Here is a 1,153,433-nt window from a genome sequence, read left to right as displayed (position 1 = left end):
GGGGAAAGCAGAGGTTGGAGGAACTTTGATTTCTCCAGTAACTAATGGTAACTCACTGAAATTGCACTGATAACTTATATTAATAGTGATAGCACTCAGATTCCCCTCATAACCAACAGTAATACAATAACTCACTGATAGTAATAGGTGTAATGCCTGGATATCCTGTAACCTGCTGATATTCACCCTGGAACCATAGCCAGAAACCCCCCTGCACTGTACAACATGTGGTCAGGCTCCCCAGTTGATGCCACTTTTAACAGGCCCCATCTCTCTCCCTATCTCCTTGGACTCTGGTTCAGTGTGAAGGTGACCACTCTGAACTGGGAACCACAGTCAGAGCTGATCTGTACTTGGACATCACACGTAAAAACCGACCAGTACAGACTGACCTGAACCAAACCAAGAGACTGTACAAAGGACAGCAGGCTCAGTATTTGATCTCTTCGCACAGGCCACATCGTCCTAAACTCATCTCAGCACCAACATTTATAAACCAATCCCTGGGCTCGGACTCAATAAAGGTGAGTTTTCATAGAATTATAGAAATCACAGCACAGGAGGAGGCCATTTGGCCCCTGGTGCTGGTGCTCGCTACTGTAACCCCATTCCCTCAGATCCTTTTACAGTTCTCCTTTTCGAATATTTATCCCATAACCTTTGAAATAAAGTTACTTTGTGCCTCAATAGCCACATGTGGTGAAGTATCTCACAGTCTAATAGCCCACAGTTCAAGAATTTCTCCTCCTTTCCCCCTTGTTTCTTCCAGTGAGAATCATTGTTTTTTTTTAGTCATTCATGGGATGTGGGCATCGCTGGCAAGGCCAGCATTTATTGCCCATCCCTAGTTGCCTTTGAGAAGGTGGTGGTGAGCTGCCTTCTTGAACCGCTGCAGTCCGTGTGGTGAAGGTCCTCCCACAGTGCTGTTAGGGAGGGAGTTCCAGGATTTTGACCCACCGACGATGAAGGAACGGCGATATATTTCCAAGTCAGGATGGTGTGTGACTTGGAGGGGAACTTGTAGGTGGTGGTGTTCCCATGCGCCTGCTGCCCTTGTCCTTCTAGGTGGTCGATGGGGTGCCAATCAAGCGGGCTGCTTTGTCTTGGATGGTGTCGAGCTTCTTGAGTGTTGTTGGAGCTGCACTCATCCAGGCAAGTAGAGAGTATTCCATCACACTTCTTACTTGTGCCTTGTAGATGGTGGAAAGGCTTTGGGGAGTCAGGAGGTGAGACACTCGCTGCAGAATACCTAGTCTAGCCACAGTATTTATGTGGCTGGTCCAGTTAAGTTCCTGGTCAATGGTGACCCCCAGGATATTGATGATGGGGGATTCGGTGATGGTAATGCCATTGAATGTCAAGGGAAGGTCGGAGATAGTCATTGCCTGGCACTTCTGTGGCGCGAATGTTACCTGCCACTTATCAGCCCAAGCCTGAATGTCATCCAGGTCTTGTTGCATGCGAGCATAGACTGCTTCATTACCTGAGGAGTTGCGAATGGCACTGAACACTGTGTAGTCATCAGCGAACATCCCCATTTCTGACCTTATGTTGGAGGGAAGGTCATTGATGAAGCAACTGAAGATAGTTGGGCCAAGGACACTGCCCTGAGAAACTCCTTCAGCGATGTCCTGTGGTTGAGATGATTGACCTCCAACCACCACAACCATCTTCCTTTTTGCTAGATATGACTCCAGCCAGTGGAGAGTTTTCTCCCCGATTCCCATTGACTTCAGTTTTACTAGGGCTCCTTGATGCCACACTCAGTCAAATGCTGCCTTGATGTCAAGGGCAGTCACTCTCACCTCACCTCTGGAATTCAGCTCCTTTGTCCATGTTTGGACCAAGGCTGTAATGGGGTCTGGAGCCTAGGGTCCTGACGGAATCCAAACTGGGCATCAGTGAGCAGGTTATTGGCAAGCAAGTGCCGCTTGATAGCACTGTCGACGACACTGTCCATCACTTTGCTGTTCCCTAGTTCCCTATACGTCCACCAAGGGAAACAACCTTTCACTGTTTACCCAAAATAAGGTCCCCAGGTTTCACTCATACCTTTACTGGCTGCTCCTCTGTGCCGCTCCCACTCACTACCTTGTTGCTGGTACCCCTGCCTACCCCCAACCAATTTTCTTGAGCCCCAATCCCCAGACTCTAGTTTCACTTCTCTCCATATTCTCCTTCTCTCCCCTGACCTCCCATCCCCTAATCCGCCATTCCCAGTCTCCCATTCTCCCGAGCCCCCATTCCCCAGTCTTCCTCCCACCATTTCAGAGTCCCCCAAATGCCGGCCCCCACCAGCAACTCCCCAGCCTTCCCGCCTGCGCTCCGCTCATGGCTCTCTGTGGGTGACATCACCAAGTTGGAGGCTTCTCCAACAGCAGTCGGTGACGTCACGGAGCGGCGGACGAGCGCACCACGGTGCGAAATTTAAATCACTGAGCTTCCAGGCTGCTGGAGGCAGCGCTCCGGGGAGTATCCCCGATTCTGGAAAGCTCCCGGTCATTCTGGGAGAGTTGGGAACCGTAACCCTACTGTATGCAACATTACTATGTCCCTTCTGATAATAAATCTACACAGTACCTTTGAAAGAAGATGCATGTATTATTATAGTTAAGATTGAATTACTGACAGCAGAGGTTGAACAGTTTCACGTTTGTTCTGTAGATTAGCTCCACTCCAGCGGAGAGCTTACTGAGGGTGAGATGGAGCATTGCAGCCAGGAAGATCAAGAAGAGCATTGGTGCGATGACACAGCCTTGCTTGACCCCAGTCCGTACGTGAATTGGGTCTGTGGTGGATCAGTTAGTCAGGATCACGGCTTGCATGTCACCGTGAAGCAGGCGGAGGATGGTGACAAACTTTTGAGGGCAGCCAAATTTGAGGAGGACATCCCATAATCCCTCACGGTTGACGGTGTTGAAGGCCTTTGTGAGGTCAAAGAAGGCCATGTACAGCAGTTGGTGCTGTTGCCTGCATTTTTCTTGTAGTTGACGCGTGGTGAAGATCATGTCCATTGTGCCCCTTAGTGGGCGGAATCCACATTGTGACTCTGGGAGGAGCTCTTCAGCACTGGGAGAAGGCAATTGAGGAGGATTCTTGCGATGACTTTCCCTGTGGTAGACAGCAGGGAGACTCCTCTGTAATTATCGCAATCGGACTTGTCACCTTTCTTGAAGATGGTCACAATTACGGCATCTCTGAGATCCCTTGGCATGCTCTCCTCCTTCCACATAAAAGAAATGAGTTCATGTATTCGCGCCAATAGTGCTTCTCCGCCATGTTTTAGCGCCTTGGCGGGGATTCCATCTGCTCCTGAGGCCTTGCTGTTCTTCAGTTGTCGGATGGCCTTTTCAACCTTATGCCGGGCTGGGGTTGTGCTGAGATGGTGGCGGGCGGCATGCTGCGGGATGGAGTTGAGGACACTCGCGTCGAAGACAGAGTCTCGGTTAAGGAGATCTTTGAAGTGCTCCTTCCAGCGGGCACTGACTGCCTCTCTGTCTTTGATGAGTACCTCTCCGTTCTTGACCCACAGTGGGGTAGGATCTTGGGTGCTTGGGCCATAGGTGGTCTTGACTGCACTAAAGAATCCACGCACATCATGGTTGTCGGCTAGCTGCTGGATCTCCTGCACTTTCTCCACCCACCATCTATTCTTTAGTTCGCGAGTTTTTTGTTGGACCTCGGCCTTCAGGCGTCTGTAGAGCTGCTTTCTTGCTCTCGAGTTCTGTTGCTGTTTCCAGATCAGGAATGCCTTGCGCATGCGACTTATTAGCTCCTGGATCTCCTGGTCACTCTCGTCGAACCAGTCTTGGGCCTAGAAATTCAGTATAGCCACTTTTGGGGCGGTAAAGTCGGGCGGCCGCTAAAGTTTGCACCCGGCGCAAAGTCGAGCCCCCTTCGCCGATATTCAGTTGCATCGCCCTAAGAGTTTGCTGCTGCGCTAAAACAGGCGATGCATGACTATCATTAGGCATTAAGCCGGCAGCCCGGGGCGCTAACACCGGAAGTTGGGTGCAGGGCAGGTGCGGCGAGCTGCTGATTGCCGGCAGACACTCTGGCTCCGGTGAGCTCTTAAAGGGGGAGGGTGGATTTGTTTTTTCGAAAGGCCGATACTAGTGTATTTGTGTGTTTGGGGAGGGCTTCTCTCCATCAGTTTGTTATGTCCTCCTCCTCATCCTCATCCTCATCCTCCTCCGGAGTGTTGCAAAACGGCTGCCTTTTCTACTGCAGGAGTGCCCTTTAATTTGCGCTCCCCGCCTCGGCTGTGTACCGTTCCACTTCACAGTCGTTCGGGCCGCCAGGCGCACAATGGGGCGGCGCGAGTGAAGTTCCGGGCGCACAAAGGGGCGTTGCACGACGAAATGACGTCATGATCTGTGCGCGCAGATGAGCGCGCACAATGACTTTGCGCCGGCGCTAAATGTCTACTGAAGTTGGGGCGAGGCGCAGATCGCGCTGCGCCCGGGCGCTAAGCGCCTAGCGCTCGACATCTACTCCTCCTAAGGCGCTAACTGCTGGCGCAGCCAACTGAATTTCTAGGCCTTGGTGTTTCCTGGCCGAGTGACCAAGCGTCTCTTCACAGGTGCTGGTTATGGAGGCCTTGAGTGCAGACCAGGCGCTGTGGGCACTCTGTGTCTCTGCATCACTGGGAGCCATCAGGTTGTTTGTGAGGCACAGGCTGAAAGCGGCTTTCTTAGCGGGGTCTTTGAGTGCTCCAGCGTTGATTTTCCTGCGACATTGCTTTTGTTGCTGACGCTGTTTTGGGGCTACGTTGATGGAGATGACAGAGCGGATTAGGCGGTGGTCTGTCCAGCGGTCATCAGCTCCTGTCATGGCACGGGTGATGCGGATGTCCTTGCGGTCCCTCGCTCAGACGATGACGTAGTCCAGCAGATGCCAGTGCTTGGAGCGAGGGTGTTGCCATGAAGCCTTGTACTTGTCTCTCTGATGGAACAGGGTGTTGATTATGACAAGGCTATGTTCTAAGCATTTCTTCAGGAGGAGGGTACCGTTGGAGTTGGCTTTCCCTACCCCTTCTCTGTCGATCACACCTCCCCGAGGTCTGTGTCCTTTCCAACTCTGGCGTTAAAGTCGCCAAAGAGGATCAGCTTGTCGCCCGTTGGGACTCGGGACAGGGATTGTTCGAGGCTCGAGTAGAATTCCTCTTTGGTCTCGTCTGTGGCTTTCACTTTCCATACCTCGGGAGCCTACTGTCAACAAGGGCAGATGTCGATGACGAAGTCCAACGCCGCTTTCAGTGTGCCAGTGCAGCCTTCGGTCGCCTGAGGAAGAAAGTGTTTGAAGACCAGAACCTCAAACCCAGCACCAAGCTCATGGTCTACAGCCAGTAGTGATACCCGCCCTCCTGTGTGCTTCAGAGACATGGACCATGTACAGCAGGCACCTCAAAGCACTGGAGAGGTACCACCAATGCTGCCTCCACAAGATTCTGCAAATCCATTGGCAGGATAGCCGCAGCAACGTCAGTGTTCTCACTCAGGCCAACATCCCCAGCATCGAAGTTTTGACCACGCTCGATCAGCTCCAATGGACGGGCCACATCATCCGCATGCCCAATATGAGACTACCAAAACAAGCGCTCTACTCGGAGCTCCAACACGGCACGAGAGCCCTAGTTGGGCAGAGGAAACGCTTCAAGGGTACCCTTAAAGCCTCCTTGAAAAAGTGCAACATCTCCACCAAGGGCAGCACGGTGGCATAGTGGTTAGCACTGTTGCCTCACACCGCCAGGGACCCGGGTTCGAATCCGGCCTCGGGCGACTGTCTGTGTGGAGTTTGCACATTCTCCCCGTGTTTGCGTGGGTTTCCTCCGGGTGCTCCGGTTTCCTCCCACAGTCCAAAGATGTGCAAGTTAGGTTGATTGGCTATGATAAATTGACCCTTAGTGTTAGGGGGATTAAATACGTGGGGTTACAGGATAGGGTGGGATATGTGTTGGTGTAGGGGTTACAGGGATCGGGTGGGATATGTGTCGGTGCAGGCTCGATGGGCCGAAATGGCCTCTATCTGCACTGTGGGGTTTCTGTGATTCTGTGATTCTGTGACACCTGGGAATCCCTGGCCCAAGGCCGCACAAAGTAGAGGAGAAGCATCCAGGAAGGCGGCGAACACCTCGAGTCTCTTCGCCGGGAGCAAGCAGAAGCCAAGCACAAACAGCAGAAGGAGCGCACGTCAACCCAAACAACCCGCCCGCACCTTCAACCACCGTCTGCCCCACCTGTGTCAGATCAGATCAGTCACCTGAGAACTCACTTTTAGTGTGGAAGCAAGTCATCCTCGGTTCCGAGGGACTGCCTAAGAAGAAGACTGACAGTGACTGAGCTTTAATGCTGTAGGTGAGGTAACACATCCTGCAGAATCGATTCCTTGTTCCGCATGTAAAAGAAAAGAAAGACTTGCATTTATATAGCGCCTTTCACGACCACCAGACATCCCAAAGCGCTTTACAGCCAATTAAGTACTTTTTGAAGTGTAGTCACTGTTGTAATGTAGGAAACACGGCAGCCAATTTCCGCACAGCAAGCTCCCACAAACAGCAATATGATAATAATCAGATAATCTGTTTTTCTGATGTTGATTGAGGGATAAATATTGGCCAGGACACCGGAGCTAACTCCCCTGCTGTTCTTCAAAATAGTACCATGGGATCTTTTATGTCCACCTAAGAAATTAACTTCTCATCTGAAAGAAGGCTCCTCCGACAGTGCAGCACCCCCTCAGTACTGCACTGGAGTGTCAGCCTAGATTTTTATGCTCAAGTCTCTGGGGTGGGACTATGACCCCACAACCTTGTGACTCAGAGGCGAGGGTGTTACCAACTGAGCCACTGGCTGACACCCTAAAAATGCATCAAGGATAGATTTGGTCATGTCTATTATGTAATCAACCTTTAGCATTCGTTGGTCATCCACAAGGGGCAGCCAACAGCTGTGGCTCAGTTGCGCCTCTGAGGTCAGAAGGTTATGGGTTCAAGTCCCACTCCAGGGACTTAAGCACATAAAGCTAGGCTGACGCTCCAAGTGCAGTGCTGAGGGAGTGCTTTTACTGTTGGAGATGTTGTCTTTCGGATGAGATGTTAAATCCTGTCTGCTCTCTCAGGTGGATGTAAAAGATCCCATGGCACTATTTCAAAGAGGAGCAGGGGAGTTATCCCCGGTGTCCTGGCCAATATTTATTCCTCAACCAACAATATAAAAACAGATCATCTGGTCATTATCACATTGCTGTTTGTGGGACCTTGGTGTGCGCAAATTAGCTGCCGCGTTTCCCACATTACAACAGTAAATCCACTTCAAAAGTACTTCATTGGCTGTAAAGCGCTTTGAGACATCAAAGGTGGTTGTGAAAGGTGTAGTGTATGTAACCTGTACCACCTTAAGAGGATACCTTAAGGCGATGGACTACTTTTTGATGGCTCCTGTACATTGTAGTACCGGTGGTGACCACACCGGTATATAAACCCTGCAGAGCAAAGTGTATCTCAGTTCAGCCCTGACCCTCAATCACTAAAGACCTGTTTACTTACTTCTGTAGTCTGTGTCCTGTTATTCAGTATAACTGCAATTGAAAACACAGACTCAACAGTGGCGACGAGTCTGATCTTACCTAGCAGCAGTTTTGCACCAAAGGAAGCTTCGTCCTCAGAAACGGGCGTCGAAAAAGGGCATCCGCCCTCAACATCCTGCATCGCACGGGAGGCCATCGGAAACCCGGGTTGGTTTGCTGGCCACGAAGTCAAGCATCAGTGAGCATCCCTTCTACGACAGCGGCGGGTAAGCCCGATCGAGCGGCACGGGGTGATGTCGGCCGAGTTGTCAGTGGGAGAAGGGGAGGGAAAACGACGGCAGAGACGCGCAGCAGCCAGAAAAGCATTTATGGCCACAAGGACCGCGGGAGCGGCGGGGGAACAAGAGCAGCAACGCAGGGGAAAATAAAGGACCGCTGGGAGGCATGGACGGCAACAGTGTGGGAATCACCATTTTGAGTCGGCGGGGGAAGAAGACAAGCGCGGGAAAAGCCGCCAAGCGCGGGAAAAGCCGCCATCTTGAAAAAAAATAAAATAAATAATAATAATAATAATATCCAAAGGGGAAGGAGAAACTCAGCAAGGATGCCAAAAATGGGTAACATCACTGCTTTTGATAATGATGTGGAAGATTGGGCCACTTATGTGGAACGTATCGAAGTTTACTGTACAACGAATGAGGTACCGGATGATAAGAAAGCACTAACCCTATTAAACTCAATGGGTGCGAAGACGTACGGGTTATTAAGGAACCTTGTAACACCAGACAAACCGGTAGGGAAGAGTTTCGCGGATATTGTTACTATCCTGCAGGAGCATTTAAACCCCATGCCGCTGCTGATAGCGGAACGATTTAAATTCTACAAAAGAATTCAACTTAAAGAAGAAAGCAACGCTGAATTCCTAACAGAACTGCGCAAGTTATCAAAGTACTGCCAGTTCGGAACAGGACTAGCAGACGCACTGAGAGATAAGTTTGTGTGTGGGCTCCTAAGGGAAGGAACCCAGAAGCGACTGCTAGAGGAAAAGGACCTTACGCTGGACAAATCTTTCAGCATTGCAGCATCCCATGAGGCAGCAGCACGGGGCGCTGCAGAGATACAGCAAAGGCCATTGGAATTCAGCACCAATGAAATGGCATTGGGCACAGTAAAGTGCTATCGTTGTGGAAGGACAATGCATGACCAGAACCAGTGCTGGTTCAAAGATAAAGAATGCAGGCAATGTGGCAAACTTGGTCACATAGCGAGAGTATGCCGGTCCGGAAAGAAGACCAGCAGCAAAAAGTCACTGCAGGAGAAGTACAAAAAAGTACACAAGGTGACAGAGAACAGTTCGGATGAACAGAAGACGGATTCAGACTCCAGCAGTAAGCAACTGGGTTGTCTGAAAATACATAATGTGTGTAACACAGCAGACCACCAAACTATCTGGGTCATGCTTCGGATAGCAGGAGTCCAAGTGAAGATGGAATTGGACACTGGGTCGGCATTAACGGTCATGAATAAGCAAGATTACAAAAGGTTATTCTCGCACATTCCCCTGAGGGATACGGAAATTGTATTGAAAACATACACGGGGCAAATAGTATACCCCAAAGGAAAGATAAAAGTAAACGTGGTCTACAATGGTAAAGAAAGTCAGAAAATGGACTTGTATGTGTTACCTGATGGAGGTCCGCCACTACCGGGACAGGAATGGATCCGGAGAATAAATGTGGACTGGCATTCCATACAAGCACTGACTGTAGATGCCTGTAAGGAGGACGACGTCAAACCTAAACGACTGTCCAAAATCTTAGACGATGCTAAGGAGGTGTTCCAACAGGGACTTGGAACACTGAAAGGAGTTACGGCAACCATCAAGGTTGAAGAACATGCAAACCCAAAATTTTTCAAAGCCAGACCGGTGCCTTATGCGATACGACCTGCTGTGGAAGCAGAGCTGGAAGGGATAGAATGTTCAGGGGTACTGTCCAAGGTGGACTGGAGCAAATGGGCTACACCCGTTGTTCCTGTCATGAAGCGTTCGTTGAGCAACAAGCCGGGGGAACCTGGGAAGGTTCGCATCCGTGGCGATTTCAAGATCACTGTTAATCCGGTTCTTCACACGGTGCAATATCCGCTTCCACGGATTGAAGATATCTTCGCTTCGCTGTCTGGCGGGAAACACTTCACTAAGATAGACCTGGCGCAGGCGTACCTACAGATGGAAGTTGATGAAGCGTCACGTCACTATCTCACGATCAACACGCATAAGGGCTTATATCGGTATAATAGACTGGTTTTTGGAGTGGCATCGGCTCCAGCGATTTGGCAAAGGGCTATGGAGCAGGTATTGCAGGGAATTCCAGGCACACAATGCTACCTGGATGACATCCTGATTACAGGAGATAACGATAAGGATCACCTCGCGAATTTGGAGCAGGTGCTCATCAGATTGAAAGAATATGGGCTCAGAGTTAATCGCCAGAAATGCGAGTTCTTTCAAAAGCGAATCTCGTACTGCGGCCACGTCATTGACCGGGAGGGGCTCCATAAGTCACCTGACAAGATCGAAGCTGTTGTAAAAGCTCCTGCACCGGAAAATGTATCCCAGTTGAGGTCGTTCCTCTGGTTGGTTAACTATTACCACAAGTTTCTTCCAAATTTATCCACGGTGTTACACCCGCTAAACACTCTTTGGCAAATGGGAATACCATGGAAGTGGAGCGATGATTGTAAGCGGGCTTTTCAAAAGAGCAAGGCACTGATCACCTCTAAGGAAGTGTTGGCTCACTTTAACCCAACGCTGCCTATTCGCTTAGCTTGTGATGCTTCTCCATATGGTATTGGGGCAGTGCTCTCACATAAGTTTCCAGATGGCTCGGAAAGGCCAGTCGCTTTCGCATCCAGATCATTGACCTCCGCTGAGCGCAACTATGCTCAGATAGATAGGGAGGCTCTCAGCCTCGTGTGGGGAGTTAAGAAATTTAACCATTACCTGCAAGGCCAAATGTTTACGCTGCTGACAGATCACCAGCCGTTGGTTTCCATTTTCAACCCTAAGAAGGGTGTTCCGGTAATGACGGCGCAGAGGCTTCAGAGATGGTCCCTTTTCCTAGGGGCACATCAATATGATATTGAATTTAAAGGTACAAAGCAACATGGTAATGCTGATGGGCTGTCACGCCTGCCACTACCTACAGCGGAAGAGGCACCGGCAGTTGACCCTGTCGAGATATTTCACTCGACCATCATCGAATGCTTACCAGTCACCAATGCGGGTATTGAGAGAGAGACCCGAAATGACCCGACACTGTCTCGGGTCTACGACTTGACAGTGAAGGGATGGCCAGCACATGGCGAACCACTGTTACCAGCATTCTCAGCCAGACGAGAACAGCTGTCCATATGTCAAGGAACATTGATGTATGGAACAAGGGTGATTATTCCTCCGAAATTAAGAGAGAGAGTTCTGAAAGAATTGCATGAAGGTCATCTGGGGGGAGTCAAGATGAAAAGCCTTGCTAGGGCTTATGTGTGGTGGCCAGGTATCGACAAACAAATAGAGGATCTGACTAAAAGCTGCTCAGGGTGCCAAAAAGTTCAAAATGCACCTCCAATTGCACTGCTGCATCCGTGGGAATGGCCTTCAGCCCCATGGCAACGTGTGCATATCGACTTTGCAGGTCCATTCATGGATTCCATGTTTTTGATAGCAGTAGACGCACATTCTAAATGGCCAGAAGTGATTAAGATGTCGACCACTACCTCTGAGAAGACGATCGCAGTTCTAAGAACCATATTTGCAAGGAATGGGTTGCTGGAGCAAATATGTTCAGACAACGGACCACAGTTCGTGTCAGAAGAATTCCAGAAATTCATGAAAAAGAATGGGGTGAAACACTATACATCTGCCCCATATCATCCGGCTACAAATGGGTTGGCCGAGAGATTTGTACAAATGCTCAAAAAGGCAATAAAGGCCATGAGTGAAGACCATTTTCCACTACAACACAAGGTGGACAATTTCCTGATGGCGTATCGAAACGCCACGCATGCAGTGACAAATCAAAGCCCTGCCATAATGTTCTATAACAGAAGGTTGCGGTCCCGGTTGGATTTGTTAAAACCCAATGTGCGAAGGGAAGTCGAAAACAAGCAATTCCAGCATGTAAATAACAAGGCCACTCGTAATTTCGAAATAGGACAACCAGTGTTGGCCAGGGACTATAGGGATGATAAATGGCAACCTGGAACAATTCGTGCACGACAAGGACCCTTGATGTACATGGTAGACGTTGGAGAGAACGTAATACGGCGTCATGCTGACCAACTTGTGGAACCGAGAACAAGGGTCGACCCCATGTCTACGGCAGAGACACCAGTTGAAGAATTTATTGAGCCTGTAGCATCTACCTCAGACTCGAACGTACATGATGATGTTCAATCCATAGGAGATCAAGTGGATGAGTCACCCCAGCAACGAGAACCAGAGACCCCTGAAAGGCGTTATCTGGCCCGGATCAGGAGGCCTCCTCAGAGACTGAATCTTTGAACAGTTTTGTGTGTAAATTGTATATATGTTATCCATGTAATGTTTAATTTGGGGTGTACACTGTTAAGCTAAAAGGGGAGGAATTGTAGTGTATGTAACCTGTACCACCTTAAGAGGATACCTTAAGGTGATGGACTACTTTTTGATGGCTCCTGTACATTGTAGTACCGGTGGTGACCACACCGGTATATAAACCCTGCAGAGCAAAGTGTATCTCAGTTCAGCCCTGACCCTCAATCACTAAAGACCTGTTTACTTACTTCTGTAGTCTGTGTCCTGTTATTCAGTATAGCTGCAATAGAAAACACAGACTCAACAAAAGGCGCTATATAAATGCAAGTCTTTCTTTCTTTAACAGCTGGACCACAGCAGGAGGAGCTTCAGATATTGCAATTACCTCACAGGCTGAAGCCCTACTCCAGGGTCCCATATGTGTTTTCATATTTGCTTCCCAGTGCTTGCTGTTGGTGAGCGTATATGGTCTGTATTGTCTATTGCCTAATCTTGTTCTCTTGCTAAGTCCTAACCAGTAGATGAAGTAAGTGTGATGGTAGCCTGCTATTCTTCAGTGGGGACCTCTTGGCACAGCTGCGGTGCTTTACCTCTTTATGCGGAGTCATGAGATGGCCTTGCTAGTCCTTTAGCTCCTGTGCTGGCTGGTTCCTGCTGTCTGCTACCCGCCACGCCTTCAAATCCTCTGAGGGGGGTCGGTTGGGTTACACGAATATAGCTTCGGCCTGTGAGGTAATTACAATATCTGAACCTCCTCCTGCTGTGTTCCAGCTGTTGGCTGTCCCTTGTGGATGACCAATGAATGCTAAAGGTTGGTTACATAATAGACATGACCAAGTCTATCCTTGATGCATTTTTACATGTGGAACAAGGAATCGCTTCTGCAGGATGTGTTGTCTCACCGACAGCATTAAATCTCAGTCACTGTCAGTAATTCAATCTTAACGATAATAATACATGCATTTATATTGCACCTAACACATTTTCAAAATATCTCAAATCACTTTGCGCAATGAATTACTTTTAAAATACAATGACAGTAATGTAATTAAACACAGCAGTTATCCTGCACCAACAACAATGCAGACAGCAATGAGATAAATGACTTAGTTAATTTCTCTGCTCTTCAGATTGTTGCATGAGATCTTCAACATCACCTTGAACTACAAGAACAGGCAGACTGGGCACCAGTTTAAAATCTCATGCATAGTCTTGGGATGCAGGTAACTCACAAACCATTCAAGTGTTACTGTCACTGGGGTTGATTTAGATTTTTGGACAGTGAAGAGGCAAGATCCCGCTGGCCGGCCACCCGAACCAACGGCAAAGAGGCAGCCATGATTTTCAGGCCCCGGCCTCATTCAAATTTGACAGGCGTGTGGCAGCCGCCAAATGGGCAACCCGTGCAGCTCGCCGATTCTCGGCCTCAGGTATGTCAACTGGCAGAGACCTACATGTGTGTGCGTCGAGGGGTGGGGGGAAGCTGGGGAAGGATCTATGCCAAGGCGGGGCGAGGCCCATATTAATTCTTTGTGGAGTCAGGAGAATCAGCCCGGCTCCTGTCAGCTCCACAAAAAAAAAAATTTTTAAATATTTTTCTGGCATTTTCCAGAGCAGAGGTAGAAACAATATAAGGGTTGATATTCCACTGTGTGATATTTGTAATGTATTGCTTAATGCATTTGTGTGAAATTCTTCCCTTTGCTGTTTAGAGGAACTTAAATGTCTGCTTAAAATAAATGGGTTAGCAACTTCGATAAAATGTCAAGTGAATGCATCAACCAAGGCATTACAAATATCACACTGCAGAATTTCAACTTCATTCTTCCTGGTTTGACAAATCCAGACAAGAGAAGGGGAAAAGTTCCTAAGTACACGTGCTCAAATAGTGTAACTTGATATTACTCCACAGTGAATGTGACACAATCCCAAAAATTCCATCTGTCTTATTACATCAAATGACTCAGAATTAAGTCATTATAAATGTCTCCTTAATGTTGGACTCAAATGACAGCTGTTCCATTATTATATCCTCTTGCTCTTTCAAATCTTTCATGTTGCTGTCAGAATGAGTATACTTGCCAACCTTTCTCAGCAATGTACTTTAAGGCATACCCCTAAAAGGTGTTTTTTTATAAAAAGGAACTTTATCTTCAAACCCTCCCTCCTCAGAGTCGTCTTCTGTACTGGGTCATGTGGTTTGATTATGCTGCCCTTCACCTGTGAATTGGGAAAGAGAATCGTGAGCACAAGCTACAGGCTGCATACTGGCTCACTCTTTATTAAAAAAAACATAAACAGCAACAAGGTTAAAAATATAAGGCTAGAAAAACAGCCAAAGCTCCACTTTCAAATAATCTGTGTCAGGATGATCAAGGAAATCAGAGTAGGAGCTAAGAAATCATCAAAAACATCCATAATTAAGGGCAAAATATATATCACCATGATATTCATGGAATGAAACCCCTTGATGTTTTTTTGAAAAGTTTCATTCAGTGGAGATGCTCTGATGACCACATCAGTATAGTCAATGCCTCCTGGGAGGTAAAAAATCCTGCAATAACAAGGAAGTCTTGCTTTGATCACTGTTATTACTGCAAGGGTAGCAGATAAAACAAACTCTACTGAGCCATTTAGCATTAATGTCAGGATCACATTTTGATATTTTTAACTGACTGATTCCTGTTGCCCCATCTGTAGAGGGCTGAAAAGTACTGGTTGTACAGAACATGATGGCTGATTTAATTTCACTGGCGGTATAAGACTAAAATCAGCTAACTTTTCATGTAACATCTGTTTAATCTCAATCTGCCCTAACAGTGAGTGTCTGACCAGTTTGTAGAACTAATTTGCCATCTGTGAATTCCATGGCAATGTGTTCTACTGACCAATCTACCTTTTGACAGTAGGAAGCCTTATCCATTTTGGAATTTAATTTGCTGAGTAAAGGTATATTTTACATTATGTTTCCATCCCTAATACTATTAAAAACATGCACTAAATAATGCCATAAACAATTACTTATTACGGTCTGCAAACCGCTGTTCTGAATAGCTTCTGTTCCTAATTTGCAAGTCGCATTGTGGTGTGCACTGCACAAAAAGCAATCATACAAACCATTTACATCAGAATCCAGTACAAATCAAACAACAGTGCAAAAAGAAGACGATAGCTGGATTGTCCTGCTTCACTGCCGTAACTTTGCCAGAAGTGCAGCTAAAACCCTGTGGACCCCTGCTATCGAGATTTCGGCTGTACTTCTAGCAAAGTTACAGCAGCAGAGTGGGAGCAGCTCCGAGAAAATTCAGGGCCAACGTTTTAAATTCACAGGAGCATTGCAATATTCCAGAAATTAGGCTAGACTTTAGGAATTTGGGTGCCAAGGTCAATGGACCCTGCAGAATTTTCCATCCAACAAAATGAATAGTTCCAGTGTATATTTGCCAATTCCCAATCAGCAAATTAAAATATGATCCATAAACTCCCTGCATGAATTAGGTCTGGTACAGGAAGCTCATTCTTTGAATGGGGCAGGATACCTGGTGCAGCAGAAGCCCTTAAAGGGCTACTGCTGCCGCTATTTAAAAGGGAGCATTGTGTGCTTTGACAGCAGTGTATTTTTTGTATTGACCCATGGACCAAAGAACAGGGTATAATGGGATAGCACATTTTGCCAATGCTGCCCTAGGGTGGTGGTGATCTGATGACTGTAGGGTTCTCAAAATTCCCACATTCCCCAAAAGTTATGGATAAAGGGACCCTGTATGGACAAGTTATTAAAAGGAGTACCCAAAATGGCTTCTGAAACCTCGTGACCAAGGCTTGCAGGATTTCAAAAGCAAGGCCCTGCAGAAGGCAGGCCCATTCAAATCCTGAAATGAAACCTAACATGCATGGATCTGTGAAAGACTTTGTCCTTTTCTAAAGCCAGACAGCTAGGTAAACAGAGAAATATGCATTCTTCACCTTGGAACAGATCAAGTCAGGATGGACCTAATCTTCAGGTCATTAACTTTCGCATAAACAGCAGTCATCATGGGTGACTTTAATCTACATATAGATTGGGCTAACCAAATTAGTAACAATACTGTGGAGGAGGAATTCCTGGAGTGTTTACGGGATGGTTTCCTGGACCAATATGTCGAGGAACCAACCAGAGATCAGGCCATCTTAGACTGGGTATTATGAAACGAGAAAGGATCAATTAGCAATCTTGCTGTATGAGGCCCCTTGGGTCTGAATGATCATAATATGATCGAATTCTTCATTAAAATGGAGAATGAAGTAGTTGACTCAGAGACTAGGGTCCTAAATTTAAATAAAGGAAACTACGATGGTCTGAGGCGCGAGTTGGGTAGGATTGATTGGGGAATGTCACTCAAAGAGTTGATGGTGGATAGGCAATGGCAAACATTCAAAGACCACATGGATGAACTACAGAATTTGTTCATCCCAGTTTGGCATAAAAATAAAACAAGAAAGGTGACTCAACCGTGGCTAACAAGGGAAATTAGGGATAGCATAAGATCCAAGGAGAGGACATATACATTGGCCAGAAAAAGCAGTAATCCTGAGGATTGGGAGCAGTTTAGGATTCAACAAAGGAGGACAAAGGGATTAATTAAGAAGGGGAAAATAGAATATGAGAGTAAGCTTGCAGGGAACATAAAAACTGACTGTAAAAGCTTTTATAGATATGTGAAGAGAAAAAGATTGGCGAAGTCAAGCATAGGTCCCTTACAGTCAGAATCAGGGGAATTTATAATGGGGAACAAAGAAATGGCAGGCCAACTAAATACATATTTTGGTTCTGTCTTCACAAAGGAGGACACAAATAACCTCCTAGAGATGCTGGGGAACATAGGGTCTGATGAAAGGGAGGAACTGAAAGAAATCAGTATTTGTAGGGAAATGGTGTTAGGGAAATTGATGGGATTGAAGACCGATAAATCTCCAGGGCCTGATAATCTACATCCTAGGGTACTTAAGGAAGTGGCCCTAGAAATAGTAGATGCATTGCTGATCATCTTCCAACATTCGATGGAATCTGGAACAGTACCCATGGATTGGAGGGTAGCTAATGTTACCCCACTATTTAAAAAAGGTGGTAGAGAGAAAACGGGGAAAGCCTGACATCGGTAGTGGGGAAAATGCCGGAGTCCATTATAAAAGATGTAATAGCAGAGCACTTGGAAAACAGTGACAGGATCGGACAAAGTCAACATGGATTCACAAAAGGTCAATCGTGCTTGACTAAACTACTGGAATTTTTTGAGGATGTAACTGGTAAAATAGATAAGGGAGAACCAGTGGATGTGATGTATCTGGACTTTCAGAAGGCCTTCGATAAGGTCCCACATAAGAGATTAGCGTGTAAAGTTAAGGCACATGGGATTGGGGGCAAGGTATTGACTTGGATGGAGAACTGGTTAGCAGACAGAAAGCAAAGAGTTAGAATAAATGGGTCTTTTTCCGAGTGGCAGGCAGTGACTAGTGGGGTACCGCAGGGATCAGTCCTTGGACCCCAGCTATTCACAATATATATTAATGATCTAGACAAGGGAACTAGATGTAATATCTCCAAATTTGCAGACGACACAAAGCTGGGTGGGCATGTGTGCTGTGAGGAGGATTTCGAGAAACTCCAGGATGATTTGGACATGTTGGGTGATTGGGCAGAAACATGGCAGATGCAATATAATGTGGATAAATGTGAGGTTATCCACTTTGGTGTCAAAAACAGGAAGGCAGATTATTATCTAAATGGCAATAGATTGGGAGAAGGGGAAGTGCAACGAGACCTGGGTGTCCTTGTGCACCAGTCGCTGAAGGTAAGCATGCAGGTGCAGCAGGCGGTTAAGAAGGCAAATGGTATGTTGGGCTTCGTAGCGAAAGGGTTTGAGTACAGGAACAAGGATGTCTTGCTGCAGTTGTACAGGGCCTTGGTGAGACCACATCTTGAGTATTGTGTGCAGTTTTGGTCGCCTTATCGGAGGAAGGATGTTCTTGCCATGGAAGGAGTTCAGCGAAGATTTACCAGGCTGATACCTGGGATGGCAGGAATGACGTATGAGGAGAGATTGGGTCGATTGGGCTTGTACTCGCTGGAGTTTAGAAGAATGAGAGGGGATCTCATTGAAACGTATAAAATTCTGACAGGACTGGACAGACTAGATGCAGGAAGGATGTTCCTGATGGTTGGGGAGTCCAGAACCAGGGGACACAGTCTAAGGATAAAGGGTAGGCCATTTAGGACAGAAATGAGGAGGAATTAATTCACCCAGAGAGTGGTGAACCTGTGGAACTCTCTACCACAGAAGGCGGTGGAGGCCAGCTCATTAAATATATTCAAGAAGGAGTTGGATATATTTCTTAAGGCTAAAGGGATCAAGGGTATGGGGAGAAAGCAGGGACCGGGTACTGAATTTGGATGATCAGCCATGATCGCATTGAATGGCGGAGCAGGCTCGAGGGACCAAATGGCCTACTCCTGCTCCTATCTTCTATGTTTCTATGTAAATAATCAGTAACAGCTCACAGGTAGCTGTCAAGCCAGGAAAGACGATTGCATTTCATAAATAACAAACAGCCAGGATATCGAAGCCATTAAACAAGGAGACAACCGCCCCAGAAGACGTTAAAGTAAATGACTCTAATCATTTTAGACGAGCCCGCCAAAAGTTAGACAAAGAACTGACCTGATTTGGCGCGCAGATAAGGGGTGAAGCACCGTGTATAATTGTAGGCCCACCGGTAGCTCTCTCTCTCTTGCCTCTCACTCTCTTGCTCGCTCCCGACACCGAGGATGCCCATTACAACACCAGGGGCCAAACACGGGGAGGAGAACGAAACCGAATTCGAACAAGCACAAGACACACAGGCCGCAAACGGGCAGACGAGACGAGACGAACGGTAAAACCGATAGGCAGAGAAGGGCAGCAAGAAGAAGCGTTGGGGGACAAACAGCCTAGTTATAAGCTGGCGTTTGAAGCTTGGGTAGTAAAATCATATTAACGGTAAAAACCGCCAACCGAGTCCCAACCGCAACAAAACCGTCGGCGACCAAACCACCACCAGAAGAAGAACCATTCCTGCAAGGTGAAGTACCCCACAAAAGACTTTACTCTAACGAAGGAAAAGAAGGGTACATCGCACAGACAACTCCATCGCCGCGCCCTGTGACCACGTGATGACGGCAGGCCCAAAGGACAACAAGAGCGAACCCCAAAAACCACGACCGGCTTAATCGACAGGTTTCGAACCGTAAAAGAACCCCATTGGTGAGCATGAATTCCTGGCCCCTCGTAGCTTAATCTAGTTAGGTATTGGGGGTGGGATAAGGATAAGGGGATTTTTAGTGTGTTTGTTCCCTCGATGTGTCGTGTGTTCTCCATTCCCAAATAAGTGTAATTTTATATGCCTGTAATTATTCCAGTAATTCTCAGTATTGTGTTTTATTGTGCCTTTAATAAAAATTGCGGTTTTCTTGCACCAAACCACTTTTCTACTCGATTTTCTGTATCGCCGCCTGTACCTAAGTCTGGTGTCTAGAACCCAGGGGTGTGGGAGCGATTTGAACCACTCAGAGACAGTCAGGGGCCGAGCTGACTGGGCACACACCACCCCCTACAGAAATGGCGACCGCGGCAGGACACCGGCAACAGGGGTACGATACAGTAGACAATGGTTCGGAAGAGCAAACCGTGATGGAGGAAATGATTTCTGATTATGTGTTCAGTAAGGTGAATATCACAAAGAAGTGGATCACCAATCTGTTAAAGACTGGGCATCCGGTAGATGCCGTAGCTAAGTGGACAGAAGGCAAGGAGCACAAGGAATCCCTAGAGAAGGCAGTCTGGCTGATGTGCTTCAAGAAGCAGGTCCAGCTTTTGGACAGGCTCGTTGCAGCACAGGCAGCCGAGATAAAGGAGTCAACCCTGGAGATCCAGGACAAGGCTCTAGCAGGGGAGAAGCTACTGGTAGCATTGCAGGCCCTGAATCAGGAAAGGGTACAATTAATGGGAGAACATAAGGCCAGGATAGAATACCTACAGTGCCAGGTCACCGAGGCCAAGAACAGTGAGTTGAGGTTGCGTGAAAAGAACGCCCGCCTGGCGAGACAAGTAAGAGAGCAGGGGGAGAAAGTGAAAGAAGTAAAGGCAGCTTACAAGTTAGCGAGCGAACAGGGGTTTGAAGATGCAGATCATGGCCCCTGCAAGGAACAAATAGAGAATCTGAGCCTGGCCCTAAGGAAGGCAAAGGGCATGGTGTGCCTCATAAGCCTGAAGGCAGGCCAGGCGGATTTTATAGGGAACGAGGGGAGAATGGTTCAGACACCACAGGTAGTGCAAAGGGATGACCCGGTGGAGGAACAGGAGGTCCCACGACCACCGCCCGTAGCGCCAGGTTTTAGCGAGATCTGGCAGCAAGGGGGGGGTGAGGTTAGGGGTAGACGCGGAGGTGGAACAACCCCCGCAAGAGAGGCTGGAACCAGGGCCGATGTGCCAGCCCGGCATCGGAGGTTCGGCCCACCCGTTAATGGCGAGGACGAGGGACCCCTCCAAAACCAGTTCGTATTACCCTATGGCACCCAACAGCTTAGGGCTATGGTGAGCCATATCCCAAAGCTCACCGGAAAAGGGGACCCCTCGGTCCACTTCAGGGAAATAGAACAGGCAGCCAGCATCAACGAGTGCGATGATGCTGAGCAGGCCAAAATGCTGCTGTTCTGTTTGGAGAGTAGGCTCCTCCAATCCCTCTCTGACGAGTGTAAGAGGGGGCAGAGCGGGTATGAGGAGCTCAGGGATGAAGTTCTGGAGGCCATGGGGATGAATGAGGGAAGTCCTTTCTCCCGTGTGGAGAAGACAGTGCAGCTCGCAGGGGAAACCCCACAGGCTTTCGCGGACAGGTTATGGCCGGTATATAGGAGCGCCTGTCCTGGGGCACCTAACCGGGCATTCCTGAACCGGGATCAGCTGGCCCACTGGCTCCGTTGCCTGGTGGCAAACAGCTTGCCACAGGTCCGGGCCAAGGCGGAAGTCTGGTTTGACCCCAAGAATCCCAGACCACCGAACTTACGGTGATCCAACAGTTAATGCTTGCCTATAAGAACGGTAGGGGAACCGATGCACACCCACCCAAGGGGAAGGTGCATGAGGTAAAACCTGGACAGGGTAGGAAGGAGTGGCATCAGGAAGGGAATAACCCTTCTAGCACTAAGCTCAATTGCTACGGGTGTGGGAAGGACGGACACTGGAGGAAGGAGTGCAAAAACCCTTGGAAAGATAACAAGGGAAAGAATTCCACAGCCCTAGCCCAAAAGGCAGAGGCAGGAATCCCTCCCGCCGCGGTCGAGTCATTCTTGGACACCATGAGGTCCTTATTGACCAGCCATGGGAGAGTAGCAGCCGCTACCGGTGCTCTGACCCCGTCAGCCCCATCCAACACACAGCCCTGACTAGAGCCAGCACAGCCTGTTCACCTGTGTTCCCTTCGGTACGATGTATGGAAGAGACCTCTCGTGGAGATGGAGGTAGAAAGGGTGAAGGGGACCTGTCTGTTGGACACGGGGGCATCATGCACCGTGGTCCATACAGCTAACCCCACCACCTCACCTCTATCTATCACGGTCCCATACAGTCTGTCGGGATTCACAGGCAGAGAACAGGCCGGCTAATTTTCCATCCCGCTCTCCATTCGTTTGGGTGCGCTCCGCTCTAAGTGGACCTGTATCCTAATGAAGTGGGAGCAGGAGGGTGGAAAAGGGATCCTGGGAGCCGACTTTATTGTAGGCCACGGGATCCTGGTGGATTTAAGAAATCATTGCCTATGAGGGGCAAGTACAGGAAAGGAAGGCAAGGTAGTAGTCATCCCAGGGAAAGAAGAAAAGAGGACCTTATGCACCATGAAGCCCAAAGAGGGTTATAACCTCGAGCTCATGGTCAGTAATACCCCAAAAGAGTTCCAGGCATTTGTGCAAGCCCATCTAGCCACATTGCCACACACAAACACGACTGCGGGAGGGTCAACGGGTTTGAGGTTAGCGTAGACGGGGACCCCATGGCCTGACCACAGAAACAGTACAACTTCCCCAGGGAAGCAGAGCCAGACATGGAAGCAGCCATGTCCTCTTTAGTACAGCAGGAAGTCCTGAGACCGATAGCCACCCACGTAAACTCTCCACTGTGGCCGGTTAGAAAGCTGGACAATTCCTGGAGGGCCACGGTGGACTATCGGGTGCTCAACAGTAACATCCCAGCCTGTGCACCCACGGTAGCAGCAGTTGCCGACCTGATAGGAAGTATCCCAGCATCCGCGACCACTTTCACGGTGCTGGATATTTCCAACAGGTTTTGGTCCATCCCTTTAAGGAGGGAGGATCAGTACAAGTTTGCCTTTACGTTTAAAGGGCAACAGTACACCTGGAACTGTTTGCCTCAGGGCTTCTACAACAGCCCCAGCATTTTCCATCAGTGCATGGCAAACAGTTTAAAGGATTTCAGCCAGCCCAGACAGTTGGTACAGTATGTGGATGACCTGCTCCTGTTCACGGACTCGAGAGAGGAGCCTGGCCCACTACTGGCCGAACTGCTAGAGCTGCTCAGGCAAAAGGGTTTTAAGGTAAACCCAAAAAAAGCGCAGATCGGCCAGCAGGAGGTGAAATTCCTGGGCCTGACCGTACGCGCTGGAGACAGGGCCATAGATAAGGCTAGGAGAGAAGCGGTACAGGAGTTACCAGTCCCCAACACAGTCATGGGTGTGAGGTCGTTTCTGGGGCTAACCGGGTACTGCAGGGACTTTATTGAGGACTATGCAGCCACAGCAGCCCCTCTGCTCCGACTCCTACACAAGGGAGTGGAGTGGGCTTGGGATGAGGGTTGCCAGGCAGCATTTGTCAGGCTCAAGAAAGACCTGCAGACCGCACCAGCTCTAGGGGCCATAGATGGGGGGAAAGAGTTCTTCCTGGAGGTAGCAGCCAGCGGGGACAGCCTGAGTGCTGTGCTGCTCCAAGAGCGGCATGGCAGGCTGAGGCCAGTGGTCTACTCCTCCAGGATACTCACGGATGTGGAGAAGAGCTACTCCAATTGTGAGAGGCACCTCTTGGCCACACATTAGGCTGTGAAAAGATCATTGATCTTCACAGGCACCTCTCCCATCACCCTCCTCACCCATCACACACCCACCCAGATGCTCCTGGCTGGGAGGATCAAGGATGGGATGGTGAGCAGTGCCCGCATTGCTCGCTGGACCCTGCTCCTCTCACAGATGGACCTAAAGGTAAAGGGTCTCTGCAAGCCAAAGCCATATCCTGGAACAGCCCACCGATGTTCCATAGAAGGGGTTTGGGAAGTGGACATAGGTTTACGGGCCAGGATACACCCCACAGGCCGCGAGATCTATGTGGATGGCTCCAGCACGGTATCTGCTGGTGAGCGACTCACAGGGTATGGAGTTTATGACCCAGCGGCAAACATTGCCCTGGCAATTAAGCTCCCCAGCACCCTGAACTGTCCGCGGTAGTGTATGTCGTTACACACCCCGAAATCTTCCCCACCCCATACACGATTTGCTCGGACAGCATGTTCACGTGCAATTCGTGTACGGAGTACCTGGCCATCTGGTCTAGCCGCGGATACAACTCCGCCGACGGGAGTCCCCTCACAGTAAAACTCCTGCTGGAGAAAATCTTAGCAGCAGTGGGGGAGGAAGGGGAGGTTTTCATCCATAAGGTGAAAGCCCATTCCTCCACAGAACCCCGTAGTCTAGGTAACCAGCAGGCTGACATGCTAGCTAAGGAGGGTGCCCGCACAGGCATTTTCTGGGACCCATATGGGTCTAGACCCAGAGCAGCAGTTAGAGGTAGGGATGGGACACAATGTAAGATTCGCAAAATTTCTACATTTCCCCAAAGGTTATTAATAAGAAAAGGGACCCTGCATGGACATTTTAATGAAAAAGGGTACCCAAAATGGCGTCTGCGCCTCGTGGCAGAAAGCCTGTGAGATTTTTAAAACTTGGACTCTGCGGCACAGGCAGCTCGTGGAGAAATCGAAACCAAAGCTGCAGTTTCTGTGAAGAGAGACTTTGCATTTTTTAAAACCAAACAGGACTTTGAATTATGTATTAGATCAAATTGGAGACAAATCTAAACCCAGTTAGGTCTATAGTTAAGGCCATCAAGCAGTTTGCATAAATAATCGGCAACAGATTAAGGAAGCCATCGAAGCTGGACAGGCCCATCAAGGTGCATTCTAAACAAAACAAGTCAATTATCGGGCCGGTAGATGCGATTACCGGCCATCTAAGAAACAGTTAGAGTAGATTGCTACCGTTATTTAAAATAGCAGGCCAAAATTAAGACAAAGAACTAACCTGATTTGGCGCGCAGATAAGGGCCATCCAAAGGAGTATAATTGTAGGCCCACCGGCAACCTTCTCTCTCTGCTCTCAGCCTTGCTCCGGCTCCGGCCCCTCACTCTCGTGGCTGCTGCTCTTTCCCCCGTTCCACGCTTACCCCCTGGCCTTTGCCCATGCCTTTCCCTACTCCATCTGGAATCGCCCAGGCACTGCATCGGGCGGACACGGACAATTCAGGCCAGGCGAGGCGGGACGCGACGAGGCGAGGAGGCAAGACGAACTGAGGAAGACGACGGAGGAGACGAACTGAGGAAGACGACTGAAGACAGGCTTCGAATCATCGGGCCTTCAGTCTCAGCTGACCTGCGACTATCTTCATGCAAACTCAAACTGTCGGCCGAGGAAGAGGAACCGCCATCCCTGCAAGGTAAAGTACCCAAGCAGAGACTTTAACTTTGGGGTACTTGTACCTGGACAACGCCCTTGCAGCACCCGGAGACCACGTGACGATGGCAGGCTCCAGAGAGCACCAAGAGCGAACCCCGAACCCCACCGCTGTTTTGAATTCAGCAGACCCTTTTGATTGGTGAGCATGAAGTTCTGACCCCTCATAGCTTAATCTAGTTAGGTATAGGGGGTGGGATAAGGATAAGAGGATTGTTAAGATAGTTGTTTTCCCTCGATGTGCCGTGTGTTCCCCATTCCCTGTATAAGTTAAGTTATTTTGTATTTTGCCTGTAAAAGTGTATACTAGTAATTTTTTCCATAAGATTGTATTAACTTCCTCTTCAATAAAAATCTTGGTTTTTGCTTACATCCAACCACCTGCCTACTCGAGTCTTCTTCTGTATCGCCACCTTGTACCTAAGTCCGGTGTCTAGAACACAGGGACGTGGGAGCAATTCGAACCGCTCATAAACAGTCAAAGGCATAATTGACTGGGCGCACGCGCCACCCCACACCACCCCCTACAACAAGGGAGTGCAGGGGTAGCTTTAGCCCCGGACCTTAAGACGGTCCGAACCCAAGACCCCGTCCTCAAGGCAGTCCTCAGTGCAGTGACTGAGGGAAAAAGGGTAGAGGGCCCTTACGGTACAGCAGCCCTCTCTGTGAAAGAGGGCATGCTGTTTAGGGGAGAACAATGGGTGGTACCACAGCAGCACCAGAGGGAATTCCTTCAACTGGCCCATGAGGGTCCAGGAGCGGGGCATCCCAGGCCTGAGACCACCAGCGGGTGGAACAGGCGGCATGGCGGCCAGGACTCAGGGAAGATGTCTGCGAGTTCTGCGCCAGCTGTCTGGTGTGTGCTGCTAACAACCCTGACCCCCACAAAAGGAAGGTACCTATGGGACACATCAGGAGGGTAGAGGGACCATGGCAGTCGATACAGGTCGACTACATCAGACCCCTGCCCACCGCCCAGGGAGGCTATAAGTACTGTCTAGTCCTGGTAGATGTGTTCACAAAATGGGTAGAAGCCTTCCCCTGCAGAACAGCCACAGCTCTGGGTACAGCCAGGATCCTGGTCCGGGAAGTGCTCTCGCGATGGAGGCTACCACAGTATGTGGAGTCCGACCAAGGGAGTCACTTTACCGGGCAGGTAATGCAAATTACCCTTATGCTGCTCGGCATCGAGGGGAAGTGGCACGTTGCACACAACACACAATCCTCAGGGATTGTGGAAAGGATGAACAGGACCTTAAAGGAAAGGCTGAGGAACGAGACGGCGGACTTGCCTAGAAAATGGGCCGAGGTCCTACCGTTGGCCCTGATGGGGATCCGGGCCAGCCAGTCAAAAAGCACGGGGTACTCCCCGCACGAGCTGATGACTGGCAGGGTTATGCAGACCCCCACCCATGTACTAGCCCCGGTGCTCACGGAAGGTCAGCTCAGAGGTGTAAACCGGGACAGGTTTGCCCAAAACCTCTTCGAGCACCTTAAACAGGTCCACGGGCAGGCGGCTGGGAACATGGGAAAGCAGCATCGGAGTAACCGATTGCTGTTAGAACCCCGAAAACACCACGAGTGGGAAATAGGGGATCAGGTCATGGTGAGGAATTTTGCCCGGGTAGGAAGTCTAGAACCATTATACATGGGGCCCTACAGCATTGTAGACAAGGCAAGCCCCAAATGGTTCCATATTAATCAGTGTAAACTGTTTAAGCCCGAGAAGAGAGAACAGCCAGTTGGGGCAAGTTCTGAGGATAGAAATCCTCAGCCTGCAGTGGGAGCAAGTTCACAGACTGCACAGGCAGGCGCTGTGGCTTGTTTAAGGGGAGGGGCCATCCCACCCACTGCTTGGGACACTCCCCCACTCTTCTGGGATATAGATGAGGAGGGACCTGAGGGCGAAAACCCCACCCCTGACCCAGGTTTAGAGGAGGAGGGACCCGAAGGTGAAAACCCCGCCCCGGACCCAGATTTGGGACCTGAGGGCGAGGACCCCCAGCCTGCAGCACCAGGCTGCGAAGGGTTACCTGCCCCTAGCCCAGGTTCAGGAGAGGTAAAGCCTGAGGAGGGAGATCCCCAGCCAACGGCAGTGGTAAGTCCACCGACCGCACCGGAGGGGGCAGTAGCTCGGGTAAAAGGCCCACCAGCCAAGAAAACCCCACCCGCCAAAGTCCTCAGAAGGTCCCCACGGACACCCCAGCCAAGAAAACCGTGGTCACCGGCTCCCCATTTTAAAGGGACAGCCTCTAAGGTCAGGGATCGGTCCAAGGACAGAGGTCCCAAGCCGGCAGCCACAGGCTGCGAGGGACCGAAAGTACCGGACAGTGCAGCCACACCGAAGGGAGTAGTGTGCCGCAGCCCGAACAGGGATTAGCCTGGCCGCCCGGAGACGGGCGGCGGATGTATATAGCTTCTGTTATTTAAGTTTGGGTGTTTAGTTTAAGTTTAAACAAGGTGATTGGTAGTTTTAAATAGTGGTAGTTTTAAATAGTACAGGTAGACTACCCTTTATCCGGACTTCCGAAAACCGAAACCCTCTAAAAACCGAAGGTTTTTTCGTTCAGCGTAAGTCGTGCGTACGAACGAAAAAACCTTCGGTTTTTAGAGGGTTCCGGTTTCGGAAGTTCGGATAAAGGGTAAGTCGTGCGCACGACCCCCCGCCGACCGCCCCCCCCCGCGGACCCCGCCGGCCCCGACAACCGCCGATCCCCCCCGCCGACCCCCCCGCGGACCCCGCCGGCCCCGACAACCGCCGACCCCCCTCGCGGACCCCGCCGGCCCCGACAACCGCCGACCCCCCCCCGCGGACCCCGCCGGCCCCGACAACCGCCGACCCCGCCAGCCCCGACAACCGCTGACCCCCCCGCGGACCCCGCCGGCCCCGACAACCGCCGACCCCCCCGCGGACCCCGCCGGCCCCGACAACCGCCGATCCCCCCCGTGGACCCCGCCGGCCCCGACCCCCGCCGACCCCGACTGACTTACGCTGAGCGTCAGCGTAAGTCGTGCGCACGACCCCCCGCCGACCCCCCCCCGTGGACCCCCGCCGACCCCCCCGCGGAACCCTGCCGACCCACCTTCCGAAATCCGAAATTCTCCTTTATCCGAAACTCGGCTGGTCCCGAGGTTTTCAGATAAAGGATAGTCTACCTGTAGTAGTATTGTTAAGAGTGTTTGTATTTAAGTCGAGGTCGCGAGACTCGACTATGCTTCACCCAAGCCAGAGAATCTCCCCAGGACCTGGCTATATGCTCGTGTCTCTTTGCAGGAAAGGATTTCAGGATGAAGGGGGGCGTACTCCTACTCGCCCTGATAGGGATGAGCATTGGAAAGCGAGGTGACGTGGAGGACTCCCACATCTATGGGTGCTCGGGAGAGAAAGCACCAGTTGTGACTGCTGGGAGCAGCGAACAAGGCGCGGAGGAGCCCGCCATCTATTCCCATGAGGGAAGATGGCCCGGGTGGTTGGGATCCAACTCCACCCGGTACTCCAGCCAGACTGGGTTCACCTACGGGGAGGCCTCCCTCCCCTGCCCCAACATACAGGTTGTGGCCTCATGGGTCGGGGTCACCGAGGGGAAACGCGTGTGCCTGACTTGTAGAGGACAGATTCCTCTGGGAAGGTGGTGGTGGCTCAGGAAGCTGAGCACAGACATGGGGGACCATACAGCTGACTGGGAACGAATGGGGAACGACACCCACCGGACGGTCACAGGGACCCGAGGGGGGAACGAGAGTATGCTGGGATAAGTGGTGGGAGTCGGAACAGGGAATTTATGTCTGCATGTGGGGGTCACAAAAAGCCTGCCCCACAGGCATATCCATCATCTTCTCTGCATCATGGCAGGATAAGGGGAAGGGGGTGGAATGGGATTCCCACCTACACACCTGCGTAGTCCCACATTACCCAGCCCTAGTCAAAGCCACTGAACTAGTGGCGCGCGCCCAGAAGCCCCTGCTCACGACTCAGGCAGCAAGGACACACAGGTAGGGGTGCCCCACCACCACCAAGGGACCAGGGAATGGGCTGGTACTAGTGCCGATGGATCAGGTGCTATACCAGGGGGTACACTACGCGGTAGCTTCCGTGATTTTAAACCTCACTGAGGTACACTTACCTGAGTGGTGCCCCAAAGAGACAGAGCAGCTATACCAGGCTCTGTTGAAAGACATGTTTAGGAAATTCTACAAGTTCGATTTTGCCAACGTAGACAAAACCGAACTGTACACCACACACCATGAGTATTTTGGTAATGCGGGGAGATAAAGAAGGGGAGACTGGAATGATGTTTTTACAGCATTTAACACAGGGTCCTCTGTCATCAACAGTCTGGATGACATAGAATTGCAGACACAGATAAACGGTCTAAAAACACAATTGAGGAAGATCTTGATGGATGAAAATAAGGTAGTAGGCTCAGAGTTACATGAGGACCAGGCCATGACGGTCCATTTAAAAGAAATAATAGCTGAGCTGGAAAGACATGCAAAGACTTTAAATGCCCTCATAAGAGAGGACAGAAATGCTTCAGATCAGGCTGCACAGAACGAGGTGTGCGTACTGTATGGGGCATGGTTGCTGGGCGAGGGCCGCAGTAATCTGGAGGATTTAAAACAGGGTTTAGTCCCCTCCTGGATCAGCAACAAGCACCTCGCAGCCCTCCATCCGTTTGAGAATGCATTAAGCCCGTGTCAACTCTGGCTAGCTTCTGAGGCCTACCCAGTCCCAGTAGATTGTGGATGGTCCAACCACACCATCATGGCGATAGTAGTGAGGATGCTGGTCATGGGTAGGGCAGCCCGACCCGCGCCGGTATACAGGGTGCAGAACATTGGAGTCATTCAAGGGGGTGCACACATTCGTTTCACTGCGGTCCCACCTTATGTCATAAAGCGGGAGCACGCTATGACAAGTACTGACCTCTCGGGGTGCCGGAGCCGGGGAGCACACATAATACTGTGTCCCCAGCACTTGAACGCCTATTCAAAACCACAGTGCGGGTTTAAAGCTGTTGGCGCAAAACCTATAAATTGTACCATGGAGGTAATGGCACAAGACCATGTTCCCCCACAGGTAGCATATATAGGAGGTGGGACATATTGTGTCACCACAGGGGTGCCCCACTACCAGCATGGACAGCATAGCTGGTGTCCGGTAAGCGACAGCAGTTTCAGCTTTAAACCCGAGGCAGAAGTTCAAGTGGCCCAGGAACGAATAGTCCCCATTCCTGAACCCTCCACTGTTCACCTCACTGTAAAAGAGAATTTCACCAACCTGCAAAAGTATGTAGCGCATTTCGGCTACGAAATCCCCCCTCTCCCAGAACACCTTACCAAAATACTCAAAGCAGTAATAGTCTCACAGAAACATTTCTACACTCTGGAGCTGAAGACAGTAGAGATAGGGGCCAAGATACTGGACATTGTAGTTCCACCCTGGTGGGACATTTTTGAAAACATAAAGGTCCCTTCGTGGGTTAGACTGGCTTCCCACATCCTCGTGGTTTGCCAGCTGGGAATAGTATTGTACGTAGTGTGCACTCAGTGCAAGGGAAAAGGCCAAATACCAGAATTCCGAAACCAAAGGACCTGGAAGGAGCATTATGTTAAGGTGGAGGGAGATACACCTGTCTGAATTTTTTTTGTATTTCTGAATAAAGATTGTTTTTTTGTGTTTTTGTTATTTTTAATAAAGATTTTTGATGTGTTGTTTTAATAAAGATGTGTGTGTACCAAGTGGTGCTTGGATGTGTGTAAACGACTGTAATTATTCTATGTATGCTTATGTACACTACATTTTTACAGAATGGGAAATGCATGTGTCGTGGGATCATAGATAGGTAATTGCAGGGGAAGATTGACTATGGAGGGTCGGAAATTTTGCTCACCTTGTCAGGATGATACTTAAAGCGAGTTTAGTATCAACAGGGGGGAGTGTAGGGTTCTCAAAATTCCCACATTCCCCAAAAGTTATGGATAAAGGGACTCTGTATGGACAAGTTATTAAAAGGAGTACCCAAAATGGCTTCTGAAACCTCGTGACCAAGGCTTGCAGGATTTCAAAAGCAAGGCCCTGCAGAAGGCAGGCCCATTCAAATCCTGAAACGAAACCTAACATGCATGGATCTGTGAAAGACTTTGTCCTTTTCTAAAGCCAGACAGCTAGGTAAACACAGAAATATGCATTCTTCACCTTGGAACAGATCAAGTCAGGATGGAACTAATCTTGAGGCCATTAACTTTCGCATAAATAATCGGTAACAGCTCACAGGTAGCTGCCAAGCCAGGAAAAATGATTAACTTTCATAAATAACAAACAGCCAGGATATCGAAGCCATTAAACAAGGAGACAACCGCCCCAGAAGTCGTTAAAGTAAATGACTCTAATCATTTTAGACGAGCCCGCCAAAAGTTAGACAAAGAACTGACCTGATTTGGCGTGCAGATAAGGGGTGAAGAACCGGGTATAATTGTAGGCCCACCGGTAGCTCTCTCTCTCTTGCCTCTTGCCTCTCGCTCTCTTGCTCGCTCCCGACACCGAGGACGCCCATTACAACACCGGGGGCCAAACACGGGAGGAGAACGAAACCAAATTCGAACAAGCACAAGACACACAGGCCACAAACAGGAAGACGAGACGAGACGAACGGTAAAACCGATAGGCAGAGAAGGACAGCAAGAAGAAGCGTTGGGGGACAAACAGCCTAGTTATAAGCTGGCGTTTGAAGCTTGGGTAGTAAAATCATATTAACGGTAAAAACCGCCAACCGAGCCCCAACCGCAACAAAACCGTCGGCGACCAAACCACCACCAGAAGAAGAACCATTCCTGCAAGGTGAAGTACCCCACAAAAGACTTTACTCTAATGAAGGAAAAGATGGGTACTTCGCACAGACAACTCCATCGCCGCACCCTGTGACCACGTGATGACGGCAGGCCCAAAGGACAACAAGAGCGAACCCCAAAAACCACGACCGGCTTAATCGACAGGTTTCGAACCGTAAAAGAACCCCATTGGTGAGCATGAATTCCTGGCCCCTCGTAGCTTAATCTAGTTAGGTATTGGGGGTGGGATAAGGATAAGGGGATTTTTAGTGTGTTTGTTCCTTCGATGTGCCGTGTGTTCCCCATTCCCAAATAAGTGTAATTTTATATGCCTGTAATTATTCCAGTAATTCTCAGTATTGTGTTTTATTGTGCCTTTAATAAAAATTGCGGTTTCCTTGCACCAAACCACTTTTCTACTCGATTTTCTGTATCGCCGCCTGTACCTAAGTCTGGTATCGAGAACCCAGGGGTGTGGGAGCGATTCGAACCGCTCAGGGACTGTCAGGGGCAGAGCTGACTGGGCACACGCCACCCCCTACAGTACAGTAAAGGAGGAATCGCCCTCTTTGAGGCTGTGGGGCTTCCTCATCTTCACATAGCTGTCTGCTATAGAAATACATAGAAGTTACAACACAGAAACAGGCCATTCAGCCAAAACCAGTCTGTGTCAGTGTTTACCTTCCACTTGAACAAATAGTTCTAATCACATTTACCCAGCCTGTTTCTATATCCCTTTAACCCCTTTTCCTTCATCCACTTATCCAACCTAAACTTGAATGCTGACATAACTGATGAATCCTGAAAGTGACTTCCACAGCCTCACAACCTTCTGTGTAAAGAAGTTTCTCCTGCTCTGCTGGACTGCTCGATGCTGATACTGGGTGCTTGAAATAATAATGTTCCATTCCCAGCACTAACACTGCGCCTGTTAAAGATCACAAAAGTTACATATGAAAAGAAATTATGGGGATTTTCTTCTCATTTCATGAGGAGAAATTGTGAATATGTAGTTCTACTCTCTGTTACTAATCCTGATAGTTGCACTGACATGGATGCACTCTTCTGTCCGCTCCACCAGGTTTACGGGAAACACTTCATCTCCGCCTCACCTCCTAGTACAAGCTTGCACTCGTATTCCCCTCCCTGCAGTTCAGGCTGACACTTGTCTCCTCCCTAACTCATGTTGGCAGCCATCCACCACTCCTGCCTCAGCTCAGCTCAGCATGCTCCTTCCTCTGCTGGGTCATACTTGCCACCCCTTCCTGCTTTACCCCGCCACCCCCCCTTCACTTCACTGCGGTATCTTCGTTTCTCCACTCAGTTAATTCATGCTGGCATTTTGCACCCTCTGCTCCCTCAGTTAATGCTGCCACCTTTCATCCTTCCGCCTCACTTCATTGTGGCATCTTTCATTTCCCTCCTCCCTCAAATCTTGCTGGCAGCATTTATCCTCTCTAGCCCAATCAGTTCTAGTTGGTAACCCCCCCTTCCCTCCCTCCCACAAGCACTACTAAGTATTATGTCCGTGTATAATTGAGACACGGGCTGCAGGAGTTGATTATAACAAGTCTTTACTGAATGGAGACAACCTGGAAACTGAAACTACAGAAGCCTGCTAGGGCCTTTTATACAGGGTGGTCACTGCCGGTACTGCAGTCTGAGACCAGTTATTCCCTTAAAGGTACATACACAACAATTCCTCCCCTTTTAGATAAACAGTACATAACATTCATTTAACAACTAAATAATAACTAATTACAATTACGGTTGCTAGATACATTGGTTGAAGTTAAGCAATTATAAGTTCAGTCTTTGAGGAGGCTTCCTGATTCTGTCTGGATAACGCCTCTTTGGGATATCAGGTTCTTCTGGCAAGGTTGCGTCGGGATCAATGTCGTCGTTTGGTTCGTCTGCTTCCAATATCACCGATTCTGCGGTAGATGCAATTGGTACTTCGGTTTCATCGCCAGGTGTATCAGGTCGTGGTGTGGAGTTGACGTTTTCCAGTGACTCTAGAATCTGGTCAGCATGGCGTCTTACAATGCTCTCCCCAACGTCCACGGTATACATTAGAGGTCCTTCCCGTGTACAGATTGTTCCTGGCTGCCATTTCTCTGTGCAGTAGTCCCGGGCCAAAACTGGTTGACCTATCTTAAAACTCCTGGTCGGCCTTTCATTCATATTCTGAAACTGCCTGTTCTCCACATCTCTTCTGACGTTTGCCTTAACCAAATCCAAGCGGCATCGTAGTCTTCGATTGAAGAACATCATGGCTGGAGTTTGGTTGGTAACCGCATGTGTCGCATTCCGGTAGGCAAACAAGAAGTTATCCACCTTGTGTTGTAGGGGTATATCTTCATTACACATTGCCTTGATAGCCTTCTTGAATGTTTGAACAAACCTCTCGGCCAATCCATTAGTGGCTGGATGATATGGGGCGGATGTGTAATGCTTAACACCATTGTTCTTTAAGAACCTCCGGAACTCTTCAGACACAAACTGTGGTCCATTGTCAGAGCAAATCTGTTCAGGCAGCCCATTCCTGGCGAATATGGTTCGTAAGACTGTGATAGTTTTTTCTGTGGTGGTTGGGGACATTTTTATTACCTCTGGCCACTTTGAATGTGCATCCACCGCAATTAAAAACATCGAGTCCATAAATGGACCAGCAAAATCAATGTGCACCCTTTGCCATGGAGATGAAGGCCACTCCCATGGATGTAGAGGGGCTTGTGGTGGGGCGTTTTGGACCTTCTGGCATCCTGTACAGCTCTTGGTCATCTCTTCGATTTCTCTATCGATTCCCGGCCACCACATAAACGCTCTGGCTAAGTTTTTCATTTTTACCCCTCCCAGATGACCCTCATGAAGCTCATTGAGCACTCTATCCTTCAATTTGGGTGGAATTACTACTCTGGATCCACACATCAAGGTTCCTCTGCACACTGACAGCTGTTCTCTTCTCGGCGAGAATGCTGGCAGCAGTGGTTCGCCATGTGCTGGCCATCCCTTCACCGTTAAATCATAGACCCAGGAGAGTGTCGGGTCATTTCGTGTTTCCTTTTCTATGTTTGCATTCGTCACAGGGAGACATTCGACTATAGTCGAGTGGAATAACTCCACTGGATCCACTGCCAGTTCTTCTTCCACCGTCGGCAATGGTAGGCGCGACAATCCATCAGCATTCCCATGCTGTTTAGTTCCTTTGTACTCGATGTCATATTGGTGTGCCCCTAGGAAAAGGGACCACCTCTGTAGCCGTTGTGCCGTCATTATCGGTACGCCCTTCTGAGGGTTGAAAATGGAGACGAGAGGTTGATGATCAGTTGGTAGAGTAAATTTCTGACCGTGCAGGTAGTGATTGAACTTCTTCACCCCCCACACCAGGCTGAGGGCCTCTCTGTCAATCTGGGCGTAGTTACACTCGGCTGGAGTTAACGAGCGTGACGCAAAAGCTATCGGCCTCTCTGAACCATCAAGGAATTTATGTGACAGTACCGCCCCACCACCGTAGGGAGACGCATCACACGCCAGTCTTATCGGTAGTGATGGGTTGTAGTGAGCCAATACTTCTCTTGAAGTGATTAGGTCCTTACTTTTCTGAAAGGCCCGCTTACATTCATCGCTCCATTTCCATGCTACTCCCGTTCGTAGTAGGGCGTTCAGTGGATGCAGAATTGTGGACAAATTCGGCAAAAACTTATGGTAGTAATTCACCAATCCGAGGAATGACCTCAGTTGCGACACATTTTCAGGTGCTGGAGCCTTAACTACCGCTTCAATTTTGTCAGGGGACTTATGCAACCCCTCTTCATCAATCACGTGGCCACAATACGATATCTGTTTCTTAAAAAACTCGCACTTAGGGCGATTGGCTCGTAGCCCATGTTCACGTAGTCTAGTGAGCACCTGCTCTAGGTTGGCAAGGTGTTCACGGTCATCTTCACCTGTCACTAGGATGTCGTCCAAGTAACACTGAGTTCCCGGAATCCCTTGCAGGACTTGTTCCATCGCTCTTTGCCATATCGCCGGAGCTGATGCTACTCCGAATACCAGTCGATTATACTGGTAAAGACCTTTGTGAGTGTTTATCGTGAGATACTTCCTAGAGGATTCTTCAACCTCCATCTGCAAATATGCTTGTGCTAGGTCAATTTTTGTAAAACGCTTCCCTCCAGATAGTGAGGCGAAGATATCTTCTATCCTTGGAAGAGGATATTGTACTGTGTGAAGGACTGGGTTCAACGTCACCTTGAAGTCCCCACAGATGGGAACCTTCCTTGGCTCCTCAGACTTATTGTTTAACGTTTTCTTCATGACAGGAACGATGGGTGTCGCCCACTCGCTCCAGTCTACCTTAGATAACACGCCTGCCTTCTCCAGATTCTCCATGTGATGAAATATATGCCTTCATCAGCCCCTGTGTTTTACCTGCATTGTATTGTGTACCGCCCCCTTTTTCCTATTGTGTGTATTGGCTCCGCCCCTGTCTTTTGTCATATAAAGGTCTCAAGAGCTGTATGAGTCATTTCTGCCAGACGAATCCGATGTGGAAAGACATGCAATGTTCTTAGTGATTAAAAGCCTTCAGTTGAATCCTTTAATTCCTTGTCTTTGAGTTATTGATGGCACATCAATTTTAATCACTAAAACACCAAGATGGATCGACTCCTGAAACCAGAGCGCTTGGATCTGGACCCCCATGCCTCAGACGCAGCCACAAAGTTCGGACACTGGTTCCAATGCTTCGAATTTTTCATCGAAAGCTCAGCCACCGCCATAGCAGCCGCGACCGCCACCGGAGACGTGAAACTGGGAATCCTGCGAAACTGGGTGAGTCATCGGGTCTCCCCTCTCATCCGAGATGCCACCAGCTACGGGGATGCCTGCACCATTCTGAAGGCCCACTACGTGCGGCCAATAAACGAGGTGTACGCCAGGCATCTTCTGACTACTCGCACGCAGCGGCATGGTGAGTCACTAGAGGACTTCATGCTAAGCCTAAAAGTACTGGGCAGAGACTGTAACTGTAAGGCCGTGTCTGCCATCGTGTACACGGAGGAGCTGATCCGAGACTCCTTTATTGCGGGCCTCAGTTCAAATTACATTCGGCAGAAACTGTTTGAAAAGGAGGGACTGGACTTAAAACAGGCTATGGGCATAGCGCGATCGCTGGATATGGCCCAGAGGAACTCTGAATCCTGTTCCTCAGGCCACGCGGCCCACTCCGCCTCGTGCGCCCCGTGGGGGCCGCCATCTTGGAAGCCATCTTCACCTCCCAGGTCTCAGGCCAGCCCAGCACCATCGGAGCCCCAGCCTCCACCCAGGAGCCCCACTACTGCCGCGGTGCATCGGGGCCCGAAATGCTACTTCTGCGGCCAGGACAAACACTCCAGGCATCTGTGCCCAGCGAAGGGCACCACCTGTTTTAAATGCGGGAAGAAAGGACATTTCAGCAAAGTCTGCAGAGGGAACCCCACCTCCAACTCCGCCACTGCCGCATGCACGCCGTGGGGGTGGCCATCGTGGACGCCATCTTGTCCACCCTCATGGAGTCCACCATCTTGTCCCGACTACACGGACCTCCAGGACCCACTGGTGTCCGCGATCACGGTGGATCAATCCAGGCCGCATCCATTGTCTAGATCGATGATGGACATAGAGGTAAACGGGAACAAGGTTAAATGCTTGATTGACTGCGGGAGCACCGAAAGCTTTATTCATCCTAGCCTGGTAAAATGACTTTCACTAACGATAGTCCCTACACAGGGCAAAATCGCCATGGCTGATAAGACCGATACCTCAAAAATTACAGGTTTCTGCGCGGTTATGTTGTCGGTAAAAGGCACTGATTACAGAGATTTTAAACTATTGATAATGCCAGATCTCTGTGTGAGCGTGATCTTGGGTCTGGACTTCCAGTGCCACCACCAAAGTATCACGCTTACCTACGGTGGGTCCCAGCTGCCCCTCACAGTGTGCGGTCTGGCTACCCTGAAGGTCAAGCCGCCCTCTCTGTTCACCAACCTCGCACCCAACTGTCGACCCATAGCGACCAAGAGTAGGCGGTACAGCTGGGAGGACAGACAGTTCATTGCGTTGGAAGTAGAAAGACTCAAGCGGGAGGGTATCATTGAATGCAGTACCAGCCCGTGGCGCGTCCAGGTAGTAGTAGTTAAGGGTAGCGAAAAGAAGCGGATGGTGATAGATTATAGCCAGACGGTTAATCTATACACCCAGCTAGATGCCTACCCTCTGCCCCGCATAGCGGATATGGTTAACCAAATTGCGCAACACCGGGTGCTTTCCACCATCGACCTAAAATCGGCATACCACCAGCTCCCCATTAGGCCGGAGGACCGTCCATACACCGCCTTCGAGGCGAACGGACGCCTCTACCACTTCCTCAGAGTCCCCTTTGGGGTAACGAATGGGGTCTCGGTCTTCCAGCGGGAGATGGACCGCATGGTCGATGAGAACCAGTTAACAGCCACCTATCCATACCTAGACGACGTCACCATCTGCAGCCATGACCAGCAAGACCACGACTCGAACCTCGCGAGATTTCTGAAAACCGCCCTCAGACTCAATCTCACCTACAACGAGGATAAGTGTGTCTTTAGCACCACGCGCCTCTGTATCCTGGGCTGCGTGGTGGAAAACGGGGAAATCGGTCTGGACCCCGACCGATTGCGCCCCCTACGGGAGCTACCCCTACCAAACACTCCCAAGGCCCTGAAAAGGTGCCTGGGGTTTTTCTCCTATTACGCCCAATGGGTCCCCAATTATTCCGACAAGGCCCGTGCCCTCCTGAAATCAACGTCCTTCCCGCTCACGGCCGAGGCCCACGCCACCTTCAACAGCATGAAACACGACATTGAGAAGGCCGCGCTGCAGGCAGTGGACGAAAGCATCCCTTTCCAGGTCGAAAGCGATGCGTCCGACTTCGCTTTAGCAGCCACCCTCAACCAGGATGGGCGGCCCGTAGCCTTTTTCTCAAGAACCCTCCAAGGGCCCGAGATCAGGCACTCCTCGGTAGAGAAGGAGGCCCAGGCCATAGTGGAGGCAGTGCGGCACTGGAGGCACTACCTAGCCGGCAAACGCTTCACCCTGCTTACCGACCAGCGGTCGGTAGCCTTCATGTTTAACAACAAACAGAGGGGGAAGATCAAGAACGACAAAATTCTCAGGTGGCGGATCGAACACTCCACGTTTGAGTACGACATAATATATAGGCCGGGGGCCCTCAACGAATCCCCCGACGCCATATCATGAGGGATGTGTGCCAGCATCCAGGGGGACAGGCTACAGGGCCTCCACAATGGCCTCTGCCACCCGGGGGTCACCCGGCTATTCCACTTTATAAAATCCCGTAACCTGCCCTATTCCATCGAGGAGGTCCGGTCTATGACCAGGGACTGCCGCATCTGTGCGGAATGCAAGCCCCCATTTTTTCAGGCCCGACCGAGCCCACCTGATCAAAGCTACACGGCCATTCGAGCGCCTGAGCTTAGATTTCAAGGGACCACTCCCCTCCACCGACCGCAATGTGTACTTTCTCAACATTGTGGACGAGTACTCCCGCTTCCCATTCGCCTACCCCTGCCCAGACATGACCAGTGTCACGGTCATCAAGTGCCTCGGCAGCCTGTTTTGCACGTTCGGCATGCCTAACTACATCCACACTGACAGGGGGGCGTTGTTCATGAGCGACGAACTGCGCCAATACCTGCTGTCGAAGGGGATAGCCACGAGTCGGACCACTAGTTATAACCCCCGGGGTAATGGGCAAGTGGAGAGGGAGAACGCGACGGTGTGGAAGGCGGTCACCTTAGCACTAAGGTCTAAAGGCCTCCCTACCTCCCGCTGGCAAGAGGTCCTCCCAGACGTACTCCACTCGATAAGGTCGCTACTGTGTACTGCTACTAACGCCACTCCTCACGAGAAGATGTTTGTTTTTCCCCGCAAATCAACCTCAGGAGTGTCCCTACCTTCGTGGCTCTCCACCCCAGGGACAGTCCTATTACGGAAGCATGTGAGGGGCCACAAAATGGATCCCCTCGTGGAGGCAGTACACCTACTCCACGCAAACCCACAGTACGCATACGTCAAGCACGCCGACGGGCGTGAGGACACCGTGTCCATAAAGGACCTCGCCTCGGCAGGAAGCGACGACGACCCATCCTCACCACCCCCAGAAGAACCTCCACCATCCCCAGAGGTATCCGCACCACCCCCAGAAGTACCTGCAACACCCCCAGCACAGGGGTATGCCCAGGAGGGCACCACGGACTCCCGGTCGGAACCCGAGGTACTGTTGCGACGTTCAGGAAGGACTATCACACCCCCGGACAGACTAAATCTGTAGAAGGGGTGAATGTGATGAAATATATGCCTTCATCAGCCCTTGTGTTTTACCTGCATTGTATTGTGTGTACCGCCCCCTTTTTCCTGTTGTGTGTATTGGCTCCGCCCCTGTCTTTTGTCATATAAAGGTCTCAAGAGCTGTATGAGTCATTTCTGCCAGACGAATCCGATGTGGAAAGACATGCAATGTTCTTAGTGATTAAAAGCCTTCAGTTGAATCCTTTAATTCCTTGTCTTTGAGTTATTGATGGCACATCACTCCAGCTCTGCCTCGACGGCTGGGCGAATTGCATATGGTACCGGTCTTGCTTTGAAAAACTTGGGAATTGCATTCTCCTCCATTTTTATCGAGGCGGTTACGCCTTTAAGAGTGCCCAGTTCTTGTTGAAATACCTCTTTGGCGTCAGCTAAGATTGTTGACAATCGTCCAGGAGTGACGTCGTCATCCTTTTTACCAGCCACCGTCAGTGCCTGAATGGAGTGCCAGTCTAAACTTATCTTCCTGATCCATTCACGTCCCAATAACGGTGGTCCACCATCTTGCAGAATGTACAGATACAATTTCCGTATTTTCTTGCCGTTGTATTCGACAGGCACCCTTATTTTTCCTCTGGGGTATACTTTTTGCCCCATATACGTCCTCAAGACAATGGATGTCTCTCTCAAGGGTATGTGTGAGAATAGCCGCTCGTAGTCTCGTCGATTCATGACGGTTAGAGCTGATCCTGTATCCAATTCCATTTTGACTTGGGACCCTGCTATCGTGAGGGTGACCCAAATGGTTTGGTGATCCTCTTTTGCGATTATGTTGTGAAGTTTGAGACAGCTTAGTCTCTTGTTCCCGGATTCACTATCGCTCGTCTGGTCTTCGGAACTACTGTCCGTCATCTTTTGTACTTTCCTGTATGGTTCCTTAGTAGCCTTTTTGTTGTCGTTGGTCTTCTTCCCAGACCTGCAAACTCATGCAATGTGTCCCATCTTTCCGCATTGCCTGCATATTTTGTCCTTGGACCAGCAGTCCTTCTGGTCATGGTTTGTTCTGCCGCAGCGATAACATTTTGCAAATCCCCGTGTCATTTCGTGGGTGCCGTATTCCTGTGGCTTTTGTTGTATTTCCGCAGCTCCCCTGGCTGCTGCTTCGTATGATACTGCCACGCTGAAAGCCTTATCTAGCGTCAGCTCTTTCTCTGAGAGTAACCTCTTCTGGGTTCCTTCACTCAGGAGTCCACAGGCAAATTTGTCCCATAAGGTATCACCAGTCCTGCTCCGAACTGGCAGTGCTTTGATAGCTTGCGTAGTTCCGTAAGGTAATCAGCATTGCTCTCATTTTTATGCTGATTTCTCCTGTGGAATTTAAATCTTTCTGCTATCAGCAGCGGTGTAGGATTTAGGTGTTCCTGTAGGATAGCAACAATTTCGTTAAAACTCTTCGCCTTCGGTTTGGCTGGAGTAATCAGGTCCCGCAATAGGCCGTACGTTCTTGCGCCCATTAAATTTAGCAATACTGATGCCTTTTTCTCATCGGCTATTTCGTTTGCCTCGCAATATACCTCGACTCTTTCCACATACGTGGTCCAGTCTTCTATTGCATTATTGAAGGCAGTGATATTGCCAGTCTTTGGCATCTTGAAAATCTAAGATGGCGCCTCCCGCGCTTTGCCTTCGTCCCCGATGGATCAAAATGGCGCCTCCCGCGCTTTTCCTTCTTCCCCGCCGAGTTAAGATGGCGCCTCCCGCGCTTTCCCGCCGCTGCCAACACCGCTCTCCGCGGTATTTTTATTTTTCTATCGCGCTTCAATATTTGCTCCTTTAATTGAAGAACCGTTCCCGTCGTGGAGCGGACCCTCTGGGTCACTTCCCTCCCTCTTCTTAGGTCCGAACGCTGCCTGGCTGCGAAGCACCGGCCGCGCCCTGTGTGCTCCACCCTCTCTCTCTCTCTTTGCTTCCCGACTCGCTGCCCGGCCCCGTTGCAGAGCCACCCGATTGAGCTCTAGCCCGCCGCAGCCCAGGAAGGATCAGTGCACTACCTGCCACCAGCCCGATTAGCTGGGAAACCACAGACTGGAGACCAAGCCTGGCTCTCGACAGTCTCTCCTGCACTTTTCAATTCGATGATTTAGAGGGCGGTTGCCCACGGTCGACGCCAGTTTCTCGAGTTTCTTTGGATTATTATTTTTTTTTTTTCTTTCTTCTGGCTTCGACCTTCAATAACGTCGTCTGAGGTGCTGCCGAGTTGCAGGTAAGTTCATTTCTTACTCGTCGCCAGTATTATGTCCATGTATAATTGAGACACGGACTGCAGGAGTTGATTATAACAAGTCTTTACTGAATGGAGACAACCTGGAAACTGAAACTACAGAAGCCTGCTAGGGCCTTTTATACATGGGTGGTCACTGCCGGTACTGCAGTCTGAGACCAGTTATTCCCTTAAAGGTACACACACAACACTAAGCACTCCTCAATCCAATCTGCTGATGCACCAAGAGATGGAATGCTGCAAAGGGTGGGAATTCTCACGTTAGTTTTGTGATATCAGGAATCCCTCTCTCACAAAACCAACAAATGAATTCCCGTTCACAACAACATTTTATCTCCCAAAGTGCCAGCAGTTTGAAGAGGGAGCGGCATTGAGGAATGGAGCTGGGGCAGGGGGCCCTATTTTCACCAGCCCAGTAATTTAAAAAGTGTGCATGAGTGGAGACACCGGGCTCTGCTCCTGGGGCGGGTAACTATGTGAACAACAAAGCCAGGTCTCTTCCAATGGAACCCTGTGGCAGACTGCTGGGAGATGTTGAAAGGCATTAGCTCTTGCTCTGAATTTCCACCCCTCACTGTGCATGAGCCTTCACCTTACAGCCCTGCTGAGATGGTGAATTTTCCATGTGGGGAAACAATATTTGTTCCGTGGCACAGAAAATGAGAATGTCCTTGTTATGTGGCTTGACTTTACCAATATTTCTCACAAACCTATTAATGTGCAAAGTTGTTCACTATGCAGCCAATACACTGTATTATGTGGAAGCCAAACTTTCAGGGTATTGTTTTTCCTTTTGTATGTTATTGTTTTTAAGGAATTCAGGTCACACGATAGCATTTGCAACACTCTCTCAACACAAACAGTTCAGTAATTTTCTGTGGCCATTGGTAAGTTCAAGATTTCAGTGCAAAGCAATGACAGGTGAATTTTGAAAGCGATATTACCCAAGTGTCATTTGAATTTCAGTGGGCTGCCTGCTGGTGGGAAAACCAGAATTGAATTGACTGGATTTCTGATTTCTGACATTATGGGCAGGATTTTCATTGGGCCGTGGAGGCGGGATTGGAGGCATGTGGGGGGTTAAAATCCCAAAATCAGGGGTCCCGAACCCATCCCGCCCCCAACCCGCCTCCATGCCAGTTTCAAAGGAGGCGGGTATCCGCCCCGCACTGGGACCCGCCTCCTCGAGGCGGGAAGGGGATTAGTGCCAACTAACTGCCTGTTAACAGGTAGTTAACAGGCAGTTTTTAGCCAAATCCCAATTTGAATGTTGAAGTGTGGGATTCCCGACGGCTCCAAACCACGCCAAGTTAGAGGAAGCGGACCGTTGGGATGAAGGGCTTGGAGGAGTCGAGATGTCCGGTGTTCAGGTGAGTGATGGGTGCATGAGTGCAAAGGTAAGTGTGTTTGGTGTATGTAAAGTGTTTAAATAAGTTTTACATACCTTTACTTACATTTACAGCCTTCCTTCCTTCAGGTCTCGGGAGTCCCTCATCGCACCGGCACAGAAAGCAGAATGGCTGCGAGCTGTCAAAAATTGCAGCATTCAGCTTTCTGTTCCGGGGAGATCTCTAAATCATCCTGAGAGGAAGGAATTAACTTAGAGTACAGATTGTCAGTGTTTGACAGCTTCAAACAGCTGTGAAATGCTGATATTTCATCTATCAATTGGTCTTGACAGATGAAATGTCAATCTGTGATGTCACCTGTTGCCGGGTGTAATGATATCAGCAAATAGAGATGGTATTTGCCTGTTTGATTATGATGCCTTACCAGCATGTTTGCATGTATTGATTTCTTTGTGGGTTCAATGACGAGACATTTATGAAAGAGAATGTCTTTTAATCTAAAGTCTGTTCAACTCTTTATACAGCATTTACAGGAGACATCATGCTAGTGATGCATCTAGAACAAAACTGAAACTAAACTAAACTGCCTTGCTTGTCTCTGTCACATGCCCTCTGCTGGTCAGGCACAAGCAATCAATACATGCAAACATGCTGGTAAGGCATCATAATCAAACACGCAAATACCATCTCTATTTGAAACTGCTCACAGAGGAACCAGTTCTGAGGTTTTATGACCCAGCGAGACCCATCAAGATATCATCAGATGCATCACAGAGTGGGCTCGGTGCCGTTCTTCTGCAAAAATATGACTACTGGCAACCTATTGCATATGCATCGCGCTCAATGACAGACGTGGAGATGCGATATGCTCAAATAGAAAAGGAGCTGCTCAGCATCACATACGCCTGTGAAAGATTTCACCAGTTTGTGGCAGGACAAGCAATCAGTGTAGAGACTGACCATAAGCCCTTGATTGCATTGTTCCAAAAGCCACTAAATAGCTGTCCACTTAGAATACAAAGAATGATGATCAGGCTGCAACGCTATACACTGAATGTTGCGTACACACCGGGTAAGCTGATGTATACAGCAGACACGTTGTCCAGAGCTGTTGACCCAAGTGAGCCCGCAAACACCAAAATGGATGAAAAAGTGAACGCCTACGTGGACATGATCACAAGTGCACTGCCCATAGCAGATGCAAAAATGGAGCCCATAAAGACTGAGACAAACAAAGATGAAACAATGAGACGACTGAAGAAAAGCATCTTGGATGGATGGCCCAACATGAAGCAAGACTGCTCACCTGACATAGCAGAGTACTGGAACTGCAGGGCGGAACTATCAGTGGTCGAATACATCATCTACAAAGGAAGTAAAATAGTTATCCCAAAGAGTCTGAGAAAAGAGATGTTAAAAAAGATCCATGGAGGACATCTGGGAATCGAAAAGTGTAAGAAAAGAGCACGAGAGGTGATGTACTGGCCACGAATCAACCAAGATGTGACAAATGAGGTGTCAAACTGCACAATATGCCTGAAATATCAAGCAAGCAATCCGGTAGAACCACTGAAGCCACACCCAGCGCCAGACAGACCTTACCAAAAGGTAGGCACTGACCTATTCGTATGTCAAGGGAAGGACTATCTTGTAGTCACAGACTATTACTCCCTGTATCCAGAGGTTTGTAGACTGTACACCACCACTGCAGATGCTGTGATAACATGTATGAAAGCCATATTCTCCAGACATGGCGTGGCAAGCGAGGTCTTCACAGACAACGGATCCCAGTTTTACAATGCAAGTTTCCGACACTTTGCCAAAGAGTGGGACTTTGTTCACACAACGTCAAGTCCTCACTTTCCACAGTCCAATGGAATAGTGGAAAAATCGGTCCAGACAGTGAAAAGACTGATGTACAAGGCAAAAGATGGGGGAACTGACTTCTACCAGAGCATGCTTGTATACCGCACAACGCCGCTCGAGTGTGGTATGTCACCAGCCCAACTCCTGATGGGACGTCGGCTAAGGTCAAACTTACCCATCCCGGAGAACCTCCTGAAAACAAAAGAGGGGGAGAAAGTGAGGACGTTCAAAGAGCAACAGAAAGAAAAGCAAAAGTACTACTATGACAGAGGAACACAAAACCTACCTGAACTCCACACTGGTGACCAAGTAAGGTTCAAAGACAAAACAAACACATGGACTCAGAAGGGAACTGTCCTGAGTGAAGTTCAACCAAGATCATACACCATTCAGACAGATGAGGGTGCTGTTCTGAGAAGAAATCGTCGGGATCTTCTCATGGGACCAGCCACAGCAGGTCAAAAGACTGATACTGTTGAACAACCTGATCACACAGCTGGGAACCAATCATCTGAGGCAACAACTCAGATTCAAGGACAATCAATCAGAAAATCCTCAAGACACGTGAAGCCTCCTGAGAGACTCATTGAGCAAATTTAAGGACCATTGTTATAGAAGGAAGTAATGTTATCTTATTCTTTCTTCAAGTTCTAGTGTATTGACATGTTTCATGTGAACACACAAAGCAAGGTTAAAAAACCTTGATCATGATAATGATAATGTAAGTTCATTAAGTGTTACAGTTAAAATGCAGATTAATACAAAGAAAACATGTTGTTAGTTAAAAGTAAAATACTTTTGTTTTAAGAAAAGGAGATGTAATGATATCAGCAAATAGAGATGGTATTTGCCTGTTTGATTATGATGCCTTACCAACATGTTTGCATGTATTGATTGCTTGTGCCTGACCAGCAGAGGGCATGTGACAGAGACAAGCAAGGCAGTTTAGTTTAGTTTCAGTTTCGTTCTAGATGCATCACTAGCATGATGTCTCCTGTAAATGCTGTATAAAGAGTTGAACAGACTTTAGATTAAAAGACATTCTCTTTCATAAATGTCTCGTCATTGAACCCACAAAGAAATCAATACACCGGGTGGCCCCTAATTGGCCCGCTGAGCCCACTGGGCGGGCTCAACAAGGTCAATCAAGTCAAAATCGCGTGGGTTGGCTAGAACTCGATGGAGGCGGGACTACAACCCCAAAAGTTGTAGTCCCGCCTCCTAACCAACTCCTCAATGAAATACCAGCACTATACATTTCAGAGTCAGTATTTCAACAGGATTGTCAACCCTTGTGAGCAATAATCTAGATGATATGAATGTGTTGCAGCTATCAAAGTATTTTAGGCAGAGTTTCAAGTTGCACACTTGTTATTGCCAGTAAAAATCATCCTGTTAGGAATGTGCGGGAAGACTGCACACAAAAGTCTTTGGGGTAAAAGCTGGGTAGCGCCCCTATCATTGCCAATACGGTAGCAATCAGCAATTTTAATAATCAAGTACAATTACCATGAAACCTGTATAAGTGGACACTCCCAAAAAACAGACACTTATTGAGAGACCCAAATAACTTGCATGGTAAAATATACAAGAGGCACTCTGGAAATCACAGGCATATTATGAGCTATGGACAGCCTTCCAAGTGCCAAGCCCTTTTACAACTTAAAACACGGGACTTGGCCTGTTGCAAAGCTGCTGTTTCTGGAACTGTAATATTGGGTGGTGCCCCCCGACTTACCACTGGACGCTATGTTCGCCGGGGTCAGGGGGGCCTACCTGCGACCAGGGTGGTGCTAGTTAAAGGGGAGGTGGCGGGCGGCCATTTTTGTTGCTGGCCGCCTGCCAGCACCTGCCCCCGTTGCTGCCCCCGGCCCCCGTGAAGCCCCCCCACGGGGTGCCGGCTGTTCTCCGTGAGCCTGGCACTCCTCTTGAGTGCCGGGCTCATTTGTTGGCACTCCCGATCCCTGGTGGCCCAGCTGGGCTCCGGGACCTGCTGCGCCAGGCCCCGCCCCTTTAATAAGGGGAGGAAGGCCTGCAGTATCACGGCACGTAGTGCCGCAATATTGGCTTGCAGCGCCCCAAGAAGGATGCGGGGCACTTCCGGTAACGCCCCTCCTCCCTCTCGGGCGCTATCTGGGAAAATCGGCCACGGGGGCGCTAATCAACTGAATTTAGTCCCCTTTAGCTTTTTAAGAAAGAAAACACATCACAAGCTGTACCCTCAGACTTTCCTGAGGCATTGTGACTGAGACATTCTTAGTGCTTTTGAGACAAGCCTGCAGGAATTACCCAAGATCAAAATATTCCCCTGTAAGAATCTGCTTTTGCATCCTTTGCTGCTTTGTGCACACACCCTGTTTGGATGACTTGGCCAACATTCTATGGTTCATGGCCTAGAAATTTGTTGGCGCCATATCAGTTTTTCAGGCACAATGTGGGCGGTACGCATTTGTTCATTCCACACCGGAAGTGTACCGCCTTCCATATTGGATCAGACTGCTCCATGGGCATTCGCCGGAAGTATGTTAAACAATCATTGAAATATTTAAATAAGACTCCTACATTTGTTATAGGACCCTTTTGTGATATTGGTCTATCCCAGCGCCTGACTCACCATGTGATAAACTCGTTCAGCAGCTCGTGGAGCTAACAGACAAGAAGGACTCTTCAGCAGCGTTATTTAAAGGACTCATCTACTACATACAAGCTAGTTACTGGTGAAAGGTCCAGCTTGTTCCCAATGAATTCTGGGATACTTGACTATGTTAACCCCCTATTTACCCATAGTGTAGGTTTAGCTGACTGAAGCACATTTGCAGACTGCAAGACACCACTTCACTTATCAAGCTTCGGAATGTGTGTGTTCACAGCCTCAGTAGAGCCATTGTCTAAACATGGCCTGTCCTCCCAGGAGATAAGGGTACAATTAACAACCAACATTGTACCAGTCACAGGATACATGAATCACTGCGGCCTTGTAGCCATCCTGCTTGTTCGACAGTTAAGGATAAAACATATTTTCTCAAACTATAAACTATGCCGATAAAGGGGAAGAGACAACAGCAGGAATGTGGGGAGTAGGATGAGACAACCAACATCTGTGACTGGCATGGTCAGAGGGTACCCGAGTTCAAGGGGTGGGCCCGACAGTTGAGTGACTAACCACATAAATCAATAAAGAGTAACTGTTGTGACACTGTTAGTACATGTACGCCCCCATTCTGTAGTAGGTGGGCGTTGCTTATAGAATTGTATAACTTGAATGAACCGCTGCTTGTCCCTCGAGAGTGCACCCCTAGCTTGAGGAAGCTTGGTGGCTCTCCCTTGTGCACAAGTTCTCTTGGTTGTTGTAATAAATTCTGAACTTGTCCTCAATTCCGTCTCCATCTGGAGTTTCTCCAAATTCGAATCTAACATTGGTTTGTCCTTTTAGGCTATTGGATAACTTTTGGGTGTTTTTTGGCCTGTTTTCTGACTTATAAAACTCAATTCTAACTTCTGAGAAGATTTTGCTGGTGCTGGACTGTTTTTAGCTGCCTTTGAAACAGTTTGACTGCATTCATGGGAGGTCTGGTATGGTGTCTTTGGGACTGGAGGATGAGGAGAAGGAGCAGCAAGGAAGACAGGAGGGAGCAGGAGAAGCTAGGAGAAGAGGGCGGACGAGGAGGACACTGCGTCGGAAGCCATACCCACAGCAGGTCTTCAGGCAGCAATTCTCCTACCTCAACATCTCTGAGAAGCAATGTCTTGGGGATCTTCACTTCACAAAGGAGGCTGTCACCGAGCCATGTCACCTACTGCAGCCAACTTTAGCCTTGAACCAGGGCATTACAGCACTGCTTGTGGCAGTAAGGTCACCATGCCCCTTAACTTTTATACACAGGCCCCTTCCAGGTTGCAGCAGGAGACATCAGCAACATCTCACAATTTGCAGTCCACCACTGTATGAGGAACATCAAAGAGGCTCTCTACACCAGGGGAACATGCTTTCCCCATGGGCAGAGTAAAGCAGGACGAGACAGCACTAGGTTTTGCCCGCATTGCAGGCTTCCACAAGGTCTAAGGTGCCATAGACTGCACCCACACTGTCTTGCATGCTCCCCATCAACTGGCATCTTTATAGAGGGATTCCACTCCCTCCATATCCAGCTTGTTTGCAAACACAGGCAGAGCATCATGCAGATCTCTGCCTGGTTTCCTGGCAGCAGTCATGATGCACTCATCCAGTGTCAGATCGCTGTGCTGCTTTTGTTGCAACCAGGCTGTCAGGTTACAGGTTGGCTATTGGGTGACAAGGGCTATCCCCTTCAGACTTGCTTCATGACTCCTGTCAGAAACCCTAGCACTCCATTGAAGTGTCAACCTAGATTATGTGCTCAAATCTCCAGAGTGGAAATGAACTCACAACCTTCTGACTCAGAGACAAGAGTGCTACCACTGAGCCAAGGTTGACACCTTAAATTGGAAAAGTAACCATCTCAGACTGTGGCTCAGGTGATGTACCACTAGACTAAGTTATTTCAAAAGGGAATTGGATAAATACTTGAAGGGTAAAAATTTGCAGTGTTATGGGGAAAGGGCAGAAGAGTGGGACTAATTGGATAACTCAAAGAGCCAGCACAGGCACGATGGGCTGAATGGTCTCCCTCTGTGCTGTATCATTCTATGGTTCTATAATGTTAATCAAATATATGAACAGTACTCAGCAACAACAGAATATTTACAGTCATTACAAACTTTATTAAACTCTCCAAATATCAAATCAACAAAGACGCATCTCTTGCACTAACCCTCAACTTAAAACATACCCTTACCCTTAGAACACACTTACTTTTTCTTATTGGCTACTTACAACTACGAGGTCCTGACTAGAGTCATACCTTTGACGGCTTCAGATTACTCCCTGGTTGCAGTTTAGCCAAGATGCTTTAAAGATGAACCAGAACAAGGAACATTAAATTATTTCTCGTAATAATAAATAGGTGAATCACAGGATTCATCCAAATTCTATTGTCAAATAAACTGAAAGATCCACAAGATAGAGGCCTTTGAATTGAATGACTTCACCCACTCCTGTGAACAAAAGTCACACCTGAATGCGATCCAATTAACACCTATTAGTATCTGCATTGAAAACAATGGACTAGGGAATCAGGTACAGAATTCCAATTTGCAAATGGATGCCTGAGATAAATGTCAGGGAGACATTTGTCTGATGCCATCAAAGCGCCTGTGCTATTTTTCTTTAAGTGGTCTTTATTTCTAATGGACTCAACATTGAAATAACAACAGAGAATGCTGGAAAAACTCAGCAGGCCAGGCAACATACGTGGAGAGAAATTAGAGTCGACGTTTCAGATCCAACCCTTTTTCAAAACTGGAAAGGAAATGAAATAGATCAAAAGGCAGGGCCGGGAGAGAACAAAAGAAGCGGAGAGATATTAAGAGGTATTCAAAACGAGACGAGATGGTGATAGGACTAGTGGAGACAAAAGACGGCTCAGATTAGGTGTGAAATGTTCTGGCAGAATGAGAGACAGCTGCCATGTGGGAGAGAGAAAAAAAGAGAAGGGGGGAGGGAAAAACCAAAACAAAGGGGTGGATAAAAAATATAAGTAAAAATGTAATAGGGGCCGAGGTTATGATCTGAAATTGTTGAACTCGATATTGAGTCCGGAAGGCTGCAAAGTGCCTAATCGGAAGATGAGGTGCTGTTCCTCGAGTTTACGTTGAGCTTCCGTGGAACAATGCAAGAGGCCAAGGACGGTGAGGTCTGAGTGGGAATGGGGTGGTGAATTAAAATGACAGGCGACCGGAAGCTCGGGGTCACCCTTACGGACTGAACGGAGGTGTTCCGCAAAGCGGTCACCCAATCTGCGTTTGGTCTCCCCAATGTAGAGGAGACCGCATCGTGAGCAGCGAATACAGTATACTAGATTGCAAGAAGTACAAGTAAATCGCTGTTTCACCTGGAAGGGGTGTTTGGGGCCCTGGACAGTGGGAAGGGGGGAGGTATAGGGGCAGGTGTTACATCTCCTGTGCTTGCACGAGAAGGTGCCAGGCGAAGGGGAAGGGGTGCTGGGGGTGATAGAGGAGTGGACTAGGGTGTCTCGGAGGGAGCGTTCCCTACATAATGCTGAAAGGGGAGGGGAGGGGAAGATGCGTTTGGTGGTGCGATCACTTTGGAGGTAGCGGAAATGGCGGAGGATGATCCGTTGAATGTGGAGGCTGGTGGGGTGACAGGTGAGGACAAGGGGAACCCTATCGTGGTTCCGGGAGGGAGGGGCAGGGGTGAGGGCAGAAGTGCGGGAGATAGAACGGACACGGTCGAGGGCCGTGTCAACCACGGTAGAGGGAAATCCTTGGTTGAGGAGAAAGGAAGACATGTCGGAAGCACTGGTGTGGAAGGTGGCATCGTCGGAGCAGATGCGGCGGAGACGGAGAAACTGGGAGAATGGAATAGAGTCCTTACAGGAGGCGGGGTGGGAGGACGTGTAGTCCAGGTAGCTGTGGGAGTCAGTGGGCTTGTAGTGAATATTGGTCAATAACCTATCCCCAGAGATGGAGACGGAGAAGTCGAGGAAGGGAAGGGAAGAGTCAGAGATGGACCATGTGAAGGTGAGGGAAGGGTGGAAATTGGAGGCAAAGTGAATGAAATTGTCTAGTTCAGGGCGAGAGCAGTAAACGGCACCAATACAGTCATCAATGTATCGGAAAAAGAGGTGAGGGAGGGGACCTGAGTAGGACTGGAACAAAGAGTGTTCCACATATCCCACGAAAAGGCAGGCATAGCTAGGACCCATGTGGGTACCCATAGCAACACCTTTGATTTGGAGGAAATTAGTGGAGTTAAAGGAGAAGTTGTTCAATGTGAGAACAAGTTCAGCCAGGCAGAGGAGGGTAGAGATGGACTCAACATTGAGTTCAACAATTTCAGATCATAACCCTTGCTCCCATTTTTTTGGTCGGTAGGTGCTGGTAATGGTTCCGCTGTTGCAATTTTCAGCTCTTCTAGACCCACTTTTTGTTTCTTTTCTTGTCCCATTACCACCCCTTTTGCCTTGCACATTCATCCTTTTGTCATTTGATCTTTCCTGCCCTTCACCCTATCCCTTTTGTTCTTTCCTCCCCTCCCCCTTTCCCTGCCTCTTGTATTTGCTTAAAACTGTTACATCTGTAACACCTTCCAGTTCTGACGAGGGGGTCATTGACCCGAAGCATTGGCTGTTTCTCTCTCTGTGGATGCTGCCTGACCTGCTGAGTATTTCCAGCATTTTCTGTTAGGAACATAGGAACAGCAGTAGGCCATTCAGCCCCTCGAGCCTGTTCCAGTCAATGAGATCATGGCTGATCTGTGATCTAACTCCATATACCCGCCTTTGGCCCATATCCCTTAATACCTTTGGTTAACAAAAAGCTATCCCCGATTTAAAATTAACAATTGATCTAGCATCAATTGCCGTTTGCGAGAGTTCCAAACTTCTACCACCCCTTTGTGTGTAGAAGTATTTCCTAATTTCACTACTGAAAGGACTGGCTCTAATTTTTAGACTATACCTCCGAGTCCTAGAATCCCCAACCAGCGGAAATAGTTTTTCTCTATCTACCCTATCTGTTCCCCTTAATATCTTGAAAACTTCAATCTGATCACCCCTTAACCTTCTAAATTCCAGGGAATACAACCCTAATTTGTGTAATCCCTCCTCGTAACTTAACCCTTGAAGTCCGGGTATCATTCTGGTAAACCTACGCTGCACTCCCTCCAAGGCCAATATATCCTTCCTAAGGTGTGGTGCCCAGAACTGCTCGCAGTATTCCAGGTGTGTTCTAACCAGGGTTTTGTATAGCTGTAGCATAACTTCTACCTCCTTGTACTCTAGTCCTCTAGATATAAAGGCCAGCATTCCTTTTTGATTATTTTCTGTACCTGTTCATGACATTTTAATGATCTATGTACCTGAACCCCCAAGTCTCTTTGGACCGCCACTGTTTTTAGCTTCTCACCACTTAGAAAGTTCTATCCTTTTTAGGTCCACATTGAAATCCATTTGTCACAGTTTTGCCCAGACACTTAAGGCTCGATTTTCCCAGCCCTGAGGAGGTGGGTTTGGAGGCATGCGAGTTGTTAAAATCGCCAAAACTGGCGGGCGGGCCCGTTCCCATCTCCATCCCGCCTTCGAGCAATTTTTCCAAGTGCGTGTTTTCTGACCCACTTTCCATCCCGCCTCCAAGAGGCGGGATAGGCCGTTAATGCCCTTAACAACCATTTAATTGCCTCTATAATCCCATTTTGAGAGGCCTTTCCGATTTTAACACATTTCCCCCATCCTACACGCCTCCTCTGGAACACGCCAGGTAATCCTGGCGGCCTCACTAGTGGATTGCTTACGAACAGCTGCAGCTCCACCATTACAAAGGAGTTTTCACTGATGATCATTTGCAGGTGGTAGAACTATGTTGTTTCAGGCTTGGGGGAACTTTTAGCAGGCATACTCAGTGTTGTGGAAGTTTGGAGCCTGACACTCATCTCCAGTGTGAGCTCCTTGGAAACCCCTCTCCCCACCTTGACTAAGTGCTTCCTCAACTGAGGCATATACCAGAAGCATGGCGACCATTTAATTCCTTTCCTCCTGGACATCTGGTTCAGATGAAGACCAGCCGTGGCAGCAGCAGAACCATGAGCAATAGCAGCACCAACAGCAGGAACATCAACAGGAGCACCAAGCTGCTAGTCACCCACCTGAAGATGCACAGGCCAGAAGGCGCCAGAGCGCCACCATATTGCTGCCCGGGATGCAAGGGACGCACTCATGTTGGTCACACTTACTTAGCCTGCACAATCAAACAGTTTAGCCTCGCACCTTCTTAGCAGAGCATCGGCAATGGACAAGAATCTGCGGATTCCTCTCACTCTGACCACCATACTGACAATTGCAAGTCACTCTAAGCTTTCAATGTGGAAGTCCCATTAGCGAAATGACACACGCCACAACTGCAACAGTTTGCCATCAGAATTTTTTATGACAATAAGCAACTGATGGCTTCTCAAAATTAAACATTACACCCAAGTGACAACCCTTGTGACTACTTGTGCATTATCTTTCTCTTACGCGTGCTCCTACGTGGTGCTTCCCCTGTGGCTTCAGCAGATGTGGAGGCTTCTTGCTCACTTTCTTGCTGCTCCTGTCTCGACACCTTTGGTGGGCGTCCTCTGGGGTTGTGAACCTGTGAGGGCTCGGCAACAGTCTGCTGCTCCTGCGGCTGTGCAGAGGTTGAGACGCCAATCTCAGTTGGGTGGGGACTCTAGTGGGGCTCTGACTGAGGGCTCTGCAGTGGCATGGTCATGTGAGCGCTTGGAGAGGAGCCCCCACTTCCTAGTTGTATGCCACCAACATCCCTCTCATGGGTCAGCCCCACTTCAGAGCTAGCAAGTGGCTGGACAGCACCTTGCTGCACTTCAGGGGGTCCATGAGGACCTGTTTCTGCACTGGAAGTCCTACTCCCGAGGACTTGCATGAAGGTCTGGCTTGTTTGCTCAATAGCTGACCATCGCTCCTCAAGAGATGCCAGTCTATTCTGAACAATTACCATGTTTTCCATACCCTGGCGACTAAGCTCCTCCATGACGTAGCCATCCTCTCCTCTACCGTAGCCATCCTCTCCTCTACTGTAGCCAGCCTTACCATGGAGGTAGCCATCCTTTCCACGGAGGTTGCCATCCTTTCCGCGGTGATGCTTTCATGCGCCAATGCCTCCACAAAGGCTCTGCTCATGTTCACAATGGACTCCTCCATTCACTCCACACTCGCAGCGACCCTGGAGACAAAACCTGTCAGAGACTCCTGCACCTGTTCCTGGAGTTCAAGCGCTGCTCTCCTTCTGGATGGACCCGGAGGCACAGGGTCGACATGCAGCTGAGCCAAGCTGGCAGAGTCCTGCGCCCTCCGACGAGGACACTCCACGGCTGTCCCTGTCTCCACCATCTGCTGGTGCTCACTTGTGAGCTGTGATACACCAGGTGACAACACTACTCTATCTCGCGAAGGTCCCACCGAGGTGTGAGTGTCTGCGCTGGTGCTGGGTGCGCTGAATTCTGCTGACGGAGTGCCCTCAGAGGTTGCAACTTCCTCTGAGGAGTCTGGAAGCTCATGCTCTTCCTCCTGGAAAGTGGGGACGAGGGCTCTCGATGGTCCTGTGGGGGAGTAAAGGAAAGAGTTAGAGATGTGAGGTCAAGATTACATGAACATTGAAAAGTGCAGATGATCATAAGTCAATCTGTTAGAGCATCAGAATCATTATCAGTGACTCATGCAATGTCAATGCGATGCCAAACTATTCTGTCACCAGCTTGCTGCGATGTGCCCATCTGTCCGTCCCCCACTTGGGAATCCTCCTCGATTCTGGCGATCTCCAGGGCCGCCTCCTCCCAGGGGGTGAGCTGGGCTACTGAGGGTGGCCCTCCTCTGGTCTTGGCTTTTTCCCTCTTATTGTGGGCTCTCTTTTCCTGCAATGAGGGACACAAGTAGAGTTTGAGTGAGAATGAAGGAGTGAGTGTAGAGAATCCATAGCATAGATGCTTAGAAGGATACAAAGGACCCTCCCTGTGTGCTGAAAGTTGTTGTTGTCATGGCATCACAGTGATAGGGAGTGTGAGAGCTGCATGGTCTAATAGTTAAGTGAATGTGACCTTAGAGAGAGAGGGAATGGGTAAGGGTGCAGGCATGTAAGTGTCAAGTGGAATGTGGAGGAAGAGGTTGGCAAAATGGAGTGCTGGTGAGGTGAGGCGATGGGGATCAGATTGAGGGTAATGGGAAAGTCATACTCACTTTTTCTGTTCAGAGAAGATCATGAAACCTCTTCCTGCATTGCAGCCAGGTTCTGCGGCTCAGCGAGATGGAGCTGACGTCCTGGGCCACTTGCAGCCACACAGCTTTTGTCTGCTGGGGTGGCTTTTTTCCCCCTGAGTAAGGGAACAGCACCTCCTTCCTGGATCTCGCTCCCTCCACCAGAGCTTGGAGGGAGGGCTCATTGAAGCGTGGAGCACACTTTGGCCTACTGCTGGGCATAGTTGATGAAGAAGGCGAAGACAGCAATGACCATAAAGTTTGCAGTCTCCAGAAGAAGCAAGGCTGCTTGCAGGCCTTAAATCCAGCAGCATTGGTGACGTAATCAGAGACGACTTTCTGTCTGAAAAGACTCATTGGGCCAGAGGTTCCCACACGCAGGAAATCAATTGGCCAATTAGGGGAAAATCCCACTTTTTCAGCAATGGATCAATTAGGAGTCGGGGTCCTGGCACAATTTCCACCTGACATGCTCCAGCCCGCCCACACTGACAAAATCCAGCCCTTAATCTGTCAATATCCCTTTGTAATTTTATGCTTTCACCTACACTGCCTACAACGCCGCCTTTTTAATTTAATGTTTTAAATATAGATTTCCAACATCTGCAGTATTTTGCTTTTGTTTAAAAATATCTAGCGGGTCGGGCAACAGCTGCGGAGAAAGAAGCAGAGTTAATCGCCCGGATTTTCCGGGGCCTGTGACCGTGAACGCATACGCGGCCATAAGTGCCCCGCAAGTCCTGGGTTTCCGCATCCAGCTCTGATGAAAGGTCATTGGCCTGAAACATTGATGTTGTGTATGTACCTTTATAAGAGAATAACTGGTCTCAGACTGCAGTACCGGCAGTGACCACCCCTGTATAAAAGGCGCTAGAGAGCCTCTGTTGTTTAGTCTCGTTATGGACTTCCACCAGTAAAGATCTGTTTGTTTTCTTTCCTGCTAGTCCATGTCTCAATCATTCACGGACTTAACACTGGCGACGAGTAAGAAACGAACTTACCTGCAACTCAGCAGCAGCTCCGACGACGTTGTTGAAGGTCGGAGCCAGAAAAAAAAAAGGCCATTGAAACTCGAGAAACGGGCGTCGACCGTCAATCATCGATTTAAAAACTTGCAGGAGCGACTTTCCAGAGCCAGGCTGGGTTCCTCGGTCCGTGGTTTCCCAGCTAATCGGGCTGGTGGCAGGTAGTGCTCTGATCCTTCCTGGGCTGCGGCGGGCTGAAGCTCGATCGGGTGGCCTTTCAACGGGGCCGGGCAGCGATTCGGAAAGCAAAGAGAGAGAGAGAGGGTGGAGCATACAGGGCGCGGCCAGTGTTTCGAAGCCGGGCAGCGTTCGGACCTAAGAAGAGGGAGGGAAGTGTCCCAGAGGGTCCGCTCCACGACGGGAAAATAATAAAAGAAAAAGAATACGCACAAGAAACCGTGGACAGCAGCGCTAACAACAGCGGGGAAGAAGGCAAAGCGCGGGAGGCGCCATTTTGTTAAATCGGGGAAGAAGGCAAAGCGCAGGAGGTGCCATTTTAGATTTGCAAGATGCCGAAGACTGGCTGTATCACTGCTTTTGATAATACATTAGAGGACTGGACCACGTATGTGGAAAGAGTCGAGGTATATTTCGAGGCAAACGATATAGCGGAGGGGAAACAGGCATCGATATTGCTAAACTTAATGGGCGCTAGAACGTACGGCCTATTGCGGGACCTGATTACTCCAGCCAAACCGAAGGCGAAGAGTTTTAACGAAATTGTTGCTGTCCTCCAGGAACACTTAAACCCTGCACCGCTGTTGATAGCAGAAAGATTTAAATTCCACAGGAGAACTCAGCACAAAGATGAGAGCAATGCTGAGTATCTTACGGAACTACGCAAGCTATCAAAGCACTGCCAGTTCTGAGCAGGACTGGCAGATACCCTACGGGACAAATTTGTCTGTGGACGCCTGAGTGAAGGAACACAGAAGAAGTTACTCTCAGAAAAAGAGCTGACGCTAGATAAGGCTTTCAGCGTGGCAGTATCGTACGAAGCAGCAGCCAGGGGAGCTGCAGAAATTCAACAAAAACCACAGGAATACGGCACCCACGAAATGACACGGGGATTTGCAAAATGTTATCGCTGCGGCAGAACTAACCATGACCAGAAGGACTGCTGGTCCAAAGACAAAATATGCAGACAATGCGGGAAGATCGGACACATTGCACGAGTTTGTAGGTCTGGGAAGAAGACCAGCGACAACAAAAAGACTACTAAGGAACCGTACAAGAAAGTACAAAAGATGACGGACAGTAGTTCCGAAGACCAGATGAGCGATAGTGAATCCGGAAACAGGAGACTAAGCTGTCTCAAACTTCACAATGTAATCGCAAAAGAGGATCACCGAACCATTTGGGTCACTCTCATGATAGCAGGGTCCCAAGTTAAAATGGAATTGGATACAGGATCAGCGCTAACCGTCATGAATCGACGAGACTACGAGTGGCTATTTTCACACATACCCTTGAGAGAGACATCCATCATCTTGACGACGTATACGGGGCAAAAAGTATACCCCAGAGGAAAAATAAGGGTGCTTGTCGAATACAATGGCTAGAAAATACGGAAATTGTATCTCTGCATACTGCCAAATGGTGGACCACTGTTATTGGGACGGGAATGGATCAGGAAGATAAACTTAGATTGGCATTCCATTCATGCAATGACGGTGGACGGTAAAAAAGATGACGACGTCACTCCTGGACGATAATCAACAATCTTAGCTAACGCCAAAGAGGTATTTCAACAAGAACTGGGCACGCTTAAAGGCGTAACCGCCTCGTTAAAAATAGAAGAGAATGCAGTTCCCAAGTTTTTCAAAGCGAGACCGGTACCATATGCAATTCGTCCAGCCGTCGAGGCAGAGCTGGAGAATCTGGAGAAGGCGGGCGTGTTGTCTAAGGTCGACTGGAGCGAGTGGGCGACACCCATCGTTCCTGTCATGAAGAAAACGTTAAGCAATAAGTCCGGAGAGCCAAGGAAGATTCGCATCTGTGGGGATTTCAAGGTGACGGTGAACCCTGTCCTTCACACAGTACAATATCCTCTTCCAAGGATAGAAGACATCTTCGCCTCACTGTCTGGAGGGAAGCGTTTTACAAAAATTGACCGAGCACAAGCATATTTGCAGATGGAGGTTGAAGAATCCTCCAGGAAGTATCTCACGATAAACACTCACAAAGGTCTTTACCAGTATCATCGATTGGTATTCGGAGTAGCATCGGCTCCGGCGATATGGCAAAGAGCGATGGAACAAGCCCTGCAAGGGATTCCGGGGACTCAGTGTTACTTGGACGACATCCTTGTAACAGGTGAAGATGACAGTGAACACCTTAACAACCTAGAACAGGTGCTCACTAGACTATGGGAACATGGGCTACGAGCCAACTGCCCCAAGTGCGAGTTTTTTAAGAAACAGATATTGTATTGTGGCCACGTGATTGATGAAGAGGGGTTACATAAGTCCCCTGACAAAACTGAAGCGGTTATTATGGCCCCAGCGCCTGAAAATGTGTCGCAACTGAGGTCATTCTTCGGGTTGGTGAATTACTATCATAAGTTTTTGCCGAATTTGTCGACAATTCTGCACCCACTGAACGCCCTGCTACGAACGGGGGTAGCATGGAAATGGAGCGATGATTGTAAACGTGCTTTTCAGAAGAGTAAGGACTTAATCACTTCGAAGGAAGTATTGGCTCACTACAACCCAGCACTGCCAATCAGGCTGGCGTGTGATGCGTCTCCCTACGGCATTGGGGCGGTACTGTCACATAAATTCCTTGATGGTTTGGAGAGGCCGATAGCTTTTGCGTCACGCTCGTTAACTTCTGCCGAGCGTAACTACGCCCAGATTGACAGAGAGGCCCTCAGCCTAGTGTGGGGGGTGAAGAAGTTCAATCACTATCTGCACGGTCAAAAATTTACTCTACTAACCGATCATCGACCTCTTGTCTCCATTTTCAACCCGCAGAAGGGCGTACCGATAATGACAGCACAACGGCTGCAGAGATGGTCCCTTTTCCTAGGGGCACACTAATATGACATCGAGTACAAAGGAACTAAACAGCATGGAAATGCTGATGGATTGTCACGTCTACCGTTGCCGACGGTGGAAGAAGAAGACCTTGCAGTGGATCCAATGGAGTTATTCCACTCGACCATAGTCGAATGTCTCCCTGTGACGAACGCAAACATAGAAAAGGAAACACGGAATGACCCGACGCTATCATGGGTCTATGATTTAACGGTGAAGGGATGGCCAGCACATGGCGAACCACTGCTGCCAGCATTCTCGCCGAGAAGAGAACAGCTGTCAGTGTGCAGAGGAACCTTGATGTGTGGCTCCAGAGTAGTAATTCCACCTAAGTTGACGGATAGAGTGCTCAATGAGCTTCATGAGGGTCATCTGGGTGAGGTAAAAATGAAGAGCTTAGCCAGAGCGTTTGTGTGGTGGCCGGGAATCGATAGAGAAATCGAAGAGATGACCAAGAGCTGTGCAGGATGCCAGAAGGTCCAAAACGCCCCACCACAAGCTCCTCTGCATCCATGGGAGTGGCCCTCATCTCCATGGCAAAGAGTGCACATTGATTTTGCTGGTCCCTTCATGGACTCGATGTTTTTAATTGCGGTGGATGCACATTCAAAGTGGCCAGAGGTAATAAAAATGTCCTCAACCACCACGGAAAAAACTATCACAGTTTTACGAACCATATTCACCAGGAATGGGCTGCCTGAACAGATTTGCTCTGACAATGGACCACAGTTTGTGTCTGAAGAGTTCCGGAGGTTCTTAAAGAACAATGGTGTTAAGCGTTACACATCTGCCCCATATCATCCAGCCACTAATGGATTGGCCGAGAGGTTTGTCTAAACATTCAAGAAGGCTATCAAGGCAATGTGTAATGAAGATATACCCCTACAACACAAGGTGGACAACTTCTTGTTTGCCTACCGGAATGCGACACATGCGGTTACCAACCAAACTCCAGCCATGATGTTCTTCAATCGAAGACTACGATGCCGCTTGGATTTGGTTAAGCCAAACGTCCGAAGAGATGTGGAGAACAGGCAGTTTCAGAATATGAATGAAAGGCCGACCAGGAGTTTTAAGATAGGTCAACCAGTTTTGGCCCGGGACTACCGCACTGAGAAATGGCAGCCAGGAACGATTTGTACATGGCAAGGACCTCTCATGTATACCGTGGACGTTGGGAAGAGCATTGTAAGACGCCATGCTGACCAGATTCTAGAGTCACTGGAAAACGTCAACTCCACACCACGATCTGATACACCTGGTAATGAAATCGACGTTCCAATTGCAGCTACCGCAGAACCGGTAATATTGGAAGCAGATGAACCAAACAACGACATTGATTCCGACTCAACATTGCCAGAAGAACCTGTTACCCCAAAGAGGCGTTATCCAGACAGAATCAGGAAGCCTCCTCAAAGACTGAACTTATAATTGCTTAAACTTAACCACTGTATCTAGTAACAGTAATTGTGATTGTAATTCGTTATCATTAGTTGTTAAATGAATGTTATGTACTGTTTATCTAAAAGGGGAGGAATTGTTGTGTATGTACCTTTAAGAGAATAACTGGTCTCAGACTGCAGTACCGGCAGTGACCACCCCTGTATAAAAGGCGCTAGAGAGCCTCTGTTGTTTAGTTTCGTTATGGACTTCCACCAGTAAAGATCTGTTTGTTTTCTCTCCTGCTAGCCCGTGTCTCAATCATTCACGGACTTAACAATTGACTCTGTTGTTCTCTCCACAGACACTGCCTGACTGGCTGAGTATTTCCAACATTTTCTGTTTTTATTTTAGTTTTAACCCTGTGTGTACTGTGACCAGCAAGAAAGAATCCGACAAATAATAAATCCAGCACCATTTTGTCACAGGAATGTTTAGGGAAAAGTAAGAATAACCTAAATCACTGCAAAGCCAACCATAATTCTAAGCATTTGCAAAGAGTTCAGCAGAACAGGAACAACATAAAAGAAAAGGGGCATGAAGCGGATTCTTAGAATACAAAATCTCACTGCAACAATAACAAGACACCTGACTGCAAGCTAGAGTCCTGTGCCAATCGCCAAGTCATGTTTTTAAGCTACCTCAAATACAGTATTTCATGTTTGAGGTGGTACAAGGTGAAAGAAAGCATGCATGGGAGATAGATCGGCAAACACCACTGTGTTCAGTTCTGGGCACCATACCTTAGGAAGGATCTACTGCCTTGGAGAGAGTGCAGCGTAGATTTACCAGAATGATACCTGGCCTCCAAGGGTTAAATTACAAGGAGAGATTACACAAACTAGGATTGTATTCCCTGGAATTTAGAAGATTAAGGGGTGATTTGATCGAAGTTTTCAAGATATTAATGGGAATTGATAGGGTAGATAGAGAGAACATATTTCCACTGGTTGGAGAATCTAGGACTAGGGGGCATAGCCTAAAAATTAGAGCCAGGCCTTTCAGGAGTGAATTTAAGAAATACTTCTACACACAAAGGGTGGTAGATGTTTGGAACTTCCTTCCGCAAACAGCAGTTGATGCTGCGTCAATTGTTAATTTTAAATCTGAGATTGATAGATATCTGTTAACCAAAGGTATTAGGGGATATGGGGCAAAGGCGGGTATATGGAGTTAGGTCGCAGATCAGCCATGATCTCATTGAATGGTGGAAAAGGCTCGAGGGGCTGAATGGCCTACTCCTGTTCCTATGTTCCTAAAACCAGACTTCCCATTCTCATGGTGGCCAACTCTGGTTGGACGTATAACTGGAGTTTCATCACATGACCACCTGCCTCCAACCACCATTCCCAGTCAAACAACGTTTTTCTCCATCTCCGATAATTTTATAACTAATAAACAAGTGCTCAAAGGAAATGATTTTTTTTAAATGCCTCTATGGTTTTTCTCCTGGATTTCTTGTAGCAGTGTTCAAGAGATTAATCTTTAATTCCTAGAAATTCCAGGATAATCCTGGAGGGTTAGCATCCCTATCCATTCTTGCTATTATATGTTCAACAGTATCTACAGACCTGGTATGCCTATCTGGCAATAGCCATATAATTGCTTCTCCGAACCTCAGTGCAGCATGAAGCCAGTTAGGGATCTTTGCTACCTGCTGCAAGGACATTGGCAGCCAACCGGCCCGGTAGGTGCAGCAATGCCAGCGGTAGGCAAGGTCACAACCACACTCAACTTTTCGCCTACGCCTCTATCGTAGGGACCGTCTGCTGTAGCAGCCATCATGCTGCATACGTATGTAACAAACACATGGCAGATGCTTTGGTCAGCAAGGCCAGGACTTTCACCTCCTTTCCCGTTAAGCAGCAACATTAAAATGACACCGCTGCCCAATTTCACCACAGTGTGCAGGGGGTCATTGATGGCAGCCATGTGACCTTCCAGGCAGCAGGTTCCTATTCCTCTGCCACCACCACGTGGTCCTCCCGCTTATGCTCTGTGACCTACTTGATGCTACCCCCTGAAGTTAACGCATTGCATCCTCCAGGATCTGCATAGCTGTGCTGATGTTTCAAGAGAGATCCTATTGAAGGGGTCCTGTTCTACGCTACTGGTAGATTCTGATTCACACGAAGTGTTAGGCTGTAATCTAAATAAACATTTTGTGGATCTATCAATTCTAAGACTATAGCCTAGAAATTGCTGTTCAGGGTGTAACTGTGGATTACTAAAAGGAAAAACAATGACTCCTTACTGGTTTATTTTTGATTCAGTTTGTGGGATAAATGCAGGTTAGATTTGCCATATAACAACTGAGCCAATGAAGAGAGAGAAGCTCTAATCCTCAATCAGCTGTAAATTGCAATTAGGAGACAGTTAATTACCATAATAACTATGGGAGGGCAAAGCCAAATATTTACTCACCAAAAATTACTGTAGGATTCAGTGTTATAGAGCAAGGAAAGCCAGTTTTATCGGTAAGGTATTCTAATCTCGACTGAAAGGAGGCACACAATTCATAGGACTAATCAACAATGCACCTATATATAATCAGTATAGTTATGTAAATGCTAGCAAATTTCCTGTGGTGTTGCTTACAGTAAGTTGGAAGATGTGATGTTGTATAATGACAGGAGTATCATATCATACAGTCCACAATGCATAATGAGCTATCCTGCTGCGAAGGTGCAGCTGTGTTTAATTTGGTATGTCCCATTAAGAACACAAAGGGCTCGATTTTAACAGCCCCAAGGAGGCGGATTTGGAGGCATGTCAGCTGGTAAAATCTGAAAAAATGGTTTGAGACACCCAACCCGCCTCCATCCTGCCCCCAGGCGATTTTCCTAGTATCTGTTCAGCTACTCCCAAACTGACCTGACTCTTGTTCTTATGGGTTGTGGGGAGCGGGCGGGGAAGTGCCTTTGAGCCCAAGATCAGCCATGGTCATATTGAATGGCGGAGCAGGCTCGAGGGACCAAGTGGCCTATTCCTGCTCCTATTTCTTATGTTCTTATGACTCCAACCGGTGGGACAGGTAGTTAAGGCAGTTAAGAGCCTGTTAACTGCCTTGATAATACTATTTTGCTAGAGGTTTCCCATTTTCATGCCTCTGGCTCCTGTTTTCCGTCATGTCAGAAACAGTCCAGCTGCGAGGAGACGAGTTGGTGGAGGACATGATCTGTAGTCATTATTGGTGCAGAACTTTAAAAGCACTCCTGTAACATGGCTGGCATTCAAATGCAACAACTTTGTTGTTGGAGGTTGGGATAAGATTTTGCAAATCTACTGACCTTGTGACTGGTCAAGCTGACACACATCTGCTGTTTGAACTGATTGGAATAATTTCAGGCCACTTTGAGTGTGTGCTTGCAAGCTTCTTGCCTCAACTGAAATCTATAGCAACGGGATGGGAACCATTTACATCCTCGCATCCTGGTCGCCAGAATCAGAGGAAGAGCAGCGCGGCTTAGTGCTGCCGGATGAACAAGTGGCTCAGCACACAGCCTCCTTGGAGGATGAGGAAGAGGACGAGGAAGAGGACGAGGAGGAGGACGAGGAGTGATGCCTTGTGGGGCCGGATGTGGCCAATCCAGCAGCAGGCGACCACATTGCTGGCCGTCAGGCAAGGGATGCACTCATCCATGCCAGATTCGCATAATCTTACGCTTCAACCACAGGTGGCTGGCACATGGAGATGAATATAAGTCCGACAGTCTCAAACCCCAGGCATCATCTGTCCAATAAATGGCCGTTTGTGCTCAGTGTCACCACCAACATTCTGCATGGAGATCGCCCTGAGCCCCCACTCCTGAACTTCCATTTCCCAGAACACAGAGGCCACACTTTAGGTGATCTCAACAGATCATTAAACCTTTTTCCACACTAAACCCATGTGCGTCTGCACACAGACCTCGAGCTCACCTCCTCAGCAATTTGCAGCCAAGCTGCCTTGGTTTGCTGAGGAGGCCTCCTCCTTCCGTTTCCAGGGAAGAGGAGCTCCTGATGTCCTCTAACTCCCTCAACAAGAGCATGGAGAGAGCCCTCATTGAGCCGGGGTGCAGCCTTAGTTATTGGGGCAGCCGTTCCTGCAGCAGCCAGCACCTTTAAGAGAAAAAAGCATTAATATTACTAAGCCAATGATTGGAACAAATCTGCCATCTTTTTCATTTCATAGTCAGATAATAAATTGATATATAAAAAAAATCATTAAAATCTTTCTTGAACAATATGACCAGCAATTTCATTCATTAAATTTTGTTCAGAACAGACGCTGTCAACTCCCCTTTCTATATAATACAGCACCAATCCATCCCATTGACATTTTTTCCAAAGGGGACATGGCCCCTTTAAATTTTCATTCAAACAACACGTCATCAGACATGAGAAACTGACAGTCTGCAAGCAATTGCCTGGAGGGACCCGCACGTCGGCCGTAACGAGGCCAATCAAGGTAAAATACTAAGTCCTGGGAGGCGGCAGCCGGGAGCGGGTTGGAAAGACTCCGAGCATGACAGCACATCAGAACCCGCAGTTGTTTTGTAGAGCAATGAGGAGCACTCCTGCTCCTCCAGACCTCACAAATAACAACATTTTGGAAACTTTGGGGCCTTTTTTGAGCAGCCTCCAGCAGTCCCTTTAAGGACCACTAGTTAGGCAGCTCAAGACCCGGAAATTCTAACAAGCTCCAAGCTCCTAGTCTTAACGAATTTAGGAGGCCGACTCGGAGATGGGCGCAGGAGCCTCAGTTCAATATTGAAAAAAGCCTGAACTCATTTCAGGCCCTCACCAGGGCTGCCTTACAAAATGCCCTGACCAACTTAGCAGTGGCCTAAACACCCTTGCAGATCAGGTATGGGTCTCTGCACTTAAGTTATATTGATGATAGTTGCGCCCAATTTATACCAGTAAAACGGGCACAAAAATGTTGAATTTTGGCCCCATTGTGAGGATAATTGCTGTTGGTGAGGAAAGCTTGCAGACTGGTCAATGCTTAGGCCCCGATTTTCGGCTTGTGTGGGAAATGGTCGGGTTTCCCCGAATGTGGGGTTTCTGACACACATAAAAAAGTGTCAGCAAGCTCCACGCAATTTTCCCTCAAGTGGCCAATTAATTCCCAGCATGTGGGAAGCCTTGCAAATTGTCCAATTCGAGTCAGAAATCCCCACAGTATGATGTCATCATTCATGGTGCTTTCAAGGTCCATAGAAAGCACTGCATCCTCTGAAGGCTTCCAAACGAACCATACAGGATGGCAGAGGAGTCTGCAGCAGCTGTGGCCAGTGCCAGACCCTGAGCTGCCTTCAAATTTGACGAGGCTTCACTGCAGGCATTATTGGATGGGGTTAGGGCCCACAGGGAGGTCCTCTTCCCTAGGTCAGGGAGGAAGAGGCCTCCCACTGAGACCAATGCTGCATGGATGCAGGTGTCAGCAGATGCCAACTCGCTGGGAGTCACCAGAAGAACCTTGGCATTACATCTCTAACTCCTTCCTTCACTGCCCCACAGTACCTTCCAGAGCCCCCATCCTCACTGTGGAGGAGGAAGAGGCTGTGCAGCCAGACTCCTCAGAGGAAGCTCTAACCTCTGAGGGCGCAGTGTCAGCAGAAGTAAGTGCACCCAGCACCAGCGCAGGCACTCACACCTCGGGGGGACCTTCAGGACATAGAGTAGTGTTGTCACCTGGTGTTTCACAGCTCACAAGTGAGCCTCAGCAGATTCTGGAGACAGGGACAGCAGTGGAGAGTCCTCGTCGGAGGGCGCAGGACTCTGCCAGCTCAGCTCAGCTGCGCTGCATGTCGACCCTCTGCCTCTGGGTCCATCCGCAAGAGAAGAGGTGATGGATCTCCATGCACAGATGCAGGAGTCTCTGGCAGGTTTTGTCTCCAGGGTCGCTACGAGTGTGGAGCGAATGGAGGAGTCCATAGCGACCATGAGCAGAGCCTTTGTGGAGTCATTGGCGCATGAACGCATCACCATGGAAAGGTTGGCAACCTCCATGGAGGAGATAACTCACCAGGGTACGGAAAACATGGTGAGTGCTCATAAGAGAACGACATCTCTTGAGGAGCATTGGCCATCTGTTGAACAGAGAAACCAGATCTTCATGGAAGTCCTTCTGAGTAGGACTGCCAGTGCAGAAATGGGTCCCCATGGCCCCTTAAAGCGCAGCAAGGTGCTCTCAAGCCACTTCCAAGTGCTGGCCCCTTCTGGCCTATGCAGCTTCAGGTGAGTGAGCAGCAGCCTGGTGCTCCTGTTGCTGATCCTGCTGTTCCTGGTTCTGCTGCTGCCGCCTCTGCTGCTGGAGATCCTCCAATGGCAAGAAGGGAAGGAAAAAAAGGCGTCCCATGCTTCTCGTAGATGCCTCCGCTGAGGAAGCGCTGAGTGAGGGTGGCAAGAGGGGCTTCCTAGGAGATCGCATTGGAGAAGTGTGTGAGGCTCCAACCTTCCACAGCTGTGCCTAAGCCTTGAAGAAATAGCCCCAAACCTGCAACAACAAGGTCCTTCAACATACAAGTGCTGTCCCTTTAAATCGCAGCTTCTCCGATTGACCTGCAGCTGACAGCAAGCAAGCCGGCAAGCTTCACGCCAGGTCTCATCAGCGGGGTTCCCCGCAGGCGTGTTTGATGTGGGGAAAGCCCCAAAGTCGCAACAGCCCCGGAAAATCTACTTCAACAAGGTAATTATTGGTCATTAGTGTGCCGACGACCAGTCCCGCCAGCGGCGGCCGGGACTGAAGCGGGTCGTGGAGAAACGGCGGTCCGAAAGTTGGACGGGGCGGGGGGGGGGGGTCGCGACCCGCTTTTTCAGCGTTTTTCGGCCCCCGGCCGCATGAGAAGCCGCCCGATGGCTGCCAGAAAATTGACCCCTTAGAATCATACAGCACAGAAGGAGGCCAGGCCTGATAAACAACCATTCACCACTGCTCTCTGCTTTCCGTCCCTCAGCCAATTTTGTATCCACGCTGCCACTGCCCCTTTAATCCCATGGACTCCAATTTTGCTAACAAGCTTGCTCATAATGCTTATCATTTTTTTTTAAACTGCAAAAATTGGGTGGTTTCCTTTGTAACTTTAAAATATATTTTGACACTTTGAACTGTTAATGTACGAAGTTTGTGTAAAAACTGTGCTAGATAGCTCTTAGTAAGTGAGGAGTACTAGATAACATGCAATTTAGATATGCCACCTTTAAAAATGTAATGAGTTAATTTAGCATAATGATAAAGTGGTAGGATGGGGGAAGAATGAAAGAGAAAAGCTTGCAAAAGTACAACTGCAGTAAATATAAATGTTGGCGTAGTGGAATCAAATAAATGCTACTCGTGATCGGAAAACACATCATTACAGTAATGAGATCTGAACTGGATAGAGCCCATCTACAGCAGGTGGTTCAACCTAAAGAGAGCACTAATTGCTGGGAAATGATATAGTGTAACTTAAAGGATCACTGGGAAAAAAATAAATTTGTGACATGATTTTTAGGTGGTAAGGCATACAGAATAATAAATAGATAGATGCTGTAAAAGTTCAATGTGGTAGGCGGAATTCCATTAATGTTACTCTACAAAAATATGACTTCTGCAATTCATGTGTAAGTGCATTTTTGTGGTGTGCACACATATTATCATTGTTTTTCTTCTAGCATTTGGCTAGACATGTCAAATTTGCAATGTGTCATTAAGGAGAGGGTAGAAGCAACATTACCATGCTGCTCAAGGCATCACCACTAGCATTGTGCTAAATTCTATTTGGTGCATTTGCCAAGAGCAGCCTGATGTCCAGTACCTCAGGTGGCAGAGTGCAAGTGGTGCGTAAGTGATACAAAATGTTTGTTTTATTTTGCCAAAATTAACTTTTTTTGTAACAAACCTGTAGTTCACAGTGCCTGAGTGCCAACTATTAAAGAAAAATTCCAGATATGCTCCTCCAATCTATGGAATAAATGTCGTCTTTATTTTTCTTGCACCATTTGTGCCTATTTGCTGCCAAGAAAATTCTTTTGTGCAGATGTGAAATGTCCTAGAAATGTGGATGTATATTCAGCTGTGCAAAATGGTGGTTTTTGTCACTGAATTAAAAAACTTTGAGCGCACTGGAGCATCCACATACATAATGCATTGGCAAGGGTGCAATACAGCAAAAACACAAAATAAAATGATAGTATAATCTAAACATATTCTGCAAACACATTTGTTGTATTTCTGTTCATTCCTTAATTTCACACCAGTTTCCTTGAACCTACATCAATTATATTCACGAAATGGAGAAAAGGCAGCAAGCACTAACTAAAATGACTAGTTCTGGTCACCACACTTTAGGAAGGATGTGAAGGCCCTTGAGAGGGTGCAGAGGAGACTTACCAGAATGGTTCCAGGGATGGGGGATCTTAGCTACAAGGACAGGTTAGAGAAGCTGGATTTGTTTTCATTAGAGCAAAGGAGGTTGAGGGGTGATTTGATAGAGGTGTACAAGATTATGACAGGTTTGGATAGGCTAGACGGGGAAAGGCTGTTCCCACTAGTTGATGGTACAAGGACTAGGGAACAGAGATTTACGGTTTTTGGCAAGAGATACAAGGGGGAAGTGAGGATAAACTTTTTTACGCAGCGAGTGGTGAGGACCTGGAACTCGCTGCCAACGTAAGTGGTGGAAGCAGAGACACTCAATGCTTTTAAGGGGAGACTGGATAGGCACTCGAGGGAAATAAACTTGCAGGGCTAAGGGAATAGAGCAGGGGAATGGGACTGACTGGATTCTCTACAGAGAGCCGGCACGGACTTGATGGGCCAAATGGCCTCCTTCTGTGCCATTATGAATCTAAGGGGGCGATTTTGTGAATGGAGGCGCTTTGAAGGCGGGACTGCTGCTTGTCGGGTCGATGTCCTGCCTCCATCAATTTGTGGCCAACCCATGCTATTTTCCCTTGATTGACCTTGTTAAGCCCACCCAGTGGGCTTAGCAGGCCAATTAAGGGAAAGCCGGTTGCAGAGCATGTCAACGTATGACGGTTCATCTGTCAAAAATTTTTGACAGATAAATTGTCATCGTTTGACAGCTCTGTGAAGCTGTTTGTTAGATCCGTGTGTTAATGGAGACACGGAATGCAGGAGTTGATTTAACAAGTGTTTACTGAACAAAGTCTGGAGGTGAACTAACAACACAAGACGCTACCCAGGCTTATATACCCGAGTGGTCACGACTGGTACTACAGTATACAGGGGCCTCAAAAATATAGTTCCTCTTAAAGGTACATACACTACAATTCCTCCCCTTTTAGATAAATAGTACATAACATTTTAAGTAATCATTAAATAACATTTTTACAAGAACAATAATATACACATTTGCTGAAGTTAATCAATTACAAATTGAGTCTCTCTGGAGGCTTCCTGACTCGGTCCGGATAACGCCTCGGTGGTGCAATAGGTTCTTTTGGCAAGGTCGATTCGGCTTCAATGCCAGTGTCGGGTTCATCTGCTTCCAGTATCACCGGATTGGAGGTAGATACTATGGGTATCTCTGCTTCATCACTAGGCGTATAGAGTTGTGGTGTAGGTTGTCCTTTTTCGGATGACTCTATGATCTGGTCAGCATGGCGCCTTATTATGCTTTCTCCAATGTCCACAGTATACATCAGCGGTCCTAGTCGTGTGCAAATAGTTCCAGGCTGCCATTTCTCGGTACGGTAGTCCCGGGCCAAAACTGGTTGACCTATCTGGAAGGTTCTAGTTGGCCTTTCATTCATGCTTTGAAATTGCCAGTTCTCTACATCCCTTCTGACGCTTGGCTTGACCAAATCCAGCCGGCATCTTAGTCTTCTATTGAAAAACATCATGGCGGGGGTTTGGTTTGTAACCACATGTGTTGCATTCCTGTACGCAAACAAGAAGTTATCTACCTTATGTTGTAGATTTATGTCTTCATTACCCATGGCCTTTATGGCCTTCTTGAAGGTCTGGACAAACCTTTCAGCCAATCCATTGGTGGCGGGATGGTATGGGGCGGACGTGTAGTGCTTAACCCCATTGTTTTTTAAGAACTTCCTGAATTCTTCGGATACAAATTGCGGTCCATTATCAGAACAGATCTGTTCAGGCAGCCCATTCCTGGCGAATATGGTCCTTAATACTGTGATGGTTTTTTCCGTGGTGGTGGAGGACATCTTTATTACCTCCGGCCACTTGGAGTGTGCATCCACCGCGATTAAGAACATTGAGTCCATAAATGGACCAGCAAAGTCGATATGTAACCTTTGCCATGGAGATGAGGGCCACTCCCATGGATGTAGAGGGGCTTGTGGTGGGGCGTTTTGGACCTTCTGGCATCCTAGACAGCTCTTGGTCATTTCTTCGATGTCTCCATCGATACCTGGCCACCACACAAACGCTCTGGCTAAGTTCTTCATTTTCACTCCACCCAGATGCCCTTCATGAAGCTCCTTTAGCACTCTATCCTTGAGTTTGGGTGGAATCACCACTCTGGATCCACACATCAAGGTTCCTCGGCACACTGACAGCTGTTCTCTTCTTTGCGAGAATGCTGGCAACAGTGGTTCGCCATGTGCTGGCCATCGCTTCACCATTAAATCATAGACTCGTGAGAGAGTCGGGTCATTTCGCGTTTCCTTTTCAATGGTAGAATTTGTCACCGGTAGACATTCCACTATGGTCGAGTGGAATATCTCCACTGGGTCCACTGTAGGCGCCTCTTCCACCGTTGGCAACGGTAGGCGCGATAACCCGTCAGCATTCCCATGCTGTTTTGTTCCTTTGTACTCTATGTTATATTGGTGTGCTCCTAGGAAAAGGGACCACCTCTGTAGCCTTTGCGCTGTCATAATGGGAACGCCCTTTTTAGGGTTGAATATGGAGATGAGGGGTTGATGGTCAGTCAACAAGGTAAATTTTTGTCCGTGTAGATAATGGTTGAATTTCTTCACCCCCCACACCAGGCTGAGCACGTCCCTGTCGATCTGGGCATAGTTACGCTCAGCTGAGTTTAATGAGCGTGACGCAAAAGCTATCGGCCGCTCCGAGCCATCAGGGAATCTATGCGATGATACCGCTCCCACGCCGTAAGGGGATGCATCGCACACCAGTCTGATTGGCAGTGATGGGTTGTAATGAGCCAACACTTCCCTGGACGTGATCAAGCCTTTGCATTTATGGAAGGCACGTTTACAGTCTTCACTCCATTTCCAAACTACTCCCGTTTGTAGCAGTGCGTTAAGCGGGTGCAGAACCGTCGACAAGTTTGGTAAAAATTTATGATAGTAATTTACTAATCCCAGGACCAACCTTAATTGTGAGACATTTTCAGGCGCTGGGGCCTTTATGACCGCTTCAATTTTTTAAGGTAACTTATGCAACCCTTCTTCGTTAATGACATGGCCACAATATGATATGATATTTGTTTCTGGAAAAATTCGCACTTGGGGCGATTTGCTCGTAGGCCCCGTTCTCTCAGCCTCGTCAGCACCTGCTCCAAGTTGGCAAGGTGCTCGTTGTCGTTTTCTCCTGTTACAAGGATGTCGTCTAGGTAGCATTGAGTCCCCGGAATCCCTTGCAGGACTTGCTCCATAGCTCTTTGCCAGATAGCCGGAGCTGATGCCACTCCAAAAACCAGTCGATTGTACTGGTACAGGCCTTTGTGTGTGTTTATCGTGAGATACTTTTTAGAGGCCTCCTCAACCTCCATCTGTAGATATGCCTGTGCTAAGTCAATTTTGGTGAAACGTTTCCCTCCGGATAGTGAGGCGAAAATATCTCTATCCTCGGAAGAGGATACTGTACCGTGTGAAGAACCGGGTTTACAGTCACCTTGAAGTCCCCACAGATGCGAACTTTTCTCTGTTCTTCATATTTAACATTATTCAACATTTTCTTCATGACCGGGACGATGGGTGTTGCCCACTCGCTCCAATCTACCTTGGATAACACGCCTGCTTTTTTCAAATTCTCCAGCTCTGCCTCGACGGCTGGACGAATTGCGTATGGCACCGGCCTTGCCTTAAAAAACTTGGGAATTGCCGCATCTTCCACTTTTATTGAGGCGGTGGCGCCTTTCAGGGTTCCTAGTTCCTGTTGAAACACTTCTTTGGCGGTAGCCAAGATTTCTTTTAATCATCCAGGCATGATGTCATCATCGTTTTTTTTCTTACTGGTCACCGTCAGTGCCTGAATGGAGTGCCAGTCTAAACTTATCTTTCTGATCCATTCACGTCCCAACAACGGTGGACCACCATCTTGCAGAACGTATAAATACAACTTCTGTATTTCCTTGCCGTTGTATACAACAGGCACCCTTATTTTCCCTCTGGGGTATACTTTCTGCCTCGTATATGTCTTCAAAACAATGGATGTGTCTTTCAATGAATGGTAAGACCCTAGGCAAGACGGAGGGTCAGAGGGATCTGGGTGTGCAAGTACACAGATCCCTGAAGGTGGCGGAACAGGTGGATAAGGTGGTAAAAAAGGCAAATGGGATACTTGCCTTCATTAGCCGAGGCATTGAATATAGAGCAAGGAGGTTATGATGGAACTGTATAAAACACTGGTTAGGCCACAGCTGGAATACTGTGTGCAGTTCTGGTCGCCACACTACAGGAAGGATGTGATCGCGTTGGAGAGGGTGCAGAGGAGGTTCACCAGGATGTTACCGGGGCTGGAGCACTTCAGCTATGAAGAGAGACTGGGCAGATTGGGTTTGTTTTCCTTGGAGCAGAGGAGGCTGAGGGGGGACATGATTGAAGTGTACAAAATTATGAGGGGCATAGATAGGATGGATGCTGAGGAGCTTTTTCCCTTAGTAGAGGGGTCAATAACTAGGGGGCATAGATTCAAGGTAAAGGGCGGGAGGTTTAGAGGGGATTTGAGAAAGAACTTTTTCACCCAGAGGGTGGTTGGAGTCTGGAACTCACTGCCTGAAAGGGTTGTGGAGGCAGGAACCCTCACAACATTTAAGAAGCATTTGGATGAGCACTTGAAATGCCATAGCATACAAGGCTACGGACCAAATGCTGGAATATGGGATTAGATCAGACAGGGCTTGATGGCCGGCGCGGACACGATGGGCCGAAGGGCCTCTATCCGTGCTGTATACCTCTATGACTCTATGACTCTATGCGGAAATAGCCGCTCGTAATCCCGTCGACTCATGACGGTCAGAGCTGATCCTGTATCTAGCTCCATTTTGACTGGGGACCCCGCTATCGTGAGGGTAACCCAAATGGTCTGGTAATCTTCTTTGGCAATTACATTATGTAATTTGAGACAGCTTAGTCTCTTGTTTCCGGAGTCGCTATCGCTCTTCTGGTCTTCAGAGCTACTGTCCGTCATCATTTGTACCTTTCTGTACTTTTCCTTATTGACCTTTTTACTGTCAGCGGATTTCTTTCCAGATCTGCATACACGTGCAATGTGTCCCATCTTTCTGCATTGCCTGCATGCTTTGTCCTTGAACCAGCAGTCTTTCTGGTCATGGGTGGATCTGCTGCAGCGATAACATCTCTCGAAACCCCGTGTCATTTCATGGGTGCCGAAGTCCTGTGGCTTTTGCTGTATCTCTGCAGCTCCTCTTGCTGCTGCTTTGTATGATACAGCCACACTGAAAGCCTTGTCCAGTGTCAAATCTTTCTCAGAAAGTAGTCTTTTCTGTGTTCCTTCGCTTAGGAGACCGCAGACGAATTTGTCTCGTAGAGAATCTGCCAGTCCTGCCCCGAATTGGCAGTGCTTTGACAGCTTTCGTAATTCGGTGAGGTAATCAGCGTTACTTTCATTTTTGTGCTGATTCCTCCTGAAGAATTTGAATCGTTCCGCTATCAGCAGCGGTGTTGGGTTTAAGTGCTCCTGTAAGGTATCAACAATCTCATTAAAATTCTTGTCCATCGGTTTGGCTGGAGTGATCAAGTTTCGTAACAGCCCGTATGTCCTTGCGCCTGTGGTAAACCACTGTTTGTATTCCACTGTGTACATGCCTGGACATGCCTCGGCTGACTCCTCCCACAAGTCCTAGTATAAAGGTGACTGCTCCCCAGCCCTTTGTATTTCTGGACCGGTCGACCACTCGAGGCAGACCTTCATTCTTTTGTTAATAAAAGCCTTTAGTTACTCTCTTAACTCTCAGTCTTTTATGAGTAATTGATAGCGCATCAGCGCCCATCAGATTTAGAAGTACCGATGCCTTTTTATCATCCGCTACCTCATTCGCCTTGCAATATACCTCCACTCTTTCCACATATGTGGTCCAATCTTCTATATCACTATCGAAAGCAGTAATATTGCCAGTCTTCGGCATCTTGAAAATCTAAAATGGCGCCTCCCGCGCTTTTCTTTCTTCCCCGCCGAGTTAAGATAGCGCCTTCCGCGCTTTCCCGCCGCTGCCGCTGCTGCCAACGCTGTTCTCCGCAGTTCCCGTTGCGACCTGCAGCTTTTTGCGGTATTTCTATTTATTATTATTTTTTTTTTTATATATCGCTTCAATATTCTCTCCGTAATTGAAGAACCGTTCCCGTCGTGGAGCAGACCCTCTGGGACTTTCCCCTCCCTCTGCTCGGTCCGAACGCCGGCTGCGCCCTGAGTGCTCCACCCTCTCTCTCTCTTTGCTTCTGCTTCCCGACTCGCTGCCCGGCCCCGTTGCAGAGCCATCCAATCGAGCTGTAGCCCACCGCAGCCCAGGAAGGATCAGTGCACTACCTGCCACCAGCCCGTTTAGCTGGGGAAACCACAGACTGGAGACCAAGCCTGGCCCTCGTTTTCGAGTTTCTTCGAGTTATTTTTATTATTTTTTTTCTTGCTTCTGGCTTCGGCCTTCGTCTGAGGAATCGATCCCCTTGAGGTGCTGCCAAATTGCAGGTAAGTTCGTTTCTAACTCGTCACCACTGTTAGATCCGTGTGTTAATGGAGACACGGAATGCAGGAGTTGATTTAACAAGTGTTTACTGAACAAAGTCTGGAGGTGAACGAACAACACAAGACGCTACCCAGGCTTATATACCCGAGTGGTCACTACTGGTACTACAGTATACAGGGGCCTCAAAAACATAGTTCCTCTTAAAGGTACATACACTACACTGTCAAACAGTGACAATCTCTGCAGTTTGATGAGGTCTTGTATACAAGACCTCATCAACCTTCTTTCCTTTACAGAATTGAGATGTTTGTTGCATCTGAGAATGCAACGGACATCTCTCATCTGCAACACGGAGGTGCGAGACACTCCGCATAGAAACCGACTGAAGCCTGCAGGAAGAAACAAAGGTAAGTACATTTTTAAAAACACTTAGGACTTACCTCAGATACTCACCTCTTCACTCTTGCACCCATCACTCACCTTCACCCCACACTTTTTCACCCCCACCCCGACCCCCGCAGACCCCCTATTCGCCTCGCCTCGCTGAGCTGGCGGGTTTGGAGCCTTCGGGAAGCCCGCACTTGAGGGCAAAAAGGGGATAATCCTATTTTCTGCCTGTTAACTACCTGTTAACAGGCAGTTAATAGGCTTTAATCCCTTCCCGCCTCCAAGGAGACTGGATCCGGCGGGAGCCGGCAAACCGCCTCCTGGGAAGATGGCATGGAGGCGGGTTGGGGACGGGTTTGCCACCCGCCCCCAAATTCTGCCACTTTCCCGGCAGTCCTGCCTCCATACCTGCCTCCCCAGGGCTGGCAAAATTGCCCCCTCTGACTCTATGACTATGACTATGACTATGATTGCCTATTTGATCCATCATTAGTTACCCAGAAACATCATTTTCAAGTAAATTGGGAATGTTAAAGTAAGATAGTGGAGAAGAAAACATACTGGAGCAGCTCCAGTAGTATGTAGTGTTCGTTAAACATATCATTGTAGTCGAGTTTAAGGAATTTGGGATTGTCACTCTGCACCACCAGAATTAGCAAAGCCAAGCAATGCAGGAGAATTAGTAATTACAGAACACCTTTATTTTTGAGTTACTCAGTTAGATGACAAATCCAGGACTACACTTATTGTTGCAGGGCTTACAAGAAACTGAGATTTAAGAAGGGCATTCATGAAACAGTAGCTATATCGACAGTAACTAGTAAGCTACCTCAAGGAGTGATCAGACAATAAGAGTTCTGTGGCTACAAGAGCAGGTCAGAGGCTGGGTATTCTGCGACGAGTGTCTCACCTCCTGACTCTCTAAAGCCTTTAGCACCCTCTACAAGACACAAGTCAGGAGTGTGATGGAATAATCTCCACTTGCCTGGATGAGTGCAGCTCCAACAACACTCAAAAAGCTCGACACCATCCAGGACAAAGCAGCCCACTTGATTGGCACCCCATCCACCACCTTAAACATTCACACCCTCCACCACCAGCGTACCATGGCTGCAGTGTGTATCATCTACAAGTTGCACTGCAGCAACTCACCAAGGCTTCTTCAGCAGCACCTCCCACACCCGCGACCTCTACCACCTAGAATGACAAGGGCAGCGGGTGCATGGGAACACCATTATCTGCAAGTTCCCCTCCAAGTTACACACCATCCTGACTTGGAAATATATTGCCACTCCTTCATTGTTGCTGGGTCAAAATCCTGGAACTCCCTCCCTAACAGCACTGTGGGAGTACCTTCACCACACGGACTGCAGCGGTTCAAGAAGGCGGCTCACCACCACCTTCTCAAGGGCAATTAGGGATGGGCAATAAATTCTGGCCTTGCCAGCGATGCCCACATCCCAGGAACGAATAAAAAGAAGTTTATCGTGGGTTTGTCTCTTCTATAAGCGCAATAGTGTACTGTAGTTCTGATTCTCTGCTAAATGCTCCCTGTAATCACAGAACTACCCATTATATATTTTAGATTTATTGGCCTAGAAATTCAGTTGGTTGCGCCAGCCGTTAGCGCCTTAGGAGGAGTAGATGTCGGGCGCTAGGCGGGTAGCGCCCGGGCGCAGCGCGATCTGCGCCTCGCCCCAACTTCACTCAAGATTTAGCGGCGGCGCAAAGTCTTTGCGCACACTCAGCTGCGCGCACAGATCATGACGTCATTTCCTCGTGCAACGCCCTTTGTGCGCCCCCAACCGGAACTTCAGTGGCAACGCCCCATTGTGCGCCTGGCGCCCCTAGCGACTGTTAGAGTGGAACGGTGCTCAGCCGATGCGGGGCGTGGGGGGCGCAAATTAAAGGGCACTCCTCCTGCAATATAAAAGGCTGCCATTTCGCAGCACACCTTCTTGCGAAACGGATCTTTGGAGAGAGACCAAGGTAGATAGCTTTCTGCTTTGGCCCAACACTCGGACAGGTACTTCTGGCTTCAGGCCACAGCTTTCCACTAGTCTTTGCCTTCATTGACATCTCATTGTTTGCCAGCATATTATGGGGGCTGCAATGGGTGTCAACGCTGGCTTTCTCAATTACATCCAAAGGGCTCACAGACGCCGTGAGAGAGTGGCAGCCCTGGCTAGACGGCGAGGGGGCAACAGGCGTCGGCAAAGGAGGCCTTACCCACCCAGGGTATACCGCCAGCAGTTCTCCTATCTCAACATGTCTGAGGAGCAGTGTGTTCGGAGGCTGCGATTCAGAGGGGAGGTGGTCACAGAGATCTGCCAGCTGCTTGGCGGTGATCTGCAGCCACAGCTGAGGAGCAGGACGTCTCTGTTGGTGGCAGTGAAGGTGACGGTGTCTCTCAACTTCTATGCCACCGGCTCCTTCCAATCCGCTACTGGGGACATTGCCAACATCTCCCAGTTCGCCGTGCATTGCTGCATCCGCCAGGTGACCAATGCCCTTTTCAAAAGGAGACGTCAGTTCATCTCCTTCTCCATGGCCCTTGCCAAGCAGCAACAGCGTGCAATGGGCTTTGCAGCATTCGCGGGCTTCCCCATGGTGCAGGGCGCCATTGACTGCACGCATGTGGCTTTGCGGGCACCTCTGGAGAATGCCGAGGATTACCGCAACCGGAAGGGCTACCATTCGCTGAACGTCCAGCTGGTGTGTGACCACAGGCAGCTCATCCTAGCTGTCAATGCCCGCTTTCCAGGCAGCAGCCACGATGCCTTCATCCTGCGACAGACTTCTGTGGCAGACATGTTCCAGGCACAGCCTCATCCACGAGGATGGCTTATCGGGGACAAAGGCTATCCTTTGTGTACCTGGCTGATGACCCCGTTCCGTGCGCCCAGCACCCCTGCTGAAGAGGGATACAACGAGAGCCATCAAGCGACCAGGAACATCATCGAACAAACAATCGGCGTCCTGAAGCAACGGTTCCGCTGTCTGGATCGTTCCGGTGGAGCCCTCCAGTATTCGCCGGAGCGAGTCTCCCATTTCGTGGTCGTTTGCTGCATGCTGCACAACCTGGCTATCCGCAGGACTCAGCCACTGCCACCACAGATTGGAGGACCACCTGAGGAGGAGGAGCAGCACAGGAGGGAGGCAGAAAGTGCAAGGGCCGCCCGTCGCCGGCTTATTGAACGACGGTTCTAGGCCCCCTCTCAGGGACTGGCTTGTGCCAATGTCAGCAGATGAATGTAGCCGCTCCACAAGCCCTCAGCTGAGCAGGGCAACCAGGACTTAACCAAAAAACCATGCACATTGCAATTTAACAACAATAATTTATTGAAAACCTCTGCCCTTCCCACATTACATGCTCATGTGGAGAAGCCCCCTCCAAAAACGCAAAACTACCAGTCTCGGCCTTACAAAAAGAAAGAAAGACACCAGTCTCGGCCTTACACAAAGAAAGAAAGACACCAGTCTCGGCCTTACACAAAAACAACTGCACCAGTGTCGGCCTTACAACAAGCACCAGGCATTTGTGCATATCTCTACTTTTTGCCCTGCGAGGGCGATGCCTTGCGCATCCTTGCCTGGCCCCTGCCCGCCCTGCTGCTCCTCCTCAATGGGAGCCCAGTGGCTGCAGCAAGGCTGTGGGAAGGCTGCTGAGGGGCAGATGGCGAGACGGCAGATGCCCTTGGGGGTCGGCCTGCACCAGCTCTGGCCTTGGAGTGTCCGGCTGCTGACTGCTCCAACTCTGGCTGGGCGGCAGCAGTCTGTCCAGCGGCTCATGGCAGCTGCAATGGTGGAGTGGCAGTGTCGGCTGCAGGAATGGTGGCAACCTGGCAGATCGCAGGTGCTCGCTGGTCGCCTGAGACATTGGCACTCGCACGGGCCAGCACTGCAGCATGCGCAGCAAACAGCTGAAGAACAGACTGCTGGGCTGCTGCTGCGCGCGAGTGCCCTGGCGATGCCTGGCTGATCCAGCGAGGGTGGCAGCAGTTAGTGCCCGTGTGGCCCTGGTCTGTGTCCGCATGACACCAGCCAGTGAATGGACGGCACGACTGAGCACTTGGCTAGAAGCCGACTGTGCTGCCGCGAAGTCCTGCAGACTCCTGGCCTGTGCTGCACTGAATAGTTCCAGACTCCTGGCCTGTGCTGCACTGAATTGTTGCAGACTCCTGGCCTGTGCTGCTCCGAATTCCTGTACACTCCTTGACAGACACTCTATGGAGTCAGGCATCCTTGCCACTGCAGCCATGAGCTCAGTGTGCCTGCGCACAGCCTGGACGGCCATTTCCTCTAGGAGGCGCACCTCCTCTGCACTGACCGTCGCAGGACTGAGGCCGCACTCACCCTCTGGGGAGAAGTCCGCCGAGCTTCCCCACCCCTCCCGCGTTGCTGCAGGCCGCTGGGCCCCGGAGCTTCACTCTCCTCCGACCCTTCCCCCCGGCTCCCCTCCAGGGAAGACGTGTCCCCTACATCGCCATGGGCTGGCGTGGCTGAGGGTGGCACTGATGGGCCGGCTTCCTCTTCCTCCTCCTCGTCTTCCGAAGGGCTGACAGTGGCAGTTTGAGGGCCCGCCTCCTCACCTGGCGATTCACCATCTGAAAGCAGGAAGGCACAAGAGTAGCTTTAGAGTGAGGACAGGGCGGCAGCGAGGGAGGCATGAGTGGTGCCATTCACCGCATTGGTCGGACAGTGGCAAAGAATGCTGATCTGATGCGCAAGTGGAACGAGAGAGGTCCAAAAGGTGATGCCCTTACCATTGGTGCCCAGAACAGGGTCGGCATCTCCACTGGTGACGGGGCCAATCAGCCGGCCTCCCATAATGCGCTCCACACGCTGGTCGAGGTCGGAGAGCTCTTTGAGGTCAGGACGGCCTCCGCCGGTCTCAGTTCGGTTGCGCCGGTTGTGCGCAACCTTGGCCTGCAAGAGAAAGGACGGCCTCTAAGTACAGTGTGTAGCCCTGATCTTGTCTGCACTGCCTCCTGTGGTCGAATAGCTTGGACAGTGTGTAGCCCTGATCTTGTCTGCAATGCCTCCCATGGTCGAATAGCTTGGACAGTGTGTAAAGTGCTGAATGTGCAATTGATTTTCATGCCAGTCCCATAGCTGCTGGATGAGAGCTGGCCATTAGGGCTTTCAGGTCCCTTTGCCCATAATGTGAGGTGCACATGCAAGGGTGAGGAGGACACTGGAAAGGGTACGCATCCTGACAACCCGAGTGAGGTCGTTGAACTTCTTCCGGCATTGCAAAGGAGTCCTGGCAACCACGCTGTTGGAAGACACCCTGTTGGACACCTCCCTCCAGGCTTTCCGGTAGGCGCTGGGCAGCGGCCTCTTGCCACCTTCTGGGAACAAAACATGGCGCCTGCGCTCCACTCCGCCAACCAGCACCCTCAGGTCTCCGTCGCTGAAGCACTGCGCTCTCTCCCTGGCCTTCTCCATAGTCCTGGGCGTTGTACAGGTGAAGCTGAAGTAGTCAGGCCTAGGTTGAGGGCTGCAGTGTGCAGGGCGTGGCAGGCAAACAAATCCACCCTCCCCCTTTAAGAGATGACCGGCGCCAGAGTGTCTGCCGTCAATCAAGAACTCGCCGCACCTGCGCTGCGCCCGGCCTCGGGGGTATCGCTCAGCACCGCCGGCTTAGTGCCTAAAGATAGTCGTGCATCGCCTGTTTTAGCGCAGCAGCAACCTCTTGGGGCGATGCGACTGAATATCGGCGAAGGGGGTGCGACTTTGCGCCGGGCGCAAGCTTTAGCGGCCGCCCGACTTTACCGCCCCAAAAGTGGCTATACTGAATTTCTAGGCCATTCCTTTAATTTCCTTTTATTCCCTTGTAATCACCCCTTGTGGCTGGGGTGGGTACCGGCAACCTGCTAACAGGACTCTCCCAATGGCACTCTAAACTGGTCACTAGGAGGTGCTTGAGAATGGTCTTATGACACTCGCCACCATTTCCTACCCTGTTAGGAGTTGTTTGATGTGTCTGCTCATTGCCTACACAAAGCAGTGGGCCAAGATCCAAAAAATAATAAACAGAAACAAATCATGTCCATAAAGATACTGGAGATTCAGGGCTTGACACAGCTCATTGCTGGCCAAGAGTCTGTTCACACCCAAATCCCTGGATATACTGAGGGAATGGCCAGCAGCTTGGGCATGGCAGGAGTAGACATGGGTGAGGCTACTGCCTCTGAAGACAAGGCCACAATCGAACCACCCAGCCAGCACCTTCAAATGACAGAAGTGACAAATAGCAGGCAGGATCAAACAGTCACTGAAGTAGTAGACAGAGCACCAGGAGTTACAGGGCCATCACACACATCCAAGATGTAGAGGGCCACCTCCATCGAAAGGAGCTCCCACAGAAAACCAGTGGTCAGTCACCACATTTACTCCTCCAACTCGGAAGCATCTAGAAGTAGTATTAGATCAAGCCCGACACATGCCCTGCTTTTCGCAGCCCAATTTCTTTTTGGGGGGCCTAAAACAGGCGAACAACGCTGTTCTCACTTGTTTGATGTATTTGTGCACAGTGAAATTTGGCAGAAATTAGCTTTGGAACAATCCAGCAGCATAGAAATTCAAGCTGTAATTGCCTGACAACCACCTACAGAAGCATCCCTGGGCTGAAGGTTCAGGTTGAGGAGATGGCATAGCTCAAATACTAACTCACTTGTGAAGCCTTGGTCTATAGTGCCTGCTCCTAGGGTAAGAGCAAGGAAGACTAGACTGCCTTTGGTGTAATTAAACTTGCCTCTGGTCTCTCCTGAGAAATTCCTTATCCTCCTTCAAATCTCCAAGTACAAGAGGAATACCCACAGGAATTCCCATTCTCAGATATTTGGTTGCTAAAACTAAAATTGCAACTGGTGGGAAACCAGAAAGGAAAAATATAAAATAGAATTTAAAACAAGACTAAATGGAAGCAAAAAATAATGCTGCAGTAAAAGTACCACAAAAGGAATCAAAAGCGTAGTAGTAAATAAACCAGCTCAAAGTAGGACGCATCTAAGCATGGCTTTAGGAATCCGACTCTCAAAAGCGAGAGCATGCTTTTCCTGCAGCGTCCATTTTATATGGGCATGAAAAGCTCTTAGCACCTCCCTGGAAAAAAACTATGGCAAATCGTAGCTGACAGCTACATGTTCTTCTTCTTCTTAGGCAGTCCCTCTGAACTGAGGATGACTTGCTTCCACACTAAAGATGAGTTCTCAGGTGACTGATGAGCCCAGTGCGGGACCTACAGTCTCTGTCACAGGCGGGACAGACGGTGGTTGAAGGGGCGGGTGGGTGGGGTGCTTGGGTTGACGTGCGCTCCTTGCGCTTGGCTTCCGCTTGCTCCTGGCGAAGAGACTCGAGGTGTTTGGCGCCTTCCCGGATGCTTCTCCTCCACTTTGTGCAGTCTTGGGACAGGGGTTCCCATGTGTCAGTTGTAGTGTCCACGTATCAATAATACATGGACTGCAGGAGAACAATAATAACAGGTATTTACTGAACAGAGGGTAAGCTTAAACTGAAAGTACAGAAGCCTGCTATGGCTTATATACAGGTGTGGTCATTGCCGGTACTACAGTATAAAATCAGTTCTCTCTTAAAGGTACATACACAACAATTCCTCCCCTTTTAGATAAACAGTACATAACATTCATTTAACAATTAAATAATAACTAATTACAATTACAATTTTCTCTGTACTATATACATCAACTGAAATAATCATTTATAAGTTCAGCCTTTGAGGAGGCTTCCTGATCCTGACTGGATAGCGCCTTTCTCGAGTATCCTGTTCTTGTGGCGGAGTCGATTCTGGCTCATTGTCATTGGTTGGTTCGTCAGCTTCCAATACCAATGATTCTGAGGTAGACGCAATCTGTACTTCGGGTTCATTACCAGGTGCACATGCTCATGGTATGGGTTTGGCTTGTTCCTGTGACTCCAGAATCTGGTCAGCATGGCGTCTCACGATGCTCTCTCCAACGTCCACTGTGTACATTAGTGGTCCCTGCTGTGTGCATATCGTTCCTGGCTGCCATTTTTCTGTTCGGTAGTCGCGGGCCAAGACTGGTTGCCCTATCTTGAAGCTCCTGGTTGGCTTCTCATTTATGTGCTGGAATTGCTTATCCTCAACATCTCGTCTTATGTTTGGTTTGAGCAAATCCAGGCGACATCTTAGCCTTCGGTTGAAGAACACTATGGCTGGAGCTTGGTTGGTGACTGCATGTGTTGCATTCCGGTAAGCAAACAAGAAATTATCCACCTTGTGTTGTAGTGGTATGTCGTCATTATACATCACCTTTATTGCCTTTATAAAGGTCTGAACAAACCTCTCAGCCAATCCATTTGTGGCTGGATGATATGGGGCAGATGTGTAATGTTTCACCCCATTATTCCTCAGAAACCTCCGGAAATCCTCGGACACAAACTGTGGTCCATTGTCGGAGCAAATCTGTTCTGGCAAGCCATTCCTGGTGAAGATGGTCCGTAGGACTGCAATAGTTTTCTCCATGGTGGTGGAGGACATTTTGATGACCTCTGGCCATTTCAAATGGGCATCCACGGCGATTAAAAACATTGAGTCCATAAATGGACCAGCAAAATCAATGTGTACCCATGTTGCCATGGAGATGAGGGCCACTCCCATGGGTGTAGCGGGGCCTGTGGTGGAGCGTTTTCGACCTTCTGGCATCCTGTGCATCTCTTGGTCATATCCTCAATTTCTTTATCGATTCCTGGCCACCACACAAACGCCCTGGTTAGGCTCTTCATTTTTACCCCTCCCAGATGACCCTCATGAAGCTCATTGAGCACTCTATCTCTCAACTTGGGTGGAATTACCACTCGGGATCCACACATCAAGGTCCCCCGGCACACTGACAGCTGTTCTCTCCTTGGCGCGAATGCTGGCAACAGTGAGTCGCCATGTGCTGGCCATCCCTTCACCGTCAAATCATAGACCCGAGAGAGTGTCGGGTCATTTCGGGTTTCCTTCTCTATACTTGAGCTTGTAACAGGTAGACATTCGACTATGGTTGAATGGAATATCTCAACAGGGTCCACTGCAGGTGCTTCCTGCACCGTAGGCAACGGTAGGCGCGACAGCCCATCAGCATTTCCATGCTGTTTCATACCCTTGTACTCTATGTCGTACTGATGTGCCCCTAGGAAAAGTGACCATCTTTGCAGCCGTTGCGCCGTCATCACCAGAACGCCCTTCTTTGGGTTAAAAATGGAGACCAGAGGCTGATGATCAGTCAGTAGGGTGAATTTCTGCCCGTGCAGATAGTGATTGAACTTCTTCACCTCCCACACCAGGCTGAGGGCCTCCCTGTCAATCTGGGCGTAGTTACGCTCGGCTGAGGTTAACGAGCGCGACGCAAAGGCTATTGGCCTCTCTGAACCGTCAAGGAATTTGTGTGACAGCACCGCTCCAATGCCGTAGGGAGACGCATCACATGCCAACCGAATCGGTAGTGTTGGATTGTAGTGGGCCAATACTTCTTTTGAAGTGATTAGGCATTTACATTTCTGAAAGGCACGCTTACACTCATCACTCCATTTCCATGTTACTCCAGTTTGCAGCAGGGCGTTCAGTGGGTGCAGAATTGTAGATAAATTCGGCAAGAACTTATGGTAGTAGTTCACCAACCCGAGGAATGACCTCAGTTGCGACACATTTTCCGGTGCTGGAGCCTTGACTACTGCCTCAATCTTGTCTGGGGACTTATGCAACCCTTCCTCATCAATCATGTGGCCACAATACGAGATTTGTCTCCTGAAGAACTCGCATTTGGGGCGGTTGGCTCGTAGCCCATATTCTTGTAATCTAGTGAGCACCTGCTCCAGGTTGGCAAGGTGTTCACTGTCATTTTCGCCCGTAACCAGGAGTTCGTCCAAATAACACTGGGTCCCCGGGATCCCTTGCAGGACTTGTTCCATCGCCCTCTGCCAAATAGCCGGGGCTGATGCTACCCTGAATACCAGTCGGTTGTACTGGTAAAGACCTTTGTGAGTGTTTATCGTGAGGTATTTCCTAGATGCTTCTTCCACCTCCATTTGTAGATACGCTTGGGCCAGATCAATCTTCGTAAAGTGTTTCCCTCCAGATAGTGAGGCGAAAATATCTTCTATCCGTGGAAGTGGATATTGTACTGTGTGCAGGACTGGGTTCACAGTTACCTTGAAGTCCCCACAGATGCGAACCTTCTTCGGCTCCCCAGGCGTGCTGCTCAATGATTTCTTCATTACAGGAACGATGGGTGTGGCCCACTCGCTCCAGTCCACCTTGGACAGCACACCCGAACGCTCCAGACTCTCCAGCTCTGCTTCAGCGGCTGGGCGGATCGCGTATGGTACCGGTCTGGCCTTAAAAAATTTAGGGTTTGCGTTATCTTCGATTTTTATCATTGCCGTTACTCCTTTTAGAGTCCCAAGTCCTTGTTGGCACAACTCTTTCGCGTCAGTTAGAATTTTTGACAGTCGTCCAGGTGTGACGTCGTCATCCTTTTTGTCAGTCACAGTTAGCGCCTGAATGGAATGCCAATCCAATTGTATTTTTCGGATCCATTCACGTCCCAATAATGGTGGTCCTCCATCTTGTAGTATATATAGATACAGTTTCTGTGTTTCCTTGCCGTTGTATTTAACTGGCACCCTTATTTTTCCTCTGGGGTAGACTTTTTGCCCCGTGTATGTCTTCAATACAATGGACGTGTCCTTCAAGTGTATGTGTGAGAATAGCCGCTCATAGTCTCATCGATTCATGACAGTTAGGGCTGATCCTGTGTCCAAATCCATCTTTACTTGGGACCCTGCTATCATGAGGGTGACCCAAATGGTTCGGTGATCCTCCTTTGCGATCACGTTGTGTAACTTTAGACAACTTAGTCTCCTGCACCCGGAGTCATTATCACTCTCCTGATCTTCTGAACAACTGTCTGTCATTTTTTTTACTTTCTTGTACTTTTCCTTAGTAGTTCTTTTACTGTTGGCTTTCTTTCCCGACCTGCAGACTCTTGCTATGTGTCCCATTTTCCCACATTGCCAGCATACTTTGTCGTTAAACCAGCAGTCCTTCTGATCATGGGTTGTTCTGCCGCAGCGATAGCACTTTTCTGCTCCATATGCCATTTCGTTAGTGCTGTATTCTTGTGGTTGCTGTTGTATTTCCGCAGCTCCCCGTGCTGCTGCTTCGTAGGATACTGCCACCCTGAAAGCCTGTTCTAACGTCAGGTCCTTTTCCGAAAGTAGTCGTTTCTGGGTTCCTTCACTCTGGAGCCCGCAGACAAACTTGTCCCTTAAGGTGTCTGCCAGTCCTGCTCCGAACTGGCAGTGCTTCGATAACTTGCGTAGTTCCGTAAGATAGTCAGCATTGCTCTCATCTTTGTGCTGGTTTCTTTTATGGAACTTGAATCTTTCTGCTATCAGCAGCAGTGTAGGGTTTAGGTGTTCCTGTAAGATATTAACAATCTCTTCAAAACTTTTCTCCATTGGTTTAGCTGGGGTAATTAAATTTCACAATAGGCCGTACGTTCTCGCGCCCATCAAATTTAATAATACCGACGCCTTCTTTCCATCGACCACCTCATTTGCCTTGCAGTACACATAGAAACATAGAAACATAGAAGATAGGAGCAGGAGTAGGCCATTCGGCCCTTCGAGCCTGCTCCGCCATTCAATGAGATCATGGCTGATCATTCAAATTCAGTACCCTGTCCCTGCCTTCTCCCCATATCCCTTGATCCCTTTAGCCTCAAGAAATATATCCAACTCTTTCTTGAATATATTTAATGAACTGTCCTCCACCGCCCTCTGTGGCAGAGAATTCCACAGGTTCACCACTCTCTGGGAGAAGAAATTCCACCTCATTTCAGTCCTAAATGGCTTACCCCTTATCCTTAGACTATGACCCCTGGTTCTGGACTCCCCGGCCATCAGAAACATCCTTCCTGCATCTAGTCTGTCCAGACCTGACAGAATTTTATAGGTTTCGATGAGATCCCCTCTCAATCTTCTAAACTCCAGTGAGTAAAAGCCCAATCGACACAATCTCTCCTCGTACGTCATTCCTGCCATCCCAGGTATCAGCCTGGTGAATCTTCGCTGCACTCCCTCCATGGCAAGAACATCCTTCCTCAGGTAAGGTGACCAAAACTGCACACAATACTCAAGGTGCGGTCTCACCAAGGCCCTGTACAACTGCAGCAAGACATCCTTGTTCTTGTACTCGAACCCTCTTGCTACGAAGGCCAACATACCATTTGCCTTCTTAACCGCCTGCTGCACCTGCATGCTTACCTTCAGCGACTGGTGCACAAGAACACCCAGGTCTCTTTGCACTTCCCCTTCTCCCAATCTATTGCCATTCAAATAATTATCTGCCTTCCTGTTTTTGCCACCAAAGTGGATAACCTCACATTTATCCACATTATAGTGCATTTGCCATGTTTCTGCCCAATCACCCAACCTGTCCAAATCGTACTGGAGTTTCATGACATCCTCCTCACAGCATACCCTCCCACCCAGCTTTGTGTCATCTGCAAATTTGGAGATATTACATCCAATTCCCACGTCCAGATCATTAATATATATTGTGAACAGCTGGGGTCCTAGGACCGATCCTTGCGGTACCCCACTAGTCACAGCCTGCCATGCGGAAAATGACCCGTTTATTCCAACTCTTTGCTTTCTGTCCGCCAACCAGTTCTCTATCCAAGTCAATAACTTGCCCCCAATCCCATGTGCCTTAATTTTGCACGCTAACCTCTTATGCGGGACCTTATCAAAAGCCTTCTGAAAGTCCAAATACACCACATCCACTGGTTCTCCCTTATCTATTTTACCAGTTACATCCTCAAAAAATTCCAGTAGATTAGTCAAGCATGATTTACCTTTTGTAAATCCATGTTGACTTTGTCCGATCCTGTCACTGCTTTCCAAGTGCTCTGCTATTACATCTTTTATAATGGACTCTAGCATTTTCCCCACTACCAATGTCAGGCTTACCGGTCTATAATTCCCCACTTTTTCTCTGCCACCTTTTTGAATAGTGGGGTAACATTAGCTACCCTCCAATCCATGGGTACTGTTCCAGAGTCTATCGAGTTCTGGAAGATGACCAGCAATGCATCTACTATTTCCGGGGCCACTTCCTTAAGTACCCTGGGATGTAGATTATCAGGCCCTGGGGATTTATTGGCCTTCAGTCCCATCAATTTTCCTAACACCATTTCCCTACAAATTCAATTCTTTCCACATACGTGGTCCAGTCTTCTACCTCGTTGTCGAAAGCAGTGATACTGCCACTCTTCGGCATCTTGAGTGGTTTAAAATGGCGCCTCCCACGCTTTTTCTTCTTTCCCAATGGATTAAAATGGCGCCTCCCGCGCTTTTCCTTCTTCCCCAATGGAATAAAATGGCGCCTCCCACGCTTTTCCTTCTTCCCCTTGCTGCCACACTGCTCCAAGCGTGCTACAGGGTAATGGCGGTGACCCACGGCTTCAGCGCGTCTCACTTTTCCTTCCCCTCATTTTATTTTCTCTACGCTGCCCGGTTCTTGAGCACCGACCGCGCCCTGTGCGTTCCACCCTCTCTCTCTCTCTTTTCTTCCCGACGACGTTGCACGGCCCCTTTGCAGAGCCGCTCGATCAAGCTCGAGCCCGCCGCAGTCCGGAAGGGTCAGCGCACTACCTGCTACCAGCACGATTTGCTGGAACACCTTGACTGGGAAGCCAAGCCCAGCTCTCCACAGCCTCCCCTGCAATTCTCCGAACTCCGATGGATCCCTGGGAGGTTGCCCGCGGTCAACACCCGTTGCTCTGACTTCGACCTCCAAGAAGCTTCTTTTCAGGGAAAGATCCCCGTGAGGTGATGCAGTACTGCAGGTGAGTTCGAACCTGCTCGTCGCCAGTGTAGTGTACGCGTATCAATAATACACGGACTGCAGGAGAACAATAATAACAGGTATTTACTGAACAGAGGGTAAGCTTAAACTGAAAGTGCAGAAGCCTGCTATGGCTTATATACAGGTGTGGTCACTGCCGGTACTACAGTATAAAATCAGTTCTCTCTTAAAGGTACATACACAACATCAGTGGGGATGTTGCACTTTTTCAAGGAGGCTTTGACAGCTACATACATGCCAACCAATAGATTTTCAGGCTGAGTCAGAATTTCGCCCCATGTGGCAGCCTGTCAGCATTTCCCAAGAAAAATCATCTTTATTCACCATTAACCAATTAGATCAGTTGGAATGCAGAAATGGATGCTGCCTGAATCAGTTAGGACATCTGCTGGTTTCTCCCACCATTGGATGCCCAAAAACGTCAGACAAGAATGTTTTAAGATGAGCTGATGGTTTCTGAGAATTGCAGTTATAGTTGTTTTTATTTAGTGTTTGTCCCAAAGAATGTGTATATAACAAAGCAACTGCCACTTTTAAGAACTTTTGATTATCTTTAAAGGAGCTTTCTGGGCATGCTGAGTGGTTATCTTTTTTGGAGGTGTATTTTCTTCAAGATAAGTTGCAGCCATTATTTTCAGATAAGGAAAATGTGCTCTGGTGTGAAAGCATTAATTGGCTTTAGTGAGCACTCCTGTCATTGCACTAATGGAATTGCTAAGGTTTGGAAATATAGAGTGGGGTAGAAATGGTAATGAGCTTTATTTAATTGAAACAAATTACACTCAGATTCCTATACTTAGGATTTTACTACAGTGTTATGCTCTGATGTGTGATGCGGACCATTGACTCACTTGTTTGTTTGTGAGTCGCAGTGCCCAATTATTTGTTGTAACTATTTTCGGGATGTTTACTCACGTATGATTGAGATTCCTTTGTTACTGTGCAGTAACCGGGCAAAGAGCCCACACCATCTATATTTGAGCAATATATGAGGAGTGTCATTAAAGATCAGTGAGAGTATATTAACCAATCGTCAGACTGAAGGCAATCAGGCAGGTTTATCTCAGCACATCAAGTTCAGTTATATGCCGGATTCTTTTTTTTAATTGATTGCACTGTGTAATGACTTTCATTCCATTAGAAAAAAATAAACCTTTTTGACAGGTTCAAAAGAGCAAAATAGCCATAAATCACTGTTGGTTATAATTGCTTAATGCATTTGTATAACATTCCTCAAATATTTTATTTTAATGGGTGGTATGAACTCATTTATTTTGACTTGTTGAAGTCTGTATAACCAGTTTAATTTTAAAATTTTAAATATCTGTCAACTTTCCAAGATAAATTATTTTTGATTGGAAAGGCTCGAAAATGCCAGAAAAAAAGATCAAATAAATGCCTGAAAATGAAGTGTTAAAGATCAAAGCTATCTCGAGGCAGTTACAAATCAGAACATTCTGGGAGCGTGCCCCCAGATTATTCCAGAAAATAAATCTCACACCTCAGCACTCCTGTCTCCTTTCAGTAACTTCTAAATTCATCATTGCTTTAAGTTGTGCTTTTATGTGCTTCAAGACTTTCCCTCTATAATAAATATGATATACCTGCAGCTTAAGATATCACTTACCCACATCCCACTGCACCTTTACTGCAACCCCTCATCTTCATGCGTCATGGGGCCTAGGCTTAGGGCTACTCTTGAGCTGCCAGTATTTCTGGGCCCTGACAGTTTTTTTTGAAGCTGTTAATCAGCTTTTTCTAGTTTTTGTAGGTTGGTATATCTACAGCTATTTAAGAACATAAGAAATAGGAGCAGGATTAGGCCACATGGCCCCTCGAGCCTGCTCTGCCATTCAATAAGATCATGGCTGATCTTCGACCTCAACTCCACTTTCCTGCCCGAATCCCATATCCCCTGATTCCCCTAGAGTCCAAAAATCTATCAATCTCAGCCTTGAATATACTCAATAACTCAGCATCCACAGCACTTTGGGGTAGAGAATTCCAAAGATTCAAAGCCCTCTGAGTGAAGAAATTCCTCTTCATCTCAATTTGCATAAATGTATATTGCAATTGGGACTTTAATGAGGCTCTCACTTTGTTCAAGAGCACTCGGCATCTAGAATTCCAGCCACCAGGAAATTGTATGTCGTGTGAATTGGGCGAGAGATCGGCTTTAGCTTATTCACCTAATTCTCTGACCTCCACTCGCCTCCTCTACTGACACACCCGATCAGGATATCGACCCTTAAATAATTATTATCAAAGAGAAAGTGTGGCAGCGAGACTGTCCTTTCTGTCTCCAGTTCAAATGTAAATCCATTTTACCTGGCAGAGCAGGAAGGGATGAGAGGTTTTACATTAGGGTGAGAAAGAGGCAAACCAGTCTTGGCAGGATGTCAATAGTGCCCAGAGAATGAATGACCAAGACAAATTTTCAAATAAATTAGCTTTGTCATAAAGTTTAAAATAAATCAGGCTTGTCATCAGTGTCCTTGAAGTTACTTAGAGCATTTAAATGTTTAATGAAGATTCTGTTTCAAAGTCCTTGTTGGACAATCACTGCCACATTGCTTCACAGAATTTCAAAAGTCAAAGAGAGACTGTTTAGGAGTGGTTACTATATTTTGATAGATCTGCGTTAAATCCACATAGACCAAATGTAAATTGATTTTCTGTCAGTCTAAGGGGTTGTTCTGGTTTTGATTTAATTATCAATGGTGTAGAGTGGTGTAAGCATGCATATCATATGCAGTTTGTTGAACATTATGTCCGGAATGTCACCCGAGCACAACGCAACGCCATCCACGCTCTCAAGACCAACCACAACATCGTCATCAAACCAGCAGACAAAGGAGGAGCCATCGTCATACAGAACAGAACGGACTATTGCAAAGAAGCATACCGACAACTGGACAACCAGGGACACTAGAAACATAGAAACATAGAAACATAGAAGGTAGGAGCAGGAGTAGGCCATTCGGCCCTTCGAGCCTGCTCCGCCATTCAATGAGATCATGGCTGATCATCCAAATTCAGTACCCTGTCCCTGCCTTCTCCCCATATCCCTTAATCCCTTTAGGCTTAAGAAATATATTCAACTCCTTCTTGAATATATTTAATGAACTGCCCTCCACTGCCTTCTGTGGCAGAGAAATCCACAGGTTCACCACTCTCTGGGTGAAGAAATTCCTCCTCATTTCAGTCCTAAATGCTTACCCCTTATCCTTAGACTATGACCCCTGGTTCTGGACTCCCCGGCCATCAGAAACATCCTTCCTGCATCTAGTCTGTCCAGGCCTGACAGAATTTTATAGGTTTCGATGAGATCCCCTCTCAATCTTTTAAACTCCAGTGAATATAAACCCAATCAACACAATCTCTCCTCATACGTCATTCCTGCCATCCCAGGTATCAGCCTGGTGAATCTTCGCTGCACTCCTTCCATGGCAAGCACATCCTTCCTCAGGTAAGGCGACCAAAACTGCACACAATACTCAAGGTGCGGTCTCACCAAGGCCCTGTACAACTGTAGCAAGACATCCTTGTTCCTCTACTCAAACTCTCTTGCTACGAAGGCCAACATACCATTTGCCTTCTTAGCTGCCTGCTGCAGCTGCACGCTTACCTTCAGCGACTGGTGCACAAGAACACCCAGGTCTCTTTGCACTTCCCCTTCTCCCAATCTATTGCCATTCAAATAATAATCTGCCTTCCTGTTTTTGCCACCAAAGTGGATAACCTCACATTTATCCACATTATAGTGCATTTGCCATGTTTCTGCCCAGTCACCCAACCTGTCCAAATCGTACTGGAGTTTCACGACATCCTCCTCACAGCACACCCTCCCACCCAGCTTTGTGTCACCTGCAAATTTGGAGATATTACATCCAATTCCCTTGTCCAGATCATTAATATATATTGTGAACAGCTGGGGTCCAAGGACCGATCCTTGCGGTACCCCACTAGTCACTGCTTGCCACTCGGAAAACGACCCGTTTATTCCAACTCTTTGCTTTCTGTCCGCCAACCAGTTCTCTATCCAAGTCAATACCTTGCCCCCAATCCCATGTGCCTTAATTTTGTACGCTAATCTCTTATGCGGGACCTTATCGAAAGCCTTCTGAAAGTCCAAATACACCACATCCACTGATTCTCCCTTATCTATTTTACCAGTTACATCCTCAAAAAATTCCAGTAGATTAGTCAAGCATGATTTACCTTTTGTAAATGCATGTTGACTTTGTCCGATCCAGTCACTGCTTTCCAAGTGCTCTGCTATTACATCTTTTATAATGGACTCTAGCATTTTCCCCACTGCCGATGTCAGGCTTACCGGTCTATAATTCCCCGCTTTTTCTCTACCACCTTTTTTGAATAGTGAGGTAACATTAGCTACCCTCCAATCCATGGGTACTGTTCCAGAGTCTATCGAGTTCTGGAAGATGACCAGCGATGCATCTACTATTTCTAGGGCCACTTCCTTAAGTACCCTGGGATGTAGATTATCAGGCCCTGGGGATTTATCAGCCTTCAGTCCCATCAATTTTCCTAACACCATTTCCCTACAAATACTGATTTCTTTCTGTTCCACCCTTTCATCAGACCCTATGTTCCCCGGCATCTCTGGGAGGTTATTTGTTTCCTCCTTTGTGAAGACAGAACCAAAATATATATTTAGTTGGTCTGCCATTTCTTTGTTCCCCATTATAAATTCCCCTGATTCTGACTGCAAGGGACCTACGCTTGACTTCACCAATCTTTTTCTCTTCACATATCTATAAAAGCTTTTACAGTCAGTTTTTATGTTCCCTGAAAGCTTACTCTCATATTCTATTTTCCCTTTCTTAATTAATCCCTTTGTCCTCCTTTGTTGAATCCTGAACTGCTCCCAATCCTCAGGATTATTGCTTTTTCTGGCCAATTTATATGTCCTCTCCTTGGATCTTATGCTATCCCTAATTTCCCTTGTTAGCCACGGTTGAGTCATCTTTTTTGTTTTATTTTTATGCCAAACTGGGATGAACAAATTCTGTAGCTCATCCATTCGGTCTTTGAATGTTTGCCATTGCCTATCCACCATCAACCCTTTGAGTGCCATTCCCCAATCAATCCTACCCAACTCGCTCCTCAGACCATCGTAGTTTCCTTTATTTAAATTGAGGACCCTAGTCTCCGAGTCAACTACTTCATTCTCCATCTTAATGAAGAATTCGATCATATTATGATCGCTCCGACCCAAGGGGCCTCGTACAACAAGATTGCTAATTAATCCTTTCTCGTTACATAATACCCAGTCTAAGATGGCCTGATCTCTGGTTGGTTCCTCGACATATTGGTCCAGGAAACCATCCCGTAAACACTCCAGGAATTCCTCCTCCGCATTATTGTTACTAATTTGGTTGGCCCAATCTATATGTAGATTAAAGTCACCCATGATGACTGCTGTGCCCTTATTGCACTCTTCTTTAATTTCCCTTTTAATGCCATCCCCAACCTCCGCCTTACTGTTTGGAGGTCTATATACCACTCCCACTAATGTTTTTTTCCCCTTAGTATTTCTCAATTCTACCCATACAGATTCCACATCATCAGAGCTAATATCCTTCATTACAATTGTGTTAATCCCTTCTTTAACCAGTAATGCTACCCCACCTCCCTTTCCTTTTTGCCTATCTTTCCTGAATATCGAATACCCCTGGATGTTGAGTTCCCAGTGTTGGCCATCCTTGAGCCACGTTTCCGTAATCCCAACCAAATCGTATTCGTTTACCTCTATTTGCGCAGCCAATTCATCCACCTTATCACAAATGCTCCTCGCATTAAGACACAAAGCCTTCAGGCTTGGTTTTTTAACGCTCTTAGACCTATTAGAATTATTATTTACTGTGGCCGCGTTTGATTTAAACCGTTGATTTCTCTGACTGCCACTTTTGTTTTTCTCCTTCCTATCTTTTGCTTTTATCCTTGTTTCCCTTTCCTCTGTCTCCCTGCTCAGGTTCCCAACCCCCTGCCATTTTAGTTTAAACCCTCCCCCACAGCACTAGCAAACACTCCCCCTAGGACATCGGTTCCAGCCCTGCCCAGGTGCAAACCGTCCGGTTTGAACTGGTCCCACCTCCCCCAGAACCGGTTCCAATGTCCCAGGAACTTGATCCTCCCCCTGGCACCATTCCTCTAGCCACGTATTCATCTGAAGTATCCTTCTATTTCTACTCTGACTAGCATGTGGCACTGGTAGCAATCCTGAGATTACTACCTTTGAGGTCCTGTTTTTCAATTTATCTCCTAACTCCCTATATTCCACTTTTAGGAACCCATCCCGCTTTTTACCTATATCGTTGGTGCCTATATGCACCACGACAACTGGCTGTTCACCCTCCCCTTCCAAGATGTTCTGCAGCCGCTCGGAGACATCCTTGACCCTTGCACCAGGGAGGCAACACACCATCCTGGAGTCTCGTTTGCGGCCACAGATACGCCTGTCTATTCCCCTTACAATTGAATCCCCTATTACTATAGCTCTACCCCTCTTTTTCCTCCCATTCTGTGCAGCAGAGCCACCCCTGGTGCCAGGAAGTTGGCTGCTGCTGCCTTCCTCTGATAAGCCATCCCCCCCAACAGTACCCAAAGTGGTGTATCTGTTGGAGAGGGGGATGGCCACAGGGGACTCCTGCACTACCTGCCTGCGCCTAGTACTCTGCCTGTTGGTCACCCGTTCCCTTTCTTCCTGTCCAACCTCTACCTGCGGTGTGTCCAACTTCGTAAACGTGCTATTCACGATGTCCTGAGCATCGTGAACGCTCCAGTATGCATCCAATCGCAGCTCCAGTGCCGCAATGCGGTCCGTCAGCAGCTGCAGCTGGATGCACTTCCTGCACACGTAGTTGTCAGGGACACAGGAAGTGTCCCTGAGTTCCCACATATCGCAGGAGGAGCATATCACGGGGCCCGGCTGTCCTGCCATGACTAACCCTTTAATTAATTGAATTTAAATTAAAGCAATCAATCCCACTATTACACTACAGTTAACTGGTTTACCAACAGTCCCCGCTACACCAGAGAGACCTTAGAAACTATAAACCAGAGTTAAAGTTTAAAAAAAAGAGAAATACTCACCAACCAATCACTTACCCGTTTCCTGGTGACGTCACACTTTGATTACTTTTTACCTCTCTCCCCGGCTGTTGAATTGGTCGGGCCGCTCCTCACTCACTGCTGCCGATGCTCAGTGTTCCCACGCAGGTCCTCTCTGGTCGGGCCGCTCCTCACTCACTGCTGCCGATGCTCAGTGTTCCCACGCAGGTCCTCTCTGGTCGGGCCGCTCCTCACTCACTACTGCCGATGCTCAGTGTTCCCACGCAGGTCCTCTCTGGTCGGGCCGCTCCTCACTCACTGCCGCCGATTTTAAACTGCTGCCGATGCTCAGTGTTCCCACGCAGGTCCGCTCTGGTCGGGCCGCTCCTCACTCACTGCCGCCGATTTTAAACTGCCGCCGATGCTCAGTGTTCCCACGCAGGTCCGCTCTGGTCGGGCCGCTCCTCACTCACTGCCGCTGATTTTAAGCTGCTGCTGATGCTCAGTTTTCCCACGCAGGTCCACTCTGGTCCCGCAGTTACCCGCAGATCTGACCAAAGAACACACCCGCCAACTCAACAGACTGATCAAGAGCTTCGATCCAGGCCTTCAAAGCATCCTACGCGCTCTCATCCCATGTACTCCCCGCGTGGGAGACTTCTACTGCCTCCCAAAGATACACAAAGCCAACACACCCGGACGTCCTATCGTATCAGGCAACGGAACCCTGTGTGAGAACCTCTCTGGATATGTCGAGGGCATCCTGAAATCCATTGTACAGGGAACCCCCAGCTTCTGTCGCGAAACTACAGACTTCTTACAGAAACTCAGCACCCACAGACCAGTTGAACCAGGAACACTCCTCGCCACGATGGACGTCTCGGCACTCTACACCAGTATCCCCCACGATGACGGCTTCACTGCGACAGCCTCAGTACTCAACACCAACAACAGCCAATCTCCAGACGCCATCCTACAACTCATCTGCTTCATCCTTGACCACAATGTCTTCACCTTCGACAACCAGTTCTTTACCCAAACACACGGAACAGCCATGGGGACCAAATTCACACCCCAATACACCAACATCTTCATGCACAAGTTCGAGCAAGACTTCTTCGCTGCACAGAACCTCCAACCAACGCTATACAACAGATACATCGACAACATTTTCTTCCTATGGACCCACGGCGAAGAATCACTGAAAAGACTACACGATAACATCAACAAGTTCCATCCCACCATCAAACTCACCATGGACTACTCCTCAGAATCGGTTTCATTCTTGGACACATGAATCTCCATCAAAGACGGACACCTCAGCACTTCACTCTACCGCAAGCCCACGGACAACCTCAGGATGCTCCACTTCTCCAGCTTCCACCCTAACCATGTTAAAGAAGCCATCCCCTATGGACAAGCCCTGCGAATATACAGGATCTGCTCAGACGAGGAGGAACGCAATGGACACCTACAGACGCTGAAAGATGCCCTCATAAGAACGGGATATGACACTCGACTCGTCGATCGACAGTTCCGACGGGCCACAGCAAAAAATCGCATAGACCTCCTCAGAAGACAAACACGGGACACAACCAACAGAGTACCCTTCGTCGTCCAGTACTTCCCCGGAGCAGAGAAACTACGCCATATTCTTCGCAGCCTTCAGCATGTCATCGATGATGACGAACACCTCGCTAAGGCCATCCCCACGCCTCCACTACTCGCCTTCAAACAGCCGCCTAACCTCAAACAGACCATCGTTCGCAGCAAATTACCCAGCTTTCAGGAGAACAGCAACCACGACACCACACAACCCTGCCACGGCAACCTCTGCAAGACATGCCAGATCATCAACACAGATACCATCATCACACGTGAGGACACCACCCACCAGGTACATGGTACATACTCATGTGACTCGGCCAACGTTGTCTACCTCACACGTTGCAGAAAAGGATGCTCCGGAGCATGGTACATCGGCGAGACCATGCAGACACTGCGACAACGGATGAACGGACACCGCGCAACAATCGCCAGGCAGGAGTGTTCCCTCCCAGTCGGGGAACACTTCAGCAGTCAAGGACATTCAGCCTCCGATCTTCGGGTCAGCATTCTCCAAGGCGGCCTTCGAGACACACGACAACGCAAAATCGTAGAGCAGAAACTGATAGCCAAGTTCCGCACTCATGAGGACGGCCTCAACTGGGATCTTGGGTTCATGTCACGCTACATGTAACCCCACCTGAAGTAGGGTCACCCAGACTCGAGTCATCGTTTGCTTGTTCTCTCTACACAAATGCGGCCGGACCTGCTGTGATTTCCAGCAAAAAAAATGTTTTTTTGTCTGTTTTTTTGTTTTTCATACAGACCCCAGCATCTGCAACATTTGACCCCTTGTAACCCCACCTCATTGTTCTTTGATGTAATGTTTTCCTGACTAACCTGTTTGGACACCATTCACACCTTTGATTGCTGTGACTATCTGCCGAGGTGTGATAAATGGCAGTTAGAAAGATTACCTGTAATCATCTGGCATTATTCTCTGACTATATAAGCTGTGTCTTTATGCATCTCTCCACTTCACCTGATGAAGGAGCAGCGCTCCGAAAGCTTGTGATTTCAAATAAAACTGTTGGACTATAACCTGGTGTTGTGTGACTTCTTACATTATGATGGTTGGCCAAGTAATGTTATTCTATTTCAAGTCTATAATAGTGAGGAAAGTTACATTTTGACTATGTCCCCAGTGTGATTTCTTTAAAACATGGCTTTATTGATCTAACATTTTCTTAATTGTTTCTATGTACAGCAAACTTAGGACGGGTTTCTTATAGAACTACAGATGGACACACAGATGGACTTGGCCATTGTGTTAATCTAAGCCTCATTATGAAGAGACACTGCATTTTTAATATTTAATATGCAATTATAGCACACATCATTAGTAACGTCATTAACAGTGTAATTATAACTGTGATTCTCGTACCTAAATTATGCATTTAGTTTGTCATGCAAAATTAGGTATAATTGGATAACCAGTTGTTGTCTTTGATAGGTTAATTGACCAAATTATAAATAGGTGTAACATTTTTATCCATACATATTGGAATGGAAATACCTTTGGGAATACAGAACCTGTTGTTACTGCTACAAAACATCAGGGTGTCCCCTTTATGTGAGAGATCATCATCAAATCTGCTACTGTGAATGTAAGAGCCACAGTAATATGTTCATACTGAACCATTCAATTTAGAAAAGGTTGCAGTTAGAAAAACAAATTATGCCCTGACTGATGGCCTACTTGCTCTATCAGTCGAGCAGTGCTCAGAGGCTGTATATTCTGTGGTGAGTGGCTCACCTCGTGACTCCCCAAAGCCTCTCCATCACCTACAAGGTACAAGTCAGGAGTGTGATGGAATATTCTACACTTGTCTGGATGGGAGGAGCTGCAACATCACTCAAGAAGCTCAACACCATCCAGGGCAAAGCAGTCTGCTTAGTCAGCACTTCATCCACCACCTTAAACATCCACTCCCTCCACCATTGACGTACTGTGGCTGCAGTGTGTATTATCTATAGAATGCACTGCAGCAACTCACCAAGGCTTCTTCGGCAGCACCACCCAAACCAGTGGCCTACACCACCTAAAAGGCCGAGGGCAACACCATCACCTCCAAATTTGCTTCCAGGTTACACACCATCCTGACTTGGAAATATTTTTCTTTCTTTATTCGTTTACGGGATGTGGGCATCGCTGGCAATGCCAGCATTTATTGCCCATCCCTAGTTGCCCTTGAGAAGGTGGTGGTGAACTGCCTTCTTGAACTGCTGCAGTCCATGTGGTGATGGTACTCCCACAGTGCTGTTAGGTAGGGAGTTCCAGGATTTTGACCCAGTGACGATGAAGGATCGGCGATATACATCTAAGTTAGGATGGTGTGTGACTTGGAGGGGAACTTGAAGGTGATGGTGTTCCCATGCGCCTGTTGCCCTTGTCCTTCTAGGTGGAAGAGGTCGCAGGTTTGGGAGGTGCTGCTGAAGAAGCCTTGGTGAGTTGCTGCAGTGCATTTTGTAGATGGTACACACTGCAGCCACGGTATGCCGGTGGTGGAGGGAGTGAATGTTTAAGGTGGTGGAGGGGGTGCCAATCAAGCGGGCTGCTTTGTCCTGGATGGTGTCGAGCTTCTTGAGTGTTGTTGGAGCTGCACTCATCCAGGCAAGTGGAGAGTATTCCATCACACTCCTTACTTGTGCCTTGTAGATGGTGGAAAGGCTTTGGGGAGTCAGGAGGTGAGACACACACCTCAGAATACCTAGCCTCTGACCTGCTCTTGTTGCCACAGTATATATGTGGCTGGTCCAGTTAAGTTTCTGGTTAATGGTGACCCCCAGGATGTTGATAGTGGGGGATTCGGCGATGGTAATGCCATTGAACGTCAAGGGGAGGTGGTTAGATTCTCGCTTGAGGGAGATACTCATTGCCTGGCACTTCTGTGGCGCGAATGTTATCTGCCACTTATCAGCCCAAGCCTGAACATCGTCCAGGTCTTGTTGCATGCGGGCATGGACTGCTTCATTATCTGAGGAGTTGTGAATGGCGCTGAACACTGTGCAGTCATCAGCGAACATCCCCATTTCTGACCTTATGTTGGAGGGAAGGTCATTGATGAAGCAGCTGAAGATGGTTGGGCCTAGGACACTGCCCTAAGGAACTCCTGCAGCGATGTCCTGGTGCTGTGATGATTGATCTTCAACCACCACAACCATCTTCCTTTGTGCTTGGTATGACTCCAGCCAGTGGAGCGTTTTCCCCCTGATTCCCATTGACTTCAGTTTTACTAGGGCTCTTTGATGCCAGACTCGGTCAAAAGCTGCCTTGATGTCAAGGGAAGTCACTCTCACCTCACCTCTGGAATTCAGCTCCTTTGTCCATGTTTGGACCAAGGCTGTAATGAGGTCGGGAGCCGAGTGGTCTTGGCAGAACACAAACTGGGCATCAGTGAGCAGGTTATTGGTGAGTAAGTGCCGCTTGATAGCACTGTCGATGACACCTTCCATCACTTTACTGATGATTGAGAGTAGACTAATGGGGCAGTAATTGGCCGGGTTGGATTTGTCTTGCTTTTTGTGGACAGGACATACCTGGGCAGTTTTCCACATCGTCAGATAGATGCCAGTGTTGTAGCTGTACTGGAACAGCTTGGCTAGAGGCGCGGCTAGTTCTGGAGCACGAGTCTTCAGCACAATAGTTGGGATATTGTTGGGGCCCATAGCCTTTGCTGTATCTAGTGCGCTCAGCTGTTTCTTGATATTACGTAGATTGAATCGAATTGACTGAAGACTCACGTCCTTGGCTCCACCATCATTGAGGATGGGGATATTCTTGGAGCCTCCTCCTCCCCCAGTTAGTTGTTTAATGGTCCACCACCATTCACGACTGGATGTGGCAGGACTGCAGAGCTTTGATCTGATCCGTTGATTGTGGGATCACTTAGCCCTGTCTATAGCATGCTGCTTCCGCTTTTTAGCATGCATATAGTCCTGTGTTGCAGCTTCCCCAAGTTGGCACCTCATTTTTAGGTACGCCTGGTGCTGAAACATAGAAACATAGAAGATAGGAGCAGGAGTAGGCCATTCGGCCCCTCGAGCCTGCTCCGCCATTCAATGGGCCAGAAATTCGTGAACGGGGCTTGCCGCGCGTGCAAGCCCCGTATATGCACTTACCCGACGCTCCTGCCGATCACCTCCAGGGACGCCTGGAATTGGTGTTTCAAAAAGAAGAATCCCGGGCAGCGTATGACGTCACGCCGCCCAGGAGTGCAGCCAGCGCGAAGCCTGGAGCGTGCAGTGCAAGTGAGAAAGGCCCGTAAGGTCTCATTGTAGTAGGACACGCCCCCAATCTCTCCAAGCAGCTGCAGAGGACTTTGTAGTTACACAGCTGCAGGGAAAGTAAGTTATCTGCTATTTTATGAATGTTTTGTGAACTTTTATAAAATTTTAAAAACGTTTACATTATTTTGAAGAATCTGAAGTAGTTTTAAACAGAATTAAAGCAATTTAAAGACTTTTAAAAGCCCTAAAAGAATTTTTTTAATTCCATGTATTTATTTAGCAATGTCGTCGTCATACGTGTCTTCACACTGTTCCCTTTGGGGAACTGTATGAAGTGGTGGAAGGATTTATGGCCATGATTAACGCTCATTCCGTGACCGTAACCATCTTTGAACCAGCCATTAGGGCGGTTAGTCCTATGGCGGGAGGGTTTTACGGGCTCCCACAAGCTATACAAGGAGGGGGGGCCACCCACACCCACGGACGCAAATATCCCACTGGATGTCAACCCAGAATTTAGAGCCGGAGCTCCGACTCCACTTGCCAGGACTGTCTGGAGCGGGGTTCGAAACCCTACCCTGATCTGGCCCAGCGGCGGGGATCCTACCGCTATGCCAAAGGCCCAATCCGATTAGCAACGTGAAATGGCTGGAATGAGCACAATTCATGGCATTAAAAGAACTCACAATTGAACTGATGATGACCTCAGCAATCTCCTCAAGGAGGTGGAGGCGCAGCGCCTGCTCATCATTGGTAATGAGAAGTCAAAGGCGCCGCAAAAAGGGCAGATGATAGCTTGGTCTTTCAAGTGGCAGCATAGGGCTCCAGTCACGGGGAGGGAAAAGGCGCAGGAAATGTATGGGTGTCACCTTTTGTGCGCAGTGGGCCTTTTGCGTAGCAGTAAGCATCCCCGCCGCTGGGCCAGAAGGAGTAGGGTTTCGAACCCCGCTCCAGACAGTCCCGGCAAGTGGAGTCGGAGCTCCAACTATAAATTCTGGGTGGACATCCAGCGGGATACTTGCGTCCGTGGGTGTGGGTGGCACCCCCCCCTCAGATGGGTTGTGGGAGCCCGTAAAACCCTCACGCCATAGGACTAACCACCCTAATGGCTGGTTCAAAGATGGTTACGGTCACGGAATGAGCGTTAATCACGGCCATAAATCCTTCCACCACTTCATACAGTTCCCGAAAGGGAACAGTGTGAGGATATGTACGACGATGACCTCTTGCGCAATGCACCTCCTTGGACCCTCAGTCGCAGATGCGAGGGGGCAAATCGTGCAATTGTTAAATTTTTCATTTTTTTTACATGTAAAATGTTGGCCCAGTAATTCCCTTCCAAATGCGCGAGTACGGTCGGGGTACTTACGCGTCTGGCCGGAGGAAATGCCGGTTTTCAGCATGCACAGCGCATGCGGGGAAAACCGGCATTTCCTGTCCTCTGAACGAAGGGGTTCAGAGGCAAAACGCGTGCACAGTAAAATTCGCCGCTTTCATTCATGATTTCAGTGAGGTCAAGTCCTTACAACTTACACATGAAAAAAGCATGGGTACAGTTGCTCCAGAGGCTGCGGAGGAAGATATTTCTTATCGTGGAGCTTCTGAAAGTATGTATGTCTGTATATATTCCTTTGCGTGTTATGTATATATTCCTTTACTTATGTGTATGAATGTATTATTTAATTATGACTTTCAGAGAAAGTAACTTATTGGAAAATCATAATTAAAAACATACATTCATACACATTAGTAAAGGAATATAAAACATACATACATATACGTAAAGGAATATATGCGGACATACATACATAATTACTTATTACTGATGAAAAGTTTCTTTCTTAAAAGTGCTGGAAATGTTACATTACTCATTTTAGAACACTCATTTTCACATTCCATTCACACAGCCACAATTGCTCCTTTTACCTACCGTTCTGAAAACCCGTTTAAAAAAAAAATTTAAACTTTAAAACTTACTTAAAATTACTTAAAATAACTTCCCTCCCTTTCCCAAACAAAAATATTGCCTTTCAGAAGCTCCACGATAAAATATATCTTCCTCCGCAGCCTTGGAACAACTTTACACCTGCTTTTTTCAAGTGTAACTTGTAAGGGCTTACCCTCACTGAATCCATGAATGAAATCTACGAAGTTCACTGCGCAAGCGCTGCCTGTGCAGTCGCACGCGCTGTGCCTATGAACCCCTTCGTTCCGAGGTCTGGAAATGCCAGCATTCCCCGCATGCGCTGTTCATGCTGAATGCCGGCATTTCCAACGGCCAGATGCGTGAGTACCCCGACCGTACTCACGCCTTTGGTCACGAATTTCTGGCCCAATGAGATCATGGCTGATCATTCAAATTCAGTACCCTGTCCCTGCCTTCTCCCCATATCCCTTGATCCCTTTAGCCTTAAGAAATATATCCAACTCCTTCTTGAATATATTTAATGAACTGGCCTCCACCGCCCTCTGTGGCAGAGAATTCCACAGGTTCACCACTCTCTGGGTGAAGAAATTCCTCCTCATCTCAGTCCTAAAAGGCTTACCCCTTATCCGTAGACTATGACCCCTGGTTCTGGACTATCCGGCCATCGGGAACATCCTTCCTGCATCTTGTCTGTCCAGGCCTGACAGAATTTTATAGGTTTCGATGAGATCCCCTCTCAATCTTCTAAACTCCAGTGAGTATAAGCCCAATCGACACAATCTCTCCTCATACGTCATTCCTGCCATCCCAGGTATCAGCCTGGTGAATCTTCGCTGCACTCCTTCCATGGCAAGAACATCCTTCCTCAGATAAGGCGACTAAAACTGCACACAATACTCAAGGTGCGGTCTCACCAAGGCCCTGTACAACTGCAGCAAGACATCCTTGTTCCTGTACTCGAACCCTCTTGCTACGAAGGCCAACATACCATTTGCCTTCTTAACCGCCTGCTGCACCTGCATGCTTACCTTCAGCGACTGGTGCACAAGAACACCCAGGTCTCTTTGCAATTCCCCTTCTCCCAATCTATTGCCATTCAAATAATAATCTGCCTTCTTGTTTTTGCCACCAAAGTGGATAACCTCACATTTATCCACATTATAGTGCATTTGCCATGTTTCTGCTCAATCACCCAACCTGTCCAAATCGTACTGGAGTTTCACGACATCCTCCTCACAGCATACCCTCCCACCCAGCTTTGTGTCGTCTGCAAATTTGGAGATATTACATCCAATTCCCTCGTCCAGATCATTGTGAACAGCTTGGGTCCTAGTCACTGCCTGCCACTCGGAAAACGACCCATTTATTCCAACTCTTTGCTTTCTATCTGCCAACCAGTTCTCTATCCAAGTCAATACCTTGCCCCCAATCCCATGTGCCTTAATTTTACACGCTAATCTCTTATGCGGGACCTGATCGAAAGCCTTCTGAAAGTCCAAATACACCACATCCACTGGTTCTCCCTTATCTATTTTACTAGTTACATCCTCAAAAAATTCCAGTAGATTAGTCAAGCACGATTTACCTTTTGTATATCCATGTTGACTTTGTCCGATCCTGTCACTGCTTTCCAAGTGCTCTGCTATTACATCTTTTATAATGGACTCTAGCATTTTCCCCACTACCGATGTCAGGCTTACCGGCCTATAATTCCCCGCTTTTTCTCTACCACCTGGCTTGCTCTTCTACACTCGTTGTTGAACCAGGGTTGGTAGTAATGGTAGAGTGAGGGATATGCCAGGCCATGAGGTTAAAGATTGTGGTGGAATACAATTCTGCTGCTGCTGATGGCCCACAGCGCCTCATGGATGCCCAGTTTTGAGCTGGTAGATCTGTTCTGAATCTATCCCATTTAGCACGGTGGTAGTGCCACACAACACGATGGAGGGTGTTCTCAGTGTGAAGAGCGGACTTCGTCTCCACAATGACTGTGCGGTGGTCACTGCTGCCTATTCTGTCATGGACAGATGCATCTGCGACAGGTAGATTGGTGAGGACGAGGTCAAGTAGGTTTTTCCCTCGTGTTGGTTCACTCACCACCTGTCGCAGGCCCAGACTGACAGTTATGTCCTTCAGGGCTCGGCCAGCTCGGTCAGTAGTGGTGCTACCGAGCCACTCTTGGTGATGGACATTGAAGACCCCCACCCAGAGTAAATTCTGTGCCCTTGCTACTCTCAGTGCTTCTTCAACATGGCGGAGTACTGATTCATCAGCTGAGGGAGGGCGGTAGGTGGTAATCAGCAGGAGGTTTCCTTGCCCATGCTTGACTTGAAGCCATGAGACTTCATGGGGTCGGGAGTCAATGTTGAGGCCTCTCAGAGCCACTCCTTCCCGACCGTATACCACATTGCCACCACCCCTGGTGGGCCTGTCCTGTCGGCGGGACAGGACATACCCAGGGATGGTGATGGAGGAGTTCGGGACATTGGCTGAAAGGTATGATTCTGTGAGTATGACTATGTCGGGCTGTTGCTTGACTAGTCTTTGGGACAGCTCTCCCAATATTGGCACAAGTACCCAGATGTTGGTGAGGAGGATTTTGCAGGGTTGACTGGGCTGGGTGTGCCGTTGCCGTGTCCGTAGCCGGTGCCAAGGTCGATGCCGGGTGGTCTGTCTGGTTTCATTCTTATTATTTTGTTTCGTAGCAGTTAGTTACAACTGAGTGGCTTGCTAGGCCATTTCAGAAGGCAGTTAAAAGTCAACCACATTGCTGTGGGTCTGAAGTCACATATAGGCCAGACCAGGTAAGGACGGCAGATTTCCTTCCCTAAAGGACATTAGTGAACCAGATGGGTTTTTACGACAAACCGATAGTTTCATGGTTACCATTACTGATACTAGCTTTTTATTCCAGATTTACTTAATTAACTGAATTTAAATTCCCCAGCTGCCATGGTGGGATTTGAACTCACGTCTCTGGATCATTAGTCCAGGCCTATGGGATTACTAGGCCAGTGACATTACCACACCGCTACCGTTCCCGTTCCTTTATTGTCGCTGGGTCAAAATCCTGGAAATCCCTACCTAACACAGCATTGTGGGAGCACCTTTACCACACAGACTGCAGCAGTTCAAGAAGAAGTCTCACCACCACATTCTCAAGGGGCAACTAGAGATGGACAATAATGTTTGGCCTTACTAGTGACGCCCCTATCCCAAGAGTGAATTAAAAAAATTGACAAGAATTCCTCAACAGTGAACAGTGAACTGAAAGACAGATTGCTGTCAGCAAACAACAGATGGGGCAACCTAAACAGAACAGGAGCAATGAACTGGAGAAAAATATGTAAAATTAATTTTGTTTCCCACTGAAGCCAACTCTAGTTGTGCTCCATTTCTTCCCCAAATGTACCATGTCTCTCTCCTAATGAGGAGGGAGCACAGTACTCCAACTCTGCTTCTTCCCTCCCTCCTTCACAATATTTTTTGGAATGGCCATCCTTCCCACTGCTTTCCAACCCGATGGCCCCCAACTTTTCCTGGCTCCACACCATCCTTGTACTGCTTTCCTGCTGCTCTCTAATCTTCAACCCTGCTCCCCAGGTCAGCGGCACTTCAGAGTGCTGCTGCAGATTGGGACTATTTTTAATTATTTATTTGTGGAATGTGGGCGTCGCTGGTAAGGCCAGCATTTATTGCCCATTCCTAATTGCCCTTGAGAAGGTGGTGGTGAGCCGCCTTCTTGAACCGCTGCAGTCCGTGAGGTTAAGGTACTCCCACAGTGCTGTTAGGGAGGGAGTTCCAGGATTTTGACCCAGCGACGATGAAGGAACGGCGATATATTTCCAAGTCAGGATAGTGTGTGACTTGGAAGGCAACTTGGAGGTGGTGATGTTCCCATGCGCCTGCTGCCCTTATCTTTCTAGATGGTAGAGGTCGCGGGTTTGGGAGGTGCTGCCGAAGAAGCCTTGGTGAGTTGCTGCAGTGAATCTTGTAGATGGTACACACTGCAGCCACGGTACGCCAGTGGTGGAGGGAGTGAATGTTAAGGCGGTGGATGGGGTGCCAATCAAGCGGGCTGCTTTTTTCCTGGATGGTGTCGAGCTTCTTGAGTGTTGTTGGAGCTGCACTCATCCAGGCAAGTGGAAGATCAGCTAACCTGCTTAGCGCTGCTACAAAATTTAAATCAGAGAAATTGCAGGATTAGCACTCACAATATCAGTTCTTCTGGTCCAACAATGACCCTGTACAGCCCATTGCGTCCATGACTCAGATGTGAGAAACAATAAATAGCCTTCAAGCACAAAGAACCAGCATCACAAATCTCCCCCCCCCCTCCACTCTGGCCTGCCTCCCTTGTACCCCATTTTTTCCTTTGGCCCTCAGACCTGCTCTATTCCATCCCCACTTTATCTTCAGGCCTTGACATTAATTTCACTTTCTCCTAACTTATGCTTTGCACCTTAGGACCTTGTCTGTCTTTAGGCTTCGAGACTTTGGACCTTATTGCAATCTCTCCTCTATTCAACTCCAAGCCTCAGTCCCCATTGCATACCCTCCCTACCTCAGACACCATAGCCTCCTTGATCCAGCTTTCTTTCTCACCTTTATGTGCTGCAGAGGTTCACAGATGCCCCAGCATTAGTCAAGACCGTGCATTCAAGTTTATTTGACATCAACAGGCTATAGTACAAGGTCATAGTTCCAGATCCACCATTCCTTTCAAACCAGAACACGCCTCCCTAAACACCTGCCTCCTACCAGGCTAATCACAACAGACTCCCAGCTCAGGCCTCAACCCCCAGTTTCACTTACACCCATGGATTTTTCTGAACCCCTGGATGGTTTTCTGTCCTTCATCCAAATACCCACATCTGACCAGATACATTTTAGCTCTCAGCATGCTGTGTGCTCTAGCCATTAAAAAAGGTAATAGATATACATTTAGTAGATTAGTAAAAGCACATGTATAAGATGTAAAGAAGATACAGTGGGAAATATACGGAAGACAGCAGAGGATGAGAAATAGTGGAAGACAAAGAGAAAGATACACTGAGACACCGAGGAATACAGCAAGAATTAGTGGAAGAGAAAGAAAGAGAAAGGGACAGAAAGAAAGACACAGGGCTCAAAACTTCATGGTCTTTCTGGCACACTCCCAGCAGAAAGCCAGAAAGGCCAGAAATCAGACTAGGACCCAAGCACGCTGGGTCCTGGCCTGCACTGTCAGCAGTTACAGGGAGTGGGAGTGGACCACCATGGGAGTCCGAGCCAGGGAAGTGACCTGGACCCCTAAAGACTGACCATACAGGTCATTTCTCCAGATGTTTACTGCGGTCCTATTACAAAAGGGGCCAATATTGAGTGCTTCCAGGACGGCCTCAAAACTCTGCCACTGAACATGGCAGCAGGGGCCAGATCTTCCTGGAGCTTGGGGCAGGCGGGCATCCGCGATGTACGTGCAGTGGCACAGGCCCCCACCAGTCCCATGCTAACTAGGTGCCCGCCCTCTGACCCCACATGCTCTAACGGGATCAGTGATGGAGGACACTGGCAGGTACAATCCCAGCATAAGGGCCGAGATCATAACTCTGGAATTTTAGCACCAGAACTTTTGTTTGTAAACAAAATCACACAAGAGCAACTAATAACAATTACTGTTGATCTGAATCATTGATTGAAATTCAACTGTACAATATTAGTGTTTTCAGCCCCCAACATCGTTGCTTAGCTGATGGTCGGGAATTTAGTAGTAATATTAGCATTAAATGTGTTTGTATGAAATTCCATTAAATAAATAGCTGACTGAGAAATTTCATTCAATATGTTGTTACTACCGCCACGTAGCATGAATTCGATCCATAACTGAGATCTGCAAGTTACTTATAAATATTACAATATTTTGCAGCTGTTGAAGATACAGTAAATTAAAGCACCTCCTTTCTCCACAGTAGCAATCCAGCCAGGGCATGATAGTTTAAGGGTCTTCTGTCGGAGTGCTACAGATATAATGTGGAAAAAGTTTGCCAGGCATAAACCAGCTCATTAACTCAGTTGTCCTTGCAGGCCGTGACTGCCATGAAATAATGAATGAAATAATCATGCAGAATTCAAAGAATTCAATTTGGTATTGGGTGTGAGTTTCCTGTCTGTAATCTTAGAGTATTTCAGACAAGAAATAGGAGTGGAGAACCGTAACGCAGGTGCTCCACTATTTTTGCATATAACGCACATTTCTGGTAAGTCAGAGGTAACCAGAGGAAATTCCTACAATAGCAAAATACTGCGGATGCTGGAAATCCGAAATAACAACAGGAAACGCCGGAAAAACTCAGCAGGCCAGGCAACATCCGTGGAGAGAGAAACAGAGTTAACGTTTCAGGTCGATGACCCTTCTTCAGATGAAGGGTCATTGACCTGAAACATTAACTCTGTTTCTCTCTCCATGGATGCTGCCTGACCTGCTGAGTATTTCCAGCGTTTTCTGTTGTTATTTCAGAGGAAGCTCCTGCCTGATACAGGTCGGAACATTTAAATGTTGCAGAAGTTATATGACGTCTTCTGCATCTACTTCCAATGTTAATGCTGGACTTATACTAATGCAAAAATACCCATGGAAGCTGGGTGTAAGAAGTTACTAGGCTGCACCTTCAGAATGGAAGATCTTTAAGAGGATAGTTAACAATAGTTAACAGTTAAACAATAATAAGAATAAAACCAGACGGACGACCCGGCATCGATCTCTGCGCCAGCTACGGACACGACAATGACACACCCAGCCCAGTCGACCCTGCAAAGTCCTCCTCACAAACATCTGGGGACTTGTGCCAAAATTGGGAGAGCTGTCCCACAGACTAGTCAAGCAACAGCCCGACATAGCCATACTCACAGAATCACACCTCTCAACCAATGTCCCAGACTCCTCCATCACCATCCCTGGGTATGTCCTGTCCCACTGGCAGGGCAGACCCACCACAGGTGGCGGTACACTGGTATACAGTTGGGAGGGAGTGGCCCAGGGAGTTCTCAACATTGACTCTGGACCCCACGGAGTTTCAAGGCTTCAGGTCAAGTCTGAGCAAGGAAACTTCCTGCTGATTACCACCTACCGCCCTCCCTCAACAACAACAACAATAACTTGTATTTATATAGCGCCTTTAACATAGCAAAATGTCCCAAGGCGCTTCACAGGAGTATTACAAAAAATTTGACACCGAGCCACATAAGAAGAAATTGGGGCAGATAACCAAAAGCTTGGTCAAAGAGGTAGGTTTTAAGCAGCATCTTAAAGGAGGAAAGAGAGATAGAGAGGTGGAGAGGTTTAGGCAGAGAATTTCACAACTTAGGGCCGAGGCAACAGAGGGCACGGCCACCAGTGGTTGAGTGATTATAATCAGGGATGATCAAGAAATAGGGAGGAGCGAGGCCATGGAGAGATTTGAAGACAAGGATGAGAGTTTTGAAATCAAGGCATTGCTTAACCGGCATGGATGAGGGTTTCAGCAGCAGATAAGCTGAGGCAAGGGCAGAGATGGGTGATGTTACGGAGGTGGAAATAGGCGGTCTTAGTTATGCCGTGGATATGTGATCGGAAGCTCATTTCAGAGTCAAATATGACACCAAGGTTGCGAACAGTGTGGTTCAGCCTCAGACAGATGTTAGGGAGAGGGATGGAGTCAGTGGCTAGGGAACGGAGCTTGTGGCAGGGACCGAAAACAATGGCTTCGGTCTTCCCAAAATTTAATTGAAGAAAATTTCTGTTCATCCAGAACTGGATGTCGGACAAGCAGTCTGACAATTTAGAGACCGTGGAGAGGTCGAGTGAAGTGGTGGTGAGGTAGAGCTGGGTGTCGTCAGCGTACATGTGGAAACTGATGCTGTGTTTTCAGATGATGTCGCCAAGGGGCAACATGTAGATGAGAAATAGGAGGGGGCCAAGGATAGATCCTTGGTGGACACCAGAGGTAACGATGCGGGAGCGGGAAGAGAAGCCGTTGCAGGTGATTCTCTGGCTATGATTAGATAGCTAAGAATGGAACTGGGTGAGTGCAGTCCCACCCAGCTGAATGACGGCGGAGAGGCGTTGGAGAAGGATGGAGTGGTCAACCACGTCAAAGGCTGCAGACAAGTCAAGAAGGATGAGGAGGGATAGTTTATCTTTGTCACAGTCACAAAGAATGTAATTTGTGACTTTCATGAGAGCCGTTTTGGTACTGTGGCAGGGACGGAAACCTGATTGGAGGGATTCAAACATGGAGTTGCGACTATGATGGGCGCGGATTTGGGAGGCGACAACACGTTCAAGAACTTTGGAGAGGAGAGGTTGGAGATGGGGCTGTAGATTGCAAGGACGGGGGGTTTAAGGTTAGTTTTTTGAGGAAAGGGGTGATGACGGCAGATTTGAGGAAGAGGGGACAGGACCTGAGGAGAGAGAACTGTTAACAATGTCAGCTAACATGGGAATCAGAAAAGGAAGTTGGGTGGTCAGTAGTTTGGTGGGAATAGCGTCGAGGGAGCAGGAAGTGGGTCTCATGGACAAGATGAGCATGGAGAGGTCATGAGGGAAGATTGGAGAGAAACTGGAGAAAGATGTGAGTTCAGGGCTAGGGCAGGGGGGAACCTTAGAGGAAGTTTGGCCCAGTGGGCTAGGGGAAGGAAGGGAAGAGGCAGAGGCAGCTGAACGGATGGTCTCAACCTTAGAGACAGAGAATTCCATGAGTTCCTCACACTTGTTGTCGGGGGTGAGGGTGGAGGAGACAGGGGAGCGGGGTTTAAGAAGACAGTTAGCAGTGGAGAATAGAAGCCTTCAGCTGATGAATCAGTACTCCTCCATGTCAAACACCACTTGGAAGAAGCACTGAGAGTAGCAAGGGCACAGAATGTACTTTGGATGGAGGACTTAATGTCCATCGCCAAGAGTGGCTCAGTAGCACCACTACTGACCGAGATGGCTGAGTCCTGAAGGACAAAACTGCCAGACTGGGTCTGCAACAGATGGTGAGAGAACCAACACGAGGGAAAAATATACTTTATCTCATCCTCACCAATCTACCTGTCGCAGATGCATCTGTCCATGACAGTATTGGTGGCAGTGACCACTGCACAGTCCTTGTGGAGATGAAGACCCATCTTCACACTGAGGACACCCTCCATCGTGTTGTATGGCACTACCACTGTGCTAAATGGGATAGATTCAGAACAGATCTAGCAACGCAAATCTGGGCATCCATGAGGCACTGTGGGCTATCAGCAGCAGCAGAATTGTACTCCACCAGAATCTGTAACCTCATGGCTCAGCATACTCCTCACTCTACAATTACCATCAAGCCAGGGGACCAACACTGGTTCAATGAGGAGTGCAGATGAGCATGCCAGAAGCAGCACCAGGCATACCTAAAAATGAGGTACCAACCTGTGGAAGCTGCAACACAGGACTACATGCATGCTAAAAAGCGGAAGCAGCATGCTATAGGCAGGGCTAAGCGATCCCACAATCAACTGATCAGATCAAAGCTCTGCAGTCCTGCCACATCCAGTCGTGAATGGTGGTGAACAATTAAAAAACTAACGGGAGGAGGAGGCTCCATGAATATCGCCATCCTCAATGATGGTCGAGCCCAGCACGCGAGTGCAAAAGCCAAGGCTGAAGCGTTTGCAACCATCTTCAGCCAGAAGTGCCAAGTGGATGATCCATATTGGCCTCCCGCTGACATCCCCACCATCACAGAAGCCTGTCTTCAGCCAATTCGATTCACTCCACGTGATATCAAGAAACGGCTGAGCGCACTGGATACAGCAAAGGTTATGGGCCCCGACAACATCCCGGCTGTTGTGCTGAAGACTTGCTGTCCAGAACTAGCTGCGTCTCTAGCCAAGCTGTTCCTGTACAGCTACAATACTGACATCTACCCGACAATATGGAAAACTGCCCAGGTATGTCCTGTCCACAAAAAACAGGACAAATCCAATCCGACCAATTACTGCCCCATCAGTCTACTCTCAATCATCAGCAAATGGAAGGTGTTGTAGACAATGCTATTAAGCAGCACTTACTCACCAATAACCTGCTCACCAATGGTCAGTTTGGGTTCTGCCAGGACCACTCAGCTCCAGACCTCATTACAGCCTTGGTCCAAACACGGATAAAAGAGCTGAATTCCAGAGGTGAGGTGAGAGTGACTTCCCTTGACATCAAGGCAGCATTTGACCGAGTGTGGCATCAAGGAGTCCTAGTAAAATTGAAGTCAATGGGAATCAGAGGGAAAACTCTCCACTGGCTGGATTCATACCTAGCACAAAGGAAGATGGTTGTGGTTGTTGGAGGCCAATCATCTCGGCCCCAGGACATCGCTGCAGGAGTTCCTCAGGGCAGTGTCTTAGGCGAAACCATCTTCAGCTGCTTCATCAATGACCTTCCCTCCATCATAAGGTCAGGAGTGGGAATATTTGCTGATGATTGCACAGTGTTCAGTTACATTCTCAACTCCCCAGATAATGAAGCAGTCCATGCCCGCATGTAGCAAGACCTGGACAGCATTCAGGCTTGGGCTCATAAGTGGCAAGTGACATTTGCACCACACAAGTGCCAGGCAATGACTATCTCCAACAAGAGAGAGTCTAACCACCGCCCCTTGACATTCAACAACATTACCATCGCCGAATCCCCCACCATCAACATCCTGGGGGTCACCATTGGCCAGAAACTTAACCGTGGCCAAAAGAGCAGGTCAGAGGCTGGGCATTTGTGGTGAGTGTCTCACCTCCTGACTCCCCAAAGTCTTTCCACCATCTACAAGGCACAAGTCAGGAGTGTGATGGAATACTCTCCACTTGCCTGGATGAGTGCAGCTCCAACAACACTCAAGAAGCTCGACACCATCCAGGACAAAGCAGCCCATTTGATTTGCACCCTATCCACCACCTTAAACATTCACCCCCTCCACCACTGGCGTACTGTGGCTGCAGTGTGTACCATCTGCAAGATGCACTACAGCAACTCGCCAAGGCCTCTTCAGCAGCCCCTCCCAAACCCATGACCTCTTCCACCTAGAAGGACAAGGGCAGCGGGCACATGGGAACACCACCACCTCCAAGTTCCCCTCCAAGTCACACACTATCCTGGCTTGGAAGTATATCGCTGATCCTTCATCGTCACTGGGTCAAAATCCTGAAACTCCCTCCCTAACAGCACTCTGGGAGAGTACCTTCATCACAAGGACTGCAGCGGTTCAAGAAGGCGGCTCACCACCACCTTCTCAAGGGCAATTAGGGATGGCCAATAAATGCTAATCTTGCCAGCGACGTCCACATCCCAGGAACGAATAAAAAAATCTTCCTCTAAGATTGTGTATAGCTGGTAACTTCTGTCATGGAGGAAGTTTTCTGCAGTAACGTGAGTGGTGGGGATTTTGCTGCTTATGGAAGTAGTAGCCACCAATATCAAATTCCTTTACCGCATTATACCACTGCAGGGCTTTAAGGCATATAGTAGCACACAGCTTTCCACCCCTATTTTCAGCAGCACCAAATCTGAGACATTATTTAAAACTGTTCAAATCAGAAATTTGGCCAGGATCAGCAGAGTTGAAGTTGGCTCAATTGAAACACTGGTGCGATGAGAGATCAGGAACATCAGCCTCATTACATACAATTAGTGACCCATACTGGATTGATATACAGGTAAACGCATGATGACCTACGGAATGGATTTACATTACCATCTAAAATTACTGGTGGTAATTAAGGCAAGTCGTTTTTAATCTAGTTATATGCTCTAACATTAAATAAATTTCACATTAGGATTTTAGGGATCAATGATAATTATAATCACATCATTAAAAATGAGCATTAATGAGAAATTGAGTATAAGCAGTCCTTAAAATCCAGATATTTGGACTGGAAATAATTTGTGAATTTTTTTGCAGCAGCAGCACAAGTGTAGACACCACCACCCTCATCTCATTCCAATTAACTACCCTTCGCATCATTATTGCTATAGTAGTTTGTTTTATAACAGAGGAAAGTAATGAGCTTCCTTCATTGCTCAGTTTATATTTAAGTTTTAATGAGCGGGGATTTCTCACTGCGATTAATCACTGCAGTTGCAATCTGCCTTAGACTACAAATTTGATTACAGATAAATATGCCATTGAAAGGTTAGATTCCCATCTTTCAAATGAAAGGGACCCATGGATCACTGGATCTTCAACTCGCCATTTATTCATTCTCAGGATGTGGGAGTTGCTGGTTAGGCTGGCATTTATTGCTCATCCCTAGTTGTCCTTCAGAAGGTGGTGGTGTTTTTTTTGGAATCGCTGCAGTCCATGTGGTGAAGGTACTCCCACAATGCAGTTAGGTAGGGAGTTCCAGGTCTGGAAATTGGATCAATCCCGAATCGAGCCGCGATCCCAATGCAGCGCAGGACCACAGCAAATCGGTCTACCAGCCTCATGAGGATAGTACCAGCGAACTGCAGGCGCCATTTGCCAGAGGCAACCCACTAGTCGTGGCGAGGGGGAGGTAGTGAACCCAGCCGGCCAGGATGCTGTCCAAAGGCTTCAGTTGAGTCTGGAGTGGGGGGTTGGAAATTGAGAGAGGGGTGAGCGGTGGCCAGCAGTGGCCCCCATTTTTAATGTGGAGCCAGGAGCAGCACTCCTGCCGCTTGCAGCTCCACGTTCAGGTATTATTTAAAAAACTTATACTGAGCTGGGTGTGCCTTTGTCATGCTTAGGTCACAGTCGAGAGGTCCAGTCGGTTTTATTCTTGTTTTTCTTTCTGGCAGTTTGATATAACCGAGTAGCTGGCAAGGCCATTTCAGAGAGCAGTTAAGAATGAACCACATTGGTGTGGGACTGGAGTCACTTATAGGCCAGACCAGGTAAGGACAGCAGGTTTCCTTCACTAAAGGACATTAGTAAACCAGTGGGGTTTTTATGACATGGTCACGTTATTGGTACCAGCTTTTTATTTCCATATTTTTGTTTATGAATTCAAATTTTCAAACTGCCATTGTGGGATTTGAACCCACAATCTCTGGATTACTAGTCCAGTAACATAACCACTACTTTACCATACCTTTTTTACCCACATCAATACATCCAAAGACTACCCATTGCCCAAGCATCACCCATACCCAGTGTTGACACTAAACATTGTGAAGTGGAGGACTGGGGAGGTTTGAGCTCGTACTCTGCTGAGCTCCTAATCTCAGCCACACTGGATGGGGACACACCAATTGCCATCCCCTGAAAGGAGGAGAAATCAGCATTTCCACCTGGCTGACAATAGAATTGGTGGTGTCTTGGGAATAGTCATCTACCCCACCCTCTCAGCGCAGAGGGTTGACCTTCAGGTGGAGAAAAATGAGTTAAAAGGGGGACCCATGCCCTTAATGTAAGAGTACATACCTTTGAACAAAAATATAATTCCAAGGACATCATTGGCTTCAGATCAGTCTTGCTAAAATATTGCTACAGAAAGAACCATAATATTTACAATGTATGCTATTTCCCATGACATTCTATGAAGTAAGATTTAGCAATTTGGATTTTTCAATGAATGGCAATTATAAAATGGTCCTGTACAACCTGCGACCTTGTTCTATTCTTCTCACAGAGACCATAGAGTCATAGAGACCACATAAGCACATTCAAAGATTACACTTTGCTCAAACCTCAACTACACCCAGTGGTGATTGAGTCTTTGATCCATCTCGTGCTCAACTCAAGTTCCTACTCCAAAAAAGGAAGGCTCTTGCCCCACCAACCCTCAAATTGTTGGGCTACCAAAATGTACAGAACACTCACAAAATTTGCCTCTTCCAGGGTGGCTAACAGACTAAAGTGATGTGGTGTTGCTGAAGGACATCACCCACCTTTCATTGTGTCAGCAGTGGCTCAGTGGGTAGCACTCTCTAGGTGAGAGGGGCTAGGAGTGAGCCAGGTGTTACTGGTTGCCTGATTGCAGCTGGGAGTTGGAGGGAGTTCTGTAAAAAGTTAGTGGTGGGTTTTGGGGTTTTGTTTTCAGGTTTTAGGGCCTTTTTGGCCCACAAAAACAGCCAGATGGCTGCTGAGGGGTCCGGAGTACCGGGCCCCTCAGAAGACAATGTTCCCAAGAGGAATTTAATTAGGGAAGAAGCTGTGGTGGGAAAGGAAAAAAAAAGGCCCAAAGGTTTGGGCCGGGACCCCAGGAGGTTTGGTAAAGAAAACACGGTGGCGGTGCAGTGTGAGGATAAGAAGATTCGAGCATGGGATATTATCCAGGCGGTTCATGAGGACTGTGGCGAGGGAAGCTGCTTTGCTTGCCGACCAAAGCCAAATGTGGGATTCGAGGTGACGGTCAGTGGTCGTGAGGAGGTGGAAAGACTGTTACTCAGTCTGAAAGTTGGTGAGAAATTCTTGGAGGTGACTCTGCTATATTCAGAGGAGGTGGTGGTTTCATTTTTAAACTTGCCAGTTTACATCGAGGACGAAGTGCTAAGCAAGAAGTTGGAGTCGTGGGACATTAAAATCTGTTCTGCAATAAAAAGGAGGTGCTATCCGGAAACACGGGTAGCAGACGGAGCCCGGTATGTAAAGGTGCGGTTCCCAGAGGGGTGAGATCATTGCCGTACAGTATGAAGTTCGAGACACTGGAAGGAGTGCATACTTTCGTGTGCTGCATGATAACCAAGTAAAGGTGTGCTATTATTGTCTTGGACATGACCATCTCGTAAGAAACTGTCCAGACCTGTATTGTTACAATTGCGGTGAGTCGGGACATAAGAACATAAGAACATAAGACTTAGGAGCAGGAGTAGGCCAATCAGCCCCTCGAGCCTGCTCCGCCATTCAATAAGATCATGGCTGATCTGATCCTAACCGCCAATCTACTATCACAGAACCATCTCCTGAATCTAACAGAATTAGACACACAAAATAGGAGCAGGATCAGGCTACACGGCCCCTGGGCCCGCTCCGCTACCCACAGGGCCATGACCGATCCGAACCTAGACTCATGTCCAAATTCCTGCCCGCTCCCCATAACCTTTTATTCCCTTTACTTCTAGGAAACTGTCTATTTCTGTTTTAAATTTATGTAATGATGTAGCTTCTACAGCTTTTTGGGGCAGCATATTCCATGGACCTACCACCCTCTGAGTGAAGTAGTTCCTCCTCATCTCAGTTTTGAAAGAGCAGCCCCTTATTCTAAGACTATGCCCCCTAGTTCTAGTTTCACCCATCATTGGGAACATCCTCCCTGCATCCACCCGATCCAACCCCTTCACAATCTTATATGTTTCAATAAGATCGCCTCTCATTCTTCTGAACTCCAATGAGTAGAGTCCCAATCTACTCAACCTCTCCTCATATGTCCATCCCCTCATCCCCGGGATTAACCGAGTGAACCTTCTTTGTACTGACTCGAGAGCAAGTATGTCTTTTCTTAAGTATGGACACCAAAACTGTATGCAGTATTCCAGGTGCGGTCTCACCAATACCTTGTACAACTGAAGCAATACCTCCCTATTTTTATATTCTATCCCCCTAGCAATGAAAGCCAACATTCCATTGGCCTTCTTAATCACTTGCTGAACCTGCATACTAACCTTTTGAGTTTCGTGCACCAGGACCCCCAGATCCCTTTGTACTTCAGTACTTTCCAGTTTCTTGCCATTAAGATAATAACTTGCTCTACGATTTTTCCTGCCAAAGTGCATAACCTCACACTTTCCAGTATTGTATTCCATCTGCCAAATCTCTGCCCACTTACTTAGCCTGTCTATGTCCCGTTGCAGGTTTTTTATGTCCTCCTCACTCACTACTTTCCCTCCCATCTTAGTATCATCTGCAAACTTTGATATGTTACACTCGGTCCCCTCCTCCAAATCGTTAATATAGATTGTAAAGAGTTGGGGACCCAGCACTGACCCCTGTGGAACACCACTAGTTACTGATTGCCAGTCCGAGAATGAACCATTTATCCCAACTCTCTGCCTTCTGTTAGATAGCCAATCCTCTATCCATGCCAGAATATTACCCCCAATCCCGTGATTTTTTATCTTAAGCAATAATCTTTTGTGTGGCACCTTGTCAAATGCCTTTTGGAAGTCTAAATACACTACACCCACTGGTTCCCCTTTATCCACCCTATATGTTACTTCCTCAAAGAACTCCAGCAAATTTGTCAAACATGACTTCCCCTTCATAAAACCATGCTGACTTTGTCCTATTAAATTATGATTATCCAAATGTCCTGTTACTGTCTCCTTAATAATGGACTCCAAAATTTTACCTACCACAGATGTTAGGCTAACCGGTCTATAGTTTCCAGCCTTCTGTCTACTGCCCTTTTTAAATAGGGGTGTTACATTAGCAGTTTTCCAGTCTGCCAGGACCTTTGCTGAGTCCAGGGAGTTTTGGAAAATTATTACCAATGCATCCACAATCCCTACCGCCACTTCCCTCAAGACCCTAGGATGTAAGCCATCAGGTCCAGGTGATTTATCCGCCTTGAGTCCCATTATTTTACCGAGTACCACTTCCTTAGTGATTTTGATCGTGTTTAGCTCCTCCCCCCCCCCCCCCGCTATAGCCCCCTGTTTGTCCAGTGTTGGGATATTCTTAGTGTCTTCTACTGTAAAGACTGATACAAAATATTCATTCAGTGTTTTTGCCATCTCCATATTTCCCACCATTAATTTCCCGGCCTCATCCTCTAAGGGACCAACATTTACTTTAGCCACCCTTTTTCTTTTTATATAACTATAAAAATTCTTACTATCTGTTTTTATATTTTTTGTTAATTTACTTTCATAATCTATCTTCCCTTTCTTAATCAATCTTTTTGTTATTTTTTGCTGTCTTTTAAAGTTTTCCCAATCCTCTATCCTCCCACTAGATTTGGCTACCTTATATGCCCTTGTTTTTAGTCGAATACTATCCTTAATTTCTTTACTTAGCCACGGATGGCTGTCTTTTCTTTTACACCCTTTTCTTCTCAGTGGAATATATATTTTTTGGAAGTTGTAAAATAACTCCTTAAATGTACACCACTGATCATGTATCGTCTTACCCTTTAATCTATTTTCCCAATCCACTCTACTCAATTCCACTCTCATACCTTCATAGTCTCCTTTATTCAGGCTTAGCACGCTTGTTTGAGATCCAACCTTCTCACCCTCTAATTGAATATGGAATTCAACCATGTTATGGTCACTCATTCCAAGGGGATCCTTTACTAGGACATTTTTAATTAAACCTGTCTCGTTACACAGAACCAGATCTAAGGTTGCTTGCCCCCTGGTCGGTTCACTTACATACTGCTCAAGAAACCCATCCCTAATACACTCAATGAACTCATCCTCAAGGCAGCCCTGCCCAATTTGATTTGTCCAATTAATATGATAGTTAAAATCCCCCATAATTATAGATGCTCCCTTATTACAAGCCTCAACTATTTCCTGATTGATACTCCGTCCAACAGAGTTGCAACTGTTCGGAGGCCTATAGACTACACCCACTAGTGTTTTTTTCCCCTTATTATTCCTTACCTCCACCCAAACTGTTTCATTATCCTGATCTTTTGACCCAATATCATTTCTCTGTATTACAGTGATTCCTTCCTTTATTAACATAGCCACCCCACCTCCCCTTCCTTCCTGCCTGTCACAGATCACAGATAGATCACAGATACCCCACAGTGCAGATAGAGGCCATTTCGGCCCATCGAGCCTGCACTGACACATATCCCACCCGATCCCCGTAACCCCTACACCAACACATATCCCACCCTATCCCCGTAACCCCACATATTTAATCCCCCTAACACTAAGGGTCAATTTATCATAGCCAATCAACCTAACCCGCACATCTTTGGACTGTGGGAGGAAACCGGAGCACCCGGAGGAAACCCACGCAAACACGGGGAGAATGTGCAAACTCCACACAGACAGTCGCCCGAGGCCGGATTTGAACCCGGGTCCCTGGCGCTGTGAGGCAACAGTGCTAACCACTATGCCACCGTGTCCTTCCTGATCATTAAATAACCTGGTATGTTTCATTCCCAGGCATTGTCACCCTGCAGCCATGTTTCTGTAATGGCCACAAGATCATACCCATATATAGTTATTTGTGCCATTAACTCGTCTATTTTGTTACGAATGCTACGTGCATTCAGATAGAGAACTTTCAAATATGTTTTGTGACACTTAGTTCCTGCTTTTGCCCTTTTTATTACTTTACCTTTTACTCCATACCTTCTGCCCCTTTCTGACACGCTCTGGTTTTTAATTTCCCCACTGCTACCTAAGTCTATGACCTTCTCTGTTGTCATTTTTATTATTTGCTCTCTAGGATCCTCCCCCCCACTAGTTAGTTTAAAGCCCTCTCTATAGCCCCAGTTATATGATCCGCCAGGACTCTAGTCCCAGCACTGGCCAAGTGAAGCCCATCCCAATGGAACAGCTCCCTCCTGCCCCAGTACTGGTGCCAGTGTCCCAGGAAGCAAAACCCATTTCTTGGAGCTGCAAGGCAGAGAGCTGTGGGGTGTGTCGCAAAGGCCCCACCCGCTGTGAGTGTGTGGCAGAAGGGAGCGATATGAGTGATGAGGAGATGGGAGAAGGAACAGGAGATGAGAGTGGAATGGCCAGAGGAGCGGTGCAGTCGGATGACACAGCCGGTAAAATGAAGGAGAAAGGAGCACAGGAAGAGGCAGAGGATCGCAGAGCGGAGAATGGGATGGAGATGGCGGAAAACACGCTGAGTGCTGTGGAGGGGAACAAAGACAGCAGCGGGCAGCGAGGGTCGAGTGCAGACTCGAGCCTTAGTGCGGTTCGGCTCCCCCTGGGGAGTCTGGTGTCTGCGGGGGGAGAGGTGGTGGGAGCGGGGTGTGCGGTGGATGTGGGTGCTCTGGGGAGAGGCGGGGAGTCGGATATCTTGGTGAGCGGGAGGGGGCAGGACGGGGAGAGGGTGCAAGGGGCAGGAGCCTTAAAGGGACAGCAGGATGGGATCGGCGAGATAGAGACGTCAGAAGGGAACAATTTAGGTGCGCCATTGTCCCATGGAGTGAGGGAACAGGGTGTAAGGGTCAGAGGTGGAGATGTGGTCGAAGGGAACGGCACAGTGGGAGAAACTGCAATAGCAGGAAGACTCTCTATGGGAGATGAAGTATCTGACGGGGAGCAGGATTATGTATCTGATGGGGAGCAGGCACAGGGTGTTGCAGAAGAGCTTGAATGTGAGGAATTAGAGGGGGACAGAGACATGGAAGTCGGGGGTGAGGTGGCAGCACGTGGAAAGGGAAAGGTTAGTGAGCAGCAGAAGGAGGGAGAAAGGGCAGCTCCTGGGCCCAAACTTAATGCAAGGAAGAGGCTGAAACTGTGAGGGTGCCGGTTAGTTCCCTCAGTAACCCCTAGATGGCACCTTCACTTGTTTTTTTCCCTTTGCTAATTGTTACTAGTTTCTCCTGTGTTTATTACTTAACTGCCTTTTATCATGTTTATTGGTTTCACCTGTTTTTGCTTGTATTTAAGTTCTGTGGTTTCTTCCCTCTGTGCTCAGCCTTGACAAGCCGTTTGCCTTGTGGTAGCTTGTCTTGAGCTCCTTTGTTTGTAACTGTTTACCTGTGTGATTCTAGTAAAGTACTTTTATTTAAGACTGCATACCTGCTTCTCGCCTCGTCTGTCTGCACTTGGGTCCAGAACCAGCCTCGCCCTGACAGCAAGACTGAGCCAGTATGGACCCAGCAGTGATGGAGGAATTTCTTTCTATTCTCTCCCATCAAGGTGCTTTCCTTGGCCGCCTTGAGCAACTTCTCCAAAGCATTTCAGACAAGGTAAATACGTGGACTCAGACCATTCAACACCCAGCCACTGTGGCTTCTGCTCAGGATGTTCCTCCTCAGTCAGTTCCTTTGGGTACTACCCCACCGGTCGCCGACCTCCAAACTCACCGAGAGCCTCGCCTACCCGCGCCAGAGCTCTATGACGGTCATCCGGGCAAGTGTCGCGGCTTCTTGACCCAGTGCTTCCTAGTTTTTGAACTCCAACCCTCCATGTTCCTATCACCCCGCTCTAAGGTAGCGTTCGTCATATCACTACTCTCGGGAAAAGCTCTCACCTGGGCTACCACTATCTGGGAGCAGCAATCTTTCGTCTGCTCGGACATTCTCCTTTTTGCCGAAGAGATGAGCAAAGTCTTTGACCATCCTGTGAGTGGACGGGAGGCAGCTAAGAGACTTTTGAATCTCCGCCAGGGCAACTGCAGCGTAGCCGACTTCGCCATTGTGTGCCGCACACTCGCTGCGGAAAGCCGCTGGAACACCGAGGCCCTGCTCTCCACATTTCTTCATGGCCTTTCCGAATCTATCAAAGATGAACTGGCGTCCAGAGAGGTTCCAGAGGACCTTGACACGCTCATCTCCCTTGCCATCAGAGTGGATAACCGTCTCCGGGAGCATGGTAGAGAGAGGAGATTCACTACTTCCACAGAGGTGAGATCTTCCGGTGTTTTGAATCTGACCAAGAGTTTCCAAGTACCCCCGAGTCCACCTGTTAGCACCGAAGAGGAACCTATGCAACTCGGCAGAACTCGGCTCTCCCAGTTTGAGAGACAGAGGAGATTGAGAGAGGGGCGTTGTCTTTACTGTGGCCTGTCTGGCCATCTCAGAGCCACATGCCCTGAGCTTCAGGAAAAAGCCAGGAGGATTGGGAAAATACTGACAGATCAAATCCCTTCTCCTACCCCTTCTGTCTTCCAAACCCTGCTTCCCGCTCGTCTCTCTTGGGAGGGACAACAGTACAACCCCAGGCGTTTATTGACTCCGGGGCCGCTGGCTGTTTTATCGATGCCACCCTTGTGCGCAGCCTGAAATTCCTTTCTCCTGCATTGACAAGCCTTTACAAGTCACCACCCTCGATGGCAGGCCCCTTGGTTCTGGGCGTATTCATCATATCACCGGAGTATTACATGTCCAAGTAGGGGAGAGACATCAAGAGTTGCTGCAGTTTCACCTTATCGATTCACCTGAGCTCCCTCTCGTTCTTGGACATCCATGGCTCTCTCTTCACAACCCTCACATTGACTGGACTACTGGGACTGTGCTGGAGTGGGGTCCTTCATGTCTAGCCAACTGTCTTAAGGTCTTCCCTAGTCTGCCCCGTCGTTCCTCTCCCGAGCCAGCTGATCAGCTGGACCTTGCTCATGTGCCCCCTGAATATTTGGACCTCCATGCTGTGTTTAGTAAGAGGCGGTCCACTACACTCCCCCCACACCGGTCCTATGACTGTGCCATTGATCTCCTGCCTGGCACTAGCCCCCCTCGGGGTCGGCTCTACTCTCTCTCTCTGGCCCTGAGAACGTTTCCATGGAAGAATACATCAAGGAAGCCCTCGCTACAGGTTTCATTCGCCCTTCCACCTCCCCAGCGGGTGCTGGCTTCTTTTTTGTAAAGAAGAAGGATGGTGGTCTCAGGCCTTGCATAGACTATCGGGGGCTTAACAAGATTACCATTAAGAACCGCTATCCTCTCCCTTTGATGTCTTCAGCGTTTGAGCAGCTGCAGCGAGCTACCATCTTCTCCAAACTTGACCTCCGCAATGCGTACAACCTGGTCCGCATTAGGGAGGGGGATGAATGGAAGACTGCCTTTATCACCCCTAGCGGTCACTGGGAATACCTCGTCATGCCCTTTGGTCTCACTAACGCTCCTGCTGTCTTCCAATCTCTGGTCAATGACGTGCTCCGGGACCTGCTGAACCAGTTCGTGTTTGTTTATTTGGATGACATTCTCATCTTCTCAAATTCCCCCCCAGCAGCATGTCCAACACGTCAGACGGGTGCTGCAGAGGCTCTTGGAGAACCATCTCTTTGTCAAATCCAAGAAATGTGAATTCCACGTCTCTAAAGTCACCTTCCTGGGCTACGTCATCTCCTGTGGAAGCGTCCAGATGGATCCTAGCAAGGTTCAAGCCGTCTTGAACTGGCCGCATCCCACGTCGGTTAAGCAGGTTCAGCGGTTCCTGGGATTCGCCAACTTTTACAGACGCTTCATCCGCAACTTCAGCTCCCTTGCCGCCTCCCTCTCCGCATTGACCAAGGGCTCATCTTTACGGTTCAGTTGGTCTTCTGAAGCGGAACGGGCCTTCCAGGAGCTCAAACAATGCTTCACATCTGCTCCCATTCTGGTACACCCTAACCCCACCCTGCCCTTTATCGTAGAGGTGGATGCCTCAGATATTGGAGTCGGGTCTGTCCTGTCCCAGCGCTCCCCTAAGGACCAAAAGCTACATCCCTGTGCCTTCTTTTCCCATCGCCTGAAGCCAGCAGAGAGTAACTACGATGTCGGCAACAGGGAGCTCATAGATACATAGATACATAGAAGATAGGAGCAGGAGTAGGCCATTCGGCCCTTCGTGCCTGCTCCGCCATTCGATGAGATCATGGCTGATCCTTTAATTCAGTATCCCGTCCCCGCCTTCTCTCCGTAACCCTTAACCCCTTTTGCCCGTAGAAATATATCTAATTCCCTCTTAAATATATTTAATGAGCTGGCGTACACTGCCCTCTGTGGCAATGAGTTCCACAGGTTCACCACTCTCTGAGTGAAGAAATTCCCCCTCATCTCTGTCCTAAATGGTTTAGCCCTTATCCTTAAATTATGTCCTCTAGTTCTGTTCTCACCCGCCAAGGGAAACATTCCTTCTGCATCCAGTCTGTCTAGACCTGTCAGAATTTTATACACTTCTATGAGGTCCCCTCTCAATCTTCTAAACTCCAGTGTGTACATCCCTAAACTACATAGTCTCTCCTCATAGGTCATTCCCGCCATTCCTGGTATCAGCCTGGTGAATCGCCGCTGCACCCCCTCCATGGCAAGAACATCCTTCCTCAGATGAGGCGACCAAAACTGTACACAGTACTCGAGGTGTGGTCTCACCAGTGCCCTGTACAGCTGCAGCAAGGTATCCCTGTTCCTGTATTCTAACCCTTTTGCTATGAAGGCCAGCATACCGTTTGCCTTCTTGACCGCCTGTTGCACCTGCATGCTCGCCTTCAGTGACTGGTGTACAAGAACACCCAGGTCTCTCTGTACTTCCCCCTCTCCCAATCTATTGCCATTTAAATAATAATTTGCCCTCCCGTTCCTGCACCCAAGGTGGATAACTTCGCACTTGTCCACATTATAGTGCATCTGCCATTTATCCGCCCAATCGCCCAGTCTGTCCAAATCGCTCTGGAGCTTCCTGGTCTCTTCCTCTGAGCCCACCCCCCCTCCTAGTTTAATGTCGTCTGCAAATTTGGAAATGCTGCATCCGACTCCCTGATCCAGGTCATTAATGTAAATTGTGAACAGCTGGGGGCCCAGGACAGATCCCTGTGGTACCCTTGGCTCTTGGCAGTTAAGTTGGCCTTGGAGGAGTGGAGACACTGGTTGGAGGGAGCAGAGTATCCTTTTGTCGTCTGGACCGACCATAAAAATCTGACATATATCCAGGACACCAAGCGCCTCAACCCTCGGCAGGCCAACTGGGCTCTCTTCTTTAACCGGTTCAACTTTCTCCTGTCTTACCGCCCAGGGTCTAAGAACCTCAAACCGGATGCCCTTTCTCGCCAGTTTGACCCCTCGGAAAAGGACCGGACCCCGGAACCTATCATCCCCAGTTCCTGCATCGTTGCTCCCGTCGCATGGGAGATTGAGACTGTGGTGCGAGGGGCCCAACGTCAGGAGGCTGACCCTGGAGGAGGTCCTCCTCATAGCCTTTATGTTCCCAGTCAGGTGCGCGCCCAGGTCCTTCAATGGGGGCGCTCTTCTCGATTGACTGGTCATCCTGGGATCCGTCGGACTCTCGAGTTCCTTAAGAGGAGGTTCTGGTGGCCCCCTATTGAAGCCGACACCCGGGCCTTTGTCTCCGCTTGTCCCATCTGTGCCCAGAACAAGACATCCCAACAACCTCCGCTTGGTCTCCTGCATCCCTTGCCCATCCCCAGCCGTCCCTGGTCTCATATCGCCCTGGATTTCATCACCGGGCTACCTCCATCTGAGGGATTCACTACCATCCTAGTTGTGGTCGCTCGCTTTTCCAAGGCTGCTCACTTCGTTCCTCTTGTCAAGCTTCCCTCTGCCAGAGAGACTGCCCAGCTGGCTGTCCAGCATGTCTTCCGCCTCCATGGCTTGCCCCTGGATGTCATCTCTGACCGTGGTCCCCAGTTCTCATCCAGGTTCTGGAAGGCCTTTTGTTCCCTCCTGGGCGCTTCCGTCAGTCTCTCCTCTGGGTTCCACCCACAGTCTAACGGCCAGACTGAGAGAACCAACCAAGATCTGGAGAGGGTGCTAAGAAGCTTTGTGTCCTCCAATCCTTCCACCTAGAGCAAGTATCTGGTCTGGGCGGAGTACGCGCACAATACCCTTCAGAGCTCCTCCACTGGCCTCTCACCTTTCGAATGTCAATATGGCTTCCAACCGCCACTCTTCCCTGAACAGGAGAGGGAGGTAGGAGTCTCGGCTGCCCAGGGGTTCGTCCAATGCTGCCGCCGTACCTGGAGGAGGGCCCGATCCGCCTTGCAGCTCGCTTCTTCTCGGCAGAAAGTGCAGGCTGACCGACACCGCCGCCCAGCTCCTCGGTTCCGGACCGGACAGAAGGTCTGGCTGTCTACCCGGAATCTTCCGCTCCATGTGGAGTCCCACAAGTTGGCTCCCCGGTTCATCGGACCTTTTAGGATTTTGGAAAGAGTAAACCCTGTGGCCTACCGGCTCCTCCTTCCTCGGTCGATGAAGATACATCCCACGTTCCACGTCTCTCACCTCAAGCCGGTACTTACCAGTCCCTTGGTTCCTGCTTCCAGACCTCCCCCACCGCCCCACATGATTGACGGTCAGCAAGCCTACACTGTCCGTCGCCTCCTTGATAGTCGCCGGGTTAGGAGGAGCATTCAATACCTGGTCGACTGGGAGGGTTATGGTCCTGAAGAGCATTCCTGGGTTCCGGCCCGGGACATTTTGGATCCTGAACTCATCAGGGATTTTCGCCGTCACCACCCTGATCGTCCAGGAGGAACATCAGGAGCCATTCCTAGGGGAGGGGGTCTTGTGAGGGTGCCGGTTAGTTCCCTCAGTAACCCCTAGATGGCACCTTCACTTGTTTTTTTTCCCTTTGCTAATTGTTACTAGTTTCTCCTGTGTTTATTACTTAACTGCCTTTTATCATGTTTATTGGTTTCACCTGTTTTTGCTTGTATTTAAGTTCTGTGGTTTCTTCACTCTGTGCTCAGTCTTGACAAGCCATTTGCCTTGTGGTAGCTTGTCTTGAGCTCCTATGTTTGTAACTGTTTACCTGTGTGATTCTAGTAAAGTACTTTTATTTAAGACTGCATACCTGCTTCTCGCCTCGTCTGTCTGCACTTGGGTCCAGAACCAGCCTTGCCTTGACAGAAACAGCAGGGAGGGGTCAAACAGGAGGTGAAAAAGAGCCAGAGGCTGCAGGAAAAAGCAACAGCAGCCCGAAAAGTTGAGAAGGAGCATGAGAGGAGGGAAGAGCCAGAGATTAAATGATGGGGAGATTATCAGGCATACTTCCCTTCTTTGGAGCCATGATTACATTGGTCTTGATTAATGTGAATGGACTGAGGGGTGAGAAGAAATTGCAGCAGTTGTTGCAGGGTTTTAAAGGTTCGGACTTGTTGTGTCTGCATGAAACCTTTTGGGATGAGGATATTCTAGAAAGAGTTCAGAAGGTTTGGAAGGGAGAGGTGTTTGCAAGTTGTGCAAGCAATAACTGTAGAGGGGTGGCTGTTTTGGTGAGTCCGTCCATAGAAGAGAACGTTGCCTTGGTGGACAAGGACGCTGAGGGGAGATTTTTACGGCTAAGGGTAAAAATGGAGGGATTTCATTGCGATCTCTTTAATATCTATGCACCGAAGGACCATTGAAAGCGTCGCGAGTTTTTTCAGGGGTTATTCACTGAAGCGGCAGAGGTGGAAAATCCTTGTATAGTGGGGGATTTTAAAGTATTTTTATCTCGGATGGACATTTCAGCCCAGATGACCTTTAAGGATGATAACGCCAGAGGGATGATTGTAAAAATTATGGCAAATTTAAATTTTAGAGACTTATGGAGGGACCGGAACCCTATAAAAAGGGAGTTCTCCAGAGCAGGTTGGGTGGATGATGTTTTAAAACAGCCGAATAGATTTTGTGTTAATGCGGGAAGGGTTAAGTTCGGAGGTGATGGAGATTTATTTTAAAAAAGTATTTTTTAGCGATCACTCGGCTTTGGTTCTTAGAATTAGGAACAGCAGAGTTAAGATCGGTTCAGGGGTGTGGATTTTAAACAATCAATACCTGAAAGAAATTACTTATAAAGAAGGGATTAATGGCCCTGAAATTAGGATCGGGAGCTTGCCGCGCGTGCAAGCCCCCGATGTGCACTCACCCTGCGCGCCGACATCTGAAGCTCGGGCCTGCTTGCATTTCCTGTCACTGGCCCGGTTCAGATGTCGGCGCGATGTGCTTACCTGATCCAACGGCGTAGTTAGTGCGATGTGCCGGCTGGGATCAGGTGAGCACTGTGCAGCCAATCAGGGGAGGGGCTGGCAAAACACTACATAAACTTTAAATAAAATTTTTAAAAAACATCCCACTGATTATATTAACTATAAATAAGTTTTTAAAAATGTTTTAAACAATTAATCAAATTTTTGAAAAAATAATTTTTAAAAGATTATGGCCTAGAAATTCAGTGCCCTTAGCGCCGATTTGGCGGCGCTAGAGGGCCTAGCGCTGCAATTGGCGCCGGCGCCTAAATTGCCTGGGGCCCTTCCGCCGCGGTAGACCGGTAGCGCTGCGCCGGCACCGATGACGTCATCGGTGTGCGCAGCGTCCCGGTTGCCATGGTAACCCGCCCGAACTGGGAAATTGACTTGCGGCCGCCTCGCCCGTGGCAGCCGCAAGCAACGTTCTGGCAGAGGTGCCTTGCACAAGTTTGCGCCGGCGCATTAAAGGCCCCGCGGCGGCCGGCCGCTTTCCCGCCGCCCGCCTGGCCGCAGCTCCCTCCCCGGACTTCCCCCCCCCCCCCCCCCGGAACAGAAGCAAGCCCGGCACTTGTCCGAGGTGCCGGGCTCATTTTTAAAAAGATTTTCGCGGGCCGCGGCCGGGTGCAGGCAGGTCCTCCTTAAGGGAAGGAGGAGGCCTGCACTTCCCGAACCTGCCGCACCGCAGCGGGCGCCGCAGCGCCGGAATAGCGCCGAAATTCAGCGCATAGCGCCAGTTTTCAGGCGCTAACAGCTTTCAGCAGTGCCGGCAGCCGTTTGGGCGCAGAAGTAGTGAATTTTTGGCCCGACCAGCGCGACTTAGCTCCGGCACTAACTTCCGGCGCTAAAGCCGTCGCTGCGCCAAAACCCAATTTCTAGGCCAGGGTCTAAAACCAAACTTACCTTACTGAAAAAATTCTAAATTGTACTAAAAGCCCACTTACCTGTAAAACTAAGTACTTACGTCTGGTTTTTCCACACGTAAAAACCGGAGGCCTTTACACTCAGGCAACTCTTAAAAAAAAAAGGAATTTCACTGCACACGCGTTGCCTGTGCAGTCGCATGCATTCTGCCTCTTAACCCCTTGGGTCAGAGGACAGGAAATGCCGGTTTTCAGCGCATGCACTGTGCATGCTGAAAACCGGCAATTCCTCCGGGCACACGCGTGAGTACCCCGTCCGTACTCACGTGTTGGGAGAGGAATTACTGGGCCATTATAAATATAATAAAGAATGCTCGGAAGGAACCTTTGTTCTTGAAAGAAAGAAGAGTTTGGTGGGACAATTTCAAATATGAGGTAAAAGTTTTTTCGGTACATTATGGGAAAAAGAGGGCTGCAGCTAACCGGCATCAAGAAGAGAATATAAACAAAAGGTTTACAGGTGTCTGTAAAGCAGTTGACGGAGGGGATAAGGGAGCTGAGACTAAGTTCCGGGTACTAAAGGAAGAGTGGGAATTATTACAAGCTGAAAAATGCAAGGGGGCCATTCTCCGTGCAAAGGCTAGAGATGCATTGGAGGGCGAAAGATGCACTAGATATTTTCTAGAGCAAGAGAAGCTGCGACAGAGATTATCGTTAATTGAAGAGTTGAAGGTTGGGGAGAAGATCATTCATGAAAATGGGAACATTTTAGAGGTGGCTAGCAGCTTTTATCAAGAGTTATACACAAAAGAAGACATTTCCGAATTGGCGATGGAGAAGGTTACTGCTTTTATTGAGGAGGGTCTAAAGGAGGATGAGAGAAGCATGTGTGACAAAGAAGTAGGATTAGCGGAAATATAAGTAGCAATAAGTGGAATGAAGGGGGGGGAAAGCCCAGGGTCCGATGGACTAAGTGCAGAATTTTATAAAGAATTTTTCGAGATTATAAGTCCATTGCTCTTAGAAGTTTTTAAGGAAATTAAAATTGAGGGAAGCCTGGCCCCATCTATGAGGAGAGGTATCATAAGCTTAGCTTATAAAAATAAAGGGGATAGACGGGATCTGAAGAATTGGAGGCCCATCACATTATTAAATGTGGATTATAAGATCTTGGCGAGGGTTATGGCAAATCGTTTGAAGGAGGTGTTACCACAGATAATTTGGCCCTCTCAGTCCTATGGAGTCATAGGCCGGGACATTGCAGACTCTGTGGTCTCAATCTGAGATGCGATAGAGCTCATGGAAGAGAGTGGGAGGGAGGCTTATGTATTAAAGATAGATCAAGAGAAAGCCTTTGATAGGGTCTCTCATGAGTTTTTATTGAAGCTTTTGGAAGCATTTGGTTTCAAGGAAAATTTCATTCAGTGGATAAGGATTTTTTATTCAAACATATTTAGCTGCGTTAAATTTAATGGTATTTTAGCCAAGTATTTTCCGATACAGAGATCAGTGAGACAGGGTTGTCCCCTGTCCCCATTGTTGTACACATTGGTAGCAGAACCATTAGGTTACATGATGCGAAAGAAACAAGGTGTAGTTGGGATTGTGGTCCCCAGTTCTGGGCTGGTGTCGGTGATACACCAATATGCAGATGACACAACCTTAACATTGAGAAATGAGGAGTCAGTGAGGAAAGCTATGGATGTAGTGGAGGAATATTGTAGAGCTTCAGGAGCCAGAGTGAATTATAGTAAGTCCCAATGCCTGGTTGCAGGGATGGGGTAGGGGGGAATGGTTGGGGGAATGTCCCTTTAAGGTGGTGGAGGTTTTGGAAGTTCTGAGAATGCATATGGGGTGCAAGAAAGACAGGGATGAAGTTGATCGATTAAATTGGGAACCGAAGGTTATGAAAATTAAAAAGATTTTGGGAAGATGGGAAAGAAGGTGGTTGAAAGTGCAAGGAAGAGCGACAGTGGTGTCTGCTCTCCTGCTATCTAAGCTATGGTACTTATTGACGGTGGAGGATATTCCTGAGTGGGCGGAAAAGTCCATCCGAGAGGCTTGTGCGAGGTTTTTATGGGAAGGGAAACCACCCTTGGTGGCATACAATACCATCATTGGACGGAGAAATCAGGGAGGACTCAATTTTCCAGATATTGATTTGAAGAAGAAATCCTTTAGAATCAAATGGGTGAAGAGATTTCTTCAGAAGTCAAATACAAGTTTTTGGAAGAGTTGTTTTGAGCATTTTTTTAAATGAAGTGGGATAGGAGGGCAGGGGATATTGTATATGGAATACAATAATGGCCCAGAAATTCGGGTCGGGGGCTTCCTGCGGGAGGAAGCCCCCGACCTGCATTTACCTTGCGCGCCGGCAGTTGAGCTGTAGGGCCCCGTGGAATTCCGCTCCGGGGCCTGGCCCAGCTGCCGGCGCGCTGTGCTTGCGTGTCCCAGGGGCGTAGTTAGTGCGATGCGTCTCCTGGGATCACGTGAGCCATGGGCAGCCAATTGGAGGAGGGAAAAGCCCATTCATAAGATTGACAGGTAGACCTGTCAAAACTTATAAATACTATGGGCCCAAAATAGCAGCAATCCTTCAAATAAATTTTTTAAAAACATCACACTTTTTAAATAAACTATAAATTACATTAAATAACTATTTTAAACAATAACTTACATTTTTGAAAAAAATAATTTTATATTATAACGGGGCTAAAAATAAACTTACCTTGCTTTAAAGTATTTAAAAATAATAAACCTGTGGAAAAAATGTTTTAATTTTAATTAATTGACCACTTACCTTGCAAAAAGCAGGCCTTACGCCTGCTTTATAAATGTGTAAATCCTGCAGGCTTACTCTCCCGGGAAAACCTGTAAAAAAAAACTAAGTTCAAAGCGCACGCGCAGCCTCTCCTGCGCGCGCGTTCAACCTCTGAACCTCTTCATTCAGAGGATCAGTAGTGCCGGTTTCCCGTGCATGCGCAGTGCATGCAGGAAACCGGCAATTCCATTCGGCCTACGGGTGAGTACCCCGTGCGTACTCACCCGGGGAGAGCCAAATTTCTGGGCCAATATGTTTTTGAAATCGATTAAACTTCTCCCTAGGTTTTATAAGGGGGTTGTAGAGACTTGGGCCCAAATTTTAAAGAGTGTGCAGTTTATGCCCAAGGGGGCTGAGGAATTTTTAGAACAGCCCTTATTTTTGAACAGGTGGGTCAACATCGAAGGAGAGGTTTTATTTAATCAAGCTTTTATAAAAGCTGGGATTATATCTGTGAAAGATGTATTATACGAGGTAATTCCAGGTTGGTTGCCAGAAGCGATAGTGAGGGACATGGTGTGGGAGGAGGATCAGGAGGTAGAAGGAAAAGTAATAGGAATCATGTATGAGAAGATTGTGAGGGCAATGCTACAGAATTGGATGGGAGAATTAAATGCGGAAATCTCCAAAGGAAGTAAAATGCGTCCTGCTTTTCCAAGCTTTGTACTGGAGAAAGGGGGAGAGTTGGTCCAATTTGACAACTGTAATACTCGAGATTTCTATGAGGTATTCAGAGAATGGAGATTCAAGACACCTGCTGGTCAGGAGTTTTGGCAGAGTATATACCCACAGCTGGACTTCAACAGGATTTGGAAGGGAGTGTGGGCGAATTTTAAATGCCCAGAATGGATTGAACTGGATTTCAAATTGGCTCATAACCGGATTTTTACCATGACGTTCTTGTGCAAGAATGGACGAGTGGAGGCGGCAACTTGCCCAATGTGTGGGACACGGGATGAGACTCTGTCCCATTTACTGGTGTTATGTCCGCAGTTAAATGACTTTAAGTACTATGTTCGACAGTTGTGCAAAGCTTTTTTGCTGGGTGGGGACCGAAGAGCGAGAATGGGAATCCCGTGGGACTCAATTTTGAGATGGGGATTGCAGGAGAGTCTGCCCGAGTCTAGCGGAGTGGCAATTAATTTAATGTTCAGTTTGGCTAGATTCGTGATTGTGCAAAGAAGGAATGCTCTGGTTTTTAAGGGGAGGAGAATCAATCTAAAAGAGTATTTTTAAATATAAGCTAAAAGATCATTATAAGGCTCTGTGGATGTTTTATTCAGAAAGGAATTTAAGGACAGTATTTTACAACCAATTTTTAAAGTACAATCGATTAATATATGTTACAGGTGACAAATTAAACTTCAGGTTTTGATGTTAAAATGTGGTGGCGGAATGGCTGTGCAGAGCGGTGGAATTGATTTGTATTATACAATGTAATGATCACGATGTTGTAAATGTTATTAATGTTCAATAAAGTATAATATAAAAAAAAGTTGGTAGCACTCTCATGTTCTGAGTCAAAATAGTTGTGGGTTCAAGTCCCACTCCAGAGAGTTGAGCATAAAAAAACTAGGCTGATACTCCAGTACAGTACTGAGGGAGCGCTGCATTGTTGGAGGTGCCGTCTTTCAGATGAGACGTTAAGCCGAGGCCCTGTCTGCTCTTTTAGGTGATCCCATGGCACTATTTCGACGAAGAGCAGGGGAGTTATCCCTGGTGTCCTGCCCAATATTTATCCCTCAATCAACATCACTAAAACAGATTATCTGGTCATTATCACATTGCCGTTTGTGGGAGCTTGCTGTGTGCAAATTGGCTGCTGCATCTCCTACATTACAACAGTGGTTACACTTCAAAAGTACTTCATTGGCTGTAAAGCTCTTTGGGATGTCCTGAAAGGCATTATATAAATGCAAGTCTTTCTTTCTTTTCTTTCATCGCTCTAACACATCTGCTGCTTCAGGAACAGAGGAATGGCTTTAGGGATCTATAGGGGAGCCCTGGAAACAAAGCCATTAACATCCAGAAAAACTACCTACAACCAGGCTCTGATTAGCAATGGTACTTACCCAGAGAGTTACGTTCCCTTTTTAAGAGCTGGCCGCTTTTGATGTTTTTGTACTTTGTGATGTCTTTTTCCTATTTCTTTAACTGAAGTAGATCCTGAGATATTTAAGGAAAAGCATATGTGCTTTTAAGAAATAAAAATATCTCTACAGATATGCAGAACACTAAATCCCTCCTGATTATTGTTTCATCCCCACAACAGACTTTTATTTTCATATTTTACTCTACAAATCACAGTAGTAGCTAAGATACAACAATATTTCTTCTATAGCTTGTCAAAATTCAAACGCACAGTCGGGTTTGGGGATGAGACTAGCATATGTTTAGTATTTTATTGCTTTAACACCAGCCTATGTTGGCCAGCAGCAAAGGCACACTACAGCTTCTGTGCAGTATAGATGATGCCCATTGAGAATATGTGCGCATTCTTTTAAACTGCTGCTGAACAAAATAGTTTTTCAAGAAACAGATTTATAACAAAGAAAGTAGCAATGATAAATGACTTGCGGGGGAGGGGGGGTGCCGGGGGGAAAGAAAATTGTCTTGCAAAGCAGTAACTGTTTTCCTAAATGAACTACCTCACGAGGAATGTTTTAGTGAAACTATCTTACCTTTTTTCAGTTAACTGCCATGAGCATAAATCTGCTCATGAGTACCTGCTAGCTGTCCGTATAAACTGTTGCTGTCTCAAATTATCAAGCAGAAGGGTAAAATTCCATTCGACTACCATAAATTGATCATTTAATGGCACTTTAACTTCATTATAGCTGCCATTCTTGATTTCTCTTATGGAGTATAATGATACATGAAGCGGAAGGGCACATTGAACACTCCTGATTCATTTCACACCAGTCACAAGATAGATTTGCATTGATTGATCCAGTTCCAGGTGATTGATTTATAATGTATGTCATAGAGCCAAGCTAAATTATGATGTAAAGGGAAATATTTAGCTGAATTGGTGCTCAATTTTTCGAGAGACGCTCAACAGTTCAGATATTTTATTATTTATCAGTAACTTTATGATCTGTTATGATTCTGAAACTTTTATTTTTCAATTGTCAACTGTTAAAGTAAGTGACAAAATAAACGCATGCTCACTTTATTCAACTGTGATTAAAAATATCTCACGTAATTTTAGCAAGACCATTAGCTACATCTTAATGCAACAGTGGTGAGACTATTTCAGAAATCGATAATTGAAAAATTAAACCCAGATCTTATCCTCGTAGGACACTCATCTTACTGTAACAATTTTAATGTAACAATCTTTTTGGAAAGGTAACAAATCCATCATATTCCTGCTGAGCCTCAGATACAAATCAATTATATCTTTCCTTTCAAAATGTTATTATTTGGTTGATCTGTTCAGCTATAATTGACCTTTTTTTGCGCAGCTGGGTAATTGAGAAACCCATCACTACACTTAAGAGCGTCCGTACTCAGATATTAAGGAATACAGATGTATGTAGACTTGCTCAAGAAGGAGTGCGATTCTCCCCATGGGGACACACCACACTTACTTAAGTCTAGAGTGCTTAGGAGCAGGTTGTCAGAAGCCATAGCTTGGGGACATCAGTGACCCCACAGGTATTGATGGATTTTAACCAGGTAAAACCACTGGGCTTGCCCTGAGAGCTGGTAAGCTTCCCACTTAATTATCCAGCTAGGACCGGACACCCATTAGAACTTTAGCTTGCAAAGTTACCTCGGGCCCAGTGGGAAGAATCCCAGCCCCAGTGACAAGTCTACCCCACCAATTCTTAATAATTAGCTAGGCTGGCTGATCAATCATCAGCAGTGCCCTGGAATACTGTAGATCTGCTTGGGTTAGGTATTACTGTGTCTGCACGGAGGTTGACTTGATTGCAATCCTCCATTTTCAGGTACGCCATTTGCAGCCAACTCAACCTCAAAAGAAATGCACTTACCACCCACCAAGGAGGACAACCATTAGATGATAATTAAAATCATAGAATGATAGAATGCACCTGGGCAGGACCAGGGGGAGTGTTTGCTAGTGCTGTTGGGAAGGGTTTAAACTAAAATGGCAGGGGGTTGGGAACCTGTGCAGGGAGATGGAGGAAAGGGAAGCAAGGATAGAAGCAAAAGACAGGAAGGAGAAAAGCAAAAGTGGCAGTCAGTGAAATCAAGGGTGTAAATCAAACATGACCACAGTAAATAATAATTCTAAAATGTCTAAGGGGAAGAAATTGCGTATAGCCCCATTTGGGGCGCCAGCCTCACCAGGGCGCTAAAAGTAGCGCCCCGGAAACATTCGCGCCCGCCCATTGGAAATTGTGTTGTTGCGCCCCAAAGGAAAGTGCGGCGCTACTGGAGGCGCCCCGCATCCCTCTTGGGGCGCTGCGAGTGAATATCGTGGTGCAACGTGCCGCAGCACCACATGCTGTGGCACATCACGCTGCGGTATTGCAGGCCTTCCTCCCCTTCTTAAAGGGGAGGGTCCTTGTGCAGCGTGCTCTGGGGCCCAGCTGGGCCCCTGAGGATGGGGAGTGCCGGCAAAAGAGCCCGACACCAAAGAGAAGTGCTGGGCTCTTGGAACGGAGCCGGCACTCCGCAGGGGGGAGGTTCAGGAGGCCGGGGACGGGAGCACAGGCAGGTGCTGGCAGGCGGCCAACAACAAAAATGGCTGCCCCGCACCTCGCCTTTAATTTGCGCCTCCCCGGCTGCAGGTAGGCCCCCCTGAACCCGTCGGACATAGCGTCCGGTGGTATATCAGGGGGCGCTGCCAAATATCGCGGCCGGGGCGTCAGTGGGGCGCTGCACACACCGATGATGTCATCAGCAGTGCTGCAGCGCTAACGGTTAGTGCCACCACTAACGTTCTGCGGAATTTAGCGGGAGGCGTGGGCAGTGCCGTGCTCGGCCGCGAGTTGGCTTGCGACCCATTTAGCGCCCTCTTAAGGCGCTAATGTGTGGCGCAACCAACTGAATTTCTCCCCCAAAGAGTGTTAAAAAGAACAAGCCTGAAGCCTTTGTGTCTTAATGCGAGAAGCATTCGTAATAAGGAGGATGAATTAGCTGCGCAAATAGATGTAAATGGATATGATATAATTGGGATTACAGAGACATGGCTCCAGGGTGACCATGGCTGGGAATTCAACATCCATGGGTATTCAATATTCAGGAAACACAGGCAAAAAGGAAAAGGAGGTGAGGTAGCATTGCTGGTTAAAGAGGAGATTAACACAATAGTAAGGAAGGATATTAGCTCTGATGATGTGGAATCTGTATGGGTAGAGCTGAGAAATACCAAGGGGCAGAAAACATTAGTGGGAGTTGTATACAGACCCCCAAACAGTAATGCGGAGGTTGGGAGTGGCATTAAACGGGAAATTAGAAATGTGTGCAATAAGGGCACAGCAGTTATCATGGGTGACTTTAATCTACATATAGATTGGGCTAACCATATTAGTAACAATACTGTGGCGGAGGAATTCCTAGAGAGTGTACGGGATGGTTTCCTGGACCAATATGTCGAGGAACCAACTAGAGATCAGGCCATATTAGATTGGGTATTATGTAATGAGAAAGGATTAATTAGCAATCTTGTTCTGCGAGGGCCCTTGGAGAGAAGCGATCATAATATGATAGAATTCTTCATTAAGATGGAGAGTGAAGTAGTTGACTCAGAGACTAGAGTCCTGAATTCAAATAAAGGAAACTACGATGGTATGAGGCACGAGTTGTTTAGGATGGATTGGGGAACGTTACTTAAAGGGTTGACGATGGATAGACAATGGCAAACATTTAAAGATCGCATGGATGAACTACAGAACTTGTTCATCCCTGTTTGGCATAAAAATAAAACAAAAAAGGTGACTCAACCGCGGCTAACAAGGGAAATTAGGGATAGCATAAGATCCAAGGAGAGGACATATAAATTGGCCAGAAAAAGCAGCAAACCTGAGGATTGGGAGCAGTTTAAGATTCAGCAAAGGAGGACAAAGGGATTAATTAAGAGGGGGAAAATAGAGTATGAGAGTAAGCTTGCTGGGAATATAAAAACTGACTGTAAAAGCTTCTATAGATATGCGAAGAGAAAAAAATTGGTGAAGTCACGCGTAGGTCCCTTGCAGTCAGAATCAGGCAAATTTATAATGGGGAACAAAGAAATGGCTGACCAATTAAATACATACTTTGGTTCTGTCTTCACAAATAACCTCCCAGAGATGTCGGGAAACATAGGGTCTAATGAGAGGGAGGAACTGAATGAAATCAGCATTTGTAGGGAAATGGTGTTCGGGAAATTGATGCGATTGAAGGCCGATAAATCCCCAGGGCCTGATAATCTACATCCTAGGGTACTTAAGGAAGTGGCCCTAGAAATAGTAGATGCATTGCTGGTCATCTTCCAAAATTCGATGGACTCTGGAACAGTTCCCATGGATTGGAGGGTAGCTAATGTAACCCCACTATTCAAAAAAAGTGGTAGAGAGAAAATGGGGAATTATAGACCGGTAAGCCTGATATCGGTAGTGGGGAAAATGCTAGAGTCCATTATAAAAGATGTAATAGCAGAGCACTTGGAAAACAGTGACAGGGTCGGACAAAGTCAACATGGATTTACAAAAGGTAAATCGTGCTTGACTAACAAGAACATAAGAACATAAGAAATAGGAGCAGGAGTAGGCCAATCGGCCCCTCGAGCCTGCTTCGCCATTTAATAAGATCATGGCTGATCTGATCCTAACCGCCAATCTACTATCACAGAACCATCTCCTGAATCTAACAGAATTGGACACACGAAATAGGAGCAGGATCAGGCTACACGGCCCCTGGGCCCGCTCTGCTACCCACAGGGCCATGTCCGATCCGAACCTAGACTCATGTCCAAATTCCTGCCCACTCCCCGTAACCCTTAATTCCCTTTACTTCGAGGAAACTGTCTATTTCTGTTTTAAATTTATGTAATAATGTAGCTTCTACAGCTTTTTGGGGCAGCATATTCCATGGACCTACCACCCTCTGAGTGAAGTAGTTCCTCCTCATCTCAGTTTTGAAAGAGCAGCCCCTTATTCTAAGACTATGCCCCCTAGTTCTAGTTTCACCCATCATCGGGAACATCCTCCCCGCATCCACCCGATCCAACCCCTTCACAATCTTATATGTTTCAATAAGATCGCCTCTCATTCTTCTGAACTCCAATGAGTAGAGTCCCAATCTACTCAACCTCTCCTCATATGTCCATCCCCTCATCCCCGGGATTAACTGAGTGAACCTTCTTTGTACTGACTCGAGAGCAAGTATGTCTTTTCTTAAGTATGGACACCAAAACTGTATGCAGTATTCCAGGTGCGGTCTCACCAATACCTTGTACAACTGAAGCAATACCTCCCTATTTTAATATTCTATCCCCCTAGCAATGAAAGCCAACATGCCATTGGCCTTCTTAATCACTTGCTGCACCTGCATACTAACCTTTTGAGTTTCATGCACCAGGACCCCCAGATCCCTTTGTACTTCAGTACTTTCCAGTTTCTTGCCATTAAGATAATAACTTGCTCTACGATTTTTCCTGCCAAAGTGCATAACCTCACACTTTCCAGTATTGTATTCCATCTGCCAAATCTCTGCCCACTTACTTAGCCTGTCTATGTCCCCTTGCAGGTTTTATATGTCCTCCTCACTCATTACTTTCCCTCACATCTTAGTATCATCTGCAAACTTTGATATATTACACTCGGTCCCCTGCTCCAAATTGTTAATATAGATTGTAAAGAGTTGGGGACTCAGCACTGACCCCTGCGGAACACCACTAGTTACTGATTGCCAGTCCGAGAATGAACCATTTATCCCAACTCTCTGCCTTCTGTTAGATAGCCAATCCTCTATCCATGCCAGAATATTACCCCCAATCCTGTGATTTTTTATCTTAAGCAATAATCTTTTATGTGGCACCTTGTCAAATGCCTTTTGGAAGTCTAAATACACTACGTCCACTGGTTCCCCTTTATCCACCCTATATGTTACTTCCTCAAAGAACTCCAGCAAATTTGTCAAACATGACTTCCCCTTCATAAAACCATGCTGACTTTGTCCTATTAAATTATGATTATCCAAATGTTCTGTTACTGTCTCCTTAATAATGGACTCCAAAATTTTACCTACCACAGATGTTAGGCTAACCGGTCTATAGTTTCCAGCCTTCTGTCTACTGCCCTTTTTAAATAAGGGTGTTACATTAGCAGTTTTCCAGTCTGCCGGGACCTTTGCTGAGTCCAGGGAGTTTTGGAAAATTATTACCAATGCATCCACAATCCCTACCGCCACTTCCCTCAAGACCCTAGGATGTAAGCCATCAGGTCCAGGTGATTTATCCGCCTTGAGTCCCATTATTTTACCGAGTACCACTTCCTTAGTGATTTTGATCGTGTTTAGCTCCCCCCCCCCCATAGCCCCCTGTTTGTCCAGTGTTGGGATATTCTTAGTGTCCTCTACTGTAAAGACTGATACAAAATATTCATTCAGTGTTTTTGCATCTCCATATTTCCCACCATTAATTTCCCGGTCTCATCCTCTAAGGAACCAACATTTACTTTAGCCACCCTTTTTCCATTTATATAACTATAAAAACTCTTACTATCTGTTTTTATATTTTTTGCTAATTTACTTTCATAATCTATCTTCCCTTTCTTAATCAATCTTTTTGTTATTTTTTGCTGTCTTTTAAAGTTTTCCCAATCCTCTATCCTCCCACTAGATTTGGCTACCTTATATGCCCTTGTTTTTAGTCGAGTACTATCCTTAATTTCTTTACTTAGCCACGGATGGCTGTCTTTTCTTTTACACCCTTTTCTTCTCAGTGGAATATATTTTTTTTGGAAGTTGTAAAATAACTCCTTAAATGTACACCACTGATCATGTATCGTCTTACCCTTTAATCTATTTTCCCAATCCACTCTACTCAATTCCACTCTCATACCTTCATAGTGTCCTTTATTCAAGCTTAGCACGCTTGTTTGAGATCCAACCTTCTCACCCTCTAATTGAATATGGAATTCAACAATGTTATGGTCACTCATTCCAAGGGGATCCTTTACTAGGACATTTTTAATTAATCCTGTCTCGTTACACAGGACCAGATCTAAGGTTGCTTGCCCCCTGGTCGGTTCACTTACATACTGCTCAAGAAACCCATCCCTAATACACTCAATGAACTCATCCTCAAGGCAGCCCTGCCCAATTTGATTTGTCCAATTAATATGATAGTTAAAATCCCTCATAATTATAGATGTTCCCTTATTATAAGCCTCAACTATTTCCTGATTGATACTCCGTCCAACAGAGTTGCAACTGATCGGAGGCCTATAGACTACGCCCACTAGTGTTTTTTTCCCCTTATTATTCCTTACCTCCACCCAAACTGTTTCATTATCCTGATCTTTTGATCCAATATCATTTCTCTGTATTACAGTGATTCCTTCCTTTATTAACATAGCCACCCCACTTCCCCTTCCTTCCTGCCTGTCCTTCCTGATCGTTAAATAACCTGGTATGTTTAATTCCCAGACATTGTCACCCTGCAGCCATGTTTCTGTAATGGCCACAAGATCATACCCATATGTAGTTATTTGTGCCATTAACTCGTCTATTTTGTTACGAATGCTACGTGCATTCAGATAGAGAACTTTCAAATATGTTTTGTGACACTTAGTTCCTGCTTTTGCCCTTTTTATTACTTTACCTTTTACTCCATACCTTCTGCCCCTTCCTGACATGCTCTGGTTTTTAATTTCCCCACTGCTACCTAAGTCTATGACCTTCTCTGTTGTCATTTTTATTATTTGCTCTCTAGGAACCTCCCCCCCACTAGTTAGTTTAAAGCCCTCTCTACAGCCCTAGTCATATGATCCGCCAGGACTCTAGTCCCAGCACTGGCCAAGTGAAGCCCGTCCCAACAGAACAGCTCCCTCCTGCCCCAGTACTGGTGCCAGTGTCCCAGGAAGCAAAACCCTACTGGAATTTTTTGCGGATGTAACTGGTAGAATAGATAAGGGAGAACCAGTGGATGTGGTGTATTTGGACTTTCAGAAGGCTTTTGATAAGGTCCCACGTAAGAGATTAGTGTGCAAAGTTAAAGCACATGGGATTGGGGGTAAGGTACTGACTTGGATAGAGAACTGGTTGGCAGACAGGAAGCAAAGAGTTGGAATAAACGGGTCTTTTTCCAAGTGGCAGGCAGTGACTAGTGGGGTACCGCAGGGATCGGTGCTAGGACCCCAGTTATTCACAATATTTATTAATGATCTAGACGAGGGAACTAGATGTAATATCTCCAAGTTTGCAGATGACACAAAGCTGGGTGGGAGGGTGTGCTGTGAGGAGGATGCAGAGAAACTCCAGGATGATTTGGACAGGTTGGGTGGTTGGGCAGATGCATGGCAGATGCAGTATAATGTGGATAAATGCAAGGTTATCCACTTTGGTGGCAAAAACAGGAAGGCAGATTATTATCTGAATGGCAATAGATTGGGAAAAGGGGAAGTGCAACGAGGCCTGGTTGTCCTTGTGCACCAGTCGCTGAAGATAAGCATGCAGGTGCAGCAGATGGTTAAGAAGGCAAATGTTATGTTGGCCTTCATAGCGAGAGGATTCGAGTACAGGAGCAAGGATGTCTTGCTGCTGTTGTACAGGGCCTTGGTGAGACCACTCCTTGAGTATTGTGTGCAGTTTTTGCTGCCTTATCTGAGGAAGAATGTTCTTGCCATGGAGGGAATGCAGCGAAGATTCACCAGACTGATACCTGGGACGGCAGGAATGACGTATGAAGAGAGATTGGGTCGATTGGGCTTGCATTCGCTAGAGTTCAGAAGAATGAGAGGGGATCTCATTGAAACTTATAAAATTCTAACAGGACTAGACAGACTAGATGCAGGAAGGATGTTCCCGATGGTGGGGGAGTCCAGAGCCAGGGGTCACCGTCTCAGGAGAAGCCATTTAGGACAGAGATGAGGAGGAATTTCTTCACCCAGAGAGTGGTGAACCTGTGGAATTCTCTACCACAGAAGGCAGTTGAGGCCAATTCATTAAATATATTCAAGAAGGAGTTAGATATATTTCTTAATGCTAAAGGGATCAAGGGATATGGGGAGAAAGCAGGGACAGGGTACTGAATTTGGATGACCAGCCATAATCTCATTAAATGGCAGAACAGGCTCGAGGGGCCGAATGGCCTATTCCTGATCCTATCTTCTATGTGTCTATACAGCAGAGAAGGAGGCTGTTCAGCCCATCGTACCTTTGTCGGCTCTTTGAAAGAGCTATCCAAATAGTCCAACTCCCATGCTCTTTCCCTATAACACTGCAAATTTCTCTTTTTCAAGTATATATCCAACTCCCTTTTGAACGTTCCTGTAGAATCTGCTTCCACCACCCGTTCATTGAAACTTATAACATTCTAACAGGACTAGACAGACTAGATGCAGGAAGGATGTTCCCGATGGCGGGGGAGTCCAGAGCCAGGGGTCACCGTCTAAGGCTAAGGGGTAAGCCATTTAGGACTGAGATGAGGAGGAATTTCTTCACCCAGAGAGTGGTGAACCTGTGGAATTCTCTACCACAGAAGGCAGATCAGAACAACTCGCTGGGTAAAAATATTCTCCTCATCTCTCCTCTTTCTTTCGCCAATTGTCTTAAATCTACATCCTCCGGTTACCAACCCTCCTACCATTTCTCCCTATCTACTCTATCAAAACCTCTATTAAATCTTTGTTTAACCTTCACTGCTCTAAAGAGAACAATACCAGCTTCTCCAGTCTCTCCACATGACTGAAGTTCCTCGAACCTCATGCGTACTCCCACATTTGGTCTTTAAGGATAATAGAAACAGCAAAATAGTTAATTAGACAACAGAAATTAAGCTAGTATATTTTAACAATAAATACATCATCTTACTATTTCCTTGTGTTCAACTAGGGAAAGGAAAATTCATGGTTGGGGGTATTTGCAGAATGACCACCCAATTATTACTAATTTTAACCAGGCAAAAAAATCCACATGTAGCTGAGATGAAGATTACCAAAACGATGAAATTACAATAACAATTTCCCTCACAATCATGTAATGGAGATACAGGGTCAAACTCTGTTGAGGTGGGAATAACTACTTACAAGACATTTTTATTATTAACAAGCCCAAGTGAAGGGCCAAGGCTGATAGTGCCGGACACCAGCAAGGATGAGCAGAGTTTAGAGATCATTTTGCAAGGTTGTGCTTGATGGGAGCAAGGGTTATTAAATTAGCCCTATAGTGTTAAAGTGCTATTTTTGACCCACACCGGGAGCAGATCCTCAGAACATTAACACTTATAACTGAAGAGAAAGGAAATCAGGAAGTAGTTCTGATCTGCTTGTTCCTAACTAAAATGCTTTAGGCACCGAAAATTAAAAATTCTTCATTATTAATAAACACGGCTGATGTGAAGGTGAAAAACAACCCGGTACATTTTTATCTTTCTGAAACAGTTCATTGGCCAACGTCATGTTTAAAAATTGCCTGGAGTGAAAGCATGCGACGAAGCCTGGAAAACCTGATAGCCACAGCTGTTGAGTCGATATGAATGAATACCTTAAAGGTGCATCACTCCTGATGCTGCTGAAAGAATTGAATTCTTAAATTATGTTAGGTTCTCCATTATTATTAAATGCCAAACCTGAATCCGAGATATAATCACCCATTGTATGCTCCTTTTAAAAAAAGGAGAAATTAACACTAGTTTGTAGAGCCATTGCCAGTGGACACAAAATGGGTGCATTAGCGGTCATGCTGATATGTTTTACTAAAGAGGAAACTCCATGGGCAGATTATTCTATGCGCGGCTATTAAAGGTTTTTGGGCAGCTTGAAATTATTGCCCAAATGGCAATATGTGATTTACTCTTCCTTTTTATCTTAATTTATCACCAGCAGTTAAGCTATGCAATGGAACATTACATGTAATCATGCAAATCAAAGGCCTTAACAGCAGGGACTTAATCACTTGGCAGTTGATAAGGAGTCAGTGTTTTTTTTTTGAAGAGGGGCAGAACCCTGTGGTTATCAAGATGAGCCTCCGAATAGCAATCTTTTGTGTAACAGTGGGTATTTTTCCACTTCCCACACCAGTCATGCTTATGCCAGCCTCCTTTTATGGTCTCTCTTAGTGATGTTGCCAGTTCAGCACTATGGCCTGATGCCCACTATAAAATGGATTGAGACTGCCCATACTCATTTCATGTATAACCAACAGGGAGGTGAAGACTATCTCCCTGGGCTGGATTTGAACTCAGTTCCCAAAGGGGAAGGGACAATATGCCAACTCACTAATATAAAAACAGAAAATGCTGAAAATACTCAGCAGGTCAGGCAGCATCTGTGCAGAGAGATCCCTACAGCATCATAGTTCCTGAGCAGAAACTTGTCCAGAAAATACATATAAGATTGCACGTACCATGTAGAATTCAAATCCCTGCAGGAATGATCTTAACATATTGAAAGATATGACAAAGGAAAAGGAAACGGCCTGCAACAAAGGGCTGAGAAACGAAGGCAAAGGCCGGGATTTTGCTCACCTCAGTAGGTTGGTGGCGGGTCCCAACCCCGCTGCTGACCCCAGCCCGCTCTGTGAAATGAATTTCCCTTGATGGGGCTTGTTAAGCCCACCCAGTGTGTTTCCCGGCCAATTAGAGGAAGCGGGTCTGGTGGCGTCATTTGATGATGCGTCATCAGCCAGTTTCCTTAAAGTGGCCATGTCCAAATTTATTTTGACATTTGTGCTGTCAGTGTTCTACAGCATTGAGGTGCTGCAAACACTGACAATGAAGGCACAGGGCTGCACCCAGGCTCTCCCATGATTTGGGCAGAAGGAACAGGGATAGGCAATATACACTTAATGGCACAGTTTTAAAGAATGTGCAGGGACAGAGGGACCTGGGAGTTAATGTGCCTAAGTCCCTGAAGGTGGCAGGACATAGAGAGTGGTTAGCAAAGCATATGGGATCTTGGTCTTCATAAATAGAGGTATTGAGTACAAAATAACTTTTATAAAGTGCTGGTTAGGCCACAACTGGAGTATTACGTCCAGTTCTGGTCACCACACTTTAGGAAGGATGTGAAGACCCTTGAGAGGGTGCAGAGGAGATTTACCAGAATGGTTATGGGGATGGAGGATCTTAGCTACAAGGACAGGTTGGAGAAGCTGGATTTGTTTTCATTAGAGCAAAGGAGGTTAAGGGGTGATTTGATAGAGGTGTACAAGATTATGACGGGTTTGGATAGGCTAGACAGGGAAAGGCTGATCCCACTAGTTGATGATACAATGACTAGGGGACACCGATTTAAGGTTTTGGGCAAGAGATACAGGAGGGATGTGAGGAAAAACTTTTTTACGCAGCGAGTGGTGAGGACCTGGACTTCACTACCGATGGAAGTGGTGGAAGTGGAGACACTCAATGTTTTGAAGGGGAGACTGGATAGGCTCTTGAAGGAAATAAACTTTCAGGGCTACAGGGATAGAGCGGGGGAATGGGACTGAATGGATTGCTCTACAGAGAGCCGGCACAGACTCGATGGGCTGAATGGCCTCCTTCTGTGCCCTACGATTCTATGACTCCCTCCATATGCTTATGGAGGGAATCACAGAATGCAGGGAGGTCCTCTTCCCTTCCCATGGGCAGAAGAGGCCACCCCAGGAAATCAACACAGCCTGCTAGCACATTGCACAGGAGGGCACAAGCAGGGATGTGGTCAGGAGGACTTGGGTGCAGTGCTGCAAACATTTCAATGATCTCAGTAGATCACAAAATGTGAGTACAAAGCCACACTCAACCTCATCCTGCTGTGCCTCTCATCACATTTCCATCACGCTGCCTTCCCTACCCTACTCCTGCACATCCTTGCTCACATCAACTTACCTTGAACCTCCACCCATCCCTCTCTATCTATATTATCACATTCCCCATCTCACTAGCCACCCCTCACATTCACCCTCAACCTAATGCAATCAAACCAACTAACAACACACAAGGGTAGCCACTTGGGTGTTTTATGCAATGTTCATGAAAAGCTTCTGTTAATGTGGTGTCAAACATTGAAATCTTTATTTTCAACACTTTGCATTCTTGGACAGATTTGTGTGCACCTTTGGAAGTGGCTTAGTGAGTTGCAGTGAATCGTGAGACATAATGGTACCCCCCACAATGGTCATGAATGTGAAAGGAATGGCTTGGGCATTGCAGGGATGTTTTATGGTGTTGGTGTGGGGTGGTGCCAACCTAGCGCATCATGTGACAGCCAGGGTGTACAGCACCAAGTGAAGTAAATCTGGCCATGGTGAGGCCATCCCTGACCTCCCGAGCAACAACGTGATTGGGTGCTGATGCGCTCTGTCCTGTGCTGCATTAGGTGATTGCGGAGAAGGTTGGTGGTTTTGTTGGTGCTGCTGGTGTGTCTGTTGCTGTAGGTGTTGGGGCTGATCGTGGTGGGATTCTGAGGACCAAGGTGTGAGAGTATAAAGGGCACTCATGCTAATGGAATGGATGGCAGGTGAAGTAGAGATGACAGAAGCGATCTGTCAATGATGAGAGAGGTAATAAGGACAGGCAGGATGGAGACTTGTGTAAAGATTTGCAGCATGGTGAATCTGTTGTGGAAATGCAGTGAGGAAGAGTTTGTGGCTGAGAGAAGATATCTCTGTAAGGTGGGAGCTTTTACTGTACATTTGAAGCTGTCAACTCAACAGTTGATTCAATGGCCACTGAACCCCTGCCTCAGCTTGACAGACGTGGTCCATGACCAGCGTGGACCCTGTGGGCGAGCTGTCAAATGCAAAAGGTAAACTGAAAATCTTTCTTAAGTGGCTCTAAACAAGCCACTAATTACGTGAATTGGTTCCGCCACCGCTGCGTGTTGAGTCTGCTCTGCGCTAACAGGCCCGACATTGGAAAAGGCGCGTGGCGGCAGGTTAACAGTGGGGTCTCGATCCGCTGTGGGAAAAAAAACACTTCCCCACCCGACTCGCCACCGACCTCGCCTGCTGACCCTCTGCAAAATTCCAGCCCAAGTTTTATTATTGTGGATACCAGATCCAGAATAAGTAATGGGAAGATGGACGTACAGGCAAATGAGTAAGTTTACATAGAAACATAGAGATAGGAACAGGAGTAGGCCATTCGGCCCTTCGAGCCTGCTCCACCATTCAATGAGATCATGGCTGATCTTCGTCTGAGATCATAGCTGATCTTACCAGTTCAGTACCCCGTCCCCGCCTTTTCTCCGTAACCCTTAATCCCCTTAGCCTTCAGAAATATATCCAATTCTCTCTTGAAAATATTTATTGAATTAGCCTTCACAGCCCTCTGTGGCAGGGAATTCCACAGGCTCACCACTCTTTGAGTGAAGAAATTCTTCCTCATCTCTGTTTTAAATGATTTGCCCGCTATTTTTAGACTGTGGCCCCTGGTTCTGTGCTCCCCGGCCATTGGAAACATTCTCTCTGAATTCAGCCTGTCCAGGCCTGCCATAATTTTATATGTTTCGATGAGATCCCCTCTCAATCTTCTAAACTCCAGTGAGTACAAGCCCAAACTATTTAATCTCTCTTCGTAGGTCATTCCCGCCATTCCAGGTATCAGCCTGGTGAATCGCCGTTGCACTCTTTCCATGGCAAGAACATCCTTCCGCAGATGGGGCGACCAAAACTGTACACAATACTCCAGATGCGGTCTCACCAGCACCTTGTACAGCTGTAGTAAGGTATCCCTATTCCTATACTCGAACCCCCTTGATATGAAGGCCAACATACCATTTGCCTTCTTGATCGCCTGTTGCACCTGCATGCTCTCCTTCAGTGACTGGTGCACAAGAACACCCAGGTCCCTCTGCACTTCCCCATCTCCCAATCTATTGCCATTTAGATAATAATCTACCCTCCTGTTTTTACCCCCAAAGTGGATAACCTCGCATTTATCCACATTATAGTGCATCTGCCACGTATCCGCCCATTCCCCCAACCTGTCCAAATCGCACTGTAGCCTCCTGACATCCTCATCAGAGCCCACCCCTCCTCCTAGTTTAGTGTCGTCAGCGAATTTGGAAATATTGCATCCAATTCCCTGATCCAGATCATTTATATATATTGTGAACAGCTGGGGTCCCAGGACAGATCCTTGCGGCACCCCGCTGGTCACTGCCTGCCACTCCGAAAACGAGCCGTTTATTCCAACTCTCTGTTTTCTATCCGCCAGCCAGTTCTCTATCCACGTTAATACTTTGCCCCCAATCCCATGAGCCTTAATTTTGCATGATAATCTTTTGTGTGGAACCTTATCGAAGGCTTTCTGGAAGTCAAGGTACACCACATCCACTGGCTCTCCCCCATCTATTTTACCAGTTACTTCCTCAAAAAATTCCAGCAGATTAGTCAAACACGATTTACCCTTTGTAAATCCATGTTGACTCTGTCCGATCCTTTCCCCATTTGTCAAGTGCTCCGCTATTTTATCCTTAATAATGGACTCTAGCATTTTGCCCACAACCGACGTAAGGCTTACTGGTCTATAATTCCCTGCTTTCTCTCTACCCCCCTTTTTAAATATTGGGGTAACATTAGCTACCCTCCAATCCACGGGTACTGTTCCCGAGTCAATGGAGTTCCGGAAGATGATCCTTAGAGCATCTGCTATCTCCAGGGCCACCTCCTTAAGTACCCTAGGATGTAGTTTATCAGGCCCCGGGGATTTGTCGGCCTTCAGTCCCCTCAACTTACCCAACACCATATCCCTAGAGATACTAATTTCTGTCAGCTCCTCCCTCTCATTAGTCCCTATGTTTGCCGATATTCCTGGGAGGTTATTTGTGTCCTCCTTTGTGAATACAGAACCAAAGTATGAGTTTAATTGGTCTGCCATTTCCTTATTCTCCATTATATATTCTCCCGAATCGGACTGCAAGGGACCGACTTGGGATTTTACCAGTCTTTTCCTCCTGATATACCGATAAAAGCTTTTGCAGTCTGTCTTTATTTAAACATAAAATAAATGGTGTTATATAAAACTATTGTAGTAATAAAGTTACTCTTGACATATAAGCAGCGTTGGTGCCGTAATACTTGATCACTTTTCATTGTCACAATGTGAGAGCTGAAATGTTAACAAAGGCCAGTCTTTCCTGGAGCTGTAGGCAGTTCAAGGGTTAATGTCGTATGCAACAGTTATATTTACATATAGTTGTTTCTCAGTTCTTTATTTCAAAAATAAGTGGCGTTTATCATTGTTTATTTGTTTACAGGGATAGGGCGGGAAAGTGGAGTTGATGTAGAAAGTCAGCCATGATCTTATTGAACGGCAGAGCAGGCTTCAGGGGCCGTATGGCCTACTCGTGCTGTTTTTCTTATGTTCTTATGTTTAACTGGTGGCAGTTCTTTCTGCTACTTATTTCCTTAAGCAGATATAAGCATAGCAAGATTTATCACTGACAATCTAAGGATGTGTGACGTGTTTACACAGAGAATGTCTAACTGTCTGCACCTCTGAAGGAGAACATCTGCTTGACAATTAGTTTTCTAGCCTCTTGTCTTCAAACAGCGGTTACTCACAATGTGATTGCGGAAATTGAAAACACCAAACAGCCGCAGCATGGTTAGTATAAAGTACAATAATAGAATCCAATTGTTACGTGATAGATAAGTAGTGACAGCTGTCTCTTTTCAGAATTTCTCTGCTGTATCCTGCTAAATGTCACACTGTGTAAACGGAATGGAGAGACGAGGGCTTCCACCCTATAACAACATGGTTAATACTCTTTATAATGGGAGCGTAGGAGCAGCAATTAATGTCCTTATTTAAATAATTCACTGTTGAGATTTTAATTCCCAGCATCTGTGATATTTCCCGTTTTGTTTCATTGATTAATCGGAATGTTAAATGGCACTGGCATTACTGGGGAAAGAGGGGACTACTCCGTTGGGACGGGCTTCAATTAAACCGGGTTGGGACCAGTGTCCTGGCAAACCGAATAACTAGGGCGGTAGATAGGGCTTTAAACTAATGAAGTGGGGTGGGCATGGGAGGATTCATGAAAGGGTAATTTCAAAAGCAGTAAGAGAAATGTCAAGGCTGTAGAGTAGAGTAATGATTTGGGTAAAAATAAGCAAAATGGGTCAGGAAGGGACAGAGAGCTTAACAAATGAATAGGGCATTAGAGACTGAGAACATAAGAAATAGGAGCAGGAGTCAGCCATTCAGCCCCTTGAGCCTGCTCCGCCATTCAATAAGATCATGGCTGATCTTCTACCTCATCTCCACTTTCCTGAACTATCCCCATATCCCTTGATTCCCTTAATATTCAAAAATCTATCGATCTCTCTTTTGAATATACTCAACGACTGAGCCTCCACAGCTCTCTGGGGTAGAGAATTCCAAAGATTCACCACCCTCTGAGTGAAGAAATTTCTCCTCATCTCAGTCCTAAATGGCCGACCCCTTATTCTGAGACTGTGATCCCTGGTTCTAGACTCCCCCGCCAAGGGAAATATCCTCCCTGCATCTACCCTGTCAAGCCCTGTAAGAATTTTGTATGTTTCAATGAGATCACCTCTCATTCTTCTAAACTCTAGAGAGTATAGACACATTGGGGTCGATTTTCCCGAAGCTGTCGGGAAGGAGGCGGAACTACAACTTTCGGGTTTTAGACCCGCCTACTTCGACGTCTGGCCAATCCGCGCCATTTTCCCTTGATTGACCTTGTTAAGCCCGCCCAGCGGGCTCAGCAGGCCAAATAAGGGCCACCCGGCAAACAGGTGACGTCACAGACTGAAATTTCATCTGTCAAGAGTTCTTGACAGATGAAATATCAGTGTTTCACAGCTGTTTGAAGCTGTGAAACACTGACAGTCTGATTTCTAACATGAGTCCTTCTGCACAGACTCAGTTAGAACTCTCAGCAGCACTCAAAGCTGAAGGCTGTCACTTTTCACAGATCGCAGCCGTTCAGCTTTAAGTGCCGGCTGAGTGATGGGCTCCCGACGACTACAGGAAGAAAGGCTGTTAAGGTAAGTACAGGTAAGTAAAAGTTCTTTACACACTTTAAACACACCAAACACACTTACCTTTGCACTCATGCACCCATCACTCACCTGAGCACCGACATCGCGACCCCTCCAACTCCTTCAACCCACCTGCTCTAACCTGGCGTGGTTTGGAGCCGTCGGGAATCCCACAGGAAACCCCTCAAAATAGGGATTAGACTAAAAACTGCCTGTTAACTACCTGTTAACAGGCAGTTAATTAGCACTAATCCCTTCCCACCTGGTTTCGGCGGGTCCCAGTGCGGGGCGGGTACCCGCCGCCCCTGAAAGTTGCGTGGAGCGGGGTTTTGGGCAGGATGGTGTCGGGACCCCCGAATTCAGGATTTCCCCCCCCCACACGCCTGAAACCCCGCCTGACGGCTCCACAAAAATCGACCCCATTCTACTCAATCTGTCCTCATAGGACAATCCCTGCATCCCAGGAACCAGTCTGGTGAACATTCGTTGCACTCACTCTATGGCAAGTATATCCTTCCTTAGGTAAGGAGGCCAAAACTGTACACAATACTCCAGGTGTGGTCTCACCAGGGCCCTATATAATTACACTAAGGTGACATCAGGGAAAAATAGAAAAAAGTTAAAGTTAAATGCACTATTCCTGAATGCACAAAGCATTCACAACAAAATAGATGAATTAATAGCACAGATAGAAATACATAGGTTTGATCTAATTGCCATTATAGAGACGTGGTTGCAGGGTGACTAAGGTTGGTAACTAAATGTTCCTGGATACTTGACTTTTAGAAGAGATAGGCAAAATGGAAAAGAAGATAGGGTAGCCCTGATATTAAAGGATGGGAGAAAGACAATGGAGAGAAAGGATCTTAGCTCAGAAAATCAAGATGTAGAATCATTTTGGGTGGAACTAAGAAACAACAAGAGGCAGGAAACACTGGTGGGAGTAGTTTATAGGCCCCCTAAGAGTAGTTGTAGATTCAGGCAGAGTATAAATCAGGAAATTTGAGCTGCATGTAACAAGGGTAATATAGTAATCATGGGGGAATTTAATCTTCATATAGACTGGGCAAACCAAATTTGCAGTAATAGTGTGGAGGACGAGTTCATGGAATGTATTCAAGATAATTTTCTCGATCATTATGTCGAGGAACCAACTAGGACACAGGATATTTTAGATCTAGTACTGTGTAATGAGAAAGGGTTATTTAATAACCTTGTAGCAAAAAGGCCTTTAGGGAAGAGTGACCACAATATGAAAGAATTTTACATTGAGTTTGAAAGTGATCCGAAACTAGGATCTTAAATCTAAACAAAGCAAACTAAGTAGGTATGAGGGGTGAGTTGGCTCAGGTAGATTGAGAAACTAGATTAAGAACATAAGAACATAAGAAATAGGAGCAGGAGTAGGCCATACGGCCCCTCGGGCCTGCTCCGCCATTCAATAGGATCATAGCTGATCTGAATCTAGACTCACGTCCACTTCCCTGCCCTCTCCCCGTAACCCCTACTTTCCTTATCTGCTAGGAAAATGTCTATCTCCATTTTAAATTTATTTAATGTTGCAGCTTCCACAGCTCTCTGAGGTAGCAAATTCCATAGATTTACTACCCTCTGAGTGAAGAAGTTTCTCCTCATCTCAGTTTTGAAAGGGCAGCCCCTTATTCTAAGATTATGCCCCCTAGTTCTAATCTCACCCATCAGTGGAAACATCCTCACTGCATCCACCCGATCAAGCCCCCTCACAATCTTATATGTTTCAGTAAGATCGCCTCTCATTCTTCTGAACTCCAATGAGTAGAGTCCCAACCTACTCAACCTTTCCTCATACATCAACCCCCTCATCTCTGGAATCAACCGAGTGAACCTTCTCTGAACCGCCTCGAGAGCAAGTATATCTTTTCTTAAATATGGAAACCAAAACAGCACGCAGTATTCCAGGTGTGGCCTCACCAATACCCTGTATAACTGCAGCAAGACTTCCCTGTTTTTATACTCCATCCCCCTTGCAATAAAAGCCAAGATTCCATTGGCCTTCCTGATCACCTGCGGCACCTGCATACTAACTTTTTGTGTTTCATGCACCAGGACCCCCAGATCCCTTTGTACTGCAGCACTTTGCAGTTTCTCTCCATTTAGATAATAATTTGCTCTTTGATTTTTTCTGCCAAAGTGCATAACCTCACACTTTCCAACATTATATTGCATCTGCCAAATCTCTGCCCACTCACTTAGCCTGTCTATGTCCTTTTGCAGATTTTTTATGTCCTCCTCACTCACTGCTTTCCCTCCCATCTTTGTATCGTCGGCAAACTTGGATATGTTGCACTCGGTCCCTTCCTCCAAATCATTAATATAGATTGTAAAGAGTTGGGGTCCCAGCACTGACCCCTGCGGAACACCACTAGTTACTGATTGCCAGCCCGAGAATGAACCATTTATCCCAACTCTTTGTTTTCTGTTAGATAGCCAATCTTCCACCCATGCCAGTATATTACCCCTAATCCCGTGATTTTTTATCTTGATCAGTAATCTTTTGTGTGGAACCTTGTCAAATGCCTTTTGGAAGTCCAAATACACTACATCCACTGGTTCCCCTTTATCCACCCTGTATTTTACATCCTCAAAGAATTCGAGCAAATTTGTCAAACATGACTTCCCCTTCGTAAAACCATGCTGACTCTGTCCTATTAAATTATGTTTATCCAAATGCTCTGTTACTGTATCCTTAATAATGGACTCCAACATTTTGCCAACCACAGATGTTAGGCTAACTGGTCTATAGTTTCCAGCTTTTTGTCTACTTCCCTTCTTAAATAAGGGTGTTACATTAGCAGTTTTCCAATCTGCCGGGACCTTTCCTGAGCCCAGGGAGTTCTGGAAAATGATCACCAATGCATCCACAATCCCTACCGCCACTTCTCTCAAGACCCTAGGATGTAGGCCATCATGTCCGGGGGATTTATCCGCCTTAAGTCCCATTATTTTACTGAGTACCATCTCCTTAGTGATTTTAATCGTGTTTAGCTCCTCCCCCCCCCCCCCCCATTGCCCCCTGTTTGTCCAGTGTTGGGATATTTTTAGTGTCCTCTACTGTAAAGACTGATACAAAATATTTGTTCCGCGTCTTTGCCATCTCCATGTTCCCCACCACTAGTTTCCCAGTCCCATCCTCTAAGGGACCAACATTCACTTTAGCCACCCTTTTTCTTTTTATATAGCTGTAGAAACTCTTGCTATCTGTTTTTATATTTTTTGCTAGTTTACTTTCATAATCTATCTTCCCTTTCTTAATTAATCTTTTAGTCATTGTTTGCTGGCTTTTAAATGCTTCCCAATCTTCTATCCTCCCACTAGATTTGGCTAATTTATATGCCCTTGTTTTCAGTCAAATACTATCCTTTATTACTTTACTAAGCCACGGATGGCTGTCTTTTCTTTTACTCCCCTTTTTCCTCAGTGGAATATATTTATCTTGAAAGATGTGAAATATCTCCTTGAATGTAGACCACTGCTCTTGTACCATCTTACACTTAAATCTGTTTTCCCAGTCCACTTTAGTCAATTCTACTCTCATACCTTCATAGTCTCCTTTATTTAAGCTTAGTACGCTGGTTTGAGATCCAACTCTCTCACCCTCAAACTGAATTTGGAATTCAACCATATTATGGTCACTCATTCCAAGGGGATCCTTTACTAGGACATTTTTTATTAATCCTGTCTCATTACACAGGGCCAGATCTAAGATTGCCTGCCCCCTGGTTGGTTCAGTTACATACTGCTCAAGGAACCCATCCCTAATACACTCTATGAACTCTTCCTCAATGCTGCCATGCCCAATTTGATTAGTCCAGTCAATATGAAAGTTAAAATCCCCCATGATTATAGCTGTTCCCTTATTACAAGCCCCAACTATTTCCTGATTTATACTCCGACCAACAGAGTTGCAACTGTTAGGAGGCCTATAGACTACGCCCACTAGTGACTTTTTCCCCTTATTATTCCTTATCTCCACCCAAACTGTTTCACTATCCTGATCCTTTGACCCAATATCATTTCTGACTATTGCAGTGATTCCATCCTTGATTAACATAGCAACCCCACCTCCCTTTCCTTCCTGTCTGTCCTTCCTAATTGTCAAATACCCTTGTATGTTTAGTTCCCATTCATGATTATCTTGCAGCCATGTTTCCGTAATGGCCACCAGATCATACCCATGTGTAGTTATTTGTACCGTCAACTCATCAATTTTGTTACGAATGCTGCGTGCATTCAGATAAAGAACTTTCAAATATGTTTTCTGACAATTTATTCCTGCTTTTACCCCTTTTACTACTTTACCTTTATCATTATACATTCTGTCCCTTCCTGACACGCTCTGGTTTTTAATTCCCCCACTGCTACCTTGCTCTATTGCCTTCCCCGCTGTCATTTTTATTTTTCGCTCTCTTAAAACCTCCCCCCACTAATTAGTTTAAAGCCCTAGTTATTCAATTCGCCAGGATTCTAGTCCCAGCACTGGCCAAGTGAAGTCCGTCCCAACGGAACAGCTCTCGCCTGTCTCAGTACTGATGCCAGTGTCCCAGGAAGCAAAACCCATTTCTCCCACACCAGTCTTTGAGCCACGCATTTAACTCTCTAATTTTATTTACCCTAGCCAAATTTGCACGTGGCTCAGGTAGTAATCCAGAGATTATTACCCTTGTGGTTCTGCTTTTTAATTTGGCCCCTAGCTGCTCAAACTCCCTCAGCAGAACTTCCTTCCTTGTCCTATCTATGTCGTTGGTACCAACATGGACCACGACAACTGGATCCTTCCCCCTCCCACTCCAAGTTTCTCTCCAGCCCAGAGGAGATGTCCTTAACCCTGGCACCAGGCAGGCAACACAGCCTTCGGGACTCTCGCTCTTGGCTGCAAAGAACTCTATCTATCCCCCTAACGATACTATCCCCTACCACTACAACATTTCTTTTTTAACTCCCCCCACTTGAATGGCCCCCCGCTCCACGGTGCTGTGGCCAGGTTGCTCATCCTCCCCGCAGTCCCTGTTCCCATCCTCACAGGGAGTAAGAGCCTCAAACCTTTTGGACAAGAGCAAGGGCTGCGGCTCCTCCAACACTACCTCCTGGATCCCCGTACCTGCCTCACTTCGAGTCACACCATCCTGACCCTGGCCACGGACTACATCTGAATTAATTAATCTAATTGGTGTGACTACCTCCTGATACACAGAGTCCAGGTAACTCTCCCCCTCCCTGATGTGTCTCAGTGTTTGAAGCTCGGACTCCAGCTCTTCAACGCGGAGCCGGAATTCCTTGAGCAGCCAACACTTACTGCAAATGTGATCACCGTGAGCATCAATGGTGTCCACCAGCTCCCACATATTGCAGCAGCAACACATCACCTGATCTCCCATTCTATGTAATTAATTAAATTTATTAATATTATTTTTAAATACCCTCTGCCCCGATTCTAGATGATGAATATCGCACCTTAGAAACTATAAACCACAGAGTTTAAGCTTAAAAAAGAGAGAAATGCTTACCAACCAATCACTTAAAAGATATGTCGGTAGATAAGCAATGGTAAACATTTAAAGAATTAATTCATAAGTTGCAATGAATATGCATTCCTCTAAGGAATTAAAAAACCCACAGGATTAGTAGTCCAACCGTAGCTAACAAAAGAAGTTAAAGATACTATTAACTTAAACGAAGAGACTTATAATATTGCCAAAAAGAGTAGTAAGCCTGCGCATTGGGAGGATTTTAGAATTAAGCAAAGGATGATCAAAAAATTGATAAAGAAAGAGAAAGGAGAATATGAGAGTTAACTAGCAAAAGACATAAAATCAGATTGTAAAAGCTTCTATAGATATGTAAAAAGGAAGAGATTAGCGAAAGTAAATGTGGGGCCTGTAGAGGCAGAGACAGGAGAAATTATAACAAGTAATAAGGAAACAGCAGAGACATTAAACAAATACTTTGGGATTTTGTTCACCTCGGTGGGTCCATGGTGGGCGACGTCCCGACCCCACTGCTGCCTCCATCCCGCTCTGTGAAATGAATTTCCCTTGATAGGGCATGTTAAGTCCACCCAGCGCATTTCCCGGCCAATTAGAGGAAGCGGGTCTGGTGATGTCATTTGATGATGCGTCATTAGCCGGTTTCCTTAAAGGGACCATGTCCAAATTTATTTTGACATTTGTGCTTTCAGTATTCTGCAGCATTGAGGTGCTGTAAAGACTGACAATGACTGCACAAAGGCACAGGGCTGCACCCAGGCTTTCCCCTGACTCCCTCCATATGCTTATGAAGGGAGTCACAGAATGCAGGGAGGTCCTCTTCTCTTCCTATGGGCGGAAGAGACCTCTTCAGGAGATCAACACAGCCTGGTTGCATATTGTAGAGGAGGGCACAAGCAGGGATGTAGTCAGGAGGACCTGGGTGCAGTGCTGCAAACATTTCAATGATCTCAGTAGATCACGGAACGTTAGTACAAAGCCACACTCAACCTCATCCTGCTGTGTCTCTCATCACATCCCCATCACTCTGCCTTCCATACCCTACTCCTGCGCATCCTTACTCACACCAACTTACCTTGGACCTCCACCCATCCCTCTCTATCTATATTATCACTTCCCCATCTCACTAGCCACCCCTCACACTTGCCCTCATCCTAATGCAATCATACCAACTAACAACACACAAGGGTAGCCACTTTGGTGTTTTATCCAATGTCCATGTAAAGTTCCTGTTAATGTGGTGTCAAACATTGAAACCTTTATTTTCAACACTTTGTATTCTTGGACAGATTTGTGTGCACCTTTGGAAGTGGCTTAGTGAGTTGCAGTGAATGGGGAGACATAACGGTACCTCCCACAATGGTCATGAGTGTGAAAGGAGTGGCCTGGGCTTTGTAGGGATGCTTTATGGTGTTGGGGTGGTGCCAACCTAGCGCATCATGTGGCAGCCAGGGTGTACAGCGTCAAGTGAAGTAAATCCCTGGCCTCCCGGGCAGCAATGTGCTCGGATGCTGATGCCCTCTGTCCTGTGCAGCATCAGTTGCTTGCGGAGAAGGTTGGCGTTGTTGTTGGTGCTGCTGGTGTGCCTGGTGCTGCTGGTTTTGGGGCTTATCGTGATGGGATTCTGAGGACCAAAGTGAGAGATTATAACGGGCACCCATGTTGATGGAATAGATGGCAGGTGAAGTAGAGATGACAGAAGCGATCTGTCAATGGTGAGAAAGATAATGAGGTCAGACTGGATGGAGACTTGTGTAAAGACTTGCAGCATGGTGAATCTGTTGTGGAAATGCAGTGAGGAAGAGTTTATGGCTGAGGGAAGATATCTCTGTAAGGTGGGAGCTTTTACTTTACTTTTGAAGCTGTCAACTCAACAGCTGATTTAATGGCCACTGAACTCCCACCTCAGCCTGACAGACATGGTCCATGACCAGCGTGGACCCTGTGGGCAAGCTGTCAAATGGAAAAGTTAATTACCTGAATTGGGTCCCCCGCCGCTGCCTGTCAGGTCTACTCAGCGCTGACAGACCCGACATCAGGAAAGTCGCGTGGAAGTCAGTTGACAACAGGTTCCCGACCCGCTGTCAAAAATAGCAAATTTCCCACCCGACCCGCCACCAATTCTGCCCGCTGACCCCCTGGAAATTTCCGGCCTTTGTATCTGTCTTCACAGAAGAAGGCACAAATAACATTCTGGAAATAGTGGGGAACCAAGGGTCTAGTGAGAATGAGGAACTTAATGAAATTAGTATTTGTAAAGAAATTATACTGGAGAAATTAAAGGGACTCAAAGTCAACAAATCACCTGGACTTCACAGAAATCACAGAAACCCCACAGTGCAGATAGAGGCCATTTCGGCCCATCGAGCCTGCACCGACACATATCCCACCCAATCCCCGTAACCCCTACACCAACACATATCCCACCCTATCCCTGTAACCCCATGTATTTAATCCTCCTAACACTAAGGGTCAATTTATCATAGCCAATCAACCTAACCCGCACATCTTTGGACTGTGGGAGGAAACCGGAGCACCCGGAGAAAACCCACGCAAACACGGGGAGAATGTGCAAACTCCATACAGATTCGAACCTGGGTCTCTGGCGCTGTGAGGCAACAGTGCTTCACACTTGCTGGCTTACATCCTAGGGTTTTAAAAGAGGTGGCTACAGAGGTAGTAGATACATTGGTTTTGATCTTCCAGAATTCCCTAGATTCTAGAACGGTCCCCTGGATTGGAAGGTAGCAAAAGTAACCCCGCTATTCAAGAAAGGAAGCAGAGAGAAAACAGGGAACTATAGACCAGTTAGCCTGACATCATTAGTAGGGAAAATGCTAGAATCTTTTACAAGGAGCGTGGTAACAGAGCATTTAGAAAATCATAATATGATTGGGCAGAGTCAACACAGATTTATGAAAGGGAAATTGTGATTGACAAATCTGTTGTAACTAGCAGGGTAGATAAGGGGGAACCAGTGGATGTAATGCATTCGGATTTTCAAAAAGCATTCGATAAGGTGCCACACAGGAGGTTATTACACAAAATTAGGACCCATGGGATTGGGGTTAATATATTAGCATGGATTGAGGATTGGTTAACAGACAGAAAACAGAGAGTAGGAATAAAGGGATCACTTTTGGGTTTGCAGGCTGTAACTAGTGGGGTACAGCGAGGATCAATGCTGGGGCCTCAGCTATTTACAATCTATATTAATGACTTAGATGTGGCGACTGAGTGTAATGTATCCAAGTTTGCTGATGATACAAAGTTAGGTGGAGAAGTATGCTGTGAGGAGGCAGATGGAATATAATGTGGAGAAGTGTGCAGCTACTACACTTTCTCCCACCCCGCCTCCTGTAAGGACTCTATTCCATTCTTCCAGTTTCTCCGTCTCCGCCGTATCTGCTCTGACGATGTCACCTTCCACACCAGTGCTTCCGACATGTCTTCCTTTTTCCGCAACCGAGGATTTCCCTCTACCGTGGTTGACACAGCCCTCGACCATGTCCGTTCTATCTCCCGCACTTCTGCCCTCACCCCTGCCCCTCCCTCCCAGAACCACGATAGGGTTCCCCTTGTCCTCACCTTTCACCCCACCAGCCTCCACATTCAACGGATCATCCTCCGCCATTTCCGCTACCTCCAAAGTGATCCCACCACCAAACGTATCTTCCCCTCCCCTCCCCTTTCAGCATTCCATAGGGACCGCTCCCTCCGAGACACCCTAGTCCACTCCTCTATCACCCCCAACAGCCCTTCTCCTTCACCTGGCACCTTCCCATGCAAGCGCAGGAGATGTAACACCTGCCCCTAAACCTCCCTTCTTCCCACTGTCCAGGGCCCCAAACACCCCTTCCAGATGAAACAGCGATTTACCTGTACTTCTTGCAATCTAGTATACTGTATTCGCTGCTCACGATGCGGTCTCCTCTACATTGGGGAGACCAAACGCAGATTGGGTGACCGCTTTGCGGAACACCTCCGTTCAGTCTGTAAGGGTGACCCCGAGCTTCCGGTCGCCTGTCATTTTAATTCACCGCTCCATTCCCACTTGGACCTCACCGTCCTTGGCCTCATGCATTGTTCCACGGAAGCTCAACGTTAACTTGAGGAACAGCACCTCATCTTCCGATTAGGCACTTTGCAGCCTTCCGGACTCAATACCGAGTTCAACAATTTCAGATCATAACCTCGGCCCCTATTACATTTTTACTTATATTTTTTCCACCCCTTTGTTTTGGGTCTTCCCTTCCCCCCACGCTTTCCTTTTTTTTCTCTCTCCCACATGGCAGCTCTGTCTCATCCTGCCATTACACTTCACACCTAATCTCAGCCGTCTTTTGTCTCCACTTGTCCTATTACCATTTCGTCTGGTTTTGAATACCTCTTAATGTCTCTTTTACTTCTTTTGTTCTATCGCAGCCCTGCCTTCGATCTATTTTATTTCCTTTCCAGTTTTGAAAAAGGGTTTCGACCCGAAACATCAACTCTAATTTCTCTCCACGGATGTTGCCTGGCCTGCTGAGTTTATCCAGCATTTTCTGTTGTTATTTTGGATTTCCAGCATCTGCAGTATTTTGCTATCGTACGTGTGAAGTTATCCACTTTGGTTGGAAAAATAGAAAATCAGAATATTTTTAAATGGTGATAGACTGGGAAATGTTGGTATTCAGAGGGACCTGGGTGTCCTTGTACATAAATCACTGAAAGTTAACATGCAAGTACAGCAAGCAATTAGGAAAGCAAACTATGTTAGCCTTTATTAGAAAGGGATTGGTGTATAAGAGTAAGGAAGTTTTGTTGCAATTATAAAGGGCTTTGGCAAGACCACACCTGGAGTATTGTGTACAGTATTGGTCTCCTTACCTAAGGAAGGACGTACTTGCCTTAGAGGGAGTGCAACGAAGGTTCACTAGACTGATTTCTGGGATGGGGCATTGTTCTATGAGGAGAGATTGAGTAGACTAGGCCTATATTCCCTAGAGCTTAGAAGAATGAGAGGTGATCTCATTGAAACATAAAATTCTTACAGGGCTGGACAGGGTAGATGTTGGGAGGATGTTTCCCCTGGCTGGAGAGTCCAGAATGAGGGGTCAAAGTCTCCGAATAAGGGGTCGGCCATTTAGGACGGAGATGAGGAGAAATTTCTTCACTCAAAGGATTGCGAATCTTTGGGATTCTCTACCCAGAGAGCTGAGGATGCTCAGTCATTGAGTGTATTCAAGACAGAGATCGATAGATTTTTGGACACTAAGGGAATCAAGGGATATGGGAATCGGACAGGAAAGTGGAGTTGAGGTAGAAGATCAGCCATGATCTTATTGAAGGGCAGAGCAGGCTCGAAGGGCCAAATGGCCGACTCCTGCTCCTATTTCTTATGTTCTAATTGTTCCAGTTCTCTTTCTCTCTTCATTCACTAAATCTGCTTTCTATCAGTAGCCACCATTTCTTCAGTTGAGGCTGAATTACAGTTGTGGGATTACGTCATTAATTTTAGCTGTAAATTTTAAATTTACTATAGACATTATGGCAGTGATAATCCACCTTGTGGTAATTTAATGTTGCCCTATTGTCATGTGAATAGTGTCCATTGCAGTATAAAAATGCAGCTGGGTGGTAGTAAAACCAGTTCATGTTTTATGACGTACTTTTAAAAAAGCAGTAAAGTTTTATAGCCAAATATTGAGGGGTCAGGAGAATACAATGAATCTTCGCCAGGCTGCAATTCCCCAATTTCTACATGGCATATTCCTCTGGAGATCTATGTCATGCTCAGGTCATGCCTTAACTTAATGCTGCAGTTGGAAAATCAAGTTTTATCAGGCAGAATGTCTCACTGAAAATGAGTAACCATTCTATACTGATGCAGGTAGAGACATCATAATTCAAAATAAGCCCAGGAGAACAACAATGTTGACTGGTTAAAGAGCAACATTTCATTAGAGAACATAAAAGTGCTTTTAAAATAGGCACCAGGCAAGGCACTCCTTATGAATATTGATTTGTTTTTAGGACCCCAATAAGAATAAAGTTCAAATGAGACTGAACATTGCAGAAACATTTGCAATTTCCCCAGAAGGGTGAGAAGCCACTATGATGATGATTACACTACCATATGAACTGTCTCCGGTCAGCGGGGTCCCGAAGCAACATGGAAATGGAAGCAGCAAGGGAAAAGAGCTAGAGGTCGACCAAGAGGAACTCTATACAACACAGTAACAATGCATGCAGCTGAAGTGAAGTTGCAACTACACAAGGTGGAAAGAAAAGTCCAAGGCAGAATTAAATGGCATTGATTGGTTACTGCCATATGCGCCTCAACGGCACAGGAAGAATGATGATGATGACGCTGTCTTCACTACAATCTGAGATCGTTTTTTTGATGACTGATGACATGACGATGTACACCAGCAGTGCAGGTGTGATGTTTCTTTTATTCGTTTGTGGGATGTGGGCGTCGCTGGCAAGGCCAGCATTTATTGCCCATCCCTAATTACCCTTGAGAAGGTGGTGGTGAGCCGCCTTCTTGAACCGCTGCAGTCCGTGTGGTGAAGGTCCTCCCACAGTGCTGTTAGGGAGGGAGTTTCAGGATTTTGACCCAGTGACGATGAAGGATCGGCGATATATTTCCAAGTCAGGATGGTGTGTGACTTGGAGGGGGACCTTGTAGGTGGTGGTGTTCCAATGCGCCTGCTGCCCTTGTCCTTCTAGGTGGAAGAGGTCGTGGGTTTGGGAGGTGCTGCCGAAGAAGCCTTGGTGAGTTGCTGCAGTGTATCTTGTAGATGGTACACACTGCAGCCACGGTTTGCTGGTGGTGGAGGGAGTGAATGTTTAAGGTGGTGGATAGGGTGCCAATCAAGCGGGCTGCTTTGTCCTGGATTGTGTCGAACTTCAAGTGTTGTTGGAGCTGCACTCATCCAGGCAAGTGGAGAGTATGCCATCACACTCCTTACTTGTGCCTTGTAGATGTTGGAAAGTCTTTGGGGAGTCAGGAGGTGAGACACTCGCCGCAGAATACCTAGCCTCTGACCTGCTCTTGTTGCCACAGTATTTATGTGGATTAGGCAAACATGGTGCGCTTGCTGATAGCCAAAGTGCAGAGCACCCCATAACAGGTTAGACCAGCACTAGGGGGAACAGAGGGTAAGCTCACATGGCATGTGTTCCCCTCATTAAGCATGCCAAATTTATTGAAATCATCACTTTCACCTATAGCCCAATTTTCGCTTTGAGGAAACATTGCTGATTTTCAGTGCCCATTTAAAGTGGGGGTGGGCAGGAAGGCCTATTCAACAATTTGGGGGCTGCTAATCTTAAAGAGAAATAGGAATTGTGATGTGTTGCACTCTTAGCACCAGGCCAATGCTGTGAATGTTTAAATGTTGCGGCAAAGCACACTGCTACAGACACAATGGTGTGATTTTACAACTGTCCTGACCCCCTTTTTCTTGATACGCGCCATTGCTTGTTTCTTTGCATTAGATGTTTATTGTTTCTTCTCGTTTGATTTCACCTTTGCTGCTAGGCCCAAGCATTCAAAACACTTTTCTTTGCATTGGTTCCAGGACTTCGATGGTCAGTTTATCGGAATATTTTTCTGGCACTCCAGGCGCTTCACTCTTGATGTGCTTTGGGACACTGGGTAGGGTTCGAACTTGGAGCACCAACAATCAAAGGCAGCAGGTTGTCCAATGAGCAGCAATTTTTCAGCTTGGTGGTGGGGGCGGGGGTGCGCAATTTAAAAAAAATGAGGGCATTTCCTTCAACACCAGTTCCAAACAGGTGCTGTTTGGCTGGAGTGCTGTTCAGGCCAAAATTTAATTTATTTTCAGGGTCTTAAAGAGCCTTGCACTTAATTTGTGTGTAAACACTCATATATATATTGAAGGCCTCAGGCTTCTGCACTAGATAAAATGGGAAGTGGCAGCCTGCCATCAGATTATCAAATGGTTTACCACCAGAATGCTATCTAAAGTGTCTTAATGCTTGCAAATCAGATTCTCAGCCCTCGAGTGTCTATTTTAATTAAAAGCATCAGATCATCACGAGCGAGGCCCCCAGAATACGTTAAAAAGACGGCAGAGAGGCAAAACTTTTCTGAAAGATGGGGGGAGGGGCATTGGGGGGAGAAGAGAGTACATATAGGGCGGAGTAGAAATTCCACCTGCCCACTGACATGCATATGCATGGGCCAGAACTTCGGGTCCCCACGGGTGAGTACACGCTGGGTACTCACGCGTAGGCCCAACGAAAGTGCTGGCTTCGTGCATGCACTTCGCATGCGCGGGAAACCGGAACTTCCGTTCCCTTAAAGGAAGGGGTTCACAGGTCGAACGCGTCCGCCGGAGTGGCAGCGCGTACGCCTGGAACTTCCGTTTTTTTTGCAGGTTTCTCCGGGAGGGTAAGTCTCCAGGAGCTATGCTTGTAAAAAGCAGTCGAAAGGCCAGCTTTTAACAAGGTAAGTGGTGAATTGTTAAATTAAAACATTTTTTCCACAGGTTTATTATTTTTAAATACTTTAAAGAAAGGTAAGTTTATTTTTAGCCACGTTAGAAACTGTAATTAATTTTTCAAAAATTTAAATTATTGTTTAAAATAGTTATTTTATGTAATTTATAGTTATTTTAAAAATGTGATTTTTTAAAAATTTATTTGAAGTTTTAGTGATGTTTTGGGGCTGAATTGTATTTATAGATTTGAAAGCTCTTTCTCTCAAATCTATGAATACAGATTTCCTGCTATCATTGGTTCTCCATGGCCCACATGATCCCAGGGGATGCTTTGAACTAACTGCGCCCCTGGGATACGCAAGCACTGTGCACCGGCAGTTGGAGCAGGCCCAGGATCGGAATCCCACGCGGGCCCACAGCACAATGGCCGGCGTGCAAGGTAAGTGCAGGTCGAAGGCTTGCACCCACGGGAAGCCTCCGACCCGAATTTCTGGGCCGATATCATCTGTGACCCAATACGAAATCAAACAATCAGTCCAATTTACATATTTCTGGTGCAACTAGAGTTCCCCTGGAGCTGGGAGGGGAAGGATTATACTGCACAGCTTGTTGCATAGTTAGTGGGCCCACAGGGTTCCAGTAGTGTCTCCAGATTTTAAACATTTCCTGCTCTTCCTTGCTCTGTCGATTTTGACAATGCAATCGATTGCTCTTCCTCCGCTTCACTGCTCTAACAACACCGGACACTAGGGACCCACAGGCATTCCTGGTGTCCAACATTGCTACAGATGTTACTGAGGAAAACATGTTATAAAATATATGTGCCTGATCTAAACAGGGTTGTAATACACATGCGAGCAAACTTGGGCTGCCCCAAAAAGTGCAGGGATTTCCAACAAGGCCAGCAACCTGACAAATCCAAGTGTAGCCACAAATTATGCCACTGCCCCATGCCTCTGTGCCACAAATACACCCTCCCCAGCCTCAGGAATTTCAGGGCATCTGTTGTTATTAGTCATTTTTTAAGACATTGGCATCGAATTTCTTTGGTGGTGGCGGGGGGTGGGGGTTGAGGGTGGGGTTCTCCTGGTCATTCACCATAACTTTGAAAGAAAGAAAGACTTGCACTTATATAGCACCTTTCACGACCACCAGATGTCCCAAAGTGCTTTACAGCCAATGAAGTACATTTTGAAGTGTAGTCACTGTTGTAATGTAGGAAAGGCAGAAGATAAGGGGAAACAGCAGAGACACAATAGGCCACAATTTGCTGTAGGAGTGATTCTAACGGCATCTGCCATTAGTTAGACTTGCTCTTGCACGTAGGATTATATTGGATATACGGCACAGAAACAAGCCATTCAGCCCAACCAGTCCATATCAGCGTTTATGCTCCACTCAAGCCTCCTCCTGTCTTTCCTCATCTAATTCTATCAGCATAGCCCTCTATTCCCTTCCCCTCATATGCTTTTCTAGCCTCCCCTTAAAATGCATCTATACTATTCACTTCAACCACTCCCTGTGGTAGCGAGTTCCACATTCTCACCACTCTCTGGGTAAAGAAATTTCTTCTGAATTCCCTATTTGATTTCTTGGTGACTATTTTATATTGATTGCCTCTAGTTTTGCTCTTCCCAAGTGGAAACACTCTCTCTATGTCTACTCTATCAAAATCTTTCATAATTTTAAAGACCTCTATTTGGTCACCCCTCAGCTTTCTCTTTTCAAGAGATGGAGACCCAGGCTGTTCATCCTTTCCTGATAGGTATAACCTTGCATTTCTGGTATCATCCTTGGAAATCTTTTTTGCACCTTCTCCAGTGCCTCTAAATCATTTTTATTATATGGCGACCAGAATTCTACGCAGTACTCCAAGCATGGTGTAACCAAGGTTCGATACAGGTTTAGCATAACTTCTGTACTTTTCAATTCTATCCCTCTAGGAATAAACCCTGGTGCTTGGTTTGCTTTTTTATGGCCTTATTAACCTGTGTTGCTACTTTTAGTGATTTGTGTATTTGTACTCCGAGATCCCTTTGCTCTTCTACTCCATTTAGATTTAATCTTTCAAGTAATATGTGACCTCCTTATTTTTCTTACCAAAATGTAATGCCTCACATTTTTCTGTGTTGAAATTTGTTTGCCAATTATATGCCCATTCTGTAAGTTTATTAATGTCTTCTTGTAATTTGTTACAGTCCTCCTCAATATTGACTATCCACATGCCACCCCCCCCCCACAATTTGGTGTCATCTGCAAATTTAGAAATTGTGTTTTTGATTCCAAAGTCTAAATCGTTAATATAAATTGTGAACAATATTGGTCCCAGCACTGATCCTTGTGGGACCCCACTTTCCACCTTCTACCACACTGAATAGCTATCCTTTACCCCTACTCTCTGCTTTATGCCTTGAAGCCAGCTAGCTATCCATTCTGCTACTTGTCCCCTGACTCCACATTCTCTGACCTTATTCATTAGTCTATTATGTGGTACCTTATCGAAGGCCTTTTGGAAATCTAGATAAATTACATCTACTACATTACCCTTGTCTACTCTCTCTGTTACCGCTTCAAAAAATTCAATGAGGTTGGTCAAGCAAGACTTTCCCTTTTGTAATCCATGCTGACTATTCATTGTTATATTTTTGGTTTCTAGATGTTCTTCTATTTTCTCCTTTAGTAGGGATTCCATTATTTTTCATACCACTGATGTTAAGCTAACTGGTCTATAGTTCCATGGACATGTTCTATCTCCCTTCTTAAATATTGGTATTACGTTAGCTATCCACCAGTCCTCTGGCACTACACCTTTTTCTAATGAATTATTAAATATGTGTAGTAATGCCTCTGCTATCTCTTCCCTAGATTCTTTTAAAATGCACAGATGTAATCCATCCAGACCAGGGGTTTTATCCTCTTTGAGTTTGATTAGTTTATTTAATATTTCTCCTCTTTTCTCATTGGGTACAGTATCATATTAGTTTTGTCACTGGACTAGTAATCCATAGGCCTTGACTAATGATCCAGAGACATGATCCCACCAGAGCAACTTGGGAATCTGGTTCACTAATGCCCTTTAGGTAAGGAAATCTGCCATCCTTACTCAGTCTGGCTTATATGTGACTCCAGACCCACAGCAATGTGGTTAACTCTTAACTGCCCTCTGAAATGGCCTAGCAAGCCACTCAGTTGTATTGAAGAAGGCAGCTCACCACCACCTTCTCGAGGGCAATTAGAGATGGGCAATAAATGCAGCAATGTCCACATCTTGTAAATGAATAGAAATTTTAAATGCGGTTATATCATTTCTAGTCTCATCTTCCAATGTCATGTCCACCTAATCTGTCTCCCTGGTAAATACCGAAGCAAAGTAATTATTTAATATTTCTGCCATTTCACTGTCACTGCCTGTGGTCTGTAGACTACCCCTATTATTGTATTTGATCCTTTATTATCTTTTATCTCTATCCACATGGATTCTATTTCTGTCTTACTGATAGCTGCATCACTATTTTCTACTGCCATTATGCAGCTATCAGTAAGACAGAAATAGAATCCATGTGGATAGAGAGAAAAGGATCAAATACACTAATAAGTACAGCTACTCCACCTCCCCTTTTTCGCTTTCTATCTTTTATAATATGTTATACCCTGCAATGTTTAATTCCTAGTCCTGATTTTTCTGTAGCCGTGTCTCAGTAATCCCTACCATATCTGGTTCCTTGCAATGTATTATTCACCTGTTTTATTACAGACACTGTGTGCATTGCTGTACAGACAGTGTAACTCATTTTTAATAGCAGTTCCTCTCACTTTATTTTTAAACATCTTTTTAAACTCCTGTTCGATAACTCAATTATTCCTTGGCCATCTATGTCCTCCTTCAGTTTAGTCTTTCCGATGCTCTCCTTTCCTGTTTTGTTTATATTTATGCCAGCTTCATTTCATGTAGATCCCTTGTTACGAAAGCTTTGTACATTCAGATAAAGAGCTTTTAATTTTAACTTTTTACCATTATTCCCAGCTTTCATCTTATTCGCTGATGTACTATTACCATTAAACTCTCTGTCCTTCCTATCACACTCTGCTTATCTTTACCCAAATCGCTACACTGCTCCACTGCCATGAAATTTTTCTTTAGATTTCTAAATTTGCCCTCACCTGACCCCTTCCAACCTTTTTTAGTTTAAAGCCCTATCTACAGCCCTAGTTATTTGATTCGCCAGGACACTGGTCCCAACCCGGTTTAAGTGGAGACCCTCCCACTCCAAATTCTTCTCCTGCCATAAGGAGGAGATATCCTTAACCCTGGCACCGGGCAGGCAACACAGCCTTTGGAACTCCCGGTCGCGGCTGCAGAGAACAGTATCTATCCCCCTGACTATACTGTCCCCTACCACTACAACATTCCTTTTCACTCCCCCCACTTGAATGGCTTTCTGTACCATGGTGCCGTGGTCAGTTTGCTCATCCATCCTGCAGGCTTTGCCCTCATCCAAACAGACAGCAAGGAACTCATACCTGTTGGATAAGGACAAAGGCCAAGGCTCCTCCAGCACTGCACCTGGGGTCCCCTTACTTGCCTGAGTTGCAGTCACACCCTCCTGTCCTTGACCACTAACCAGACCTGTACCACTACCTAGCCTAAGGTGTGTGACCGGCTCCTGGATCAAAGTGTCTAGATGACTCTCTTCCTCCCTGATGCCCCGCAATGTCTGCACCTCATACTCTAGCTCAACAACTCTGAGCTGAAGTGCCTTGAGATGCAGTCACTCACTGCAGATGTGGTCATCCGGGATCGCGATGCTCTCCACAAACTCCGACATGCTGCAGTTGTAGCAAACCATCTGTACCGCTAGCCCTATATAATCTCGTTTTAGTTATTTAATTAATTAAAGTTTAGGGCCTAAAAATTCAGTTGCTTTGCGCCTCCCGTTAGTGAGTTTAGAGGGTGCTAATGGGGCACAAAGCAACTAGCACCTGGGCGCAGCGCCGCCAACGTCTCCCGCAAAATTCAGCAGGAGGTTAGCGGCAGCGGTAACCGTTAGCGCCCCGTGGTGCTGCGCTGCCGGCAATGATGTCATCACCTTGCACAGCGCCCCGCTCGTGCCCCAGCTGCGATTTCGGTAGCGGCTCCTGACCTACCGTCGGATGCTATGAAGCTTCCAGTAGCACCCCGCCTCACTCTTGGGGCGCTACTGGTGAATTTCGACCGCGGGGGCGCTAACTTTTTCGTGGTGCTAAAAGTATTGCCTCAGTGAAGTTAGTGACCCAAAGCGGGCGCAACCCAATTAATCCCACTAGGTATTTAATTGACTTAGCTTATAGTTTAGTTTTTAACTAATTACTAGATCTAGTTTAAGTTATAGGTAGATGAAATTAAATATTTACCTGTAACAAAGCACTACAAGTATTGGAGGCAAAAGCAGCACCTCCTTCCACCTCTGCTCTGAATTCCCACTCTCTCCAAATTCCCAAGTTTAACACTCTGTTTAGAAGCACGCTGTTTAAGTCCACTCTGTGCGTCAGCAGATAGTGCTTACTTTTATACCCTTGGAGCCACACCCAAGTTGCAAATGCTGACTCAGCTCCCTGCTTACAATAATTAGCACCTATTCAAGACAAACACTTACAGCTGACTGACAGTTAACCACCACTGACAGGCAGTTTCCGTTAACTACAGTTTTTAAAGTTCTAAGTTAAATTCAAACTGTTAAACTAAGTTTCACTTTTTAAAGCTAGTACTCACCCAGTACTTACCAGAGACATCGGGCTGGATTTTGTGAATGGAGGCGAGTTGGAGGTGGGACTGCTGCTTGTCATGTCAATGTCCCGCCTCCATCCTCGTCTGACCAACCAGAGGGATTTTCCCCTGATTGACCTTGTTAAGCCCGCCCTGTGGGCTCAGCAGGCCAATTAGGGAGGAAGTCACTGACAGAGCATGTCAATGTCAGACGTGCTATCTGTCAAGACTTCTTGGAAGAAGAAATGTCAGCGTTTGACAGCTCTGTGAAGCTGTCAAACACTGACATTCTCTGCAGCTTGATGAGTCCTTGTGTTCAGGACTCATCAAACCTTTCGACTTTGTAAATTTCACATGGCTGTTGGTTCGGAGGATCCAACAGCCAGTCTGTGAAATCGACAAGGAGGATGTCGGGTCTCCTGATCCAGTGCGACTGAAGGCTGTCGGAAGAAAACAAGGTAAGCGAACATTTAAAAAAAAATTATCACTCACCTTACATACTTACCACTCCCCACTTGCACCCATCACTCACCTTTACATCTTACTTCCAGGTGCCTCCGACCGCCGCAGACCTCCTTCATGTCTCCTCCAACCCGACGGTGTTCTCCGAGGTCGGGAAGCCTTCACCTGTGAAGGTAAAATGGCACTAATCCTTTTTTCTGCCCGTTAGCTACCTGTTAACAGGCAGTTAAAAGGGTTAAATGCCTTTCCTGCCTCCAGGAGACAGGACCCGAAGCAGCACCTCTTCCCGCCTCCTGTCAAAAGGGCACGGAGGCGGGATGGGGGCGGGTTTGCCATCCGCCCCCACTTTCTGCTACTTTACCAGCAGTCCCACCTCCATGCCCGCCTCCTCGGGGCTTGGAAAATCCAGCCCACTCACTCTCTCCAAATACCCAACTGAGAAGGAAGTGTAAATTAGAAGGGGTGAATTCAATGTCAAATCAGGCACTGAAAGAGAAAGAAAGAGAGGGAAAGAAAGATCAGATTAAGAGAGCAGAAAGTGAAAGGAAAAGTAAAAAAAAACATTTTAATTTCAAATTTTTTAAATCTCCAACAATTAAAACATGAAGGGATGAGCCTCCACACTTGTAATAGTTAATTTTCAGTGCCAGAGAGGATGACTGGTAGTAATTAACACTTATCATGTCGTTAAAAGGGTACAGTAGGCTCATCATTATTTTGACAGCAAATTATGAACCAATGTAAATAGCCGAACCTGCTACTTCTTCGGATTTCCGTCGATCTTCCACTGAAATTATGATAGACGCTTGGGAAAACCCCTGTGGAAATTACTGGTGAATGTGTTTGTATCTTGTATTGGTTACCTGAGTAAACATTTCGCTAAGCAAGACAACAAAGGGTGAAACAAATTGGTTCCAATCTACAGTAAAATAAAAAATAAAATTGCTCCTCTGGGCCCCACAAGGAATGTGCTTGCCTGTGCTGTCCTCGGCTCCTCCACTTCCCCAGCCGCAAGACCCTCACAACAGCCCTTACCCTCACGGACTTAACTTGGGGGCAGTAGCCTTCTCTTGGTGCCAGCAGGCGGCCTCCATGATCTTCATTACCCTCCCTGGCCAGCTGCCGCTTTGCACCTCAAATGGGCAAGCAGCTGACTGGCAGCATTCAAACAACGTCCGTCAGTTCAAACCTGCCAGGCCCTCCAACGAAGGCTCCCGTGTGGGATTGCCATCCAGTTCTTTCAATTTTCCACTGTGAGGTCAAATTGGCCCTAAAGGAACTATCAATGTTTTCATCTTGTCACTGTCAAATGTCAACTGGTCCCATCTCAGATGGTAACACGCCTTTGAATCAGAAGGCTGTGAGTTCAAATCTCACTTCAAGGCCTGAGCACATAATCTAGGCTGACATTCTGGTACTGAGGGAGTGCTGCATTGTTGGAGGTATCGTCTGTCATATTAGACATTAAAATGAGAGTCCATCTGTCACCTAAGGTGATTGTAAACAACAGCTTGCATTTATAGAACACCTTTAACATAAAGAACATCCCAAGGCACTTCAAAGATAGGCATATGCTAAATGAAGGCCAAGCCAGGATAGAGATTAGGAGTGATGAGAAATTGCTTTTCAGCAGATTTTTAAAGGAGAGGAGAGAGGTGGAGGGGTTTAGAGAGAGAATTCCAGACTGTAAGACCGAGGGAGGGGAAGGCTCTGCTGCCAATTGCAGGGTGACTGGGAGATGCATAGGAGGCAGGGTTAGAGAAATTAGGTGTAGGGTAAATATAGGGCTGCAGGAGGTGGAGGCCATGAGGAATTTAAATTTGAGGATGAGGATTTTAATTGAGGCATTGGGGCGGGGGTTGTGGGCTGAGGGGGGAAGCCAGTGTAGATCAGCGAGGACATGATATGTACATGAGGCAGAATTTTGGATAAATTGGAATTCATGGAGGATGGATGATGGGAGGCCAGTGGTGACACCTTACGAACAGACAAAGAGCAAGGCCAGGCAAAGACCAACCAGTCCATCAAGGCTGACCTGTACTGAAATGGTGTAACTTCTGCATACCATCTGCCCTTCCCCATGCCATGCAGCCATTGAAACCCCTTGGAGAGGCAAATAAAAACAGAGAACAATAAGTTAGGCCAATTTAGGGGAAAAAAACTCCAGAAAATCCGGCCCCCGTAGGCAGTAAAACAAGTTTCATAACCTCATCATAATTGTGTGGCATATCCTTCAATGACCCACCTACCATTTATATGCCGATATGTTAGCCACTCTCAGGAACTCATCCAGCTCCCTTTTGAATGCTTGCAGGAAATCTGCATTGACTGCACCAGAAGTCAGTGATTCTTTGTGAAAAGAAGTACTTTTACAAAAATGGCTGAAGATCTGGCAAATGTTCACTGGGCAACCAAACTAGATAGGCAATTAAGTACCGAGGACAAATGGGTTCTATTTAAAATTATTTTCAAATAGAACGAAGCCATGTATGTCCCAATGGTTAAAAGAAGGGCACATGGTAAAACAAAACCATTATGGCTGATGAAGAATGTACAGAGGCAAATTCAATTGAACAGAAGGCATTCTACATATTTAAAGCATTTAACTCACAGGAGAACATAGAATTAAGATTAGCCAAGAGATCTCTGGAAAAGAAGATGGTGCATAATTGTGACAGTAATAGTAAAAGCTTTTTTAAAAATCTATGTCAGAAGTCAGAAGACCATTAAGGACGATATAAGGTCACTAAAGAATACTTTAGGGCAGATTCAAATTGATTCTCAGGTTATGGCAGAGCTGCTGAATGACTATTTTGCATCAGTCTACACTCCTGTAGATGATGCTTATGTTCCAGGTGAGGGAGCTCAGTATTAAATAGCATTATTAATATTAAAATAGATAGCAATGTCACCTTGGGTAGATTAGGAAAGCTCAAAATTGGAAGGGCTCCAGGTCTGGATAATACTCATCCAAGGGTGATGTAAGAGTTGGGACAGGTGCTCTGTGAACCCCTTGCCCGTATCTTCAATAGTTCAATAGAGTCCGTTTCCCTTAGACTGGAAGCTAGCTCATGCAGTTCCTATTTTCAAAAAAAAAAGACACATAGCAGAGCCAAGGAACTACAGGCCTATCAGCCTTATGTCCATTACTGGGAAGGTGCTGGAAGGGATCGTAAGAGAAGCCCTTTATGATTACTCGAAAAGGAAAGGGGCCATTAGGAATTCACAAAATGGCTTTTTTTAAATAGGTAATACCGTACAAATTTGAGAAGAGTTTTTTAAGGAAATCACTAAAGTAGTGGATGAGGGAAATCCAGTAGACATTATCTACCTGGACTTTCAGAAAACTTTTGATAAGGTACCTCACACTAGCTTACCTCACAAGATAGAATCTTGTGGTATCAGTAGAAATTTAAAATGCTGGATTAGGAATTGGCTCCAATCCCTCAGCCAAAAAGTTGTAGGTAACAGATGTATTCAGCTTGGAGACATGTTACTAGTGGTGTATCCCAGGGATTAGTCCTAGGCCCGCTACTCTTTATGGTCTTTATTAATGACCTGGACAGTGGTGTTGGGAGGATGGTAAGCAAGTTTGAAGATGACACTAAAATCTGTGCAAGGGTGAAGACGGTAGAGGAGTGCAATCAAATCCAAAAAGACGTCGATGTGCTAGGGGAATGGGCCACACATTGGCAAATGGCGGTTGATTTAGATAAATGTAGTGTCATGCAAATTGATAGCGCCAACACAGAATACAAATATCATTTGCCGGGAACTGGCCATAAAAAGCAGCAAACCTGAGGATTGGGAGCAGTTTAGGATTCAGCAAAGGAGGACAAAGGGATTAATTAAGAGGGGGAAAATAGAGTATGAGAGTAAGCTTGCAGGGAACATAAAAACTGGCTGTAAAAGCTTCTATAGATATGTGAAGAGAAAAAGATTGGTGAAGTCAAGCGTAGGTCCCTTGCAGTCAGAATCAGGGGAATTTATAATGGGGAACAAAGAAATGGCAGACCAAATAAATACATACTTTGGTTCTGTCTTCACAAAGGAGGACACAAATAACTTCCCAGAGATGTTGGGGAACATAGGTTCTAATGAGAGGGAGGAACTGAATGAAATCAGTATTTGTAGGGAAATGGTGATAGGGAAATTGATGTGATTGAAGGCCGATAAATCCCTAGGGCCTGATAATCTACATCCTAGGTGTAGTGTATGTACCTTTAAGACCCCCTGTGTACTGTAATACCGGTAGTGACCACTCGGGTATATAAGCCTGTATAGCGTCTTGTATCTTATAGTTCACCTCCAGACTTTGTTCAGTAAACACCTGTTAAACCAACTCCTGCATTCCGTGTCTCCATTAACACACAGATACAACAGTGGCGATGAATTGGAAACGGACTTACCTGCAATTCAGCAGCACCTCAAGGAGATCGATTCCTCAGACGAAGGTCAAAGAAAAAAAAACTGTGGTTTCACCAGCTAGCCGGGCTGGTGGCAGGTACTGCACTAATCCTTCCTGGGCGGCGGGCTGGGGCTCGATCGGGTGGCTCTGCAGCGGGACCGAGCAGCAAGTCGGAAGGCGGAGGCAAACAGAGACGGAGGGTGGAGCACTCGGGAGACGGCCGGCGCTGCAAAGCAGATTGGCATTCGGACCAAGCAGAGGGAGGGAAAAAAGTCCCAGAGAGTCCGGCGGGAACGAGTCTCCAACTATTAAAAATATCTGTGTAAATAAAAACCGCGGAGAACAGCATTGTCAGCTGCGGCAGCGGCGGGAAACCGCGGGAGGCGCCATTTTTTCTCGGCAGGGAAGAAAGGAAAGCGCGGGAGGCGCCATTTTTAATTTTCAGGATGCCTAAGACTGGCAATATTACTGCTTTCGATGGTAATATAGAGGATTGGATCACATATGTGGAAAGAATGGAGGTATATTGCACAGCGAATGAAGTAGAGGATGATAAAAAGGCATCGGTACTTCTAAATCTGATGGGCACAAGGACATACGGGCTGTTACGAAACTTAATCACTCCAGCCAAACCGATGGACAAGAATTTTAAGGAGATTGTTGATACCCTACAGGAGCACTTAAACCCAACACCGCTGCTGATAGCGGAACGATTCAAATTCTTCAGGAGGAATCAGCACAAGAATTAAAGTAACGCTGATTACCTCACCAAATTAAGAAAGCTGTCAAAGCACTGCCAATTCGGGGCAGGACTGGCAGATTCTCTACGAGACAAATTCGTCTGCGGTCTCCTAAGTGAAGGAACACAGAAAAGGCTACTTTCTGAGAAAGATTTGACACTGGACAAGGCTTTCAGTGTGGCTGTATCATACAAAGCAGCAGCAAGAGGAGCTGCAGAGATACAGCAAAAGCCACAGGACTTCGGCACCCATGAAATGACACGGGGTTTCGAGAGATGTTATCGCTGCGGCAGATCCACCCATGACCAGAGGGACTGCTGGTTCAAGGACAAAGCATGCAGGCAATGCGGAAAGATGGGACACATTGCACGTGTATGCCGATCTGGAAACAAAAAATCCACTGACAGAAAAAAAATCAATAAGGAAAAGTACAGAAAGGTACAAATGATGACGGACAGTAGCTCCGAAGACCAGAAGAGCGATAGCGACTCTGGAAACAAGAGACTAAGCTGTCTCAAATTACATAATGTAATTGCCAAAGAAGATTACCAGACCATTTGGGTTACCCTCACGATAGCGGGGTCCCCAATTAAAATGGAGCTAGATACAGGATCAGCTCTGACCGTCATAAGTCGACGGGATTACGAGTGGCTATTTCCGCATATACCTTTGAAAGACACATCCATTGTCTTGAAGGCATATACGGGGCAGAAAGTATACCCCAGAGGAAAAATAAAGGTGCCTGTTGTATACAACGGCAAGGAAATACAGAAGTTGTATTTATACGTTCTGCAAGATGGTGGTCCACTGCTGTTGGGACGTGAATGGATCAGGAAGATACGTTTAGACTGGCACTCCATTCAGGCACTGACGGTGACCAGTAAGAAAAAAATGATGATGATGTCATACCTGAACGATTAAAAGACATCTTGGCTAACGCCAAAGAAGTGTTTCAACAGGAACTAGGAACCTTGAAAGGCGTCACCGCCTCAATAAAAGTGGAAGATGCGGCAATTCCAAAGTTTTTTAAGGCAAGGCCGGTGCCATACGCAATTCGTCCAGCAGTCGAGGCAGAGCTGAAGAATTTGGAAAAAGCAGGCGTGTTATCCAAGGTAGATTGGAGCGAGTGGGCAACACCCATCGTCCCGGGCATGAAGAAAACGTTGAATAATGATAAATCTGAAGAACAGAGAAAAATTCGCATCTGTGGGGACTTCAAGGTGACTGTAAACCCGGTCCTTCACACGATACAGTATCCTCTTCCAAGGATAGAAGATATTTTCGCCTCACTATCCGGAGGGAAACGTTTCACCAAAATTGACTTGGCACAGGCGTATCTACAGATGGAGGTTGAGGAGGCCTCTAAAAAGTATCTCACGATAAACACACACAAAGGCCTGTACCAGTACAATCGACTGGTTTTCGGAATAGCATCAGCTCCAGCTATCTGGCAAAGAGCTATGGAGCAAGTCCTGCAAGGGATTCCGGGGACTCAATGCTACCTAGACGACATCCTTGTAACAGGAGAAAATGACAACGAGCACCTTGCCAATTTGGAGCAGGTGCTCACTAGGCTGAGAGAACGGGGCTTACGAGCAAATCGCCCCAAGTGCGAATTTTTCCAGAAACAAATATCATATTGTGGCCATATAATTAACGAAGAAGGGTTGCATAAGTCACCTGAAAAAATTGAAGCGGTCATAAAAGCCCCAGCACCTGAAAATGTCTCACAATTAAGGTCATTCCTGGGATTGATAAATTACTATCATAAATTTTTACCGAACTTGTCAACTGTTCTGCACCCTCTTAACGCACTGCTACAAACGGGAGTAATTTGGAAATGGAGCGAAGACTGTAAACGTGCCTTCCATAAATGCAAAGGCTTGATCACGTCCAAGGAAGTGTTGGCTCATTACAACCCATCACTGCCAATCAGACTGGCGTGCGATGCATCCCCTTACGGCGTAGGAGCGGTATTATCGCATAAATACCCTGATGGCTAGGAGCGGCCGATAGCTTTTGCGTCACGCTCATTGAACTCAGCTGAGCGTATCTATGCCCAGATCGACAGGGAAGCACTCAGCCTGGTGTGGGGAGTGAAGAAATTCAACCATTACCTACACGAACAAAAATTTACCTTGTTGACTGACCATCAACCCCTCGTCTCCATATTCAACCCTAAAAAGGGCGTTCCCATTATGACAGCGCAAAGGCTACAGAGGTGATCCCTTTACCTAGGGGCACACCAATATGACATAGAATACAAAGGATCAAAACAGCATGGGAATGCTGACGGTTTATCGCGCCTACCTTTGCCAACGGTAGAAGAGGCACCTACAGTGGACCCAGTGGAGATGTTCCACTCAACCATAGTAGAATGTCTACCAGTAACAAATTCTACCATTGAAAAGGAAACGAGAAATGACCCGACTCTCTCACGAGTCTACGATTTAACAGTGAAGGGATGGCCAGCACATGGCGAACCACTGTTGCCAGCATTCTCGCAAAGAAGAGAACAGCTGTCAGTGTGCCGAGGAACCTTGATGTGTGGATCCAGAGTGGTGATTCCACCCAAACTCCAGGATAAAGTGCTAAAGGAGCTTCACGAGGGACATCTGGGTGGAGTGAAAATGAAGAACCTAACCAGAGCGTTTGTGTGGTGGCCAGGTATCGATGGAGGCATCGAAGAAATGACCAAGAGCTGTCTAGGATGCCAGAAGGTCCAAAACGCCCCACCACAAGCCCCTCTACATCCATGGGACTGGCCCTCATCTCCATGGCAAAGGGTACATATCGACTTTGCTGGTCCATTTATGGACTCAATGTTCTTAATCGCGGTTGATGCACACTCCAAGTGGCCGGAGGTAATAAAGATGTCCTCCACCACCACGGAAAAAACCATCACAGTATTAAGGACCATATTTGCCAGGAATGGGCTGCCTGAACAGATCTGTTCTGATAATGGACCGCAATTTGTGTCCGAATAATTCAGGAAGTTCTTAAAAAACAATGGGGTTGAGCACTACACGTCTGCCCCATACCATCCCGCCACCAATGGATTAGCTGAAAGGTTTGTCCAGACCTTCAAGAAGGCCATAAAGGCCATGGGTAAAGAAGACATAAATCTACAACATAAGGTAGATAACTTCTTGTTTGCATACAGGAATGCAACACATGTGGTTACAAACAAAACTCCCGCCATGATGTTTTTCAATAGAAGACTAAGATGCCGGCTGGATTTGATCAAGCCAAACATCAGAAGGGACGTAGAAAACCGGCAATTTCAAGGTATGAATGAAAGGCCAACCAGAACCTTCCAGATAGGTCAACAAGTTTTGGCCCGGGACTACCGTACCGAAAAATGGCAGCTTGGAACTATTTGCACACGACTAGGACCGCTGATGTATACCGTGGACATTGGTGAAAGCATAATAGGGCGCCATGCTGACCAGATCATAGAGTCATCCGAAAAGGGACAACCTACACCACAACTCTATACGTCTAATGATGAAGCAGAGATACCCATAGTATCTACCTCCGATCCGGTGATACTGGAACCAGATGAACCCGACACTGGCATTCAAGCCGAATCGACCTTGCCAAAAGAACCTACTACACCACCGAAAACTACTACACCACCAAGGCGTTATCCGGACCGAGTCAGGAAGCCTCCAGAGAGATTGACTTATAATTGATTAACTGCAGCAAATGTGTAGATTATTGTTCTTGTAAACATGTTAATTAATGATTACTTAAAATGTTATGTACCAATTATCTAAAAGGGGAGGAATTGTAGTGTATGTACCTTTAAGACCCCCTGTGTACTGTAATGCCGGTAGTGACCACTCGGGTATATAAGCCTGTATAGCGTCTTGTATCTTTTAGTTCACCTCCAGACTTTGTTCAGTAAACACCTGTTAAACCAACTCCTGCATTCCGTGTCTCCATTAACACACGGATACAACACTAGGGTGCTTAAGAAAGTGGCCCTAGAAATAGTAGATGCATTGCTGGTCGTCTTCCAAAATTCGATGGACTCTGGAACAGTTCCCATGGATTGGAAGGTAGCTAATGTAACCCCACTATTCAAAAAAGGTGGTAGAGAGAAAACGGAGAATTATAGACCGGTAAGCCTGACATCGGTAGTGGGAAAAATGCTAGAGTCCATTATAAAAGATGTAATAGCAGAGCACTTGGAAAACAGTGACAGGATCGGACAAAGTCAACATGGATTTACAAAAGGTAAATCGTGCTTGACTAATCTACTGGAATTTTTTGAGGATGTAACTGGTAGAATAGATAAGGGAGAAACAGTGGATGTGGTGTATTTGGACTTTCAGAAGGCTTTCGATAAGGTCCCGCATAAGAGATTAGTGTGCAAACTTAAAGCACATGGGATTGGGGGCAAGGTATTGACTTGGATAGGGAACAGGTTGGCAGACAGGAAGCAAAGAGTTGGAATAAATGGGTCTTTTTCTGAATGTCGGGGAACATCGGATCTGAAAAAAGGGAGGAACTGAAAGAAATCAGTATTTGTAGGGTAATGGTGTTAGGGAAATTGACGGGATTGAAGGCCAATAAATCCCCAGGGCTTGATAATCTACATCCTAGGGTACTTAAGGAAGTGGCCCTAGAAATAGTAGATGCATTGCTGATCATCTTCCAACATTCGATGGAATCTGGAACAGTACCCATGGATTGGAGGGTAGCTAATGTTACCCCACTATTCAAAAAAGGTGATAGAGAGAAAACGGGAAATTACAGACCGGTAAGCCTGACATCAGTAGTGGGGAAAATGCTAGAGTCCATTATAAAAGATGTAATAGCAGAACACTTGGAAAACAGTGACAGGATCGGACAAAGTCAACATGGATTTACAAAAGGTAAATCGTGCTTGACTAATCTACTGGAATTTTTTGAGGATGTAACTGGTAAAATAGATAAGGGAGAACCAGAGAATGCGGTGTATTTGGACTTTCAGAAGGCTTTCGATAAGGTTCCGCATAAGAGATTAGCATGTAAAGTTAAGGCACATGGGATTGGGGGCAAGGTATTGACTTGGATAGAGAACTGGTTGGCAAACAGAAAGCAAAGAGTTGGAATAAACGGGTCTTTTTCCGAGTGGCAGTGACTAGTGGGGTACCGCAGGGATTGGTCCTTGGACCCCAGCTATTCACAATGATCAAGACAAGGGAACTAGATGTAATATCTCCAAATTTGCAGATGAAACAAAGCTGGGTGGGCGTGTGTGCTGTGAGGAGGATGCCGAGAAACTCCAGTATGATTTGGACAGGTTGGATGATTGGGCAGATGCATGGCAGATGCAATATAACGTGGATAAATGTGAGGTTACCCACTTTGGTGGCAAAAATAGGAAGGCAGATTACTATCTGAATGGCAATAGATTGGGAGAAGGGGAAGTGCAACGAGACCTGGGTGTCCTTGTGCACCAGTCGCTGAAGGTAAGCATGCAGGTGCAGCAGGCGGTTAAGAAGGCAAATGGTATGTTGGCCTTCGTAGCGAGAGGGTTCGAGTACAGGAACAAAGATGTCTTGCTGCAGTTGTACAGGGCCTTGGTGAGACCACATCTTGAGTATTGTGTGCAGATTTGGTCGCCTTATCTTATGAAGGATGTACTTGCCATGGAAGGAGTTCAGCGAAGATTCACCAGGCTGATACCTGGGATGGCAGGAGTGATGTGTGAGGAGAGATTGGGTCGATTGGGCTTATGCTCACTGGAGTTTAGAAGAATGAGAGGGGATCTCATTGAAACTTATAAAATTCTGTCAGGACTGGACAGGCTAGATGCAGGAAGGATGTTCCCGATGGTTGGGGAGTCCAGAACCAGGGGTCACAGTCTAATGATAAGGGGTAAGCCATTTAGGACAGAAATGAGGAGGAATTTCTTCACCCAGAGAGTGGTGAACCTGTGGAATTCTCTACCACAGAAGGCAGTAGAGGCCAATTCATTAAATATATTCAAGAAGGAGTTAGATATATTTCTTAAGGCTAAAGGGATCAAGGGGTATGGGGAGAAAGCAGGGACAGGGTACTGAATTTGGATGATCAGCCATGATCACATTGAATGGCGGAGCAGGCTCGAGGGGCCGAATGGCCTACTCCTGCTCCTATCTTCTATGTTTCTATGACTAGTGGGGTACCGCAGAGATCGGTGCTAGGACCCCAGCTATTCACAATATATATTAATGATCTAGACGAGGGAACTAGATGTAATGGCCCAGAAATTCGGGTCTCCACGGGTGAGTACGCACGGGGTACTCATCCGTAGGCCCAATGGTAGTGCCGGTTTCCTATATGCACTGCGCATGCGCGGGAAACCAGCATTTCCGTTCCTCTGAACGAAAGGGTTCAGAGGTCAAACGCGTGCATGGGGGAGGCTGTGCGTGCGCATTGAACTTCAGTCTTTTCTACAGGTTTTCCCGGGAACGTAAGCCTGCCGAAGTTAGAAATATAAAAAGCAGGCGTAAGGCCTGCTTTTTACAAGGTAAGTGGTGAATTAATTAAAATTAAAACATTTTTTCCACAGATTTATTATTTTTAAATACTTTAAAGTAAGGTAAGTTTATTTTTAGCCCCGTTAGAAAATAAAATTATTTTTTTCAAAAATTTTAATTATTGTTTAAAATAGTTATTTCATGTAATTTATAGTTTATTTAAAAAATGTGATTAAAAAAAAATGTATTTGAAGATTTAGTGCTATTTTGGGTCCGTAGTATTTATAAGTCTTGACAGCACTTCCTGTCAGACTTATGAATGGAGCATTCCCTGCCCATGGCCCATGTGATCCCAGGGGACGCATCGAACTAACTGCGCCCATGGGGTACGCAAGCACTGCGCGCCGGAAGCTGGACCAGGCCCCGGATCGGAATTCCACGCAGGCCCACAGCTCAACGGCCGGCACGCAAGGTAAGTGCAGGTCGGGGGCTAGCACCCGCGGGAAGCGCCCAACCCGAATTTCTGGGCCAATATCTCCAAGTTTGCAGATGACACAAAGCTAGGTGGGCGTGTGTGCTGTGAGGAGGATGCCGAGAAACTCCAGGATGATTTGGACAGGTTGGGTGATTGGGCAGGTGCATGGCAGATGCAGTATAATGTGGATAAATGCGAGGTTATCCACTTTGATGGCAAAAACAGGAAGGCAGATTATTATCTGAACAGCAATAGATTGGGAAAAGGGGAAGTGCAACGAGACCTGGGTGTCCTTGTGCACCAGTCGCTGAAGGTAAGTATGCAGGTGCAGCAGGCGGTTAAGGAGGCAAATGGTATGTTGGCCTTCGTAGCGAGAGGATTCGAGTACAGGAACAAGGATGTCTTGCTGCAGTTGTACAGGGCCTTGGTGAGACCACACCTTGAGTATTGTGTGCAGTTTTGGTTGCCTTATCTGAGGAAGGATGTTCTTGCCATGGAGGGAGTGCAGCAAAGATTCACCAGACTGATACCTGGGATGGCAGGAATGACGTATGAAGAGAGATTGGGTCAATTGGGCTTGTATTCGCTAGAGTTCAGAAGAATGAGAGGGGATCTCATTGAAACTTATAAAATTCTAACAGGACTAGACAGACTAGATGCAGGAAGGATGTTCCCGATGGCGGGGAAGTCCAGAACCAGGGGTCACAGTCTAAGGATAAGGGGTAAGCCATTTAGGACAGAGGAGGAATTTCTTCACCCAGAGAGTGGTGAACCTGTGGAATTCTCTACCACAGAAGGCAGTTGTTGCCAATTCATTAAGTATATTCAAGATGGAGTTAGATATATTTCTTAAGGCTAAAGGGATCAAGGGATATGGGGAGAAGGCAGGGACTGGGTGACGTGATAAAACTCACTACGCACTTGGTTCGAGTGTAAAGCAAGGCTTTAATCAACTTCTTTCAAAACATGGTGGTCTAGTTGTACTTCACTACTTCCTGTCTTACAAAATGTCCCTGGGCAAGCTGGGCCCACGCCCGAGTATTTATACTCCTTGGACGGTGCCACCAGCTGGCCGTCCAGTGTTATTTCATGAGTCGTTTCTTCATGATGATGAGATTTATAACATTCTTCCTTCCTAAAAGATTTGGAACAACCGACGACTTCCTCTTAACGGATTAGTCGGACCACGAATAGCCGCAGGCCTAGAAATTGAGTGGGCTTTGCGCCCATTTTGCGGCGCTAGAGGTCATTGCGCTGGACTTACAGCCGGTTCAGAAATTCCCTGGGGCCCTACCATCGGCGGTAGACCGGTTGCGCTGCGCCGGCACCGATGACGTCATCGGTGTGCGCAGCGTCCCGGTTGCCGTGGTGACGGGCCCCAGCGCCGAAATTGAGTTGCGGCCGCCTCACCCGTGGCAGCCGCAACTAAGACTCTGGCAACCGAGTCTTACAGGAGTTTGCGCCGGCGCATTAAGGTCGCGCGACGGCCGGCCGCTTTCCCGCCAGCCGCCTGCCCGCACCTCCCTCCCCGGACTCCTCCACCCCCCCCCCCCCGCGGAACAGATGCTTCTGGGCTGCGAGCCCGGCACTTCCCCGAGGTGCCGGGCTCATTTTTGTGAAGATTTTACCGGCCAGCGGGCGGGTGCAGGCAGCTCATCCTTAACTGAAGGAGGAGGCCTGCACTTCCCGAGCCTGCCGCACCGCATCGGCCGCCGCAGTGCCGGAATAGCGCCGCAATGCGGCAGGTAGCGCCCATTTTCAGGCGCAAACACCCTTCAGTGGCGCCGGCAGCCGTTTGGGCGCGGCGCTACTGAATTTTTGGCGCGCGCAGGGGGACTTAGCGCCGGCGCTAACTTTCCGGCGCTAAAGCCCTCGTGCGGCGCCAACTGAATTTCTAGGCTGCAGTCTTTTAGATCTTTGTTTATGGCTGGAAGGCACGTCTCCCCGGACCATGCCTTGGTCTCTGGGCCGCTTGATCCGTACTGGTAGATCGACAGGCCCCTTGTCGCCTTGATCGACCTGAGGGAGACTGGGGAGATCGTGACTCCAGGTGCGGGTCCCCACAGGCGCAGAGCTGGCTTCATCTTGTTTGATAGCCAGGGATTGACCGGCATCCTGGCTTCGGGTGGCCATCCCATGGAGAGAGGTCGGCTCCCTGAGTGGATCCGGTGGGGTAGCCAGCAGATCTCTTGATGTCCCAGGTAGGGTGTCATCTTCAAAGGAGCGCAGAGTGTCGGCATCATTACTGTGGGTCCCTCTATCAGTTGGGTCCGTGGGACCGGTTGGACAGGGAGCCAGATCTCGGAGTGAAACGGTGGACTCCCGGCCATCAGGGTACCGCACGTGGGCGTACGTGGGATTAACATCCGTGAGTTGCACCTCGTCGACGAGAGGATCGTTTTTGGAAGATCGGACGAATCTTCGGAGCAGCACAGGGCCGGCAGCTGCCAACCATGACGGTAGGGGCATCCCATAAGTGGAGCGATGCTGGAACCTGAAGAATCGCTCGTGCGGCGTGACATTGGTGGATGTAGAAAGAAGAGACCTGATGGAATGCAACACGTCCGGGAGCATAGTTTCTCACTGCTGGTCTGGTAGGTTGCGTGACCTCAGTGCAAGATGAACAGCGTTCCAAATGATAGAGTTGTATCTCTCAACCTGTCCATTACTGATGGGATGGTACGGTGTCGTTTTACTTGTGGCGATTCCCCGTTGGGAAAGATAACTTTCGAGTTCGCTTGACATGAAGGAGGGACCCCGATCAGAGTGCATGAAATTGGCCGTACTGCAAAGGGAAAAGACTTGATCAAGGCATTTGATCACTGTGGAAGTAAGCATATTGGGACAGGGGAAAGCAAAGAGAAAGCATGAATATTTGTCCACCATAGTAATTAAGTAGGTGTTTCACGTTGAGGAAGGCAATGGCCCTTTAAAGTCAATGCTGAGTCACTGCATAGGCTGCATAGCATGTATGAGCGAGCCATCCGATGGACAAAAGAATTGCGGTTTTAATTCCGCACAATTTCTACAGGAGGAGCATGTTCTTTTCACATCTTCCGTAGCAAATGGGAGATTTTTAGATCACACAAAGTGCAACATATGGGTAACGCCAGGATGGCATAAGTAAGTATGGAGATCCGCAAGAGTCGAAGTTGACATAGAAGAGCAGAATGCCCGCGTGAGGGTATCCGGGGCCACATTCTCTTTGCCGGGTCGATAATGTATGGTGTATCCAAAGGCGGCCAATTCCATCCTCCAGAGTTGTATTTTGTTATTCTTAATCTTAGTGCATTTCCGGTTATCCAGCATAAAGGCCACGGAGCGCTGATCGGTTATAAGTGTGAAATGGCGACGAGCGAGAAAATGACTCCATTTACGTACCGCTTCGATGATGGCCGTAGCCTCCTTCTCGACAGGAGGATAATGGAGCTCGCTACCCTGCAAATTTCTGGACAGAAATGCAACGGGTCGACCACCTTGATTCAAGGTAGCCGAGATCGCCACCTCCGATGCATCACACTCGACCACGAAAGGAAGGTTTTCATCAATGGAACGAAGCGTGGCTTTTTCCAGTTGTCGCTTGAGGAGGTTGAAAGCTGAAATAGCCGTTGCTTCCAATGGAAATGACTTCGCGTGAAACAGGGGCTGGATCTTGTCAGAGAAGTGGGGTATCCATTTCGCATAATAGGCAAACATGCTGAGTGCCCGACGAAGAGAGCCGAGACTCGTAGGGGAAGTGAGCTCCTGAAGTGGACGAAGTCGCTCCGGATCCGGTTTGATGACACTGTTGCCCACCCAGTAGCCAAGGATGTTGACTGATGGTACTGATTTCACAGATTTGGACTCATTTAAGGTTAAGTTGCAACGAAGTAGAATGTCAAAGAAAATTCTGGAGATTGGCATCATGCTCCTTCTGGTCATGACTAGCAATGGTGATATTATCTAGATATGGAAAAATGTCCGTTAAGTTCTCCTGTTTGACTAGGCTATCCATTGCCCGTTGAAAGACGGCCACCCCATTGGTGACCCCAAATGGAAGGCGACAAAACTGATAAAGCTGACCATTGGCCTCAAAGGCCGTATACTTTTTGTCAGAGTCCTTTAAAGGTACTTGATGATATGCACTCTTTAAATCAAAAGTTGAAAATACCTTGTAGTTGGCAAGGTTATTGACCATATCATCGATGTGTGGTAGTGGGTAGTCATCCAGGTTGGTATACTGGTTAATAGTTTGCGAGTAATCGATGCAAAGACGTTTCTTGTGTTGCTTCAGAGGATTTTTAACAACGATGACTTGAGCCCGCCAGGAAGATGAACATGGCTCAATGATACCATCAGCTAGAAGACAAGAGATTTCTGCCTCGATAAAGGATCGATCATCTTGGCTGAAACGTCGTGATTTAGTGACTATGGGCTTACATCGGGGGGAAAGATTGGCAAACAAGGAGGGCTCGTCGAGCGAAGCCACCGAAAGCGCACAAAACGGTACTTTGGAAATAGTAAGCTCCGGCTTTGACCCTCCAAACTCGAAAGCGAGTCTTTTGTGTTGTTTCTGGAAATCCTGTCCCAGGAGCACATCACTGCATAGGTTTTTGAGCGCCCCGAGCCGGGTGGAGAAATAAGTGCGGCCATTGAGAATAAGGTCTACAAGACAAAAGCCGGAAGAGTTGGTGGTCAGTGTCGTCAGAGCCATTGCAATTTCCTGTCTGAGGGGTAAATACGCAGTTTTAACTCACTGACAGCCCGCTCACTAATGAAGCTGTCAGAGCTGCATGAGTCGATTAGTGCGCTCAAAATGTGTCCATTTATCGAAACCTTCGTGGCTGCATGGGACAGACTTTGGGGAAAAACAGCTGTGATGGGAGGTGGAGCAGTTTTACCCTTGACAGCTGTAACCTTAGTAGTGGTTCTTGGGGGAGGAGCAGTTTCATAGATAGCAGCTGTAACCTTAGTAGTGGCTCTTGGGGGAGGAGCAGTTTTATGGATAGTAGCTGCAAAACTAACAGGAGCTCTCGACCGGTACACCTTAGAAAAGTGGCCTTTCTTACTAACAGAGGCTCTTGACTGGCATACCTTAGAAAGGTGACCTTTCTTGCTGCAATGATTGCAGGTTGCGTTACGAGCAGGACAAAATTTCCTATAATGGAACGCACATCCATGGAAGAAACACTTCCTTCCAGATTGCCAAGATGCCGCTAGGGCAGGGTCGTCATCAGTGAAGGCTTCTAGAGTAGGGTTGTCATCCGCTAGGTTAGAGTCATCATCAGTGAGGGCTTCCGCCCGAGACCTATTGAAGGATTCATTAAAAGTGATAGCAGCAGCCCATGCACGAGGCAAAAGATAGGCATCTGCATTCCTCTTTGCTAAGTCCAGAGAACATGCCTGGTCATAGGCAGCCTGTAACTCGAGGGTTTTATTCTCTAACAGACAATGGCGTATGAAGGGAGACGCAATCCTATTAATAAAGGAATCACGAATTAACTCCTCCTGGTACTGCTCAGCTGTGACAGCTTTAAGATTACAATCCTTGCTGAGCCTGCAAAGTTTCTGAAGGAATTTGTATGGATGGATGTGCCAACCTGGCACATCCTGTGTCAGCCAGGGTGTACAGCGTTGTGAAGAAAGGTAGAAAGAGGGATGAGGTCCTGCAGGCAGAATTTAGGGAGCTAGTAGAGAGATTAAAAAGCAGGATCTCAAAGGTAGAAATCTCCGGATTACTCCCAGTGCCACCTACTAGTGATTACAGAAATAGGAAGGTAGAGCAGATGAATGCGTGAAGGAGAGATGGTGCAGCCTATTCAGTCTTTCCTCATAGCTAAGATTTTCTACTCCCGGCAACATCCTTGTAAATCTCCTCTGTACCCTCTCTAGTGCAATCACATCTTTCCTGTAATGTGGTGACCAGAACTGCACACAGTACTCTAGCTGAGGCCCAACTGGCGTTTTATACAGTTGAAGCAAAACCCCCCCTGCTCTTGTATTCTTTGCCACGGCTAATAAAGGCAAGCATTCCGTATGCCTTCTTAACCACCTTATCTACCTGGCCTGCAACCTTCAGGGATCTGTGGACATGCACTCCAAGGTCCCTTTGTTCCTCTACACTACTCAGTGCCCTACCATTTAATGTGTAATCCCTTTCCTTGTTAGCCCTCCACAAATGCATTACCTCACACTTCTCCGGATTGAATTCTATTTGCCACTGTTGGGCCCACCTGATGAATTTATTGATATTTACCTGCAGTCTACAGCTTCCTTCTTCAGTATCAACCACACAACCGACTTTAGTATCATCTGCAAACTTCTTAATCATACCCCCTATGTTCAAGCCTAGATCATTGATATATACCACAAAAAGCAAGGGACCTAGTACTGAGCCCTGCGGAACCCCACTGGAAACAGCCTTCCAGTCACAAAAACACCCATCTACCATTACCCTCTGCTCCCTGCCTCCAAGCCAGTTTTGAATCCAACTTGACACTTTGCCCTGGATCCCATGGGCTTTTAACTCCGTGACCAGTCTGCCATGTGGAACCTTATCAAAAGCCTTGCTAAAGGGATACATTTCATCCGGGCCTGGGGATTTATCCACTTTTAAAGCTGCTGAACCCCTTAATACTTCCTCTCTGACTATGTTTATTTCATCTAATATTTCACACTCCTCCTCCCTGATAGCAATGTCTGCTTTGCCCCTCTCCTTTGTGAAAACAGATGCAAAGTATTCATTAAGAACTCTACCGACGTCTCCTGCCTCCACACACAGATTACACTCATGATCTCTAATAGGTTCTACCCTTTCTTTAGTTATCCTCTTACTCTTAATATATTTATGATACATCTTTGGGTTTTCCTTCATTTTATTTGCCAAGAATTTTTCATGCTCTGTCTTTGCTTTCCTAATATCCTTTTTAATTACACCCCTGCACTTTCTGTACTCCTCTAAAGATTCTGGAGTATTTAGCCCTTGGTATCTGTCATTCGCCTCCCTTTTTTTCTTTATCCTACCCTGTATGTCCCTAAACATCCAGGGGGCTCTAGATTTGTTTGTCTCACCTTTTTTCTTTAAGGGCACATATTTGGTCTGAACCCTCCGGATCTCCTCCTTGAATGCCTCCCACTGCTCTGACACTGATTTACCTTCAAGTAGCTGTTTCCAGTCCACTATGGCTAAATCCCCTCTGAGCTTAGCAAAATTTGCTTTTCCCCAATTTAGAATTTTTATTCCTGGTCTATCCTAGAGTGGATAGGAAGGACATATTTCCCTTAGCAGAGGGGTCAAGAACCAGGGGACATAGATTTAAAATTGTTGGTAGAAGGATTAGAGGGGAGATGAGGGAAAAAAATTTCACCCAGAGGTTGGTGGGGGTCTGGAACTCACTGCCCGAAAGGGTGGTAGAGGCAGAAATCCTCACCACATTTAAAAAGTACTTGGATGTGCAGTTGAAGAGCCGTAACCTACAGGGCTACGGGCCAAATGCTGGAAGGTGGGATTAGGCTGGGTAGCTCTTTTCTGACCGGCACAGGCATGATGGGCCAAATGGCCTCCTTCTGTGTTGTAATGTTTCTATGATTCTAAGTAAATCTGGCTATGGTGAGGCCATCCCTGGTGTCCCGGGCAGCAATGTGGTCAGGTGCTGATGCCCTCTGTCCTGTGCAGCATCAGTTGATTGCGGAGAAGGTTAGTGTTGTTGTTGGTGCTGCTGGTGTGCCCAGTGCTGCTGGTGTTGGGGCTGATCGTGGTGGGATTGTGAGGACCAAGGTGTGATAGTTTCAAGCACACCGATGCTGATATAATAGATGGCAGGTGAACTTGAGATGACAGAAGCGATCTGTCAATGAGAAGAGTGGTTGTTCCATTGAGGTGACACTGGATAGAGTGTTTACTCCAAACACTTGCAACCTGCATAAAGCTCAACCTGTGTTCCAAATGCAGTAAGCAACAGCTTCTGAGCTTGGAAAGTGAACAGCTGTGAAATGGAAGCTTTTGTAGCACATTTTCAGCTGTCAAGTAATGGAATGATTCCATGGTCATACAACTCCTGACCTCCTTATCTGACGTGATCCCTGAGCAGCGTGGACCCCGTGGGCGACCTCGTAAAATGGTAAGGTGAGCTCAAAATACTTCTTAATCTGCTGTTAACAAGGTCATAATGACCTGAATTGCCTCCCCCACTGCTGCATGTTGGGTCTGTTCAGCCCTGATAGACACAACATTTGGGAAAGTCACGTGGCAGCGGGTTTACAGCGAGATCCCGACCCGCTGTTAAAAAAAAAATTTCCCCACCCAACCAACCAGCGAACACGCCCGCTGACCCCCGAAAAATTCCCCCCTACGTGGTTGACTCTTAATGCTTTCTGAAGTGGCCAAACAAGCGACTCAGTTGAAAGAATCATTACTCAAGTAGAAAACCACCCCACCTTCTGAGGGATGGGCAACAAATGCAGCCTCGGCAGTATCACCTACATCACAAGAACAAATAATAAAGCAGATTTGTGTGAAAAAATGAATAAATCTGAAAAGATCCTTTTTGAGTTCTTGAACCAATCAGTTATAGAATTTAATTACTTGATCCATTCATGCTAATCCCTTAATTTCCTAAATAAAGCTTATATAGTTCATTTGCCCAGAAAGAAAATCTGGGTTGATGACATATAGAGAAAACCTTGTGTACTGGCCACGCTAGACGTGCTCCTATCTAGTTATCCAGCAAGTTAAACACTTATTCAAAAATAATTCTTCGCGAAGCCGTTTGCTGTTTTGAAGCATTACTTGAACAAATTTGTGAAACTGTAAACAAAGATAAAGTATGTTTTGTACATAAACTGAGTACTATACATTCGATATTACATAAGATATAAACATATTTACAACAGTAGAATAGACTAATTGTATAACTAACTAACATTTGGACTCACTTCTGTAACTACCTTTTATAAACATATTATTGTCAAAATACTACTCTGACAACGTTGCTATTATGCTAACAAACAAAGATACTCACAGATATTGCGTTTGGCCTAACATATGAAATCAGATTACATTGGATTGTGAATCCCTTATGGCAGATTCTCCATTACTGCCAGGTTCTTCCTGGAATTCTACTTCCTGGGATTCTACTTCCTGGGTTACACAGGAAGAAAGGTACGAAGGTCAAATGACCTCTCACAGGAAGAAAGGAACAAAGGTCAAATGACCTCACACAGGAAGAAAGGAACAAAGGTCAAATGACCTCTGCTTCATACAAACACACTGCTAACACATAACCACCACCAGAGGATGCTATCTGCACATAAAATAGTCCATCAGTCCAGAACACCTTGTATTCAGTGCTTAAAAGAGGTCTGCTGCCCTGCAACCTCACAATAAGTGAACATCAATGGCCTTTGCACTATTCAGGGGAGGAGAACTGCCTTTGTGTGATTCATATATAATAAGCATTTAAGATGGGAGGATGACAATATACTTCCTTCATTCCCTACCAGACATCTTTGAATTACCACTTCCCTACATTCAATGCGCCACAGTTGTGTTGCTAAATAGCAACATTTTAGATCGGCACATGCTGCTGCATCTCTAAAGTGCTACATAAGTTTTGGACCCACAGTCTCAATGCACAAAACATGGAAAGAAAGAAGCACTGCAAAGCACCAATAACTCCTATTAGAACATGATGAATTATGTGGCGATTTAAATAAATACATAAGATTTATTTAACATATACTGACAAATGCAAGCAGTTCCAACCCACCAGTCTGTGGGCTTAGAATTCAAGGATTTCCAATATACTAGGGAATAAACCAATAATTTATCATGATCTGTGCACTGAAACATAGCTGAATCTTGTCATATTTCTAAAATTATTGTAAAGAAAGATGTACAAATGAATGCAGCTAATTAGTTTGCAATAAATATTCAGTTAACATTTTGATAGGTAAATGATTCTTGCTGGTCAATATCATAATTTATATTCACAGAGGAAAAGGATGTCACATATTAAAGCAGGAACCGGCAGCAAAGACCTTTGATCACATCGTTTATATTTGTTTCCTGTATGTCTCATCTATTTTAATGTTGTACTTATGCCACAGCAATAGAATGGAATCACAGCAGCATAGTGCTCATTAACAATGTGCATTTAAAATGATCTAGCACCTTCATTTTTCAACATCAACAGCCACTTACTGCACGACAAGAAAACAAGGCAAATGACTTCTTATGTTAGGCCACCCTTAAATTTTACTGTGATAGATTTCCTGTGCATTTCCATTTTTCTGTGAGTGAAAAAAAATACTTTCAGCTGCTCCTCACGTTTCTATTGTGTTGCGACATCCATCAATGTGAAGGGAATTAATTTGTTTTAATATTATTTGGTGAACTCATGGAGCAGCTGAAACAGAGAGATTCCCATGCTGTGATTTAATGACACTGGTTAAACAATGAGAGCTAAGAAGGATTTTTTTAAATTTTGAAATGTTCCACTGTGACTGTAAAGTAACAGAGAAAGAAAAAGTAGAAAATTTGATATCTGGGGTAGAATTTCCGCTCTGGGTGCAATCGGTGAAACGGGCGTAAATTGCACCCAAGACTGCGTCCATTTTGAAAAGTCTTTTTTTTCTCGAGTTTCCGCTAATACCCATTTGTATATCACCGAACGCAAAATCTGCCAAGAACCAATACAATCAGGCAGTGTTTTAAAACATTTTTTTTTAATTTTTATTTTTAAAATATTCCGTGATATATTTGAGAGTGGTAACTTGGTGCAGTTTGATTAATACAGCTGAAAATGCGTTTATCACAAAAAATAAGCATTTTAATCAGTGTTAATCCACCTACTGTGAGTAACCTGATTTTAAATTACTGAAAATGACTTTAAAAATATATACGGAACCATTTCCTAGTTACATTGGGGTAGAGTAGTCAGTTTCTTAGTAAATTTTTAAAAATACATTCAGAAGCTTTTAAAATGTGCCTATTAGTGTCATAGAGTCATAGAGTCATAGAGTTATACAGCACGTATAGAGGCCCTTCGGCCCATCGCGTCCGCGCCGGCCATCATGCCCTGTCTAATCTAATCCCATATTCCAGCATTTGGTCCGTAGCCTTGTATGCTATGGCATTTCAAGTGCTCATCCAAATGTGTCTTGAATGTTGTGAGGGTTCCAGCCTCCACAACCCTTTCGGGCAGTGAGTTCCAGACTCCAACCACCCTCTGGGTGAAAAAGTTCTTTCTCAAATCCCCTCTAAACCTCCCGCCCTTTACCTTGAATCTATGCCCCCTAGTTATTGACCCTTCTACTAAGGGAAAAAGCTCCTTAGTATCCATCCTATCTATGCCCCTCATAATTTTGTACACCTCAATCATGTCCCCCCTCAGCCTCCTCTGCTCCAAGGAAAACAAACCCAATCTGCCCAGTCTCTCTTCATAGCTGAAGCGTTCCAGCCCTGGTAGCATCCTGGTGAATCTCCTCTGCACCCTCTCCAAAGCTATCACATCCTTCCTGTAGTGTGGCGACCAGAACTGCACACAGTATTCCAGCTGTGGCCTAACCAGTGTTTTATACAGCTCCATCATAACCTCCTTGCTCTTATATTCTATGCCTCGGCTAATGAAGGCAAGTATCCCATATGCCTTTTTTACCACCTTATCCACCTGTTCCGCCGCCTTCAGGGATCTGTGTACTTGCACACCCAGATCCCTCTGACCCTCCGTCTTGCCTAGGGTCTTACCATTCATTGTGTATTCCCTTGCCTTGTTAGTCCCCCCAAAGTGCATCACCTCGCACTTTTCCGGGTTAAATTCCATTTGCCACTGTTCCGCCCATCTGACCAACCCATCGATATCGTCCTGCAGGCTGAGACTACCCTCCTCGCTATTTACCACCCTACCAATTTTTGTATCATCCGCGAACTTACTGATCATACCTTTTACATTCATATCCAAGTCATTAATATAGACCACAAACAGCAAGGGACCCAGCACCGATCCCTGTGGTACCCCACTGGCCACAGGCTTCCAGTCACAAAAACAACCTTCGACCATCACCCTCTGCCTTCTGCCACTAAGCCAGTTTTGTATCCAACGTGCCAAGGCACCCTGGATTCCATGGGCTCTTACCTTCTTGACCAGTCTCCTGTGCGGGACTTTATCGAAGGCCTTACTGAAATCCATGTATACCACATCCACTGCGTTACCCTCATCCACACACCTAGTCACCCCCTCAAAAAGTTCAATCAAATTAGTCAGACATGATCTTCCCTTGACAAAGCCATGTTGACTATCCCTGATTAATCCTTGCCTCTCCAAGTGGAGACTGATTTTGTCCCTCAGAATTTTTTCCAATAATTTTCCCACCACTGATGTTAGGCTCACTGGCCTGTAGTTCCCCGGTTTTTCCCTACTCCCCTTCTTGAATAATGGAACTACATTAGCGGTTCTCCAGTCCTCTGGCACATCCCCTGTGGCCAGAGAGGTTCTGAATATGTGTGTTAGAGCCCCCGCAATCTCTTCCTTTGCCTCACACAGCAGCCTGGGATACATTTCGTCCGGGCCTGGGGATTTATCCATTTTTAGGCCTGCTAAATCCGCCAATACCTCCTCCCTCTCGATGTTAATGTGTTCGAGCATATCACAGTCCCCCCGCCCTATTTGTATGTCTACATCGTCCCTCTCCATAGTGAAAACAGATGCAAAAAATTCATTTAGAACCCCTCCTACATCTTTCGGCTCCACACACAGATTGCCACTTTTGTCCCTAATGGGCCCTATTTTTTCCCTAGTTATCCTCTTACCCTTAATATACTTATAAAACATCTTAGGATTTTCCTTTATTTTGCTCGCCAGTGTTATTTCATGGCCCCTCCTTGATCTCCTAATTTCTTTTTAAGTATCCCCCTGCATTTTTTGTACTCCTCTAGGGCTTCCTCCGTCTTTAGCCTTTTGTATCTGCCAAAAGGCCTCCTTTTTTTTCTAATCCATTCTCGTATATCCCCTGACATCCACGGTTCCCTGTGGTTTTTGGAACCACCCTTGACCTTTACGGGAACATGTTGCCATTGTATGATCTCAATCTCCCTTCTGAAAGCCTCCCATTGCTCCGATGCGGATTTTCCTACAAGTAGCTGATCCCAGTCCATTTTGGCCAGATCCTGCCTTATCCTTGCATTCAAAAGAACCAGCTTAATTTATGGAGCTATCTCAAAGACATGCAACCAAGCACAATTAGCGGAAACTCCCAATGGTGAGTAATTCTAAATTAGCAAAATTAATGGGACTAAAAGTCAATAAATCCCAAGGACCAGATGACCTACATCCTAGGGATAGTGGACACATTGGTTGTCATCTTCCAAAATTCTATAGATTCTGGAATGGTTGCTGCAGATTGGAGGATAGTAAATGTAACCCCGCTATTTAAGAAAGGAGGGAGAGAGAAAACGGGGAACTACAGACCTGTTAGCCTCACATCAGTAGTTCGGAAAATGCTGGAATCTATTATAAAGGATGTAATAACTGGGCACTTAGAAACTAATAGTAAGATTGGGCAGAGTCAACATGGAATTATGAAAGGGAAATCCTATTTGACAAACCTATTGGAGTTCTTTGAGGATGTAACTAGTGGAGTAGACAAAGGGGAACCGGTAGATGTGGTGAATCTGGATTTTCAGAAGGCCTTCGATAAGGTCCCACACAAGAGGTTGGTGAACAAAATTAGGGCACATGGAATTGGGGGTAATATACTAGCATGGATTGAGAATTGGTTAACAGACAGAAAACAAAGAGTAGGGATAAACGGGTCTTTTTCAGGATGGCAGGCTGTGACTAGTGGGGTACTGCAAGGATCGGTGCTTGGGCCCCAGCTATTCACAATCTATATCAATGATTTGGATGAGGGGACTAAATGTAACATTTCCAAATTTGCTGATGATACAAAGCTAGGTGGCAGTGTCAGTTGCGAAGAGGATGTGAAGACGCTTCAAGGGGATCTCAAGAGGCTCAGTGAGTGGGTGAGAACATGGCAGATGGAATATAATGTGGATAAATGTGAAGTTATCCACTTTGGTAGAAAAAACAGAAAGATTGGGGAATGCAGATGCTCAAAGGGACCTGCGTGTCCTTGTACATGAGTCACTGAAAGTAAATATGCAGGTGCATCAAGCCATTAGGAAGGCAAATGGTATGCTGGGCTTCATTACAAGAGGATTTGAGTACAGGAGTAAAGAAGTCTTACTCCAATTATATAGGGCCTTGGTGAGACCACACCTGGAGTACTGTGTACAATTTTGGTCTCCTTACCTAAGGAAGGATATACTTGCCCTAGAGGGAGTGCAACGAAGGTTCACGAGATTGATTCCTGGGATGGTGGGACTGTCGTATGAGAAGAGATTGAGTAAACTAGGCCTGTATTCTCTTGAATTCAGAAGAATGAGAAGGGATCTCATTGAAGCATACAAAATTATTACAGGGCTTGATGGGATGGATGCTGGGAGAATGTTTCCCTTGGCTGGGGAGTCTAGAAACAGGGGCCACAGCCTCAAGATAAAGGGTACGCCATTCAGGACTGAGATGAGAAGAAATTTCTTCACACAGAGGGTGGTGAATCTTTGGAATTCTCTACCCCAGAGGGCTGTGGAGGCTCAGTCATTGGGTGAAGTAAGATATTAAAAATTGAGTATAACAGGGCAAGACAACCAGGATTCAATTGCAACACCAATGTACAAGGTGGAGGGAATGGGTTAATTCATACGCTGAGTTGAATAATAGAGGTCTGTAAAGTGCATTTACCCAGCTAAGTTTTAAACATGATTAAGTGACTTCAAATGCTGAGAGATTAAACTGCAGAGCAACTCATTGGAAGATTGAGGAGAATGTGTGTTTGGTCAAGCGGGGCAACACATATGCACCTAAGAATTCATTTAGAGTAAATCACAACAGGGTTCCATTCTTCAAAATATAGTGGAGCTAATTAGAATGTGTTTGCTTTGCAGAAATGACCTGAAGTGAGACCGAAAGTCTGTGTTTTGCACGCCTTAACAAGGACCGGTATCTTAAGAAAACACTTAACAAACAGAACCATCTGACTACGGGCAAATGGATGGTTGTAAAGTAATTAAGATGAGGCCCATGGTCACAAGAGGTGATGGGACCAACTGATAATGAAATGTGGGGATTGGGGGGCGGCAAGAAGATGAACTGTCATGGTTTTATAATTACAATTTAGCTATAACTCTGTATATGCTGATAAGCTTATCCCCGCCCCTAGGGCAGGGCCTTATTTTTGTATAACTGTGTGGACTTTCAGAGGCTCGTTGGAGCTTGAGTCTTGTGTAGGGACACAAGAAATTTCTCCCCAGACCTGAATAAACCGTTTTAACTTCAATTATTGGGGCTGTCTTTCTTTCAACAAGCCAGTGACGTCGACCTTGTATATCACTTGGTCAGCACTTTGGGGGCTTACATCAATTGGCGACGAGGATGGGGTACGCGATCTGAACAAGACTCTCGGACAACGATAACCTAAGACAGGTGAGTATGTTTTAATTACCACCTGTAAAATTAGAGGTTGATCGCTGGCGAGACGTCAAGTAAGAATCGACGTACAAAAGAACTATAAAAAGAAAGAAACCTTTAATTGAAGGTGGTTAAAAATAGGGGCAGGGCGTTCCCTAAGCCGGGAGGTGGCGAAACCTCAGATGGGACAGTGCGTTCCCTAAGCCGAGAGGCGGCAAACCAAGAGGGGCGGAAAGTCCCCTAACCCAGGACGCGGGAAATCCTTTTAGCCGAGTGGCGGCAAACCGAGAGGGGCGGAAAGACCCCTACCCCGGGAGGTGGGAAATCCTTTTAGCCGAGAGGCGGCGAAACCTCAACAAATGAATGAATAGGTGCACCATAGTGAGTGAATGAAATAAAACCCTACAGTCACAAAGAGGTTAAAACAGACACGGGTGAGGTCTGTCCCAATGCCTAACCTGAGCCGGAATTAAGAGGAGAGTAGTCCCACGTGATGGCCAGGATCAAGTAGGACGCAGGGAGCCACAGACCCCACAGTATCAAAACCTCGGGACTAAAGGGTTGGTGTGTGTGTTTAACGAAACGGAGTGATTGACAGGAAGTAAAGAAGGAAATCTGAGAAGAGATATATAAAGTGAGATGAGTGAATTTAGAATCATGGAAAAAAAAAGGAGATGGAAAGGAGGATTCCCCACGGGGGGGGGGGGGGGCGGGGTGGCGGGGGCGGTGTGGACCTAGATTCTATAACCCGATTCCTGGTAGATAAAAAAAATTTTTAAAGACAGTGCAGAGAGCCAAAAGGCTTAGTGGGGGAGGGAGAAACTAAAGATAAAGAGGGAATGGTAATCTGAGCTTGTTACAAGAAACAATGTAAGGAATCGAAACAGAAGGGAGAGATAAAGAAGGAAAAGATCTAATTGGCAGGTGAACCAATTTGAAAACCCAGCAAAGGAAAAAACAAACAAACAGGGATTTGGAAGCTAGGGAAAGCTGCTGAGTCCGATTTAAAAAGGAAGGAAAAGATAAACTTAAAGCTTTACCAACATGGAAGTTATTAGCATCTGTACCGAGACAAGTAAAACACAAGATTGGCTGAGTGAAAGGAACCTTAAAAGTATGATGGAATTTCAGGCTGTATAAAATTGTGTGTTAAAGTGTGAATGTTTTCCTGACTAGGAATGTTTAAGAGGTTACAATATTCCTTTGTCTGAAAGTCTGTCCTTTAAAAAAAGGAAATGTCTGCTGTGTGTGTGTTTTAGCTCCACCCACTTCTCTGTGTTAAAAAAAAGTATGTAACCCTTTTGTCTTGTCTTAGATTTTGGAAGTTTTAAGAATGTGCGATTAAAATTGTGCCCTCAGAATGAAAAAACCTACTACAATTTACGTTAAGCTGGAGTGTAAAAAACTGAGAAGAGCAACAAAAAGTTTGTTTAACAAAAGATTAAGTTTCAGTCTAAGATTTAACCTTGGAGTTATGAGGTAAATTAACTTGTTAAAACCAGACTTTCATTGTGGCCACAGTGAAATTCTGGTTGGTGTAAATTGGTGTAGTCCGAATTGAATAAGATAACTCCACTCCACAAGAATATCCGATAGTGGCAAGTCCCTCTACAATATTTAACTGAATACGATACTGGGAGCCCTATAGAATGTGGGACTAGAGTTAAACCCTAGAAAGGTACAGGTAGGGAAGGATGAAGTAATCTACCTAGGATACATAATAACACAGGGGAAGAGACAAATGCCCAAAGACAGAAAGGTGGGTTAATAAAGAACAGTACCTTGAGAGCCAGGTGATAAGTAATCAGAATCAGTGTGACGTGTGGCCATTGAAGGAAGCAGATTAAAGACTTAGGGCTGCTCGATCGGGAGTTTGTGATTCTGTGTAATACGGAGGATTTAAGGAAATTGTCCAGTAATATGAATAAGTTGGGGTTAGGAAGGGATCCTTTTAAAAAGCTATAGCAGACGTAGAGCAAATGAGACTCCGGCAGCATATGCCGACAGACTGTGGCCCACATGGGAGGAGCACTAGGACCAAGAGGACAGCTAGCGGACATGCACGCAATCACTAGCTGCATGCTTTGATTTATCAGTCCAGTACTTACAAGCAGCTATGGTCAGATTTTGATCCAGGAGATGGGGTAAATACAAAGGCTAAAGTCGTGAGGAAAATGACCCTGCACTTTGAGGGGCACCATACAGATAAAAGGAATATTGGGGTAATGAATAAGCCAAAGGGCAAGGTTTGTGAAATGAGAGGGGGAAGCCCTCAGGGATGGCAGCAGGAAGGGACCGTGCCAGAGAGGGGATGGGGTCAGGCAGGTACTAGGGCTATTTATTATTGCCGGAACTTTAGCCCAGAATATGCAGAAATGGCCCAGCCTATACAGGATTTAATCAAAGGGGGGAACCATCCCAGGAGCTGGTGGACCATGAAACAGCTTTTGTAAAGTGAAACAAGCCCTGAGGTTAGCCAAAGGAAAAAGTGTAAACATATACAGATAGTCGGTATGCCTTTGGGGTGGTGTCTGATTACATGGTAGCCTGGAGTAGGCGAGGATATATGACACCAGGAGGAGGACCCATAATACATGAGAATATAATCAAGGAATTAGTAGGAGCCTCTCTCCTACCCAAAGAGTGCGCAATAATAAATTAAAGCACACAAGAGGATTACTGACCGACACCAACAGGGCAATGCATAGGCAGGAGACAGCTAAGCGAGCAGCTGAGAAAGGGAATCTGACCAATGAAGCCCAAGTGTTCATGTTTAGTTAAAGTGTGAAGCCACAACTGTCTTTCGGTCAGGGATGTTTTTTAGGTTACGTGAAGTGACGCAATAATGTTTTGCTCCACTTTCAAAAGCCTGCAAAGGAGTTAACCCTTTCCACTGACAGCTGTTTGAGTTCACCAAGCAACAACTTCAGTATTACTGAATAGAATTCAAAGATATTGGACATTATTAAATTTAAGCTTCTTAATGTTAAGTTAATATTTCCTCACAGTGATAGAAGGAAAATTATGATTTGATAAATGGAAGTTATCTTATAAACTAATTGCAGCACCGTCTCAAAAGGCCGGAAGACTGCTTGGGAGGCTGTCCTGTTACCCAAAGATAAATCTGGACAGATAGTTAGAGACATGAGGCCAAAGACCAACAGATTATATGGGATTTAGAACAGGATACACGGGACAACCAGAAGGAGGTCCCAGCAATAGGTAACAAGGTGATGGCAGAAATAATACCAGCCAAACCAGGGTTAGCACCCAGATGGTCAGGACCTTATGAAGTATTAATGAACAGTGACACATGCGCTTGTATAGATGGGTCCGGAACGGGTAAAGGAAGGTGGAAGCAATGGACTCAGTTAAAAATATATAACAAAGACAATGAGTAAGCCAGAGATGGTGCCTTTTGAGCAGAGTGAGGAGTATGCTAGAAGGTATAAAGAGTGGGAAGGGGAGTTACTACATATATCAATGATAGGGCTGTGTATGATGATAATGTTATATACCATAGTTTGCATCTTCAGGTATGTCTGGAGACAGAGCCACAGACCAAGAAATGAACAAGATGTACAGCATTTTGAACTGATAGAATGGATAAGAATAGAATAATTCTAATTGGCTGGTGACGACCAGCCCCCTTTTTGTAATTACAGGAACACTGGACATCCGGAATGAGATGGAGCGTCCTCGCCTTGATCCTAGGGATGAACATAAGTATTGCCATTGTCGAGGGGGATTAGTAATAAGGAAAACACAGGATGAGGTGTATTTTAGTGTGGCACATAGAGTTATTAAGCTTGCCATTAATATGAGTACTTTGAGATGCAAAACAAACATGGAACTCCCTGTCGGGAAAACAATTAGAGGGTCCACAGGGAAAAATCTATCTTACAAAGATGTAAGAAACGGGGAGTATTGGAAATGGCTAGAGCAGGGTATGCGGCCAGGATAGCAACAGTTAATAGCTTGGACATAAAAGGAGTAAACAAAGGAGTAGCAGAACTACGAGCAAAAATAGAGAAGTTACTAAAACAAGCTACCGGAAATAACCAGCAATTGGCACTGGCAGGAAAACAAACAATAATGCAATTGTTGGGGGTGGAAGGGATAGTAGCCCCCCATGCAGAAATAATCAATACAATTATTGATTGACTTAATAATGCTTCTCGTCAAAACCGATAAGGAACTAATATGTGCCATGTATGGCTCATGGCTATTGTCGAATGCTCAGCATAACATGAGGCAAATAAATAATGGACAGATCCCTGATTGGATTACTAATGAGGATCTGGAACCTTGGATAGACACAAATGAAAGCCTATGTAAGGGGCGTAAAATGGGACAAGTATACTGGGCAGGCAATTGTCTGACCCCATGGACTAAGATGATTGGCTTTGCACTGGCCATCCCACAACTCCCAGAAGAGGGACAGCCCCTTTACGACGTGATTAATATAGGAGAGGTACAAAGGGAAAGTTGGGTCAAATATCATGATGTCCCTACCAAGGCACTTTGGGAAAGGGATGAAGATAATAACCAGAAGAATGGAACCTTAAGGGGGGTGGTAATGGACGGGTGCCACCACAAGGGAAGGACATGGGTGTGCACACACCCCCCCCACCGAGGGAGACACATCCGAGTGCGGATTTACAAAAATTACCAATTGCACCCTCGAGGTACACCCAAGGGGATACCCCGGACAAGGGTAGCACCAAGGAACAACGGGACATTTTGTGTCACCACAATTGAACAGAAATATGGATATCAAGACATGACTTGTCCCATTCCCCAACCAAACCTTTGTTTTGGTCTAAAGATACCTACACAGATAGGAAAACCTGGTTACTTGATAATATGGGACTTAATAAAAAGGTTGAAACTTATGTCATACCAGAGCCCAAGGCAATTCCTAAGTTAGAGGAAGAGGAAGTCTGGAAGAAATTACGGCAGGAAATGAAGGAAATTTTAAAGTATTATCATAAAATAAAAGACTTAAAGAAACAACAAAAAGACATTAGTACAACATTAGAGGAAACTCACCCACCTCCTCCTATTTTGATAATTGGGGATCAGGATGGTCGGGGACATTGGGCGCCTTAGTGTTACAAGGCATAATGATATTCCTCATGATTGTTATTACAGTATATTGTGTATTTTTACTGCTCCAGTGCCTCTGTACCAGAATGAGTAAAGCCGAAATTGGTGCAGTGAAAGAAGTTGAGCCTGAGGAGAGGCAGGTAGCGAAGTTAAGTATGGAAAACTCCCCCGCGTCTCCAAGGCAAATGGCGTAAGATGTGATAGGAAGCCCTGAAATTACAAGGGATTAATTAGGCATGGTAATTAAGGACCGGGCCAGCCAACCGTAAGACGGAGGTGGCAGAAAGAGGGTGGCAGAAGGAGGGTGGTGAATGAGGATTGGTGAGTGATGACAGTCTCGAATTGGCACGTCACGCACCCAACGTGGGAATGAGGGACAGGCCTGAGCGGACAGCCTAAACCAATAGTGCGGGGTCTAAGGGGCCCCAGGAATGGCTACACCGAAAGGAAAGACCACCCTAAAAGAAAGACGACCCTCAAGGAAAGCCCACCGTAAAGGAAAGACCACCATACCGCGTGGAGGGGGAATGTCGGCCTCCAAATTGATAGGATATATGCACATGTATAACCTAGACTGGTAGAAGGCCAGGGAGTGCACGCTCTGGCAGACACCAGGAAATGGAAACACATGTTGACCTGTTTTGGAACAATTGTCCAAAAGGTCAAAAGGGGGTACTGAAGTAAGATATTTAAAAAATTGGGTATAACAGGGCAAGACAACCAGGATTCAATTGCAACACCAATGTACAAGGTGGAGGGAATGGGTTAATTCATACGCTGAGTTGAACAATAGAGGTCTGTAAAGTGCATTTACCCAGCTAAGTTTTAAACATGATTAAGTGACTTCAAATGCTGAGAGATTAAACTGCAGAACAACTCATTGGAAGATTGAGGAGAATGTGTGTTTGGTCAAGCGGGGCAACACATATGCACCTAAGAATTCGTTTAGAGTAAATCACAACAGGGTTCCATTATTCAAAATATAGTGGAGCTAATTAGAATGTGTTTGCTTTGCAGAGATGACCCGAAGCGAGACCGAAAGTCTGTGTTCTGCACGCCTTAACAAGGACCAGTATCTTAAGAAAACACTTAACAAGCAGAACCATCTGACTACGGGCAAATGGATGGTTGTAAAGTAATTAAGATGAGGCCCATGGTCACAAGAGGTGACGGGACCAACTGATAATGAATTGTGGGGATTGGGGGCGGCAAGAAGATGAACTGTCATGGTTTTATAATTACAATTTAGCTATAACTCTGTATATGCTGATAAGCTTATCTCCGCCCCTAGGGCAGGGCCTTAATTTTTGTATAACTGTGTGGACTTTGAGAGGCTCGTTGGAGTTTGAGTCTTGTGTAGGGACACAAGAAATTTCTCCCCAGGCCTGAATAAACCGTTTTAACTTCAATTAATGGGCCTGTCTTTCTTTCAACAGGCCAGTGACGTGCGAGTCAGCAGAGAGTGCTGTGAGTTTGGGTAAGTGTGAGAGTTCTTTAATTGTTATTTCTCTTTAAATCATTCTTGATAAGATTACTTAAGCAGTTTAAGTAAAGGGGAAAAGTTAAATATTTGGGATTCTGTTGGTTTAAGAAGAGTAAAACAAGGTTACACTGCAGTAGGAGTAAATTGGCACAGCAGGCAGTGGAAACCAGTTTTCTAACCAATCAGCAGGGGTGACTCATTTGGCTGTAAACAAACAAACAGTATAAAAAGACCAGTCCTAGTGCGAGCAAGCACTGTGTGCGAGTCAGCAGAGAGTGCTGTGAGTTTGGGTAAGTGTGAGTTAGGGTAAGTGGGGTGTTAGGTGCTCTTTTCAAACTTTATCTCTGTGGGTTGTAGTTAATAAGGCCTTTTTAGTGCAGAGTGACTGTTGGTAAACCACTTAACTGGTGTAATTAGAGGGATTGATTTAATTTAAATCCAATTAATTAAAGGGGATACTAGCATCTAAAATCAGGCAGAGGGTGTCCATAACTAACAATAAAAAATTTAATTAATTACATAGAATGGAGCAGGTGATGTGTTACTGTTGCGAGATGTGGGAGCCGGTGGACCCCATTGAGGCTCACGGTGATTACATCTGTGACAAGTGTCTGCTGCTACAGGAACTCCAGCTTCGTGTTGATGAGCTGGAGTCTGAGCTTCAGACACTGCGACACATCAGGGAGGGGGAGAAGTACCTGGACTCTGTGTATCAGGAGGTGGTCACACCTATGAAGTTAATTAATTCAGATGTAGCCCATGGTCAGGGACAGGACGGTGTGACTACAAGTGAGGCAGGTACGGGGATCCAGGAGGTAGAGCTGGAGGAGCCGTAGCCCTTGCTTTTGTCCAACAGGTTCGAGGTTCTTACTCCCTGTGGGGACAGGAGCAGGGACTGCAGGGAGGATGAGCAACCTGGCCACAGCACCGTGGAATGGGGGACCATCCAAGAGGGGGGAGTAAATAGAAATGTTGTAGTGGTAGGGGATAGTATTATTAGGGGGATAGATAGGGTTCTCTGCAGCCGAGAGCGAGAGTCCCGAAGGCTGTGTTGCCTACCCGGTGCCAGGGTTAAGGACATCTCCTCTGGGCTGGAAAGAAACTTGCAGTGGGAGGGGGTGGATCCAGTTGTCGTGGTCCATGTTGGTACAAACGACGTAGATAGGACTAGGAAACCGGTTCTGTTAAAGGAGTATGAGCAGCTAGGGGTCAAATTAAAAAACAGAACCTCAAGGGTAATAATCTCTGGATTATTACCTGAGCCACGAGCGAATTTGGCTAGGACAAATAAAATTAGAGGGTTAAATGCGTGGCTCAAAGACTGGTGTGGGAGAAATGGGTTTTGCTTCCTGGGACACTGGCACCAGTACTGGGGCAGGAGGGAGCTGTTCCGTTGGGACGGGCTTCACTTGGCCAGTGCTGGGACTAGAGTCCTGGCGGATCATATAACTAGGGCTGTAGAGAGGGCTTTAAACTAACTAGTGGGGGGGAGGTTCCTAGAGAGCAAATAATAAAAATGACAACAGAGAAGTGTTAAGTCTGTGTGTTATAATGAGAATTACTACACAGACCACAAGAGTAACTTTTAACAGGTCTTTACTAGTCGAAGGTCAGGGCGGAACTGCCCAATAATTCATTACACAGCACTTATGTACCGGTGTGGTCACCACCGGTATTACAGTATACCGCAGCCAAGATAAAGTAGTGCAACCCTTAAAATAGTTCTCTTAAAGGTGGAACGGTTACATACACTACAATCCTCCCTTTTTAGCTTAACAGTATATATTCCCCATTAAACATAACATCATAACATATATACACAACTTCATGTAAAACAGTTCACAGATTCAGTCTCTCTGGAGGATTCCTGACTCGGTCCGGATAACGCCTCGGTGGTGTAGTAGTTTTCGGTGGTGTAGTAGGTTCTTTTGGCAAGGTCGATTCGGCTTGAATGCCAGTGTCGGGTTCATCTGATTCCAGTATCACCGGATCGGAGGTAGATACTATGGGTATCTCTGCTTCATTATTAGGCGTATAGAGTTGTGGAGTAGGTTGTCCCTTTCCGGATGACTCTAAGATCTGGTCAACATGGCGCCTTATTATGCTTTCACCAATATCCACGGTATACATCAGCGGTCCTAGTCGTGTGCAAATAGTTCCAGGCTGCCATTTCTCGGTACGGTAGTCCCGGGCCAAAACTTGTTGACCTATCTGAAAGGTTCTAGTTGGCCTTTCATTCATGCCTTGAAATTGCCGGTTCTCTACGTCCCTTCTGATGTTTGGCTTGATCAAATCCAGCCAGCATCTTAGTCTTCTATTGAAAAACATCATGGCGGGAGTTTGGTTTGTGACCGCATGTGTTGCATTCCTGTACGCCAACAAGAAGTTATCTACCTTATGTTGTAGATTTATGTCTTCATTACCCATGGCCTTTATGGCCTTCTTGAAGGTCTGGACAAACCTTTCAGCTAATCCATTGGTGGCGGGATGGTATGGGGCGGACGTGTCGTGCTTAACCCCATTGTTTTTTAAGAACTTCCTGAATTCTTCGGACACGAATTGCAGTCCATTATCAGAACAGATCTGTTCCGGCAGCCCATTCCTGGCAAATATGGTCCTTAATACTGTGATGGTTTTTTCCGTGGTGGTGGAGGACATCTTTATTACCTCCGGCCACTTGGAGTGTGCATCCACCGCGATTAAGAACATTGAGTCCATAAATGGACCAGCAAAGTCGATATGTACCCTTTGCCATGGAGATGAAGGCCACTCCCATGGATGTAGAGGGGCTTGTGGTGGGGTGTTTTGGACCTTCTGGCATCCTAGACAGCTCTTGGTCATTTCTTCGATGTCTCCATCGATACCTGGCCACCACACAAACGCTCTGGCTAGGTTCTTCATTTTCACTCCGCCCAGATGCCCCTCGTGAAGCTCCTTTAGCACTTTACTCTGGAGTTTGGGTGGAATCACCACTCTGGATCCACACATCAAGGTTCCTCAGCACACTGACAGCTGTTCTCTTCTTTGCGAGAATGCTGGCAACAGTGGTTCGCCATGTGCTGGCCATCCCTTCACCGTTAAATCGTAGACTCGTGAGAGAGTCGGGTCATTTCTTGTTTCTTTTTCAATGGTAGAATTTGTTACTGGTAGACATTCCACTATGGTTGAGTGGAACATCTCCACTGGGTCCACTGTAGGCGCCTCTTCTACCGTTGGCAACGGTAGGGGCGATAACCCGTCAGCATTCCCATGCTGTTTTGATCCTTTGTATTCTATGTCATATTGGTGTGCCCCTAGGAAAAGGGACCACCTCTGTAGCCTTTGCGCTGTCATAATGGAAACGCCCTTTTTAGGGTTGAATATGGATACCAACGGCTGGTGGTCTGTCAGCAGTGTAAACTTCTGGCCCTGCAAGTAATGATTAAACTTCTTTACTCCCCACACCAGGCTGAGAGCCTCCCTATCTATCTGAGCATAGTTGCGCTCAGCGGAGGTCAATGATCTGGATGCAAATGCGACTGGTCTTTCCGAGCCATTTCGCAACTTGTGTGAGAGTACTGCTCCAATACCATAAGGAGAAGCATCACAAGCTAAACGAATAGGTAGCGTTGGGTTGAAGTGAGCCAACACTTCCTCTGAGGTGATCAATGCCTTGCTTTTGCGAAAGGCCTTCTTACAGTCCTCGCTCCACTTCCATGGTACTTCTTTCTGCAAAAGAGCATTCAGCGGGTGCAGCACCGTGGATAGATTTGGCAGAAACTTATGGTAATAGTTAATCAACCCTAGGAACGACCTCAACTGAGACACATTTTCCGGAGCGGGAGCCTTCACAACAGCTTCGAGCTTGTCAGGTGACTTGTGCAGCCCCTCCTGGTCAATGACATGACCACAGTACGAGATCCGTTTCTGAAAGAACTCACATTTTTGGCGATTAACTCGAAGGCCATATTCCTTCAACCTGGTGAGCACCAGTTTCAAATTTGCAAGGTGTTCCTCATCGTCATCTCCTGTAATCAGGATATCGTCCAAGTAACATTGAGTGCTTGGAATTCCCTGTAATACCTGCTCCATGGCCCTCTGCCAAATTGCTGGAGCCGAAGCCACTCCAAAAACCAGTCTATTATATCGATACAAGCCTCTGTGCGTGTTGATTGTGAGATACTGGCGCGACTCTTCCTCAACTTCCATCTGTAAGTACGCTTGCGCCAGGTCTATTTTGGTGAAACGTTTCCCGCCAGACAATGAAGCAAAGATATCCTCAATCCGCGGAAGCGGATATTGCACCATGTGAAGCATCGGATTAACTGGCTTGTTACTCGATAAACGCTTCATGACAGGAACAATGGGCGTGGCCCACTCACTCCAGTCCACCTTAGACAGTACTCCTGAAGGTTCTAGCCCTTCCAGCTCAGCTTCCACAGCAGGTCGTATCGCATAAGGTACCGGTCTGGCTTTGAAAAATTTTGGGTTTGCATGTTCTGCAATCTTGATTTTTGCCTTAATTCCTCTCAGTGTTCCCAGTCCCTGTTGGAACACCTCTTTAGCCTCATCCAATATTCTGGACAATCGTTCAGGTTTGACATCTTTTTTTCCGGGATCTACCGTTATTGCGTTTAGGGAGTGCCAGTCCATATTTATTTTCCTGATCCACTCCCGTCCCAGAAGTGGTGGACCTCCCTCAGGTAGTATATATAAGTCCATTCCTTGGTGTTCTTTGCCCTTGTGTACCACCTTGACTTTTATCTTTCCGATGGGGTATACTCTTTGCCCCGTGTATGTCTGCAATACTATCTTCGTATCCCGTAGGGGAATATGTTTGAATAACCTTTTGTAATCTTGCTTATTCATGACCGTCAACGCCGATCCGGTGTCCAATTCCATCTTCACTTGGACTCCTGCTATCTGCAGTGTGACCCAGATAGTTTATCGGTCAGCTTCCTTACTCACATTGTGAATTCTCAGACTACCCAATTCCTTGCTGTTGGAGTCTGAATCCGAATTCTGTTCATCTGAACTCTTCTCAGCCACCTTTTGCACCTTTCTGCACTTTTCCTGCGGTGACTTTTTGTTGCTGGTCTTCTTTCCTGACCGGCATACTTTAGCTATGTGACCAAGCTTGCCACATTTTCTACATTCCTGGTTTTTAAACCAGCATTGGTTCTGATCGTGTGTCGTCTTCCCACAACGATAACATTTCGTTGTACCCGAAGCCATTTGATCTACGTTGAGTACCGCTGCCTTCAGCTGCATTTCCGCCGTGCCTCTTGCTGCGGCTTCGTGCGATGCTGCAATAGTGACAGCCTTATCAAGTGTAAGATCATTCTCTTCAAGCAGCCGCTTTTGTGTTCCTTCTTTCGACAATCCACACACGAATTTGTCTCTCAGTGCCTCTGTCAGGCTTTCCCCAAACTGGCAGTATTTCGCTAGCTTACGCAGTTCAATTAAATACTCCGCGTTGCTTTCCTCTTTCAGTTGCGTTCTCGCATAAAATTTAAATCGTTCCGCTAACATCAGCGGTGTGGGGTTCAACTGATTTTTCAGGACAGCCACAATTTTAGCGAAAGTCTGATCCGCCGGTTTAGCTGGTGATAGAAGATGCTTCAATAGCCCGTATGTCTTCGCACCCATTGAGTTTAGTAAGGTTAGTGCTTTATCTTCATCTGATATTTTATTTGCCTTACAATATATCTCTATGCGTTCTACATACGTGGCCCAATCTTCAACATCGGGATCGAAATCGTTGATGTTACCACGCTTAGGCATCTTCGCAACCTTCTTGAGAAACAAAAAGAAATTTTTCTTTTATTTTTTTTTTCAAAATGGCGGTTTCCCGCGCTTGTCTTCTTCCCCCGCCTACGAAAATGGCGGCTTCCCGCGTTTTGCCTTTCTCCCCCGTTGGCTGTAATGGTGATTGCCGAATTGCTGCGTTCACCCTCCCCCAGCGGTTTTCAAATCGTGCCTCCCAGCCCCTCTTGCAGTCCGGTCCTTTCCCCCGGCTGCGGCTGAGTTCTCCGCGGTTTTTTTTTTTTAAAATTTTCTCCCGCGCCTTACGCTGACCCGGTCGCTGCGCCTCGCGGCCTCGGTAGCTGCCCGGCCTTTTGCACCGGTCGCGGTCGAGCTCTCTCTCGACGCTGTTGCGTCTCCCAGCCCACTTGCAGTCCGGTCTTTCGCACCGGCTGCATTTGCCTTCACCGCGGCTCCCGTGCCTTACGCTGCCCCAGTCTCAGCGCCTCTGGCCCCGACTTCTGTCCGGCTCTTTTCCCCGGCCGTGGTCGAGTGCTCCGCCCTTATATCCTCCATTTTTCCCTCCCCTACTTCACAGCCACCGTGGCCGACTTGCTGCTCATCGCTGATCGGCTTACCCACCACCGTGATAGAAGGGATGATCACTGCCTGTTGCTGATGGAAGGCTTCGTGTCAGAATTCTTCCTTTGCTCTGCAGACCCGAGTCTTCTCTCAGCAGAATGATGAGGGCGGATGCCTCCTCTCGACGCCCGTTAAACTGCCTTGGATGTATCTCTGCCACAGGGTAAGATCGTACTCGTCGCCACTGTTAAGTCTGTGTGTTATAATGAGAATTACTACACAGACCACAAGAGTAACTTTTAACAGGTCTTTACTAGTCGAAGGTCAGGGCGGAACTGCCCAATAAATCATTACACAGCACTTATATACCGGTGTGGTCACCACCGGTATTACAGTATACCGCAGCCAAGATAAAGTAGTGCAACCCTTAAAATAGTTCTCTTAAAGGTGGAACGGTTACATACACTGCAAGAAGGTCATAGACTTAGGTAGCAGTGGGGAAATTAAAAACCAGAGCGTGTCAAGAAGGGGCAGAAGGTATGGAGTAAAAGGTAAAGTAATAAAAAGGGCAAAAGCAGGAACTAAGTGTCACAAAACATATTTGAAAGTTCTCTATCTGAATGCACGTAGCATTCGTAACAAAATAGACGAGTTAATGGCACAAATAACTACATATGGGTATGATCTTGTGGCCATTACAGAAACATGGCTGCAGGGTGACAATGCCTGGGAATTAAACATACCAGGTTATTTAACAATCAGGAAGGAAGGGGAGGTGGGGTGGCTATGTTAATAAAGGAAGGAATCACTGTAATACAGAGAAATGATATTGGGTCAAAAGATCAGGATAAAGAAACAGTTTGGGTGGAGATAAGGAATAATAAGGGGAAAAAAACACTAGTGGGCGTAGTCTATAGGCCTCTGAACAGTTGCAACTCTGTTGGACGGAGTATCAATCAGGAAATAGTTGAGGCTTGTAATAAGGGAACATCTACAATTATGGGGGATTTTAACTATCATATTAACTGGACAAATCAAATTGGGCAGGGCTGCCTTGAGGATGAGTTCTTTGAGTGTATTAGGGATGGGTTTCTTGAGCAGTATGTAACTGAACCGACCAGGGGGCAAGCAACCTTAGATCTGGTCCTGTGTAACGAGACAGGATTAATTAAAAATGTCCTAGTAAAGTATCCCCTTGGAATGAGTGACCATAACATGGTTGAATTCCATATTCAATTAGAGGGTGAGAAGGTTGGATCTCAAACAAGCGTGCTAAGCTTGAATAAAGGAGACTATGAAGGTATGAGAGCGGAATTGAGTAGAGTGGATTGGGAAAATAGATTAAAGGGTAAGACGATACATGACCAGTGGTGTACATTTAAGGAGTTATTTTACAACTTCCAAAAAAAATATATTCCACTGAGAAGAAAAGGGTGTAAAAGAAAAGACAGCCACCCGTGGCTAAGTAAAGAAATTAAGGATCGTATTCGACTAAAAACAAGGTCATATAACGTAGCCAAATCTAGTGGGAGGATAGAGGATTGGGAAAACTTTAAAAGACAGCAAAAAATAACAAAAGATTGATTAAGAAAGGGAAGATAGATTATGAAAGTAAATTAGCAAAAAATATAAAAACAGATAGTAAGAGTTTTTATAGTTATATAAAAAGAAAAAGGGTGGCTAAAGTAAATGTTGGTCCCTTAGAGGATGAGACCGGGAAATTAATGGTGGGAAATATGGAGATGGCAAAAACACTGAATGAATATTTTGTATCAGTCTTTACAGTAGAAGACACTAAGAATATCCCAACACTGGACAAACAGGAGGCTGTAGGGGGGGAGGAGACAAACACGATCAAAATCACTAAGGAAGTGGTACTCGGTAAAATAATGGGACTCAAGGCGGATAAATCACCTGGACCTGATGGCTTACATCCTAGGGTCTTGAGGGAAGTGGCGGTAGGGATTGTGGATGCATTAGTAATAATTTTCCAAAACTCCCTGGACTCAGCAAAGGTCCCGGCAGACTGAAAAACTGCTAATGTAACACCCTTATTTAAAAAGGGCAGTAGACAGAAGGCTGGAAACTATGGACCAGTTAGCCTAACATCTGTGGTAGGTAAAATTTTGGAGTCCATTATTAAGGAGACAGTAACAGGACATTTGGATAATCATCATTTAATAGGACAAAGTCAGCATGGTTTTATGAAGGGGAAGTCATGTTTGACAAATTTGCTGGAGTTGTTTGAGGAAGTAACATATAGGGTGGATAAAGGGGAACCAGTGGACGTAGTGTATTTAGACTTCCAAAAGGCATTTGACAAGGTGCCACACAAAAGATTATTGCTTAAGATAAAAAATCACGGGATTGGGGGTAATATTCTGGCATGGATAGAGGATTGGCTATCTAACAGAAGGCAGAGAGTTGGGATAAATGGTTCATTCTCAGACTGGCAATCAGTAACTAGTGGTGTTCCGCAGGGGTCAGTGCTGGGTCCCCAACTCTTTACAATCTATATTAACGATTTGGAGGAGGGACCGAGTGTAACATATCAAAGTTTGCAGATGATACTAAGATGGGAGGGAAAGTAGTGAGTGAGGAGGACATAAAAAACCTGCAAGGGGACATAGACAGGCTAAGTAAGTGGGCAGAGATTTGGCAGCTGGAATACAATACTTGCAAGTTTGAGGTTATGCACTTTGGCAGGAAATATCGTAGAGCAAGTTATTATCTTAATGGCAAGAAACTGGAAAGTACTGCAGTACAAAGGGATCTGGGGGTCCTGGTGCACGAAACTCAAAAGGTTAGTATGCAGGTGCAGCAAGTGATTAAGAAGGCCAATGGAATGTTGGCTTTCATTGCTAGGGGGATAGAATATAAAAATAGGGAAGTATTGCTTCAGTTGTACAAGGTATTGGTGAGATCGCACCTGGAATACTGCATACAGTTTTGGTGTCCATACTTAAGAAAAGACATACTTGCTCTCGAGTCAGTACAAAGAAGGTTCACTCGGTTAATCCCGGGGATGAGGGGATGGACATATGAGGAGAGGTTGAGTAGATTGGGACTCTACTCATTGGAGTTCAGAAGAATGAGAGGCGATCTTATTGAAACATATAAGATTGTGAAGGGGTTGGATCGGGTGGATGCAGGGAGCATGTTCCCGATGATGGGTGAAACTAGAACTAGGGGGCAGAGTCTTAGAATAAGGGGCTGCTCTTTCAAAACTGAGATGAGGAGGAATTACTTCACTCAGAGGGTGGTAGGTCCATGGAATATGCTGCCCCAAAAAGCTGTAGAAGCTACATCATTACATAAATTTAAAACAGAAATAGACAGTTCCCTAGAAGTAAAGGGAATTAAGGGTTACGGGGAGCGGGCAGGAATTTGGGCATGAGTCTAGGTTCGGATCGGACATGGCCCTGTGGGTAGCGGAGTGGGCCCAGGGGCCGTGTAGCCTGATCCTGCTCCTATTTTGTGTGTCTAATTCTGTTAGATTTAGGAGATGGTTCTGTGATAGTAGATTGGCGGTTAGGATCAGATCAGCCATGATCTTATTAAATGGCGGAGCAGGCTCGAGGGGCCGATTGGCCTGCTCCTGCTCCTATTTCTTATGTTCTTATGTTCTTATGACCTTGTATATCACTTGGTCCGCACTTTGGGGGCTTACATCATTGGGTATATTCAAAACAGAAGTCGATAGATTTCTTACTAGTAAGGGCATCAAGGGATATGGCAATAGGGCCAGTGAATAGAGTTGAGGCAGAAGATCAGCCATGATCTCATTAAATGGTGGAGCAGACTCGAAGGGCCGAATGGCCTATTCCTGCTCCTATTTCTTATGTTCTTATGTTCACCCTGGGGGGGCGTGGCCAGTTTGCGGGCAGGGCTTGCTTCTAGCACGATGTTTTTTTAAACTAGAGCAAAACATCACAGAAACTCAATCTGCTCTGAACGTAATTTGCGCTTAAAATTCCACGATCATTTAAGAACATAAGAACCTAAAAAATAGCAGCAGAAGTAGGCCATACGGCCCCTCAAGTCTACTCCGCCATTCAATAAGATCATTGCTGAACTTCGACATTAACTCCACTTTCCCGCACTATCCCCATATTCCTTGATTCCTTTAGTGCCCAAAAATCTATCGATCTCAGTTTTGAATATACTCATCGACTGAGCATCCGCAGCCTTCTGGGGTGGAGAATTCCAAAGATTCACAACCCTCTGAGTGAAGACATTTCTCCTCATCTCAGTCCTAAATGGCTGACCCCTTATCCTGAGACTATGACCCCTAGTTCTAGACACTCCAGCCAGAGGAAACAGCCTCTCAGCATCTACCCTGTCAAGCCCGCTAAGAATTTTATACATTTCAATGAGATCACCTCTCATTATTCTAAACTCCAGGGAGTATAGGCCCAATCTACTCAATCTCTCCTCATAGGATTACCCTCATCCCAGAAATCAATCTAGTGAACCTTTGTTGCACCCCCTCTAAAGTAAGTATATCTCTTCTTAGGCAAGGACACCAAAACTGTATACAGTACTCTAGAGAGGAGAAATTCAGTATTGCCCCGTTTGGGGCGCCATTATTGGCCGTATGCAAAATTTAGCGCTTGGCGCTAATTATCGCCTCCGACGGCAAACTTGGCTTTTAGCGCCCCTGGAGGTGATTGGAGCGCTAAATCAGGTGCTACACACCTCTCTTAAGGCGCTAAGGCCGAGGAGCGAGGCGCTACCCCAGAGCGCGGGCGCAGCGCAGGTGCTGTCAGTTAGCGATTGAACACAGACACACTGGCACCGGCCAGTTCTTAAAGGGGAGGGTCGATCTTGCTCTGCAGCCACACCCTGCTCATTGGAGCCTTGAATCTCAGCCTGGACAGACCTGTGGCTAAATCTTGCAGGCAAGGACTATGGAAAGGGCCAGGGAGTGAGCACAGCACTTCAGCGAGCGGGCCTTGGAGGCTCTGGTTGGCGCGGTGGAGTGCAGAAGATCCACTCTGTACCCAGAGAGTGGCAGGAGGCCTTTGCCACGAGTACAGAAGCGTGTGGAGGGAGGTGGCTCAGAGCGTCTCCTCAAGGACCCATATCCAATGTAGAAAAAAGTTCAATGACCTCACTCGGGTCGTCAGGGTGAGTGGCTTTTTTTCAAAACCTCTCCATCTCTCCATCTCAACCTCACTCTATGGCCACAGGGTCTCAAAAGCCCCAATGCCCAACACTCATCCAACACCTATGGCCCTTTCATCAAACACACATGCACATTCCACACTTTGCATACAGTAAGGGCTATTCAACTATGGGAGGCACGTCAGGCAAGACCATGGATGCATACAGTAAGGGCTATTCAACTATGGGAGGCACGTCAGGCAAGACCATGGATGCATACAGTAAGGGCTATTCAACTATGGGAGGCACATCAGGCAAGACCATGGCTGCATACAGTAAGGGCTATTCAACTATGGGAGGCACATCAGGCAAGACCATGGCTGCATACAGTATGGGCTATTCAACTATGGGAGGCACATCAGGCAAGACCATGGCTGTATATTTACTCAGACGCCATCCTTTTTCTTGCAGGCCAAGCTATCTCATAATAGGAGACAGCAGCAACAGATGGGTGGAGGGCGGCCTCAGCTGCAACTCTTCAGCGATCCTGAGGTGCGCGCCCACAGGATTGTGGCAAGCCGAGTGATCGGTCCCGTCGCCACTGGAGACGCCGACCCCGCTCTGGACAGCAATGGTAAGGTCATCACCTTTTTGTCCTCTCTCCTTCCACTTGTCCCTCACAGCACCAGCTTTTGACACTTTCAATCCAACTTACTAAATCGCTGCACTCATTCCTCCCTTACTGCCCCCCTTCACCAGCTGAGGAGACGGGCCCTCAAGCTGCCAGTGAGAGTGAAGCTGCAGGCGAGGAGGAAGAGGAAGCCGAAGCATCAGCACCACCCTCTCCCGAGGAAGCCCATGCCCACACTGGGAACTCGTCTTCCTTGGAGGGGAGCAGGGGGGAAGGGTCTGATGAGGGTGAAGCTCCAGTACCCAGCGAGCTGCAGCAACGCGATTGGGGTAGGGAAGCTCAGGGGCCTTCTCCCCGGAGAGAGAGTATGCCAGCGAGTCCTGCTGCATTGGACACAGAGGAGGAGCGGCTCATCCCTGAAATGAACACCCAGGTGGTGGACATGCACACTGAGCTCATGGGTGCACTGGGAAGGGTGCCCGAATCCATTGAATCACTGGCAAGGAGTGTGGAGCACTTCGCTGTAGCACATGCGGATGCCACGCAAATACTTAGTGCTGCAATTCAGTCACTCGCTGCCATGACCCCATCTCTGACTGTTCTTGTTGTGTATGTAACCGTTTACCTTTAAGGGAACTATAGAATGTAACCGTTCGCCTTTAAGAGCACTACTTTCGGTGTGGCACTATTTGTTGGCTCATGTATACTGTAATACCAATAGTGACCACACCAGTATATAAGGGTTGTGATACGTTAACTAGGGCAGAATCGCCCGAGCCTCTGAATAGTAAAGACGTGTTTTATTTTGTTAACAGTGGAGTCTGTGATTATTTATAATACAACCCACAGACTTAACATTGGCGACGAGTCAGGATTCGAACCCTGCGGCAGTTGTTCCACGGCGGCTTCGTCCGAAGACAGGACGTTGAAGAGAGGTTTCAATCCTCACCAGTCTGGAACCGACAGGCTGGAAGCGACAGGCATTAGGACCCTGAAGCCTCCATAACCTCGTGGGTAAGCCGCAGCGTTGGCTGCAAAGACAGTGCCACCGATCGGGAGATAAGGGCGATCGCAATCCCTGATAAGAGCCGCGGTGAAACGCGCGAGCGGGTAAGCCAGAGCCCGGGAGGGAGCGAGCAAGATCCGCGCGAGCGGGTGAGCCAGAGGCCGGGGCCCGCTTTCAAGTGCGAGGCGCAGCCGGGCCATCGATCGCATCCGCTGATAAGAGCCGCACTCGGGCTGAAAGACAGCGTCGGGGGACGGGCGAAGACCGTCAAGCGCGGGAAAACCGCCATTGAAGTGGGCGGGGAGAGCGAGAAGCGCGGGAAAGCCGCCATTTTTCGTGGGAAAACCGCAGGGGAAGAAGGCAGAAGCGGGAAACCGCCATCTTAGAAAATTAATTAGAATTTTCAGAAACAAGAAATAAGTAAAGCAATACTTGTGGTGTTCTCAAGAAGAGAAGAAAATTAATAATAAGTAAAGAAATACTTGTGCTGTTCTCGGAAAGAGAAGAAGATGCCTAAGCGAGGAAATATTAATGATTTTAATGCTGAAATAGAAGACAGGGCCACGTATGGGGAACGCATAGGAATATATTGCGTAGCCATATACGACAAGGCAATAACTTTGTTAAATTCGATGGGAGCAAAAACATACGGGCTCTTGAAACATCTAATAGCACCAGTTAAACCAGTGGACCAGACCTTCGAAGAGATCGTAGCAGTGCTGAAGGATCAAATTACTGCAAGCACTTCCAAATGCTACCGTTGTGGAAAGACAACGCACGACCAGAATCAGTGCTGGTTTAAGAACCAAGAATGTAGGAAATGTGGCAGGATCGGGCACATAGCAAAAGTATGCCGGTCAAGAATGACGGACAACAAGAGGGAGTCCGCAAAAAAAGGGTACAAGAAGAGTCCAAGGGAACAAAAGTCCGACTCACACTTCAAATACAAGGGACTGGACAGTCTAAAAATTCACAACGTGAACAACGAAGCTGACAGACAAACCATTTGGATGACGCTGCGGATTGAAAAGGCCAAAGTCAAAATGGAAGTAGACACGGGATCGGCATTGACGGTCATGAATAAGCATGACTATAAAAAGTTTTTCAAACATATTCCACTACGGAATACAGAATTAGTACTACAGACATACACGGGACACAAAGTATTCCCTATTGGGAAGGCAGGAGTTAATGTGCGATACAAAGACAAAAATTACCGCCGTCTGGATCTGTATGTACTGCCTGAGGGAGGTCCACCACTTCTAGGACGGGAGTGGATCCGAAAAATAAAGATGGATTGGCATGAGCTAAACGCCATGTCGGTGGAGCACGAGAAAGAGGACGTCAAATCTGAACGGTTGTCCCGAATATTAGATGAAGCGAAAGAAGTATTCCAACAAGGGCTGGGTAAGCTGCGAGGTATTAAAGCAAGGGTTAAGATTGCAGAACATGCAAGCCCAAAGTTTTGTAAGGCCAGGTCGGTACCGTATGCAATACGACCAGCAGTGGAGGCAGAACTAGAAGAACTTGAACGATCAGGGGTTCTGTCAAAAGTAGACTACAGTGAGTGGGCCACGCCCATTGTACCCGTCATGAAATCCTCACCAAGTAGTAAGCCAGGGGGACCGGGGAAGGTCCGTATCTGCGGGGATTTCAAGATCACAGTGAACCCAGTGCTTCATTCGGTGCAATACCCGCTGCCAAGGATTGAAGATATTTTCGCTTCGTTGGCTGGAGGAAAACACTTCACGAAGATAGACCTAGCTCAGGCATAATTGCAGATGGAGGTTGAGGAAGAGTCACGCCAATACCTAACTATCAATACCCACAGAGGTTTGTACCGTTATAACAGACTGGTCTTTGGAGTGGCTTCGGCACCAGCAATTTGGCAGAGGGCCATGGAACAGGTGTTACAAGGAATTCCAAGCACGCAGTGCTATTTGGATGATATCCTAATCACGGGAATGGATGAAGAGGAACACCTCACGAATTTGAAACTGGTACTCACCAGGTTAAAGGAGTATGGCCTTAGGGTTAACCGCAATAAGTGTGAGTTTTTCCAAAAACGAATCTCATACTGCGGTCATATCATTGACCGCGAGGGACTACATAAATCACCGGAGAAGATAGAAGCGGTCGTGAAGGCTCCCGCTCCAGGGAACGTGTCACAGTTAAGATCATTCTTGGGGTTGATCAATTACTACCACAAGTTCCTACCAAATTTGTCCACGGTGCTGCATCCACTGAATGAGCTGTTGCGAAAGGAGACACCATGGAAGTGGAGTGAGGAGTGCAAAAAGGCTTTTCGCAGAAGCAAGGAGTTGATTACCTCCGAGGAAGTGTTGGCTCATTTCAACCCAGCATTACCTCTTCGGCTGGCGTGTGATGCTTCACCGTACGGAATTGGAGCAGTACTTTCGCACAGGCTTCCAAATGGCTCGGAAAGGCCAGTGGCTTTCGCGTCCCGATCTTTGACAACCGCGGAGCGAAATTACGCCCAGATAGACAGGGAGGCCCTCAGTCTTGTGTGGGGCGTGAAGAAATTCAACCATTACTTGCAATGTAAGAGGTTCACATTGCTGACAGACCACCAGCCGTTGGTGTCCATATTTAACCCGAACAAGGCCGTGTCCAACATGACAGCACAAAGGCTACAAAGATGGTCAGTCTTACTTGGAGCACACCAGTATGACATTGAGTACAAAAGGTCAACAAAACACGGAAATGCCGATGGGTTATCACGCTTACCATTGCCGACAGTAGAAGAAGCGAGTACAGGGGACCCAGTGGAGTTGTTCCACTTGTCCATTGTGGAATGTCTGCCGATAACAAACTCAATGATTGAGAAGGAGACAAGGAATGACCCGACTCTTTCACGAGTCTATGACTTAACGGTGAAGGGATGGCCAGCACAGAGCGAACCAACACTGCAGGCATTCTCACAGAGGAAAGAACAACTGTCGGTGTGCCGGGGAACCCTAATGTGTGGGTCGAGAGTGGTGATTCCGCCCAAACTCCAAAAGAAAGTACTCAAGGAGCTGCACGAAGGACATCTGGGTGGAGTAAAGATGAAGAATTTAGCGAGAGCATTTGTGTGGTGGCCAGGCATTGACGGGAACATAGAGGAGATCACCAAGAATTGCCTAGGATGTCAGAGGGTTCAGAACGCACCACCACCGGCTCCTCTGCACCCATGGGAGTGGCCCTCATCTCCTTGGCAAAGAGTACACATCGACTTTGCTGGTCCATTTATGGACTCGATGTTCCTGATAGCGGTAGATGCCCACTCCAAGTGGCCGGAAGTAATTAAAATGACCACCACCACGACGGAGAAAACCATCACGGTGTTAAGAACCATGTTTGCTCGGAATGGCCTGCCGGAACAGATCTGTTCTGATAACGGACCACAATTTGTGTCCGAGGAATTCAAGAAATTCCTAAAGAGCAATGGGGTTAAACATTACACATCAGCCCCATACCATCCCGCCTCCAATGGGTTGGCTGAAAGGTTCGTCCAGACCTTCAAGAAGGCCGTAAAGGCCATGAGTAATGAAGACATAAGTCTACAACATAAGGTAGACAGTTTTTTGTTGGCATACCGAAATGCAACACATGCGGTCACAAATCAAACTCCCGCAATGATGTTTTTTAACAGACGCTTAAGATGCCGGCTGGATCTACTTAAACCCAATGTCAGAAGGGACGTGGAGAACCGGCAATTCCAGAACATCAATGACAGGGCAACTAGGTCTTTCAAGATGGGGCAACAAGTTTTGGCCCGGGACTATCGTACAGAAAAATGGCAGCCTGGAACTATTAAAAAAAAGGCTAGGCCCGTTGATGTACACGGTGAACATTGGGGACAATGTAATAAGGCGCCATGTTGACCAGCTCATAGAGTCCGCCACAAATGAGCACTCGACTTCACCACCTGACCCGAGTAATGTTGAAACTGAAATACCTAGAACACCTACTGCTGATCTAGTAACATTGGATTCAGATGAACCTGACACTGTTGTTCCAGCTGAATCGATTTTGCCAGGCACCCCTACTGGGCCGCTAGGAATGACGACACCACTTCGGCGTTATCCAGAGAGGATCCGGAAACCTCCACAGAGACTAAACATGTAAACTGTTATATGACGTTGACTCCATCGAGAGTATATCTGTAAACTGTTATATGAAGTTGAAGATTGTATGTTTAAAGGGGATTCTGTAAGTAATAAGCTAAAAAGGGAGGAGTGTTGTGTATGTAACCGTTTACCTTTAAGGGAACTATAGAATGTAACCGTTCGCCTTTAAGAGCACTACTTTCGGTGTGGCACTATTTGTTGGCTCATGTATACTGTAATACCAATAGTGACCACACCAGTATATAAGGGTTGTGATACGTTAACTAGGGCAGAATCGCCCGAGCCTCTGAATAGTAAAGACGTGTTTTATTTTGTTAACAGTGGAGTCTGTGATTATTTATAATACAACCCACAGACTTAACAGTTCTCATGCAGACTCAGATTGAGGCCACGCAAGCACTGACTGCTGCCATCCTTGCTGGTTCGGACACATTTCACCGGGGCTCTCACCACGCTGCAGCAGGCCAGCAATCTATGCTCCAGCAGATTGCTCCGGATGCTGAAGTGTTGCCCCGTGGGAGTGCTAGTGTGTCGGTCGAGCAGGGAATTGCTGTCCTCTCTCAAGATGACAGCATTCCTGCTGCCACCACTGTCATTTCTCCACTGCACTTGCCACCACCTGTAGGACAGACTGCTGCCACCCATGCAGAGTTGCTGCAGTCTGCAGCCGGGCCCTCCAGGCCCAGAGCTGGTCGAGGCCGTCCTTCAAGGGCATCTGCAGTCTCAGGTTGTGACAATCAGCAGCCTTCTACCAGCCTTGCTGCAGCCACTGGGGTCCCATTTCGGAGGAGCAGTAGGGTGGAAAGGGGGGAAGTGCGCAAGGGAAGGAGATCACCCTCGAAGGGCAAAAAGTAGGAGGTGTGACAAAATGTTGTTCATTTTTTTATTAAAGGCTGAGGTTCGTGGTCAATTTTTTTTTAGTGTTTTGGACATTATCTCCAGATTGTGAGAACCGATTATGTTAATGGCTATTTTTTTTGTGTTTCTTTCTATTAGTTTTTCATGCGGAAATGACACACACAGAGTTTGTAAAATAAATACGTTTTTGTATTCAAAATGTACATGTTTGGTCTTTGCAATCATTGTTGCCTTGGCCGGCTTAGGGGTTGTGGGTTGGTTTCATTCATGTTGTTCTCAATGGCAGAAGCCATTTCCTCAGCAGGGGCCTAGAAGCGGCTTGCTATCAGCCGTTGACGGACGGCCCTTCCAGTTTCTACATTGTGTGCCTCCCTCCCGCCTTGGTGCTGCTGATGATCATCTTCCTCATCTTCCTCCTCCTGTTCCTCCTCCTCCTCTGGTGGCGCTCCAAGGCCTGGTGGCATTGGCTGGGTCCTGCGGATTGCCAGGTTATGCAGCATGCAGCACACAACAACGAAGTGGGAGACTCGCTCAGGCGAGAACTGCAGAGCTCCTCCAGAATGGTCCAGATAGCGGAACCGTTGCTTGAGCACGCCGATTGTGTGCTCAACGATATTCCTGGTAGCTTGATGGCTTTCATTGTACTGCAGCTCAGCAGGGGTGTTGGGCATATGGAGCGGTGTCATCAGCCAGGTGCACAGTGGATAGCCCTTGTCCCCGAGGAGCCAACCACCTGGGTGATGCGGTGCCTGGAAAAGTTCTGCCACAGTAGTCTGGCGCAGGATGAATGCATCGTGGCTGCTGCCAGGATAGTGGGCATTGACAGCGAGTATCAGCTGTCTGTGGTCACAGACCAACTAAACGTTTAAGGAATGGAACCCCTTTCGGTTGCGGAAATCCTCGGCATTCTCATGCGGAGCACACAAAGCCACATGCGTGCAGTCAATGGCGCCCTGCACCATGGGGAAGCCCGCTGTCCTAGCAAAGCCCATTGCACATTCTTGCCGCTTGTCCGGGGTCATGGGGAAAGAGATGTACTCTCGTCTCCTTTTATAGAGGGCATTTGTGACCTGACGGATGCAGCAATGCACCGCGAACTGGGAGATATTGGCGATGTCCCCAGTAGCTGATTGAAATGAGCCGGTGGCATAAAAGTTCAGAGCCACTGTTATCTTCACTGCCACCGACAGAGACGTCCTGCTCCTCAGTTGAGGCTGCAGATCTGGCTGCAGCAGGTGGCAGAGCTCAGTGACCACCTCCTTGCTGAAGCGCAGCCTTCGCAAACACTGCTCCTCAGACATATTAATGTAGAAGAATTGTTGGTGAAATACCCTGGGAGGGAAAGGTCTCCTGTATAGAGGCCTGTTGGCCCTCCTCCGTCTGCCCATGATTGCCACTCTCTCTCTGCGTCTCTGTGCCCTCCGAATCTGCTGGCTCAGGACGGCGCCCCCAATCAGTGCAGCCCCCATAGTATCTTGGCAATCAAAGTAATGAAGGTCAAAAACCAAAGTACCTGCAAAGTTATGGTCAGAAGCCAAAACTACTTCAGACAGCATTGACTCAATGCAGAAGTCTCTCTTTCTCTCTCTCAAAATCTTTATCTCTCTCTCAGGAAGAGTGGTGCAAAAATGTCTACCACACAAAAAGCCAGGAAGAGGCCCCCTTTAAAAGCGCCCCCTCCCCCCCAGCCCCACAGCGACTGGGAAGCATTCCAGTCTACCTGTCGTTGGTTGCGCCAGGCGGAAAGGAGGGGGGCGCCATTCAATTTCCGTTCTGAGGCACCATAACGGCGTTGCACGCTCGAATGATGTCAAGATCTGCGTGCGCAGGAGATCGGGCAGTATTGTTTAGTGCCGCCGCAAAATGTCCGGTCAATTCCGCGAGGGGCGCAGATATCACCTCGCCCGGGTGCTAGTTGCTTTGCGCTGCATTAGCGCCCTCTTAAGGCGCTAACAGGAGGCGCAAACCAACTGAATTTTTCCCCCTTGGTGTGGTGTCACCAAAGCCCCATATAATTGCAGCAAGACATCCTTACTCTTACACTCCAACCCCCTTGCAATAAAAGCTAACATACCATTTGCCTTCCTAATTGCTTGCTGTACCTGCATGTTAACGGTCTGTGATTCATGTATTAGGACTCCCAAATCACTCTGAATACCAACATTTACTAGTCTCTTGCCTTTTAAAAATATTCTGCTTTTTCATTTTTGCTACCGAAGTGGATAATTTCACACTTCCCCACATTATATTCCATCTGCCTCCTTGCCCACTCACTTAGTTGGTCTATATCCCTTTGCAGCCTCTTTGCGTCCTCCTCACAGCTTACTTTCTCAGTTCCCAGTTACGCCAATTTCGGACGAATTATAGTGGAAAAACCAACGCAACCGAGTGGAAACTTGAGGCCCTGGTAAATAAATTTATGATTTTTTTTGACATAGGTATCTCATATGGCAGCTCGCCACCACCTTCTCAAGGGCAGCTAGGGATAGGCAATAAATGCTGGCCTTGCCAGAGACGGCCACATCCCGCGAATTAAGAAATAGAAATATATATATATATATCTGGATACCTTCTTCTTCTTAGGCAGTCCCTCGGAACCGAGGATGACTTGCTTCCACATTAAAAATGAGTTTTCAGGTGACTGATGAGTCCAATGCGGGACCTACAGGGCAGGAATTTAACTCAGGAGTCGGGTTGGAGGCGGGACTACAACTTTCGGGGTTGTAGTCCCGCCTCCATCGAGATGTGGCCAATCCACGCGATTTTAACTTGATTGATCTTGTTGAGCCCGCCCAGTGGGCTCAGCAGGCCAATTAAGGGCCACCCGGCAACAGGTGATGTCACAGACTGAAATTTCATCTGTCAAGAGTTTTTGACAGATGAAATATCAGTGTTTCACAGCTGTTTGAAGCTGTCAAACACTGACAGTCTTACTTCTAACCTGAGTCCTTCTCCATAGACTCAGTTAGAAATCTCTCCTGCACAGAAAGCTGCAGGCTGTCACTTTTGACAGATTGCAGCCATTCTGCTTTCTGTGCTGGTGAGATGAGGGACTCCCGGAACCTAAAGGAAGGAAGGCTGAAAAGGTAAGAAAAGATATGTAAAACTTATTTAATCACTTTAGACACACCAAACACACTTACCTTTGCACTCATGCACGCATCACTCACCTGAACACCGATATTTCGACCCCTCCAAGTCCTTCAACCCGACGGCCTGACTTCTCTAATTTGGCGTAGTTTGGAGCCGTCGGGAATCCCACACTTCAACCTTCAAAATAGGGATTAGGCTAAAAACTGCCTGTTAACAGGCAGTTAATTGGCACTAATCCCTTCCCACCTTGGGTAGGCGGTTCCCAGTGCGGGGCGGGTACCCACCTCCTTTGCAACTGGCATGGTGGCTGGTTTGGGTGTGGGAGGGGGTCGGGACCCCTGATTTTGGGATCTTAACCCCCCCCCACACCTCCAATCCCGACTGCACGGCACAATGAAAATCCTGCCCACAGTCTTTGTCACAGGTGGGGCAGACGGTGGTTGAAGGGGCAGGTGGGTGGGGTGCTTGGGTTGATGGTGCTCCTTGTGCTTGGCTTCTGCTTGCTCCTGACAAAGAGACTCGAGGTGTTCGGCGCCTTCCCGGATGCTTCTCCTCCACTTTGTGCGGTCTTGGGCCAGGGAGTCCAGGTGTCAGTGGGGATGTTGCATTTTTTCAAGGAGGCTTTGAGGGTGTCCTTGAAGCATTTCCTCTGCCCAACTGGGGCTCTCTTGCCGTGTCGGAGCTCTGAGTAGAGCGCCCATTTTGGGAGTCTCGTATCGGGCATGCAGATGATGTGACCCGTCCGTCGGAGCTGATCAAGCGTGGTCAAAGCTTCAATGCTGGGGATGTTGGCCTGAGTGAGAACACTGACATTGGTGCGCCTATCCTGCCAATGGATTTGCAGGATTTTGCAGAGGCAGCATTGGTGATACCTCTCCAGTGCTTTGAGGTGCCTGCTGTACATGGTCCATGATTCTGAGGCATACAGCAGGGCGGGTATCACTGCTGCTCTGTAGACCATGAGCTTAGTGCCGGGTTTGAGGTTCCGTTCTTCAAACACTCTCTTCCTCAGGCGACCAAAGGCTGCACTAGCACACTAAAGGCGGAGTTGGACTTCGTCATCGACCTCTGCCCTTGTTGACAGTAGGCTCCCGAGATATGGAAAGTGGTCCACGTTGTCCAAGGCCTTGTCATGGATTTTGATCATCGGTGGGCAGTACTGTGTGGCGGGGGCAGGTTGGTAGAGGACTTTTGTCTTACAGATGTTTAGTGTAAGGTCCATGCTCTTGTACGCTTCGGTGAAGGTGTTGACAATGGTTTGGAGTTCGACCTCCGAGTGAGCGCAGATGCAAGCGTCGTCTGCATACAGTAATTTGACAACAGAGGATGGGATGACCTTGGATCTGGGCTGGAGGCGACAGAGGTTGAACAGTTTCCCGTTTGTTCTATAAATTAGCTCCACTCCAGCGGGGAGCTTATTGAGGGTGAGATGGAGCATTGCAGCAAGGAAGATCGAGAAGGGAATATAAAGGTCCAATAAAATTCATTTTGTGTGAATTTGACTGAGCATTTGAATGATAATGTAATCGTATCATAATATCAGAGTTCCCAAGTTGCACAAAATCTTATGAACTGGAAAACTACAATGTTTGATATTTCTTTTCTGGTATTAATCAAGTAAACATTTAAGATGTTTAAAATGTTAAACTTTTGACAAATAATACAATAAGCAACACATTGGGCAAAAGACAGGTGTGTAATTAAATGCTAAGGTTGGATTGCACGAGCCAGGTGGAAGTCGTATCAACTAGTGCACAGGTACTTATTATACTGCCGTTTACCATTCACCCATCATCCCTATGCTCGCTGACCTATATTGGCTCCTGATCCGACAATGGGTCCATTTTAAAATTCTCATTTTCAAATCCCTCCACGGCCTCGCCTGTCCCTACCTCTGTAAACTCCCTGCAACCCTCTGAGATCTCTGTGCATCTTCAATTCTGCCTTTTACACATCCCTGATTTGCATTTCTCCACCACTGGCGGCCATTCCTTCAGCTGCCTATACACTAAGCTCTAGAATTCCCTCCCCAAATCTCACCGACTCTCTACTCCTTTAAGACACTCTTTAAAGCCTACTTCTATGACCTGTCCTAATAGCTTTTTTTAATCGTTCATGGGATGTGGGCATCGCTGGCAAGGCCAGCATTTATTGCCTATCCCTAATTGCCCTTGATAAGGTGGTGGTGAGCCACCTTCTTGAACCGCTGCAGTCCGTGAGGTGAAGGTACTCCCATGGTGCTGTTAAGTAGGGTGGGCATTCCAGGATTTTGACCCAGCGACTGTACAGGTAACTGTAGCTGTAGTAAAGACAGCTGCTTGATGGTAGCTGTAGTAAAGACAGCTGCTTAATGGCAGTCGGATAAATAGGAAGCAATCTTGGCCATGCGGCAGTACTACACGAGCTGGCACTGACTCAAGACCTAATAAAGAGTACTCAATGATATCTACTCGTAAGCCTCATAATACTACGATATAAGATAATATTACATGGTACCAGGATTTATAGAACACACGATACGGGCATACCACAACAATGGAAGGGATAAAACCACCGACTAGCCTGCAACTTGAAGGAAATCTAGACGAAAATTGGCGCAAATTCAAACAACGCTTTCTTCTCTACCTCACAGCGATCGACGCCACGACTAGCTCTGGAACATGTAAGGTAGCTTTGTTGCTAACAGTGGCTGGCTCGCAGGCAATCGAGCTGTATAATACATTTACATTCGCAGCTGAAGGTGACAAAAATGATCTGGACAAGGTGATAGATTTGTTCGATAAATACTGCACACCTAAAAAGAATGAAATGTTCGAGAGATTTGTTTTTCGCTCACGCGGGCAAAAGCAAGGAGAATCCTTTGATGTTTTTCTGACGGACTTAAAAACAAAAGCACAAACATGTAACTTTGGAGACTTGAAGGAATCGATGATACACGATCAGGTCGTTTTCGGAATACTTGACAAGAAGGTGAGGGAGAGAATGCTCAGGGACAATGACTTAACTTTGGATGCTGTAGTAAAAATATGTCATGCTAGTGAACTCTCAGCCATGCACACACAAAAATTTGATGGGAGAACTACAGCAACGGGCATGAGAGCGCTGGGACTGGACAACCTACCAGTGGATGTAATACACAGAAGGGACACAAGAGGGTGCACAGAGTTCAGAAATATGATGCCATACGATTGCAGACGGTGCGGCAATAGACACGTGGCAAGACAGTGTCCGGCTTATGGGAAGAACTGCGCAAAATGTAAAGGCAGGAATCACTTTGCTAAAATGTGCTTTTGGGAAGAGAAAACCGAAGGTAAAAAGACAGTGCATGCTATTGAGACTGAAGACACAGAATCGGAGACTTTGTATGTTGGAATGGTGCAAAATGACTTAAAACAGGGTAAAGATATGGAAAAGGAAGTACATTCTGTAGGACTAAAGACTGAAGTTTGGATAGCCCCCTTGCTGGTAAATGGCATCATTGTTCCCTTCAAGCTAGATACAGGTGCTAAGGCAAACCTCATAAGCTGGAGTGATGCACGGAATCTCAAAGTGAGACCAAAAATACTGAACAAGACAGTGGCTTTGAAGGCGTACAATGGACAAAGTATTGAAACAAAAGGAATGTGTAGGCTGAATGTTAAGGTAAAAAATCACATTTACCCATTGACGTTTGTTATAGTGCCTGAAGGACATGAGTCACTGTTGGGGGATAAGGCATGTGTGGATTTGGGCTTGGTAAAATGAGTCTATACTATTAATAAACTGAACTGTGTGCAGAGTGCCCCCCAAGACAGTCCAAATACAAAGCATGATGCTATAACACACAAGTACACGGATGTATTTCAAGGTTTCGGAGCACTGCCCTTTACATACTCCATCAAACTGAGAGATGACGCACAACCTGTGATTCACGCACCCAGGAGAGTCCCAGTGGCCCTCCGTGAGATACTGCGGAAAGAGCTAGACCGCATGGAGGGACTAGGTGTCATAAAGAAGACTGAGGAACCGACTGACTGGGTAAATTCCATGGTTTGCGTCAATTCAAAAAAGACTGATAAATTGCGTGTCTGCATGGATCCCAAGGACCTTAACGCTAATATAAAAAGAGAGCACTATCAAATCCCAAAGAGAGAGGAAATAGTCAGCGAAATGACAGGAGCAAAATTCTTCTCCAAGATGGACGCCTCGCATGGATTCTGGCAGCTGAAACTTGATGAAGAGAGTACTAAGCTGTGCACCTTTAACACCCTGTTTGGTCGATACTCTTACCAGCGCCTGCCCTTCGGCATTAGCTCCGCCCCAGAAATCTTCCACAGAGCAATGGAGCAAATCATCAAGGGCCTGGATGGTGTGCGGGTGTACGTGGATGATCTGGTAGTATGGGGCTCCACTCAGGGAGAGCATGACACCAGACTGGAAAAAACACTTCAGAGGATATGGCAGTATGGACTCAAACTAAATAAAGACAAATGTCAGTTCAGCGTCAATGAAATCACACTCCTCGGGGACAAGATTTCTGCAGAAGGGATTCAGCCAGACAAGTCAAAGGTAAAGGCCATGTTGTGTCTGTGTGTTGATAGAGACACTGAAGACAGGAGTTGGTTTGATAGGTGTTTACTAAACAAAGTCTGGAGGGGAACTAACGGATACAACACAATACTCAGGCTTATATAGCCGAGTGGCCATTACCGGCATTACAGTACACATGGGGCTCTTAAAGGCACATACACTGCAATTCCTCCCCTTTTAGCTAACCAGTACATAATATTTTAAGTAATTATTAATTACATGTTACAAGAAAAATAATCTATACATTGCTGCAGTTAATTAATTATAAGTCAGTCTCTCTGGAGGCTTCCTGACTCGGTCCGGATAACGCCTCGGTGGTGTAGTAGGTTCTTTTGGCAAGGCTGATTCGGCTTGAATGCCAGTGTTGGGTTCATCGGGTTCCAGTATCACTGGATCGGAGGTAGATATGGGTATCTCTACTTCATCGTTAGGCATATAGAGTTGTGGTGTAGGTTGTCCCTTTTCAGATGACTTTATGATTTGGTCAGCATGGTGCCTTATTATGCTTTCTCCGATGTCCACGGTATACATCAGCGGTCCTAGTCGTGTGCAGATAATTCCAGGCTGCCATTTCTCGGTACGGTAGTCCCGGGCCAAAACTTGTTGACCTATCTGGAAGGTTCTAGTTGGCCTTTCATTCATGCCTTGAAATTGCCGGTTCTCCACGTCCCTTCTGATGTTGGGCTTGATCAAATCCAGCCGGCATCTTAGGCTTCTATTGAAGAACATCATGGCGGGAGTTTGGTTTGTAACCATATGTGTTGCATTCCTGTATGCGAACAAGAAGTTATCCACCTTGTGCTGAAGTTTTATGTCTTCATTACCCATGGCCTTTATGGCCTTCTTGAAGGTCTGGACAAATCTTTCAGCCAATCCATTGGTGGCGGGATGGTATGGGGCGGACGTGTAGTGCTTAACCCCATTGTTTATTAAGAACTTCCTGAATTCTTCGGACACAAATTGCGGTCCATTATCAGAACAGATCTGTTCCAGCAGCCCATTCCTGGCAAATATGGTCCTTAATACTGTGATGGTTTTTTCCGTGGTGGTGGAGGACATCTTTATTACCTCCGGCCACTTGGAGTGTGCATCAACCGCGATTAAGAACATTGAGTCCATAAATGGACCAGCAAAGTCGATGTGTACCCTTTGCCAGGGAGATGAGGGCCACTCCCATGGATGTAGAGGGGCTTGTGGTGGAGCGTTTTCGACCTTCTGGCATCCTAGGCAGCTCTTGGTCATTTCTTCGATGTCTCCATCGATACCTGGCCACCATACAAACGCTCTGGCTAGGTTCTTCATTTTCACTCCACCCAGATGCTCCTCGTGAAGCTCCTTTAGCACTTTATCCTGGAGTTTGGGTGGAATCACCACTCTGGTTCCACACATCAAGGTTCCTCGGCACACTGACAGCTGTTCTCTTCTTTGCGAGAATGCTGGCAACAGTGGTTCGCCATGTGCTGGCCATCCCTTCACCGTTAAGTCGTAGACTCGTGAGAGAGTCGGGTCATTTCTCGTTTCCTTTTCAATGGCAGAATTTGTTACTGGTAGACATTCCACTATGGTTGAGTGGAACATCTCCACTGGGTCTATTGTAGGTGCCTCTTCTACCGTTGGCAACGGTAGGCACGATAAACCATCAGCATTCCCATGCTGTTTTGATCCTTTGTATTCTATGTTGTATTGGTGTGCCCCTAGAAAAAGGGACCACCTCTGTAGCCTTTGCGCTGTCATAATGGGAACACCCTTTTTAGGGTTGAATATGGAGATGAGGGGTTGATGGTCAGTCAACAAGGTAAATTTTTGTCGGTATAGGTAATGGTTGAATTTCTTCACTCCCCATACCAGGCTGAGTGCTTCCCTGTCGATTTGGGCATAGTTACGCTCAGCTGAGTTCAATGAGCGTGACGCAAAAGCTATCGGCCGTTCCGAGCCATCAGGGAATTTATGCGATAATACTGCTCCTATGCCGTAAGGGGATGCATCGCACGCCAGTCTGATTGGCAGTGATGGGTTGCAATGAGCCAAAACTTCTTTGGACGTGATTAAGTCTTTGCATTTATGGAAGGCACGTTTACAGTCTTCGCTCCATTTCCAAATTACTCCTGTTTGTAGCAGTTCATTAAGAGGGTGTAGAAGAGTTGATAAGTTCGGTAAAAATTTATGATAGTACTTTATTAATCCCAGGAACGACCTTAATTGTGAAACATTTTCAGGTGCTGGGGCTTTTATGACCACTTCAATTTTTTTCAGGTGACTTATGCAACCCTTCTTTATTAATTATGTGGCCACAATATGATATTTGATTTTGGAAAAATTTGCACTTGGGGCGATTTGCTCGTAGGCCCCGTTCTCTCAGCCTAGTGAGCACCTGCTCCAAATTGGCAAGGTGCTCGTTGTCGTTTTCTCCTGTTACAAGGATGTCGTCCAGGTAGCATTGAGTCCCCGGAATCCCTTGGAGGACTTGCTCCATAGCTCTTTGCCAGATAGCTGGAGCGGATGCTACTCCGAAAACCAGTCGATTGTATTGGTACAGACCTTTGTGTGCATTTATCGTGAGATATTTTTTAGAGGCCTCTTCAACCTCCATCTGTAGATATGCCTGTGCCAAGTCAATTTTGGTGAAACGTTTCCCTCCGGATAGTGAGGCGAAAATATCTTCTATCCTCGGAAGAGGATACTGTACCATGTGAAGGACCGGGTTTACAGTCACCTTGAAGTCTCCACAGACGCGAATTTTTCTCTGTTCTTCAGATTTATCATTCTTCAATGCTTTCTTCATGACTGGGATGATGGGTGTTGCCCACTCGCTCCAATCTATTTTAGATAATACGCCTGCCTTTTCCAAATTCTCCAGCTCTGCCTCGACTGCTGGACGAATTGCGTATGGCACCGGTCTTGCCTTAAAAAACTTGTAAGAAGTCACACAACACCAGGTTATAGTCCAACAGCTTTATTTGAAATCACAAGCATTCGGAGCGCTGCTCCTTCTTCAGGTGAAGTGGAGAAATGCATAAAGACACAGCTTATATAGTCAGAGAATCATGTCAGATGTTTACAGGTAACCTTTCCAACTGCCATTTATCACACCTCGGCAGAGAGATAATCACAGCAGTCAAAGGTGTGAATGGTGTCCAAACAGGTCAGTCAGGGTCCAGTCCAACTCCGGCATCTCCACACCATGGCTACTATCGACACCACAAACTGCCGGCTCAAAGTGGAGAGGATCTCCAAGAAGATCGCGCATATTAACACAGACATCAAGTTTCTACAGAGATGCAAGAAAGCAGACAAGATCCTGAAAGGACTACAGACCCCCTGACTGACCTGTTTGGACACCATTCACACCTTTGACTGCTGTGATTATCTCTCTGCCGAGGTGTGATAAATGGCAGTTGGAAAGGTTACCTGTAAACATCTGACATGATTCTCTGACTATATAAGCTGTGTCTCTATGCATTTCTCCACTTCACCTGAAGAAGGAGCAGCGCTCCGAAAGCTTGTGATTTCAAATAAAGCTGTTGGACTATAACCTGGTGTTGTGTGACTTCTTACATTTGTCCACCCCAGTCCAACTCCGGCATCTCCACACCTTAAAAAACTTGGGAATTGCTGCATCTTCCATTTTTATTGAGGCGGTGATGCCTTTCAAGGTTCCTAGTTTCTCTTGAAACACTTCCTTGGCGTTGGCCAAGATGTCTTTTAATCGTTCAGGTATGACGTCATCAGCATTTTTTTCCTTTCTGGTCACCGTCAGTGCCTGAATGGAGTGCCAGTCTAAACATATTTTCCTGATCCATTCACGTCCCAACAGCGGTGGACCACCATCTTGTAGAACGTATAAATACAACTTCTGTATTTCCTTGCCGTTGTATACAACAGGCACCCTTATTTTTCCTTTGGGGTATACTTTCTGCCCCGTATATGTTTTCAAGATAATGGATGTGTCTTTTAAAGGTATATGCGGAAATAGACGCTCATAATCCCGTCGATTTATGACGGTCAGAGCGGATCCTGTACCTAGCTCCATTTTAACTGGGGACCCTGCTATTGTGAGGGTAACCCAAATGGTCTGGTAATCTTCTTTGGCAATTACATTATGTAATTTGAGAGAGCTTAGTCTCTTGTTCTCGGAGTCACTATCGCTCTTCTGGTCTTCGGAGCTACTGTCCGTCATCATTTGTACCTTTCTGTGCTTTTCCTTATTGATTTTTTTCCTGTTAGTGGATTTTTTGTTTCCAGATCGGCATACACGTGTAATGTGTCCCATCTTTCCGCATTGCCTGCATGCTTTGTCCTTGAACCAGCAGTCCCTCTGGTCATGGGTGGATCTGCCGCAGCGATAACATCTCTCAAAACCCCGTGTCATTTCATGGGTGCCGAAGTCTTGTGGCTTTTGCTGTATCTCTGCAGCTCCTCTTGCACTGAAAGCCTTGTCCAGTGTTTAAGCTTTCTCAGAAAGTAGCCTTTTTTGTGTTCCTACACTTAGGAGACCGCAGACGAATTTGTCTCGTAGAGAATCTGCCAGTCCTGCCTCGAATTGGCAGTGTAGGGTATCAACAATCTCCTTAAAATTCTTGTCCATCGGTTCGGCTGGAGTGATTAAGTTTCATAACAGCTTGTATGTCTTTGCGCCCATTAGATTTAGAAGTACTGAAGCTTTTTTTTCATCTTCTATTCCATTTGCGGTGAAATATACCTCCACTCTTTCCACATATGTGGTCCAATCCTCTATCTCGTTATCAAAAGCATCAATATTGCCAGAATTAGGCATCTTAGAAAAGATATGGCGCATCCCGCGCTTTTCTTTCTTTTCTGCAGAAAAGATATGGCGCCTCCCGCGCTTTCCCGCCGCTGCTGCCGATGACAACGCTGTTTCCCGCGGTTTCCGTTCTTTTTTATTTATTTATTTATTTACAGTTGGAGACTCGTTCCCGCCGGACTCTCTCTCTAGGTCTGAACGGCGACCTGCTTGCAGCGCCGGCCGTCTCCCGAGTGCTCCCTCCCCGTCTGTTACTGCTTGCCTCCGCTTTCGCTGCTTGGCCCAGCTGTAAAGCCAGCCGCTGGAGCCCCAGCCTGACGCCCAGGAAGGATTACTGCAGTACCTGCCACCAGCTTGGCCAGCTGGTGAAACAACAGCTTCTTTCACTTCTTGATTCTTCTGGACGCCAGAGGAATCGATGTCCTTGAGGTCCTGCCGAATTGTAAGTAAGTCCGTTTCCACTTCGTTGCCACTGTTGTGTCTGTGTGTTGATAGAGACACTGAAGACAGGAGTTGGTTTGATAGGTGTTTACTAAACAAAGTCTGGAGGGGAACTAACGGATACAACACAATACTCAGGCTTATATAGCCGAGTGGCCATTACCGGCATTACAGTACACATGGGGCTCTTAAAGGCACATACACTACAGGCCATACATGACATGGAAAAACCGAAGGACAAGAAAGGGGTTCAGCGGGCCCTTGGCATGGTTAATTACCTAGGGAAATTCATTCCAAATCTGGCAGTGAAGACCGCTCACTTGAGAAAACTGCTGCACCAAGAGACAGAGTTCCAATGGGGACATGAACATGAGAATGAATGGAAGGGGCTGCTACACATTCTAGCAAGTGAACCCCTACTGAAGTTCTTCTGCCCTGAAAAGAGGACAAAAGTGTCCACAGATGCCTCTAAGGATGGATTAGGGGCTGTCCTTCTACAGGAAGATGAAGGAGAATGGCGACCAGTGGCATATGCGTCACGCTCCATGACGGCTACAGAGTGCCGGTATGCACAAATAAAGAAGGAGTGCCTTGGCTTGGCATTTGGGTGTGAAAAATGTCATACCTACCTCTATGGACTTCCCAAGGTTATCCTAGAAACTGACCATAAGCCACTGCTAGGGATCGCAAAAAAGAATCTGTGTGACATGTCATCACGGATACAGCGCCTAATGATGAGACTACAATGTTATGATTTTGAGCTCACATATGTGCCAGGGACACAAATGTTCATTGCAGATACACTATCCAGGGCTGTGCCTCGTGCCACACAAAACAGTGAAACAGAAGAGGATGCGGACCTTCATGTGGATATGGTCTATGCAGCATTGCCCGCCTCACAGGAACAACTATCAAAGATAGCCACAGAGACATCAAAGGACCGTGTTCTGAGGAAAGTGATGAGAAATCTTCAAGAGGGTTGGAAGAAAGGGTCATGTAAACAATATCATTCTATTCAGTCTGAGCTTTCTGTGGTCAATGGACTACTGCTTAAGTGTGACAGGATTGTAGTGCCCATCTCTATGCGACGAGAAATGCTTAACAGGATACATGAAGGGCACCTGGGTGTGGAAAAGTCAAAAAGGAGAGCACGTGAGGCACTCTACTGGCCAAACATGAACTCTGATATTGACCAGATGATCAGTGAGTGTGCTACATGTCAGGAGTATCACTACAAGCAAACAAAAGAGCCTCTCATTACCACAGAGCTCCCATCACAACCTTGGGAAAAGGTAGGAACTGATATTTTTCACTACGAAGGAAAAGACTATTTGTTAGCTATTGATTATTACTCTAATTATCCTGAGATTGCTCTCCTACCCAGCACCACGTCAAGAGCTGTGATAACTCACCTGAAGTCAATCTTTTCCAGGCAGGGCATCCCTCTAACTCTGGTCTCTGATAATGGCTCTCCCTATGCCAGTCATGTTTCAGTCATTTGCTACAGGGTATGAGTTTAAGCATGTAACCTCCAGCCCACTCTACCCTCAAGCCAATGGAAAAGCGGAGAAGGGGGTGCAGATTGTGAAAAGACTATTAAAGAAAGCAGCACACAGCAACACTGACCCATATCTAGCCATGATGTCGTACAGGGTGGCCCCGCTGGAAAGTGGCAAGTCTCCAGCTGAGCTCTTACTGGGTCACAAAATCCGTACTCGACTTCCCAGGCATGTCACACCTGATCACAGAGATGAGGTATGGGCAGACAAGGCCCGGAAACTTCAGCGGAAACAAAAAACGCTCCATGACCGCACAGCCACTGCACTAGTGCCTCTACAGGAGAAGGATGTAGTTTGCATTGAAGGGCCTGGGTCATGGAATCAAAGAGCCACCGTTCTACAACAGGTTGCCCCCAGGTCATACAGTGTCATGACTGAAAATGGTAATGTGTATCGCAGAAACAGGAGGCACCTACTGAAAACCACCGAGACCTATCAACCGCAGGACAGAGAGAATGAGCTGATGATGGAAATCCGACAGAGTGACGAGGAGACGAGGGCAATGCCACAAAGTGATGAAGTACACAGGGGTGACAATGAGACAAGGGATCCGTGTGGTACAGACATGAACTTAATGGACACAACTGGGTTGGCCCAGCAAATACCCGCTCAGCTATGCAGGTCACAGCGCACCAGAAAGCCTGTTGTTAGACTCGACCTGTAGACAAGGGAAAGACTGTAAACAGCTAATGGACTTCTGGGTGTGGGTAGTTATTGCAAGGTATAGTTACACTGACAGTTTTTACATGTTGTTAATAGTAATTAATAGTAGTTACACTGACTGTTTTTATATGTTGTTAATATGTGTTCTATATGTTATGTTATGTTATGTTATGGTGTTTACTGTTTATGTCATCGTTGAGGGGGAAAGATGTACAGATAACTGTAGCTGTAGTAAAGACAGCTGCTTGACGGTAGCTGTAGTAAAGACAGCTGCTTGACGGCAGTCGGATAAATAGGAAGCCATCTTGGCCATGCGGCAGTACTACACGAGCTGGCACTGACTCAAGACCTAATAAAGAGTACTCAACGATATCTACTCGTAAGCCTCTTAATACTACGATATAAGATAACATTACAGCGACGATGAAGGAACAGCAATATATTTCCAAGTCAGGATGGTGTGTGTCTTGGAGGGACTTGGAAGTTATGGTGATCCCATGCGCCTGTTGCCCTTGTCTTTCTAGGTGGTAGAGGTCGCGGTATTGGCAGGTGCTGTCAAAGAAGCCTTGGCGAGTTGCAGCAGTGCATCTTGTAGATGGTACACACAGCAGCCATGGTGCGCCGGTGATGGAGGGAATGAATGTTTAAGGTGGTGGATAGGGTGCCAATCAAGCGGGTTGCTTTGTCCTGGATGGTGTCGAGCTTCTTGAGTGTTTTTGGAGCTGCACTCATCCAGGCAAGTGGAGGGTATTCCATCATACTCCTTACTTGTGCCTTGTAGAGGGTGGAAAGACTTTGGGGAGTCAGGAGATGAGACACTCGTCGCAGAGTAACCAGCCTCTGACCTGATCTTCTAGTCGTAGTATTTATGTGGCCAGTCCAGTTAAGTTTCTGGTCAATGGTGATCCCCAGGATGTTGATGGTGGGGGATTTAGTGATGGTAATGCCATTGAATGTCAAGTGGAGGTGGCTAGACTCTCGTTTGTTGGAGATGGTCATTGCCTGGTACTTGTGTGGCACAAATGTTACTTGTTACTTATCAGCCCAAGCCTGAACGTTGTCCAGGTCTTGCTGCATGTGGGCACAGACTACTTCATTATCTGAGGAGTTGTGAATGGAACTGAACACTGTGCAATCATCAGCAAACATCCCCACTTTTGACCTTATGATGGAGGGAAGGTCATTGATGAAGCAGCTGAAGATAGTTGGGCTGAGGATACTGCCCTGAGGAACTCCTGCAGCGATGTCCTGGGGCTGAGATGATTGGCCTCCAACAACCACAATCATCTTCCTTTGTGCTAGGTATGACTTCAGCCAGTGGAGCGTTTCCCCCCGATTCCCATTGAGTTCAATTTTACTTGGGCTGTTTGATGCCACACTCGGTCAAATGCTGCCTTGATGTCAAGGGCAGTCATTCTCACTTCACATCTAGAATAGTCATGGCGGAACCGAAACTGAGCATCAGAGAACAGATTATTGGTAGTAAGTGCAGCTTAATAGCACTGTCGATGACACCTTCCATTGTTTTGCTGATGACTGAGAGTAGACTGATGGAGTGGTAATTGGCTGGATTGGATTTGTCCTGCTTTTTATGGACAGGACATACCTGGGCAATTTTCCACATTGTCAGATAGATGCCAGTGCTGTAGCTGTACTGGAACAGCTTGGCTAGAGGCGCAGCTAGTTCTGGAGCTCCTTGGGATTTTTTAAAGGCGCTACATAAATGCAAGTTGTTGTTGTTGTCAGAGGTGTCATCTTTCGGATGAGACGTTAAACCGAGGCCCCGTCTGCTCCCTCACGTGGATGTAAAAGATCCCATGGCACTATTTCAAAGAGAGCATGGGAGTTACCCCCAGTGCCCTGGCCAATATTTATCCCTCAACCAACATAACAAAAACAAACAGATTATCTGGTCATTATCACATTGCTGTTTGTGGGAGCTTGCTGTGCATAAATTGGCTGCCGCGTTTCCCACATTACAACAGTGACGCCACTTCAAAAGTACTTCATTGGCTGTAAAGTGCTATGAGACGTCCGGTGGTCGTCTCTTTCTTTCTTTTTTGTTGTTACTGAATGTGCATCAGTGCTGCCCACACAAGGTACTTGTGATCAGCATCATTCTAGCCAGTCCCACTTTTCCCACTGGCTCTGATTTGTACTTGCATACTAAGAGAATCAGCCAGAAGATTAAATGATGTCATCATTGTGCAGCAGTCCCACAGCGCCCACACTAGTTGAAGGAGAAGAAACACTGAATTACTCTGAGGAGAACAGGGCTATTCTCTGCAGCTACAGCTGCTGACCTCGCTGATAAACACCCTCCCCCGCTAACAACGGAGAAGCACATCAGCCTGAAGACTTTGGTGTCTATTTGCAGTTACTTAGCTGCCACTTCATCATCAAGCTCTGCCACAATGACACTGTGTGTAAAAGGGCAATAGCTGTGCTCAACGCTTCAGAAGGTAGCACCAGAAAGTGAGCAAAAAGGAGGAGCACACTTAACTTTGACTTCCTCCTGACACAGCACACTTCTTCCTCATTTACATTATAGCCAGGTGTGTGAGCCCTGCAAGACTACTGTGACTCAACTGGCGTACACCTTCCTTGCTGCGTGCACCTGTGCTTTTACTGGAGGTGGGTGAGTCCTTAAATAGAGCCTTTGGTGCTCCTCGTGCTCCAGGACCTCTAATGCTTCAACATCAAAGTTGCCCAGATGACTCCACTGTGCCATTGTGAGCAAAAAGTTAACTTCACTGTTACCACCACAGCTTCACAGGCAAACTGCAGCCCTTTAAGAGCAGCTGCCTTTTGGAGTTTTGTGCTCTCCTGCCAAATGTGCCTCAGGCTAGACCCACTGTCCAGGGCCCAAAACATTCTCTCCAGGTGATTCTTTCAATTTAGTATACTGTATTCACTGTTCAAGATCTGGTCTCCTCTACATTGGGGAGACCAAACGGAGATTGGACGATCGCTTTGTGAAACACCTCCGTTCTGCCCGCAAGCGTGACCCTGAGATTCTGGTCATTTGGCATTTTAATTCTCCACCCCACTCCCACTTTAACCTCTCTGTCCTTGGCCTCTTACATTGTTCTAATGAAGCTCAACAGCAGCTCAAGGAACAGCACCTCGTCTTTCAAGTAGGCACTTTATAGCCTTCTGGACTCAACATTGAATTTAACAATTTCAGATCATAGCCACTATGGGGAATTTTAACCTAAAAAAACAGGTGGGTTTGGAGCATGGGGATAAATAAATTGTTAAAAATCGGAATCCCGACCTGAACCCAACTCTAACCTGCCCACTTTTAACTGAGGCTGGATGGGAGGGGGGCAGGACAGGAGCGGGTTGCCAACCCACTTCCAGGAGGCGGGACGTCAATTGAAATATTTTAATGAGGCTGGAAGTCTTTTCTTTAACCTTCATTTTGTTTTTAGCTGTAGCTGGTCGGGTTTTACACACTTACCTCCTGGATCCAGGGTCCCTGCCTAACCCACCCCTCATGATCGGAGACCCCCTCACAAGGCCTCCTATCATCCCCCCCAGTCCTTCCCCCCTCCAACGAGACATCTGATCACCTCCCCATAGCTTCCCCTCCCGCTCCTCTGGCCTTCCCCATGCTCCTCACGGCCCTGATCTTCTGCAGACCCCCGCCCCCCTTGCTCTTCCAGCCGCCACGTGGTCCATCGCCCTACGATCCGTGGCAGACACCCCCCCCGCCTTGCTCGTCTGGCTGCCACCCGGCCCGTGACGTTCCTTTCAGTCCCCGATGATCCTCATACCTGGCCCCCGATCTTTCGCTGGCCGCCACCCGATTTTCCTCGTACCGCCGATCATCAACAACCCCCCACCGCTCCTCCGGCCGACCCCCGCGATCACTCCCTCCCTCCTCTGTGTAGCCTAGTGCCGCAGTCCTAGCCAACCTCTCAATCTGGCAGGTTGCGGGTGAGAAACAAAGGCTGTGCATGCAAATCAGGCCCTGCCGTTATAGTCAGCAGGGCCCGTGGGAAACCTATTCTCCTAGATTTCCGGACTGCCTCAGAGCCCCTCCCACCCCAACCCAACTTCACCATTAAAATCCAGCCCACTGCTCCCGTTTTTTCAGACAGCAGGTGCTAGTAATGGTTCTGCTGTTGCCATTTACAGCTCCTCTCGACCCATATTTTGTTTATTTACTTGTCCCATTTCCACCCCTTTTGCCTTGCACCATCATCCTTTTGTCATTTAATCTCTCCTGCCTTCCAACCTGCCTTCCAACCTATCACGGACCTTCCCTTTTATTCTTTCCTCCCCCCCCTTTTCCTGCCTCTGCTTAAAACCTGTTATATCTCTAACTTTTTCCAGTTCTGATGAAAGGTCATCAACCTGAAATGTTGGCCAGAATTTTTTATACCTGGGCGGGTCGGGTGCAGGTGGTCGGCATGGTGGGTCGCGACCCCGTTGCTGCTTCCTGCTGCAGAGAACGACTTTGCGCTAACGGGGCCTATTAAGGCCGCCCAGCGCCTTACCCGGCCCAATTAAATGGAGCGGGCCTGATGACATAATCTATGATGCATTTTCTGCCGGTATATTTAAAGGAGCCATGGCCCCATTGCATTTGAAGGTTCATCTAGGAGTGTGCAGGCAACACACTGGAGGTTTTGATTGCTCCAAACAGTTGGAGAGATGGCTGCACAGAGGCAAAGGGCTGCACCCAGGTTCTCCGATGACTCCCTCCATATACTTGTGGAGGGAGTCAGAGCACACAGGGAGGTCCTCTTCCCTTCGAATGGGCAGAAGAGACCTCCCCAGGAGACAAAAAGAGCCTGGCTCCAAATTGCAGAGGAGGTCATGTGTTCAGGAGGACCTGGGTGCAGTGCCGGAAACGTTTCAATGATCTCATTAGATCAGGAAAGGCGAGTACAAAGCCACACTCAACTTCATCCTGCTGTGCCTCTCATCACATCCCCATCACTCTGCCTTCCCAACCCTGCTCCTGCACATCCTTACTCACAGCAACATACCGTGCACCTCCACCATCCCTCTCTCTCTATCTACATTATCACATCCCCATCTGACTAGCCACCCCTCACACTCACCCTCATCCTAATGCAATCATACCAACTAACAACACACAAGGAGCCCACTTGGCATTACCACCCCAATCCATCATAGTGTCCCTCTAAAGATGTAACCCATCCATTCCTTACACTCATTCCATCGCTCTCACTCAACCTTCTCTTCTTTCCCTCCTTGCAGAAGAGAGCGCACAATAAGAGCCAGAGGAAGAGAACTGGAGGAGGGCCTCCATTATTTGCGACCCTCACAACAGCAGAGGAGGCTGCATTGGAAGTCTTGGTAGTGGCCGAGCAGCTGGAAGTGGGAGATGGAGAGAGGGGGACATCACAGCAACCTGGTGACAGAATTACATCTCATACAGCCACATGGCATACATCAGTCACTCATATGGGGACTGATGTCATCAGCCACTGAATGGTCATCATGTGCACAATGGTATCTGTACCCATTCTTCATATGGCATATCTAACTCATCTCTTTACTCTCCCACAGGCCCATCAAGAGCCCTCCCAATGTCCGGGAGGAAGAGCAAGACAACTCCTCTAAAGAGTTGTCTTGCTCCAGCCTCTGAGGGCGCAGCGTCACCAGACATGAACGCACCCAGCACCAGTGCAGAGAAGCACACCTCGGTGGGTCCAACGTGACATAGTGTAGTGTTGTCACCGGGTCCATCACAAGTCACAAGTGAGCAAGAGCAGATGGTGGAGACAGGGACAGCAGTGGAGACTCCGTGCCAGCTCTGCTCAGCTGCATGCAGACCCTGAGCCTCGGGGGCCATCCAGAGAGAGGGCAATCCTGGAGGTGCAGCAAGAAGTGCAGGAGGCTCTGATGCGATGTTTGCAAATGTTCAGAGAATGGAGGAGTCCAACTCCAACATGAGCACCACCGTGTCGCAGGCGATGTTGACTGTAGGTTCTTCCATGGACAGGATGGCCACCTGCATGGAGCAGCTAATGTGTGACTCACAGGAGCATATGCTATCTATGGAGAATAGATGGCTATCTATGGAGCATAGATGGCAGAGGGTCATAGACCTCCTGTCTAGGAGGAATGTCAGCATAGGCGTGGGTCCTCATGGCACCACTGATGTGCAGCAAGGTGCTCTCCAGCTCCTTGCTAGCATGGATGTGCAGGTGGCTCATGAGAGGGATGATGGTGAAAAGGGAGAGGGAAGTGGGGGCTCCTCTCAAAGCACTTACACATCTTCCCCATTTCCACCCCCTCAGTCAGAGCCCCAGATGGCTCCTCGGACAATGATGGCCGAGTCTGCCCATGCACAGACGCAGGAGAAACAGACTTTGGCGGCGGCTCCAAAACCCGGATGGCAGCTGCCAAGAGTGTCGAAGCAGTCGCAGCAGGGAAGTGAACAGGCTGCCTGTAACTCTGCTGAAGCTATAGGGGTAGCACCTCACAGAAACACATGGAAGAGAAAGATGACACACTAGTAGATTCACAAGGGTAGCCACGTGGGTGTTTTAGTCAATGTTAATGGCAAATTTCCGTTAATGTATTGTTAACCATTAAAATCTTTATTTTCACCACTTTCCTGTCTTGGACACATTTGTGTGCACCTTTGGAAGTGGCTTAGTGAGTTGCAGTGAATAGTGAGACATAATGTTACCTCCAGCAATGGGGGGTCAGTGTGAAAGGAATGGTTTGGTCATTGTAGGGATGCTTTATGCTGTTGCAGTGGGATGGTGCCAACCTTGCACAGCATGTGGCAGCCATATGGGTGTACTGCGTAAAGTTAAGTAAATCTGGACATGATGAGGCCATCCGTGGCCTCCCGGGCAGCAATGTGCTCAGGTGCTGCTGCCCTTTATCATGTACAGCATCAGGTGGCTGCGGAGAAGGTTGGTGTTGGTGCTGTTGGTGTGCCTGGTGCTGTTGGTGTCGGGGCTCATCGTGGTCAGATTCTGAGGACCAAGGTGAGACAGTATAAATGGCACCCATGCTGATGGAAGAGATGGCAGGTCAAGTAGAGTTGACAGAAGCGGTCTGTCAATAGTGGGAGAGTTCTTCCAATTTGGTGACACTGGATGGAGACTTTGCTGGAAATACTTGTAGCCTGCAGAAAGTTAAATCTGCGCTGGCAATGTAGTCGGCAAAAGCTTCTGCCTGAGGAAAGTGATCAGCTGTGAGGTCGGAGCTTTTATAGTACATTTGATGCTGTCAAGTAATCAGCTGGATCAATGGCCACTCAACTCTCGCTTCAGGTTGACTGACGTGGTTCCCAAGCTGCGTGAATCCCGTGGCCATGCAGGGAAATTAGAAATGATGGGGGGGGGGAAAGGCTCTTAAGTGTCTGACAACAAGCTTATAATGATTTCAATTCAAACACGCTCGAGGGAAAGGTGCGTGGGGGCAGGACGACGGCGTGTTCCTGACCCGCTCTGACTGTTTTTCAAATTTCCCACCCGACCCGCCTCCGATCACGCTCGCATGGACCCCAGAAAATTGTGGCCGTTAACTCTGTTTCTCTTACCACAGATGTTGAGCATTTCCAGCATTTTCTGTTCTTATTTTAGATTTCCAGCATCCGCAGCATTTTGCTCCAGACTAAGCTCTCTAGGGACAATTTTCCTTTGCTTGTAGCTATTAAAATTGGGGGTGGGGCGGGGGGGACCCCTGTTGGCAAATTCCCCCTGTTGGCAAATTCAGTGTGCAGCACCCTCTGAGTAACCAATATGGGCAAGCCCATGCCATGTGCCAAATTAATTCTATTTGTTCCAGCCTTGGAAAATCAGGGCTTAAGTGTCAATTTCAGAAATTGAACAGAAGATAATGAGAAAGTCTGCAGAATATATTCTAGACAAAAAGGACTTTGAACTTGATTGATTGACAGCACTGTATTCAAAGACACAGTGGTAGAAGATGTTTGCAGTCCATGCTAACGAGTGAGTGTTTGCATGCTAACTGTTTAATGAAGACTTGTTAATACGTTAAACAATGTAAATTTTGAACTTTGCCCAGAACGGTTCATCCATTTAGAATCTGATGCCTTCATCTGTAAGTTTGCATACTTTAACACTTACCAGCAATTAAATTATGAAAACCTGAGCCCAAGTAGAGATGATGTCACTGTGGGTTGGCATGTAGATTATTAATACAGGCGTCAAAAGTGAAACTTTGTTACATACTGGAGATGACAGTGTGGACACGGGGGCAAGGGGGATCCATTGTTGCCTATGAAATGACTGTTGGGACAGGTATGAACATGGGACATGGGTCGGCAATTGGTAAGGAAGTAGGAGACAGAGTAGGGATAAAGGGAATGTACTCTGATTGGTGGAATGTGACAAGTGGTGTTTCCTAGGTACATCTGTACCTGGGCCTCAGCTTTATATCTTATATATCAATGGATATCAATAGCTGGATGAAGGAATAGAGAGTTGTATATCCAAACTTCCTGCGGGAAAAAGCCTCCGATCCACAAACAAAATCCGCGCCTACTTTCTGCCTCGAGATCAACGGAGACTCGCTCTCCTGGGCCTCTATGAGTCGACATGCGCAGAGGCCCACGTCTCCCAGGGGCGATTGCGGTTCACAAGCAACCCTGGGATCACGTGGGCCATGGGGAACCAATGAAAGTAGGGGCTCCCCATTTATGCTTATTGGGATTACGTACGTACGGAATCCCCGTAAGCATAAATGGGGATCACATAAAAAATATATTTACATAGCAAATAAATTTTAAAAAATTACATATTTAAAATTAATTAAAAGACAATTTCATTAAACATTTAAAACAAAAATTAAATTTTTTGAAAAATAAATTTAAATGTTTTAAAGGGGCTAAAAATAATAACTTATTTTATCTGTGTTTTAATGTTTAAACAATTGAAAAAAAATTGTTTTTATAGTCATTTAAACTCTTACGCTGGTAAAAGCAGGCCTTATGCCAGCTTTTAGCAGGCATAAGAATTACACAGGCATTCGCTGGACAGAAGTTGGGCAAATAGGCCAACTCTCCACCCGCAGAGGCCCTTTTCCCGGGGATGGCTACAATCCATCAAGAAGATTCTTGACAGATCACAAGTTCCCGGTTTTCACGCATGCGCTTTGCGCACGAAAACCCGGAACTTGCGGGGCCGTTACGATCGCGTACGCACCACGTACACACCCGTAGGCCCCGGAAAATCCAGGCCATTATGTTAAGAGGTGCAGTAATTTGTGTAGCTGGGAACAGAAAGTTACAAAGGGACATGGACAATGAATGGGTAAAACTGTGGCGGATAGCGTTCAATGCGGGCAAGTGTGAGCTCATCTACTTTGGATCCAAGGAAAGCAAATCGGAATATTTTCTTAATGGCGAGAGACTAGGGGGATGTGATGAAATAACTCTGTGTTCTGGATTGTCTGTTGTTGTACTTGTTAATGTCTGTAAATGTTTTACAGGTGTAACCACTAATGTTCCTCCCTAGCTCCACCTTTATGGATCCTCCTGATTGGTGTGAGACTTATTTATAAGAGCTGGGTTTTACTCATAAGGGCTGGGTCGGTGATGACTGATGGTTGCCTTGTGTTAACTTGATGCCAGGATTCTTACTTAATAAAAGCCTTTAGTTTTAAGTTGTAACCTCATGGATTCAGGCAGTTATTTGGCACATCAATTTTATTAAGTAACAACTTTGGAAGATGGATCGATTTTTGAAACCAGAGCGTCTGGATATCGATCCCCATTCGGCAGATGCATCGAAGAAATTTACGCATTGGCTTCGATGTTTTGAATACTTCATCGCATCGATCGATCCGACGGTTAACAAGTTGGGTCTTTCAACCAACTTGGTAAGTCATCAAACTTACTCTATATTTGAAGATATTACTACGTAAGAAGAGGCCCTTGCAGCTCTTAAGGCCCAGTACCTTAAGTCGGTTAATGAAGTATATGTCAGGTATCTTTTGTCTATTCGCAGGCAATTACCCGAGGAATCCCTGGATGATTTTCTGCAGGATCTTAAGGCTTTGGCTAAGGATTGCAACTACAAGGCTGTCTCTGCTATATTGTATCAGGAAGAAGCCATCCATGATTCTTTCATATCTGGCCTTCGATCTAATTATATTAGACAGAGACTCCTTGAGAATGACTCGTTAGTTTTAAAAACAGTCGTTGTTACGGCTCGATCGTTAGATGTAGCCCAGAAGAATTTAGATGTGTATGCATCAGCCCATGCGTCTCTCTCAGCCTTGTGTGTTCCGAGTATGGAGGCATCCATAACGTCAATAAAGCCTCCACTTAATCCTACTGTTGCGGCTGTACCCCATGGGTCTATGTGTTATTTTTGTGGCCAACCTAAACACTCCAGGCAAAGATGCCCAGCCAGAGAGGCTACTTGTTTTAAATGTAAGAAACGGGGACATTTTAGTAAAGTGTGTAAGGGTAATCCTGTACCTGATGTCTTCTCTGCTGCCACCTATCGTTTTACTCTAGCCTCGGTTGCGGTTGACCAGACTATACCGTGTCCCTTGTCAAAATCTATGATGGACATTAAGATTAATGGTCGTCCTACTGGGTGTTTGATAGACTGTGGCAGTACTGAAAGTTTTGTACATCCCAACCTTGTTAACTCCTGTTCATTGAAGGTGTATCCTACTCGAAGTGAAATTGTGATGGCGTCCAAGTCCCTTACTTCGGAGGTAACTGGATATTGTAAAGTCACATTGACCGTTAAGGATACAGAGTATAAGGACTTTAAACTCCTTGTATTACCTCAGTTGTGTGTGAACTTAATTTTAGGTTTGGACTTCCAGTGCCAGCATGAGAGCGTTACCCTTAAGTATGGTGGGTCTCAGCCTCCACTCACAGTCTGCGGCCTTTCTACTTTAAAAGTAAGTCCGCCTTCTTTGTTCGTGAACCTTGCTCCTAATTGTAGACCTATAGCGACTAAGAGTCGACAGTATAGTTCAGAAGATGAAACATTTATAAAAGAGGAACACAGTAATAGCCCGTGGCGTGCCCAGGTGGTGGTGGTTAAAACTAATGAAAAGAAAAGACTTGTGGTCGATTATAGCCAGACTATAAACTTGTATACCCAATTGGACGCCTATCCTTTGCCTCGTATTTCTGAGATGGTGAACCAGATAGCTCAGTATCACGTGTTCTCCACCATTGATTTAAAGTCTGCCTACCATCAACTCCCTATCAAAATAGAAGACCAACCTTATACGGCCTTCGAAGCTAATGGGCGCCTGTATCAATTTCTTAGGGCGCCCTTTGGAGTGACGAATGGGGTATCCGTCTTCCAACGGGAGATGGATCGTATGGTGGATGAATACGCATTGGAAGCAACATTCCCATACCTGGACAATGTTACTATCTGTGGGCGTGACCAACAGGAGCATGATCGAAATCTCGTGAAGTTCCTAGAGACAGCAAAGAGGTTAAACCTGACCTACAACGAAAACAAGTGTACCTTCAATACTACACGTTTGTGTATTCTTGGTTGCGTTGTGGAGAATGGGGTAATCGGGCTGGATCCTGAAAGATTACGCCCACTTAAGGAATTACCTTTACCTCACACTGTAAAAGCTTTAAGAAGGTGTCTGGGATTCTTTTCGTACTATGCCCAGTGGGTGGCTAGCTACTCAGATAAAGTCCGACCTCTTTTTAAGTCGACGTCTTTTCCGCTATCGGCGGAAGCTCAGGAGGCTTTCTGTAATATCAAACGGGACATTGAGAAAGCAGTGGTATGTGCCGTGGATGAGAAGATCCCTTTTCAAGTGGAAAGTGATGCATCTGATTTTGCGTTGGCAGCAACTCTTAACCAAGCTGGTAGACCAGTAGCTTTCTTTTCTTCTACATTGCAAGGACCAGAAGTTCGACATTCTTCAGTGGAAAAGGAGGCGCAGGCGATTATCGAAGCAGTCAGGTATTGGAGACATTATCTCGCTGGCCGACGTTTTACGCTTATTACTGACCAGCGATCTGTGGCCTTTATGTTCAATACTAAGCAGAGAGGCAAGATCAAAAATGATAAGATTTTAAGATGGCGAATAGAACTGTCAACATATGACTATGATATTCAGTACAGGCCTGGAGCATTCAATGAGCCATCGGATGCTTTGTCATGAGGAGTATGTGCTAGTCTAGGTATAGATAAGCTTCAAAGTCTCCACGATGCACTCTGCCACCCTGGGGTTACCAGAATGAACCACTTCATTAAGTCCCACAATCTACCCTACTCTATTGAGGAGGTCCGGATAATGACCAGAACCTGTCGTGTTTGTGCTGAATGCAAACCCCGCTTCTATAAGCCGTCTGAGCCAGCTCATCTTATTAAAGCAACTCGACCATTTGAGCGTTTGAGTCTCGATTTTAAAGGTCCCCTTCCATCGAGCGACCGTAATGTCTATTTTCTTAATATTATAGACGAGTACACTTGGTTCCCTTTTGTTATCCCCTGTCTGGATGTGACCAGTGCTGTTGTAATTAAATGCCTCTGCCAACTGTTTTCTTTGTTTGGCATGCCTAACTATATACATAGTGATAGGGGTTCTTCCTTTATGAGCGAAGAATTGCGACAGTTTTTGCTATCGAAAGGAATTGCAACGAGTAGAACTACCAGCTATAACCCTCGTGGTAATGGGCAGGTCGAGAAAGAAAATGCGACAGTGCGGAAGGCTATCGTATTGTCTCTGAAGTCACGAGTCCTGCCGACCTCTCGCTGGCAGGATGTCCTGCCAGACGTGCTACATTCTATAAGGTCTCTTTTGTGTACAGCGACGAATGCCACCCCTCATGAAAGGATGTTTAGCTTTCCAAGAAAAGCTACTAATGGAGTATTGTTACCCACATGGTTGATGACCACGGGCCCTGTGCTGTTACACAGACATGAGAGGCCACAAGACTGATCCACTGGTGGAGGAAGTATAACTCCTTCATGCTAATCCCCAGTATGCATACATTCAATATCCAGATAGGCGAGAGGATACGGTCTCTATTAAAGATCTTGCACCTGCTGGAGCTCAGAGTTCAACTCTGAGAGTAGAGTTTTTAATCGTGGTATTGGACCTTCAGAGACACAAACCCTCTGTGGAAAACACTGATGATTCTGGGAATTCGGATGAACCGGAGTTGGTACTCCGGGAGGAGCCTCGGCAAGAGTTACATCATTCCCAGAGGACTATCAGACCTCCTGACAGATTGAATCTATAGCAGGGGGTGAATGTGATGAAATAACTCTGTGTTCTGGATTGTCTGTTGTTGTACTTGTTAATGTCTGTAAATGTTTTACAGGTGTAACCACTAATGTTCCTCCCTAGCTCCGCCTTTATGGATCCTCCTGATTGGTGTGAGTCTTATTTATAAGAGCTGGGTTTTACTCATAAGGGCTGGGTCGGTGATGAATGATGGTTGCCCTGTGTTAACTTAATAAAAGCCTTTAGTTTTAAGTTGTAACCTCATGGATTCAGGCAGTTATTTGGCACATCAGGGGAAAAATTCAGTTGGTTTGCACCTCCCGTTAGCGTCTTAAGCGGGCGCTAATGGGGCGCAAAGCAACTAGCGCCCGGGCGCGGCAATGTCTGCGCCACTCGCGAAATTGACCAGACATTTTGCAGTGGCGCTAAACAATACCGCCCGATCTCCTGCGCACGCAGGTCTTGACGTCATTCGAGCGTGAAACGACTTGTGGCACCCCGGACCGGATATTGAGTGGCGCCCCCCTCCTTTCCGCCTGGCGCAAGCAACAACAGGTAGACTGGAATGTTTCCCAGTCGCTGTGGGACTGGGGGGGGCGCTATTTAAAGTCGGCCTCTTCCTGGCTTTTTCTGTGGTAGACATTTTTGCACTACTCGTTCTGACAGGGAGAGAGATTCTGAGAGAGAGAAGGAAAGATTTCTGCATAGTCAATGCTGTGTGAAGTAGTTTTGGCTACTGAGCATCACTTTGCAGGTACTTTTGTTTTTGACATTCATTACTTTGATTGCCAAGAGACTTTGGGGGCTGCACTGATTCGGGGCGTCGTCCTGCGCCTGCAGATTTGGAGGCCACAGAGACGCAGCGAGGGAGTGGCAATCATGGCCAGACAGAGGAGGGCCAACAGGCCGCTGTACAGGAGACCTTACCCTCCCAGGGTATTTTGCCAACAATTCTCCTACATTAATATGTCTGAGGAGCAGTGTTTGTGAAGGCTGCACTTCAGCAAGGAGGTGGTCACCGAGCTCTGCCACCTGCTACAGCCAGATCTTCAGCCTCTACTGAGGAGCAGGACATCTCTGTCAGTGGCTGTGAACTTTTATGTCACCGGCTCCTTTCAAGCAGCTACTGGGGATATCGCCAATATCTCCCAGTTCGCGGTCCATTGCTGCATCCATCAGGTCACAAATGCCCTCTATAAAAGGAGACGAGAGTACATCTCTTTCCCGATGAGCCGGGCCAAACAGCATGAACGCACATTGGGCTTTGCGAGGATAGCGGGCTTCCCCATGGTGCAGGGCGCCATTGACTGCACACATGTGGCATTACGTGCACCGCATGAGAATGCAGAGGATTTCCGCAACCGAAAGGGATTCCGCTCCTTAAACGTCCAGTTGGTCTGTGACTACAGATGACTGATACTCGCTGTCAATGCCCGTTATCCTGGCAGCAGCCATGATGCATTCATCCTGCGCCAGACTGCTGTGGCAGAACTTTTCCAGGCATCGCATCACCCAAGTGGTTGGCTCCTCGGGGACAAGGGTTATCCACTGGGCACCTGGCTGATGACACCACTCCATACCCTCAACACCCCTGCTGAGCTGCGGTTCAACGAGAGCCATCTCACCACCAGGAACATCGTTGAGCAGACGATCGGCGTGCTCAAGCAATGGTTCCGCTGTCTGGACCACTCCGGAGGAGCCCTGCAGTACTCGCCTGAGCGAGTCTCCCTCTTCATAATTGTGTGCTGCATGCTGCATAACCTGGCAATCCTCAGGACCCAGTCAATGCCACCAGGCCTTGGAGCACTACCGGAAGAGGAGGAGGAAGATCATCAGTAGCACCAAGGTGGGAGGGAGACCCACAATGTGAAACTAGAAGGGCCGTCCATCAACGGTTGATAGCAAGCCGCTTCTAGGCCCCTGCTGAGGAAATGGCTTCTGCCACTGAGAACAACATGAATGAAACCAACCTGCAACCCCTAAGCCGGCCAAGGCAGCAATGATTCCAAAGACCAAACATGTAAATTTTGAATACAAGAACTTATTTATTTTACAAACTCTGTGGGTGTCATTTCTTCATGACAAACTAATAGAAAGAAACACAAAAAAATAGTCATTAACATAACTGGTTCTCACAACCTGGAGGTAATGTCCAAAACACTAAACAAAAGTTTGAACACAAACCTCAGCCTTTAATAAAAAATTGACCAACATTTTGTCACACCTCCTACTTTTTGCCCTTCGAGGGTGATCTCCTTCCCTTGTGCACTTCCCCCCTTCCCACCCTACTGCTCCTCCGTAATGGGATCCCAGTGGCTACAGCAAGGCTGCTGGAAGGCTGCTGATTGTCAGAATCTGAGACGGCAGATGCCCTTGAAGGACGGCCTTGACCAGCTCTGGGCCTGGAGGGCCCGGCTGCAGACTGCACCAACTCTGCATGGGCAGCAGCAGTCTGGCCTACAGGCGGTGGCAAGTGCAATGGGGAAGTGACAGTGGTGGCAGCAGGAATGCTGTCCTCTTGAGAGAGGACAGCAACTCCCTGCTCGACCGACACACTGGCACTCCCACGGGGCAGCACTTCAGCATCCGGAGCAATCTGCTGGAGCACAGATTGCTGGCCTGCTGCGGCGCGGTGAGAGCCCCGGGGAAATGTTTCCAAACCAGCGACGATGGCAGCAGTCAGTGCTTGCGTGGCCTCAATCTGCGTCTGCATGAGAGCAGTCTGAGATGGGGTGATGGCAGCCAGTGACTGAATTGCTGCATTAAGCTTTAGCGTGGCATCCGCCTGTGCTGCAGCGAAGTGCTCCACACTCATGCCAGTGATTCAGTGCATTCGGGCACCCTTCCCACTACATCCATGAGCTCAGTGTGCATGTCCACCGCCTGGGTGTTCATTTCAGCGATCAGCCATTCCTCCTCTGCGTCCAGTGCAGCAGGACTTGCTGGCCTACTCTTCCTCCGGGGAGAAGGCCCCCAAGCTTCCCTACCCCCATTGTGTTGCTGCAGCCCGCTGGGTCCTGGAGCTTCACCCTCATCAGACCCTTCCCCCCCCCCCCCCGCTCCCCTCCAGGGAAGGCGAGTTCCCAGTGTGGGCATGGCCTTCCTCGGGAGAGGGTGGTGCTGATGCTCCGGCTTCATCTTCCTCCTTGCCTGCAACTTCACTCCCAATGGCAGCTTGAGGGCCCATCTCCTCAGCTGGTGAATCACCATCTGAAAGCAGGGAGGTACAAGAGTGGCTTTAGCGTGAGGACAGGGGGGCAGTAAGGGAGGAATGAGTGCAGCGATTTAGTAAGTTAGATTGAAAGTGTCAAAGGCTGGTGTTGTGTGGGACAAGTGGAAGGAGAGAGGACAAAAGGTGATGACCTTACCATTGCTGTCCAGAATGGGGTCGGCCTCTCCAGAGGCGACGGGACTGATCACCTGGCTTGCCACAATCCTGTGGACGCGCGCATCAAGATCGCTGAGGGGTTGCAGCTGAGGTCGCCCTCCACCCATCCGTTGCTGCTGTCTCCTGTTCTGAGATAGCTTGGCCTGCAAGAAAAAGGACGGCGTCTGAGTAAATATACAGCCATGGTCTTGCCTGATGTGCCTCCCATAATTGAATAGCCCTTGCTGTATGCAGCCATGGTCTTGCCTGATGTGCCTCCCCATAGGTGAATAGCCCTTACTGTATGCAAAGTGTGGAATGTGCATGTGTGTTTCATGAGAGGGCCATAGGTGTTGGATGAGTGTTGGGGTTTTAAGACACTCTGGCCATAGAGTGAGGTTGAGATGGAGGGATGGAGAGGTATTGAAAAAAAGCCACTCACCCTAACGACCCGAGTGAGGTCATTGAACTTTTTTCGACATTGAGTATGGGTCCTGGGCACCATGCTCCTGGAGGAGATGCTTTGAGCCACCTCCCTCCATGCTCTTCTGTACTCCTGCCACTCTCAGGGAAGAGTATAGATCATCTACGCTCCACCGCGCCAACCAGAGCCTCCAAGGCCCGCTCGCTGAAGTGCTGAGCTCGTTCTCTCACCCTCTCCATAGTCCATGGCTGGAAGATTTAGGCACAGGTCTCTCCAGGCCAAGATTCAAGGCTCCAATGAGCAGGGTGTGGCTGGAGAACAAGATCGACCCTCCCCTTTAAGAACTGTCCGGCGCCAGTGTGTCTGTGTTCCATCGCTAACTGACATCACCTGCGCTGCGCCCATGCTCTGAGTTAGCGCCTCGGCCTTTGCGCCTTAAGACAGGTGTGTAGCGCCTAATTTAGCGCTCCAATCACCTCCAGGGGCGATGAAAGTCAAGTTTGCAGTCAGGGGCGATAATTAGCGCCAGGCGCTAAACTTTGCGCACGGCCGATAATGGCGCCCCAAACGGGGCGATACTGAATTTTTCCCCCTAGGAACTGTAGAGGAGCAAACAATGTCCACATACACAAATCATTTAAAAGGTACAAAAAGTAATCAAAGGCTAATGGAATACAAAGGGAAGGAAGTTATTCTCCAGTTGTAGAGAGCCTTGGAGTACTGTGTTCAGTTTTGGGCACTGCAAATCAGGAAGGATATATTGTCCTTGGAGTTGTTAAGCGCAGATTCACCAGAATGATACCAGGGCTTAAAGGGTTAAATGATGACAAGTTGCAGAAACTTGACTTCTTTTCCCTTGAGTTTAGAAAGTTCAGGGGTGATCTAATTCAGGCATTTAAAATGATAAAAGGACTCGATGGCGTAGATACAAAGAAGCTACTTCCTCTGGTGGGAAAATCCAGAATTTGCGGTAGGCTATTCAGGAGTGAAATTGGGAAGCTCTTTTTCCACACAAAGGATAGTGGAAATTTGGAACTCTCACCCCAAAATGGCTGTAGATGCTCGGGTCAATTGAAATCTTTCAGACAGCGTTCGACAGATTTTTATTCGGCAAGGGTATGAAGGGCTATGGATCAAAGGTGGGCAGATGGAGTTGCGGTGCAGATCAGCCATAATCTAACTGAATGGCAGAATGGGTTCGAGGAGCTGAATGGTCAACTTCCGCTTCTATCTTCCTATGCTTGATAACTGACGGCACTCGTAAGATAAATGAACCTGGTATTCCTTTCTACTATTACTGCTAAGCGTGAAATTGTTTACATTCCTATGTTTCATTGCAGGATGAGGATGTAATTCCTTGCCTGACTGCTGGAAAAAAAAGGTGAGTAATCTGTGCAGTATATCAAGAAGCAGATGCATTGGCACCCACACAGAATCCTGCATTCCCGTCATCCCCATCCTCACCATGCTTAACTGGCTCTCAATGTCCTGCAAGCTGACTTCAGAATTCTTGGTCTCTCTTTCATATCCATGACCCCGCGTCTTGATCTCCTCTGTCTTACACTCCGCACACAGGCTACACTGCTCTAATAATGGGCTTGTCCTCGTCCCTCCTTCGTCCACTCCACCACTGGTAGCCGCTCATTCAGCAACTTAGGCCACGAATTTAATGGAGGAGGCGGGATGGTGGCGGGAGAGCTGGTTTATGGGATCCGGTTCCACTCCTAGCTGCAGCCGCTCTGTAAATGGGATTTTCCCTTGATTGGCCTTGTTAAGTCCGCCCTGCTGGCTTCCCGGCCAATTAACGGGAAGCGGGGCTGATGACGCCATTTGATGACTGTGATAAATCCATTAAGTGGAATAAGGACTCAGAGGCGATATCGTAGAATTAACACGAGTACTTTATTAACAACTGGGAAACACATACATCAGGCCTGCATCCTGGCATTCGACCTTTGCTGACCTTAACAGGAAGTAAAACCCCTGACCTTAGCAGCAGCATTGGCTACAGCGCCACCCGGTGGACAACCCCAGCCATAGCAACCCAGATCACTATATCCCTCCCCCCTTAAGATTTCAGTATGAATTTCTTAACGAACAACCATTCCTAAGGGTCACATAAGAAGTCTCCATTCATCATATTCCATACTTGACGAATCTAACAGGTCGGTATCAATCTCTCTGGTGGCTGGCGAGTCCTTTGTGAACGTCTAACAGTAAAGTCCCCGCTTGTTTGTGGTGAAGCCACCAGCTGCTCCTGAGCACTGCTCGGAGTATCTGACTCTGCAACGATGGTTCCCTCTTGATGAATGGGTTCCTGTGGAATTTTCTCGGTCCCTGGTGGTGGCACCACAGATGCACTTGGATAACTGGGGGTAAACCTGTCCTCAGTCATTGCATCTGGAACCTTCATTTCAATTTCCCCATGTCTGAGAAGTATCTGATCCACATGTCTGCGTACTACCCTACCATCTCCAAACATGACCTTGTATGATACTGGACCGGTCATTGAGTCTATGAAGCCAGAAATCCACTTTGGTCCATAACTGAAATTCCTGGTAATGACCACATCTCCTTCTCCAAAACTTCGGCTCTTTGTTCTTTTGTCATGGTTCTCTTTTTGTTTGTTTTGTCTGTTTTCCATTTTCCTTTTTAGGTCTGGGTGGACAAGGTCAAGAGTGGAGCGTAGTCTACGACCTAATAACATCTCAGCAGGAGAGAGTCCTGTGGTGGATTGAGGTGTTATTCTGTAGCTGAACAGAACCTGTGACACTTTGGCTGCTAAACTCCCTTCTGCACTTTTTTTCATCATCTCTTTAAATGTTTGTACGTCTCTCTCCGCAAGTCCATTTGAGGACGGATGATATGGAGCCGAGGTCACCTGCACTATGCCATTTTTCCTCAAGAACTCTTTTGTCTCTGTACTCACAAAACAAGTGGCATTGTCACTTACCACGATCTCTGGTAGTCCTTGATTACTGAAGCTCCGATGCAGGCAGTCTATAGTAGTAGTGGCAGAAGCAGAATTTACAGGATAAACATCCATCCATTTGGAATGTGCATCAATGATTATGAGGAACATCTTCCCCATGAATGGACCCGCATAATCTAAGTGCAATCTTCTCCATGGTTTATCCGGCCACTCCCAGGGGTGGAGAGGAGCCGCTGCTGGTGCCTTCTGGTGTTCCTGGCAAGTGCTGCATGTCTTGACCAGATTTTCTATCTCCTCATCTAGCTTTGGCCACCACAAGTAACTCCTAGCCAAGGCTTTCATTCGCGAGACCCCAGGATGACACTGATGTAGTTGCCCTAGGATAGACTGTCGTGCTGGCTGTGGAATAATCATTCGTGCTCCCCACAACACGCAACCATCCTGCACACTCAGCTCTGTTTTCCTGACACTGTAGGGTGTGAAGTCAGCCCCTTCCGGATGCTGTGGCCATCCCCTCACCACATATTCTCGAACTCTAGACAGTACTGGATCTTTACCTGTCCATGTTCTTACTTGCTCTGCAGTCACAAGTGCCATGTCAGTGTCCTCCAACATCAACACTCTGTCCTCTGGAGCTGCACGGATAGGTGTGCCTGGCAGCGGAAGACGGCTCAAGGCATCTGCATTCCCATGGTACTTGCCCGCCTTGTAGACGATGACATACTCATATGCCCTCAACGTCACGGCCCACCTCTGGATCCGGGGTGACACCACCTGTGGAACTGCTTTCATTTCATTGAAAAGAGAGAGAAGAGGTTTATGATCGGTACATATGGTGAACTTCCTGCCATATATGTACTTGTGGAACCTCTGTAACCCAAACATTACTGCTAACCCCTCTGTCTAACTGGGAATATTTTTTTCCGCTGGTGCTGGAGTTCAGGACATAAACCCTATTGGTCTTTCAGTTCCATCTTCCATGCAGTGTGAAAGGACTGCCCCCACCCCGTAAGGTGAAGCGTCACAAGAGGGAATGATGTCTTTCTCTGCGTTGTAGTGAACCAGCACATCCGACGACAGCATCAGTTTCTTGGACTGTTCAAATGAAACCCCCTGCTCCTCTCCCTATTGCCACTGTGTCTCCTTGCGTAGTAGTTTGTGAAGAAGTGCTAACACAGTTGACAAGTTTGGTAAAAACCTGTTATATTAGTTCAGCAGTCCCAGGTAAGCTTTTAACTAATTTGTAGGAGCAGGGGCGTCCTGCAGTGCTTGTACCTTCTCCTTGAGTGGATGGAGCCCGGTGGCATCCACTCTGTGTCCCAGGAACACTGCCTCATTCCCCAGGAAAGTGCACTTACTCCTCTTGAGCCGGAACCCTGCCCTCTCCAATCTCTGTAGTACCTCTCTGAGTGCTCAGATGCTCCTGGTCGGTTCTTCCCGTCACCAGAATGTCATCCAGATATATGGAAACATGTGGAATCCCTTGCAGTACACTTTCGATTGTCCTCTGGAAGATAGCTGGACTAGATGAGACACCAAACGGTAAGCGGTTATATGTAAACAAGCCCTTGTGTGTATTTATGGTGACATACTTCTTTGATTCGTCATCCAGTGTAATCTACAAGTAGGCATGACTCATATCCAACTTTGTGAATTTCTTTCCTCCAGCCAGGTTTGCAAAGAGATCCTTTGTTTTGGGAATAGGATACTGCTTCAGTTTGGACACCCGATTGACAGTCAATTTATAGTCTCCACAGAGTCTTACCGAATTGTCCGGTTTTAAAACAGGTACTATGGGAGCTGCTCATTCCGAACATTTCACCGGCTCCAGTATGTTCTCTCTCAATAGACGCTCAAGCTCGGCCTCTACCTTTGGCTTCATGGCATAAGGCACAGGTCGTTGTTTAAAAAACCTTGGCGGTGCCTCCTTGTCTACATAAATCTTAGCTGGGGGGCCATTAAATGTGCCAAATTTCTCCTTGAACACACACTCATGTTCACTCAACACTTCTCAGTATTCTTCCCAGGTTTGTGCTTGAATATCAAAAGCGGAAACCATTCCTACCATGGCAGCCATGCTCTCTTCCAGCTTGTAGCTAACTTTAGCTCATGATTTTGTTGTTTAAACGTCCCAGCAGACTTTTCTTCTTTATGCAGGGTCCTTTAGTTGCCTCGTCGCCAAATGTGATAAATCCATTAAGTGGAACAAGGACTCAGAGGCGATATGGTAGAATTAACACGAGTACTTTATTAACAACTGGGAAACACATACATCAGGCCTGCATCCTGGCATTCGACCTTTGCTGACCTTAACAGGAAGTAAAACCCCTGACCTTAGTAGCAGCATTGGCTACAGCGTCACCCGGTGGACAACCCCAGCCATAACAACCCAGATCACTATAATGACGCGCCATCAACTGGTTTCGTTAAAGGGGCCAAGTCTACATGCAGTTACACGTCTATACAGTTGTTCTGTCAGTGTTTGACAGCATTGAGGTGCTGCAAACACTGATAATCACTGCACAAAGATGAACGCTTGCACCCAGGCTCTCCAATGACTCCCTCCATATGCTTATGGAGGGAGTCACGGCACTCAGGGAGGTTCTCTTCCCTTCCAAGAGCGGAAGAGACCTCCCCAGGACACCAACTTACCTTACACCTCCACCCAACCCTCTCTATCTACTTTATCACTTCCCCATCTCACTAGCCATCCCTCACACTCACCCTCATCCTACTGTAAGCATACCAACTAACACACAAGGGTAGGCACTTGAGAGGTTTAGCCAATGTCAATGTGAAGTTCGTGGTAATGTACTGCCATACAGTGAAATCTCTTTATCTAAAAGTGCCCCTTATTGGACAGATCTGAGCGTACCTTGAGAAGTGTCTTACTGAGTTCCCGTGATTGTTCAGTCATAAATTCTGCCCCCTCCCCTCCCGCCCCCACTATAGTGATGAGTGTGCATGGAATGGCTTGGACATTAAAGAGATGCCTCATGGTGTTGGTGTGGGATGGTTTCAACCTGGCGCATCATGTGGCAGCCAGGGTTTAAAGCGTCAAGTGAAGAAAATCTGGCCATGGTGATGCCATCACTGGCCTCCCAGGCAACAATGTTGTCAGGGGCTGATGCCCTGTGTAGCATCGGGTGATGGCAGAGAAGGTTGGTGATGTTGTTGGTCATGATGCTGTGCCTGGTGATGTTGGTGCTAGGGATGATCGTGGAAGGATTCGGAGGACCAATGTCTGATTGTTTCATTGGCTCCGATGTTGCTGCAATAGATGGCAGTTGCAGGTGAGATGACAGAAGCGATCTGTCACTCGAGAGAGAGGTTCTCCCAATGAGGTGGCACTGGACATACAGTTGCATCTAAAAACTTGTAAGCTAAAGAAATCTCTAAATGTATTAAAAATGCAGTAACCAACATTTTCTGCATTCTGAAACACACCATCTGCAACATGGCATCCTTTACACCACTTCTGCAGCTGTCAGCTTTTCACAAACATCAGAGCAGACTTAACTCACATCAGTTTCAGCTGGCATGTTCCCCGAACAGCAGGTAACCCATGGAAGAGAATGTAAAATTAGAAGTAAGCCTCAAAATAGTATTAAATTGGCTCTTAACAAGCCATTTAATTAGCTGAATTGTATCCCCCACCGCTTGGTGTCGGATCAGTTCTCCGCTGACAGACCCGACACCTGGGAGACTCGTGTGGAGGTGGGTTGACAGCGAGTTTTCTACCCGCTGTCAATCTTTGCTATTTTGACAGCGGACCTGTCTCCAAACCCTCCCCCTGAGCGCTATTAAATTTGTGGCCTAGAATCCTGCCCTCTTGAACTCTGTGCTCGGTTCCCTCTGACTTGCCACTTCCCTCCCTTCTTTTAAAAACGCCTTCTCTTTGATCATATCTTTGGCTCATTCCCAGCCATCTCCATTTTTCCCTTTTCCTCTCCTATTCATTGTTCAATGTTTTGTTCTCCCAATGTCTTCCTGCTTGTGAGGGTAAGTGAAGTATGGTGGGAGGAGGCTCATGTGGAGCATAAACACCAGCATAGACCAGTTGGGTCGAATGACCTGTTCTGTGCTGTAATTTCTACGTACAGTAATTCTATGTAATTGTGAAAAGTGCAATAGACATGCGAGTTGCTGTTGTTGAGTATTGTAAGTTAGAGTTTGTAGTTTTTGCAGAGATGACCAATACATCCAGATCCTGGAGACTGGGTCAAGGGCCTTTGCTCTACTGGGATAAAAGGGTATCCTGGTGGGAAAACACGTTTTCTGGATGAAGGAGCAAGAATGTTGTGACTGCAAAAGAAAGTTCACACAGCAGTGGGGCAAAGATTTGCTAGCTGAGAAATAAAAGACTTGACACGGTTGAGTAATGAGATTGTATAAACCAGGAACACAGACTTAGCAGGACTAATGATAAAAGGTTTGTGAAACAGTGGGAGAAGAGTGTGTGTGCATGTGAGAGAGAGTGTGCAGCATATTGTCACAATAATGATGTCAAGAGCACCTCTCTGGGGTTGTTTCAGTATCAGGCAAGCTGTAAGGAGTCTCCAGGTATTGCTTAATGACAGGAACACCAGTGATTCAGTGGTTTGCAATTCGTTCTAATGAAGTAATCTAGATATTCGATAAAAAGAATCAGTCTTAGCTATTGTTCAGCGTCTTGAATTTTACTGCAACAAAATGTATTCCTTAAGATTTTTGTTTTCCTTACATTTCACTAAAAAACACAGATCACTACTCTGTTTTACTAAAGCTACAGCAACGAGAGCGGAACACTGCACTACAGTGCACAATTTACTAAAGACAAATGGGTAAACAGACTGTGCCCACTTCCGGTTTTAACAGAGGCAGCACGGGGGACGGGGGACGGGCGACCAACCCGCTCCCAGGGGGCGGTACGTCAATTGAAATATTACATTGAGGCTGGAAGCCTCTTTTTTAACGTCCATTTTGAATGAAACTGCATGTGGATGGGTTTCACACAATTCATGAAACCTGGCAGTTAAAGCGAGGCGGCGACTGCATCCAGGAGGTAAGTAGCTTTATATCTACCTCCTGGATCCAGGGTCCCTGCCAAACCCACCCTCCCTGATCGGAGACCCCCTCACAAGACCTCCGATCGCTTTCCCAGGCTTCTGATCCCCACCATAAGGCTTCCCCCTCCCCCACCCCACCGATGATGCTGAGGCCAGTCACAATCCTCCGGTGGCTAGCCCCGATCCTCTCTTTCCCCCCCCCCCACCCACTGCCAATCCCCGATCCAACCGATCCCCGCCAGATCTCCCCTCCTGCTGATCCTCCAACCCCACCCCGCCCCGCCAATCCCTGGCCGAGCCCACCCCCGCCGATGCACCGGCCGAACCCCACCCGCGATCCCCAATTTTCTACTGCCGACACCCCCTTCCGCAGTCACTGATCCCTGACTGCCGATTCCCGACTTCCCCCCGCCCCCGCGATCCCCGACTGCCAATTCCCGACGCCCCCCTCCCCACCCCGCCCGCGATCCCACCCCCAGACCGACCCCTCCCATCAACATGCCTACCCGCCCGCAGCCAGCCAGCCTGCCTCTCAATCTGGCTGGCTGCGCGCGGGAATCCGAGGCCTCCCATGCAAATCAGGCCCTGCCGTTTGTGGGAGCTTGCCGAGCGGAAATTGGCTGCCACGTTTCCTGCATGTGACTACACTTCAAAAAGTACCTCATTGGCTGTAAAGTGTTTTCTTTCTGTTGTAGAAACAAGGCAGCACAAAAATCCAATGCCAGAGGTGGTTTTCCAGGTGTCACGAGAGAAGTACTGTCAATAATAAACATAAATTATCGGAAACCCGTCTGCCTCGGAGGCGAAGATTTCGGCCACATATGCAAGCCTGTCGTACCTTAACAATCAGCGCGCACGTTGCAAATGTCAAATGCCGAGCTGCTTGACTCATTTGGTTCTTTTTGCGCCTGGAAAACGAGCACAACGAGGACCAATTTCTACCCCAATCACTTTGACCCAGTGCTGTTTCAAGCACTGCATTTTTTCATACTCACTATGATACTGCCGTTGGTTCTCAGTTAGAAGAGAACAGAATCTTCTTGTAACACATTGTAATCATTCTTGAATAAGGCAGCTTGCCGACAGGGTAATGTGAAAGAAACGGATTGAAAAAATATCGTAGTACTACATTACGCAGGATCTAAATGAAAATTCACCCTTTGCTATTATCAAAATGATTCTGCCAGTCTTTGCAAATTAAAATAGTAGGATGACAGAAACTGAAATAATACTTGACATATGCTTATTTGCATTACAGAGGACATTAACTCCAAAATACTTAGGTTTGAAAGCAGCGAATTTCAATCACAGTAGAAGCCATTTGTTGTCTGCACAATGACCCCATTTTTTCTATTATATTATTTCCGATATTTTCATGAGCTAAACTACATACTGTTGATGCAGCAGCTGTTCTTGAAATCTAAAGCTTCAGTTTTCCTGGCCATAGCACCAAGTCAGTGCATATTGAAAGCTTTAACACCTACAAGCTGCCAAACTGTGGATAAAAACTGCCCAGTTTTCCCCACCTGCCTGAATGTAGTATTTCCCATTCTCATGTAACCACCATTAATCACGCTAGCCGACTCTTTTTAACTCCTGGCATATGTACAAGGTCAGACACTGACAAAAAAAAAAGCGCCTGCCTCTTTTTCACTTTCTTTTAAGGGACAATTCCAATATTTTATTCACAAGCATAATGCTTCAATGGGCTAAAATTATGCAGCGCAATACTGATAACAAATGCATTAATGCACTCATATGAAATTCCACTGTCTCCTATTTTAGCAAAGGGACTAACCCATTATTTTAAATGAGTTAACTCCCGCATTAGAACAGCAAGAAGTCTGATATGAATGTGCTAACATTTTTGTGTGCTAATAATGCATAGCACAATGTTACAGAAACATTCAGATGATAGACTGGCATTGTTTAAACTGGGGTAAAAAAATGTCATTGATTCTCCTTCTTGAAATGTTGGTTTGTGCTTTGTAACTGCTTTAAGTAATTGCACTAAATTTTGTAACGCAAAAAGTAACAGTGGGTATTGTAAAGTCTGTGGGTTGTATAGCGAAGTAATACACAGACTACAAGAGTAACTTAAACAGGACTTTACTATTCGAAGGTCAGGGCGAATCTGCCCAATAAATCCTGACACAGCACTTATATACTGGTGTGGTCACCGTCGGTATTACAGTATACAGCAGCCAAGATAAAGTAGTGCCACACCTAAAATAGTTCTCTTAAAGGTGAACAGTTACATACAATAGTTCTCTTAAAGGTAGAACAGTTACATACACTACAATCCTCCCTTTTTAGCTTACAACATACTTATTCCCCATTAACCATATCATTAGAACATATATACAAATTATGTAAAACAGTTCACAGATTCAGTCTCTCTGGAGGTCTCCTGACTCTGTCCGGATAACGCCTCGGTGGTGTAGTAGTTTTCGGCGGGGTAGTAGGTTCTTCCGGCAAGGCCGATTCAGCTTGAAGGACAGTGTCCGGATCATCTGATTCCAGTATTACCGGATCGGAGGTAGGTGCTCTGGGTATCTCTGTTTCTACATTAGCCGTGTAAGGTTGTGGAGTAGGTTGGCTCTTTGTGGATGACCCTATGATCTGGTCAACATGGCGCCTTATTATGCTGTCACCAATGTCCACTCTATACAGCAGCGGCCCTAGCCTTTTTACAATAGTTCCAGGCTGCCATTTCTCGGTACGGTAGTCCCGGGCCAAAACTTGTTGACCTGTCTGAAAAGATCTAGTTGGCCTTTCATTCATGCCCTGGAATTGTCGGTTCTCTACATCCCTTCTGACGTTTGGCTTAATCAAATCCAGCCGGCATCTTAGTCTTCTATTGAAAAACATCATGGCGGGAGTTTGATTTGTGACCGCATGTGTTGCATTCCTGTACGCCAACAAGAAGTTATCTACCTTATGTTGTAAGTTGATGTTCTCATTACCCATGGCCTTTATGGCCTTCTTGAAGGTCTGGACGAACCTTTCAGCTAAGCCATTGGTGGCGGGATGGTATGGGGCTGACGTGTAGTGCTTGACCCCATTGTTTTTTAAGAACTTCCTGAATTCTTCGGACACAAATTGTGGTCCATTATCAGAACAGACCTGTTCCGGCAGCCCATTCCTGGCAAACATGGTCCTTAATACTGTGATGGTTTTTTCCGTGGTGGTGGAGGACATCTTTATTACCTCCGGCCACTTGGAGTGTGCATCCACCGCTATTAGAAACATTGAGTCCATAAATGGACCAGCAAAGTCGATGTGTACCCTTTGCCAAGGAGATGAGGGCCACTCCCATGGATGCAGAGGAGCTTGTGGTGGTGCGCTTTGGACCTTCTGGCATCCTAGACAACTCTTGGTTATTTCCTCGATGTCTCCATCAATACCTGGCCACCACACAAACGCTCTTGCTAGGTTCTTCATTTTCACTCCACCCAGATGCCCCTCGTGAAGTTCCTTTAGCACCTTATGCTGAAGTTTGGGTGGAATCACCACTCTCGATCCACACATCAAGGTTCCTCGGCACACTGACAGCTGTTCTTTCCGTTGCGAAAATGCTGGCAGTGTTGGTTCGCCATGTGCTGGCCATCCCTCCACTGTTAGATCGTAGACCCGTGAGAGAGTCGGGTCATTTCTTGTTTCATTCTCGATCATCGAATTGGTTACTGGTAGACATTCTACTATGGATGAGTGGAACATCTCTACCGGGTCCATTGTAGCCGCCTCTTCTACTACCGGCAACGGTAGGCGCGATAACCCATCAGCATTTCCATGCTGTTTGGAGCTTTTGTATTCAATGTCATATTGGTGTGCCCCAAGTAACACGGACCACCTCTGTAACCTTTGCGCTGTCATAGTGGAAACGGCCTTGTTAGGGTTGAATATGGACACCAACGGCTGGTGGTCTGTCAGTAATGTGAACTTCTTGCCCTGCAGGTAATGATTGAATTTCTTTACTCCCCACACAAGGCTGAGGGCCTCCCTGTCTATCTGAGCGTAATTTCGCTCCGCGGAGGTCAACGATCGGGACGCAAATGCGACTGGCCTTTCCGAGCCATTTGGTAACTTGTGTGAAAGTACTGCTCCAATTCCATAAGGGGAAGCATCACAAGCTAGACGAAGAGGTAACGTTGGGTTGAAATGAGCCAACACTTCCTCAGAGGTAATCAACGCCTTGCTTCTGCGAAAGGCCTTTTTACAGTCCTCGCTCCACTTCCATGGCACTTCTTTCCGTAACAGAGCATTCAGCGGATGTAGCACCGTGGATAAATTTGGCAGAAACTTGTGATAATAATTAATCAACCCCAGAAACGATCTCAACTGTGAAACGTTTTCCGGAGCGGGGGCCTTCACGACAGCTTCTATCTTGTCAGGCGACTTGTGCAGCCCCTCTTGGTCAATGACATGACCGCAGTACGAGATCCGTTTCTGGAAGAACTCACATTTCTGGCGATTAACTCGAAGGCCATATTCCTTCAACCTGGTGAGCACCAGTTTCAAATTTGTGAGGTGTTCCTCCTCGTCTTCTCCCATAATCAGGATATCGTCCAAGTAACACTGCGTGCTTGGAACACCTTGTAAGACCTGCTCCATTGCCCTCTGCCAAATTGCTGGAGCCGAAGCTACTCCAAAAACCAGTCTATTATAACGATACAAGCCTCTGTGCGTGTTGATTGTGAGATACTGGCGCGACTCTTCCTCGACTTCCATTTGTAAGTATGCCTGTGCCAGGTCTATCTTGGTGAAGTGTTGCCCGCCAGACAATGAAGCAAAGATATCCTCAATCCGCGGAAGCGGGTATTGTACCGTGTGAAGCACCGGATTAACTGTGATCTTGAAATCTCCGCAGATGCGGACCTTCCCCAGTCCCCCTGGCTTGTTACTTGATGAAGACTTCATGACGGGAACAATGGGTGTGGCCCACTCACTCCAGTCCACCTTAGACAGTACCCCTGAACGTTCAAGCTCTTCCAGTTCTGCCTCCACAGCAGGTCGTATCGCGTAAGGTACCGATCTGGCTTTGAAAAATTTTGGGCTTGCATGTTCTGCAATCTTGATTTTTGCTTTAATTCCTCAGTGTTCCCAGTCCTTGCTGGAATACCTCTTTAGCTTCGTCCAATATTCTGGACAACCGTTCAGGTTTGACCTCTTCCTTCCCGGAATCTACCGTCATTGTGTTTAGTGAATGCCAGTCTATCTTTATTTTCCTGATCCACTCCCGTCCCAGAAGTGGTGGACCTCCCTCGGGCAGCACATACAAGTCCATCCTTTGGTGATCTTTGTCTTTGTATCTCACCTTGACTTCTATCTTTCCGATGGGGTATACTTTGTGCCCCGTGTATGTCTGCAATACTATCTCCGTATCCCGTAGGGGAATATGTTTGAATAACTTTTTGTAATCATGCTTATTCATGACCGTCAACGCCGATCCGGTGTCCACTTCCATCTTCACTTGGACTTTTGCAATCTGTAGTGTGATCCAGATAGTTTGTCGGTCAGCTTCTTTACTCACATTATGAATCCTCAGACTACCCAGTGCCTTGCTGTTGGAGTCTGAGTCCGAATTCTGTTCATCTGGACTCTTCCCAGTCACCTCATGTACCTTTCTGTACTTCTTCTGCGGTGACTTATTATTGTTGTTCTTCTTTCCTGACTGGCATACCTTAGCTATGTGGCCAAGCTTGCCACATTTCCTACAGTCCTGGTTTTTAACCCAGCATTGGTTCTGGTCGTGTGTTGTCTTCCCACAATGAGAACATTTCGTTGTACCCGAAGTCATTTGATCCACACTGAGTACCGCTGTCTTCCGCTGCATTTCCGCCGTGCCTCTCGCTGCGGCTTCGTGCGATGCTGCAATAAGGACAGCCTTATCAAGTGTAAGATCGTTCTCTTCGAGTAGTCGTTTTTGCGTTCCTTCCTTCGACAATCCACACACGAACATGTCTCGCAATGCCTCTGTCAGATTTCCTTTAAACTGGCAGTATTTCGCTAGTCTACGCAGCTCGACCAAGTACTCCGCGTTGCTTTCCTCTTTTCGTTGCGTTCTCCCGTAAAATTTAGATCGTTCCGCTAACATCAGTGGTGCGGGGTTGAAATGATCCTTCAGGACAGCAACAATATTATCGAAAGACTGATCCACCGGTTTAGCTGGTGATAGACGATGCTTCAATAACCCGTATGTCCTCGCACCCATTGAGTTTAACAAGGTTAGAGCTTTTTCATAATTTGCTATCTTATTAGCCGTACAATATATCTCGATGCGTTCTACATACGTGGGCCAGTCTTCCACCTCGGCATTGAAACCGTTGCTGTTACTATGCTTAGGCATCTTCACACTCTTCCTGAGAAACAACAACAATATTCTTTAACTTTTTTTTTTCCAGATGGCGGTTTCCCGCGCTTATCTTCTTTCCCCGCCCACTTTAAAAATGGCGGTTCCCGCTTCTGTCTTCTTCCCCGCCTACTGGCGGCTTCCCGCGTTTCTTCCCCTGGCAGGAGGGGTAAGCTTCCCTCGGGCGACGGCCGCTGGCTTTCAGGTTTGCAGCCTGCGCGTCGGCTTCAGCGCGTTCCCTTCTCTCGGCAGGGCAGCCGGTGCTGGGTACAACCCGTTGGCGGCGAACAGTTTCAGCCGCTGGGCTGGATCTCGCTCAGCCTTCCTCGCTCGGGCTCTGTCTCTCCCGCTCGCTCGGGCTCCCAATCGCGCCTCCAGCCCTCTCGCAGTCCGATGCTTCCCTCCCCGGCTGCGGCTACGTTCTCCGCGGTTTATTTATTTTATATCGTCCCGCGCCTTACGATCCGGTCGCAGCGCTTCGTGGCCTCAATCACTGTCTGGCCTTTTTCACCCCAATCGCGCCTCCCAGCTTCTCGCAGTCCGGTGCTTTCCTCCCCGGCTGCGGCTGAGTTCTCCGTGGCTTATTTATTTTTATATCTTCCCGCGCCTTACGATCCCGGTCGCAGCGCCTCGTGGCCGCGGTAGTTGTCTGGCCTTTTTCGCCGTCGCGGTCTAGCCGTCTCACGACGCTCCCCAGCCCGCTTGTACCGCGGCTTCTGCTCCACGCTGCCCCAGTCTCAGCGCCTCTGGGCTCGACTTCTGTCCGGCTCCTTTCCCCCTCGACCGTGGTCGAGTGCACCGCCCTTATCCTCCGTTTATTTGTTTCTATTTTCCCTTTACTCAGTCACCGTGGCCGACTTGCTTCTCGTGTTGATCGGCTCACTCACCACCGTGGCAGAAGGGACAATCCGTGCCTGTTGCTGATGGAAGACTTCGTGTTTGAAATCTTCCTCCTTTCTTGGTCTGCAGACTCGAGTTTTCTCTCAGCAAAACGGCGAGGGCGGGTGCCTCTTTTCGACGCTCGTTTACTTCTTCAGAAGTATTGTTGCCGCAGGGTAAGATCGAACTCGTCGCCACTGTAAAGTCTGTGGGTTGTATAGCGAAGTAATACACAGACTACAAGAGTAACTTAAACAGGACTTTACTATTCGAAGGTCAGGGCGAATCTGCCCAATAAATCCTGACACAGCACTTATATACTGGTGTGGTCACCATCGGTATTACAGTATACAGCAGCCAAGATAAAGTAGTGCCACACCTAAAATAGTTCTCTTAAAGGTGAACGGTTACATACAATAGTTCTCTTAAAGGTAGAACAGTTACATACACTACAGGTATCTGTTGTGTTGATGAGCCCACATTTGTCAAAGCATTCCCTTGGTGGTGAAAAAATGTAATGTTCTCCACAGAAAATACGTGTTTCAAAAAACTTGGCAGAGGACTTTGTTTATGAGTAAACCGTTAACTTTTACAATTTCTACATGCTGGAATTCCTCTTTAAAAACAAATACGGCAATTTAAAAAAAAATAAGATTTGTAGATCCTAGTGTTTATTGGCCAAAGTCTGGAAGTTTTTGTAGCAAGTGTGTGCTGGATTGCTGACTGTAATAGAAAGGAAATCACAGTATCTTGCTTGATACTCCAATGGGCCAATAGATGTCATAAATTTTCTTTAGAGGATATAGCTCAAGTGGAATTGCCACATGGATTAATGCCTGGAGCTGTTACAAGTAATGGCCGTCGTAAGAGAAGGGTTAGCAGACTTATCAGAAATTGTTAACAATATGTTTTATGGAGGCACAATGTAATTGGCAAATGACTTTACCATTTGTTCACCTTCTTGTCAGGACACAGGAATAAATTAGAAAGAAAGAAAGTGCTTGCATTTATACAGCGCCTTTCACGGCCTCAGGACGTCCCCAAGCACTTTGCGGCCAATGTAATACTTTTGAAATGTAGTCACTTTGGTAAATTAGACCAAAATGGATCTGCAATCTTTACTGCTGAAAATCTGATAACACCCAGATCAATACTACCGGCTCCACAGACCAACCCATTTGCATAATGAAGAAAATGAATTGTGTCTACCCTGGTACTCACATAAACATACAAAGTGTCATATATTTTGTTTAAGTGTGGAAAGTTATGGCAAAAGGTTTTCCATCTTATATGTAGAATACTGTGCCCTGCGAAGAAATGACGAGATCAGTTATTACCATCTTGTTTCCTCTAAATTGTGACAGGCTGTAATCAATACATATAAAATATGGAGAAATAAAATAATTGGGCTTGACACAAGCAGATGAGTCTAGGTTCCTGGACACCGGCACTTCCCGACCCAACATTCTGGAAAAATATCATAATACATGTCAATGGATATGTTTCCTTTCTTCAAAAATACATTTGCCCAGAATTTAAAAATTTGATCTCTATTTTCCAAAGACAATGGGGCCAATATTTCAGCTTGCAGGCATTAAGACATGTTAAACAGTTATGTGGTGGGAAATGCATATATTTACCACCAAGATAGGATTGCTGCCTCCTCCAATCCTCAGCCACATTTACTGCTCGCAATAAGGTAAGATATAGGTCAGCCGTGGCTCAGTGGGTTGCACTCTCTAGGTGGGAAGGGCTAGGAGTGAACCAGGTGTTACTGGTTGCCTGATTGCAGCAGGGAGTTGGAGGGAGTTTGTAGAAAGTTGGTAGTGGGTTTTGGGGTTTTTGTTTTCAGGTTTGAGGGCCTTTTTGGCCCACAAACAGCCAGATGGCTGCTGAGGGGTCCGGAGTGCCAGGCCCCTCAGAGGACAGTGTTCCCAAGAGGAATTTAATTAGGGAAGAAACTGTGGTTGGAAAGGAAAGAAAAAGGCCCAAAGATTTGGGTTGGGACCCCAGGAGGTTTGGAAAAGAAAACAAGGTGGTGGTTCAGTGCGAGGATAAGGAGATACGAGCTTGGGATATTATCCAAGTGGTACATGAGGACTGTGACGAGGGAAGCTGGTTTGCCTGCCGACCAAAGCCGAATGTTGGGTTCGAGGTGATGGTCAGTGGCCGAGAGGAGGAGGAAAGACTTTTACTCAGTCTGAAAGTTGGCAATAAGTTCTTGGAGGTATCTCTGCTATATTCGGAAGAGGTGGCGGTCTCATTTTTAAACTTGCCAGTTTATATTGAGGACGAAGTGCTAATTAAAAAGTTGGAGTCGTGGGACATTAAAATTTGCTCAGCAATAAAGAGGAGGTACTATCCAGGAACACGGGTAGCAGATGGAACCCGTTACATAAAGGTGCGGTTCCCAGAGGGGGTGAGGTCATTACTGTACAGCATGAAATTCGAGACACTGGAAGGAGTGCAGTGCTTTCGAGTGCTGCATGATAACCAAGTGAAAGTTTGCTATTATTGTCTTGGACACGACCATCTTATAAGAAACTGTCCAGACTTATACTGTTATAATTGCGGCGAGTCTGGACACATCGCTCGGAGCTGCAAGGCGGCGAGCTGCGGGGTGTGTCACAAAGGCCCCACCCGCTGTGAGTGTGAGGCAGAAGGAAGCTCTGAGTGACGAGGAGATGGGAGAAGGAGCAGGAGATGTGAGTGGAATGGCCAGAGGAGCGGAGCAGTCGGAGGACACAGCTGGTAAATTGAAGGAGAAAAGAGCACAGGAAGAGGCTGAAAATTGCGGAGCAGAGAACAGGATGGAGATGGTGGAAAACACACCAAGTACTGTGGAAAAGAACAAAGACAGCAGCGGGCAGCAAGGGTCGAGTGGAGACTCGAGCCTTAATACGGTTCAGCTCTCCCTAAAAAATCTGGTGTCCACGGGGGGAGAGGAGGCGGGAGCGGGGTGCATGGTAAATGTAAGTACGTCAAAGAAAGATGGGGGGTCGGACATCTCAGTAAGCAGGAGGGGGCAAGACAAGGAGAGGGTGCAAGATGCAGGAGCCTTAAAGGGGCAGCAGGACGGGAGCGGCGAGACAAAGATGCCAGAAGGGAACAATATAGGTGCGCCATTGTCCCATAGAGAGAAGGATCAGGGTGCAAGGGTCAGAGGTGGAGATGAGATCGAAGGGAGCGGCACTGTTGGAGCAACCGTGATAGCCGGAAGACTCTCTATGGGAGATGATGTATCTGACAGGGAGCAGGATTATGTATCTGATGAGGAGCAGGCACAGATTGTTGCAGAAGAGCTTGAGAGTGAGGAATTAGAGGGGGACAGAGACATGAAAGTCGGGGGTGAGGTGGCATCATGTGGAAAGGGAAAGGTTAGTGAGGGGCAGAAGGAGGGAGAAAGGGTAGCTCTGGGGCCCAAACTTAAGGCAAGGAAGAGGCTGAAACAGCAGGGAAGATTCAAACAGGAGGTGAAAAAGAGCCGGAGCCTGCAGGAAAAAGCAACAGCTGCCCGAAAAGTTGAGAAGGAGCATGAGAGGAGGGAAGAGCCAGAGATTAAATGATGGGGAGGTTATCAGGCATACTTCCCTTCTTTGGAGCCATGATTACATTGGTCTCGATTAATGTGAACGGACTGAGGGGTGAGAAGAAATTGCAGCAGTTGTTGCAGGGTTTTAAAGGTTCAGACTTGTTGTGTCTGCAAGAAACCTTTTGGGATGAGGATATCCTAGAAAGAGTTCAGAAGGTTTGGAAGGGAGAGGTGTTTGCAAGTTGTGCAAACAATAACCGTAGAGGGGTAGCTGTTTTGGTGAGTCCATCCATAAAAGAAATTGCTTATAAAGAAGGGATTATAAATATAATAAAGAATGCTCGGAAGGAACCTTTGTTCTTGAAAGAAATTAGAGTTTGGTGGGACAATTTCAAATGTGAGGTAAAAGTTTTTTCGGTACGTTATGTGAAAAAGAGGGCGGCAGCTAAGCGGCATCGAGAACAGAATATAAACAAAATGTTTACGGATGTCTGTAAAGCAGTTGACGGAAGGGATAAGGGAGCTGAGACTAAGTTCCGGGTGCTAAAGGAAGAGTGGGAATTATGGCAAGCTGAAAAATGCAAGGGGGCCATTCTCCGTGCAAAGGCTAGAGATGCATTGGAGGGCGAAAGATGCACTAGATATTTTCTAGAGCAAGAGAAGCTGCGACAGAGATTATCGTTAATTGAAGAGTTGAAGGTTGGGGAGAAGATCATTCATGAAAGTGGGGAGATTTTAGAGGCGGCTAGCAGCTTTTATTAAGAGTTATATACAAAAGAAGATATTTCCAATTTGGCAATGGAGAAGGTTACTGCTTTTATTGAAGAGGGTTTAAAGGAGGATGAGAGAAGCATGTGTGACAAAGAAGTAGGATTAGCGGAAATAAAAGTAGCAGTAAGTGGAATGAAGGGGGGGGGAAAGCCCAGGGTCTGATGGACTAAGTGCAGAATTTTATAAAGAATTTTTCGAGATTTTAAGCCCATTGCTCTTAGAAGTTTTTAAGGAAATTAAAATTGAGGGAAGCCTGGCCCCATCTATGAGGAGAGGTATCATAAGCTTAGCTTATAAAAATAAAGGGGATAGACGGGATCTGAAGAATTGGAGGCCCATCACATTATTAAATGTGGATTATAAGATCTTGGCAAGGGTTATGGCAAATCGTTTGAAGGAGGTGTTACCGCAGATAGTTTGGCCCTCTGTCCTATGGAGTCATAGGCCGGGACATCGCAGACTCTGTGGTCTCAATCCGAGATGCAATAGAGCTCATGGAAGAGAGTGGGAGGGAGGCTTATGTATTAAAGATAGATCAAGAGAAAGCCTTTCATAGGGTCTCTCATGAGTTTTTATTGAAGGTTTTGGAAGCATTTGGTTTCAAGGAAAATTTCATTCAGTGGATAAGGATTTTTTATTCAAACATATTTAGCTGCGTTAAATGTAATGGTTTTTTATCCAAGTATTTTCTGATACAGCGATCAGTGAGACAGGGTTGTCCCCTATCCCCATTGTTGTACACATTGGTAGCAGAACCATTAGGTTACATGATGCGAAAGAAACAAGGTGTAGTTGGGATTGTGGTCCCCAGTTCAGGGCTGGTGTCGGTGATACACCAATATGCAGATGACACAACCTTAACATTGAGAAATGGGGAGTCAGTGAGGAAAGCTATGGATGTAGTGTGTTGTGTATGTACCTTTAAGAGAAGAACTGATTCTATACTGCAGTACCGGCAGTGACCACCCCTGTATATAAAGCCATAGCAGGCTTCTGTACGTCAGTCTTAAGCATTTCTGGCTGTGCAGCTGCCTCAGTCAGCAGGAGGAGAAGGAGCAGCCAAACCAGGAGAGTGGAAAGTGGTGGTCTCCTGACCAGGAAGAGGAGGATATCGATAGACCACCACCACCTCCACCTCCACCATCATCACAGCAACTGAGGTGCCTGGAGAGAGAGGACAGAGGAGGAGAAGGAGAAGGGAGGCCAGCAACAACACCAACCAGGGGAGAGGCCTTTCCATTACTGCCTCCCCAAATTGGCCTCCACTTCAGGAGAGGGAGAGAGGGGAGAGAAACAACCAACAACCACCAACTATTTGGAAGGAGGGGAGAACAACATCATCTTTCAGGTGGGTGTTATTTGGTGCACTCTCCCAAAGACTTTGTATTTTAGGTGGGGGGAGAAAAGAAGAAACAAGGCCGGATCATCAAGGGGTGTCTGTGTGTGTGTGTGTGGCTTTTGTTAAAAACTAGGCCACACACACCACTAATAAGCACCCCTTCAATTGCCTGACCTGGGACAGCTGGAGCTGCCTAGGTGAAGTCCAATTACATCGTTAAGACCTGGTGTGGGACTGAGCCTGGGGCATCTCCAGCTTTCCCAGGTGAAGACATCTTCTCCCCCTGCCAGAAGACCACCTTCAAAGACTTTAAATTCCCATCGGAGAGTGCACCCCTGCCAACACCCCCCACCCACCATCCTGAGTGGCAACCCTGCCTTTGTGGCCTCCCTCCTTCCCACCCCCCCTTTCTCTCTCTCTCTCTCTCTTTGTCTCTCTCTGCCTATTTCTCTGAGGCACCTCAATTTCATCTTTTTTTATTAATTGCCTATTGAGCAGAGGGGAGAAGGCCCCTCTCCCAATTTCAATCAATAAGGGGAGAGGTGTGTCTTCATTTTAAACAGCTCGCTCTGCTCAATAGAGGACCAAAAAATACCTGAGGCCATTAACACCTTCAGGCCTGTGACTTGGGGTGAGTGTAGCCCTTATAAAAACACCCCATAATGGCGACTGCATCTTCGCCGGTGGCGGGGCCAGCCAGGACTTATGCGGGAGTGGAAGCCACAGCCACAGCTGCTCCCGCTGCTTCTGCTGCCCCGTCACCTTTTAAACTTATGACAAGAAAGCTTGGGGTGAAGAGCCACACTCACCCCACTATGACCATTGAGGCCTGCGTTAAAGCCATGGCTGGGGTTGTCGGCCCCTCAGCCATCGTCGCGGCCTCAAAAATGTACGGGAAGGCTGTGTTCTTCCTGGGGTCGGAGCGGGCGGTGTCCCTGGCCATCGCCAAGGGGCTCACCGTGGGCGGGACCTTCCTGCCGGTGGATCCTCTCGAGGCCACCGCGCAGAGGATCGTCATCTCGAACGTCCCGCCCTATGTTCCTGGTGAGCTCCTCCTCCCCCATTTATGCCAACTTGGGGAGGTGAGGTCGGGGATTACGCCCATCCCGCTCGGCTTCTCCTTCCGGCGCCAGCTGTTTATCCAGCTGGCGCGGGAGGAGGACACCGACGGGGCGTTCGTCGTCAACCACGAGGGGACCGCCTATCGCGTCTTCTGGATGTCGGACGGTGTGCGGTGCCACGCCTGCAAGGAGGTGGGGCACATCCGGAAAAACTGCCCCGCCTCCAAGGCCGCCGGATCATCTCGTGCGGCCGAGGCTGGCACCGCCGCCGCTCCTCCCCCCGGATCTGCCCGCGCGTCGGGAACGTCTGATGCGCGGTCGACGTCGGGGGCCGATGCCACCAAGGCCTCCGGCGGGGGGGAGGGAGCGCGTCCGGCCGGAAAGAAGGCGCGGCGGAAAAATAAACACCTTAGGGCGGGTCCCCCCGTGGATGGCCAGCCCTTGCCCCTTTCACCCCTTACACCCACACTCCTCGCGGAATTAATCGGGGCAGACGCGAGTGGGAGGGGCCTCGTGCCCGAGCCTGTGGCCGCAACTGCCGCAGCGGTAACGCCAATACCTGCGGCCGGGCTCTGGCCCGAGGAACCCGACAAACCTGCTCCGCCGGAGGGAGCAGAGGAGGAGGCCTCTGCAGACATGGAGGTCTCCCTCGCTCCCTCTGTGCTAAAAAGAAGGCGCGACCCCCTGGAAGAGGAGGAGGACCGGGAGGAGGAAGGTCCCTCCGAGCAGGGGGAGTCGTCGCCCGCCGAGGGTACTGCGCCCCCCCCCCCCCGCTGTCGTCATCACCAGCGATCGGCAGGGGTCGCCTGTCCCTCGGGAGGCTGAGGCAGATGTGTCTGTCCGGCACGTGACTGCCGGGGATGGGGATGAGACCCTGCCCGTGGGGGGGGTCGCGGAACAACCCGCGGCTATTGACATTTTATCGGTGCCGTTACCCCGCGCTGGGTCAGGTGGCCTAGGGTCTGGGTCGGGCGAGCTCGAGGAAAATGAGCTCGCCCAATGCGACCCGGACATCTCCCAGGGGCTGCTCATCCCAGTGGAGGTTTTAATTGAAAACACCCCATCCGCTGGGTCGGAGGCTGGTGGCAGGGAGGACGATGGCCCCCTGGCTGTGTCTCTGGTGCCGGACATACTGGAGGAGCTGGGAATTGTTCTCTCCCCGGTTTCTCCGGTCGTTCTGGCGTCTGAGGCGGGGGGGGACTCCGAACCACCGCCGTCTTCTGGCCCGGCGCCCCTAGAGGAGCCCAGGGTGGAACCCTCTGCCGCCGATCCTGGGGGTGGGATCCGGGCGGAGGCAGGGCCGGCTGGTGCGGCCGAGCCGTTCGCTGCGCACTGCGCGACAGACGGGTCGGCCGCTGGTGACGACCCCCTGGAGGAGGACGGGCACGGAGGACGATTTGGACTCCACCGTCCACGAGGCGCTGGATGACCTCGTGCCCCTCGCCGAGTCTCTCCTCATTCCCGTAAGGGAACTCCAGGACTTTATGGCCACGTGCCGGGGTCGGCAAAATAAGATCCGGCTGGCCCTCGAAAGGTGGTCGGAGCTGGCGCTGCTCATCGTGTCCGTCCACGCCGCTGTTAAAATCATGGGCGCGGACGAGGGCGTGGACCCGCTCGAGCTGCGTCGGCTCAGAACGTTTCTCACTGGGCTGCTGAGGAAGTGGCGGCTGACCAGCGGCTGCGCTCCCTCCACCCGTTAGGTGCAGGTAGAGATTGCACTATGCTTCTGACATGAAGATAACCATAGCCAGCCTCAACATCAACGGCAGCAGGGAGGCGCGCCGCAGATTCAATAACTTCTCGGTCCTTCGGGACGGGAAGTATGCGGTGTGTTTCCTGCAAGAAACCCACACCATTCCGGGAGACGAAGCCACATGGCTCCTGGAGTGGCAAGGAGGGGTCAGCATGAGTCACACCTCCAACAATTCTAGCGGGGTGGCTATCTTGCTGGCCCCGCATTTTCAGCCGGAGATCTTGGGGGTCAAGGAGCACGTGCCGGGCCGCTTGCTCCAGGTCACTGTTCGCCTGGGGGGCATGCCGCTCCATCTAGTGAACGTGTACGCCCCTCAGACCGGTGCGCAGCAAGTGCGCTTCTTCGAAGAAGTGTCCGCTCTTTTGGGCTCCGTCGACGTGGGCGAGTGCGTCATCCTCGAGGGGGATTTTAATTGCACACTCGAGGCGAGGGACCGTTCGGGTCCCCCGTGAAGCCCGGCGGCGATGGAGAAGTTGAGGGACCTGGTCGGGTCCTTCGACTTGGTGGACGTCTGGCGAAATCTCTACCCCGACTCCAGCGCCTTCACTAGTGTGAGGTCTGGGGGAGGAAGGTCCAGAATCGACCGCCTCTACATTTCCCGGGCGTACGTCTCCTGTGTTCCGGCGGCTTCCATGCGGCCGGTGCTGTGCACGGACCACCACCTGGTGTGGGTGGAGCTCACTCCGCTGCGCGCGCGGGGGGGGTCCGCGTACTGGCATTTTAACAACCTGCTGCTGGAGGACGCGCGGTTCCGGGATTCGTTTCGTCAGTTCTGGGCCGACTGGAGAAGGAAGCGGGGGGGCTTCCCCTCCTAGAGGCTGTGGTGGGACGTGGGCAAGGCTCACATCCATCTCTTCTGTCAGAGAACGCGAAGGGGTCGACCAAGAGGCAGGAGGCCCGGGTCGGGCGGTTGGAGAAGGAGGTGCTCGACCTGGAGTCGCGTCTCGGTCAGGTCGTCGAGGACCCGGCCCTGCAGAAGGTGTACAAAGAGAAGAAGGGCGCGCTGAAGGACCTGCAGCTCGTCGGGTCCCGAGGCGCCTACGTGAGGTCGTGGATCCAGCTCCTGCAGGACCTGGACCGCGACTCACCCTTCTTCTACTCGCTGGAAAAAAGACGGGGGGTCCGTAAGCAGCTCTTGGGGCTGCTGGCCGACGACGGATCACTGGTCGCGGATCCGGAGGGAATCAGCGCGGAGACCCGCGCCTATTACGGGGCTCTGTTCTCTCCGGATCCGTCCAGCGAGGATGCGCGCAGAGTTTTGTGGGAGGACCTGCCGAAGATCAGCCCGGAGGGCACCGAAAAATTGAACGCTCCGCTAAGCCTGGCGGAGCTGACCGGCGCCCTCCACCAGCTCTCTAGGGGAAAGTCCCCGAGGCTGGACGGGCTGACCGTGGAGTTCCACAGGGCATTCTGGGATGTCTTGGGGGGCGACTACGCGCGTGTCCTGGGGGAAAGTTTGGCGACCGGGGAGATGCCCCTCTCTTGGCGCAGGGCGGTCATTGTCCTGCTGCCTAAGAAGGGCGATCTCCGCCTCCTTAAGAACTGGCGCCCGGTCTCCCTCCTCAGCACGGACTATAAAATCTTTGCCAGGGCCATGTCTGCTCGCCTTGGCACCGTGCTGGCCCACATGATCCACCCCGACCAGTCCTACACGGTCCCGGGCCGGACCATCCACGATAACATCCATCTGGTCCGGGACCTGGTCCACCACTCCCGGAGGGCTAGTCTGTCGGTCGCCTTCCTTTCACTGGATCAGGAGAAGGCGTTCGACAGGGTGGATCACGAGTATCTCTTCGGGACTCTGCGCACATTCGGGTTCGGGACGCATTTCGTCGCCCGGATCCGACTTTTGTACGCCGCCGCAGAGTGTCTGATTAAAGTTAACGGGTCCTTGACGGCGCCCCTTCGCTTCGGGAGGGGGATGCGTCAGGGATGCCCCATGTCCGGTCAGTTATACGCCGTTTGCGTGGAGCCATTCCTGCGCCTCTTGCGGAAGAGGTTGACGGGACTGGCTCTGCAAGGGCCGGGCGTGGAGGTGGTCCTCTCGGCTTACGCCGATGACGTGCTCCTCACGGTCACGGATCCCGCTGACTTGCGGAGGATGCGGGAATGCCAGCAGATTTACTCGGACGCATGCTCCGCCAAGATCAACTGGGAGAAATGTTCCGGACTCCTGGTGGGTCAGTGGCGGGTGGACTCCCTGCCGGAGGAGTTCAGGCCTTTTGCCTGGAGCACCACGCACCTCCTCTATTTGGGAGTCTGCCTTAGCCCTGCCGAGGACGCCTGGCCGGCGAACTGGCAAGAGCTGGAGGCCAAAGTCACCGCTCGCCTAGGACGCTGGACAGGACTGCTCCGAGTGTTGTCCTACAGGGGTCGAGCGCTGGTCATAAACCAGCTGGTGGCCGCCAAGTTGTGGTACCGGTTGGGCACTTTGATCCCTCCCCCTGCGTTTGTCGCCAAGATGCAGAAGAAGCTCATCAACTTCTTCTGGGACAAAAGGAAGCACTGGGTCTCTGCCGCGGTTCTGTGTCTCCCGCTTAGGGAGGGCGGTCAGGCGCTGGTGTGCCTTCGCACCCAGGCTGCGACTTTCCGTCTTCAGACGCTGCGGAGATACCTGTACGTCGAGAATCCTCCGAGATGGTGTGCGCTGGCGACGTTTTTCTTCCGCCAGCTTCACGGCCTCAATTACGACATGCAGCTCCTGTTCGCGAAAGTGGGCGGCAGGCGTGCCGGCCTGCAGGAGCTGCCTGTCTTCTACCAGGAACTGCTATGGGTTTGTGATATACCTATCAATTCGTCCAATAAAAAGCGACGAGTTAGGAACGTAACTAAAGGTTTTTATTGACTAAATAACAGAGCCCACCCTCGTGGGTGATCGGGTCCAACAAGGAGGAATACCAGCCAGTCGACTACCTTTATACCTGGGCAGGTAGGTGGAGCCATGGGCGGAGTCGGAGGTGGTCAGCCCAGGTATAACAGCGCGACAAGAGGCGACCTCGTATCGTGATACAACAGTGATAACGGTGATAACAATACAACAGTGATAGCTATAGTGTAACGGTAAAGGTGGTGTCTCCGGAGTGCCCGAGGGTGCGAGGTCTCGTAAGGAGACAGTGTCCTCCCGCCCGTCTGGGTAAGCCACGTAGGCGTACTGGGGGTTGGCGTGCAGGAGGTTCACCCTTTCGACCAGGGAGTCTGTTTTATGGGCCCTCACGTGCTTTCGCAGCAAGACGGGCCCCGGAGAGGTCAGCCAGGTTGGTAGAGTGGTTCCCGTAGTCGACTTCCTGGGGAAAACAAACATTCGTTCATGGGGGGTGGCGTTAACGGCAGTGCAAAGTAGTGACCGGATGGAGTGCAGCGCTGTCGGGAGGACTTCCTGCCAGCGGGAGGTTGGGAGGCCCTTAGACTTTAAGGCTAAGAGGACGGCCTTCCATACCGTCGCGTTCTCTCTTTCCACCTGGCCGTTCCCTTGGGGGTTGTAGCTGGTGGTCCTACTTGCTGCAATACCTCTCGCTAGTAGGAACTGACGGAGTTCCTCGCTCATGAAAGAGGAGCCCCGGTCACTATGTATATAGTTTGGAACCCGAACAAGGCGAAGAGGTCGTTCAGGCATTTAATGACCGTGGTACTGGTCATGTCTGGGCAGGGGAAGGCAAAGGGGAAACGGGAGTACTCATCAACAATGTTGAGGAAGTACACATTACGGTCAGAGGACGGAAGGGGCCCCTTAAAGTCGATGCTCAGGCGCTCGAAGGGGCGGGTGGCCTTGATCAGGCTTGCTCTGTCCGGCCTAAAGAAGTGCGGTTTGCACTCGGCGCAGGTCTGGCAGTTCCTGGTTATGGTCCTGACCTCCTCGATGGAGTAGGGCAGGTTGCGGGCCTTAATGAAGTGGTAAAGTCTGGTGACCCCGGGGTGGCAGAGGTCGTTGTGGAGGGTCTGAAGTCTATCACTTTGCGCGCTGGCACATGTAATTCGTGACAGAGCATCGGGGGGTTCGTTCAGCTTACCTGGCCGGTACAAGATATCATAATCGTAGGTGGAGAGCTCGATTCTCCACCTCAAGATCTTGTCATTCTTGATTTTGCCCCTCAGCTTGTTATTAAACATAAAAGCGACCGAACGTTGGTCGGTAAGGAGGGTAAATCGTTTGCCTGCCAGGTAGTGCCTCCAGCGTCGTACCGCCTCCACAATCGCCTGGGCCTCCTTCTCGACCGACGAGTGTCGGATCTCAGGGCCCTGTAGGGTCCTTGAGAAGAAGGCCACCGGTCTCCCCTCCTGGTTAAGGGTGGCGGCTAGGGCGAAGTCGGATGCATCGCTCTCGACTTGGAAGGGGATGGACTCATCCACTGCGTGCATAGTGGCCTTGGCAATGTCTCCCTTAATGAGGGAGAAGGCTGCGCACGCTTCCTCCGTAAGGGGGAAGGATGTGGACTTCATGAGGGGTCTGGCTTTGTCTGCATAATTGGGCACCCATTGGGCATAGTAGGCGAAGAGCCCCAGGGTTCTCTTAAGTGCCTTAGGGCAGTGGGGGAGGGGTAGCTCCATGAGGGGGCGCATTCTTTCGGGGTCGGGGCCGATGAGTCCGTTCTCTACTACACAGCCAAGGATGGCAAGGCGCGAGGTGTTAAACACACATTTCTCCTTATTGTAGGTGAGGTTCAGCCGTTGGGCTGTACGGAGGAATTTCTCCAGATTCACGTCGTGGTCCTGCCGGTCGCGGCCGCAGATGGTGACGTTATCTAGGTAGGGGAATGTGGCCTGCAGTCCGTTCTGGTCAACCATCCGGTCCATCTCCCTTTGGAAGACCGAGACCCCGTTGGTGACACCGAAGGGGACCCTAAGGAAGTGGTATAGGCGCCCATTCGCCTCGAAGGCGGTGTACTGGCGGTCCTCGGGGTGGATAGGGAGTTGGTGGTAGGCCGACTTAAGGTCGATGGTCGAGAATACGCGGTATTGTGCAATCTGATTGACCATGTCAGATATGCGGGGAAGGGGGTATGCGTCCAGCTGGGTGTATCTGTTTATGGTCTGGCTGTAGTCGATGACCAGGCGATTTTTATCGCCGGTCTTAACGACCACGACCTGGGCACGCCAGGGGCTGTTGCTCCCCTCGATGATGCCCTCCTTCAGGAGACGCTGCACCTCAGAGCTAATGAAAGCTCTGTCCCCAGCGCTGTACCGCCTGCTCTTGGTAGCGACGGGTTTGCAGTCGGGGGTGAGGTTAGCGAACAGGGAAGGTGGCGGCACCTTGAGGGTGGATAGGCTGCAGGTGTTACGCGGTGGGCGGTTTAACCTTCGCTGGTTGTCGACTGTGAGTGGGGGGAGGGGTCCACCGTATGCTAGGGTTACACTTTGGAGGTGGGATTGGAAGTCCAGCCCTAGTAGGACGGCAGCGCAGAGCTGGGGGAGGACGAGGAGTTTAAAGTTTTTATACTCTGTACCCTTAACCGACAAGGTCACAGCACAGTAGCCGCTAATGTCCGTGGCGTGGGACCTCGATGCCATCGAGATTCGGTTGCGCGTTGGCAGGACAGGGAGGGAGTAGTGGCTCACCGTGTCTGGGTGGATGAAGCTCTCCGTGCTTCCGCTGTCGAACAGGCAGGTCGTGGCGTGGCCGTTTACTTTGATGTCCATCATCGACTTGGACAGGTGGTGTGGGCGGGCTTGATCCAGAGTGACGGAGGCTAGCGTGTAGGTAAGCGAGTCGTTGTCGTCTGCGGGCGAGGCGGTCGTCGGGTCCGGGGGCCCGGTGGCAGTCGGGCGTGGTGGGTAAAATGGCGTCTCCCACGAGGTAGGACAAAATGGCGGAGAAGATGGCTGCCCCCATAACTCACATGAGGCACTATTGGGGTCGGTTGCCTTGATCAAAGATGGCCGCCCCCATGACTCACGTGTGGGGATACTGGCCTCAGTTGCCGTGAAAGAAGATGGCCGCCCCCACAGTTCGCATGAGGCACTGCTGGCCTCCGAAGATCCGCTCCTGCAGGCCTTAGAGACGTGGCCTTTCTTCCTGCAGGTTGTGCAGGTAGAGTTCCTGGCTGGGCAGCGCGACCTCGGGTGCTTCTCCTGGCCGCAAAAGAAGCAGCCGGCGGCCCGATCGCGGGTGCCCGATGTCGGAGCCGGTACCGGGGGTGGCGGGCCCGGTCGGGTCCGGGACGCCGACGCTGAGGTAGGTCCCGGGGGCGGCGCTGCGAAGGGTATTGCGGTAGGGGTCGGGCCCGAGTCCCAGGGTCGCGAGCAGTACCTGGAAAACGCCTCCTGGTCCTGATGGGCCACCTCCAGGGAGAGAGCGAGGGCTTCAGCTTTGTCCAGGTCGAGGTCTTTAGCTTCAAGCAGTCTTTGCCGTGAGTAGTCGGACCGTAGGCCTTTCACAAAGGCATCGCGGATATTATCCTCCGTATTTTCAACAGCCGTCACCGCTTTAAAGTCACAGTTCCTGCCGAGTGCTCTTAGCGCCCGTAAAAATTCAGCTACAGACTCTCCTGGCTGTTGCGGGCGGGATCTTAGGAGGTGCCTGGAGTACATGTAATTTACCGGGCTGCGGTACTGCTGTTTCAGTAGGTTGATAGCGGCCTCGTACGTAGTCATGTCCTGTATGAGTGCGTATACTCTCGGGCTCGCTTGGGCGTTCAGAAGTCTTAGTTTGGATCTCTGCGGGGCGCCGGATTCTTCCAGGTAGGATTCGAAGCAGTCCAGCCAGTGTTTGAAGTTGAGGGCTGCGTTTGCTGCCTGTGGGTTTAGATCCAGGTACGGTGGTTTGAGGGCTTGCAGCCAAGCCGGCTGGTGTGGCTGTGCTTCTGGCTGGCCAGTAGTAGACATCTTTAAAATTTAGTCAATAAAATTGATATACCTATCAATTCGTCCAATAAAAAGCGACGAGTTAGGAACGTAACTAAAGGTTTTTATTGACTAAATAACAGAGCCCACCCTCGTGGGTGATCGGGTCCAACAAGGAGGAATACCAGCCAGTCGACTACCTTTATACCTGGGCAGGTAGGTGGAGCCATGGGCGGAGTCGGAGGTGGTCAGCCCAGGTATAACAGCGCGACAAGAGGCGACCTCGTATCGTGATACAACAGTGATAACGGTGATAACAATACAACAGTGATAGCTATAGTGTAACGATAAAAGTGGTTTACCACAGTTTGGAACTACGTCGCTTCCAGGCGGAGCTCTCCCCCGTCAGGAGCGGCGGCTCTCCTTCGGGAGCCGCTGCTCAGGAATCCGCACCTCCATGAACGCGGGTTCGGGCGGCTGGCAGAGGGCAGGGCTGTGCTTGGCAAGGTGACCAGAGTCGGGGACCTGCTCGATGGCGGAGGAGCGGGCTGGATGGCGCTGGAGGAGCTGGCGCGGCGCCTGTCTTGGGCCAACGTCCGGCTCGCGGTCGAAGCCATCGAATCGGTGAAAGCGGCACTGGGCCCCGACTCCACTAGGTGTATCGAGGCGGCTCAAGCACGTGGGGCGATCCCGTCCGAGCTTACCCCCGTTCGGACGGAATTCCTCATCGGCGCCCGGCCCCGAAACTCCCCTCGGGAACCGGCGCCTCACAACTTGAGCCGTCTCGAGGAAATACCCTCCGTGCCTTTTCATTCCACGCGGAGGGGTTTCCTGTACAGGCTGCTCCTGCACACTCTCCACTTTGCTATTTTCGTCTACCGTCCGGACACGCCTTGGCGTGGCGTCTTGCCGACTGGCGGTGGCGGAGGTCCCCAGTGGAGGGCTCTCTACGCAGGAGTCCTCCCTTGTTCTATCGGGGACTTGGCCTGGAGGGTGTTGCACGGAGCGGTCCCGTGCAATAAGGTTTTAAGTAGGTTCACGGACTCCCAGGCCGCCTGCATTTTTTGCGGCCTGGAAGAGTCCGTGTTTCACGTTTATATGGAATGTGAGAGGTTGCAGCCCCTCTTTCACTACTTGAAGGGGCTGCTCCTCGATTTTTGGTTGCACTTCAGTCCCACGCTCTTGATCTGCGGTCACCCGGTGCGGAGGGGAGCGGACAGGTTGGAGGACCTCCTTGTGGGCCTGCTCCTGGGCCTGGCTAAAAGAGCCATCAATTAGTCCAGGCAGCGGGCGGTCGAGGGGGTCGTCCAGCCGGATTGCCTGCCTCTCTTCCGCGGCCATGTTCGCGCCCGGGTGGCCCTGGAGATGGAGCACGCGGTGTCCGCCGGTGCGCTTGAGTATTTCCGCGACCGGTGGGCGCCGCGGGGACTGGAGTGCATCATCAACACGGAAAACCAAATTTTAATTTGATTTGTTAAGCTTTAGTTGAACTTTTGTTTATTTACAGTCAAATTGGTTTTTTTTGGGTCCAAATAAAAGAGTACCCTCTGTTTAGTAAATACCTGTTATTATTGTTCTCCTGCAGTCCGTGTATTATTTATACTCGGACACTACATAGTGGAGGAATATTGTAGAGCTTCAGGAGCCAGAGTAAATTATAGTAAGTCCCAATGCCTGGTTGCAGGGAGGGGTAGGGGGGAATAGTTGGGGGGATGTCCCTTTAAGGTGGTGGAGGTTTTGGAAGTTCTGGGGGTGCATATGGGGTGCAAGAAAGACAGCGATGAAGTGGATCGATTAAATTGGGAACCGATGGTTATGAAAATTAAAAATATTTTGGGAAGATGGGAAAGAAGGTGGTTGAAAGTGCAAGGAAGAACGACAGTGGTGTCTGCTCTCCTGCTATTTAAGCTATGGTACTTATTGATGGTGGAGGATATTCCTGAGTGGGCGGAAAAGTCCATCCGAGAGGCTTGTGTGAGGTTTTTATGGGAAGGGCAACCAGCCTTGGTGGCTTACAATACCATCATTGGATGGAGAAATCAGGAAGGACTCAATTTCCCAGATATTGATTTGAAGAAAAAATCCTTTAGAATCAAATGGGTGAAGAGTTTTCTTTAGAAGTCAAATACAAGTTTTTTGGAAGAGTTGTTTTGAGCATTTTTTAAAATGAAGTGGGATAGGAGGGCAGGGGATATTGTATATGGAATGCAATAATATGTTTTTGAAATCGATTAAACTTCTCCCTAGGTTTTATAAGGGAGTTGTAGAGACTTGGGCCCAATTTTTAAAATGTGTGCAGTTTATGCCCAAGGGGGCTGAGGAATTTTTAGAACAGCCCTTATATTTGAACAGGTGGGTCAACATCGAAGGAGAGGTTTTATTTAATCAAGCTTTTATAAAAGCTGGGATTATATCTGTGAAAGATGTATTATATGAGGTAATTCCAGGTTGGTTGCCGGAAGCGATAGTGAGGGACATGGTGTGGGAGGAGGATCAGGAGGTAGAGGAAAAATCAATAGGGATCATGTATGAGAAGATTGTGAGGGCAATGCCACAGGATTGGATGGAAGAAATAAATGCGGAAATCTCCAAAGGAAGTAAAATGCGTCCTGCTTTTCCAAGCTTTGTACTGGAGAAAGGGGGAGAGTTGGTCCAATTTGACAACTGTAATACTTGAGATTTCTATGAGGTATTTAGAGAATGGAGATTCAAGACACTTGCTGGTCAGGAGTTTTGGCAGAGTATATACCCACAGCTGGACTTCAACAGGATTTGGAAGGGAGTGTGGGCAAATTTTAAATGTCCAGAATGGATTGAACTGGACTTCAAATTGGCTCATCATCGGATTTTTACCATGACGGCCTTGTACAAGATTGGACGAGTGGAGGCGACAACTTGCCCAATGTGTGGGACACGGGATGAGACTCTGTCCCATTTACTGGTGTTATGTCCGCAGTTAAATGATTTTAAGTACTATGTTCGACAGTTGTGTGAAGCTTTTTTGCTGGGTGGGGACCGAAGAGCGAGAATGGGAATCCCGTGGGACTCAATTTTGAGATGGGGATTGCAGGAGAGTCTGCCCGAGTCTAGCGGAGCGGCAATTAATTTAATGTTCAGTTTGGCTAGATTCGTGATTGTGCAAAGAAGGAATGCTCTGTTTTTTAAGGGGAGGAGAATCAATCTAAAAGAGTATTTTAAATATAAGCTAAAAGATTATAGGGCTATAAGGCTCTGTGGATGTTTTATTCAGAAAGGAATTTAAGGACAGTATTTTACAACCAATTTTTAAAGTACAATCGATTAATATATGTTACAGGTGACAAATTAAACTTCAGGTTTTGATGTTAAACTGTGGTGGCGGAATGGCTGTGCAGAGCGGCGGAATTGATTTGTATCATACAATGTAATGATCACGATGTTGTAAATGTTCTTAATGTCCAATAAAGTATATTAATTTAAAAAAAAGTGGGTAGCACTCTCACCTCTGAGTCAGAAGGTTGTGGGTTCAGGTCCCACTCCAGAGACCTGAGCACAAAATCTAAGTGGACACTCCAGTACAGTGCTGAGGGAGTGCTGCACTGTCAGAGGTGCTGTCTTTCGGATGAGATGTTAAACCAAGGCCCTGTCTGCTCTCTTAGGTGGACATAAAAGATCCCATCGTACTATTTCGAAGAAGAGCAGGGGAGTTATCCCCAGTGTCCTGGCCAATATTTATCCCTCAATCAACATAACGAAAACAGATTATCTGGTTGTTATCACATTGGAGTTTGCTGTGCACAAATTAGCTGCTACGTTTCCGACATTATAACAGTGACTACACTTCAAAAGTACTTCATTGGCTGTAAAGCGCTTCGGGACATCCGGAGGTTGTCAAAGGTGCTGTGGAAATGCAAGTCTTTCTTTTTTTTCTTTTATATTCAATCAGAAATTAGATGGAACTTTTAAAATTGACATCTGCAGTGACCCAAGTATGAGGTGTGTTGATGATATATGTTACTTTGTAATAAATGCAAATGAATGTGACGCCAAGAGATGTAAAATGGGACTTAAGCTGCAAATGACAACATGGGCTGTCTTGCTCTGTGAACTACCATCTGTATTTGGGCAGATTTAGGTGTAAAATGGGCTGGTAATGCGTAATGCCACAAAAATGCCTGTCTAACATTGCACCAAAATTTTCCTCCCCAAAAAATTAACTGGTTCCCTTTAAGACCCACCGGGAATCTACTCGACCACATTTAAATGGGGTCAAGTGGACATGGCTAACCTTTCCAACCCATTTTCTCCAAGCCCTCCTGCCCAAATTATTGCCGCCACTATATAAGCGGAACTAGGAGCACCAATAAGGTACCCTGAGGCAGATACTGCGTGGAGAAGGCCATTTTGTTTCCTGCTGCTGAAGGTTGGTGTTACTTTTCCTGATTATTGACTGTTTGCTATTTTGTCAGTTCTGTCAATTTTCTTGCTGCTACTTTTGGTCAACTCAGTAAAAAGTACAGCTTTGGACTGGGGACACGAAATTCCCAACATGATCCCTTTGATAGGGATGGGAGATGGAAGATATTTGTTCCACGTATGCAAATATCTCCTCACCAGGGTTTATAGACCATCAGGGAATAGCATCATTTGTGACAGTCAAGGTCACTACTGCCTTGAATTTCTTTGCCACTAGATCCTTCCAAGCATCTTCTGGTGACCTTTGCTACATTAGTTAGACAAAAGCTTACCACTGTATAAAGAAGGTGACGGAGACTCTCTTTGAGAGGGCTACACAACTGATATTCTTCCTAAGGGAACCAGAAAAAGAAAGAGAGCTATCCAGTTCTACAAATTAGCAGGGTTCCCACAGGTGCAAGGAGCAAATGATGGAACACAAGTGGCATTCAGAGCCCCAGATGACAACCTCCTCAATTTTATGAATCAGAAGGCTTTAATTCTATTAATGTACAGCTAGTGTGCAATACCAACCACCTTATCTTGCACATGAATGCCCAATATTCAAGAAGTTTTCATGATGCTTTCATCATGCAACAATCTACCTTACAAGCTCTTATGACTCAAAACCATGGGCTGGATTTTCCAAGCCCCGAGGAGGTGGGCATGGAGGCGGGACAGCCGGTAAACCAGGAGGTGGGATGATGTGCAGCTTCGGGTCCTGTCTCCTGGAGGTGGGAAAGGCATTTAATCCTTTTAACTGCCTGTTAACAGATAGATAGTTAACAGGCAGAAAAAAGGATTAGTGCTATTTTACCTTCACAGGTGAAGGCTTCCCGACCTCGGAGAACCCTGCTGGGTTGGAGGAGACATGGAGGACATCTGCGGCGGTCGGAGGCACCTGGAAGTAAGGTGTAGAGGTGAGTGATGGGTGCAAGTGTGGAGTGGTAAGCATGCAAGGTGAGTGATAAGTTTAAAAAAGTGTTCACTTACCTTGTTTTCTTCATACAGCCTTTAGCCGTGGTGGATTGGGAGTGCCGATGTCCTGCTGGTCAATTTCACAGAATGGCTGTTGGAACCTCCGTTCCAATAGTCATGTGAAATTTACAAATTTGAAAGGTTTGATGAGTCCTCAACACAAAGACTCATCAAACTAAAGAGAATGTCAGTGTTTGACAGCTTCACAGAGCAGTCCATGTGGTGATAGTACTCCCACAGTGCTGGTAGGTGGGGTGCTAATAACACCAGTAAGGTTTCCACAGACACAGAGGGAGACAACCGATATAATGAGGCTCATGCAACTATAAGAAGTGTAATTGAGCAGACTATAGCAATTCTCAAGTCTCATTTTAGGTGCATAAATAAATTTGGGGAGCCCTGCAATACAGCCCAGTGAAAGACTCCAGAACCATAGTTGCTTGCTGCATACTACATAATATCACAATGAAGAAAAGCTTGCTGCTTTCAAAAGAGATGGGGAAGGACCTCCCTCCAGACAGCATCAGCAGAGTACATGGGAAGGGGAGAGTCAATAGACACAGCCAGAGAAATATAAAATTTATAGCCCAGCGCTTTCAATGAATGAAGGCTGACACACCACATAAAGTTACTTTGCACCTACCTGTTCTCCCTGACACCAAAGTCCATCACTGTCAAAGACAGCTCACAATTACCATCATAAGACAGAAGTCTAAAGGTCCCCTACCATCATCCTACTCCCAAAAGTTGAAAATTTATACAAAAACATTCACCCAAAGGAGCCAGAAAATCAATTAAATTTAACTGCAACTAGTAACACTGTGTGCCAGCTAATTTATTTGTTGTAGCTCCCAATCTGCTACTTCTGGAAGATGCTACCTGACTAAGATCAGGTTGAGTTAGTTTGAACAACTAGTTGTTGGGGTGGTTCCCCTTGAGCCTTTGAAGCCTGAGGTGACTCTTAGAACATCCAAAACGGCACACAGTGCGCTAACTGTGGCCGAACCAATGCTTTGCACCTGTTTGATTGGGCTCAACCACATTACCACACATTCTTACCATATTAGTCTATCACTGAGTCTGCATCAACAGAGCACAAGATGACTCAGTCATAAGGCACAGATGCTGACCATTCAATACCCCTTCCATTAGCCAACAGCCTGCTAGAGAGGGCTAAGCACCTGCTTAATCAAGTCATTTACAATGTCTACCCCAGTGTGCAGTCTGGTATGGTCTGATTGCATAACATTATGCAATTGTTTCGGCACAGATGGCAGAACAGGTTGTCTTCTTAGTCAATCTACTCACCACATTGGTGTGAAACCAGCTATTCTCCTCCATGTTGCGCCAGGAAGTTGTCATTGAAAGCTGTTTAAAGCCCTCTCTAGATATTTTTGTGGGGCTATGGAGCCTATTACTGAAGTGTCTGCTGGGTCCTCAGAAACCTCAGCAGTCAGTACTTTGTAAATCTGTGAATAAAACAGCTACAATGTTTAAATATACAAATCATACTAAAATATAACTCACTGATGCAATATTATAATGTTTAAATTAATGTTTTACTGTTGTTTGAATCTTAATTGCCAGTGTAATCTTTTCCTCACCCCCTGATCCTAGTCTCACAATCCCACTTCATCTGTAGGTGGGAAGACTTCAGCATGTTGCCTTTTAATTGTAGATGTTATGGTATAAAATATGCAATTATATATTTTACTCTTTTCTCCTGGGTCATTAATATATTTATACAAACAATGGCCCGGAATTTGCAGTTGTAATGACGGCGAAATTGTTAGCCTTCGCCGTCATTACTGTGTAAAACTGACAGCAACTTCTGGAGTCCACACATGGACATTTAAATGCAGAAATCCTGAAGTTACTGTCAGTGATACCCTGCTCCTCCACAAGGTGCACTGTTGCAGTCTTCGCAGATGGAAATAAATTAGAAATCACTGAATTGACGTGTATTTCCGCTTTTTACTCCCTATTCTCACTGTAAAAACCCTTGAAAAAGTTAAGCCTTGTTGAATGAGGTGTAACTGAGGGCTGGATTTTATCAATGGATACATGTTGGAGCCCTGCGGGCTTACTGGCCAACTGAGGGAAAGCCAAGGCCAGTAAGTAAAGAGCGCGGTCAGAGAGGGGCCTGAACTCACTGTGAGCAGCCGAGGTGGAGCAGACCTAGCCGGGAACCGGAGCAGAGGCCAGTAAATAAAGAGCGCGGTCGGAGAGGGGCCTGAACTCAGTGAGCAGCCGAGGAGGAGCGGACCTAGCCGGGAACCGGAGCAGAGGCCAGTAAATAAAGAGCGAGGTCAGAGAGGGGCCTGAACTCACTGTGAGCAGCCAAGGAGGAGTGGACCGAGCCGGGAACCGGAGCAGAGGTGAGTAAATAAAGAGCGGGGTCAGAGAGGGGCCTGAACTCACTGAGAGGAGAGAGAGAAGTAAAAAGTAATCGAAGTGTGACATCACCAGAAAGCAGCTAAGTGGTTGGTTGGTGAGTATTTCTCTCTTTCTCGCTTTCTTCCAAACTTAAATTTTGTGGTTTATACTTTCTAAGGTGTCTGTGATGTAGCGGGGACTGCTGGTAAACAAGGGCCCTTCAGTATATCATTTAATTGTAGTGTAATTGGTGGGATTGATTTGATTTAATTTAATTTGAATTAATTAAAGGGCAAGTCATGGCAGGAGAGCTCGGCCCCGTGGTATGCTCCTCCTGCGCTATGTGGGAAATCAGGGACACTTCTGTAGTGTATGTACCTTTAAGAGCCCCTGTGTACTGTAATACCGGTAGTGACCACTCGGGTATATAAGCCTGTATAGCGTCTTGTATCTTTTAGTTCACCTCCAGACTTTGTTCAGTAAACACCTGTTAAACCAACTCCTGCATTCCATGTCTCCATTAACACACGGATACAACAGTGGCGATGAATTGGAAACGGACTTAACTGCAATTCGGCAGCACCTCAAGGAGATCGATTCCTCAGACGAAGGTCGAAGAAAAAAAAAAACTGTGGTTTCACCAGCTAGCCGGGCTGGTGGCAGGTACTGCACTAATCCTTCCTGGGCGGCGGGCTGGGACTCGATTGGGTGGCTCTGCAGCGGGGCCAAGCAGCGAGTCGGAAGGCGGAGGCAAACAGAGATGGAGGGTGGAGCACTCGGGAGATGGCCGGCGCTGCAAAGCAGGTCGGCATTCGGACCAAGCAGAGGGAGGGAAAAGTCCCAGAGAGTCCGGCAGGAACGAGTCTCCAACTATTAAAAATATCTGTGTAAATAAAAACTGCGGAGAACAGCATTGTCAGCAGCGGCAGCAGCAGGAAAGCGCAGGAGACGCCATTTTTTTCTCGGCAGGGAAGAAAGGAAAGTGCGGGAGGCGCCATTTTTGATTTTCAGGATGCCTAAGACTGGCAATATTACTGCTTTCGATAGTGATATAGAGGATTGGACCACATATGTGGAAAGAGTGGAGGTATATTGCACAGCGAATGAAGTAGAGGATGATAAAAAGGCATCGGTACTTCTAAATCTGATGGGCGCAATGACATACGGGCTGTTACGAAACTTAATCACTCCAGCCAAACTGATGGACAAGAATTTTAAGGAGATTGTTGATACCCTACAGGAGCACTTAAACCCAACACCGCTGCTGATAGCGGAACGATTCAAATTCTTCAGGAGGAAGCAGCACAAGAATGAAAGTAACGCTGATTACCTCACCGAATTAAGAAAGCTGTCCAAGCACTGCCAATTCGGGGCAGGACTGGCAGATTCTCTACGAGAAAAATTCGTCTGCGGTCTCCTAAGTGAAGGAACACAGAAAAGGCTACTTTCTGAGAAAGATTTGACACTGGACAAGGCTTTCAGTGTGGCTGTATCATATGAAGCAGCAGCAAGAGGAGCTGCAGAGATACAGCAAAAGCCACAGGACTTCGGCACCCATGAAATGACATGGGGTTTCGAGAGATGTTATCGCTGTGGCAGATCCACCCATGACCAGAGGGACTGCTGGTTCAAGGACAAAGCATGCAGGCAATGCGGAAAGATGGGACACATTGCACGTGTATGCCGATCTGGAAGCAAAAAATCCACTGACCGAAAAAAAATCAATAAGGAAAAGTACAGAAAGGTACAAATGATGACAGACAGTAGCTCCGAAGACCAGAAGAGCGATAGCGACTCCGGAAACAAGAGGCTAAGCTGTCTCAAATTACATAATGTAATTGCCAAAGAAGATTACCAGACCATTTGAGTTACCCTCACGATAGCGGGGTCCCCAGTTAAAATGGAGCTAGATAGAGGATCAGCTCTGACTGTCATAAGTCGACGGGATTACGAGCGGCTATTTCCGCATATACCTTTGAAAGACACATCCATTATCTTGAAGACATATACGGGGCAGAAAGTATACCCCAGAGGGAAAATAAGGGTGCCTGTTGTATACAACGGCAAGGAAATACAGAAGTTGTATTTATACGTTCTGCAAGATGGTGGTACACCGTTGTTGGGACGTGAATTGATCAGGAAGATACGTTTAGACTGGCACTCCATTCAGGCACTGAAACTGACCAGTAAGAAAAAAAATGAGGATGACGTCATACCTGAACGATTAAAAGACATCTTGGCTAATGCCAAAGAAGTGTCTCAACAGGAACTAGGAACCTTGAAAGGCGTCACCGCCTCAATAAAAGTGGAAGATGCGGCAATTCCCAAGTTTTTTAAGGCAAGGCCGGTGCCATACGCAATTCGTCCAGCAGTCGAGGCAGAGCTGGAGAATTTGGAAAAAGCAGGCTTGTTATCCAAGGTAGATTGGAGCGAGTGGGCAACACCCATCGTCCCAGTCATGAAGAAATCGTTGAATAATGATAAATCTGAAGAACAGAGAAAAATTCGCATCTGCGGGGACTTCAAGGTGACTGTAAACCCGGTCCTTCACATGATACAGTATCCTCTTCCGAGGATAGAAGATATTTTCGCCTCACTATCCGGAGGGAAACGTTTCACCAAAATTGACTTGGCACAGGCATATCTACAGATGGAGGTTGAGGAGGCCTCTAAAAAGTATCTCATGATAAACACACACAAAGGCCTGTACCAGTACAATCGACTGGTTTTCGGAGCAGCATCAGCTCCAGCTATCTGGCAAAGAGCTATGGCGCAAGTCCTGCAAGGGATTGCGGGGACTCAATGCTACCTAGACGACATCCTTGTAACAGGAGAAAATGACAACGAGCACCTTGCCAATTTGGAGCAGTTGCTCACTAGGCTGAGAGAACGGGATCTACGAGCAAATCGCCCCAAGTGCGAATTTTTCCAGAAACAAATATCATATTGTGGCCATATAATTAACGAAGAAGGGTTGCATAAGTCACCTGAAAAAATTGAAGCAGTCATAAAAGCCCCAGCACCTGAAAATGTCTCACAATTAAGGTCGTTCCTGGGATTGATAAATTACTATCATAAATTTTTACCGAACTTGTCAACTCTTCTGCACCCTCTTAACGCACTGCTACAAACGGGAGTAATTTGGAAGTGGAGCGAAGACTGTAAACGTGCCTTCCATAAATGCAAAGGCTTGATCACGTCCAAGGAAGTGTTGGCTCATTACAAACCATCACTGCCAATCAGACTGGCGTGCGATGCATCCCCTTACGGCGAAGGAGTGGTATTATCGCATAGATTCACTGATGGCTCGGAGCGGCCAATAGCTTTTGCGTCACGCTCATTGAACTCAGCTGAGCGTAACTATGCCCAGATCGACAGGGAAGCACTCAGCCTGGTGTGGGGAGTGAAGAAATTCAACCATTACCTGCACGGACAAAAATTTACCTTGTTGACTGACCATCAACCCCTCGTCTCCATATTCAACCCTAAAAAGGGCGTTCCCATTATGACAGCGCAAAGGCTACAGAGGTGGTCCTTTTTCCTAGGGGCACACCAATATGACATAGAATACAATGGATCAAAACAGCATGGGAATGCTGACGGGTTATCACGCCTACCGTTGCCAACGGTAGAAGAGGCACCTACAGTGGACCAAGTGGAGATGTTCCACTCAACCATAGTGGAATGTCTACCAGTAACAAATTCTACCATTGAAAATGAAACGAGAAATGACCCGACTCTCTCATGAGTCTACGATTTAACAGTGAAGGGATGGCCAGCACATGGCGAACCACTGTTGCCAGCATTCTCGCAAAGAAGAGAACAGCTGTCAGTGTACCGAGGAACCTTGATGTGTGGATCCAGAGTGGTGATTCCACCCAAACTCCAGGATGAAGTGCTAAAGGAGCTTCACGAGGGGCATCTGGGTGGAGTGAAAATGAAGAACCTAGCCAGAGCGTTTGTGTGGTGGCCAGGTATCGATGGAGACATCGAAGAAATGACCAAGAGCTGTCTAGGATGCCAGAAGGTCCAAAACGCCCCACCACAAGCCCCTCTACATCCATGGGAGTGGCCCTCATCTCCATGGCAAAGGGTACATATCGACTTTGGTCAATTTATGGACTCAATGTTCTTAATCGCGGTTGATGCACACTCCAAGTGGCTGGAGGTAATAAAGATGTCCTCCACCACCACGGGAAAAAACCATCACAGTATTAAGGACCATATTTGCCAGGAATGGGCTGTCTGAACAGATCTGTTCTGATAATGGACTGCAATTTGTGTCCGAAGAATTCAGGAAGTTCTTAAGAAACAATGGGGTTAAGCACTACACGTCCGCCCCATACCATCCCGCCACCAATGGATTAGCTGAAAGGTTTGTCCAGACCTTCAAGAAGGCCATAAAGGCCATGGGTAATGAAGACATAAATCTACAACATAAGGTAGATAACTTCTTGTTTGCGTACAGGAATGCAACACATGTGGTTACAAACCAAACTCCCGCCATGATGTTTTTCAATAGAAGACTAAGGTTCCGGCTGGATTTGATCAAGCCAAACATCAGAAGGGATGTAGAGAACCGGCAATTTCAAGGCATGAATGAAAGGCCAACTAGAACCTTCCAGATAGGTCAACAAGTTTTGGCCCGGGACTACCGTACCGAGAAATGGCAGCCTGGAACTATTTGCACACGACTAGGACCGCTGATGTATACTGTGGACATTGGTGAAAGCATAATAAGGCGCCATGCTGACCAGATCATAGAGTCATCCGAAAAGAGACAACCTACACCACAACTCTATATGCCTAATGATGAAGCAGAGATACCCATAGTATCTACCTCCGATCCGGTGATACTGGAACCAGATGAACCCGACACTGGCATTCAAGCCGAATCGACCTTGTCAAAAGAACCTACTACACCACCGAAAACTACTACACCACCAAGGCGTTATCCGGACCGAGTCAGGAAGCCTCCAGAGAGACTGACTTATAATTGATTAACTGCAGCAAATGTGTAGATTATTGTTCTTGTAAACATGTTTATTAATGATTACTTAAAATGTTATGTACTAATTATCTAAAAGGGGAGGAATTGTAGTGTATGTACCTTTAAGAGCCCATGTGTACTGTAATACCGGTAGTGACCACTCAGGTATATAAGCCTGTATAGCGTCTTGTATCTTTTAGTTCACCTCCAGACTTTGTTCAGTAAACACCTGTTAAACCAACTCCTGCATTCCGTGTCTCCATTAACACACGGATACAACAACTTCCTGTGTCCCTGACGACCATGTGTGCGGGAAGTGTATCCAGCTGCAGCTACTAACAGACCGCATTGTGGCGCTGGAGCTGCTAGTGGATACATACTGGAGCATTCGCAATGCTGAGGACGTCGTGGATAACACGTTTAGGGAGTTCACACCACAGGTAAAGGCTGCACAGGCAGGAAGAGAATGCGTGACCACCAGGCAGAGTAGTAGGTGCAGGCAGGTAGTGCAGGGGTCCCCTATGACCATCCCCCTCTCAAACAGATATACTGCTTTGGATATTGTTGGGGAGGATGGCTTATCAGGGGAAGGCAGCAGCAGCCAACTTCCTGGCACCGAGGGTGGTTCTGCTGCACAGGACAGGAGGAAAAAGAGTGGGAGAGCTATAGTAATAGGGGATTCTATTGTAAGGGGAATAGATAGGCATTTCTGCGGCCGCAAACATGACTCCAGGATGGTATGTTGCCTCCCTGCTGCAAGGGTCAAGGATGTCTCAGAACGGCTGCAGAACATTTTGGAAGGGGAGGGTGAACAGCCAGTTGTCGTGGTGCATATAGGTACCAACGATATAGGTAAAAAATGGGATGAGGTCCTAAAAGCTGAATATAGGGAGTTAGGAGGTAAATTAAAAAATAGGACCTCAAAGGTAGTAATCTCAGAATTGCCACCAGTGCCACGTGCTAGTCAGTGTAGAAATAGAAGGATATTTCAGATGAATACGTGGCTAGAGGAATGGTGCAATGGGGAGGGATTCAAATTCCTGGGACATTGGAACCGGTTCTGGGGGAGGTGGGACCAGTACAAACTGGGCGGTTTGCTCCTGGGCAGGACCAGGACCAATGTCCTAAGGGGAGTGTTTGCTAGTGCTCTGGGGGAGGGTTTAAACTAAAATGGCAGGGGGTTGGGAAACTGAGCAGGGAGACGGAGGAAAGGAAAACAAGGACAGACGCAAAAGACGGGTAGGAGAAAAACAAAGGTGGCAGACAGAGAAATCAAGGGTGTAAATCAAACATGGCCACAGTAAATAATAATTCTAAAAGGTGTAAGAGTGTTAAAAAAAACAAGCCTGAAGGCCTTGTGTTTTAATGCGAGGAGCATTCGTAATAAGGTGGATGAATTAGCAGTGCAAATACAGGTAAACGGATATGATATGATTGGGATTACGGAAACATGGCTCCAGGGTGACCAAGGCTGGGAACTCAACATCCAGGGGTATTCAATATCCAGGAAAGATAGGCAAAAAGGAAAAGGAGGTGGGGTAGCAATGCTGGTTAAAGAGGGGATTAACAAAATTGAGAGGAAGAATATTAGCTCTGATGATGTGGAATCTGTATGGGTAGAACGGAGAAATACCAAGGGGCAGAAAACGTTAGTGGGAGTGGTATACAGACCTCCAAACAGTAATGCGGAGGTTGGGGATGGCATTAAACGGGAAATTAGAGATAGGTGCAATAAGGGCAGAGCAGTTATCATGAGTGACTTTAATCTACATATAGATTGGGCTAACCAAATTAGTAACAATACTGTGGGGGAGGAATTCCTGGAGTGTATACGGGATGGTTTCCTGGACCAATATGTTGAGGAACCAACTAGAGATCAGGCCATCTTAGACTGGGTATTATGTAATGAGAAAGGATTAATTAGCAATCTTGTTGTGCCCCTTGGGTTGGAGCGATCATAATATGATAGAATTCTTCATTAAGATGGAGAGTGAAGTAGTTGACTCAGAGACTAGGGTCCTAAATTTAAATAAAGGAAACTACGATGGTCTGAGGCGCGAGTTGGGTAGGATTGATTGGGGAATGTTACTCAAAGGGTTGACGGTGAATAGGCAATGGCAAACATTCAAAGATCGCATGGATGAACTACGGAATTTGTTCATCCCTGTTTGGCATAAAAATAAAACAAAAAAGGTGACTCAACCGTGGCTAACAAGGGAAATTAGGGATAGCATAAGATCCAAGGAGAGGACGTACAAAGTGGCCAGAAAAAGCAGTAAACCTGAGGATTGGGAGCAGTTTAGAATTCAACAAAGGAGGATAAAGGGATTAATTAAGAGGGGGAATATAGAGTATGAGAGTAAGCTTGCAGGGGACATAAAAACTGACTGTAAAAGCTTTTATAGATATGTGAAGAGAAAAAGATTGGTGAAGTCAAGCGTAGGTCCCTTGCAGTCAGAATCAGGGGAATTTATAATGGGGAACAAAGAAATGGCAGACCAATTAAATACATACTTTGGTTCTGTCTTCACAAAGCAGGACACAAATAACCTCCCAGAGATGTCGGGGAACATAGGATCTAATGAGAGGGAGGAACTGAAAGAAATCAGTATTTGTGGGGAAATGGTGTTAGCGAAATTGACGGGATTGAAGGCCGATAAATCCCCAGGGCCTGATAATCTACATCCTAGGGTACTTAAGGAAGTGGCCCTAGAAATAGTAGATGCATCATCTTCCAAAATTCGATAGACTCTGGAATAGTTCCCATGGATTGGAGGGTAGCTAATGTAACCCCACTATTCAAAAAAGGTGGTAGAGAGAAAATGGGGAATTATAGACCGGTAAGCCTGACATCGGTAGTGGGGAAAATGCTAGAGTCCATTATAAAAGATGTAATAGCAGAGCACTTGGAAAACAGTGACAGGATCGGACAAAGTCAACATGGATTTACAAAAGGTAAATCATGCTTGACTAATCTACTGGAATTTTTTGAGGATGTAACTGGTAGAATAGATAAGTGAGAACCAGTGGATGTGGTGTATTTGGACTTTCAGAAGGCTTTCGATAAGGTCCCGCATAAGAGATTAGCGTGTAAAGTTAAGGCACATGGGATTGGGGGCAAGTTATTGACTTGGATAGAGAACTGGTTGGCAGACAAGAAGCAACGAGTTGGAATAAACGGGTCTTTTTCCGAGTGGCAGGCAGTGACTAGTGGGGTACCACAGGGATTGGTCCTAGGACCCCAGCTATTCACAATATATATAAATGATCTAGACGAGGGAACTAGATGTAATATCTCCAAGTTTGCAGACGACACAAAGCTGGGTGGGTGTGTGTGCTGTGAGGAGGATGCCGAGAAACTCCAGTATGATTTGGACAGGTTGGGTGATTGGGCAGAAGCATGGCAGATGCAGTATAGTGTGAGTAAATGCGAGGTTATCCACTTTGGTGGCAAAAACAGGAAGGCAGATTATTATCTGAACGGCAATAGATTGGGAGAAGGGGAAGTGCAATGAGACCTGGGTGTCCTTGTGCACCAGTCGCTGAAGGTAAGCATGCAGGTGCAGCAGGCGGTTAAGAAGGCAAATGGTATGTTGGCCTTCGTAGCGAGAGGGTTCATGTACAGGAACAAGGATGTCTTGCTGCAGTTGTACAGGGCCTTGGTGAGACCACACCTTGAGTATTGTGTGCAGTTTTGGTCACCTTACCTGAGGAAGGATGTTCTTGCCATGGAGGGAGTGCAGCGAAGATTCACCAGGCTGATACCTGGGATGGCAGGAATGACGTATGAGGAGAGATTGGGTCGATTGGGCTTATACTCGCTGGAGTTTAGAAGAATGAGAGGGGATCTCATTGAAACTTATAAAATTCTAACAGGACTAGACAGACTAGATGCAGGAAGGATGTTCCTGATGGCCGGGAAGTCCAGAACCAGGGGTCACAGTCTAAGGATAAGGCGTAAGCCATTTAGGACAGAGATGAGGAGGAATTTCTTCACCCAGAGAGTGGTGAACCTGTGGAATTCTCTACCACAGAAGGCAGTGGAGGCCAATTCATTAAATATATTCAAGAAGGAGTTGGATATATTTCTTAAGGCTAAAGGGATCAAGGGATCTGGGGAGAAGGCAGGGACAGGGTACTGAATTTGGATGATCAGCCATGATCTCATTGAATGGCAGAGCAGGCTCAAGGGGCCAAATGGCCTACTCCTGCTCCTATCTTCTATGTTTCTATGACGTCAGCGTATGATGCTTCATCTGTCGAAAAATGTTTGACAGATGAATTGTCAGCGTTTGACAGCTTTGAGAAGCTGTCAAACACTGACAATCTCTGTTCTAAGGTGAGTCCTTGCACGGAAGGCTCACCAAGACCTCTCTCCTCAGCAGAAAGCAGGTGGCTGCTGCATCTGAGAATGCAGCAGCCATTCTGTCATCTCTGCCATTGAGATGAGGCACCTCCGGATCCTCAAAGTTTGAAGCCTGCAGAAAGAAGCAAAGGTAAGGAAACTTTTTCCAACACTTTACACTCACCTCTCATACTTACTTGTCCACACTTGCACCCATCACTCACCTCTACAGCTGATATTTTGACCCCTCTCACCCCCGCAGACCCACTGCTCACCTCGCTGACCCTGGCGAGGTGCGCAGCCCTCGGGAAGCCCGCAATTGCCGGCGTAAAATGGCGAAAAGCCTCAAAACTGCCTGTTAACTACCTGTTAACAGGCAGTTAATTGGCTCTAATCCCCTTCTCGCCTCAAGGAGACAGGTCCCAGCGCAAGTCAGGGTCCCACCTCCCGGGAAGATGGCACCAAGGCGTGTTGGGAGCGGGGTCGGTACCCGCTCCCAGTTTCTGCCATTTTCCCGGTAGTCCTGCCTCCATACTCGCGTCCCCAGGGCTGGGAAAACTCCCCCCAGAGTTTTTAACAGCATGCTAAATCATAATTACTACTGAACAACCTCTCTGGCCCTGAAAAACTAATGTTATATTTGTGAAGTGTCATTTTCTCCATTTCACGATAAAAATGCCATAGATTTTTAAAATAACAGATTATTTTTTTGATGTTTGTCTATGATATTTCAGTTTCTACCTTAATCCCATGTGTATGCCCCAATCTTTATTTTGCTTTCTTTAAAATTATAAAAAGTGAATGATAAAAACTGCTTGTTACTTCCTGGTTTGCTGTCTGTGAGAATTCTTCAATGTGATTGGCTGCTTAGCCTGCTGGACACCAGAGATCCCCTATAAACAGCGCCAGAATGAAATTAATGTCACAAAAGGTGAAATCGACACCACAGAGCCCGCTAAATGTTTGTGAGCAGCTTTTTCGAGGTCAGCGGCGAGCACCATAACTTCGCCGCTGACCGCAAAATCTGGGCCAATATCTTTACTGTGCCAGTTGCAACAGAGTAATTATTTCCTCGGCATCAATATTTTACTTGGATCCATGTCTATTATATGCATTGAGAATACTGCACTGATATAATGCAATACACAGGGGTCCATTACACACAATTAACTTTGTTAAAATTGCATTTTGTAAAAGGATATTAATGTTTTGGCACTATTTTAAAGAAGATGTTAACAAGCAGGTTAATAATTGTTAAAATAATGATTGGCTGAATTGCAAATGAAAACGTTGGGGGGTGAATTTCCTCAGAGCTTCTCCCACTCCGCCAGTGTAACTTCAATGGACGTTTGATAGAAACCCCAGTTACTCGTGTAAACAGGGTTTCTGCCAAACTTCAGCCAAAGTGGCAGCAGCAGAGTGGGAGAAACACCAAGCAATTTCACTCCATTAATACATTTATTACTAACATTGTGCAGCATGATTTCAATTGAAAAGTGGGTTCAGTTCCTCAGTATTAGTGCATGATGCCTCCACATGCATTTATATGGTATACACATGCTTTTTAACTATCATATTCTAAAAGACATTAAGAGAAAAAAATACAGGTTCCTGAATTTACTCGAGGGCCCTGCCAGATTCCCATCATAACTCCAGCAGGAGTTCAGTGGAATCCACCAGAAAAAGGCTGGGGCCCGATTACACTAGGTCCTCACCCGGTCAGCCTTGTACGGCGAAGAACTTATCCCCTTCCCTTATGGGGCCAATGGTGTCAAGGAGGCGTAGCAGAGGGTGAGGACTCCCTGTGCCCAAAGTTCCCACTTCTTCAGTTCAGAAGGGATGCGGCCTATTAATTGAAGGCCAGTATACGGAGAGAAATGAGTCATGCCAGCCTTCAGGTGGGTGCAGGTGGGCTCCACTAGGAAATCCAGTTGAGGGGCGCAACCTGGACCCCAAAGCAAGGAGAATTTAAAAAAAAAAATGTTTTTAGCCTCGGTATATAAGGGGGCAAAGGGGAAATGGCTGAGATTTTCCAGCTGCCTACTGCAGGCAGGCACCAGAGATGTGCCCGCAGTGGTACTGATGCTGCCAGTCCCATGCAAATTAGGTGCTCTCCGACTGACCCGGCCAACTCTGGTGCAAGAGAAATTGTTGCGTAACCACCAGGCTCACAGCCTTTGAATTTTTGTGGCCATTGATTTTAGTTAGCTGGTGTAAATTAAGATTGTGTTAAAGTGTTAATTTGTGAATTAGTGTTAATGTACCACAAATAGCCTTAGTACCAAGACTGGTGGGTTTTGCCTGTAGTTGTAAATTAACTGACCCCCTTCCCCCCCACAACCCTGGCTTTCCCAATCCAGACAGAATACATGCTTGGTGGAATACATCTTCCTTCACTACTATCAATTGTGATGCTCTTTTACCTTCCACTGAATGTAACAAACATAACCCCACTATTTAAGAAAGGAGGAAGAGAAAAAATGGGAAACTATAGGCCAATTAGCTGACATCAGTCGTAGGCAAAATGCTAGAATCTATTATTAGGAATGTGGTAACAGGGCACTTAGAAAATCATAATATGATTAGGCAGAGTCAACATGGTTTTGTGAAAGGGAAATTGTGTTTGACAAATCTGTTAGAGTTTTTTGAAGATGTAACTAGTACGATGGATAAGGGGGAACCAGTGGATTTCGTGTATTTAGATTTTCAAAAATAATAATTCGATAAGGTGCCATACAAGAGGTTATTACACAAAATTAGGCCTCATGGTATGGGGTAATATATTAGCATGAATTGAGGATTGGTTAATGGACAGAAAACAGAGTAGGAATAAATGGGACTTTTTCAGATTGACAGGCTGTAATTAGTGGGGTACTGCAAGGATCAGTGTTTGGGCCTCAGCTATTTATAATCTATATTAATGATTTGGATGAAGGGACTGAGTGTAATGTATCCAACTTTGCTGATGATACAAAGTTAGGTGGGAAAGTAATATGTGAAGAGGATGCTAAGAGGCTGCAGAGAGATATAGACAGGTTGATTGAAGAACATGGCTAATGGAATACAATGTGGGGAAGTGTGAAGCTATCCACTTTGGTCGGAAAAATAGAAAAGCAGAATATTTTTTGAATGGTGAGAAACTGGGAAATGTTTGCATTCAGAGGGACCTGGGTGTCCTTGTACATGAATCACAGAAAGTTAACATGCAGGTACAGCAAGCAATTAAGAAAGCAAATGGTATGTTAGCTTTTGTTACAAAGGGATTAGAGTACAAGAGTAAAGAAGTCTTACTACAATTATAAAGGGCATTGATGAGGCCACACCTGGAGTATTATATACAGTTCTGGTCTCCTTACCTAAGGAAAGGCACACTTGCCTTAGAGGGAGTGCAAAGAAGGTTCACCAGACTGGTTCCTGGGAAGGGATTGCCCTATGAGGAGAGATTGAGTAGACTAGGCCTATATTCCTTAGAGTTAAGAATAATGAGAGGTGATCTAATTGAAACATATAAAATTCTAAGGAGCTTGACAGGGTTGATGTGAGAAAATGTTTCCCCTGGCTGGGGAATCTAGAACACAGGGTCACAGTCTCAGAATAAGGGGTCGGCCATTTAGGACTGAGTTGAAGAGAAATTTCTTCACTCAGAGGGTTGTGAATCTTTGGAATTTTCTACCCCAGAGGGCTGTGGATGCTCAGTCATTGATTATATTCAAGACAGAGGTCGATAAACTTTTGGGAACTAAAGGAATTAAGGGATAGTGTGGGAAGGTGGAGTTGAGTTGGAAGATCAGCCATGATCTTGTTGAATGGCGGAGCAAGCTCAAAGGGCCAACTCTTGTTCCTATTTCTTATGTTGTTATATTTAGACCCATTTACATGAATCAGAAGTTCAAGTAATTACAGTAATGGTTTTAAGAACATAAGAACATAAGAAATAGGAGCAGGAGTAGGCCAATCGGCCCCTCGAGCCTGCTCCGACATTCAATAAGATCATGGCTGATCTGATCCTAACTGCCAATCCACTATTACAGAACCATCTCCTGAATCTAACAGAATTAGACACACGAAATAGGAGCAGGATCAGTCTACACGGCCCCTGGGCCCGCTCCGCTACCCACAGGGCCATGACCGATCCGAACCTAGACTCATGTCCAAATTCCTGCCCTTTCCCCGTAACCCTTAATATCCTTTACTTCTAGGAAACTGTCTATTTCTGTTTTAAATTTATGTAATGATGTAGCTTCTACAGCTTTTTGGGGCAGCATATTCCATGGACCTACCACCCTCTAAGTGAAGTAGTTCCTCCTCATCTCAGTTTTGAAAGAGCAGCCCCTTATTCTAAGACTATGCCCCCTAGTTCTAGTTTCACCCATCATCGGGAACATCTTCCCTGCATCCACCCGATCCAACCCCTTCACAATCTTATATGTTTCAATAAGATCGCCTCTCATTCTTCTGAACTCCAATGAGTAGAGTCCCAATCTACTCAACCTCTCCTCATGTCCATCCCCTCATCCCCGAGATTACTTGCATTTGCATCATTACACACAGACAAATGTACTGGAGGTGTCATGTCTCTGAGATGCATGAGGTGCTTGTAATTGCAAAGCATCCATCAAATATCCAGGTGAAAGTTTAGTGGTACATTTAAGGAAAGAAAGACTTACATTTATACAGTGCTTTTCACGACCACCGGACGTCTCAAAGCACTTTACAGCCAATTAAGTACTTTTGGAGTGTAGTCACTGTTGTAATGTGGGAAACACGGCAGCCAATTTGCACACAACAAGCTCCCACAAACAGCAATGTGATAATGACCAGATAATCTGTTTTTGTTATGTTGATTGAGGGATAAATATTGGCCAGGACACCAGGGATAACTCCCCTGCTCTTCTTCGAAATACTGCCATGGGAACTTTTACGTTCACCTGAGAAAGCAGACGGGGCCTCGGTTTAACGTCTCTTCCGAAAAACGGCACCTCCGACAGTGTAGCACTCCCTCAGCACTGCACTGGAGTGTCGGCCTAGATTTTTGTGCTCAAATACCTGGAGTGGGACTTGAACCTACAACCTTCTGACTTAGAGATGAGTGTGCTACCCACTTTTTGTTTTTTATATTATACTTTATTGAAAATTAAGAACATTTACAACATCGTGATTATTATGTCCGTGAATGATTGAGACACGGACAGCAGGAGTTGAACAAAACAAGTCTTTACTGATTGAAGTTAATCGGGAACTGAAAACAACAGAGGCTCACTAGCGCCTTTTATGCAGGGGTGGTCACTGCCAGTACTGCAGTCTGAGACCAGTTATTCTCTTAAAGGTACATACACAACAATTCCTCCCCTTTTAGATAAACAGTACATAACATTCATTTAACAACTAAATGATAACTAATTACAATCACAATTACGGTTGCTAGATACATTGGTTAAGTTTAAGCAATTATAAGTTCAGTCTTTGAGGAGGCTTCCTGATTCTGCCTAGATAACGCCTCTTTGGGGTATCAGGTTCTTCTGGCAATGTTGAGTCGGGATCAATGTCGTTGTTTGGTTCATCTTCCAATATCACCGGTTCTGCGGTAGCTGCAATTGGTACGTCGATTTCATTGCCAGGTGTATCAGATCGTGGTGTGGAGTTGACGTTTTCCAGTGACTCTAGAATCTGGTCAGCATGGCGTCTTACAATGCTCTCTCCAACATCCACGGTAGACATGAGAGGTCCTTGCCGTGTACAAATCGTTCCTGGCTGCCATTTCTCAGTGCGGTAGTCCCGGGCCAAAACTGGTTGACCTATCTTAAAACTCCTGGTCGGCCTTTCATTCATATTCTGAAACTGCCTGTTCTCCACATCTCTTCGGACGTTTGGCTTAACCAAATCCAAGCGGCATCGTAGTCTTCGATTGAAGAACATCATGGTTGGAGTTTGGTTGGTAACCGCATGTGTCGCATTCCGGTAGGCAAACAAGAAGTTGTCCACCTTATGTTGTAGGGGTATATCTTCATTACACATTGCCTTGATAGCCTTCTTGAATGTTTGGACAAACCTCTCGGCCAATCCATTAGTGGCTGGATGATATGGGGCAGATGTGTAATGCTTAACACCATTGTTCTTTAAGAACCTCCGGAACTCTTCAGGCACAAACTGTGGTCCATTGTCAGAGCAAGTCTGTTCAGGCAGCCCATTCCTGGAGAATATGGTTCGTAAAACTGTGATAGTTTTTTCCGTGGTGGTTGAGGACATTTTTATTACCTCTGGCCACTTTGAATGTGCATCCACCGCAATTAAAAACATCGAGTCCATGAAGGGACCAGCAAAATCAATGTGCACCCTTTGCCATGGAGATGAGGGCCACTCCCATGGATGCAGAGGAGCTTGTGGTGGGGCGTTTTGGACCTTCTGGCATCCTGCACAGCGCTTGGTCATCTCTTTGATTTCTCGATCGATTCCTGGCCACCACACAAACGCTCTGGCTAAGTTCTTCATTTTTACCCCACCCAGATGACCCTCAGGAAGCTCATTGAGCACTCTATCCATCAACTTAGATGGAATTACTACTCTGGATCCACACATAAAGGTTCCTCTGCACACTGACAGCTGTTCTCTTCTCGGCGAGAATGCTGGCAGCAGTGGTTCGCCATGTGCTGGCCATCCCTTCACCGTTAAATCATAGACCCGTGATAGTGTCGGGTCATTCCGTGTTTCCTTTTCTATGTTTGCATTCGTCACAGGGAGACATTCGACTATGGTCGAGTGGAATAACTCCATTGGATCCACTGCAAGGTCTTCTTCTTCCACCGTCGGCAACGGTAGGCGTGACAACCATCAGCATTCTCATGCTGTTTAGTTCCTTTGTACTCGATGTCATATTGGTGTGCCCCTAGGAAAAGGGACCACCTCTGCAGCCGTTGTGCTGTCATTATCGGTACGCCCTTCTGAGGGTTGAAAATGGAGACAAGATGTTGATGATCGGTTAGTAGAGTAAATTTTTGACCGTGCAGGTAGTGATTGAACTTCTTCACCCCCCACACTAGGCTGAGGGCCTCTCTGTCAATCTGGGCGTAGTTACGCTCGGCAGAAGTTAACGAGCGTGACGCAAAAGCTATCGGCCTCTCTAAACCATCAAGGAATTTATGTGACAGTACCGCCCCAATGCCGTAGGGAGATGCATCACACGCCAGTCTAATCGGCAGTGCTGGGTTGTAGTGAGCCAATACTTCTCTTGAAGTGATTAAGTCCTTACTCTTCTGAAAGGCCCGCTTACAGTCATTGCTCCATTTCCATGCTACTCCCGTCCATAGCAGGGCGTTCAGTGGGTGCAGAATTGTTGACAAATTCGGCAAAAACTTATGGTAGTAATTCACCAATCCGAGGAATGACCTCAGTTGCGACACATTTTCAGGCGCTGGGGCCTTAACAACCGCTTTAATTTTGTCAGGGGACTTATGTAACCCCTCTTCATCAATCACGTGGCCACAATACGATATCTGTTTCTTAAAAAACTCGCACTTGGGGCGGTTGGCTCGTAGCCCATGTTCCCGTAGTCTAGTGAGCACCTGTTCTAGGTTGATAAGGTGTTCACTGTCATCTTCACCTGTCACAAGGATGTCGTCCAAGTAACACTGAGTCCCCGGAATCCCTTGCAGGACTTGTTCCATCGCTCTTTGCCATATCGCCGGAGCCGATGCTACTCCGAATACCAATCGATGATACTGGTAAAGACCTTTGTGAGTGTTAATCGTGAGATACTTCCTAGAGGATTCCTCAACCTCCATCTGCAAATATGCTTGTGCTAGGTCAATTTTTGTAAAACGCTTCCCTCCAGACAGTGAGGCGAAGATGTCTTCTATCCTTGGAAGAGGATATTGTACTGTGTGAAGGACTGGGTTCACCGTCACCTTGAAGTCCCCACAGATGCGAACCTTCCTTGGCTCCTCAAACTATTGCTTAACGTTTTCTTCATGACAGGAACGATGGGAGTCGCCCACTCGCTCCAGTCGACTTTAGACAACACGCCTGCCTTCTCCAGATTCTCCAGCTCTGCCTCAACGGCTGGGCGAATTGCATATGGTACTGGTCTTGCTTTGAAAAACTTGGGAATTGCATTCTCTGCTATTTTTATCGAGGCGGTTACACCTTTAAGAGTGCCCAGTTCTTGTTGAAATATCTCTTTGGCGTTAGTTAAGATTGTTGACAATCGTCCAGGAGTGATGTCTTCATCTTTTTTACCGTCCGCCGTCATTGCATGAATGGAGTGCCAATCTAAGCTTATCTTCCTGATCCATTCACATCCCAATAACGGTGGTCCACCATTTTGCAGTATATAGAGATACAATTTCCGTATTTTCTTGCCGTTGTATTCGACAGGCACCCTTATTTTTCCTCTGGGGTGTACTGTAGTGTCCGTGTGTAGATAAAGACACTGAAGACAGGAGTTGGTTCATAGGTATTTACTAAGCAAGTCTGGGGGGGGGTTCTAAAGGATATACACAATACACAGGCTTATATAGCCCAAGTGGCAATTACCGGCATTACGCACACCTGGGGCTCTTAAAGGCACATACACCACAATTGCTCTTAAAGGCACATACACCACAATTCCTCCCCTTCTAGCTAACTAGTACATCATATTTTAAGTAATTATTAATTACATGTTACATGCAAAATAATATACATTGCTGTATTAATTAATTATAAGTTAGTCTCTCAGGAGGCTTCCTGACTCGGTCCGGATAACGCCTCGGGGGTGTAGTAGTTTCTGGTGGTGTAGTAGGTTCTTCTGGTAAGGCTGATTCGGCTTGAAGGCCAGTGTCGGGTTCATCGGGTTCCAGTATCACCGGATCGGAGGTAGATATGGGTATCTCTACTTCATCGTTAGATGTATAGCGTGGTGGTGTAGGTTGTCCCTTTTCGGATGACTTGATGATTTGGTCAGCATGGCGCCTTATTATGCTTTCTCCGATGTCCACGGTATACATCAGTGGTCCTAGTCATGTGCAGATAGTTCCAGGCTGCCATTTCTCGGTACGGTAGTCCCGGGCCAAAACCGGTTGGCCTATCTGGAAGGCCCTAGTTGGCCTTTCATTCATGCCCTGAAACTGCCGGTTCTCCACGTCCCTTCGGATGTTGGGCTTGACCAAATCCAGCCGGCATCTTAGGTTTCTATTGTAGAACATCATGGCGGGAGTTTGGTTTGTAACCATATGTGTTGCATTCCTATATGCAAATAAGAAGTTATCCACCTTGTGCTGAAGTTTTATGTCTTCATTACCCATGGCCTTTATGGCCTTCTTAAAGGTCTGGACAAACCTTTCAGCCAATCCATTGGCGGCAGGATGGTATGGGGCGGACGTGTAGTGCTTTACCCCATTGTTCTTTAAGAACTTTCTGAATTCTTCGGACACAAATTGCGGTCCATTATCAGAACATATCTGTTCCGGCAGCCCATTCCTGGCAAATATGGTCCTTAATACTGTGATGGTCTTTTCCGTGGTGGTGGAGGACATCTTTATTACCTCCGGCCACTTGGAGTGTGCATCAACTGCGATTAAGAACATTGAGTCCATAAATGGACCAGCAAAGTCGATGTGCACCCTTTGCCAGGGAGATGAGGGCCACTCCCATGGATGTAGAGGGGCCTGTGGCGGAGCATTTTGGACCTTCTGGCATCCTAGGCAGCTCTTGGTCATTTCTTCGATGTCTCCATCGATACCTGGCCACCATACAAACGCCCTAGCTAGGTTCTTCATTTTCACTCCACCCAGATGCCCCTCGTGAAGCTCCTTTAGCACTTTATCCTGGAGTCTGGGTGGAATCACCACTCTGGATCCACACATCAAGGTTCCTCGGCACACTGACAGCTGTTCTCTTCTTTGCGAGAATGCTGGCAACAGTGGTTCGCCATGTGCTGGCCATCCCTTCATTGTTAAATCGTAGACCCGTGAGAGAGTAGGGTCATTTCTGGTCTCCCTTTCAATGGCAGAATTTGTCACCGGTAGACATTCCACTATGGTAGAGTGGAATATCTCTACTGGGTCTACTGTAGGTGCCTCTTCTATCATTGGCAACGGCAGGCGCGATAACCCGTCAGCATTCCCATGCTGTTTTGACCCTTTGTATTCAATGTTGTATTGGTGTGCCCCTAGAAAAAGGGACCACCTCTGTAGTCTTTGTGCCGTCATAATGGGGACACCTTTCTTAGGGTTGAATATGGAGATGAGGGGTTGATGGTCAGTCAGCAAGGTAAATTTTTGTCCGTGTAGGTAATGGTTGAATTTCTTCACTCCCCATACCAGGCTGAGTGCTTCCCTGTCTATCTGGGAATAGTTACGCTCAGCTGAGTTCAATGAGCATGACGCAAAAGCTATCGGCCGTTCCGAGCCATCAGGGAATCTATGGGACAATACCGCTCCTATGCCATAAGGGGATGCATCGCACGCCAGTCTGATTGGTAGTGATGGGTTGTAATGAGCCAAAACTTTCTCGGATGTGATTAAGTCTTTACATTTATGGAAGGCACGTTTACAGTCTTCGTTCCATTTCCAAATCACTCCTGTGTGTAGAAGATCATTAAGAGGGTGTAGAATAGTTGATAAGTTCGGTAAAAATTTATGATAGTAATTTATTAATCCCAGGAATGACCTCAATTGTGAAACATTTTCAGGTGCTGGGGCTTTTATAACAGCTTCAATTTTTTCAGGTGACTTATGCAACCCTTCCTTATTAATTATGTGGCCACAATATGATATCTGATTTTGGAAAAATTCGCACTTGGGGCGATTTGCTCGTAGGCCTCGTTCTTTCAGCCTAGTGAGCACCTGCTCCAAATTGGCAAGGTGCTCGTTGTCGTTTTCTCCTGTTATAAGGATGTCGTCTAGGTAACACTGACTCCCCGGAATCCCTTGCAGGACTTGCTCCATAGCTCTTTGCCAGATAGCTGGAGCTGATGCTACTCCAAAAACCAGTCGATTGTACTGGTACAGGCCTTTGTGTGTGTTTATTGTGAGATACTTTTTAGAGGTCTCCTCAACCTCCATCTGTAGATATGCCTGTGCCAAGTCAATTTTTGTGAAACGTTTTCCTCCGGATAGTGAGGCGAAAATATCTTCTATCCTCGGAAGAGGATACTGTACCGTGTGAAGGACCGGGTTTACGGTCACCTTAAAGTCCCCACAGATGCGAATTTTTCTCTGTTCCTCAGAGTTATTTTTCAATGCTTTTTTCATGACTGGAACGATGGGTGTTGCCCATTCGCTCCAATCTATTTTGGATAATACGCCTGCCTTTTCCAAATTCTCCAGCTCTGCCTCGACTGCCGGACGTATTGCGTATGGCACCGGTCTGGCCTTAAAAAATTTTGGAATTGCTGCATCTTCCACTTTTATTGAGGCGGTGATGCCTTTCAAGGTTCCTAGTTTCTCTTGAAACACTTCTTTGGCGTTGGCCAAGATGTCTTTTAATCATTCAGGTATGATGTCATCATTTTTTTTTCCTTACTGGTCACCGTCAGTGCCTGAATGGAGTGCCAGTCTAAACGTATCTTCCTTATCCATTCACGTCCCAACAACGGTGGACCACCATCTTGTAGAATGTATAAATACAACTTTTGTATTTCTTTGCCATTGTATACCACAGGCACCTTTTATTTTTCCTTTGGGGTATACTTTCTGCCCCGTATATGTTTTTAAGATAATGGTTGTGTCTTTTAGAGGTATATGCGAAAATAGCCTCTCGTAATCTCGTCGATTTATTACGGTTAGAGCTGATCCTGTATCTAGCTCCATTTTAACTGGGGACCCTGCTATTATGAGGGTAACCCAAATGGTCTGGTAATCTTCATTGGCAATTACATTATGTAATTTGAGAGAGCTTAGTCTCTTGTTCCCGGAGTCGCTATCGCTCTTCTGGTCTTTGGAGCTACTGTCCGTCATCATTTGTACCTTTCTGTGCTTTTCCTTATTGATTCTTTTCCCGTTAGTGGATTTTTTATTTTCAGATCGGCATACACGTGGAATGTGTCCCATCTTTCCGCATCGCCTGCATGCTTTTTCTTTGAACCAGCAATCCCTCTGGTCATGGTTGGATCTGCCGCAGCGATAACATCTCTTGAAACCCCGTGTCATTTCATGGGTGCCAAAGTCCTGTGGCCTTTGCTGTATCTTTGCCGCTCCTATTGCACTGAAAGCCTTGTCCAGTGTTAAATCTTTTCCAGAAGATACCTTTTTTTGTGTTTCTACACTTGGGGGATCGCAGATGAATTTGTCTTGCAGAGAATCTGCCAGTCCTGCCTCGAATTGGCAGTGTAGGGTATCAACAATCTCCTCAAAATTCTTGTCCATCGGTTCGGCTGGAGTGATTAAGTTGCGTAACAGCTTGTATGTTTCTGCGCCCATTAGATCCAGAAGCACTGAAGCTTTTTTTTCATCTTCTATTCCATTTGCGGTGCAAAACACCTCCACTCTTTCTACATATGTGGTCCAATCCTCTATCTTGTTATCAAAAACATCAATATTGCCAAAGTTAGGCTCTGTTTCATTATCAAAAGCATCAATATTGCCAGACTTAGGCATTTCAAAAAAAATATGGCGCTTCCCGCGCTTTTTTTTTCTCTCTGTAGCAACGATATGGCACTTCCTGCGCTTTCCCGCCGCTGCTACCGATAACAACGCTGTTTTACTGTGGTTTCCGTTTATTCACTGTTGGAGACTCATTCCCGACGGAGGTCTAAACGTTGACCTGCTTGCCGCGCCGGCCGTCTCCTGAGTGCACCCTCCCAGTCCGTTATTGCTTGCCTCCGATTTCGCTGCCTGTCTCAGCTGTAGAGCCCGCCGCTGGAGCCCCAGCCTGACGCCCAGGAAGGATTAGCGCAGTACCTGCCACCAGCTTGGACAGCTGGTGAAACCACAGTTTCTATTACTTCCTTGAGTCTTCTGGACGCTGGAGGAATCGATGTCCTTGAGGTGCTGCCGAATTGCAGGTAAGTCCGTTTCCACTTCGTCGCCACTGTGGTGTCCGTGTGTAGATAAAGACACTGAAGACAGGAGTTGGTTCATAGGTATTTACTAAGCAAGTCTGGGGGGGGGGTTCTAAAGGATATACACAATACACAGGCTTATATAGCCCAAGTGGCAATTACCGGCATTACGCACACCTGGGGCTCTTAAAGGCACATACACCACAATTGCTCTTAAAGGCACATACACCACATATACTTTTTGCCCTGTATACGTCGTCAAGACGATGGATGTCTCTCTCAAAGGTATGTGTGAGAATAGCCGCTCGTAGTCTCGTCGATTCATGACGGTTAGCGCTGATCCTGTATCCAATTCCATTTTAACTTGGGAGCCTGCTATCGTGAGGGTGACCCAAATGGTTCGGTGATCCTCTTTTGCGATTACATTGTGAAGTTTGAGACAGCTTAGTCTCCTGTTCCCGGATTCACTATCGCTCATCTTTTGTACTTTCTTGTACGGTTCCTTAGTAGCCTTTTTGTTGTCGCTGGTCTTCTTCCCAGACCTGCAAACTCGTGCAATGTGTCCCATCTTTCCGCATTGCCTGCATATTTTGTCTTTGGACCAGCAGTTCTTCTGGTCATGGTTAGTTCTGCTGCAGCGATAAAATTTTGCAAATCCCCGTGTCATTTCATGGGTGCCGTATTCCTGTGGCTTTTGTTGAATTTCTGCAGCTCCCCTTGCTGCTGCTTCGTACGATACTGCCACGCTGAAAGCCTTATCTAGCGTCAGCTCTTTCTCTGAGAGTAACTTCTTCTGTGTTCCTTCACTCAGGAGTCCACAGACAAATTTATCTCGTAGGGTATCTGCCAGTCCTACTCCGAACTAGCAGTGCTTTGATAGCTTGCGTAGTTCCGTAAGGTACTCAGCATTGCTCTCATCTTTACGCTGAGTTCTCCTGTGGAATTTAAATCTTTCTGCTATCAACAGCGTTGCAGGGTTTAGGTGTTCCTGTAGGACAGCAACAATTTCGTTAAAACTCTTCGCCTTTGGTTTGGCTGGAGTAATCAGGTCCCGCAATAGGCCGTACGTTCTAGCGCCCATTAAGTTTAGCAATACCGATGCCTTTTTCTCATCAGCTATTTTGTTTGCCTCGCAATATACCTCGACTCTTTCCACATACGTGGTCCAGTCCTCTATTGTATTATCAAAGGCAGTGATACAGCCAGTCTTCGGCATCTTGCAAATCTAAAATGGCGCCTCCCGTGCTTTGCCTTCTAACCCGATTTAACAAAATGGCACCTCCCGCGCTTTGCCGCCTTCCCCGCTGAATAAGATGGCGCCTCCCGTGCTTTGCCTTCTTCCCCGCTGTTGCTAGCACTGCTTTCCGCGGTTTCCATTGCAGCCTGCAGCTCCTCGCGGTTTCTTGCGCGTTTAATATTTCTCTTTTTTTTTTCTGGCCTCGACCTCTGCTCACTTCACTGTAGGAATGGATCCCAGGAGGTGGTGCAGACTGTAGGTAAGTTCGTATCTGCTCGTCGCCAGTATTATGTCCGTGAATGATTGAGACACGGACAGCAGGAGTTGAACAAAACAAGTCTTTACTGATTGAAGTCAATCGGGAACTGAAAACAACAGAGGCTCACTAGCGCCTTTTATACAGGGGTGGTCACTGCCGGTACTGCAGTCTGAGACCAGTTATTCTCTTAAAGGTACATACACAACAGTGATCATTACATTGTATGATACAAATCAATTAGAAACATAGAAACATAGAAGATAGGAGCAGGAGTAGGCCATTCGGCCCTTCGAGCCTGCTCCGCCATTCAACGAGATCATGGCTGATCATCCAAACCCTAGCACCCGGTCCCTATACCGACAGCCATCCCACCCAAGCCCTAACCCCGTAACCCCACGTATTTAATCCCCCCTAACACTAAGGGCCAATTTTTATCATGGCCAATCAACCTAACCCGCACATCTTTGGACTGTGGGAGGAAACCGGAGCACCCGGAGGAAACCCACGCAAACACGGGGAGAATGTGCAAACTCCACACAGGCAGTCACCCGAGGCCGGATTTGAACCCGGGTTCCTGGCGCTGTGAGGCAACAGTGCTAACCACTATGCCACCGTGCTGCCCTAATTCCACCGCTCTGCACAGCCATTCCGCCACCGCCTTTTAACATCAAAACCTGAAGTTTAATTTGTCACCTGCAACATATATTAATCGATTGTACTTTAAAAATTGGTTGTAAAATACTGTCCTTAAATTCCTTTCTGAATAAAACTTCCACAGAGCCTTATAATGATCTTTTAGCTTATATTTAAAATACTCTTTTAGATTGATTCTCCTCCCCTTAAAAAACAGAGCATTCCTTCTTTGCACAATCACAAATCTAGCCAAACTGAACATTAAATTAATTGCCGCTCCGCTAGACTCTGGCAGACTCTCCTGCAATCCCCATCTCAAAATTGAGTCCCATCGAATTCCCATTCTCGCTCTTCGGTCCCCACCCAGCAAAAAAGCTTCACACAACTGTTGAACATAGTACTTAAAGTCATTTAACTGCGGACATAACACCAGTAAATGGGACAGAGCCTCATCCTGTGTCCCACATATTGGGCAAGTTGCCGCCTCCACTCGTCCAACCTTGCACAAGACCGTCACGGTAAAAATCCGGTTATGAGCCAATTTGAAGTCCAGTTCAATCCATTCTGGGCATTTAAAATTCGCCCACACTCCCTTCCAAATCCTGTTGAAGTCCAGCTGTGGGTATATACTCTGCCAAAACTCCTGACCAGCAAGTGTCTTGAATCTCCATTCTCTGAATACCTCATAGAAATCTCGAGTATTACAGTTGTCAAATTGGACCAAATCTCCCCCTTTCTCCAGTACAAAGCTTGGAAAAGCAGGACGCATTTTACTTCCTTTGGAGATTTCCGCATTTATTTCTCCCATCCAATCCTGTGGCATTGCCCTCACAATCTTCTCATACATGATTCCTATTGCTTTTCCTTCTACCTCCTGATCCTCCTCCCACACCATGTCCCTCACTATCGCTTCCGGCAACCAACCTGGAATCACCTCGTATAATACATCTTTCACAGACATAATCCCAGCTTTTATAAAAGCTTGATTAAATAAAACCTCTTCTTCGATGTTGACCCACCTATTCAAATATAAGGGCTGTTCTAAAAATTCCTCAGCCCCCTTGGGCATAAACTGCACACTTTTTAAAAATTGAGCCCAAGTCTCTACAACCCCCTTGTAAAACCTAGGGAGAAGTTTAATCGATTTCAAAAACATATTATTGTATTCCATATACAATATCCGCTGCCCTCCTATCCCACTTCGTTTTAAAAAATGCTCAAAAAAAACTCTTCCAAAAACTTGTATTTGACTTCTGAAGAAATCTCTTCACCCATTTGATTCTAAAGGATTTTTTCTTCAAATCAATATCTGGGAAATTGAGTCCTCCCTGATTTCTCCATCCAATGATGGTATTGTAAGCCACCAAGGCTGGTTTCCCTTCCCATAAAAACCTCACACAAGCCTCTCGGATGGACTTCTCTGCCCACTCAGGAATATCCTCCACCGTCAATAAGTACCATAGCTTAGATAGCAGGAGAGCAGACATCCCAGGCTCAAATCTTCTTATCTTCACATTGCAACACCACCGTATTTTCTTTACCAAACCTCCTGAGGTCCCGGCCCAAATCATTGGGCCTTTTTTTCCCCTTCCCACCACAGTTTCTTCCCTAATAAAATTCCTCTCGGGAATATTGTCCTCTGAGGGGCCCGGCACTCCGGACCCCTCAGCAGCCATCTGGCTGTTTTTTGTGGGCCAAAAAGGCCCTAAAACCTGAAAACAACACCCCAAAACCCTCCACGAACTTCTTACAAAACTCCCTCCAACTCCCAGCTGCAATCAGGCAACCAGTAACACCTGGCTCACTCCTAGCCCCTCCCACCTAGAGAGTGCTACCCACTGAGCCACAGCTGACACTATTGGCCCTGATATTAATGGGGAAACAGGGAGGATGCGGGGGAATGTGGGGACAAACCAGTAAGGCCGGGAATGTGGAGCCCCTGCCGACCTTAACAAGGTAAACCTGAAAAATTAATTTTAAACCTAACTTCTGGGATTCTTCTGGCCCAGGATCCAGCTCCCAACAGGTCTTGCCTGACGGGGGAGCTGACACTGCCTCACCTCACCCAACCACCTCCCCCCCAACCCCCACCCCACTCAGGCCTCAGCTTGAAATTGCAGATTGAGTCCTGATGACATCATCAGACCCGACCCACATATTTAAAACAGGACCCCGCTTCCTTCCTACTGCTTTCCTGTTCGCCTGCTCAAAAGAACAGGTTAATATCAGACACAGAGGGGATAAGTGACTTGCATTATTTTAACTACACTCCCGCCCCCCCCTCCACCCCAGGTCTGGTTTCCGCCAAGTGGGGGTAGTTAAAATCGGGGCCATATGGTTAATAAGCATCATTGTGGATTGACATGATGAAAGATCATTTGAAACATTTCTTCTGCTGTTACAAAACAATGACCTTGAATTTTCATACAGACACGTCTTGCCATAATTTAGGCAGAAGATTGGCAGAACCCCCGGAGAAGTGCCATAAGTGTCCGAAAATCTCTGCTTATGCCATTTTTCTAGCGATCTGCCACCGAGATTATAGCAGGAGATTGGGGCATCCCCCACAGAAATTCAGCACCTGCATCTTTCAATTCTTTTGTTTATTTATGAGCAAATAGTTACATTTGACATTGTTTTTAAAGGGCTAGAAATTCGTTATAACCAAGAAATGGCCGATGTCAGTAGAAAAGTTGGCAAATTAGTGGCAGACGCAAACGCTTTAGACTGCGCACAAAATTCATGCTCACTGCTCAGTAAAATGATTGGAGTCCTAAATCAAGGCTTAAAACCGAATCTCATTGGCGTTAGACGTAAAGGGTGGACCAATATCAGGTGCAGTCTAATCGCAACTCATCATTGCCACAGGCTTTATTCACTACTTAAAAGGGAGGTTCATTGATGATGTAGCACCTCATTCTCAGCATCGCTGTCTGTGCAGCTGCCTCAGCAAGCAGGAGCAGAACAAGGAGCAGGAGCCAGCATGCATTTCTCCCTTCCAGAGCCCCCTCCCCTCACCTTAACCCAACTCCTGTGCCTTTATGCTTTCAGATAATCTGCAAGCACCTGAACAGCCTATCCCTGAGGGCATAGTAGAGAGCGAGGCGGGAGAAGAGGAGGAGGAAGAAGACACTGCGTCACTGCATGTCTCCCCCGCAGGCACCAGCTCAGATACTGGCACTACGTGTTCTTTAGAGGCTAGTATAGTAGCAGGATCTACACGGGGTGAGGCACCAGGGACAAGTCAGCTGCAGCAAGGCCAGGAGGAAAGAGTAGCTCGGGGTCCAGCTCCCCAGAGGGCGAGTCCTGCTGCACAGGACTCAGATGAGGACCTTGATGGAGAGGCCTTTAGAAGAAGGCTGATGGGCATGCACATGGAGGTGAATAATGCAGTGCAAGGGTGCCCGAGAGCCCCTCGGCAATGGTAAGGAGTGAGGAGGAGTCTGCCTCCAACATTGCACAAGGCTCTGCGCACACCATGGAGCTCATCATTTCCAGTCTGCAAAGGATGGTAGGCTCCCAGAGAGACTGTGGTGCCCAGACCTGATGCCGTGTTTGATGGGTAATCTGGCAGCTTCCATTGCAGCACAGGCGGAAGTGACACAATGGGCTGGATTTTCCAAGCCCCGAGGAGGCGGGCAAGGAGGCGGGATAGCCGGTAAATTCGGATAAAGTGGGGGCGGATGGCAAACCCGCCCCCATCCCGCCTCTGGGCCCTTTTGCCAGGAGGTGGGAAGGTGTGTAGCTTCGGGTCTCGTCTCCTGCAGGCGGGAAAGGCATTTAATCCTTTTAACTGTCTGTTAACAGGTAGTTAACAGGCAGAAAAAAGGATTCGTGCGATTTTACCTTCAAAGATGAAAGTTTCTCAACCTCGGAGAACCCCACCGGGTTGGAGGAAACGTGGAGGAGGTCTGCGGCGGTCGGAGGCACCTGAAAGTAAGATGTAGAGGTGAGTGATGGGTGCAAGTGTGGAGTGGTAAGTATGAAAGGTGAGTGATAAGTTTTAAAAAGTGTTCACTTACCTTGTTTTCTTCCTACAGCCTTCAGGGAGAGCCAACATCCTCCTTGTCAATTTCACAGACTGACTGTTGGAACCTCTGAACCAACAGCCATGTGAAATTTACAAATTTGAAAGGTCTGATGAGTCCTGAACACAAGGATTCATCAAACTACAGAAAATGTCAGTGTTTGACAGCTTCACAGAGCTGTCAAACGCTGACATTTCTTCTTCCAAGAAGTCTTGACAGATAGCACGTCTGACGTTGATGTGCTCTGTCAGTGACTTCCTCCCTAATTGGCCTGCTCAGCCCGCAGGGCGGGCTTAACAAGATCAGTCTATGTTTGGTGGCATCCAATCTCATACTGCTCTCATGCAGTCTCAGCTTGATGCCACACAAGCTCTGACTGCTGCCATCATGGCTGGGTCTACCACCGTCGACCGGGGCTTTCACGGTGTCGCAGCAAGCCAGCAATCTGTGCTCCAACAGGTTGCTAGGGGTGCTGAGGGAGCATTCCTGCTCCCACCACTGCCATTCCGCCATTGCCCTTGTCGCTGCCTGTCATCCAGCCAGCCCAGACTGCTGCCGCCTATGCTGAGGTGGTGCAGTCTACATCCGGACTTTCCAGGTCCAGAGCTGGCAAGGGCATCCTGCAAGTCCATCTGAGGTCTCCCACACAGACACTCAGCAGTCTTCCACCAGCCCTGCTGCAACCACTGTGCCAACACTTCGTAGGAGCACTAGAGTAGGCAAAGGCACAGTAATGGCAGGCAGTAAGGGTTTGCACAAGGGTGAAAAGTAAATATATTTGGTGTAAATATGTGTCCACTACTATCTGATAAATTTATTACTTCATTTAGCATTCTTTTGTGGTGTCTCTCATTTCAGCTTTGCACTGTGATATGGCCTGCAAGAGGGATGGAATGATGGGGATGTGGTGAGCAAAGGGGATCTGGGGTTTAAGTCAGCCTGGTGTGAGGCTGGAGGTCTGTTTGGAGGAGGTGGCAGAGTTCTGTGACCACCTCCTTGGTGAGGTGGAGCCATCTAATACACAGCTCCTCACTTAATTGAAGGTAGGAGAAGTGCTTTTGGCATACCCTCGGAGGGTAAGGCCTCCTGTTGAGAGCCCTGATGGCCCTCCTCCTCCCTCTGTGTATATGTTCCTGTATTTCTCATTGCCTACACTCCCTCCGCCCTAGATCCTGGAGGGTGAGGTGGCATGCCAGTACAGCCCCCGTTAATGTTACCAAGTGTAGCTGTTTGAATCTTTCAACAATAAATGTAGCTACTTTTTAATTGCCAGAAGACTCCTGATACAAAAGAACCTTGAAATTACTGAATGAAACTGTTGCAGTGGGTGAAAGTAACAAAAAAAAACACTGAAACTGCACTAACCTGATAGCTGCGAGTGATTACTGATGATCCCTTTAAATAACATCCCTGGAGCCAGCTTCCAGGTGCTGCACGCCAGCTTTCCCTGCCAGTGTTTACTCCAGGCGCTGAGGTAGGTGGCGAGAATCAAGTTAGCAAATCGGGTGCTCAGTGAGTGTGCAATGATCTACCCAGTGTTGATGTTCCCGGCGATACCTCTTATTGGTGGCGCCATAGGGGGCGGGGGGCTGGATTTGGCGTGCGGAGCTAGATTCGCCTCGCACTGGTGATACTGGTCTACCACCCCATTAGCGCCATTGGGAGGTACCAAGGGGATGACTTTTTCCTCCTTACTATTTAAGATGTTAGTATATTTTGTTCAGATATTTCTAAAGGTACACATTTATTTTCCCTTACTTTTTCTTCCCTCTTTAGATATCTCCTTTCTGCAGTACCACAGTCCAGCTGTATATGGAATATATATGGAAAAATGTTCACCAAAAAAACACTACAAACATTACAAAAAACGCTTAAGAGCTCTTGGGGGAGAAATTGTGATACATCTCACACATTTTCAGGGTCTAAAACGGGCACGACAGTGTCAAATACAACAGTGCGACGTTCTGTGCCAGAAGTGCGCGCAACACTATATTGGTCATCTGCAACAAGCTTCTTTAGCTGAGATTGCCAAGATCCCTTGCTTGCAGTTCAACACTTATTATTGAACGACTACATACTTGTTAATAAATGACTGTAATACTGTTAGTTTAATGCTTAACATCAGAATGATGTACAAAAACTACAGTGAGACATAAAGCATTTTCATTGTAATGAGCAATTCTATCAAACAGGACTACATTAATTGATTTAAATGATTCAATTAGCTACTAATGGAGAATAGAAGCTTGCAATCCTAAAATGAGCTTAGTTGGTCAATAGCCTTTTAGTGTATGATTTCTAAGTAGGCCATTAAAGCCCCACTGTTAGATTTTTAAAGCAATATATTCCATCTACAAATGGCTAGGAATATTTCAACATGTTTTGTGATGGAATAGAGAATCATAATCTGATTAAGCTTGTGGCACACTATGTCTTGTGCTTTAATCCACTTTCTGCCCCCATTCCAGGATAAAACACAGCAGAACATTTGTTGCAGCATTGTTTAAATATCACTTAACACTTATTTGGAAACTATAAAGCAGACTTAGTTCCCTTATCTGTGTTTTAAATAGGAGGGCAGAAATCCTGCGGAACCATTGGACTGGCAGAAGTGTGGTGAGCAGGTCATTGAATTACGCCTGCTCCTTTCACCAGCAATGACCCCGTCCCAAATTCTGAGGATGGGGGTCATTTAAGTAGTCTGGGCGGCTGCCCACACCTGTAACAGTACACCTGTCTGATGGAAGCGATGAATCTTGGAGAAGCACCCTGCTGCTACAAGAGGGCTACTCAAGATCCAGATTGGGGAAAGAAAACCCAGTTAAAAGAAATTTCAATTTTCCCTCAGGAAACAGAGGAGCCAGGAAAATGGTGATTGATCCTCCTGTGATTGTTGTTTGCCTTTGTAGCTACAGGCCACTTTTACAACTTGCATTTATACAGCATCTTTGACGTAGTAACAGGAGCGTAATCCAACAAAAATTGAGACCACGCCAAAGGAGGAGATATTAGGATGGGTGACTAAAAGTGACATGAATCTTGTCATTCATGTGGAAATGACTTATGAAATGATACTGGACGGCCTGCTGGTGGCGCTGTCCAGGGAGAGTATAAATACTCGGGCATGGGCCCAGCTTGCTCAGGACATTCTTTAACAGGAACTAGTGAAGGACACAACTAGATCTCCATGTTGAAAAACAGTTGATTAATGCCTTGTTTAATACTTAGACCAAGTGCCTAGTAGTTTTCTTACGTCAAAAAGCTTGGTCAAAGAGGTAGGTTTTATGGAGTGTCTTAAAGGAGGAGAGGTGGAGAGATTTAGGGAGGGAATCCCAGAGCTTAGGGCCTGAAGGCATGGCCACCAGTGTCCTGGTGAACCGAATAACTAGGGCAGTAGATAGGGCTTTAAACTAATGAAGGGGGGGGTGGGAGGATTCAGGAAAGAATAAATTTAAAAGCAGCAAGAGAAATGTCAAGACTCTAGAGCAGAGTAGAAGTTTGGGTAAAAATAAGCAGAGTGGGTCAGGAAGGGACAGAGAGAGTAACAAAGGTAATAAGGCATCAGTGACTAAGATGACATCAGGGGAAAATAGAAATAAGTCAAAGTTAAAGGCACCATATCTGAATGCGCGAAGCATTCGCAACAAAATAGATGAATTAATAGCGCAGTTAGAAATTAATAGGTTTGATCTAATAGCCATTACGGAAACGTGCTTGCAATGTGGCCAAGGTTGGGAACTAAATAATCCAGCATACTTAACCTTTAGAAGAGATAGGCAAAATGGAAAAGGAGGAGAGGTAGCTCTGATAATAAAGGATGGGATAAAGACAGTGGAGAGAAAGGCCTAGAAATTCAGTTGTTTGCGTCAGCCGCTAGCGCCTTAGGAGGAGGAGAAGTGGGGCGCTAAGCGGCTAGCGCCTGGGCGCGGCGCAATCTGCGCCTCTCGTGAACTTCAGTTAAGATTTAGCGGTGGTGCAAAACCTTTGCGCGCGCTCAGCTGTGCGCACAGATCCTGACGTCATTTCATGGTGCAACGCCCTTTGTGCGCCCCGAACCGGAAATTCAGTGGCACCGGCCTATTGTGCGCCTGGCGCCCCTAGCGACTGGTAGAGGGGAACGGTTCCCAGTCGCTGCGGGGCGCGGGGGGGGCACTAATTAAAGGGGACTCCTCCTGCAGTATAAATGGCAGCCATTTTGCACCACTCCTTCTTTGTGAGAGGCGGATCTTTGGAGAGAGACAAAGGTAGAGAGCTTTCTGGTTTGGCTCAACACTCGCACAGGTACTTGTGGCTTCAGGCCACAGCTTTGCACTTGTCTTTAACTTCAGTGTCATAGCATTGATTGGAAACATATAATGGGGGCTGCAATGGGTGGAAACGTTGGTCTTCTCCATTGCATTCAAAGGGCTCATAAGCCGTGAGAGCGTGCCAGTCATGGCCAGACGGAGAAGGGCGAACAGGCGTCGGCAAAGGAGGCCTTACCCACCCACGGTATACCGCCAGCAGTTCTCATATCTGAACATGTCTGAGGAGCAGTGTGTTCGGAGGCTGCGATTCAGAAGGGCGGTGGTCACTGAGATCTGCCACCTGCTTCGCGGAGATCTGCAGCCACAGCTGAGGAGCAGGACGTCTCTGTCGGTGGCAGTGAAGGTGATGGTGGCTCTCAACTTCTATGCCACCGACTCCTTCCAATCCGCTACTGGGGACATTTCCAACATCTCCCAGTTTGCGGTACATTGCTGCATCCACCAGGTGACCAATGCCCTTTTCAGAAGGAGACGTCAGTTCATCTCCTTCCCCATGACCGTTGACAAGCAGCAAGAGCATGCAATGGGCTTTGCAGCATTAGCGGGCTTCCCCATGGTGCAGGGTGCCATTGACTGCACGCATGTGGCTTTGCGGGCACCTCTAGAGAATGCTGAGGATTACTGCAACCGGAAGGGCTACCATTCGCTCAACGTGCAGTTGGTGTGTGACCACAGGCAGCTCATCCTAGCTGTCAATGCCAGCTTTCCAGGCAGCAGCCACGATGCCTTCATCCTGCGCCAGACTTCTGTGGCAGACATGTTCGAGGCCCAGCCTCACCCACGAGGATGGCTTCTCGGGGACAAAGGCTATCCTTTGTGCACCTGGCTGATGACCCCGCTCCGTGCGCCCAGCACCCCTGCTGAAGAGGGATACAATGACAGCCATCAAGCAACCAGGAACATCATTGAGCAAACAATCGGCGTGCTGAAGCAACGGTTCCGCTGTCTGGATCGTTCCGGGGGAGCCCTACAGTACTCGCCTGAGTGAGTCTCCCATTTCGTTGTCGTGTGCTGCATGCTGCACAACCTGGTTATCCGCAGGACTCAGCCACTGCCAGCAGACATTGGAGGACCACCAGAGGAGGAGGAGGAGGAGGACCAGCACAGGAGGGAGGCAGAAAGTGCAAGGGCCGCCCGTCGGCGGCTTATTGCAAGTCGGTTCTAGGCCCCCTCTCAGGGAATGGCTTGTGCCAATGGCAGAAGATGAATGTAGCCACTCCACAAGCCCTCAGCCGAGCAGGGCAACCAGGACTTCCAAAAGAAAGCATGGACAGTGCGATTTAAGAAATTTTTTTACTGTGATACCTCTGTGCCCTTCCCACATGACAAACTAATGGAGAGAACCCCCCCCCAAAAACACAAATACACCAGTCTCGGCCTTTACAAGTAAAACAAATATACCAGTCTCGGCCTTTAAATATGAAACAAATACAGCAGTCTCGGCCTTTATATATGAAACAAATACACCAGTCTCGGCCTTTATAAGTAAAACAAATATACCAGTCTCGTACTTTAAATAGGAGACAAATACAGCAGTCTCGGCCTTTATATATGAAACAAATACACCAGTCTTGGCCTTTATATATAAAACAAAACATTTGGCCACGCCTTCTACTTTTCCCCCTGCAAGGGTGATCCATTTCGCTTCCGTGACTGGCCCCTGCCCGCCCTGCAGCTCCTCCTCAATGGGACCCCAGTGGCTGCAGCAAGGCTGGGGGAAGGCTGCTGAGGGTCAGATGGTGAGACGGCAGATGCCCTTCGGGGTCGGCCTGGACCAGGTCTGGGCCTGGAGGGGCCGGCTGCTGACTGCTCCAACTCTGCTTGGGCGGCAGCAGTCTGTCCAACAGCTGGTGGCAGCTGCAATGGAGGAGTGACAGTGTTGGCTGCAGGAATCCTGCCAACCTGACAGATCACAGGCACTCCCTGGTCGGCTGATACATTGGCACGCGCACGGGCCAGCACTGCAGCATGCGCAGCAATCTGCTGAGGCACAGACTGCTGGGCTGCTGCGGCACGGCGAGTGCCCCGGCGATGCCTGGTCGATCCAGTGAGTGTGGCAGCAGTTAGTGCCCGTGTGGCCCTGGTCTGTGTCTGCATGACAGCAGCCAGTGAATGCACGGCACGACTGAGCACTTGGCTAGAAGCCGCCTGTGAAGCAGCAAAGTCCTGCTGACTCCTAGCCTGTGCTGCCGCGACGTCCTGCAGACTCCTGGCCTGTGCTGCACTGAATTGTTGCAGACTCCTGGCCTGTGCTGCACTGAATTGTTGCAGACTCCTGGCCTGTGCTGCCGCGACGTCCTGCAGACTCCTGGCCTGTGCTGCCACGAATTCCTGCACACTCCTTGCCAGTGACTCTATGGAGTCGGGCATCCTTGCCACTGCAGCCATGAGCTCAGTGTGCCTGCGCTCAGCCTGGGCGCCCATTTCCGCTAGGAGCCGCACCTCCTCTGCGCTCACCGTAGCAGGACTGGAGGCCACACTCACCCTCCGGGGAGAAGGCCGCCGAGCTTCCCCACCCCTCCCGCGTTGCTGCAGCCCGCTGGTCCCCAGAGCTTCACTATCCTCCGACCCTTCCCCCCTGCTCCCCTCCAGGGAAGAGGTGTCACCGTCATGGCCATGGGCTGCCTCGGCTGAGGGTGTCCCTGATGGGCTGGCTTCCTCTTCCTCCTCCTCTATGTCTGACTCGGACACAGTGCCAGCTCGAGGGGCCGCCTCCTCACCTGGCGAGTCACCATCTGAAAGCAGGGAGGCACAAGAGTTGCTTTAGCGTGAGGACAGGGCGGCAGCGAGGGAGGCATGAGTGCTGCTGTGCACTGCATTGGTTCGATAGTGGCAAAGGATGCTGGTGTGAGGCGCAAGTGGAAAGGGAGAGGTCAAAAAGGTGATGACCTTACCATTGGTGCCCAGAACAGGATCAGCATCTCCAGTGGCGACGGGGCCACTCAGCCGGCCTGCCATGATCCGCTCCACTAACTGCTCGAGGTCGCTCAGCTGTTTCAGGTCAGGACGGACTCCCCCGGTCTGTCGCTGCTGTCTTCTGTTATGCGCCAGCTTGGCCTGCAAGAGAAAGGACAGCCTCTAAGTACAGTGTCAAGCCCTGATCTTGCCCGCACTGCCTCCCATGGTCGATTAGCCCTGACAGTGTCAAGCCCTGATCTTGCCCGCACTGCCTCCCATGGTTGAATAGCCCTGACAGTGTCTAAAGTCCTAAATGCGCAATTGCTTTTCATGGCAGTCCCATAGCTGCTGGATGAGGGCTGGCCATTAGGGCTTTCAGACCCGTTTGGCCATAAAGTGAGGTGCACATGCAAGGATGAGGAGGATACTGGAAAGGGTACTCACCCTGACCCCGAGTGAGGTCGTTGAATTTTTTCCGGCACTAGGTTGGTGTCCTGCCAACCACGCTGTTGGATGTGACCCTGTTTGCCACATCCCACCATGCTTTCCGATATACGGCGGGCAGCGGCCTCCTGCCACCCTCAGGGAAGAGGATATGGCACCTGCGGTCCACTGCGCCAACCAGCAGCCTCAGGTCACCCTCGCCAAAGCGCTGCGCTCTCTCCCTGGCCTTCTCCATTCTCCTGGGCGTGGAGCTGTTCCAGAAGCAGTGTCCAGGCCTTGTCTTAGGGCTGCAGTGTGCAGGGTGTGGCAGCCAAGCAATTCCACCCTCCCCCTTTAAGTGCTGACCGGCGCCTGACTGTCTGCCCTCAATGAGCAACTCGCCACACCTGCGCTGCGCCCTCCTTCGGTGTTTGCGCCCCCGGATCGCTGGCTTAGCACCTAATGATAGTCGTGCATCGCCTGCTTTAGTGCAGCAGCAACCTCTTGGGGCGATGCAACTGAATATCGGCGAAGGTGGTGCTAAGTTGCGCCGGGCGCAAAAGTTAGCAAACGCCATGCTGTAGCGCCCCAAACGTGGCTATACTGAATTTCTAGGCCAAAGGATCTTAGCAATGAAAATCAAGAAGTAGATACAGTTTGGGTGGAGTTAAGAAACAGCAAGGGGCAGAAAACATTGGTGGGAGTTGTTTATAGGCCCCCAAACAGTAGTTGTAATGTAGGGCAGAGTATAAATCAGGAAATTAGAGGTGCATGTAACAAGGGTAATGCAGTAATCATGGGGAACTTTAATTTACATATAGACTGGGCAAGCCAAATTTGTAGTAATATTGTGGAGGACGAATTCATGGAATGTATGCAAGATAGCTTTCTAGATCAGTATGTTGAGGAACCAACAAGGGAACAGGCTATTTTAGATCTAGTATTGTGCAATGAGAAAGGGTTAATTAATAACCTTGTAGCAAAGAGACCTTTTGGGAAGAGTGACCATAATATGATAGAATTTTATATTGAGTTTGAAAGTGATTTAGTTAAATCTGAAACTAGGGTCTTAAATTTAAACAAAGCAAACTACATAGGTATGAAGGGAGAGTTGGCTAAGGTAGATTGGGAAATTACATTAAAAGGTATAACGGTAGAGAAGCAAAGCCTAGCATTTAAAGAATTAATACATAATTTACAACAATTATACATTCCTTTAAGGCACAAAAACGCCACAGGAAAAGTGGTCCAACCGTGGCTAACAAGAGAAGTTAATGATAGTATTAGATCAAGGGAAGAGGCTTATAATGTTGCCAAAAGAGTAGTAAGCCTGAGGATTGGGAGGATTTTAGAATTCAGCAAAGGAGGACCAAGAAATTGATAAAGAAAGGGAAAATAAAATATGAGTGTTAACTAGTGAGAGACATAAAAACAGACTAAAAAAGCTTCTATAGGTATGTAAAAAGGAAAAGATTTGAGAAAGTAAATGTGGGTCCCTTACAGGCTGAGACTGGAGAAATTATAATGGTGAATAAGGAAATGGCAGAGAAATTAAACAAATACTTTGGGCAAGATTTTCATTGGGCCATGGAGGCGGGATTGGAGGCGTGTGGGGGGTTAAAATCCCGAAATCGGGGGCACGAACCCATCCCGCCCCAACCCACCTCCATGCTAGTTTCAAAGGAGGCAGGTACCCGACCCGCACTGGGACCCGCCTCCCCGAGGCAGGAAGGGGATTAGTGCCAATTAACTGCCTGTTAACAGGTAGTTAACAGGTAGTTTTTAGCCTAATCCCTATTTTCATTGGTGAAATGTGGGATTCCCGACAGCTCCAAACCATGCCAAGTTAGCGAGGCGGGCCGTTGGGCTGAAGGGCTTGGAGGGTTCGAGATGTCCGATTTTCAAGTGAGTGATGGGTGCATGAGTGCAGAGGTAAGTGTGTTTGGTGTGTTTAAAGTGTTTAAAGAAGTTTTACTTACCTTAACAGCCTTCCTTCCTTTAGGTCTCGGGAGTCCCTCATCTCACCGGCACAGAAAGCAGAATGGCCACGATCTGTCAAAAATTGCAGCATTCAGCTTTCTGTTCCAGAGAGATCTCTAAATCATCCTGAGAGGAAGGATTGTACTGGCCGCGCTAGACGTGCTCCTATCTAGCTATCCAGCAAGTTAAACACTCATTCAAAATAATTCTTCTGAAGCCTTTTGCTGTTTGAAGCCTTTACTTGAACAAATTTGTGAAACTGTAAACAAAGACAAGGTATGTTTTGTACATAAACTGAGTACTACACATTCGATATTACACAAGATATAAACATATTTACAACAGTAGAATAGACTAATTGTATAACTAACTAACATTTGAACTAACTTCTGTAACTATTAAATATTAACCTTTTATAAACATAGTATTATCAAAATATTACTCTGACAACATTGCTATTATGCTAAGAACCAAAGATACTCACAGATATTGCGCTTGGCCTAACATATGAAGTCAGATTACACTGGATTGTAAATGGAACCTCTCATAGCAAATTCTCCATTACTCAAGTCAGGTTCTTCCTGGCAAAACTGCTTCCTGGGGTCAACAGGAAGAAAGGTAGGAAGGTCAAATGACCTCTCACAGGAAGAAAGGAACAAAGGTCAAATGACCTCACACAGGAAGAAAGGAACAGATGACCTTTCCAGCTTACAAACTGTTAACACAATAACCGCCACCAGAGGGTGCTATTACATGTAAAAATGTCCAGAATGTCACATAATGTCCATCGGTCCAGAACAGCCACGATCTGTCAAAAATTGCAGCATTCAGCTTTCTGTTCCAGAGAGATCTCTAAATCATCCTGAGAGGAAGGAATTAACTTAGAGTACAGCTAGTCAGTGTTTGACAGCTTCAAACAGCTGTCAAATGCTGATATTTATCTGTCAAAAGGTTTTGACTGATGAAATATCAATCTGTGACGCCACCTGTTGCCGGGTGGCCCTTAATTGGCCTGCTGAGCCCGCTGGATGGGCTCAACAAGGTCAATCAAGTCAAAATCGCGTGGGTTGGCCACAACTCGATGGAGGCGGGACTACAGCCCCGAAAGTTTTAGATCCGCCTCCTGCCCGCCTCCTCAATGAAAATCCAGCCCTTTGTGTCTGTCTTCACGGAAGAAGACACAAAAATTTTACCAGAAATAGTGGAGAATCACGCATCTAGCAAGAACTGAAAGAAATTAGTCTTAGTAAAAAAATAGTACTGGAGAAATTAATGGGACTGAAAGCCGATAAATCCCCTGGACCTGATGGCCTACATCCTAGGGTTTTGAAAGAGGTGGCTATAGAGATAGTGAATGTTGTCATTTTCCAAAATTCCATAGATTCTAGAACGGTTCCCGTGGATTGGAAAGTAGCAAATGTAACCCCACTATTTAAGAAAGGAGGGAGAGAGAAAACAGGGAACTACAGATCAGTTAGCCTGACATCAGTACTAGGGAAAATGCTAGAATCTATTATTATGGACATGGTAGCAGGGCACTTAGAAAATAATAATAAAGTTGGGCAGAGTCAACACGGATTTATGAAAGGGAAATCGTGTTTGACAAATCTGTTAGAGTGTTTTGAGGTTGTAACTAGCAGAATAGATAAGGGAAAACCAGTGTATGTGGTGTATTTGGATTTTCAGAAGGCATTTGATAAGGTGCCACACAAGAGGTTATTAAACAAAATTAGGGCTCATGGGATTGGGGTAATATACTAGCATGGATTGAGGATTGGCTAACGGACAGAAAACAGAGAGTAGGAATAAATGGGTCATTTTCGGGTTGGCAGACTAACTAGTGGGGTACCGCAAGGATCAGTGCTTAGGCCTCAGCTATTCACAATCTATATCAATGATTTGGATGAGGGGACCAAATGTAATATATCCAAGTTTGCTGATGATACAAAGCTGGGTAGGAATGTAAGTTGTGAGGAGGGTGCAAAGAGGCTTCAAGGGGATATAGACAGGCTAAGTGAGTGGGCAAGAACACAGCAAATGGAATATAATGTGGAGAAATGTGAAGTTATCCACTTTGGTAGGAAAAATAGAAAAGCAGAGTATTTTTTAAATGGTGAGAGATTGGGAAATGTTGGTGTTCAGAGGGACCTGGGTGTCCTTGTATACGAATCAATGGAAGTTAACATGCAGGTACAGCCAGCAATTAGGAAAGCAAATGGTATGTTGGCCTTAATTACAAGATGATTTGAGTATAAGAGTAAAGATGTCTTACTGTAATTAAATAGGGCCCTGGTGAGACCACACCTGGAGTATTGTGTACAGTTTTGTTCTCCTTACCCAAGGAAAGATATACTTGCCATAGAGGGAGTGCAACAAAGGTTCACCAGACTGATTCCTGGGATTGGGGGATTGTCCTATGAGGAGAGATTGAGTAGACTAGGCCTATATTCTCTAGAGTTTAGAAGAATGAGAGGTGATTTCATTGAAACATACAAAATTCTTACAGGGCTTGACAGGGTAGATGCAGGGAGGATGTTTCCCCTGGCTGGGGAGTCTAGAAACCAGGGGTCACGGTCTCAGAGTAAGGGGTCGGCCATTTAGGACTGAGCTGAGGAGAAATGTCTTCACTCAGAGGGTGGTGAATCTTTGGGATTCTCTACCCCAGAGGGCTGTGGAGGCTTAGTCGTTGAGTATATTCAAGACAGAGATTGATAGATTTTTGGATATTAAGGGAATCAAGGGATATGGGGATAGTGCAGGAAAGTGGAGTTGAGGTAGAAGATCAGCCATGGTCTTATTGAATGGTGGAGCAGGCTCAAGGGGCCGAATGGCCTACTCCTGCCCTTATTTCTTATGTTCTTATGACACATAGTAAAATCTTAATCCTTAGTCATTATCCTGCCAAAGCATTCACAAAAGCTTTCAGGATGGTCAGTTAGTGACTATACACAGATCTATATCAAATATTTGTGTTTAGCAATTATTACAAAACACTGCCAGCAAAAATGTTAGAATTTGTATGAAATCATTAAAAAAAACTGCCCCCAGCTTTTTCAAGCTGCACCAATTTCCATGGGGTTAAAAGATTTCTTCAGTTCATGGGACAGCTGGCTTTGAAAATCTGAAACCAATGACATATTTCAAAGCATCAATGTATTTGGCACCTAAAATGATGAGAAAATAGTTGAGGTTCTACTTCCCCTCTCTAGAGAGCGTTTTTACCAGACAGTGTATTTCCACTTCAAGAATGTTCTTGGCAGAGACAACAACCTTTCAATTTTGCCTGCTCAAAAAACAATTATGTGAGGTAATTTGTCAGTATAGAGGGAAGCTTTTATTTTTTTTCATCTTGTGCTTCAAATGTAACATTTGCAGGGTTGTCGTTTGTCAAGACACTGATGTAAAATGTGAGCTGAGTTATCTATTGCAAAATTGTGAGTTCAAAACCACTGACACTCAGGATCAACCCTTTCATGGCTGAAAGCTCAAAGCAATTAACTAGAAAGACTAAAGAGTCAATTTTAATCCTACCCGCCCGGTGGTGGGGAATTAAAAGCGAGCAGGTTACTTACCTGCTCAGAACTCGACCCTTTCTGCTGTCTCCACTATTAACATGAAGGGTTCTGCAGGCGGATGAGGAGCCAGCCTAAAGCAGGTAGTCGTTTCAGGAATTTTGCAAATCAAGGCCCTGTTACATCAATGGGACCCCAATGGCAGTTTAGCTGGGGTTTGAGCGGGAAAGCTGCCACGCCTTTCTGGTGGGTAGCTGGTCACAAGAATGAAGAGGCCCTCCAGGTAAGTCAACAAAATTCCTTTTTGGGGCCAAGAGGAGCTAGAGTGCTTCCATAAGGAAAGTCACAGCCTCCCAGACACGGACACCCTGCCCCGCAGTCCCCGCCCTTTCCCTCCCAAAACCCCGTACCTGCCACTTACCTGGAAGCTGGCGTGATCTTCCCCTGCCAGGAACAGCTCTGCACCCTCTTCCTGCCTGTTCTCGGTATGGAGGTGGACTGGCAACATTTAAATAAAGCCCAGCGGTTAAAATCGCCGTGGCCTCCCGCTGCCTCTGGCAGGCAGGTAGTTAATTCACCGGCATGGAAACCCATGTCGAGTTGAAATCCGCCTCTAAGGATGAGTTTTCCCATAATTATTAAATTGCTATTGGAATTCTGTTTCAATTAAAAATGAATTTGAACAGAACAATACAATCCTTCAGGGGTGCGAAAGAGTGAGCTGTGCCTTTCTGGAAACCTGTCAGATACATCAGGATTGAAAAGATTGTCATTTTTAATATGAGTGTGAATATGAATATGGACACATTTTGAATATCAACCATTTTACTTTCTTAAGGATTCTATCACTGGGGACCAAGAGGAAAACCACAATCCCTGTAAAATTGGAAGAAGTAGTTTCGGGTTTTAGTACATTAAGGACTATATTTTCCTCTTTTTTTTCCTTAAATGTTGTTTTTCATGGACCTTAACAACCCTAATTAAAATGACAGGTGCATGTGATTTTGCTGCAGTGATTTTGTACGGTATAAATTTGTTAATGACAGACAACTGGCCAATCAAAATGTATTTGTAATAATGCGCTATTCACAATTTTGAAGCAGCTAATTAGCCAGTAAAGTGTCATAAATAATGAATTTGATGTTAATCCAGCTGTGGAGTGCACATATCTACAGTGAAATAGCACAATGATATTTATTCAACAACCAAACCTTGGAAATCCTGTTAGATAATACTTTTGAAAAACATGAGGATCTTTTTAGGCTATGGGTAGGGGGAAGCCCACAAGCTTGCACTGGGGACAAACAGCATACCCATATACCACAGACCAGGTCAGCTCAAGGTCCACTATCGGGAAGTAGTCTGGAACAAGCTGCCTGAAAAAAAGAACCGTCATAATGCCTTAATAAATTCAACAATTTTGAATGGAATGTATTTTTCTACATACTAGTTCCTTGAGTAACCCTAGAATTTAATTGCGGTCAGAAGTGATACAAAATAGTTTCCAGGGCAAACAGCACATCCACATCTTTTTGTGGGCACAGAGAGATGTGAGGACGAAGTATCCCAATCATCAGACTTCGCCTCAGACCACAAGGCTTCATGAACTTCCTCTGATCCAACGCCAGGAGAGGACCTATCAGATGAGCCAACTCTGCTACATGGGGTCACTGTAGGGCCGATAATGCAAAATTAAGAACCCAAAGCACCACAGCACTTTGGGTGCTGGTGCTCCATATTATGGGGAGAAGAGGCTTGAAACATATTCCACGTCTGATGTTCATAGCTAGGCTCATGAACAATAATATGGGTTCCTTCCATAATGCAATTGGGAGGCAGTCCTAATACCTGATAGGATGGGCACCTGAATAAACCTAGTGCTGCTAGGAAGGCCTATTCCCTTCAGTTTGGTCCTTCTTGTTAAAGATACATTGCTGGTAATTGCTATATTTCTTTGCAACTCATTTTTTCTGTACTGTTTTGGTCTTAATGCACAAAATAAGTTAATAAAACTTATTGGAGCCATTCTAATAGAACTACGTGCATGCTAAACAGCACAAGCAGCATGCTATAGACAGAGCAAAGCAATCCCACAACCAACGGATCAGATCAAAGCTCTGCAGTCATGCCACATCCAGTTGTGAATGATGGTGGACAATTAAACAACTAAGGAGGAGGAGGCTTGATGAATATCCCCATCCTCAATGATGGTGGAGTCCATCGCGAGAGAACAAAAGATAAGGCCGAAGTATTTGCAACCATCTTCAGCCAGAAGTGCCGCATGGATAATCCATCTTGGCCTCCTCCTGAGGTCTCCACCATCACCCGTCCGGCCAATTACCGCCCCATCAGCCTATATCAATCATCAGCAAAGTGATGGGAAGTGTCGTTAACAGTGCTAACATGCGGCACTTATTAACCAATAACCTGCTCACCGATGCTCAGATTGGTTTCTGCCAGGACCACTCGGCTCCCGACCTCATCATAGCCTTGGTTCAAACATGGACAAAAGAGCTGAATTCCAGAAGTGAGGTGAGAGTGACTGCCTTTGACATCAAGGAAGCATTTGACCAAGTGTGGCACCAAGGAGCCCTCGTAAAATTGAAGTCAATGGGAATCGGGGAGAAAACTCTCTACTGGCACAAAGAAAGCTGGTTGTGGTTGTTGGAGGCCAATCATCTCAGCCCCAGGACATTGCTGCAGGAGTTCCTCAGTGCAGTGTCCTAGGCCCAACCATCTTCAGCTGCTTCATCAATGACCTTCCTTCCATCATAAGGTCAGAAGTGGGGATGTTCGCTGATGACTGCAGTGTTCAGCGCCATTTGAAATTCCTTGGACAATAAAGCAATCCGTACCCGTATGCACCAAGACCTGGACAACATCCAGGCTTGGGCTGATAAGTGGCAAATAACATTCATGCCACACAAGTGCCAGGCAATGACCATCTCCAAAAAGAGAGTCTAACCACCCCTATTTGTCATTCAATGGCATTACCATCGCCGAATCCCCTACTATCAATATCCTGGGGGTCACCATTGACCGGAAACTTAACTGGACCAGCCACATAAATACAGTGGCAACAAGAGTGGGTCAGAGGCTGGGTATTCTGGGGCGAGTGTCTCACCTCCTGACTCCCCAAAGCCTTTTCACCATCTACAAGGCACAAGTCAGGAGTGTGATGAAATACGCTCCACTTGCCTGGATGAGTGCAGCTCCAACAACACTCAAGAAGCTCAACACCATCCAGGACAAATCAGTCCACTTGAGTGACACCCCATCCACCACCTTAAACATTCACTCCCACCAAAACATTGCTTCAGCATGTACCATCTACAAGATGCACTGCAGCAACTCACCAAGGATTCTTCGCCAGCACCTCCCAAACCTGTGACCTCTATCATCTAGAAGGACAAGGGCAGCAGGTGCATGGGAACACCATGAGCTCCAAGTTCCCCTCCAAGTCACACACCATCCTGACTTGAAAATATATCGCCATTCCTTCATTGTCGCTGAGTCAAAATCCTGAACTCCCTCCCTAACAGCACTGTGGGAGTACCTCCACCACATGGTCTGCAGCAGTTCAAGAAGGTAGCTTACCACCACCTTCTCAAGGGCAATTAGGGATGGGCAATAAGTGCTGGCCTTGCCAGTGAAGCCCACATCCCCTGAATAAATAAATATAATGAGCTTGCCGCGCGTGCAAGCCCCCGATGTGCACTCACCCTGCACGCCGACATCTGAAGCCCGGGCCTGCTTGCATTTCCTGTCACTGGCCTGGTTCAGATGTCGGCGCGATGTGCTTACCTGATCCAGCGGCATAGTTAGTGCGATGTGCCGGCTGGGATCAGGTGAGCACTGTGCAGCCAATCAGGGGAGGGGAAACTCATTCATGAGTTTGACAGAAAGAGCTGTCAAACTCATCATAGAGTCATAGAGTCATAGAGTCATAGAGTTTTACAGCACAGAAAGAGGCCCTTCGGCCCATCGTGTCTGCGCCGCCCATCCCTCCCTGTCCAGTCTAATCCCATTTTCCAGCATTTGGTCCATAGCCTTGTATGCAATGGCATTTCAAGTGCTCATCCAAATGCTTCTTGAATGTTGTGAGGGTTCCTGCCTCTACCACCCTTTCAGGCAGTGAGTTCCAGCTTCCAACCACCCTCTGGGTGAAAAAGTTCCTCCTCAAATCCCCCCTAAATCTCCTGCCCCTTACCCTGAATCTGTGCCCCCTTGTTATTGACCCCCCTACTAAGGGGAAAAGTTCCTCTTTATCTACCCTATCTATGCCCCTCATCATTTTGTACACCTCAATCAGGTCCCCCCTCAGCCTTCTTTGCTCCAAGGAAAACAACCCCAGCCTGTCCAGTCTCTCTTCATAGCTGAGGCGCTCCATCCCAGGTAACATCCTGGTGAATCTTCTCTGCACCCTCTCCAAAGCAATCACATCCTTCCTATAGTGAGGCGACCAGAACTGCACACAGTACTCCAGCTGTGGCCTCACCAGCGTTTTGTACAGCTCCATCATAACCTCCCTGCTCTTATATTCTATGCCTCTGCTAATGAAGGCAAGTATCCCATAAGCCTTTTTAACCACCTTATCTACCTGTTCCGCTGCCTTCAGGGAATTATGTACATGTACACCAAGGTCCCTCTGACCCTCTGTACTTCCTAGGGTCCTACCACTCATTGTGTATTCCCTTGCCTTATTTGTCCGTCCAAAATGCATCACCTCGCACTTTTCCGGGTTAAATTCCATTTGCCACTTTTCTGCCCATCTGACCAACCCGTTAATATTGTCCTGTAGCCTGAGGCTTTCCTCCTCGCAATTTACCACCCCACCAATTTTCGTGTCATCCGCGAACTTACTGATCATACCCTTTACATTCTCATCCAAATCATTAATGTAGATCACAAACAGCAAGGGACCCAGCACCGATCCCTGAGGTACCCCACTGGACACAGGCTTCCAGTCACAAAAGCAACCTTCGACCATCACCCTCTGCCTCCTGCCACTCAGCCAGTTTAGGATCCAACGCGCCAAGGCCCCCTGGATCCCATGGGCTCTTACCTTCTTGACCAGTCTCCTATGCGGGACCTTGTCAAAAGCTTTACTGAAGTCCATGTAAACCACATCCACAGCATTTCCCTCATCCACCCCCGTAGTCACCCCCTCGAAAAATTCAATCAGATTTGTCAGACATGATTTACCCTTGACAAAGCCATGCTGACTATCCCCGATTAATCCTTGCCTCTCCAAGTGGAGACTAATTTTGTCCCTCAGAATTTTTTCCAATAATTTCCCTACCACAGATGTTAGGCTCACTGGCCTGTAATTCCCTGGTTTATCCCTGCTACCCTTCTTGAATAATGGTACTACATTAGCTGTTCTCCAGTCCTCTGGTACATCCCCCTGTGGCCAGAGAGGTTCTGAAAATTTGTGTCAGAGCCCCTGCAATCTCCTCCTTTGCCTCACACAACAGCCTGGGATACATCTCGTCCGGGCCTGGGGATTTATCCACTTTTTGGCCTGCTAAAACCGCTAGTACCTCCTCCCTCTCGATGCTAATATGTTCAAGTATGTCACAGTCCCCTTGCCCGACTTCTATATCTACATCGTCTTTCTCCATAGTGAACACTGAGGCAAAAAATTCATTTAAAACCCCACCTACTTCATCTGGCTCTACACACAGCTTGCCACTTTGGTCCCTAATGGGCCCTACCCTTTCCCTGGTTATCCTCTTGCCCTTAATATACTTATAAAACAACTTAGGATTTTCCTTTATTTTGCTCGCCAGTGTTATTTCATGGCCCCTCCTCGCCCTCCTAATTTCCTTTTTAAGTATGCCCCTGCACCTCCTATACTCCTCTAGGGCTTCCACCGTCTTTTGTCTTTTGTAACTGCCAAAAGCCCCCCTTTTTTTCCTAATGCATTTTTGTATATCCTTTGCCATCCAAGGTTCCCTTTGCTTGTTGGTCCCACCCTTGACCTTTACAGGAACATGTTGGTGTTGTACTCTCTCTATTTCCCTTCTGAAAGCCTCCCACTGTTTTGATGTGGATTTTCCTATAAGTAGCTGCTCCCAGTCCACTTTTGCCAGATCCTGTCTTATCTTATTAAAATCGGCCTTCCCCCAATTTAGAACCCTGATTTCCGGGCCGTCTTTGTCTTTTTCCATGATCACCTTAAATCTCACCGAATTGTGGTCACTATCGCCAAAATGCTCTCCTACAGACACTTCCACCACCTGCCCGGCTACATTCCCTAGAATTAGGTCCAGTACCGCCCCCTCTCTTGTAGGACTTTCTACATGTTGGCTCAAAAAGCTTTCCTGGATGCACTTTAAGAATTCTGCTCCCTCCAAGCCTTTCACACTCTGACTATCCCAATTTATATTGGGGAAGTTGAAATCCCCCACTATTACTACCCTATTATTTTCACACTTTTCTGATATCTGCCTGCATATCTGTTCCTCTATCTCCCCCTGACTGTTTGGGGGCCTATAGTACACTCCCAGCAAGGTGCTTGACCCCTTTTTGTTTTTAAGTTCTACCCATATGGCCTCATTAGAGGAACCCGCTAATATATCATCCCTCCTTACAGCAGTAATAGACTCCTTAATTAATATTGCAACACCCCCTCCCCTTTTACACCCCCCTCTGTCTCGCCTGAAGATTCTATACCCCGGAATATTTAGCTGCCAGTCCTGACCCTCCCTCAACCATGTCTCCGTGATAGCAACAATATCGTACTCCCATGTGTTCAACAACAACTTCAGTTCATCCACCTTATTTGCAAGACTCCTTGCATTAAAATAAATGCCTTCCAGCCCTGCCATATTCCCTTTTGCCTTCACATCTTTGCTCTGCCTTCCCTGCTGACTTGTTTTTTCCTCCTTATTTGGCTGTACATCACCCCCTACTATAGCTCCACTCTGTATCCCATCCCCCTGCCGAATTAGTTTAAACCCCCCCCAGCAGTGCTAGCAAACCTCCCCGCAAGGATATTGGTTCCCCTCTGGTTCAGGTGTAAACCGTCCGACTTGTACAAGTCCCACCTTTCCCAGAAGCAGACCCAGTGATCCAGGAAACTAAAGCCCTCCCTCCTGCACCATCCCTTTAGCCACGCATTCATCTGTTCTATCCTCCTATTCCTATACTCACTAGCATGTGGCACCGGGAGTAATCCAGAGATTACAACCTTTGAGGTCCTGCTCCTTAATCTTGCCCCTAGCTCCCTAAATTCTTGCTGCAGGACCTCATCCTTCTTTTTACCTATGTCGTTGGTACCAATGTGGACCACGACCTCTGGCTGTTCACCCTCCCCCTCCAGAATGCCCTGCAGCCGCTCAGTGACATCCTTGACCCTGGCACCAGGGAGGCAACAAACCATCCTGGATTCACGTCTACGGCCACAGAAACGCCTATCTGTTCCCCTTACTATAGAGTCCCCTACGGCTATTGCTCTCCCACTCTTTTTCCTCCCCTCCTGGGCAGCAGGAGCGCCCCCAGTGCCAGGAAGCTGGCTGCTGCTGCCTTCCCCTGGTGAGTCATTCCCCCCTGGCCCCAAAACACTACTTAAACCTGAAAGAAAATTTAAAAAAACATTGCACTACTTAAATGAACAATAAAGAACTCTGAAAAATTATTTTAAACAATAATTTTTAAATTAAAAAAAAAAAATTTCTTTTTTTTAAATCGGGGCTAAAACTAAACTTACCTTACTGTAAATTCTTTAAAAATAACAAACCTGTGGAAAAACAATTTCTCAATTGTACTAAAAGCCCACTTACCTGAAAAACTAAGTACTTACGTGTGGTTTTTCAATGCGTAAAGACCGGAGGCCTTTTACACACGCACAACTCTGAAAAAAAAAAGGAATTTCACTGCGCACGCGCTGCCTGTGCAGTCGCGCGCATTCTGCCTCTTAACCTCTTGGGTCAGAGGACAGGAAATGCCGGTTTTCAGCGCATGCGCTGTGCATGCTGAAAACCGGCAATTCCTCCGGGCACACGCGTGAGTACCCCGTCCGTACTCACGCGTTATGCCCGGAATTACTGGGCCAATATCTACCTAAAATTGTATTGCAGCTTTTGTCGGTGATTGTTTGTACAGCTGTAGTTATTAGGGAGTTCATTCGTGTCAAGTCATGGTTATCCCTATGGCCAGGTTTCCAGTTTCGGGTTTGAGGGGAGGAGGATTAAAGGAAGAATGCCAGGCAGTTGAGATTGTAATTTAGAAGCTGTATTCAGACGAGCCCATGTGCTGGCATCTGTGTATATTTCTGATCTGGATGTGTCTGAAGAAACCTGCCCTTGGCAACTTAGATTCAGAAAGGAAGCCATCACCGAACACTGCACAATCCTGAATCAGCCTTTGAAATTCACTTCCAGCACATAACTCTGTCAGTGGTTGTCAAACTTTGATCTTCCATGCAGCAAACTCTTTCTCGGCATGTGTGGGAGAACTCATCTCCCAATCTTGATTCAAGAGTTAGCTGAAGCAGGTAACTGATGTGTTTAATCATTTAAGAGATTTAATCATTTTTCAAGTGGAAAGAAGAAAGAACCCTTCACTTCATCCATATGGCAAGATTCCCACAAGTGCAGGGCATCATTCGCTGCACTTAGGAACAGTGTAGGCTGGACGCAGCATTATTCATGAATAAAAAGGCCTGCTATTATACCAATGTACAGATCGTCTGTGACAATAGGAGCAGAATCATGCATGTGAATTCACGTTTCCCTGGCAAATCCCATGATTTGTTTACCCTACAGTAGTCAAAGGTTCAGCCTTATGTGCAGGGGCCAAGAAGATTCCAGCCTGCCCCCTGCTGGAATTTATCAATGAGGCCACAAGGAGATGTAAAGCTGGTGTAAATGGGTTCTGTCCCCATGCCCACATTATACTAATTCCACACCAAAAACAACGTAGGCTTGCTTTTCTAAGGGCAACGAGCAACCCTTTAACAGCTGCTGGCATTGTGTACTGGCCGCGCTAGACGTGCTCCTATCTAGTTATCCAGCAAGTTAAACACTTATTCAAAAATAATTCTTCGTGAAGCCGTTTGCTGTTTTGAAGCTTTACTTGAACAAATTTGTGAAACTGTAAACAAAGATAAAGTATGTTTTGTACATAAACTGAGTACTATACATTCGATATTACATAAGATATAAACATATTTACAACAGTAGAAGAGACTAATTGTATAACTAACTAACATTTGGACTCACTTCTGTAACTATCAAATATTAACCTTTTATAAACATACTATTGTCAAAATACTACTCTGACAATGTTGCTATTATGCTAACAAACAAAGATACTCACAGATATTGCACTTGGCCTAACATATGAAATCAGATTACATTGGATTGTGAAACCTTCATGGCATTCTCCATTACTGCCAGGTTCTTCCTGGAATTCTACTTCCTGGGATTCTGCTTCCTGGGTTACACAGGAAGAAAGGTCAAATGACCTCACACAGGAAGAAAGGTAGGAAGGTCAAATGACCTCTCACAGGAAGAAAGGAACAAAGGTCAAATGACCTCACACAGGAAGAAAGGAACAAAGGTCAAATGACCTCTGTTTCATACAAACACACTGCTAACACAATAACCACCACCAGAGGGTGCTATCTGCATGTAAAAATGTCCAGAACACATTGACTAACCCACCTCCGTGACTGTGGCCCTCTTCCAGTCTGAGTTGCAGTATGCACTGGGAGTGCCTCTAAGTATGTTAATCAACTGAAGTTCCATATCAGATGAAATCATCTATGTGGGATGCAGGCACTTCCCAGCATTATTGGCTTCAATGTGTCCTAAGAATGCTGATTCCTCTCTTTAAAATGTTCATTTTTTTTTAGTTTTACTGTCAGTCCTGCTTTCTGTAGCCAGCAGCACCCTTGCCACCGACCCTTCAGGTAGTCCACTATCATGGGCAACACCGAACAAAGTCGTATAGGTAAAGGACACAACAGTTGTAAACCATGATCAGCCAGCATTATTTATAAATTGTTCACATAGCTGGGGGACTGCACAGCCCAAATAATAGCAACTTGAACTGGAATAACCCTCAGATGTAGTGGAAAATGAGCCTATTGAAAGGATGTACATCCATTTGCCAATATCCAGAAGCCAGATCTAGTGGGGGAGAAATTCGTGTTTGCCAGGAAAGTGTCACCTCACCGGCAACTAGACTTAATGGTCGCTGAAAATGGCCGCAGCGCTAATGGGACAAAATTCATCTGGGGGGGGCTGGAGATTGGTGGCACAGCGCTTACCTTCCATGCAATTCCATCCTGGTGGCGTTAGTGGAGGCATCCAACCCGAAGTTCGTGCGCTGGTGTGGTGTTCGAGCTTCGCACTCGAAGCTTGAGTTCGAGGCTGTGGAGCTCACAAGGAATTCTGGGCAATGAAAAGGCCTGTGAATTAAAGGGGCCATGCACTCAGAAGTAATACAAATTAAAATCCAGTGAAACAATACAGTTTACAGCCCTTGCTGCCTTTCAAAGAAAATGTAACATTAAAAAGTCTCAAATGAGAATATTCAGCTTTTAAAGCTGAATTCACTTCCTAACCTCAAAAAATGGGAAAAGTGCTTCAGCACTAACACAAATGGCTCAGCAAGCCAGGAAAGGGGCACCCAGGGTCTTGCACGCAGCACTCCAGCTTTGTGCAGTAGGTCAACACTACAAGACAGGTCCTCTACCCACAGGGGCCAGGAGGCCCTCTAGAAAGAAGGATGTGGGAGTACATCACCGAGGCCATCACTGCCACCAGTGTCACCCCCACCACCTGGCTCCAGTGCCCAAAGAAGCTTCATGACCTTAGACCACTGGTCAAGGTCAGTGAATGCATCTTCAAAAGCCGTCTCCTACCGACTGCACCACTAGCCTCACATATTGCTCAAAGCATGACCCCCAATTACTCACTTACCAACAATCAGCGCCAATCACGAGGCACATCTCCCATTCCTAGCCTCACCTCACCCCCTTAGAGGAGAAGGTGCAGGCCATTCTTGGTAGGGGAATGGCTGAGCCCTTGGCCAGAGTTGGATCCGAAAGGATACAAGATGCGGGTATCCTCGTACATTATCCTCCTTCTGGCATGCACCACATGCTTTCCTGCCCTCCCGTCAGCACAACTCCCCCCTTGTGCCTTCCTCATTTCACACACCCAAGAAATGCAGCCTGCCCAGCCAGTGGTTGACCAAGAAGAGGGAAAGGAGAGTGAAGAAGAAGAAGAAGAAGATTGATTTGACACACTCAGCCACCAGCTCCTCAAGGTCAACCAGCAAGGTCATTTGCAGTGTCCCCCACTGAAAGTCAGCAGCCTTCCACCAGCCATGCTGCAGTCACTGGGGTAGCGCTCTGTGACATCAGTAGGATAGGCAAAGGCACACACAAGACAGTCACTAAGAGAATGCATAAAGGTGATGAGTTGATTTCTCAATGTCATATTGGATGGATAGATGTATAAAGTTGGATTGGAAAGTTTGCTTTATGGTGGCTTTTATTTCAGCATTGTGATGAAGAGGACACTGTGATGGTCAGTAACAGAGGGAAGGTAAGGTGTGGGACAAATGTTGAAAGGGGAATTGGGGTTCTGGTCACTGAGACCACAGGTGGATGATTCCATCTCGGATATCCCGGCCACAAAGGGGCTGTCTGGGGTGCATCCTTCCATCTGCTTCCTCCTCTTCTGCTCCCTCCTCTTCTGTGTCTTCCTCTTTCCTCTGCGAATGGATGCTGTAAATCTGAAATGTCAGTATAAAATGCTGGAAATACTCAGCAGCTCAGGCAGCATGTCGACCTGAAACGTGAACTCTGTTTTTCTCTCCACGGATGTTGCCTGACCTGCTGAGTATTTGCAGCATTTTCTGTCTTCTCAAAGGCCTTCATTTACCATCCCAGCTCTTGCAAGTGTCCAGCAGCACTCCCTACACACTTAAAAACTTTAAACATTTATTGCAGCAAGCCACTACTGCAATAAAATGAAAAAAACTCAGTCCAAAAGCTTAAACACAAACTTACCTGAAAGATGCGTGTGTCCCTTTAAGAGGTACTGACATCGCCACTGTCAACCTGCTTGCATGTTAACCTGGCATGCTTAGGACCCCTAGGGTCGAAGTTCGCGTTTGTGATGTTTAGTCAGCGTTGCACACCCATTGACGTCATAATGCTGCCATTTTGTCCAGCATGGCACTGCTAGTTACTGGCAGCACAAAGGTAAGGACCAAAATGGCAGCCGCCGCGGGACTCACCAGCAGTTGGCAAAATAGCGACAGCCAGCGTTTTAGTGCCATTTAAAGCCGCTATGGAGTGATGCTCACGCCACAAATTTCTAGCCCACATAAGATGCTGACTGACCCAAAAGGCTTTAATCACAAGAGATACCTAAAATGCCATCTGTTATTATCTTCACAATATGTTTGCCTGCCTCCTTTGTTTGCCAATGGCCTGATCCTCAGTTAAAGTCCTGTCCCCAAAAATTTGTACTTCCAACGTCTTTTGCAGAGCAGCCATATTCTGGATGTTTCTGTAGTGTTTACTATCTGTGGCTCTGTGGGTTGCTATCTGACTTTAACCACATACTGTTGGATTAAACTGCAGCCTAGCGGGAAAGGTGCTTCTGAATTCTGCATTACTAGGTAATCATGATTGAATTCATCCCACCGGCATTCGAATTTTATATTAACTACCCCCAATAGGTAAGATTTGTCATTGCAAGAGCTGCTGAGCCACTGGGGGAATATCATCAGCAAGTTGTGCACTCATCACAAAGTGTCCAGTAGGACTGTGTATTGCGTATTATTAATGTAGATAATAAGTGGTGGTCTCCTGTCCATCAAATCATCTTTTCCGATGAAGGTTGCAAAAAAATTTGAAGTCTGTTTTTTCACCCGTCTGATTAATTACAGTTTAGTCTTGATCCCTTCTGCGTGGACAATCCCAAGAGATAGCCACTGGTCTTTTCACTCAGTAGCTTCCATGGTTATAATTATTTCTTCACCTTGGGGATAAGCTTTCCTGAGGAATTATATTGCAATCTGGGCAGGTACAGATTGTGAAGTTGAGTACACCACAGCCAAAGCATTTCAGCTGTCTGTCCCATACCAGAGATATTGACTTTCTTTGGATGTGACCATGAATAGCAGCCCACTGTACACTTTGGGCTAGAAATTCATCTCCTTACCGCCACTCCGTAGCGCCATGAAATGGGGATAAAATGGCGGCCACCGCTCTTTAGCCAGCTGGTGGCGGTCCCCCCACAGCGGCCACCATATTCCTCTCCCACTTTGTGCTGCCGGTAACTGGCAGCGCCCTGGAGAAAAATGGCGGCGTGATGACGGCAATCGGTGTGCAACGCCGACTTAGCGTCACCAACGCGAACTTTGAAACTATCACTGAATTCAGCGCTGGGCCCTAAGCATGCCAGCTTAACCTGGTGTGCACGCAGGCTGGCAGTGGCGATGTCTGCAGATCTTAAAGGGACACACACATCATTCAGGTAAGTTTGAATTTAAGTGTTTGGACTATTTTATTTTTGATTTTATTGAAGTGGTGGCTTGCTGCAATAGATGTGAAAAGTTTTTTTAAGTGTGTAGAGAGTGCTGCTGGACACTTGCAAGGGCTCAGATGGTAAATGAAGGGCTTTGAGAAGATAGAACATGCTGCAAATACTCAGCAGGTCAGGCAACATCCATGGAGAAAAAAACTTGAGTTCACATCTCAGGTTGACATGCTGCCTGACCAACTGAGCATTTCCAGCGTTTTATGCTATCATTTCACATTTACAGCAGCCGCTGGCAGAGGGAAGAGGAAGACGCAGAAGAGGAAGATACAGAAGAGGAGGAAACCGAAGATGACATCCCAGACAGCCCCTTTGTGGCCGGGCTCTCCAGGATGGAATCATCCACCTGTGGTCCCACTGGCTGGGCAGGCTGCCTCTTCTTGTTGACCCACTGGCTGGGCAGGCTGCCTCTTCTTGTTGACCCATTGGCTGGGCAGGCTGCATTTCTTAGGTGTGTGAAATGAGGAAGACACAAGGGTGGAGTTGTGCTGACGGGAGGATGGGAAAGCAAGAGGTGCATGCGAGAAGGAGGATAACGTACGAGGATACCCGCATCTTTTATCCTTTCTGTAATGTATGTACCTTTAAGAGAGGAACTATCTTTTACAGCCCCTGTATACTGCAGTACCAGTAGTGACCACACCTGTATATAACACCGTGTAGTAATTTGTACAGTTAGTTCCAGCATACCCTCTGTTCAGTAAACACCTGTTATTACCGTTCTCCTGCAATCCGTGTGTTATTTATACGCGGACACTACAGTGGCGACGAGCAGGTTCGAACTCACCTGCAGTACTGCATCACCTCACGGGGATCCATCCCTGAAAAGAAGCTTCTTGGAGGTCGAAGCCAGAGCAACGGGCGTCGACCGCGGGCAACCGCCCAGTGATCCATCGGAGTTCAGAGAATCGCAGGGGAGGCTGTGGAGAGCTGGGCTTGGTTCTCCAGTCAAGTTGTTCCAGCAAATCGGGCTGGTAGCAGGTAGTGCGCTGACCCTTCCCGGACTGCGGCGGGCTAGAGCTCGATCGAACGGCTCTGCAAGGGGGCCGAGCAGCGTCGTCGGGAAGAAAAAGAGAGAGAGAGGGTGGAGCGCACAGGGCGCGGCTGGTGCTCAAGAGCCAGGCAGCGTTAAAGAAAATAAAAAAGGGGGAAGGAAAAGAGACACGCAGTGGACAGCGTCGAAGAAGAATAAAACTAAGAAAATTAATTAACAAAAGAGAGACGTGCAGAAAGCTGTGAGGCGCCGCCATTACTACTTAGAACGCTAGGAGCAGCGTTGGCAGTAGCGGGGGAAGAAGGAAAAGCGCGGAAGGCGCCATTTTAATCCATTGGGGAAGAAGGAAAAGCGCGGGAGGTGCCATTTTAAACCACCCAAGATGCCGAAGAGTGGCAGCATCACTGCTTTCGACAACGAAATAGAAGACTGGACCACGTATGTGGAAAGAATTGAAGTGTACTGCAAGGCAAATGAGGTGGCCGATGAAAAGAAGGCGTCGGTATTATTGAATTTGATGGGCGCGAGAACGTATGGCCTATTGCGGAATTTAATTACCCCAGCTAAACCAATGGAGAAAAGCTTTGAAGAGATTGTCAATATCTTACAGGAACATCTAAACCCTACACCGCTGCTGATAGCAGAAAGATTCAAGTTCCATAAAAGAAACCAGCACAAAGACGAAAGTAATGCTGACTATCTTACGGAACTACGCAAGTTATCAAAACACTGCCAGTTCGGAGCAGGACTGGCAGATATCTTAAGGGATAAGTTTGTCTGCGGGCTCCAGAGTGAAGGAACCCAGAAACGACTACTTTCGGAAAAGGACCTTATGCTAGAAAAGGCTTTCAGCGTTGCAGTATCCTACAAAGCAGCAGCACGGGGAGCTGCGGAAATACAACAGAAACCGCAAGAATATAGCACCAATGAAATGGCATATGGAGCAGAAAAGTGCTATCACTGCGGCAGAACAACCCATGACCAGAAGGATTGCTGGTTTAAGGACAAAGTATGCAGGCAATGTGGAAAAGTGGGACACATAGCACGAGTCTGCAGGTCGGGAAAGAAAACCAACACTAAAAGAACTATCAAGGAAAAGTACAAGAAAGTACAAAAGATGACGGACAGTAGTTCAGAAGATCAGAAGAGTGATAATGACTCCGGGAGCAGGAGACTAAGTTGTCTAAAGTTACACAATGTGATCGCAAAGGAGGATCACCGAACCATTTGGGTCACCCTCATGATAGCAGGGTCCCAAGTAAAGATGGAATTGGATACAGGATCAGCCCTAACAGTCATGAATCGACGAGACTACGAGCGGCTATTCCCACACATACCCTTGAAGGACACGTCCATTGTCTTGAAGACATATACGGGGCAAAAAGTCTACCCCAGAGGAAAAATAAGGGTGCCCATTAAATACAACGGCAAGGAAACACAGAAACTGTATCTATATATACTACAAGATGGAGGACCACCATTATTGGGACGTGAATGGATCCAAAAAATACAATTGGATTGGCATTCCATTCAGGCGCTAACTGTGGCTGACAAAAAGGATGACGACATCACACCTGGACGACTGTCAAAAATTCTAACTGACGCGAAAGAAGTGTTCCAGCAAGGACTTGGGACTCTAAAAGGTGTAACGGCAACGATAAAAATTGAAGATAACGCAAACCCAAAATTTTTTAAGGCCAGACCGGTATCGTATGCGATCCGCCCAGCCGTCGAAGCAGAGCTGGAGAGAGTCTGGAGCGTTCGGGTGTGCTGTCCAAGGTGGACTGGAGCGAGTGGGCCACACCCATCGTTCCTGTAATGAAGAAATCATTGAGCAGCATGCCTGGGGAGCCGAAGAAGGTTCGCATCTGTGGGGACTTTAAGGTAACTGTGAACCCAGTCCTTCACACAGTACAATATCCACTTCCGCGGATAGAAGATATTTTCGCCTCACTTTCTGGAGGGAAACGCTTTACGAAGATTGATCTGGCCCAAGCGTATCTACAAATGGAGGTAGAAGAAGCATCTAGAAAATACCTCACGATAAACACTCACAAAGGTCTTTACCAGTACAACCGACTGGTATTCGGGGTAGCATCAGCTCCGGCTATTTGGCAGAGGGCGATGGAACAAGTCCTGCAAGGGATCCCGGGGACCCAGTGTTATTTGGACGACATCCTGGTTACGGGCGAAAATGACAGTGAACACCTTGCCAACCTGGAGCAGGTGCTCTCTAGATTACAAGAATATGGGCTACGAGCCAACCGCCCCAAATGCGAGTTTTTCAGGAAACAAATCTCGTATTGTGGCCACGTGATTGAGGAAGAGGGGTTACATAAGTCCCCAGACAAGATTGAGGCAGTAGTCAAGGCTCCAGCACCGGAAAATGTGTCGCAACTGCTACCATAAGTTCTTGCCAAATTTGTCTACAATTCTGCACCCACTGAACGCCCTGCTGCAAACTGGAGTAGCATGGAAATGGAGTGATGAGTGTAAGCGTGCCTTTCAGAAATGTAAATGCCTAATCACTTCAAAAGAAGTATTGGCCCACTACAATCCAACACTACCGATTCGGTTGGCATGTGATGCGTCTCCCTACGGCATTGGAGCGGTGCTGTCGCACAAATTCCTTGACGGTTCAGAGAGGCCAATAGCCTTTGCGTCACGCTCGTTAACCTCAGCCGAGTGTAACTACGCCCAGATTGACAGGGAGGCCCTCAGCCTGATGTGGGGGGTGAAGACGTTCAATCACTATCTGCACGGGCAGAAATTCATCCTGCTGACTGATCACCAGCCTCTTGTCTCCATTTTTAACCCAAAGAAGGGCGTTCCGGTGATGACGGCGCAACGGCTGCAAAGATGGTCCCTTTTTCTAGGGGCACATCAATACGAAATAGAGTATAAGGGCACGAAACAGCATGGAAACGCTGATGGGCTGTCGCGCCTGCCGCTGCCTATGGTGGAAGAAGCACCTGCAGTGGACCCTGTTGAGATATTCCATTCGACCATAGTCGAATGTCTACCTGTTACAAACTCAAGTATAGAGAAGGAAACCCGAAATGACCCGACACTCTCTCTGGTCTATGATTTGACGGTGAAGGGATGGCCAGCACATGGCGACTCACTGTTGTCAGCATTCCCACCAAGGAGAGAACAGCTGTCAGTGTGCCGGGGGACCTTGATGTGTGGATCCCGAGTGGTAATTCCACCCAAGTTGAGAGATAGAGTGCTCAATGAGCTTCATGAGGTTCATCTGGGAGGGGTAAAAATGAAGAGCCTAGCCAGGGCGTTTGTGTGGTGGCCGGGAATCGATAAAGAAATCGAGGAAATGACCAAGAGCTGCACAGGATGCCAGAAAGTCCAAAACGCTCCACCACAGGCCCCGCTACACCCATGGGAGTGGCCCTCATCTCCATGGCAATGGGTACACATTGATTTTGCTGGTCCATTTATGGACTCAATGTTTTTAATCGCCGTGGATGCACATTCGAAATGGCCAGAGGTCATCAAAATGTCCTCCACCACCACGGAGAAAGCAATTGCAGTCCTACGGACCATCTTCACCAGGAATGGCTTGCCAGAACAGATTTGCTCCGACAATGGACCACAGTTTGTGTCTGAGGATTTCCGGAGGTTTTTGAGGAATAATGGGGTAAAGCATTACACATCCGCCCCATATCATCCAGCCACAAATGGATTGGCTGAGAGGTTTGTTCAAACCTTTAAAAAAGCAATAAAGGCGATGTATAACGACAACATACCACTGCAACACAAGGTGGATAATTTCTTGTTTGCTTACCGGAATGCGACACATGCAGTCACCAACCAAGCTCCAGCCATGATGTTCTTTAACCGAAGGTTAAGATGTCGCCTGGATTTGCTCAAACCAAACATAAGACGAGATGTTGAGAATAAGCAATTCCAGCACATCAATGAGAAGCCAACCAGGGGCTTCAAGATAGGGCAACCAGTCTTGGCCCGCGACTACCGAACAGAAAAATGGCAGCCAGGAACGATATGCACACAGCAGGGACCACTAATGTACACAGTGGACATTGGAGAGAGCATCGTGAGACACCATGCTGACCAAATTCTAGAGTCACAGGAACAAGTCAAACCCATGCCACGATCATACGCACCTGGTGATGAACCCGAAGTACAGATTGTGTCTACCTCAGAATCAGTGGTATTGGAAGCTGATGAACCAACCAATGACAATGAGCCAGAATCGACTCCGCCGCAAGAACAGGATACTCGAGAAAGGCGCTATCCAGACAGGATCAGGAAGCCTCCTCAAAGACTGAATTTATAAATGATTACTTTCAGCTGATGTATATAGTACAAAGAAAATTGTAATTGTAATTAGTTATTATTTAATTGTTAAATGAATGTTATGTACTGTTTATCTAAAAGGGGAGGAATTGTAATGTATGTACCTTTAAGAGAGGAACTATCTTTTACAGGCCCTGTATACTGCAGTACCAGTAGTGACCACACCTGTACATAACACCGTGTAGTAATTTGTACAGTTAGTTCCAGCATACCCTCTGTTCAGTAAACACCTGTTATTACCGTTCTCCTGCAGTCCGTGTGTTATTTATACGCGGACACTACACTTTCAGCTCTGCCGCTGGCCAAGGGCTCAACCATGCCCCTGCCAAGAATGGCCTGCACCATCTCCTCCAAGGGATTGAGGCTAGGAATGGGAGATGTGCCTTGTCATTGGTGCAGATTGTTGGTAAGTGAGTGATTGGGGGTTGTGCATTGAGCAGTGTGTGAGGCTAGTGGTGCAGTTGTTAGGAGATGGCTTTTGAAGATGCATTCACTGACTTTGACCAGTGGTCTGAGGTCATGAGGCTTCTTTGGGCACTGGAGCCAGGTGGTGGGGACGACACTGCTGGCAGTGATGGCTTTAGTGATGTGCTCCCAAATCGTTCTTTCTGGAGGTCCTCCTGGCCCCTGTGGGTAGAGGGCCGCTCTTGCAGTGTTGACCCGCTGCACAAAGCTGGAGTACTGCGTGTGAGACACTCAATGCCCCTTCCCTGGCTTGCTGAGCCATTTGTGTTAGTGCTGAGGCAGTTTTCCCATTTGTTGAGGTTAGGAAGGAAATTCAGCTTTTACAACTGAATATTCACATTTGGGATTTCTTTTAAATATTGAATATTTCTTATAAGGCAGAAAGGGCTGAAAAATGTATTGATTCACTGCATTTTATTTTGTATTGCTTCAGTGTGCATGGCCCCTTTAAATCGCAGACCTCCTCATTACCCACAATTCTTTGCGAGCTCCACAGCTTCGCTCATAGAGGCTGTGGGAAGCTGCAACACCGGACCTGGACAGAAACTTCATCCCGGATCCTCCAGCAACACCACCAGAGCGACGTTACATGGCAGGTGAGCACTGCGCCACCTATCTCCATGCCCCCCCCCCCAGACCAATTTCACTTTGTTAGTGTTGTGGCCATTTCCAGCGGCCGGTAACTGCAGTTGCCGGTAATACCGGCAACTTTGCTGGCGAACATGAATTTTTTCCCCTTTGTGTTTAGGAATTAAAAACAAAGGGCGTGAAATTGTTACAAAAGCAAAATACTGTGGATGCTGGAAATCTGAAATAAAAACTGAAAATGCTGAAAATACTCAGCAGGTCAGGCAACATCAGTGGAGAGAGAAACAGAGTGGGAGGAGAGGAAAGAACAAAAGTGAAGGTCTGTGATAGGGTGGAAGGCAGGAGAGATTAAAAGACAACAGGGATGATGGTGCGAAGCAAAAGGAGATTGTAAGGAACAAAAGATGTTTCTGGAAGAGGTGTAAATGGGTGGAACAAAGAAACAGCAAGGGGCAGAAAACATTGCTGGGAGTTGTTTATGGGCCACCAAACAGTAGTTGTAATGTAGGGCAAAGTATAAATCAGGATATTAGAGGCGCTTGTAACAAGGGTAATACAGTAATCACGGGGGGCTTTAATCTACATATAGACTGGGCAAACCAAATTTGCAGTAATAGTGTGGAGGACGAATTTATGGAATGTATGCAAGATAGTTTTCTAGATCAGTATGCTGAGGAACCAACTAGGGAACAAGCTATTTTAGATCTAGTATTGTGCAACGAGAAAGGGTTAATTAATACGATAGCAAAATACTGCAGATGCTGGAAATCCGAAATAACAACAGAAAATGCTGGAAAAACTCAGCAGGCCAGGCAACATCCGTGGAGAGAAAATAGAGTCAACGTTTCGGGTGAAAACCCTTTGTCAAGACTCAAGACTTTGTCTTGACAAAGGGTTTTCACCCGAAACGTTGACTATATTTTCTCTCCACAGATGTTGCCTGGCCTGCTGAGTTTTCCAGCATTTTCTGTTGTTATTAGGGTTAATTAATAACCTAGTAGTAAAGGGGCCTTTAGGGAAGAGTAACCATAATATGATAGAATTTTATACTGAGTTTGAAAGTGATTTAATTAAATCCGAAACTAGGGTCTTAAATCTAAACAAAGCAAACTGCGTAGGTATGAGGGGCGAGTTGGCTAAGGTAAATTGGAAAACCACATTAAAAGGTATGATGGTAGATAAGCAATGGTTAGCATTTAAAGAATTAATACATAATTTACAACAAATATACATTCCTATAAGGCACAAAAACCCAACAGGTAAAGTGGTCTAACAAGAGAAGTTAAACGTAGTATTAGATCAAAGGAAGTGGCTTATAATGTTGCCAAAACGAGTAGTAAGCCTGAGGATTGGGAGGATTTTAGAATTCAGCAAAGGAGGACCAAGAAATTGATAAAGAAATTTCCTGAGAACTCATTTTTAGTGTGGAAGCAAGTCATCCTCGGTTCCGAGGGACTGCCTAAGAAGAAGAAGAAATGGGAATAACAAAATCATAAACAGCTGCCATCTGAAAAAATGGGGGCAGAGGTTATGATCTGAAATTGCTGAACTTAATGGCCCAGAAATTCCAGAACGGGGCTTGCAGCGCGTGCAAGCCCCGTATTTGCACTTACCCCGCGCTCGTGCCGATCAGCTTCTGGGACGCCTGAACTTGCAGAAATAGAAAGCACATTCCCGGGCAGCGTATGACGTCATGCCGCCCAGGAGTGCAGCCAGCGCGAAGCCAGGAGCGTGCAGTGTAAGTGAGACACGCCCCTTGAGGTCTCAGTTTCACTGGACACGCCCCCAATGTTTCTGTCAAGCTGCTAAGGATTTTTACATGCAAAGCAGCAGTTTAAATAGGTTTTTGGAAGTTTTTTGAAGATTTTGGTAACTTTTATAAACTTTTTAAAATGTTTACATTATTTTGAGTAATCTGAAGTAGTTTTAAAGAGAATTAAAGCAATTTAAAGACTTTTAAAAGCCCTAAAAGAATTTTTTTAATTCCATTTATTTATTTAGCAATGTCGTCGTCATACGTGTCTTCACACTGTTCCCTTTGGGGAACTGTATGAAGTGGTGGAAGGATTTATGGCCATGATTAACGCTCATTCCGTGAACGTAACCATCTTTGAACCAGCCATTAGGGCGGTTAGTCCTATGGCGGGAGGGTTTTACGGGCTCCCACAAGCTATACAAGGAGGGGGGGCCACCCACACCCACGGACGCAAATATCCCACTGGATGTCAACCCAGAATTTAGAGCCGGAGCTCCGACTCCACTTGCCGGGACTGTCTGGAGCGGGGTTCGAAACCCTACCCTGATCTGGCCCAGCGGCGGGGATCCTACCGCTATGACAAAGGCCCAATCCAATTAGCAATGTGAAATGGCAGCATAGGGCTCCAGTCACGGGGAGGGAAAAGGCGCAGGAAACGTATGGGTGTCACCTTTTGTGCGGAGTGGGCCTTTTGCGTAGCAGTAAGCATCCCCTCCGCTGGGCCAGAAGGAGTAGGGTTTTGAACCCCACTCCAGACAGTCCCGGCAAGTGGAGTCGGAGCTCCAACTTTAAATTCTGGGTGGACATCCAGCGGGATACTTGCGTCCGTGGGTGTTGGTGGCCCCCCCCCCTCAGATGGGTTGTGGGAGCCCGTAAAACCCTCCCGCCATAGGACTAACCACCCTAATGGCTGGTTCAAAGATGGTTACGGTCACGGAATGAGCGTTAATCACGGCCATAAATCCTTCCACCACTTCATACAGTTCCCCAAAGGGAACAGTGTGAGGATACGTACGATGATGACCTCTTGCGCAATGCACCTCCTTGGGCCCTCAGTCGCAGATGCGAGGGGGCAAGTCGTGCAATTGTTAAAAAATTTTTTTTATTGACATGTAAAATGTTGGCCCAGTAATTCCCTTCCAAATGCGCTAGTACGGTCGGGGTACTTACGCATCTGGCCGGATGAAATGCCGGTTTTCAGCATTCACAGTGCATGTGGGGAAAACCAGCATTTCCTGTCCTCTGAACGAAGGGGTTCAGAGGCAGAACGCGTGCGACTGCACAGGCAGCGCGTGCGCAGTATAATTCGCCGCTTTCATTAATGCTTTCAGTGAGGTCCAGTCATTACAACTTACACATGAAAAAAGCATGGGTACAGTTGCTCCACAGGCTAAGGAGGAAGATATTTCTTATCGTGCAGCTTCTGAAAGTATGTATGTCTGTATATATTCCTTTGCGTGTTATGTATATATTCCTTTATTTATGTGTATGAATGTATTATTTAATTATGACTTTCAGAGAAAGTAACTTATTGGAAAATCATAATTAAAAACATACATTCATACACATTAGTAAAGGAATATAAAACATACATACATATACGTAAAGGAAAATATGTGGACATACATACATAACTCATTCTCACATTCCATTCACACAGCCACAATTGCTCCTTCTACCTACCGTTCTGAAAACCCTTTTAAAAAAAAAATTTAAACTTTAAAACTTACTTAAAATTTCTTAAAATAACTTCCCTCCCTTTCCCAAACAAAAATATTGCATTTCAAAAGCTCCACGATAAAATATATCTTCCTCCGCAGCCAATGAACAACTTTACACTTGCTTTTTTCACGTGTAACTTCTAAGGACTTACCCTCACGGATTTCATGAATGAAATCCACGAAGTTCACTGCGCAAGCGCTGCCTGTGCAGTCGCACGCGCTCGAGGTCTGGAAATGCCGGCGTTCCCCGCATGCGCTGTTCATGCTGAACGCCGGCATTTCCAACTGCCAGAAGCGTGAGTAAGCCGACCGTACTCATGCTCCTGGCCTGGAATTCCTGGCCCAATGTTGAGTTCGGAAGGCTGCAAAGTGTCTAATTGAAATGAGATGCTGTTCCTCGAGCTTACGTGAAATTGGTCTTCACTATTAGCGCAAAATGGGCCCATAACAAATCGGCAGCCCATTTTATACCCCATCCCATTTTCTGTCTTCAATGGAAAAGAAAATTGGGCACGGTGTAAAGCGGGCTGCCAACTCACCCCCAAAATGTCAATGAGTTGTGGTTCCTGTAACGTCCGCGTGTAATTGAGACACGGACTGCAGGAGTTGGTTGTAACAGGTGTTTACTGAATGGAGACAAAACTGGAACTACTATATAAAGTTACTGCACAGGCTTATATACCGGGGTGGTCACTACTGGTACTGCAGTATACAGGGGCTGCAGAATATAGTTCCTTCTTCAAAGTACATACACTACAATTCCTCCCCTTTTAGCTAAACAGTACATAACATTCGATTAATAATTAAATAACATATTTACAATTACAGTTGCTATATACATTAGCTGAAGTTAAGCAATTATAAATTCAGTCTTTGAGGAGGCTTCCTGATTCTGTCCGGATAACGCCTCTTTGGGGTATCAGGTTCTTCTGGCAAAGTTGATTCGGGATCAACGTCGTTGTTTGGTTCATCTGCTTCCAATATCGCCGATTCTGAGGTAGATGCAGTTGTTACTTCGGTTTCATCCCCAGGTGTATCGGATCGTGGTGTGGATTTGACATTTTCCAGTGACTCTAGAATCTGGTCAGCATGGCGTCTTACAATGCTCTCTCCAACGTCCACGGTATACATTAGAGGTCCTTGTCGTGTGCAGATCGTTCCTGGCTGCCATTTCTCTGTGCGGTAGTCCCAGGCCAAAACTGGTTGGCCTTTCATTCATATTCTGAAACTGCCTGTTCTCCACATCTCTTCTGATGTTTGGCTTAACCAAATCCAAGCGGCATCTTAGTCTTCGATTGAAGAACATCATGGCTGGAGTTTGGTTGGTCGCATTCCGGTAGGCAAACAAGAAGTTATCCACCTTGTGTTGTAGGGGTATGTCTTCATTACACATTGCCTTGATAGCCTTCTTGAATGTTTGAACGAACCTCTCAGCCAATCCATTGGTGGCTGGATGATATGGGGCGGATGTGTAATGCTTAACACCATTGTTCTTTAAGAACCTCCGGAACTCTTCAGACACAAACTGTGGTCCATTGTCGGAGCAAATCTGTTCAGGCAGCCTACTTCTGGCGAATATGGTTCGTAAGACTGTGATGGTTTTTTCTGTGGTGGTTGAGGACATTTTTATTACCTCTGGCCACTTTGAATGTGCATCCACCGCAATTAAAAAGATCGAGTCCATAAATGGACCAGCAAAATCAATGTGTACCCTTTGCCATGGAGATGAGGGCCACTCCCATGGATGTAGAGGGGCTTGTGGTGGGGCGTTTTGGACCTTCTGGCATCCTGTACAGCTCTTGGTCATCTCTTCGATTTCTCTATCAACTCCCGGCCACCACACAAACGCTCTGGCTACGTTCTTCATTTTTACCCCTCCCAGATGACCCTCATGAAGCTCATTGAGCACTCTATCCTTCAATTTGGGTGGAATTACTACTCTGGATCCACACATCAAGGTTCCTCGGCACACTGACAGCTGTTCTCTTCTCGGCGAGAATGCTGGCAACAGTGGTTCGCCATGTGCTGGCCATCCCTTCACCGTTAAATCATAGACCCTGGAGAGTGTCGGGTCATTTCGTGTTTCCTTTTCTATGTTTGCATTCGTCACAGGTAGACATTCGACTATGGTCGAGTGGAATATCTCCACAGGATCCACTGCAGGTGCTTCTTCCACCGTCGGCAACGGTAGGCGCGACAATCCATCAGCATTCCCATGCTGTTTAGTTCCTTTGTACTCGATGTCATATTGGTGTGCCCCTAGGAAAAGGGACCACCTCTGTAGCCGTTGTGCTGTCATTATCGGGACGCCCTTCTTAGGGTTGAAAATGGAGACAAGAGTTTGATCATCAGTTAGTAGAGTAAATTTCTGTCCGTGCAGGTAGTGATTGAACTTCTTCACCCCCCACACCAGGCTGAGGGCCTCTCTGTCAATCTGGGCGTAGTTACGCTCGGCTGCAGTTAACGAGCGTGACGCAAAAGCTATCGGCCTCTCTGAACCATCAAGGGATTTATGTGACAGTACCGCTCCAACGCCGTAGGGAGACGCATCACACGCCAGTCTTATCGGTAGTGATGGGTTGTAGTGAGCCAATACTTCTCTTGAACTGATCAGGCCTTTACACTTCTGAAAGGCCCGCTTACATTCATCGCTCCATTTCCATGCTACTCCAGTTTGTAGCAGGGCGTTCAGTGGGTGCAGAATTGTGGACAAATTCGGCAAAAACTTATGGTAGTAATTCACCAATCTGAGGAATGACCTCAGTTGCGACACATTTTCAGGCGCTGGAGCCTTAACTACCGCTTCAATTTTGTCAGGGGACTTATGTAACCCCTCTTCATCAATCACGTGGCCACAATACGATATTTGTTTCTTAAGAAACTCGCACTTGGGGCAATTGGCTCGTAGCCCATGTTCTCTTAGTCTAGTGAGCACCTGCTCTAGGTTGGCAAGGTGTTCACTGTCATTTTCACCTGTCACTAGGATGTCGTCCAAGTAACACTGAGTCCCTGGAATCCCTTGCAGGACTTGTTCCATCAATCTTTGCCATATAGCCGGAGCTGATGCAACTCCGAATACCAGTCGATTACACTGGTAAAGACCTTTGTGAGTGTTTATCGTGAGATATTTCGTAGAGGATTCTTCAACCTCCATCTGCAAATATGCTTGCGCTAGGTCAATTTTTGGAAAACGCTTCCCTCCAGATAGTGAGGCGAAAATATCTTCTATCCTCGGAAGAGGATACTGTACTGTGTGAAGGACTGGGTTCACAGTCACCTTGAAGTCCCCACAGATGCGAACCTTCCTTGGCTCCTCAGACTTATTGTTTAACGTTTTCTTCATGACAGGAACGATGGATGTCGCCCACTCGCTCCAGTCTACCTTAGTTAGCACGCCTGCATTCTCCAGATTCTCCAGCTCTGCCTCGATGGCTGGGCGAATTGCATACGGTACCGGTCTTGCTTTGAAAAACTTGAGAATTGCATTCTCTTCTATTTTTATCGAGGCGGTTACGCCTTTAAGAGTTCCCAGTTCTTGTTGAAATACCTCTTTAGCGTTAGCCAAGATTTTTGACAATCGTCCAGGTGTGACGCCATCATCCTTTTTACCAGCCACCGTCAGTGCCTGAATGGAGTGCCAGTCTAAACTTATCTTTCTGATCCATTCACGTCCCAATAACGATGGTCCACCATCTTGCAGTATGTACAGATACAATTTCTGTATTTCCTTGCCGTTGTATTCGACAGGCACCCTTATTTTCCCTCTGGGGTATACTTTCTGCCCCGTATATGTCTTCAAGACAATGGATGTGTCTTTCAAGGGTATGTATGAGAATAGCCGCTCGTAGTCTCGTCGATTCATGACGGTCAGGGCTAATCCTGTATCCAATTCCATTTTGACTTGGGACCGTGCTATCATGAGGGTGATCCAAATGGTTCGGTGATCCTCTTTTGTGATTACGTTGTGTAGTTTGAGACAGCTTAGTCTCTTGTTCCCGGATTCACTATCGCTCTTCTGGTCTTCGGAACTACTGTCCGTCATCTTTTGTACTTTCCTGTACTTTTCCTTAGTAGTCTTTTTGTTGTCGTTAGTCTTCTTCCCGGACCTGCAAACTCGTGCAATGTGTCCCATCTTTCCGCATTGCCTGCATGTTTTGTCCTAGGACCAGCAGTCCTTCTGGTCATGGGTTGTTCTGCCGCAGCGATAACATTTTTCAAATCCCCGTGTCATTTCATGGGTGCTGTATTCCTGTGGCTTTTGCTGTATTTCCGCAGCTCCCCTTGTTGCTGCTTCGTACGATACTGCCACGCTGAAAGCCTTATCTAGCGTCAGCTCTTTCTCTGAGAGTAACCTCTTCTGGGTTCCTTCACTCAGGAGTCCACAGACAAATTTGTCCCGTAGGGTATCTGCCAGTCCTGCTCCAAACTGGCAGTGCTTTGATAGCTTGCGTAGTTCCGTAAGGTAATCAGCATTGCTCTCATCTTTATGCTGATTTCTCTTGTGGAATTTAAATCTTTCTGCTATCAGCAGCAGTGTAGGATTGAGGTGTTCCTGTAGGATATCAACAATTTCGTTCAAACTCTTCACCATCGGTTTGACTGGAGTGATCAGGTTCCGCAATAGGCCATACGTTCTTGCGCCCATTAAGTTTAGTAGTACCGATGCCTTTTTCTCATCGGCTACTTCATTTGCCTTGCAATATACTTCGACTCTTTCCACATACGTGGTCCAGTCTTCTATTGTATTATCGAAGGCAGTGATATTGCCAGTCTTCGGCACCTTGGAGATCTAAGATGGCGCCTCCCGCGCTTTGCCTTCTTCCCCAATTGAACAAAATGGCACCTCCCGTGCTTTGCCTTCTTCCCCGCTGGATTAAGATGGCGCCTCCCGCGCTTCCTGTCTTTTCCGCTGCTGCTAGCGCTGTTGCTGGCGTTTTTATGCCTTGATGGCGACGCCCTATGGTCTTCGCGCACTTCCCCCCCGTGCTGCTGCCAACGCCGCTCTCCACGGTCCCCGTGGCAAACTGCAGCTCCTCGTGGCTTTCTGCGCTTCTAATTTCTTTTATTTTAATTACTGTTCCCGTCGTCAGAGCAGACCCTATGGGACACTTTCCTCCCTCTTCTCGGGTCTGTACGCTGCCCGGCTTCGTAGCACCGGCCGCGCCCTGTGTGCTCCACCCTCTCTCTCTCTCTCCTCTTCCCGACAACGCTGCTCGGCCCCGTTGAAAAGCCACCCGATCGAGCTCTAGCCCGCCGCAGCCCAGGAAGGATCAGTGTACTACCTGCCACCAGCCCGATTAGCTGGAACACCATAGACTGGATAACCAAGCCCAGCTCTCGACAGCCTCTCCTGCAAATCTTCGAATTCGATGAATCAGAGGGCGGTTGCCCACGGTCGACGCCCGTTTCTTCTGTTTGTTTTTTTTTCTTTTTGGATTTCTTCCTTCTGGCCTCGACCTCTAACAACTTCGCTTCAGGGACGGATCCCCGTGAGGTGGTGCAGAACTGTAGGTAAGTTCGGATCTGTTCGTCGCCAGTGTAACGTCCGTGTGTAATTGAGACACGGACTGCAGGAATTGGTTATAACAGGTGTTTACTGAATGGAGACAAAACTGGAACTACTATACAAAGTTACTGCACAGGCTTATATACCGGGGTGGTCACTACTGGTACTGCAGTATACAGGGACTGCAGAATATAGTTCCTTCTTCAAAGTACATACACTACAGTTCCACCACCCTTATTCCAGGTAGCTTGTACCAGGTAGTGAGTGCTTTTAGTACCCAATTGCAACGATGTCTGGTTAACAAACTATCACTTTTAAGGTGCTTAATACATATATATTTTATTAATTCTCTGCTTCCAAAGGGTTTTGTAGATTCAACAGAAGTTATCCTTTTTTGTAAATAGGGCATAATAATAGGCATAAACTGGATGGTCAACACCAGACGGTTATTTGATGGGTCATGGGTTAAAGATTCATGTGATGCCCTTGATGAATATTTTTGTCATGGTTCTTACAGGTGGTTTCCCAAAGTGTGGCAGCTATGGATTGGCTCTTTGGCGGGTTTGAATTCAAAACCTGCTGTTTCAAATGCAGCTTTGGGATGCAAGGGAACTACAGGCCAGTTAGCCTGACATCAGTTGTCGGGAAAATGCTGGAATCCATTATTAAGGAAGTGGTAACAGGGCACTTAGAAAATCATAATATGATTAGGCAGAGTCAACAAGGTTTTATGAAAGGGAAATCATGTTTAACAGATTTATTAAGGATGTAACTAATAGGATAGATAAAGGGGAACCAGTGGATGTAGTATATTTGGATTTCCAAAAGGCATTCGATAAGGTCATTTTCAGGGTTATTTTTTATTCATTCCTGGGATGTGGGCGACGCTGGCAAGGCCAACATTTATTGCCCATCCCTAATTGCCCTTGAGAATCGCTGCAGTCCGTCTGGTGAAGGTTGGCAGGCTGTAACTAGTGGGGTGCCGCAAGGATCAGTGCTTGGGCCTCAGCTATTTATAATCTATATTAATGACTTAGATAAAGGGACCGAGTGCAATGTATTCAAGTTTGCTGACAATGCAAAGCAAGGTGGGAAAGTAAGCTGTGAGGATACCAAGAGCCTGCAAAGGGATAGAGACAGTTTAAGTGAGTGGGCAATAAGGTGGCAGATGGAGTAAAATGTGGGGAAATGTGAAGTTATTCGCTTTGGTAGGAAAAATAGCAAATAGTGAGAAATTATTAAATATTGATGTTCAGAGAGATTTATGTGCCCTAGTGAAAGAAACACAGAGAGTTAGCCTGCAGGTACAGCAAGCAATTAGGAAGGCAAATGGCATGTTGGCCTTTATTGCTAGAGGGTTGGAGTACAAGTGTAAGGAAGTCTTACTACAATTGTACAGGGCTTTGGTGAGACCACACCTGGAGTACTGTGCACAGTTTTAGTCTCTTTATCTAAGGAAGGATATATTTGCCTCAGAGGCAATGCAACAAAGGTTCACTAGATTGATTCCTGGGATTAGAGGGTTGTCCTATGAGGAGAGATTGAGTAGATTGGGCCTGTACTCTCTGGCGTTTAGAAGAATGAGAGGTGATCTCACTGAAACATAAAATTCTGTGGGGGATTGACAGGATAGATGCTGAGAGATTGTTTCCCCTGGCTGGAGAGTCTAGAACTAGGGGGCATAGTCTCAGTGTTAGAAATTAGGGGTACCTAAAATGGTGCCTTTAGACTAGTATTGGAGTAGCTGGATAGATGCTTAAATAAATAATCATATTATAATGCTAAGTTAGGATTTTGACTTTGTTTAACAAAATTGCTTGTTATGATGCATAAGTTAACCAGTGTGTGAGAATAGAATGGAGGATATCTTTGGGAATTTAATGATTCATTTCATGGTACAATAGTCTGATAATGAATTGAAATAGTTAGTTGCACAGCTGGTTGCCTGAACCACTTTGAACAATGGGACCTTTGACTGGAGAAGTCTGAAGGCTGAACTTGGGATGTCTGAGTTGCTGACTCCAGGCAGGGTGAGATAAGAGACTCTAACTTTGGAGAGGACAGGGCCAGATGAGATAAGGGGAAAATAGTTCTCAGCATACTGTAAGGCCATAATTGGTTAAGTACAGAAACCATGTGTAATGGCTGCGAGGACCCCTGACAGGTGGAAGATAACATGAGGGCTGGCATTTTTTCCATGACTTGAACAAAGAACTTGACATACCATTGGGCATCTTGTTTTAAGAGGAACATCTATAGGTTAAATGGTCTTGTCCATATTATACCCCAGGTCCACCCCTAAAAAGAGTATAAAAGAAAGACCTGTAAAGCCCCTAGCGCAGACGGTGGAGTGGAGAGCTCCCGAGGGTGGATCAATGCTGACTCTGGTCTAACACTCTTGGGTAGTTCAGGAAGAAAGAGAGAGAGTGGACAAGTGTACATTAATTAAGGAAAGCCAGCACGGATTTGTTAAAGGCAAATCGTGTTTAACCAACTTGATTGAGTTTTTGATGAGGTAATAGAAAGGGTTGATGAGGGCAATGCAGTTGATGTGGTGTACATGGACTTTCAAAAGGCGTTCGACAAAGTGCCACATAATAGGCTTGTCAGCAAAGTTGAAACCCATGGAATAAAAGGGACAGTGGCAGCATGGATACAAAATTGGCTAAGTGACAGGAAACAGAGAGTAGTGGTGAACAGTTGTTTTTCGGACTGGAGAAAGGTGTACAGTGATGTTCCCCAGGAGTCGGCACTAGGACCACTGCTTTTCTTGATATATATTAATGACTTGGATGTGGGTGTACAGGGCACAATTTCAAAATTTGCAAATGACACAAAACTTGGAAGTATAGTGAACAGTGAGGAGGATAGCGAGAGACTTCAAGAGGACATAGACAGCCTGGTGGAATGGGCGGACACGTGGCAGATGAAATTTAACGCAGAAAAGTGCGAAGTGATACATTTTGGTAGAAAGAATGAAGAGAGGACATATAAACTAAAGGGTACAATCCTAAAGAGGGTGCATGAACAGAGAGACCTAGGGGTATATGTGCACAAATCATTGAAGGCGGCAGGGCAGGTTGAGAAAGCAGATAAAAAAGCATACGGGATCCTGGGCTTCATGAATAGAGGTATAGAGTACAAAAGCGTGGAAATTATGATGAACCTTTATAAAACACTGGTTCGACCTCAACTGGAGTACTGTGTCCAATTCTGGGCACCGCACTTTAGGAAGGATGTGAAGGCTTTAGAGATGGTGCAGAAAAGATTTACGAGAATTATTCCAGGAATGAGGGTCTTCAGTTACGTGGATAGACTGGAGAAGCTGGAGTTGTTCTCCTTAGAGCAGAGAAGATTGAGAGGAGATTTGATAGAGGTGTTCAAAATCATGAGGGGTCTAGACAGAGTAGAGAGAGAGAAACTGTTCCCATTGGCAGAAGGGTTGAGAAACCAGAGGACACAGCTTTAAGGTGATTGGCAGAAGAACCAAAGGCAACATGAGGAAAAACATTTTTACTCAGTGAATGGTTAGGAACTGGAATGCACTGTCTGACAGGGTGGTGGAGATAGACTCAATCACAGCTTTCAAAAGGGAGTTGGATAAGTACCTGAAGGAAAAAAATTTGCGGGGCTACGGGGAAAGGGCGGGGAGTGGGACTAGCTAAAGTGCTCTTGCAGAGAGCCGGCACGGGCTCGACAGGTTGAATGGCCTTCTTCCGTGCTGTAACCATTCCATGATTCTATGATAGAAGAAGAGCTGTTCGCTCATGCCAGTCGTTCTGTCCGACTTGGACCAGTATCCACTACTTGTCACGGTTGTATTTTTTTGCTGTATAACTAGTGTGTTATATCCAACTTAAACTCCGATTAAACACAGCATACCCACCATATTGGTTGCAGTCGACCCTGCTTATTACCCCAAAGGGCTCTGGATGCTCAGTCGTTGAGTATATTCAAGGCTGAGATAGATAGATTTTTGGACTCTAGAGGAATCCAGGGATTTGGGGATCAGGTGCGAAAGTGGAGTTGAGGTCAAAGATCAGCCATGACCTTATTGAATGGCGGAGCAGGCTCGAGGGCCCGTATGGCCTACTCCTTATCCTAATTCTTATGCTCTTATGTTCTTAAGGATGTATTTTTCCATAATTGATACTGTTAGATCCGTGGTTTAGTGGATAAATAATTACACGGATGCTGTACATAACAAATAACAGGTCTTTACTGGATCTTTACTCCGATCTTCGGGTAAGCATTCTCCAAGGCGGCCTTCGAGACACACGACAACGCAAAATCGTCGAGCAGAAACTGATAGCCAAGTTCCGCACCCATGAGGATGGCCTCAACCGAGCTCTTGGGTTCATGTCACGCTACATATAACCCCACCTGATGCAGGGTCATCCAGACTCGAGTCGACATTGGCTTGTTCTCTCTACACAGATGCGGCTGGACCTGCTGTGATTTCCAGCAACAACAAAAAAAATGTTTTTTGTCTGTTTTTTTGTTTTTCATACAGACCCCAGCATCTGCAATATTTGACCCCTTGTGACCCCACCTCATTGTTCTTTGATGTAATGTTTTCCTGACTGACCTGTTTGGACACCATTCACACCTTTGATTGCTGTGATTATCTCTCTGCCGAGGTGTGATAAATGGCAGTTGGCAAGATTACCTGTAAACATCTGACATTATTCTCTGACTATATAAGCTGTGTCTTTATGCATTTCTCCACTTCACCTGACAAAGGAGCAGCGCTCCGAAAGCTTGTGATTTCAAATAAAGCTGTTGGACTATAACCTGGTGTTGTGTGACTTCTTACATTTACTGGAGGAGGGCAATCTCTAGACTGGAGTACAGAGGCATGCGCACAGCTTATATACCGGTGTGGTTACTGCCGGTACTACAGTATACAGGAGCTGTAAAAAGTAGTTCTGACTTAAAGCACATACACTACAATTCCTCCCTTTTTAGATTAATAATACCCCATTAATATTCAAATAACAATTACATTTTTACATGTACATTCAATAACAAAAGTCCATTTATAGATTCAGTCTTTGGGGCGGCTTCCTGACCCTTTCGGGATAGCGCCTTTCCGGAGGTTCTTGTTCTTGGTGCAGAGGCGATTCTGACCCCCTTTCATCGGGTAGTTCATCGGGTTCCACTGCTACTGGGTCTGAAGTAGATACTACCGGTATGTCGGGTTCATCCCCAGGTACTCGAGACATGGGGTTGACGCATTCCTGTGATGCTAAGATCTGATCGACGTGGCGTCTCACAATGTTCTCCCCAACATCCACTGTGTACATTAATGGCCCCTGCCTTGTACATATCGTTCCGGGTTGCCACTTCTCTGTTTGATAGTCCCGGGCCAAGATTGGTTGCCCTACATTGAAGCTCCTTGTCGGCCTCTCGTTGATGTGCTGGAATTGTTTGTCCTCAACATTTCTTCGCACATTTGGTCTGAGCAAGTCCAGATGAGATCTCAGCCTTCGGTTAAAGAACATCATGGCCGGGGCCTGGTTGGTAACTGCATGTGTCGCGTTTCGGTAGGCTAATAAGAAATTGTCCATCTTATGCTGTAGTGGAATTTCCTCATTGCACATGGCCTTTATCGTCTTCTTAAAGGTTTGTACAAACCTCTCAGCCAATCCATTGGTGGCTGGATGATACGGGGCGGATGTGTAATGCCTTATCCCATTCCTTTTTGTGAATTTTTGGAACTCATCGGACACAAACTGTGGTCCATTATCAGAGCAGATCTGCTCTGGCAACCCGTTTCTGGCAAATATGGTCCGTAGGACTGCAATCGTTTTCTCTGTAGTGGTTGAAGACATCTTTATCACCTCAGGCCACTTTGAATGAGCATCCACTGCTATTAAGAACATTGAGTCCATGAATGGACCAGCGAAATCAATGTGCACCCGTTGCCATGGAGAGGAGGGCCACTCCCATGGGTGTAGAGGGGCATGCGGTGGTGCATTTTGGACCTTCTGGCATCCGAAGCAGCTCTTAGTTAGGTCTTCGATTTGTTGATCGATTCCCGGCCACCACACATAAACCCTAGCTAGGCTTTTCATTTTCACTCCCCCCCAGATGACCTTCATGTAGCTCATTTAGCACTCTCTCCCTTAGCTTGGGTGGAATCAAAATTAAATCAAATCAAATCAAATCAAATCAACTTTTATTGTCATTGTTAGTGCACAAGTGCAGTACAACGAAATGTAGGCTTGCGGCTCCCAAAAGTGTACATTTGGATTAAGACATTTAAACATTCAACATACCTTTGGCTTGTAGTATATTAACATAAATATAACCATAATAAAGTGCATTGGCAGATGTGCAGGCTTTAGAGTTTATTTGTGGAGTTCAGTAGGATGACAGCCCTGGGAAAGAAGCTGTTCCTAAATCTGGTCGTACGGGTGCGAATGCATCTGTAGCGTCTCCCAGATGGCAGGAGGGTGAACAGACTGTGGCTGGGGTGGGTAGGGTCTTTGATGATGGACCGTGACCTCCGTAGACAGTGTTTCTGGTATATGTGCTCTATGGTCGGTAGCCGGGTGCCGGTAATGCGTTGGGCAGTTTTGACTACCCGCTGCAGGGCTTTCCGGTCATAGTAGCTACAGCTGCCATACCATACCGTGATACAGTTTGTCAGGATGCTCTCTATAGTGCAGCGGTAAAAGTTAGAGAGGATCAGGGGTGACAGATTGCATCCCTTCAGCCTCCTTAGGAAATATAGGCGCTGCTGGGCCTTCTTCACCAGAGAGGAGGTGTTGAGGGACCAGGAGAGCCACTCTGGATCCACACATCACTGTCCCCTGGCATACTGACAGCTGTTCTCTTCTGGATGAGAATGCTGGCAACAGTGAGTCGCCATGTGTTGGCCATCCCCTCACCGTCAATTCATATACCCGTGACAGCGTCGGATCATTGCGGGTCTCCTTCTCTATATCCGCGTTTGTTACTGGCAATCGTTCAATTATTGACGAATAAAATATCTCGATAGGGTCCACTGCTGGTGCTTCCTCCACAGTAGGCAGTGGCAGGCGCAATAGCCCATCAGCGTTCCCATGCTGTCTCGTGCCTTTATATTCTATTTCATATTGATTTGCCCCTAGAAACAGGGACCATCTTTGTAACCGCTGTGCAGTCATTACTGGCACGCCCTTCTTAGGATTAAAGATGGAGACAAGTGGTTGGTGGTCAGTCAGCAAGGTGAACTTCTGTCCATGCTGATAGTGGTTGAATTTTTTTACTCCCCATACTAGGCTGAGGGCCTGCCTGTCAATCTGGGCATAGTTGCGCTCGGCTGAGGTTAGTGACCGAGACACAAAGGCTACTGGCCTCTCCAAACCGTCTGGGAATTTGTGCGACAGCACCGCTCCAATGCCGTAGGGTGATGCATCACATGCCAAACGAATTGGTAGTGCTAGGTTGAAATGGGCCAACACCTCTTTTGATGTGATCAATTCTTTACACTTCTGGAAAGCTCATCTACGTTCGTCATCCCACTTCCATGGTACCCCTGTTTGCAGTAGGGTGTTCAGCGGGTGTAATACCGTAGACAAATTTGGTAAGAACTTGTGGTAATAGTTTACCAGCCCGAGGAACGACCTCAGTTGTGACACATTTTCCGGTGCTGGAGCCTTGACTACTGCCTCTATCTTGTCAGGGGGCTTATGTAACCCCTCTTCATCGATGACGTGGCCGCAATACGAGATCTGTTTCTGGAAAAACTCGCACTTGTGGCGATTAGCTCGTAGCCCATATTCCTTTAATCTGGCGAGCATCTTCTCCAAGTTAGCGAGGTGATCACCGTCATTTTCGCCCGTGATCAAGATGTCGTCCAAATAACACTGGGTCCCTGGAATCCCTTGCAGGACTTGATCCATCACCCTTTGCCAGATAGCCGGAGCCAAGGCTACTCCAAACACCAGCCGGTTGTATTGATGGAGACCTTTATGGGTGTTGATCGTAAGGAAATGTTTCGAAGCTTCTTCTACCTCCATTTGCAAGTACGCCTGGGCTAGATCAATTTTTGTGAAGCGTTTACCACCAGATAGCGAGGCAAAAATATCCTCAATTCGTGGAAGCGAATATTGCATCGTGTGAAGGACTGGGTTCACTGTCACCTTAAAATCCCCACAGATGCGGACCTTCTTTGGTTCCCCAGGCGTATTACTCAATGACCTCTTCATTACAGGAATGATGGGTGTAGCCCACTCGCTCCAGTCCACTTTGGACAGTACTCCTGAACGTTTCAACCCTTCCAGCTCTGCTTCAACCGCTGGTCTGACCGCATAAGGCACTGGTCTGGCCTTCAGAAACTTTGGGCTTGCATTATCCTCTATTTTAATTGTTGCTGTTATTCCTTTTAGTGTTCCTAGTCCCTCCTGGAACACTTCTTTTGCGTCAGTTAGCATTTTTGACAGTCGTCCAGGTGTGACGTCGTCATCCTTTTTGGCCTCCACCTTCAGTGCCTGTATGGAATGCCAATCTAAATGTATCTTCCGGATCCATTCACGTCCTAGCAGTGGTGGTCCTCCATTTGGCAATACATATATATCCATTTTAGGTATTTCCTGACCTTTATATGTCACTTTCACCCTTATTTTTTCCTTTGGGGTAGACTTTTTGCCCCGTATACGTCTTCAAGACAATCTCTGTAGCTTTCAAGGGTATGTGTGAAAATAGCCGCTTGTAGTCTCTTTGATTTATGGCTGTTAGAGCTGACCCTGTGTCCAATTCCATTTCTACTTGGACTCCCTCTATCTTGAATGTAACCCAGATAGTCTGGTGATCCTCCATTTCGGTTACATTATGTCGTTTCAGACAACCCAGCTCCTTGCTTCCGGAGTCTGTGTCACTTTTCTGTTTGTCTGAACCACTATCCATCACCTGGTGTACCTTTTTGTACTTCTCCTGTGGAGATTTCTTACTGTTGGTTTTCTTCCCAGACCTGCAGACTCTTGCTATGTGTCCTGCTTTCCCACACTGTCTGCACACTTGGTCCTTAAACCAACAATCTTTCTGGTCATGTGTTGTTCTGCCGCAGCGATAGCACTTCCCTGTTCCATAGGTCATTTTGTTGGTGCCATATTCTTGCGGTCTCCGTTGTATCTCTGCAGCGCCCCTTGCGGCTGCTTCGTGTGATACTGCCATACTGAAAGCTTTGTCCAGTGTAAGGTCCTTTTCTGATAGAAGCCGTTTCTGGGTTCCTTCACTTTGTAGCCCACACACAAACTTGTCCCTTAACGTGTCTGCTAGTCCCGCTCCAAACTGGCAGTATTTTGATAGCTTGCGCAGTTCCGTTAGGTACTCAGCATTGCTTTCATCTTTGTGTTGGTTCCTTTTATGGAACTTAAATCGTTCTGCTATCAGCAGCGGTGTGGGGTTTAAGTGGTCCTGTAGGATTTCTACTATGCTTTCAAAATTCTTGTTTACCGGCTTCTCTGGGGTTATTAGATTTCACAGTAACCCATAAGTTTTTGCACCCATGGAATTTAACAGAACCAGTGCTTTATTAGCATCTGGCACTTCATTCACCCTGCAGTACACCTCAATACATTCCACATATGTCACCCAATCTTCGACTTCATTGTCGAACGTAGAGATACTGCCACTCTTCGGCATCCTTGGTTGTGCGTTAACTATCACCAATGGCGCCTCCCGCGCTTCCCCTTCTTCTCCGCTGGCACAAAATGGCATCTCCCACGCTTTCCTTCCTTCCCGCGCTCGCCTGTCTTCTCCGCTGCGGCTTCGCAAAATGGTGTCTCCCACGCTCTTCCTTCTTCTCCGCGGCTCAATGGCGCCTCCCGCGCTCTCCCTGCTTCTCCACGGCTCAATGGCATCTCCCGCGCTCTCCCTGCTTCTCCGCGGCTCAATGGCATCTCCCCTTGCTTTGCCCCGCGGACCCTGATCAGCCCGTGATCCCTGGCTGTGCTCTGCGCGTTCTTCTCTTGATATTTGTCGACACCGCTCAGTCTAGAACCCGGCTGTTTCTTACCCTCTCTCTCTCCGGTTTTGCAGTATTTTTCCTCAACGCCGCTCGGTGATCAACCCCCGGCTGCGCCCTGCTCTCTTCACCCTTTTTCTTACCCCATCGACGCTGCCCGGCTCTCTCTCTCTGCCGTCGGTCGGCTCCAGCCACCGCTGCTCAGGAAGGGTCTGCTCTGGACCTGTCGTCGGTCTCTTACTGCTCGTTGTGGCTGGGGAACCAAGCCCAGCTCTCCACAGCCTCCCCAGTGAAGTTGGATCTCTGCCTGACTGCTGGGCGGTTGCTCGCGGTCGACGCCCGTGTTCCTGGACTCGACTATTTTTTTTTGTTTTTGTTTTTTTTTGTTTAATGTTGCAGGTAGATTTGCATCAACACTCGTCGCCACTGTTAGATCCGTGGTTTAGTGGATAAATAATAACACGGATGCTGTACATAACAAATAACAGGTCTTTACTGGAGGAGGGCAATCTCTAGACTGGAGTACAGAGGCATGCGCACAGCTTATATACCGGTGTGGTTACTGCCGGTACTACAGTATACAGGAGCTGTAAAAAGTAGTTCTGACTTAAAGCACATATGCTACAGATACCACCAGAGTAATCTTGGAAGGAGGAAGACCATTCTGGAGACTCTCATCACAGCCAGAAAAGACATCAACGCAATTCTTCCAAGACCATTATTTTCTCTTATAAAGATTATATAAATTTGAAAAAAAAGTAGTTATCCTCGACCTTCTTCTTTAACAGCACTATTTCCAGGTTTAACCCGAAATTCGGAACTCAATTTTCATTGATATCCCCCCTTGCATTGTTCTCATGATTAGCTTTTGGTGGGGAAGGGCTCATTTTTCATGTCATTTTTTAACACTGGAGCAAGACTTAAAGCAGTAGTAAAAATGGAAGAGAAGTGCATTGCCACTTTCTAACCGAATTGCTTCTCAATTTATTCATGCCCACTCTTTCATTAAAACTAACAAACAAAGGAAAATATGGCCCATAGTTGGTTATTCATGTTTGAGGCGATGTTTATTGATTTGCTGTGGTAGAGAGCTGGAACAGTGAAGGAATTGCTGATCTTCCTATTCAAACCCTACTCATGTTTGCACTCAGTGGCCTGTCATTTTTGAAAAACTACCCGAGAATTTTTTTTTACCAATGCTCTGGTCATAAAAGGAGACTCAAAATTGATGAAGGAGACTAAATGTTTGCAAGGGGGGGGGGGTGTAATAAAGAATACCTGAAAGTATGGACCAATTTTTCAAATAAGCCCATGCATTATTAAAGCTAATTAATAACAAATAGCATAATCTTGTTTACCCTGGGAGAATGTAAGCAGATGTTGCTGTCAGTTCTATGTGGTGTAAACCTCTAGAGAATAAAATTCCTCTGCACAAAAATCTTCTGCAAATAACAAAAGTTCCAAGTTTATTATTCACCATGTGGTTGCTGTAGTTTAACCTCCAAATATGAATATCAAACTCCCATTTAACCATAATAAGAAACCATTCAATGAAACACAGAACCTTCCTGCAGATTCAACATTTAAACATTTTTTTTACACAAAGATACAAAAATGGCATACAGGAAAACACCTACTGGTCTTTCCAGCTTGTCCCACACAGTTGTGTTGTCTTATGCTTCACAGTACAGACACTCATAGGAACAGGAGTAGGCCATTCAGCCCCTTGAGCCTGTTGTTCCATTCATTTAGATCATGGCTGATCTGTACCTTAACTCCATTTATCCGCCTTGGTTCCACATCGCTTGATAGCCTTGCCGAACAAAAATCTATCAATCTCAGTTTTGAACTTTTCAATTGACCTAGCCCTCAATAGCTTTTTGGATGAGAAAGTACCAGATTTCCACTGCCCTTTGTGTGAAGAAGTGCTTCCTGACATCACCCCTGAACAACCCAGCTCTAGTTTTAAGGTTATGCCCCTTTATTCTGGACTCCCCACCAGAGGAAATAGTTTCTCTCTATCTACCCCATCATATTGCTTAATCATCTTAAACAACTCAATTAGATCACCTCTTAATCTTCTATACTCAAGGGAATACAAGCCTAGTCTATGCAACCTGTCATCATAATTTAACCCTTTGATCCCCACCCAAATGGGTGAGGTGAAAACCAGATAAAACCCCAAGCCAATTAGGGGAAGAAAACCTGGAATATTTCTCTCCAACCCCCTTAGGCAATCAAAACTAATCCAGGAGATCACATTGGCCTTGATTTATGTTATAGGATACCTACCTCTTGTACAAGGTGATCTCCGCCCTAGCCAGAAACAGGTTCAGCTCTCAATTGAATGAATGCAGCGAATTAGTGTTTACTGCTCGAGCCGGTAACTTGTTTCACAGATCCACTATTCTCTTGAAAAAGAAGAACTGCCTAACATCCAACTTAGTTATGCCCTTACATAACTTGTAAGCATGACCCTTGGTCTTCTCCAACCTATCTAGTTAAAATAATTGGTCTACATAAATATAATCTAGTGCTTTCATTCTTTAATAAATTAGGTACAGCCAATTTTCAAATGATTTGAGTTATACCCAGTACACGTACATATAATCCTCCGGTATTGACCTTCCCAACTACCACCTCTGGCAGTGGTGCAGAACCTAGGCATGCTGCTTGATCAAAGCTGAGTTTGCTTCCCATATCCTTTTCATCACCAAGGCAATCTTCGAAGCATCACCCATCACTGCTCCTACCATTCACACACTAAGGCCACGAATTTCCCAGCAGAAGTGGGATGGTGGCGTGAGAGCTGGTTTCTGGGTACCAGTCACGAACCTGGCTGCAGCCGCTCTGTAAATGGGATTTTCCCTTGATTGGCCTTGTTAAGCCCGCCCTGCGGCCTTCCCAGCCAATTAACAGGAAGCGGGTCTGATGACGTCATTTGATGATGCGTCATCAGCTGGTTTCCTTAAAGGAACCACGTCCACATTGAGTTTGACAGTTGTTCTGTCAGTGTTTGACAGCATTGAGGTGCAGCCAGCACTGGCAAGCACTGCACAAAGGTGGACGCTTGCACCCAAGCTCTCCAATGACTCCTTCCATATGCTTATGGAGGGAGTCACAGCACGCAGGGAGGTTCTCTTCCCTTCCAAGGGCGGAAGAGACCTGCCCAAGACACCAACGCAGCCTGGTTACACATTGCACAGGAGGGCAAAACCAGGGATATCGTCAGGGGTCCCTGGCTGTAGTGGCGCCAACTTTTCAGTGATCTCAGTGGATCACGAAACGTTACTGCAAAGCCACACTCAAACTCACCCTGCTGTGCCACTCAACACATCCCCATCACTCTGCCTTCCATACCCTTCTCCTGCACATCCTTACTCACACCAACTTACCTTGCACCTCCACCCAAGCCTCTCTATCTACTTTATCACTTCCCCACCTCACGAGCCACCCCTCACACTCACCCTCATCCTATTGCAAGCATACCAACTAACAACACACAAGGATAGGCACATGTGAGGTTTAGCCAATGTCCATGTGAAGTTTCTGGTAATGTGTTGTCATACAGTGAAATCTATTTTTCCAAAACTGTCCCTTATTGGACAGATCTGAGCGCACCTTGAGAAGTGTCTTACTGAGTTCCAGTGAATGCTCAGACATAACTTCCCCCCCACCCCCCATTATAGTGATGAGTGTGCGTGGAATGGCTTGGACATTAATGGGATGCTTCATGGTGCTGGTGTGGGATGGTGTCAACCTGGCGCATCATGTGGCAGCCAGGGTTAACAGCGTCAAGTGAAGTAAGTCTGGCCATGGTGATGCCATCGCTGGCCTACCGGGCAGCAATGTTGTCAGGGGATGATGCCCTGTGTCCAGTGAAGCAACAGGTGATGGCAGAGAAGGTTGGTGATGTTGGTAATGTTGGTGTGCCTGGTGATGTTGGTGTTGGGGCTGATTGTGGAAGGATTCAGAGGACCAAGGTCTGATTTTTTCAAGGGCACCAATGTTGCTGCAATAGATGGCAGCTGCAGGTGAGATGACAAAAGCGATCTGTCAATGGTGAGAGAGGTTCTCCCAGTGAGGTGGCACTGGATATACAGTTGGATCTAAAAATTTGTATGCTAAAGAAATCTCTATATGTATTAAAAATGCAATAACCAACATTTTCTGTGCTCTGAAACTCACCATCTGCAACATGGCATCATTTACACCACTTCTGCAGCTGTCAGCTTTTCACAAACATCAGAGCAGACTCAACTCACATCAGCTTCAGCTGGCGTGTTCCCTGAACAGTGGGTAACCCATGGGGGAGAACATAAAATTGCAAGGAAGCCTCAAAATAGTATTAAATTGGCTCTTAACAAGCCATTTAATGAGCTCAATTGTCTCCCCTGCCACTGGCTGTCGGGTCAGTTCTCCGCTGTCAGACTCGACACCTGGGAGACTCGCGTGGAGGCAGGTTGGCAGAGGGTTCCCTACCCGCTGTCAATCTTTGCTATTTTGACAGCGGACCTGTTATGTATTGTGTGTTCTCCTCCCACCTGTGGCGGCACTGTCACAGCAGATACATGGTTGGGTGTTCTCTTGGTTAAGTTTAGCTCTCTTTGTTCGGAACTCTCCAGAACTTTCCTTTCCTTCCTGAATAAAGCACTTCATGTTTGAATCTCTGAATTCTGAGTTCTAATTGTGTCTAGGTAGAAAGGTACCGACACAACAAGTGGCAACGAGGATCGGATGAATCTGCGTTGTGGGAACTTTCTTGTTTTCGACTACAAAACACTCGGAACAGAGATTGCAGCATCACATTAACGTTACGGGTGCAGTGAGTAAACAGAAATTTTAATTTGAAACGTGAGATGGCTACTATATTAGGAAACATCGGTGATTTTGATGAAAATATGGAGCAATGGAGCGCTTATACGGAACGTTTTGACTATTTTGTATTGGCGAATGCGGTGGCAAATGAAAAGGTCGTGCCTACCTTTTTGAGTGTAATGGGGCCGAAGACATTCAATTTAGTTCGCAGCCTTGTGCAGCCAGATAAGACAGGAACTAAAACATATAAGCAACTAGTGGAAATTCTTGGAGCACATTTTTCACTAAAACCTCTGGTTATTGCTGAGAGATTTAGATTTCACAAGCGGAATCAAGAGGAGGGGGAATCAGTGACGATGTTTATTGCTGCTTTAAAAAGGTTGTCAGAACACTGCGAGTTCAAGGAGGTGCTGAATGACACCATTAGAGCCAGACTTGTGTGTGGTCTGCAAAGTACAGCCACACAGAAGCGCCTTCTTACTGAGGACAACCTTACTCTTGAAAAGGCCATTGAAGTTAGTGTCTCCATGGAGATGGCGGAAAAGGAGGCTCACCAGTTGAGTTCAACAGGGAGAGTTCACAAGGTGTCATCTGAGCCTAAAGGTGCGCAGAACGGCACATGTTACCGTTGTGGGAAAACGGGCCATCACGCTAATGACTGCTGGTGTATGGAGCTGGAATGCTGAAATTGTGGCAAAAAGGGTCACATTGAACGCGCCTGTAGAGGTAAAAAAAAGAACAGACAGAGCTGGGAAGCATGGAAGCAAAATGTCTGTATTTGGACAAGAGAGGAAAAAGAGTGTTCATTCAGTGCAATATGATGGAACAAGCAAAACAGAGGGGAGCGACACCTCTGAGGAGAAAGAGGTACACATACTGACGGTTGCAGGTGGTTCAAATGGCTACTGGGTGTCACCACTGGTGGAGGGACAATCAGTGCGGATGGAGGTGGACACAGGCACGGCTGTGTCCCTTGTTTCAGACACTGTCTACAACAAAATGCTAAAGCATCTTACCCTTCAGCCAACAAACATTGTGCTAAAGACGTATACCGGCGAACCTGTGGCCATGAGAGGCGCCATTGAGGTGACAGTTAAATTGAACGGACAGACTGCGAAACTGCCACTATATGTGGTAAAGGGAAATTACCCATTGCTACTGGGACGTGCGTGGCTAGAGAAAATCACGCTGGACTGGCATGCAGTCCGCATGATGTCAAAAGGGGAGTCAGGTCTGACTGCAGTGTTAAACAAACATGCAGAACTCTTCAATGGGGAACTTGGGAGCATGAAAAAGATCAGCGTAAGACTGGACATTAAACCTGACAGCAAGCCGAAGTTTCACAAAGCCCGACCTGTACCCTATGCAATTAGGCCAAAAGTTGAGGCTAACTTGGAGGCCTTAGTCGAGAATGGAGTCCTGGAGCCTGTGAGCGTGAGCGTGAGCAAATGGGCCACACCCATTGTTCCTGTCCTGAAAAAGGATGGATCTGTTCGAATCTGCGGGGATTTTAAAGTGACTATTAACCCGGTGCTGTCTGTGGAACAGTACCCTCTTCCCCTCATTGGTGATCTTTTTACGGGCCTGGCCGGAGGGCAAAAGTTCAGCAAAATAGACTTATGCCAGGCTTATCTACAAATGCATGTCGATGACAAATCAAAGGAGCTGCTGACAATTGTGACACGCAAGGGGCTATAAATGTACTGCCGCCTTCCATTTGGAATTACGTCGGTCCCTGCTCTATTCCAAAGGGCAATGGATCAGATTTTGAGTGGACTGCCAGGAGTCCAGTGCTACCTGGACGACATCCTTGTCACTGGGACAAATGAGGAGGATCATCTTCTGAACTTGGATGCGACACTGCAACGACTGAAAGAGTACGGACTCAGAGTTTGTAAAGACAAATGTAAATTCTTTCAGTCTTCAGTTGAGTACCTGGGGCATGTGATTGACGCTACTGGCCTGCATAAGGAGCCGTCAAAGGTCAAGGCGATCGTGGAGGCCCCAGCACCCCAGAATGTGAGCCAGTTACGTTCATTTCTGGGGCTACTTAACTACTATGGGAAGTTTAATCCAGACTTAGCAACATTGTTGAAGCCGTTACATCAGTTGCTATGTCAAGGCAAAACATGGAAATGGACTAAACTGTGCAACGAAGCTTTCGCCCAAGCAAAGAAAGCATTGCTGAAATCGGAGGTCCTGACACACTTCGACCCAAAGCTACCCGTGCAGCTAGCATGTGATGCATCACCATATGGTGTGGGAGCAGTCATATCCCACATCATGCCTTCTGGTGAAGAGAAACCTATCACCTTCGCATCACGCACCTTGAACAAGGCCGAGAGTAACTATGCACAGATGGAGCGCGAGGCCTTGGGAATCGTTTTTGGAATTTGAAAATTTCATCAGTACCTGTTTGGGAGAAGGTTCACACTCCTGACGGACCACCGTCCATTGACTTCAATCTTCGGGCCCCACACCGGAATTCCATCTCTTGCTGCAAGCAGGATGCAAAGGTGGGCTTTACTGTTGTCAGGACACACATACGGCATCAAATATCGCAAATCAGACTTGCACAGCAACGCAGATGGTCTCTCGAGGCTACCCTTGCCTGTTACTCCCCCAGAGCCTCGTCAGATAGACATCTTCTACTTTAGACAAGTGGAGGGAGCACCTGTCACGGCAGTTCAGGTGCGAAGGTACACCCACAACGATCCAGTCCTGTCTGAGGTAATGGACGATGTCATTCGAGGGAGAGCTATAGGAGATTCTCCTAGTTTGAAACCTTACATTTCAAAAAGAAATGAGCTCTCTGTCCAGGCAGGTTGTCTTCTTTGGGGACGCCATGTCATCATTCCGCCACCTCTGAGGGAACCTATACTGCAACAACTTCATACAGGCCACAGTGGGATGGTTCGGATGAAGGAAATGGCAAGAAGCTACTTCTGGTGGCCAGGTCTCGATGGAAATATTGAGGAGAAAGCCAAAACATGTTCCCCATGTCAAAAGGTCCGGAATGTTCCACAGCTGGCAACCCGACACCCCTGGGATTGGCCTGCAGAAGTGTGGCAGCAAGTACATGTGGACTTCGCCGGTCCTTTCGAAGAGAAGATGTTTATGGTAGTTGTGGACGCTCGTAGCAAGTGGCCGCTGTGATGAGGTCTACCATGGCAGAGAAAACAATTGAGAAACTTGGTGAGATGTTCAGCCATTATGGCTCACCGGAACAACTCGTAAGTGACAACGGTCCACAATTTGTATCAGAGGAGTTAGCAACCTTCCTGCATGTGAATGGTGTCCAACACATCAGGTCTGCGCCCTATCATCCCTCTACTAACGGCCTGGCAGAAAGGTTCGTGCAAACTTTGAAGCACGCCTTGAAGGCATCGCAAGGTCAGGGCTCAATCCACCAACGTCTGAACAGCTTCCTGTTGTCCTACAGGAACGAGCCGCATGCCACAACCAAAACTTCCCCCGCTTCGCTCATGATGAAGAGGCAGTTGCGGACAAGTTTTGACTTACTCAAACCTCCAAGGGCAGAACAGGTTGTCCATTGTCAACAACAAGCTCAAGTTGAAAAGAGAGAGAAAAGAGCAAAGGAGAGACGGTTTCACCCTGGAGAGCACGTCCTAGCTCGAAACTACAACACTGGACCAAAATGGGTTCCTGCTACGGTGATCGCGCAGACGGGCCCTGTTGTAGTGTATGTGCCTTTAAGAGCCCCCTGTGTACTGTAATGCCGGTAATGGCCACTTGGGCTATATAAGCCTGTATATTGTGTTAGTTCCCCTCCAGACTTTGTTCAGTAAACACCTGTGAAACCAACTCCTGTCTTCAGTGTCTCTATTAACACACGGACACAACAGTGGCGACGAATTGGAAACGGACTTACCTGCAATTCGGCAGCACCTCAAGGACATCGATTCCTCTGACGTCCAAAGTCGAAGCAAGAAAAAGAAAAAGCTGTGGTTTCACCAGCTAGCCGAGCTGGTGGCAGGTACTGCAATAATCCTTCCTGGGCATCGGGCTGGGGCTCCAGCGGCTGGCTCTGCTGCGAGGCCAAGCAGCGAAGGCGGAGGCAAGCAGTAACAGACGGGGCGGGAGCACTCGGGAGACGGCCGGCGCTGCAAGCAGGTCGGCGTTCAGACCTAGCAGAGAGAGTCCGGCGGGAACGAGTCTCCACCTGTAAATAAATAAATAAATAAAACGCGGAAAACAGCGTTGTCATCGGCAGCAGCGGCGGGGAAGCGCGGGAAGTGCCATATCTTTTCTGCAGAAAAGAAAGAAAAGCGCGGGAAGCGCCATTTTTTTTCCAGGATGCCTAAGGCTGGCAATATTGATGCTTTTGATAACGATATAGAGGATTGGACCACATATGTGGAAAGAGTAGAGGTATATTGCACCACAAATGAAATAGAAAATGATAAAAAAAAGCGTCAGTACTTCTAAATCTAATGGAGCAAAGACATACGGGCTGTTACGAAATTTAATCACTCCAGCCAAACCAAAGGACAAGAATTTTAAAGAAATTGTTGATACCCTACAGGAGCACTTAAACCCAACACCGCTGCTGATAGCGGAACGATTCAAATTCTTCAAGAGGAATCAACACAAGAATGAAAGTAACGCTGATTACCTCACCGAATTAACAAAGCTATCAAAGCACTGCCAATTCGGGGCAGGACTAGCAGATTATCTTCGAGACAAATTCGTCTGCGGTCTCCTAAGTGAAGGAACACAGAAAAGGCTGCTTTCTGAGAAAGATTTAACACTGGACAAGGCTTTCAGTATGGCTGTATCATACGAAGCAGCTGCAAGAGGAGCTGCAGAGATACAACAAAAGACACAGGACTTCGGCACCCATGAAATGACACAGGGCTTCGAGAGATGTTATCGCTGCGGCAGATCCACCCATGACCAGAGGGACTGCTGGTTCAAGGACAAAGCATGCAGGCAATGCGGAAAGATTGGACACATTGCACGGGTATGTCGATCTGGACAAAAAAAATCCACGGACAGGAAAAAAAAAATCAATAAAGAAAAGTACAGAAAGGTACAAATGATGACGGACAGTAGCTCCGAAGACCAGAAGAGCAATAGCGACTCCGAAAACAAGAGACTAAGCTGTCTCAAATTACATAATGTAATTGCCAAAGAAGATTACCAGACCATTTGGGTTACTCTCACGATAGCAGGGTCCCCAGTTAAAATGGAGCTAGATACAGGATCAGCTCTGACCGTCATAAATCGACGGGATTACGAGCGGCTATTTGCGCATATACCTTTAAAAGACACATCCATTATCTTGAAAACATATACGGGGCAGAAAGTATACCCCAAAGTAAAAATAAGGGTGCCTGTTGTATACAACGGCAAGGAAATACAAAAGTTGTATTTATACGTTCTACAAGATGGTGGTCCACCGCTGTTGGGACGTGAATGGATCAAGAAAATACGTTTAGACTGGCACTCCATTCAGGCACTGACGGTGACCAGTAAGGAAAAAAATGATGATGACGTCATACCTGAACGATTAAAAGACATCTTGGCCAACGCCAAAGAAGTGTTTCAAGAGAAACTAGGAACCTTGAAAGGCATCACCGCCTCAATAAAAGTGGAAGATGCGGCAATTCCCAAGTTCTTTAAGGGAAGACCGGTGCCATACGCAATTCGTCCAGCAGCCGAGGCGGAGCTAGAGAATTTGGAAAAGGCAGGCGTATTATCCAAAATAGATTGGAGCGAGTGGGCAACACCCATCGTCCCAGTCATGAAGAAAACGGTGAATAATGATAAATCTGAAGAACAGAGAAAAATTCGCATCTGTGGAGACTTCAAGGTGACTGTAAACCCGGTCCTTCACACGGTACAATATCCTCTTCCGAGGATAGAAGATATTTTCGCCTCACTATCCGGAGGGAAACGTTTCACTAAACTTGACTTGGCACAGGCATATCTACAGATGGAGGTTGAAGAGGCCTCTAAAAAGTATCTCACGATAAATACACACAAAGGCCTGTACCAGTACAATCGACTGGTTTTCGGAGTAGCATCCGCTCCAGCTATCTGGCAAAGAGCTATGGAGCAACTCCTCCAAAGGATTCCGGGGACTCAATGCTACCTAGACGACATCCTTGTAACAGGAGAAAACGACAACGAGCACCTTGCCAATTTGGAGCAGGTGCTCACTAGGCTGAGAGAACGGGGCCTACGAGCAAATCGCCCCAAGTGCGAATTTTTCCAGAATCAAATATCATATTGTGGCCACATAATTAATAAGGAAGGGTTGCATAAGTCACCTGAAAAAATTGAAGCGGTCATAAAAGCCCCAGCACCTGAAAATGTTTCACAATTAAGGTCGTTCCTGGGATTAATAAATTACTACCATAAATTTTTACCGAACTTATCAACTCTTCTGCACCCTCTTAATGAACTGCTACAAACAGGAGTAATTTGGAAATAGAGCGAAGACTGTAAACGTGCCTTCCATAAATGCAAAGACTTAATCACGTCCAAAGAAGTTTTGGCTCATTACAACCCATCACTGCCAATCAGACTGGCGTGCGATGCATCCCCTTACGGCGTAGGAGCAGTATTATCGCATAAATTCCCTGATGGCTCGGAACGGCCGATAGCTTTTGCGTCTCGCTCATTGAGCTCAGCTGAGCGTAACTATGCCCAAATCGACAGGGAAGCACTCAGCCTGGTATGGGGAGTGAAGAAATTCAACCATTACCTACACGGACAAAAATTTGCCTTGTTGACTGACCATCAACCCCTCATCTCCATATTCAACCCTAAAAAGGGTGTTCCCATTATGACAGCGCAAAGGCTACAGAGGTGGTCCCTTTTTCTAGGGGCACACCAGTATAGCATAGAATACAAAGGATCAAAACAGCATGGGAATGCTGACAGTTTATCGCGCCTACCATTGCCAACGGTAGAAGAGGCACCTACCGTAGACCCAGTGGAGATTTTCCACTCTACCATAGTCGAATGTCTACCAGTAACAAATTCTGCCATTGAAAGGGAAACTAGAAATGACCCAACTCTCTCACGAGTCTACGATTTAACAGTGAAGGGATGGCCAGCACATGGCGAACCACTGTTGCCAGCATTCTCGCAAAGAAGAGAACAGCTGTCAGTGTGCCGAGGAACCTTGATGTGTGGATCCAGGGTGGTGATTCCACCCAAACTCCAGGATAAAGTTCTAAAGGAGCTTCACGAGGGGCATCTGGGTGGAGTGAAAATGAAGAACCTAGCCAGGGCGTTTGTATGGTGGCCAGGTATCGATGGAGACATCGAAGAAATGACCAAGAGCTGCCTAGGATGCCAGAAGGTCCAAAACGCTCCACCACAAGCCCCTCTACATCCATGGGAGTGGCCCTCATTTCCATGGCAAAGGTTACACATCGACTTTGCTGGTCCATTTATGGACTCAATGTTCTTAATCGCGGTTGATGCACACTCCAAGGGGCCGGAGGTAATAAAGATGTCCTCCACCACCATGGAAAAAACCATCACAGTATTAAGGACCATATTCGCCAGGAATGGGCTGCCTGAACAGATCTGTTCTGATAATGGACCGCAATTTGTGTCCGAAGAATTCAGGAAGTTCTTAAAAAACAATGGGGTTAAGCACTACACGTCCGCCCCATACCACCCCGCCACCAATGGATTGGCTGAAAGGTTTGTCCAGACCTTCAAGAAGGCCATAAAGGCCATGGGTAATGAAGACATAAAACTTCAGCATAAGGTGGATAACTTCTTGTTTGCATACAGGAATGCAACAGATATGGTTACAAACCAAACTCCCGCCATGATGTTCTTCAATAGAAGCCTAAGATGCCTGCTGGATTTGATCAAGCCAAACATCAGAAGGGACGTGGAGAACCGGCAATTTCAAGGCATGAATGAAAGGCCAACTAGAACCTTCCAGATAGGTCAACAAGTTTTGGCCCGGGACTACCGTACCGAGAAATGGCAGCCTGGAATTACCTGCACACGACTAGGACCGCTGATGTATACCGTGGACATTGGAGAAAGCATAATAAGGCGCCATGCTGACCAAATCATAAAGTCATCCGAAAAGGGACAACCTACACCACAACTCTATACGCCTAATGATGAAGTAGAGATACCCATAGTATCTACCTCCGATCCGGTGATACTGGAACCCGATGAACCCGACACTGGCATTCAAGCCGAATCAGCCTTGCCAAAAGAACCTACTACACCACCAGAAACTACTACACCACCGAGGCGTTATCCGGACCGAGTCAGGAAGCCTCCAGAGAGACTGATTTATAATTGATTATTTTTCTTGTAACATGTAATTAATGATTACTTAAAATATTATGTACTGGTTGGCTAAAAGGGGAGGAATTGTAGTGTATGTGCCTTTAAGAGCCCCCTGTGTACTGTAATGCTGGTAATGGCCACTCGGGCTATATAAGCCTGTATATTGTGTTGTATCAGTTAGTTCCCCTCCAGACTTTGTTCAGTAAACACCTGTGAAACCAACTCCTGTCTTCAGTGTCTCTATTAACACACGGACACAACACCTGTGTCTTACACAGTTGAGACTGCTGAGGACGTCATCTGGAGAAGACACACAGATCAACTGTTGCTAGGAGCAGAGACAGCCACAGAGGCTCCAACGGCTGGTTGGCCTGAACTGTTTCCAGATGATACCGCAAACCAGCATCCTTTGCCACAGTGCTCTTCTCCAACACAGGAAGTCATAGAGACTGTTCCACCTGTGCAAACTCCTGACTTTCGACTGACACAGGCACCTTCTCTATCTAGGCCTGTGTCAATGCCTACTGCTGTGGAAGCCAGCGATGACCGCCGGTATCCTGTCAGAGAGCGGCGGCCTCCAAGACGCTTGGATCTGTAGGCTTAGTGACTTACCCACAAGACTGGGGCAGAATAAACCCCAGGGTAAAGTCAGGGTTTGAGGCAGTCTACCTCTACCCTTGGTTAGTTGAGTGCACTGAAAGTAACTTACCTGTTGAGGAATAATGTGGACCTTTCATTTAAGAGGGGAGGAATATGTTATGTATTGTGTGTTCTCCTCCCACCTGTGGTGGCGCTGTCACAGCAGATACATGGTTGGGTGTTCTCTTGGTTAAGTTTAGCTCTCTTTGTTTGGAACTCTCCAGAACTTTCCTTTCCTTCCTGAATAAAGCACTTCATGTTTGAATCTCTGAGTTCTGAGTTCTAAATGTGTCTAGGTAGACCCACCTCCAAACCTGCCCTCTGAGCGACGGCAAATTCGCGGCCAAGACTCTAATTCAAAACTCTAGTTGAATAAAATAAAGATAATAAAGGTTCTTATTTTCTATTGATACAGTACTAGAACAGTAGAATACTGGTTATGTTACTGGACTAGTAATCCAGAGGCCTGGACTAATGATCCAGAGACGTGAGTTCAAATCCCACCACAGCAGCTAGGGAATTTAAGTTCAGTTAATTAAATAAAACTAAATAAAATTCTAGTATCAGTAATGGTGACCATGAAATTATCAGATTGTCGTAAAACCCATCTGGGTCACTAATGTTCACTTGAGGGAAGGAAATCTGCTGTCCTTACCTGGTCTGGCCTATATGTGACTCCAGACCCACAGCAATGTGGTTGACTCTTAACTACCCTCTGAAATGGCCTAGCAAGCCACTCAGTTGTAACAAACCACTTTGAAAAGCAATAATAAGACTAAAACCAGGCATTGACCTAGGCACCGGCGTTGGACATGACAACGGCACACACAGCCCAGTCAACCCTGAAAAGTCCTCCTCATTAACATCTGGGTACTTGTGCCAGAGTTGGGAGCACTGTCCCTCAAACTAGTCAAGCAACAGCCTGACATAGTCATACTCACAGAATCATACCTTTCAGCCAATGTTCCAGACTCCTCCATCACCATCCTTGGGTATTGTAGTGTCCGTGTGTTAATAAAGACACTGAAGACAGGAGTTGGTTCATAGGTGTTTACTAAGCAAAGTCTGGGGGGGAGTTCTAACGGATATACACAATATACAGGCTTATATAGCCTGAGTGGCAATTACCGGCATTACAGCACACCTGGGGCTCTTAAAGGCACATACACTACAATTCCTCCCCTTTTAGCTAGCCAGTACATCATATTTTAAGTAATTATTAATTACATGTTATAAGAAAAATAATATACACATTGCTGTAGTTAATTCATTATAAGTCAGTCTCTCAGGAGGCTTCCTGACTTGGTCCGGATAACGCCTCGGGGGTGTAGTAGTTTCTGGTGGTGTAGTAGGTTCTTTTGGCAAGGCTGATTCGGCTTGAATGCCAGTGTCGGGTTCATCGGGTTCCAGTATCACCGGATCGGAGGTAGATATGGGTATCTCTACTTCATCGTTAGACGTATAGAGTTGTGGTGTAGGTTGTCCCTTTTCGGATGACTTTATGATTTGGTCAGCATGGCGCCTTATTATGCTTTCTCCGAAGTCCACGGTATACATCAGTGGTCTTAGTCGTGTGCAGATAGTTCCAGGCTGCCATTTCTCGGTACGGTAGTCCCGGGCCAAAACTTGTTGACCTATCTGGAAGGTTCTAGTTGGCCTTTCATTCATGCCTTGAAACTGCCGGTTCTCCACGTCCCTTCTGATGTTGGGCTTGACCAAATCCAGCCGGCATCTTAGGTTTCTATTGAAGAACATCATGGCGGGAGTTTGGTTGGTAACCATATGTGTTGCATTCCTGTATGCGAATAAGAAGTTATCCACCTTGTGCTGAAGTTTTATGTCTTCATTACCCATGGCCTTTATGGCCTTCTTGAAGGTCTGGACAAACCTTTCAGCCAATCCATTGGTGGCGGGATGGTATGGGGCGGACATGTAGTGCTTAAGCCCATTGTTTTTTAAGAACTTTCTGAATTCTTCGGACACAAATTGCGGTCCATTATCAGAACATATCTGTTCCGGCAGCACATTCCTGGCAAATATGGTCCTTAATACTGTGATGGTTTTTTCTGTGGTGGTGGAGGACATCTTTATTACCTCTGGCCACTTGGAGTGTGCATCAACCGCGATTAAGAACATTGAGTCCATAAATGGACCAGCAAAGTCGATGTGCACCCTTTGCCAGGGAGATGAGGGCCACTCCCATGGATGTAGAGGGGCTTGTGGTGGAGCGTTTTGGACCTTCTGGCATCCTAGGCAGCTCTTGGTCATTTCTTCGATGTCTCCATCGATACCTGGCCACCATACAAACGCCCTAGCTAGGTTCTTCATTTTCACTCCACCCAGATGCCCCTTGTGAAGCTCCTTTAGCACTTTATCCTGGAGTTTGGGTGGAATCACCACTCTGGATCCACACATCAAGGTTCCTCGGCACACTGACAGCTGTTCTCTCCTTTGCGAGAATGCTGGCAACAGTGGTTCGCCATGTGCTGGCCATCCCTTCACTGTTAAATCGTAGACCTGTGAGAGAGTCGGGTCATTTCTCGTCTCCCTTTCAATGGCAGAATTTGTTACTGGTAGACATTCCACTATGGTAGAGTGGAACATCTCTACTGGGTCTACTGTAGGTGCCTCTTCTACCGTTGGCAACGGTAGGCGCGATAAACCGTCAGCATTCCCATGCTGTTTTGATCCTTTGTATTTTATGTTGTATTGGTGTGCCCCTAGAAAAAGGGACCACCTCTGTAGCCTTTGCGCTGTCATAATGGGAACACCCTTTTTAGGGTTGAATATGGAGATGAGGGGTTGATGGTCAGTCAACAAGGTAAATTTTTGCCCGTGTAGGTAATGGTTGAATTTCTTCACTCCCCATACCAGGCTGAGTGCTTCCCTGTCGATTTGGGCATAGTTACGCTCAGCTGAGTTTAATGAGCGTGACGCAAAATCTATCGGCCGTTCTGAGCCATCAGGGAATTTATGGGATAATACTGCTCCTATGCCGTAAGGGGATGCATCGCACGCCAGTCTGATTGGCAGTGATGGGTTGTAATGAGCCAAAACTTCTTCGGATGTGATTAAGTCTTTGCATTTATGGAAGGCACGTTTACAGTCTTCGTTCCATTTCCAAATCACTCCTGTTTGTAGAAGTTCATTAAGAGGTTGTAGAAGAGTTGATAAGTTCGGTAAAAATTTATGATAGTAATTTATTAATCCCAGGAACGGCCTTAATTGTGAAACATTTTCAGGTGCTGGGGCTTTTATGACCGCTTCAATTTTTTCAGGTGACTTATGCAACCCTTCCTTATTAATTATGTGGCCACAATATGATATCTGATTTTGGAAAAATTCGCACTTGGGCGATTTGCTCGTAGGCCCCGTTCTTTCAGCCTAGTGAGCACCTGCTCCAAATTGGCAAGGTGCTCGTTGTCATTTTCTCCTGTTACAAGGATGTCGTCTAGGTAGCATTGAGTCCCCGGAATCCCTTGCAGGACTTGCTCCATAGCTCTTTGCCAGGTAGCTGGAGCTGATGCTACTCCAAAAACCAGTCGATTGTACTGGTACAGGCCTTTGTGTGTGTTTATCGTGAGATACTTTTTAGAGGCCTCCTCAACCTCCATCTGTAGATATGCCTGTGCCAAGTCAATTTTGGTGAAACATTTCCCTCCGGATAGTGAGGCGAAAATATCTTCTATCCTCGGAAGAGGATACTGTACTGTGTGAAGGACCAGGTTTACAGTCACCTTGAAGTCTCCACAGATGCGAATTTTTCTCTGTTCTTCAGATTTATCATTATTCAATGCTTTTTTCATGACTGGAACGATGGGTGTTGCCCACTCGCTCCAATCTATTTTGGATAATACGCCTGCCTTTTCCAAATTCTCCAGCTCTGCCTCGGCTGCTGGACGAATTGCGTATGGCACCGGCCTTGCCTTAAAAAATTTGGGAATTGCTGCATCTTCCACTTTTATTGAGGCGGTGATGCCTTTCAAGGTTCCTAGTTTCTCTTGAAACACTTCTTTGGCGTTGGCCAAGATGTCTTTTAATCGTTCAGGTATGATGTCATCCTTGTTTTTTTTCTTACTGGTCACCGTCAGTGCCTGAATGGAGTGCCAGTCTAAACGTATCTTTCTGATCCATTCACGTCCCAACAACGGTGGACCACCATCTTGTAGAACGTATAAATACAATTTTTGTATTTCTTTGCCGTTGTATACAACAGGCACCCTTATTTTTCCTTTGGGGTATACTTTCTGCCCCGTATATGTTTTTAAGATAATGGATGTGCCTTTTAGAGGTATATGCGAAAATAGCCTCGCGTAATCCCGTCGATTTATTACAGTTAGAGCTGATCCTGTATCTAGCTCCATTTTAACTGGGGACCCTGCTATCGTGAGGGTAGCCCAAATGGTTTGGTAATCATCTTTGGCAAGTACATTATGTAATTTGAGACAGCTTAGTCTCTTGTTTTCGGAGTCGCTATCGCTCTTCTGGTCTTCGGAGCTACTGTCCGTCATCATTTGTACCTTCCTGTACTTTCCTTTATTGATTTTTTTTTTTCTGTCTGTGGATTTATTTTGTCCACATCGACATACCCGTGCAATGTGTCCAGTCTTTCCGCATTGCCTGCATGCTTTGTCCTTGAACCAGCAGTCCCTCTGGTTATGGGTGGATCTGCCGCAGCGATAACATCTTTCGAAATCCTGTGTCATTTCATGGGTGCCGAAGTCCTGTGTCTTTTGTTGTATCTCTGCAGCTCCTCTTGCTGCTGCTTCGTATGATACAGCCATACTGAAAGCTTTGTCCAATGTTAAATCTTTTTCAGAAAGCAGCCTTTTTTGTGTTCCTTCACTTAAGAGACCGCAAACGAATTTGTCTCGAAGATAATCTGATAGTCCTGCCCCGAATTGGCAGTACTTTGATAGCTTTCTTAATTCGGTTAGGTAATCAGCGTTACTTTCATTCTTGTGTTGATTTCTCTTGAAGAATTTGAATCATTCCGCTATCAGCAGCGGTGTTGGGATTAAGTGCTCCTGCAGGGTATCAAAAATTTCTTTAAAATTCTTGTCCTTTGGTTTGGCTGCAGTGATTAAATTTCGTAACAGCCCGAATGCCTTTGCGCCCATTAGGTTCAGCAGTACTGAAGCTTGTTTTTCATCTTCTATTCCATTTGCAGTGCAATATACCTCTACTCTTTCCACGTATGTGGTCCAATCCTCTATTTCGCTATCAAAAGCATCAATATTGCCAGACTTAGGCATTTCAGAAAAGATATGGCACTTCCCGCGCTTTTCTTTCTTTTCTGCAGCAAAGATATGGCGCTTCCTGCGCTTTCCCGCCGCTGCTGCCGATGACAACGCTGTTTCCCGCAGTTCCCGTTCTTTTTTTTAAAAATTTATTTACAGTTGGAGACTCGTTCCCGCCGGACTTTCTCTCCAGGTCTGAACGCTGACCTGCTTGCCGCGCCGGTCATCTCCTGAGTGCTCCCTCCCAGTCCGTTATTGCTTGCCTCCGATTTTGCTGCCTGTCTCAGCTGTAGAGCCAGCCGCTGGAGCCCCAGCCTGACACCCAGGAAGGATTAGCGCAGTACCTGCCACCAGCTTGGCCAGCTGGTGAAACCACAGCTTCTCTCACTTTCTTGAGTCTTCTGGACGCCCGAGGAATCGGTGCCCTTGAGGTGCTGCCGAATTGCAGGTAAGTCCGTTTCCACTTCGTCGCCACTGTAGTGTCCGTGTGTTGATAAAGACACTGAAGACAGGAGTTGGTTCATAGGTGTTTACTAAGCAAAGTCTGGGGGGGGGGTTCTAACGGATATACACAATATACAGGCTTATATAGCCCGATTGGCAATTACCGGCATTACAGTACACCTGGGGCTCTTAAAGGCACATGCACTACAGGTATGTCCTGTCCCACCGGCAGGACAGACCCACCAGAGGTGGCAGCACAGTGGTATACAGTCGGGAGGGAGTGGCCCTGGGAATCCTCAACATTGACTCTGGACCCCATGAAGTCTCATGGCTTCAGGTCAAGCATTGGCAAGAAAACCTCCTGCTGATTACCACCTACTGCCCTCCCTCAGCTGATGAATCAGTACTTCTCCATGTTGAACACCACTTAGAAGAAGCTCTGAGGGTAGCAAGGGCACAGAATGTACTCTGGATGGGGGACTTCAATGTCCATCACCAAGGGTGGCTCGGCAGCACCACTACTGACTGAGCTGGCTGAGTCCTGAAGGACATAGCTGCCAGACTGGGCCTACGGCAGGTGGTGAGAACCAACATGAGGGAAAAACCTACTTGACCTCGTCCTCACCAATCTACCTGTCGCAGATGCATCTGACCATGACAGCATTTGTAGCAGTGACCACCGCACAGTCATTGTGGAGACAAAGTCCTGTCTTCACACTGAGAACACCCTCCATCATGTTGTGTGGCACTACCACCGTGCTAAATGGGGTAGATTCAGAACAGATCTAGCAGCTCAAAACTGGGCATTGATGAGGTGCTGTGGGCCATCAGCAGCAGCAAAATTGTATTCCACCACAATCTGTAACCTCATGGTCCGGCATATCCCTCACTCTACCATTACCATCAAGCCAGGGGACCAACCCTGGTTCAATGAGGAGTGCAGAAGAGCATGCCAGGAGCAGCACCAGACGTACCTAAAAATGAGGTGCCAACCTGGGGAAGCTGCAACACAGGACTACATGCATGCTAAACAGTGGAAGCAGCATGCTTTAGACAATCCCATAATCAATGGATCAGATCAAAGCTCTGCAGTCCTGCCACATTCAGTCGTGAATGGTGGTGGACAATTAAACAACTGACGGGAGGAGGAGGCTCCATGTATATCCCCATCCTCAATGATGGCGGCACCCAGCATGCAAGAGCAAAAGTCAAGGCTCAAGCGTTTGCAACCACCTTCAGCCAGAAGTGCCAAGTGGATGATCCATATCGGCCTCCGACCGAGGTCCCCACTATCACAGAAGCCAGTCTTCAGCCAATTCGATTCACCCCATGTGATATCAAGAAATGGCTGAGCGCACTGAATAAAGCAAAGGCTATGGGCCCTGACAACATCCCGGCTGTCATGCTGAAGACTTGTGCTCCAGAACTAGCCGTGCCTCTAGCCAAGCTGTTCCAGTACAGCTACAACACTGGCCAATACCGCCCCATCGGTTTACTCTCAATCATCAGCAAAGTGATGGATAGTATTGTCAACAGTGCTATCAAGCGGCACTTACTCATCAATAACCTGCTCACCGATGTTCAGTTTGGGTTCTGCCACGACCACTCAGCTCCAGACCTCATTACAGCCTTGGTCCAAACATGGACAAAAGAGCAGAATTCCAGAGGTGAGGTGAGAGTGACTGCCCTTAACATCAAGGCAGCATTTGACCGAGTGTGGCATCAAGGAACCCTAGTAAAATTGAAGTCAATGGGAATCAGGGGGAAAACTCTTCACTGGCTGGAGTCATACCTAGCACAAAGGAAGATGGTTGCAGTTGTTGGAGGTCAATCATCTGAACCCCTGGACATCGCTGCAGGAGTTCCTCAGGGCAGTGTCCTAGGCCCAAACATCTTCAGCTGCTCCATCAATGACCTTCCCTTCATCAGAAGGTCAGAATTGGGTTGTTCACTGATGATTGCACAGAGTGCAGTTCCATTCACAATTCCTCAGATAATGAAGCAGTCCATGCCCACTTGCAGCAACACCTGGATGAAATTCAGGCTTGGGCTGATAAGTGGCAAGTCACATTCGCGCCACAGAAGTGCCAGGCAATGATTATCTCCAACAAGCTAGAATCTAACCACCACCCTTTGACATTCAACGACATTACCATTGCCAAATCCCCCACTATCATCATCCTGGGGTAACCATTGACCAGAAACTTAACTGGACCAGCCACATAAATACAGTGGCAACAAGAGCAGGTCAGAGGCTAGGTATTCTGTGGTGAGTGTCTCACCTTCCTACTCCCCAAAGCCTTTCCACCATCTACAAGGCGCAAGTCAGGAGTGTGATGGAATACTCTCCACTTGCCTGGATGAGTGCAGCTCCAACAACACTCAAGAAGCTCGACACCATTCCGAACACAGCAGCCCACTTGATTGGCACCCCATCCACCACCTTAAGCATTCACTCCTTGCACCACCGGCACACCGTGGCTGCAGTGTGTACCATCTACAAGATGCACTGCAGCAACTCGCCGAGGCTTCTTCAGCAGCACCTCCCAAACTCACAGCCTTTACCACCTAGAAGGACAAGGTCATCAGGCACATGGGAACACCATCACCTCCAAGTGTTACATCATCCTGGTTTAGAAGTATGTTGCCGATCCTTCATCTTCGCTGGGTCAAAATCCCTGGAACTCCCTCACTAATAGCACTGTGGGAGTACCTTCACCACACGGACTGCTGCAGTTCAAGAAGGCATCTCGCCATCACCTTCTCAAGGGCAATTAGGGATGGGCAATAAATGCTGGCCTTGCCAGCGATGCCCAAATTCCATGAACGAATAAAAAAAATTATACGGAACCCATACATTTTCCTAAAAGTAAATGCATTTGTTACACATCGAGGGGGGAAAATTCAGTTGTTTGCGCCTCCCATTAGCGCCTTAAGGGGGCGCTAATGGGGCACAAAGCAACTAGCGCCCGGGCGCGGCGATGTTTGCGCCGCTCGCAAAATTAACTAGACATTTTGCGGCGGCGCTTAGCACTACCACCACGATCCCATGCGCCGGCAGATTGTGATGTCAGTCGAGTGCGCAACGCCCCGTTAGCGCCCGGGACCGGATATTGAGTAGCGCCCCCTGCCTTACCGCCTGCCGCTAGCAACGACAGGTTGAGGGGAGCGTTATGCTGTCAGAAAGGGACTAGGGGAGCGCTATTTAAAGCCAACCGCTTCCTGCATTTTTTTGTCTGTGACATTTTTGCACCACGCATTCTGAGAGAGAGAGAGAGAGACTTCTGGAGAAATTCAACGCTGTGTGAAAGAGTTTTGAGTACTGAGCAGCACTTTGCAGGTTTATTTTGATTTGCCCTTCCTTGCTTCGCCAGCGCTCTGAGGTAGCGCCTCGCCCCTCGGCCTTTGCGCCTTAAGACAGGTGTGAAGCGCCTGATTTAGCACTCCAATCACCTCCAGGGACGATAAAAGCCATGTTTGCTGTCGGAGGTGATAATTAGCGCCAGGCGCTAAACTTTGCACACGGCCGATAATGGCGCCCCAAATGGGGCGATACTAAATTTCCCCCCCCCATAAAACTAAACAATCCTTCTTACAGGAGCTGGAAGATTTAATGTTGAGAATTCTCACTAGTTGTGGACTAGTTAGATTTCACTTCATGTAACAACACAAGGGCCTAGAAATTGGTTTGCTTCATGTCGGCATGAACTGGGCACAGGGAACAGTCCCTTTGCCGAAATGGGCAGGCCTGAGGCACACCTAATATTGGGGGTTGCGTCTATTTGCAACACCGGATTTCTGATTGGGCCGCTTGCAGGACAAGACACACCCAACAGTTTGGAATGTGTAATTTGATCCTGCCTGCAGTAGACAACCTTGCAATGTGTAATTTGATCCAGTATTGCCAGGCGACAGAATATGGAAGTATAGTTATCTTTGTGAAGATCCTTTATTAATAGAATTGTGCAATTGTAATTATAGTTTTTCTTGGCTGGTAAAATCAAAGACTTTGTGGGTTAGTTAATGCTTTTTAGTTTTATGTTTTTTTTCCCTTCTGGAAGTGATAAAAATTCTTTAATTCTGAATGAAGGGACTGTATGTGGGTGTTATGCTTATAAGTGGCATTCCTAAGATTTCCATGGAGTCTGTAGCCTCCCCCACTGTTTAATTACCCCCCTGTTTAATTCCCTCGCCCTGTTTAATAGAACCTTGTGTGGGAGCCGAGTGCGGCATTGCCCGGTCGAGTGTGGAGCGCTGAGCTGGTGCGCTTGCGAACCCGTGGTTGGTAATGGCGACGCCCAGGAGCTGCACGTGAACCCTGTGTCGGGCCAGAGAGCACGAGACGCAGCAGAGCGAGCAGGACTCGAGCCCTGACACCACCAAACCCTAGGATACTCATACACTCACCGAGGTCACATGGTTGGGCTAGCTCAACCGGGTGAGTGGGGCTTTAAACATCGGGGCCTGGGCCCGGGCTGGGTTTCCACCCTCAGCTGAGGCTGCCCTCTGGTTTCCCCACACCAACTGACCCTCCATCATCGCTGGCAGCCTGCCCCACAGATGGCTAACGATGGCCTGACAAGGGCCCTCCGGTGCAAATGCGCAGCCGCAATGATGGTGCACATAGAGTCATAGAGTTATACAGCACAGAAAGAGACCCTTCGGCCCATCGCATCCACGCCGGCCATCAGGCCCTGTCTAATCTAATCCCATTTTCCAGCATTTGGTCCGTAGCCTTGTATGCTATGGCATTTCAAGTGCTCATCCAAATGCTTCTTGAATGTTGTGAAGGTTCCTGCCTCTACCACCCTTTCAGGCAGTGAGTTCCAGATTCCAACCACCCTCTGGGTGAAAAAGTTCTTCCTCAAATCCCCTCTAAACCTCCTGCCCCTTACCTTGAATCTATGCCCCCTTGTTATTGACCCCTCTACTAAGGGAAAAAGTTCCTTTCTATCTACCCTATCTATGCCCCTCATAATTTTGTACACCTCAATCAGGTCCCCCCTCAGCCTTCTCTGCTCCAAGGAAAACAACCCCAGCCTGTCCAGTCTTTCTTCATAGCTGAAGCGCTCCAGCCCAGGTAACATCCTGGTTAATCTCCTCTGCACCCTCTCCAAAGCAATCACATCCTTCCTATAGTGTGGCGACCAGAACTGCACACAGTATTCCAGCTGTGGCCTAACCAGTGTTTTGTACAGCTCCATCATAACCTCCCTGCTCTTATATTCTATGCCTCGGCTAATGAAGGCAAGTATCCCATATGCCTTTTTAACCACCTTATCCACCTGTTCTGCTGCCTTCAGGGGTCTATGTACATGCACACCAAGGTCCCGCTGATCCTCTGTCTTTCCTAGGGTCTTACCATTCATTGTGTATTCCCTTGCCTTGTTAGTCCCTCCAAAATGCATCACCTCACACTTTTCAGGGTTAAATTCCATTTGTCACTGTTCCACCTATCTGACCATCTATATCGTCCTGCAGACTGAGGCTACCCTCCTCGCTATTTACCACCCCACCAATTTTCGTGTCATCTGCGAACTTACTGATCATACCTTTTACATTCACATCCAAATCATTATTGTAGACCACAAACAGCAAGGGACCCAGCACCGATCCCTGCGGTACCCCACTGGACACAGGCTTCCAGTCACAAAAACAACCTTCAACCATCACCCTCTGCCTTCTGCCACTAAGCCAGTTTTAGATCCATGCGTGGTTCTGGTGGGGGCGGGACGGTGTTTAGGCCCTGCCCATATGGGCGTATGCGCAGAAGGACGCAGAAAACCGTGCAAATAATCACAGTGAATATTGGGCCTCAGGCCTCATTTACATGAGACTGTTGAACTACAGATGTCTGCTGGGCATCCCAAGGCAGTTCACCGGTAAAGAATTTGTATTTTGAGCCACTATACATGGAAGTATTTTTTAAAAACATGGGGGAATTTTAACCTTAAAAAACAGGTGGTTTTGGAACATGGGAGTAGTTAAATTGTTAAAAATTCAATTCCCACCCTGAACCCGTCTCCAAACCGCCCACTTCGGGTTTTAATGGAGGCAGGACAGGAAGCAGGCTGGGGGCAGGCAGCAAACACGCTCCCAGGAGGCGGGACATCAATTTAAATGTTGTAATGAGGCCTGAAGCCGCTTTTTAAACCTCCATTTTGTTTTCAACTGCACATGGACAGGTTTTACACTCTTCGTAAAACCCGGCAGTTACAGCAAGGCGGGGACTGCTGCTTCCAGGAGGTAAGTACCTTTACACCTACCTCCTGGATCCAGGATCCCTGCCTAGCCCACCCTCCGAGATTGGAGACACCTCCCCAGGCTTCCCCCTCCCCCCCGCCACCGATGATGCTAAGGCCAGCCATGATCTTCTCTCCCCCCACACAATCATCCGGTGGCCGGCCACGATCTTCCTTTCACCTCCGCCCCCCCTCCCCTGATCATCCGGCCCTGAACCTCTCCACCCCCACCCCCCCCCACCCACCACCCGATCCTTTTAATGGCCCGGTCCCCACACGAACCCTCCCTCCCTCCTCTCTGCGGCCCAGTACCACAGACCTACCAGCCCGCAGCCATCCAGCCTCTCAATCTGGCTGGCTGCAGGCGGGAATCCGAGTCCTCGCATGCAAATCAGGCCCTGCCATTAATGTCGGCTGGGCCTGCGGGAAACCTGGCCTCCCGGGTTTCCCAACCGCCTCGGAGCCCCCCGCCCCCAACCCACTTTCCCCATTAAAATCCATAAGAACATAGGAACAGGAGTAGGCCATTCAGCCCTTCGAGCCTGTTCCTCCATTCAATGAGATCATGGCTGATCTGCGAGCTAACTCCATATACCCACCTTTGGCCTATATCCCTTAATGCCTTTGGCTAACAAAAATCTATCAATCTCCGATTGTGTGTAGAAGTGTTTCCTAGTTTCAATCCTGAAAGGACTGGCTCTAATTTTTAGACTCTGACCCCCAGTCCTAGAATCCCCAAGCAGCAGAAATAGTTTCTCTCTAACTACCCTATCTGTCCCCCTTAATACCCTGAAAACTTCGATCAGATCAGCCCATAACCTTCTAAACTCTGGGGAATACAACCCTAATTTGTGTAATCTCTCCTCGTAACTTAACCCTTGAAATCCAGCCCATTACCTCTGTGGGGCGGCTTCCAGCACTTCCTTTCAGGGCTGCTGGTTAGGCTGCATATAAACCACAATTTCCTGAATGCAGCTGAACTTTGCAAAGGCGCTAAGCCCCCTATTTGCATATGTCCTGGAAGCCTCTTTTGCTGCCTTTAACAATATGGTGGGTAGCGCATTTCCGGTGCATAATGATCATGAGGGTCCCGCCCACTATATTGGATGCTTAGGCGCCCATTTCGCACCTGAAAAACGGGAGCGGCGCCATCAAAAATCTAGGCCAAGGAGGCCAATCTAACTTTGGAGATGTTTGTCATCACAGGTGTATCATTATTATAGTTTCTGTGCCAAACGGATAGCTTTTCTTCAATCCACAGTAAAAGCTAATAATATGAAACAGTTAATAAATCTGGATCACTTGGTCAGTTTCTAGATTCCCTCAGCACAGAGCAGCATGCCATTTTTGAACATTCCTTTCTTCAGGTCTCTCAAAATTGTTATAATAATTCAAATATGTATGGCATTTAAGGATGTGCTAGCAAATGGATTAAACCGCCTCAAACCAATTTCATGGGCAAATTCACAGCAACAGAGTGAAAATGATCATCACTTCTGCCTTAGTTAGATTTGAATCCAGGCCACAGAAAGGTTGTAATGGGAACATTATAAATTGGATTCTTCGTTGTGGGAAAATGTTCCTCCAGGTGGTGCAGGATGAAAAAAGGCACACTCGGGAGATCAGCTGGCATCAGAGCTGGTCAGCCTGCATCTGCCACTATCCCGTCCCCAATGCCTGCATGCCCTGTCAAACCTAGCAGGCAATAACATGGCAACTTACTCATCAATTTCTGGGTTGGGAGGAATGCAGCTGCAGAACTGCATCATCTGATGTAAGGACACCTACAGATAATCTCCACTTAGGAACAGCACTGCCAATATATGCAAATAGGGAATTAGCGCCTTTGCAAAATTCAGCTGCAGCCAGTAATAGTTGTGGTCATCTTCTCCCTCAAATGTGATACTTTATTTTTATTCATTCATGGGATTTGGGCGTCGCTGGCAAGACCAGCATTTATTGCCCATTCCCAATTGCCCTTGAGAAGGTGGGGGTGAGCTGCCTTCTTGAACCGCTGCAGTTCGTGTGGTGAAGGTCCTCCCACAGTGCTGTTAGGGAGGGAGTTCCAGGATTTTGACCCAGTGACGATGAAGGAACGGCGATATACTTCCAAGTCAGGATAGTGTGTGACTTGGAGGGGAATCAATCCTACCCAACTCGTCAGCCTAGATTTTTGTGCTCAAGTCCCTGGAGTGGGATTTGAGCCCACAACTTTCTGGCTCAGAGGCGAGGGTGCCACCCACTGAGCCACAGCTGATACATTGGCCCAGAAATTCGGGTCCCAACGCGTGAGTACGCATGGGGTACTCACGCGTAGGCCCAACGAAAGTGCCGGTTTCGTGCATGCACTGCACATGCGTGGGAAACCGGCACTTCCATTCCCCCGAAAGAAGGGGTTAAGAGGTGGAACGCGTGCGCGGGAGAGGCAGCACGTGCGCATTGAACTTACGTTTTTTTTGCAGGTTTCTCCGGGAAGGTAAGTCTCCAGAACTTAGACATGTAAAAAGCAGTTGCAAGGCCTGCTTTTAACAAGGTAAGTGGTGAATTAATTAAAATTAAAACATTTTTTCCACAGGTTTATTATTTTTAAATACCTTAAAGAAAGGTAAGTTTATTTTTAGTCCTGTTAGAAAATGTAATTAATTTTTTCAAAAATTTAAATTATTGTTTAAAATAGTTATTTCATGTAATTTATAGTTATTTTAAAAATGTGATTTTTAAAAAATTTATTTGAAGTTTTAGTGATGTTTTGGGGCTTATAGTATTTATAGGTTTGACAGCTCTTCCTGTCAAACTTATGAATGAAGCATTCCCTGCTACCATTGGCTCTCCATGGCCCACGTGATCCCAGGGGACGCATCGAACTAACTGCGCCCCTGGGATACGCAAGCACTGCGCGCCGGCAGTTGGAGGAGGCCCAGGATCGCAATTCCACGGGAGCCCACAGCTCAACGGCCGGCGCGCAAGGTAAGTGCAGGTCGGAGGCTTGCACCCACGGGAAGCCTCCGACCCGAATTTCTGGGCCATAACTAATGTAACATTGGGTAAAGGAAAATCAGGAATTATTTTTAAAACCTTCAGTTTTTACTCAAACAAAAATATAGAAATAAAAATGTAAAGGTAGCAGCTGTTTTGTAGTACTGTTTTTAAAAATTATTATAAATTTTTATTGATAATTAGTGTCTGTTTTCTGTAGAAGATCAGTTCTGTAACTGACAAAATAATAAAGATGATTTTTTACCCCATCAATTTCTGTTTACCTATAAAAAGTTTATTTTCAGATGTATGTTTTGCCAGTTAACATTAAAGCTAATAATAATCCTGAACATTAATGCATTTTAATTTTTAAATAATTTTCCCATATTTTCTGTCTCCATATTCAAGCCTTTTCAGTTTGGATATTCCAGTCCAAGCAAACGGTTCACAGATACTGTAAATGCTACTTGTTGGTCAAACAGTCAGAATGCTGCACTATTCACCCTTCCGACCAGGCCGAGGTCAAGTTCCTCCTCTGCAGAAGTCCAAGTATGAATGTTAGCCCAGACTGATTTGAGCTTGAGGCTGCACTTGGATGTCTAACACTCAAGCATTGTAGCTACAAGAGTGCCCCAGGAATTAATGGATTTTTCATGTACTGATGCCTAAATTGTCCACAGGTTGCACATTCCTGAATGACAGGCTCCTGGATGTTAACATAGCATTGACATGACAGGCACAAATCAATGGCTACATCAACACTTCCCTTTTATTTTACTGCTTACAGGCCTGTCAAAACATATTATTGACACAAACACAAAAGCAAAATACTGCTGGAAATCTGAAATAAAAACAGAAAATGCTGGAAATACTCAGCAGGTCAGGCAGCATCTGTGGAGAGAGAAACAGAGTTAACGTTTCAGGTCGATGACCCTTCGTCAGAACTGGAAAAAGCTGGCGATGGAACAGGTTTTTAAGCAAGTGCAGGGGCAGGGAAAGGGGGGAGGGGAGGAAAGAACAAAAGGGAAGGTCTGTGATAGGATGGAAGGCAGGAGAGATTAAGAGGCAAAAGGGATGATGGTGCAAGGCAAAAGGAGATGGTAATGGGATGTGTTAAGAAACAAAAGATGGCTCTAGATGAAGTGTAAATGGCGATGGCAGAATGAAAGACAGCTGCCATGTGAGAGAGAGAAAAAAAAGGAAAAACAAGATAGGGGCAGAGTTTATGGTCTGAAATTGTTGAACTCGATGATGAGTCCAGAAGGCTGTAAAGTGCCTAATCGAAAGATGAGGTGCTCTCAACGTAAGCTCGAGGAACAGCACCTCATCTTCCAGAACATTGGTCAGTTCCTTAGAAAAACATTTTTAAAATACATTCAAAACATTTTAAAAACGTGGCTATTAATGTCCTTGTGCCCAAAAGATCCAGCTTGATTTTTGAAGCCTCCTCAAAGGTCTGCAAACGATGCAATTAGTGGAAACTCCCAATGGTGATTAATTCACCCCGGGGATGTGGCCAATTTGTGGGCGGGACCTGCTTCTAGCACGATGTTTCTAAAAGATCGCAGAAACTCAATTTGTGCTCAACGGAATTTGCGTTTAAAATTCCATGATCTTTTGCGCCGGTTACGCTAATTTTGGGCGAATTGCACCGATAAAACCAGCCCAATCAAGTGGAAACTCCAGGCGTTAAGCACTAAATAATTGGATGTTATGTTAAATAAGAAAGTTGCTCAGCTTCCCGCATCTATAGCAAACAGTTCTTTTTAAAAATAAATTAACCTTCTTTAAAAGAAAGAAAGACTTGCATTTATATAGTGCCTTTCACGACCTCAGGACATCACATAGCGCTTTTACAACCAAAGAAGTACTTTTGAAGTGTAGTCACTGTTGTAATGATTCTATGGTAATGTAGGAAACAGCGGCCAATATGCACACAGCAAGGTCCCACAAACAGCAATGTGATAATGACCAAATAATCTGTTTTTAGATGGTGGTTGTGGGATAAATATTGGCTTGGACTGGGAGAACTTCTCTCCTCTTCTTCGAAATAGTGCCAAGGGATCGTTTACATCCACCTGAGAGAGCAGGCGTTTTAACTTCTCATCCGAAAGATGTTCTTTCAAATAAAGGCCTCAGACCTGAAAATCGGGATAGGGCACATCCCCACTGGAAACCTCCAGCACTGACTTTCCAAGGTATGGGGAGATTTCCTCATTAGGCTGCCAATGATGGGCACCATACTTTCGGAGCACCTGACCACCAAAGAGGCAGGAAAGTCTGGCCAAAGATTACCAACCAAGGAGGTAATCCAACCAGCGCACTGAAATCTAAATGTGGCTACACATGGTTAAATAACCTGTTTAAATTTGTAATTGGGTACTCTGGAAATGTATCTAATTGCTTGATTCATGTTATTCATAACAGATTCACATTGACTGGATAATTTCAGTGAATGGTCATTAATCTTTGACAAAATGATTTCTTTCTTTGCTTATCCACGCATCCAATCCAGTTTCAAATGCTGTGCTTTATTTTCGGATCAGCCAAGAAACCAGTCACCATGCTCAAGAGTTTCTAAAACAGGCTATAGAGGAAATCGCACAGGTAGAATTTCTGTTTGCCTGATATTGATTGCACACATTCATAGGAACATAAAGCATTAACTTAAACACAAGTTGGCAAGAGTCAAAACTGACTCCGAAGTGTTGATATGGGTACTGTATCTAACCAGCTATCGCTTACCAGTTAGTGCACGTGTAAACTTCCTGCTGCTTGTCAAGCCAGGGCTACCCTACCCATCATTGCAGTGGCTTACAAGGTTATCTGGAGCTGAGTAGGAAGAATCCCAGCTCCCAGAGACACGACTTCCTTTGCAGATCCTATTAATGAGCTAGTCTGGCTTGCAATCATTAACAGTGCCTGGAATACTGCAAACCTTTCCAGTTTAGCTCAACTATCGGATTAATAAGTCAGCCAGAAAAGAGTTGACTTGGTTAAATCTTCCATTATCAGGCATGTCATCTATGAGCTCTATCATTCCCATAGGGAGATAGGAATGTAGGAATTGCCTTCTACCATCCTGGTAGTCACATCACAACAATAATGGAGTTGTTCCCTAATCATGTCAATCACTCTCTATCAATTAGTCTACAACAGACCCGAACAGTGATGGAAAGATTTGGGAACCATAGGTCCAAAGTCACCTGTTCCTCCCAAGCATGCTACGATTACCATGTGTCATGTCTCAAATTACTCACACTGTAACCCAAAATATTAAGTTCTGAAAGCAATCTATCTAAGTTGCATTTAAATGAGTACACTACTGCTTTACCCGTACCAAGCTCATTTGTCACACCCTCAAAGAAAACCAGTAAATTAGATTGGAAAGATCTCCCCTTCATTGGTTATCTTTTATTTCTATCCAGATGCTCCATGATCTTATCTTTAATAAGGGTTTCCATAACTTTACCCGCATTGGACGTCATGTCTATAATTTCCTGGGTCAAGTTTGCTTAAAAAAATAAGAGTAGCACCTGCCTTCCTCCAGTCCCCAGGCACCTCTCCAGTATTCATTGATTTCTGGAAGATTTGCACCAGTGTTCCTCAGGTACATCTTATTTGGCCCCTGAGATTAATTTATCTTAAGTTTGCACAGCTGTTTGGCAGCCATGCTGGTAATAATGTGAATAGCGTTATAACTTGCCGCTGCAACACCTTCTAGTTCCCTTTGCAAATCAAATAAGTTACCTGTCTCCTCCTTGGTAAAAGAAACTGAGGCAAAAAAAACTTTTTTGAACTTTTGCAGCCTGTGTAGCATCAATTGTCATAGACTCATCAATCGCAGTTTCAGTGGCCCCACTCCATCCCTCGATTTCCTTTTTCTCTTAATATAACTAAAAAAAACATTTTATTATTATCCCTTACTTCTCTTGTCATATTCAATTCAAGGCCATTTTTACACTCCTGGCACGCTTTCTGGTAATGAATCCATCTAATTCTGTGCCATTTTCTTTTATGGCCCTAAATGCCTTTTTTTCTTTATGAGTTGCTTGGCAGTCTCCTTCAACCAGGCAGGAGTTTGCTTTGCATGGCTACACATTGGTCCACTGCATTCAAAATCACCTCCTTGAAAGGAGCTCCATAGTTCCTTCACTGTCCTAGCCATGGTCAAATCTGACAGGCCTTCTCTGACAAGACTTCACTTAAAATTTGACAATTGTGTTTGGAACCTCTCCAATCCTTGTAATATCAAATATGATCACATTCTGATCACTGGTACGCAAAGCCTCACCCACGTTTATGCTGGAGATTTGATCATCTCTGTTACTCATAATTAAATCCAGAATATTTACTCCCCTTGTTGGCTCTTTTATAAATGGAGTCACAAAACCACTAACTCTAGAAATCCCTTCTCTGCCTTACCAGTAGAGATCTTGCCTACTTCCTTCCAAGGAGGATAATCACTAGTTGATCATTAACTGACAAGCATGGGTTTGAGCCCTCACTAGGGAGCCATTGGATAAATAGTGTGCTTGATGCTGTCAGTGGGTACGAAAAATAAAATGTTTAATTCCCCTGCACTGACATCCCTCACCTCCGAACAATAACATCTCCCACCTTGGGAAACACAAAAAATTTACATCCCCAAAAACTCATCCAATGGCTCCCTGAGTTTAATTGGTACGTAGGTGAGACGTATTGACCAGGAAAGTCACAGGTTTGATCCTTGATTTGTGCTGAGTTAGTTCAGGGTGGCAGCATTGGTGCTACAATTAGTCTCAGCATCCTTGTGTTAGGGAGGGGAAAATAAGTCCAAGATTCCAGCTCCTAATTGCTATCTTGGGACCCCTGCTGGAGCTCTGTGTGTGTGGACATCAGAGGAAGAAAGGAATGAACTCGGCTGTGATGCCCCAAATCAAAAGACCCAAAGACACACACCATCAAGGTTCACAGATACAGTCAAGCAAGATACTGGAAGGCAGTCAGCATCTGTGGAAACATATCCCAGAAGGAGTCGATGCCTTCAAGGAGAGAAGATGGGATGGGAGAAAAATTGGTGGAGAAAATTTTTTAAAGGAGTGTTTTTTCAAATGAAAGTCATCTATTGTTATCATGAAAATGTACAAACAAGTTTAAATAGCAAAATGAATTTACAATCATATAGCTCACTGCTGAGAAAGCACCAGTTTCTAATTGTCTAATAAAATCCATTCCTGTCTTATTATTGCATACTTTCATCACATAGAGTCATAGGGCTCGATTTTGTCATTGGGGCGGGCTGGGGGCATGTCAGCCGCTTTTTGTGTTCTCCACCCGACTCCACTTTGATGTGGGGGAATAATGCAATTTTCACCTAATTGGCCAATTGATTCCCAGCGTGTGGGAACACCTGGCCCAATGAGTCTTTCCATTCTAAAGTCGCCTTTGATGTGGGGGAATAATGCAATTTTCACCTAATTGGCCAATTGATTCCCAGCGTGTGGGAACACCTGGCCCAATGAGTCTTTCCATTCTGAAAGTCGCCTCCGATGACGTCATCAATGCTGCTGGATTTAAGGCCTGCAAGCAGCCTTGCTTTTTCTGCAGACTTTAAACTTTATGGCCAGCGCTGTGATCGATTCATTCAGCCAATATGTCCAGCAGTAGGCCAAAGTCTGCATCAAGATTCGATGACACAGCCCTGCAAGCTCTGGTGGAGGGGAGCAAGAGGAAGTAAGGAGGTGATCTTCCCTTCCTCAGGGAGAAAAAAGCCTCCCCAGCAGACGAAAGCTGTGTGGATGCAAGTGGCCCAGGAGGTCAACTCTTTGTCTATGTGCCGCAGAACCTGGTTGCAGTGCAGGAAGAGGTTTCATGACCTTCTGCGCACTGGAAAAGTGAGTATGACTTTCCCATCACCCTCAATCTGATCCCCATTGCCTCTCCTCACCAGCACTCAGCTTTGACAACCTCTTCCTCCACATCCCACTTGACAGTGACATCCCTGCACCCTTACCCATTCCCTCTCTCTCTATGGTCACATTCACCTAACTATTCGACTATGCAGCACTCACAATCCCTATCGCTGCGATGCTATGAAAACAACTTACAACACACAGGGAGGGCTCTTGGTCTTGCCACCTCACTCCATCTTTGTCTCCTTCTAAGCATCTATGCTATGGATTCTCTACACTCACTCCTTCATTCTCACTCAAACTCCACTTGTCTCCCTCATTGCAAGAAAAGAGAGCTCACAATAAGAGGGAAAGGGCGAGGACAGGAGGAGGGCCACCCTCAGTAGCCCAGCTCACCCCCTGGGAGGAGGCGACCTTGGAGATCGTGGGAGTGGAGGAGGATGCGCAAGTGGGGGACGGACAGACGGGCGCATCACAGCAAGCTGGTGACAGAATAGTTCATCATCTCTCTCATTGACATTGCATGAGTCACTGATAATGATTCTGATGCTCTAACAGATTGACTTTTGATCATCTGCAATATTCAATGTGCATGTAACCTTGGCCTCACATCTCTGACTCTTTCCTTTACTCCCCCACAGGACCATCACAAGCCCCCGTCCCCACTATCCAGGAGGAACAGCCTGAGGCTCCAGACTCCTCAGAGGAAGCTGCAATTTCTGAGGGCGCAGCATCAGCAGAATTAAGCACACCCAGCACCAGCACAGACACTCACACCTCGGTGGTACCTTTGCAAGATAGAGTAGAGTTGTCACCTGGTGTATCAAAGCTCACAAGTGAGCATCAGCAGATTGTAGAGACAGGGACAGCAGTGGAGAGTCCTAGTCAGAGGGCGCAGGACTCTGCCAGCTCAGTTCAGCTGCTTGTCGACCCTCTGCCTCCAGGCCCATCCAGAAGAAGAGCGGTGCTGGAACTCCAGGAAGAGGTGCAGGACTCTCTGGCAGGTTTTGTCTCCAGGGTCGCTGTGAGTGTGGAGCGAATGGAGGAGTCTATCGCGAACATGAGCAGAGCCTTTGTGGAGGCGTTGGCGCATGAATGCATCACCATAGAAAGGATGGCAACCTCCGTGGAAAGGATGGCTACCTCCATGGTAAGGCTGGCTACCTTAGAGGAGAGGATGGCTATGGTAGAGGAGAGGATGGCTACATCCATGGAGGAGCTTAGTCACCAGGGTATGGAAAACATGGTCTTTGTTCAGAATAGAATGACATCTCTTGAGAAGCGATGGTCAGCCCTTGAGCAAACAAACCAGACCTTCAGGCAAGTCCTCGGGAGTAGGACTTCCAGTACAGAAATGGGTCCTCATGGCCCTCCTGCATTGCAGCAAGGTGCTGTCAAGCCACTTGCTAGCTCTGAAGTGAGGCTGACACATGAGAGGGATGTTGGTGGCAGACAACAAGGAAGTGGGGGCTCCTCTCGAAGTGCTCACATGACAATGCCACTGCAAAGCCCTTGGTCAGAGCCCCACCAGAGTCCCCACCCAACTGAGATTGGCGTCTCAACCCCTGCACAGCCACAGGAGCAGCAGACTGTTGCCGAGCCCTCACAGGTTCGCAACCCCAGAGGACCCCCGCCAAAGGTGTCGAGCCAGGAGCAGCAAGAAAGTCAGCAAGGGGCCTCCACATCTGCTGCAGCCACAGGGGAAGCACCACGTACGAGCACGCGTAAAGAAGATAATGCACAAGAAGTCACAAGGGTAATCACTTGGGTGTCATGTTGTGTTTATTTTTGAAATGCTTGTTGCTTGTTTTGATAAAAAATTCTGATGGCAAACTGTTGCAGTTGTGGCCTGTGTCATTTTACAAATGGGACTTCCACAATGAGGGCTTAGGGCGACTTGCAATTGTCAGTATGGTGGTCAGGGTGATAGCAATCCGCAGGTTCTTGGCCATTGTCAATGCTCTGGTAAGAAGGTGCGAGACAAAAATTTTTGATTGGCCAGGCTAAGCAAATCTGGCCAAGATGAGTGCGTCCCTTGCATCCCGGCCAGCGATGTGCTCGCATGCTGCTGCCGCTGGTTAATGCGCCTCTGCAAGCTGTTCGTTGTCGCTTTCCTCCTCATCTGAGGAGGCTATGTGATGAGCCACTTGTTCCTCAGGCATCTGCAAGCCACGATGCTGTGCCATGTTGTGACGATTCTGGAGACCCTGGCTGCTGAGTACTGCAGGGCTCCACCTGATCTATCCAGGCATCTAAAGCACATCTTCAGCAAGCCGATGGTTTGCTCGATTAAGGATTTGGTGGAAATGTGGCTGGAGTTGTAGCGCTCCTCAGCTTCATTGGATGGCCTCCTCAACTGCGTCATTAGCCACGTCTTCAGGGGCTAACCATTGTCTCCAAGTAGCCATCTGTTAAGTTGGTCTGGCGGACTGAAGAGCGGAGGCACACTAGACTGGTGCAGGATGAAGGAGTCATGGCAACTGCCAGGGTACTTGGCACAAACATGCAAAATTTCCTTCTTGCGGACACACACCAGCTGTACATTGAGGGAGTGGAAGCCCTTGCGGTTGACAAAAATACCTGGATTGTGATGGGGTGCCTTAAGGGCCACATGTGTGCAGTCAACGACACCCTGCACCCTTGGAAAGCCTGCCAGATTGTCAATCCCAACCGCATGCGCGGTTACACTGGCTTGATCCTTCGAGAAATGGATGTGATTGTTCGCGATGGCAAAGAGGGCATCGGTTACCTGCGTGATGCAAGTGTTTGTGGCCGCCTAGGAGACGCCGCTGATGTCTGCTGCTGATCCCTGGAATGAGCCTGAAGCAAAAAAGTTGACTGCGGTGGTGACTTTGACGGCCACTGGTAAGGGATGTCCATCTGCTCCTCTGGGCTCCAGGTCTTGCTGCAGCATTGCACAGATGTCACCCACTACCTCTCGCGAAAGTCTGAGCCGTCTTTGGCACTGCTGCTCAGTCATGTTTAGGTAGCTGATCCTCTGTCTGTAGACCCTGTTTGGGGGTATCTCCTGCACCGACGGGCTTCCATGCGCTGGCGCCTTCTGGCCTGTGCAGCTTTAGGTGGGTGAGCAGCAGCTTGGTGCTCCTGCTGTTGCTGCTGCTGTTGGCGGTGCTGATGTTCATGGTTCTGCTGCTGCTGCGGCTGGTCTTCATCCGAATCTGATGTCCAGGAGGAAAGGAAATAAATGGTTCCCAAGCTTCTGGTATATGCCTCAGTTGAAGAAGTGCTCATTCAAGGTGGGGAGAGGGGTTTCCCAGGAGGTCACACTGGAGATGGGTGTCAGGCTCCAAACTTCCACAACAATGAGTATGCCTGTTAAAAGTTCCCCCAGAATGGGACAACAAAGTTCTGCCACCTGCAAATGAAGATTGCTGAAAACTCCTTTTTAATGGTGGAGCTGCAGCTGCTAGTAATCAATCCACTTGTGCTACTACCAGGTTTCACTGACGTGTTTCAGAGGAGGCGTGCAACACGTGGGGAAACTGTTAAAATCACAAAGGAGCCTCAAAATGGGATTATAGAGGCACTTAACTGGTTGTTAAGGGTCTTAAGGGCACATCCCGCCTCTTGGAGGCTGGATGGAAATGGGGTCAGAAAAGACGCATTTGGGAAAATTGCTCGGAGGCGGGATGGAGGCGGGATCGGGCCTGCCAGCCAGTTTTTGCGATTTTAAGACATCACACGTCTCCAATCCCGCCTCCTTGGGCCTGGCAAAATCGAGCCCATAGAGTCATAACGGCACAGAAGGTGGCCATTCGGCCCATCGAATCCATGCCGGCTCTCTGTAGAGCAATCAAGTCAGTCCCATTCCCCCACACTATCCCCATAGCCTGCAAGTTTATTTCCCTCAAGTGCCTATCCAGTCTCCCCTTGAAAACATTGAGTGTCTCCGCTTCCACCACTTTCATCGACAGCGAGTTCCAGGTCCTCACCACTCGCTGCGTAAAAAAGATTTTCCTCGCTTCCCCCCTGTATCTCTTGCCCAAAACCTTAAATCTGTGCCCCCTAGTCTTTGTACCAGCAATTTGTGGGAACAGCCTTTCCCCGTCTAGCCTATCCAAACCCGTCATAAGCTTGTACACCTCTATCAAATCAACCCTCAACCTCCTTTGCTGTAATGAAAACAAATCCAGCATCTCCAACCTGTCCTTGTAGCTAAGATTCCCCATCCACGGAACCATTCTGGTAAATCTCCTCCGCACCCGCTCAAGTGCCTTCACATCTTTCCTAAAGTGTGGTGACCAGAACTGGACGCAATACTCCAGTTGTGGCCTAACCAGCGCTTTATAAAGGTTCAGCATAACTTCTCTACTTTTGTACTCAATACCTCTATTTATGAAGCCCAAGATCCCACATGCTTTGCTAACCACTCTCTCAATATGTCCTGACACATTCAGGGACCTATGCACATTAACTCCCAGGTCCCTCTGTCCCTGCACACTCTTTAAAATTATGCCATTAAGTATATATTGCCTCTCCCTGTTCCATCTGCCAAAATGCATCACCTCACACTTCTCTGTATTAAATTCCACCTGCCACTTGTCTGCCCATTCTGCTAGCCTTTCTATGTCCTGTTGCAGTCGATTGGTATCATCCTCACTGTTTGCCACACCCCCAAGTTTGGTGTCATCGGCAAATTTAGAAATTCTACTCTGTATTCCAAGATCCAGGTCATTTATATATATCAAAAGAAGCAGTGGCCCCAGCACTGGCCCTTGGGAACACCACTGTCTACTATCCTCCAGTCTGAAAACCAGCCATTTACCACAACTCGCTGTTTTCTGTCCTTAAGCCAATTCCTTATACAAGCTGCCACTGGCCCACCTATTCCATGAGCCTCAATTTTGTTAACCAGCCTTCTTTGTGGTACTTTGTCAAACGTCTTCCTAAAATCCATGTAGAAAACATCCATTGCATTCCCTTCATCAATCCTCTCTGTTACTTCATCAAAAAATTCAATTAGGTTAGTCAAACACGATCTGCCTTTTACAAATCCATGTTGACTCTCCCTAATTAGTTTAAATCTTTCCAAGTGCCCGTTAATTTTTTCCTTGATTATTGTTTCTAAAGCTTTACCCACCACTGATGTTAAAGTGACCGGCTTGTAGTTACGAAGATTGTCCTTACACCCTTTCTTGAACAATGGTGTCACATTTGCCGCTTTCAAAACCTCAGGCACCCCCCCTGCATCTAGGGAAGATTGGAAAATTATGGCAAGCCCTTCCACTATCTTCTTCCCCAATTCCCTTAGCAATCTGGGATGCAAGCCATCTGGACCAGGTGATTTATCCACTCTAAGCATACCCAGCCTTTATAGTACATCCTGTCTATCAATTTTCACCCCTTCCATTGCTTCTACCTTTTCCACTTCTACCGATATTTTGTCAGCATCCACCTCCTTAGTAAACACCGATACAAAGTACTCATTGAGTATTCTAGCCTTGCCCTGCACCTCTAAGCATATATCACCTTCTTTGTCCCTAATAGGCCCATCCCCGCCTCTTACTACCTGCTTACTGTTTACATGCCGGTAGAAGATTTTTGGGTTCCCTTTTATGTTAACTGCCATTCTACTATCATATTCTCTCTGTACCAATCTTACTTTCATCTTCACTTCCCCTCTCAAATTATTGTATTTGGTTTGGTTCTCACTTGAAGAATTCACCTGACATTCATCACACACCCTCTTTTTTTGTTTCATCATCTTCTCTATCTCCCTCGACATGCAAGGAGCCTTGCTTTGGTTCCCCTACCCTTCCCTGTTGTTGGAATGTACCTAGCCGGTACTTGGAACATCTCCTCCTTAAAGATCTCCCATTGTGCCGTTACAGTTTTTCCTGTCAGTCTTTGGTTCCACTTTACCCTGGCTAGATCCTTTCGCATCCCATTGAAGTTAGCCTTACTCCAGTTTAGAAGTTCCACTCTAGATTGTTCCTTACTCCTCTCCATTGCTAATCTAAATCTTATGATACAATGATCACTCATAGCCAAGTGTTCTCCCAGACATTTGGTTGACCTGGCCCACCTCATTCCCCAGCACCAGATCCAGCAATGCCTCCTTCCTAGTTGGGCCAAGAATATACTGGTCAAGGAAATTCTCCTGAACACATTTCAGAAATTCCTCCCCCTCCTTTTTCTTTACCCTAGCATTATCCCAATCGATATTTGGGTAATTAAAGTCCCCCAATATTACCACTCTATAGCTCTTGCATATCTCTATGATTTCCCTGCAGATTTGCTCCTCTACCTCCCTCTCACTATTTTAGTCTGCTCCTATCTAATATGTTACTAATATGGTACTACTTCCGCCTCCAGTACTACCTTCCCCTCCAGTACCATCCAACACACTCACTCTTCCATGCATCCCATTCCTCCCCTCCACTCCTACATGCTGGTGCCCATCCCCCTGCCAAGCTAGTTTAAATCCTCCCCAACAGCACTAGCAAACCTGCCCGTGAGAATATTGGTCCCGGCTCTGTTGCGGTGTAACCCGTCCGGCTTGTAGAGGTCCCACCTTCCCCAGAAATGGTCCCAATGCCTCAGGAATCTAATGCTCTCCCTCCTGCACCATCTCTCCAGCCACGCATTCATCTGTTCTATCCTCCTATTCCTGTACTCACTAGCACGTGGCACCGGGGGTAATCTGGAGATTACTACCTTTGAGGTCCTGCTTTTTAATCTCTTTCCTAGCTCCCTATAGTCTGCCTGCAGGACCTCATCCCTCTTTCTGCCTATGTTGTTGGTGCCGATATGGCAAACGACCTTTGGCTATTCACCCTCCCCCCTCAGAGTGTCCTGCAGCTGCTCAGTGAAATTCCTGACCCTGGCACCAGGGAGGCAACATACCATCCTGGAGTCACATTTCCGTCCACAGAAACGCCTATCTGTTCCCCTAACCAATGAATCCCCTATCACTATTGCTCTTCCACTCTTCTTCCTCCCCCCCACACCACCACCCCCCCCCCCCCCCGCCGTGCAGCTGAGCCACACGTGGTGCCGTGGCCTTGGCTCTGGCTGCTCTCCCCAGAGGAGCCATCACCCCCATCAGTTTCCAGATCTGTGAACCGGCTAGTGAGCGAGATGCACTCTGGGGATTCCTGCCCTACTTGCCTGGTCCTCCTCCTCTGTCTGGTGATCACCCATTCCTCTCTGCCTGCACATTCTGAGGCTGCTGGGTGACCACTTCTAGAAACGTGCTTTCCAATTATTTCTCCACTTCGTGGATGCACTGTAGTGACTCCAGCTGCCGCTCAAGCTCCAAAACCCGGAGCTCCAGTTGCTGCAGTTGGCGACACTTCCTGCACACATGGTCGTCCAGGCCGCAAGAAGCCTCCAGGATTTCTCACATGGCACAGGATGTGCAAATCACGTGACTGAGCTGACCTGCCATGCGTCTATTTACCAGACTATGGAGGTAATTTAGCAGAAATAAACTTAAAACTTAACAAGAAACACTCAACAGCTACCCACCAATCAGCACTTCCCTCTATTAGATAGACATTGCTGTAATATTTCCTCCTTCCTGTCCTGTGAGGCAGTCAGAGACTGTTAAAGTAAGTGCCAGCCTCAGAACACTAAAGCAACATCCTGAAGGTTTTATGATGCATTATTAAAATCACAATGGATGGCAAAATATACTTGCACTACATAAAATAAAATAATGAATGTTACAGCGTTCCAGACTAATGCACTCCTGGGCTTCCAATGATCTTCTAAACTACTCAGACTTTGCTCGAGTATTCCAGCTGCATAAAATACTCTCTTATTCTATATATGTTAGGATTTTTTTCAGTATTTATCAGTATTAAACAGTAAAAGCTCTTAACATCATCAGATTTAACACAGTTACATGTGTGTACTTGAGACAATTCTTCATATGAGGCATTTGAGTGGAGGCTACCAGTGAGAGAAAGGGAGAGTGAAGGAGACACCAAGGCCACTCTTATGCACATCCTGATGACTAATTACATAAAGCGTTTTACAACTTTTGAATTGCTCACTCCAGTGTAAAGAAGCAAAAGTGAATCTTTCCTGATTGCTACTTTAGATGAGGGGGAGGGGGGATGCAAATATATGCAAATTGATTTTAATTTCAAATTTAAAGTATGCATAGCGCAGATCCCACAGCTGCACATCTCAGAGGTACTCAGCTTACTCTGTTACTTCCAGGTTGTAGATTGTCACTGAGTGAGTTTTAGTGCTGGAGCAGTAAAAAGAGATTTGCAACCTGAGGGAAACTGCAGTTCATCTTTAAAATCACAATCATTCTATAGCCTACAGCCAATAACATGCAAATTGTTTCCATTAGCATCTGAACATATTTCTGACACTTTTGAAAGCGCACATGGTGTTTCTAAGTCATGAATTTGCCAACTGCTTCCACTTAATAAAGAAGCCCTCACATAACCAAACCATTATATACAATTTAATATTCTTTTCTAACTACAGTATTATTCCCTTACTCCATTGTTTGAAAACCATGGATCATTTTTAATAAATCCCACTGAACCTTTGCTGATAGCAGTGAATAATTCATAATTTTACCGTTTGCAGTTTCAGTTACCTTTCCCAATAAAGAAATCCTTTGCACACCTCCTCTTTGATGAATTGGTAATCCTTTTAGTTCCTAGTTCTGATATTGTAGTGTATGTACCCGTCTATCTTTAAGGGAACTATTGAATGTAACCGTTCACCTTTAAGGGAACTACTTTAGGTGTGGCACTATTTGTTTGGCTTCTGTATACTGTAATACCGATAGTGACCACACCAGTATATAAGTGTTGTGCCAGGAGTTATTGGGCAGATTTGCCCGGACCTTCGAATAGTAAAGACCTGTTTTGTTTGTTACTTCTGAAGTCTGTGTATTTATTAACTGCACAACCCACAGACTTTACAGTGGCGACGAGTCCGATCGTACCCTGCAGCAAGATTACCAAAAGCAACGAAGAGCGTCGAAGAGAGACAACCACCCTCGTCGTGCTACCAAAAGAAAACACGAGGCTGCAACAACAGAAAGCAGGAAGACTAACAACAAAAGCTGTATCAGCAACAGGCACTGACTACCCTTCTGCCACGGTGCGGAGTGAGCCGACCAGCAAGAAACAAGGCGGCCGAAGAGACTGTGAGTAGGGGAAGGGGTAGAAGTATCCGGAGGATAAGGGCAGAGCACTCGACCTCGGTCAAGGGGGAGCTGTGCCGGCCAAAAGTCGGGTCCAACGGCGTCGGGTGACAGCTGGACCGCGATCGGCGGGAAAAATCCGGGCAGCGACCGCAGCCACGAAGCGCTGAGCCTGCGAGTAGGCGCGGGAAGAGAAACCCAGCCGCAGCCAGGGAGGGAAACACCGGTCTGCGAGAGGGCTGGGGAGGCGAACGGGAACCGTGCGGGTGAGAGCCGGGTGCGGAGAGAGAGACTGCGAGGAGCCAGTCCAGCGGCTGAGCTGTTCTCCACCAACGGGGTACTCAGAGCCGGCAAAACCGAACGTGCGGGAGTGGGTGAGAGACACAGCCGAAAACGGGATGAGAGACTGCGCGAGAGCCAGTCCAGCGGCTGAACTGTTCTCCACCAACGGGGTACCCAGGGCCGGTAGCACCGAACGTGCGGGTGAGAGAGCGACAGAGCCGGGTACGGAGAGAGAGACTGCGCGAGAGCCAGTCCAGCGGCTGAACTGTCCTCCGTTAACGGGGTGTACCCAGCGCCGGTAGAGCCGTGCGGGCGGGAGGAAAAGACATAGCCGAGTAAGGGGAGCTGTGCGGAAGCCAGCCAGCGGCTGAACCTGTCCGCTGTGGGGGAAGCGTACCCCTTCCACCGGGAAGAAACGCGGGAAGCCGCCATTAGGCGGAGAAGACGCCAGAAGCGGGAAACCGCCACTGAAGTGGGCGGGGCGAGAAAGGAAGAGCGGGAAACCGCCATTTTCGCGGGAAAACCGCCATCTTGATTGACATACCGCCATTGAAGTGGGCGGGGAGAGAAGGAAAGAGCGGGAAACCGCCGATTTCGCGGGAAAACCGCCATCTTAGAAACAAACAAATAAATAAGAATACTTAAAGAAATACTGGTGCTGCTCCCAAGGGAAGAAAAATGCCTAAGCGAGGGAATATTAACGACTTTAATTCAGAAATAGAAGACTGGGCCACGTACGTGGAACGCATAGAGATCTATTGCGAAGCCAACAAAATAGAGGAAGACGACAAGGCGGTAACATTGCTAAACTCGATGGGGGCAAAAACATACGGGCTCTTGAAGCATCTAATAGCACCAAATAAACCAGCGGATCAGACCTTCGAAGAGATTGTGGCTGTGCTGAAGGACCATTTGAACCCCACACCGCTGATGCTGGCTGAACGATTCAAATTCTACGCAAGAACGCAGAAGAAAGACGAAAGCAATGCGGAATACTTGGTCGAACTGCGTAGGCTAGCGAAATACTGTCAGTTCGGAGGGAATCTGACAGAAGCGCTGCGGGACAAGTTCGTATGCGGATTGTCCAAAGAAGGGACGCAGAAGTGACTACTGGAAGAGAACGACCTCACACTGGACAGGGCTGTCCTTATAGCTGCATCGCACGAAGCCGCAGCGAAAGGAACGGCGGAAATGCAACTAAAGGCGGCGGCACTTGGGGTGGACCAAATTACTTCAAGCACAACAAAATGCTACCGTTGTGGGAAGACAACGCATGACCAGAATCAATGCTGGTTTAAGAACCAAGAGTGTAGGAAATGTGGCAAACTGGGTCACATCGCGAAGGTATGCCGGTCTGGGAAAAAGACCAATAATCAAAGGAAGCCACCACAAGAAAAGTACAACAAGGTACACAAGGTGGCTGAGAAGAGTTCAGACGAACAGAATTCAGACTCAGACCCAAACAACCAGGAGCTGGGTAGGCTGAGAATCCACAATGTGGGTAAAGAAACGGATCTACAGGCCATCTGGGTCATACTAAAAATAGCTGGAGTCCAAGTAAGAATGGAGCTGGACACTGGATCAGCTCTATCAGTCATCAACCGAAGGGACTACCACCGGCTATTCTCTCACATACCTTTAAGAAATACCAAGTTCGTATTACAGACATACACGGGGCATAACGTATACCCCGTGGGGAAAATAAGAGTCAAGGTGAGAGATAGGGGTAAAGAACACCCAAGAATGAACTTGTACGTATTACCTGAGGGAGGACCACCACTTCTAGGACGGGAGTGGATTAAGAAAATAGACATGGAATGGCATTACCTAAAAGCCATAATGAGGGAGGACTCGGTGCAAGCTATTAGCTCAGATTCTGAAATGGATGATGATAAGACCAAGTCGAATATGGAAGACAAGGCTAAAAGGGACTTGACGACGATGGGAAAGAAAACGAAGACATGCAGAAGGACTTATGGTACCAAGAAGAATAAAGCTGCAGAGCAGAACTCCAGGTTGACAGAGAATTCTGAGCCTGTTCAAGCAAAGGATTCATCCATGACGGAAGAACACCGAGCTCGGACGCAAACTTATGTCAAAGTACGACAACAATTAGAACAGTTGAGTGACCGTCTCGTACAAGAGATGAAAAATATGGAAAGGTTCTGGGACACCGAATGGGAGAACCTGGAAAGACTACAGAGACAGCTAGCTCAAGCAGAGAGCGACCATAGAGCCATCGTGGTCAAATACCAATCACATTCCCCTGATGCTGTTCAGGAACTAGAATATTTACAGAATGAACCAAAGGAAGAGGAATCTTCAGGGAGCCAGGATTTTATTCCAGTTCTTCTCTACGACTGCTTACAAGCAGAGTGTGAGAAGTTGAAAGAACAGTATGAACAGGCCCAGGCTACAATTCTGGAGGGGGTTAACTCGGCAGCCTCCGAAAAGCTAGTTTCAGTAGAAGCATATGAACAACTAAAGGTTGAACATGAGCAAGAAGTCCAAAGGCTGCAGGAAATTCTTGATGAGCTCAAGGCCAAGACAGACTCATTGGTAGGAGATCCATCCATAGATGAGAAATTAGAGGTGAAAATCATGGCAGAGCATGAAAGACAGGATGTCCAAGAACTTATAAAAACATTGAAGGACACCCAAGACAAATATGAGGCGGCAATGACCGAGGTTCAACAACTTGAAGAACAGATTCAACTGGGAATCCTTTCAGTGGAAGAACAGGACACTGTAAGAATGGTCCCTGAACATGAACTAGAGAGCATCAGGGCGCAACTTTTCCGAGCGCTGAAAGCCAAAGTTCAAGAGGAACGTAAGGTGGAAGTATTGGAGAAAGAGGTGGAGGAAATGGAGAAGACTCTGATCCACCGTGTTCCCAGGGAAGAGTTAACGGTCAGCCAACTCCTTCATATGCTGAAGGACAAGACTCTGCAAGGGGAACAATCTGAACACGAGCTTCAATCTTCAGGGGGAACGAGTTCGGAGCTCTCAAAAGTCACGGAGATAGCTGAGGTGGCAACACAAATTTTACAAGGATGCCAAAAGTACGTTGAATCACGTCAAGGTGAACAGAAGAATGTGGAAACCGTTACTTCAGTAGAAGGGTTAAATAGCCTGATAACGCAATTACCGATGGAAAGGAAGGTATTGAACTCACAAATGAGGTCCGTCGTGAAGGAATGGCAGATAACCCAGGAAGAGCGGGATGAATATGAATGCATGAAGAAGGCTTTTCAAGAAAGATGTTTAGGGAAGGAACCACCGTCAGCTAACGTCCAGACGGGTGAGGAGGAAGAAGAAGTCTCTCTCGCTGGCCTAACTCAGGACGAACCCGAACATTACCATGACCTGTTGAGTGACACTGAATATTACGAGGATGTGGTCTGCCCAGCTTGTGATGAAAACTCTCAAAGTGCTGAAATCCGGAGGAAGCACTTAAGGTCTAAGGAACATAGAGAGTTGGTGGCGCTACAGCTGGCAGCCGAGAAAGGAGCTCCGAGAGTTTCAAAAAGGCAGAAAAGAAAAAGAAGAAGCAGAAGATAATAACTGTCTAAAATATTAGCACCTCTACCATTCCAGGCGGGACATTACGAAAGGAGCTAAATTAGTTGAAAAACTGGAAAATGTCAAGACAGCCAGTTGGTTGTAAAAGTCCGCACTGCTGGTTCAATAGGACGAAGGTTCAAGCTGTTATGTCAAGAAAAAGGCTATGGAGGAGTCACACTAGCCAGGTAATCCGGCTACACCAAAGAAATGTTGTTCGGAACGAGTCAAGATCAGAGACTGAATCTATGAACTGTTTCCGCAGAGACTGAACCTGTGAACTGTTTCCACCGAGATTATATTTGTAAATTGTTTTATATGACATTGACTCCACCGAGATTATATCTGTAATTTGTTTTATAGGAAGTTGAAGATATGTATGTTTAACGGGGACTCTGTAAGTAATAAGCTAAAAAAGGAGGATTGTAGTGTATGTACCCGTCTATCTTTAAGGGAACTATTGAATGTAACCGTTCACCTTTAAGGGAACTACTTTAGGTGTGGCACTATTTGTTTGGCTTCTGTATACTGTAATACCGATAGTGACCACACCAGTATATAAGTGTTGTGCCAGGAGTTATTGGGCAGATTCGCCCGGACCTTCGAATAGTAAAGACCTGTTTTGTTTGTTACTTCTGAAGTCTGTGTATTTATTAACTGCACAACCCACAGACTTTACAGATATTCTTCCATTTTTCTTCATAATTTTATCCAACCCTAACAAACCATCTTACATGGAACAAGGGGGGCAATTTTGCCAGCCCTGCGGAGGCAGGTATGGAGGCGGGACTGCCGGGAAAATGGCAGAATCTGGGGGCGGATACCCATCCCGCCCCCAACCCGCCACCGTGCTACCTTCCCAGGAGGCGGGTACCTGACCCGCGCTGGGAGCCACCTCCTCAAGGCGGGAAGGGGATTAGTGCCAATTAACTGCCTGTTAACAGGTAGTTAACTGGCAGTTTTTTGGATAATCACTATTTTGAGCCCTAAAGTGTGGGCTTCCCGATGGCTCCAAACCTTGCCAGGGTCAGCGAGGCGAGCCGTGGGTCTACGGGGGTAGGAGGGGCCGAGGTGTCCAGTGTGCAGGTGAGTGATGGGTGCATGTGTGCAGAGGTAAGTGTGTGAGGTGAGTGTAGAGTGTTTTAATAAGTTTTACTTACCTTTGCTTCTTCCTCGAGGCTTCATCCCTTCAGGTCTCGGGAGTCCCTCATCTCACCGGCATAGAAAGCAGAATGGCCGCTACATTCTCAAATGCAGCAGCCTTCTGCTTTCTGCTCAGGAAGGCATTCTAATTGAGTCTTGAGTAAAGACTCAACTTAGAAGACAGATTGTCAGTGTTTGACAGCTTCACAGCGCTGTCAAACGGTGACAATTCATCTGTCAAAAGCTCTTGACAGATGAAATGTCACTCGCTGACATCACCAGTAACCGGCTTTCCCTTAAGTGGCCTGCTAAGCCCACTGGGCGGGCTTAACAAGGTCAATCAAGGGAAAATAGCGTGGGTTGACCGGACGTCGATGGAGGCGGGACTAAAACCCGACAAGCAGCAGTCCCGCCTCCATCACGTCCCCATTGGCAAAATCACCCCCAAAGATATTGGTTCCTCTGTCTAATACCCCTTGTGCATCAACTTCCAGAGCTTTAAGTTCAGGCAACTCCTTGCACCCAGTCTCTGCCCCGTTTGCACTAAATACAGATTTTGAGTCACGGATCCAGTAAGGGCATAAAGATTGTGCCTGATGCAGGTCAGTTACATTTAAAAGAGCTGGATTTGTTGTCAATCTGGGCTCCGTAGCTATATCCTGCCCTTATGTTGGTCGCGAATCATGTGCTAACATTGCCCATATACACTGGGCAGTCTCAGCTGCTAGGCTGCATCAGAAATCCACAGACGCTTAAAGAGACAGGCACCAACTTGGATTATGACTGGCAAATTAACTTTTGGGCAGTCAGGAGACAAAATGTGAAAGTTTTGTCACTGCAACACGGCTGCTCTGTCCAGAAGCTTTTAAGGAGAGCTGAGGAGTTACAGTTTTCTGATCCCACCATTCCCCATGACCACAATGAGTGATCCATTCAGGATCCATTGTACATGTGCTACTTGGAGGAAGAGGAAGAGGAGAACTAGGAAGAACTTCTGGATGATAGGGAGGTGCAGCATCATCTCAGAAGGAGGGTTTCTACTCCTACTGTTACCCTGACAATTGATTTTATTGGCAATGAAGGAATTATGTGGACCTGACAGAGAGAGGCCTTTGGAGGCTCTGATTCACTAGGGAGACAGTGACCGTGTTGTACATGATGCAGGAGGACCTGTCGCCTTAACTCCAGGGCAGGCATGGTGCTGCCAATGGCAGCAAAGGTGACTGGTGCCTTAAGATGTTTTTGTTGTTGTTTTGGACTCTTTTCAAGGGACCTCAAGAGGATCTGTAACATCAGTCTGTAGTGCATCACTATATAAAATAGATAATTGATGTATCGTTTGCCAGAAGAAGCAGCTGCATCACTTGCCCCATTTTCAACAGAGAGCAACCGGAAAGAGCCTGAGATGTTTTTCGAATGGCAGGATTCCCAAAAGTCCAGGGGATCATTGAATGCACATTTATAGCCCTACATGGTCCTGCATACAGGAGAGTTCCATACAACATCTGGAAGAGGCTTTAATTCCATCAGTATTGAACCTGTGTGTGACCATCTGCACCAGTAACTGCAGGTGAATTCCAGATTTCCGGGTAGCAGTAATGATCTTTTTTTGTTTTGCCAATCCATGCTACTATTTTCTTCAGATACCCATCAAATCAAGGGTTGGATCCGGGGAGACCAAGATTACCTGCTACGCCTCTGCAGGATTTCCACACCAACAGAGCACACATACAATATGAGCAACAGAAATGTGGTATCATCCTCACTGTTTGCCACACCCCCAAGTTTGGTGTCATCGACAAATTTAGAAATTCTACTCTGTATTCCAATATCCAGGTCATTTATATATATCAAAAAAAGCAGTGACCCCAGCACTGACCCTTGGGGAACACCACTGTCAACCATCCTCCAGTCTGAAAAACAGCCATTTACCACAACTTGCTGTTTTCTGTCCTTAAGCCAATTCCTTATCCAAGCTGCCACTGACCCACCTATTCCATGAGCCTCAATTTTGTTATCCAGCCTTCTATGTGGTACATTGTCAAACGCCTTTCTAAAATCCATGTAGACAACATCCATTGTATTCCCTTCATCAATCCTCTCTGTTACTTCATCAAAAAATTCAATTAGATTAGTCAAACACGATCTGCCTTTTACAAATCCGTGTTGACTCTCCCTAATTAGTTTAAATCTTTCCAAGTGCCCGTTAATTTTTTCCTTGATTATTGTTTCTAAAGCTTTACCCACCACTGATGTTAAAGTGACCGGCTTGTAGTTACGAAGATTGTCCTTACACCCTTTCTTGAACAATGGTGTCACATTTGCCACTTTCCAATCCTCAGGCACCTCCCCTGCATCTAGGGAAGATTGGAAAAATATTGCAAGCCCTTCCACTATCTTCTCCCCCAATTCCCTTAGCAACTAGGGATGCAAGCTATTATGTCCGTGTATAATTAAGACACGGACTGCAGGAGTTGGTTATAACAGGTCTTTACTGAATGCAGACAACCTGGAACTACTATGCAAATGTTACTACACAGGCTTATATACAGGGGTGGTCACTACTGGTACTGCAGTATACAGGGGCTGCAGAATATAGTTCCTTCTGCAAAGTACATACACTACAATTCCTCCCCTTTTAGCTAAACAATACATAACATTCGATTAACAATGCAATAACATATTTACAATTACAGTTGCTAGATACATTAGTTGAAGTTAAGCAATTATAAGTTCAGTCTTTGAGGAGGCTTCCTGATTCTGTCAGGATAACGCCTCTTTGGGGTATCAGGTTCTTCTGGCAAAGTTGAGTCGGGATCAATGTCGTTGTTTGGTTCGTCTGCTTCCAATATCACCGATTCTGAGGTAGATGCAATTGGTACTTCGGTTTCATCGCCAGGTGTATCAGATCGTGGTGTGGAGTTGACGTTTCCCAGTGACTCTAGAATCTGGTCAGCATGGCGTCTTACAATGTTCTCTCCAACGTCCACGGTATACATTAGAGGTCCTTGCCGTGTACAGGTCGTTCCTGGCTGCCATTTCTCTGTGCGGTAGTCCCGGGCCAAAACTGGTTGACCTATCTTAAAACTCCTGGTCGGCCTTTCATTCATATTCTGAAACTGCCTGTTCTCCACATCTCTTCTGATGTTTGGCTTAACCAAATCCAAGCAGCATCGTAGTCTTCGATTGAAGAACATCATGGCTGGAGTTTGGTTGGTAACCGCATGTGTCGCATTCCGGTAGGCAAACAAGAAGTTATCCACCTTGTGTTGTAGGGTTATATCTTCATTACACATTGCCTTGATAGCCTTCTTGAATGTTTGAACGAACCTCTCGGCCAATCCATTAGTGGCTGGATGATATGGGGTGGATGTGTACTGCTTAACACCATTGTTCTTTAAGAACCTCCGAAACTCTTCAGACACAAACTGTGGTCCATTGTCGGAGCAAATCTGTTCAGCCAGCCCATTCCTGGCGAATATGGTTCGTAAGACTGTGATAGTTTTTTCTGTGGTGGTTGAGGACATTTTTATTACCTCTGGCCACTTTGAATGTGCATCCACCGCAATTAAAAACATCGAGTCCATAAATGAACCAGCAAAATCAATGTGTACCCTTTGCCATGGAGATGAGGGCCACTCCCATGGATGTAGAGGGGCTTGTGGTGGGGCGTTTTGGACCTTCTGGCATCCTGTACAGCTCTTGGTCATCTCTTCGATTTCCCTATCGATTCCCGGCCACCACACAAACGCTCTGGCTAAGTTCTTCATTTTTACCCCTCCCAGATGACCCTCATGAAGCTCATTGAGCACTCTATCCTTCAATTTGGGTGGAATTACTACTCTGGATCCACACATCAAGGTTCCTCTGCACACTGACAGCTGTTCTCTTCTCGGCGAGAATGCTGGCAGCAGTGGTTCGCCATGTGCTGGCCATCCCTTCACCATTAAATCATAGACCCAGGAGAGTGTCGGGTCATTTCGTGTTTCCTTTTCTATGTTTGCATTCATCACAGGGAGACATTCGACTATGGTCGAGTGGAATATCTCCACTGGATCCACTGCAAGTTCTTCTTCCACCATCGGCAACGGTAGGCGCGACAATCCATCAGCATTCCCATGCTGTTTAGTTCCTTTGTACTCGAAGTCATATTGGTGTGCCCCTAGGAAAAGGGACCACCTCTGTAGCCGTTGTGCTGTCATTATCGGGACGCCCTTCTGAGGATTGAAAATGGAGACCAGAGGCTGATGATCAGTTAGTAGAGTAAATTTCTGACCGTGCAGGTAGTGATTGAACTTCTTCACCCCCCACACCAGGCTGAGGGCCTCTCTGTCAATCTGGGCGTAGTTACGCTCGGCTGAAGTTAACGAGCGTGACGCAAAAGCTATCGGCCTCTCTGAACCATCAAGGAATTTATGTGACAGTACCGCCCCAATGCCGTAGGGAGACGCATCACACGCCAGTCTTATCGGTAGTGATGGGTTGTAGTGAGCCAATACTTCTCTTGAAGTGATTAGAGTCATAGAGTCATAGAGTCATAGAGTTTTACAGCACAGAAAGAGGCCCTTCGGCCCATCGTGTCTGCGCCGCCCATCCATCCCTGTCCAGTCTAATCCCATTTTCCAGCATTTGGTCCATAGCCTTGTATGCAATGGCATTTCAAGTGCTCATCCAAATGCTTCTTGAATGTTGTGAGGGTTCCTGCCTCTACCACCCTTTCAGGCATTGAGTTCCACATTCCAACCACCCTCTGGGTGAAAAAGTTCCTCCTCAAATCCCCTCTAAATCTCCTGCCCCTTACCCTGAATCTATGCCCCCTTGTTATTGACCCCCCTACTAAGGGGAAAAGTTCCTCTTTGTCTACCCTATCTATGCCCCTCATCATTTTGTACACCTCAATCAGGTCCCCCCTCAGCCTTCTTTGCTCCAAGGAAAACAACCCCAGCCTGTCCAGCCTCTCTTCATAGCTGAAGCGCTCCATCCCAGGTAACATCCTGGTGAATCTTCTCTGCACCCTCTCCAAAGCAATCACATCCTTCCTATAGTGAGGCGACCAGAACTGCACACAGTACTCCAGCTGTGGCCTCACCAGCGTTTTGTACAGCTCCATCATAACCTCCCTGCTCTTATATTCTATGCCTCGGCTAATGAAGGCAAGTATCCCATATGCCTTTTTAACCACCTTATCTACCTGTTCCGCTGCCTTCAGGGATCTATGTACATGTACACCAAGGTCCCTCTGACCCTCTGTACTTCCTAGGGTCCTACCACTCATTGTGTATTCCCTTGCCTTATTTGTCCATCCAAAATGCATCACCTCGCACTTTTCAGGGTTAAATTCCATTTGCCACTTTTCCGCCCATCTGACCAACCCGTTTATATCGTCCTGTAGCCTGAGGCTTTCCTCCTCACAATTTACCACCCCACCAATTTTCGTGTCATCTGCGAACTTACTGATCATACCTTTTACATTCTCATCCAAATCATTTATGTAGATCACAAACAACAAGGGACCCAGCACCGATCCCTGAGGTACCCCACTGGACACAGGCTTCCAGTCACAAAAGCAACCTTCGACCATCACCCTCTGCCTCCTGCCACTCAGCCAGTTTAGGATCCAACGCGCCAAGGCACCCTGGATCCCATGGGCTCTTACCTTCTTGACCAGTCTCCTATGCGGGACTTTGTCAAAAGCTTTACTGAAGTCCATGTAAACCACATCCACAGCATTTCCCTCATCCACCCCCCTAGTCACCCCCTCGAAAAATTCAATCAGATTTGTCAGACATGATTTACCCTTGACAAAGCCATGCTGACTATCCCCGATTAATCCTTGCCTCTCCAAGTGGAGACTAATTTTGTCCCTCAGAATTTTTTCCAATAATTTCCCTACCACAGATGTTAGGCTCACTGGCCTGTAATTCCCTGGTTTATCCCTGCTACCCTTCTTGAATAATGGTGCTACGTTAGCTGTTCTCCAGTCCTCTGGTACATCCCCTGTGGCCAGAGAGGTTCTGAAAATTTGTGTCAGAGCCCCTGCAATCTCCTCCTTTGCCTCCCACAGCAGCCTGGGATACATCTCGTCCGGGCCTGGGGATTTATCCACTTTTTGGCCTGCTAAAACCGCTAGCACCTCCTCCCTCTCGATGCTAATATGTTCAAGTATGTCACAGCCCCCTTGCCCGATTTCTATGTCTGCATCGTCTTTCTCCATAGTGAACACAGATGCAAAAAATTCATTTAAAACCCCGCCTACATCATCTGGCTCTACACACAGATTGCCACTTTGGTCCCTAATGGGCCCTACCCTTTCCCTGGTTATCCTCTTGCCCTTAATATACTTATAAAACATCTTAGGATTTTCCTTTATTTTGCTCGCCAGTGTTATTTCATGGCCCCTCCTCGCCCTCCTAATTTCTTTTTTAAGTATGCCCCTGCATTTTTTATACTCCTCTAGGGCTTCTTCCGTCTTTAGTCTTTTGTAACTGCCAAAAGCCCCCCTTTTATTTCTAATGCATTAGGTCCTAATATATTAGGTCCTTACTCTTCTGAAAGGCCCACTTACATTCATCACTCCATTTCCATGCTACTCCCATTTGTAGTAGGGCGTTCAGTGGGTGCAGAATTGTGGACAAATTCGGCAAAAACTTATGGTAGTAATTCACCAATCCGAGGAATGACCTCAGTTGCGAAACATTTTCAGGCGCTGGAGCCTTAACTATCGCTTCAATTTTGTCAGGGGACTTATGTAACCCCTCTGCATCAATCATGTGGCCACAATACTGTTAGATCCGTGTGTTAATGGAGACACGGAATGCAGGAGTTGATTTAACAAGTGTTTACTGAACAAAGTCTGGAGGTGAACTAACTACACAAGACGCTATACAGGCTTATATACCCGAGTGGTCACTACTGGTACTACAGTATACAGGGGCTTCAAAAACATCGTTCCTCTTAAAGGTACATACACTACAATTCCTCCCCTTTTAGATAAATAGTACATAACATTTTAAGTAATCATTAAATAACATTTTTACAAGAACAATAATATACACATTTGCTGAAGTTAATCAATTACAAATTCAGTCTCTCTGGAGGCTTCCTGACTCGGTCCGGATAACGCCTCGGTGGTGTAGTAGGTTCTTTTGGCAAGGTCGATTCGGCTTCAATGCCAGTGTCAGGTTCATCTGGTTCCAGTATCACCGGATCGGAGGTAGATAATATGGTTATCTCTGTTTCATCACTAGGCGTATAGAGTTGTGGTGTAGGTTGTCCTTTTTTGGATGACTCTATGATCTGGTCAGCATGGCGCCTTATTATGCTTTCTCCAATGTCCACGGTATACATCAGCGGTCCTAGTCGTGTGCAAATAGTTCCAGGCTGCCATTTCTCGGTACGGTAGTCCCGGGCCAAAACTGGTTGACCTATCTGGAAGGTTCTAGTTGGCCTTTCATTCATGCTTTGAAATTGCCGGTTCTCAACGTCCCTTCTGACGTTTGGCTTGACCAAATCCAGCCGGCATCTTAGGCTTCTATTGAAAAACATCATGGCGGGGGTTTGGTTTGTAACCACATGTGTTGCATTCCTGTACGCAAACAAGAAGTTATCTACCTTATTTTGTAGATTTATGTCTTCATTACCCATGGCCTTTATGGCCTTCTTGAAGGTCTGGACAAACCTTTCAGCCAATCCATTGGTGGCGGGATGGTATGGGGCGGACGTGTAGTGCTTAACCCCATTGTTTTTTAAGAACTTCCTGAATTCTTCGGATACAAATTGCGGTCCATTACCAGAACAGATCTGTTCAGGCAGCCCATTCCTGGTGAATATGGTCCTTAATACTGTGATGGTTCTTTCCGTGGTGGTGGAGGACATCTTTATTACCTCCGGCCACTTGGAGTGTGCATCCACCGCGATTAAGAACATTGAGTCCATAAATGGACCAGCAAAGTCGATATGTACCCTTTGCCATGGAGATGAGGGCCACTCCCATGGATGTAGAGGGGCTTGTGGTGGGGCGTTTTGGACCTTCTGGCATCCTAGACAGCTCTTGGTCATTTCTTCAATGTCTCCATCGATACCTGGCCACCACACAAACGCTCTGGCTAAGTTCTTCATTTTCACTCCACCCAGATGCCCCTCGTGAAGCTCCTTTAGCACTCTATCCTTGAGTTTGGGTGGAATCACCACTCTGGATCCACCCATCAAGGTTCCTCGGCACACTGACAGCTGTTCTCATCTTTGCGAGAATGCTGGCAACAGTGGTTCGCCATGTGCTGGCCATCCCTTCACCGTTAAATCGTAGACTCGTGAGAGAGTTGGGTCATTTTGCGTTTCCTTTTCAATGGTAGAATTTGTCACCGGTAGACATTCCACTATGGTCGAGTGGAACATCTCCACTGGGTCCACTGTAGGCGCCTCTTCCACCGTTGGCTACGGTAGGCGCGATAACCCGTCAGCATTCCCATGCTGTTTTGTTCCTTTGTACTCTATGTCATATTGGTGTGCCCCTAGGAAAAGGGACCCTCTGTAGCCTTTGCACTGTCATAATGGGAACGCCCTTTTTAGGGTTGAATATGGAGACGAGGCGTTGATGGTCAGTCAACAAGGTAAATTTATTGTCCGTGTAGGTAATGGTTGAATTTCATCAGCCCCACACCAGGCTGAGTGCCTCCCTGTCGATCTGGGCATAGTTACGCTCAGCTGAGTTCAATGAGCGTGACGCAAAAGCTATCGGCCGCTCCGAGCCATCAGGGAATCTATGCGATAATACCGCTCCCACGCCGTAAGGGGATGCATCGCACGCCAGTCTGATTGGCAGTGATGGGTTGTAATGAGCTAACACTTCCCTGGACGTGATCAAGCCTTTGCATTTATGAAAGGCACGTTTACATTCTTCGCTCCATTTCCAAACTACTCCCGTTTGTAGCAGTGCGTTAAGAGGGTGCAGAACCGTCGACAAGTTTAGTAAAAATTTATGATAGTAATTTATTAATCCCAGGAACGACCTTAATTGTGAGACTTTTTCAGGTGCTGGGGCCTTTACGACCGCTTCAATTTTTTCAGGTGACTTATGCAACCCTTCTTCGTTAATGACATGGCCACAATATGATATTTGTTTCTGGAAAAATTCGCACTTGGGGCGATTTGCTCATAGGCCCCGTTCTCTCAGCCTCGTGAGCACCTGCTCCAAGTTGGCAAGGTGCTCGTTGTCGTTTTCTCCTGTTACAAGGATGTCGTCTAGGTAGCATTGAGTCTCCAGAATCCCTTGCAGGACTTGCTCCATAGCTCTTTGCCAGATAGCCGGAGCTGATGCCACTCCGAAAACCAGTCGATTGTACTGGTACAAGCCTTTGTGTGTGTTTATCGTGAGATATTTTTTAGAGGCCTCCTCAACCTCCATCTGTAGGTATGCCTGTGCTAAGTCAATTTTGGGGAAACGTTTCTATCCGGATAGTGAGGCGAAAATATCTTCAATCCTCGGAAGAGGATACTGTACCGTGTGAAGAACTGGGTTTACAGTCACCTTGAAGTCCCCACAGATGCGAACTTTTCTCTGTTCTTCAGATTTATCATTATTCAACGTTTTCTTCATGACCGGGACGATGGGTGTTGCCCACTCGCTCCAATCTACCTTGGATAACACGCCTGCTTTTTCCAAATTCTCCAGCTCTGCCTCGACGGCTGGATGAATTGCATATGGCACCGGCCTTGCCTTAAAAAACTTGGGAATTGCCGCATCTTCCACTTTTATTGAGGCGGTGGCGCCTTTCAGGGTTCCTAGTTCCTGTTGAAACATTTCTTTGGCGTTAGCCAAGATTTCTTTTAATCGTCCAGGTATGACGTCATCATCGTTTTTTTTCTTACTGGTCACCGTCAGTGCCTGAATGGAGTGCCAGTCTAAACGTATCTTTCTGATCCATTCACGTCCCAACAACGGTGGACCACCATCTTGCAGAACGTATAAATACAACTTCTGTATTTCCTTGCCGTTGTACACAACAGGCACCCCTATTTTCCCTCTGGGGTATACTTTCTGCCCCGTATATGTCTTCAAGATAATGGATGTGTCTTTCAAAGGTATATGCGGAAATAGCCGCTCATAATCCCGTCGACTCATGATGGTCAGAGCTGATCCTGTATCTAGTTCCATTTTGACTGGGGACCCCGCTATCGTGAGGGTAACCCAAATGGTCTGGTAATCTTCTTTGGCAATTACATTATGTAATTTGAGACAGCTTAGTCTCTTGTTTCCGGAGTCGCTATCGCTCTTCTGGTCTTCGGAGCTACTGTCTGTCATCATTTGTACCTTTCTGTACTTTTCCTTATTGACCTTTTTACTGTCAGTGGATTTCTTTCCAGATCTGCATACACGTGCAATGTGTCCCATCTTTCCGCATTGCCTGCATGCTTTGTCCTTGAACCAGCAGTCCTTCTGGTCATGGGTGGATCTGCCGCAGCGATAACATCTCTCGAAACCCCGTGTCATTTCATGGGTGCCGAAGTCCTGTGGCTTTTGCTGTATCTCTGCAGCTCCTCTTGCTGCTGCTTCGTATGATACAGCCACACTGAAAGCCTTGTCCAGTGTCAAATCTTTCTCAGAAAGTAGTCTTTTCTGTGTTCCTTCGCTTAGGAGACCGCAGACGAATTTGTCTCGTAGAGAATCCACCAGTCCTGCCCCGAATTGGCAGTGCTTTGACAGCTTTCGTAATTCGGTGAGGTAATCAGCATTACTTTCATTCTTGTGCTGATTCCTCCTGAAGAATTTGAATCGTTCCGTTATCAGCAGCGGTGTTGGGTTTAAGTGCTCCTGTAGGGTATCAACAATCTCCTTAAAATTCTTGTCCATCGGTTTGGCTGGAGTGATCAAGTTTCGTAACAGCCCGTATGTCCTTGCTCCCATCAGATTTAGAAGTACCGATGCCTTTTTATCATCCGCTACTTCATTCGCCTTGCAATATACCTCCACTCTTTCCACATATGTGGTCCAATCTTCTATATCACTATCGAAAGCAGTAATATTGCCAGTCTTCGGCATCTTGAAAATCTAAAATGGCGCTTCCCGTGCTTTTCTTTCTTCCCCACCGAGTTAAGATGGCACCTCCCGCGCTTTCCCGCCGCTGCTGCTGCTGCCAACGCTGTTCTCCACAGTTCCCGTTGCGACCTGCAGCTTTTCGCGGTATTTCTATTTTTTTTTTATATATCGCTTCAATAGTTTCTCCGTTACTTGGAGAACCGTTCCCGTCATGGAGCGGACCCTCTGGGACTTTCCCCTCCCTCTGCTCGAACGCCGACCTGCTTTGCAGCACCGGCCGCGCCCTGAGTGCTCCACCCTCTCTCTCTCTTTGCTTTTGCTTCCCGACTCGCTGCCCGGCCCCGTTGCAGAGCCACCCGATCGAGCTCTAGCCCGCCGCAGCCCAGGAAGGATCAGTGCACTACCTGCCACCAGCCCGGTTAGCTGGTGAAACCAGTTTTTTTGTTTGTTTTTTGCTTCTGGCTTCGACCTTCGTCTGAGGAATCGATCTCCTTGAGGTGCTGCCGAATTGCAGGTAAGTTCGTTTCTAACTCATCACCACTGTTAGATCCATGTGTTAATGGAGACACGGAATGCAGGAGTTGATTTAACAAGTGTTTACTGAAGAAAGTCTGGAGGTGAACTAACTACACAAGACGCTATACAGGCTTATATACCCGAGTGGTCACTACTGGTACTACAGTATACAGGGGCTTCAAAAACATAGTTCCTCTTAAAGGTACATACACTACAAATACGATAACTGCTTCTTAAAAAACTCGCACTTGGGGTGATTGGCTCGTAGCCCATGTTCAACGTAGTCTAGTGAGCACCGGCTCTAGGTTGGCAAGGTGTTCACTGTCATCTTCACCTGTCACTAGGATGTCATCCAAGTAACACTGAGTCCCCAGAATCCCTTGCAGGACTTGTTCCATCGCTCTTTGCCATATCACCGGAGCTGATGCTACTCCGAATACCAGTCGATTATACTGGTAAAGACCTTTGTGAGTGTTTATCGTGAGATACTTCCTAGAGGATTCTTCAACCTCCATCTGTAAATATGCTTGTGTTAGGTCAATTTTTGTAAAACGCTTCCCTCCAGATAGTGAGGCAAAGATATCTTCTATCCTTGGAAGAGGATATTGTACTGTGTGAAGGACTGGGTTCACCGTCGCCTTGAAGTCCCCGCAGATGCGAACCTTCCTTGGCTCCTCAGACTTATTGTTTAACGTTTTCTTCATGACAGGAACGATGGGTGTCGCCCACTCGCTCCAGTCTGCCTTAGATAACATGCCTGCATTCTCCAGATTCTCCAGCTTTGCCTCAACGGCTGGGCGAATTGCATACGGTACCGGTCTTGCTTTGAAAAACTTGGGAATTGCATTCTCTTCTATTTTTATCGAGGCGGTTACGCCTTTAAGAGTTCCCAGTTCTTGTTGAAATACCTCTTTGGCGTTAGCTAAGATTGTTGACAATCGTCCAGGAGTGACGTCGTCATCCTTTTTACCAGCCACCGTCAGTGCCTGAATGGAGTGCCAGTCTAAACTTATCTTTCTGATCCATTTACGTCCCAATAACGGTGGTCCACCATCTTGCAGTATGTACAGATACAATTTCTGTATTTCCTTGCCGTTGTATTCGACAGGCACCCTTATTTTTCCTCTGGGGTATACTTTTTGCTCCATATACATCTTCAAGACAATGGATGTCTCTTTCAAGGGTATGTGTGAGAATAGCCGCTCATAGTCTCGTCGATTCATGACGGTTAGAGCTGATCCTGTATCCAATTCCATTTTGACTTGGGACCCTGCTATCGTGAGGGTGACCCAAATGTTTCGGTGATCCTCTTTTGCGATTAAGTTGTGAAGTTTGAGACAGCTTAGTCTCTTGTTCCCGGATTCACTATTGCTCATCTGGTGTTCGGAACTACTGTCCATCATCTTTTGTACTTTCCTGTATGGGTCCTTAGTAGCCTTTTTGTTGTCGTTGATCTTCTTCCCAGACCTGCAAACTCGTGCAATGTGTCCCATCTTTCCGCATTGCCTGCATATTTTGTCCTTGGACCAGCAGTCCTTCAGGTCATGGGTTGTTCTGCCGCAGCGATAACATTTTGCAAATCCCCGTGTCATTTCGTGGGTGCCGTATTCCTGTGGTTTTTGCTGTATTTCCGCAGCTCCCCTTGCTGCTGCTTCGTATGATACTGCCACGCTGAAAGCCTTATCTAGCGTCAGCTCTTTCTCTGAGAGTAACCTCTTCTGGGTTCCTTCACTCAGGAGTCCACAGACGAATTTGTCCCGTAGGGTATCTGCCAGTCCTGCTCCGAACTGGCAGTGCTTTGATAGCTTGCGTAGTTCCGTAAGGTAATGAGCATTGCTCTCATCTTTATGCTGATTTCTCCTGTGGAATTGAAATCTTTCTGCTATCAGCAGCAGTGTAGGATTTAGGTGTTCCTGTAGGATGGCAACAATTTCGTTAAAACTCTTCGCCTTCGGTTTGGCTGGAGTAATCAGGTCCCGCAATAGGCCGTACGTTCTTGCGCCCATTAAGTTTAGTAGTACCGATGCCTTTTTCTCATCGGCTACTTCGTTTGCCTCGCAATATACCTTGACTCTTTCCACATACGTGGTCCAGTCTTCTGTTGCATTATCGAAGGCAGTGATATAGCCAGTCTTCGGCATCTTGGAAATCTAAGATGGTGCCTCCCGCGCTTTGCCTTCTTCCCCGATTTAACAAAATGGCGCCTCCCGCGCTTTCTGTCTTCTCCGCTGTTGCTAGCGCTGTTGCTGGCGTTTTATGCCTTGACGGCGACGCCCTATGGTCTTCACGCACTTCCCCCCGCGCTGCTGCTAATGCCGCTCTCCGCGGTTCCCGTGGCAAACTGCAGCTCCTCGCGGGTTTCTGCGCATTTAATTTTAATTATTTCCCTGTCATCGGAACAACCCTGCGGGACGCTTGCCTCCCTCTTCTCGGGTCTGTACGCTGCCCAGTTGTGTGCTCCACCCTCTCTCTCTCTCCTCTTCCCGTACAACGCTGCTCGGCCCCATTGTAAAGCCACCCGCTCGAGCTCTAGACCGCCGCAGCCCAGGAAGGATCAGTGTACTACCTGCCACCAGCCCGATTAGCTGAGCACCATCGACAGGATAACCAAGCCCCGCTCTCGACAGCCTCTCCTGCAAATCTTCAACTCTGCTGACTCTGAGGCGGATGCCCACGGTCGACGCCCGTTTCTTCTGTTTCTTTCTTCCTTCTGGCCTCGACCTCTGATAACTTCGCTTCAGGGATGGATCCCCATGAGGTGGTGCAGACTGTAGGTAAGTTCGTATTTGCTCGTCGCCAGTATTATGTCCGTGTATAATTAAGACACGGACTGCAGGAGTTGGTTATAACAGGTCTTTACTGAATGGAGACAACCTGGAACTACTATGCAAATGTTACTACACAGGCTTATATACAGGGGTGGTCACTACTGGTACTGCAGCATACAGGGGCTGCAGTTTATAGTTCCTTCTGCAAAGTACATACACTACACAAGCCATCTGGACCAAGCGACTTAGCCACTCTAAGCATACCCAGCCTTTCTAGTACATCCTGTCTATCAATTTTCACCCCTTCCATTGCTTCTACCTTTTCCACTTCTACCGATATTTTGTCAGCATCCACCTCCTTAGTAAACACCAATACAAAGTACTCATTGAGTATTCTAGCCTTGTTCCTGTATTCAAACCCTCTCGCTACGAAGGCCAACATACCATTTGCCTTCTTAACCGCCTGCTGCACCTGCATGCTTACCTTCAGCGACTGGTGCACAAGGACACCCGGGTCTCATTGCACTTCCCTTTCTCCCAATCTATTGCCATTCAGATAATAATCTGCCTTCCTGCTTTTGACACCAAAGTGGATAACCTCGCATTTATCCACGTTATATTGCATCTGCCATGCTTCTGCCCAATCAGCCAACCTGTCCAAATCATACTGGAGTTTCTCGGCATCCTCCTCACAGCACACACGCCCACCCAGCTTTGTGTCGTCTGCAAACTTGGAGACATTACATCTAGTTCCCTCGTCTAGATCATTAATATATATTGTGAATAGCTGGGGTCTAAGGACTGATCCCTGTGGTACCCCACTAGTCACTGCCTGCCACTCGGAAAAAGCCCCATTTATTCCAGCTCTTTGCTTTCTGTCTGCCAACCAGTTCTCTATCCAAGTCAATACCTTGCCCCTAATCCCATGTGCCTTAACTTTACACGCTTCCTAGTTGGGCCAAGAACATACTGGTCAAGGAAATTCTCCTGAACACATTTCAGAAATTTCTCCCCTTCCTTTCCCTTTACCCTAGCATTATCCCAATCGATATTTGGGTAATTAAAGTCCCCCAATATCACTACTCTGTAGCTCTTGCATATGTCTGCAATTTCCCTACAGGCTTGCTCCTCTACCTCCCTCTCACTATTTTAATCTGCTCCTATCTAATATGGTACTAATATGGTACTACTTCCGCCTCCAGCACTACCTACCCCTCCAGTACCATCCAACACACTCACTCTTCCATGCACCCCATTCCTCCCCTCCACTCCTATATGCTAGTGCCCATCCCCCTGCCAAGCTGTTTAAACCCTCCTTAACAGCACCAGCAAACCTCCCCGCGAGAATATTGGTCCCGGCTCTGTTGAGGTGTAACCCGTCCAGCTTGTACAGGTCCCACCTTCCCCAGAAGTGGTCCCAATGCCTCAGGAATCTAAAGCCCTCCCTGCTGCACCATCTTTCCAGCCACGCATTCATCTGTTCTATCCTCCTATTCCTGTACTCACTAGCACGTGCCACCGGGAGTAATCTGGAGATTACTACCTTTGAGGTCCTGCTTTTTAACCTCTTTCCTAGCTCCCTATAGTCTACCTGCAGGACCTCATCCCTCTTTCTGCCTATGTCGTTGGTACCAATATGGACAACGACCTCTGGCTGTTCACCCTCCCCCTTCAGAGTGTCCTGCAGCCGCTCAGTGACAACCTTGACCCTGGCACCAGGGAGGCAACATACCATCCTGGAGTCACATTTCTGTCCACAGAAACGCCTATCTGTTCACCTAACCAATGAATCCCCTATCACTATTGCTCTTCCATTCTTCTTCCTCCCCCCATGTGCAGCTGAGCCACACGTGGTGCCGTGGCCTTGGCTCTGGCTGCTCTCCCCAGAGGAGCCATCACCCCCACCAGTTTCCAGAACTGTGAACTGGTCAGCGAGCGAGATGCACTCTGGGGATTCCTGCCCTACCTGCCTGGTCCTCCTTCTCTGTCTGGTGATCACCCATTCCCTTTCTGCCTGCAGATTGAGGCTGCGGGGTGACCACTTCTAGAAACGTGCTTTCCAAGTATTTCTCAGCCTTGTGGATGCACTGTAGTGACCCCAGCTGCCACTCAAGCTCCGAAACCCGGAGCTTGAGTTGCTGCAGTTAGCGACACTTCCTGCACACGTGGTCGTCCAAGCCGCAAGAAGCCTCCAGGATTTCCCACATGGCACAGGATGTGCAAATCACGGGAGTGAGCTGACCTGCCATGCCTCTATTTACCAGACTATGGGGTTAATTTAGCAGAAATAAACTTAAAACTTAACATGAAACACTCAACAGCTACCCACCAATCAGCACTTCCCTCTATTAGATAGACATTGCTGTAATATTTCCACCTTCCTGTCCTGTGAGGCAGCCAGAGACTGTTAAAGTAAGTGGCAGCCTCAGAACACTAAAGCAACATCCTGAAGGTTTTATGATGCATTATTAAAATCACAATGGATGGCAAAATATACATGCACTACATAAAATAAAATAATGAGTGTTACAGCATTCCAGACTAATGCACTTCTGGGCTTCCAATGATCTTCTAAACTACTCAAACTTTGCTCAAGTGTATTCCAGCTGCATAAAATACTTTTTTATTCTGTATATGTTCAGATTTTTTTTTAGATATTTATCAGTATTTAACAGTAAAAGCAACAACATCATCAGATTTAACAGTTACATGTGTGTACTTGAGACAATTCTTCATACGAGGCATTTGAGTGGAGGCTACCTTCTAGCTCCCCATACCCTGCACTAAATCACAACGTACAACATTTCCACTGCCACACTACCTATTTACCAAAGCTTCCAAAGCTCTCCATTACTGGAGTTTTTTTTGCCACCTGTCTCGGTCTGTTGTAGACTAATTGATAGAGATTGATTGCTATGATTAGTCAACAGCTCCATTATCATTGTATCATGCGACTACCTGGATGATAGAGGGCGAGCTAGATGGATATTGGTCTTTTTCGCCTAGCAATTCCTATGTACCAGACACATCATAGCTCCTCACTGTACATGTCTTACTCCAGCCACACAACGGAAGCTCTGTGCACGCACACTGCAACTCCTGTGCCAAACCAGTTTATTTCGTGAAATGTTTCATTCTCCGAATCTAGTCAGTGCTGCCACAGTTCTTCCCCTAGTGCTTCTCCTTAATGCAGCCCCCATGACTGGAGCTTGTGAGGTGGCTGGCAGCCGAGTGTCTGTGAGAGGCTCCTGGGATTGAGGAGGCTCTGAACCTCAGTGAGCATTTCCCCACATACAGGGACAGCCTGGCCCTGCTCACTGACTTGCACATTTGAAGCTGCCAAAGAGGGTGGCAGACCGGTGTGGTGAGAAGCAGTGTTATGATCAGGAAAAAGATGCCGTGATCCATTCCCAGATCTAGCCTACAGTTGCTCCTGGGCTCCTTGTCACTGTACCCATTGACCCGAGCAGACCCAATGGCACCAATGACATTGATGAAGCCCCAATCAACGGCTCTCTCCAGCAAGCCATTAAACTATCCTGTCTGAGGAGAAGGTGACATTGCAGCCGAGAGCGTATATGGTAGCAGTCTCAGCAATCCGAGAGATGCAAAGATTGACATAAAGGCCTGTGCTGTGAGGACCTGTTCTGCAGATGTCCTTGGAACTGTCACTCACTCCAAGGGTGACGGCATACTTTCTAAGCTGAACATAAAAAGCTCATATATATGGGTTGTGGAATCCTCCACACTAGTGTTGAAAGTTCCAAGGTCTATCCACCAATTATTCCAATAATCACATGTGCTTCAAAAATCATCTTTCCTTTAAAAGTTGGGCCCTGAAGATCAGGATCTCTGCTCTTATCAACTCAGTGGCCAAGTGCTTCCTGTTCCTCCTCTGCCACCTCCACCCGCTCCTGCTCATTTGTGCTCTATGGATCACCCCGTGTACTCCCCAGACTCTGACTAGCTAAACCTCCTGGATGGATCTGTGCTGCTGCTTAGCAGGATTAAACTGAGTGCCAGAGAATCAGGTTAGGTTCTTGGTGAATCCAGTTCAGTGGGCCCTGAGACAGCTTTTTCTGCCATGCCTGCAGGCACAGAACAAGGAAAAATGTTACCACCATGTCTTCATTACAACTGGCATGGAGCTGGTGGAAAATGCCAGCTTTCATATTGCATGACTGAATAGGATGGATAGTGAAGGCAGGATAAGTGCTCACTTCCTTATACATTTACATAGAAATACATAGAATTTGCAGCACAGAAACAGGTCATCCGGCCCAACTGGTCTATGCCAACTTTTATACTCCGCACAATCCTCTTCCCACCCTACTTCATTTAACCCTATCAGCATAATCTTCTATTCCTTTTTCCCTCATGTACTTAGCTAGCTTCTCCTTAAAGGCATCTATGCTATTCGCCTTGACTACTCCATGTGGTAGCAAGTTCCGCATTCTAAGCACTCTGTGGGTAAAAAAGTTTCTCTTGAATTCCTTATTGGATTTATTCGTGACTATCTTCTTCTTCTTAGGCAGTCCCTCGGAACAGTGGATGACTTGCTTCCACACTAAAAATGAGTTCTCAGGTGACTGATGAGGCCAATGCTGGACCTACAGTCTCTGTCACAGGTGGGGTAGACGGTGGTTGAAGGGGCGGGTGGGTGGGGTGCTTGGGTTGACGTGTGCTCCTTCCGCTGTTTGCGCTTGGCTTCCGCTTGCTCCCGGCAAAGAGACTCGAGGTGTTCGGCGCCTTCCGGATGCTTCTCTTCCACTTCGTGCGGTCTTGGGCCAGGGATTCCCAGGTGTCGGTGGGGATGTCGCACTTTTTCAAACAGGCGATGAGGGTGTCCTTGAAGTGTTTCCTCTGCCCACCTGGGGCTCTCTTGCCTTCAAACACTCTCTTCCTCAGGCAACCGAAGGCTGCACTGGCACACTGAAGGCGGTGTTGGACTTCATCATCGACGTCTGCCCTTGTTAACAGTAGGCTCCCGGGGTATGGAAAGTAGTCCACATTGTCCAAGGCCTCATCGTGGATTTTGATAATCGGGGGCAGTACTGTGTGGCGGGGGCAGGTTGGTAGAGCACTTTTGTCTTACGGATGTTTAATGTAAGGCCTATGCTCTCGTACGCTTCAGTGAAGGTGTTGACGATGGTTTGGAGTTGGACCTCAGAGTGTGCACAGACACAAGCGTCATCTGTATACTGTAATTCGATGACAGAGGATGGGACGACCTTGGATCTGGACTGGAGGCTATTCAGTGCTTGTTAAGGGCCTTCACGACCTATCCCGCCTGTTGGAGATGGGACGGAGTCGGGACCATTAGACACAACTGAGTTAAAGTTGCCCGGAGTAGGGAACCAGACGGGGGGGATCCCGACCGCCAGTTTTCACAATTTTAAGCCCCTGCACGCCTCAAATCATGCTTCCACGGCCCAATGAAAATCCTGGCCTCTGTGTCTCTGAATCACTAGGGGTCGTTAGGTTGGTTGTGAGGCCAGTGAGTGTGTCCCGCGGTGTCTCCTTCCAGTGAGTGTGTCCCACGGTGACTCCTTCCAGTGAGTGTGTCCCGCGGTGTCTCCTTCCAGTGAGTGTGTCCCGCGGTGTCTCCTTCCAGTGAGTGTGTCCCACGGTGTTTCCTTCCAGAGAGTGTGCCCCACGGTGTTTCCTTCCAGTGAGTGTGTCCCGCGGTGTCTCCTTCCAGTGAGTGTGTCCCGCGGTGTTTCCTTCCGGTGAGTGTGTCCCGCGGTGTCTCCTTCCGGTGAGCGTGTCCTGCGGTGATTCCTTCCAGTGAGGGTGTCCCGCGGTGTCTCCTTCCAGTGAGTGTCTCCCGCGGAGTCTCCTTCCAGTGAGTGTGTCCCACGGTGTCTCCTTCCAGTGAGTGTGTCCCGCGGTGTCTCCTTCCAGTGAGTGTGTCCTGCGGTGCGTCACCTTCCAGTGAGTGTGTCCCGCCGTGTCTCCTTCCAGTGAGTGTGTCCCGCAGTGTGTCTCCTTCCAGTGAGTGTGTCCCGCCGTGTCTCCTTCCAGTGAGTGTGTCCCGCAGTGTGTCTCCTTCCAGTGAGTGTGTCCCGCAGTGTCTCCTTCAAGTGAGTGTGTCCTGCTGTGTCTCCTTCCAGTGAGTGTGTCCCGCCGTGTCTCCTTCCAGTGAATGTGACCCGTGGTGTCTCCTTCCAGTGAGTGTGTCCCGCGGCATCTCCTTCCAGTGAGTGTGTTCCGCGGAGACTCCTTCGAGTGAGTGTCTCCCGCGATGTCTCCTTCCAGTGAGTGTGTCCCGTGGAATCACCTTCCTGTGATTGTGTCCCGCGGTGTCTCCGTCCAGTGAGTGTGTCCCGTGATGTCTCCTCCCAGTGAGAGTGTCCCGCGGTGTCTCCTTCCAGTGAGTGTGTCCCGCCATGTCTCCTTCCAGTGAGTTTCTCCCGCGCTGTCACCTTCCAGTGAGTGTGTCCCACGGTGTCTCCTTCCAGTGAGTGTGTCCCGCGGTGTCTCTCATTCCAGCGAGTGCGTCCCGTGGTGTCACCTTCCAGTGAGTGTGTCCCACGGTGTCTCCTTCCAGTGAGTGTGTCCCGCGGTGTCTCTCATTCCAGCGAGTGTGTCCCGTGGTGTCTCCTTCCAGTGAGTGTGTCCCGCGGTGTCTCCTTCCAGTGAGTGTGTCCCGTGGTGTCTCCTTCCAGTGAGTGTGTCCCGCGGTGTCTCCTTCCAGTGAGTGTGTCCCGCGGTGTCTCCTTCCAGTGAGTGTGTCCCGCGGTGTCTCCTTCCAGTGAGTGTGTCCCGCGGTGTCACCTTCCAGTGAGTGTGTCCCGTGGTGTCTCCTTCCAGTGAGTGTGTCCCGCGGTGTCACCTTCCAGTGAGTGTGTCCCGCGGTGTCACCTTCCAGTGAGTGTGTCCCGCGGTGTCTCCTTCCAGTGAGTGTGTCCCGTGGTGTCACCTTCCAGTGAGCGTGTCCCGCGGTGTCACCTTCCAGTGAGTGTGTCCTGCGGTGTCACCTTCCAGTGAGTGTGTCCCGCGGTGTCACCTTCCAGTGAGTGTGTCCCGCGGTATCTCCTTCCAGTGAGCGTGTCCCGCGGTGTCTCCTTCCAGTGAGCGTGTCCCGCGGTGTCTCCTTCCAGTGAGTGTGTCCCGCGGTGTCTCCTTCCAGTGAGTGTGTCCCGCGGAATCTCATCCAAGTGAGTGTGTCCCGCGGTGTCTCCTTCCAGTGAGTGTGTCCCGCGGTGTCTCCTTCCAGTGACTGTGTCCCGCGGTGTCTCCTTCCAGTGAGTGTGTCCCACGGTGTCTCCTTCCAGTGAGTGTGTCCCGCGGTGTCTCTCATTCCAGTGAGTGTACCCCATGGTGTCTCCTTCTTGTGAGTGTGTCCCGTGGTGTCTCCTTCTATTGAGTGTGTCCCGCGGTGTCTCCTTCCAGTGAGTGTGTCCCGTGGTGTCTCCTTCCAGTGAGTGTGTCCCGTGGTGTCTCCTTCCAGTGAGTGTGTCCCGCGGTGTCTCCTTCCAGTGAGTGTGTCCCGCGGTGTCTCCTTCCAGTGAGTGTGTCCCACGGTGTCTTCTTCCAGTGAGTGTGTCCCGTGGTGTCTCCTTCCAGTGAGTGTGTCCCACAGTGTCTTCTTCCAGTGAGTGTGTCCCGTGGTGTCTCCTTCCAGTGAGTGTGTCCCGCGGTGTCTCCTTCCAGTGAGTGTGTCCAACAGTGTCTCCTTCCAGTGAGTGTCTCCCGCTGTGTCTTCTTCCAGTGAGTGTGTCAAATGGTGTCTCCTTCCAGTGAGTGTGTCCCGCGGTGTCTCCTTCCAGTGATTGTGTCCCGTGGAGTCTCCGTCCAGTGAGTGTGTCCCGCGGTGTCTCCTTCCAGTGAGTGTGTCCGGCGGTGTCTCCTTCCAGTGAGTGTGTCCCGTGCTGTCTCCTTCCAGTGAGTGTGTCCCGTGGTGTCTCCTTCCAGTGAGTGTGTCCCGCGGTGTGTCACCTTCCGGTGAGTGTGTCCCACGGCATCTCCTTCCAGTGAGTGTGTCCCGTGCTGTCTCCTTCCAGTGAGTGTGTCCCGTGGTGTCTCCTTCCAGTGAGTGTGTCCCGCGGTGTGTCACCTTCCGGTGAGTGTGTCCCACGGCATCTCCTTCCAGTGAGTGTATCCCATGGTGTCTCCTTCTTGTGAGTGTGTCCCGTGGTGTCTCCTTCCAGTGAGTGTGTCCCGCGGTGTCTCCTTCCAGTGAGTGTGTCCCGTGGTGTCTCCTTCCAGTGAGTGTGTCCCGCGGTGTCTCCTTCCAGTGAGTGTGTCCCGCGGTGTCTCCTTCCAGTGAGTGTGTCCCACGGTGTCTCCTTCCAGTGAGTGTGTCCCACAGTGTCTTCTTCCAGTGAGTGTGTCCCGCGGTGTCTCCTTCCAGTGAGTGTGTCCCGCGGTGTCTCCTTCCAGTGAGTGTGTCCCGCGGTGTCTCCTTCCAGTGAGTGTGTCCGGCGGTGTCTCCTTCCAGTGAGTGTGTCCCGTGCTGTCTCCTTCCAGTGAGTGTGTCCCGCGGTGTCTCCTTCCAGTGAGTGTGTCCGGCGGTGTCTCCTTCCAGTGAGTGTGTCCCGCGGTGTCTCCTTCCAGTGAGTGTGTCCCGCGGTGTGTCACCTTCCAGTGAGTGTGTCCCACGGCATCTCCTTCCAGTGAGTGTGTCCCGTGCTGTCTCCTTCCAGTGAGTGTGTCCCGTGGTGTCTCCTTCCAGTGAGTGTGTCCCGCGGTGTGTCACCTTCCGGTGAGTGTGTCCCACGGCATCTCCTTCCAGTGAGTGTATCCCATGGTGTCTCCTTCTTGTGAGTGTGTCCCGTGGTGTCTCCTTCCAGTGAGTGTGTCCCGCGGTGTCTCCTTCCAGTGAGTGTGTCCCGTGGTGTCTCCTTCCAGTGAGTGTGTCCCGCGGTGTCTCCTTCCAGTGAGTGTGTCCCGCGGTGTCTCCTTCCAGTGAGTGTGTCCCACGGTGTCTCCTTCCAGTGAGTGTGTCCCACAGTGTCTTCTTCCAGTGAGTGTGTCCCGCGGTGTCTCCTTCCAGTGAGTGTGTCCCGCGGTGTCTCCTTCCAGTGAGTGTGTCCCACAGTGTCTTCTTCCAGTGAGTGTGTCCCGCGGTGTCTCCTTCCAGTGAGTGTGTCCCACGGTGTCTCCTTCCAGTGAGTGTGTCCCACAGTGTCTTCTTCCAGTGAGTGTGTCCCGCGGTGTCTCCGTCCAGTGAGTGTGTCCCACGGTGTCTCCTTCCAGTGAGTGTGTCCCGCGGTGTCTCCTTCCAGTGAGTGTGTCCCGTGGTGTCTCCTTCCAGTGAGTACGTCCAACAGTGTCTCCTTCCAGTGCGTGTGTCCCGCGGTGTCTCCTTCCAGTGAGTGTGTCCCGTGGTGTCTCCTTCCAGTGAGTGTGTCCCGCGGTGTCTCCTTCCAGTGAGTGTGTCCAACAGTGTCTCCTTCCAGTGAGTGTCTCCCGCTGTGTCTTCTTCCAGTGAGTGTGTCCCGTGGTGTCTCCTTCCAGTGAGTGTGTCCCGCGGTGTCTCCTTCCAGTGATTGTGTCCCGTGGTGTCTCCGTCCAGTGAGTGTGTCCCGCGGTGTCTCCTTCCAGTGAGTGTGTCCCGCGGTGTCTCCTTCCAGTGAGTGTGTCCCGTGCTGTCTCCTTCCAGTGAGTGTGTCCCGTGGTGTCTCCTTCCAGTGAGTGTGTCCCGCGGTGTCTCCTTCCAGTGATTGTGTCCCGTGGTGTCTCCGTCCAGTGAGTGTGTTCCGCGGTGTCTCCTTCCAGTGAGTGTGTCCCGCGGTGTCTCCTTCCAGTGAGTGTGTCCCGTGCTGTCTCCTTCCAGTGAGTGTGTCCCGTGGTGTCTCCTTCCAGTGAGTGTGTCCCGCGGTGTGTCGCCTTCCAGCGAGTGTGTCCCACGGCATCTCCTTCCAGTGAGTGTGTGGCGTACCGATCACAGAAAGGACACAATCCGCTTTCCGGTCCGTAGACTATAAATCAGGCATCATGCCTTTAAGAAGGATCACACCTTTAAGAAACTCGATCTGCAACATAGTAAAGCCCAGAGTGGGGGAGGAGCATTCGAAGCTGTGCGCTGATGAAAGGCAGTCGTACTTTGTGTGGTCTCTGATTCCATTTTGTGTTCAGCACGCAGCCTCAACAATTAAACCTTTTCTGTTGAACCTCTCCGAGTTCAGTATTTTTTGCTAGGAGTACGTAGACTCCTACATTGGTGACCCCGATGCTCAGGACGACTCCTAAGCGTAACCATGGCTGACACAAACGCAGTTTCTGTGAAGCTGCCGGAGTTCTGGGAGAACCTGGCCACCGCCTGGTTCCTTCAAGCCGAATCGCAATTCCGACTCCGCGGCATCACCGCCGACGCAACGATGTACGACTACCTCCTCGCCTCCCTGGGCAGCTCCACAATCACGAAAGTCTGGACAACACTACAAGAGCCTTCGGAGGAAGGCAAGTACGCACATCTCAAGGCCGCGCTCATTTAAAAATTCACAGCCTCCCAATTCTTGCGCAACTGCCACCTCCTCGACCTCCCGGGCCTCGGTGACTCCACGCCGTCAGACTTGCTCTCACACATGCTTGCTCTGACCGACGAGAAACCGCCCGGCTCCCTCTTCCACACGCTCTTTATCCGCCAACTACCTCCCAGCATCCGCCCGGCGATCGTGGTGTCCAGCCTCATGGACCTCGAGGCCCTGGCCGACGAAGCTGATAAGCTCCTGTCCGCCAGCTCCAACAACGCCGTCACCCCCGACCTGGCCTCCGCGGCGTCGGCGTGCGCTCCACCCTCTATCGCGCGGCCACACAGCTCGGCCACAAGGCCCCCCAGGCCCCCACGTCCCCCAAGCCCTCCGACCCAGGGCTACTGCTACTTCCATACCCGGTTCGGCGCACGGGCACGCCGCTGCAGCCATCCCTGCACGTTTCCAACCACCCCCACACCGGCCTACACGATGGCCGTGGGGCAAGCAGGCGCGCTGCTGTACGTTACGGACAGCGCCTCCGGACGCCGTATCCTATGCGACACGGGCGCGCAGCGCAGCATCATCCCCGCGTCCGCCCTCGAGATCCAGCGAGGCGGCCGCAGCCCTGCGTTGGCTGCCGCCAACGGCACCGACATCCGGACGTACGGCACTCGCACCGTCACCATCGACCTCGCAGGCCGCTGCTACCACTGGGAGTTTATCACCACCAAGGTGCTCTCCCCGCTCCTCGGTGTGGATTTCCTGTGCGCCCACGGCCTGTTGGTCGACATGCCTCGGCGCCGCCTCGTAGACATGAACACCATGTCACCTATCCCGGGCGCCATGGCCCCCGCCCAACCCGCCGAAATGGCGTGGCAGTGCCGCGCCCGCTCAACGGACGACTACTCAGCACTCCTGGCTGAGTTCCCAGCCCTCACCAACCCGACCTTCTCCGCGAAGGTTGCTAAGCACGGGGTAGAACACTTCATCCCCACCACAGGCCCACCGGTGTATGCCCACGCCCGCAGGCTGGACCCAGCCAAGCTGGAGATCGCGCGGGCCGAGTTCGCCACAATGGAACAGCTCGGCATCATCCGCCGCTCCAACAGCCCCTGGGCCTCCCCACTCCACATCGACACCAAATCCGACGGGGGATGGCGCCCCTGCAGGGACTACCGGCACCTAAACGACGCCACCACGCTGGATCGGTACCCCATCCCGCACATTCAAGACTTCTCGGCTAGACTGGCCGGCCGCTCAGTCTTCTCCAAAGTCGACCTGGTGCACGGTTACCATCAGGTGCCAGTCCACCCCACGGACGTTCCCAAGATGGCCATAATCACCCCTTTTGGGCTATTCGAGTTCCTCCGAATGCCCTTCGGCCTCAAAAATGCGGCCCAGGCCTTTCAGCGGCTCATGGACTCGGTCCTCCGGGACCTGAAGTTCCTCTTTGTCTACCTGCATGACATCCTGGTAGCTAGTTCCTCCAAGCAGGAACACATCGAGCACCTCCGCACCCTGTTCCAGTGGCTCAGTGAGCATGGGCTCATCATCAGCCCAGCCAAGTGCCAATTCGGCCTCAGCAGGATCGAATTCCTCGGCCACCACATCACGCAGGACAGAGCCATTCCCCTGCCCGCCAAGGTGCAAGCCATCCAGCAGTTCCCCCGGCCTACCACCATCAAAGGCCTCCAGGAGTTCTTGGGGATGATCAACTTTTACAACTGCTTCATTCCCGGAGCGGCCTCCCTCATGCGGCCCCTATATGAAGCCCTCCGAGGTAAGAAAGACAGAATGGCGATCGAGTGGTCGGCAGACATGTTGACCGCTTTCGACTCAACCAAAAAGGCGCTCGCCGACGCCACCATGCTCGCTCACCCACAGCCCAACGCCAGGGTGGCCCTCACCACGGACGCCTCCGACCACGCGGTCGGCGCCGTGTACGAACAGTGGGTCGACGGGGCCTGGCAACCGCTGGCCTTTTTCAGCCGCCAACTGCGCCCCCCGGAGGCCAAATACAGCGCCTTTGACCGCGAGCTCCTCGCACTGTACCTGGCAGTCCGCCATTTTAGATTTCTTCTGGAGGGCCGCCCCTTCACCGTGTTTGTCGACCACAAACCCCTGGCATTCGCGATGGCAAAATCTGGGGACCCGTGGTCAGCCAGGCAACAACGCCAGCTCACCGCGGTGTCCGAATTCACCACGGACACCCGGCACGTCTCCGGTCGAGACAACGTGGTGGCTGACTGCCTATCCCGCCCCGCCGTCCACCTGGCAGTGGACTATGCTCAACTGGCAGCGGAGCAACGCACCGACCGCGATCTGCTCTCCGCGCCCACAACCAACCCAGGGCTGCGACTGACCGACATCGCCTGCGGCCCGTCCGCCATCACAGTCAAATGCAACACCTCCTTGGTGCAACCCCGCCCCGTAGTCCCGCCGTCCTGGCGAAAACGGGTGTTCGACATCGTCCACGGCCTCTCACACCCCGGCACCCGCGCGTCCATTAGACTAGTGGCCAACCGATTTGTCTGGCGCGGCCTGCGCAAAGATGTGCGCATCTGGTCCAGATCCTGCACAGCTTACCAGCGTGCCAAAATCCACCAGCATGTCAAAGCCCCACTCGAGGAGTTCACCGTGCCAGAAAGAAGGGTCGACCACATCCACATCGACCTCGTCAGCCCCCTGCCGCCATCACAAGGTCACACGCACCTGCTGACAATCATGGACCGTACCACCCGCTGGCCCGAGGCCATTCCACTGACGTCTACCACCACCGCCGACATCGCGAGGCCGTTCATCGGTACCTGGGTCGCTCGGTTCGGTGTCCCCTCTGACATGACGTCGGATAGAGGCCCGCAGTTCACCTCTGATCTGTGGGCCGCCATCGCCCGAAACCTCAGGGTGGCCGTTCCCCGCACCACGGCTTACCACCCCCAAGCCAACGGACTGTGCGAGCGATTCCACAGGTCCATGAAGGCGTCCCTCCGCGCCAGCCTCGAGGACGAGGCTTGGATCAACCGCCTCCCGTGGGTGCTACTTGGCCTACGCTCCGCAGTCAAGGAAGACCTGCAAGCCTCGGCGGCGGAACTCGTGTATAGCCAGCCGCTGCGCGTACCCAGAGAGCTCCTGCCCACCGCCACGACCCCCTGGTCGGCTGACCAGCAACGCCGCGCTTTCGCCAACCGAGCACAACAGTTCGCTCCGGTAGCCACCGGCCGGCACGGCGAACCAGCAACCCGTGTACCATCTAGCCTGCACATGGCCAAATTTGTTTTCATGTGCGATGACGCCCACCGAGGATCTCTACGGCCCCCATACGACGGACCCTACAAGGTACTCCAGACGGGGAACAAGTTCTTCCTCTTCGAAGTGGGCGGCAGAACTGACAAGGTGTCAGTCGACCGGCTCAAGCTGGCGCACCTAGAGCCTGACGAACCCGTTCAAGTGGGCCAGCCCCCACCGCAGGGCAGACCGCCTAAGAGCCCGACGCGTCCGACCGCCCCGCTCCCGACACCAACCACCAAGAGCCGTTCCAGCCGTGCCATCAAGCCGCCACGCCGGTTCGTCCACTCCCTACTAGCGGATTCTGGGGGGAGCTGTGTGGCGTACCGATCACAGAAGGACACAATCCGCTTTCCGGTCCGTAGACTATAAATCAGGCGTCATGCCTTTAAGAAGGATCACACCTTTAAGAAACTCGATCTGCAACATAGTGAAGCCCAGAGCGGGGGAGGAGCAGTCGAAGCTGTACGCTGATGAAAGGCAGTTGTACTTTGTGTAGTCTCTGACTCCATTTTGTGTTTAGCATGCAGCCTCAACAATTAAACCTTCTCTGTTGAACCTCTCCGAATTCAGTATTTTTTGCTAGGAGTACGTAGACTCCTACAAGTGTGTCCCGCGGTGTCTCCTTCCAGTGAGGTTCTCCCACGGTGTCTCCTTCCAGTTAGTGTCTCCCACGGTGTCTCCTTCCAGTGAATGTGTCCCGCGGTGTCTCCTTCCAGTGAGTGTGTCCCGCGGTGGCACCTTACAGTGAGTGTGTCCCGCGTAGTCACCTTCCAGTGAGTGTGTCCAGCGGTGTCACCTTCCAGTGAGTGTGTCCCGCGTATTCACCTTCCAGTGAGTGTGTCCAGCGGTGTCACCTTCCAGTGAGTGTGTCCCGCGGTGTATCCTTCCAGTGAGTGTGTCCCGTGGTGTTTCCTTCCAGTGAGTGTGTCCCGCGGTGTCTCCTTCCAGTGAGTGTGTCCCGCGGAGTCTCCTTCCAGTGAGTGTGTCCCGTGGTGTCTCCTTCCAGTGAGCTTCTCCCGCGGTGTCTCCTTCCAGTGATTGTGTCCCGCGGTGTCTCCTTCCAGTGAGTGTGTCCCGTGGTGTCTCCTTCCAGTGAGTTTCTCCCGCGGTGTTTCCTTCCAGTGATTGTGTCCCGTGGTGTCTCCTTCCAGTGAGTGTGTCCCGCGGTGTCTCCTTCCAGTGAGTGTGTCCCGCGGTGTTACCTTCCAGTGAGTGTGTCCCGCGGCGCCTCCTTCCAGTGAGTGTGTCCCGCGGTGTCACCTTCCAGTGAGTGTGTCCCACGGTGTCACCTACCAGTGAGTGTGTCCCATGGTGTCACCTTCCAGTGAGTGTGTCCCGCGGTGTCTCCTTCCAGTGAGTGTGTCCCCTGGTGTCTCCTTCCAGTGAGTGTGTCCCGTGGTGTCTCCTTCCAGTGAGTGTGTCCCGTGGTGTCTCCTTCCAGTGAGTGTGTCCCGTGGTGTCTCCTTCCAGTGAGTGTGTCCCGCGGTGTGTCACCTTCCAGTGAGTATGCCCGCGGTGTCACCTTCCAGTGACTGTGTCCCGCGGTGTCTCCTTCCAGTGACTGTGTCCCGCGGTGTCTCCTTCTTGTGAGTGTGTCCCGTGGTGTGTCCTTCCAGTGAGTGTGTCCCGCGGAATCTCATTCCAGTGAGTGTGTCCCGCGATGTCTCCTTCCAGTGAGTGTGTCCCGCGATGTCTCCTTCCAGTGAGTGTGTCCCGCGGTGTCACCTTCCAGTGAGTGTGTCCCGCGGCGTCTCCTTCCAGTGACTGTGTCCCGCGGTGTTTCCTTCTTGTGAGTGTGTCCCGCGATGTCTCCTTCCAGTGAGTGTGTCCCATGGTGTCTCCTTCCAGTGAGTGTGTCCCGCGGTGTCTCCTTCCAGTGACTGTGTCCCACAGTGTCTTCTCACAGTGAGTGTGTCTCGTGGTGCCTCCTTCCAGTGAGTGTGTCCCGCGATGTCTCCTTCCAGTGAGTGTGTCCCACGGTGTCTCCTTCCAGTGAGTGTGTCCCGCGGCGTCTCCTTCCACTGAGTGTGTCCCGCGATGTCTCCTTCCAGTGAGTTTGTCCCGTGGTGGCTCCTTCCAGTGAGTGTGTCCCACAGTGTCTCTCATTCCAGTGAGTGTGTTCCGTGGTGTCTACTTCCAGTGAGTGTGTCCCACGGTGTTTCCCTCCAGTGACTGTGTCCCGTGGAGTCTCCTTCCAGTGATTGTGTCCCACGGTGTCTCCTTCCAGTGAGTGTGTCATGCGGTGTCTCCTTCTAGTGAGTGTGTCCCGCGGTGTCTCCTTCCAGTGAGTGTGTCCCGCGGTATCTCCATCCAGTGAGTGTGCCCCGCGGTGTCTCCTTTTAGTGAGTGTGTCCCACGGTGTCTCCTTCCAGTGAGTGTGTCCAGTGGTGTCTCCTTCCAGTGATTGTGTCCCGCGGTGTCTCCTTTTAGTGAGTGTGTCCCACGGTGTCTCCTTCCAGTGAGTGTGTCCCGCGGTGTCTCCTTCCAGTGAGTGTGTCCCGCGGTGTCTCCTTCCAGTGAGTGTGTCCCGCGGTGTCACCTTCCAGTGAGTGTGTCCCGTGGTGTCTCCTTCCAGTGAGTGTGTCCCGCGGTGTCACCTTCCAGTGAGTGTGTCCCGCGGTGTCACCTTCCAGTGAGTGTGTCCCGCGGTGTCTCCTTCCAGTGAGTGTGTCCCGTGGTGTCACCTTCCAGTGAGCGTGTCCCGCGGTGTCACCTTCCAGTGAGTGTGTCCTGCGGTGTCACCTTCCAGTGAGTGTGTCCCGCGGTGTCACCTTCCAGTGAGTGTGTCCCGCGGTATCTCCTTCCAGTGAGCGTGTCCCGCGGTGTCTCCTTCCAGTGAGCGTGTCCCGCGGTGTCTCCTTCCAGTGAGTGTGTCCCGCGGTGTCTCCTTCCAGTGAGTGTGTCCCGCGGAATCTCATCCAAGTGAGTGTGTCCCGCGGTGTCTCCTTCCAGTGAGTGTGTCCCGCGGTGTCTCCTTCCAGTGACTGTGTCCCGCGGTGTCTCCTTCCAGTGAGTGTGTCCCACGGTGTCTCCTTCCAGTGAGTGTGTCCCGCGGTGTCTCTCATTCCAGTGAGTGTACCCCATGGTGTCTCCTTCTTGTGAGTGTGTCCCGTGGTGTCTCCTTCTATTGAGTGTGTCCCGCGGTGTCTCCTTCCAGTGAGTGTGTCCCGTGGTGTCTCCTTCCAGTGAGTGTGTCCCGTGGTGTCTCCTTCCAGTGAGTGTGTCCCGCGGTGTCTCCTTCCAGTGAGTGTGTCCCGCGGTGTCTCCTTCCAGTGAGTGTGTCCCACGGTGTCTTCTTCCAGTGAGTGTGTCCCGTGGTGTCTCCTTCCAGTGAGTGTGTCCCACAGTGTCTTCTTCCAGTGAGTGTGTCCCGTGGTGTCTCCTTCCAGTGAGTGTGTCCCGCGGTGTCTCCTTCCAGTGAGTGTGTCCAACAGTGTCTCCTTCCAGTGAGTGTCTCCCGCTGTGTCTTCTTCCAGTGAGTGTGTCAAATGGTGTCTCCTTCCAGTGAGTGTGTCCCGCGGTGTCTCCTTCCAGTGATTGTGTCCCGTGGAGTCTCCGTCCAGTGAGTGTGTCCCGCGGTGTCTCCTTCCAGTGAGTGTGTCCGGCGGTGTCTCCTTCCAGTGAGTGTGTCCCGTGCTGTCTCCTTCCAGTGAGTGTGTCCCGTGGTGTCTCCTTCCAGTGAGTGTGTCCCGCGGTGTGTCACCTTCCGGTGAGTGTGTCCCACGGCATCTCCTTCCAGTGAGTGTGTCCCGTGCTGTCTCCTTCCAGTGAGTGTGTCCCGTGGTGTCTCCTTCCAGTGAGTGTGTCCCGCGGTGTGTCACCTTCCGGTGAGTGTGTCCCACGGCATCTCCTTCCAGTGAGTGTATCCCATGGTGTCTCCTTCTTGTGAGTGTGTCCCGTGGTGTCTCCTTCCAGTGAGTGTGTCCCGCGGTGTCTCCTTCCAGTGAGTGTGTCCCGTGGTGTCTCCTTCCAGTGAGTGTGTCCCGCGGTGTCTCCTTCCAGTGAGTGTGTCCCGCGGTGTCTCCTTCCAGTGAGTGTGTCCCACGGTGTCTCCTTCCAGTGAGTGTGTCCCACAGTGTCTTCTTCCAGTGAGTGTGTCCCGCGGTGTCTCCTTCCAGTGAGTGTGTCCCGCGGTGTCTCCTTCCAGTGAGTGTGTCCCGCGGTGTCTCCTTCCAGTGAGTGTGTCCGGCGGTGTCTCCTTCCAGTGAGTGTGTCCCGTGCTGTCTCCTTCCAGTGAGTGTGTCCCGCGGTGTCTCCTTCCAGTGAGTGTGTCCGGCGGTGTCTCCTTCCAGTGAGTGTGTCCCGCGGTGTCTCCTTCCAGTGAGTGTGTCCCGCGGTGTGTCACCTTCCAGTGAGTGTGTCCCACGGCATCTCCTTCCAGTGAGTGTGTCCCGTGCTGTCTCCTTCCAGTGAGTGTGTCCCGTGGTGTCTCCTTCCAGTGAGTGTGTCCCGCGGTGTGTCACCTTCCGGTGAGTGTGTCCCACGGCATCTCCTTCCAGTGAGTGTATCCCATGGTGTCTCCTTCTTGTGAGTGTGTCCCGTGGTGTCTCCTTCCAGTGAGTGTGTCCCGCGGTGTCTCCTTCCAGTGAGTGTGTCCCGTGGTGTCTCCTTCCAGTGAGTGTGTCCCGCGGTGTCTCCTTCCAGTGAGTGTGTCCCGCGGTGTCTCCTTCCAGTGAGTGTGTCCCACGGTGTCTCCTTCCAGTGAGTGTGTCCCACAGTGTCTTCTTCCAGTGAGTGTGTCCCGCGGTGTCTCCTTCCAGTGAGTGTGTCCCGCGGTGTCTCCTTCCAGTGAGTGTGTCCCACAGTGTCTTCTTCCAGTGAGTGTGTCCCGCGGTGTCTCCTTCCAGTGAGTGTGTCCCACGGTGTCTCCTTCCAGTGAGTGTGTCCCACAGTGTCTTCTTCCAGTGAGTGTGTCCCGCGGTGTCTCCTTCCAGTGAGTGTGTCCCACGGTGTCTCCTTCCAGTGAGTGTGTCCCGCGGTGTCTCCTTCCAGTGAGTGTGTCCCGTGGTGTCTCCTTCCAGTGAGTACGTCCAACAGTGTCTCCTTCCAGTGCGTGTGTCCCGCGGTGTCTCCTTCCAGTGAGTGTGTCCCGTGGTGTCTCCTTCCAGTGAGTGTGTCCCGCGGTGTCTCCTTCCAGTGAGTGTGTCCAACAGTGTCTCCTTCCAGTGAGTGTCTCCCGCTGTGTCTTCTTCCAGTGAGTGTGTCCCGTGGTGTCTCCTTCCAGTGAGTGTGTCCCGCGGTGTCTCCTTCCAGTGATTGTGTCCCGTGGTGTCTCCGTCCAGTGAGTGTGTCCCGCGGTGTCTCCTTCCAGTGAGTGTGTCCCGCGGTGTCTCCTTCCAGTGAGTGTGTCCCGTGCTGTCTCCTTCCAGTGAGTGTGTCCCGTGGTGTCTCCTTCCAGTGAGTGTGTCCCGCGGTGTCTCCTTCCAGTGATTGTGTCCCGTGGTGTCTCCGTCCAGTGAGTGTGTTCCGCGGTGTCTCCTTCCAGTGAGTGTGTCCCGCGGTGTCTCCTTCCAGTGAGTGTGTCCCGTGCTGTCTCCTTCCAGTGAGTGTGTCCCGTGGTGTCTCCTTCCAGTGAGTGTGTCCCGCGGTGTGTCGCCTTCCAGCGAGTGTGTCCCACGGCATCTCCTTCCAGTGAGTGTGTGGCGTACCGATCACAGAAAGGACACAATCCGCTTTCCGGTCCGTAGACTATAAATCAGGCATCATGCCTTTAAGAAGGATCACACCTTTAAGAAACTCGATCTGCAACATAGTAAAGCCCAGAGTGGGGGAGGAGCATTCGAAGCTGTGCGCTGATGAAAGGCAGTCGTACTTTGTGTGGTCTCTGATTCCATTTTGTGTTCAGCACGCAGCCTCAACAATTAAACCTTTTCTGTTGAACCTCTCCGAGTTCAGTATTTTTTGCTAGGAGTACGTAGACTCCTACATTGGTGACCCCGATGCTCAGGACGACTCCTAAGCGTAACCATGGCTGACACAAACGCAGTTTCTGTGAAGCTGCCGGAGTTCTGGGAGAACCTGGCCACCGCCTGGTTCCTTCAAGCCGAATCGCAATTCCGACTCCGCGGCATCACCGCCGACGCAACGATGTACGACTACCTCCTCGCCTCCCTGGGCAGCTCCACAATCACGAAAGTCTGGACAACACTACAAGAGCCTTCGGAGGAAGGCAAGTACGCACATCTCAAGGCCGCGCTCATTTAAAAATTCACAGCCTCCCAATTCTTGCGCAACTGCCACCTCCTCGACCTCCCGGGCCTCGGTGACTCCACGCCGTCAGACTTGCTCTCACACATGCTTGCTCTGACCGACGAGAAACCGCCCGGCTCCCTCTTCCACACGCTCTTTATCCGCCAACTACCTCCCAGCATCCGCCCGGCGATCGTGGTGTCCAGCCTCATGGACCTCGAGGCCCTGGCCGACGAAGCTGATAAGCTCCTGTCCGCCAGCTCCAACAACGCCGTCACCCCCGACCTGGCCTCCGCGGCGTCGGCGTGCGCTCCACCCTCTATCGCGCGGCCACACAGCTCGGCCACAAGGCCCCCCAGGCCCCCACGTCCCCCAAGCCCTCCGACCCAGGGCTACTGCTACTTCCATACCCGGTTCGGCGCACGGGCACGCCGCTGCAGCCATCCCTGCACGTTTCCAACCACCCCCACACCGGCCTACACGATGGCCGTGGGGCAAGCAGGCGCGCTGCTGTACGTTACGGACAGCGCCTCCGGACGCCGTATCCTATGCGACACGGGCGCGCAGCGCAGCATCATCCCCGCGTCCGCCCTCGAGATCCAGCGAGGCGGCCGCAGCCCTGCGTTGGCTGCCGCCAACGGCACCGACATCCGGACGTACGGCACTCGCACCGTCACCATCGACCTCGCAGGCCGCTGCTACCACTGGGAGTTTATCACCACCAAGGTGCTCTCCCCGCTCCTCGGTGTGGATTTCCTGTGCGCCCACGGCCTGTTGGTCGACATGCCTCGGCGCCGCCTCGTAGACATGAACACCATGTCACCTATCCCGGGCGCCATGGCCCCCGCCCAACCCGCCGAAATGGCGTGGCAGTGCCGCGCCCGCTCAACGGACGACTACTCAGCACTCCTGGCTGAGTTCCCAGCCCTCACCAACCCGACCTTCTCCGCGAAGGTTGCTAAGCACGGGGTAGAACACTTCATCCCCACCACAGGCCCACCGGTGTATGCCCACGCCCGCAGGCTGGACCCAGCCAAGCTGGAGATCGCGCGGGCCGAGTTCGCCACAATGGAACAGCTCGGCATCATCCGCCGCTCCAACAGCCCCTGGGCCTCCCCACTCCACATCGACACCAAATCCGACGGGGGATGGCGCCCCTGCAGGGACTACCGGCACCTAAACGACGCCACCACGCTGGATCGGTACCCCATCCCGCACATTCAAGACTTCTCGGCTAGACTGGCCGGCCGCTCAGTCTTCTCCAAAGTCGACCTGGTGCACGGTTACCATCAGGTGCCAGTCCACCCCACGGACGTTCCCAAGATGGCCATAATCACCCCTTTTGGGCTATTCGAGTTCCTCCGAATGCCCTTCGGCCTCAAAAATGCGGCCCAGGCCTTTCAGCGGCTCATGGACTCGGTCCTCCGGGACCTGAAGTTCCTCTTTGTCTACCTGCATGACATCCTGGTAGCTAGTTCCTCCAAGCAGGAACACATCGAGCACCTCCGCACCCTGTTCCAGTGGCTCAGTGAGCATGGGCTCATCATCAGCCCAGCCAAGTGCCAATTCGGCCTCAGCAGGATCGAATTCCTCGGCCACCACATCACGCAGGACAGAGCCATTCCCCTGCCCGCCAAGGTGCAAGCCATCCAGCAGTTCCCCCGGCCTACCACCATCAAAGGCCTCCAGGAGTTCTTGGGGATGATCAACTTTTACAACTGCTTCATTCCCGGAGCGGCCTCCCTCATGCGGCCCCTATATGAAGCCCTCCGAGGTAAGAAAGACAGAATGGCGATCGAGTGGTCGGCAGACATGTTGACCGCTTTCGACTCAACCAAAAAGGCGCTCGCCGACGCCACCATGCTCGCTCACCCACAGCCCAACGCCAGGGTGGCCCTCACCACGGACGCCTCCGACCACGCGGTCGGCGCCGTGTACGAACAGTGGGTCGACGGGGCCTGGCAACCGCTGGCCTTTTTCAGCCGCCAACTGCGCCCCCCGGAGGCCAAATACAGCGCCTTTGACCGCGAGCTCCTCGCACTGTACCTGGCAGTCCGCCATTTTAGATTTCTTCTGGAGGGCCGCCCCTTCACCGTGTTTGTCGACCACAAACCCCTGGCATTCGCGATGGCAAAATCTGGGGACCCGTGGTCAGCCAGGCAACAACGCCAGCTCACCGCGGTGTCCGAATTCACCACGGACACCCGGCACGTCTCCGGTCGAGACAACGTGGTGGCTGACTGCCTATCCCGCCCCGCCGTCCACCTGGCAGTGGACTATGCTCAACTGGCAGCGGAGCAACGCACCGACCGCGATCTGCTCTCCGCGCCCACAACCAACCCAGGGCTGCGACTGACCGACATCGCCTGCGGCCCGTCCGCCATCACAGTCAAATGCAACACCTCCTTGGTGCAACCCCGCCCCGTAGTCCCGCCGTCCTGGCGAAAACGGGTGTTCGACATCGTCCACGGCCTCTCACACCCCGGCACCCGCGCGTCCATTAGACTAGTGGCCAACCGATTTGTCTGGCGCGGCCTGCGCAAAGATGTGCGCATCTGGTCCAGATCCTGCACAGCTTACCAGCGTGCCAAAATCCACCAGCATGTCAAAGCCCCACTCGAGGAGTTCACCGTGCCAGAAAGAAGGGTCGACCACATCCACATCGACCTCGTCAGCCCCCTGCCGCCATCACAAGGTCACACGCACCTGCTGACAATCATGGACCGTACCACCCGCTGGCCCGAGGCCATTCCACTGACGTCTACCACCACCGCCGACATCGCGAGGCCGTTCATCGGTACCTGGGTCGCTCGGTTCGGTGTCCCCTCTGACATGACGTCGGATAGAGGCCCGCAGTTCACCTCTGATCTGTGGGCCGCCATCGCCCGAAACCTCAGGGTGGCCGTTCCCCGCACCACGGCTTACCACCCCCAAGCCAACGGACTGTGCGAGCGATTCCACAGGTCCATGAAGGCGTCCCTCCGCGCCAGCCTCGAGGACGAGGCTTGGATCAACCGCCTCCCGTGGGTGCTACTTGGCCTACGCTCCGCAGTCAAGGAAGACCTGCAAGCCTCGGCGGCGGAACTCGTGTATAGCCAGCCGCTGCGCGTACCCAGAGAGCTCCTGCCCACCGCCACGACCCCCTGGTCGGCTGACCAGCAACGCCGCGCTTTCGCCAACCGAGCACAACAGTTCGCTCCGGTAGCCACCGGCCGGCACGGCGAACCAGCAACCCGTGTACCATCTAGCCTGCACATGGCCAAATTTGTTTTCATGTGCGATGACGCCCACCGAGGATCTCTACGGCCCCCATACGACGGACCCTACAAGGTACTCCAGACGGGGAACAAGTTCTTCCTCTTCGAAGTGGGCGGCAGAACTGACAAGGTGTCAGTCGACCGGCTCAAGCTGGCGCACCTAGAGCCTGACGAACCCGTTCAAGTGGGCCAGCCCCCACCGCAGGGCAGACCGCCTAAGAGCCCGACGCGTCCGACCGCCCCGCTCCCGACACCAACCACCAAGAGCCGTTCCAGCCGTGCCATCAAGCCGCCACGCCGGTTCGTCCACTCCCTACTAGCGGATTCTGGGGGGAGCTGTGTGGCGTACCGATCACAGAAGGACACAATCCGCTTTCCGGTCCGTAGACTATAAATCAGGCGTCATGCCTTTAAGAAGGATCACACCTTTAAGAAACTCGATCTGCAACATAGTGAAGCCCAGAGCGGGGGAGGAGCAGTCGAAGCTGTACGCTGATGAAAGGCAGTTGTACTTTGTGTAGTCTCTGACTCCATTTTGTGTTTAGCATGCAGCCTCAACAATTAAACCTTCTCTGTTGAACCTCTCCGAATTCAGTATTTTTTGCTAGGAGTACGTAGACTCCTACAAGTGTGTCCCGCGGTGTCTCCTTCCAGTGAGGTTCTCCCACGGTGTCTCCTTCCAGTTAGTGTCTCCCACGGTGTCTCCTTCCAGTGAATGTGTCCCGCGGTGTCTCCTTCCAGTGAGTGTGTCCCGCGGTGGCACCTTACAGTGAGTGTGTCCCGCGTAGTCACCTTCCAGTGAGTGTGTCCAGCGGTGTCACCTTCCAGTGAGTGTGTCCCGCGTATTCACCTTCCAGTGAGTGTGTCCAGCGGTGTCACCTTCCAGTGAGTGTGTCCCGCGGTGTCTCCTTCCAGTGAGTGTGTCCCGTGGTGTTTCCTTCCAGTGAGTGTGTCCCGCGGTGTCTCCTTCCAGTGAGTGTGTCCCGCGGAGTCTCCTTCCAGTGAGTGTGTCCCGTGGTGTCTCCTTCCAGTGAGCTTCTCCCGCGGTGTCTCCTTCCAGTGATTGTGTCCCGCGGTGTCTCCTTCCAGTGAGTGTGTCCCGTGGTGTCTCCTTCCAGTGAGTTTCTCCCGCGGTGTTTCCTTCCAGTGATTGTGTCCCGTGGTGTCTCCTTCCAGTGAGTGTGTCCCGCGGTGTCTCCTTCCAGTGAGTGTGTCCCGCGGTGTTACCTTCCAGTGAGTGTGTCCCGCGGCGCCTCCTTCCAGTGAGTGTGTCCCGCGGTGTCACCTTCCAGTGAGTGTGTCCCACGGTGTCACCTACCAGTGAGTGTGTCCCATGGTGTCACCTTCCAGTGAGTGTGTCCCGCGGTGTCTCCTTCCAGTGAGTGTGTCCCCTGGTGTCTCCTTCCAGTGAGTGTGTCCCGTGGTGTCTCCTTCCAGTGAGTGTGTCCCGTGGTGTCTCCTTCCAGTGAGTGTGTCCCGTGGTGTCTCCTTCCAGTGAGTGTGTCCCGCGGTGTGTCACCTTCCAGTGAGTATGCCCGCGGTGTCACCTTCCAGTGACTGTGTCCCGCGGTGTCTCCTTCCAGTGACTGTGTCCCGCGGTGTCTCCTTCTTGTGAGTGTGTCCCGTGGTGTGTCCTTCCAGTGAGTGTGTCCCGCGGAATCTCATTCCAGTGAGTGTGTCCCGCGATGTCTCCTTCCAGTGAGTGTGTCCCGCGATGTCTCCTTCCAGTGAGTGTGTCCCGCGGTGTCACCTTCCAGTGAGTGTGTCCCGCGGCGTCTCCTTCCAGTGACTGTGTCCCGCGGTGTTTCCTTCTTGTGAGTGTGTCCCGCGATGTCTCCTTCCAGTGAGTGTGTCCCATGGTGTCTCCTTCCAGTGAGTGTGTCCCGCGGTGTCTCCTTCCAGTGACTGTGTCCCACAGTGTCTTCTCACAGTGAGTGTGTCTCGTGGTGCCTCCTTCCAGTGAGTGTGTCCCGCGATGTCTCCTTCCAGTGAGTGTGTCCCACGGTGTCTCCTTCCAGTGAGTGTGTCCCGCGGCGTCTCCTTCCACTGAGTGTGTCCCGCGATGTCTCCTTCCAGTGAGTTTGTCCCGTGGTGGCTCCTTCCAGTGAGTGTGTCCCACAGTGTCTCTCATTCCAGTGAGTGTGTTCCGTGGTGTCTACTTCCAGTGAGTGTGTCCCACGGTGTTTCCCTCCAGTGACTGTGTCCCGTGGAGTCTCCTTCCAGTGATTGTGTCCCACGGTGTCTCCTTCCAGTGAGTGTGTCATGCGGTGTCTCCTTCTAGTGAGTGTGTCCCGCGGTGTCTCCTTCCAGTGAGTGTGTCCCGCGGTATCTCCATCCAGTGAGTGTGCCCCGCGGTGTCTCCTTTTAGTGAGTGTGTCCCACGGTGTCTCCTTCCAGTGAGTGTGTCCAGTGGTGTCTCCTTCCAGTGATTGTGTCCCGCGGTGTCTCCTTTTAGTGAGTGTGTCCCACGGTGTCTCCTTCCAGTGAGTGTGTCCCGCGGTGTCTCCTTCCAGTGAGTGTGTCCCGCGGTGTTTCCTTCCAGTGAGTGTGTCCCATGGTGTCTCCTTCCAGTGAGTGTGTCCCGCGGTGTTTCCTTCCAGTGAGTGTGTCTCGCGGTGTCACCTTCCAGTGAGTGTGTCCCGCGGTGCCTCCTTCCAGTGAGTGTGTCCAGCGGTGTCACCTTCCAGTGAGTGTGTCCCGCGGTGTCTCCTTCCAGAAGTGTGTCCCGTGGTGTTTCCTTCCAGTGAGTGTGTCCCGCGGAGTCTCCTTCCAGTGAGTGTGTCCCGCGGTGGCACCTTCCAGTGAGTGTGTCCCGCGGAGTCACCTTCCAGTGAGTGTGTCCAGCGGTGTCACCTTCCAGTGAGTGTGTCCCGTGGTGTTTCCTTCCAGTGAGTGTGTCCCGCGGTGTCTCCTTCCAGTGAGTGTGTCCCGCGGTGTCTCCTTCCAGTGAATATGTCCCGCGGTGTCTCCTTTCAGTGAGTGTGTCCCACGGTGTCACCTTCCAGTGAGTGTGTCCCGCGGTGCCTCCTTCCAGTGAGTGTGTCCCGCGGTGTCTCCTTCCAGTGAATGTGTCCCGCGGTGTCTCCTTTCAGTGAGTGTGTCCCGCGGTGTCACCTTCCAGTGAGTGTGTCCCGCGGTGCCTCCTTCCAGTGAGTGTGTCCCGCGGTGTCACCTTCCAGTGAGTGTGTCCCGCGGTGTCACCTTCCAGTGAGAGTGGCCCGCGGTGCCACCTTCCAGTGAGTGTGTCCCGCGGTGTCTCCTTCCAGTGAGTGTGTCCCGCGGTGTCTCCTTCCAGTGAGTGTGTCCCGCGGTGTCTCCTTCCAGTGAGTGTGTCCCGCGATGCCTCCTTCCAGTGAGTGTGTCCCGCGGTGTCTCCTTCCAGTGAGTGTGTCCCGCGGTGTCTCCTTCCAGTGAGTGTGTCCCGCGGAATCTCATTCCAGTGAGAGTGTCCAGTGGTGTCTCCTTCCAGTGGGTCTGTCCCGTGGTGTTTCCTTCCAGTGAGTGTGTCCCGCGGTGTCTCCTTCCAGTGAGTCTGTCCCGTGGTGCCTCCTTCCATTGAGTGTGTCCTGCGGTGTCTCCTTCCAGTGAGTGTGCCCCGCGGTGTCTCTCATTCCAGTGAGTGTGTCCCGTGGTGCCTCCTTCCAGTGATTGTGTCCCGCGATGTCTCCTTCCAGTGAGTTTGTCCCGCGGTGTCTCTCATTCCAGTGAGTGTGTCCCACGGTGTCTCCTTCCAGTGAGTCTGTCCCGCGGTGTCTCATTCCAGTGAGTGTGTCCCGCGGTGTCTCCTTTCAGTGAGTGTGTCCCGCGGTGTCACCTTCCAGTGAGTGTGTCCCGCGGTGCCTCCTTCCAGTGAGTGTGTCCCGCGGTGTCACCTTCCAGTGAGTGTGTCCCGCGGTGTCACCTTCCAGTGAGAGTGGCCCGCGGTGTCTCCTTCCAGTGAGTGTGTCCCGCGGTGTCTCCTTCCAGTGAGTGTGTCCCGCGGTGTCTCCTTCCAGTGAGTGTGTCCCGCGGTGTCTCCTTCCAGTGAGTGTGTCCCGCGGTGTCTCCTTCCAGTGAGTGTGTCCCGCGGTGTCTCCTTCCAGTGAGTGTGTCCCGCGATGCCTCCTTCCAGTGAGTGTGTCCCGCGGTGTCTCCTTCCAGTGAGTGTGTCCCGCGGTGTCTCCTTCCAGTGAGTGTGTCCCGCGGAATCTCATTCCAGTGAGAGTGTCCAGTGGTGTCTCCTTCCAGTGGGTCTGTCCCGTGGTGTTTCCTTCCAGTGAGTGTGTCCCGCGGTGTCTCCTTCCAGTGAGTCTGTCCCGTGGTGTCTCCTTCCATTGAGTGTGTCCTGCGGTGTCTCCTTCCAGTGAGTGTGTCCCTTGGTGTCTCATTCTAGCGAGTGTATCCCGTGGTGTCTCCTTCCAGTGATTGTGCCCCGCGGAGTCTCCGTCCAGTGAGTGTGTCCCGTGGTGTCACCTTCCAGTGAGTGCGTCCCACGGTGTCTCCTTCCAGTGAGTGTGTCCCACGGTGTCTCCTTCCAGTGAGTGCGTCCCGCGGTGTCTCCTTCCAGTGAGTGCGTCCCGCGGAGTCTCCGTCCAGTGAGTGTGTCCCGTGGTGTCTCCTTCCAGTGAGTGCGTCCCGCGGTGTCTCCTTCCAGTGAATTTGTCCCACGGCGCCTCCTTCCAGTGAGTGTGCCCTGCGGTGTCTCTCATTCCAGTGAGTGTGTCCCGTGGTGCCTCCTTCCAGTGATTGTGTCCCGCGATGTCTCCTTCCAGTGAGTTTGTCCCGCGGTGTCTCTCATTCCAGTGAGTGTGTCCCACGGTGTCTCCTTCCAGTGTGTCTGTCCCGCGGTGTCTCCTTCCAGTGAGTGTGTCCCGCGGTGTCACCTTCCAGTGAGTGTGTCCCGCGGTGCCTCCTTCCAGTGAGTGTGTCCCGCGGTGTCACCTTCCAGTGAGTGTGTCCCGCGGTGTCACCTTCCAGTGAGAGTGGCCCGCGGTGTCACCTTCCAGTGAGTGTGTCCCGCGGTGTCTCCTTCCAGTGAGTGTGTCCCACGGTGTCTCCTTCCAGTGAGTGTGTCCCGCGGTGTCTCCTTCCAGTGAGTGTGTCCCGCGATGCCTCCTTCCAGTGAGTGTGTCCCGCGGTGTCTCCTTCCAGTGAGTGTGTCCCGCGGAATCTCATTCCAGTGAGAGTGTCCAGTGGTGTCTCCTTCCAGTGGGTCTGTCCCATGGTGTTTCCTTCCAGTGAGTGTGTCCCGCGGTGTCTCCTTCCAGTGAGTCTGTCCCGTGGTGTCTCCTTCCATTGAGTGTGTCCTGCGGTGTCTCCTTCCAGTGAGTGTGTCCCTTGGTGTCTCATTCTAGTGAGTGTATCCCGTGGTGTCTCCTTCCAGTGATTGTGTCCCGCGGAGTCTCCGTCCAGTGAGTGTGTCCCGTGGTGTCTCCTTCCAGTGAGTGCGTCCCGCGGTGTCTCCTTCCAGTGAGTGTGTCCCGCGGTGTCTCCTTCCAGTGAGTGCGTCCCGCGGTGTCTCCTTCCAGTGAGTGTGTCCCGCGATGTCTCCCTTCCAGTGAATTTGTCCCACGGTGTCTCCTTCCAGTGAGTGTGCCCCGCGGTGTCTCTCATTCCAGTGAGTGTGTCCCGTGGTGCCTCCTTCCAGTGATTGTGTCCCGCGATGTCTCCTTCCAGTGAGTTTGTCCCGCGGTGTCTCTCATTCCAGTGAGTGTGTCCCACGGTGTCTCCTTCCAGTGACTGTGTCCCACAGTGTCTTCTCACAGTGAGTGTGTCCTGCGGTGTCACCTTCCAGTGAGTGTGTCCCGCGGAGTCACCTTCCAGTGAGTGTGTCCAGCGGTGTCACCTTCCAGTGAGTGTGTCCCGCGGTGTCTCCTTCCAGTGAGTGTGTCCCGTGGTGTTTCCTTCCAGTGAGTGTGTCCCGCGGTGTCTCCTTCCAGTGAGTGTGTCCCGCGGTGTCTCCTTCCAGTGAGTGTGTCCCGCGGTGTCTCCTTCCAGTGAGTGTGTCCCGCGGTGTCTCCTTCCAGTGAGTGTGTCCCGCGATGCCTCCTTCCAGTGAGTGTGTCCCGCGGTGTCTCCTTCCAGTGAGTGTGTCCCGCGGTGTCTCCTTCCAGTGAGTGTGTCCCGCGGAATCTCATTCCAGTGAGAGTGTCCAGTGGTGTCTCCTTCCAGTGGGTCTGTCCCGTGGTGTTTCCTTCCAGTGAGTGTGTCCCGCGGTGTCTCCTTCCAGTGAGTCTGTCCCGTGGTGTCTCCTTCCATTGAGTGTGTCCTGCGGTGTCTCCTTCCAGTGAGTGTGTCCCTTGGTGTCTCATTCTAGCGAGTGTATCCCGTGGTGTCTCCTTCCAGTGATTGTGCCCCGCGGAGTCTCCGTCCAGTGAGTGTGTCCCGTGGTGTCACCTTCCAGTGAGTGCGTCCCACGGTGTCTCCTTCCAGTGAGTGTGTCCCACGGTGTCTCCTTCCAGTGAGTGCGTCCCGCGGTGTCTCCTTCCAGTGAGTGCGTCCCGCGGAGTCTCCGTCCAGTGAGTGTGTCCCGTGGTGTCTCCTTCCAGTGAGTGCGTCCCGCGGTGTCTCCTTCCAGTGAATTTGTCCCACGGCGCCTCCTTCCAGTGAGTGTGCCCTGCGGTGTCTCTCATTCCAGTGAGTGTGTCCCGTGGTGCCTCCTTCCAGTGATTGTGTCCCGCGATGTCTCCTTCCAGTGAGTTTGTCCCGCGGTGTCTCTCATTCCAGTGAGTGTGTCCCACGGTGTCTCCTTCCAGTGTGTCTGTCCCGCGGTGTCTCCTTCCAGTGAGTGTGTCCCGCGGTGTCACCTTCCAGTGAGTGTGTCCCGCGGTGCCTCCTTCCAGTGAGTGTGTCCCGCGGTGTCACCTTCCAGTGAGTGTGTCCCGCGGTGTCACCTTCCAGTGAGAGTGGCCCGCGGTGTCACCTTCCAGTGAGTGTGTCCCGCGGTGTCTCCTTCCAGTGAGTGTGTCCCACGGTGTCTCCTTCCAGTGAGTGTGTCCCGCGGTGTCTCCTTCCAGTGAGTGTGTCCCGCGATGCCTCCTTCCAGTGAGTGTGTCCCGCGGTGTCTCCTTCCAGTGAGTGTGTCCCGCGGAATCTCATTCCAGTGAGAGTGTCCAGTGGTGTCTCCTTCCAGTGGGTCTGTCCCATGGTGTTTCCTTCCAGTGAGTGTGTCCCGCGGTGTCTCCTTCCAGTGAGTCTGTCCCGTGGTGTCTCCTTCCATTGAGTGTGTCCTGCGGTGTCTCCTTCCAGTGAGTGTGTCCCTTGGTGTCTCATTCTAGTGAGTGTATCCCGTGGTGTCTCCTTCCAGTGATTGTGTCCCGCGGAGTCTCCGTCCAGTGAGTGTGTCCCGTGGTGTCTCCTTCCAGTGAGTGCGTCCCGCGGTGTCTCCTTCCAGTGAGTGTGTCCCGCGGTGTCTCCTTCCAGTGAGTGCGTCCCGCGGTGTCTCCTTCCAGTGAGTGTGTCCCGCGATGTCTCCCTTCCAGTGAATTTGTCCCACGGTGTCTCCTTCCAGTGAGTGTGCCCCGCGGTGTCTCTCATTCCAGTGAGTGTGTCCCGTGGTGCCTCCTTCCAGTGATTGTGTCCCGCGATGTCTCCTTCCAGTGAGTTTGTCCCGCGGTGTCTCTCATTCCAGTGAGTGTGTCCCACGGTGTCTCCTTCCAGTGACTGTGTCCCACAGTGTCTTCTCACAGTGAGTGTGTCTCGTGGTGTCTCCTTCCAGTGAGTGTGTCCCACGGTGTCTCCTTCCAGTGAGTGTGTCCCGCGGCGTCTCCTTCCACTGAGTGTGTCCCGCGATGTCTCCTTCCAGTGAGTTTGTCCCGTGGTGTCTCCTTCCAGTGAGTGTGTCCCACGGTGTCTCTCATTCCAGTGAGTGTGTTCCGTGGTGTCTCCTTCCAGTGAGTGTGTCCCACTGTGTTTCCCTCCAGTGACTGTGTCCCGTGGAGTCTCCTTCCAGTGATTGTGTCCCACGGTGTCTCCTTCCAGTGAGTGTGTCCCGCGGTGTCTCCTTCCAGTGAGTGTGTCCCGCGGTGTCTCCTTCCAGTGAGTGTGTCCCGCGGTGTCTCCTTCTAGTGAGTGTGTCCCGCGGTGTCTCCTTCCAGTGATTGTGTCCCACGGTGTCTCCTTCCAGTGAGTGTGTCCCGCGGTGTCTCCTTCTAGTGAGTGTGTCCCGTGGTGTCTCCTTCCAGTGAGTGTGTCCCGCGGTGTCTCCTTCCAGTGAGTGTGTCCCGCGGTGTTTCCTTCCAGTGAGTGTGTCCCGTGGTGTCTCCTTCCAGTGAGTGTGTCCCGCGGTGTTTCCTTCCAGTGAGTGTGTCTCGCGGTGTCACCTTCCAGTGAGTGTGTCCCGCGGTGCCTCCTTCCAGTGAGTGTGTCCAGCGGTGTCACCTTCCAGTGAGTGTGTCCCGCGGTGTCTCCTTCCAGAAGTGTGTCCCGTGGTGTCTCCTTCCAGTGAGTGTGTCCCGTGGTGTCTCCTTCCAGTGAGTGTGTCCCACGGAGTCTCCTTCCAGTGAGTGTGTCCCGCGGTGTCTCCTTCCAGAGAGTGTGTCCTGCGGTGTCACCTTCCAGTGAGTGTGTCCCGCGGAGTCACCTTCCAGTGAGTGTGTCCAGCGGTGTCACCTTCCAGTGAGTGTGTCCCGCGGTGTCTCCTTCCAGTGAGTGTGTCCCGTGGTGTTTCCTTCCAGTGAGTGTGTCCCGCGGTGTCTCCTTCCAGTGAGTGTGTCCCGTGGTGTTTCCTTCCAGTGAGTGTGTCCCGCGGTGTCTCCTTCCAGTGAGTGTGTCCCGTGGTGTTTCCTTCCAGTGAGTCTGTCCCGCGGTGTCTCCTTCCAGTGAGTGTGTCCCGCGGTGTCTCCTTTCAGTGAGTGTGTCCCGCGGTGTCACCTTCCAGTGAGTGTGTCCCGCGGTGTCTCCTTCCAGTGAGTGTGTCCCGCGATGCCTCCTTCCAGTGAGTGTGTCCCGCGGTGTCTCCTTCCAGTGAGTGTGTCCCGCGGTGCCTCCTTCCAGTGAGTGTGTCCCGCGGTGTCACCTTCCAGTGAGTGTGTCCCGCGGTGTCACCTTCCAGTGAGAGTGGCCCGCGGTGTCACCTTCCAGTGAGTGTGTCCCGCGGTGTCTCCTTCCAGTGAGTGTGTCCCGCGGTGTCTCCTTCCAGTGAGTGTGTCCCGCGGTGTCTCCTTCCAGTGAGTCTGTCCCGTGGTGTCTCCTTCCAGTGAGTGCGTCCCGCGGTGTCTCCTTCCAGTGAGTGTGTCCCGCGGTGTCTCCTTCCAGTGAGTGCGTCCCGCGGTGTCTCCTTCCAGTGAGTGTGTCCCGCGATGTCTCCCTTCCAGTGAATTTGTCCCACGGTGTCTCCTTCCAGTGAGAGTGCCCCGCGGTGTCTCTCATTCCAGTGAGTGTGTCCCGTGGTGCCTCCTTCCAGTGATTGTGTCCCGCGATGTCTCCTTCCAGTGAGTTTGTCCCGCGGTGTCTCTCATTCCAGTGAGTGTGTCCCACGGTGTCTCCTTCCAGTGAGTCTGTCCCGCGGTGTCTCCTTCCAGTGAGTGTGTCCCGCGGTGTCTCCTTTCAGTGAGTGTGTCCCGCGGTGTCACTTTCCAGTGAGTGTGTCCCGCGGTGCCTCCTTCCAGTGAGTGTGTCCCGCGGTGTCACCTTCCAGTGAGTGTGTCCCGCGGTGTCACCTTCCAGTGAGAGTGGCCCGCGGTGTCACCTTCCAGTGAGTGTGTCCCGCGGTGTCTCCTTCCAGTGAGTGTGTCCCGCGGTGTCTCCTTCCAGTGAGTGTGTCCCGCGGTGTCTCCTTCCAGTGAGTGTGTCCCGCGATGCCTCCTTCCAGTGAGTGTGTCCCGCGGTGTCTCCTTCCAGTGAGTGTGTCCCGCGGAATCTCATTCCAGTGAGAGTGTCCAGTGGTGTCTCCTTCCAGTGGGTCTGTCCCGTGGTGTTTCCTTCCAGTGAGTGTGTCCCGTGGTGTCTCCTTCCAGTGAGTCTGTCCCGTGGTGTCTCCTTCCATTGAGTGTGTCCTGTGGTGTCTCCTTCCAGTGAGTGTGTCCCTTGGTGTCTCATTCTAGTGAGTGTATCCCGTGGTGTCTCCTTCCAGTGATTGTGTCCTGCGGAGTCTCCGTCCAGTGAGTGTGTCCCGTGGTGTCTCCTTCCATTGAGTGTGTCCTGCGGTGTCTCCTTCCAGTGAGTGTGTCCCTTGGTGTCTCATTCTAGTGAGTGTATCCCGTGGTGTCTCCTTCCAGTGATTGTGCCCCGCGGAGTCTCCGTCCAGTGAGTGTGTCCCGTGGTGTCTCCTTCCAGTGAGTGCGTCCCGCGGTGTCTCCTTCCAGTGAGTGCGTCCCGCGGTGTCTCCTTCCAGTGAGTGCGTCTCGCGGTGTCTCCTTCCAGTGAGTGTGCCCCGCGGTGTCTCTCATTCCAGTGAGTGTGTCCCGTGGTGCCTCCTTCCAGTGATTGTGTCCCGCGGTGTCTCTCATTCCAGTGAGTGTGTCCCACGGTGTCTCCTTCCAGTGAGTCTGTCCCGCGGTGTCTCCTTCCAGTGAGTGTGTCCCGCGGTGTCTCCTTTCAGTGAGTGTGTCCCGCGGTGTCTCCTTTCAGTGAGTGTGTCCCGCGGTGCCTCCTTCCAGTGTGTGTGTCCCGCGGTGTCACCTTCCAGTGAGTGTGTCCCGCGGTGTCACCTTCCAGTGAGAGTGGCCCGCGGTGTCACCTTCCAGTGAGTGTGTCCGGCGGTGTCTCCTTCCAGTGAGTGTGTCCCGCGGTGTCTCCTTCCAGTGAGTGTGTCCCGCGGTGTCTCCTTCCAGTGAGTGTGTCCCGCGATGCCTCCTTCCAGTGAGTGTGTCCCGCGGTGTCTCCTTCCAGTGAGTGTGTCCCGCGGTGTCTCCTTCCAGTGAGTGTGTCCCGCGGAATCTCATTCCAGTGAGAGTGTCCAGTGGTGTCTCCTTCCAGTGGGTCTGTCCCGTGGTGTTTCCTTCCAGTGAGTGTGTCCCGCGGTGTCTCCTTCCAGTGAGTCTGTCCCGTGGTGTCTCCTTCCATTGAGTGTGTCCTGCGGTGTCTCCTTCCAGTGAGTGTGTCCCTTGGTGTCTCATTCTAGTGAGTGTATCCCGTGGTGTCTCCTTCCAGTGATTGTGTCCCGCGGAGTCTCCGTCCAGTGAGTGTGTCCCGTGGTGTCTCCTTCCAGTGAGTGCGTCCCGCGGTGTCTCCTTCCAGTGAGTGTGTCCCGCGGTGTCTCCTTCCAGTGAGTGCGTCCCGCGGTGTCTCCTTCCAGTGATTGTGTCCCGCGGAGTCTCCGTCCAGTGAGTGTGTCCCGTGGTGTCTCCTTCCATTGAGTGAGTCCTGCGGTGTCTCCTTCCAGTGAGTGTGTCCCTTGGTGTCTCATTCTAGTGAGTGTATCCCGTGGTGTCTCCTTCCAGTGATTGTGCCCCGCGGAGTCTCCGTCCAGTGAGTGTGTCCCGTGGTGTCTCCTTCCAGTGAGTGCGTCCCGCGGTGTCTCCTTCCAGTGAGTGTGTCCCGCGGTGTCTCCTTCCAGTGAGTGCGTCTCGCGGTGTCTCCTTCCAGTGAGTGTGTCCCGCGATGTCTCCCTTCCAGTGAATTTGTCCCACGGTGTCTCCTTCCAGTGAGTGTGCCCCGCGGTGTCTCTCATTCCAGTGAGTGTGTCCCGTGGTGCCTCCTTCCAGTGATTGTGTCCCGGAATGTCTCCTTCCAGTGAGTTTGTCCCGCGGTGTCCCTCATTCCAGTGAGTGTGTCCCACGGTGTCTCCTTCCAGTGAGTCTGTCCCGCGGTGTCTCCTTCCAGTGAGTGTGTCCCGCGGTGTCTCCTTTCAGTGAGTGTGTCCCGCGGTGTCACCTTCCAGTGAGTGTGTCCCGCGGTGCCTCCTTCCAGTGAGTGTGTCCCGCGGTGTCACCTTCCAGTGAGTGTGTCCCGCGGTGTCACCTTCCAGTGAGAGTGGCCCGCGGTGTCACCTTCCAGTGAGTGTGTCCCGCGGTGTCTCCTTCCAGTGAGTGTGTCCCGCGGTGTCTCCTTCCAGTGAGTGTGTCCCGCGGTGTCTCCTTCCAGTGAGTGTGTCCCGCGATGCCTCCTTCCAGTGAGTGTGTCCCGCGGTGTCTCCTTCCAGTGAGTGTGTCCCGCGGTGTCTCCTTCCAGTGAGTGTGTCCCGCGGAATCTCATTCCAGTGAGAGTGTCCAGTGGTGTCTCCTTCCAGTGGGTCTGTCCCGTGGTGTTTCCTTCCAGTGAGTGTGTCCCGCGGTGTCTCGTTCCAGTGAGTCTGTCCCGTGGTGTCTCCTTCCATTGAGTGTGTCCTGCGGTGTCTCCTTCCAGTGAGTGTGTCCCTTGGTGTCTCATTCTAGTGAGTGTATCCCGTGGTGTCTCCTTCCAGTGATTGTGTCCCGCGGAGTCTCCGTCCAGTGAGTGTGTCCCGTGGTGTCTCCTTCCAGTGAGTGCGTCCCGCGGTGTCTCCTTCCAGTGAGTGTGTCCCGCGGTGTCTCCTTCCAGTGAGTGCGTCCCGCGGTGTCTCCCTTCCAGTGAATTTGTCCCACGGTGTCTCCTTCCAGTGAGTGTGCCCCGCGGTGTCTCTCATTCCAGTGAGTGTGTCCCGTGGTGCCTCCTTCCAGTGATTGTGTCCCGCGATGTCTCCTTCCAGTGAGTTTGTCCCGCGGTGTCTCTCATTCCAGTGAGTGTGTCCCGCGGTGTCTCCTTCCAGTGAGTCTGTCCCGTGGAGTCTCCTTCCAGTGATTGTGTCCCACGGTGTCTCATTCCTGTGAGTGTGTCCCGTGATGTCTCCTACCACTGAGTGTGTCCCGCAGAGTCTCCGTCCAGTGAGTCTGTCCCGTGGTGTCTCCTTCCAGTGAGTGTGTCCCGCGGTCTCTCTCTTCCAGTGAGTGTGTCCCGCGGTCTCTCATTCCAGTGACTGTGTCCCGTGGAGTCTCCTTCCAGTGAGTATGTCCCGCGGTGTCTCCTACCAGTGAATGTGTCCTGCGCTGTCTCCTTCCAGTGAGTGTGCCCCGCGGTTTCTCCTTCTAGTGAGTGTGTCCCACGGTTTCTCCTTCCAGTGAGTGTGTCCTGCGGTGTCTCCTTCCAGTGAGTGTGTCCCGCGGTGGCTCCTTCCAGTGAGTGTGTCCAGTGGTGTCTCCTTCCAGTGAGTGTGTCCCGCGGTGTCACCTTCCAGTGAGTGTGTCCCGCGGTGCCTCCTTCCAGTGAGTGTGTCCCGCGGTGTCTCCTTCCAGTGAGTGTGTCCCGCGGTGTCTCCTTCCAGTGAGTGTGTCCCGCGGTGTCTCCTTCCAGTGAGTGTGTCCCGCGGTGTCACCTTCCAGTGTGTGTGTGCCGTGGTGTCTCCTTCCAGTGAGTTTCTCTCGCGGTGTCTCCTTCCAGTGAGTGTGTCCCGCGGTGTCACCTTCCAGTGAGTGTGTCCCGCGGTGCCTCCTTTCAGTGAGTGTGTCCCGCGGTGCCTCCTTCCAGTGAGTGTGCCCCGCGGTGTCACCTTCCAGTGACTGTGTCCCGCCGTGGCTCCTTCCAGTGAGTGTGTCCCGTGGTGTCACCTTCCAGTGAGTGTGTCCCGCGGTGTCCCCTTCCAGTGAGTGTGTCCCGCGGTGTCACCTTGCAGTGAGTGTGTCCCGCGGTGTCTCTCATTCCAGTGAGTGTGTCCCGTGGTGTCTCCTTCCAGTGAGTGTGTCCCACGGTGTCTCCTTCCAGTGAGTGTGTCCCGCGGTGTCTCTCATTCCAGCGAGTGTGTCCCGCGGTGTCTCCTTCCAGTGAGTGTGTCCCGCGGTGTCTCCTTCCAGTGAGTGTGTCCCACGGTGTCTCCTTCCAGTGAGTGTGTCCCGCGGTGTCTCTCATTCCAGTGAGTGTGTCCCGTGGTGTCTCCTTCCAGTGAGTGTGTCCCGCGGTGTCTCCTTCCAGTGAGTGTGTCCCGTGGTGTGTCTCCTTCCAGTGATTGTGTCCCGCGGTGTCTCCTTCCAGTGAGTGTGTCCCGCGGTGTCTCCTTCCAGTGAGTGTGTCCCGCGGTGTCTCCTTCCAGTGAGTGTGTCCCGTGGTGTCTCCTTCCAGTGAGTTTCTCCCGCGGTGTCTCCTTCCAGTGAGTGTGTCCCACGGTGTCTCCTTCCAGTGAGTGTGTCCCGTGGTGTCTCTCATTCCAGTGAATGTGTCCCATGATGTCTCCTTCCAGTGAATGTATCCCGCGCTGTCTCCTTCCTGTGAGTGTATCCCGCGATGTCTCCTTCCAGTGAGTGTGTCCCTCAGTGTCTCCTTCCAGTGAGTATGTCTCGCGGTGCATCTCCTTCCAGTGAATGTGTCCCAAGGTGTCTCCTTCTCGTGACTGTATTCTATTTATGATCCCTACTTTTGGATTCCCCCACGAGCGGAAACATTTGATCTATGTCTACCCTTTCAAACTGCTTCATAATTTTAAAGACCTCTATTAGGTCACCCCTCAGCCTTCTCTCTTTCTAGAGAGAAGCGACTCAGCCTGTTAAATCTTTCCTGGTAATTATTGGAATCACCAGCTGACTGGTGTAGTTAGTCGTTTCTGTAACGCTCAATGGGCTGGATTTTCATTGAGGAGTTGGGACTACAACTTTCGGGTTTGTAGTCCCGCCTCCATCGAGTTCTAGCCAACCCACGCGATTTTGACTTGATTGACCTTGTTGAGCCCACCCAGCAGGCTCAGCAGGCCAATTAAGGGCCACCCGGCAACAGGTGATGTCACAGATTGATATTTCATCTGTCAAGACCTTTTGACATTTGAAATATCAGCGTTTCACAGCTGTTTGAAGCTGTCAAACACTGACAATCTGTACTGACAAACTGACAAGCTAATTCCTTCCTGTCAGGATGATTTAGAGATCTCCCCAGAACAGAAAGCTGAATGCTGGAACTTTTGACAGATCGCAGCCATTCTGCTTTCTGTGCCGGTGAGATGAGGGACTCCCGAGACCTGAGGGAAGGAAGGCTGTAAAGGTATGCAAATGTAAGTAAAACTTCTTTAAACACTTTAAACACACCAAACACCCTTACCTCTGCACTCATGCACCCATCACTCATCTGAACACCGGACATCTCGACCCCTCCAAGCCCTTCATCCCCACGGCCCGCCTCGCTAACTTGGCGTGGTTTCGAGCTGTCAGGAATCCCACATTTCAACAATGAAAATAGGGATTAGGCTAAAAACTGCCTGTTAACTACCTGTTGGCACTTATCCCCTTCCCGCCTCGGTGGGCTTGTAGTGGATGTTTCTCCGTTTCTTCCTTGAACAGAGGCCCAACCAGTCCCCATCCACTACCACCCTCCTCCGCCTGGCTGAACTTGTTCTCACATTGAACAACTTCTCCTTTGACTCCACTCACTTCCTCCAAATTAAAGGTGTTGCTATGGGAACCTGCATGGGCCCTAGCTATGCCTGCCTGTTCATGGGATATGTGGAACATTCTTTGTTCCAGTCCTACTCAGGTCCCCTCCCTCACCTCTTTTTCCGGTACATCGATGACTGTATTGGTGCCGTTTCCTGCTCTCGCCCTGAACTAGATAAGTTCATTCACTTTACTTCCAATTTCCACCCTTCCCTCACCTTCACATGGTCCATCTCCGACTCTTCCCTTCCCTTCCTTGACTTCTCCGTCTCCATTTCTGGCAATTGGCTTTCAACAAACATCCACTACAAGCCCACTGACTCCCACAGCTACCTGGACTACACTTCCTCCCACCCTGCTTCCTGTAAGGACTCTATTCCATTCTTCCAGTTTCTCCGTCTCTGCTGCGTCTGTTCTGACGATGCCACCTTCCATACTAGTGCTTCCGACATGTTTCCTTTTTCCTCAACCGAGGATTCCCCTCTACCATGGTTGACAGGGCCCTTGACCGTGTCCGTTCTATTTCCCGCACTTCTGCTCTCACCCCTTCCCCTCCCTCCCAGAACCACGATAGGGTTCCCCTTGTCCTCACCTTTCACCCCACCAGCCTCCACATTTAACGATCATCCTCCGCCATTTCCGCCACTTTCAACGTGATCCCACCACCAAACACATCTTCCCCTCACCTCCCCTTTCAGCATTCTGAAGGGACCGCTCCCTCCACCACACCCTGGTCCACTCCTCAATCACCCCCAATAGCCCTTCTCCTTCACCTGGCACCTTCCCGTGCAAGCGCAGGAGATGCAACACATGCCCTTTTACCTCCTCCCTTCCCACTGTCCAGGGCCCCAAACACCCCTTCCAGGTGAAACAGCGATTTACTTGTCCTTCTTGCAATTTAATATACTGAATTCGCTGCTCACGATGCGGTCTCCTCTACATTGGGGAGACCAAACGCAGATTGGGCGACCGCTTTGCGGAACACCTCTGTTCAGTCCGTAAGGGTGACCCTGAGCTTCCGGTCGCCTGTCACTTTAATTCACCGCTTCACTCCCACTCTGATCTCTCTGTCCTCGGCCTATTACTTTGTTCCAATGAAGCTCAATGTAAGCTCGAGGAACAGCACCTCATCTTTCGATTGGGCACTTTGCAGTCTGCCGGACTCAACATTGAGTTCAACAATTTCAGATAATTATCCCTGCCCCCATTTTTCATGCAGTATGATTTTTGCCATTCCCATTTGCAACATTTTATCTTTCCTGCCTCTTACAAAAGTACAGGATGTTCTTTCAATTCCTTCCAATTCACAATTCAGAATTCAAATCGCTTTATTGGCATGATAAGTTACATCTTATGTTGCCAAAGCATCAAAATACATTTATGGTTTAGCACATAAACGCAGTTCTATTCATACAGTGTATAAACAGGTATATCCCTGAGTGTATAAATATACATTCGCATTGTTTATATATATTCATTTCTTAGTTTACTGGTTGTCCCTCTGTTCATGGCAAGCTGTAACATAGTGTGCCGCCAGTGTTACACAGCTTCTCTCCTCTCCCAGTAGGAATGGGAGTTTTTGGTTGTCATTCAGATTTCTGAAATCAGGGCATATTTGTGAGAATTTTTGGTAGAAATTCTCCCTGATGCCCTGATATTTTCCACAGGCTGTGAGGAAGTGCATCTCTGTCTCCACTACTCCCTGACTGCAGTGAGAGCATATCCTGTCTTCTCTTGGCAGCCTGGTCTGCCTGTGTCTGCCTTTTTCGATCGCTAGGCTATGTTCGCTAAGTCTGTACCTTGTCAAGGTTCTTCTCAGTTTGTTATCCTTTACCATGGTCAGGTAATCAGCTATGTTGTATTGTCTGTTTAGGGCCAAGTAGCAATTGAGTTTGCTTTGGGTTTTTGTTGTTTCTGCCCAATATGTCAGATATTTTTCCTTTTGCTTAGCGACGATTGTGTTGGGTCGAATTCTTTGTGTTACCCTGTCACTGTCCTGGGGCTGGTTACTGTTAGTATTGTTAGTAGTTACTTCACTGAGTCCCAGGACTAGTTGACTGAGGGTATTCTTCTTTATGGTCAGCTCTTGGCATTTCAGGGCGTCATAGTGATAGCAATGGGAATTGCTCATTTGTAGGTGATTCCAAAATTTGGTGGCTCTTTTTTGGATAGTGATTATTAATGGATATTGGCCTAGTTCCGCCCTGCATGCATTGTTTACTGTTTTCCTTTGAGTCCGGAGGATACTTTTACAGAATTCTGCATGTAGGATCTCAATTGGGTGTTTGTCCCATTTTGCAAATTCTTGTTGAGTTGGCAGTCCCCATACCTCACTGCCATAGAGTGCAATTGGTTCAATTACTGATTTGAAAATTTTGAGCCAAATGCTAATTGGGATTTCTATTTGGATTGATTTTTTGATGGCATAGAAAGCCCTTCTTGCTTTCTCTTTCAGTTCATTCACAGCCAGTTTGAAGTTTCCCGTAGAACTGATTTTTAAGCCCAAGTATGTGTAGTTAGTGGTTTGTTCAATTTTGGTTGTTCCTACTGTGAAATTTATTTTGGGTCCCTGATGTTTGGATCTTTGCTGGAACACAAGGACTTTGGTTTTTTGGGGATTTATTGTCAGGGCCAAAGTCTGGCAGTACGACTCCAGCAGGTCCAGGTTTTGCTGTAGCCCCTCTTTAGTTGGTGACAGCAGAACCAGGTCGTCTGCATAGAGGAGGAATTTAACCTTGGATTCATATAGGGTGAGGCCGGGTGCTGTAGATTGTTCAAGTAGTTTTGCCAATCCATTTATATAAATATTAAAGAGTGTCGGTGAGATTGGCGAGCCCTGCGTCACCCCCCGCCCCTGTGGGAAGTATTTTGTTTGTTTGTCTCCAATTTTAACTGCACTGTTATACTGTATACTGTATACTGTTTGTATACATTGATTTAATTACATCATATGTTTTCCCTCCTACCCCGCTTTCGATAAGTTTCAGGAATAAACCGTCATGCCAGATGGAGTCGAAAGCCTTCTGGAAATCTACAAAGCATGCGTAGATTTTGCTTTTGTTATGGTGAACGTGTTTGTCAATTAGGGTCTGTAGGGTGAAGATATGATCGGATGTTCTATAGTTTGGCAGGAATCCAATTTGGCTTTTACTCAAGACATTGTGCTCCTCAAGGAAGTTTATAAGTCTTTTGTTTATGATGCTACAGAATACCTTCCCCAGGTTACTGTTTACACAGATGCCTCGATAGTTGTTTGGGTCGATTTTGTCCCCACTTTTGTATGTGGGCGTTATGAGTCCTTTGTTCCAGATATCAGGGAAATAACCGACACTCAGAACCAAGTTGAAGAGTTTTAGGATAGCCAGTTTCATTTTGTTGTCTGTGTATTTAATCATCTCGTTTAGTATGCCGTCTGTCCTGCAGGCTTTTCCTGGTCGCAGGTCCTTGAGTTTTTCAAGAAGTTCTTTTTCTGTTATTATGGCGTCCAGCGGGTTTTGGTTATCTTTTATGGCCATTTCTAGCTTTTCCAGTTTTTTGCATATTTGGTGTTGCTCTGGTCTTAGTGTGTTTTTCTGGTATAATTTTTCAAAGTGGTTTACCCATGTGTCCCCATTTTGAATGGCCAAATCGTCGTGTTGTTTTTTGTGTAGTGTTTTCAAGTTTTCCCAGAAACAATTGGAATCAATGGATTCCTCCATGGAGCTGAGTGTATTCTTAATATATTGCTCTTTTTTGGTTCTGAGTGTGTTTCTGTATTGTGTTAGTGTCTGACAATAAGTAAGGCGTAGTTCCTCGTTTTCTGGATGTCTGTGTTTTTGGTTTGATATTTTTCTAAGTTTTTTCCTCATGTTATGGCAATCTTGGTCAAACCATTTTTCATAGTTTTTTGTTTTGGGTTTGTTCTTGCGAGCTTTCAAGTTTGCATTTGTTGCCAAATTATCAAAAATATTGTTTAGTTTACTAACTGCCCGGTTTACGCCTTCTTTATTGTGAGTGTATATGTTATCCAGAAAGGTGTCTAAGAGAGCTTGAGTTGATGCATTGCTAATTGTTTTCTGGTATTTTTCCGTGTCGTTTTTGGCCCATCTGTATGATTTTTTGGTGTTGTACAGTTTACTGGGTTGTGTTTCTATGTTGTTTGTTTCTGTCTTTTTGAGGAACATAGTAATTTGACTGTGATCTGACAGTGTTGTTTGTGGTTTGACTGTGAATGCTCTGAAAGAGGATGGGTCTAAGTCTGTAATCATATAGTCTACTGTGCTGCAGCCAAGAGGTGAGCAATAGGTCGATCTTCCTAGGAGGTCTCCTATGAACCTACCATTGACAATGTACAGACCCAGGTTTCGACAGAGCTGTAGTAGCTGTTTTCCATTGGTATTTGACTGCTTGTCGCAGTTATGCCTGTATGGAAGGGAAGGGATGTCAAAGTGGTTATTCCCAAAAACGTAATTGTTTCCCTGATTATTGGTGAAGTCTGGTTCTTCGCCCGTTCTTGAATTGAGGTCCCCACAGATCAACACGTTCCCCTGGGCCTGGTATTGGATAATTTCCCCCTCCATGTTGGAGAAGGTGTCCTCTTTAAAGTACGGGGAATCGATTGGAGGGATATAAAGTGCGCAAATGTAAACATCTTGGGTGTTTGAGATAATCTCCCTCTCAAGTTTGAGCCACATATGGTTTTCGCCCTTTTTTATAAATTTGATGTAATTCTTAAGTTCTGTTTTAAACCAGATCAGTATGCCTCCGGAGTCTCTGCCTTGGGTTACACTTGGTAATTTATTGGAGGGGACCACCAGCTCAGTGTACCCTTGGGGACAGCCAGTGTGTCCTTTTCCTTTATACCAAGTTTCCTGTAAAATGATAATATCTAGGTCTTTAGTTTCATCTATGAACTCTGGGGTCCTACTTTTCACTTCTCGCAGTGAAGAGCGTAGACCTTGGATATTCCAGGTCGAATTATATAAGGATTTCATGGTAAGTTTGATCTTTTACTATGATAGGTTAAAGAGTGGTACGTGTTTGTCGTGTCTAAGTGTGGGGAAAAAAAAGATCACTTCAGTTGTCTATAAAAGTTAATACAATTTGGTTACAGTTCTTTCTATTAATTAGTCCTTGATCCATAAGGCGGAAGCAGATGCTGCTGCACATCTGCTTATTGTCTCTTAATGGATTGTTTCTGTCTGAGGTATTGCGTACGTCCTGTGCATCTCTCCCTCTGTCTGGCTGGGAGCGGTCCTATTCCCCTGTGGGACAGGAGTGGTGCAGGTCTGATATTGTTCTTTTGCATGGGGATTCTCTCTGGTCTCGGTTGGTGTGTTGGTGGTCCTTGTAGTGTTCCTGATATGTACCCCGCTGATCTCTGGTGGTCGGGGGGGGGTCCTCTTGGAGTCTGGGTATGGATCCGGTTAAAAGCGACGTCCTTCAGGGCTTTAGCAAAGATCGATATTCTTTGCCTTTGGATGTGGACGTGGTCGTAAAGACATTCCTCATCGAGGGTGGGGTGTTGGGCCAGGTGTACGTTGTGGTTTGATTCGCAGTCTCTTGCTATGCTGGCATTTATCTCATGAATTGTGTTGTTGTTGAAGTCTGTTCTCGGCAATATTGTGGAAACAGTGATTCTAGTGTTTGGAAATGTACTGCTTGCCTTCCTAATCATTGCTCTGAGCGATGTTGCTACTTCTTTCTGTTGGGTCTTTAGGTCATTTGTGCCCGTGTGTATTATTATGTGTTGGGGGGAGCCTAATCTGGCTTTGATCAGCCATCCCATGGCTCTGTTTGTTGTTGGGCACCAGATCTTTTCTACTTTACTTCTAGGGAATAGCTTTTTCTCCCATAGAAATTTCCCATTTGAGTCTATGAGTATTACGACGCCAGCCTTGTTTGTGTTTACTGTCTGGTGGCTTTCGCTTGGACTCATAGTGTGTGTGCTGGGCTGGGGTGTCTGGTGTGTGCGTACCTCTTGTGAGCGGCCCGCTTGTGGTTCCACAGTGGTGGGGGAAGATTGCGAATCAGTATGCTGGTCGGTCTGTGTGGCACCCCTTGTATTGTGTGTCTGTTGCTTTTGTTCCGTGTGGGAGTGCAGCCGTTCTGTCCGGCTCTGTCTTGTCTTATCTCTAGCCTCTGGTTGCTGATCTAATGGTGTTATCTCTCCTCTATGGCTCTCTTCTTTTTCCTGCAGCTCTTTCACCTGATTCCTAAGTAGATTCACCTGGTTCTCAAGTAGCTTCAGCTCTCTCTTGTGTCTCTCCCTCTCCTGATTTTGATCGTCATTCATTTTGAGGAACTCCTCTCTAAGTTTAACCATCTCTATCTCTAATTGATTAAATTTATCTTTTGGTTGTATCTGGCTGTGTGATCCCGGGGTATGTGTCTGGTCGGCCCTGGAAGGCTCACTCACTTCCTGGCTAGGCTGGTCGGCCCTGGAGGGTTCACTCACTTCCTGGCTATGCTGCTCTTCTCTTGGTGAGCTGGGAATGGTAGGGGGACTATGTGTGGCTTCCTCCCTGGTAGTTATGCTGGGGTTTGTCAGTTGTATCGTGTGGCTGTGGTTCCCCGGGGTTAGTGTCTGGTTTGAACTGTGTGGCTCATTCACCTCCTGACCAGGCAGATTTTCTCCTGGTAAGTTGTCAATGTTGGGGGGAGTGCGGGCCACTCTGGGGCTGTTCCTTCCCCCCTTAGTTAATTTTTTCAGTGTCCTGAAGGCCGTTGCAAATTTGTCGAGGTTGCCTTGCACTAATATTGTTCCGGTATTGTACGCGTTGACCGTCGTGGTTGAACTGTCTCCTGGTGTGTTCATTTTCATTATGGACCCATTTGCGGTATTTTCTAGCTTAACATTGGTATAGTGTGATTTTATTGCTGTGATCCAAGCCACTGGCTGATCTGAGTAGAAAATGAGGTTACTTTTTGTCCCATTGTTGTAACAGTCAGCAAAAAGTGTTTCTGGTTTTTCTCTCATCTGCTCATGCTTGATCGCTTTTATAGCTTTTTTTGCGGTGTTGGGGGGAATCTGGAAGCGGGGCTGTTGTGGATCTTCTGATTCGCTCATTTTTGGTAAAGTATTGTTGATCTTAGAATAAGCTTTTCTGGGGCCCCGGGTTTGGTGTTTCCCTCTCCCTGTTCGCGAACTTTCCCGGTCCCCCTCTCCGACCCCGTGGTCCCTGGGCCTCGGCTTCTGGGTTCACCCTTCTCAGGTCTGGGTCTGTGAGCCGCTGTTTCCCGGTGCCTTCGGGCTGTTCCCCTCCCCCTCAGAGGTCTCTGTGCCTCTGTCTCGGCCTGGCTCCTCGGGCCTTTCCCTGGCTTCAGTCTCCCTCCCTGGGCCCTGTACTCACAGTCTTGGTTTGCTTCTGGAAGCCTTCTGGTTGCTCCCCTTCTCCTCAGAGGTCTCTGGGCCTGGCTCCTCGGGCCTTTCCCGGGCTTTCTAGCCCAGCCGCCGCTCGGGCTGTGCCTCGTTCGCCGTTCGGGTACTGGACTGCGGTCGTCGCTCAGGTGCTGGACTGCGGCCGTCGCTCGGGTGCTGGACTGCGGTCGTCGCTCGGGTGCTGGACTGCGGCCGCCGATCGGGCCGTGTCTCGTTCACCGCTCGGGCTCCCCGAGTCACCTCGTTCCGGCTGCCGCTGCGTCTCCGTGCGGCCTCCCCGATTCGCCTCGTTTCCCGAAGCGGCCTCCCCGAGTCTCCTCGCTCCGGCTGCCGCTGCGTCTCCGTGCGGCCTTCGCGCCTTGGTTCCCGATGCGGCCGAGTCACCTCGCTTCTGCTGCTGCTGTGGCCCCGTGCGGCCGCTGTTCTTTGGTTTGTATATTTTTTTTTTTTCCCTTATTTCTTTTTTTCTTTGGCTTTTTTTTTCTAATTTCTTCTGGTTTTTTTTTTTTTCCTTTGGTGGTCTCTTTGGTGGTCTTTTCCTTCCTTACTTAATCTAGACTAAACTAAACTTAAACTTAACTAAACAAAACTAAACTAACTTAACTAGAACTAAATTTAACTTTAAAACCTTTTTAAACTTGAAATGAACCTTTTTTTCCCCACTTTAAACACTAAAAACACTAAAAATTCAGCAGCCCATCTTCAGCGTGTGTATTCACTCTGTCTGGCTCCTCCCCTCCTAACCCCACCCCCCCCCCCCCCCCCCCCCCGTCTCTGCACCTGTTTAATATCTATTACATTTCTAGCTTTTTCCAGTTCTGATGAAGGGTCCCAGACCTGAAACATTAACTCTGTTTCTCTCTCCACGGATGCTGCCTGGCCTGCTGAGTATTTCCAGCATTTTCTGTTGTTATTTCAGATTTCCAGCATCCGCAATATTTTGCTATTAGATTATATCCTATATATTGCAAGTACAGGACAATTCTTTTTTCCCATAAATATAAATATTTCTGATGGAACATTTACCTCCTATAATTTTTTTTATTTAATGAAGGGAATGTGTAGCATTAATCATATTATATGTTATAGAATTGTCCTCCATGTACATGTCCTTGTCACTGCAGGATCCAATTATAAATGTCATGGTTATGGCCAGTGTTGTTCCTCTGGTGAGTGGGCGTGTGAGCAGTGGGAAAGGTTTCTTCCATGTCAGTTAGTTTCTCCAACAAGCAAGACTAAGAAACATCCTCTCGAGAGGAAGTTGGTAAGAATGTCATTTGAAAGTAATTCATTGTATGTGAAGTATTTGGTGACATTTTTGGGAGACATGATAAGATGCCATATAAATACAAGTATTTCTTAACTTTCATTTAATACAGGGAGTTGAATTTTGGTCTGCTCTGATATCACTGCTCTGGCACCAATCGTAACATATTACAATATGTATACATGTTATTCTTGACTCTTTAGGCTTTATTTCAGCTGGTTTTAATCTGCTCATTTATTTAATGCAAGGGTGACAGCAAAGCATCACACTCCAACAAGAAACGAGTGAGGATATCTAGAAAAGCTGATAGAAAAGTAGCAATCTCCAGCCCACATCACTGTTCCAGCTTTAATGATGTTTCCATGATGGTTGAGTACAATGGTTCTGTCTACGCTTACATTATTTTTTTTTATTCGCTTATGGGATGTGGGCGTCACTGGCAAGGCCAGCATTTATTGCCCATCCCTAGTTGCCCTTGAGAAGGTGGTGGTGAGCCACCTTCTTGAACCGTTGCAGTCAGTCCGTGAGGCGAAGGTACTCCCACAATGCTGTTAGGGAGGGAGTTCCAGGATTTTGACCGGGTTGACAGCGGGGTCCTGACCTGCTGTCAAAAAAAACATTTCCCACCAAACGCGCCCGCTGACCCCCTGAAAAATTCCCCCCATCGGAACTGAATGGGGTAAAAGAGCAAAGGGATCTAGGAATACAGGTGTACAAATTAAACACAACATCGCAGGTCAGCAAAGCAATTAAAAATGCTTACTGGGATTTTTTTTCTAGGTGTATGGAGTTCAAAAGTAGTGAAGTTATGTTAAGCTTGTACAGGACCCTGGTCAGATCGAACTTAGAGTACTGTGCACAGTTCTGGTCTCCATACTATAAAAAGGACATGGAAGCACTGGAGAAATTGCAAAAAAGATTTACAAGGATAGTACCAGAACTGAGCGATTACAGCTATCGGGAAAGATTGAACAGGTTGTGGCATTTCTTTTAGAAAAAAGTAGACTTTTTTGGAAAAAAATGTAGAGGCCTTTAAAATTATGACTGGGTTGGACAAGGTAGATGTGGAGGGAATGTTTCCACTTGTGGGAGAATCCAAAACTAGGGGCTAATAAATCCAATAGGGAAATAAGGAGAAATTTCTTTACTCAGAGAGTGGTTAGAATGTGGAACACGCTACCACAGGGAGTGGTTGAGGCAAATAGCTTAGATGCTTTCAAAACAAAACTAGATGAGTACATGAGAGAAAAGGGAATAGAAAGATAGGCTGAAAGGCTGAGATGAGGCAAATGGAATGGGAGGAGACTCATGTGGCATATAGACACCAGCACAGACTTGTTGGGCCAAATGGTCTGTTTCTGTGCTGTATATTCTATGTAATTCTACCTAATCCTTCTCCTGTCCACCACTTGTCCTTTCTCTACTTCCCTTATGTACTGACTCCCTAAAGCTTATCTTGGCCCCATCTGCCGTTACTTCCCCACTGAACTCTTCTCTCTCATTTCCAAGGCTCTTATCCCTCTGCGATAAGCTGACAGCCTCCTACTAAAGACTTTTCTCTTCAACTACTCTTTAATCCCTCTCACTTAACTCCATTCTTCCTTTCTTCTTTTCTGTTGGGGTCTATTTCCTTCTCGGATCTGTAAAACACCCTGGCACAGCTTTCTGACATGAGTGGCACTCGATAAATGCAAGCTCTTTTTGTTATTATTTGTTGTTAATGGCTGTAAATGGTGATTCCACTTGAAAAATGTTTGCAAACACATTTCAGGATGTAACCTCAGTGGACTGGTTGGGCCGAACGGCCTGTTCCTGTGCCGTATATCCTGTGTAATCCTACATCCTACGTACTAAATTCGCGTCTAAGAATTACAGCATATATACAGCCAGTGCACATACAAGAGTGACAAACTGAACATGACTTCAAGGAAAGAGCCATGACAAAAAAGCTTTATTTTGAGAGTACCTGGGGCTGCACTGCATGTATATATTAAAAAGTGTTATTGTTGGTGTAGTTGTGCATTTCACTTCACAACTAATAGACTTTTCCTAATTCATTCTTTACTCATAAGTGAATCTTTCATACAATATTTACAATTCAGACTGGGTTATATTTTTCCAATAAAGAAAATAATTTTCCTTTATTTCCTATTATGTATTTTCAAGTGGTTAACATTTCAGTTTATCATATTTATTAGAAAATGTGTTTTGATTATGTGCAGCAACACATGGGACTTAAATTCCGTAGCATCCCAAACTGAGCATGATTCCAGCAGCGTACAGCAACGGCGCGACAGAATGGAGAGGCCTGAGGACCGAAGTAAATTCACCCTCATCAAAATAAATCAGGTGAGATGCAGGCGCCAATTAGGCAGTCCAGTGCAGCTCACCTGAAGGAACCTTACCAACTTCCCCCTGCGCCAAGGCCCAGAGATAAGTTCAGGAAGGGGTGGAAGGCCATAGGGTAAGGGGGGTGGGGAGATGATCGGGAGGGAGTGCAGTTGTTTTATGGAGCCAAGAGTGAGGCTTTTGCTCATTCCGACTCCACAAAATACTAAATCTTTTCAAGGTTCTTGGACCATTTTGGAGCGGCACAGTGGCTCCTCTAAGGAAAGCAAATATAAAGCAGACCTGAAACTTATAAGTCTGCAATCAACAATGAAGGTGCTTAAGCAATCAAAGCAAGAATGTACAACAGAGGTTGCTTCTTAGCTGTTGATATAACATTAGGAGCTATTCCTTTATTGTATAAAAATTAGCAGCCCAGAATTTGTGGTCAGTGGCGAAGCGACGGCAATCACCGTTGACCTCAAAGAAAGCTGCCCACAAAGATCTCTGTGGCAAAAACTTTAGCTTTCTCGGCCTTAATTTGATTGTAGCACTGTCAAAGGGGGATCCCTAGCATACAGCAGCAGTGATGTCATCAAGCAGCCAAAGCAGCCAATCACATTGACGAATTTACACAGACAGCAAACCAGGAAATAAAAAGCACCGATTATCATTTTACTTTTACAGAGAGCAAAATAAAGAATGGGGCATACACACGAAACTGAAATATCATAAACAAACTTTAAAAAAAAATTTAAATAGTTTTTATTATTTTAAAAAATCTAGTAATTTTATCATAATGGAGAAATTTGACATTCCACAAATATAAAATTAGTTTTCAGGGCCAGAACAATTGGTCAGCAGTCAGTACACCATTAAAACCCCAGTTACACCTATTCCAACAAGGCTTAACTTTTTATGGGGTGTTTAACAACGATATTAGATCAGAAAAGCTTAAGTTTTCATCAGTTCAACTGATTTCACTGATTGCCGGTTATGGGGAGTTCCACAGCACAGCCAGTGGTGGAGCAGGGAATGACCGCCACAGCTTTAGGATTTCCGCATTTATCTGCGCATGCACTAAATCCTTACGTTAGGGTCAGTTTCAGAGGGTTAATGACGGCGAACGCTGACAGTTTCGACATCATTACCACCGCAAAACACGGGCCAATATCTTTACTTTTAATTGTCCCGTTCAAATTTCCCTGGCAACCATTGATAAACAGACAACTTTATCTAATACAGATATTGCTTCAAATAACCTCAGGGTACACAGTAAAGATGAAAATAATGGATCGATTTAATATTTGTTCAGTACCTATCAGGACAAATGTATTTTAAAGTGAAAATCAAAAACAGGAAGTTAGGCATTTCAAGAACAGCGCAACAGAATTCTAAATTTATTTCTATGCATCAATATTTGAAAATGCAATCTTTTTTCCTAATATATTTTTCTCATTTTTCTTTTCCTCATAGCCTTCTAGAATAAGGAATTAATTTCTGATATCTGCATGGTCTCAGGAAATTACATTTTCATGACATCTGGTAGGAATGCAACCTTGTGCTGTGAAACAGTTGCCTGTGTGTTTTCTTTTTGTGCGGTATGCCTCATCACTTCCTGATTCTGTGACTGGCAACTTGGTCAAGATCAGAAGCTCAGAAACTGGAGTGTTCATAGTATGAATGTCAACATAAGATGGAATTCAAATCCAGAAGTCCCTGATAATGGAACACTACTAATGCATCGTGTCACTGGGTAGCCCCTGATTCTCAATTTCACTGGTGTCAAAATTGATAGGACTGTAAAGTATACATAATCATACGGGAAGATTAACTGGTGATGTGGGGGAGGTTTTAAACTAGTTTGGCAGAGGGATGGGCACCAGGATGAAACATTAGAGAGGGGAACAAGGTGCACAGAGGACTGGGAGAGGCTAATAGCACTAGAGCAAAGAATAGTTCAGATATAGGAGTGATTAGACAGGGGAAAAAATGCGAGGTAGTCTAAGATGAGTTTGGAGTGCATGTGCTTAAATGTATGTAGTGTGGTAAATTAGGTTGGTGAGCTGCAGGCACAAGCCGCCACATGGGACTATGATATAGTGGCAATAACAGAGACCTGGCTTAAAGAAGGGGAGGAACGGGCACTTAATATTCCTGGCTACAAGATAGATAGGGAAGGAAAAAAGATGGGGACGTGGCAATATTGATCAAAGAAACTATTATAGCACTGGAGAGGGCTGATGTAGTTGAGGGGTCAAAGACAGAATCTATTTCGTTAGAATTAAGGAAAAATAGGGAAGCAATTACACTACTGGGTGTATACTACAGGCCACCAAATAGTGGGAAGGAGATAGAGGAGCAAATTTCCAGGCAAATCACAGAAGAATGTGAGAACTACAGAGTAGTGATAATGGGGTCTTCAATTATCCTAAAATAGACTGGGATAGTAACAGTGTTAGGGCAAAGAGGGGGAGGAATTTCTGAAATGTGTACAAGAGAATTTGCTTGACCAGTGTGTTTCCAGACAAACAAGGAAGGAAGCTGTGCTGGATCTCGTTCTAGGGAATGAAGTGGGGCAAATGAAGCATGTTTCAGTGGAAGAGTATTTAGGGAACAGTAATCATAATATCATCAGGTTTAGAATGGTTATGGAAAAGGACAAGGAACAATCAAGCATAAAAGTACTTAACTGGAAGAGGGCTAGCCAGTGAGTTGAAAAGGGTGGATTGGAATCAAAAATTGGCAGGCAAAACCGTAATTGAACAGTGGGAGGCCCTCAAAGACAAGGTGGTTTGGGTACAGAGTAGACACATTTCCATGAGGAGGAAAGGAATGGCAACCAAAGTTAAAGGTCCCTGGGTGGCTAAAGATATAGAGGTTAAAATGAAACAGAAAAAGGAGGCTTATGACAATTATAAGGATCATAATACAGTAGAGAACCAAGCTGAATATAGAAAGTACAGAAGAGATCTAAAAAAAGGGAATAAGAGGGGAAAAGAGAGACTATGAGAATAGATTAGCAGCTAACAGATAAGGAAACCAAAAGATGTTTTATAAACACAAATACCAAAAAGGAGATCTTCTCATGGAGGCAGAGGGCATGGCTGAGGGACTAAAATGAGTACTTTGCATCTGTCTTCAACAGAGGAGAGGATACTGCCAATATAGCAGTAAAGGAGGAGGTAGCAGCAATATTGCATAGGATAAAAATAGATAAAGAGGAGGTACTTAAAGGTTGGCAGTCCTCAAAGTAGAAAAGTCAGAAATGTAATAAACAATGAGGAGGATCGTAATAAACTTCAGGAGGACATAACCAGACTGGTGAAATGGGCAGACACATGGCAGATGCAATCTAACGCAGAGAAGTGTGAAGTGATGCATTTTTGGAAGGAAGAATGAAGACAGGCATAATAAACTAAATGGTGCAATTTTAAAAGGGGTGCAGGAAAATAGAAACCTGGGCGTGTATGTACACAAATCTTTGAAGGTGGCAGGACAAGTTGAGAAGGCTGTTAATAAAGCATACGGGATCCTTGGCTTTATAAAGAGAGGCATAGAGTACAAAAGCAAGGAAGTTATGCTAAACCTTTATAAAACACTGGTTAGGCCCCAGCTGGGGTATTCTGGCCAATTCTGGGCACCACACTTTAAGAACGATGTCAAGGCCTTAGAGAGGATGCAGAGGAGATTTACTAGAATGGTACAAAAGCAAAATACTGCGGATGCTGGAAATCTGAAATAAAAACAGAAAATGCTGGAAATACTCAACAGGTCAGGCAGCATCTGTGGAGCAAGATACAGAGTTAACAGCTAGAATTTTGTTTACCTGGGCGGGTCGGGTGTGGGCGGTCAGCGTGGCGAGTCGTAATCCCGTTATTGATTACATCCCGCTCCTGAAATCGACTTTGCGTTAATGGGGCCTATTAAGCCCACCCTGCGCGTTACCCGGCCCTAGTAAATGGTGCAGGTCTGATGACGTCATCAATGACGCATTTCTGATGGTATATTTAAAGGAGCCATGGCTACATTGCATTTGAAGGTTCAGCTTGGAGTGTGCAGGCAGCACACTGCACAATTGGACTGCTGCAAACAGTTCCAGAGATGACCGCACGGACACAGAGGGCTGCACCCAGGTTCTCCGATGACTCCCTCCATATGTTTGTGGAGGAAGTCAGAGCACGCACGGAGGTCCCCTTCCCTTCTAATGGGCGGAAAAGACTTCCCCAGGAGACCAAAAGAGCCTGGCTCCAAATAGTAGAGGAGGTAAACAATAGGGATGTGGTCAGGAGGACCCGGCTGCAGTGCCGGAAATGTTTCAATGATCTCATTAGATCAGGAAAGGTGAGTACAAAACCACACTCCACTTCATCCTACTGCACCTCTCATCACATCCCCATCACTCTGCCTTCCGAACCCTGCTCCTGCACATCCTTACTCACACCAACATACCTTGCATGTCCACCCAGCCACCTCTCTATCTACATTATCACATCCCCATCTGACTAGCCACTGCTCACACTCACGCTCATCCTAATGAAATCATACCAACTAACAACACACAAAAAGGCCAGTTGGCATTGGCATCCCACTCCATCATAGTGTTCCTCTAAAGATGTAACCCATCCATTACTTACACTCATTCCATCACTCTCACTCAACCTCTTCTTTCCCTCCTTGCAGGAAAAGAGAGCCCACAGTAAGAGGGAGAGGGAGAGAACTGGAGGTGGGCCTCCATCATTGGCAACCCTCACAACAGCAGATGAGGCTGCCTTAGAAGTTCCGGGAGTGGCCGAGCAGCTGGAGTTGGGAGACGGAGAGAAGGGTCATCTCAGCAACCTGATGACTGAATTACATATCATACAGCCACATGGCATACTTCAGTCACTCATATGGGGACTGAAGTCATCAGCCACTGAATGGTCATCATGTGCATAGTGGTATCTGTACCTATTCTTTATATGACATATCTAACTCATCACTTTACTCTCCCACAGGTCCATCAAGAGCACCGCCCCCCCCCCCACCCCCCACTGTCCAGGAGGAAGAGGAAGACGACTCCTTAGAGGAGCCTCCAGCCTCTGAGAGTGCACCTTCATCAGACATAAGCGCACCCAGCACCAGCACAGATACGCACACCTCGGTGGGTGCCACGCGAGATAGAGTAATGTTGTCACCTGGTGTCTCACAAGTGAGCAAGAGCAGATGGTGGAGACAGGGACAGCAGTGGAGACTCCTCACCAGAGGGCGCAGGACGCTCCCAGCTCTTTTCAGCTGCATGCAGATGCTGAGCCTTGGAGGCCATCCAGAAAGAGGGCATTCCTTGAGGTGCAGCAAGAAGTGCAGGGGGCTCTGACAGGTTTTGCGAGCGCGATGTCTGCAACTGTGCAGAGAATGGAGGAATCCATCTCCAACATGAGCACCACTGTGTCACCGGCGACAGTGACTGTAGGCTCTTCCATGGATAGGAAGGCCACCTGCATGGAGCAGCTAATGTGCCACTCACAGGAGCACATGATCTCTATGGAGAATAGATGGTTATCTATGGAGCATAGATGGCAGAGGCTCATAGACCTCCTGTCTAGGAGGGATGTCAATGTCGACGTGGTTCCTCAGGCCCCCACTGATGTGCAGCAAGGTGCTCACCAGCTCCTTGCTAGCCAGGAAGTGCGGGTAGCCCATGAGAGGGCACATGGAACTGGGGGCTCCTCTCAAAATACTCACACTTCTTCCCCATTGCCACCTCCTCAGTCAGAACCCTTTATTGCTCCTCGGATCACGATGGCCAAGTCTGCCCCTGCACGGTCGCAGGAGGAGCAGACTTTGGCGGGGCCATCAGAGGCTCCAAAACCCAGAGGATGTCCGCCAGGATTGTCTAAGCAGTCGCAGCAGAGAAGTGAGCAGGCTGCCTCTACCTCTGCTGAAGCCACAGGGGTAGCACCTCGTAGAAGGGTAAGAGAAAGATGACACACAAGTAGATTCGCAAGGGTAGCCACTGTTACTGTGATGTCACACATAAAAATCTTTATTTTCACTACTTGGACAAATTTGTGTGCACCTTTGGAAGTGGTTTAGTGAGTTGGAGTGAATGGTGACACATAACATTACCTCCAGCAATGGTGGTCAGTGTGAAAGGAATGGCCTGGTCGTTGTAGGGATGCTTTATGCTGTTGCTGTGGGGTGGTGCCAACCTGGCACAGCATGTGGCAGCCATATGGGTTTACAGCATAAAGTTAAGTAAATCTGGCTATGATGAGGCCATCCCTGGCCTCCCGGGCAGCAATGTGCTCGGGCGCTGCTAGCATCTGGACCACAGTTCCTCCTGCTCCTCCTCCTCCTCGTCATCTTCCAGGTGATGCTCCTCCTCCTTCTCCTCTGAAGAGGCTCTGCGTTCAGTACCTTGCTCCTCATGCAGCACTAATCCTCGCTGCTGCGCTATGTTGTGTAGGATGCAGTAGACCATGACGATTCTGAAGACCCTGGCTGGTGTGTACTGAAGGGCTCCTCCAGACCTGTCAAGGCATCTGAAGCGCATTTTCAGCATGCCTATTGTCTGCTCTATGACATATCTGATGGAAATGTGACCTTCATTATAACTCTCCTCAGCCTCAGTACTTGGCCTCCTCAAGGGTGTCATGAACCACATCTTCAGTAGATAGCCCTTGTCTCCAAGCAGTCAGCCAGAAAGTCTGTTTGGAAGAGCAAAGAGCTGAGGGGGGGTGGACTGGCGCAGGACAAAAGAGTCATGGCAGCTGCCAGGGAATTTGGTACACACATGCATGATGAGCTACATATGATTGCAGACGAGCTGAACATTGAAGGAGTGGAAGCCCTTGGGGTTGACAAACACTCCTGGGTGATGATGTGGTGCCCTGATGGTCACATGAGTGCAGTCGATGACTCTCTGCACCCGTGGGAAACCAGCCAGAGTAGCAAAGGCCAGCGCCCATTCAGCAACATTGGCTTCATCAGTGATAAAGTTGATATAATTTGCTGACTTGTCAAACAGGGCATCGATGACCTGTGTGATGCATCTGTGGGCGGCCGACTGTGAGATGCCACAAATGTCTGCTGCAGATCCCTGGAAGGAGCCTGAGGTGAAGAAGTTGAGGGTGGTTGTGAATTTGACAGCCACTGGTAAGGCATGTCCACCAGGTCCTCTAGGCTGCGGGTCTTGGTCCAGCATTGTGCAAATGTCTGCGACAACCTGGAGTGATAGCCTGAGCCTCCTTTGGCACTGCTGCTCCATCATGTTGAGGAAGCTCATCCTCTGCCTGTATACCCTGTGTTGGGGGTATCGCCTCCGGCGCGGTGCAGCTCTGCGCTGATGCGCTCTGTCCTGTGGCGCATCAGGTGGTTGAGGCGAAGGTTGGTGGTGTTGTTGTTGGTACTGCTGGCATGCCTGGTGTGCCTGGTGTTGGGGCTCATTGTTGTCCGAATCTGAGGACCAATGAGAGACAGTATAAATGGCACCTATGCTGATGGAATAGATGGCAGGTCAAGTAGAGATGACAGAAGCAATCTGTCAATGATATGATAGATTCTAACAATGAGGTGAGACTGGATGGCGACTTTGATGCAAACATTTGCAACATCTAGAAAGCTAACTCTGTGCTGGCAATGCAGTCAGCAACAGCTTCTGCCTGAGGAAAGTGGCCAGCTGTGAGGTGGGTGTTATTATTGTACTTTCCATGCTGTGCACTAATCAGCTGGATCAATGGCCACTCAACTTCCGCCTCAGGCTGACCAACGTGGTTCCTGAGCTGCATGATTCCCGTGGTCATCCAGGGAAATTTGAAAGGTAGGGTTAAAAAGACTCTTAAGGGTCTGAAAAGTACCTGATAATAATTTAAATGAGCTCGCCCGCCTCTGCCATTCGGGTCGCTGCTGCGCCGGCAAACCCACCCGAGGGAAAGATGCTTGGGGGCGGTATGACGGCGGGTTTCTGACCCGCTCCAAGATATTGCAAATTCCCACCCGCCTCGCCTCCAATCGTGCCCAGCCAACATCTCAGGTCGATGACCTTTCTGACAGTTCTGATGAAAGGCCATCGACCGAAACATTAATTCCGTTTCTCTCTCCACAGATGCTGCCCGACCTGCTGAGTATTTCCAGCATTTTCTGTTTTTACTAGAATGGTACCAGGGCTGTGGGACTTCAGTTACATGGAGAGACCGGAGAAACTAGGATCATTCTCCTTAGAGCAGAGAAGGTTAAGGGGAGATTTAATGGAGGTGTTTAAAATCATGAAGTAAATAAGGAGAAACTGTTTCCAATCACACAAGGGTCTGTAACCAGAGGACACAGATTTAAAGTAGTTGGCAAAAGAACCAGAGGCAAGATGAGGAGAATTTGTTTAGCAGGGTGTTGTTATGATCTGGAATTTACTGGCTGAACAGGTGGTGGAAGCAGATTCAATAATAACTTTCAAAAGGGAATTGGATAAATACTTGAAGGAGAAAAATTTGCCAGGCTATTGGGCAAGGGCAGGGGAATGGGACTAACTGGATAGCTCTTTCATAGAGCCGGCACAGGCATGTTGGGCTGAATGGCCTCCTTTTGTGCTGTATCATTCTATGATTCTATGATTTAAATTTAATGGTTATGTTTCAAAATATTGCATATGCAAATGAGGAGTCTAACACTTGTTTCAGGAACCCTCTGGGAAATTGGGCTGCTCCATTCAGGTTTTGCTGGCATGGATGCAGCCCAGCAAGTGAGTAAAAAAAATATTTTTAAAGTTTTATGTGGAGCGAGGAGAGGCTCGTCCCAGCTCCACAGCACTCCTGAGGACCGCTGCTGGCCTGCAATCGCTCCCCCTTCCAATTTCATTCCCCCCCCGCCCAGCACTTACCCGAGGACCACTGCTGCCGACACAGTAAGCCTGAAAATTAGATCCCTCGACGCTGACGAGCTGCTTCTGGAGGCACAACAGACGCTGGCAGATCGCCTGCAATAGGAAGATTGCCAATTTCGGATGGTCGTAAGTTTTGATTCTTCTGGCATGCGTGGCATCTGAAAACTGGTGTGAATCAATTTATGCTCCGTATGCATCATGATTTGATAATGCTGCTGTTCAATGTGTAAAATAGATACGGAATTGAATGAAATATAGATTATGGAGTTGAACATGAGTGACCTTCTTTCCCATCCCCTGTCACAAATGAACATATAAAATATGGATACAGCTGTTGCTGTGACTACAGAGAGTGCAAGACAGCATGTGTCCCATTTTTAAATTTGTCTCCTACTGGCCTTTCTCTATCATTATTATCTAATTATGAACAGTCTGTCCATCTGCGATCTCTAACTTAGACCTTTTAGCACCATATATGTGTGTGAAATACCTGAATATTTCTGTTAGCTGAACAAATTTGAATAGTACAATTCTACTTACATCTACTCCTGTTATTCTTTTCAGTTTAATAATCAGTGCTTGTTTAAACATTTTAGAATATTTAGAACCAAAACTATAGTATACAGACCAACTAGTATATAACTGTTTTTATAAGTAATAGATTTCTACATCATTGTAGTTGTACACATACCCAAAAGAATATATTACATTTTGGTGTGATAGTAGGTCAGAATACAAACATGTTTTAACATACATATCAAGCAAGATAGACAAATACTTGTGAAATAGTGACTCGCACCTAATTAGTTTCACATTGAGAATAGACCATGAAACGGAGCCCAAGGTAAAGGTGCTTGACTGGAAACTAGTTAATTTCAGTGGCGTGAAATGAACTTAGTTCAGCTTAATTGGTTAGGAAAATGGCAGATTAATCATCGGGTCAGTGGTCAGAGATATTTAAGTACTAGATGGGTATGATACAGGTTAAATACATTCTGGCTAGGAGTAAAAGGTTTGCTTCAAAGGCACCGGATTCATGGATAAATAGAAAGGCTAGAAAAAAAATTAAGTTTTAAGAAACAGGCATTTAGCTAAGTGGATTAATACAGAAGAACATTGTGAATTATAAAAGGTATAGAAAGGAAACATAAAGAGATACTAGGAAAACTAATAAGCAATATGATAAAAGGACTGGTGGTCTACTTAAAGGGAACTAGCAAGAGCCTTGAAGTAAAACGGTAGTCAAAGAAGCAATGGGACCACTCAAAGGTGAAGAGCTCATATTGATTTTGAGAGTTTTTTTATTGTTTCTTGGGATGTGGGTGACACTGAGGCCGCGATTTCGCCAGCCATGGCGAGTCCAGTGCAGCCGGAGCAGACAGCGGCCTCAAATTCCGCACCTGTCTTCATCCCGCCTCCTCCAAGTGATTTTTCCCTGATTGGGCTTGTTAAGTCCACCCAGCCAATTAAAAGGAAGCGGGTCTAATGACATCATTTGATGACGCGCATCAGCCGGTTTCCTTAAAGGGGCCATGTCCACATTCATTTCGACAGTTTTGCTGTCAGTGTTCTGAAGCATTGAGGTGCTGCAAACACTGACAAGCACTACACAAAGGTGGACGGCTGCGCCCAGGCTCTCCCATGACTCCATCCATATACTTATGGAGGGAGTCACAGCACGCAGTGAGGTACTCTTCCCTTCCAATGGGCAGAAGAGACCTCTCCAGAAGACCAACGCAGCCTGGTTGCACGTTGCCTGGTGGCTCTGTGAATTAATGATGGTATTAGCACAATAGAGAGGATTGACCTAAGTTCAGGAAACCAGGATGTAGAAGCAGTTTGGGTAGAGATGAGAAATAATAAAGGCAAGAAGTCACTTGTGGGAGTGGTGTACAGGCCCCCTAACAGTAACCACATGGTAGGATGGAGTATAAAGGAAGAAATAATGGGAGCTTGTCAGAAGGGTACGGCAATAAGCATGGGGGATTTTAACCTGCATATAGACTGGAAAAATCAGATGGGCAAAGGTAGCATAGATGAGGAGTTCATGGAATGTTTTTGGGATAGTTTCTTACAACAGCATGTTCTGGAGCCAACCAGAGAGCAGGCTATGCTAGACCTGGTATTGTGCAACGAGATAGGATTAATTAATGACCTCATAGTGAAGGCGCCCCTAGGTAGCAGCGATCATAATATGATTGAATTTTACATTCAGTTTGAGAGAGAGAAGAGTGGGTCCAAGACTAGTATTTTAAACGTAAATAAGGGCAATTATGAGGGCATGAAAGCAGAGCTAGCTAAAGTGAACTGGCAAATTAGGTTAAGGGATAGGTCAATAGAGTTGCAGTGGCAGACATTTAAGGGGATATTTCAAAATACACAGAATATATACATCCCAACAAGAAAGAAAAATTCCAAGGGGAGGACCCACCATCCGTGGTTAACTAAAAAAGTTAAAGATAGTATTAAACTTAAAGAAAAAGCATATAATTGCACAAAGATGGGTGGCAGGTCAGAAGATTGGACAGAATATAAAAAACAGCAAAGAATGACTAAAAGATTAATAAGGAGAGAAAAATTAGAGTACGAGAGAAAGCGAGCTAGAAATATAAAAAGATAGTAAGAGTCTCTATAGATATTTAAAAAAGAAAAGAGTTAACAAAGTGAGGGTTGGTCCTATAAAAAGTGAGTCTGGGGAATTAATAATGGAAAATAAGGAGATGGCAGTTGAATTGAACAGGTATTTTGCATCGGTCTTCACTATAGAGGATACAAGTAACATCCTAGAAATAGCTGTAAGTCAGGAAATGGAAGGGAGGGAGGAACTCAAGGAAATTATAATCACCAGGGAAGTGGTACTGAGCAAATTGTTGGAGCTGCGGGCTGACAAGTCCCCGGGTCCTGATGGACTTCATCCTAGGGTTTTAAAAGTGGCTAGTGAAATAGTTGACGCGTTGGTTTTAATTTTCCAAAATTCCCTAGATTCGGTGAAGGTTCCATTAGATTGGAAAATAGTGAATGTAACTCCTTTACTCAAAAAGGGAGGGAGACAGAAAGCAGGAAACTGCAGGCCAGTTAGCTTAACATCTGTCATAGGGAAGATGTTAGAAGCTATTATTAAAGACGTTATAGCAGGGCACTTAGAAAAGTTCAAAGTAATCAGGCAGAGTCAACATGGTTTTGTGCAAGGGAAATCACGTTTAACCAATTTATTGGAGTTCTTTGAGGAAGTAACATGTGCTGTGGATAAAGGAGAACCGGTGGATGTACTGTACTTAGATTTCCAGAGGGCATTTGATAAGGTGCCACATCAAAGGTTATTGCAGAAAATAAAAGCTCATAGTGTAGGGGGTAACATATTGGCATGGATAGAAGATTGGCTAGCTAACAGGAAACAGAGAGTAGGCATAAATGGGTCATTTTCTGATTGGCAAGATGTAACGAGCAGTGTGCCACAGGGATCAGTGCTGGGGCCTCAACTTCTTACAATTTATATAAATGACTTGGATGAAGGGACCGAAGGTATGGTTGCTAAATCTGCTGATGATACAAAGATAGGTAGGAAAGTAAATTGTGAAGAAGACATAAGGAGGTTACAAAGAGATATAGATAGGTTAAGTGAATGGGCAAAGACCTGGCAAATGGAGTATAATGTGGGAAAATGTGAAGTTGTCCATTTTGGCAGGAAGAGTAAAAAAGAAGCATATTATCTAGATGGTGAGAGATTGCAGAGCTCTGAGATGCAGAGGGATCTGGGTGTGCTAGTGCATGAATCGCAAAAGGTTACTATGCAGGTACAGCAAGTAATTAGGAAAACTAATAGAATGTTTTAATTTATTGCGAGGGAATTGAATACAAAAGTAGGGAGGTTATGCTTGAGTTACATAGGGTGTGGAGATGCCGGTGTTGGACTGGGGTGGACAAATGTAAGAAGTCACACAACACCAGGTTATAGACCAACAGTTTTATTTGAAATCACAAGGTTTCGGAGCGCTGCTCCTTCGTCAGGTGAAGTGGAGAGATGCATAAAGACACAGCTTATATAGTCAGAGAATAATGCCAGATGATTACAGGTAATCTTTCTAACTGCCATTTGTCACACCTCAGCAGAGAGATAATCACAGCAATCAAAGGTGTGAATGGTGTCCAAACAGGTCAGTCAGGAAACCATTACATCAAAGAACAATGAGGTGGGGTCACAAGGGGTCAAATGTTGCAGATGCTGGGGTCTGTATGAAAAACAAAAAACAGACAAAAAAACATTTTTTTTTGCTGGAAATCACAGCAGGTCCGGCCGCATCTGTGTAGAGAGAACTACACTGCCTACATGCACACCAAGAACAGGAAGCTTGAGAAACTCGGCATCACCACCAGCAGCAACCAAGCCTCCCCCGGTACCACGGTTGAAACCACAGGGAAGTCCATCATCAACTTGTCCGACCACACCCTTCAACCAGACAAAATTGAAGTTCTCAGCCGAGGGCTCAATTTCTGCCCCATCACCAAAATGGACCCCATCGGTCTCGCGGCAGACACAGAGGAATTTATCAGGAGAATGAGGCTCCGGGAATTCTTCCACAAATCCCAAGATGTCAGCAGCGAACCCAATGAGACAACCAATGATCCGGAACAGCAGACAGAGGGATCCGCAGTGCAGCAACCGAAGAAGAAAGAGTCAAATTGGACCCCTCCGGAGGGTCGCTGCCCTAAGCTTGACATGTATGCTCAAGCTGTCAGGAGATGCATCATTGCCAGATTCATCAGCCGCACTCACAAGACAGTCCAGAATGTCACCCGGGCACAACGCAACGCCATCCATGCTCTCAAGACCAACCGCAACATCGTCATCAAACCAGCAGACAAAGGAGGAGCCATCGTCATACAGAACAGAACGGACTATTGCAAAGAAGCATACCGACAACTGGACAACCAGAAACACTACAGACAGTTACCCGCAGATCCGACCAAAGAACACACCCGCCAACTCAACAGACTGATCAAGACCTTCGATCCAGACCTTCAAAGCATCCTACGCGCTCTCATCCCACGTACTCCCCGCGTGGGAGACTTCTACTGCCTCCCAAAGATACACAAAGCCAACACACCTGGACGTCCTATCGTATCAGGCAACGGAACCCTGTGTGAGAACCTCTCTGGATACGTCGAGGGCATCCTGAAACCCATTGTACAGGGAACCCCCAGCTTCTGTCGCGACACTACAGACTTCTTACAGAAACTCAGCACCCACGGACCAGTTGAACCAGGAACACTCCTCGCCACAATGGACGTCTCGGCACTCTACACCAGTATCCCCCACGATGATGGCATCGCTGCGACAGCCTCAGTACTCAACACCAACAACAGCCAATCTCCAGACACCATCCTACAACTCATCCGCTTCATCCTTGACCACAATGTCTTCACCTTTGACAACCAGTTCTTTAGCCAAACACACAGAACAGCCATGGGGACCAAATTCGCACCCCAATACGCCAACATCTTCATGCACAGGTTCGAGCAAGACTTCTTCGCTGCACAGGCCCTCCAACCAATGCTATACACCAGATACATCGACGACATTTTCTTCCTATGGACCCACGGTGAAGAATCACTGAAAAGACTACATGATAACATCAACAAGTTCCATCCCACCATCAAACTCACCATGGACTACTCCTCAGAATTGGTTTCATTCTTGGACACACGAATCTCCATCAAAGATGGATACCTCAGCACTTCACTCTACCGCAAGTCCACGGACAACCTCAGGATGCTCCACTTCTCCAGCTTCCACCCTAACCACGTTAAAGAAGCCATCCCCTATGGACAAGCCCTGCGAATACACAGGATCTGCTCAGACGAGGAGGAACGCGATGGATACCTACAGACGCTGAAAGACGCCCTCGTAAGAACGGGATATGACGCTCGACTCGTCGATCGACAGTTCCGACGGGCCACAGCAAAAAATCGCATAGACCTCCTCAGAAGACAAACACGGGACACAACCAACAGAGTACCCTTCGTCGTCCAGTACTTCCCCGGAGCGGAGTAACTACGCCATGTTCTTCGCAGCCTTCAACATGTCATCGATGATGATGAACACCTCGCTAAGGCCATCCCCACACCTCCACTACTCGCCTTCAAACAGCCGCCTAACCTCACACAGACCATCGTTCGCAGCAAATTACCCAGCTTTCAGGAGAACAGCGACCACGACACCACACAACCCTACCGCGGCAACCTCTGCAAGACACGCCAGATCATCAACACAGATACCATCATCACACGTAAGGACACCACCCACCAGGTACATGGTACATACTCATGTGACTCGGCCAACGTTGTCTACCTCATACGTTGCAGGAAAGGATGCCCCGGAGCATGGTACATCGGCGAGACCATGCAGACACTGCGACAACGGATGAACGGACACCGCGCAACAATTGCCAGGCAGGAGTGTTCCCTCCCAGTCGGGGAACACTTCAGCAGTCAAAGACATTCAGCCTCCGATCTTCGAGTAAGCATTCTCCAAGGCGGCCTTCGAGACACACGACAATGCAAAATCGTAGAGCAGAAACTGATAGCCAAGTTCCGCACTCATGAGGACGACCTCAACCGGGATCTTGGGTTCATGTCACGCTACATGTAACCCCACCTGACGTAGGGTCATCCAGACTCGAGTTGTCATTGGCTTGTTCTCTCTACACAGATGCGGCCGACCTGCTGTGATTTCCAGCAAAAAAAATTGTTGTTTTGTCTGTTTTTTGTTTTTCATACAGACCCCAGCATCTGCAACATTTGACCCCTTGTGACCCCACCTCATTGTTCTTTGATATAATGTTTTCCTGACTGACCTGTTTGGACACCATTCACACCTTTGATTGCTGTGATTATCTCTCTGCCGAGGTGTGACAAATGGCAGTTAGAAAGATTACCTGTAATCATCTGGCATTATTCTCTGACTATATAAGCTGTGTCTTTATGCATCTCTCCACTTCAGCTGACGAAGGAGCAGCGCTCCGAAAGCTTGTGATTTCAAATAAAACTGTTGGGCCTAGAAATTCGGTTGGCTTTGCGCCCAGTTTTCGCCCAAAGAGGGCTTTTGCGCCACTTGCTAAACTTTCCCCGATATTCAGCGGTGCGGTAATGGCGGCGTTAGCCAGTAGCGCTGCGCCGCCACCGATGATGTCATCGGTGTGTGCAGTGCCCCGCTACCGCCCCGCTACCGGCCCGACCGCCATATTGAGTTGCGGCCGCCTCTTCCGCGGCGGCCGCACACAGCGACCAGAAAACGGGGCCTACCTGATGCGGTAGTGGGGCGAGTTAAGGCGGATGTGCGGCCGGCCGCTTTTTCGGCGGCCGCCTGCCCGCACCTCCTTCCCCGGCCTCCTCCACCCCCCCCCCCGCGGCATTGCCGGCTGTTTTCCGGGAGCCCGGCACTTCTCCATGGTGCCGGGCTCATTTGCCGGCACTAGCAAGCGGCGATCACGCTGTTGCAGGCACCTCCCCCTTAAGAGAGGGAGGAAGGCCTGCAGTACCGCAGCCTGCCGCTCCGCAGCGGGTGGCGCTGCGGCACTTAGTGCGCCGATATTCAGTTTCAGCGCCCCAAGCGGGGGCGCCGAAACCCTTGATTTGCGGCCGGCTTCGACTTGGGGCGCTGAAACTGAATATCCGGCGGACGCAAGTGGCTCCGCGCGCAGCGGTAATTTCTGGGCGCAAGCGAGCTGGCCGCCCCAAAGTCAATTTCTAGCCCTGGGACTATAACCTGGTGTTGTGTGATTTCTTACATGAGTTATACAGGGCATTGTGAGAACACATCTGGAGTACTGTGTACAGTATTGGTCTCCTTATTTAAGGAAGGATGTAAATGCATTGAAAGCAGTTCAGAGAAGGTTTACTAGACTAATACCTGGAATGGGTGGGTTGTCTTATGAGGAAAGATTGGACAGGCTAGGCTTGTATCCGCTGGAGTTTAGAAGAGGAAGAGGTGACTTGATTGAAACATATAAGATCCTGAGGGGTCTGGACAGGGTGGATGTGGAGAGGATGTTTCCTCTTGTGGGAGAATCTAGAACTAGGGGTCACTGTTTAAAAATAAGGGGTCACCCATTTAAGACAGAGATGAGAAATTTTTTCTCACAGAGGGTCGTGAGTCTTTGGAACTCTCTTCCTCAGAGGGCGGTGGAAGCAGAGTCTTTGAATATTTTTAAGGCAGAGGTAGATAGATTCTTGGTAAGCAAGGGGGTGAAAAGTTATCGGGGGTAGGCGGGAATGTGGAGTAATCGGATCAGCCATGATCTTATTGAATGGTGGAGTAGACTCGAAGGGCCAAATGACCTACTCCTGCTCCTAATTCATATGTTCGTATGCACAGGAGGGCACAAGCAGAGATGTCGTCAGGAGGACCAGGCTGCAGTGGCGCAAACCTTTCAATGATCTCAGTAGATCACGAAACGTTACTGCCAAGCCGCACCCAATATCATCCTGCTGTGCTACTCATCACATCCCCGTCACGCTGCCTTCCCTCTCCTACTCCTGCACATCTTTACTCACACTAACTTACCTTGCACCTCCACCCATCTACATTATCACTTCCCATCTCACTAGCCACCCCTCACACTCACCCTCATCCTACTGCAAGCATATCAACTAACAACGCACAAGGGTAGGCACTTGGGTGGTTTAGCCAATGTTCATGTGAAGTTTCTGGTAATGTTCTGTCAAACATTGAAATCTTTATTTTCAACACATTGCATTCTTGGACAGATTTGTTCAGGGATGACAGACCCGACACTTGGGAAACTGACAAGGAGGCGGGTTTACAGTGGGATACTGACCCGCTGTCAAGCTTTGTGATTTTGTCAGCGGACCCGGCTCCAAACCCGCACCCTGAGTGTCGTTAAAATTCCGGCCTGAGTCTGTATTTGTTGTCCATATCTTCTCCTTGAACCACTGCAGACCTTGTAGTACTAGTGCTCCCATAATGGTGGTGGGTAGAGAATTCCAGGATACTGACCCAATGATGATGAAGGAACGGTGACATTAGTCTAAGTCAGGATGGTGTATGACTTGAAGGGGAACTTGGAGGTGATGGTGTTCCCACAACATTGCTGCTATTGTTCTCTCTCATTGGTAGAGCTTGCAGGGGAGGGAGGTGTTGATGAAGTGACTTTGGTGAGTTGCTACAGTGCATCCTACACTTAATACATACTGCAGCCACAGTGCACCATTGATGGAAGGTGTAGATAATGAATCCAGTGGCAGGCGCAACAATCAAGCATAAATAGAAAAATCACCAGACACATTTAACATTTCTTCAGGTATGCATTCATTAAATACCGAAGGTCAGGAACAGATAGCTGAGGTACTATCATAATTTTCTTTAATCTTTGAAAATGGGAATTGTGCCAAAGGACTGGAAGATTATGAATATCAGGAAAGGGGAAAAGGATAAGCCAAAAAAATTGTAGACCAGCAAGTCTTACTGCAGTGTTACTGGTATGGCGTCTCACCCATCAGTTGCACATATCAGAAATTTGCATGTGTGCTGTCCATGAACTTCCAACTACTAATTTTCATTTTATGAGTTTACCTCTTGAGTACATAATATGGGATGAAGTTAGTGAACACTGAGAAAGGCAGGGCTAATCAGGAACAGTCAGCATTGAATAGTAGAGTCATGCTTGGCTAGGTTAATTGAATTTTCTGAATGGACGTGTATATGGATTTTCAGAAAGCATTTGATAAAGTGCTACATAAGAGGCAACACAAAAGTTAAAGCGCATGTTATTAAAGAGAATATAAATGCATAGATAGGGATGGCTGGAAGACAGAGAGAAAAGAGTAGGGGTAAATGGAGGTTTTTTGGATTGGCAAAATGTGGCTCAGGGATCTATACTTGAACCTCTTTTGCTCTCCATTTTTATAAGTGATTTGGAAAAAGACAGAAGAGGAATAATATAAAAATTGCTGATAGTATCAACTTGGGTGGGAGGGTCATACTAAACATTGAGGAAGAATGCAGAAGATTGCAGGTGGACATGAGCAGATTAGAAAAGTGGACAGATAGGTGGTAAATACAATTCAATGCAGAGAAATGTGAAGTAGTACATTTTGGCAAAAGAACTTATTTAAGAAGAAAATAATACGAGCTGGGAAATTAGAGGAGGCTGTGACAAAACCTCAAGGATCGCTTGGTATCAGCTCCTTTAATTTGGTCATGATACTTAAGGAGTAAAAAACAGCTTTACTCACAGAAATCATGTCCCAACTTAATGATACAATATTGCCTTTGTATAAAGTAATTATAGTTTTAGCACTAGAGTTAGCGACCATTTATCAGTTTTAACTATATGAGGAACCAGTAAGGTCTAATGTGAATATTATTTAGTTGATAAAGACAAAGAGGATTCTGTGGAGGGGCTCCATAGAAGCAGTCGCTGAAGTAAACTAAGGGTTCTCTGTTTTTTATCCTGATATCAGGGAAAATAAAAACACTCTCAACGATGTAGGGAGTGAGAGGTTACCTACAAGAATAGTCTAATACACTGAAGCCAAAAATATTTAGAATAAAAAGGGTAAAAGAATTTAAAAATGTAACACAGACAGCTCCAACTGAAGAGCTAACATGGCCAAAGTCAAGATGGGATAAATGACCTCTGTCTATGATTCATAAAAATGCAATGAGCAAAAGCACATAACTAATTAAAATTCTTCTTCATTTATTTAGAAAATTGCCACCCAAAACCCACAATCATCTTCAATGCAATCGTTTAGAAATTTGACCTTTAAGATCGATTCCAATTTAATATATTACATTTACCATGTTTCAAGCGTAGCCATATCTTTAAAGACCAGAGATTGCAATGCCTGAAATTTCAGTAGACGAGTGTGTGCCAGATCAAATTACAGGTAATTACATTCAGCATCATTTTTATACAGCAACTGCGAGAGGAATCTTTACAACTTTCCATCTCGTTAAATCAAAATGGAAAACAAAACATGCTTTATAAATATTGTATTTTTTCAAGAGATTTCAAAATTTGATGTTTGAGAGGGTAAATAGTGAAAGATTCTTTCCACTGTATGGTGGGTAAATGGAGTGCCCAAACAAGCTTCATGACCTCAGACCAGTAGTAAAGGTCAGTGAATCCCTCTTCAAAAGCCATCTCCTACCAACTGCACCACTAGCCTCACACACTGCTCAATGTACGACCCCCCACACCCAATCACTCACCTACCAACAATCTGTACCAATCACGAGGCGCGTCTCCCATTCTAACTTCACCTCACCCCCTTTGAGGAGATGGTGCAGGCCATTCTTGGCAGGGGCATGGCTGAGCCCTTGGCCAGCGGCGGGGCAAAATGGATACAAGATGCTGGTACCCTCATATGTTATCCATGCTCCTCTTGCATTCCTGCCCTCCCCTCACCAAAACTCCACCCTTGTGCCTTCCTCATTTCACACACCCAAGAAATGAAGCCTGCCCAGCCAGTGGACGATGAGGAGCAGGAGGATGAGGATGAGGATGAGGATGAAGAAGAAAAAACACCGTCACTCGATTTGACACTCCCAGCCACCAGCTCACCAGCTCCTCAAGGTCAACCAGCAAGGCCATTTTCAGTGTCCCTCACTGAAAGTCAGCAGCCTTCCACCAGCCATGGTGCAGCCACTTTGGTAGCACTGTGTCACATCAGTATGGCAGGCAAAGGCACACAAAAGACAGTCACTAAGAGAATGCATAAGGGTGATGAGTTTATTTCTTGATGTTATATTGGATGGATAGATGTATAAAGTTGGATTGGAAAGTTTGCTTTGTGGTGGCTTGGTCACTGGTACCGCAGGCAGATGATTCCATCCCGGCCAGAAAGGGGCTCCCTGGGTTGCATCCTCCCTTCCGCTTCCCCCTCTTCTGCTTCCTCCTCTTCTGTGTCCCCCTCTTCTGCTTCCTCCTCTTCCGCTTCCCCCTCTTCCACTTCCTCCTCTTCCGCTTCCCCCTCTTCCGCTTCCTCCTCTTCCGCTTCCTCCTCTTCTGCTTCCCCCTCTTCCGCTTCCCCCTCTTCCGCTTCCCCCTCTTCCGCTTCCTCCTCTTCTGCTTCCCCCTCTTCTGCGTCTTCCTCTTTCCTCTGTGAACAGATATTGTAAATCTGAAATGACAGCATAAAATGCTGGAAATACTCAGCAGGTCAGGCAGCATATTTTCCTGAGATGTGAACTCTGTTTCTCTCTCCACGGATGTGACCTGACCTGCTCAGTATTTGTAGCTTTTTCTGTCTTCTCAGAGGCCTTCCATTACTATCCAAGGCCTGGCAAGCATCCAGCAGCACTCCCTAAACACTTAAAAAAATTTAACATGAATTGCAGCAAGCCACTACTTCAGTAAAATCAAGAAAACCCAGTCCAAAAACTTAAATGCAAACCTATCTGAGAGATGTGTGTGTCTTTTTAAGAGGTGCTGACAGCACCTCTGTGAGTCTGCTTGCACGCTGGGCTTAGCTGACTAGCTTAGGACCCAGCGCTGAACTCATCGCAAATATCCAAGTTCGTCGAGGTGACGTTAAGTCGGCGTTGCATGGTGACTGACGTCACCATTCGCTTGTTTTAATTTGCAGGGCAATATATCTTACCGACAGTGCTGCCAGGCCTGGGAAAATGGAGGACATCACAGACCCACCACCAGCTGGTGAAAGGGTGGCGACCACCCTCTTTGCACAATTTTTAGATGGTAACGGGTAACGTAAAGCCCCCGAATTTTTAGCCCTATGATTCTGTTTACTACTACCAAAAAATGTTATTGTTTTAATGTGGACTTTCACTGCATAACTTTTAGATGAATGTTTGTTATTGTTCAATGCAGCATGTATTCTTCTTTTATCCCCTTACCATTTGTTATCTATTGCAGGTACCTACTGGGACCCACATCTCCCACAGCAGGGAAGGAAGCAACATGCTCTGATGCCACCAGCAACATTAGTCTTTGTCTGGGCCACTGCTGTGGACCCCCTAGCAGATGGTCACAGAGCTACTTGGTGACAGACCCAGAAGAAGGTAGATCACTCACTGTTTTGGCAAAGGATTGTGCACACTTCAGGAAGATCAACCAACAGAAACAAAAGACAAACAAATGTCTTACTATAACTGGTTAGGAAAAAATATATATGAGAATTAGCTGCACCATAAATAAATTCCCTATTTCACATTGTTGCTTCAGACTCCATTCCTTTATGAGAAAACCTTAACTTGCTGCAAGCATTCCCTCAATCAAAAATTGAAAACACTTGGACAGGCAGTCAGGTATAAGACAATGCAAAATGCATTAACATAGAAGCACATGAACACATGTTCACTTAAATATAATACAGAAGCATAATAAGTACTTTGATTAAAGGGTTTTCTATTACCCCAATAGATTGCAGTGGTTATGGTTAATCGACTTTACCAGCACTATGTTTAGACATTTCATTCATTTGAACCATCCCTTGTTTTAACTGTAAAAACTCTTGTTAAATCACCAAGTCCTAGCTGCTAGGAAAATTCTTTTGAGGTTCGTACTTTTAAGTTTAACATTGAATGAATTGGAGGAAGCATGAGTTGAGCTGTATTGTGTACCTCATTGACAAATTACTGCACAACTATGACATTTTACTCAGCATACAAATGAAGATACCAGTCAAAGCTTGAATATCAGTTTATTTCAATATGGGAAGTGGAATGGTTATAGCATTTGTTTAAATCTTTGTATAGCTTTATTCTGCTGAAACAAATAGTTTTTCTCCCATTACAAAGTGGAATGCTGAATAGCTTTGGTCGAGTTACTGGTAAAGAACCATTTAAATTGCATTATTGCTAATATACAATATAAATCTATATCAGTTTTTCATCATTGTTTATCATCAGTGCTCCTGACACAGTGATGAATTAATCAATTACTCCTCTGCATTTAATGTTCTATTCAGTATCCCTCTGTGCAATATGATATTTTATATGAACAAAGATATGAGATAAACCCGTGAGTCAATTCATTATGCTGCTCTGGCTTAGAAGATTTGATGAAATCTGGCTGGCTGAAAGTAATAAATGACTCTACCTTGTCAAAAGAACTTGTTTTGTGTATTAAAATAATGCTTTTTGTAATCGAATAATCCGCTGCAAGATTGCACTGCTTGGCAAATGGAAACAACTTGAGGAAGAATTCAGTCAACTTCATTTTACACCCAAACGAATTGCCAGTGTGACTTGAATTAATCACCGTCACCAATTACTACATTGTCTTTGTTCATTACTTCTTCATTTCATCTAACAACAACAACAACTTGCATTTATATAGCGCTTTTAACATAGGAAAACGTCCCAAGGAGCTTCACAGGTGCATTATCAACCTAAATTTGACATCGAGTCACATATTAGGGCAGTTGACCAAAAGCATGGTCAAAGAGGTAGGTTTTAAGGAGAATCTTAAAGGAGGAGAGAGAGGTAGAGAGGCAGAGAGAGAATTCCAGAGCATAGGGCCTTGGCGGCTGAAGGCACGGCTGCCAATAGTGCAGCAATTAAAATCGGGGCGGCACAAGAGGCCAGAATTGGAGGTCTCAAGGGTTGTAGGGCTGGAGGAGGCTACCGAGATAGGGAGGGGCGAGGACATGGAGGGATTTGAAAACAAGGATGAGAATTTAAAAATTGAGGCGGTGCTGGACCAGGAGCCAATGTAGGTCAGCGAGCACAGGGGCGATGGCTGAACAGGACTTGGTGCGAGTTAGGAGACGGGCAGCGGAGTTTTGGACGAGCTCAAGTTTATGTAGGGTGGAAGATTGGAGGCCGGCCAGGAGAGCATTGGAATAGTCAAGTCTAGAGGTAACAAAGACATGGGCCAGAACTTTCCCCCTGTGGTAAAACCACCAATGAACTCCTGTACAAATGAATAACTGTCTTTAAAGCAATGTTACAGCACCTATGTCCGTTTGCTGAGTGTAAACAAGCTTTCTGTAAAAACTCTGAAACAACGCGATGACGTCATCACGTTGGTCACGTGGTGCCCCGAGTGGCGGGAAACGTGATGACGTCATGACGTCAGAGGTGGGAGGTTCTGAGTTCAGACCTCGTGGAACTAGTTACTGTGTAGACCTGTTTGCTGTTGCTCCTGCATGTTTTTGTTTTGTTCATCAGTTTAATTAAATTCGGTTAATTTACTGAACTGACTCGACCTCAGTGATTTAGATAGGAATCCGTTGATTCCTACATTGGTGACCCCGAAGCTTCGCGGACGATTTTCGCGGAGACAAGCTCGCGAACAAGATGGATGTAAATGCAGCGAGTTTGAAGCTCCCTCAATTTTGGGAACAACAGGCAGCCTCCTGGTTTGTTCAAGCGGAGGCTCAGTTCCAACTACGAAACATAGTGCTGGATCAGACCCGTTACCTGTATGTGGTCTCCGCACTGGACAGCTCGACGGCTTCCCGCATTATCAGCCTGCTGGAGACCCCGCCCGCGGAGAACAAGTACAAAACGCTCAAGGCGCGCCTCCTGCAGGTATTCGGTCTCACAAAGGCGGAGCGCGCACGACGCTTGCTCGCACTCCCCGGGTTAGGCGATGCTAAGCCTTCCGAGTTGATGAGCCACATGCTCACCCTCCTCGGGTCTGAACTGCAGTGTTTTATATTTCGTGAACTGTTCCTCAGCCAGCTCCCTGAGCAGGTACAAGCAGCCCTGGCCAGGTCAACGGCTACGGACGGTGTGGCGCTCGCGGCTGAAGCCGATACCATTTACACGGTGATGCAACAGTATTGCACCACCTCGATGCGCCCCGCCTCCAAGAGCCCCGCCTCGGCACCTCCACAGACCGGCTTTTGCTACTACCACGCCCATTTCGGTCAGAAAGCCAGATGCTGCCGACCCCCGTGTAAATTCGTGCCACCGGCACCGAGAAAGCAGCAACACCGATTGCACGACCAGAAGGGAAGCCCCGAGGTCGGTTTCGCCTCCACAATGACAGTTGGTGATTCCGGGAAATTGTTGTACATCACTGACTCCATTTCGGGCCGGTGTTTCTTATGCGACACGGGCGCTCAGTGCAGCATCCTCCCCGCTTCGGTTCTCGACGTCCGATCTGGGCGGCGCGGTCCTCCACTACAGGCCGCCAATGGCAGCGCCATCCATACATATGGGAAGCGGCGTATCCGATTGTGTCTCGGCGGCCAACTCTTCCACTGGGAGTTTATCACCGTCACAATACCACTGGCAATCCTCGGTGCCGATTTTTTCTGCACGCATGACCTACTGGTCGACGTACGTAATCGCCGCCTGATCCATGCCGCCTCATGAGCCCCCATCCCCGGTTTTCGGGGCCTCGGCGCGACCCACGCGGTTGCCCGCACCGAGTCGCCGCCCGACGAGTTCGCCCGCCTGCTCAAGGAATTTCCGGAGCTCGCTCGACCCACTTTCTCTGCAACGACTGCCAAACACGGTGTTGAACACCACATCGCGACAACCGGCCCCCCGGTTTACGCCCGGGCTCGGCGATTAGAGGCCAGTAAACTCGAGGCCGCGAAGGCGGAATTCGCCACTATGGAGTGGTTGGGCATCGTTTGCCGATCTGACAGTCCCTGGTCGTCCCCGCTACACATCGTGCCAAAGCCCGGCAGCGGGTGGCGGCCCTGTGGTGATTATCGGCGCCTCAACGAGGTCACAACTCCAGACTGGTACCCGATACCGTATATTCAAGATTTTTCCGCCCATTTGGCCGGCACGTCGTGGTTCTCCAAGATCGACCTCATCCGCGGATACCACCAGGTGCCCGTCCACCCTCAGGACGTCCAGAAAACGGCGGTCATTACCCCATTTGGCCTCTTTGAATTTTTACGGATGCCTTTCGGGCTTAAAAATGCAGCGCAGGCGTTCCAACGCCTCATGGATTCGGTGCTCCGGGACCTCAAATTCCTTTTCGTATACCTCGATGACATCCTCGTCATCAGCGCGTCAAAGGAAGAACACCTACGTCACCTGCGTGTCCTTTTCCGTCGTCTCCAGGAGCACGGCCTTATAGTTAACCCAAACAAGTGCCAATTTGGTCTGAGGCAGATCGATTTTCTGGGCCACCGCATCACCGCAGCAGGGGCACTGCCACTCAGGGCGAAAGTGGCAGCCATCGCGGCGTTCCCACGGCCGCAAACCGTCAAGGCGCTCCAAGAATTCCTCGGCATGGTAAACTTTTACCATCGCTTTGTCCCCTGGGCCGCCCAGCTCATGCGGCCGCTCTACGAGGCACTCCGAGGGAAACCGGGGAAAGAACCAGTGATCTGGCCGTCGGTCATGGACCGCGCATTTGGGGACACGAAGGAGGCCCTCGCCAATGCGACGGTGTTAGCGCACCCGCGGCCCGGCGCCACCATCACGCTCACGACAGATGCGTTGGACTACGCCGTCGGCGCCGTGCAAGAGCAATGGGTCGACGGGGCACGGCAACCGCTGGTGTTTTTTAGCCGCCAGTTACGTAGTAACAAATGTAGCTATAGCACATTTGACCGAGAGCTGTTGGCATTGTTCCTGGCCATCCGCCACTTTCGTTTTTTATTAGAAGGACGCCAATTCGTCGCTTTCGTGGATCACAAGCCCCTGATGTTTGCCATGGCCAAGACAACTGAGCCGTGGTCGGCCCGACAGCAACGGCAACTCACGTTCATCTCCGAGTTTACCACCGACATCCGTCATGTGGCCGGCAAGGACAACGTGGTTGCCGACTGCCTTTCGCGTGCGGCCGTCCAGGCCGTCCAACTGGGTCTCGACTATTCACTAATGGCGGTCGACCAAGCGGCTGACCCGGAGACGCACGCTTTCCGTTCCGATTCATCCGGCCTGCTGCCAGTGGACGTACTCTTCCACTCAGACGGCACATCCTTGCTCTGCGATGTCTCCCTGGGAGACCCACGCCCGATCGTTCCGTCATCCTGGCGCAGGAAAGTCTTCGATATCATGCACAACCTCGCCCACCCGGGTGTGCGGGCGTCACAGAAGTTGTTAGCATCCAAGTTTGTTTGGAGGGGAATGCGAAAAGATGTGCGCGACTGGGCCAACACCTGTGTCGTGTGCCAGAGAGCGAAGGTGCAGCGCCACGTTAAAGCTCCTGTCGCCATTTTCGAGGTACCGGAGCGGCGATTCGATCATGTTCATATCGACCTCGTGGGCCCACTACCACCATCACAAGGGTTCACGCATCTGTTGACAATCGTCGACCGTACCACCAGATGGCCGGAGGCCATTCCATTGACGTCCACCACCTCCGCAGATGTCGCCCGGGCTTTTCTTTCGTCCTGGGTTGCCCGATTCGGCGTGCCGTCGGACACTTCATCGGACCGCGGGCCGCAGTTCTCCTCTGCTCTGTGGAACGCCGTGGCTTCAGAATTGGGCGCCAAGCTCCATCACACCATGGCTTACCACCCGCAGGCCAATGGGTTATGCGAACGCTTCCATCGTTCTCTGAAGGCATCGCTGCGGGCCACCCTCCAAGGGACCGCGTGGATGGATAAGTTGCCATGGGTAATGCTCGGGTTGCGCACGGCGCCTAAAGAGGACCTGCAGGCGTCGGCCGCCGAATTGGTCTACGGCCAGCCGCTCAGGGTCCCCAGCGAGTTTCTCCCGTCGCCGACGCGTCCGTGGTCTGCCACTGAACAACTGAAGGCTCACCGAGCCGCGGCGCACGCTTTCCGGCCCATTCCGACTTCACAGCATGGACTGCCTGCGTCACACGTTCCGCCAACGCTCATGAGGGCTAAATTCGTTTTTGTACGGCACGATGCCCACCGTAGTCCCCTTATGCCTCCATACACGGGCCCCTTCCGGGTACTGAAGGCGGGCGCCAAGAGTTTTCTGGTAGACGTCGGCGGGACGCCCGACTACATTTCCGTGGACTGCCTCAAGGCTGCACACCTGGACCTCGGCCAGCCAGTCGAAACAGCGCAACTGCCACGTCGTGGACGACCGCCCGCGGCCACTACGCCTGGCCCATCGGCCCCGCGGCCCAGCTCCTCTCCTGCACCATCCATTCCTCTCCGGGAATATCGGAATTGCTAAAAACAGGATTGTCCGACCTCCTCGGCGATTGACTTTGATGATTCAAGGCACTTCTGGGGGGGCGCATGTGGTAAAACCACCAATGAACTCCTGTACAAATGAATAACTGTCTTTAATGCAATGTTACAGCACCTATGTCCGTTTGCTGAGTGTAAACAAGTTTTCTGTAAAAACCCTGAAACAATGCGATGACATCATCACGTTGGTCACGTGGTGCCCCGAGTGGCGGGAAACGTGATGACGTCAGAGGTGGGAGGTTCTGAGTTCAGACCTCGTGGAACTAGTTAATGTGTAGACCTGTTTGCTGTTGCTCCTGCATGTTTTTGTTTTGTTCACCAGTTTAATTAAATTCGGTTAATTTACTGAACTGCCTCGACCTCAGTGATTTAGATAGGAATCCGTTGATTCCTACACCCCAAAAAAAGGGTGGGTTTAGAGCTTGGGGACAGTTAAAGTGTTAAAAATGGGATTCCCGACCTGATTCCAACTCCAAGCCACACACTTCCGGTTTTACCGGAGGCGGGACAGGGGGTGGGCAGTCATCCCACTCCCAGGGGGCGTTACCTCAATTTAAATATTGTAATGAGGCTGGAACCCTCTTTTTTCACCTCCATTTTGTGTTTAATTGCCTGTGGACGGGTTTCACACAATTCATGAAACCCGGCAGTTAAACCGAGGCGGGGACTGCTGCATCCAGGAGGTAAGTGGCTTTATACCTACCTTCTGGATCCAGGGTCCCTGCCTAACCCACCCCCCCCCGTGATCAGAGACCTCCACCCAGGCCTCCGATCCCCACCCCCCCGCAGGCCTCCCCCGCAACGATGATGTTGAGGCTGGACACAATCCTCCAGTGGTCGGCCCCGATCCCCCCACTGCCCCCGCCCCCCATCAATCCCCGGCCGACCCACGATCCCCGGCTGACCCTCCCCCCCCGCCCCCCATGATCCCTGGTCGATCCCCCCCCCAATCCCCGGCCGACCCCCCCCAATCCCCGATCCCTGCCGATTCTCTTCCCCCTCTCATTCCCCGACCCCGGCCAATTGTCGACCCCCCTCCCGCAATCCCTCCCCAGGACCAGTCCCTCGCTCCTGAGACCTACCCGTCCACAGCCAGACAGCCTCTCAATCTGAATGGCTGCGGGCTGGAATCCAAGGCCTCGCATTCAAATCAGGCCCTGCCGTTGAAGCTTCCTGCCCACCTCGGAGGCCCCCCACCCCCAACCCGCCTTCCGTGAGAAAATTCAGGTCATGGATGAGGGTTTCAGCAGCAGATGAGCTGAGGTAGGGGCGGAGTCAGGTGATAAGTAGGTGGAAGTAGGCGGTCTTGGTGATGGAGCGGATATATGGTTGGAAGCTCATTGTGTCAAATATGACACCAAGGTTGTGAACAGTCTGATTCAGCCGCAGACAGTTGCCAGGGAGTGGTGTGATGCTCTTGTGGGCCCAAATTGCATTAGCTAGATCACTGAACCAGGTCACTGTAAAGTTTCAGTACTCTACTTTAGGAAGGATATTAAGGCCATGGGGATCGTGCAAAAAATATTTTATAAAATGATACCAGGAATGAGAGGCTTTAGTTCATTGGCTGCACGTATCAGCAGGGGGCCCAAAATTGTTAGGAACTTGCACTTCTTAAAGCAAGCCTACACTACTTAAAGCTAGCCTGCACCTTTTAATGGGGAGGTGCATTGTGGCTGCAGCAGGTGCTGGGAGTCGTTCTGCAACTGAATCTGATCTGGGAAAGAGAGATCAATGGCTGACCATGGGAGATGGCTGACCATGGGAGGCTGCGGGCCCCCAGGTTTTCGAACGCTGCACTGGAGGTCTTGGTGAAGGAGATGGAAAGGAGGAGAGAAGTCCTGTATCCTCAGTGGGGCAAGAGGCCCTCCAGACACATGATGAAAAGGCAGTGATAGATAGCCGCGGAGATCAATGCCAGGAGTATATCTCCAAGGACGTGGAAGCAGTGCCGCAAGAAGTTTGATGACCTCACACGAGTGGTCAAGGTCAGTGAATGAATCGTCAAATGCCATATCCTACCAACTGCACCACTAGCCTCAGACACTGCTCAATTCACCACACACCCATCACTCACCTACCAACAATCTCTATCAATCAGGGCTCATAGCAAACATTTATATACTTCACCTCACCTTCACACATATCACTGTTGTAAGCCTCAAACCCGCATCTCACAGATTGCACACACTGGCAGCTATTCAACCATGACAGCCACATCACCCAAACGGATTGCACGACACTTACTCTTCCCTCTCTCTTGCAGGAGAAGGTGGTGCACAACCGGAGGCAGGAGGAGCTAACCGGCAGGGAACAGGTGTGGCTACATGTTCTAACCCCCAATGAGGAGACGGTGCTGTCCATTATGGGAAGGGCCATTGCTGAAGCCATTGAAGATGACAGTATCCACAAACCTAATCCTCCTTCCCTCATCCCACTTCTCCCTCATCCCACAATCTCATCTGACTGAGAAGCTGCTGATAGTGTAAGCATTTACTTCTTACTTTCTCCTCTCCCCTCACCACAACCCTACCCTTGTCCCTTTTCCTTTCAGATACCCAAGAACTGCAACCTGCCCAGGCAGTGGAGGAAGGGCAAGAAGACAGTGAAGGTGAAGACACACCATTACACGATTTCACAGTCACAGCCACCAGCTCAGATACTGACACTGTGCGTAACTTGGAGGATAGGAGGGAGGCGGGATCTGCATCTGGTGAGGCACCGGGCACAAGTGCTCTGCAGCCAGGGCAGGGGGAAAAGATAGTGCAGGTACCAGCTCACCAGAGGGCGAGATTGTACACTAGTTCTTCTGCAGAGGAATCAGATGATGACTTTGGCGTGCCAAGCTGCAGAAGAAGGCTGATAGGTGTACACACCCATCTTCTTGGTGTACTGGAAAGCCTGCCAGAAAGCTTGCGCACAATTTTGAGAAGCATGGGGTTATCCGGCACCAACTTGGTAGAGGGTTTTGCACAGAGTTTGGAGCCATCCTCTCCAACATGGAATGGGTGACCACCTCCATCAATGCACCTGTGGAGCCAACCATGATGAAGCATCTGATGGCTGATGTCTCAACTTCCATTGCAGCACAAGCAACAACCACCCAACATCTGACTCCTTTACCAATATGGCGTCTGGCACACTTCGCATCAGAAGTGTGTGAGCACAGCGGACGCCATTTTGGGACCTTAAGGGGCCTTGTAGCACCCATAAACCGGGTGTTACCGAGCCCAATTTCACCCCCATATCTTTCCTGAAATTCGGTGCCCAATATTGAACACAGTACCCTAGATGGGGCCTGACCAAGGCTCTATACAATTGATACATTACTTCCTCACTTTTGAATTCCAGATCTCTTGAGATAAAGACCAACATTCCATATATCTTTTGATTACTTTTTGTACCTGTGCAGTAGCTTTAAAGGATCTGTTTTCTGATTTTTCTTCCTTAGATCCAAAGTGAATAATTCCCACTGGTTTGTGAATCAATGACTAGAGGGCATAAATTTAAGATCGTCACCAAAAAAATGAAGGGAGAGTTTGGGGGGAGTTTTTTTTGCACAGAAGGTTGTTAGGGCATAAAATATCCTGTCAGAAAAAGTGGTGGAAGCAGAATCATAATAGCTTATATGGAAGTGGATAAATATTTGAAAAAGATTTAAAAGGGTGATGAATTGGGACTAAATGGATTGCTCTTTCAGAGAGCTGGCACAGACATGATGGGTCGATTAGCTTCCTTCTGTTTACAATTCTATAGTTCTATATATTTAATTCATGTTTCACTTGAAGTGTATTCTTCTTATTGTTCCTGTATTTTAAAGGCAACCCTCTTATCTTTTTCATTCAATTAAATTCCAGCCAAACAGCATGTGCTTCCAATTCAACGGTGAATGGATTTGTTATTAAAGATGTGACTCATCCAAAACATACAGTTAAAGGCAGTAAACAATGTCTGTCATGTGGGCTGCAGGGAACAACCAAGGGGCATTGATGTATTCTAATCACTATCAATTTAGCATGGGGTTTTTTCTTTGCCTCCTCTTTCTTTCTGTACATTTTCTCTCTTCACATGACTTTGGGATTGCAATTGCAAACAGACAAAAGGAAGTGACCGCTGTGGGTTCTAAGCTCCACCATCACTGTGTGTAGTGATACTGGAAGCCTTCTATTACATCAATAGGGGCAGTAACTTAATAGAGGATTTCCATTACTGCAATGAATCCTGGGAAAAACTGTAACGGAACAATGGGTGATCTTTAAGGAGGAGATGTTCCAAGCACAGGCTAGGTACATTCCAACAAGAGGGCAGGGTAAGGGAACCAAAGCAAGGGCTCCTTGGATGACGAGGGAGATAGAGAAGATGATGAAACAAAAAAAGAGGTTGTATGATGCATGTCAGGTGAATTCTTCAAGGGAGAACCAGATCAAATAAAATAAATTGAGAGGGGATGTGAAGATGAAAATAAGATTGACAAAGAGAGAATATGAGGGTAGAATGGCGGTTAACATAAAAAAGAACCCAAAAATCTTCTACCAGCATGTAAATAGTAAGCGGGTAGTAAGAGGCGGGGTGGGGCCTATTAGAGGCAAAGGTCAAGGCTAGAATACTCAATGAGTACTTTGTATCGGTGTTTACTAACGAGGTGGATGCTGACAAAATATCGGTAGAAGTGGAAAAGGTAGAAGCAATGGAAGGGGTGAAAATTGATAGACAGGATGTACTAGAAAGGCTAGGTATGCTAAAAGTGGACAAGTCGCCTGGTCCAGATGGCTTGCATCCAAGGTTGCTAAGGGAATTGGGGGAGGAGATAGTGGTAGGGCTTGCCATAATTTTCCAATCATCCCTAGATGTGGGGGAGGTGCCTGAGGATTGGAAAGTGGCAAATGTGACACCATTGTTCAAGAAAGGGTGTAAGGACAATCCTAGTAACTACAGGCCGGTCAGTTTAACATCAGTGGTGGGTAAAGATTTAGAAACAATAATCAAGGAAAAAATTAACGGGCACTTGGAGAGGTTTAAGCTAATTAAGGAGAGCCAACACAGATTTGTAAAAGGCAGATCATGTTTGACTAATCTAATTGAATTTTTTGATGAAGTAGCAGAGGATTGATGAAGGGAATGTAATAGATGTTGTCTATGTGGTGTATGAACCTTTAAGAGGAACCATGTTTTTTTGAAGCCCCTGTGTACTGTAGTACCGGTTGTGACCACTCGGGTATATAAGCCTGTCTCGCGTCTTGTATAGTTTAGTTCACCTCCAGACTTTGTTCAGTAAACACTTGTTAAATCAACTCCTGCTTTCCGGGTCTTCATTAACACACGGATACAAAAGTCTACATGGATTTTCAGAAGGTGTTTAACAAAGTACTGCATAGAAGGCTGGTTAACAAAATTGAGGCTCATGGAATAGGTGGGTCAGTGGCTGTTTGGATAAGGAATTGGCTTAAGGACAGAAAACAGCAAGTTGTGGTAAATGGCTACATTTCAGACTGGAGGATGGTAGGCAGTGGTGTTCTCCAAGGGTCAGTGCTGGGGCCACTGCTTCTTTTGATATATATGAATGACCTAGATATTTGAATACAAAGTAGAATTTATAAATTTGCCAATGACACCAAACTTGGGGGTGTGGCAAGCAGTGAGGATGATACCAATCGACTGCCACAGGACATAGGAAGGCTAGCAGAATGGGCAGACAAGTGGCAGATGGAATTTAATACAGAGAGGTGTGAGGTGATGCATTTTGGCAGAAGGAACAGGGAGAGGCAATATACACTTAATGGCACAGTTTTAAAGAGTGTGCAGGAACAGAGGGACCTGGGAGTTAATGTGTATAGCTCACTGAAGGTGGCAGGACATATTGAGGGAGTGGTTAACAAAGCATATGGGATCTTGGGTTTCATAAATAGAGGTATTAAGTACAAAAGTAGAGAAGTTATGCTGAACCTTTATAAAGTGCTGGTTTACCACAACTGGAGTATTGCATCCAGTTCTGGTCACCACACTTTAGGAAGGATGTGAAGGCACTTGAGAGGCTGCAGAGGAGATTTAACAGAATGGTTCCGGGAATGGGGAATCTTAGCTACAAGGACAGGCTGGAGAACCTTGAGTTGTTTTCATTAGAGCAAAGGATGTTGAGGGGTGATTTGATAAAGGTGTACAAGATTATGACGGGTTTGGATAGGCTAGACGGGGAAAGGCTGTGCCCACTAGTTGATGGTTCAAGGACTAGGGGGCACCAATTTAAGGTTTTGGGCAAGAGATACAAGGGGATGTGAGGAAAAACTTTTTTACGCAGCGAGTGGTGAGGACCTGGAATTCGCTGCCGACGGAAGTGGTGGAAGCGGAGACACTCAGGCCTAGAAATTCAGTTGTTTGCGCCAGCCGCTAGCGCCTTAGGAGGAGGAGATGTGGGGCGCTAGGCGGCTAGCGGCCGGGCGCTGCGCGATCTGCGCCTCTCCCCAACTTCAGTAAAGATTTAGCGGCGGCGCAAAGCCTTTGCGCGCGCTCAGCTGCGCGTGCAGATCCTGACGTCATTTCATCATGCAACGCCCTTTGTGCGCCCCAAACCGGAAATTCAGTGGCGCCGGCCTATTGCGCGCCTGGCGCCCCTAACGACTGGTAGAGGGGAACGGTTCCCAGTCGCTGCGGGGCACGGGGGGCGCTAATTAAAGGGCACTCCTCCTGCAGTAGAAATGGCAGCCATTTTGCAACACTCCTTCTTTGTGAGAGACGGATCTTTGCAGAGAGACAAAGGTAGAGAGCTTTCTGGTTTGGCTCAACACTCGCACAGGTACTTGTGGCTTCAGGCCACAGCTTTGCACTTGTCTTTAACTTCAGAGCCATAGCATTGATTGGAAACATATAATGGGGGCTGCAATGGGTGCAAACGTCGGGCTTCTCCATTGCATTCAAAGGGCTCAGAGACGCCGTGAGAGAGTGCCAGTCATGGCCAGACGGAGAAGGGGCAACAGGCGTCGGCAAAGGAGGCCTTACCCACCCAGGGTATACCGCCAGCAGTTCTCATATCTGAACATGTCTGACGAGCAGTGTGTTCGGAGGCTGCGATTCCGAAGGGCGGTGGTCACTGAGATCTGCCACCTGCTTCGCGGAGATCTGCAGCCACATCTGAGGAGCAGGACGTCTCTGTCGGTGGCAGTGAAGGTGACGGTGTCTCTCAACTTCTATGCCACCGGCTCCTTCCAAGCCGCTACTGGGGACATTTCCAACATCTCCCAGTTTGCGATACATTGCTGCATCCGCCAGGTGACCAATGCCCTTTTCAGAAGGAGACGTCAGTTCATCTCCTTCTCCATGGCTCTTGTCAAGCAGCAACAGCGTGCAATGGGCTTTGCAGCATTAGCGGGCTTCCCCATGGTGCAGGGCGCCATTGACTGCATGCATGTGGCTTTGCGGGCACCTCTAGAGCATGCCGAGGATTACCACAACCGGAAGGGCTACCATTCGCTCAACGTGCAGTTGGTGTGTGACCACAGGCAGATCATCCTAGCTGTCAATGCCCGCTTTCCAGGCAGCAGCCACGATGCCTTCATCCTGCGCCAGACTTCTGTGGCAGAAATGTTCCAGGCCCAGCCTCACCCACGAGGATGGCTTCTCGGGGACAAAGGCTATCCTTTGTGCACCTGGCTGATGACCCCGCTCCGTGCGCCCAGCACCCCTGCTGAAGAGGGATACAATGACAGCCATCAAGCAACCAGGAACCTCATTGAGCAAACAATCGGCGTCCTGAAGCAACGGTTCCGCTGTCTGGATCGTTCCGGAGGAGCCCTACAGTACTCGCCTGAGCGAGTCTCCCATTTCGTGGTCGTGTGCTGCATGCTGCACAACCTGGCTATCCGCAGGACTCAGCCACTGCCACCAGACATTGGAGGACCACCAGAGGAGGAGGAGAAGGAGGAGGAGGAGGACCAGCACAGGAGGAAGGCAGAAAGTGCAAGGGCCGCCCGCCGGCGGCTTATTGAACGTCGGTTCTAGGCCCCCTCTCAGGGAATGGCTTGTGCCAATGGCACAAGATGAATGTAGCCACTCCACAAGCCCTCAGCCGAGCAGGGCAACCAGGACTTCCAAAAGAAAGATAGCAAAATACTGCAGATGTTGGAAATCCGAAATAACAACAGAAAATGCTGGAAAAACTCAGCAGGTCAGGCAACATCCGTGGAGAGAAATTTGAGTTGACGTTTCGGGTCGAACCCTTCTTCAAAACTGGAAAGAAAAGAAACTAGATCGAAGGCAGGGCTGTGATCAGACAAAAGAATAAAAGAAACAAAAGAAGTAAAAGATATTAGAAGCTAGACGAGATGGTAATAGGCTGAGATTAGGTGTAAAGTGTACTGGCAGGGCAAGAGATAGCTGCCAGGTGTGAGAGAGAAACAAAAGGAAAGGGGGGGGGGAAAGGAGTGGAAAAATTACAAGAAAAAATGAAATAGGGGCCGAGGTTATGATCTGAAATTGTTGAACTCGATATTGAGTCCGGAAGGCTGCAGAGTGCCTAATCGGAAGATGAGGTGCTGTTCCTCGAGTTTACGTTGAGCTTCCGTGGAACAATACAAGAGGCCAAGGACGGTGAGGTCCGAGTGGGAATGGAGCGGTGAATTAAAATGACAGGCGACTGGAAGCTCGGGGTCACCCTTACGGACTGAACGGAGGTGTTCCGCAAAGTTGTCACCCAATCTGCGTTTGGTCTCCCCAATGTAGAGGAGACCGCATCGTGAGCAGCGAATACAGTATACTAGATTGCGAGAAGTCCAAAAGAAAGCATGGACAGTGCGATTTAAGAACATTTATTACTTTGATACCTCTGTGCCCTTCCCACATAACAAACTAATGGAGAGAAGCCCCCCCCAAAAACACAAATCAAGCAGTCTCGGCCTTTCAAAAAACACAAATACACCAGTCTCGGCCTTTCAAAAAAACAAATCCACCCTCCCCCTTTAAGAGCTCACCGGCGCCAGAGTGTCTGCTGTCAATCAGCAGCTCGCTGCACCTGCGCTGCGCCCGCCCTCGGGGGTTTCGCCCCGGGCCGCCGGCTTAGCGCCTAATGATAGTCGTGCATCGCCTGTTTTAGCGCAGCAGCAACCTCTTGGGGCGATGCCACTGAATATCGGCGAAGGTGGCGCGAAGTTGCGCCAGGCGCAAACTTTAGCGGCCACCCGGCTGTAGCGCCCCAAACGTGGCTATACTGAATTTCTAGGCCTCAATGTTTTCAAGGGGAGACTGGATAGGCACTTGAGGGAAATAAACTTGCAGGGCTACGGGGATAGAGCAGGGGAATGGGACTCACTGGATTGCTTTACAGAGAGCCGGCATGGACTTGATGGGCTGAATGGCCTCCTTCTGTGCCGTATGACTCTATAACTTGGCATTATCATTGAAGAATCATAGAATGGTTACAGCACAGAAGGTGGTCATTTGGCCCGTGTCATCAGTCCGAGTTGGTCGTAGGCTCCGAGAGTCGACTGGCTGGTCGATCACCTCCCTTTGTTCCTCTCCTCTTCATGCCAGCTCTCTGCAAGAGTGCTTCAGCTAGACCCACTCCCCCGCCTTTTCCCCGTAGCCCTACTGTAAGCTGCTACTGTGTGAAGATTGAAACGGCGAACGAACTGTGTGATGATAATGGACGGATCCAAAATGGCGGAGGTCGGTATTAAACCCTTTATCTGTAAGGCCACGTGGGCAAGGTGAAACACAGAGTGAGCAGGAAGTCCCGCCCTACCCAAACATCACAGGAACATGAGCGTATCATGTGGGGAAAACACCAATCAGGAGAAGTTAGAGGTGAAACTAACCTACCAGAGGGGGACAACTGAAGGAAGCACGAGGGACCCATTCGGGGGAAACCCTGTGAAGAGACATTGTAGCAGAGAAATGGCACAAAGAGGAGACAAACAAAGGGAGGTGTTCAACCGGCCAGTCGACTCTCCGAGCCTACGACCAACTCGGACTGATCACCCTGGAAGGAGTGTATGTATGAAAGTCAGACATAGTGCACATATATTGCTGGGGCACGTGTATGTACACATGAATTCGTAAACTGTAGTGTGAATAAAGACCATTTTATTGGAAACAAACTGATCTGTCATTGTTACGCTTATTTGTAATTCTCAGGGTCCACATGGCAGTACGAGAAAGACCTACACCCTGCAAATTTTTTTCCTTCAGGTACTTATCCAATTCCCTTTTGAAAGCCATGGTTGAATCTGCCTCCACCATCCTTTCAGGCAGTACATTTCAGATCCTAACCACTCGCTGCGTAAAAAAGTTTTTCCTCATGTCGCCTTTGGTTCTTCTGCCAATCACCTTAAATCTGTGTCCTCTGGTTCTCAATCCTTCTGCCAATGGGAACAGTTTCTCTCTATCTACTCTGTCTAGACCCCTCATGATTTTGAATGCCTCTATCAATTCTCCTCTCAACCTTCTCTGCTCTAAGGAGAACAACCCGAACTTCTCCAGTCTATCCACATTACTGAAGTCCCACATTCCTGGAGCCATTCTTGTAAATATTTTCTGCACCCTCTCTAAGGCCTTCATATCCTTTCTAAAGTGCGATGACCAGCATTGGACACAATATTCCAGTTGAGGCCGAACCAGTGTTTTATAAAGGTTCATCATAACTTCCTTGCTTTTGTACTCCATACCTCTATTCATAAAGCCCAGGATCCCGTATGCTTTTTTAACTGCTTTCTCATCCTGCCCTGCCACCTTCAATGATTTGTGCACATATACCCCCAGGTCTCTCTGTTCATGCACCCCCTTTAGAATTATACCCTTTAGTTTATATTGCCTCTCCTCGTTCTTCCTACCAAAATGTATCACTTCGCACTTTTCTGCATTAAATTTCATCTGCCACATGTCCACCCATTCCACCAACCTGTCCATGTCCTCTTGAAGTCTATCACTATCCTTCACACTGTTCACTATTTTTCCAAGTTTTGTGTCATCTGCAAATTTTGAAATTGTACCCTGTACACCCAAGTCTATGTCATTAATATATATCAAAAAAAGCAGTGGTCCTAGTACCAACCCTGGGGAACACACTGTTTACCTTCCTCCAGTCTAATAAACAACCATTCACCACTACTCTCTGTTTCCTGTCACTTAGCCAATTTTGTATCCATGCTGCCACTGTCCCTTTTATTCCATGGGCTTCAACTTTGCTGGCAAGCCTATTATGTGGCACTTTATCAAGCACCTTTTGAAAGTCCATATACACCACATCAACCGCATTGCCCACATCAACCCTTTCTGTTACCTCATCAAAAAACTCAAGCAAGTTAGTTAAACACGAAATAACAACAGAAAATGCTGGAAAAACTCAGCAGGTCAGGCAACATCCATGGAGAGAAATTTGAGTTGACGTTTCGGGTTGGACCCTTCTTCTTTTGAAGAAGGGTCCAACCCGAAACGTCAACTCAAATTTCTCTCCACGGATGTTGCCTGACCTGCTGAGTTTTTCCAGCATTTTCTGTTGTTATTTCGGATTTCCAACATCTGCAGTATTTTGCTATCGTACTAGTTAAACACGATTTGCCTTTAACAAATCCGTGCTGGCTTTCCTTAATTAATCCACAATTGTCCAAGTGACTGTTAATTTTGTCCCGGATTATCGTTTCTAAAAGCTTCCCCGCCACCGAGGTTAAACTGACTGGCCTTTAGTTGCTGGGTTTATCCTTACACCCTTTTTTGAACAAAGGTGTAACATTTGCAGTTCTCCAGTCCTCCGGCACCACCATCCTATCTAAGGAGGATTGGAAGATTATGGCCAGTATCTCCGCAATTTCCACCTTTACTTCCCTCAGCATCCTAGGATGCAACCCATCCGGTCCTGGTGACTTATCTACTTTAAGTAGAGCCAGACTTTCTAGTACCACCTCTTTATAAATTTTTATCCCATCCAGTATCTCCTCTACCTCCTCTTTCACTATTTCATTCGAAGGAACTATTTTCAACATGTGGGCTTGTTTAGCTCAGAAAAAAAGTGCCAAACTATACTTATGTAGTGAGTAGTGAAACATCCCAACGCACTTCACAAAACAATCAGATTGGACACCCAGCAGGAATTGGGAGAGGTATGGGGAAGTGACTGAAGGTGTGGTTGCGAGTGTGAATAATTTATTTTAGATTCAGTCTTTAGTGCTCAAAGACTAGAGGGAACCTTGTACAAAGTATATATATTATATTAGTTATATAAAAGAAGCAACAATAAGAGAAATAAAGGAGTTAAAATACAAAGGGGGAGAAATTCGGTGGGTTAGTGCCTCCCGTTAGCACCGAGGGGGCGCTAACAGGGTGTGAACGGCTTACCACCCGGGCGCAGCGAGATGAACAGCTCCCACGAACTTCGGTGAAAGGTTTGCGGTGGTGTTAAGACTTTGCGACACGAACTCCTTCGCCCGGAGATCATGACATCATTGCCGTGCGCATCGCCCTGGTAGCGCCCCGGATCTGAACTTCAGTTCCGCCCCTGCAGCACCACTGGGCGATGACACCGACAGCTGCAGGAGGCGTTGATCAGGAGGCCGGGCACTTTGGGGGCGAAAGTTAAAGGGGAGGTCGCCAAGGTAAGTACCTAAATTTGTGAAATGCTTTTGGTCAATTTTTTTTACTATGCCTGGCCCGCCATCGATCAGCCCGGCACTCTGCTGGAGTGCATGGGGCTGATCGAGCCAGATCGCGGCCTCCATCGGGGGGCCAGTTAACTGGTCCCAATGCAGAGCCTGCAGCGATGACCCTTCCCTTTAAGGTGGGGGAAGGAGCCTCGGGACGCGGCCCATTGTGCAGCGCTGCACACCTACCGCCCCGCCTGTGTCCTTTAACGCTCCAGGAAGGAAGTAGAGCGCTTGGTTTAGCGCTCCACTTCCTTCCTGGAGCGCAAAACCCAATTTTCTGAAAGCTGGGAATCAATAGCGCCTGGTGCTAAGTTTCCTAGCTTTCAAAGGTTACCGCCCCCAAACAGGGCGATAATGAATTTCTCCCCCTTAGATTATACTTATAACATTGTAAAATTAGAGAGATACAACCTGCTAACATCTACAAGGTTTTGAGGGGATTGATCCCAAATGGCCTTGTGGTAACACTGAGCGTGTGCAATTCCATTCCGAGAACGTTCTAATATTCTATGCTTTATATCTGCCTTATCTGCATTAAATCACTCATTATATTATGGGAACTTACGCCTGCCTTTGTGCCCGTCTGTCAATAGATTTCAATGTTTCCTAAGCCAGGCAGCCTCCTAACAATTCCCACACATTCCAAAATAGGCAGAAATAGTCAACCCACATAAAATAACCACAATAGACGAAATGTTTTCAGATGTACAAGGACAGTTATTCAAACTGCTGACAATAACAACTTTGAATCTAAAAGGCCTATTCTACTGAAAAGCCTGTGAAACATACTTTTTGCACAACAGGACTTTCGAGGATAGAGAGACAGGTAACAAGACAAAGAGGTTTGGAGAAGAAATTCCAGAGTGGAAGGCTCTACTGCCAATGATGGTGCAGAGGGATGAGGACACACAGTAGTCTGGAGTCAAAAAAGCACTGGGAGTGAGTTGGGACATAAAGGTGGGAGAGGTTGCTGAGTTAGGGCAGAGCAACCTGACATAGGAATTTGTACGTGATGACAAGGATTTTGAAATCAATGTGCTGGGAGCTGGTGAGTCAGTTGAGGTCAACAAGGACTGAGGGGATAGTTAAACATAGCTTAGAATGCAGGCAATGGAGTCCATGATGAGTTGGAATTTGTATAGGGAGAGCTAAAGAGACTGGTTGAAAGAGTGTTGGAAAGGTTGAGCCTGGAGGTAACAAAGGCGTGGATGAGGGTTTTATCACAGTGGGGGTCAGGCAAGGACAGATGTGAGCAATATTTTTGGCAATGGAAGTAGATGGTTGTCATGTGAGACTACGGGCTGGATTTTCCCTGCAGAGGCGGGATGGCGGTGGGAGAGCTGGATGACGGGTTCCGGTCCCGCTCCCGCTCCTGTCCGCAGCCGCTCTCTCAAAAAGATTTTCCGTAGATTGGCCTTGCTAAGCCCACCCTGTGGAGTTCCTGGCCAATGAACAGGAAGTGGGTCTGATGACGTCTTTTGATGATATCATCAACCGGTTTCCTTAAAGGGGCCATGTCCACATTGATTTTGACATTTGTGCTGTCAGTGTTCTGCAGCATTGAGGTGCTGCAAACACTGACAAGCACTGCACAAAGGTGCACGTCTGCACACAGGCTATCCCATGACTCCCTCCATATGCTTATGGAGGGAGTCACAGCACGCAGGGAGGTCCCCTTCCCTTCCCATGGGCGGGAGAGAGCTCCCCAGGAGATCAACACAGCTTGGTTGCACATTGCACAGGAGGGCACAAGCAGGGATGTGGCCAGGAGGACCAAGCTGTAGTGCTGCCAACCTTCCAATGATCGCAGTAGATCACGAAACGTTACTGCAAAGCCACACTCATCCTACTGTGCCACTCATCACATCCCCATCACTCTGCCTTCCATACCCTTCTCCTGCACATCTTTACTCACACCACCTTACCTTGCACCTCCACCCAACCCTCTCTATCTACTTTATCACTTCCCCATCTCACGAGCCACCCCTCACACTCACCCTCATCCTACTCCAAGCATACCAACTAACAACACACAAGGGTAGGTGTAGTGTCCGAGGATCAATAATACTCAGACTGCAGGAGAACAATAAAACAGGTATTTACTGAACAGAGAGTAATTCAAGACTGAAATACAGAAGCCTGCTACGGCTTTATATACAGGGGTGGTCACTGCCGGTACTGCAGTATAGAATCAGTTCTTCTCTTAAAGGCACATACACAACAATTCCTCCCCTTTTAGATAAACAGTACATAACATTCATTTAACAACTAAATAATGACTAATTACAATTACAATTTTCTCTGTGCTATATACATCAACTGAAATAATCATTTATAAGTTCAGTCTTTGAGGAGGCTTCCTGATCCTGACTGGATAGCGCCTTTCTCGAGTATCCTGTTCTTGCGGCGGAGTTGATTCTGGCTCATTGTCATTGGTTGGTTCGTCAGCTTCCAATACCACTGCTTCTGAGGTAGACGCAATCTGTACTTTGGGTTGATTACCAGGTGCACCTGCTCGTGGTATGGGTTTGGCTTGTTCCTGTGACTCTAGAATCTGGTCAGCATGGCATCTCACGGTGCTCTCTCCAACGTCCACTGTGTACATTAGTGGTCCCTGCTGTGTGCATATCGTTCCTGGCTGCCATTTTCCTGTTCGGTAGTCACGGGCCAAGACTGGTTGCCCTATCTTGAAGCTCCTGGTTGGCTTCTCATTTATGTGCTGGAATTGCTTATCCTCAACATCTCGCCTTATGTTTGGTTTGAGCAAATCCAGGCGACATCGTAGCCTTCGGTTGAAGAACATTATGGCTGGAGCTTGGTTGGTGACTGCATGTGTTGCATTCCGGTAAGCAAACAAGAAATTATCCACCTTGTGTTGTAGTGGTATGTCGTCATTATGCATTGCCTTTATTGCCTTTTTAAAGATCTGAACAAACCTCTCAGCCAATCCATTTGTGGCTGGATGAAATGGGGCAGATCTGTAATGCTTCACCCCATTATTCCTCAGAAACCTCCGGAAATCCTCTGACACAAACTGTGGCCCATTGTTGGAGCAAATCTGTTCTGGCAAGCCATTCCTGGCGAAGATGGTCCGTAGGACTGCAATAGTTTTCTCCGTGGTGGTGGAGGACATTTTGATGACTTCTGGCCATTTCGAATGGGCGTCCACAGCGATTAGGAACATTGAGTCCATAAATGGACCAGCAAAATCAATGTGTACCCGTTGCCATGGAGATGAGTGCCACTCCCATGGATGTACCGGGGCCTGTGGTGGAGCATTTTGGACCTTCTGGCATCCTGTGCATCTCTTGGTCATATCCTCGATTTCTTTATCGATTCCCGGCCACCACACAAACGCCCTGGCTAGGCTCTTCATTTTTACCCCTCCCAGATGACCCTCATGAAGCTCATTGAGCACTCTATCTCTCAACTTGGGTGGAATTACCACTCGGGATCCACACATCAAGGTCCCCCGGCACACTGACAGCTGTTCTCTCCTTGGCGAGAATGCTGGCAACAGTGAGTCGCCATGTGCTGGCCATCCCTTCACCGTCAAATCATAGACCAGAGAGAGTGTCGGGTCATTTCGGGTTTCCTTCTCTATACTTGAGTTTGTAACAGGTAGACATTCGACTATGGTCGCATGGAATATCTCAACAGGGTCCACTGCAGGTGCTTCCTCTACCGTAGGCAACGGTAGGCACGACAGCCCATCAGCGTTTCCATGCTGTTTCGTACCCTTGTACTCTATGTCGTACTGATGTGCCCCTAGAAAAAGTGACCATCTTTGCAGCCGTTGCGCCGTCATCACCGGAACGCCCTTCTTTGGGTTAAAAATGGAGACCAGGGGCTGATGATCAGTCAGTAGGGTGAATTTCTGCCCGTGCAGATAGTGATTGAACTTCTTCACCCCCCACACCAGGCTGAGGGCCTCCCTGTCAATCTGGGCGTAGTTACGCTCGGCTGAGGTTAACGAGTGCGACGCAAAGGCTATTGGCCTCTCTGAACCGTCAGGGAATTTGTGTGACAGCACCGCTCCGATGCCGTAGGGAGACGCATCACATGCTAACCGAATCGGTAGTGTTGGATTGTAGTGGGCCAATACTTCTTTTGAAGTGATTAGGCATTTACATTTCGGAAAGGCATGCTTACACTCATCACTCCATTTCCATGTTACTCCAGTTTGCAGTAGGGCGTTCAGTGGGTGCAGAATTGTACATAAATTCGGCAAGAACTTATGGTAGTAGTTCACCAACCCGAGGAACGACCTCAGTTGCGACACATTTTCCGGTGCTGGAGCCTTGACTACAGCCTCAATCTTGTCCGGCGACTTATGCAACCCTTCCTCATCAACCATGTGGCCACAATACGAGATTTGTCTCCTGAAGAACTCGCATTTGGGGCAGTTGGCTCGTACCCATATTCCTGTAATCTCGTGAGCACCTGCTCCAGGTTGGCAAGGTGTTCACTGTCATTTTCGCCCGTAACCAGGATGTCGTCCAAATAACACTGGGTCCCCGGGATCCCTTGCAGGACTTGTTCCATCGCCCTCTGCCAAATAGCCGGGGCTGATGCTACCCCGAATACCAGTCGATTGTACTGGTAAAGGCCTTTGTGAGTGTTTATCGTGAGGTATTTCCTAGACGCTACTTCCACCTCCATTTGTAGATACGCTTGGGCCAGATCAATCTTTGTAAAGTGTTTCCCTCCAGATATTGAGGCGAAAATATCTTCTATCTGTGGAAGTGGATATTGTACTGTGAGCAGGACTGGGTTCACAGTTATCTTGAAGTCCCCACAGATGCGAACCTTCTTCGGTTCCCCAGGCGTGCTGCTCAATGATTTCTTCATTACAGGAATGATGGGTGTGGCCCACTTGCTCCAGTCCACCTTGGACAGCACACCCGAACGCTCCAGACTCTCCAGCTCTGCTTCAACGGCTGGGCGGATCGCGTAAGGTACCGGTCTGGCCTTAAAAATTTTGGGTTTGCGTTATCTTCGATTTTTATCATAGCCGTTACTCCTTTTAGAGTCCCAAGTCCTTGTTGGAACACTTCTTTCTCATCAGTTAGAATTTTTGACAGTCGTCTAGGTGTGACATCATCATCCTTTTTATCAGTCACAGTTAGCGCCTGAATGGAATGCCAATCCAATTGTATTTTTCGGATCCATTCACGTCCCAATAATGGTGGTCCTCCATCTGGTAATATATATAGATACAGTTTCTGTGTTTCCTTGCCGTTGTATTCAACTGGCACCCTTATTTTTCCTCTGGGGTAGACTTTTTGCCCCGTGTATGTCTTCAATACAATGGACGTGTCCTTCAAGGGTATGTGTGAGAATAGCCGCTCATAGTCTCGTCGATTCATGACAGTTAGGGCTGATCCTGTGTCCAATTCCATCTTTACTGGGGACCCTGCTATCATGAGGGTGACCCAAATGGTTCGGTGATCCTCCTTTGCGATCACGTTGTGTAACTTTAGACAACTTAGTCTCCTGCTCCCGGAGTCCTTATCACTCTCCTGATCTTCCAAACTACTGTCTGTCAATTTCTTTACTTTCTTGTACTTTTCCTTTGTAGTTCTTGTAGGGTTGGTTTTCTTTCCTGACCTGCAGACTCTTGCTATGTGTCCCATTTTCCCACATTGCCTGCATACGTTGTCCTTAACCCAGCAGTCCTTCTGATCATGGGTTGTTCTGCCACAGCGATAGCACTTTTCTGCTCCATACGCCATTTTGTTAGCACTGTATTCCTGTGGTTTCTGTTGTATTTCCGCAGCTCCTCGTGCTGCTGCTTCATAGGATACTGCCATGCTGAAAGCCTGTTCTAGCATCAGGTCCTTTTCCGAAAGTAGTCGTTTCTGGGTTCCTTCACTCTGGAGCCCGCAGAAAAACTTATCCCGCAAGGTGTCTGCCAATCCTGCACCGACCTGGCAGTGCTTCGATAACTTGCTTAGTTCCGTAAGATAGTCAGCATTGTTCTCATCTTTGTGCTGGTTTCTTTTATGGAACTTGAATCTTTCTGCTATCAGCAGCAGTGTAGGGTTTAGGTGTTTCTGTAAGATATTAACAATCTCTTCAAAACTTTTCTCCATTGGTTTAGCTGGGGTAATTAAATTCCGCAATAGGCCGTACGTTCTCGCGCCCATCAAATTTAATAATACCGACGCCTTCTTTCCATTGGCCACCTCATTGGCATTGCAGTACACTTCAATTCTTTCCACATACGTGGTCCAGTCTTCTACCTCGTTGTCGAAAGCAGTGATACTGCCACTCTTCGGCATCTTGGGTGATTTAAAATGGCGCCTCCTGCGCTTTTTCTTCTTCCCCAATGTAATAAAATGGCGCCTCCCGCGCTTTTCCTTCTTCCCCAATGGAATAAAATGGCGCCTCCCGTGCTTTTCCTTCTTCCCCTTGCTGCCACGCTGCTCCTAGCGTTCTACAGGGTAATGGCGGCGACCCGTGGCTTCGGCGCGTCTCACTTTTCCTTCCCTGCGTTCTGTCCTCTCCACGCTGCCCTGTTCTTCAGCACTGACCGCGCCCTGTGCGCTCCACCCTCTCTCTCTCTCTTCCTCCCGACGACGCTGCACGGCCCCCTTGCAGAGCCGCTCAATCGAGCCCGAGCCCGCCGCAGTCCGGAAGGGTCAGCGCACTACCTGCTACCAGCACGACTTGCTGGAACACCTCGACTGGGGAGCCAGGCCCAGCTCTCCACAGCCTCCCCTGCAACTCTCCGATGGATCCCTGGGCGGTTGCCCGCGGTCGACACCCGCCGTTCTGACTTCGACCTCCAAGAAGTTTCTCTTCAGGGAAAAGATCCCCGTGAGGTGATGCAGTACTGCAGGTGAGTTCAAACCTGCCTGTCGCCAGTGTAGTGTCTGAGGATCAATAAGACTCAGACTGCAGGAGAACAATAAAACAGGTATTTACTGAACAGAGAGTAATTCAAGACTGAAATACAGAAGCCTGCTATGGCTTTATATACAGGGGTGGTCACTGCCGGTACTGCAGTATAGAATCAGTTCTTCTCTGAAAGGCACATACACAACAGTAGGCACTTGAGAGGTTTAGCCAATGTTCATGTGAAGTTTCTGGTAATGTGCTGTCATACAGTGAAATCTACATTTTCAACACTTCACCTTACTGGGCAGATCTCTGCGCACCTTGAGAAGTGTCTTACTGAGTTCCAGTGAATGCTCAGACACAACGCCCCACCACCCCCGCCACCCCACCTCCACCCCCGCTATAGTGATGAGTGTGTATGGAATAGCTTGGACATTAAAGGGATGCTTTATGGTGCTGGTGTGGGATGGTGTCAAGTTGGTGCATCATATGGCAGCCAGGGTTTAAAGCGTCAAGTGAAGTAAATCTGGTCATGGTGATGCCATCGCTGGCCTCCCGGGCAGCAATGTTGTCAGGGGCTGATGCCCTGTATCCTGTGCAGCATCAGGTGATGGCGGAGAAGGTTGGTGATGTTGGTGTGCCTGGTGATGTTGGTGTTGGGGCTGAGTGTGGAAGGATTCAGAGGACCAAGGTTTGTTTTTCCTGTTGTGTTCCCTGAGCAGTGGGTAACCCGTGGAGGAGCACGTAAAATTGCAAGGCAGCCTCAAAATAGCATTAAAATGGCTGTTAACAAGCCATTAAATGATCTAAATTGTCTCCCCCGCTGCTTGGTGTCAGATCACTTCTGCGCAGACTGACCCGACTCCTGGGAGACTCGCGTGGAGGTGGGTTGATAGCGGGTTTCCTACCCGCTATCAATATTTGCGATTTTGACAGCGGACCCGCCTCCAAACCCGCCCTCTGAGCGCCGACAAAATCCAGCCCAAAGAACCTAAATATTAGATATCTAGATCCTTAACTTAGGATGCTCGGATTCTGTGGCTCCACTCCTTCTTTTGAGTTGGACGTAAGAAACCGCCTTCCTCCTCTCCATCGAACTCCTACTCTCACCAAATTCTTTCACTTTGTTTGCGATTCACCCAGCTATCTCCAAGCACTGTGCTCAAGCTCAAAGAAGGCTGAATTTGTTCTATGATCAGAGTTTCCTTCACCACTAGAAGTGCCTAATTCTACTCTTCTTCTTAGGCAGTCCCTCGGAACCGAGGATGACTTGCTTCCACATTAAAAATGAGTTCTCAGGTGGCTGATGAGTCCAATGCGGGGCCTACAGTCTCTGTCACAGGTGGGGCAGACGGTGGTTGAAGGGGCGGGTGGGTGGGGTGCTTGGGTTGACGTGCGCTCCTTCCGCTGTTTGCACTTGGCTTCCGCTTCCTCCCAGTGAAGAGACTCGAGGTGTTCAGCGCCTTCCTGGATGCTTCTCCTCTACTTTGTGCAGTCTTGGGCCAGGGATTCCCAGGTGTCAGTGGGGATGTTACACTTTTTCAAGGAGGCTTTGAGGGTGTCCTTGAAGCATTTCCTCTGCCCACCTGGGGTTCTCTTGCCGTGCCGGAGCTCCGAGTAGAGCGCTTGTTTTGGGAGTCTAGTATCGGGCATGCGGACAATGTGACCCGTCCATCAGAGCTGATTGAGCGTGGTCAAAGCTTCGATGCTGGGGATGTTGGCCTGAGCAAGAACACTGACGTTGGTGCGCCTATCCTGCCAATGGATTTGCAGGATCTTGCGGAGGCAGCGTTGGTGGTACCTCTCCAGTGCTTTGAGGTGCCTGCTGTACGTGGTCCATGTCTCTGAGGCATACAGCAGGGCGGGTATCACTGCTGCTCTGTAGACCATGAGCTTAGTGCCGAGTTTGAGGTCCTGATCTTCAAACACTCTCTTCCTCAGGCATCCGAAGGCTGCACTGGCACACTGAAGGCAGTGTTGGACTTCGTCATCGACATCTGCCCTTGTTGACAGTAGGCTCCCGAGGTATGGAAAGTGGTCCACGTTGTCCAAGGCCTTGTCGTGGATTTTGATAATTGGGGGGCAGTAGTGTGTGGCGGGGGCAGGTTGGTAGAGGACCTTTGTCTTACGGATGTTTAGTGTAAGGCCTATGCTCTTGTATGCTTCGGTGAAGGTGTTTACGATGGTTTGGAGTTCGACCTCCGAGTGAGCGCAGACGCAAGCATCGTCTGCATACTGTAATTCGATGACAGAGGAGGGGACGTCCTTGGAACTGGACTGGAGGCGACGGAGGTTGAACAGTTTCCCGTTTGTTCTGTAAATTAGCTCCACTCCAGTGGGGAGCTTATTGAGGGTGAGATGGAGCATTGCAGCAAGGAAGATTGAGAAGAGCATTGGTGCGATGACACAGCCTTGCTTGACCCCGGTTCGTATGTGAATTGAGTCTGTGGTGGAACCGTTTGTCAGGATCACGGCTTGCATGTCGTCGTGAAGCAGGTGGAGGATAGTGACATACTTTTGAGGGCAGCCAAATTTGAGGAGGACACTCCATAATCCCTCACGGTTGACAGTGTCGAAGGCCTTTGTGAGATCAAAGAAGGCCATGTCCAGCGGTTGGTGCTGTTCCCTGCATTTCTCTTGTAATTGACGTGTGGTGAAGATCATGTCCATTGTGCCCCTTAGTGGGCGGAATCTGCATTGCGACTCTAGGAGGAGCTCTTCGGCCACTGGGAGAAGGCGATTGAGGAGGATTCTTGCAATGGCTTTCCCTGTGGCAGACAGCAGGGAAACTCCTCTGTAATTACCGCAATCAGACTTGTCACCTTTCTTGAAGATGGTCACAATTACGGCATCTCTGAGATCCCCTGGCATGCTCTCCTCCTTCCAGATAAGAGAAATTAGTTCATGAATTCACGCCAGTAGTGCTTCTCCGCCATGCTTTAGTGCCTCGACGGGGATTCCATCTGCTCCCGAGGCCTTCTTGTTCTTCAGTTGTCGGATGGCCTTTTCAACCTCATGCTGGACTGGGATTGTGCTGAGATGGTGGCGGGTAGCATGCTGTGGGATGGAGTTGAGGACACTCGTGTCGAAGACAGAGTCGTGGTTAAGGAGATCTTCGAAGTGCTCCTTCCAGCAGGCACTGACTGCCTCTCTGTCCTTGATGGGTACCTCTCCGTTCTTGGCCTGCAGTGGTGTAGGGCCTGGATGCTTGGGTCATAGATGGTCTTGACTGCGCTAAAGAATGCACGCACATCGTGGTTGTCGGCTAGCTGCTGGATCTCCTGCGCTTTCTCCACCCACCATCTGTTCTTTAGGTTGCGAGCTTTTTTTTGGACTTCGGCCTTCAGGCTTCTGTAGAGCTGCTTTCTTGCTCTCGAGTCCCAGTCCCAAATTTATTCGAGTACTAGTCCCAAATTAAGCAAGCTTACTGAGTAGGAGACGCTTTTCCCCACAAAAAGTAATGGATGTCTGTGAAGAGCAGCCACAGTAGTTAATGATATGTTAGTTAATTCCTTCAACATAAATAGCTGGTTAGGAATATAATTGAGGCTTCGAAAGATAAGCACAACGGAGATGAGAAAATGTTCCATACAACTTGGTGGTCCTGGGGCAATGGGAGTGTCATTCAGGAAAGCAACAAGCCACCGTTGGATAATACAGGTTTTGAGGTTGGTAGATATTATCCAGTTTTTCTTGACTCTCTTTGGCAGTCAGAGAGAACTTTTTCTTACCCACCGTGGGGAGATGAAATAACTTAGGTGGCATCCATTGGGGCAAAATGCACATGGCCTTTGGAAAAAAAGTCGCCTTTTTCTTATTCTACACATTTTTACATTCTTACAAGATACAGAGTGACTTTTATCGCTTTAGCTTGGGATGGTGATGTGGAGATGAAGAGGCTGTGCATTGCAGTACCCAATCCATCTTTGTCATGATTTCTGTGTCATTGGCAACAGCTAAAAACAGCAGCATCATTCTGGGAAAATTTTATTTTGTATGTTTCAGTTTTAATTGTAGAATAAATGATTAATAGGACTGATGTCACCAAACTTGCAAATTAGTAATCTTTTGGAAAAACTATTCTGGTTAAAGCAGGATGCTAAGCTAGTCATGACAAATTCACGGCAAGATAGTTTAGTCTTAAATTGAATGAAATGTGCAATGAATGTTCCTCTGCTGTCACCTTGTGGCAGTAATGAAGAACTGGAAAGCTAAGGTTAGCAGTTTGTGTGTTGCCATTCTCTCCAAAAGTGATTCCATTAAGAGGGCATTAAGATTCCAAATGAGAGGAATTCCCTTTTGAGTTATTGTAATTAAGATCAGATATTGCTAAAAATAATTAAAATAATTGTTTTTCCAGATCCAGTTGAAAATGAAATTAAACATAAAATGGAACCTGTTTAAAATGGAAAGCTTTGCTTCCGCTAGACATAACTGGTTAATTGAATGGACAGTAATTCCCCAAATTCCCCTGAAGCCGATATGAGAAAAATTGTTGTCACTAGTTTCCAAAAGGAAAATGAAACCCAGGTATTTGGAAACAAATCTAAAACAAGTTGGTTGGAGAACAGTGTAAGAGGGTAAAGCAACATTATTTTTTTCTCTGCAGGTAAGGTAGTCACCATTCCTACACATCGCTACATTTTTGAAAAAAAGAAAGACTTGCATTTATATAGCGCCTTTCATGACCACCGGACGTTCCAAAGTGCTTTACAGCCAATGAAGTACTTTTGAAGTGTAGCCACTGTTGTAATGTAGGAAACGTGACAGCCAATTTGCGCACAGCAAGCTCCCACAAACAGCAATGTGATAATGACCAGATAATCTGTTTTAGTGATGTTAATTGAAGGATAAATATTGGCCAGGACACCGGGGAAAACGCCCCTGCTCTTCTTCGAAATAGTGCCATGGGGTTCTTTACGTCCACCTGAGATAGCAGACGAGGCCTCGGTTTAACATCTTATCCGAAAGACGGCACCTCCGACAGTGCAGCATTCCCTCAGCGCTGCGCTGGAGTGTCAGCCTAGAAGGTAAAAAGGGCCAGATGATGTAAGGACGGCTTCTTGTTTGAGTGAAAGATCAGTAGCACCAATGGGCAAGGATTCGGTGACATTGCTTTGTTTTATTATATGAATTTGTTCAAGGTGTGGTTGTAATCCACAGTTTATTCTGTCACAGTTTACGTTTCCAGCAGAGAGCTTCGCGCACCAGCCACGCATATTAGAAAATCACAAATGCAAGCTCAGAAAATCAGCACTTATTGTAATGATATTTTCTTTATGTTCTATCTGCCATTGCATACTTCTGTTTCTAATACATGAACATTTTAATTTGCTGCCAAAAAAGAGTTCACAGAGGATATGAGCTAGGGGTACATAGTCGTGGAATATGACATAATGACAGACACAGGCTCTGTCTGATGTCATGTTTTAAAATATGTCTATGTTACATCTGTTGATATGAATTTTAGTTTAGCCAATTCACTGGGATTTTCAATTGGAGCTGTGGCTATTAGGATTTCATTTGTCTTTCATCTTGAGAGCGTGTCAAATGACGAATAAACAAAGCTGCATGGGCATAGATGCGAGCTAATTGCCTGTTAATGTAACAGCTACTAAAGGGGGTCTCATGTCAAATAAATATAACAATAAGCTTTGGTGCAGGTCTGGACTAGCAAACAACTCATCAAACAACTTCTCTTCCCCATCCACCTGGATTATAGAAATAATTAATATTAATTATTAGGCTGTTGAGAAAGAATTTGGTATTTCCTCTAAGACATTTGCCAATGTGAAAGGCCTACTTTTGGTCTGAGCTGTCAGAAGCTGCCTGGACTAGACCAAAGTAATAGATCGAAAGAAGGAACATTTTGAGGGGATTAGAATGGATCTAGGGAAGGTAAACTGGAAAAAAAATGACAAAGAGATAGAACAGCAGTGGGAAATATTTACTACAAAGGAAGAATGTGAAAAATATAAAAAGACATTAATAAACTTGCAGAATAAAGCATGTAATTGGCAAATTAATTTCAATATAGATAAGTGTGAGGTTGTGCATTTTGGTAGGAAGAATAAGGAGGCCACATACTGCTTGAATAATAAGAGTCTAAGGCCTAGACATTTGATATTGGTAAAATCTTGCTTGGGTCGATGTTAACGGCCACTGAAAATGATGGCGCTGGCAGGACCGGTAAATTGCCGCTAAACTTACTGTGCAATGCTGTTCTGGTTGCATTAGTCCCAGCAGGAGGCCCGAATGTAGTGTGGCCATAGCGTCATTGTAGCAAGAACAGCCTTCTCTTAAAGCAAGGCTGTCATTTCAGAAAGCAGTACCCCTTACTGCCTTCTGAAATGAAAAAAATAAAAATCATGTAAAAAGAGGCTGTTTTTAGCCCTTACAGCTCAACTGCCTTTTGAAAAAAAATTAACATTATAAAGAATTTCCAAATAGGAATCTTCAGCTCTTAAAGCTGAATTGCCTACCGCACTTAAAAAAAATGGGAAAAGTGCTTCAGCACTAACACAAATGACTCAGCAAGACAAGGAAGGGGCACCCAGGGTCTCGTATGCAGCACTCCAGCTTTGTGCAGGGGGTCAACACTGCAAGAGAGGTCCTCTACCTACAGGGGCCAGGAGGCCCTCTAGAAAGAAGGATGTGGGACCACATCACCGAGGCTGTCACTGCCAGCAGTGTCTCCCCCACCACCTGGCTCCAGTGCCCAAAGAAGCTTCATGACCTCAGACCACTGGTCAAGGTCAGTGAATGCGTCTTCAAACGCCATCTCCTACCAATTGCACCACCAGCCTCACGCGCTTCTCAATGCATGACAACACCCTCCCCCCCCACCCCCCAATCGCTCACCTACCAACAAGCTGTACCAAACACGAGGCACACCTCCCATCCTAACTTCACCTCACCCCCTTGGAGGAAACGATGCCGGCCATTCTTGGCAGGGGCATGGCTGAGCCCTTGGCCAGCGGCATGGCTGAAAGAATACAAGATGCTGGTATCCCCATACATTATCCTCCTTCTCGTATGTACCTCTTGCTTCCCTGCCATCCCTTCACCACAACTCCACCTTTGTGCCTTCCTCATTTCACACGCAAAAAATGCAGCCTGCCCAGCCACTGGATGGCCAAGAAGAGGGAGAGGAAGAAGAAAAGGAAGTGGAAGAAGAAGAAGAAGAAGAACCATCACTCGATTTCATACTCCCAGCCACCAACTTCTCAAGGTTGGCCAGCAAAGCCATTTGCAGTGTCCCCCATTGAAAGTCAGCAGCCTTCCACCAGCCATGCTGCAGCCACTGGGGAAGCACTGTGTGACATCAGTGGGATAGGCAAAGGCACACACAAGACAGTCACTAAGAGAATACATAAGGATGCTGAGTTGATTTCTTGATGTCATATTGGATGGATAGATGTATAAAGCTGGATTGGAAAGTTTTCTTTATGGTGGCTTTTATTTCAGCATTGTGGCCAAGAGGACACTGTGATGGTCAGTAACAGAGGGAAGGTAAGGTGTGGGACAAATGTTGAAAGGGGAATTGGGGTTGTGGTCACTGGTACCACAGGCGGATGATTCCATCCCGGATATCCCAACCAGAAAGGGGCTGTCTGGATTGCATCCTTCCTTCTGCTTCCTCCTTTTCTGCTTCCTCCTCTTCTGCATCTTCCTCTTCCCCCTGTGAGCAGATGCTGTAAATCTGAAGTAAAAGCAGAGTGTATTGGAAATACTCAGCAGGTCAAGCAGCATCTTGACCTGAGACATGAGCTCTGTTTCTCTCTCCACGGATGCTGCTTGACCTGCTGAGTATTTCCAGCATTTTCTGTCTTCTCAGAGGCCTTCGTTTATCCTCTGTGGCCTTGGAAGCATCCAGCAGCACTCCCTACATTCCCAGCACACTTAAACTTTTAACATGTATTGCATCAAGCCACTACTTCAATAAAATAAAATAAATTCAGTCCAAAAACCTAAATGCAAACTTACCTGAAAGATATGCATGTCCCTTCAAGAAGTGCTGACAGCGTCTCTCTCAGTCTGCTGCACGCTCACTTTTCAAAGCGAGCTTGGGACCCAGCACTAAACTCAGCACTAAGGTTGAAGTTCGCGTTAAGTCAGTGTTGCACGCCAACTGACGTCATGTTCTCCCCATTTGCATCTCCAGAGCCAGCGCTGCTATAGCGGCTGCCAAATCCCACTCCAGAGAAGGGCGTTAGAGTGGCAGCTGCCATTTTTCAGCAGGATTCCAGCGCTAACAGGTGGCGATAAGTAGCCCAATTTCTGGGCCTAAATGTGGCAGAGGAGCAAAAGGTACTAGGGGTACAGATACATAAATCACTAAAATTAGCGACACAGGTAAATAAGGCCATAAAAAAAGGAAACCAATCACTGGGGTTCATTTATAGAGGGACAGAATTGAAAAACAGAGAAGTTATGTTAAACTTGTATAGAACGTTGGTTAGACTACACTTGAAATACTCTGCACAGTTCTAGTCTCTATATTATAAAAAGGATATAGAGGCATCGGGGAAGGTGCAATAAAGATTCACAAGGTTGATACCAGAACTGAGAGATTATACTATCACAAAAGACTGAACAGACTGGGGCTCTTAAGGCTGAGGGGTAACCTGATAGAGGTCTTTAAGATAATGAAAGGTTGTGATAGGGTAGAAGTGGAGAAAATGTTTCCACTTATGGGAGAGGCCAAAACTAGAGGTCATAGGTAAGATAGTCGCTAATAAATGCAATAGGGAATACAGGAGAAACTTCTTCACCCAAACAGTGGTAAGAATATGGAACTCTCTACAACAAGGAGCAGTTGAGGCGAATAGCATAGGTGCATTTAAGAGGAAGCTAGATGAACACATGAGGGAGAAAGGAATAGAAGGTTATGCTGGTAGGATTAGATGAAGAAGGGTGGGAGGAGGCTTGTACAGAGCACTAGCTGGAGTGCCCGGCGGTGCTGAGGGAAAAGAAGAAACCTGTGCAATGTTTATAAAACTGTTTATGAAACTGTTGGGATTGTCTGTGTGGGAAGGAGAGAGAGAGAGGGAAAGAGAGAGGGGGAAGGAGAGAGAGAGAAAGGGGGAAGGAGAGAGAGAGAGGGGGAAGGAGAGAGAGGGGGTAAGGAGAGAGAGAGAGAGTGGGAAGGAGAGAGAGAGACTGGGGGGGAGAGAGAGAGAGACGGGGGAGAGAGAGAGAGACTGGGGGGAGAGAGAGAGAGAGACGGGGGGAAAAGGGGGAGAGACTGGGGGGAGAGAGAGAGAGACTGGGGGGGAGAGAAAAAGAGACGGAGAGAGAGAGAGAGAGACTGGGGGAGAGAGAGAGAGAGAGACTGGGGGGAGAGAGAGAGACTGGGGGAAGAGAGAGAGAGAGAGAGACTGGGGGGGAGAGGGAGAGAGAGACGGGGAGAGAGAGAGAGAGAGAGACTGGGGGAGAGAGAGAGAGAGAGAGAGACTGGGGGGGAAGAGAGAGACGGGGGAGCGAGAGAGAGAGAGACTGGGGGGAAGACAGAGAGAGAGAGACTGCGGGGGAGAGAGAGAGAGAGAGACTGGGGTGAGAGAGAGAGAGAGAGACTGGGGGAGAGAGAGAGAGAGACTGGGGGGGAGAGAGAGAGAGAGACTGGGGGAGAGAGAGAGACTGGGGGGGGAGAGAGAGAGAGAGAGAGAGAGAGACTGGGGGGGAGAGAGAGAGAGACTGGGGGGGAGAGAGAGAGAGAGAGACTGGGGGGAGAGAGAGAGAGACTGGGGGGAAGAGAGAGACGGGGAAGCGAGAGAGAGAGAGACTGGGGGGAAGACAGAGAGAGAGAGACTGCGGGGGAGAGAGAGAGAGAGAGAGAGAGACTGGGGGGAGAAGAGAGAGAGAGACTGGGGGAAGAAGAGAGAGACGGGGGAAGAGAGAGAGAGAGAGAGAGGCGGGGGAGAAGAGAGAGACGGGGCGAGAGAAAGACTGGGGGGGAGAGAGGGAGAGAGAGACTGGGGGGGGAGAGAGAGAGAGAGAGAGACTGGTGGATTTAGTTCGGGATTAGCCTGGAGGAAGAAGGCGAGCTCCCTCTCCCTCTCCCACCCCTTCACACTCTCTCTCCCTCCCTCCCCTCTCCCCCTTTCCTCTCCCTCCCCGCTCTCTCTCCCTCCCCGCTCTCTCTCCCTCCCCTCTCACTCTCTCTCCTCCCTCCCTCTCTCCCTCCCCCCTCTCTCCTCTCCCTCCCTCCCCCTCTCTCCTCTCCCTCCCTCCCCCTCTCTCCTCTCCCTCCCTCCCCTCTCCCTCCCTAGCGCCTCAGGCCCAGCCCGACTCACCTGAGCTGAGCTCCCGCTGATGAGCTCCCACTGCGGGCCTCCGCCCCAGAGACACCGTGGGCGGCCTGGTGCCTGAGGCCCGTAGGAGTCACCCGAGCTGAGTTCGCGCTGCGGCCCGCCGCCCCGGAGACACCGTGGGCGGCGTAGTGCGTGAGGCCCAGCCCGAGTCACCCGAGCTGAGCTCCCGCTCCCCCCGACCCGAAGAGCTCGGCAGTGACATCCTGCAGAGCGGAGAGGCCCGGGTGACAGGAGAGAGGGGAGAAAGCGGAGAGAAGGAGGAGGCCAGCCTTTACCAAGATGGCGGCGATGGCGGGCCGCTGGTTTGGAATCGGGCCCAGCGGGACGGGCGGTGCCTAGCTCGGGCGTGGCTGGCGAGGAGAGGCCGAGGCTTCGAGGCCTGAGGCCTGCAGGCAGTTCATCCACCGTGGATGCAAACAACCCGCGAGCGGAGAGGCCAGGGTGACAGGAGAGAGGGGAGAAAGCGGAGAGAAGGAGGAGGGTGAGGGTGGGACTGGGGCCCATGGTCGGACAGAGGCAGAGTTGCTCCATCACAAACAACAATGGCCGCCGCTTGCTTTTCAGTTTGAAGGATTAGGCCCCGCCCACACACACCATGAAACGCCCCCCGTGACGCAGCGCGCTCCCCCCATAGGATTGGTCAACCTTCACGTCACTCAATGCTAATGAGCGGATTTCCCCCGTATGATTGGCCAACCGCTAATGAGCGGAATTTTGAAAGTTTTTTGTCTACTGTCCGAACAATTTTTGTCTGACCAAAAAGTAAATATGCCTAGGACACCCTCCTAATCATAACCTTTCTTTTGATATAACATATGTGTAGATACGCTCTATAACTTTTGAGTGATGCCCAGACAGACAGACAGACACCACTATCCTTTTATATATATAGATATAAATAAACACTGGCATAGGCCAGTTGGGTCGAATAGCCTGTTCAATATGACCAGTTATATTTTCTGCAGCCTTTTACCACATTTAGGCATGGGGTTAGGGGATGGAATAATGGGATTGGCTGGTAAGTGAGCTGCCAATACACCAACTGGGACCATGTGAAAAGAAGTGGGAATTCCCTAATTACTAGAAATCTATCCAATGCAGGAAAAGGTTTAATCACCTCGCAAGGTATGTGATGTCTGCAAGCTGCCGTTAGTATGTATTTTTTATATTTGACAGTAGACCTATACTTATCCTTAAAGAGCTTTCGCAAATCTAAGGGAATTACCCTGTGCTCTAAATGATCTGCAGTGACACCTGCACATGAAAGACTTCAATTAAATGGGTACAGCATCCTGCAATGCACGCATGCCCACTGAAGCTTCACTATTTGGGTGGGATAATCTTAAATGTAATTTAATATTGTGGTCACTTGTCCCAGAGGTTCCACTGTGGAATGGAAGAGCAGGAAACCAAGAATGGAGAAAAACAATGACAGAAAAGGCAGTAAGGAAATAAGATAGCCGTATTGTGCATACTATCTTTTCATTTGTAAAAAAACTGGTCTCAATGTGAGTTAGCTGAGTGCATTTAACACTTTGAATCAGGTCAATCTTCGACCACATTCATTAGTTCTGAGTCACTTATATTCTGGTGGAACTATAAATTTATTCACATTACTTGTTCGGTCAAATTTTATGCATAGATATCTGTTTAAATTAAATACTTATTCCTTTATGAATATGACATTCCTTATGTGATACTCTAACTGTTGTTTATCTCACTGTACCATTTGACACAACCTGAACTGTATGTTGTTTGCATATAAAATACATGTCTAAAATGACCCTTTTTTTCCAATTCTAAGGTAGCTGAGATTCAGTGGAAAGCTGCTCAGAGGTCGCTCACTGCCACCTACAGACAAAAAGAAAAATAAGACCAAATAATATTGCACACAGGAGCTGAATTGGTTTTATTGTTTTTTATAACGTATAATATAGAAGGACTCAGATAAAAACAGAAAATGCTGGAAATACTTAGTAGGGCAGGCAGCTTCGTGGAGAGAAAAACAGAGTTAACGTTTCAGGTCGATGACCTTTCGTCAGAACTGGAAAATGTTAGAGATGTAACAGATTTTAAGCAAGTGTAGGGGCAGGGAAAGGGGGGAGGGGAGGAAAGAGCAAAAGGGAAGGTCTGTGATAGGGTAGAAGGCAGGAGAGATTAAATGACAAAAGGTATGATTGTACAAAGCAAAAGGAGATGGTAATGCGACAAATAAAGAAACAAAAGATAAGTCTAGAAAAGGTGTAAATGGGAATACAGAATCATCAAAAGCTGCCATGTGAAAAAATAGGGGCAGAGGTTATGGTCTGAAATTGTTGAACTCGATGTTGAGTCCAGAAGGCTGTAAAGTGCCTAATCGAAAGATGAGGTGCTGTTCCTCAAGCTTACGTTGAGCTTCGTTGGAACAGTGTAAGAGGCCAAGGACAGAGGGATCAGAGTGGGAGTGAAGCGGAGAATTAAAGTGACAGGCGACCGGAAGCTCGGGGTCACGCTTATGGACTGAATGGAGGTGTTCCGCAAAGTGGTCACCCAATCTGCGCTTGGTCTCCCCAATGTAGAGGCATCCAGCATCTGCAGTATTTTGCTTTTGTAATAGAAGGACTCAATATTGCTGGTTTATTTTTAACGGATTAGTCCTGAAGCTGGCTCTAAGATTCATGTGCCAATGGTGAGATGAACCATCCTTTATTTCATTTCTCACTACTGAACAATTTATTAGGGAAAGAGTGAGGCAGATACATCACTGTTTGCTGGCTCTGAATTCACCACTGTGGTTGAGTTATCCATCCAAGTACACTATTAGTCTGTAGGTTGCTGACATGTTGATCTACACTTCACACCAATTGTTCAGTGGATCTGGGTTGGGGAAAGGTAGAAAGCTACGTAGGGATGTGCCCTACCATGTCCCCACCTCTCCACTGCTTTCTGGAATCAAGTTCCATCGGGCTACAGTAATTCTTCTTATGCGTGAGTGGATATACGTAAATTGGATGAAGATGAGGGAAACACGCCCTCTACTGTGTTTCCTGATATTTATTCTGTTCCAACACTGGGGCCACCCATTAGACTCCAGCAGCAGCATGCACAGTCAGCCTCGGTCAAATGAAGCCGAGGGCCCTATGCAAGCACTATCAGAGTGCTGGCATGCACAGGTCCCACCAAGATATAGAACATTTTGCTGAGTTGAAGAATAACTTTGTACAAGTGGCATGCTGGCTGCCTCTTTCTCCCACTGTGGCAGGCTCACTGAGCGGAAGAACATTTCTGCCCCCATGTTGACCTCAATTCAATTTTATTTGTCATATATGCAGCAGACTTGTACTGCACAATGAAATGTTGATTTTTACGAGTCCTCCCAACATTGGAATAAATATGGCATAGCAATGATAAAAATACTAATAGAAATACAGTAATAATAAATAAGACAACAGTAATAAATAATAATAAATTATTCGTTCATGAGTCTTATGAATCACAGAATCACAGAAACCCCACAGTGCAGATAGAGGCCATTTCAGCCCATCGAGCCTACACCGACACATATCCCACCCGATCCCCGTGTATTTAATCCCCCCTAACACTAAGGGTCAATTTATCATAGCCAATCATCCTAACCCGCACATCTTTGGACTGTGGGAGGAAACCGGAGCACCCGGAGGAAACCCACGCAAACACGGGGAGAATGTGCAAGCTCCACACAGACAGTCGCCCGAGGCCGGATTCGAACCCGGGTCCCTGGCGCTGTGAGGCAACAGTGCTAACCACTATGCCACCGTGGCCTGGGGGTAGAAGCTGTTTCGAAACCTGCTGGTACGAGATCGTATACTTCGGTATCTTTTACCGGACGGGAGCAGGGCGAAGAGGTTGTGGCTGGGGTGGCTCGCGTCGTTGATGATTCTCAGGGCCTTCCCCCGGCACCTCTCGGGGTAGATATCCTGCACAGCAGGTAGTTTAATTCCTATAGTATGTTGTGCAGCTTTCACCACCATCTGTAGAGCCTTGCGGTCTGTGGCGGTGCAGTTGCTATACCAGGTAGTGATGCAGCCGGACAGGATACTCTCGATTGTAGAAGTTGGTGAGAATCTGGGGGGACATTCCAAATTTCTTCAGTATCCTGAGGAAGAACAGGCGTTGGCATGCCTTTTTTCTTACGACATCGATGTGATGGGACCACGTTAATTCCTCCATAATGAATACACCCAGGAATTTGAAGCTGCTGACCCTCTCCACCTCAGCCCCTTCGATGTAGATTGGGGTGTGTCCCTCCCCCTGCTGCTTCCTGTAGTCCACGATCATCTCCTTTGTTTTGCTGATGTTGAGGGAGAGGTTGTTGTACTTGCACCATTCTGCTAGGGCTCTTACCTCCTCCCTGTAGCCTGTCTCATCGCCATCTGAGATAAGGCCTACAACGGTAGTGTCATCAGCAAACTTGATGATGGAGTTGGAGTTGTGCGTGGCCACGCAATCGTGAGTAAACAGGGAGTACAGAAGGGGGCTGAGCACACAACCCTGGGGAGCTCCCGTGTTCAGGATCAGTGTGGAGGAGGTATTACTGCCTATTTTCACCACCTGGGGTCTGCCCGTTAGGAAGTCCAGGATCCAGTTGCATAGGAAGGTGTTAAGTCCTAGCTCACTGAGCTTGTTGACAAGCTTGGAGGGGATAATGGTATTGAATGCTGAACTATAATCAATGAACAACATTCTCACATAGGTGTTCCTCTTATCCAGGTGTGATAAGGCAGTATGCAGAACAGTGGCGATGGCATCATCCCTAGATCTGTTTGGGCGGTAGGCAAATTGGAGTGGGTCCAGTGTCTCAGGTAGTAAGGAATTGATGTGGGTTTTGACCAGCCTCTCAAAGCACTTCATGATGACAGAAGTGAGTGCTATGGAGCGGTAGTCGTTTAAACAGGTTACTTTTGTTTTTTTGGGGACTGGAATAACCGACCTGATTTCTTGGCAGTGGCTGGGGAGCCCACTTCCCATATATTAATAATCCTGGCCCAGAAATATGGACCAAACCTAGGGAAACATCTCTAGGGCGAAAGGAAGTCTTCTCCTGCTGGAGATGTGTCCCAGTTAAGGGAATGGGGTAAGTCTAAGCACTTAAAGTTCCATCACCAGCCTCTTCCTGCCTTGAAATGTAAAACTGTTACTTCTGTGATTAAAGATCACAAAGATAAGAACAGATGAGGAAAGATCTTTGTCTCATCTAGCTGATCCTTCCATAGAAACCTGCTATCCTCCCATCATACCATCTAGCTGTCTCTTGAGTGACTCCAGAGTTTTTGCCTCCACTACCCTACCCATAAGACTATGCCGGGTATTGATCACTCTTTGTATGCTTCCTGACATCAGTCCTGAACTTGCCTTTTAACAGTGAGCACCTATATCCCCTTTCCCCTGTTTCCTTTCAAGACTGAACAGTCCAAGTTATTCAAACTTTTTGTCAGAAGTGAACCTTCTGACATTAGAGGTCAGTCTCGACGTCCATCTCTTCATTAGTTCCAGGGCTCGGATGTTTCCTTGTGCCCTAGTAACCAAAATTAAATGCAGTATTCAAAGATCGGCTAATCTGGATCATAGTGCACTATCAACCCACGAACATATGAAAATAAAAAACCATCAGATCACCAAGCCCTACCCGTCCAGTCAACGTTACAACCTGTACACTATTCACCTATCCCCTAACCACACTATCTCCTAGAATGGACAAAAAAAGACTGATCAGTTTAGCATCATGCCTCAGACTTTTAAGGGTAGATTTTACAAATTTGTGCTTAAGTATTGATACTCTGGACTTGGTCAGTGTAGAGTGCATTGTCATTTCTTTTTCTATTCATTCTCTGTTTCATGTGGGTATCACTGGCAAGGTCAGCATTTATTGCCCATCCCTAGTTTTTAAGCACATAGAAACATAGAAGATAGGAGCAGGAGTAGGCCATTCGGCCCCTCGAGCCTGCTCTGCCATTCAATTCGATCATGGCTGATCATCCAAATTCAATACCCGGTCCCTGCTTTCTCCCCATACCCCTTGATCCCTTTAGCCTTAAGAAATATATCCAACTCCTTCTTGAATATATTTAAAGAATTGGCCTCTACTGCCTTCTGTGGTAGAGAATTCCATAGGTTCACCACTCTCTGGGTGAAGAAATTCCTCCTCATCTCAGTCCTAAATGGCTTACCCCTTATTCTTATATATTTTTGGACAGAGGCCTGGGGCTTACTTCATGTCTGATGCACTGAGCACAGGGAAGTGTGGACAGGAAGCACCTAGAGTATGAGAATCATGCACACCAACCTTGCACAAGGCTCATAAAGTCTCCATTTGCATTGCAAACAAAACCCTGAGAAGCACACCATTCACTCAGCATTCAATGTAAATGAGAGCTTCACGGGTGGAACTCAGGGAAATTTTGAACGTTTTTTTCTGGGCGGTCCCTAACCTTGCTCTAGGCCACCCAGTTTACCTGCTCGCTTGGACTCAAAAGGCTGATGTGCTGCTGCCATTGTCCTTTCCCCTCCCCCAAAAATAGAAACGTTGCATAGTGTCATCAGCACTTTGTGGGCTGCTGGCAGTGGAAATCCTACCTCTCCCAGTGCACTGTGCAAAATATTTAAATGAGCTAACCTCACATTGTTGTGCAAGATCAGTTCATCTGGTTGCAGTTGTAGCCAATTGACAGCCTCTATATCATAAGGCTTTATAATATCCGCTTGGAATGTCACCTCCTGTAAAAGGTCAGGCAGGATCTGCCACATCTGAAATCCTGTTCGCTGCTACTTACTAGGCAATTTTTCATATACTTGGTCCTCAAATCTCCTAATAATTGCTTTTATTGATTTGCCAGTTACTTCTGCGAGGTGCATTTTAAAGCCCCAAAAATGGGTGGGTTGAGGTCAGGTGAGCTGTTAAAATTTTAAAACCTCAAAGTAGCAATAATGGCGGATTTCAACTATCCAAATATAGACTGGGATAGTAATAGTGTAAAGGGCGGAGAGGGGGAAGAATTTCTGAAATGTGTTCAGGAGAACTTTCTTGATCAGTACATTTCTGGCCCAACGAGGAAGGAGGCATTGCTGGATCTGGTTCTGGGGAATGAGGTGGGTCGAGTGGAGCAAGTGTCAGTAGGGGAACATTTAGGGAACTGTGATCACAGTATCATAAGGTTTACATTAGCTATGGAAAAGAATAGGGAGCAATCTAAAGTAAAAATACTTAATTGGGGGAAGGCCAATTTCAGTGGGTTGAGAATGGATCTGGCCCGGGTAAAGATTGGCAGGCAAAACTGTAATCGAACAATGGGCTGCATTTAAAGAGGAGATGGTTCAGGTACAGTCGAGGTACATTCCCACGAAGGGGAAAGGTAGGGCAACCAAAGCCAGAGCTCCCTGGATGAAGAAAGAGATAGAGAGTAAGATGAAGCAGAAAAAGGGGGTCTATGACAGATGTCAGGTTGAGAATACAAGTGAGAACAAGGCTGAATAGAGAAAGTTCAGAGGGGAAGTGAAAAAGGAAATAAAAGGGTGAAAGAGAGAGTGCGAGAATAGATTGGCAGCTAACATAAAAGGGAATCCAAAAGTCTTCTATAGGCATATAAATAGTAAATGGGTAGTAAGAGGAGGGGTGGGGCTGCTTAGGACCAAAAAGGAGACCTACGCATGGAGGCAGAGGGTATGGCTGAGGTACTAAATGGGTACTTTGTATCTGTTTTTACCAAGGAAGAAGATGCTGTCAAAGTCATAGTGAAAGATGAGGTAGTTGAGATACCTCCTCAATCGCCTTCTCCCAGTGGCCGAAGAGCTCCTCCCAGAGTCGCAATGCGGATTCCGCCCACTAAGGGGCACAATGGACATGATCTTCACCGCACGTCAATTACAAGAGAAATGCAGGGAACAGCACCAGCCGCTGTACATGGTCTTCTTTGATCTCACAAAGGCCTTCGACACTGTCAACCATGAGGGATTATGGAGTGTCCTCCTCAAATTCGGCTGCACTCAAAAGTTTGTCACTATCCTCCGCCTGCTTCACGACGACATGCAAGCCGTGATCCTGACCAACGGTTCCACCACAGGCCCAATTCACGTACGAACCGGGGTCAAGCATGGCTGTGTCATCGCACCAACGCTCTTCTCAATCTTCCTTGCTGCAATGCTCCATCTCACCCTCAGTAAGCTCCCCACTGGAGTGGAGCTAATTTACAGAACAAACAGGAAACTGTTCAGCCTCCGTCGCCTCCAGTCCAGATCCAAGGTCGTCCCATCCTCTGTCGTCGAATTACAGTATGCAGACGATGCTTGCATCTGTGCTCACTCGGAGGTCGAACTCCAAACCATCGTAAACACCTTCACCAAAGCATACGAGAACATGGGCCTTACACTAAACATCCGTAAGACAAAGGTCCTCTACCAACCTGCCCGCGCCACACAGTGCTGCCCCCCGATTATCAAAATCCACGACAAGGCCTTGGACAACGTGGACCACTTTCCATACCTCGGGAGCCTACTGTCAACAAGGGCAGACGTCGATGACGAAGTCCAACACCACCTTCAGTGTGCCAGTGCAGCCTTCGGTCGCCTGAGGAAGAGAGTATTTGAAGACCAGGACCTCAAACCCGGCACTAAGCTCATGGTCTACAGGGCAGCAGTGATACTTGCCCTGCTGTATGCCTCAGAGTCATGGACCATGTACAGCAGGCACCTCAAAGCACTGGAGAGGTACCACCAACGCTGCCTCCGCAAGATCCTGCAAATCCATTGGCAGGATAGGCGCACCAACATCAGTGTTCTTGCTCAGGCCAACATCCCCAGCATCGAAGCTCTGACCACGCTCAATCAGCTCCGATGGACGGGTCACATTGTCCGCATGCCCGATACGAGACTCCCAAAACAAGCGCTCTACTCGGAGCTCCGGCACGGCAAGAGAGCCCCTGGTGGGCAGAGGAAATGCATCAAGGACACCCTCACAGCCTTGAAAAAGTGTAACATCCCCACCGACACCTGGGAATCCCTGGCCCAAGACCACACAAAATGGAGGAGAAGCATCCGGGAAGGCGCCGAACACCTCGAGTCTCTTCGCCGGGAGCAAGCGGAAGCCAAGTGCAGGCAGCGCAAGGCGCGCACGTCAACCTGTAACATTTGCATATTGAATTATTATTGGTCCGCAGGCATCTGTAAGGAATACCTATTATATTCACATGTGATCACATGCTGAGTTGTCATTGGCCTGCAGGCATCTGTAAGGACTGTTATTGTTTAGAAGACCCAGGCTAGGGGTCCTGACTCCATCTTGTCCCCACTGTGTTGTATGAGTAAGTCCTCAGACCTAATGCTTCATAAAAGAGTTAAACTGTAATACTCCATTATCCTGCAATTTATTATTTTTGTACAAAGTGTGCAAAACAAGACATGGTGTCAGAACAGGGATTTGAAATGGACATCTTTGGAGCTCCCTTACCTCGAATGAATTGGGAATCTTTGAACTTACATAGAGAATGGCGCAAGTTCAAGCAACACGTGGAGTTAATGTTCTCGGGTCCGTTGAAAAGCAAAGGGGAGGAAGAAAGATGTAGCTACCTACTCCTGTGGATCGGAGAAAAAGGGAGAGACATTTTTAACACATGGTCTCTCACCGCAGATGAAGCAAAGGTACTGAAAAGCTATTTTGACCATTTTGAATCATATGTGATGCCCAAGACAAATACGATATTCACTAAGTACAAGTTTCAGGAGAAAGTACAAGGAGCTAGTGAGTCATTTGAACAGTTCGTGACTGAGTTAAAACTACTGGTAAAAAATTGTCAATATGCCGATAAAGATGAGATGGTCAGAGACTGCATCATGTTTGGAATACATTCAGCTAAAGTGAGAGAGAAACTTTTGAATGTTGGGTCCGGGCTAACACTGGACAAAGCTATGGATATAGCTAAATTGCACGAGATAGCCCACGCACAGTTGAAAACCATAACCGGTGCCATGAGCAGCTCGAGTGAACAGACAGTGCATGCAGTTAATAGACACACACCAAAGAACACTGCCCAGAGAGCGTGTTTCAGAACAGAAAGAACAGAGAGAGTTCTAAAAATGGGTGACATAGACATAAAACGCTTCAAAAACTGTGGATATTGTGGAAACAAGATGCATGGCGAAAAGGAGCAATGGCCTGCCAATGGAAGGCAATGTGCCAAATGTGGTAAACGGAACCACTTTGCTAAAGTTTGCAGGACTGTTTTTGGAAAGCAGTACACACAGTGAGTGACAGCCAAATGCCAGATAGAGAGCCAAATGCAGAGGAACTGTTTATTGATTCTGTGTCACAGAAAAAACAAATTACAGAGACTGAGCAAGCCTTTGCCGATATTGAGATAGGAAAACAGGGCACAGAGCTTAGGTTTCAACTAGACACAGCTTGAAGGATGAGTGTGAGCTACAGCCCACCTCAAGCACAGGCATATCTACAGATGGAGGTTGAGGAGGCCTCTAAAAAGTATCTCACGATAAACACACACAAAGGCCTGTACCAGTACAATCGACTGGTTTTCGGAGTGGCATCAGCTCTGGCTATCTGGCAAAGAGCTATGGAGCAAGTTCTGCAAGGGATTCCGGGGACTCAATGCTACCTAGACGACATCCTTGTAACAGGAGAAAATGACAACGAGCACCTTGCCAACTTGGAGCAGGTGCTCACGAGGCTGAGAGAACGGGGCCTACGAGCAAATCGCCGCAAATGCGAATTTTTCCAGAAACAAATATCATATTGTGGCCATGTCATTAACGAAGAAGGGTTGCATAAGTCACCTGAAAAAATTGAAGCGGTCATAAAGGCCCCAGCGCCTGAAAATGTCTCACAATTAAGGTCATTCCTGGGATTAGTAAATTACTATCATAAATTTTTACCAAACTTGTCGACGGTTCTGCACCCGCTTAACGCACTGCTACAAACGGGAGTAGTTTGGAAATGGAGCGAAGACTGTAAACGTGCCTTCCATAAATGCAAAGGCTTGATCACGTCCAGGGAAGTGTTAGCTCATTACAACCCATCACTGTCAATCAGACTGGCGTGCGATGCATCCCCTTACGGCGTGGGAGCGGTATTATCAAATAGATTCCCTGATGGCTCGGAGCAGCCGATAGCTTTTGTGTCACGCTCATTGAACTCAGCTGAGCGTAACTATGCCCAGATCGACAGGGAGGCACTCAGCCTGGTGTGGGGGGTGAAGAAATTCAACCATTACCTACACGGACAAAAGTTTACCTTGTTGACTGACCATCAACCCCTCGTCTCCATATTCAACCCTAAAAAGGGCGTTCCCATTATGACAGCGCAAAGGCTACAGAGGTGGTCCCTTTTCCTAGGGGCACACCAATATGACATAGAGTACAAAGGAGCAAAACAGCATGGGAATGCTGACGGGTTATCGCGCCTACCGTTGCCAACGGTGGAAGAGGCGCCTACAGTGGACCCAGTGGAGATATTCCACTCGACCATAGTGGAATGTCTACCGGTGACAAATTCTACCATTGAAAAGGAAACACGAAATGACCCGACTCTCTCACGAGTCTACGATTTAACGGTGAAGGGATGGCCAGCACATGGTGAACCACTGTTGCCAGCATTCTCGCAAAGAAGAGAACAGCTGTCAGTGTGCCGAGGAACCTTGATGTGTGGATCCAGAGTGGTGATTCCACCCAAACTCAAGGATAAAGTGCTAAAGGAGCTTCACGAGGGGCATCTGGGTGGAGTGAAAATGAAGAACTTAGCCAGAGCGTTTGTGTGGTAGCCAGGTAGCGATGGAGACATCGAAGAAATGACCAAGAGCTGTCTAGGATGCCAGAAGGTCCAAAACGCCCCACCACAAGCCCCTCTACATCCATGGGAGTGGCCCTCATCCCCATGGCAAAGGGTACATATCGACTTTGCTGGTCCATTTATGGACTCAATGTTCTTAATCGCGGTGGGTGCACACTCCAAGTGGCTGGAGGTAATAAAGATGTCCTCCACCACCACGGAAAAAACCATCACAGTATTAAGTACCATATTCGCCAGGAATGGGCTGCCTGAACAGATCTGTTCTGATAATGGACCGCAATTTGTATCCGAAGAATTCAGGAAGTTCTTAAAAAACAATGGGGTTAAGCACTACACGTCCGCCCCATACCATCCCGCCACCAATGGATTGGCTGAAAGGTTTGTCCAGACCTTCAAGAAGGCCATAAAGGCCATGGGTAATGAAGACATAAATCTACAACATAAGGTAGATAACTTCTTGTTTGCGTACAGGAATGCAACACATGTGGTTACAAACCAAACCCCCACCATGATGTTTTTCAATAGAAGACTAAGATGCCGGCTGGATTTGGTCAAGCCAAACGTCAGAAGGGACGTAGAGAACCGGCAATTTCAAAGCGTGAATGAAAGGCCAACTAGAACCTTCCAGATAGGTCAACCAGTTTTGGCCCGGGACTACCGTACCGAGAAATGACAGCCTGGAACTATTTGCACACGACTAGGACCGCTGATGTATACCGTGGACATTGGAGAAAGCATAATAAGGTGCCATGCTGACCAGATCATAGAGTCATCCAAAAAAGGACAACCTACACCACAACTCTATACGCCTAGTGATGAAGCAGAGATACCCATAGTATCTACCTCCGATCCGGTGATACTGGAACCAGATGAACCCGACACTAGCATTGAAGCCGAATCGACCTTGCCAAAAGAACCTACGACACCACCGAGGCGTTATCCGGACCGAGTCAGGAAGCCTCCAGAGAGACTGAATTTGTAATTGATTAACTTCAGCAAATGTGTATATTATTGTTCTTGTAAAAATGTTATTTAATGATTACTTAAAATGTTATGTACTATTTATCTAAAAGGGGAGGAATTGTAGTGTATGTACCTTTAAGAGGAACTATGTTTTTGAAGCCCTTGTATACTGTAGTACCAGTAGTGACCACTCGGGTATATAAGCCTGTGTAGCGTCTTGTGTTGTTAGTTCACCTCCAGGCTTTGTTCAGTAAACACTTGTTAAATCAACTCCTGCATTCCGTGTCTCCATTAACACACGGATCTAACAGGCACCGCCCGACCCGCCCCGCGATCGCTGCCATCTTGGTAAAGGCTGGCGGCGTGGGACTGCGCCTAGCGTAGCCATCGCCGCCATCTTAGTAAAGGCTGGTGGGTCGGGAGTTAGCGCACGAGTCAACGTCGGCCCGGAGCGCGACCTGAGCTAAGGTGAGTCCGGCCGGTGGGGTCGATTGGGCCAGGCCTGAGGCGCTCCTTCCCCCCCTCTCTCTCCAGGCTAATCCCGAACTAAATCCACCAGTCTCTCTCTCTCTCTTCCCCCCATCTCTCTCTTCTCCCCCCAGTCTCTCTCTTCTCCCCCCAGTCTCTCTCTCTCTCTCTCTTCCAACAACAACATGCCCTCAAAAAACCCTCGGCACTGCCGGGCACTCCCGCTAGTGCTTCATAAAAGAGTTAAACTGTAATACTCCGTTGTCCTGCAATTTATTATTTTTGTACAAAGTGTGCAAAACAAGACACAACCCAAGCACCCCACCCACCTGCCCCTTCAACCACCATCTGCCCCACCTGTGACAGAGACTGTAGGTCCCGCATTGGACTAATCAGTCACCTGTGAGCTCATTTTTAATGTGGAAGCAAGTCATCCTCGGTTCCGAGGGACTGCCTAAGAAGAAGAAGTAGTTGAGATGCTAGATGGGATAAAAATTATAAAGAGGAGGTACTTGAAAGGCTGGCTCTACTTAAAAGTAAATAAGTCGCCAGGACCAGATGGGCTGCATCCTAGGATGTTGAGGGAAGTAAAGGTGGAAATTGCGGAGGTACTGGCCACAATCTTCCAATCCTCCTTAGATACGGGGGTGGTGCCAGATGATTGGAGAATTGCAAATGTTACACCCTTATTCAAAAAAAGTTGTAAGGATAAACCCAGCAACTACAGGCCAGTCAGTTTAACCTCAGTAGTGGGGAAGCTTTTAGAAACGATAATCCGGGACAAAATTAACAATCACTTGGACAAGTGTGGATTAATTAAGGAAAGCCAACACGGATTTGTTGAAGGCAATTCGTGTTTAATCAACTTGATCGAGTTTTTTGATGAGATAACAGAGAGGATTGAAGAAGGCAATGCGGTTGATGTGGGGTACATAGACTTCCAAAAGGCGTTTGATAAAGTGCCACATAATAGGCTTGCCAGCAAAGTTGAAGCCCATGGAATAAAAGGGACAGCGGCAGCATGGATATTGAATTGGCTAAGTGACAGGAAACAGAGTAGTGGTGAATGGTTGTTTTTCGGACTGGAGGAAGGTATACAGTGGTGTTCCCCAGGGTTCGGTACTAGGACCACTGCTTTTCTTGATATATATTAATGACTTGGATATGGGTGTACAGAGCGCAATTTCAAAATTTGCAGGTGACACAAAACTTGGATGTATAGTGAACAGTGAGGAGAATAGTGATAGACTTCAATAGGACATAGACAGGCTGGTGAAATGGGCGGACACGTGGCAGATGAAATTTAACGCAGAAAAGTGCAAATTGATACTTTTTGGTAGAAAGAACGAGGAGAGGCAATATAAACTAAAGGGTACAATTCTAAAGGGGGTGCATGAACAGAGAGACCTGGGGGTATACGTGCACAAATCATTGAAGTTGGTAGGGCAGGTTGAGAAAGTGGTTAAAAAAGCATACGATTTCCTGGGCTTCATACATAGGGGCATACAGTACAAAAGCAAGGAAGTTATGATGAACCTTTATAAAACAATGGTCCGGCCTCAACTGGAGTATTGTGTCCAATTCTGGGCACCGCACTTTAGGAAGGATGTGAAGGCCTTAGAGAGGGTGCAGAAAAGATTTACAAGAATGGTTCCAGGGGTGTGGGACTTCAGTTATGTGGATAGACAGGAGAAGCTGGGGTTGTTCTCCTTAGAGCAGAGAAGGTTGAGAGGAGATTTAATAGAGGTGTTCAAAATCATGAAGGTTCTAGACAGAGTAAATAGAAGGGTCGAGAACCAGAGGACACAGATTTAAAGTGATTTGCAGAAGAACCAAAGACGACATGAGGAAAAACTTTTTTATACAGCGAGTGCTTAGGATCTGGAATGCATTGCCTGAAAGGATGGTGGAAGCAGATTCAATCATGGCTTTCAAAAGGGAATTGAATAAGTACCTGAAGGAAAAAAATTTGCAGGACTACGGGGAAAGTGGGGGAGGGGGGAGTGGGACTAGCTGAAGTGCTGCTGCAGAGAGCAGTCATGGGCTCGACAAGCTGAATGACCTCCTCCTGTGCTGTAACCATTCTATGATTCTAACCGCACACCAACCCACCCACTTCCAGGTTTAACGGAGGCGGGACAGGGATTGGACAACCAACCTGCTCCCAGGAGGCAGGTTGGCAATATAATTTTTTTTTGACTTAACCTGTTTTGCAGGTTTAACCCTGGCCGGCTGAGTTTCCCAGGCCTTGGGAAACCCGGCAGCTCAAGGAAGGAGAGGATAGTTTCGGGGAGAAGGTAAGTGCCCTTACAGCACAGCTTGTGGTTCCAGGAGGAGCAGCAGTGTTTCCCCCAGCCCTTCAAGCTACCTTCTTGCCTTGGATTGGAACCCCCCCCCTAATCAGACCCTGCACCTCCCCGCCCATGCATGGACCCCACCGGGTTCGAGGATTGGAAGCCCCCACACCCGGCTCAAGGATCGGAAGCCCCCCCCACCCCTCCCCGCGATCAGGGATCGGTACTCACCCCCGTCCCAGGGTCAGGGATTGGACACTCCCCCCGGGCTCGAGGATCGGAACCCCCCCCCACCACCCCGGGCTCAAGGATCGGAAGCTCCCCCCCGCCCCCAGCTCAAGGATCGGAAGCTCCCCCCCCCCCAGCTCAAGGATCGGAAGCCCCCCCCCCCACCCCACAACTCAAGGATCGGAACCACCCCCCCCCCGGGCTCAAGGATCGGAAGCTCTCCCCGGGCTCAAGGATCGGAAGCCCCTGGGCTCGAGGATCGGAAGCCCCCCCCGGGCTTGAGGATAGGACGCCCCCCCCACCCCACCGGCTCAAGGATCTGATGCCCCCCCCCCTCGGGCTCGAGGATCGGAAGCCCCCCCTCCCCCGGGCTCGAGGATCGGAAGCCCCCCCGGGCTCGAGGATCAGACGCCCCCCCCCTCCCCCCGGGCTCGAGGATCGGACGCCCCCCCTCCCCCCGGGCTCGAGGATCGGACGCCCCCCCCTCCCCCCGGGCTCGAGGATCGGACGCCCCCCCCTCCCCCCGGGCTCGAGGATCGGACGCCCCCCCTCCCCCCGGGCTCGAGGATCGGATGCCCCCTTCCCCCATGCTCCCAGTAGCAGCTGCAGGCTCCCCACCTGCAGCTGCGACCTGCTCTGGAGACCTCCCCACCCGACTGGATGCCAAGACTGCCATTCACGCTGACTTTCGGGCAGGGAACCTGTCAAAGAAAAAGGCTGTGGAATCAAAACATTTAAACAGCAAGTCAGAGAGGACTTAATGTTTCTGGTGAGGACAGTTTTGACAAAGGATCCGCACCCAAAACGTTGATTCCTCTATTCTCTTGAAAGATGCTGCCAAACTTGCTGAGGGATTCCAGCACCCTCTGTTTTTGTTTCACAGTTCCAGCATGTGCAGTTTATTTTGTTGCTTTGTTTCCCACTTAAATATAACTAACTTCCAAATCCTTGCTGTGAAAAAGTGGCCAAAAGATCACAAAATGTGACAGCCACCCTCCAGTAAAGGCCAGCACCAGAACTACCCAGATGAAGGTGGCAGAAAGAGTTGAGTGACTCACCTGTGCATTGAACCTGGGAGCAGGTGAGGACAAAATCTGAAGGCTGGGTGTGAAGAAATATGCCTTCATCAGACCTGCTTGTATTTTACCTGCTTGTATTGTGTGAACCACACCCTTTTGTTCCCATTGTGTGTATTGGCTACGCCCCTGTCTTTTGCCATATAAAGGTCTCAGGAGCTGTATGAGTCACTCACTACCAGATGAACCCGATGTGGGAAGACCTGCTATGCTGCTATGTTCTTAGTGATTAAAAGCCTTAGTTGAATCCTTTAAATTCCTTGTCTTTGAGTTATTGAAGGCACATCAATTTTAATCACTAAAACACCAAGATGGATCGACTCCTGAAACCAGAGCGCTTGGATCTGGACCCCCATGCCTCAGGCGCAGCCACACAGTTCGGACACTGGTTCCAATGCTTCGAATTTTTCATTGCAAACTCATCCACTGCCATAGCTGCAGCCGAAACCGCTACCGGAGACATAAAACTGGGAATCCTGCGAAACTGGGTGAGCCATCGGGTCTCCCCTCTCATCCAAGATGCCACCATCCTGAAGGCCCACTACTCGCGGCCAATAAACGTGGTGTACGCCAGGCATCTTCTGACTACTCGCACGCAGCGGCATGGTGAGTCACTAGAGGACTTTATACTAAACCTAAAAGTACTGGGCAGAGACTGTAACTGTAAGGCCGTGTCTGCCATCGTGTACACGGAGGAGCTGATTCGAGACTCCCTTATTGCGGGCCTCAGTTCAAATTATATTCGGCAGAAACTGTTTGAAAAGGAGGGACTGGACTTAAAACAGGCTATAGATATAGCGCGATCGCTGGATATGGCCCAGAGGAACTCTGAATCCTGTTCCCCAGGCCACGCGGCCCACTCCGCCTCGTGCGCGCCGTGAGGGCCGCCATCTTGGAAGCCATCTTCACCTCCCAAGTCTCAGGCCAGCCCAGCACCATCGGAGCCCCAGCCTCCACCCAGGAGCCCCACTACTGCCGTGATGCATCGGGGCCCGAAATGCTACTTCTGCGGTCAGGACAAACACTCCAGGCATCTGTGCCCAGCGAAGGGCACCACCTGTTTTAAATGCGGGAAGAAAGGACATTTCAGCAAAGTCTGCAGAGGGAACCCCGCCTCCAACTCCACCACTGCCACATGCGCGCCGTGGGAGCGGCCATCTTGGAAGCCATCTTGTCCACCCTCATGGAGTCCACCACCTTACCCCGACTACACGGACCTCCAGGACCCACTGGTGGCCTCGATCACAGTGGATCAATCCAGGCCACATCCGTTGTCTAAATCGATGATGGACATAGAGGTAAACGGGAACAAGGTTAAATGCTTGATTGACTGCGGGAGCACCGAAAGCTTTATTCATCCTAGCCTGGTAAAACGACTTTCTCTAACGATAGTCCCCACACAGGGCAAAATCGCCATGGCCGATAAGACTCATACCTCAAAAATTACAGGTTTCTGCACGGTTATGTTGGCGGTAAAAGGCAATGATTACAGAGATTTTAAACTGCTGATAATGCCAGATCTCTGTGTGAGCGTGATCTTGGGTCTGGACTTCCAGTGCCACCACCAAAGTATCACGCTTACCTACGGTGGGTCCCAGCCGCCCCTCACAGTGTGCGGTCTGGCTACCCTGAAGGTCAAGCCGCCCTCTCTGTTCGCCAACCTCGCACCCAACTGTCGGCCCATAGCGACCAAGAGTAGGCGGTACAGCTGGGAGGATAGACGGTTCATTGCGTCGGAAGTAGAAAGACTCAAGCGGGAGGGTATCATCGAATGCAGTACCAGCCCGTGGCGCGCCCAGGTAGTAGTAGTTAAGGGTAGCGAAAAGAAGCGGATGGTGATAGATTATAGCCAGACGGTTAATCTATACACCCAGCTAGACGCCTACCCTCTGCCCCGCATAGCAGATATGGTTAACCAAATCGCGCAATACCGGGTGTTTTCCACCATCGACCTAAAATCGGCATACCACCAGCTCCCCATTAGGCCGGAGGACCGTCCATACACCGCCTTCGAGGTGAACGGACGTCTCTACCACTTCCTCAGAGTCCCCTTTGGGGTAACGAACGGGGTCTCGGTCTTCCAGCGGGAGATGGACCGCATGGTCGATGAGAACCAGTTAACAGCCACCTACCCATACCTAGACAACGTCACCATCTGCGGCCACGACCAGCAAGACCACGACTCGAACCTCGCGAGATTTCTGAAAACCGCCCTCAGACTCAATCTCACCTACAACGAGGATAAGTGTGTCTTTAGCATCACGCGCCTCTGTATCCTGGGCTGCGTGGTGGAAAACGGGGAAATCGGTCCGGACCCCGACCGATTGCGCCCCCTACGGGAGCTACCCCTACCAAACACTCCCAAGGCCCTGAAAAGGTGCCTGGGGTTCTTCTCCTATTACGCCCAATGGGTCCCCAATTATTCCGACAAGGCCCGTCCCCTCCTGAAATCAACGTCCTTCCCGCTCACAGCCGAGGCCCACGCCACCTTCAACAGCATTAAACACGACATTGAGAAGGCGGCGCTGCGAGCAGTGGACGAAAACATCCCTTTCCAGGTCGAAAGCGATGCGTCCGACTTCGCTTTAGCAGCCACCCTCAACCAGGATGGGAGGCCCGTAGCCTTTTTCTCAAGAACCCTCCAAGGGCCCGAGATCAGGCACTCCTCGGTAGAGAAGGAGGCCCAGGCCATAGTGGAGGCAGTGCGGCATTGGAGGCACTACCTAGCCGGCAAACGCTTCACCCTGCTTACCGACCAGCGGTCGGTAGCCTTCATGTTTAACAACAAACAGAGGGGGAAGATCAAGAACGACAAAATTCTCAGGTGGCGGATCGAACTCTCCACGTTTGAGTACGACATAATAAATAGGCCGGGGGCCCTCAACGAATCCCCCGACGCCCTATCACGAGGGATGTGTGCCAGCATCCAGGGGGACAGGCTACAGGGCCTCCACAATGGCCTCTGCCACCCAGGGGTCACCCGGCTATTTCACTTTATAAAATCCCGTAACCTGCCCTATTCCATCGAGGAGCTCCGGTCTATGACCAGGGACTGCCGCACTTGTGCGGAATGCAAGCCCCGTTTTTTCAGACCCGACCGAGCCCACCTGATCAAAGCTACACGGCCATTCGAGCGCCTGAGCTTAGATTTCAAGGGACCACTCCCCTCCACCGACCGCAATGTGTACTTTCTCAACATTGTGGACGAGTACTCCCGCTTCCCATTCGCCTACCCCTGCCCAGATATGACCAGTGCCACGGTCATCAAGTGCCTCGGCAACCTGTTTTGCACGTTCGGCATGCCCAACTACATCCACACTGACAGGGGGGCGTCGTTCATGAGCGATGAACTGCGCCAATACCTGCTGTCAAAGGGGATAGCCACGAGTCGGACCACTAGTTATAACCCCCGGGGTAATGGGCAAGTGGAGAGGGAGAACGCGACAGTGTGGAAGGCGGTCACCTTAGCACTAAGGTCTAAAGGCCTCCCCACCTCCCGCTGGCAGGAGGTCCTCCCAGATGTACTCCACTCGATAAGGTCGCTACTGTGTACTGCTACTAACGCCACTCCTCACGAGAAGATGTTCGTTTTTCCCCACAAATCAACCTCAGGAGTATCCCTACCCTCGTGGCTCTCCACCCCAGGGACAGTCCTGTTACGGAAGCATGTGAGGGGCCACAAAACGGATCCCCTCGTGGAGGCAGTACACCTACTCCACGCAAACCCACAGTACGCGTACGTCAAGCACGCCGACGGGCGTGAAGACACCGTGTCCATAAAGGACCTCACCTCGGCAGGAAGCGACGACGACGACCCATCACCACCACCTCCAGAAGAACCTCCACCATCCCCAGAGGTATCCTCACCACCCCCAGAAGTACCTGCAACACCCCCGGCACATGGGTATGCCCAGGAGGGCACCACGGGCTCCCGGTCGGAACCCGAGGTACTGTTGCGACGTTCAGGAAGGACTATCACACCCCCGGACAGACTAAATCTGTAGAAGGGGTGAATGTGATGAAATATGCCTTCATCAGACCTGCTTGTATTTTACCTGCTTGTATTGTGTGAACCACACCCTTTTGTTCCTATTGTGTGTATTGGCTACGCCCCTGTCTTTTGCCATATAAAGGTCTCAGGAGCTGTATGAGTCACTCACTACCAGATGAACCCGATGTGGGAAGACCTGCTATGCTGCTATGTTCTTAGTGATTAAAAGCCTTAGTTGAATCCTTTAAATTCCTTGTCTTTGAGTTATTGAAGGCACATCACTGGGTGAGGTATATCTCCTCACCTTTTGCTTCAATTCCCAATGTAGCCTTGCAATGCACATTAGCTGCACGTCACTGCAGCTTGGTGGAAAATCAAAGAGAAAATATACCGCCCTTTGGTAACTGTTTATATACTTTCTGAATGAACAGGTATATCCACGTTTTGCCAGGGCAGTCTGTATTGATGCCATCAGAATGCATTTTCCCTATGGCCCACAAAATATGTCAAGCAACAAATGGCAAGCATGCTGCTCACACAAGGTGCCTGTCTGTTACCTGTACCCATACTCGTAAGGTGACTGCTGCTCTGGGCACTCAGGTGACATATTTTTTCTTATATCCTTCATTCCAATACATGTCCCTTTTTGATCTACTTGCAGGAGAAGGTCACGTATAACTGCCACCAGCGAATGCAGACAGCTGGTGTGGTGGGAGGTTGTGGGGGGTGGGGAGTCGGTTGTCAGTTAAGCTGTGACCCTTGACTCCTTCTGAGCAGTGGACCATAGAGATTCTAGGTATGGGGGCAACAGAGGGTGCGAGTAGGGTGAGGTCAGATGTCATTTCCAGCAGCTTAGGGCTAGTACCATACTTCAATATTCATTCTCTCCCTACCCACTCATTCATTCATTAAAACATAGGCATACAGTGGCTGCAGCAGTAGTATAACACACAATCATCTTGCCACATAAGCATTGTTTGAAGTGGCGTCTTACTGTCCCATATTTTTTTTCTGATCCTTGGCTGCGACAAAGGGATCCCAGAGGGGAAAGGAAGCCCTGGCACCAATAACTCACAGCAATGTACATCACCTATGCTTAGTGGCCAGCATCAGCAGGAGTATATTCTCTCTGAAGGAATTCAGTAAGTTGCAGGAGGGAGTACCTGATTAATCAGTGAGCACGAGCGAGAAGGACCAAGTGAAGGTGAAATCGAAGGAGCTGTAACCTGCGAGCTACAGGATCAGCTTGAGCACTCCTAGAGCTGATGAACCCAGAGATTCAGACAGGATGTGGTCCGCCTATAAATGTATTTTGGGAGCTCATTGTCATTAGTTCATGCAGTTATTTGAGTGCACAGTTGACGGCATCTATGGAGGAGTCCACAACCTGTGTCTGTGAATTGATGCATGGCATAGTATTGCATAGAATTTGCAGCACAGAAACAGGTCATTCAGCGCAACTGGTCTTTGCCAGTGTTTATGCTCCACACGAGCTTCCTCCCACCGTACTTCATCTAACCGAATCAGCATAGCCCTTTATTCCTTTCTCCCTCATGTACTTACGTATCTAGCGTCCCCTTAAAGGCATCTATGCTATTCGCCTCAATCACTCCCTGTGGTAGCGAGTTCCACATTCTCACGAAGCTTTGGGTAAAGAAGTTTCTCCTGAAATCCCTGTTGGGTTTATCAGTGACTATCTTATATTTATGACCCCTAGTTGTGGATTCCAATGCAAGCAGAAACATTTCCTCTACGTCTACCCTAGCAAACCCCTTTATAATTTTAAAGACCTCTATTTGGACACCCCTCAGCCTTCTCCTTTCTAAAGAAAAGAATGCTGTCCTATTCAATCGTCCCTGAAAGTTATAATCGCTCTGTTCTGGTTGCATCCATGTAAATCTTTTTGCACTTTCTCCAATGCCCCTATATCTTTTTTATAATATGGAGACCAGAACTGTGCACAGTACTCCAAGTGTGGTCTAACCAAGGTTCTATACAAGCTTAACATAACTCCTCTGCTTTTCAATTCTATTCCTTTAGAAATGCTTTGTTTTCATTTTATATGGCCTTATTAACCTGCGTTGCTACTTTTAATGATTTGTGAAATATGTACCCATAGATCTCTTTGCTCCTCTACCCCATTTAGACTCTTATTTTCCAAGGAGTATGTGGCCTTCTTATTTCTCCTACTAAAATGCACCACCTCACACTTATCAATATTGGGCCATAATTTGCGGCCCCTATGGTTGTATACGAGGTGCGCACGCGCCCGTCAGGCCCTCGCAAGTTCTGGATTTAGGCATGCGCTAAAACCCGGAACTTGCAATCTGATCCTCTGCATCCCCGGGAAAAGAGCACCCACGGGCGGATTAGCCCAACTCCTGCCCAGCGAATGCCCGTGAAATTCTTATGCCTGGTAAGGCCTGCTTTTACCAGCTTGAGTTTTTTTTTTTATGTCAATATTTTATACATTTAAAAACGTGAAATAAGCTAAGTTTATTTCTAGCCCCAGTTTCAAAATATTAAATTTGTTTTAAATATTTAATTAAATGCCATTTTAATTCATTTTAAACATATGATTTTATTTTAAAATTTATTTGCAGTGTAGAGGTATTTTTTGGGGTATTCCCATTCATACTTATGGGGTTTCCGTACATACGGAATTCCCATAAGCATGAATGGGGATTCCCTTCTGTCGGTGGCATAGTGGTTAGCACTGTTGCCTCACAGCGCCAGGGACCCGGGTTCGAATCCGGCCTCGGGTGACTGTCTGTGTGGAGTTTGCACATTCTCCCCGTGTTTGCGTGGGTTTCCTCCGGGTGCTCCGGTTTCCTCCCACAGTCCAAAGATGTGCGGGTTAGGTTGATTGGCTATGATAAATTGACCCTTAGTGTTAGGGGGATTAAATACGTGGGGTTACGGGGATCGGGTGGGATATGTGTCGGTGCAGGCTCGATGGGCCGAAATGGCCTCTATCTGCACTGTGGGGTTTCTGTGATTCTGTGTGATTTGTTGGGCCGGCCCACGTGATCCCAGGGGCGCTTGCAAACCGACTGCGCCCCTGGGGTATGTGGGCCTCTGCGCATGTCTACGCATAGAGGCCCAGGAGCGCGAGTCTCCATGGATCCCGAGGCAGAAGGTAAGTTCAGAAAATGTTTTGCCGGTCAGAAGCATTCGCCTGGCAAAACCACTTCTCACCTTCTGCCAGTCTGAGTAAATACCTTTAACTCCTAGTTTTGACTGCCAGATCAAGCTATAGACCACCATTGAGAAAGTGGCCACGCCAGGGCTAAAGAATCATAGTAGTTTATAGCACAGATGAAGGCCATTTGGCCAATTGTATTTGGGCTGGCTGTTTGCTAGAGCAATCTAAAACTAATTTTGCTATCCTGTTTTCTCCCCATATTCTTGTATCTTCCTTTACTTCAAATATTGACCCACTTTCTCCTTAAAAGACACAACTGTCTTTACCACAAATATTCCATGCTCTAACAACTCTGTTTAAAGAAACTCTTAGGTACAACTTTAAATTAATGACCCTTTGTCATTGACTCCCTAACCAGACAAAGTGCTCTTTCCCTATTCTCTCTAACAATTTTAGAAATCCCTTGTTAGTAATTTTGAGTCTGGACTCAATATTTTCTCAGGTTCAATGTCACTGTTCACTCCCATAAGTGGACCTTGCATTCCTGATGATCTGTAGAGTATCTTTATGATCCAATATCTGGTTAAACAACAGCGCCACCTGTGTGTGTCCTGGATATTGTGATCTAGCATGTGATGCCATTCACATTTTCTACTAACTTTCAGAATACGAACTGAAAAGTACGCTAGTGAAATGAAGCACGATTGTAAACCAACAAACTGGTTCATATTGCTTCTTGTGCCATATAACAAAGTACACCACTCTACTCTAATAATGGACTAAAATGTCTTTACAAGCCGGCAATCCCTAACATAGTCAGCACTAAAATAAAAACAGAAAGTGCTGGAAATACTCAACAGGTCAGGCAGCCCTCTGAGGAGAGAGGAACAGAGTTAACGTTTCAGGTTGATGACCTATTGTCGGAACTGGAAAAAGTTAGAGATGTAACAGGTTCTATGCAAGTACAGAGGCAGGGAACAGGGGGAGGGGAGGAAAGAACAAAAGGGAAGGTCTGGGATAGGGTAGCAGTCAGGAGAGATTAAATGACAAAGGGGATGATGGTGTGAGGCAAAAGGAGATAGTAATGGGACAAGAAAAGAAACAAAAGATGGTTCTAGAGGTGTAAATGGGAATATCAGAATCATCAGCAACCGTGGCTAACAAGGGAAATTAGGGATAGCATAAGATCCAAGGAGAGGACATATAAATTGGCTAGAAAAAGCAATAATCCTGAGGATTGGGAGCAGTTTAGGAGTCAACAAAGGAGGACAAAGGGATTAATTAAGAAAGGGAAAATAGAATATGAGAGTAAGCTTTCAGGGAACATAAAAACTGACTGTAAAAGCTTTTATAGATATGTGAAGAGAAAAAGATTGGTGAAGTCAAGCGTAGGTCCCTTACAGTCAGAATCAGGGGAATTTATAATGGGAAACAAGGAAATGGCAGACCAACTAAATACATACTTTGGTTCTGTCTTCACAAAGGAGGGCACAAATAACCTCCCAGAGATGCCGGGGAACATAGGGTCTAATGAGAGGGAGGAACTGAAAGAAATCAGTTTTTGTAGGGAAATGGTGTTAGGAAAATTGATGGGACTGAAGGCCGATAAATCCCCAGGGCCTGATGGTCTACATCCCAGGGTACTTAAGGAAGTGGCCCTAGAAATAGTAGATACATTGCTGGTCATCTTCCAGAACTCGATAGATTCTGGAACAGTACCCATGGATTGGAGGGTAGCTAATGTTACCCCACTATTCAAAAAAGGTGGTAGAGGAAAAGCAGGGAATTATAGACCGGTAAGCCTGACATCGGTAGTGGGGAAAATGCTAGAGTCTATTATAAAAGATGTAATAGCAGAGCACTTGGAAAGCAGTGACAGGATCGGACAAAGTCAACATGGATTTACAAAAGGTAAATCATGCTTGACTAATCTACTGGAATTTTTTGAGGATGTAACTGGTAAAATAGATAAGGGAGAACCAGTGGATGTGGTGTATTTGGACTTTCAGAAGGCTTTCGATAAGGTCCCACATAAGAGATTAGCTTGCAAAATTAAGGCACATGGGATTGGGGGCAAGGTATTGACTTGGATAGAGAACTGGTTGGTGGACAGAAAGCAAAGAGTTGGAATAAACGGGTTGTTTTCCGAGTGGCAGGCAGTGACTAGTGGGGTACCGCAAGGATCGGTCCTAGGACCCCAGCTGTTCACAATATATATTAATGATCTGGACGAGGGAATTGGATGTAATATCTCAAAATTTGCAGACGACACAAAGCTGGGTGGGAGGGTAAGCTGTGAGGAGGATGTCGTGAAACTCCAGTATGATTTGGACAGGTTGGGTGATTGGGCAGAAACATGGCAAATGCACTATAATGTGGATAAATGTGAGGTTATCCACTTTGGTGGCAAAAACAGGAAGGCAGATTATTATTTGAATGGCAATAGATTGGGAGAAGGGGAAGTGCAAAGAGACCTGGGTGTTATTGTGCACCAGTCGCTGAAGGTAAGCATGCAGGTGCAGCAGGCGGTTAAGAAGGCAAATGGTATGTTGGCCTTTGTAGCAAGAGGGTTCGAGTACAAGAACAAGGATGTCTTGCTGCAGTTGTACAGGGCCTTGGTGAGACCGCACCTTGAGTATTGTGTGCAGTTTTGGTCACCTTACCTGAGGAAGGACGTTCTTGCCATGGAGGGAGTGCAGCGAAGATTCACCAGGCTGATACCTGGGATGGCAGGAATGACGTACAAGGAGAGATTGTGTCGATTGGGCTTATACTCACTGGAGTTTAGAAGATTGAGAGGGGGTCTCATCGAAACCTATAAAATTCTGTCAGGTCTGGACAGACTAGATGCAGGAAGGATGTTTCTGATGGCCGGGGAGTCCAGAACCAGGGGTCATAGTCTAAGGATAAGGGGTAAGCCATTTAGGACTGAAATGAGGAGGAATTTCTTCACCCAGAGAGTGGTGAACCTGTGGAAATCTCTGCCACAGAGGGTGGTGGAGGCCAGTTCATTAAATATATTCAAGAAAGAGTTGGATATATTTCTTGAGGCTAAAGGGATCAAGGGATATGGGGAGAAGGCAGGGATAGGGTACTGAATTTGGATGATCAGCCATGATCTCATTGAATGGCAGAGCAGGCTCAAAGGGCCGAATGGCCTACTCCTGCTCCTATCTTCTACGTTTCTATGAAAAAATTGAGTCAGCATTAACTTTGTTTTTATAGGACATGCTTGCTCATACCTCAACCTCCCTTTAGCTGATTAGAATGCAAAGCCCCACAGCCTCTCTAACTGTTCCAGACTCAAACCTAATGCAGACTTCCTCTTTGAGGGGAGAAGACAAAAGCTTGGCCTCTGGCCTCTGGCCTCTCTCTCAGCTCTCTGTTAAGGATTAGCTCACTGATCTGCCAACCTAAGCTACCACTTTGAATGAGAAAGCTCCCATCTACATTGCAACTACATGGTGTGTTTAGCTGAGCCCCTGTTGGTGCCACTAAATGGAAACTCATCCAGCATTAGAGGTGTGGATATCTCTAGGTGTTATTGGATAATTCCCATTTGTTTTAAACTAGTCTGGTATATGAGAAACTTCATAACATTATAATATAAATGAAACCCAAATCCCTTCCAGACCAAAATGCTACCTCTCTATTAAATCTCCCCAGAGCAGACTCGTCGACAGTGGAAATAGTCGCAGAATTTCAAATTTCAACTCATAGCTTTAGTTGGCTGTGGTTGTTGGAGGTCATTCATCTCAATCACATGACATCACTGCAGGAGTTCCTCAGGGCAGTGTCCTAGGCCCAACCATCTTCAGCTGTTTCATCAATGACCTTCCCTCCATCATAAGGTCAGAAGTGGGGATGTTCGCTGATGATTGCACACTGTTCAGCACCATTCAAGACTCGTCAGATACTGACGCAGTCCATGTCCATATGCAGCAAGACCTGGACAATATTCAGACTTGGGCTGACAAGTGGCAAGTAACATTCGCACCACACAAGTGCCAGGCAATGACCATCTCCAACAAGCGAGACTCTAACCATCTCCCCTTGACATTCAATGGCATGACCATCGCTGAATCCCCCACTATCAGCATCCTGGGGGTTACCATTGATCAGAAACTGAACTGGACCAGCCATATAAATACTGTGGCTACAAGAGCAGGTCAGAGGCTGGGAATTCTGTGGCGAGTGTCTCACCTCCTGACTCCCCAAAGCCTTTCCACCATCTACAAGGCACAAGTCAGGAGTGTGATGGAATACTCTCCACTTGCCTGGATGAATGCAGCTCCAACAACACTCAAGAAGCTCGACACCATTCAGGATAAAGCAGCCCGCTTGATTGGCACTCCATCCACCACCTTCAACATTCACTCCCTCCACCACCGGCGCACTGTGGCTGCAGTGTGTACCATCTACAAGATGCACTACAGCAACTCGCCAAAGCTCCTTCAACAGCACCTTCCAAACCCGCGATCTCTACCACTTAGAAGGACAAGGGCAGCAGACGCATGGGAACATCACCACCTACAAGTTCCCCTCCAAGCCACACACCATCCTGACTTGGACCTGTATCGCCGTTCCTTCACTGTCGCTGGGCCAAAATCCTGGAACTCCCTTCCTAACAGCATTGTGGGTGTACCTACACCATATGGACTGCAGCAGTTCAAGAAGGCGGCTCCCCACCATCTTCTCAAGGGCAATTAGGGATGGGCACTAAATGCAGGCCTAGCAAGCGACGCCCACATCCCATCAATTAATAAAAAAAACATCCATTATTATGCTGTAAGCTTTTCTTTTTTATGGCAGTGCTCTAATTGTGGCCTAACCAATACCTTTATCATTCCCTCTTTGCTGTTGTATGTTAAGTGACTATTTAGAAAACCCCAATACTACTGGCTTTTTATGGCTTTATCCTCCATGCACTTCCAATGGATTATATATGTGTACATCCAGGTCCCAAGGCTCTCTGTTCCTCTATACCCTTTAGTATCTTTCCATTGATTTCATACTTTCATCCTTGTTTTTCCTCCCAAAATGCACTACTTCACACTTTTTGACATTAATTTGCATCTACCACCTGTTAGTTCATTAAGCTGTCCTCTGTAGTGGAGCCTTCCCTGGCTCATAATTGCTTTTACTGGGATGCCAGGCATCTTGGGCTCCATTCTATAGTAGTCTGCTTCGTCTTAATTTTCTATGTTGGGGAATTAGATTGAAATAGCCGTAACACTGGGCTTGAACTATCTCATTGTGGTCCAGTGGCCTGCTCCCACACAGATTTGTGGCAATGCAGGGAATGGCAGCAATTGAAATGATGGATGATGGAGAAGTCTCTTAGAATGATGCCACATCCATATTACCCAACTTCCCTACACAAATCTTTACAGATGTGTCCCATAATTGTTGGAGTTGCAAAACCATCTAGTAACCAAGCACAAGGAGGTGCTAGAACACCTCCATTTCTACAGGTAGATACCAATGTACAGCAGTCTTCAATATCACCTCTCAATGGGGAAACACAAAGGAGCACACAAATAGGAAGTAGAAGACAGACAGCATACACTGTCCCAAGGTAGAACCACTAGGGCAAAACACACTAAGCATACCTGCTCCACACACTGATTTGATTAATTAAGTTTGCCTTAAGACACGAAAGCTTCTTCCTACAATTACCAAGTTAAAGCCCATTTAAGGAAAAAGACCCATATAGCTGAAGGACCTTATCAAGCAGCATCTGTTTTAAATAGGCGCACAATGACTACCACATTAGTTAGACTCCGAGAGCACATTATGGCACCTTGGCCTTATGAACAATTTTTATTGTGCCTTGTTGAAGCTTATCGGATGAAGATTAAACTTGAAATGTTATAACCGGTCTTTAAATTTTACAGATGCTGACTGCATAATCCTTCTTCTCCATAATATCAATGGAGTTAAAAGGAAATGTTCTGTTTTAGATAATTAGTAATTTTAAAATATGTTTTGCAGAAATTGGTTTAAGTACAATTTCTTCTTTATTGCAAGATGATGCTATAATGGTAGTATAAATAAATTACATATTACAAATATACTTATATCTACACTACAGATAGATAAAATGTTAATAGCTGCAAAAAAAAAAGTAGACGATGGGTCGGAATTCCCTGGATTAGTTATACTGAATTTACACTGCTATTTACAACTATTTTTATGCCGATCTTACCAATGGCAATTCATGCTCAAATTTCCTGTGAATCTTATTAGCATGTGTTGGAACTTAAAAACCGGCATAAAACAAGCAGAAACTAGCGTAAACATTCAGGGTCTAAGAAAAGTGTGAAACATACACCATCTTCCTTCCTTTATCTTATTGATGTTATGAAAATTAAGGTTGGAATCCATTAAACCATCATTTATGTACAGTAAGCACATAATGTTTTTTGTTAAATGCAATTGTGGAAGCTTTTCTCTTTTTAATGCATCATATTCTGATGCCATAAAAAAGCATGCAAATATATAGAAAATGCAGTGCAGGGGTCAGTAAGGAGCAATATAAAAAAAATTGCTTAAAACAAAAAGTTACTAAAAGACACCAGAATTAGTGATTTCAGATCTTGCCGCACCTAAAATTTTGGGTGTAAATTTACACCCATTCAGAACTGATGTAAATGCAGGAAAGTAGCGTTCTCTGGTCTTTTACCAGTGGTGGGGGGGGGGGGTTAATCAACTAAGTGGGGTCTCGGTGACGTATATGATTGGCAAAATTCACATGTAGCGATGTTTCAGCTAAAATCGGTATAAATCAGTTACATGAAAAGTTCCTTCGGAAAGAAGGTGCAACTGCACGTACATCGTAGTTACTCTGAAAGCAGTTCTCCAAGGCATTCTAAAATAACCATTTAAGCAATGCAGATTTAAGTCAAGCACCTCTGGATTACAAATCAGGGTGTGGGATAAAGCAGAGAGTCACAGTGAAATTATTTTTAAACAGGTTTATCAGAGATGAGGGACAGAGATGAAAGCAATAGGGAATTTTTAAAAGTAACACATTTCAAGTATTCATGGCCAACAGGCTAAAAAGGTGCAAAACAAATAAGTCTCAATTAGAATCATAGAATGATACAGCACAGAAGGAGGCCATTCAGACAATCGTGCCTGTGCCGGCTCTTTGAAAGAGCTATCCAATTAGTTCCACTCCCCTGCTCTTTTCTCATAGCCCTGCAAATTTTCCCTCTTCAAGCATTTATCCAACTCCCTTTTTAAAGTTATTAGTGAATCTGCTTACACCACCCTTTCAGGCATACATTCCAGAACATAACAACTCCCTGCATCATTGTTTTTCCTCTCACGTCGCCTCTGGCTCTTTTTTCAATTACCTTAAATCTGTGTCCTCTAGTTACTGACCCTTCTGCCACTTAAACAGTTTCTCCTTATTTACTCTATCTAAATCCTTCATCATTTTGAACACCTCTTATCAAATTTCCCTTAACCATCTTTGCTCGAAGGAGAACAACCCCAGCTTCTCCATGTAACTGAAGTCTTTCATCCCTGGTGCCATTATAGTAAATCTCTTCTGCATCCTCTCTAAGGCCTCGACATCCTTCCCAGACTTGGCCACAATACTCCAGTTGAGGGCTAACCAGTGTTTTATGAGGGTTTAGCATAACTTCCTTGCTTTTGTACTCTATGCCTCTGTTTATAAAGTCAAGGATCCCGTTGTGGCGGTACCACTGTGTTAATCTAGCTAACTGTATATAATTCTCTTTAACGATGTACTAACACCAGCCTAATCCTGTACCATTGTGTTAGGCATTACTGGGTTTTATATATAGAGTTTGCATGTACAGGGCGTGGCCCCTTTAAGAGCGCAGGAAAACGTAATGTCACGTCACGTGATGACGTCACGTCGCAATTCACGGGGCTGCCCAGGCAGTCCTCGTGGCATCCCCGTTTGGTAAAGATCTGTACAATGGCTCTCCTGTGTCGATCTCTGCTGTTTTCTGGAATTCGTCAAATCCTACATTAAAGACCTGTTTGATTGTTCTCCTGAGTCAACCTCAGTTATTAGTTAGGAATACGTCAATTCCTACACCGTATTCCTTTTTAACAGCCTTCTCAACTTGTCCTGCCACCTTCAAAGACTTGTGTATGTACACCCCCTAGGGTAATAAAGAGACATGGCATGCTAGCAGAAAATATGAGGGAGCTAACAAATGCTGTGGAGGTCTCACTCAACTGGCTAATGTAACAACCATTTTCAAAGAAGGTGACAAAACTCATGAAACTACAGATCCACCACTCTCACATCAATACCAAGCAAAATAATGGAATCAGTTCACAGGAGTAAACTTGAGAATTCCTTCTATGGTAGACATCTAGTAATTAGCAGTTAACGTGGATTTAGAGGGTAAATATTCCACCTGACCAAACCACCTTCTGAGGTGACATGTTTAATGAACTGTGGAACGCCAACAACATTATGTATGTAGATGTCCAAAATCTTTGGCAATGTTCCATATGAAAAACTGCTAGATAAGCTTAAAGCAGTAGGGGTTCAAGGTAAAATAAACCTTGAAACAAATAAGAGATTGGCAGAAGAATAATGAGCTGTGGTTACCTGTTAGGAGAGTAATATCAGTGTTGGGAGGGGACCTAGACTTGATTGATGTTATGATCCCTACCATTTGTAATTTACATTAGTGATTTGGATTCACAAACTTAATGCAAAGAGGGTAATATGTAAGTGGATGAAACCAAAATGTAATATTTAATGCAGCCAAGTTTAAAGTATGGTACATAGAAAGAACGAACATTTCATACACACTTTGTAAATGTCTCAAAATAGCCAAGGGTGAAATTGAATGCAATTCTAGAATCTTAGTAGACTGAGCACTTAATATGTCCAATCACCATGGAGTAGCAAAGTAATTAAAATAATGAACTATAAAACCAAAATAAAAGTCAGACTGATTAAACAGTGCAGTGATCAGAACCCACCTTGAGTAGTGTCCCCAATTTTGCTTACCAAGGCCCAATGGAGATATTAAATGGAGCCCTGGAGGCAATTCAAAAAAGTACAAGAATGATCACTAGCATCAGAGGACTGAGTTATGAAGACAGAGTGGAGAAACCATTTGGTTATTAACCTTCAAAGGATGTGACTTTGAGAGGGCCTCAAAAGATAGTAAATGGTAAAAGAATGTAAATCTGAAACTAGGTGTCATAATAAACTGTGCCAGTAGGACAAAGGAACACAAGTTCAACTGGAAAAAGTTACTTTTAGGGTAAATTTCAGAATGTTTTTCTTCATACGCGTGATCAAATACATGGAATGGGTCCTGTAAAGGCAACATAGGTAAAAACCCTGGAATCTTTTGAGAAACAGTTAGATGCTGTAATAGGATGTTTCCTGGTTTGATGAGCTAGGATGGGCCAAATGGTCTTCCTCATCTGCGTCTACCTTATTACATAAACCACTATGCCTTCAGCAAACTGCTATGAAAGCACAAATAAAAGGAGCTATTGGGCATACATTACCAGAGAAGAAAGGCTTGAAAACTGAAAGCTGGCTTTATTTATTTCTATTTAGTTTGCACAGTAAAATATTGTACATATATAGAACAACATAGTCTTCAGTAATGAACCAACACAACAGACCACTGTATAATACAATGAATACTTCACTATAAAAATAAGCAGAATTTATTTTAGTTATACAAGCAAGTTAGAATAATCCTAGTGACATTTGAAAGATATTCCACATGGAAACCAGTAACTTTTCAGAAACAGAAGTATGGAGAAAAAGTGCTTCAATATAATGTAGAATAAAGGCATTGGCATCTTAGACTTTTACCTGCAACAATTGCCCTTCCATAATTTAGTTAGTGGTTTATACTTTTGTCTACTTATGCAAGTATACCGACTTCAGTAATGGTTCAGATTATAAACCACTTTATTTATTAAATAATTTATGTATCCTCAAATGCTTAATATTGTTTTCTCAGTTATAACATAATCCTACACCATTTAGAGTGCTTGGTTTGTATATTTAAAAAGTCACTTTGATTTTCCTGTTTCAGTGTTACCAGCGGAAATAAGGTGAACATAAACATTACATGTGATATTGTAACAGGTCTGGAGTACAGAAAGGCCATTTGCTGCATCAAACCTGCTCCACAGCCTACTACACCAAGTCTCCGAAGCAAGTACTAGCTAGGCACAATTTACACTGGGAGATTCAGCAAGATCCATGGATACAGATTCCTCTAAATAGTCATTTTGTAAAATAAATGGTATTAATCAAATGAAATGGTGGATTGTATCCATGGATGTCACTGGTGCAGTTTTGTTCAGATACGTTTGACAAGTAAAATGGACACCCAAAGTCTTGCTTTTAAAATAAAAGTAATTTTTTGACTTATTTGTCTATCTCCAGCATTAGTTTTTGAAGTTATTCAGGATGTGATGAATAGGGCAATTACACATAGTTGAAGATTGAATCAAAATTATACAGCAGTTATGCCACGTTATTAAGGAATTGATAACCAGAATAAAGTGTAGAAAACTGTGCTGTAAAAATTGAGGCATAGGCATAAGAATTAACTTAATGAGGGTGAAATTGAACATTACTGCGCCCATTTTTTGATTGAATGATCAACGTTGGGGTGACAAATATCAGCTTGCAATCTCCCTTGGAAGTGCGGCAGCTATCAAATTGGAATGCAGTAACTTCTAGGTGCCCAGGGTACCAGCTTGAAACAGGCTCCTCCTGGCTCCACAAAAATACTGTGAGCTGTTGCCTTTCCTAGGCTCGCCCCCTTGGGCTTTACCTCCACTACCCCCCCAGGACCTACCTGCGGGCTGGCTCGATGTCAGAGCCGGCTGCAATTCCTACAGCCCTGACCGGCACACTGTCTCGGGGCGTCCCATTAGCATCTGCAGCTTGCCAGTTTAATTTAAATGAGGCCTGGTTCCGAATTTGGCTTGGACCTCTCACTGACTTCTTTGGCGCGCGTTCGAATCGTGCCACCCATTTAGTGCCAGAAACTGGACCAAATTGAATTTCTCCCCCAGTGTCCATAAAATAATTAGAATATCCCATGTATGAACATGGGAACAGGAGTCAGCCATTCAGTTCCTCTAGGCTGTTCTGTCATTAAATGAGATCATGGCTGATCTATATCCTAACTCCCACCTTGGCTGCATATCCCTCAATACCCATGGCTAGCAAAAATCTACCGATCTCAGATTTAAAATAATTAATTGAGCTAGCAGCTACTGCTTTTTGTGGGAGTTCCACAATTCTATCACCCTTTGGGGGCGATTTTCTGATGTCGGAGGAGGCGGGAAAATCAGATTCAAAGAGGTCAGGTTTGGAACCCACCTCCGCGGGATTTTGCCGGTGCCGGTTTTGGAGGTTGGGAAACTCTCCCGCCTTCAGCTGGCCATTGCGCTATTAAAGATCCTTAAATGCTCGTTAAGGGCCTCACTAAGCCTATTTTGAGAGGCCCTCGTGATTTTTCCAGCTTTTTGGCGTGATCCACGCACCTCCTAAACCACGCCAGGTAAACCTGCCAGGTTGACTCGTGGGTGGAATTCTCACAGCTGCAGGTCTAACAAGACATCGTTTATTGCAGCAAGGATTACTTGCAGGTGCCAGACCTTGGCTTTAAAAGGTTTCTGAGCACTTTTAGAAGGCCTTCCGAAGTCGGAGGTGTTGCAGCTTGACTCCATCAACTGTGGGACCTCCTTGGAAGACTCTCTCCCCACTTGCAATGAGCGCTTCCCCAAAGGAGGCATCTACAAGCAGCATGGGAACCATTTGTTTTCTTTCTGCATGGACCTCAGATGAGGATGAGGAGGTGGTGGAGGAGGAGGAGGTCAGAGCGCCGGTGTATCAACCAGCGGCAGCACGCGAGCACATGGCTGCCCGGGATGCACTTATCATGGCCAGATTTGCATAAGTTGCCCAAGTTGGCACATGTCCTTTGTTCCATCCTAGGACATCATTGACAATGGACATGACTCTCTGGCCTCCTTTCACTCAGGCCACCAACCTGACAACGCAAGTGTGGCGGTGCCCGCAATGTGGAGCTGTCTAAGGGCAAAGAACAGATGGCATAACGCCAACATTTTGGCTTCAAATCATTTTAATGCTTTCCAACAGGGATGGCATTTCATCAATACACAGAAACATTCTCCCAATCTGCACACAGATCTGGAGGTTATATCCCTTGCCAGCTGTACCCACACAGCCTTGGTTTCTTTGGCAGGCCTCTTCCTCTGAGATGAGTGGAAGAGCACCTCCCTGCTAGCTGTCACCCCCTCCAACAACATTTGCAGCACCTCATCTGAGAGCCTCGGGTAGGCCCTTGCCTTGGAATTGGACATAGTGGTTTCTCAAAAGATGTTGGTGGCGCAGGAGACGCAAAAATGCTGTGGAATGAGCCAAGGGAGCAAGAAGCCACAAAATCAGACTGGAAAAGTGCTGTCAACAGAGGCGAGTTTCAGTCCCAAAACACTAATTGAGCAAGGGCATCCCACACCTCTGAAATCAAGTGGCCAATCATGGGTTTTAAAAATCTGCGATTTTCCCATCAGTGGAGGCGGGTTTCAAACCCACCCAAACTGAAACCCGCCTCCATCTCACCTCCAGTGGGAAAATTGCCCCCTTTGTGTCAAGAATTTCTCTCCTGAATGGCCTGGAATTGATTTTAAGGTTATGTCCCCTTGTCCTAGACTCCCACCAGTGGAGAATGTTTCTCTCCATCTACCCTATCAAATCCTTTCGAAATCCTAAAAACCTCAATCAAATCACCCCTTAATCTTCTATATTCCAGGGAATACAAGCCTAGTTTATGTAATCTCTCCTCATAATTTAACCCTTGGAGCCCTGGTAACATTCTGGTGCATCTGCACTGCACACCTTCCAAGGCCAATATATCTACGGTGCAATGCCCAGAACTGTACACAGTACTCCAGATGTGGTCTAACCAGGGCTCTGTAGAGCTGTAGCAAAACTTCCTCCCCTTTATATTCTCACCCTCTAGATATAATGGCTAACATTCCATTAATCTTTTGTACCTGACCACTACATTTTAGTGATCTATGTACATGGATCCCTAAATCTCTTTGGACCTCCACTGTTCCTAGCTGTTCACCATTTAAAAAAATACTCTGATCTATCCATTTTTGGTCCAAAATGGATGACCTCACACTTCCCTGCATTGAAATCCATCTGCCACAATTTTGCCCACTGACTTAATCTATGAATGTCTCTTTGCAATTTTTCATTCCCATCTACACTACTTACTACGCCATCAATTTTTCTGCCATCGGCAAACTTGGATATATGGCTCTCTATTATGTTATCTAAGTCATTAATAAATATAGTGAATAGTTGAGGCCCCAACACAGATCCTTGTGGGGCACCACTAGTCACTTCCTTCCAATTTGAGTATGTACCCATTATCCTGACTTTCTGTCTTCTACCGCCTAACCAATCTCCTAACCAGGTCAGTAATTTGCCTTCAATTCCATGAGCTAACAGTCTCTTACGTGTAACCTTATCAAATGCCTTCTGGAAGTCCATATAAACTATATCTATAGACATTCCCCTGTCTACTACTTTCAAAAAATTCAATGAGGTCGTTAGACATGACCTACCCTTTAAAAACACACGTTGGCTCTCTCTAATCAGCTCAAATTTCTCCAAGTGCTTAGTCACTCTGTCCTTAATTATAGATTCCAATAACTTTTCCCACACCAGATGTTAGACTAACAGGTCTATAATTTCCTGATTTCTCTCTCACACCTTTCTTAAATAATGGAGTAACAATAACTAACATTTCAGAATTTTACACTGTAGTCATCTGCACAAAATTTTTAATGTTTGCACAGTATACATGTAAAGCACAATGGCTTTTTTGCTTTGAAAGAAATATTGACCACCAGTCAAAAAAACGTACATACTTCAGTATCTTTATTTAACCCTTTATGGCACGAGTCACAGCATTGTTGTGCCAGTCATACAGAACTGTTCATTCACCAGGATAAACGTTAATGAGAGTTACCTTATAACCAATTCAATAAACTGTCTTTATTGGCTAAAAAGACATTGTAGACGAAGCATGCATAACCAATAACCAAACCAAGCAAAGCAAAACAAAGCAAACCAAACCAGATGACACTCGTGTATTAGGGCCTCCGTTTCTAATAACCCAAATTACCCCAAGGCTAAAAAGGCTAAAATTTCTTTTAGAATAAAACTACAGAGCGACCTGTACATGGACAATTCATTTCAGTGTAAAGAAAGTGCTTGAGATATCCACAGTGCATAGGAAGAAAGACAAAATTCCACTAAGGAAATACTTCAAGTTATACAGCTGACATTAGTAATCTTTGTGCACCTCACAGGCAAAATACAAATGTGCACTAGTTAGTATTAAATCTCTCCAAAATTAGCCCACATTCAGTTGTACCACACATTATCTTCAGGATGAGTATCTTGAACTTAAAACACTTTGCAAAAACAGGAATCTGCAAATACTCTAGAAGCAAACTCAGCAAAATTGCACGCAGGAATGGATTGGATCACACTTGTGATACAGTAAGTTATGATCAGAGCTGATCATAACTTGTAACACAAATCCAACAGCTGACAAAGTTTCTGTTTCGCTGGTAAAAACTAGCACAATCAATGTTGTTACGTTAACATTATTAAAAGCCTTATTGACTGCAGGAAACCATGGTCTATTACACTGCCTTCCTACTGAATGATGAGATTGGTCAGTAGGAAGAACAGTTTCTTAGAAAGTCCTAAGAGTACATCAGTAATACAATAATGAAAAGCTACTTAGATAGTAAATAGGATTTTAATATACTTAACAGATTCATCTCTCCCTTTTGACATTTTAATTACCATTTAGTGTAATAAAAATAAAGGATTAAGCACAAACGGCGAGAAACTGGATTCAGTGAAGAGGTTCAACATAGTTTGCAGGAAGCATTCCAGTTTTTCCAGTTCTCTGGACAGTGCCGTACATCCACCCCTCATCAATTGCTTGTACATTGACGATGTAATCACCATCCTTGAAGGAAACCTCATCCTCATCGGCAGCAGTGTAGTCATACATTGCTCGGTATGTCCTCTGTAATAAAAAGACATGTAATTACTGCAGCAAAGATTTGCTACATGGAAAGTTACTTTCTAAATACAATCAACAATGAAGCTTCACAAAAAAAATCATCAGTTAAAGTAATAGGCCACTTATATTAAACGGTTAAAGTTGATGTGAAGCAGTTTCACCCTCTCAATGATGGAAACACTGATGGATAACAACTAGCCTGAATCATAAGAACATAACAATTAGGAGCAGGAGTAGGCCATACAGTCCCTCGAGCCTGCTCAGCCATTCAATAAGATCATGGCTGATCTTCGACTTCAACTTCACTTTCCTGCCTGATCCCCATATCCTTCAATTCCCCTATGTCACGGGGGTGGGGAGCCACGGGGCCGTGTAGATACGGGGCCGTGCTCTCCGGGCAAGGTAGGTTCTGGACCCAAGTGCAGAAACCAGACTAGAGGCAGGTATACAATCTTAAGGAACAGTACTTTATTCATTACTTTACTAGATTCACACATAACTAGATTAATACAAGGAACACAACAGCACACGTAAGAACTCGAGACAGGAACACAACAACATACACAGAACTCGAGACAAGTTACAACACGACTAGTCAAGATCAGGAACTCAGGACAGCTTCCATGAGGCAACCTACTTGTCCATACTGAGCTGGGATAAGCTTACCACAAGCGCAACCAGCTTGCCGAGACTCGACTCGAGACAAGCTATCACGAGGGGCTGCCACAGGGGTAACAGGCTTATCAATACAGAGCTCAAGACAAGCGCCAACATGGCAACATGCTAGTCCAGCCCAGCACCTTATCAAGACTAAGAACAACAAGAACACAGACTTAGATACAACTTAAATACAGAGCTTGAGAGAACCATGGCAGCCAGCTAGTCAAAGCCAGGCGCCACAGAGCGAAGGCTCGTCCTCGGTTCCCCGGTTAGGACTGAGCACAGAGGGAAGCAACCACAGAACTTATATACCAAGAAAACCAGGTGAAACCCATAAACAGCTAACAGGTCATTAAGAATTAACACAGGAGGCTAGGAACAATTAACAAAGGGCTAGAAACCAACAAGTGAAGGTGCCATCTAGAGGTTACAGAAGGAACTGACTGGCACCCTCACAGGACCCCCTCCCCTAGGAACGGCTCCCGACGTTCCCTCTGGACAAACAGGATGGTGATAGCGAAAATCCCTGAGGAGGCACAGGGCTCGGGAGGCACAGGGCTCGAAATGCACTGGGCTCGAAATGCACTGGGCTCGAAATGCACTGGGCTCGAAATGCACTGGGCTCGAAATGCACTGGGCGCTAATACACAGGGCGCTAATACACAGGGCGAATCTTCTTAGCTTTTCAAGCAATGATATTCCCCATTCCAACTGTTCACAAACTGCAGATGTTCAGAAATCTCAAGACAGAATCATCCTCTTCATCCACTAGCGGCAGAGACATGTCGTGGCGATCATATGACCAAAATCTTGGTAAGCAACGGAGCCATCGTTTCTCCAGAGTTAGCACGCTCAATGGATTATATTCCGAAGGGATGCAAGAAGGGCGAAGACTCGAGAATTTAACTTGTCCAGGAGAGCTTGAGAATTTAATTGTCCAGGAGAACTCAAGAATGTCTTATCCAGTAGAGCTCGAAAGTTTCATTTGTCCAGAAGAACTCGAAAGTATTCCTATCCAGGAGAGCTCAAAAGTATCTTATCCAGGAGAGCTCGAAAGTTATCTTGTCCAGGATAGCTCAAAAATTTAACTTGTCCAGGAGAACTCGAAGGTATCCAATCCAGGAGAGCTCAAAAGTTGTCTTGTCCAGGACAGCTCGAAAATTCAACTTGTCCAGAAGAACTTGAGAGTTTATCTTGTCCAGGAGAACTCGAAAGTTTAACTTGTCCAGGGGAACTTGAAAACTTAATTTGCCCAGGAGAACTTGTAAACCTAACTTCTCTAGGAGAACTTGAAAGCTTAATTTGCCCAGGAGACTTGAGAGTTCACTTGAAAATTTCACTCTATGAAGGCCCAGGAAACTTGAAAGTTGACTTGAAAGTTTAACACAACGGGAGGCCCAGGAAACTTGAAAGTTGACTTGAAAGTTTAACACAATAAAGGTCCAAAAGACTTGAAAGTTCACTTGAATTTAACATAGGAGACTTGAAAATTTACTCAAAAAATCTAACACAGTAGAGGCCCAGGAAGCTTGAGAATTTGCTTGGGGTTTAACACAGTAGAGGCCCAGGAAGCTTGAGAATTTGCTTGGGGTTTAACACAGTAGAGGCCCAGGAAGCTTGAGAATTTGCTTGGGGTTTAACACAGTAGAGGCCCAGGAAGCTTGAGAATTTACTTGGGGGTCTAACAATAGAGGCCCAACAGACTCGAAAGTTAACACGAAAATTTAACACAAGAGACTTGAAAATTCACTTGAACATTTAACACTGGAGGCTTGAAAATTCACTCGAAAATTTAACACAGGAGACTTGAAAATTCACTTGAACATTTAACCCTGGAGGCTTGAAAATTCACTCGAAAATTTAACACAAGACTTGAAAATTTAACACAGTGGGGGTCTTCTTCCTAGGAGAACCAAAAATTAAACACCGACACAGCGGGGAGTCTTAGTCCTCGGAGACCAAATATTTGCCCAAGAGAACTCAAAAATTAACTCGAGAGTTTCAAACCTTAGCCGGTTGGTTTCTACTGGGTCCATGTATGGCTCAGTCCTACTGTCACAGGGGTGGGGAGCCACGGGGCCGTGTAGATACGGGGCCGTGCTCTCCGGGCAAGGTAGGTTCTGGACCCAAGTACAGAAACCAGACTAGAGGCAGGTATACAATCTTAAGGAACAGTACTTTATTCATTACTTTACTAGATTCATACATAACTAGATTAATACAAGGAACACAACAGCATACGTAAGAACTCGAGACAGGAACACAACAACATACATAGAACTCAAGACAAGTTACAACACGACTAGTCAAGATCAGGAACTCAGGACAGCTTCCATGAGGCAACCTACTTGTCCATACTGAGCTGGGATAAGCTTACCACAAGCGCAATCAGCTTGCCGAGACTCGACTCAAGACAAGCTATCACGAGGGGCTGCCACAGGGGTAACAGGCTTATCAATACAGAGCTCAAGACAAGCGCCAACATGGCAACACGCTAGTCCAGCCCAGCACCTTATCAAGACTAAGAACAACAAGAACACAGACTTAGATACAACTTAAATACAGAGCTCGAGAGAACCATGGCAGCCAGCTAGTCAAAGCCAGGCGCCACAGAGCGAAGGCTAGTCCCCGGTTCCCCGGTTAGGACTGAGCACAGAGGGAAGCAACCACAGAACTTATATACCAAGACAACCAGGTGAAACCCATAAACAGCTAACAGGCCGTTAAGAATTAACACAGGAGGCTAGGAACAATTAACAAAGGGCTAGAAACCAACAAGTGAAGGTGCCATCTAGAGGTTACAGAAGGAACTGACTGGCACCCTCACACCCTAGAGTCCAAAAATATCTCCCCTGCCTTGAATATACTCAACGATTCGGCATGCACAGCCCTTTCAGGTAGCGAATTCCAAAGATGCACAACCCCGAGTGAAGAAATTTTTCCTCATCTCAGTCTTAAATGTCCGACCCCTTATCCTGAGACTATGCCCCCCTAGCTCTAGACTCTCCAGCCAGGGGAAACAACCTCTCAGCATCTACCCTGTCAACCCCCCTCAGAATCTTATATGTTTCAATGAGATCACCTCTCATTCTTCTAAACTAGAGAGTGGAGGCCCAATCTACTCAATCTCTCCTCATAGGACAAGCCTCTCATCCCAGGGATCAATCTAGTGAACCTTCGTTGCACCGCCTCTAAGGCATGCATGTCCTTTCTCAGATAAGGAGACCAAAACTGTGCACAATACTCCAGGTGTGGTCTCACCAAAGCCCTGTACAATTGTAGTAAGACTTCCTTACTCTTGTACTCCAACCCCCTTGCCATAAAGACCAACATGCCATTCGCCTTCCTAATTGCTTGCTGTACCTGCATGCTAACACTCTTGTGTTTCCTGTACTAGGGACACCTAAATCTCTCTGAACACCAACATTTAATAGTTTCTCACCATTCAAAAAAATTCTGTTTTTCTATTCTTTCTACCAAAGTGATTAACTTCATATTTCCCCACATTATACTCCATCTGCCACCTTATTGCCCACTCACTTAACCTGTCCATATCCCTTTGCAGGCTCTTTGCGTCCTCCTCACAGCTTATTTTCCCACCTAGCTTTGTATCGTCAACAAACTTGGATACAGTGCACTCTGTCCCTTCATCTAAGTCATTAATATGGATTGTAAATAGCTGAGGCCCAAGCACTGATCCTTGCAGCACCCCACTAGTTACAGCCTGCCAACCAGAAAATGGCCTGTTTATCCCTACTCTCTATTTTCTGTTACCCAATCCTCTATCCATGCTAATATATTACCCCCAACCCCATGAGCCCTTATCTTGCATAGCAACCTTTCATGTGGCACCTTATCGAATGCCTTTTGGAAATCCAAATATACCACAGCCACTGGTTCTCCTTTATCTACCCTGCTAGCTACATCCTCAAAAAAATCTAATTAAATTTGTTAAACACGATTTCCCTTTCATAAAATCATGTTGACTCTGCCTAATCATATTATGATTTTCTAAGTGCCCTGTCACCACTTCCTTAATAATGGATTCCAGCATTTTCCCAATGACTGACATCAGGCTAACTGGACTGTAGTTCCCCGTTTTCTCTTTCCCTCTTTTCTTGAATAGCAGGGTTAAATTTGCTACATTCCAATCTGCTGGGACCATTCTAGAATCTAAGGAATTTTGGAAGATCACAACCAATGTATCCACTATCTCTGCAGCCCTAGGGTGCAGGCCATCAGGTCAAGGGGCTTTGTCGGCTTTTAGTCCCTTTAGTTTCTCAAGTACTTTTTCTCCACTGATATTAATTAAGTTCCTCACTCTTACTAGCGCCTTGGTTCCCCACTATTTTTGGTATGCTTTTTGTGTCTTCTACTGTGAAGACAGATACAAAATATTTGTTTAAACTCCCAGCCATTTCCTATTCCCCATTATAATTTCACCTGTCTCAGCCTCCAAGGGGCAAATGCTTACTTGCGCTACTCTCTTCCTTCTTACATACTTGTAGTAGCTCTTGCAATCGGTTTTTATATTTCTTGCTAGTTTACACTCATATTCTATGTTCTCCCTTTTTATCAACTTTTTGGTCATCTTTTGGTCGTTTCTAAAGCTCTCCCAAGCCTCAGGCCTACTACTATTCTTCGCAACATTATAAGCCTCTTCTTATAATCTAATACTATCCTTAACTTCTTTAGTTAGCCACAGATGGATCACTTTTCCCATGGATTTTTTATTTCTCAATGGAATGTATATTCGTTGAGAATTTTGGAATATTTCTTTTATATGTTTGCCACTGCTTATTTACTGTCATACCTTTTAATCTAATTTCCCAATCTACCTTAACTAATTGGCATTATTTAAGTTTAAGACTCTCGTTTCCAACTGAAGTATTTCACTCTTAAACTCAATGTGAAATGTTATCATATTATGATCACACTTCCCTAGAGGATCCTTTACTATGAGATTACTAATTAACCCTGTATCATTACACAATACAAGATCTAAAATAGCCTGTTCCCTGGTTGGTTCCATGATGTATTGTTCTTGGAAACGGTCTAGAATGCATTCCATGAACTCGTCCTCCAGACTACCATTGCCAATTTGATTTGCCCAGTCTATATGAAGATTAAAGTCCCCCATGATTATTGTATTACCACTGTTACAAGTTCCTATTATTTGTTGATTAGTACTCTGTCCAACAGTGCAGCTACTGTTTGGGGGCCTATAAACTACTCCCACCAGTGTTTTCTACCCCTTGTTATTTCTTATCTCCACCCATACTGATTTTACTTCCTGATCTTCGGAGCCAAGATCCTTTCTCACTAACGTCCTAATGTCATCCTTTATTATCAGGGCTCCCCCCACCACTCGCTCAGACCTCCCTTTTCCATTCTGCCTGTCTTTTCAAAACGTCAAGTACCCTGGAGTATTTAGTTCCCAACCTTGGTCACCTTGCAATCATGTCTCTCGAATGGCTATTAGATCAAAGCCATTTATCCCTATTTGTGTCACTAATTCGTCTATCTTGTTACGAATTCTTCATGCATTCTGATAAAGAGACTTTAATTTTAACTTTTTAACATTATTTCCTGCTTTCACCTTATTCGCTAATACACAATGTGGAAAACTGCCCAGGTATGTCCTGCCCACAAAAAGCAGGACAAATCCAATCTGTCCAATTACCGCCCCATCAGTCTACTCTCAATCATCAGCAAAGTGGTGGAAGGTGTCATCGACAGTGTTATCAAGCGGCACTTACTCACCAATAACCTGCTCACTGATGCCCAGTTTGGGTTCCGCCAAGGCCATTCGGCTCCCGACCTCATTACAGCCTTGGTCCAAACATGGACAAAGGAACTGATTCCCAAAGGTGAGGTGAGAGTGACTGCCCTTGACATCAAGGCAGCATTTGACCGAGTGTGGCATCAAGGAGCCCTAGTAAAACTGAAGTCAATGGGAATTGGGGGGAAAACGCTCCACTGGCTGGATTCATACCTAGCACAAATGAAGATGGTTGTGGTGGTTGAAGGTCAATCATCAGAGCCCCCAGGCATCGCTGCAGGAGTTCCTCAGGGCAGTGTCCTAGGCCCAACCATCTTCAGCTGCTTCATCAATGGCCTTCCCGCCAACATAAGGTCAGACGCCAACATAAGGTCAGAAATGGGGATGTTCACTGATGGCTGCACAGTGTTCAGTGCCATTCACAACTCCTCAGATAATGAAGCAATCCATGCCCGCATGCAACAAGACCTGGACGACATTCAGGCTTAGGCTGATAAGTGGCAGGTAACATTCGCACCACAGAAGTGCCAGGTAATGACTATCTCCAACAAGCGAGAGTCTAACTACCGCCCTCTATCTCAATACCATATTCCCACTCTCTCCCCATACCCCTTGATGCCTTTTGTGTCTAGAAATCTATCTATCTCCTTCTTAAATATATTCAGTGATATCCTTAACCCTGCAGCAACTCACCAAGGCTTCTTCGGCAGCACCTGCCAAACCCGTGACCTCTTCCACCTAGAAGGACAAGGGCAGCAGGCGCGTGGGAACACCACCACCTCCAAGTTCCCCTCCAAGTCACACACCATCCTGACTTAGAAGTATATTCCTGATCCTTCATCGTCGCTGGGTCAAAATCCTGGGACTCCCTACCTAACAGCACTGTGGGAGTACCTTGACCACACGGACTGCAGCGGTTCAAGAAGGCAGCTCACCATCACCTTCTCAAGGGCAATTAGGGATGGGCAATAAATGCTGGCCTTGCGAGTGACGCCCACATCCCATAAATGAAAAAACACTTTCAGTTAAACTCTGTCCCTTCCTGTCACACTCTGCTTATCTTTACACAAATCGCTACACTGCTCCATTGCCCTGACTTTTCTCTTTAGATTTCTAAATTTCCCCTCACCTGACCCCTCCCACCTCCTTTTTAGTTTAAAGCCCTATCTACATCCCTAGTTATTCGATTCGTCAGGACACTGGTCCCAATCTGGTTTAAGTGGAGACCGTCCCAACGGAACAGCTCCCTCTTTCCCCAATACTGGTGCCACTGCCCCATGAATCGAAACCCCGTCCTCCCACACCACTCTTTGAGTCATGCATTTAACTCTCTGATCAGTTTGTCCATATGCCAATTTGTGCATGGCTCAGGTAACAATCCAGAGATTATTACCTTGGAGGTTCTGCATTTTAATATGGACCCTATCTCCTAAAACTCTCTTAGCAGAACCTCATTTCTAGTTCTACCTATGTCGTTGGTTCCTAAGTGGACCACAACAAGATCCTCCCCCTCCCACTCCAAATTCTTCTCCAGCCGTGAGGAGATATCCTTAATCCTGGCACTGGGCAGGCAACACAGCCTTTGGAATTCCCAGTCGTGGCAGCAGAGAACAGTATCTGTCCCTCTGACTATACTCTCCCCTACCATTACAACATTCCTTTTCACATCCTCCCTGCAGACTTTGCCATCATCTACACAGGCAGCAAGAACCTCATACCTGTTGGATAAAGGCAAAGGCCGAGGCTCCTGCAGCACTGCACCTGGGGTCCCCATACCTGCCTGAGTTGCAGTTGCACTCTCCAGTCCCTGACCACCAAGCAAACCTGTACCACTACCTAACCCAAGGGATGTGACTGCCTCCTGGATCAAAGTGTCCAGATAACACTTCCCCTCCCTGATGCCCCACAATGTCTGCATCTCGGACTTCAGCTCAACAGCTCTGAGCTGAAGTGCCTTGAGGTGCAGACACTTACTGCAGACACGGTCGTCCGGGATCATAATGCTCTCCACAAACTCCCACATGCTGCAGTTGCGGCACACCACCTGCACTGCCATCCCTTTTTGACGTTGTTTTATTTACTTAGTTAATTAAAATTTATCTATTTAATGAACTTAGCTTATAGTTTCATTTTTAACTAATTAATAGATCTAGTTTAAGTTCTAGGTAGATGAGAACATAAGAAATAGGAGCAGGAGTAGGCGTTATGGCCCCTTGAGCCTGCTCCGCCATTCAATAAGATCATGGCTGATCATTGGCCTCAACTCCACTTTCCCGCCCGATCCCCATATCCCTTGATTCCCCTAGAGTCCAAAAATCTATCACAGCCTTGAATATACTCAACGATTCGGCATCCACAGTCCTCTGGGGCAGAGAATTCCAAAGAATCACAATCTGAGTGAAAAAATTCCTCCTCATCTCAGTCTTAAATGGCCTACCCCTTAACTTGAGACTATGCTCCCTAGTTCTAGACACTCCAGCCAGGGGAAACAACCTCTCAGCATCTACTTTGTCAATCCCCTTCAGAATCTTGTATGTTTCAATGAGATCACTTCTCATTCTTCTGAACTCCAGAGAGTATAGGCCTATTCTGCACAATCTCTTGTCATAGGACAACCCTCTCATCCCAGGAATCAATCTAGTGAACCTTCATTGCATCGCCTCCAAGGCAAGTATATCCTTCCTTAGATAAGGAGACCATACCTGTGCACATTACTCCAGGTGTGGTCTCACCAAGGCCCTGTACAATTGTAGCAAGACTTCCTTACTCTTATACTCCAACCCCCTTGCAATAAAGGCCAACATGCCATTTGTCTTCCTTATTGCTTGCTGTACCTGCATGCTAGCTTTCTGTGTTTCTTGCATGAGGACACACAAATCTCTCTGAACACCAACATTTAAAAGTTTCTCACCATTTAAAAAATATTGTTTTTCTATTCTTCCTACCAAAGTGAATAACCTCACATTTCCCTACATTATACTTCATCTGCCACCTTACTGCCCACTCACTTAATCTATCTATATTCCTTTGCAGACAATTTGGCCGCGATTTTGCAAATGGATGCTGCTTGGGAGCGGGTCAGCTGGTTTCTGGGTTGCAGTCCCATCTCCAGCTGCATCCGGCCAACGGACGTGACATTACGTCGATTGGCCTTTTTAAGCCCGCCCTGCGGGCTTGCTGGCCAATTAAGAAGCTGGTTAGATGACGTCATTTGATGATGCGTCATCTGCCGGTTTTCTTAAATCCTTAGGCTAGAACAGATGGTAACTGCAGGTGAGGTTACAGAAGCGATCTGTCACTGGTGAGAGAGGTTCTCCCAATGAGGTGAAACTCGACAGCCAATTCAAAACTTGTGACCTACAGAAAAGTGTAAATGCATTAAAAAAGATTTTCCCAACATTTCCTTACCTCTGAAACTCACCAGTGCACCATTGGATCCTTCACACCACTTCTGCAGCTGTCATCAATGCATAAACATTACAGCAGACTCACAACACGCCACACTTACCTGGCGTGGTGTCTGGATGTCGGGGAACCCGAGGCAGAAGCGACAAAATTGAAAAAGAGCCCGTTAACAAGTATCAAGTACCTGTTAACAGCCAGGTAAGTGGCTTTAATCCTCTTCCTGCCGCTAGGTGTCGAGTCCATGTGCAAATCGGGGACCCAACACTTGGGAAGATTGATTGGAGGCGGGTCGACAGCGGGTTTCCTGCCCGCTGTCAATCTTTGCCATTTTGACTCCGGTCCCGCCTCCAATCTTGCACTCTGAGGACCGGCAAAATTCCGGCCTTTGTGTTCTCCTCACAGCTTACTGTCCCACCATGAGATTAAATACTTACCTATAACACAAAGCACTGCAAGTATAGGAGGCAAAAAGCAGCAGCTCCTTCCCCCTCTGCTCCGAATTCCCACTCTCTCCAAATTCCCAAGTTTAACACTCTGTTTAGAAGCACTCTGTTTAAGATCACTCTGTGCAGACCACTCAATCAAATTTAGTAAGATGGTGTGAGAGCAGCAGCAGAGAGAGCCATTTGGTGAATACAACAATGCTTGGTAAAGGCATACATATTGCACCATGCTTTGCAGAAGGTCTCAAAAGGAATGCTCGACTTGTTATAACTATGTCATCAGGTGTGGACTAAATTTATACAGAAAATCCATAGATGTTGGGCCAACATTTGCGATCGGAGGTCTCCGACCTGCAAAATTTCTACAAATGTACACGGTGGCCCGGGAAGAATGGTGGCTTCCGCTCCTGGGATTCTCCGGGTCCACGTGGGCAGAGCCCCACGTATCCCAGGGGCGCAAGCGGTTCGTAGGCGCTCCTGGGATCACCTGGGCCAGCTGAACCAATAAAAGGAGAGAATCCCCATTCATACTTTTGACAGGTCCGTACATACGGAACTGTCAAATGTAGGAATGGGGATCACTTAAAAAATACACCAACACATGACATTTTTTTTTTAATTACATATTTAAAATTAATAAAAATGCCATTTAATTAAATATTTTGAACAAAAAAATTAAATGTTTTTACAGGACTAAAAATAAACTTACCTTTTGAAGAATATTTTAAATTTATAAATGAATGATAAAATTTTATTTTTCTCTTTTTTTTAAAACTCTTATGCCTACTTTTACCAGGCATAAGAATTTGACAGGCTTTCAGCGGGCGGAAATTGTGCAAATAGCGCAACTCTCCACCCGCAGAGGCACTTTTCTTGGGCATGTGGAGGATCTGTCGATTCTTGACAGATCGCAAGTGCCAGGTTTCAGCGCATGCGCTTCGCATGCCTAAACCCGGCACTTGCGCGGCCCCTACGGGCGCGTACACACCTCATACGCACCCGCAGGGGTCACAAAATACGGCCCAATGTTTACATAAGAGTTCTGAACAGAAACATGACAGGACATATTATTTTTAATAAATATGCTGACTTAACTTGAATTAATAAAGTATCCTCAGGTTGTCGCAAAGCATTTCACGGTCAATGAGCAATTTATGAAGTTTGGTGTGAAATTTTTCCCAGCCAATCTGTTGGGCTTTTTTATCTTTTATTTTATTAGCAGATTGCTGTCAGCTGTTTGTTAACTTTAAAAACAATAACTGGCATTTAGAAGTTGGTGAAAGGAGTTCAGTTAATGTGTGTAAACGTGCATGTGCAGAATTTGGTTTAACCTGACTAGAAAGCATTGTGGAGCAATGAGTAGAACTTCCCAAGGCTGACAAAATGTTAGTTGACTAGGGGCGAGATGGGGAAGAGGGGCGAGAGATGGGGAAGAATTTGGGAAGTGAAGGACTGGGAGGAGAGAATGGAAGAAGTGGGATTGGGATGGGGACAAGGAAAGACGGGGAAGAAAAATTTAGTAAGAGTTGCATTCCAGAGACCATTTCTTCTGAGGATGGAGAGAGGATACGATTCCCGGATTGTACAGTAGAAGGAGTTGCTCAAAGGTTCAGGAGCAAAGATATACATGAACAAAATGCTCCATAAAGGTGTGCAGTGACCACTGCCTGCAACTAGTCACAGAATGTCACATTAATGGCAAAATCCTACTGAAACCGTGACAGGCCAGGCATCACCAGGTGTGGACTCAATTTATATGGAAAATCCATAGATAATGGAGTTCTGAATGGAAACATGACAGGCCATACCATTTTTAATAAATATGCAGACATAACTTGCATTAATAAAGCATCTTATCATATCCTCAGGCAGCAAACATGTGCATAACATGGTCCCAATAACAGCAAATCAATCAATAACCAGTTAAACTGTTTTTTGGCGGCATTGGTTAGCGAGAAATGTTGGCTGGCACACCAAGAGCTCCTACTCTTCTTTAAATAGTGCCACGGGAGTTTTTCATGTACCTGTGATTAGCAGATGGATCTTAAATCTAATGTCTCACACAAAAGACAGCACCCTATGACAGTGCAGCATTCCCCCAGCACTGCACTGAAATGTCAGCATAGATTATGTACTCAAGTCTCTGGAGTGGGGCTTAAACCTACAATCATCTGAGTCAGACACGAGAGTGTTACCAACTGAGCCAAGCTGATCCTAGTAAAAGGCAAATGGAAGATTTTTTTCTTCACACTCAAAGTGATCAACATGTGGAATAGACTTCCTGGTGGAGAAGTAAAAGCAAAAGCCTCAATATCACTGAAGAAAAGTTTTTTGTTTCTTGATAGTCTTCCTCCTAGCATCTATCTTGATTTGTGAAAAGTGATTTAAAACTGAACTTGTTTTATTATGGGAAAGACTGAAGGGATACACAATTCAGATTATAAAATTCTGAGAGGCATAAATGACAATCTCTACTGTACCTATCCCCTAAGATTTAGAGGGGCAGGCATGCAAACTTAACAAGCTACAAGCAAGCTGAGAATATTAGAAAGTTATTTCACAAAAAAGTAGTGGGCAAGTGGAACAGAGTCTCACCAAATACAGTTATTGTTAACTCCTTTAAAAAAGCTAGGTAAAGTGGCTCTGCTTAAGAATATGGTAATTTTAGCACTAGGAAACAAAAGAAATCACAATGGAAACTGCCAGACTGTCCTAAAAACCTAACTGGCTCACTAATGTCTTTCAGGCAAGAGAACTTCCCACCCCTACCTGGTCTGGTCTACTTAACTCCAGTCCCACACTACAAGGTGAACGCAACACCCTCTTAAGTAGCCTAGTAAGCCATTTAGATGTAAAGCAATTGCTACAAAATAGGAAGACCTTCTCAGGGCAAGTAGGGACGGGCAATAAACGTTGCCTTGCGCACATTCCAAGAACAAGTACAAAAAAAACTATTGTAAAGTTCTAACTAAACGTTTTCAAAAGCAATCGAATACACTGCAATATCATGGCACTCGTATTGCAAGGATCATGGGAATGTCACCAGTAGAGTGCAACTGGTGTGAGTTGTACAGTGGTATAGTCGGGAGGGTGTGGTCCTGGGAGCCCTCATTATTGACTCTGGACCCCATGAAGTCTCATGGCTTCAGATCAAGCATGGGCAAGGAAACCTCCTGCTGATTGCCACCAACCGCCCTCCCTCAGCTGGTGAATCAGTATTCCTCCATGTTGAACATCACTTGGAAGAAGCACTGAGGGTAGCAAGGGCACAGAATGTACTCTGGGTGGGGGACTTCAGCGTCCATCACCAAGAGTGGCTCGGTAGCACCACTACTGGCTGAGCTGGCCAAGTCCTGAAGGACATAGCTGCCAGACTGCAGCAGGTGGCGAGAGAACCAACACGAGGGAAAATTCTAATTGACCTCGTCCTCACCAATCTACCTGTCGCAAATGCATCTGTCCATGACCACATTGGTAGCAGTGACCACCACACAGTCATTGTGGAGATGAAGACCCATTTTCACACTGAGGACACCCTCCATCGTGTTGTGTGGCACTACCACCGTGCTAAATAGGACAGATTCAGAACAGATCTAGCAGCTCAAAACTGGGCATCTGTGAGGCGCTGTGGGCCATCAGCAGCAGCAGAATTGTACACCACCACAATCTGTAACCTCATGGCCCAGCATATCCCTCACTCTACCATTGCCATCAAGCCAGGGGACCAACACTGGTTCAATAAGGAGTGCAGAAGAGCATGACATGAGCAGCTCCAGGTGTACCAAAAATGAGGTACCAACCTGGGGAAGCTGCAACACAGGACTACATGCATGTTAAACATGAAAGCAGCATGCTATAAACAGAGCTAAGTGATCTCACAATCAACGGATCAGATCAAAGCTCTGTAGTCCTGCCACATCCAGTCGTGAATGGTGGACGACAATTAAACAACTAACGGGAGGAGGATGCTACATGAATATCCCCATCCTCAACGATGGTGGAGCCCAGCACACGAGTGCAAAAGACAAGGCTGAAGCGTTTGCAACCATCTTCAGCCAGAAGTGCCGAGTGGATGATCCATATCGGCCTCGTCCTGAGGTCCCCACCATCACAGAAGCCAGTCTTCAGCCAATTTGATTCACTACACGTGATATCAAGAAACGGCTGAGCGCACTGGATACAGCAAAGGCTATGGGCCCCGACAAGATCCCAGCTGTTGTGCCGAAGACTTGTGCTCCAGAACTAGCCGCACCTCTAGCCAAGCTGTTCCAGTACAACTACAACACTGTCTTCTACCCGACAATGTGGAAAATTGCCCAGGTATGTCATGTCCACAAAAAAAAGACAAATCCAATCTGGATAATTACCGTCCCATCAGCCTACTGTCAATCATCAGCAGAGTGATGGAAGATGTCGTCGACAGTGCTGTCAAGCAGCACTTAGTCACCAATAACCTGCTCAGTTTGGGTTCCGCCAGGATCACTTGGCTCCAGACCTCATTACAGCCTTGGTCCAACATGGACAAAAGAGCTGAATTCTAGAGGTGAGGTGAGAGTGACAGCCCTTGACATCAAGGCAGCATTTGATCAAGTGTGGTATCAAGGAGCCCTAGTAAAATTGAAGTCAATGGAAATCAGGGGGAAAACTCTCCACTGGCTGGAGTCATAACTAGCACAAAGGAAGATAGTTGTGGTTGTTGGAGGCCAATCATCTCAGCCCTATGACATCACTGCAGGGAGTTCCTCAGGGCAGTGTCCTAGGCCCAACTATCTTCAGCTGATTCATCAATGACCTTCCTTCCATCATAAGGTCAGAAGTGGGGATGTTCGCTGATGATTGCAGAGTGTTCAGTTTCATTCGTAACACCCCAGATAATGAAGCAGTCCATGTCCGCATGCAGCAAGACCTGGACAACATTCAGACTTGGGCTGATAAGTGGCAAGAAACATTCGCGGCACACAAGTACCAGACAATGATTACCTACAAGGGCTAGTCTAACCACCACCCCATGACATTCAACGGCATTATCATCACTGAATCCTCCACCATCAACATCCTGTGGGTCACCACTGACCAGAAACTCAACTGGACCAGCCACATAAATACTGTGGTGACAAGAGCAGGTGAGAGGCTGCGTATTCTGCGGTGAGTGTCTCACCTCCTGACTCCCCAAAGACTTTCCACCATCTACAAGGCACAAGTCAGGAGTGTGATGGAATACTCTCCACTTGCCTGGATGAGTGTAGCTCCAACAACACTCAAAAAGCTCGATGCCATCCAGGACAAAGCAGCCCGCTTGATCGGCACCCCATCCACCACCTTAAACACTCACTCTCTCCACCACCGGCGCACCATGGCTGCAGTGGGTTCCCATCTACATGATGCACTGCAGCAACTCGCTAAGGCTTCTTCGACAGCACCTCCTAAACCCACGACCTCTAGCACCTAGAAGCACAAGGGCAGCAGGCGCATGGAAACACCATCACCTGCAAGTTCCCCTCCAAGTTACACACCATCCTGACTTGGAAATATATCGCCGTTCCTTCATCGTCACTGGGTCAAAATCCTGGAACTCCCTCCCTAACATTGGGAGTACCTTCAACACACCACCTTCTTAAGGGCAATTAGGAATGGGCAATAAATGCTGGCCTTGCCAGTGGCACCCACATCCCAGGAACAAATTTAAAAAAAAAGTAAGTTAGGTTCCAATTGTAGTGTCCGAGGATCAATAATACTCAGACTGCAGGAGAACAATAAAACAGGTATTTACTGAACAGAGAGTAATTCAAGACTGAAGTACAGAAGCCTGCTATGGCTTTATATACAGGGGTGGTCACTGCCGGTACTGCAGTATAGAATCAGTTCTTCTCTTAAAGGTACATACACAACACCAATGTTAGAGTGATATCCTGGAGTTGTGCTAGATTACCTTCCTTTTAATCATACAGGTTGAGTGTCCAAAGTCCGGAGTCCCGAATCTGGAATGTACCGGAATCTGGGACGATTGGTGGCAGGGTCATTCAGAATCCGTAAAATGTTCTGGAATCCGGAACTCCGGATTTTGGACGCTCAACCTGTACTTCAAAAAGCCATTAACTTTTGTTGTCTTTTTTTGAAAAATCCTATGAAAAATACGAGGGATGCAATAAAACTTGTGTTGTATTTTATCCTCCTTAATCTCCACTAATTGTTTCCGCCAGGCTGCGGCCACGGCCTGGTGGCCTAGTGTGGGCCATCGGATGCTCTGCAGAGTTCGCAGCATCCCTCCCCTTTAACAGAAGGGGAAGGGCGGAGAAACGCGTCAGCTCTACGCGGAGCGGCCCAGGCATTTCCAGACTCGGAACATGTTTCTGATGTCCGAAGTCCGGATAGACCCAAACCCAGATTGTGACCTTTCCGGACTTCGGACATGAAACACGTTCCGAAGTCCGGAAAAACACGAAAACCGGCTCGGCCTCGGTCCTGAGGTTGCCGGATTCAGGACGCTCAACCTGTATTTGGTCATATCTGTCAGAAAATGTAGTATGTTGAGTAGGTTTCAATATATAATACGAGTTATATATAATTTGTGGAAAAAACAAACTTAGTGGGTGAGTGCCTTTGTAGAGGGAATGGAAGTCCAGTGAAAAGGACACAGTTGGAGCCAGGACACTGGAAACTTAAAGTGGCGGAGGGCGTTGGAACAGTCGCAGATGTAGGTGGGAAGAGAATGGACAAGGGGAGAAAAAAAGTCAAGATCGGAAGAAATCAATTCCGTGGGGCAAGAACAGGCTGAAACATAAGAAACGATGGTCTACCAATATAACGTGGATAAATGTGAGGTTATCCACTTTGGTGGCAAAAACAGGCAGATTATTATCTGAATGGCAATAGGTTGGTAGAAGGGGAAGTGCAACGTGACCTGGGTGTCCTTGTGCACCAGTCGCTGAAGGTAAGCATGCAGGTGTAGCAGGCGGTTAAGAAGGCAAATGGTATGTTGGCTTTCGTAGCGAGAGGGTTTGAGTACAGGAACAAGGATGTCTTGCTGCAGTTGTACAGGGCCTTGGTGAGACCACATCTGGAGTATTGTGTGCAGTTTTGGTCACCTTATCTGAGGAAGGATGTTCTTGCCATGGAAGGAGTTCAGCGAAAATTCACCAGGCTGATACCTGGGATGGCAGGAATGACATATGAGGAGAGATTGGGTCAATTAGGCTTGTACTCGCTGGAGTTTAGAAGAATGAGAGGGGATCTCATTGAAACTTATAAAATTCTGACAGGACTGGACAGACTAGATGCAGGAAGGATGTTCCCGATGGTCGGGGAGTCCAGAACCAGGAGTCACAGTCTAAGGATAAGGGGTAGGCCATTTAGGACAGAAATGAGGAGGAATTTCTTCGCCCAGAGAGTGGTGAACCTGTGGAATTCTCTACCACAGAAGGCAGTAGAGGCCAATACATTAAATACTAGCTGGGGGTGCCCGGCGGTGCCGAGGCTTTTTTGAGGGCATGTTGTTGTTGGAAGAGAGAGAGAGAGGGACTGGGGGGGGGGGGAAAGAGAGAGAGGGAGGGACTGGGGGGGGGGGAAAGAGAGAGAGGGAGCGACTGGCTGGGGGGAAGAGAGAGAGGGAGCGACTGGGGGGAAGAGAGAGAGGGAGCGACTGGGGGGAAGAGAGAGAGGGAGCGACTGGAGGGAAGAGAGAGAGGGAGCGACTGGGGGGAAGAGAGAGAGGGAGCGACTGGGGGGAAGAGAGAGAGGGAGCGACTGGGGGAAGAGAGAGAGGGAGCAACTGGGGGGAAGAGAGAGAGGGAGCGACTGGGGGAAGAGAGAGAGGGAGCGACTGGGGAAGAGAGAGAGGGAGCGACTGGGGGGAAGAGAGAGAGGGAGCGACTGGGGGGAAGAGAGAGAGGGAGCGACTGGGGGGGAAGAGAGAGAGGGAGCGACTGGGGGGGAAGAGAGAGAGGGAGCGACTGGGGGGAAAGAGAGAGAGGGAGCGACTGGGGGGAAGAGAGAGAGGGAGCGACTGGGGGGAAGAGAGAGAGGGAGCGACTGGGGGGGAAGAGAGAGAGGGAGTGACTGGGGGGAAGAGAGAGAGGGAGCGACTGGGGGGAAGAGAGAGTGAGGGAGCGACTGGGGGGAAGAGAGAGAGGGAGCGACTGGGGGGAAGAGAGAGAGGGAGTGACTGGGGGAAGAGAGGGAGGGAGCGACTGGGGGGAAGAGAGGGAGGGAGCGACTGGGGGAAGAGAGAGAGGGAGCGACTGGGGAAGAGAGAGAGGGAGCGAGGGTGGGGGGGGAATGGGGGGTGTGGAGGGGGGGAAAGGGGGTGGGGAAAGGGGGTGGGGGAGGGGGGGAAAGGGGGGTGGGGGGAAGGGGGTTGTCGGGGGGGGAAGTTAGAAGTTGAAGGCGCTAGATAAATGCAAGCTGGGTTAACGGCATTTCTTAGAATCCCTCTGACATCCAATACAATAAAGAGAGATATTTTGAAAGCATTGGCAGTGCAACCTCTTGCAGAGGTCGAGGCGGATACCGACCTGGATGAGCATAGCCCGGCCACAGAAGCTCAGGAAGCGAGCGCCGGGTGGCTGCAGAAGAGGAAGAAGCAGCCGAGCGAGAGCAGGGCGGGCGGCGGCCAGCGCCATGGTGTGGCGGCCCAAGCGAGAGCGAGTCCGGGCGCCGGTCGGTACTGGGGGGAAGAGAGAGCGCGACTGGGGGGGAAGAGAGAGCGCGACTGGGGGGGAAGAGAGAGCGTGACTGGGGGGTGAAGAGAGAGAGCGACAGAGGGGGAAGAGAGAGAGAGCGAGAGAGAGACTGGGGGGGAGAGAGACTGGGGGCGGGCTGGGGGGGAGAGAGAAAGAGACTTGGGGGGAGAGGGAGAGAGTGGGGGAGAGAGAGAGACTGGGGGAGAGGGAGAGAGAGACTGGGGGGAGAGGGAGAGAGAGACTGGGGGAGAGAGAGACTGGGGGGAGAGAGAGAGACTGGGGGGAGAGAGAGAGACTGGGCGGAGAGAGAGAGAGACTGGGCGGAGAGAGAGAGAGACTGGGGGGAGAGAGAGACGGGGGGAGAGAGAGAGAGAGACTGGGGGGAGAGAGAGAGAGACTGGGGGGAAGATGAGAGAGAGACTGGGGGGAGAGAGAGAGAGACTGGGGGGAGAGAGAGAGAGACTGGGGGGAGAGAGAGAGAGACTGGGGGGAGAGAGAGAGACTGGGGGGAGAGAGAGAGACTGGGGGAGAGAGAGAGAGACTGGGGGAGAGAGAGAGACTGGGCGGAGAGAGAGAGAGACTGGGGGGAGAGAGAGACGGGGGGAGAGAGAGAGAGAGACTGGGGGGAGAGAGAGAGAGAGACTGGAGGAGAGAGAGACTGGGGGAGAGAGAGAGAGACTGGGGGGAGAGAGAGAGAGACTGGGGGGAGAGAGAGAGAGACTGGGGGGAGAGAGAGAGAGACTGGGGGGAGAGAGAGAGAGACTGGGGGGAGAGAGAGAGAGAGACTGGGGGGGAGAGAGAGAGACTGGGGGGAGAGAGAGAGACTGGGGGAGAGAGAGAGAGACTGGGAGAGAGAGAGAGAGAGACTGGGAGAGAGAGAGAGAGACTGGGGGGAGAGAGAGAGAGACTGGGGGGAGAGAGAGAGAGAGGGAAGGAGAGAGAGAGAGGGAAGGAGAGAGAGAGAGAGATGGGGGAAGGAGAGAGAGAGAGAGAGAGAGGGAAGGAGAGAGAGGGAAGGAGAGAGAGAGCGAGAGGGAAGGAGAGAGAGAGAGAGAAAAAAGAGAGAGGGGGAAGGAGAAAGAGAGAGGGGGAAGGAGAGAGAGAGAGAAAGGAGAGAGAGGGAGGGGGAAGGAGAGAGAGAGAGGGGGAAGGAGAGAGAGAGAGAAAGGAGAGAGAGGGAGGGAAGGAGAGAGAGAAAGAGAGAGAGAGAGGGGGAAGGAGAGAGAGAGAGGGAAGGAGAGAGGGGGAAGGAGAGAGAGAGAGAGAGAGAGAGGGAAGGAGAGAGAGAGGGGGGGAAGGAGAGAGAGAGAAGGAGAGGGGGAAGGGGAGGGAGAGAGAGGGAAGGGGAGGGAGAGAGAGGGAAGGGGAGGGAGAGAGAGAGAGGGAAGGGGAGGGGGAGAGAGAGAGAGAGCAGCAGGAACACGGAGCCTGAGGCACCACAGCAGAGCCCGAGCAGCAACCGGAGCACGGAGCCTGAAGCCGGAGAAAGGCCCGAGGAACCGGGCCGAGCGAGGCACCGGAGAGAAGGAGAGCGAGCAGCAACAGGAGTAGACCCAGACCGGGAGGAGCGGCCCGAGCCAGTCAAAGAGGCGAGTGGAGAGGTAGGGGTGCCGGATCGGGTCGGGACTGTCGGGCCTGGAGAGCGAGCAAGCCCGGGGCCTGAAACCCGAGAAACTCCGGGGTCGGAGAAACTCGGACAAACACCGGGCCGGGCCGGGACTGCACAGCCGAGCCGAGGGGCTGGGACCAGGGCAGAAGCCCGGAGAGCGAGCACGCCCGGGGCCTGAAACCCGAGAAACTCTGGGGTCGGAGAAACTCGGACAAACACCGGGCCGGGACAGCACAGCCGATCCGAGAGGCTGGGACCAGGGCAGAAGCCTGGAGAGCGAGCAAGCCCGGGGCCTGAAACCCGAGAAACTCCGGGGTCGGAGAAACTCGGACAAACACCGGGCCGGGACTGCACAGCCGAGCCGAGGGGCTGGGACCAGAGCAGAAACAGCCTGAGACCGACGCGAGGAGAGAGAGGAAAACTCCGGGTCCGGAGGAAAAAAGCTTTACCTGGATCTACCTAAATTTAATTAACCTAGAAAAAGAACAACAAACCCGCGAGAAAAAAGGAATAGAAACCCGAGAGAAACGATAAACAACCCGAACCAGGAACCTGTGAGAGAGAGAGAGAGAAACTTTTAAGAGCAGCTATATCAAAGATGAACCCCTGAAAAACTCTCAATTTTGGACCTAAAAGTGGGATAAGGTGGAACACGACACAAAAAAGAGAAAAAAAGTTATCTACCTGAGACAAAACAAACGACTACAATGAGCAGGGAAATGAAATATCCTGAGCAATGCACAAAAAATAAAGCAAAGGAAAAACACAAGGACATAACACTAAAAAGTAACCCAGAGGTCCTCTACGTTGACTATACCACACACAAAGGGATTAAGACGAAGAACAACCTCATATTCTACACCGACTCCGTTCCCTCATGGAAGGAGACTTTACAAAAATACTACGCATACGTCTCCAGCGAAGGTATTGGCAGTGGAGGCAGACTGAAAATATGTAAAGATGGAAATCTAGATAAAGATGACCCCCTGCTAACCATAAGCTACTACAACAAAAAAGGAAAGATCATGATACAGGGGAATGTAGAAAATCTGGACTCCTTCGAAAAGGAATTCCCCCAGTTGAAAACTAAGGCAGACACAAATAGGACCAATGGACAGGAGGCAAAAGAGAGTCGAACAGAGGATGATGAGAGCCAAGCGGAGGAAGAAGAAGAGAGTCCAGCAGAGACACACACCTCCCTGACCATCTCCACCCCTCCCACACCTCTCAACGCAAACAAACTGCTGAAAGAGAGTCTGTCCAAACTAGAACTCGAATTCAACGAATACAGAGAAACACAGGCCAAGAACTGGACGGAGGAACTCAAACAGCTGAAAACGGAAAACGAGTCCACCATCCACAAGCTGAGAAAGACCGTAGAGGAACAAAGAAATAAGATCAAAGAACTCCATACCCAGCTAAACAAAACGATGGAGGCCGTAGAAAGGCTCAGCAGGCAACACAAACCTCTTAAGGTCCAAAAAACAACACACACAAGGACACAGAACCCGTCGGATGCCACCCCACACGAGGACACACCGAAAGCCACAAACCCCGCTCCTGCCACACAGCTTATCCCAGAAACCCAGCCAACAACCAGCCCTCAGTCGAGTCCTGCCCAGACTACCGCTACCCAGTCCTCACACACAGGGACACAGAACCCGTCAGATGCCCCCCCACACGAGGACACACCGAAAGCCTCAAACCCTGCTCCTGCCACACAACATATCCCAGAAACCCAGCCAACAACCAGCCATCAGTCGAGTCCTGCCCAGACTACTGCTACCCAGTCTGAAAAACCAGCCCCTCAGGCGGTCCTGCTGACCAACTCCAACGGAAAGTTTCTGGACCCCCAGAGGCTGTTCCCAGGTCATCAAGTCCTGAAAAAATGGTGCAGCAACACAGACCATGCAATGAAGATCCTGAACAAAGAATCCCTTGGAAGCCCCAAATGGCTTGTGATCCACACAGGCACAAACGACCTACGCACCCTACAGGAAGGCACTGCTAGGGCGGTGAGCAGGATGGCGGAAAAGGCCAGCAAGGAATTCCCCGAGGCGCGGATCGTGATCTCCACACTACTGCCCAGAAAGGACACCCCAGCCTATATAATCCACAACACCAACAGGGAGATCGACACGAGATGTTCTGTCTTCCCCAACGTCTACCTGGCCCATCATCCAAACATCAACACAAGGGACCTCTATGACGAAATACATCTACTCAAACAGCGGATGTGGGTCTTCGCAAGAAACCTCATAAACACTGCCAAAAGACGCAGCCCTCCCACCCCCTCTACCATTGGGAGCCGTAACCCAAATAGGACCACCAATGTCCCCCACCCCCCTATACAAAACCAACAACAGAACCGTGCTTTTATACCTGACCCAAGACCCCCCTCTAGACCACAGACTGTAGACCAAGAACTGAGAAAGATCATGACGATGATGAACAGCCTGATAGAAAGCCAGAGAGGAATGCACTAAATTATTAATATTGTTATTTATCATTATCATTATTGTTATCTTATCATTATTATTACTATTATTAGATAGCTATATGTGCATGCCTCATGAAATTTATACTAAATCATCATTTAGCATTATAGAAAATAGTGTTTCCACACTCATCCCACAAAATAGGTCCATTTTATTTCGTTTTCTTTGAACTATATAAATGCGTTCTTTCCACATAAGCTGCTGGAATATCCAGGGTCTCCGCTCCTCAACTTTTGGGATGAAGAGTACAGACCCTGAATTCCTAAAAGCTATAAAAGACATTGATATAATTGTGTTAACAGAAACATGGTGCCAAAAGGACATGCCGACCCACTGTCCTCCAATGTACCATGAAATCATTGTGCCCTCAGTAAAGAACACTAAGACACGCAAGGGCAGAACCTCCGGGGGAATCCTGGTGTGGTATAAAGGAGAACTGAACAAACACATCTCACCGATAAAACAGGGAAAATCACACGTATGGCTAAAATTGGATAAAAATATAGGAATAGCAAAAAACGATGTTTACTTATGTGCGATCTACATACCTCCAATAGAATCGCCATATTTTGAAGAGGAGATATTTGACACTCTCCACATGGAAATCAGCCATTTCCAGGCCCAAGGAAAGGTGCTACTATGTGGGGACCTAAATGCAAGGACCGGATGTGAACCTGACTTCATAGACCCACAGGGCAACAACCATGTGTTTGGCCAGACCCCTCTATATGTCACACCAGCCATCGCAAACCGGAACAACCTCGATTGTGAAATAAATAAAAGCGGTAGGGAGGTAGTGCAACTCTGCCGAGCCTTAGGCCTGTACATAGTTAACGGTAGGTTCAGAGGGGACTCCTTAGGGAGACTCACATATTCCTCAACTCTTGGGTCTAGTGTGGTGGATTATACAATCACTGACCTGGACCCCTGCGATATCAACGCATTCACTGTCAGGCAGCAATCCCCCCTCTCAGACCATAACCAAATAAATGTGTACCTTAAACTTTCTGCCCAAACTACAGACACAAAAAAGGAACCCAGTAAGCTACATAAAATAAACCAGACATACAGATGGGCCCCAGACAGTGGAGATAAATTCATCACAGCACTAAATTCACCTGATCTCACAAGTAAAATTTCAAAATTTAAAGAAAATCTATATGAGATCACCAGAGATGGTGTAAACATGGCCATAGAGGATATAAATATGATCTTCCATGAGGCAGCTGTAAAAGCCGACCTCGTGAAACAGAAGAGGAAGCGTCACAAAAGACAAAATAAAAATAAGAAATGGTTTGACCACGAATGCAAAAATGCCAGAAAAGACCTGAGAAAAATATCAAACCAAAAGCATCGGCAACCAAACAATCCGGACCTACGTACTAGATACAATGAAACCCTCAAAAGATATAAACACACCATTAGGAACAAAACACAAAACTATACCCACAAAATACTCGAAGAAATTGAAAACTCCACCAATCCAAAACAATTCTGGGAAATGTGGAATAACCTGAGTACAACACAATTGCAAGCATTACCAATCCAAGATGGCGACATCTGGAGAACACATTTTGAAAACCTCTACAAAGACATCCCAATAAACGAAACAAACCCAAGTCAACATCAGGTCACAGAAAAACTCCACACATTAGAAGCAACAATTAAAGACAACCAAAACCCTCTAGACTCCCCAATCACATGGAAAGAACTGGCCACAAAAACAAAATCTCTCCACCTAAAGAAAGCCTGTGGCCCAGACAACATCAAAAATGAAATGCTCAAGTTCAGCAATATGGAGATGCAGGATGCGGTACTCAAATTATTCAACATCATATTACGTTCAGGCTGTTTTCCCGATATCTGGTGCCAAGGACTAATCTCCCCCATATATAAAAGCGGAAACAAATCAGACCCAAATAACTACCGCGGCATCTGTGTCAACAGTTGTCTAGGGAAGTTATTCTGCAGTATTCTAAATAGTAGATTACTTGATTTTCTTAACAAACATAATATCCTCAGAAAAAACCAAATAGGCTTTCTTCCAAAACACCGCACCGCCGACCATATCTATACCCTTCACACCCTCATTGAAAAACATATACACCAAACAAAAAATGGGAAAATATTCGCCTGTTTCATCGACTTCAAGAAAGCCTTTGACTCTATATGGCACGAAGGGCTCTATTATAAACTTCTTCAGTGTGGAATAGGGGGCAAAGTCTATGACCTTATTAAATCAATGTATCTGAAAAACAAATGCGGGGTCAAAATTGGAGACAAACGCACCGATTTCTTCACCCAGAGAAGAGGCGTCCGGCAGGGCTGCAATTTGAGCCCGACCCTGTTCAACATATACATAAATGAATTAGCAGACATGCTGGAGCAAAGCGAGTCACCAGGTCTCCGTCTCCTTGATGGAGAAGTGAAATCCCTGTTCTATGCGGACGACCTGGTTCTGCTGTCCCCCACAGAACAGGGATTACAGCAACAACTAGACCTACTCGACAAATGCTGCCAAAATTGGGCTCTAACAGTAAATCTAAAGAAAACCAACATCATGATTTTTCAAAAAAGGCCCAGATGTCAGGAAAACAAATACCAGTTTACCCTCAGTGATACCACTATAGGACACACTATGAGCTACACCTACCTTGGTCTAACTATTACAGCATCAGGGAGCTTCAGCATAGCAGTGAATGCACTAAAAGAAAAAGCCCGAAGAGCCCTATATGCAATAAAAAGAAAATTCTACAACATCCAAATCCCAATCAAAATCTGGCTCAAAATATTTGACAGCATAATCCTGCCCATTGCACTGTACGGTAGTGAAGTATGGGGCCCGCTAAATCACCAAAGCTACACTAAATGGGAAAAACACACAATAGAAGCCCTACATGCAGAATTCTGCCGAAGCATCCTTCGCACCCAAAGAAAAACGCCAACAAATGCATGCAGAGCCGAACTAGGCAGATACCCACTGATAATAAACATCCAAAAACGAGCACTAAACTTCCTAAATCACCTCAAATCTAGCTCCCCAGACACCCTTCATTTCAAAGCCTTTCAGACCCAAGAGCTAAACCCAGAAAAGAGTCCCCTGAGTCAGCTGCTACTGAAACTAAGTACTCAGCCAGACCCTGACCAGCCCCAGACCAACACAGCCGTCCAAACAGCAATCCGAGTGAACCAAATCATTAAACAATGCAAAGAAACCTACCTGGAACATTGGAACAAAATAACCGAAAGCCAAAGCAGATTAGAATGTTACCGGGCCCTAAAAAGAGAATATAAACTGGCAGACTACCTCACGACCATCAGAGACACAAAACAGAGACAGACCCTCACCAGGTACAGACTAAGCGACCACCAACTGGAAATTGAAAAAGGCAGATACAAGAAATCCTGGCAGCCTAGAGAGAATAGAATATGCGATCAATGTCTGGCCGGCGAGGTTGAAACAGAAATGCATTTCCTCCTAAAATGCGAAAAATTCAACACATCAAGAAACATATTATTCAACAAGCTAAGCCAAACAACCCCAGATTTCAAGGAATTGGATGACCTGTCAAAATTGAGATTAGTCCTGGGAGAAGGAGACAGACCATACCTTGGGGCCAAATATGTAACAACATGTCACAACCTGAGGACTGTTTAAAAGTAAGACTGTTTAAAATTAATATTGAACGTACCAAATGAAGTAGAAAGACTGTTTAAAATTAATATTGTTTAAAAGTAATATTGTATGTACCCAACAAATGTCAAATCGATTGACACCTACAGAATGTTGGAAAACTGTACCTTTTTGCTATGTAAGCTTTGGCAATATGGTTCTCTGTAAACTTTCATGCCAATAAAGCATTTGAATTGAATTGGAATTGGAATTGGGAAGGGGAGGGAGAGAGAGAGAGAGAGAGAGAGAGGGAAGGGGAGGGAGAGAGAGAGGGAAGGGGAGGGAGAGAGAGAGAGAGGGAAGGGGAGGGAGAGAGAGAGAGAGGGAAGGGGAGGGAGAGAGAGGGAAGGGGAGGGAGAGAGAGAGAGGGAAGGGGAGGGAGAGAGAGAGAGGGAAAGGGAAGGGGAGGGAGAGAGAGAGAGAGAGAGGGAAGGGGAGGGAGAGAGAGAGAGAGAGGGAAGGGGAGGGAGAGAAAGAGAGGGAAGGGGAGGGAGAGAGAGAGAGGGAAGGAGAGTGCACCCGGTGCCACTCAGGCTCGGAGACGGGCAGCCGGCGCCGGCACAGCCACTCGAAATGGCCGCCAAAGTAGGCGAGCCTCCGGGCGAAGGGCAGCGACCGCGGCCCCGAGCAGCAGCTCCTTCCCCGCCGGCCCATCATCGCTGCTCCTACTTCCGCGAGGCCGGGTTGACAGGAGAGAGGGGAGAAAGCTACGGAGACCCCGTGGGCAGCGTAGCGCCTGAGACCCAGTCCGAGTCACCCGAGCTGAGCTCCCGCTGCAAACGGAGCCGAGCCCCGGGACCGGGCTGAGTGGGGGAAAGCCCGAGTCCCCGGCCGCAAACGGAGCCGAGCCCCGGGACCGGGCCGAGCGGGGGGAAAGCCCGAGCCCCCTGCCGCAAACGGAGCCGAGCCCCGGGACCGGGCCGAGGGGGGGAAAGCCCGAGTCCCCGGCCGCAAACGGAGCCGAGCCCCGGGACTGGGCTGAGGGGGGGAAAGCCCGAGTCCCCGGCCGCAAACGGAGCCGAGGACCGGGCCAAGTGGGCAGCGGCATCGCACCGGGAATCCGCTCAACTCAAGGCCCAGGCTTCCTGCGCTGGTAGGCCGCGGCTCCGCGCATCCACTGCAATAAAGAGAGATTGCTAAATAGTATTTAAAAGTCAATGAATTTGTTATTTTCCTTACAGAGAGAGGGAAGAGGAGAGAGAAAGAGAGAGAAGGAGCGAGTGAGGTAAAGAAAGGCAGAAGAATCAAGATGGCCGAATGAACGGCAGTTTGAAAAGTGAAGCCCCGCCCACAAACGCCATTACACGCCCCCCGTGACGCAGCGCGCTCCCTGTACGATTGGTCAACCTTCACGTCACTCAATGCTAATGAGCAGAATTTTTCCCATTTAATGAGCGGAATTGTGAACGTTTTTTGGATACCGTCGGCACAAATTTTGTCTGACGGAAAAGTAAATATGCTTATGACCGTTCCGGAATCGTAAGCTTTCTATTGATGTAACACACGTGTAGGTACGCTCTATAACTTTTGAGTGTATAGAGGATGGACAGACAGACAGAAGAGCAATTATATATATACTAGCTGGGGAGCCCCGCGTTGCAAGGGCAATTTTGGGGCGCGAGGGCAATTTTGGGGCGCTTGGTCTCCCTGCCCGTGTGTCCCCCCTCTCCCTGTCATGTCCTCTCCCTGTCCTATCCCTCCCTCCCCTCCCCTGTCTCCCTCCCTCCCCTCGCCCACCCCCCTCTGTCCCTCTCTCCGGCCCCTCCCCCTGCCTAGCGCCTGAGGTCCGGAGCTGAGGTCCCCCGCGTATCGCGCGGCTGATGGACGGCTGCTGTGGGCGGGCGGGCGGCGCATGCGCGGTCAGTGCGGCCGGCGCGAGCCCCCCGCGATTTCCCGAGGCTCGCCTCCCCCCCACGATTTCCCGAGGCTCTCCGCCCCCCCCCCGCGATTTCCCGAGGCTCTGCCCCCCCCGCGATTTCCCGAGGCTCTCCCCCCCACCGCGATTTCCCGAGGCTCTCCCCCCCCCCGCGATTTCCCGAGGCTCTCCCCCCCCCCTATTAAATTGTTATTTAATTCCCTAACACATCATTAAAATATTTACCTTCGTTCCCTAACACACAGAAAGTGTGGGGGAAACAATTGTGAAAAATCAAGATGGCGGCCACTCACCTCGGTTCAGAAGGATAAGGCCCGCCCACACACGCACCGATTGGTCGACCGGTCAGGTCACCGAAGCGTAGGATTGGTCAATCGTCGAGTCACTCGACACTCAACTGTAGGAAGGAACCCGACGTCACACGGTCGCTAATGAGATGCTAATGAGCGGAACGCCAAACGTTTTTGGGATACCGCGGGCGGGATTTTTGTCCGGCCGAAACGTAAATACGCCTATGACCGGTCCGGAATCGCAAGCTTTCTTTTGAGGCGACGCGTGCGTCGGTAGGCTCTGTAACTTCCAAACGTATAGAGACCGGACAGACATCGGGACAGACAGAAGAGCCGCTTTATATATATAGATAGATATTCAAGAAGGGGTTGGATATATTTCTTAAGGCTAAAGGGGTCAAGGGGTATGGGAAGAAAGCAGGGACCGGGTACTGAATTTGGATGATCAGCCATGATCACACTGAATGGCGGAGCAGGCTCGAGGGGCCGAATGGCCTACTCCTGCTCCTATCTTCTATGTTTCTATGTTTTACCAGGGCAGTCCTGTTTGTGGATCTTGGGAAGGAGGTAGAAGTGGGCTGTGTGGGGTTGGGGGACTATGAGGTTGGCGGCCGTGGAGGGAAGATCTCCAGAAGAGATGAGGTCAGTGACAGTCTTGGAAATGATTGCTTGATGTTATGTAGTGGGGTCATGGTCCAGGGGGAGGTAGGAGGCGGTGGCAGGGAGTTGGCGTTCAGCCTCCTCAAGGTAGAGGTCGGTTTGCCAAACAACACCCTTGTCAGCAGGTTTAATGGCAATGATGGGGTTGGATCTGAGAGAACAGAGTGCTGCAATTTCAGAGGGAGGTAGGTTGGAGTGTGTGAGGAGAGCAGAGAAATTGAGACTTTCCTCTCCTCCCATCCCTCCCCTGCACATGCTTAAAACCTGTTGCATCTTTAACTTTTTCAAGTTCTGACAAAAGGTCTCAGACCTGAAATGTTCACTCTGTTTCTCTCTCCACAGATGCTGCCTGACCTGCTGAGTATTTCCAGCATTTTCTGTTTCTACACTATTTGAATTACCTGAAGTAATGTGGCCATCTTTGGGAAATTGACGGAAACACCTTATAACCACTTTTAGGGCGCAGAAGAGTAAAACTGGCATGTTTTCCTGGTCAACAGGAATCTCTTCTATGGCATATGGATAGAGCAAACATCTAGTTCCATCAACAGAACATTTATCAGGACTGATTCAACTGAATAACCCATAATAACTGCTCTTCTAAGTGTAATAAGTCCATTTTTGCCTTTACTGTGCAGCTGCTGTGCTGCAGTTCTCTTAACTAGAAAGAAAAGAAAGAACCTGCATTTATGTAGCACCTTTCATGAATTCCGATCACCCAAAGTGCTTCACAGCCAATTAAATACTCTTGAAATGCAGTCACTGCTGTAATGTATGGAAACACGGCAGATAATTTGCACACAAGTTCCCACAAACAGCAATGAGATCAATGACCAGATACTTTGTTTTTGGTGGTGTTGATCATTAAATGTTCACCAAGACACTGGGAGAAGTCCCCTGCTCTTCTCTGGAAAAGTGTCATGAGATCTTTTACATCCACATGAGGGGGAAAATGGGGCTTCAGTTTAACATATCATCCAAAAGACAGCACCTCTACTTCAGTACTGTACTGGAGTGTCAGCCGAGATTATGTGCTTAAGTCTCTGGAGTGAAGTTTGAACCCGTGACCTTCTGGTTCAGAAGCAACAGTCCTGCCACTGAGCCAAAGCTGATTAGCTTAATAATTTCAGGCAACGTCCAGAGTCCAAAAGTGAAAAAAATCTATAAACTCTGACAGGTATCGGAATGAAGGTCTATTGTGGTGTGACTTCTGCATTTCTTTTATTTCAGGAGATACCACAAAAGTTCTCACACTGAAAAAAAAACATACTTATTCACATAGCTGATAACAGGGTATAATTATGAACAATTTACTTGTACAGGAAACTTTTTTTTATCCGGCACCGACGGGACCGATGTGGTGCCGGTTCATCAAAAATTCCGGATAACCGTAAGCTATAGTAAATGATACGGAGCTGAGAGCTCCGTATAAAGCAACAAACCCTGTTGCTTAGCAACAGGTTCAGAACAATGGCCACAAGTTCCAAGCGTCTCTGTAGCTTAGCAACAGCTGCAGCCACACCCTTGCACAGCAACAGATTGAGGAAGGCAAGTAATAAAACTTACCTGAACCTACTCCTGAATTATGCCGGTTAACCGAGATTTCCGGTTATTTAGGTGCCGGTAAATCGAAAGTTTCCTGTATGTCTCAATATGTATTATACTTTATAAAAAATCATGTTATAATATGTTTGGATTTCATTATACAGAGAATAGCATAATGAATTCAGTCAGCTATATCAAAGATAGGAAAAATGAAATGGCTTCACAGTATATTTTTCTACATTTCCATGAGTCATTACTAGTTCTAGTAATAAAAAGAAGATCCAAAACAGCATTACCACATCTAAAGAAGCAATTATAGTTTCATCACAATTGTAAATCATACTGAACAAACTGCAGGAGTTAAAGGTTAACAAATGCTTATACCAGTAAATCACTATTCAGTCCCCACTCAGTTTGGATCCCTGAAAACATTTCAGCAAGCATAAATCTTTTTAATAAGTTTAGTACATAAATTTTTCATAATTCAATTCTGAAAAAAGCACCTCCAAAAGGATGCTCTTTCCTTCAAAGGGGAAAACTAATCTAGGGGAGTATTTTTATTCAGTGTACTCCCTCATTTTATATATACTGAAAATGAACAACTGTGGTTAGCACTGTTGCTTCACAGCACCAGGGACCCGGGTTCGAATCCGGCCTCGGGTGACTATCTGTGTGGAGTTTGCACATTCTCCCCGTGTTTGCGTGGGTTTCCTCCGGGTGCTCCGGTTTCCTCCCACAGTCCAAAGATGTGCGGGTTAGGTTGATTGGCTATGATAAATTGACCCTTAGTGTTAGGGGGATTAAATACGTGGGGTTACGGGGATAGGGTGGGATATGTGTTGGTGTAGGGGTTACGGGGATAGAAACATAGAAACATAGAGATAGGAACAGGAGTAGGCCATTCGGCCCTTCGAGCCTGCTCCGCCATTCAATGAGATCATGGCTGATCTTCGTCTGAGATCTTAGCTGATCTTACCAGTTCAGTACCCCGTCCCCGCCTTTTCTCCGTAACCCTTAATCCCCTTAGCCTTCAGAAATATATCCAATTCTCTCTTGAAAATATTTATTGAATTAGCCTTCACAGCCCTCTGTGGCAGGGAATTCCACAGGCTCACCACTCTTTGAGTGAAGAAATTCTTCCTCATCTCTGTTTTAAATGATTTGCCCGCTATTTTTAGACTGTGGCCCCTGGTTCTGTGCTCCCCTGCCATTGGAAACATTCTCTCTGAATTCAGCCTGTCCAGGCCTGCCATAATTTTATATGTTTCGATGAGATCCCCTCTCAATCTTCTAAACTCCAGTGAGTACAAGCCCAAACTATTCAATCTCTCCTCGTAGGTCATTCCCGCCATTCCAGGTATCAGCCTGGTGAATCGCCGCTGCACTCTTTCCATGGCAAGAACATCCTTCCGCAGATGGGGCGACCAAAACTGTACACAATACTCCAGATGCGGTCTCACCAGCACCTTGTACAGCTGTAGTAAGGTATCCCTATTCCTATACTCGAACCCCCTTGATATGAAGGCCAACATAACATTTGCCTTCTTAATCGCCTGTTGCACCTGCATGCTCTCCTTCAGTGACTGGTGCACAAGAACACCCAGGTCCCTCTGCACTTCCCCATCTCCCAATCTATTGCCATTTAGATAATAATCTACCCTCCTGTTTTTACCCCCAAAGTGGATAACCTCGCATTTATCCACATTATAGTGCATCTGCCACGTATCCGCCCATTCCCCCAACCTGTCCAAATCGCACTGTAGCCTCCTGACATCCTCATCAGAGCCCACCCCTCCTCCTAGTTTAGTGTCGTCAGCGAATTTGGAAATATTGCATCCAATTCCCTGATCCAGATCATTTATATATATTGTGAACAGCTGGGGTCCCAGGACAGATCCTTGCGGCACCCCGCTGGTCACTGCCTGCCACTCCGAAAACGAGCCGTTTATTCCAACTCTCTGTTTTCTATCCGCCAGCCAGTTCTCTATCCACGTTAATACTTTGCCCCCAATCCCATGAGCCTTAATTTTGCATGATAATCTTTTGTGTGGAACCTTATCGAAGGCTTTCTGGAAGTCAAGGTACACCACATCCACTGGCTCTCCCCCATCTATTTTACCAGTTACTTCCTCAAAAAATTCCAGCAGATTAGTCAAACACGATTTACCCTTTGTAAATCCATGTTGACTCTGTCCGATCCTTTCCCCATTTGTCAAGTGCTCCGCTATTTTATCCTTAATAATGGACTCTAGCATTTTGCCCACAACCGATGTAAGGCTTACTGGTCTATAATTCCCTGCTTTCTCTCTACCCCCCTTTTTAAATATTGGGGTAACATTAGCTACCCTCCAATCCACGGGTACTGTTCCCGAGTCAATGGAGTTCCGGAAGATGATCCTTAGAGCATCTGCTATCTCCAGGGCCACCTCCTTAAGTACCCTAGGATGTAGTTTATCAGGCCCCGGGGATTTGTCGGCCTTCAGTCCCCTCAACTTACCCAACACCATATCCCTAGAGATACTAATTTCTGTCAGCTCCTCCCTCTCATTAGTCCCTATGTTTGCCGATATTCCTGGGAGGTTATTTGTGTCCTCCTTTGTGAATACAGAACCAAAGTATGAGTTTAATTGGTCTGCCATTTCCTTATTCTCCATTATATATTCTCCCGAATCGGACTGCAAGGGACCGACTTGGGATTTTACCAGTCTTTTCCTCCTGATATACCGATAAAAGCTTTTGCAGTCTGTCTTTATGTTTGCTGCAAGTTTACTTTCGTATTCTATTTTCCCCTTCCTGATTAATCCCTTTGTCCTCTTTTGCTGTATCCTGTACTGCCCCCAATCTTCCGGTCTGGTGCTTTTTTTTGCCAGTTGATATGCCCTTTTTTTTGATTTTATGCTGTCCCTAATTTCCCTCGTTATCCACGGTTGAGCCACCTTTTTAGGTTTATTTTTATGCCAAACCGGTATAAACATGTTCTGGAATTCTTCCATTCTATCTTTGAATGCTTGCCATTGTCTATCCACTGTCAATCCCCCCAGAAACACCACCCAATCAATCTTACCCAATTCCCGTCTCATACCCTCGTAATTCCCTTTATTTAAGTTCTGGACCTTAGTCTCTGATTCAATTTCCTCACTCTCCATCTCGACTGAGAGCTCGATCATATTATGATCGCTCTGACCCAAGGGGCCTCGTACAAGAAGATTGTTGATAAGTCCCTTCTCATTGCACAATACCCAGTCTAAAATGGCCTGATCTCGAGTCGGCTCCTCGACATATTGGTCCAGATAACCGTCCCGAAAACATTCCAGGAATTCCTCCTCCTCAGAATTTTTACTAATTTGGGTAGTCCAATCAATATGTAAATTAAAGTCACCCATGATGACAGCTGTGCTCTTATCGCACGCTTCTCTAATTTCCCTTTTTATGCCTTCCCTCACCTCCATATTACTATTTGGAGGCCTATATATCACACCCACTAACGTTTTCCTCCCCTTGCTATTTCTCATTTCTACCCATACAGATTCCGTTTCATCCGAGTTAATATCCTTCCTTTCCATTGCATTAATCCCCTCCTTTACCAGCAATGCTACCCCACCTCCCCTACCTTTTTGCCGATCCTTCCTAAATATTGTATATCCCTGGATGTTAAGTTCCCAGCCTTGCCCACCCTGCAGCCACGTTTCTGTAATCCCAATCAAATCATACTTGTTTACCTCTATTTCCACAACTAATTCATCCACCTTGTTCCTAATGCTTCTAGCATTAAGATACAAAGCCTTCAGGCTTGCTTTTTTCACACTCTCATTATGAATTAGTTTGGCCCTTTGTGTTTCTCTCCTTTGCTTATTGCTTCTCACCTTTCTACCATCTATTTCTGACTTCATATGACTTCCCTCTTTTCCACTATCTAGGTTCCCATCCCCCTGCCAAATTAGTTTAAATCCTTCCGAACCGCCCTAGAAAATATTACCCCGAGGACATCGGCTCCCTCACAGTTCAGGTGTAGACCGTCCCCTTGGTACAGGTCACTCCTCCCCAAGAACTGGTTCCAATGCCTCAAGAATTTAAATCCCTCTCCCTTGCACCACTGCTCAAGCCACGTATTTAGCTTATCTATCTTACTCTCTCTAAACTTATTAGCTCGTGGCACTGGTAGCAATCCAGAGATTACTACCTTTGAGGTCCTACTTTTCAATTTAGCTCCTAACTCCCTAAATTCAGCTTGTAGGACCTCCTCCCTCTTTTTACCTACATCGTTGGTACCTACATGTACCACGACAACTGGCTGATCCCCCTCCCCCTTCAGAATGCTCTGCACCCGCTCCGAGACATCCTTGACCCTTGCACCAGGGAGGCAACATACCATCTTGGAGTCTCGGTCTTGGCCACAGAAACTCCTATCTATCCCCCTTACAATTGAATCCCCTATCACTATAGCCCTATCCCTCTTTTTCCCGCCCTTCTGTGCAGCAGAGCCAGTCATGGTGCCCTGAACCTGGCTGCTGGTGCCTTCCCCTGATAAGTCATCTCCCCCAACATTACCCAAAACGGTAAACCTGTTTTGGAGGGAGATGACCGCAGGTGGGATATGTGTCGGTGCAGGCTCGATGGGCCGAAATGGCCTCTATCTGCACTGTGGGGTTTCTGTGATTCTGTGAACTGCCAACATTTGATTTGATTTGCTCAGTTGCTGAGAGCCAGGCAGGATGGGGCTTCCCTCCGTGCTAGGCTGTTGCTTCACATCAACAGGGAATGTCTGGAATTGAAAACTCATGTCTTTAAAATTTGGACCAGCTCGAGAGTCAGGACATCACAGGAACCCATACCACTGGCTAGAAGAGGCAGATAACAAACCAATAGCATGGTTCTCCTGAGGTCTATGATTCCTTAACAACTCTCAAGCTAGTCCAAAGTAATGTCCCCTGCTCTTTGTAATGGAGTCACTCCAAGAGGTTCCACATTAGTGATATCATGGGACAGGATAGGAGGTAGGGTGCCTGAGCTCATCTGACTCCAAACAGCTGAGAAATCTTTTCTCAAAAAACTCAATGGAAAGGTCATAAAATTGGGGAAGTAAAAGTACTCCCTCTCTTTAAAGAGGGAGTGATATGCATTGTATATAGAATAGTGGATATTTGGGAATAATTACAAAACAACGATCTCATTGTTACTCTGTAATGGAATGACATCTGAATCTTGAGATGAGATTACTGCTTTGAAATCACAACACTATCTATTATAACATAAGTTACATATTATGAAGATTATATGGGTTACTTTATTCCATTTTGGGGCAGTTTGTTTGCAGCTGTAATAATGGACATGGTATTATTGAACAAGACAGCATCAATAGTTATAAAAGTGTCTCTTTCCTAAGAAAAAAATGAAAGCTTCAGACCTGAGAAATGCAGTTACTCCTCCAGTTACGCTGGTACCAGGTGACTTCAGATTCTGCGGCACCTAATTTTTTGAGTGTGAATCTACGCCTGTGCATTACTATCATAAACTCACGTGAGGTGGTCTTTGGCAAGGGGGCGGAGCCATGCAAATAAATGGAGGAGGGTCTAGATTGACGTATCTTGGAGGCGGTGCAAACGCTTGAGGAAATTCATGTGTAGTGATGTTTTGGTGTAAATCAGTTGCGTGGGAATTTCCTTGGGGGGAAAAATGGGAAAATCCACTCTAGTTCCAGGAAATTCTGGGCCAGTAACTAGTAAATTGTATTTCTGATGTGTGAGGATATCTTTAATGAAAGTTAATGAGCGTGATATCATGCAGCACCTTACTCCAATCAGCTCAGAAATCAATGCTTTAAAATAAAATTGAGAGGTTATCTTTCCTCCATAAAATAGGGAGTAAAACTGCTCCATCTCTTTAAAATGGGAGTGGTATGCATTATATACAGACTAATGGATACTTGGGAGAGAAAACAGTAAGATCATCAAGTGATAATTTAAGTTGATCTCATGGAAATAATGTACACCTTATAAAAGTATTATAGTTGTTAAAAAAAACTTTGTTTAAAAACAAAATTCCGAGTTAATTCATTTTCTGCAAAGATGTCAGATTAAATTACTTGCTATATGCTGATGCTGAATTGTGATGGTGTTCAAAATTATCTGACATACTTAATTTGCTTCATCCCTTATTCCCCTTAGCAATGTGCCACGATGCAGCGAGTAGACAACAAAACGTGCTGTCTTGGACCTACTCAGTAATGCAATTTTATACAATTCTTCAGGGGTGAAATAGCCTGTTCCACAGTGCACCCATTCCAAAAACCAGACGCAGTATCATAATGGCGCTGTGTGTCATTTAGTTAAAAGGTAATGGGCCGTGATTTGCGGCCCCTACGGGTGCGTACGAGCCCGTAAGGGCCGCGCAAGTTACGGGTTTAAGCATGCGCTAAAACACAGAACTTGCAATCCGTCAAGAATTTTCTTGACAGATCCAACGCATCCCCGGGCGGAGAGTTGGGCTATTTGCCCAACTTCCGCCCAGCAAATGCCCATGAAATTCTTACACCTGGTAAAAAGCAAGCGTAAGGCCTGCTTTTACCAGCGTAAGAGCTTTAAAAGACAGAAAAATAAAAAAGTTTCAATAATTTATACCTGTGAAATAAGGTAAGTTTATTTTTAGCCCCTTTAAAACATGTAAATTTATTTTTCAAAAAATTACATTTTTGTTTTAAATATGTACATACAGGATCCCCATAAGTATGAATGAGGATTCCCCCTTCTTTTATTTGTTGGGCAGGCCCACGTGATCCCAGGGATACGTGAGCCTTTTCCCGCTGGTACCCGGAGAGGCCCAGGACCACGAGTCTCCGTACCTCCCGGACCACCAGGTAGGCGTGGATTTTATTTGCGGATCTGAGGCATTTTCCCGCGGGAAGCCACCGACCACAATTTCAGGGCCTATGTGATGCGATCTATGCTTTGAATGGTTTTTTTTGTAGCACATAAGCTATGCACCATACATATTTTATTGGCTTTCCACCCTCTTCCTTTTTTTGTAAGTTTAAGCTTTCTGAACAATTGGCCATTTCCTTTCAAGCATGCAAACACAATTCCCACATGCCAAGACTAACAGTCTGTCACACTTGCATTTTAGTAACACTGATTTATAATCCTGAATGTTTTGCTCACAGTTAAGGAAAATGACATTCAATTAGTTAGTGGAAAATTAACTTTTCTTTTTAAAAAGGAACAAGTTAATAATTAACCTAATGATAAATAATATGCATAAAAATAGTCACTCTAATCAGTAAAGACACTATGGTCTACTCACCATATTGATTGGATGAGGAAGAGAATGCTGCGGCCTCATAGAGGAAACACTGGACTGATGCATATAGCCATATCCAGGAGAATGAGGGGAATGCATCTGCTGGTACGCTCCAGGAAGCACAGCAGCTAATCAATAATAAAAAATGTCAATTTCTAAAATAAAATGTTACAACTTCAGCACATTTTAATTTAATTTTGTAATTGCATTTATTCATGCACATTTTTAAATCTATTGTTCTGGATAAACTCCAGGTGCCCTGCTCTAAACCCCAGTTAGCTCTTAGGACAAGATCAAATTTTCAAATACCAACTTTTGTGCGTAATTTTTATTTGCACAAAGGGCCCGAAATTCTGACTGGACCCTGGGAGCAACTCGGCCGATCACCCGGATTTTCATGATGCTCATCCTGGCCCCAGTAAGGAAAGTTTTTTGAAACTTACCCTAGAGGGCCTCACTGGCTTCCCAACAGCTTTACCTGTACTTCATGAGACCCCAGTTTGCATTTATTAATGAAACTCTCTGGCAGGAGCCTCACCTGCCACCTAAACCAGCGGCATTAAAATCAGCAGAAAGGGAATGGGGAAATGGCCCCCGATGCCCAAGTAAGAGCTGTTAACCTGGGACTGGAGGCCTGAGATACATCTCTTGATTGTTCAGTAATGAAAAAAATTCCCAGCAAGGTTCCAGGGCTCCACATAGTTTTTCCACACGCTTTGTAGGAACAGGTGCAGGAGCCTTCTTTGCATATTTAAATTAAACCAATGTTTATTTCAGGTAGCCACCAGGTATGCCTAATACCAGTAAAGACTAATATGGCGGTGACAATGCTGAATGTGGCCCATTCCAAGTGCCAGAATGTTGGATCAGGCCCAGCATGTAAATTGAGTTCGACACCCCTGATCTAACTACTTCTTGACTGATTCCAAGGCTTTCATTCTATCTGGAAGTCAATTCCACGGTTGATCACACTTTCTGTGAACAAGAACTTCCTGATAACTGCTCACACCCAAGGATCCTATACATCTCTGCCGGATACCTTGCTAAACCTCTGCTGGCTCATAGTTGATTCTGCACTCCCGTGCCAGAACCAGCAAGGTTGGCCCTCTAATCCCTATCCAATCCATCTTTACTCCTATGCCTTCATGCTCTCCTGCTACCATTCCAAGCCTGTCAGATTGTCCAATATCTAGCAGCTTGTCTAAACAGTTCCTCCATCCATTCCCTCTACACAACTGTATCCCGGTCATGTATTTTCTAATCTCCGTCATATCTATGCAAGCTGAATTCCCTCCATGTCCGTTAATGTGAGCATTTTCGCAGCTGCTCTAGACCAGAGCCCATTACGTCTAACTTCTTTTTTTCCTCTTGGCCCCTCTCAAGTCCTTCACCGTCTTGTTCCCTTCCTGTCTCCCAGTCATGTCAACTTTCATTTCTCCCCTCTTGGATACTTTGACCCTCTAATCCCTATCCAATCCATCATTACTCCTCTGCCTTCAAGCTCTCCTGCCACCATTCCAAGCCTGTCGGACTGTCCAATATCCAGTCCTGGATGAGCTGCAACTTCCTCCAGTTACATGTTGGGAAGACCAAAGCACTGTCGTTGGCCTCTGCCAAAAAGTCCATAAGCTTGCCACCGATTACAAACCCCTCCCCAGACACTGTCTCTGGCTTGTTCCCAATTTAATTTAAAGTAGTATTCTCCATTTACTTTTACATTCCCATAATTATCTTGTAAAGCTCTTTAAGATCACCTCTCAGATAACTCCTTTCTAGGTGGAAATGTTCAAGTTTCTCCAGTATTTCTCAAGTGATGGAAGGTGTCGTCAACAGTGCTATCAAGCGACACTTACTCACCAATAACCTGCACATCAATGCTCAGTTTGGGTTCAACCAGGACCACTTGCTTCCAGATCTCATTACAGCCTTGGTCCAAACATGGACAAAAGAGTTGAATTCCAGAGGTGAGCTAAGAGTGACTGCCCTTGGCATCAAGGCAGCTTTTAACCAAGTGTGGCATCAAGGAGCCCTAGTAAAATTGAAGTCAATGGCAATCAGGAGGAAAGCTCTACACTGGCTGGAGTCATACCTAGCACAAAGGAAGATGATTGTGGTGTTGGAGGCCAATCATCTCAGCCCCAGGACATCGCTGCAGGAGCTTCTCAGGGCAGTGTCCTAGGCCCAACCATCTTCAGCTGCTTCATCAATGACCTTCCCTCCATCATAAGGTCAGAAGTGTGGATGTTCGCTAATGATCATTGCATAGTGTTCAGTTCCATTTGAAATACCTCAGATAATGAAGCAGTCCATGCCCACATGCAGCAAGACTTGAACAGCATTCAGGCTTGGGCTGATAAGTGGCAAGTAACATTCGCACCACACAAGTGCCAGGCAATGACTATCTCCAACAAGAGAGAGTCTAGCCACCGCCCCTTAACATTCAATGGGATTACCATTGCTGAAACCCCCATCAACATCATCCTGGGGGTCACCATTGACCAGAAAATAAACTGGACCAGCCACATAAGTACTGTGGCTACAAGAGCAGGTCAGAGGCTGGGCATTCTGCAGCGAGTGACTCACCTCCTGACTCCCCAAAGCCTTTCCACCATCTACAAGGCACAAGTCAGGAGTGTGATGGAATACTCTCCACATGCCTGTATGAGTGCAGCTCCAACAACACTCAAGAAGGTCGACACCATCCAGGACAAAGCAGCCCGCTTGATTGGCACCCCATCCACCACCTTAAACATTCACACCCTCCAGCACTGGCGCACCGTGGCTGCAGTGTGTACCATCTACAAGATGCACTGCAGCAACTCGCCAAGGCTTCTTAAGCAGCACCTCCCACACCCACGACCTCTTCCACCTAGAAGGACAAGGGCAGCAGGCGCATGGGAACACCACCACCTCCAAGTTCCCCTCCAAGTCACACACCATCCTCCCTAACAGCACTGTGGGAGTACCTTCACCTCACAGACTGCAGTGGTTCAAGGCAGCGGCTCACCACCACCACCTTTTCAAGGGCAATTAGGAATGGGCAATAAATGCTGGCCTTGCCAGCGACGTCCACATCCCATGAATGAATTTTTTTTTAAATTCTCATAACTCAGTTGTCTGACACTAGGGATCATCCTGGCGGCTCTTCTCTACACTTCCTTCAGTGCATTCCTTGTTGCTTGGCAACTAGAACTGGACGCAGTACTCAAAGTGCGATCTGCTCAGAACACTGTACAGTTTGATCATGGCTTCCTCTGACTTCTACTTGTTAGCAATGTAGTTCAACATTCCATTGGCATTATTGATTGTTGTTCAGTACGGGCTGGCCGTGTTCAGAGTTGGGTTTACCAAGACTCACAGGTCTCTTTTCAGAATATTTACTATTATATGCTCAACCTCGGTTTTGAGCTTGGCAGGTGTATTTAGGTTTTATCCATCACGATGGATTTGATGTGCCAATTATATTATACTCAGAGATAAATGCTATGCTCTTACTCACTTGGGAATTAAGGGTATTAAGATTATGGAGAAATGGCAAAGATTTGGGATTTAAAAAAAAGAGCTGCCACAATTAAAAAGGGTGTAGCTGGCTCTATGGGCAGAATAACCTACTTCAGTTCCTATAAACAAAGCAGCACTAACCCTAATGCCGTGTTGCCTCAAAAGGCATTGAGACCGATATACTGTAGTGGATTACCACAGTGCTTCTGGAAGCAAACATAAATGCCTGCCTCTAGCAGTGCTGAATGCTGTTGGCCACTATTTCAAAAGGTAAATTAAGAACTTTCCATTGTCATCTTTTTTTTTAGCTGTGGCAAATTAAGAATTTTCTACTGCCATGAGGGAAAATCCATGGCCACAATGTAAAAGATGCAAACGAAATTTGTGAGCAACTTTGCACTTGAAACTATGCTGTTATTTACTGTTTGTTTTGTAATGTGGTCTGAGTAGTTGGGCCAGTTATTTACCTATAAGTATGGTATTAGAGAGAATGCAACAAAAAAACCTAGAGAATGGGATAGCTTAAAGGAGGGAAATTCTGAAATGGCTGTATCGTTACTTGCTTTGAAGGAAGAGATCTGAGCAAATACCCTGAATTTAAATACTATGAGTGGAACCTTTTTTTTTTTAAAGGAACACTAAGTACAGTCCAAAGATGTGCGGGTTAGGTTGATTGGCTATGATAAATTGACCCTTAGTGTTAGGGGGATTAAATACGTGGGGTTACGGGGATAGGGTGGGATATGTGTCGGTGCAGGCTCGATGGGCCGAAATGGCCTCTATCTGCACTGTGGGGTTTCTGTGATTCTGAGTTGCAGCTTTATTTAGTAAGGAAAGATGCAAATTATTCTAATCTTATTTTAGGTTTTATAATCTTTCGTCCTCACTATAAAACACCACCCCAACCAGGTGGAAAAACATATTTATTCAAAATTGTAGGTGAGAGCTGCTGAATTCGATCTTCCTCTCAGTTAAATATTTGCATTATATACTTCTAACCATGAAGGAAACATTAATATTCTGCCTTAAACTTCTTTTAATGTTTAAAGTGGTGTCTAGAATTGAAAGAAAAATTTGATTAAAACAGAGTACAAAAACCTGGTTCCATTGCTTTAGTTTAGACAATACAGATCAGGTAAAAGAAAATGTTGATATTGTATGTAACAGCTATAAAACTTGGGGGGCGATCTTCCACTTTCATCAGAAGACAGCATTGGCGGAGCCAAATCATTTTCAGTTTGGGTCTCATTTAAATGCCACCAACATGCTGTGAGTGGCAAACAGGTGCTGCTTGTGGGAGGGCAGGAAATTGGCTGATTCCCATCCTGAGGTTAGGCCTGGGAGGTGGGGGAAAGGTGATCCCAAGAGGAGGTGGGCCACACACGGCCAGCAGCAAGACAGAATGTTTTCCTCCTCCACAGCTTTGCTTCTCTTCACACCACAGGAATTAAAATAAAGTATTTCCTCTGCTGTTTTTTGAGCAGTGTCCAGTTTGAGGACCTCTGGACAGGCCCCAACACCTGGTACAAATGTGCGGTGCGTATGTTCCAGCAGGGTCCTACAACAGGCGTAGGGCTCCAATTTAATAAGATCATAAGAAGTAGGAGCAGGAGTAGGCCATGCGGCCCCTCGGGCCTGCTCCGCCATTCAATAGGATCATGGCTGATCCGAATCTAGACTCATGCCCACTTCCCTGCCCTCTCCCCGTAACCCCTAATTCCCTTATCTGCTAGGTAACTGTCTATCTCCGTTTTAAATCTATTTAATGTTGCAGCTTCCACAGCTCTCTGGGGGAGCAAATTCCATAGATTTACCACCCTCTGAGTAAAGAAGTTTCTCCTCATCTCAGTTTTGAAAGGGCAGCCCCTTATTCTAAGATTATGCCCCCTAGTTCTAGTCTCACCCATCAGTGGAAACATCCTCCCCGCATCCACCCGATCAAGCCCCCTCACAATTTTATATGTTTTGATAAGATCGCCTCTCATTCTTCTGAACTCCAATGAGTAGAGGCCCAACCTACTCAACCTTTCCTCATACGTCAACCCCCTCATCTCCGGAATCAACCGAGTGAACCTTCTCTGAACCGCCTCGAGAGCAAGTATATCTTTTCTTAAATATGGAAACCAAAACTGCACGCAGTATTCCAGGTGTGGCCTCACCAATACCCTGTATAACTGCAGCAAGACTTCCCTGTTTTTATACTCCATCCCCCTTGCAATAAAAGCCAAGATTCCATTGGCCTTCCTGATCACCTGCTGGAGCTGCATACTAACCTTCTGTGTTTCATGCACCAGGACCCCCAGATCCCTTTGTACTGTAGCACTTTGCAGTTTCTCTCCATTTAGATAATAACTTGCTCTTTGATTTTTTTCTGCCAAAGTGCATAACCTCACACTTTCCAATATTATATTCCATCTGCCAAATCTCTGCCCACTCACTTAGCCTGTCTATGTCCTTTTGCAGGTTTTTTATGTCCTCCTCACTCACTGGTTTCCCTCCCATCTTTGTATCGTCAGCAAACTTGGATATGTTGCACTCGGTCCCTTCTTCCAAATTATTAATATAGATTGTAAAGAGTTGGGGTCCCAGCACTGACCCCTGCGGAACACCACTAGTTACTGATTGCCAGCCTGAGAATGAACCATTTATCCCAACTCTTTGTTTTCTGTTAGATAGCCAATCTTCCACCCATGCCAGTATATTACCCCCAATCCCGTGATTTTTTATCTTGATCAGTAATCTTTTGCGTGGAACCTTGTCAAATGCCTTTTGGAAGTCCAAATACACTACATCCACCGGTTCCCCTTTATCCACCCTGTATGTTACGTCCTCAAAGAATTCGAGCAAATTTGTCAAACATGACTTCCCCCTTCATAAAACCATGCTGACTCTGTCCTATTAAATTATGTTTATCCAAATGCTCTGTTACTGTTTCCTTAATAATGGACTCCAACATTTTACCAACCACAGATGTTAGGCTAACTGGTCTATAGTTTCCAGCTTTTTGTCTACTTCCCTTCTTAAATAAGGGTGTTACATTAGCAATTTTCCAATCTGCCGGGACGTTTCCTGAGTCCAGGGAGTTTTGGAAAATAATCACCAATGCATCCACAATCGCTACCGCTACTTCTCTCAAGACCCTAGGATGTAGGCCATCAGGTCCGGGGGATTTATCCGCCTTAAGTCCCATTTTTACCGAGTACCACCTCCTTAGCGATTTTAATCGTGTTTAGCTCCTCCCCCGCCATTGCCCCCTGTTTGTCCAGTGTTGGGATATTTTTAGTGTCCTCTACTGTAAAGACTGATACAAAATATTTGTTCAGCGTCTTTGCCATCTCCATGTTCCCCACCACTAGTTTCCCGGTCTCATCCTCTAAGGGACCAACGTTCACTTATCCACCCTTTTTCTTTTTATATAGCTGTAGAAACTCTTGCTATCTGTTTTTATATTTTTTGCTAGTTTACTTTCATAATCTATCTTCCCTTGCTTAATTAATCTTTTAGTTATTCTTTGCTGGCTTTTAAATGCTTCCCAATCTTCTATCCTCCCACTAGATTTGGCTACTTTATATGCCCTTGTTTTCAGTCGGATACTATCCTTTATTACTTTACTAAGCCACGGATGGCTGTCTTTTCTTTTACTCCCCTTTTTCCTCAGTGGAATATATTTTTCTTGAAAGATGTGAAATATCTCCTTGAATGTAGACCACTGTTCTTGTACCGTCTTACACTTTAATCTGTTTTCCCAGTCCACTTTAGTCAATTCTACTCTCATACCTTCATAGTCTCCTTTATTTAAGCTCAGTACGCTGGTTTGAGATCCAACTCTCTCACCCTCAAACTGAATTTGGAATTCAACCATATTATGGTCACTCATTCCAAGGGGATCATTTACTAGGACATTTTTTATTAATCCTGTCTCATTACACAGGACCAGATCTAAGATTGCCTGCCCCCTGGTTGGTTCAGTTACAATTTAAGTAGCTTTCCACTGAAAGCAAGTGGGCAGATTGCTCGCCCATTTACAATCCCAGCTAAAAATTGCATCAGGTGTGCTTTGGTCAACAATTAGGTAGCCGAGTGCCCTTCCCCGCCACCCCCACCCCCCGAACCCTCCCCAATTTTCAACTGCCGACCAGGTGAGAAATGGGCGAACAACAGTTAAAAATTGCCGTTGGTCTCCTGAGAAAATGCTTATTTTCTAAACAGTCTGCTTATTTAATATTGTAGTAGGCAAAGTTGGTCTGGCTTCAATGAAACAACCTCAGTAGCTGAATAAAGGTAGCTGTCTTAACGAACACAAGCAGAGTCCTATGCATAACAGAGACAAAGAGAGAGAGAGTGAGAGAGACTCTTATGCATAACAGAGAGAGACAGACTGACTTGTGTACTTAAAAAAAGAAATTAAAGCAGCTGCAGAAACACAGTTGAATATCCTTATGCAAATACATGGTTTTATACCAAAACATAGAAGTGAATTTTCTTGTCATGATACTTGCAGTAGAAGCAGTTCCATAATATAAACTTGCCACAATTATGGCATATGGGCTGGCCACAAGCTTAAATAATATTTTCTTCACGTTTCTTTTGCTTTGCCAATTAAACTTGGACAATAAAAGGAAGAAAAGCCAGGATTAGAAACATTCCAGATGGTGTCATTTCTCTCTTTTCTATTCAAAATTCCCACTTTGCCTTTACAAATGTGTGTGCCATATGGACTGAAGATGGAAATTATTTCCTTTTCTCACTATTTTTTCCATCAGTTTTTCTTCCTTTCAACTTAGCAGCATTTATTTTCTTACATCACGTTTTGAACTATTCTTTCTTATTGACAACTTGATCACTGGGCTTTAGATCACACCAGCATTAAAGTTATTTTATCAATTTGTCCAAAAGCTCCAATCCTTTAGCACCGATGAACCTTTAATAGATATTTTGTGATAAATGTACCAGGGTAGCATGCAAAAATAGGTGGACAGCACAAACATCTTTATGTTGCAAGTGCATAATTATCCTTTAATCCTTATTTAAATTGTATGACTTGGGCTATTCTTGATTCGAAAAGGTCAACAATGCTAAGAAATGGTAATTCTGAATTGAGAAATGACAGCACCAAGCGCATAACTAGAGGTTGTACAATGACAACAGAATGACATACAGTATTGTTACACTATCATAGTCAGGATGAGAAAACCACAGCTGTCTGGATGGTCTTCTGGCTAAATCTAACACCAGATATTTCAGTCTAATTACACACTAATCCATCACTACAAGCACTTCAGGCTCTGAGCTAATAGCACAGCATGGTAGTTCCTGGTCCTAAACCTATCCCCAGATGGCAGATGCCGGATGATCACATTACTAGCAGAGACACTACAAAACCACACTCCCAGTTCCACCTTTGTCCCAAAATGATGTTAAATCCCATGAGGTTTATACGTAAATCTCAGAGTTTTGCTTTAATCCTCAGACTGTTGACATTTTCTCTTATTCATTCTGGGGCTGTGAGCATCGCTGGCAAGGCCAGCATTTATTGCACATCCCTAATAGAATCAGTCTTAAAAAGCAAATGATGTGCTTTCTATAGCTTATCCCGCACTTGTTCCCAACTGGCAAGCAGATATTTCATGAGTAATTCAAGATAGCAAAAATCAAAATCAATATTGAACTTTTACACTACTATTGAAAAGATTGTGATTCAAGTTATATTAGTTAAAAATGTGTAACTACTGTGCATACAGTGACATTTGACTAATTCATTTCTTTAAATTAGAACCAAAAGGCATCTGGGACTAATTTTAAACAAACTTGCCCAGCAGGCAAGTGATGGAGTAGGATCAGCTGCTCACCTGCCCAGCGGGCAAGTGCTGGAGTCGGATCAGCTGCTCACCTGCCCAGTGGGCAAGTGATGGAGTCGGATCAGCTGCTCACCTGCCCAGCGGGCAAGTGATGGGAGTCGGATTAGCAGCTCACCTGCCCAGCGGGCAACTAATGGAGTCGGATCAGCTACTCAACTGCCCAGCGGGCAAGTGATGGAGTCAGATCAGCTGCTCAACTGCCCAGCGGGCAAGTGATGGAGTCAGATCAGCTGCTCACCTGCCCAGTGGGCAAGTGATGGAGTCAGATCAGCTGCTCACCTGCCCAGCGGGCAAGTGATGGAGTCAGATCAGCTGCTCACCTGCCAAGTGGGCAACTAATGGAGTCGGATCAGCTGCTCAACTGCCCAGCGGGCAAGTGATGGAGTAGGATCAGCTGCTCAACTGCCCAGCGGACAAGTGATGGAGTCAGATCAGCTGCTCACCTGCCCAGTGGGCAAGTGATGGAGTCGGATCAGGCTCCGTTTTACACCCTGTCCTATTTTACTTTCCATTGAAGTCAATGGAAAGTAAAAGCAAGTAGGATGCAAAACAAGTGGCTAATCCAATCCCGTCAATTTCCCGCCAGACGGGTTAGGCTATAAGTATACTAATGCAATTCCTTTTTATAACAGGATAGATCATTGTGCTTTACATGCAATAGTGTGCAATGTTAACAGTGAAATTGTTATTGATGTACCTCCTTCTTCAGATAACTCCATTGTATTTTCACTGTAGCTGGAGAAGCTGGGGTTAAGCTCAGTCATCTCTGACATGTCATCTCCAACACTTATACTACTCACACCTGTGGACTGAGACTGTTTACTATAGCGTTTTGCCTTTTCTACAGCAAGAGAAGGAAAGCATACAAAAGGAAAATTGATGTACAACAAAATGACAGAGCAAAAAAAAGCTATTAACTAGAGGTTTTTCAAAACTTCACCAATTTTCTCCTAGTGTTATTCAAATATGACTGTGCCCAAAGTCACAGGGAATTGTACATATGTGTGAATTTACTATTTGAGGTGATGACTGTACTCCAGACTGAAAAGCAGCTAATAGATTGGATTCAAAAGGGAATTGAGTGCACAGGGACTGTTTTGGCAAACTTCTGTGCTTATTCAGAGACTGTTGGTGCTCTCCCATTTTAGGCATCCAGTGTCAGAATCAAACATTACCACATCAGCGATAGTACGACAATTTCAGAGTAAAACTTCCTGCGCTTTACCCGAAGCAGTATCCCGTACTGACATGGATCCATTTCCTATAACCGTCATCCTAGTAGTCTCGTACATTCAGTAGGAGCTAGGTTGACACTACCCAAACTCATTTCACCTGGGACTCTAACATCCAGCAGAGACAGGATAGCTTCATCTCATTAATCTGTGCTAAATTTGAACTTCAGGTCCTACAGCTGAAAGAACAATGTGTTAATACACTTCGGAACCCAGTCCCCAAGACTCTTCCTGTATATGGCAGGGAATAACAAAATAGCTCATTTAAATTGCAGAATGCAACCCTCTGCCCTTATCCTAGCTGGCATGCCTCCACTGCCCATGTAACGCAAAATATCAAAACATATGCAAATCCAATTACATCCTGGTGTCTACTGTAAATGCTATTCTGAATAGAGACCCAGGAACACTTGACCCGCTTGCACTGTGGTGGATAAGTGTCTTTTATTTCGCATTCATTTATTCATATGTAAAATGTGGAATAGTTTAATGAACAGTGACTTAAGATCAAGACATAAATTGAGATGCTTTTAAAATTCAATTAGGAACTTATACATTTTTTATAAATCAAAAATGTTCATACTATAATTTTTCTCTTAAAACTAGAATGTCTGTTATTGGATTTCCACAAGTATACAGACATTTGATGGAGTTAAAAACCATATTAACCATTTGGGGTAGTTTTGTTAATTTTTAAATGACTACTAATAAATTCAGAAGACTAAACTGAAATCAGAGTTCTAAAACAAAACTATTCTCTTTACCCTCATCAAAAGTAAAGCAAGCATTACTTCATTACTAACACAAATACCAGGGGCGTATCTACAGCTTGTGGGGGATTTACAACCCTTCAGTTTTCCGAGACCCAACTGTCTCTATCTTCCTGCAGCAATAGCCTGATCCACTCTCCAGTCCAAAGACAGTGGGAAAACTCCTGGCCTCCACTATCGCCGCAGCCTTAACCACAGGTCTAGATGGTTGCTTGGAGTCCAAGTTCTCTGCCACAGAGAACCACTGACTCATGATGTCCCACTCCCATCACACTCCAGTGCACCCTCTTCTGCAGTAAAATGAGACCGCTGCACCAGCTGCAGGCTATGAAGCATCAACTGCCTTACATTTTACCCAGACAGTAAGCTGCAGTGACTCCTTTACATGCACCGTCGGATCTCAAACTGACATCAAGCTATGAGAGAGAACACAATGCTGTGCATGCACTAGATTAGGCTGTTCATGATGAGGTGTTCTCTTTCAGACCCACCTATCGGTGTGAAATCTGACTACGCATGTGCAAATCAGAATCGTGATAATGCCTCTAATTAATAGTACCCCTGTATCTACTGCTGTGAGAAATGTATGTACTGGGAAAGCACTACTTCCATGATGTACAGTACAAACTGAGCAAAAGATAACAGTGCGTACACACCATACTTTATGATTTGCCTATTTCTGTATATGTAAAGTGGGTAAGTTAAATGCCAAAAAGTGTCCATTATAGATGAGAGTACAGCAGGAATTTTGGTAATGGAGATATTATGCCCGATATTAGCTGGGAGACAGAGGGGAAGCGGGGGCTCTGTTTTGCGGTTGGGAAACCCAGAAGAATGGTGGAGAGGGGTGGGGTGGGGGAAAGAGGGAGGGGAAGATCGGAGACTGTAGCCAGGGAACGCAGAGGAGGGACAGAGGAATCGGAAAGATGAAGAGGGGGGGGGGGGGAGAAGAGGTGGGAGATCGTGGCTCAGGGGGACTTCATGGTTTTTATTTTGCATTCATTTATTCATATGTATGTATGTGGCGGTTTTCCGATCGCAGGGTTGGGGCGGGTTTTTGCTTTATATTTAATCTTTTACTTATTATAGTTCAACTTATAATCAAAAAGGATAAAAACTCATTGGTGCTATGTCAACACATAATTATTCTTTGCATCTGAATAAAATGTTTTACATCACATTCACCTGAATCTACATTATTGCATTTCCATTACATAAAGGTAAACAGATTAGAAAGTAAAACTTAAAATCAGACGGGAGCTATACCGGAGAGCAAGTGCAGACTCCTGGATTGGATGTTGTCTTCAAGAGGATCAAAGTCAAAGATGGAGCCAGGATCAGTGCGCCATACTTTAAATTCTTTTAGTAGAAAAGGAAAGGATATGAGAGATGCTAATAGCTTAGACAGTAAAGCCTGAGCTACATGCAGTTTTAAGCAGGTGTTTAAATAGGCAATGCACAATTAACAGTTTTTTTGTCACCAATTTCCCCCCTCTTTTCCTCAAGGCACTGTTTTCCTACAGTTTAATGGATGCCAGACATCCTCTGGTATTTTACCATAAGAGGCTATTATTCATGTGTCATCCTTTCTCAGTTAAATGTGAGCAGGCTATTTGATCATATGGGAAGCCATAACCAAAGCTGATCCCATTTTCACTCGATGTTCACAGACACGCACTTGCCTCAGAGTTACTGGACAGCAATCAGCAGAAACCATTGCCCATTTTCCCCTCCCTAACCCAAGGCACTGAGGCTAATTGCAGTGACCCTAGCACCTTGCTGAAATCAGCTAATTTAGCGCAGTTCAGAGATCTAGACTGGGACCTTCTTGGTCTGTATGATAAACTCACTGAGCCATTGATGGAAGTATTTACAGGCATATCATTCTTTTAACCCAAAAAATGTACATATACTTTGTAAAGTACAAGATGTATGAAGCTTTTAATTGCATGTACACATATGCAGTATTATTTAAACTGTATTTTGAAATCACACTTGATGCTTTTTGTTGATCTACCATTTCAGTGACTTCAGAAGATTAAATCATTATTTATCAACATGAATCTTTTTATTATTTTTCATTTGTCATTCATTTTATTGAAGACATAAACCATGTGAACTTTCTCGAGTCAATATTGCCTTTTTAAAATCGATAATATGATGGAAAAAAGATGCATAGAAAAGCTAAAACACAGAGGCTAACAACTTCAATGCTGCGATTTGCATTGGTATTCAGTGCTCTATGACTTCCAGCTCTGCAATTGAAATAATTAAATTATGTTAATATGTGTCACCTTCTCCTGTATTTACATGATGATGATGCTGCCTCCGTATTTGGTTGTGGTCTCTCAGATGAAGGACACGCAATGCAGCATCTAGTTCAGGGTTATTCCCACCTGTACTGGTTTTTTTTTTCAAATATTACAAAAAAAATTGGCACAAATGCCTGTCTGAGTTAATTTCATCTTGTGGACAGAGTCCATTTTGCCTAGGTTTTTTTTTAAACACAAACATGAGATATGGACATGATTTTCCCCAAATCAATGGGAAAATATTTTCTTGCAAAATTCGCTGAGGAGTAAAGGTTGATAACAGATATCAGAAAGTTCATTTTTATTTATTTAAAAGGTGATTTTTAACATAACATTTGATGTGCATAGCTAGAGTCAAGAAAGGCTATATCATAGCATTGGCTCAAGGAGCAACTTTTTGGATGGTGTCAGAGATGAGACCAACTTCTATCTCGCTTCAGTGCTAATAGTAATGGTAGAGGAAATGGATAATCAACTGGTGCACCAGTAGTACCACTAACTCACCTCTGTCAACAGGCCACCCTCAGTGGAGTCCAAACTGCACTTTTGGCACTCAGATGGGTGCAACTGCCCTCATGTAGCTATTAACTAAAGATAGAATCACTACTAGCTTCCACCAACAGGGAAGTTCCAGTTGTAGACAAGTGATAAGCCCTCCAACGTGGACTCTTTTTATTGCCAATTGAATTAACTAGTCAAAATGAAATTGATGCTGACACACAGATAAAAGCACTCAATAACAGACAGTAGTTTCAACTGTGCTAAGCAAGGAGGAAGGGAATGTAGAAAAAAAATCCTCCCCCCTCCCCACAAATTGATTAAACATGGGCATCATTTTAACCAGTATAATTCTGCGTCAGCCTCTTGGTCTAGATTCAATCCCACAATTTGGTTGCAGTTTAAGCAATTGTTGCCAGAACTAACCATATGTCCTCCCAAAGGTAGGAAGAACCAGAAAAAAGTTGTGTTACATTATGCAAGATACTGTGCGGAGGAAATTGCTCAAAGATTAAGTAGAGATTTTAGCTGTAATAAAGAATATGGGCAAGCTGGCAATTTTTAAATACCTATACAAGCTTATTTTATCATGGACTGATCTAGCAGTTTGATATTATATAGAAGCAGAATAGACTGCAGCTCAAAAAAGTAACAGTATACAATCTTCATCTGGGCAAATCTGTTAATGGGTAAAGCGACAGACGATCAGTGGGAGATGTTCAAAAAAGAATTTAACGTGACTCAGAACCAGTTTATACCCGAGGGGCAAAAGCTCTACTTGCCCAAAAAAGAGCGCCACGGACGAATGAAGAGGCGAGGGACAGCATAACATTAAAAGACAATGCGTACAAAGATGCAAAAAATAGCACAAATCCTGGCGAATGGGAAAGATACAAAGAACAGCAAAGGGTTACAAAACAGATAAGAGTTACAAAAAGGGAGTATGAAAATAAACTTGCAAAGGATATCAAAATCAACACAAAATATTTTTACAATTATATTAGGAAAAAGAGGGTGGTTAGGAGCAATGTTGGCCCCTTGAAAACTGATATCGGTGATATTGTCAATGATAATAAGGAAATGGCGGATATAATTACTTTGCGTCAATATTTACAGTAGAGGAAATCCCAAGGAAATTAATATTGAATCAGGGACAGGGATTCAATAAAATTAACATAAGCAAAGTAACAGTAATGAAGAAAATAAAGAGTGACAAATCCCCAGGACCAAATGGTTTCCACCCCAGGGTTTTAAAGGAAGTAGGTGAGCACATTGCAGATGTTCTAACTATAATCTTCCAAAGTTCTTTCGATTCAGGAACTGTTCCTTTACATTGGAAAATTGTGCATGACACTCCACTATTTAAGAATGGCGAGAGAGGGAAACCAGGAAATTATAGACCAGTTAGCCTAATAGCTGTTGTCAGGAAATTACTAAAGTCTATAATTAAGGATAGAGTGACTAAATACCTTGAAAATTTTCAGCTGATCAGAGAGTCAGCATGGATTTGTAAAAGGTAGGTCATGCCCGACAAACCTGGCTGAATTTTTTGAGCAGCTGACTAAAGTAATGGACAGGGGAATGTCTATAGATGTTATTTATATGGACTTCCAAAAGGCATCTGATAAAGTCCCACATAAGAGACTATTAACTAAGGTTGAAGCCCATGGAATTGAAGGCAAATTATTGACCTGGTTAGGAAATTGGCTGAGTGGCAGGAGACAGAGAGTAGGGATAATGGGCAGGCACTCTAACTACAGGATGTGACTAGAGGTGTACTGCAGGGATCTGTGTTGGGGCCTCAACTATTCACCGTATTTATTAACTTAGATGATGGGATACATATCCAAATTTGCCGATGACACAAAGATAGACGGCATTGTAGGCAGTGTAGATGAAAGCATAAAATTACAAAGGGCTATTGATAGATTAAATGAATGGGCAAAACTGTGGCAAATGGATTTCAATGTAGGCAAAAGTGAAGTTATCCACTTTGGACCTAAAAAGGATATAACAGGGTACTTTCTAAATGGTGAAAAGCTAGAAACAGTGGCGGTTCAAAGAGACTTGGGGGTCCATGTACATAGATCATTAAAATGTCATGGACAGGTACAGAAAATAATCAAAAAGGCTAATTGAATGCTGGCCTTCATATCTAGAGGACTAGAATACAAGGCAGCAGAAGTTATGCTGCAGCTATACAAAACCCTGGTTGGACCACACCTGGAGTACTGTGATCAGGTCTGGGCACCACACCTAAGAAAGGATATATTGGCCTTGGCGGGAGTGCAGCGTAGGTTTTCCAGAATGATACCCGGACTCCAAGGGTTAAATTACAAGGAGAGATTACACAAATTAAGGTTGTATTCCCTAGAATTTAGAAGGTTAAGGGGTGAATTGATCAAAGTTTTCAAGATATTAAGGGGAACAGATAGCGGCCCTAGAGAGAAACTATTTCCGCTGGTTGAGGAGTCTAGGACTAGGGGGCATAGTCGAAAAATTAGAGCCAGACCTTTCAGGATTGAAATTAGGAAACACTTCTTCACACAAAGGGTGGTAGAAGTTTGGAACTTTCTTCCGCAAACATCAATTGTTAATTTTAAATCTGTGATTGACAGATTTTTGTTAACCAAAAATATTAGGGGATATGGGGCAAAGGTGGGTATATGGAGTTAGGTTGCAGATCAACCAGGAATGGCGGAACAGGCGCGAGGGCTAAATGGCCTACTCCTGTTCCTATGTTCCTATCTATAGAGATAGTCATATTTGATACTCCATCATTCAAGTTTTTGAAGTGATTTTTTATGTTGCAATCCATTTGTTTACCTATTGAAAGTGCAATATATTTTTAATGAAAAAAACCTCCTCACAAATGCTATTTTTTGAAAAACTATAAAATTACCTCCCATGATGCCAGATCTGCTTTTCTCCATCTCCACCACATGGGGATGCACTCCTTTGTACATTGCATCACTCACAAACTGAGTGTTCTTCCTTGCTCGTTCTGTTACCAGATCATCAGATACTGGAGTGAAGCCCTTGCCCTTTGTCCTTTCAAAGTCTTCATGGTATTTAATCTATCAACAAAATAAATTAGAAATTCTTAGTCACCTATTTCTTTGTTTTATAAACCAAATAATTAACATTTCTCATCAGGGTCACCTTATTAAAGCATTAAAAATATCTATCTTTTTAATTCTATTTTTACACACTCAAAAGCAACCATGCAATCGTACTTACTTATACTCAGCCATACAAAGCTCCCTACCCACACATACTGCCAAATTGCTTCACGCATGAAACCACTCAAACTGTGTGCAGTGGATCAGATATGTGAATGTTATGCAAGCAGTGTTTGTGCCACAAAACAGACACAAGCAGCTAGGTTTTCATTTCATATTTTTATTAAGACAAATTCTTTTGAATATCATATCCATCAAGAAAGGTTTAAAATACAGATTCATGCAGTAGGTGTTCATTTGCCAATGTAGTTTTAGTAAGTGGTTTCCATTAGTTTACCAAAGTTCATTACCAACTGTCAAACACAGTCAATAATAAAGAGAGTTGAAGTGCCATCCTTTCTACACACTGCTGTTAGAAAGCTTGCTGCACTATACCATGGAGATATTATTTTGTGTTTCACGGACACGTCTCATTTCTGGAGTGTCTAAAAGCTGAACTGGTCTGCCTTTCATTTCCTTCAGGTCATTACTGTACAGCACCTATAGACAACAAATTAACAATATTAGGTTACAAAGTGTGAGCACAGCCCCGCGATATACAAGTTAGATCAAGCAAAAATAAGTAAATTGGATGTAACTAGACTTAAATAAAAGAGTGTATATTAACTAAAACATCGTTTCATAATGACTAGTTTTAATTATGGTCGTAATGTCCTATTTCTAAACATCATTACACTATATTAATGTGAGAAGGCCAACTATTTTTGAAGGGTAACACTATGTTAAGTATAGACACAGAACAAGGCAGTTAAAAACAAAAAGGATATGAGGACTTGCCGAGCTGACATTTGATTGATTCCTCTTGACCCGTTCCATCTCAAGAGTAACACTGACAGCAGTACCTGTGCCAACCTGTTCTTTATATTTCACCTTGTATACAAGTATATAAATTGTTAATCCGTTCCCATTTTCATAAGTCTATATTAACTAAAAATTGCAATAATACTAAATGACTAATTGCCAGAAGGGTTAACCTATTTGGTTAGAAATAATTTCCAATTTCTATAGCAGATCTGAAATGCACCCTTTAAAAATTAACTATATTATATAAACAAACCGAGCTGATGTTCTTCTGATTCTCTTTGACTCGCTTTAAATCATAAAGATCTGGAACTGCTATTCCTTGTCCAATTTCTTCTTTGTATTTTACCTAGTCAAAATAAAAATGATATAACTGTTCCATTTCAATAGGTTTAAGAATTAGTCATGCTCATTAGTCTTGACTTAGCAATGTTAAGGTCAATGAAGCATTTAATTAGACCAGTTTCTGCAGCTTCTTTTTTTCAAAGGTATATCTAAGCATGTAAAAATAATTAAGTCCAATGATGTGCGGGTTAGGATGATTGGCTATGATAAATTGACCCTTAGTGTTAGGGGGATTAAATACGGGGATAGGGTGGGATATGTGTTGGTGTAGGGGTTACGGGGATCGGGTGGGATATGTGTCGGCGCAGGCTCGATGGGCCGAAATGGCCTCCATCTGCACTGCGGGGTTTCTGTGATTTCTGTGATCTAAGTTCTGTAATCGTGGATCTTTAGAAAACATATATTCTGCATTAAAAAATAAAAACAGAAAATCCTGGGAACACTCAGCAGGTCAGGCAGCATCGGTGGAGAGAGAAACAGAGTTAGTGTTTCAGGTCGATGACCTTTCGTCAGAACGGATTTCCTTGTTCAGTTGATTCCCTTATTTTGCATTCCCTTGTTCACAACAAAAGGACCTTCAGTTTACTTTTTTTTTTAATGACCCAAAAAGTGTTGCTTATAGGAGGATTAAATTGATAAACAAGATTTAAAGGGCTCCTCGATCCAGAAAAGACCCGAGGAATGAGTGCACTACTCAGAAATAGAAGCAAGAGACAGCTTAGAATAATTACACCTGTGGCAAAGCCACCAAAGAGACTCTCACAGTAACTTGTACAATTGTCTTTAATCATTATTGTTACCTTTTAATGTTTGCCCTGTTTAAACAGCGCGGGATCGATAAAATCGCGATCTGACGCGATGACGTCATCACGTGGGTCACGTGACATTCCCAACGGCAGGAAACGTGATGACGTCATGACGTCAGGGTTGGAGGGCGTTTCCAGTTAGTCCTCGTGGAGTGAGCTAGTGTACAGACCTGTTTGGAGTTTCTCCTGCGTTTCTTGTTTTGTAATACTTTCAGTGCATTAAACTAAGTTTGTTAACTACCAGTTTAGTTCACAGTGTTTTTGTTAGGAGTGCACAGGCTCCTACATTGGTGACCCCGAATCGTTTTTCGCGGTGGACACGGAACGCAGGCCAGTGATGGATGCCAACGCTGTGGCCTTGAAGCTCCCCCAATTCTGGGAACAACAGGCGGCCTCCTGGTTTGTGCAGGCTGAGGCGCAATTTGAACTCCGCAACATCGTGCAGGACCAGACCCGATATTTGTATGTGGTCTCCGCCCTCGATAGCTCGACGGCATCGAGGATCATCAGCCTTCTGAAGAACCCCCCGAATGCTGACAAGTATGTAGCCATCAAGACTCGGCTGCTGCAGGTATTTGGCCTTACCAAGGGGGAGCGCGCTCGCCGCTTACTGACACTACCAGGGTTAGGTGACTCCAAACCCTCGGAACTAATGAGCCACATGCTGACGCTCCTGGGGTCCGAACCCCCATGTTTCCTGTTCCGCGAGCCGTTCCTTACGCAGCTGCCCGAACACGTCCAGGCAGCCCTCGCCAGGTCGGACACCGGGGACTGCATCGCGCTCGAAGAGGCGGATAAAATTTACGCGGTCCGGCAACAATACTGCGCCATCGCGCAACGCCCCGCGGGGCCTGGCCCCAGCCCCGGCGCCTCCGACGGCCGGTTACTGTTACTACCACACTCGTTTCGGTCTGAAGGCCCGCTGCTGCCGACCACCGTGTAGTTTCGTGCCCAGACCGTCGAACAGACCGCCGCGAGTCAAGAACACCGGATCCAGTGCGTCCCCCGCGGCCACGATGGCGATCGGCGACTCCGGGAATCTCATGTATTTAACCGACTCCATCTCGGGCCGTCGTTTTCTGTGTGACACGGGAGCACAGTGCAGCATACTTCCCGCCTCGGTCCTCGACCTTCGGTCCGGCGGACGGGATCCCCCCCCCTCCAAGCTGCCAACGGGGGCACGATCCGCACTTGCGGGAAACGACGGGTGCAAGTCTGTTTCGGTGGCCAGCGCTTTACCTGGGATTTCGTCACCGTTCAAATTTCGCAGGCCCTCTTGGGCGCCGACTTTTTAGGCGCCAACGGCCTGTTGGTGGGGGTGAAAAATCGACGCCTCGTTCACGCCACCACGCTCGACGGTATTTCAGGTGCGCACAGCATGGCTGTGCCCCACTCGGTCTCCTGCGTGTGGCCACCTCCCGACGACTTCTTCCCCGAGCTGACAAAGCCCACCTTTTCAGCTTCGACCGCCAAGCATCGGGTGGAGCATCATATTTCGACAACCGGCTCTCCCGTCTACGCCAGGGTGCGGCGTTTGGAACCCAGCAAGCTCACGGCGGCGAAGGCGGAGTTCGCCGCGATGGAGAAGCTGGGGATTATACGCCGGTCCAGTAGTCCCTGGTCTTCACCGCTCCACATCGTCCCAAAGCCCGGCGGGGGGTGGCGGCCCTGTGGCGACTATCGTCGCCTCAATAACGATGCCCGACCGTAACCCCATCCCCCACATACAAGATTTCTCTGCGCATTTGGCAGGGAAGTCAATGTTCTCAAAGGTCGACCTCGTCCGTGGGTACCATCAGGTCCCAGTGCACCCCCAGGATGTCGAAAAGACGGCGGTCATCACCCCTTTTGGACTTTTTGAATTCCTCCGCATGCCCTTTGGGCTTAAAAACGCGGTGCAGGCATTCCAGCGCCTTATGGACTCAGTTCTGCGGGACCTCGATTTTTTTGTTCGTCTACTTGGATGACATTCTGATTGCTAGCACCACAAAAGGATGAACACCTCAAGCATCTCCGTGTCCTTTTTCAACGGCTTCAGCAGCACGGCCTCATTGTGAACCCGGACAAATGTCATTTCAGCCTGGCGCAGCTCGATTTTCTAGGCCACCGCATAACTTCCGCAGGGGCAATGCCGCTTCGAGCGAAGGTGGAGGCAATCACGGCGTTCCCGAAGCCGCAATCCGTGAAAGCCTTACAGGAGTTCCTAGGGATGGTTAATTTTTACCACCGGTTCGTCCCCAGGGCCGCACAGTTCATGCGGCCGCTCTACGAGGCCCTCAGGGGCAAGACGGGAAAGGAGCCTGTGGTTTGGTCGCAAGAAATGGGTCGCGCCTTTGAGGATATGAAGACCGCGCTTGCGAACGCGACGATGTTGGCACATCCCCTGCCAGGAGCTATCATCGCCCTCACGACGGACGCGTCGGATTACGTTGTGGGGGCCGTCCAGGAGCAATGTGTCAACGGCGCATGGCAGCCTCTGGAATTTTTTAGCCGCCAGCTGCAACGGCACGAACGTCGGTACAGTACTTTCGACAGGGAGCTGTTAGCTTTGTTTTTGGCCATCCGCCACTTCCGATTCCTCCTCGAAGGGCGCCGCTTCACTGCGTTTGTTGACCACAAACCCTTGACGTTCGCGATGGCCAAGACAGCGGAACCGTGGTCGGCTCGGCAACAACGGCAGCTGACTTACATCTCCGAGTTCACCACCGACGTCAGGCACGTGGCCAGCAAGGACAACGTCGTCGCTGAGTGCCTCTCCCGTGCCGCCGTCCAGGCCATTCAATTAGGCATTGACTTTGCAAGAATGGCAGCCGACCCGGAGACTCAGGCCTTTCGTTCTGTCCCCGCCAGCCTCCAGCCGAGAGATGTACCGTTCCATGCGGCAGGTACCACTCTACTCTGCGACGTTTCGTTGGGTGCACCCCGTCCGATTCTGCCGTCCACCTGGCGCCGAGGCGTTTTCGCCGCCATACACGGGCTGTCGCATCCTGGAGTGCGGGCGTCACAGAAGCTGCTAGTCTCCAAATTCGTATGGAGAGGAATACGCAAAGACATCCGCGACTGGGCGAACACTTGTGTGGTTTGTCAACGGGCCAAGGTGCAACGGCACGTCAGGGTCCCTCTGGCCACCTTCGAGGTGCCGGAGCGGCGTTTCGACCACATTCACGTTGACCTAGTGGGCCCACTTCCACCGTCCCATGGTTTTACGCACCTTCTGACAATGGTGAATCGCACCACGAGGTGGCCGGAGGCGGTTCCCCTGACATCCACTACCTCTGCGGATGTCGCGCGAGCCTTCATCTCATCGTGGGTAGCCCGGTTTGGTGTCCCTGCGGATATTTCGTCGGAACTATGGAATGAGGTAGCCTCAGTATTAGGCACTAAACTACATCGCACTACGGCTTATCACCCGCAAGCGAACGGCTTGTGCGAGCGGTTCCACCGTTCATTGAAGGCGTCGCTCAGGGCCAGCCTTCTGGATGCAGCATGGGTCGATAAACTGCCGTGGGTGATGCTAGGACTGCGCACGGCGCCGAAGGAGGATCTACAGTCGTCGGCCGCGGAAATGGTTTACGGTCAGCCACTTCGAGTTCTGGGCGAGTTCCTGCCGTCCCCTACGCGGCCGTGGTCTGCAGTCAGTCAGCGAGAGGCCCATCGGGACGCGGCTCAGTGTTTCCACCCAGTTCCGACCTCGCAGCACGGTTTGCCTTCTTCCAACATCCCTGGGGAGCTGTCAAAGGCCAAGTTCGTCTTTGTGCGCCAAGACGGCCATCGTACCCCGCTCGCACCTCCTTATGCAGGTCCGTTCCAGGTTCTACAGACCAGGGACAAGAATTTTGTGATCGACGTCGGGGGCAAGCCTGATCACATCTCCGTTGATCGCCTCAAACCTGCGCACCTGGACCTCGAACAGCCGGTCGAACTGGCGCAGCCTCCGCGCCGGGGCCGGTCGCTGCTACGCCTAACCGCACCGTGCTACCTGCCAGCTCGCCACCTGCTCAGCGTTTTCCTCTCCGGGAATTTAGGAGTCGGTCAAACAGGCTTGTCCGACCTCCTCGGCGATTGACTTTCCTCATTAAAGACAATTCTGAGGGGGCGTATGTGGCAAAGCCACCAAAGAGACTCTCACAGTAACTTGTACAATTGTCTTTAATCATTATTGTTACCTTTTAATGTTTGCCCTGTTTAAACAGCACGGGATCGATAAAATCGCGATCTGACGCGATGACATCATCACGTGGGTCACATGACATTCCCAACGGCGGGAAACGTGATGACGTCAGGGTTGGAGGGCGTTTCCAGTTAGTCCTCGTGGAGTGAGCTCGTGTACAGACCTGTTTGGAGTTTCTCCTGCGTTTCTTGTTTTGTAATACTTTCAGTGCATTAAACTAAGTTTGTTAACTACCAGTTTAGTTCACAGTGTTTTTGTTAGGAGTGCATAGACTCCTACATACCTTTCCACATCATTATTACCCAGTGTCACCTATGCCTATCAGCCAGCAATCCAAAAACCACATGGAAACATTAGAAAATAGTTTTAATGCATTTCGAAGCTACTTACCCACACTGCGTTCTCCACCTGGCCTGCCAACTTCAACGATTTGTCCACATAATTTAATCAGCTATATGTTTACTCAATCCAAAGTTTCCGTCTGCTTATTGCTTCAAAGGTGACTTATATAATTGTATTATATACTCCCTCAATACTAGAATCATAGAATGGTTACAGCACGGAAGAAGGCCATTCAGCCCATCGAGCCCGTGCTGGCTCTCTGCAAGAGCACTTCAGCTAGTCCCACTCCCCTGCCCTTTCCCCGTAGCCCTGCAATTTTTTTTCCTTCAGGTACTTATCCAATTCCCTTTTGAAAGCCATGATTGAGTCTGTCTCCACCACCCTTTCAGGCATTGCATTCCAGATCCTAACCACTCGCTGAGTAAAAAAGTTTTTCCTCATGTCACCTTTGGTTCTTCTGCCAATCACCTTAAATCTGTGTCCTCTGGTTCTCGACCCTTCTGCCAATGGGAACAGTTTCTCTCTATCTATTCTGTCTAGACCCCTCATGATTTTGAACACTTCTATCAAATTTCCTCTCAATCTTCTCTGCCCTAAGGAGAACAACCCTAGCTTCTCCAATCTATCCATGTAACTGAAGTCCCTCATCCCTGGAAACATTCTCAGAAATCTTTTCTGCACCCTCTCTAAGGCCTTCGCATCCTTCATAAAGTGCAGTGCCCAGAATTGGACACAATACTCCAGTTCAGGCTGAACCAGTGTTTTAACGGTTCATAATTTCCACGCTTCTGTACTCTATGGGGGTGATTTTCACTCAGAAGTCGGGAAGGAGGCGGGACTACAACTTTTGGGGTTGAAGTCCCGCCTCCATCGAGATGCGGCCAATCCACGCGATTTTAACTTGATTGACCTTGTTGAGCCCGCCCAGTGGGCTCAGCAGGCCAATTAAGCGCCACTCGGCAACAAGTGACATCACAGACTGAAATTTCATCTGTCAAGACGTTTTGACAGATGAAGTATCAGTGTTTCACAGCTGTTTGAAGCTGTCAAACATTGACAGTCTTACTTCTAACCCGAGTCCTTCTACACAGACTCAGTTAGAAATCTCTCCGGCACAGAAAGCTGCAGGCTGTCACTTTTGACAGTTCGCAGCCATTCTGCTTTCTGTGCCGGTTAGATGATGGACTCCCAAAACCTAGAGGAAGGAAGGCTCAAAAGGTAAGCACAAGTAATTTAAACTTCTTTACACACTTTAGACACACCAAACACACTTACCTTTGCACTCATGCACCCATCACTCACCTGAACACCGACATCTCGACCCCTCCAAGTCCTTCAACCCGACTCCTCTAACTTGGCGTGGTTTGTAGCTGTCGGGAATCCCACACTTCAAGCTTTAAAATAAGGATTAGGCTAAAAACTGCCTGTTAACTACCTGTTAACAGGCAGTTAATTGTCACTAATCCCTTCCCACCTTGGGTAGGCGGGTCCCCAGTGCGGGGCGGGCACCCGCCTCCTTTGAAACTTACATGGAGGCGGGTTCGGGGCGGGATGGTGTCGGGACCCCCGAATTCAGGATTTTAACCCCCCGCACGCCTCCAATCCCGACTCCACGGGTCAGTTAAAATCGAGGCCTATACCCCTATTCATGAAGCCCAGGATCCTGTAAGCTTTTTTTAAACTGCTTTCTCAACCTGCCCTGCCACCTTCAATGATTTGTGCACATAATAAGAATATAAGAAATAGGAGCAGGAGTAGGCCATTCAGCCCCCCGAGACTGCTCCGCCATTCAATAAGATCGTGGCTGATCTGATCTTGGCCTCAACTCCACTTTCCCGCCCGCTCCCCATAACCCTTGATTCCCCTGTTTTTCAAAAATTTGTCTATCTCCTCCTTGAATATATTCAATGACTCAGTTTCCACAGCTCTCTGGGGTAGAGAGTTCCAAAGAGTCACGACCCTCAGAGAAGAAATTCCTCCTCACCTCTGTTTTAAATGGGCGACCCCTTATTCTGAAACTATGCCCCCTAGTTCTAGATTCCCCCACGAGGGGAAACATCCTCCCTGAATCTACCCTTAAGCCCCCTCAGAATCTTGTATGTTTCAATAAGGTCACCTCTCATTCTTCTAAACTCCAATGAGTATAGGCCCAACCTGCTCAACCTTTCCTCATAAGACAACCCCTTCAACTCAGGAATCAACCCAGTGAACCTCATCTGAACTGCCTCCAATGCAAGTATATCCCTCCTTAAATAAGGAGACTAAAACTGCACGCAGTACTCCAGGTGTGGTCTCACCAATGCCCTGTACAGTTGTAGCAAGACTTCCCTACTTTTATACCCCTTGTAATAAAGGCCAATATTCCATTTGCCTTCCTAATTACTTGCTGTACCTGCATGCTAACTTTTTGTGTTTCATGTACGAGGACACCCAGATCCCTCTGTACCGCAGAATTCTGTAGTCTCTCTCCATTTAAATAATATTTTGCTTTTTTATTCTTTCTACCAAAGTGGATAACCTCACAGTTTCCCACATTATACTCCATCTGCCAAATTTTTGTCCACCACTTAATCTAGCTTTATCCCTTTGCAGACTCATTGGGCACGAACTTGCCAGCCCGAGGGAGGAGGGACTGCCGGGAAAATGGCAGAATTTGGGGGCGGGTGCCCAACCCGCCCCTGTGCCATCTTGCCAGGAGGCAGGTAGTCGATCCACGCTGGGTCCTGTCTCCTTGGAGGCAGGAAGTGGATTAGTGCCACTTTTCTGCCTGTTAACAAGTGAGGGCTTCCCGAAGGCTCCGAACCCCAACAGGGTCACTGAGGCGAGTAGTGGGTCTGCGGGGGTCGGAGGGGTGCAAAAGTGCGCTGTGAAGGTAAGTGATGGGTGCAAGTGTGGAGAGGTGAGTATGTGAGGTAAGTGGAAAGTGTTAGAAAAAGTTAACTTACCTTTGTTTCTTCCTTGCAGGCTTCAAGAGTTGGGTATGCGGAGAGTCTCAGACCTCCGCGGCAGAGATGACAGATGGCTGTTGCATTCTCCAATGCAACAACCATTTAATTTCTGCAAAGGAAAGAGGTTTGATGAGGTATTGAATTCAAGACCTCATCAAACTACAGAGAATGTCAGCTTCACAGAGCTGTCAAACAATGACAATTCATCTGTCAAAAATTTTTGCCAGATGAAACGTCATACGCTGACGTTCTCTGTAACCGGCTTTCCCTTAATTGGCCTGCTAAGCCCGCTAGGCGGGCTTAACAAGGTCAATCAAGGGAAAATAGCGTGGGTGAGCCAGAAGTTGATGGAGGCGGGATTGAAACCTGACAAGTGGGAGTCCCGCCTCCAAAAGCTCCCCATTGGCAAAATCCAGCTGTTTGTGTACTCCTCACAACTTGCTTTCCCACCTATCTTTGTATCGTCAGCAAATTTGGCAACAGTACACTCGGTCCCTTCATCCAAGTCATCAATACAGATTGTAAATAGTTGAGGCCCCAGCACTGATCCATGTGGCACCCCACTAGTTACAGTTTGCCAACCTGAAAATGACCCATTTATTCCGACTCTCTGTTTTCTGTCAGTTAGCCAATCCTCTATCCATATACCCCTAGGTCTCACTGTTCATGCAGCCACTTTAGGATTGTACCCTTTAGTTTATATATCAAGAAAAGTGACACTCAGTAAATACCAACTCCAGAAGAGAATAAAATGTTTAAACAGCACGGAAAACGTGAATCAAATGAACCGAATAGTAGTACTGTATTGAGGGATTATATAAAACAATTATTAGATTAGATTAGGGTAAGTAGCTTCAAAATGTATTCGAAATATTTTCTTACGGGTATAATTTTAATTTTTTGTTCAGACAGGACTACCCCTAGTCATGTTACATATGTTTACCAACAGGATTAACCAGTGGTTGAATTTTTGGCCTCTTGCCCGATGGAAAAGGGGCAGTAGAACCCCGAAAATGATGGGCAATGACATACCACCGTCACTGTGGCCACAGCAATGTTTCTCCATGGCCTACCACTGGCCAGCCAAAGTGGCGCTGAGTCAGGCAGCAGGACCATTTAAAATGTTCATCGCGGACCTATGACCCCGACTGCCATTGTTGGACCAAATAGGGTGGACAGTGGGCCGTGCACAATCTGACCAGCCGAAGTGGCGGTCCAGCCGAAGAGGAACCCCAAGGTGAGTTGTTCTTTATTTTTGAGACGCAGGACTGCTGCTCCAAGCTCCATAATCCCAGCCTGGGCCACTGCCATACCCCCACCCCCTCCCTCCCCCACCAACCACAGCTCGCACCCCCCTCCACCCCACCCCCACAGCCTGACAGCCCAATACAAATGAGGCCCGGTCCTCAAAATGGACCAGGACCCCGGCAGGACGACCAGGTGGTCAGCTGCCGCGTTCTGCCAGCCAGCTGCCTGAACTCCGCTGTGAGGGATATCCAACCCCAGGAGTGGTGCTACCACCAGTAATAACTGAAGTTTATGCATTAGCAGTAAAATGGCACATGTTAACAAACATTCAATTTTCCAAATCTTTGGAGCATTGGTGGAAGGGCAGGGGTGACAATCATATCAACCTGACAGATGATTCCCAAATTGCCCTTTTTCCTGGCAGTGCTACCAGCAGTGGAGACTGGTCTTGTCATGGCAGATAACAGCAGCTCCCTGGGCACATATATGCATGGCTACAGCCTGGTGTTCATACAGGAATCCAGTTGTGGATGACAGAATGTTTTGACAATCAAAAAGCAAAGCTTTTAAAAAGCAAAACACTCAGAGTGGCAGTCTGATTATTATATCCAACAATGGGCAAGAAAAATAGCACTTCAGTGCATGAAGAACCCTTGACAAATAATTTGCTATGGATGTTAAGAAAGTCTGCTTTATCCAACACAATTTTTAGAATTTCTGTATTTTTACACGGCTATATTTTGTGTTTTGATTTAGAATAGGGACAACAAATATTTCATCCACTGATCTTTGAGAATGCTTTGAATTTTTTTAATGATTAGAATACGTCTAATATACAAGAATCAGCCCGTGGCTGCAGTGTGTACCATCTACAAGATGCACTGCAGCAACTCGCCAAGGCTTCTTCGGCAGCACCTCCCAATCCCGTGACCTCTTCCACCTAGAAGGACAAGAGCAGCAGGCGCATGGGAACACCACCACCTCCAAGTCACACACCATTCTGACTTAGAAGGATATCGCCGTTCCTTCATTGTCGCTGGGTCAAAATCCTGGAACTCCCTCCCTAACAGCACTATGGAGTACCTTCACCACACGGCCTGCAGCAGTTCAAGGCGGCTCACCACCGCCTTCTCAAGGGCCATTAGGGATGGGCAATAAATGCTGGCCTTGCCAGCGATGTCCACATCCCATAAACCAATAAAAAATAGTAATGCTTTCACCTTGTCTCAGTGGCTAGAAATTGGCTGGGCCAGTAAGAGTTCACTATTGAACTGGTCAGATTAGTACAGAACACACTTTTAAAATTTTAATAGCATTGATGTCTAGCAGGATAGCTTCGATCTGTAGAACATATGTTGCCTACTGATGTAATTTCCAGCAGGCATGCGATCATGGGCCAAATCTTGCTGGAGCGGAGCATCTCGCGACATATGCCATTAGTTAGACTTTTCCTGCACCCTTCAGCTCAAAATATTTTTGTGCCGTAACTTGCTGGAAGTGCGAGCGGATAACGATGTGGTGAGGGCAATGGGGCACCTGGGACCTAAGTGAATGACGGGACCAACAGGGTATCCCCTTAACCAATGAGATTGAAGAACTGAGAAAGAAACAGAGAAACAAAGGAAAAGGAGGGTTCTTACAGTGGGTGAATTACAGTCAAATCAGGTAAACATAGAAACATAGCAGATAGGAGCAGGAGTAGGCCATTCGGCCCTTCGAGCCTGCTCCGCCATTCAATGTGATCATGGCTGATCATCCAAATTCAGTACCCTGTCCCTGCCTTTTCCCCATATCCCTTGATCCCTTTAGCCTCAAGAAATATATCCAACTCTTTCTTGAATATATTTAATGAACTGGCCTCCACCGCCCTCTGTGGCAGAGAATTCCACAGGTTCACCACTCTCTGGGTGAAGAAATTCCTCCTCATTTCAGTCCTAAATGGCTTACCCCTTATCCTTAGACTATGACCCCTGGTTCTGGACTCCCCGGCCATCAGAAACATCCTTCCTGCATTTAGTCTGTCCAGACCTGACAGAATTTTATAGGTTTCGATGAGATCCCCTCTCAATCTTCTAAACTCCAGTGAGTATAAGCCCAATCGACACAATCTCTCCTCATACATCATTCCTGCCATCCCAGGTATCAGCCTGGTGAATCTTCGCTGCACTCCCTCCATGGCAAGAACGTCCTTCCTCAGGTAAGGTGACCAAAACTGCACACAATACTCAAGGTGCGGTCTCACCAAGGCCCTGTACAACTGTAGCAAGACATCCTTGTTCCTGTACTCGAACCCTCTTGCTACGAAGGCCAACATACCATTTGCCTTCTTAACCGCCTGCTGCACCTGCATGCTTACCTTCAGCGACTGGTGCACAAGGACCCCCAGGTCTCTTTGCACTTCCCCTTCTCCCAATCTATTGCCATTCAAATAATAATCTGCCTTCCTGTTTTTGCCACCAAAGTGGATAACCTCACATTTATCCACATTATAGTGCATTTGCCATGTTTCTGCCCAATCACCCAACCTGTCCAAATCGTACTGGAGTTTCCCGACATCCTCCTCGCAGCTTACCCTCCCACCCAGCTTTGTGTCGTCTGCAAATTTGGAGATATTACATCCAATTCCCTCGTCCAGATCATTTATATTGTGAACAGCTGGGGTCCTAGGACCAATCCTTGCGGTACCCCACTAGTCACTGCCTGCCACTCGGAAAACGACCCGTTTATTCCAACTCTTTGCTTTCTGTCCGCCAACCAGTTCTCTATCCAAGTCAATACCTTGCCCCCAATCCCATGTGCCTTAATTTTGCACGCTAATCTCTTGTGTGGGACCTTATCGAAAGCCTTCTGAAAGTCCAAATACACCACATCCACTGGTTCTCCCTTATCTATTTTACCAGTTACATCCTCAAAAAATTCCAGTAGATTAGTCAAGCATGATTTACCTTTTGTAAATCCATGTTGACTTTGTCCGATCCTGTCACTGCTTTCCAAGTGCTCTGCTATTACATCTTTTATAATAGACTCTAGCATTTTCCCCACTACCGATGTCAGGCTTACCGGTCTATAATTCCCTGCTTTTTCTCTACCACCTTTTTTGAATAGTGGGGTAACATTAGCTACCCTCCAATCCATGGGTACCGTTCCAGAGTCTATCGAGTTCTGGAAGATGATCAGTAATGCATCTACTATCTCTAGGGCCACTTCCTTAAGTACCCTGGGATGTAGACCATCAGGCCCTGGGGATTTATCGGCCTTCAGTCCCATCAATTTTCCTACAAATACTGATTTCTTTCAGTTCCTCGCTTTCATCCGACCCTATGTTACCCGGCATCTCTGGGAGGTTATTTGTGTCCTCCTTTGTGAAGACAGAACCAAAGTATGCCTTTAGTTGGTCTGCCATTTCCTTGTTTCCCATTATAAATTCCCCTGATTCTGACTGTAAGGGACCTACGCTTGACTTCACTAATCTTTTTCTCTTCACATATTTATAAAAGCTTTTACAGTCAGTTTTTATGTTCCCTGATAGCTTACTCTCATATTCTATTTTCCCTTTCTTAATTAATCCCTTTGTCCTCCTTTGTTGACTCCTAAACTGCTCCCAATCCTCAGGATTATTGCTTTTTCTAGCCAATTTATATGTCCTCTCCTTGGATCTTATGCTATCCCTAATTTCCCTTGTTAGCCACGGTTGAGTCACCTTTTTTGTTTTATTTTTACGCCAAACTGGGATGAACAAATTCTGTAGCTCATCCATTTGGTCTTTGAATGTTTGCCATTGCCTACCCACCGTCAACCCTTTGAGCGCCATTTCCCACTCAATCCTACCCAACTCGCTCCTCAGACCATTGTAGTTTCCTTTATTTAAATTGAGGACCCTTGTCTCTGAGTAAAGAAAGAGAAACAAAAAGAAAGATTCGATTGAGAGAGAGTAAAAAGAAACAGAAAGGAAAAGAAAAAATTATTAAAAATTTAAAAACTCAAACAATAATTTATTACGTGTAGGAGTGAGAGTGAACAGTTTAAATTGTTCCCTTTCTGGGCCAGAGAGATTGATTGACTTTGCATTAACAATTCGTTAAAAAGGTAATTAGGCCGTTAAGTTCCAATCCTAACTTTCTGTAGTGAATTAAATGAGCAATTAGTGTGCAAATCCAGCAAGTTCTTAAAAATAACGGGAAGACTAAGGGCGAGATGTCGTTTGTGCAACGCAATCAGCAGAACGCCATAAATTGACCAGCACGTTCTAGAGATTTGCAACTCAGCCATGACATATCCCTTAACCCCCTGAATTTACTGGCTGATTTGCGCATTAATAATGGTGTGTGTTGTTAACATGCTGTTATTTTTCTGGCAAGATCTGGCCATTATTCTTCATACCATTAAGTCCAATTTACACAAATAATTATAGTTACTATTTAGCTTGACATAGTACCCTTATGCAGCACTTTTTTCAGTAAGGTAAAGACAAAACACCAAAATGCGCATGGGTGGAGAGAAAGGGAGGAGAAGGAAAAAAATATTTATTAAACCAACTCACCACACTAATATTCTGCTGATTTTCTTTAACACGTTTCATTTCTGGAGTTTCTTTTATGGCTGTACCAGCACCTACTTCCTCCTTATACTGCACCTTTAATTTAAAAAAAAATGAACTAAAGGAAAGGATAATTATCACCAGTAAGACACAGTTTAGGCAGTTTGTGTGTATTCTCAGAGGTTTTATGAAAGGGCATTGATGGTTTGATTAGCTGAGCAGAAATTCTGCAGCACATACACTAATTGGGCTCTAAATTATAATTTGTGCAGTGCTCTAAAATGAAATGCTTTCAGTTTACCTAACTTGTTTGATTTTACCTGTTATGGTAGAGAAGATATATAGGACAATGTCTCGTAGCCTGCAGCATGTTCTGAGGCAGTGGTACATCAAGGGATTGAAATATCAAAACACATGATAGCAAAACTTCTGTGGGTTTACTGGCATCAGCTAAACCCGAAGATGAGTAACTGCCTTGGACACACTGCAGTCTCTGCTATTGTGAATAAATGCATAGCAACACAGTGACTGAGTTCCATTTACTGTTTCCAGTTTTCTTTTGTTCAGTGGGGTGTCATCACAGGCAGCAAGCTCCTGCACTTGAATCATGTGATTTCAGAAGCAATAATGTGTCATGATTTAGCAAGCATTTATATCAGCTCTTAGTTATTGACTGATACAGGGGAATATTGCCGCTCTTATATCAAATCCTCAGTGGTCAGCAAATGAAGGATGCATAATTCCGATCTACACCAACAAGCAGGATCCGCCAGGTGCACTGAAATTGTTCAGGAGATCCAGGAAAATTTGGGATTGACCAAGAATAGCTGAGGTTGACCAGAATATGGAATATAGTACAAGACTGCCTGATATTGTTACTTGCATTTATTTTTATTTTTACATCATATTCCTTTCAACCACATATAGAGGTGGAAATTGGTTATGGTCTGTTTTCGGGCCCGTAACCAGCAGTGCACCGACAAAGCGTGGCCCGATTGGGAGGCCCAAGGATGGGCCAAAATTGGGCTTCGGGACTCATTTCAATAATCTAGGCGAGCTGCCAGCACCTGTCGCATCTTCAAAGACAGCTCGCCCAAGAAATGAAGACAGGGCGCCTGCCTTGCCGGCAGCAGCCGGAAGGTAAGTCCCGGGAGAAGCGAGGTGAAGAGGGGGGCGATCGCGAGTGCTGTGGAGTAAAAAATAACTTACATTGCTAAACCTCTGGCAGTTTTCTTTGGCAAGACGGATTTCTGGTGTTTCATTTACAGTTATTACCTTGCCTTTAAGCAACTGTAAATCTGCTGTGTACTCCAGCTATAACACAAAAGAAATGGGTTAAACTGGTGGAGAAATACCAATGGAAAAAAATAACTGGGGTCATTTTTGCACTGTATGGCATTTAGTAACTTGCAGCTGCCAGCAAGTTAATACAATTATATCACAACTACAATAAGTAATTAAGTAGTTAATTAAATAGTTGAATCCTATAAATCACAATGCACAAATTAAACCAGCAGATGTGATCAAAAATCGCAACTATAGCTTAGAAATGGCTTTTTGTGTGTTATTGAAGAGTAACTGTGGGTTATTAAACATTTTGGGAGTGACACAGCCTGCTGGTTTACTCAGCTGTGGACTTTTTGTCTCATGGGTGGTTTATAGAATATGGTAGCCTAGTGGTTATGGTATTGGACCAGCATTCCAGAGGTTGAGAGTTCAAATCTCACCATAGCAATTTGGAAAATTGAATTCATCTCGCCACCAAAGTCTCCCAACTTGGCACCAAGCCCTCCTCCCTTATTGCTTTAACCAGATAAAATAGCCATGAAAGATGCCGGATTACTGTAAATGCTCAACTCGTTCACTAATGTCCTTCAGGGAAGGGAATCTGTCCCCCTACCTGCTTTGGCCTACATGTGACTTCAGTCCCACACTACATGGTTGACTTTTAGAGCTGGATTTTGCCAGCGCTCAGGGGGTGTGTCAGGTGGGAAAGTCGGAAAAAGTGGCAATAGGTTCCGACCCCACCGCCAACCTGCTTCCACGCAACTTCCCCAGAGGCAGGTTTGGAGCGTCCGTTTCGGTCCTGCCTCCAGGCGGCGGGACAGGCCCTTAACAGCCACTTAACCACCTCGGTAAGCCGATTTTGAGAGGCCCTTCAGATTTTCCAACATTTTCAGTGGCCTGCACGCCTCTCCTGAAACATGCCAGCTATACCTAGCGGTTTCACTGGCGGCTGCCTTCCATCCTGCTGTCTCTCCAGCATAAAAGCAGAGCTTTCACAAGGATCACTTGGGTGCTGCCAAACTTTGCTTTTTCAGGTATTGGTGAACTTCTTGCAGGCCTACTGATTTAGGATTTAGTGAGTATGAGATTCATCTCCAGTGTCACCTCCTTGGGACACCCTCTCCCCACATTGCCTGAGCGCTTCCTCGCCTGAGGTTTCCACCAGCAGCATTATCTCCTTTAATCATGGACCTCAGCCTCGGACGAGGAGCACCTGCGGCCGCAGCAGCACCAGGAATAACAGTAGCAACAACAACAGCAGCGTCAAACTCCTCCTCACCCACCTGATGCTGCACAGGGCAGAGGGCGTCAGCGCAGGGAAGCAGGTCGGCGCAGGAAAGATCCCCAAAACAGGGTTTAGAGGCTGCGGATGACCTTCCCCAACATGACTAAGCAGCAGTGCCAAAGGAGGCCGAGAGGTTCGTTATAGATAGTCGCAGACATCTGCGCAATACTGCACCAACATCTGGAGGCCAGGGGAGCGGGTGGAAACGCCTCACCAGTGGCTGTGAAAGTCACCACCGCACTCACCTTTTTTGCTTCAGTCTCCTTCCAGGGATCATCAGTAGCCATCAGCGGCATCTCCCCGTCGGCCGCACACGGTTGCATGACGCTTATGTTGCCCAATCAAACACATATGGCTGGCACCTTCTTACCACTACATAGACAATGGACAAGAACCTGTGGCTTCCTATCACTGTGACCACCATCATGACCAGTCCAAGTTGCCCCGAGTCCTCAAAGTGGAACTTCCATTTCCGATATGACAAAGACCACAACTGCAGCAGTTTGCCATCAGTGCAGTTTATTAAAATAAGGAAATGATGGCATCTAATAATTGAACAGAACACCCAAGTGACTACCCTTGTGACGACTTGTGCTTAATCTTCCTCTTACGCGTGCTCCTACGTGTTGGTTCCCCTGTAGCTTCAGCAGATGTGGAGGAACCTTGCTTACTTTCATGTTGCTCCTGCTTGAACACCTTTGGCGGGCGTCCTCTGGGTTTGCGAGCCTGTGATGGCTCATCAAATGTCTGCTCCTCCTGCGGCTGTGCAGGGGCTGAGATGCCCATCTCAGTTGGGTGAGGACTCTGGTGGGGCTCTGACCGAGGGCTACGCAGTGGCATGAGAGTGAGCGCGCCTGGAGAGGAGCCCCCACTTCCTTGTTGGCTGCCACCAACATCCCTCTCATGGGTCAGCCCCACTTCAGTGCTAGCAAGTGGCTGGACAGCACCTTGCTGCACATCAGGGGGGTCATGAGGAACCGTATCTGCAGTGGCAGTCCTACTCTAGAGGACTTCCATGAAGCTCTGGTTTCTCTGCTCAATAGCTGTCCATCGCTCCTCCAGAGATGTCAATCTATTCTGAACAATGACCATGTTTTCAACACTCTGGCAACTTAGCTCCTCCATGGCCGTAGCCATCCACTCCTGTACCGTAACCATTCTTTCCACGGAGGTTGCCATCCTTTCCGTGGTGATGCGTTCATGTGCCAATGACTCCAAAAAGGCTCTGCTCATGTTAGAGTTAGACTGCTCCATCCTCTCCACACATGCAGTGACCCTGGAGACAAAACCTGCCAGAGACTCCAGCACCTGCTCCTGCAGTTTCTGTATGGGCCCGGAGGCACAGGGTCCACATGCAGCTGAGCAGAGCTAGGAGTCCTGCGACCTCCAATGTGGACTCTCCACTGCTGTCCCTGTCTCCACCATCTGCTGATGCTCACTTGTGATCTGTGATACACCAGGTGACAGCTCTACTCTATGTCGCGAAGGTCCCACTGAGGTGTGTGTATCTGTGCTGGTGCTGGCTGCACTTACATCTGTTGATGATGCGCCCTCAGAGGTTGCAGGTTCCTCTGAGTCTTCATGGTTGCCTTCTTCCTCCGGGACACTGGCGATGTCAATGATCCTGTGATGGAGTAAAGGCATCAGTTAGACAACTGATATTAATGTAGCATGCACATGGAGTTGTGCAGATCATCATAAGTCAATCAGTACGAACATCAGTAGCCATTTCAGTCACTCATGCAATGTAAATGAGAGAGATGCAAAACTATTCTGTCACCAGCTTGCTCCTCTGTGCCAGTCTGTCCTTCCCCCGCTTACACATCCAGGCTAGCACCAATGATCTCCAGGGCCGCCTCCTCAGCATTGGTGAGATGGGCTATTGAGGGTGGCCCTCCTCCAGTCCTCGTCCTTTCCCGCTTATTGTGGGCTCTCTTTTCCTGCAGGGTGACAAGTGGAGTTTGATTGAGAATAATGGAGTGAGTGTAGAGATTCCAGAGCATAGATGCTTAGAAGGAGACAGGGATGGATTGAGGTGCAGATATCAAGGGCCCTCCCTGTGTGTTGGTAGTTGTTGTCAGTGCATAACTGTGATAGGGAATGTGAGGGCAGTATAGTCGAATTCTGAAGTGCTTGTGAACATAGAGAGGGATGGTTAGGGATGCAAGGCATGTAAGGGTACAGTGGGATGTGTAGGAGTAGGTTGACAATGCAGAGTGCTGGTGATGAGAGGAGATGGGGAGCAGAATGAAGGTAAAGGTGATGCTTTACTCACTTTTCCTCTTCGAACAAGGTCATTGAACCTTTTACGGCACTGCAGCCAGGTTCTGCTGCAGACCGACCTGCTTCTCACTTCCCTCACGATCTGAAGCCATACAGCTTTTGTCTGCTGGGGAGACTTCTTCCTCCCAGAGAGGGGAAGAGCACCTCTTTGTTAGCTGTGACTTCCTCTACCAACACTTGGAGGGAGTCATCGGTGAATCTTGGCGAAGCCTTGGGCCTTGAGGTAGACATCGCCGATGAAGGCAGGATCCCCAGGCTTCCACAGTATCAGCAAAACAGGCGCATAAGGAACAAGCCAGCTTGGAGGCCTTAAATCCAGCTAGAGAAGTGGCAGCAGCAGAAGCAAGTTTCAGTCCCAAAACACTAATTGACACAGGGGAACCCACATGCCCGGAATTCATTGGCCAATTAGGGTAAAATCTCAACTTTTTCTGACCTGACAATGGGGGCGAGTTCGGGATCCGCCGGCCACCTGACCCGCACCCAACCCACCTCCAATGTGAAAATCCAGCCCTTAATATCCCAAGGGCAACTAGGGATGGGTAATAATTTTGGCCTTGCCAGCATCGTCCACATCCCAGAACAAATATATATTTTTAAAAGATTCAGCGAGATAGGCACCAGGATCCGGGGAAGGCAGAAATGGCAAAAAAAATTGATACTCTTTCCTCAGTATCTGCGCAAAGATAAAAGTAAGCCTCCCAGGAGCTGCAATAAGGCCAGCAGTGATAACAACAGGCTGGCTCGTGCAGTAAGGTGGGAGGGTTCAGTGGCAAAGTCCCTGGAGACAAGCGAATACTTGATATAAGATTCTAAAAGTACAGAGATGGGAAATCACTGGTCTGGGAGTATGACACAGTAAGTCAAGAGAACTAGGAATGGAGCAAGTGTGCAAAAGTCTTTTCCTTATCTTGCAAGATTCAATGGCCATTAAAAAGTTAAAGTTTGGAAATTTAATGAGGGTTTCAAAAATCGCTACAATAAGTGCTCAGCGAGATTAAAACCAGAACTGTGTCCCAGACTAATTTCAACCCCTGCCCTTTACACAAGGTTTCATCATTGCACATACATCAGCAATACCATCATGCAAAATCTGAACTTCCACATTCACTGTTCATCTGATCAAACCCTATGTGGGACATCCAATGTGTTTTGATTCTTTCCCTTGGATAAGGCCTTCACAATGCAACTCCCCCCTCCCCCGCATGTGTGCCCGTTTCTCTTTTTGCCCCCACTACTTATCTGAGAGCACTGCAGAACTATAAGCCGTGCATTCACCATGGTATCAAGTTCCTTGAGTTGTTAATGTTCAACAAAGTAAGCACACTTTTTTACTAATTAGATTCCCTCTCCCAATGATTGTTTTCTGGTCATCGGTTGTAAATATGCATCTGCCATGTAAAAGTTACATTGGAATTTACAACTGGCATGAATACTATCCAAAATTACCTCTGTAGATAATAAAGCACGCAGCAAGATGTTCATACGGTGGTTTTATTCTATTTTTGAACACATTTTTGGTGGGTGACAAGTGTTTTATTGGATGCAAACCAGGATCCTATGATCAGTTCAAATCATATGATTCAAAGTGCTAAGCGGTACATAATTGGAACTAAAATTAATTTTAAAAATGAAAATACGCTTTGAAAGAGATACAACATAATCAGCTCTTGACCTTATCACCTCACTTTTGGATATACTTATAGGGGCAGTAATTCCTCCCCAAACGCGTGAGTACGGAAGGGGTACTCACGCGTCTGGCCGGAGGAAATGCCGGTTTTCAGCATGCACACCGGCATTTCCTCTCCTCTCACCCAAGAGGTGAAGAGGCTAGCACGTGCGCTGTAGGGGGCAGCGCGTGCGTCTTGGATTTCCTCTGTTTTGGGGGATTTGCGCATGTGTAAAGGCCTCCGGTCTTTACGCTTGTAAAAAGCACACGTAAGTATTTATTTTTACAGGTAAGTGGTGTTTTCAAATCAAATCAAATCAAATCAAATCAACTTTTATTGTCATTGTTAGTGCACAAGTGCAGTACAACGAAATGTAGGCTTGCGGCTCCCGAGAGTGTACAATTTGGATTAGGACACTTAAACATTTCAACATACATTTGTACATATATATTAGCATAAATATGACCATAATAAAGTGAATAAAGTGCATCGGCAGATGTGCAGGCTTTAGTGTTTATTTGTGGAGTTCAGTAGGATTTAGTGCAATTTAGAAAAAAAATTTCCACAGGTTTATTATTTTAAAGAATCTACAATAAGGTAAGTTTAGTTTTAGACCCTTTTATTAAAAATTTATTAAAAAAAAAAAAAAAATTGTTTAAATTATTCTTTTAAAACTTATTTATACTTAATTTAATGATTGGGATGTTTTTTAAAATTTTATTTAAAGTTTAAGTAGTGTTTTGGGGTGCAGTACTTCTCATGAGTTTGACAGTTCTTACTCTCAAACTTATGAATGAAGTTTCCCCTCCCCTGATTGGCTGAACAGTGCTCACCTGATCCCAGCCGGCACATCGCACTAACTACGCCGCTGGGTCAGGTTAGCACAGCGCGCCGACATCAGAACCTGGCCACTGAAAGGAAATCCACTGCGGGCCAGGTTTCAGATGTCGGCGTGCAGGGTGAGTGCACATCGGGGGCTTGCACGCGCGGCAAGCCCCCGACTCCAAGTTCTGGGCCATTATGTTTCACTTCTATTTTAGCTGCTGCAGGAAATGTAGGGAGATAAGTGAGTCTCTTTAAAGATCAAGAGGATATGCTTAGCAATCCAAGACTGCAACCAAATCAATCCTCTGTGGAAGTCTTGGTAATCCAACACCTGAATCAGGCAGATCTGCAGTACGCCAGGGTACTATTGATGACTGGCCAACCAGCTTTGTTGATTTATGTGACCTAGAATGGTATACCGATCCCTGATGCCTGGAATTCATCCTATTTTACTTCAGATAACCCTGAAATCCAATGCCTTAATGGGCGAGGTGGTCCTAGCTGGAGAAGCAGTGGGAAGCTCACAAGTGGTCTGTACTGTTAGACTGCATGGCTTTAGCTAATTAAACTTCAGCATGTCCCCAAGCACACTTGGAGATCTTGTCAACCTGTGCCTAAGTTCTCTGGGCTTTGGGGGGCAGGGGAGGAAGCTGGACCAGACTTTCAGAAGGGAGAAGTTCAGAGGAAAAAAGGGGCATACTTTCAGGAATACACAAGACCCCGATTTGCATATTTAAGCAGCCTCCCACTGGAAAGACAGGCCTAGCTGAGTAGTGCATTAGGTAGACATTTGTGCTCAATACATCGCCCATGGTGAGATTAGGATTGCTGGAAATATGAAACATAATGTGAAAGGCTTTTTATGCATATATTTGCAGCAAACAGGCGGTATGGGAAATAGTGAGACCACTGAAGGATTACAAAAGGGACATTATATCAGTTGATTAAATTGACAAATATTTTTGGGTGCCTGTGGCAATGCAGGAAACCTTGGACACCCTCCCTACTGTTGGATAGAATTTCTGAAGCTACAATGATGAGATTCTAAGAAAAGTAGATGTAACCAATAAATGGGCAGTGGACAGACTGAAGGCTTTGAAATAAGCCAAATTCCTAAGCCTAGATGAATTGCACTCTAGCACACTTAAGAAAGTAGCTAATGAAAATGTACATGTTCTAGTGGGTATGTTTAAGAAATCCTTTGAAACAGGGACTGTTCCTGAGGACTGGAGACAAAGGACTGTGATGCCGATCTATTAAAGATGCAAAGAGATAACTGAGGGAAATACATTGTACTTGCATATTGCAGTCAAAATGTAAAACTTTGACATGCATTAATAAAAGCAAAACTAATACTCATACTTACTGTGCTAAGATTTTTTTGGTTTTTCTTAACTCTCGCTATTTCTGGAGAATCTGCTACAGTAGTGCATGTACTTAGCATCTTTTCTGCTTCATCTTTGTATTTTTTCTGTGGAATAACCAAATGATGATTATAGGTTCTCTCTTAGCTGTACGTCTGATGAAAAGGTATGCACCTGAATCATCATAGCTTGTATTTTGTCTTTACAGATGCTGACTGAACATACGAATTAGGAGCAGGAGTAGGCCACTCGACCCTTCGAGCCTGCTCCGCCATTCAATAAGACCATGGCTGATCTGATTACTCCACATTCCTGCCTACCCCCGATAACTTTTCACCCCCTTGCTTACCAAGAATCTATCTACCTCTGCCTTAAAAATATTCAAAGACTCTGCTTCCACCGCCCTCTGAGGAAGAGAGTTCCAAAGACTCACGAACCTCTGTGAGGAAAAATTTCTCCTCATCTGTCTTAAATGGGCGACCCCTTATTTTTGAACAGTGACCCCTAGTTCTAGATTCTCCCACAAGAGAAAACATCCTCTCCACATCCACCCTGTCCAGACCCCTCAGGATCTTATATGTTTCAATCAAGTCACCTCTTATTCTTCGAAACTCCAGTGATACAAGCCTAGCCTGTCCAACCTTTCCTCATAAGACAACCCGCCCATTCCAGGTATTAGTCTAGTAAACCTTCTCTGAACTGCTTCCAATGCATTTACATCCTTCTTTAAATAAGGAGACCAATACTGTACACAGTACTCCAGATGTGGTCTCTCCAATGCCCTGTATAACTGAAGCATAACCTCCCTACTTTTGTATTCAATGCCCCTCGCAATAAACATTAACATTCTATTAGCTTTCCTAATTACTTGCTGAACCTTTTGTGATTCATGCACTAGGATACCCAGGTCCCCCTGCATCTCAGAGCTCTGCAATCTCTCACCATTTAGATTATATGCTTCATTTTTATTCTTCCTGCCAAAAAGAACAACTTCACATTTTACCACATTATACTCCATTTGCCAGATCTTTGCCCACTCACTTGGTGAACCTGTGGAATTCGCTACCACAGAAGGCAGTAGAGGCCAATTCATTAAATATATTCAAGAAGGAGTTGGATATATTTCTTAAGGCTAAAGGGATCAAGGGATATGGAGAGAAGGCAGGGATAGGGTACTGAATTTGGATGAGCAGCCATGATCTCATTGAATGGCGGAGCAGGCTCGAGGGGCCAAATGGCCTACTCCTGCTCCTATCTTCCATGTTTCTATGTTTCACTTAACTTATCTATATCCCTTTGTAGCCTCCTATGTCCTCTTCACAATTTACTTTCCTACCTATCTTAGTGTCATCAGCAAATTTAGCAACCATACCTTCGGTCCCTTCATCCAAGTCATTTATATAAATTGTAAGAAGTTGAGGCCCCAGCACTGATCCCTGTGGCACACCACTCCTTACATCTTGCCAATCAGAAAATGACCCATTTATGCCTACTCTCTGTTTCCTGTTAGCTAGCCAATCTTCTATCCATGCCAATATGTTACCCATTACACCATGAGCTTTTATTTCCCGCAATAACCTTTGATGTGGCACCTTATCAAATCTAAGTACAGTACATCCACCGGTTCCCCTTTATCCACAGCACGTTACTTCCTCAAAGAACTCCAATAAATTGGTTAAACATGATTTCCCTTGCACAAAGCCATGTTGACTCTGCTTGATTACTTTGAACTTTTCTAAATGCCCTGCTATAACGTCTTTAATAATAGCTTCTAACATCTTCCCTATGACAGATGTTAAGCTAACTGGCCTGTAGTTCCCTGCTTTCTGTCTCCCTCCCTTTTTGAATAAAGGAGTTACATTTGCTATTTTCCAATCTAATGGAACCTTCCCGAATCTAGGGAATTTTGGAAAATTAAAACTAACGCATCAACTATCTCACTAGCCACTTCTTTTAAGACCCTAGGATGAAGTCCATCAGGACCCGGGGACTTGTCTGCCCGCAGCTCCAACAATTTGCTCAGTACCACTTCCCTGGTGATTATAATTTTCTTGAGTTCCTCCCTCCCTTCCATTTCCTGATTTACAGCTATTTCTGGGATGGTACTTGTATCCTCTATAGTGAAGACCGATGCAAAACACCTGTTCAATTCAACTGCCATCTTCTTATTTTTCATTATTAGTTCCCCAGACTCACTTTTTATAGGACCAATGCTCACTTTAACTCTTTTCTTTTTTAAATATCTATAGAAACTCTTACTATCTGTTTTTATATTTCTAGCTAGCTTTCTCTCGTACTCTAATTTTTCTCTCCTTATTAATCTTTTAGTCATTCTTTGCTGTTTTTTATATTCTGTCCAATCTTCTGACCTGCCACCCATCTTTGCGCAATTATATGCTTTTTCTTTAAATTTAATACTATCTTTAACGTTTTTAGTTAACCACGGATGGTGGGTCTTCCCCTTGGAATTTTTCTTTCTTGTTGGAATGTATATGTTCTGTGAATTTTGAAATATCCCCTTAAATGTCTGCCACTGCAACTCTATTGACCTATCCCTTAACCTAATTTGCCAGTTCACTTTAGCTAGCTCTGCTTTCATTCCCTTATAATTGCCCTTATTTAAGTTTAAAATACTAGTCTTGGACCCACTCTTCTTTCTCTCGAACTGAATGTAAAATTGAATCATATTATGATCGCTGCTACCTAGGGGCGCCTTCACTATGAGGTCATTAATTAATCTATCTCGTTGCGCAATACCAGGTCTAGTATAGCCTGCTCTCTGGTTGGCTCCAGAACGTGCTGTTGTAAGAAACTAGCCCGAAAACATTCCATGAACTCCTCATCTATGTTACCTTTGCCCATCTGATTTTTCCAGTCTATATGCAGATTAAAATCCCCCATGATTATTGCCGTACCCTTCTGACAAGCTCCCATTATTTCTTCCTTTATTCTCCATCCTACCATGTGGTTACTGTTAGGGGGCCTGTACACGACTTCCACAAGTGACTTCTTGCCTTTATTATTTCTCATCTCTACCCAAACCGCTTCTACATCCTGGTTTCCTGAACTTAGGTCATCCCTCTCTATTGTGCTAATACCATCATTAATTAACAGAGCCACCCCTCCACCTTTTCCCACCTTCCTGTCCTTCCTAAATGTCATGTACCCTTCAATATTCAGGTCCCAATCTATGTCATCCTGCAGCCATGTTTCTGTAATGGCTATCAGATCATATTTATTTATTACTATTTGCACTCAGTTCATCTGTTTTGTTTTGAATGCTACATGCATTCAGATGCAGAACCTGTAGTTTTGTCCTTTTATTATTTTTGTAATCTCTAGCCTTATCTGTTGATTTACTCTTAGATTTGTACTCTCTATCCCTTCCCGTCACAGCCTGTTTATCATTTCCCATATTAATACCTTTCTCTATTGCCTTGTCTCTAATCTTTGAATTGCCACATCTTCCCAAATTTGATCCCATGCCCCCAATATTTAGTTTAAAGCCCTCTCTACCGTTATACGACTCGCCAGAACACTGGTCCCAGCACGGTTCAGGTGAAGACCGTCCCAACAATACAGATCCCACTTTCCCCAGTACTGGTACCAGTGCCCCAGGAATCGAAACCCATTTCTCCCACACCAGTCTTTGAGCCACGCATTCACCTCTCTAATTTTATTTACCCTATGCCAATTTGCTCGTGGCTCAGGTAATAATGCAGACATTATTATCCTTGAGGTTCTGCTTTTTAATTTAGCCCCTAGCTGCTCATACTCTCTCAGAAGAACCTCTTTCCTAGTTCTACCTATGTCGTTGGTACCTACATGGACCACGACCACTAGCTCCTCCCCCTCCCACTGCAAGTTCCTCTCCAGCCCAGAGCAGATGTCTCGAACCCTGGCACCTGGCCACATGGCACAGCCGTCTGGACTCTCGCTCTTGGCCGCAGAGAACTGTATCTATCCCCCCTGACTATGCTGTCCCCAATTATCACTACATTCCTATTAACTCCCCCCGCTTGAATGGCTTCCTGTACCTCGGTGCCATGGTCGGTTTGCTCATCCACCCTGCAGCCACCGCTTTCATCTATACAGGCCACAAGAACCTCAAGAACTGCTGTGTATTTCCAGCATTTTCTGCTTTTAATTCAGATTTCTAGCATTTGCAGTTTTCCTTTATTATTTAAAAAATTAGCTTGTTATTGCCTTACTTCTCAAACAGAATTCATACTAGCTATTACCTACCTGGCTGTAAAGGTCTTTCACGTGTGCAGCATGCATCAACTCTGGTGTGTCCATAACAGTTCCATATTTATTTTGTCCCAAGTCAGACATCTGCTTATACATTGCCTGTGATAGAGAAACAATTAGAGCTTAGTAAATTGATACTCAGAACCCAGATGGGCAGAACAGTGGCAAATGGAATTTAACCCTGAAAAGTGTGAGGTGATGCATTTTGGGAGGACTAACAAGGCAAGGGAATACACAATGAATGGTAGGACCCTAGGAAGGACAGAGGATCAGAGGGACCTTGGTGTGCATGTACATAGATTCCTGAAGGCAGAACAGGTAGATAAGGTGGTTAATAAAGGCAAAATAACAACAGAAAATGCTGGAAAAACTCAGCAGGTCAGGCAACATCCGTGGAGAGAAATTTGAGTTGACGTTTCAGGTCGAACCCTTCTTCAAAACTGGAAAGAAAATCTGCGATCTGACAAAAGAAGTAAAAGAAACAAAAGCAGAGAAAGAGACAATAAAAGGTGTTCGAAGCTAGACGAGATGGTAATAGGCTGAGATTAGGTGTGAAGTGTACTGGCAGGGCAAGAGATAGCTGCCAGGTGTGAGAGAGAAACAAAAGGAAAGGCGGGGGGGGGAAAGGAGTGGAAAAATTACAAGAAAAATGTAATAGGGGCCGAGGTTATGATCTGAAATTGTTGAACTCGATATTGAGTCCGGAAGGCTGCAGAGTGCCTAATCGGAAGATGAGGTGCTGTTCCTCGAGTTTACGTTGAGCTTCCGTGGAACAATACAAGAGGCCAAGGACGGTGAGGTCCGAGTGGGAATGGAGCGGTGAATTAAAATGACAGGCGACCGGAAGCTCGGGGTCACCCTTATGGACTGAACGGAGGTGTTCCGCAAAGCGGTCACCCAATCTGCGTTTGGTCTCTGTAAAGTCTGTGGGTTGTGCAGTTAATTACGACACAGACTCCAGGAGTAACATACAACAGGACTTTACTATTCGAAGGTCAGGGCGAATCTGCCCTATAAATCATGCCACAGCACTTATATACCGGTGTGGTCACCGTCGGTATTACCGTATACAGAAGCCAAACAAGTAGTGCCACACCTAAAATAGTTCTCTTAAAGGTGAACGGTTACATACAATAGTCTCTTGAAGGTAGACGGTTACATACACTACAATCCTCCCTTTTTAGCTTACAACATACTATTTCTCAATAACATACATATATTCAACTTCAGGTAAACAATTTACAGATATAGTCTCTGTGGGAAACAGTTCACAGGTTCAGTCTCTGTGGGAACAGTGTATAGATTCAGTCTCTAGTCTTGACTCGGTCCGAACAACATCGCTGTGGTGTAGCCGCTTCACATTGCTAGCGTGACTCCTCCACTAGTCTTCCCCTTGACGTAACAGCTTGAACTCCCGTCCTGCTGAACCAGCAATGCTGACTTTTACAAACAGCTGTATTGCCTTGGTAATTTTCCTTACTTTCCAACTGATTTATCTCCCTTTGTAGGGCCCACGTGCATGATCTGGTAGGAGTGATAATGATTTTGATGGTTATCATCTTCTGCTTCTTCTTTTTCTTTTCTGCTTCTTGGAGACTCTCGGGGCTCCCTTATCAGCTGCCAGCTGCAGCGCCACCATCTCCCTATGTTCCTTAGACTTTAAGTGCTTCATCCTGATTTCTGCACTTTGGGAGTTTTCATCACAAGCTGGGCAGACCAGATCCTCGTAATATTCAGTGTCACTCAACAGGTCATGGTAATATTCGGTGTTGTCCTGAGCTAGTCTAGCGAGAGGGCCTGCTACTTCTTCCGTACCCAACTGGACGTTAGCCGACTGTTGTTCCCTCCCTAGACATCTTTCCTGAAGAGACTTCTTCATGCGTTCATATTCATCCCGCTCTTCCTGGGTTTCCTGCAAATCCTTCACTAATGACCTTGTTTGTGATTTCAATACTTCCCCTTCCCTCGGGGATTGATTGATCAGGCTATTCAATCCTTCTACTGGAGCAGCTGTTTCAACATTCTGCTGTTCACATTGACGTGATTCAGCGTACTTTTGGCATCCCTGTAAAATCTGTGTTGCAACCTCAGCTATTTCCATAACTTTTGAGAGCTCCGAACTCCTTCCCTTTGAAGATTGAAGCTCGTGTTCAGATTGTTCCCATTGTAGAGTCTTGTCCTTCAGCATATGAAGGAGTTGGCTGACCGTTAACTCTTCCACGGGAACACTGTGGGTCAGAGTCTTCTCCATTTCATCCACCTTTTCCTCCAATGCTTTCACCTTCTTTTCCTCTTGTACTTTGGCTTCCAGCGCTCGGAGAAGTTGCGCCTTGATGCTCTCTAGCTCATGTTCAGAGGCCATTCTTACAGTCTCTGTGTTTCTTACAGTTCCCTTTTCTTCCACTGAATGGATTCCCAGTTGAATCTGTTCTTCAAGTTGTTGAATCTCGGTCATTGCCGCCCCATATTTGTCTTGGGTTTCCTTTAATATTTTTCTGAGTTCTTGTACATCTTGTCTTTCAGGTTCTGCCATGTCTTTCACCTCTAATTTCTCATCTATGGATGGAACTTCTACCGATGAGTCTGTCTTGGCCTTGAGCTCATCAAGAATTTCCTGCAGCCTTTGGACTTCTTGCTCATGTTCAACCTTCAGTTGCTCATATGCTTCCACTGAAACTAGCTTTTCGGAGGTTGCCGAGTTAACCCCTTCCAGAATTGTAGCCTGGGCCTGTTCATACTGTTCTTTCAACTTCTCACACTCTGCTTGTAAGGAGTCGTAGAGAAGAACTGGAATAAAATCCTGGCTTCCTGAAGATTCCTCTTCATTTGCTTCTTCCTGCAAATATTCTAACTCCTGAACAGCATAAGGGAGATGTGATCGGTAATTGGTCACGATGGCTCTATGGTCGCTCTCTGCTTGAGCTAGCTGCTTCTGTTGTCTTTCCAGATTCTCCCATTCGGTATCATAGAACTTTTTCATTGTTTTCATCTCTTGTACGAGACGGTAACTCAATTGTTCTAATTGTCGTAATTTGAAATAAGTTTGAGTCCGAGCTCGGTGTTCTTCCGTCATGGATATGTCCGTAACTTGAACAGGCTCAGAATTTTCTGTCGAACTAGGCTGTCGTTGTTCGGTGGAGTTCTGTTCTGAAACTTTGTTCTTCTCTGGAGCATAAGCCTTTATGCATGCCTTCGTTTTTCCAACCTTCGTCGGCAAGTCCATTTCAGCCTTGTCTTTCATATTTGGGTTGGTCTTATCGTCATCCGTTTCAGAATCTGAGCTGATTGTCTGCACCGAGTCCTCACTCGTTATGGCTTTTAGATAGTGCCATTCCATGTCTATTTTCTTGATCCACTCCCGTCCTAGAAGTGGTGGTCCTCCCTCATGTAGTACGTATAAGTTCATTCTTGGGTGTTCTTTACCCCTATCTCTCACTTTGACTCTTATCTTTCCCATGGGGTATACTTTATGCCCCGTGTATGTCTGCAATACGAACTTGGTATCTCTTAAGGGTATATGTGAGAATAGCCGGTGGTAATCCCTTCGATTTATGACTGATAGAGCTGATCCAGTGTCCAACTCCATTTTCACTTGGATTCCAGCTATTTTTAGCATGACCCAGATAGTTTGTAGGTCAGCTTCCTTACTCACATTGTGAATTCTCAGACTACCCAGCTCCTGGCCGTTTGGGTCTGAGTCTGAATTCTGTTCGTCTGAACTCTTCTCAGCCACCTTGTGTACCTTGTTGTACTTTTCCTGTGATGGCTTCCTTTGGTTGTTGGTCCTTTGGTTGTTGGTCTTCTTCCCTGACCGGCATACCTTAGCTATGTGACCCAGTTTGCCACATTTCCTACATTCCTGGTTCTTAAACCAGCATTGGTTCTGGTCGTGTGTTGTCTTCCCACAACGATAGCATTTTGTTGTTGTCGAGGTAATTTGATCCACACTTAGTGCTGCTGTCTTTAGCTGCATTTCCGCAGTTCCCTTCGCTGCGGCTTCGTGCGATGCTGCAATAAGGACAGCCCTGTCAAGTGTAAGGTCGTTCTCTTCGAGTAGTCGCTTTTGCGTTCCTTCCTTTGCCAACCCGCACACGAACTTGTCTCGCAATGCCTCTGTCAGATTCCCTCCAAACTGGCAGTATTTCGCTAGTCTACGCAGTTCGACCAAGTATTCTGCGTTGCTTTTGTCTTTCCGTTGCGTTCTCGCATAGAATTTGAATCGTTCCGCCAACATCAACGGTGTAGGGTTCAAGTGGTCCTTCAGGACAGCCACAATATCATCGAAAGTCTGATCCGCCGGTTTAGCTGGTGATAGTAGATGCTTCAAGAGCCCATATGTCTTTGCGCCCATCGAGTTCAGCAAGGTTATAGCTTTGTCATCTTCTTCTATTTTATTGGCCTCACAATAGATCTCAATGCGTTCCACGTACGTGGCCCAGTCTTCTACTTCGGAATTAAAATCGTTGATGTTACCACGCTTAGGCATCTTCCTCTCTTTGGGAACAACACAAGTATTTCTTTAAATTATTATTTCTTTTTTTTTCTCTAAGATGGCGGTCTTCCCGCGAAAATGGTGGTTTCTCGCTCTTATCTTCTCTCCCCGCCCACTTCAATGGCGGTTTCCCACTTCTGTCTTCTTCCCCGCCTAATGGCGGCTTCCCGCGTTTCTTCCCTGGCGGGAGGGGTACACTTTCCCCACGGGCGACGGCCGCTGGCTTTCAGGTTCACAGCCTGCGCGTCGGCTTCAAGGCTTTCCCCTTTTTTTTTTAAATTTTATGGCAGGGCGACCGGCTCTGGGTACCCCGTTGACGGCGAACAGGTTCAGCCGCTGGGCTGGCTCTCGCACAGTTCCCCTTGCTCGGCTCTGTCTCTCTCCCGCTCGCTCGGCTCTACCGGCGCTGGGTACACCCCGTTGACGGAGGACAGTTCAGCCGTTGGACTGGCTCTCGCACAGTTCCCCTTGCTCGGCTCTGCCTCTCTCCCGCTCGCTCGGCTCTACCGGCGCTGGTTACACCCCGTTGACGGAGGACAGTTCAGCCGCTGGACTGGCTCTCGCGCAGTCTCTCTTGGTCGGCTCTGCCTCTCCCGCTCGCTCGGACCCCAATTGCGCCTCCCAGCCCTCTCGCGATCCGGTGCTTCTCTCCCCGGCTGCGGCTGAGTTTCTCTCTTCCCGCGCCTACGCTCCCGGTCGCAGCGCTTCGTGGCTTCGGTCACCGCCCGGCTTTTCCCGCCGGTCGCGGTCTCTCACGACGCCGTTGGACCCGACTTTTTGTCCGGCTCCTTTTCCCCCTCGACCATGGTCGAGTGCCCAGCCCTTATCCTCCGGCTATTCTTTTCACTTTCCCTTACTCACAGTCACCGTGGCAGAAGGGACAGTCAGTGCCTGTTGCTGATGGAAGTTTTTGTCGCTAAAGTCTTCCTCCTTTCTATTGCTGCAGCCTTGAGTTTTCTCCCAGCCGAATGACGAGGGCGGTTGCCTCTTTTCGGCGCTCTTTCGTTGCTTTGAAATTATTGTTACCGCAGGGTACGATCGGACTCGTCGCCACTGTAAAGTCTGTGGGTTGTGCAGTTAATTACGACACAGACTCCAGGAGTAACATACAACAGGACTTTACTATTCGAAGGTCAGGGCGAGTCTGCCCTATAAATCATGCCACAGCACTTATATACCGGTGTGGTCACCGTCGGTATTACCGTATACAGAAGCCAAACAAGTAGTGCCACACCTAAAATAGTTCTCTTAAAGGTGAACGGTTACATATAATAGTCTCTTAAAGGTAGACGGTTACATACACTACAGTCTCCCCAATGTAGAGGAGACCGCATCGTGAGCAGCGAATACAGTATACTAGATTGCGAGAAGTACAAGTAAATCGCTGTTTCACCTGGAAGGGGTGTTTGGGGCCCTGGACAGTGGGAAGGGGGGAGGTATAGGGGCATGTGTTACATCTCCTCCGCTTGCACAGGAAGGTGCGAGGCGAAGGGGAAGGGCTGTTTGGGGTGATAGAGGAGTGGACTAGGGTGTCTCGGAGGGAGCAGTCCCTACGGAATGCTGAAAGGGGAGGGGAGGGGAAGATACGTTTGGTGGTGGGATCACTTTGGAGGTAGCGGAAATGCCGGAGGATGATCTGTTGAATGTGGAGGCTGGTGGGGTGAAAGGTGAGGACAAGGGGAACCCTATCGTGGTTCCGGGAGGGAGGGGCAGGGGTGAGAGCAGAAGTGCGGGAGATAGAACTGACACGGTCGAGGGCAGTGTCAACCACGGTAGAGGGGAATCCTCGGTTGCGGAAAAAGGGAGGCATGTCTGAAGCACTGGTATGGAAGGTGGCATCGTCGGAGCAGATACGGCGGAGACGGAGAAACTGGGAGAATGGAATAGAGTCCTTACAGGAGGCGGGGTGGGAGGAAGTGTAGTCCAGGTAGCTGTGGGAGTCAGTGGGCTTGTAGTGAATATTGGTCGATAACCTATCCCCAGAGATGGAGACGGAGAAGTTGAGGAAGGGAAGGGAAGAGTCAGAGATGGACCATGTGAAGGTGAGGGAAGGGTGGAAATTGGAGGCAAAGGTTAATAAAGGCATATGGGATACTTGCCTTCATTAGCCGAGGCATAGAATATAAGAGCAGGGAGGTTATGATGGAGCTGTACAAAACGCTAGTTAGGCCACAGCTGGAATACTGTGTGCAGTTCTGGTCGCCACACTATAGGAAGGATGTGATTGCATTGGAGAGGGTGCAGAGGAGATGCATCAGGATGTTACCTGGGCTGGAGCGCTTCAGCTATGAAGAGAGACTGAACAGGCTGCGGTTGTTTTCCTTAGAGCAGAGAAGGCTGAGGGGGATCCTGATTGAGGTGTACAAAATTATGAGGGGCATAGATAGGGTAGATAGAAAGGAACTTTTCCCCTTAGTAGAGGGGTCAATAACCAGGGGCATAGTTTCAAGGTAAGGGGCACGAGGTTTAGAGGGGATTTGAGGAAAAACTTTTTCACCCAGAGGGTGGTTGGAATCTGGAACTCACTGCCTGAAAGGGTGGTAGAGGCAGGAACCCTCACAACATTCAAGAAGCATTTAGATGAGCACTTGAAACGCCATAGCATACAAGGCTACGGACCAAGTGCTGGAAAACGGGATTAGAATAGACAGGGCTTGATGGCCGGTGCGGACACGATGGGCTGAAGGGCCTCTTTCTGTGCTGTATAACTCTATGACTCTGACTATGATCCACTATGGCTATCTCCATTGGTTCACGAAGAAAGAACTTGCATTTACATTGTGCCTGACACATCTTCAGGACATCACAAAGAGCTTCATAGCCAATTAGTTACTTTATAGTCATTGTAGTTATGTAGATAACCACAGCTGCAATTTGTGCACAACAAGATTCCACAAGTAGCAAATGAGTTAAGTGATCAGAAAATCTGTTTTTGGTAATATTAGTTGAAAGATAAATGTTGGCCAGGACACTGGGAGTACTCCCTGCTCTTCAAATGCTGTAGGATCCCCAGTTCTGCTGAAAGGTCATCGACCTGAAACGTTACCTGTGTTTCTCTCTTCACAGACGCTGCCTGACTTGCTGAGTATTTCCAGCATTTTCTGTTTTTATTTCAGATTTCCAGCATCCGCAGTATTTTGCTTTTGTATGCTGTAGGATCTGTTACAGCTACCTGAACAGGCAAGCAGGACCTCAGTTTAACATTTCATCCAAAATATGGCACCTCTGACAATGCAGAACTCCCTCAGTACTGCAGCAAAGCACCAGATTAGATTATGTGCTCAAGTCTCTGGAGTGGGGCAAGAACCCACAACCTACTGACTCAGAGGAGAGGGTTATACCAATGAGTCAAGGCTTGCACTGATCCGAGTCGTCTGTTCTGTGGATTGAAGTATGTACTATTCATTCTGCGCACACACTTCTAAAACACATCAAGTGCTATAATTACCATTATTAATATTTCATATCTATAAGGTTACTAACCCTTTCATCAGCACCAACCTATGTTTAGGTTTGAACATGTGCTTAGAATAACATTAACCAATACTTCTGGTCATTTTTGGTTTGAACAACAAAATGTCACAACAGCATTATTATGTGAACAAAATGAAAGTAAATGAAAATTCTAGAAAATAGATTTTATAATTATATCAATAATTATAGGAGAAAAACACAATATTCTAAGGACCAGGGGAAGTGTTATAATGAAAGCATTTGCACTGACTAGAAAAAACGCCCTGACCATGTAAATAGTCTGCAATCTGTATTTACCTGACTGATGATTTCTGATGCTTTCTTGGCACGTTTAATATCAAGAATATCTGAACACAGTTGCATCCCTCTGCCTTTGATTTTGACTTCAAGATCCTTTCTGTATTCTTTCTGTAGCAATGAAAGTTAATATCTGGAATTTATAAACATTCTTTATATACAATATAATCTTTAACTACAATGAGGAGAAACTTTGCAAACAATATTTTGAATTCAATAATGACTGAATCATACGAAGATCAAGTAAATTTACCTCATTTAATATCTGGGATGCATTTTTTACTCTAATCATGTCTGGTGTATCTTCTAGCAGAGTGAGTCCTTTTCCCTTTACACCTTCTTCCCAGTCCTTTCTATATGCTTTCTGAAGAAAATTTTGGCAGTTTGTTTAATTCATCTTTATAAAAAGAAATCAGTGCATATTAACTAAACTATATATTCAATTCTGCTGCAGAGAGAGAGAGAGAGAGAGAGAGAGATTCAATCTAAGAGATATTTTGAATTCAGTAACAACTGAATCATATCAAAATTAGGTACATGTACCTCATTTAATATCTGGGATGCATGTTTGACTCGAATCAGGTCAGGTGTGTCTTCTACCAAAGTGAGCCCTTTTCCTTTTATGTTTTCTTCCCAATCTTTTCTATATTCTTTCTGAAAAGATAATTGTGTGAGTTTAAGTCATCTTTTACAAATATTTTTAGGATGTTGCATTTGAACTTAATTACTTGACTTCTCTCAAGAATAAGTTCCATTTTGCAAAAAAGGCCTTTTAACCAAATCCATTGACTGATCTAAAATGTTGTAAATCAGAGCATATTAACATTTACATTCTGTTAGAACCCATTTACCCTTTTGTCCCTGCCAGAAGTCATAAGTCAGCAGCAATAAGGTAAAATAAATGAGGCAATGCTAGTATTGGCCCAGAAATTTGGCTCTCCACGGGTGAGTACGCATGGGGTACTCACCCGTAGGCCGAATGGAAATGCCGGTTTCCTACATGCACTGCGCATGCGCGGGAAACCGGCACTTCTGATCCTCTGAACGAAGGGGTTCAGAGGTCGAACGCGCGTGCAGGGGAGGCTGCACGTGCGCTTTGAACTTAGTTTTTTTTTTGCAGGTTTTCACGCGAGGTTAAGCCTGCAGGATTTACACACTTAAAAAGCAGATGTAAGGCCTGCTTTTTACAAGGTAAGTGGTCAATTAATTAAAATTAAAACATTTTTTCCACAGGTTTATTATTTTTAAATACTTTAAAGCAAGGTAAGTTTATTTTTAGCCCCGTTTTTTTATTAAATTATTTTTTTCAAAAATTTAAAATTATTGTTTAAAATAGTTAATGTAATTTAAAGTTTATTTAAAAAGTGTGATTAAAAAAAAAAATTTATTTGAAGGTTTACTGCTATTTTGGGGCCCGTAGTATTCACAAGTTTTCACAGGTCTTCCTGTCAATCTTATGAATGGGCTTTTCCCTCCTCCGATTGGCTGCCCATGGCTCACGTGATCCCAGGAGACGCATCGCACTAACTACGCCCCTGGGACACGCAAGCACAGTGCGCCGGCAGCTGGGCCAGGCCCCGGAGCGGAATTCCACGGGGCCCTAGAGCTCAACTGCCGACGCGCAAGGTAAGTGCAGGTCGGGGGCTTGCACCCGCGGGAAGCCCACGACCCGAATTTCTGGGCCATTATCAGTGGCAGTATGCACAGAAGGTATGGACCCATGAAAGTATAATTTCCAACAGCAAGATAGGTACTTATTTTCAGAGATAGAGGGAACCGTGCGATTGACTATGGCGGGCAGAGTGCCTATCTTGGGTTCTCAGTAGCAAGTCTATAGGTTGCCTTCCCCAACTACTGAGAAAGGTAGCAACCCATAGTGATTTTCAAACAGAAATGCGAATCTGCCTAAATCTTGATCTGATGTGAAGCAATATAAATTAAGCAATTCTATAATACAGGAGGTTGCATCTTTCTGAACTAGTTCTGCAATACAAAAGGTGTAGCATCATGTTGCATATCCTGTAAAACAACATTTGATTTAATAAATCAAACATAGAGAAAATTCTAGTGCCATTCCCATATGCCTTTTTAAAGATGAAACTTGATTTTATTTTCATCTTTCACAAACATACTATTAACACATTTGCAAGCTTTTATTATAATAATGTAATGGCTGAGAAATGAGACACACTAGAAGATAAATATTTTAAACCACCACAGACCACTAGAAATGCACTATAGTTGGGGAAAAAATGCTCCAAAAAAAGAACAGCCTATTCTTATCATAAATTTAATGTAACAGAAATTAGTGGAGACAAATGATTAAATTAATAAAACTTTAAGTGGAAGTTGCTATTCTCTGATTTGTTCTAAGTGGAGCAGCTCACATCTGGACAACATTATACAGTAATAACAAAGACTACTTTAAATCAATTTAAAACAAAGAATAAAATACTAGTTTATAAAGCTGCCTGGTCAGGTTGTCTGTGCTTAGAAATGTCGAGATAAAAACTATCGAAATATTCTTATCTTTAACATTCCATTTGTTAACCCTTTGTTCTAAGTGGAGCAGCTTAGACATGCATAGAACATATTTTTGCAGCATTCAAAACTCGCAAGTTTTCTGTCATTTAATATCCATACAAAATTATTTATATTCTATGAATTATTTATTATAATTTCTAAACCCATTATAAATGCAGAATATATGTCACCATGGGATGTTTCTTAATTTTTTTTTTGATATACCCTTTTTCTTTAGATTTACATTTTATTTTGGATGAGCAGTAGTACTTCAGTCCTCAAAGAGTTAATAAGTATGACCAGCGTGGTAGTTCTATATAATCCTGGACTCCCGTTTGGAGGAGCCAGCTTCCGATTCTGGACTCAAGTGCCATTTCAGCTTGGCTACTCTCTGCCAGTTCTTTCCAGGCCACTTCATGGATTGCCTCACATGGTGTGGTGGGGGGGTGGGGGGAATAAAGCAGGAAGGACACAGCATCACACAAAGTACAGCTCCTGCCAGCTGACATGGAAAAACATTGGGTCAGGGACAAAAAGTTCTTTGGAACAAATCATCAAGTCAGCACTGTTTATTAAAGACAGTGAAAAAAAAAATCACAACAAAACAATAAGCAGTGTGTTTAAATAAATGTATATAATATATATTTCTGACAAAACAGTGCAAAATATCTAGAATGCAGCTGTTTGACATTTTATAAGTTTACATGTTTTCAAATACATTACTGTACTTTTCATCTACAGATGAATACACCTTGAATTGTATGTACTATAGGCACTCTTATATATAGATAAAATATACCAAGAAAGAGAGTTACCTCGTTAACGAGGCTGGTGGCATGTTTGGCATGCAAGTAACCTGGGGTCATATCAAGGTCCACTGACACACTCCCTTTGATCCATTCATCAAAATCTTTTCTGTATTCTTTCTGTTGATTGGTTAAATATGTCAGAATTTTCACATTCACTATGCATGATTCATGTTAAAAAAAAAGTCCTTTATTATTTGTCGGATAAATATTTGACAATCTATGATAAAGATATTTTATATTCGGGATTTGTAATAACAAATTATATACCTGTTGATGAGAACAGGTAATTAGGTTCACGGTGAGGCCTCATTTCATTATAGGTATGACATGGAAAAAAATAACTCCCATTTAGTACAAACTGTTTTAAAAAGTATAGAACAAGTAAATCAAAAGTCTATTTCTTTACCTCACTCTGGATGTGTTGTGCCTGTTTTGCTACTTCATAACTTGGAGTCTCAGTAAACTCCAGCATTGATTTTCCTTTAGTTTTTTCATACTCTTCTCTGTATTTGATCTGTAATATGCAAGAGGATTCAGGTGAAAGGTCCGAGGGGAAAATAGCATTTTCCTGGTTTTCGATTTACTAGAATATACAACTTGTAATACCTGACTCTGGAGTATCGCATTCTCCTTATGATGAAGCTGTTCCGAAGTATCTAGTGCCAAGTGGTAATGGCCTTTGCTTTTTTCAAACTCTTTCTTGTACTCGTGCTACAAACAAAATTTGTCACACAAATATCGAATTTAGCTTTACCTACAAATGATAGGTTAGTTTTCGCTACATACTAAAGTCATTAAGATTTGGTGCTGGCAGCTACCACTGAAATACTTCAGCTAACACTTCTCCTCCTTTCAAGAAATATTTAAAATGTGTTACATGGAAGAACCCCAATCAGTTATGTCTGAAGGCTGCAGTAAGTAGTTTGATACCCGTTGTCCTTCACATGCTGGATTGCCAGTCTCAGCCATGACATCATGGGCAAGCAAAAGCAGCAGCCAGATGTTTCCTGTGGAGATAAAGAAAAAAATGGAGGGCTGGGGAACAAAAAAGGAGGCTGAGTCACTTAAGGTAACTCTTACCGCACTTCCTAGTGCTCAGTTTCAGGGTTACATCGACAGGTCACTCATGGGCTGGTCACTCGCCCTCTCCACTGGGGAAGGTGCATGGCGTGGGATGGTACAGGGGAAGAGAAATAAAGAAAATTTGTATTTTCAGATTTTGTCAGCTACAGGAGAGTCAACTCTCTCCTACAGCTGGCAAAATCTGTAAATTGCTCTGCTCTGCATTACAAAACAAAAGGACCTATAAACGAAACAGCTATTAACTACTGTCCAATCCATTTACAGTGGGAGTGATGTTACCATAAAAGTGATTTTGTATATTCCTGTGCACCAACTTGCCTGTCAAAGCTAGCTCTGATCCTCTAGCCAACTGTAACTCAAAGGTCATGGAAGCATGTGTGTCTACTTCGGTAAAATTGCTAGTATCGGGTATCAAAAGTGCTCTTGGATAATGTCATTGTGTCTTTAATGTGACATGTCACCTTAATCCATTGTTTTATATAGTCTCAAAGACACAATTTTGTAATTTGGGGTAATTCATGTAAAATAATTTTGTTATACATCTGTTCATCTGCACTAACCTTCTACAGATAACTTTAAGAACATCATTCTGGAAAATGCACATTGCAAATGTTGATATTTAATTCAACTATAGCTTTATTTTTTAACTGGTTGCTGAACACCAACATATTATTGAAACTAGGCAGGCAATTTACTAATTTCATCTTCCCACACTTCAGTTACTAGTATTGAGTTCTACTCAATGCTAATTGTAAATAAATCATTCACTACTTTTGAGTAAAACATTACCCTAAAAATGCTTATAAATTAATATCATGTCGATTACTGTCACTTTTTTCAAAAACAGTTAGGGGGAGAAATTCAGTTGTTAGCGCCAGCCGTTAGCACCTTAAGAGGGCGATAAGTGGGTCGCGAAGCGGCTAGCGCCCGGGCGCGGCGCGAACTGCGCCTCTCGCGAAATTGAGCGGACATTTAGCAGCGGCGCAAAACCGCAACGCCCGCTCAGCTGCGCGCGCAGATACTGACATCATTTCATGGTGCAACGCCCTTGGTGCGCCCGAACCGGAACTTCAGTGGCGCCCCCCTTCTTTCCGCCTGGCGCTCCCAGCGACTGGTTGAGTGGAATGGTTCCCAGTCGCTGTGGGGGCGCTATTTAAAGGGGGCTCTTCCTGCCTTCTTAGTGGTAGCCATTTTTGGACCACTCCTGTGTGAGAGAGAGAGAGATTTGCAGAGAGCTTTCTGCATTGACTCAGCGCTCGCACAGGTACTTCTGGCTTCAGCCCAGAGCTTTGCAGTTGGATTGATTTTTCAGTGCCATAGCCTTGAGTGGCCACATATAATGGGGGCTGCAATGGGTGGAAACGTTGGGCTTCTTGATTGCATTGAGAGAGCTCAGAGGCGCCGAGAGAGAGTGCCAATCATGGCCAGACGGAGGAGGGCCAACAGGCGTCAGCACAAGAGGCCTTACCCTCCCAGGGTATACCGCCAGCAGTTCTCATACCTCAACATGTCTGAGGAGCAGTGTATTCGGAGGCTTCGATTCAGAAGGGAGGTGGTCACTTGAGGTCTGCCACCTGCTTCAGACAGATCTGCAGCCTCAGCTGTGGAGCAGGACATCTGTCGGTGGCAGTGGCTCTCAACTTCTATGCCACCAGCTCCTTCCAATCCACTACTGGGGACATTGCCAATGTCTCCCAGTTCACAGTGCATTGCTGCATCCAAGTCACGAATGCCCTCTTCAAAAGGAGACGTCAGTACATTTCCTACCCCATGACCCTGGACAAGCAGCAGGAGCGCGCAATGGGATTTGCAAGAATAGCGGGCTTCCCCATTGTCCAGGGCGCCATTGACTGCACGCATGTGGCTTTGCGGGCGCCGCAAGAGAATGCCGAGGATTACCGCAACCGGAAGGGGTTCCATTCGTTGAATGTGCAGTTGGTGTATGACCACAGACAGCTGATACTAGCTGTCAATGCCCGCTTTCCAGGCAGCAGCCACGATGCCTTCATCCTGCGCCAGACTTCTGTGGCAGACCTTTTCGAAGCCCCGGCTCACCCAGGAGGCTGGCTTCCTGGGGACAAGGGCTATCATTTGTGCACCTGGTTGATGACCCCGCTCCGTGCGCCCAGCACCCCTGCTGAAGCACAATACAATGACAGCTATCAAGCGACCAGGAACATCACTGAGCACACAATCGGCGTGCTAAAGCAACGGTTCCGCTGTCTGGACCATTCCGGGGGAGCCCTTCAGTACTCGTCTGAGCGAGTCTCCCATTTCGTTGTAGTGTGCTGCATGCTGCACAACCTGGCTATCCTCAGGACTCAGCCACTGCCAGCAGGCATTGGAGCACCAGCAGAGGAGGAGCACCAAGACGGGAGGGAGGCACAAAGTGCAAGGGCCGTCCGTCAGCGGCTTATTGCAAGTCAGTTCTAGGCCCCCTCTGAGGAAATGGCTTGTGCCATTGAAAGAACATGAATGGAACTGGTCCGCAAACCCTGAGCCGGTCAAGGCAACAAATAGTTCAAAGTGCAAACATGCACAATCTGAATAAAGACAATTATTTATTTTACAAACTCTGTGCCCTTCCCGCGTGACAAACAAATACAGAGAAACCCCCCAAAAAAGTCAGACACATAACTGGCTCGAACAACCTGGAGACAATGAACAAAAGAGTTAACTAAAAATGACCATGATCCTCGGCCTTTACAAAAAAACCACAGCATTTTGCCACACCTCCTACTTTTTGGCCTGCGAGGGTGATCTGCCTCGCTTGCAAGATTGGCCCCTTCCCACCCTACAGCTCCTCCGCAATGGGACCCCAGTGGCTGCAGCAAGGCTGGGGGAAGGTTGCTGAGTGTCAGAAACTGAGTCGGCAGATGCCCTTGGGGGACGGCCTGGACCAGCTCTGGGCCTGGAGGGCCCGGCTGCTGACTTCTCCAACTCTGCTTGGGCGGCAGCAGTCTGTCCTACGGGTGGTGGCAGCTGCAGTGGAGGAGTGACAGTGTTGGCAGCAGGAATGCTGCCATCCTGACAGAGCACAGGCACTCCCTGGTCGGACGATACACTGGCACTCACACGGGCCAGCACTGAAGCATGCGCAGCAATCTGCTGAAGCACAGACTGCTGGCCTGCTGCGGCGCAGCGAGGTCCCCGGCGAATCCTGCCCGATCCAGCAAGGGTGGCAGCAGTCAGTGCTCGTGTGGCCCTAATCTGTGTCTGCATCAGACCAAACAGTGACTGCATGGCACGACTAAGCACTTGCGCGGAAGCCGACTGTGCTGCACCGAAGTCCTGCAGACTCCTTGCCAGTGCTGCACCGAAGTCCTGCAGACTCCTTGCCTGTGCTGCCCTGAATTCCTGTACACTCCTTGCCAGTGACTCTATGGAGTCAGGCATCCTTGCCACTGCAGCCATGAGCTCAGTGTGCCTGTGCTCCGCCTGGGCGCCCATTTCAGCGAGGAGCCGCACCTCCTCTGCGCTCACTGTAGCAGGACTGGAGGCCAGACTCTCCCTCCAGGGAGAAGGCCGCCGAGCTTCCCTATCCCCCCCCAACCCCGCCGCGTTGCTGCAGCCCGCTGGGCCCCGGAGCTTCACCCTCCTTAGACCCTTCCCCTCTGCTCCCCTCCAGGGAAGACGTGTCCCCATTATGGCCATGGGCTGCCTCGGCTGAGGGTGGCAGTGATGGTCCGGCTTCCTCTTCCTCCTGCTCGCCTTCAGAATCACTCACAGTGGCAGCTTGAGGGCCCGCCTCCTCACCTGGCGAATCAGCATCTGAAAGCAGGGAGGTACAAGAGTTGCTTTTGCGTGAGGACAGGGCAGCAGCGAGGGAGGCATGAGTGTTGCAATGCACTGCATTGGTTCGATAGTGGCAAAGGATGCTGGTGTGAGGCACAAGTGGAAGGAGAGAGGTCAAAAAGGTGATGACCTTACCATTGCTGTCCAGAACAGGGTCGGCATCTCCAGTGGCGACAGGGCCAATCATCCGGCCTACCATAATCCGTTGCACTCGCTGCTCCAGATCGCTGAGGTCTTTAAGTTCAGGACGGCCTCCCCCGGTCCGTTGCTGTTGCCTCCTATTGTGCGCCAGCTTGCCCTGCAAGAGAAAGGACGGGCTCTCAGTACAGTGTGAAGCCCTGATCTTGGCTGCACTGCCTCCCATGGTGGAATAGCCCTTACAGTGTGAAGCCCTGGTCTTGGCTGCACTGCCTCCCATGGTGGAATAGCCCTTACAGTGTGAAGCCCTGATCTTGGCTGCACTGCCTCCCATGGTGGAATAGCCCTTACAGTGTGAAGCCCTGATCTTGGCTGCACTGCCTCCCATGGTGGAATAGCCCTTACAGTGTCAAGCCCTGATCTTGGCTGCACTGCCTCCCATGGTGGAATAGCCCTTACAGTGTGTAAAGTGATGAATGTGCATGTGAGTTTCATGAGAGGCCCATAGGTGTTGGATGAGGGCCGGGCATTGGGGCTTTCAGGACCCTTTGGTCATAAATTGAGGTGCACATGCAGGGATGAAGAGGATACTGGAAAGGGTACGCACCCTGACAACACAAGTGAGGTCGTTGAACTTCTTCCTGCATTGCGTTGGGGTCCTAGGTACCATGCTGCTGGAGGTCACTCTGTGTGCCACCTCCCTCCAAGCTTTTCGATATTCGTTACTGTCCGGAAACAGGATAGGTCGCCTGCGCTCCACTGCGCCAACCAGAACCTTTAGGGCCCCCTCACTGAACCGCTGCGCTCGCTCCCTGGCCCTCTCCATGGTCGTAGGCGTTACAATGTCGCAGCAGGTCTGTCCAGGCCGAGAATCAGGGCTCCAATGTGCAGGGCGTGGCTGCAAGCCAAATCGACCCTCCCCCTTTAAGAGGTGACCGGCGCCAGTGTGTCTGCCGGCAATCACTAACTGGCCGCACCTGCGCTGCGCCCGCCCTCGGTGGTAGTGCCTCGCCTCTCTGGCTTAGTGCCTTAAGATAGTCGTGCAGCGCCTGCTTTAGCGCAGCAAGAACCTCTTAGGGCGAAGCAACTCAATTTCGCTGAAGGTGGCGATAATTTGCGCCGGGCGCTAAATTTAGCGCACGCTCAACTGTAGCGCCCCAAACGTGGCCATACTGAATTTCTAGGCCTTAATGTTTAATGCATTTTTGTGCTCATGTAAGAGATGTAAGTTTTGGAGAATAGAACACTTTTGTACCCAGTATAAGTATCAAGTACCACCCCCCCCACCCCCATATCAACTGTAATGTATACAACATTGAAGGGACTACTTTGTTTTGCGGATGTACATCCTTAGTTGCGAGCGTATATAACAGACGCGTATCGATTTGTATAGTCAGTGCCGAAGTTCCAGTTAACCAGTAAAGATCACTTGAAGTTACTCTCAGTCTCTGCTGCTTTATTATTTTATGTAGTTGTGTATAGCGGTACAAACACAACAAATTGGCGACGAGAATTATGAACCTACGTCTTCCTATTCTGGCATCGCATCCAGAAGACACCGAAATTTGGAAGAAAGGAGCGAGAAGGTAGAGAAAATGGAGCACACTTGCTAAGCTAGGCAGGGGATACGTAAGTCAAGTGAAAAGTGCACAGGACTTGCATGACGCTAGCTAACTAGTAAAGAAAGAAAAAGGGTTTGGAAAAAAAAAATGGCGATGATTGGCACGATTGCAGCATTTGATAGCAGCATTGAAGACTGGGCAACTTACATTGAAAGAGTGGAGTTGTACTGTGAGGCTAACGGAGTGGAGGTAGAAAAGAAAGCCACTGTTTTGCTGAGTGTTATGGGCGCAAAGACATATGGGCTGCTACGTAGTTTATTAACCCCTGAAAAGCCAGCAAACAAAACATTCAAACAAATAGTGGACACACTCCAAGACCATTTAAGCCCCAAACCACTGCTCATAGCTGAAAGATTTAAATTCCATAAATGGAACCAGAGCAAAAATGAAAGCATTTCTGAATATTTGGCAAAGTTGCGCAAATTATCAGAACATTGCCAATTTGGAGTGGGCTTATCAGACGCATTGAGGGACAGATTTGTGTGTGGCATGCAAAATGAAAGCACACAAAAGCAGCTCCTGTCTGAAAAAGACCTCACATTGGAGAAGGCTCTGAGTATCGCAATATCAATGGAAGCAGCAGCACGTGGCGCTTTAGAAATTCAACAAAAATCCCTGGAATATTCAACGAATAAAATGTCACTGAAACAAGAAAAGAAGTACTATCGCTGTGGCAAAATGTCACATGACCACAATGACTGTTGGTTTAAAGATAAAGATTGCAGACAATGTGGCAGACGAGGGCACATTGAAAGAGTCTGCAAAGCAAATAAGAAGCCGAAAACTGATACAATACAGAGTAACAAAAAGGTACATCAAGTGACCGAAAACAAGAAACCTTTCAAAGATAGATACAAGAAGGTACACCACGTGACTGGAGACAGTTCAGATAAAGAAAAAAGTGACACAGACTCAGAGGAAGAGGACCTGGCTTGTCTAAAACTACACAGTGTGAAAGAGACACGGGATCACAGAATAATATGGGTTACTCCAGAAGTGGCAGGAATTAGGCTGAAAATGGAGTTGGACACAGGCTCAGCTTTAACAGTGATCTCTGTACATGACTACAAACGACTGTTTTCACATATACCGCTAAGGCCAACTAAAGTACTGTTAAAGACATATACAGGACAAAGAGTGTGCCCCAAAGGTAAAATAAAAGTGACAGTGACATACAAAGAAAAAAAAATACCGCAATTGAACCTCTATGTAGTGGAAAATGGAGGACCACATTTGCTGGGACGCGAATGGCTCAGGAAAATACAGTTGGATTGGCACACGATCAAAGTACTGTTTGTGTCAGCAAAGGAGGACAGCAACGCCACTCCTGAGAGACTGTCACAAATACTCTCTGACTCTCTGGAAGTGTTCAAGAAGGGAATAGGAACAATTAAGGGCATGAAAGCAAAAATTAAGATTGAGGAGAACGCAAATCCAAAGTTCCATAAGGCCAGACCAGTGCCTTATGCAATTCGCCCTTCAGTAGAAGCAGAGCTGGAGAACTTGGAGCAGTTAGGGGTCCTGTCCAAGGTGGATTGGAGTGAATGGGCCACACCTATAGTTCCAGTGATGAAGAAAACCTCCAGCACAAAACCAGGAAAGCCAAGAAAAGTGCGCATCTGTGGAGACTTTAAAGTGACTGTTAACCCAGTCCTCCACACAGTACAGTACCCATTGCCTCGCATTGAGGACATCTTTGCTTCCCTGTCAAGAGGGGAACGCTTCACAAAGATTGACTTGGCCTAGGCCTATCTCCAAATGGAAATTGATGATGCATCAAAGAAGTACCTGACAATAAATACGCACAAAGGCCTTTACCAGTACAATCGGCTGGTATTTGGAATAGCATCAGCTCCTGCAATCTGGCAAAGGGCAATGGACCAAGTCTGTTGTGTATGTACCTTTAAGAGAATAACTGGTCTCAGACTGCAGTACCGGCAGTGACCACCCCTGTATAAAAGGCGCTAGTGAGCCTCTGTAGTTTTAGTTTTCCCGATTGACTTCAATCAGTAAAGACTTGTTTTGTTCAACTCCTGCTGTCCGTGTCTCAATCATTCACGGACATAATACTGGCGACGAGCAGATACGAACTTACCTACAGTCTGCACCACCTCCTGGGATCCATTCCTGCAGCGAAGTGAGCAGAAGTCGAGGCCAGAAGGAAGAAAGCAGTAGAAACGGGCGTCGACCGTGGGCATCCGCCCCTGTGTTAGTGGAGTTAAAGATTGCTGGAGAAGCTGTCGAAAGCGGGGCCTGGTTCCTGTCGACGGTGCTTCAGCTAATCGGGCTGGTGGCAGGTAGTACACTGATCCTTCCTGGGCTGCGGCGTTCGCGAACTTGAGCGGATGGCTTGCAACGGGGCCGAGGAGCGAGAGAGGGTGGAGCACACAGGGCGCGGCCGGTGCTACGAAGCCGGGCTGCGTATAGACCCGAGAAGAGGGAGGCAAGAGTCCCACAGGGTTGTTCCACGACGGGAAAATAATAAAAAAAAGAAATATTAAACGCGCAAGAAACCGTGAAGAGCTGCAGGTTGCAACGGGAACCGCGGAAAGCAGCGCTAGCAACAGCGGGGAAGAAGGCAAAGCGCGGGAGGCGCCATCTTAATCAGCGGGGACGAAGGCAAAGCGTGGGAGGCGCCATTTTGTTAAATCGGGGAAGAAGGCAAAGCGCGGGCGGCACCATTTTAGATTTCAAGATGCCGAAGACTGGCTGTATCACTGCCTTTGATAATACAATAGAGGACTGGACCACGTATGTGGAAAGAGTCCAGGTATATTGCGAGGCAAACGAAATAGCCGATGAGAAAAAGGCATCGGTATTGCTAAACTTAATGGGCGCTAGAACATACGGCCTATTGCGGGACCTGATTACTCCAGCCAAACCGAAGGCGAAGAGTTTTAACGAAATTGTTGCTGTCCTACAGGAACACCTAAACCCTGCACCGCTGTTGATAGCAGAAAGATTTAAATTCCACAGGAGAACTCAGCAAAAAGATGAGAGCAATGCTGAGTACCTTACGGAACTACGCAAGCTATCAAAGCACTGCCAGTTCGGAGCAGGACTGGCAGATGCCCTACGGGACAAATTTGTCTGTGGACTCCAGAGTGAAGGAACACAGAAGAAGTTACTCTCAGAGAAAGAGCTGACGCTAGATAAGGCTTTCAGCGTGGCAGTATCGTACGAAGCAGCAGCAAGGGGAGCTGCGGAAATACAACAAAAGCCACAGGAATACAGCACCCACGACATGACACGGGGATTTGCAAAATGTTATCGCTGCGGCAGAACTAACCATGACCAGAAGGACTGCTGGTCCAAAGACAAAATATGCAGGCAATGCGGAAAGATGGGACACATTGCACGAGTTTGCAGGTCTGGGAAGAAGACCAGCGACAACAAAAAGGCTACTAAGGAACCGTACAAGAAAGTACAAAAGATGACGGACAGTAGTTCCGAAGACCAGATGAGCGATAGTGAATCCGGGAACAGGAGACTAAGCTGTCTCAAACTTCACAATGTAATCGCAAAAGAGGATCACCGAACCATTTGGGTCACCCTCACAATAGCAGGGTCCCAAGTTAAAATGGAATTGGATACAGGATCAGCGCTAACCATCATGAATCGACGAGACTACGAGCGGCTATTCTCACACATACCTTTGAGAGAGACATCCATCATCTTGACGACGTATACGGGGCAAAAAGTATACCCCAGAGGAAAAATAAGGGTGCCTGTCGAATACAACGGCAAGAAAATACGGAAATTGTATCTCTACATACTGCAAAATGGTGGACCACCGTTATTGGGACGTGAATGGATCAGGAAGATAAGCTTAGATTGGCACTCCATTCATGCAATGACGGTGGACGGTAAAAAAGATGACGACGTCACTCCTGGACGATTGTCAACAATCTTAGCTAACGCCAAAGAGGTATTTCAACAAGAACTGGGCACGCTTAAAGGCGTAACCGCCTCGATAGAATGCAATTCCCAAGTTTTTCAAAGCAAGACCGGTACCATATGCAATTCGCCCAGCCGTCGAGGCAGAGCTGGAGAATCTGGAGAAGGCAGGCGTGTTGTCTAAGGTCGACTGGAGCGAGTGGGCGACACCCATCGTTCTTGTCATGAAGAAAACGTTAAGCAATAAGTCTGAGGAGCCAAGGAAGGTTCGCATCTGTGGGGATTTCAAGGTGACAGTGAACCCAGTCCTTCACACAGTATAATATCCTCTTCCAAGGATAGAAGACATCTTCACCTCACTGTCTGGAGGGAAGCGTTTTACAAAAATTGACCTAGCACAAGCATATTTGCAGATGGAGGTTGAAGAATCCTCTAGGAAGTATCTCACGATAAACGCTCACAAAGGTCTTTACCAGTATCATCGATTGGTATTCGGAGTAGCATCGGCTCCGGCGATATAGCAAAGAGCGATGGAACAAGTCCTGCAAGGGATTCTGGGGACTCTGTTACTTGGACGACATCCTAGTGACAGGTGAAGATGACAGTGAACACCTTAACAACCTAGAATAGGTGCTCACTAGACTACGGGAACATGGGCTACGAGCCAACCGCCCCAAGTGCGAGTTTTTTAAGAAACAGATTATCGTATTGTGGCCACGTGATTGATGAAGAGGGGTTACATAAGTCCCCTGACAAAATTGAAGCGGTTGTTAAGGCCCCAGCGCCTGAAAATGTGTCGCAACTGAGGTCATTCCTCGGATTGGTGAATTACTACCATAAGTTTTTGCCGAATTTGTCAACAATTCTGCACCCACTGAACGCCCTGCTACGAACGGGAGTAGCATGGAAATGGAGCAATGACTGTAAGCGGGCCTTTCAGAAGAGTAAGGACTTAATCACTTCAAGAGAAGTATTGGCTCACTACAACCCAGCACTGCCGATCAGACTGGCGTGTGATGCGTCTCCCTACGGCATTGGGGCGGTACTGTCACATAAATTCCTTGATGGTTTAGAGAGGCCGATAGCTTTTGCGTCACGCTCGTTAACTTCTGCCGAGCGTAACTACGCCCAGATTGACAGAGAGGCCCTCAGCCTAGTATGGGGGGTGAAGAAGTTCAATCACTACCTGCACGGTCAAAAATTTACTCTACCAACCGATCATCAACCTCTTGTCTCCATTTTCAACCCTCAGAAGGGCGTACCGATAATGACAGCACAACGGCTGCAGAGGTGGTCCCTTTTCCTAGGGGCACACCAATATGACATCGAGTACAAAGGAACTAAACAGCATGGGAATGCTGATGGATTGTCACGCCTACCGTTGCCGACGGTGGAAGAAGACCTTGCAGTGGATCCAATGGAGTTATTCCACTCGACCATAGTCGAATGTCTCCCTGTGACGAATGCAAACATAGAAAAGGAAACACGGAATGACCCAACACTATCACGGGTCTATGATTTAACGGTGAAGGGATGGCCAGCACATGGCGAACCACTGCTGCCAGCATTCTCGCCGAGAAGAGAACAGCTGTCAGTGTGCAGAGGAACCTTGATGTGTGGATCCAGAGTAGTAATTCCACCTAAGTTGATGGATAGAGTGCTCAATGAGCTTCATGAGGGTCATCTGGGTGGGGTAAAAATGAAGAACTTAGCCAGAGCGTTTGTGTGGTGGCCGGGAATCGATAGAAAAATCGAAGAGATGACCAAGAGCTGTGCAGGATGCCAGAAGGTCCAAAACGCCCCACCACAAGCTCCTCTGCATCCATGGGAGTGGCCCTCATCTCCATGGCAAAGGGTGCACATTGATTTTGCTGGTCCCTTCATGGACTCGATGTTTTTAATTGCGGTGGATGCACATTCAAAGTGGCCAGAGGTAATAAAAATGTCCTCAACCACCACGGAAAAAACTATCACAGTTTTACGAACCATATTCGCCAGGAATGGGCTGCCTGAACAGATTTGCTCTGACAATGGACCACAGTTTGTGTCTGAAGAGTTCCGGAGGTTCTTAAAGAACAATGGTGTTAAGCATTACACATCTGCCCCATATCATCCAGCCACTAATGGATTGGCCGAGAGGTTTGTTCAAACATTCAAGAAGGCTATCAAGGCAATGTGTAATGAAGATATACCCCTACAACACAAGGTGGACAACTTCTTGTTTGCCTACCAGAATGCGACACATGCGGTTACCAACCAAACTCCAGCCATGATGTTCTTCAATCGAAGACTACGATGCCGCTTGGATTTGGTTAAGCCAAACGTCCGAAGAGATGTGGAGAACAGGCAGTTTCAGAATATGAATGAAAGGCCGACCAGGAGTTTTAAGATGGGTCAACCAGTTTTGGCCCGGGACTACCGCACTGAGAAATGGCAGCCAGGAACGATTTGTACACGGCAAGGACCTCTCATGTATACCGTGGACGTTGGAGAGAGCATTGTAAGACGCCATGCTGACCAGATTCTAGAGTCACTGGAAAACGTCAACTCCACACCACGATCTGATACAACTGGCAATGAAATCGACGTACCAATTGCAGCTACCGCAGAATCGGTGATATTGGAAGCAAATGAACCAAACAACGACATTGATCCCGACTTAACCTTGCCAGAAGAACCTGATACCCCAAAGAGGCGTTATCCAGACAGAATCAGGAAGCCTCCTCAAAGACTGAACTTATAATTGCTTAAACTTAACCAATGTATCTAGCAACCGTAATTGTGATTGTAATTAGTTATCATTTAGTTGTTAAATGAATGTTATGTACTGTTTATCTAAAAGGGGAGGAATTGTTGTGTATGTACCTTTAAGAGAATAACTGGTCTCAGACTGCAGTACCAGCAGTGATCACCCCTGTATAAAAGGCACTAGTGAGCCTCTGTAGTTTTAGTTTTCCCGATTGACTTCAATCAGTAAAGACTTGTTTTGTTCAACTCCTGCTGTCCGTGTCTCAATCATTCACGGACATAATAAAGTCCTGCAGGGGATCCCAGGTACTCAGTGTTATCTTGATGACATCATCATTACTGGCAAGAATGACAACGACCACTTTTCCAACCTCGAACAGGTGCTCATCAGGTTACGGGAGTATGGGCTCCGAGCAAACCGAGACAAGTGTGAGTTTTTCAAAAAGGAAATCTCATACTGTGGACATGTGATTGACAAGGACGGTTTACACAAGTCTCCAGACAAGATTGAAGCTGTGATAAATGCACCAACACCTGAAAATGTGTCTCAGTTGAGATCATATCTTGGTCTGGTGAACTACTATCACAAGTTCTTGCCCAACCTATCCACAGTGTTACATCCACTAAATGCACTGCTACAGACAGGGTCACAATGGAAGTGGAGTGACAGCTGTGAACAAGCTTTTCAAGAGAGTACAAGACTCATTACTTCAGAAGAGGTGCTAGCTCACTTTGACCCATCCTTACCTATTCGACTGGCATGTGATGCTTCACCCCGTGGCATTGGTGCCGTGTTGTCACATAAGTTCCCAGATGGCTCAGAAAGACCAATAGCCTTTGCCTCAAGATCATTGACTACAGCTGAACGCAATTATGCACAGATTGACCGAGAGGCCCTCAGCCTTGTGTGGGGAGTCAAGAAATTCAACCACTACTTGTATGGTCAACAGTTTACACTGTTAACTGACCACCAGCCTCTCGTTTCAATCTTCAACCCAAGGAAGGGTGTTCCAGTGATGACGGCACAACGGCTGCAGCGATGGTCACTCTTCCTCGGGGCTCACCTGTATGACATTGAATACAAGGGGACCGAGCAACATGGCAACGCCGATGGTTTGTCACGTTTACCACTGCCGACCTCAGAGAGAACTACAACAGTTGACTCAGCAGAGGTATTTCACACAACAATAGTTGAGCAGCTACCAGTGACAAACTCCCTCATTGAAAGAGAAACACGCAATGACCCTACATTGTCAAAAGTTTATGACATCACTGTGAAGGAATGGCCAGCGCATGGTGACTCATTGTTTCCAGCATTCTCAGCTAGGAGGGAACAGTTATCAGTGTGTCGGGGAACACTGATGTGCGGCTCACGAGTTGTGATTCCTCCCAAGCTTCGTAACTGAGTGCTAGATGAATTGCATGAAGGCCACTTAGGTACGGTAAAGATGAAAAGCCTTGCCCGTGGATACGTGTGGTGGCCGGGAATTGACAAACAGATCGAGGACCTGACAAAGAGCTGCTCAGGATGTCAAAATGTCCAGAACGCACCACCACAAGCCCCTCTCCATCCATGGGAATGGCCCTCATCACCATGGCAACGTGTGCACATCGACTTTGCTGGACCGTTCATGGACTCATGTTCTTGATTGCAGTCGATGCACATTCCAAATGGCCCGAGGTCATTAAAATGAAATTAACCACATCTGAAAAGACCATTTCAGTTCTGAGGACCATGTTCGCTAGAAATGGCCTACCAGAACAAATCTGCACAGACGATGGACGACAATTTGTCTCTGACGAATTCCAAGGTTTCATGAGGAAAAATGGAATCAAGCACTACACATCTGCCCCGTACCATCCAGCTACAAATGGCTTGGCAGAAAGATTCGTACAGACTTTCAAGAAGGCCATCAAAGCAATGTACAGCGAGAATCTACCACTGCAACACAAGATAGACAATTTCCGCTTTGCTTATCGGAACGCAGTACATGCAGCCACTAATCAGACTCCAGCGATGATGTTTCTGAACAGGAACCTGAGATCTCGCATGGACCTTCTTAAACCGAATGTACGTCGTGATGTAGAGAACAAACAGTTCAAACATTTGAATGCTAAGCCAACAAGAAGCTTCAGTGTGGGACAGTCAGTTCTTGCTCGGGATTTCCGGACGGAAAAGTGGCAACCAGGGACAATATCCACAAGAGAGGGACCACTGATGTATACTGTGGATGTGGGCGAGAACGTTTTGAGACGTCATGTGGACCAAATTCTGGATGTTCAGGTGAAAAACACCCCTATACCTCGCCCAGACTCACCTGACATGGAAACAGACACTCCTGATTCATCAGCATCAGCACCAGCCTCATCCACAGCTGAGAGCTCTACCTGTGCTGATAGCTCACCTGATGCACCTGTACCTGTACAGTCTCATTCCCCAAAGCAAAAGAGTCTGGAGAGACGTTACCCAGAGAGGCAGAGGAGGCCTCCCCAGAGACTTGACTTGTAAAAGGGCTGTTGACAAAATAAAATGTTATGTTGGAATTTGAATTTTGTTACTTTTAAGAAAACAAAAAGGTTACTGTAAAGACAGGCTCTGTATGCTAATTATAGAAATTTTGCATTAATATACTATTAAACTAAAGGGGGAGGAAGTGTAATGTATACAACATTGAAGGGACTACTTTGTTTTGCGGATGTACATCCTTAGTTGCGAGCGTATATAACAGACGCGTATCGATTTGTACAGTCAGTGCCGAAGTTCCAGTTACCCAGTAAAGTTCACTTGAAGTTACTCTCAGTCTCTGCTGCTTATTTATTTTATGTAGTTGTGTATAGCGGTACAAACACAACATCAACTCTCTCTACTTAGCTAAATAAAGTGCATTAACCACATCATACTGATGTTTCTTTCTGCTCTCCTTTCATTTGTTTATCACGCTTTTTGCAACCAACCGAGTACGCATCTATACATGACTTCAAAAAAGTATAGGAATTCCGAAAAAAAAACTCACATCACTTTGCAACTTGCTGGCTGCCAATACATGCTCCAGATGCAACAAATTGGGCAAATTTGATACTGTCTGATTCATTTTTTGAAGATCAGTCTTGTATTTCACCTGAAAGTAGGAGGCAAATCTTAAATGCAAGAGGAAGTTTTGGATCTGGTTCCTTACATCTCTGCAACAAACAACATTTTGAAAGTGCAATAATAAGTTCAAACCTAAAAAAAGGTAAAAAGCAAAATACTGCAGATGGTGGAAATCTGAAATAAAAACAGAAAATGCTGGAAGCACTCAGCAGGTCAGGCAGCATCTGTGGAGAGAGAGAGGGGTAGTGTTAACGGTTCTGGTCCATGGCCTTTCATCAGAATCCATGGTTCTGATGAAAGGTCATCAAGTAAAAATGTGCTGGAAGTATAGTGCAGATACACCCACATCTGAAAAAAGAAAAGTTAGGTTCACCCTTCAGGTAGTGATGCTTCACCAAGTCTGATGAAGGGTCTTTATTGAAATTGTTAACCGATCTTTTCCAATTTCAGATGCTAACATATCTGTACATTTCCAGTGTTTTCTGTTTTTATTTTAGATTTCCAGTTTTCTTGCTTTTAACTTTATTTTCAAAACCTATTAAAATGTGCATTTTTGTTAACATATACTTAATCAGCTTGCTAAATTCACAACAAATAAAGTAGCTATGGCATTTATAATCCTAATAACAATGCTGCTGAATGACAACGGTGAGCCAGGATGTTTTCAGAAATCAAATGGTAGTAACAAATGAAGGTCAAGTCACTTTGACAATAAACTATTCTCGGAGACCCTGTTAACTGACTTTTGAGAGACATTTATTGATTCAACAAAGAACCACTATTATGGGTTTCTGGTACACCCACCTCATAAGAAATGTATCCTTGTGGGACCAGCTGCATCACTGAACTTTAGAGGGAGCCCCTGAGCGCATTTTTAAAAAATCTGATTTTTATTTACTTGGATCTTTAGTTGGTCAGAAAAGAGTCCCTGACAGTAGTGGTTAAAACTGCTAGCAGGAGATGGGTACCCTAACTGGACAGTGGCCAGCAGCATTGTTTCATTACTATTAATAAATATTTGGAGCCAGGCAGCACCTATATTTCCAGAAGTTTCACAGACATTTTAAAATTCCAGCCTACTGAATCATCACATATTCAATTCAGTTAATGAGTGGGAAGAAATTATAAAAACATTCAATAAAAAGACACAGTGGGCAAAATATGGAAATTACCAAATCTTATCCTGCAAAAAGGAAAGTGAACAATTATTTTCTACAAATCCTGCTTACGTCACTTGCAAGAACAGATGCTGCTTGCAGTTGTTTGAAGGAAGCACTCTCCTGGGGATTGAAGTGATGCCTCTTTCCTTTAATCTCTTTATTAAATTTGTCTTTGTAGTTAACCTAGAGCAAAAAAAGTTAATAATAATCAGGTACAATGAAGTTGTAAATCCCCCAGCAACTGGTCGAATCTAACTTTGCAGAACAAGCAACACAGTATGTCTTTTCTTCATTCAAAAAGACTCACTGAGAAGATATATATTATCACCTCATTCTCTGCAACTTACCAATATCAGGGCATTTCTTGGGAGCTATTACGTCTGATTTCCTTATACAACCGGCAAAGCTAGGGCAAGATCCAATTTTCTCATAATCCAAATAGAAAATCAAGTTGAATTTACATTTACTTTTGTCAACTTCTTTTATGACAGTGAAAGAGTAACAATATTATGTTCAGTATCATGGGAAAACTGTTGAAAAATGAATATGATGCTAATAATGATGTTGCAATAACTCTCAAAATAATTTTCTCCTTAAGTGATTAACATCTGAGATGACAGAAATTGCAGTTATGTAATTAATTGAAGATAATATGATGAAATAATGGAAAATTCATTGCAACAAAGCAAATAAAAAAAATTAATGTTTGAACAACAGCTGTAGATTCAGATCTATTGTAAATTTAGTGAATATTTGAATTAAAATACGTAAAATTATTTTGGATTGCAATGAAACTTCTTGCCTCCTGGTACCATTTTGAACCAGTCCTCAAAGCAAACTTTTTTTTAAATAAAGCTGATGTAGGCAGCCTCATTCAAATTGTTGTTCCGCTCTGACCCTTCTGTACACCATTGAATGCATCAGACACTGTAGACTAATACTGAATAAATCAACCAGCTCTGATAAAAGGTCATCTGAAACACCGCCTCTGTTTCTCTCTTCATAGATGCTACCTGACTTGCTGAGTGTTTCCAGCATTTTCTGGTTTTATTTCTGAATAAATCACTTCCTGGTTCAGGGATAAGGTACAGTGTAAACAGTAAAGTGATAAAAGTCAGTTCAGATTAACACATTCCAATAAAGTTCCATCCTCAGTTCAAATATATAATGAACAGTGTTGCATAAGTAAAGTAGTCAGGGTACCTTAAAGGGAAATTTATGGAATATACAAGTCAATCTCCCTTGTTGTTGCATATAGGGAGTCATGATCAAGTGTAGTCTTCAGGTGAAGCAGTAAACATAGAAGATAGGAGGAGTAGGCCATTCGGCCCCTCATGCCTATTCCGCCATTTAATGAGATCATGGCTGATCATCCAACTTCAGTACCCTGTCCCTGCTTTCTCCCCATATCCCTTGATCCCCTTAGCCTTAAGAAATATATCTAACTCCTTCTTGAATATATTTAAGAATGAATTGGCCTCAACTGCCTTGTGTGGTAGAGAATTCCACAGGTTCACCACTCTCTGGGTGAAGAAATTCCTCCTCATCTCAGTCCTAAATGGCTTACCCTTTATCCTTAGACTGTGACCCCTGGTTCTGGACTCCCCCGCCATCGGGAACATCCTTCCTGCATCTTGTCTGTCTAGTCCTGTTAGAATTTTATAAGTTTCAATGAGATCCCCTCTCATTCTTCTAAACTCTAGCGAATATAAGCCTAATCGACCCAATCTCTCCTCATACGTCATTCCTGCCATCCCAGGTATCAGTCTGGTGAATCTTCGCTGCACTCTCTCCATGGCAAGAACATCCTTCCTCAGATAAGGCGACCAAAACTGCACACAATACTCAAGGTGCGGTCTCACCAAGGCCCTGTACAATTGCAGCAAGACATCCTTGCTCCTGTACTCGAATTGTCTCACTATGAAGGCCAACATACCATTTGCCTTCTTAACCGCCTGCTGCACCTGCATGCTTACCTTCAGCGACTGGTGCACAAGGACACCAAAGTCTCGTTGCACTTCCCCTTTTCCCAATCTATTGCCGTTCAGATAATAATCTGTCTTCCTGTTTTTGCCACCGAAGTGGATAACCTCGCATTTATCCACATTATACTGCATTTGCCATGCATCTGCCCAATCACCCAACCTGTCCAAATCATACTGGAGTTTCTCGGCATCCTCCTCACAGCACACATGCCCACCCAGCTTTGTGTCGTCTGCAAATTTGGAGATATTACATCTAGTTCCCTCGTCTAGACCATTTATATATATTGTGAATAGCTGGGGTCCTAGCACCGATCCCTGAGGTACCCCAATAGTCACTGCCTGCCACTCGGAAAAAGACCCGTTTATTCCAACTCTTTGCTTCCTGTCTGCCAACCAGTTCTCTATCCAAGACAGTACCTTACCCCCAATCCCGTGTGTTTTAACTTTGCACGCTAAGTGGCAGGCAGTGACTCCAAGTGGCAGGCAGTGACTAGTGGGGTACCGCAAGGATCGGTGCTAGGACCCCAGCTATTCACAATATATGTTAATGATCTGGATGAGGGAACTAGATGTAATATCTCCAAGTTTGCAGATGGCACAAAGCTGAGTGGGCGTGTGTGCTGTGAGGAGGATACCAAGAAACTCCAGTATGATTTGGACAGGTTGGGTGATTGGGCAGAAGCATGGCAGATGCAATATAACGTGGATAAATGCGAGGTTATCCACTTTGGTGTCAAAAACAGGAAGGCAGATTATTATATGAATGGCAATAGATTGGGAGAAGGGGAAGTGCAGAGAGACCTGGGCATCCTTGTACACCAGTCGCTGAAAGTAAGCATGCAGGTGCAGCAGGCGGTTAAGAAGGCAAATAGTATGTTGGCCTTCGTAGCGAGAGGGTTTGAGTACAGGAACAAGGATGTCTTGCTGCAGTTGTACAGGGCCTTGGTGAGACCACATCTGGAGTATTGTGTGCAGTTTTGGTCGCCTTATCTGAGGAGTGCAGCGAAGATTCACCAGGCTGATACCTGGGATGGCAGGAATGACGTATGAGGAGAGATTGGGTCGATTGGGCTTGTACTCGCTGGAGTTTAGAAGAATGAGAGGGGATCTCATCAAAACTTATAAAATTCTAACAGGACTAGACAGACTAGATGCTGGAAGGATGTTCCCGATGGTCGGGGAGTCCAGAACCAGGGGTTACAGTCTAAGGATAAGGGGTAAGCCATTTAGGACAGAGATGAGGAGGAATTTCTTCACCCAGAGAGTGGTGAACCTGTGGAATTCTCTACCAAAGAAGGCAGTAGAGGCCAATTCACTAAATATATTCAGGAAGGAGTTGGATATATTTCTTAAGGCTAGGGGGATCAAGGGATATGGAGAGAAGGCAGGAACAGGGTACTGAATTTGGACGATCAGCCATGATCTCATTGAATGACAGAGCAGGCTCGAGGAGCCGAATGGCCTACTCCTGCTCCTATGTTTCTGTGTTTAATCTCTTATGCGGGACTTTATCGAAAGCCTTCTGAAAGTCCAAATACTCCACATCCACTGGTTCTCCCTTATCTATTCTACCAGTTACATCCTCAAAGAATTCCAGTAGATTAGTCAAGCATGATTTACCTTTTGTAAATCAATATTGACTTTGTCCGATCCTGTCATTGTTTTCCAATTGCTCTGTTATTACATCTTTTATAATGGACTCTAGCATTTTCCCCACTACCGATGTCAGGCTTACCGGTCTATAATTCCCCGTTTTCTCTCTACCACCTTGTTACATTAGCTATCCTCCAATCCATGGGAGCTGTTCCAGAGTCTATAGAAGTCACAGTGTTAGATGGCAGAGAATATTTGCACCAGGGTGTGCAGATGTAATTCAGTCACCATTTTAAAGTCACACATTCTGTCCTTATATTTCCTTTAAAAATTAATTACAGCCCGACAAGTTTACATAGGCAGTTTTCAGTATATATGCATACGTAGCAATTTATAATGGAAAATATGGGCAATACAGCCTGTATCTACAGAATGAATAAGAGCATATATTGATTTGAGCATCTTAGCAGCTTGATAAATTTACAAAGCTAAAAAAAAATTAAAGAGGGTCTGTACTGACTTCTCACTTAGAAGATATGGTTAATATGAAAAGATGATGTGAAAAAGTGAAGTTGCAGTTTACATCTTGCAGTGACACGGAGGAAGGCAATTAAAATAGTTAACAGATATCTCATTTGCAGGAACTTTTTTGAACAGCATATTAACACTTTGTTTGCATTGGTTAAATTAATTTGTAAATATAGTTATTCACATTAATTCTATTGCACATCTCGTCTTAGCAAGTACACTGCAAAAATAAGACTTGCCTTGATTAACCTTGTCCAATGTAAATACAGATTTCTAAATCCGCTAGGATACTTGGAGAAGAAGCTGCAAGGGTCAGTTTAGTTGTAACATTATTCATTAACATTCCAACTCACTGCACCAAATGGCCAGATGTTGCATATTTGTCTGTAAATATTTACGGCAGTTAAGTTTATGGTAGCTGCCTGGTAAGGAAAAAAGATCTCATTCTGAAACTATGTTCTGTTTTAATAAAATTTCCTTCCCAGAGCTATTCTCCGGTTCCTGGAAGGAGCGCAAGATTACCCTGTGTGATTCTCACTGCCTCCCAATCAATATACACCGTTGTGGTGACACGCCACCACTGGACATAATCCGCTCACGGCGGCACGGACAGTTTAAGCAGACGCCCCCAGCTGGGGGCCCTTTCCTCCAGCAACTTGTTTCCCGCAGGGACAGGCTGCCGGGAGCACTTCCTGTCTGGGGAGTATTTAAGTGGATGCGCGGGCTTTTCCAGTTTCTCTTTGCCATGAGGTTGAATAAAGCAGTTGTGTTTTACTAGCTCTGGTCTCGACTCCCACGTTTGCCGCGGTATCTCAACACTGGTGACCCCGACGCTCAGGACGAATCCTAAGCTAGCATGGCGGATACAAACGCAGTCACGGTTAAACTACCGGACTTTTGGGAGAACCTGGCCGAAGCCTGGTTTGTTCAAGCTGAGTCCAGATTCCGGCTGAAACACATTACAGTCGACGCCACAAAGTATGACTACCTCGTCTCCTCTCTCACCTACGCCACAGTCCCCAAGGTTTGGGCAGCGCTGCAGGCTCCATCAGTGGAAGGCAAGTACGAACATCTGAAGGCTGCGCTCCTTAAAAAATTTCAAACGTCCTCTTACCAGCGCAACTGCCAACTCCTTGACCTCCCCAGCCTTGGTGACGCTTCACCCTCGGATCTGCTTTCCCACATGCTGTCCCTCTCGGACGACAAAAACACCGGCGCCCTCTTTCGCCAGCATCCGCCCGCTCATTGTGGAGTCTGGCTCCACGGACCTGAATGACATAGCCAAAAAGGCCGACCGGCTGCTCTCTGCGCAGTCTGCTCGCGACGTCGCGCCCGACCTCACGGCAACGACCACGCGGTCTTCCCGGCCCACTAGGCCCGACCGCCCTACCACTCCGGGTCACTGCTACTACCACACCCGTTTTGGCACTAGGGCCCAACGCTGCACGCCACCGTGCACTTTCAAACCCCCCCCCGCACCGGCCCCCGCGATGGCTGCGGGGCAAAAGGGGCCTCTACTGTACGTCACCGACGACAGAACCAACCGCCGATTTCTGTGCGACACAGGGGCCCAGCACAGCATCACCCCCGCCTCCGCCCTCAAAATCCAACGCGGCACACGGGGTATCACGCTGGCCGCAGCCAATGGCTCTGACATCCGCACATATGGCACCCGCATGGTCACGCTCGACCTCGCAGGCCGCCGCTACCGCTGGGAGTTCCTCACAGCCAAGGTACTCTGCCCACTCATCGGCGCCGACTTCCTACGCGCCCACGGCCTCCTTGTCGACATTCCGAGGCACCGCCTCGTCGACATCAACACTATGGCCCCCATCCCCGGCGCATTCAGCCCGGCCCGTTCGGCCGGCCTGACGACCTACTGCCTCGCCAGAGCCACGGACGACTACTCGGCACTCCTAGCCGAGTTTCCCGCCCTCACTAACCCGACCTTTTCGGCCAAAGCCGCCAAACATGGCATGGAGCACTATATCCCCACCACCGGCCCTCCAGTTTCTGCCCACGCCCGCAGACTCAACCCGGCCAAGCTGGAAATCGCGCGGGCCGAGTTCACCACCATGGACCAACTCGGCATCATCCGCCGCTCCAGCAGCCCTTGGGCCTCGCCCCTCCACATCGCCCCCAAGCCCGGCGGAGGCTGGCGCCCTTGCGGGGACTACCGCGGCCTCAACGACACCACCACCCCCGACCGATACCCGGTGCCACACATCCAGGACTTCTCGGCCCGACTGGCCGGACGAACCGTCTTCTCCAAGGTCGACCTGGTGCGCGGTTACCACCAAGTCCCCGTACACCCCGCGGACATCCCCAAAACGGCCGTCATCACCCCATTCGGCCTGTTCGAGTTCCTGAGGATGCCCTTCGGCCTCAAGAATGCAGCCCAGGCTTTCCAGTGCCTTATGGACTCAGTCCTCCGGGACCTGAACTTCCTATTCGTCTATCTAGACGACATTCTCGTGGCCAGCTCCTCCAAACAGGAATACCTCGAACACCTTCGCATCCTGTTCGGGCGCCTAGCCCAACACGGGCTCATCCTCAGCCCGGCGAAGTGCCAATTCGGCCTAACCGAGATCGATTTTCTCGGTCACCACATCACCCCTGCTGGGGCCGTCCCCCTGCCCAACAAGGTGCAGGCCGTCCAGCAATTCCCCCGCCCCAAAACCATCAAGGGCCTCCAGGAGTTCCTCGGGATGGTGAACTTCTACAACAGGTTCATCCCCAGAGCGGCAGCCCTCATGAAGCCCCTATACGACTCCCTCCGAGGTAAATCCGGCAAGATGGACGTAGCCTGGACCACTGACACGTCAGCCGCCTTCGACGCCACCCTGCTCGCGCTCGCCGACGCCACCCTGCTCGCGCACCCGAGGGCCGATGCCTGGGTCGCGCTCACCACCGACGCCTCTGACCATGCGGTCGGAGCAGTGTTCGAGCAGTGGGTCAATGGCGCGTGGCAGCCACTTGCCTTCTACAGCCGCCAACTGCGCCCCCCGGAGGTCAAATACTCCACTTTCGACCGCGAGCTTCTTGCGCTCCACCTGTCGGTCCGCCATTTCAGGTTCCTCCTGGAAGGCCGCCCCTTCACCGCATACGTAGACCACAAGCCACTCACATACACGATGGCCAAGCACACCGAACCCTGGTCCGCTAGGCAGCAACGCCAGCTCGCGGCCGTGTCCGAGTTTACTACGGACATCCAGCACGTCTCCGGTAGAGACAACGTAGTCGCCGACTGTCTTTCCCGTCCCGCCATCTGCGCGAATCACCTCGCGGTCGACTACGCGCAACTAGCAGCGGCCCAGCTCACGGACCCAGACCTCCTCTCGGCGGCTACCAGCCTGCCAGGGCTACGCCTAGCCAAGGTCGCGCATGGGCCCGAAGCCACGGCAGTCACTTGCGACGTCTTACTCGGCCAACCCAGGCCGGTCGTCCCTGCAACCTGGTGCCGCCGCATCTTTGACGCGCTACACGCGCTCTCCCATCCGGGTGCCCGCGCATCCGTCAAACTCCTCTCCCAGCGTTTCGTCTGGCGCGGCCTCAGCAAAGATGTTCGGACTTGGGCCACCTCCTGCCTCGCCTGCCAATGGGCTAAGGTACAGCTACACACAAAAGCACCCCTGGGAGACTTCGAGGTACCCAGCCGCCCCTTCGACCACGTACACGTCGACATCGTCGGTCCTCTGCCGCCATCGCAAGGCCAAACTTATCTCCTCATGATGGTCGACCACTACACACGCTGGCCTGAGGCAGTGCCGCTGCCCTCCACCACTACAGCCGACATCGCCAGGGCGTTCGTTAACACCTGGGTCGCAAGGTTCGGCGTACCAGCCGACATAACCTCCGACAGAGGCGCCCAGTTCACCTCCGAACTCTGGACGGCCACAGCACGTAACCTCGGGGTGACGCTCCACCGAACCACGGCGTACCACCCGCAGGCCAATGGGCTGTGTGAACGCTTCCACAGGTCACTCAAGGCCTCACTCCGCGCCGGCCTGCAGGACACCTGGACTGACCGCCTACCGTGGGTGCTACTAGGCCTACGCACCGCAGTCAAGGAAGACCTCCAGTCCTCGGCAGTGGAGTTAGTCTACGGACAACCGCTGCGCGTCCCAGGCGAATTCCTTCCGGAGGCTACCACGCCTTGGTCGGCCGAACAGCAGCGGCTCAACTCTCTCTTCCGCTCAGCAGTTCGCCCCAGTTCCGGTCAACCGACACGGCGAACTCGCACCTCATGTCCCGCCAAATTTACAGCAGGCGCGCTTCGTCTTCGTGCGACACAACGCGCACCGCGGGCCCCTGCGACCCCCGTACGACGGACCGTACGAGGTACTACAAACCGGGGACAAGGTCTTCAAGCTGCGACTCGGCGACAGGGTCGACACAGTCTCCATCGACTGGCTCAAACCAGCACACACAGAACCAGGGGAACAGGTCCCCGTGGCCCGACCTCCAACTAGAGGCCGTCCCGCCAGCAAGCCAGCACAGCCGGCGGCGAACCGCCTGGCCCCACCAACTAGACCGGCGACCACTCAGAGCCGCTGCGGCAGAACCATCACACCACCGTCACGACTCGTCCACTCCTCCTAAGCGGATTCTGGGGGGAGCTCTGTGGCGACACGCCACCACTGGACATAATCCGCTCACGGCGGCACAGACAGTTTAAGCAGACACCCCCAGCCGGGGGCCCTTTCCTCCAGCAACTTGTTTCCCGCAGGGACAGGCTGCCGGGAGCACTTCCTGTCTGGGGAGTATTTAAGTGGATGCGCGGGCTTTTCCAGTTTCTCTTTGCCATGAGGTTGAATAAAGCAGTTGTGTTTTACTAGCTCTGGTCTCGACTCCCACGTTTGCCGCGTTATCTCAACACCGTCTCGTAACAGCACATAAGAACAAAAACTCATAAGTAGCTGGTTTGAACCAATGTGCACTCCGTAGCACCGCCACATGTTGGACCACTTCAGCAACCATTGTTCTGATGATGGGTGCAAACCCAAATCGTTATGACCTGTCTTTTCTCTTTAAAGATGCTGACTGACCTGCTGAGTCTTTCCAGCATTTTGGGCATGAAATTCGGTAGCGCCCCTTGCTAGCTTTTAACTTTTTGAAAAGTTAGCGCACGGCGAAATCCATTGAAAAATGTTGCAAAATTGGGCGTTTTCGCCCCAGGAGTGAAGCGGGGCGGTAAATGAGGCGCGAATGGTCTCAGTGGAGCACTGTAGGGCGCTATTGCTAGAGCGCTACCCAATTTCAGCTGACTTGCATTCAGCAATCAGCCTTCACTCTGGCTTATTCCAGCTCTTAAAGGGGAGGTAATTTCAAGCTGCAGTTGCTCATTATCAGCACTGCTGCACTGGAGTGCGACCTCGCAGCTACTGAGACATGGCTGCTGCGAGGGAGAGGGCTACTCGATTCAGCCATGTGGAATTGGATATGTTCAGCAGCTTGTCTGCCAATGTCTCAGCAGAGATATGGCCGACAAAAAAGTTTCCCCAAGATGGTGCCTTTAAATAGCGCACGCGGAGCTGACTCCAACTCAACAGCTGATGTTGTTGCTGTTAGCACCAGGCAGTAAGTGAGGGGGCGCAGCTAAATTTTGCATCTGGGGCGCTACGTACGTACGGATGGCGATAACGTCATCATTGCCGGGCGTGCCAGTACCTACAGGAGCTGGGCACTAACTCTTAGCGCCTCTGCAAAAACCCGGCCCAATTTAGTGCGGGCGCTAATATCGCCGTGCCCGGGTGAAAACCCATTTGCGCCCCATGGAGGAGCTAACGGCAGGCGCAAAGCAGCCGAATTTTGCGCCCTGTGTGTTTTTATTTCATTTTTACTTCATCACCCTGCTGCCTCCAAAAATTCTTATATAAAAGTCCTACACATATATTAATCTTAATGATTAGATTTGGTGAAAACTGAGGGTTTTTTTAATTAAGAAATGTCCTGGTAGATACTTTTAAAAAAAAGTTTCATACACAAGAATTAAGATAGCTACCTGTTTTAAAATTTAGCAAATAAATAACTACTGTATGATAGTTATTGCACATCTAGCAATCAGGCCAGGCTTTCACTCTCCATTTAATAAACTTTGATTTGAACAATATAAAAATACGCAGCCCTTTATTTAAAAACTTCAAGATTATTGCTGACTTTTAAATTGTAAACCATATGAAGCCGCTCACTGTGCTCATTCGGAATCTCACAATTTGGGGTATCAATAGGTTTGTTGCTCTTAAATCTGATAAATTACATAGCAACCACAAAACAAAATGAGTGATTCTTTTCCTCTATCAAAAAAATATATTCTTTCAATTCAAAGGACTTACTTGGCTAGTAATTCTGGAAACCTCCTTTGCATGCTCAATGTCTGGTCTACCTATGACAGATGTTTTCACAGATGCTGCTGCTTTAGCTTGGTTTTTATATGCAACCTGCAAAAGATATATGAAGTTCAATTAATACAGTATTTAAGATGCAAATGTAAGTTGTTTTAAATTGGAATCTCTTCATTTATTCACCACCACAAATCAATAATCATTACATTTAGTCATCTCTATCAATAATCAGTTTGCCCACAGATAGAAAGTACACATTAACTTGGGATTACATTTCCTTAACTCTACAGCTCATGTAAGATGAATGGACATGAATGATTGCTTGGCACTCAACTGATTTTGTAATAATAATAAATAATTTCCATACAGCACAGGTACTTCAACGTGAACATCTATCATAATACACTGTCTAATTTAATTGCCATGTAGAAGTAAAATTGACCCAAGGATGTACTGCAGCTCGTGACTACACCACTCGTCACAGAAACAGGCATCATTTTTATAGCCCACAACATAAAGCTTTGGAATGGTGCCAATCTTTTCTGAAGGTTTTCATTGTACGGACAGACCCTCACACTTAGAGGACAGGACAGGGTGATAAAATATAGGAGAATGAGACAGCTAAGCCTTTAATGGCCAGTCTGCTGAGTTCATGGTCTTAATAGTCAAGTAATGAAACTGCAATGCTTTAATAATTATTATTATACAAATGACTAACAGTTGAAGCCTATTATCTTATTTTTCTGGGACTATACTCAATTTTGTTCCCTTTTAGCTGTTTTTTTTTTACTATATTACTGCACTAAATGTATCAAACACCTGTAGTGAGTTAATTTAATGGATTGGTATTTTTTTTAATCACTAATAACAATTTCCCCAATAAATTTCAGCATAAATGAAAGCAGATGTGAAAATTATATTGATACAAGTTTACCATGCCCATTTCCCATTCAGAATCGGTATTACATTACAAATTAGATCGTTGACTTCACAAAATAAAATCTCTCTGAATGGGAAAAGAAATCAGAATGCGAAATAACCTCATATGCACTAACAGTTTTTACTTTTTAAACAGCTTGCCAACTTGGTAGCACCCAACTCTGGTTCACAAGGTTGCAGGTTCAAAGCGTCATTATGCACATAGCCAAGGCTGACACTTCAATGCAGTACTGTGGGAGTGCTGCAGTGTGCAGGTCGGAATTTTAGTCAGGCAGGCGGGTTGGGGGCGGAGGATGTCCGAGGTGGGCGGGAAACCCAGGAGGCTGGATTTCCCACAGTCCCAGTCAATTTTACCAGCAGGGCCTAATTCAAATGAGGCCTCGGTTTCCCACCCGCAGCCAGCCAGCTTGAGAGGCTGGCTGACTGGCTGCGGGCGGGTAGGCCTCAGTTGCGAGGGGTCGGTCCGTGGGAGGGGGGTCAGGGATTGGCGGGAGGGGGTTGGCAATCAAGAGGGGGGTTCCAGGATTGGTAGGGGATCAGCAGGTGATGGGGGGCAGTTGGGGATCAGCAAGCAAGTGGGGATCGGGGGGGGGTGGGGGGGCGGGGGCAGAGAGCGGAGGATCGGGGCCGGCCTCATTATCATCATCACCGTCGTTTGGGGGGGGGGGGGGGGGGCGGGCCTGGGAATGCAATCGGAGTCCTCGTGGGGGACCCTGAGCGCAGCGGGTAGATTAGGTAGCGACCCTGGATCCAAGAAGTAGGTATAAAGTCACTTACCTCCTGGATTCAGTAGTCCCCGCCTCTGTTTAACTGCCAGGTTTCATAAACTGGGTGAAACCCGTCCACAGGCATTTAAAAACAAAATGGAGGGGAAAATAGAGGCTTCCAACCTCATTACAATATTTAAATTAAGGTAATGGCCCCTGGCAGCTGGTTGACTGTTCGCCCCCCACCCAGTCAAAACCGGAAGTGGGTGGGTTGGAGGCGAGATCAGGTCGGGATTCACATATTTAACAACTGAACTGCCCCCACACTCCAAACCCACCCATTTTTTTTCAGGGGAAAATTCCGGCTGCAGTCTTTGAGATGAGACGGTAAACTGAGGCCCCATCTACCTGCTCAAGTGGATGTGAATAGTGCCATGGAATCTTTCAAAGAGGAGCATGGCATTTTCCTGATCTCCTGGCTAACATTTCTCTCTCAATACCATTTATTAATTTGTTGTTTATGGTAGCTTGCTGTGTTTGCCTGTATAACAGTGATTACACTTCAAAAGCAATATATGGGTTGTGAAATGTTTGGGTCTTCAAGAGCATGATGATATGCTACATAAGTAAGTGTTTTTCTACTTTTTCTAATGGATCAATAAATACTAAACAAGACACAGGTTAAGCATTAAAAAATTACTAACTGATCTGTCTTATAGGCTTAACTTCTTTTTTTATTCGTTTATGGGATGTGGGCGTCGCTGGCGAGGCCAGCATTTATTGCCCATCCCTAATTGCCCTTGAGAAGGTGGTGGTGAGCCACCTTCTTGAACTACTGCAGTCCGTGTGGTGAAGGTACTCCCACAGTGCTGTTAGGGAGGGAGTTCCAGGATTTTGACCTAGCGACGATGAAGGATCGGCGATATACTTCTAAGTCAGGATGGTATGTGACTTGAAGGGGAACTTGGAGGTGGTGGTGTTCCCACGTGCCTGCTGCCCTTGTCCTTCTAGGTGGAAGAGCTCGCAGGTTTGGAGGTGTTACCGAAGAAGCCTTGGCGAGTTGCTGCAGTGCATCTTGTAGATGGTACACACTGCAGCCACAGTACACTGGTGATGGAGGGAGTGAATGTTTAAAGTGGTGGATGGGATGCCAATCAAGCGGGCTGCTTTGTCCTGGATGATGTCAAGCTTCTTGAGTGTTGTTGGAGTTGCACTCATCCAGGCAAGTGGAGATATTCCATCACACTCCTGACTTGTGCCTTGTAGATGGTGAAAAGACTTTGGGGAGTCAGGAGGCGAGACACTCGCCGCAGAATACCTAGCCTCTGACCTGCTCTTGTTGCCACAGCATGTGTGTGGCTGGTCCAGTTAAGTTTCTGGTCATTAGTGACCACCCCCCCCCAGGATGTTGATGGTAGGGGATTCGGCGATGGTAATGCCATTGAATGTCAAGGGGCAGTGGTTGGAGATAGTCATTGCCTGGCACTTGAGTGGTGAAAATCTTACCTGCCACTTATCAGCCCAAGCCTGAATGTCGTCCAGGTCTTGTTGCATGCGGGCATGGACTGCTTCATTATCTGAGGAGTTGTGAATGGCACTGAACACTTTGCAGTCATCAGTGAACATCCCCATTTTTGACCATATGTTGGAGGGAAGGTCACTGATGAAGCAGCTGAAGCTGGTTGGGCCTCGGACACTGCCCTGAGGTACTCCTGCAGTGATGTCCTGGGGCTGTGATGATTGACCTGCAACCACCACAACCATCTTCCTTTGTGCTAGGTATGACTCCAGCCAATGGAGAGTTCCCCCCCCCCCCGATTCCCATTGACTTCAGTTTTACTAGGGCTCCTTGATGCCACACTCGGGCAAATGCTGCCTTGATGTCAAGGGCAGTCACTCTCACCTCACCTCTGGAATTCAGTTCCTTTGTCCATGTTTGGACCAAGGCTGTAATGAGGCTGGGAGCCGAGTGGTCTTGGCAGAACCCAAACTGGGCATCAGTGAGCAGGTTATTGGTAAGTGCCGCTTGATAGCAGTTGATGACACCTTCCATCACTTTGCTGATGATTGAGAGTAGACTGATGGGGTGGTAATTGGCCAGATTGGATTTGTCCTGCTTTTTGTGGACAGGACATACCTGGGCAGTTTTCCACATTGTCGGATACAGTTATTACATGTACCAGTATCATCCTTTACCAGCAACATAAAGCCTCATCTTAAGAGATTTCACATGATCCATAATTTATGCTTCTTCTCACTTGGAAAGCTTATAGCTCTGATGATGTCAATTGCACAAATTAGGAAGTAGAGAATAACAAATTCATCCTACAGGTATATTACTGTTTCATTTAAGAATTTGTGACCAGTTTTCCACAGAAATAATCAAAACAGAAGAGTTACTTTCATGTTGTGTTTGAAAAGCCCAGTGTATTACTGCAAGTTTACAAAAAAAGTGGTGTGAGATAGAAGGTAGCTAAGATGCTAAAGAACTAGCCTTGATGTTATTTCTTCATAGATTGTAAGTAATAAGCAATTAGGTAGCTTGTCACCATAACTGATTAAAAAAAACTCTCGACACCATTTTGGAAGGTTTTTGATCTCTTTCTGATTGCAAACAGTCACAAGAATAAACAATGTCAGACAGCTAAAAAAAAGGCAGACTAGCTTTTGCAAAAGGAGCTGCAGATCACGCAGAAAGGCCCCAGGTAAGGCAGGCTCAAAAAGGTAATATGCAGAGGAGTTAATCTGTTTAAGTCAAGTAAAATGACTCACTGAAGTGCTGTGGTGTAGTGGATAGATTATTTTCACATTATTACACAGTGATAAATTGCATCGATTAAACTAAGTGAACTTGATCATAACTATTGCTCTGTATGGTCACCTTGCTATTGAATAAAGCAGTTTGATCATTTGAACCAAATTTTGCCTCATCATAAAAAAGAATCAGGTACCTGGTTTTTTTCTTGACTGTTTGCAATCAGAAATTAATATAGATAACAATCCCTCTATCATTCACAGCAGTTATAACAGAAAATTTCCACTGGCAGTTGTAAGTCATCAGCGATTGGAAACAAAACATCGAAAAGGTGAATCTTATTAAATAAACAGAAATAAGACAGGCACATCCTACACTTAGCTATTAATCACTCTAATTAACTAGAACAAGAAACTCTTGATAAAACCATCTGTTGATAAATACTCCTGTTGAACAGTATTTCTGCCAACTGTTATTATTTCAATGATTGTCAGCATTGACTGATGCAAGTCAGCACAGACCAGGCCTCCTCTCCCCTTGTCCAGCTCCTACTCAAGTCAGTCTGCTAGTGCACCAGACCAGGTCCCTCTTTGCTCTCCGCGCCAGTCCCAGTGCGAATGGCAAGGGTTACAGCATTTCTATACTGTGTAAGTAGAAACTCTTGCAAGAACAGAAGTTCCCACCTCTAGTATAGAGGGGTTGCAATCCCTGCCATTAGCACTAGCAGCAATGGTGAGAGGAGAGTGGGACCCAACCTGCACATTAGCAGCCGGATTTACTATCTGTTTTCCCACTTCAGAGTCCGTCTTGAATTGTAGAGCAGTGCATCATCAAGCCGACTAATTTTAATGGCTTTGGAAAGTCCAGGACCAAGAAAGGGCTTTCTCCCCAAACTCCAGACAAGGATTGAGTTCCATCACTAGACATTCAAGGACTGAATGTTTGACTTTCCTTTAGCTTTAACCTTTCCCTCCTTTCCCTTTTATTTCCCAGCTGCAGCATCTGCATTGTTGGCCTGTGTTCTTTAGAGGAAAATCCACTGTCTGAGTGAAGTGAGCTTTCATCCATCCACCCCTCCCCCCATTGTGCACACAATGGAAGGCACTGTGGTTGTGTCGACGTATCAGTCGTGCTGATGAGCGATTGGTGCTGGAACTTAGTGCTTCTACTAGAGGAGTTTTGCATTGTCCTGATGTGGAAAGCACAGTGGGGTTCCATAGTCAATATTCTACGACATGTCACCGGCTTAGGTAAAGATGCCACTGTGCATGTTTCTGATAATCAGACCTTGTTGCAGTTTGTGCAACTCTTGATGCCACTTTATACATTTTACACAGATGGCCCTAAGGTGGGACCAAATACATTTATATATACTGGCAGCTTGGGTTGTGTTGAAAAATTTTATTTTATTTTATTATTAAGGAAAGATAATAAGCTATCTGAAATTATGTTTTGAGTTTTCCACAGGCACAGCTAATTACTACTGTGATGTCAAAAAATATAATTTGTACAGACAGCACAGGAGGCAGCCCCAAGACTAGCATTGTTGCAGGTGCAACATTTTGGCTGTCTGGAATGCTGCCTCAGGGCTGTACCTATGGTATTTAGAGAAAATCCAAAAATAAAGATCTCAAAATAGCACAACACTCCATTAATGCTCTGCTTTATCACAAACTTTTGGAATCAGTTTTACCTCTGCCCCACCTCAGACCAAACAAACATGCTCAGTAGAAAGAAGTGCTAAAGCTATTAAGTACAAGTTTGAATATTGCTCAAAAACAATTCCTTACATTGCTAACCAGCTTGGCAGTTTGCGTTGCTTTTTTGATGTCTGGCCTATCAACAATCTCCGTATAACTGTGCACGCCTTGTGCATCTTTCTTGTACAATACCTATTCAGAAAAAAAAATTACCCATCATATTCACATCAACATCTATACTTCTATCTTACAGAAGCTTAATGCAGGCTGAAGCATGAAAGAAAGATGCAAGACATTACATATATTCTATATAAACAAAACTTGAATATTACTCAAATCTGAACATAAGTCATTCAATATATAATGGTGCCTGAGTGGGATTAAAGAGTTTTAGGTTCACATTCATAAACCACAATACTATGTAATTCAGCTTTATTAGCAGAGGTTTCTGTAGATATGTAAATTTAAATAACAGGAATAATTCTCATGAACCTTTTCAAGGAAAACATTGGGCTGGACATCGGAAATGCCGGTTTCAGGCATGCACAGTGCCTAAGGGCTGCTTTTACCAGCATAACAGTTGAAAAAAGTTTTTTTTTAATGTTTTCACTCATTCGTCATTTAAAAATACTTTTTAAAAAATGTAAGTTAATTTTTAGCCCTGTAAAAAACTTATTATTTTTTCAAAAAATTAAATTTTTGTTTAAAATATTTAATTTATTGTAATTTCAACTAGAAACATAGAAACATAGAAGATAGGAGCAGGAGTAGGCCATTCGGCCCCCTCTAGCCTGCTCCGACATTCAATGCGATCATGGCTGATCATCCAAGTTCAGTGCCCGGTCCCTGCTTTCTCCCCATACCCCTTGATCCCTTTAGCCTTAAGAAATATATCCAACTCCTTTAATGAATTGGTCTCTACTGCCTTCTGTGGTAGAGAATTCCACAGGTTCACCACTCTCTGGGTGAAGAAATTCCTCCTCATTTCTGTCCTAAAAGGCCTACCCCTTATCCTTAGACTGTGACCCCTGGTTCTGGATTCCCCGGCCATCGGAAACATCCTCCCTGCATCTACTCTGTCCAGTCCTGCCAGAATTTTATAAGTTTCAGTGAGATCCCCTCTCATTCTTCTAAACTCTAGCGAGTACAAGCCCAATCGACCCAATCTCTCCTCATACGTCATTCCTGCCATCCCAGGTATCAGCCTGGTGAATCTTCGTTGAATTCCTTCCATGGCAAGAATATCCTTCCTCAGATAAGGCGACCAAAACTGCACATAATACTCAAGATGCAGTCTCACCAAGGCCCTGTACAACTGCAGCAAGACATCCTTGTTCTTGTACTCAAACCCTCTCACTATGAAGGCCAACATACCATTTGCCTTCTGAACCGCCTGCTGCACCTGCATGCTTACCTTCAGCGACTGGTGCACAAGGGCACCCAGGTCTCGTTGCACTTCCCCTTCTCCCAATCTATTGCCATTCAGATAATAATCTGCCTTCCTGTTTTTGACACCAAAGTGGATAACCTCACATTTATCCACGTTATATTGCATCTGCCATGCTTCTGCCCAATCACCCAACCTGTCCAAATCATCCTGTAGTTTCTCGGCATCCTCCTCACAGCACACACGCCCACCCAGCTTTGTGTCATCTGCAAATTTGGAGATATTACATCTAGTTCCCTTGTCTAGATCATGAATATATATTGTGAATAACTGGGGTCCAAGGACCGATCCCTGCGGTACCCCACTAGTCACTGCCTGCCACTCGGAAAAAGACCCGTTTATTCCAACTCTTTGCTTTCTATCTGCCAACCAGTTCTCTATCCAAGTCAATACCTTGCCCCCAATCCCATGTGCCTTAACTTTACATGCTAATCTCTTATGTGGGACCTTATCGAAAGCCTTCTGAAAGTCCAAATACACCACATCCACTGGTTCTCCCTTATCTATTTTACTAGTTACATCCTCAAAAAATTCCAGTAGATTAGTCAAGCACGATTTACCTTTTGTAAATCCATGTTGACTTTGTCCGATCCTGTCACTGTTTTCCGAGTGCTCTGCTATTACATCTTTTATAATGGACTCTAGCATTTTCCCCACTACCGAGTCTGTAATTCCCCGTTTTCTCTCTACCACCTTTTTTGAATAGTGGGGTAACATTAGCTACCCTCCAATCCATGGGTACTGTTCCAGATTCCATCGAATGTTGGAAAATGAGCAGCAATGCATCTACTATTTCTAGGGCCACTTCCTTAAGTACCCTAGGATGTAGATTATCAGGCCCTGGGGATTTATCGGCCTTCAATCCCATCAATTTCCCTAACACCATTTCCCTACAAATACTGATTTCTTTCAGTTTCTCCCTTTCATCAGACTTTATGTTCCCCGACATTTCTGGGAGGTTATTTGTGTCCTCCTTTGTGAAGACAGAACCAAAATATGTATTTAATTGGTCTGCCATTTCTTTGTTCCCCATTATAAATTCCCCTGATTCTGACTGCAAGGGACCTACGCTTGACTTCACCAATCTTTTTCTCTTCACATATCTATAAAAGCTTTTACAGTCAGTTTTTGTGTTCCCTGCAAGCGTACTCTCATATTCTATTTTCCCTTTCTTAATTAATCACTTTGTCCTCCTTTGTTGAATCCTAAACTGCTCCCAATCCTCTGGATTGCTGCTTTTTTTGGCCAATTTATATGTCCTCTCCTTGGATCTTATGCTATCCCTAATTTCCCTCGCTAGCCACGGTTGAGTCACCTTTTTTGTTTTATTTTTATGCCAAACGGGGATGAACAAATTCTGTAGTTCATCCATGCGGTCTTTGAATGTTTGCCATTGCCTATCCACCGTCAACCCTTTGAGTGACATTCCCCAATCAATCCTACCCAATTCGCACCTCAGACCATCGTAGTTTCCTTTATTTAAATTCAGGACCCTAGTCTCTGAGTCAACTACTTCATTCTCCATCTTAATGAAGAATTCGATCATATTATGATCGCTCCGACCCAAGGGGCCTTGTGCAACAAGATTGCTAATTAATCCTTTCTCGTTACATAATACCCAGTCTAAGATGGCCTGATCTCTGGTTGGTTCCTCGACATATTGGTCCAGGAAACCATCCCGTAAACACTCCAGGAATTCCTCCTCCACAGTATTGTTACTAATTTGGTTAGCCCAATCTATATGCAGATTAAAGTCACCCATGATGACTGCTGTGCCCTTATTGCACGCTTCTCTAATTTTCCTTTTAATGCCAACCCCAACCTCCGCATTACTGTTTGGAGGTCTATATACCACTCCCACTAACGTTTTCTGCCCCTTGGTATTTCTCAGTTCTACCCATACAGATTCCACATCATCAGAGCTAATGTCCTTCCTTACAATTGTGTTAATCCCTTCTTTAACCAGTAATGCTACCCCACCTCCCTTTCCTTTTTGCTTACCTTTCCTGAATATTGAAAACCCCTGGATGTTGAGTTCCCAGCCTTCGCCACCCTGGAGCCATGTTTCCGTAATCTCAATCAAATCATATTCGTTTACCTCTATTTGCGCAGCTAATTCATCCACCTTTTTACGAATGCTCCTCGCATTAAGACACAAAGGCCTAGAAATTCAGTAGCACCCCGTTTGGGGCGCTAGCCTCGCCAGGGCGCCAAAAGTAGCGCCCCCCGGAAGTAGTCACGGCCGCCCGCCGGAAATTCACTTTGCGCGCCCCAGAGGGAAGCGCAGCGCTACTGGAGGCGCCCCTCATCCCTCTTGGGGCGCTGCAGCTGAATATCGCTGCGCAACGTGCCGCAGCGCCACACGCTGCAGCATGGCGCGCTGCGGTACTGCAGGCCTTACTCCCCTTCTTAAAGGGGAGGGGCCTTGTGCAGCACGATCGAGGATCGCGAGTGCCGGCAAAAGAGCCCGGCACCGAGGAGAAGTGCCGGGCACTTGGAACGCAGTCGGCATTCCGCGGGGGGGGGGGGGGCGGCGGGGGGATCAGGAGGCCGGGGACGGCAGCGCGGAGAGGTGCTGGCAGGCGGCCAGCAAAAAAAATGGCCGCCCGCACCTCTCCTTTAATTAGCGCCTCTACCGCCGCAGGTAGGCCCCCTGAACCGTGCGCAAATAGCGTCCGGCGTTAAAGCAGGGAGCGCAACTAAAATTTCTTTTTTTTAATTCATTGATGGGATGTGGGCGTCGCTGGCTAGGCCTGCATTTAGTGCCCATCCCTAATTGCCCTTGAGAAGATGGTGGTGAGCCGCCTTCTTGAACCGCTGCAGTCCATATGGTGTAGGTACACCCACAATGCTGTTAGGAAGGGAGTTCCAGGATTTTGGCCCAGCGACAGTGAAGGAACGGTGATACAGGTCCAAGTCAGGGTGGTGTGTGGCTTGGAGGGGAACTTGTAGGTGGTGATGTTCCCATGCTAAGTGGTAGAGGTCGCGGGTTTGGAAGGTGCTGTTGAAGGAGCTTTGGCGAGTTGCTGCAATGCATCTTGTAGATGGTACACACTGCAGCCACAGTGCACCGGTGGTGGAGGGAGTGAATGTTGAAGGTGGTGGATGGAGTGCCAATCAAGCGGGCTGCTTTATCCTGAATGGTGTCGAGCTTCTTGAGTGTTGTTGGGCTGCACTCATCCAGGCAAGTGGAGATATTCCATCACACTCCTCACTTGTGCCTTGTAGATCGGGGCGGTAGCGGGGCGCTGCGCACACCGATGACACAGTGCTAACGGCTAGCGCCGCCATTAGCATCCTGCTAAATTTAGCGGGAGGCGTGGCCCGTGGCTTCCGACCCACTTAGCGCCCTCTTAAGGCGCTAACGGGTGGCGCAGCCCACTGAATTTCTAGGCCAAAGCCTTTAGGCTTGTTTTTTTAACGCTCTTAGACCTATTAGAATTATTATTTACTGTGGCCATGATTGATTTAAACCGTTCATTTCTCTGACTGCCACTTTTGTTTTTCTCCTTCCTATCTTTTGCTTTTATCCTTGTTTCCCTTTCCTCTGTCCCCCTGCTCAGGTTCCCAGCCCCCTGCCATTTTAGTTTAAACCCTCCCCCAGAGCACTAGCAAACACTCCCCCTAGGACATCGGTCCCGGCCCTGCCCAGGTGCAAACCGTCCGGTTTGAACTGGTCCCACCTCCCCCCAGAACCGGTTCCAATTTCCCAGGAATTTGAATCCCTCCCCCTGGCACCATTCCTCTAGCCACGTATTCATCTGAAATATTCTTCTATTTCTACTCTGACTAGCACGTGGCACTGGTAGCAATCCTGAGATTACTACCTTTGAGGTCCTATTTTTTAATTTACCTCCTAACTCCCTATATTCAGCTTTTAGGACCTCATCCTGTTTTTTACCTATATCGTTGGTACCTATATGCACCACGACAACTGGCTGTTCACCCTCCCCTTCCAAGATGTTCTGCAGCCGCTCTGAGACATCCTTCACCCTTGCACCAGGGAGGCAACACACCATCCTGGAGTCTCGTTTGCGGCCGCAGAAACACCTATCTATTCCCCTTACAATAGAATCCCCTATTACTATAGCTCTACCCCTCTTTTTCCTCCCGTCCTGTGCAGCAGAGCCACCCCTGGTGCCAGGAAGTTGGCTGCTGCCGCCTTCCCCTGGTAAGCCATCCCCCCCATCAGTATCCAAAGCGGTATATCTGTTTGCGAGGGGGATGGCCACAGGGGACCCCTGCTCTACCTGCCTGCGCCTACTACTCTGCCTGTTGGTCACCCGTTCCCTTTCTGCCTGTGCTACCTTTACCTGCAGTGTGACCAACTGATTAAATGTGCTATTCACGACGTCCTCAGCATCGCGAATGGTCCAGTATGTATCCAATCGCTGCTCCAGCACCGCAATGCAGTCTGCCAGTAGCTGCAACTGGACACACTTCCTGCACACATGGTTGTCAGGGACACAGGAAGTGTCCCTGAGTTCCCACATAGCGCAGGAGGAGCATACCACGGCACCGGGCTGTCCTGCCATGACTTAACCTTTAATTAATTGCAATTAAATTAAATCAAATCAATCCCACCAATTACACTACATTTAAAGAGTGATTTTTTAAAAATTTATTTAATGTTTTAAAGTGTTTTTGGGGTGATCTCCATTCATATATTTGACAGGTCTATCTGTCAAGTGTACGAAGGGAGATTCCCTTCTTTGATTGGCTCCCCATGGCCCACGTGATCCCAGGGACGCTTGCGAACCGCATGCGCCTCTGGGATATGTAGTCCCTGTGCACTTGGAGTTGGAGAGGCCCAGCATCGGAACTATACGCACTTCGGGTGCCCTCAGGTGAGTGCGTAGATTTTTTCCAGATCGTAGGCCTCCGCACGTGGGAAGCCTCCGATCGGAAAATACGCCCATTATCTTTAAGTAGATGTCCAGAACAAGTTCCAGATGACCATTATATGCTATATTAAGGTGCTTTCATTTCAAAGACAAGGTGGAAAACAAAACACAGGATAGAAATTTTCAACATTTATGACGACATTGTACATCAACAAATCTCAGTGCACCACCAAGATCTGAGAAAGCAACTCATTCCCTCTGGCATTAAGTACATCAAGATACACTGCATTGACTTTCCAAACCAGACAAAGGTTCCCACACAATATTCATTGTTTGTTCTTTTACAATCGCATTTGATGACCGGGTTAAACATGATGATAATCTCTTAATTTCTACAATTACCTGTCTGTACCCCTACCTCATCCCCCATCTGCTGAAACCCTCGTCATGTCAAATTGCGATCTCTCCAGTATTTGTGGCCTCCTCAGCTACACTCTACTAAATCTCCAACTTATCTTCATATTCTATATCGTATAAGATCCTGCCACCCATCAGCCTCGTCGTCATCGACATCCACCATGTCTGTGGCAAAGAAATTTGCATTCTCACCATCCTGTATGAAAAGAATTTTTTTCTAACCACCCCTTTAATTCTTTGTGATTAGCTTGTATTTGTGCAAGATTAAATGATGTAGATTTATACAGGTCATTTATGAGTACTGTATTTGTAGAACTGAAAGACAAAAATACAAAACTAACCAGCTTCAAGTGAAAGTCAAGATTCAAAGGATATTGACTCCCCCCCCCGCCCCACCCCACCAAATATCTGGTTCAGAATGGGATCGTGGGTAAGATAAGTAGAGATACAGATGCTAACACTCAATTGTCTCTACAATGCAGGGACCGTGGAAATGAGATATGTGAAAAGCAACTGCCAAGCTTGATTAATGGAAGTCTGAGGGTGATAAAAGTGTGAATAAGGGTTTCAGTGGCAGAGGGGTAAGGTAGGGGTGGAGGCAGGCAATGTTGCAAAGGTGGAAGTAGACAGTCTTGGTGATGAATAGGATGTGGAGTTTGAAGCTGAGCATGGACTGTAAACTGAGTCGGACTGATGGGCTTAATAGCATTTCTTCATTTCATGCTTTATGTTCTTTTCCTCTCAAGCAGGGATGACTCTAGAGGTCTCAAGATTGTTACAGATAGGAAGGCCATTTGGCACATCTTAGCCTATCCACCCCAAAACAGATAGGCCTAGAAATTCAGTTTGCACAGTTTTGGGGCGCTAAAGTCGGGCGTTCGGTAAATTTAGCGCCCGCTGGAAACTGCAGGCAACCGCGCCGAAATTCAGTGGATTTGGCCAAGAGTTTTGGCGAGCGCTGAAACCGGCGTTGCAATGCTCGGTTCCGGCGCTAAACCGGCGCTGCGGCCTGATAACGCCGATGCCGGGCGCAGCGCAGGTGCGGTCATGTGTTGCTTGACAGCAGACACCCTGACGCCGGCCTGCTCTTAAAGGGGGAAGGGTCAACTTTGACTGCTGCCACGCCCTGCACACTGGAGCCCTGCTGCTAGGCCTCAACAGTGCTGGTGGGACAAAATAGCGCCAGAACAGATGGAGATGGCCCGTGAAAGAGCCCAGCGCTTCTCAGACCATGCACTGAGGGTGCTGATTGATGCTGTCCAGGAGAGAAGACCCATCTTGTGCCCGGACAATGGCAGAAAGGCTCCCAGGAGAGAGTTCAGGAAAGCCTGGAGGAGCATCGCACGCAGGGTCTCCTCAAACTCAGATGTGCCCAGGACTGCGGACCAGTGCCGCAAAAAGTTCAATGACCTCTGTCGGCTGGTGAAGGTGAGTACCCTTTCCACTGTCCTCCTCATCCTTGCATGTGAGCCTCACACTGTGGGCAAAGGGACCTCAAAGGCATAATGGGCAGCCCTCCTCATGCAGCAATGCCACTGGCATGATCATCAGCAGCACTTTCTGCACTGACCACACTGGCCAGGCTATTCCACCATGGGAGGCAGTACACACAGCAACAGGGCACCACACTGTACTTAGAGTCCGTCTTTTCTCTTGCAGGCCAAGCTGGCAAGAAATGCGCGCAGCCGGCTGGAGACCGGTGGTGGACGGCCCCACTACCAGGCTCTAAGTGCTCTGGAGGAGAGCGTCGCTGGACTCCTGCGTCCCCGGGTGACTGGCCCTGTAGCCATCGGGGATGCGGACCCTGTGCTGGGAGCCACTGGTAAGGAGATGACCGCTTGCAGCTCTCTCGTTGCCCTAGTGCTTCCGATCTAAATCCTTTCCCACTGACGGACAAATGCGCATAATGCCACCGCTCAGGCGTCCCTCGCTGACGCCCTGTCCTCACTTTAAAGCTACTCTTGTGCCTTCCTGCTTTCAGCTGCTGAGGAGGAGGTGGTCCCTGAGGCGCCGGGTGCCAGGCCCTTGGAGGAGGAGGACGTCCAGGACGAGGAGGAAGCCGGGCCATCGGGCAAGCCCTCAGCCGTGCCAGGGGATGGCAATGAAGGGGGGACGTCTGGCATGCAGGAGAGCCAGGGGGAGGTGTTGCAGGGGAGGGCAGATCCTGCTTGCAGTGGGGTCCAGGCAGGCGGCAGGGGTCGGCCGGCTCGGCCGGCTTCTCCCCAGCTGCAGAGTCCTCTCTCCAGTCCGGAGAGTGGCCTCGGCCAGGAGGTGCGCCTCCTGCAAGAGATCTCGGTGGCGTTTGACCGGCGCCACCATGAGTTCATGGGGGTTGTGCAGCAGATGCCGCACGCCATCGAGTCCCTGGCTCAGAGTGTGGCAGCATTCGGCCAATCACAGGCCAGGGGGGTGGAGCAACTGGCCGCAGCGCACGCCAGGGGGGTCGATCTACTCGCGGCACTGCAGGAGGAGAGTCGCCAGAGAGGTGGTTCCTTCGACACACTGTCACAGCAGCTGGAGGCACATACCCGGGCAGTGCGGTCACTGACTTCTGCCACACTCGCTTTGACGCAGAGGCGTCGCACCCGCACCCGCTGCCCTGCTGCAACACAGCGGGCTGGCCTCCAGCACATAGCTGCGCCAGCTGAACTGCCAGGCCGGACGACTGCCACTGTGTCTGCTGAGCCTCGCGCGCCTGGCAGCAGCCAGCTTGCCCCCCTTGGAGCATCCGACACTGCCACTCCCCCAGCCAGGGTGCGAGGAGCTGCTGCTGCCACTGATGCTGGCCAGCCACAGCCGAACCAGTCAGCAGCCGGCCCCTCCCGGGACGTGCGTCGTGTTGGCCGACCCCCAAGGGCATCTGTCGCGACGCATGGGGGCCCTCATGAGCCTTCCCCCAGCCTTGAGGCCGCCACAGGGCCCACGTTGAGGCGGAGCAGCAGGCCGGGCAGGGGCCGGGGAAGGCTCTCTAAGGACTCGCCCTCTCGGCACAGCCGCTAGAGTGTGGTCTCTGCGGCATTGTATATATGGGGGGGGATTGTGTTTTGGGGGCTGATTTTTGTGGATGGCCGAAATTGAAGGCATTTTGTGTTTTTATGGGGGTCTTTCTGTTGGCGAGGGGGGCCCTTTTTTTGTTACGGCCAATGTTGAAGGCCATGTGGATGGCCAACTTTTGTTAGTCCTCCCCAGGTTGGGGGAGTGACATATGTTTGTGACTGTTTTTTGGGTGTGTTCTGTGTTTTTGAGTTTCATGTGGGAAGGGGCCTCAGTTTGTTAAATAAAGGTTTTTATTTATTCAGCTTGTCCAGGTGTCATGTTTCAAGTGTTTGCTGCGTTAACCGGCTGACGGCTTCCGGAGCGGCTGCCTTCAGGTGCGCTCATTCCCACAGGCCATTCCCTCACAGCGGGCCTAGAAGTGTCGAGCAATAAGCCCCCGGCGTACGGCCCTTGGGCCTTCTGGCCCCCTCCTGGCCTGCTCCTCCTCCTCCTCCCCCTCTTCCTCCTGATGGTCCTCCTGCTCGTCCTCCTCAGGTGGTGGTGCAATGTCAGGTGGCAGTGCCTGCGTCCGGCGGATAGCCAGGTTGTGCAGCATGCAGCACACGACGACGAACTGGGACACTCTATCCGGCGAATACTGTAGAGAGCCGCCGGAGCGATCCAGGCAGCGGAAGCGTTGCTTGAGGACGCCTATGGTTTGCTCTATGACGTTCCTTGTTGCTTGATGGCTTTCGTTGTATGAGTCCTCCGCTGGGGTCCTGGGCGCGCGGAGCGGGGTCATGAGCCATGTGCACAAAGGGTAGCCCTTGTCCCCGATAAGCCATCCCCTTGGTGGAGGCTGTGCCTGGAACATGTCAGCCACAGTAGTCTGGCGCAGGATAAAAGCATCGTGGCTGCTTCCTGGGAAGCGGGCATTTACAGCTAGGATGCGCTGCCTGTGGTCACACACCAGCTGCACATTGAGGGAATGGTAGCCCTTGCGGTTGCGGTAAACCTCGGGATTGTCTATAGGTGCCCGCATAGCCACATGCGTGCAGTCAATGGCGCCCTGCACCATGGGGAAGCCCGCGATCCTGCCAAATCCCACTGCACGCTGCTGCTGCCTCTGTTGGGTCATGGGGAAGGAGATGAACTGGTGTCTCCTCGCGAACAGTGCATCAGTGACCTGCCGGATGCAGCGATGTACGGCGAACTGGGAGATGTTCGCGATATCCCCAGCAGCGGCTTGGAACGAGCCGCTTGCATAAAAGCTGAGAGCCACCGTGACCTTCACTTCCACCGAGAGAGACGTCCTGGACATGAGCTGTAGCTGCAAATCTGCGTGAAGCAGCTGGCAGATCTCTCCAACCACCTCCCTTCTGAAGCGCAGCCTCTTTACACAAAGTGCCGCAGACATGGTGACATAGGACACCTGCTGCCGGTATTGCCTGGGTGCGTAAGGCCTACGTTGGCGACGCCTGATGGCCCTTCTGTGTCTACGCATGGCTGCTCGTCTCTCACAGCGTCTGCGGGCCCTCCGCACATAATGCTGCAACTCAATGTTGGCCCCCCATGCAGCCCCCATAATCAAGGTCGCAACAGTGAAATCAGCAAGAGTCAAATGTCAAAGCACTGGCCAGAAGCCAGAAAGACCTCTCCTATCTTGTCCCAAATCTGGAATCTCTGTCCCTTGGTCTCTGTGTAGAAATCCAAAGCAGTGAAGTCATTGCAGCAAAATGGCTGGGCTTTATAGGTCAGTGGAGGTGCCCTTTAATTTGCGCTCCCCGAGGCCCACAGGGCCTCTGCAACGTTCCATTTTACAATTCCTAATAGCGCCACGCCCACATTGGGCGGGCGCCACTCAATTTCCGGGTTGGGGCGCTAAAACAGCGTTGCGCGAGGATATGACGTCATAAGCTGCGCGCGCACCCGAGCGGGTGCTAACACTTTGCGCCGGTGCTAAATCTCAAATGAATTTGGGCGTCGGCGCAGATCGGTCTGCATTCCGGCGCTAAGGCTTTATCGACGGAAATATAGCCCTTTTTTGGCGTTAGCGCCTGGCGCAGCCAACTGAATTTCTAGGCCATAGTTTCCAATCACAGCAGCTGCTTGGGGGCCTAAGGCTTTCATTCCACTATCCTACTCAAAAGCCCACCCCAAGTGTCGTTTTTTTGAAATATATGTATTCAGACGTAAATATAGCAATAAGATTGTTTCAAAAAAGTAAAAAAATAATTTGAACCTGATTTCCACAAGAAACTACGGAGTAAGTATCTGTTTAAAACATAGCAATTAGTGTGCTAGAGTGACTAGGAAATTGTATTAAAAAGCAAACAATGAAAACACACTGTTCAATGCAATTTGAAAGAATGATTGCAGTACGAGTTAACCGATAATGGCAGTTAAAATATTTTATTATTAACTTTGGAAATCTAGCCACCCCTCAGGAAACCCTAATCTACACATCTGGCCTTCGAGCAGGTACAGTGCAGATTCACAAGAATGATACTGGGGCTTAAAATATTAAGTGCTGAGGACAGGCTGCATAAACTTGATTTATAGTCACTTGAGTTTAGAAGGTTGAGGGGTGATCTAATTGAGGTGTTTGAAATGATAAAGGAATATGATGAGTTAGATACAGAAAAACTATTTTCTCTGGTGGAGAAATTCAGAACAAGGGGACATAATCTTAAAATATGGAGAGAGATTGGGTCGATTGGGCTTGTATTCGCTAGAGTTTAGAAGAATGAGAGGGGATCTCATTGAAACTTATAAAATTCAAACAGGACTAGACAGACTAGATGCAGGAAGGATGTTCACGATGGCGGGGGAGTCCATTACCAGGGGTCACAGTCTAAGGATAAGGGGTAAGCCATTTAGGACTGAGATGAGGAGGAATTTCTTCACCCAGAGAGTGGTGAACCTGTGGAATTCTCTACCACAGAAAGCAGTTGAGGCCAATTCATTGGCCCAGAACTTGGTGTCGGGGGCTTGCCACACGTGCAAGCCCCCGATGTGCACTTACCCGGCGCGCCGACATCTGAAACCTGGCCCGCAGTGGATTTCCTGTCACTGGCCCGGTTCAGATGTTGGCGCACAGTGCTTACCTGATCCAGCGGCGTACTTAGTGCGATGTGCCGGCTGGGATCAGGTGAGCACTCTGCAGCCAATCAGGGGAGGGGAAACTCATTCATGAGTTTGATAGTAAAGACTGTCAAACTCATGAAAACTATGGGGGCCCAAAACACTAGTTAAACTTTAAATAAAATTTTAAAAAACATCCCACTGATTATAATAACTATAAATAAGTTTTAAAAAATGTTTTAAACAATTAATCAATTTTTTGAAAAAAATAAATTTTTTAAAAATAGGGTCTAAAACTAAACTTACCATCCTGTAAATTCTTTAAAAATAACAAACATGTGGAAAAAAAATTTCTACATTGTACTAAAAGCCCACTTACCTGAAAAACTAAATACTTACGTCTTGTTTTTCCACGCGTAAAGACCGGAGGCCTTTACACGCGCACAACTCTGGAAAAAAAAAAGGAATTTTACTGCGCACGCGCTGCCTGTGCCGTCGCGCGCGTTCTGCCTCTGAACCCCTTCGTTCAGAGGACAGGAAATGCCGGTTTTCCCCGCATGCGCTGTGCATGCTGAAAACCGGCATTTCCTCCGGCCAGACACGTGAGTACCCCGACCGTACTCACGCGTTTGGAAAGGAATTACTGGGCCAATAAATATATTCAAGAAGGAGATAGATATATTTCTTAAGGCTAAAGGGATCAAGGGATATGAGGAGAAAGCAGGGACAGGGTACTGAAATTGGATGATCAGCCATGATCTCATTAAATGGTGAAACAGGCTTGAGGGGCCAAATGGCCTACTCCTGCTCCTATCTTCTATGTTTCTATGTAATTATGCCAGTTAAGAGTAAAATCAAAAAGCACTTCTTTACACAATAGATTTTGGAAATCTGGGACTCTCTCCCAAAAGGCTGCGGGTGCTGAGTCAATTGAAATTGTCAAGGCGGAAATCACCAGCTTTCCGACTACAAAAAGGTTAGCAATAGAAAGCTCCAGAAATTCTGACAGGATTGGCTGTGCGGGCACAAAACCTGCTACATAGCTGTCCAATTAGGCAAAAGTTAACAATGGAAACCTACCCGTACAATTTTTTTAATTAGGCCTTATATTTTAGACACAAGTTCAGGACATGAGAGATATAAACATTATACTGGAAATCATCTCTTGTTAAAATAAGAACATTTCCAAAGAATAGAAACTGGAGATTTAAGAGCATCCCTTATTTGTCTGTTTTTGTAGCTACGGATGGCACACACCAAAGAGCTATTTATTTGCTCAAAGCTAGTGATTAATCTGTGCCCTTCACAAAATTAAGTTATGGTTGGCCTTCTGAGGCCTATGATATACACCTGCATCAGTCAAACCAACTAAAAAATAAATGTTTAAAATGCCACAGGTTCTGTGGAACCTATTGATCTTACTATAATTTTCCTCTATGGGATTGTACAAATTTCGAATAGGAGTCAGCACTGACAGTTAAACACCATATTAAAAAAGTCCCACTGGGCACTGCTGTAGACTCGGGTTTCTGTCAAAGAATGATACAGCACAGAAAGGAGGCCATTTGGCCCATCATGCCATTGTTGGCTCTTTAAAAGAGTTATCCAATTAGTCCCACTCCCCTGCTCTTTCTCCATAGCTCAGCAAATTTCCCCCCCTTCAAGTATTTATCCAATATCTCCATGATAGAAATGACAAACAAAATAAAGGAGTCATGGGAGGATGTGAAAAATGTCACATCATGTAATACCTGTACGTTCATGGAACGATATCCTTTCTAACCGTATAAAGCAACTGCATTCTGTAAATGCACATTGCTCTACATATGTTTAATCAATTACACTTGGGGCTCTGGCGAAACAATTAAATATCCCTGAGAAAACAAGTAAAAATACAAGTCATTGCTCTTGTAGTTAGTCAGTTACACAGAAAGGTACACTGTACCCCTCTAATGCCAGAGGAATCTCTAGGTAGAAATGTAAAATATTCAGTTGTACACATGTTCAGAGCCACTGTCAACATCACAGATACAGGCAAGGCTCAGCTAACTACTGACTATAATTCTAAATAATGCAGGTAAGGTCAAGATAACTAGTGACTCTACTCTAAATTCTTCTGTAAATTAGCACATAAAATCAACCAAAATTTGTTTGCTTTGTCTAAATGTATGTGTGATTTTCCATTCATTAATAATCAAGAAACTCCACAGAAGCTAATAAATCTGCTGCAAATGATATGCCCACCTCCTCTTTTCTCTCCTCTCCGCACCCCCCCGGAAACAGCTGCCACATGCATTTGATTGCATCTCTCAAGTGTAGGTTGCTTGTGTTTGCTGAGGATCAAATGCTGACATTATTGAGATCAGCTGAAAGTTCATTTAATTAACACGAAAGCTTAAGTGGCAAACAGCTCAGGAAAAACAAAGACCTTGTGCATTCCATTAACAGTAACACCCACATTTGTTGCCTTAAGTAATACTGGCTCGGATTGTTTACTGCCAGTGAGAGAGAAAATGTGGCACAGCATAAACCATCATCGTGTGTACTACTGTATTGTGCAAAATGTGGAGCCATCATTGTGACTGGGCTGGGTCCAGACACCCTAAACCTGTAAGTTTACTGATCAATGCTCATGACATGATCTATCGACCAAGGCTCTGCCGCCTCGAAACATACCAGTGCAGTACTGAGGGAGTGCTACATTGGTGGAGGTGCCATCCTTCATATGAGACAAAAGCAAGATCGCATCTGCCTGTTAGCTGTTCAGGTAGATGTTAAAGGTCTCCTGATACTATTCAAAGAAGCTGAGTGTCTTGGCCAATATTCCTTTCTCAATTTTACAAAAAAAAGAGATTTGTCGTTCAGATGAGGCGTTAAGCCAAGCATTCGTCCAGCTGTTCAGGTGAATGTTAAAGCTCCCATTCCATGTTTTGGAAGAAGAACAAGGCATTCTCCCAGTGTCCTCACCAACATCCATCGGCCAGCTAACACCACAACAGACTAACTGGTCAATCCATTGCTGTTTGTGGGACCTTAATGTGCACAAAATGACTTCTACATTACTTCAAATGTAATTCATTAGCTGTGAGGTGCTTTGGGACATCCCTAGGTTATGAAAAACACTATACAAGTTGCTCTTGCCTCTCCTCTTGCATTTAGCTCTTACGCCCATATCTGGATCTCGTAATGTAATTATTTACAAATGTATATCAGGCTAAAATTAAATTTACCGTATTTGTAGAACCTATCCAATTCAAGTATAAAATCATTATATTTCCTTTATGAATAAGTAGATCTATGTATTTTAAAGAAAGCATTGCAAAACTTTTTTTTTTTAAATACCTAAAGTAAAAAAAGAAAAGCCCAATACAGTATAAGCACCTGTTTGGTTCAGTGGTTGCACTATACTGAAGTTGTTCCTCATTGTCAGAGGTTATGTCCTTTGGATGAGATGTTAAGAAGAGATCAGTCTGGCTGTTCTGCTAGTTCAGGGTGATGTTAAAGGTCCTGTGAATTAATCAAAGAAGAGGGCCCTCTCCTGCTATCCTATCCAACATTCCTCCCACAACCAACAGATTGATTTAATTATTTGGGACTGCTTGTGAGATATTGCTATATTTTTTTTAATTCATTCAAGGGATGAGGATGTTGCTGGCAAGTCCAGCATTTATTGCCCAACCCTAACTGCCCTTGAGAAGATGGTGGTGAGCTGCCTTCTTGAACTGCTGCACTCTGTGTGGTGAAGGTGCTCCTACAGTACCGTTTGATAGAGAGTTCCAGGATTTTGACCCAGCGACGATGAAGGAACAGCAATATATTTCTAAGTCAGGATGGTGTGTGACTTGGAGGGGAACTTGGAGGTGGAGGTGTTCCCATGCGCCTGCTGCCCTTGTCCTTCTAGGTGGAAGAGGTCACGGGTTTGGGAGGTGCTGCCAAAGAAGCCTTGGCGAGTTGCTGCAGTGCATCTTGTAGATGGTACACACTGCAGCCACGGTACGCTGATGGTGGAGGGAGTGAATGTTCAAGATGGTAGACGGGGTGCCAATCAAGCGGGCTGCTGTGTCCTGGATGGTGTCGAGCTTGTTGAGTGTTGTTGGAGCTGCCCTCATCCAGGCAAGTGGAGAGTATTCCCTCACACTCCTTACTTGTGCCTTGTAGATGGTGGAAAGGCTTTGGGGAGTCAGGAGGTGAGACACTCGCCACAGAATACCTAACCTCTGACCTGCTCTTGTTGCCACAGTATTTATGTGGCTGGTCCAGTTAAGTTTCTGGTCAATGGTGACCCCCCAGGATGTTGATGGTGAGGAATTCGGCGATAGTAATGTCGTTGAATGTCAAGGGGCAGTGGTTAGACTCTCGCTTGTTGGAGATAGTCATTGCCTGGCACTTCTGTGGCGCGAATGTTACCTGCCACTTATCAGCTCAAGCCTGAACGTCATCCAGGTCTTGTTGTATGCGAGCATGGACTGCTTCATTATTTGAGGAGTTCTGAATGGCGCTGAACATGGTGCAGTCATCAGCGAACATCCCCATTTCTGACCTTATGTTGGAGGGAAGGTCATTGATGAAGCAGCTGAAGATGGTTGGGCCTAGGACACTGCCCTGAGGAACTCCTGCAGTGATGTCCTGGGGCTGTGATGATTGACCTTCAATCACCACAAAACATCTTCCTCTGTGCTAGGTATGACTCCAGCCAGTGGAGAGTTTTCCGCCCAATTCCCATTGACTTCAGTTTTATTAGGGCTCCTTAATGCCACACTCAAGTCAAATGCTGCCTTGATGTCAAGGGCAGTCACTCTCACCTCACCTCTGGAATTCAGCTCCTTTGTCCATGTTTGGACCAAGGCAGTAATGAGGTCTGGAGCAGAGTGGTCTTGGTGGAACCCAAACTGAGCATCAGTGAGCAAGTTATTGGTAAGTAAGTGCCACTTGATAGCACTGTTGATGCCACATTCCATCACTTTGCTGATGATTGAGAGTAGACTGATGGGGTGCTAAATTGGCTGGATTGGATTTGTCCTGCTTTTTGTGGACAGGACATACCTGGGCAGTTTTCCACATTGTCAGATAGATGCCAGTGCTGTAGCTGTACTGGAGCAGCTTGGCTAGAGGCGCAGCTAGTTCTGGAGCACAAGTCTTCAGCACGATAGCCGTGATGTTGTCGGGGCCCGTAGCCTTTGCTGTATCCAGTGCGCTCAGCTGTTTCTTGCTATCACGTGGAGTGAATCGAATTGGCTGGGAGGTGCTGTCGAGGAAGCCTTGGCAAGTTGCTGCAGTCCACCTTGTAGATGGTACACACTGCAGCCATGTTGTGGCAGTGCTGGAGGGAGTGAAAGTTTAAGGTGGTGGATGGGGTGCCAATCAAGTCGGCTGCTTTGTCCTGGATGGTGTCGAGCTTCTTGAGTGTTGTGGGAGCTGTACTCATCCAGGCAAGTGGAGAGTATTCCATCACATTCCTGACTTGCGCCTTGTAGATGGTCAAAAGCCTTTGGGGAGTCAGGAGATGAGTCACTCGCCACAGAATACCTAGCCACTGACCTGCTCTTGTAGTCAAAATGTCTGTGTGGCTGGTCCAGTTAAATTTCTAGCCAATGGTGACCCCCCCAGGATGTTGATGGTATGGAATTTGATGATGGTAATACCATTGAATGTCAAGGGGAGGTAGTTAGACTCTCTCTTGTTGGAGATGGTCATTGCCTGGTACTTGTATGGTACAAGTGCTACTTGCCATTTATCAGCGTGTGGGCATGGACTGCTTCATTAGCTGAGGAATTGCGACTGGAACTGAACACTATGGGCTAGATTTTCGGGGAGCCGTCAGGCGGGGTTTCAGGCATGTGGGGGTGGGGGGGGAATCCCGAATTTGGGGGTCCTGACACCATCCCGCCCAAAACCCCGCCCCACGTAAGTTTCAGGGGCGGCGGGTACCCGCCCCGCACTGGGACCCGCCGAAACCAGGCGGGAAGCGATTAGTGCCAATTAACTGCCTGTTAACAGGTAGTTAACAGGCAGTTTTTAGCCTAATCCCTATTTTGAGGGGTTTCGTGTGGGTTTCCCGACGGCTCCAAACCACGCCAGGTTAGAGCAGGCGGGCCGTTGGGTTGAAGGACTTGGAGGGGTCGTGATGTCGGTGTTCAGGTGAGTGATGGGTGCATTGTGGTGTATGTAACCTGTTCCACCTTAAGAGAACTACCTTAAGAGATGTACTACTTTCTCTTGGCTGCTGTATACTGTAATACCGGTGGTGACCACACCGGTATATAAGTGTTGTGTAGGGATTTGCTGGGCAGTTCAGCCCTGACCTCCGAATAGTAAAGACCTGTTAAAGTTATTCTTGTGGTCTGTGTCCAGTGATTTATAATAAGCATAACTGGGACACACAGACTTAACAGTGGCGACGAGTCCGATCTTACCCTGCGGCAGTTTTACATCCAAGGCAGCTTCGTCCTCAGAACGGGCGTCGAGAAGAGGCATCCGCCCTCATCATCCTGCTGAGCACCATCGCACGGGAGGCATCGAGAACCCGGGTTAAAAAGAAAAATTCTGACCACGAAGCCCTCCATCAGCAACAGGCAGTGATCATCCCTTCTACCACGGTGGTGGGTAAGCCGATCAGCGACACGAGCAGAAAGTCGGCCGCGTTGACTGTGGAGTGGGGGAGGGAAAACGGAGGAAAAAGGGCGGAGAACTCGACCACGGCCGGTAAAAAGGGCCGGGCTGCAATCGAGGCCGAGTGGCGCAGCGACTGGGGCAGCTTAAGGCACGAGAGCCGCGGAGAACTCAAACGCAGCCGGTGTAAAGGACCGGGCTGCATGCGGGGCTGAGAGGCGCAACAGCAGGGGAAGCGTGAATGCCCACGGGAACCGCGGGGGAGTAAAAGCAGCGTCGGGGAATTGAGAACCGCTGGGGAGGCGAGAACGGCAGCAGCACGGCAATTGCCATTGCAGCCAGCGGGGGAAGAAGGCAAACGCGGGAATCCGCCATTGTAGTCGGCGGGGGAAGAAGACGAGCGCGGGAAAGACCGCCAAGCGCGGGAAGCCGCCATTTTAGTAGGCGGGGGAAGAAGACAAGCGCGGGAAGCCGCCATTTTGAGAAAAAGAAAAATTTAAAAACTTGCAAGGATGCCTAAACATGGGAGCATTAATACCTTTGATAGCGATATCGAAGATTGGACCATGTATGTAGAACGCATGGAAGTTTATTGTAAAGCAAATAAGGTACCAGATGATGAGAAAGCACTAACCTTATTAAGCTCAATGGGTGCGAAGACATACGGGCTACTGAAGCACCTTCTATCACCAAATAAACCGGCGGATCAGACTTTCGCGAATATTGTTACTGTCCTGAAAAATCATTTAAACCCCACGCCGCTGATGATAGCAGAACGATTTAAATTTTACAGAAGAACGCAGCTGAAAGACGAAAGCAACGCTGAATTTTTAATTGAACTGTGTAAGCTATCAAAGTACTGTCAGTTTGGAACAGGACTAGCAGATGCGCTGAGAGATAAATTTGTGTGTGGATTGTTAAAAGAAGGAACACAAAAGCGACTGCTTGAGGAGAATGATCTTACGCTTGATAAAGCTGTCACTATTGCAGCATCGCACGAAGCCGCAGCGAGAGGCACTGCGGAAATGCAGCTACGGTCACCGGAACTCAGCACCAATCAAATGGTCTTGAGTACAGTAAAATGTTATCGTTGTGGAAAGACAACACACGATCAGAACCAGTGCTGGTTCAAAAATCAGGAATGCCGAAAATGTGGCAGGCTTGGTCACATAGCTAAAGTATGCCGGTCAGGAAAGAAGACCAGCAACAAAAAGTCACCGCAGGAAAAGTACAGAAAGGTACACAAGGTGACAGAGAACAGTTCGAACGAACAGAAGTCAAATTCAGACTCCAGCAGTAATGAACTGGGTAGTCTAAGAGTACACAATGTTGGTAATGAAGCAGACCTCCAAACAATCTGGGTCACACTTCAGATAGCAGGAGTCCAAGTGAAGATGGAATTGGACACTGGATCGGCATTGACGGTCATGAATAAGCAAGATTACAAAAGGTTATTCCCACATATTCCCCTACGGGATACAGAGATTGTATTGAAAACATACACAGGGCAAAGAGTATACCCCATCGGGAAGATAGAGGTAAAGGTGGTCCACAAGGGCAAAGAAAGTCGAGGAATGGACTTATATGTGCTACCTGAGGGAGGTCCACCACTACTGGGACGGGAGTGGATTAGGAAAATAAATATGGACTGGCATTCCTTAAAAGCACTAACGGTAGATTCCGGTAAAAAAGATGTCAAACCTAAACGATTGTCCAGAATATTGGACGATGCTAAAGAGGTGTTCCAACAGGGACTGGGAACACTGAGAGGAATTACGGCAAACATCAAGGTTGAAGAACATGCAAACCCGAAATTTTTCAAAGCCAGACCGGTACCTTATGCGATACGACCTGCTGTGGAAGCTGAGCTGGAAGGGCTAGAACGTTCAGGAGTACTGTCTAAGGTAGACTGGAGTGAGTGGGCCACGCCCATTGTCCCCGTCATGAAGCGTTCATCGAGCAACAAGCCGGGGGAACCGGGGAAGGTTCGCATCTGTGGAGATTTCAAGATCACTGTTAATCCGGTGCTTCACACGGTGCAGTATCCGCTTCCGCGGATTGAGGATATCTTCGCTTCGTTGTCTGGCGGGAAACACTTCACCAAGATAGACCTGGCGCAGGCGTACTTACAGATGGAAGTTGAGGAAGAGTCACGCCAGTATCTCATGATCAACACGCATAGAGGCTTGTACCGGTATAATAGACTGGTTTTTGGAGTGGCATCAGCTCCAGCAATTTGGCAGAGGGCCATGGAGCAGGTATTACAGGGAATTCCAGGCACACAATGTTACCTGGACGATATTCTGATTACAGGAGATGATGACGAGGAACACCTTGCAAATTTGGAACTGGTGCTCACCAGATTGAAAGAATATGGACTTCGAGTTAATCGCCAGAAATGTGAGTTCTTTCACAAGCGGATCTCGTACTGTGGTCATGTCATTGACCAGGAGGGGCTTCATAAGTCTCCTGACAAGATCGAAGCTGTTGTGAAGGCTCCCGCTCCGGATAATGTATCCCAGTTGAGGTCGTTCCTAGGGTTGATTAACTATTACCATAAGTTTCTGCCAAATTTATCCACGGTGCTGCACCCGCTGAACGCTCTTTTGCAGAAGGGAGTACCATGGAAGTGGAGCGAGGACTGTAAGAGGGCCTTTCGCAAAAGCAAGGCATTGATCACCTCAGAGGAAGTGTTGGCTCACTTCAACCCAACGCTGCCTATTCGTTTGGCTTGTGATGCTTCTCCATATGGTATTGGGGCAGTACTCTCACACAAGTTGCCAAATGGCCTGGAGAGGCCAGTTGCGTTCGCATCCAGATTATTGACCTCCGCTGAGCGCAACTATGCTCAGATAGATAGGGAGGCTCTCAGCCTTGTGTGGGGAGTAAAGAAGTTTAATCATTACCTGCAGGGCCAAAAGTTTACGCTTCTGACAGACCACCAGCCGTTGGTATCCATTTTTAACCCTAAGAAGGGTGTTTCGGTGATGACAGCACAGAGACTCCAGAGATGGTCCCTTTTCCTAGGGGCACATCAATATCAGATTGAATTCAAAGGTACAAAGCAGCATGGTAATGTTGATGGGCTGTCGCGCCTACCACTACCTACAGAGGAGGAGGCACTGACGGTTGACCCTGTTGAGTTATTTCACTCGACCATCATCGAATGTTTACCAGTCACCAATGCAAGTATTGAAAGAGAAACCAGGAACGACCCGACACTGTCCCGGGTCTACGAAGTGACAGTGAAGGGATGGCCAGCACATGGTGATCCACTGTTACCGGCATTCTCAGCAAGACGAGAACAGCTGTCCGTCTGTCAAGGAACATTGATGTATGGAACAAGGGTGATTATTCCTCCTAAGTTAAGAGAGAGAGTTCTAAAGGAACTGCATGAAGGTCATCTGGGGGGAGTCAAGATGAAAAGCCTTGCTAGGGCTTATGTGTGGTGGCCGGGTATCGACCAACAGATAGAGGATCTGATGAAAAGCTGCTCAGGGTGCCAAAAAAGTGCAAAATGCACCTCCAATTGCACCGCTGCATCCATGGGAATGGCCTTCAACCCCATGGCAACGTGTACATATTGACTTTGCTGGTCCATTCATGGACTCCATGTTTTTAATTGCGGTGGACGCACATTCTAAATGGCCAGAAGTGATTAAGATGACTACCACTACCTCGGAAAAGACGATCGTGGTGCTAAGAACGATATTTGCAAGAAATGGATTGCCAGAACAAATATGTTCAGACAACGGACTGCAGTTCGTGTCAGAAGAATTCCAGAAATTCATGAAGAAGAATGGGGTGAAACATTATACCTCTGCCCCATATCATCCGGCTACAAACGGGTTGGCCGAGAGATTTGTACAAACGTTCAAAAAAGCAATAAAGGCCATGAGCGAAGATCAGATTCCACTACAACACAAGGTGGACAAATTCCTACTGGCATATCGAAACGCCACTCATGCAGTGACAAACCAAAGTCCTGCCATGATGTTCTATAACAGGAGGTTGCGGTCCAGGTTGGACTTGTTAAAACCAAATGTGCGGAGGGAAGTTGAAAACAAACAGTTCCAGCATATAAATAACAAGACCACTCGGAGTTTCGAAATAGGACAACCAGTGTTAGCCCGGGACTATAAAAACGAGAAATGGCAATCTGGAACAATTCGGGCCAGACAAGGACCCCTGATGTACACGGTAGATATTGGTGAAAATGTAATACGGCGTCATGCTGACCAACTGGTAGAATCGAGAACAAGGGTCGAACCCATGGTTACGGCAGAGACAACCGTGGAAGAAGTTAGCGAACCTGAAGCATCTACCTCAGAAGTGAATGTACCTGATGATGATGTCCAATCCATAAGAGACCAACTAGATGAGTCACCCCAGCAACGAGAATCAGAGACCCCAGAAAGGCGTTATCCAACTCGAATCAGGAGGCCTCCTCAGAGACTGAATCTTTGAACTGTTTTGCATGAAGTTGTATATATATATGTTATTATGTTATGTTAAATGGGGATATAACTGTTAAGCTAAAAAGGGAGGATTGTGGTGTATGTAACCTGTTCCACCTTAAGAGAACTACCTTAAGAGATGTACTACTTTCTCTTGGCTGCTGTATACTGTAATACCGGTGGTGACCACACCGGTATATAAGTGTTGTGTAGGGATTTGCTGGGCAGTTCAGCCCTGACCTCCGAATAGTAAAGACCTGTTAAAGTTATTCTTGTGGTCTGTGTCCAGTGATTTATAATAAGCATAACTGGGACACACAGACTTAACACATGAGTGCAAAGGTAAGTGTGTTTGGTGTGTCTAAAGTGTGTAAAGAACTTTTACTTACCTGTACTTACCTTAACAGCCTTTCTTCCTGTAGACATCGGGAGCGTATCACTCAGCCGGAACTGAAAGCTGAACGGCTGCGATCTGTCAAAAGTGACAGCCTTCAGCTTTGAGTGCCGGTGAGAGTTCTAACCAAGTCTGTGCAGAATGACTCAGCTTAGAACTCAAGAGTGTCAGTGTTTCACAGCTTCAAACAGCTGTGAAACGCTGATATTTCATCTGTCAATAACTCTTGACAGATGAAATTTCAGTCTGTGACGTCACCTGTTGCCGGGTGGCCCTTAATTGGGCTGGGCGGGCTCAACAAGGTCAATCAAGGGAAAATCACGCGGATTGGCCGGACGTCGAAGTAGGCGGGTCAAAAACCCGAAAGGGGAAGTCCCGCCTTCTTCCCGACAGGTTCGGCAAAATCTACCCCTATGGATTCATCAGTGAATGTCCCCACTTCCTTATGATTGAGGGAAGGTCATTGATGAAGCAACTGAAGATGGCTAGGCCTAGGACACTGCCCTGAGGAACTCCTGCAACGTCCTGGGGCTGAGATGAATGGCCTCCAACAACCACAACCATCTTTCTTTGTGCTAGGTATGACTCCAGCCAGTGGAGCATTATCCTTCTGATTACCATTGACTTCAATTTTACTGGGGCTCCTTGATGCCACACTCGGTCAAATGCTGCCTTGATGTCAAGGACAGTCATTCTCACCTCACCTCTGGAATTCAGCTCCTTTGTCCATGTTTCGACCAAGGCTGTAATGAGATCTGGAGCCAAGTGATCCTGACGGAACTCAAGCTGAGCATTGGTGAGCCAGTTATTGGTAAGTGTCGCTTGATAGCATTGTCGACGATCCCTTCCATCACTTTGCTGATGTGAGAGTAGACTTATGGGGCAGTAATTGGCCGGATTGGATTTGTCCTGCTTTTTGTGGACAGAACATACCTGGACAATTTTCCACATTGTCGGATAGATGCCAGTGTTGTAGCTGTACTGTAACAGCTTGGCTAGAGGCACGGCTAGTTCTGGAGCACAAGTCTTCAAAACTACAGCCGGGATATTGTCAGGGCCCATAAGCCTTTGTTGTATCCAGTGTGCACAGCCATTTCTTGATATCACATGGAGTGAATCAAGTTGGCTGAAGACTGGCTTCTGTGATGGTGGGGACCTCAGGAGGAGGCCGAGATGGATCATCTACTCAGCACTTCTGACTGAAGATGATTGCAAACACTTCAGCCTTGTCTTTTGCACTCGTGTGCTGGGCTCCGCCATCATTGAGGATGGGGATGTTCATGGAGCCGCCTCCTCCCATTAGTTGTTTAATTGTCCACCACCATTCATGACTGGATGTGGCAGGACTGCAAAGCTTTGATTTGATCCATTGGTTGTGAGATCGCTTAGCTGCTTCCACTGTTTAGGATGCATGTAGTCCCGTATTGTAGCTTCAACAGGTTGGCACGTCATTTTTAGGTATCCCTGGTGCTGCTTCTGGCATGCTCTTCTACGCTCCTCATTGAACCAGGGTTGGTTCCCTGGCTCGATGGTAATGCCGAGCCATGAGATTACAGATTGTGGTGGACTACAGTTCTGCTGCTACTGATGGCCCACAACACCTCATGGATGCTCAGTTTTGAGCTCTAGATCTGTTCTGATTCTATCCCATTTAGCACGGTGGTAGTGCCACACAACACGATGGAGTTGTCCTCAGTATGAAGACAGGAGTTCGTCACCACAAGGACTGTGTGGTGGCCACTCCTACCAATACTGTCATGGATGGATGCAACTGCGATAGGTAGTTTGACGAGGACGAGGACAAGTAGGTTTTTCCCTCATGTTGGTTCTCTTACCACCTGCCTCAGGCCCAGTAGGCAGCTATGTCCTTCAGGACTCGGCCAGCTCAGTCAGTAGTGGTGCTACCGAGCCACTCTTGGTGATGGACATTGAAGTCCCCCACCCACAGTACATTCTGTACCCTTGCTGCCCTCAGTGCTTTTTCCAAGTGGTGTTCAACATGGAGGAGTGCGGATTCATCAGCTGAGGGAGGGCAGTAGGTTTTAATCAGCAGAAGGTACAAAAGGTAAATCGTGCTTGACTAATCTACTGGAAATTTTTGAGGATGTAACTGGTAAAATAGATAAGGGAGAACCAGTGGATGTGGTGTATTTGGACTTTCAGAAGGCTTTCGATAAGGTCCCGCATAAGAGATTAGCATGTAAAGTTAAGGCACATGGGATTGGGGGCAAGGTATTGACTTGGATAGAGAACTGGTTGGCAGACAGAAAGCAAAGAGTTGGAATAAATGGGTCTTTTTCCGAGTGGCAGGCAGTGACTAGTGGGGTACCGCAGGGATCGGTCCTTGGGCCCCAGCTATTCACAATATATATTAATGATCTAGACAAGGGAACTAGATGTAATATCTCCAAATCTGCAGACGACACAAAGCTGGGTGGGCGTGTGTGTTGTGAGGAGGATGCCGAGAAACTCCAGTATGATTTGGACAGGTTGGGTGATTGGGCAGAAGCATAGCAGATGCAATATAACGTGGATAAATGTGAGGTTATCCACTTTGGTGGCAAAAACAGGAAGGCAGATTATTATCTGAATGGCAATAGGTTGGGAGAAGGGGAAGTGCAACGAGACCTGGGTGTCCTTGTGCACCAGTCGCTGAAGGTAAGCATGCAGGTGCAGCAGGCGGTTAAGAAGGCAAATGGCATGTTGGCCTTCGTAGCGAGAGGGTTTGAGTACAGGAACAAGGATGTCCTGCTGCAGTTATACAGGGCCTTGGTGAGACCACATCTTGAGTATTGTGTGCAGTTTTGGTCGCCTTAACTGAGGAAGGATGTTCCTGCCATGGAAGGAGTTCAGCGAAGATTCACCAGGCTGATACCTGGGATGGCAGGAATGACGTATGAGGAGAGATTGGGTCGATTGGGCTTGTACTCGCTGGAGTTTAGAAGAATGAGAGGGGATCTCATTGAAACTTATAAAATTCTGACAGGACTTGACAGACTAGATGCAGGAAGGTTGTTCCCAATGGTCGGGGAGTCCAGAACCAGGGGTCACAGTCTAAGGATAAGGGGTGGGCCATTTAGGACAGAAATGAGGAGGAATTTCTTCACCCAGAGAGTGGTGAACCTGTGGAATTCTCTACCACAGAAGGCAGTAGAGGCCAATACATTAAATATACTCAAGAAGGAGTTGGATATATTTCTTAAGGCTAAAGGGATCAAGGGGTATGGGGAGAAAGCAGGGACAGGGTACTGAATTTGGATGATCAGCCATGATCGCATTGAATGGCGGAGCAAGCTCAAGGGGTCGAATGGCCTACTCCTGCTCCTATCTTCTATGTTTCGATGTCCTTGCCCATGTTTGACCTAATGCCATGAGACTTCATGGGGTCCAGAGCCAATGTTGAGGACTCCTGGGGCCACTCCCTCCCAACTGATACCACTGTGCTGCCACCTTTAGTGGGTCTGTCCTGCCGGTGGGACAGGACATACCCAGGGATGGTGATGGAGGAGTCTGGGACATTGGTTGAAAGGTATGATTCTGTGAGTATGACTATGTCAGGCTGTTGCTTGACTAGTCTGTGGGACAGCTCTTCCAATTTTGGCACAAGTCACCCAGATGTTAGTGAGAACAACTTTGGAGGGTCGACTGGGCTGGGTGTGCCTTTGTCGTGTCTGAATCCGATGCCTAGGTCAATGCCAGGTGCTCCGTCCGGTTTTATTCTTATTATTCTTTGTCGTAGCGGCATGGTACAAATGAGTGGCTTGCTAGACCAATTCAAAGGGCAGTCTATGCATCTGGAGTCAAATATAGGCCGGATTGGGTAAGGACGGCAGATTTTCTTCCCTAAAGGACATTAGTGAGCCAGTGTGCAATTACTCCATTGTATGTGTATGCTTTGGAATATATGAGACATGCGATAAAGTACAAATCTATCTTTTACTTCCAAGTACAAAACTGGAACTTCCTTTCTTTATCAAATACCAGTTTTTCTGCCAAAATAATACCTGAATACACCTATGAAAATGACATAGCCCGAACAAAAGACAGACACTTCACTTACATCACTTTGATGCTTATTGACTTCCATCGCATGTTTAACATCTGGCGGCTCTTTCATGTTAGAATAATTAGATTTTCCTTTCTCTGCATCATATTTCTGCTTATATTGTTTCTAATAAAATAAGAAAAATAAACACCTTATTAGACTCTAGCCAGGGTTAAAATACTGCAATAATGCTTACATTAGAAAAATTCCTGTTCCCTTTTTTCCCCATTTCAGATTGTTTACACTTTAAATCACATTCAATATGCAGCAGCGTTATAAAGGTTATATGTTTTACAATTGGATAAAGTAATGAACAAAATTGGGATGCAAAATGTTACAATTATATTTTAATTTAATGTGAGTCTTCAGATGAATATTAACGAACAAGAAGATCATCTAGCTAGTCGTTATAGTCGCACCAGTTCCAGAATGCACTATATTCTTGAGTCACACTGCTATGGTCTGGTGCATAATTCTGAGCTCAATTTTATTTTTCCCGAAGTGAAGTGTGTCAGCATCAATTCCAGCAAATTATTTCATTTAGTGCAGTAAAAGACCTCAAACACTTACCTTAACTTTTGGTAAAAAGTGCAATTTTACTGCATGGAATTATTATTAATGCCTTGTAATGAAATCTGTTTGTCTTGATCCTGTATTCGTTTTGCACTCATGTATATTACCCTCCCCCACTGTGTATCGTTTCACTTCCTCTTTCCCGACTAACCTGGGAGGTTCCAGGTCTTGGCTCTTGGCTCTGCCCCTGACTTCTCTTACATAAAGATCCCAGGCTCTGTATGACTCATTCCTGTGAACCAGTCGGCGTGTTGAGATGTTAGCTCTGATCTTAAGTGATTAAAAGCCAACTTGTTTAAGTCTATAACTTATAGTTTTGTGGTTATTGAAGGCCCATCAATTTTAATCACTAAAGAATACTAGGATGGATCGACTCCTAAAACCAGAGCGTCTGGACTTGGATCTGATGCGCTATCAATTCTAATAAAAGGCTGAGCAGAGTTCAGAACGACAGGCTTTTATTAACTACTGAATTGCACTTCAAACAGATCAGGACTATGCCTCTAGTGGACGACCGAATGCCAGAGAGCTGCCATGCGGCCGTCCTTATACCAGGTAGCCAGGGGCGGAGTCAGCTGAGGCATAGTCAGGCATAACAGTGAAACAAGAGTGAACGACGACAACAACAACAACAATAGTGAACACAGTGAACGACAGTGGTTTACCACAGGATCCACATTCTGCTGAAGCATCAAATCAATTTGGACACTGGCTCAAATGCTTCGACCTCTTCGCGGGGGCCTCATCCGCTAGCGAGGTAGATAAACTGAGTCTACTGACTACGCGCGTGAGTCATCGGATTTATTCGTTCATCCGGGACACCACCTCTTACACGGAGGCCATCACTATCCTGAAGGCCCAATACCAGAGGCCGGTAAACGAAGTGTACGCCAGACATCTGCTGGCTACATGCAGGCAGCGACCAGAGGAATCAATGGACGATTTCTTACAGGGCCTAAAGGACCTGGTCCGGGACTGTAACTGCAAGGCCGTGACGGCCAACGCGTACTCTGACGAATTGGTCCGCGATTCCTTCATCACGGGCCTCAAATCGAATTATATCCGGCAGAGACTGCTGGAGGAGGTGGTCCTGGGCTTAAAAAAGGCAGTGGCCACTGCGCGATCGCTGGACGTGGCCCAGAGAAACGCTGACTCTTATTCTTCCGGCCATGCGGCCCTCACCGCCTTGTGCGCGCCGAAGGGGCCGCCATCTTGAAATCAGCCATCTTCCCCATCCAGGTCTCAGACCAGCTCTACGCCGCCGGAGTCCCCACACAGAAGTTCACCCAGGAGTTCTACGACAGTGGCAATGTCTCGAGGCCCGAAATGCTACTTCTGCGGCCAGGCCAAGCACCCCAGACAACGATGCCCAGTGAAGGACGCTACATGCTTCAAATGTAAGAAAAAGGGGCATTTTAGCAAAGTCTGCAGGGGGAATCTGATTTCCAACTCCGTCACCGCCTCGTGCGTGCTGTGCGGGCCGCCATCTTGGGATCCGCCATCTTTTCCCGACTCAACGGCCGCCCAGGGCCCAACAGTGGCTTCGATCACGGTGGATCAATCCAGGCCACACCCGTTGACAAAATCCATGATGGACATACAGGTAAACGGGAATTTAACGAAATGTTTAATTGACTGTGGGAGTACCGAGAGTTTTATCCACCCTAGCCTGGTACGGCGGCACTCATTAACGGTAACCCCTACACGGAGCAGAATTGCTATGGCTGCTAAGCCCCACACTTCGGACATTTTGGGCTACTTTGTGGTAACACTGACTGTAAAAGGCACGGACTACAAGGATTTTAAACTCCTCGTGATGCCAGAACTCTGTGTTAATGTAATCTTGGGCCTGGACTTCCAGTGCCACCACGAAAGTGTCACGCTAGCATATGGCGGGTCCCAGCCGCCACTCACAGTCTGTGGCCTATCAACCTTAAAAATCAGCCTGCCCTCTTTATTCGCTAATCTCGCTCCGAACTGTAGGCCCATAGCGACCAAAAGTAGACGGTACAGTCTGGAAGACAGACACTTTATCAAGGCGGAAGTGGACAGACTCCTGCGGGAAGACATTATTGAATGCAGTACCAGCCCGTGGCGTGCCCAAGTAGTCATAGTTAAAAATAGCGAAAAGAAACGGATGGTAATTGACTACAGCCAGACTGTTAATATTTATACCCAGCTGGACGCCTACCCTTTACCCCGCATATCAGAAATGGTCAACCAGATTGCGCAATACCGAGTCTTCTCGACTATCGACCTCAAATCTGCGTATCACCAGCTCCCCATTAGAACGGAGGACCGCCCATACACCGCCTTCGAGGCGAACGGGCGCCTCTACCATTTTTTCAGAGTGCCCTTCGGGGTAACAAATGGGGTCTCGGTCTTCCAACGTGAGATGGACCGCATGGTTGACGAGAATAAACTACAAGCTACCGACCCCTATCTGGACAATGTCACTATCTGCGGGCACAACCAGCAAGACCACGATCTAAATCTTGCGAGATTTTTAAAAACTGCCCTAAAGCTGAATCTAACCTACAACGAAGACAAATGTGTCTTCAACACAACCCGTCTCTGTATCCTCGGCTGTGTGGTGGAAGATGGGGTAATTGGACTGGACCCTGACCGATTATGCCCCCTAAAGGAACTGCCCCTGCCACACAATCCCAAAGCTTTAAAAAGGTGCCTGGGATTTTTTTCGTATTATGCCCAATGGGTGCCCAATTACTCTGATAAGGCCCGACCCCTCATTAAATCGACGTCCTTCCCACTATCAGCTGAAGCTCGGGAGGCTTTCACCAGTATTAAACAGGACATTGAAAGGGCTGCAGTGTGTGCAGTGGATGAATGCATTCCCTTTCAAGTCGAAAGCGATGCGTCAGACTTTGCCTTAGCTGCGACCCTCAATCAGGCTGGGAGACCTGTGGCCTTCTTCTCCCGAACCCTTCAGGGACCTGAAATCAGGCACTCTTCTGTCGAGAAGGAGGCACAGGCTATAGTGGAGGTAGTGCGGCACTGGAGACACTACCTAGCCGGCAAACGTTTCACCCTGCTCACCGACCAGCGGTCGGTGGCTTTCATGTTTAATAACAAAGGGGGAAAATCAAGAATGACAAAATACTCAGGTGGAGGATCGAACTATCCACGTTCGACTATGATATTATGTACAGGCCGGGAGCCCTTAGTGAACCCCCAGACACCCTATCGCGGGGAATGTGTGCCAGCATTCATACGGACAAATTACAGGGTCTCCACAACGACCTCTGTCACCCAGGGGTCACCTGGCTATACCATTTTATAAAGTCCCGCAATCTGCCCCACTCCATCGAGGAGGTCAGGGCAATGACCAGAGCCTGCCGCATCTGTGCGGAATGCAAGCCTCGTTTCTACAGGCCTGACCGTGCACACCTTATCAAAGCCACACGGCCATTCGAGCGCCTAAGTCTGGACTTCAAGGGACCCCTTCCCTCTGCCGACCGTAACGTATACTTCCTCAATATCATTGATGAATATTCCCGCTTCCCCTTCGCCATTCCCTGCCCAGACATGACCAGTGCCACGGTCATCAAGTGTCTCTGTAATCTATTCTGCATGTTTGGCATGCCGAACTACATACACAGCGATAGGGGATGAGTGACGAGCTGCGCCAGTTCTTGCTCTCGAAGGGGATAGCCACTAGCAGAACCACTAGTTACAACCCCCGGGGTAATGGGCAAGTGGAAAGGGAGAATGCTACTGTTTGGAAGGCTGTCACGTTAGCCTTAAAGTCAAAAGGCCTTCCGACCTCCCGCTGGCAGGAAGTCCTCCCAGACGTGCTCCACTCCATAAGGTCTCTGTTATGTACTGCCACTAACGCTACCCCTCACGAAAAGATGTTCGTTTTCCCCCGGAAATCCACCTCGGGCATATCTCTACCCGCGTGGCTGACGTCTCCGGGGACAGTACTATTGCGGAAGCACGTGAGAGGCCATAAAACGGACCCCCTTGTGGAAAAGGTGCAGCTCCTCCATGCAAACCCTCAGTACGCCTATATCGAATACTCTGACGGGCGAGAGGACACGGTTTCCATAAAAGACCTCGCTCCCTCGGGGAGCGGAGAGAACGATGGGAGACTACCCAATGAAGACCTACACTACAAAGAGACAGGATGCCCAGGGGTATCAATACCCAACTTTAACCTGGAGGACACTGCAGATAACCTGGAAGACACTGCGGAGGCCCGGACAGCGGAGGAACCAGAATCCACTCCCCTAGAGGCACCCCAACTGGCTTTGCACCGATCACTGAGAACTGCAAAACCTCCTGACAGACTCACTTATACCAACTTTTAAGAAACATCACCCCGATGGACTAAATCTATAGAAGGGGTGAATGTAATGAAATCTGTTTGTCTTGATCCTGTATTCGTTTTGCACTCATGTATATTACCCTCCCCCACTGTGTATAGTTTCACTTCCTCTTTCCCGACTAACCTGGGAGGTTCCAGGTCTTAGCTCTTGGCTCCGCCCCTGACTTCTCTTACATAAAGATCCCAGGATCTGCATGACTCATTCCTGTGAACCAGTCGGCGTGTTGAGATGTTAGCTCTGATCTTAGTGATTAAAAGCCAACTTGTTTAAGTCTATAACTTCTAGTTTTGTGGTTATTGAAGGCCCATCATGCCTGTTTTAAGCATCCACATCACTTTCATGCTCGAATATTGGCCCAAAAATTACTGTCAAAATAACGGCAAGGCTAATAAAAGTGCAGATGCCACAGCAACTTCAGGCGAGGGCAGATGCGCGATTAAATGTGGAAATTGAGAATTTGCTGTCCGAGATGTGCCACTCTGCCGTTATCTTTGCGAAAACGGCATCTCACTGGCTCCTCATTCAAATGCATTGACCGGTGTTAAGTTCCTGTACTTGCATTGTAGATACAAAGTAAACTCAGCACAAAGTTAAGTCAAGTAATTTAAAGTCTAAGTACCCTTTTTAATGACGTGGTGATAAGTGTTAATTACTGCCAGTCAACCTTTCTGGCAGTAATTAGTGTGGAGTCTCATCCCTTCAGGTTTTAATTGTTGTTGGAGATTTCTGTTAATTACATTTTTTCTTTGTCTCTTTTTCTCTCTCTTAATCCAATCTTTCTTTCCCTCTTTATTTCTCTTTCTGTACCTGATTTGACATTGAATTCACCATTCTAACTTACACTTCCTGGTTCAGACCTTGCGATGTTCATTTCATAATCCTTCACTCTGACTGTATCTCCTCAAAACAAAGTTGCTTGCCCTGTTCACTCAGATTCCAGATGCCCTGTAGAGGGCGCCGCACCATTTCCATCTCGTACTTCCAGCAACTTGAAGAGCAAAATATCATGAAGATTTAACAGGCAAGGACAAGTTGAACTAATGGTGGGCCACTATAACAGCATTTGATGGAAATAACTCATGCAGCACAACAAAAATACTAAGCAAATGTTAAAATGTTAAAATACCAGTTATTGTCTGCATGGCTACTTATACCAGTCTTAATTTTCCTACAAAATTTCCAAACTTAGTTTTTTTATTAGCTGCTGGATGTTGTGACATTAGAAAATTACTTTTATGAAACTTTTTCTGCAGGCTACCGATCTCAAACTCCCAGATCAGCCCATTAATAGTAAGTACAGCTATGTTTATCTTTGATCTGCTAATCCATCTTGTCATGCCAACATTCCCTATTGCTGCTCCAAGTGACCTTGCTATCACTTTCTCCAGTCTTTGTGCTACCACGTCCTCTTATCTTCCTGCTACTCCTGGGCACCTTTGAGACAGGTGAGTCTGTATTGTACTAAATGTAGATTTGCTATCTGTGTTTAGTAGAATGTGGCACCATGTCATCATTAAATAGATATATGTTACTGTATTGTAGTCACTGAAGGATGTCCAATGGTATTGTTACTGTTTATAGAATGCCTCTGTCAGAGTGGTTGGGCCAATTCATTATGCTGTAATTTAGCAAACTGTTCTTTATTAATTTCCTCATTTCAGTGTGGTACAATAATTTTGTTTTGGTGTAGACATAATGGGCTGAATTCTCCTTCTGTTGGCGGGTTAGCAGCAGGGCATGACTTCCACCCATCCACATGATTCCGCTGCTAATCCGCTGAACTTTCCTCCTGGGGCCCTAACTGATCATGCGGGGCATGTTGGGTGCAGTAATACTGTTCCTCAATCGGTACCGCCACTGGGAGGCAGGGCTCCACCGGATTTATCCAAACACCTAAAATGAAACTTCAGAATGATTATAGTCTGCTCTTTGACAATTATTGTAGTAACAAGAGTCTCATTATATCTTTTGTTGCCCTCTGCCTACAGAAGCCTTACTGGTGCCATAAGCCATGAATGTGATCACCTATCAACCACCTATCCACAACTATTCTTACTACAGAACTGACTAAATAGGGAGGTAAAAGTCTTGACAGAACCTCCAGAGCACCAACATCTAAAAATCAATAAGTAGGCAAACTGGAAACAATCTGCAGCTGTAGCTAACAAAATGGCCTCAAGACAAGATCTACTTTAGGGAAACTACTCTGCAGCTCATACCACCATTTATATTGTGGCAGTAATAATTTAGGGTGGAAGTTGGGTAAATTCCCAGTTGACCCCATTTAAGTGTGGCAGGACAGGCTACCATCACGCATTAAACAGATATGGCACTATATTTGGAGAAGAATTTTAGTGCAAGTTTTTAGCAGTGTAGTTGAGGCGGTAACCATTACTGCTTAACTTTGCTCAGTTTTGTGTCCCAGAACTGCTAAAAAATTGGCAGTAAATCAAAGGAAAATCCAACCCACTATTTCTGGAGTACAATTTAAAACACAACACAAAAAAATGTCCCTCTATGCAGCTGAGCTCTTTCTAAAGCAGATCTAATTCACTATTCTGTCATAGGTACATGAATTGACTTGTCAACATTTAATCAGATCCTATAAAACCGGGTTCTAATAATCTGAAACAACAACAGAAAATGCTGGAAATACTCAGCAGGCCAGGCAGCATCCGTGGAGAGAGAAACTGAGTTAATGGGCTGGATTTTCATTAAGTTGTCGGGAAGGAGGCGGGACTACAACTTTCGGGTTTTAGTCCCGCCTCCATCGACATCCAGCCAATCGACGTGATTTTCCCTTGATTGACCTTGTTGAGCCCGCCCAGCGGGCTCAGAAGGCCAGTTAAAGGCCACCCGGTAACAGGTGATGTCACAGATTGAAATTTCATCTGTCAAAAGTTTTTGACAGATGAAATATCAGTGTTTCACAGCTGTTTGAAGCTGTCAAACACAGACAGTCTGACTTCTAACCTGAGTCCTTCTACGCAGACTCAGTTAGAACTCTCACCGACACTGAAAGCTGAAGGCTGTCACTTTTGACAGATCGCAGCCATTCAGCTTTCAGTTCCGAGTGATGGGCTCCCGACGCCTAGAGGAAGAAAGGCTGTTAAGGTAAGTACAGGTAAGTAAAACTTCTTTACACACTTTAGACACACCAAACACACTTACCTTTGCACTCATGCACCCATCACTCATGCACCCATCACTCACCTGAACACCGACATCGCGACCCCTCCAAGTCCTTCAACCCGACGGTCCGCCTGCTCTAACCTGGCGTGGTTTGGAGCCGTCGGGAATCCCACACGACACCCCTCAAAATAGGGATTAGGCTAAAAACTGCCTGTTAACTACCTGTTAACAGGCAGTTAATTGGCACTAAACCCTTCCCGCCTCGGGTCGGCGGGTCCCAGTGCGGGGCGGGTACCCGCCTCCCTTGAAACTTACGTGGAGGCGGGTTTTGGGCGGGACCCCCGAATTTGGTATTTTTGCCCCCCGCTCGCCTGAAAACCCGCCTCACAGCACACTGAAAATCTGGTCCAACGTTTCAGGTGTGGGACCCTTAATCTGTTCTGATGAAGGGTCCCACACCTGAAACGTTAACTCTGTTTCTCTCTCCACGGATGCTGCCTGGCCTGCTGAGTATTTCCAGCATTTTCTGTTGTTATTTCAGATTTCCAGCATCCGCAGTATTTTGCTATTGTTCTAATAATCTGTGTGGTTTATCAATGCATGTGTGTGTATATCTCAGTGAGAGCACCGGTGCACGCTAAAGCGAGGGCATGCTGTTTTACAACCATTTGATGTGACAATTATCATAAATATTTTGGATATTAAGGGAATCAAGGGATATGGGGATAGTGCAGGAAGGTGGAGTTGAGGTAAAAGATCAGCCATGATCTTACTGAATGGTGGAGCAGGCTCGACGGGTCGAATGGCCTACTCCTGCTTCTATTTCTTATGTTCTTATTTGTTCACAGGCTTTGTAATTCCACTTTGAAAAGAGAATAGCAAGTTAATGCACAGAGTTCCCAGGTTCCTACTGGAGGACCTACTATCCTTGTGCTGGGAGTTGCAGTCTGAGTTTTCAATTATTAGATCATTCATTTCACTGCAAATCCCAGTAAGCAGCTTTGCACAGAACTAAAATTCATGTTAAGTGTTTTGAAAGACTTGATAAAGTGTTATATAAACGTAAGCAATTCTATTACATGAACCTGTTTGACTGGTAGTAAGTAAGTGGAGCTACTCTGCAGCTGCTGTTCCCCTCACTTCTTTAACCCACATAGTATTGGGGAAAGTTTCAGGGATGGTGCTTTCTGCATCTAATATGTCAGCAATCAGGGAGACTGAATACTGATAAAGAAATATAAACCATACTGAAACTTCAGTTGGAACAGCGGGAACAAAATAAACTTTAAGAAGCACTAAATTTACTTGGATTGCCTTACCCATTAGGACATAATGCAAGAAAATGTAAGTTTTGAAAATGTAATAATAAAGTGGGTATGCACCAGTTGTACTCCAGTAAGAAGGGGGCTAAATTCAGTTGATTTGCACCTTCTGTGGAGGGCGCTAACAGGGCGCAAATCAACTAGCGCCTGGGCGCAGTGCCGCTAACGCCTCCCGCAAAATTTGTTAGTGCTGTGCGGCGCTGCACCACGGCGATGACGTCATTGCCGTGCGCAGCGCCCCGGCTGTAATATTCGGTGGCGCCCCCCAACTTACCGCTGGACGCTGTGTCCGCCGGGGTCAGGGGGGCCCGACCTGCGACTGGGGCGGTGCTAGTTAAAGGGGAAGTGGTGGGCGGCCATTTTTGTTGCTGGCCGCCTGCCAGCACCTGCCCCCGGCCCCCGTGAAGCCCCCCCCGTGGGGTGCCGGCTGCTCTCTGTGAGCCCGGCACTCCTTGAGTGCCAGGCTCATTTGTCGGCACTCCCGATCCATGGTGGCCCAGCTGGGTGCCGGGACGCGCTGCGCCAGGCCCCTCCCCTCTAATATCATCTAAACGTGCCGCGATATTGGCTCGCAGCGCCCCAAGAGGGACACGGGGCGCTTCCAGTAGCACCCCTCCTCCCACTCGGGGCGCTACCTGAGAAAATCTGCCGCGGGGGCGCTAACTTTTTCGGGGCGCGGCAAAGGTAGCAGGGCGCTACCCAATTTTTACCCCAAAGTATTTTGCTTCACAATAATGACAACAAGCAGATCATCTAAAGATTTTCACAATTTTGATGATGGTATCTTGGGTGCCATATTAATACTATCTCTACTCCCTCCTTATGTTGCATACAGAATTTGTTTTACATAAATGAGTACTCAACAACAGACTACATCATCATACCTCACTCTGAACCTGTGAAACTTCTTTAGCAAATACAGTATCTATGGTGGCTGGCATCCGTGCATACAAGCACTTAGAACTTTCCTTTTTCACAGCTTCTTTGTACTTGGTCTGCAAATAAGAAACAGTCTGCGGTTACATTACTGAAAGTGCAGTCTAATACTTCAGCAACCTTGTGAACAATCCAGTTTTATATTTTTTTTAATTACTAACATCATGGAATTTTCACAAACTTTTACAGCAAAAAGCTTTTTTGGTTCATTAATTAGAGTGGAAACATTTATATTTCATTAAAATAAATGGTCCATTTTGTTATCAAATTATTATTTTTGAGAAAATCAGTTATGCTTTTCCTGCTTTTCATCCACTTCTGAGAATGATTTTACATCATTGTACACATTTCAAACTTTCTTTGTGGATCATATGATAGAAGCATACTTATTTTAACTGGTCCAATTATGAGTGAAAAAACACATATTTGAAGAAATCTCAGTTTTTAGTGGTTTCTGGGAAGTTACTTTTCCAAGATCTGCTCCAGGCCAGTGAGCAATTTGCCCTCCTTGCTCGAGGGTTATGGGGAACATTGCTGTGATTGGGGGGAATGGGGAGGAACAGCTGTCAACCCCGCTCCCAGGCACACCAAAGTCAAGTTTCCATGGAAATGGGACAGGTAGGTGCCAGAGATATGCCTGTGGTGGTGCTGGCCAGCCCCATGCTAATTACCTCCCTCTCACTGACCCACAAACTCTGGCGGGCAATATCCTGACGCAGCCAACGGGATCACATTCTGCAAATTTTCACCCCCAGTGTTGATGCTTTTCTCTTAATCTGGTGTAAACCAATGAAAGTACATGACATGGCAGAAACTTAAGAGCACAGGCAATTATCTTGCATTAAGTTTGAACGAAATTCTATATGGCTTACCTCAGAAATAAGAACAGTTGCATTTTCCATATATTGTTGTTGAGGTGTATCTGGCACAAAAGTATACTTTCCTTTTGACTTTATATATCGTTCTTTGTATTTAATCTAAAAAGAAGAAACTCAATGTCAGTAACACAAACTCAAAATTGCAAGGTCACTCAATAACCTTTAAGCAAATATATGGCCACCATTTTAACAGAGGCACTATTCCATTTACCCATACATATCATTCCATTTGTTACATTCCACTAGTAATATAACTGCTGAGGCTTAAAAAAAACCGGGAACTTTATACAGAATGTTCAAAGCAGTCCAAATAATTTGACAACAAACGATTGACCACATTGGTGTCACAACATAACAAGTAAAAATCAACTGTTTGCTTGAAGGTTTTAAAAGACTCATATCACAACAAAATAAGAATGTTGATTACGTGCATTATATCAAGATATACTGTTTCAGCAAAAAATACTTACATCACTTATCTGATCACTACATTTCTGGGCAAATTCAATACTCCTGTCTTTCACAATGGGTTTACTGAGTGCCTGGGAAAGAAAAATCAACATTGCTCGAATATCTTTTCATGAAAGGTTACTAAAATACAACAGAACAACTTTGAAGTTTTTTAACCTCTTCCTGTTCTTCTTCTCCATCCTCTTCTCTGGAATTATGAAACCTCATTTTTTTTTTAAATAACTGAAACAGAATTAAAGAGAAAACACCCTCTCACAACAAATGCTTCAGCAGCTGCAACTGCTTTGCAATAGTCTATTCTAACGTCCGCTACGTGGAAGATGGTTTAAGACCACATCCTAATTTAGCAAGCACTTGATGAGTTGATGGCCTTTATCTCAAGAATTCAACAGAAGTGAATACGAAAGCTTCACAGATGGCCCAGTGGCCAGTTTCTCTTTAGAGCTAATAATTTTTTTTTTACGATCAACTTACTTTTTCACATCCTACCTAAACTCTGCCTGCACGAGTTAAGAATTTAAGATGCAAGATTTAATGAAGTTCAGTAGCTGAGAAAATCTGAATAGTTTAAATCCATTCCCAGCTGACAACGGAAAAATTATTTTGCAGACAGAAGGGCTATGAAAGAATTTCATTACTTTGGAAATGAGTGCCGTTGGTCTGTGCAATGCTATTATCTGGAGAATGTTGAATACCCTGTCCAAATTAAATTGCAGAAGTATACTCAGCTTACATACCAACACTGAATATTTTATATTTAATAGAGATGATGATGGTCTGTAACAAATTTGCCTTTAGTTTAATCAATTTACCATAAACAGGACAAAAGACCTTCAAACACATTTTAAAATTTAAGTTCTCTTATATTGTTCCAACATGCCTCAATATATAGTCCTCCACAATGTGCCATGAAATGTTAAAAATATATATCTTTATGCTTTTTAAAAGAGATAAACACTTTTCTAATACATTTAAAGGCTCCCAATAGACAACCAAGAATCATATTCCTTCCAGTAGACCCTAATCAGAAAGGAGACAGCTGCTCCACTATGATCACAATGAAACATAAATGGGATTAAAAATTGATGGTACACCTGCAGAGAGTGATATCTTAAATCCCTGTACATCAGTGATTAATTTTATTAAAGATGTACTGCAACCTAAATCTGAAGTATCTGAAGTGGAAAAATTCTAGTACTCAGTTCATTAACTAACACAGAATATGCATTACTTCACATTCAATAATCATGCCTAACCCCTTACATTCTCCACAAATGATGATCCAACTCTAATCTGGTCCCTACATTTCACAAAATGTATAGGCACGCACATCTTTGCACGTTATTCAAAAATAGTTTGCAGGATTGTATATACTGTAATATTGATGTTGACACCAAGCTATTGGGCCAGTTGATGTGTATAAGCAAGACTGAAAGCATTGCAAGGGATCTAGATCAATTAAAAAAAACTACAGAATGGCAAATGGATTTTAATAAAAATAAGTCCAAAGTTATGTTGCATACATGAATATATAGCCATTCGCAAAATATGTTTATGACCACTAAGATTATCATGGATTAGTTGGTTTTTAGAATACTTGCTTTACAATCTTATCAGTAACGGATTTATAACCTGCGTAAGAATTAAATATAAAAGTCTGTAATCATCAACTGAATGCAATGGTAACCTGAATTATGTATAACATGTAACCATTTTTCTTATGCTTAAAAGTCTGTGAGTAAGCTGTAATCAGACAACCTGGGGTGAGAAAGAGGATTGCTATAATTGAATAGTGAGGCTGTGGGTGAACGTTGGATATTAGCCAAAAGTAAGGATAAGACATAGGGCTCGATTTTGCCAGGCCCGAGGAGGCGGGATTGGAGGCGTGAGGTGTTAAAATTGCAAAAACTGGCGGGCGGGCCCGATCCCGCCTCCGAGCAATTTTCCCACATGCGAGTTTTCTGACCCCGTCTCCATCCTGCCTCTATAGGCCCTTAAGAACCAGTTAAGTGCCTCCATAATCCCATTTTGAGAGGCCTTTCTGATTTTAACAGTTTTCCCACGTGCTGCATGCCTCCTCTGAAACACGCCAGTGAAACCTGGCAGCAGCACAAGTGAACTATTTACTAACAGCTGCAGCTCCACCATTAAAAAGGAGTTTTCACCAATCATTATTTGCAGGTGGCAGAACTTTGTTGTCTCAGGTCTGGGGGAACTTTTAACAGGCCTACTCATTATTGTGGAAGTTTGGAGCCTGACACCCATCTCCAGTGTGACCTCCTGGGAAACCCCTCTCCCCACCTTGAATGAGCACTTCCTCAACTGAGGCATATACCAGGAGAATGGGAACCATTTATTTCCTTTCCTCCTGAACATCAGATTCGGACGAAGACCAGCCGCGGCAGCAGCAGAACCCTGAACAACAGCAACACCAACTGCAGGAGCAACAGCAGGAGCTCCAAGCTGCTGCTCACCCACCTGAAGCTGCACAGTCCAGAAGGTGCCAGCGCATGGAAGCCTATCGGCGCAGGAGATACCCCCCAAACAGGGTGACGTAATAAAACTCACTACGCACTTGGTTTGAGCATAAAGCAAGGCTTTAATCAACTTGTTTCAGAACATGGAGGTCTAGTTGTACTTCACTAGTTCCTTGTCTTTTCATTTGGGGACTTGACATATAGCTGCTGTAGTATTTGGATAGCGGCGTCATAGTCTACACAGTCTTCGATATAATCAAACATGAGAGGATACATAATTAGCAAGTATCTCTAATTTATCAGGAACATTTTCACCACACACCCTGAGGAAGTTGCTGAAAGTACGATACCAGTGTTTCCATACCTTAGCAGCTGTAAGTGAATTCGGGTCCAGGTCGAGACGGGCGGGTCTGAGTAGTTTCTCCATGATGGATCGATTACTTGTCTGAGTTCCCTTCTACGATTCGAGTCGTAGCTGGCTGTTCCCGAATCACCCAAAGCGTGGAGTCGACATCAAGTTGATTAAATTGACGTAATAAAACTCACTACGCACTTGGTTTGAGCATAAAGCAAGGCTTTAATCAACTTGTTTCAGAACATGGAGGTCTAGTTGTACTTCACTAGTTCCTTGTCTTACAAAATGTCCCTGGAAAGCTGGGCCCACGCCCGAGTATTTATACTCCTTGGACGGCACCACCAGCTGGCCATCCAGCATTATTTCATGAGTAGTTTCTTGATGATGGAGATTTATAACACAGGGTCTACAGACAGAGGATCAGCTACCTCAACATGACTGAGCAGCAGTGCCAAAGGAGGCTCAGATTTTCGCGAGAGGTAGTGGGTGACATCTGTGCAATGCAGCAGCAAGACCTGGAGCCCAGAGGAGCAGGTGGACACCCCTTATCAGTGGCCATCGAAGTCACCACCGGACTCAACTTTTTTGCTTCAGGCTCATTCCAGGGATCAGCAGCAGACATCAGCGGCGTCTCCCAGGCGGCCACACACACTTGCATCATGCAGGTAACCGATGCCCTCTTTGCCATCGTGCACAATCACATCCATTTCTCCAAGGATCAAGCCAGTGTAACTGCGCGTGCGGTTAGGTTTGACAATCTGGCAGGCTTTCCAAGGGTGCAGGGCGTCATTGACTGCACACGTGACCCTTAAGGCACCCCATCACAATCCAGGTATTTTTGTCAACCGGCTTCCATTCCCTCAACGCACAGCTGGTGTGTGACCACAAGGCGGCCATTTTGCATGTTTGTGCCAAGTACCCTGGCAGTTGCCATGACTCCTTCATCCTGCGCCAGTCTAGTGTGCCTCCGCTCTTCAGTCCGCCAGACCAACTTAACGGATGGTTACTTGGAGACAAGGGCTATCCCCTGAAGACGTGGCTAATGACGCCATTGAGGAGCCCATCCAATGAAGCTGAGGAGCACTACAACTCGAGCCACATTTCCACCAGATCGATAATCGAGCAAACCATCGGCTTGCTGAAGATGCGCTTCAAATGCCTGGATAGATCAGGTGGAGCCCTGCAGTATTCAGCAGCCAGGGTCTCCAGAATCGTCGTGGTTTGCTGTGCACTTTACAACATGGCACAGCATCGTGGCTTGCAGATGCCTGAGGAACAAGTGGCTCATGACATAGCCTCCTCCTCCTCATCTGAGGAGGCTGAAAGCAACAACGACCAGCTTGCAGAGGTGCATCAACCAGCGCCAGCAGCATGCGAACACATTGCTGGCCAGGATGCAAGGCCACACTCATCTTGGCCAGATTTGCTTAGCCTAGCCAATCAAGCACTTTTGCCTCGCAGCTTCTTACCAGAGCATCGACAATGGACAAGAACCTGCGGTTCCTACCACTCTGACCACCATACTGACAATTGCAAGTTATCCTAAGCCCTCAATGTGGAAGCCCCATTAGCGATATGACACACGCCACAACTGCAATAGTTGACATCAGAATTTTTTATGACAATAACCAACTGATGGCTTTTCAACATTAAACATAACATTTCACCCAAGTGACCACCCTTGTGCATTATCTTCCTCTTACGCGTGCTCCTACGTGGTGCTTCCCCTGTGGCTTCAGCAGATGTGGAGGCCCCTTGCTCACTTTCTTGCTGCTACTGTCTCCACACCTTTGGTGGGCGTCCTCCGGGGTTGCGAACCTGTGAGGGCTCGGCAACAGTCTGCTGCTCCTGCGGCTATGCAGGGGTTGAGACGCCGATCTCAGTTGGGTGGGGACTCTGACCGAGGGCTCTGCAGTGGCATGGTCGTGTGAGTGCTTGGAGAGGAGCCCCCACTTCCTTGTTGTATGCCACCAACATCCCTCTCATGGGTCAGCCTCACTTCAGAGCTAGCAAGTGGCTTGACAGCACCTTGCTGCAATTCAGGGGGACCATGAGGACCCATGTCTGTACTGGAAGTCCTACTCCTGAGGACTTGCTTGAAGGTCTGGTTTGTTTGCTCAAGAACTGACCATCGCTCCTCAAGAGATGTTAGTCTATTCTGAACAAATACCATGTTTTCCATACCCTGGCGACTAAGTTCCTCCATGAACGTAGCCATCTTCTCCTCTACGGTAGCCAGCCTTACCATGGAGGTAGCCATCCTTTCCACGGAGGTTGCCATCCTTTCCGTGGTGATGCGTTCATGCGCCAACGCCTCCACAAAGTTTCTGCTCATGTTAGCGATGGACTCCTCCCTTCGCTCCACACTTGCAGCGACCCTAGAGACAAAACCTGCCAGAGACTCCTGCACCTCTTCCTGGAGTTCTAGCACTGCTATTTTTCTGGATGGACCCAGAGGCACAGGGTCGACATGCAGCTGAGCCAAGCTGGCAGAGTCCTGCACCCTCCGACTAGGACTCTCCACTGCTGTCCCTGTCTCCACCATCTGCTGATGCTCACTTGTGAGCTGTGATACACCAGGTGACAACACTGCACTATCTCGCGAAGGTACCGCCGAGGTGTGAGTGTCTGCGCTGGTGCTGGATGCGCTGAATTCTGCTGACGCTGCGCCCTCAGAGGTTGCAGCTTCCTCTGAGGAGTCTGGAGGCTCAGGCTGTTCCTCCTGGAAAGTGGGGACGGGGGCTTTCGATGGTCCTGTGGGGGAGTAAAGGAGTCAGAAATGTGAGGCCAAGGTTACATGCACATTGAATATTGCAGATAATCAAAAGTCAATCTGTTAGAGCATCAGAATCATTATCAGTGACTCATGCACTGTCAATGAGAGAGATAATAAACTATTCTGTCACCAGCTTGCTGTGATGCACCCGACTGTCCGTCCCCCACTTGCGCATCCTCCTCCACTCCCATGATCTCCAGGGCCACCTCCTCCCAGGGGGTAAGCTGGGCTACTGAGGGTGGCCCTTCTTCTGTCCTCGCTCTTTCCCTCTTATTGTGAGCTCTCTTTTCCTGCAATGAGGGAGACAAGTGGAGTTTGAGTGAGAATGAAGGAGTGAGTGTAGAGAATCCATATCATTGATGGTTAGAAGGAGACAAAGATGGAGTGAGGTGGCAAGACCAAGGGCCCTCCCTGTGTGTTGTAAGTTGTTTTCATAGCATCACAGCGATAGTGAGTGTGAGGGCTGCATAGTCGAATAGTTAGGTGAATGTGACCAGAGAGAGAGAGAGGGAATGGGTAAGGGTACAGGGATGTCAGTGTCAAGTGGGTTGTGGAGGAAGAGGTTGTCAAAGCTGAGTGCTGATGAGGAGAGGCAATGGGGATCAGATTGAGGGTGATGGGAAAGTCATACTCACTTTTCCAGTGCGCAGGTCATGAAACCTCTTCCTGCACTGCAGCCAGGTTCTGCGGCACATAGACAAAGAGTTGACCTCCTGGGCCACTTGCATCCACACAGCTTTCGTCTGCTGGGGAGGCTTCTTCCTCCCTGAGGAAGGGAAGAGCACCTCCTTATTTCCTCTTGCTCCTTCCACCAGAGCTTGCAGGGCGGCGTCATCGAATCTTGGTGGAGTCTTTGGCCTACTGCTGGACATATTGGCTGGAGGAATCTATCACAGCAAAAGGCGTAAGTTTTGCAGTCTGCAGAAGCAGCAAGGCTGCTTGCAGGCCTTAAATCCAGCAGCACTGATGACTTCATCGGAGGCGACTTTCAGGATGGAAAGACTCAGTGGGCCAGGGGTTCCCACACGCTGGAAATCAATTGCCCAATTAGGGGAAAATCGCATATTTTTCCCACATCAAATTGGAGTCGAGTGGCTAACACGAAAAGCGGCTGACACGCCCCCAGCCCGCCCCAATGGCAAAATCGAGCCCATAGAGTGCAGCTCACCTGGGAACCAAGATTAGCTGCAGTTGCCATTGTATTGGAATGTTATAACATCCATAGTGAATAAATAACCAAAGGCCAACAGCAAGGGCCGTATCTCAACCTATGGAGACATATTCCTTTTGTATTGTCAGAACTACCCCAGATGAGAGTCTTGATGGTCAAAAACAGATGATGTAAGAGTATCATAAGACTGGAACCTGCGTGGCATCTTTATGATTGGATTTTGGGTTTGGGTGTCAGCCAGTGATTGTGTTCAGGACTCCATAGGTTTTGAATGAGAGTAAAGGTATAAGGGGGTAGACGATTTCAGAGACACAGTAAAGAATCAAGGAGATTGGGGGGGGCGGAGGAGGGGGAGGAGGAGGAGGAGGAGGAGGAGGAGAAGATGACGACAGAGAGAGAGAGAGAGAGAGAGAGATTACGAAACTTTATCAACCATACTAATCATATACCGACATGCATCGGTTCATCTTCACATTTGAAATATCGGAATTGACTCCGACTACCACAAATGATCATTTACCAGTTATATTTTACGCCATGGCTCCTGAACCCTTGCATTCATACCAGGTAAGTCTGTACGCCTCCATATTGTATCTCAATCATTTGGTGCTATTTGTGTCCTAGTTCTATTTGGGTGAACTCATGATTAAGCAGGATATACAATTGATGCTAACTAACCCACCTTGTGCATCTTTTCAGTGCGAGATCAAACTGGTTAATTGGAGGATTCTCCAAAATTAATCCAAAAATTGTTTGTAATAGTGTTGTTGTATTATTAAGCACAGAAGCATATCTTTTGTTCACTTGCACTGAAATAATGATTTGCAGATTAGATTCATGGAATGTTCCTAAATGCAACTTAGTTAAAATACCTCATTCATTTCACCTATCTAATGGTTGTTTCTGCTATAAAATTTACAGTCCCAATTTGAGTTTGATTAGATTTAAATGGCTAAATACAGCATTAAGTTCACCTGCTCCACTGATCTAACACAAGGGGGTCGATTTTCAGTGTGCCGTGGAGTCAGGATTGGAGGTGTGCGGGGGGTTAAATTCCCGAATTCGGGGGTCCCGACACCATCCCGCCCAAAACCCGCCTCCATGCAAGTTTGAAAGGAGGCGGGTACCCACCCCGCACTGAGACCCGCTGACCCGAGGCGGGAAGGGATTAGTGCCAATTAACTGCCTGTTAACAGGTAGTTAACAGGCAGTTTTTAGCCTAATCCCTATTTTGAAGATTGTCGTGAGGGATTCCCGATGGCTCCAAACCACGCCAGGTTAGAGGAGTCGGGCCGTCGGGTTGAAGGACTTGGAGGGGTCGAGATGTCGGTGTTCAGGTGAGTGATGGGTGCATGAGTGCAAAGGTAAGTGTGTTTGGTGGGTCTAAAGTGATTAAAGAAGTTTAAATTACCTGTACTTACCTTTACAGCCTTCCTTCCTCTAGGTTTCGTGAGTCCATCGTTCAGCCGGCACAGAAGGCAGGATGGCTGCGATCTGTCAAAAGTGACAGCCTGCAGCTTTCAGTGCGGTGAGATTTCTAACTGAGTCTGCGTAGAAGGACTCAGGTTAGAAGTAAGACTGTCAGTGTTTGACAGCTTCAAACAGCTGTGAAACACGGATATTTCATCTGTCAAGACGTCTTGACAGATGAAATTTCACTCTGTGACGTCACCTGTTGCCGGGTGGCCCTTAATTGGCCTGCTGAGCCCACTGGGTGGGCTCAACAAGGTCAATCAAGTGAAAATCGCGTGGATTGGCCGCATCTTGATGGAGGCGGGACTACAACCCCGAAAGTTGTAGTCCCGCCTCCTTCCCGACTTCTAAATAAGCTTGCTGCTACTGTCCATCATTGTGCATATTCAATTGGTGAATTACAACCTTCTCGATAAAATTCCCATAATTTCTCCTTATTACCTGATATTCTGATCATCTTCCAGACATGTTATTATATGAAAAGCTTTGGTTGATAGCGTAATCTAACAACTGTTAAATCTGCTTTTATTAACATTACCTCCATTTCCCAAGTATTTTTCTGAAAGAGAAACAATATAGTAATGTTTGCAGGAGTGAATAATACTGGGGAACTCCTGAGTTGGTGGAAAAATCAGGAGGATTGATCAAACAGAATGATTTAACAAGAAATTCTATGCTCTGGCAGAAAACCATTTAACAGTAACTCATTTAGGTGTGTCTGGTGGTAGATTCTCTAAAAAAAAATCATTGGCGATCTTTAAGCCAGAGGAAAATGAATGCAAAATGGTAAAGATCAGAATTCCAGACTTGCATAACCTAAGGCAAGATGATCGTTGATGGAAGGGCAATTCAAAAATTATACTGGTGATCATAGATTAGGCCAGGACTTTCAAGGTGATCATGTTTTGAGAGTTTCTCATCCCCAGAATTTTAGGTCTGAAACAAGTGAGGACCAGGTGGCAGGTGGACACAGTGGATTTTGCACTCATCTGATAACTCCACTTGAACTTCTGGTATCACGCTAATTATAAAGGTAGTGAGCTCCCAGCTCATATTAGATCTGAAATCACATATCAGCAGCTCTTAATGTTTGCTGTAAAAAAAACTTTCAGGGAAGTGGCTACATATGGAGAAAAAGTGGTGAATGGAATTCAATGTCAGTAAATGTGAGGTGGCACATTTTGGTTAAAAAAAGTCATAATTATACTTGGAACGGGGGAAAAGCTGGGTAATTGAAGAATAGAGGGATTTTGGAGTTCTGGTTCACAAGATCTTAAAAGCAGCACCTCAAGTGGATAAGACCTTAAAAATGCTAACAGAAAACTGAGTTTTATGGAAAGTGGCTCAGAATGTGAAAGTTGAGATGTAATGGGCAAACTATGTAAAACCTTAGTAAGTTTTACGCAGCGTGTACAGATTTGGGCTCTATATTTTAGGAAGGCTATCAAGGCAATAGAGAGGGTACAATGCAGATTCACTGGGATTCTGCTTGGTATGTGGAAATACAAATATTAAGAATGAATTGTAAAATTGCACAGATTTTGTTAGAACAGAAGAAATTATGGAGTGATTTGATGGAGGTGTTTAAAATTATGAAGGCATGGACAAAGTAGATAGGAACAGATGGTTTCCAGTGATTGAGGAGTTTCCAATGACAGAATAAAGATGCCAAATTAAGTGCAAGAGATTTAGGCCATATAGCAGGAGAAAGATTTTTTACACAGCAGGCTGTGAGGTTATTGAATGCTCTACTGGAGTTAATGATTAAAGCAGAGACCCGGTCAACATTTAATAGGTTAGATAGGTGGGTGACGGAATGGGGAATAAAGGGATATCAGAATAGGGTGGGCAAGTGGGATTAGGATTACTGCTCACATGAAGGATGAACACCAACACGTACTGGTTGGGCTGAAAAGCCCATTTCTGTGTTGTCATTACTATGCAAGTCTATGTTTGCACATTCTTTATATTTATTAGAATGCAGTTTTCACATTACTGTAGATTTGCAATATTCTCAGCAAACTCTTTCTGACTAATAAAATTGCACTAATCCACAAAATTCTGATGTGGCGATGCCGGTGTTGGACTGGGGTCGACAAATTTAGGAAGTCACACAACACCAGGTTATAGTCCAACAGCTTTATTTGAAATCACAAGCTTTCGGAGCGCTGCTCCTTCGTCAGGTGAAGTGAAGAGAAGCTTACAGGCACAGCATATATAGTCAGAGAAAACTGCCAGATGATTACAGGTAATCTTTCTAACTGCCCTTTATCACACCTCGGCAGAGAGATAATCACAGCAATCAAAGGTGTGAATGGTGTCCAAGCAGGTCAGTCAGGAAAACATTACATCAAAGAACAATGAGGTGGGGTCACAAGGGGTCAAATGTTGCGAACCCAATGAGACAATCAATGATCCGGAACAGCAGACAGAGGGATCCGCGGTGCGGCAACCGAAGAAGAGTCAAATTGGACCCCTCTGAGGGCCGCTGCCCTAAGCTTGACATGTATGCTCAAGCTGTCAGGAGATGCATCAACGCCAGATTCATCAGCCGCACTCACAAGACAGTCCAGAATGTCACCCGAGCACAACGCAACGCCATCCATACTCTCAAGACCAACCGCAACATCGTCATCAAACCAGCAGACAAAGGAGGAGCCATCGTCATACAGAACAGAATGGACTATTGCAAAGAAGCATACCGACAACTGGACAACCAGGAACACTACAGACAGTTATCCGCAAATCCGACCAAAGAACACACCCGCCAACTCAACAGACTGATCAAGACCTTCGATCCAGACCTTCAGACCATCCTACGCACTCTCATCCCACGTACTCCCCGCGTGGGAGACTTCTACTGCCTCCCAAAGATACACAAAGCCAACACACCCGGACGTCCTATCATATCAGGCAACGGAAACCTGTGTGAGAACCTCTCTGGATACATCGAGGGCATCCTGAAACCCATCGTACAGGGAACCCCCAGCTTCTGTCGCGACACTACAGACTTCTTACAGAAACTCAGCACCCATGGGCCAGTTGAACCAGGAACACTCCTCGCCACGATGGACGTCTCGGCACTCTACACCAGTATCCCCCACGATGACGGCATCGCTGCGACAGCCTCAGTACTCAACACCAACCAATCTCCAGACGCCATCCTACAACTCCATCCTAAATTAAGTAAAGGGAAAGTCATGCCAGGTGAGCCCAGCCCCGTGATATGCTCCTCTTGCTCTATGTGGGAATTCAGGGACACTGCCGGTGCCCCTGATGACCACGTGTGCCAGAGATGCATCCATCTGCAGCTACTAGCAAACCGCATTGAGGCGCTGGAGCTGCGGGTGGATGGGTTGTTGAGCATTCACGATGCTGAGAGGTTCGTGGATAACACGTTTAGTGAGTTGGTCACACCGCAGGGAAGGGCTGCACAGGAAGATAGGAAATGGGTGACCACCAGGAGGAGCAATAGAAGCAGGCAGGTAGTGCAGGAGACCCCTGTGACCATTCCCCTCTCAAACAGGTATGCCGCTTTGGATACTGTTGAGGGGGATGATTCACCAGGGGAAGGCAGCAGCAGCCAACTTCCTGGCACTGGGGGTGCTCCTGCTGCCCAGGAAGGGGGGGAAAAGAGTGGGAGAGCAATAGTGGTAGGGGATTCTATAGTAAGGGGAACAGATAGGCGTTTCTGTGGCCGTAGACGTGAATCCAGGATGGTTTGTTGCCTCCCTGGTGCCAGGGTCAAGGATATCACTGAGCGGCTGCAGGGCATTCTGGAGGGGGAGGGTGAACAGCCAGAGGTCGTGGTCCACATTGGTACCAACGACATAGGTAAAAAGAGGGATGAGGTCCTGCAGCAAGAATTTAGGGAGCTAGGTGAAGGATTAAAGAGCAGGACCTCAAGGGTTGTAATCTCTGGATTACTCCCGGTGCCACGTGCTGGTGAGTATAGGAATGGGAAGATAGAACAGATGAATGCGTGGCTAAAGGGATGGTGCAGGAGGGAGGGCTTTAGTTTCCTGGATCACTGGGTCTGCTTCTGGGAAAGGTGGGACTTGTACAAGTCGGACGGTTTACACCTGAACCAGAGGGGAACAAATATCCTTGCGGGGAGGTTTGCTAGCACTGCTGGGGGGGGTTTAAACTAACTTGGCAGGGGGATGGGGTACAGAGTGGAGCTATAGCAGGGGGTGATTTACAGCCAAATACAGAGAAAAAAACAAGGCAGAGCAAATATGCGAAGGCAAAAGGGAATATGGCAGGGCTGGAAGGCATTTATTTTAATGCAAGGAGTCTTGCAAATAAGGTGGACGAACTGAAGTTGTTGTTGAATACATGGGAGTACGATATTGTTGCTATCACGGAGACATGGTTGAGGGAGGGTCAGGACTGGCAGCTCAATATTCCGGGGTATAGAATCTTCAGGCGAGACAGAGGGGGGTGTAAAAGGGGAGGGGGTGTTGCAATATTAATTAAGGAATCAATTACTGCTGTAAGGAGGGATGATATATTAGCGGGTTCCTCTAATGAGGCCATATGGGTAGAACTTAAAAACAAAAAGGGGGCAAGCACTTTGCTGGGAGTGTACTATAGGCCCCCAAACAGTCAGGGGGAGATAGAGGAACAGATATGTAGGCAAATCTCAGAAAAGTGCGAAAATAATAGGGTAATAATAGTGGGGGATTTCAACTTCCCCAATATAAATTGGGATAGTCAGAGTGTGAAAGGCTTAGAGGGTGCAGAATTCTTAAAGTGCATCCAGGAGAGCTTTTTGAGCCAACATGTAGAAAGTCCTACAAGAGAGGGGGCGATACTGGACCTAATTCTGGGGAATGTAGCCGGGCAAGTGGTGGAAGTGTCAGTAGGAGAGCATTTTGGCGATAGTGACCATAATTCGGTGAGATTTAAGGTGGTCATGGAAAAAGACAAAGACGGCCCGGAAATAAGGGTTCTAAATTGGGGGAAGGCCGATTTTAATATGATAAGGCAGGATCTGGCCAAAGTGGACTGGGAGCAGCTACTTACAGGAAAATCCACATCAAGATAGTGGGAGACTTTCAGAAGGGAAATAGAGAGAGTACAACGCCAACATGTTCCTGTAAAGGTCAAGGGTGGGACCAACAAGCAAAGGGAACCTTGGATGACAAGGGATATACAAAAATGCATTAGAAATAAAAAGGGGGGCTTTTGGCAGTTACAAAAGACTAAAGACAGAAGAAGCCCTAGAGGAGTATAAAAAGTGCAGGGGCATACTTAAAAAAGAAATTAGGAGGGCGAGGAGGGGCCATGAAATAACATTGGCGAGCAAAATAAAGGAAAATCCTAAGATGTTTTATAAGTATATTAAGGGCAAGAGGATAACCAGGGAAAGGGTAGGGCCCATTAGGGACCAAAGTGGCAATCTGTGTGTAGAGCCAGATGATGTAGGCGGGGTTTTAAATGAATTTTTTGCATCTGTGTTCACTATGGAGAGAGACGATGCAGACATAGAAATCGGGCAAGGGGACTGTGACATACTTGAACATATTAGCATCGAGAGGGAGGAGGTGCTAGCGGTTTTAGCAGGCCAAAAAGTGGATAAATCCCCAGGCCCGGACGAGATGTATCCCAGGCTGCTGTGGGAGGCAAAGGAGGAGATTGCAGGGGCTCTGACACAAATTTTCAGAACCTCTCTGGCCACAGGGGATGTACCAGAGGACTGGAGAACAGCTAATGTAGTACCACTATACAAGAAGGGTAGCAGGGATAAACCAGGGAATTACAGGCCAGTGAGCCTAACATCTGTGGTAGGGAAATTATTGGAAAAAATTCTGAGGGACAAAATTAATCTCCACTTGGAGAGGCAAGGATTAATCGGGGATAGTCAGCATGGCTTTGTCAAGGGTAAATCATGTCTGACAAATCTGATTGAATTTTTCGAGGGGGTGACTAGGGGGGTGGATGAGGGAAATGCTGTGGATGTGGTTTACATGGACTTCAGTAAAGCTTTTGACAAAGTCCCGCATAGGAGACTGGTCAAGAAGGTAAGAGCCCATGGGATCCAGGGTGCCTTGGCGCGTTGGATCCTAAACTGGCTGAGTGGCAGGAGGCAGAGGGTGATGGTCGAAGGATGCTTTTGTGACTGGAAGCCTGTGTCCAGTGGGGTACCTCAGGGATCGGTGCTGGGTCCCTTGTTGTTTGTGATCTACATAAATGATTTGGATGAGAATGTAAAAGGTATGATCAGTAAGTTCGCAGATGACACGAAAATTGGTGGGGTGGTAAATTGCGAGGAGGAAAGCCTCAGGCTACAGGACGATATAAACGGGTTGGTCAGATGGGCGGAAAAGTGGCAAATGGAATTTAACCCTGAAAAGTGCGAGGTGATGCATTTTGGACGGACAAATAAGGCAAGGGAATACACAATGAGTGGTAGGACCCTAGGAAGTACAGAGGGTCAGAGGGACCTTGGTGTATATGTACATAGATCTCTGAAGGCAGCGGAACAGGTAGATAAGGTGGTTAAAAAGGCATATGGGATACTTGCCTTCATTAGCCGAGGCATAGAATATAAGAGCAGGGAGGTTATGATGGAGCTGTACAAAACGCTGGTGAGGCCACAGCTGGAGTACTGTGTGCAGTTCTGGTCGCCTCACTATAGGAAGGATGTGATTGCTTTGGAGAGGGTGCAGAGAAGATTCACCAGGATGTTACCTGGGATGGAGCGCCTCAGCTATGAAGAAAGACTAAACAGGCTGGGGTTGTTTTCCTTGGAGCAAAGAAGGCTGAGGGGGGACCTGATTGAGGTGTACAAAATGATGAGGGGCATAGATAGGGTAGATAAAGAGGAACTTTTCCCCTTAGTAGGGGGGTCAATAACAAGGGGGCATAGATTCAGGGTAAGGGGCAGGAGATTTAGAGGGGATTTGAGGAGGAACTTTTTCACCCAGAGGGTGGTTGAAATCTGGAACTCACTGCCTGAAAGGGTGGTAGAGGCAGGAACCCTCACAACATTCAAGAAGCATTTGGATGAGCACTTGAAATGCCATTGCATACAAGGCTATGGACCAAATGCTGGAAAATGGGATTAGACAGGACAGGGGTGGATGGGCGGCGCGGACACGATGGGCCGAAGGGCCTCTTTCTGTGCTGTAAAACTCTATGACTCTAACTCATCCGCTTCATCCTTGACCACAATGTCTTCACCTTCGACAACCAGTTCTTTACCCAAACACACGAACAGCCATGGGGACCAAATTCGCACCCCAATACGCCAACATCTTCATGCACAAGTTCAAGCAAGACTTCTTCGCTGCACAGGACCTCCAACCAACGCTATACACCAGATACATCGACGACATTTTCTTCCTATGGACCCACGGCGAAGAATCACTGAAAACACTACACGATGACATCAACAAGTTTCATCCCACCATCAAACTCACCATGGACTACTCCTCAGAATCGGTTTCATTCTTGGACACACGAATCTCCATCAAGTACGGACACCTCAGCACTTCACTCTACCGCAAGCCCACGGACAACCTCACGATGCTCCACTTCTCCAGCTTCCACCCTAACCACGTTAAAGAAGCCATCCCCTATGGACAAGCCCTGCGAATACACAGGATCTGCTCAGATGAGGAGGAACGCGATGGACACCTACAGACGCTGAAAGACGCCCTCGTAAGAACGGGATATGATGCTCGACTCGTCGATCGACAGTTCCGACGGGCCACAGCGAAAAATCGCATAGACCTCCTCAGAAGACAAACATGGGACACAACCAACAGAGTACCCTTCGTCATCCAGTACTTCCCCGGAGCGGCGAAACTACGCCATGTTCTTCGCAGCCTTCAAGATGTCATCGACGACGACGAACACCTCGCTAAGGCCATCCCCACGCCTCCACTACTCACCTTCAAACAGCCGCCTAACCTCAAACAGACCATCGTTCGCAGCAAATTACCCAGCTTTCAGGAGAACAGCGACCACGCCACCACACAACCCTGTCACGGCAACCTCTGCAAGACATGCCAGATCATCAACACAGATACCATCATCACACATGAGGACACCACCCACCAGGTACGTGGTACATACTCATGTGACTCGGCAACGTTGTCTACCTCATACGTTGCAGGAAAGGATGCCCCGGAGCATGGTACGTCGGCGAGACCATGTAGACACTGCGACAACAGATGAACGGCCAGTGCACAACAATCGCCAGGCAGGAGTGTTCCCTCCCAGTCGGGGAACACTTCAGCAGTCAAGGACATTCAGCCTCCGATCTTCGGGTAAGCATTCTCCAAGGCGGCCTTCGAGACACACGACAACGCAAAATCGTCGAGCAGAAACTGATAGCCAAGTTCTGCACTCATGAGGACGGCCTCAACCGGGATCTTGGGTTCATATCACGCTACATGTAACCCCACCTGACGTAGAGTCATCCAGACTCGAGTCGTCGTTGGCTTGTTCTCTCTGCACAGATGCGGCCGGACCTGCTGTGATTTCCAGCCAAGTTTTTTGGGTTTTTTCTGCTTTTCATACAGACCCCAGCATCTGCAACATTTGACCTCTTGTGACCCCACCTCATTGTTCTTTGATGTAATGTTTTCCTGACTGACCTGTTTGGACACCATTCACACCTTTGATTGCTGTGATTATCTCTCTGCCGAGGTGTGATAAAGGGCAGTTAGAAAGATTACCTGTAATCATCTGGCAGTTTTCTCTAACTATATATGCTGTGCCTGTAAGCTTCTCTTCACTTCACCTGACGAAGGAGCAGCGCTCCGAAAGCTTGTGATTTCAAATAAAGCTGTTGGACTATAACCTGGTGTTGTGTGACTTCCTACATTTGTCCACAAAATTCTACATTTAAAAAATTGTAATTGCAGAAAAGGAGTGGAAAACAAAGGTTTCCACATGAACGGTGCAATATGAACTGAAACAATATGGTTAATACTGTCTGTGCAGTGCAAGTGCTTGAAAAGGCACAATAAATATTACGGGACAAAAACTTTTAAGTACTGTGCAACTACATTCACCGGACAATAAAAGAACAAAAGCAGATTAATGGAGTATTTTCAGAAACCTTTCTTCATTTCTGTACAAGCATACAATTGGTGACAAAATGAGTTCTGGTGCTTCTGGCTCATCTCCCTCCCCAAATTAAACAAAAAACACTCCCCTCTTCCCCTATGAAGACTGTGCCACTTTAAATGAAACTGAAAAACATAAGCAAAAAATGTATATAGTTAAATAGAAAAGACTGCAAATGCTGGAAATCCAAAATAATAACAAAATGCCAGAAATACACAGGTCTGTCAGCATCTGAAAATAAAAGACAGATTGGAGTTTTGGATAGTGTCTTCGTCAGAGCTTAAATGGGATAGCAGGCAAACTCCAATAAAGAGATTACTATTTTTTTTTTGATGTGGAGATGCTGGTGTTGGACTGGGGTGGACAAATGTAGGAAGTCACACAACACCAGGTTATAGTCCAACAGCTTTATTTGAAATCACAAGCTTTCGGAGCGCTGCTCCTTCGTCATGCTTCTCTCCACTTCACCTGACGAAGGAGCAGCGCTCCGAAAGCTTGTGATTTCAAATAAAGCTGTTGGACTATAACCTGGTGTTGTGTGACTTCCTTATTTTTATTTTTTTAAAGTGTGATGGGAAAAGAAGACTGTATCTAAATGCATAGTATTTCTGCCCCACTCCCTATCCCCACCCCACAATTTAGCTTTCAATGTTGGCAAGTCAACATGCACGTTAAACTGAAGCAGCTTTTCTGCACCAAGAAAAAATGGCTTTTATATTCTTTATTTTCTTTTTTATATTTGTTTTAATAAATCCATTTTGTTAATGTAGGCCAAAGGTACCTGAGGTTGACAGCAATTCAGTTACCCAGTGCATGTAAAAAGCTACTAACTTGAGCTAAAATATGTTTAGATTCCAAAAGGTATCTTTAAATTCAAATTCAACCTAAAAATAATTATTTTAGTTACCTTACATATTGTCTAAAGTCTTAGTTACAAACGAGCTGAAACCTTATCTTGCTTGTGTATCTTTTAGTGCAGCCATGGTAACTGTTGATATGCTGCTATTTCAAAATCTTGGCATTCTACTATAAACAGTTCATTCTTTTGTTATTGCTTCCTTCCTGTTGAATTCTGCTTCTGATCCCAAGCTTGCTCTTTTCCTTTTTGCTCAAAAATCCTATTGAATTCAAATTTTTAAGTACCGTTAGGCCAGCTATTGCATAACATAAAGTTATATTAACTACTTGTTTGGGCCAATTAAGATAAACAAGTTGCTTTTCATGCCTAGAGGTTAGCCACGTCATCAAAACAATAAGAGGTAGTCACATCATCAAAACAATAATGTGAAGACCATGTTAATCTGGCTGTTTTGAATTACTTTAATGTCCATTTCCACTTTCCTCTGTAGCTTTGTTCAACTCAAAAATCATTAGTGTTGCCTTGAAGGAGCATTCTATCCTAATTAAAATTGTGGATAAGCTGAAATGTCACATACAAAAACAGCTGACATGGATGTCTGACTAATCAGAGCTCCAGCTATCACCGTAGGGGGAACCTAGACTACAGCAGTGACATTTTGTCTTTATTTGGCATTAAACCCCTGAAGTTTCTTTGTGCCACTTTTTGTTTAGAAAGTCAAATACTAAAAGTCAAGAAAACATTCGAGGAAACACGATGATGATTCAAGCACTCTCCAGACACTTCCCTTATGCTTCACACAAAAATGGCACTTCCACAGTCAAGCCACTCTTCCTACGAACCAAAACAGTAATCTGAAGGTTTCATGTTCTTACGGTGAACAATAAACCCCTTATGCTGATAAATTCACTGATAAGTTCAAGACTAGTACTCTCTGAGAGGTGGAGAAATTATCGCTGACAGACCATATAAATTAGACTGTAAACCACGAATCAGGTTTATCATGTAAAATTAGCAGAAGCAATAGCAAACAAAGCAGATTTTAAAATGTTACTAAAAAGTAAAAGTCCTGATCCAAAATATATTTCAAAAGACTCAAAATGTTTCAGGTTCTCCGTAGTGACACTTAACTTGGACCAGTTTCAGTGATGAGAAGTTTACAGGTGCAATTAATTCACAAAGTGAATATTAGCCCCCATTCGTCAATGGCAGGGTGAAGTAGAAAATCATTAAAGAACCTAGATATAGGCAATGGTGTTGCTGTCACCTATCTGTACTTGACTATTAACATTTAAATTGTCGACATAGTCAGAGGTGATTCATTTCCCCCTGCCCCCGAGCCCCCACCTTTGACGTGACATTACAGCAAAACATTTTCTAGATATTCACCCAGCCAGTCTGTTTCCAGGCAGCAGTGAACAAATTTAAGTGGTCACCAAATTGGCTTACCACCAAATTCCAGAAAGAAATATAAAAACTTGTCTTTTACGGTTAGAAGCAACAGATCTCTGATCTGCCACAGAAATTAAATTTATAATTCAGGAAAAAATGGTGAACCTCTTCACTCTAGCAAGCAATATATAAGGAGCTATGTAAGCAGTTTTTTGCAGGAGAAAAGCAAAATCTGTCAAATTCATTAAGCAGGACATGCAGGGCAAGTGCATTCCCAAGTGCAGCAAAATAAAGTTGAAAAAGAAAGGCATAAAAAAGATTTACAAAAATAGTAGGGAGAATAACAGGGTGACCATTGGATTGAGTAAAATCTTAGAAAAAAACAGGTCAAAAAGAGAAAGTAGGGTTACCGAGAAAACTAGAATAGAACATAGTAGCAGATAAAAAAAATCTTCTCATACCAGAACAAGGGGGGCAGTCAAGGAGGATGGTAACACCTTAAGGAATCCATACAGAATTGAACTGGGAGCTGAATAGGAAATATAACTACTACTTGAAATTTTTATTAAGTAGGGAGAATAGTAACAATACCATCCAACATCAAAAACCTATCTTGTGTGCTCCAGACGTCGATGTCAGAGCTTCTAGATAGACTGAAGGGGTTAAATGCCAAAAAAGCAGACAAACTATATCTTAAGTTACGTAGAGATAATGGAGGATATGTGTGAAGCACTGGAGGGCATTTTGAACTCTGATGAATGAATACTGGGAAGATTCTGACAGGCTTGAAACAGGGTGACAAAGTCATACCTGGAAATGGCAGATGCATTAGCCTGTCTCATAATCAGAAAACTAATGGAATTAATAATCAGAAACAAAATAGTACCTCATCAATGGAAAGCAACATAGCTTTAGAGAGATTTGATCCGGCATGACCAACTTTAAAGTCTTTTGAGGCAAGTATATTCTAAATTGATCAGGTTGGGGGGGGGGGGGAAAGAGAGAAAGGAAGCCAAACAATGAAGTGTATTTGAATTTCCTAAACACCTTCAATAAAGTACCAGGAGACACTCTTTAGCAAACAACGGTCAGTGGATATCAAGGGTAATACATAAGCTTGGATTATAGCTAATCAAAGGAAAGGAAGCAGATGGAATCAGGATCACAATGGGCATAGACCAGTTGGGCCAAATGGCCTTTTGTAGATTCTATATAATTCTATGCTGGGACTCCTCCTGTTCTTGGTATAAATGATTGTAATCTCAATGCAAGGTAATGAAGTTTGCAAATAATACCAAGCAAGAGGTCAACTATGGATCAGAGAAGGCAGCCAAGACACTACAAAGAACTCAATAAGGACTTGGCCCTAGGCTGATCAGTGGCAAGTAAAGTTCAATAAAGACAAATTCAACAATACTGCATATTGGAAATAAAAATAAAAGGCAATGTGAAGAACAGGGATCTGTTCTACCTCAAATTTTAAATCTCCCTATACCTTTTTATATGAAACCGTAGTAAGGTCATGGCGCTAGGATTTTGAAAATGAATGCCATGGCTGCCGTTTCTATTAAGTGGTCTTTTGTCTTTCTGGTTTAAGAGCCTGTACATCAAGAAAATATACACAGCCTGTTAATCATATGCACTGGTTTCCAAGAGAAATGGTTCACCCTCTTTTTATATTACTTACAAGGACAAATGGTTTAATTTCTCAGATAATGTATGCACATTTGCCATGCGCACCATAATCAAAAAAGTGAACTCTGAGGAAACGAAAGAGATATTAGGAAGTGTTACCAAAAGCTTGGTTTTTAGGAGGGTCTTAAAGCAGAGGGAAGTGAAAAGCAAAGAGATTTATGATGGAATTCCAGGGCATGGGCACTAAGCGGCTGAAGGTATAGCCGACAATAATGAGGCAAAGGGAAAGGAGGAGATGCACAAGAGGCCAGAGTCAGAGGAACTAAGAATTCAGGTGAGTTGGGGTGGGGGTGGGGGATGTTGTAAGGCTGGGGCAGTTAAAGAGCTAGGAAGGGGATTTAAACACAAAGATGATAATTTTAACTTTCAGGCACTGGAGGACAAGAAGCCAATATAGATTAGCAAGGACAGGGGTGATGGATCACAGGAACACCAGTCAGCCAATTCAGCCCCTCGGGCCTGTTCCACATTCTATTGGATCATGGCTAATCTGTGGCTCAGCTCCATTTACCCACCTTTTCTCCATATCGCTTGATACACTTGCCTAATAAAAATCTATCAATCTTAATCTTGACCATTTCAATTGACCCAGCATACAAAGCTTTTGAGGAAGAGAGTTCCAGATTTCTATGATGCTTTATGCGAAAAGGTGCTTCCTGATATCAATCATAAATGGCCTAGATCTAAATGTAAGATTATGCCTCCTTGATCTGGATACCCCTACCAGAGGAAATAGTTTCTCCATATCTACCCTATCAAATCCCTTTATCATTTTAAACGCCTCGATTAGATCAAAACTCAAGGGAATACAAACCAAGTTTGATCAACCTGTCCTTATAATGTAGCCTTTTAAGTCCGTTATCTTTCTGGTGAATCTGCTCTCCAACCCATCCAAGGATAGTATAATCTTCCTGAAGGTACATTGCCCAAAACTGAATGCAGTTCTCCAGATGGGGTGTGACCAAGGCTCTGTACAACTGAAGTATCACATCCTCACTTTTGTATTACATTCCCTGGAGATAAAGGCCAAAATTCCATTCGCCTTTTTGATTATTTTTTGCACCTGTTGACTATTGCTTACCGACAAGGTCACCTAAATCCCTTTCCTCCTCCACAGCTCCTAGTCTCTCACCATTAAGAAAATATTCTGATTTGTCTTTCCCGGATCCAAAGTGGATGACTTCACACTGCCCCACATTAAACCCCATCTGCCATAGTTTTGCCCACTCAATTAGTCTGTCTATGTCCCTTTATAACTTCCTTCTCCCATCTACACATCTTACTACGCATTGTACCGTCTTCAGCATCATCTAAAAACATGGATATACAGCTCTCGATTCCTTCATCCAACTAGTGATTATCTTCCTAGGGTATGGGGAGGAAAAGCAGACGATAAGCATTTTGTTTGGGGGGGGGTGGGGGCGGAAGGGGTCAAGTTAGTTCCAAAATGAAGAGAGTTATCAGTTTGACTCAAAACAGTATTACAGGTGTTAAAATTATTTCGGGGGAAAATTGAGTCGCGCCCCCTTTGGGGCGCTAACTTCGCCTTAAAACTGCTTTTAGCGCCCCGAAAATATTAGCGCCCCCACGGCCGAAATTCATCGATAGCACCCCAAGAGGGAAGCAGGGCGCTGCTGGAAGTGCCCCGCCTCCCTCTTGGGACGCTGCGAGGGAATATCACGCCACGGTATTGCAGGCCTTCCTCCCCTTCTTAAAGGGGAGGGGCCCAGCTGGGCCACCAGGGTTCGGAGTGCCGGTAAACGAGCCCGGCATGCAAGAGAAGTGCCAGGCTCACGGAGCGCAGCCGGCACTCTGCAGGGGGGGGGGTGGTGGTCAGGAGGCCGGGGACGGCAACGGGGGCAGGTGCTGGCAGGCAGCATCAAAAATGGCCGCCTGGCACCTTGCCTTTAATTAGCGCCACCCTGGCCGCAGGTAGGTCCCCCTGACCCTGTCGGACATAGCGTCCGACATTAAGTCGGGGGCGCCACCGAAGAACGAGGCCAAGGCACGAGCGGGGCACTGCGCACAGTGATGACGTCATCGCCGGCAGCATAGCACCGCGGGGTGCTAACGGTTATCACCGCTGCTAACCTCCCACTGAATTTTGCGGGAGGCATTGGTGACACCGCGCCCGGGCACTAGTTGCTTTGCACCCTCTTAGGGTGTTAATGATGGGAGGTGCAAATCAACCACTTTTTAGGCCCTGAACCTTTCACCTTTACAGCACGCATATAACTAGTAATTTCTATACCTAATTAAATGCAAGAGGGTGGCTGCCAAGAGTTTTGTAACTAAGAGAGGCTGACTAATTGTAGTACTATTTTCACCAATGAAGCATGTTGTTAACAAATGCTGGTAACTTTATAGAGAAGTTATCTTTAATTGCTCAATTTTTCTATATAGAGAATATAGAACAGTGATTACAAAACAGTGATCTAATCAAGCAGTTTAGATGGCATTATAAACTGAATGAAGTGGTTTATAACTATCTTTTAAGCCCTGATTACATTATTGCCTTGTAATCACTCTCATATTGTTTTAATATATTCTGTTAATTTTATGGAGTTCCTTTATTTAGATTTAGGTCCCTTTCTGTGTCAGCAGCTGATCATCAGTACAGCTGCCAGTGCACTCCACATCATTGTTGTATGACAACATTCAGTCTGCAGCGTTTCTCCACAGATGGGCCTCATAGGGTGGCTGCGCACTGGTCCAAGACCGATAGCAAAAATGTTCTTCAATTTTATTGCCTCCATGCTCCTGTGGGAGCAGGAATCGGTTTCCTTCCCCAGTCGGCACAAATCCTTGGGAAAAGCCAGGGAGCCTGCTTCCAGCATGCTCATTGCCCTAGGACAGGAAAGTTGTCCAGGGATGGGGAAGGGCATCTCTGTGATGGGCAAAAATCCTGCCCTGCTGGTTGGGACAGAGAAGAGTGCCACAGTGAACTCTGAAGAACGGAAGAGAGGAGCGCTGTTGTGAAGTAGGAGGGGGCCGAGAGAAGATTGGCAGCATGAACCGGAAGGGGATGGGAAATATGAACGGGGGAGAGGGGATAGAGTGCAATGGAGGGGATAGGAAGAAGAGCGCTTCCATGTCACTGTGACAACCATATAAACAACCTGACGTAAGAAAACTACTAAGCACTTGGTTTGAGTATAAAACAAGGCTTTAATCAACTGTTTCACAACCATGAGTTCTAGTTACATCACTAGTTCCTGGTTACAAAAACGTCCTGAGTAAGCTGGGCCCATGCCCGAGTATTTATACTTTCCTTGGACGGCGCCATCAGCTGTCCGCCCAGTGTTATCTCGAGTCATTTCTACAAGAATGGCAAGATTCATGACATTCTTCCCGCCTGAAAGATTTGGAAGTCCGACGACTTCCTTCTAGCAGATATAACGGACCACGAAGAGCCGCAATCGTTTCGATTTCGGTTTGTGGCCGGAAGGCACGTCTCCTCGGACCGTGTCTTGGTCCCTGGGTCGCTTGGTTTGTACAGGTAGGTTGACAGGGCCCGTGTCGCCTTGATCGACCTGAGAGGGACTGGAGATCGTGACTCCGGGTGCAGGTCCCCACAGGCGCAGAGCTGGCTTCATCTTGCTAGGTAGCTGGTGATTGTCCGGTGTCCTGGCTTCGGGTGGCCATCCCGTGGGGAGTGCTCTGCTCCCCGAGTTGATTCGGCAGAGTAGCCGGCAGATCCCTTGATGTCCTGGGTAGGGCGTCATCCTCAAAGGAGCGCAGAGTATCGGCATCATTAATATGGATCCCTCTATCGGTGGGGTCCGTGGGACCGGTTGGACAAGAAGCCAGAGCTCGGAGTGAAACGGTGGACTCCCGGCCATCAGGGTACCGCACGTGCGCATATGTGGGATTAACGGCTGTTAATTCCACCTCGTCGGCGATGGGATCATTCTTGAAAGATCGAACGAATCTTCGGAGCAGCACGGGGCTGGGAGCTGCCAACCATGATGGTAGGGATGTCCCATGAGTGGAGCGACGCTGGAACCCGAAGAATCGTTCGTGAGGAGTAACGTTGGTGGACGTAGAAAGAAGAGGCCTGATGGAATGCAACACGTCAGGGAGCACAGTTTCCCACTGCTGGTCTGGTAGGCTGCGTGACCTCAGTGCAAGACGAACAGCGTTCCAAATGATTGCGTTGTATCTCTCAACCTGTCCATTACCAATGGGATGATACAGTGTCATTTTACTTGTGGCGATTCCCGGTTGGGAAAGATAACCTTTGAGTTCACTTGACATGAAGGAGGGACCCCGATCAGAGTGGATGAAATTGGGGGTACCGCAAAGGGAAAAGACCTGATCGAGCCATTTGATCACTGTGGAAGTAAGCATATTGGGACAGGGGAAAGCAAAGGGAAAGCGTGAATATTCGTCCACCATAGTAAGCAAGTAGGTGTTTCGTGTTGAGGAAGGCAATGGCCCTTTAAAGTCAATGCTGAGTCGCTGCATGGGCTGTATAGCGTGTATGAGCGAGCCATCCGACTGACGGAAGAATTGCGGTTTTATTTCCGCACAAATTCTACAAGTGGAGCATGTTCTTTTCACGTCTTCTGTAGAAAATGGGAGATTTTTAGATCGCACAAAGTGCAACATACGGTTAACGCCAGGATGGCATAACTCAGTATGAAGATCTGCAAGAGTCGAAGTTGACATAGAATGCAGAATGCACGCGTGAGGGTATCCGGGGCCACATTCTCTTTGCCGGATCGATAATGCGGCCAATTCCATCCTCCAGAACTGTATTTCTGTTATTCTTGATCTTAGTGCGTTTCCGGTTATCCAGCATAAAGGCCACGGAGCACTGATCGGTTATAACCGTGAAATGGCGACGAGCGAGAAAAAGACTCCATTTACATACTGCTTCGATGATAGCTGTAGACTCCTTCTTGACAGGAGGATAATGGAGCTCGCTACCTTGCAAAGTTCTGGACAAAAATGCAACGGGTCGACCACCTTGATTCAAGGTAGCCGAGATCGCCACCTCCGATGCATCGCACTCGACCACGAAAGGGAGATTTTCATCGATGGAACGAAGCGTTGCTTTTTCCAGTTGTCACTTGAGGAGGTTGAAAGCCGAAATAGCCATTGCCTCCAATGGAAATGACTTCGCGTGAAGCAGGGGCTGGATCTTGTCGGAGAAGTGGGGTATCCACTTCGCATAATAGGCGAACATGCCGAGTGCCCAACAAAGAGAGCCGAGATTCATAGGGGGAGGGAGCTCCTGAAGCGGATGAAGTCGCTACGGATCCGGTTTGATGACACCGTTGCCCACCCAGTAGCCAAGGATGTTGACTGATGGTACTGATTTCACATATTTGGATTCATTTAAGGTTAAGTTCCGACGATGGAGAACGTCAAAACATTTCTGGAGGTTGGCATCATGCTCCTTCTGGTCATGACCAGCAATGGTGATATTATCCAGATATGGAAAAGTGTCCGTTAAGTTCTCCTGTTTGACTAGGCTATCCATTGCCCGTTGAAAGACGGCCACCCCATTGGTGACCCCAAATGGAAGGCGACAAAACTGGTAAAGCCGACCATTGACCTCAAAGGCCATATACTTTTTGTCAGAGTCAGAGGGGAAATGCTAGAGTCCATTATAAAAGATGTAATAGCAGAGCACTTGGAAAACAGTGACAGGATCGGACAAAGTCAACATGGATTTACAAAAGGTAAATCGTGCTTGACTAATCTACTGGAATTTTTTGAGGATGTAACTGGTAAAATAGATAAGGGAGAACCAGTGGATGTGATGTATTTGGACTTTCAGAAGGCTTTCGATAAGGTCCCGCATAAGAGATTAGCGTGTAAAGTTAAGGCACATGGGATTGGGGGCAAGGTATTGACTTGGATAGAGAACTGGTTGGCAGACAGAAAGCAAAGAGTTGGAATAAACGGGTCTTTTTCCGAGTGGCAGGCAGTGACTAGTGGGGTACCGCAGGGATCGGTCCTTGGACCCCAGCTATTCACAATATATATTAATGATCTAGACAAGGGAACTAGATGTAATATCTCCAAATTTGCAGACGACACAAAGCTGGGTGGGCGTGTGTGCTGTGAGGAGGATGCCGAGAAACTACAGGACGATTTGGACAGGTTGGGTGATTGGGCAGAAGCATGGCAGATGCAATATAACGTGGATAAATGTGAGGTTATCCACTTTGGTGGCAAAAACAGGAAGGCAGATTATCTGAATGGCAATAGATTGGGAGAAGGGGAAGTGCAACGAGACCTGGGTGTCCTTGTGCACCAGTCGCTGAAGGTAAGCATACAGGTGCAGCAGGCGGTTAAGAAGGCAAATGGTATGTTGGCCTTTGTAGCGAGGGGGTTTGAGTACAGGAACAAGGATGTCTTGCTGCAGTTGTACAGGGCCTTGGTGAGACCACATCTTGAGTATTGTGTGCAGTTTTGGTCGCCTTATCTGAGGAAGGATGTTCTTGCCATGGAAGGAGTTCAGCGAAGATTCACCAGGCTGATACCTGGGGTGGCAGGAATGACGTATGAGGAGAGAGTGGGTCGATTGGGCTTGTACTCGCTGGAGTTTAGAAGAATGAGAGGGGATCTCATTGAAACTTATAAAATTCTGACAGGACTGGACAGACTAGATGCAGGAAGGATGTTCCCGATGGTCGGGGAGTCCAGAACCAGGGGTCACAGTCTAAGGATAAGGGGTAGGCCATTTAGGACAGAAATGAGGAGGAATTTCTTCACCCAGAGAGTGGCGAACCTGTGGAATTCTCTACCACAGAAGGCAGTAGAGGCCAATACATTAAATATATTCAAGAAGGAGTTGGATATATTTCTTAAGGCTAAAGGGATCAAGGGGTATGGGGAGAAAGCAGGGACCGGGTACTGAATTTGGATGATCAGCCATGATCGCATTGAATGGCGGAGCAGGCTCGAGGGACCGAATGGCCTACTCCTGCTCCTATCTTCTATGTTTCTATATCTTTTAACGGTACTTGATTGTACGCGCTCTAAGTCAAAAGTTGAAAATACCTTGTAGCTGACAAGGTTATTGACCATGTCATCGATGCGTGGTAGTAGGTAGGCATCCAGGTCGGTATACTGGTTAATAGATTGCGAGTAATCGATGCAAAGACTTTTCTTGTGTTGCTTCAGAGGATTTTTAACAACGACGACTTGAGCCCGCCAGGGAGGTGAACCTGGCTCAATGATACCATCAGCTAGAAGGCAAGAGATCTCTGCCTCATCTTGGCTGAAACGTCGTGATTTAGTGACTATGGGCTTACATCGGGGGGAAAGATTGGCAAACAAGGAGGGCTCGTCGAGCGAAGATGCCAAAAGCGCACAAAACGGTACTTTGGAAATGGTAAGCTCCGGCTTTGACCCTCCAAACTCAAAAGTGAGTCTTTTGTGTTGTTTCTGGAAATCCTGTCCCAGGAGCACATCACTGCATAGTTTTTTGAGCACCCCGAGCCGGGTGGAGAAATAAGTGTGGCCATTGAGAATAAGGTCGACAAGACAAAAGCCGGAAGAGTTGGTGGTCAGTGTCGTCAGAGCCATTGCAATTTCCCTGTCCGAGGGGTAAATATGCAGTTTTAACTTACTGACAGCCCGCTCACTAATGAAGCTGTCAGAGCTGCGTGAGTCGATTAGTGCACTCAAAATGTGTGCATTTACCGAAATGTTTATGGCTGCATGGGACAGGCTTTGGGGAAAAACAGCTGTGATGGGAGGAGGAGCAGTTTTACCCTTGACAGCTGTAACCTTAGTAGTGGTTCTTGGGGGAGGAGCAGTTTTATAGATAGCAGCTGTAACCTTAGTAGTGGCTCTTGGGGGAGGAGCAGTTTTATAGATAGTAGCTGCAAAACTAACAGAGGCTCTTGACTGGCATACCTTAGAAAAGTGACCTTTGTTACTGCAATGATTGCAGGTTGCGTTGCGAGCAGGACAAAATTTCCTATAGTGGAATGCACCTCCACAGAAGAAACACTTCCTTCCAGATTGCCAAGATGCCGCTAGGGCAGCGTCGTCATCAGTGAAGGCTTCTAGGGTAGGGTTGTCATCAGCTAGGTTAGAGTCATCATCAGTGAGGGTTTCCGCCCGAGGCCTATCGAAGGAGTCACTAAAAGTGAGAGCTGCAGCCGTGCACGTGGTAAAAGATAGGTATCTGCATTCCTCTTTGCTAAGTCTAGAGAACATGCCTGGTCATAGGCAGCCTGGAACTCGAGTGTTTTATTCTCCAACAGACACTGGCGTATGAAGGGAGATGCAATCCCATTAATAAAGGAATCACAAATTAACTCCTCCTGGTACTGCTCAGCTGCGACAGCTTTAAGATTACAATCCTTGCTGAGCCTGCAAAGTTTCTGAAAGAATTCATCAAGTGATTCCCCGGGTTGTTGTCGAGTTGTGGCCAGTAGATGCCGAGCAAAAATTTCGTTTGGGGCCTTAACATATAGTCGCTGTAATATTAGGATAGCGGAGTCATAGTCTACACAGTCTATGATATAGTCAAACACATGAGGAGATACATAATTGGCAAGTATCTCTAATTTATCAGGAACATTCTCACCACACACCCTGAAGAAGTTGCTGAAGGTACGATACCAGTGTTTCCATACCTTAGCAGTTGTAGGTGAATTCGGGTCCAGGTCAAGACGGGCGGGTCTGAGTAATTTGTCCATGATGGATTGATTACTAAGTCGGAGTTCCCTTCTACAGTTGAAGTCATAGCTGGCTGTTCCTGAAATCACTCAGAGCGTGGAGCCGATACACAGTTGATTAAATTGACCTAAGAAAACTACTAAGCACTTGGTCTGAGCATAAAACAAGACTTTAATCAACTGTTTCACAACCATGTGTTCTAGTTACATCGCTAGTTCCTGGTTACAAAAACGTCCTGAGCAAGCTGGGCCCACGCCCGAGTATTTATACTTTCCTTGGACAGCGCCACCAGCTGGCCGCCCAGTGTTATCTCGAGTCATTTCTACATGAATGGCAAGATTCATGACACAATCTAAAAACAATTTATCAGATCTAGCAACAGAGAATACTAATACATATCCACATTAGTCTGCAATTGAGGGCAAAACCTCACAATTTTTGCCACGATCTTTAACTATGTATATGATGATATATTGGGTACACCTGCAAATATATGTCTGGCTGCACTTTCATTGTACTCTTAACTAAATATCATAAGCCTACATTCAGGGCTGTCTAAGTTCTCAAATTTTAGGGGATATGTCAGCCTTTCTGAAGCTGCTGCTTTGTGTTAAGTTTTCTAGGTTAGCATGTATGCATTGTACTGCTATAGGAATATTCCATATAACTCAAGATAAACATATTCAAAACCACTGCCACAATTTCAACTCTGGGCAGGAGGGAAAGCCCCATGGACTCCTCGGCATAAGGCCTGGGCCATTTTAACTCCCGGACCTCAGTTAAATAGTTCATGGCTATCTCCCAACCGAAACTGGCACGAATGGAGTCATGGCTGGATGGCGGGAGCAGGAATTAGGGTGTTAGCCAAACGACGGCAGGGACAGAAGGAAATGGTCCCCAGCAATGCAAGTAATGTAGGAGCAGCAGTCCGGGCCAATTGTGGCCGGAGAAGGTTGGGGGGAAAGCCCGGGGCGGAGGAGATCCAAGGTTTCCTTGTTGGACGAGTAGGAGCCTGTTCCTCCTGGGCCAGACGGAACCTTTTAAAAATGAAAAAAAATTAATTCTTACCTGGGCCTCCTCTGGCCCTGGTGCTACTTGGCGAAATGTGCTTTTCAATATTAAAATTACATTGGGGTCCAAATTAAGTCACTGGCACTGACATTTCAATATTCATGAGGCCCCTGCCTGCCTGTGATAGGCAGCCTCCACGCTCTTGAAAACCTGGAAATTAAAATCGCTGTGGGAGTGCAGCGGCTGCCTCGCGGCTGCCATTTTAACCTCCGGCTGCACCGTTCTTGCTGGACGGGCAGGATTAAAATCGAGGCTCACATTTGCTAAGAATTATGAACTGCAGTATATAGCTAACAAATACCATCAAAAAGGAAGAGTATCAATGGTTTATTATCACTTTGTTGTATGACACCCTAGATGATGGCAAGACATTAGCACTTTGTTTCTCTTATTTATTTGCATGGCACACTAAAGTTCCTCATGAATTTGTATTTATAGCCCTTCCCGTGTTGCAGGACTGGGCAAAGTACAGCAAACTTCACATATTTTACTGGTGTTTGTTGGGTCGTGCAGTATAGCAATTAAGCCATCTTCATTTTTGTATTTAACAGCACAAAACTACATTCAATACATATCCTCATGATGATTTTACATGTATGGTTCTAATTTAGCTTTTAGCTTCTGTTTTTTTAAATATTGGGAACATGAACATTTTAATACATACTCATGGTTTCCCAACACCATCGTCAGAGTCAGCTACGCTGTTTGAATAATACTGTAGCACATGAATTATGACTAAAAGATAGATGTATGGAGCCAGGATATTTAGTTATAATCAGCACAATAATGATTCTGTACATTACAGAGATCCCTTGCAAGTTGAGTGCTTTTCAAACAATGTACAGGATTACATTTTCATATCTCAATATTTGTGCAATCAGCTGCATTCAGAGCCTTTGCAGTTCCTGTGGCATTGATAATTTTTCACTTGCTTTTGAACAATGCATGAAGCATAAAGAAGGTGTCTGTATACAAGTCAACATTGTGTCCTGCAAATGGCTAACATAAGCAGCTCCAAGACATTGGAAAAAAATCCACAGCAAAAGAAGATTGCGATTATATTCAATGCCACAGGAACAGAGATATGATTCATTGAAACCCTGTTCAAATCTTCTCTAATCAAATCACATCCGCACTCCTTAAACTAAACCCTACCACGTACTATTACTGTCATAAGCCAAGATAATTCACCTTAAGCCCATAAAGTGTTCTTCTAAAACATCATCCTCATATTTGTATCTGCGCTCTGCATATTTATTCTGAGAGAGACTGATGGCTGCATTTATTGCAATCAATCTATGCTGCAAGATGGCAAAAAAGTAGATGGCGATTTCTGTGCATTTTATTTGCACCTGATCTGATTGAAACTTAATTCTACAACTGCTTGAAGCCTGTAGTCATATTGGTAAATATCTACCTTGGAAATTCAACATCAATAAACTTGGGGGGGAAAATTCAGTTGGTTGCGCCACCCGTTAGCGCCTTAAGAGGGCGCTAAGTGGGGCGCAAACCAACTAGCGCCTGGGCGCGGCACTGCCCACGCATCCCGCAAAATTCAGCGGGAGGTTAGTGGTGGCGCTAACCGGTAGCGCTGTGCCACTGGCGATGACGTCATTGGTGTGCACAGCGCCCCGCTCACGCCCCGGCCGCAATCTTCGGGAGCGCCCCCTGATTTACCGCCGGGTGCTATGTCCGACAGGGTCAGGGTGGCATACCTGCGGCAGGGCAGGCGCAATTTAAAGGCGAGGTGCGGGACGGCCATTTTTGTTGTTGGCCACCTGCCAGCACCTGCCTGCGCTCCCGTCCCCGGCCTCCTGGAACGCCACCCCCACCCCCCCGCGGAGTGCCGGCTGCGCTCCAAGAGCCCGGCACTTCTCTTGGGTGCCAGGCTCTTTTGTCTGCACTCCCGATCCCCGGGGGCCCAGCTGGGCCCCAGATCACGCTGCACAAGGCCCCTCCCCTTTAAGAAGGGGAGGAAGGCCTGCAATACCGCGGCGCAACGTGCCGCAGCGTGTGGCGCTGTGGCACGTTGCGCCACGATATTCACTCACAGCGCCCCAAGAGGGATGCGGGGTGCTTCCAGTAGCGCCCCGTTTCCCTCTTGGGGCGCAACCACTCAATTTCCGGTGCGGGGGCACTAATTTTTCCAGGGCACTACTTTTAGCGCACCGGCGAAGTTAGCGCCTCAACTGGGGCGCTACTCAATTTTTAGCCCTTGGTCTTTGTACAAAAACATGTGACACTGCTAAATCTTTACTAACTCACAAAGCTGATTTCTACTGACATTTAATTTAGCTAACTCAAAAGCATTGTTTTGCACACTGTTATGGTTACCAGAAGGAACTTGGATAACTATGAATTAACATTTACATATAAAGACCTTTTATAATCCCTGGTGCAAGCTAGTATTAGAAATTTGTGAAAAACAAATTTGACAGTTAACGTAAACTTACATATTACTTCTTGTGCAGAGCGAGTAAACAAAAAGATGCTTTTGCATGCAATACCACCTATAGATCATGAATATGAATTTTTCTACACTTATATTTAATTTAATGCACAAATTGCATTTTCATAGAGTTAGGTGCCTAACATCCAGCATTCCATATATTTGCCATGAATTCTGCCCAGTAACTAAAAAGTGAAAACAGGCACATTCTGTCATTATATACTTGCGGATCTGGTAGTTCTCTTATTACAGTGAAATGTTTTTCACTATACTGAAAATATCACTGACTTGAAAATCAACTACGAATCATAAAAATATCTCTATTCCAATACTTATTTTTTTTAAATATGTACACATTCACGTAAAACATCAACCAACACTTCTAAATAAAAAAGTACAGGAAACTCTTTGGTATCTGGCACCAACGGGACCGGCGTGTTGCCGGTTGATCAAAAATTCCGGATGACGGAGATGGTTATCTACCGAGGCTATTTTTAACAAAGAAAAATAAAAAAATCAAGAAATGTGCAGTATACAGTAATTGGGTACTCACCTACAGAATGTTGTGTTAAATGGATGGTGGAAGATGCTTGATTAAGTACAGTACTGCCAGTTGAGGGTAATGCAATGCAATGACTACCAGCAGCGTGGGAGACACACAGTACCCTTGTAAAATGGCGGATCAGAAGAGACTACTGGCAGCGCGGGAGAGTCAGACTCCTGTTACAGGGGGATTGAGGTGTTCTGACTTCTGACAGTGCCAAGAAGCCGAGTAGTGACAGTTTGGAGAACTACCCCCACTGACTAACTCGGCCACCGCGGGAGACTGGGACTCGGCAACATTGCCGGTTATTGAGGTGTTGTTTTCGGAGTGAGAATTTTGCCGGTTAATAGAGAATTCCGGATATTTAGGTGCCGTTTAAATGAGAGTTTCCTGTAAATAGCTTTTTGAAATTGGTATTTCAAAATGAAATCATGGAAGAACCAATGAAATTCTCGTGAAAAAACATGTCAGTGAATACTGAAATTTCGCTTACAATACATTTATCTTAGCAGTGGCCACCAAAAGAAAAAAGATTCATTTCATTTACTAAAAATGAACTTGTGTGATAAATATTCCACTGGGTATTATGACTGAAAATTTCAGTATAGCCCAATGTGAGACAAATAATTCCATCAAATAAAGCTGAAATAGATTGTTCAATACCCTAATACACCCCTACTAAGCTTAATTTTAAATCAAGGTTTTTGAAGAGGTAGAGAGAGCAGACAATGGTAATGCAGTAGATTTTTTTTAGATGTAATTTATCTAGATTTTCAGAAGGCCTTCGATAAGGTACCCCATAATAGACTAATGAATATGGTCAGAGAATGCGGAGTCAGGGGACAAGTAGCAGAATGGATTGCAAGCTGGCTTCAAGACAGAAAGCAGAGAGTAGGAGTAAAGGGTAGCTATTCACAGTGGCAGAAGGTGGGTAGTGGTGTTCCACAACAATTAATGCTGGGACCACTGCTGTTCACAATTTACATTAATGATTTAGACTTGGGAATCAAAAACACAATTTCTAAATCTGCGAATGATACCAAGTTGGGGGGGATAGTCAATACTGAGGCGGACTGCAACAAATTACAAGACATTAATAAACTTGCAGAATGGGCATATAATTGGCAAATGAAGTTCAACACAGGTAAGTGGTAGGAAGAATAGGGAGGTCACTTATCACTTCGAGGGTGCGAGTCTAGGTGGGGTAGAGGAACAAAGGGATCTCGGAGTACAAATACACAAATCACTAAAAGTTGCGCCACAGGTTAGCAAGGCCACAAAAAAAAGCAAACAAGCGCTAGGGTTTATTTCTAGAGGGATAGAATTGAAAACATAGCATCGTGACACAGTGTAATTTGTCACACAGCATTTTAAACCATCAGTTGGAATAAAGAAAAAAGAAAAATAGCAATGCAAGACCATCATTTTAATATGGTCCCGCTTAGATTGCCAGTTTAGGTTAAATTGACAGCAAAAACACATTGGCCCAGAACTTGGTGTCGGGGGCTTGCCGCACGTGCAAGCCCCCGATCTGCACTCACCCTGCGCGCTGACATCTGAAGCCCGGGCCTGCTTGCATTTCCTGTGACAGGCCCGGTTCAGATGTCAGCGCGCAGTGCTTACCTGATCCAGCGGCGTAGTTAGTGCGATGTGCCGGCTGGGATCAGGTGAGCACTGTACAACCAATCAGTGGAGGGGAAGGTTCATTCATGAGTTTGAGAGTAAGAACTGTCAAACTCATGAAAACTACAGGGGCCCAAAACACTATTTAAACTTTAAATAAAAATTTTAAAAACATCCCAATCATTAAATTAAGTATAAATAAGTTTAAAAAAATAATTTAAACAATAATTTTTTTTTTGAAAAAAATAAATTTTTAATAAAAAGGGTCTAAAACTAAACTTACCTTATTGTAGATTCTTTAAAATAATAAACCTGTGGAAAAAAAATTCTAAATTACACTAAAACACCACTTACCTGTAAAAATAAATACTTACGTGTGCTTTTTACAAGCGTAAAGACCGGAGGGCTTTAGACATGCGCAAATCCCCCAAAACAGAGGAAATCCAAGATGCACGCGCTGCCCCCTACAGCGCACGCGCTAGCCTCTTCATCTCTTGGGTTAGAGGAGAGGAAATGCCGGTTTTCAGCGCATGCACTGTGCATGCTGAAAACCGGCATTTCCTCCGGCCAGACGCGTGAGTACCCCTTCCATACTCACGCGTTTGGGGAGGAATTTCTGCCCCAATACTTCATCCTTAGAAATAAGGGATGGAAATCAGCTCCAAAAGGGCAGCAGAACTACCTTCAAGTTGCTTTTCTTTAAAGCAGATAAAATCCATTTCACAGACTCTGGTCTGTTCTTCTATAAAAAGGTACTTTACTTTCCATTGCTGTTGTTAAAAGAAACTAAATACTAACACACAATACTCCTGAAATTAAAATATCCGCAGACATATATTACAGGCCTTTGAATCTTTATTACTGAACCATACATTGATTTCTATAACCATTAGCACTCTTGCCTGAGTCAGAAGGTTGTGGTTTCAAGTCCCACTCCAGAGACCTGAGCACGGGATCTCGGCTGACATTTCAGTGCAGTACTGGGAATGCTGCACTATTGGATGAGGTGTTAAACCAAGCCTCTCAGTCTGCCCTCTCAGGTAGACGTAAATGATCCTATGGCAACTATTGCAAGACAAGCAGGGAAGTTCCCTCTGGTGTATTGGCCAATATTTATTCCTCAACCAACATCACCAAAACAGATTATCTGCTCATTATCACATTGCTGTTTGTGGGACCTTGCTGTGCACAAATATTGACTGCCTCGGTTCCTACATTACAATACTTCAAAAGCGCTTTGGGATGTCCTGAGGTTGTGAAAAGTGCTATATAAGTGCAAGTTCTTTCTTTCACAATGAGTGAATTCTGCGCCCCCTATTATGTCTTTTAAAACAATCAACGTCCCTCCTCCTGGCCCCTACGTTAATTGACCTTGTTAAAGACTCCCTTTCTCAGACACCATTCCTCTCCACTTCATCATCCTACTTGCCCCCCTTATAAAAACCTACCATCCGTGTTCTTCAACTACCTCTAAACTCAAGGTTCTTGCGCACAACTGACTTCTAGCTCCATGCCCATTTCTCAAAACTCCCTGTTCAACTTCCTTTAGTCCAGCTTTTGCCCTTTTCACAGCACAGAGATGGCCCTGACCAAAGTCACAAATGATATCTTCTGTGACTATGGTGCATTATCCTTCCTTGTCTGCAGTGCAATGTTTCACAGTCAACCACACCATTCTCCTCCACTGCCTCTCCTCTCTTGTACCGTTCCGTGAGACTATCCTTGTATCGTTTCACTCTGGGCTTTCCTTGTGTTGTTCCATTCCCACCTATCCAAACAGTCAGCACATCTCCAGCAATGGCATTCCTTTTTTGTCCCCAATGACTTCCAGAATCTCCCAAGATATTATCTTCGGCCTCATTCTCTTTCTCATCCACATACTGCTCATCAGTGACGTTAGTCACTGACAAGGGGTCATCTTGTATATGTACAACAACACCACCCATCTGTACCTCTCCACCACCTCTCTAAAGCCCACAATCAAATTTGCACCATCAGGCTGCCTATCTGGCATCAAGTCATGAACGAGTCACAATTTCCTTCAATTGAACATCAGGAAAACTGAAGTCGTCATTTTTGGCCCTTGCCACGAACTCAGCTCCCTTGCCCCCATCCCTTCCCTGTCCATGCGGTCAGACTGAAACAGCCCATACATCATGTTCAATTCAGGACTGAGCTTCAAACACAACAACCTATCCATCACAAGGGCTGTTTATTTCATCCTCCACAACACTGCCTTCCTGCAGCCCAAACTCCTCCTCTCCACCACTAAAAACTTCTATCTATGCTTTTGTCATGTCTAGACTAGACTCAATTCCTGCTCACCTCCCATCCTTCACCCTCCATAAACTTCAAATTTATCCAAATTTTAGCTGGCCGCATCCTGCTTCGCACTGGTGGTCCCTCTCCCATTGCATTAAATTTATAAACCTCATCCTCATTTTCAAATTCCTCCATGGCCTTAATCCCACCCTATCTCTGAAACCTCCCCCAGTCTTCTATTCCCTCCCACACCCTTTGGTCCTTGGGCATTTTAACCCCTGCCTCATCTTTGCCTCACCAAAGATGGCAAAACCCATCTCCCACCGCTGCCCTACTCTTTGGAACTGCCTCCCCAAACCCTTCCAATCTCCCTTGGAAATGCACTCGGGACCATATTTTCAACCAAGCTTTCCGTCAAGCCTCCTAATCTCGGCCACCATGGCTATGCAGTGGTTCTCCCATTGTGAAATATTTCTGTTGTGAAAAGCCTTCGGACATTTATGTTCGAGATTCTATATAAATCCACATTGTTGTTGTTGCTGCTGCTGTTAGAGCTAGATCTTGGGTATCACTAAATATTAACTTTGCATAAGAATCAACTTTTTTTTTAAATGTGCATGTAGACATAAAGGTTATTTTGTTACTGTCGTGAGATAAAGTTACTGCTTTTACTCAAAGTCATGTAGAACAATTGTTTTGTCAACTGGAGTTAGATATTGCTGATAAACTCACTGGTACCTTTCCTTGGAATGGTGGTGTCCAGTACACTTTAGTGCTTCAATTCTTTCTCCCAAATCATCAAGGAAACCATTTCTTCTGCAACAAAAATGCAAATATTTAATGGACAAATCAGTAATGACTATTGTTTTCCAGTACTTATGAAGTAAAGTAATGAGTGTCTTTATACAGCTTAATTACATTGCCAAACATTCACAGTTCTTTTGTTCTCAGCTTAAAGCCAAATACTTTCACTTAAATTGTATTATGGGGTTACATACCCACAAGCTGTGTGCAGCACTTCCTGGGAAGAATTGCTGGAACAGAACAAAGTGACAGTTTTACAAGTTGTTCCAATCAAGAACGGTTGATACAGAGTTGCTTTTGGTGATTGCGTCCAAGATTAGTATTACTGCTGGGCACCAATAATTTGTAAATGCTGTCTAAGACTAAAAGAGAAACACCTTTAATAAAAGCTTCAATAGGAAAAAAGCAACACCGGTTCTGTTTTTGTCTTCATACTGTGACAGGTCATAGGGGCCATTTTAACCTTCCCACTTGGCTAAAGCCAGGCAGTGGGCAGTTAAAATCAGCCGGGAGACTGAATTTTGCCCCCGCGTACCATTCCTGCTCCAGGTTAAAAATCAGGGTTTATGTTTCTGATCATCATATAAAGAAGGGCACATGTCTTTTCTATTGATTTGTTTTGCTTATGGCATTTAACGACCTCATCAGTTAATCAAAATGTACAAGTTCTATATGTTGCTGCTTACAAAATTAATGGGATGGCTTAGTGTCCTCATGGTTTTGAAGTCCCTGTTATTTTTACTTTAAGAAAATTTGAAAATACAAATTAAAAAATCCACAGATATATGTGCAAAAGACAAATGATGCAAAAACTGAATTGCTTCACCTATTCAACTTTATCGCTGAAGTCCTTAAGGATATAATTTTTAATGCATTATTAAAATCTCTGCCAAGTACTACTTTACACTTTAGAGTGGGTTAAAGTCCTTCGAACAGTAAAATTGTAATATCATTTTGATGTTAATTAGTATTTTCAAGTATGAGATGAATGTAATTTCCATTTAAAGTATATAATGCTCCTTTTCGGAAATGCCACCTAGCCATATTTAGCATAGAAACAATTTGAGTAAAATTCGATTGTCCACATTTTCTTGCAGTTTCTCCAAGTTTCCAAAACTGCAAATTTATTGAAAAACTCATCTTAATTTCTTGACAAATGCGATGTCGTCACCAAGTTACATTTTGTTTGTACGTAACATTCAAATTTCAAAATTGTGTGGTAGAAATTCCTGTACTCTGGGGACCTAAAGTCGCCATTATTTGGGCAGATGGGACTAGACCCAGGTCCCCACCTCTTATTACAGTTTGTGAAAATTCCGATGGGGAAAATGGGTGCGTCTTGCATCCATCTCCCCTCCCACTCCCCCATGTCAAAAGAGGAGGCAGGATGACAATAACCATCAGAAATCCCACCAGTTCTACTCCCATTTCCCTCAACAGAAAATACACTTGAATGATGCAGGTGTACTATGTTTGTCACGATGGCATCCTGGAAGAAGTGGGGCCCACATTTCTGGTTTCTGAACAATAACCGATTGTGGAGAGATCCCTTTAGTAATGCAGCAAATGTCAATTCTTTTGAGGTTTTTAAAAAATAAGGATTTTCGGTCAGAATGGCAAGCTTCCGTTACTAAATTCCTTGGTCTACATGGGGTAGACACCCAGGAATTGGTATAAATGGCGCAGGTGATGTCACCTTTATGCTACTGACCCCGTTCTGAAATTTGAAACTGGTTCAGTCCTAGGACAGACATGCACAAGTCTTTCACCACCGCACTTCAGGTGACACAGCTGCCTGCCAATAATTTTAAGGTTATGTTTGTAGCATAATCATTTCTCTTTTTAACTAGGTGTCAACTGATTTTAGCTTTCTCCGATTCAAAACGAAGTTACTTTCTGTATCATCACTAACCCAGAAAAAAAATTACAGGACTGCACTGGCACGTTAATACATATAGGGAATTAAAGTTAGTTACTATGGTTGAGGTAATAGCCGACACAAAAGAATGTATGGAAACTAGCCCATAACACGATTGATACAGTACCAATATTTCAATATTCAATAAACTGCACCTCCCCTTTCAGTTCTGTAATCTGAGTTTGGATTCCAGATTAATGGAATGATAAAATCTCTTTTAATCCTAGCTTACTGTACGCATCTCATGAAATGATTTGGGTCGACTCAAGCCAGTGCTTATTGGGTGCTGATTTACAGCATAAAACTGTCCACAACTCAACAAAAGCTGGCTGTTATACTTAGAAGGTCAACTGTAATGGGAAATAGAAAAAATTATCACTGGTGCAACATGCTGTTCTTTTATGCATTTAAAGCCAAAACATAATGCTGGAACACAGCAACTAGAACTTAAGGCATGCTACATCTTACCTTGAAATATTGGTTACTGTCACTAGTGCAAAGATATTTCATTTTGAAGCACTGAAATCCCTCACCTTGAGTAAAAAAAGTTCACCAAAATATATAAATTGAAAAAAGTTAGTGATAGTTCTTAACTTACTCATTTTTTGTAAGAAACTCAGAGGAAGACGAGAGAAAGTCACCTGCTAAGCTTTCCTGAAATTGCATTAAATATATTTAAGTCATTAGTGATGTGTGTTCCCATGTAGTACAAACCTACGAGGTTTCAGCAAATAAAATTAGTAAAATATTTTAGCTATTACAATGCTCAGCAGACAGATGAGGGAATTTGAAAAAATTAGTTTACAGTTTCAGAGAATTTTGATCATGTGCATTTAGAATAAAACAAATGCTTTTATTACACACTTACAATGAAATACCAGCCAACAGCAATGGTGTGTCAAATTTGAAGAAAGTTTTGAAATCCATATTAGCAAAAAGAATTAGGAAATTACTTACATTATCTCATCAAATGCAGCATTCACTTTACACTACCAAGACCAGCTAATGTCATTTTACATCATGCTAACACAGATTATTCACTGAGTCAACTCACCAAAGATCAATTAACAAGTGCTAACATAATGCACACTCCAAGCATTTTCTGAGATTTAATGATACACAGATGTAAGTTTATTCACATGATTGATCACCTTGCTGTGTCCACATACCATTCTAAGTACATGTTAAATCACTTTAAGGGTATATTTCACAAATTGTGCCTTCAGGGTTTGATTTCAGTGACTGTGGCCTTTCTGCAATAAACTGGGGGAAAAAATTATTTAATGTTGATTACAGATGCAGGAAATATGTATTTTTATTTATTCAGTTACTAATTAGTTCATAACACAAAATAATTAAAGTTTTTAAAAGTTCAAATAAAAAAGGTCCTACCTTATTTCACAATATTCTTCAATCTCCATTAGCCTTTGTAGATGCACTGAAAATTAAACTTGTGAAACTCAAAGCGTTCAACTCAAAATGATTAAGTGTGTTGTCAATGTGCCTTAATGATCCTTCAAGTGGTGTAAAAGCAATTCTTGGTAATAACAAACATCAGAAAAATCCACTGTGCTCAGCCAAACATTTCCGTGTTAATGTTATTAGTTCACGCAGCTTAAGTTAAGTGATCCACTGCATTTACACAATTCTTAAAGACCACAAGAATCCTGATCTAATCGCAACAATTTTCTTACTTTGCAGTAAAATAATTCAACTGGAATTTGCCATTTTTATTTTAAACGGGCAAATTCATTGTTTCGAAGTAAAATTCAATGATATAAATTTTCAACTATTCATGTGGTCTTCAACAGACAATGCACAGACAGAGGAACGGATTGTGTGTCAGTACCTTTACTTAACATAAGATGTATTGAACTTGAATTAATTCAGGAAGTGGAAGATCAAGAAAGCCTAACATCCCCTCAGTTTGCACAGACCTTCAGAGATTAAGAGATGGGAAAACAATTTAAAAAAAGACAAGATTATTGCAGTTTTAAACATTTTTTCTTTTTGAATTAAGTTGTGATGGTAACATTCATAACTGATGTATGGTGCATTTTTGTGCATATATGTCCATGTGTATGTCACAAAACACTCTCACAGCCTCACGTGCACTTCCAGAATCCGTGTGAAATAAAACGATTCTGATTATCTGAGAACTATAACTGTATGAGCACATTAACACAACATTGCTTTCAGGTGGGATGGATTGTATATTACAAAGAAAAACAGGAGATAGTTTGGGGGAGAATTATCTGGAGTTCCCATATCATTCCACATTCTATATCCAGCCATTCTATTTTCACCATACACATCTGCATTCTCTCCTAACACTGCAGTACAATCTCCATTGTCCACCAGCCAGACAAAACAAGAACAGAGAAAACACTGTCCTCATGCATGTCCTCACGCAGAACATTACATACGTTACTGATTTGCTCTTGAGTCCTTTTTAATCTTTGCAGTTCAGGAGTGTCAGTAACAATGCTAAATCCTCTTCCCCGGTTCTTTTCAAAGTCTTCTTTGTATTTGGCCTGGAAGCAAAAGAAAATGTAATTCAAAGTAGCATATCAAAGTAAACAACTTCATTCATTTACCTCTGTCTCTCTTTATATGTTTGGCACAGGTATATTTAGATTCATAGAAAGATGGAGCACAAAAGGAGGCCATTCGGCCCACCATTTCTGTGCCAGTTCTTTGATAGAGCTATCCAATTAGTCCCACTCCCCTGCTCTTTCCCCATAGCCCTGTAATTTTTTTTTGCAGGAGTCTTTGCTTCTTTTGCCAATTACCTTAACTGTGTCTTCTGATTACTGACCCTTTTGCCACTAGAAACAGTTTCTCCTTATTTACTAAAACTGTTCATGGTTTTCAACACCTCTATCAAATCTCCCCTTAACCTTCTCTGCTCTCTGGAGAACAACCCCAGCTGCTCCAGTATCGCCAAATAACTGAAGTCCCTCATCCCTGGTACCATTCTAGTAAATATGTTCTTGGCCCAACTAGGAAGGAGGCATTGCTGGATCTGGTGCTGGGGAATGAGGTGGGCCAGGTCGACCAAGTGTCTGTGGGAGCACACTTGGATACGAGTGACCATCGTATCATAAGATTTAGGTTAGCAATGGAGAGGAACAACGAACAATCTAGAGTGGAACTTCTAAACTGGAATAGGGCTAACTTCAATGGGATATGAAAGGATCTAGCCAGGGTAAAATGGAACCAAACACTGACAGGAAAATCTGTAACGGAACAATGGGTGATCTTTAAGGAGGAGATGTTATCTACATGGATTTTTGGAAGGCGTTTGACAAAGTACCACATAAAAGGCTGGTTAACAAAATTGAGGCTCATAGAATAGGTGGGTCAGTGGCAGCTTGGATAAGGAATTGGCTTAAGGACAGAAAACAGCAAGTTGTGGTAAATGGATGTTTTTCAGACTGGAGGATGGTAGTCAGTGGTGTTCCCCAGGGGTCAGTATTGGGGCCACTGCTTTTTTTAAATATATATAAATGTATCACTCCACACTTCTGCGTTAAATTTCATCTGTCATATGTCTGCTCATTTTGCCAGTCTGTCTATGTCCTCCTGAAGTCTGTTACTATCTTCCTCATTGTTTACTATATTTCCAAGTCTCGTACCATCTGCAAACTTTGAAATTATGACATGCACACACAAGTCCAGGGCCTAGAAATTCGGTATGGCCCCGCCAGGTCTTTTGCGCCCGAAATTTTGCGCTCGCCAGGATTCCCGTAGCGCCCGCCTAAAATTCAGTTGCGACGGGCCAAGACGGCGGCGTGCGCTATTGCAGGGTTTGGCCGCCTCGCTAGGGGCGATGAATGTCACTTTCAGGCGTCCAGCTGCCGCTGCGGCACCCGATGCGGTGCGGCAGGCTGGGGTACTGCAGGCCTCCTCCTTCTCTTAAGGAGGAGCTGCCTGCAGCCGTCAGATCGCCGGTGGATTCCCCCGGCAAATGAGCCCGGCACCACGGAGAAGTGCCGGGCTCACGGGACTCAGACATCAATGCCGCGGGGGGGTGGTGCAGGAGTCCGGGGAGGGAGGTGCGGGCAGGCGGCCGCCGGGAAAGCAGCCGGCCGCCGCTCCACCTTTATGCGCCGGCCTTTCGGAGCTGCAAGACCCCGTTTCACAAACGCTGTTTGCGGCTGCCACGGGCGAGGCGGCCGCAACTGAATTTGGCCATCGGGCCGGAATAGCATTGCAACCGGGGCGCTGCGCACACCGATGACATCATCGGTGCCGGCGCGGCGCTACCGGCTAACGCCGATGTTAGGGTCCATCTGAATTTCGGGCGATAAAAAACTTCAGGCGCAAACCACTTTATAGCCAATAAGTGGGCGCAAACGCAACTGAATTTCTAGGCCCAGGTATTTAACATATATCAAAAAGGGCAGTGGTCCTAATACCGACCCCTGTGGAACACCACTGTATACTCCCTCCCAGTCTGAAAAAGAGCCGTTCACCACTACTCTCTGCTTTCTGTCCCTTACCCAATTTTGTATTCACGCTGCCACTGTCCCCTTAATCCCGTGGGCTTTAATTTTGCCATCAAGTCTATTGGTACTTTATCAAATGTCTTTTGAAACTCCACATCAACAATTCCAATGGCTTCACATAAAAAATAACTTTCACAGCTATTTCTAGGATGCAAAAAATAAAATAATTGTGCTAATATTCTGAAGATTTATTTGTGTACTATTGTCGGAACATTATTATTGGGTTCATGATCTTCACAAAACAGTATTGGCAAATCTTTTACTTTGTGATGCAATGACACAAATCTCAACAAATCTAATCACTTGCACATGGCATCAGAGTCCTCTTGCAGCATTTCGTTAAAAAAATCTGAAAACAAAATTATTACCAAGAAGAGACAGCTGGTAGAAAAAAACTACTACTCCAGTAGACCAGCAGCTCAACTGAGGCAGTCAATTTCCTGGCCACCCGTTTGCTTGTTTCACTGCCAGTCTCAAGACCACACACCAAATAGACAAATACACTTCCGGGGCTGATTTTTTTTAAAATCTGATTTTATGTATTGCACTATTTATTAACACAATTGGAAGCCAAACTATGCATTGATTCAGCTCTTGTTCACTCCTATAAATGAGGTATTCAGGACTTCACAAAATTCTCAACTGCTGCCTCGAGATTGACTACTACTAAGTGGTAACACTTTGTTCAGTTTTCCAGAAGAATGTCTGATTCACATACTAGTTCTGCTTAATCTGTCATCATCTTTGAACGTTAACGTTCTAAGCTCTACCAGGATTTAAACACAAAGATGAGGATTCTAACTTAGAGGTATTGGGGGACCTGGAGCCAATGTAGGTGAGGAAGTATGCAGCGATGAACAGGCAGGAATAGGATAAAGGCAGCAGAGCTTTGAGTCTGGAGGTGGCAAAGGCATGGATGAGGGTTTCAGCAGCAGATGGGCTGAAGTAGGGGCAGAGATGGGTGATGTTACAGAGGTGGAAGTAGGTAGTCTTTGTGATGCAGAGGATATGGGGTCGGAAACTCAGCTCGGGGTTGAATAGGACGCTAAAGCTGTGAAAAGCCTCAGACAGTGGCCAGGAGGGGAATGGAATTGTTGGAAAGACTACAGAGTTTGTGGTCATTGTCAAAGATGACGACTTTGGTCTTCCCAAAGTTTAACTGGAGGAAATTACGGGTCAGAATATGATGGAACGGCTGTATCATGGTTGGGTCCACAAGTGCGCTAATGGAATCAAAACAGAAAATACTGGAAATACTCAGCAGGTCAGACAGCATCTGTGGAGAGAATGTCAGCTTCAGTAACTTCCCTTACGCAACAGTGGACAGCAAACTGCGAGATGTTGCAAATTTCTCCAGCTCCAGCCTGGAAGGAGCTCCACGCATTAAAGTTCATCGCCACAGTCACCTTCACAGCCATTGGCAGTGCGGTCCTTGCCCTGTTCGGAGGTTGCAGTTGTGGCTGCAGCAGGTGGCAAATTTCAGTAAAGCCTCCTGCTGAAAGCCCTTCTCCCCCTCCTCCTCCTCCTCCCTCTTCCAGCAGCTTGTCCTGCTCTGCGTGGCCTCTGCTCATTCTCCCGGTCATGCTGTAGGCCAAGTGGAATGTCTACTAGTGCACCCATGTCTGGGAACAAGTGGTATGTGCAGAAGCCTTGAAGTCAGGACAAAGTCCTTCAACACATGCCACACCACTCCCTGTAGACTTTAGCAACTTTAAAGAACTCTAGAAAGCACCAAACACTTGTACAAACGCAGCAACAGCCAGTAGAAATCAATCAGCAACTAACTTGAAAGTAGTTGATGATCCGTTTAAATAGTTCTGGTGGGGAGTCCTTCCTGCTGCTGAACGCGTGCGAGTTCAAGAGAAGGTATTAGCTGGAGCGTTGAGCTCCAAAATGGCAGCTAAGACATTAAATCAGAGTTGCACGCTGATTGACGTCATGATCTACCTACTCTGCATACTTCCAGCGGACACTCACTGCACCATGCCAATGCCCTCACCAAGATGGCGTCTGGCGCAACTCGCACTAGAAATGTGCGTGCCCGCCGCAGACGCCACTTTGGATCCAAAAATGACACTCGGTGCCAAAACAGCGGGCGCTAAGGAGCCGAATTTTGTGGCCAAGCCCTTTACTCAAAATGGGGCTACTCAAACCTATCTGATCCATTCCTAATCCCTTTAGCAAGTCGGGAGGAGGGAGGTCTGAATGACGATTGAAAATAGGTTTCATTCAGGATTTTATATTTATTCTCATCTTTTGCAGAAATAGGACCTCAAATCAAAATAGGTAGCCCCAGAAAAATACTGCAATGTAAATATATGTGCAATGCGCACACAAAAATAAGAGCATCCAACATTTAGGCTGTATGCAACAGTACCTGATGCATTTTTTTTTTAAGGCAGATAATTTATTCCATACATGACAATTTAGAAAACTAGCAAACAGTGAGCAACAACTTCAAAAAAGCTGACCACTCAAAATCAAGTAATTACACCGAAAGTGCAGTGGGATAGAACTCAGCTGTAGGCATATACAAAATTTCCCATTCGTATCAAGGGGGGAAAAAAAGTACATAAAAGCCTGAAGGAGGTTATAAGTGTTGGATTTATATTCTAGGGGATCAGAGCATATACCCACCACATTAAATTTTGATATTATAATGTATTTTTCCACCATGTAAAATACAGAGAACAGCAGAATCCATTCAACAACAGAAATGTAATGAACTGGGCAATAATACATTATTCCCAGAAAAAGGAAGGAGCAGAAGTGGGGGTCGTTTAACTTGTTTGCAATGTAAAATCTAATACATTAGTCTGAGCAAGCGGACCTGCGAGAGGAACGGAGTCGGATACTGGGGATAAAGGCGGCGTGGAGCAGAGACCTTGGAGTCTGAGCAAGCGGACTACCTGTGAGTGAGACAGTTGGCAAGCGACACAACAAAGGAGTGGCGTCACAATTCAAAGGTGTCGCTGGCACAAGGGAGCTGAGAGCTGAGTATAGGGTGAGTATTTGTGGTAAGTTTTTTTTGTTCTGTTTTCAGTATATTTCTGCTAAGTAGATCATAGCCTATCTAATAAAGGGAGGTGCTGATTGGTGGGTAGCTGTTGAGTATTTCTTGTTAAGTTTATTTCTGCTAAATTACTTCCATAGTCTGGTAAATAGAGGCATGGCAGGGCAGCTCAATTCTGTGATTTGCACATCCTGTGCCATGTGGGAAATCCTGGACGCTTCTTGCGCCTGGACGACCACGTGTGCAGGAAGTGTCGCCAACTGCAGCAACTCGAGCTCCGGGTTTTGGAGCTTGAGCGGCAGCTGGGGTCACTAGTGCATCCGCAAGGCTGAGAAATACTTGGAAAGCACGTTTCTAGAAGTGGTCACCCCGCAGCCTCAATGTGCAGGCAGAAAGTGAATGGGTGACCATCAGACAGAGAAGGAGGAGCAGACAGGTACGGCAGGAATCCCCAGAGTGCATCTCACTCACCAACCGGTTCACAGTTCTGGAAACTGGTGGGAGTGATGGCTCCTCTGGGGAGAGCAGCCAGAGCCAAGGCTCAGCTGCATGGGAGGGGGGGGGGGGTGGGTGGAGGAAGAAGAGTGGAAGAGCAATAGTGATAGGGGATTCATTGGTTAGGGGAACTGATAGGCGTTTCTGTGGACGCAGATGTGACTCCAGGATGGTATGTTGCCTCCCTGGTGCCAGGGTCAAGGATATCACTGAGTGGCTGTAGGACACTGAGGGGGGGGAGGGTGAACAGCCAGAGGTCGTTGTCCATATCTGTACCATCGATATAGGCAGAAAGAGGGATGAGGTCCTGCAGACAGAATACAGGGAGCTAGGAAAGAGATTAAAAAGCAGGACCTCAAAGGTAGTAATCTCCGGATTACTCCCGGTGCCACGTGCTGGTGGGTACAGGAATAGGAGGATAGAACAGATGAATGCGTGGCTGGAGAGATGGTGCAGGAGGGAGGGCTTTAGATTCCTGAGGCACTGGGACCATTTCTGGGGAAGGTGGGGTCGTACAAGCCGGACAGGTTACACCACAACAGAGCCAGGGCCAATATTCTCGCAGGGAGGTTTGCTAGTGCTGCTGGGAAGGGTTTAAACTAGCTTGGCAGGGGGGATGGGCACCAGCATGTAGGAGTGGAGGGGAGGAATGGGATGCATGGAAGAGTGAGTGTGTTGGATGGTACTGGAGGGGAAGATAATGCTGGAGGCTGAAGTAGTACCATATTAGATAGAAGCAGACTAAAAGACTACGAAAAATTCAAAAATGGGTTTAGAATGCATCTTCGTAAACGCCCAAAGTGTGGTGAATAAGACTGGTGAGCTACAAGCACAATTAGCCGTGTGGCAATATGATGTTGTGGCAATAACAGAAACAAGGCTTAAAAACGGTGAGGACTGGGCACTTAATATTCAAGGGTACAAGGTGTTCAGAAAAGATAGGGAAGCAAAAAAGGGAGGTGGGGTGGCAGTGCTGATTAAGGAAGACATTGTAGTGTTGGAAAGGGAGGATGTTCTTGAGGGGACAAGGACAGAATCCATTTGGTTAGAGTTGAGGAGCAAAAAGGGTATGATCACGCTATTGGGAGTATTCTACAGGCCTCCAAATAGTGAGAGGGAGGTAGAGGAGCAATAAATACTGCAGGGAAATCGCAGAGATATGCAAGAGCTATAGAGTGGTGATATTGGGGGACTTCAATTCCCCAAATATCAATTGGGATAATGCGAGGGTAAAAGGAAAGGAGGAATTTCTGAAATTTGTTCAGGAGAATTTCCTTGACCAGTATATTCTTGGCCCAACTAGGAAGGAGGCATTGCTGGATCTGGTGCTGGGGAATGAGGTGGGCCAGGTCGACCAAGTGTCTGTGGGAGAACACTTGGGTATGAGTGATCATCGTATCATAAGATTTAGATTAGCAATGGAGTGGAACTTCTAAACTGGAATAGGGCTAACTTCAATGGGATACGAAAGGATCTAGCCAGGGTAAAATGGAACCAAAGACTGACAGGGAAAACTGTAACGGAACAATGGGTGATCTTTAAGGAGGGGATGTTCCAAGTACAGGTTAGGTACATTGCAACAAGAGGGAAGGGTAAGGGAACCAAAGCAAGGGCTCCTTGGATGACGAGGGAGATAGAGAAAATGAAGAAACAAAAAAAGGTGTATGATGAATGTCAGGTGAATTCTTCAAGGGAGAACCTGACCAAATACAGTAAGTTGAGAGGGGAAGTGAAGATGACAATATGATTGGCAAAGAGAATATGAGAGTAGAATGGCGGTTAACATAAAAGGGAACCCAAAAATCTTCTACCAGCATGTAAACAGTAAGCGGGTAGTAAGAGGCGGGGTGGGGCCTATTAGAGACAAAGGTGGTGATATATGCTTAGAAGCGCAGGGCAAGGCTAGAATACTCGATGAGTACTTTGTATCGGTGTTTATTAAGGAGGTGGATGCTGACAAAATATCGGTAGAAGTGGAAAAAGTAGAAACAATGGAAGGGGTGAAATTTGATAGACAGGATGTACTAGAAGGACTGGGTATGCTCAGAGTAGATAAGTCGCCTGGTCCAGATGGCTTGCATCCCAGGTTGCTAAGGGAATTGGGGGAGGAGATAGCAGAAGGGTATGCCTTAATTTTCCAATCTTCCCCAGATGTGGGGGAAGTGCCTGGGGATTGGAAAGTGGCAAATGTAACACCATTGTTCAAGAAAGGGTGTAAGGACAATCCTAGTAACTACAGGCCGGTCAGTTTAACATCAGTGGTGGGTAAAGTTTTAGAAACAATAATCAAGGAAAAAATTAACAGGCACTTGGAGAGGCTTAAACTAATTAAGGAGATCCAACACAGATTTGTAAAAGGCAGATCATCTTTGACTAAACTAATTGAATTTTTTGATGAAGTAACAGGGAGGATTGATGAAGGAAATGCAATGGATGTTGTCTACATGGATTTTCGGAAGGTGTCTGACAAAGTACCACATAGAAGGCTGGTTAACAAAATTGAGGCTCATGGAATAGGTGGGTCAGTGGCAGCTTGGATAAGGAATTGGCTTAAGGACAGAAAACAGCGAGTTGTGGTAAATGGCTGTTTTTCAGACTGGAGGATGGTAGTCAGTGGTGTTCCCCAAGTGTCAGTGCTGGGGCCATTGCTTTTTAAAAAAAATATATAAATGACCTGGACATTGGAATAGAGTAGAATTTCTAAATTTGCCGATGACACCAAACTTGGAGGTGTGGCAAACAGTGAGGATGATACCAATCGACAGCAACAGGGCATAGAAAGGCTAGCAGAATGGGCAGACAAGTGGCAGATGGAATTTAATACAGAGAAGTGTGAGGTAATGCATTGTGGCACAAGGAACAGGGAAAGGCAATATACACTTAATAGCACAGTTTTAAAGAGTGTGCAGGGACAGAAGGAGCTGGGAGTTAATATGCATAGGTCCCTGAAGGTGGCAGGAGATATTGAGAGAGTGGTTAGCAAAGCATATGGGATCTTGGGCTTCATAAATAGAGGTATGGAGTACAAAAGTAGAGAAGTTATGCTGAACCTTTATAAAGTGCTGGTTAGGCCACAACTGGAGTATTGCGTCCAGTTCTGGTCACCACACTTTAGGCAGGGTGTGAAGGCCCTTGAGAGGGTGCAGAGGAGATTTACCAGAATGGTTCCGGGGATGGGGGATCTTAGCTACGAGAATAGGTTGGAGAAGCTGGATTTGTTTTCATTACAGCAAAGGAGGTTGAGGGGTGATTTGATAGAGGTGTACAAGATTATGACGGGTTTGGATAGGCTAGATGGGGAAAGGCTGTTTCCACTAGTTGATGGTATAAGGACTAGGGGACACAGATTTAAGGTTTTGGGCAAGAGATACAGGGGGGATGTGAGGAAAAACTTTTTTACGCAGCAAGTGTTGAGGAACTGGAACTCGCTGCCGACGGAAGTGGTGGAAGCGGAGACACTCAATGTTTTCAAGGGGAGACAGGATAGGCACTTGAGGGAAATAAACTTGCAGGCTACGGGGATAGTGTGGGGGAATGGGACTGACTGGATTGCTCTACAGAGAGCCAGCACGGACTCGATGGGCTGAATGGCCTCCTTCTGTGCCGTTATGACTCTATGACTGTAAATAGTGAGCACCAAGGTACATTCAGCGTTGGAGCCTTGAAGTGCAAAGGATGAAAGCAGAAATGGCCAGAATTTTCCCCTAAAAATACAGGTGGGTTTGGAGCGTGGGGGCAGTTAAATTGTTAAAAATGGGATTCCCGACTTGATCCCGCCTCCAACCCACCCATTTCCAGTTTTAACAGAGGCAAGACCGGTCGTTAAAGTCGACAGGGCCTGCGGGAAACCCAGCCTCCAGAATTTCCCGCCGACCTCGGAGGCCCCCCACCCCCAACTTGCCTGCCTGCAGAAAATTCCGGCCATTGTTCTTTATTTTCCGTAGGCGAGGAGTGTGCTTTGCAGGCAGTGCCCATTACAGCATTGCCTTACCCCTTGAAATAAATGTACTGGAACATTAGAGGTGTGACTGTAGCCTCATCAAGTGTCTCAAAAGTTGACAATCTTAAAAAACTCATGGATTTCAATATTGTAACATCAGATGCCCTGTGGCATTGCTCACAACGAGTCAGCGATCTCTCAGCAGCACAAAAAAAAGTTCTGAGTACTTTTGAAGGTGTGAAATTGTACAAGGAAAGCAGAAGAAATAGAACAGAGAGGTTCAAAGGTTCCTGTCAGGATTCTGGTATTTTCCTGACTTAAAAAAAAATCACACTCTAAGTACCCAGCAGCCACAATGGTTTTGTGCCAATTCATTATTTACTGGAAATGCATAAAAAAGGAAACCTGAGTGCACTTAACTTGTAAAATCATGGCAAAAGAGACACAATTAGAAGGGTTAAAACTCTCCTCTAAGCAGCCATGAGGCAGAATAACATCAGGCTAAATTATTTATTTATCAGAAGCACAGGAAAATCGGGAACCCCAGAGCACACAAGGCATGAAACTACAATCTGAGCAGATAAACATTCCAAATGCACCTTAAAGGCTCCAACTGTTTTCCTTGGATTTAAAAAAAATAAATAAACTGCAAGCAGGCAACAGGCAAAATGAACTTGGGCTGAACTGCAGGAATACACGAGATGAAGGAAAGGCAGCAGTGCCGCCTGGTGTAGCAGGACTGAAAGGAGGCGCAAGTGTTAGGTAAGTGGGTGGGAGGGGCGGTGGTCCACTTGTGGAGGTGTGAAGTATTGGGGGGAGGACGAGTGCAACTGTGGAGAAGTTGATGGCAGCAAGTGGGAAAAAGGTTGAGATGGAAATGGGTAGCACAGGTTCAGTGACGGCAAGTGTTGAAAGGTTTGAGAAGAAGAATTAGGTGTTCCTGAGAATTTCGTGGAGGTGAGCGCCGAAGAGATTTTTTGAGCATGAAAGAGGGAATTAGTACAGTTATAAATTAAAAGAATGGTGAAGGAAAAGGTAGGGAGCAAAGTTAAAAATTAGAGCCCCAAGATTTCCACGGCCTGGGACATAAAAATGCTGTAATCTGGGTGGCTGGGGACAGAATCTGGCTAGATCACATCCCCACTACTTTATCCATCTGTCAAATACTCTGCCGGAAGAGGGAGTGGTCATAACACACACTGCATGTTCCCGGTCATTCGGTACCGGCAAAACTGCATGTTCCCGGTTATTCGGTACCGGCAAAACTGCATGCAGCCCTGGCATCCAACATGGCTGAGGGCCTCACGTGGGCATTTAAAATTTAAAAAGCAAGTTTTGTAAATGCATTCCATCACAGAGTAAATCAACTGCATTGCAGAAAACAGCCCAATGACAACCGAGGCAATCATTATTTTTTACTGCCACTCCCAGTGACCATAGGCTGAATTACGCTGCTGCAAGGCTTCGCATGAAAGTTTTCACCCCCCACCCGAGGGTGGAACCCACAGCACGGTGAATGCCGCAAGCACCCCTCCTGCAGTATGTACCCTGTGTCACTGTACCCAGGATCCACTCCTAAAAGGCCCGCCCAAAATTTCAGGGCAGCACAACATTATGCTGGAAAGCCTTTTTTTAGTTATTTAAAGTGCTAATGCCATAATTATCCACTAAGTGTACTAAGTGCTTTAAATGATTAAAATAGGGTTTTGTAGAGACCCACCCTAAGAAAACGCTTCTATTGCTGCATTCTTCGTCTTGACGCAGGGTTTGGCTTTAAGTTCTTTAAATTGCACACCACACATTTACACAAGGTAGAAAGAGCACATTAAAAGTAAGCACTTTAAAAGAGTTTAAAGCTAGCCCCCAGGTTCTGACCAGAAACACAGCTATAGCATTATTTTTGGTGGGGGGGGAGTGGGTCTTCAGTGTGAAAGGGAAGCAGTGGCATGGTGACGGCGGGAAGAGGGAAGGCTACTTGGGGAGGGCTCATTATGAGAGAAGCATTAGGGGTACTTTCAGGCAAGAGGCCCAATTTGTACAGACACCAAGCAAGTGGCACTTAAAAAAAAAGTCCCACAGTGCCACTTCGTTTGGAGATAGAGCTGAAAGCACTCGAGCAGAAATAAGTTTTAGCACCACAGAGAGGTGTGAAAAAAGTGTGTTGGAAATATAAAGTGTTATAGCAAATCTATGATATATGCAAAACTTTTAATATATTGTGTACAATTCTCCCATGGTGTTGCTCAAGGTGCATTGGACGATATGGCAATACTGAGAATGAGTTCAGCGGCACTACAAAGGAGGAAGATCTTGGGGGTTTGGCTGCACTTGATGGGTTAGAGGTTGTAGAGCTTGCTAGCATTGCAAGTGACATTGGGGTTTGTTAGCAGTAGGGAGGGGAGACAAAGTGGGTGTCACAAAAACTGGAGGGTATGGATGAAGTTTTTACATACTGGGGCACTGAAGTATGAGGAGCCAGCCAAATAGCAGTCACCGCAGCAGCAGCCACAACAGGAATGCAAAAAGTGACCATGCCCATAGGAGGATGGGGAAAAGCAGCCATAACAGGAACACAACAAGCCAAAAGCACAGGAGGAATAGAGAAATCGTGGGCACAGGTGAAGCAGATGTGGCTATAACAGAAAGCTAGAAAGTGGCTATATCCACAGATGGAATTAAAAAGCAACAAAAGGCAAGAAAGAAATAAACTCAATGCAATGTGGTCAAATGTGCAATGATACCAAACTAGGAGGAGCAGTGAAATTGAACTGATGGCCCAGAACTTCGGGTCTCCACGGGTGAGTACGCACGGGGTACTCACCCATAGACCCAATGGAAGTGCCGGTTTCCTGCATGCACTGCGCATGCGCGGGAAACCGGCACTTCCGTTCCCCTGAAAGAAGGGGTTCAGAGTTCGAACGCATGCGCAGGAGAGGCTGCGCGTGCACATCGAGCTTAGGTTTTTTTTTGCAGGTTTTCCCGGGAGGGTAAGTCTCCAGAATATACACATTTAAAAAGCAGTCGCAAGGCCTGCTTTTTACAAGGTAAGTGGTGAATTAATTAAAATTAAAACATTTTTTCCACAGGTTTATTATTTTTAAATACTTTAAAGAAAGGTAAGTTTATTTTTAGCCCCGTTAGAAAATAAAATTATTTTTTTCAAAAATTTAAATTGTTTAAAATAGTTATTTAATGTAATTTATAGTTTATTTAAAAAATGTGATTTAAAAAAAAACAATTATTTGAAGATTTAGTGATGTTTTGGGGCCCGTAGTATTGATAAGTTTTGACAGCTCTTCCTGTCAAACTTATGAATGGAGCATTCCCTGCTCCGATTAGGTCCCCATGGCCCACGTGATCCCAGGGGACGCATCGAACTAACTGCGCCCCTGGGATACGCAAGCACTGCGCGCCGGTAGCTGGAGCAGGCCCAGGATCGGAATTCCACGGGGGCCCACAGCACAACGGCCGGTGCGGTAGGCAAGTGCAGGTCGGGGGCTTACACCCGCGGGAAACCTCCGACCTGAATTTCTGGGCCAATGTGTTGGTCAAAACAAGCGGACAGAAAAATGGCAGATGAAATTTAGTGCTGACACATGCAGAGAACTGGACATAGGTAGGAAAAGTGGGCGTACTCCGTGCAAGGCACTGAAATATGATCTTTCCATTAATGTGACAGTACTTAGAACTTAGAACTTTCCGTCTGCCTGCAATTGCACGCTATGACCACTGGGTGGTGCCTGGAAGCACATTACTGAAATGTTTGTGCCAGTTTGGCCACCATCTTATTTCCCTTGAGGTAAGTAAATTTAGGTTTAAGATTTTCACCATTAATTTTCACAGGGGTTCTCACGATTTCCCACCATAACTTCGGTGGCAGATCAGTGGTGATCCTGGAGAAAATGAAGCAAACAACCGTTCATTCTGTTCCTTTGGGGTTTCCATCTAAAGTGACATGCTGAAGAATCATGTAACAATTGTGTGAAGTAAAAAAAGACACCATCACTTGGTACATTGCAAGAGCTACTCATTATAAACAGGTCATGAGGGATCCATGTTAGCAATGTGTAGTATCATTGACAACCATGATACAAAGAACATGCAATAAACTACGATATACACTCCCATATATGATGGCCTATGTACAAGACAACACCCATAATTTCCAGCCTAAAAAAACAAAAAAAGAACATGACCAACACACATGATGCTCCATTAATCATAGCAGCTCCCCAGATTTTAATGTCTGCTATTCCATTCACTGCCAGTACTGCTCACAGACTGAGGACCTGAGAGAGGGGTGAGGAATATCAGGAGCTGGAGAGGAGAGCTTGCGGAAAGTGGCCAGGAAGCCTGGAGCCTTGGAGAGGGGGCAGGATGGCGGGAGTTGAAGACGAGCAAGGAGCGCTGAAGAGTCCAGAATCATTTGTTTCTCCAGCAGTTACTACTGAGAGTAATTAAATTGTGAAATTCACCAAGGTTACTAACAAACATCTACTAGAGTCAAATCACCAAAGTCTCAGTTTCTACAGATGTCTGTAACTAAATACTCAACATTGATTGTAAAATATGATTGTAGAGGGATTTTTTTTCTCTCTGCAAGCAAAATTTAAATTTTCCTTAATTTATTTCCTCCCAAGTGGCTTGGAAATCTGCAAATGTTGACAATTAAATTAATTTACCAATGTTCGTTTCTACCTGAGCATCATCATTCTTTTTATACTTTTTGTTTTAATGAAAAAAATAGATTTTCTGCTCAAATTGAAAGGGATTTATGATAAATAATAAGTTATTCTATGGAAGGTTTCTAAAACTGTTTGATCCGTTTTCCTCAGTTATTATTTACAACAAAATATGGATTAACTGAATCATGTGACCAATTGATTGAAACACGGAGATCAAAAAAATTGAAGAGTGCGTGTAAAATTAAGGCACATGGGATTGGGGGCAAGGTATTGACTTGGATAGAGAACTGGTTGGCAGACAGAAAGCAAAGAGTTGGAATAAACGGGTCTTTTTCCGAGTGGCAGGCAGTGACTAGTGGGGTACCGCAGGGATCGGCCCTTGGGCCCCAGCTATTCACAATATATATTAATGATGATCTGGATGAGGGAACTAGATGTAATATCTCCAAATTTGCAGACGACACAAAGCTGGGTGGGCGTGTGTGCTGTGAGGAGGATGCCGAGAAACTCCAGGATGATTTGGACAGGTTGGGTGATTGGGCAGAAGCATGGCAGATGCAATATAATGTGGATAAATGCGAGGTTATCCACTTTGGTGTCAAAAAACAGGAAGGCAGATTATTATCTGCATGGCAATAGATTGGGAGAAGGGGAAGTGCAACGAGACCTGGGTGTCCTTGTGCACCAGTCGCTGAAAGTAAGCATGCAGGTGCAGCAGGCGGTTAAGGCGGCAAATGGTATGTTGGCCTTCGTAGCGAGAGGGTTTGAGTACAGGAACAAGGATGTCTTGCTGCAGTTGTACAGGGCCTTGGTGAGACCACATCTGGAGTATTGTGTGCAGTTTTGATCGCCTTATCTGAGGAAGGATGTTCTTGCCATGGAAGGAGTGCAGCGAAGATTCACCAGGCTGATACCTGGGATGGCAGGAATGACGTATGAGGAGAGATTGAGTCGATTGGGCTTGTACTCGCTGGAGTTTAGAAGAATGAGAGGGGATCTCATCAAAACTTATAAAATTCTAACAGGACTAGACAGATTAGATGCAGGAAGGATGTTCCCGATGGTCGGGGAGTCCAGAACCAGGGGTCACAGTCTAAGGATAAGGGGTAAGCCATTTAGGACAGAGATGAGGAGGAATTTCTTCACCCAGAGAGTGGTGAACCTGTGGAATTCTCTGCCAAAGAAGGCAGTAGAGGCCAACTTATTAAATATATTCAAGGAGTTGGATATTGTGATGAAATATATGCCTTCATCAGCCCATGTGTTTTACCTGCTTGTATTGTGTGAACCGCCCCCTTCTGTTCCTATTGTGTGTATTGGCTACGCCCCTGTCTTTTGCCATATAAAGGTCTCAAGAGCTGTATGAGTCATTCCTACCAGACGAACCCGATGTAGGAAGACCTGCAATGTTCTTAGTGATTAAAAGCCTTCAGTTGAATCCTTGTCTTTGAGTTATTGATGGCATATCAGATATATTTCTTAAGGCTAAAGGGATCAAGGGATATGGGGAGAAGGCAGGAACAGGGTACTGAATTTGGACGATCAGCCATGATCTCACTGAATGGCGGAGCAGGCTTGAGGGGCCGAATGGCCTACTCCTGCTCCTATCTTCTATGTTTCTATGTTTTAATATCAGAATGAGAACCCACTTTGACTGAATCACCATCACCATCTTTGCCAAGTGAAGTTAAACCTCTCAGATATTCAGAGGACATTTTGCTTTCTGTTATGGAGTAAAAATAAGGTATAGCACCTAGGAGGCCAAATCTGTTTGTTATACATCACCACCATCACTAAATACATGAGGGAGAAACAATTTTTCTAACAGAAATCACAAAACAACTGAGAACTTGCATGTTCGCTGTCTTCTATAGAATGAAACTAAATTTAAAACTGAACCTGTAAGTGGGTTAAAGGAATAACTTGTCATTGTGAGCGATGATTTTTCAATGCAGAAGGGATACAAGGTGAAAACTCGTGTTTTATTAAAATGTACAGCTAGTTGCTCGAGAATCCTGCCCGAGTCCCACAGAGGCAAGAGATTAATGCAAGTCAAAACTGCCAGTTCTCAAGTAAGCTGGAGTCAGCCCAGGTGCTGGTGTCAGCTGGTAGAGGTTATACAACTGTAGAAAGACCAAACCAAACAAAATAAATCTCCAGGTTTAGATGCTGAAATCCACCAATACAGACATTCCTGATGAAAGGAGGGAAGAATAGGCAGCATAAGGAGCCAGAACGAGGAAAATCAAGGCACTGAGCATGGCAAACAGAAAGTAAAGTCAGAGATAGTTTGCAGGAAAGAAGCAAACTAAAAGACAGAGGCTCAGCAACAAAGCAGAAAAAAGATAAACCAAAAATATCTGCTGTTAGAGAGTGAGAAGCTTACAAAAATGCTGAATTAATCAAAACAGACGAGAAATAACTGTACAAGTAGAAAGCAACATACAAATTTGTGCTTAATAAGACAAAAGAAAAGTCAAAGAAAATTTGAAGATAAAACAAGTAAAAACTGAAGAAAATTGTAATTAAAATGGACAGCACAGAACTGAAACAAGAGACAAGAGTGATGAGATCAAAGATTAAAGTTATTTTAATTTTTTAAAAACTTATGTGGCAGTTATGTTTTACCAAAATGTTATGTAAGCCCCGTGAAAGTTTTTTAAGCCCTATGTAGCATTTGTTATTTCTACCACTAACTTACCACGAGGTGGGAAAATACACTTGCTTTTAGCATTACCACCATCTCCATTTCCCGATATGAACAACCGCCAAAGTGCTCTGAATATAATGGCCAATCAACCTTTATAAAAGCCTCTCAAACTCTCTAGACTGGCCTTCAAAGTACTTGAGAGGTCTGCAAGGCATGTAGCTGGTTTCTGACTAATTTGGTGAGATTAACTTTGTACCTGTTCCACACACTGTGCCAAACCAAATTGCCAAAAGTCATGTAATGCTGTCCTATCTCTCTGCAAGTGACTGAAAATGTAAAATGGCCGGATCCAAGTATTCAAGCATTGCCTTCCTCCTCCGATAGTGAGGCATTGACACCGCTATCTATATTATTAAAAGTTTTGTGACTTTGTGATGTACTGTTATAATGCTGCACAGCTCCTTTGACTGACCAATTTCCTTTGACTGACCAGCAATTTCCCACAGAGATAAATGACCAGATAATATATTATTAGTGCTGTTGGCTGAGGGATAAATGTTGGTCAGGACACCAGGAGAACTCCCCTGCTTTAAATAGTTCAATGGGATCTTATGTCCACCTGAGAGATGAGAGGATAGACGTGGCCTCAGTTTAATGTCTCATCTGAAAGATTTCTGGTATTTGGCAGCACTTGGGGTAGGGAGTGAATTTAGCTTATTCCAATGTTCTCTTGGCCCGCCTCCCATCTTCCATAAACTTTAGCTCATCCAAAACTCTGCTGCTCCTTTCCTAACCTGCACCAAATCCCAATCAGACATGCTGGTGCCTGAGAGCAGTGAGAAACGGGGAAGGGTTGGAGCCTTGCAATATTTGGGGAAGGATAAACTCAATCATATTATTGTGAAAAATTGATTTTTTTTAAAAATTCTAGCTACAGCCATATTTTATCCACTGAAAATTTCATTTACTGAGGAAAAAATGGCACACAATTTCTCTTTTCAAAAATAAGTTTGGGTGATTCAATTGTTTCATCAACAAACTGACGATGTATTATTTATATATGTTTTTCCCATTATAAATGCTGATATCAAAAGTGCTAGAGAAAGTAATGCTTGTGGACAGAAAGTACATGCCATATTTTACTCGTTATATATAATTTATATATATTTTATACAATTATTATAATATATATTACCACCCTCCACCCAAAGAACTGACTGAGACCTCCTCTCAATGCTCATAAAATTCGAGATGTCATTTTTAGTTCTCCCTTATCCTAGGACAGCCACCCATGCTCCCAGACCCTGGGACTTCTTTAATGATCCCAGGACCTGCCCCAGTATTCCCGCTATAGTGTTTCCAGAACCATGTTGCCCCTCTCAGTGTTCCTGGGCATTGGGACCTCCTCGAAGTACTGCTAGACCCCAAGACTCATACCATTACTACCAGAACCAGTCTGTCCCTACTGCTGGTATAAATCCCCATTCTTCTAAAACTGCCAATTAACCATAACCAATACCACGGGATACCCGCTTACATATTTGCTAATAGATGTAGATAAATTAAGTGAGTGAGTAGAATGATGGCATATGCAATTTAATGTAACAAAGTGCAAGTGGCAGGTTTTGGATGCAAGAATGACAATATAATGGAAATGTTAGGCGCTGTGGTGGTCAAGGTACATGAACACAGACCTTTCGAAATCCAGGTATATATGTCATTTAAAGGTATCAAAAAGGTATTAAAGGAAAAGCTAGCAAAAAGGCTAGATAAATAGATAAGGGAGAACCAGTGGATGTGGTGTATTTGGACTTTCAGAAGGCTTTCGATACGGTCCCACGTAAGAGATTAGCGTGCAAAGTTAAGGCACATGGGATTGGGGGCAAGGTATTGACTTGGATAGAGAACTGGTTGGCGGACAGAAAGCAAAGAGTTGGAATAAACGGGTCGTTTTCCGAGTGGCAGGCAGTGACTAGTGGGGTACCGCAAGGATCGGTCCTAGGACCCCAGCTGTTCACAATATATATTAATGATCTGGACGAGGGAATTGGATGTAATATCTCCAAATTTGCAGACGACACAAAGCTGGGTGGGAGGGTAAGCTGTGAGGAGGATGTCGTGAAACTCCAGTACGATTTGGACAGGTTGGGTGATTGGGCAGAAACATGGCAAATGCACTATAATGTGGATAAATGTGAGGTTATCCACTTTGGTGGCAAAAACAGGAAGGCAGATTATTATTTGAATGGCAATAGATTGGGAGAAGGGGAAGTGCAAAGAGACCTGGGTGTTACTGTGCACCAGTCGCTGAAGGTAAGCATGCAGGTGCAGCAGGCGGTTAAGAAGGCAAATGGTATGTTGGCCTTCGTAGCAAGAGGGTTCGAGTACAGGAACAAGGATGTCTTGCTGCAGTTGTACAGGGCCTTGGTGAGACCGCACCTTGAGTATTGTGTGCAGTTTTGGTCACCTTACCTGAGGAAGGACGTTCTTGCCATGGAGGGAGTGCAGCGAAGATTCACCAGGCTGATACCTGGGATGGCAGGAATGACGTATGAGGAGAGATTGTGTCGATTGGGCTTATACTCACTGGAGTTTAGAAGATTGAGAGGGGGTCTCATCGAAACCTATAAAATTCTGTCAGGTCTGGACAGACTAGATGCAGGAAGGATGTTTCTGATGGCCGGGGAGTCCAGAACCAGAGGTCATAGTCTAAGGATAAGGGGTAAGCCATTTAGGACTGAAATGAGGAGGAATTTCTTCACCCAGAGAGTGGTGAACCTGTGGAATTCTCTGCCACAGAAGGCAGTAGAGGCCAGTTCATTAAATATATTCAAGAAAGAGTTGGATATATTTCTTGAGGCTAAAGGGATCAAGGGATATGGGGAGAAGGCAGGGACAGGGTACTGAATTTGGATGATCAGCCATGATCTCATTAAATGGCGAGCAGGCTCAAAGGGCCGAATGGCCTACTCCTGCTCCTATCTTCTATGTTTCTATGGAATGCTCAGTTCATTCCACGAAGCTTATGATATAAAAGCAAGGAAGTGCCACAGCAAATAAACCGAATCTTAGTCAGACCTAATTTGCAATAACATTCAGTTTTGAGTACTTCCCCTCAGGAGGGATTTATTGAATCTGGAGGAAACCCCGTGTCAATTCACCAGTGAGATACCTGGGATGCAAGAGTCAATGAGAGGCCAGGTAACCGTAGGATATATTTCCTGGAGATAAGGAGGTTAATGGGTGATCTGATTGAAGTGTTTAAAATAATGAAGAGAATTAACAGTAGCTAGGAAATGAACCTTCCTTCTCAGCGGGGAAATTCAAAACAAGGGGACAAAATCTAAGTGTTGTGTATGTACCTTTAAGAGAAGAACTGATTCTATACTGCAGTACCGGCAGTGACCACCCCTGTATATAAAGCCATAGCAGGCTTCTGTACTTCAGTCTTAAGTTACCCTCTGTTCAGCTGCAAGCACGAGCAGAGGGAGCAGCCAGACTTTGGAGAGTGGATTAAAGTGGTGGTCCCCTGACCAGGAAGAGGAGGAGAACGTTGGACCACCACCACCAACTCCACCATCATTACATCAACTGAGGTGCCTGGAGAGAGAGGACAGAGGAGGAGAAGGAGAAAGGAGGCCTACATCAACATCAACCAGGGGAGAGGCCTTTCTATCACTGCCTCCCCAATTTGGCCTCCACTTCAGGAGAGGGAGAGAGGGGAGAGAAACCAACTGCTTGAAAGGAGGGAAGAAAACTTCATCCGGAACATCTACAGGTGGGTGTTATTTGGGGCACTCTCCCAAGACTTTGTATTTTAGGTGGGGGGAGAAAAGAAGAAGCAAGGCCGGATCATCAAGGGGTGTAGTGTGTGTGTGTGCTCTTGTTAAAAGCTAGGCCACACACACCACTAATTAGCATCCCTTCTATTGCCTGCCCTGGGAGAGCTTGGAGCTGCCCAAGGTGAAGTCCTTAATTTAATTTAATTACATCGTTAAGACCTGTTGCAGGACTAAGCCTGGGCTTCTCCAGCTTTTCCAGGTGAAGACGTCTTCTCCCCCTGCCAGAAGACCACCATCACCAAAGACTTTTTCCATCGGAGAGTGCAACCCTGCCAACACCCACCCACCATCCTGAGTGGCAACACTGCCCTTTGCGGCCTCCCTCCTTCCCACCCCCCCACCTCTCTCTCTCTCTTTGTCTCTCTCTGCCTGTCTTTCTAAGGCACCTTAGTTTCATCTATTTTATTAATTGCCAATTGAGCAGAGGGGAGAGGCCACTCTCCCAATTTAAATCAATAAGGAGAGAGGTGTGTCCTCATTTTAATCAGCTCCCTCTGCTCAATAGAGGACAAAAAATATATATATACACCGAGGCCATTAACACCTTCAGGCCTGTGACTTGGGGTGAGTGTAGCCCTTAAAAAAAGCACCCCAGAATGGCGACTGCGTCTTCGCCGGTGGCGGGGCCAGCCGGGACCTATGCGAGAGTGGTAGCCACGGCCACAGCTGCTCCCGCTGTTCCTGCTGCCCCGTCACCTTTTCGATTAATAACAAAAAAGCTTGGGGTGAAGAGCTACACTCACCCCACTATGACCATCGAGGCCTGCGTCAAGGCCATGGCTGGGGTTGTCGGCCCCTCAGCCATCGTCGCGGCCTCGAAAATGTATGGGAAGGCTGTGTTCTTCCTGGGGTCGGAGCGGGCGGTGTCCCTGGCTGTCGCCAAGGGGCTCACCGTGGGCGGGACCTTCCTGCCGGTGGATCCTCTCGAGGCCACCGCGCAGAGGATCATTATTTCCAACGTCCCGCCCTATGTTCCTGGTGAGCTCCTCCTTCCCCATTTGCGACAACTTGGGGAGGTGAGGTCGGGGATCACGCCCATCCCGCTCGGCTTCCGGGAGGCCAGCCTTCGCCACGTCTTCTCCTTCCGGCGCCAGCTGTTTATCCAGCTGGCGCGGGAGGAGGACACTGAAGGGGCGTTCGTCGTCCTCCACGAGGGGACCGCCTACCGCGCCTTTTGGACGTCGGACGGTGTGAGGTGCCATGCCTGCAGGGAGGTGGGGCACATCAGGAGGAACTGCCCTGCCTCCAAGGCCGCCGGATCATCTCGTGCGGCCGAGGCTGGCGCCGCCGCCGCCGCCCTTCCCCCCGGATCTGCCCACGCGTCAAGTACGTCTGATGCGCGGTTGACGTCGGGGGCCGATGCCACCAAGGCCTCCGGCGGGGGGGAGGGAGCGTGTCCGGCCGGAAAGAAGGCGCGGGGAAAAAAGAAGCACCTTAGGGCAGGTCCCCCCGTGGATGGTGAGCCCTTGCCCCTTGAGCCCCTTACACCCGCGCTCCTCGCGGAGTTGATCAGGGCAGATGTGAGCGGGAGGGGCCCCGTGCCCGAGCCTGTGGCCGCAACCGCCGCAGCGGTAATGCCAATACCTGCGGCCGGGCTCGGGCCCGAGGAACCCGACAAACCTGCTCCGCCGGAGGGAGTCGAGGAGGAGGCCTTTGCAGACATGGAGGTCTCCCTCGCTCCCTCCGTGCTAAAAAGAAGGCGCGACCCCCTGGATGAGGAGGAGGACCGGGAGGAGGAAGGTCCCTCCGAGCAGGGGGAGTCGTCGCCCGCCGCGGGTACTGCGCCCCCCCGCCCCCCCAGCGCTGTCGTCATCACCAGCGATCGGCAGGGGTCGCCTGTCCCTCGGGAGGCTGAGGCAGATGTGTCTGTCCAGCACGTGCCTCCCGGGGATGGGGATGAGACCCTGCCCGTGGGGGGGGTTGCGGAACAACCCGCGGCAGTAATTGAAGTTGACCTTTTATCGGTGTCGTTACCCCTCGCCGGGTCGGGCAGCCTGGGGGTTGGGTCGGGCGAGCTCGAGGATAATGAGCTCGCCCAATGCGACCCGGACGTCTCCCAGGGGATGCTCGTCCTGGTAGAGCTTTTAATTCAAAACCCCCCGTCCGCTGGGTCGGAGGTTGGTGGCGGGGAGGAGGATGGCCCCCTGGCTGCGTCTCTGGTGCCGGACGTACTGGAGGAGCTGGAAATTGTTCTCTCCCCGGTTTCTCCGATCGTTCCGGCGTCTGAGGCGGAGAGGAGCTCTGAACCGCCGCCGTCTTCTGGCCCGGCACCCCTAGAGGAGCCCAGGGAGAAATCCTCTGCCGCCGATCCTGGGGGTGGGATCCGGGCGGAGGCGGGGCTGGCTGGCGCGGCCGAGTCGTTCGCTTCGCACTGCGCGGCGGACGGGTCGGCCGCTGGTGACGACCCCCTGGAGGAGGATGGGGACTCGGTGATGGGCACGGAGGACGATTCGGACTCCAGCGCCGACGTGGCGATGGATGACCTCGTGCCCCTTGCCGAGTCTCCCCTCATTTCCGTAAGGGAACTCCGGGATTTTATGGCCACGTGCCTGGGTCAGCGCAATAAGGTCCGGCTGGCCCTCGACAGGTGGTCGGAGCTGGCGCTGCTCATCGATTCCGTCCGCGCCGCTGTTAAGATCTTGGGCGCGGACGAGGGTGTGAACCCGCTCGAGCTGCGTCGGCTCACAACGTTTCTCACTGGGCTGCTGAGGAAGTGGCGGCGGACCAGCGGCTGCGCTTCCTCGCCCCGTTAGGTGTAGGTAGAGGTTGCACTATGCTTCTGACATGAAGATAACCATAGCCAGCCTCAACATCAACGGCAGCAGGGAGGCGCGCCGCAGATTCAATAACTTCTCGGTCCTTCGGGACGGGAAGTATGCGGTGTGCTTCCTGCAAGAAACCCACACCGTTCCGGGAGACGAAGCCACGTGGCTCCTGGAGTGGCAAGGAGGGGTCAGCATGAGTCACCTCTCCAACAATTCCAGCGGGGTGGCTATCTTGCTGGCCCCGCATTTTCAGCCGGAGATCTTGGGGGTCAAGGAGCACGTGCCGGGCCGCTTGCTCCATGTCACTGTTCGCCTGGGGGGCGTGCCGCTCCATCTAGTGAACGTGTACGCCCCTCAGACCAGTGCGCAGCAAGTGCGCTTCTTCGAAGAAGTGTCCGCTCTCTTGGGCTCCATCGACGTGGGCGAGTGCGTCATCCTCGGGGGGGATTTTAACTGCACCCTCGAGGCGAGGGACCGTTCGGGTCCCCCGCGAAGCCCGGCGGCGATGGAGAAGTTGAGGGACCTGGTTGGGTCCTTCGACTTGGTGGACGTCTGGCGAAATCTCCACCCCGACTCCAGCGCCTTCACTAGCGTGAGGTCTGGGGGAGGAAGGTCCAGAATCGACCGCCTCTACATTTCCCGGGCGTTCGTCTCCTGCGTTCCGGCAGCTTCCATGCGGCCGGTGCCGTGCACGGACCACCACCTGGTGTGGGCGGAGCTCGCTCCGCTGCGCGCGCGGGGGGGGTCCGTGTACTGGCATTTTAACAACCTGCTGCTGGAGGACGCACGGTTCCGGGATTCGTTTCGTCGATTCTGGGCCGACTGGAGAAGGAAGCAGGGGGGCTTCCCCTCCTTGAGGCTATGGTGGGATGTGGGCAAGGCTCACATCCGTCTCTTCTGTCAGGAGTACGCGAAGGGGTCGACCAAGAGGCGGGAGGCCCGGGTCGGGCGCTTGGAGAAGGAGGTGCTCGACCTGGAGTCCCGTCTCGGTCAGGTCGTCGAGGACCCGGCCCTGCGGAAGGTGTACGAAGAGAAGAAGGGCGCGCTGAAGGACCTGCAGCTCGTCGGGTCCCGAGGCGCGTACGTGAGGTCGCGGATCCAGCTCCTGCGGGACCTGGACCACGGCTCCCCCTTCTTCTACTCGCTGGAAAAAAGACGGGGGGTCCGTAAGCAGCTCTTGGGGCTGCTGGCCGACGACGGATCTCTGGTCTCGGATCCGGAGGGAATCAGCGCGGAGACCCGCGCCTATTACGGGGCTCTGTTCTCTCCGGATCCGTCCAGCGAGGATGCGCGCAGAGTTTTGTGGGAGGACCTGCTGAAGGTTGGCCCGGAGGGCGCCGAAAAATTGGACGCTCCGCTAAGTCTGGCGGAGCTGACCGGCGCCCTCCGCCAGCTCTCTAGGGGAAAGTCCCCGGGGCTGGACGGGCTGACCGTGGAGTTCCACAGGGCGTTCTGGGACGTCTTGGGGGGCGACTACGCGCGGGTCCTGGGGGAAAGTTTGGCGACCGGGGAGATGCCCCTCTCTTGGCGCAGGGCGGTCATTGTCCTGCTGCCTAAGAAGGGCGATCTCCGCCTCCTTAAGAACTGGCGCCCGGTCTCCCTCCTCAGCACGGACTATAAAATCTTTGCCAGGGCCATGTCTGCTCGCCTTGGCACCGTGCTGGCCCACATGATCCACCCCGACCAGTCCTACACGGTCCCGGGCCGGACCATCCACGATAACATCCATCTGGTCCGGGACCTGGTCCACCACTCCCAGAGGGCTGGTCTGTCGGTCGCCTTCCTTTCCCTGGATCAGGAGAAGGCGTTCGACAGGGTGGATCACGAGTATCTCTTCGGGACTCTGCGCGCATTCGGGTTCGGGACGCATTTCGTCGCCCGGATCCGACTTCTGTACGCCGCCGCGGAGTGTCTGATTAAAGTTAACGGGTCCTTGACGGCGCCCCTTCGCTTCGGGAGGGGGGTGCGTCAGGGATGCCCCATGTCCGGCCAGTTATATGCCATTTGCGTGGAGCCTTTCCTGCGCCTCTTGCGGAAGAGGTTGACGGGACTGGCTCTGCAAGGGCCCGGCGTGGAGGTGGTCCTCTCGGCTTACGCCGATGACGTGCTCCTCACGGTCACGGATCCCGCTGACTTGCGGAGGATGCGGGAATGCCAGCAGATTTACTCGGACGCATCCTCCGCCAAGATCAACTGGGAGAAATGTTCCGGACTCCTGGTGGGTCAATGGCGGGTGGACTCCCTGCCGGAGGAGTTCAGGCCTTTCGCCTGGAGCACCACGCACCTCCTCTATTTGGGAGTCTACCTTAGCCCTGCCGAGGACGCTTGGCCGGCGAACTGGCAAGAGCTGGAGGCCAAAGTCACCGCTCGCCTAGGACGCTGGACAGGACTGCTCCGAGTGTTGTCCTACAGGGGTCGAGCGCTGGTCATAAACCAGCTGGTGGCCGCCATGTTGTGGTACCGGTTGGTCACTTTGATCCCTCCCCCTGCGTTTGTCGCCAAGATTCAGAAGAAGCTCATCGACTTCTTCTGGGACAAAAGGAAGCACTGGGTCTCTGCCGCGGTTCTGTGTCTCCCGCTTAGGGAGGGCGGTCAGGCGCTGGTGTGCCTTCGCACCCAGGCTGCGACTTTCTGTCTTCAGACGCTGCAGAGATACCTGTACGTCGAGAATCCTCCGAGATGGTGTGCGCTGGCGACGTTTTTCTTCCGCCAGCTGCATGGCCTCAATTACGACACGCAGCTCCTGTTTGCGAAAGTGGGCAGCAGGCGTGCCGGCCTGCGGGAGCTGCCTGTCTTCTACCAGGAACTACTATGGGTTTGGAACTACGTCGCTTCCAGGCGGAGCTCTCCCCCGTCAGGAGCGGCGGCTCTCCTTCGGGAGCCGCTGCTCAGGAATCCGCACCTCCACGAACACGGGTTCGGGCGGCTGGCGGAGGGTAGGGCTGTGGCTGGCAAGGTGACCAGAGTCGGGGACCTGCTCGATGGCGGAGGAGCGGGCTGGATGGCGCCGGAGGAGCTGGCGCGGCGCCTGTCCTGGGCCAACGTCCGGCTCGCGGTCGAAACCATCGAATCGGTAAAAGCGGCACTGGGCCCCGACTCCACTAGGTGTATCGAGGCGGCTCAAGCACGTGGGGCGATCCCGTCCGAGCTTACCCCCGTTCGGACGGAATTCCTCATCGGCGCCCGGCCCCGAAACTCCCCTCGGGAACCGGCGCCTCACAACTTGAGCCGTCTCGAGGAAATACCCACCGTGCCTTTTCATTCCGCGGGGAGGGGTTTCCTGTACGGGCTGCTCCTGCACACTCTCCACTTTGCCATCTTCGTCTACCGTCCGGACACGCCTTGGCGTGGCGTTTTGCCGACCGGCGGTAGCGGAGGTCCCCAATGGAGGGCTCTCTATGCGGGAGTCCTCCCTTGTTCCATCGGGGACTTGGCCTGGAGGGTGTTGCATGGAGCGGTCCCGTGCAATAAGGTTTTAAGTAGGTTCACGGACTCCCAGGCCGCCTGCATTTTTTGCGGCCTGGAGGAGTCCGTGTTTCACGTTTATATGGATTGTGAGAGGTTGCAGCCCCTCTTTCACTACTTGAAGGGGCTGCTCCTCGATTTTTGGTTGCACTTCAGTCCCACGCTCTTGATCTACGGTCACCCGGTGCGGAGGGGAGCGGACAGGTTGGAGGACCTCCTTGTGGGCCTGCTCCTGGGCCTGGCTAAAAGAGCCATCAATTGGTCCAGGCAGCGGGCGGTCGAGGGGGTCGTCCAGCCGGATTGCCTGCATCTCTTCCGCGGCCATGTTCGCGCCCGGGTGGCCCTGGAGATGGAGCACGCGGTGTCCGCCGGTGCGCTTGAGTATTTCCGTGACCGGTGGGCGCCGCGGGGACTGGAGTGCATCATCAACACGGAAAACCAAATTTTAATTTGATTTGTTAAGCTTTAGTTGAACTTTTGTTTATTTACAGTCGAATTGGTTTTTTTTGGGTCCAAATAAAAGAGTACCCTCTGTTCAGCTGCAAGCACGAGCAGAGGGAGCAGCCAGACTTTGGAGAGTGGATTAAAGTGGTGGTCCCCTGACCAGGAAGAGGAGGAGAACGTTGGACCACCACCACCAACTCCACCATCATTACATCAACTGAGGTGCCTGGAGAGAGAGGACAGAGGAGGAGAAGGAGAAAGGAGGCCTACATCAACATCAACCAGGGGAGAGGCCTTTCTATCACTGCCTCCCCAATTTGGCCTCCACTTCAGGAGAGGGAGAGAGGGGAGAGAAACCAACTGCTTGAAAGGAGGGAAGAAAACTTCATCCGGAACATCTACAGGTGGGTGTTATTTGGGGCACTCTCCCAAGACTTTGTATTTTAGGTGGGGGGAGAAAAGAAGAAGCAAGGCCGGATCATCAAGGGGTGTAGTGTGTGTGTGTGCTCTTGTTAAAAGCTAGGCCACACACACCACTAATTAGCATCCCTTCTATTGCCTGCCCTGGGAGAGCTTGGAGCTGCCCAAGGTGAAGTCCTTAATTTAATTTAATTACATCGTTAAGACCTGTTGCAGGACTAAGCCTGGGCTTCTCCAGCTTTTCCAGGTGAAGACGTCTTCTCCCCCTGCCAGAAGACCACCATCACCAAAGACTTTTTCCATCGGAGAGTGCAACCCTGCCAACACCCACCCACCATCCTGAGTGGCAACACTGCCCTTTGCGGCCTCCCTCCTTCCCACCCCCCCACCTCTCTCTCTCTCTTTGTCTCTCTCTGCCTGTCTTTCTAAGGCACCTTAGTTTCATCTATTTTATTAATTGCCAATTGAGCAGAGGGGAGAGGCCACTCTCCCAATTTAAATCAATAAGGAGAGAGGTGTGTCCTCATTTTAATCAGCTCCCTCTGCTCAATAGAGGACAAAAAATATATATATACACCGAGGCCATTAACACCTTCAGGCCTGTGACTTGGGGTGAGTGTAGCCCTTAAAAAAAGCACCCCAGAATGGCGACTGCGTCTTCGCCGGTGGCGGGGCCAGCCGGGACCTATGCGAGAGTGGTAGCCACGGCCACAGCTGCTCCCGCTGTTCCTGCTGCCCCGTCACCTTTTCGATTAATAACAAAAAAGCTTGGGGTGAAGAGCTACACTCACCCCACTATGACCATCGAGGCCTGCGTCAAGGCCATGGCTGGGGTTGTCGGCCCCTCAGCCATCGTCGCGGCCTCGAAAATGTATGGGAAGGCTGTGTTCTTCCTGGGGTCGGAGCGGGCGGTGTCCCTGGCTGTCGCCAAGGGGCTCACCGTGGGCGGGACCTTCCTGCCGGTGGATCCTCTCGAGGCCACCGCGCAGAGGATCATTATTTCCAACGTCCCGCCCTATGTTCCTGGTGAGCTCCTCCTTCCCCATTTGCGACAACTTGGGGAGGTGAGGTCGGGGATCACGCCCATCCCGCTCGGCTTCCGGGAGGCCAGCCTTCGCCACGTCTTCTCCTTCCGGCGCCAGCTGTTTATCCAGCTGGCGCGGGAGGAGGACACTGAAGGGGCGTTCGTCGTCCTCCACGAGGGGACCGCCTACCGCGCCTTTTGGACGTCGGACGGTGTGAGGTGCCATGCCTGCAGGGAGGTGGGGCACATCAGGAGGAACTGCCCTGCCTCCAAGGCCGCCGGATCATCTCGTGCGGCCGAGGCTGGCGCCGCCGCCGCCGCCCTTCCCCCCGGATCTGCCCACGCGTCAAGTACGTCTGATGCGCGGTTGACGTCGGGGGCCGATGCCACCAAGGCCTCCGGCGGGGGGGAGGGAGCGTGTCCGGCCGGAAAGAAGGCGCGGGGAAAAAAGAAGCACCTTAGGGCAGGTCCCCCCGTGGATGGTGAGCCCTTGCCCCTTGAGCCCCTTACACCCGCGCTCCTCGCGGAGTTGATCAGGGCAGATGTGAGCGGGAGGGGCCCCGTGCCCGAGCCTGTGGCCGCAACCGCCGCAGCGGTAATGCCAATACCTGCGGCCGGGCTCGGGCCCGAGGAACCCGACAAACCTGCTCCGCCGGAGGGAGTCGAGGAGGAGGCCTTTGCAGACATGGAGGTCTCCCTCGCTCCCTCCGTGCTAAAAAGAAGGCGCGACCCCCTGGATGAGGAGGAGGACCGGGAGGAGGAAGGTCCCTCCGAGCAGGGGGAGTCGTCGCCCGCCGCGGGTACTGCGCCCCCCCGCCCCCCCAGCGCTGTCGTCATCACCAGCGATCGGCAGGGGTCGCCTGTCCCTCGGGAGGCTGAGGCAGATGTGTCTGTCCAGCACGTGCCTCCCGGGGATGGGGATGAGACCCTGCCCGTGGGGGGGGTTGCGGAACAACCCGCGGCAGTAATTGAAGTTGACCTTTTATCGGTGTCGTTACCCCTCGCCGGGTCGGGCAGCCTGGGGGTTGGGTCGGGCGAGCTCGAGGATAATGAGCTCGCCCAATGCGACCCGGACGTCTCCCAGGGGATGCTCGTCCTGGTAGAGCTTTTAATTCAAAACCCCCCGTCCGCTGGGTCGGAGGTTGGTGGCGGGGAGGAGGATGGCCCCCTGGCTGCGTCTCTGGTGCCGGACGTACTGGAGGAGCTGGAAATTGTTCTCTCCCCGGTTTCTCCGATCGTTCCGGCGTCTGAGGCGGAGAGGAGCTCTGAACCGCCGCCGTCTTCTGGCCCGGCACCCCTAGAGGAGCCCAGGGAGAAATCCTCTGCCGCCGATCCTGGGGGTGGGATCCGGGCGGAGGCGGGGCTGGCTGGCGCGGCCGAGTCGTTCGCTTCGCACTGCGCGGCGGACGGGTCGGCCGCTGGTGACGACCCCCTGGAGGAGGATGGGGACTCGGTGATGGGCACGGAGGACGATTCGGACTCCAGCGCCGACGTGGCGATGGATGACCTCGTGCCCCTTGCCGAGTCTCCCCTCATTTCCGTAAGGGAACTCCGGGATTTTATGGCCACGTGCCTGGGTCAGCGCAATAAGGTCCGGCTGGCCCTCGACAGGTGGTCGGAGCTGGCGCTGCTCATCGATTCCGTCCGCGCCGCTGTTAAGATCTTGGGCGCGGACGAGGGTGTGAACCCGCTCGAGCTGCGTCGGCTCACAACGTTTCTCACTGGGCTGCTGAGGAAGTGGCGGCGGACCAGCGGCTGCGCTTCCTCGCCCCGTTAGGTGTAGGTAGAGGTTGCACTATGCTTCTGACATGAAGATAACCATAGCCAGCCTCAACATCAACGGCAGCAGGGAGGCGCGCCGCAGATTCAATAACTTCTCGGTCCTTCGGGACGGGAAGTATGCGGTGTGCTTCCTGCAAGAAACCCACACCGTTCCGGGAGACGAAGCCACGTGGCTCCTGGAGTGGCAAGGAGGGGTCAGCATGAGTCACCTCTCCAACAATTCCAGCGGGGTGGCTATCTTGCTGGCCCCGCATTTTCAGCCGGAGATCTTGGGGGTCAAGGAGCACGTGCCGGGCCGCTTGCTCCATGTCACTGTTCGCCTGGGGGGCGTGCCGCTCCATCTAGTGAACGTGTACGCCCCTCAGACCAGTGCGCAGCAAGTGCGCTTCTTCGAAGAAGTGTCCGCTCTCTTGGGCTCCATCGACGTGGGCGAGTGCGTCATCCTCGGGGGGGATTTTAACTGCACCCTCGAGGCGAGGGACCGTTCGGGTCCCCCGCGAAGTCCGGCGGCGATGGAGAAGTTGAGGGACCTGGTTGGGTCCTTCGACTTGGTGGACGTCTGGCGAAATCTCCACCCCGACTCCAGCGCCTTCACTAGCGTGAGGTCTGGGGGAGGAAGGTCCAGAATCGACCGCCTCTACATTTCCCGGGCGTTCGTCTCCTGCGTTCCGGCAGCTTCCATGCGGCCGGTGCCGTGCACGGACCACCACCTGGTGTGGGCGGAGCTCGCTCCGCTGCGCGCGCGGGGGGGGTCCGTGTACTGGCATTTTAACAACCTGCTGCTGGAGGACGCACGGTTCCGGGATTCGTTTCGTCGATTCTGGGCCGACTGGAGAAGGAAGCAGGGGGGCTTCCCCTCCTTGAGGCTATGGTGGGATGTGGGCAAGGCTCACATCCGTCTCTTCTGTCAGGAGTACGCGAAGGGGTCGACCAAGAGGCGGGAGGCCCGGGTCGGGCGGTTGGAGAAGGAGGTGCTCGACCTGGAGTCCCGTCTCGGTCAGGTCGTCGAGGACCCGGCCCTGCGGAAGGTGTACGAAGAGAAGAAGGGCGCGCTGAAGGACCTGCAGCTCGTCGGGTCCCGAGGCGCGTACGTGAGGTCGCGGATCCAGCTCCTGCGGGACCTGGACCGCGGCTCCCCCTTCTTCTACTCGCTGGAAAAAAGACGGGGGGTCCGTAAGCAGCTCTTGGGGCTGCTGGCCGACGACGGATCTCTGGTCTCGGATCCGGAGGGAATCAGCGCGGAGACCCGCGCCTATTACGGGGCTCTGTTCTCTCCGGATCCGTCCAGCGAGGATGCGCGCAGAGTTTTGTGGGAGGACCTGCCGAAGGTTGGCCCGGAGGGCGCCGAAAAATTGGACGCTCCGCTAAGTCTGGCGGAGCTGACCGGCGCCCTCCGCCAGCTCTCTAGGGGAAAGTCCCCGGGGCTGGACGGGCTGACCGTGGAGTTCCACAGGGCATTCTGGGACGTCTTGGGGGGCGACTACGCGCGGGTCCTGGGGGAAAGTTTGGCGACCGGGGAGATGCCCCTCTCTTGGCGCAGGGCGGTCATTGTCCTGCTGCCTAAGAAGGGCGATCTCCGCCTCCTTAAGAACTGGCGCCCGGTCTCCCTCCTCAGCACGGACTATAAAATCTTTGCCAGGGCCATGTCTGCTCGCCTTGGCACCGTGCTGGCCCACATGATCCACCCCGACCAGTCCTACACGGTCCCGGGCCGGACCATCCACGATAACATCCATCTGGTCCGGGACCTGGTCCACCACTCCCAGAGGGCTGGTCTGTCGGTCGCCTTCCTTTCCCTGGATCAGGAGAAGGCGTTCGACAGGGTGGATCACGAGTATCTCTTCGGGACTCTGCGCGCATTCGGGTTCGGGACGCATTTCGTCGCCCGGATCCGACTTCTGTACGCCGCCGCGGAGTGTCTGATTAAAGTTAACGGGTCCTTGACGGCGCCCCTTCGCTTCGGGAGGGGGGTGCGTCAGGGATGCCCCATGTCCGGCCAGTTATATGCCATTTGCGTGGAGCCTTTCCTGCGCCTCTTGCGGAAGAGGTTGACGGGACTGGCTCTGCAAGGGCCGGGCGTGGAGGTGGTCCTCTCGGCTTACGCCGATGACGTGCTCCTCACGGTCACGGATCCCGCTGACTTGCGGAGGATGCGGGAATGCCAGCAGATTTACTCGGACGCATCCTCCGCCAAGATCAACTGGGAGAAATGTTCCGGACTCCTGGTGGGTCAGTGGCGGGCGGACTCCCTGCCGGAGGAGTTCAGGCCTTTCGCCTGGAGCACCACGCACCTCCTCTATTTGGGAGTCTACCTTAGCCCTGCCGAGGACGCTTGGCCGGCGAACTGGCAAGAGCTGGAGGCCAAAGTCACCGCTCGCCTAGGACGCTGGACAGGACTGCTCCGAGTGTTGTCCTACAGGGGTCGAGCGCTGGTCATAAACCAGCTGGTGGCCGCCATGTTGTGGTACCGGTTGGTCACTTTGATCCCTCCCCCTGCGTTTGTCGCCAAGATTCAGAAGAAGCTCATCGACTTCTTCTGGGACAAAAGGAAGCACTGGGTCTCTGCCGCGGTTCTGTGTCTCCCGCTTAGGGAGGGCGGTCAGGCGCTGGTGTGCCTTCGCACCCAGGCTGCGACTTTCCGTCTTCAGACGCTGCAGAGATACCTGTACGTCGAGAATCCTCCGAGATGGTGTGCGCTGGCGACGTTTTTCTTCCGCCAGCTGCATGGCCTCAATTACGACACGCAGCTCCTGTTTGCGAAAGTGGGCAGCAGGCGTGCCGGCCTGCGGGAGCTGCCTGTCTTCTACCAGGAACTACTATGGGTTTGGAACTACGTCGCTTCCAGGCGGAGCTCTCCCCCGTCAGGAGCGGCGGCTCTCCTTCGGGAGCCGCTGCTCAGGAATCCGCACCTCCACGAACACGGGTTCGGGCGGCTGGCGGAGGGTAGGGCTGTGGCTGGCAAGGTGACCAGAGTCGGGGACCTGCTCGATGGCGGAGGAGCGGGCTGGATGGCGCCGGAGGAGCTGGCGCGGCGCCTGTCCTGGGCCAACGTCCGGCTCGCGGTCGAAACCATCGAATCGGTAAAAGCGGCACTGGGCCCCGACTCCACTAGGTGTATCGAGGCGGCTCAAGCACGTGGGGCGATCCCGTCCGAGCTTACCCCCGTTCGGACGGAATTCCTCATCGGCGCCCGGCCCCGAAACTCCCCTCGGGAACCGGCGCCTCACAACTTGAGCCGTCTCGAGGAAATACCCTCCGTGCCTTTTCATTCCGCGGGGAGGGGTTTCCTGTACGGGCTGCTCCTGCACACTCTCCACTTTGCCATCTTCGTCTACCGTCCGGACACGCCTTGGCGTGGCGTTTTGCCGACCGGCGGTAGCGGAGGCCCCCAATGGAGGGCTCTCTATGCGGGAGTCCTCCCTTGTTCCATCGGGGACTTGGCCTGGAGGGTGTTGCACGGAGCGGTCCCATGCAATAAGGTTTTAAGTAGGTTCACGGACTCCCAGGCCGCCTGCATTTTTTGCGGCCTGGAGGAGTCCGTGTTTCACGTTTATATGGATTGTGAGAGGTTGCAGCCCCTCTTTCACTACTTGAAGGGGCTGCTCCTCGATTTTTGGTTGCACTTCAGTCCCACGCTCTTGATCTACGGTCACCCGGTGCGGAGGGGAGCGGACAGGTTGGAGGACCTCCTTGTGGGCCTGCTCCTGGGCCTGGCTAAAAGAGCCATCAATTGGTCCAGGCAGCGGGCGGTCGAGGGGGTCGTCCAGCCGGATTGCCTGCATCTCTTCCGCGGCCATGTTCGCACCCGGGTGGCCCTGGAGATGGAGCACGCGGTGTCCACCGGTGCGCTTGAGTATTTCCGCGACCGGTGGGCGCCGCGGGGACTGGAGTGCATCATCAACACGGATAACCAAATTTTTATTTGATTTGTTAAGCTTTCGTTGAACTTTTGTTTATTTACAGTCGAATTGGTTTTTTTTGGGTCCAAATAAAAGAGTACCCTCTGTTCAGCTGCAAGCACGAGCAGAGGGAGCAGCCAGACTTTGGAGAGTGGATTAAAGTGGTGGTCCCCTGACCAGGAAGAGGAGGAGAACGTTGGACCACCACCACCAACTCCACCATCATTACATCAACTGAGGTGCCTGGAGAGAGAGGACAGAGGAGGAGAAGGAGAAAGGAGGCCTACATCAACATCAACCAGGGGAGAGGCCTTTCTATCACTGCCTCCCCAATTTGGCCTCCACTTCAGGAGAGGGAGAGAGGGGAGAGAAACCAACTGCTTGAAAGGAGGGAAGAAAACTTCATCCGGAACATCTACAGGTGGGTGTTATTTGGGGCACTCTCCCAAGACTTTGTATTTTAGGTGGGGGGAGAAAAGAAGAAGCAAGGCCGGATCATCAAGGGGTGTAGTGTGTGTGTGTGCTCTTGTTAAAAGCTAGGCCACACACACCACTAATTAGCATCCCTTCTATTGCCTGCCCTGGGAGAGCTTGGAGCTGCCCAAGGTGAAGTCCTTAATTTAATTTAATTACATCGTTAAGACCTGTTGCAGGACTAAGCCTGGACTTCTCCAGCTTTTCCAGGTGAAGACGTCTTCTCCCCCTGCCAGAAGACCACCATCACCAAAGACTTTTTCCATCGGAGAGTGCAACCCTGCCTACACCCACCCACCATCCTGAGTGGCAACACTGCCCTTTGCGGCCTCCCTCCTTCCCACCCCCCCACCTCTCTCTCTCTCTTTGTCTCTCTCTGCCTGTCTTTCTAAGGCACCTTAGTTTCATCTATTTTATTAATTGCCAATTGAGCAGAGGGGCGAGGGCTCCTCTCCCAATTTAAATCAATAAGGAGAGGTGTGTCCTCATTTTAATCAGCTCCCTCTGCTCAATAGAGGACAAAAAAATATATATATATATACACCGAGGCCATTAACACCTTCAGGCCTGTGACTTGGGGTGAGTGTAGCCCTTAAAAAAAGCACCCCAGAATGGCGACTGCATCTTCGCCGGTGGCGGGGCCAGCCGGGACCTATGCGAGAGTGGTAGCCACAGCCACAGCTGCTCCCGCTGTTCCTGCTGCCCCGTCACCTTTTCGATTAATAACGAAAAAGCTTGGGGTGAAGAGCTACACTCACCCCACTATGACCATCGAGGCCTGCGTCAAGGCCATGGCTGGGGTTGTCGGCCCCTCAGCCATCGTCGCGGCCTCGAAAATGTATGGGAAGGCTGTGTTCTTCCTGGGGTCGGAGCGGGCGGTGTCCCTGGCTGTCGCCAAGGGGCTCACCGTGGGCGGGACCTTCCTGCCGGTGGATCCTCTCGAGGCCACCGCGCAGAGGATCATTATTTCCAACGTCCCGCCCTATGTTCCTGGTGAGCTCCTCCTTCCCCATTTGCGACAACTTGGGGAGGTGAGGTCGGGGATCACGCCCATCCCGCTCGGCTTCCGGGAGGCCAGCCTTCGCCACGTCTTCTCCTTCCGGCGCCAGCTGTTTATCCAGCTGGCGCGGGAGGAGGACACTGAAGGGGCGTTCGTCGTCCTCCACGAGGGGACCGCCTACCGCGCCTTTTGGACGTCGGACGGTGTGAGGTGCCATGCCTGCAGGGAGGTGGGGCACATCAGGAGGAACTGCCCTGCCTCCAAGGCCGCCGGATCATCTCGTGCGGCCGAGGCTGGCGCCGCCGCCGCCGCCCTTCCCCCCGGATCTGCCCGCGCGTCAAGTACGTCTGATGCGCGGTTGACGTCGGGGGCCGATGCCACCAAGGCCTCCGGCGGGGGGGAGGGAGCGTGTCCGGCCGGAAAGAAGGCGTGGGGAAAAAAGCACCTTAGGGCAGGTCCCCCCGTGGATGGTGAGCCCTTGCCCCTTGAGCCCCTTACACCCGCGCTCCTCGCGGAGTTGATCAGGGCAGATGTGAGCGGGAGGGGCCCCGTGCCCGAACCTGTGGCCGCAACCGCCGCAGCGGTAATGCCAATACCTGCGGCCGGGCTTGGGCCCGAGGAACCCGACAAACCTGCTCCGCCGGAGGGAGTCGAGGAGGAGGCCTTTGCAGACATGGAGGTCTCCCTCGCTCCCTCCGTGCTAAAAAGAAGGCGCGACCCCCTGGATGAGGAGGAGGACCGGGAGGAGGAAGGTCCCTCCGAGCAGGGGGAGTCGTCGCCCGCCGCGGGTACTGCGCCCCCCCGCCCCCCCAGCGCTGTCGTCATCACCAGCGATCGGCAGGGGTCGCCTGTCCCTCGGGAGGCTGAGGCAGATGTGTCTGTCCAGCACGTGCCTCCCGGGGATGGGGATGAGACCCTGCCCGTGGGGGGGGTTGCGGAACAACCCGCGGCAGTAACTGAAGTTGACCTTTTATCGGTGTCGTTACCCCTCGCCGGGTCGGGCAGCCTGGGGGCTGGGTCGGGCGAGCTCGAGGATAATGAGCTCGCCCAATGCGACCCGGACGTCTCCCAGGGGATGCTCGTCCTGGTAGAGCTTTTAATTCAAAACCCCCCGTCCGCTGGGTCGGAGGTTGGTGGCGGGGAGGAGGATGGCCCCCTGGCTGCGTCTCTGGTGCCGGACGTACTGGAGGAGCTGGAAATTGTTCTCTCCCCGGTTTCTCCGGTCGTTCCGGCGTCTGAGGCGGAGGGGAGCTCTGAACCGCCGCCGTCTTCTGGCCCGGCACCCCTAGAGGAGCCCAGGGAGAAATCCTCTGCCGCCGATCCTGGGGGTGGGATCCGGGCAGAGGCGGGGCTGGCTGGCGCGGCCGAGTCGTTCGCTTCGCACTGCGCGGCGGACGGGTCGGCCGCTGGTGACGACCCCCTGGAGGAGGATGGGGACTCGGTGATGGGCACGGAGGACGATTCGGACTCCAGCGCCGACGTGGCGATGGATGACCTCGTGCCCCTTGCCGAGTCTCCCCTCATTTCCGTAAGGGAACTCCGGGATTTTATGGCCACGTGCCTGGGTCAGCGCAATAAGGTCCGGCTGGCCCTCGACAGGTGGTCGGAGCTGGCGCTGCTCATCGATTCCGTCCGCGCCGCCGTTAAGATCTTGGGCACGGACGAGGGTGTGAACCCGCTCGAGCTGCGTCGGCTCACAACGTTTCTCACTGGGCTGCTGAGGAAGTGGCGGCGGACCAGCGGCTGCGCTTCCTCGCCCCGTTAGGTGTAGGTAGAGGTTGCACTATGCTTCTGACATGAAGATAACCATAGCCAGCCTCAACATCAATGGCAGCAGGGAGGCGCGCCGCAGATTCAATAACTTCTCGGTCCTTCGGGACGGGAAGTATGCGGTGTGCTTCCTGCAAGAAACCCACACCGTTCCGGGAGACGAAGCCACGTGGCTCCTGGAGTGGCAAGGAGGGGTCAGCATGAGTCACCTCTCCAACAATTCCAGCGGGGTGGCTATCTTGCTGGCCCCGCATTTTCAGCCGGAGATCTTGGGGGTCAAGGAGCACGTGCCGGGCCGCTTGCTCCAGGTCACTGTTCGCCTGGGGGGCGTGCCGCTCCATCTAGTGAACGTGTACGCCCCTCAGACCAGTGCGCAGCAAGTGCGCTTCTTCGAAGAAGTGTCCGCTCTCTTGGGCTCCATCGACGTGGGCGAGTGCGTCATCCTCGGGGGGGATTTTAACTGCACCCTCGAGGCGAGGGACCGTTCGGGTCCCCCGCGAAGCCCGGCGGCGATGGAGAAGTTGAGGGACCTGGTTGGGTCCTTCGACTTGGTGGACGTCTGGCGAAATCTCCATCCCGACTCCAGCGCCTTCACTAGCGTGAGGTCTGGGGGAGGAAGGTCCAGAATCGACCGCCTCTACATTTCCCGGGCGTTCGTCTCCTGCGTTCCGGCAGCTTCCATGCGGCCGGTGCCGTGCACGGACCACCACCTGGTGTGGGCGGAGCTCGCTCCGCTGCGCGCGCGGGGGGGGTCCGTGTACTGGCATTTTAACAACCTGCTGCTGGAGGACGCACGGTTCCGGGATTCGTTTCGTCGATTCTGGGCCGACTGGAGAAGGAAGCAGGGGGGCTTCCCCTCCTTGAGGCTATGGTGGGATGTGGGCAAGGCTCACATCCGTCTCTTCTGTCAGGAGTACGCGAAGGGGTCGACCAAGAGGCGGGAGGCCCGGGTCGGGCGGTTGGAGAAGGAGGTGCTCGACCTGGAGTCCCATCTCGGTCAGGTCGTCGAGGACCCGGCCCTGCGGAAGGTGTACGAAGAGAAGAAGGGCGCGCTGAAGGACCTGCAGCTCGTCGGGTCCCGAGGCGCGTACGTGAGGTCGCGGATCCAGCTCCTGCGGGACCTGGACCGCGGCTCCCCCTTCTTCTACTCGCTGGAAAAAAGACGGGGGGTCCGTAAGCAGCTCTTGGGGCTGCTGGCCGACGACGGATCTCTGGTCTCGGATCCGGAGGGAATCAGCGCGGAGACCCGCGCCTGTTACGGGGCTCTGTTCTCTCCGGATCCGTCCAGCGAGGATGCGCGCAGAGTTTTGTGGGAGGACCTGCCGAAAAATTGGACGCTCCGCTAAGTCTGGCGGAGCTGACCGGCGCCCTCCGCCAGCTCTCTAGGGGAAAGTCCCCGGGGCTGGACGGGCTGACCGTGGAGTTCCACAGGGCGTTCTGGGACGTCTTGGGGGGCGACTATGCGCGGGTCCTGGGGGAAAGTTTGGCGACCGGGGAGATGCCCCTCTCTTGGCGCAGGGCGGTCATTGTCCTGCTGCCTAAGAAGGGCGATCTCCGCCTCCTTAAGAACTGGCGCCCGGTCTCCCTCCTCAGCACGGACTATAAAATCTTTGCCAGGGCCATGTCTGCTCGCCTTGGCACCGTGCTGGCCCACATGATCCACCCCGACCAGTCCTACACGGTCCCGGGCCGGACCATCCACGATAACATCCATCTGGTCCGGGACCTGGTCCACCACTCCCAGAGGGCTGGTCTGTCGGTCGCCTTCCTTTCCCTGGATCAGGAGAAGGCGTTCGACAGGGTGGATCACGAGTATCTCTTCGGGACTCTGCGCGCATTCGGGTTCGGGACGCATTTCGTCGCCCGGATCCGACTTCTGTACGCCGCCGCGGAGTGTCTGATTAAAGTTAACGGGTCCTTGACGGCGCCCCTTCGCTTCGGGAGGGGGGTGCGTCAGGGATGCCCCATGTCCGGTCAGTTATATGCCATTTGCGTGGAGCCTTTCCTGCGCCTCTTGCGGAAGAGGTTGACGGGACTGGCTCTGCAAGGGCCGGGCGTGGAGGTGGTCCTCTCGGCTTACGCCGATGACGTGCTCCTCACGGTCACGGATCCCGCTGACTTGCGGAGGATGCGGGAATGCCAGCAGATTTACTCGGACGCATCCTCCGCCAAGATCAACTGGGAGAAATGTTCCGGACTCCTGGTGGGTCAGTGGCGGGTGGACTCCCTGCCGGAGGAGTTCAGGCCTTTCGCCTGGAGCACCACGCACCTCCTCTATTTGGGAGTCTACCTTAGCCCTGCCGAGGACGCTTGGCCGGCGAACTGGCAAGAGCTGGAGGCCAAAGTCACCGCTCGCCTAGGACGCTGGACAGGACTGCTCCGAGTGTTGTCCTACAGGGGTCGAGCGCTGGTCATAAACCAGCTGGTGGCCGCCATGTTGTGGTACCGGTTGGTCACTTTGATCCCTCCCCCTGCGTTTGTCGCCAAGATTCAGAAGAAGCTCATCGACTTCTTCTGGGACAAAAGGAAGCACTGGGTCTCTGCCGCGGTTCTGTGTCTCCCGCTTAGGGAGGGCGGTCAGGCGCTGGTGTGCCTTCGCACCCAGGCTGCGACTTTCCGTCTTCAGACGCTGCAGAGATACCTGTACGTCGAGAATCCTCCGAGATGGTGTGCGCTGGCGACGTTTTTCTTCCGCCAGCTGCATGGCCTCAATTACGACACGCAGCTCCTGTTTGCGAAAGTGGGCAGCAGGCGTGCCGGCCTGCGGGAGCTGCCTGTCTTCTACCAGGAACTACTATGGGTTTGGAACTACGTCGCTTCCAGGCGGAGCTCTCCCCCGTCAGGAGCGGCGGCTCTCCTTCGGGAGCCGCTGCTCAGGAATCCGCACCTCCACGAACACGGGTTCGGGCGGCTGGCGGAGGGTAGGGCTGTGGCTGGCAAGGTGACCAGAGTCGGGGACCTGCTCGATGGCGGAGGAGCGGGCTGGATGGCGCCGGAGGAGCTGGCGCGGCGCCTGTCCTGGGCCAACGTCCGGCTCGCGGTCGAAACCATCGAATCGGTAAAAGCGGCACTGGGCCCCGACTCCACTCGGTGTATCGAGGCGGCTCAAGCACGTGGGGCGATCCCGTCCGAGCTTACCCCCGTTCGGACGGAATTCCTCATCGGCGCCCGGCCCCGAAACTCTCCTCGGGAACCGGCGCCTCACAACTTGAGCCATCTCGAGGAAATACCCTCCGTGCCTTTTCATTCCGCGCGGAGGGGTTTCCTGTACGGGCTGCTCCTGCACACTCTCCACTTTGCCATCTTCGTCTACCGTCCGGACACGCCTTGGCGTGGCGTTTTGCCGACCGGCGGTAGCGGAGGTCCCCAATGGAGGGCTCTCTATGCGGGAGTCCTCCCTTGTTCCATCGGGGACTTGGCCTGGAGGGTGTTGCACGGAGTGGTCCCGTGCAATAAGGTTTTAAGTAGGTTCACGGACTCCCAGGCCGCCTGCATTTTTTGCGGCCTGGAGGAGTCCGTGTTTCACGTTTATATGGATTGTGAGAGGTTGCAGCCCCTCTTTCACTACTTGAAGGGGCTGCTCCTCGATTTTTGGTTGCACTTCAGTCCCACGCTCTTGATCTACGGTCACCCGGTGCGGAGGGGAGCGGACAGGTTGGAGGACCTCCTTGTGGGCCTGCTCCTGGGCCTGGCTAAAAGAGCCATCAATTGGTCCAGGCAGCGGGCGGTCGAGGGGGTCGTCCAGCCGGATTGCCTGCATCTCTTCCGCGGCCATGTTCGCGCCCGGGTGGCCCTGGAGATGGAGCACGCGGTGTCCGCCGGTGCGCTTGAGTATTTCCGCGACCGGTGGGCGCCGCGGGGACTGGAGTGCATCATCAACACGGAAAACCAAATTTTAATTTGATTTGTTAAGCTTTAGTTGAACTTTTGTTTATTTACAGTCGAATTGGGTTTTTTTGGGTCCAAATAAAAGAGTACCCTCTGTTCAGTAAATACCTGTTTTATTGTTCTCCTGCAGTGCGTGTATTATTAAGGCGCGGACACTACAGTGGCGACGAACACGTTCAAACTCACCTGCAGTACTGCATCACCTCACGGGGATCTTTCCCTGAGAAGAAGCTTCTTGGAAGTCGAAGTCAGAGCAACGGGCGTCGACCGCGGGCAACTGCCCAAGGATCCCTCGGAGTTCGGAGAGTTGCAGAAGAGGCTGTGGAGAGCTGCGCTTGGCTCCCCAGTCAAGGTGTTCCAGCAAATCGTGCTGCTAGCAGGTAGTGCGCTGACCCTTCTGGACTGCGGCGGGCTCGAGCTCGATCGAGCGGCTCTGCAAAGGGGCCGTGCAGCGTCGTCGGGAGGAAAAGAGAGAGAGGGTGGAGCACACAGGGCGCGGTCGGTGCTCAAGAACCGGGCAGCGTAGCGAAAATAAAACAAGGGGAAAGAAAAGTGAGACGCGCCGAAGCCGCGAGTCGCCGCCATTACCCTGCAGAACACTAGGAGCAGCGTGGCAGCAAGGGGAAGAAGGAAAAGCGGGGGAGGCGCCATTTTAATCCATTGGCGAAGAAGAAACAGCGTGGGAGGCGCCATTTTAAATCACCCAAGATGCCAAAAAGTGGCAGTATCACTGCTTTCGACAACGAGGTAGAAGACTGGACCACGTATGTGGAAAGAATTGAAGTGTACTGCAAGGCAAATAAGGTGGCCGATGGAAAGAAGGCGTCGGTATTATTAAATTTGATGGGCGCGAGAACGTACGGCCTGTTGCGGAATTTAATTACCCCAGCTAAACCAATGGAGAAAAATTTTGAAGAGATTGTTAATATCTTACAGGAACACCTAAACCGCTGCTGATAGCAGAAAGATTCAAGTTCCATAAAAGAAACCAGCACAATGATGAGAGCAATGCTGACTATCTTACGGAACTACGCAAGTTATCGAAGCACTGCCAGTTCGGAGCAGGACTGGCAGACACCTTACGGGATAAGTTTGTCTGTAGGCTCCAGAGTGAAGGAACCCAGAAACGACTACTTTCGGAAAATGACCTGACGCTAGAACAGGCTTTCAGTGTGGCAGTATCCTACAAAGCAGCAGCATGGGGAGCTGCGGAAATACAACAGAAACCACAAGAATACAGCGCTAATGAAATGGCGTATGGAGCAGAAAAGTGCCATCGCTGCGGCAGAACAACCCATGATCAGAAGGACTGCTGGTTTAAGGACAAAGTATGCAGGCAATGTGGGAAAATGGAACACATAGCAAGAGTCTGCAGGTCGGGAAAGAAAACCAACACTACAAGAACTACTAAGGAAAAGTACAAGAAAGTAAAGAAAATGACAGATAGTAGTTCGGAAGATCAGGAGAGTGATAATGACTCCGGGAGCAGGAGACTAAGTTGTCTAAAGTTACACAACGTGATCGCAAAGGAGGATCACCGAACCATTTGGGTCACCCTCATGATAGCAGGGTCCCAAGTAAAGATGGAATTGGATACAGGATCAGCCCTAACTGTCATGAATCGATGAGACTATGAGCGGCTATTCTCACACATACCCTTGAAGGACATGTCCATTGTATTGAAGACATACACGGGGCAAAAAGTCTAACCCAGCGGAAAAATAAGGGTGCCAGTTGAATACAACGGCAAGGAAACACAGAAACCTTATCTATATATACTACAAGATGGAGGACCACCATTATTGGGACATGAATGGATCCGAAAAAAACAATTGGATTGGCATTCCATTCAGGCGCTAACTGTGACTGACAAAAAGGATGATGATGTCACACCTGGATGACTGTCAAAAATTCTAACTGACACGAAAGAGGTGTTCCAACAAGGACTTAATAATAATAATAATTCAACTTTATTGTCATTGTACAATGCACAAGTACATGAACAACGAAATGTGATCTTGCAAGCTCCCATGAGTCCAGTACAAATAACATTAACATTAAACGTAAATAGCACCGTCCTGGGAGAAGCAAAGCCGCTGCGTCTGTGCGCGTCGCCATTCCATTTCCACCATTCCTCCTGTCCGACAATCTTCAGCCCAACGCCCGGGCCTGCTCACCAGCCGCCCCTCCCGGGGCTCCTTCCGTGACCTTCTGACCAACCGCCCCTCCTCGGGGCTCCTTCCGTGACCTTCTGCACCTGGTCTTCCCTGATGGTCACCCCTCCAGGTACTAACCAGGCCTGGCTCTGCTTAGCTTCCAAGCCTTGCCAGTGACCCTGTCCCTGGTCCCAGGACTCTAAAAGGAGTAACGGCAATGATAAAAATCGAAGATAACGCAAACCCAAAATTTTTTAAGGCCAGACCAGTACCTTACGCCATCCGCCCAGCCATTGAAGCAGAGCTGGAGATTCCGGAGCATTCGAGTGTGCTGTCCAAGGTGGACTGGAGCGAGTGGGCCACACCCATCATTCCTGTAATGAAGAAATCATTGAGCAGCACGCCTGGGGAACCAAAGAAGGTTCGCATCTGTGGGGACTTGAAGGTAACTGTGAACCCAGTCCTGCACACAGTACAATATCCACTTCCACGGATAGAAGATATTTTCGCCTCACTATCTGGAGGGAAACGCTTTACAAAGATTGATCTGGCCCAAGCGTATCTACAAATGGAGGTGGAAGAAGCATCTAAGAAATACCTCACGATTAACACTCACAAAGGCCTTTACCAGTACAATCGACTGGTATTCGGGGTAGCATCAGCCCCGGCTATTTGGCAGAGGGCGATGGAACAAGTCCTGCAAGGGATCCCGGGGACCCAGTGTTATTTGGACGACATCCTGGTTACGGGCGAAAATGACAGTGAACACCTTGCCAACCTGGAGCAGGTGTTCACTAGATTACAGGAATATGGGCTACGAGCCAACCGCCCCAAATGCGAGTTCTTCAGGAGACAAATCTCGTATTGTGGCCACATGATTGATGAGGAAGGGTTGCATAAGTCGCCAGACAAGATTGAGGCTGTAGTCAAGGCTCCAGCACCGGAAAATGTGTCGCAACTGAGGTCGTTCCTTGGGTTGGTGAACTACTACCATAAGTTCTTGCCGAATTTATCTACAATTCTGCACCCACTGAACGCCCTGCTGCAAACTGGAGTAACATGGAAATGGAGTGATGAGTGTAAGCGTGCCTTTCAGAAATGTAAATGCCTAATCACTTCAAAAGAAGTATTGGCCCACTACAATCCAACACTACCGATTCAGTTCGCATGTGATGCGTCTCCCTACGGCATCGGAGCGGTGCTGTCACACAAATTCCTTGACGGTTCAGAGAGGCCAATAGCCTTTGCGTCGCGCTCGTTAATCTCAGCCGAGCGTAACTACGCCCAGATTGACAGGGAGGCCCTCAGCCTGGTGTGGGGGGTGAAGAAGTTCAATCACTATCTGCACGGGCAGAAATTCACCCTACTGACTGATCATCAGCCCCTGGTCTCCATTTTTAACCCAAAGAAGGGCGTTCCGGTGATGACGGCGCAACGGCTGCAAAGATGGTCACTTTTTCTAGGGGCACATCAGTGCGACATAGAGTACAAGGGTACGAAACAGCATGGAAACGCTGATGGGCTGTCGCGCCTACCGTTGCCTACGGTAGAGGAAGCACCTGCAGTGGACCCTGTTGAGATATTCCATGCGACCATAGTCGAATGTCTACCTGTTACAAACTCAAGTATAGAGAAGGAAACCCGAAATGACCTGACACACTCTCGGGTCTATGATTTGACGGTGAAGGGATGGCCAGCATATGGCGACTCACTGTTGCCAGCATTCTCGCCAAGGAGAGAACAGCTGTCAGTGTGCCGGGGGACCTTGATGTGTGGATCCCGAGTGGTAATTCCACCCAAGCTGAGAGATAGAGTGCTCAATGAGCTTCATGAGGGTCATCTGGGAGGGGTAAAAATGAAGAGCCTAGCCAGGGCGTTTGTGTGGTGGCCGGGAATCGATAAAGAAATCGAGGATATGACCAAGAGATGCACAGGATGCCAGAAGGTCCAAAACGCTCCACCACAGGCCCAGCTACATCCATGGGAGTGGCCCTCATCTCCATGGCAACAGGTACACATTGATTTTGCTGGTCCAATTATGGACTCAATGTTCCTAATCGCTGTGGACGGCCATTCGAAATGGCCAGAGGTCATCAAAATGTCCTCCACCACCTCGGAGAAAACTATTGCAGTCCTACGGGCCATCTTCGCCAGGAATGGCTTGTCAGAACAGATTTGCTCCGACAATGGGCCACAGTTTGTGCCCGAGGATTTCCGGAGGTTTCTGAGGAATAATGGGGTGAAACATTACACATCTGCCCCATATCATCCAGCCACAAATGGATTGGCTGAGAGGTTTGTTCAGACCTTTAAAAAGGCAATAAAGGCAATGTATAACGACGACATACCACTACAACACAAGGTGGATAATTTCTTGCTTGCTTACCGGAATGCGACACATGCAGTCACCAACCAAGCTCTAGCCATAATGTTCTTCAACCGAAGGCTAAGATGTCGCCTGGATTTGCTCAAACCAAACATAAGACGAGATGTTGAGGATAAGCAATTCCAGCACATAAATGAGAAGCCAACCAGGAGCTTCAAGATAGGGCAACCAGTCTTGGCCCGCGACTACCGAACAGAAAAATGGCAGCCAGGCACGATATGCACACAGCAGGGACCACTAATGTACACAGTGGACGTCGGAGAGAGCATCGTGAGACGCCATGCTGACCAGATTCTAGAGTCACAGGAACAAGCCAAACCCATACCACGAGCAGGTGCACCTGGTAATCAACCCGAAGTACAGATTGCGTCTACCTCAGACGCAGTGGTATTGGAAGCTGACGAACCAACCAATGACAATGAGCCAGAATCAACTCCGCCGCAAGAACAGGATACTCGAGAAAGGCGCTATCCAGTCAGGATCAGGAAGCCTCCTCAAAGACTGAACTTATAAACGATTATTTCAGTTGATGTATATAGTACAGAGAAAATTGTAATTGTAATTAGTTATTATTTAGTTGTTAAATGAATGTTATGTACTGTTTATCTAAAAGGGGAGGAATTGTTGTGTATGTACCTTTAAGAGAAGAACTGATTCTATACTGCAGTACCGGCAGTGACCACCCCTGTATATAAAGCCATAGCAGGCTTCTGTACTTCAGTCTTGAATTACTCTCTGTTCAGTAAATACCTGTTTTATTGTTCTCCTGCAGTCTGTGTATTATTAAGGCACGGAAACTACACTTAGAACTTGAGCTAAGCTGGTTAAGAATGAATCCAGGAAAAACTTCGACACAAGGGTTGAATGCATAGTCCCAAATGGCCATAGATGCAAAGTAAATTAAGGTATTTAAATTACCATCATGCATGATGACTATATAGGCGTGGAGGACAGTCACAGGAGCTCTGACGATAGTCGTCCAATGATGATGATTAGAGAAACAGTTAGTTACCTCAGAACTGAGTATTAGGCAATATGGAAAAAAGGCAGAGATTAGGACCAAAAATGTAGGGCTACCATGGCTAACAAAACTGCTGAAGGAGACTCAATGGTCTGTTCCTTTTCTAAAACTGGTTTTCAATAGAAAAACAGTACAGTATTTTAATAGACATCATTTCCAAAATGGCTGTTTGACGATGCAGTAAAGATTGTAAAGTTTGTTTTAAAATTAAAGGTAAATTATATATGAAATTAATTCAAATTTAAAAAAATAATCTCGTCTTTCGTATGGTAGTAGCAAAACAAATCAAGGTCAACATCCTAGGCAGATATCCAGGCCAAAGCTTTAAAAAATGGATAGATACTGAGAGAAAATAGGGACAGGATAAGCAAAATCAAGATGTTTACTTTTATTTTTGATTCAAATTGATTTTTCGGTACTTATTTTAATTGTTTTAAGGTTATAGTAATAAAACTACTTAAGACATTTCAGCCTAGAAATTCGGTGGGGTTAGCGCCCAATTAGAGGCGTTAGAGGGCCTTGCGCCGGAATTATAGCCGCGATCGAAATTGCATTGGGCCCTACCATCGGCGTTAGCCGGTAGCGCTGCGCCGGCACCGATGACGTCATCGGTGTGCGCAGTGTCCCGGTTGCCGTGGTAACACGGCCGGACGCCCAAATTCAGTTGCGGCCGCCTCGCCCGTGGCAGCCGCAACCAACGATTGTTCAACGGGATGTTGCAGCACGTAGCGCCGGCGCATTAAGGTGGAGCGGCGGCCGGCCGCTTTCCCGGCGGCCGCCTGCCCGCACCTCCCTCCCCGGACTCCTCCACCACCCCCCCGCGGCACTGATGTGTGTGGCCCGCGAGCCCGGCACTTCTCCGAGGTGCCGGGCTCATTTGTCGGGCGAATCGACCGGTCAGCGGTCGGCTGCAGGCAGCTCCTCCTTAACAGAAGGAGGAGGCCTGCAGTACCCCAGCCTGCCGCACCGCATCGGGTGCCGCAGCGGGGGATTAGCGCCGCAAACCTGCATTCAGCGCCCATAGCGAGGCGCTGAAACCCTCCATTAGCGCCCGCAGCCGTCTGGGCGCGGGGCAGCTGAATTTTTGGCGGGCGCAGCGGCAATTATCGCGGGCGCAAAATTTCGGGCGCAAAAGCCCTGGCGGAGGCAAACCTAATTTCTAGGCCTTCATGACCTATTTCAGTATCACAGCACATGAGCTGGAAACATACAAAACTGGCCACAATTTTCCTGAATCTGCTGGCCACCTAAGGTTCAACACTGATATTGATCAGTACTGATATTGATCAGTAACTAATCAAGTCTTAGCTCATATAGATACTGATATTTCCATTAAAGCCAGTACAACTTGTTTCAACTCAAATTCATGGGAAGTGGTTCTACACCTAGGGTGCAAAATTCGGTTACGCCCTGTTTGGGGGACGGTAACTGAGTTAAGGCCGGACATTAAGCGCCCAGCACGGAAGTATCGCCCCGGCCACTAAATTCGGCTTACCGCCCTGCCCAGGAAATGGAGCGCAATGTCGGGCACTCCACTTCCTGGTGGGGCGGTAACCGAGGCGATGCCGGACGCGATCGGCAGCACTCCCCTGAGGCACCGCAGAACGCTGCCGCGTTTCAACGCCCCTCCCCTTCAGTTAAAGGGGAGGGTCACTGCGCACTCTGCAGGGCCTTTGATGGCCCGCACTAAGCCACCAGGGCAGCAAGGCTGGCGCCGACACTGCCTGCGGGGCACAACCGAATTTCTGCCGGCGGAACAGCAACCTGGGCCGCTACCAGGTAGCGCCTCAGCAACGCCCCGCCAAATTTCTCGGGAGGCGCTTTTCTCATCCCCCCCTGGACGATAAGCCCTTTGCGCCCCCCGGAGCCACTAACGGCAGGCGCAAAGGAGCCGAATTTCTAGCCCCTAGTTTATTACTCAATGTGTTCAGCTTCGTTAATTTTGCATTATGACGTTATACAAACATTTGAATCTCTGTTACTTACTAATCTCAATATTTCCTCAGATATTCCAGAGTGTGGTGCCAAGGCAGCTTCGGATCAGCAACACGTTTCCGTTTCAGTATCTCCAGATGGAGGCTTATAAAACCCATCCTTCAACAGCATATAATTTAGCAGAAGTTACACACATTTTGTCTGCAATGCAGTTCATACAGGTATTACTACACCATGAAGTTCCCAGTGTAACCTGCACGTAGATTCATATGAATAATGATCAAATGCCTGAAAGCTGCTACATGGAACAGAACTATCTTTTAGAACTTCACTGTTTCCAAAAGGTAAATTCAATATACATTCAGTCCGTGTTTTGGCATTTTAGTGGACTGATGGTATGTCCTGTCCACAAAAAGCAGGAGAAATCCAAACTGGCCAATTACTGCCCCATCAGTCCACTCTCAATCATCAGCAAAGTGATGGAAGGTGTCATCGACAGTGCTATCAACTGGCACTTACTCACCAATAACCTGCTCACTGATGCCCAGTTTGGGTTCCGCCAGGACCACTCAGCTCCAGACCTCAGCCTTGGTCCAAACATGGACAAAAGAGCTGAATTCCAGAGGTGAGGTGAGAGTGACTGCCCTAGACATCAAGGTAACACTTGACCGAGTGTGGTATCAAGGAGCCCCAGTAAAACTGAAGTCAATGGGAATCGGGGGGAAAACTCTCCACTGACTGGAGTCACACCTAGCACAAAGGAAGACGGTTATGGTGGTTGAATGTCAATCATCACAGCCCCAGGACATCGCTGCAGGCCTTCCTCAGAGCAGTGTCCTAGGCCCAACCGTCTTCAGTTGCTTCATCAATGACCTTCCCTCCAATATAAGATCAGAAATGGGGATGTTCGCTGATGACTGCAGTGTTCAGTGCCATTCACGACTCCTCAGATAATGAAGCAGTCCATGCCCGCATGCAACAAGACCTGGACAACGTTCAGGCTTGGGCTGATAAGTGGCAGGTAACACTCGCGCCACAAAAGTGCTAGGCAATGACTATCTCCAACAAGCGACAGTCCAACGACATTACCAAATCCCCCACCATCAACATCCTGGGGGTCACCATTGACCAGAAACTTAACTGAACCAGCCACATAAATACTGTGGCAACAAGAGCAGGTCAGAGGTTAGATATTCTGTGGCGAGTGTCTCACCTCCTGACTACCAAAAGCCTTTCCACCATCTACAAGGCACAATTAAGGAGTGTGATGGAATACTATTCACTTGCCTGGATGAGTGCAGCTCCAACAACACTCAATAAGCTCGACACCATCCAGGACAAAGCAGCCCGCTTGATTGGCACCCCATCCACCACCTTAAACATTCACTCCCTCCACCACTGGCATACCGTGGCTGCAGTGTGTGCCATCTACAAGATGCATTGCAGCAACTCGCCAAGGCTTCTTCGGCAGCATCTCCCTAACCCGCGACCTCTACCACCTAGAAGGACAAGGGCAGCAGGCACATGGGAACACCGCCACCTCCAAGTTACCCTCCAAGTCATATACCATACTGACTTAGAAGTATATCGCCAATCCTTCATCGTCGCTGGGTCAAAATCCTGGAACCCCCTGCCTAACAGCACTGTGGGAGTACCTTCACCACACGGACTGCAGCAATTCAAGAAGGCGACTCACCACCATCTTCTCAAGGGCAATTAGGGATGGGCAATAAATGCTGACCTTGCCAGCGATGCCCACATCCCATAAAAAAATTTAAAAAATTTTTTTTTTTTTTTAAACACCATAGTGGTGAACTACAACATTATTGCTCTCCAATTCTCTCCCACAACTTATGACATGGTAATTCCTTAATCTTAACCAGACTTTCTGGAAAGGTACAGAAAGCAAATGTGGAAAAACTAGGGGGAGAATATTATGTCCGTGTATAACTGAGACACGGACTGCAGGAGTTGATTATAACAAGTCTTTACTGAATGGAGACAACCTGGAAACTGAAACTACAGAAGCCTGCTAGGGCCTTTTATTCAGGAGTGGTCACTGCCGGTACTGCAGTCTGAGACCAGTTATTCCCTTAAAGGTACATACACAACAATTCCTCCCCTTTTAGATAAACAGTACATAACATTCATTTAACAACTAAATAATAACTAATTACAATTACAATTACGGTTGCTAGATACATTGGTTGAAGTTAAGCAATTATAAGTTCAGTCTTTGAGGAGGCTTCCTGATTCTGTCTGGATAACGCCTCTTTGGGATATCAGGTTCTTCTGGCAAGGTTGAGTTGGGATCAATGTCGTTGTTTGGTTCGTCTGCTTCCAATATCACCGATTCTGCGGTAGATGCAATTGGTACTTCGGTTTCATCGCCAGGTGTATCAGATCGTGGTGTGGAGTTGACGTTTTCCAGTGACTCTAGAATCTGGTCAGCATGGCGCCTTACAATGCTCTCTCCAACGTCCACTATATACATTAGAGGTCCTTGCCGTGTACAGATCGTTCCTGGCTGCCATTTCTCTGTGCGGTAGTCCCGGGCCAAAACTGGTTGACCTATCTTAAAACTCCTGGTCGGCCTTTCATTCATATTCTGAAACTGCCTGTTCTCCACATCTCTTCTGATGTTTGGCTTAACCAAATCCAAGCGGCATCGTAGTCTTCGATTGAAGAACATCATGGCTGGAGTTTGGTTGGTAACCGCATGTGTCGCATTCCGGTAGGTAAACAAGATGTTATCCACCTTGTGTTGTAGGGGTATATCTTCATTACACATTGCCTTGATAGCCTTCTTGAATGTTTGAACAAACCTCTCGGCCAATCCATTAGTGGCTGGATGATATGGGGCGGATGTGTAATGCTTAACACCATTGTTCTTTAAGAACCTCCGGAACTCTTCAGACACAAACTGTGGTCCGTTGTCAGAGCAAATCTGTTCAGGCAGCCCATTCCTGGCGAATATGGTTCGTAAGACTGTGATAGTTTTTTCTGTGGTGGTTGAGGACATTTTTATTACCTCTGGCCACTTTGAATGTGCATCCACCGCAATTAAAAACATCGAGTCCATAAAGGGACCAGCAAAATCAATGTGCACCCTTTGCCATGGAGATGAGGGCCACTCCCATGGATGTAGAGGGGCTTGTGGTGGGGCGTTTTGGACCTTCTGGCATCCTGTACAGCTCTTGGTCATCTCTTCGATTTCTCTATCGATTCCCGGCCACCACACAAACGCTCTGGCTAAGTTCTTCATTTTTACCCCTCCCAGATGACCCTCATGAAGCTCATTGAGCACTCTATCCTTCAATTTGGGTGGAATTACTACTCTGGATCCACACATCAAGGTTCCTCGGCACACTGACAGCTGTTCTCTTCTCGGCGAGAATGCTGGCAGCAGTGGTTCGCCATGTGCTGGCCATCCCTTCACCATTAAATCATAGACCCAGGAGAGCGTCGGGTCATTTCGTGTTTCCTTTTCTATATTTGCATTCGTCACAGGGAGACATTCGTCTATAGTCGAGTGGAATAACTCCACTGGATCCACTGCCAGTTCCTCTTCCACCGTCGGCAACGGTAGGCGTGACAATCCATCAGCATTCCCATGCTGTTTAGTTCCTTTGTACTCGATGTCATATTGGTGTGCCCTTAGGAACAGGGACCACCTCTGTAGCCGTTGTGCCATCATTATCGGTACGCCCTTCTGAGGGTTGAAAATGGAGACGAGAGGTTGATGATCAGTTAGTAGAGTAAATTTCTGACCGTGCAGGCAGTGATTGAACTTCTTCACCCCCCACACCAGGCTAAGGGCCTCTCTGTCAATCTGGGCGTAGTTACGCTCGGCTGAAGTTAACGAGCGTGACGCAAAAGCTATCGGCCTCTCTGAACCATCAAGGAATTTGTGTGACAGTACCGGCCCAATGCCGTAGGGAGACGCATCACACGCCAGTCTTATCGGCAGTGATGGGTTGTAGTGAGCCAATGCTTCTCTTGAAGTGATTAGGTCCTTACTCTTCTGAAAGGCCCGCTTACATTCATCGCTCCATTTCCATGCTACTCCCGTTCGTAGTAGGGCGTTCAGTGGATGCAGAATTGTGGACAAATTCGGCAAAAACTTATGGTAGTAATTCACCAATCCGAGGAATGACCTCAGTTGCGACACATTTTCAGGCGCTGGAGCCTTAACTACCGCTTCAATTTTATCAGGGGACTTATGCAACCCCTCTTCATCAATCACGTGGCCACAATACGATATCTGTTTCTTAAAAAACTCGCACTTGGGGCGATTGGCTCGTAGCCCATGTTCACGTAGTCTAGTGAGCACCTGCTCTAGGTTGGCAAGGTGCTCACTGTCATCTTCACCTGTCACTAGGATGTCGTCCAAGTAACACTGAGTCCCCAGAATCCCTTGCAGGACTTGTTCCATCGCTCTTTGCCATATCGCCGGAGCTGATGCTACTCCGAATACCAGTCGATTATACTGGTAAAGACCTTTGTGAGTGTTTATCGTGAGATACTTCCTAGAGGATTCTTCAACCTCCATCTGCAAATATGCTTGTGCTAGGTCAATTTTTGTAAAACGCTTCCCTCCAGATAGTGAGGCGAAGATATCTTCTATCCTTGGAAGAGGATATTGTACTGTGTGAAGGACTGGGTTCACAGTCACCTTGAAGTCCCCACAGATGCGAACCTTCCTTGGCTCCTCAGACTTATTGTTTAACGTTTTCTTCATGACAGGAACGATGGGTGTCGCCCACTCGCTCCAGTCTACCTTAGATAACACGCCTGCATTCTCCAGATTCTCCAGCTCTGCCTCGACGGCTGGGCGAATTGCATATGGTACCGGTCTTGCTTTGAAAAACTTGGGAATTGCATTCTCCTCTATTTTTATCGAGGCGGTTACGCCTTTAAGAGTGCCCAGTTCTTGTTGAAATACCTCTTTGGCGTCAGCTAAGATTGTTGACAATCGTCCAGGAGTGACGTCGTCATCCTTTTTACCAGCCACCGTCAGTGCCTGAATGGAGTGCCAGTCTAAACTTATCTTTCTGATCCATTCACGTCCCAATAACGGTGGTCCACCATCTTGCAGAATGTAGAGATACAATTTCCGTATTTTCTTGCCATTGTATTCGACAGGCACCCTTATTTTTCCTCTGGGGTATACTTTTTGCTCCGTATACGTCCTCAAGACAATGGATGTCTCTCTCAAGGGTATGTGTGAGAATAGCCGCTCGTAGTCTCGTCGATTCATGACGATTAGAGCTGATCCTGTATCCAATTCCATTTTGACTTGGGACCCTGCTATCGTGAGGGTGACCCATAAGGTTCGGTGATCCTCTTTTGCAATTACGTTGTGAAGTTTGAGACAGCTTAGTCTCTTGTTCCCGGATTCACTATCGCTCATCTGGTCTTCGGAACTACTGTCCGTCATCTTTTGTACTTTCCTGTACGGTTCCTTAGTAGCCTTTTTGTTGTCGTTGGTCTTCTTCCCAGACCTGCAAACTCGTGCAATGTGTCCCATCTTTCCGCATTGCCTGCATATTTTGTCCTTGGACCAGCAGTCCTTCTGGTCATGGTTTGTTCTGCCGCAGTGATAACATTTTGCAAATCCCCGTGTCATTTCGTGGGTGCCGTATTCCTGTGGCTTTTGTTGTATTTCCGCAGCTCCCCTTGCTGCTGCTTCATACGATACTGCCACGCTGAAAGCCTTATCTAGCGTCAGCTCTTTCTCTGAGAGTAACCTCTTCTGGGTTCCTTCACTCAGGAGTCCACAGACAAATTTGTCCCATAAGGTATCTGCCAGTCCTGCTCCAAACTGGCAGTGCTTTGATAGCTTGCGTAGTTCCGTAAGGTAATCAGCATTGCTCTCATTTTTATGCTGATTTCTCCTGTGGAATTTAAATCTTTCTGCTATCAGCAGCGGTGTAGGATTTAGGTGTTCCTGTAGGATAGCAACAATTTCGTTAAAACTCTTCGCCTTCGGTTTGGCTGGAGTAATCAGGTCCCGCAATAGGCCGTACATTCTTGCGCCCATTAAATTTAGCAATACTGATGCCTTTTTCTCATCGGCTATTTCGTTTGCCTCGCAATATACCTCGACTCTTTCCACATACGTGGTCCAGTCTTCTATTGCATTATCGAAGGCAGTGATATCGCCAGTCTTTGGCATCTTGAAAATCTAAGATGTCGCCTCGTCCCCGGTGGAACAAAATGGCACCTCCCGTGCTTTTCCTTCTTCCCCGCCGCGTTAAGATGGCGCCTCCCGCGCTTTCCCGCCGCTGCTGCCACGCTGTTGCTGGCGATTATATTTATTTTACTATCCTGTAATGGCAACGCCCTATGGTCTTCGCGCCTCCCCAATCGCTGCTGCCAGCGCCGCTCTACGCAGTATTTTTATTTTTCTATCGCGCTTCAATATTTGCTCCGTTAATTGAAGAACCGTTCCCGTTGTGGAGCGGACCCTCTGGGACACTTCCCTCCCTCTTCTTAGGTCCGAACGCTGCCCGGCTTCGAAGCACCGGCCGCGCCCTGTGTGCTCCACCCTCTCTCTCTCTCTCTCTCTTTGCTTCCCGACTCGCTGCCCGGCCCCGTTGCAGAGCCACCCGATCGAGCTCTAGCCCGCCGCAGCCCAAGAAGGATCAGTGCACTACCTGCCACCAGCCCGATTAGCTGGGAAACCACAGACTGGAGAACAAAGCCTGGCTCTCGACAGTCTCTCCTGCACTTTTCAATTCGATGATTTGGAGGGCAGTTGCCCACGGTCGACGCCCGTTTCTCGAGTTTCTTTGGATTATTTATTTATTTATTTTTCTTTCTTCTGGCTCCGACCTTCAATAACGTCGTCTGAGGTGCTGCCGAGTTGCAGGTAAGTTCGTTTCTTACTCGTCGCCAGTATTATGTCCGTGTATAATTGAGACACGGACTGCAGGAGTTGATTATAACAAGTCTTTACTGAATAGAGACAACCTGGAAACTGAAACTACAGAAGCCTGCTAGGGCCTTTTATACAGGGGTGGTCACTGCCGGTACTGCAGTCTGAGACCAGTTATTCCCTTAAAGGTACATACACAACAGGGAACCTCCCAGAAAGTGTTTGGCTATTGCGCATTTTGACCGCAAACTCGGATAAAATTCCCACATGCCCAAACAGATAAATTTTAATTGATAAACTTAGAAGACGACCCATAGGGCAGGACATCACCAAGGTTGAAAGTAGGACGGGACAGAAGAGATACATCAAGTAGTAGTGATTAGGTTCCATCAAACTTGAGTTATATAGAAGCCTGTTTTTTTGTTTTCCGAGTTACTTGTACGTTTTGCAGGAGTATAGTTGAAAATGTTATTAGAATACTTGTGCCATCTTAGCACTGGTGTTAAGCATGGTGGCCTTGGCAACGGCATGTGCTTATACTGTTCAATATATCACTCTGTAGTTTGCAGTGCAAAATAATAACAAAAAAAAACTTACAAGGTATCAAAAAGGGGAAAATAATACTGTGTAAATCAATATCAGTGTTACCCCTGCACGCAGCTGTGCATTAAAAAAAATTTATAAGGCAAGTATAGCACCCATTAAAAAAGGTAAAGTAGGAGGCATAAATTCAGGTACCACCTCATAACTATTGTTAAAATGCTACTCCTTGCATAATATGCCAAATAATGCCCGGGCAAAGCAAGACGTCTTCAAAGACAATTAGATGATTGAGATACAGAAATTACTTAGCCAATTTTTATTTGCAGCAGAATTGTTCTTAGTTCTAGAAACCAGAGGGCTGGAGACATACAGGAAACATAATTCTCACTGGGGGATGTTGATATTTACACCATGTTATGCTCCTCTTGCTCTATGTGGGAATTCAGGGACACTGCCGGTGCCCCTGATGACCACATGTGCCGGAAATGCATCCAGCTGCGGCTACTAGCAGACTGCATTGAGGCGCTGGAGCTGCGGGTGGATGGGTTGTGGAGCATTCACGATGCTGAGAGGGTTGTGGATAACACGTTTAGTGAGTTGGTCACACCGCAGATAAGGGCTGCACAGGAAGAAAGGAAATGGGTGACCACCAGGCGGAGTAATAGAAGCAGGCAGGTAGTGCAGGAGACCCCTGTGACCATTCCCCTCTCAAACAGGTATACCGATTTGGATACTGTTGAGGGGGATGACTCACCAGGGGAAGGCAGCAGCAGCCAACTTCCTGGCACTGGGGGTGCTCCTGCTGCCCAGGAAGGGAGGAAAAAGAGTGGGAGAGCAATAGTGGTAGGGGATTCTATAGTAAGGGGAACAGATAGGCGTTTCTGTGGCCGTAGACGTGAATCCAGGATGGTTTGTTGCCTCCCTGGTGCCAGGGTCAAGGATGTTACTGAGCAGCTGCAGGGCATTCTGGAGGGGCAGGGTGAACAGCCAGAGGTCGTGGTCCACATTGGTACCAACGACATAGGTAAAAAGAGGGATGAGGTCCTGCAGCAAGAATTTAGGGAGCTAGGTGGAAGATTAAAGAGCAGGACCTCAAAGGTTGTAATCTCTGGATTACTCCCGGTGCCACGTGCTAGTGAGTATAGGAATAGGAAGATAGAACAGATGAATGCGTGGCTAAAGGGATGGTGCAGGAGGGAGGGCTTTAGTTTCCTGGATCACTGGGTCTGCTTCTGGGAAAGGTGGGACTTGTACAAGTCGGACGGTTTACACCTGAACCAGAGGGGGACCAATATCCTTGCGGGGAGGTTTGCTAGCACTGCTGGGGGGGGGTTTAAACTAACTTGGCAGGGGGATGGGATACAGAGTGGAGCTATAGTAGGGGGTGATTTACAGCCAAATACGGAGGAAAAAACAAGTCAGCTGGGAAGGCAGAGCAAATATGTGAAGGCAAAAGGGAATATGGCAAGGCTGGAAGGCATTTATTTTAATGCAAGGAGTCTTGCAAATAAGGTGGATGAACTGAAGTTGTTGTTGGACACATGGGAGTACGATATTGTTGCTATCACGGAGACATGGTTGAGGGAGGGTCAGGACTGGCAGCTCAATATTCCGGGTTATAGAATCTTCAGGCGAGACAGAGGGGGGTGTAAAAGGGGAGGGGGTGTTGCAATATTAATTAAGGAATCAATTACTGCTGTAAGGAGGGATGATATATTAGCGGGTTCCTCTAATGAGGCCATATGGGTAGAACTTAAAAACAAAAAGGGGGCAAACACTTTGCTGGGAGTGTACTATAGGCCCCCAAACAGTCAGGGGGGGGATAGAGGAACAGATATGTAGGCAAATCTCAGAGAAGTGCGAAAATAATAGGGTAATAATAGTGGGGGATTTCAACTTCCCCAATATTAATTGGGATAGTCAGAGTGTGAAAGGCTTAGAGGGTGCAGAATTCTTAAAGTGCATGCAGGAGAGCTTTTTGAGCCAACATGTAGAAAGTCCTACAAGAGAGGGGGCGGTACTGGACCGAATTCTAGGGAATGTAGCCGGGCAAGTGGTGGAAGTGTCAGTAGGAGAGCATTTTGGCGACAGTGACCATAATTCGGTGAGATTTAAGGTGGTCATGGAAAAAGACAAAGACGGCCCGGAAATAAGGGTTCTAAATTGGGGGAAGACCGATTTTAATATGATAAGGCAGGATCTGGCCAAAGTGGACTGGGAGCAGCTACTTATAGGAAAATCCACATCAAAGCAGTGGGAGACTTTCAGAAGGGAAATAGAGAGAGTACAACGCCAACATGTTCCTGTAAAGGTCAAGGGTGGGACCAACAAGCAAAGGGAATCTTGGATGACAAGGGATATACAAAAATGCATTAGGAAAAAAAGGGGGGCTTTTGGCAGTTACAAAAGACTAAAGACGGAGGAAGCCCTAGAGGAGTATAAAAAGTGCAGGGGCATACTTAAAAAAGAAATTAGGAGGGCAAGGAGGGGCCATGAAATAACACTGGCGAGCAAAATAAAGGAAAATCCTAAGATGTTTTATAAGTATATTAAGGGCAAGAGGATAACCAGGGAAAGGGTAGGGCCCATTAGGGACCAAAGTGGCAATCTGTATGTAGAGCCAGATGATGTAGGCGGGGTTTTAAATGAATTTTTTGCATCTGTGTTCACTATGGAGAAAGACGATGTAGACATAGAAATCGGGCAAGGGGACTGTGACATACTTGAACATATTAGCATCGAGAGGGAGGAGGTACTAGCGGTTTTAGCAGGCCAAAAAGTGGATAAATCCCCAGGCCCGGACGAGATGTATCCCAGGCTGTTGTGTGAGGCAAAGGAGGAGATTGCAGGGGCTCTGACACAAATTTTCAGAACCTCTCTGCCCACAGGGGATGTACCAGAGGACTGGAGAACAGCTAACGTAGTACCATTATTCAAGAAGGGTAGCAGGGATAAACCAGGGAATTACAGGCCAGTGAGCCTAACATCTGTGGTAGGGAAATTATTGGAAAAGATTCTGAGGGACAAAATTAGTCTCCACTTGGAGAGGCAAGGATTAATCGGGGATAGTCAGCATGGCTTTGTCAAGGGTAAATCATGTCTGACCAATCTGATTGAATTTTTCGAGGGGGTGACTAGGTGTGTGGATGAGGGAAATGCTGTGGATGTGGTTTACATGGATTTCAGTAAAGCTTTTGACAAAGTCCCGCATAGGAGACTGGTCAAGAAGGTAAGAGCCCATGGGATCCAGGGTGCCTTGGCGCGTTGGATCCTAAACTGGCTGAGTGGCAGGAGGCAGAGGGTGATGGTCGAAGGTTGCTTTTGTGACTGGAAGCCTGTGTCCAGTGGGGTACCTCAAGGATCGGTGCTGGGTCCCTTGCTGTTTGTGATCTACATAAATGATTTGGATGAGAATGTAAAAGGTATGATCATTAAGTTCGCAGATGACACGAAAATTGGTGGGGTGGTAAATTGCGAGGAGGAAAGCCTCAGGCTACAGGACGATATAAACGGGTTGGTCAGATGGGCGGAAAAGTGGCAAATGGAATTTAACCCTGAAAAGTGCGAGGTGATGCATTTTGGACGGACAAATAAGGCAAGGGAATACACAATGAGTGGTAGGACCCTAGGAAGTACAGAGTGTCAGAGGGACCTTGGTGTACATGTACATAGATCCCTGAAGGCAGTGGAACAGGTAGATAAGGTGGTTAAAAAGGCATATGGGATTCTATTAGCCGAGGCATAGAATATAAGAGCAGGGAGGTTATGATGGAGCTGTACAAAACGCTGGTGAGGCCACAGCTGGAGTACTGTGTGCAGTTCTGGTCGCCTCACTATAGGAAGGATGTGACTGCTTTGGAGAGGGTGCAGAGAAGATTCACCAGGATGTTACCTGGGATGGAGCGCCTCAGCTATGAAGAAAGACTAAACAGGCTGGGGTTGTTTTCCTTGGAGCAAAGAAAGCTGAGGGGGGACCTGATTGAGGTGTACAAAATGATGAGGGGCATAGATAGGGTAAAGAGGAACTTTTCCCCTTAGTAGGGGGGTCAATAACAAGGGGGCATAGATTCAAGGTAAGGGGCAGGAGGTTTAGAGGGGATTTGAGGAGGAACTTTTTCACCCAGAGGGTGGTTGGAATCTGGAACTCACTGCCTGAAAGGGTGGTAGAGGCAGGAACCCTCATAACATTCAAGAAGCACTTGGATGAGCACTTGAAATGCCATTGCATGCAAGGCTATGGACCAAATGCTGGAAAATGGGATTAGACTGGACAGGGATTAATGGACGGCGCAGACACGATGGGCCAAAGGGCCTCTTTCTGTGCTGTATAACTCTATGCCTCTATGACCATGGACTGCATTGTTCATCCCAGTAAGAAATCATTTTCATGGAACTATTTATATGCTCCTAATATGGGCATAGCAGGAAGCACCAATGCTTAAACTCCAGCAGATGCTTTCCTTTTCATCTTCACGCTACAGATAATCAGGCGATAAACAGTGTTTCCCCAGCAACCACACTGTCAAATTGGAACATGAAGCTTTACCTGATTAACTGCTCCCTGTGGTCACACCCACACAGGAATCGTTTTCTTCTGTTTCAAAAGACATCATATGATATACTTTGCTCCATTCGTTGTTAGCTAAAAATGTGCTTTATACCCACTTTGACTTTTTTGCTAACATTAGCAAACAGAGGAAAATAAAACAAGGTACCCTCTTGGACGCCTATTCTGCCATTCAATTAGATCATTGTTGACCTGTACCTCAACTCCATTTGCCCGCCTTTGATCCATATCCCTTAAATTACAGTCTCGAAAACTTCAACTAACCCAGCATCCTCAGCCTTTTGGAGGAAGAGTGCTTCCTGATTTCACTCCTAAATGGCCTAGCTCCAATTCAAGATTATACCCCCACTAGAGAAATTGTTTCTCCGTACCTACCCTATCGAATCCCTTTATTACTTTAAACACCTCGATTAGATTACACCTCAAAACACTTCTAAACTCAAGGGAATACACCAAATTTATGCAAACTGTCCTTATAATTTAACCCTTTAAGCCCTGGTATAATTCTGATTAGGTAGAATTTAAGAAAGACAGACTTGCATTTATTTAGCGCCTTTTACGACTACCGGATGTCCCAAAGCGCTTTACAGCCAATGAAGTACTTTTGAAGTGTAGTCACTGTTGTAATGTAGGAAATGCAACAGTCAATTTGCACACAGCAAACTCCCACAAACAGCAATGTAATACTGATCAGATAAATTGTTTTTAGTGATGTTGATTGAGGGATAAATATTGGCCAGGACATAGGGGATATCGCCCCTGCTCTTCGCTGAAATAATGCCATGGAATCTTTTACATCCACCTGAGAGAGCAGTTTAACGTCTCATCCGAAAGACGGCACCACCGACAGTGCAGCACAGGCGTGTCAGCCTACATTTTTGTGTTCAAGTCTTTGGAATGGGACTTGAACCCTTCTGACTCAGAGGTGAGGGTGATACCAACTGAGCCACAGCTGACACCAAGCACAGAAACAGGCCATTTGGCTAAACTGATCTGTGCCGGTGTTTGTGCTCCACACGAGCCTCCTCCCACACTATTTACTTCATCTCAGCCTATCAACATAACCTTTTGTTCCTTCCTCGCTTGTGTACTTATCTAGCTTCCTTTTAAATGCATATGCTATGCGCCTCAATTATTTTAGCATAATCACAGTAATCTGGTTGTATTCTGACCAATACATTGTAAAATCTTAGCATAACCTGCATAGAACTGCATTATATTGTTCTGGCTATATATTTTAACACTACAGTATTAGCTTTTTACAATTGCTTTGCCATATATTCTAAAAAGTGGTGCTGACAAGTCTAATACTACTCTCCAGTCACTTTCTAAATCTCATTGGTGCTAATTTTCAATTTTCTTCCCAATGTGTTCTCATTGGCTGTAAAGCGCTTTTGGATGTCCAGTGGTCATGAAATGCGCTATATAAATGCACGTCTTTCTTTCTTTAGGTGTAATATTTTACATGCTTCAGCATTAAACTTCTTTTACTTGCCCAATTACATAACTGATCTAGATCCTTCTGCTCATCCTCAATTGCATATATTCTTTGTATTTTTTTTTGTTCACACTATAGCCAAAAATGGATTGGGAACCACTGAACTTGAATTTTGTTCAATGGTTGGATCCATTATTTTTGGTTAAATATTTTCCAACATAATTCTAATCTCAGCAAATGGAATATCAAGTGTTCTTCCCCAGTTAGAAAAAATACATGGTGAACGATTTTGGTTAGGATTCCAAGGCTAATACAGTAAGACTTGACAGTAGTAAAAAAAAATCCTCAGATCCTCTTCAGTCAAATAGCCAGTGCTGCAAATGTGTACAAAAGTACCAGTGAAATTCTTGGCTCCCATCAGTTGACTGAGAGGGAAAACTGTCAATACTGTAAAGGCGATCAGTTAATCTTAGTGGTTGCAAAGTGACTGATAATGTTGCAGCCAGACTGTTGTCTACTTGGCCCTGAGATGTTCTGTCTTGCAAGGCATTATATATGGGTTTGTTAGCCCTACTGTTAAACCAATGCTCTAATTTTGAGAAACAATGGTTAAAGGAATGGTATAGCCATAGTGTGAGCATTCAAAAAATCTCAGTTCATGGAACACTACTAAAAATTAATCTGCAAGATTGCTAAGTTGACCATCAGGGAAACCTTGCACTCCTATTGCCCCTCGGCAACATCATCTGAAAACACAATGTCCAGCTCCACAGTACACTAACGACACCCAGCTCCAACTCACAACTAACCTCTCTCGATTCCTCCACTGTCTCTAAATTGTCAGACTGCTTGTCCAACAGCCAGTACTAGATGAGCAGAAATTTCCTCCAACTAAATATTGGGAAGACCGAAGCCATCATCTTCGATCCCCGTCGCAAACTCCGTTCCCTAGTCACCTACTCCATCCCTCTCCGTGGCAACTGTCTGAGGCTGAACCAGACTGTTCGCAACCTTGGTGTCATATTTGATCCCAAGATGAGCATTCGACCACATATCCGCGCCATCACTAAGACTGCCTTACTTCCACCACTGTAACATCGCCCGACTCCACCCTTGCCTCAGCTCATCTGCTGTTGAAACCCTCATCCACGCCTTTGTTACCTCTCGGCTTGACTATCTCCCATCCTCCATAGCTTAAGCTCAATCAAAACTCTGATGCCTGTATCCTAACTCATACCGAGTCCCATTCACCCATCACCCGTGCTCATTTAATCTCTAATTTAAAATTCTCATCTTTGTTTTCAAATCCCTCCATGGCCTCACCCCTCTGCTCCAATTCTGGCAACTGTGTCAGCTGTGGCTCAGTTGGTGGCCCCCTCGCCTCCGAGTCAGAAGGTTGTGGGTTCAAGACTCTCTCCAGAGACTTGAGCACAAAAATCTAGGCTGACACTCCAGTGCAGTACTGAGGGAGGTGTCGTCTTTCGGATGAGATGTTAAAATCGAGGCCTCGTCTGCTCTCTCAGGTGAATGTAAAAGCTCCCATGGCACTATTTTGAAGAAGAGCAGGGGAGTTATTCCCAGTGTCCTGGCCAATATTTATCCCTCAATCACTAAAAAAAAATTATCTGGCCATTATGACACTGCTGTCCGTGGGAGCTTGCTGTGCACAAACTGGCTGCCGCGTTTCCCACATTACAACAGTGACTACAATTCAGAAGGACTTCATTGGCTGTAATTCACTTTGGGGCATCCAGTGGTCATGAAAGGCGCTATATAAATGCAAATCTTTTTTCTTTCTTTTCTCTTGCACATTCCCGATTTGAATTGCTCCACTATTGGCGGCCGTGCCTTCACCTGCCAAGGCTCCAAGCTCTGGAATTCCCTCCCTGAAGCTCTCAGTTTCTCTACTGCTCTCTCCTCCTTTAAGACGCTCCTTAAAACCTACCTCTTTGTCTAAGCTTTTAGTCATCTGCCCTAATATTTCCTTATGTGGTTCGGATAATGCTCCTGTGAAGCACCAAGCGATGTTTTACTAGGTTAGTGGCGCTATAGAAATGTAAGTTCTTGTTGTTGTTGTTACTGTCATCTATCGGATTCATAATTGACTTGAACTGCAGCACAAATGTTTCAATGGAATTTTCAGTTTTTATCTTGGCTTTTATTAAAACAATAAATAATTTTTAATACAACATCGCTAAGTATTTGCTAAAATATATCCAAAGATTAAGGTAATCCCAAATTCAATTCTTGGTCTCTGCTAAGTAAGCAGATCTGAGCTGGGGAGTCAGTAAGGGTATTACAATTGGTTTCATTGTCGATGAACTAGAGAGGGGAAAATATCAACGAGCTTCCCACTACTAGCACTACTGCTAGCTAGTGTTTCCTGATAGAAAACGCTGGTGTGGATAGCGTTAGGCCGTGATGGCCTCAAAGTTAAATAGTCTGTTGACACTCACCATCTTGCCTCACCAAAGAGCAAAACACTGAAGGAGTGACGGCACATGTGGAACCGTATATAGCACAAACGTTGTCATGGGCTGCGGTCACTGGGGATCATCCATGACATTCGCCACAAAGCTTCAAAGTAGGGCCTGACATTAACAAGAGGCCAAGGATAATTTGACCAAAATGTTGCAGCTCAGAGCAAAGTTTTATAAAACAGATTGGACAAATAACATCCAACCAAATGTCAGCACGAGGGCAGGCTTTTCCTAAAAGCCATGTCTGTAAAATGGGGATAGCATCATCCTAAAGTTGAACGTATGATGAAAAGTTTTTTTTTTAAATGTTGTTCTAAAAAGACAGAGGAGTTTCAACTATATAAGCATTAGTTAGAGCTGCCATTATTCTGATCATCATGCTGGTACTTAATCACTACAATACCCATACATTCCATAACTACCAGGGATAAGATGGGAGAAAACTGAGCAGATGATGATGCAGGTGGGAAAATGGAAATGAGCTGCGAGCTGGATGAAGAGGCTGGAATGTAAGCTGCAAGTAAAGAGGGACCTGCCAAGAGTGAAATGAATTGACAAGGAGCACAGAAGCACAGGCGAGGAAGAAACCAACAAGCTGGGAGGCAGCTGTCACAAGAGAGATTGGGAGCAGACTGTGTCACAAAATAAATGAGAAGCTGCCAGTAGTTAAATAAAATAGCCAGGAAAGAAGAAATAGGAAATAAACACTTTCTTTGGCTATAGCAGACCTCTTGTGTAACCTCATTTTGGTTAGCTCCCAAAGATCACATTATATTGCTGTTTAATGTATATGCATATATAAGCAGTAACTGAGACTTACTGTAATGCTTTCAGTTTCATTACAGAAACACAAGATGATCAGCTGAAATATAGCACTATTAAATCACACAGGGAATTGGAGTAGGAGGCACAATCTGGCACTCTGCATCACTTCTACTCAGTATCAAGTCTGGATTTCAGCCATGTGTTACTCACACTGTTTAAGAGTACAACACCACAATCAATTTTTTTTACAATGAAAAGCGAACAGAGGAATTCAGACAGTTAAAAAGCAAGGCATGCCTGAGTTCCAAAAAGCCCTGGTTAAATGGGTAAATATCTTCAGATGCCCTGCTCAAAAGCAGTGAGCCCACTATATGATAGGGTGACCATATTTTCTAAACCGAATCCGGGGACACACAGGGTGGGAGCACAGCAAAGTGACCAGGATGTGTTTCAAGAAAACTGGCATGACGAATTTGTTGCTTCTGTTAGTGGAATACGCATAGTGTCAATACCATTTTCACTTTATACCGAATCTCGAATCTTGCGTGTGTTCTGGTAATAGTACTGCACCATCTATACTCTACCCCAAATACCCTAACTTTTAATTTCTCAATTTTAAATCTGTTCCAAACAGATGGGAGATTTTCCATATAAGGTGTGAAACACCCTCAGTCTCAGAAACCTCTTCCCAGTGTGAGAATTTCGAGTTTGCCTTATTCAGTAAAAAAAAAACCACGATGCACCATACTGATCTGAGGTAAAGTAAATCCACTCACCCACCAGCTCTCACTGCAACCTCGGCTTCACCTGTGCATTTTAAAGGTTCCACTCTCCAGCCAGTCACTATTGGCTGAGACACGGGGTCAGGTGACTCATTCCCCCAGAATGCACTGCGGCCCGAGCTATTGATGGGGCCGTTTCTCCACCACGCGGCCGCCATTGTCGCCTTCGTTCAACCGGCTCCTGGAATTTTGTTCCTGAGCTCAATCCAGGCAGGAACGGGTCGAGAATCTCCTCCCGGAGTTTCAGTATATTTGCGTTTTTTTTAAAAAGACTTTATACGGGGACAAGTTTCCTGAACCGGGGAAACGTTACCTAATCGGGGGACTGTGGGACTGTCCCCACAAAATGGTGACGTATGGTCAGCCTACTCTATGTCAACAATCTGAAGCTATCCAAGCCGTTTCCCCACCAGAGAGTGCCACGAATCCGTCCACTATTCCCTCATCCAATTAGAGGATTTTCATTTTGGCAGGAGAGCATCTTCCATGAGTGGTAACACTACCAGAAAAGAAGCAACCAGCTCCACAGGTACATAGTCACAGGTTGAGAACTGATACAAAAGTTTCATCAAAGAAGCCATATTAATATACAGGTAGACTATCCTTTATCCGAAAACCTCGGGACCAGCCGAGTTTCGGATAAAGGAGAATTTCGGATTTCGGAAGGTGGGTCGGCGGGGGTCGTGCGCACGACTTACGCTGACGCTCAGCGTAAGTCAGTCGGGGTCGGCGGGGGTCGGGGCCGGCGGTTGTCGGTGGTTGTCGGGGCCGGCGGGGGGGATCGGCGGTTGTCGGGGCCGGCGGGGTCCGCGGGGGGGGGTCGGCGGTTGTCGGGGCTGGCGGTTGTCGGGGCCGGCGGGGTCCGCGGGGGGGGTCGGCGGGGGGATTGGCGGTTGTCGGGGCCGGCAGGGTCCGCGGGGGGGGTCGGCGGGGGGGGGGGGGTCGGCGGTTGTCGGGGCCGGCGGGGTCCGCGGGGGGGATCGGCGGTTGTCGGGGCCGGCGGGGTCCGCGGGGGGGTCGGCGGTTGTCGGGGCTGGCGGGGTCGGTGGTTGTCGAGGCCGGCGGGGTCCGCGGGGGGGTCGGCGGGGGGTCGTGCGCACGACTTACCCTTTATCCGAACTTCCGAAACCAGAACCCTCTAAAAACCGAAGGTTTTTTCGTTCGTACGCACGACTTACGCTGAACGAAAAAACCTTCGGTTTTTAGAGGGTTTCGGTTTTCGGAAGTCCGGATAAAGGGTAGTCTACCTGTAGCACTAACATAGGCACATTCAAAGAAGTTTTTTTTAACATTACTAACTTTGCGTTTGTCACTTTGATTCCCTGCTTTTTTGATAAGAAAGAAAGAAGACAGGAAAGAAACAAAGATAAAAAGACAAGGAAGAGAAAAAGAAAGAAAAAAAATTTCAAACAAATTATTACATTATCAGAACATCTCAAAACGATTTACACTGTATCTTTTTGGAATATAATGACTTAAGTGGGCAAATATAATGGGAATGGATACTGGTGTGACAAAACAAAAAAGGCAACCTGTTCTGTGATAGGTCATTAATAATTTCTGTAATGCTACTTGCATACAGAAAGATGCCTCAAAATACTTGGCAGAGCAGAGAAAAGAAATGGATACTGAACAGGAGGTAAAAAGGGAAAATGGAAAGGTTGTGAGGGGGTGAAGGTACAGCTGAAGAGGAAGTTGTAATAAGTTTTTGATAGCAGGAAGGAAGGTGACATGATTGAGAAATTTAGAGAGAATTCAGAGGGCAGGGGCCTAGTGACTAAAAGATTAGCCACTGATGGTGAAGCAGTATAAAGTGGAGAGCAGGGATTAAAGGATATATGATAGAAGGAGGTCACTGAGGTAAGGTAGCAAAAAGCCATAGAGGGATTTCAAAGGATAAGCAAGAATCTTGAAGTCAATTTCTGAGGAATGGCAGGTGGGTGATTGGAGTGTTGGGCTTTGTGATCCATGGCAATCTAAATGAGTTATAATTTGTGGAGAGCAGAAGCCAGCTAAGAAAGTGTTACAGCAAGTTGAACCTTGATAGGATAAAGGCGTGAATTAGGTGTTTGGCAGCAAGGGAGGGAGGGGCCAGGAGTAGTCTGGCAATGTTGGAAGTGGTAGAATGTGTTATTAATATGGGGAAGTAAGCTCAACTCCTGGGTTGCGTCACAAGGAGAGGTACACCAAGATTCTGGACTTACCCTGAGACAGGATGGCAATCAGGGATGATGATGAAGTCAAGATTAGAGACAATTAAGTGGTAGCAGAAATCAAAGAGGATGGCTCCGGTTTTGTGAATAACAAGTTGGGTGCAATTTTGGCTTATCCAAGTTATGTCAGAAAAGCAATTGAAGAGGGCAATAACAGCCATGGAATTGAAGGAGGAGGCAGAGGGGTAAACATTTATTATGTCCGTGTATAATTGAGACACGGACTGCAGGAGTTGATTATAACAAGTCTTTACTGAATGGAGACAACCTGGAAACTGAAACTACAGAAGCCTGCTAGGGCCTTTTATACAGGGATGGTCACTGCCGGTACTGCAGTCTGAGACCAGTTATTCCCTTAAAGGTACATACACAACAACATTGGTGTCATATGTACACATATGGAAGCTGACACCCTACATCCTTATCATATTACTGAAAGAAAGCATATAAATGAAGGTGACAGCAACAAAAAAGAAGCCTTGGGCTACGTTGAAGGTGTGAGCAAAGGAGAAAAAATTGCTGGTAACAATGTAATGGCCCATAAATTCAGGTTGGGGGCTTCCCGCGGGTGCAGTTGAGCTCTGGGCCTGCGTAGAATTCCTCTCCGGGGCCTGGCCCAGAGGCCGGCGCGCTGTGCTGGCGTGTCCCAGGGGCGTAGTTAGTGCGATGCGTCCCCTGGGATCACGTGAGCCATGGGCAGCCAATCAGAGGAGGGAAAAGCCCATTCATAAGATTGACAGAAAGACCTGTCAAAACGTATGAATGCTGAGGGCCCAAAACAGTAGTTAACCTTCAAATAAAAAAAATTTTAAATCACACTTTTTAAATAAACTATAAATTACATTAAATAACTATTTTAAACAATAATTTAAATTTTTGAAAAAAATAATTTTATAAAAAAACGGGGCTAAAAATAAACTTACCTTGCTTTAAAGTATTTAAAAATAACAAACCTGTGGAAAAAATGTTTTAATTTTAATTAATTGACCACTTACCTTTTAAAATGCAGGCCTTACGCCTGGTTTTTACATTTCTAAAATCTAAAGACTTACCCTCACGGAAAAACCTGTAAAAAAAAAACGTAAGTTCAAAGCACACGCGCAGACTCCCGCGCGCACGCGTTCGACCTCTGAACCCCTTCATTCAGAGGATCGGAAGTGCCGGTTTCCCGCGCATGCGTAGTGCATGCAAGGAACCGGCACTTCCATCGGGTCCACGCGTGAGTACCCCGTGCGTACTCACGCGTTGGGACCCAAATTTCTGGGCCAATATCTATTTTGCGACAGATATGAGTGAAACCAAAGGAGTATGCTGGCCAAAGCATTTGGAAAACTATTGCTGGCACTTTAGATCTATTTGTCATAGAGGGAGGGGACCAAATGTAATATATCCAAGTTTGCTGATGATACAAAGCTGGGTGGGAATATAAGTTGTGAGGAGGATGCAAGGAGGCTTCAAGGGGATATAGACAGGCAAGAACATGGCAAATGGAATATAATGTGGAGAAATGTGAAGTTATCCACTTTGGTAGGAAAAACAGAAAAGCAGAGTATTTTTTAAATGGTGAGAGATTGGGAAATGTTGCTGTTCAGAGGGACCTGGGTGTCCTTGTACACGAATCACAAAGTTAACATGCAGGTACAGCAAGCAATTAGGAAAACAAATGGTATGTTGGCCTTTCTTACAAGAGGATTTGAGTATAAGAGTAAAGACATCTTATTGCAATTATATAGGGCCCTGGTGAGACCACACCTGGAGTATTGTGCACAGTTCTGGTCTTACCCAAGGAAGGATATACTTGCCATAGAGGGAGTGCAACGAAGGTTCACCAGACTGGTTCCTGGGATGGGAGGACTGTCCTATGAGAAGAGATTGAGTAGACTAGGCCTATATTCTCTGGAGTTTAGAAGAATGAGAGGTGATCTTATTGAAACACACAAAATTCTTACAGGGCTTGACCGGGTAGATGCGGGAAGGATATTTCCCCTGGCTGGGGAGTCTAGAATCAGGGGTCACAGTCTCAGAATAAGGGGTCGGCCATTTAGGACTGAGATGAGGAGAAATTTCTTCACTCAGAGGGTGGTGAATCTTTGGAATTCTCTACCCCAGAGGGCTGTGGAGGCTCAGTCATTGAGTATATTCAAGACAATGATCGATAGATTTTTGGATATTAAGGGAATCAAGGGATATGGGGATAGTGCAGGAAAGTGGAGATAAGGTAGAAGATCAGCCGTGATCTTATTGAATGGCGGAGCAGGTTCGAAAGGCCAAATGGCCGACTCCTGCTCCTATTTCTTATGTTATGTTCTTAAACAACTCCTTCATTACAAACATATTTTCCAGATGTCAATACACTGGGAGTAAAAATACCAATACCCAGAAACTCAGCCCCCAATAACTACAACAAAAGATCATTTGAGATCTTCTACACTACAGCAACAACTTGAAATTATAAAGCATCTCTAACATAATAAATTGCTTCACAAATAAATGTACAGGAATGGATGCCAAGTCAGGAGGAGTGACTAGGAGAGGTGACTGAACGCTTGTTATTAAAGTAAGATTTGAAAAGGATTTTTTTCAAAAAGGTGGAGCGGTTTAGGGAGACAGATCCAAAGAGAAGGCACAAAGCATCTGAAGATTCTGTCACCAATAGGGAAGTTGCATGTGAAATGGAGCATGTGGGAGAAGATACAAAGCTGGATAAAATTGTGGTAGATTGGGCAAGTATTGGAGAGGCTTATAATTAAGGACGAGGGTTTTAAATTTAACATAATGGAGTACTTGGAGCCCATGTAAGTCACTGATGAAGGGGTACTGGTGAGTGGGATAGGACATACACAGGAAAGTTTTAGACAAGTTGGAGTTTATGGAGGGTAGCAGATGGAAGGCCAGCAAAGAGAGCCCTGAGGTCAAGTCTGGATGTAGCAAAAATGTGGATAAGGGTTTCAATATTAGAGGGGTTTGGGTAAAGGCGGAAGTCACACCCCCATCCACATCCATGGGGCTGTGGTGGAAAGGGTGGACAGCTTTAAGTTCCTCGGAGTCCACATCACGGAAGACCTCTCCTGGTCCCTCAATACCTCCTCTCTGGTGAAGAAGGCCCAGCAGTGCCTATATTTCCTAAGGAGGCTGAAGGGATGTAACCTGTCACCCCTGATCCTCTCTAACTTTTACCGCTGCACAATAGAGAGCATCCTGACGAACTGTATCACAGTATGGTATGGCAGCTGTAGCTACTATGACCGGAAAGCCCTGCAGCGGGTAGTCAAAACTGCCCAACGCATTACCGGCACCCGGCTACCGACCATAGAGCACATATACCAGAAACGCTGTTTACGGAGGTCACGGACCATCATCAAAGACCCTACCCACCCCAGCCACAGTCTGTTCGCCCTCCTGCCATCTGGGAGACGCTACAGATGCATTCGCACCCGAACGACCAGATTTAGGAACAGCTTCTTTCCCAGGGCTGTCATCCTACTGAACTCCACAAATAAACTCTAAAGCCTGCACATCTGCCAATGCACTTTATTATGGTTATGTTTATGTTAATGTATTACAAGCCAAATGAATGTTGAATGTTTAAATGTCTTAATCTAAATGTACACTCTCGGGAGCCGCAAGCCTACGTTTCGTTGTACTGCACTTGTGCACTAACAATGACAATAAAGTTGATTATGATTATGGGGGTAAGGGCAGAGGTAGAGAAGGACAATATTGCAGAGGTGGAAATGAGGTCTTGGTGACAGATAGAATGTGAGATTAAAGCTCAGCTCAGGTTCAAACAGGATGGCAATGTTGCACAGAGTCTGGCTCAGACTGGAATAGTTGCCATGGAAGCGAATGGAGTCAGTGACAAAGGAACAGAGTTTATGGTGGGGGCTGAAAACAATGGTTTTGGTATTTGCAAAGTTGCGTTGGAGGAAGTCATGACTCATCCATGACATGATGCCAAGCAGAGTCCGAGAGCACAGAAGCAGTTGAGACGAGTGGTGGAGAGTTAGAATTGAGTACTTATGGAAAATGACCTTGAACCTGTAGGTGTCCCTGAGGGACAGCACGTAGATAAGGAAGATGCCTTTTTTTTAATGTTATTTTTTTTTTAAAAGGTACCACATCACCATGAAAACTGCCCAGTATATGTACTTTTTTTTTAAGTAGCAGAGTCAGAACAGCCACAGACCATTTGCATCACAATAATGTCATGCAGAGGCGAAATGATTATATGTTATGATGCAATTTAGGCTGTCTTTTTTCATGAAGATGGTGTCCCTTGAAAAATATTATTTTGTTCACTTGCACTGACTCATGTGTGTGAACTGTTATACAAGCTCACTCAGTTCAATATTCCATTAGCTGGCTGGTAACAGTAGATTACCCAAAGTCTCAAGTTTCATGCTCTTCAATAAAGAAAATTCATTTTCTTCCACAATAATCTGTACAAAAGGACTGAATGGCTATTTCTCAAAGCATTGCTGTCTCTCCACCGCTATTTGTGGAACATCTTTTCGATAAACTGTAGTATTAGTGGTAGCTTCACAAGTTCAACATTTTAAGAAAAATTAAGCTACAGGAAATGTGTACTTCTTTCAATGAAAACTCTCACGGTTTTGAACACTATTGAAGCCTTACAGCATTATGTTTTGTTGCAATTTATAAAAATTTCAAAACAGTAAATTTCTATGAAAAAGTATCTTCTAAATTCATGGTAATTCAAACTTTTCTGGATTTCATTTTGGAGCATTAAATATATTGCTTTTTTCCAATAAGTGGCTTTTCCCTATTTTTAGCCCATCCCATGTCAAGAGTGAATGGAATGGATTTGAGGCATTCAGATCACTAGATAACATTTATTACTATTTTCGTTTTTGCTTTTTTCCTTCCAATTTTCTTTCCTCCAATCCTCCTAAGTAGAGGCACTGATGCCTTGCTGGGTACAGTTCCACAAGCACGTGGCACCCTCTACTACCTCAAAGGAAAGTCCATTGCCCATGTGTAAGCCAAGACAGCAGCCGTCAGCAGACCACTTAACCGCAACTGAACCAGATTCTATCCCCAACCGAAGCACACACGTCACACCTCCAGCATAAGTCATTGGATAGCAATCAGAACAGGAGCCTGCTATGTCCGACATTGGTGATAGGTACTCGATTGCCTTGGCCTGAGCACATGGAGTTTGATAGTGCTGTTATCGTTGTTTTGTGTCTGACATTCGATATAGGTATTCGATTACTTTTGCCTGTAAGTGTGTGTTTGGATCAGCCATTAAAAGCACCATGAACTGAGCTCTGCATACAGCCTCTGGATTATCTTTGCAAATGCAACATTTGGCGACGTGGATGGCTGAAATCTCTCTTCCACCACCTCCTCCCTTCCTTGCACTACCCGGTGAGACCCCGATCCCATGGGTTCGCTGGTTACAGTCCTTTGAAACCTACCTCATTGCTCTTGGACTAGAAAATGTGAGTACAGCATGGAAAAAGGCACTGTTATCCCATTGCTTGGGAGCGGAGGGCCAGCGTGTTCTTGGGACATTATGCGCAGCAGACTCACTTCAAACATATGATGTGGCTGTGGCTCTGTTAAGCACACACTTCTCTGCCCCACAAAGTGCCCTCCTGCGGCGATTCATTTTTAGACAGCGTCACCAACTCCCCGGCGAGTCGGTGCATCAATACGTGGCTAATTTGAGGGGGTTAGCTAGCTCGTGCAAGTTCGGTGCACTACAAGACGAGATTGGTGCGTGATCAACTGAGCACACCAACGTGAGAGTGCGTGAAAGACTGTTACTCGAGTCCAACGATCTGTCGTTGTCACAGGCAGTCAACATTGCCTTTCAAGTGGAGTCTGCAGCCAAATGTACAGCAAAACTAGCACACACACCCAGTGACAGCGCCCTCGGCCCCGACAGCTCTGACACGGTAATGCTCGCGTGACGGCAGCAACGCGCGCTACCGCGGCAACAGTGTGGAAACTGCGGATCTCGTTCACATGCTACCAGAGCGCAGAATTGCCCGCGCGCTGCCAAGCCCGTCGCAATTGTGGAAAACAAAATCACTTTGCCAATGTCTGCCGCTCTGCCCCTGTTGCTACAAATGAACACACTCAGTTCTCAAGCAGTTGGCCTATAATTCACAACGTGAGCTCTGGGCCAGTAGTGGCTTTCAAGTCATGCACAATTAACCTGAATGATGTGTGCATCCCTCTGTTGTTGGATACCGGTGCCAGCGTCTCACTGCTGAATGTGGACACATTCCAACGCTTTTTCAGCTCCCTGCCACTCTCTGCGCCCTCCACTGCCCTTTGCGGGTATGGTAATTTGAAAATTGGACTAGTGGGCTCAGTCAACCTCACTGTACGCTATGGAACAAAAGTTTTGCCAGATTTTTGTTTTCATGTGGCATGCCAAGGAGCTAACCTGATGGGACTGGATCTTTTCACTGACCTGGGTTTTTCTCTCTTGGACACCGGCGGGTCTGCGATTCTGCACGTCGCCTCACCGTGGCGCCAAACATGGCCAGCACTCTTCGAGGGTCTGGGCTGCCTGACTGCCTTCACCCACCAGCCCATGGTTGACTCCACCGTTACCCCCGTCATTCAGCCACTGCGCCGCATCCGCTTGCTCTCCGTGACGGGGTCACAGCTGAACTAAAGTAGCTACTGGAAGCTGGCATCATCGAACCAGTTGATGCCTCCCCATGGTTCTCCAACCTGGTGGTCGCAACGAAAAAGTCAGGTGGTTTACGCGTCTGTGTCGATCTTCGAGCAGTGAATAAGGCCGTAATCCCTGACAAATATCCACTGCCCACGTCAGAGGAACTCACAGCGCAGTTCTATGGTTCCATCCTGTTCTCGAAACTGGACCTTCGACAGGACTATCTACAGGTTCCCCTCCACCCCAGCAGCAGGAACCTCACTGCTTTTGTGACACATGCTGGCGTCTTTCGGTACACCAGGATGCCATTTGGACTTACCTCTGCACCCAGCTGCTTCCAAAAGGTGATGTCCTCTGTGCTCGCGGGCATTCCTGGGGTGGCCATCTACCTGGATGACATCGTCGTGCATGGGCCCTCGACCTCCACTCACGACGAACGCCTTCACAGAGTTTTCACGGCTCTAGCAAAACACAAGCTTACACTGAATGGCGAAAAGTGTGTCTTTGCTGTTTCAGAGATCGAATTTGTGGGGTTTTGGTTGTCGGCTGACGGTATATCCCCACTCCAGTCAAACGTGGATGCCATTCACAGCATCCCAGAACCCAGCTCTGCAGCACAGGTTGCCTCCTTCCTTGGCATGACTGGGTACTACCTGAAGTTTTTGCCCCAGTACTCAGCCACCACAGCCCCACTGCGCCAGCTCCTGCAAAAGGATGAGCCCTGGGTGTGGTCACAAGCCTGTACGGAAGCTGTTCACCTCCTCAAATTGCAGCTCACGTCGCCTCCAGTGTTGGCTCACTTTGACGTCGCCAGCCCCACCCTCGTCACCTGCGATGCGTCCGCTGCAGCTGTGGGGGCGGTGTTATCGCAGATACAGAATGGAGTGGAGAAACCAATCGCCTTTGCCTCCCGAGCCCTTAGCCCCACTGAACAGAAGTACTCAGTAGGCGAGCGTGAGGTGATGGCGTGCGTCTGGGCATGTGAGCGGTGGCACCTGTACACGTATGGCCGTGCCTTCACCCTGCGAACTGATCACCAGGCTCTCACTGCCCTGCTGTCGACATCCGGCACGGGCCACAGACCACTGCGTCTACACCGTTGGTCTGACCGCCTCCGCCAATACAATTTCAGTCTCCAGTTCACACCAGGACGTGACAATGTTGTTGCAGATCTGCTCCCCCCGCACTGTCTCTGCCCCAGTCCCACTCGTCAGGTCTGAACATGTGGAACAGGATATCGTCCAGATGCTGCACACGCCTCTCCAAACCACAGTCTCTCTCCAGGAGCTCAAAGAGGCCTCTGAACAGGATCCGGCCCTCTCCCAGCTGTGCACCTTCATCAGAAATGGCTGGCCTCGCAAGGTGCCTGAGGAACTGTCTGCCTACACCAGAGTTAAAGAGGAGCTCTCCTGCTGGAATGACTCCTGTGTTGCACGTGGGCTCTGCACTGTGGTCCCAAGTGCCCTTCGTGCGCGTGTTTTATCCTTGGCGCACGAGGGCCACTTGGGCATAGTGAAGCTCAAACAACAATGCCGAGACCTAGTGAGGTGGCCGAGTATCGACAGGGAAATCGAGGCCCTGGTCAAGGACTGTGCAGCCTGCCTTGTAAGTGGCAAGACTGGCCACCAAGCTCCTCCACCCCTGCAACCCCTTGTCTGGCCCTCTCAGCTCCGGGAGCACCTGCAGCTGGACGTCTGCGGGGAGATCCATGCTGTTCCCCACCATCAACGGTTTCTAGTGGTGACCTATGACCTGCACTCAAAATGGCCAGAGGTCACTGCCGTTGGCTCCGTCACCTCTCGGGTCATCATCGATATCCTTGAGTCCCTCTTCTCCCGCTGGGGGCATCCAAAGGCCATCACCACAGACAATAGCCCCCAAATGGTCTCTTCGGAACTCTCCTCTTACCTTGAGAACAAGGGCATCCGTCATATACGCACTACCACCCCGAGTCGAATGGGGGGGGGGGGTGGAGCGTTTTAACCAGACACTGAAAAATGGCCTCAGCACACCTATCCCAGGGGTGTGCGTTTGACAAGGCCCTCCTCCACACAGAGCCTCCCAGCATTCCACTACAGGGGTCTCACCTGCATCCCTCATGCTAGGCCGTGAGCTCATGCTGCCCCTTGGCAGGCTCCACCCCTCGCTAGCTCAGAGCCCTGCTCCACGGGCTCAAGCCACAGTCGCTAGACAGCAGGAGAAGATGAAACTCCGCTTCGACCAGTCGAAGAGGGCCAAGGCGCCCAACATCTCAGTCTCCGATTGGGTCAGAGTCCGCAGGCCTCACCGCAACAATAAGATGGCCTCATTCTGGTCCTCCCCTCTCCAAATCAGCCGCCAACTTGGACCAGCCACTTTCTGCCTCACTGACGGCTCTCGGTGGCATGCCAGCCACCTTCGGAAGGTGCCAGCACCCCCTGATGCGGGATTATACGGATCAAATCCCCAAGCCTTACCCCCAGAGTGGCGGGATGCACATGTGGCTCAGCCAGCCAACCCTCAAGCAGATATTGTGCCTCAGCCTGCTCTTCACCAGTCCGCACCTCGGCCTGTTCGTACACGTTCTCGCCCTGGCCACCTACAGGACTTTGTCACTACATTTCATGTTTGAAATCCTGTGAGGGGGGAGGAAATGTTATGTCTGACATTGGTGATAGGTACTCGATTGCCTTGGCCTGAGCACATGGAGTTTGATAGTGCTGTTATCGTTGTATTGTGTCTGACATTGGATATAGGTATTCGATTGCTTTTGCCTGTAAGTGTGTGTTTGGATCAGCCATTAAAAGCAACATGAACTGAGCTCTGCATACGGCCTCTGGATTATCTTTGCAAACGCAACAGAGCCACAGACAATTATCCCCTTCCTAACCCAAAGAGGTCAAGGCTGATTGAGGCATCCTGCCACTGTCATGGCTGAGATTAGCTAACTCAGCAAAGACTGTGGATAAAATGTAGAATTGTGGTGTGTACGGTTCAGTTATTCACTGCCTTAACCAGCTGAGCCACCAGTGGCTCTCCAACAGGAACTATTTTCACTGGATTGTGTACACCACAGAAATAGTGTAGTGATGCTGGAAAACATAAGGACATTTTTTTTTTAACAATGCAAGAGAAACACTCCAGATGATTCCAAAGACAAACCTTTTTGAAAAAAATCAAGTAAGCTGGAATGTAAGTATTCACACCTTCAGTTTTCTAAAAAGCAAGTTTGTGATCTTAACTAAACCTAGGGAGATGAGTCAACTCCAAGACCATTCTCACTTACCTCACAGAAACAGCCTGTTTACAGAGCCTGATTGGCAAAGTTCTCAGAGCACGTCATCTCCCCAGCCTCTCTGCTAAAAAATTATGTGTGGTATGTTGATTAAAAAAACTATTTATAAATGTGGATGATGAGAAAAATAAGTATAACTAAAGTTACATTTTTCAAACTTAAAAACACCAACATTTACAATCTGATAGGGCAAGTGTTACTTTTGTGTTAATTGTCAAGATCTCACCAACAAAGTTATTTTGTTATAAACTGCAAGAGGACCTAGGACAGGCACCATCATTTACATTCACATACTGGGAAGGGATTGGACAAAGTCCTTTCAGTTAAGGGCAACATTATTCTATTTGTTAGTTTTGATTTGTTTTTGAACTCAGAGAACTTGCAAACTTCAGAAATGGTTGGATTTGAAGGTGAAAGAAAGTCTGGTGTGGGGGGGTAGTACTTTTTGCCTAATTTCACTGATGATGACAATAATTTTACCTTAAGTTTCTTTAAAAAAAAACAATGTTGTGATTGACTTGGCAGCCCTCAGATCAAGACTCCATTCCTACTAGACTGCTCCAGTAGCATCATTGACAGAAAGCATCATAGAGCAGCTTCATTGCAAACACCAAATAGCTGGAAAGTAGCTCCTGGGCAGTATGACACTGCAAAATTATGATACAGGCTATGAATGCAGATTTACAAGTAGCTTCACAACAGCTCTTGTTTTAAAGTCACAATGGAGCTGTTGTAGGTTTACACATTACACTCCTCTTTACTAAATATACACCACCAGTTTATGGTACAAGGACTAGGGGACACAGATTTAAGGTTTTGGGCAAGAGATGTGAGGAAAATCTTTTTTACGCAGCAAGTGGTGAGGACCTGGATCTCGCTGCTGACGGAAGTGGTGGAAGCGGAGACATTCGATGTTTTCAAGGGGAGACTGGATAGGCACTTGAGGGAAATAAGCTTGCAGGGCTATGAGGATAGAGCAAGAGAATGGGACTGACTGGATTGCCCACAGAGAGCCGGCATGGACTCAATGGGCCAAATGGCCTCCTTCTGTGCCGTATGACTCTATGACCATTAGTGTAGCCCAACAGAGAAGGAGACCCTGCTGAAGGATCTCCTGGTCAGTAAGACTGACGTTAAAAAGAAAGTAATTTAAATATTTTTTTCTTCCTCTATGTCTTACAATTTTGCAAGAATAGCTACTAAATGATCTCAACTTTCATCTTTAGTTGTAGCTGCAAGGGGGGAAAATAATGTACTGTACCTGAATGGCGGTCCACTCCCTTTATTTCCCTTAATGCAACCTCCAAGAAGTTGGCAGAAATTATTGGAATATGGAATGCTTTACCACAAATTACTCCAGAGGCATAGATTACAGCATTTTTAAAAGGGAAATGGATAAGGATTAAAAGAGGTGTAAGAGCCATAAAAGCTTAAGAAAATACTTTAAAATAGTGGCTAAATGGCATAATACAGTTAATTTACCTGAACGACTTATTGTATTAAGAAATCCCCTATTTTCTTGCTCCAGTAGTATAGCCCGACACCCCCTTCATTCTTGCCACAATGGAACAGTCCCTAAGCCACACATGGGTGCAGCCATCTTACAGTTTTAAACTGCACGTGGTGAAAGAGGCAGAAGCTGTGAGGTTTGGAGCAGTACAGTTTTTGACCGTGTTCGTTTATACGTGTTTGCTTTGTAATTCTGTTTGTTAAGTGTTATAGTAAACCGTTTAAAAGACAAAGCTACGTTTGGGAACGTTTTATTTCGACACGCGTCTACTCGATGTTAAAGGCCCCACAGCCCAGTGGCCTGCCTGTTTGGAAACTAAGAAGCGCCACTACATTAGTCAAAAACTAGTTCCCTAAGAAGGAAGGGACGGAATCGTCGGCGAACGTATACATGAATGGTCACGGAGCCAGACGACAATTTAAGAAAGCGAAGGTACAGTGACTGTTACTTGCTTTGTTCATTCTGTTGAGAAGCTAAATAAGAGCTGCGGGTAAAATGGCCGAGGCCTTACGGAGCCAGGAGCTTCCCCCAGCCAGAAGGATTGCTGGCCAGAAGAGGGAAATAAAGCTCACCCCAAAGGCAAGGGAAGAGAAGTTACATAGAAGCATAGGTGCAAGGAAGGCTAAATTAGTTCAGATAACTGGAAAAATGAAGATAATTGATCGTCTCATGGAAGATAATGCTAATATTAAGAAAGCTGAAGACATGATGTATTACGATTTCTCCAAGCTGCATGAAGAATTTAATATACTCAATGAAGATGTATTAGCACTTCTGTCTGAAGAAGAGGGAAACACTGATCAGCACGACTGGTTTGATCTTAAATCAACCAGCATTAAGGACTATATCAAGGCCACGGAGCAGTGGATGTTAAAAATTCGTCAAGATGCTGATACAGCAGAGAAAGATAAGGTTGACGATGAAGTCGGACCAGACGATAGCATTTCAGAGACTTCCGCCAGACCGATCAAAAATCGAAAAGAAGGTAGCTCTGTTTCTGGACGCAGGTCAGTCGCTTCTACCACAAGCTCGGCGCGACGCATGAGAGCGGAGGCTGAACGGGCGGCGTTGATGGCGCGCACAGCATCTTTAGATGAGAAGCAAGCTCTTGAACGGGAAGAGGCCCAACTGCAGGTCCAAGAGGCCCAACTGCAGGCCCAACTGCAGGTCCAAGAGGCCCAACTGCAGGCTCAACTGCAGGCCCAACAGGCCCAACTGCAGGCCCAAGTGCAGGCCCAACAGGCCCAGCGGGCCCAGGTGCAGGCAAAGAAAGAACGGCTGGAGATTAAAACAGCTATCGAGGTCTCAGATGCCAGGTTGAGTGCGTACGAAGATTATGAAGGCTCACGGGACGGCGGGAGCCACTGCCAGTCAACGTTGCCACATAGAGTTGGATCCAGGGCACCTTCAAGAGTTACAACAGAGCCCGAAAGCAATTCCCCGGCATTACAGCGTGGAAGAGTGGCCTCTCCACTAACAGGAGCACGTGATGCTACCCCAGACGTCAGACGGTCTAGACTAGACCCTGCTGATGACCACCAGAGGCCTGAAGACACAGGGAGAAGCCTATACCGAGTGATGCAACGTCAGAACGAAATTACAGAGGTGCTTGTAAAACAACAGAATCTGTTTCGACTCCCTCAAAGAGACATACCAGTGTTCCAAGGCGACCCACTCAAGTATAAGCCCTTCATCAGATCCTTTGAACAAGCCATTGACTCCAAGACAGAGAGCAGCAGTGATAAGTTGTACTACCTGGGACAGTACACCAGTGGTAAACCACAAGACCTGGTCAGAAGCTGTGAACACATGAGACCGGACCGGGGATACATAGAAGCCAGGAAGTTGCTGCAGGAGCACTATGGTAACGAGCTGAAGATAGCCACTGCATATATCGAAAAGGCTACCAAGTGGCCACAGATCAGATCGGAAGACGGAGAGGCATTGAACGCATATGTTCTCTTCCTCATAGGATGTCGCAACACCATGGAGGATGTTGAATTCATGGAAGAGATGGACAATCCTACGACTATGAGAATCGTCATCTCTAAGCTTCCTTACAGGATGAGAGAACAATGGAGAAGAATAGCCTTTGAGATAATGGAGAGACGGAAAAGTAGAGCCAGGTTTGCAGACTTAGTGAATTTCATAGACAAACAGGCTAAAATTGCTAGGGACCCATTGTTTGGAAACATCCAGGATGTCAGCCCGACCACCGATGGAAGAGTGAAAGCCAAGCCTGCTGAATCAAAGACTCTCAGGAAAGGTGGTTCCAGGGGAGGCAGCTTTGCAACTATCGTCATTCAGGCCGAGGAAGAAAGGCCCCAGAACTCATCTCCCAAAAAGAGCAGCACAGTGACGCCTGCTAATGCCTTTCAGAAGCCATGCTTATTCTGCCAGAAGAATCATACATTGGATTTCTGCAGCGACATCAAAGCACAGCCACAGAAGGACAGAATCGAATTCCTGAAGTACAACGGCCTATGTTTTGGATGTCTCTCTCAGGGGCACCTGAGTAGAAACTGTAAGCAAAGAACAACATGCAGAGAGTGCACTCGGAAACATCCCAGTCTGCTGCATATCCATAAAGAAGAACAAGTCTCTAAGAAGAGTGAAGAAAACAATACCGACGAGAAGGTTGTTTCAAGTGCTCTGGTGTCGCTAGAACCAGAGACTTGTGGACTCACTAGGGCCGGTGACAGTGACTGTATTCTTGCCATCGTACCAGTAAGGATCAAGTCTAAGAGGAGTGAGAAGGTTGTGGAGACTTACGCCTTCATGGATCCAGGTAGTTCAGCAACGTTCTGCACAGAATCACTCATGCGACAGCTGAACGTTAGAGGCAGAAGAACAGAAATCCTATTACGCACCATGGGTCATGAGAAGTCAATGCAAAGTTATATCCTGTCAGACCTAGAAGTGTGTGGACTTGAAGAGAAGGACTTCATAGACCTGCCTAATGTTTTCACACAGAGGGAGATTCCTGTTAGAATAGGGAACCTAGCCCTGCAGAAGGATGTGGATAGATGGCCCTACCTAGAAAAGGTGCGTCTCCCATACATTGAAGCAGAAATTGGCCTATTAATTGGAACCAATGCCTACAAAACTATGGAGCCATGGCAGGTGATAAACAGCAAGGATGACGGACCCTACGCCGTCAGGACAGCCCTTGGATGGGTAATCAATGGACCGGTAAGGAGAGATGATGGCCACAAGTCGAACAAGGAGGAACGACAAAACGTCACAGTTAATCGCATCTCTATCGCAAGCATTGAAGAGCTGTTGATACAGCAGTTCAACGCAGACTTCTCAGAACGCAGCTGTGAGGAAAAGACAGAGATGTCACAAGAAGACCATCAGTTCATGGGTTTGATGACAAGGTCTACACAGTTCATTGATGGCCACTATCACATTGGTTTGCCACTGAGAAGACAGACCGCGAAGATGCCGAACAATCGCTGCATAGCAGAGCAACGCGCCATCAGTCTAAAGAGAAAGCTGAACAAGAACCCCGACTTTCACGAAGACTACAAAGACTTCATGAGAAACATCATAGCAAAAGGCTATGCTGTAAAAGTGCCCGAAGAACAGTTGAACAGAGACGATGGAAGGGTCTGGTACATTCCTCATCACGGGGTGTATCACCCAAAGAAGAAAAAAATCCGTGTAGTGTTTGACTGCGCCGCCTCATTCAGAGGAACTTCATTGAATGACCAGCTGCTTCAAGGTCCTGATCTTACTAATACCCTCATTGGCATCTTGACTAGGTTTAGACAAGAGCTCGTTGCCATGATGGCAGACATAGAATCAATGTTCTACCAAGTCAGAATCCCTGACGAAGATGCTGATCTTCTGCGTTTCCTTTGGTGGCCAGATGGCGACGTTAGTGAAACGATGGTGGAATGTAGAATGGCCATACACCTGTTTGGAGCCACATCATCTCCCAGCTGTGCAAGCTACGCTCTCAGAAAAACTGCAGAAGATGGCAAGGGCAAAGCACCATCCGAGGCTGTGGAGACAATCTTCAGAAACTTTTATGTCGATGACTGTCTGAAGTCCGTGTCAACAGAAGACGATGCCATCGCACTGTCAAGAGACCTTAGAACTCTGTGTTCGAATGGAGGATTCCATCTGACTAAGTGGATAAGCAACAGCAGAGCAGTTCTAGCTTCTATCCCAGAAAAGGAAAGAGCCACTGAAGTCAAAGATCTGGACCTGAGCCACGATGTCCTTCCTATCGAGAGAGCTCTTGGTGTACAATGGTGCATCGAGTCAGACACGTTCAACTTCAGGATAATGGTGAACGAAAGACCATCCACAAGACGAGGGATTCTCTCCGTGGTCAGTTCCATCTACGACCCCCTCGGATTCCTGGCACCACTCATTCTGCCGGTGAAGCTGATGCTACGAGAGCTGTGTAGAGACAAGAGAGGATGGGATGAAGATATCCCAGAAGGTCAAGCTCAGAGATGGCACAGATGGCTGACAGATTTGCAACAACTTTCTAGCTTCAACGTCAGTAGATGCATCAAGCCCGCGAGTTTTGGAGTTACAAAGACGGCTCAACTACATCATTTCTCGGACGCCAGTGAGGACGGCTATGGCACGGCTACCTACCTCTTGCTGACAAATCAACAGGCCAGAAACATTGTGCCTTCCTCATGGGAAAATCCAGGGTGGCTCCACTGAAGCAGGTCACCATCCCGAGACTGGAATTGACGGCAGCGGTTGTTGCAGTTAAAGTTGACCAGGTGATGCGTAAAGAGTTACAGCTCCCATTAGAAGAATCTGTCTTCTGGACGGATAGCACGACGGTGCTGAAGTATATAGAGAATGAGAAGATACGCTTCAAGACCCTCGTAGCAAACAGAATCTCATCCATTAGAGAAGCTACACAACCATCTCAATGGAGGTATGTAAACACCTCATTAAACCCAGCAGATCAAGCCTCACGGGGATTGAAGGCTGAAAACTTCATGAGGAGTGAAACTTGGATACAAGGCCCAAGTTATCTGCTGGAAACAGAGAGATCATGGCCAGAAAGACCAGATATGCCAAGTCAGATTACTGAAGACGACGTCGAAGTCAAGAGATCAGTCACAGTAAATTTCATAACTACGAAAGAGAACTTTGACACAGTGAACAAGCTTGTTAACCATTTCTCAGGATGGCACCAGTTGAGGAAAGCAGTTGCATGGTTTCTAAGGTTGAAAGAGTTGCTGCTACACCCGAGCCGTAAGAGAAAAGAGTACCGAGCCACTATCAGTCAGTCTGAAAGTAACCCTGATAAGCAGAGAATGCTTCTACAGCAGTATATGCATCAGCACAAGACCACATTGAGCAAGAATTCATTGACCGTGGAGGATTTGGCCAAGGCTGAGAAGGAGATAGTTTGCTTCAGTCAAAGACAAAGATACCCAGAAGAAACCGAAGCTCTACAGCAAAATACTCCAATCAAGAAAGGTAGTCATATCTACAAGCTGGACCCTACACTGCAAGATGGAGTACTGAGGGTGGGAGGGAGACTAAACAAATCTGCTATGCCAGAGGAGGCCAAGCATCCTGCTATCCTTTCTAAGGACCTCCGGGTTGCTACTCTCATTCTTCAGCATATACACCAGAGTATTGGACACAGTGGGAGGAATCACGTGCTTGCGAAGCTAAGACAAAGATACTGGATTCCAGGAGCTAATTCCGTAATAAGAAAAATACTCTCTGAATGTATTGTTTGCAGACGGTTACACGCTAGAGCTGGAGAGCAGAAAATGGCAGACCTGCCTGAAGACCGTTTGTTACCAGACAAGCCCCCATTTACAAACGTAGGGGTGGACTATTTCGGGCCTTTCGAGGTAAAGCGAGGACGGAGCCTTGTCAAGAGATATGGTGTGCTTTTCACTTGTTTGACCATCAGAGCAGTTCATATTGAGGTGGCACACACGCTTGACACTGATTCCTGTATTAACGCCTTGCGGCGCTTTGTCTGTAGAAGAGGACAGGTGTCCATTATGCGTTCTGATAATGGCACTAATTTCGTCGGAGCGGAGAGAGAACTACGGGAAGCTATTGAAGGTTGGAATCAGCTTAAAATGCAGGAAGCCATGATGCAAACAGGAATTAAGTGGATCTTCAATCCTCCGGCTGCATCCCACCACGGAGGTGTCTGGGAAAGACAGATACGCACCGTAAGAAAACTACTCAGTTCTGTACTGAAGCAGCAAGCGCTGGACGACGAGGGACTCCAAACCGTTCTGTGCGAGGTCGAAGCCATCATTAATGACCGACCGATAACTAAGACATCAGATGATCCCAATGACCTCGAAGCCCTGACTCCGAACCACCTGTTGTTGTTGAAAACACAGCCAGCCATGCCCCCGGGAGTCTTCAAAAAGGAAGATCTGTATGCCCGTCGGAAGTGGAGGCAAGTTCAGTATATGTCAGACCTCTTCTGGACCAGATGGACAAGAGAATACTTACCTCTGCTACAGGAGCGTCAAAAATGGTCCAAAATAAAGAGGAACTTCATCGTCGGAGACATTGTCTTAATTGTGGATGATTCAGCCCCTAGAAATTCTTGGTTGATGGGAAAAATAATTAAGACCATGCCAGACTCCAGAGGCGTCGTTCGTCGCGTCTGTTTGCAAACCAAGACCAGTACCCTGGAGAGACCGATCACAAAGCTCTGCCTGCTACAAGAAGCAGCGTGAAAAGCTCCTGAACGAAAGAAAAAAGTGGACACTTGTATTGTAAATATGTTGAACTCATTAGTTTATGACTCTTAATGTTTGAGTAATTGATATGCTTCATGTGCCTAGTCAATTAGGGGCCGGAATGTAAGAGCCATAAAAGCTTAAGAAAATACTTTAAAATAGTGGCTAAATGGCATAATACAGTTAATTTACCTGAACGACTTATTGTATTAAGAAACCCCCTATTTTCTTGCTCCAGTAGTATAGCCCGACACCCCCTTCATTCTTGCCACAATGGAACAGTCCCTAAGCCACACATGGGTGCAGCCATCTTACAGTTTTAAACTGCACGTGGTGAAAGAGGCAGAAGCTGAGAGGTTTGGAGCAGTACAGTTTTTGACCGTGTTCGTTTATACGTGTTTGCTTTGTAATTCTGTTTGTTAAGTGTTATAGTAAACCGTTTAAAAGACAAAGCTACGTTTGGGAACGTTTTATTTCGACACGCGTCTACTCGATGTTAAAGGCCCCACAGCCCAGTGGCCTGCCTGTTTGGAAACTAAGAAGCGCCACTACAAGAGGAATAATATAAAATGTTGAGAAAGCGGTTTATATTAAATAGCTCCAGTTGGAGAGCTAGCATGCCTTCTGTGCATTATTTATGATTTTGTTCTACTGCATCAAGGCAGAAGAAAAACAGTAACACGGACACAAATTTGTGAATAGAAATCCATCTGCAACTGCAACACGAGGGGCAATAGCTTGGTATCACCATAAATAATATTAACACCATTGCATCAAGCGGAGAATAAGGCTCAAGAAAACTGCGGGGGAAAAACAAATATATCGTGCAAACAAATTTATAAAACATGCCTCGTCGCCAAACAGTTCATCACTAAGAAAATCAGCCATGTACTGTCAAGGGCATCCCAGATGTCCTGGATCAGGCCGTCAACATAACCTGATTATCTCATGAGACAGCAAGATTCCCACAACATGTGCATCACAAGAAATTTACAGCTGCAGGCCAACGCACATGTTATGTTCATAAATAAATAGACGTTTTCATTATGAACAGCTAGCTTGAGCTAGTCATTTATTCAGCCATGTGGACTAGTGTACAGGCATCCATCTTGACTACTGCCTTGTGGGTAGCCCACTACTAAACATACAGCTCCACCTAGTGTACCATTCTAGAATGACATGTTACTGATCATTACATCCCCCTTCCTTAGAGGTTAAACAAAATCAATGTCAATCAATCAATCATAACGACATAAACATCTTCACAACAGTCAACACATTTTCAAAGCTTTACTTTATGAACTCTAAGCTTTTCATTCTTTTATTATAGTTTTCTTTGTACTCAAAGATTAAGTCTATCAGGCTTTTTTACTTCACGTGTGGATCTTCTCAGCATAGGTAACTCTGATGTGTTTTCATGAGAGCCTGTATGTGTGTTTGTGTTAGATTGTTCTGGTGGTGAGCGACAAGATTCAGTTGCGGCATTGTCATCGATTTGCTCCTGGATAGTTTCTTGTGTTTTGAGGAGGGAACGGCGGTTCCTCCTGAGAATCTGTCCTTCCTCAGTTCTAACAGTGTATGACCTTGGTCCTACTTCCTCAAGAACTGTAGCTTTCCTGTTCCATGCATCTGGATCCTCAATCCTGACAACATCATCCCTTGTCAATGGTTTCAGAGTTTTGGATGACTTGTCATAGTGTAATTTCTGTTTCAGCTTTAACAGTTGAAATCTCTGTCTCAGTTCCTTACTCTGCTTTTCTTTTGCACAGCAGGGTAGCGTGGTGCGCAACTTGCGACCCATAAGGAGTTCAGCAGGTGAAGAACCAGAGTCTAAAGGGGAGGCTCGGTAGCTCAGCAGGGCGAGATAAGGATCAGACTTGCTTTCTGTTGCTTTCTTCAGTAGCTGTTTGAGAACTTGAACACCTTTCTCTGCCTTACCATTCAACTGAGCATACAGAGAACTGGATGTGATGTGTTGAAAGTCATAATGTGCTACAAACTGTTGAAGCACGGACCATTGTCGCTAACGTCAATCCTGGGAATTCCATGTCTGGCGAAGATGGATTTAACATGCATTATGACACTGCTTGCTGATGTGCTTGAGGACAGCGCCATCTCAGGATAGTTAGAATAGTAGTCGATCACTATTAGATAGTCTTTACCATTCAAATGAAAGAGGTCCATACCAACCTTTTGCCATGGTGCTTTTGGTAAGTCAGCTACTATCATTGGTTCCTTTGCTTGTTTGTTTTGGTGTTTCTGACATGTCTCACATATGCCTATCATGTTCTCAATGTCCTTATTTATGCCAGGCCAATAAACAGTGTCTCTTGCTCTCCTTTTGCATTTTTCAATTCCGAGGTGTCCCTCATGAATCCTTTTGAGCATGTCTCGACGTAGAGCCTGTGGAATGACTATTCTGTTCTGTTTTAGTAATAGTCCACTTGCGACACTCAACTCTGACCTGATGTGAAAGTACTTTGGACAGGAATCTTTTGGCCAACCATTGTGGGTGCTCGGGATAGTGCATCTGCTAACACTATGTGTTTGCCTGGTGTGTAGATCAGTTCAAAGTCATATCTTTGCAGCTTCATCATGAGTCGTTGAATCCTTGGAGACATCTCATTCAGATTTTTTTTTATGATGGCAACCAGTGGGCAGTGGTCTGTCTCAACTGTGAAGGTGGGAAGTCCATATATGTAGCCACGGAACTTTTCTAGTCCAACTACCAAGCCTAGACATTCCTTTTCAATCTGGGCGTATCGACACTCAGAATCAGTCATAGACCTGGCGGCATAGGCAACAGGCTTCCAATCTTCACCCTCTGCTTGCAGCAAGACCGCGTCTAGGCCATCTTTTGATGCATCCGTTGACACTTTGATTCTCTTTGTTGGGTCAAAGAAGGTGAGTACAGGTGTGGTTGTCAGCACTGTTTTGAGGTTTATCCACTCTTGTTCATGTCTTTCTGTCCATGCAAACTCATTTGTTTTATGTCGCAGGTCTCGCAGACAGGCTGTCTTGGCTGACAAGTTAGGAATGAACTTTCCAATGAAGTTTATCATCCCCATGATGCGTAGCACTCCTTTTTTGTCAGTGGGTCGGGGCATTTTGAGTATGGCGTTTACTTTTTCCATATCTGGCTCTATTCCTTTACCAGATAGATTATCTCCTAGGAAAGTGACTTCCTGGACGCCAAACTGACACTTGGCTTTGTTGAGCTTCAGTCCATTCCGACGTATGCTCTGTAGCACTTTAGTCAGTCTCTCATTGTGTTCTTTCAGTGTGGAGCCCCAGATGATGATGTCATCAACATAGACCCGAACTCCTTCCAGACCTTCAATTATGTGTTCCATCGCTCTATGAAAGATTTCAGATGCAGATATTATCCCGAAAGGCATTCTGAGGAAACAATACCTGCCAAATGGTGTGTTGAAGGTACAGTATTTGGTGCTCTCTTCATCCAATTTTAGTTGCCAAAATCCTTGTGAGGCATCGAGCTTTGTGAAGTATCTGGCACCTGACATTTCACTGGTGATTTCGTCTCGCTTGGGAATCTGGTAGTGTTCACGTTTTATGTTTGCATTTAAGTCCTTTGGATCCATGCATGCTCTTAGATCATTGTTCTTTTTCTTTACACATACCATGGAGTTAACCCAGTCTGTTGGCTCTTCGACTTTCCTGATGACTCCTAGTGTGGTCATTCTGTCCAGTTCTTTCTTGAGCCGGTCACGCAGGGGTGCTGGAACTCTCCGTGGAGCATGTACCACTGGCTGAGCATCCTCCTTTAGCTGGATCTTGTAAGTGAATGGTAGAACTCCAAATCCTTTGAACACATCCTGGAAATTACTCACTACAGAATCCACTGAGTCATCTGGTCTGCTTATGGCACAGTTTATACGGTAGACTCTCTTGACCAGTTCTAAGTCCTCACAAGCTTTGTCACCTAGTAGTGAATCAAGTCCTTCAGCCACAACAGAAAACATGAGATGATGCACTTTGTCTTTGACTGTCACTTTAAGTCTGCATACACCTAAGCTATCTATTTTCTGTCCATTATAGTTCTTCAGTAGTACTGACTTTTTCAGTATTTTGGGCTTTTCTTTCATATTTTTAATGTCACTCATACTGATTAAGTTTGCTTTTGCCCCAGTGTCTAGTTTCAATGTAACTAATGCTCCATTTACCTGCAGTGGCATTATCCATTTGTCCTCTTTTACTGCATTAACTTTATGTTCAGCATTGTCCATTCCTGAGGGCTGCACATTTTCTGTATCCTTTTCTATATTGTCACATGACACCATTCCTACAAAAAATGTCTCACTTAAATCAGTGTCCTCTTTTACTGCATTAACTTTATGTTCTTTCTTTGTTTTTACTTTTGAAAAGCATTGTTTGGCAAAGTGATTCTTTCCATTACATTTTGTGCACATTTTCCCCAAACGCTGGGCATTGTCTTGACTGGTGCTGGTAACCACAGCGTTTACAATTAAAAATTCCATCCTCCGATTGCTTTGCATTTCTGTTCTGCCCACGTTTCTTCCCTTTGTAGGACACAGCACCAACAGCAGCACAGTCGCATCATTATTAATTTCACTGAAAGTCTTTGCGTGCTGTTGAGCTAGCTCACTGGCATGGCATATTTTCACAGCATTCTCCAATGTTAGTTCAGTTTCTCTCAACAAATGTTCCCTGACCTTTTTATCATGAATACTAAACATGATCTGGTCACGAATCATGGATGATTTCAGTTCAGAGAAATTACATGTCTGTGCTTTCAGTTTCAGATCGGTCACAAAGCTATCAAAAGTCTCATTTTGCTGCTGTGCTGTGAACGGAACACGTACCTCTCATAGGTCTCGTTCTTTTTGGGAGAACAATGTGTATCAAACTTCTTTAGCACATCGTCCATTTTTTCTCTGTCCTCCTCTTGATCAAATACAAACGTATTAAATACCTCTATCGCCTGCGGACCTGCAACCGTGAGCAGTAACGCTATTTTCCTTGCGTCTGGCTTCGTACCGAACCCGATGGCAGCAATGTAGAGTTCGAATTGTTGTTTGAAAGTCTGCCAATTGCAGTCGACATTCCCCATGAGTTTTAAACCCTCCGGTGGCTTCAAATTCTCCATGTCGCATTTCACAATATTCAGCAGATATTACTAATCCTGGTACCATGTTATGTTCATAAATAAATAGACGTTTTCATTATGAACAGCTAGCTTGAGCTAGTCATTTATTCAGCCATGTGGACTAGTGTACAGGCATCCATCTTGACTACTGCCTTGTGGGTAGCCCACTACTAAACATACAGCTCCACCCAGTGTACCATTCTAGAATGACATGTTACTGATCATTACAGCACAGATTACTTGGACCCTCCAAGGACACAAGAGATCATGAACTCTACCCAATCATCAACAACAATTTGCAGTGCTGTAGTGCTTTTCACATATACATAAAACAAATAGCTATGCACTTTTACAGCTTGGTGAGGGGGAGGAGGGTTAGAGAACAGTCAGGGAATCTAAGCAGGAAGAGGGAGAAAAGCAGCAAGCTGTGTTCAACGTGGAGGAGTACTGATTCATCAGTTGAGGAAGAACAATAAGTGGCAATCAGCAGGTCTCCTTGACCTGGGGTCTCGAGGGGTCTGGAATCAGTATTGAGGACTCCCAGGGCTGCTCCCACCCAACTGTATACCACTGTACTTCCAGCTCCTGTGGTGATGGAGGTCTCTGGGACATTGAGTGACAGGTATGATTCTGTGAGTATGACTATGTCAGGCTGTTGCTTGACTAATCTGTGGGACAGCTCTCCCAACTTTGGCACAAGTCCCCAACCATTAGTGAGGAGGACTTTGCACAGTCGAGTGGGCTGGGTGTGCCTTCATCGTGTCCAAATCCGATGTGTAGGTCGAAGCCGAGTGGTCGGTCCGGTTTCATTCTTCTTATTCTTTTTTGTAGTGGTTTGGTAACTGAAATGGCCTAGCAAGCCACTCAGTTGCAAGAGTCAACCACATTGATGTGGAACCGGAAGGTTTCCTTCCCAGTTGGATTTTTACGACAAGCCAATAGCTTCATGGTCACTTTTACTGATACCAGCTTTTATTCCAGACTTATTTGGTTTTTTAAAAAAAACTGAAATCAAATTCACAAACTACCATGGTGGAATTTGAACTCACATCTCTGCATTAATAGTCCAGACCTCTGGATTACTAGTTTAGCAACATAACCACTATGCTACCGTACCCATAGAAGCAATTCTAATAGAGAGCAGTTGGAGAACAATGGAAACACATTCAACTACCTTAAAAAAGGCAAGGGGTTAGATAGGGTGATAGAAAGGACAAGAGAGTTGAGGGTGAGCTTTTCAACAAGGCATGACGGCAATTTCGAACAGAATGGGGGCAATACATGAGCAAAGGAAAAGGTTGATAAATTAGGCAAGCATTTGGCTGAGCACAGATACTCAAGTGGTCAGGAGCTCAATCAAGTTAGGGTGTGGCATCAAGAGGGCTGGGAAAAGTAGGAGTAACAGTGTAAATGGAGGAGGTTGAGGCAGGGGAGTGAACAGACTCAATTTTCAAAGCAAAGGAATCGGCGAACTCTTCAGATGCTACATTGGAAATAAGAGTGTTGAGGGAGTCAGGGGGAGGGAAAGCAAGGTGGACAAAGAACGCAGTTATCAGTGGAGAAGAGGAGCTTGGAGTTTGCCCTCACCCCACAGGATAGTCCTGGACTGATGAGAGGACTTGACCACAGCAAGGAGGTGATACTGCCCAAATCAAATCTGGCAGTGGGTGCCCAGGCTAATCATGCATCAGGCTGTGGATCTCACATTTAAGGTTGCAAAGTAGCTGTTGCCCTAAGGGGTTGCAGACCATGAAGGACCAGGAGGGAACAGGATATTGAAGGCAGAGGAAAAGCAGATGTTGAGCAAGTTGATAGAGGCAACGACATCATGATTGGCAGCGGACCAAAGGAGAGGGAGTTGGGAATTAGATAGTGTTATGGAAGAAGCTAAAGCAGAGGTTGATAGGAGAGGGGTTTGAGTGGGCAAGGGCTTGTTGGTTGTGACAGAGAGGAGGAAATGTTCTAAGATGGCCCTGTCAGTAATCAAGATCTCAATCCATTTTACTTCCTATTCAAAGACTCTCAACAAAGAGCTGAATCCGAAATCTGTTACATAGAGGACTTGCTCCATGTTGGGCTACGCATCCTTCCAAACCATTTCCTCACAATCTAACTACAACAGAGGCTGATGTACTCATCTTTCAAGTCAGTTATGGTTGGAATGTTTTCCTAGCTGAATACCAAGAACATCAATGGCAGCTGCGTACTAGAACCAGCAGATCCCCCATCAATCTCTTCAGCTTGTGCTAGCTCCCATACCATTCAAATTAGAAGTTGAAATCTGAGGTTACATATAAATTAAGCTCTCAAAAACCTTACAAATGACCCTAAAGAAACATTAACAAAGCAAACATGTGACATGATCTTTTTGCTAAATTTAGTGTGGTTATTGGAATGCAATATTTTTGATTTCAACAGCAGAAGAACTGTGGGGCTATTATCATAAGATACATTACAGTATATTACAATCGCAATTCCTCAGATAATGAAGCAGTCCGTGCCCACATGCAGCAAGACCTGGGCAACATTCAGGGTTGGACTGATAAGTAGCAAGTAACATTTGCGCCACACAAGTGCCAAGGAATAATTATCTCCAGTGAGAGAGAGTCTAACCACCTCCCCATGACATTACCATCATCAAATCCACCATCAACATCCTGGGGGCCACCATTGTCCAGAAACTGAACTGGACCAACCACATAACTACTGTGGCTACAAGAGCAGGTCGGAGGCTGGGTATTCTGTGGTGAGTGACTCACCACCTGACTCCTCAAAGCCTTTCCACCACCTACAAGGCACAAGTCAGGAGTGTCACGGAATACGCTCCACTTGCCTGGATGAGTGCAGCTCCAACAACACTCAAGAAGCTCAACACCATCCAGGACAAAGCAGTCCGCTTGATCGGCACCCCATCCACCACCTTAAACATTCACTCCCTCCACCACCGGCACACCGTGGCTGCTGTGTGTACTACCTACAAGATGTACTGCAGCAACTCGCCAAGGCTTCTTCGACAGAACTTCCCAAACCTGCGACCTCTATCACTAGAAGGGCAAAGGCAGCAGGCGCATGGGAACACCACCACCTCCAAGTTCCGCTCCAAGTCACACACCATTCTGACTTGGAAATATATCGGCGATCCTTCATCATGGCTGAGTCAAAATCCTGGAACTCCCTCCCTAACAGCACTGTGGAAGTACCTTCATCACATTGATTGCAGCGGTTCAAGGAGGAGACTCACCACCATCTTCTTGAGGGCAATTAGGGAGGGGCAATAAATGCTGGCCTTGCCAGCGATGTCCACATCCCATGAATGAATAAAAAAAAGTGTCAGCCGTGGCTCAGTTGATAACATCCTTGCCTCTGACTCAGAAGGTTGTGGGTTCAAGTCCCACTCCAGAGACTTGCGCACAAAAATTTAGGCTGGCACTCCAGTGCAGTACCGAGGGAGCATTGCACTGTCAGAGGTGCCATCTTTCGGATGAGACATTAAACCGAGGCCCATCTGCCCACTCAAGTGGAAGTAAAAGATCCTATGGCACTATTTCGAAGAAGAGCAGAGGAGTTAGCCCCGGTTTCTTAGCCAAAATTTATCCCTCAATCAACATCACTAAAGCAGATTATCTGGTCATTATCACATATGTTTGAAGGTACTTGCTGTGCGCAAATTGGCTGCCACATTTTCTACATTACAACAGTGACTACACTTTTTTTTTAAAGTACTTCATTGGTTGTAAAGTGCTTTGGAATGTCAGGTGGGTGTGAAAGGTGTTATATAAATGCACATCTTCTCTTGGATTCTAGATCTTGGCGGTTTCCCTTGCATCTTCATGGCCAAAGTTGAACACATTTCTCAAAGTGCAGTTTAAAGAAACAACAACAACTTGCTTTTATGTAGCACCAGTAACATAGTAAAACATCCCAAGGTGCTTAACAGGAGCATTAACAAAATTTGACACCGAGCCACATATTTGGACAGACAACCAAAAGCTTAGTCAAAGGGGTAGGTTTTAAAGGAGCGTCTTAAAGGAGGCGAGAAAGGTAGAGAGACGGAGAGGTTGAGGGAGAGAATTCCAGAGCTTAGGATCTAGACAGCTGAAGGCACGGCCGCCAATGGTGCAGCGATTAAAATCAGGGATGTGCAAGAGGCCAAGATTGGAGGAGCACAGGGATCTCAGAATTGTAGGGCTAGAGGAGGTTACAGAGAAAGGGAGGGGCGAGGCCATGATTTGAAAACAAGGATGAGAATTTTTAAATAAAAGTGTTGCTGGGCCAGGAGCCAATGTCGGTCAGCGAGCATAGCGGTAATGGGCAATGTTCTGCCTCATTTTTTTTGGGTGCGCGGTACATTCAAAATTTAATCTCCAATTGAAAAGCCGGTAAGCGGCCTGCGCAGAACCTCCAGACAGCGGCGCAGCTTAGCAGGAACGTGGTGATGGGTGCGAGTTATGATACAGGCAGCAAAGTTTTGGATAAGCTTAAGTTTATGGAGTGTAGAAGATAGGAGGCCAGCCAGGACAGCATTGAAATGGCCATGTCTAGGAGGCAACAAAGGCATAGATGAGCATTTCAGCAGCAGCAGAGTTGAGGTAGGGGAAGAAACAGGCGATGTTACAGAGGTGGAAGTAGGCGGTTTTGGTGATGAAACGGATGTGGTCGGAAGCTCCTCTTCGGATCAAATTCGGCACCAAAGTGCGGAACAGTTTTAGCACTGTTTCATCTAACATTTACCCTGCCGATATAATATAGTTCATCATTTGCTTTGCGAACTGTTATTCATTGACCCCTGCTGGAGGTGTGTGTCAGGATGTCAACAAAGCACATAATATTTGCTGCCTATGCTCACATGTAAAGAACGGCCACCTGGGTGTGGCACCAGGGAAAAACCAACACTCAGGGATTTGTTCCTCAATGTGATTTGTCAAAACATCAGGAAGCAGAGGGAGAGAAGAAAGAAAACACTGCCATATTACATAGTATTGAACCTGGAATGGAAGGCATTTCATGTTTGCCACAATGCCGAGGTAGAACTCCTGGCAGTCACATTGAGTCAGCTGAATTGTTAAGCACCTGTTATTAACATCCATCAGTAATGTGCCCCTTAGTGAATTGATGCACAGTGTGTTTTGGTAAATATTTTATGAACACAGCAGAGATAAATCCATCCAAATACAGATGGCACTTGTTTTCTGCACCAACCATTGGGGCCTAGCCATTGGGACGTGCAGCACCCATTTTGCATGGATGGTTAAGGTTTCTCTGACAACTACAAGAGAAACTTGCTAAATACACTTTAAAATAAAATAAAAAATAAAAAATATATTGCTTGGAAGCTGCATTTTTGATGAACATAACAGCTCCAAAATTCCAACTCATTTATGCCCGTGATGTACCATTCAGTCAGGACTTGTGCTCATCAATGCTATCCAGTGCTGGGCCAAACATAAATTGCTCATTGGTCTATCCTTTGGTGGTTCTTTAGCACAAATCTCATGTAACACTGAGTATGCTTGGAAAGTAGCAGTGTAGCCTTTATAAAGCCAAGTTTGGCAGAATATTGCAGCAGCGGCAGGATGTGAGAGCAGCTAATAAGTTGGAAACTTTTGGCCTGACAGAGTTATGTCAGGTATTTTTTTTTTATTCGTTTATGGGGCCTGGGCGTCGCTGACAAGGCCAGCATTTATTGCCCATCCCTAGCTGCTCTTGAGAAGGTGGTGGTGAGCCACCTTCTTGAACCGCTGCAGTCCGTGTGGTGAAGGTACTCGCACAGTGCTGTTAGGGAGGGAGTTCCAGGATTTTGACCCAGCGACGATGAAGGATCGGCGATATACTTCCAACTCAGGATGGTGTGTGACTTGGAGGGAAACTTGGAGGTGGTGGTGTTCCCATGTATATTTGTGATTTTGTGCCACTTTTTGAGCATGTCTTCCAACAGAGGATATGGCAGAGGTAACCAAAGAAGGGCACAGGGTGTTCAAAGAAGCCAGAGAAAAAGGCCTCAAATTTGAGAGACCAATCTACAAGTTGCCCTGGATGAGATGTAGCAAATAATGATTACTGGATGCCATGGGAGAAACCTCAAAAAAAGAGTACATGTACCATATGAAGGGAAGTAGCAGTACCACTGAGTGCTATACCTCTCACCCCAAGAACTGCAGACTACGGCCAGAAAAAGTTGAATGACCTGACAAGTGTTATGTATTGGGTGTTCTCCTCCCACCTGCAGTGGTGCTGTCACAGCAGATAAATGGTTGGGGTTGTTCTCTTGGTTAAGCTCTAGCTCTCTGTTCGGTTCTCTCCAGAACCTTCTTTTTGAATAAAGCGCTTCATGTTTTGAATATCTGAGTTGAGAGTCCTAATTCTGTCTAGATAGAAAGGTACAGACACAACAAAGTGGCGACAAGGATCGGATGAATCTGCGTTTTGGGAACTTTCTTGTTTTCGACTACAAAACACTCGGAACAGAGATTGCAGCATCACATTAACGTTACGGGTGCAGTGAGTAAACAGAAATTAAAATTTGAAACGTGAGATGGCTACTATATTAGGAAACATTGGTGATTTTGATGAAAATGTGGAGCAATGGAGTGCTTATACGAAACATTTTGACTATTTTGTTTTGGCGAATGCGGTGGCAAACGAAAAGGTCGTGCCTACCTTTTTGAGTATAATGGGGGCAAAGACATTCAATTTACTTCGCAGCATTGTACAGCCAGATAAGCCAGGAACTAAAACATATAAACAACTAGTGGAAATTCTTGGAGCACATTTTTCACCAAAACCTCTGGTTATTGCTGAGAGATTTCGATTTCACAAACGGAACCAAGAGGAGGGGAAATCAGTGACGATGTTTATTGCTGCTTTAAAAAAGTTGTCAGAACACTGCCAGTTCAAGGAGGTGCTGAATGACACCATTAGAGACAGACTTGTGTGTGGTCTGCTAAGTGCAGCCACACTGAAGCGCCTTCTTACTGAGGACAACCTTACTCTTGAAAAGGCCATTGAAGTTAGTGTCTCCATGGAGATGGCGGAAAAGGAGGCTCACCAGTTGGGTTCAACAGGGAGAGTTCACAAGGTGCCGTGAGCCTAAAGGAGCACGGAACGGCACATGTTATCGTTGTGGGAAAACGAGCCATCACGCTAATGACTGCTGGTGTATGGAGCCGGAATGCCGAAATTGTGGCAAAAAAGGTCACATTGAATGTGCCTGTAGAGGTAAAAAAAAGAACAGACAGAGCTGGGAAGCATGAAAGCAAAATGTCTGTATTTGGATAAAAGAAGAAAAAGGGTGTTCATTCAGTGCAGTATGATGGAACAAGCAAAACAGAGGGGAGCGACATCTCTGAGGAGGAAGAGGTGCACATACTGATGGTTACAGGTGGTCCAAATGGCTACTGGGTGTCGCCACTGGTGGAGGGACAATCAGTGCGGATGGAAGTGCACACAGGCGCGGCTGTGTCCCTTGTTTCAGACACTGTCTACAACAAAATGCTAAAGCATCTTACCCTTCAGCCAACAAACATTGTGCTAAAGACGTATACCAGCGAACCTGTGGCCATGAGAGGCGCCATTGAGGTGACAGTTAAATTGAACGGACAGACTGCGAAACTGCCACTATATGTGGTAAAGGGAAATTACCCATCTCTACTGGGACGTGCGTGGCTAGAGAAAATCAAGCTGGACTGGCCTGCAGTCCGCATGATGTCAAAAGGGGAGTCGGGTCTGACTGCAGTTTTAAACAAACATGCAGAACTCTTCAATGGTGAACTTGGGAGCATGAAAAAGATCAGCGTGAGACTGGACATTAAACCTGACAGCAAGCCGAAGTTTCACAAAGCCCGACCTGTACCCTATGCAATTAGGCCAAAAGTTGAGGCTAACTTGGAGGCCTTAGTCAAGAAGGGAGTCCTGGAGCCTGTGAGCGTGAGCAAATGGGCCACACCCATTGTTCCAGTCCTGAAAAAGGATGGATCCGTTCGAATCTGCGGGGGTTTTAAAGTGACTATTAACCCGGTGCTGTCTGCGGAACAGTACCCTCTTCCCCTCATTGGTGATCTTTTTACAGGCCTGGCCGGAGGGCAAAAGTTCAGCAAAATAGACTTATGCCAGGCTTATCTACAAATGCATGTCGATGACAAATCAAAGGAGCTGCTGACAATTGTGACACACAAGGGGCTATACAGGTACTGCCGCCTTCCGTTTGGAATTACGTCGGCCCCTGCTCTATTCCAAAGGGCAATGGATCAGATCTCGAGTGGACTGCCAGGAGTCCAGTGCTACCTGGACGACATCCTTGTCACTGGGACAAATGAGGAGGATCATCTTCTGAACTTGGATGCGACACTACAGCGACTGAAAGAGTACGGACTCAGAGTTCGTAAGGACAAATGTGAATTCTTTCAGTCTTCAGTTGAGTACCTGGGGGCATGTGATTGACGCTACTGGCCTGCATAAGGCGCCATCAAAGGTCAAGGCGATCGTGGAGGCCCCAGCACCCCAGAATGTGAGCCAGTTACGTTCATTTCTGGGGCTACTTAACTACTATGGGAAGTTTATTCCAGACTTAGCAACATTGCTGAAGCCGTTACATCAGTTGCTATGTCAAGGCAAAACATGGAAATGGACTGAACTGTGCAACGAAGCTTTCGTCCAAGCAAAGAAAGCATTGCTGAAGTCGGAGGCCCTGACACACTTCGACCCAAAGCTACCCATGCAGCTAGCATGTGATGCATCACCATATGGTGTGGGAGCAGTCATATCCCACATCATGCCTTCTGGGGAAGAGAAACCGATCGCCTTCGCATCACGCACCTTGAACAAGGCCGAGAGTAACTATGCGCAGATTTAGTGCGAGGCCTTGGGAATCGTTTTTGGAATTCGAAAATTTCATCAGTACCTGTTTGGGAGAAGGTTCACACTCCTGATGGACCACCGTCCATTGACTTCAATCTTCGGGCCCCACACCGGAATTCCGTCTCTCGCTGCAAGCAGGACGCAAAGGTGGGCTTTACTGTTGTCAGGACACACATACAACATCAAATATCGCAAATCAGACTTGCACGGCAACGCAGACGGTCTCTCGAGGCTGCCCTTGCCTGTTACTCCCCCAGAGCCTCGTCAGATAGACATCTTCTACTTTAGACAAGTGGAGGGAGCACCTGTCACTGCAGTTCAGGTGCGAAGGTACACCCGCAACGATCCAGTCCTGTCTGAGGTAATGGACAATGTCATTCGAGGGAGAGCTATAGGAGATTCTCCTAGTTTGAAACCTTACGTTTCAAAAAGAAATGAGCTCTCCGTCCAGGCAGGTTGTCTTCTTTGGGGACGCCATGTCATCATTCCGCCACCTCTGAGGGAACCTATACTGCAACAACTTCATACAGGCCACAGTGGGATGGTTCGGATGAAGGAAATGGCAAGAAGCTACTTCTGGTGGCCAGGTCTCGATGGAAATATTGAGAAAGCCAAAACATGTTCCCCATGTCAAAGGGTCCGGAATGCTCCACAGCTGGCAACCCTACACCCCTGGGATTGGCCTGAAGAAGTGTGGCAGCGAGTACATGTGGACTTCGCCGGTCCTTTCGAAGAGAAGATGTTTATGGTGGTTGTGGACGCTCGTAGCAAGTGGCCGGAGGGCGCTGTGATGAGGTCTACCACGGCAGAGAAAACAATTGAGAAACTGGGTGAGATGTTCAGCCGTTATGGCTCACCGGAACAACTCGTAAGTGACAACGGTCCACAATTTGTATCACAGTAGTTTGCAACCTTCCTGCATGTGAATGGTGTCCAACACATCAGGTCTGCGCCCTATCATCTATCTACTAACGGCCTGGCAGAAAGGTTCGTGCAAACTTTGAAGCACGTCTTGAAGGCATCGCAAGGTCAGGGCTCAATCCACCAACGTCTGAACAGCTTCCTGTTGTCCTACAGGAACGAGCCGCATGCCACAACCAAAACTTCCCCCGCTTCGCTCATGATGAAGAGGCAGTTGCGGACAAGTTTTGACTTACTCAAACCTCCACGGGCAGAGCAGGTTGTCCATCGTCAACAACAAGCTCAAGTTGAAAGGAGAGAGAAAAGAGCCAAGGCAAGACGGTTTCATCCTGGAGAGCACGTCCTAGCTCGAAACTACAACACTGGACCGAAATGGGTTCCTGCTACGGTGATCGCGCAGACGGGCCCTGTGTCTTACGCGGTTGAGGCTGCTGAGGACGTCGTCTGGAGAAGACACACAGATCAACTGTTGCTAGGAGCAGAGGCAGCCACAGAGGCTCCAACGGCTGGTTGGCCTGAACTGTTTCCGGATGATGCCGCAAACCAGCATCCTTTGCCACAGTGCTCTTCTCCAACACAGGAAGTCAAAGAGACTGTTCCACCTGTGCAAACTCCTGACTTTCGACTGACACAGGCACCTTCTCTATCTAGGCCTGTGTCAATGCCTACTGCTGTGGAAGCCAGCGATGACCGCCGGTATCCTGTCAGAGAGCGGCGGCCTCCAAGACGCTTGGATCTGTAGGCTTAGTGACTTACCCACAAGACTGGGGCAGAATAAACCCCAGGGTAAAGTCAGGGTTTGAGGCAGTCTACCTCTACCTTTGGTTAGTTGAGTGCATTGAAAGTAACTTACCTGTTGAGGAATAATGTGGACCTTTCATTTAAGAGGGGAGGAATTTGTTATGTATTGGGTGTTCTCCTCCCACCTGCAGTGGCGCTGTCACAGCAGATAAATGGTTGGGGTTGTTCTCTTGGTTAAGCTCTAGCTCTCTTTGTTCGGTTCTCTCCAGAACCTTCTTTTTGAATAAAGCACTTCATGTTTGAATAAAGCACTTCATGTTTGAATCTCTGAGTTCCGAGTCCTAATTCTGTCTAGGTAGAAAGGTACAGACACAACAACAAAGGCAGGCATGGTAACACATCAGCCACTCTCTCTTCTCTTCCTTGGGAACTAACACACTGTTCAATCTCTAAAGTTAACAGCTGCACAAATAACACTTTCACATGCATTGCGGTTAAGGGGGCACTAACTAGGAATCTACCAATAGATGCTGCCATCTCCCCTAAGGAATTGCTTGCATACAGAACAACTTACATTTATATAGCACCTTTAACATGGAAACATTTCCCAAAGCACTTCACAAAAGGTAATAAAAAAGGGACATCAAGCCAAGGAAGGAGATATTAGGAGGGATGACCAAAAGCTTGGTCAAAGAGGTGGGTTTAAAGGAGGATCTAACAGGAGAGGAAGGTGGAGCGACAGAAGAGTTTAGGGAGGATATTTCATAGTGTAGGGAAAAGGTGGCTGAAGGACAGACACCAGCAGTGAGACAAAGTGAGGGGGTTTCACAAGAGGCCAGAGTCAGAGGAATGGAGAGTTTGCAGGGGTGGGGCTATACAGGGTTATAGAGATAGGGAGGGGTGAAGCCATGAAGAGATTTAAACACAAAGATGAGAATTTTAAATTTGGGGTGTTGGGAGTACCAGGAGTCAAGTAGGTCAGCAAGGACAAGGGATACAGGTGAGCAAGACTTGGTGCAGGATGGGATACTGGCTGAAAAGTTTTAGACACACTGAAGTTTACAGAGTATGGAGAATGGGAGCTAACTAGGAGAGCATTGTAATGGTTGAGTTTGGAGGTAACAAAGGCATGGACAAGGATTTCAATAGCACATGGGCTGAGGTAAAGTGAAAATGGGCAATGTTATGGAGGAGGAAGTAAACAGTCCATATAGAGAGGATATGGGGTCAGAAACTCAGGATGCTGAGGTTGCAGACAGTCTGGATCACCCTGAGACAGCATCCAGGACAAGAAGTATGTGTCATGGGTATGGAGATTGTGGTGGGAATAAACACAATTAGCTGGAGAAAATTGTGGATCATCAAAATTGGACGTCAACCAACAATTTGACAACAGAGAGGCAGTGGAGGAGTCAAGAGAGGTGGCGGAGAGGTAGAGCTGCATGTCATTTGCATACATGTGGAAGATAACCACGGATGCGGATGATGTTGCGAAGGGGTAGCATGTAGATGAGGAACAGGAAGGGCCAAGCATAGATCTTTGGAAGACCCTAGCAGTAACAGTCCAGAGGTAGGAACAGAAGCTATTGCTGGAAATGTTCTGGCTATAATCAAACAGGTAAGAGTGGAACCAAACAAGGGCAGTCCCACTAAGCTGGATAATGGAGGAAAGGCGCTGGAGGAGGCTGGTGTTATCAACCACATCAAATGTTGCAGGAAGGTCGAGGAGGGATAATGCACCATTGTCACAGAGAACATCACTTGTAACTTTGGTTAGAGTCATTTCGGTGCTCTGGGAGGGATGGGAACCAAATTGGAGAGATTCAAACAGGGACTTGCGGAAGAGAAGGGCACAAATTTAGGAGATGACTACACTTTCAAGGACTTTGGAGACGAAAGGAAAGTTGGAGATTAGGCGGTAGTTTGCAAGGAGAGCAGGATCAAGGTTAGGATTTTTGGGAATATATGCACAGACAGCTCCTTGGCTGATATGAAACAAAGCCCTTGAAATGAGTCTGTGACATCAAAATTGAGAGTGATTGTTACCTTCACAGTCATATCAAAAGCTGTCCAGGCAGATGATGGGGCTGTAGGTCTTCATGTAGTAGCTGACAAAGCTCTCCTATTGTGAAGTTCAGAGATCCTTGCTAAGATCTTTGTAGATCGGTATAGCCTGTAAATTCGTTAATGGCGCAATCTCTTTATATGCTGCCTCACCCCTTTTTCCTCTATCCTCTTCTGCTGCTGCTCCTCTTCCTCTATAATGCCAGTCAGAGGAATGTCCACTGGGGATTCCATACCTCTCAGCGGGGTTTCTCAATTCCTCAGTCAGAGGCAAGTCCACCACTGTCTGGGTAAAAAGCCAAAAAGCTCCAAAATCGATTTTGCAGCTCCAGTTATCAATGATCAAAGTTTCTGCAAGCTTCAGGCTCAAACTCGCCTCACTTCTGCCACTTCAGTTGTTACTGGTAACAGATACGCCTCATTTGAATAATTCTAAGTTTCCTCTGATGCACTGCAAGCATAATTTCCGGGTATTTGTCACGCCAACAGCATAGGTCCTCATTTTTATGGCCCAGAAATTCGGGTCTCCACAGGTGAGTACGCACGGGGTACTCACCCGTAGGCCCGATGGAAGTGCCGGTTTCCTGCATGCACGGGAAACCAGCACCTCTGTTCCTCTGAAAGCAGGGGTTCAGAGGTCAAACGCGTGCGCGGGAGAGGCTGCGCGTGCGCATCAAACTTAGGTTTTTTTTTCAAACAGGTTTTTCTGTGAGGGTAAGTCTGCAGAATTTACACATAAAAAGCAGGCGTAAGGACTGCTTTTTGCAAGGTAAGTGGTGAATTAATTAAAATTAAAACATTTTTTCCACAGGTTTATTATTTTTAAATACTTTAAAGCAAGGTAAGTTTATTTTTAGCCCCGTTTGAATATCAAATTATTTTTTTCAAAAATTTAAATTATTGTTTAAAATAGTTATTTCATGTAATTTATAGTTTATTTAAAAAATGTAATGTTTTTTTCAAATTTATTTGAAGGTTTAGTGCTATTTTGGGGCCGTAGTATTTATAAGTCTTGACAGCACTTCCTGTCAAGACTTATGAATGGAGCATTCCCTGCTCTGATTGGCTGCCCATGGCCCACGTGATCCCAGGGGACGCATTGAACTAACTGCGCCCCTGGGATACGCAAGCACTGCACGCCGGCAGCTGGACCAGGCCCCGGATCGGTATTCCACGGGGCCCTACAGCTCAACGGCCGGCGCGCAAGATAAGTGCAGGTCGGGGGCTTGCACCCGCGGGAAGCCCCCGACTTGAATTTCTGGGCCATTATCTATTAATGCTCTCTATGAGGTCTCAGCGGGCAGATGGGGGAGGCCCAAACAAATGGCGGAAACTCGGATGCATTAATTTTGGGACAGAAAAAACTGTTAGAAATAGTTACCATCCCAAATTGTAAGCATGGACGTCACATTGTGCCAATTTTGTGATCACAGAAACACCTAAAATCACTTTAAGAGTCATGAAAGTTTAAGAAAGAAAATACTTTAAAATATTGGTTAAATAGTATAATAGTTAATTTACCTGACTGACATTGTATTGAGAAACCCCCTCTTTTCTTGTTACAATAGTATAGGCTGAGTGACCCCCTTTATTCTTGCTACAATGGTACAGTCCTTAAGCTTGTCACATGGTATCCAGCCATTTTACAGCTCAAGCACCACGAGGCTGGAGAAGGCAGAAGCTTTGAGGGCTGGAGCAATACAGTTTTTGACCGTGTGCGTTTAAACGTGTTTTGCTTTGTAATTCTGTTTGTAAGGTGTTACAGTAAACAGTTTAAAGATAAAGTTATGGTTTGGAACGTTTTATTTCGACACGCGTCTACTCGTTGCTAAAGCCTCAAAGCTCAGTGGCTGCATGTTTGGAAATTACGAAGCGCCACTACAATCACTATGAAATTAGGAGCATAACTGGAGTTAACTTTTGAAAATCCTACACTGTAAACTTGTTCTTCAGATGCAATAAATACATCACAGGGGCCAGTTTCCACTCAATGATGAATGGGCAATACATTTTAGTTCTATATGGTCAATGCGGCAAGTTTCTTTATTTACCCAAAAAAAACACTGCAAATCAATAATATTTGTACTGAGTAAATATTTTTACCTACATTCATGGATAATTATTGAATTACTCCAGTAATTTAACTAGTCCCACATGAATCACAGTTGGATCCTGCCCCCACAACCATCTAACCTATTTCTCTAACAGTGACAATGCAAAAACTGATCTTAAAACAATACAGGAAACTGTGTTATCCGGAGGCTCGAGCCACCGGCAAAAATCAGGTACCATTTTCGTTAGGTTTTTTTTTCTTGTTGCTTTTTTCTCGTTGCTTTTTTCCTCAACAGTCAAGCTCTGCAAGGTCTGCTGAAGCTGTTGCTAAGCTACAGAGACACTTGGACTGTTTAGAAGCTGTTGCTACAGGGTTTGTTGACAGATACGGAGCTCATAAGCTTCCGTATCTTTCAACATTAGCGCTGGAGTGTTCGGCAGTTTTGAGGGAACGGCAACAGCTCGGTCCAGTCGGTGCCGGATAGCACAAAGTTTCCTGTAGTTGCACCTCGCAGCTATTCATTATTTCAAAGTTCTCATTCTAGTTTTATGTTTCGACCTCATTTCATTTGGGTAATTTAAAAGCATTTTCTTTGCTCTTGCAGTTTTTATCTTTTTCCAGTAATCATTTTATATAATTCTGCACTTATCCTGTCCATTTTCTTTCTCCATTTCTTTTATTTTTTTCTGTGTCTTTTTCTCTCAAGGTTTTGACTAAGTGAGAGAGAGATAAATGTCATTCAGGAGTATTGAAATGAAAGACAGATACTAAGATAAAGAGTGATGAAATATGATGACAGAAAAAAATGATAGCGGAGAAATCAAGACAGTAAAACTATACAGTTCCAGATGAAAATGAAACAAAGACTAAGGTTTTTCATAAAGACAAAAGCAAGGGATTTTTCAGGTGAAAAAAAATTGTTCAGTGCATGGTCCAATTTGAATATACAAAATGATCAGTTATCTTCCCTTGTTGTACAGTAACAATATATCAACTACACTATGTCTTCACACTGCATCAAGTAACACACACCTTTATTGAAATTAGTTACCCTTTCTTCCTGCATGAGAATCAACTTGTCCAATCTTACACACTGCAGAGATTTGCGAGATCCTGCTTACTCATCATTGAAAAGGTTGCCCAAGATATTTTTTTAAGACTTCCAGTCTTAAAGAATCTACATTTTACAAAGAAGGAAATTAAACAAAACAATGGACAGTTATGAGTGGTCAACCTATACCATTCTCATCTGCCTCCTTGGAAGCAGTGCATGGCACCTTTGGAGAGGCCAGGAAATATATATTTTTTCAACTTATAAGTCAGGTGGGAGAAAATCATTTGCACAATGGTGGGGAGAGACCAGGGAATAATGAATGAATTAAATCAAGACAAAAAGGAGATACATAAAACAAACAAAAGATCCAACATAACATGAAAGGGATAAAGACTTAAATAAATTTGGACAGGAAAGGGAAGGAGGGAATAGGATGCTATAGTCCTTTAACACACATCCTTTTAATTATGGGAGACCACAGTTTGATTTCAACCCATTCTTGTGTGATGAAAATCTTTTCTCTGCTGGTTGCAACCGTCTTATCAGTTTGGTTAGTCCCAGTCAAGATCCTGGTAGGCACAGGCCCACACCACTCTCCATACTTCAAAAAAATATTGACAATCTCACTCCAAGACCACAAGAATGACAGATGTGGGAAATATAAAAATTAACATTTGTACAGTAAATGGTGCTTTTTTTTTTACATTGATTTGAAACATTTTTTTGGATCACTGTGCAGGCAGTTTTGCTCCAAATCTGGCTCATACTGTATCAAACCTAGGACTGTTTTATGGTGAGACGGTGACAAAAAAGTGGTAACATCCCTCATTTTGATAAGGACATAAATTAATGAAAAAATATGAAGGGAAGAAAATCAATCGACGCATACAGCTCACCTTTGAACATAAATGGGAGAAACATAATTGTATATATAATACTTTTTGAGCTGTTGAACCACTGGGAATTGCCACACAAGAACAGAAAATAGTTTATATTGACAAGATTACCTGACTCTGCAGTTCACTTTGTTGCTTCAGGCGGAGGTTTTCTGGTGTATCAGCAACTATGGTGAATTGCTGCTTTGGGTAATGGCTGAAACAGTAAGACAGAAACAATCAGAATCAATAAATATTAATAAGCATGTTAAATACAAAAATAGAAAGAATGTGTACTTCACTTTTACAGGGTTACATTACATCCTGTGTTAACTGATTTTAGTTTAATATTCATTGGAACAGTAGGTGCTGGCAACGTAGGATGGGTGTGCCGGCATTTCCATGAATAGGGGAAGGGAGCAGGTTGGTGGTTGGGGTGGGGACCCTTTGGAACAACATACTGACAGGGAGATCTGCAGTCTTGCTGTCAGCCTGCTTTTTCTTTCCACCAGACTCATGGGCTACTGGAGCATGCTTCGCTTTTGCAGATTCTCATGCTTCCTAACCTACTTACCTATCCCACTTTAACTATTTCTACACTCTGTCTTGTATACGTCTTTTATTTCTTTTATTTCTTTCATTATGCTTCTTTTTGTCTCCTACGTACATCGCTTCTGCCATTTAACCATCGCCTGTTCTCACCTAAGCACTTTACAGGTCATTCTACTTCTTCTCCTCTTGGATGATAGTTGTGTGTTTTTCTTTTTCCCTTTCCCTCTTTCCCTTGTTCTGTTCCTTTTTAAATGCTATTCATTGGTAATATCTTCCAGGCCTAAGAAAGGGTCCCATACCCAAAACATCAACTGATTTGTGTTCTCAGCAGATGCTGCCTGACCTGCTGAGTGTCTCCAGCATTTTCTGTTAATTGTTCATCCCACATTAACTCATGCGTTCCATCCATGCTCCAGAACTGCAGCACATCACCTAGGCTGACATTTAGTGCAGTACCGACAGAGTGTTGCACTGTTGGAGGTGCCATCTTTCGAATGAAACGTTAAAACGCGGCCCCGTCTACCCTCTCAGGTGGATGTAAAAGCTCCCACAGGGAAGTTCTCCGTGTCTTGGCTGACATTTGTCCCTTAGCCAACATCAATAGGAGATTATTTGATCACTCATCTCATTACTAGTTGTCCCACCTGGTTGTATGCAAATTGGCTACCATTTCTCCACATTACAATGACGACACTTAAAAGGAAAAGTACTACTACTTTGGGATGCCCTGAGGTTGTGAAAGGCGCTATATGAATGCAAGTTGTTTTCTTCACTCAACTCTGCAACAGTAGATGACTGAAAAGACACACCCTCCACATCATAGGGGACAAGGCAGTTAAAGGAATAGCTGATTCATTTTTTTTTTAATCTCCTTTTATATGTCTGATTAAGAAGTTCTAGAATTGTGCCTTCTGGCATTTAGTCATTCATTGAGCTGATGTACCCATGATTTCATATATATTGTTTTGTTTTAAAACATCTGCATCTCTTACAATGAACTTAGTTATTAGCTGAAGCAGTAGACAAGGATCATTATCCTACGACCATATATGTCCAACTCAAAGTGGTCAAAGGTCAAGCAATATGGACTAACAGTGGATTTATTTTTGTTTCACTTTTCTGATAAATCTTTCCTTGGTTCCTGCCTACATTCTATAGATTGGGAACCTGTGTTGTGGGGAATAGTGTGCCTTGACTTGCATTCTCCAACACCGTGACATTCTCCGACACCGAGTTGGAACTTCAACGTCACTGTGGTGCCTACCAACAAATAACTTCTTCAGCATATGCAAATTTCAGCAATGTGTCACAAAGTAAAATAAACAGAACCATGACAGCTATAAACAAATCAATTGCGAATGAGAAGGAACTGTAGTTCAGTGAAGTATCCAGGGAATCCCTGTGCAGAAATAGGATTAAAGCATCAGCTCCAGGACTCTGAAACCCACAATCTCTATCAGCAACACAGGGAACTGTACTATGGCTATCTGTGGCACCACTGTGCATGTACTCAAAAAACACAGGCTTGCACAAGTGTGGTTTCATTTAACCAGAGAACATACATGGTAAATCTCTTTCAGCAAATCTGATGTGGAACTATTTTTCATTCCATATTGTTAGATGCCTCCTGGTCAAGTTCTTTGAAGTTCAATTTCAGGATATACACTAGAAAAATTAAAAAAAGGTAAAGGTGGCAACTCATAAGCTAGAATATTCATTTTGTCAATACTGGCTTTTCTTAAATCAATACCAAAAGGGGGGACCATCAAGATGCATCATTGCTGTAAATAGGCAATTAGGAAGATAACTAACCCTAGTTCTTAGACTGGGAGAACAGAATACTCTCAGATATTTAAAGCCTGATTCTACCCACTTCAGTTCCACCTTTGGGAGAGGAACAAATACCCTAGGAGTACTCAGGAGAGGGGAAAGGGGATCAGGGGTTTGGAAACAGACAACTAGACACACATGACAAGATGGTAGCTCATAAACACTGAATTAACAATCTAAATGGTCCTTGTCAAAGGGTGTCCTGAAGTCCATTTACACTAGCCCACTATATTTCCCAATCTATGATATTTGTCACTTCCTCAGAGAATTCTATTAGGTTTGTCAACCTCTATCTAATGAAAGGAGCCCCATTTCTATAGTGCCTTCTCGTAACTAAAGCCTCTCATCCCTGGTATCATCTTATGAATTTCTTCTTCACCCTCTCTCTAACCTTGATATCCAAACTAAAGTAAGCCACCAAAACTGAGCAATAGTCTAAATATGGCCTAGCAACTTGTGTAGGTTTAGCATCATTTCTTCACTTTTGTACTCTATGTCCCCATTTATAAAACCTAGGATCCCATATTTTGCTGCGTTCTTTTCCCTTTTCTAACAATCCATTTTTCCTCCTAGTTATAAAGATCAGTGGCCCTGATTTTAATTCCCCCGCGCGGCGGAAACCGTACCCGGGGGGGGGGGGGGCGCAGTTAGAATTAGGCTCTCACTTACCCTCTCTGATCCTGCTGCGTTCCCAATGTGTCCTGATCTTAACATGCTCTAATGAGCAGGCGAGTGGGACACCCACAGGAAGGCATTGGATAAGGTGCCACATAAAAGGTTGTTAAGCAAGATAAGGGCACATGGGGTTGGGGGTAAGGTATTAGCATGAATAAAGAATTGGTTAACAGACAGAAAACAGATACAGGAAACTTTCGTTTAACCGGAGGTTAAATGTCCGGAAAGCTCTATCTACCGGCAAAATTCAGGAGCCGTTTCCTATAAGTTTTTTTACTTCTCGTTGCTTTTTTTTTCCAGTCAGGCTCTGCAAGGTCTAGCTGAAGCTGTTGCTTAGCTACAGAGACGTTTTTAAGCTGCGGCCGACTGTTTTGAAGCTGTTGCTAAGCAACAGGGTTTGTTGATTCACACGGAGCTCAAAAGCTCCGTATGTTTTAACATTAGCGCTGGTTTCTACGGCAGTTTTGATGGTACGGCACCAGCTCGGTCCCGTCAGTGCCGGATACCAGAAAGTTTCCTGTAGTAGAGATAAATGGGTCATTTTCAGATTGGCAGGCTGTAAACTAGTGGGGTACCGCAAGGATAAGTGCTTGGGCCTCAGCTATTTACAATCTATATTAATGACTTAGATGAAGGGACAGAATGCAATGTATCCCAAGTTTGCTGACGATACAAAGCTAGGTGGAAAAGTAAGATGTGAGGAGGACGCAAAAAGCCTGCAAAGGGATATAGACAGGTTAAGTGAGTGGGCAATAAGGTGACAGGTGGAGTATATAGTGTGGGGGAAATGTGAGGTTATTCACTTTGGTAGGAAAAATAGAAAAACAGAATATTTTTTTAAATGGTGAGAAACTATTAAATGTTGGTTCAGGGATTTGGGTGTCCTAGTACAAGAAACAGAGGGCTAGAAATTCATTATAGCTCCAGGCACTAATGTTTTAGACTGCACGCAAAATTCATTCTCACTGCTCATGATTGGGGCACGAAATCAAGTCTTAAAGGCCTAGCTCAAGGCGTTACACTCAAAAGGGTGGACCAATATCAGTTGCAGTCTAATCTCAGTTTGTTGAGGCTGCCGCGGAACACGAATGGAGGCCGAACCGATCTGAGGAACACATGGCTTTTATTACATTCTCTTGAGAGATGGCTGCCTCAGCTCCTCTCTCTGCTAAACCTGAAAACAGAATGAGGGCGACGCCCGCGCTTTTGAGTACACACTGAGGGCGACGCCCGCTCCTTTGTCATGCCTTAAAGGCAGCATGCTTCTTAAAGGCAAGGCGCCCGATTTATTGTCCACGGACGGAAAAGTGGATTGCGCCCGTTTAGGTGGCGATCCGCCACAAGTTCATCATTACCACAGGCTTTTTCCACTACTTAAAGGGGAGGTTCATTGATACTGCAGCACCTCATTCTCAGCACTGCTGGCTGTGCAGCTGCCTCAGCAAGGAGAAGCGCAAGGAGAAAGAGCCGGAGGACTGAAGTAGGTGTGCTCATGGCAGATCCACCTCAGTCGGGTGGTCAAGGTGATTGAATGCTTCAATAAATGCTACATGCCACCATCTGTACCACAAGCACGAGACCCCCCAGCGCTCACTCACTAACACTCTCTACCTACCAACACTCACACCTACATCTCACGCCTTGCACACAATGACAGCTATTCAACTATGACAGGCACAAGGGTCATTAGTTATTAGAATGAATATGATATGCGTGATAAGTTTACGCACAAATTTTTTAATGATGTTTGCAATATTTTGTGGTCTCTCTCATTTCACCTTTGTGCCCAGGAGGACGCGGTGACATGGCATGACACAGGGATGGTATGGTGGGCATGTGGTGAGCAAAAGGGATCTGGGGTTTAAGTCATCCTGGTGTGAGGTTGGAGGTCTGTTTGAAGGAGGTGACAGAGTTCTGTGACCACCACCTTGGTGATGCGGAGCCATCTAATACACTGCTCCTCGCTTAATTGAAGGTGGGAGATGTGCTGCTGAAATATCCTCGGCGGGCAAGGCCTCCTGGTGAGAGCCCAGATGTCCCTCCTCATCCTGCTGCGCACATGTTCCCATATTTCTGGCTGCCTACGCTCCCTCCGCCATAGATCCTGGAGGGTGAGATGGCGCCAGTACAGCCCCCATTAATGTTGCCAAGTGTAGCAGATTGAATCTTTGAACAATAAATGTAGGCAGTTTGCACTTGCCAGAAGATTACTGATAAAAAAGAACCTTGAAATTACTCATACAAAGTGATCCACTAGCTGAAACTGACAAGATACCACTAAAACTAACCTGCCCTGACAGCTGCAAGTGATTAATGCAGATGCCTTTAATTAATGTCCCTGGAGCCGGCGTCCTGCAGCTGTGCGCCTCCTCTCCCCGTCACATGTCTGGTAGAGGCGGTAAGGTAGGTGGCGAAAATCAATATTGCAGATCGGGTGCCCAGTGAGCATTGCACGCTCACTGACGTCGCGATCTGCCTAGTGTTGAAGTGTCCATCGGTACATCGTACCGGTGCCGCAACAAGGGTGACAGGATTTGCCGTGCGTCGCTGGATTCGCCTCGCCCCAGCACTACTGCATCAGCGCCCTGTTAATGCCAGCTGCTGACACTAACGGGAGATGCCATCCAACTGAATGTTTCAGCAAGCAATTAGAAAGGCAAATGGCATGTTGGCCTTTATTGCTAGAGGGTTGGAGTACAAAAGTAAGGAAGTCTTGCTACAATTGTACAGGGCTCGAGTGAGACCACAGAGTCCAGTGGCAAGGGCACCAATCAAACAGATTGCTCTGTCCTGGATTTTGTCAATCTTCTTGAGTGTTGCTGCATCTATCCAGGTGAGTATTCCACTATACTCTGATTTCATCCTTGTAGATGGTGGAGACTCCTTGTGTGATCTGGAAGTGATTCATTCATGACAGAATACTCAACTCCTGTCCTGCTCTTGTAGTTATGATGTTGATACGGCTGGTCCAGTGAAGCATCTAGTTAGCAATGACCGGTATGATGTTGATGCTGGAGCGCTCACTGTGATAGTGCTGTTGAAGGTTGAGGAAAGGTGGCGATGAATCTGCACAAGGTATTGTTTGGGCAGCAGTTGGAATAGTGTGCGCAGTTTTGGGCACCCCCATTACAGAAAGGATACTGGAGCCATAGAAAAGGTGCAAAAACAGATTCATTAGGATACCACCAGCAAAGAAAGGATGTGGTTATACAGTACTGAGAAACTTGGAAAACTAAGGCTGCATTCACTGGCGCAGAGGCAGTTAATGGGGAATCTAATACAAGCCTTCAAAATTTCGAAAGAGCTGAACAGGTAAATTAGGGAACGATTATTTCTGCTGTTGGTGAATTGATAAAGAATCATAAATTCAAGATTAGATGAATAAAGAGGGAGATTAGAAGGTTTTTTTCACACCATGGGTTATTACAATGCATTACCACAAGTAATTATTGAAGCCATGTCAATCACGACATTTGAGAAGGAATTAGATTAGAAGAAAAATATTGAAAGGTGCAGGAAAATAGAATTGAAGTAAATAGCTCTGATGTGGGCAGGCAAGATGGGTTAAATGGCCAAGAAACTAACAAAATATCATAGTAATGATGAGCCTGAATGCATCATTGGGGAATATGAAGTCGTGCTTGCCCTCCACATAAAGGGGTGCTCAGACTAAAAACAAGGTTTAATAAGCACGGTCGGTGACCCCAAAACCCCTGCCTGTAAGTAACCAAATTATTTTTGACTATCTCACTTTGTACTAATTGTTGTATTGTTACTGCAGATTGCAGACAGACACAGGATGGATTGTAAAACTGCCTCCTGAGTTCAATCCAAAAGAGCCACAACCCATCCTCTACATTAACTGTGTATCCTGTTTTGGATCAAATAATTGAATCTCATCATCATTCATAAGGTCATCATTATCAAGTTGATAACATTCATATAAGGCAACCGTATAGCATTTTTATATTTTGAAATAGGCATTTCATTTTGGGAACAAGGCTGGGTAATGAATATTTGAATTGAACACAATGAGGCCATTTCAAAACCATTGTAATTCTAATAGCATGACTCATGAAAGAAAAACTGAAAAATATGGTGAAAGGTTTTATTTCTCAAAACATTTTGCTGAAAAGCCTTACGCATTATAACATTTTAAGACCTAAAATCTTGAAGATCGTTGGTAATATACATTTCATGAGTATTTTTTCCCACAAAAGTGGTCATATAATAGCAGTATTTCTTTTAAACTGAGGTGAATGATTAATGCATTGTGGTTGCCATGCTAATGGTGGTGCTAGTTCTTATGGCAACCAGAAAGCTTTAATCGGCAATTATAGTTTAAAATGACTACATCATTTTAAAAAAAATTGCCAACCAGTGAGAGTAGTCAGTAGCCGAAGAGCCCATTTTGATAAACAATGCTGAACCCCCAACATGAATCTCTAGCGGTTTCTGAAAATTCTATAAAGGGCAACATGCATTCAATCATTTCAGTTGTGGAGGATGACTGGTCTCATTTCTGAATAATAGGTAGTTCTATTTGTAATGGACTGTTGAAATAGGCTGGCGTTAAAAATTATATGGGGAAAAAGGCTGATTCAACTGATTAATAGCAAAATTCTGGAAGAAGGGATCCCATAGCTTTTGTAAAGTGGTGAACAAGATTATCCCAATATAAAAATTCACAGGATGCATCAGACGCCAACATTTAGAAAGCTGCACTGTTTAAATACAAGATTTCCTTGAAGCAAAAATCTAACTTGGGTACCCGAAGTAGCCATTTTGAGCTGAAGCAATTGAAGGAATAATCTTTAAACAATTTCCCTGTAATAATTGAGTAACCAACACCATGAGCTTTACCTTTACATACTGGACAGTCCTCAATTATAGTCCTCATGGGATATGCCTCTGTCAAGACATGGTGGCTATCTGGCAATAAATAGAAGGGCCACGCTCCAACTCTGGAGGAGCAACAATACAATACCAAACTAAGAATATAGCTCATCATACTGCATTACCCTTTTGAAAAAGGACCACTACATGAACCAGTATAGAGCTCCCAAAATTCAACAGGATGCCTCACTGATCATTTCAACTATTGAGGGTAACTGTTCTGGTCTCTCTAGCTTGTTTCTGAGAATGTGAAGCTAGCTTGTTTCTGAGAATGTGAAGCTAACAGGAAACTTTTATTTCCATCCAGGAATAGGATTTAACTCATAAATAATAGATATTTCAGGAGCATAAATATGTATTAATCACAGGCCTCCTTAATGAACACAATGTAAAGTGGGTTTACTACTGCTGTTAACCAGTGGACTGTCATGCAACAAGAGTTGCCTATTCTGTAGACTATTGTTTGGCAGCATACAGCATCAGTTTTATCTGCAGTGGAAACTTCACGCATACTAGCGATAAACTCAGTTGGCGCATCTCAGGAAGCTTCTCACTGGTGCTGTTGAGTTACTGCTGATCTCTTATCTACCGCTAGCCAAGTCACAGGAAAATCTTTCCAAACCAAGTACACGGAGAAAGCATAGCACATTAAATTCATTCTAAACCTTCATAATTATTTGCAATAAAGCCAACACATCATCTCAACCTTTACAATCATTCTTTTCGTTTGAAATTCAGTTTTCCCAGATAAATAGAATTAATAATAAATGTTTGACTTAAATAAAACACAAAAGATGTCGAGTAAAACAAAGGAAAGCTTCAAAGAAAGAACTCGTGAATTATAGCCTTCCAAACCCATACTGCTTCCTGCTGTGGCTGCTCTGCTGCTGCAACATTCTTGTCAGCGAGTCTGCCTCCTCCTGCTCCTTCACCTTGCTACTGTTTCTCTTACACAAATAGGCTTAAGCCTCTTTTCACACCTATGCATTTCAAAAAACATTGTCATTATTCCGACGCTCTTCAGCTAACATTGTCGAGGAACACCAGTGCCACCATGTGATCCAACATCTGATTTATTTTGAACACACCAAATGTCTGCTCAATTATATCAGTGTCTTCAATGTGCTTGCTTGTAGTTTCTTAGCTAGGGGATACATAGTGAGATCATCACTCACATAAAAACATAAGAAATAGGAGCAGGAGTCAGCCATTTGGCCTTTCGAGCCTGCTCCGCCATTCAATAAGATAATGGCTGATCTTCTACCTCATCTCCACTTTCCTGCACTATCCCCATATTCCTTGATTCCATTAATATTCAAAAATCTATCGATCTCTGTCTTGAATATACTCAACGACTGAGCCTCCACAGCTCTCTGGGGTAGAGAATTCCAAAGATTCACCACCGTCTGAGTGAAGAAATTTCTCCTTATCTCAGTCCTAAATGGCCGACCCCTTACTCTGAGACTGTGACCCCCTGGTTCGAGGCCCCCCAGCCAGGGGAAACATCCTCCCTGCATCTACCCTGTCAAGCCCTGTAAGAATTTTGTATGTTTCAATGAGATCACCTCTCATTCTTCTAAACTCTAGAGAATATAGGCCTAGTCTACTCAATCTCTCCTCATAGGACAATCCCCCCCATCCCAGGAACCAGTCTGGTGAACCTTTGTTGCACTCCCTCTATGGCAAGTACATTCTTCCTTAGGTAAGACCAGAACTGTACACAATACTCCAGGTGTGGTCTCACCAGGGCCCTATATAATTGCAGTAAGGTGTCTTTACTCTTATACTCAAATCCTCTTACAATAAAGGCCAACATACAATTTGCTTTCCTAATTGCTTGCTGTACCTGCACGTTAACTTTCAGTGATTCGTGTACAAGGACACCCAGGTCCCTCCGCACACCAACATTTCCCAATCTCTCACCATTTAAAAAATACAGTGCTTTTCTATTTTTCCTACGAAAGTGGGTAACTTCACATTTCTCCACATTATATTCCATTTGCCATGTTCTTGCCCACTCACTTAGCCTGTCTATATCCCCTTGAAGCCTCCTTGCATCCTCCTCACAACTTACATTCCCACCCAGCTTTGTATCATCAGCAAACTTGGATATATTACATTTGGTCCCCTCATCCAAATCATTGATATAGATTGTGAATAGCTGAGGACCAAGCACTGATCCCTGTGGTACCCCACTAGTTACAGCCTGCCAACCCAAAAATGACCCGTTCATTCCTACTCTCTCTTTTCTGTCCATTAGCCAATCCTCAATCCAATATTACCCCTAATCCCATGAGCCCTAATTTTGTTTAATAACCTCTTGTGTGGCACCTTATCGAATGCCTTCTGAAAATCCAAATACACCACATCCACTGGTTCCCCCTTATCTATTCTGCTAATTACAACCTCAAAAAATGATTTGTCAAACATGATTTCCCTTTCATAAATCCATGTTGACTCTGCCCAATCCTATTATTATTTTCTAAGTGGCCTGTTACCATGTCCTTAATAATAGATTCTAGCATTTTCCCTACTATTGATGTCAGGCTAACTGGTCTGTAGTTCCCCGTTTTCTCTCTCCCTCCTTAAATAGTGGGGTTACATTTGCTACCTTCCAATCCGTGGGAACCGTTCTAGAATCTATAGAATTTTGGAAAATGACAACCAATGCATCCACTATCTCTATAGCCACCTCTTTCAAAACCCTAGGATGTAGACCATCAAGTCCAGGGGATTTATCGGCTTTCAGTCCCATTAATTTCTCCAGTACAATTTTTTTTACTAATACTAATTTCTTTCAGTTCCTCATTCTCGCTAGACAGACACAAAGTATTTGTTTAATTTCTCTGCCATTTCCTTATTCCCCATTATAACTTCTCCTGTCTCCACATGTAAGGGATCCACATTTACTTTCACTAATCGTTTCCTTTTTACATGCCTATAGAAATTTTTAGTTTGTTTTTATGTCTCTCGCTAGTTTACTCAAATATTCTATTTTCCTTTTCTTTATCAATTTCTTGGTCCTCCTTTGCTGAATTCTAAAATCCTCCCAATCCTCAGGCATACTATGCTTTTTGGCAACATTATAATCCTCTTTCTTTGATCTAATACTATCTTTAACTTCTCGTTAGCCATGGTTGGACCACTTTTCCTGTGGGGTTTTTGTGCCTTAAAGGAATGTATATTTGTTGTAAACTATGTATTAATGCTTTAAATGCTAGCCATTGCTTCTCTACCGTCAGACCTTTTAAAGTAGTTTCCCCAATCTAGCTTAGCCAACTCGGCCCTCATACCTACATAGTTTGCTTTGTTTAGATTGAAGGCTCTAGTTTCGGATTTAACTAAATCACTTTTAAACTCAATATAAAATTCTATCATATTATGGTCACTCTTCCCTAAAGGCCCCTTTACTACAAGGTTATTAATTAACCCTTTCTCATTGCATAATAATAGATCTAAAATAGCCTGTTCCCTAGTTGGTTCCTCAACATACTGATCTAGAAAACTATCTTGCATACATTCCATGAATTCGTCCTCCACACTATTACTGCAAATTTGGTTTGCGCAGTCTATATGTAGATTAAAGTCCCCCATGATTACTGTATTACCCTTGTTACAAGCGCCTCTAATTTCCTGATTTATACTCTGCCCTACATTACAACTACTGTTTGGGGACCTAAAACAACTCCCACCAATGTTTTCTGCCCCTTGCTGTTCTTAGTTCCACCCAAACTGATGCTACTTCTTGATTTTCGGAGCTAAGACCCTTTCTCTCTACTGTCCTTATCCCATCCTTTATTATCAGGGCTACCCCGCCTCCTATTCCATTTTGTCTATTTCTTCTAAAAGTTAAGTATCCTGGAATATTTAGTTCCCAACCTTGGCCACATTGAAACCACGTCTCCCTAATGGCTATTGGATCAAACCTATTAATTTCTATTTGTGCTATTAATTCATCTATTTTGTTGCGAATGCTTCGCGCACAGATATAGTGCCTTTAGCTCTGACTTATTTCTATTTTTCCCTGATGTCACCTTAGTCACTGATGCCCTATTACCTTTGTTACTCTCTCTGTCCCTTCCTGACCCACTCTGCTTATTTTTACCCAAAACTCTGCTCTAGAGCCATAACATTTCTCTCACTGCTTTTAAATTTACTCTTTCCTGAATCCTCCCACCACCCCATCATTAGTTCAAAGCCCTGTCTACTGCCCTAGTTATTCAATTCGCCAGGACATTGGTCCCAGCCCGGTTTAAGTGGAGCCTGTCACAACGGAACAGCTCCCTCTTTCCCCAGTACTGGTGCCAGTGCCCCATGAACCGAAATCCCTTCCTCCCACACCACTTTGAGCCACGCATATAAACCTCTAATCTGTTTGTCCCTATGCCAATATGTGCGTGGCTCAGGTAACAATCCAGAGATTATTACCTTTGAGGTTCTGCTTTTTAATTTGGATCCTAGCTGCTCAAACTCCCTCAGCAGAACCACATTCCTAGTTCTACCCATGTCGTTGGTTCCTACATGGACCACAGCAACTGGATCCTCCCCTCCTTCTCCAAGTTCTTCTCCAGCCGCGAAGAGATATCTTTAACCCCCTCGTCGGGCAGGCAACACAACCTTTGGAACTCTCGGTCGTGGCTGCAGAGAGCAGCATCTATCCCCCTGACTATACTGTCCCCTACCACAACTACATTCCCTTTCACTACCCCCACTTGAATGGCCTCCTGCGTCATGGTCAGCTTGCTCATCCATCCTGCAGGTTTTTCCCTCATCCACAAAGGCAGCAAGGACCTTAAACTTGTTGGACAAGGACAAAGGCTGAGGCTCCTCCAGCACTGCACCTGGGGTCCCCTTACCTGCCTGAGTTACAGTCACACCCTCCTGTCCCTGACCACTAACCAGACCTGTACCACTAGCTAACCTAAGGGGTGTGACTGCCTCCTGGATCAAAGTGTCCAGGTAACTCTCCCCATCCCTGATGCCCCGCAATGACTGCTCCTCAGACTCCTGCTCAAAAACTGAGCTGAAGTTCCTCAAGATGCAGGCATTTACTGCAAACGTGGTTGTCCGGGATCACAATGCTCTCCACAAACTCCCACATGCTGCAGTTGCAGCACACCACCTGCACTGCCATCCCTATATGCCCTTGTTTTAGTTAACTAAATTTGTAATTAGGTAACTTAGTTTACAGTGTAGTTTCTTGACTACTTACTTGATCTAGATTAAGTTAAGGGTACTGAAATTAAATATCTACCTGTAACACAAAGCACTACAAGTCATGTAGGCAAAAAGCAGCAACTCCTTCCCCCTCTTCCCCAAATTCCGAAATAAAACACTCTGTTCAAGTCCACTCCATTTAATCCCGCTCTGTGCAGACCACATCTTGAGCAAATAACCCACATCTCCAAGGAGCCAACTGTTCAACTTAACATTGTGGAAAAAGTGAGAACATTGTGATTACCTCAAGATATAAGCATTGGGTAGTCACATGCATAAATCATGCATTCAACATGTAGAATTTCTCAGCAATAGTCACAGACTATTTGGATATTTATTGACTGGTATCTTTTTCTGTTGCTGAATGCCAATTCAAGTTGCGCAGGTACTTGAATGGCCATATGGGCGCAGTCAATGGGACATTCCACCATGGGAATGCTTTCATAAAATGCAGTCAGTCAGTCTCGCCACCTACTGCTGAAAGCCTGCAATTAATTTAATTTATTCAGTAGCATGCAGTGAGCTGGGTAATGCACTGGTGAACTGCAAAGTGGTTGACTCTTAACAAGACTCCTGCTGTTACGTGGAAGAAGCCGGTGGCAATGAATTGGAGTGTCATCATGACTTTTACTATTACTGTTGATATTGCCCTCACCCCTTCCAGAACCACAATAGGGTTCCCCCTTGCCCTCACCCACCCCACGAGCTTCCGCATTCGGAGCACCTCCGCCATTTCCACCACCTCCAGCACGATGCCATTAACAAGCACATCTTCCCCTCCCATCTCAGCATTCTGAAAGAACCGTTCCCTCCGCGACACCCTGGTTCACTTCCCACGGCATTTTCCCGTGCAAGTGTAGGAAATGCGACACCTGCCCTTTCACCTCCTCCCTTCCCACTGTCCAGGGCCGTAAACACTCCTTCCAGGTGAAACAGCAATTTACTTGTACTCCTTTAAATTTAGTATACTGTATTCGCTGCTCACGATGCGGTCTCCTCTACAATGGGAAGGCCAAACACAGACTGGATGATCGCTTTGCTGAACACCTCCATTCAGTCTGCAAGCATGATCAAGCTTCCTGTCGTTTGCTACTTTAATTTTCTGTCCCACTCCCACTCGGACTTCTGTCCTCGTTCTCCCACATGGTTCCAATGAAGCTCAATGGAAGCTCGAGGAACAGCACCTCATCTTTTGATTAGGCACTTTACAACCTTCTGGACTCAACATTGATTTCAATAACTTCAGATCATATCCACTGCTCCCATTTTTTTGGACAGCAGGTGCTAGTAATGGTTCTGCTGCTGCCATTTACAGCTCCTCTAGACCCATCTTTTGTTTCTTTACTTGTCCTATTATCACCCCCTCTTGCCTTCCACCATCATCACTTTTGTCATTTGATCACTCCTGCCCCTCCACCCTATCAGACCTTCTCTTTTGTTCTTCAATCCCCTCCTCTCCCCACCACACTTCTTTCCCTGCTTCTGTACTTGCTTAAAAACTGATAAATCTCTAACTTCTTCCAGTTCCGACGAAAGGTCATTGACCTAAAACGTTAACTCTGTTTCTCTCTCCACAGATGCTGCCTGACCTGCAGAGCATTTCCAGCATTTTCTGTTTTTATTTCAGATTTTCAGTATCCACAGTATTTTGCTTTTGTTATAGTGCGGCTGTCTGCAGTTTTAAATCACAAAAAAAAGGCCCATTTAAAAACACTCGACTCACAACCTGACTCCATAAACCTAGACGCACAGTTCCCCATTGTTATTCATTCCTGATAATTACTACCACTGGAACACAAGCCAAAAAACTGAGTATTCACTATCAAACCATGACAAATACTCATCTCCATGAGACAGTCCCATTTAAAACTACTTCAATAATATTTGAATTAATAATGATTTAAACAAACTGTTGTACAACAAAATACACAATGGAAATGGGAATAAAATAAACACTACAAAAGTGAGGCAAGCCAACGTAACTAACTCATAACTTCCTCTCTCATATTACAGCCATATTTACCTCAATATCAAAATTCTGCCTGGCCCAGTGTTAGTTAAATGCTTCAAAATGCGTTGGGGTGCCTCACAGAGGACAATATGCAAAGTTAATAAACTCAGTGAACCACAGGAGTCCTGTCGCCTACTAATTCATGCAATTAAAGTATTATTAGAGCAATGTTTACTTTAGGTGACCAAGTAGTCAGGTGACTGTCTCCAAGTCAGATGGTCAAACACTCAGTGCCCCAGTTATTGTTTGAAATTAGCTCGTTTAAATTCTGCGTAGTAAAGGGAGGGAGAAGTCCAAAATATTGGCCCAGATTTTACAGGGCCTATGACGGCGTACGCTGTGCGATGCACATGCACAAAAACCTGGAACTTGTGATCCTTCAAGGTTTGCCAAGACAGATCCACCGCATCCGCTGTAAATTCACTTTCACTGGCGCAACTACTGCCCAGCGAATACCTACAAAATCCTTACGCCTGGAAAAAGCAGGCGTAAGGCCTTCTTTTACCAGCGTAAGGGTTAGAATAAATGTTAAAATAATTTTTTTTAATTATTTAAACATTCACCTTTATTTAAAATTAGTTTAGGTAAATTCTGTCTCGTTTAAAAAAATAAACTTATTTTTCAAAAAATTACATTTTTATTTTAAATGTTTCATTAAAGGGTATTTTAATTCATTTTGAACCTATGATCATTTATTTTTATTTCAATGGAGTGAAATTGTATTTATTAGGTGATTCCTATTATGCATATGGGGATTCTGTACATAAATGGAATCCCCATAAGCATAATAGGAGTCACTCTTTGTCATTGGTTGGCCTGGCCCACGTGATCCCAGGGACGCTTGCGAACCACATGCAGCCCTGGGAAGCGTGGGCCTGTACGTACGCCTGCAGGCCCAGGACCGCAAGAGTCCGAAGCTCTGGAGACACAAGGTAAGTACGTAGCTTTCTTGTGGTTGGGAGGCGTGCGTGGGCACAAGCCTCCAACCGAAATTTCCAGGCCATTTTATATGGTCTGATCTGGGATTTAGCTTCCAATCTGAGTGACTATGACTGGTGTTGCAGAGTTAAAAATTCCACAGGGGTTTCAAGGCTGGGAACTGCCAATGGCAGAAACTTGAACTAAAAATAGAAAATGTTGAAAATACACAGCAAGCCTGTCATTTTTGGCTCATCTGGGTCTTAATGTCAGATAGACGTGAGGTGGACAGAGCAAGTGAGAAGTTGGATGCTATCAGGATGCAGGTGAAAGGTGACCCTCTGCTTCCAGATAACATCGCTAAGGTGTAGTATGTAAATAATGAATAGATGGGAAACAAGGATGGAATCATGGGATACTAGAGGTGACCATGTGGACATGGGAGGATAAACCATTTGTGGGAATGTGTGACAGGTAGGAATGGAATTAGGAGACATCAGTGCCATGGAGGTGGGCTTGGAGGAGAATGCGGAGCTGGACAGTGCTGAAGACAACAACTTGCATTTATATATGCATTTTTAACAAACAAAATGTCAAAATTCTTTAGAGAGAAATGATAAGAGGAATAAAAGCCAAGCTATGGGAGAGGTGTTAGGTGACTCAATGCCAGCTCAAAAAGATGGGTTTTGAGAAGACTTTTCAAGGAGAATACTGTGGGTATAGAGACAGGAGTTTAGGGAGATCCAGACAATAAAGCTGTGGAGACTGGAAACATTGCAGCCAATGGTTGGCGAAGAGGGTGGCAGTGGGTGTTGGATGCACAAGCTGCCAGAGACTGAAGACCAAAAATAATGCTCGGGAATACAAGAAATTTTTAGTTATTAGGAAAAATTGATGATAACTTTTTCAAAGAGCAACGAGGGATTCAGTTGGTTCACAGCAAACCAAAATGGTAAAATGTTGATATGTTCCTGTGGGAATTTTCCAACATAAATGTTGCCATAAAAAGTGTGAATGAAATCATGACAAAGGAAGTAAGGTTTATGGACAGGAAATGTGCACCAGACACAAGCTTTTTAATATACATATTAAAATTCTTTCATATGGCAATTATATCCTGTCCACCATGAACTTACTTCCTACATCAGGACTTTTGAGTCCCACTTTTTGTGTCAACACTTATAATGGCAAAATTCTTTATCAGTGTTTCAACAGTTTGCATTGCAAAATTCCTGGTCTGGAATATCTGCAGGAATGAAATCCCAGTGGTTATGCTGGGATCAAGCACATCGCAAATCTCTGCCACTGACCCCACCGAAGTTCATACGATTATGATCTTAAAATTAGAGCCAAGCCTTTTAGGAATGAAATATGAAAGCACTCTTTCACACAAAGGGTAGGGGAAATCTGGAACCCTTTCCTCCAAAAGGCTGTGGATGCTGGGTCCATTGAAATTCTAAAGACTGAGAACTATAATTTTTTGTAAGGCAAGGATATTAAGGGATATGGAGCCAGGTAAATAGAGTCGGGGTACAGATCATCAATGATCTAACAGAATGGCAGAACAGGCCCAAAAAACTCAATGGCCTACTCCTGTTCCTATGTCAGGGGGAAGGGTCTATAGGAGTAGGCCTCTGGCAGCGATGGGGTGCATATGCGCTGCCCTACCCTCCCAAAGACTATATTAGTGCTCACGGTAGCTGGCTAGCCTGGATGATTCTCCCCCCGACAAAGAACATTTGAGTTGATCAAACAGCAACATCCCCACCCCCGAACACTTTGGGGTTCCAGGTGGGCCTCACTTCCACAAGGATTTGGCAGGTACCAGGCATATCTGTGTCAACTGTATGCCATGTGCTGATTGAGGGTACTGGTGCTGGAATCTCCTAATATAGGGAGTCCATAGTCCCTTTAAGTCAATGGCCTTGTCGGGCAGGTGGATGCTTCGCCCCGACAAGGCTACCCCAGAAACTGGCAGACCAAGCCAGGCCTGTACCAACAAAGTTTACAAAAAGCAAAACACTGTGGATGCTGGAAATCTGAAATAAAAACAGAAAATGCTGGAAATACTCAGCAGGTCAGGCAGCATCTGTGGAGAGAGAAACAGAGTTAACGTTTCAGGTCGATGACCCTTCGTCAGAACAAAGTTTGTAGCTGTTCTGGCAGACTCTCACCAGACTTGCAGTAGGGGTCCACCAGATCTTCCACATGTCTTCGGGGGCCCTATATCATCATTTTATAATGGCAAAATCCTATGTTAACAATTGCTGTCACAGTTGCAGGTATCTGGACACTAGACTAATGCTTTGGTGCAGGGTTGTAGCTGCACACCTCTGGCAACCAGGTGGCATTGTGGCAAGAGTCACCCAGCTTTGCCGACTGTTGCGTTTGCAAAGATAATCCAGAGGCCGTAAGCAGAGTTCAGTTCATGTTGCTTTTTAATGGCTGCTCCACACACACACACTCCCAGGCAAAAGCAATCGAATACCTATACACAATACAATGATAACAGCACTATCAAACTCCATGTGCTCAGGCCAAGGCAATCGAGTACCTATCACCAATGTCAGACATAAGACCGACCATTTTGATTTTTTACCCAGCTTTCAGGGTTTTTTATGCCATTCTTGGTACGTTTTCAATCTTATTTTTGGAGCATCTGGGACTCCACCCTCACATACAGACAACTTGTTTGTGGAAACAAATTAACATACTGAGTTTCTAGACTTGGCTGGGGGACTCCCCACAGAGCTGCCTAGTGTCCATATCATTATAGGAACATTTTACATAAGGGAGTTCAATTCTATGGGCTCGATTTTGTCAATGGGGAGCTTTTGGAGGCGGGACTCCCACTTTTTGGGTTGTAGTCCCGCCTCCATCGACTTGTGGCCAACCCACGCTATTTTCCCTTGATTGGCGTAGTTAAGCCCACCCAGCGGGCTCAGCAGGCCAATTAAGGGACACCTGGTTACTGGTGACATCAGCGATTGACATTTCATCTGTCAAGAGCTTTTGACAGATGAAAAATCAGCATTTGACAGCTCTGTGAAGCTGTCAAACACTGACAATCTGTCTTCTAACTTGAGTCCTTCTACTCAGACCCGGTTAGAGCGCTCTCCACACCAGAAAGCAGAGGCTGCAGCTTTTGACAGTTCAGCGGCCATTCTGCTTTCTGTGCCGGTGAGCTGAGGGACTCCCGAGAACTGAAGGAAGGAAGCCTGCAGGAGAAAGTAAAGGTAAGTAAAACTTATTAAAACACTTTACACTTACCTCACACACTTACCTCTGCACACATGCACCCATCACTCACCTGCACAAAAGACATCTTGACCCCTCCAACCCCTGCAGACCGACGGTCCGCCTCGCTAACTTGGCATGGTTCGGAGCCGTCGGACAGCCCACACTTTAGGGCTAAAAATAGGGATTAGGCAAAAAAACTGCCTGCCCCCCGATTCTGCAATTTTCCCACCACTCCCGCCTCCAAACCCGCCTCCTCGGGGCTTGGAAAATCGAGCCCTAACTGTTTACGTAGGAAGCCCTAATGTTGACATAAAAGAATGAAAAAAAATATGACCACAGAAGTTGGACAGAAAGTACACGTTTACACAAGATTTATTTGCATCTTGAGGAACTTCACCTCAGAGTTTTTGAGCTGGAGTCTGAGGTGCAGACATTGCGGGGCATCAGGGATAGGCAGAGTTACCTGGACACTTTGATCCAGGAGGCAGTCACACCCCTTAAGTTAGGTAGTGGTAGCGGTCTGGTTAGTGGTCAAGGACAGGAGGGTGTTACTGCAACTCAGGCAGATAAGGGGACCCCAGGTGCAGTGCTGGAAGAGCCTCAGCCTTTGCCCTTGTCCAACAGGTATGAGGTTCTTGCTGCCTGTGTGGATGAGGGAAAAGCCTGCAGGATGGATGAGCAGGCTGACCATGGCACCATGGTGCAGGAGGCCATTCAAGTGGGGGGAGTGAAAGGGAATGTAGATGTGGTAGGGGACAGTATAGTCAGGGGGATAAATACTGTTCTCTGCAGCCGCGACCGAGAGTTCCAAAGGTTGTGTTGCCTGCCCGGTGCCAGGGTTAAAGACATCTCCTCGCGGCTGGAGAAGAACTTGGAGTGGTCTACATAGGGACCAACGAGATAGGTAGAACTAGGAATGAGGTTCTGCTGAGGGAGTTTGAGGAGCTAGGATCCAAATTAAAAAGCAGAACCTCAAACAGATTAGAGGTTTAAATGCGTGGCTCAAAGAGTGGTGTGGGAGGAAGGGGTTTCAGTTCATGGGGCACTGGCACCAGTGCTGGGGAAAGAGGGAGCTGTTCCATTGGGACGGGCTCCATTTGGCTGGGACCATGTCCTGGCAAACCGAATAACTAGGGTAGTAGACAGGGCTGTAAACTAATGGGGGGGGGGGGTGCGAGGATTCAGGAAAGAGTAAATTTAAAAGCAGCGAGAGAAATAATCATAATCATAATCAACTTTATTGTCATTGTTAGTGCACAAGTGCAGTACAACGAAATGTAGGCTTGCGGCTCCCGAGAGTGTACATTTAGATTAAGACATTTAAACATTCAACATACATTTGGCTTGTAATACATTAACATAAACATAACCATAATAAAGTGCATTGGCAGATGTGCAGGCTTTAGAGTTTATTTGTGGAGATGTCAAGGCTCTAGAGTAGAATAAAGTTTTGGGTAAAAATAAGCAGAGTGGGTCAGGAAGGGACAGAGAGACTAACAAAGGTAATAAGGCATCAGTGACTAAGGTAACATCAGGGAAAAATAGAAATAAGTCAAAGCTAGAGGCACTATATCTGAATGCGCGAAGCATTCACAACAAAATAGATGAATTAATAGCGCAGATAGAAATTAACAGGTTTGATCTAATAGCCATAATGGAGACATGGTTGCAAAATGGCAAACTTTTTTTTTCCATTTTGCCCCTTCTACAGCTGTGTTTTATATCTGTCACTACCTCACTCTTTTTCCCGCTCTCCTCTGATAATTTTTCATTATTTCAGATAAGCCTATTCCAATTGCTTTATTCTTTGTTTTTCCTCTGTTGTTTCAAACCTAGACTTTTCCCAATCACAACAACAACAACTTGTATTTATATAGCGCCTTTAACATAGTAAAGCGTCCCAAGGCACTGCACAGGAGTATTGTAAGACAAAAAAAATGAAACCGAGCCACATAAGGATAAATTAGGGCAGGTGACCAAAAGCTTGGTCAAACAGGTATGTTTTAAGGGGCGTCTTAAAGGAGGAAAGAGGGGTAGCGAGGCTAACAGGTTTAGGCAGAGAATTCCAGAGCTTAGGGCCTAGGCAACAGAAGGCACGGCCACCAATGGTTGAGCAATTAAAAACAGGGATGCTCAAGAAGGCAGAATTAGAGGAGCGCAGATGTCTCGGGGGGGTTGTGCGGCTGAAGGAGATTACAGAGATAGGAAGAGGCGAGGCCATGGAGGGATTTGAAAACAAGGATGACAATTTTGAAATCGAGGTGTGGCTTGACCGGGAGCCAATGTCGGTCAGCAAGCACAGGGGAGATGGACGAACGGGACTTGGTGCGAGTTAGGACACGGGCAGCCGAGTTTTGGGTGATCTCAAGTTTACGTAGGGTGGAATGTGGGAGGCCAGCCAGGAGTGCGTTGCAATAGTCAAGTCTAGAGGTAACAAAGGCATGGATAAGGGTTTCAGCAGCGGATGAGCTGAGGCAAGGGCGGAGACGGGCGATGTTATGGAGGCTGAAGTAGGCGGTCTTTGTTATGCTGCGGATATGTGGTCGGAAGCTCATTTCAGGGTCAAATATGACACCAAGGTTGCGAACAGTGTGGTTCAGCCTCAGACAGATGTTAGGGAGAGGGATGGAGTCAGTGGCTAGGGAACGAAGTTTGTGGCAGGGACTGAAAACAATGGCTTTGGTCTTCCCAATATTTAATTGGAGAAAATTTTTGCTCATCCAGAACTGTATGTCGGACAAGCAGTCTGACAATTGAGACTGTGGAGGGGTTGAGAGAAGTGGTAGTGAGGTAGAGCTGGGTGTTGTCAGCGTACATGTGGAAACTGACGCTGTGTTTTTGGATGATGTCGCCAAGGGGCAATGAGAAATAGGAGAGATCCTTGGGGGACACCAGAGGTAACGGTGCGGGAGCGGGAAGAGAAGCCATTGCAGGTGATTCTCTGGCTACGATTAGGTAGATAAGAATGGAACTAGGCGAGTGCAGTCCCACCCAGCTGGACGACGGCGGAGAGGCGTTGGAGAAGGATGGAGTGGTCAACCGTGTCAAAGGCTGCAGACAAGTCAAGAAGGACGAGGAGGGATAGTTTACCTTTGTCACAGTCACAAAGTTCGTCATTTGTGACTTTGATGAGAGCTGTTTCGGTACTGTGGCAAGGGCGGAAATCTGATTGGAGGGATTCAAACATGGAATTGCAGGGAAAATGGGCACGGATTTGGGAGGTGACAACACGTTCAAGGACATTGGAGAGGAAAGGGAGGTTGGAGATGGGGCAGTAGTTTGCAAGGACGGAGGGATCAAGGGTTGGTTTTTGAGGACGTGGACGAGGGCACTTAGAAAATAATAATAGGATTGGGCAGTCAACACGGATTTATGAAAGGGAAATCGTGTTTGACGAATCTGTTACAGTTTTTTGAGGTTGTAACTAGCAGAATAGAGAAGGGGGAACTAATGGATGTCGTGTATTTGGATCTTCAGAAGGTCAATAAGGTGCCACACAAAAGGTTATTAAACAAAATTAGGGCTCATAGGATTGGGGGTAATGTACTAGCATGGATTGAGGATTGGTTAATGGACAGAAAACAGAGAGTAGGATTAGATGGGTCATTTTCAGGTTGGCAGGCTGTAACTAGTGGGGTTACAGCCTCAGTGCTTGGGTTGCAGCTATTCACAATCTACATCAATGATTTGGATGAGGGGACCAAATGTAATATATCCAAGTTTGCTGATGATACAAAGCTGGGTGGGAATGTAAGTTGTGAGGAGGATGCAAGGAGGCTTCAAGGGGATATAGACAGGCTAAGTGAGTGGGCAAGAACATGGCAAATGGAATATAATGTAGAGAAATGTGAAGTTATCCACTTTGGTAGGAAAAATAGAAAAGCAGAGTATTTTTTAAATGGTGAGAGATTGGGAAATGTTGGTGTGTGGAGGGACCTGGGTGTCCTTGTACACAAATCACAAAGTTAACAGGCAGAAACAGCAAGCAATTAGTAAAGCAAATGGTATGTTGGCCTTTATTACAAGAGGATTTTGAGTATAAGAGTAAAGATATTTTACTGCAATTATATAGGGCCCTGGTGAGACCACACCTGGAGTATTGTGTACAGTTTTTGTCTCCTTACTCAAGAAAGGATATACTTGCCATAGTGGGAATGCAACGAAGGTTCACCAGACTGGTTCCTGGGATGGGGGGACTGTCCTATGAGGAGATATTGAGTAGACTAGGCCTATATTCTCTGGAGTTTAAAAGAATGAGAGGTGATTTCATTGAAACATACAAAATTCTTACATGGCTTGACCAGGTAGATGCAGGGAGGATGTTTCCCCTGGCTGGGGAGTCTAGAACCAGGGATCACGGTCTCAGAATAAGGGGTCGGCCATTTAGGACTGAGATGAGGAGAAATGTCTTCACTCAGAGGGTGGTGAATCTTTGGAATTCTCTACCCCAGAGGGCTGTGGAGGCTCAGTCATTGAGTATATTCAAGACAATGATCGATAGATTTTTGGATATTAATAGAATCAAGGGATATGGGGATAGTGCAGGTAAGTGGAGTTGAGGTAGAAGATCAGCCGTGATCTTATTGAATAGCGGAGCAGGCTCGAGAGGCCAAATGGCCTACTTCTGCCCCTATTTCTTATGTTCTTATAAATCTTTGGGGGTCCAGGCCACAATGCTGATCTGGACCCTGAACTGGGGCCCAAACGTCCCCTTCAGTCGGTCAGTACATCACTTCTCACTGGATGCATCAGTCACCAATCCAGCCCTTATCTGCTCCTAGGCCACGTATGTAGGAACACCTGATCCAAGGAGTCTCCACTGCAAGCCTTGCACACTCTTCCGTGGCTACTTGTACAAAATGAGGAGAGGCTCAACCCCTTACCAGGCCCTACAAAATGCCTGACGCCAAGCTGGGACCAGGCATATCCAGGTCCTAGAGATTTATTGGTCCTATATTCTTTTCACCTGTGGGTTTGGGTCTGAATAATAATGTGCAATAAATGGAGTTAAGGTGTCCACTATCACCATTCACTTAATTCTCTGTGTTGGCTCAATCCTTTAGTGGCTATGTTCTTAGTACAAAACTTTCCATAATTAAAGACTAATTTTGAGTCAGAGATTTTGAAAGGAAATGTATGCATCAATTTGGCATTGTTGATGGCAGAATCATTCGCTCTGTAGGTGGTGGACTGAGCAGGTTTCAGCTGCACATTTCCACCCACCTGCAGCCTGGCATTGGATGATATAGCAACAATCGTAACTAGCTCTCTAACTGTTCAGAAAGAAGACTAGACTGACTATTAGAGAATCACTTTCCTAATTATTTTAACAACAGGCAAGTCATGGATCCCCCACAGACTTCAGCAACTCTACCTCAGCAGGTTTTCTCCACAGTTGCACATCTGCATATAAGAGAAAGTTTCAGACATCAAGGGGAAAATGTTGTTTTGGTATTTTGCTCGAGTACATTTGGGTATTAGTGATAAAATGAGTAGAGTCCATGATGAGGTAAACTGTACACACTGTGAAAGGAGCAGGCTTGCTGGGTCGATTAGCATTTTTAATACCTTTTACATTCTTGACTGACTCATAGGAGAGACTGTGAAGTTTCATTGCTGGTATTCTGCACCACTACAAAATACTAGCAGCTCAGATTCCTCATGGAGGACAACCCCTGTGAAAATGTAAGGCCTCCCTCTTATGCGTTTTGAGCCAATTTTTATAGATGTGGCTTTTAACACCTCATGTTATATCTCCTTATGTCATTAATCCTTACTTGGATTATTACCACTGGGTCCCCATCTGTCCCCTTCGGTATCCCTCTAAACTTTCCTCGGCGTGTACTGCTATAGCATCAGCTAGGACATCCTGTAAGTATTGTCCTTATGATATACATAGTTGTCCACTTTCCTGAGCAAGGAATAGCCCATGACTACAATCTGTGAACTGCAAACTGCATCTTTATCTAGGCTGTACTCTCTGGTTTTCTAGCTGCCTTTTTTATCCTGGGACTTTAAGCTTCTGCAGTACCTGACCTCCGTTCATAGCTCTTCACTGCCACTAGAAGAAACTGGGATTAAGTTTATTCACTACCATTGTAAAGTCTGTGGGTTGTTTAGTTAATTAATGCACAGACTCCAAGAGTAACTTAAAACAGGACTTTACTATTCGAAGGTCAGGGCGAATCTGCCCAATAACTCCTGGCACAACACTTATATACTGGTGTGGTCACCGTCGGTATTACCGTATACAGAAGCCAAACAAAGTAGTGCCACACCTAAAATAGTTCTCTTAAAGGTGAACGGTTACATACAATAGTTCTCTTAAAGGTAGACGGGTACATACACTACAATCCTCCCTTTTTAGCTTACAACATACTTATTCCCCATTAAACATAACATATAATCAACTTCATGTAAAACAATTCACAGATATAGTCTCCGCGGGAAACAGTTCACAGATTCAGTCTCTGCGGGAACAGTTCACAGATTCAGTCTCTGGTCTTGACTCGGTCCGAACAACATCTCTGTGGTGTAGCCGGTTCACATTTCTAGTGTGACTCATCCAATAGTCTTTCCCTTGGCTTAACAGCTTGAACTTCCGTCCTGCTGAACCAGCAGTGCTGACTTTTACAAACAGCTGGACTGCCTTGGTAATTTTTCCTGCTTTCCAACTGATTTGGCCCCCTTCGTAGGGCCCACGTGCATGATCTGATAGAAGTGATAATGATTTAGATGGTTATCGTCTTCTGCTTCGTCTTTTTCTTTTCTGCTTCTTGGAGACTCTCGGAGCTCCCTTATCCGCTGCCAGCTGTAGCGCCACCATCTCCCTATGTTCCTTAGACTTTAAGTGCTTCATCCTGATTTCTGCACTTTGGGAGTTTTCATCACAAGCTGGGCAGACCAAGTCATCGTAATATTCCGTGTCACTCAACAGGTCATGGTAATATTTGGTGTCGTCCTGAGCTAGTCTAGCGAGAGGGCCTGCTACTTCTTCCGTACCCAACTGGACGTTAGCCGACTGTTGTTCCCTCCCTAGACATCTTTCCTGAAGAGACTTCTTCATGCGTTCATATTCATCCCGCTCTTCCTGGGTTTCCTGCAAATCCTTCACTAATGACCTCGTTTGTGATTTCAAAACTTCCCCTTCCCTCGGGGATTGATCAGGCTATTCAATCCTTCTACTGGAGCAGCTGTTTCAACATTCTGCTGTTCACATTGACGTGATTCAGCGTACTTTTGGCATCCCTGTAAAATCTGTGTTGCAACCTCAGCTATTTCCATAACTTTTGAGAGCTCCGAACTCCTTCCCTTTGAAGATTGAAGCTCGTGTTCAGATTGTTCCCATTGTAGAGTCTTGTCCTTCAGCATATGAAGGAGTTGGCTGACCGTTAACTCTTCCACGGGAACACTGTGGGTCAGAGTCTTCTCCATTTCATCCACCTTTTCCTCCAATGCTTTCACCTTCTTTTCCTCTTGTACTTTGGCTTCCAGCGCTCGGAGAAGTTGCGCCTTGATACTCTCTAGCTCATGTTCAGAGGCCATTCTTACAGTCTCTGTGTTTCTTACAGTTCCCTTTTCTTCCACTGAACGGATTCCCAGTTGAATCTGTTCTTCAAGTTGTTGAATCTCGGTCATTGCCGCCCCATATTTGTCTTGGGTTTCCTTTAATATTTTTCTGAGTTCTTGTACATCTTGTCTTTCATGTTCTGCCATGTCTTTCACCTCTAATTTCTCATCTATGGATGGAACTTCTACCGATGAGTCTGTCTTGGCCTTGAGCTCATCAAGAATTTCCTGCAGCCTTTGGACTTCTTGCTCATGTTCAACCTTCAGTTGCTCATATGCTTCCACTGAAACTAGCTTTTCGGAGGTTGCCGAGTTAACCCCTTCCAGAATTGTAGCCTGGGCCTGTTCATACTGTTCTTTCAACTTCTCACACTCTGCTTGTAAGGAGTCGTAGAGAAGAACTGGAATAAAATCCTGGCTTCATGAAGATTCCTCTTCATTTGCTTCTTCCTGCAAATATTCTAACTCCTGAACAGCATAAGGGAGATGTGATCGGTAATTGGTCACGATGGCTCTATGGTCGCTCTCTGCTTGAGCTAGCTGCTTCTGTTGTCTTTCCAGATTCTCCCATTCGGTATCATAGAACTTTTTCATTGTTTTCATCTCTTGTACGAGACGGTAACTCAATTGTTCTAATTGCTGTCGTAATTTGAAATAAGTTTGAGTCCGAGCTCGGTGTTCTTCCGTCATGGATATGTCCGTAACTTGAACAGGCTCAGAATTTTCTGTCGAACTAGGTTGTCGTTGTTCGGTGGAGTTCTGTTCTGAAACTTTGTTCTTCTCTGGAGCATAAGCCTTTATGCATGCCTTCGTTTTTCCAACCTTCGTCGGCAAGTCCATTTCAGCCTTGTCTTTCATATTTGGGTTGGTCTTATCGTCATCCGTTTCAGAATCTGAGCTGATTGTCTGCACCGAGTCCTCACTCGTTATGGCTTTTAGATAGTGCCATTCCATGTCTATTTTCTTGATCCACTCCCGTCCTAGAAGTGGTGGTCCTCCCTCATGTAGTACGTATAAGTTCATTCTTGGGTGTTCTTTACCCCTATCTCTCACTTTGACTCTTATCTTTCCCATGGGGTATACTTTATGCCCCGTGTATGTCTGCAATACGAACTTGGTATCTCTTAAGGGTATATGTGAGAATAGCCGGTGGTAATCCCTTCGATTTATGACTGATAGAGCTGATCCAGTGTCCAACTCCATTTTCACTTGGATTCCAGCTATTTTTAACATGACCCAGATAGTTTGTAGGTCAGCTTCCTTACTCACATTGTGAATTCTCAGACTACCCAGCTCCTGGCCGTTTGGGTCTGAGTCTGAATTCTGTTCGTCTGAACTCTTCTCAGCCACCTTGTGTACCTTGTTGTACTTTTCCTGTGATGGCTTCCTTTGGTTGTTGGTCCTTTGGTTGTTGGTCTTCTTCCCTGACCGGCATACCTTAGCTATGTGACCCAGTTTGCCACATTTCCTACATTCCTGGTTCTTAAACCAGCATTGGTTCTGGTCGTGTGTTGTCTTCCCACAACGATAGCATTTTGTTGTTGTCGAGGTAATTTGATCCACACTTAGTGCTGCTGTCTTTAGCTGCATTTCCGCAGTTCCCTTCGCTGCGGCTTCGTGCGATGCTGCAATAAGGACAGCCCTGTCAAGTGTAAGGTCGTTCTCTTCGAGTAGTCGCTTTTGCGTTCCTTCCTTTGCCAACCCGCACACGAACTTGTCTCGCAATGCCTCTGTCAGATTCCCTCCAAACTGGAAGTATTTCGCTAGTCTACGCAGTTCGACCAAGTATTCTGCGTTGCTTTCGTCTTTCCGTTGCGTTCTCGCATAGAATTTGAATCGTTCCGCCAACATCAACGGTGTAGGGTTCAAGTGGTCCTTCAGGACAGCCACAATATCATCGAAAGTCTGATCCGCCGGTTTGGCTGGTGATAGTAGATGCTTCAAGAGCCCGTATGTCTTTGCGCCCATCGAGTTCAGCAAGGTTATAGCTTTGTCATCTTCTTCTATTTTATTGGCCTCACAATAGATCTCAATGCGTTCCACGTACGTGGCCCAGTCTTCTACTTCGGAATTAAAATCGTTGATGTTACCACGCTTAGGCATCTTCCTCTCTTTGGGAACACAAGTATTTCTTTAAATTATTATTTCTTTTTTTTTTCTCTAAGATGGCGGTTTTCCCGCGAAAATGGCGGTTTCCCGCGCTTATCTTCTCTCCCCGCCCACTTCAATGGCGGTTTCCCGCTTCTGTCTTCTTCCCCGCCTAATGGCGGCTTCCCGCGTTTCTTCCCTAGCGGGAGGGGTACACTTTCCCCCACAGGCGACGGCCGCTGGCTTTCAGATTCACAGCCTGCACGTCGGCTTCAGTGCTTTCCCTTTTCTCGGCAAGGCAACCGGCGCTGGGTACACCCCGTTGACGGCGAACAGGTTCAGCCGCTGGGCTGGCTCTCGCTCAGTTCCCCTTGCTCGGGCTCGGTCTCTCTCCCGCTCTCTCGGCTCTACCGGCGCTGGGTACACCCCGTTGACGGAGAACAGTTTCAGCCGCTGGACTGGCTCTCGCGCAGTCTCCCTTGGTCGGCTCTGCCTCTCCCGCTCGCTCGGCTCCCAAACGCCTCTCCCAGCCGTCTCGCAGTCCGGTGCTTCCCTCCCCGGCTGCGGCTGAGTTTTTATATCTTCCCGCGCCTACGCTCCCGGTCGCAGCGCTTCGTGGCTTCGGTCGCTGCCCGGCCTTTTTTCGCCGGTCGCGGTCTAGCTGTCTCACGACGCCGTTGCGTCCCCAGCCTGTCTGTACCACGGCTTCCTTGCTCCACGCTGCCCCAGTCTCAGCGCCTCTGGGCCCGACTTCTGTCCGGCTCCTTTCCCCCTCGACCGTGGTCGAGTGCACCGCCCTTATCCTCCGGTTATTCTTTTTACTTTTCCCTTACTCACAGTCACCGTGGCCGCCTTGCTTCTCGTGCTGATCGGCTCATTCCTCACCGTGGCAGAAGGGACAGTCAGTGCCTGTTGCTGATGGAAGTCTTTGTCTCTAAATTCTTCCTCCTTTCTAGTTCTGCAGCCTCGAGTTTTTTCCCAGCAGAACGACGAGGGCGGTTGCCTCTTCTCGACGCTCGTTAACTGCTTCGGACGTATTGTTGCCGCAGGGTACGATCGGACTCGTCGCCACTGTAAAGTCTGTGGGTTGTTTAGTTAATTAATGCACAGACTCCAAGAGTAACTTAAAACAGGACTTTACTATTCGAAGGTCAGGGCAAATCTGCCCAATAACTCCTGGCACAACACTTATATACTGGTGTGGTCACCGTCGGTATTACCGTATACAGAAGCCAAACAAAGTAGTGCCACACCTAAAATAGTTCTCTTAAAGGTGAACGGTTACATACAATAGTTCTCTTAAAGGTAGACGGGTACATACACTACAACCATTAAAAATGATTCACTGCTAGAAACTCAGGATTGTAAAAGCGACACCACTGGTAAGAAATTTCAGGTGTGTTCTATGGACCAACCATTTGGGAAATCTAAATTCATAATCTGTGTGTCTGAATTGTAGTTTACCAACAAAGGTTAGCCACCAATATTGGAGGTCAGATCTCAGATTAATCAGTAGAGAGGGTTTGCATTCACTTTCCATTTTACTGCAATTTGTCAATTTCGCACCCAAATCTTGGAGACTCTTTGGATAGATGTCATCTGGGCCGACAGCCGAATCTATTTTAAGGTTCCTTAACATTGAACAACTTCTCCTTTGACTCCACTCACTTCCTCCAAATCAAAGGTGTTGCTATGGGAACCTGCATGAGACCTAGCTATGCCTGCCTTTTCGTGGGATATGTGGAACACTCTTTGTTCCAGTCCTACTCGGGTCCCCTCCCTCACCTTTTTTTCCGGTACATTGATGACTGTATCGGTGCCGTTTCCTGGTCTCACCCTGAACTAGATAATTTAATTCACTTTGCTTCCAATTTCCACCCTTCCCTCACCTTCACATGGTCCATCTCCGACTCTTCCCTTCCCTTCCTCGACTTCTCCGTCTCCATCTCTGGGGATAGGTTACTGACAAACATTCACTACAAGCCCACTGACTCCCACAGCTACCTAGACTACACTTCCTCCCACCCCGCCTCCTGTAAGGACTCTATTCCATTCTCCCAGTTTCTCTGTCTCCGCCACATCTGCTCTGACGATGCCACCTTCCATACCAGTGCTTCTGACATATTTTCCCTTTTCCTCAACCGAGGATTCCCCTCTACCGTGGTTGACACGGCCCTTGACCGTATCCGTTCTATCTCCCGCACTTTTGCCCTCACCCCTGCCCCTCCCTCCCGGAACCACGACAGAGTTCCCCTTGTCCTCACCTTTCACCCCACCAGTCTCCACATTCAATGGATCATCCTCTGCCATTTCCGTCACCTCCAGCGTGATCCCACCATCAAACACATCTTCCTCCCACCTCCCCTTTCAGCATTCCGTAGGGACCGCTCCCTCCGAGACACCTTAGTCCACTCCTCTATCACCCCCAACACCCCTTCCCCTTCGCCCTGCATCTTCCCGTGCAAGCGCAGGAGGTGCAACACATGCCCTTATACCTCCCCACTTCCCAATGTCCAGGGCCCCAAACACCCTTCCAGGTGAAACAGCGATTAACATACTTCTTGCAATTTAGTATACTGTATTCACTGCTCACAATGCGGTCTCCTCTACATTGGGGAGGCCAAACGCAGATTGGGTGACCGCTTTGTGGAACACCTCCGTTCAGTCCGTAAGGGGGACCCCGATCTTCTGGTCACCTGTCACTTTAATTCACTGCTCCACTCCCACTCAGGCCTCACCGTCCTCGGCCTCTTGCAATGTTCCACGGAAGCTCAGCGTAAGCTCTAGGAACAGCACCTCATCTTTTGATTAGGCACTTTACAGCCTTCTGGACTCAACACAGAGTTCAACAATTTCAGATCACAACCTCGGCCCCGATTATATATATATATTTTTTATCCACACTTTTTTTTCTTCTCTCCAACAGGGCAGCTGTCTTTCATTCTGCCAGTGCAATTTACACTTCATCTGGAGCCATCCTTTATTTCTTAACCTGTCCCATTACCATCTCCTTTTGCCTTGAATATCTCTTAATGTCTCTTAACCTCAACTGCCTTCTATCCTATCACAGACCTTCCCTTTTGTTCTTTCATCCCCTCCCCCCTTTCCCAGCTCCTACACTTGCTTAAAAATCTGTTCCATTTCCTGCTTTTTTCCAGTTCTGACAAGTCATCGACCTGAAACGTTAACTCTGTTTCTCTCTTCACAGATGCTGCCTGACCTGCTGAGTATCTCCAGCATTTTCTGTTTTTATTTCAGATTTCCAGCATCTGCAGTATTTTCTTTTTGTATTAAGATTCCTTATTCTGTCTAAGACGATATCCTTATCTATTTTAATATTAACAATCTTACTGTTAACAGCAGAACTTATTGCTGTTAGTTTTGCATTGTCTTCAAGAGTAAAGACATGTTTTACTGTAAGCATACCATCAGACAAAAATAACGCTGTTCCCACTCTGTTACAATTTTAACCTTCTTTCCAATTTAGTGGTTGATAATAATTACCACAAATCCATAAATTTATATGAAAAAATTAGATTTGCTGTCAAAAAAAAAAATTCTCGATGCTGAAAAGGTATGCCGGGTGTTTCAGGGATGAACACACATGCATTTATATTGCACCTTGCATCCTCAGCTAATAAATTACTTTTACATACCAACGGTGACATCATTTAAACAAGTACAGCAGCCAATCTGAGCAAAGTAAGGTCCCACAAACAGCAAAGGAGTATAATGGCCAGTTAATCTGTTTCGGTGGTGTTGGTTGGGGGATAAATGTTGGACAGGACACACAAATTCCTCTGCTCTTTTTCAAGTAATGCCATGGGATATTTTCTGTCCACTTCAACACGTAAGACAGGGCCTTGATTTAACATGCAATCCAAAAAATGGCACCTTAGATAATGCAGCTGCTCTCCATGCTGCATTAAAATGTCACCCAAAATTTCATTCGTCAAGTCCTTCAACTTACAGCCTTCTGACTCAAAGGCAAGAGTGCTGCACTAAGCCAAGCTGACACTTGTAATAACTCTGACAACTTATGTAAACAAATGAATAACAATAGATGCCTCTTCAATCTGTTTCCTGTACCATTTCTATTCTACCAATTACTGCTTCTTTGTGCAACAGAACAGGAGATGACAGTTGAAAAATTCCTTATACAGTCAAGCTGACTCATTTCAAACTTACAATCTGCCATTGTTTGCTCTTAGAGAAACCACAAGTTTCATTTCAACTTTTCTCATCAATCTGCACATAAATATTTATATTACAGCAGAAACAAGATCAGAAAATGTGATACGTTCACCTGAAAACTCTTACTTCATTGATGAAGTCTGAATTCTCTACAATCTTGTTCGGGCACATCATGCAACTATCGCAGAAAATTGTACACTCGGTCGTATTATTAATTGCATAGAATTGCCATTAACCAATACAGTGGTGTTGGCACTTACTGAATACCATACAGCACACTGAAAACAGCAACAGAAAACAAATTACAAAAAATCAATACTGAATTTAAGAATTTCCCTTTATTGTTAGTCAATACAAGCTTCACATTACAGTACATCAAACATTCCCTTTTCAATTCACCTACACCACTGCAATGCATGTTGAATGTTTTGCTTCTTAATGACTGCTGTATTTCTTGGTGTTAAGCAACATCCAGTGCAAATAGAAAATAAAAATAGAAACAGAAAAATAGGAGCAGGAGTAGGGCATTCGGCCCTGCGAGCCTGCTCCGCCATTCAATATGATCATGGCTGATCCTCTATCTCAATACCATATTCCCGCTCTCTCCCCATACCCCTCGACTCCTTTTCCGTCTAGAAATCTATCTATCTCCTTCTTAAATATATTCAGTGACTTGGCCTTCACAGCCTTCTGTGGTAGAGAATTCCACAGGTTCACCACCCTCTGAGGGAAGAAAGTTCTCATCTCAGTCCTAAATGTCCTACCCCGTATCCTGAGACTGTAAACTGTCATTGAAGACCCCTCAGCCAGGGGAAACATCCTCCCTGCATCCAGTCTGTCTAGCCCTGTCAGAATTTTATACGTTTCAATGAGATCCCCTCTCATTCTTCTAAACTCGAGTGAATACAGGCCTAGTCGACCCAATCTCTCCTCATATGACAGGCCTGCCATTCCAGGAATCAGTCTGGTGAACCTTCGCTGCACTCGCTCTATGACAAGTATATCCTTTCTTAGGGAAGGAGACCAAAACTGCACACAGTACTCCAGGTGTGGGCTCACCAAGGCCCTGTATAACTGTAGTAAGACATCCTTGCTCCTGTACTTACATCCTCTTGCAATGAAGGCCAGCATACCATTTACCTTCCTAACTGCTTGCTGCACCTGCATGTTTGCTTTCAGTGACTGGTGTACAAGGACACCCAGGTCCCGAGACGCCCTCCAATCTAATTTGCTTTAATTCCTCCTTCTCACGAGACCCTTGGTTCCTCAGCATTTCTGGAAAGTTATTTGTGTCCTCTTCCGTGAAGGCAGAACCAAAGTATTTGTTTAATTGCTCAGCCATTTCCTTGTTCCCCATTATAAATTTTCCCTTTTCTGATTGTAAGGAACCTACATTTGTCTTCACTAATCTTTTTCTTTTTACATACTTGTAGAAGCTTTTGCAGTCCGCTTTTATGTTCCTTGCAAGTTTACTCTCAGTCTATTTTTCCCCTCTTAATCAATCTCTTGGTCTTTTTTTGCTGAATTCTAAACTGCTCCCAATCCTCAGGCTTGCTACTTTTTCTGGCAACTTTATATGACTCCTCTTTGGATCTAATACTATCCTTAATTTCTTTTGTTAGACATGGTTTATTTAGATACCAGAACAAAAGTAATCAAAGCAGTAAGTAACGTATATTTTCACAAGATATGTCAGACACCCATCAATGCAAGTCTGAATAAGTCAAATTAAGAACTAGAAAGTTATACCTCAGATAACAAACAGGTAAATAACCTTTTATAAAAACTATTTTAAAAAATTCTATTTAGGAAAATTTGATTATCTTTCAGATCTATCTGCAAAATATTTCACATAATAATGTAACAAAGTACACTTTATGATTATCAAAATAAAAATCTCACAGGTAAGAAATTCAATATACAAAGACAGTAAAACAAATCTGCCAATTTTAGGATACCAAAATGACAAGACTTTTTAAAATATCTATAATACTACTTCACAAAACAAATCCAAGTCAAATAACTAAATCAAATTTCACTTCTATTAGGAATTTTACCCAATTCATTAAATGCCCAAGGAAATGCTCTACAGATTCTCCTTCCCATCCCCATAACAAAGTAAATATAGTGAAACTTTTGAATATAAAACTAACCACACGCCTAATATTCATTCTTTCTTAGCAGATGAAGTAATTAAAATTTATAATTAATATCATTAAGTGTTAGACATAGGACCTAGGCAGAGGAAAAATATGTAAGTAAAGTATGCAATGTGTGAATCGTAAAATGGCTGACAGCTAAAAACCGTTGGGAAAGTCTCTCAGTCACTAATCACAATGTGCTTGCTTTGCAGAAGTAACTTGAGCTTGTTAAGGCAAAGTAACTTGAGCTTATTAACTTGAGCTTGTTACAAAAACAGGAACTGTTATCCTAAGAAAACATGTTACTGAACAAATCATCTGGCCAGAGACAAAGGGCAGTTGTTGCAGAAGCCAAGACCACAGTCACAGAAGGTCCCGGAACCAACTGATAACAGAAATGTGATTAATATCATGCTTTATATTTGTCATTCAGACGTTGATAGCTTTGCACCTGTCCTGAGGGTGGGATGCAATTTGTGTGTATAAATGTAAAACATAACCAAGGTATCGATGGAGTCGAATCTGAGAAGGGTCTCAGAAGGTTCTCCTCAGGCCCTCCCCAGGCCTGTGAAAATTAAAGGATCGCTTTGAACCATCACTCAAAGTCTGTCATCTGTACCCAGCTAAGCATCGACCTTGTATATCACTTGGTCCGCTTTGGCTTACATCAGCAGACATTCCTATGGTCCCATCACCTCAGGAAGCATTGGGGGGTGATTTTAATTTTCAGTCTACATTGGGCAGGCAGAACAATCGGAACACAAGGCTGCTGTTACCATTGAGGCGCCAAAACAATTTTGAATGTCAGGCCTCATTTGCATGGAACTGGCAAGCTGCCCGTGCACTTCCAACACTGACAGGCAACTCCCTGATCATGGAGGGGTGGGTAGTTGGAAAATCTGGCAACCATTCATTCCATGGAGCTGGGAGGGTAGAGGACCCTTCGGGGGAAGCCAGGCTAATATGTGGGGGGAGCGGGGAGTGGAGGAAGGCCATGCAGCAGTCAGGAGGATTTTTGTGCAGGTGCAGAAAAAGCAACCCTGCTTATTCTGGCCGCAAAAACCCTCCACAAACTTTCATTTTGGCCTTTTCTGGGCGGCCTCCAGCAATCCCTTTAAGGCACTGCTTTGACCTCTTACCACTCGGTGTCAGTTGGCTCCTGATTTGCATGTAGTAATGAGGCTCCCACCTATTTCTCACTCCACTGCAAAGTGCCTTGGAGCTCCAGAGTATTATACCAGCCTACTGCCTTGTGTTCCCTTTTGTTGGACTGTAATGAAAGAGAAAGAGGGTGATTTTAATCCCACCAAGAACAGGTGGTTTTGGGTCAGGTGAGAAGTTAGGTTTTGAAATTTCAAAACCTATCCACCTCGAACCCGCCTACTGCTGGTTTTAATGGAGCCGTGACCTGGGGGGCGCAGTCAGGAGACCAATCCATTCTCAGGAGTCGGGTCAGTCGTTACAGCTTTTGAGGCGACGCTACGCTGTGCCTCCACTTTTACAAGCTTTTTATTTTTAAATTTGTTGGAGTTCTTTGAGGAAGTAACATATAGGGTGGATAAAGGGGAACCAGTGGACGTAGTGTATTTAGACTTCCAAAAGGCATTTGACAAGGTGCCACACAAAAGATTATTGCTTAAGATAAAAAATCACAGGATTGGGGGTAATATTCTGGCATGGATAGAGGATTGGCTATCTAACAGAAGGCAGAGAGTTGGGATAAATGGTTCATTCTCGGACTGGCAATCAGTAACTAGTGGTGTTCCACAGGGGTCAGTGCTGGGTCCCCAACTCTTTACAATCTATATTAACGATTTGGAGGAGGGGACCGAGTGTAACATATCAAAGTTTGCAGATGATACTAAGATGGGAGGGAAAGTAGTGAGTGAGGAGGACATAAAAACCTGCACGGGGACATAGACAGGCTAAGTAAGTGGGCAGAGATTTGGCAGATGGAATACAATACTGGAAAGTGTGAGGTTATGCACTTTGGCAGGAAAAATCGTAGAGCAAGTTATTATCTTAATGGCAAGAAACTGGGAAGTACTGAAGTACAAAGGGATCTGGGGGTCCTGGTGCACGAAACTCAAAAGGTTAGTATGCAGGTGCAGCAAGTGATTAAGAAGGCCAATGGAATGTTGGCTTTCATTGCTAGGGGGATAGAATATAAAAATAGGGAGGTATTGCTAGTTGTACAAGGTATTGGTGAGACCGCACCTGGAATACTGCGTACAGTTTTGGTGTCCATACTTAAGAAAAGACATACTTGCTCTCGAGTCAGTACAAAGAAGGTTCACTCGGTTAATCCCGGGGATGAGGGGATGGACATATGAGGAGAGGTTGAGTAGATTGGGACTCTACTCATTGGAGTTCAGAAGAATGAGAGGCGATCTTATTGAAACATATAAGATTGTGAAGGGGTTGGATCGGGTGGATGCGGGGAGGATGTTCCCGATGATGGGTGAAACTAGAACTAGGGGGCATAGTCTTAGAATAAGGGGCTGCTCTTTCAAAACTGAGATGAGGAGGAACTACTTCACTCAGAGGGTGGTAGGTCCATGGAATATGCTGCCCCAAAAAGCTGTAGAAGCTACATCATTACATAAATTTAAAACAGAAATAGACAGTTTCCTAGAAGTAAAGGGAATAAAGGGTTATGGGGAGCAGGCAGGAATTTGGACATGAGTCTAGGTTCGAGTCGGTCATGGCCCTGTGGGTAGCGGAGCGGGCCCAGGGGCCGTGTAGCCTCATCCTGCTCCTATTTCGTGTGTCTAATTCTGTTAGATTCAGGAGATGGTTCTGTGATAGTAGATTGGCGATTAGGATCAGATCAGCCATGATCTTATTGAATGGCGGAGCAGGCTCGAGGGGCCGATTGGCCTACTCCTGCTCCTATTTCTTATGTTCTTATCCCATTTCAGCCGGGAAGTAAGAAGGGCTGGATCCATTAGTTAAGTGCCTTTATAGCACTGCTTGTGGGGCAGGAGAAGCAGGAACATTTCCCCCCTGGCCCCTGCTTCCAAGCTTACCTGCTTCCAGCTCCATGATCGCCGACTCCACCCCATCCACGATCTAACCCACCCCATCCCAACCGCCATCTCGTGTCCCCCCGCAATCTCTCCCCCATCCCTCGAGAGACCCTCACCCTGACCTCTATCGCTCCCTGCCTTCCTAACTGATCTCTGCTCGAATGTTTCCCAGTGCTCCAGGCTTTCCCGCCTGACGGGCAACCAAGCCTGTCAATCAGGCGGCCTGTTGGACAGGAAACCTACAGAAAAAATTCAAAAGGCATCCTGCAGTTAAAAACTAGAGGACGCCCGGGGAAACCCATACTTCCGGGTTTCCCATCCACAACTCATGCTACCCACTCCTAACGCATGACCCTGTAAACATTGGGGCCAAAATCTTGAAGACAATCTAGCGGGAGATCCTCCTCTTGCTGTAACTGCAGTATAAGAATTCGCAACTAGGGGCCGATTACAAATTCGAGTCTGCGATCAATATGTTCTCAGGTTCAGTGGCATCAGTTGCTCCCATGAATGGTCTGAGCATCTTACTTTTACAGGGGTTAACTCAACACTCCCCCACATCTACTTGTACAATAGTGTAACCCAGAGTTATAACAACAGCATCCCATAGAGAACGTGACCAGATATTTCTGTCTTTCTTCAATTTCTCCCAAGGAAGACGGATGTGAGGAGAGGCTTGATACGAATTGCTCAGCAGCTTTATTTCACAATAAGCGAGCATAAAGAGCATCAGTTATGATCATAATCACTTCAAGGAGTACAACTTATTGCATAATGATACAAAATAAGGAACACATCATGCTGCCCCACATCAATGGGTCACATTACTTGACTTAAACTCTCCTCCAGCATTACTAATCCCTTCACCTCAGCAAAAGCCCCAACAGTTTTTCTTTCAAGAAACTTGACTGCCACATGTGGATCTTCTTTCACCTCCTTCTGGTCCCCACAGGAAGATGGTATTTGGTTCCCAATCTCTCCCCTGTCCAGGGGTTGTCATTGAAGAGCTGCTAATCAAACCTTCTACCATGCCTCCTCCCTTTGAAACTAGCTTTATGCCTAACTCAACAGGAAGGAACATTCCATCCACCTATGGTGTGAGGGTTTGTTGGGAACTCTTGGAATGAGATAACAACTCCCCCACCCCCCCACTGTTGTTCCCAATCGTCCTGGGCAACAGTATCAATGCACATTTGGCAAATGCCTCCAGCCTGTGGCCTTCCTTTTTAAACCTACACAAATCCACTTTGTCTTAAAAACCCAACCCTTAAAAGTAACTATCTTGTTTTCAAAACCTCTCTCTGGAATAATCACAAAACATGACAGATCTGTTTCTCTGACATTTAAGGAGATATTTCATAACTCTCAACAAAAATATATTCCAGTGAGAAAGAAAGATTTTAAGAGAAGGGCGCACCATCTGTGACTAACTAAGGAAGAAAAGGATGGTATCAAATTGAAAATGAAGGCATATAATGTTGCCAAGATTGGTGGGAGACCAGAGGATTGGGAAATTTTTAAAAACCAACAAAGGATGACTAAAAAAATAAAGAGAGAGAAGATGAATTATGAGAGTAAGCTGGCAAGAAACATTAAAACAGATGGTAAGAGCTTCTGCAGGTATATAAAGAGAGTAGCTAAAGTAAATGTTGGTCCCTTAGAGGATGAGACTGGGGAACTAATAATGGGGAATAGGGAAATGGCAGAGACTCCGAACAAATATTTTGTATCTGTCTTCACGGTAGAAGACACTAACAACATCCCAATAATGGATAATCAAGGGGCCACAGGAAGGGGGGAACGAAAGACAATCACTATCACTAAGGAAATAATACTTAGTAAAATAAAGGGAATAAAAGACGACAAGTCCCCTGGACCAGATGGCCTCTATCCCAGGGTCTTAAAAGAAGTGGCTGCAGAGATAGTGGATGCATTGGTTGCAATATACCAAAATTCCCTGGACTCTGGAGAGGTCCCAGCAGATTGGAAAATCCCTATTTAAGAACGAACAGAAAGCAGGAAACTATAGACCAGTTAGCCTAACATCTGTCGTTGGGAAAATGCTGGAGTCCTTCATTAAGGAAGCAGTAGCAGGGCATTTGGAAAATCATAATGCAGTCAAGCAGAGTCAGCATAGTTTTATGAAAGGGAAATCATGTTTAACAAATTTGCTGGAGTTCTTTGAGGATGTAATGAGCAGGGTGGACAAAGGTAAGCCAGTGGATGTGGTGTATTTGGATTTCCAGAAGGCATTCGATAAGGTGCCACATAATAGCTCACGGAATTGGGGGTAATATATTAGCATGGATAGAGAATTGGCTAACTAACAGAAAGCAGAGTAGGGATAAATGGGTCATTTTCTGGTTGGCAAACGGTAACTAGTGGGCTGCCACAGGGATCGGTGCTGGGGCCTCAACTATTTACAATCTACATTAATGACTTGGATGAAGGGACCGAGTGTAATGTAGCCAAGTTTGCAGATGATACAAAGATAGGTGGGAAAGCAAGTTGTGCAGAGGACTCAAAGAATCTGCAAAGGGTTATAGACAGGCTAAGTGAGTGGGCAAACATTTGGCAGATGGAGTATAATGTGGGAAAGTGCGAGGTTATCCACTTTGGCAGGAAAAATAAAAAAGCAAACTATTATTTAAATGGAGATTACAAAATGCTACAGTTCAGAGGGACCTGGATGTCCTTGTGCATGAAACACAAAAAGTTAGCATGCAGGTACAGCAAGTAATCAAAAAGGCAAATGGAATGTTGGCGTATAAAAGCAGGGAAGTCCTGTTACAACTGTACAGGGTATTGGTGAGACCACACCTTGAGTACTGCGTACAGTTTTGGTCTCCTTATTTAAGGAAGGATATACTTGCATTGGAGGCAGTTCAGAGATGATTCACTAGGTTAATTCCAAAGATGAGGGGGTTGACTTATGAGGAAAGGTTGAGCAGGCTGGGCTTATATTCATTGGAAATTAGAAGAATGAGAGGTGATCTTAGTGAAACATAAGATACTAGAGGGGGTTCAACAAGGTAGATGCAGAGAGGATGTTTCCCCTCGCGGGGAAATCTAGAACTCGGGGGTACAGTTTCAGAATAAAGGGTCGCCCTTTTAGAACTGAGATGAGGAGGAATTTCTTCTCTCAGAGGGTCGTAAATCTGTGAAATTCTCTGCCCCAGAGAGCTGTGGAGGCTGGGTCATTAAATACATTTAAGGTGGAGGTAGAGAAATTTTTGCAAGATAAGGGAGTGAAGGGTTATGGGGAGCGGGCTGGGAAGTGGCTTTGAGTCCAAGATCAGCCATGATCTTATTGAATGGCGGAGCAGGCTCGAGGGGCCAAGTGGCCTATTCCTGCTCCTATTTCTTATGTTCTTATGTTCTGCTGACTTCCCATTGATGGAATTGTATCCATTTCAGGTGAATCTGAATGTGAATCCAGGGGAGGGAAGGGAAGAATTCCTCTCTGTGGAGTCTCCTGGCACTTCAATACCAATACCACCTGGAGAATATTCTTCACTCTTCAGTTGATGAGGTCAACAATTTGGAAGTTAACTTTATTTTCTTTTTCCTTCTCCTAAAGAAGTGACTTCTTGCTGGTGAATGGTGCTGCTTTTTTTGGGGTGTGATGGGGGGGTTGTGGTGTATGTACCTTTAAGAGGAACTATGTTTTTTTGAAGCCCCTGTGTACTGTAGTACCGGTAGTGACCACTCGGGTATATAAGCCTGTGTAGCGTCTGGTATAGTATTAGTTCACCTCCAGACTTTGTTCAGTAAACACTTGTTGAATCAACTCCTGCTTCCGGGTCTTCATTAACATACGGATACAACAGTGGCAACGAGTTAGAAACGAACTTACCTGCAATTCGGCAGCACCTCAAGGAGATCGATTCCTAAATTGTGGTTTCACCAGCTAAACGGGCTGGTGGCAGGTAGTGCACTGATCCTTCCTGGGCGACGGGCTGGGGCTCGATCGGGTAGCTCTGCAGCGGGGCCGGGCAGCGAGTTGTAAGGCAAAAGCAAACAGAGACGGAGGGTGGAGCACTCAGGACACGGCCGGCGCTGCAAAGCAGGTCGGCGTTCGGACCAAGCAAAGGGAGGGGAAAGTCCCAGAGAGTCCGACAGGAACGATTCTCCAAGTGACGGAGAAACTGTTTAAAAATGTGAATAAAAACCGCGGAGAACAGCGTTGGCAGCAGCGGCAGCGGCGGGAAAGCGCAGGAGGCGCCATCTTGACTCGGCAGGGAAGAAGGGAAAGCGCGGGAGGCGCCATTTTTGATTTTCAGGATGCCTAAGACTGGCAATATTACTGCTTTTGATAGTGATATAGAGGATTGGACCACATATGTGGAAAGAGTGGAGGTATATTGCAAGGCGAATGAAGTAGCAGATGATAAAAAGGCATCGGTACTTCTAAATCTGATGGGCGCAAGGACATACGGGCTGTTACGAAACTTGATCACTCCAGCCAAACCGATGGACGAGAATTTTAAGGAGATTGTTGATACCCGACAGGAGCACTTAAACTCAACACCGCTGCTGATAGCGGAACGATTCAAATTCTTCAGAAGGAATCAGCACAAGAATGAAAGTAACGCCGATTACCTCACCGAATTATGAAAGCTGTCTAAGCACTGCCAATTCGGGGCAGGACTGGCAGATTCTCTACGAGACAAATTCGTCTGTGGTCTCCTAAGCGAAGGAACACAGAAAAGACTACTTTCTGAGAAAGATTTGACACTGGACAAGGCTTTCAGTGTGGCTGTATCATACGAAGCAACAGCAAGAGGAGCTGCAGAGATACAGCAAAAGCCACAGGACTTCGGCACCCATGAAATGACACGGGGTTTCGAGAGATGTTATCGCTGCGGCAGATCCACCCATGACCAGAGGGACTGCTGGATCAAGGACAAAGCATGCAGGCAATGCGGAAAGATTGGACACATTGCACGTGTATGCCGATCTGGAAAAAAATCCGCTGACAGTAAAAAGGTCAATAAGAAAAAGTACAGGAAGGTACAAATGATGACGGACAGTAGCTCCGAAGACCAGAAGAGCGATAGCGACTCCGAAAACAAGAGACTAAGCTGTCTCAAATTACATAATGTAATTGCCAAAGAAGATTCCCAGACCATTTGGGTTACCCTCACAATAGCGGGGTCCCCAGTTAAAATGGAGCTACATACAGGATCAGCTCTGACCATCATAAGTTGACAGGATTACGAGCGGCTATTTCCGCATATACCTTTGAAAGACACATCCATTATCTTGAAGACATATACGGGGCAGAAAGTATACCCCAGAGGGAAAATAAGGGTGCCTGTTGTATACAACGGCAAGGAAATACAGAAGTTGTATTTATACGTTCTGCAAGATGGTGGTCCACCGTTGTTGGGACGTGAATGGATCAGAAAGATACGTTTGGACTGGCACTCCATTCAGGCACTGACGGTGACCAGTAAGAAAAAAAATGACGACGTCATCCCTGGACGATTAAAAGAAATCTTGGCTAACGCCAAAGAAGTGTTTCAACAGGAACTAGGAACCCTGAAAGGCGCCACCACCTCAATAAAAGTGGAAGATGCGGCAATTCCCAAGTTTTTTAAGGCAAGGCCGGTGCCATACGCAATTCGTCCAGCAGTCGAGGCAGAGGTGGAGAATTTGGAAAAAGCAGGCGTGTTATCCAAGGTAGATTAGAGCAAGTGGGCAACACCCATCGCCCCGGTCATGAAGAAAACGTTGAATAATGATAAATCTGAAGAACAGGGAAAAATTCGCATCTGTGGGGACTTCAAGGTGACTGTAAACCCGGTTCTTCATACGGTACAGTATCCTCTTCCGAGGATAGGAGATATTTTCGCCTCACTATCCGGAGGGAAACGTTTCACCAAAATTGACTTGGCACAGGCATATCTACAGATGGAGGTTGAGGAGACCTCTAAAAAGTATCTCACGATAAACACACACAAAGGCCTGTACCAGTACAATCGGCTAGTTTTCGGAGTAGCATCAGCTCCAGCTATCTGGCAAAGAGCTATGGAGCAAGTACTGCAAGGGATTCCAGGGACTCAATGCTACCTAGACGACATCTTTGTAACAGGAGAAAATGACAACGAGCACCTTGCCAATTTGGAGCAGGTGCTCACAAGGCTGAGAGAACGGGGCCTACGAGCAAATCGCCCCAAGTGCGAATTTTTCCAGAAACAAATATCATATTGTGGCCATATCATTAACAAAGAAGGGTTGCATAAGTCACCTGAAAAAATTGAAGCGGTCATAAAAGCCCCATCACCTGAAAATGTCTCACAATTAAGGTCGTTCCTGGGATTGATAAATTACTATCATAAATTTTTACCGAACTTGTCAACTATTCGGCACCCTCTTAACGCACTGCTACAAACGGGAGTAATTTGGAAATGGAGCGAAGACTGTAAACGTGCCTTCCATAAATGCAAAGTCTTGATCACGTCCAAGGAAGTTTTGGCTCATTACAACCCATCACTGCCAATCAGACTGGCGTGCGATGCATCCCCTTACGGCGTAGGAGCGGTATTATCGCATAGATTCCGATGGCTCGGAGTGGCCGATAGCTTTTGCGTCACGCTCATTGAACTCAGCTGAGCGTAACTATGCCCAAATCGACATGGAAGCACTCAGCCTGGTATGGGGAGTGAAGAAATTCAACCATTACCTACACGGACAAAAATTTACCTTGTTGACTGACCATCAACCCCTCGTCTCCATATTCAACCCTAAAAAGGGCGTTCCCATTAGGACAGCGCAAAGGCTACAGAGGTGGTCCCTTTTCCTAGGGGCACACCAGTATGACATAGAATACAAAGGATCAAAACAGCATGGAAATGCTGACGGGTTATCGCGTCTACCGTTGCCAACGGTAGAAGAGGCACCTACAGTGGACCCAGTGGAGTTGTTCCACTCAACCATAGTGGAATGTCTACCAGTAACAAATTCTACCATTGAAAAGGAAACGAGAAATGACCCGACTCTCTCACAAGTCTACGATTTAACGGTGAAGGGATGGCCAGCACATGGCGAACCACTGTTGCCAGCATTCTCGCAAAGAAGAGAACAGCTGTCAGTGTGCCGAGGAACCTTGATGTGTGGATCCAGAATGGTGATTCCACCCAAACTCCAGGATGAAGTGCTAAAGGAGCTTCACGAGGGGCATCTGGGTGGAGTGAAAATGAAGAACCTAGCCAGAGCGTTTGTGTGGTGGCCAGGTATCGATGGAGACATCGAAGAAATGACCAAGGGCTGTCTAGGATGCCAGAAGGTCCAAAACGCCCCACCACAAGCCCCTCTACATCCATGGGAGTGGCCCTCATCTCCATGGCAAAGGGTACACATCGACTTTGCTGGTCCATTTATGGACTCAATGTTCTTAATCGCGGTTGATGCACACTCCAAGTGGCCGGAGGTAATAAAGATGTCCTCCACCACCACGGAAAAAACCATCACAGTATTAAGGACCATATTTGCCAGGAATGGGCTGTCTGAACAGATCTGTTCTGATAATGGACGGCAATTTGTGTCCAAAGAATTCAGGAAGTTCTTAAAAAACAATGGGGTTAAGCACTACACGTCTGCCCCATACCATCCCGCCACCAATGGATTGGCTGAAAGGTTTGTCCAGACCTTAAAGAAGGCAAGGCCATGGGTAATGAAGACATAAATCTACAGCATAAGGTAGATAACTTCTTGTTTGCATACAGGAATGCAACACATGTGGTTACAAACCAAACTCCCGCCATGATGTTTTTCAATAGAAGACTAAGATGCCGGCTGGATTTGATCAAGCCAAACATCAGAAGGGACGTAGAGAACCGGCAATTTCAAGGCATGAATGAAAGGACAACTAGAACCTTCCAGATAGGTCAACAAGTTTTGGCCCGGGACTACCGTACCGAGAAATGGCAGCCTGGAACTATTTGCACACGACTAGGACCGCTGATGTATACCGTGGACATTGGAGAAAGCATAATAAGGCGCCATGCTGACCAGATCATAGAGTCATCCGAAAAGGGACAACCTACACAACTCTATACGCCTAATGATGAAGCAGAGATACCCATAGTATCTACCTCCGATCCGGTGATACTGGAACCAGATGAACCCAACACTGGCATTCAAGCCGAATCGACCTTGCCAAAAGAACCTACTACACCACCAAAAACTACTACACCACCGAGGCGTTATCCGGACCGAGTCAGGAAGCCTCCAGAAAGACTGACTTATAATTGATTAACTGCAGCAAATGTGTAGATTATTGTTCTTGTAAACATGTTAATTAATGATTACTTAAAATGTTATGTACTGGTTGTCTAAAAGGGGAGGAATTGTGGTGTATGTGCCTTTAAGAGCCCCTGTGTACTGTAATGCCGGTAGTGGCCACTCGGGCTATATAAGCCTGTATAGTGTCTTGTATCTTTTAGCTCACCTCCAGACTTTGTTCAGTAAACACCTGTTAAACCAACTCCTGCATTCCGTGTCTCCATTAACACACGGATACAACAAAGAGAGAGACGGGGGGGGTGAAGAGAGAGACTGGGGGGGAGAAGAGAGAGACTGGGGGGAGAAGAGAGAGACTGGGGGGGAGAAGAGAGAGACTGGGGGGGGAGAAGAGAGAGAGACTGGGGGGGAGAAGAGAGAGAGACTGGGGGGGAGAAGAGAGAGACTGGGGGGGAGAAGAGAGAGACTGGGGGGGGGAGAAGAGAGAGACGGGAGGGGAGAAGAGAGAGACGGGGGGGAGAAGCGAGAGACGGGGGGGGAGAAGCGAGAGACGGGGGGGAGAAGCGAGAGACGGGGGGAGAAGCGAGAGATGGGGGGGAGAAGCGAGAGACGGGGGGGAGAAGCGAGAGACGGGGGGGGAGAAGAGAGAGACTGGGGGGGAGAAGAGAGAGACTGGGGGGGAGAAGAGAGAGACTGGGGGGGGAGAAGAGAGAGACTGGGGGGGAGAAGAGAGAGACTGGGGGGGAGAAGAGAGAGACTGGGGGGAGAAGAGAGAGACTGGGGGGGTGTGGTGATTATTCCTTGTTTAGTAAAAGTATTGTGATTGGTTGTTTGTTAACTGCCTTGGGATATATGTTGTAATCTCATTGGTAGTTGATGTCACATAATGTGTGGTGGCCACCTTAAATTCAGTTCTTTTCCAGCTTTGGTTGGGACTGGATGTGGAAAGATGTGCTGCAGATTTTAAAGTTAATAAAGCCTAGTTTTGGAAGGCAAATCTATTCTTTATTTCAATTTATTAACTTTATGTTAGAATGGAGCGATATCTTCAACCAGAACGATTGAAGGCTGACCCCAATTCTGCTGGAGTGGATGATAAATGGAAACATTGGTATTGTACATTTTAAAACGTTTTGGGCGTGTTGGATCAAGAGTCTCTAAATAAGCTGAATATGCTGATCAACTACATTGCTCCGGATGTATATAAATATATTTTGGACTGTAAAACTTATGGAGTGGCTATTCCTACATTGGAAAAGATTTTTGTTAAACCAAAGAATGAGGTATTTGCACGTCACCTTCTATCTGCCCATAGGCAGCAGATGGGAGAATCTTTGGATACTTATTTACAAGCACTTCGGTGCCTTAGTGTTAACTGTAATTATAAGGCCGTGACGGCTGAAGAATATAAGGAAGAATCGGTACGGGGTGCTTTTATTAATGGATTACTGTCTAGATCAATTCATCAGCGGTTGTTAGAAAATAAGACTTTGGATCTTAAAAGTGCTTTTGAGCAAGCTTCTACATTGGATGTGGCTCAGAGAAGTTCGGATTCTTATGCTCTTTTTAATCGGCCTGCAACTATGGTTTCAGCAGTTTCGGATGAAAAGGAATTATGTGGACTTAATGGGAGTGGTTTACTAGATTCTGAAACAGTTTCTACGTCGGCGGCTGTTGCCTCTAGGATTCAGAAGTGTTATTTTTGTGGGAATATCCGGCACCCACGTCTGAAGTGTCCTGCTCGGGAGGCTGTGTGTAGTAAATGCGGCAAGAGAGGTCATTATGCACGTGTGTGCAAATCATCAGGTTCAATTACCTCCTCCTCTCCTGGTGTGGGAGGGCCCTCCTCTACCACCTCCTCCTCTGTGACTATTCAGCCTTTAGATAGGGCGTTTATTGCATCAATTTCTGCTGCATTTGCTCATGGCCTAAACAAAGCTATAGTTACGGCTCAAGTTAATGGGTTGGAAGTGAAGGCCCTTATAGATACGGGCAGTACTGAGAGTTTTATAAGTCTTCAGTTTGCGAAGGAGAAGCATTTGAAAATTTCGCCTGTTACGTATCAGGTGTGTATGGCTCAGACGACCCTTACTTCACAAATAGCTGGTTGTTGCTTTGTGAAAATGATTCTTCTAGGTAATACGTATACTGATATACGCCTATCTGTTTTGCCTAATCTCTGTGCAGATATTTTGATTGGACATGATGTGCTTCAGTTACACGAGTCTCTCAGTCTTTCATTTGGAGGGACTAAGCCACCTTTATCTATTTGTGGATTAACCTCTTTATCCATTTCTCCATTATCACTTTTTTCCAATTTGATGCCGGATTGTAAGCCAATTGCTACCAAGTCAAGAAGATATAGTAGTCAGGATAGAGAATTTATTAATTTTGAAGTTCAACGTCTCTTATTGGAAGGAATCATTGAACCTAGTTGTTCGCCTTGGCGAGCACAGGTAGTTGTCACGACTAACGAGAGACACAAGAAACGAATGGTGATAGACTATTCCCAAACTATTAATAGGTATACTCAATTAGATGCGTACCCTTTGCCTAAGATTGATGAGCTTATCAATAAAGTATCTCAGTATAAGGTTTTTAGCACTATTGACTTAAAGAGTGCTTATCATCAGATTCCTATTGTTAAGAAGGATCAACCATATACGGCCTTTGAGGCTGGTGGAAAGCTGTATCAGTTTTGCCGAATACCATTTGGTGTTACTAATGGTGTTGCTTGTTTTCAACGGGCAATGGATGCTTTTATAAGTGATAACTCCCTCTCTGACACCTTTTCATATTTAGATGACATCACAGTGTGTGGCAAATCAAGGGTGGAGCATGATTCTAATTTAAAAAGATTCCTTCAAGCTGCGGAAAAAGTTGGTTTAACTTTTAATAAAGAGAAATGTATCTGTTCGGCTACTGAGGTAAATCTATTGGGGTATATTATCTCGGGAAACAAGATTAAACCAGACCCAGAACGTCTGCGACCATTGATTGATTTACCTTGTCCTACTAATTCTAAGGCTTTGCAACGAGTTGTTGGACTGTTTTCTTATTATTCTAATTGGATTGCAAATTTTTCACAGAAGATCCGGCCTCTTATTCGGGTTACGACATATCCTCTATCATGGGAGGCCAGGGCATGTTTTGAGAATTTTAAAAAGGATATTTTAGGAGCAGTTGTGCATTCTATTGATGAGCAGGTTCCTTTTGTGATCGAGACGGATGCTTCTGATTTTGCAATTGGGGCTACTCTGAACCAAAATGGAAGACCTGTGGCCTTTTTCTCACGTACTTTGAACAATAGTGAAAAAAGACATTCTTCAATAAAGAGGCATACGCAATGGTAGAAGCATTGCGTAAATGGAGACATTATTTATCGGGGCGACATTTCACGTTGGTAACTGATCAAAAATCTGTGTCCTTTATGTTTGATGTTAAACATTTTGGAAAGATCAAAAATGATAAAATAATGAGATGGAGGATTGAGTTGGCATGTTACCATTTTGACATAGTTTATCGTCCGGGGAAGGATAATGTTGCTGCTGATGCACTGTCAAGGGCTTATTGTTCTGTGATTCACGGAGATACGCTTATTAATCTTCACAATGCCGTATGTCATCCTGGGGTTATGAGGATGATACACTTCGTACGCAGTAAGAATTTGCCCTTTTCAGTTGAAGACGTCAAGCGGATGACTTCATCATGTTCTATCTGCGCTCGGTGTGAACCGAATTTCTTTAAGCCTCAACGAGCTCATCTTATAAAGGCTACTTCTCCTTTTGAACGTTTGAGCGTCGATTTTAAGGGGCCTCTTCCTTCAACTACTCAAAACCGATATATTTTTACTGTTGTGGATGAGTTTTCAAGGTTCCCTTTTGCTTTTCCTTGTGCAGATGTATCAGCTGCTACAGTTATTAAATGTCTGACTCAACTTTTTGTCATCTTTGGGATGCCTGCGTATATCCATTCGGATCAGGGAAGTTCTTTTATGTCTTCCCAGTTGAAGGAATACCTTCAGAGTCGGGGAATTTCTACTAGTAGAACTACCCCGTATAATCCCCAGGGTAATGGACAGTGCGAACGATACAATGGGGTGATCTGGAAGGCAGTTATGTTGGCTTTGACATCCCGGAACCTTAAGAATACACAGTGGGAAATGGTACTGCCTGATGCCCTGCATTCCATTAGATCATTGCTTTCAACGGCTACTAATGTGACCCCCCATGAAAGGCTCTTTAACTATCCGCGGAGATCTACTACGGGATATTCGGTACCTTCATGGCTTACTATGCAGGGACCTGTGCTGCTTCGACGCCATGTTAGATTGTCAAAATATGATCCTTTAGTGGAGGAGGTGGAGCTGTTGGAGGCAAATTCCCAATATGCTCATATTCGATTCCAAGATGGGAAAGAAAGTACTGTTTCAATTAAAGACTTGGCTCCTTGTGGTGGCCAGCCCTCTTCTGAGGATATTAACAATAGTCATGATTTAGATAATGTGGATGCTGTTACAGATACTACGAATGTCTCCAATCCGATTGCAGATAATTATACTTCTATTAGTCAGCCCTTGATGGATGTTTATGACCGTCCCAGTTTACCTTCTGATGGGATTTCTAATCCGGAAACCGTTGAAAATCGGGATATGGATAGCCTTCCTGCTGAAGATACTTCTGTGCCTTCTGGTGTGGGAGGGCAAGGAATTTCACCAAGGTTAAGCAGGTCGACACGAATAAGATATCCGGTCGACCGATTGAAAATGGACTTTTAAATTGATAGTAATGTTTTAAAATTGTTGAAATATTATATTATATTGTTTTAGTTGAGAGATACTTAATACTTATGTGCAATGTTATTATTTGTTGTTGTTCACTTAGTATTGTGTCATGTAAACAGTTTTACTCTTGTGCATAGTTTTAGTTGTAAATAATTAATTATAAATTGTAAAGGTTATTTAGGTTGGAGTATATTTTAAAAGGAAGGGTGAATGTGGTGATTATTCCTTGTTTAGTAAAAGTATTGTGATTGGTTGTTTGTTAACTGCCTTGGGATATATGTTGTAATCTCATTGGTAGTTGATGTCACATAATGTGTGGTGGCCACCTTAAATTCAGTTCTTTTCCAGCTTTGGTTGGGACTGGATGTGGAAAGATGTGCTGCAGATTTTAAAGTTAATAAAGCCTAGTTTTGGAAGGCAAATCTATTCTTTATTTCAGGGGGAGGAGAGCGAGACTGCGGGGGAGGAGAGCGAGACTGCGGGGGAGGAGAGCGAGACTGCGGGGGAGGAGAGCGAGACTGCGGGGGAGGAGAGCGAGACTGCGGGGGAGGAGAGCGAGACTGCGGGGGAGGAGAGCGAGACTGCGGGGGAGGAGAGCGAGACTGCGGGGGAGAAGAGCGAGACTGCGGGGGGAGAAGAGAGAGACTGCGGGGGGAGAAGAGAGAGACTGCGGGGGGAGAAGAGAGAGACTGGGGGGGGAGAAGAGAGAGACTGGGGGGGGAGAAGAGAGAGACTGGGGGGGGAGAAGAGAGAGACTGCGGCGGAGAAGAGAGAGACTGCGGCGGAGAAGAGAGAGACTGCGGGGGGAGAAGAGAGAGACTGCGGGGGGAGAAGAGAGAGACTGCGGGGGGAGAAGAGAGAGACTGCGGGGGGAGAAGAGAGAGACTGCGGGGGGAGAAGAGAGAGACTGCGGGGGGAGAAGAGAGAGACTGCGGGGGGAGAAGAGAGAGACTGCGGGGGAGAAGAGAGAGACTGCGGGGGAGAAGAGAGAGACTGCGGGGGAGAAGAGAGAGACTGCGGGGGAGAAGAGAGAGACTGCGGGGGAGAAGAGAGAGACTGCGGGGGAGAAGAGAGAGACTGCGGGGGGAGAAGAGAGAGACTGCGGGGGGAGAAGAGAGAGACTGCGGGGGGAGAAGAGAGAGACTGCGGGGGGAGAAGAGAGAGACTGCGGGGGGAGAAGAGAGACTGCGGGGGAGAAGAGAGAGACTGCGGGGGGAGAAGAGAGAGACTGGGGGGGGGAGAAGAGAGAGACAAATCATACTTTAACCTATCATAGTAAAAGATCAAACTTAACATGAAGTCCTTATATATTTCGACCTGGAATATCCAAGGTCTACGCTCTTCTGTGCTCGACGTGAAGAGTAGGACCCCAGAGTTCATAGATGAAATTAAAGATCTGGATATTATCATTTTACAGGAAACTTGGTGTAGAGGAGAAGGACACACTGGCCGTCCCCATGGGTGCACAGAGCTGGTGGTCCCCTCCAATAAATTGCCAGGAGTAACCCAGGGCAGAGACTCTGGAAGCATACTGATTTGGTTTAAAACAGAGCTTAAGAATTGCATCAAATTTATAAAAAAGGGTGAAAACCACATATGGCTCAAAATTAAGAGGGGCATCATCTCTAACACGCAAGATGTTTTGATTTGCGCACTCTATATCCCCCCAATGGAATCCCCGTACTTTAAAGAGGACACCTTCTCCAACATTGAGAGGGAGATTATCCAATTCCAGGCCCAGGGGAACATGTTGATCTGTGGTGACCTCAATTCAAGAACTGGCAAAGAACCAGACTTCACCAATAATCAGGGAAACAATTACATATTCAGGAATAACCACTTCGATATCCCTTCCCATCCATACAGGCATAACTGCGACAAACAGACAAATGCTAACGGAAAACAGCTCCTGCAGCTCTGTCGAAGCCTGGGTCTGTACATTGTCAATGGTAGGTTCATGGGAGACCTCCTAGGAAGATCGACCTATTGCTCACCTCTTGGCTGCAGCACCGTAGACTATATGATTACGGATTTGGACCCATCCTCTTTCAGAGCATTCACAGTCAAACCACAAACAACACTGTCAGACCACAGTCAAATTACTGTGTATCTTAAAAGGACAGAAACAACCAACAAAGAAACACAACCCAGTAAGCTGTACAACACCAAAAAATCCTACAGATGGGCCAAAAACAGCACGGAAAAATACCAGAAAGCAATAAGCAATCAATCAACTCAAGCTCTCTTGGACACCTTTCTGGAAAACATATACACCCACAATAAAGAAGGCGTAAACCGGGCAGTGAATAACCTAAATAATATTTTTGATAATTTGGCAACAATGTCAAACTTGAAAGTTTGCAAGAATAAACCCAAAACAAAAAACTATGAAAAATGGTTTGACCCAGATTGCCATAACATGAGGAAAAAACTCAGAAAAATATCAAAGCCAGAAAACGAGAATTACGCCTTACTTATTGTCAGACACTAACACAATACAGAAACACACTCTGAACCAAAAAAGAGCAGTATATTAAGAATACACTCAGCTCCATTGAGGAATCCATTGATTCCAATTGTTTCTGGGACAACTGGGATACATTACACAAAAAACAACACGACGAATTGGCCATTCAAAACGGAGACACATGGGAAAACCACTTTGAAAAATAATAGCAGAAAAACACACTAAGCCCAGAGCAATACCAAATATGCAAAAAACTGGAAAAGCTCGAATTGGCCATAAAAGATAACCAAAACCCACTAGACTCCATAATAACAGAAAAAGAGCTATTTGAAAAACTCAAGGATCTGCGACCAGGAAAAGCTTGCGGTGCAGACGGCATTCTAAGCGAGATGATTAAACACACGGACGATAAAATGAAACTGGCTATCCTAAAACTCTTCAACTTGGTTCTGAGTGTCGGTTACTTCCCTGATGTCTGGAACAAAGGACTCCTAACGCCCATATACAAAAGTGGGGACAAGTTGACCCAAATATTTATCGAGGCATCTGTGTAAACAGTAACCTGGGGAAGGTATTCTGTTGTATCATAAACAAAAGACTTATAAACTTCCTTGAGGAGCACAATGTCTTGAGTAAAAGCCAAATTGGATTCCTACCAAACTATAGAACATCAGATCATATCTTCATCCTACAGACCCTAATTGACAAACATGTTCATCAAAACAAAAGCAAAATTTTTGCCTGCTTTATAGATTTCCAGAAGGCTTTCGATTCCATCTGGCACGACGGTCTATTCTTGAAACTTATTGAAAGTGGTGTAGGGGAGAAAAACATATGATGTAATTAAATCAATGTATACAAACAATAAATGTGCAGTTAAAATTGGAGACAAACAAACAAAATACTTCCCACAGGGGTGTGGTGTGACACAGGGCTCGCCCATCTCACCGACACTCTTTTTAATATTTACATAAATAAATGAATTGGCAAAACTACTTGAACAATCTACAGCACCCGGCCTCACCCTATATGAATCCAAGGTTAAATTCCTCCTCGATGCAGATGACCTGGTTCTACTGTCACCAACTAAGGAGGGTCTACAGCAGAACCTGGATCTGCTACAGTCGTTCTGTCAGACCTGGGCCCTGACAATAAACCCCCAAAAAACCAAAGTCCTTGTGTTCCAGCAAAGATCCAGACATCAGGGACCCAAAATAAATTTCACACTAGGAACAACTAAAATTGAACAAACCACAAACTACACATACTTGGGCTTAAAAATCAGTTCTACGGGAAATTTTCATCTGGCTGTGAATGAACTGAAAGAGAAAGCAAGAAGGGCTTTCTATGCCATTAAAAAATCAATCCAAATAGAAATCCCAATTAGCATTTGGCTCAAAATTTTTAAATCAGTATTTGAACCAATTGCACTCTATGGCAGTGAGGTGTGGGGACCGTTAACACAACAAGAATTTGCAAAATGGGACAAACACCCAATTGAGATCCTACATGCAGAATTCTGTAAAAGTATCCTCCGGACTCAAAGGAAAACCATAAACAATGCATGCAGGGCAGAACTAGGCCAATATCCATTAATAATTACTATCCAAAAAAGAGCCACCAAATTTTGGAAACACCTAAAAATGAGCAACCCCCACTGCTATCATTACGAAGCCCTGAAATGCCAAGAGAGGATCATAAAGAAGAATACCCTCAGTCAACTAGTCCTGGGACTCAGTGAAGTAACTACTAACAATAACCAGCCCCAGGACAGTGACATCGTAACACAGAGAATTCGACCCAACACAATCGTCACTAAGCAAAAGGAAAAATATCTCTCATATTGGGCAGAAACAACAAAAACCCAAAACAAACTCAATTGCTACTTGGCCCTAAACAGACAATACAACACGGCTGACTACCTGACCATGGTAAAGGATAGCAAACTGAGAAAAACCTTGACAATGTACAGACTTAGTGAACATAGCCTGGCCATCGAAAAAGGCAGACACAGGCAGACCCGGCTACCAAGAGAGGACAGGATATGCTCTCACTGCAGTCAAGGAGTGGTGGAGACATAGATGCACTTCCTCACAGCTTGTAGAAAATATCAGGGCATAAGGGAGAATTTCTACCCAAAATTCACAAAAATATGCCCTGAATTCAGAAATTTGAATGACGACCAAAATCTCCCATACCTACTAGGGGAACAGAGAAATTGTGTAACCTTAGCGGCACACTATGTTACAGCTTGCCATAAACAGAGGGACAACCATTAAATCTAAGAAGAGTATATACAAATTATATGAATGTATATTTATACACTCAGGGATATATCTGTTTATACACTGTATGGATAGACCTGCGTTTATGTGTTCAACCATAAATGTTTTTCGATGCTTTGGCAACATAAGATGTACCTTGTCATGCCAATAAAGCGATTTGAATTGAATTGAATTGACTGGGGGGGGGAAGAGAGAGACTGGGGGAGAAGAGAGAGACAGGGGAGAAGAGAGAGACGGGGGAGAAGAGAGAGAGAGAGAGACTGCTGGATTTAGTTCGGGATTAGCCTGGAGAGGGGGGGAAGGAACGTCTCAGGCCAGGCCTGATGGACCCCTGCGAAGGAAGGAAGGCGAGCTCTCCCTCCCTCTCCCACCCCCTCACTCTTTCCCTCCCTCACCCTCTCTCTCTCGCTCCCGGTGTCTCTCTCTGCTGTACTCTCTCTCCCTCCCTCCCCTCTCCTCTCACTCCCTGCCCCTCTCCTCACCTTCCCTCCCCGTCCTCTGCCACCCTCCCTCTCCTCTCCCCTTCCCCCCTCCTCCCCTCCTCTCCCCTCCTCTCCCCCTCTCCCCCCCCTCCTCCCCTCTTCCCCCCATCCCTCTTACCCTCTCCCCTGCCCCCTCCCCGAGCCCTCATCCCCCGCTCCAATCCCTCTTTCCACCCCGGGGTCGCGGCACCTGGATGAACGCGTTCCCCTGGACGTTTTTGGCGGCCTCAGCCATCACCCTGATGCCGTTGGCCGAGGCGAAGACGATGACCTGGTCGGCTTTCCGCCCCGGGGCCCGGGCCTCGGTACCTGGATGAACGCGTTCCCTGGATGCTTTTGGCGACCTCGGCCGTCACCTCGATGCCGTTGGCCGAGGCGAAGACGGTGACGTGGTCGCGGAAATGAACAGCCTTCAGCAGGTTCGACAGGTTCCGGGCACGCCAGGAATCTGCTGAACTCGAGGCCCAGGCTTCGCGCGCTGCTAGGCCGCGTCTCCGCGCATCCACTACAATAAAGAGAGATTCCTAAATATTAAAGTTCAGGTTTTTAAACACCCCATAGCTAAGAAGACAAACTGCACAAAAGAACCTAACGGGGTACACACAGAAAGTGGGAAAAATAAATCAATAGTTAGGAATCAAGATGGCAGCCACTCACCTCAGCTCAGAAGGATTAGACCCGCCCACACACTCAATGAAACGCCCCCCGTGACGCACCAATTGGTCAACCATCACGTCACTCAACACTAATGAGCGGAATGTTGCCGTTTTTTTTAACCTTTTTTGTATACTGTCTGAACAATTTCTGTCTGACCAAAAAGTAAATACACCTATTAGAGTCCCCTAATGATAAGCTTTCTTTTGATATAACATATGTGTAGGTACGCTCTATAACTTTTGATTGTATAGCCGAACAGACAGACAGACAAACAGAGAGACAAACCGCTTTATATATATAGATAACTAGCTGGAGTGCCCGGCGGTGCCGAGGGTTTTTTGAGGGCATGTTGTTGTTGGAAGAGAGAGAGAGAGAGAGAGAGAGAGACTGGGGGCAGAAGAGAGAGAGACTGGGGGGGAAGGAGAGAGAGAGAGAGGGAAGGAGAGAGAGACAGAGAGAGAGAGGGAAGGTGAGAGTGAGGGAAGGGGCTGGACTCAGAGCCCGGCAGGTGAAGAAGGGCGGCCGACATTTTGTGAGGTCAGCGGGAAGGTTGAGACGCGGGGAAGGGCTTGGACTTAGAGCCCAGCCGCAGTGACCGTGGGTTATATTGCGATGACTGTTATAGGACAATGAAGCCAGCTACCCTCTGACCGGAGGAATCAGGAGCCACTTTCTTAAGGCTTTTAATCTGCGATTTAATAATTTCAAAATACGGTTACTTGTTCCACATTTAAATTTTATGTACTTTAAAATACTTCTAACATTGAATATAATTCTGGTTAATATTTGGGATCCAGGGTGTAGTTAGTAATGCTTGAAGTCTTACGTTGCAGCTTCTGACCGCCTGTGTGAAGCAGAAGCTCAGACATAGTTTGATGCTGAATCTTTGCTGGTTGTTCGAATGATGCCGATAAATCTGTATCCGTTTCTGTGACTTTTTCTTAATTAGGAAATGCCCCTAATTGATGAAAACCCCGACTCCCCTCCCCCCTCTCCCCTCTCCTCCCTCCTCCCCCTCCTCCCTCTCTCCCCTCCCCCCGCCCTCATCCCCCGCTCCAATCCCTCTTTCCGTCCCGGGGCCCGGGCCTCGGCATCTGGATGAACACGTTCCCTTGGACGCTTTTGGCGGCCTCGGCCGTCACCCTGATGCCGTTGGCCGAGGCGAACACCCGCACTGACATGGCCTAGCCGAGCCCAGCGCCCCGGGCAGCCCGAGCTCCGCAGCCGCCGTTCGGCCGCAGGCCACAAAGCACCCGAGCCCAGCGCCGGCGATGGCTCCACGGAGCTCCGTACCGCCCCGCCAGCCTTTGCAAAGATGGCGGCGGTGGCTACGCTCGGCTCAGGCCCACCCCGTCAGCCTTTACAAAGATGGCGGCGATCGCGGGCCGCTTGTTGAGCGGGACGGGAGGTGCCTAGCTCGGGCGTGGCTGGGGAGGAGAGGCCGAGGCTTCGAGGCCTGCAGCCGGGGTAACCCTGGAAAAGGGTGAAAGGTAGGAAAATTAATGAGGTTAGAGAAAAGATTTACAAATTAATTAACTGTTTTAAAAACAATTTAATTGTGTTTTAAAAGCAACTTTTGTTTTTGCTGGAAATCTAGATTTGAAAATAAACACGCAGAAAGTGGGAAAAATAAATGAAGAGTTAGGAATCAAGATGGCGGCCACTCACATCAGCAGGATTAGGCCCGCCCACACACGCAATGAAACGCCCCCCGTGACGCACCGATTGGTCAACCATCAGGTTAATCCCCTGTACGATTGGTCAACCATCACGTCACTCAACGCTAATGAGCGGAATGTTGCCGTTTTTTGAACCTTTTTTGTATACTGTCGGAACACTTTTTGTCTGACCAAAAAGTAAATATGCCTATGAGAGTCCCCTAATGATAAGCTTTCTTTTGATATAACATGTGTAGGTACGCTCTATAACTTTTGATTGTATAGCCGGACAGACGGACGGAAAGACGGACGGAAAGACGGACCGTTCTATATACATATATAGATAGATAGATTTTTGGCTTCTGTGGTTCAGACTACTCTGACAATTGAGTTCTTGTTCTCAAGAGTATTTACACTGACCCTGATATTTAGATAAGTTTGAATGCATGCCCAGAATGCTGAACAGAAAACACTTCTTTAGATATGCTTTAGCTACTGAATCTCTTATGTTTCCACAAGATTCTCCTTGCATGTTCAAGAAACACAGAATGACATTCCACTCTGACTTATTTTTATCTGCGAAACAAATCTATTAAACAGTCAAACCTCAGATCCACCAACATTTTTTTTTAAATATAAAAAGCCAGGCAAAATTTACATGACAGTCTGTTCAATTCAAAAAGCCACTAATCAGACATATCTGAACAAATCACAGTGTATTTCAGTTTGAATTGTATGGTTTGACTCCTCCATCAAGCAAACTGCTCAGCAATATCCAAGATGTCCTTGTGTTAAGGTGGGGAAGGCTTTCTCAGAGTACAGCTGATTTTTAACACCATATTTTCCATGACTGAATGAAAGGATAAATATCAAGCTAAAACTAGACAGAAATACTCCATTTCTGTCACAAATTATTCCACAGCATCTGCTAGTAGCTTGTCACAAGCTGCTATTATTCACATGAGCCTCAATAGTAAGTTTCTGTAGACTACCAACTGTGAAGTACATCACATTCAAGTTCAGTCCTGTCAAAAGGTGCACACTTCCATCATGGGTGACTGTACATGACCAAAAGAACGAACTCAAGGATGCTGCAGCCAACTGTATCCCCACTACAGGAAACTCTTTTTTATCCGGCACCAACGGGACTGGCGTGGTGCCGGTTTATCAAAAAGTCCGGATTACAGAGAGGTATAGTAAAAGGTACGAGAGCTCCGTACACAGCAACAAATCCAGGCTTCCCTGTTGCTTAGCAACAGGTGCAGGAACTCTGACCACAAGATCCAAACGTCCCTGTTGCTTAGCAACAGGTGCAGGAACCCGGCCACAGATCCAGGAACAGGCCACTAATATGAAGTAAAACTTACTTGAACCTACTCCTGAATTTTGCCGGTTAACAGAGATTTCCGGTTATTTAGGTGCCGGATAAAAAAGAGTTTCCTGTACTACCCCAGTTGAGATCAGTCAACGCAGCAAGGACAGAATTTGAACTTTGGATCTTCCTAATTTGTATCTCTCAGGATGGCCGTACTTCTGTGCCATCGGGGGAGTGTTCGTTTTTCTTCTTCATATCTACTTAAAAAACTGACTGTAGCATGACCACGTTATTACATTAACTACCATCACTAGAAACATTTCACTAAATTTTTGACCATCCTTTTCTGTCTAATGCTTCATCAGTTTCAATTAAAAGGAGAAACAAGTAAAACATTTTTAAAAAGGACATACATTTGAGAAAGCCAGAACAGCTTACAAGTACGTAGCAACAAGATAAATACATTTAGCTCACCCTTGTGTTTATGTTCATGTCAGCCTTCTTCAACTCCTCCAACCTTGATTCCAAGCACATATCCCTCTACTCCTTGTTGAATTGTTAATCTACCTTTCCTTTTGTGAATGCTACAATTCAGTACTCATTCATTACACTTGATACAAGCTCCATCTATAACTTTATTCCATACTTCAAGCGCAGATGCTTACTCCTAAATTAGTTTTGGCTTAAGGTTTCTCACATCACCAGATCCATGGGTTCTTTTCCCCAGTTCAGGGAACAACATTAACACCCATCACTCATTCTCTCCGTAATCTTAGTTCACATCATATGCTCCTTAGTTTTTTTCCTTGCCTCTCTTCATTCCAATTATTTCCTACATTGCAACAGTAACTAGTCAGAGTCATAACGGCATAGAAGGAGGCCATTCGGCCCATCAAGTACATGCCGGCTCTCTGTAGAGAATTCCAGTCAGTCCCATTAACCCGCTCTATCCCCATAGCCCTGCAAGTTTATTTCTCTCAAGTGCCCATCAAGTCTCCCCTTGAAAACATTGAGTGTCTCCGCTTCCACCACTTCTGTCAGCAGCGAGATCCAGGTCCTCGCCACTCACTGTGCAAAAAAGTTTTTCCTCACATCCCCCCTGTATCTCTTGCCCAAAACCTTAAATCTGTGTCCCCCTAGTCCTTGTACCATCAACTAGTGGGAACAGCCTTTCCCCATCTAGCCAATCCAAACCCGCCATAATCTTGTACACTTCTATCAAATCACCCCTCAAGCTCCGTTGCTCTAATGAAAACAAATCGAGCTTCTCCAACCTGTTCTGGTAGCTAAGATCCCCCATCCCCAGAACCATTCTGGTAAATCAACTCTGCACCCTTTCAAGTGCCTTCACATCCTCCTAAAGTGTGGTGACCAGAACACAATCTCCAGTTGTGGCCGAACCAGCGCTTTATAAGGGTTCAGCATAACTTCTCTACTTTTGTACTCAATATCACTATTTATGAAGCCCAAGATCCCATATGCTTTGCTAACCACTCTCTCAATATGTCCTGCCACCTTCAGGAACCTATGCACATTAACTCCCAGGTTCCTCTGTCCCTGCACACTTTAAAACTGTGCCATTAAGTGTATATTGCCTCTCCCTGTTCCTTCTGCCAAAATGCATCACCTCACACTTCTCTGTATTAAATTCCATCTGCCACTTGTCTGTCCATTCTGCTAGCCTTTCTATGTCCTGTTGCAATCGATTGGTATCCTCCCCACTGTTTGCCACATCCCCAAGTTTGGTATCATCCGCAAATTTAGAAATTTTACTCTGTCTTCCAATATCCAGGTCATTTATATATACCAAAAAAAGCAGTGGCCCCAGCACTGACCCTTGGGGAACACCACTGACTACCATCCTCCAGTCTGAAAAACAGCCATTTACCACAACTCGCTATTTTCTGTCCTTAAGCCAATTCCTTATCCAAGCTGCCACTGACCCACCTATTCCATGAGCCTCAATTTTGTTAACAAGACTTCTGTGATACTTAGTCAAATGCCTTCCCAAAATCCATGTAGACAACATCCCTTGCATTCCCTTCATCAATCCTCCCAGTTACTTCATCAAAAAATTAAATTAGATTAGTCAAACACGATCTGCCTTTTACAAATCCATGTTGGCTCTCCTTAATTAGCTTAAACCTCTCCAAGTTAGCGTTAATTTTTTCTTTGATTATTGTTTCTAAAACTTTCCCCACCACTGATGGTAAACTAACTGCCGTGTAGTTACTAGGATTGTCCTTACATCCTTTCTTGAACAATGGTGTCACATTTGCCACTTTCCAATCGTCATGCACCTCCCCCGCATCTAGGGAAGATTGGAAAATTATGGCAAGCCTTTCCGCTATCTCCTCCCCCAATTCCCTTAGCAACCTGGGATGCAAGCCATCTGGATCAGGCAACTTAACTTCTCTAAGCATACCCAGCCTTTCTAGTAGATCCTGTATCAATTTTCACCCCTCCCATTGCTTCTACCTTTTCCACTTCAACCGATATTTTGTCAGCATCCACCTCCTTAGTAAACACCGATACAAAGTACTCATTGAGTATTCTAGCCTTGCCGTGCACCTCTAAGCATATATCAACTTCTCGGGAATCCGAGCAGCAGCGGCCTATAAAAGGTAAGCCCGAGGCGTGGGTAGGTTTACTAATCTCCAATCTCAGAGGGAGAGAAGTAAAAAGTAATCGAGGTGTGACGTCACCACAAAGCAGGTAAGTGATTGGTTGGGAGTATTTCTCTCTTTTTTAAAACTTTAACTCTGTGGTTTATAGTTTTTAAGGTCTCTGTGGTGTAGCGGGACAGTTTGTAAACCTGGGCCCTTAAATATATTATTTAAAAATAATAATAATAAATTTAATTAATTACATAGAATGGCAGAGCAGGTGATGTGTTACTGCTGCAATATGTGGGAGCTGGTGGACACCATTGATGTTCACAGTGATCACATTTGCAGTAAGTGTTGGCTGCTCGAGGAACTCCGGCTCCGTGTTGATGAGCTGGAGTCCGAGCTTCAAACACTACGACACATCAGGGAGGGGGAGAGTTACCTGGACTCTGTGTTCCAGGAAGTAGTCACACCAATTAGATTAACTAATTCAGATGTAGTCCGTGGTCAGGGACAGGAGAGCGTGACTATGAGTGAGGCAGGTACGGGGATCCAGGAGGTAGTGTTGGAGGAGCCGCAGCCCTTGCTCTTATCCAACAGGTTCGAGGCTCTTACTCCCTGTGGGGACGGGAGCGGGGACTGCAGGGAGGATGAGCAACCTGGCCACAGCACCGTGGAATGAGGGGCCATTCAAGTGGGGGGAATAAAAAGGAATGTTGTAGTGGTAGGGGATAGTATCATTAGGGGGATCGATAGGGTTCTTTGCAGTCGAGAGTGAGTGTCCCGAAGGCTGTGTTGCCTGCCCGGTGCCAGGGTTAAGGACATCTCCTCTGGGCTGGAGAGAAACTTGGAGTGGGAGGGGGAGGATCCAGTTGTCGTGGTCCATGTTGGTACCAACGACATAGATAGGACAAGGAAAGAGGTTCTGCTGAGGGGGTATGAGCAGCTAGGGGCCAAATTAAAAAACAGAATCACTAGGGTAATAATCTCTGGATTACTACCTGAGCCACGAGCAAATTTGGCTAGGGTAAATAAAATCAGAGAGTTAAATGCGTGGCTCAAAGACTGGTGTGGGAGAAATGGGTTTTGCTTCTTGGGACACTGGCACCAGTACTGGGACAGGAGAGAGCTGTTCCGTTGGGACGGACTTCACTTGGCCAGTGCTGGGACTAGAATCCTGACGAATCGAATAACTAGGGCTGTAGAGAGGGCTTTAAACAAATTAGTGGGGGGGAGGTTTCAAGAGAGCGAAAAATAAAAATGTCAGCGGAGAAGGTAATAAAGCAAGGTAGCAGTGGGGGAATTAAAAACCAGAGCGTGTCAGGAAGGGACAGAATGTATAAAGATAAAGGTAAAGTAGTAAAGGGGGTAAAAGCAGGAATAAATTGTCACAAAACATATTTAAAAGTTCTTTATCTGAATGCATGCAGCATTCGTAACAAAATAAACGAGTTGACGGTACAAATAACTACACATGGGTATGATCTGATGGCCATTATAGAAACATGGCTGCGAGGTGACCATGACTGGGAACTAAACATCCAGGGGTATTTGACAATTAGGAAGGACAGACAGGAAGGAAAGGGAGGTGGGGTGGCTATATTAATAAAGGAAGGAATCACTGCAATAGTGAGAAATGATATTGGGTCAAAGGATCAGGATAGTGAAACAGTTTGGGTGGAGATAAGGAGTAAGGGGAAAAAGTCACTAGTGGGCGTAGTCTATAGGCCTCCTAACAGTTGCAACTCTGTTGGTCGGAATATAAATCAGGAAATAGTTGGGGCTTGTAATAAGGGAACTGTTATGTCTGACATTGGTGATAGGTACTCGATTGCCTTGGCCTGAGCACATGTAGTTTGATAGTGCTATTATCGTTGTATTGTGTCTGACATTGGATATAGGTATTCGATTGCTTTTGCCTGTAGTGTGCGTTTGGATCAGCCATTAAAAGCAACATGAACTGAGCTCTGCTTACGGCCTCTGAATTATCTTTGCAAACGCAACATTTGGCGATGAGGATGGCTGAAATCTCTCTTCCACCACCTCCTCCCTTCCTTGCACTACCCGGTGAGCCGCCGATCCCATGGCTTCGCTGGTTACAGTCCTTTGAAACCTACCTCATTGCTCTTGGACTAGAAAATGTGAGTACATCACGGAAAAAGGCACTGTTATCCCATTGCTTAGGAGCAGAGGGCCAGCGTGTTCTTGGGACATTATGCACAGCAGTCTCAATTCAAACATATGATGAGGCTGTGGCTCTGTTAAGCACACACTTCTCTGCCCCACAAAGTGCCCTCCTGCGGCGATTCATTTTTAGACAGTGTCACCAACTCCCCGGCGAGTCGGTGCATCAATACGTGGCTAATTTGAGGGGGTTAGCTAGCTCGCTCATGCAAGTTTGGTGCACCACAAGACGAGATGGTGCGTGATCAACTAATAGAGCACACCAACATGAGAGTGCGTGAAAGACTGTTACTCGAGTCCGACGATCTGTCGTTGTCACAGGCAGTCAACATTGCCTTTCAAGTGGAGTCTGCAGCCGAATGTGCAGCAAAACTAGCACACACACCCAGTGACAGCGCCCTCGGCCCCGACAGCTTGTGACACGGTAATGCTCGCACGACAGCAGCAATGCATGCTACCGCAGCAACAGTGTGGAAACTGCAGATCTCGTTCACATGCTACCAGAGCGCAGAATTGCCCCGCGCACGGCCAAGCCTGTCGCAATTGTGGAAAACAAAATCACTTGGCCAATGTCTGCCGCTCTGCCCCGGTTGCTACAAATGAACACTCTCAGTCCTCAAGCACTATAATTCACAACGTGAGCTCTGGGCCAGTAGTGGCTTTCAAGTCATGCACAATTAACCTGAATGATGTGTGCATCCCGCTGTTGTTGGATACCGGTGCCAGTGTCTCACTGCTGAATGTGGACACATTCAAACGCTTTTTCAGCTCCCTGCCACTCTCTGCGCCCGCCACTGCCCTTTGCCGGTATGGTAATTCGAAAATTGGACTAGTGGGCTCAGTCAACCTCACTGTACGCTATGGAACAAAAGTTTTGCCAGATTTTTGTTTTCATGTGGCACGCCAAGGAGCTAACCTGATGGGACTGGATCTTTTCACTGACCTGGGTTTTTCTCTCGGACACCATCGGGTCTGCGATTCTGCACGTCGCCTCACCATGGCGCCAAACATGGCCAGCACTCTTCGAGGGTCTGGGCTGCCTGACTGCCTTCACCCACCAGCCCATGGTTGACTCCACTGTTACCCCTGTCATTCAGCCACTGCGCCGCATCCCGCTTGCTCTCCGTGACGGGGTCACAGCTGAACTAAAGCAGCTACTGGAAGCTGGCATCATCGAACCAGTTGATGCCTCCCCATGGGTCTCCAACCTGGTGGTCACAACGAAAAAGTCAGGTGGTCTACGCGTCTGTGTCGATCTTCGAGCAGTGAATAAGGCCGTAATCCCTGACAAATATCCACTGCCCACGTCAGAGGAACTCACAGCGCAGTTCTATGGTTCCATCCTGTTCTCGAAGCTGGACCTTCGACAGGGCTATCTACAGGTTCCCCTCCACCCCAGCAGCAGGGACCTCACTGCTTTTGTGACACATGCTGGCGTCTTTCGGTACACATAGGATGTCATTTGGACTTAGCTCTGCACCCAGCTGCATCCAAAAGGTGATGTCCTCTGTGCTCGCTGGGGTGGCCATCTACCTGGATGACATCGTCGTGCATGGGCCCTCGACCTCCACTCACGACGAACGCCTTCACAGAGTTTTCACGGCTCTAGCAAAACACAAGCTCACACTGAATGGCGAAAAGTGTGTCTTTGCTATTTCAGAGATCGAATTTGTGGGGCTTCGGCTGTTGGCTGACGGTATATCCCCACTCGAGTCAAACGTGGATGCCATTCACAGCATCCCGGAACCCAGCTCTGCAGCACAGGTTGCCTCCTTCCTTGGCATGACTGGGTACTACCTGAAGTTTTTGCCCCAGTACTCAGCCACCACAGCCCCACTGCGCCAGCTCCTGCGAAAGGATGAGCCCTGGGTGTGGTCACAAGCCTGTACGGAAGCTGTTCACCTCCTCAAATCGCAGCTCACGTCGCCTCCAGTGTTGGCTCACTTTCACGTCGCCAGCCCCACCCTCGTCACCTGCGATGCATCCGCTGCAGCTGTGGGGGCGGTGTTATCGCAGATACAGAATGGAGTGGAGAAACCAATCGCCTTTGCCTCCCGAGCCCTTAGCCCCACTGAACAGAAGTACTCAGTAGGAGAGCATGAGGCGCTGGCGTGCGTCTGGGCATGTGAGCGGTGGCACCTGTACATGTATGGCCGTGCCTTCACCCTGCGAACCGATCACCAGGCTCTCACTGCCCTGCTGTCGACATCCAGCACAGGCCACAGACCACTGCGTCTACACCGCTGGTCTGACCGCCTCCGCCAATACAATTTCAGTCTCCAGTTCACACCAGGACGTAACAATGTTGTTGCAGATCTGCTCTCCCGCACTGTCTCTGCCCCAGCCCCACTCGTCGGGTCTGAACATGTGGAACAGGATATCATCCAGATGCTGCACACGCCTCTCCAAACCAGTCTCTCTCCAGGAGCTCAAAGAGGCCTCTGAACAGGATCCGGCCCTCTCCCAGCTGTGCACCTTCATCAGATGGCTGGCCTCGCAAGGTGCCTGAGGAACTGTCTGCCTACTCCAGAGTTAAAGAGGAGCTCTCCTGCTGGAATGACTCCTGTGTTGCACGTGGGCTCTGCACTGTGGTCCCAAGTGCCCTTCGTGCGCGTGTTTTATCCATGGCGCATGAGGGCCACTTGGGCATAGTGAAGCTCAAACAACGATGCCGAGACCTAGTGTGGTGGCCGGGTATTGACAGGGAAATCGAGGCCCTGGTCAAGGACTGTGCAGCCTGCCTTTTAAGTGGCAAGACTGGCCACCAAGCTCCACCACCCCTGCAACCCCTTGCCTGGCCCTCTCAGCCCTGGGAGCACCTGCAGCTGGACATCTGCAGGGAGATCCATGGTGTCCCCCACCATCAACGGTTCCTAGTGGTGACCTATGACCTGCACTCAAAATGGCCAGAGGTCACTGCCGTGGGCTCCGTCATCTCTCGGGTCATCATCGATATCCTTGAGTCCCTCTTCTCCCGCTGGGGGCATCCAAAGGCCATCACCACAGACAATGGCCCCCAAATGGTCTCTTCAGAACTCTCCTCTTACCTTGACAGCAAGGGCATCCGTCACATACTACCACCCCGAGTCAAATGGGGGGGGTGGAGCGTTTTAACCAGACACTGAAAAATGGCCTCAGAGCACACCTATCCCAGGGGTGTGCGTTTGACAAGGCCCTCCTCCACGCACTGCTGCACTACAGAGCCTCCCAGCATTCCACTACAGGGGTCTCACCCGCATCCCTCATGCTAGGCCGTGAGCTCATGCTGCCCCTTGGCAGGCTCCGCCCCTCGCTAGCTCAGAGCCCTACTCCACCGGATCAAGCCACAGTCGCGAGACAGCAGGAGAAGATGAAACTCCGCTTCGACCAGTCGAAGAGGGCAAGGCACCCAACATCTCAGTCTCCGATTGGGTCAGAGTCCGCAGGCCTCACCGCAACAATAAGATGGCCTCATTCTGGTCCTCCCCTCTCCAAATCAGCTGCCAACTTGGACCAGCCACTTTCTGCCTCACTGACGGCTCTCGGTGGCATTTCAGCCGCCTTCGGAAGGTGCCAGCACCCCTTGATGCGGGATTATACGGACCTAATCCCCAAGCCTTACCCCCAGAGTGGCGGGATGCACATGTGGCTCAGCCAGCCAACCCTCAAGCAGATATTGTGCCTCAGCCTGCTCCTCACCAGTCCCCACTTCGGCCTGCTCTTCACCAGTCCGCACCTCGGCCTGTTCGTACACGATCTCGCCCTGGCCACCTACAGGACTTTGTCACTACATTTCATGTTTGAAATTCTGTGAGGGGGGAGGAAATGTTATGTCTGATATTGGTGATAGGTACTCTGTTGCCTTGGCCTGAGCACATGGAGTTTGATAGTGCTATTATCGTTGTATTGTGTCTGACATTAGATATAGGTATTTGATTGCTTTTGCCTGTAGAGTGTGTTTGGATCAGCCATTAAAAGCAACATGAACTGAGCTCTGCTTATGGCCTCTGGATTATCTTTGCAAACGCAACAGGAACAGCTATAATCATGGGGGATTTTAACTTTCATATTGACTGGACAAATCAAATTGGGCAGGGCAGCCTTGAGGAAGAGTTCATAGAGTGCATTAGGGACGGGTTCCTTGAGCAGTATATTACTGAACCAACCAGGGGGCAGGCAATCTTAGATCTGGTCCTGTGTAATGAGACAGGATTAATAAAAAATGTCCTAGTAAACGATCCCCTTGGAATGAGTGACCATAACATGGTTGAATTCCAAATTCAGTTGGAGGGTGAGAGAGTTGGATCTCAAACCAGCGTACTAAGCTTAAATAAAGGAGACTATGAACGTATGAGAGCAGAGTTGACTAAAGTGGACTGGGAAAATAGATTAAAGTGTAAGACGGTACATGAGCAGTGGTGTACATTCAAGGAGATATTTCACAACTTTCAAGAAAAATATATTCCACTGAGGAAAAAGGGGCAGAAAAGAAATGACAGCCATCCGTGGCTAAGTAAAGTAATAAAGGATAGTATCCGACTGAAAACAAGGGCATATAAAGTAGCCAAATCTAGTGGGAGGATAGAAGATTGGAAAGCATTTAAAAGCCAGCAAAGAATAACTAAAAGATTAATTAAGAAAGGGAAGATAGATTATGAAAGTAAACTAGCAAAAAATATAAAAAGATAGCAAGAGTTTCTACAGTTATATAAAAAGAAAAAGGGTGGCTAAGTGAATGTTGGTCCCTTAGAGGACGAGACCGGGAAATTAGTGGTGGGGAACATGGAGATGGCAAAAACGCTGAACAAATATTTTGCATCAGTCTTTACAGTAGAAGACACTAAAAATATCCCAACACTGTACAAACAGGGAGCTATAGGGAGGGAGGAGCTAAACACAATTAAAATCACTAAGGAGGTGGTACTCAGTAAGATAATGGGACTAAAGGCGGATAAATCCCCTTGACCTGATGGCTTACATCCTAGGGTCTTGAGAGAAGTAGCGGTAGGGATTATGGATGCATTAGTGGTAATTTTCCAAAACTCCCTGGATTCAGGAAAGGTCCCAGCAGATTGGAAAACTGCTAATGTAACGCCCTTATTTAAAAAGGGAGGTAGACAAAAGGCTGGAAACTATAGACCAGTTAGCCTAACATCTGTGGTTGGTAAAATGTTGGAGTCCATTATTAAGGAAGCAGTAACAGGACATTTGGATAAACATAATTTAATCGGACAGAGTCAGCATGGTTTTATGAAGGGGAAGTCATGTTTGACAAATTTGCTCGAATTATTTGAGGACATAACAAACAGGGTGGATAAAGGGGAACCAGTAGATGTGGTGTATTTGGACTTCCAAAAGGCATTTGACAAGGTGCCACACAAAAGATTACTGCACAAGATAAAAAATCACGGGATTGGGGGTAATATACTGGCATGGGTGGAAGATTGGCTATCTAACAGAAAACAGAGAGTTGGGATAAATGGTTCATTCTCGGGTTGGCAATCAGTGACTAGTGGTGTTCCGCAGGGGTCAGTGCTGGGACCCCAACTCTTTACAATCTATATTAACGATTTGGAGGAAGGGACCGAGTGCAACGTATCCAAGTTTGCCGACGATACAAAGATGGGAGGGAAAGCAGTGAGTGAGGAGGACATAAAAAACCTGCAAAAGGACATCGACAGGCTAAGTGAGTGGGCAGAAATTTGGCAGATGGAATATAATGTTGGAAAGTGTGAGGTTCTGCACTTTGGCAGTAAAAAATCCAAGAGCAACTTATTCTCTAAATGGAGAGAAACTGCAAAGTGCTACAGTACAAAGGGATCTGGGGGTCCTGGTGCATGAAACACAGAAGGTTAGTATGCAGGTACAGCAGGTGATCAGGAAGGCCAATGAAATCTTGGCTTTTATTGCAAGGGGGATGGAGTATAAAAGCAGGAAAGTCTTGCTTCAGTTATACAGGGTACTGGTGAGGCCACACCTGGAATATTGTGTGCAGTTTTGGTTTCCATATTTAAGAAAAGATATACTTGCTCTCGAGGCAGTTCAGAGAAGGTTCACTCGGTTGATTCCAGAGATGAGGGGGTTGACTTATGAGGAAAGGTTGAGTAGGTTGGGCCTCTACTCATTGGAATTCAGAAGAATGAGAGGCGATCTTATCGAAACATATAAGATTGTGAGGGGGCTTGCTCGGGTGGATGCGGTGAGGATGTTTCCACTGATGGGTGAGACTAGAACTAGGGGGCATAATCTTAGAATAAGGGGATGCCCTTTCAAAACTGAGATGAGGAGAAACTTCTTCACTCAGAGGGTAGTAAATCTATGGAATTTGCTACCTCAGAGAGCTGTGGAAGCTGCGACATTAAATAAATTTAAAACGGAGATAGACAGTTTCCTAGCTGATAAGGGAATTAGGGGTTACGGGGAGCGGGCAGGGAAGTGGACGTGAGTCTAGGTTTGGATCAGCCATGATCCTATTGAATGGCGGAGCAGGCATGAGGGGCCGTATGGCCTACTCCTGCTCCGACTTCTTATGTTCTTATGTCTCTAATAGGCCACACCCCGCCTCTTACTACCCGCTTACTGTTTACATGCTGGTAGAAGAATTTTGGGTTCCATTTTATGTTAACCGTCATTCTACTCTCATATTCTCTCTTTGCCAATCATATTTTCATCTTCACTTCCCCTCTCAACTTATTGTATTTGGTCTGGTTCTCCCTTGAAGAATTCACCTGACATGCATCATACACCCTCTTTTTTTGTTTCATCATCTTCTCCATCTCCCTCGTCATCCAAGGAGCCCTTGCTTTGGTTCCCTCTTGTTGGAATATACCTAGCCTATACATGGACTATCTCCTCCTTAAAGATCAGCCATTACAGTTTTTCCTGTCGGTCTTTGGTTCCATTTTACACTGGCTAGGTACTTTTGCCCTTGACCGTGTCTTCTATTTCCCGCACTTCTGCTCTCACCCCTTCCCCTCCCTCCCGGAACCACGATAGGGTTCCTCTTGTCCTCACCTTTCACCCCACCAGCCTGCACATTCAACGGAACATCCTCCGCCACCTCCAGTGTGATCCCACCACCAAACACATCTTCCCCTCACCTCCCCTTTCAGCATCCCTCTGTGACACCCTGGTCCACTCCTCTATCACCCCCAACACCCCTTCCCCCGGCACCTTCACGTGCAAGCGCAGGAGATGCAACACATGTCCTTTTACCGCCTCCCTTCCCACTGTCCAGGGCCCCAAACACTCCTTCCAGGTGCAACAGCGATTTACTTGTATATCTTGCAATTTAGTATAGTGTATTCAATGCTCACATTGTGTTCTCCTCTACATTGGGGAGACCAAACGCAGATTGGGTGACCGCTTTGCGGAACACCTCCATTCAGTCTGTAAGGGTGACCCCAAGCTTCCGCTCGCCTGCCACTTCTCCGCTCCACTCCCACTCAGACCTCTCCGTCCTCGGCCTCCTACACTACTCCAATGAAGCTCAACGTAAGTTCGAGGAACAGCACCTCATCTTTCAAATATGCACTTTACAGCATTCTGGACTCAACATCGAGTTCAGACCATAACCTCTGCCCCCATCATTTTTTTTCTCTCACATGGCAGCTGTCAATCATTCTGCCATTGCCATTTACACTTCATATAGAGTCATCTTTTGTTTCTTAACTTGTCCCATTACCATCATCCCTTTTGTCTCTTAGGGGGCTAAATGCGATTGATTTGCGCCTCCCGTTAGCGTAGCACGTAGCGCCGCGATATTGGCTCACAGTACCCCAAGAGGGACACGGGGCGCTTCCAGTAGCGCCCCTCCTCCCTCTCGGGGCGCTACCTGGGAAAATCGGCTGTGGGGGGGCGCTGACTTTTTCGGGCCCAAAGGGGGCGCTACCCAATTTTTACCCCTTAATCTCTCCCGCCTTCCATCCTATCACAGATCTTCCCTTTTGTTCTTTCATCCCCTCCCCCTACACTTGATTAAAAACCTGTTCCATCTCCAACTTTTTCCAGTTCTGACGAAGAGTCAGTGACCTGAAACGTTAACTCTGTTTCTCTCTCCACAGATGCTGCCTGACCTGCTGAGTGTTTCCAGCATTTTCTGTTTTTATTTTAGATCCTTTCGCATCCCATTGAAGTTAGCCCTATTCTAGTTTAGAAGTTCTACTCTAGATTGTTCCTTGCTCCTCTCCATTGCTAATCTAAATATTATGATACAATGATCACTCGTACCCAAGTGTTCTCCCACAGACACTTGGTCGACCTGGCCCACCTCATTCCCCAGCACCAGATCCAGCAGTGCCTCCTTCCTAGTTGGGCCAAGAACATACTGGTCAAGGAAATTCTCCTGAACTTATTTCAGACATTCCTCCCCCTCCTTTCCCTTTACCCTAGCATTATCCCAATCCATATTTGGGTAATTAAAGTCCCCCAATATCACCACTCTATGGCTCTTGCATATCTCTGCGACTTCCCTGCAGATTTGCTCCTTTATCTCCCTCTCACTATTTGGAGGCCTGTAGAATACCCCCAATAGCGTGATCATACCCTTTTTGTTCCTCAACTCTAACCAAATGGATTCTGTCCTTGTCCCCTCAAGAACATCCTCCCTTTCCAACACTACAATGTCTTCCTTAATCAGCACTGCCACCCCACCTCCCTTTTTTTCCTTCCCTATCTTTTCTGAACAACTTGTACCCTTAAATATTAAGTGCCTAATCCTCACCGTTTTTAAACCACGCTTCCGTTATTGCCACAACATCATATTGCCACACGGCTAATTGTGCTTGTAGCTCACCAACCTTATTCGTCACACTTTGTGCATTTACAAAGATGCATTCTAAACCCATATTTGAATTTTTCATAGTCTTTCTTAGTCTGCGCCTATCTAATATGGCACTACTTCCACTTCCAGTAATACTTTCTTCTCTAGTGCTATCCAACACACTCACTCTTTTATGCACCTTATTCCTCTTTTCTACTCCTATATGCTGGTGCCCATCCCCCTGCCAATCCTCCCCAACAGCACTAGCAAATCTCCCCACGAGAATATTGGTCCCGGCTCTGTTGAGGTGTAATCTGTCCAGCTTATACAGGTCCCAACTTCCCCAGAAATGGTCCCAATGCCTCAGGAATCTAAAGCCCTCCCTCCTGCACCATCTCTCCAGCCATGCATTCATCAGTTCTATTCTCCTATTCCTGTACCCACTAGCATGTGGCATCGGGAGTAATCCAGAGATTACTACCTTTGAGGTCCTGCTTTTTAATCTCTTTCCAAGCTCCCTATAGTCTGCCTGCAGGACCTCATCGCTCTTTCTGCCTATGTTGTTGGTACATATATGGACAACGGCCTCTGGCGGTTCACCCTCCCCCCTCAGAGTGCTCTGCAGACGCTCAATGACATCCTTGACCCTGGCACCAGGGAGGCAACATACCATCCTGGAGTCACATCTGCGTCCACAGAAATACCTAACTGTTCCCCTAACCAATGAATCTCCCATCACTATTGCTCTTCCACTCTTCTTCCTCGCCCCATGTGCAGCTGAGCCACCCGTGGTGCCGTGGCCTTGGCTCTGGCTGCTCTCCCCAGAGCAGCCATCACCCCCACCAGTTTCCAGAACTGCGAACCGGTTAGCGAGCGAGATGCTCTCTGGGGATTCCTACCCTATCTGCCTGCTCCTCCTTCTCTGTCTGGCTGTCACCCATTCCCTCTCTGCCTGCACATTCTGAGGCTGCGGGGTGACCACTTCCAGAAACGTGCTTTCCAAGCATTTCTCAGTCTCGTGGATGCACTGTAGTGACACCAGCTGCCACTCAAGCTCCAAAACCCGACGCTCAAGTTGCTGCAGTTGGCAACACTTCCTGCACACGTGGTCATCCAAGCCGCAAGAAGCATCCAGGATTTCCCACATGGCACAGGATGTGTAAATCACGGGACTGAGCTGCCCTGCCATTCCTCTATTTACCAGAATATGGAGATAATTTAGCAGAAATAAACTTAAAACTTTACAAGAAACACAATAAATAGCTACCCACCAATCAGCACTTCCCTCTATTAGATAGGCTATGAACTACTTCGCAGAAATATACCCAAAACAGAATTTTAAAAAACTTACCACAAATACTCACCCTATACTCAGCTCTTGTGCCAGTGACACCTTTGAATTCCAACACCATAAATCAGAGAAAGTTACAGCACGGAAGGAGGCCATTTCGGCCCATCGTGTCCATGCCGGCTAACAAAGAGCTATCCAGCCTAATCCCACTCCCCAGCTCTTGGTCCGTAGCCCTGCAGGTTAGAGCGTCCCAAGTGCACATCCAAGTACTTTTTAAATGTGGTTAGGGTTCCTGCCTCAACCACCCTTTCAGGCAGTGAGTTCCAGACCCCCACAACCCTCTGGGTGAAGAAATAACGCCCCCCCCCCCGCCCAAACCTTCCCCCAATTACTTTAAATCTGTGCCCCCTGGTTTTTGACCCCTCTGCTAAGGGAAATAGGTCCTTTCTATCCATTTTATGTAGGCCCCTCATAATTTTTACACCTCAATAAGTTCTCCCCTCAGCCTCCTCTGTTCCAAGAAAAACAGACCCAGCCGATCCAGTCTTTCCTCATAGCTAAGATTCTCTACTCCCAGCAACATCCTTGTAAATCTCCTCTGCACCCTCTCTAGTGCAATCACATCTTTCCTGTAATGTGGTGACCAGAACTGCATGCAGTACTCTAACTGAGGCCTAACTAGTGTTTTATACAGTTGAAGCATAACCCCCCTGCTCTTGTATTCTATGCCACGGCTAATAAAGGCAAGCATTCCATATGCCTTCTTAAGCACCTTATTTACTTGGCCTGCTACCTTCAGGGATCTGTGGACATGCACTCCAAGGTCCCTTTGTTCCTCTACACTACTCAGTGTCCTACCATTTAATGTGTATTCCCTTTCCTTGATAGCCCTTCCCAAATGCATTACCTCACACTCCTCCGGGTTGAATTCCATTTGCCACTGTTCTGCGCACCTGACCAATTTATTGATATCTTCCTGCAGTCTACAGCTTCCTTCTTCACTATCAACCACATAGCCGATTTTAGTATCATCTGCAAACTTCTGAATCATACCCCTATATTCAAGTCAAGATCGTTGATATATACCACAAAAAGCAAGGGACCTAGTACTGAACCCTGCGGAATCCCACTGGAAACAGCCTTCCAGTCATAAAAACACCCATCAACCATTACCCTCTGCTTCCTGTCTCTGAGCCAGTTTTGAATCCAACTTGACACTTTGCCCTGGATCCCATGGGCTTTTAACTTCGTGACCAGTCTGCCATGTGGAACCTTATCAAAAGCCTTGCTAAAGTCTATATACACTACATCAAATGCTCTACCCTCCTTGTTACCTCCTCAAAAAATTCAATCAAGTTTGTCAGACACGACCTTCCCTTAACAAATCCGTGCTGACTATCCTTGATTAATCCGTGTCTTTCTAAATGAAGATTTATCCTGTCCTTCAGAATTCTTTCCAATAATTTTCCCACCACCGAGGTTAGGCTGACTGGCCTGTAATTACTTGGTCTATGCTTTTCTCCCTTTTTAAACAAGGGTACCACATGAGTAGTCCACTAGTCCTCCGGCACCACACCTGAAGCCAGAGAGGATTGAAAAATGATGGTCAGGGCCTCTGCTATTTCGTCTTTTGCTTCGCTTAATAGCCTGGGATACATTTCATCCGGGCCTGGGGATTTATCCACTTTTAAAGCTGCTAAACCCCTTAATACTTCCTCTCTCACTATGTTTATTTCATCTAATATTTCACACTCCTCCCCGCCGATAGCAATGCCTGCTTCGCCCCTCTCCTTTGTGAAAACAGATGCAAAGTAGTCATTAAGAACCCTACCGACGTCTCCCGCCTCCACACACAGATTACCCTCATGATCTCTAATAGGCCTTACCCTTTCTTTAGTTATCCTCTTACTCTTAATATATTTATAAAACATCTTTGGGTTTTCCTTGATTTTACTTGCCAAGAATTTTTCATGCTCTCTCTTTGCTTTCCTAATATACTTTTTAATTGCACCCCTGCACTTTCTGTTCTCCTCTAAATATTCTGCAGTATTTTGCCCTCGGTATCTGTCACACAGCTCCCTTTTTTTCTTTATCCTACCCTGTATATCTCTAGATATCCAGGGGGCTCTAGATTTGTTAGTCCTACCTTTTTTCTTTAAGGGCACATATTTGGTCTGAACCCTCCGGATCTCCTCCTTGAATGCCTCCCACTGCTCTGACACTGATTTACCTTCAAGTAGCTGTTTCCAGTCCACTATGGCTAAATCCCCTCTGAGCATAGCAAAATTTGCTTTTCCCCAATTTAGAATTTTTATTCCTGGTCTATCCTTGTCCTTTTCCATAACTACCTTAAATCTAACAGAATTATAGTCACGAGCACCAAAATGCTCCCCCACTGATACGCCTTCTACCTGCCCAGCTTCATTCCCTAAAACTAAGTCCAGAACCACCCCCTCCCTTGTTGGGCTTGCTACATACTGGCTAAAAATGTTCTCCTGGATGCATTTTAGGAATTCCACACCTTCTATACCCTTCACACTAATTTTATCCCAGTTAATATTGGGGTAGTTGAAATCCCCTACTATTACTGCCCTATAGTTTTTGCACTTCAGAAATTTGTCTACATATTTGTTCTTCTATCTCCCTCTTACTGTTTGGGGGTCTGTAATACACTCCCAGCAGTGTGATTGACCCTTTTTTGTTTTTCAATTCGACCCATATGGCCTCGTTTGATGATCCCTCTAACATATCATCCCTCCTCACAGCTGTTCTAGTTTCTTTAATCAATACCGCGACCCCCTTTCCTTTTTACCTCCCTCTCTGTCCCGTCTGGAAATCCTGTAACCAGGATGTTGAGCTGCCATGCCTGCCCCTCTTTCAGCCATGTCTCTGTAATAGCTATAATATCATAGTCCCAAATATCTACCTGTGCCATAAGCTCATCTGCTTTGTTCGCTATACTCCTTGCATTGAAGTATATACCATTTAGTACAGACAAACCTCCTTGTTGACTACTATCTAGCCCTTTATTCCTCTGTCCTTTCAATTTACTTTCTACGTTTTTGTTTTCCAATTCCAGTTTTTCTTCCCTCCCTATTGACTCTATACTTAGGTTCCCATCCCCCGCCAAACTCGTTTAAACACTCCCCAATAGCACTAGCAAACCCTCCCGCAAGGATATTGGTCCCGTTCCCATTGAGGTGCAACCCGTCTGGCTTGTAGAGGTCTCAACTTCCCCAGAGGAATCTAAAGCCCTCCCTCCTACACCATCTCTCCAGCCACACATTCATCTGCTCTATCTTGCTATTTCTGAACTCACTAGCACTCCTTCGTTGTGTGGCTTGCTGAATGTCTCACTCACGGATAGTCCGCTCACTCACTCCCAGGCCTCTGCTCCGCGCTCCCTTTATCCCTGGTCTCCCTTAAAAGATAGTGGGACTCGTCCGGGATTTGAACCCGGGACCTCTCACATTGCAGCTGTGAAAATCCCAAAGTGAGAATCATACCCCTAGACTACACTTCAAAAGTTCTTCATTGGCTGCAAAGCGCTTTGGGATATTCTGTGAAAGGCACTATATAAATGCAAGTCTTCTTTTCTTTCCTGCCTGTTTTGCCACCCTTGTTACCCTTCCTCAAAACCTTTCCAAAGCACTGATCTGTAGAAAAATGCTTTTAGTTATGTCGCAAAGAAGTGTGATTTATTCCAATAAAATGTAATGATTGTTCTGAGATTGTCATTAAAATGGTGAATGCTGCCGACCATAGTTGATTAGCTGGACTGGAGAGATTACAGAACCAGAGAACTAAAGTAGGCAGACACAAATAGTTAGTTCCCTTACACCACAATGCTTGGTAGCTGCTCCGAGGCATATCCCTTGATGAGAACAGCAGCCCTCTGTTCAGAAGTAAACACCAGGAATTAGTTTTAAAACAACAGAATGAATGTTGATATTAAATCATATTTCTCATGAACTTCTTTATTTTAAAGGGCATAATAATTACCCAATTAATTAGTGGAGAGTCTTGGTGTCAGAAAAGAATTAGCCACAGCATCTGGAAGAAATCCCATACAGAAAATTACTTTCTGTAAATAATAGGGCTATCAAGCGGTTCATAAAAGTAATTGCAATTCATCTCGCAATTAAAAATGGTAATCTCAGTTAATCTTGGTTTTAATCGCATATTTAATTGACAGAATTACTGTATCAATCTTTATCAAGTTTGTTTTATTATTGGCATCATCCAAAATCAAACCAACATAAAACCCCATTTTCCAATTCCTGAATCACAAATCTTCTGTACTTCCAACAGCTAAGTATATTGTACCTGCAGGCTGGGTGCGCCATATAGAAACATAGAAGATAGGAGCAGGAGTAGGCCATTCGGCCCCTCGAGCCTGCTCCGCCATTCAATGCGATCATGGCTGATCATCCAAATTCAGTACCCTGTCCCTGCCTTCTCTCCATATCCCTTGATCCCTTTAGCCTTAAGAAATATATCTAACTCCTTCTTGAATATATTTAATGTATTGGCCTCTACTGCCTTCTGTGGTAGAGAATTCCACAGGTTCACCACTCTCTGGGTGAAGAAATTCCTCCTCATCTCAGTCCTAAATGGCTTACCCCTTATCCTTAGACTGTGACCCCTGGTTCTGGACTCCCCGACCATCGAGAACATCCTTCCTGCATCTAGTATGTCCAGTCCTGTCAGAATTTTATTAGTTTCAATATATGCTCATGAGTCAGAGTCAGAGCCAGCTGATCACTTGGTCCTGATTGGACTGAAGATCAGCTTATAGACAGAAGAGCTCTGCTCTGCAGCTTTCTGTGGGCTCCTCAGGACAGGACAGCGCAGGAAGTTGAAATCCTGTCTGCTCACTTGTTTGACGTTGGTTCGGGGTCCATTAATGCATGGGCCTATAGGGCCGGTGCCCAGGGACACCCTCCAAATATGGATCTCCCACCGAGGAGGTGAGGGAGAATGAGCAGGAGACACCAGCTGGAACCACCTTCGCCGTCCCTAATCCTTCCTGTCCTCTTACCACCTTTCCAGCAATAGCAGTAGTGGCAGGAACAGCAGCCAGAGCATGGGGAGCATGAGCCTTTTAAAAGAGCCATTGAGCCAGCGACTTGAAAGGGGAGTAAGGTAGTCCGATCCCTGGTTTGGCCCACCCGCTAAAGCCTCCCTCCCTGACTCTTCATCCACCAATCACCAAATAAAAATGACACGTTATTCACAGAAGTCAACTGCAATTCATTGACAACCCTAGCAAATAGAACATAAGAAATAGGAGCAGGAGTAGGCCAATCGGCCCCTCGAGCCTGCTCCGCCATTCAATAAGATCATGGCTGATCTGACCCTAACCGCCAATCCACTATCACAGAACCATCTCCTGAATCTAACAGAATTAGACACACGAAATAGGAGCAGGATCAGGCTACACGGCCCCTGGGCCCGCTCCGCTACCCACAGGGCCATGACCGATCCGAACCTAGACTCATGTCCAAATTCCTGCCCGCTCCCCGTAACCCTTAATTCCCTTTACTTCTAGGAAACTGTCTATTTCTGTTTTAAATTTATGTAATGATGTAGCTTCTACAGCTTTTTGGGGCAGCATATTCCATGGACCTACCACCCTCTGACTGAAGTAGTTCCTCCTCATCTCAGTTTTGAAAGAGCAGCCCCTTATTCTAAGACTATGCCCTAGTTCTAGTTTCACCCATCATCGGGAACATCTTTCCCACATCCACCCGATCCAACCCCTTCACAATCTTATATGTTTCAATAAGATCGCCTCTCATTCTTCTGAACTCCAATGAGTAGAGTCCCAATCTACTCAACCTCTCCTTATATGTCCATCCCCTCATCCCCGGGATTAACCGAGTGAACCTTCTTTGTACTGACTCGAGAGCAAGTATGTCTTTTCTTAAGTATGGACACCAAAACTGTATGCAGTATTCCAGGTGCGGTCTCACCAATACCTTGTACAACTGAAGCAATACCTCCCTATTTTTATATTCTATCCCCCTAGCAATGAAAGCCAACATTCCATTGGCCTTCTTAATCACTTGCTGCACCTGCATACTAACCTTTTGAGTTTCGTGCACCAGGACCCCCAGATCCCTTTGTACTTCAGTACTTTCCAGTTTCTTGCCATTAAGATAATAACTTGCTCTACGATTTTTCTTGCCAAAGTGCATAACCTCACACTTTCCAGTATTGTATTCCATCTGCCAAATCTCTGCCCACTTACTTAGCCTGTCTATGTCCCCTTGCAGGTTTTTTATGTCCTCCTCACTCACTACTTTCTCTCCCATCTTAGTATCATCTGCAAACTTTGATATGTTACACTCGGTCCCCTCCTCCAAATCGTTAATATAGATTGTAAAGAGTTGGGGACCCAGCACTGACCCCTGCGGAACACCACTAGTTACTGATTGCCAGTCCGAGAATGAACCATTTATCCCAACTCTCTGCCTTCTGTTAGATAGCCAATCCTCTATCCATGCCAGAATATTACCCCCAATCCTGTGATTTTTTATCTTAAGCAATAATCTTCTGTGTGGCACCTTGTCAAATGCCTTTTGGAAGTCTAAATACACTACGTCCACTGGTTCCCCTTTATCCACCCTATATGTTACTTCCTCAAAGAACTCCAGCAAATTTGTCAAACATGACATCCCCTTCATAAAACCATGCTGACTTTGTCCTATTAAATTATGATTATCCAAATGTCCTGTTACTGTCTCCTTAATAATGGACTCCAAAATTTTACCTACCACAGATGTTAGGCTAACCGGTCTATAGTTTCCAGCCTTCTGTCTACTGCCCTTTTTAAATAAGGGTGTTACATTAGCAGTTTTCCAGTCTGCCGGGACCTTTGCCGAGTCCAAGGAGATTTGGAAAATTATTACCAATGCATCCACAATCCCTACCGCCGCTTCCCTCAAGACCCTAGGATGTAAGCCATCAGGTCCAGGTGATTTATCCGCCTTGAGTCCCATTATTTTACCGAGTACCACTTCCTTAGTGATTTTGATCGTGTTTAGCTCCTCCCCCCCTTTAGCCCCCTGTTTGTCCAGTGTTGGGATATTCTTAGTGTCTTCTACTGTAAAGACTGATACAAAATATTCATTCAGTGTTTTTGCCATCTCCATATTTCCCACCATTAATTTCCCGGTCTCATCCTCTAAGGGACCAACATTTACTTTAGCCACCCTTTTTCTTTTTATATAACTATAAAAACTCTTACTATCTGTTTTTATATTTTTTGCTATTTTACTTTCATAATCTATCTTCCCTTTCTTAATCAATCTTTTTGTTATTTTTTGCTGTCTTTTAAAGTTTTCCCAATCCTCTATCCTCCCACTAGATTTGGCTACCTTATATGCCCTTGTTTTTAGTCGAATACTATCCTTAATTTCTTTACTTAGACACGGATGGCTGTCTTTTCTTTTACACCCTTTTCTTCTCAGTGGAATATATATTTTTTGGAAGTTGTAAAATAACTCCTTAAATGTACACCACTGATCATGTATCGTCTTACCCTTTAATCTATTTTCCCAATCCACTCTACTCAATTCCGCTCTCATACCTTCATAGTCTCCTTTATTCAAGCTTAGCACGCTTGTTTTAGATCCAACCTTCTCACCCTCTAATTGAATATGGAATTCAACCATGTTATGGTCACTCATTCCAAGGGGATCCTTTACTAGGACATTTTTAATTAATCCTGTCTCGTTACACAGGACCAGATCTAAGGTTGCTTGCCCCCTGGTCGGTTCAGTTACATACTGCTCAAGAAACCCATCCCTAATACACTCAATGAACTCATCCTCAAGGCAGCCCTGCCCAATTTGATTTGTCCAATTAATATGATAGTTAAAATCCCCCATAATTATAGATGTTCCCTTATTACAAGCCTCAACTATTTCCTGATTGATACTCCGTCCAACAGAGTTGCCACTGTTCGGAGGCCTATAGACTACGCCCACTAGTGTTTTTTCCCCCTTATTATTCCTTACCTCCACCCAAACTGTTTCATTATCCTGATCTTTTGACCCAATATCATTTCTCTGTATTACAGTGATTCCTTCCTTTATTAACATAGCCACCCCACCTCCCCTTCCTTCCTGACTGTCCTTCCTGATCGTTAAATAACCTGGTATGTTTAATTCCCAGGCATTGTCACCCTGCAGCCATGTTTCTGTAATGGCCACAAGATCATACCCATATGTAGTTATTTGTGCCATTAACTCGTCTATTTTGTTATGAATGCTACGTGCGTTCAGATAGAGAACTTTCAAAGATGTTTTGTGACACTTAGTTCCTGCTTTTGCCCTTTTTATTACTTTACCTTTTACTCCATACCTTCTGCCCCTTCCTGACACGCTCTGGTTTTCAATTTCCCCACTGCTACCTAAGTCAATGTCCTTCTCTGTTGTCATTTTTATTATTTGCTCTCTAGGGACCTCCCCCCCACTAGTTAGTTTAAAGCCCTCTCTACAGCCCTAGTTATATGATCCGCCAGGACTCTAGTCCCAGCACTGGCCAAACGCATTAATAATTTTCAACGACGGTGCTAATCTTGACAGCAACAGCATTCCTGTAGATAGATGAAGTATCATTTGGCAGGCTACTTAGAAAATCCTACTAAAGCCTAATCCAAAATCTATTGCAAATTGTAGAAGGAAATTTAGCCACTTCCTGTTGCCATACAAAAGAACATTCTGCTTATTTAAGCATCATGGAAACAAAGAAATCAAACGTCCTTTGCCTACAGCTGAGATAAACAGCTGCAGCAGCTGGAAGGGCGTATCTCCATCTACAAAACACAAATTTAAGTCAACAATCAGTTCAAAAAAAAGTTGATCGAAAATTCACTGAAATGGATCCAAACCCAAGGAGTACACAAAAGGCATCCACTTTACAGTTAGTGTATTACAAAAAGTAATTTACTAATTTACCACCGCTAAAAATATTTCAATGCAACAATTTCCTTAAGATATAGGAACGAGCCTGCATTTGAGAAGTAAATGTGTTATTTTTGTCCAGACGCGATTTGATCAAGTACCAGCACTTCATACTGCACATTCTTTAAATGACATCCATACGACTTAAGCGGAATATACCAAAACTATATTTGGCACACAATACTTCAGCTGGCGATATTCTAATTGAAAGCATGTTTTTAGTGTTGAATTGTAACTCAAATACTTGGCTCATTACCATAACAATGCAATCCATTTCTATGCCAATCATACCTTCATTCCAATTATTTATTTCTGTTACGAACATAAGTATATGAGGACACAAGAAATAGGAGCAGGAGTAGGCCATTTGGCCTTTCGAGCCTGCTCCGCCATTCAATAAGATCACGGCTGATCTTCTACCTCATCTCGACTTTCCTGCACTATCCCCATATCCCTTGATTCCCTTAATATTCAAAAATCTATCGGTCTCTGTCTTGAATATACTCAACGACTGAACCTCCACAGCCCTCTGGGGTAGAGAATTCCAAAGATTCACCACCCTTTGAGTGAAGAAATTTCTCCTCATCTCAGTCCTAAATGGCCGTCCCCTTATTCTGAGACCGTGACCCCTGGTTTCTAGACTCCCCAGCCAGGGGAAACATCCTGCCAGCATCTACCCGGTCAAGCCATGTAAGAATTTTGTATGTTTCAATGAGATCACCTCTCATTCTTCTAAACTCTAGAGAATATAGGCCTCCTTTTCTCTCCTTATAGAACAATCCCCTCATCCCAGGAATCAGTCTAGTCAACCTTTGTTGAACTCCCACCAAAGCAAGTATCTCCTTCCTTAGGTAAGGAGACCAAAACTGTGCACAGTACTCCAGGTGTGGTTTCACCAAGACCCTATATAATTGTAGTAAGACTTCTTCATTCTTACACTCCAATCCCATTGTAATAAAGGCCAACATACCATTTGCTTTCCTAATTGCTTGCTGTACCTGCATTTAACTTTGTGATTCGTGTACAAGGACACCCAGATCCTTTTGAATACCAACATTTCCCAGTCGCTTACCATTTAAAAAAAACTGTTTTTCTATTTTTCCTACCAAAGTGGATAACTTCACACTTCTCCACATTATATTCCATCTGTCAGATTCTTGCCCACTCACTTAACCTGTCTAGATTCCTTTGCAGCCTCTTTGTATCCTCCTCACAGCTTACTTTCCCATCTAACTTTGTACTGTCAGCAAACTTGGATGCATTACACTCAGTGCCCTCATCTAAGTCATTAATATTGATTGCTTAAGTTTACGTAAAACTACACATGAAACTTTGATGCACACAAATAGCAGTAACTATTCATTTTGTTAACTGTAAATCCTATCTACGGTCCGTTAACATGCAAACGTAAATTGTGTACGGATGCCTGTACCCATTGCACTCCTAGAACAAGATTAAAATAGCATTACACTTCTGCATCACCTGCCTGGGTCCCAGGACAGATTTTCTCCTTCTGCCTTTGCAACATCTCTTTCTCTTCTTCCTCCCTCCAATGCCCCAAACTCACAAGCAACAGTCTCTCCCTCTTTCTTCCTATTCCTCAGGTTATATTATTTCAAAAATAAATGTGTGTTTATTCATAGGAGATGGAACTGCCATTGATTTTCAAGCTTTTTCAGGCCACCCGTAGAAAGCAGTACTGGTAAGCCTACAAAATAAAGCTATCTATAGATCCCAGTACTGTTAAATCAACAAAAAAACAAATGACTCCTTCTTCACTTCTGGTTCCATTTTTCTCCTCCTTCATTTTAAACTCTTCTGCTCCTTCACTTTTGTCTCTGCCTCTAACTTCACTTCGGTCTCTTAACTTTTCATTTCTCTACTTTTTTTTTTCTCTTGTGCCATCACATCTCTCCATTTTTGTCTCTTCAATTTCTTGCAACACTTATGCTGCAACATGGTGAGAAACAGGCTAGGTAATTGAAGGCAGAGAGAAAGCAGGAGACACAGATTAGGAACCACATATTTACTGAAGAGCTGAAGTGAGTGGACCAGGCCAAATTGTTGCAGGCAGCACAGAGATGTGATGGCCAGGCCCACTGTTGTAGTGTGTAGAATGAGGCAAAAACAGGACCATGACTGCATGTTTGTTAGCAGGAACCCCAATGTTTGGAGATAGATTTCTGCATATGCGCATTTGGTTTCTATCAAAGCGCCAACATCAGGCCTCCGAAGGTGGTGATTGTGAAGTATGGAATGACTGAGGAATGGTATTGGCAGCTGTATCTCAATTTCTGGAGGATGTGCAGCTGCAGAAGCGGACTGTGGGTGGTCTTGCGTCTGAAAAATCAGATGACAGCCTGTACTTCGTTGACACAGGAGACAAAAAGATCTGCTCCATAATCAAGGGAAATTGAAGCCTTTGCGGATCGACCTAATTCTACATTAGCTGTTGCTAGAATGTGATTGGTTTGATTTTTTGGTAGCATGCAATTGGAGAGAAAATTGAAATTGGGGAGGAACATTTTGTACAATATGACTGATGAATAATGAAAGTACAGTATCAAATAACTCAATCAATTGTAGGGAAGAAAACAGAGAACTATGAACAAAGAGAGACCAATGAGGAAAACATTTACAGACATGATGTAGATAATCATAGTAACAGGAGTAGACCAATCAGCCCCCTGATTTAATTAGATCATGGCTGATTTGTACCTCAACTTCATTTTCCCACCTTTGCTCCATAGCCCCTGTGCCATCAATAACTCAAAGACAAGGAATTAAAGGATTCAACTGAAGGCTTTTAATCACTAAGAACATTGCATGTCTTTCCACATCGGATTCGTCTGGCAGAAATGACTCATACAGCTCTTGAGACCTTTATATGACAAAAGACAGGGGCGGAGCCAATACACACAATAGGAAAAAAGGGGGCGGTACACACAATACAAAGCAGGTAAAACACAGGGGCTGATAAAGGCATATATTTCATCAGAGTCAGGTCACTAGAAAACAAAATGGATGAGATCAAACTTGATCTCTCCTCACAGAAAAGGACAAAGGAATGCTGCACCATGATCTTCACAGAGACCTGGACGAACAACGGCATCCCTGACACCACCATCCAACTAGAAGGACGCACGGTCTTCCACGCCGACAGAACTGCAGACTCCGGTAAGAGCAAGGGAGGCGGTTTGTGCATTTACACTAACAATGCCTGGTGCACTAACACGGACATAATCGATAGATCCTGCTCGGCTGATTTGGAATTCCTCATGGTAAGGTGCAGACCCTTCTACCTGCCTCGGGAATTCACGGCTGTTATCATCACTGCGGTCTACATCCCACCACACGCTAATGCCAAACAAGCAGTGAAGGACCTCTACAGGGCCATCAGCGAACAACAAACTGCGCACCCAGACGGAGCTTTTATCGTCACGGGGGACTTTATAATCACATAAACCTAAAAACTGTACTACCGAAATTCCACCAGAATGTTTCCTGCCCCACAAGAGGGGGGAACACACTGGATCAAGTCTACACGAACATTGTAGACGCTTATAAGGTCATTCCCTGCCCCCACCTTGAGAAGTCTGACCACCTCTCCCTGTTTCTAGCCCCGGCATACAAACCGCTCATCAAAAGAGGGAGAACATCAGTGAGAGCAGTGAAAGTATGGCCAGAGGGGGCAGTATCGGAGCTTCAGGATTGCTTCAAACGCACTGATTGGGGCATGTTTGCCCATAATGACATCGAGGAATACGCATCCACAGTGCTATTCTACATCAACAGCTGCGTCGAGGTCATCACGACCCATAAAAATATCAGGACATACCCCAACCAGAAACCCTAGATGAACGGAGAGGTCCGCTCACTGTTGAAAGCACGCGACGCAGCATTTAAATCTGGCAACGCGGCGGCTTACAGTGCAGCTAGGACCAACCTAAAAAATGGTATCAGGACTGCCAAAAGGAAACAGACACTGCGGATAGAGGATCACTTCCATAACAACTTGGACCCCCGGCGCATGTGGCAAGGCATCCAGTCCATCACTGACTACAAGGGCAAAAACACCAGCCCCCCGGTTAGCGATGCCTCCCTTCCGGAGGAGCTTAACAACTTCTACGCTCGCTTCGACAGGGACAACAGGGAGCCGGCTACCAAAGCCTTGCCACCCCCGGAAGACCAGGTGCTCACTCTGTCGACCTCCGACGTGAGGGGTGTTCTACGCGGAGTGAACACACGAAAGGCTGCTGGACCGGATAGCATCCCTGGACGGGTACTCAAGGAATGTGCTGATCAGCTGGCTGATGTCTTCACCGCCATCTTCAATCTGTCATTGGCCCAGGCAGTAATCCCTACATGCTTCAAGACCGCTACCATTATTCCTGTGCCAAAACAAACAGCTGTGATGTGCCTGAACGACTATCGACCTGTCGCACTCACACCCATCATAATGAAGTGTTGCGAGAGACTGGTCTTAGCCCACATCAAAGCCAGTGTTCCTGCCTCTCTTGACCAACACCAGTTTGCCTATCGTGCAAACAGATCAACGGAGGATGCAATCACAACTGCTCTACACTCAGCACTGAATCACCTAGATGGTAAGGAGACCTACGTCAGAATGCTGTTCATAGACTACAGCTCAGCATTCAACACCATCATCCCCAACAAGCTGGCCACCAAACTCCAAACTCTTGGCCTGAACACTTCCCTCTGCAACTGGACCCTGGACTTCCTGACAAACAGACCCCAGTCTGTCAAATTAGGTAACCACACCCCCACCCCCCTGACCCTGAACACGGGGGCCCCACAAGGATGTGTGCTGAGCCCCCTCCTCTACTCCCTCTTCACCCACGACTGTGTGGCTGTTAATGGTTCCAACACCATCATCAAGTTTGCGGATGACACCACGGTAGTAGGCCAGATCACCAACAACGATGAGTCAGCCTACAGGGAGGAGGTCCAGCATCTCGTGAAGTGGTGCGCCGATAACAACCTGGCCCTTAACATCAAGAAAACCAAAGAAATCATTGTGGACTTCAGGAAGTCAAAAGGCGGAAGTCACACCCCCATCCACATCAATGGAGCTGTGGTGGAAAGGGTGGACAGCTTTAAGTTCCTCGGAGTCCACATCACGGAAGACCTCTCCTGGTCCCTCAATATCTCCTCTCTGGTGAAGAAGGCCCAGCAGCGCCTATATTTCCTAAGGAGGCTGAAGGGATGTAACCTGTCACCCCTGATCCCCTCTAACTTTTACCGCTGCACTATAGAGAGCATCCTGACAAACTGTATCACAGTATGGTATGGCAGCTGTAGCTACTATGACCGGAAAGCCCTGCAGCGGATAGTCAAAACTGCCCAACGCATTACCGGCACCCGGCTACCGACCACAGAGCACATATACCAGAAACGCTGTCTAAGGTGGTCACGGTCCATCATCAAAGACCCTACCCACCCCAGCCACAGTCTGTTCGCCCTCCTGCCATCTGGGAGACGCTACAGATGCATTCGCACCCGTACGACCAGATTTAGGAACAGCTTCTTTCCCAGGGCTGTCATCCTACTGAACTCCACAAATAAACTCTGAAGCCTGCACATCTGCCAATGCACTTTATTATGGTTATGTTTATGTTAATATACTACAAGCCAAATGTATGTTGAATGTTTAAATGTCTTAATCCAAATGTACACTCTCGGGAGCCGCAAGCCTACATTTCGTTGTAGTGCACTTGTGCACTAACAATGACAATAAAAGTTGATTTGATTTGATCCCTTAATACCTTTACCTAACAAAAATCTCAATTTAAAATTTTTCAATTGACCTAGGCTCAACAGCTGTTTGAGGCAGGGAGTTACAATTTCCACTATTCTTCTTGCTTCCACATTAAGAATGAGATCTCAGATGACTGATGAGTCCAATGCAGGACGTACAGTCTCTGTCACAGGTGGGGCAGACAGTGGTTGAAGGGGCGAGTGGGTGAGGTGCTTGGGTTGACATGCGCTCTTTGCGCTGCCTCCCGGCAAAGAGACTCGAGGTGTTCGGCACCTTCCCGGATGCTTCTCCTCCACTTTGAGCGGTCTTGGGCCAGGGATTTCCAGGTGTCGGTGGGGATGTTGCACTTTTTCAAGGAGGCTTTGAGGGTGTCCTTGAAGCGTTTCCTCTGTTCACCTGGGGCTATCTTGCTGTGTCGAAGCTCCGAGTAGAGCGCTTGTTTTGGGAGTCTCGTATCGGGCATTCGGACGATGTGACCCGTCCATCGGAGCTGATCGAGCATGGTCAAAGCTTCGATGCTGGGGATGTTGGCCTGAACGAGAACACTGACGTTGGTGCGCCTGTCCTGCCAATGGATTTGCAGGATCTTGCAGAGGCAGCGCTGGTGGTACCTCTCCAGTGCTTTGAGGGGCATGCTGTACATTGTCCATGTCTCTGAGGCATACAGGAGGGCGGGTATCACCACTGCTCTGTAGACCATGAGATTGGTGCCAGGTTTGAGGTCCTGGTCTTCAAACTCTCTCTTCCTCAGGCGACCGAAGGCTGCACTGGCACACTGAAGGCAGTGTTGGACTTATTCATCAACGTCTGCCCTTGTTGACAGTAGGCTCCCGAGGTATGGAAAGTGGTCCACGTTGTCCAAGGCCTTGTCGTGGATTTTGATAATCGGGGAGCAGTAGTGTGTGGCAGGGGCAGGTTGGTAGAGGACCTTTGTCTTACGAATGTTTACTGTAAGGCCCGTGCTCTCGTACGCTTCGGTGAAGGTGTTGACGATGGTTTGGAGTTCAACCTCCGAGTGTGCGCAGATGCAAGCGTGGTCTGCATACTGTAATTCGACGACAGAGGATGGGACGACCTTGGATCTGGGCTGGAGGTGACGGAGGTTGAACAGTTTCCCATTTGTTCTGTAAATTAGCTCCATTCTAGCAGGGAGCTTACTGAGGGTGAGATGGAGCATTTCAGCAAGGAAGATCGAGAAGAGTGTTGGTGCGATGACACAGCCTCGTCTGACCCCGGTCCATACGTGAATTGGGTCTGTGGTGGAACCGTTGGTCAGGATCACGGCTTGTATGTCATCGTGAAGCAGGTGGCGGATGAGGACAGTCTTTTGAGGGCAGCCAAATTTGAGGAGGACACTCCATAATCCCTCACGGTGTCGAAGGCCTTTGTGAGGTGACAGAAGACCATGTACAGCGGTTGGTGCTGTTCCCTGCATTTCTCTTGTAATTGATGTGCGGTGAAGATCATGTCCATTGTGCCCTTTAGTGGGCAGAATCCGCATTGCGACTCTGCGAAGAGCTCTTCAGCCACTGGGAGAAGGCAATTGAGGAAGATTCTTGCGATGACTTTCCCTGTGGCAGGCAGCAGGGAAATTCCTCTCTAATTACCGCAATCGGACTGGTCACCTTTCTTGAAGATGATCACAATTACGGCGTCTGAGATCCTCTGGCATGTTCTCCTCCTTCCAGATAAGAGAAATTAGTTCATGAATTCGTGCCAGTAGTGCTTCTCCGCCATGCTTTAGTGCCTCAGCAGGGATTCTATCTGCTCCTGAGACCTTGTTGTTCTTCAGTTGTCAGAAGGCCTTTTCAATCTCTTATCGGACTGGGGTTGTGCGGAGGTGGTGGCAGGTAACATGCTACGGGATGAAGTTGAGGACACTCGCATCGAAGACAGAGTCTCGGTTAAGGAGATCTTCGAAGTGCTCCTTCCAGCGGGCACTGACAGCCTCTCTGTCCTTGATGAGTACCTCTCCGTTCTTGGCCCACAGTGGGGTAGGACCTTGGGTGCTTAGGCTGTAGTTGGTCTTGACTACGCTAAAGAATCAAAACACGTCATGGTTGTCAGCTAGCTGCTGGATCTCCTGCGCTTTCTCCACCCACCATCTATTCTTTAGGTCGCGAGTTTTTTGTTGGACCTCAGCCTTCGGGCGTCTGTAGAGCTGCTTTCTTGCTCTCGAGTTGTGGTGCTGTTTCCAGATCAGGAATGCCTTGTCTTGGAGTGCTCCAGCGTTGATTTTCCTGCGGCATTGTTTCTGTTGCCGCCGCTGTTTTGGGGCTACATTGATGGAGATGACAGAGCAGATTAGGCGGTGGTCAGTCCAGCAGTCGTCAGCTCCTGTCATGGCGCAGGTGATGCAGACGTCCTTGCGGTCCTTTGCTCGGACGATGACGTAGTCCAGCAGATGCCAGTTAAACTCATTCCAATGTACTTAACAGGCTTCTTCAACTTAATTTTTAACTTTAACTTCATGGCCACGGGAACCACGCTGTTCGAGGACCACGTCTGTCAACCTGAGGTGGGAGTTCAGTGGCCATTGCTCCAGGTGATTACTTGACAGCTTCAAAAGCTACAGTAAAAGTGCCCATCTGACATATCATCGCTTTCCTCAGCCTCAGTCCATTTCCAGCACAGATTATGCACGATATCCATGTTCCACTCTCACCTCATTGGAAGAACTTTCACACCATTGACAGAATGCTTCGGTCATCTTTACTTCATCTGCCATCTATTCCATCAACATGGGTGCCCTTTATACTGTCTCACCTTGGTCCTCAGAATTGGACCATGATCAGCCCCTACACCAGCAGCATCAACACCACCAACCTTCTCCACAATCACCTGATGCTGCACAGGACAAAGGGCATCAGCAGCTGAGCGCACTGCTGCCCGGGAGGCCAGGGGAATACACCCTGGCTGCCACATAATGCGCAAAGTTGGCACCACCCCACACCAACACCATAAAGCATTTTTTTTTATTCATTGATGGGGTGTGGGTGTCGCTGGCTAGGCCTGCATTTAGTGCCCATCCCTAATTGCCCTCGAGAAGATGGTGGTGAGCCGCCTTCTTGAACCGCTGCAGTCCATATGGTGTAGGTACACCCACAATGCTGTTAGGAAGGGAGTTCCTGGGAAGGTGTCTTCCGCCCATTAGAAGGGAAGAGGACCTTGCTGCGTGCTGTGACTCCCTCCATAAACATATGGAGGGAGTCATGCGAGGATCTGGATGCAGCCGTGCACCTCTGTGCAGGGATCGTCAGTGTTTGCAGCACCTCAATGCTTCAGAACACTGACAGCACAAACGTCAAAGTAAGGTGGGCATGGTCCGCTTCAGGGAACCGGTTGATGACACGTCATGAATGACGTCGTCAGACCCACTTCCTCTAATTGGCCCAGGAAACGTGCTAGATGGGCTTAACAAGCCTCATCAATGTAAATTCATTTTGGACAGCGGGATGGAGTCAGCAGCAGAGCCACGACCCGCCACAGACATTGCCTGCACCGGGCCCGCCGACGTGAGCAAAATCCCAGCCCTAGTCTCTGCAACCTGTCCTCATACTGTAACCCTTTTAGCCTTAGTATTATTCTGGTGAATCTGCACTGCACCCTCTCCAAGGTCAATATATTCTTCCTGAGGTATGGCGCCCAGAACTGAACGCAGTACTCCAGATGCGGTCTAACCAGAGCTTTATACAACTTTGGGGCGCTAACTTCGCCGGGACGCTACTTGTAGCTCCCTGAAAAAATTAGCGTCCCCGTGGCCAAAATTCATCAGTAGCGCCCCAACAGGGAAGCGGGGCGGTACTGGAAGCAGCCCGCCTCCGTCTTGGGGCGCTGCGAGGGAATATCCCCATCTTAAAGAGGAGGGGCCTTGTGCAGCGCTACCCGGGGCCCAGCTGGGCCACCAAGGATCGGAGTGCCGGCAAAAGAGCCCAGCACTCAAGTGAAGTGCCGGGCTCACGGAGCGTAGCTGGCACTCTGCAGGGGGGCTAGTCAGGAGGCTGTGGACGGCAACAAGGGCAGGTTATGGCAGGCGGCCAGCAACAAAAATAGCAGCCCAGCACCTCACCTTTATTTAGCGCTGCCCCGGCTGCAGGTAGGTCCCCGACACCGTCTGACATGGTGTCTGGCGGAAAGTCAGGGGGCGCAACTGATGATCGCGGCCGGGGGCGCTGCTCATGGTGATGACATCATCACCAGTGGCGTAACGCCGCAGGGCGCCAACGGTTACCGTCACCGCTAACCTCCTGCTGAATTTCGCAGGAGGCGTTGGCAGCGCCGTGCCCGGGCGCTAGTTGCTTTGTGCCCCGTCTAACGGGAGGCTCAAAGCAACTGAATTTTTAGGCCATAGAGTTATAACAGCACAGAAGGAGGCCATTCAGCCCACCGAGTCCGTGCCAGCTCTCTGTACGGCAATCCAGTCAGTCCCATTCCCCCGCTCTATCCCCGTAGCCCTACAAGTTTATTTCCCTCAAGTGCCTATCCAGTCTCCCCTTGAAAACATTGATGTCTCCACTTCCACCACTTCCGTCAGCTTCGAATTCCAGGTCATCACCATTTGGTGCATAAAAAATATTTTTCCTCACGTCCCCCCTGTATCTCTTGCCTAAAACCTTAAATCTGTGTCCCCTAGACTTTGTACCATCAACTAGTGGGAACAGCCTTTCCCTGTCTAGCCTATCCAAACCCGTCATAATCTTGTACACCTCTATTAAATCACCCCTCAACCTCCTTTGCTCTAATGAAAGCAAATCTAGCTTCTCCAACCTGTCCTTGTAGCCAAGAGCCCCCATCCCCAGAACCATTCTGGTAAATCTCCTCTGCACCCTCTCAAGGGCCTTCACATCCTTCCTGAAGTGTGGTGACCAGAACTGGACGCAAAACTCCAGTTGTGGCCTAACCAGCGCTTTGTAAAGATTCAGCATAACTTCTCTTCTTTTGTACTCAATATCTATTTATGAAGCCCAAGGTCCCATATGCTTTGTTAACCACTCTCTCAATATGTCCTGCCACCTTCAGGGACATATGCACATTAATCCCAGGTCCCTCTGTCCCTGCACACTCTTGAAAACTGTGCCATTATGTGTATATTGCCTCTCCCTGTTCCTTCTGCCAAAATGCATCACCTCACACTTCTCTGTATTAAATTCCATCTGCCACTTTTCTGCCCATTCTGCTAGCCTTTCTATGTCCTGTTGTAATCGATTGGTATCATCACTGTTTTCCACACCCCCAAGTTTGGTGTTATCGGCAAATTTAGAAATTCTACTCTGTATTCCAATATCCAGGTTATTTATATATATCAAAAAAAGCAGTGGCCCCAGCACTGACCCTTGGGGAACACCGCTGTCTACCATCCTCCAGTCTGAAAAACAGGCATTTACCACAACTCGCTGTTTTCTGTCCTTAAGCCACTTCCTTATCCAAGCTGCCACTGACCCACCTATTCCATGAGCCTCAATTTTGTTAACCAGCCTTCTATGTGGCACTTTGTCAAATGCCTTCCTAAAATCCATGTAGACAACATCCATTGTACTCCCTTCATCAATCTTCCCTGTTACTTCATCAAAAAATTCAGTTAGATTAGTCAAATATGATCTGCCTTTTACAAATCCATGTTGGCTCCCCTTAATCAGCTTAAACCTCTCCCATACATTTTTTCTTTGATTATTGTTTCTAAAACTTTACCCCCCACTGATGTTAAACTGACTGGCCTGTAGTTACTAGGATTGTCCTTACACCCTTTCTTGTACAATGGTGTCACATTTGCCACGTTCTAATCCTCAGGCACCTCCCTGGCATCTAGAGAAGATTGAAAAATTATGGCAAGCCCTTCTGCTATCTCCTCCCCAAATTCCCTTAGCAACCTGAGATGCAATCCATCTGGACCAGGCGACTTGTCCACTCTAAGCATACCCAGCCTTTCTAGTACATCCTGTCTGATGTGCCTCAATGAATCCGAGGCTCGACATTAACGGAGCAAAGCAAGGCTTTTATTAACTCAGAAAGTAATACACATTGGAGAAGTGTCTCTCATCCAGAGATCTGCTGTACTGCTGTGAGACACGCTGGGGCTTGCTTAAGTAGGGGCCAGGTATGGGCAGAGCCCTACACACAATACAATACAGGTAAGGAAATGAAACTGAAACTAAACTAAACACAGGGAATACAGTGCCTGATGAATGGCATATTTCATCACATTCACCCCTTCTACAGATTTAGTCTGTTCGGGGGTTTGATAGTCCTCTGTGACCGACGTAGCTGTTGTGGTGCCGCGGGTGTCGGCTGGGTGTCCCCGGTGGCCTCCTGGGTCTCTGCCGGGGGCGCCGCCAGGGTTGTTGAAGGGGTAGTTGGTGGGGGCACCGTTGGTCGATGTTCTTCCGGGGGTGGTGAAAGGATAGTGGGTGGGTAAGAATTGCTGTGATCGTTGTTGCTGTTGTTGTCGTGGTTGTTGTCGTTACCGGCTGGGGCGACGTCTTTTATGGACACGGTGTCCTCCCTTCCGTCGGCGTGCCGGACATACGCGTATTGGGGGTTGGCGTGGAGTAGGTGCACTGACTCCACGAGGGGGTCCGTCTTGTGGCCCCTCACATGCCTTCGTACAAATACCGGACCTGGGGTGGAGAGCCATGACGGCATGGATACGCCTGAGGTGGATTTCCGGGGAAAGACAAACATTCGTTCATGAGGCGTGGCATTAGTGGCAGTGCACAATAGCGACCGTATCGAATGGAGCACATCTGGGAGGACTTCCTGCCAGCGGGAGATAGGGAGGCCCTTGGTCCTTAGAGCTAGAGTGACCGCTTTCCATACTGTCCCGTTCTCTCGCTCCACCTGACCGTTACCCTGGGGGTTGTAGCTGGTGGTACGGCTCGTGGCGATCCCCCTGGACAGCATGTACTGGCGTAGCTCTTCACTCATGAAGGACGCCCCCCTATCCGTATGGATGTAGCTCGGCATACCGAACAGGCAGAACAGGCTGTTGAGGCATTTAATGACCGTGGCGCTGGTCATGTCTGGGCAGGGGAAGGCGAATGGGAAACGGGAGTATTCGTCCACAATGTTCAGGAAGTAAACATTGCGGTCGACTGACGGGAGGGGGCCCTTGAAATCTAAGCTGAGCCGCTCAAAGGGCCATGTAGCTTTGATTAAGTGGGCTCTATCTGGGCGGTAGAACCGAGGCTTGCACTCAGCGCAAGTGCGGCAGTTCCTGGTCAGAGACCGAACTTCCTCAATCGAGTAGGGTAAGTTGCGGGACTTTATGAAGCGGAAGAGCCGTGTGACCCCTGGGTGGCAGAGGTCGTTGTGGAGGGTCTGTAGCCGATCCCCGGTGGCGCTGGCACACATCCCTCGTGAGAGGGCGTCGGGGGATTCGTTAAGGGCCCCTGGCCGGTAAACGATGTCATACTCGAAGGTGGAGAGCTCGATCCGCCACCTAAGAATCTTATCATTTTTAATCTTCCCCCTCTGTTTATTATTGAACATAAACGCTACCGACCGCTGGTCGGTAAGTAGGGTGAAGCGTTTGCCGGCTAGGTAGTGCCGCCAGTGGCGCACTGCCTCCACGATGGCTTGGGCCTCTTTTTCCACGGAGGAGTGTCTGATCTCGGGCCCTTGGAGGGTCCTCGAGAAGAAAGCTACGGGCCGCCCCGCCTGGTTGAGGGTGGCCGCCAAGGCAAAGTCAGACGCATCACTTTCCACTTGAAAGGGAGTGTTCTCGTCCACTGCCTGTAGCGTGGCCCACTCAATATCCCGCTTAATGCTTTTGAAGGCGGCGTGGGCCTCAGCAGAGAGCGGAAAAGAGGATGCTTTCAAGAGGGGGCGGGCTTTGTCGGAGTAGTTGGGGACCCATTGGGCATAATAAGAAAATAACCCCAGGCACCTTTTCAGGGCTTTGGGAGTGTTGGGCAGGGGGAGCTCCCGTAGGGGGCACAATCGGTCGGGGTCTGGTCCGATTTCCCCATTCTCCACCACGCTGCCTAGTATGCAGAGGCGCGTGGTGTTGAAAACGCACTTGTCCTCGTTGTAAGTGAGGTTGAGTTTTTGTGCGGTTTTCAGGAACCTCTCGAGGTTCGAGTCGTGATCCTGCTGGTTGTGACCGCAGATGGTGACGTTGTCGAGGTAGGGGAAGGTTGCCTGCAAGTGGTGGTCATCGACCATGCGGTCCATCTCCCTCTGGAAGACCGAGACCCCATTCGTCACCCCAAAGGGGACTCTGAGGAATTGGTAGAGGCGTCCGTTCGCCTCGAAGGCGGTGTACGGGCGGTCCTCTGGTCTGATAGGGAGCTGGTGGTACGCTGACTTGAGGTCGATGGTGGAGAACACCCGGTATTGGGCGATTTGGTTCACCATCTCGGATATGCGGGGTAGCGGGTAGGCGTCTAGCTGGGTGTATAGATTAACCGTCTGGCTATAATCTATCACCATCCGCTTCTTCTCGCTACCCCTCACCACCACCGCTTGGGCGCGCCACAGGCTGTTGCTGCGTTCGATAATGCGCTCCTTCAGGAGCCTGTCTACCTTGGTCGCGATAAACCGCCTGTCCTCCCAGCTGTACCTCCTGCTTTTGGTCGCTATTAGCCGGCAGTTGGGAGTAAGGTTCGCGAATAGCGAAGGCGGCTTTACCTTCAGGGTAGCCAGACCGCACACTGTGAGGGGCGGCTGGGACCCACCGTAATTGAGCGTGATGCTTTGGTGGTGGCACTGGAAATCCAGGCCCAAGATCACGCTCGCACATAGACTATTCATGATTAGTAATTTAAAATTATCGTATACAGTTCCGTTAACGGACAATTGTACCGCGCAGTAACCCATAATGGTCGATGTCTGGGTTTTATCAGCCAGAGATGGTGCCCCGAGCAGGGACCACCGTTAGAGAGAGTTGTTGTGCTAGTTCAGGGTGGATAAAACTCTCCGTGCTTCCACTGTCAATTAAACATTTAACCCCGCGCCCGTTTACCTCGATGTCCACCATTGATTTGGATAGCGGGTGTGGTCTGGTCTGGTCCACTGTGACCGATGCCACTGTAGGCCCCTGATCGAGACAAGATGGCGTCCACGCTGTCTGCTCACAAGATGGCGGACCCCACGAGGTCGGGCAAGATGGCGTCCAAGATGGCCGCTCCCACGGCGCACACGCGGCGGTGGCGGGTTTTCCAGCGGGGTTCCCTCTGCACACCTTCCCGAAGTGCCCCTTCTTACCGCACTTAAAGCAGGTGGTGCCTTTTGCCGGGCACAGGTTTCTGATGTGCTTCGGCTGCCCGCAGAAGTAGCAGTTGGGGCCCGACGCGTCGCGGCTGTCATAGGGCTTCTGGGGGGAGAGCGGGGCCCCGATGGTGTCGGGCTGCCGGGCGGGGAAGATGCCTTCCAAGATGGCGGCGCCCTTGGTGCACACGTGGCGGCGTGGGCCGAAGAGTAGGCGTCCGAGTTTCTCTGGGCCACATCCAGGGATCGCGCTGTGTCCACAGCCTGTTTCAGGTCCAATCTCGTTTTTTCCAGTAGTCTCTGCCGGATGTAAGTGGAGCTGAGGCCTGCGATAAAGGCATCACGAACAAGCTTGTCAGTGTACACTGTGGCTTTTACATCTTGGCACTTGCAGTCTTTGCCAAGCGTTTTCAGGGTGACTAGGAACTCATCCAGCGATTCCCCAGGTCGCTGTGTGCGAGTAGCGAGCAGATGCCTAGCGTACACCTCGTTCGTAGGCTGCTGGTAATGCGCCTTTAGGATGTCGCAGGCGGCCGGGTACGTGTCGGCATCTTGGATGAGGGGGTAAACCCGGTGGCTTACCCAATTCCGCAGGATTCCGAGTTTCATACTCTCAGCGTCCATAGCTGCGGAATTGTCCAGGAAGAATTCCATACACTTAAACCAGTGTCCGAATCGTGCCGATGCGTCCGAAGCATGCGGGTCCAAATCCAAACGTTCGGGTTTCAAGAGTTGGTCCATTGCGTTGAAAATTGAGTTAATAAAATTGATGTGCCTCAATGAATCCGAGACTCGACATTAACGGAGCAAAGCAAGGCTTTTATTAACTCAGAAAGTAATACACATTGGAGAAGTGTCTCTCATCCAGAGATCTGCTGTGCTGCTGTGAGACACGCTGGGGCTTGCTTAAGTAGGGGCCAGGTATGGGCGGAGCCCTACACACAATACAATACAGGTAAGGAAATGAAACTGAAACTAAACTAAACACAGGGAATACAGTGCCTGATGAATGGCATATTTCATCACACTGTCTATCAATTTTCACCCCTTCCATTTCTTCTACCTATATTTTGTCAGCATCCACCTCCTTAGTAAACACAGATACAAAGTACTAATTGAGTATTCTAGCCTTGCCCTGCGCCTCTAAGCATATATCACCTTCTTTGTCTCTAATAGGCCACACCCGGACGCTTACCACCCGCTTACTGTTTACATGCGGGTAGAAGATTTTTGGGTTCCCTTTTATGTTAACCGCCATTCTACTCTCATATTCTCTCTTTGCCAATCGTATTTTCATCTTCACATCCCATCTCAACTTATTGTATTTGGTCTGGTTCTCCCTTGAAGAATTCACTTAACATGCATCATACACCCTCTTTTTTGGTTTCATCATCTTTGGTTCCCTTACCCTTCCCTCATGTTGGATTGTACCTAACCTGTACTTGCAACATTTTCTCCTTAAAGATCACCCATTGTTCCGTTACAGTTTTCCCTGTCAGTCTTTGGTTCCATTTTACCCTGGCTAGATCCTTTCGCATCCCATTGAAGTTAGCCCTATTCCAGTTTAGAAGTTCTACTCTAGATTGTTCCTTGCTCCTCTCCATTGCTAATCTAAATCTTGCAATACGATGATCACTCATGCCCAAGTGTTCGCCCACAGACACTTGGTTGACCTGTTCCACCTCATTCCCCAGCACCAGATCCAGCAGTGCCTCCTTCCTAGTTGGGCCAAGAACATACTGGTCAAGGAAATTCTCCTGAACTTATTTCAGACATTCCTCCCCCTCCTTTCCCTTTATCCTAGCATTATCCCAATCCATATTTGGGTAATTAAAGTCCCCTAATATCACCACTCTATAGCTCTTGCATATCTCTGCGATTTCCCTGCAGATTTGCTCCTCTACCTCCCTCTCACTATTTGGAGGCCTGTAGAATACTCCCAATAGCGTGATCATACCCTTTTTGCTCAACTCTAACCAAACGGATTCTGTCCTCGTCCCCTCAAGAACATCCTCCCTTTCCAACACTACAATGTCTTCCTTAATCAGCACTGCCACCCCACCTCCCTTTTTTCCTTCCCTATCTTTTCTGAACACATTGTACCCTTGAATATTAAGTGCCCTGTCCTCACCGTTTTAAGCCATGTTTTCATTATTGCCACATCACATTGCCACACAGCTAATTGTGCTTGTAGCTCACCAACCTTATTCTTCACACTTTGTGTGTTTACATTTTTTTTGATTTTTTTTGTTGTCTTTCTTAGTCTGCTCCTATCTGATATGGTACTACTTCTGCCTCTAGTACTACTTTCTTCTCTAGTACTCACTCACTCTTTTGTGCACCTTTTTCCTCTTTTCTACTCCTATATGCTGGTGCCCATCCCCATCAAGCTATTTTAAACCCTCCCCAACAGCAATAGCAAACCTCCCCGCGAGAATATTGGTCCCAGCTCTGTTGAGGTGTAACCCGTCCGGCTTGTACAGGTCCCACCTTCCCCAGAAATGGTCCCAATGCCTCAGGAATCCTTGACCTTTGCACCAGGGAGACAACATACCATCCTGGAGTCACGACTACGGCCGCAGAAATGCCTATCTGCTCCCCTAGTGAATCCCCTACCACTATTGCTCTTCCACTTTTTCCTCCCCTCCTGTGCAGCTGAGCCACCCATGGTGCCGTGGACTTCACTATGGCGGCACTCGCCAGAACAGAATACTGGTTGGAGAGCGTGATGCACTCCGGGACTCCTGCACTACCTGCCTGGTCCTCCTCTTTTGTCTGGCGGTCACCCATTCCCTCTCTGCCTGCGAGGTGACCACCTCTAGAAATGTGCTATCCACGTAACTCTAAGCCTCGTGGATGCACTGCAGTGATTCCAGCCGCCGCTCAAGCTCCGAAACCCGGAGCTCGAGTTGCTGTAGCTGGCGACACTTCCCGCACATGTTGTCGTCCAGGCTACGCGAAGCCTCCAGGATTTCCCACATGGCACAGGATGTGCACTCCATGGGACTGAGCTGATCTGCCATGCCTCTATTTAATATGCTATTAACAACTTAGCAGACATAAACTTATAAACTTAAAAAAAATAGACTCACCAGCTGCTCACCAATCAGCTCCTTCCCTTGTGCCGACATCACTTTTTTAACTCTGACGTCACTTTTTCAAAAACTGCCCCTGTTGAGTTGCTGCCACTCCATTTAACTGCTCCGCTCTCGCTGTGCTCCCTCCAGGTCCGCTCCTTCCGGTCTCAGGCTCCTGCCACTCGAGACTGCTCCTTTTAACTGTAGTACAAGTTCCACCCCTTTGCATTTCAGCCCCCTTGAGCTAAATGCTAACATTCCATTCGCATTTTTAATTATTTTTTCTACCTGTCCACTAGCTTTTCGTGACTTCTGTAAATGGAATCACAAAAACAAGGAATATCATCAAGATAGTTTTCAGTGAATGGATTTAATGTTGTATCTATTTATTCAGTGGAACAAAACCCTAATCTCAACCCACCCAATTGAAAAAAAATCAGCTAATTTAATAAAATAAACAAGTAAAGGAGGAAAATAATCAGCCTCCTCCTGAGGTCCCCACCATCACAGACAGTCTTCAGCCAATTCGATTCGCTCCACGTGATATCAAGAAATGGCTGAGCGCACTGAATAAAGCAAAAGCTTTGGGCCCCAAAAATGGCTGTTGTACTGAAGACTTGTGCTCCAGAACTAGCCAAGCCTCCAGCATAGCTGTTCCAGTACAGCTACAACACTGGCATCTACCGACAAAGTAGAAAACTGCCCAGGTATATCCTGTCCACAAAAAGCAGGACAAATCCAATCCGGCCAATTACTGCCCCATCAGTCTACTCTCAATCATCAGCAAAGTGGTGGAAGCTGTCATCAAGAGTGCTAGCAAGCAGCACTTACTCACCAATAACCTGCTCACTGATGATCATTTCGGGTTCTGCCAGCATCACTCGGCTCCGGACCTCATTACAGCCTTGGTCCAAACATGAACAAAAGAGCGGAATTCCAGAGGTGAGGCGAGAGTGACTGCCCTTGACATCAAGACAGCATTTGACAGAGTGTGGCATCAAGGAGCCCTAGTAAAATTGAAGTCAATGGGAATCAGGGGGAAAACTCTCCACTGGCTGGAGTCATACCTAGCTCAAAGGAAGATGGTTGTGGTGGTTGGAGGGCATTCACCTCAGGCCCAGGACATCGCTGCAGGAGTTCCTCAGGGCAGTGTTCTAGGCCCAACCATCTTCAGCTGCTTCATTAATGACCTTCCCTCCAACATAAGGTCAGAAGCGGGGATGTTCGCTGATGACTGCGGAGTGTTCTGTTCCATTCGCAACTCCTCAGATAATGAAGCAGTCCGTGCCTGCATGCAGAAAGACCTGGACGACGTTCAGGATTAGGCTGGTAAGTGGCAAGTAACATTCGTGCCACACAAGTGCCAGGCAATGACTATCTCCAGCAAGCGAGAGTCTAACCACCGCCCCTTGACGTTCAACATCATAACCATCACCATCCTGGGGGTCACCATTGACCAGAAACTTAACTGGACCAGCCACATAAATACTGTGACAACAAAAGCAGGTCAGAGGTTGGGTATTCTGTGGCGAGTGTCTCATCTCCTGACTCCCCAAAGCCTTTCCACCATCTACAAGGCACAAGTCAGGAGTGTGATGGAATACTCTCCACTTGCCTGGATGAGTGCAGCTCCAACAACACTCAAGAAGCTCGACACCATCCAGGACAAAGCAGCCGCTTGATTGGCACCCCATCCACCACCTTAAACATTCACTCCCTGCACCACCGGCATATCGTGTCTACAGGATGCACTGCAGCAACTCACCAAGCCTTCTACGACACCACCTCCTAAACCCACGACCTCTACCACCTAGAAGGACATGGGCAGCAGGCGCATGGGAACACCATCACCTCCAAGTTCCCCTCCAAGTCACACACCATCCTGATTTGGAAATATATCGCCGTTCTTAAGGCTAAAGGGATCAAGGGGTATGGGGAGAAAGCAGGGACAGGGTACTGAATTTGGATGATCAGCCATGATCGCATTGAATGGCGGAGCAGGCTCGAGGGGCCGAATGGCCTACTCCTGCTCCTATCTTCTATGTTTCTATGTTTCCTTCATCGTCGCTGGGTCAAAATCCTGGAACTCCTTCCCTAACAGCACTGTGGGAGTACCTTCACCATACGGACTGCAGCAGTTCAAGGCGACAGCTCACCACCACCTTCTCAAGGGCAATTAGGGATGGGCAATAAATGCTGGCATTGCCAGCGACGCCCACTTCTCAGGAACGAATATTTTTTAAAATGGACCTGAAAATGCGGTAGGAGGCTTCTCGCGGACGAATGTATCCGATCCGCAAGAAAAGTACGCACCTATCTGGTGCCTCCGTATCTTCGGACTCTTGCGGTCCTGGGTCTGTAGGCGTATGCCTGCGTAAAGACCCACGTATCCCACGTTCGCAAGCGTCCCTGGGATCATGTGGGCCAGCCCAACCAATGAGAAAGGGGGATTTCCATTATGTTTATGGGGATTCTATTTCCATACGGAATCCCTATTAGCATAAAGAATGACAAAAAACACACTTTCACCACATGTTTAAAATTAATGAAAATACAATTTAATTAAACATTTAAAACAAAAATGTGATTTAAAAAAAATAACTTTAAACATTTATGGGACCAAAAATAATCTAAACCAATTTTAAAGATTTTTAAATGTTTAAATGATTTGAAAAATGCTGTATTAATATTTATTTTCACCCTTACACTGGTAAAAGGCGGCCCTACCCCTGCTTTTACCAGGCGTAAGGATTTCATGGGCATTCGCTGGGCAATAATTGGGCCAGCGAATGTCGATTTCCTGCGCATGTGGATGATGTCAAGCTGAAACTTGAGAGATCGCTAGTTTCGGGTTTTTGTGCATGTGGAAACCCTGAAGTTGTGAGGCACATACGGCCGCGCACGCACAGGCCCTGTAAAATCCAGGCCAATAATTCAGCCCCTCAAACCATCCTTTAAAGACTTGTGCAGTCCACCCTCTCATGTGCTGCAAGGTTAAGCATAGGACGGATGCAGTGGGGGGAAGGATTCATATTCTTCGGGCACTAGACTGAATTCTGGAACAAGAGAAGGTTTTGCCGAAGGGAAGTTCTACACTTAAACTAAAACTGCACCAATATCCTTGAGCCAGGGGATAATTTGGAGGAGAATTTAAACTATTATAGCAGACAACATCATCCGAAAACACAGCGTCAGTTTCAAAATGTACGCTGACAACACCCAGCTCTACCTCACTACCTCTTCTCTCGACCCCTCCACAGTCTCTAAATTGTCAGACTGCTTGTCCGACATACAATTCTGGATGTGTAAAAATTTTCTCCAATTAAATATTGGGAAGACCGAAGCCATTGTTTTCAGTCCTCGCCACAAACTCCGTTCCCTAGCCACTGACTCCTTCCCTCTCCCTAACATCTGTCTGAGGCTGAACCACACTGTTCGCAACTTTGGCTTCATATTTAACCCTGAAATGAGCTTCCGACCACATATCCGCAGCATAACAAAGACCACCTACTTCCACCTCCGTAACATCGCCCATCTCCGCCCCTGCCTCAGCTCATCCGCTGCTGAAACCCTCATCCATGCCTTTGTTACCTCTAGACTTGACTGGCTGGCCTCCTACATTCCACCCTAAGTAAACTTGAGGTCATCCAAAACTCGGTTGCCCGTGTCCTAACTCGCACCAAGTCCCGTTCATCCATCTCCCCTGTGCTCGCTGACCGACATTGGCTCCCGGTTATCAGCGTCTCGATTTCGAAATTCTCATCCTTGTTTTCAAATCCCTCCATGGCCTCGCCCCTTCCTATCTCTAATCTCCTTCAGCCCCACAACCCCCCACCGCCGAGATATCTGCGCTCCGCTAATTCTGCCCTCTTGAGCATCCCTGATTATAATCGCTCAAACTTTGGTGACTGTGCCTTCTGTTGCCTAGGGCCTAAGCTCTGGAATTCCGGCCTAAACCTCTCTGCCTCGCTACCTCTCTTTCCTCCTTTAAGACGCTCCTTAAAACCTACCTCTTTCACCAAGCTTTTGGTCACCTGCCCTAATTTATCCTTATGTGGCTCGGTGTCAAAAGTTTGTCTTAAAGTACTCTGTGTAGCAGCTTGGGACGTTATACTCTGTTAAAGGCGCTATATAAGTACAAGTTGTTGTTGTGATTGGGAAAAGTCTAGGTTTGAAACAACAGAGAAAAAGCAGAAAGAGTAAAGCAATTGGAATAGAAGCCATAGACTTATCTGAAATCATGAAAAATTATCAGAGAACGGGAAAAAGATGAGGTAGTGACAGACATAAAACATAGCTGTAGAAGGGGCACAATGAAAATAAAAAAAGTAAACACTCCAAAAGACTGCAGTCAGGATTTAGTGGTATGCATGTGAATGCACAAAGCACGCAAATCAAAACTGGAGAGTTAGTAGTATTATTTATTATGGAGGGATATGATATCATAGCTATATTTTTTTTATTCTATTCTCCATCTCTGGATGTTTTCCTATCTGATTTTATAGCAACGATTTTAGAATCATTCCTACCATTGGCAATAAGTTAACTAGTCTATAACTCAGAGGAATAGTTCTATCTCTATTAGGAACATAAGAAAATAACATAAGAAATAGGAGCAAGAGTAGGCCATTCGGCCCCTCGAGTCTGCTCCGCTATTCAATAAGATCATGGCTGATCTGATCTTGGCCTCAATGCCACGTTCCTGCCTGCTCCCCATAACCCTGGACTCCCCTGAAGCTCAAGTATCTGTCTATCTCTGCCTTGAATATATTCAATGACCCAGCCACAACAGCTCTCTGGGGTAGAGAATTCCAAAGATTCACGACCCTCAGAGAAAAATTTCCTCCTCATCTCTGTTTTAAATGGGCGACCCCTTATCCTGAAACTGTACCCCCTAGTTCTAGGTTCCCCCACAAGGAGAAACATCTTCCCTGCATTTACGCTGTCAAATCCCCTCAGAATCTTACATGTTTCAATAAGACTTCTTCCAAAATTCTATAGACTCTGGAACTGTACCCATGGATTGGAGGGTAGCTAATGTTACCCCATTATTCAAAAAAGGTGGTAGAGAAAAAATGGGGAATTATAGACCGGTAAGCCTGACATCGCTAGTGGGGAAAATGCTAGAGTCCATTATAAAAGATGCAATAGCAGAGCACTTGGAAAACAGTGACAGGATTGGACAAAGTCAACATGGATTTACAAAAGGTAAATCATGCTTAACTAATCTACTGGAATTTTTTGAGGATGTAACTGGTAGAATAGATAAGGGAGAACCAGTTAATGTGGTGTATTTGGACTTTCAGAAGGCCTTCGATAAGGTTCCGCATAAGAGATTAGCGTGTAAAGTTAAAGCACATGGGATTGGAGGCAAGGTACTGACTTGGACAGAGAACTGGCTGGCAGACAGGAAGAAAGGAGTTGGAATAAACGGCTCTCTTTCCGAGTGGTAGGCAGTGACTAGTGGGGTACCGCAGGGATCGGTGCTAGGACACCAGCTATTCACATATATATATATAAATGATCTAGATGAGGGAACTAGATGTAATATCTCCAAGTTTGCAGACGACACAAAGCTGGGTGGGCGTGTGTGCTGTGAGGAGGATGCCGAGAAACTCCAGTATGATTTGGACAGGTTGGGTGATTGGGCAGATGTATGACAGATGCAGTATAATGTGGATGAAGGCAAGGTTATCCACTTTGGTGGCAAAAACAGGAAGACAGATTATTATGTGAACGGCAATAGATTGGGAGAAGGGGAAGTGCAACGAGACCTGGGTGTCCTTGTGCACCAGTCGCTGAAGGTAAGCATGCAGGTGCAGCAGGCGGTTAAGGCAGCAAATCGTATGTTGGCCTTCGTAGCGAGAGGATTTGAATACAGGAACAAGGATGTCTTGCTGCAGTTCTATAGGGCCTTGGTGAGAACACACCTTGAGTATTGTGTGCAGTTTTGGTCGCCTGATCTGAGGAAGGATGTTCTTGCCATGGAGGGAGTGCAGCGAAGATTCACCAGCCTGATACCTGAGATGGCAGGAATGCCGTATGAGGAGAGATTGGGTCGATTAAGCTTATATTCTCTGAAGTTTAGAAGAATGAGAGGGGATCTCATTGAAACTTATAAAATTCTAACAGGACTAGACAGACTAGATGCAGGAAGGATGTTCCTGATGGCGGGAGAGTCCAGAACCAGGGGTCACAGGCTAAGGATAGGGGTAAGCCATTTCGGACTGAGATGAGGAGGAATTTCTTCACCCAGAGAGTGGTGAACCTGTGGAATTCTCTACCACAGAAGGCAGTTGAGGCCAATTCATTAAATATATTCAAGAAGGTGTTAGATATATTTCTTAAGGCTAAAAGGATATGGGGAGAAAGCAGGGACAGGGTACTGAATTTGGATGATCAGCCATGATCGCATTAAATGGCGGAGAAGACTCGAGGGGCAAATGGCCTACTCCTGCTCCTAGCTTCTATGTTTCTAATGCATAAACTGAAACAGTTATACATTCCTTTCTGGAACAAAAACACAAAAGGAAAAGCGGCCCAACCATGGCTAACAAAAGAAATTAAGGATACTATTAGATCCAAAGAGGAGTCATATAAAGTTGCCAGAAAAAGTAGCAAGCCTGAGGATTGGGAGCAGTTTAGAGTTCAGCAAAAAAGGACCAAGAGATTGATTAAGAGGGGAAAAATAGAGTATGAGAGTAAACTTGCAAGGAACATAAAAGTGGACTGTAAAAGCTTCTACAAGTATGTCAGAAGAAAAAGAGTAGTGAAGACAAATTTAAGTCCCTTACAGTCAAAAACGGGATAATTTATAATGGGGAACAAGGAAATGGCTGAGCAATTAAACAAATACTTTGGTTCTGTCTTCACAAATAACTTCCCAGAAATGAGAGGGAACCAAGGGTCTAGTGAGGAGGAGGAATTAAAGGAAATTAGTATTAGTAAAAAAAGTGCTGGATAAATTAATGGGTCTGAAAGCCAATAAATCCTCAGGGCCTGATAATCTGCATCCCAGAGTACTAAAAGAGGTAGCCATGGAAATAGTGGATGCATTGATTGTCATCTTCCAAAATTCTATACATTATGGAACAGTTCCTGCAAATTGGAGGGTGGCAAATGTAACCCCACTATTCAAAAAGGGTGGTAGAGAAAAAGCGGGGAATTATAGACCGGTAAGCCTGACATCAGTAGTGGGGAAAATGCTAGAGTCCATTATAAAAGATGTAATAGCAGAGCACTTGGAAAGCAGTGACAGGGTCAGACAAAGTCAACATGGATATACAAAAGGTAAATCAGGAAGAAAGGAGTTGGAATAAACGGCTCTTTTTCCGAGTGGAAGGCAGTGACTAGTGGGGTACCGCAGGGATCGGTGCTAGGACCCCAGCTATTCACAATATATATTAATGATCTAGACGAGGGAACTAAATGTAATATCTCCAAGTTTGCAGATGACACAAAGCTGGGTGGGTGTGTGTGCTGTGAGGAGGATGCAGAGAAACTCCAGTATGATTTGGACAGGTTGGGTGATTAGGCAGATGCATGGCAGATGCAGTGTAATGTGGATAAATGTGAGGTATTCCACTTTGGTAGCAAAAACAGGAAAGCAGATTATTATCTGAACGGCAATAGATTGGGAAAAGAGGAAGTGCAACGAGACCTGGGTGTCCTTGTGCACCAATCGCTGAAGGTAAGCATGCAGGTGCAGCAGGTGGTTAAGGCGGCAAATGGTATGCTGGCCTTCATAGCGAGAGGATTCGAGTACAGGAGCAAGGATGTCTTGCTGCAGTTGTACAGGGCCTTGGTGAGACCACACCTTGAGTATTGTGTGCAGTTTTGGTCACCTTATCGGAGGAAGGATGTTCTTGCCATGGAGGGAGTGCAGTGAAGATTCACCAGACTGATACCTGGGATGGCAGGAATGACGTATGAAGAGAGATTGGGTCGATTAGGCTTATATTCGATAGAGTTTAGAAGAATGAGAGGGGGTATCATTGAAACTTATAAAATTCTAACAGGACTAGACAGACTAGATGCAGGAAGGCTGTTCCCGATGGCGGGGGAGTCCAGAACCAGGGGTCACAGTCTAAGGATAAGGGGTAAGCCATTTAGGACAGAGATGGAGGAATTTCTTCACCCAGAGAGTGGCGAACCTGTGGAATTCTCTACCACAGAAGACAGTTGAGGCCAATTCATTAAATATATTCAAGAAGGAGTTAGATATATTTCTTAAGGCTAAGGGGATCAAGGGATATGGGGAGAAAGCAGGGACAGGGTACTGAATTTGGATGATCAGCCATGATCGCATTGAATGGCGGAGCGGGTTCGAGGGGCCGAATGGCCTACTCCTGCTCCTATCTTCTATGTTTCTATGTTTTTATAAGATCACCTCTCATTCTTCTAAACTCCAATGAGTATAGGCCCAATGTGTTCAACCTTTCTTCATAAGACAACCCCTTCATCTCAGGAATTTACCTAGTGAACCTTCTCTGAACTGCCTCCAATGCAAGTATATCCCTCCTTAAATAAGGAGACCAAAACTGCATGTAGTAACCCAGGTGTGGTCTCACCAGCACCCTGTACAGTTGTAGCAAGACTTCCCTACTTTTATATTCCAGCCCCCTTGCAATAAAAGGCCAACATTCCATTTGCCTTCCTAATTACTTGCTGTACCTGCATGCTAACTTTTTGCGTTTCATGTACGAGGAACCCCAGATCCCTCTGTACCGCAGCATTATGTAATCTCTCTCCATTTAAATAATAATTTGCTTTTTTATTTTTCCTACCAAAGTGGATAACCTCACATTTTCCCACATTATACTCCATCTGCCAAATTTTTGCCCACTCACTTAACCTATCTATATCCCTTTGCAGACTATCCTCCTCACAACTTGCTTTCCCACTTATCTTTGTATCATCAGCAAAATCGGCTAAAGTACACACGGTCCCATCATCCAAGTCATTAATATAGATTGTAAATAGTTGAGGCCCCAGCACTGATCCCTGTGGCACCCCACTAGTTACAGTTTGTCAACCGGAAAATGGCCCATTTATCCCAACTTTTTGTTTTCTGTTAGTTAGCCAATCCTATGAGCTCTTATTTTGTGCAGTAACCTTTTATGTGGCACCTTATCGAATGCCTTCTAGAAATCCAAATACATTACATCTACTGGTTCCCCTTTATCTACCCTGATCGTTACATCCTCAAAGGACTCCAGTAAATTTGTCAAACACGATTTCCCTTTCATAAAACCATGTTGACTCTGCTTGATTGTATTATGATTTTCCAAATGTCCTGCTGTTACTTCCTTAATAATGGATTCCAGCATTTTTCCAATGACAGATGTTAGGCTAACTGGCCTATCGCCTCCTGTTTTTTGCCTCCCTCCTTTCTTGAATAGGGGCGTTACATTTGCGGTTTTCCAATCCGCTGGGACCTCTCCAGAATTCAGGGAATTTTGGTAGATTATAACCAATGCATCCACGATCTCTGCAGCCACTTCTTTTAAGACCCTAGGATGTAGGCCATCAGGTCCAGGGGACTTATCAGCCTTTATTCCCATTTGTTTGCCTAGTACTTTTTCTCTGGTGATAGTCATTGTTTTAAGTTCGTCCCTCCCTATAGCCCATTGATTATCAATTATTATTGGGATGCTTTTATTGTCTTCTACCGTGAAGATCGATACAAAATATTTGTTCAAAGTCTCTGCCATTTCCCCGTTTCCCATTATTAATTCCCCAGTTCCATCCTCTAAGGGACCAACATTTACTTTAACTACTTTCTTCCCTTTTATATACCTGTAGAAGCTCTTACTGTCTGTTTTTATATTTTCTGCTAGTTTATTTTCATAATCTATCGTCTCCCTCTATTTTTTTTTTTAAGTCATCCTTTGCTGATTTCTAAAAATTTCCCAACCTTCTGGCCCACCACAATTTGATACCATCCTTAATTTCTTTAGTTAGCCACGGATGGTTCATCCATCTCGTAGAGTCTTTCTTTCTCACTGGAATAAACGTTTGCTGAGAGTTATGAAATATCTCCTTAAATGTCTGCCACTGCTTATCTACAGTCTTACCCTTTAATCTATTTTCCCAGTCTACTTTAGCCAACTCTGTCTTCATACTTCTGTAATTGCCTTTACTTAAGTTTAGGACACTAGCTTCAGACCCAAGTTTCTCACCGTCAAACTGAATTTGAAATTCTATCATGCTATGATCACTCTTCCCTAGAGGATCCTTTACAATGAGATCATTAATTAATCCTGTCTTATTACAGATTACCAGATCTAAAATAGCCTTCTCCCTGGTTGGTTCCACAATGTATTGTTCTAAGAAACCATCCCGAATACACTATGAACTTGTCCTCAAGGCTAACCTTGCCAGTTTGATTTGTCCAATCTATATGAAGATTAAAATAGCCCATGATTACCACAGTACCTTTCTTACAAGCCCCCATTATTTCTTGATTTATACTCTGTCCTACAGTGTAGCTACTGTTAGGGGGCCTATAGACTACTCCCACCAGTGACTTCTTTCCCTTACTATTTCTTACCTCCACCCAAACGGATTCTACATCCTACCCTTCTGAGCCAATATAATTTCTCACCACTGCACTGAACTCATCCTTTATTAACAGAGCTACTCCACCTCCTTTTCCTTTCTGCCTATCCTTCCGAAATGTCAAATACCCCTGAAATTCAGTTCCCAGCCTTGGTCACCTTGCAACCACGTCTCTGTAATGGCTATCAGATCACACCCATTTATTTCTATTTGTGCCGTCAACTCGTCTATCTTGTTGCGAATGCTGCGTGCATTCAGATAAAGAGCTTTTAATTTTTTCTTTATACCATTTTTACCTACTCAAACTATTTGCTGGTGCACGTTTATGTTCGTATGCTCTGTCTCTTGCTGTCACACTCTGGTTATCATTACCCCTATCGCTACCCTACACTATTGCCTTCTCCTTTCTCTTTGACTTTCTAAATTCCCCTTCACTTGAACCCTCCCACCCCACTATTCTATCCAAATGCTCTGGCATGACTTCCCTTTTGTAAATCATTGTTGACTATCGCTCAGTAATCCACTACTTCATCCTTTATAATTAATTCCAGGATTTTACCTTGTACCGATAGCAGACTAACTGGTCTATAGATATTCCGGAGTTCCTAAATCTGCCATTCACCAATCCTGTGGTACTATTCCCTTTTCTAGCAAATTGCTAAATATTTCTACTAGGTTAGCTCTGCTAACGAATCCTTGATTTCTTGACAAGCCCTTGGGTGAAACCCATTGGGGCCAGGTGCTTTATTTACTTGAGTTTTATGCAATAATGCAGTTACCAACTTAATAGTAATAATGTTACGACTACACTCTTTTCTCGGGTAATCCATTTTGTTTCTGCCGCTATACTGTCCTTTGCACTTGTAAATTTTGAACTGAAGATCTCATTTTTTTCAGCTATGCCCATATCCATTTCACTAATCTTGACTCTTTTTTATGTAACAGCCATATTCTCACATATACTCCCCCGATGTATTTAAAAAGATAATGGGGGAGAAATTCAGTATAGCCCCGTTTGGGGTGCTAACTTCGTCGGGACGCTAAAAGTAGCGCCCCGGAAAAATTAGCGCCCCCGCACCAGAAATTGGTCAGTTGCGCCCCAAAGGGAAGCGGGACACTACTGGAGGCGCCCCGCCTCCCTCTTGGGGTGCTGCGAGTGAATATCATGGCGCTACTTGCCACAGCGCCACACGCTGTGGCACGTCGCGCCGCGGTATTGCAGGCCTTCCTCCCCTTCTTAAAGGGGCAGCGCGACCTGGGGCCCAGCTGGGCCCCCGGGGATCGGGAGTGCAGGCAAAAGAGCCTGGCACCCAAGAGAACTGCCAGGCTCTTGGAGCGCAGCCGGCACTCCGCGGGGGAGGGGGGGGGTTCCGGAGGCCGGGGACGGGAGCGCAGGCAGGTGCTGGCAGGCAGCCAACAACAAAAATGGCCTCCCCGGCCGCAGGTACGCCACCCTGACCCTGTCGGACATAGCGTCCGGCGGTAAATCAGGGGGTGCTCCCGAAGATCGCGGCCGGGGCACTGTGCACACCGATGAAGTCATCGCCAGCGGCGCAGCACTAACAGTTAGCGCCACCACTAACCTCCCGCTGAATTTGGTGGGAGGCGTTGGAAGTGCCGCGCCCGGGCGCTAGTTGGTTTGCGCCCCACTTAGCACCCTCTTAATGCGCTAACAGGTGACGCAACCAACTGAATTTTTCCCCCAATGTCATTTACCTTCTTTAGCAATTATAATTTCATATTTGTTTTGCTCTCGAGTCCTTTTACACATTCAGTTTTTCCTTGCACAGAAGTTTGTCATTCGCTGTCAGTTAAATGTTTGGATGCTTTGACTTTATCGCCAATAGATTTTACTGAATAACGATATAATTCACCAAGTTTTCTCCCCTCACCCAGACTATGTTCTCTCCAGTGCAATGTTTTTCTCGTACATTTGCCAAATTCTCTATTCCCGGCATTCTTCTGATTCTCAGAATTTCTAATTTGAATGAATTAAATGACCAGCCTGTACCCACCCGACTGATCAAATAGACTTTTGCCTTAATTTCAGGTTATCAGCACTGGGCTATGCAGTTTGTGTCAGGTTCAGTATCTTTATATGTAATTAAATATTGTTCTTCAATGTTGTCAGCCTTGGCTCCGAGTTAGAAGGTTGAGAGTTCAGGCCCCACTCCAGAGATTTGAGCACATAATTCAGGCAGACACTTCAGTGCAGTATTGCTGGAGGTACTGTCTAAACAAGGAATCCTAACAGAGTTGAGGACGAGAATGATCTAGGTGTACAGATACATAGATCTTCAAAAGATGTGAGCACAGCTGGAAAAGGCCATAAAAAAGTCAACAGGAATTCTGTGGCAGAGAATAGATAATAAAAGAACTGAAGTTGAATCTGCACAACACATTGATTAGACCACAGTGGGAGAATTGTGCGCTGTTCTGGGCATCCAATTAGATGAAGGCCGCGATTTTATCATCAGTGTCAGGAGAGCTGGTTTCTGGGTTCCAGTCACGATCCTGACTGCAGCTGCTCTGTCAAAGGGATTTACCCTTGATTGGCCTTGTTAAGCCTGCCATGCGGGCTTCCCGGCCAATTAACAGGAAGTGGGTCTGATGATGTCATTTGATGACGCGTCATCAAGCCAGTTTCCTTAAAGGAACCACGGCCACATGGAGTTTGACAGTTGTTCTGTCAGTGTTCGACAGAATTGAGGTGCTGCAAACAATGACAAGCACTGCAAAAAGGTGGACGCTTGCACCCAGGCTCTCCAATGACTCCCTCCATATGCTTAGGGAGGGAGTCACAGCACGCAGAGAAGTTCTCTTCCCTTCCAAGGGCAGAAGAGACCTTCCCAGGACACCAACACAGCCTGGTTGCCCATTACACAGGAGGGCAAAAGCAGGGATGTCGTCAGGGGTCCCTGGCTGCAGTGCCGCCAACTTTTCAATGATCTCAGTAGATCACGAAACGTTACTGCAAAGCCACACTCAACCTCACCCTGATGTGCCACTTAACGCATTCCCATCACTCTGCCTTCCATACCCTTCTCCTGCACATCCTTACTCACACCAACTTACCTTGTACCTCAACCCATCCCTCTCTATCTACATTATCACTTCCCCATCTCACTAGCCACCCCTCACACTCACCCTCATCCTACTGTAAGTATACCAACTAACAACACACAAGGGTAGGCACTTGAGAGGTTTAGCCAATGTCCATGTGAAGCCTCTGGTAATGTGTTGTCATACAGTGAAATCTATTTTTCCAACACTGCCCCTTATTGGACAGATCTGAGCGCACCTTGAGAAGTGTCATAGTACTGAGTTCCAGTGAATGTTCAGACATAACTTTCCCCCCCCCCACCCCGCCATAGTGATGAGTGTGCATGGAATGGCTTGGACATTAAAGGGATGCTTCACAGTGCTGGTGTGGGATGCTGTCAACCTGGCGCATCATGTGGCAGCCAGGGTTAACAGCGTCAAGTGAAGAAAATCTGGCCATGGTGATGCCATCGCTGGCCTCCCGGGCAGCAATGTTGTCAGGGGCTGATGCCCTGTGTCCAGTGCAGCATCAGGTGATGGCGGAGAAGGTTGGTGATGATGTTGGCGTGCCTGGTGATGTTGGTGCTGGGGCTGATCGTGGAAGGATTCAGGGAACCAAGGTCTGATTTTTTTCCAAGGGCACCGATGTTGCTGCAATAGATGGCAGCTGCAGGTGAGATGACAAGCGATCTGTCAATGGTGAGAGGGGTTGTTCCAATGAGGTGACACTAGACATACAGTTGCCTCTAAACACTTGCAAGCTAAAGAAATCTCTATATGTATTACAAATAAAGTAACCAAAAGTTTCTGCACTCTGAAACTCACCATCTGCAACATGGCATCCTTTACACCACTTCTGCAACTGTCAGCTTTTCACAAACATCAATGCAGACTCAAATCATGCCAGGTTGAGCTGGCGTGTTCCCTGAGCAGCGGGTAATCCGTGGGGGAGAACGTAAAATTGGAAGGAAGCCTCAAAGTATTAAATTGTCTCTTAACAAGCCATTTAATTAGCTCAATTGTATCCCCCGCTGCTTGGTGTCGGGTCAGTTCTCCGCTGACAGACCCGACACCTGGGAGACTCGCGTGGAGGCGGGTTTCTTTGCTATTTTGACAGCGGACCCGCCTCCAAACCCGCCCTCTGAGCACCGGGCAAATTTGCAGCCGAAGTGTACTTGAACCATAAAAAAGGGTCAGTGAAGATTTACTAAAATTATACCAGGAATGAGAGGTTATAGATATGAAGAGGGACTTAAAACATTGGGGCATTTTTTCCAATGGATCAGAGAAAGTGGTACGTAACTAATTTTTATAACCAATGAAAGGTTTTGAGAGGACATCATCAAAGACAGGTTCTTCTGGTTGAAAAATTGCTAACAAAGGGACACAGATTGAAGATTATCCCTGGAAGAATGAAGGAGGAAGTTAGAAATGTTTTCACACCTATTATAGAATATTTCATCACAAGTGACTATTGAGGCAAGATGAGAATTTGAGGTGTGTTTGAAAAGGAAGAATATAAAAGGTTAAAGGAAAATGTGTTTCAAGTTCAAAACTCTAGTTGAAGAAGTAACAGCAACACAGGCGTGGTGCATCAAATTACTTCCTCCTCTGCTGTAAATTCTATGCAGTCTTTTTCCACTTCACTTCTCAGGAGACCCTACACTCACTATATTCTCCGAGCAGAGTTCAGACAATTTCTTGGCCAGACAATCAGTGCCCTATTAGCAGTCTTCTGGATCAATCCTAACTATTTCAGCTGCATCTATCATTCGTGTATTCGGAATCATGAACTTCAACAACAGTTCTCCTGCAGACTCTTTGATGATGGGCAAGATGGTTTACAGTTGATTTTAATCCTTAAATTAAATGTCTCCAGAAATCATCATGTCTGTCTCCAGACTCATTCCAAATTTAACCAATGCCAGAACATTCCAGTAGTTCATGCTCTTCCCTTGGGTAATAGAGGCAAAAGGCCAGAACACTTGTAACCAAGGTAACCATGGATATATAAATCTTGAACAAAGCACTTGTTACTAAGGGAGTGCAATAAACCTTACATTTCCCACAGTATTTAACTGGGGTTACTTCAGGTGATGGGCTACTTTCCTATCCAGAAAGTTGAGTTGTCTTACAAAAAAGGGCATTAAAAAAATCTAACCACTAATAAAAAAAAAAATTACCCTTTAACTTACAATAACCTGGAGTTCTCTCCGTGCCCACAACGGGGAAGTTGGAGCTGAAATTGCGCCGGAAGCTGCACCCATTTTGTCAACGTCAAATTGCACCCAAATATCCTCGCAATCTAAATGATAATAAGCCCAAACAGAAAAGAACCCAGCGCAATATCCAAGTGTGGTTGAAAGATAATTGGAACAGAGGTGCTAGGGTGGAGAGCTAGAGAAGTTTTTTTTTAATCTTCCTTCAGAGTGAGGATGGAGACTGCAAGGTAAGCAGCACACAACTCTCTGCCCTGCGGATTTTTAAATTAATGCCTTTAAATTACTCTGTAGAGAGTCTGAACTGTCTCCGACTTTTCCCTTCTCACAAATGAGTACTTCAGAATTTCAAGAGAAGGATGCCTGGAAGAGAGCTTTCACCTTCACTGACAAGGACCTTCAGGCCCTCTTGGATGAGGTGGATAGGGGGCACCAGCAGCTGATTAGCTCACCGTCATCACAGTCCTCACGTGCGGTGAAAAGGTGGGTGTGGGCATAGGTCGCAGAGGCACTGCCTGCCTCCTCAGGCATGCCCAAGACAGCGGTGCAGTGCCAAAAGAGGTTTAATGACCTGACTAGAGCCGGGAAGGTATAAAACTCACATGCCATACCTTTCTGCTATGCCAAATGTGATCACCACACTCAGGCGGAAAAAGCTGATTTGTGACTTGTTGACAAGACCACCACCCCCCCACCAAAAGATGCAGATTAGTAGCTCCTTCAATTACTCCATCCACTTAAAGCACAAACCTAATCTTCTCCATTCATGTCTTAGTAATTTGTGGGCTAGCACCAAAAAAAGTGAATGAAAGCTGCTAGATTGTTGTAAAAACCCAACTGGTTCACCAAGGACCTACCACCTACCTGGACACACTATGGGGGCGATTCTAACCCTACTCACTCAGCAGATGGGTGGCCAGTTAAAATCGCCCTGGCTCTTACCTGTCCGAAAGCCACCATGATCGCAACATTTGCAACTTTAACCTGCTCTCTGCTCTCTTGAGCTGGCAGCAAGGACATGTGCCTGGAGCCAACAGGGTCCTTCTTTGCATATGCACGTTTTGGCCCGATGACATCATTGAGACTCGACTGTAATTATAACTCAGGCCTGTGCAGGGAAACCACCTGCAGTTAAAATCAGGGCCTATGTTGTTAGCAGCTAGGTATGGACAATAAATGCTACCTTGCTGCTATTACTCATATGACAAGAAAAATAATAAGAAAAAGAAAAAATTGTCAAAAATAGTGATCAAAAATAATCACGGACAAAATTCATCCTGCATTAATATGCACAAAATGCAAATTAATTTTTATAAATACTAAACATTTTATTTGATGATAACTAATAGGCACTTGGTTATATACTTCAAGGCCCCATTTTTGCATTATTTTTGTGGGAATCAACAATAGCGGCTTTAACATAGTAAAACATCCCAAGGCACTTTACAGGAGCGTTATCAAGCAATATTTGACACCGAGCCACATAAGGAGATATTAGGGCAGATGGTCAAAGTAAGGAGCGTCTTAAAAGGAGGAAAGAGAGGTAAAGAGGTTTCGGGAGAAAATTCCAGAGCTTGGGGCCTTGGCAGCTGAAGGCACGGACACCAGTGGTGGAGCGAATAAAATTGGGGCGGGAGGAGTGTACAGAGATACGGAGGGGCGAGGCCATGGTGGGATTTGAAAACAAGGATGAGAATTTTGAAATCGAGGTGTTGCTTAATCGGGAGCCAATGTAGGTCAGCGAGCACAGGGGTGATGGAACTTTGTGCGAATCATTGAGCAATTAGATCAATGGGGATAAGAATTACAGTTCTCCAGACTTCTAATGTTGCTAGGCAAACTCAGGGAATTAGCTGAAGATATTCATGACAAGTTGCAAACATTGTAACATGGAAATATTATGAAGTATGAAAATTCATTATTTACAATAATTTTGGTTTCCAAGAAGCTATGTAACTTTTCTTATTACTTCAGGTCGAGGAGAAAACATTTGTTTCAAATTAGCACATGAAGCTAAAGATATGCTACATTTGCAAAAAGATTTGAAAATAACACTCATATTTTTGCCACACCAGTTGCACGATGATGGTATTTTCAGAACTAAAAATACAACTGTCATAAACTCATCACATATTACAGATGCACTCCAAGTACAAGTCACAAATGATACATTGTGGCATCATAGTATAAGAAGTAGTCCTTATAGACTGGAATGAATTGTAGCAGGGTGGAAAATCCTCTTCTCCAGATGACAATACTTGGACACTGCACATATGGATCTAGTTAACATCTGCTTTGGCAAAAACAAGTGATCAGCACTATGACTGGGATTTCTGAGGCAAGGATATTCAATGCAATGTGTAGTCTCAGCCATCTGCAGCTAACATCTGATGAAACAACCTCTCATGGTCCCACTCCTCCCTACGAACCCACTATTTTCACCCTATTAGTCACTGCACACTATTGCAAATGTGTAAGGAGCTTTTTACTCAAGTTAGTTTTCTTACTCCCTTCACAATTACCCCTAAATACTTCCACAAATACCATGTCTAAGTACATCAAGGTCATTTCATCCCAACACATCAAAAGCAAATGAACTGCCAAATTAAAACCCACACCTTGCTTACAAGCACATGCTAATCAGAAAAGTAGCAGAGGTGAATGGGGACACAGCATCCCAACCTTCTGCCCCCTTAGATTGTGGGTTGCCTCGAGTGGCCATATCATGCCACAACTGGCAGGACCAGGAAAAGCTGCTGGAAACAGAATAGTTCCAGAAACTATTAAAACACTGCATCACTGCTAAAGATTGCAAGAGGGTAACCCCTCAAACTAACATTAATCACGTGTCACCGACAACCCCAGGCATTAATAAAATCAGATATGAACACCTACCGAACAAACTTTCATAGACAAATCCTTGTCCACAACTCCTCCACCCGGATACACACACACAGACATCCCAGTTCCTTATAACCAGTTATACCCAGTCACAGTTCATGTTCATTTCATACACGAGCGCAAGAGTGATAAACATGTACAACGCCTCATGTGTCATTGATTTTAAGTTATCTGGGAACTTTACATTTTTTAAAATAAATAAATAAATAAATATACCCAGGTGAAAAGCAGGAATTAACAAATATTCATCGAAGAATCATAGAATGGTTACAGCATGGAAGGCCATTCCGCCCATCAACCCCGTGCCGACTCTCAGCTAGTCCCACTCCCCCGCCCTTTCCCCGTAGCCCTGCAATTTTTTTTCCTTCAGATACTTATCCAACACATTCTTAAAAGATAAAATTGAGGCTGCCTCCACCTCCCTTTCAGGCAGTGCATTCGCTGTGTAAAAAACCACTCGCTGTGTAAAAAAGTTATTTCCTACGCCGCCTTTGGTTCTTTTGCCAATCACCTTAAATCTGTGTCCTCTGGTTCTTGACCCTTCTGCCAATGGGAGCAGTTTCTCTCATCTACCCTGTCCAGACCCCTCATGATTTTGAACACTTCTATCAAATCTTCTCTCAATCTTCTCTGCTCCAAAGAGAACAACTCCAGCTTCTCCATAAGTCCCATAACTGAAATCCCTCATTCCTGGAATAATTCTTGTAAATCTTTTCTGCACCCCCTCTAAGGCTTTCACATCCTTCCTAAAGTGTGGTGCCCAGAATTGGACACAGTACTCCAGTTGGGGCTGAACCAGTGTTTTATACAGGTTCATCATAATTTCCACACTTTTGTACTCTATACCTCTATGCATGAAGCCCAGGATCCAGTAAGCCTTTTTAATTGCTTTCTCAACCTGCCCTCCCACTTTCAATGATTTATGCACACATACCCCCAAGGTCTCTCTGTTCATGCACCCCCTTTATGATTGCACCACTTAGTTTATATGTCCTCTCCTCATTCTTTCTACCAAAATGCATCACTTCACACTTTTCTCTGTTAAATGTCATCTGCCACATGTCCGCCCATTTCAGCAGCCTGTCTGTCTTCTTGAAGTCTATCACTCTCCTCCTCACTGTTCACTATACTTCCAAGTTTTGTGTCATTTACAAATTTTGAAATTGTGCCCTGTACAGCCACGTCCAAGTCATTCACTGTGTAAAAAAATTCACGTTCTAATAATTCAACAACTTGCATTTATGTAGCACCTTTAACATAGAAAAACTTCACAGACGTGTAATCAGAAACAAATGGATGTCCAAAGAAAGATATTCAGGGAGGTGATCGAAAACTTCATCAGAGGTAGGTTTTAAGGAAAGACTTAAAAGGAAGAGGGGCTTAGGCAGCTGCCAATGGTTCTGGGAAGGGTGGGGGGAGGATGCACAAAAGGACAGAGTCAGGAGATTGGAGAATTTTGGGTAGAGTTGTAGGGGGGAAGTTAGCTGGCAGCCATTGTTTCAGTGCCATGACTTCAGCTTCCAGCTCAAACTACTTTGAAAGTTAGTATCTCTTTTAAAAATAACATAAGATTTACCAAAAACGTTTTATAAGTACTTTCACTTTCATCTTTCAAGGTATTAAAAAAGGTAGAAATCTTGCCCGGCAGCAGATTCACAAAGGGACACAGACAGAGCCCTAAAGCCTGGGACTCGATTTAAAATGTTGCCCGGCACCAGATTCACAAAGGGACACAGACAGGGCCCCAAAGCCTGGCACTCGATTTAAACCGCCCGCCCCAAAACAGCCCTGGCAAAGCCGGGCTCCCCCAGCTAGTACTATATAGTTTGACAGTTAAGGTTCATACTTTATAAAGTTTAGACGGTCTTAATTTTTTTGTGGTTATACTTTCTAGTGCTCGTAACCAAGGGCCCTTGAGTATAACATTTAATTGTAGTGTAATTGGTGGTATTGATTTGATTTAAGTTCATTTAAATTAATTGAAGGGTAAGTCATGGCAGGACAGCTCGGTGCCGTGGTATGCTCCGCCTGCACTATGTGGGGAATCAGGGACACTTCCTGTGTCTCTGATGACCATGTGTGCAGGAAGTATATCCAGCTGCAGCTACTGGCAGACCGCATTGCGGCGCTGGAGCTGCGAATGGATACATACTGGAGCATTCACGATGCTGAGGACATCGTGGATATCACGTTTAATCAGTTAGTCACACCGCAAGTAAAGGCTGCAGAGGCAGGAAGGGAATGGGTGGCCGCCAGGCAGAGTAGTAGGCGCAGGCAGGTAGTGCAGGGGTCCCCTGTGGCCATCCCCCTCTCAAACAGATATACCGCTTTGGATACCGTTGGGGGGTGGCTTATCGGGGGAAGACAGCAGCAGCCAACTTTCTGGCACTGTGGGTGGTTCTGCTGCACAGGACAGGAGGAAAAAGAGTGGGACAGCTATAGTAATAGGGGATTCTATTGTAAAGGGAATAGATAGGCGTTTCTGCGGCCGCAAATGAGACTCCAGGATGGTATGTTGCCTCCCTGGTGCAAGGATGTCTCGGAGTGGCTGCAGCGCATTCTGGAGGGGAAGGGGGAGTAGCCAGTTGTCATGGTGCATACAGGTTCCAACGATATAGGGAAAAACCGGGATGAGTAGCTAAAAGTTGAATATAGGAAGTTAGGAGGTAAATTAAAAAAATAGGACCTCAAAGGTAGTAATCTCAGGACTGCTACCAGTGCCACGTGCTAGTCAGAGTAGAAATAGAAGGATATTTCAGATGAAAACATGGCTAGAGGAATGGTGCAAGGGGGAGGGATTCAAATTCCTGGGACATTGGAACCGGTTCTGGGGGAGGTGGGACCAGTACAAACTGGACGGTTTGCACCTGGGCGGGACCGGGACCGATGTCCTAGGGGGAGTATTTGATAGTGCTGATGGGGAGGGTTTACACTGAAATGGCAGGGGGTTGGGAACCTGTGCAGGGAGACAGAGGAATGGGAAACAAGGATAGAAGCAAAAGACAGGAGGGAGAAAAGCAAAAGTGGCAGGCAGAGAAGTAAAGGGTTTAAATCAAACATGGCCACAGTAAATAATAGGTCTAAAAGGTCTAAGAGTGTTAAAAAAAACAATCCTGAAGGCTTTGTGTCTTAATGCGAGGAGCATTCGTAATAAGGTGGATGAATTGGCTGCGCAAATAGAGGTAAACGAATATGATATGATTGGAATTACGGAAACATGGCTCCAGGGTGACCAAGGCTGGGAACTCAACATCCAGGGGTATTCAATATTCAGGAAAGACGGGCAAAAAGGAAAAGGAGGTGGGGTGGCATTGCTGGTTAGAGAGGAGATTAACATAATAGTAAGGAAGGATATTATCTCTGATGATGTGGAATCGGTATGGGTAGAGCTGAGAAATACCATGGGGCAAAAACATTAGTGGGAGTTGTACACAGACCCCCAAACAGTAATGCCGAGGTTGGGGATGGCATTAAATGGGAAATTAGAGACGCGTGCAGTAAGGGCACAGCAGTTATCATGGGTGACTTTAATCTACATATAGATTGGGCTAACCAAATTAGTAACAATACTGTGGTGGAGGAATTCCTAGAGAGTGTATACGGGATGGTTTCTTGGACCAATATGTCGAGGAACCAACTAGAGATCAGGCCATCTTAGACTGGGTATTATGTAATGAGAAAGGATTACTTAGCAATCTTGTTTTACGAGGCCCCTTGGGGCGGAGTGATCATAATATGATAGAATTCTTCATTAACATGGAGAGTGAAGTATTTGACTCAGAGACTACGGTCCTGAATTTAAATAAAGAAAACTATGATGGTATGAGGCGCGAGTTGGGTAGGATGGATTGGGGAATGTTACTTAAAAGGTTGACGGTGGATATGCAATGGCAAACATTTAAAGATCGCATGGATGAACTACAGAATTTGTTCACCCTGTTTGGCATAAAAATAAAACAAAAAAGGTGACTCAACCGTGGCTAACAAGGGAAATTAGGGATAGCATAAGAGCCAAGGAGAGGACATATAAATTGGCCAGAATAAGCAGCAAACCTGAGGATTGGGAGCAGTTTAAGATTCAGCAAAGGAGGACAAAGGGATTAATTAAGAGGGGGAAAATAGAGTATGAGAGTAAGCTTCCAGGGAACATAAAAACTGACTGTAAAAGCTTCTATAGATATGTGAAGAGAAATAGATTGGTGGTCAAGCGTAGGTCCCTTGCAGTCAGAATTAGGGGAATTTATAATGGGGAACAAAGAAATGGCAGACCAATTAAATACATACTTTGGTCTGTCTTCACAAAGGAGGACACAAATAACCTTCCAGAGATGTCGGGGAACATAGAGTCTAATGAGAGGGAGGAACTGAATGAAATCAGTATTTGTAGGGAAATGGTGTTAAGGAAATTGACGGGATTGAAGGCCGATAAATCCCCAGGGCCTGATAATCTACATCCTAGGGTGCTTAAGGAAGTGGCCCTAGAAATAGTAGGTGCATTGCTGGTCATCTTGCAAAATTCTATGGATTCTGGAACAGTTCCCATGGATTGGAAGGTAGCAAATGTTACCCCACTATTCAAAAAAGGTGGTAGAGAAAAAACAGGGAATTATAGACCGGTAAGCCTGACATCAGTAGTGGGGAAAATGCTAGAGTCCATTATAAAAGATGTAATAGCAGAGCACTTGGAAAACAGTGACAGGATTGGACAAAGTCAACATGGATTTACAAAAGGTAAATCATGCTTGACTAATCCACTGGAATTTTTTGAGGATGTAACTGGTAGAATAGATAAGGGAGAACCAGTGAATGTGGTGTATTTGGACTTTCAGAAGGCCTTCGATAAGGTTCCACATAAGAGATTAGCGTGTAAAGTTAAAGCACATGGGATTGAGGGCAAGGTACTGACTTGGACAGAGAACTGGCTGGCAGACAGGAAGAAAGGAGTTGGAATAAACGGCTCTTTTTCCGAGTGGTAAGCAGTGACTAGTGGGGTACCGCAGGGATCGGTGCTAGGACACCAGCTATTCACAATATATATATATATAAATGATCTAGATGAGGGAACTAGATGTAATATCTCCAAGTTTGCAGACGACACAAAGCTGGGTGGGCGTGTGTGCTGTGAGGAGGATGCCGAGAAACTCCAGTATGATTTGGACAGGTTGGGTGATTGGGCAGATGTATGACAGATGCAGTATAATGTGGATGAATGCAAGGTTATCCACTTTGGTGGCAAAAACAGGAAGACAGATTATTATCTGAACGGCAATAGATTGGAAGAAGGGGAAGTGCAACGAGACCTGGGTGTCCTTGTGCACCAGTCGCTGAAGGTAAGCATGCAGGTGCAGCAGGCGGTTAAGGCGGCAAATCGTATGTTGGCCTTCGTAGCGAGAGGATTTGAATACAGGAACAAGGATGTCTTGCTGCAGTTCTATAGGGCCTTGGTGAGACCACACCTTGAGTATTGTGTGCAGTTTTGGTCGCCTGATCTGAGGAAGGATGTTCTTGCCATGGAGGGAGTGCAGCGAAGATTCACCAGCCTGATACCCGAGATGGCAGGAATGCCGTATGAGGAGAGATTGGGTCGATTAAGCTTATATTCTCTGAAGTTTAGAAGAATGAGAGGGGATCTCATTGAAACTTATAAAATTCTAACAGGACTAGACAGACTAGATGCAGGAAGGATGTTCCTGATAGCGGGAGAGTCCAGAACCAGGGGTCACAGGCTAAGGATAGGGGTAAGCCATTTAGGACTGAGATGAGGAGGAATTTCTTCACCCAGAGAGTGGTGAACCTGTGGAATTCTCTACCACTGAAGGCAGTTGAGGCCAATTCATGAAATATATTCAAGAAGGAGTTAGATATATTTCTTAAGGCTAAAGGGATTAAGGGATATGGGGAGAAAGCAGGGACAGGGTACTGAATTTGGATGATCAGCCATGATCACATTAAATGGCGGAGAAGACTCGAGGGGCAAATGGCCTACTCCTGCTCCTATCTTCTATGTTTCTAATGCATAAATTGCAACAGTTATACATTCCTTTCTGGAACAAAAACACAAAACGAAAAGCGGCCCAACCATGGCTAACAAAAGAAATTAAGGATACTATTAGATCCAAAGAGGAGTCATATAAAGTTGCCAGAAAAAGTAGCAAGCCCGAGGATTGGGAGCAGTTTAGAGTTCAGCAAAAAAGGACAAAGAGATTGATTAAGAGGGGAAAAATAGAGTATGAGAGTAAACTTGCAAGGAACATAAAAGTGGACTGTAAAAGCTTCTACAAGTATGTCAGAAGAAAAAGAGTAGTGAAGACAAATTTAAGTCCCTTACAGTCAAAAACGGGAGAATTTATAATGGGGAACAAGGAAATGGCTGAGCAATTAAACACATACTTTGGTTCTGTCTTCACAAATAACTTCCCAGAAATGATAGGGAACCAAGAGTCTAGTGAGAAGGAGGAATTAAAGGAAATTAGTATTAGTAAAAAAAGTGCTGGATAAATTAATGGGTCTGAAAGCCAATAAATCCTCAGGGCCTGATAATCTGCATCCCAGAGTACTAAAAGAGGTAGCCATGGAAATAGTGGATGCATTGGTTGTCATCTTCCAAAATTCTATACATTATGGAACAGTTCCTGCAAATTGGAAGGTGGCAAATGTAACCCCACTATTCAAAAAGGGTGGTAGAGAAAAAGCGGGGAATTATAGACCGGTAAGCCTGACATCAGTAGTGGGGAAAACGCTAGAGTCCATTATAAAAGATGTAATAGCAGAGCACTTGGAAAGCAGTGACAGGATCGGACAAAGTCAACATGGATATACAAAAGGTAAATCATGCTTGACTAATCTACTGGAATTTTTTGAGGATGTAACTGGTAAAATAGATAAGGGAGAACCAGTGGATGTGGTGTATTTGGACTTTCAGAAGGCTTTCGATAAGGTCCCGCAACAGAGATTAGCATGCAAAATTAAGGCACATGGGATTGGGGGCAAGGTATTGACTTTGATAGAGAACTGGTTGGCGAACTGGTTGGCGGACAGAAAGCAAAGAGTTGGAATAAACGGGTCGTTTTCCGAGTGGCAGGCAGTGACTAGTGGGGTACCGCAAGGATCGGTCCTAGGACCCCAGCTGTTCACAATATATATTAATGATCTGGACGAGGGAATTGGATGCAATATCTCCAAATTTGCAGACGACACAAAGCTGGGTGGGAGGGTATGATGTGAGGAGGATGTCGTGAAACTCCAATACGATTTGGACAGGTTGGGTGATTGGGCAGAAACATGGCAAATGCACTATAATGTGGATAAATGTGAGGTTATCCACTTTGGGGGCAAAAACAGGAAGGCAGATTATTATTTGAATGGCAATAGATTGGGAGAAGGGGAAGTGCAAAGAGACCTGGGTGTCCTTGTGCACCAGTCGCTGAAGGTAAACATGCAGGTGCAGCAGGCGGTTAAGAAGGCAAATGGTATGTTGGCCTTCGTAGCAAGAGGGTTCGAGTACAGGAACAAGGATGTCTTGTTACAGTTGTACAGGGCCTTGGTGAGACCGCACCTTGAATATTGTGTGCAGTTTTGGTCGCCTTACCTGAGGAAGGACGTTCTTGCCATGGAAGGAGTGCAGCGAAGATTCACCAGGCTGATACCTGGGATGGCAGGAATGACGTATGAGGAGAGACTGTGTCGATTGGGCTTATACTCACTGGAGTTTAGAAGATTGAGAGGGGATCTCATCAAAACCTATAAAATTCTGTCAGGCCTGGACAGACTCGATGCAGGAAGGATGTTTCTGATGGCCGGGGAGTCCAGAACCAGGGGTCATAGTCTAAGGATAAGGGGTAAGCCATTTAGGACTGAAATGAGGAGGAATTTCTTCACCCAGAGAGTGGTGAACCTGTGGAATTCTCTGCCACAGAGGGCGGTGGAGGCCAGTTCATTAAATATATTCAAGAAAGAGTTGGATATATATCTTAAGGCTAAAGGGATCAAGGGATATGGGGAGAAGGCAGGGACAGGGTACTAAATTTGGATGATCAGCCATGATCTCATTGAATGGCAGAGCAGGCTCGAAGGGCCGAATGGCCTACTCCTGCTCCTATCTTCTATGTTTCTATGAGTTGTGAGGAGGATGCAAAGAGGCTTCAAGGTGATTTAGACAAGTTGAGTGAGTGGGCAAATACATGGCAGATGCAGGATAGCGTGGATAAATGTGAAGGTATCCACTTCGGTAGGAAAAACAGAAAGGCAGAGTATTATTTAAATGGTGATAGATTGGGAAATGTTGATGTACAGGGGGACCTGGGTGTCCTTGTACACCAGTCACTCAAAGCAAACATGCAGGTGCAGCAAGCAGTTAGGAAGGCAAATGGTATGTTGGCCTTCATTGCAAGAGGATTTGAGTACAGGAGCAAGGATGTCTTACTACAGTTATACAGGGCCTTGGTGAGACCACACCTGGAGTACTCTGTGCAGTTTTGGTCTCCTTACCCAAGAAAGGATATACTTGCCACAGAGGGAGTGCAGCGAAGGTTCACCAGACTGATTCCTGGGATGGCAGGGCTGTCGTATTGTGAGAGATTAGGTCGACCAGGCCTGTATTCGCTAGAGTTTAGAAGAATGAGAGGGGATCTCATTGAAACGTATAAAATTCTGACAGGGCTAGACAGACTGGATGCAGGGAGGATGTTTCCCCTGGCTGGGGGGTCTAGAACGAGGGGCCACAGTCTCAGGATAAAGGGTAGGACATTTAGGACTGAGATGAGGAGACATTTCCTCACTCAGAGGGTGGTGAACCTGTGGAATTCTCTACCACAGAAGGCTGTGGAGACCAAGTCACTGAATATATTTAAGGAGGAGATCGATCGATTTCTAGACACAAAAGGCATCAAGGGGTATGGGGAGAGAGCGGGTATATGGTATTGAAACAGAGGATCAACCATGATCTTATTGAATGGCGGAGTAGGCTCGAAGGGCCTACTCCTGCTCCTATTTTTTTTCTATATACCCCAGCACGTCAAAGCAAAATCACATTAAATCAAAAACAGACAGCACTTGCCCGGTGGTTTACACATAAAACACAGAAGAGTAACAGACGCCATCTATTTAAACACAGATATCCATCCCATAACTAAGAGTTACATCCGATCTAGTTGCTGGCACATACCTGAAACTATAAATCACAAGCAAAACTATAAATCACAAGCCAAACAACAAGGAAATTATTTTTCAATTATGAAATTTAATTAAATGTAATATATACATGAAATGCAATTATAACACAGCTATTTATACACAGAACATCAAGAAGCATCAAGAACACTGGCATTATTGGGCCATCACTGTGAAAATGCAGTGCCACAGTGTGGGTGGATACCATCTCATTCTCTTATGCAACTGACCTTTTTCATCTCAGTTGAATTGCTTTAGGAGATGCTGAGGAAAGGGTGCTCTTTCCTCCTGTTTCCTGGTAGCAAGTCACCCAAGCATCTTCTCACGAAGTATGCTGTCCAGTAAATGGGGAGAAAATTGGTAAGATTATGTGCCCTTTCACAAAATATATATTTTTTTTTAAAACACACACTGAAAAGATAAATTTAAATGAAATCACATTTCTGAAATCAATATTAAAATACAGCAACACAAACCAAAACCTAAAAAAAGGGTTCAGAAAATGGCTGGGGAATGGGACTAAGTGGATTGCTCTTTCAGAAAATCAACACAGGCATGATGGGCTGGTTGGCTTTTTTTCTGCACGGTAAAATTCTATGGCCCGCAATTTGCAGGCATTCGTCGCTGGTCCCGAAGTACGCTTCGCACAAGGATCTCATAATCTGTGTCGAGAACTTCGGGTTTTCTGACATTCAATTAAAATCAAATGAGATTAGTGGGGAACCCCTTGCGTGACCTGTCTAAGCAGCCAATCAAAAGCAGAATTATCACAGACAGAAGCAGGGAAGTGAGTAAGCTCTTAAAGATGTTAAAGAGCAAAACAAAGATTGGGGCTCTCACATGGGGAAAAGGCAAACCTGAAATAAAGATGGACAAACCTAATTTTTTTTTTAAATTTTAGTTTCTTAAAAATTTTAAGGGCTAGAAATTCGGTGGGCTGCGCCACCAGTTAGCGCCTAAAGAGGGCACTCAGTGGCTTTAGCGCCACTGGCCACGCCTCCCACGATATTTAGCTGGGGCGCTAATGGCGGCGTTAACCTGTTACACTGCGCCGCCTCCGATGAATTAATCGGTGTGCGCAGCGCCCCGCTCTCGATATTTGGCAGCGACCGCCTCTGTAGCGCCGTTCGCAAATGGCGCCCGGTTCATGGGGCCTACCTGTGGCGGCAGTGGCGCAAATTAAGGTGGAGGTGCGGGGCGGCCGTTTTTTTCGGCGGCCGCCTGCCAGCACCTCCGTCCCCGGCCTCCTGATCGCCCCCCGCGGCATTGCCGGCTGTTTTCCGAGAGCCCGGCACTTCTCCTCGGTGCCGGGCTCTTTTGCCGACACTCGCGATCAGAGATCGCGCTGGTGCAGGCCCCTCCCCCTTAAGAATGGGAGGAAGGCCTGCAGTACCGCAGTGCGCCATGCCGCAGCGTGTGGCGCTGCAGCACGTTGCGCTGCGATATTGAGTTTCAGCGCCCTAAGAGGGACGCGGAGCACCTCGAGCCTCGCCCCATGTCCCTCTTGGGGCGCTCAAGCTGAATTTCCGGCGGTCGCAGCTGCTCCGAACGCTGCGCTAAATCCGGCGCCCAGGCGAGCTTGGCGCCCTGTTTGCTGCTCCACCCAATTTCTCCCCCTAATTGTTAATAAAAATGGACAAATTTCACATGCACAAAATAAAAATTTGTTTTCTAGGACCTTAACCTCTGTTTAGCGGTCAATACGCTGTTAAAACCCCAGTTACAACTAATCCCTTTGGGTTTAACTTTCAGTAGGGAATTTTACAGCGTACTTACTGCGGAAGAGCCGAAGCTTTTGTCATTTTCCCTGATTCAGGTGATTACACAGATTACCGGCTCTGTGGGGCGAGGGGAGGGGACAGCGCAGCCAGTATCGGAGCTGTGAATGACAGACCGCAACTTCAGGATTTCCACATGCGGCAAATCCCGCAGTTGCGGTCAGTTTCTAAGGCAGAATGACGGCGAATGCTGCCAAATTGCGGTCATCCCAGCTGCAAATTGCGGGCCATTGATTCTTGAAGTTTATGCCCAAATTCCCATTATAAACTCAAAATGTTTACTACACCATGCTGAACTTCCACAAAAACTACTTTAATTCTTAAGGAAGCACTGAGAAAACAAGGTAATTTAAACTAAGAAGAAAATCTACCATTCTGGAGCAGTGAATTAAAGTGACAGGTGACCGGAAGCTCGGGGTCCCCCTTACGGACTGAACGGAGATGTTCCGCAAAGTGGTCATCCAATCTGCGTTTGGTCTCCCCAATGTAGAGACCACCACATCGTGAGCAGCGAATACAGTATGCTAAATTGCAAGAAGTACAAGTAAATCGCTGTTTCACCTGGAAGGGGTGTTTGGGGCCCTGGACAGTGGGAAGTGGGGAGGTATAAGGGCATGTGTTGCATCTCCTGCGCTTACACGGGAAGGTGCCGGGCAAAGGGGTGTTGGGGGCGATAGAGGAGTGGACCAGGGTGTCACGGCGGGAGCCGTCCCTACGGAATGCTGAAAGGGGAGGTGAGGGGAAGATGCGTTTGGTGGTGGGATCATGCTGGAGGTAGCGGAAATGGCGGAGGATGATGCGTTGAATGTGGAGGCTGGTGGGGTGAAAGATGAGGACAAGGGGAACCCTATTGTGGTTCCGGGAGCTGGGGCAGGAGTGAGGGCAGAAGTGCGGGAGATAGAACGGACATGGTTAAGGGCCGTGTCAACCACTGTAGAGGGGAATCCTCAGTTGAGGGAAAAGGAAAACATGCCGGAAGCACTGGTATGGAAGGTGGCATCATCAGAGCAGATGCGGCGGGGACGGAGAAACTGGGAGAATGGAATAGAGTCCTTACAGGAGGCGGGGTGGGAGGAAGTGTAGTCCAGGTAGCGCTGGGAGTCAGTGGGCTTGTAGTGAATGTTGGTCAATAACCTATCCCCAGAGATGGAGACGAAGATGTCGAGGAAGGGAAGGGAAGAGTCCGAGATGGACCATGTGAAGGTGAGGGAAGGATGGAAATTGGAAGCAAAGTGAACGAAATTATCTAGTTCAGGTCAAGAGCAGGAAACGGCACCAATACAGTCATCAATGTACCGGAAAAAGAGGTGAGGGAGGGGACCTGTGTAGGACTGGAACAAAGAGTGTTCCACATATCCCACGAAAAGGCAGGCATATCTAGGACCCATGCCGGTTCCCATAGCCACACCTTTGATTTGGAGGAAGTGAGTGGAGTCAAAGGAGAAGTTGTTCAACGTGAGAACAAGTTCAGCCAGGTGGAGGAGGGTGGTGGTGGGTGGGGGCTGGTTGGGCCTCTGTTCAAGGAAGAAGCGGAGCGACCTCAGGCCATCCTGGTGGGGGATGGAGGTGTAGAGAGATTGTACATCCACAGTGAAAAGGAGGTGGTTGGGGCCAGGAAACTGGAAACTGTTAAAGTGGCGGAGGGCGTCCGAAGAGTCGCGGATGTAGGTGGTAAGAGACTGGACAAGGGGAGAAAAAAGAGTCGAGATAGGAAGAGCTTCCGGTCACCTGTCACTTTAATTCACTGCTCCACTCCCACTCAGACCTCACCATCCTCGGCCTCTTGCATTGTTCCACAGAAGCTCAGCGTAAGCTCGAGGAACAGCACCTCATCTTTCGATTAGGCACTTTACAGCCCTCTGGACTCAACAAAGAATTCAACAATTTCAGATCATCATAACATATATATATATTTTTTATCCAGACTTTTGTTCTGTTCTTCTCTCCCACAGGGCAGCTGTCTTCCATTCTGCCAATGCAATTTACACTTCATCCAGAGCCATCCTTTGTTTCTTAACCTGTCCCATTACCATCCCCTTTTGCCTTGAATACCTCTTAATATAGAAACATAGAAGATAGGAGCAGGAGTAGGCCATTCAGCCCTTCGAGCCTGCTCCGCCATTCAATGAGATCATGCCTGATCATCCAAATTCAGTACCCTGTCCCTGCTTTCTCCCCATATCCCTTGATCCCTTTAGCCTCAAGAAATATATCCAACTCTTTCTTGAATATATTTAATGAACTGGCCTCCACTGCCCTCTGTGGCAGAGAATTCCACAGGTTCACCACTCTCTGGGTGAAGAAATTCCTCCTCATTTCAGTCCTGAATGGCTTACCCCTTATCCTTAGACTATGACCCCTGGTTCTGGACTCCCCGGCCATCAGAAACATCCTTCCTGCATCTAGTCTGTCCAGACCTGATAGAATTTTATAGGTTTCGATGAGATCCCCTCTCAATCTTCTAAACTCCAGTGAGTATAAGCCCAATCGGCACAATCTCTCCTCGTACGTCATTCCTGCCATCCCAGGTATCAGCCTGGTGAATCTTCACTGCACTCCCTCCATGGCAAGAACGTCCTTCCTCAGGTAAGGTGACCAAAACTGCACACAATACTCAAGGTGCGGTCTCACCAAGGCCCTGTACAACTGTAGCAAGACATCCTTGTTCCTGTACTCGAACCCTCTTGCTACGAAGGCCAACATACCATTTGCCTTCTTAACCGCCTGCTGCACCTGCATGCTTACCTTCAGCGACTGGTGCACAAGGACACCCAGGTCTCTTTGCACTTCCCCTTCTCCCAATCTATTGCCATTCAAATAATAATCTGCCTTCCTGTTTTTGCCACCAAAGTGGATAACCTCACATTTATCCACATTATAGTGCATTTGCCATGTTTCTGCCCAATCACCCAACCTGTCCAAATCGTACTGGAGTTTCACGACATCCTCCTCACAGCTTACCCTCCCACCCAGCTTTGTGTCGTCTGCAAATTTGGAGATATTACATCCAATTCCCTCGTCCAGATAATTAATTAATATATATTGTGAACAGCTGGGGTCCTAGGACCGATCCTTGCGGTACCCCACTAGTCACTGCCTGTCACTCGGAAAACGACCCGTTTATTCCAACTCTTTGCTTTCTGTCCGCCAACCACTTCTCTATCCAAGTCAATACCTTGTCCCCAATCCCATGTGCTTTAATTTTGCACACTAATTTCTTAAGTGGGACCTTATCGAAAGCCTTCTGAAAGTCCAAATACACCACATCCACTGGTTCTCCCTTATCTATTTTACCAGTTACATCCTCAAAAAATTCCAGTAGATTAGTCAAGCATGATATAACTTTTGTAAATCCATGTTGACTTTGTCCGATCCAGTCACTGCTTTCCAAGTGCTCTGCTGTTACATCTTTTATAATAGACTCTAGCATTTTCCCCACTACCGATGTCAGGCTTACCAGTCTATAATTCCCCGCTCTTTCTCTACCACCTTTTTTGAATAGTGGGGTAACATTAGCTACCCTCCAATCCATGGGTACCGTTCCAGAGTCTATCAAGTTCTGGAAGATGACCAGCAATGCATCTACTATCTCTAGGGCCACTTCCTTAAGTACCCTGGGATGTAGACCATCAGGCCCTGGGGATTTATCGGCCTTCAGTCCCATCAATTTTCCTAACACCATTTCCCTACAAATACTGATTTCTTTCAGTTCCTCCCTTTCATCTGACCCTATGTTCCCCGGCATCTCTGGGAGGTTATTTGTGTCCTCCTTTGTGAAGACAGGACCAAAGTATGTATTTAGTTGGTCTGCCATTTCCTTGTTTCCCATTATAAATTCCCCTGATTCTGACTGTAAGGGACCTACGCTTGACTTCACCAATCTTTTTCTCTTCACATATCTATAAAAGCTTTTACAGTCAGTTTTTATGTTCCCTACTAACTTACTCTCATATTCTATTTTCCCTTTCTTAATTAATCCCTTTGTCGACTCCTAAACTGCTCCCAATCCTCAGGATTATTGCTTTTTCTAGCCAATTTATATGTCCTCTCCTTGGATCTTATGCTATCCCTAATTTCCCTTGTTAGCCACGGTTGAGTCACCTTTTTTGTTTTATTTTTATGCCAAACTGTGATGAACAAATTCTGTAGCTGATCCATTCGGTCTTTGAATGTTTGCCATTGCCTATCCACCGTCAACCCTTTGAGTGCCATTCCCCAATCAATCCTACCCAACTTGCTCCTCAGACCATCGTAGTTTCCTTTATTTAAATTGAGGACCCTTGTCTCTGAGTCAACTACTTCATTCTCCATCTTAATGAAGAATTCGATCATATTATGATCGCTCTGACCCAAGGGGCCTCGTACAACAAGATTGCTAATTAATCCTTTCTCGTTACATAATACCCAGTCTAAGATGGCCTGATCTCTGGTTGGTTCCTCGACATATTGGTCCAGGAAACCATCCCGTAAACACTCCAGGAATTCCTCCTCCACAGTATTGTTACTAATTTGGTTGGCCCAATCTATATGTAGATTAAAGTCACCCATGATGACTGCTGTGCCCTTATTGCACGCTTCTTTAATTTCCCTTTTAATGCCATCCCCAACCTCCGCCTTACTGTTTGGAGGTCTATATACCACTCCCACTAATGTTTTTTTCCCCTTAGTATTTCTCAATTCTACCCATACAGATTCCACATCATCAGAGCTAATATCCTTCATTACAATTGTATTAATCCCTTCTTTAACCAGTAATGCTACCCCACCTCCCTTTCCTTTTTGCCTATCTTTCCTGAATATCGAATACCCCTGGATGTTGAGTTCCCAGTCTTGGCCCAGTTTCTCTCAATGCCTCTTAATCTCTCCTGCCTTCCAGCCTATCACAGGCCTTCCCTTTTGTTCTTTCATCCCCTCCCCCATTTCCCAGCCACTACACTTGCTTAAAAATCTGTTCCATTTCCTGCTTTTTTCCAGTTCTGATGAAAGGTCATCGACCTGAAACGCTAACTGTTTCTCTCTTCACAGATGCTGCCTGACCTGCTGAGTATTTCCAGCATTTTCTGTTTTTATTACATATTTGGTCTAATTGCATTACAGCAATTACTAAAAGACAAAGGAATCCATAAGTTTCTACATTGCTTATCTGTATCCAAGTATCTAATCTTTTCATTCCCTATTTAACTTCTTCAATTTGTTTACTTATTTAGAATTTGTGGCAGGTCTGTATTTCAGGTTTGACCCATACATAACAGAGAAAAGAATCCCGTTACAAATGTACTATTTATTTTTCCCTTTGTGCACCCACACCCCTCCATGAGCATTTTTCTATGCACTCCTTTTTTTAAATTTCATAAAAGTATTGCACTACAATAAATTAAATCCCAATCCAGAGATGTGAGCACAAAATCTAGGCTGAAACTGCAGTGCGGTACTGAGCGAGTGCTGCACTGTCGGAGGTGCAGTATTTCAGATGAGATGCGAAACCAAGGCCCCGTCTACTCTCTCAGGTGGACGTAAAAGATCCCATGGTACTATTTCGAAGAAGAGCAGGGGAGCTATCCCCAGTGTCCTAAACTTAAATAAAGACAATTACAAAGGTATGAAGACAGAGTTGGCTAAAGTGGACTGGGAAAACAGATTAAAGGGAAAGTCGGTAGATAAGCAGCAGCAGACATTTAAGGAGATATTTCACAACTCTCAGCAAAGGTTTATTTTTGCTGGCGATACAAAAATAGGTGAGAATGCAACTTGTGAGGAGTACACAGAGTTTGCAAAGGAATATAGATAGGTTAAGTGAGTGGGCAAAAATTTGGCAGATGGAGTTTAATGTGGAAAAATGTGAGGTTATCGACTTGGGTCAGAAGAATAAAAAAGCAAAATATTATTTAAATGGAGAGAGACTACAGACTGCAGAGGGATCTGGGGGTCCTCGTACATGTAACACAAAGTTAGCATGCAGGTACAGCAAGTAATTAGGAAGGCAAATGGAATATTGGCCTTCAATGCAAGGGGGATGGAGTATAAAAGTAGGGAAGTCTTGCTACAACTGTACAGGGCATTGGTGAGACCACACCTGGAGTACTGCTTACAGTTTTGGTCTCTTTATTTAAGGAAGGATATACTTGCATTGGAGGCAGTTCAGAGAAGGTTCACTAGGTTGATTCCGGAGTTGAAGGGGTTGTCTTATGAGGAAAGGTTGAGCAGGTTGGGCCTATACACATTGGAGTTTAGCAGAATGAAAAGTGATCTTATTGAAACATATGGGGGGAAAAAATGGAGTCACGCCCCCTTTGGGGCGCTAACTTCGCCGGGGCGCTACTTTTAGCGCCCCGGCGGCCGATTTTCCCGGGTAGCGCCCCGAGGGGGAGGAGGGACACTACTGGAAGCACCCTGCATCCCTCTTGGGGCGCTGCGAGGCAATACGTGCTACGTGCCGCGGTACTGCAGGCCTTCCTCCCCATTAAAGGGGAGGGGCCTGGCGCAGCGCGTCCCGGCGCCCAACTGGGCCACCAGGGATCGGGAGTGCCAGCAAACGAGCCCGGCACTCAAGAGGAGTGCCGGGTTCACAGAGAGCAGCCGACACCCCGCGGGTGGGCTTCACGGGGGTCGGGGACAGAAATGCGGCCAGGTGCTGGCAGGTGGTCGGCAACAAAAATGGCTGCCTGGCACTTCCCCTTTAACTAGCGCCGCCCTGGCCGCAGGTAGGCCCCCCTGACCCCGTCGGACATAGCGTCTGGCGGTAAATCAGGGGATGCTACCGAAGATCGTGGCCGGGGTGCTGTGCACGGCAATGATGTCACTGCCAGCGGCACAATGCAGCGCTAATGGTTACTGCCGCCGCATAACCTCCCACTGAATTTCACGGGAGGCGTTGGCGGCGCCACGCCCGGGCGCTAGTTGCTTTGCGCCCAGTTAGCGCCCTCTTAGGGCACTAACGAAAGCGCAAACCAACCGGATTTTTCCCCCAAGGGGGCTTGACAGGGTAGATGCAGGAAGGATGTTTCCTCTCTTCGGGGAATCTAGAACTAGGGGGCATAATTTCAGAATAAGGGGTCGCCCATTTAAAACGGAGATGTGGAGGAATTTCTTCTCAGAGGGTCGTGAATCTTTAGAATTCTCTACCCCAGAGAGCTGTGGAAGCTGAGACATTGAATAAATTCAAGACGGAGATAAGACAGATATCTGAAAAACAGGGGAATCAAAGGTTACAGGGAGCGGGCAGGAAAGTGGAGTTGAGGCACAGATCAGATCAACCATGATCTTATTGAATGGGGGAGCAGTCTCGAGGGGCCGAATGGCCGACTCCTGCTCCTATTTCTTATGTTCTTATGTTCAATATTTATCCCTCAAATCAACATCAGTTCAAAAAAATTACCTGGCCATTATCACATTGCTGTTTGTAGTAGCTAACTGTGCGCAAATTGGCTGCCCCATTTCCTACATTACAACAGTGACTACACTTCAAAAGCGCTTTGGTACATCCTGAGGTATGTAAATTTCTTTTAATCCAGAAAGTAAGCATATTTTCTCCCATCCAAATTCTGTTTTTGGACTAAATCTTTTTATACCTCAATTTTAACCCTTTTTTTGTCAGAGACAGAATTTTTCACAATATTTGCACTATGAGGGGAATTTTAACCTAACCTGCTAGGCTGAAACAAGTGAATTCAGGACAACCATTATACACCATGCGCGATTTTACTCTCCATTGAAATTGGGTGGGATATAAAATGAGCGGCGGACCCGATCCCGTCAGGTTCCCGTCGGTAGGCTTAGATTAAAATGACCCCCTTATGTGTTTAGCTTGACCCGTTTATTTTTCTCTTTGTACACTATTTTTTTCTCTATTCACCAGTACCCAATCTACTTGTAGTAACTGCAAATGAGTATTCAATGAGATACATTAAACTAGTTATGGACAAAGTGGCCAACTTTAAAGAACACACTGAGATCAGTTGCAAGAGTATTAAATTGGCCGATGAAAAAAAAACCGCAAAGATCACAATTGTGACTGGATTAGGATCACCACCCATTCATGCTTTAAGTGAACTATTTACAAGACTTCTACAATGCAAACTTGGCACAAAGTTGTTGTTTTTTTAAAACACACCGCCCATTTTCTCCCCTAGTTCCTTTTATGGAATTGCACCATTTGTGGTCCAAGCAGCACTTTGATGATGTGGGCTGTGAATGCCTGCTGCAATCTTCATCATATTTTACATTATTGTTGGCAACCCCTTCAAAGCATGCAATTAAAACAAAGGGTGCTGCTGGGACTTCATCGTCATCTGGCTTTGGACTTTGTAAAAAGTTCCAATCCCAGGCTACATTCATGAATTGTGGGTATAGTTAGCATGCACGTGGGAAGAGGATAGTGAGGGACATACTCTTATGCAGGCAGTTAATACTGGATTAAATCAAGCCCTGGAAAGCTTCTCTAAAATGAGACTGACACGCATCTTTAACTCATCAGTTTACGGATTCTGAAGCAAAGCCCCAAAATTCTAATCGTGATATGAAAGCACAATTTAACTCACATGGTCATCGGCAGTTAGACATTAATTTATTTCTCCCAGGCCATGTTGGCACATTATGCAAATATACATTAAATATTGTATATTCTTGTACTTCCCGAGGGTGCACTTTACTATTTGAGCAAGAGAAGAACTGTATCATTGTAAGTAGACTTTCCTGCAATTTAACATTTGCTTTATTCACATCTTATATATACTTATAATAAATATTTCTTTTACACATCAAGGAAGAGGAAATAGTAAATTAAAGAGGGACAAAAACAAAAAACATGCATGAGCTCAGCTGAGTTTTAGCATTACACACCAAGAGCACAATGGAGTCCAGCGAGCCATGCGAACCTGGCTGTTAGCGCATTTATACACAGTCAATTTGTGATGCGTTTCACGCCCCCTATAATGTCGGCCCCTATAGCTTGTGACACATAAAAATTTCAGAGCGCTTTACAGGGCGATAGACAGTGGATGAACACTGAACCAGAGAAGGAGGAGAAGGAACAGAGGGGGGGTAAATGGAAGTGGGCTGGGGGTAGGGGAAGCAAAAGAACAGTCAAAGGGAAGCAGCGTAAGAAGTTTTTTTGAACACAGGACAGAACATGGCAAGGCAGATCTACTCAGACTTTTCCAGATGTTGGGAGCAAAGCAGCTGAAGATGCAATCAGCAATGATGGACTGCAGGGAGTGGGGAACGAGAAGGTGGTCAGTGTCAGGTGAGCCACAAACTTTATTCTCTCTTCACCTCCATTATTAGAAGAACGTATTGTGATATACGGTTGTATTTTATAGTGTGTTTTATATCACCTAATGTAGCTGTATTTTGTATTTGCTTGATATAATTGTATTACTTAAAGTGAGTTGTGAACTGTAAGAATGAGTGCTTACACTCATTGTAGTATCAGGCAAGAGTTCACTAAACTGGTAACCCTAATGAAACAAAAAGCTTTTAGAAACTTTGGGGGGGAAAATACTCCGCAACACTGAAAAAGCCATGAATTAAATTAAAGGAACCTTGAGAAAGACTAATGAGGAAGAGCGATGGATCACTAGCGAATGTCAGAGTTGAAACTGTGATTATTAGAAAATAAACATCTGCTCCAAGAACAGATAAGACTGTCTAGGTTGGCAGAATTTGTAATAAAACACATGGGATATAAATAGAACTAACCATCCAACTGGAGAGCAGCCATGCTCTATGTGAAGGAAGAGACATTGAAAGACTGTACCCTAGACTGAGGGAAGGCAACTTCCAAAAGAAGTGAGAAGAAACAAAACTTCTCTTCTGTTGCTTTTATGAGATTTTCTATTTAGTAACTTGTGAAACAAATGATTGTAAGTTTGCAATTGAATGAGCATTACATAAATAAAGGAAAAAAGGAAAATTCCTCTATGTTTCTTGGGATTTTTTTTCTAAATCTTTATGGAGAGCTGGTTTAATATTATTTAAGTCACATCCTACTGCTGTAACAGATTTAGAGACTTTACGCAACAAATATCTTTTTTAATGAGGCACTTTTCAGAGGAGATATGAGGTCATGAGAAGTAAATGGGTATGATGTTATTGCCATTACAGAGACATGGTTGCAGGGTAACCAAAGCTGGGAACTGAATGTTCCAGGGTACTCAACATTTAGGAAGGACAGACAAAAAGGAAAAGGAGGTGGCGTAGCGCTGTTAATAAGGGATGAGATCGGTACGGTAGAGGTAAAAGATCTTGGCTTAGCAGATCGTGATGTAGAACTGGAGTCAGTTTGGGTGGAGCCAAGAAACAGCAAAGGGCAGAAAACATTGGTGGGAGTTGTGTACAGGCCACCAAACAGTAATGGTAATGTAGGGCGCAGTATCAAATCAAGAGATTAGAAGTGCATGTAACAAGGGCAATACGGTAATCATGGGGGACTTTAATCTACATATTGACTGGGCAAATCAAATTACCACTAATGGTGTGGAGGACGAATTCTTGGAATGCATGCGAGATGGTTTCCTGGATCAGTATGTGGAAGAACCAACAGGCTATTCGGATCTGGTACTAATGAGAAAGGGCTAATCAATAATCTTGTGGTAAAGGGGCCTTTAGGGACAAGTGACCATAATATGAATTTTACATTAAGTTTGAGAGTGATGTACAGGAAACTGTGTGTTATCCGGAGGCTAAATGTCCGGCAAGCTCGAGCCACCGGCAAAAATCAGGAGCCGTTTTGTTAGGTTTTTTTTCTTCTCGTGGCTTTTTTTCCCCAACAGTCAGGCTCTGCAAAGTCTCTCTGAAGCTGTTGCTAAGCGACAGAGACGCTTCCAAGGTACGGCCAACTGTTTAGAAGCTGTTGCTAAGCAACAGTGTTTGTTGCCAGATACGGATGCTTCAACATTAACGCTGGTTTGTCCAGCAGTTTTGAGGGAACAGCAACAGCTCGGTCCCGTCGGTGCTGGATAGCACAAAATTTCCTGTAGTCCAATCTGAAACTAAGATCTTCAATCTAAACAGAGGAAACTACAAGGGTATGAGGGACAAGTTGGCCATGGTAGATTGGGAGACTACACTAAAAGGTATGAAGGTGGACATACAATGGCTAACATTCAAGGAAATAATGCATAATTTGCAATAAACATATATTCCTCGAGGGCATAAAAACCCAAAAGGAAAAGTGATCCAACCATGGCTAACAAAAGAAATTAAAGCTAGTATTAAGTCAAAGGAGGAAGCTTATAAAGTTGCCAGAAAAAGCGGTCAGCCTGAGGATTGGGATCTTTTTAGAAATCAGCAAAGGGGGACCAAGAAATTGATAAAGAAAGGAAAAATGGAATATGAGCACAAACTAGCGAAAAATATAAAAATGGATTGTAAAAGCTTCTATAGGTATGTGAAAAGGCAAAGACTGGCGAAGGTAAATGTAGGTTCTTTACAGTCAGAGATGGGAGAATTTATAATGGGGAATGAGGAAATGGTAAATAAATATGTTTCTGTCTTCACGGAGGAAGACACAAAAAACCTCCCAGAAATACGAGAAAATCAAGGGTGTGGCGAGAATGAGGAACTTAAAGAAATTATTAGTAAAAAAAACAGAACTAGCAAAATTAATGGGACTAAAAGTCGATAAATTCCAAGGACCGGATGACCTACATCCTAGGGTTTTGAAAGAGGTGGCCACTGGGATAGTGGACGCATTGGTTGTCATCTTCCAAAATTCCTTAGATTCTGGAACGGTTCCTGCAGATTGGAGGATAGCAAATGTAACCCCGCTATTTAAGAAAGGAGGGAAGAGAGAAAACAGGAAACTACAGATCTGTTAGCCTCACATCAGTAGTTGGGAAAATACTGGAATCTATCATAAAGGATGCAATAACTGGGCACTTAGAAACAAATAGTAAGATTGGGCAGAGTCAACATGGATTTATGAAAGGAAAATCCTGTTTGACAAACTTATTGGAGTTCTTTGATGTAACTAGTGGAGTAGACAAAGGGGAACCGGTAGCTGTGGTGTATCTGGATTTTCAGAAGGCCTTCGATAAGGTCCCACACAAGAGGTTGGTGAACAAAATTAGGGCACATGGAATTGGGGGTAATGTACTAGCATGGATTGAGAATTGGTTAACAGACAGAAAACAAAAAGTAGGGATAAATGGGTCTTTTTCAGGATGGCAGGCTGTGACTAGTGGGGTACCGCAAGGATCGGTGCTTGGGCCCCAGCTATTCACAATCTGTATCAATGATTTGGAAGAGGGGACTAAATGTAACATCTCCAAATTTGCTGATGATACAAAGCTAGGTGGCAGTGTCAGTTGCGAAGAGGATGTGAAGAAGCTTCAAGGGGATCTTAACAGGCTCAGTGAGTGGGCGAGAACATGACAGATGGAATATAGTGTGGATAAATGTGAAGTTATCCACTTTGGTAGAAAAAACAGAAAGGCAGAGTATTTCCTAAATGGTGAAAGATTGGGGGATGCAGATGTTCAAAGGGACCTGGGTGTCCTTGTACATGAGACACTGAAAGTAAATGTGCAGGTGCAGCAAGCTATTAGGAAGGCAAATGGTATGCTGGCCTTCATTACAAGAGGATTTGAGTACAGGAGTAAAGAAATCTTACTCCAATTATATAGGGCCTTGGTGAGACCACACTTGGGAGTACGGTGTACAATTTTGGTCTCCTTACCTAAGGAAGGATATATTTGCCATGGGAGGGAGTGCAACGAAGGTTCACAAGATTGATTCCTGGGATGGTGGGACTGTCGTATGAAAAGAGATTGAGTAAACTAGGCCTGTATTCTCTTGAATTCAGAAGAATGAGAGGGGATCTCATTGAAACATACAAAATTATTACAGGGCTTGATAGGATGGATGCTGGGAGAATGATTCCCTTGGCTGGGGAGTCTAGAACCAGGGGCCACAACCTCAGGATAAAGAGTAGGCCATTCAGGACTGAGATGAGGAGACATTTCTTCACACACAGGGTGGTGAATCTTTGGAATTCTCTACCCCAGAGGGCTGTGGAGGCTCAGTCATTGGGTATATGCAAAACAGAAGTCGATAGATTTCTGACTAGTAAGGGCATCAAGGGATATGGCGATGGGGCCCGTGAATGGAGTTGAGGCAGAAGATCAGCCATGAGCTCATTGAATGGTGGAGCAGGCTCGAAGGGCCGAATGGCAAACTCCTGCTCCTATTTCTTATGTCAGCATTAATTCAAATACCTATATGCACTCCCACCATAATTTCCCTTAATATTTGGTGACAGCATCTTTGCCAGATTGGGTTAATGTAGCACTCTTGCCCAAGTCAGGTCATGGGTCATTGGAGGCCTTGATTATATAATCTAGGCTGACACGGAGGGAGTGCGGCACTCGGTCTTTCAGGTGAGACATTTAAACAATGTCCGTTTGCCTGTTCAGGTGGATGTAAAAAGATTCTATGCCACTATTTGAAGAGCGGGGGTTCGTCCGAGATCCTGCCCAACACTTAGCCCTCAGCATCACCAAAACAGATTAACTGGTCATTTATCTAACTGACGTTTCTGGGACCGTGCGGAGTACAAATTGGCTGCTGCATTTGCCTTCAAAAAAGGAGTGACTACACTTAGTTTATTAGTTGTAAATTACTTTGGGACATTCAGGACATGAAAGGTGCTGTGTAAATACAACTTCTTCATTTGTTGGCCATTTCATATATCATAAAGCATTACAATCTTTCTAGTCACAGAAATTATTTTTAGAGCAAGGGCGGCGCATTGGTTTAGTGCACTCGCCTTCATTTCTGGAGTCAGAGTTCAAGAGCCAAAAACTTGCAATGAAAGTATCCTCTATCTGTTGATTGCAAGGTGAAACAAATTAAGACAGCCTGGGGCATAGGCACCTAGTACAAAATAGTCACTAAAGTGGAAATCACGTTGAAAGACCAGAAGCATGACTGGTATGGAAAATGGACGTGTTGCACTGATGTTTTGGGGTCTCTCTTCTAAGGAGTGCTGAGACACATTGCTGGAGCAGAATAAAAGCTTTACTCCACATCAAACATATGCTGTACCTGATATGGGAGTGCTTGACAATATCACCCTGTACCCTACATGGAAAAGTGTTCCACGCCTCAGGACTGTCAGCTGATAAATATATTTTAAAATTTTTTTTTAAATATTCAAGAACTTGAGCACAGAGCGTGGAGACAGGACTGGGTGAACGCAATCGGAGTGGGCCGCAAACAGAAAGAAAGAATTTGGTGAGAGCAGGAATTCGGTGGAGAAGAGGAAGGCGGTTGAGACGTCTAACTGAGAAGGAGGAGTGGAGCCACAGAACCCAAGGACTCTAAGTTAATAAGCCCAAGAGCAGATCTGCGGGAGAGCGAGAGGAGCAGTCAGAGATAAAGGTAGGCCCGGGAGCCCACAGCGCGGAGAGGGAGCAAGGTAAAAAAAATCTAAGTGACATCAACACAAGAGAAATAGCTGATTGGTGAGTAGCTGGTGATTTTTTTTATGTTGAGTTTATTGCTGTCAAGTTAGTTAATAGTCTATTAAATAGATGCATGGCAGGGCACCTCAGGCCCGTAGAATGCACATCTTGTGCCATCTGGGAACTCCAGGATGCTTCCCATGTCCTGGACAACGACCAGAGTCCAAAGTCATACAGGACATACAGGCCACGAAAAGGGGCGAGACGAAGAAGAAGGTAAAACCTGACAAGAGCAGAGAAGGGCAGCAAAAGACGCATTGGTAAAAACCAAACGCCTAGTTATAAGCTGGCGTTTGGGGAAGAATTTAGCAGTGTGTGTATGTATGGACAATGAGAATAAGTTAGCTATTGAACACTGCGAATAAGCTGGCATTAAACGCGAGTGTCCACGCCCACGACGAATACGCTGGCGTTTGATGCTTGGGCAGTAAAATCAAACCAGCTGTAAAACCGCCAACCGCCCCACAACCACAACGTTACCGCCGACGACCGCCCGAGGGAGAAGAGAACCCATCGCGACAAGACGACGACGGTAGCTGAGGAGGGGGAAGATGTGTCGCAGCAACAGCTCCAGCACCGCGCCCTGAGACCACGTGGCGACGGAGTACCCCGAAGGACAGAAGACCAAACCTCAAAACTCGCAACTGTTAAAGCAACAGGCTTTCGATTGGTGAGCATGAATTCCTGGCCCCCTCATAGCTTAATCTAGTTAGGTATAGGGGGTGGGATAAGGATAAGGGGATTGTTAATGTAGTTGTTTTTTTCCCCTCGATGTGCCCTGTGTTCCCCATTCCCTGTATAAGTATAATAATATTTTGTATTTGCCTGTATTTTTTCTTCCAGTAGCTTCTCATAAGACTGTGTTTTACTCTGTTTTAATAAAATCTCGGTTTTCTCACACCAAACCACTTATCTACTCGATTTTCTGTATCGCCGCCTGTACCTAAGTCCGGTGTCTAGAACCCAGGGGTGTGGGAGCGATTCGAACCGCTCACAGGCAGTCAGGGGCATAACTGACTGGGCGCACGCGCCACCCGCCACCCCCTACAGAGCTCCCTGGATGACAAAAGAGATAGAGTAAGATGAAGCAGAAAAAGGGGGCTTAAGACATGTCAGGTTGGGAATACAAGTGAGAACGAGGCTGAATATAGAAAGTTCAGAAGGGAAGTGAAAAACGAAATAAGAGGGGCAAAGAGAGAGTATAGGAATAGATTGGCAGCCAACATAAAAGTGAATCCAAAAATCTTCTATAGGCATATAAATAGTAAACTGATAGTAAGAGGAAGGGTGGGGCCGATTAGGGATCAAAAGCGAGACCTACACATGGAGGCAGAGAGCATGGCTGAGGTACTAAATGAGTACTTTGCATCTGTCTTTACCAAGGAAGAAGATGCTGCCAAAGTCAGTGAGATAAAAATTGATAAAGAGGAGGTACTAGAAAGGCTGGCTGTACTTAAAGTAGATAAGTCACCAGGACATGATGGGATGCATCCTAAGATGTAGAGGGAAGTAAAGGTGGAAATTGCGGAGGTACTGGCCATAATCTTCCAATCCTCCTTAGATATGGGGGTGATGGCAGAGGACTGGAGAATTGCAAATGTTACACCCTTGTTCGAAAAAGGGTGTAAGGATAAACCCATCAAAAGCATCCAGGAGAGCTTTTTGAGCCAACATGTAGAAAGTCCTACAAGAGAGGGGGCGGTACTGGACCTAATTCTGGGGAATGTAGCCGGGCAAGTGGTGGAAGTGTCAGTAGGAGAGCATTTTGGCGACAGTGACCACAATTCGGTGAGATTTAAGGTGGTCATGGAAAAAGACAAAGACGGCCCGGAAATAAGGGTTCTAAATTGGGGGAAGGCCGATTTTAATATGATAAGGCAGGATCTGGCCAAATTGGACTGGGAGCAGCTACTTATAGGAAAATCTGCATCAAAACAGTGGGAGACTTTCAGAAGGGAAATAGAGAGAGTACAACGCCAACATGTTCCTGTAAAGGTCAAGGGTGGGACCAACAAGCAAAGGGAACCTTGGATGACAAGGGATATACAAAAATGCATTAGAAATAAAAGGGGGGCTTTTGGCAGTTACAAAAGACTAAAGACGGAAGAAGCCCTAGAGGAGTATAAAAAATGCAGGGGCATACTTAAAAAAGAAATTAGGAGGGCGAGGAGGGGCCATGAAATAACACTGGCGAGCAAAATAAAGGAAAATCCTAAGATGTTTTATAAATATATTAAGGGCAAGAGGATAACCAGGGAAAGGGTAGGGCCCATTAGGGACCAAAGTGGCAATCTGTGTGCAGAGCCAGATGATGTAGGCGGGGTTTTAAATGAATTTTTTGCATCTGTGTTCACTATGGAGAAAGACGATGCAGACATAGAAATCGGGCAAGGGGGCTGTGACATACTTGAACATATTAGCATCGAGAGGGAGGAGGTGCTAGCGGTTTTAGCAGGCCAAAAAGTGGATAAATCCCCAGGCCCAGACGAGATGTATCCCAGGCTGCTGTGGGAGGCAAAGGAGGAGATTGCAGGGGCTCTGACACAAATTTTCAGAACCTCTCTGGCCACAGGGGATGTACCAGAGGACTGGAGAACAGCTAACGTAGTACCATTATTCAAGAAGGGTAGCAGGGATAAACCAGGGAATTACAGGCCAGTGAGCCTAACATCTGTGGTAGGGAAATTATTGGAAAAAATTCTGAGGGACAAAATTAGTCTCCACTTGGAGAGGCAAGGATTAATCGGGGATAGTCAGCATGGCTTTGTCAAGGGTAAATCATGTCTGACAAATCTGATTGAATTTTTCGAGGGGGTGACTAGGGGGGTGGATGAGGGAAATGCTGTGGATGTGGTTTACATGGACTTCAGTAAAGCTTTTGACAAAGTCCCGCATAGGAGACTGGTCAAGAAGGTAAGAGCCCATGGGATCCAGGGTGCCTTGGCGCGTTGGATCATAAACTGGCTGAGTGGCAGGAGGCAGAGGGTGATGGTCGAAGGTTGCTTTTGTGACTGGAAGCCTGTGTCCAGTGGGGTACCTCAGGGATCGGTGCTGGGTCCCTTGTTGTTTGTGATCTACATAAATGATTTGGATGAGAATGTAAAAGGTATGATCAGTAAGTTCGCAGATGACATGAAAATTGGTGGGGTGGTAAATTGTGAGGAGGAAAGCCTCAGGCTACAGGACGATATAAATGGGTTGGTCAGATGGGCGGAAAAGTGGCAAATGGAATTTAACCCTGAAAAGTGCGAGGTGATGCATTTTGGACGGACAAATAAGGCAAGGGAATACACAATGAGTGGTAGGACCCTAGGAAGTACAGAGGGTCAGAGGGACCTTGGTGTACATGTACATAGATCCCTGAAGGCAGCGGAACAGGTAGATAAGGTGGTTAAAAAGGCATATGGGATACTTGCCTTCATTAGCCGAGGCATAGAATATAAGAGCAGGGAGGTTATGATGGAGCTGTACAAAACGCTGGTGAGGCCACAGCTGGAGTACTGTGTGCAGTTCTGGTCGCCTCACTATAGGAAGGATGTGATTGCTTTGGAGAGGGTGCAGAGAAGATTCACCAGGATGTTACCTGGGATGGAGCGCCTCAGCTATGAAGAGAGGCTGGACAGGCTGGGGTTGTTTTCCTTGGAGCAAAGAAGGCTGAGGGGGGACCTGATTGAGGTGTACAAAATGATGAGGGGCATAGATAGGGTAGACAAAGAGGAACTTTTCCCCTTAGTAGGGGGGTCAATAACAAGGGGGCATAGATTCAGGGTAAGGGGCAGGAGATTTAGAGGGGATTTGAGGAGGAACTTTTTCACCCAGAGGGTGGTTGGAATGTGGAACTCAATGCCTGAAAGGGTGGTAGAGGCAGGAACCCTCACAACATTCAAGAAGCATTTGGATGAGCACTTGAAATGCCATTGCATACAAGGCTATGGACCAAATGCTGGAAAATGGGATTAGACTGGACAGGGATGGATGGGCGGCGCAGACACGATGGGCCGAAGGGCCTCTTTCTGTGCTGTAAAACTCTATGACTCTACAGGTCAGTTTAATCTCGATAGTGGGCAAGCTTTTAGAAACGATAATCCGGGACAAAATTAACAGACACTTGAACTCATTAAGTGTGGATTCATTAAGGAAAGCCAGCACGGATTTGTTAAAGGCAAATCATGTTTAATTAACTTGATTGAGTTTTTTGATGAGATAACAGAGAGGTTTGATGAGGGCGATGCGGTTGATGTGGTGTACATGGACTTCCAAAAAGCGTTTGATAAAGTACCACATAATAGGCTTGCCAGCAAAGCTGAAGCCCATGGAATAAAAGGGACAATGGCAACATGAATACGAAATTGGCTAAGTGCCAGGAAACAGAAAGTAGTGGTGAATGGTTGTTTTTCTGACTAGAGGAAGGTACACAGTGGTATTCCCCAGGGGTCAGTACTTGGACCACTGCTTCTTTTGATATATATTAATGACTTGGACTTGGGTGTACAGGGCACAATTTCAAAATTTGCAGATGACACAAAACTTAGAAGTATAGTGAACAGTGAGGAGGATAGTGACAGATTTCAAGAGGACATGGACAGGCTGATGGAATGGGCGGACACGTGGCAGATGAAATTTAACACAAACGTGCAAAGTGATATATTTTCATAGGAAGAACGAGAAGAGGCAATATAAACTAAAGGGTACAATTCTAAAGTGGGTGCATGGACAGAGAGACCTGGGGGTATATGTGCACAAATCGTTGAAGGCAGCAGGGCAGGTTGAGAAAGTGGTTAAAAAAGCATATGGGATCCTGGGCTTCATAAATAGTGGCATAGAGTACAAAAGCAAGGAAGTTATGATGAACCTTTATAAAACACTGGTCCGATCCCAACTGGAGTATTGTGTCCAATTCTAGGCACTGCACTTTCAGAAGGATGTAACGGCCTTAGAGAGGGTGCAGAAAAGAATGGTTCCGGGGATGAGGGATTTCAGTTACGTGGATAGACTGGAGAAGCTGAGGTTGTTCTCCTTAGAGCAGAGAAGGTTGAAACAAGATTTGATAGAGGTGTTCAAAATCATGAGGGGTCTAGAAAGAGTAGAGAAACTGTTCCCATTGGCGGAAGGGTCGAGAACCAGAGGACACAGATTTAAGGTGATTGGCAGAAGAACCAAAGGCAGCATGAGGAAAAACTTTTTTTATGCAGTGAGTGGTTAGGATCTGGAATGCACTGGTGGAGGCAGATCACTTGTGGCTTTCAAAAGGGAATTGGATCAGTACCTGAAGAGAAAAAAAAATTGCAGGGCTTTGGGGAAAGGGCGGGGGAGGGGGTGGGACTAGCTGAAGTGCTCTAGCAGAGAGCCAGCACGGGCTCGACGGACTGAATGGCCTCCTTCTGTGCTGTAATCATTCTATGATTCTAACTAACATGGAGCAGTTGAGGCTAATAGCATAGATGCATTTAAGGGGAAGCTAGATAAACACAAGGAAGAAAGGAATAGAAGGTTATGCTGATAGGTTAGATGAAGAGGGCTGAGAGGAGGCGCTTGTGGAGCATAAACACCGGCATGGCCTGTTTCTGTGCTGTGCATTCTATGTAATTTTATGTAATCTCAGACTTCAATACAATTAAATGGGGCTTCAAAACTAGCAGCACCTTTTCAAATGATTTTCTTTTGCAACCAACCAGGCAAGAAGAAATTGCTCTTTATTACCTTTCATCATTGTCTGAGGCCATTTCCTTCATGGCACAAATCTACATTTCCAGCATGTCAATGCATTTGAATTAGCTTCTGCAAATTAATTCAGAGGCACAATGGCTCTTTCAGAAAGCCAAACAAAATGGTTTTTTTCAGCCTAATAGAAAGCATTCTATAATAGGTTATGACATACACAGAGATAAAAATAATCCAGCCTTCCATTTGTACAGCATTAATATTTTCAGGTGCGCACTGCCCTGTCATTTTAAATGTTATAATATTGCAGACAGAAAAACAACCTTGTAAGCATCAGGTTAACATTTCTGCTGCATTTTTTTTTATAAATCAGGTATCTCAGTATATGGTAGAAATGTGCCTGCATATTTTGAAAGTTTCCACATACACACTTAGACATACGTACATATTTAAAGAAGCTTTTCAACAAAATAAGTTAACAGAAGTCAGAAACTGTGGAGCTATTTAACAGACATTATGACCGCAGCATCACATTTTATTTGTTCTTGGGTGTGGGTCATTCTAACAAGGCTGCATTTACTGCCCATCCCAAGTTGCCTTGACAAGATGGTGGTGGGCTTATTCCTTGAACTGCTGCAGTTCCTAAGCTGCTGGTGCTTCCACAATGATGTTAGGTGGGGAATTCCAGGATGTCCATGTCAGATTGGTATGTGACTTGGAGTTAATTATCTTCCCATAATCTTGCTGCTTCTGTCCTTCTCTGTGATGGAGGTTGCAGGGCTGCCAGGTACTCTCAAAGTAAGATCAGTGAATTGCTCTAGTGCATCCGGCAGCCACAGTGCTCCAGGAGGAGTGGGGTGGATGTCAAGTCTAGTCGTGGGCCACCATCAAGCAAACTGCTCTGTCCTGGATGCTGTCAAGCCATCCATGCCAGTGGCGAGTACTCCATTACATTCCTGATTTGAGCTTTGTATATGGTGGAGTGGTTTTGAGGGGTCAGGAGGTGAGCCATTTGGCACAGACACACCAGCCTCTGCCCTTATTTTGGAGCCATGTTGATGACATGGCTGACCCATTTAAGCTTCTAGTCAATGGTGACTTCCCAGAATGTTGATGGTGGGGCATTCAGCAATAGCAGTGTCACTGAACGTCAGGGGGAGGTGCTTGGGCCTTTTTTGTTAAAGATGGTTACTACCTGGCATTTATGTAGTAGAAAGGTTACCTGCCATATGTTAGCCCAAGCATAGATACCGTAGGCTGACATGGACTGCTTCATTGTCGGAGGAGCTGTGATTAAGCTCAACATTGGAATAATCAGCAAAAAACCCCACTCCTGATTTCATGAGGGATGGAAGTTCATTGATGAAGTATCTGAAGGTCGTTGGGCTGACTGTAACCATAGGAGAGACATGTCCTTGACCACACACCCCACTCCACCACCGCCCACCATTAGCCTCCAGTTTTGCTAGGTCAAATACTGCCCCTAGATGTCAACTCAGTGCTTCTTCAAAGTAGTGTTCAACATGGATGAGTATTGATTCGCCATGTGAAATGATCTTGTCTGCACTACTGCCTTATTAGCACTCTGTGGACAATTGCTTCTTGGCTGCAGATCGATTCAGGTATTATTAACATATAAGTCATGTTTAGTGTTGTGAATTAATCACAGACATTAAGCATCACCATTTAAGTAGAAAACCATCAATTTAGCCAGTAAGATCATGATATTGCACCATTTTTCCGAACACTAAATGCGTGCACAGTTACAAGAAATTCAGAACACTCAGTAATTATAGGAACTCCTGCATAGACAGGATAACACTGCCTCAAACAGAAGTACTGGATCAGCATGACCAAGCCACATGCAGCTCTTCTGTAGCTGAAATGTAGCTCTTTGAATTATTTGCTATTCTGCGCTCTCCACATCAGGACTGAGTGCATGGGCAAGGCAGATAAACAAGGAACCCAACAGGCAGAACAAAACATGCAGCCTTCCTTCTCTGAAGATAGGGGCCCTAAACACAGCTTTCATCTCTCTGAAGAATAAAGCTGTTCTTTTTATGAATAATGTATTTGATAGGAAATAGACTATATGCTCAGCCACACCACACCCCAAGTTAATCTTTTAGTTAAAAGGGGTTTGTGTTCATTCTAATATTTTTCATCTCAAATACTGTCAGTCATCTTCCTGAATTCAGTAAGGATGCATGAATTGCTTGTAGATTGTAGCAAGGTTAAAGCTATGCAAATGTTTCTTTAAAGTGAATTTTTTTTTTAAAGATGACTTAATATGATCACAAGGGAGGAGCAAAATTAAAGGGGAAAGGTGAGAGAGGAGAGGCAAAAAAATTAAGGGGAAAGTGATAGAGAGGAGGGGTGTGGCAAAAAAATTAGACAAAGGGGAAAGGGGTAGAGCGAGATGGCGATGCGATGGACAAAGATTACGGTCCAGATTTCAGTTAAATAGTTGGAAACCAGGCATCTCAAAAGCCACATTAATGGGCTAGGTTTCAAAAATTTTTGCATGGCATACATGTATTTACAGTGAGTATCCAGCCAATAATTGTTAAAACATGTGCCTCTTTTTCAGTATAGGGTTTCTTTTTTTTTTAAGCTCTTTAGCTTTTAAAAATCGGCTCCTTTTGGCTTAAAAGTTGCAGAGACAATACTCTCCCAACAACACTCCAGGTCAAATCAGTCACACTGGACACGACGGGGTAGAAATTGGACCTTGCTGCGTCCATTATACTCCCCAAGAATGCCTGAAAAAAGTCCGAACCAAAATTGGATTGGATCATTTTTCAGGATCCCTGAAGCCTACCTAAAATAAGCGTTGGGCCCCTTACCTATGTAGATGAGGGGTCTAAAATTTATTTTAGGCCCCTTTGCTGAAATTGGTCCGTGATGAGCGGGACAGACGTCAGGCCTGACCCATTCAGGATTCTTCAGCGGCCGCCAATGAAAGGCAAGGTTTTTTTTTTAAAAGAAATATATAGAAATAATTTTTTTTTTTTAAACTTTCCTTTGGAACCAGGAGGAGCATTACTCCACGCATTCTTGAGAGCCACTGCCAGCCCACGATAAGTGCCCACCCACTCCCCCGACTTACTGGAGGGCCGTTCAGCCTGAAATTCAATTCAGCAGTCAGGCGAGCTGCCTGTGGAGACAAGACAGGCATCAGTGGCTAGCCCACATTATTTAGATAAGGCCTGAGGCCCAATTTCAGATAAGACTTGGGCCGGTTAGAATCCGAAACCAGGCACCGACGAATTTCTACCCCCACCACTCCAATTTGGGAGTAGCGATTTATGTGGGGTCTAGAAGGCTGCTGTTTTTTTCAGTATAAATTAATCATAAATGATAGTTATCAACAGGCAGTATTTACTTCCACCAGAATTGCTGACCTGACATATTTTGAGCTGTGTTTTCTTTTCACTGATTATAGAGGAAGTTGTTGAAGCTATACAGTTACATTCTGTCAAAATACGAATATACCAATTCAGACCCAAGAGTCAAGACATCTGAAGAAGGGTTTAATGCCTAGTTAAGAGAAAAACTTTGTTCAAGATCTGCCACATACACTCTGTTACATGTAAATCTGTTGTAATTTACAGACTTACTGCAATTTATAAAATGATGGCGACATCCTGAGACACATGAATGTGGAGGCAGCAGGTGGTGGATTACTCCAATCAGCAAGCTGAGGGTAGGAAACACCTGCTCAGCTAACTTTGCGTTAAAATGTGAGACTATAATGACCCTGTGAAATAGGCTTACAGAATTATGCACCTTCCTGCAGCTTCTAAATGTTCCCCATCACCCCAGCATTAAGATGCGAGATGAAGCAGAAGGGAGGTTAACCTTGATGCCCTTCAATGTGCAAAAAGTTCATGAGATGACCCTGTAGATGATACTGGGAGGATGATACCAGAGTCGCAATGTGGATTCCGCCCACTAAGGGGCACAATGGACATGATTTTCACCGTGCGCCAAGTACAAGAGAAATGCAGGGAACAGCACCAACCGCTGTACATGGCCTTCTTTGATCTCAAAGGCCGTCGACACTGTCAACCGTGAGGGATTATGGAGTGTCCTCCTCAAATTCGGCTGCCCTCAAAAGTTTGTCACCATCCTCCGCCTGCTTCACAGCGACATGCAAGCCGCGATCCTGACCAACGGTTCCACCACAGACCCAATTCACATACGAACTGGGGTCAAGCAAGGCTGTGTCATCGCGCCAACGCTCTTCTCGATCTTCCTTGCTGCAATGCTCCATCTCACCCTCATTAAGCTCCCCGCAGGGGTGGAGCTAATTTACAGAACAAACGGGGAACTGTTCAACTTCCGTCGCCTCCAGTCCAGATCCAAGGTCGTCCTATCCTCTGTCGTCGAATTACAGTATGCAGACCACGCTTGCATCTGCGCTCACTCGGAGGTCGAACTCCAAAACATCGTCAACACCTTCACCGAAGTGTACAAGAGCATAGGCCTTACACTAAACATCCGTAAGACAAAGGTCCTCTACCAACCTGCCCCTGCCACACAGTACTGCCCCCCGATTATCAAAATCCACAAGGCCTTAGACAACGTGCACCACTTTCCAGACCTCGGGAGCCTACTGTCAACAAGGTCAGACGTCAATGACGAAGTCCAACACTGCCTTCAGTGTGCCAGAGCAGCCTTCGGTCGCCTGAGGAAGGGAGAGTGTTTGAAGACCAGGACCTCAAACCCGGCACTAAGCTCATGGTCTACAGAGCAGCAGTGATACCCGCCCTTCTGTATACCTCGGAGACATGGACCATGTACAGCAGGCACCTCAAAGCACCAACGCTGCCTCCGCAAGATCCTGCAAATCTATTGGCAGGATAGGCGCACCAACGTCAGTTTTCTCGCTCAGGCCAACAGCCCCAGCATCGAAGCTTTGACCACGCTCAATCAGCTCCGATGGATGGGTCACATCGTCCGCATGCCCAATACGAGACTCCCAAAATAAGTGCTCTAGTCGGAGCTCCGAAACGGCAAGAGAAACCCAGGTGGGCAGAGGAAGCGCTTCAAGGACACCCTCAAAGCCTGCTTGAAAAAGTGCAACATCCCCACCGACATCTGGGAATCCCTGGCCCAAGACCGCACAAAGTGGAGGAGAAGCATCCAGGAAGGCGCCGAACACCTTGAGTCTCTTTGCTGGGAGCAAGCAGAAGCCAAGTGCAAACAGCGCAAGGAGCACACGTCAACCCAAGCACCCCACCCACCCGCCCCTTTAACCACCGTCTGCCCCATCTGTGACAGAGACTGTAGGTCCCGCATTGGACTCATCAGTCACCTGAGAACTCATTTTTAATGTGGAAGCAAGTCATCCTCGGTTCCGCCTAAGAGAGAGAAGAGATGATACTGAATCCAAAGAACCGTTGGTAATTCCAACCTTAACCTAAATTCCCCTCAGCTCCACTCTCACTTAACCTCAGCCCGCACATCAACTCACTCACCCTCTCAACCTTGCAATCAGTAGGGCCTCAAAACCTTCAAGTTTCTATCTTTAACAAGGCCACCTTTGATCACTGCCTTGTCTCCCAATATCCTCATCTCAAATCAGACTTAAGTAAAAATACTTTTACCCCGACTCCACATTTACACTATAAAATTTAGCAGCAATGTGAAGTGAAACCATTACATACCAACACTATCATTGTAGTGTAAATGCATCATACAACATCCAATTCTACTGTAACCCTTAACCTTTAATCCTGTACTTAACCAGACTTTGATCTAGCTTTTTTTTTTAAACTAGTTAATTTCTATACAAGTAGTTGTTTTCAATCAAAGTCCATTCTCCACACATCTGCAACTGATGACAGGAATGGGAGAAAGATTTTTGCAATTTATAGTCTTGTTTGACGATTTCCACTATTTTGCTCTTCTTCTAGTTACATAATCACAATCTAAGGTAAATAACCTGCACACATATTATATCCCTAACATTCAGCATTTTAAAATGCTGGATGGCATCCCCTCTCAATCTTTCCAAGTTCAATCTGTTAGCCTCTTTCTTTTCCCCCCGCAAGATTATGGAGACATAGGCAAAGCCCTGTTTCTGACTGAGTGAGTTGCTAGGCTGCTTACGGGGGCATCAAGAGTCAACATATCGTGGTGGCAGGTTTCCTACCCTGAAGGACATTAGTGAACCACTTTTCTTTTTACAACAATTGAGTTTTTCCAACTGCTTTCATAGTCAGTTTTTTTGGTGTCAGCCCATATATTATCAGATTTACTAATTCAATTTCACAGCTTGCCGAGTTCGGATTTTAACTCTTGATCTCTGGGCGGCTGGACCAGTACCATAACCACAACTCTACAATACCCCCTTTCTTAACTTCTTTATATCCATAACATAGAATCTTAGAAGATAGGAGCAGGAGTAGGCCATTCGGCCCCTCGAGCCTGCTCCGCCATTTAATGAGATCATGGCTGATCATCCAAATTCAGTACCCTGTCCCTGCTTTCTCCCCATATCCCTTAATCCCTTTAGCCTTAAGAAATATATCAAACTCCTTCTTGAATATATTTCATGAATTGGCCTCAACTGCCTTCAGTGGTAGAGAATTCCACAGGTTCACCACTCTCTGGGTGAAGAAATTCCTCCTCATCTGTCCTAAATGGCTTACCCCTTATCTTTAAACTGTGACCCCTGGTTCTGGACTCCCCCGCCATTGGGAACATCCTTCCTGCATCTTGTCTGTCTATTCCTGTTAGGGTATCTCATTGAAACTTATAAAATTCTATCATTATTCTAAACTCCAGCGAGTGTAAGCCCAATCAACCCAATCTCTCCTCATACGTCATTCCTGCCATCCCAGGTATCAGTCTGATGAATCTTCGCTGCACTCCCTCCATGGCAAGAACATCCTTCCTCAGATAAGGCGACCAAAACTGCACACAGTACTCCAGATGTGGTCTCGCCAAGGCCCTGTACAACTGCAGCAAGACACCCTTGTTCCTGTACTCGAATCCTCTCGCTACGAAGGCCAACATACCATTTGCCTTCTTAACCGCCTGCTGCACCTGCATGCTTACTTTCAGCGACTGGTGCACAAGGATACACAGGTCTCGTTGCACTTCCCCTTCTCCCAATCTAATACCGTTCAGATAATAATCTGCCTCCCTGTTTTTGCTACCAAAGTGGATAACCTCGCATTTATCCACATTCTACTGCATCTGCCCAATCACCCAACCTGTCCAAATCATACTGGAGTTTCTCGGCATCCTCCTCACAGCACACACACCCACCCAGCTGTGTGTCATCTGCAAACTTGGAATATTATATCTAGTTCCCTCGTCTAGATCATGAATATATATTGTGAATAGCTGGGGTCCTAGCACCGATCTCTGCAGTACCCCACTAGTCATTGCCTGCCACACGGAAAAAGACCCGTTTATTCCAACTCTTTGCTTCCTGTCTGTCAACCAGTTCTCTATCCAAGTCAGTACCTTGCCCCCAATCCCATGTGCTTTAACTTTACACCCTAATCTCTTATGCGGGGCCTTATCGAAAGCCTTCTGAAAGTCCAAATACACCACATCCACTGGTTCTCCCTTATCTATTCTACCAGTTAGATCCTCAAAAAATTCCAGTAGATTAGCCAAGCATGATTTACCTTTTGTAAATCCATGTTGACTTTGTCCGATCCTGTCACTGTTTTCCAAGTGCTCTGCTATTACATCTTTTATAATGGACTCTAGCATTTTCCCCACTACCGATGTCAGGCTTACCGGTCTATAATTCCCCGTTTTCTCTCTACCACCTTTTTTAAAATAGTGGGGTTACATTAGCTACCCTCCAATCCATGGGAACTGTTTGAGAGTCTATACAATTTTGGAAGATGACCAGCAATGCATCTACTACAGGTAGACTATCCTTTATCCGAAAACCTTGGGACCAGCTGTGTTTCGGTTTTCGGAATTTTTCGGATTTCAGAAGGTTTTGACAACAAACACTGTTGCTTAGCAACAGCTTGTAAACACTCGGGCCCTGCCTTGGAAGCCTCTCTGAAGCTGTTGCTAAGCTACAGAGACTCTTTCCACAGCCTGACTATTTAAAAAAAAATGCTAGGGGAAGAAAAAAAATGCTAGGGGAAGAAAAAAAACCTAACAAAACGGCTGCTGATTTCTGCCGTTAGATCGAGGTTTCCGGCTCCCCCTGCTCCATATCTGAATTCCTTGACTTAGCGGGGTTCTGGGGCTCGACTGCCGCCGGCAGTTATGGGAAAGCCGGATATCGGCTGACTCCTACACTAAGCTGGCCCGCAAATCAGGTCGGGGGTGGGGGGGGATCGGACGGGCCGCTGCAGTTACCGTACGGGCTGCTGTATTGTTGGGTTCACTCTCCCGGTACCTCCTTCACACTACCCGGCTCAGCCTGCAATCTCCTACCCAGGAGAGAACTCTGTGACCCTCTGCCCTGCTCACAGGGAATGGCAGAGCTCCCGGACCACTCCTGTCATGTTTGGCGCCACGCGGGTCATGTCGTGCGCACGACTTACACTCCACGAAAAAACTTTCGGTTTTTAGAGGTTTTCGGCTTTCGGAAGTGCGGATAAAGGATAGTCTACCTGTATTTCTAGGGCCACTTCCTTAAGTACCCTAGGATGTAGATTATCAGGCACTGGGGATTTATCGGCCTTCAATCTCGTCAATTTCCCTACAAATACTGATTTCATTCAGTTCCTCCCTCTCGTTACACCCTCTGTTCCCCGACATCTCTGGGAGGTTATTGGTGTCCTCCTTTGTGAAGACAGAACCAAAGTATATATTTAATTGGTCTGCCATTTCATTGTTCCCCATTATAAATTCCCCTGATTCTGACTGCAAGGGACCTACGCTTGACTTCACCAATCTTTTTCTCTTCACATATCTATAGAAGCTTTTACAGTCAATTTTTATGTTCCCTGGAAGCTTACTCTCATACTCTATTTTCCCCCTCTTAATTAATCCCTTTGTCCTCCTTTGCTGAATCCTAAACTGCTCCCAATCCTCAGGTTTGCTACTTTTTCTGGCCAATTTATATGTCATCTCCTTGGATCTTATGCTATCCCTAATTTCCCTTGTTAGCCACGGTTGAGTCACCTTTTTTGTTTTATTTTTAGGCCAAACAAGGATGAACAAATTCTGTAGTTCATCCATGCAATCTTTAAATGTTTGCCATTGCCTATCCACCGTCAACCCTTTAAGTAACATTCCCCAATCCATCCTACCCAACTCGCGCCTCATACCATCGTAGTCTCCTTTATTTAAATTCAGGACCCTAGTCCGAGTCAAATACTTCACTCTCCATCTTAATGAAGAATTCCAACATATTAGTATTGCTCCTCCCCAAGGGGCCTCGCACAACAAGATTGCTAATTAATCCTTTCTCATTACATAATACCCAGTCTAAGATGGCCTGATCTCTAGTTGGTTCCTCGACATATTGGTCCAGGAAACCATCCCGTATACACTCCAGGAATTCCTCCTCCACAGTATTGTTACTAATTTGGTTAGCCCAATCTATATGTAGATTAAAGTCACCCATGATAACTGCTGTGCCCTTATTGCACGCGTCTCTAATTTCCCATTTAATGCCATCCCGAACCTCAGCATTACTGTTTGGGGCTCTGTATACAACTCCCACTAACGTTTTCTGCCCCTTGGTATTTCTCAGCTCTACCCATACAGATTCCACATCATCAGAGCTAATATCCTTCCTTACTATTGTGTTAATCTCCTAGTTAACCAGCAATGCTACCCCGCCTCCTTTTCCTTTTTGCCTGTCTTTCCTGAATATTGAATACCCCTGGATGTTGAGTTCCCAGCCTTGGTCACCCTGGAGCCATGTCTCCGTAATCCCAATCATATCATATCCATTTACATCTATTTGCGCAGCTAATTCATCCACCTTATTACGAATGCTCCTCGCATTAAGACACAAAGCCTTCAGGCTTGTTTTTTTAACACTCTTAGACCTTTTAGAATTATTATTTACTGTGGCCATGTTCGATTTAAACCCTTGATTTCTCTGACTGCCACTTTTGCTTTTCTCCTTCCTGTCTTTTGCTTTTGTCTTTGTTTCCCTTTCCTCTGTCTCCCTGCACAGGTTCCCAACCCCCTGCTATTTTAGTTTAAACCCTCCCCAACAGCACTAGCAAACACTCCCCCTAGGACGTCGGTCCCGGTCCTGCCCAGGTGCAAAGCGTCCAGTTTGTACTGGTCCCACCTCCCCCAGAACCGGTTCCAATGTCCCAGGAATTTGAATCCCTCCCCCTTGCACCATTCCTCTAGCCACGTATTCATCTGAAATATCCTTCTATTTCTACTCTGACTAGCACGTGGCACTGGTAGCAATCCTGAGATTACTACCTTTGAGGTCCTTTTTTAATTTACCTCCTAACTCCCTATATTCAACTTTTAGGACCTCATCCCGGTTTTTACCTATATCGTTGGTACCTATATGCACCACGGCAATTGGCTGTTCACCCTCCCCCTCCAGAATGTTCTGCAGCCGCTCCGAGACATCCTTGAACCTTACACCAGGGAGGCAACATACCATCCTGGAGTCTCGTTTGCGGCTGCAGAAACACCCATCTATTCCCCTTACAATAGAATCCCCTATTATTTTAGCTCTCCCACTCTTTTTCCTCCCGTGCTGTGCAGCAGAACCACCCCAGTGCCAGGAAGTTGGCTGCTGCTGCCTTCCCCCGATAAGCCATCTCCCTCAACAATATCCAAAGCGGTATATCTGTTTGAGAGGGGGATGACCACAGGGGACCCCTGCACTTCCTGCCTGCGCCTACTACTCTGCCTGGCGGTCACCCATTCCCTTCCTGCCTGTGCAGCCTTTACCTGCGGTGTGACCAACTGATTAAACGTGATATCCACAATGTCCTCAGCATCGCGAATGCTCCAATATGTATCCATTCGCAGCTCCAGCGCCGCAATGCGGTCTGCCAGTAGCTGCAGTTGGATACACTTCCCGCACACATGGTCGTCAGGGACACAGGAAGTGTCCCTGATTTCCCACATATTGCAGGAGCCGAGCTGTGCTATTATGACTTACCCTTCAATTAATTTAAATTAACTTAAATCAAATCAATACCACCAATTACACTATAATTAAATGATATACTCAAGGACCCTTGGTTACTAGCACTCCACGATACACAACAGAGACCTTAGAAACTATAACCACAAAAATTAAGACCTTCTAAACTTTATAAACTATTAGCCTTAACTGTCAAACTGTAGAGTAGTATAAATACTCATCTGGCCATACTAACCCAATCAGCTGCTTCCTCTTGCCCGCGTCACTTTTGGAATCGTGGTGTGGCTCTGGAACGCCGCCACCGGTCTACGAGATTGACCGGCCTTTGAGAAAAAGCCCGCGAAAATGAGTTTAAACACTCTCCTGCTGCTCCCGACACCCTCTTTTTAAATCAGCCTCTCCCGCTCTCGGCGCTCTGTTTAAATCAGTCTCTCCTGCTCTCAGCGCTCGGTTTAAATCAGCCTCTCCCGCTCTCAGCGCTCGGTTTAAATCAGCCTCTCCCGCTCTCGGCGCTCGGTTTAAGTCAGCCTCTCCCGCTCTCGGCGCTCGGTTTAAGTCAGCCTCTCCCGCTCTCGGCTCTGTTTAAGTCAGCCTCTCCCGCTCTCGGCGCTCGGTTTAAATCAGCCTCTCCCGCTCTCGGCTCTGTTTAAATCAGCCTCTCCCGCTCTCGGCGCTCGGTTTAAATCAGCCTCTCCCGCTCTCGGCGCTCGGTTTAAATCAGCCTCTCCCGCTCTCGGCGCTCGGTTTAAATCAGCCTCTCCCGCTCTCGGCGCTCGGTTTAAATCAGTCTCTCCTGCTCTCGGCTTGGTTTAAATCAGCCTCTCCCGCTCTTGGCTCGGTTTAAATCAGCCTCTCCCGCTCTCGGCTTGGTTTAAATCAGCCTCTCCCGCTCTCGGCGCTCTGTTTAAATCAGCCTCTCCCGCTCTCGGCTTGGTTTAAATCAGCCTCTCCCGCTCTCGGCTCGGTTTAAATCAGTCTCTCTCGCTCTCGGCGCTCTGTTTAAATCAGCCTCTCCCGCTCTCGGCTTGGTTTAAATCAGCCTCTCCCGCTCTCGGCGCTCGGTTTAAATCAGCCTCTCCCGCTCTTGGCTCGGTTTAAATCAGCCTCTCCCGCTCTCGGCTCTGTTTAAATCAGCCTCTCCCGCTCTCGGCGCTCGGTTTAAATCAGCCTCTCCTGCTCTCGGCTTGGTTTAAATCAGCCTCTCCCGCTCTCGGCTTGGTTTAAATCAGCCTCTCCCGCTCTCGGCTTGGTTTAAATCAGCCTCTCCCGCTCTCGGCGCTCGGTTTAAATCAGCCTCTCCTGCTCTCGGCTTGGTTTAAATCAGCCTCTCTCGCTCTCGGCTTGGTTTAAATCAGCCTCTCCCGCTCTCGGCTTGGTTTAAATCAGCCTCTCCCGCTCTCGGCTTGGTTTAAATCAGCCTCTCCCGCTCTCGGCTTGGTTTAAATCAGCCTCTCCCGCTCTCGGCTTGGTTTAAATCAGCCCCTCCCGCTCTCGGCTTGGTTTAAATCAGCCTCTCCCGCTCTCGGCTTGGTTTAAATCAGCCTCTCCTGCTCTCGGCTTGGTTTAAATCAGCCCCTCCCGCTCTCGGCTTGGTTTAAATCAGCCTCTCCCGCTCTCGGCTTGGTTTAAATCAGCCTCTCCCGCTCTCGGCTTGGTTTAAATCAGCCTCTCCCGCTCTCGGCTTGGTTTAAATCAGCCTCTCCCGCTCTCGGCTTGGTTTAAATCAGCCTCTCTCGCTCTCGGCGCTCCGTTTAAATCAGCCTCTCTCGCTCTCGGCTTGGTTTAAATCAGCCTCTCCCGCTCTCGGCGCTCTGTTTAAATCAGCCTCTCCCGCTCTCGGCGCTCTGTTTAAATCAGCCTCTCTCGCTCTCGGCTCGGTTTAAATCAGCCTCTCCCGCTCTCGGCTTGGTTTAAATCAGCCTCTCCCGCTCTCGGCGCTCTGTTTAAATCAGCCTCTCCCGCTCTCGGCTCTGTTTAAATCAGCCTCTCCCGCTCTCGGCTTGGTTTAAATCAGCCTCTCCCGCTCTCGGCGCTCTGTTTAAATCAGCCTCTCCCGCTCTATAAAGAAACCTATAAAATTCTGTCAGGTCTGGACAGACTAGATGCAGGAAGGATATTTCTGATGGCCGGGGAGTCCAGAACCAGGGGTCATAGTCTAAGGATAAGGGGTAAGCCATTTAGGACTGAAATGAGGAGGAATTTCTTCACCCAGAGAGTGGTGAACCTGTGGAACTCTCTGCCACAGAGGGCGGTGGAGGCCAGTTCATTAAATATATTCAAGAAAGAGTTGGATATGTTTCTTGAGGCTGAAGGGATATGGGGAAAAGGCAGGGACAGGGTACTGAATGTGGATGATCAGCCATGATCACATTGAATGGCGGAGCAGGCTCGAAGGGCCGAATGGCCTACTCCTGCTCCTATCTTCTATGTTTCTATGTTTCGGCGCTCTGTTTAAATCAGCCTCTCCCGCTCTCGGCGCTCGGTTTAAATCAGCCTCTCCCGCTCTCGGCACTCCGTTTAAATCAGCCTCTCCCGCTCTCGGCTCGGTTTAAATCAGCCTCTCCCGCTCTCGGCTCGGTTTAAATCAGCCTCTCCCGCTCTCGGCACTCCGTTTAAATCAGCCTCTCCCGCTCTCGGCTTGGTTTAAATCGGCCTCTCCCGCTCTCGGCTCGGTTTAAATCAGCCTCTCCCACTCTCGGCTCGGTTTAAATCAGCCTCTCCCGCTCTCGGCTCGGTTTAAATCAGCCTCTGTCGCTCTATAAAGAAACCTATAAAATTCTGTCAGGTCTGGACAGACTAGATGCAGGAAGGATATTTCTGATGGCCGGGGAGTCCAGAACCAGGGGTCATAGTCTAAGGATAAGGGGTAAGCCATTTAGGACTGAAATGAGGAGGAATTTCTTCACCCAGAGAGTGGTGAATCTGTGGAACTCTCTGCCACAGAGGGGGGTGGAGGCCAGTTCATTAAATATATTCAAGAAAGAGTTGGATATGTTTCTTGAGGCTGAAGGGATATGGGGAAAAGGCAGGGACAGGGTACTGAATGTGGATGATCAGCCATGATCACACTGAATGGCGGAGCAGGCTCGAAGGGCCGAATGGCCTACTCCTGCTCCTATCTTCTATGTTTCTATGTTTTGGCGCTCTGTTTAAATCAGCCTCTCCCGCTCTCGGCGCTCGGTTTACATCAGCCTCTCCCGCTCTCGGCTCAATTTAAATCTGTTGTGTCGGTACCTTTCTACCTAGACACAATTTAGGACTCAGAACTCAGATTCAAACATGAAGTGCTTTATTGGAAGGAAAGGAAGTTCTGGCAAGTTCCGAACAAAAAGAGCTAAACTTAACCGAGAGAATACCCAACCATTTATCTCCTGTGACAGCGAGGAGAACACACAATAGAACACACAATACATAACATTTCCTCCCCTCTTAAATGGAAGGTCCACATTATTCCTCAATAGGTAAGTTACTTTCAATACACTCAACTAACCTAGGGTAGAGGTAGTCTGCCTCAAACCCTGACTTTACCCTGGGGTTTATTCTGCCCCAGTCTTGTGGGTAAGTCACTAAGCCTACAGATCCAAGCGTCTTGGAGGCCGCCGCTCTCCGACAGGATACGGGCGGTCATCGCTGGTTTCCACAGCAGTAGGCATTGACACAGGCCTGGATGGAGAAGGTGCCCGTGTCAGTTGAAAGTCAGGAGTTTGCACAGGTGGAAAAGTCTCTTTGACTTCCTGTGTTGGAGAAGAGCACTGTGGCAAAGGATGCTGGTTTGCGGCATCATTCGGAAACAGTTCAGGCCAACCAGCCGTTGGAGCCTCTGTGGCTGTCTCTGCTCCTAGCAACAGTTGATCTGTGTGTCTTCTCCAGACGACGTCCTCAGCAGTCTCAACCGTGTAAGACACAGGGCCCGTCTGCGCGATCACCGTAGCATGAACCCATTTCGGTCCAGTGTTGTAGTTTCGAGCTAGGACGTGCTCTCCCGGATGAAACCGTCTCTCCTTGGCTCTTTTCAACTTGAGCTTGTTGTTGACAATGGACAACCTGCTGTGCCCGTGGAGGTTTGAGTAAGTCAAAACTTGTCCGCAACTGCCTCTTCATCATGAGCGAAGCGGGGGAAGTTTTGGTTGTGGCATGCGGCTCGTTCCTGTAGGACAACAGGAAGCTGTTCAGACGTTGGTGGATTGAGCCCTGACCTTGCGATGCCTTCAAGGCGTGCTTCAAAGTTTGCACGAACCTTTCTGCCTGGCCGTTAGTAGAGGGATGATAGGGCGCAGACCTGGTGTGTTGGACACCATTCACATGCAGGAAGGTTGCAAACTCCTGTGATACAAATTGTGGACCATTGTCACTTACGAGTTGTTCCGGTGAGCCATAACGGCTGAACATCTCACCAAGTTTCTCAATTGTTTTCTCTGCCGTGGTAGACCTCATCACAGCGACCTCCGGCCACTTGCTACGAGCGTCCACAACCACCATAAACATCTTCCCTTCGAAAGGACCGGCGAAGTCCACATGTACTCGCTGCCACACTTCTGCAGGCCAATCCCAGGGGTGTAGGGTTGCCAGCTGTGGAACATTCCGGACCATTTGACATGGGGAACATGTTTTGGCTTTCTCCTCAATATTCCCATCAAGACCTGGCCACCAGAAGTAGCTTCTTGCCATTTCCTTCATCCGAACCATCCCACTGTGGCCTGTATGAAGCTGTTGCAGTATAGGTTCCCTCAGAGGTGGCGGAATGATGACATGGCGTCCCCAAAGAGGACAACCTGCCTGGACGGAGAGCTCATTTCTTTTTGAAACATAAGGTTTCAAACTAGGAGAATCTCCTATCGCTCTCCCTTGAATGACATCGTCCATTACCTCAGACAGGACTGGATCTTTGCGGGTGTACCTTCGCACCTGAACTGCAGTGACAGGTGCTCCCTCCACTTGTCTAAAGTAGAAGATGTCTATCTGACGAGGCTCTGGGGGAGTAACAGGCAAGGGTAGCCTCAAGAGACCGTCTGCGTTGCCGTGCAAGTCTGATTTGCGATATTTGATGTTGTATGTGTGTCTTGACAACAGTAAAGCCCACCTTTGCATCCTGCTTGCAGCGAGAGACGGAATTCCGGTGTGGGGCCCGAAGATTGAAGTCAATGGACGGTGGTCTGTCAGGAGTGTGAACCTTCTCCCAAACAGGTACTGATGAAATTTTCGAATTCCAAAAACGATTCCCAAGGCCTCGCGCTCCATCTGCGCATAGTTACTCTCGGCCTTGTTCAAGGTGTGTGATGCGAAGGCGATAGGTTTCTCTTCACCCGAAGGCATGATGTGGGATATGACTGCTCCCACACCATATGGTGATGCATCACATGCTAGCTGCACGGGTAGCTCTGGGTCGAAGTGTGTCAGGACCTCCGAATTCAGCAATGCTTTCTTTGCTTGGGCGAAAGCTTCATTGCACAGTTCAGTCCATTTCCATGTTTTGCCTTGACATAGCAACTGATGTAACGGCTTCAGCAATGTTGCTAAGTCTGGAATAAACTTCCCATAGTAGTTAAGTAGCCCCAGAAATGAACGTAACTGGCTCACATTCTGGGGTGCTGGGGCCTCCACGATCGCCTTGACCTTTGACGGCACCTTATGCAGGCCAGTAGCGTCAATCACATGCCCCAGGTACTCAACTGAAGACTGAAAGAATTCACATTTGTCTTTACGAACTCTGAGTCCGTACTCTTTCAGTCGTTGTAGTGTCGCATCCAAGTTCAGAAGATGATCCTCCTCATTTGTCCCAGTGCCAAGGATGTCGTCCAGGTAACGCTGGACTCCTGGCAGTCCACTCAAAATCTGATCCATTGCCCTTTGGAATAGAGCAGGGGCCGACGTAATTCCAAACGGAAGGCGGCAGTACCTGTATAGCCCCTTGTGTGTCACAATTGTCAGCAGCTCCTTTGATTTGTCATCGACATGCATTTGTAGATAAGCCTGACATAAGTCTATTTTGCTGAACTTTTGCCCTCCGGCCAGGCCTGTAAAAAGATCATCAATGAGGGGAAGAGGGTACTGTTCCACAGACAGCACCGGGTTAATAGTCACTTTAAAATCCCCGCAGATTCGAACAGATCCATCCTTTTTCAGGACAGGAACAATGGGTGTGGCCCATTTGCTCACGCTCACAGGCTCCAGGACTCCCTTCTCGACTAAGGCCTCCAAGTTAGCCTCAACTTTTGGCCTAATTGCATAGGGTACAGGTTGGGCTTTGTGAAACTTCGGCTTGCTGTCAGGTTTAATGTCCAGTCTCACACTGATCTTTTTCATGCTCCCAAGTTCCCCATTGAAGAGTTCTGCATGTTTGTTTAACACTGCAGTCAGACCTGACTCCCCTTTTGACATCATGCGGACTGCAGGCCAGTCCAGCGTGATTTTCTCTAGCCACGCACATCCCAGTAGCGATGGGTAGTTTCCCTTTACCACATAGTGACAGTTTTGCAGTCTGTCCGTTCAATTTAACTGTCACCTCAATGACGCCTCTCATGGCCACAGGTTCGCCGGTATACGTCTTTAGCACAATGTTTGTTGGCTGAAGGGTAAGATGCTTTAGCATTTTGTTGTAGACAGTGTCTGAAACAAGGGACACAGCCGCGCCGGTGTCCACCTCCATCCGCACTGATTGTCCCTCCACCAGTGGTGACACCCAGTAGCCATTTGAACCACCTGCAACCGTCAGTATATGCACCTCTTCCACCTCAGAGGTGTCGCTCCCCTCTGTTTTGCTTGTTCCATCATACTGCACTGAATGAACACTCTTTTTCCTCTCTTGTCCAAATAGACATTTTGCTTCCATGCTTCCCAGCTCTCTCTGCTTTTTTTACCTCTACAGGCGCGTTCAATGTGACCCTTTTTGCCACAATTTCGGCATTCCAGCTCCGTACACCAGCAGTCATTAGCGTGATGGCCCGTTTTCCCACAACGGTAACATGTGCCGTTCCGCGCACCTTTAGGCTCAGACGACACCTTGTGAACTCTCCCTGTTGAACTCAACTGGTGAGCCTCCTTTTCCGCCATCTCCATGGAGACACTAACTTCAATGGCCTTTTCAAGAGTAAGGTTGTCCTCAGTAAGAAGGCGCTTCAGTGTGGCTGCATTTTGCAGACCACACACAAGTCTGTCTCTAATGGTGTCATTCAGCACCTCCTTGAACTGGCAGTGTTCCGACAACCTTTTTAAAGCAGCAATAAACATCGTCACTGATTCCCCCTCCTCTTGATTCCGTTTATGAAATCTAAATCTCTCAGCAATAACCAGAGGTTTTGGTGAAAAATGTGCTCCAAGAATTTCCACTAGTTGCTTATATGTTTTAGTTCCTGGCTTATCTGGCTGCACGAGGCTGCGAAGTAAATTGAAAGTCTTCGGCCCGATTACACTCAAAAAGGTAGGCACGACTTTTTCATTTGCCACCGCATTCGCCAATACAAAATAGTCAAAACGTTCCGTATATGCGCTCCATTGCTCCACATTTTCATCAAAATCACCGATGTTTCCTAATATAGTAGCCATCTCACGTTTCAAATTAAATTTTCTGTTTACTCACTGCACCCGTAACGTACGCAGGTTCATCCGCTACTCGTTGCCACTTGTTGTTTCGGTACCTTTCTACCTAGACACAATTTAGGACTCAGAACTCAGATTCAAACATGAAGTGCTTTATTGGAAGGAAAGGAAGTTCTGGCAAGTTCCGAACAAAAAGAGCTAAACTTAACCGAGAGAATACCCAACCATTTATCTCCTGTGACAGCGCCACCACAGGTGGGAGGAGAACACACAATAGAACACACAATACATAACAAAATCAGCCTCTCCCGCTCAGAGCTCGGTTTAAATCAGCCTCTCCCGCTCTCGGCTCTGTTTAAATCAGCCTCTCCCGCTCTCGGCTCGGTTTAAATCAGCCTCTCCCGCTCTCTGCTGTTTAAAATAGACCCCAACAACATACTTCATCTCCCGAATAATACATCATTATTATTCTTCTGAATTCTTTTTGATATTTTCTTTTGAAGTTAGAGTGTTGAAAATGCATACAATATTACGAATGTATTATATTACTAGCAGGTGTATACTGACAAGTTAAAAAATAACTTCTTGAGCATTATAATCAAATGTACCCCAGAAGCTGTGCAGTACTTCACGAGCTTTGCTAAACACAGACCGAATTGATTTTGAAGAGTTAACATTTTGTTCAAATCTTTTTGTTTTCACATCTACGTTCGCAAAACATTTTTTGTCATAGACTCCAACCAACACACTTCATCTCCCGAGGAAAAGGCTCTACACAGTTTTTGCCTTTCCTCCAAAAGTAAATTGAGCAGCATTTCAGAAATATCATACTGTGGCGGAGCCACCAAGGGTCTCAGAACAATTAGTAATAATCCCTTTAACTACAGTGTAGTGCAGCCGCGGACTGCACCTTTAAACTGCCTGTTAACTGTACTGTATTGTACTTTCCTGCACTCCACGTGATGACATCATGATGCTGCTCACATGACCACCAGTGGCGCGAAGAACGCGATGACGTCATGACGCCAGCTTCCAGAATCTTCCAGCAGTCGTCGAGTGCCCAGCAAGCTGATTAGACCTGTGTACCGTTTCTCCTGTAGTTTCCCTGTTAACTTCGTTGTTCATTAAAACCTGTTGATTTGATTCATCGAGTCGAATACCTTTATTCAGATAGGAACCTCCGTTCCTACATTGGTGACCCCGATCTCGACGGACAACTTTCGTCGAGGATGAACACGAAGGCCGTCGCCCTTAAACTGCTGCAGTTCTGGGAACAGCAGCCGGCAGCATGGTTTTTCCAGGCAGAAGCACAGTTCGCACTCCGGATTTGACCCGTTATTATTATGTGGTTTCCGCTCTCGACAGTGCCACAGCCTCGCGGGTCGTCAGCCTCCTTGGCAACCCACCGGAGGAGGGCAAGTACGAAGCGCTTAAAGCCCGTTTGCTACAGGTATTTGATCTTAATAAGTCAGAGCGTGCACGCAAGCTTATTTCCATGCCCGGCCTCGGGGACTCAAAACCGTCAGAACTGATGAGTCAAATGCTCACGCTGTTGGGTGCGGAACCCCAATGCTTTTTATTCCGTGAGCTTTTCCTCTGCCAGCTACCCGAACCTGTTCAGGCGGCCTTGGCCAATACTGCCATCACAGACTGTGCCGAACTCGCTGCAGAGGCAGACAAGATATTTACTGTTACTCAGCAATGTTGTGCAGCCACGAGGCGCCTTTCCCCCACGCGAGCGAAGCCCAGCCCTCCCCCAGCAGGATGGTGCGCGTACCACGCCCATTTCGGCGCCAAAGCTCGATGCTGCCGGCCTCCTTGCAGTTTCCCCCCAGAAAAAAAAAACTCCACCAAGCCCGCGCCCTCCCAGACGGACGACAGGGTCTGAAAAGCACAGCAAGTTAGCTATGGCGGTGGGCTCAGCGGGCAAACTCATTTACGTTACGGATTCCGTTACGGGCCGACGATTCCTGTGCGACACTGGTTCACAGTGCAGCATCCTGCCAGCTTCAAAGCTGGACCTACTATCCGGCAGCCATGGGCCTTCCCTCGTGGCAGTAAATGGCGCTGCCATGCGTACGTTCGGTAAACAGACAGTAAACTTAACCTTCGCCGGTCAGCGTTTTGTCTGCGACTTTATTACAGCTAAGGTCTCACAGGCCATCCTGGGAGCTGATTTTTTCTGTGCCAACGGTCTGCTGGTCGACGTCCAACACTGCCGACTCATTAATGCGTCCACTTTCCACGCAGTGCCCTGCCACCGCAGCACCGCCGTGTCCTGGTCGGTTGCCTGTGCGGTTCCGTCGCAAGACGGGTTTACGCGCCTGCTCGGCGAATTCCCGGAGCTCACCAGGCCTACCTTTTGGGCTGCAGTCACACGGCACGGGGGGGCGCACCATATCTCCACGACCGGGGCACCCATTTACGCTCGGGCGCGGCGATTAGAAGCCGGCAAGCTGGCAGCTGCAAAGGCTGAGTTCCAGACCATGGAGCGCCTCGGGATCATCCGTCGCTCGGACAGCCCTTGGTCCTCCCCACTGCATATAGTACCCAAACCAGGCGGCGGATGGCGACCTTGCGGGGATTACAGACGCTTAAACGACGCCATGACACCGGACAGGTATCCTATTCCCCACATCCAAGACTTTTCGGCACATCTGGCTGGCAACTCTATATTTTCTAAAGTGGATCTCGTTCGTGGATATCACCAAATCCCGGTGCACCCTCCAGACGTCCCCAAAACGGCAGTCATCACTCCGTTCGGCCTGTTTGAGTTCCTCCGCATGCCGTTCGGTCTGAAAAACACAGCTCAAGCATTCCAGCAGTTGATGGACTCTGTCTTACGGGATCTGCCCTTCATTTTTGTGTATTTGGACGACATCCTAATAGCCAGCAAGGATACGACAGAACACATGGCTCATTTACGCACACTTTTCGCCCGGCTCAGCCAACACGGCCTTATTGTCAATCCGGCCAAATGCACGTTTGGAGTATCCAGTATTGATTTCCTGGGACACAGGATTACCCCAGAAGGCGCCGTCCCACTGGCCACCAAGGTAGAGGCAGTTACCACATTCCCGCGGCCTCACAGTCAAACCCCTGCAAGAGTTTTTGGGGATGGTAAATTTTTATCATCGTTTCATCCCCAAGGCGGCCCGGTTAATGCAACCTCTGTACGAAGCACTAAAAGGAAAGTCGGGCAAGGATGTTCTCACTTGGACACTGCAAATGGACCAGGCGTTTCGCGATACCAAGGCGGCGTTGGCAGATGCAACTATGCTCGCACACCCACTCCCGGGCGCGACTGTCGCCCTCACTACGGATGCCTCCGACTATGCCATCGGGGCAGTTCAAGAGCAGTGGGTCGACGGGAGTTGGCAGCCATTAGCCTTTTTCAGCTGCCAACTGCGCAAGAACGAGCGAAAGTATCGCACTTTTGACAGAGTTGCTAGCCCTGTTTTTGGCCATCCGGCATTTCCGTTTTCTTCTAGAAGGCCGTCCGTTCACTGCATTCGTGGACCACAAGCCGCTCACCTTCACCATGGCCAAAATGGCAGAACCTTGGTCAGCTCGGCAGCAGCGCCACCTCACGTTTATATCCGAATTCACAACGGATTTGCAGCACGTGTCAGGCAAGGATAATCTCGTGGCGGATTGCCTTTCCCGGGCTCCAGTCCAGGCAGTCCACCTGGGCATCGATTTCGTCGGACTGGCAGAGGATCAACTGGCAGACCCAGAGGTACAAACGTTTAGGACCACGCCTTCCAGTTGGCAGGTTGCAGACGTGCCGTTTCAAGTGGCAGGAACCACGCTCTTGTGCGACACATCCATGGGAGTGCCCCAGCCCATTGTGCCGGTCGAATGGCGCAAGAAAGTATTCCAGGCAATCCACGGGTTCTCTCACCCGGGGATGCGGGCTTCTCAACGGCTCATGTCCCGCAAATTTGTTTGGAAAGGCATGCATTTGGACGTCCGGGACTGGACAAACAATTGCGTCGAATGTCAAAAATCCAAAGTCCACCGTCACGTCAAGGCTCCAGTGGCCAACTTCCCGGTGCCTGAGCGCCGCTTCGACCGCGTTCATGTGGACTTAGTAGGTCCCCTTCCCGGGTCACGAGGATTCACACACCTCCTGACGGCGGTAGACCGGACCACCAGGTGGCCAGAGGCGATTCCCTTGGCCGCTACCACTGCAGCAGACGTCTCCAGGGCGTTTATTTCGTCGTGGGTGGCTCGGTTCGGGATGCCATCTGACATCTCCTCGGACCGCGGTCCGCAATTCACATCAGAGCTGTGGAACGCAGTGGCACAGGGCCTGGGTACCAAGCTGCACCGTACCACCGCGTACCATCCGCAGGCGAATGGTCTGTGCGAAAGGTTCCATCGGTCTCTCAAAGCGTCCCTCCGTGCCAGCTTGAGGGGACCCAACTGGGTGGACAGGCTCCCCTGGGTGATGCTAGGCCTCCGGACAGCCCCAAAGGAGGATCTCCAGTCTTCATCGGCTGAGCTGGTTTATGGCCAGACACTCAGATTGCTAGGTGACTTTCTCCCTCCACACAACGAACCATGGTCTGCAGCTCAACAGCTCCTGCTACATCAGGAGGCGGCCAGGAATTTCCTGCCTATCCCAACCTCGCATCATGACCTGCAGAGGCCTCATGTCCCGATAGAGCTCATGAGTTCGGACTATGTGTTTATCAAATCAAATCAAATCAACTTTTATTGTCATTGTTAGTGCACAAGTGCAGTACAACGAAATGTAGGCTTGCGGCTCCCGAGAGTGTACAATTTGGATTAGGACACTTAAACATTTCAACATACATTTGTACATATATATTAGCATAAATATGACCATAATAAAGTGAATAAAGTGCATCAGCAGATGTGCAGGCTTTAGTGTTTATTTGTGGAGTTCAGTAGGATGACAGCCCTGGGAAAGAAGCTTTTCCTAAATCTGGTTGTACGGGTGCGAATGCATCTGTAGCGTCTTCCAGATGGTAGGAGGGCAAACAGACTGTGGCTGGGGTGGGTAGGGTCTTTGATGATGGTCCGTGCCCTCCGTAGGCAGCGTTTCTGATATATATGTTCTATGGTCGGTAGCCGGGTGCCGGTAATGCGTTGGACGGTCACAGAGACCCGCTCAAGCCGCCTTATACCGGACCGTTTCGTGTCATCTCATCGGGGGAAAAGTTTTTCACAGTCGAAGTGGGTGGCAAGTCCGATACCATCTCTATCGACCGGCTTAAACCGGCCCACCTAGATCGGAGGGAGCCTGTCGTGGCTGCCCAACCGCCTCGCCGCGGCCGACCACCGTTGACCGCCAGACCAGTCGTGCACCAGCCCGCCGTTGACCAGCCCGATTCGGCCTCAGACGTGCCTACACCTCAGACTACCGTTTCTGCCTCGCCCGATGCGCCGCTTCTGCCGCAACCCGGCACTGGTTCGTCTACCAACGCTCCGCTTCCACTGCCTGATTTTCGTCATTGTTCGGCCAGGATCATTAAACCTCCTGCTCGGTTGACAATGTCCATTAATGTGGATTCTGGCGGGGGCGCCTGTGGCGGAGCCACCAAGGGTCTCAGAACAATTAGTAATAATCCCTTTAACTACAGTGTAGTGCAGCTGTGGACTGCACCTTTAAACTGCCTGTTAAGTGTACTGTATTGTGTTTTCCTGCACTCCACGTGATGACATCATGACGCCGATCACGTGACCGCCAGTGGCACGAAGAACGCGATGACATCATGACATCAGCTTCCAGAATCTTCCAGCAGTCATCAAGTGCCCAGCAAGCTGATTAGGCCTGTGTACTGTTTCTCCTGTAGTTTCCCTGTTAACTTCGTTGTTCATTAAAACCTGTTGATTTGATTCATCGAGTCGAATACCTTTATTCAGATAGGATCCTCCGTTCCTACAATACCTTATAAGTAAAATTACAGATTCGGTCATGACAGTTCCATGATCCCAGCATTTTATCATTCTTCAGCCAGGATTTTATCATTTCTATCTATAGTCTAGGGAGGGGAAAACTCCTAATCTCAAGTCCTTCTGAAATTTTACATTAATTTCCACTGACAACCTGACATTAGGAAGGCAGAGCAGGCAGGGTGTCATCACCCACCGGAATTTCCACCATAACCCCCTCCTTTCATCAAATCTAAAACCCATCTCGTTCATTAATGTCCTTTAGGGAAGTGTTGTGTTTGTACCGCTATACACAACTACATAAAATAATAAAGCAGCAGAGACTGAGAGTAACTTCAAGTGATCTTTACTGGTTAACTGGAACTTCGGCACGGACTATACAAATCGATACGCGTCTGTTATATACGCTCGCAACTAAGGATGTACATCTGCAAAACAAAGTAGTCCCTTCAATGTTGTATACATTACAGGAAGGAAATATGCCCTCCTTACCTGGTCTGGCCTATATGTGACTCCAGACCCACAGCAATGTGTTTGACTCTTAACTACCCGCTGAAATGGCCTAGCAAACCACTCAGTTGTAACAAACTGCTATGAAAAGCAATAAGAATAAAACTGGCCAGCGTCAACCTCGGCACCGGCTTCGGACACGGCAATGGCACACCCAGCCCAGTCGATCCTGCAAAGTCCTCCTCACTAACATCTGGGAACTTGTGCCAAAATTGGGAGCGCTGTCCCACAGACTAGACAAGCAACAGCCTGACACAGTCATACTCACAGAATCGTACCTTTCAGCCAATGTCCCAGACTCCTCCATCACCATCCCTGGGTATGTTCTGTCCCACCAGCAGGACAGACCCACCAGAGGTGGCAGCACCGTGGGGTACAGTCAGGAGGGAGTGGCCCTGGGCATCTTCAACATTGACTCCAGACCCCATGAAGTCTCATGGCTTCAGGTCAAGCATGGGCAAGGAAACCTCCTGCTGATTACCACCTACCGCCCTCCCTCAGCTGATGAGTCAGTACTTCTCCTTGTTGAACACCACTTGGAAGAAGTACTAAGGGTAGCAAGGGCACAGAATGTACTCTGGGTGGGGGACTTCAATGTCCATCACTAAGAGTGGCTTGGTAGCACCACTACTGACCAAGCTGGCCGAGTCCTAAGGGTCATAGCTGCCAGACTGGCCCTGCAGCAGGTTGTGAGAGAACCAACACGAGGGAAGAAACATGACAGTATTGGTAGCAGTGACCACCGCACAGTCCTTGTGGAGACCAAGTCCCACCTTCACACTGAGGACACCCTCCATCGTGTTGTGTGGCACTACCACCATGCTAAATGGGATAGATTAAGAACAGATCTAGTAGCTCAAAACTGGGCATCCATGAGGCGCTGTGGACCATCAGCAGAAGCAGAATTGTATTCCACCACAATCTGCAACCTCATGGCCCGGCATATCCCTCACTCTACCATTACCATCAAGCCAGGAGACCAACCCTGGTTCAATGAAGAGTGCAGGAGAGCTTGCCAGGAGCAGCACCAGGCATACCTAGAAAATGAGGTGCCAACCTGGGGAAGTTGCAACACAGGATTACATGCATGCTAAACAGTGGAAGCAGCATGCTACAGACAGAGCTAAGCGATCCCACAATCAATGGATCAGGTCAAAGCTCTGCAGCCCTGCCACATCCAGTCGTGAATGATGGTGGACAATTAAACAACTAACGGGGAGGAGGCTCCATGAATATCCCCATTCTTAATGATGGCAGAGCCGAGCAAGCGAGTGCAAAAGACAAGGCTGAAGCATTTGCAACCATCTTCTACCAGAAGTGCCGAGTGAATGATCCAGCTCTGCCTCCTCCTGAGGTCCCCGCCATCACAGAAGCCAGTCTTCAGCCAATTTGATTCACTCCATGTGATATCAAGAAGCGGCTGAGCGCACTGGATACAGCAAAGGCTATGGGCCCCGACAACATCCCAGCTATCGTGAAGACTTGTGCTCCAGAACTAGCTGCGCCTCAAGCCAAGCTGCTCCAGTACAGCTACAAAACTGGCATCTACCCGACAATGTAGAAAACTGCCCAGGTATGTCTTGTCCACAAAAAGGACAAATCCAATCCGGCCAATTATGGTCCATCAGTCTACTCTCAATCATCAGCAAAGTGATGGAAGGTGTCGTTGACAGTTCTATCAAGCAGCACTTACTCACCAATGATCAGTTTGGGTTTGGCTGCAGACCTCATTAGAACCTTGGTCCAAACATGTACAAAAGAGCTGAATTCCAGAGGTGAGGGGAGAGTGACTGCCCTCGACAGCAAGGCAGCATTTGACAGAGTGTGGCATCAAGGAGCCCTAGAAAAATTGAAGTCAATGGGAATCAGGGGGAAACTTGCTACTGGCTGGAATCATACCTAGCACAAAGGAAGATGGTTGTGGTTGTTGGTGGTCAATCATCTCAGCCCTAGGACATAGCTGCAGGAGTTCCTCAGGGCAGTGTCCTAGGCCCAACCATCTTCCGCTGCTTCATCAATGACCTTCCCTCCATCATAAGGTCAGAAGTGGGGATGTACGCTGATGATTGCAGTGTTCAGTTCCATTCACAACTCCTCAGATAATGATGTAGTTCATGCCCATATGCAGCAAGGCCTGGATGACATTCAGGCTTGGGCTGACAAGTGGCAAGTAACATTTACGCCACACAAGTGCCAGGCAATGACTATCTCCAACAAGCGATAGTCTAACCACCGCCCCTTGATATTCAATGGCATTACCATCGCCGAATCTCCCACCATCAACATCCTGGGGGTCACCATTGACCAGAAACTTAACTGGACCAGTCACATAAATAAAGGTGGCTACAACAGCAGGTCAGAGGCTGGGTATTCTGCAGCGAGTTTCTCACCTTGACTCCCCAAAGCCTTTCCACTATCTACAAGGCACAAGTCAGGGGTGCGATGGAATACTCTCCACTTACCTGGATGAGTGGAGTTCCAACAACACTCAAGAAGCTCGACACCATCCAGGACAAAGCAACCCGCTTGATTGGCACCCCATCCACCACCATAAACATTCACTTCCGCCACCACCAGTGTACCATGGCTGCAATGTGTACCATCTACAAGATGCACTGCAGCAACTCGCCAAAGCCTCTTCAAGAGCACCTCCCAAACTCACAACCTCTACCACCTAGAAGGACAAGGGCAGCCAGCGCATGGGAACACCACCACCTCCAAGTTCCCCTCCAAGTCACACTTCATCCTGACTTGGAAGTATATCGCCGTTCCTTCATCGTCGCTGTGTCAAAATCCTGGAACTCCCTCCCTAACAGCACTGTGGGAGTACCTTCACCACACTGACTGCAGCGGTTCAAGGCGGCGGCTGCTCACCACCACCTTCTCAAGGGAAATTAGTGATGGGCAATAAATGCTGGCTTTGGCAGTGACGTCCAAATCCCAGGAACAAAAAAAAAAGAGCTGAACGTTGGCAAAATATCACCATCATGGAGTGAATGAAGTGGGGTCGCAGGGGTGTCCAGGCCTCGCTCTTGACCGGGAGCAACCCAAAAGACTGAAGCAGCAGCAATTAAATGGGCCCTTAGACCTTTTTATAAAGTGAGGCTATGTTCACTTTTTCTAGACTTTTCAGTTGATCATGTAGACATTTCCCACCAGTAGTCATCAGGCACCACATCTTGCATCGCTGCCACCCCCCTCACCTAGCAGGCTCCAAGATGCGCCAATTCTGGTGTGGGTGCCCACCCAATTTGTTTAAATTAGATGACCCCGCCTGACCCCCAGATACTCCAGCTTGATCAGGAACGCAAGTCACTGGCAGATAGGGATTCCCGCGCCGCCTTGCCTACAGTGGCTGAGTAGAATCAAGGAATTTTGGCCCCCATGCCTCCTCTAAAGAAACGAAGTACAGCTGTTGATCTCTACTCATAACTTAGGCTTCTGCGTTCCAGAATTATCTTCAATATCTTTTCTAAACCGTCTCCAATGAAGGTAGGATGTTCAAATTGCACACAATGTTCCAGTCGGTTCACCACTGAACTTGTTTTACCCTTATAATTAAATATCTTGGTGCATCCGAGTACATGATTAGTCCTGTTGATACAAGCTTCATATTGATTTTATACAGTCAGTGAAAAGGTCAATAATCACACCCAAATGCTTTCATTTTTCCACCTTCTATTAATAAATAAATACCTCTTACTCATGTACACATTTCATGTTTCCTGTTCATGACCTGATATTTATCCACATTAAAATCAATTGCCATTCCTTGACCCATCCATTTAATTACTCCAGATCCCCTTCAATGTCACCAATCTCTGGTTATCCGACCACATACTTAGACGTCATCAGAAAAATACCCACTTACATATCATTTATTAATAGTGTGACCAGCAGGGAACCTAGAATACATCACTGTAGAATTTGGTTAATCACTGCTCCAGAGTCTATTCCCTACCTTCTACTTTCTATTTCAGCCCAAAAATTCCAGAGGTATAGTCTGATATAAGTTTCAGCTTTGGCTAAGTAGTAACACCCTTATCTCTGGGTCAGGTGGTCAATGGTTCAAGCCCCACTCCAAAGACTTAGCACATGATCTAGGTTGACACTTCAGTGTAGTTCTGAGGGACTGCTGCACGGTCAGAGGTGCTGTCTTTCGAGTGCAACGTTAAACCAACGTCTGCCCTATCAGGTGGATGTAAAAGATCCCATGGCAGTATTCAAAGAACAGCAGCGGCGTTCTCCCGGTGTCATGGACAACATTTATCTCTCAACCAACATCACTAAAACAGATTATCTGGTCATTTATCTCACTGGTTTTTGTGGGACCTTGCTGTGTGCAAATTGGCCGCCGCGTTTCCCTACATTACAACAGTGTCTTGGAAAGTACTTCATTGGCTGTGAAGCACTAGGATGTCCTGAGGTCATGAAAGGTGCTATATAAATGCAAGTTCTTTCTTTCTTCTAAATTAGCACTTGTAGAGCACAGTTTCACATGGCAGAGGCACAAATTGTAAATTCAAGCACAAGGGTCAGTTCATCTCATGTGATTTGCCATCCATTAAAATGAAAGAACTGAAAAACATGCTGACTTCCATACCCTAATTCCTAGTGCACAAATCTCTGCTCCAGGAATGCTAATTCACAAAAATATATTCCAGTTGCTTTCCCAAATAATTCCAGTAATTTAGGAGACACAATCTGCTTCTCTAAATCCATGCTAGCAATTCCTTATGGCTTTGGTGCTCTTTAAATAAGCACTTACAGCATCCTACAAAATGGATCGTCAGCACAAATGATGTTGATCTATAATTCCTGGGGTCATGCCTCATTACTTTTTTGTATATTGCAGTAACATTCACTATCCTCCAGTCTTCAGGCAAAGCACCTTTATTTATGAATCTCTTAAAATATTACTCTGAGTCTTCTTTATTTCCTCTTCCGTTCCTTGGAGATTCCAGGGAGAAAGCCATCTGGTTCAAGTACTCTATATAATTAATTCCTGGAGGTTATTCATAACACACGCTTCACTAATTTCCACTGACCCAAAATGTACCACCATCATTTGTGAAGTTTGATGTGAAGAACTCATTTAACACCTCTGCTATTTCCTAATCCTCATCTAATAATCATTTTGATTATCCTCATCACTATTGCCTTGTTTATCCTTAAAGTATTTCTGCTTGTTTTTTTTTTGTTTTTTTTATTTGTTTTACCTCATCATTCAGTTACTGAGATCTTGAATATGCTTCTTACACAGATCTACATTTTCACATCCTTAAAAGTCGCTATTTGTTCTAGTTCTACTTTGAACTTAACCATCCCTAGACCTTTTATTGCAGATCTAAAATGTATTTATTGTATACACATTTCACATGTTTACTGTGCTAATATAAATTACCTTATATTCATCAATATTAACAGTTTGCCACTATTCTTAACACATCTAATTAATTTATTAAAATCCCTTCAAATACGATCAATCTCCCTTACATTTGTCACCTGGTTGTAATCAGGCTATTTGGAGAACTGCACCAATAACAGTAGCAGAAGAGTATCTTGTATGTTGACAAATCAATGCACTTTGCAGTAGAATATTAGGACATGAGTTTGCAAACAAAGATTTTCACAACCTGGAGATCTCAGACAGTCCATCTGGGAGAAGAAACAGCATAACTGAGCTGAGATATTTTTCCCTTAGGAAGCAAGAGTAGAGGTGAAACAGAGGGCAAATTAACCTGCACTGCTCTCATCCATGACCTAGAGACAGATTAGCTTTGGCATGAGGACAAATTTTACATTCATCCTGAATCAGAGGATGGAGTATGGGGAAGTAAATATAATGGACAAGTAAACCATGTTTCATTAGAACATAACAGTAGATGTAAACATGTTTTCTCTGTTTCAGTTAGCAGCTGAGGCCTCTTAGCATTCTGCATGTATAAACTCAGCAACACTACTAGAATCATGGCTCACAGATGGGTATGATATGGTAACAGGCAACAAAATCTAACATTGATCCTGACATCAGATCAAGGCAATAAATGCCACATTGATTTACTGTTGTAACAGAAACAATTGTATAAATATCTAGTTAAGAACTAGTTTCAAGATTTTAAGTGTAGACATTTACGTTTAAATGCTCTGGGAATTATAGGAATACCATTTATCGAATGCCACTAACCAGGGATGAATAACGTAGACTGTAATGTTAGATTGATAGTTTGTAATTTTACTAGTTTACTATTGAAGTCAAGGAGAAATTTCTGTGAGTTCTCTTGGGTGTTACAGTAATCATATTTTACAGGATTAAAATTTCTGCAGACAGCTCATGTCAGTGCAAAATGTATATGAGGTGTTGGAAGAACAGACTTAATCAGCCATCCATTTCTTATTCTTTTTACATTTAAGGTGCGTAGAGTTTTTAATGTTCTCACAAGTGCAGAAAAGCTGCCACCACAGAACTTTAATCAGCTGAATCAGCCATTGTTTAAGAAATCACAGCAATGATGCCTTTATCGTGCACAGTTGGGGGACCAGGAAATGCTATCAAATATAATTTATTACAGCAGAGACTTGTGGCGAATTGGGTGTAGTAGCTTAGGAAAAACTCCAGCACATGAGCCAAATGATTTCTCATGAGCAAGAACAAAGGAGCTGTGACCATCCCATGGGAAGTGACCTGTTAAACTAAACACTAGTCAGTCAACAATAAAGGGGGACACAGATTAAAATAGTCACGCTCCATGCTTGAATAAATGTGGAGACAGCTCACTGATTAGATGGCTACCAAAAGAAAGGAGGTCTTGTGTCAAATATACTGCCACAGAAAACAGGATGCTGTTAGGTAGTGCCAGAGGCCTTGAATCCACTCCATGGTATGAAAAATCTATTCGAGATTGCTGCACTATAAAAGGAATCAGCAATAGGAGACAGAAATCATGTTTGAATGCAGCCAAAAGATATGACAAGCAGTTCAACTAGTTAGACCCACCCATCTGGTAAACCTAAGGCTATAGTCACTCACTCAGATGACCTAATTGAGAAGCAGTTTTCTTTATCTAGTAAAGTCAAACCATCTGTGTTGCTACTAAAACTAATGACTGTATTCCTAGACAGTATTTCAAGCATTGTACTGAAATATTTTCAGTCCGTCCTACAACCTCCCTTTCCTTTCCAGGGCTATCAAATGTGTCGCAGTCATCCAACTCCAGAACCCTCTTCCACAAGCCACTGTTCCAAGTCCCTCCAACCCTCCAGGATTCTTCCGATGTCACTTTTCACTGCATTAAAAAATCAATAGCAAGCCATCTACAAAGCACTCCTTGCCAGTCGCTGAAAATTCCACACCCTCCCCCTAAGTTCCCTACAACATAACACAGCAAACTAAAGGTCATCCTGATGACCATGCAATCACTCAGTTAAAAAAGGTGGAGAATGGGGGCTGGGGGAAAACAAGAGATGGGAGTTCAAAAAAATAATGAAAACCTGCTCCCAGCAATGATCTCTGCTCCCACCACAGTAACCAGGTCCCATGGCGTGTCCATGGCTCCGGCCTTGTTCCCAGCCTCAACCTCTTTTGCAGGCTCCTACAGCACCACAAGCAGACACACCTGCAGAAACAGACTGAGCAAAGCTGCACAGGTATCATCCTTCATGTGAAACAGATCAGTTGCGCAAAAAGGCAATTTTGATTTAAATTGTGATGAGTGCAAACACAGTACAGGAAACTCTCGATTTACCGGCACCTAAATAACCGAAAATCTCTGTTAACCGGCAAAATTCAGGAGTAGGTTCAGGTAAGTATTAATTTATATTAGTGGCCGTCCCTGGATCTTGTGGCCAGGTTCCTGCACCTGTTGCTAAGCAACAGGGACGCTTGGATCTTGTGGTAGGGTTCCTGAACCTGTTGCTAAGCAACAGGGACGCTTGGATCTTGTGGACGGTTCCTGCACCTGTTGCTAAGCAACAGGGACGCTTGGATCTTGTGGCCGGAGTTCCTGCACCTGTTGCTAAGCAACAGGGAAGCCTGGATTTGTTGCTGTGTACGGAGCTCTCGTACCTTTTACTATACCTCTCTGTAATCCAGACTTTTTGATAAACCGGCACCACGCCGGTCCCGTTGGTGCCGGATAAAAAAAGAGTTTCCTGTAACTTGAAGCTTGGTTGAAATGTGTGGCACTTAAAAATAACATGTTACTTGTATCCTAAGTTAACTCAGCGGTCTATCTCCTTTTAATTGGTGTGATGCCATTTTACATCATTGCAAAAAAAGTCAATCTTACATTATCCTCTTATGAAAATCACAATGGTATTTATAGAAAACATTTTAAATTCCTTCTATGTTATGAAATCTTGCTTCAACTTAATCTTTTTGTGTTGTTCTTGAGACACTGGAGTTCCGTTAATTTTCACAAGTTTTTATTTATTTATTTATTTTTTGAAGGACAGCAAAAATACACCGTCTTTCATGGATGTCATATGAGCTTTTCTATATTACTTCTGGTTTTGATACTACAACTAATAGTTGAACAATTACACATCTGTTTCTTCTACATTTAACAGTTTTCAACCTATGCTGCTTCAGTGGTTTCGTGTTCCACTGTGAAACAGATAGGTCTAGAAATTCAATCGTGGCCAAAAACAGGCACACAGGGCAGGCCCATTATTCGTACTGCCAGGTGTGCAACCAGTGCTACTCACATTAGTCATTGGCTGCACGCGTTTGAGGGTCTGCCACTAAAAGGCACCTTTTACACCACTTAAAGCTGCAACACAGGACTACATGCATGCTAAACAGCAGAAGCAGCATGCTATAGTCAAAGCTAAGCGATTCCACAACCAACGGATCAGATTAAAACTCTGCAGTCCTGCCACATCCAGTCGTAAATGGTGGTGGATCATTAAACAACTGACTGGAGGGAGGCTCCATGAACATCCCCATCCTCAATGATGGCAGAGCCCAGCTTGCAAGTGCAAAAGACGAGGCTGAAGCGTTTGCAACCATCTTCAGCCAGAAGTGCCAAGTGGATGATCCATCTCGACCGCCTCCTGAGGTCCCCATCATCACAGAAGCCAGTCTTCAGCCAATTCGATTCACTCAACATGATATCAAGAAACAGCTGAGCGCACTGGATACAACAAAGACTATGGGCCCCGACAACATCCCGGCTATCGTGAAGACTTGTGCTCCAGAACTAGCCGCGCCTCTAGCCAAGCTGTTCTAGTTCAGCTACAACACTGGCATCTACCTGACAATGTGGGAAACTGCCCAGGTATGTCCTGGCCACAAAAAGCAGGGCAAATCCAATCCAGCTAATTAACACCCCATCAGTCTACTCTCAATCATCAGCAAAGTGATGGAAGGTGTCGTCGACAGTGTTATCAAGCAACACTTACTCCCCAATAACCTGCTCACCAAAGGTCAGTTTGGGTTCCGCCATGACCACTCCGCTCCAGGCCTCATTACAGCCTTGGTCCAAACATGGACAAAAGAGCTGAATTCCAGAGGTGAGGTGAGGTGAGTGACTGCCCTTGACATCAAGGCAGCATTTGACCGAGTGTGGCATCAAGGAGCCCTAGTAAAATTGAAGTCAATGGGAATCAGGGGGAAAGAATCACCACTGGCTTGCACGAGCAGGCCAGAGGCTGGGTATTCTGAGGCGAGTGTCTCACCTCCTGACTCCCCAAATCCTTTCCACCATCTACAAGGCACAAGTCAGGAGTGTGAGGGAATACTCTCCACTTGCCTGGATAAGTGGAGCTCCAACAACACTCAAGAAGCTCGACACCATCCAGGACAAAGCAGCCCACTTGATTGGCACCACTGGCGTACCATGGCTACAGTGTGTACCATCTACAAGATGCACTGCAGCAACTCACCAAGGCTTCTTCGACAGCATCTCCCAAACCCACGACCTCTACCACCTAGAAGGACAAGGGCAGCAGGCGCATAGGAACACCATCATCTGCAAGTTCCCCTCCAAGTCATACATCATTCTGACTTGGAAATATATTGCCGTTCCTTCATAGCCGCTGTGTAAAAATCCTGGAACTCCCTCGCTAACAGCACTGTGGGAGTACCTTCACTGCACGGACTGCAGCGGTTCAAGGCAGCAGCTCACCGCCACCTTCTCAAGGGCAATTAGGGATGAGCAATAAATGCTGGCCTTGCTTGCGATGCTCACATCCCAGGAATGAATAAAAAAAGGGGAGGTGCACACTAGCTGCAAACAACAGATAGTTCTGTACACTGAAATGGCTGCAGCAATTACGGAGGGGTCACCAAGATTTTCCGATATAACAGAAAATGCTGGAAAAACTCAGCAGGTCAGGCAACATCCGTGGAGAGAAATTTGAGTTGACGATGTTGCTTTGGAGGCCCTGGTGCAGAACAGGCTGATGGGCATAAACTAGGAAATGCTAGGTGCAGTGGGCAGCCTGCCAGCAAGTTTGCGTACAACATCGCAGAGCCTAGAGAGGTCCAGCTCCTAATTGTGTCAAGGCTTTTCACAGAGCATGGAGACTGTTCTGTCCAACATGGACTGAGCAGTCAGCTCCATCAACACGAGAGGTGTCCAGCATCATGGAGCCTCTAGTGACAGCACTCATAGCTGTCATGGATGCTCAGATGACTGCCATCTTGGTTTTGGGGGTCACGGTTGACAGGTGCTTCCAGATTTCACGTCAATCCTGCATGCTGTTCTCATGCAGAGCCACAGAAGTGCTGAAGCACAGTCCCAAAAGAGTGGCCTTGTCTCCATACAAGAAACACCTGCTGCTTCTTCCGTGCTCCTCGGTGAATGCTGGAACCAGGAAAGCAGCAGCAGATCAGTTCTTCAATGAAGAGGTGGAATGCCAATTAGTCCAGATTGGAGCGTTGAGTCAATGGTACTTGCCAGTGCCAAAGCAATAGTTACATGATTTGCTTCTTGAAGCAGAAGAGGCTGCTAGTTTCTCAGTGATGATACCAGATGGTTCCATTTGTCTATTATTGGCAGACGTGGTTGTGCCATGTCAGACAATACCAGTCAGAAGAGTCTGTGCCAATTGATGTTGGCTGCTCGGTAGACAGGACTGAACCTCTCAACACTTCCACTGGATTTTTTCCTTCAATAATGGCTTGAAAACAATGAAGACAGTCTCACCTGCTACAAGCCGAGAAGCCTTGGTAAACAGAATATGACCTAGTGCCATGTTTAGTGGAGAAGCACCAGTCATAGCCATCTGCCACCCTGAAAGCCTGACAACATTTGGTGCAGTGCTTGAACCTGACTTCAGTCGTGGCCTGACAGTGCTCACAGACAGAAGAGATCAGCAGACAAGCTATAAAATACATTTCCACTGCTCCTGCATAAACACTGACTTGCTACCAGGAATGCTAGACAGGTAGCTCCCTACTTACCTTTTGAAGTTAAATCAGTGATTTAAATTTCATGCATACCAGGCATCCATCCATCAGTCACCTCAATTCTGCACAGTTCAGGAAATTTGCACCTTCTGATTTGAATATATGAGCATCGCCACTGATAACTCCCTAGTAAAAGTCTCATTCTCCCAAAGGCATGGATTTGTATTGGTGCTGGTTAAGTAAGTTTGATTATGAAGCATTGTTAGTTTCCTATGCAAAATACAAGATTTGTTTTCCCATATTACTTGCATGTTCACACAAGCGCTTCCCAAAATTACAGCAAAGGTTAAAAATAAACAAATGACTATCATTTGCTTTGTAAAACACGTTCCATTTATTGTTTTCATAATAATCTATGCATGAACATGGAACTGTATCGCAGCCTTTGCAACGTATAGGATTACTGATACTTGTCTTGACCTTGACAAAGGACCAAATTTAAAATGTTGAAACAGCTTGGAAAGAGGGAGGAATGCAAATTCAGAATTGATTATTTCCCCAATAAAATTTAGACCAAAAAATTGCACTTGCCACCATCACATTGAGCAGCACTAACCAACCATCACTGCAACCTTCATCGCCTCAGCCACGATCAATGCATCCACCAATGATGGGAAGTAGCCATGCTGAACACATGCTGGACTCTGAATGAGACCAAAACATCAAATCAGCACTAATTACAAAGATAACATTGTTGGTGGCTTCTAGCCCCAGGTGACAGATATAATTCAAAGCAAAGGGCAGCCAAGTTAAAAGCAGCAGGCACCACCAGAACAGTCAGGGTGATTAGTCATGACTCTTGCATGGATAGTAGCACCAACAGCATTGGCATCCAGCCTGAAATCAAACAAGGGAGGGCACAGAATAAAAGTGAAATTACACAATAATAAAGGCCTCAACCACAACAGATCAAAAAGAAATATTGTAAAAGACCAGGAAACGAAAAGTAGAAACAATATAACAACTTATATAAAGTCACTAGCTTAGCAAAATATCCTAAGGCACTTCACAAAGGGGCTGATTATACACCGAACAGGAAGAGCAGCAATGACCGAAGGCATGGTTGAAGGGCTAGGTTTTTAGGAGAGTTTCAAAAGTGGGGAGAGGTAGGGTAGGACTGAGGAGTTCAAATAGAGAATTCCACAATGCAACGCAGTGATAGTTAAAGGTTCTGCTTGGGGAGGCTGGGAGAAAGATGCACAGCAGTCCAAAGTCAGGCTAGAAGAGATTAGAGGGGGTGGAGTGAGATCATCAAGGGATTTATAAATGGCGACAAGAGGACATAACGGACGCAGAGAAATAATGTGCTATGGTCCCAATCATACAGGCAGTTGACAACTTTGACCAGGGTGGGATGAAAACCAGACTGAAAGGATTCAAACAGGTAGTGGTAGGCATGGAGTTCTGTGGCATCGACATATACTCAAAACACTAGAGAGGAAGGGAAGGATAAAAATAAGCTGACAGTTGGAAAGGACAGGATAGGTCAGCGTGGCCTTTTTAAGGTGGAGGTAGTTTTGAAGGAAGTGGAAGCAACTCAAGGAGCAGTTAATGTTCACCGGCATTGGCTTGAGGAGAGATAGTTGACAGGTTATGAGGTGGGTGAGGAAGTGGTTAAATGAAGCATGTCGTGAATCCTGTGGAGGAGACAATTTTGATGAAGGCTTGAAGGGAGAAGCTGCAGAGCATTTTGTTGGGAGCGGGACTAGGGGGCGTGATGGGAAAGCAGAATATAGAGACATCGGAGTGGATGGTCACAAGTTTGGAAACGAAGAAAAGCATGAGCAGCCTGCAGCTGGAATAAAATAAGGGGGAAATGAGGTCAATGGAAATTGCTTGTTGTGGAAAAGAGCATTTTCTTTTACCATCCAAAACTAACCTTAAGTTTCCTGGAATAGCAAGAAGTTTTCACAGTAGAGGGCAAAAGGCAATGGTGCTTGAGGTGATCAAGCCAGATCTGACGGTGGATATCAAGCCCAGTCACACACCATGGGTGTTTATGGTCTGCTGGGCAACAGGTCAAAAGTGGTGTGGCGGATGAAAATGGTGAGAAATTGCAGGGAAAGCGCAGAGAAGTGGAATTATTGTACAAGACTCAAGCTATTGTAATGACAGACTAAAAGTGAAAGACAAGATAGATAATTTAAGGGAAAGGCTGGGAAGAGATATTATATAGAGGATCAGGAAATAGCAAATTTGTTAAAAGATTTTTCACATCAGCCTTTACAAAGCTGTGATCAAATTCCAGTGCAATTGCTTCGAGACAGGAAGTTAGAATACAAGTAGAGACCAGTAAAGGCCAGTGTTCCAAAGACACAAAGTTAAATGTAAAGAGCTACGTGCCAGATGAGACACATCCTAGATTTCTCAAGGAAATGGGAGAGAAAATAGACAGGACTCTAGTTATTATCTATTTATAGAACAGTATTTCTTATATACAGAGGAAAGAATTGCATTTATATATAGTGCTTTATCATGTCCTCAAAAAATTGGATGGTCACAATTTTGAAAACAAAAAAAGTCACGAGCAACATGCACTGGAATCACCCAAGGGGAAAATGAGGTCAATGGAAATTGCTTGTGTGGAAAATGTGGTGTATGTAACCGTTCCACCTTTAAGAGAACTATTTTAAGAGATGCACTACTTTATCTTGGCTGCTGTATACTGTAATACTGGTGGTGACCACACCGGTATATAAGTGCTGTGTAATGATTTATTGGGCAGTTCAGCCTGACCTCCAACTAGTAAAAGACCTGTTGAATTTACTCTTGTGGTCTGTGTGCAGTGATTCTTATTAACAATAACTAGAACACAGACTTAACAGTGGCGACGATGACGATCTTACCCTGTGGCAGAGATATATCCAAGGCAGTTTAACGGGCGTCGAGAAGAGGCATCCGCCCTCATCATCCTGCTGAGAAAAGACTCGGGTCTGAAGAGCAAGGAAGAATCCTGACACGAAGCCTTCCATCAGCAACAGGCAGTGATCATCCCTTCTTTCACGGTAGTGGGTAAGCCGATCAGCGACGAGCAGCAAGTCGGCCATGTTGGCTGTGAAGTAGGGGAGGGAAAAACGGAGGATATAAGGGCGGAGAACTCGACCACGGCCGGGGAAAAGAGCCGGACAGAAGTCGGGGCCAGAGGCGCTGAGACTGGGGCAGCGTAAGGCACAGGAGCCGCGGTGAATGCAAACGCAGCCGGTGTAAAAGACAGGGCTGCAAGCGGGCTGGGAGACGCAACAGCGTCGAGAGAGAGCTCGACTGTGACCGGGGAAAAAGGCCGGGCAGCTACCGAGGCCGCGAGGCGCGGGATAAAAAAAATTTTTTTTTTTAAAAACGCGGAGAACTCAGCCGCAGCCGGGGGGAAAGGACCGGACTGCAAGAGGGGCTGGGAGGCATGATTTGAGAACCGCTGGGGAGGGCGAACGCAGCAATACGGCAATCGCCATTACAGCCAGCGGGGGAGAAAGGCAGACGCGGGAAGCCGCCATTTTCGTAGGCGGGGGAAGCAGACAAGCGCGGGAAACCGCCATTTTGAAAAAAAAAATTAAAAAATTTTTGTTTCTCAAGAAGATTGCGAGGATGCCTAAACGTGGTAACATCAACGATTTCGATCCCGATGTTGAAGATTGGGCCACGTATGTAGAACGCATAGAGATTTATTGTAAGGCAAATAAAATATCAGATGAAGATAAAGCACTAATCTTACTAAACTCAATGGGTGCGAAGACATACGGGCTATTGAAGCATCTTCTATCACCAGCTAAACCGGCAGATCAGGCTTTCGCTAATATTGTTGCTGTCCTGAGAAATCATTTGAACCCCACACCGCTGATGTTAGCGGAACGATTTAAATTTTATGCGAGAACGCAACTGAAAGAGGAAAGCAACGCGGAGTATTTAATTGAACTGCGTAAGCTAGTGAAATACTGTCAGTTTGGGGAAAGACTGACAGAGGCACTGAGAGACAAATTCGTGTGTGGATTGTCGAAAGAAGGAACACAAAAGCGGCTGCTTGAAGAGAATGATCTTACACTTGATAAGGCTGTCACTATTGCAGCATCGCACGAAGCCGCAGCGAGAGGCACTGCGGAAATGCAGCTGAAGGCAGCGGTACTCAGCGTAGATCAAATGGCTTTGGGTACAGCGAAATGTTATCGTTGTGGAAAGACAACACACGATCAGAACCAATGCTGGTTTAAAAATCAGGAATGTAGAAAATGTGGCAAGCTTGGTCACATAGCTAAAGTATGCCGGTCAGGAAAGAAGACCAGCAACAAAAAGTCACCACAGGAAAAGTGCAGAAAGGTACATAAGGTGGCTGAGAAGAGTTCGGATGAACAGAATTCGGATTCAGACTCCAACAGCAAGGAACTGGGTAGTCTGAGAATTCACAATGTGAGTAAGGAAGCTGACCTACAAACTATCTGGGTCACACTTCAGATAGGAGTCCAAGTGAAGATGGAATTGGACACCGGATCGGCGTTGACGGTCATGAATAAGCAAGATTACAAAAGGTTATTCACACATATTCCCCTACGGGATACGGAGATAGTATTGCAGACATACACGGGGCAAAGAGTATACCCCAGCGGAAAGATAAAAGTCAAGGTGGTACACAAGGGCAAAGAACACCAAGGAATGGACTTATATGTACTACCTGAGGGAGGTCCACCACTTCTGGGACGGGAGTGGATCAGGAAAATAAATATGGACTGGCACTCCCTAAAAGCAATAACGGTAGATTCCGGAAAAAAAGATGTCAAACCTGAACGATTGTCCAGAATATTGGATGAGGTTAAAGAGGTGTTCCAACAGGGACTGGGAACACTGAGAGGAATTACGGCAAAAATCAAGATTGCAGAACATGCAAACCCAAAATTTTTCAAAGCCAGACCGGTACCTTATGCGATACGACCTGCTGTGGAAGCTGAGCTGGAAGGGCTAGAACGTTCAGGAGTACTGTCTAAGGTGGACTGGAGTGAGTGGGCCACACCCATTGTTCCCGTCATGAAGCGTTCATCGAGTAACAAGCCAGGGGAACCGGGGAAGGTCCGCATCTGTGGAGACTTCAAGATCACAGTTAATCCGGTGCTTCACACGGTGCAATATCCGCTTCCGCGGATTGAGGATATCTTTGCTTCATTGTCTGGCGGGAAACACTTCACCAAGATAGACCTGGCGCAAGCGTACTTACAGATGGAAGTTGAGGAAGAGTCGCGCCAGTATCTCACAATCAACACGCACAGAGGCTTGTATCGATATAATAGACTGGTTTTTGGAGTGGCTTCGGCTCCAGCAATTTGGCAGAGGGCCATGGAGCAGGTATTACAGGGAATTCCAAGCACTCAATGTTACTTGGACGATATCCTGATTACAGGAGATGACGATGAGGAACACCTTGCAAATTTGAAACTGGTGCTCACCAGATTGAAGGAATATGGACTTCGAGTTAATCGCCAGAAATGTGAGTTCTTTCAGAAACGGATCTCGTACTGTGGTCATGTCATTGACCAGGAGGGGCTGCACAAGTCACCTGACAAGATCGAAGCTGTTGTGAAGGCTCCCGCTCCGGAAAATGTATCCCAGTTGAGGTCGTTCCTAGGGTTGATTAACTATTACCATAAGTTTCTGCCAAATCTATCCACAGTGCTGCACCCGCTGAACGCTCTTTTGCAGAAAGAAGTACCATGGAAGTGGAGCGAGGACTGTAAGAAGGCCTTTTGCAAAAGCAAGGCATTGATCACCTCAGAGGAAGTGTTGACTCACTTCAACCCAACGCTACCTATTCGTTTAGCTTGTGATGCTTCTCCTTATGGTATTGGAGCAGTACTCTCACACAAGTTGCCAAATGGCTTGGAAAGGCCAGTCGCATTTGCATCCAGATCATTGACCTCCGCTGAGCGCAACTATGCTCAGATAGATAGGGAGGCTCTCAGCCTTGTGTGGGGAGTAAAGAAGTTTAATCATTACCTGCAGGGCCAGAAGTTTACACTGCTGACAGACCACCAGCCGTTGGTATCCATTTTTAACCCTAAGAAGGGTGTTTCGGTGATGACAGCACAGAGGCTCCAGAGATGGTCCCTTTTCCTAGGGGCACATCAATATCAGATAGAATTCAAAGGTACAAAGCAGCATGGTAATGCTGATGGGCTGTCGCGCCTGCCACTACCTACTGAGGAGGAGGCACCGACGGTTGACCCGGTGGAGTTATTTCACTCGACCATCACCGAATGTTTACCTGTCACCAATGCAAATATTGAAAGGGAGACTAGGAATGACCCGACACTGTCCTGGGTCTACGAATTGACAGTAAAGGGATGGCCAGCCCATGGTGATCCACTGTTACCGGCATTCTCAGCGAGACGAGAACAGCTGTCCATCTGTCAGGGAACATTGATGTATGGAACAAGGGTGATTATCCCTCCTAAGAGAGAGAGTTCTAAAAGAACTACATGAAGGTCATCTGGGGGGGAGTCAAGATGAAAAGCCTTGCTAGGGCTTATGTGTGGTGGCCGGGTATCAACCAACAGATAGAGGATCTGACAAAAAGCTGCTCAGGGTGCCAAAAAGTCCAAAATGCACCTCCAATTGCACCGCTGCATCCATGGGAATGGCCTTCAACCCCATGGCAACGTGTACATATTGACTTTGCTGGTCCATTCATGGATTCCATGTTTTTAATTGCGGTGGACGCACATTCTAAATGGCCAGAAGTGATTAAAATGACTACCACTACCTCGGAGAAGACGATCGCGGTGCTAAGAACGATATTTGCAAGAAATGGATTGCCAGAGCAAATATGTTCAGACAACGGACCACAGTTCGTGTCAGAGGAATTCCAGAAATTCCTGAAGAAGAATGGGGTGAAACATTATACCTCTGCCCCATATCATCCAGCTACGAATGGGCTGGCCGAGAGGTTTGTACAGACGTTCAAAAGGCAATAAAGGCCATGAGCGAAGATCAGATTCCACTGCAACACAAGGTGGACAATTTCCTACTGGCATGTCGAAACGCCACCCATGCAACAACAAACCAAAGTCCTGCCATGATGTTCTATAACAGGAGGTTGCGGTCCAGGTTGGACTTGTTAAAACCAAATGTGCGGAGGGAAGTCGAAAACAAACAGTTCCAGCATATCAATAACAAGCCCACTCGGAGTTTTGAAATAGGACAACCGGTGTTAGCCAGGGACTATAAAAACGAGAAATGGCAATCTGGAACAATTCGGGCCAGACAAGGACCCCTGATGTACACGGTAGATGTTGGTGAAAATGTAATGCGACGTCATGCTGACCAACTGGTGGGATCGAGAACAAGGGTCGAGCCCATGGTTACGACAGAGACAACCGTGGAGGAAGTTAGTGAACCTGAAGCATCTACCTCAGAAGTGAATATACCTGATGATGATGTCCTATCCATAGGGGATCAACTAAATGAGTCACCCCAGCAATGAGAACCAGAGACCCCTGAAAGGCGTTATCCGTCTCGGATCAGGAGGCCTCCTCAGAGACTGAATCTGTGAACTGTTTTTACATGAAGTTGTGTATATATGTTATTATGTTATGTTTAATGGGGAATATATACTGTTAAGCTAAAAAGGGAGGATTGTGGTGTATGTAACCGTTCCACCTTTAAGAGAACTATTTTAAGAGATGCACTACTTTATCTTGGCTGCTGTATACTGTAATACCGGTGGTGACCACACCGGTATATAAGTGCTGTGTAATGATTTATTGGGCAGTTCAGCCTGACCTCCGACTAGTAAAAGACCTGTTGAATTTACTCTTGTGGTCTGTGTGCAGTGATTCTTATTAACAATAACTAGAACACACAGACTTAACAGAAAAGAGCCTTTTCTTTTACCCTCCAAGACTAACCTTGAGTATCCTGGAATAGTCAGAGGTTTTCACAGTAGAGGGCAAAAGGCAATGGTGCTTGAGGTGATCAAGCCAGATCTGTTTTGTCAACAAATGTGGCAGCCAACTGGTACACATCTGAATTCCACAAACAGCAAATGAGATGAATGACCAGTTCAACTGGTTTTGGTGGCGTTGACTGAGGAAGAAATGTTGACTCTGCTCTTCAAATAGTACCACAGATAGGGCATGGGTTTAATGTCTCATCTAATAGATCACACCTCCAATAATGCAACACTCCCTCAGTACTGCAATGAAATGTAAGCTAAACAACAGAGGCATTATAAACTGAGAATTTATTTCAACTTTGAAAAGGCTACTGGTGAGGCAACTTTTGGAATACAATGAACAGTTTGCCGTACCGTACCTCTAAAAGAATACTGATGCATTAGAAAGGATTCAGAAAGAAGCAAAAGGGATGATTGTGGGACTTAGAGCCTAGAGTTATGAGAAGACTCAGAGCTCAACATGTTTTCAGTGCAGAACAGAATACTGAGATACATTATCCTTTCAAATACTGAGAAGCATAGATTACATAATTGTAAACAGGCTAATTGAGACATTGAGCTCAAATTAGTCAACATGTACAAAATTAACATGCCTCAAGTGAGACTACAGATTGTAAGAAACTTCTCCTTCTCCCACAGAGGAGTAGATAAATATAGGATGCCTAGCAAAAACCGTCGATATTATGTTAACGCATTCAAAGCAAAAAAACTCGATAAATATCTGGTTGGAAAGGGTATTAAAGTAATAGGAATGAGGGGGAAGTTGACCAAATTCTCCATGAGGCAAGATGCTGCCAATGCCAGGAAGGGTTGTCATCTAATGGAAAGCAGGCAGTTTTGTTTTGGTGCTAATCAGCCAAACACTGACAAATGTTAAAGTCACACTATTCCTACAGGGACACATCCAATTTACCTCAGTCCAGAAAGCTTAGGCGCAAGTGGCCTTTTTCTGTTCCATGCTTGCTCGCACGTCAGAAAATGTCAGAATTTGTTAAAGATTAGTAGAAATGCATTAATATTTGAAATCAAATGTATACATGCTTGTCACGTGAATAGAGACTACAGCTGGCATCGCTAGTTTTTACCTTCAAATTTAATACTTTATGTTCTTCTGCTTTGCACAGTTATACATGAGTTAAAAACCAGTAAGTGGTGCTACAATCCGGAAATAATGAACATTCATTTGTTTCTATAAATAAGGAATAAATCTCCAGGAAGAATAGTACTGCACCATGAACTTCCAATGGGCCCTTCATTCCACACTGTGGCTATCCCACAGGCTGAAATTACACCCTCTGGGGCTGCAACAGTAACCTAGATCTTCAGTCTTACACACTTGACATCAACACTGCTGCTGTGAGATAAATAACCTGGTGGCACTGAGCTGCTCCTTGCTCACAAAAATAGAGTGTACATAGTGATCTCATTATTACTATTAAATATTTTAATCAATAGTATTTTAAAACATTACTGAACAAATAATAGAACATTTCTTTGGCAATTATTCATGGCCTACCTGGTCTACCTCCATCTTGCACATCAATAGTTAATTTGCATGGTTTGCCATCTGGACGCACGATGCGAGTGTGGAGCTGGGCTGTATGCCATATATGTAGTGCAGAGTCAAGTTACCAGATGTTAGAAAATTGACAGGGATATCTCCCTATTGTTTTTCTGTGGTGGTGTACTGTTTTACTTAGAGCTCCTTTTCATTGAAAAGCATACAGGCTAAAACTAGCGAACAAAACTGGTAAATGTGGTTCCAGCATTGTAAGATCCTAAGACCTGGTTAAACGCATTACCACTGGCAGATAAGATTTTAAATATATATATGTACACTTATCAGATTTCCAACCACTTTGTCGGGTAGCGAAGTCAGATACCACTAGCAATGAAATAATCCATTTGATGTGGAATTTGGACTAGGCAATGTTATTAGTTGAATGACCTTTTCTTCTTCCTAACTACTGATTTTCTTTCAGTTGATCACAGTTCTGTGATGCAATGTTGTAACCCGTTTCCTATTGCTGTTTACTCTATTTTGAAATTATTTTTGGGCGGGGTGCAATTCTGAGCCCATCAGGTTAATGCCGTTCATGCTGAGGAAAATAATGTTTTTCAACTGTCTGAGCATTAAGCACTCCCAGAGGCAGCGTTAGGTCTATGCAACCCTTGCAATTGCACAGGGCTCCAAACGAATCCAGTGAAAGGACACTTATGCAAAGATAATAGCTAATCCCTGATCATTTTTTCCAATTATTTTATTACCTATTGCAAAGATGACGTTTCACGGTTGTACGTCTGCAGATTTGACACCAGATTAAGTAGGCAGTATTTAGTATAATTATCTAGTGAAATGTTCTTCCTAACAAACAGGCCCCAGTCTGTCAAATTAGGTAACCACACCTCCCCCCCTGACCCTGAACACGGGGGCTCCACAAGGATGTGTGCTGAGCCCCCTCCTCTACTCCCTCTTCACCCACGACTGTGTGGCTGTTCATGGTTCCAACACCATCATCAAGTTTGCGGATGATACCACGGTAGTAGGCCAGATCACCAACAACGATGAGTCAGCCTACAGGGAGGAGGTCCAGCATCTCGTGAAGTGGTGCGCCGATAACAACCTGGCCCTTAACATCAAGAAAACCAAAGAAATCATTGTGGACTTCAGGAAGTCTAAAGGCGGAAGTCACACCCCCATCCACATCAATGGGGCTGTGGTGGAAAGGGTGGACAGCTTTAAGTTCCTCGGAGTCCACATCACGGAAGACCTCTCCTGGTCCCTCAATACCTCCTCTCTGGTGAAGAAGGCCCAGCAGCGCCTATATTTCCTAAGGAGGCTGAAGGGATGTAACCTGTCACCCCTGATCCTCTCTAACTTTTACCGCTGCACAATAGAGAGCATCCTGACAAACTGTATCACAGTATGGTATGGCAGCTGTAGCTACTATGACCGGAAAGCCCTGCAGCGGGTAGTCAAAACTGCCCAACGCATTACCGGCACCCGGCTACCGACCATAGAGCACATATACCAGAAACGCTGTTTATGGAGGTCACGGTCCATCATCAAAGACCCTACCCACCTCAGCCACAGTCTGTTCACCCTCCTGCCATCTGGGAGACGCTACAGATGCATTCGCACCCGTACGACCAGATTTAGGAACAGCTTCTTTCCCAGGGCTGTCATCCTACTGAACTCCACAAATAAACTCTAAAGCCTGCACATCTGCCAATGCACTTTATTATGGTAATGTTTATGTTAATGTATTACAAGCCAAATGTATGTTGAATGTTCAAATGTCTTAATCTAAATGTACACTCTCGGGAGCTGCAAGCCTACATTTCGTTGTACTGCACTTGTGCACTAACAATGACAATAAAAGTTGATTTGATTTGATTAGATTTTGTAGGGGGTGCCCAAACTTTTGCACAGGGCTCCTCTGCAAGGCAAACGCTGCTGCTGAGCACTCCAGGTGTGGAACAGCAAAACCAACAACCTATCTTTACCTCAACCTCAGAAGAACACCCTACACTACACCGGCGTTTAACTTTCCACTTCCCATGCCGACTATCCATGATGCTTCTTTAATTGGCATCGTCAATTTATTGGAATTATATATTATTGCCCAGTTCACACAGAATCACACAGAAACCCCACAGTGCAGATAGAGGCCATTTCGGCCCATCGAGCCTGCACCGACACATATCCCACCCGATCCCCGTAACCCCTACACCAACACATATCCCACCCTATCCCCGTAACCCCACGTATTTAATCCCCCTAACACTAAGGGTCAATTTATCATAGCCAATCAACCTGTTTTGTACTATGAACCAAAATAAGTGGTTTAAGAGTAACCAAACCCATTTCATTTTGAGCCCCTTACAGCCAATACAGACACCCAACCTTAATCCTGTTAATCAGCATTGCTTTTGAACCCAGGTTCCACAAATGAAAAAAGTCAAGATTCCACTTAACCCCAAAGTTTTATCAAGTCCAGCATCCCATAAGCCTTTTGGATCATTTGCAAACTACAGTACCTTCAAATGACCTGGGTCCCGAAACCACCTACCCCCACCTTCTCCAGCCCTTCACCTTTTAGATTATAAACTCATCTACTGTTCTTGCATCCCAAGTGTAATACCTCACACTTGGCAACATTAAACTGCACCTGCCATTCCTACCCACACATTCTATTTTCTTTTGCTAACACTGGGAACATCACACTGATAGTGGACAAGATAATTTGGTCCCAGTGAGTTAAGATGATGGGGTCCTACCTATTTTGAGGGATTTACAGGTTAGAATGTTTCTTTATATTACAACAGTGACTAGGCTTCAAAAGTACTTAATTGCTGTGAAGCACTTTGGGACATCCTGAGATCATGAATAGCACTATATAAATGCAAATTCTTTCTTTCTTTTAAATAACTGCCTTTGTGGAGGTGTTTATTAGCTTTTTGCAATCAACCTAAATTCCTGGGAGGCAGTCTGGGTGTGTAGTAATTGCCTGGATCTTCCATTGTGGCGACACGCCACCACTGGACACAATCCGCTCACGGCGGTATGGACAGTTTAAGCAGACGCCCCCAACCAGGGGCCCTTTCCTCCAGCAACTTGTTTCCCACGGGGACAGGCTGCCGGGAGCACTTCCTGTCTGGGGAGTATTTAAGTCAGGCGCGGGCTCTTCCAGTTCCTGTTTTGTCATGAGGCTGAAATAAAAAGCTGTTCTGATTTACTAGCTCTGGTCCGCGGTATCTCAACACCATAATGTTTTACAAAAATGGTTAAAAAGTCCCCAGCAAAAATGTGCAATTCCAACCATTTTTTTTTAATTCACCTAGATCACAGATCAAGGTGGTCTGAATAACATGATTCCACACTTAATCACAATTTATTGTAATTAGAATTTCCACTTTTCAATGTTTATTTAGAATTTTCAGTCCTTACGTTTGGCCATTTTAACTAAATGGGTGTTTCACTAGTGTTTTCTGTTGCCAATTTCTTGATGATGAGTAATGTCCACAAGTTATTTACGTCCACCCTCTCAGTCTGACAGATACAGCAATTTTTCTGTCCAGTCTGTTACTCTGGTGCTCTGGGTCCTCCTTCAGTAGGACAAAATGCACTCCAAGGCTAATAAACATCTCAGAGCACCATCATGATCTTTTATTTAGCCAAACCCTAACAAATTGGAAACAAGTCTAATCATTTTCCCTATAATTGCTTGGTGGCTGCCAAAAGAATTTACAAGAGGAAGGTAGGCTCAGTTCAGCCATTTATAATCGAAATGGAGGGAAAGTGTCATCCCTTTTGTTCAATTACTTTAATGCTTCACAAATTAGAAAAAAATCTGGCAAAACCATAGCCAGAAAGAGATTGTTACAGGAGGACAACATCTGGACTAAGAGCAATTTGTAAATGCACAGAAAGGGGACAATCATTTGTATATTAAGAGCACTTTAACCTGATCTTGGATTATGACTTTACGGCTGGAACAGATTTTTTGAGCAATAATAAAAGGGGCACCCTGATCACCGTGTTTTCAGATTTGTCCCGAGAAGGAAACTCAATAAATAATGGCCTTAATTTTATAGCTTTTCATTGCACTCAATGGCCCGTAATTTGCGATCGGGATTACGGTGAACTGGCAGCGTTAGCCGTCATTCCGCCTTTGAAACTGACGGCAACTTCAGGATATCCTGAAGTTGTGGTCTGTCGTTGACAGCAACAAAACAGGCTGTGCTGTGCACCCCAACCCCGCACCTACACAGAGCTGGTAATCTGTGTAATCAGCCAAATCAGGGAAACTGACAAAAACTTTGGCTCTTCCGCAGTAACTACGCTGTTAAATTCCCCACGAAAAGTTAGGCCCAACGGGATTAGGTGTAACTGAGGTTTTAACTGCGTTGTTACTGCTGAACAAATGTTAAGGGCCTAGAAAACTCATTTTAATTTTGTGCAGTGTGAAATTTGTCCATGTTGATAAAAAATTTAAATTTAAGAAACTTTTCAAAAAAAAAATTTTTTTTTAAAGTTTGCCCATCTTTATTTCAGATTTGCCTTTTCCCCATGTCAGAGCCCCAATCTTTGATTTGCTCTCTCTAACATTTTTAAAGTTAGAATTTTAGGAGCTTACTCACTTCCTTGTTTGCAGTCTGAGAATTCTGCATTTTGATTGGCTGCTTAGACTGCCTGTTCACGTCACAGCAGTTTGCACAAGGGGATCATCACCATTGATTTGAATCGAAGGTCGGAAAACCCCAAGTTCTCGATACAGGGATCACGAGATTCTCGTGCGAAGCGTACTTCGGGGCCAGTGGCAAACGCCTTCACTTCGCCGCTGACCACAAATTCCAGGCCATTATGTCTATAGCTCTGATTATAGCATGCTGCTTCCGCTGTTTAGCATGCATGTAGTCCTGTGCTGCAGCTTCCCCAGGTTAGCACCTCATTTTTAGGTACGCCTGGTGCTACTCCTGGCATGCTCTTCCACACTCTGCATTGAACCAGGGCTGGACGCCTGGCTTGATATTAATGGCAGACTGAGGGATATACCGGGCCATGAGGTTACAGATTGTGGTGGAATACAATTCTGCTGCTGATGGCCCACAGCGCCTCATGGATACCTAGTTTTGAGCAGCTAGATCTGTTCTGAATCTATCCCATCTAGCATGGTGGTAGTGCCATACAACATAATGGAGGGTGTCCTCAGTGTGAAGACGGGACTTGGTCTCCACAAGGACTGTGCGGTGGTCATTGCCACCAATGCTGTCATGGACAGATGCATCTACAACAGGTAGATTGGTGAGGACGAGGTCAAGTAGGTTTTTCCCTCGTGTTGGTTCTCTCACCACCTGCCGCAGGCACAGGCTGGCAGCTATGTCCTTCAGGACTCAGGCCAGCTCAGTCAGTAGTGGTGCTACTGAGCCACTCTTGGTGATGGACATTGAAGTCCACCACCCAGAGTATATTCGGTGCCCTTGCTACCCTCAGTGCTTCGTCCAAGTGGTGTTCAACTTGGAGGAGTACTGATTCATCAGCTGAGGGAGGGCAGTAGGTTGTAATCGGCAAGTGGTTTCCTTGCCCATGTTTGATCTGATGCCATGGGGTCCGGAGTCAACGTTGAGGACTCCCAACTGTATACCTCTGGTGGGTCTGTCCTGCCACTGGGAAAGGATATACCCAGGAATAGTGTAGTGGCGCTCTTACAAATAGTGATGGAGGAGTCTGGGACATTGGCTGAAAGGTATCAATCTGTGAGTATGATTATGTCTTGGGACAGCTCTTCCAATTTTGGCACAGGTCCACAGGTGTGAGGAGGACTTTGCAGTGTCGACTGGGCTGGGTCATGTCCGAGCCGGTGCCGAGATCAATGCCGGGTGGTCCGCCGGTTTTATTCTTCTTATAAGATCTTGTAGCAGTTTGTTACAACTGAGTGGCTTGCTAAACCATTTCAGAGGGCAGTTAAGAGTCAACCACATTGCTGTGGGTCTGGAGTCACACATAGGCCAAACCAGGTAAGGACGGCAGGACATTAGTGAACCAGATGGGTTTACGGATTCTGATTTTACTGATACTGTACTAGCTTTTTTATTCCAGATTTATTTAATTAACTGAATTTAAATTGCCCAGCTGCCATGGGGGGATTTGAACTCACATCTCCGGATTATTAGTCCAGGCCTCTGGATTACCAGTATCATAACCACTATGCTACCATTCCCTAATGGACAAGAACAAATCACCAACACCTATCTGTACACGTACAAGCCTTATATCTAGCACAGTCCCTTGTGTCACATCTTTCAAAGGCTTCACACCTGAAAGCGTGGCCTCAGAAGTGTCATACCTCCGTAGAGCAAATAAAATCATGATTGGCTCAAATAACCACTTGCCTTTCAAATGACCAAATCTCTGATTTAATAATTGTGAACAAACCAAAAACAACAAAAAAGTACCAATGTGGAATGAATAACCAGTAATCAATTCCCTCAAATGTTTACAAAGATAACATTCATGAACTACCAATACCATAAAAGCAAACATTATCCTGGTAATATATTCATCTTGTTTTCAGCTATCAGTTTCTTTCTTTACTCAGCTCTGTGTATGTTTTTTATTCATTCTCGGGATGTGGGCATCGCCGGCAAGGCCAGCAGTTACTGCTTATCCCTAGTTGGCCATGTGTTGATACGGGTAGACTATCCTTTACCCGAACTTCCGAAAACCGAAAACCTCTAAAAACCGAAAGTTTTTTCGTTCAGCGTAAGTCGTGCGCACGACGCCGACCCCCGCCCCCCCGCCGACGCCGACCCCGACCCCCCGCCGACGCCGACCCCCGCCCCGACCCCCCGCCGCCCCCCACCACCACCCCCGCCGACGCCAACCCCCGCCGACGCCAACCCCCGCCCCCGACAAATTTCCCAGTCTTATAAAATACCTTCTGAAATCCAAAATTTTCCGAAAACCGAAACACGGCTGGTCCCGAGGTTTTCGGATAAAGGATAGTCTACCTGTACTACTGAGTGGCTTGCTGGACTACTTCAGAGGGCAGTTAAGAATCAACCACATTGGTGTTGGACTGAAAGAAAGACTTGCATTTATATAGCGCCTTTCACGACCACCGGAAGTCCCAAAGCACTTTACAGCCAATCAGGAAGTAATTAGGAAGGCAAATGGAATGTTGGCCTTTATTGCAAGGGGGATGGTGTATAAAAGTAGGGAAGTCTTGCTACAACTGTACAGGGCATTGGTGAGACCAAAGGTGGAGTACTGCATACAGTTTTGGTCTCCTTATTTAAGGAAGGATATACTTGCATTGGAGGCAGTTCAGAGAAGGTTCACGAGGTTGATTCCTGAGATGAAGGGGTTGTCTTATGAAGAAAGTTTGACCAGGTTGGGCCTATACTCCTTGGAGTTTAGAAGAATGAGAGGTGATCTTATTGAAACATATAAGATTCTGAGGGGACTTGACAGGGTAGATGCAGAGAGGATGTTTCCCCTAGTGGGGGTATCTAGAACTAGGGGGCATAGTTTCAGAATAAGGGGTCGCCCATTTAAAAAGGAGATGGAGGAGGAATTTTTTCTCTCAGAAGGTCGTGAATCTTTGGAATTTTCTACCCCAGAGAGCTGTGGAGGCTGAGTCACTGAATATATTTAGGGTGGAGATAGACAAGACAGATTTTTGAACGATAAGGGAGTCAGGGGTTATGGGAAGCGGGCAGGAAAGTGGAATTAAGGCCAAGACCTGATCTGCCATGATCTTATTGAATGGCGGAGCAGGCTCAAGGGGCCGAATGGCCTACTCCTGCTCCTATTTCTTATGTTTTTATGTTCGGAAGAACTTTTTGAAGTGGAGTCACTGTTGTAATGTAGGAAACACAGCAGCCAATTTGCACACAGCAAGCTCCCACAAACAGCAATGTGATAATGACCAGATAATGTTTTTTTTGCGATGTTGATTGAGGGATAAATATTGGCCAGGACACCGGGGATAACCCCTGCTCTTCTTCGAAATACTGCTTTTACATCCACTTGAGAACACAGACGGTTTAACGTCTCATCCAAAAGACAGCACCTCCGACAGTGCAGCAGTCCCTCAGTATTGCACTGGAGTGTCAGCCTAGATTTTTGTGCTCAAGTCTCTGGAGTGGGACTTGAACCCACAACCTTCTGACTCAGACAAGGGTCCTACCAACTGAGCCACAGCTGACAGGTATGAGAGTCCAGTCGCATATCTGGCCTAAGTGGCTGGAGTCACATATAGGACAGATCCGGCCGGGTAAGGATGGCAGGTTTCCTTCCCTAAAGTACATTAATGAGCCAGTTAGGTTTTTACGATAATCCAGTCATTTTTTTTTTACTGGTTCCAGCTTTTTATTTCCAGGTTTTATTTTATTTTATTTTATTTTTTTTTAAACTGAATTCAAATTCTCAATCTCTCATTGGTAGATTTAAACTCATGTTCTCTGGATTATTAGTCTAGTAACGTAACCAATATGCTACAGTCCTCGGCTAGAAATAAAATCACATAAAATTGTACAATATTGAAAAAAAAAATCACTAAAAATCTATCCACAAAATTATGTTACAAATGCCTGCAAGATAATCCCCTAGAAAGGCCTATATAAGTGGAATTTTTCTATTGTTTGTGTGCAGCCTTGAGTGCAAGCTGGAATTTTCACCTGAGCCTGGATACAAGTCCTTTCCAGCTGCTGTGAGCACATTTTGTATGTGAAGAAGAAGATGCGATGCATTAAGGGAGTTATTATTAACACCCTAACTCCTGTGGAGCTACAATACCCAGAGTGTACTGTGATGACCTCTGTCATACAACAAGCATGCAGAAAATAATCAGGGAATGTTTAGTTCCTGTGCACAACTTCCATTTGAAAAATGTATCATGGCTGTTGTAGCTTTCATCCTCCATTAAGTTCTTCTTCGCACAAAAAGTGAACAACACTTGGAATGCACTTCCTTGTAGAGTGATGGTCAAAACCCTGGAATTATTAAAGAAACAATTAGATGCTGCAATTGGAAACTGTGGGTTGCCTCTGGATGGATGAACTAATGTGTGGCAAGTCGTCTTCCTCATCCATATTTTTTATTATTTATTTATTGCCCATCCCTAATTGCCCTCGAGAAGGTGGTGGTGAGCCGCCTTCTTAAACCGCTACAGTCTGTGTAGCGAAAGTGCTGTTAGGTAGGGAGTTCCAGGATTTTTGACCCAGCGACGATGAAGGATCAGCGAAATACTTCTAAGTCAGGATGGTATATGACTTGGAGGGGAACTTGGAGGTGGTGGTATTCCCATGCACCTGCTGCCCTTATCCTTCTAGGTGGAAGAGGTCACAGGTTTGGGAGGTGCTGCTAAAGAAGCCTTGGCAGTGAATCCTGTAGACGGTACGCACTGTAGCCTGTGGTGGAGGGAGTGAATGTTTAAGGTGGTGGATGGGGTGCCAATCAAGCGGGCTGCTTTGTCCTGGATGGTGTCGAGCTTCTTGTGTTGTTGGCGCTGCACTCATCCAGGCAAGTGGAGAGTATTCCATCACACTATTCGATATTCAGGAAAGATAGGCAAAAAGGAAAAGGGAGGTGGGGTAGCATTACTGGTTAAAGAAGGGATTAACACAATTGTAATGATGGATATTAGCTCTGATGAGGTGGAATCTGTATGGGTAGAATTGAGAAATACGAAGGAGAAAAAAACGTTAGTGGGAGTGGTATATAGACCTCCAAACAGTAAGGCGGAGGTTGGGGATGGCATTAAAAGGGAAATTAAAGAAGCGTGCAATAAGGGCACAGCAGTCATCATGGGTGACTTTAATCTACATATAGATTGGGCCAACCAAATTAGTAACAATACTGCGGAGGAGGAATTCCTGGAGTGTTTATGGGATGGTTTCCTGGACCAATATGTCGAGGAACCAACCAGATATCAGGCCATCTTAGACTGGGTATTATGTAACGAGAAAGGATTCATTAGCAATCTTGTTGTACGAGGCCCCTTGGGTCGGAGCGATCATAATATGATCGAATTCTTGATTAAGATAGAGAATGAAGTAGTTGACTCAGAGACTAGGGTCCTCAATTTAAATAAAGGCAATTACGATGGTCTGAGGAGCGAGTTGGGTAGGATTGATTGGGGAATGGCACTCAAAGGGTTGACGGTGGATAGGCAATGGCAAACATTCAAAGACCGAATGGATGAGCTACAGAATTTGTTCATCCCAGTTTGGCACAAAAATAAAACAAAAAGGGTGACTCAACCATGGCTAACAAGGGAAATTAGGGATAGCATACGATCCAAGGAGAGGACATATAAATTGGCCAGAAAAAGCAATAATCCTGAGGATTGGGAGCAGTTTAGGATTCGACAAAGGGATTAATTAAGAAAGGGAAAATAGAATATGAGAGTAAGCTTGCAGAGAACATAAAAACTGACTGTAAAAGCTTTTATAGATATGTGAAGAGAAAAAGATTGGTGAAGTCAAGCGTAGGTCCCTTGCAGTCAGAATCAGGGGAATTTATAATGGGGAACAAAGAAATGGCTGACCAACTAAATACATATTTTGGTTCTGTCTTCACAAAGGAGGACACAAATAACCTCCCAGAGATGCCGGGGAACATAGGGTCTGATGAAAGGGTGGAACTGAAAGAAATCAGTATTTGTAGGGAAATGGTGTTAGGAAAATTGATGGGGCTGAAGGCCGATAAATCCCCAGGGCCTGATAATCTACATCCCAGGGTACTTAAGGAAGTGGCCCTAGAAATAGTAGATGCATTGCTGGTCATCTTCCAGAACTCGATAGACTCTGGAACAGTACCCATGGATTGGAGGGTAGCTAATGTTACCCCACTATTCAAAAAAGGTGGTAGAGAAAAAGCGGGGAATTATAGACCGGTAAGCCTGACATCGCTAGTGGGGAAAATGCTAGAATCTATTATAAAAGATGTAATAGCAGAGCACTTGGAAAGCAGTGACTGGATCGGACAAAGTCAACATGGATTTACAAAAGGTAAATCATGCTTGACTAATCTACTGGAATTTTTTGAGGATGTAACTGGTAAAATAGATAAGGGAGAACCAGTGGATGTGGTGTATTTGGACTTTCAGAAGGCTTTCGATAAGGTCCCGCATAAGAGATTAGCGTGCAAAATTAAGGCACATGGGATTGGGGGCAAGGTATTGACTTGGATAGAGAACTGGTTGGCGGACAGAAAGCAAAGAGTTGGAATAAACGGGTCGTTTTCCGAATGGCAGGCAGTGACTAGTGGGGTACCGCAAGGATCGGTCCTAGGACCCCAGCTGTTCACAATATATAATTATCTGGACGAGGGAATCGGATGTAATATCTCCAAATTTGCAGATGACACAAAGCTGGGTGGGAGGGTATGCTGTGAGGAGGATGTCGTGAAACTCCAGTACGATTTGGACAGGTTGGGTGACTGGGCAGAAACATGGCAAATGCACTATAATGTGGATAAATGTGAGGTCATCCACTTTGGTGGCAAAAACAGGAAGGCAGATTATTATTTGAATGGCAATAGATTGGGAGAAGGGGAAGTGCAAAGAGACCTGGGTGTTATTGTGCACCAGTTGCTGAAGGTAAGCATGCAGGTGCAGCTGGCGGTTAAGAAGGCAAATGGTATGTTGGCCTTCGTAGCAAGAGGGTTTGAGTACAAGAACAAGGATGTCTTGCTACAGTTGTACAGGGCCTTGGTGAGACCACACCTTGAGTATTGTGTGCAGTTTTGGTCGCCTTACCTGAGGAAGGACGTTCTTGCCATGGAAGGAGTGCAGCGAAGATTCACCAGGCTGATACCTGGGATGGCAGGAATGACGTATGAGGAGAGATTGTGTTGATTGGGCTTATACTCACTGGAGTTTAGAAGATTGAGAGGGGATCTCATCGAAACCTATAAAATTCTGTCAGGCCTGGACAGACTAGATGCAGGAAGGATGTTTCTGATGGCCGGGGAGTCCAGAACCAGGGGTCATAGTCTAAGGATAAGGAGTAAGCCATTTAGGACTGAAATGAGGAGGAATTTCTTCACCCAGAGAGTGAAGAAATTTCACCTGTGGAATTCTCTGCCACAGAGGGCAGTGGAGGCCAGTTCATTAAATATATTCAAGAAAGAGTTGGATATATTTCTTAAGGCTAAAGGGATCAAGGGATATGGGGAGAAGGCAGGGACAGGGTACTGAATTTGGATGATCGGCCATGATCTCATTGAATGGCGGAGCAGGCTCGAAGGGCCGAATGGCCTACTCCTATCTTCTATGTTTCTATGAGTATTTAATTTGCTTTTTTTAGCCTTATCCATTTGGAGATGAGATGTAATCTACCCTTCATTAACAGAGACATTAGTGCCAGTCAATTGACAGGTTTCAGTACCAAGGACACAAAAGGTTCCATGCATCAATCAGCGCCAGCCTGTCTCTGCTTCATCCAGCACTGAATTCCTAGCATCAACAGAAGTCTGCAAGTTTCTGGCAGTACCCAAAGGTGTTCAATGCCCAGCTGCATTTCTATCTTGCTCTGAATAATGCAAGAAACATGGTGCAACCATTCTGTACAAATGATTTTTATGAACTTAAAGTAAATTTGCCAACTCATTTTCTTGTTTTGACAATATGCATTTTATACAACAATCATGATGAGCATAAACAATGATGAAATGATAACTGCATTTGCACAGTAATTTAAAGCCATTGGCAGATATTGGTAGAGACATGCTGATCCAACTATGGAGACACTTATTTGTTTTGATGCAGATAATGTATTGCATGGGTCAGTGTCTAATGGCATACTGTACAGCCATAGTGCAGCTGGGGCACGTACTGTGCTGACTAATATTCTAATTTATATTTTAGTTTCCTGTATGTTAAATCATGCAGATTTGTGCCTGCCTTATTGCTTTTTATATGCATCCAAGGTGCATAGGATTCTTCACTGATGATATCATATGGCTTCAAGAGTACAGCTTTCTTTCCTTGGGTAAGCCAAATTAATGAACAAAATATTGGCTACTATGTCCGTTTCATCTAACCAAATCCTATAGAGGCACGAGAGACACTGACCATAGCTTTTGGTGTCCAACCATTTGTCGCAAGGAACAAAGAACTCTTAGCTGGGGGAGAAGCTATACTGGAGCAATGGTGCAGACCCTAAACCTTTATACACCAGTGAAGACGACCACATGTGGCACCACCTATCAGCATCATGGTAGCATTTCCATTCTCAGCACATCGTTGCCCGAGAAACGGTCAAGCAAGGCTAAAATATGGTGTATGGAGGATGTGGAATGAAGCACTAAGATTCGCTATTTTCCAAGCTCATATCTTGCTACCTTAAGTTCATTTTGGTCAATCGTCACACTCCCAAAACTGATTGTCTAGGATTTGTTTCATCCAAGTGATGCGTAAAATTTTAATATCCGAGTGGTTCTTAATGTTGGGCGGCAGGGGGTGGGAAACAGGTGAAGAACTCCAAAATTATCCTAAAAAGAACCTAATGGATCTTCACCGTTCTAAGTTAAACATTTTCTACGCTTTAGGAGATTCTTAATAATGAGATTATTCTACTTAAAGGATCAAAAGGGTGCTGGTAGATGATGGTCTCTTGCACCTCAAAAGGTAGGAGCTGAATAGGAATTGAAATATGAAACATACTGTGCATAGCAAAAACACATGTTAATCAAAATATCCTGATTTTAACTAGCATTATTCAAGAGTTTCCTTAGCAACAAGACTCCATTTGGTTTCCATATGCTGCTGCTGATTCTGTTTTGCTGCAAGGCCATTTTTAGTTGACTTAGGCTGCATAAAGATTGTAGTACTCCAACATCATTATTCATTTTCCTCCCCAATCTTTAAACTCATACCTATTATTTGATGATTTGCAGCTTAACTGGCTCAAATGTACATTATTCAACATCTCCGATGATAGATTTAGCTAACAAACTATCCTGATGTTCATGCTTACCAACATTCTTGGTGGTCCAAAAAAGACACGCAAACTCTCCATAGCAACCATAGGCAACTAATTCACACCTTTGACTGCTGTGATTATCTCTCTGCCGAGGTGTGATAAATGGCAGTTGGAAAGGTTACCTGTAAACATCTGACATGATTCTCTGACTATATAAGCTGTGTCTTTATGCATTTCTCCACTTCACCTGAAGAAGGAGCAGCGCTCCGAAAGCTTGTGATTTCAAATAAAGCTGTTGGACTATAACCTGGTGTTGTGTGACTTCTTACAATAGGCAACTAAAACAGCCGCACAGCTAAGGAGGGCAGGAACAGCAGCATACGGTAACCAAATGGAGTTTAATTGCTAAGGAAAGAAAATGTCACTTGTAATTAAGATAATTTAGATTATTTATTAAACATCGTAATTCCCGTTTCACTCTTACTGATCCTGCCACTATGATCTTTAGGTATTCTAATTCAAACTGTTATTTTAAGCAGAAGCAGCCTCTAAGAAAGTTACCACACGTTTAGAATTGATAGTTTCACCGCAAAGAAAAGCATCGGAAGAGTGAGAAAAAAAATTGGTTGCGCAGCAGCAGTTCCCTTGGCAACGAGATGCCATTCAGTTCCCTTATGCTGTTACTGCCACAATGTTCAGTAGCAGTTTTATGGTTTTTATATTTCTTAAAAATGTTCAAAGGACAAACACTGCAGAGGTACAGGTAAGAATTGGGTATGCTTAAGCAGATGTTATAAGTACTATAGTCATGATTTCCTGGAGCTTATGTTTACATAGCATTTCCCAAATGCTCAAACTCCGAGCAGAGGGAACAGTGTTGTTTCTTGGCTCACAAGACATCTATCTGGCAAGTTCAACAAAGGTACAATCCACACTGGTATTTCCAACAAGTACAACCACTCATGATTATTTTTACATAACATGCATATTATGGCAATTGTCATTGTCCTTACTCCAGGGTGAAAGAAGTTGCCTGACAAAGACAAGATGCAGGTCTAAATATTGCTGTCTCATTATCTTGGTTAATTCCAGTTTGTTCCTGTTGTCCCAACGTAAAAACAAATCTGAGTGAGGAAAAAAAATCTACAAGGGGCAATCTGATAAGCTATGGCACAAGACCATGGATCGACCAAATAGAGCAAATGAGGAGTGCTTTCCTAAACTGAGAAGTTATAAAAATGTGATCAACCAGTTTACTAAAAACCTTGTTAATGTGCTACAAAGGAAACAGAAATCTTAGTACAGTTCCCAGCACTTAAACCGCACACATTTAAATCGAGCAATCGTTTAAATCGGCTAACCATTTTTCATTTCCATTATGGTCAATTACAAAGTTGCCACTTACAGCATGTTTAGTGTGCTGGTTATTTCGGGCAGAAACAGCTGTTTACTCAGTAATTCGGATCTCGTTAAGGTACAATTACTTAGCACTAACTGCAATAAGGAAGTAAATAGCGCCTCATTAAGGTCCAAAGTACAAATCAGCTGTGGCTCAGTGGGTAGCACTCTCACCTCGGAGTCAGAAGGTTGTGGGTTCAAGTCCCGCTCCAAAGATTTGAGCACAAAAATCTAGGCCGACACTCCAGTGAGGGAGCGCTGCACTGTCAGAAGTGCCGCCTTTCGGCTCTCATGTGGATGTAAAAGATCCCATGGCACTATTTTGAAGAATAGCCGGCGGGTTATCCCCAGTGTCCTGGTCAATATTTATCCCTCAATCAACATCACTGAAAACAACAGATTATCACATTGCTGGCTTGTGGTGCTGCATTTCCTACCTTACAACAGTGACTACACTTCAAAAGTACTTTGGGACGTCTGGTAGTCGTGAAACGTGCTATATAAATGCAAGTCTTTCTTTTTATAATCTTTCACCTTTGCTGCAGTACGACCACCACCGCCTATCCCTATAACTGTATTTCACTTATCGTTTACTTTTCAGCTTTCTGACTACACCTACCTACATTAAATCTATTTCATTGATATTTCAGTCCTGAACATCATGAATGTTGCAGATGGAATGGATAAACCGTCCAACACAGAGGGTAAATCACATTAGCACCACTGTAAGCAGTAGGGAACTATATTCTCTTCAGGAGTTCACAAAACCCGTATTATTGTCACTACAAAACAGATTAGCTTTTTGTTGCCAATTTGTCTGCTGTGCAAACCTAAATAAGGACAGCTGCAACACAAAATTCCACTGCACATTCCTGAACAAGACTCGAGACTTAAAGAGACTTCAGAAATAAGTTTGTGAAAAGGTTTTGGTTTAAAAATCACAACACAGTTATGTAAAGTTGCATCACCATGCCATGTGACATTAGAGTGGCAAAAAGGGCCCATTGCTCTTCTCTCCTCAAAAAGTGGTTCACCACCACTACTGTTCCATGAAGACAGTACTCCTTTAATAATTGAACAGCAATGCACTTCCCCCTTCTCCCTTCCTGCAAAATGTCACCAGGAGAGCCACTATAGATTATATCTCCCCAAGTGTTGTAACAGTTGAAAGATGTCAAATGGCATAGAATTTTGCAGATGTTCATAATCATAAAGATCTGTGTAATACATTGGCAGCAGGGGAGTTCAGAATCTGACTTGGTATTATGGAGGATCATAGCCATGATGCTCTACATCAGGCAAATGAAACTGCTGGGAACCCAGCTTTAAAAACAACAATTTTCAAGTACCCGTTAAAAGAAATCAATTAGTAGAAGAGAAAAGGGCTGTACATGATGTCTGATGCGAGTTGTTAGAGATGTAGGAACCGGTGAAAAAGATCAGGAATAAAAATATATTTTTTAAATTCAGTAAACTATACAAATTTCAATAGAACTCATTTTTCTAATATTATCAAAACTTGATCATTTCTTGGTTCTTAAATTAACACCATAGAAACACTATCTAAATTATTTCCACATGGCTGCAGTGGGGGATATCTATAAATTCTGTAGGGAAACTGGAAAAGCTCGTACAAAACAACTTCTAAATTTGCTATAAATTTAACAGCAAAAGTTACTTTTTCCCTCTTCCCTTTCCCACCTTCACTGATTTTTATTTGTGTGATTTGCAGACTATAGTCTTGTTAGTAACAAGGTGGGAACTAAAAGGAAATGGCAGTCAATAAGTCATCAGCAGTGGGGACTAATCACATAAAAATATCTATCAGGAAAAGGAAACCTAATAAACATTACGGCCTAGAAATTGAGTTTTGGCGCAGCCAGGGCTTTAGCGCCGGAAGTTAGGGCCGGAGCTAAGTCGCGCTGTTCGGGCCCAAAATTCACCAATTCTGCGCCCAAACGGCTGCCGGCGCTGCTGAGAGCTGTTTGCGCCTGAAAACTGGCGCTACGCGCTGAATATCGGCGCTATTCCGGCGCTGCGGCACCCGCTGCGGTGCGGCAGGTTCGGGAAGTGCAGGCCTCCTCCTTCCCTTAAGGAGGAGCTGCCTGCACCCGGCCGCGGCCCGCGAAAATCTTTTTAAAAATGAGCCCGGCACCTCGGACAAGTGCCGGGCTTGCTTCTGTTCCGGGGGGGGGGGGGGGGAAGTCCGGGGAGGGAGCTGCGGCCAGGCGGCCGGCCGCCGCGGTGCCTTTAATGCGCCGGCGCAAACTCATGTAAGACTCTGTTGCCAGAGTCTTAGTTGCGGCTGCCACGGGCGAGGCGGCCGCAACTGAATTTCGGCGCTGGGGCCCGTCGGCATGGCAACCGGGACGCTGCGCACACCGATGACGTCATCGGTGCCGGCGCAGCGCTACCGGTCTACCGCGGCGGAAGGGCCCCAGGCAATTTCGGCGCCGGCGCCAATTGCAGCGCTAGGCCCTCTAGCGCCGCAAAATCGGCGCTAAGGGCACTGAATTTCTAGGCCTACATGTTTACCATCCACAAAATAAATTAGAAGCAACACCTTTGAAGTTTAATTCACAGATTGGTTTTGTTACATACACAACATACATGCTGATGACAATTTACATCAACTTACTGTTGCTGCTTCATCATATTTATTGTAAAAGATATCAAATTAATCATGACTAATATATTCACACTCCCTCTACAAATATTAATGACATCCCTTTTAAATTATAATGAAACACAGCCTATAACCGATACAATGTTAATACTGTACCACAACCCATTGGCATGTTACATGAAATTATGTTTTAAGTCAAGGGATGCTGAAAGTTATATAGTCACAAGATACAGTAATTGCTTCCAAAGGATATATTTCAGATTGTATGGGTAAAGAGTACAATTACTCAGTTTACTTCTCTTTGCTTTGTATCCCATACAAACCTAATGCTCATAAACCAGTCAGTCAATCAGTTAATGAACCTCATACAAAGGGTTTACGACAACTATTGGAGACTAGTTTCTCATTGAATGGGTTTTGAAGTTTCCCACATGTTTTACAATTTAATTGCAAGAACTGCTTTCCGAGAGACTAAAGATGAACGGGCTCTCATTTGAAGCAAAAACAGTTATGTTCAAGAAAAAAAATCACATCCCTGAAACTTGCTTCCTGGCATATTGATCCCAGATCTTCCCAACATCTGAAAACATGTCTCACAAAATGTTAGTGAATGGAATTGTTTCCTAGGCAATGGTGATCCCACTGCTCTATAATATCGGTCTTCTCCTTCTTCTTTCGTATGGTAGTAGCAAAGCAAATCAAATGTCAATATCTAAGTCAGATGTCCAGGCCAAAGCTTCCGGTGTAACAGTGTGGATATCTTGTAGGCTGCCTGCGAATTTCCTCTGAGGGCAGTGCTCAATGATGTGCTCCAGGGTCTGATTAGGAGCTCCACAGTTGCATAATGGGGATGCTTTAAACTTCCATCTATGGAGAAGGTGGCAGCATCTACCATGGCCGGTTCTGAGGTGGTTGATGGTCATCTACTGTTTGTGAGGAAGGTTTGATCCTTCAGGTTGTACTGTGGGGTCCTCTATAAGGAATCCATACTATATGCTAGTTCTTCCAAGCATTTCACCATCGGTCATCAAGACTGAGGGGAGATCGCTGAAGGGCTTCGGCAAGGGTCCAAAATGGCCTTCTGGATTTGAGACGGGTTGGTGGTAGGTTGTTCAAATCGGCCTGGATCGGCATGTCTTTGCTGGTGTCGCGGTTGTATTCTCGGGAGACTGCATATTCACAATGTAGGTGTGGTGGTGCAATGTTTGCAAGCATGGGCAGCCAAGTGTTGATAAAAGCGTACCGGTGATAATTCTCACAGTAGAATTCAGCTGGACATCAATGGATTTTACATGTGGACTTAATATCTGTGATACTATGCCATGGTGCACAGGTTTTCAAACTAGGGTCCACAAGCGAATCCACTTGACTATATTTATCGTCCATCTGTCATCAAAGACAGGATCTACCATTTCCATTCTGCCTGAATTCAGGCAGATCTTGTGTAGGCATGGCAAAAAAATCCCCAGGAACTGTTCCATGAGCTCCCTGCCAGTCACCAATATTTCTGAACTTTCCACCAGAAATAAATATGCCTAAATATGGGCAGGCATATTCAGAGTGGGGAGCAATGAGAATATAATGTCATGGTATTTCCCCATCATTACCCCAACAGCAATGATGGAGGTAAGGGGTGCTAGCATGTTAATGGCATCCAGCTTTGCTATGACAGGCAGAGGGTCATTTAAAGTTTAAATAGCCCCTTTCATGAATGGAAGCAATTGCATAGAGAAACTGAAGTTTTTTTAAAAATCGTATGCCTCTTCAGCTGCTCTGCTGTTACAGGGGTCCAAGGATTGCATTTAGTGCTCTTCTTCCATCCCCCCCACCTAGCAAGCGGGAAACCTGCCAAAAATATTTAAATTAGCCCGGCCCCAGAAAATGTTATGAAATCAGCAGCGGCAAGGCGCGAAGGCTATCACACCGACTTCCCATGAGGATACCTCCAAAGCTACAATAAGTTTGTAATCAATAATCTGTTTTTTTCACACACTGTTTTAAAAAAAACCTCAATAAATTATACATTTTAGGTAAAGGTTTTGAAATTTGTTCCATAGCTTTTCTTCAAAAGGTATTCAGAATTATTTGAGCAGAAACTGTTAAAAATATTCCATCAGTACAGCTGACTGAATGGTACAGATCCTTCCTGAGAAATTAGGTACACTGCATATGCCTAGACTAATGCAAATTTGACTCGGAGTCCCACAGCTCTCAGCATAAATATCATGGCCAAGACCAGGCTTTTGGGAGAGGCGGAGGCCTTCACATAAAAACTTTAATAAAGGCATTAAAAGGTATAAAAGACAATCTAGTGAATAAGTGTATTCACTTTATTATAAAATATGTAGTTAAAAAAAAAAAATTAATCTTTATTTGGACTACGTATGTGGCAAAGGCAACAACAGGAAAGTGCAACACCTTTAACGACACCTACAGTACTAACAGGTACCTATGATTTTTCAATGAATTGTGCATCCCACATACTGAATTTAATATAATAGATACGAGCAAATCGCCTCAGGTATTCCTCATGGTGAATGGGAAAAGGGGGAGGGTGGGAAAGAAACAAACAAGGAACAGAAGGAAACACAGTTCAACAAAAGGCAGCACGAGTGGACGGAAGGAACATTCATTTGCATAGCTCCTCTCATTTCACAGCATGCCAAGTGCGTCACAGCCAATAAAGTACTTCCACGTGTATAGTGAAGTGTGACCACTGCCTAGATTAGAGGCACAAGTGTTAGAATGGGACTCGACTCCAAAACCTTCTGCCTCAAAAGGTTCTACCACTGAGACAAGCTGGCACAAACATAACAGGAATATACTGTTTTATAGTAAGTATGTTATGCCATGTAATGCATAGCAGATTATCAAGGCCACTGATTTACAGTGACTGAATAAGTCAAATTGTATTATCACATGATATATTATGTGATTTTTACTGGTGCTTTGGGTACATATAATCATATTATTCTGTAAATACGTAATTTACGTTCTTGTTTTGTTTAAAATCTTATTTTGGACAATAGAAATTTTAGCTACAGAGAAATAAATTGTATTTTGAATGATGAAATTAGAACTAACAGACAAAAGCCAGGTTTGATTTCTATGTACTTAAATGCACAAAGTATAAGATGAATAAAATTGGTCAACTGGATGCACAAATTTCTACGAAGGGTATGATCTAATAGCAGTAACGGAGCCATGGCTTAGGCTAAGGCATTACCAGCAGCTAATTATTCCTGGTTACAAAATATTCAGGAACAGAGTAGGAAACAAGGAAGGAGGGGTGACAGTGTTAATCAAATGTTGCAGTACAGTGCTAGATCACCGAGATGACATAGGGGATAGTGTAAAAGCTGAATCTATTTGGTTAGAGTTAAGGAATATTAAAGGATCTGTTATTCTATTGGGAGCATATTAAAGGCCTCTGATCAGTGGATCAGATCAGATCGAGGAGGAGATATGTAGACAAATCAGAAACAAGACAGCCGTAATAATTGGTGACTTTAATTATCCAAAGATACACTGGGTTAAGAGTAATTTAAGCAACAAAGGGGAAGTATTTTTGCAATGGAGACAATTTTGCCGTGGAACGTGCATCAGGCAGGCAGTGGGTGGGATGTTTACTCTTCCCGCCAGAATGAGCTCAGCGGAAGGCCCAATCAATTTACGAAGTTAGGACTCATTTACATTGAATAGACTGCAGTGACCTTGACTGTAAAACGCAATGCTGCGTTAGCTGTGGCAGTTGGTTGCAGGTCCTGTTGCAGATGGTGACACAGCCTACCTTGAGAAGCACAGCCTCCTTATGACCTGCTCTCCAGAGAACTGCAGGCATGTTGTCCTGTTAGCAAACCTCCTATTTATTCTCCCTGCAGTTATAGCCATTTGGTCTTCCCCTTGCTGCTGCTCCTCCTCCTCCTCCGCTAGCCAGAGTGGAATCGCCAGAAAAAAAATCTGTACTGCCAAAAGCCTCTTGAGGTCAGATTGTTTTATAGCCACGCCAAGCACTTTGTAATCATTTAAGTAGCCAAAAAAAAATAGAATACAAGAAAAATATGTCTCCCATAACTTTGCAATATTTTAAATGTGAACAGTCGCGAATCATTTAGATACCACTGGAAATGGCTGCCTTCCAACTTGTACCACCCATGGTTTGTGGGCAGGGGTTGAGGAACTGACGATAGCAATACATGTAGAAAGGAAAATGGCGTAGGGTTCTTGTCTAGGTCATCTGACCACTATTTCAGACTGTAATAAAGCCCCTGCCCATTCCTGATGGCCGCCTAAATCAAGATCTACCCGAAAATAGCAACAGGTGGACCTCCAATGGTAAGTCAGCAAATTTGTTTCTTCAGCAAATTTGATCCCGCCACCACCCAGTTTTAGGCTTAAACAGGGCGGTATCAAGATGAAAGTCAGCTCCAATGTATCCAACACTATTTCTAAATCTGGATGCTTTTAATCCAAACAGGGGCATTGCTGAAATGAAGTGGGACAAGTAGATAATGCAAGGATAGAGGAACATCTAGAGAAAAACAATGACCGTAATATAGTTATGTTCAATATGAAAACCTGTGAGAGAACAGTGACTCAAAAAGGCCAACTTCAATTAGATAAAAAGGGATCTAGCAGAATAAAAAAATTAAAAATAGGGTACAGTAACATAATGGTTAGGTTACTGGACTAGCAATCCTGAGGCCTGGACTAATAATCCAGAGATGCAAGTTCAAATCTCACCATGGCAGTTTGTGAATTTGAATTCAGCTAATCAAAATAAATCTGGAATAAAAAGCTAGTATCAGTAATGGTGGGCATGAAGGTATCAAATTGTCGTAAAAAAACTAATGCCCTTTAGGGAAGGAAACCTGCCAACCTGTCTGGCCTTTATGTGACTCCAGACCCAACAGCAATGTGGTTGAGTCTTAACAGCCCTCTGAAATGGTCCAGCAAGCCATTACATCAAACCACTACATAAAAGTACAAGACTAAAGCCACTTGGTCCACTTGGCTTCAACCTAGGCTTCGGATTCGGACACAACAACAGCACACCCAGTCCAGCTGACCCTGCAAAGTCCTCCTCACTAACATCTGGGGGCTTGTGCCAAAATTGGGAGAGCTGTCCCACAGACAGCTCTCCAACAGCCTGAATTAGTCATACTCACAGAATCATACCTTTCAGGTAATGTTTTAAACTTTAAGGGGATTATTTTAGTCAAAGGGTGAAAACAGGTGCAGTGCTAATCAGACTAGCCTGTTTGAAAGTCTGGATTTAGCACACAATTTTGGTCCTAATTGTTGATTACCATAACTTGAACTTGCTCAAGTGCTGATTAGATGCAATTTTCGTGGCGCAGTACATGTGAGCTCCCTGTACCCACTTCCACAGAAGGTGTGGAATGCTCCAGCTGGCACACAGTGACACATTGCAGGATGGCTCAGGAACAGAGGGAGAGGGCGCACAGGTTCTCGGATGTGGCACTGGGAATCAAGGGGTATGGGAATTGGACGGGAATTGTGGTCAAAGATCAGCCATGACCTTATTGAATGGCGGAGCAAGCTCAAGAGGCTCTATAGCCTATTTCTACTAATTCTGATGTTCTTATATAGAGGAGGGGTCCAGAAGAGATGGGATGTCCTGCACCCGCAAGGGGGGGGGGGGGGGGGAAGGACACCACCTCATCCTCCTATTCCTCCCTCATGCAGCAGCTGGTGCTGCTGTGCCTGGCCTCATGTCTTCCTCCCATTCCTCGTCCAGATCCAGGGGGACCCTAGCAAGATGGCCATGACCAAGCACTCCCTTTCTCCTGGTGACTCCTATAAAGGTGGAGAAGCAAAGCACTTACTCTACTTAGGTAAAGTCCTCCGAGAATTTCTGGAATAAATGTTGCTCGAGTGTTGGTGAAGTCTTGACAAAGTGTCCGAGAAAGTCTCCCGATGTGTTTCAAAGATCCTCTTCACAGCTCCAGCAGCAATGAACATGAAACGGGGAGTATCCCTTTAAGTAACGCTTGAAATCGACATCAACGCTGGGTTTACTCCCAAACAGCTGGTCACTGTTAGGAGAAGGAGTTAGTTGAAGCACTAGCCATCAAAATGCTGTGCAGCCTTTTTAAATGAGTGCTAGCAGGCATTTTAAGTGGCAATCAACGAGCCTCCAGGCAACCGTTCCGAGTGCTGGCTTCAACTCCTTTACCAAGAGAGTATGGTAGTGGGAATGAAAGGGCAAAAGGAGGTGGTGGACGAGTTAGGTAAGGAATTAGTACGGAAACAAATTGGTGAAATTCAAAATGGAAAAAGGCCCCAATGACATGTATCCTAGAATGCGGAGGGAAATGAGAGAAAAAAGAGCAGAGGCTTTGACCACAATCTTTCAAACATACTTGGATATGGAAGTTGGGCCAGAGGACTGGAAGGTTTCCAATAGAACATCTGTTTAAAAAGGAAGAAAGGGATAAACCAAGTAACTATAGACCTGTCAGCCGAACATCAGTCATCTTCTGGAGGTTACAATACGAGACAAACTTAATAATCGCCTAGAATGGTTTTGTTAATTAGCAACAGCCAGTACATATTTATTGAAGGCAAGTCATGCCTGACAAATTTAATTGAGAAAATAACAGAGTATATATTGATAAAGGAAATGCTGTGAATGTTGTGCATATGGAATTTCAATAGGCAATTGATAAGGTATCACATAAGAGGCTTATTGATACAATTAAAGCACACAATAGTTAAGGGAGTGTGGCATCATGCAATAGAAAGCTGGTTAAAGGATTTAACAAAGTATCAGTTAACAGATTATTTTCAGACTGAAGGGATGTAAACAGTGGTGTCCTCTGTGGGTCAATGTTTACTTGCAACCACTGCTTTTCCGATTTAAGGATAACAGATAGGTTGGTAGACTGACCAGAAAGATTAAATTTAATGCAGAGGTGATTCATTTTCAGAGGAAGAATAGGTAGAGGACATATACACTAAATGGTAAAATTTAATAGGTGAAGAGGAACAGAGAGATCTGTCCCATTGTTCCAAGTACTCCAGTGCTGCTTGACCGAGAGACACTTTCCTCAAAAGTACTGCTAGAGCCCAGGCACCTTCCCAGTCATCACAGATAACATTCAGGGACAAAAAACCGTCAGACATGGAATCATCTGATAAAGTTATTTGTGGTCTCAAAGTCAACTAATATATATGATACCTAATTTGGGGCTCAGTTATATTTTAGGATTACTGGCTTCACAGCAGTGTTTCAAGATTGTCCATATGGAGGTAAAATATGCCCAAGTTAGTCCATAAACTACACAACACACATAAGGAGATATATTGTAAAGTTGTATATTTTGCATCTTCACACAATTTTTATGCCTTATATACATGGGCAGAAACTAATAGCTTGGATAATCTTATTCTCCCGAATGTGAATAAGTAGCAACAGGCAGTGCAGCTGTGAAAATATACCAGTTTCATCAATGATTTCACACAAAGAACTCTCAGTTATGCCATTCTGGAGCTGCAGCAATCAGACAGCAGCCAACTCCACACTTGGACTTCCACACCATGCTGGTCTGATTCATCTCTCTTGCCAGCTATACAATGGTATAGAGCTAGGAACAAATCTCTAGCTAATCATCCAGACTATAGTAAGTATGTGCCACAGGGAAACTTGAGGAAAGAGGGGGAAAAATGGCAGAAATAACACCAAACTTTTTGGTCCATAAATTTTACATCTTCAATGGCTCCAAAATTTGAAATGCCAATGAAGTAAAAGCTCTTGTATGTTTCCCATTTCATAAATGCATTCCTGAGTTATCAATTAACCACTTGATTAACGCATCAATATGTACATCTATGTTCTCAATGTTTTCCTCCAAATGCCACTAAAAGTAACAGATATTAAATAATGCAGATATTCCCAAGACTCAAAGCATCCAAAATTAAGTAAATCATTAAAGAGTTCTAATTCAATAACTATTCAGGAATCTGCTTAACTTCAAGTCTTGCCACGTTCGAAAACAAAATAAGTGACATAATGGCCTAAAATTTCCTGCATGTGTGCGCCCAGAAACAAGAGCAATCGGGGCGCAAATTAAATACCCAGCCTAAAGGATTGCTGAATTTTGGGCATAAGCGAGTTACGCATGCTAGTACAATACCTCCAAATCACCTCGATTTTTTACGATCGTCTAACGATATTTCCGCCCGAACACATCTTCACCCAACATAGTTTGCCCACCCCCAAGTTTCAGAGCCTGATACGCGAGTTTCCTGCATTTGCTTTTCTCAAAGGCTCTCTTCAAATTACAACCAGATTTTCAGACACAGCAGGAAACAAAATAATTTTTCTGGTGCTTTATTGCAATTTTTTTTTAATTTATTTTCACTGAGACCTGCATTGTATTTTCTGTTTCTTCGAATGCATTTTTATGGCATCAGTATAAGTCACGTTAAAAATTGAAAACTTTCCCCTATTGCAGGATCTTAAACATGCAATGCCTAATGTACATGAACGATGGTTAAATTAGTTGAATCTTCAGTTTTCATATTTAAATGCGAGTTCGAGAGAGTGTGATTTTGGCACTTTCCTTGGGCCCTGATTGAAGAGTGGGCAAAAATCAATGTACACAATCAGTCGTATTCTAATGAAATTTGATCATAACTTGACACTGGTAGAATGGGCGCGGGAATTCGCTCATTTTCGGATCTAATTTCTGGGTTGCGCACACGGAGGAAATTCCAGGCCAAAGATTGAAACACATCAGCAGCAGGTCAGACTCGTTGATATTATGCAGATGACCAGAGTATTAAAAACTGATATAAAATGAGGATGTACATGATTTTTCTTTAGTTATAAAGATTGAAGTAACACCACCAAATGTAATTTTTTTGTCTACCGACATACTTCTCCCCTCCTCCAATCCCCATTTATGCAAAAAATGCTTCTTTATTAGCTTAGTGTGTTATTTCTGGGACCTGTTCTGTGTTTCTCCCTGTGGCCTTTAGACACCAAAACTGATTTTATCAACTTTGCAATCTTGTGGTCCAAGTTTGAAATCGGGATGCCACAGGACATGTTTTTGAAAGTGAGTGATGGCAAGAGACACAATTCCAACACTGATAAATTGAAGTGACACATTGGCAAACTAATGTTTTGATTTGGGCAAAATTTAGTTCTTTAGATTTCTTTCCAGTGGACTGTCATTTTTAAAGCTTTAAGAAAATTCTAAAGATCCAAGATTAGTTGATGTAGAGTTATTATGTATTAAGTATCAACTAATGAATACACATTCTATTATCAAAAAAGGGACTTTAAAAAAAAAAGCTACATATCTACATCAACTCTTTAAAAAAACTCATTATTATACTCAACAGTGATACTCAGTCAGTCAGGAAACTGCAGCACAAGTTCAATAAATGCAGCAAGAGATTTCTAAATGACCAGGCATATTGATAAAGAGCCAACTGTGCTGTAAACAAGTTGCAACAGCAGAAACAACAGAGGACATGTGAATAAATTACGGAAAAGCAGTTACAAAAACAAAGTATCTGATAAAAAACACAAACTGATAAATCTATCTAAGATTACTTAAACATTTAGAATAGAGAAGCACTTACTTTTTGTAAAAATGTTCTTCCTTATTTTGTAATTCTGCTACAGAATCAAGGGAAGATGGAAGATTGTTGTAACTGAGCACAATTTTTGCAGTTTCTGTATTACTGTTGCACATAGTTATGTGGCGAGACACTGATAGAGTAAAGGGCGTCTTGACAGACTGATGTGTTTTATATTTGGGCAAAATTTAACTGTTCAGAAATCCAACGGAATTTTCTTCAGACTATTGCAGTGTAGGCTTTTCTTAAATTTACTCACTGGGTAATGTCAATATGGAGAATATAATTTTCTACTATGACACACAAAGGGAAGATGTCAGAATCCTGACGAAGGGTCATCAACCTGAAACGTTAACTCTGTTTCTCTCTCTACAGATGCTGCCTGACCTGCTGAGTATTTCCAGCATTTTCTGTTTTTATTTCAGATTTCCAGCATCCACAGTGTTTTGCTTTTGTATAAACAAAGAGAGTTGGGATGAAATAGATGTGAACAGGATCACATGGACGCTACTAACTTGTCCCCCTGATTAATTTAAATAGAATACGTGGGCTGCCAACGCTACTCGCACTGTTCATTGGCAGCTCACCTAATAGGGGCATTAATATTGTACACTTCTGATGCCATTTAAAGGCACTAGAATAGGTAACAGAGCACACAAGTCGGGCACTAGGGGTTTGCACATGGGTGATTTGTCGATAGGCTTCACTCATGAAACCATTAGTTAAATCAAGACTGGAGTCTTTTGGAATAGTGAAGTAAAAATTTTGGTACAGCTGTGGGTTTTCATAATCTTAGTGATGTACCAGGAACACCTATGAAGTTGTACTGTTTGAGGGCATTGATATGGTGGGTGTCAGGAGTGGGTCAGATGGGAGGAGCGACTGTTTTTGCTCTGGGGTGTGGAGGGATGGTTCAGGAGAATCTCTCCTCAATAATTTGCTACCTTACAGTTCTGACAGTTCACAGCAAGGTAACTCACCCTTGATTGCAATATTGTAGAGCATGCAACAAACAATTATGAATCTTGATGCTCACCCTTGGCTGTACTGAAGGACCCCTACACGCTGTCCAGATAGTGGAACCACAGTTTCAGGACACCAATGGTTTTCTCAATCAGAAGCCTTGTTGGATCATGGCTCTCACTATATTGCTACTTCACATCTTTGCCCGGGTTCCTGACAGGAGTCACTGGCCAATTGGTGAGGGGATAGCCCTAGTCCTCTAGCAGCCAGCTTGCCACCCGATGGTCTGGGTGGAACAGAGCGGGTACTGACGATGAGCACAGTATGAAAGAGTCATGAATACTGCCAGGAAACCAGGCACAGACCTGTATGTATCAATGCTGTGGTCACAAACAAGTTGAACATTGAGTGAATGGAATCCCTTCCTGCTGAGAAACAGTGCTTGTTCGTGACAAGAAGCGCACAGGGCTATGCGCGTGCAGTCTGAGGTGCACTTAACTTGCGTGAATTCAACAATGTGGGCAAATCCCAGTGCGATTTCTTCTTGATTGCCAGACTCGAGGGTAAACCCAGCAGCATTCCCATATTCAGCAATTGATAACGTGCAAATCCTTGATAACGTGTAAATCCTATGAAACAGATCCCGCCTTCCACAAACTCACTCGGCAAAAGTATCTCACCAGACAAAAACTTACCCAAACAGCCAAAATCTTGGCCCAAAGCACCTTAGAAGCCTAAAAAAGCTTCGAGACTTACCTGAAATGGTGGTGAGGATCCCTTTAAATACCACTTATGAAAACTGCTTGCCAGCTGTTCCTGCCATGATTTGGTGGGCAGATTAAAGGAAGGGACGTTCCAGATACTCAGACACCAATTTCACAAAAGGGTCCCGATTCCAGCCCAGGACCCTTATTAACATATTTAAGTGATGCCTGTGTTTGCTTCAGGCATACAAATCTCTACCCCGTGGGGTTGATGTTATGTGTCTCGAATCCTAATGTTGCAGCATCTCGGTATTATTTGTACTTTAGCTGAGCACAGAAACAAACTTTAATTTTGCCAAAATAAGCCACATTTTTAATTTTCTTATTAAAATTCTGAAATATTTTTGTAGATGTTCTGGTGAGTGTATTTGTTCCAACAAAAATAAGCATGAAAGAATGCAGCTGCAATGCCATAAATTTAAAGCACAGTATTCTTATGTAACTTTTATGGTACTGAAACTTTTGATGACCAAGTCATGATGAAAAAATCAACTTACCACACAATAAGGCATTATCTTGTACATATTTTAAGTACTAGATGGCCAAAGATAAATGCTTAAAGAACTGCCACACCCTAGGGTTACTAAACTTGTTTCTGGAATATCACTGTCTTAGTTAACTATGCTCATTGCAAGAGATTAGACTCACAATAATAACGATGCAACACTTAAGGTATTTTTTGCTGGGCTGTATTGGTAAGGCTCGTCATTGTCCACGCACCAAACAGAACTCAACATTTACTCACGCATTGCAATAAGGTTTCTTTTCGTATCCTTTGTACGTTTTCATATTTAGAGTCATTCTGCAGATCTCGCAGTGAAAACATGCTTTGTGCCAATACTGCGAAAAGAAAAATCTATCATTCTTCATCAACTGGTTTGCCCAATACTTACTCAATGAAAACAAAATAACTCAAGAGAAAAGCACGTTAATCATTCCATACATGACATTCTGCTACACGTATAAATACCCCAAAATCAACCTCAAAACATGCACAAATCATAGGTGTTAACAGAAGGCAAAAGAATTTTGCTTTATTCTACACACCTCTCAACAATAAATTCTGCGTCAAACTATAGATCATTGATCTCGTAAACGTAAACGCAGCATTTTTAATGCATGGATAAAACTAGCATCATGTAAGAAATATATAATTATATTAAGAATGGAGCATAAATCAAGTGCATTAAATAAATATTTTTAAATGCATATGTAAACCAGTTCTCTTCAGGTATAGCAACATTCACTGACAGGTTGCTTAGTACCATCGGTCCAGTCAAATGCTTCGCATCATTCAGCAATGCGTCACATATTGAACAAGTAAATTAGATCCATTCCCAGCATTTGAAGCCTTCAGTACCTGAAATCGACACTTTTCGTGTAGTTCAGAAGCAGAAAGCTCCATTTTAATGCACCGGCCAGTCTGATCTCAAGCCCACCTCCCGTTCAGTCTCCCCCCAAGCTCACATCCATTCCCATTTTGTTTCCAATTTAAACACTTTTATTATCGGAGGCAGGTGACGAGCCGCAGTGAAACCAGCGACGCGCTTTGCGATAAATAAAATTACCTTGTCTAGGCAGTTCACTTTTTCCGTGGGATAAACAATTTTCCCACAGCGCGCGCACTGAGGATTCATGATGGCTTTCTGATGCTGAGAGAAGAGCCGCACCACGAACTCCCCAGCGCAGCTCTGCCTGGCTGACACTTGCTTCTGTCCCTGTCACACGCTCCGCCTCCGGACTCCGGACTCCGCCCACACCCCGGCGCGCGCCCGCTCGCCGCACCGCCGCCAGCCGGGAGCGCGCCGCGTCACAACCCCACCAGAAATTCAGACTCCATTTGAAGAATGCGGCTGCGCGCACAGACACATGCACACGACGTCAATCATCGCACTTAATATTATATACTTTATAATGTTAAACCTTTAAATGCAAAGCCCGGTTTCACAGTTTTTTTACAATATGCTTGTTGGAAATCAACCCCAGTACTTTATTTGCATTCTTTCTGCCCTTATCAACTTGCGTTGCTACTTTCAGTGATTTATGTATCTGTATTTCCAGCTCTCTCTGGCTCCTCTACCCGATTCCGTTTCTTACCTGCCAAGGAATAAGTGGCCTCCTTATTGTACCTATAAAAATGACCAAGACACACTATATTGATTTCATTTATCCTCCATTCTGCAAGTCTGTTTGCGCTTTCCTGTATTTTGGTGCAGTCCTTCACATGAATAACCCCCAATTTGATATCATCTGCAAATGTTGACACCATACCTCCAATTTCTGAGTCCAAATCATCATTGATGTATATGTTGAACAAAAGTGATCCCAGCATGGAGCGCTGCGGGACACCAATTCCCTCTTCGTGCCAGTCCAAGAAACTTTCTTTACTCTTACCCTCTGTTTCCTGTTTTGTCGCCATCTTTCAATACATTCTGATTCCACAGGCCCTGATCTTTATCTTATGTGGCACCTTATTGAAGTTGCATTTTTCAGTATGAGTTAATGCAGCATTGGATGGTTTCTGTCACTGGACTAAAACATCACTTGAGGGGTTGGTCCAAACAATTGGAGCTGTTTTAATGTGGCTTTCAACTATTACAAAAGCCCAAAAAAACCTTAACAGAACAGTCCAACCAAAATAAAGTTTTAATAATGCTAAGGTCTTAAGTGAATTTGGATCAGATTTTGGAAAATGCTAAGCATTCCTTATGAAGTAGTGAGGTTGGAGAAATATTACCAGCACCGCTTATTTTTTCAGCCGAGATGGGGAAGGAACGCAAGGGCTGATTCCACAGTTGGACATTTCTGGCCCAGAATGGCACTCACAGGAAGCACTGACTGGGAAATCACAGGCATGCATAGAGTCATAGTTATACAGCACAAAAAGCGGCCCATCGTGTCCGCGCCAGCATCAAGCCCTGTCTATTCTAATCCAATTTTCCAGCACTTGGTCCGTAGCCTTGTATGCTATGGCGTTTCAAGTGCTCATTTAAATGCTTCTTGAATGTTGTGAGGGCTCCTGCCTCTACCACCCTTTTAGACAGTGAGTTCCAGATTCCAACCACACTCTGGGTGAAAAAGTTTCTCCTCAAATCCCCTCTAAACCTCCTGCCACTTATCTTGAACCTATGCCCCCTGGTTATTGACCCCTCTACTAAGGGGAAAAGTTCCATTCTATCTACCCTATCTATGACCCTCATAATTTTGTACACCTCAACCTTCTCTGCTCTAAGGAAAACAACCCCAGCCTGTCCAGTCTCTCTTCATAGCAGGTAACATCCTGGTGAATCTCCTCTGTACCCTCTCCAATGCAATCACATCCTTCCTATAGTGTGGCAACCAGAACTGCACACAGTATTCCAGCTGTGGCCTAACTAGCGTTTTGTACAGCTCCATCATAACCTCCCTGCTCTTATATTTTATGCCTCGGCTAATGAAGGCAAGTATCCCATATGCCTTTTTAACCACCTTAGCCCAGAAATTCGGGTCGGGGGCTTCCCGCGGGTGCAAGCCCCCGACCTGCACTTACCTTGCCGGCAGTTGAGCTCTGGGCTCCCGTGGAATTCCGCTCCGGGGCCTGCTCCAACTCCCGGCGCGCTGTGCTTGCGTGTCCCAGGGGCGTAGTTAGTGCGATGCGTCCCCTGGGATCACGTGAGCCATGGGCAGCCAATCAGAGGAGGGCAAAACCCATTCATAAGATTGACAGGAAGACCTGTCTAAACTTATGAATATACGGGCCCCAAAATAACAGTAACCCTTCAAATAATTTTTTTTTTAAATCACACTTTTTAAATAAACTATAAATTACATTAAATAACTATTTTAAACAATAATTTAAATTTTTGAAAAAATAATTTTATAAAAAAACGGGGCTAAAAATAAACTTACCTTGCTTTAAAGTATTTAAAAATAATAAACCTGTGGAAAAAATGTTTTAATTTTAATTAATTGACCACTTACCTTTTAAAATGCAGGCCTTACGCCTGGTTTTTACATTTCTAAAATCTAAAGACTTACCCTCACGGAAAAACCTGTAAAAAAAAACGTAAGTTCAAAGCGCACGCGCAGACTCCCACGCGCACGCGTTCAACTTCTGAAACCCTTCGTTCAGAGGAACGGAAGTGCCAGTTTCCCGCGCATGCGCAGTGCATGCAAGAAACCGGCACTTCCATCGGATCCACGCGTGAGTACCCCGTGCGTACTCACACGTTGGGACCCAAATTTCTGGGCCCTTATCTACCTGTCCTGCTGCCTTCAGGGATCTATGTATATGCACACCAAGGTCCCTCTGATCCTCTGTCCTTCCTAGGGTCCTACCATTCATTGTGTATTCCCTTGCCTCGTTAGTCCTCCCAAAATGCATCACCTCACACTTTTCAGGGTTAAATTCCATTTGCCACTGTTCTGCCCATCTGACCAACCCATCTATATCGTCCTGTAGCCTGAGGTGTCCCTCCTCGCTATTTACCACTCCACCAATTTTTGTGTCATCTGCGAACTTACTGATCATACCTCCGACATTCATATCTAAATCATTAATGTACACTACAAACAGCAAAGGACCCAGCACCGATCCCTGCGATACACCACTGGACACAGGCTTCCAGTCACAAAAATAACCTTCGACAATCACAATCTGCCTCCTGCCACTAAGCCAATTTTGGATCCAATGTGCCAAATTGCCCTGGATCCCATGGGCTCTTACCTTCTTGACCAGTTTCCCATGTGGGACTTTGTCAAAAGCCTTACTGAAGTCCATGTAGACTACATCAACTGCACTACCCTCATCCATACACCTAGTCACCCCCTCGAAAAATTCAATCAAATTGGTCAGACATGATCTCCCCCTGACAAAGCCATGCTGACTATCCTTGATTAATCCTTGCCTCTCCAAGTGGAGACTAATTCTGTCCCTCAGAATTTTTCCCAATAATTTCCCTACCACTGATGTTAGGCTCACTGGCCTGTAATTCCCTGGTTTATCCCTACTACCCTTCTTGAATAATGGTACTATGTTAGCTGTCCTCCAGTCCTCTGGCACCTCCCCTGTGGCCAGAGAGGTTCTGAAAATTTGTGTCAGAGCCCCTGCAATCTCCTCCCTTGCCTCACACAGCAGCCTGGGATACATCTCGTCTGGGCCTGGGGATTTATCCACTTTTAAGCCCGCTAAAACAGCTAGTACCTCCTCCCTCTCAATACTAATTTGTTAAAGTATATCACAATCCCCCTGCCTGATTTCTATGCCTACATCATCCTTCTCCATAGTGAACACAGATGCAAAATATTCATTTAAAACTTCACCTACATCCTCCGGCTCTACACACAGATTGCCACTTTGGTCCCTAATGGGCCCTACTCTTTCCCTGGTTATCCGCTTGCCCTTAATATACTTATAAAACACCTTGGGATTTTTCTTTATTTTGCCCGCCAGTGTTTTTTCATGCCCCCTCTTCGTTCTCCTAATTTCTTTTTTAAGTACCCCCCTGTACTTTCTGTACTCCTCTAGGGCTTCCACTGTTTTTAGTCCTTTGTATCTGCCAAAAGCCTCCCTACTTTTCCTAATCCATTCTTGTATATCCCTTGACATCCAGGGTTCCCTGGGCTTGTTGGTCCCACCCTTGACCTTTACGGGAACATGTAGGCGCTGTACTCTCTCTATTTCCTTTCTGAATGACTCACACTGCTCTGATGTGGATTTTCCTACAAGTAGCTGATCCCAGTCCACTTTGGCCAGATCCTGCCTTATCATATTAAAATCGGCCTTCCCCCAATTTAGAACCTTTATTTCCGGTCCATCTTTGTCCTTTTCCATGACTACCTTAAATCTTACCGAATTATGGTCACTGTCACCAAAATGCTCTCCTACTGACACTTCTACCACTTGCCCGGCAACATTCCCTAGAATTAGGTCCAGTACCGCCCCCTCTCGTAGGACTTTCTACATGCTGGCTCAAAAAGCTCTCCTGGATGCACTTTAAGAATTCCGCACCCTCTAAGCCTTTCACACTCTGACTATCCCAGTTAATATTGGGGAAGTTGAAACCCCCTACTATTATTACTCTATTATTTCTACACTTCTCTGAGATTTGCCTACATATCTGTTCCTCTATCTCCCCCTGACTGTTTGGGGGCCTACAGTACACACCCAGTAAAGTGCTTGCCCCCTTTTTGTTTTTAAGTTCTACCAATATGGCCTTATTAGAGGAACCTGCTAAGATATCATCCCTCCTTACAGCAGTAATTGACTCCTTGATTAATATTGCGACACCCCTCCTCTTTTACACCCCCCTTTGTCTCGCCTGAAGATTCTATACCCTGAAATATTGAGCTGCCGGTCCTGCCCCTCCCACAATCATGTCTCTGTGATAGCAACAATATCATACTCCCATGTGTTCATCAACACCTTCAATTCATCTGCCTTACTCGCAAGACTCCTTGCATTAAAATAAATGCCATCCAGCCTTGCCATACTCCCTTGTGCCGTTACATATTTGCTCTGCCTTCCAGGCTGACTTGTTCTTTCCTCTATATTTGGCTGTGCATCACCCCCTACTATAGCTCCACTCCGTATCCCATCCCCCTGCCAAGTTAGTTTAAACCCCCCCAACAGTACTAGCAAACCTCCCCGCAAGGATGTTGGTCCTGTTCTGGTTCAGGTGCAACCCGTCTGACTTGTACAGGTCCCACCTTCCCCAGAAGCAGACCCAGTGATCCAGGAAACTAAAGCCCTCCCTCCTGCACCAACTCTTTAGCCACACATTCATCTGCTCTATCCTCCTATTCCTATACTCACTAGCACGTGGCACCGGGAGTAATCCAGAGATTACAACCTTTGAGGTCCTGCTTTTTAATCTGTTACCTAGCACCCTAAATTCTTGTTGCAGGACCTCATCCCTCTTTCTACCCATGTCGTTGGTACCAATGTGAACCACGACCTCTGACTGTACGCCCTCCCTCTTCAGAATGCCCTGCAGCCGTTCAGTGACACCCTTGACCCTGGCACAGGGAGGCAACATACCATCCTGGAGTCACGTTTGCGGCCACAGAAACGTCTATCTGTTCCCCTTACAATAGAATCCCCTATCACTATTGCTCTCCCACTCTTTTTCCTCCCCTCCTATGCAGCTGAGCCACTCGTAGTGCCGCGGACTTGGCTCTTGCTGCATTTCCCTGAGAAACCATCTCCCCAGGCAGTATACCAAACGGAAAATCTGTCGGAGAGGGAGGTGGACCCAGGGGACTCCTGCACTACCTTCCTCGTTCTTTTACTCTGTCTGGCGGTCACCCATTTCCTGTCTGCCTGTGCACTCTTTACCTGTGGTGTGACCACCTCATTAAACGTGCTATCCACGAAGATCTCAGCTTCGCGGATGCTCCACAGTGACTCCAGCCACAGCTCCAGCGTGGATTTCGAGTAGCTGCAGCTGGAGACACTTCCTGCACATATGTTCGCCCTGGACACTGAAAGTGTCCCTGACTTCCCACGTAGCACAGGAGGAGCACTCCATGGTGCCGAGCTGCCCTGCCATGTCCTACCCTTAATTTACTCCCTTTACTTCCTTTAAATTAAAGAATATGAAATACATTAGGGACCTTACTTCCCTTTAAACATTACTTACTCTAAACTAGAGACCTTACTTCCACTTTAACGACTGGACAGTAGAAATACTCACCAGGTCCTACTTACCAATCAGCTCCTTCCCTGGTTGTGACATCACTTTAGCGGTTTCGTAGTTGTTGCTGTATGACTGCTCCCGCTCTCGGACTCTTTCCTTGGTGTAAAGTAAGAACCAATTCCTACAGGGTGAAAAGTTAGGAAAAACAAAGGCGAAGCAAGGGAACTCCTCCTTCCACTCCTTACCTACCTCCCTGACTCACCCAACTTGCAGCACTCTCTTTAAGCCACACTCAGTGCAAAATCGCACTTCAAAGCCTGTTTTTATAGGCCCTGAAACAAAGGAGACTTGCTGAGCCCAGCTACAGGAGAACCAGTTTAATCTAGTTTCCCTAATTAACTGCCTTCAGCTGCTCTGAATTGTAGGCCTTGTATATCCCTTTATAATAATTGCACAATACTGCGGATGCTGAAAATCACAGAATCACAGAATCACAGAAACCCCACAGTGCAGATAGAGGCCATTTCGGCCCATCGAGCCTGCACCGACACATATCCCACCCGATCCCCGTAACCCCTACACCAACACATATCCCACCCTATCCCTGTAACCCCACGTATTTAATCCCCCTAACACTAAGGGTCAATTTATCATAGCCAATCAACCTAACCCGCACATCTTTGGACTGTGGGAGGAAACTGGAGCACCCGGAGAAAACCCACGCAAACACGGGGAGAATGTGCAAACTCCACACAGACAGTCGCCCGAGGCCGGATTCGAACCCGGGTCTCTGGCGCTGTGAGGCAACAGTGCTAACCACTATGCCACCGTGCTGAAATAACAACAGAAAATGCTGGAAATACTCAGCAGGCCAGGCAGCATCCGTGGAGAGAGAAACAGAGTTAACGTTTCAGGCCTGGGACCCTTCATCAGAACTGGAAAAAGCTGGAGATGTAACAGATATTAAGCAGGTGCAGAGAAGGGGAGGAAGGAGTAGAAAGAACATTCCTGTACTTTTGTAAGAGGCAGGAAAGATAAAATGTTGCAAATGGGAATGGCAAAAATCATACTGCATGAAAAATGGGGGCAGGGATAATTATCTGAAATTGTTGAACTCAATGTTGAGTCCAGCAGGCTGCAAAGTGCCCAATCGAAAGATGAGGTGCTGTTCCTCGAGCTTACGTTGAGCTTCATTGGACCAATGCAATAGCCCGAGGACAGAGAGATCAGAGTGGGAGTGAAGCGGTGAATTAAAGTGACAGGCGACCGGAAGCTCAGGATCACCCATACGGACTGAACGGAGGTGTTCCGCAAAGCGGTCGCCCAATCTGCGTTTGGTCTCCCCAATGTAGAGGAGACCGCATCGTGAGCAGCGAATGCAGTATATTAAATTGCAAGAAGTACAAGTAAATCGCTGTTTCACCTGGAAGGAGTGTTTGGGGCCCTGGACAGTGGGAAGGGAGGAGGTAAAAGGGCATATGTTGCATCTCCTGCGCTTGCACGGGAAGGTGCCAGGTGAAGGAGCAGGGCTGTTGGGGGTGATTGAGGAGTGGACCAGGGTGTCGCGGAGGGAGCGGTCCCTTCGGAATGCTGAAAGGGGAGGTGAGGGGAAGATGTGTTTGGTGGTGGGATCACGTTGGAGGTGGCGGAAATGGCGGAGGATGGTCCGTTGAATGTGGAGGCTGGTGGGGTGAAAGGTGAGGACAAGGGGAACCCTATCGTGGTTATGGGAGGGAGGGGCAGGGGTGAGAGCAGAAGTGCGGGAAATAGAACGGACACGGTCAAGGGCCGTGTCAACCACAGTAGAGGGGAATCCTCGATTGAGGAAAAAGGAAGACGCCAGAAGCACTAGTATGGAAGGTGGCATCGTCAGAACAGACGCGGCGGAGACGGAGAAACTGGGAGAATGCAATAGAGTCCTTACAGGAAGCGGGTTGGGGGGAAGTGTCGTCCAGGTAGCTGTGGGAGTCGGTGGGCTTGTAGTGGATGTTTGTTGAAAGCCGATCGCCAGAAATGGAGATGGAGAAGTCAAGGAAGGGAAGGGAAGAGTCGGAGATGGACCATGTGAAGGTGAGAGCAGGGTGGAAATTGGAAGTAAAGTGAATGAACTTATCCAGTTCAAGGCGAGAGCAGGAAACGGCACCAATACAGTCATCGATGTACCGGAAAAAGAGGTAGGGAGGGTGTAATGTATATACCTTTAAGGGAGGAACTACTTTTTACAGCTCATGTATACTGTAGTACCGGCAGTGACCACACCTGTATATAACACTGAGTAGTAATCTGTACAGGCAGTTGCAGTGTGAGCCACGTTGAGTAAACACCTGTTGTACTGTTCTCCGCAGTCTGTGTCTTATTATACACGGACACTACATTGGCGACGAGGCAGGTTCGAACCTACCTGCAACTCTGCATCACCTCCCGATGATTTGTTCCTGGAGATCAGTGGATTGGAGGTCAAGGCCAGAGACTCGGGCGTCAACCACGGGCAACTGCCCAGTCATCCAGCAGAGACTCGAGAATTGCGGGGGAGGCTGTCAAGAGCCAGGCTTGGCTTTCCAGTCGAGGTGGTCCAGCGAAACGGGCTGGCAACAGGTAGTGCGCAGACCCTTCCCGGACAGTGGCCGACCGAGCGGCACAGCAAAGGGCCGAGCAGCGTCGACGGGGGAGAGAGAGAGAGAGAGGGCAGAGCGCACAGGGTGCAGCCAGTGTTCAGGGGCCGAGCAGCGTCGGAGAGAGGGAGAGAGAGACGCGCAGAAACCCGCGAGGCGCCGCCATTGCCACGAGGACCGCCGAGAGCGGCGTTGGCAGCAGCAGGGGAGGGAGACGCCATTTTAAGCCATTGGGAGACGCCATTTTAAACCACACCCAAAATGCCGAAGAGTGGCAGTATCACCGCATTTGACAATGAAGTCGAAGATTGGACTACATATGTCGAGCGAATAGAGGTGTACTGCAAGGCAAATGAGGTGTCAGATGACAAGAAAGCATCGGTATTGTTAAATTTAATGGGTGCAAAGACGTATGGTTTATTACGAAATCTAGTAACCCCAACGAAGCCAATGGAAAAGAGTTTTGAAGACATAGTAACGATACTAAAGGAACATTTAAACCCCACACCGCTGCTGATAGCAGAAAGATTCAAGTTTCACAAACGGAACCAGCATAAGGATGAAAGCAATGCTGATTATTTAACAGAGCTGTGCAAACTATCGAAACACTGCCAGTTTGGAGCGGGACTGGCAGATACCTTAAGGGATAAGTTTGTGTGTGGGCTTCAAAGTGAAGGAACCCAGAAATGGCTTTTATCTGAAAAGGACCTTAAGCTGGAAAAGGCTTTCAGCATTGCGGTATCATATGAAGCAGCAGCACGGGGCGCTGCAGAGATACAACAGAGACCGCAAGAATATGGCACAAACGAAATGTCATATGGAACAGTGAAGTGCTATCGCTGCGGCAGAACAACACATGACCAGAATGATTGCTGGTTCAAAGACAAAGTGTGCAGACAGTGTGGAAAAGTAGGACACATAGCATGAGTCTGCAGGTCGGGAAAGAAAACCAGCAATAAGAAACCTACCAAAGGAAAGTACAAGAAGGTACATAAGATGACGGAGAATAGTTCAGACGAACAAAAGAGTGATAACGACTCCGAAAGCAGGGAACTGAGTTGTCTGAAACTACATAATGTGATCACAGCGGAGGAGCGCCGAACCATTTGGGTCACTCTCAAGATAGCAGGAGTCCAGGTAAAGATGGAATTGGACACAGGATCAGCCCTAACAGTCATAAACCGACGGGACTACGAGCGGCTATTCTCACACATACCCTTGAGAGACACAAAAATTATTCTGAAGACGTACATGGGGCAAAAAGTCTACCCCAAAGGAAAAATAAGGGTGACCGTTATATATAACGGTAAGGAAACACCAAAACTAGACCTGTATGTATTGCAAGATGGAGGACCACCATTACTGGGATGTGAATGGATCCGGAAAATACAACTGGATTGGCATTCCATACAGGCACTGACTGTGGCTGACAAAAAGGATGACGACGTCACACCTGGGCGACTGTCAAAGATCCTAACTGACGCGAAAGAAGTGTTCCAGCAAGGACTCGGAACACTAAAAGGCATGACAGCGACGATTAAAATTGAAGAAAACGCAAGCCCAAAATTTTTTAAGGCCAGACCGGTACCTTATGCGATCCGCCCAGCCGTCGAAGCAGAGCTGGAGAGTCTGGAATGGTCAGGTGTACTGTCCAAGGTAGACTAGAGCGAGTGGGCTACACCCATCGTCCCTGTGATGAAAAAGTTGTTGAGCAGCACGCCTGGGGAACCAAGGAAGGTTTGCATCTGTGGGGACTTTAAGGTAACAGTGAACCCGGTCCTTCACACCGTACAATATCCACTTCCGCAGATTGAAGATATTTTCGCCTCGCTATCTGGAGGGAAACGCTTCACTAAGATTGATCTGGCCCGGCGTATCTGCAAATGGAGGTAGAAGAAGCATCAAAAAAATACCACACAATCAACACCCATAAAGGTCTCTACCAATACAACCAGCTGGTATTCGGGGTAGCATCAGCTCCGGCTATTTGGCAGAGGGCAATGGAACAAGTCCTGCAAGGGATCCCAGGGACCCAGTGTTATTTGGACGACATCCTGGTCATGGGCGAAAATGACAGTGATCACCTTGCCAACCTGGAGCAGGTGCTCACTAGATTGCAGGAATATGGGCTCCGAGCTAACCGCCCCAAATGCGAGTTTTTTAGAAAACAGATCTCGTATTGTGGCCATGTTATCGATAAAGAGGGGTTACATAAGTCCCCAGAGAAGATTGAGGCATTAGTCAAGGCTCCAGCACCGGAAAATGTGTCACAACTGAGGTCGTTCATCGGGCTGGTAAACTACTACCATAAGTTCTTGCCAAATTTGTCTACAATACTACACCCACTGAACACCCTACTGCAAACTGGGGTGCCATGGAAGTGGAGTGACGAATGTAGACGAGCTTTCCAGAAGAGCAAAACACTAATCACATCGAAAGAGGTATTGGCCCATTACAACCCGGCATTACCAATTCGGTTGGCATGTGATGCGTCACCCTACAGCATTGGAGCGGTGCTGTCGCACAAATTCTCGGACGGCTCAGAGAGGCCAATAGCCTTTGCGTCACGATCACTAACCTCAGCCGAGCGTAACTACGCCCAGATTAACAGGGAGGCCCTCAGCCTAGTGTGGGGAGAGAAAAAGTTCAATCACTATCTGCACGGGCAGAAATTCACCTTGCTGACTGATCACCAGCCTCTTGTCTCCATTTTTAATCCGAAGAAGGGCGTTCCGGTGATGACTGCGCAACGACTACAAAGATGGTCACTTTTTCTAGGGGCGCACCACTATGAGATTGAATATAAGGGCACGAAACAGCATGGAAATGCTGATGGGCTATCACGCCTGCCACTGCCTACTGCGGAGGAAGCACCAGCAGTGGATCCTGTTGAAATATTCCATTCGACTATAGTTGAATACCTACCGGTAACTAACGCTTGTATCGAAAAGGAAACCTGAAATGACCCGACACTGTCTCGGGTATATGATTTGACGGTGAAGGGATGGCCAGCATATGGCGACTCACTGTTGCCAGCATTCTCGACAAGGAGAGAACAGCTGTCAGTGTGCCGGGGGACCTTGATGTGTGGATCCCGAGTGGTAATTCCACCCAAGTTAAGGGATAGAGTGCTCAATGAGCTTCATGAGGGTCATCTGGGAGGGGTAAAAATGAAAAGCCTAGCCAGGGCTTATGTGTGGTGGCCGGGAATCGATAAACAAATCAAGCACCTGACCAAGAGCTGCTCAGGATGCCAGAGAGTCCAAAATGCACCACCACAGGCCCCTCTACACCCATGGAAGTGGCCCTCATCTTCATGGCAACGGGTGCATATTGATTTTGCTGGTCCATTCATGGACTCAATGTTTTTAATAGCCGTGGATGCGCACTCGAAATGGCCTGAGGTCATCAAAATGTCCTCCACCACCATGGAGAAAACTATTGCAGTCTTACGGACCATTTTTGCCAGGAATGGCTTGCCAGAACAGATTTGCTCCGACAACGGACCACAGTTTGTGTCCGAAGAGTTCCGGAGGTTCTCGAAAAAGAATGGGGTAAGGCATTACACATCCGCCCCGGATCATCCAGCCACAAATGGATTGGCTGAGAGGTTCGTACAAACCTTTAAGAAGGCAATAAAGGCTATGTACAATGACAACATTCCGCTGCAGCACAAGGTGGACAATTTTCTGTTCGCCTACCGGAATGCGACACATGCAGTCACCAACCAGGCCCCAGCCATGATGTTCTTTAACCGAAGGTTAAGATCTCGCCTGGATTTGCTCAGACCAAATGTATGAAGAGATGTTGAGAGTAAGCAATTCCAGCACATCCATGAGAAGCCAACAAGGAGCTTCAATGTAGGGCAACCAGTCTTGGCCCGCGACTACCGAACAGAAAAATGGCAGCCAGGAATGATATGCGCACGGCAGGGCCCACTAATGTACACAGTGGACGTTGGGGAGAGCATCGTGAGACGCCATGCTGACCAGATCCTAGAGTCACAGGAACAAGTCAACCCCATGCCTCGCCCATACGTACCTGGTGATGAACCAGACGTACAGGTCGCATCTACCCCAGAAACAGTAGCATCGGAAGCTGATGAACCAACCGACGACAGGGGGCCAGAATTGCCTCCGCACCAAGAGCAAGACACTCGGGAAAGGCGCTATCCAGAAAGGATCAGGAAGCCTCCCCAAAGACTGAATATATAAATAGACTATTTTCAGCTAATGTTGCATGTTAAAAGTGTTAATTGTAATTAGTTTGATATTTAATTGTTAAATGAGTGTTATGGTACTGTTAATCTAAAAGGGGAGGAATTGTAATGTATATACCTTTAAGGGAGGAACTACTTTTTACAGCTCATGTATACTGTAGTACCGGCAGTGACCACACCTGTATATAACACTGAGTAGTAATCTGTACAGGCAGTTCCCATGTGAGCCACGTTGAGTAAACACCTGTTGTACCGTTCTTCGCAGTCTGTGTCTTATTATACACGGACACTACAGAGGGGACCTGAGTAGGACTGGAACAAAGAATGTTCCGCATATCCCATGAACAGGCAGGCATAGCTAGGGTCCATGCGGGTTCCCATAGCAACACCTTTGATTTGGAGGAAGTGAGTGGAGTCAAAGGAGAAGTTGTTCAATGTGAGAACAAGTTCAGCCAGGCGGAGGAGGGTGGTGGTGGATGGGGACTGGTTGGGCCTCTGTTCAAGGAAGAAACGGAGCGCCCGAAGGCCGTCCTGGTCGGGGATGGAGGTGTAGAGGGATTGGACGTCCATAGTGAAAAGGAGACGGTTGGGGCCAGGAAACTGGAAACTGTTAAAGTGACGGAGGGCATCGGAAGAGTCGCGAATGTAGGTGGGAAGAGACTGGACAAGGGGAGAAAAAAAGAGTCGAGATAGGAAGAGATAAGTTCCGTGGGGCAAGAACAGGCTGAAACGATGGGTCTACCAGGGCAGTCCTGTTTGTGGATCTTGGGAAGGAGGTAAAAGCGGGCTGTGCGGGGTTGGGGGACTATCCCTTTATAACCCTGCTTAAAGCTGGGAAATTTAGATTTTAAACAGTACAGTCACAGTAAATGTGGAGAAAGACACACAGGCTGCGAGATTCTCAGCAGCTGAGCTCTGCTTGGTGCTGTGAATGGGCTGCTCCACACCCCGGCTGCTCGCGGGGAATGCCAGTGCGGAAGGCCCAGGGTGGAAGACCCAAAGGAGAGTGTCCTAGGCGGGAGGCTCAGCAAGGAGGACCCCAGGAGGGGGGGCCTAAGGTGGAGTGGCTGGTCGACAGAAGCGGAGTCGGGAGATGCTGTGGGTGAGCATGCTGCACGGTTTCTAAAGTTGAAGAACGGTCTCCGGCCCAAATGAATTCTAGCGGCCCCATCTGTGCTCCGTTTGGTGGCAGCTGTGAGGCTTTTTCTCGGTGCCGGGTGCCGGTTTGCGCGCTGCCATTTTGGTGGAGGAAAGACAGACTGTTTCCATCTATAGTATGGCGCTTGAGCGGCCATAAGATGGGAAAAGAGAACAGAATAAAAGTGAAAAAGGAAAAAAGGAAAATAAAAGGCAAAACAAAGTAATATCGGCAAGGAATAATGAATGTCTTGATGGCTGGGTCCTGTGAGTGATAACAGCAAGAAGAAGGACATTTGAGTAGTCGTTTTCTTCTTTTACGGGTTTTGAGAAAGTGGTCGGCTTCTTTTCTGTGGAAAAATTGAAGTCTGTGGACAAGGATCATGACATTATATGGTTAGATAACATCAAGTGAAAACGAGGAGTTATTAGAGTGCCAATAGGACTGGCGTAGAACTGGTATTTACTTGTTTTGTTGAAGAAGTTTCAGGTTTCTGGTTAAAAGTAGTCGACTTGATTTCTGATATGGTTATGGGACTTTGTATATTGTGGTGTTATTTAATGTTAAAGCCTTCCTTAATGTACGGACGAACGAACGAACGCATGCGGACACAAATGATACGCACGCATACACAATGGAACTTACGTTCGACCGAATGAAAGGCCCTCGCTCCCCAGGATGAAAGTTGGCATCCTACTGGGTGAGCATGAGGCCTGCCTGGACGGGTGAATGAACGCACGCATGCACGCAGGTAGACAAATGACATGCACGCAGACATGCACAATGGAATTTACGCTTGAGCGAACGAACGAACGAACGGAGGAATGAATGACCGAATGATTGAGCGATGCCAGTAGGACTGGCGCATACGGGTTCTTTCTTTTCTTGGTTTATTAAATAGTGGCAG

General features: G+C 47.0%; 1 protein-coding gene across 21 annotated transcripts; it reads right to left on the bottom strand.

Annotated features, from left to right (window-relative positions):
* Window positions 1-582,987: 582,987 nt before the first annotated feature.
* Window positions 582,988-1,138,703, bottom strand: nebl (nebulette). Of its 21 annotated transcripts, none has more exons than XM_085987820.1 (31): window positions 800,179-800,713; window positions 799,956-800,049; window positions 799,385-799,440; window positions 797,063-797,230; window positions 796,797-796,880; window positions 758,184-758,255; window positions 757,708-757,812; window positions 756,784-756,894; window positions 746,539-746,649; window positions 718,341-718,442; window positions 712,141-712,245; window positions 701,769-701,882; window positions 700,463-700,567; window positions 684,772-684,876; window positions 684,572-684,679; window positions 684,172-684,282; window positions 681,377-681,487; window positions 681,087-681,197; window positions 680,834-680,944; window positions 672,565-672,669; window positions 668,322-668,426; window positions 660,815-660,919; window positions 659,609-659,701; window positions 645,465-645,557; window positions 645,185-645,277; window positions 644,783-644,887; window positions 644,068-644,242; window positions 639,622-639,714; window positions 637,051-637,194; window positions 626,998-627,122; window positions 582,988-588,585 (listed from the first exon to the last, which is right to left on the bottom strand). In XM_085987820.1, exons 7-31 carry the CDS (start codon window positions 757,735-757,737, stop codon window positions 588,409-588,411), a joined length of 2,748 nt encoding a protein of 915 aa, XP_085843946.1. In that variant the 5' UTR covers window positions 757,738-757,812; window positions 758,184-758,255; window positions 796,797-796,880; window positions 797,063-797,230; window positions 799,385-799,440; window positions 799,956-800,049; window positions 800,179-800,713; the 3' UTR covers window positions 582,988-588,408. The 21 variants fall into 21 exon arrangements, with proteins under 21 accessions (XP_085843946.1, XP_085843943.1, XP_085843944.1 ...); XM_085987817.1 differs by having other exon boundaries at window positions 796,803-796,880; XM_085987818.1 differs by having other exon boundaries at window positions 796,803-796,880; window positions 797,063-797,098.
* Window positions 1,138,704-1,153,433: the final 14,730 nt, after the last annotated feature.

The sequence above is a fragment of the Somniosus microcephalus genome, chromosome 5, assembly GCF_052327205.1.
Source record: "Somniosus microcephalus isolate GS21.2 chromosome 5, FLI_Smic_1.0, whole genome shotgun sequence".
NCBI lineage: Eukaryota > Metazoa > Chordata > Chondrichthyes > Squaliformes > Somniosidae > Somniosus > Somniosus microcephalus.
Note: the sequence above shows the minus strand (reverse complement) of the source record. Positions and strands in the feature narration are given on the sequence as shown.

Coding starts and splice junctions, on each gene's coding strand:
- nebl (XM_085987809.1), bottom strand. CDS start 758,391: ATGAGGTTTCATAATTCCAGAGAAGAGGATGGAGAAGAAGAACAGGAA. Junction 684,283..684,571: donor CACAACACATCCAGAGTGAG/GTAAAGAAATAG, acceptor ACCAATCAACAG/AAAGAATACAGAAAAGATTT. Junction 680,945..681,086: donor CATCCCAGATATTAAATGAG/GTAAATTTACTT, acceptor TCATTGCTACAG/AAAGAATACAGAAAGGATCT.